Source organism: Scyliorhinus torazame, chromosome 3 (genome assembly GCF_047496885.1).
Source record: "Scyliorhinus torazame isolate Kashiwa2021f chromosome 3, sScyTor2.1, whole genome shotgun sequence".
NCBI lineage: Eukaryota > Metazoa > Chordata > Chondrichthyes > Carcharhiniformes > Scyliorhinidae > Scyliorhinus > Scyliorhinus torazame.
In genome coordinates, this window is record NC_092709.1 from 202,493,419 (window position 1) to 203,346,820 (window position 853,402).

Consider the following 853,402-nt stretch of genomic DNA (forward strand, 5'->3'; position numbering starts at 1 on the left):
GAATCTGTGGAATTCACTGTCGCAGAAAGTAGTTAAGGCCAAAACATTGAGTCATTGCAAGAAGGAATTAGATATAGCTCTTGGGGGCTAAAGGGATGAGGGTATTGAATTTGATGATCAGCTATAATCAGAAAGAATGGCGGAGTAGGCTCGAAGGGCCGAATGGCCTCCTCCTGCTTCTATTTTCTGTGTATGTTTCTAAGTGGACTGAATCCATGGCACCAGGCAAACAAACTTAACAAACAAGATGTCATCTCTCAATTAGCACGGTGCACAGGACTAACAGAGGACTTGCAGTTGGTTGATAACACATACGGGATCACAGTGATTGAAAGGCTGAATAGTGACCCATCATCCCTTCAGGAGCCTAGGCTCACAGAGTGATTACTGAAAGAGAAACATTAAACATTCATGTGGCAGAGGAAAAGAGGAAACACATGAAAAAGGTATAGGCTTCGATGTAAGGAACTTGCTACACTCCGATAGAGCCCCCTCACAATTAGTTCAAAATGTGTTCTCTATATTCATCTCTCAACTCAAATAGGGCCAGTTCACCTCATGAGTATCCATGCTCCAATGCTGTGCTCCATTATAAAGGCAAAAGAGCAGCTCTGAGGAGCTTGGCAGTCCTATCAGGAGATTCCCCAGTCAGAACACCTTTGTCTATTGACGGATCTCAATGAAAGAGCAGACACGGACCATGAGACATGGCCCTCCTGCCTCGGGTATCATGGCCTACAAAAGATAAATGAGTACAAAAGATAAATGAGAACGGACAGAAACTGCTCGAGCTTTGCTGCTGCCACAAGCTTTGCTTAACAAATACTTTCTTCCAGAACAAACAATGGCATAAGGTGTCCTGGAGACATCCAAGATCCGACATCCAAGATCAGGGCAATGACATCATCTGTATTTCTGTATTTAACCATCAGCAGTCATGACTTTCTGAACAGCATTCTCAACAAACGCAGATATCACAGCGCTAACTGTGATTCAAATCACTCCCAGGATTAGAAAGCAACCCTTCAAAATTTTAATTCAAAGCAGAAATGGTATCATAGAATCACAGATCCCTACAGTGCAGAAGGAGGCCATTCGAGCCAACGTGTCTGCACCGACCCTCTGAAAGAGAACCGTATCTATACACACGCCTCACCCTATCCCCATAACCCCACCTAACTATTTTTGGACACTAAGGAGCAATTTAGCATGACCGATTCACCTAACCTGGACATCTTTGGACTGTGGGAGGAAACCCGAGGACCCGGAGGAAACGCATGCAGACACTGGGAGAACATACAGACTCCACACAAACACTCACCCAAGGCTGGAATTGAACGCGGGTCCCTGGCGCTGTGAGGCAGCAGTGCTAACCACTGTGCCATATCAACAACAGCTATGCTGCCAACCCAGATGCAAACCAATAGCTCCTGAACTTAATTGAACAAGTGCTCTCCAGCATTCCCAGTGCAGAATCAAAACAAAATATACTGCGGGACATCATTAATAATATTGCACTCTCAACAGATGGGAAGAAAGAGCAAAAAAACACTGGTTGGCTCAAGGTTAAGATCGCTGTGATAGAACCTGCCAATAAAGCCAAGTGGTCCACTCTCATTAATTACAGGAGAAACGTGAGCAATAATACTCTGAATACACTAAAGGCTGCTCGAAGTAAAGTTTAATAGATTGCTAAGTAGTGTGCCAATGACTACTGGTTATAACCTTGCCAAAATATCCAGGTGTCCTTTAACACAATGCAAGGGACATGTATGGAGGGATCAAAAAGGCAATAGGTTCATCGGCAAAAAAAAACAGCTCCAATAAATACAGGGTGGTCATCACTGACTGCAATAAACAGGTGGAGATAGGTGGAACACTGTCTTTAGTTTTACTTTAGGGAGAACACGGTCACCATGAAAATTCATGACACTGTAAAATGCTTGTCTGTCTTGGCAGTGCTGGGTATCAAACCCACAGTGGAGGAACTTAGTAAAGCTACTGTCTAGATGCCAGTCTGAACTCAGTATGCATGGGGAACCGACATTCCTGCAGCAGATGCACAAACTTCTCGGTCTCTGCTGGAGGGAAGAAGTAGTCCCCAGAATATACACAATGCAAAGATTGAGACCACAAGAACAAGCACAACTGCAACAACTATCGGGGCCATCTTCATGCATCCACCCCGAATCGGTGCGTTTCAGAAAAGGAAAATCTACAATTGACATATTCTTCTCAGTCCAACAGCTGCAAGAGAAATGCAGTGAACAAAAGAAAACTGTGTAAATTGCCTTCATCAATCTCCCCAAGGCAGACAGAGCAGAGGTGGTCTATTTCAGCTGGAGAAAATTGGGTGCCCACCGAAGCTGCTGAATGTGATCTTCCTCTTTCCATGACAGCTTGATAAGGTCAGCTATGATGGGAAATTGGCATCCCATGAGATTGTAATGGGAGGGAGGGGGGGTCAAACAGGTTGTGTTCTGGTGCCAACACTGGCATATTCCTCAATTTGCTGCCGTCATATGGCTTCAGTTCACCTACAGAGGGTGTCTATGTACATACCAGATGGAAAGCTGTTCTGCCTTGCCTGCCTGCGATCTAAGAAAAATGTGCGCCAAGTGCTCATTAGTGTTGATGGTGATAGTGACTGATGATGGTGCACTAGTATTCCATACCGAGGAACACCTGCAGCAGCAAACGGACAGACTGCCTTATGCTGGTAAAGTTTGGTTCTGACCATCAGCTTCAGGAAGACCAGGATACCATTATCCATTAACGTCGATAATGTAACACTGGAGGCTGTTGACAGATATGCTAGGCCCAATAATCAGCAACAAAGAAAGCTGCAGCTGAGTAAGGCAAGGTAGATAGTCACATCATTTTGCAATGGTTGCACCCAAAACAGAAAGTAAATCCCTAGATTTTTCTCAGATTTCAGAGGGAAAATAAACAGCTTTGTTTGCATTTTCCAATCATAGTGCTGCACAGAAATGGTAACACAAGAACAAACTATATCCATAGGTTTATGGATTAAACAATCTATACGTAATATTCCTCCAAATAAGCAGTTCTTTTTTAATGTTGACATGATCTCTCCTTCAGTCACTAACTCTGCATTCCATGAGCTTTTGTTTCATAAATTTAGAGTACCCAATTATTTATTTTCCAATTACGGGGCAATTTAGCATGGCCAATCCACCTAACCTGCACATCTTTGGGTTGTGGGGGTGAAACCCACACAGACATAGGGAGAATGTGCAAACTCCACACGGACAGTGACCCAGGGCCGGGATTCGAACCCGGGTCCTCAGCGACATAGGGCTAACCACTGTGCCACGTGCCGCCCTGCATTCCATGAGCTTTGAGAGGTTCTTCCAGCTCATGGTTCTAAAGCTCTTATATTTCATAACGTATCTACGTTCCCTTGTATAGGTACCTCAAATCACTGGAAACAGTTGTTTCTATCTAATTCTTTCACTCTTTTAAACACCTGTATTAAATTACCCCATAGTCTCCTGTTTTCTAATGGAAATATCCCCAATAGAGGATCCTTCCTCCGTGAAGGACAATGGTAAGATACGACCAAGATTGTTCAAGCTTGAAACAGGTACTTCTTTTACACAACTCTATATTAGTTACTTTCAGAAAGTGGAATAAACTTACATTGACCAAACCAAAGTAGTGTTCATTGATTGGGAACTGCTCTGGACCGATGTCTTTCTCCAGAGCAGAGGCATTGGTGCCCTGAAACAAAAGCACAAATGTTGGTGAGAATACAGCTGCTGCAAGAAAAGGCTTGAATTTATCCTCTTGCCACACACAGCCACAGGAAGTCTCAAACACTTTTACAGACAATTAAGTATTTCTAAACTGCAGTCACTGTTGCAATGTAGAAAACCCATTTACTAATTTGTGCATCGGCAAGATGATGGTTTTTTGTGATGTTGATCGAGGGAAAAATATTGGCCAGGGCACTATGAAGAACTCCCCAAACTCGTCTTCAAATAGTACACAGGATTATTATGTCCAGCTATAGGTCCACCATTCCGGGCCTCATTTCAAATCTCATCAAAAAGCAGCATCTTTGACGGCGTAGCACTTCTTCAGCACTGCACTGGAGTGTCAGCCCAGAATTTTGTGCTCAACTTTCTGAACGCGTAACCGTCTAACTCGGAGATATTGTGCTGCCACTGAGCCACAGCTGTTGGATAAATGATGCAACAGTATTGGAATAAAAAGTAAAGCTGAGCAACGTCAGCGTGCATATGCTTGGTGACCTTCTGCTTAAATCATAAAGTTGCCGAGGACAAAAATGTATGAGGAAATCAAGGACAAAACTGTGCAATAGGTTTCTGAAGCTAGTAACAAATAAGGCTTGCAACTGAGAGTTAATACAGGATTGTGTTCCAACCTTTGCTCAGAAAGTTGGGCATAAAGCTTTATTTGTAAAAGGTGATATAACTACAATAAAGAGGATAACAATCATCAGGAGGAAGTTGAATCAACGTGCAAACATTTTTTTTTAAAGTTGTTCATGGGATGTGGCATCATTGGCAATGCCAATTATTGCCCATCCCTAACTATCCTCAAGAAGATGATGCTGTTAGGTAGAGAGAGTTCCACGATTTTGACCCATTGACAATGACATAGATCCAAGTCAGGATGGCATACAACTGGGAGGGGCACCTGCAGATGATGGCATTTCCATGCACTTTCTGCCTTATTCTTTTAGATGGTAGAGGTGACAGGTTTGGAAGACACTTCAACTAAATTTTGGTAGGTTGCAGCAATATATTTTGTAGATAGTACACACTGCAGTCACGTTGCGCTTAAGGAATTAAATGTTTGAGGTGGTGGATGGGGCCAATCAAGTGGACTGCTATGTATGTCAAGCCTCTTCATTGACCCAAGGTTCTTACTTGGCATATGTTATGAGCATTCAAGGCAACAAACAGAGCAAGATAAGGAACTCTGCAAACTAAATAAGTAGAATAATGTTGACATTAACAATCTGTACATTGTGGTAAAGTCAACTGGGGAGTGATGTAAAACTAAATTTATCTACAGTAATATTGATGTTTTCTTAATCAAAGTCAGGGGAGTACTAGGAAGCACATCTTATTACTACTTAGCAAAGAACAAAACCTTAGGCAACAGGAATCATTACTTTGTTGGATTTTAATTGCTCAGATAACTTAATGATGCTGATAAGCTAATGTTAGTATCCAATTTCAGGAGGCCTACATTTTCACTTGTGGGACAAGATGTGGTGGTACATTGACGTATGCTATTAGCCAAGAATAATTGAGATACAATAGAACATAATTTTTAATACGGGATTAGAATTATATAGCAGTAGGTCGATTGTTTCGATTAAGCAGGTCATAGACTATCACGGTCTCTTACAGCTTGCTTGATTTCCTTTACAGTTCAGAGGCACTTTCCACTGTTTTGCAGAATTAGCTGTCAAGATTTTACTTTTCAGTAGATAGCATGGTTAGGTATGGGCGAACAACGTATGAAGTTATACCATTGACTGCTATGGTGGGTTTGATATTTGTCCCTTTGTTTTACGATGTTCATATATGGAATTTTGGGGAACACCAGAGGTGCTCATGAGAACAAAAGGAGAACCACTGGAGGTATACAGGCTAGATTGGGATAGGCAAGATTAGAACAGGGGAAGTGGGGGAGGGCGGTGTTTTTACAGAAGTGGGCCAGAGAAAAGTATGATATGGTTATGGAGATCCTCCATAAAATGTGCAGAATCCAAAGGTGGAACACCAAATATACAGAAGGGATGAAACCCTGGCTTTTCACCTGTAGTACCCAAATTTAAATTCAGCTCAAGTGATAAAATGGAGGACTGACTCCTCTTTAAGCCTGCTTTAATTGTGTGTAAAGTGAGTTTGGGTAGGCTTATTCAATTTCCTCGTGGGCATACAGTCACAGCAGAAACTATTCCTAATTGGCAATGTCACTCAGATCAATAATTGCTGATGTAGAAACTAGGGGGGAAATGGATTACAAGGAGGTTGCGACAACGTAGTCAGAGTTTTATCCTACGTCTAGTGCTGTACCAATGCTGGGAATGCTCAATATTGACCCTGCATGCCTGAAATGAAAAATATTCCACTCCTCATTAATAATTATCCTTTACTACGAAATGGGTGAAAACTGGAAGTAAACATGCAATAAAACTCTTCTGCTCCTTATGCACAGAACTATATACAAAAACACATAGCCCGATTAAGCTGCAATACAGGATAGTTTCATGGAGTCCATAGTCAATAACAAGTATACTTAATCTAGATTTAATTATCAACAGTGTCGGGGGGGGGTGGGGGGGGGGGTACTCTTACACAATTAAGGATAAACCATATTTATTTCCACTGGGAAAAATATACAAGTACAATACATAAAGCATTTAAAAGTGTAGAATCGTAAATGTAAAACCAAAGCAAAAGGCTCTTATTTGACATTCCAGGTAAAAAGTACTAATTTCTTAAAAGTTAGCAAACTTTGATCTGTTTATGCAGCCCCACTCCACATTCCACTGCCCATTTTGAATCCTTGATGTCACAAGATCAACCTTTCCACTTGAAACCTGTTCAACAAAGCATAATTGTGTAATGTCTCCATATATTTTGGTATTAAATAGTCCTCTACCCTCCTCCACCTTAATTCAGTGACAGGTACAGCAGCTTTCAGTTAGGTCACTCCTTGCCGGACAATGAAATCAAGAACAGCATCTTTTAAGGGTTTTTTTCCACCGATTACAAGAAAGTTTAGTTTTTCACCCATTCATCCTAAATTAGCTTGCTATTCACAAACATGTTTCCTCCCACAGTCCAAAGATGTGCAGGTTAGGTGGATTGGCCATGCTAAATTGCCCTTAGTGTCCAAAATTGCCCTTAGTATTGGGATGGTTGCTGGGTTATGGGGTTAGGGTGGAGGTGTTTACCTTGGGTAGGGTTCTCTTTCCAAGGGCTGGCGCAGACACGATGGGCCGAATGGCCTCCTTCTGCACTGTAAATTCTATGATAATCTATGATGTTTGCCAAGTCGCAGTTCATATCGCACTAAAGTTATAGTACTCCACATGTCATAGTAAAATTGTATCAAATCAGTCCTACAACTGCAACATAGCAACAGAAACGATCGTTCTAGTTGGAATTGCCAGAAAAACAACTTTGGTGTTCTTGATAGCAGTGTGTAATCTTACAATTTCATACAGGTACCGGATCAAATGCTTTCTTTAATGTTAGCCCCATCTCTGTAAAGTATTACTGTCAGATTGTTTTCCACAGCCTCTTTTATCATCGATACTTGGACTCTTCCCAGTATTTTATCCATTACAGTCATGTCATTTCTGACTCTGCACAACATTTTTTTTTTTAAAAAGTCATCTACAACAAACTGAATTTAAACCAAAATTAACAGTATCAGCATTTATCAATCTACCATAATGCATCATATGGATCTTTCACACACCATTCTCTTACAGCTTGTGTCCACTGATAAAATACAACAATGCAATTAAAGTACAATATTAACTTCAAGTGCTATGGAAATTACTTGAATTTTAATGTCCTATAAGACAGATATATTTTCACAAGATGGGATCTGCATTACTGTCTCTTTGAGGGTAACGGTACACTTAAGCTACAATTTCAACTCCCTTTAGCTTCACCTCAAAATACACTTGACACTAAATATTTTGAATGAACATTTCATGACTTTGTATTTTGATCATTTGGAAATCTGATGAGGCCACTGCGAAGAACATGCAACAGTAAGAATTGAAAAACGTATGAAAATATTACCTCCGCTGATGTTCAGCAACAGTACTTCAAAGAATTTATTCGTTACTAGTTGGTTCCTGTGGCATTGGTGATGGACAAAATAAAATGGTTTCTTCCTCTAGGCGGGTGGTGTGGTTTGGTGCACCCATAGTTCAGGATGCTCAAGGCCAGGCTGGGTGCATTATGATGTTTGTGAGGGAGGGAAAAAGAGAGATAGATTTGTTGAGCAAATTTTATGGTAATTTTGATCATTTTTTCTGTGTTTTATTAGGTGACGTTTTCTTCCCTGGCATATGAATTGGAGTAGGTAAGGGCGATAGCTCAGAAAATGTGTTTTGCTTGGACATAGCTGGGGAGAAAGATTTTTAGCTTGGTGAATAATTAAAGTAGAAAAGCAAAACATTTCATCAATAAGGAAGAAAACTAACAGATACTTCAACTGTCACAATATAGACAACAGGCAAATTTTATAAGCGACACAGCGGAAAATCATACTCTATGTCACCAGCAAAACTGATCATGATGTCGAAGTGTAATGATTAGGAAATATATTATGGAAAAGAATGCAAATTAAAAGCCACGATATTCATAACTATTCAAGACTTCTATTTTCCTCCTCATTGAGCTGAGTGACTCTCATATAACCATGAACTTCCCAGTCATAAAGGGCAGAATTTATCCCTCAAGGCCGCGAAATCTGTAGGAATGCCCTCATTATTCACAAGAACAAAATGCAAGGCAGAAAAACACGGCGAACACAAGAGTTTACAATTCATACTTGCGCATGCTAGTCGCAATCTTTGTAAAACATTTAGTCCAAAAACAAGAATCATCTCATCATGAATGGTACAAAACAAAATTCACTGAGCTCCACAGGATCAGTCTGTATTTCATCACAAATGTATTTTCAACAATAAATAGGCTTTACTGATGGAAGAACAGAAGGTCCTTTGGATTCATTTGCACACACAAAACCCAAGCAGATTATTGCTTAAAGGAACTGATTCCCTTATGCATAGAACCATGCTGTATGATTTTGCAGAAAAACAAGTTAAGCTTATCCAACGAAGAATCATAGGTGCTGACAGGAAATAATCAACAAAGGATTATGCAAGAGCTTTATTTGCACTGTGCACTAAATCTTTTAAGCTACCACAGGTTATTTTTTACATTTTCCTGAAGCAATTAATTCAATGGAAACATTTTCTGCGACTGTCCTTGGAATCCACAAAACAAATCTGGCTGAAAATCCTCTGTAGATCTTTTTAAAATCGTTACAACTGTTATCCTAAACACTAAGATTTGTGTGCATTCAAAATAGTTTTAAAAAAACAGAAGCAAAAAATAGTACTATCCAGAACACCTTTGGTGCTCATTTTCATTTTCCCCCATCCCCATTTACTCTCTTGCACACCTGAATACACCAACTCTTATGAAAATGGTCCCCCTGATTATCAGCAGCTATTGACGATCATTTATGTGCGGCCCTCGACCACTCCCATCAGGCTTTTCAATCAGAAGCATCAAGTCTAGGACAATCCTGCCCTCATTCGCCCATCTCCAAGGATCACTGGATAGCGATCAGGAGCTGAATTTCACTGGCCACCTACAGGTAGAAAGAGGCACAGCTGGACCCGCAAATTAGGCGCCGTGACTTCGGCAGCCCATCTGCCCCACCACAATTTTAAATGTGGCGGGGGAGGCATCAGGTGTATTGCCAAGCCCAATTGAGGCCCTTAAGTGGGCAATTAATGCCCAACTAAGGGCGTTACCATGTCGCTGCTCCGCCATAATGGGCACTGGGAAAGGCTGGCGATCCATGTGCAGGTTTACCCTGAGGGCTGCTGGTCAGTTAAGCACGGGGAAGCAGGTATCTCTCGTCAGGCCCCTGGAACCAAAGGTTCCTCCCCACAGTTTTGCCAGTTGTGTCCAGCATTGCTGGACCTATCAACCTAGTCCCAGTGAGATTCTAGATGTATTTGAAGGACTGGGTTGATTTGCTGAACGCCATTTACCTGCAGCACCAGCAGTGGCTACCACTCCTTCTGTCATTGCCGTAGTGCAGAGCTATTGGCATCAGACTGGCCAGCAACTCTAAGATGGGACTTAATTCCTGGAGACAAGCACAAGTCCCACCTTATATTAATTAAAAGGGGCGCAGAAGTCCCACCTCATACTAATTAAAAGGGGCAAAACTTGAAAAATTAAAGCCAGCCAAACCAGCTATGCAGAGACAGGTTTGCCCCAGTCATTTACGCTGGGGTGTGGGGAGCCCACCCTCAGCATATACTCCAGCCCAAGGGTGGCAACTCTGGCCACGTTCCTTCCTTCAGCCCAGAACACTGAAGCATAACACCCCAGTTGCTGTTCTTATTGAGACTAATGTACTCAACACTGAACATTCGGAATCAAACTCAGCACATTCTGGTCTGTCGAGCTTATTATTATTGTAAGCTATTTCCTTAATACTTCAACTGACGAATGTGATATAAAATAGTTACTTTAGAGATACTAGTTAATGTAATGTAGAAATAAGCCACTTTGATTCTGGCAGATAGAGACAAAGGGATTGAGACCGCATGGAAAAAGCAGGAACTTTCTACTCTCACTATGAGAGTGATGCTGCATTGATAGGAGCCAGAGAAAGGGATTGGAAGTGAGCCAATCAGAATAGATCAAACAGGTCAGGAGGGATATAGGCTGACCTATGGGCGTCGAGTATGTGAAACTTGATACCATTTGAATTGATTTGCAGAGATCCCTTTGTCTCTTTGTTCATTCGCTTTCTGAAGTGTAGGAAACTGGATGTCTCTTATGTTTCTGTAAGATGAATCAAGCTTGCAAGCTAAATAAATAACTTCTTTTTACGTGCAAATCCATCTCAACTTTTATTGAGGCCAGACTGACGGAGAAAGAAATTTGGGAATCAACATTTGGTGCCGAAAACCGGGATTTCTCAGGGCGATCCTGATCCAACTGCGAAATCAGAATTAGACTGATTATGAACAGGAGGATGGGGAACAAAGGGCCCTCAATGTAGAACTGGAAAACGACCGCGCATTGATTGTTCCCCTCTTCTTATCGTCTGATTAGTCTGGTCACTCGCGGTTGGCACAGAAAGACCGCCTCGACGAAATCACAGGTCAGTCTGGGGATTAGCATTTTAATTGATGGGACTTTATTTGTGAGTTAATTCGGCTGGGGTAGGCTGTATTGTTGATGTAACATTTAAAATATAAATGGTTCAACTTTATTTGTGAGTTAATTCGGCTGGGGTAGGCTGTATTGTTGATGTAACATTTAAAATATAAATGGTTCAACTTTATTTGTGAGTTAATTCGGTTGGGTTACGTTATGAGAGGTAGATGTAACATTTGAAATTGAAAATGGTTCACCTCTATATGTCTGTGTGTTAAAAATTTAGTTGATTAAGCTAAAATTGTCTCCTTGGACTGTATTGGCGAAAAACGCAGTTCCGAGGGCTAGTTGAGATTGTGGGGAATGCTGCAGATTGGTTGAAGCAGAAGTCTCTCAAAGGGTTAACAGCAGCAGGCGAAGTCATGCCAGACAGTGCTTCTCACTCAGGCCTGGAGATAACAGCGCCAGTCACTAGTGTAATCGGATACCTTTCCTTTGAGTCAGTGAACTCCAGCAAAGTTACGTTTTGAATTAATTAAAGGAAACCAGTGGGTTTCTCCACCTCTTTGATAAAAGTTATTATTTTCGAAAGCAATTGATTGAAATTGCCAGAATCTTAAGTTTTACTTACTTGAAATAAGGTTTATCTCATTTTATCTGGAGATTAATAGAAACTTAAAGAAGATCATGGACACCATTTTAAAAAGTGTCAATCTGGAGATGATAGTTGATTTTGCTAATACTTGTGTATGTAAAAGAAAAAAAACTTGTTAAAAGAAAAATTGTTAAGATAAAGAAATAATTAAGTTGTAAATGTTATACAAGTTTGTGTTAAGCAAATTGTAAATTTAGTTCTGAGTTGAGATCAGAGCTAAGCTTGCAAGTTGCAGTAATTCAATTTGAATTTTCAAACATTTTTAAGTTTAAAAAAAAAGGAGCAAATAGAGAAAAGAAGGACACAGATCTTGAATGCGTTGAATAGCACATTTCAAAGGCCCATAAATCTTTCTGTTATCTTAGACCTAAAACCTAGGAAGACTGAAGAGCCAGAGGAATTTCTGGAGCGTTTTAATGAAATCTACCAGGGGCAGTCAGGCGATTTGCTGTATCAAAATGGTCAGAATTCCCCTCAATACTGTGCTATGTTAATGCATTGCCTACCACCTTCTGTGGTTACTGCTGTGAAATGTAATAACATGAATTGGACAGAGAACGACCCTTCCCAGATGGCAAGGGCAGTCAGATTTTACTGGAAGGAGGGTGTAGGCCAAGAAGGAGGCTCAGTTACAAAGGTTAAGACTGAGTATGTAATGAAAAAGGATGATCTGCGACCCCAACAAGCGGCAGAAATGGTAGTTTACCAGCAGGAGCCCCAATATAGTGACTTTGGGTGGGTGGATCAGCGAAGAGGAGGATGAGACAACAGTGCTATATTTCTATCACCCCCCAGTGGTGGACGTTAGACGTTGAACAGTCACTGCATCACGTTACCCTGGCCTATGACAGAACTGGACGAAACAGGGAGTTGGAGGACAAATACCGGCCATTACTTGAGACCGAATGGCCAGTCAAGGTTACAGCCACAGTCACGGGAAAAGAAGGTACAGCCGATTTTGTTACAATATCACCACATTTATGGCCACAGTCAGCTTCGGTAAGCCCTCATATTACACGTCAGGTCCATGACCAGTACCATGCCAGGGATATGGGGCGAATGGTCAGGAGGGCAGTGGATCATTCAGATCCAACAGACTACGCACTTCAAGTCATGCCGGACGGCACTACCATAAAATATTTTGAGGTCCCTGAAACGATTAACACTCGACTGCAGCATCACAGGGGACATGATGTGTTGGAATATGTCAATCCACAGGTCTGGGCGGAATACCCATCACAAGTGGGAAAGACAAATGTTACACCTATTAAGGTGATGATTAAGGATCATGTAAAGCTACCTTCCATTCGACAATACCCCCTGAAATCTCAAGCTGCTCCATCAATAGATAAATTAATTCAAGAGCTGTTGAAACAGGGTATTTTGGTCCCTTGCCAATCAGAATGTAACACCCCCATACTTGATGTGCCTAAACCAGCCAAACCAGACCAGTACCGATTAGTACAGGATTTACGTTCAATCAATGCCATCGCATAGCCATTACATGCTCTCTCACCCTCCAACAGGATATTACGGTGTATAGCTCCCACTCGGTCATCGCACTACTGAGGCAACTGCAGACTCAGCATCTTACCGCAGCTCGTCAGAATAGGTATGAGATATACCTTTTGAACAATCCACGTCTGACATTTAAATACTGTACCACTATCAATCCAGCATGTTTTCTTAGCGGTCCCCCTGTCCATGAAGACGCGCCTGGTCACGACTGTTTAGCCTTGATTCAGGAAACTACAACAATAAGGGACGATCAGAGTGATATTCCGTTAGAACAACCTGACGTGATTATGTATGTTGATGGCAGTGCATTAGTAAGCCCCACTGGCCGGAGACTGTCCGGTTATGCAATCATAGATCAGGATGGTCTGATTTTAGAAGCGGCAGCTTTCCAGACCCCTTACTCAGCACAACAAGCCGAACTTTTTGCCCTCACCCGTGCATGTATACTTGGGGGAGATCGCCGGGTAAATATCTACACTGACTCCCGATATGCTTTCGGGGTAGTTCATGACTTCGGACAACTCTGGAAGAATAGGGGATTCCTTACCGCGGCAGGCACAGAAATATCCAACCGGGGTTTAGTTAATGACCTACTGCAGGCCCTCCTTCTGCCAGCGCAGATTTCCGTTATTAAATGCGCTGCCCACACGAATGGTACAACCCCAGTTGACGTTGGTAATGAACGAGCAGATCGTGCAGCGCGGACAGCCGCGCAAATTCAGCAAGTGATGGTGCCTAAGATGTTAAGTCAGACTAAACGATCTACTATAAATATGTCTGCTTTTGACAAGTCAATGCCAACCATCCAAGACGTCATAAGGTTATAGGAGGACGCTCCTGAGAGTGATAAACAAATGTGGAAACGGTTAGGTTGTACATATGATTCTGTTTCCTCTTTATGGACCACGCCTGCACATCAGACTTGTATGTCTGATGTGCTGGCTTTATGGGTCATTGAATGTGTACACTTTGCAACTCATTGTGGGGCTCGAGGGACTAGTGATTTGTTGCTGGACACTTGGTGGCACCCTAAAATGCAGGGGTTGGCCCAAAGTATCAGTAATCGGTGTTGGATTTGTCAGCAATATAACACCGGAAAAGGTATCCCTTGTGGGAAGGGGCAAACCCCGTTGCCCAGTGGTCCCTTTGAGACGCTCCAAATGGATTACATTGAGTTGGAAAGGTGTCAATGTTACAAATATGTTTTGGTCATTGTGGATGTGTTCAGCAGATGGGTTGAGGTGTATCCGACTATCGATAATAAAGCTGCTACTGTGGTTAAAGTCTTGATGAGGGAAATCATTCCCCGGTACGGTATACCAGCTCAGTTAAGTTCTGATAATGGGCCTCATTTTATTGGACAAATTAACAAGGAGTTTTGCTCCCAGTTGGGCATACGCCAGCAGTTACACTGTGCTTACAGACCGCAGGCGGCCGGGTTGGTTGATAGACACAATCAGACCCTCAAAACTAAATTGGCTAAATTAAGAGCAGACACGGGACTGACATGGCTTAAGTTGCTCCCCATTGCCCTCTTCCAGCTGCGGGTTACACCTGCGGGACCGGCCCGGCTCTCTCCCGCTGAGATTCTTTATGGCAGGCCTCTTAGAACTCCCTGGAGCCTGCAGGTTCCCAGACTGGTTCAGTTTCATCAGATGACTGAAGAAATGACCACCTATGTTCTAGCCCTCACGCAAGTGCTCAAGGAACTCCATGGCCAAGTCCGCGCGGCTCACCAGCCATTGCCCCCAGTACCTAGCTCACTTTCAGTCCAGCCCGGTAGTTATGTCATGGTCAAAAATTGGACTAGGAAGGGGTCGGAGCCGCAATGGGACGGGCCCTTCCAAGTTCTCCTTACCAGCCCCACAGCAGTTAAAGTGGAGGGGCGAAGTGCTTGGGTCCACCTACATCACTGTAAATTGAGTCCATCTCCACTACTGTAAAAGGTCGGATACTAACCTGCCTCCCTTCTCCAGTGCTATTTTACAGGTGTGGAGCATGATGGAGTGGCTACGCATCGTCGGTCTGATATTTGGCCTCACTTCGCTTGGCGTGTTATTGGCGATGGACATGGAAAAGGGGAATATTATGTATCTGTGTAGCCCCAACCAATCTACAAGGATACATCACCTAAGCAAAGGTGATGTTCTTCGCTGCCCCCATATACGAGGACATGGTATCGACTCATGGAAGGTCATCAAAGTTAAGGAGAATGCAGGAGTCATGAAGCAGTTGCACCGGTCCCGGCGATGGGAAGGGAACATTATATGGACATTGCCTTGTTTTTGGAATACATGTAAATTTGATTTTGGATGTGTTAAGAGTGGTACAATAAAGGTAAAATCAGACTGTCAGAAGAGTGTAGGAAGAGGCTATGAGAAAGAGAAAGGGACTAGAGAGAGGATGGGGCGTATGAGAAGGGAAGTACAGCTAGAACGTAGGTTACCGGGAGATACACTTAAGTTAATTAAAGGCCAAACTGAGGAAAACCCGGGTAGTAGTCAGTGATCGGAATTATTTTATTTGCGGCCTTACCATCTTGGGAAATGAAACCTTGGGAGCCCTCGGGGCAATAACCAAGGAATTGTCTCAGCTACGGTTGTTTGCAATGCAGAACCGGTATGCTCTTGACTATCTTCTGGCCCGTGCGGGTGGGGTATGCGCCATAGTGCAGGGCAAGTGTATCATGGGAGTTCAGGACTTGACCGCTAACATCACTAAATTTATGGATCGCATACGGGATCACTTGGACGGGATGCAGGATCCTGGCTCTTGGGGTAACTGGGGATTTGGAGGATGGAAGGACTGGTTGATAAATATGGCCATGTATCTAGTAGTAGCTATCGGCTGCATATTTGTGGGCCTGGCCATCCTTAAATGTGCGATGGGTAGAATGCGGGGTGCACTGGATCAGATCACCGCCCCAATCACCGGAAAAAAAATTTAACTGTTAAAATCCATGAGGGTGAGGCAGATGAAGGGGGGCTAAGACAGGAATTGGAAATGCAGCGACGGATCTTTTTAGATGAGGAACCGTAGCTATGGATTGGGTAGTTCGGTTATCATGGAATGATAAAAGGAGGGAATGACGAATGTGATATAAAATAGTTACTTTAGAGATACTAGTTAATGTAATGTAGAAATAAGCCACTTTGATTCTGGCAGATAGAGACAAAGGGATTGAGACCGCATGGAAAAAGCAGGAAGAGGTGTGTCTATGAGAGTGATGCTGCATTGATAGGGGCCAGAGAAAGGGATTGGAAGTGAGCCAATCAGAATAGATCAAACAGGTCAGGAGGGATATAGGCTGACCTACGGGCGTCGAGTATGTGAAACTTGATACCATTTGAATTGATTTGCAGAGATCCCTTTGTCTCTTTGTTCATTCGCTTTCTGAAGTGTAGGAAACTGGATGTCTCTTATGTTTCTGTAAGATGAATCAAGCTTGCAAGCTAAATAAATAACTTCTTTTTACGTGCAAATCCATCTCAACTTTTATTGAGGCCAGACTGACGGAGAAAGAAATTTGGGAATCAACACAACCAGCAATGAACTCTCAAAACTAGAAATGGATGCTGACAAATTCTTTGTGCATCATTCCTTTACCATTTTATTTTGAAAAAAATAACATCTTAGGACTGAGCTTTAAGCATTTGTAAGCTAGTATCAGCGCTGGAATTTCTATCCTTCATTTTCAGTAACCATGGATTCAAAGGGCTTCATTCATTTTGAATCTCAGTTTCATTTTTTTTTTTAAAAAGGCACTCTTTTGGAAATCTTTGCTGGAAGGGGCATCATATTTTTTTGGCTACCAACCTTTTCCATAAATTTTTATAATGGGCAGGCTCATTAAACTTCAAGTGCTTTGCATCCAAAAATAACATCAACTGCTAAAAGATCACAATGTCAGGGTGTGTAATTCTACTGTATAGTTTCACTCACTTCAGAATTAATAAAAGCAATGGAGCAGAATTTGCCATCAAAATAATGGTGAGGCTGATGGCACCATTTGTGTAAATGTTTCAGCAGATTTTGAGGAGCAAATGTAAATGCGAACATCCAAATGTTGCTGTCAAAGTTGTGCTGCTGTGCCATTAACTTCGCAAAAACAGCATTTCCTGTCGGTCTCACCTTGGACGCGCATTGGGATGTCATGAAGTGTCTGAATTTCCACGGTGGAGACGAGAGGTCAGCCACAGGTACTGAAGTCAATGTCACAGTGTTAATTACTGCCATTTTACTTGGAAAATTAACACTTACAAAATTGAGCCTCGTTCCTTCAGATTTCAAACTTGGAGTTTTAATAATAATCTTTATTGTCACAAGTAGGTTTACATTAACACTGCAATGAAGTTACTGTGAGAATACCCTTTTCGCCACACTCCAGCACCTGTTCGGATACACGGGGTGGGGAGAATTCAGAATATCCAAATTACCTAACAAGCACGTCTTTCGGGACTTGTGGGAGGAAACCGGAGCACCCGGAGGAAAACCATGCAGACACAGGAAGAAGGTGCAGACTCCGCACAGACAGTGGCCCGAGCCGGGAATCAAACTTGGGACCCTGGCGCTGTGAAGCAACAGTGCTAACCACTGTGCTACCGTGCCGCCCAATTTTAAAATGTAAAATTTTAAAATATATTTTCCTTTGTCTTGTACTGCCCCTATCATTCCAATATTTCTTCCCTCTCTTTTATTTATCTTGATGTACCTGATCCAACACGGAATTCACCACCTTCAATTCAGACTCCTCCTCAGTCCTTCTGCTTTTTATTTCTCAATCACTGGTCAAGGAGACACTATGTCAGTTGCCACGGTCAATCATGTTCCAGAAGTACTCTTTCCTTCTCTGCATCATTATCAGATAACACCACTTCCCGCAATTTGGTGGGGGAAAGAAAGTGGAGCTGAAAGGATGCTGGGCCAAGTCCAATTGCAAATGCTTTAGACTGCCTGCTACAACAAAACATGGCCCATTAAATGATCAAGTTTGTCTTCTAATGCTAGCCAAAAAACGCAAACATTAAAACTTTGTTTTTGAACTACCTATTCAGATTAGAGCTCCATCATAATTTGTAAACAAAAGTTTTTCAACTCAAACAATGTGCAGATACACTAAAAACAATTCATTGCATTTGCGAGAATTATCTAAAATAGTGATCAGCAAAGCACCAGTGGAAGAACCAATCTTCTCTGCCTGCCTGTTCACTGCTTGAAGTGACCCTCCTATCAGTATATTATCTGATATAGTTATCAATTAACCACTGTGGTGGAGAATGCTGTGGCCCAGAGTGCCCCACGCTTCCTCTTACAGGGGGGGACATTTTACAGTAGCCTGCAAAAGGTAAAAAAAGACTACAGTAACATGGTTTGGCTCACCCTGCTTCAATCTCACCTCCTGACAGCGGATGTGGAGAAGACCATGGCCCAGTTCGCCGTAGAGAAGGGCCTGCAAAGGGAGAAAAATGAGAATCTCAATTCTCTTCCCCCTCCCTCTCCCAACAACAAAAAAAAAGTACAACATATAAAAACACAGCTGCATAGAGATTAATAGGTACGGAGATAGTTTAAAGTGTTGAGGCTTGAATCACTAGTGTTTATTTGCTCAGAATTTTCCACAACCTTCACAATTAGGTTGCATTATTATTTTATCTCAATTGCGTATGATACACATAAAATGATAAATATTGCATAAAAGTTACTCATTTCAACTTTAATCATGAATGCTGGAAATCTCAAAAGGACTAAATGTAGTAAATACACAGCTGTTCCATCAGCATCTGAAAAGAATACAGATTAACGTCTCAGATGTGACTTTTCTATCAGTGTTTTGACTACCCAAAACATTAATCTTTCTCGTTCCGGTGCTAACTGACTGACCTCCTGTAAATTTCCATAAGTCATTTTTATTTTAAACCTGACAGAATTTTAGTTAATTGTGCTGCCCTAGCTCTCAGAGCTATGCTTCTGGCCATTATCCCTGGTCTTTGCCCCATACACAAAATGTTTTAACTTTAAAATATTTACCCGCTTTGCACTTAAACTATTATGGATTCTCCATCCATAACAGCTGATGGTGGAGGCGCACATTTATTTATTTTTTAATATAAATTTAGAGTACCCAATTATTTTTTTCCAATTAAGGGGCAATTTAGCATGACCAATCCACCAAACCTGCACATCTTTGGGTTGTGGGGGTGAAACCTACGCAGACATGGGGAGAATGTGCAAACTCCACACAAACAGTGACCCAGGGCTGGGATTCGAACCTCAGTCCTCAGCGCTGCAGTCCCAGTGCTAACCACTGCGCCACATGCCGCCCTAGGCGCACATTTCTTAACTTCAACATTAAAATAAAATCTTACCTTCCCTATTCATTCTTTCAATGATCTTAAATTAGAAACATTCTCCCCTACTTACCATCCCATCAGATCCCCATAATTTTCAACAGCTCAATCAGATTTCTTCTTAACTATCTCTGTTCTTGTAGAAAAACAATATTTTTCTTCATAATTAAATCCACTCGTGCCCGGCGTCATCACCTCCCAACTCTTGCGTACACTCTCCTTTGGCCTGGATATCCTTCCTAACCAGAGAGAACCCAATACCGGGCAATATAATCTAACTTCAATCTAAGCAATGATTTGTGCAAGTTTAATTTTACTGTTCTTGTACCCTGCAGCCCTCTTTATAAAATCCGTAATCCCCATGGGGTTTTGGAAAACACGTGCTGTACTTATGAACTTGACCATCCCATTTAAAAAATGTATCTATTTTATCTCCCCACGTTTCTTTACTCCCCTTGGAATTTATATATTTACACATAGTTCCTCTCGATTTTTATTTCATTTCATTCATATTCTTCTTCCCATGAAGAATCATCTTGCATTTCTCAATTGATTCAATCAGCTATCCTGGCTACATTCTCCTGAAGTCATTTCCAGCCTCCTTTACAATTGCCAACACTAAATTTTAGGATACCCGAATCTAGACAGCATAATTATACAGTTGATAAAAGTTTGTTGATTTAAAAGGTAAATAATATTTGTAATAATGAACAAATGCTTCAAAGAATTTGGATTACAGAGAGAAGGACAAAGATGGACAATTAGGGTGCAGACTTGGTTAGCCTATAGTTATCTGGCTTACCACCATCTTCCTTCTGGTCCAGAGTAATGAACAAGGGCTCTACCAAAATTGGTCTTCAGGTAAAACCTTAAATTGTACACTTAATTTTCTTCTCCCACCCTATGTACGTATCAAGAGTTCGCCATAGTTTCAAGCACCTTTTCACTGGGTCGTTTACAACAGTAGTAACACTTCAACAGATATGCAATTGCTACAACAAAATGCAAACAGCATTTCTCCCTTTCTCTTCACCAGATGCTCCATTTGTCTCCTCTTTACCCTCACCATGCAATTGAATTATGTTGGAACATTCGATAATCAAATCAAGGAGTCTTTCGGCAGAGTGGTTTGCCAAATGCGAAGCCCATATTTTATAACTCTCTATCACCACAGCAATAACTTTTCATTAACATTTACTACGAATTACGGAATTGTATAAACGTTTAACAGGTGGTCTCGTAGCCCATCACGCCGCTGTCTTTTTGAAAGAGTCGTCAGACAGAATTTTCCTAAAATTGCACAGCGTTGGATTAGGCGAGAAAAGCTGTATGAAACTTGCTGGCTTCCCAGGTGCCTTTTCTCACCTGATTGAACATCATTCTGAAAGTGCTGGTGAGGATCACACAGCCAGCTGGGGCAGGCAGGCCATAAATACACCACATAAGCCGGGATTCTGAGATCACCGCACCATTTTTAGAGGGTGCCCCAATAAGTCATAATAAAGTCCACCTCCTCCCTCTCCCCCATGGGGATCAGATCCCCCGGCAGACAGGGGGACCCCCAGCATGTACACCAGAAAGGCCATCAACCCCCTCCCCCATGCAAACGTCAGGCCACCTCATCCACTCCACCCCCCCAATGCAAAAAGGTCAAGCCACCCCCTCACCATCCCCCCCCCATGCAAAAGGTCAGGCCAACCCTCCTCCACAAACATTGTGGTGACCCGACTCCCCCTCCAGCCCACTGATCCACTCATGGGAATAGTTTTTTTCTATCTAAAACATAGAAAATAGGAGGAGGCCATTCAGCCCTTCGAGCCTCTCCACCATTCATTATCATCATGAGTGGCTGATCATCCAACTCAATAGCCTAATCCCACCTTCCCCCCCGCTCATATCCTTTGATTCCCTTCGCCCCAAGTGCTCTATTGAACTGCTTCTTGAAAACATACAATGTTTTGGCCCCAACTGATTTTTCTGAACTAACGTATTCCACAGGCTCACTCTTCATCCCTGTCCTAAATGGTTGACGCTGTGTCCTCAGACTGTGACCCCTGGTTCTGGACACCCCACACCATTGGGAACACCCTTTTGCATCTACTCTATTGTCTAGTCCTGTTGGAACTTTATAGGTTTTTATGCGATCCAGCCTCATTTTTGTGAACTCCAATAAATATAATCGTAACTGACTTAATCTCTCCTCATACGTCAGTCTTGCCATCCCAGGAATCAGTCTGGGATACACCCTTATCTATCCGACTAGAATGTTCTCAAAAACCCCATAAGGTTTGTCAAAATTGATTTCCCTTTCATAAATCCATGTTGACTTTGTCTAATCCTGTTAATATTTTCTAAGTGTCCTGTTATCGCATCCATTATAACACTCTAGAATTTTCTCTCCTATTGATGTTAGGCTAACTGGTCTATAATTTCATGTTTTCTCCATCCCTTCTTTTTTAAATAACGGAGTGACATTTCCCACACTCCAATCTGCCAAGGAGCTGCAGAAATTTTGGAAAATGACAACAAATGCATCCCTATTTCCACGGCCACCTCCTGTAGTGCTGGGGATTTATCAGCTTAGTCACTGACAGGAATGATTGCAGAGTGTTTCTCTAAGGTGCATTGAAATCCAGCTCCCCACCCCCCCAACCCCCGCTGGTTTTCAGACAAGATACTTCTCTAAAAGCATCCAAAGACTGATTACTATCTCCAATAAAGACAAAGGAACATAATGACTACAGCATCTAATAGAAGTGGGTGTGATTGCAGAGACAGACTGGTGTCGCCCGGTTTCATCTTGGAATACACAAAGAACGAGGTTAAAAGTGAACAGAGAGCTGCCCAGGGCCCGCCTGTGTCTGTCGGTCTGCTGTGTGTGCTGCGAGGAAAAGCAGCTGGAAGGTTTCCACACTGAAGGCGTGATACAGAATCAGAAGCATGGCTTCTGAACGAAGGAAATAACCACCTTTTGCAGGAAGATCGAAATACCCTGTGTGTGATTGTGGAAGTCAAGCAGTCAGCAAAAAGGGATCACAGCTGGGGGGGAAAAACTGAAATCGCTCCACCAAAGCACAGATCAGCCAAATCTCAGAATCAGCTAGTCGCCTGCAGTAGTCAACTATTCTGGAATCTAGATGAAAGCAAATTACTGAGGATGCTGGAATCTGAAACCAGAGAGGAAATGCTGGAAAATCTCAACAGGTTTAGCAGCATCTGGAGGGAGAGAAAAGAGCTAACGTTGAGTCCAGATGGCCATTTGTCAGAGCCGGAATCTATTTGTAACAGATGTAACACTTCATCTGCTCTGCACAGGATTGTTCCGTATAACTTTTTATTTATATTTATTTATTATTTGGCTCAAATTTTTACTTCTAATCCATACGAATGTAGACACAAGTGTTTTACCATTTCTCCTCATCTTTTTAGTAGTTAATAAATTTACTGTTTTAGGATTATATTCACTGGAGTTCAGAAAGAAGAGTGGGAGAGCGGGGGGGGGGGGGGGGGGTCTCATTCAAACCTGTAAAATTCTAAGGACTAGACAGGAAAGATGTTCCCAATGGCAGGAAGAGCCCAGAAACAAGTATCATGTGAGAGTACCTTCAAGAAATAGGTGTTTAAGAAATGTACCTTTAAGAAATGGAGCTGCTCATGTTACTGGAGTGATGTCAGAGTGTGGGTGGAGCTGAACTCTACTTCTGCTTTTTAGTTTCACTTTGAGAAAAAGTTTGGGTGGGTCTGTCTTTTTGGTCTGAGTTTTCCGATGTGTTGCAGCTGAAGTCAGCCAAAGCAGCTGTACTGTTGAGCTCTCTGCCATGAAGGACTATCTCTTAATCATTTGGTGAATTCAGAATTATAAATGATTTCAGTATTGAATGTAAACCCTGATGTGCTTCTGTTTAGAGGTTTGTTAAGTCTTTTGGACGTTAAAAGAACAGCATACAGATTACTTAGTGTTGTATTCTTTGGGGGGTGTATTTGAATTAATGGTTGCTAAGGTATTCACTGTTTGTTTTAAAAAGGTTAACTTGAGTTCATAGAATAAACATTGTTTTGTTTTTTAAAATACTTTTCCATTTCTGCTGTACCATACCTGTAGAGTGAGCAGTGTGCTCCCCATACCACAATCGAGTAAAAGTTGTGGGTCAGGTGAATTCCATGATACACTTTGGGATTCTCTAAACCCTGACCCATAACAATTGGGGGCTCGTCTGGGATAAAAGTCTATCTATGGGATTGACTTAGTGAACTTAAAGACAGTGAGGGGTGAGCATATTGTGGTTGCTTTTCAGGTGTGGTATTTTAGTTTAAGTGGGGAGTGTGTTGTGGACAATGGCTCTTTCAGAGGCTCTGAAGATTTTGGGGGTGGAGACGGTCACACGCAGTACCTTACGGACAGAGACTAAAACCAGACTGTTAGATTTGGCAAAAACATTGCAGTTAACATTACCTGACAAAATGCGAAAAGATTAGGTAATTATTGCGATGGCTAAGCATTTAAAGTTGCCTGAGATACAGATTGACTCATTGGAAATGGCAAAAATTCAGTTGCAAATTAAACAAATGGACCATGAGAAAGAATTAAAGCAGCTTGAATATGAAAGAGAGAGAGAGGAAAAAGAAGAGAGAGAAGAAAGGAGAAAAGAATAGCCCTAGCAGAACAAAAATAAAGAGAAAGGGAGATACAGATCAGGGAAAAAAAGAGAAAGAGAAAGAGTTTGAACATCAGAAAATGGCTATGAAACATGATAGTCAGTTAAAATTGTCAGACGTAAAGGGAAACATACAGTTGGATGATAGTGATGAGGATAGTGAGAAAGAGCGTCAAAGTCGAAGGGTTGGTGGGGATCTATTTAAATATGTCCAAGCATTGCCAAGGTTTGACGAGAAGGAAGTGGAAGCCTTTTTCAATTAATTTGAGAAGGTAGCTAAACAAATGAAATGTCCACAGGACATGTGGGTATTATTGATTCAAACAAAGCTGGTAGGTAGAGCTATTGAAGTGTTTGCAGGTATCTGGAGGTATGAGGAGGTATCTGGGACGTATGAGGAGGTGAAAAAATCCAACTTAGGTGCATATGAACTAGAGCCTGAAGCCTACAGACAAAGGTTTAGAAATTTAAGGAAAGAATTTGGTCAAACATACATGGAGTCTGAAAGGATCAAACACAGTAATTTTGATAGGTGGATAAGAGCTTTGTAAATAGATCAAACGTATGAAGCTCTCAAGAGAAATTATACTTTTGGAGAAGTTTAAAAATTCAATTCCTGATGTAGTGAGAACTCATGTGGAAGAACGGAGGGTTAAAACTGCGAGATTAGCAGCAGAAATGGCAGATGATTATGAATTAGTTCAAAAATCAAAGCTTGGTTTCCGACATCAGTTTCAGCCTGTGAGGGATAGAAACTGGGGATATGAGAAATACTCAAGTGGTAAAGGTAAAGGTGATCTGATGGGAGATAATAAGGAGATTGTACCTCAGATTAAAAAATAAACCCAGGAGGGTGGAAAATAAATGAAAAGTTTCAAATGTCTTCACTGTAATAAGGCCATGTAAAGTCACAGTGCTGGTGGTTGAAGAAAAGCACTGGGAAGGCTGATGTGGTAAAACAGGATCAGTCAGTGGGGTTTGTTAGAGTGGTAAAGGAAAGCCCAAGTGAAGCGAAGGAGGTGCAAAAGATTGTACAGCCTGTTCAAGAGGTGATTGATAAGAAGGTGCCAGATGTCTTTAAAGAATTTACTTGTGGGTAAAGTTTACTCATGTGTATCAGGAGGAGCAGGTAAAGAAGTCACAATTTTTTTTAAAAATTTTAAAAACAAACAATTTTATTGAGGTATTTTAGGCATATAGAAAAAGTGACATTGTACAGTATAAAAATGGTCAGACACAAATTAAACATAGTGCAAACCATAAACCACGGCTCTGTTCACGCAAGGACCTGCCTCAATATCCTCTCCTCTCCTCTAGCGCCACCCCACCCACCCCACCCCACCCCCCCTCCTGCTGACGCTTACTCCTCTGCGAAGAAGTCAATAAATGGCTGCCACCTTCGGGCGAACCCCAATAGCGAACCTCGCAAGGCGAACTTGACTTTCTTTCGGCCAAGAAAGCTCGCCATGTCCGATAGCCATACCTCAGCTCTCGGGGGCTTTGAGTCCCTCCATGCTAACAGTATTCGTCCTCGGGCTACCAGAGAAACAAAGGCCAGAACGTCAACCTCTCTCTCTTCCTGGACTCCCAGGTCCTCCGAAACCCCAAAGATTGCCACCTCAGGGCTCACTACCACCCCAGTATTCAATACCCGGGACATGACATCTGCGAATCCCTGCCAATACCCCCCCACCCCACACCCCACCCCGGGTTTAGGGCACGACCAGAACATGTGTATATGGTTAGCCGGCCCTCCGGCGCATCTAGCACATTTGTCCTCCAGTCCGAAGAATTTGCTCATCCGGGCCACTGTCATGTGGACCCCGCACGACCTTAAACTGGATCAGGCTGAGCCTGGCGAATGCTGCGGTCACGTTTATTCTGCTCAGGGCTTCTGCCCAGATACCGTCCTCCATCTCCCACCCCCCGAGCTCCTCTTCCCACTTAAGCTTCAGGTCCACAGTCTGCGTATCCTCAGCTCCCATTAGTTCCTTGTAGACGTCTGCGACTCTCCCCTCTCCCACCTCTCCCCTAGAAACTACCCTGTCCTGCCTCCCCTTCAGCGGGAGAGGTGGGAAGGACGGCACCAGCCTGCGTACAAAATCCCGCACCTGCAAGTATCTAAATTTGTTTCCCCTCGACAGCCCAAACTTCTCCTACAGCACCCTCATGCTCGGAAAGCTCCCTTCCAGGAACAGATCCCCCATCCTCACAATCCCCGCCCTCCTCCACAGTAGATATCCCCCCCCGTCCATGTTCCCCGGGGCAAATGGGTGGTTGCCTTAGATTGCGGTCTACACCGATGCTCTTACCTCCCCGACATGCCTCCTCCACTGGCCCCAGATCCAAAGAGCCGCCATCACTATCGGGCTGGTGGAGACCCGCGCCGGCGGGAACGGTAGAGGCGCAGTGACCAGGGCTGCTAAGCTAGTGCCCCTGCACAAAGCAGCCTCCATCCGCTCCCAAACCGACCCCACACCCACCATCCATTTCCTTATCATCGCTGTGTTGGCCACCCAGTAATAGTTGCTGAGGTTCGGCAACGCCAGTCCCCCTTCTCCTCTGTTCCTTTCAAGCATCACCACCCGCGGGGACTTCCCCGCTCATACAAATCCCAGAATAATTTTATCCAGCCTCTTCAAGAAGGACCGCGGGATAAAGATGGGGAGACACAGAAAAACAAACAAGAACCAGGGGAGAATCGTTATCTTAACAGTCTGCACCCTCCCCGCCAATGACAGCGGGAGCGCATCCCACCTCCGTACCTCCTCCCTCACTCGTTCCACCAGTCAGGACAGGTTGAGTTTATGCAACTTGCCCCCGTCCCGTGCCACCTGAATCCCCAAATATCGGAAACTCTCCCCCACTAGCCTGAACGGCAACTCCTTCAGCCTACTCTCCTGCCCCCTCGCCTGAATTGCAAGCAACTCGCTCTTAGCCATGTTCAGTTTGTATCCGGAGAACCGGCCAAATTCCCTCAGGGTTGCCATAATACCGTCCATCCCCACCATTGGGTCCGATACATATAACAGCAGATCATCTGCGTATAACGAGACTCTATGTTCCACTCCCCCCCCGGACCAGCCCTTTCCAGCCCCTAGAAGCTCTCAGTGCAATTGCCAGCGGCTCTATGGCCAGCGCAAACAGCAGTGGGGAGAGAGGGCAGCTCTGTCTTGCCCCACGGTGCAGTCTAAAGTAGTCCGATGTCGTCCTGTTCGTCCGAACACTCGCCTCCGGGGCCTGATACAATAGCCTAACCCAGACGATGAACCCCGCCCCAAACCCGAACCGTCCGAGTACCTCCCACAGATAATCCCACTCGACCCGGTCAAAAGCCTTTTCAGCTTCCATTGCTACCACTATCTCTACCTCCCTACTCTCCGGGGGCATTATAATCACATTGAGCAGCCTTCTTAGGTTGGCCATCAGCTGCCTCCCCTTTACAAACCCGGTTTGGTCCTCCATAATTACATCTGGTACACAGTCCTCAATTCTTGTCGCCAAGATCTTGGCCAGTAACTTGGCGTCTGCGTTGATCAAAGAGATCGGCCTGTATGATCCACAAGCCTCCGGGTCCTTCCCCGTTTCAGAATGAGCGAGATGGTGGCCTGCGACATTGTCTGGGGTAAACTCCCTCTCTCTCTTGCCTCGTTAAAGGCCCTGACCAGCACCGGTCCCACTATCCCGGCAAATTTCTTATAAAACTCCACCAGATACCCGTCCGGCCCCGGGCCTTTATCCGACTGCATGACCTTCAGATCCCCAACACCTCTTCGATCCTGACCAGGGCCCCCAGTCCGTCCACCAACCCCCTCCCCACTCTCGGGAAGGTCAGTCCGTCCACAAATTGCCTCATTCTCTCTGGTCCCCCAGGGGGTTCCGAAGTGTACAGCTTCCTATAAAAGTCCCTAAAGACCTTGTTCAGCCCTGCCGGGTCACCCACTAGATTACCCTCCCCTTTCGCTATCCTCCCTATCTCCCTAGCCGCTTCCCTCTTCCTTAGCTGTTGCGCAAGCATTCTACTGGCCTTCTCCCCATGCTCTTAAATCGCACCTTTTACCTTTCTAAGCTGCTCTACAGCCTTGCCTGTAGTCAGCACCCCAAATTCGGCCTGCAGCCTCTGTCGTTTCCTGAGTAACTCTGGCCTCGGGGATTCCGCGTAACTCCTGTCCTTCCGTAGAATTTCCTTAATCAGTCGGTCTGTCTCTGCCCTGTCTGTCCTGACCCTGTCCGTCCGGATTGAAATCAGCTCCCCTCTCACCACTGCCTTCAGTGCCTCCCAGAGCACCGCTGCCGAGACTTCTCCAGTATCCTTCACCTGCAGGTAATTCTGCATGCATTTCCTCAGCCTCTCAAACACTGCCTCATCCGCGAGAAATCCAGCTTCCAGCCTCCATGGCGGGCACTGGAAGCTGTCCTTACAAAACTGCAGATCTACCCAGTGCGGAGCATGGTCAATATGGCAACTGCCGAATATTCTGCCCCCACCATTTCGGCCAGCAGGTCCCTACTCACAACAAAGTCGTCAATTCGGGAATACATCTTGCGGACGTGGGAGTAGTACGAGAACTCCCTCGCCGTTGGCCGGCTAAATCTCCACGGATTTGCTCCCCCTGTTTGCTCCATGAACCCTCTCAGTTCCTTTGCCATCGCTGGCAACCTGCCCGTTCTTGAACATGACCGGTCCAGGCTCGGGTCCAGGACTGTATTAAAGTCCCCGCCCATGATCAGCTTACACGAGCCCCAAGTCGGGGATCTTCCCCAGCATCCTCCTAATAAAATCCACATTGTCCCAATTAGGGGCATACACACTAACCAGGACCACTCTCACCCCTTCGAGCTTACCCCTAACCATAAAGAACCTGCCACCCCCATCCACGACTGTGCCCTCCACCTCAAATTGCACCCTTTCATTAATAAGGATTGAAGCCCCTCTCGTCTTAAAATCAAGCCCAGAATGAAAGACCTGACTGACCCAGCCCTTCCTTAACCTAACCTGGTCGGACACTTTCAGGTGCGTCTCCTGCAGCATGACTATGTCCGCCTTCAGAACCCACAGATGCGCAAACACACGCGCCCTCTTCACTGGGCGTTTAACCCTCTAACATTCCAGGTGATCAGCCTGGTTGGGGGGCACTTCACCCCCACCCTTTGCCAATCAGCCATCCCCTTTCTTTGACCAGCCCCCCAGCCACGTGTTGCGCTTCATCTGGCCCGCCTCCTGACCGGCTCCATCCACGACCACCTCACTGTTGCCATGCCCAGTTTCCATCCCAGTCAGCAGAACGACTCCCCCTCCCTCCCCCCTCTAGCAACACCATCCTATAACCAAACCGCTGCTCTAATCTAAGTATATGCACACACCCCACCTCGGCTTCCGTTGACTAGCCCCATTCAGCTAAGAAGTCACAATTTTGAGAGATACGGGAGCTCGTCAATCTTTAATGGTCAGAGATCAGGAGTTATGTAGGTTGGGAAGAATGTTGACAGAAAAGGTGGTAATATGTGGAATTCAGGGTGAGAGAAGTAGCGTTCCATTATATAAGGTAATGTTGGAAAGTCCAGTGAAGAGTGAAGTGGTACATGAGTAATGGAGAAACTATCTTGTCCAGGAATACAGTTTATCTTGGGTAATGATATAGCTGGATCGCAGGTAGCAGTGATGCCTACTGTGGTTGATAAGCCAGTGGAAAATCAGACAACTGAAGTGTTGAAGGACGAATATCCAGGGATTTTTCCGGATTGTGTTGTAACAAGGTCGTAAAGTCACAGGTTAAGACAAGAGGAGAAATCAAAGAGTGAAGATGAAGTTGAAGTGCAATTATCAGAAACGATTTTTGATCATATGTTTGAAAAAGAACAGGTGGAGGATGAGGCGGATATTTTTAGTTCAGGAAAATTGACGAAGGTACGACAGAAAGATATAAAAATAAAATGGATGTATCAGAAACCATATACGGTAGAGAAATTAGAGTGTATACCACAGTGTTATTACCATAAAAGTGATGACTTGATGAGAAAATGAAGACCTTTACATATGCAGGTGGATGAAAAGTGGGCAGAAGTTCATCAAGTAGTATTGCCGGTACGGTATAGAAAGGAGATGTTGCGAGTTGCACATGAGATACCAGTGAGAGGTCATTTGGAGATAAGGAAAACTCGAGCTAAAATCCAGAAACATTTTTATTGGTCTGGACTACATAAAGATGTAGTTAAATTTTGACAATCATTTCACACATGTGAAGTGATAGGGAAACCTCAAGCAGTGATACAACCAGCGCCCTTAATACCCATTCCAGTATTTGAGGAACCTTTTACAAGGGTCCTAATTGATTGCGTAGGACCGCTTCCTAAAACAAAAAGTGGGAATCAATATCTTTTGACTATAATGGATGTGTCTACTCAGTTTCCAGAGGCCACTCCAGTACGTAATATTACAGCTAAAAAGATTGTGGAGGAGTTACTTAAATTCTTTACTAGAAATGTTTAGCACAGGGCTAAATCGCTGGCTTTGAAAGCAGACCAAGGCAGACCAGCAGCACGGTTCAATTCCCATAACAGCCTCCCTGAACAGGCGCCAGAATGTGGCGACTAGGGGCTTTTCACAGTAACTTCATTTGAAGCCTACTTGTGACAATAAGCGATTTTCATTTTCATTTCATTTTCAAATGGACTACCCACGGAAATACAATCGGATCAAGGATCAAATTTTACCTCAAAGTTATTCAAAGAAGTTATGGATAGCTTGGGAAAAAAACAAGTTAAATCAACTGCGTACCATCCAGAATCGCAGGGAGCGTTAGAAAGGTGGCATCAGACATTAAAGACAATTTTGAGGGCTTATAGTCAAGATTATCCAGAGAAATGGGATAAAGGAATTCCATTCGTACTGTTTGCAATTAGGGATGCACCTAATGAGTCAACCAAATTTAGTCCTTTTGAACTAATTTTTGGTCATGAGGTAAGAGGACCACTTAAATTGATTAAGGAAAAATTGGTGATTGAGAAATCGGAAATTACATTATTGGATTACGTGTCAAATTTTAGGGAACGATTAAATAGAGCAGGTGAATTGGCTAGACAACATTTAAAAGTTGCACAAAATGTGATGAAACGGGTAGCAGACCAGAAATCCAAAGTTCGTAGTTTTTGCCAGTGGGGATAAAGTTTTAGTGTTGTTACCAGTGGTAGGTGAACCTTTAAAAGCAAGGTCTTGTGGACCTTATCAGATTGAAAGGAAATTAAGTGAGGTGAATTGTGTGATAAAAACACCAGATAGAAGGAAGAATCACAGAGTGTGTCATGTGAATATGCTTAAACGGTACTTTGAAAGGGAAGGAGAGAAAAAGGAGGTTTTAATGATTCTAACTCAGTGACGAACCAAATCCAGATGACTGTGAATTTGACATACCTCAAATTAAATTGGAAAACGAGGATGTTCTTAAAGATTGGGATAAATTGTTGAGTTACCTTCTAGAGGAAAAACGGGCTGACCTGAAAGAGTTATTGGTATCACGTGGGCAAGTTTGTAGAGATAAATTGGGAAGTACTAAAATGGCTATACATGATGTAGATGTGGGAAATGCTGTTCCAATCAAACAACATCCATATAGACTTAACCCTTTAAAATTGGCACAGGTTAACAAAGAGATTGAGAGTATGCCTAATAATGGCATAATTGAAGTGGGTTGCAGCCAATGGAGCTCACCCATAGTGATGGTTCCTAAGCCAGACGGTACCCAACGGTTGTGTGTGGACTATAGAAAGGTTAATGCAGTTACAAGAACGGACTCTTATCCTATCCTACGTTTGGAGGATTGCATTGAGAAAGTGGGACAATCAGTTTATATTTACAAACTGGATTTACTTAAAGGTACCTTTATCCGAAAGGGCGAAGGAGATTTCAGCTTTTGTGAGTCCAGATGGTATATACCAATTCAAAGTTATGCCATTTGGCATGAAAAACACCCCAGCCACACTTCAACAGTTAACTAACAAAGTTGTTTCAGGATTACCCAATTGTGTGGTATACATAGACGATCTGGTAGTTTTCAGCCAGATATGGAAAGACCATTTAAAACATCTGATGGAGTTATTCGATCGACTTCAGGAGGCGGGTTTGGTGATAAACCTAGCCAAAAGTGAATTTGGAAAAGCCCAAGTCACTATCCTTGAGGAGTTTTCGATACCCTCAAGATGAAGGGAAATAATGCGATTTCTTGGCACAAATGGATTTAATTGAACATTTGTACAAAAGTTTTGTAGCATGATTGCTCCACTGATGGACGTGCTGAAGAAACATCGAAAATTTCAATGGACAGCGGAGTTTCAACAGGTATTTGACTGCCTGAAAGCTGTGATAACCAATGCACGTGTTGGAGAGTTGCAAGGGACTCTGGGATCAGATTGAACTAAAGTATCTGACTTTAAAGAGAAATGCCGAGGCGTAGAGAAATGGATGGATTGTGCAGAGACTTCTTATTCAAAGAGACTGTCAATCGCGATAGATTTCAATTGGAGGAGGAAGAACGAGAAAAAAAAATGGACGATATTATTATACCTGTTTGCGTGTGTTGTTTTTTTGAAACGAACAAGTTTATTTACTGTGTGCATTTCTTAAAGGATAGTGAAAAGGTGAAAAATGAAACCATCTTGAAGTTGATGGGGTTTTTTTTCTTGGGGGAAGGTGCCATGTGAGAGTACCTTTAAGAAATGGGTGTTTAAGAAATGTACCTTTAAGAAATGGAGCTGCTCATGTTACTGGAGTGATGTCAGAGTATGGGTGGAGCTGAGCTCTACTTCTGCTTTTTAGTTTCACTTTGAGAAAAGCTTGGGTGTGTCTGTCTTTTTGGTCTGGGTTTTCTGGTGTGTTGCAGCTGAAGTCAGCCAAAGCAGCTGTATTGTTGAGCTCTTGCTGTATTGTTGAGCTCTCTGCCATGAAGGACTATCTCTTAATCATTTGGTGAATTCAGAATTATAAATGATTTCAGTATTGAATATAAACCCTGATGTGCTTCTGTTTAGAGGTTTGTTCAGTCTTTTGGATGCTAAAAAAACAGCATACAGATTACTTAGTGTTGTATTCTTTGGGGGGTGTATTTGAAGGTATTCACGGTTTGTTTTAAAAAGGTTAACTTGAGTTCATAGAATAAACATTGTTTTGTTTTTAAAAATACTTTTCCATTTCTGCTGTACCATACTTGGAGAGTGGGCCGTGTGCTCCCCATACCACAATCGAGTATAAGTTGTGGGTCAGGTGAACTCCATGATACACTTTGGGATTCTCTAAACCCTGACCCATAACACAAGGATCACTGTCTATATCCGGGGGAACCATTTAGGACTGAAATCAGGTATTCATTTCTTCACCCAGAGAGTGGTGAGCTTTCTCTACCGCAGAAAGCAGTTGAGGCTAAAAAATTATATGTTTTCAAGAAGGTGTTAAGAGATAGCTCTTGGGGCTAAAAGGATCAAAGGATACGGAGGAAAAGCGGGAACAGGTTACGGAGTTGGATGATCAGCCATAATCATAATGAATGGTGGAGCAGGTTTGAAGGGTCAAATGGCCTACTCCTATTTTCTATATTATCTCAAGCGTCGTTAAATTGGCTCCTTTTAAACAAAACTATTGTGTCTGGAAAAGACATACAAATTATATTAAACCTTGTTGCTACCACCAGAGGGTGGGTCGAATAAGCAGAGCCAGTGTTCTCTCCTCACCCGGGTCTTTAAAATTTAGTGGTACCCCAGCTGGATGGCGGCAAGTTGAGGGGTCTCGCCTGGATCAATAACGTTTGGGGAACCGCACCTGGGGCTGGGCGTAACACCCTCCAGAGATTCACGTTAGGATAATGTTCCACAATCGTTACCAGTCACGCCACACAGTCTTCACGCGGCACAGCTTAGTGGCTACTCATTTGAGCCTAAACAACAACTATCCTTAATAGCCGAGTCAAATCAACCGAGATCTTCGGGTTGATCCTTGGTCGATAGAGAGCCAGTTATATTAGGAATGAAGTCATTAGGACTGTCTTCAGAGGGCCAGTGACAATAATGAGTCACTATAAAGTCTTGACAGTGTTAGCACATACCAAACGGACCTGTTGGTCACCCATCATTCCCTCATGGTCACTGTGGCTGCATCCTTGAATTTCTTGCCTGAGGGGAACCATCACCATAAGGACAACAATGTTTCAAGGATGCCAATTTGTCATGTCTTAAAAATATAATCAGAACCTGTTTCCAGCCGTCTTCCCAAATTTCACGATAACAAAAAGTGGTCAATATAAAAATGCTTTCAAATTGGACTTTTCTCAGTAGATTCATATTTTTGCAAATCCAACAAGATTCCCTTAATACTTCGGTTTGGCTACAGCACAAAATTGTAATATATATTACATTTATGAATGAAATGAATGAAAATCGCTTATTGCCACAAGTAGGCTTCAATGAAGTTACTGTGAAAAGCCCCTAGTCGCCACATTACAGATTTGCATTGCTGAGGGACAAACAATGGAATAAGAGGCCTGCCCTTTGTTGCTGAAAATCATCATCTAGGTATAGTGTAGAAGATAACAAAAAGAATGGCCTCCTGGTCAAATCGGGAATGGTGGTAAACCATTAAACAATTAGCCAGAGGATGAGGCTCCAAGAAAACTCGGACTCAAAGAGGAGGGAGCTCAGCATATTAAGTGCAAAAGACAAGACATTTGGACTTCAGGCTAAAGATAGTTCCAATTGGATGATTCAATCAGCCTTCTCCTGAGTTTCCCAGCATTCACCGATGGCAGTCTTCAGCCAATTCAAATCAATCCCATACAATATCAAGAACCAGTTGAGGGAACTGGACATTGCAAGACAACCCAACAAATTTAAGTACGGTACCGAAGACTTGTGCTCCAGACTGGCATGTCCCTAACAAAGCTGTTCTAGTACAGCTACAACTCCAGCAGGCACCCAGATATGTGGAAAATTGCCCAGGTATATCCTGTCCACACAAAGCAGGACAAATCCAATTCAGACAATCATCACCCCATCAGTCTCCTCTCAATTATCAAAGAAATGAAATAAGTGTCAGTACTATCAAACAGCACATACTCAGCAAGAACCTGCTCATTGATGCTCAATTTGGGTTTCCCTAGGGTCACTCAGCTCCAGATCTCATTACAGTCTTGGTCCAAACATGGGCAAACGGGGCTGAATGAATTCCAGACATGATCCAGGTGAGGGTGACTACTTTTGACATCAAGGCAGCATTTGATTGAGTGTGGCATCAAGGAGCCCTTGACTGAAGTCAAGAGGAATCAGACGAAAAACGTTCTATTGGTTGGAGCCATAATGCCCAGCAGAAAGGAAAATGACGGTGTTTGTTAGAGACTAATCACCCCAGCCTATGACATCACTGCAGAAGATCCTCAAGGTAGTGTCCTAGACCCAACCATCTTTAGTTTCTTCATCAATTACCTTCCCTCCAGCAGAAGGTCAGATGTGGGGACATTCATTGATGATTGCACAGTATTCAGTAACATTTGTGACTCCTCAGATACTAAAGCACCCAATGTCCACGTGCAGCAACACCTGGACAAGATTCAGATTTTGGCAAGTAATATTCATGTCGCACAAGTCCCAGGCAATAACTATCTTCCAACAAGAGATAATCTAACAAGACGTTTTCCAGGGATGAGAAATTTACAGTTATGAAGATAGATCAGAGAGGTTGAGATGGTTCGCCTTGGAGAGAAGACGGCTAAGAGATTGGATAAAGATGTTCAAAATCATGAGTGGACTGGACAGAGTAGATATGAAGAAATTGTTCCCGCTTGTAAAAGGAACAAGAATAAGAGAGCACAGGGTGGCACGGTGGCACAGTGGTTAGCACTGCAACCTCATGGCACAAAGGGCCCGGGTTCGATCCCAGCCCCGGGTCACTATCCTGGTGGAGTTTGCACATTCTCCCAGTGTCTAGCCCCCACAACACCAAAAGATGTGCTGGGTAGGTGGATTGGCCATTCTAAAATGCCCCATAGGAAAAAAAGAATGAGTGGGCACAGATTTAAAGCGATTTGCAAAAGAAGCAAATGTGATGTGAGAAAAAATAATTTTTCTCCACACAGTGACTGGTTCGGGTCTTGTATGCACTTCCGGGAGGAAGTGTGGTGGAGGCAGGTTAAATTAAGGCATTCAAGAGGGCTTTAGATAATTACTTTAGTAGAAACAATGTGCAGGGGTAATGGGCAAAGGCACTAAGTCATGATGCTCATCAAGAGCCAGTGCAATCACGATGGGCCGAATGGCCTCCTTCAGCACCGTAACAATTTTGTGATATTATAACCATCTTCTCTTTACCCCACTATCAATATCCTGGGTGTTACCACTGACCAGAAACTGAACTGCACCAGCCATATAAATACTGTGGCTACAAGAGCAGAGTAGAGGCTGGCAATCTTGTGGCAAGTAACGAACTTCCTGACCAGTCCATCATGTACAAGACACATGACAGGTGCATGGTGGAATACTCCCCAATTATCTGGATGAGTGCAGCCCCAACTTCAAGAAGCTCAACAACATCCAGGAGAAAGGAACCAACATGCTCTGCACCCTGTCCACCGCCATTTCAGTCCCCCCACCACTGATACAAAGTGGCAGCAGTGTATACTATCTATAAGATGTACTGCAGCAACTCACCATGGTCCGTTCACCTGTATCTTTCAACCAGTGACCTCTTTTACCAAGAAAAGCAAAAACAGCAGATGCATTAGAACATCAAGTTCCTCTCCAAGCCACACACATCCTGACTTGTAATAATATCGCTATCCCTTCACTGTTGCCTGGTCAAAATCCTTGAACTTCCTACCAGCACTGTGGATGTACATACAATTCAACAAAGCATCTCATCATCACCTTCACAAAGGCCATTAGAGATCATCCCCATGAACAAATATTTTTTTTTAAAACAAGGCATCCCAGTGCTGGCTGACCCATATTTTTGTCCAACATACTAATGTTCAAAACCTTCCATGGCCTTGCCCATATTTGCAATCCCTCTAGTCCTACAACCCTATCTCTTTTAATCCTTCCAACAAGTATGCCAAAAGGAAGAATTTAAAATGTATGATGCAAATTAAGGTTGAAATATGCACCTGTGGAGCATCTTACACACCAGCTTTGTATGTAAATCTCATCCAAGGTTTAGTTAAAATTATCAGCTCCTCAAAATTACATTTGTTCAGCATACATTTGCTTTGTAAAGCAGCCCCAAGAACAAATTGATGTTTTGCTTTTAGGCCACAGACAACATCTTTGCAAGGAAGCCATAATCAGTCCCTTCTCCCCCCATTCTTCCAAACCAGGGAATTTCTGTATCTCTGGTCAGCACCGAGCCATAGCAATGCAGCGGAGATCAGTGGCATGGTGAAAAATCAAACCTTCAGCTAATTACTCCACTGTACTGTGCATTGGTGCAGCAAGAAGCAATGCCACACAAACTTACTGCATGCTTGAATACAATAATTACACACACACCACAAGATCACTAATAAGTCTAATTTTACGCACAAGTGGTAGAATATAGAATTCAGTATCACAAAGATGGCTCAGATAGATGCATTTAAGGGGAAACTAGATAAACACAAGGAAGAAAGGAATAGAAGGATATATTGATCAGAAACTGCAGATGCTGAAAATCTGAAACAAAAATCAGAATATTCTGGAAATACACAGGTCAGGCAGCATCTGTGGAGAGACAAACAGAGTTAATGTTTCAGGTTGATGACCTTTCATCAAAAAGGGTATTTTGCCACAGGACTTCTTCAAAATATAAAAACATAGATGATTTTGACTCCAATTGGCAGTATTTGATTGCAGTAGATATGTACAGTGGCAGAAAAGGTAGAATTTGAATAAGCGAGGACTCATTCAGAGTTTCATCAACATGCTTACAAGATTGAATACATTGTAAACCAGGAAGGAAAATCATTTTAATGCACCTGGATTAAGTTTTTCTTCAATGAAACAACAGTAATATAATCCTCCCCCAACATTCCAGCTGCTTAAGACAGCAAGTAGTCAAGCTAGAAAGACCAGGAAGGTCTGGGGTTCAGTTGTTGTTTGCACAGATTTAGCTAATACCAGCCAAGGGAATAGGGACACTGCAAATGACATCAGAAGTTGGGGGAGGGTTGAAGTAACAGAATCCAAAAACTCAGTCTCTGAACCCATACACCAAGAGAAAACATTTGGAAAAGGTACTAGGAAGTGTCCAAGATTCAAGAAATTGTATTGTACTTAATGCACCAAAAGACTTTCTGGGGTCCATGGAAAATAAACTAGCAGAGATGCATAGGGGCAAAACCTACAGCAGCAATTTAAAAGACGTAAAATGCAACTTTACAAAATAATGTTTAAAAGGTGCAAAATCTGAATAACATCAGTAAGGAGACTGATCAGCAGTTGGATACTGATCAGATGACTCAATCAAAGGCATACCGGCCACATCATCATTTTACGGGTGGCAGGTAGGTGTCGAGTAGGCCTGTGGCCCACTTGAGGCCCTTAAGCAGGCAATTATTGGTTTCATCCCACTGTCATTCCAATTTAATGCGCAGCAGGAGAGGTCTGCACACCTTGCATCAAACGGCAGGCTGAAACCTATGAAGGGGGAGCAAGTAAGGTGGGTGTCTCCTTCCTGGGCTCCCTGTGCACATCGAAGGCCACTCCACATGCCAGCCCCTCCCCCTGCCCGGTCTGACATGCTCCCGGCCTCCCAGAGATCCTGAACTTACCTGGGTTCGGGGGATCTATGGTTCCTCTTGCTCCTGAGCCTAATACATTACTGGCAGTGACCACCGATTCAGATGGGGCAAAGAGCTGCTGATCAATCAGAGGTCTGGAGATGAACTGAAGTCCCACCTCATCCTAACTAAAGGGCCGTTGCCCAAATATTAAAGTGGGGCAAACCAGACAAGGAAAAAGTGGTTCACTCCCTGACATTTACACAGGGTGCATGGTGCACTGCTCGTGTACACGTGAGGTGGTATTCTAGAATCCTCACTTTTGAGGAAAAATAAACTCTCCCTGCTTAAGACACCCCTCCAATTTCAAAATTATTGGTACCCAATTAGTGCATACAGCTCGGAAAGATTATTAGGATTAATTCTTTGGAAAAATTAGAGGCCGAGGATAAACCTTGAAAGAGGATAGTGCAACCATTCCCTCATCCCAAAATAGTTTCCGTTGGTAAATATTTTTTGAAGAGGAGATATTCATTGTACATCAATTGCACAGCACAGCCTGGCCCATCACAGTATTTATGCTCAACAACAGCCCCTCCAAACCCTAATCCCCATCAGCATAACTTTCTGTTAATTTCTTCCTGATGTACATGACCCCTCTGCATAGATCTCTGTATAATATTTAAACAATCTGCTGCATTTATACAAATTAACCTGCAACATGCCCTTCCATTGAATTGGTCTATTTTACTCATACAACCTTGTAAAAAGGTAAATTAGAAAATCATATCATAGAATTTACAGTGCTGAAGGAGGCCATTCAGCCCATCGAGTCTGCACCAGCCCTTCGAAAGAGCACCCCATCCAAGCCCACTCCTCCACCCAATCCCCACAACCCCACTTAACATTTTTGGACACCAAGGGCAATTTAGTATGGCCAATCCACCTAACCTGCACATCTTTGGACTGTGGGAGGAAACCAGAGCACCCGGTGGAAACCCATGCAGACACGGGGAGAATGTGCAGACGCCGCATAGACAGTGACCCAAGCCGGGAATTGAGCCTGAGACCCTGGAGCGGTGAAGCAACTGTGCTAACCACTATGCTACCATGCTGCCCACAGTATTAACGTGGGTTAATAGCCACACGGTTTGCCCTAATCTAATTATCTTTGTATCAACAAACCCATAATTTAGTTAATAACAAGCAACAATCCATTGGCATAAGCGACAAGATGTCTTTCTTTGTAAATACTAAAAGATGAAACACATTTTTTTAAAAATGAAAAGCACATTTATTCCTCAATTGTGATTTCAATACAACACGTCAGGTCTTTTTTTTGCCATCGTGTTCAAAATTACTCAAATCTTTGCATAATTAGTATCGGAGAGAGTTCAAACATTCTGAAATCTCAATTACACAAAGCAGGTACTGTAAAAAAAGGAACAATAACTAAATGAAATGGAGATGCGGAGTCCGCTGATTGAATAACTGGAAAGTCCTGCCAGACCTCAACAAAAATGAAAAAACTCAAGTTACCTTTCTCACTGACAGGTTTCAGCAGAAATTACTAAGCAAAGTGCACCTTAGTGCTCTCAGATGGGTAGAGCCACATATTTACCCCAGTTAAGTGTTTAAGCCTCTTCTGTGGGCCATTTCTGCCAATTTTGCAGCTCTATTGTGCCTCATTCAAAGGCTTGCATTCACAAACTGTAGTAATTGTGAATACAGTAAGGAGCTGCTTTGTGCAAGCTTTCCGGAAAACACTGACAGACTGGTCCCAGCAATTAAAGGCCTTGTGATGCCAGCTTGTAAGGCATTCTTAATTCCAATTCTCACGATCATGAATTATAACAGGAGTCTTGACCTATAGAATGACGCAGGTTACAAATTGGGGAGATCTGCAAGTAAATAAAACAACAAGCAGCCTCCACAACAGTAACTGAGGTGACATATTCCACATGGTAGGGTAACATCAATGAGGAAGAAGAAGCAACTAGAAAAGATTTCTAAATGACAGCTGATTGCAAGTTTGAAGTACAGTGAAAAAGAGAGATTTTTGAACTCAAAGCGATTTCAGTTATATTATTAAAGCCCACTTTTTAATGCTGCATGCTTGCAAGGAAAACATTCAACTCAGGTATATCAACAGGGGAAAAGTTATATTGCTTTCAATATTTGTATCATAAATCTCAATGATTATTAGTTACTTATTTTTTACCATCTTGGAGAAGGAAGCCGAAACCTAATCAAAAACATTCTGCTCATGAGAGAAATGAAATAAAGCGGAGAGTTCCACAGAATTGTAAATGAAACTCAAGAGTTCCTCAGTTAACAGCCACAACCCAACTGAAGTGTTGATTTTCATACTTTTTAAAACTATATTTTAATTGAAGCTTATAATGTGGCAGTCACGAGATCTATTTTGTATTTATGGGCCCAAATTATCTAACCGTCCAATCAGGAGAGGTGACATTTATTATACGTGTAATCATTGCATTGCGAGGGCCACGAATTTCATGCGGACCAAGGTTTTACAATGCAACAACATTTAATAGTGCCAACCGAAACGATTAACTGACGGCTCAGTAAAATCAAATTCAAAAATGTTATATTCCCACTTTTAACAATTATGGAACATATTGGATGCAGCAAAGCCTAGCATTTTTAGCGAGATGTTGTTGCCAATAAGCGCATGTTCTTGCTCTCGACCTGATGCACTGTGCATAACAGTAACTTTTCTCCTGGCCAATAATTTACAACATTCCTCCACACCTATCCATTCTATGCATGAACGAATACATGTCTGAAACCTTACATAATCAAAGTAACAAATAATCCAAAACCTCAGGCAAAGCACAGGCTTGTTTATGTCAATGTAAATGTTACAAAATCATTTAAAAAAAAACACAAAGCAGCCATTTTCAATAAAGCTCAGAAATCTATTAAAACTCATAAGCGGAAGATTATTTTACAAAAACAGACATCACATGGGACTCATATACCACTGACCTCCTTAAGCTGACCTTTTAAATCATGGTTCCTCAACTCCTTACTTCTTTAGATGGAGTTATCTTGTACCAGACAGCTGTGCAATAAATGCTAATGCATTACAGCAGAGGAGCAGTTCAGGTCCATCTAAATTAATTCACCTATCTCCACAGTGCAAAATGTCCATTGTTTTTTTGGGTTTTTTCTCCACTATTCTATCTAGGAGCTCATTCGGAATGTTGATCACTCTTTTGTTAATAATTTGCTGCAACATTTTACCAGATTGAATCACAGTTATATACCAGATGGTTACCAACAAGCTTACAACCTGTAACCAAACATTAACCAAGCTAGTGACCTCCAATTTACCATTCATATTTTCAGATTAAATATTTATACCAGCCATGAAGTCTAACAATGAACATGGTGGTTTCCCAAGTGTTTATACTGGCAGGTAATAAGGAATTTTAACATTTTCAGAAAAATAAATATTCCATTGAATTTTAACTGAAAATGAATATCAATTGCACTTCGATTTAAACAAAAAATTAGCTCACTCATTTTTCATTGTAGTAGATTATCTCAAAGTTTTCCTTGTTTAGACACACTGAGCATCCCGAAAATTTCATGAGCTTTCATCTTGTGATTGAAAAATGTGACGTGCAGGAAACAATACTATTTTTTCCCATTTGTTTTGAAGCAGAAATCAACATCAGAAACATAGCTTGTGTAAATACAGTACTGCTCTCCCTCACCCATTCCTGCCAAAGAGCCATAAATCAGGCACAAAAAGAGATGCCAGCTCTGCAAGTATACATGTATTGCCAATTTAACTCTATGCTGTAAAGTCAAATGTCTAAATAATGTAGATCCTAACCAATCCCCAGAGGTTTATTTAGCTTGTCCTTACACTGCAGCTTTGAGGCAAAAGGGATCTCATCCTTCCCACTCATAAAATAATAATTGGTGAGAATGGCCATTTCTCCCATCTTCCTATCCTAAACTGGCATATGCCCACTGATATAAGTGCCCTTGCCTCATTCTAGAGGGGGCACTATTAATAAAAGACAAATTGCATGCATTATCAGTTTGAGTGGGCAAACCTACTTTAATTCATCTCTCTCGAAAGAGCATTTGCAATATCTAATTGTTTCTTAAACGATTCCTTTCTTGCCTCTAGAACACTTACTGGAAGTCTACTCCAGTTGCTTAGACATAATTTAGTATTCAGGTATGGCTCACTGTGCCCAGCAAGGTCCCTTTGAAATCATTTCAATAATTGTTCTCCTTAATTAGAATGTGATTTAAATTTTAATACAAACTGCTTTAAGGGTGGCAATGTAGTTTTTTCTGCAGGGCACCCACCACTTGCAATCTCACTATATAGTTCCTTAAGTGGCTAACATGTCTTTCTGCAAGGACTCTATTTGCGATATGCACAAAATAACGAGTAAATAATGGCATACAACAAATTTCCAAAAGTTAATTCTTCAAGCCCAATGGACCATTATGCGATGTTACAACTCAATGATTTCAAAGCAGCGCATGTTCTATGCGTGTAAAGATAATTTCTACTTGTGCAAGTGCATTAAGGGAAGTTTCATTCGGAATTCACTTTCAGATTTAGGATATGCCTCTGCATCGAGACATCGAATAAATGCAACACTGGAACTGAACTATTCATGAAGATGTCGGTTTTAAGATCCCAAATGAATTTTACAAGATAAAAACACAAGTGACACCGAACTTCAATTCAGCCCTGGGACCGTTAAAGGGGATTTCTACCTGAATTAGATGGCCATGTCTCTTCACCGTCAACCCAAACTCCGAACTGCTTGCAGGCGTCCTGCTCACAGACCCTGAAAACGTCCCCCCGGTGCTTTACTCACCATATTACAAATTGAAGCGATGTTTCTGACAGTCATTAGTTTGCAGCCTGTGGTTCCTGCGCCATCTTTATGAAAATATTAAAAACCGGGGTGGTAGGGAGAGAGAGGGTGGGCAGTGAGGAGGAGGCTTCGCCGGGAGTCGGCAGTGAAAACTGAGCCGCCCGGGGAGTCTGCCAGGCGGCCACACTGAGGTAAACAAAGCGCCGGAGCCGGGCTGCGCTCTCCAGGCCCATCAACTGCCCAGTCAGCCTTCACGCCGAATATTAACAGTTTCTGGCCTTGTAGCAGTTGCCCCCGCTCATCCGCCGTGCTTTTTGCTTTAAATGCATGGTGACGATTCCCTCCCTCTCTCCCCGCTGTCCGAGCAGCCCCGAGCCTAGTGTCCACGCTCCAGATCCCCGGGATCGCTCGTGACAGCTGGGCAGGAAGCAGCGGCTTTCTGATTGACAGCCCGAATACCCAATCACAGCACGAAGCCGGCTGCCACTCAGCCGCTCGTCAGGGCTGCCTGGCCAATCGGTGTGCGTGGGACGCGCCCCTGGCTTTGGTCATGTTCATGGTCCCCAGTCATTAACAGTTTGGAAAGGGGGATGCTTGTAAATCTCAAGGTCAGCTCAGCAAATTGTGTATCCGCATTTTAGTTAGATCGATTCCATTATTTTAATGAATAGTATATATATTTGCATTTGATGGGTGGTGACTTTTAGTACGTAAATAATTACAGCATTATGTGGGACCTGGCGTTTTATATTGAAAGCTCTGGTTCAAACTGCTAAAACTAAAATTTTTGTTTAGTCTTTTTTTAAAAACATTTTATTAAAACATTTATGATTTTATAACAATACAAATACAAATGTACACATAGTTCAGTGCGCAACACATCCCTCCATCTCCCATTGTTCCCACCTACTCTAAACACAAAATAATCTAACTGCCCCCTACCTCCTAACCTTACCCCCCCCCCCCTTATTGAATCTGCTGACAGTTTAGTTTTCTCCGAGGAAGTCGATAAACGGTTGTCACCTCCAGACGAACCCTAACGTTGATCCTCTCAGGGCAAACTTAATTTTCTCAAGTCTGAGACACCCGGCCATGTCACTAAGCCAAACACCTCATTTTGGGGATTCGAGTCCCTCCACGCTAATAAGATCCATCTCCAGACTACCAAGGAGGCAAAGGCCAAAACGTCGGCCTCACTCACCCCCTGGACTCCCGAATCTTCCGACACGTGACACCTCTGGACTCGGCACCACCCTTGATTTAATACCGTGGACATGACATCCGCAAATCCCTGCCAGTATCCCCTGAGCTTCGGGCATGCCCAAAACATATGGGCATGGTTTGCTGGCCCTCCCGCAAACCTCACACACTTGTCCTCTATCCCCCAAAACATGCTCATCTAGGCCACCGTCATGTGTGCCCGGTGAACCGCCTTGAATTGTATCAAGCTGAGCCTGGCACATGATGAGGATGTGTTGACCCTGCTCAGAGCATCCTCCCACAGACCCGCCCCTACCTCCCCTCCCAACTCATCTTCCCATTTACACTTTAGCTCATCTGAGTTTCCTCCCTTCTTTATAGATATCCAAAACCTTCCCCTCCCCCACCCCCGTTTTAGAAACTACCTTGTCCTGTATCCCCTAAAACAAAAATTATGATTGACGTTTAAAAACTATGCTATGCAATTTTCAACAATGCTCTACTATTAATATTCTTCCCTGAATTATTTTACCATTCTGGATAAAGTCTACTAAGCAATTTTTTATATTAAATAAGCAACTGAATAAATTATTATTACCATTGCTGGGGAAATTACTGCAGCACACAGTATGGAAAGGGTGATTGGAAAACTATGATTCTATGACCTATTCTCCTAACCAGTGTCCCCCCCCCCCACCCCCCCCCCCCCAAAATGAATTTCTAATCACTTCCAGTAATTTCTGTCTGGAAGTTCATTTGTAGATGACGGATTAGGATCAAGCATAGCTGTGACATAGAAACATAGGAAAAATAGGAGCAGGGGAAGGCCATTCGGCCCTTCAAGCCCGCTCCGCCATTCATTATGATCATGGCTGATCATCCAACTCAATAGACTAATCCCACATTTCCCCATATCCTTTGATCCCCTTTGCCCTAATAGAATCATAGACAACACAGTTGATGTACTCAATGATTATTTTCTCTAAGTATCCAACTAGATACACGATAAGCAACATGCTCTTCTCCATCATCGATGAGAATCAACGTTCCAATATAAATAATGGACAGGCTGAAAACAGATGCCCTGAAGGGTCGGTGACATTCACAAGATTTGTGAGAAGCTGACAGCCACCACAGGGATGTGGGAACACCGGGAAAATACTGATTGTTTAGAAACAAGCTAACATGACACTCAATTTAAAAAAAGAGGGGGTGCAAAGAAAGAATCTTGGGTCTCACATCCACTGTGTAAAATAATTGAACTGATTATGCAAAGTATTATTTGTATGCTAATAACCTAGAAAATATCAGCGTTGAGTTAGACAGTGACGACTTCACTGAACTAACCAATGATATTTTTCAGGTGATGATGTCCAAGGGGACTGAAAAGCCCGACCATATATACTTAGACGTCAAAAGATATAATAATAATAAACTTTATTATTGTCACAAGTAGGCTCACATTAACACTGGAATGGACGTCCGGGTGCGGCGATGACCAGCTAAGTCGCACGTTTCGGCAGCTCCTGGTGGAACGGACTTTTGGGCTCTTGATAGGAGCCCCAACAGCAATTTTAACGGCAAAAAACACTGTGCTGTAATCCAGAAGGAAATCCCCCCTGGACACGGATGGAAAAAAGAGAGGAAGGTGGCCGGATTGCGGTGGATCCTCTAGAGCAGCGGCCAGGAAGGCAGGCACAAAGCAAGATGGCGTCGGAAGGAGGCAGTTTAATATGGGGCCCTGACCAACAAGAGTTCCTGCGGCATTGCGTGGAAGAACTCAAAAAGGAGATGAAGAAGGAGCTGTTGGCCCCGATATTACACGCGATTGAGGGGCTAAAGGAGGAGCAAAAGACCCAGGAACAGGAGCTTCGGGTCATGAAGGCAAAGGCTGCTGAGAATGAGGACGACATACAGGGCCTGGTGGTGAAAACGGAGATGCACGAGGCACAACACAAAAGGTGTGTGGAAAGGCTGGAGGTGCTGGAGAATAATGCGAGGAGGAAGAATTTAAGGATTCTTGGTCTTCCCGAAGGTGTAGAAGGGGCGGACGTCGGGGCACATGTGAGCACGATGCTGCACTCGTTAATGGGATTGGAGGCCCCGACGGGTCCGCTGGAGGTGGAGGGAGCCTATCGAGTTGTGGCGCGAAGCCCGAGGGCTGGAGAAATTCCTCGAGCCATAGTGGTGAGATTTCTCCGATATAAGGACAGAGAGATGGTCCTCAGATGGGCAAAGAAAACTCGGAGCAGTAGGTGGGAGAACACGGTGATCCGCGTATATCAAGATTGGAGTGCGGAGGTGGCGAGAAGGAGGGCAAGCTTTAATCGGGCCAAGGCGGTGCTGCACAAACGGAAGATTAAATTTGGAATGCTGCAACCGGCAAGACTGTGGGTCACACATCAAGGGAAACACCACTACTTCGAAACGGCAGATGAGGCGTGGACATTTATTGTCGAGGAGAAACTGGAGTGAGCGGGCCATAAAAAGAACGTTTGGGACAAAGTGGGGGGGTGAATATGTGGGATGAAGGGGGGGAAAAGAGGGAAGAGATGACTTCCCAAGTTGTTAATCCTGCGACCCTGTGACTTTTCTCTCTTCCCCATGTCGTGGGGGAGGGAGGATGAGGAGCTGAGGGCGCCGGCCATTGGGGGCGGGGCCAAAAGGGAAGCACGGGCTTTGTTCCCGCGCTATGGTAATCACGGCGGGAACAGGGAAGCAGGAAGGAGGGGGCCTTGCACAGTGTGAGCCGAGGTCACGGGGGGAAGCCGAGGTCGGCCAGAGTTTGCTGACTTCTGGGAGCAACATGGGGGGTGCAATTACGCTAGTTTGGGATCTAGCGGGGTGGGGGGGGTTAACTGGGTTGCTGCTGCTGGGGAGAAGGGGGAGCTGGTATGGGGGGGGTGGTCGGGGCGGGGGGGGCGCCGCTTGGGGGAGATACAGCGACGTGGGAACCGGGTGAGGAGCTGGATTGGAAAAGGAGATGGCTAGTCGTCAAGGGTGGGGGGGGGGGGGGGGGGGGTGGTAAAGAGCCCCCCAACCTGGTTGATCACGTGGAATGTGAGAGGGCTGAATGGGCCAATTAAGAGGGCACGGGTACTCGCACACCTAAAGAAACTTAAGGCAGATGTGGTTATGCTTCAGGAGACGCATCTGAAGCTGATAGACCAGGTCAGACTACGCAAAGGATGAGTGGGGCAGGTGTTTCATTCGGGGCTAGACGCAAAAAACAGGGGGGTGGCCATACTAGTGGGGAAGCGGGTAAAGTTTGAGGCAAAGACCATAGTGGCGGATAGTGGGGGCAGATACGTGATGGTGAGTGGTAAATTGCAAGGGGAGGCGGTGGTATTAGTGACCGTGTATGCCCCGAACTGGGATGATGCCAACTTTATGAGGCGTATGTTAGGACGAATCCCGGACCTAGAAGTGGGGAAGTTGATAATGGGTGGAGATTTTAATACGGTGCTGGACAGATCGAGGTCCAGGACCGGAAGGAGGCCGGCTGCAGCTAGGGTGCTTAAGGACTTTATGGAGCAGATGGGAGGAGTAGACCCCTGGAGATTTAGTAGACCTAGGAGTAAGGAGTTTTCGTTTTTCTCCTATGTCCACAAAGTTTATTCACGGATAGACTTTTTTGTTCTGGGAAGGGCACTGATCCCAAAGGTGACGGGGACGGAGTACACGGCTATAGCCATTTCGGATCATGCTCCACATTGGGTGGACCTGGAGATAGGGGAAGAAAAACAACAGTGTCCACCCTGGAGAATGGACATGGGATTATTGGCAGATGAGGGGGTGTGCTTAAGGGTGAGGGGGTGTATTGAAAGGTACTTGGAACTCAATGATAATGGGGAGGTACAGGTGGGAGTGGTCTGGGAGGCGCTGAAGGCAGTGGTTAGAGGGGAGCTGATATCTATTAGGGCACATAAAGGAAAGCAGGAGGGTAGGGAAAGGGAGCGGTTGTTGAAAGAACTTCAGAGGGTGGACAGACAATATACGGAGGCACCGGAGGAGGGACTGTACAGGGAAAGGCAAAGGCTACATGTAGAATTTGACTTGTTGACTACGGGTAATGCAGAGGCACAATGGAGGAACGCACAGGGTGTACAGTACGAATATGGGGAGAAGGCGAGCAGGTTGCTGGCCCACCAACTGAGGAAGAGGGGAGCAGCGAGGGAGATAGGGGGGGTGAGAGATGAGGAGGGAGAGATGGAGCGGGGAGCGGAGAGAGTGAATGGAGTGTTCAAGGCATTTTACGAAAGATTATATGAAGCTCAGCCCCCGGATGGGAAGGAGAGAATGATGTGCTTTCTGGATCAGCTGGAATTTCCCAAGGTGGAGGAGCAGGAGAGGGTGGGACTGGGAGCACAGATTGAGACGGAGGAGGTGGTGAAAGGGATTGGGAGTATGCAGGCGAAGAAGGCCCCGGGACCAGACGGATTCCCAGTTGAATTCTATAAGAAATATGTGGACTTGCTGGCCCCGCTACTGATGAGAACCTTTAATGAGGCGAGGGAAAGGGGGCAGTTGCCCCCGACTATGTCAGAGGCAACGATATCGCTCCTCCTAAAGAAGGAAAAAGACCCGCTGCAATGCGTGTCCTACAGGCCCATTTCCCTCCTGAATGTGGACGCTAAGATTCTGGCCAAGGTAATGGCAATGAGGATAGAGGATTGTGTCCCGGGGGTGGTTCATGAGGGCCAAACTGGGTTTGTGAAGGGGAGACAGCTGAATACAAATATACGGAGGCTGCTAGGGGTAATGATGATGCCCCCACCAGAGGGGGAAGCGGAGATAGTGGTGGCGATGGATGCCGACAAAGCATTCGATAGAGTGGAGTGGGATTATTTGTGGGAGGTGCTGAGGAGATTTGGTTTTGGGGATGGGTATATCAGGTGGGTACAGTTGCTGTATAGGGCCCCGATGGCGAGCGTGGTCACGAATGGACGGGGGTCTGACTATTTTCGGCTCCATAGAGGGACGAGGCAGGGATGTCCTCTGTCCCCGTTATTGTTTGCACTGGCGATTGAACCCCTGGCCATAGCATTGAGGGGTTCCAGGAAGTGGAGGGGAGTACTCAGGGGGGGAGAAGAACATATCTCTGTATGCGGATGATTTGTTGCTATATGTGGCGGACCCGGCGGAGGGGATGTCAGAGATAATGCGGATACTTGGGGAGTTTGGGGATTTTTCAGGGTACAAACTGAACATGGGGAAAAGTGAGTTGTTTGTGGTGCATCCAGGGGAGCAGAGTAGAGAGATAGAGGATTTACCATTGAGGAAGGTAACAAGGGACTTCCGGTACTTGGGGATCCAGATAGCCAAGAATTGGGGTACATTACACAGGCTTAACTTAACGCGGTTGGTGGAACAGATGGAGGAGGATTTTAAGAGATGGGACACGGTGTCCCTGTCATTGGCAGGTAGGGTGCAGGCGGTTAAAATGGTGGTCCTCCCGAGATTCCTTTTTGTGTTTCAGTGCCTCCCGGTGGTGATCACGAAGGCTTTTTTCAAAAGAATCGAGAAGAGTATTATGAGTTTTGTGTGGGCTGGGAAGACCCCAAGAGTGAGGAGGGGATTCTTGCAGCGTAGTAGGGACAGGGGGGGGCTGGCATTACCGAGCCTAAGTGAGTACTACTGGGCCACCAATGTTTCAATGGTGTGTAAGTGGATGGGAGAGGGGGAGGGAGCGGCGTGGAAGAGATTGGAGAGGGCGTCCTGCAGGGGGACTAGCCTACAAGCAATGGTGACGGTGCCATTGCCGTTCTCACCAAAGAAATGCACCACAAGCCCGGTGGTAGTGGCTACATTGAAAATTTGGGGGCAGTGGAGACGGCATAGGGGAAGGACGGGAGCTTCGGTGCGGTCCCCGATAAGAAACAATCATAGGTTCGTTCCGGGGAGAATGGATGAGGAATTTGGAGCATGGCAAAGAGCTGGGGTAGTACAACTGAGAGATCTGTTCGTAGATGGGACGTTTGCGAGTCTGGGAGCGCTGACGGAAAAATATGGGTTGCCCCAAGGGAATGCATTTCGGTACATGCAATTGAGGGCTTTCGCGAGGCAACAGGTGAGGGAATTCCCGCAGATCCCGACGCAGGAGGTGCAGGATAGAGTGATCTCAGAGACATGGGTGGGGGATGGTAAGGTGTCGGACATATACAGGGAAATGGGGGACGAGGGGGAGATCATGGTGGATGAGCTGAAAGGGAAGTGGGAAGGGGAGCTGGGGGAGGAGATTGAGGAGGGGCTGTGGGCTGATGCCCTATGTAGGGTAAACTCATCGTCCTCGTGTGCCAGGCTAAGCCTGATACAATTTAAGGTGTTACACAGGGCGCATATGACTGGAGCACGGCTCAGTAAACTTTTGGGGGTAGAGGATAGGTGTGCGAGATGCTCGAGAGGCCCAGCGAATCACACCCACATGTTCTGGTCATGCCCGGCACTACAGGGGTTCTGGGTGGGGGTGGCAAAGGTGCTTTTGAAGGTGGTGGGGGTCCGGGTCGAACCAAGCTGGGGGTTGGCTATATTTGGGGTTGCAGAAGAGCCGGGAGTGCAGGAGGCGAGAGAGGCTGACGTGTTGGCCTTTGCGTCCCTAGTAGCCCGGCGCAGGATATTGTTAATGTGGAAGGAAGCCAAACCCCCGGGTGTGGAGACCTGGATAAACGACATGGCAGGGTTTATAAAGTTAGAACGGATTAAGTTTGTGATAAGGGGTTCGGCTCAGGGGTTCACCAGGCGGTGGCAACCGTTCGTCGATTACCTCACAGAAAGATAGAGGGAATGGAAAAGAAGTAGACAACAGCAGCAACCCAGGGGGGAGGGGGGGGGGAGGCGCGGGGGGGGGGGGGGGGGGGGGGGGAGGAATCGAACGGACTCTCAGAGATGTTATTGTATATGTATAATATGTATAGGTAGTTGTTATAGGTAATTGTATATTGGATTGTTGGATTGTATTTTTGGAGAGTATTTATTTTGGACAAGGCAGTTGCCATTCAGTTCTGTTTTTGTTTTTGTTTATATATTATTTATTTATTTGTTTAAAACTGGCCACTGTTATTTATATTGCTTTATTGTTGTGTAAAAGAAACACTACGTACTGTTATGTTTGGCCAAAAATCTTGAATAAAATATATATTTTTTAAAAAAACACTGGAATGAGGTTACTGTGAAAATCCCCTAATCGCCACAGTCCGGCGCCTGTTCTGGTATACTGAGGGAGAATTCAGAATGTTCAATAAGAAAAATTACTACATAAGTTTTATGCAATCACATTCAGGTGAAGTTTGGAATGGATAAGAAATTCATACAGGTTACATTATCGGAAGCAACACTCTATGAACAAGTGGAATTGGAGTAGAGGAGACCATTCAATGTCCCATCATTGATGTTGGGAAAGCTAACATTTCTATATTTGTTAATTTATTCCTTCATAGAATGTGGACATCGTTGGTGTTGCCAATACCAAGGAGGGGACAGGGAGGGGGGCAGGGAAGGGGAAGGGGGGATGGGAGAAGATGTACCAAGAAAGATGTATGGAAATCAGAAACTGTATAAATTGTAAATATCGGACACAAAAGTTTCACTATGTAAAATTTTAAAATGCCAATAAAAACATTTTTTTTTTAAATCGCTGGCAATGCCAGCAGCCTTCATTCTCTGACCATAATCATCCTTCAACTGAGTGGCTTGCTCGGCCATTTCAGAGGACAGTTGAGAGTCAACCACATTGCTGTGGATCTGGAGTTACATGGAGGCCAGACCAGGTAAGGATGGCAGACTTCCTTCCCTGAAGGACATTTGTGAACCTGATGGGTTTTTACAATAATTGATGATGGCTTCTGAGAAAAGCTTTCAATTTCTGACTTTATTAATTGAATTTATATTCCACCACCAGCCATGGTCGGATTTAAACCCATCCCCAGAGTGGACATCTAGATTACGAGTCCAGTGATGTTACCATTATGCCACCGTCTCCCCTGACATTCATGGCCTGCAACCACAAGCACAGTATACTTGGCAAAGTTGAAAAACAATACTCATTGGTTAAAAGGGAGCAAATCTGAAAAAGCAACCAGGGATCTTCAAAATTAATATCTAAGTGGGTAGAAAAATAAGATTGTAAAGTTTTGCAACAAAAAGAAAACAATATACATTTTCCATGAAGGGTGTTGAAATAGCTAAAGGTGAATTTAAAAGAACAATAGAAGTATTAATCTGCCCAATTACTCTGAAGGAAGAACCTATAAAGCAAACAGAATATCACAGGATCACAGTATGGTTACAATACGGAAGAAGGCCATTCAGCCCATCATGTCTATGCTGGCTCCCTGAAGGCTCCATCTAGTGCCAATCTCTCACCTTCTCCCCGTAGCCCTGCACATTCTTCCCTTTCAGATAATAACAATTCCCTCTTAAGTGCCTCGCTTTAACCTGCCTCCATCCACATTCAGGCCGTGCATTCTAGATCCTAACCATTTGCTATGTGAAAAACCTTTTGCTCATGGAACCCCATTGCTTCTTTTGCCAATTACCATAAATCTGTACCCGCTTGTTATCAATCTTTCCACCAAGTGGAGGAGATTTTCCTCATCTATTTGTCCAAATGCCTCATGATTTTGAACACCTCAATCAAATCTCCTCTCAACCTTTTCTTCTCCGAGGAGAACTGTCGTAACATCTCCAATCTATCTGTTTAACTGAAGTTCCTCATCCCTGGAACCATTCCTATGAATATTTTCTGCACTCTCTCTAATTCCTTCACATACATCCTAAACAGTGGCACGCAAAACTGGATACAATACTCCACTTGAGGCTGGACCAGTGTTCTGCACTTGTTTAACATAATTTACTTGCCCTTTTACTCTATGATCCCATTGATCAAGCCCAGAATACGTTTTATCAAACGCTCTCTCAACCTGTCCTGCCACCTTTAATGACTTATGTACATCTACACCTAGATCCATCAGCTCCTGCTCGCCCTTTAGAATTTTTATTTTATATTGTTTCCCTGCATTCTTCCTGCCAAAATGAATAACAACAATTCTTTTCATTAAATTTCATCTGCCACTGATCTGCCCATTCCATCGACATTTTTCTGTCCTTTTGAAGTTCCAAACTATCCTCCTCACAGTTCACCTCATATCATCGTCAAATTGTGAAACTGTGCCCTATACTCCAAAGTCTAAAGCATTGAAATAGATCAGGAAAGAGCAGGGATCTCAACACCAACGGGAGGATTTAAACTAGTATGGCAGGGGGATGGGCATGGGAGCAATCGGTCAGAAGGTGAGAGCATTGAGGGAGAACTAGGGAATAGGGACAGTGTGGCTCTGAGGCAGAGCAGACAGGGAGAAGTTGCTGAACACAGCGGGTCTGGTGGCCTGAAGTGCATATGTTTTAATGCAAGAAGTATTACGGGTAAGGCAGATGAACTTAGAGCTTGTATTAGTACTTGGAACTATGATGTTGTTGCCATTACAGAGACCTGGTTGAGGGAAGGGCAGGATTGGCAGCTAAACGATCCAGGATTTAGATGTTTCAGGCGGGATAGAGGGGGATGCAAAAGGGGTGGCGGAGTTGCGCTACTGGTTAGGGAGGATATCACAGCTGTACTACGGGAGGACACCTCAGAGGGCAGTGAGGCTATATGGGTAGAGATCAGGAATAAGAAGGGTGCAGTCACAATGTTGGGGGTTTACTACAGGTCTCCCAACAGCCAGCAGGAGATAGAGGAGCAGATAGGTAGACAGATTTTGGAAAAGAGTAAAAACAACAGGGTTGTGGTGATGGGAGACTTCAACTTCCCCAATATTGACTGGGACTCACTTAGTGCCAGGGGCTTAGACGGGGCAGAGTTTGTAAGGAGCATCCACGAGGGCTTCTTCAAACAATATGTAGACAGTCCAACTAGGGAAGAGGCGGTACTGGACCTGGTATTGGGGAATGAGCCCGGCCAGGTGGTACAAGTTTCAGTAGGGGAGCATTTCGGGAACAGTGACCACAATTCAGTAAGTTTTAAAGTGCTGGTAGACAAGGATAAGAGTGGTCCTAGGGTGAATGTGCTAAATTGGGGGAAGGCTAATTATAACAATATCAGGCGGGAACTGAAGAACCTAGATTGGGGCAGATGTTTGAGGGCAAATCAACATCTGACATGTGGGAGGCTTTCAAGTGTCAGTTGAAAGGAATTCAGGACCGGCATGTTCCTGTGAGGAAGAAGGTTAAATACGGCAATTTTCAGGAACATTGGATAACGTGAGATATTGTAGGCCTCGTCAAAAAGAAAAAGGAGGCATTTGTCAGGGCTAAAAGGCTGGGAACAGACAAAGCCTGTGTGGAATATAAGGAAAGTAGGAAGGAACTTAAGCAAGGAGTCAGGAGGGCTAGAAGGGGTCACAAAAAGTCATTGGCAATAGGGTTAAGGAAAATTCCAAGGCTTTTTACACGTACATAAAAAGCAAGAGGGTAGCCAGGGAAAGGGTTGGCCCACTGAAGGATAGGCAAGGGAATCTATGTGTGGAGCCAGAGGAAATGGGCGAGGTACTAAATAAATACATTGCATCAGTATTCACCAAACAGAAGGAATTGATAGATGTTGAGTCTGGAGAAGGGTGTGTAGATAGCCTGGGTCACATTGAGATCCAAAAAGGCGAGGTGTTGGGCGTCTTGAAAAATATTAAGGTAGATAAGTCCCCAGGGCCTGATGGGATCTACCCCAGAATACTGAAGGAGGCTAGAGAGGAAATTGCTGAGGCCTTGACAGAAATCTTTGGATCCTCACTGTCTTCAGGTGATGTCCCGGAGGACTGGAGAATAGCCAATGTTGTTCCTTTGTTTAAGAAGGGTAGCAAGGATAATCCAGGGAACTACAGGCCGGTGAGCCTTACGACAGTGGTAGGGAAATTACTGGAGAGAATTCTTCGAGACAGGATCTACTCCCATTTGGAAGCAAATGGACATATTAGTGAGAGGCAGCATGGTTTTGTGAAGGGGAGGTCGTGTCTCACTAACTTTATAGAGTTTTTCGAGGAGGTCACAAAGATGTTTGATGCAGGTAGGGCAGTGGATGTTGTCTATATGGACTTCAGTAAGGCCTTTGACAAGGTCCCTCATGGTAGACAAAAGGTGAAGTCACACGGGATCAGGGGTGAGCAGGCAAGGTGGATACAGAACTGGCTAGGTCATAGAAAGCAGAGAGTAGCAATGGAAGGATGCTTTTCTAATTGGAGGGCTGTGACTAGTGGTGTTCCGCAGGGATCAGTGCTGGGACCTTTGCTGTTTGTAGTATATATAAATGATTTGGAGGAAAATGTAACTGGTCTGATTAGTAAGTTTGCAGATGACACAAAGGTTAGTGGAATTGCGGATAACGATGAGGACTGTTCGAGGATACAGCAGGATTTAGATTGTTTGGAGACTTGGGCGGAGAGATGGCAGATGGAGTTTAATTCGGACAAATGTGAGGTAATGCATTTTGGAAGGTCTAATGCAGGTAGGGAATATACAGTGAATGGTAGAACCCTCAAGAGTATTGAAAGTCAGAGAGATCTAAGGGTACAGGTCCACAGGTCACTGAAAGGGGCAACACAGGTGGAGAAGGTAGTCAAAAAGGCATACGGCATGCTTGCCTTCATTGGCCGGGGCATTGAGTATAAGAATTGGCAAGTCATGTTGCAGCTGTATAGAACCTTAGTTAGGCCACACTTGGAGTATAGTGTTCAATTCTGGTCACCACACTACCAGAAGGATGTGGAGGCTTTAGAGAGGGTGCAGAAGAGATTTACCAAAATGTAGCCTGGTATGGAGGGCATAAGCTATGAGGAGCGGTTGAATAAACTCGGTTTGTTCTCACTGGAACGACGGAGGTTGAGGGGCGACCTGATAGAGGTCTACAAAATTATGAGGGGCATAGACAGAGTGGATAGTCAGAGACTATTCCCCAGGGTAGAGGGGTCAATTACTAGGGGGCATAGGTTTAAGGTGAGAGGGGCAAGGTTTAGAGTAGATGTACGAGGCAAGTTTTTTACACAGAGGTTAGTGGGTGCCTGGAACTCGCTACCGGAGGAGGTGGTGGAAGCAGGGACGATAGTGACATTTAAGGGGCATCTTGACGAATACATGAATAGGATGGGAATAGAGGGATATGGACCCAGGATGTGTAGAAGATTGTAGTTTAGTCGGGCAGCATGGTCGGCATGGGCTTGGAGGGCCGAAGGGCCTGTTCCTGTGCTGTACATTTCTTTGTTCTTTGTTGTTCTTGGAAACTCCACTATAAAACATCCTCAGGTTGAAAAACATCAATTAACCACTACTCTGGTTCCTTATCCGTGCTGCTATGTCCATTTTATTGCCTAAGCTCTAACTTTGCTTACAGGTCTGTTGTGTGGCATTGTATCAATGCTTTGTGGAAGTCCATGTACATCACATCAACAACATTGCCCTTATTAACCCTCTCTGTTACCTCTTCAGAATAACTCCAGCAAATTAGTTAAACACATTTGCTTTTTCCAAATCTATGCTGGCTTTCTTTAATTAACCCATTTTGCCAAAATGACTATTAAATTTGCCCTGAATTATCATTTCTAAAAACATCCCCACCACTGAGGTTAAACTGACCGGTGTGCAGTAGCTACTGGGCTTATCATTATATTGTTATTTTAAGCAAGGATGTGACATTTACGATTCGCCAGTCCTCTGACACAAATCTTGAGCCTAAGGAAGATTGGAAAATTATAGCCAGTGCCTTCGCAATTTTCATTCTCACTTCCCTCAGTATTCTTGGATGCATCTCATCTGGGCCTTATCAACTCTCATTAGAGACAGCCTCCTCATCAATTTTAAATCCTTCAAGTGTCTGAACTACCTCCTCTTTCACCATGTCCTGTGCAGCATCTTCTTGCTTGGTAAAAACAAATAGGCAGAGACTTTCCGCTCTCTTTCACGTTGGGAAGGATTGGTAATGGGAGCAGGAAATATTGCAAGAAATTTGTATTTTATGTCAGCGTAAACGTGTGCTGCAATTGTCCCCTCTCCCTGTCAGTAACGCCGTGTGCTCGCTGACATTCAACAGGAACATTATAATAAATTAACATATGATTATAAGGCCCCTGTACTGGAACCAATTATCCGTCCCAGATCCGTTCTTATCCGATTGAAGTTTATTTTTCTCAGTTAATTATTCTTACTCTGGATTGTTCCTTGTTCTTTTCCAAAACCAACCTAAACATTATGATACAATGATCACTGGCCCCTAAGTATTCTCCTGCTGACACTCACCTCATTCTCAAGTACCAGGTCTAGCAGTGCCTTCCTTCTCATTGGAATGGAAACATACTGCTGTAGAAAAATCTCCTGAGCACACTCGAGAAACTCTTGCCCCACTCTTACTACTTTTCCAGCAGACATTTGGATAATTGAAGTCCTTCATTTTAACTACTGTATAATTCTTGCACTTCGCCATCATTTCTTTATAAATTAGTTCTAAAATGTTCCCACTAGTTGGTGGCCTATAGACCAGTGATGGGCTAGTGAGTGGGGCGAATGAGTGGCTGCCCTTCATCTCAGTGGGCCACGAGATTGAAATCAGGCTGGTTCGCTAATCATGACCTCCCGAATAAGATTAAATTAATTTAAGACACACCAAATATTTCATAATAAGTTATAGAAAATGCTTAATCATTTATATATTAATAGAACTATCATCAACTCCAAATAAGAAAAACAAAATAAATATTTACCCTTTGGACGCAGAGGGTGCACACAACTCTCTCAGTCAATGTTGTGTGCAATCAGCATGTACCTCACTTCACTTTCCCGAGCTTAACGTGCGTATCACTTCAGTCATACCAGTAGGAAATAAACTACATGGACGGAAATCAATGAAATGTGGCAACCCTGTGCAAGAGCAACAGTCAACAAAATATCTTGTGGGCCGCACTCAGAACCCAGATGTGCCACATGTGTTTCCCAGGCCGCAGGTTACTCATCACTGCTATAGACTGTGGCGAACAATACAATTGCACCTTTTTTGTTCCTTAGGGCTTGCCAAATTGATTCTATTATTGGTCCCACTGGGACATCATCTTCCTCTAGCACTAAAATGTTTCCCTTAATCAATACTGCCACTCTCTCTTTTCTTCCTTTCCTGAACAATTTGTACCTAAGAATATTTAACATCCAGTCCTGCCCTCCTTTGTTTCAGGTCTCTGTTTTAGCCACAACTTGGTAATTCTCCATGGTAATCTGCATCTGTAACTCACCAGCCTAATTTACCACACTCCGTGCATTCACATACATCCTAATCCACATCCCTTGAAGGATGCACTTAGGAAACTCCTGCACTAGCTGGCTATTTCTTCTTGACTGCCTGGTGGTCATCCATTCCATCTCTCCCTGCAAATTCTTAAACTGTGGAGTGCCATACCTATAAACATGTTACCCATGAAGTGGGAAGGAGAGGACCCCATTGTCGTGGTCCATGTAGGTACCAATGATATAGGCAGAATGAGAAAAGAGAGTAATGTAGTACCTAACTTGAGGAGTTAGGTACTACATTAAACAACAGAACCTCCAAGGTTATAGTCTCTGGATTATTACATGAGCTGTGTGCAAATTGGCATTGGGTACTTAAAATAGAGAGATGAATACATGGCTGAAAGTCTGGTGTGGGAGAAATGGATTTCAATTCATGGGGCACTGACCATCAGTACTGGGGAAAGTGGGGACTGTGCCATTGGGACAACCTACGCCTAAACTGTGTTATGACCAATGTTCTTGCAAACTGCATAACTAGGGAAGTAGAAAGGGTTTTAAACTAAAAGGGGGGGGGGTCCTGTAGAGGGGCTATGTAGGCTTACAAAACAAAAGGATATATTCTCAGAGTGTGAAAGAAAGGGACAGAGTGTACAAACATTTTTTTTAAATTTAGCAAATAAGGTCAAAGCGGGAAAAATGTTTAAAAAGCAAAAATATTAGCTCTTTAGTAAAATGCACAAAGTATTGTGGTTGACTCGTAAGTGCCCTCTCAAATGGCCCAGCAAACCACTCAGTTACATCAAAAACCACTACAAAGTTGAAAAGGAAAGAAAGCAGGCGGACCACCCAGGCATCGCCATAGGCACTGGAAACAACAACGGCAAACTAAGCCCTGTCAACTCCACAAAGTCCTCCTTACTAACGTCTGAGGGCTTGTGCCAAAATTGGGAGAGCTGTCTCATAGATTGGTCAAGCAACAGCCTGTTATAATCATACTCACGGAATAATGCCTGATAGATATCGTCCCAGACACCACTATCACCACCCCTGGGTATGTCCTGTCCCACCGGCAGTACAGGCCCAGCAGAGGTGGTGGCCCAGTGGTATACAGTCGGGAAGGAGTTACCCTGGGATTCCCCAACATTGACTCTGGACCCCATGAAGTATCATGGCTTCAGGTCAAACATGGGCAAGGAAACCTGCTGCTGATTGCCACGTACCATCCACTGTCGGTTGATGAATCAGTACTCCGCCATGTTGAACACCATTGTCATGATATGCAAACATGCAGCTAATGAACACATAGAATAGGACATGGCTAATGAATAGTCAGGACACTCAGGGGTGGTATCTCCTATAAAAGGGATGAGGCAGTCACACCATGCCTCTTTCCACAGACCAACATCTACAGAGTGAGACAGGGTGTATCCTCAGCATCACACCCCAGCACGTGGCTAAGAGCAAGGCTGGTTCAGTTAGACTGAGTTACTACATTTAGATTAACAGAGAGTCAAACTCATTGAGAACTGTGCTAATAGTTCAATAAAACACACTGAAGTCCCTTCAAAGTCTGGAGCATCTTTTACTCAAAACTGCATCAAGTGGCAGCTTGTGTTATTCCAAATTACATGACACAACATGATATCAGGAGCCTGTTCAATCTAGTTAGTTCAACTCAGCAAGATCTGTGACGACCAGCGAATGTATACCTGCGCAATGGAAAAGAATCTGGCTCCTCACCAGCTCAGGGCCTCCAGCAATCTCAGTGCCAACTGGCGGACATTCAAGCAGAAATTTCAGCTTTATGTCGAAGCATCAGACCTCAATGGTGCGTCTGATGCACGGAAGATCGCTCTTTTCCTCACCCCAGCGGGTGATCACACCTTGGAAATATTCAACTCCTTTCACTTCGCCGAAGACCAGGACAAGACAAAGTTTCAGACCATCCTGGACAAGTTTGACAGCCACTGTGAGGTGGACACCAACAAAATCTTCGAGCGCTACATATTCCAGCAGCGATTGCAAGATAAAGACGAATCCTTCAACTCATATTTAACTAACCTTAGACTGCTAGCGCAATCCTGCAACTTCGGTGATATCACTGACTCCATGATCAGAGACCAAATCGTTTTAGGAGTTCACTCTGATCCTCTGAGAGAGCAGTTACTGAAGATCAAGCATATGACCCTGCCAGTCGCGATTGAAACATGCACAGTGCATGAGCACGCTGAAAATCACTATTCCCAGTACAAAATGGCAGAAAATGATAAACTAGCCTCCCACAAGCTGGAGAGTGTGCAGGCCATCTGCCGGATGCAGCGCCTCAACATTGACGAAAGCGGCCATTTTGCGTGCTCTTCCCAGGGCCCGACGCCCTGGGAACGGGATAACGGAGCGGCCAAAACCCGCATTGCGCAGGTGCAGACATCTGAGAACCGCACTACGCATGTGCAATGGCGCACGGAGCACCAGGACGCCAAAGTCATGACGTGTTCGAACTGTGGCACCACCCATTTAATGAAACACTGCCCTGCAAGAGGCAGGCGATGTTTAAACTGCGGGAAGCCTGGCCACTATGCAGCCCTGTGCTGATCTGCACCACCAGTCAGGAGCCGGCGCTCCCAATTCCGACGACGGCGGATCCGGAGTGTGCAACAATGCCTACAGGATTCTGATCCCGGCAGTGCAACGGATCCAGATGATGAATGCCTGGACAACGCCTACCGTGTGGGCATTATTACAACATGTCAATATGCCACACCAGACTCATCGCAAGTCAAATCAATCCTAGCTGTGGATTCCGAGGACAAATAGCGAACAGTGATGAAGGTCAACCACTGCCCCATCCAGTTCAAGCTGGACACAAGTGCCTCCGCCAACCTCCTCTCACAGGCAGACTTCAGGTGCATTAAGAATCCCCCCACGGTCCTTCCAACTGCCTGCAAGCTCCTGGATTACAACAGGGATGCCATCACGGCACTGGGATCCTGCCATCTGCACATATCCAACCGACACACACATGCACGGTTACGCTTTGAAATTGTTAAACCGGACAGGGCATCCTTACTAGGTGCGCACGCCTGCAAGCAGCTGAACCTCATTCAAAGGGTTTACACCACAACATCCTCCCATGTGGATCTTCAGGCCGGCATCGACGACATCCTCGCCCAGTATCCAGATGTGTTCAACGGGATGGGCACGCTGCCGTATCGATACAAGATTCTGCTACGACCTGATGCTAAGCCAGTGGTCCATGCACCACGACGAGTCCCTGCTCCACTGAGAGAGCGCCTGAAGGCACAGCTCAAGGATCTTCAGCAAAAAGGCATCATATCCAAGATCACCAAACTGACTGACTGCTCGATGGTGTGCGTAAAGACACCTTCGGGAGACCTTTGCGTCTGCATTGATCCCAAGGATCTCAGTAAGAATATCATGTGGGAACACTGATAGACAGCCGCCTTGCAATACCCATCTGCCTCAGCTGCCAAAGAGATGATGGACAGAGTCACTGAACTGTCCCACTGTACACATCAGTTTAAGATAGTGCTAGGACAGTTGGCAGCAATGTAAGGATGCCGATAAAGTTACACCTTAGAGACTGAAGCGGGAGGAACTCATGAGTGGGATGGCACACGCGCGTTTCTTCACCAAATTGGATGCAACACTGGGATTTTGGCAAATCCAGCTGGAAGAGTCCAGCAGAAGGCTCTGCACCTTCAACATGCCTTTTGGCAGATACTGCTACAATCGCATGCCATTTGGCATCATCTCGGCATCGGAGATATTCCATCAAATCATGGAGCAGATGATGGAAGGCATTGAAGGGGTTTGTGTGTACGTGGACGACATCATCATATGGTCCACGACCCCTGAAGAACATGTGTCCCGTCTCCAGAAGGTATTCCGCCGTGTACATGCCAACGGCCTAAAGTTAAACAGGTCCAAATGTTGTTCTGGCGCATCGACGCTCAAGTTCCTAGGCAACCAGATCTCACAGCATGGTGTGCGCCCGGACACAGACAAAATCAAGGTCATCGAGGCGCTGAAGGTCCCTGAGGACAAAAAGGTGGTGCTGCGCTTCTTGGGTATGGTCGATTTTCAGGGCAAGTTCATTCCAAACATGGCCACACACACCATGGCCCTACGCAACCTGGTGAAAAGGTCAACTGCTTTTGAGTGGAAGGCGGCACACCAGAGAGAGTGGCTGGAGCTGAAAGCCAAGCTCACCACTGCACCAGTCCTGACATCCTTCGACCCAGACCGGGAAACAAAGATATCCACAGATGCAAGTCAGGATGGCATCGGTGTGGTGTTGCTTCAACGAGATGACACATCATCCTGGGCACCAGTAACCTACGCATCAAGGGCAATGGCGCCCACTGAAACCAGATATGCTCAGATTGAGAAGGAATGCTTGGGTCTTCGGCATCCTCAAATTTCATGATTATGTCTACGGCCTGCCAATATTCACTGTCGAGACGGATCATAGGCCTCTGGTCCACATCATCCACAAGGACCTGAACAACATGACGCCTCGGTTGCAGAGAATCCTGCTTAAACTAGGAGGTATGACTTCAACTTGGTGTACACAACTGGCAAGGAGCTGATCATCGCTGACGCATTGTCCCGCTCCGTCACCTCGCTCACTGAGCCACTGGAGATCATCCAGCACATCGAATCGCAGGTGCAGCTGTGTGCTAGAATTCTCCCGGCGACAGATGAGAAGGTAGTTCTCATCCGTGATGAAACAGCCAAAGACCCCCTCTTGCAACGCGTCATCCACAACCACACCAATGGCTGGCAGAAAGGGCAGTGCCCACAATTGTACAATGTGAAGGATGGCCTGATGGTGATTGATGGTATCCTCCTCAAGCTGGACAGGATTGTCATTCCGCTCAGTCTCCAGAGCTTGGTGCTGCGCCAGATTCATAAGGGACACCTGGGCGTCGAGAAGTGCTGACGCAGAGCCCGACAAACTGTCTACTGGCCCGGCATCAGCCAGGACATCCCGAACACGGTCCTGAACTGTGCTACCTGTCAGCGGTTCCAGCCAGCGCAGAGCAAGGAGACGCTCCAACAGCATAATATAGTGACCTCTCCGTGGTCCAAGGTTGGCATCGACCTCTTTAATGCGAATGGTCGCGACTACGTATTGATCATCGACTATTTCTCGAATTACCCTGAGGTGCTGAAGCTCCTGGACCTCACCTCTCGGACCGTCATCAAAGCTTGTAAAGAGACGATCTCAAGGCATGGCATCCTAATCACCGTCTTGAGCGACAATGGCCCATGCTTTACCAGTCGAGAATGGTCCAGGTCATACAATTTCCAGCATGTCACCTCCAGTCCGCACTATCTGCAGTCCAATGGCAAAGTCGACAAAGGGGTGCACATTGTGAACAGCTCATCTGCAAGGCCCCGGACTCTGCTTCCGACGTACACCTGGCACTGCTCGTGTACAGGGCGACTCCATTGTCCACTGGCATGTCACCGGCTCAACACCTGATGAACAGGGACCTGCGGACGACGCTTCCAGCCAAACACCTGCCCAACCTGGATCACCTCTCGGTGCTGCAGAAGATGCAGCAGCTCAGAGACCATCAAAAGCAAGGCTATGAAGCCCATGCCACCGATCTGGCCGTGCTATCCCCGGCAGGCACTGTCAGGATCAAGATACCGGATGGTGGGTGGTCTGCCCCGGCTGTCGTTGTTCGGCAGGTCGCGCCCCACTCTTATGTCTGTGTGGAGTCTGCACATCCTCCCCGTGTGTGCGTGGGTTTCCTCCAGGTGCTCCGGTTTCCTCCCACAGTCCAAAGATGTGCAGGTTAGGTGGATTGGCCATGATAAATTGCCCTTAGTGTCCAAAATTGCCCTGAGTGTTGGGTGGGGTTACTGGGTTATGGGGATAGGGTGGAGGTGTTGACCTTGGGGAGGGTGCTCTTTCCAAGAGCCGGTGCAGACTCGATGGGCTGAATGGCCTCCTTCTGCACTGTAAATTCTATGATAATGTTGTACGTATGGCTGATGGCTCCATCATGCGAAGGAATCGACGGGCACTGCGCAAAGTTGCCTGCCCCCAACCACTTTCTCCCCCATTTCCATATGTTGAATTGCCACCTCCTGATACCTCGCACCACGAGGCCACCAGTCAGGCTTCCATCCCGCCTGTCAAGGCACCATCGTCCCCTCCGCCACCTCTCCGGCCGTCGACCAGGATCAGACGCAAGCCTCAGAGACTGGACTTGTGAACATTTGTTTTGTTTGCTCTGTTCTGTTGTCCTCCGTCAGTCACGTTAGGCAGACTCATTCACCTGTAAATACATTCACATGCTCCAACAAAACATAAAAAAAGGGGAGATGTCATAATATGCAAACATGCAGCTAATGAACACATAGAATAGGACATGATAAATGAGCAGTCAGGACACTCAGGGGTGGTATCTCACTATAAAAGGGATGAGGCACTCACCTCTTTCCACCCCGCCTCTTTCCACAGACCAACATCTATAGAGTGAGACAGGGTGTATCCTCTGCATCACACCGCAGCACATGGCTTAGAGCAAGGCTGGTTCTTGTTAGACTGAGTTATTACATTTAGATTAGCAGAGAGGCGAACTCATTGAGAACTATGCTAATAGTTCAATAAAACACATTGAACTCACTTCAAAGTCTGGAGCACCTTTTACTCAAAACTGCATCAAGTGGCAGCTTGTGTTATTCCAAATTACATAACACAACAACCATTTAGAGGAAGCACTGAGGAATAACAAGGACACAGAATGTACTCTGGGTGGGGATCTTCAATGTCCTTCACCAAGAGTGGCTCAGTTGCACCACGACTGACAAACTGGCCAAGTCCTAAAGGACATGACTACCAGACTGGGTCTGCAACAGGTGGTGACGGAACAAACAAGAAAGAAAAACATACTAGACCTCATCCTCACCGACCTGCCTGCTGGAGATGTAGCTGTCCATGGCAATATCAGTAGGAGTGACCACTGCACAGTCCTTGTGGAGTGAATGTCCAGTCTTCACATTGAGGATACCCTCCATGGGCGACATGGTAGCACAGTAGTTAGCACTGTTACTTCACAGGGCCAGGGTCCCTGGTTTGCTTCCCGGCTTGGGTCACTGTCTGTGCGGAGTCTGCATGTTCTCCCCATGTCTGTGTGGGTTTCCTCCGGGTGTTCCAGTTTCCTCCCACAAGTCCCAAAAGACGTGCTGTTAGGTAATTTGGACATTCTGAATTCTCCCTCCGTGTATTCAAACAGGTGCAGGGATGTGGCGGTTAGGGGCTTTTCACAGTAACTTCAATGCAGTGTTAATGTAAGCCTACTTGTGACAATAAAGAGTATTATTATGTTGTGTGGCACTACCACCATGCTAAATGGGATAGATTCAGAACAGGTCCAGCAACTCAAAACTGGGGATCCATGAGGCGCTGTGTGCCATCAGCAACAGCAGAATTGTACTCAGCCAAAATATGTAACCTCATGATCCAACATATCCCCCACTCTACCATTACTACTAACCCATGGGATCAACCCTGGTTGAATGAAGAGTGCAGGAGAGCATGCCAGGAGCAACGCCAAGCATACCGAAAAATGAGGTGTCTACCTGTGAAACTATAACACGGGATTACCTTTGTGCCAAACAACATAAGCAGCACGTGATAAACAGAACTAAGCGATCCCATAACCAACGGATCAGATCTATCTTTGCAGTCCTGCCATATCCAGTCGTGAATGGTGGTGAGCAATTAAATAACTTACTGGAGGAGGAGGCTCCACAAATATCCCCATCCTCACTGATGGAGGAGCCCTATACATCTGTGCAAAAGACAAGGCTGAAGCAGAATTCAGAGTAATCTTCAGCCAGAAGTGCCGAGTGGATGTCCATCTTGGTCTCCTTCAAAGATCCCCAGCGCCACAGATGCCAGTCTTCAGCCAATTCGATTCACCCCATGAGATATCAATAAACGGCGGAAGACACTGGATGCTGCAAAGGCTATGGACCCTGACAATATTCCGGCAACAGTACTGAAGACTTGTGCTCCAGAATGTGCCGTGTCCCTAACCAAGCTATTCCAGTACAGCTACAACACTGGCACCTACCCGGCAATGTGGAAAATTGCCAGGTATGCCATGTACACAGAAATTAGGAAAAATCCAACCCAGCCAATTATCGCCCGATCAATCTACTCTTCATCATCAGCAAAGTGATGGAAGGAGTCATCAACAGTGCTGTCAAGTGACTCTTACTCAGCAATAACCTGCTCACTGACATTCAGTTCTGCTAAATTCACTCAGCTCCTGACCTCATTACAGCCTTGGTTAAAAATGGACAAAAGAGCTGGACTCCAGAGGTGAGGTATGAGTGACTACCCTTGACATCAAAGCAGCATTTCATCAAGTATGGCATCAAGGAGCCCTAACAAAACCGGAGTCAATGGAAATCAGGAGGAAAACTCTCAGCTAGTTAAGATGACAGTCCTCCCAAGATTGCTTTCCTTGTTTCAATGCCTTCCGATTTTTGTCCCAAAGGCTTTTTTTAGAAAAATAAATGCGGCGATTACAGGTTTTGTATGGGCGGGGAAAACCCCAAGAGTAAAGAGGGCACTTCTGGAGCGGGGTTGCGTGGAGGGGGGCCGGCCCTCCCGAGCTTTATTGATTATTACTGGACGGCCAACATATCGATGGTCAGGAAGTGGGTAGTGGGGGAGGGGTCGGCGTGGGAGCGAGTGGAAGCGGCATCCTGTAAGGGCACGAGTTTGGAGACTTTACCAACGGCTCCCCTGCCATTTTCGCCGGCTCGGTACTCTACAAGCCCTGTGGTGGTGGCAGCCCTAAGGGTGTGGGGGTAATGGAGGCAGCACATGGGATTAGAGGGGGCGTCAGTCTGGTCTCCGATCTGTGACAATCACCGGTTTATCCCGGGAAGGCTGGATGGGGGCTTCAGGAGATGGCAGCAGGCAGGGATCGAGAGATTTGGCGATTTATTTATCCAGGAGGGCTTTCCGATCTTGGAGGCACTAGAGGAGGAGTTTGAACTACCGGGTGGGAATGGGTTTCGATATCTTCAGGTCCGGGACTTTGTCCGGAGGTAGGTTCCAAGCTTCCCTCGCCTCCCCCTGAGGGGACTACAGGATAAGGTGATGTCAAAAACTGGAGTTGGGGAAGGGAGGACTTCGGATATATACAAGGAGTTGATGGAGTGGGAAGGGGCCCCGATCAGGGAGGTGAAGCGGAAGTGGGAAGAGGAGCTGGGAAGAGAGCTGGAAATGGAAAAGTGGGAAAAAGCCTTGAAGAGAGTTAATTCATCTTCGTCCTGTGCCAGACTTAGCCTGATCCAGTTCAAAGTGTTCCACAGGGATCACATGACAGTAGCCCGGATGAGCAGATTCTTTGAGGAGGTGGAGGATAGATGTGGGCGGTGTGGCGATAGTCCGGCTAACCATGTGCATATGTTCTGGGCATGTCCGAAGTTGTGGGGATTCTGGCAGGGATTTGCAGACGTTATGTCAGAAGTCCTGGAAGGGAGGGGAACCTCGAGTCCAGAACTGGTAATATTTGGGGTATCGGATGATCCGGGGGCCAAGGGGGGCAGGGAGGCCGATGTCCTGGCCTTCTCCTCCCTGGTGGCCCAGAGACGGATTTTGCTGGGATGGAGGGACTCTGAGCCCCCGAAGGCAGGAGTGTGAGTCAGCAATACGGCAGGGTTTCTCAGCCTGGAAAAAAGTCAAGTTCGCCTTGAGAGGATCAACTCAGGGGTTCGCCCAAAGATGGCAGCCATTCACCGACTTCTTCAAAGAAAATTGAACATCAGCAGTAAGGAGGATGGGGGATGGGGGGGAAAGAAAATAGGAGGCATGGCAGTGTTAAATAAGGACAGGGAACTCAGTATACGGGTAGCTGGGAAATAGGGCGCGGGCAGTTGGGGACATTGTGTATTTTCTGGGTTTTTTAAAAATATATATACATGTGTCGGCCCACGCGACTGTTTAAGAAATGTTAATGTGTTAAACTGTGAAAATTTTAAATGCTTCAATAAAATATTTTCTAAAAAAAACCTCTCTGCTAGTTGGAGTCATACCTATCACAAAGGAATTTGATTGTGGTTGTTGGCGGTCAGTCATCTTAGTCCCCGGAAATCAAACACTGAAGTAGTCCATGTACAAATGCAGCAAGAAATGGACAATATCCAGCTGGGTGCTGACAAGTGGCAGGTAACATTCACGCCACACAGTGCCAGGCAATTACCATCTCCAAGAAGAGAGAATCTAACCATCACTCCCTTGACTTTCAATAACATTGACATCATTGAATCTATTATCCCACTGTTACCATCCTCGGAGTTACCATTAACTAGAAGCCCAACTGGACCAGCCATAAAAATACCGTGGGTCCAAAGTAGGTCAGAGGCTAGGAATGGTGCAGCAACTAACTTACTTCCTGACTCCCCAAAGCCTGTCCTTCTTCTACAAGGATGCGTATGACCATCCAGGACAAAGAAATCCACTTGATTGACATCCATTCCACAAACATTCACTCCCTCCAACACTTGGGCACAGAGGCAGCAGAGTGTACCATCCACAAGATGCATGACAGCAACTCACCAAGGCTCCTTAGGCAGCATCTTCAAGGCCCATGATCACTACCATCTAGAAGGGTAGTAGATACGTGGGAACACCACCACCAGGAAGTTTCCCTCCAATTCATTCACCATCCTGACTTGGCAATATATTGCAGTTCCTTCACTGTTGCTGGGCCAAAATCCTGGAACTCCCTCCTTTTTTTTTTAAACGCATTTTATGACAAACTTGTATCAAAGTAGGTTATAGCAAATAAACACTCTGGGAAACATACTTGCCATCAAGCAACTATACAGTTTGTACAGATTTTTCTCCTTTTTCACCCCCTTGCTCTCCCCATCACCCACCCCGCTGCGACGAACAGCTCCTCAAACACGGTCACAAACATTTTCTCAAACTCCCCTGCTGAGCCCCTTAACTCATACTTTATCTTCTTTAACTGCAGGAAGTCATACAGGTCACCCAACCATGCTGCTACCCCCGGTGGCGATGCCGACCGCCACTCCAGCAAAATTAGTAGCCATGCAATCAAAGAGACGAAGGCCAAGACATCGGCCTTCCTCCTCTCCCATGAGCTCCGGCTTCTCTGAAACCCCAAATATCGCCACCAAAGGGTCCGGGTCCACTCCCTCCTCCACTATCCTGGCTAAGACCGCAGACACACCCGCCCAGAATCTTGCCAATTTTTCGCAACCCCAAAACATGTGCGCATGATTCGCTGGCCCCTGCCCACACCTCTCACACTCATCTGCTAACTCCTGAAAGAACCCATTCATTCTCGCCCGAGTCATATGCAGCCTGTGCACCACCTTAAACTGTATCAGGCTCATCCTTGCACAAGAGGAGATCCCGTTTGCCCTTCGCAGTGCCTCACTCCATACTCCCCAATTGATCTCCATTCCCAACTCCGCTTCCCATTTCTCCTTGATCTTCACCACCCGCTCGCCTCCCTGCTCCCCCAGCCACTTATATATATCCCCAATTTTTCCCTCCCCTTCCACATCCGGAAGCAGCAGTCGCTCCAGCAGGGTGTATCCCGGCAATCTAGGGAACCCCTTCCAGACCTTTTGTGCAAAGTCCCTAACCTGTGGATACCTGAACTCACTACCCCTCGGCAGCTCTACCCTCTCCCTTAGCTCCTCCAGACTGGCGAACCCTCCCTCCAAATACAAGTCCCTCATCTTGACCAGCCCCACTTTCCTCCACCTCCTGTATACACAATCCATCCCCCCCCCCGGCCCAAACCCATGATTCGCGCACAGTGACGTTAGCACCGACATCCCTTCCACCCTAAAATGCCTCCTCAGCTGATTCCATATCTTCACCGTGGACTGGAACTCCCTCCTTGACAGCACTGTGGGTTTACCTACATCGACACGGGGCGGCACGGTGGCACCGTAGTTAGCATTGCTGTCTCACAGCACCAGGGTCCCAGGTTCGATTCCCGGCTTGGGTCACTGTCTGTGCGGAGTCTGCACGTTCTCCCCATGTCTGCGTGGGTTTCCACCGGGTGCTCCGGTTTCCTCCCACAGTCCAAAGATGTGCAGGTTAGATGGATTGGCCATGCTAAATTCTCCCTTTGTGCACAAAAGGTTAGGTTAGGTTACTGGGTTACAAAGATAGGGTGGAGTCCACATTGGCGTCGGAATCGGGGGCGGTGCCGCTTTTGCAATGCTCCACCCCTCCAAAACATACTCCAGGAGTACGCTGCACGCCGTATGGATGGCCTCAGGACGTTACCTGAGGTCCTCCCCCCGATGCTGCGCCCTGATGGGAATCGGTTGCGTGTGTTTTTTTCCGGAACTCGGCGTGGCGGCTGTGGATTAAGTCCAGCGCCGCCACTGTCGGGGGGGTGGGGGGGGGGCAATCCACGGGCAGGGGGGGGCTTTGATGTAGGCTGGGGGTACTGGTGGGGGATGTTCCGGGGGTGGCGAGTCTGGACAAAAGGGGTCACTATTTGGCAGGCCAGGTCCGCACGCTGTCTGCGCTATGTTGCACAGCCCAGGGCTCTACGCTGCGTGCCTGTTACCCCCCCGCCCCCCACCAGATGGAGGATTGGTGGCCATTTTGCGCCATTTTGTTCGGTCGAAAAACACCACCGTTCCCACGCCAGTGTCAGCACTTAGTCTCAAAATCGGAGAATCCAACCCGTAATATTTATACAAGTGAAGATGTTAATAAACTTTCAGAATGCTCATCTATATGGCAAATCAATTTTAATATAGATGAGTCTGAGGTGACATATTTTAGTAGGAGGAATAAAGACACTTGTGGAAAAATAACATTCTAAATGAGGTAGAGGTGCAAAGGAATCAAGCTTACAGATCCACATATTGTTCAAGATAGCAAGACAAGTTAACAAGGCCAAACAAAATATAAACAAAGCACTGAACTTTCATTTCCATAGGAATAGAATTGGAAAGTAGAGAATGTTAACCTTACATAGAATGACAAATAAAAACCGAAAATGTTGGAAATACTCAGCAGGTCAGCCAGCATCTGTGGAGAGTGAAACAGAATTAACTGGCCAGATTTTCATTATGGAGGCAGGAATTGTGAGCCAGGACTTTCCCCAAAGCTGTGATCCTGCAGTGCCTACCAGTGGGACATTTATTTGGTGGAGGTGGGGACAGCCTTGACTCGGGAGTGGAAATGGAGGCAGGTTGATGCCGAGGTGGCCAGGTTAAGAGGCCTGTCTCTATTCACTAAGACACCAGCCCAGTTCTGTAGATCATTGCAAAAACTCTTACACCCTCACCACCATACTCCCTCATCCTTTTCAATCCCTCACCCCCTCAAGCCCTCTTAACCCTCTTACCCCTTTTTACCTCACCCATCACCCTTTATTCAGACCCCCTCCCACGAGCAACATTAGCCTCTTTAGCCCCTCGCGCTCTTCATCCCCAAACCCACTCACCCAGAATTATCTTGATATACAGAACTCAAGAGTCATATAATAACATTTGGAAGTCTTTGAAAAGCTCATAAATCTGTCAAAATAAACAATCACCACTTAAGTAGACACTAAAAAGCATTATCCACTTAGAAACTCATAAACACGTCAAGATGAACAAAGGCACACTCCCCTGGACATCTGGACCAACAAAACATGCAGTGCAAGATTAATTTGTGGTTTGGAAGGCAGGCAAACCAACAAACTGACATTTCCCAGTACAGGTGTATAAACAAACCCTGCAGTGCCAAATCATTAGTGCCTTTGAATACAGCCAAACAGATGGTTGAGCTGTTCTTTAAAGAATCGATGAAAACTCAGACATTTGCCAAAGAGTTGAACAGCCAAACAATTGGTTGAGATATTTGTTAAAGAATGAAAATGGCACAGGAAAAGGTAAGACAATTCGGTATTTATCTCACACTGGGCAATGTTTTCAATATTGCACAATGTAGAATAGCACTTCATACAATGAACGATCTATTCTGAAGCATCTGAAGACTTTTTGACTTTTACAATGCTATTCTTTCACTTGACAGCTTGGTAATTATTAGAAGTAATAACCTGTCCACGTGGAGTTTACACATTCTCCCCGTGTCTGCGTGGGTTTCACCCCCACAACCAAAAGATGTGCAGGGTAGGTGGATTGGCCACACTAAATTGCCCCTTATTTGGAAAAAAATGGATTGGGTACTCTAAATTTTTAAAAAGACTTGGGAGTGCAGTGAACCAATAGCTCTGACTTCTTTAAGTCTTCTTTTACCTCTTTATACACAATTTCACATTCTTCCAATGCCGTACCTGTTTAACACATAGCAAAGTGTGTGAAGGCTTCAATCACATTGCTAAATTTGGGACTCATTTACTGTAATAATTTTTTAATTACAGAAACAACCTTAGTTGTGTCACATTTTGAGGACATGATGCTGCTAAGATTTCTATCATCTCTAAATACTCTAAAAAAAAAGTTTAAAGAAGTAACAACCTGGAAACCATAACATGTAATACTCACTATCTGTTTCAATCACATCACTTTCATCACTCATTTTAGTAATGTTCCGGCAAAAATAAAAGGGAAAATCAAAGAATAAACAGGAACAAATTGAAAGGACCCTTACATGCTTCCCCCCCCTAAAAGACTGTAACTTCAGGGTACAGATATTTAATTATGAGGTAGCAAGACATAAATCACAAACACATATCCATCCCCAGTCTACAAGTTTCCTTCCCAGTCTCTACATTGGTAACTAGTCAGCCCTTAAACCCATGAGAAAGTATCTGCAATCAAGTTATCCTTTCCAGGAATGTGTACAATTTTAACATTGAACTGTTGCAATAATAAACTCCTATGGAATAACCTTGCGATATGGGTATTAAACTTCTCTACAAACGCAAGTGGATTATGGTCTAGAAAGATCGGGGGCGGCCAGCACCTGTTTGTCCTCCAACATGGCCATCAATCTCCCAAACTCTACTTGGGGTTCTGTGGACCACAGCGGTTTCACTTGTTCCTGAAACATGTCCAACATGCATTGTATTTCAGTCTTTAGCTGAGCCAGTCTCTGTGGTTTTAGTTCAGACGGATGTGGCTTTATTGGTTCAGAATTCCTTATGTCGACATCATGATTGATTAACGAATGCCCCCTGATGTTTTCCTACAACTCTGTCTATATTCTTTCAATATCTCGTGCAATGCAGTCAGTCTTTTCTGATTGTCCAATGAATGTTTAACCAAATATCGAGGATCTTCTACAGTCAAACTATTGTGAATGCTGAGGGAAATACTTGGTTCATTTTTAACTAATGAACATTCTTCAACCCCTCCAGGTTTTTATTCTCTCTTTCCTGGCACATGGCTACCTTCAGTGACAAGTGCAGCCGAGGGTTCAATCCTCTCAGTATTGATTGGCTGTATATGCACTATTCTTTGTGGGACACCTTTTGCCTCCTCGTTGGAGAGTTTGTAATCACAGCCCTTATCCCCATTTGATAATACAGACTGAAACAATTTGTACTTTCTAGATTTCACTTGTTCCTCTTTACCTTCAGAATCAGAGGATGGCATTCTAACGGTGCCATGAACTTTCTGGTTGTTGTTAACAGATGCAGTGATCAGCTTGAGGAGATGCGGGTGGTACCCGTGAATATATATGCACCAAACTGGGATGATGTGGAATTTATGAGGCGGGTATTAGGTAAGATCCCAGACCTAGAGTCACATAATCTGATCATGGGGGGAGATTTCAATACGTCATTGATCCAGGACTGGACCGGTCAAAATCTAGGACAGGGAGGGTGCCAGCGAAGGACTTAAAGGGGTTTATGGAGCCGATGGGGGAGGTAGACCCATGGAGGTTCGCACGGCCAAGTGTGAAGGAGTTTTCTTTTTTTTCACATGTCCACAAAGTATATTCTCAGATCGACTTTTTTATCCTGAGCAGGGCTCTGCTGCCGGGGGTGGTGGATACCGAGTAATCGTGGTGTCAGATCATGCCCCACATTGGGTGGATCTACGGGTTAGTATGGAGAGAGGGCAGCGCCCGTTATGGAGGTTGGATGTAGGACTATTAGCAGATGAGGGGGGGTGTGGGCGGGTGAGCAAGTCCATCCAGAAATATTTGTAAATAAATGATACGGGGAAAGTCTTGGCAGCAATGGTGTGGGAAGCTCTGAAGGCAGTGGTTAGAGGGGAGTTAATTTCGATACAGGCCAACAGAGAAAAGGTGGAACGAGCAGAGTGGGATAGGTTGGTTGGGGAGATACTCCAGGTGGATAGACGATATTCGGAAGCCCAGACGCGGGGCTACTAAAGGAACGGCGTGTAGTTTGGGCTGTTATCTACAGGGAAGGCGGTGGAACAACTGAGGAAGGCAAGGGGAGCGGTGTATGTGTATGGGGAAAAGGCCAGTAGAATGCTAGCACACCAGCTGAGGAAATGGGAGGCTGCCAGGGAGATAAGGAGTATAAAGGACAGGGGTGGGAATGCGGTCCTGGACCGAGTGGGGGTGAATGAGGTGTATAGGACTTTTGTAGCAAGTTATATGAGACGGAACCCCTGGCTGGGATGGAGGGGATGAGGCAGTTCCTGGGCCAGCTGAGGTTCCCGAGGGTGGAGGAAGAACTGGTGGAAGGGCTGGGAGCCCCAATTGAAAGAGAGGAAATAAAGGAGGGGCTGGAGGTCATGCAGTCGGGCAAGGCCCCAGTGCCGGACAGCTACCCGCGGAATTCTACAAGAAGTTCTCGGAGATATTGGGCCCACTGCTGGTGAGGACATTTAATGAGGCAAGGGAGAGGGAAGTCCTTCCCCCAACAATGTTGCAGGCGTCGATATCATTGATTCTGAAGTGGGAGAAGGACACTGAGCTATGCGGGTCATACAGAACAATCTCCCTATTGAATGTGGACGCCAAACTGCTGGCTAAGGTACTGGCCACAAGGATAGAGGATTGTCCCGAGGGTGATAGGGGAAGACCAGATGGGGTTTGTGAAGGGCAGGCAACTCACGGTCAATGTTAGAAGACTTTTAAACGTTATTATGATGCCCTCAGAGGGGGGGGCGGAGAGACGTAGGTGGTGGTTGCGATGGATGTGGAGAAGGCCTTTGATCGGGTGGAGTGGAATTATTTGTGGGAGGTGTTAGGAAGGTTCAGGTTTGATCTGGGCTTCATTGATTGGGTGCGGTTGCTGTATCAGGCACCAGTAGCAAGTGTGCGTACAAATCGGCGGTTGTCGTGCTCTTTTAAACTGCACCGAGAGACAAGGCAAGGGTGTCCCCTCTCCCCGCTGTTGTTTGCTCTGGCCATAGAGCCATTGGCTGTGGCGTTAAGAGCTTCCAGGAACTGGAAAGGGCTGGTCCGGGGGGCGGGGGGGGGGGGGGGGGGGGGGGGCGGAGCATCTGGTCTCGCTATATGCAGATGACCTGCTCCTGTACATTCTGGACCCGTTAGAGGGGATGGGGGAGATTGTGCGGATCTTCGGGGAATTTGGCAGGTTCTCGGGGTATAAATTGAATATGGGAAAAAGTGAGATGTTCGCGATCCAGGCGAGGGGGCAGGAGAGAAGACTGGGAGAGCTGCCGTTTAGAATGGTAGAATGGTAGAATGGATTCGCTATCTGGGAATCCAGGTGGCACGGGAATGGGAGACATTGCACAAGTTAAACTTGTCCCGGCTTGTAGAACAAATGAAGGAGTACTTTAGGAGATGGGACATGCTCTCGCTGTCACTGGCGGGGAGGGTACAGACAGTGAAAATGACGGTCCTCCCCATATTTCTATATGTCTTTCAGTGTCTCCCCATCTTTATCCCGAGGGCCTTTTTTAAATGGGTCAATTAAGTGATTTTGGGCTTTGTGTGTGTGGTAGTCACCACTGATGTATATATTAGGTGCTTTGTGGTAAGGCCCTATACTACAGGTACGGGGGTAGTTCCCTGCCTGCTGGCTCTGCCCAGTAGGCGGAGTATAAATATATGTGCTCATCGTACAGCAGCTATTTTGCCAGCTGCTGTAGGCCACACATCTTAGTGTAATAAAGCCTCGATTGCATCCAACTCTCGTCTTTGTGTAATTGATCGTGCATCAATTTATTACACTAAAGTTTTCAGAAGATGGACCTCCGCATCAAGCCGGGTCGCCTGCAGCTGGATCCGCAATCGGGCAACGCCAAAAAGGACTTTGAACATTGGCTAGCCTGTTTCGAAGTTTACATCAGGTCTACTCCAGACCCAATTCCGGAAGCTCAGAAGATTCAGATCCTCTACACGCGGCTGAGCTCCAACATCTTTCCACTTATCTAGGACGCGCCGACCTACGAAGACGCCATGGCTACTGAAAGAAAACTACGCTCAGCAGACTAACACGCTTTACGCCAGACACATCCTCTCCACTCATAGTCAACTTCCTGGTGAGTCAGTGGATGATTTCTGGCGTGCTCTAATTCCCCTAGTCAGAGACTGTGACTGTCAGGCCGTCACAGCCACGCAATACTCGTACTTGCTCATGAGAGATGCTTTTGTTACGGGGATAGGGTCGGATTACATCCGCCAGCGCCTCTTAGAAGGGGCCACACTCGACCTCACGCAAACCAAAAAGTTAGTGCTCTCGCTGATGGTCGTGTTGCGCAACATCCAGGCCTACACCCCCGGCCGCGCGGCCCACCCCTCCTACGCATCGTGGACTCTGCAGACGGCCACCCCATCGCGGACCCCACTCAGCCAACCCCACGTCTGTGCCGCGTGGCAGCCAACCAACCCCAGGGGCCCCATATGTTACTTCTGTGGGCATCCAAAACACCCCCGACAACGCTGCCCGGCTCGGAGTGCCCTATGCAAGGCCTGCGGCAAGAAGGGTCACTTCACTGCGGTGTGCCAGGCCCGCGCAGTCGCTGCTATTGTTCCAACACCCCCCCCCCCCATGTACGGCCAGTGGGTGCCACCATCTTTCCCTCCCCGGACCACGTGCGGTCCGTGGGTGCCGCCATCTTGTTCGACCCCCACCACTTGCGGCCCGTGGGCACCGCCATCTTGTTCTCCCCAGGATCATCAGGCGCCGATATCTTGTTTCCCCCACGACATGTGCGGCCCATGGCCGCCGCCATTGTACCAGGACCCATGCCCCCCGGGCACCCCATCGTCTGCCACCATCGACGACCAGCCGCGTCTCGCCTCGGTCACAATTGACCAGTCCCACCCACGCAACCTAGCAACGGCCTCTACAAACGTGAAAATCGATGGGCATGAGATCTCCTGCCTGCTGGACTCCAGGAGCACCGAGAGCTTCATCCATCCCGATACGGTAAGGCGCTCCTCCGTCACGGTACACCGCGCCAACCAGAGAATCTCCCTGGCCTCCGGGTCCCACTCCGTAGTGATCCGGGGGTACTGCATAGCCACTCTCACTGTCCAGGGCATGGAGTTCAGCGGCTTCTGCCTCTACGTCCTCTCCAACCTCTGCGCTGCCTTGCTACTCGGCCTGGACTTCCAGTGCAACCTCCAGAGCCTAACATTGAAATCCAGCGAGCCCCTACCACCCCTTACTGTGTGCGGCCTCATGACCCTAAAGGTCGACCCACCTTTCCTATTTGCAAACTTAACACCAGATTGCAAACCCGTCGCCACCAGGAGCAGACGGTACAGTGCCCAGGACAGGACCTTCATCAGGTCCGAAGTCCAGTGACTGCTTCGGGAAGGCACCATCGAGGCCAGCAACAGCCCCTGGAGAGCCCAAGTGGTAGTTGTGAAAACTGGGGAGAAACACAGAATGGTCATTGACTACAGTCAGACCATCAATAGGTACACGCAGCTCGACGCGTACCCCCTCCCACGCATATCTGATATGGTCAGTCAGATTGCACAGTACCGGGTCTTCTCAACTGTGGACCTTAAATCCTCCTACCACCAGCTCCCCATCCGTAAGGCGGATCGGCCATACACTGCCTTCGAGGCAGATGGCCGCCTTTACCACTCTCTTAGGGTTCCCTTTGGTGTCACCAACGGGGTCTCGGTTTTCCAACGGGAAATGGACCGAATGGTAGACCGGTACGGGCTGCGGGCCACTTTCCAGTACCCAAACAATGTCACCATCTACGGCCACGATCAGCAGGACCATGACGCTAACCTTTCCAAATTTCTCCACACCGCCACTGTCCTCAACCTCACTTACAACAAGGAGAAGTGCGTGTCCAGCACAAACTGCTTAGCCATCCTCGGCTATGTGGTCCAGAACGGAGTTCTGGGGCCCGATCCCAACCGCATGCGCCCCTTCATGGAACACCCCCTCCCCCAATGCCCCCAGGCCCTCAAACGTTTCCTGGGGTTCTTTTCTTACTACGCCCAGTGGGTCCCAAATTATGCGGACAAGGCCCGCCCACTCATTCAATCCACTCTTTTTCCCCTGTTATAACCTGCCTACTTACCATTGGCTGGGGACTAATGACAATCCCACAATCCTGTGGGAGTATGAGCTTCCCCAATGAGGGTGGCGGAGAAACCATTAGTAAACTCCGAGTATAAATAAAGCTGGCCAGTTTAGGAACCAGTAGGAAAGAGTGTGCAGCAAGGGAAGTTGCTGCTGCTGTTATATATATATATATATATATGTTATTGTAAATAAATGTTATTACTTTGTACCCTTAAAACTCGTGCCGGATTCTTCGTGGCCCTCACAAAACTGGCGCCGAAGGTTAACGTGAATAGCTGTCTACTGCTGAAGCCACCTCCCTGGATTTTTGTTGGATACAGGTTGGAAGTTGTTTTCTATTATACCATGCCTCTATACGGACGTTTGGATGTTTTTGATGCTGCGCTGGAAAGCTGGAACCAGTACACACAACGGATGCGTTACTATTTCTGGGCAAACAATATCACCGAAAACGAGCGACAGGTGGTCATATTGCTCACTGCCTGCGGCCCGCATACGTTTGGGGTGATTAGGAGCCTTACGTACCCAGCTGCGCCGGACACCAAAACGTTTGATGAACTTGTGAATATAGTGGGGCAACATTTTAACCCAACCCCGTCCACGATAGTCCAGCGTAACCGGTTTAATACCGCTGAGAGGACCCCTGGAGAATCCCTTGCCGATTTTCTATCCAGGTTACGCAGGATTGCGGAGTACTGTGACTATGGTGAGACCTTGTCAGAAATGTTACGCGACCGTTTGGTTTGCGGTATTAACAATGCGGCCACCCAGAGAAAGTTGTTAGCTGAGCCAACATTGACTTTTCAACAGGCCATTCAAATAGTATTGTCCCGAGAGAGCACAGAACGAGGAGTGCAGGAGCTACAGGGAATGGAAGTGCATGCCTTGGGACCCCTTCCATCCGAAAACGTCCCCCCGCACTCCTGCGGTACCTTGTGCGAGGCAACGTCCGGACCGACTCCAGTGGCCGTCGGACATTCCTCCCCGAAGGGAGCCTTCTCCAGAACCAATGGATGAGGAGCCATGTCCGTGTCAGGCTTGTAGGCGCCGACCCCGTCGCGGACGGCGGTCCTGGGGGCACCAGAGGCGCCGTCGTCCCGACCGAAACTGGGACCAGCCCAGGGGCCGTAACTGGGACCAGCCCAGGGGCCGTACCTTCCATGTGGATGAACCTGCGGCGACTACTCCTGAGGACGTGGAGACGGAGGACGACTGACTGCAGTTGCATTGTGTGGCAGCTCCCCGTGTGGCCCCCATTAAGGTGACAGTACGGATCAATGGCCACCCGCTTGAGATGGAGTTGGACACTGGTGCAGCGGTCTCCGTGATCGCCCAGAGGACATTCGACCGCATCAAGCAGGGTATACAGACCCTTACATTAACCGACTCACAGGCCAGGTTGGCCACCTACACGGGGCAACCACTGGACATTACAGGAACTACAATGACCCCTGTTGTTTATGGACGCCAGGAGGGGCGTTTCCCACTTATCGTGGTGCGCGACCATGGGCCCAGCCTGTTGGGTCGGGACTGGTTGCGCCATTTGCGGTTGCAATGGCAGCACATCCTCCAAACAGTTTCTGAAGGGTTGACTGAGGTGCTAGGACGATACCCAGATGTATTCCAGCCTGGTTTGGGGAGAATAAAAGGGGCCGTAACCCGTATCCAAGTCGAACCAGGCGCCCGGTGCCTTACGCCTTGCTCGAGAAGGTAGAAGGGGAGCTCACTCGTTTGGAGAGTTTGGGTATTATCAGGCCCGTCTGTTTTGCTGACTGGGCAGCACCAATTGTACCTGTAACGAAGCCAGATGCCACAGTTCGCTTGTGTGGCGACTATAAACTTACAGTGAATACGGCTTCCCGACTCGACCGATATCCAATGCCTCGCATAGAGGATCTCTACGCGAAGCTTGCAGGTGGACTCTCGTTCACAAAATTAGATATGTAACGATTAATACACACCAGGGCCTGTGTGAATATACACGGTTGCCCTTTGGAGTATCCTCTGCCTGCGCAATTTTTCAACGTGTTATGGAGGGCATTTTGAGAGGTTTACCACATGTTGCTGTCCACTTAGATGACGTTTTGATTACAGGGACGTCGGAGCAGGAACATTTGGAAAATCAGGAGGCTGTCCTTAGACGCCTTTCGGAGGCTGGAGTCCGTTTACGTCGCACAAAGTGCGTATTTCAGGCAAAGGAAGTAGTCGACCTAGGTTATTGGGTGGACCGCAAAGGTTTGCACCCCGTCGCAGAGAAGGTGCGTGCAATTCAACAGGCCCCCGCCCCGACTGACACTTTGCATCTTCGTTCTTTTCTCGGTCTCGTAAACTATTACGGGAAGTTCCTCCCCAATCTGGCAACTACGCTGGCCCCTTTGCACCTTCTGCTAAAGAAAAATCACACCTGGGTTTGGGGTCAGCCGCAAGAAACCGCTTTCCGGCGGGTAAAGCAACAATTGTCGTCGTCTGGGTTACTAACCCACTATGATCCTGGAAAGCCTTTGCTCGTCACATGTGATGCATCCCCGTATGGTATTGGGGCCGTCCTGTCCCACAAGATGGAGAACGGGGCCGAGCGACCGATAGCTTTCGCCTCCCGCACATTGACTGCAGCGGAGAAAAAGTACGCGCAGATCGAGAAGGAGGGCCTGGCAGTGGTTTTTGCGGTGAAACGCTTCCACCAGTATGTGTATGGCCGCCATTTCACTATCGTGACTGATCATAAGCCTCTGCTGGGACTTTTCAGAGAGGATAAGCCAATACCGCCCATTGCTTCCGCACGGATCCAGCGCTGGGCTTTGTTGCTTGCTGCATACGAGTATTCGCTGAAGCACAAACCAGGTACGCAGATAGCAAATGCCGACGCACTGAGCCGATTGCCTTTATCGACCGGCCCATGTCGACCCCCACGACCGGTGAGGTGGTTGCAACCCTAAATGTTATGGACACCTTGCCTGTCACGGCATCACAGATCCGTGAGTGGACCCAGACGGAGCCAGTCCTGTCAAAGGTTCGGCACATAGTCCTGTATGGTGGGCAGCATAGACAGCTCCCAGGCGAGTTGCGGGCATTTTCCTCCAAGCTGTCAGAATTCAGCGTGGAAGACGGCATCCTCTTGTGGGGGACGCGTGTGATTGTCCCGGAAAAAGGCCAGGAGCTGATACTAACAGACTTGCACAATGGGCATCCAGGTGTGACCAAAATGAAAATGTTGGCCCGGAGTTATGTCTGGTGGCCAGGCCTCGACACCGACATTGAGAAGGTGGCCCAAAACTGCTCCATTTGCCAGGAGCATCAAACGCTTCCGCCGGCCGCGCCCCTACATCACTGGGAATGGCCAGAGCGGCCTTGGGCACGCTTGCATGCAGATTTCGCAGGCCCTTTTCAAGGATCCATGTTCCTTCTATTAATTGACGCCCAGTCTAAATGGCTAGAGGTGCATAAGATGCAGGGGACAACGTCCTGCACAACAATTGAAAAGATGCGTTTGTCGTTTAGTACGCATGGCCTCCCCGAGGTGCTAGTCACGGATAACGGATCTCCATTCACGAGTGAGGAGTTTGCGAGGTTCATAAAGATGAACGGCATACGCCATATCCGCACTGCCCCTTACCACCCGGCTTCAAATGGGTTGGCAGAGCGCGCAGTGCAGACATTCAAAAGAGGTCTAAAGAAGCAGTCTTCCGGATCAATGGGCACAAGACTGGCTCGCTTTTTGTTTACGTATAGGACCACCCCCATGCGGTGACTGGGGTAGCTCCAGCAGAACTCCTAATGGGCTGGAGACTTCGCACCCGCCTTAGTATGGTTTTCCCGGACATTAGCGCAAAAGTACGCCTCACACAAGAACGGCAGGGACAGGGATTTTCTCGGCATCGGCCGATTCGGCAGTTTGCGCCCGGTGACCTAAGTTCGTTCGGAATTTTGCTGGTGGTGCCCAGTGGGTTCCGGATGCAATCTTTCGCCAAACGGGCCCTATATCTTACCAGGTGCAAGCCCAGGGTCGTCTCCAGCGCAAACATGTAGACCACGTTCGGTCCAGAAGACTATCCCCTCAAAAGATTCCCCGTACCCGGAGCTCATTTCAACAGCCGCAGAGACCAGAGACAAGGGAAGGTAGTCCTCACAATCTTCCACTGGTGCCTCACTCGAAGCCTGCGCAGGTCGTTACAGAACCGAATGGAGATAGAGACGCTGACATGACGGAGGCAGCAGACTCTGACTCCGAGATGGAGACACAGGATGCATCAGAGGGGGAATCCTCGCGTCCACGGGCCGTGGATGTACAACCGTTGCGCCGTTCATCACGGAAGCGCCGGTCTCCGTCTCGTTACACGCCGCCTGATCCAGCGCCGCGTGCAAATGGTGTCCGGCCTGCGGCAAAATGAGTCCGACGCCCTCCTTCGCGAGGGTCTTCGGTGGCTTCCTTGGACTTTGTGGGGGAGGGATGTTATAACCTGCCTACTTACCATTGGCTGGGGACTAATGACAATCCCACAATCCTGTGGGAGTATGAGCTTCCCCAATGAGGGGGGGCGGAGAAACCATTAGTAAACTCCTAGTATAAATAAAGCTGGCCAGTTTAGGAACCAGCAGGAAGGAGTGTGTAGCAAGGGAAGTTGCTGCTGCTGTTATATATATATATATATATATATATGTTATTGTAAATAAATGTTATTACAGTGGTCACCACTGTGACCAGTGGTGTTTCTCAGGGATCAGTGTTGGGACCTTTGCTGTTTGTAGTATATATAAATGATTTGGAGGAAAATGTAACTGGTCTGATTAGTAAGTTTGCAGACGACACAAAGGTTGGTGGAATTGCGGATAGCGATGAGGACTGTCTGAGGATACAGCAGGATTTAGATTGTCTGGAGACTTGGGCGGAGAGATGGCAGATGGAGTTTAATCCGGACAAATGTGAGGTAATGCATTTTGGAAGGGCTAATGCAGGTAGGGAATATACAGTGAATGGTAGAACCCTCAAGAGTATTGAAAGTCAAAGAGATCTAGGAGTACAGGTCCACAGGTCATTGAAAGGGGCAACACAGGTGGAGAAGGTAGTCAAGAAGGCATACGGCATGCTTGCCTTCATTGGCCGGGGCATTGAGTATAAGAATTGGCAAGTCATGTTGCAGCTGTATAGAACCTTAGTTAGGCCACACTTGGAGTATAGTGTTCAATTCTGGTCGCCACACTACCAGAAGGATGTGGAGGCTTTAGAGAGGGTGCAGAAGAGATTTACCAGAATGTTGCCTGGTATGGAGGGCATAAGCTATGAGGAGCGATTGAATAAACTCGGTTTGTTCTCACTGGAACGAAGGAGGTTGCGGGGCGACCTGATAGAGGAATACAAAATTATGAGGGGCATAGACAGAGTGGATAGTCAGAGGCTTTTCCCCAGGGTAGAGGGGTCAATTACTAGGGGGCATAGGTTTAAGGTGAGAGGGGCAAGGTTTAGAGTAGATGTACGAGGCAAGTTTTTTACGCAGAGGGTAGTGGGTGCCTGGAACTCACTACCGGAGGAGGTAGTGGAAGCAGGGACGATAGGGACATTTAAGGGGCATCTTGACAAATATATGAATAGGATGGGAATAGAAGGATACGGACCCAGGAAGTGTAGAAGATTGTAGTTTAGTCGGGCAGTATGGTCGGCACGGGCTTGGAGGGCCGAAGGGCCTGTTCCTGTGCTGTACATTTCTTTGTTCTTTGTTCTCTTTGTACTTTGTATCCTTAAAACTCGTGCTGGATTCTTCGTGGCCCTCACAAAATCCCCTAATGGCCGAGGCTCACCAGTCCTTCAACCGTATTAAGGCTGACATCGCCAAGGCCGCGATGCACGCAGTCGACGCGACGTTACCATTTCAAGTTGAGAGCGACGCACCAGACGTCGCTCTAGCCACCACCCTCAATCAGGCAGGCAGGCCCATGGCATTCTTTTCACGAACCCTCCATGCCTCTGAAATTCGGCATTTCTCCATCAAAAAAGAGGCCCAAGCCATCGTTGAAGCTGTGTGGCATTGGAGGCATTACCTGGCCGGCAGGAGATTCACTCTCCTCACTGACCAACAGTTGGTAGCATTCATGTTTAACAGCACACAGCGGGGCAAGATCAAGAACGATAAAACCCTGAGGTGGAGGATCGAGATCTCCACATACAACTACGACATTTTTTATCGCCCCGGTAAGCTCAACTATGCCCTATCCCGAGGTACATATGCCAGTGCACAGGTGGATCGACTCCAGACTCTGCACGACAACCTTTGTCACCCGGGAGTCACACGTTTGTACCACTTCATCAAGGCCCGCAATCTGCCCTACTCCGTCGAGGAAGTCAGGGCAATCACCAGGTCTGCGCGGAGTGCAAAGCGCACTTCTACCAGCCAGACCGTGCGTGCCTGGTGAAGGCCTCCCGCCCATTTGGATGCCTCAGCGTGGACTTCAAAGGGCCCCTCCCCTCCACCGACCGTAACACGTACTTCCCCAGTGTGGTCGATGAAAATTCCAGATTCCCCTTCGCCATCCCATACCCCGAAATGACGTCTGCCACCGTCATCAAAGCCCTCAACACCATCTTCGCTCTGTTCGGTTTCCCCGCCTAGGTCCACAACAACAGGGGATCCTCATTCATGAGCGATGAGCTGCGTCAGTTCCTGCTCAACAAGAGTATCACTCGAGCAGGACGACCAGCTATAACCCTCAGGGAAAAGGGCAGGTGGAGCGGGAGAATGGGGCGGTCTGGAAGGCCGTCCAGCTGGCCCTACGGTCCGCTGGCAGGAGGCACTGCACTCCATTCGGTCGCTCCTATGCACTGCGACTAATGACACACCCCATGAACGTCTCTTTGCCTTCCCAGGAAGTCCACCTCCGGGGTGTCACTCCCGACTTGGCTCGCAGCTCCAGGACCCATACTCCTCCGTAAGCACGTACGACTCCACAAGGCGGACCCGTTGGTTGAGAGGGTACAGCTACTCCACGCCAACCCACAGTACGCCTACATAGCGTACCCCGACGGCCGCCAAGATACTGACTCCCTTAGGGACCTGGCACCAGCTGGTTGCACACACACACACCTCCGGCCCGGCGCCACCCTCCCCTCCCCCAGCGCACCCAGCCGCAACCCCCGCCCCAGGACAATCCATCCTCCCCCTGCCCACGCCAGAGGACGAAGAGGATTTCAGCACTCTCCCGGAGTCACCGAAGACCAGACCGACACCGGAATTGCCGCCATCACTGTGGCGCTCCCAACGGCAGATCAAGGCTCCGAACCGACTGAACCTGTAACTTGATCGGGACTCTTAAAAAAAAATCATCCTTCTGTATAACTCTCCTCCACCCCCGCTGGACTCAATTTTTTTTTCTGTACTTTAAAACATCTACTTGTCTATAGTTCTCCACCACCCCCGCCGGACTCAATTTTAACAGGGGTTGAATGTGGTAGTCACCACTGATGTATATATTAGGTGCTTTGTGGTAAGGCCCCTGGACTACAGGTATGGGGGTAGTTCCCTGCCTGCTGGCTCTGCCCAGTAGGCAGAGTATAAATATGTGTGCTCCTCGTACAGCAGCCATTTCGCCAGCTGCTGTAGGAGGCCACACATCTTAGTGTAATAAAGCCTCGATTGCATCCAACTCTCGTCTTTGTGTCATTGATCGTGCATCAGTGTGGGCGGGTAAAACCCCACGAGTGAAGAAAGTGTTGTTGGAGCGTCGTCAGGGGGAGGGTGGGTTAGCGCTGCCGAACTTTTGTAACTACTACCAGGAGACTAATATAGCCATGATTAGGAAGTGGGTGGGGGGCGGGGTGGTGTGGGAGCGAGTAGAGGTGGCATTGTGTAAGAACACAAGTTTGGGGGCACTGAAACGGCATCTCTGCCATTCTCGCTGGCCCTGTACTCCACAAGCCCGCTGGTAGTGGCAGCTCTGAGAGTCTGGGGACAGTGGAGGAAACATAGCAGAGCGGAGGGAACATCGGTCTGGGCCCCGATTTACAACAACCATCGGTTTGTGCCGCGAAGGCTGGATGGAGGGTTTCGGAGATGGCAAAGAGTAGGAATTGAGAGGGTGGGAGATCTATTTATAGATGGGAGCTTCCCCAGCTTGAAGGATTTGGAGGAGAAATTTGAACTGCGAACAGGGAATGGGTTTAGATATCTGCAGGTATGGGATTTTCTGAGAAGGCAGGTTCCGACATTCCCACTCATGCCACCACAGGGGATACAGGACAGGGTAGTGTCCAGAACATGGGTGGGAGAGGGGAAGGTATCATATCTACAAAGAACTTATGGAGTCGGAGGAAACCCAGATAGCGAACTAAAGGGCAAGTGGGAAGAGGAGCTAGGGGGAGAGATAGAGGTGGGTTTGTGGGTGGATGCCTTAAGCAGGGTTAACACATCTTCATCATGTGCCAGGCTTAGCCTGATACAATTTAAGGTAGTCCACCGGGCACACATGACGGTGGCCCGAATGAGCAAGTTCTTTGGGGTAGAGGACAGGTGTGCGAGGTGTGTGGGAGGTTCAGCAAACTATGTCCATATGTTTTGGGCATGCCCGAAGCTTGGAGGGTTTTGGCAGGGTTTCGCCAAGGCTATGTCCACGATACTTAAAACACGGGTGGTGCCGAGTCCAGAGGTGGCGATCTTTGGAGTGTCGGAAGAGACGGGAGTCCAGGGGGCGAAAGAGGCTGACGTTTTGGCCTTTGCCTCCCTAGTAGCCCAGAGACAGATCTTGTTAATGTGGCGGGACCTGAAGCCCCCAAAATTAGAGACCTGGGTTAGTGACATGGCTGGGGTTCTCAGTCTCGAGAAAATAAAGTTTGCCCTAAGAGGGTCAATGTTAGGATTCGTCCGGAGGTGGCAGCCGTTCGTCAACATTCTCTGAGAAAATTAAAATGTCAGCACAGGCAGAAATCCCGGGGAGGGCGGGGGGGGGGGGGGGGGGGGGGGGGGGGGGGGGGGGGGGGACAGATGCAGTGGTCGAACCATCACATAGTTCTCCATCTACTTTCCTCTTAATTTTCAAAAGGAATTGCTTACTGATTATTTCACCTCGTTTGCTATTTGCTTCCTTTACCTCGAAGAGACACTGAGCACCTTTAAAAGGATGTGGGTTAACTAGCTGTGTGCTTGGCGTCACTTCACAGTCCTTTCTGTCCTCATCCTGGCTAACTGATGCCATGCTATCACATATATTTTCCTTCAAAGCAGGCATGCCCTGGGTAATATTTGCACCTGAAGGGAATGGCAATGGGTTTACTGCAAGAGGCTGGACCAAATTACTTTTAGAAACGTCCACGTCACTTTCTTCTTCTGACTTGCTGTCTTTTTTACTAGCTTTGGAAGAATTACTTGCCATTTGTGCAAGATCATTTCCATCTCCATTTCTTTTGCTCCGTCATTCTGCCTCAGTTCCCGTTCCTTTTGCTGTATTTCCCACTATTCAATTTGTAACTGGATTTTAGCCAATTCTACTGATCGTTGCCCTGACCCAAGCTGTACTTCTTACATTTATTTCAAATTTATATGTTGAGCAATCACTTCAAGTATCTCCACCTTCTTAGTTCCAGCTGGTACTTCTATCTCTAATGCACCTACCAATTAGAACATAGACTATACAGTGCAGAAGGAGGCCATTTGGGCCATCGAGTCTGCACCGACGCACTTAAGCCCACACTTCCACCCTATCCCCCGAACCCAATAACCCCTCCTCACCTTTTTGGACACTAAGGGCAATTTAGCATGGCCAATCCATCTAACCTGCATGTCTTTGGACTGTGGGAGGAAACCGGAGCACCCGGAGGAAACCCACGCAGACACGAGGAGAACGTGCAGACTCCACACAGACAGTGACCCAGCAGGGAATCGAACCTGGGACCTTGCCGCTGTGAAGCCACAGTGCTAACCACTATGCTACCGTGCTGCCCGTAGACTAGCTTACCTTTGAAAAGCTCTTTTAAATAAACCAGAGACAAGTCTTCCACCCTTAAAAACTTCTGAGGAGCTTCCAGAACCATCCTGTTATATCACTACCAACCTAGTGTCTCTTTCAATTTGCACTGTAACCCAAATCAGCCAGTAGAGCTGAAGGAGAAGGTGGAGGATCTGGAGAATCACTCCAGAAGACAAAATCTGAAGATCGTGGCGATGCCCGAAGGCATTAAAAGTGCGGAGGCAGACACGTATATGGCAAAAATGTTGGAGCAGTTGATGGGGGGTGGGGCCTTTGACCGGCCCCTAGAAGTCGACCGAATGCACAGGGCACGGATTAGGAGGCCGCAAGCAGGTGAGCCGCCAAGGCCGATGATGGTACGGTTGCACCGCTTTCTGGATAAGGGGAAGATCCTTCGGGGGAGCGAGGCAGACGAGGAAGTCGCACCTGGGACGGGAATAAGCTTCTGGTGTATCAGAACATGAACAGAACTGGCGAAGAGGAGGGCCAGGTTTAACCAGGTCAAGGCTGCCCTCTTTAAAAAGGGGGTGAAGTTCGGAGTATTGTACCCAGCCCGCCTCTGACTTTCCAGAAGCATGAGTACTATTTTGACATGCCAGAGGAGGCGATGGATTTCATGAGGGACAATGGACTGGGAGCAGAGTGAGGACATTGAACTTTGGAGGAGATTGTGCGAGTGTTTCTTTGTTTGTTTTCTGAAGTACGTCTTATGCAAGACCTTAAACTGAATCAGACTCAGCCAAGCGCATGAAGATGCAAAGTTGACTCTGTAAAATACCTCACTCCACACCCCACCACCAAGAATGGGACCCAAACCACCCTCCCCACACGACTAAATGGAGCAGAATCTGCCGAAAGGTGACCACACATATCCTGAACAGACTCCCCGTCAGGCCCAGCAAGGGACAAAATCTTCTTCACCAGGGAAGCGAGTGGCTCTAAAAGAAAGGAGGGAAAAGCTTTAGGCAAAAAATCACAAATTTGGAAATACCCAAAGAGAGCAGATTTGGCAGCTAGAATTTCTCAGCCAACTTCCCAAAACTAACAAACCTCTCCTCCACAATAAGTTCCCAAACCGTTCCAGACCACCCCCTTTTAAAATTTAAATATCGAGTCCAAACCCGCTGGAAGGAGAAGGTGATTATTATAAATGGGGGCTAGCAAAGACAGGAAAAGGAGCTTGAAATGCTGCCCAAACTGCTTCCAAATTCTCAGGGAGGGGACCACCACTGGATTTGAGGAAAATCTAACAGGGGAAAAAGCCCGTGCTCCACCTCTCCCCAATTAATCTCTCTCCATTTATCAGAGGACCTCAGCGCTATAGCGAGCGACTCTATTGACAGCCCTGCCTCATGCCCCTATTCAAAGGGAAATAATCAGAATTCAGGGCATTCGTACCAACACTGGCAGTGGATACTTTACACAATAGACGAATCCAAGAAATAAATTTGTGGCCAAAACCAAACCTACCAAGGATCTAAAACAAATGCTCCAACTCCACTCTATCAAATGCCTTTTCGGCATCAAGAGATACAATCACCTCAGGTTTGGGCACTGAGGACGGGAAAAGGGCAACATTTAACAGGCGACGTATATTGGCTGGCAACTGTCGACCCTTCATGAAGCCCGTCTGGTCCTCCAAGATTATATTTGGCAGGTAAGGCTCCAGTCAAAGCGGTAGCACCTTGGCAAGTAGCTTGACGTCTATGTTCAAAAGTGAACCACACTCATTCGAGTCCTTGTCCCTCTTAAGAAACAAATAAATAGGCCTGAGTGAGGATAGGGGACAGCGAACCCCGGGATAGAGAATAATTGAACATGTCCAGAATTAAGGGCACAAGCTGCTTCGAGAACTTCTTATTTAATTCAATCGGAAGACCATCCGGACCAGGAGCCAGGAGCTTTGCCAGATTGCATCAATCCAATACATTTTGAAATTTCATCAGGATGTAACGGGGATCCTAATTCACCGCTCATCTCCACCTCAATAGTTGGGATGTATAGGCCGTCTAAAAAGTCAGATATGACCGATCCATCCGCAGGAGACTCCAATCTATAGAGATCACAGTGAAAAGATTAAAAGCTGCATTAACCTGAGGAGGGACAGAAATGAGGTGACCATCAAATTGCATATCTGTGATCTCCAGGAGGCTGGCTACCATTTCAGCTGCTGAGCCAAAGGACGACTGCCCTTCTCCCCATATTTATAAAACACACCCCTTGGCTGACACAATTGGCTTACTGCCCTGTTAGTCTACGACAGTTCAAACTGTGTTTGCAATTTTTTCCTACTTGCCAGCAACTCCAGGGTAGGGTCAAGTGAATACCGGTGGTCCACCTCAAGAATGGAATCCAGCAGTCTCTGCTGCTCCACCCTCACCAAATATGCTCTACAGGAAATTGGCAGTGGGCATACGCTCACAAAACTTTCCATCCGCTAATAGTGTTGTGTCTAACCTCCATGGTGTTGTGGCCATTTCGGAGACATGGATAGAGCAGGGACAGGAATGGTTGTTGCAGGTGCCGGGGTTTAGATATTTCAGTAAGCTCAGGGGAGGTGGTAAAAGAGGGGGAGGGGTGGCATTGTTAGTCAAGGACAGTATTACGGTGGCAGAAACTACGTTTGATGAGGACCCGTCCACTGAGGTAGTATGGGCTGAGGTTAGAAACAGGAAAGGAAAGGTCACCCTGTTAGGGGTTTCCATAGGCCTCCGAAAAGTTCCAGAGATGTAGAGGAAAGGATTGGAAAGATGATTCTGGATAGGAGCGAAAGCAACAGGGTAGTTGTTATGGGGGACCTTAACTTTCCAAATATTGACTGGAAACGCTATAGTTCGAGTACTTTAGATGGGTCTGTTTTTGTCCAATGTGTGCAGGAGGGTTTCCTGACACAGTATGTAGATAGGCCTACGAGAGGCGAGGCCGTATTGGATTTGGTACTGGGTAATGAACCAGGACAGGTGTTAGATTTGAAGGTAGGTGAGCACTTTGGTGATAGTGACCACAATTCAATTACGTTTACTTTAGTGATGGAAAGGGATAGGTATATACCGCAGGGCAAGAGTTATATCTGGGGGAAAGGCAATTATGATGCGATGAGGCAAGACTTAGGATGCATCGGATGGGGGGGAAAACTGCAGGTGATGGGCACAATGGAAATGTGGAGCTTGTTCAAGGAACAGCTACTGCGTGTCCTTGATAAGTATGTACCTGTCAGGCAGGGAGGAAGTGGTAGAGCAAGGGAACCATGGTTTACTAAGGCACTCGAGAGTTACAAGTTAGCTAGGAAGGACCTAAAGAGAGAGCTAAGAAGAGCCAGGAGGAGCCATGAGAAGTCTGTGGCAGGTAGGATCAAGGATAACCCTAAAGCTTTCTATAGATATGTCAGGAATAAAAGAATGACTAGGGTAAGAGTAGGGCCAGTCAAGGACAGTAGTGGGAAGTTGTGCTTGGAGTCCGAGGAGATAGGAGAGGTGCTAAATGAATATTTTTCGTCAGCATTCACACAGGAAAAAGACAATGTGGTCGAGGAGAATACTGAGATTCAGGCTACTAGACTCGAAGGGCTTGAGGTTCATAAGGAGGAGGTGTTAACAATTCTGGAAAGTGTGAAAATAGATAAGTCCCCTGGGCCGGATGGGATTTATCCTAGGATTCTCTGGGAAGCTAGGGAGGAGATTGCTGAGCCTTTGGCTTTGATCTTTAAGTCATCTTTGTCTACAGGAAAAGTGCCAGAAGACTGGAGGATAGCAAATGTTGTCCCCTTGTTCAAGAAGGGGAGTAGAGACAACCCCGGTAACTATAGACCAATGAGCCTTACTTCTGTTGTGGACAAAATCTTGGAAAGGTTTATAAGAGATAGGCTGTATAATCATCTGGAAAGGAATAATTTGTTTAGACATAGTCAACACGGTTTCGTGAAGGGTAGGTCGTGCCTCACAAACCTTATTGAGTTCTTTGAGAAGGTGACCAAACAGGTGGATGAGGGTAAAGCAGTTGATGTGGTGTATATGGATTTCAGTAAAGCGTTTGATAAGGTTCCCCACGGTAGGCTATTGCAGAAAATACGGAAGCATGGGATTCAGGGTGATTTAGCAGTTTGGATAAGAAATTGGCTAGCTGGAAGAAGACAAAGGGTGGTGGTTGATGGGAAATGTTCAGACTGGAGTCCAGTTACCAGTGGTGTACCACAAGGATCTGTTTTGGGGCCACTGCTGTTTGTCATTTTTATAAATGACCTGGAGGAGGGCGTAGAAGGATGGGTGAGTAAATTTGCAGATGACACTAAAGTCGGTGGAGTTATGGACAGTGCGGAAGGATGTTACAAGTTACAGAGGGACATAGATAAGCTGCAGCGCTGGGCTGAGAGGTGGCAAATGGAGTTTAATTCAGAAAAGTGTGAGGTGATTCATTTTGGAAGGAATAACAGGAAGACAGAGTACTGGGCTAATTGTAAGATTCTTGGCAGTGTGGATGAGCAGAGAGATCTTGGTGTCCATGCACATAGATACCTGAAAGTTGCCACTCAGGTTGAGAGGGTTATTAAGAAGGCGTATGGTGTGTTAGCTTTTATTGGTAGAAGGATTGAGTTTCGGAGCCATGAGGTCATGTTGCAGCTGTACAAAACTGGTGCGGCCGCATTTGGAGTATTGCGTGCAATTCTGGTCGCCGCATTATAGGAAGGATGTGGAAGCATTGGAAAGGGTGCAGAGAAGATTTACCAGAATGTTGCCTGGTATGGAGGGAAGATCTTATGAGGAAAGGCTGAGGGACTTGAGGCTGTTTTCGTTAGAGAGAAGAAGGTTAAGAGGTGACTTAATTGAGGCATGCAAGATGATCAGAGGATTGGATAGGGTGGACAGTGTGAGCCTTTTTCCTCGGATGGTGATGTCTAGCACGAGGGGACATAGCTTTAAATTGAGGGGAGATAGATATAAGACAGATGTCAGAGGTATGTTCTTTACTTAGAGAGTAGTAAGGGCATGGAATTCCCTGCCTGCAACAGTAGTGGACTCGCCAACACTAAGGGCATTCAAATGGTCATTGGATAGACATATGGACGATAAGGGAATAGTGTAGATGGGCTTTAGAGTGGTTTCACAGGTCGGCGCAACATCGAGGGCCGAAGGGCCTGTACTGCACTGTAATGTTCTATGTTCTATGGTGGACACTGGGCTGTTCAAACTCCTCACGTTCCAGGTGACCAAACTAATTGGAGATGTCCCACCCCACCTCAATCCAGAGTCAGCCATTTCCACCAAGAGAGTTTACCCAAGGGATGGTAAGGCAAATCCACTCAAGATGGACAAAGAAAAATCTACAGACACCGTCAGCAAACTACCCCCACCCCCTCCCCCCAACACCATTGCCCTTGAATATAACCACACCAAAGTACGAATAGAAGCAAGGCAAACAAAAACTACTAAAGCCTACGTCTAACAAACCCAAACTAAACAAAAACTTTAAGTTCATTGTGGAAAAACTACTAGAATCAGCTGCAACAAACCCGACAAAACCGCTCCTTTTAACTAACTCTTTAGTCAGCAGGGAAGCCCCAGACTGGACAAAAAGAAAAAATACAAGAAAACAACAAAATACCAAAACCGCACATACCTTGTGATACAAAAGAAAGCTATATATTACCATTACAAACAAAACTTCACATAGTGTAAGATGCCAAATCTAAACAAAAACTCTTAGAACTCAACCCCAAAAAGAACAAGAAAAACCAGAACAATATGAAACCCCAACAATGTAACAATTCAACACGTCCATCGACAGAATTGAAAACCTAATTACAACATGCCCAACTTGAGTCTTTTAACAAAAGAGTCCGCCTCTCCTGGCACGTCGAAGAAATAGTGCCGGATGCTCCGTTCCTGAAACTAAGTGTTGATGCGGGGGCAGGATTAGTGGAATTCGGTGGCACAGTGGTTAGCACTGCTTCCTATGGCGCTTAGGACCCAGGTTCGATCCCGGCCCTGGTTACTGTCAGTGTGGAGTTTGCACATTCTCCTCGTGTCTGTGTGGGTTTCACCCCTACGACCCAAAGATGTGCAAGGTAGGTGAATTGGCCACGCTAAATTGCCCCTTAATTGGAAAAAAATAATTGGAAATTCTAAATTTATTTAAAAAAGGATTAGTGGAGGTCTACGACTGCAAAACTGACGTAGCACCTGGACTAATTCACCAACCATTACGGGGCTACCACCGGCACTACATGGAACACGGTCGATTCCAATGAGAAATGGTTTTGGATTCGCCAGATTCGGGATAAGCACTCAGGAAGCTGATGAGCTGCAGCCGCATATACGCACTTCATTCCCGACGCACACCATCCCAGCCAACAAGATGGCAGCACAATGAGTAGCACCAAGGTTTATGGATGCTGACCTAGAAGGAGCGATAGTGGAGCAGGAAATAAAAGATGCGATTGGGAGGATGCAGTCGGGGAAGGTGGCAGGGCCGGATGGGTTTTCGGTGCAATATTATAAAAAATTCAAGGATAAACTGGCACCCCTGAGGAGGCGATAGGGAAGGGAGTGTTACCACAAACTTAGGGGCAGGCATCAATTTCCCTGTTGCTTAAAAAAGATAAGGACCCGACGGAGTGTGGGTCGTATAGGCCCATATCACTTTTAAACGTGGACGCAAAAGTATTGGCGAAGGTACTGGCGGGTAGGCTGGAGGAGTGCCTCCCGAAGGTGACAGGTGAAGATCAGACAGGGCTTGTGAGAGGGAGGCAGCTCTTTTCAAACGTTAGAAGGGTATTGAACCTGATTATGGCACCGGTGGAGAGGGAGGAAACAGGGGTGGTTGTGGCATTGGACGCCGAGAAGGCGTTTGACCAGGTAGAATGGGGGTACTTGATGGCAGTTCTGGAGCTATTTGGGATTTGGCCAAGATTTGTGGACTGGATAAAGCTACGAGAGAAGGAGCCGAGGGCGGGTGTCCGTACAAATAACATTCGAGATACTTTTCTCTCCAATGTGGGACTAGGCAGGGATGTCCTCTGTCCCCCCTGCTGTTTGTACTCGCGATTGAGCTGCTGGCCATCGCATTAAGAAGGTTGGGGGTATAGAAAGGAATAGTGCGGGGGGGGGGGGGGGGTGGACAGAGCATAGGGTGTCCTTATATGCCGATGACTTGCTGTTATACGTGTCGGAACTGAGTGTGTCAATAGGGGGAACATTGGAGCTGCTTCGAGTGTTTGGGTCTTTCTCGTGGTACAAACTAAATCTAGACAAGAGTGAGTATTTTGTGGTGGCTCAGCCGGGGATGGGGGCAGGGGTGGGGGGGCTGCCATTCCGTAGGGTAGGGACTTTAGATACCTGGGGGTGCAGGTTGCCCGGGAGTGGGGGGGGGGCTCCGCAGGTACAACATTTCTAGTTTGGTGGGGAGAGTGAAAGCTGATCTGGCAAGGTGGGATGGTCTCCCTCTGTCACTGGCGGTTAAAATGAACGTGTTGCCGTGATTTCTGTTTATTTTCCAATGCCTGCCGATTTTCCTGCCAAAGGCATTTTAGAGAGATTGAAGGAATGATTACCTCGTGATTACAGAGGAGAAGGCAGAGGGGGTTTGGGTCTCTTATGGGTCTGTATCATGGAGTTCACCTGACCCACAACTTTCAACAGATTGTGGTATGGGGCGCACACGCCCCACTCTACAGGTGTGGTACAGCAGAAATGGAAAAGTATTTTTTAAAGCAAAACAATGTTTATTCTATGAACTCAAGTTAACCTTTTTAAAACATACAGTGAACATCTTAGCAACCATTACTTCAAATACAACCCCCAAAGAATACAACACTAAGTAATCCTTAAGCTGTCATTTTAACATCCATAAGACTTTTAAAAAACCTTTAAACAGAAGCACATCAGGTTAAAGTCACTATTGAGAGCAGTTATTAGTTTCAAATCACCAAAGTATCGATTTACAGTTTTTAGATTACAGAGAGAGAGACTAATACCCCTTCTGGCTGAGACTGCAGCGATCCAGCTCTGAAACTGAAAATAAAACACACCCTGCAGCAAACAGCCTAAAGCAAAAGTAAAAAGCTGACAGACAGCCCAGCTCCACCCACACTCTGACATCACTGATAAACACCCATTTCTTAAAGATACATTTCTTAAACACCCATTTCTTAAAGGTACTCTCACATGACACCTTCCCCCAAGAAAAAAAGAAACCCATCAACATTAAGATGGTTTCATTTTTCACCTTTTCGCTATCCTTTAAGAAATGCACACAGTAAATATACTTTTTTGTTTCGAAAAAAACAACACACTCAAACAGGTATAATAATAGTCCATTTTTGTTCTTCCTCCAACTGAAATCCTTCTTGATTGACAGTCTCTTTGAACAAGGTCTCTGCACAATCCGTCCATTTATCTACGCCGCGGCATTTCTCTTTAAAGTCAGATACTTTAGTTAAATCTGATCACGGAGTCTCTTGTAATTCTCCAACACGAGAGCATTGGTTATCACAGCTTTCAGGCAGTCAAATGCCTGTTGAAAGTCTGCTGTCCACTGAAATTTTTTATGCTTCTTCAGCAAGTCCATCAGTGGAGCAACCACGTGACAAAACTTTTGCACAAATTTTCGATCAAATCCACTCATACCAAGAAATCGCATTTTTTCCCTTCATCTTGAGGGTATCGGAAACTCCTCAATAACTGTTAGTTTCACATCACGTGTGACCATTCGACCCAGTCCGATTGTATGACCAAGGAAAGTGACTTGGGCTTTTCCAAATTCACCGTTGGCTAGGTTTATCACCAAACCCGCCTCCTGAAGTCGATCGAATAACTCCGTCCGATGTTTTAATGTTCTTTCCATGTCTGGCTGAAAATTACCAGATAGTCGATGTATACCGCACAATTGGGTAATCCTGAAACAACTTTGTTAGTCAACCATTGAAATGTGGCTGGGGCAGTTTTCATGGCAAATGGCATAACTTTGAATTGGTATATACCATCTGGAGTCACAAAAACTGAAATCTCCTTCGCCCTTTCGGATAAAGGTACCTGCCAGTAACCTTTAAGTAAATCCAGTTTGGAAATAAAAACTGATTGTCCCACTCTCTCAATGCAATCCTCCAAACGCGGGATAGAATAAGAGTCCATTCTTGTAACTGCATTAACCTTTCAATAGTCCACACACAACCATTGGGTACCATCTGGTTTAGGTACCATCACTATGGGTGAGCTCCATTGGCTGCAACCCACTTCAATTATGCCATTTTTAAGCATACTCTCAATCTCTTTGTTAACCTGTGCCAACTTTAAAGGGTTAAGTCTATATGGATGTTGTTTGATTGGAACAGCATTTCCCACATCTACATCATGTATAGCCATTTTAGTACTTCCCAATTTAGCTCTACAAACTTGCCCACATGATACCAATAACTCTTTCAGGTCAGCCCGTTGTTCCTCTGGAAGGTAACTCAACAATTTATCCCAATTTTTAAGAACATCCTCGTTTTCCAATTTAATTTGAGGTATGTCAAATTCACAGTCATCTGGATTTGGTTCGTCACTTTGAGTTAGAATCATTAAAACCTCCTCCTTTTTCTCTCCTTCCCTTTCAAAGTACCTTTTAAGCATATTCACATGACACACTCGGTGAGTTTTCCTTCTTTCTGGCATTTTTACCACATAATTCACCTCACTTAATTTCCTTTCAATCTGATAAGGTCCACAAAACCTTGCTTTTAAAGGTTCACCTACCACTGGTAACAATACTAAAACTTTATCATAACAGGCAAAACAACGAACTTTGGAGTTCTTGTCCGCTACCTGTTTCATCACATGTTGTGCAACTTTTAAATGTTGTCTAGCCAATTCACCTGCTTTATTTAATTGTTCCCTAAAATTTGACACATAATCCAATAATGTAATTTTCGGGCCGCCAATATCTCAATGGTATGTAAGTAGATGGGAGAAGAGGAGGGAGCGGCGTGGAAGAGATTTGAGAGGGCGTCCTGCAGGGGGACTAGCCTACAAGCTATGGTGACGGCGCCGTTGCCGTTCTCACCGAAGAAATACACCACAAGCCCGGTGGTGGTGGCTACTCTGAAAATTTGGGGGCAGTGGAGACGGCATAGGGGAAAGACGGGAGCCTCGGTGTAGTCCCCGATAAGAAATAACCATAGGTTTGCTCCAGGGAGAATCGATGGGGGATTTGGAACATGGCAAAGAGCAGGAGTAACACAATTGAGAGATCTGTTTGTAGATGGGACGTTTGCAAGTCTGGGAGCGCTGACTGAAAAATATGGGTTGCCCCAAGGGAATGCATTCCGGTATATGCAACTGAGGGCTTTTGCGAGGCAACAGGTGAGGGAATTCCCGCAGCTCCCGACGCAGGAGGTGCAGGTCAGAGTGATCTCAAAGACATGGGTGGGGGACGGTAAGGTATCAGACATATATAGGGAAATGAGGGACGAGGGGGAGATTATGGTAGATGAGCTGAAAGGGAAATGGGAAGAAGAGCTGGGGGAGGGGATTGAGGAGGGGCTGTGGGCTGATGCCCTAAGTAGGGTAAACTCATCGTCCTCGTGTGCCAGGCTAAGCCTGATACAATTTAAGGTGTTACACAGGGCGCATATGACTGGAGCACGACTCAGTAAATTTTTTGGAGTAGAGGATAGGTGTGCGAGATGCTCGAGAAACCCAGCGAATCACACCCACATGTTCTGGTCATGTCCGGCACTACAGGGGTTTTGGGTGGGGGTGACAAAGGTGCTTTTGAAGGTGGTGGGGGTCCAGGTCGAACCAAGCTGGGGGTTGGCTATATTCGGGGTTGCAGAAGAGCCGGGAGTGCAGGAGGCGAAAGAGGCTGATGTTTTGGCCTTTGCGTCCCTAGTAGCCCGGCGCAGGATACTGTTGATGTGGAAGGAAGCCAAGCCCCCGGGTGTGGAGACCTGGATAAATGACATGGCAGGGTTTATAAAGCTGGAACGGATTAAGTTCGTCCTAAGGGGATCGGCTCAAGGGTTCACCAGGCGGTGGCAACCGTTCGTCGAATACCTCACAGAAAGATAGAGGGAATGGAAAAGAAGAAGACAGCAGCAGCAATCCGGGGGGGGGGGGGGGGGGGAGGGGGGGGGAGGAACCAGAAGGACTCTCAGGGATGTTAGTGTATAAGTATAATATGTATAGGTTGTTGTTATAGGTAATTGTATACTGGACTGCTGAATTGTATTTTTGGAGAGTATTTATTTGGGACAAGGTAGTTGCCATTTAGTTTTGTTTTTTAATTTTGATGTTGTTTATATATTATTTATTTCTTGTTTAAAAAACTGGCCATTGTTATTTATATTGTTATATTACTGTGTAAAAGATACACAATGTACTGTTATGGTTGGCCAAAAATTTTGAATAAAATATATTTTTTAAATAATGTAATTTTCGATTTCTCACTCACCAATTTTTCCTTAATCAATTTAAGTGGTCCTCTTACCTCATGACCAAAAATTAGTTCAAAAGGACTAAATTTGGTTGACTCATTAGGTGCATCCCTAATTGCAAACAATACAAATGGAATTCCTTAACCCCAATCCTCTGGATAATCTTGACAATAAGCCCTCAACATTGTCTTTAATGTCTGATGCCACCTTTCTAACCATCCCTTCGATTCTGGATGGTACACAGTTTATTTAAATTGTTTTATTCCTAGGCTATCCATAACTTCTTTGAATAACCTTGAGGTAAAATTTGATCCTTGATACGATTGTATTTCTGTGGGTAGTCCATATCTAGTAAAGAATTTAAGTAACTTTTCCACAATCTGTAATATTAGCTGTAATATTACATACTGGAATGGCCTCTGGAAAACTAGTAGACACATCCATTATAGTCAAGAGATATTGATTCCCACTTTTTGTTTTAGGAAGTGGTCCTACGCAATCAATTAGGACCCTTGTAAAAGGTTCCTCAAATGCTGGAATGGGAATTAAGGGCGCTGGTTTTATCACTGCATGAGGTTTCCCTAACACTTGACGTGTGTGACATGATTGACAAAATTTAACTACATCTTTAAGTAGTCCAGGCCAATAAAAATGTTTTTGGATTTTAGCTTGAGTTTACCTTATTCCCAAATAACCTCCCACTGGTACCTCATGTGCAACTTGCAAAACCTCCTTGCTATACCATACCGGCAATACTACTTGATGAACTTCTGCCCACTTTTCATCCGCCTGCATATGTAAAGGTCTCCATTTTCTCATCAAGATATCACTTTTACAGTACTAACACTCTGGTATACACGCAGATTCCTCTTCTGTGGAGACTTCTGGTTGCGGCTATGCCGAGGTAGGTCGCACATTCAGCAGCTCCCGCAAGGAACGGACTTTTGGGCTCTTTAGAGGGGCCCCAACGGCAATTGTTTGACGGCTCCCAGTGTGGGAAGGTGACAGCAAGGTTCCCCCGGCACTGTATGGATTGGACCAGGAGTGGAGCGGTTAAGAAAGTGATTTTGGTGCAGCGGAAAGTGCGAGGGAGGAGAAGCAGGATGGCGGCGGGTGGAGACCAAGCAGCGTGGGCGCAGTGGTCGCAGGAGCAGCAGGAGTTCCTCAAATGCTGCTTTGCAGAGCTGACAGCAGAAATGCTGGCGCCACTGAAGGCGGCGATTGAGAAGCTTGTGGAGACCCAGAAAGCCCAAGGGGCGGCGATCCGGGAGGTGCGGCAAAAAACCTCGGAGAATGAGGACGAGATACTGGGCCTGGCGGTGAAGGTGGAAGCACACAAGGCGCTGCACAAGAGGTGGCAGGAAAAATTTGAGGACCTGGAGAATAGGTCGAGGAGGGAGAATCTTCGGATTCTGGGTCTCCCTGAAGGAGTGGAGGGGCCCGATGTCGGGGCATAGATGGGCACGATGCTCAATTCGCTGATGGGCGTGGGAGCTTTCCCGAGGCCCCTGAGGTTGGATGGGCTCATCAGGTCCTGGCAAGGAGACCCAAAGCCAACGAGCCGCCAAGGGCTGTAGTGGTGAGGCTCCACCGCTTTATGGACAGAGAGTGCGTCCTGAGATGGGCCAAGAAAGAACGGAGCAGCAGGTGGGAGAACACGGAGATCCGAATCTACCAGGACTGGAGTGCGGAGGTGGCTAAGAAGAGGGCTGGTTTCAACCGGGATAAGGCGGTTCTCCATCGGAAGGGGGTGAAGTTCGGGATGCTGCAGCTAGCACGATTGTGGGTCACGTTCCAAGAACGGCACCACTATTTTGAGATGCCTGATGAGGCGTGGAACTTTATCCAGTCTGAAAAGTTGGACGCGAACTGAGAGTTTGTTGCGGAGGGGTGGTTATGGTGTTTACTGTGTTTGGGGAATGCTCTTTTTGTTTTGGTGCTGGATGGGGATGGGTGAATGGATTTGATGTGGAGGCTGTGGGAGAGTGTCATGGGGGGAGCAAAAGGGCTAGATGAGGATCTAGCGGGGGGGGGGGGGGGGAGGGGGGGGGAACTGGGTTGCTGCTGCATTGGCCAAAGGGGAGCTGGAAGTAGGAGAGGTGGTCGGGCCAGAGGTCCGCCGCCTGGGGGACTGGAGGGTGCGGGAGGCGCGGGCACGTGGCTGGCCTAGAAAAGGAGATGGCTAGTCGGCGAGGGCGGGGGGGGGGGGGGGGGTAGCCCCCTGATCCGGCTGATAACTTGGAATGTGAGGGGCCTGAATGGGCCGGTCAAGAGGGCCCGGGTGTTCGCGCACCTCAAGGGACTGAAGGCAGACATGCTCCAGGAGACGCATCTGAAGGTGGCAGATCAGGTTAGGCTGAGAAAGGGATGGGTAGGGCAGGTCTTCCATTCAGGGCTGGATGCGAAGAACAAAGGGGTTGCAATACTGGTGGGGAAGCGGGTGTCGTTCGAGGCACTGAATATTGTGGCGGATAATGGAGGTCGATATGTGATGGTGAGTGATAGGTTGCAGGGGGTGCGGGTAGTACTGGTGAACGTATATGCCCGGAATTGGGATGATGCCGGATTTATGAAGCTCATGCTGGGTCGGATTCCGGATCTGGAGGTAGGAAGCTTGATAATGGGGGGGCGACTTCAACACGGTGCAGGACCCAGCACTGGACCGCTCTAGGTCCAGGACGGGTAAGAGGCTGGCTGCGGCCAAGGTGCTCAGGGGGTTTATGGACCAGATGGGGGGAGTGGATCCATGGAGGTTTGCCAGGCCGCCGGCCAGGGAATTTTCCTTTTTTTACCACGTCCATAGAGCCTACACCCGGATAGATTTTTTCATCTTGAGAAGGCGCTAATCCCGAAAGTGGAGGCAACGGAGTATTCGGCCATTGCCATCTCGGACCACGCCCCGCATTGGGTGGTACTGGAGTTGGGGGAGGAGAGGGACCAGCGCCCGCTGTGGCGCCTCAATATGGCACTGCTGGTGGATGAGGGGGTGTGCGGGCGGGTTCGGGGGTGTATTGAAAGATACTTGGAAGCCAACGACAACGGGGAGGTGCAGGTGAGGGTAGTCTGGGAGGCGTTGAAGGCGGTGGTCAGGGGAGAGCTAATCTCCATTAGGGCCCACAGGGAGAAGAGAGAGGGGAGGGAGGGGAAGAGGTTGGTGGGGGAGATTTTAAGGGTGGACAGGAGTAACCCAGAGGCCCCCGAGGATGGGCTACTGAGGGAGCGACGGAACCTCCAGACGGAATTCGACCTGATGACCACAGGGAAAGCAGAGGCACACTGGAAGAAAGCGCAGGGGGCAGCGTATGAGTATGGGGAGAAGGCGAGCTGGATGCAGGCACATCAGCTTCGTAAGAGGGAGGGAGCGAGGGAGATTGGTGGAGTTAGAGATAGAGGAGGGAATATGTTGCGGAGTGCGGTGAGAATAAACAAGGTATTTAGGGACGTCTATGGGGTTCTGTACAGGTCTGAGCCCCCGGCGGGGGAGGAGGGGATGCGACGATTCCTAGACCAGCTGAGGTTCCCAAGGGTGGAGGAGGAACAGGTGGTTGGGCTGGGGGCGCCGACTGGTAAAATCCCGGTTGAAATTTACAGGAAATACGTGGACCTGCTGGACCCGTTGCCAGTGAGGACTTTTAATGAGGTGAGGGAGGAGGGGACCTTGCCCCCGACAATGTCCAGGGCGCTGATTTCTTTGATTTTGAAGCGGGACAAGGACACACTGCAATGTGGGTCATATAGACCGATCTCGCTCCGTAATGTTGACGCTAAGTTGCTGGCGAAGGTGCTGGCTACGAGAATTGAGGACTGTATCCCGGGGGTGATTCATGAGGACCAGACGGGATTTGTGAAGAGTAGGCAGCTGAATAGTAATGTGCGGAGGCTCCTCAATGTGATTATGATACCCTCGGTGGAGGGGGAAGCGGAGGTAGTGGCAGCTATGGACGCGGAGAAGACCTTTGATCGGGTGGAGTGGGAGTATCTTTGGGAAGTGTTGTGGAGGTTTGGGTTCAGGGAGGGGTTCATCAGTTGGGTCAGGCTGCGATATAGAGCCCCTGTGACGAGTGTGGCTTCGAACCGGCGGAGGTCGGAGTACTTTCGACTGGACCGGAGGACGAGGCAGGGGTGTCCCTTATCCCCCTTGTTGTTTGCACTGGCAATTGAGCCGCTCACCATGGCACTGAGGGAGTCCAGGAAATGGAGGGGATTGGTTTGGGTGTCGTTGTATGCCGATGACCTTGTCATGATATACATAAGCATATCATGGTGCAATCACACACACACTGACACACTGATGGACATATAGTAGGACCAACCAGCATACACAACATAGCAGCCAATCACCAGTGAGAGCACACGCACTATAAAGACAGGGGACACCAGAGTTCCCGCTGATTCTAGCAGCAGCCAGCTCAGAGCACAGAGCTAACAGCCTGCCTCTCAGACATTCACCATGTGCTGAGTGTCTCACCTAGATAGTGACAGGACAGGGTCCACAGATAAGCTGGTAATGCGCGTACCCAAGCTTACAGTATGTTATTACAGCTGAGTTGTTAATAAAATAGAGTTACACTGTTAAATCCTCAGTTTCTCTACCCGTCAGTCTGGCCTCAATAAAAGTCGAGATGGATTTGCAGGTACAGCATTAGTTATTTTATTCAGCTTGCAAGCTTTCTCAGTTCACAGCAGTACAGAATGCCTCTTGCTCTCTGTACCTCCGGAATCAAGTGAGGCTATCAAACAAAGAGCTCTGTACTGATACATTCAAATGGCATCAAGTTTCACATACTCGACGCCCATAGGTCATCCTATGTCCCTCCTGACCTGTTTGATCTATTCCGATTGGCTCACTTCCAATCCCTTCCTCTGGCCCCTATTACTCAGCATCACTCTCGTAGACACACCTCTTCCTGCTTTTCCATGCGGTCTGAAATCCTTTGTCTGTGAACTAACCAGAATTAAAGTGGCCTATCTTCTACATTACATTAACTAATATCTCTAAAGTAACTATTTTATATCACATTCGTCAACACCATCTCCAGCCGTGTTGACCTGTTTGTAGACCAGAACACCCAACACGACAGACCTGTTGTTGTATGTTGCGGACCCAGTGGAGGGGATGGCGGAGGTCATGCGGATCCTTAGGGAGTTTGGGGACTTTTCGAGGTATAAACTCAACGTAGGGAAAAGTGAGCTCTTTGTGGTGCATTCAGGGGACCAGGGAAGGGGTATAGACGAGCTACCGCTGAAGAGGGTGGAAAGGAGCTTTTGGTACCTGGGGATCCAGGTAGCTAGGAATTGGGGGGCCCTGCACAAGCTCAATTTGACGCGGTTGGTGGAGCAGATGGAGGAGGATTTTAAAAGATGGGATATGCTGCCACTCTCACTAGCGGGTAGGGTGCAGTCGGTCCTTCCGAGGTTTCTCTTTGTGTTCCAGTGCCTTCCCATCTTGTTCCCCAAGGCCTTTTTCAAATGGGTAAGCAGGAGCATCATGGGATTTGTGTGGGCGAATAAGACCACGAGGGTGAAGAGGGTGTTTCTGGAGCGTAGCAGGGACAGGGAGGGGCTGGCGCTGCCAAATCTATGTGGCTATTATTGGGCAGCCAATGTGGCGATGATCCGTAAGTGGGTAATGGAGGGAGAGGGGACGGCGTGGAAGAGATGGCGTCCTGTGCGGGCATGAGCCTGAGGGCGCTGGTGACGGCACCGCTGCCGCTCTCGCCGACATGGTACACCACAAGTCCAGAGGTGGCGGCGACGCTGAACATCTGGGGGCAGTGGAGGCGACACAGGGGTGAGGTGGGAGCCTTGGTTTGGTCCCCGATTCGTGAGAATCATCGGTTCGTCCCAGGAAGGATGGATGGGGGTTTCGGAGCTGGCATCGGCAGGAATTAGAAGAATGGGGGGCCTGTTCATCGATGGGACGTTTGCGAGCCTAGGGACGCTGGAGGAGAAGTTTGGGCTATCCCCGGAAAACGTTTTCAGGTACATGCAAGTTCGTGAGGCGGCAGGTGAGGGAATTCCCACTGCTTCCAGCACGTAGGATTCAGGACAGGGTGGTTTCGGGTGTATGGGTTGGAGAAGGCAAAGTTTCGGCAACTTCCCAGGAGCTGCAGGAAGAGGAGGGGGCCTCGGTGGAGGAATTAAAGGGCAAGTGGGAGGAGGAGCTTGGGGAGGAGATAGATGAGGGTCTGTGGGCTGATGCCCTGAGTAGGGTTAATTCTTCCTCCTCTTGCACCAGGCTCAGCCTAATACAGTTTAAAGTTACTCACAGAGCGCATATGACAGGGGCGAGGTTGAGTAGGTTCTTTGGGGTGGAGGACAGATGTGGGAGGTGCTCGGGGAGCCCAGCAAATCACGCCCATATGTTCTGGTCGTGCCCGGCGCTGAATGGGTTTTGGAGGGGTTTTGCGAGGACAATGTCCAAGGTGGTGAACGCCCGGGTCAAGCCGAGCTGGGGGTTAGCATTATTTGGGGTATCGGACGAGCTGTGAGTGCAGGAAGCGAAAGAGGCCGGTATTCTGGCCTTTGCATCCCTGGTAGCCCGGCGGAGGATTTTGTTACTGTGGAAAGATGCAAAGCCCCCCAGTGTGGAAGCTTGGATCAATGACATGGCAGGGTTCATTAAGCTGGAGAGGATAAAGTTTGCCTTGCGAGGGTCTGTGCAAGGGTTTTTCAGGCGGTGGCAACCGTTCCTAGACTATCTCGCGGAGTGTTAGGAGGAGGGCAGCAGCAGCAGCAACCCAGGGGTGGGGGTGGGGAGGGGGGGGAGGGAGGGGGGTTTCTTCTGGGGTGGCGTTTGGGTTAAGGTGGGGGGGTTTCCCTATTTGGTTTTCTACTGTTATACGGGGGGGAAGTACTGGACGAGCGGAGAAACTACGTCATCTTCTTCACAGCCTTCAACACGTCATTGATGACGATGAACATCTTGCCAAGGTCATCCCCACACCCCCACTACTTGCCTTCAAACAACCGCGCAACCTCAAACGAACCATTGTTTGCAGCAAACTACCCAGTCTTCAGAACAGTGACCATGACACCACACAACCCTGCCATGGCAATCTCTGCAAGACGTGCCAGATCATCGACATGGATACCACTATTACACGTGAGAACACCACCCACCAGGTACGCGGTACATACTCGTGCGACTCGGCCAACGTTGTCTACCTCATACGCTGCAGGAAAGGATGTCCCGAAGCGTGGTACATTGGCGAGACCATGCAGACGCTGCGACGACGAATGAACGGACATCGCGCAACAATCACCAGGCAGGAATGTTCCCTTCCAGTCGGGGAACACTTCAGCAGTCAAGGGCATTCAGCCTCTGATCTCCGGGTAAGCATTCTCCAAGGCGGCCTTCAGGACCCGCGACAACGCAGAATCGCCGAGCAGAAACTTATAGCCAAGTTCCGCACACATGAGTGCGGCCTCAACCGGGACCTGGGATTCATGTCACATTACATTCATCCCCCACCATCTGGCCTGCGAAATCCTACCAACTGTCCTGGCTTGAGACAATTCACACCTCTTTAACCTGGGGTTACCCCATCTCTGGATCTGTAAAGATTTAATCACCTGCTAATGCTCGCATTCCTAGCATTGTTTGGCATCTTTGAATTTGTCTATATATGTGTTTCTGGAACAGACCTCTTCATTCACCTGAGGAAGGAGCAGCGCTCCGAAAGCTAGTGACAGCGAAACAAACCTGTTGGACTTTAACCTGGTGTTGTAAGACTTCGTACTGTGCTCACCCCAGTCCAACGCCGGCATCTCCACATCTGGACAAGATAGTTTCTCTATTACTCCTACTACCACTTCACCACTCTTCACTGGACTTTCCAACCTTACCTTATATAATGGAACACTACTCTTCTCACCCTGAATTCCACATATTACCACCTTTTCTGGTAACATTCTTCCCAAACTACATAACTCCTCATCTCTTACCATTAAAGATTGACTAGCTCAGTATCTCTTAAAATTGTGACTTCTTTACCTGCTCCTCCTGATACACATGAGTAAACTTTACCCACACAAGTAAATTCTTTAAAGAGATCTGGCACCTTCTTATCAATCACCTCTTGATCAGGCTGTACAATCTTGTGCATCACCTTCGCTTCACTTGGGCTTTCCTTTACCACTTTAACAAACACCACTGTCTTATCCTGTTTTACCACATCAGCCTTCCCAGTGCTTTTCTTCAACCACCAACACTGTGACTTTACATGGCCTAGTTTATTACAGTGAAAACATTTGAAACTTTTCATTTCTTTTCCACCCTCCTGGATTTCTTTTTTAATCTGAGGTACACTCTCCTTTTTATCTCCCATCAGACCACCTTTACTTTTACCACTTGAGTATTTCTCATGTCCCCAGTTTCTATCCCTCACAGGCTGAAACTGGGGCGAGATTGTCCGACCCCCCCGCCGGGTCAGAGAATCGCCGGGGGCTGGCGTGAATCCCGCCCCCTCCGGTTGCCGAATTCTCCGGCACCGGAGATTCGGCGGGGGCGGGAATCGCGCCGCACCGGTTGGCGGGCCCTCCCCAGCGATTCTCCGGCCCGGATGGGCCGAAGTCCCGCTGCTGGACTGCCTGTCCCGCCGGCGTGGATTAAACCACCTCTCTTACCGGCGGGATAAGGCGGCGCGGGCGGGCTCCGGGGTCCTGGGCGGGGGCGCGGGGCAATCTGGCCCCGGGGGGTACCCCCATGGTGGCCTGGCCCACGATCGAGGCCCACCGATCCGCGGGCAGGCCTGTGCCGTGGGGGCACTCTTTTCCTTCCGCCTTCGCCACGGTCTCCACCATGGCGGAGGCGGAAGAGACTCTCTCCACTGCGCGTGTGCGGGGATGCCGTGAGCGGCCGCTGACGCTCCCGCGCATGCGCCGCCCGGCAATGTCATTTCCGCGCCAGCTGGCGGGGCACCAAAGGCCTTTCCCGCCAGCTGGCGGGGCGGAAATCAGTCCGGCTTGGGCCTAGCCCCTCAAGGTTAGCGCTCGGCCGGTCAAGATGCGGAGGATTCCGCACCTTTGGGGCGGCGCGATGCCGGACTGATTTGCACCGTTTTTGGCGCCGGCCGGCGGACATCGCGTCGATTACGGAGAATTCTGCCCCTGATGTCGGAAACCAATCTTTGATTTCTGAACTAACTCATAATCATCTGCCATTTCTGCTGCTAACCGTGCAGTTTTAACCCTCTGTTCTTCCACATGAGTTCTTACTACATCGGGAATTGAATTTTTAAGAGTATAATTTCTCTGAGAGGTTCATACTTTTGATCTATTTTCAAAGCCCTTATCCACCTATCAAAATTACTCTGTTTGAGCCTTTCAAACTCCATGTATATTTGACCAAATTCTTTCCTTAATTTTCTAAACCTTTGTCTGTAGGCTTCATATGCACCCAAGATGAATTTTGGCACCTCCCCATACGTCCCAGATACCTCCTCCGGTAGTGATGCAAACACTTCACTAGCCCTCATATCGGCTTTGCTTGAATCAGTAGTACCCACATGTCCTGTGGCCATTTCATTTGTTTAGCTACCTTCTCAAATGAAATGAAAACGGCTTCCACCTCCTTCTCATCAAACCTTGGCAATGCTTGGACATATTAAAATAGATCCCCACCACGCCTTCGACTTTGATGCTCTTTCTCACTATCCTCATCATTATCATCCAACTGTACATTTCCCTTTACGTCTGCCAATTTTAACTGACTGTCATGTTTCATGGCCATTTTCTGAAGTTCAAACTCTCTCTCTTTATCTTTTTCACTGATCTGTATCTCCCTTCTCTTTATTTTTGTTCTGCTAGGGCTATTCTTTCTTTTCTCCTTTCTTCTCTCTCCTTTTCTTTTTCCTCTCTCTCTCTTTCTCATTCTTTTTCCTCTCTTTCATATTCAAGCTGCTTTAATTATTTCTCACGTTCCATTTGTTTAATTTGTAACTGAATTTCTGCCATTTCCAATTAATTGAACTGTATCTCAGGAAACCTTAAATGCTTAACCACCGCCATAATTACCTCATCTTTTCGCATTGTATCAGGTAATGTTAACTGCAATGTTTTTGCCAAATCTAACAGTCTGTTTTTAATCACTGTCTATAAGGTACTGCCTGTGACTGTCTCCACCCCCAAAAACTTCAGAGCCTCTGAAAGAGCCATTGTCCACAACACACTCCCCACTTAAACTGGAATACCACACTTGAAAAGCAACCACAATATGCTCACCCCTCACTGTCTTTAAGTTCACTAAGGAAATCCAATAGATAGACTTTTATCCCCCTCGAGCCCCCAATTTTTTATGGGCCAGGGTTTAGAGAACCCCAAAGTGTATCATGGAGTTCACCTGACCCACAACATTTACTAGATTGTGGTATGGGGAGCACACGCCCCACTCTACAGGTGTGGTACAGCAGAAATGGAAAAGTATTTTTTAAAGCAAAACAATATTTATTCTATGAACTCAAGTTAATCTTTTTAAAACATAAGCGAACATCTTAGCAACCATTAATTCAAATACAACCCCCAAAGAATACAACATTAAGTAATCCTTAAGCTGTCCTTTTAACATCCATAAGATTTTTTTTTTTAAACTTTAAACAGAAGCACATCAGGTTAAAGTCACTACTGAGAGTAGTTATTAGTTTTAAATCACCAAAGGATCGATTTACAGTTTTTTGATTACAGAGAGAGAGACTAATACACCTTCTGGCTGTGACTGCAGCTATCCAGCTCTGAAAACGAAACTAAAACACACCCTGCAGCAAACAGCCTAAAACAAAAGTAAAAAGCTGACAGACAACCCAGCTCCATCCACACTCTGACATCACTGATAAGCACCCATTTCTTAAAGGTACATTTCGTAACACCCATTTCTTAAAGGTACTCTCACACGACAGGTCTTCCGAACCTGAACCTGTATTATTACTGGGCGGCAAATGTGGAGAAAGTGCGGAGCTGGGCCAGAGGGCTTGATTCCCAATGGAGGAGAGTTTGTGCAGGGGGTCGGAATTGAAGGCACTAGCAACAGCTCCACTCCCGATGGCCCTGGGGAAATACTCAGGGGGTCCGGTAATAATAGCTTCATTGAGAATTTGGAGGCAGTGTCGCCAACACTTTGGGTTGGGGGCAGGATCAAGGGAAATGCCGATTCGGGGGAACCACATATTTGAGCCAGGGAAGTGGGATGGAAATGGGAGGAGAAGGGGATTAAGACACTAAAAGATTTGTTTCTTAGGGGTCGGTTTGCAGGATTGAAGGAGCTGGAAGCGAAGTATGGGCTGGAGCAGGGGGAAATGTTTAGATACATGTAGGTTCGAGATTTTGCCAGAAAGGAGATACAGTTTCCCGGTGGAGCCGGCCTCCACATTGCTGGAGACGGTGCTGACGACAGGGGGTCTGGAGAAGGGGGTAGTGTCAGCGGTTTACGGAGCTATTTTGGAAGAGGAGAAGACACCACTGGAAGGGATCAAAGCAAAGTTGGAGGAAGAGTTTGGAGAGGATATGGAGATGGGGTTCTGGTGTGAGGTGCTCCGGAGAGAGAAAGCCTCCACCTCGTGCGCGAGGTTGGGGCTGATACAGCTAAAGGTGGTATATAGAGCAAACCTCACGAGGGCGAGGATGAGCCGATTCTTTGAAGGGGTAGATGATGTGTGTGAACTTTGCGGGGGTGGGCCCCGCAAATCATGTTCATATGTTTTGGTCCTGTCCAGAGCTGGAGGATTACTGGAAGGAGGTTTTTAGGGTAATCTCTAAAGTGGTGCGTGTGAAACTGGACCCAGGCCCTCGGGCAGCCAATCACCAGTGAGAGCACACGCACTATAAAGACAGGGGGCACAGCCAGCTCAGAGCACAGAGCTCACAGCCTGCATCACAGACATTCACCATGTGCTGAGTGCCTCACCTAGATAGTGATAGGACAGGGTCCACAAATAAGCTGGTAATGCACGTACCCAAGCTTACAGTATGTTATTACAGCTGAGTTGTTAATAAAATAGAGTTACACCATCTCCAGCCGTGTTGACCTGTTTGTAGACCAGAACACCCAACACGACAGTGATGACCTATTTTCACTGGACAATGCAGAAACTTAAGCAGCTGTTTACCTGCCTTTTAGAATCAAAATATCCCAACGCACAGCTAAATATCTGGTTCTGGCTAGGTATGCCATTCTAAACTCTCCAGTCGGTGATCACATTTCACATATGTTGATTCACTACACGACATTCTAGGGCAAATCAAAATTATTATGTCATGGTTCATTTTCTGAACTATTAACTGAAAATTAATTGAATTAAACTAGTGAATTACCATTTAAAATTTCACTGCAACAAATTATCCTGTCATGTGGTGGTAAATTATCAGCAATCCTCACAGAATAAAATCTAATAACTTGTATTTCAATAGACTGTTAACTTGAATAGATAAGCTGCAGGAAACAATTACCTTTATCACAGTTACTGAGCCCCTTGTGAATAATAAATTAGGTTAGAGTAACAAAATAACAATTTATTTGATTAGTCATTTGATTTCACAACTCCAGCATCGTAGAAGCTGTTTTTATAATCCTTACTAAGTCTGAGGAGACTGAGTTTAAGTATACTACTTCCCTGAATTAATGTTTGAATAGGCAAATCATGTTTGAGTAATTTTTTTTTTTTAAATATTTTATTCAAATTTTTTGGCCAAACAAAACAATACAAAGGTTTTCCTTTTTACAACAATAAAACAGTATAAATAACAGTGGCCGTTTTTAACAAATAAATAAATAATATATAAACTAAATGGCAACTGCCATAACAAAAATAATAACTCTCCAAAAATAAAATCAAACAATCCAATATACATAGCCTAATACAAATATCTATACAAAAATACCCCTGAGGACCCGCCCGGGCCCTCTCCCCCCACCCAGGTTGCTGCTGTTACCTTCCCATTTCCTTTATCGTTCTGCGAGGTAGTCAATGAACGGTTGCCACCGCCTGGTGAATCCTTGAGCCGAACCCCTGAGTGCGAACTTTATCCGTTCTAGTTTTATAAACCCTGCCATGTCATTTATCCAGGTCTCCACACCCTGGGGTTTGGCTTCCTTCCACATAAGCCATATCCTTCGCCGGGCTACTAGGGACGCAAAGGCCAAGACATCAGCCTCTTTCGCCTCCTGCACTCCCGGCTCTTCTGCAACCCCGAATATAGACAACCCCCAGCCTGGCTCGACCCGGACCCCCACCACCTTCGAAAGCACCTTTGCCACCCCCACCCAGAACCCCTGCAGTGCCGGGCATGACCAAAACATGTGGGTGTGGTTCGCTGGGCTTCTCGAGCATCTCCCACACCTATCCTCTACCCCGAAGAATTTACTGAGCCTTGCTCCGGTCATATGCGCCCTGTGTAAAACCTTGAATTGTATCAGGCTTAGCCTGGCGCACGAGGACGACGAGTTTACCCTACGTAGGGCATCAGCCCACAGCCCCTAATCAATCTCTTCCCCCAGCTCTTCTTCCCATTTCCCCTTCAGCTCATCCACCATGATCTCCCCCTCGTCCCTCATTTCCCTGTATATATCCGACACCCTACCATCCCCCACCCATGTCCCTGAGATCACTCTATCTTGAATCTCCTGCGTCGGGAGCTGCGGGAATTCCCTCACCTGTTGCCTCGCAAAAGCCCTCAGTTGCATGTACCGAAATGCATTCCCTTGGGGCAACCCATATTTTTCCGTCAGCGCTCCCAGGCTCGCAAACGTCCCGTCTACGAACAGATCTCTCAGTTGCACAACCCCAGCTCTCTGCCATGCTCCAAATCCCCCATCCATTCTCCCCGGGACAAACCTATGGTTATTTCTTATCGGGGACCGCACCGAGGCTCCCGTCCTTCCCCTATGTCATCTCCACTGTCCCCAAATTTTTAGTGTTGCCACCACGACTGGACTTGTGGTGTATTTCTTCGTGGAGAACGGCAACGGCGCCGTCACCATTGCTTGTAGGCTGGTTCCTTTGCAGGACGCCATCTCCAATCTCTTCCACGCCGCTCCCTCCCCTTCTCCCATCCACTTACACACCATTGAGATATCGGCGGCCCAGTAGTATTCACTTAGGCTCGGTAGGGCCAGCCCCCCCCGCTATCCCTGCTACGCTGCAAGAACCCCCTCCTCACTCTCGGGGTCTTCCCGGCCCACACAAAACTCATGACACTTTTCTCAATTTTCTTGAAAAAAGCCTTCGTGACCATCACCGGAAGGCACTGAAACACAAAAAGGAATCTTGGGAGGACTACCATTTTGACCGCCTGCACCCTACCCACCAGTGACAGGGGCACCATGTCCCATCTCTTAAAATCCTCCTCCATCTGTTCCACTAATCTTGTTAAATTAAGCCGATGTAAGGTTCCCCAACTCCTGGCTATCTGAATCCCTAAGTACCGGAAATCTCTTGTTACCTTCCTCAGCGGTAAGTCATCTATTCCCCTGCTCTGCTCCCCCGGATGCACCACAAACAACTCACTCTTCCCCATATTCAATTTGTACCCCGAAAATTCCCCAAACTCCCTGAGTGTCTGCATTATCTCAGGCATCCCCTCCACTGGGTCCGCAACATACAGCAATAAATCATCTGCATACAAAGATATCCGGTGTTCTTCTCCTCCCCTGAGTACTCCCCTCCACTTCCTGGAACCCATCAGTGCTATGGCCAGGGGCTCAATCGCCAATGCAAACAGTAACGGAGACAGGGGACACCCCTGCCTCGTCCCTCTATGAAGACGGAAGTAGTCAGACCTCTGTCTGTTCGTGATCACGCTCGCCACCGGGGCCCAATACAGCAGCTGTACCCATCCGATAAACCCTTCTCCAAAACCAAATCTCCTCAGCACCTCCCACAGATAATCCCACTCCACTCTGTCGAATGCTTTCTCGGCGTCCATCGCCACCACTATCTCCGCCTCCCCCTCTGGTGGGGGCATCATCATTACCCCTAACAACCTCCGTATGTTCGTGTTCAGCTGTCTCCCCTTAACGAACCCAGATTGATCCTCGTGGACCACCCCCGGGACACAGTCCTCTATCCTCGTCGCCATCACCTTGGCCAGGAGCTTAGCATCTACATTTAAAAGGGAAATGGGCCTGTAGGACCCACACTGCAGCAGGTCTTTTTCCTTCTTCAAAAGGAGCGATATCGTTGCCTCCGACATAGTCGGGGGCAGCTGCCCCCTTTCCCTAGCCTCATTAAAGGTTCTCGTCAAAAGCGGGGCCAGTAAGTCCACATACTTCCTATAAAATTCCACCGGGAATCCGTCCGGTCCCGGGGCCTTCCCCGCCTGCATGCTCCCAATCCCTTTTACCACCTCCTCCATCTTAATCTGTGCTCCCAGTCCCGCCCTCTCCTGCTCCTCCACCTTAGGGAATTCCAGCTGATCCAAGAAACACATCATTCCCTCCTTCCCTTCCGGGGGCTGAGCCTTATATAACCTCTCATAAAATGCCTTGAACACCCCGTTCACTCTCTCCGCTCCCCGGTCCATCTCTCCCTCCTCATCTCTCACCCCACCTATCTCCCTCGCTGCTCCCCTCTTCCTCAATTGGTGGGCCAGTAGCCGACTCGCCTTCTCTCCATACTCATACTGTACACCCTGTGCCCTCCTCCACAGTGCCTCTGCCTTACCCGTGGTCAGCAGGTCAAATTCCACATGTAGCCTTTGTCTTTCCCTGTACAGTCCCTCCTCCGGTGCCTCCGCATATTGCCTGTCTACCCTCAAAAGTTCTTTCAGCAATCGCTCCCTTTCTTTACCCTCTTGCTTCCCTTTATGTGCCCTTATGGATATCAGTTCCCCTCTAACCACCGCCTTCAACGCCTCCCAGACCACTCCCACCTGAACCTCACCATTGTCATTAAGCTCCAAGTACCTTTCGATGCACCCCCTCACCCTTAAACATACCCCCTCGTCCGCCAACAAGCCCAGATCCATTCTCCAGAGTGGGTGCTGTTCTTTTTCCTCTCCTACCTCCAGGTCTACCCAATGTGGAGCGTGGTCCGAAATAGCTATGGCCGTATATTCCGTCCCTGTCACCTTCGGAATCAGTGCCCTTCCCAAGACAAAAAAGTCTATCCGTGAGTATACTTTGTGGACATGGGAGAAAAATGAGAACTCCTTACTCCTAGGCCTACTAAATCTCCAGGGGTCTACCCCTCCCATCTGCTCCATAAAGTCCTTGAGCACTCTGGCCACTGCCGGCCTCCTCCCGGTCCTGGACCTCGATTGGTCCAGCCCTGGATCAAGCACCGTATTGAAGTCTCCCCCATTACCAACTTTCCCGCCTCCAGGTCCGGGATACGTGTAGCGCACAAAGACTCCAAAGACAAATAGAGGTGAAGTCGATGAGGCTTTATTAAGCGTGACTTGTTCCCCGCAGTTCAGCAACAGACTGGATCTGCGGGGAGAATTCCTGGTTCTTATACTCCGCCTTCAGGGCGGAGCTAGAGATCAACAGCCAACCAGGACCCGGGATCTGTCAGCCAATGACATCACGGCTTCACAGTCCCACATGACCCCTAATGCATACTACCACATTCACCCCTTGTTAAAAATGAACCCGGCGGGGTGGTGCTTCGCATGGTGGTAGGGGTTTACAAGGCTGGTCCTGGGAGGAAAAAAACCTTTGCATGTCATTACAGTGCCCTACACTGGGCTATGTACAGGGTTTTTTGTTTTGAACTATTTACAGTATTCGTAAGAGGGAAAAGGGAAAAAAAAAACATTCTCGTTAAAGTCCACAACATTTTAGTGTTACACCGATGCCACAAGTCGGGCGGGCGGTCTGGTCGTCCTTGTCGATCGCTTCAGCCCCGGTGGCGGTGGTGCTTGTTCCAGTGTTGTCGCCTTCGGGAGCTTTACGGTTTCTGCTTCAGCTTCACTTCTGGTCGGACCTGGGAGGAGGACCGATCCTCCCTGGAAGGGGGCTGTCGCGGGGTGCGCCGGTGGCAGGGAGGGGGTGATTGGTGTCGAGGGGGTGTGTGTGTTGCCGGCGGGCGCCAGATCTCGCAGGGAGACCGTGTCCTGTCGGCCGTCGGGGTACTCCACGCAGGCGTACTGCGGGTTCGCGTGGAGGAGGTGAACCCTCTCGACCAACGGGTCCGACTTGTGCGCCCGCACATGTTTCCGGAGCAAGATGGGTCCTGGGGCCGCCAGCCAGGTCGGCAGCGACGTTACAGAGGAGGACTTCCTGGGGAAGACAAGGAGGCGCTCATGAGGCGTTTGGTTAGTGGTGGTACACAGTAGCGACCGGATGGAGTGGAGGGCGTCCGGGAGGACCTCCTGCCACCGTGAAAGTGGGAGATCCCTGGACCGTAGGGCCAGTAGGACGGTCTTCCAGACCGTGCCGTTCTCCCTCTCTACTTGCCCGTTCCCCCAGGGGTTGTAGCTGGTCGTCCTGCTCGAGGCTATACCCTTGCTGAGCAGGGACTGGCGCAGCTCGTCACTCATGAAGGAGGACCCCCCTGTCGCTATGGACGTATGCGGGGCAACCGAACAGTGTGAATATGGTGTTAAGGGCTTTAATGACTGTGGCCGCTGTCATGTCAGGGCAGGGGATGGCGAAGGGGAAACGGGAGTACTCGTCCACCACGTTCAGGAAGTATGTGTTGCGGTCGGTGGAGGGGTGGGGCCCTTTGAAATCCAGACTAAGGCGTTCAAAGGGACGGGAAGCCTTGATCAGGTGCGCACTATCCGGCCTGAAAAAATGCGGTTTGCACTCTGCGCAGATGTGGCAGTTCCTTGTGACTGTACGGACCTCCTCCACGGAGTAGGGGAGGTTGCGGGACTTTATAAAATGGTAGAACCGAGCGACCCCCGGGTGGCAGAGGCCCTCGTGGAGGGTTTGGAGACGGTTAATTTGTGCGTTGGCACATGTGCCGTGGGATAGGGCATCGGACAGCTCGTTCAGCTTTCCGGGACGGTACAAGATCTCATAGTTGAAGGTGCAGAGCTCGATCCTCCACCTTAAGATCTTGTCATTTTTAATTTTGCCCCGCTGTGCATTATCGAACATGAAAGCTACCGACCGTTGGTCAGTGAGGAGAGTGAATCTCCTGCCGGCCAGGTAATGCCTCCAATGTCGCACAGCTTCCACTATGGCTTGGGCTTCCTTTTCCACTGAGGAGTGGCGGATTTCTGAGGCGTGGAGGGTTCGGGAGAAAAAGGCCACGGGTCTGCCCGCTTGGTTAAGGGTGGCCGCTAGAGCTACATCGGAGGCGTCGCTCTCGACCTGGAAGGGGAGGGAATCGTCGATGGCGCGCATCGTGGCCTTTGCGATATCTGCTTTGATACGGCTGAAGGCCTGGCAAGCCTATGAGGACAGAGGGAAGGTCGTGGTCTGTATTAGGGGGCGGGCCTTGTCTGCGTACTGGGGGACCCACTGGGCGTAATATGAAAAGAACACCAGGCAGCGTTTTAGGGCTTTTGAGCAGTGATGGAGGGGAAATTCCATGAGGGGGCGCATGCGTTCGGGTCGGGGCCTATTATCCCATTGCGCACTACATATCCCAAGATGGCTAGCCGGTTTGTGCTAAAAACGCACTTGTCCTCGTTGTATGTGAGGTTCAAGGCTTTAGCGGTCTGGAGGAATTTTTGGAGATTGGCGTCGTGGTCCTGCTGATCGTGGCCGCAGATGGTTACGTTGTCGAGATACGGGAACGTGGCCTGCAACCCGTGTTGATCAACCATTCGGTCCATCTCCCGTTGGAAGACCGAGACCCCGTTTGTGACGCCAAATGGGACCCTTAGGAAGTGGTATAATCGCCCGTCTGCCTCGAAGGCTGTGTACTTGCAGTCACTTGGGCGGATGGGGAGCTGATGGTAGGCGGACTTGAGGTCCACGGTGGAGAAGACCTTATATTGGGCAATCCGATTGACCATGTCGGATATGCGGGGGAGAGGGTACGCATCTAGCTGTGTGTACCTGTTGATGGTCTGGCTATAGTCTATGACCACCCTTTGCTTCTCCCCTGTCTTTACTACTACCACCTGTGCTCTCCAGGGACTATTGCTGGCCTGGATTATGACTTCCTTCAGTAGCCGCTGGACTTCGGACCGAATGAATGTCCGGTCCTGGGCGCTGTACCGTCTGCTCCTAGTGGCGACGGGTTTGCAATCCGGGGTGAGGTTTGCAAACAAGGATGGGGGCTCAACCTTGAGGGTTGCGAGGCCGCAGATAGTGAGTGGGGGTATTGGGTCGCCGAATTGGAAAGTTAGGCTCTGCAGATTGCACTGGAAGTCTAATCCCAGTAATGTGGGCGCGCAGAGTTGGGGAAGGACGTAGAGCCTGTAGTTTTTAAACTCCCTCCCTTGCACCGTTAGGGTCACTATGCAGAAGCCTTTGATCTGTACGGAGTGGGATCCTGCAGCTAGGGAAATCTTTTGCGCACTGGGACGGATGGTCAAAAAACAGTGTCTTACCGTGTCGGGGTGGATGAAGCTTTCTGTGCTCCCGGAGTCGACCAGGCATGGTGTCTCGTGACCGTTGATCAGCACCGTTGTTGTCGTCGTCCCGTCCGGGGCCGTGCTTGGTCCAGCGTCATTGAGGCCAGACGTGGTCGTAGTGCTTCAGCGTCTTCCTCGAACCCCGTGGAGCCGTCGATGCTGGGGTCCATTGTTGCCGTCCAAGATGGCGGCGGGGGCGAACAAAATGGCCGCCCCCATGCATCGCACATGGCTGGGGGATCACAAGATGGCGGCGGGGGTGGACAAAATGGCCGCCCACATGCGTCGCGCAGGGCTGTGGGGTCCCAGGATGGCGGCGCCCCTCCTCCCCTCGTGGTGGCCGGGACCCAAAATGGCGGCGCCTGCGGGTCGCACATGGGGCGCTGGGGGGGTTGGGGAGCGTTTGGAACGCGCAGGACTCCTTCTTCTCCGGGGACAGCGGCGACCCCCCGGGACCGGCACACAGCCGCGAAATGGCCCTTCTTCCCACAGCTCTTGCAAATCGCTGCGCGGGCCGGGCAGCGCTGCCGGGGGTGTTTTGCCTGGCCGCAGAAATAGCAGCGGGCTCCCCGGGACGACTTGGCGTCTGAACCGCGCAAGCCTGTGGGGGGGGGGGTTTGTCCCGACAGGGGTCCACGGAGCCCAAGGGGCTGCCGCGCGGTCGGGGCCGTAGGCGCGGGCGTTTCGCGCGGCCACATCTAGTGAGGCTGCAAGGGCCCGTGCCTCTGAGAGTCCTAGCGACTCTTTTTCTAAAAGTCTTTGGCGGATTTGGGGAGAGTTCATACCAGCCACAAACGCATCGCGAATTAACATGTCCGTGTGTTCAATCGCGTTTACCGGCGGGCAGCTGCAGGCCCGTCCCAAAATTAGCAGCGCGGTGTAGAATTCGTCTAGCGATTCTCCGGGACTTTGCTGTCTCGTTGCGAGTTGGTAGCGTGCGTAGATCTGGTTCACTGGGCGAACATAGATGCTCTTTAGTGCTGCGAACGCCGTCTGGAAATCCTCTGCGTCTTCTATGAGAGGGTAAATTTCCGGGCTTACCCTCGAGTGCATGACCTGTAGTTTCTGGTCTTCTGTGACCCGGCCGGGGGCCGTTCGGAGGTAGGCTTCGAAACAAGTCTGCCAGTGTTTAAAAACTGCTGCTGAGTTCACTGCGTGGGGGCTGATCCTCAGGCATTCCGGGACGATCCTGCGCTCCATAGTCCTTTAAGCACGCTTAATAAATTGTAGCGCACAAAGACTCCCGACAGACGAATAGAGGTGAAGTCGATGAGGCTTTATTAAGCGTGATTCGTTCCCCGCAGTTTAGCAACAGACTGGATCTGCGGGGAGAATTCCTGGTTCTTATACTCCGCCTTCAGGGCGGAGCTAGAGATCAACAGCCAACCAGGACCCGGGATCTGTCAGCCAATGACATCACGGCTTCACAGTCCCACATGACCCCTAATGCATACTACCACAATACGTCCCAACATACGCCTCATAAAATTTGCATCATCCCAGTTCGGGGCATATACGTTCACCAGAACCACCGCCTCCCCTTGCAATCTGCCACTCACCATCACATATCTACCCCCACTATCCGCCACTATGGTCTTTGCCTCAAACAGTACCCGTTTCCCCACTAAGATAGCCACCCCCCTGTTCTTCGCATCCAAACCCGAGTGAAACACCTGCCCCACCCATCCTTTACGTAATCTGACCTGGTCTATCAGTTTCAGATGCGTCTCCTGCAACATAACCACATCTGCCTTGAATTTCTTTAGGTGTGCGAGTACCCGTGCCCTTTTAATCGGCCGGTACAGCCCTCTCACGTTCCACGTGATCAGCCGGGTTGGGGGGCTCTTTACCCCCCCCCCACTTGTCGACTAGCCATCCCCTTTTTTAACCCAGCTCCACACCCGGTTCCCACGTACCCGTGTATCCCCCCGACGGCGCCCTCCCGCCTCGACCACCCCATCCCATAACAGCTCCCCCTTCTCCTTAGCAGCAGCAACCCAGTTAACCCCCCCCTCCCCCCCTCCGCTAGATCCCTTTCTAGCGTAGTTGCACCCCCCATGTTGCTCCCAGAAGTCAGCGAACTCTGGCTGACCTCGGCTTCCCCCCTTGTCCTCGGCCCCCACTGTGCGAGGCCCCCTCCTTCCTGCGTCCCTGTTCCTGCCATAATTACCATAGCGCGGGAACAAAGCCCGCGTTTCCCACTCGGCCCCGCCCCTAATGACCGGCGCCCACAGTTCCTCATACTCCCCCCCCCCCCCCTAACATGGGGAAGAGAGAAAAGTTACAGGATCGCAAGATTAACAAATTGAAAAATCATCTCCCCCCCCCCCCTTTTTCCTCACCCCACATAATCACCCCACCACTTTGTCCCAAAAGTTCTTTCTCTCGCCAGACTATTCCAGCTTCTCGTCCACAATGAATGTCCACGCCTCTTCTGCCGTCTCAAAGTAGTGGTGCTTCGCTTGGTGTGTGACCCACAATCTCGCCGGTTGTAACATTCCAAACTGGATCTTCTTTTTGTGAAGCACCGCCTTAGCCCGATTAAAACTTGCCCTCCTTCTCGCCACCTCCGCACTCCAATCCTGGTATACGCGGATCACTGCGTTCTCCCACCTACAGCTCCGAGTTTTCTTCGCCCATCTGGGGACCGTCTCTCTGTCATTATAGCGGAGAAACCTCACCACTATAGCTCGAGGTATTTCTCCAGCCCTCGGTCTTCGCGCCAAAACTCGATAAGCTCCCTCCACCTCCAAAGGGCCCATCGGGGCCTCCGATCCCATTAGCGAGTGAAGCATCGTGCTCACATATGTCCCGACGTCCGCCCCTTCTGCGCCTTCGGGAAGACCCAGAACCCTTAAATTCTTCCTCCTCAAATTATTCTCCAGTACTTCCAGCCTTTCCACACACCTTTTGTGCTGTGCCTCGTGCGTCTCTGTCTTCACCACCAGGCCCTGTATTTCGTCTTCATTTTCAGCAGCCTTTGCCTTCACGACCCGGAGCTCCTGCTCTTGGGTCTTCTGCTCCTCCTTTAGCCCTTCAATCGCCTGTAATATCGGGCCAACAGCTCCTTCTTCAACTCCTTTTTCAGCTCTTCCACACAACGCCGCAGGAACTCTTGTTGGTCTGGGCCCCATAACAAACGGCCACCTTCCGACGCCATCTTTCTTTGAGCTTCCCTTCCTTGCCGCTGCTCCAGAGGATCCTCCGCAATCCGGCCGCTATCCTCTCCCTTATCCATGCGTGTCCGGGGGGATTCCCTTCTAGTTTACCGCATAGTGTTTTTGGCCGTTTAAATTGCCGTTGGGGCTCCTATTAAGAGCCCAAAAGTCCGTTCCACCGGGAGCTGCCGAAACGTGCGACTTAGCTGGTCATCGCCGCACCTGGAAACCCCATGTTTGAGTAATTTGATCGAGTTCCTTGATAGAACTGCTACAGTGCAGAAGGAGGCCATTTTGCCCATCACATTTACACCGACCCTCTGAAAGGCCCACTCCCCTGCCCTATCCCCACAACCCCACATAACCTGAACATCTTTGAACACCAAGGGGCAATTTATCAAGGCCAATCTACCTAACCTGCACATCTTTGATCTGTGGGAGGAAACCGGAGCACCCAGAGGAAACACACACAGACATGGGGAGAATTAGTCAACATCTTTTCCCAAAGGTAGAGGAGTGGTAGAGGCGGGTACGATTTGTCTTTTAAAAAGCAGTTAGAAAGTTACATGGGCAGGGTGGGTATAGAGGGATATGGGCCAAATGCGGGCAAGTGGGACTAGCTTAGTGATAGAAACTGGGCGGCATGGACAAGTCGGGCCGAAGGGCCTGTTTCCACGCTGTAAACATCTATGACTCTATGACTCTAATGTGCAAACTCCACACAGACAGTCACCCAAGACTGGAATTGAACCTGGGTCCCTGGAGCTGTGGGGCAGCAGTGCTAACCACTGTGCCACCATACCATGAAGTAACGGAGAAGGTTGATGAGGTTAGTGTAGTTGATGTCATGTATATGGACTTTCAAAAAGAGTACCAAATAATAGACTTGTTAGCAAAATTGAATCCCATCCAATTAAAAGGATACTGTCAGCATGGATACAAAGTTGGAATCAGAAAGTAATAATCTTTATTATTGTCACAAGTAGGCATACATCAACACTGCAATGAAGTTACTGTGAAAATCCCCCAGTCGCCACACTCCGGCGCCTGTTCGGATACACAGAGGGAGAACTCAGAATGTCCAATTCACCTAACAGCACATCTTTCGGGACTCGTGGGAGGAAGCTGTAGCATCCGGAGGAAACCCCGCAGACACGAGGAGAACATGCAGACTCCGCACAGACAGTGACCCAAGCAGGAATCGAACCCATGACCCTGGTGCTGTGAAGCAACAGTGCTAACTACTGTGTTAGCGTGCCACCCATAAAATCAGAATTTGGATCGCTGCTCTTTTTGTTAATAACCTGGACTTGGGTATACAGTACATAATTTCAAAGTTAGCAGTCACAAAATTAGGAAATGTCATAAACAGAGGTAGATGGTAACAGACTTCAGGAGAACACATGCTGCTAAAATGGACAGACCTGCGGTAAATTAAATTTTACATGTGGAAATTTGAAGATACATTTTGGAAACTAGGAAAGGCAATATGAAATAAATAGAACAATTTTAAACTGAGTAAATAAGAAATAGGAGCAGGAGTAAGTCAATTGGCCCATCAAGACTGCTCCGCCATCCAATAAAATCTTTTTTTTTAAATTTAGAGTACCCAATTAACTTTTTCCAATTCAGGGGCACTTTAGCATGGCCAATCCACCTACCCTGCACATCTTTGGGTTGTGAGAGCGAAACCACGCGAGCATGGGGAGAATGTGCAAACTCCACATGGACAGTGACCCAGAGCCGGGATCGAACCAGGGACCTCGCGCCATGAGGCAGAGTGCTAACCACTGCGCACCCGTGCTGCCCATCCAATAAAATCTTGGCTGACCTTCAACCTCAACTCTACTTTTCCATCTGATCCCCATATTCAAAAACTTCAAATCTATCAATCTCAGCCTGAAATATATTCAGCAATTTAGCATTCACAGCCCTGGAATAGAAAATTCCAAAGATTTACAACCCTCTGAGTGAAGAAATTTCTCCTCACCTAAATGACTGCCCATTTGCCTGAGATGATGGCCGCGTGTTTGAGACTCTCCAGCTATACTTTCAAGCCCTCTCACGTCACCTCTTTTTATGTAAACCCCAGAGAATATCGGCCCATTCTACTCAATTCTTCCTCATTATGACGAATGTGATATACAATAGTTACTTTAGAGATATTAGTTACTGTAATGTAGAGGTAGGCCAGTCTAATTCTGGTGAGTTCACAGACAAAGGATTTCAGACCGCATGGCAAAGCAAGGAAGAGGTGTGTCCACCAAAGGAGGAGAAAAGGATGCTGGGTAATAGGGGCCAGAGGAAGGGATTGGAAGTGAGCCAATCAGAATATATCAACAGGTCAGGAGGCATATAGGGTGACCTATGGGCATCGTGTATGTGAAACTTGATGCCATTTGAATGTATCAGTACAGACTCCTTTGTTCTACAACCTCACTTGATTCCAGAAGTGTACGAAGCAGGATGTGCTTTGTGCTCCTGAGAATTGAGGAAAGCTTGCAAGCTAAATAAAATAACTAATGCTGTACCTGCAAATTCATCTCGACTTTTATTGAGGCCAGACTGACGGGTAAAGAAACTTGGGATTTGACAATTGGTGCCGAAACCCGGGATATCTCAAGACGGTTCGGACCAACTGCGAAATCAGAATTAGACCGATTATGAACAGGAGGATGGGGAAAAAGGCCCCACAATGTACAGCTGGAAAATGACCACGCATTGATTTTTCCCCTCTTCTTATCGTCTGATTAGTCTGGTCACTCGCGGTTGGTATGGAAAGATCGTCTCAACGAAATCAAAGGTCAGTCTGGGGATTAGAAATTTAATTGATGGGATTTCATATTGTTGATTCGGCTATTGTTAGGTTTTGGGTTGATAGGACATCTAAAATGATGATTCAATTCCAAATATAAGTGTTTTTATGGCTGATGGGACTTCAGTAGTGAAGGTTCAGTCCAGTATAAGTGTTTTTATGGCTGATGGGACTTCAGTAGTGAAGGTTCAGTCCAGTATAAGTGTTTTTAAATCTGAAGATGATTCAATTCCATGTGTGAGTGTTTTAAATCTATAGTTGATTAAGCTAAAATTGTACCCTTGGACTGTAGTGGCGAAAAACGCAGTTCTGAGGACTAGTTGAGATTATGGGGAATTCCTTGGATAGCACAAATGATCCAGGCATGCCACTGCAAATATTATGCGATATGTATCCGGATAAAGCAAAGGATTTCAGGAAAATGTTAGCAATTTTAAGAAGTAAAATGGGGGATGAATGGCCACTAGGAGGCACCAAAGACCTAGAGATTATTAAGAAAATCCAGGGACACATCTGGAAAAAGAGTCAAAGTATGAAAGCAAAAGAATTAATTGGATTATGGAGGCAATATTGTCACGAGGAAAGAGATAAGATCATGTTATCAAGTTGGCAGGACAATGCCCTTAAAATGGGAATTCCAATTAGTGAACAGGGTAACCAAAAAACATTACAGGTCTTGAAAAAGGAATGTGCATTCAAAATACGCGCAAGTAAAGACAGGAAAGGCACGGGTCAAACAAAAGATGAGCTACGTAGTTCAATGGCTGGCCTTGAATTGACAGAAAATTATAAATTCAATAATTTAGAAATGTCACTAAAAGTTCCGACTGCACCTGTAGCATTGTCTGCACTAATTCCAGAACCACCAGAGTATAATAATTTATATCCAGTCACTGCTCCCCAGATTCCAATCATGCCAGTAACTCAAGCCCTTTTGGGTGATAGTGTGGGTCCTGAATTACCATCTTCACGATCAGTAGAGAAAGAGGAGCTCTGTTCCGCAAGCCCAGTTAGCTCTAGGACCAGATCTCGGACAGCGAGAGAAGGGCTTGATCCTAACCAGAAACAATTAAGCATACCACCTAAATCCCTCCAAACCAAGGAGAAACCGCAAATTTCGAGAACAAAGGGAGCTGCAACAGATGATTTTGAAGAGAAAGAACTCCCTCTAGTGACAGGGAGAGACGCCAAAGTCTTGGAAGAACCAGAGGAAATAGCTAGAGTGCCCCCTGGTGAGATTCGGAGACAGTTGCCGATTAGGAAGATACCAAACCCGGATGCGGTGACTGCAGGGGCCCAACCCACGATAGACGTTTACTTCCCATGGATACCCAGTGAGATGATGGCTATTATAGCTACAATCCCAGATAGAAAAAAATCTCCTACTGCTTTCGTGGATTCCTTGAGAACTACCATCTCAATTTATCAAGCTGATTCTAGGGACCTCTGGGCCCTAGTCCAGCAGGTTTTAACCCCAGCAGAGTACCGCAATTATCTTAATCACTTGAATTATGCGAGCCACGCCGCACTTCAGCAAGCCCATGCGTTAGACGACGATAGAAGTACACAGATCCTGAATGCGTTGAATAGCACATTTCAAAAGCCCATGCATCTTTCTGTTATCTTAGACCTAAAACCTAAGAAGATTGAAGAGCCAGAGGAATTTCTGGAGCGTTTTAATGAAATCTACCGTGGGCAGTCAGGCGACTTGCTATATCAAAATGGTCAGAATTCCCCTCAATATTGTGCTATGTTAATGCATTGCGTACCACCTTCTGTGGCTACTGCTGTGAACTGTAATAACATGATTTGGACAGAGAACGACCCTTCCCAGATGGCAAGGGCAGTCAGATTTTATTGGAAGGAGGGTGTAGGCCAGGAAGGAGGCTCAGTTACAAAGGTTAAGACTGAGTATGTAATGAAAAAGGATGATCTGCGACCCCAACAAGCGGCAGAAATGGTAGTTTACCAGCAGGGGCCCCAATATTGTGACTTTGGGTGGGTGGATCAGCGAGGGGGAGGATACCAAACCCACCCAAAGGGACCCTCAGCTCCTTTTTATGGCCCACCGTATGCATCAACAGCTTTACAACCGCCGCCCCCTCTGAGGGGCCATTGGTCTACTGGGAGAAGAGGACGGGGCAGATATAGAGGGAGCAATGCATGTTTTAATTGCAGCCGTGCAGATCACTGGCAACAGGAATGCCCCTTTAAAAGACAGGCAGCAGAAGGAGATTATCCGACCCAAAGGAGGGGGTACCCACCAAGGGGAGGATAGACGAGATACACTGACTTCTCCCAGGCAAACCCTTTCCCAACACAGGATTGACTAGCTAATTTAGTCATAAGGACTCTCCAATCGGACAGGGAACCTATTATCTCTCTGCAGATAGGAGATCAACATCACTCATTTGTAATCGACACTGGAGCAGCCATGTCTTCTGTGCAATCAGAACTTCGACTACCACTATCCGACCACACGCAGCAATTGTCGGGGTTCCAAGGACAGGTGTGTGAGTATCCTATTTCTGAACCTGTGACAGTCACTTACGAGAATAAGTCTGCAGATCATCAGTTTGTAGTGACTACTGGATTGGACTGTAACTTGTTGGCTCGAGATTTACTGTGTATCTTCCAGCTACAGCTAGAGTGCGGAGACGAGGGGGTAACGGTTAAATCATGGAGGATGAGACAACAGTGCTATATTTCTATCACCCCCCAGTGGTGGACGTTAGACATTGAACATTCACTGCATCACGTTACCCTGGCCTATGACAGAACCGGACAAAACAGGGAGTTGGAGGACAAATACCGGCCATTAATTGGGACCGAATGGCCAGTCAAGGTTACAGCCACAGTCACGGGAAAAGAAGGTACAGCCGATTTTGTTACAATATCACCACATTTATGGCCACAGTCAGCTTCGGTAAGCCCTCATATTACACGTCAGGTCCACGACCAGTACCATGCCAGGGATCTGGGGCAAATGGTAAGGAGGGCAGTGGATCATTCGGATCCAACAGAGTACGCACTTCAAGTCATGCCGGACGGCACTGCCATAAAATATTTTGAGGTCCCTGAAACAATTAACACTCGACTGCAGCATCACTGGGGACATGATGTTTTGGAATATGTCAATCCACAGGTCTGGGCGGAATACCCATCACAAGTGGGAAAGACAAATATTACACCGATTAAGGTAATGATTAAGGATCATGTAAAGCTACCTTCCATTCGGCAATACCCCCTGAAATCCCAAGCTGCTCCGTCTATAGACAAATTAATTCAAGAGCTGTTGCAACAGGGTATTTTGGTCCCTTGCCAATCAGAATGTAACACCCCCATACTTGCTGTGCCTAAACCAGCCAAACCAGACCAGTACCGATTAGTACAGGATTTACATTCAATCAATGCCATTGTACAGCCGTTACATGCTCTCGTCCCTAACCCTGCCCACATACTGGCTCAAATTCCAGCTCAAGCCCGGGTCTTCGCCATAATTGACCTTCAGCACGCCTTCTTTGCCCTCCCACTTGCAACTGAAAGCCAATATTTGTTTGCCTTCACTTACAATGGACAGCAGTATACCTGGACCCGACTGCCACAGGGGTTCGTCAACTCACCTACACTCTTCTCCAGATGTCTGCAGACCCAACTCCAGGCCTTGACATTGGAGCATGGTTCCACTCTAGTGCAGTATGTAGATGACATATTGGTGGCAAGTCCTGACGAGCCCAGTAATAGGGATGATGTGATCCAATTATTGAACCACCTATCCTCGTTGGGTTATGTTGTCTCACAAGCAAGGGTCTTGGTGGCTCAGAGAAAGGTTAAGTTCTTAGGAGTTTTACTTACAGCCACAGAAAGAAGTCTCGAACCCAGTAGGATTGAACCAATATGCCAATTCCCCGCCCCTACAATAGCCAAGGAGGTTCGTCATTGGCTGGGTATGGTGAATTATTGTCGGCAGTGGATACCAAACATCGCTGTCTATACAAAGCTGCTGACGCCTTACACTAGTGAAGAGGGGAACTTTACTCTCACCACCGAGGCACTCGAGGCCTTCCGTTGCCTGAAGCAGGCCTTGTTACAAGCACCGGCCCTCGGGAGGCCCTTGTACGACCGACCATTCCAGATATACTGTACTGTTCTGGAAGGATGTTCAACAGCGGTACTCACCCAGCAACATGGGGACAAGCACCGGCCCGTAGCATATTACTCTTCCAAACTCGACCCAGTGGCGTTGGGCCACCCTGTTTGCACCCAGATCTTGGCAGCGATATACAATAGTTTGCAGGCTGCTGCCAATATCACTCTCCAACAGGATATTACGGTGTATAGCTCCCACTCGGTAATCGCACTATTGGGGCAACTGCAGACTCAGCATCTTACCGCAGCTCGTCAGAATAGGTATGAGATATACCTTTTGAACAATCCACGTCTGACATTTAAATATTGTACCACTATCAATCCAGCCTGTTTTCTTAGCGGTCCCCCTGTCCATGAGGACGCACCTGGTCACGACTGTTTAGCCTTGATTCAGGAAACTACCACAATAAGGGACGATCTGAGTGATATTCCGTTAGAACAACCTGACATGATTATGTATGATGTGGAGATGCCGGCGTTGGACTGGGGTGAGCACAGTACGAAGTCTTACAACACCAGGTTAAAGTCCAACAGGTTTGTTTCGATGTCACTAGCTTTCGGAGCGCTGCTCCTTCCTCAGGTGAATGAAGAGGTCTGTTCCAGAAACACATATATAGACAAATTCAAAAATGCCAAACAATGCTAGGAATGCGACCATTAGCAGGTGATTAAATCCTTACAGATCCAGAGATGGGGTAACCCCAGGTTAAAGAGGTGTGAATTGTATCAAGCCAGGACAGTTGGTAGGATTTCGCAGGCCAGATGGTAGGGGATGAATGTAATGCGACATGAATCCCAGGTCCCGGTTGAGGCCCACACCTCACCCGTGCATGTATACTTGGGGTAGATCGTCGGGTAAATATTTACACTGACTCCCGATATGCTTTCGGGGTAGTTCATGACTTCGGACAACTCTGGAAGAATAGGGGATTCCTTACCTCGGCAGGCACGGAAATATCCCACCGGGGTTTAGTTCATGACCTACTGCAGGCCCTCCTTATGCCCGTGCAGATTTCCGTTATTAAATGCGCTGCCCACACAAATGGTAAGACCCCAGTTGACGTTGGTAATGAACGAGCAGATTGTGCAGCGCGGACAGCCGCTCAAATTCAGCAAGTGATGGTGCCTAAAATGTTAAGTCAGACTAAACGATCTACTATAAATATGTCTGCTTCTGACAAGTCAATGCCAACCATCCAAGACGTCATAAGGTTACAGGAGGACGCTCCTGAGAGTGATAAACAAATGTGGAAACGGTTAGGTTGTACATATGATTCTGGTTCCTCTTTATGGACCACGCCAGCACATCAGACTTGTATGTCTGATGTACTGGCTTTATGGGTCATTGAATGTGTACACTTTGCAACTCATTGTGGGGCTCGAGGGACTAGTGATTTGTTGCTGGACACTTGGTGGCACCCTAAAATGCAGGGGTTGGCCCAGAGTATCAGTAATCGGTGTTTGATTTGTCAGCAATATAACACCGGAAAAGGTATCCCTTGTGGGATGGGGCAAACCCCGTTGCCCAGTGGTCCCTTTGAGACGCTCCAAATGGATTACATTGAGTTGGAAAGGTGTCAATGTTATAAATATGTTTTGGTCATTGTGGATGTGTTCAGCAGATGGGTCGAGGCGTATCTGACTATCGATAATAAAGCTGCTACTGTGGTTAAAGTCTTGATGCGGGAAATCATTCCCCGGTACGGTATACCAGCTCAGTTAAGTTCTGATAATGGGCCTCATTTTATTGGACAAATTAACAAGGGGTTTTGCTCCCAGTTGGGCATACGCCAGCAGTTACACTGTGCTTACAGACCGCAGGCGGCCGGGTTGGTTGAGAGACACAATCAGACCCTCAAAACTAAATTGGCTAAATTAAGAGCAGACACGGGACTGACATGGCCCTCTTCCAGCTGCGGGTTACACCTGCGGGACCAGCCCGGCTCTCTCCTGCTGAGATTCTTTATGGCAGGCCTCTTAGAACTCCCTGGAGCCTGCAGGTTCCCAGACTGGTTCAGTTTCACCATATGACTGAAGAGATGACCACCTATGTTCTAGCCCTCACGCAGGTGCTCAAGGAGCTCCATGGCCACGTCCGCGCGGCTCACCAGCCATCGCCCCCAGTACCTAGCTCACTTTCAGTCCAGCCCGGCAGTTATGTCATGGTCAAAAATTGGACTAGGAAGGGGTCGGAGCCGCGATGGGACGGGCCCTTCCAAGTTCTCCTTACCACCCCCACAGCAGTTAAAGTGGAGGGGCGAAGTGCTTGGGTCCACCTTCATCACTGTAAATTGAGTCCATCTCCACTACTGTAAAAGGCCGGATACTAACCTGCCTCCCTTCTCCCTCTCCGCTATTTTACAGGTGTGGAGCATGATGGGGTGGCTACGCACCGTCTGTGTGATATTTGGCCTCACTTCGCTTGGAGTGTTATTGGCGACAGACATGGAAAAGGGGAATATTAACTACATTTGTAACCCCAACCAATCTACAAGGATACATCACCTATGCAAAGGTGATGTTCTTCGCTGCCCCCATATACGAGGACATGGTATCGACTCATGGAAGGTCGTCAAAGTTAAGGAGAATGCAGGACTCATGAAGCAATTGCACCGGTCCCGGCGATGGGAAGGGAACATTATATGGACATTGCCTTGTTTTTGGAATACATGTAAATTTGATTTTGGATGTGTTAAGATTGGTGCAATAAAGGTAACATCAGGCCGTCAGGAGAGCGTAGGAAGAGGCTATGAGAAAGAGAGAGGGACTAGAGAGAGGACGGGGCGTGTGAGAAGGGAAGTACAGCTAGAACGTAGGTTACCGGGAGATACACTTAAGTTAGTTAAAGGCCAAACTGAGGAAAACCTGGGTAGTATGAATCTCTTCTACCAGATTTACCACCGCTTGTATGGCCACGGACGGGTTGTCTGCTACCCGAACCCCACAGCGGTGTCTAGGTTATTTTCTGTTTCACCGCTTTGGGGCACTCCCCAAACGGTGGTTCATTGTCAGCATTCCGAGCCACTGCCCGAGCAAGTCACTCTTCCTTACGATCCGGGTTCAGCACCACAGGCTATTTGCCTTCCCCTTCCTCGGGATAATTCCCATTCACAGTATGATAGGCTGCAACGGTGGAGGGCGTATATACCTAGCCACTTCACCCCCAATAGGGATTCCCGGTCGTACGAGAATTGTTTCAGCATTGAAGGATACGGCTGTTTGCTGGTAGAGGTGGAAATGAATATAACATGTCTGTTCCCCACCTGTACGGACAGGAGGTGCCATATCACCCAGGCGTCTGGCCAATGCGTTTATTACAACACCACTTGCGTTCCATTGAACGCCGGCCTCCAGCTCCTTTGTGGCTGGGCGAATGTCTCCCATATCACTGTTGGGACTAGGGCTTTCCGCATTGCTAGGCGGCCCGAATGGGCGTTTCGAAGCTGGATAAACTGGGCTACTGGGGGATCCTTACGCAACCGATACACTGATTGTGATGCTAGCCTGCACACGGAGCAAGGATACTACTTTTTTATTTAATGGCACAGCGACCAATGTTTTGTCACCCCCATTTCCCCGCCAAATTGCTATTGGGACTCTAGTCCCTACCACAGTCCCCTGCCCTTCGACGTGGAAGCTGCATAATCAGTTAGCACGCCAGGCAGTCTCTGCTGAATTTTGCGAGAACTGGAAAAAACCTCAGGTTCTTGCACCCAACCGGGGCCACTCAGCCGGGTGGGGGATTCTGAGCGTATTGACACTGGGAGGTGTGGGGGGTTCCTTGGCTGTCAGCAATAGGAATTATTTTATTTGTGGCCTCACCATCTTGGGAAATGAAACCTTGGGAGCCCTCGGGGCAATAACCAAGGAATTGTCTCAGCTACGGTTGTTTGCCATGCAGAACCGGTATGCTCTTGACTATCTTCTGGCCCGTGAGGGTGGGGTATGCGCCATAGTGCAGGGCAAGTGTATCATGGGAGTTCAGGACTTGACCGCTAACATCACTAAATTTATGGATCACATACGGGATCACCTGGACGGAATGCAGGATCCTGGCTCTTGGGGTAACTGGGGATTTGGAGGTTGGAAGGACTGGTTGATAAATATGGCCATGTATTTAGCAGTGGCTATCGGCTGCATCTTTGTGGGCCTAGCCATCCTTAAATGTGTGATGGGTAGAATGCAGGGTACACTGGAACAGATCAACGCCCCTAAAATCTTAACTGTTAAAATCCATGAGGGTGCAGCAGATGAGGGGGGGCTAAGCCAGGAATTGGAAATGCAGCGACGGATCTTTTTAGATGAGGAACCGTAGCTATGGAGTGGATAGTTCGGTTATCATGGAATGATAATAGGAGGGAATGACGAATGTGATATAAAATAGTTACTTTAGAGATATTAGTTAATGTAATGTAGAGGTAGGCCAGTCTAATTCTGGTGAGTTCACAGACAAAGGATTTCAGACCGCATGGCAAAGCAAGGAAGAGGTGTGTCCACCAAAGGAGGAGAAAAGGATGCTGGGTAATAGGGGCCAGAGGAAGGGATTGGAAGTGAGCCAATCAGAATATATCAACAGGTCAGGAGGGATATAGGATGACCTATGGGAATTGTGTATGTGAAACTTGATGCCATTTGAATGTATCAGTACAGACTCCTTTGTTCTACAGCCTCACTTGATTCCAGAAGTCTACGAAGCAGGATGTGCTTTGTGCTCCTGAGAATTGAGGAAAGCTTGCAAGCTAAATAAAATAACAATGCTGTACCTGCAAATCCATCTCGACTTTTATTGAGGCCAGACTGATGGGTAAAGAAACTTGGGATTCGACAATTGGATAACCCTAAGATCCCAGGAATCAATGTAGTGAATCTTTGTTGTACACCCCTTCCGCCCCTCCCCACACAAAGGTAGGCACATCCTTCCTTAGATGCCGAGGTCGAACGTGTTCACAGTACTTCAGGTATGGTCTCCCCAACACATTCTGCAACTGCAACAACACTTATTCTAGTACTCCAATGCCTTTATAATAAAGGCCAACATACACATCTCCTCCTAATTGCTTGCTCTACATGCACCTGACTTTCTTTGTTTTCTGTATACGGCCAATTAAATCCCTCTGAATGTTAACATTTAATAATTTTTCACAACTTCTAAGATGTTTTATTTTTCTATTCTTCCTACCAAAGTGAATAACTCACATTACATTCCATCTGCCATCTTCTTGCTGCCCGCTAACAATTTCAGATAAAATTGAGTTACAATTTGAATTGAAGATGGGGGGTGTGGGGTAGGAGGCTAGGTGCCAGGAGCGGGGGCTGCCAGGCTAGCTGGGAGGGCTAGTTCACAGAAGCATGTGGGGGGTGAGCCGAAGGCCAATGTGGGAGGGGGGGGGGGGGGGGATGGGGGGGGGGGGTTGACTGCTGAAGGGGAGGGGACTTTTAGGGTGGTGGCGGAGAAGAGCTGATGCTGGTAGCTGCCGGAGGGCGGGCCAGGTAAGGTGCGGGGCATAGGCCAAGGGCTGGCCGAGGAGAGGCTATGGCTGATCAACAGGGGAGGAGGGTAGGGTGTCCCCTGACCAGGTTGGTCACATGGAATGTTCATGGACTGAATAGGCCGGTCAGAAAAGCCTGTGTGTCCGCACACTTGAGGCAACTGAAGGCAGACGTGGCCATGCTGCAGGAGACACACCTATAGCTGGGAGACCAGGTTAGATTGAGGAAGGGGTGGGTCGGGCAGGTGTTTCACTCGGGACTGGACGGTAAAACAAGGGGGGTGGCAATTCTGGTCAACAAAAAGGTGACATTTGAGGTGGGGAAGATGGACGCTGTAGCCACGTAAAATGGCTGCTTCCCGATTAGAATGGTCAAACCCCGATTTAAAATAGCGAACGAAAGAGGCTGATGGAAAAATCAGCCAACAGGACTCAAACGGACAGCTGCAGGTAAAACAGTGTATTCGCCTCTGGGGAAGTCAGTCCAGACCGATACCTGCAGCCATCAACATCACAACAAGCCAGCCATCAGCATTTTAATCAACCGTCCATGGGAACAATTGCTACAAATTAGCAATTGAACGCCGACCCAGACCTTTCGGCGCCAGCAGGGGCTGACACAAAGAAAGCTAAACGACCACTCCCCGATCAAGGAATCGCCCCATTATTGGAGCATATCGAACCAAGTGATTGGGACCAAGTCCAATCACTTGGAACCAGGTACGAGAGGCTGGAAGCCCTGGGGACTATAAGAATAGAGGCCAAGTTCAAATCGACCCTTCTCTTCCTGCTCGCAACCTGCAAGACCCTTCTACAAGAAAACTGTAAGTCTTACTCCAGCGATCGCTACCAGATAGGCGCTCCTGACTATCGACTTGTACCAGCTTTTGAATCCCGCAGGCTCAGAACCAATTCGAAAGACCATTCATTTCCCTGACCTGGTGGGCCATTTCCAAAGTTAAGTATTGGCCTTTAGTGGTAGGTAGTAGTCTAGAAGTAGGATTATTGTATAAGTATTAATTGCTGTATATAATAAATGAGCATTGATTTAACTCTTACTAAGCGGTGTGTTGCATTATTAATCATTACTTGGACTTGAACCACGTGGCGGTATCAGAAAGATATCTGGCGACTCGTGAGCAAAGGTGACAGAATAAGAATAAAGTAAACTAAGGCTAAAACTAGCAACAACACAGACTCAGGGGTAGATTTATTATGGTTTGCGGGAAGCTGGAGGGAATGGCCATGGTGCTGGTGAATATATACACCCAAACTGGGATGATGTTGAATTTGTTAGGAGGGTGCTAGGGAAGATTCCAGGCCTGGACTCGCACCGACTGATTATGGGGGGGGGGGGGGGATTTCAACATGGTTCTGGATCCAAAACTGGACCGGTTGAGTCCCAGGTCTGGAAAGGAGTAATCAATGGCGAAAGAGCTGCGGGAGTTTATGGAGCGCATGGGAGGGGTGGATCCGTGGAGATTCGAGAGGCCAAGGAGTAAGAACTTTCATTCTACTCCTATGTGCACAAGGCTCCAGGACAGACATTTTTGTGCTGGACAAAACGCTGCTGGCAGAGGTGGTGGATACTGAATATTCAGCAATTGTGGTGTCAGACCACACCCCACACTGGATAGACCTGCGAGTGAGCAAAGCAAAGGCCCAGCAGCCACAATGGTGGTTAGATGTAGGACTACTAGCAGAGGATGAGGTGTGTGAGCGGGTGAGGGAGGCCATTCGGAGGTACATAAAGAGTAATGATACGGGTGAGATCTCGGCAGGGGTGGGAGGCACTGAAGGCGGTTATGAGGGGGGAATTCATCTCGATTCAGGCTCACAGGGAGAAGACTGAACGGGTAGAGTTGGACAGGCTGCCAGGTGAACTTTTACAGGTGGACAGGCGATATGCAGTCTCCGGATGAGGGACTCCTGAAGGAGCATCAGACACTGCAAATGGAATTTGGGCTCCTGTCCACAGGTAAAGCAGAGGGACAGCTGAGGAAGGTAAAGGGGGTGGTGTATGAATATGTGGAAAAAGCCAGCAGGATGTTGGCGCATCAGCTGAGGAAACAGGAGGCGGCGAGAGAAATTGGGAAAGTAAAGGATACAAGGGGGAAGGTGGTTGTGGACCCGGAGGGGGTGAACGATGTGTTTCGGGAATTTTATAGCCGACTTTATAAATTGGAACCCCCAGCCGGGGAGGAGGGTATGAAGCGATTCTTGGGGGGGGGAGGGGGGGGGCTGGAGTTCCTGAGGGTAGGCGAGGAGTTGGTGGAAGGCCAGAGAGGCCCAATCGGGCTTGGGGAGGTGATAGACGGACCGGGGGCGATGCAATCGGGTAAGGCTCCGGGACCTGACGGATACCTGGTGGAGTTTTACAAAACGTTTTCTGGGTTACTGGGACCGCTCTTGGTAAAGGCCTTTAATGAGTCCAAGGAGCTGGGAGTGCTCACCCCAACGTTATCGCAGCATCGATTTCCCTTATTTTGAAGCGGGATAAGGATCCAGGGAGCTGCGGATCGTATAGGCCGATCTCTCTTTTGAATGTAGATGTGAAGTTGCTGGCAAAGATCCTGGACACACGCATAGAGGATTGTGTCCCAGATGTAATAGGGGAGGACCAGACGGGATTTGTGGAGGGACGGCACTTGACGTCCAACAGTAGGCGGCTCCTAAATGTTATAATGATGCCAGACTCAGGGGTAGATTTATTATGGTTTGCGGGAAGCTGGAGGGAATAGCCTTGGTGCTGGTGAATATATACACCCTCCTAACAAGGGGCGCGAGGTTGAGGTGGTAGTAGCCATGGATGCAGGAAAGGTCTTTGACCAGGTGGAGTGGAAGTACTTGTGGGATATCTTGGGAAGGTTTGGATTCGGGCAGGAATTTGTGGATTGTTGCTATGCCAGGCACCAGTGGCGAATGTAAGGACCAACCGGGTCCAGTCAGAATACTTTAGTTTGTGTAGGGGACAAGACAGGGCTGCCCGCTCTCCCCACTACTGTTTGCCCTGGCCATAGAGCCCTTGGCAATGGCCCTTAGGTCATCAAATGTTTGGCAGGGGATAGTGAGAGGGGTGGTGGAACATATGGTCTCTCTCTACACAGATGATTTGCTCCTGTACATAACAGACACGCTGGGTGTTAAGTAATGGGTTGAGACATTCCAATTAGTGGTCTCATTTATGTTAAGAATCCAATAATTGACACTGATTATGTAAAGAGGCTTCAGGTGGCCTTTGTGTCTGGTGATGTGAAGGTAGGGTTTTGTGCAAAGTCTGTTAAAGTGAAATAAAGGTGTTTGTGGAAAAGGAGCAGAACCTTTGACTCTTTATACAACAGCAGCTAAACGTCTAACAAATGGTAGCAGAGGATGGTTGCTGTGTAAATGTGAAGGGTTGAAAGATACAACTTTTCCAGACCAAACCAAGGAGTGAGTGAGAAGAAAAAAAAAAGATGAATTCAAGTGATGCACGATCAATTAAACTCAAAGACGAGGCTGTAACATAACTGAAGGCTTTAATAGGCTAGATCTGTTCCCCAGCAGCTTCGGTACAGAATGAGGGCTGCTGGGACGGCACCGGTTCTTATACCCCGCCTGTCAGGGCGGGGCTACATACCAAACAGCCAATGGTAAACTCCTAGGTTTACCCAATGATCTTCAGCCTCTCGGGTACCGCAATACCTGATAATACCACATTCACCCCAGTGGTTACAATTGCATTTAACATGGTATGATCAGATATGGAGGTACCGTGATACCTCCTTACAGGGTTGTTGAGAATATTTACAAGCGTGGAAGATAGATACAGTCAGTGTTCATTTACAGTTAGAGTTACAGTGAAGCAATCAGTCGGTCGAGTGGCCTGGTCATCCTCCTGGATCGTCTGAGCCTCGGTGGTGATTCTGGTGGGGGTCCGGGCGTCTGCGACTCCGGGAGCGTGGCTTCGGCCTCCATGGCAGCTTCGTCACCCCTAGATGGCGCTGGTGGGTCAAACGGTTGACACGAGAGGGGGGCGCCTGTAGGGAGCGTCGGTGGGTGGGATGGCCTAGGTAGGAGCGGCGGGAGGACCGACCCTCCAGTGAGGTGCTGTGGGGGGGAGGGGGTGGAGGTAATGGTTCGGGTGCGTGTAGGGTTCCGGCGGGCGCCAGGTCCCGGAGGGAGACTGTATCTTGCCGGCCGTCAGGGAACGCCATGTACGCGTACTGGGGGTTAGCGTGCAGCAGGTGGACCCTCTCGACCAACGGGTCCGACTTGTGCGCCCGCACATGCTTCCGAAGCAGGATGGGTCCGGGTGTCGCTAGCCAGGTTGGGAGAGAGGTCCCGGAGGAGGACTTCCTGGGGAAGACAAGGAGACGTTCATGAGGTGTTGTACAGAGCAGCGACCGGATGGCGTGGAGGGCCTCCGGGAGGACTTCCTGCCAGCGGGAGACGGGGAGAGTCCTGGACCGTAGAGCCAGTAGAACGGTCTTCCAGACCGTTCCGTTCTCCCTCTCTACCTGCCCGTTTCCCCGAGGGTTGTATCTGGTCGTCCTGCTTGAGGCGATGCCCTTGCTGAGCAGGAATTGACGCAGTTCGTCGCTCATAAAGGAGGACCCCCCTATCACTGTGTATGTACATGGGGAACCCGAACAGTGTAAAGATACCCTAGAGGGCCTTGATGACGGTGGTTGCGGTCATGCCGGGGCAGGGGATAGCGAATGGGAACCGGAAGTACTCATCAATCACGTTCAGGAAATACATGTTGCGGTCGGTGGAGCGGCGGGGTCCTTTGAAGTCCATGCTGAGGCGTTCAAAGGGACGGGAAGCCTTTATCAGGTGCGCCCTCTCTGGCCGGTAGAAGTGCGGTTTGCACTCCGCGCAGATTTGGCAGTGACTGTCCTGACCTCCTCGATGGAGTAGGGCAGGTTGCGGGTCTTAATGAAGTGGAAAAAACGAGTGACCCCCGGGTGGCAGAGGTCCTCGTGGAGGGCTCGGAGGCGGTCCACTTGTGCGGTGGCATACGTGGCGTGGGACAGGGCATCGGAAGGCTCATTTAGCTTCCCAGGACGGTACAAGATCTTTTGTTTTAGGTGGAGAGTTCTATCCTCCACCGTAAGATCTTGTCGTTCTTTATCTTGCCCCGCTGTGCATTATCGAACATGAACGCCACCGACCCTTGGTCAGTGAGGAGAGTGAATCTCCTGCCGGCCAGGTAATGCCGCCAATGTTGCACAGCTTCTACTATGGCTTGCGCCTCTTTTTCGACCGAGGAATGGCGAATTTCTGAAGCATGGAGGGTACAGGAGAAGAAGGCCACGGGTCTGCCCGCTTGGTTGAGGGTGGCGGCCAGAGCTACGTCGGACGCATTGCTCTCGACCTGGAAGGGGAGGGACTCGTTGATGGCGCACATTGTGGCCTTTGCAATGTCTGCTTTAATGCGGCAGAAGGCCTGGCGGGCCTCCATCGACAGGGGGAAGGTTGTGGACTGGATATGGGGTCGGGCTTTGTTCGCGTAGTTGAGGACCCACTGTGCGTAATAACTGAAAAACCCGAGGCAGCGCTTCAGGGCCTTGGGGCAGTGAGGGAGGGGGAACTTCATAAAGGGGGCGCATGCGTTCAGGATCGGGGCCTATAACTCCATTTCGCACGACGTAGCCGAGAATGGCTGGGCGGTCGGTGCTAAATACGCATTTATCCTTATTGTACGTTAAGTTAAGGATTTCCGCGGTCTGGAAAAATTTCCGGAGGTTGGTGTCGTGGTCCTGCTGATCATGGCCGCAGATGGTGACGTTATTCAGATACGGGAACGTTGCGCGTAAGCCGTATCAGTCAACCATTCGGTCCATCTCACGTTGGAAGACCGAGACCCCATTAGTGACACCAAAGGGAACCCTTAAAAATTGGTAGAGCCGCCCATCTGCTTCGAAGGCAGTGTACTTGCGGTCACTAGTGCGGAGGGGTAGCCGATGGTAAGCGGACTTGAGATCCACCATGGAGAAGACCTTGTATTGCGTGATCCTATTCACCAGGTCGGATATGCGGGGGAGAGGGTACGCATCCAGCTGCATAAACCTGTTGATGGTCTGACTGTAGTCAATGACCATTCTATGTTTCTCCCTGGTCTTCACCATCACTACTTGAGCTCTCCAGGGACTGTTGCTCGCTTCAATGACCCCCTTCCCTCAGTAGCCTTTGGACCTTGGACCTGATGAAGGTCCGGTCCTGGGCACTGTACCATCTGCCCCTGGTGGCGACGGGTTTGCAATCTGGGGTGAGGTTCGCAAACAGGGAAGGGGGGTCGACCTTAAGGATCGCGAGGCCGCAGACAGTAAGGGGGGGTATAGGGCCGCCGAATTTAAAGGTCAGGCTTTGCAAGTTACATTGGAAGTCCAAACCCAGGAGTGTAGCCGCGCAGAGGTGCGGCAGGACATAAAGGCGGAAATTGTTGAATTTCCTGCCTTGGACAGTGAGGTCTGCTGAGCAGAACCCCTTTATCTCCACTGAGTGTGACCCGGAGGCCAGAGAGATTCTTTGGTTTACAGGGTGGGTAACAAGTGAACAGCGCCTTACTGTGTCGGGGTGTATAAAGCGCTCCGTGCTCCCAGAGTCGATCAGGCAAAACGTCTCGTGGCCGTTGATGAACACCGTCATCGTTGCAGTTGTGAGTGTCCGAGGTCGATTTTGGTCCAGCATCACCGAGGCCAGATGGAGCAGTTGCGGGTTGTGATCGTGTAGTCGGTCGTGCTGGGGGCCTGGGGCCCCATCCAAGATGGCGTCTCCCATGGATCGCACATGGTGGTCGGGGATGGACAAAATGGCGGCGCCCATCCATCCAGCGCGGTGACCGAGGGGCAATTTGGCCACGCCCGTGGGTCGGACGTGGCCCTAGGATAGGGGGGTGGCGGTGAGTACTGGCCGCCTGGGGCCCGAGGGGAAGATTGCCGCGGTGGTCCGGAGTCGCTGGAGACCGCGGCCACGGCTCATGCTTGGCAGACCCCCACAAAATGGCCCTTCTTGCCGCACCCTTTGCAGGTGGAGGTGCAGGCCGGGCAGCGCATGCGGGGATGCTTCGCCTGCCCGCAGAAGAAACAGCGGGGCCCGGCGGAGTTAGCGGGCCGTCTTACAGCGCAGGCCTGCGGGGACACAGGGAAGGTCAGTGGGGCTGCCGCTGCGGGATGCCACGCAGCCCAGGGGGCCGCCGCGCGGTCGGGCGCATAGGACTGCGCGTTTCTGGTGGCAACATCCATGGACCCTGCCAGGGCCCGTGCCTCTCTCAGTCCCAGGGTGTCCTTTTCTAAGAGTCTTTGGTGGATCTCTGAGGAGCTCATACCTGCTACGAAGGCATCCCGGATCAGAGGTTCTGTGTTCTCGCTGCCCGAAACTGGCGGGCAGCCACAGTTTCTGCCCAGCACCAGTAGCGCACGGTAGAAGTCCTCCAGCGATTCCCTGGGGCTTTGCCGTCTAGTTGCAAGCAGGTGACGTGCGTAGACCTGGTTTACAGGGCGTATATAATGTCCCTTTAACAGTTCGATCGCAGCATCATAGTCCTCCGTCTCCTCGATGAGGGTGAAGATTCCAGGGCTTACTCTCGAGTGCAGGAGATGCAGTTTCTGTTCTCCTGTGGAGGTGCTTCCGGCCTTTAAAACACGCCAGCCAGTGCTTAAATATCGCCACCGTGTTCTCCGCATGGGGGCTGAGTTGTAGACACTCCGGCTTGATTCAGAGATTAATTCTTTCAGCTTAAGAGTAGTCCATTAAATTGATGCACGATCAATTAAACTCAAAGACAAGGTTATAACATAACTGAAGGCTTTAATAGACTAGATCTGTTCCCCAGCAGCTTCGGCACAGAATGAGGGCTGCTGGGACGGCACCGGTTCTTATACCCCGTCTGTCAGGGTGGAGCTACATACCAAACAGCCAATGGTAAACTCCTAGGTTTACCCAATGGTCTACAGCCTCTTGGGTACTGCAATACCTGATAACACCACATCAAGTTACCCTTTTTAAAACATACAGTGAACATCTTAGCAACCATTAATTCAAATACAACCCCCAAAGAATACAACACTAAGTAATTCTTAATAACTTCCCAAACAACATCCAGAAGACAAAAGAAACACCTTTTAACAGAAGCACATTAGGTTTACATTCACTACTGAGAACATTTATAATTCTGAATTCACCAAATGATCAAGAGATAGTCTTTTGATGGCAGAGAGAACAGCTGTACACCTGCTTGGCCTGGCTTCAGCTCCAACACTGAAAACAAAACTAAAACACACCCTGCAGCAAACAGCCTAAAACAAAAGTAAAAAGCTGACAGACAGCCCATCTCCACGCACTCTCTGACATCACTGCAGTAGTAAACACCCATTTATTAAAGATACTCTCACTACAGATATTTATATACACACCCATTTATAAACCCCATTTCTTAAAGGTACTCTCACATGACAGCTGCCCAATGCCGACCTCCGCCTCGGCGACTGCCCTCTCTCCAGGCCCACCAACCAGGTTCAATGCCCGCTGCTCTGCGGTCCGGCGGTCCCCATCTGGGTCCAGTTTCTCTCTCTCTCTCTGCGATTATGCGCAGCCTTCTCCTGGGGGGAAGGAGGGAGAGAAAGGCAGAAAGCGGACAGTGTTAGCCAGTCAGATGCACGCTGCACAGGGGGTGGGCAGCTGGTAGCCTTTGTGGCCAGGAGACCCAGCCATGATGAGCAGTATGGGCGCTGGCATGTGGGGTGCATGCACACTGCCATCAGGTGAAGTTCGGTCGCCCTCTGGGTGGGGGTTGGGGTTACGGGTGTATCAGACGGGGGTTGGTGCCAGGGACACAGCGATTCCTACTCACCCTGGCTGCCCTGAGGAGGTCATGCAATTTCTTCTGGCACTGCTGGCTAGTCCTGGCGCTCACAAACCCTGTCAACTGCGCCCCGGGGTACAGGGTGGCCCGCCTCTCCTCCACGGCATCCAGCAGGGTCTCGAGCTCTATGTCTATGAGCCGGGACACCGCTCTTTGTGCTGCTGTCTTGTGACTGGGATGAGTGTGTGTGGGGAGTGGAGTGCTGCAGCTTATCAGCCTCTCGAGTGGCAATCCGGACCCTGTTAATTCGGACACCGTTTTTCTTTGGAATCACACGAGTTCCATGTGACGTTGGTGCTAGCCCATTAACAGATCATGGGCAGGATTCTCCGTTGGCTGATGCCATAATCGGGAAACGCGATTGGGCGGAGACTCGGTTCCGAAACTGAAATCGCGGCCGGTGCCAAGTTCACGGCAAATCGCAATTCCCCGCCGCTTCAACAGTGGTGGCAATGCGTTCCAGAACGCACTTACAGTATATCATTAGAGGGCCCGACCCGGTATTCTCCGGGGCCTTCGCGATTCTCCTCCTCCGATGGGCCGTATTCCCGATGACGAGTTTGACTTGTGCTTTTGCAAATCGGGAAACCATTGTCGTGGCTGCTGAGTGAGAGAGAGGGAGTACGGAAAGTGTCCAATATCACCATAGTTTGTTGAGATTTGTGCCGCTTGTCGGGGGGGGGGGTTTCTCCCAGGCCTGGGGGAGTAGTGGGGGGTGGCCAGGAGGTGGGCTGTGGGGTCAGGGTGGACAGACACGGAGCGCCATTGCCGCGGCCTGCCAGGCAGCCATGCAGCTGCGCATGCTGATGACTGCCCACTGTAAACTTAGGGCCACAGGTCGTATGGGTGTACCCCAGGGCACTCCCCTCAGTACCCTCTGGCCCCAGCTGACCCATCAGCGAGATGGATGCACTCCAACGCAACCAGTGCCATCTTGTTGGCTGGGATGAGTGGAGGTTAGGTGGATGAGGTTAGGTGGATTGGCCATGATAAATTGCTCTTAGTGACCAAAAAAGGTTAGGAGGGGATATTGGGTTACGGGGATCGGGAGGAAGTGAGGGTTTAAGTGGGTCGGTGCAGGCCCGATGGGCCGAATGGCCTCCTTCTGCACTGTATGTTCAATGTTCTAACATAGTAACCCCAACTTAACCTTTTTGGACACAAAGGGCAATTTAGCATGGCCAATCCACAATCCACCTAACCCGCACATCTTTGGACTGTGGGAGGAAGCCGGAGCATCCGGAGGAAACCCACACACACGGGGAGAATGTGCAGACTTCGCACAGACGGTGACCCAAGCCGGGAATCGAACCTGGAACCCTGGAGCTGCGAAGCAACTGTGCTAACCACTGTGCTACCGTGCTGCCCCACTTAGTCTCAGATATGGAGAATCCAGCCCCATGAATGAATTGCTCGAGGACCGGCACCAATTTAGTTATCGTACAAGTCCACCGAATGAGTCCCGGTGTCACCACTTAGTCTCTGAAACAGAGAACTTTCAGAGTCTTCGGAATTCTCTTCCCCAGTGAGTGGTGGAACATTAAATACATTCAAGGCCGAGTTGGACAGATTTTTGATCTACAGGAGAGTCAAAGGTTATGGGGCCTGGTAGAAAATTGGAGTTCGGATTACAATCAGATCAGCCGTGATCTTATTGAGCGATGGAGCAGGTTGGATCGGCCAAAAAGCCTGCGCCTCAGTTCCTCTTTCGTAAGATCGTAAGCACTCCACATTGGTCAGCTCCATATTAAAGGTCTATCGCCAATAGTGTGAGATCTGGTCAAAGTGAACCCAAGACAAATCTCCATGGAAACCACATCTGCTGTCACGGGCTGTGAGAGGAGGCGGGGCTCCGCGACCCCGCCCACGGGTCGTGAGAGGAGGCGGGGCTCCGCGACCCCGCCCACGGGCTGTGGGAGGAGGCGGGGCTCCGCGACCCCGCCCACGGCTGTCAGAGGAGACGGGGCTCGTGGCCCCGCCCACACGCTGTAAAAGGAGGCGAGGCTCCGAAACTCCGCCCTTTTCTTGCCTGTGCTGATGGCGGTTCGGAGCTCCGTGTTACTCAGATCAGGGTCCATGCTCACTGACCGCGTGGTGAGGAGGCCGGGAGATCCGGGGCTGGGCGGCGGCCTCGGAGTAACACACAGGCCAATGAAGAGAATGAGCAGTAAATGCATCCCATTCGGCAAGGCGGGAAGCAGGCCCGGCGTCGTGGGAGCCGAGGCCTGCGGCCCGGCGGCGGGGGGTCGGGGGGAAGAGGCCGCGGCCCGGCGTGGGGGTTGGGGGGGGGGGGGGGGGCCGAGGCCCGAGGCCCGAGGCCCGGCGTGGGGGCCGAGGCGAAGCCGGCAGACCGAACTGGTGATTAATTTGTGAATAGAGATTATCAACATTTTTGTGATGTTTCTGTTAAAGGAGCTGGAGATTAGAGGAATGGAAATTGGGAGCAGATCTGTTGAGCTCAAATCCCCCAAGTGTGAATGGGATTGAATAATATGCAGGTGAGTGTTGATATTGAAAAATAATTACATTATTGCTCAGAAGTGTGGAACTTTTTAATCGAGTTTATTGTTTAAATGTGTAACCAATATCCCTGCGGCCTAGAACTGACTGGTATGGTCAATTGAAAGATGCTATGCTTGTACAGCATGGAAGCTCTTCTGAGATTGCCACTGAAGCAAGTTGTTTGGAGGCTAGAATGAACTTCACACTGCACATAGCAATTTGGTCTGGGAGTACGTGATGCTCATATTGGTGTCAGAATTTTAAAATGAATTTAGAGTACCCATTTCACTCGTTCAAATTAAGGGACAATTTCGTGTAGCCAAGCCACCTACCCTGTGCACATCTTTCGGTTGTGGCGGGTGATATACTGCAGGCACTGGGAGAATGTGCAAACTCCACATGGACAGTGACCCGGGTTCTTGGCTCTGTGAGGCAGCAGTGCTAAACACTGCTGCCAGAATTGAGGATTATCCCAGACTCAAATCGCTCACCTTGGTGCCCAATGAGTGAGGTCCAGATTACCCAATTTCAGATCTGTGCAGTCCTTCACACTATTCCAAGTTCTTGTATCTATTTACTTGTCAACTGTTCCCTCTGAAAAATGCTTCTGACAATCCAGTACTTGAAGATACATGAGCAGGACATTTCAGTAAATGAGATTCCCAACTTCCAATGAACTTAACACTGGAGAACTGATGGAATATTTAGAGTGAATGCATTTTGGTTTAAAAATCAATGAACCGGATTTTAACCAAGTTGGAATCCAAACCACGACCCTGGATTAAAATCCCAACATATGATGCCCTTCGATGTTGTGCCGAGCTTTGTCCGAAACCAAGATCAAGCTTTCCCACTCCATCATTCTGGTGTGCTCCACGTGCCTATCCAATGACCGCTTGAAAGTTCCTAAAGTGTCCGACTCCACTATCAAAGCTGGCAGTCCATTCCACACTCTAGCCACTCTCTGACTAAAGAACCTACCTCGGACATCCCTCCTATATCTCCCAGCCTGAGCTTATAGTTATGCCCCCTTGTAACAGCTACATCCACCCGAGGAAATAGTCTCCGAATGTCCACTCCATCTATCACTGTATCATCTTATAAACCTCAATTAAGTCGCCTCTCATCCTCCTTCGCTCCAATGAGAAAAGCCCTACCTCCCTCAACCTTCCCTCATAAGACCTACCCTCCAATCCAGGCAGCATCCTGGTAAATCTCCTTTGCACACTTTCCAATGCTTCCACATCGTTCCTTTCATGGGGTGACCAGAACTGCACACCATACTCCAAATGTAGTCTCACCAGGGTCCTGTACAGTTGCAGCATAACCCCACGGTTCTTTAAACTCAAGCTCCCTGTTAATAAACGCTAACACACTATAGGCCTTCTTCATGGCTCTATCCACTTGAGTGGCAACCTTCAAATATCTGGACATGAACCCCAAGATCTCTCTCTTCCTCCACATTCCTTAGAACCCTGCTGTTGACCCTGTAATCCGCATTCAAATTTGTCCTACCAAAATGAATCACCTCGCACTTATCAGGGTTAAACTCCATCTGCCATTTTTCGGCCCAACTCTGCATCCTATCAATGTCTTTTTGCAGCCTACAACAGCCCTCCAACTCATCTACTACACCAATATTGGTGTAATCAGCAAATTTACTGACCCACCCTTCAGTCCCCTCCTCCAAGTCATTTATAAAAATCACAAATAGCAGAGGACCCAGCACTGATCCCTTTGATACACCGCTGGTAACTGGTCTCCAGTCTGAAAATTTTCCATCCACCACCACCCTCTGTCTTCTATGTGATAGTCAGTTACTTATCCAATTGGCCAAATTTCCCTCTATCCCACACCTTGCTTTCTTCATGAGCCGACCATGGGGAACCGTACCAAACGCCTCACTGAAATCCATGTATACGACATCAACTGCTCTACCTTAACAAAGGTACCTTTGTTACCACCTCATAGAATTCAATCAAATTTGAGGCAAGACTTATCCTTCACGAATCCGTGTTGACTATCCCAGATTAAGTTGCATCTTTTCAAATGGTCATTAATCTTATCCCTCAGGACCCTTTCCATTGACTAACCGGCCTATAATTACCAGGGTCGTTCCTATTCCCTTTCTTGAACAGAGGAACAACATTCGCCACTCTCCAGTCCTCTGGCACTATCCCCGTGGACAGTGAGGACCCAAAGATCAAAGGCTCTGCAATCCATCCCTTGCATCCCGAAGAATTCTAGGATATATCCCATCTGGCCCAGGGGACTTGTCGACCCTCAGGTTTTTCAAAATTGCTAATACGTCTTCCCTCAGAACATCTGCCTCCTCCAGCCTACCTGCCTGTATCATACACTCATCCTCAAAAACATAGCCCCTCTCCTTGGTGAACAGTGAATTCATTCAACGCCTCGTCTGACTCCATGCACAAGTTCCCACTACTGTCCTTGACCGGCCCTAACCTCACCCTGGTCATTCTTTTACTTCTCACATCAGAGTAAAAAGCCTTGGGGTTTTTCCTTGATCCGACCTGCCAAGGACTTTTCATGCCCCCTCCAAGCTCTCCTAAGCCCTTTTTGTAGCTCATTCCATGCTACCTTGTAACTCTCAAGCGACCCAACTGAACCTTGATTTCTCAAACTTGCAAACGCTTCCTTTTTCCTCGTGACAAGCCATTCAACCTCTTTTGTGAGCCATGGTTCCCTCACACGGCCATTTCCTCACTGCCTGACAGGGGCATGTATATCAAGGACATGCAGTATTTGTTCCTTGAACAAGCTCCACTTTTCATTTGTGCCTTTCCCTGACAGTTTCTGTTCCCATCTTATGCTCCCTAATTCTTGCCTAATTGCATCATAATTACCCCATCCCCAATTATAGACCTTGCCCTGCCGTATGTCCCTATCCCTCTCCATTGCAATAGTGAAAGACACCGAATTGTGGTCACTATCTCCAAGTGCTCTCCCACAAACAAATCTAACACTTGGCCCGGTTCATTACCCAGTACCAAATCCAATGTGGCCCCACCTCTTGTCGGCCTATCCACATATTGTGTCAGGAAACCCTCCTGCACACACTGTACAAAAACTGCCCCATCCGAACTGTTCAACCTATTAAGAGGTTCCAATCAATATTTGGAAAGTTAAAGTCACCCATGACAACTACTCAGACCTCCACACCTATCCATCATCTGCTTTGCAATTTCTTCATCCACATCTCTGTTACTATTTGGGGGCCTATAGAAAACTCCTAACGACGTGACCGCTCCGTTCCTATTTCTAACTTCAGCCCATATTACCTCAGTAGGCAGATCCCCTCGAACTGCCGTTCTGCAGCCATTAAACTATCCTTGATTAACAATGCTACTCCTCCACCTCTTTTACCACCTTCCCTACTCTTACTGAAACATCTCTACCCCGGAACTTCCAACAACCATTCCTGTCTCTGTTCTAACCATGTCTCCGTAATGGCCACAACATCGTAGTCCCAGGTACCAATCCATGCTCCAGGTTCACCTACCTTATTCCGGATGCTCCTTGCATTAAAGTAGACACACTTCAGCCTACCTGCCGGTACGCTCCTGCGACCTTGATACCCTCCTCAGTACCTCACTACTCTCAACATTAGTTTCTGGACTACAGCTCGTTTTCCCATCCCCTGACAAATTAGTTTAAAACCCCCCCCCCCCCCCCCCCCCCCCCCCCGAAGAGCTGTAGCAACTTTTCCTCCCAGGATATTGGTGCTCCTCTGGTTCAGGTGCAAACCGTCCTGTTTGTACAGGTCCTACCTACCCCAGAATGTGCTCCAATTATCCACATAACTGAAACCCCCCCTCCTACACCATCTCTGCAGCCACGTGTTTATCTGCACTCTCTTCCTGTTCCTTAACTCGCTAGCACATGACACTGACAACAAACCAGAGACGACAACATGGTTTGTCCTGACTCTCAGCTTCCACCCTAGCTCCCTAAGTTCCTGTTTTCAATCCCCGTCCCTACTCTTACCTATGTCGTTGGTAACGATGTATACCACGACTTGTGACTGCCCCCTCCCCCTTAAGGAGTCTGAAAACACAGTCCAAGGCATCACGGACCCTGGCATCCGGGAGGCAACATACCATCCGTGAGTCTCTTGTTGCCACAGAACCGTCTTTCTGTCCCTCGAACTATCAAGTACCCAATAACTATTGCTCTCCCCCCTTCCCTTCTGAGCCACAGGGATGGACTCCGTGCTGGAGATCCGGTTACTGTGGCTTACCCCTGGTAAGTCGTCTCCCCCACCAGTATCCAAAGCGGTATACTTGTTACTACGGGTAACGACCATGGGATCCCTGTACTGACTGCTTCCTCCCAGCCCCTCACTGTCACCCATATATGTTCATTCTTCGGAGTAACTACATCCCTGAAGCTACTATCTATGACTGCCTCCCGAATGATCCGAAGTTCATCCAGCTCGAGTTCCAGTTCCCTAATGCGGTTTCTGAGGAGCTGGAGATGGGTGCACTTCCCACAGGTGAAATCAGCAGGGACACTGACAGCGTTCCTCACATCCAACATTCTGCTGGAGGAACATTGCATTGCCTTCCCTGCCATCCCCCTAGATAACTTGCAGTAAAACCAAGAAAAAGAAAGAAAGAGCTTACCTGATATTCACTCACCCCCTTAGGTTAGAGGAGGTGGAAGGGTGGGGGACACTACAAGTGTAGTGTCTCTGGTTTCGCAACCGCCCAACTTAAATACAGGTAAAAATAAAACACTTACCCAGCAACCACTGTCCTCTGCATTATATCAGCAATCAGCTGTTATGGGCCCGCGCAAAAAAATTTAATCTGTACTACGTACCCAGCAGTCACTGTCCGCATTCCGACAGGATTCAGTTGGAAATCCCCAACGGTAAGTCTTTTAGTACCCCCATGTTGGCTACCTAAGATGTTCATCTACTGAGTTTCCTAAGCTGTCTGGGTCTAGTTCCAAGTGACCCTTGTGTCAGCATTCACATAAAATCTCCATTAAGATGAGCTCTCATCACAGATTGGGAACTGGAATCAATAATCAGGCTTCAATGGGTGAGATTTTATGGATGTTGCTGGAAAATTATTTTTACCACAGTGAAATTGATGCCAATCATATTCCAGACTCCTGCTTAGTATTAGGAACTGGCATGTGTCAGTGACTGCAGTGCAGGCCAAGCGCCCATGTGTGCAAGATTCTGAGGCCTCTTCGATCAACGGCAGGAGTTGATGTGAAATTAATAACGTTCCATTTTGAATGTAGTTCTGAAAATCTGGGTTACAATGTTACTCTTTCAGTGATTCATTGTGTTGCCCGATGTAAAAGGCCAGATTTGATGCATGGCAAATCTCAACGAGTGCAGTGGGGTATTGGCCCCAGCATGGTTCAAAGTAAAAGTGAAAGGTTTCTTGTTTTACTAGCCAAATAACCAATTTATGCCCTTGGTTCATGTCATAGATTATCATAGAATTTACAGTGCAGAAGGAGGCCATTCGGCCCATCGAGTCTATACCGGCTCTTGGAAAGAGCACCCTACCTAAGGTCAACACCTCCACCCTATCCCCATAACCCAGTAACCCCACCCAACACTAAGGGCAATTTTGGACACGAAGGGCAATTTATCATGGCCAATCCACCTAACCTGCACATCTTTGGACTGTGGGAGGAAACCGGAGGAAACGCACGCACACACTGGGAGGATGTGCAGACTCCGCACAGACAGTGACCCAAGCCGGAACCTGGGACCCTGGAGCTGTGAAGCAATTGTGCTATCCACAATGCTACTGTGCTGCCCTGTGATTTTAAAATGATACAGAAAATGTATGGGATCTATTTTGATGAATGTTTGTTACTATGTTAATAAATCTGAAGGGTGTATGACCAGCTAATGTGCCCCATTTCAGCTTTGCCCATCTTACACAGACGTCTTGGGTGGCCAACATGGGGGTAGATCGTTTCTCAAACCCAAAGCAAATGCATTGTCAGTGTTTTGTTCTATGTCAAGTGGAACATATTTCTTTCTAAGTCATCCTTAATTCATTATTGTAAGTTGTCCTTTGGATCAAATTCAATCGGAAGATTTCCTATTTAATTAATTGTGTTGGCTTGATTTGTGAAAATCCAAGTTTGGTAGTTTGCTGGTTTATCTCATTTTATTTTCTCTGCTTGCAAAGGGAGGGAATGAGCAGAACTAGGACTGAAGATGGACGCCCGAAATATGCCATGAGGTATGATTTGGGAGAGAACCGTTTGCCCCCCCCCCCCCCCCCCCCCCCCCACCCACCCAATCATTGCCCATCTAAGACCGGCAGTGTCTTAGGTGACCAACACAAATGGGTAGATCATTTTCTCACTCAAACCCAAAGCAACTGGACTGTCTGTGCTTTGGATCCTGTCGTGAGGTACAGCTATGTTCTATACCAACTGTAATTTTCTTGAAAAAGAGAATTGCAGTTCAAACTCTGCAAAGTTCATTGTAACAAAATGAAATTGTGTGTTTCGGATGGCTGCCATCTGGCTTTGCAAATACTTGGTTTCCTCTTTTGCATGCAGTCTTGGCCGTTTCATGTTATGGTGCCCATGGTACTGATTCTGAAGAGGGTACTTTCTTAACTGTATAACTGGGGTGGCACTGGTTAGCACTGGTCCTGGGTTCAATTCTAGCCTCTGATGACTGTTTGGAATTTGCACTTTCTCCCGTGTCGGCGTGTGCTTCCTCCGGGTGCTCCAGTTTTCTCCCAACAGTCTAATGAGGTGCAGATTAGGTGGATTGACCATGCTGAATTGCCCCTTAGTGTCCAAAAGCTTGGGTTATGGGGCTAGTGTGGGTGAGTGAGCTTAAGTAGGGTGCTCTTTCCAAGATTCGGTGCAGATTTGATGGGCCGAATGTCCCCTGCACTGTATATTCTTTGAATTGCGCTATATTCTAAAATTTTAGTCCATGTTTGTTTCCTGCACCTAGTGGTGCACAAGGCAGAGTTTCATGTTTCCATAGCTAGGTTTTGGTGGAACAGATTGCTAGGCTGTCACCAGAAACTTCTAGCTTGAGGGCCGCCACTCCACATCCATGCATGGCTGAGCAGGTGTGTCTCTTGCGCTTACCACCTGCAGTTGATACGTTGGAAGGATTTTGTGGGTTGATACTCGGCAAGTTTCCATGTAATGAATGTGCCCTCCTTGGCCATAAAGACCTGGGGTGGAACTCTTCACGGGTTTATGGCTCGGGCTAGGTAACTATCCACTGACCCGCAAGACCTCTTTGCCAGTACATACGCCAGCTGCTAAATAATCACACTTGTGATTTTTAAACAAGACCTCTTAATCAAATTCAATTGCACGATTTTCAGATTAATTAGTTTTGTCGACTTGATTTGTGAAAAGAAATTTTTTGTGGAACAAATCTAATTTTATTTTCTCCATTTGCAAAGGGATGGAATGAACAGACTGGAAAAGATGATAGGCATAAAGATGCCATGAGGTATGATTTGGGAGGGAACCAATTTGCCTCAAAGTTTGGATTTTATTTTGCCTCCCCTTCCATTATTGCCCATCTCAGACTGGCAGTGTCTTAGGTGACCAACACAGAAGGGTAGATTATTTTCTCACTCAAACCCAAAGCAACTGGACTGTCAGTGCTTTGGATCCTGTCGTGAGGTACAGCTATATTCTGTAATAACGGTAATTATCTTGACAAGAAGAATCACTGTTCAAACTCTGCAAAGTTCACTGTAACAAAATTAAATTTTGTGTTTCGGGCTGCCATCAAACTTTTGCAAAGTACTTGGTCTCCTCTTTGGTTTAACCTCATTTGCATGTAGTCTTGGCAATTTCATGTTATGGTGCCCATAGTAAGTCTAGGCCAGTACTGCTTCAGAAGAGGGCACTTTCGGAACTGCAGTTTGAAGTGAACTATATTCTAAAATGCTCTTGTGCAGAGCTCAGCCAAATGTAAATCCAATGTTGTTTCTTTTCCCACACCTAGTGGTGCACAAAGCAGATTTTTATGTTTCAATGGCTAGTTTTCCTAGCAACAGGCTCGCGACCTGTTCCAGCTGCTTATTGCTTGAGCAGTACCACACTGACTGTAACTATATCGAATCGCACTGTACATTCTAAATAACTTGACTGTCTATTTTAATTTTCTCAAATAGATAACTGAACCAGAAAAAAAAAGATGCTTAAAAGTTAGACCTGGAAGAACATTGAGGTATGTGTAGGGATCAAAACACGTGAAAACATTGAAACCTCATCCCCTACCCCTTGATAGCTTTGCCCATCTAAGACTGGCAGTGTCTTAAATGGCCAAGATAAAGGGGGAGATCAAAATCCTCACTCAAACCCAAAGCAACTGGACTATCAGTGCTTTGGATCCTGTCGTGAGATACAGCTATATTCCATAATAACTGTCGCTATCTTGACGAGCAGAATCATTGTTCAAACTCTGCAAAGTTCACTGTTAAATTTTGTGTTTCGGGCTGCCATCAAACTTTTGCAAAACACTTGGTCCCCTCTTTGGTTTAACCTTGTTTGCATGTGGTCTTGGCAGTTTCATGTTATGGTGCCCATAGTACGTCTAGGCCAGTACTGCTTCAGAAGAGGGCACTTTCAGAACTGCAAATGTGTGACGTGAGTAGTTTTCCTGGCAACAGGCTAGCGATCTGTTCCAGGTGCTTGTAGCTTGAGGGCACCACTGCATTGAGCATTAGCTCTTCTTGCCTGCTGTTGGTGTGTTGGAAGGATTTTGCAGGTTGAGTATCCGTGTTATGAATGCACCCTCCTTAGGATGGCGTGGTGGTTAGCACTGCGCCGAGGACCTGGCTTTGATCCCAGGTCACTGTCCATGTGGAATTTGCACATTCTCCCAGTGTTTGCGTAGGTTTCGCCCCCACAACCCAAATATGTGCAAGGTTGGTGGATTGGCCATGCTAAATTGTCCCTTAATTGGGAAAAAAAAGAATTGGATACTCTTTGTATTTGGATTTTAAAAAAATTAATAAATGCACCCTCCTTGGCCGTCAAGTCCTGTGGTGGGATTCTGATCCTGAGCTTCTAGCTCAGGCTGGGGTGCTACCCAACTCTTAAGTGTAAAATCTCTGCACTGATTGTAACTATATTGCATTGCACTGTACATTCTAAATAACTTTATTATATATTAATTTTCTCAAATAGATAACTGAACCAGAAAAAAAGGTGCTTAAAAATTAGACCTGGAAGAACATTCAGGTATGTGTAGGAATCAAACACTTAAAACATTGAACCCTCATTCCCTACCCCTTGATAGCTTTGCCCATCTAAGACTGGCAGTGTCTTAAATGGCCAAGATAAAGGGGGAGATAAAAATCCTCTCTCAAACTCAAAGCAAAAGGATTGTCAATGCTTTGGATCCTGTCGGGAGGAACAATTATTTTGGATGGCGCTCGTGCTTGCTTCATTTTGCTGAGAAGTTGTTAACACTAACCGTACCCGTTAAAGCCAGACTTGCATTTGTATAACAGCTTATCGGTTCTCCCAAACTCATTGTAAATGATGAGTTAATTTGTTTTTTTGTTCTGGATTCCTTTTGAATGTGAAATCGTCTCCAGGGCAGTGAATAGCTGAACCACTGCAAAAGTAAATGGCCCAAGAATTAACCTTTGTTTTATGATCAATTAGAAATCTTAACTGGTGTACTGGTTTAAACGCTTGTCACTCCGGTTGGGGGGGCTGCTTGACAGACGAACATTGGGTAAGAAATGAATTCAGGGTGAAGACTGGTAACGGGAGCACAAGAAAGGACTTTTTAACGTAACTTATTACCTCAGTCTGATTTTCTCGGGGGAAAGAATAAACTGAATTAAATGAAGCCATGCTTAAGGAGTAGCATATCTAGAGAAATATTGACAGGTATACAAGACAGTGGGTGTCAACCAATTGAAGGCATTGCAGATCTCTTTGACCATCTAGACAGACATTGAGTTAAATTATCAAAATGGGACGGTAACTACCCTGAATTTGTGGGCAGCAATGGAGGAATGGTGCTTTCCTCACTGAGGTGCTGTGTCTACACTAGGAAGCAGAAAGATGAGACTTGGAAAGAGCATAATGGGGTGGGGGGAAATGACAAGCTGAAGGAATGAATCTCAACACTTCTAAAAAGTATCTACTCTTATCCAACTTTTGTGGAACTGCATTTGCATGGTTTCAGGGCTAAAGAATGCAACCTGCAATGCATTTTCTTCCTGCTCTGTATAATTACCATTTGTGTTTCCAAGGAAAAAAGCCTGGACCCTCCCTCCTGTTATCAACATGCTGCTCCTTGGTGATGCCACCTGAACATCTAGCATACTTTTCCACGTGCACTGACCAACACCCAGCTTCACCTTGCCTCCACATCTCAATCCTGCTTGTGTCTCTAATTGTCACACTGCTTGTTTGACATCCTACACTGGACGTGCAGCAACATCTCGCAACAATTTTTGGGAAGGTCAAAGCCACTGTCTTTATTCAATTGCGAGCTCCTATCCCTTGTCACTGGTTTCATCTCTGAACTGTCTGGGACTAAGCCAGACTTTTTGCAGCCTTGGTGTGTAATGTTTGACCATGAGGGTGAGCTTCCAACTTTTTCACCTCCAAATGATAGGCTACATCTGCCTTGCCTCATCTGAAACCCTCATTCATGCCTTTGCAACCTCTAGACTCTACAATTGCAGCACTCCTCTGGCTGACCTACATTGCCTCCTGCTTAAGCAATAACTTAATTTTTAAAATACTCCTGCATCTCTTCAAGTCCCTCCATGATCTCATTCTTCCCTGAGCTCCAATCTGACTTCTTGAGCTTCCCCTGTTGTAAGTGCGCCGCTATTGGCAGCCATGCCTCAGCTGCCAAGATTATAACTCTGGAATTCCCTCCTGAAAAATATCTGCTTCTCTTTTTCTCCTTTTCAGACGCTCATTAAAATCTACGTCTGAAGCTTCTGTTCATTTGCCCTAATCTCCCCTGAATCAAATTTTTGTTTCATGACATGCCAAGATATGGTTAGCTATGTTAAATGTGCTGTGTAAATACAAATTGCTGTCTCAGATCCAATAGGGAGGTACATTTTTTCCCACTATTCCCTTGTACTTTATGGGATTTTTTGAAGTTATGAAAACTGAGGGTGAGGATGTGGAAGGTGTAGAATGTTATCAAGGATCACAAAAAAAATCAGTATTTTACACTGAATTGGTTTTTCTAGATTTCTTTAGGAGATGTAACCCTTTTGCCTTGTTGCATTTGTGGAAAATACTGAAATTTGAATGAAACACCACCTCCTGTGCACTTTAAAATACTTTTCAAACGTTCTAGTCTTAAAAATAATTTTATCTTTGCCAGAATAGTACTGAATTTTGAAATAGTTGCCAATGTTAATGTTTTAGTTCAGGGATAGATTTCTTTTTGGAAAGTGGCAAATCGGTCGAATTAGTTGAATAAATAAAAATTATTTCCTATGTGTGCCAGGTACCGCTATCATAATGGTTGTGGGCCACGATAGTTAGAAACAGTTACAGAATTGAGTTAGAATGCAACTAATCCCTTTTGATTTGTCATGCCAAGATAACATTGTGTTTGGGGGGGGGGAAATGATGTTTTTGATTTGTAATTTTCATTTTGTAGGAATACACAAAATACAATCTTGCCGAACAGTATTGCTTGCTTGCGAACAGCTACAAAATTCAGACACCTCCTCTCGTGGACGTACAGGGCATGTGACATCGGTGTATGTGCTGGGTGCGTGACCTGGTGGAAAGACGCCCATCGTTCATATTTAAACTTTAAATTTACTTTGGAAATTTATTTCCAATAACTGATTTTCTTCCTCCCAAGTTTATAAACTTTACGCCTGCAAATTAAAACAATTTTAAACACATACAATGTCACAATATTTCTTGGTTCCACTGCATTGCACTATCCAAACATCCAAGCCATCTCCTCCTTTCTCACCAAAAGCACACGAATTCCTGGTTTTCAGCGAGTGGGGACACCAAAGTGATGACTAGGTTTCTTTCAATGTTGACTTGTCAGCTGTATTGACTGGCCTCATTTGATCAGTATTCCTCGCCGGCAAACCTGGCCTGGCGGTGGCCTGCACACAGCCCAGCCTCGCACTGCCCGTCCACCTGTGGGTTGCGACCCTGAGTTTGAAAAACCCTGTTTCAAATGAAACGTTTGTTAACATAAATATGGGGTTTGTGTCTTGTTTGAAAGCATAATGTTGTGGGTCTTCAAGAAAGTTGTATAAAATTAAGATTAGACATGTGAAATAAAATGAAAACTCTTCAAAATAATAATACCTGTGTTATTTATTAGCAAGTATTGCTGTCTCTGGACTGTATGAAGCTATTTTTGTTCCAGCTTTCTGATGGACTATTTATTGTAGCTGTTCATTGTAAACATGCTCATTGCAATCTGGAATGTTAGCACTGAAGTGAATGAAGGACATCTTCAGTTACTGGAAGAAAATGGTTGGAGCCAAAACAATCAAGTACCATTTGACATGGAAATTACAGGAAATGTTGGTCGTGTAGACCCTGCTCAGAGTATTTTGGTCTATGAACTGCCAGATGAATCATTTGAAAAGAATGAACACATATTAAAGAGAAAAATAAAAATCTTTGGATTGTAAAGCAATGCAAGAGAAAATTAAAATTACTAATAGGAAGGATTAACACTTGAGTTCTGTCTGTTATGTATTTCTTGGCCTCTATTTTCTGTAAGGAAAAAAAAGCTGGGCAAACTAGGTTTAGCTGTCTGATACAAAGGACTTAATTCACAAGCTGGCAAGGCAGCAAACTAAAAAGCTAAAAGCAAGTATTCTCTAATTTCACTATCTGACAATGTTAATATAGTTGCATTAAGATGGAAGTTTAACATTTTTTTAAATGCAGAATTCATTATGGAGAAATTGGACAATCCACAAATATTAGTTTTCAGGACCAGTAGGAATGTAGAGTTTTTCTTCAGTCATTCTGAAGTTAGTATGCCATTTGAAAATCCAGTTACATCTCATTTAACAAGGAGTGACATTTTAAAGGTTTTTTAATGGCAAGATTAATGGCTTAAAGTTGAAGTTACTTCAAAGTTGAAGGAACCTCTGAAGTAGCTTAGGTCGTTGAATGTAATTTCAGAATTTTTGCATTCTGTACCCATGCGGACTCCTACAGTCAGCTTTATTGTGATGACAGTGAAAATCAAATTTTCCTTTCATAGTTCACTGCAAGAATAACATGAGCTACAGGCCCATACTTATAATGTAGTCTCGGTGTGGGATCTACATTTGGTCAAGATGCAGAGACATTGGATCAGGAGTTGGCCCTCTCGGCCTGCCCCACTGTTAAATAAGATCATAGCTGATCCTCTGTCCACCCTATACTCCTTTGCTCTCCCTTGATGCCGTTAGAATCTTAGGGCAGTACAGTGGTTAGCACTGCTGCCTCACAGCACCAGGGACCCAGGTTTGATTCTGCCCTTGGGTGACTGGTGTTTGCACATTCTTCCCATGTTTCCTCCTACTGTCCTAGGTGGGTTGGCCATGATCAATGTATGGGGATAAGGGTGGTGGAGTGCTCTTTCAGAGGATTGGTGCAGATCCGATGGGCTGAATGGCCTATCCCTCTTGTGCCACACTTTTCTACTGCCTGTAGTGGCTTCTACCATGGAGACAGGCACACAGCATAAGCCTGATTTGTATAAATTAACATTGCATTAGCAGGTTTGATGCCTTTACTGCTGCCCTCATAATTTTCACCCAGTTGGTGTGAAGTTACACCAATGCAGATCACTTCTGGTTTCCAATAACAACCAGTTGAAATGACCACGCTAGGGACACACAGGTAGGTATAGCCCTTGGGTGGTGAGTGACATGCATTGCCTGGGGAGCTCCATTGCAGGGGTCCCCTTACACATGGGGGGGGCGGGGGGTGCCCTGCGTGTGGAGTTGTGATGTCCCTGGGGGTTCCCCCTTCTCTGGGGTCCAGATGTCTGGGGGGATTTCATTTAAAATGATGGGAGATTGGGCGTTCTTTTGGGATTGCAGGCTTTCTCATCCTGCCCCTCCAGCTGACTGAATCTTGTTTCCCCTTTGAAATTGCACAGAGTACTGGTCAATACAGCCAAAAAAAGCCAGCTGTGCAGCTTGCAAGCTTCACATGGGTTTTCTCAACAGCCATTTTTGGAAGATTTCAGCCTAACATGCTGACAAAGCCCAACTTCCTTTTAAAATCATTGATTATCTTTGCTTCCATCATGCTCATAGACAGCAAGTTCCAGGTGATTACAATTTGCTGCATAAAGTGTTCTTTCACACAAAACTTTACATGTGACCTCCAGGTACCATGCCCTAAAACGACATTGACAACCATCAGCTTCCATAGTTTGCCATTGCCTTCTACATTTTGGCTGACCAAGAAACTCTTCTACTCTTACCACCTGCCATCAGGTATGTTGGAAAGATTAACAGGCTGTTAATTAACCTTTTGGGCTTGATTAAGAATGCACCTTCTGTGGTATTGAGTCCCAGATTGGGACTTGATCCCAGAGCTTCTGGTCCAGAGGTAGGGACATGCAAGACTTCTAGTTCTTGTGCTATCAGTTAATGGAAATTGTTTTCCTTTGTCTACTTAGGTAAACCTGTCATAATCTTGTACAACTTTACCAAATCTCTGCTTAATCTTCCTTGTTCCAAGGAGAACAATTCAAGCTTCTCCGATCTAACCTTGCAGATAAAATTCCTCATATCTGGAACCATTCTGATAAATCTCAAGGACCCTGACATTCTTACTAAAGTGTGACCAGAACTAGGTGCAATACTCTAGCCTGACCAGAGCTTTGGATTCTGCATAACTCCCTTGCTTTGGCAGTCAATACTTTGATGAAGTCATATGCTTTGCTAGCTCCTCTCAAAAGGCCTGCAACCTTCAAAGATCTATGCATATGAACCCCAGGTCACTCTGTTTCTGTCCGCTCTTTCAGATCGTGTTAGTTTGTCCATATTACCTCCTCCCAGACCGTCTGCCAAAATCCATCACCAAACACCTTTCTGAATTAAATTCCATCTTTCATTCTGCCAATTCTGTTAGCCTAGTATGCTCACTGTGCCACAACTCCAGGTTTGGTGGTATCAGCAAATTTCATATGTAGGATTCAGTCAGAAAATGAGCTGAAAGCCTGGTACCTCAATAAAATTGACAATGCAAACATGAAAACAGATTTTCAAACCATTGAAAGTAAAAGCAATTATTTGGCCTTTATGGCATGTGGAGCAGAATGAAATGGCAAGTTTACTACTTTTTCTGAAAAGCTAGATAGGTTTTGCAGCATTAGAAAATAATGACATTTTGCGGTGTTTTTTTAATTTTAAAAAGCAATGTAAAAACACTGGGTTTAAAAAGTCCTTGAAACATGCATTTAATATGTAATTACAGATATATATAGCATAGGCAATTACATAGATACATAGACAATAGGAGCAGGAGGAGGCCTTTTGGCCCTTCGAGCCTGCTCCGCCATTAATCTCGATCATGGCTGATCATCCAAATCAATAGCCTAATCCTGCTTTCTCCCCGAAACCTTTGATCCCATTCGCCCCAAGTGCTATATCAAGCCGCCTCTTAATTTATTCAATGTTTTAGCATCATTACTTCCTGTGGTAATGAATTCCACAGGCTCACTACTCTTTGGATGAAGAAATGTCTCCTCATCTCTGTCCAAAATGATTTACCCTGAATCCTCACACTGTGGCCCCTGGTTCTGGAAACACGCACCATCGGGAAAATCCTTCTTGCATCTACCCTGTAGTCCTGTTAGAATTTTGTAAGTCGCTATGACATCCCCCTCATTTGAACTCCAGCAAGAACAATTCTTTTTTTTTTGATGCATTTTATTCAAATTTGTATCAAAGTAGGTAAACATCCCGGGAAACATTCTTCCCAACAATCGACTATACAGTTTGTACAGATTTTTCTCCTTTTTCACCCCCCATCACCAACCCCCACCCCCCTGCGATGAACAGCTCCTCAAACACGATCACAAACATTCCCCACCTTTTCTCAAACTCCCCTGCTGAGCCGCTTAACTCATACTTTATCTTCTCTAACCGCAGGAAGTCATACAGGTCACCCAACCATGCTGCTACCCAAGGTGGCCACTCCAGCAAAATTTGTCGCCGTGCAATCAGAGAGGCGAAGGCCAAACATCGGCCTTCCTCCTCTCCGTGAGCTCCGGCTTCTCTGAAACCCCAAATATCGCCACCAAAGGGTCCGGGTCCACTCCCTCCACTATCCTGGCTAAGACCGTGAACACCAGCGAGAACAATCCTAACCTAGTCAATTTCTCCCTGATATACATCAGCTGCTGAAACTTTTCATCCATGCCATTGATACTTATGGACCAACAATTCCAATGCACACCAGTCCAATCATCCACATTCTACTCTCTGTAAATATGCTGCCATCCAAAAATCTACTGACCAAGTCCACATTCACACCAAATCCTGTTCACCATCACCACTGAACTACATTGGCTCTTGGTCAAGCAATGACTATTTTAAAATTCTCATTCTTGTTTTCAAATCCCTCCATGGCCTCAATGCTCACCCTGTAATCTAATCTCCCCCACTAATTTCTGCACTATTTAATTCTGGCCTCCTGAGTAATCCCAATCTTAATTTTGCTACCCTCAATTCAGATCAATGCAAAGACCAATGAAATGAACAGAGTTGAATGCTATTTATTTAGAGAATTTTTATTTTCTAATTCGATTCACCTGCGGCATTTTGAAATTTTCATGATAAATTGTATTCATTATAACCTAGTACATCTTAAATGATTGTAGTTAGGTGAGAAACTGATATTCTAGACTTTACAGCAACAATTTTATAACAACCAATAAACAACTTGCTTAGAAACTGAGAAATGGCATCAAATTCCATCATATTGAACACATTAAAAGAAAAGTAATTTATCTGGAGCTATTGGTCTGCTTTGCACGAAAGAGTTTAAATTTTCAACAGGCAGAAACATAATTGAAGGATATAATTATAAATGGCAGTCATGTTAGGATGTGGTTTAGTACAGGTCAGTGCACCTGCCGCCCAACTGGTGTGTTCTTCAGTGGAGGTAATAGCTTTGAACTAAAGATCTGAGGAAAAGTTCTCCCTCTCTACTTTAATCTTTTGATGTCTTCCTTTGATCAAAGATACTTCCTGTAAATTGTGCTGCAGTTTTAATATTCGGGATTGGACTGCATTTTTGGCAGTTTTATGAAGATGAATTATGCATGAGATTACTCTTAAATGATGCACTGCCTTGATCAATTCTTCCACTAAAGATTATGAGCTCATGCTGTTAAAACTTTGGTACTGACAAACATACATATTCCACCAAAATGTGGAAACATAGCTACATTTCAGTTTGAGTTTTCTTTTAGTCACTGGCTCTCTCCCGCACGTGCCAGTTTCCCCCACTCTTCATGTTATCTCTTGCTCATCCACCCCCCCCAAGCAATCCCCCATTCCCCCCTCCCCCTTCCCAAGACGTTCCCCCCCCATCCCCGCCGGGTTGCTGCTGCTGCTGACCGACCTTCTAACGCTCCGCGAGATAGTCTAGAAACGGTTGCCACCGCCTGTAGAAACCCTGCGCAGACCCTCTCAAGGCAAACTTAATCCTCTCCAGCTTTATGAACCCAGCCATGTCGTTTATCCATTTATCCAGGCCTCCACGCTACGGGGCTTCGCCTCCTTCCACATTAGCAGGATCCTTCGCCGGGCTACTAGGGACGCAAAGGCCAGAATGCCGGCCTCTTTCGCCTCCTGCACTCCCGGCTCGTCCACTACTCCAAATATTGCTAGCCCCCAGCTTGGCTTGACCCGGACTTTCACCACCTGAGATATTGCTCCCGCCACTCCTCTCCAGAACCCCTCCAGTGCCGGGCATGACCAAAACATATGGACATGGTTCGCCGGGCTCCCTGAGCACCTTCCACATCTGTCCTCTACCCCAAAGAACCTGCTCAACCACGCCCCCGTCAAGTGAGCTCTGTGAACCACCTTAAATTGTATCAGGCTGAGCCTGGCACACGAGGAGGAGGAATTAACCCTACCTAGGGCATCAGCCCACAGACCTTCCTTGATCTCCTCCCCCAGCTCCTCCTCCCATTTACCCTTCAACTCTTCTACCAGCACTTCCCCCTCTTCTTTCATCTCCTGGTGTATTGCCGACACCTTGCCCTCCCCGACCCACACACCCGAGATCACCCTAGCTTGAATTTCTTGTACCGGGAGCAACGGGAATTCCCTCACCTGTCGCCTCACAAACGCCCTCACCTGCATATATCTAAAAGCATTTCCCGGGGGCATCTCAAACTTCTCCTCCAGTGCCACTAGGCTCGCAAACGTCCCGTCAATGAACAGGTCCCCCATTCTTCTAATCCCCGCCCGATGCCAGCTTTGGAACCCCTGTCCATCCTCCCCGGGACAAACCGGTGGTTGCCCCTGATCGGGGACCACACCTAGGCTCCCATTGCACCCCTGTGCCGTCTCCACTGACCCCAGATCCTTAGCGTTGCCGCCACCACCGGGCTCGTGGTGTACCTTATCGGCGAGAGCAGCAGCGGTGCCGTCACCAACGCCCCCAGGCTCGTTCCCTTACAGGACGCCATCTCCATCCTCTTCCATGCTGCCCCCTCTCCCTCCATCACCCACTTGCGGATCATCGCCACATTTTCTGCCCAGTAATAGCTCCCTAGGTTTGGCAGCGCCAACCCTCCTCGGTCCCTTCTGCGTTCCAGGAAACCTCTCCTTACCCTCGGAGTCCTATTCGCCCACACAAACCCCCTTATACTCACAACCCCCTTGGTGATCACAATGGGAAGGCACTGAAACACAAACAGAAACCTCGGGAGGACCACCATTTTGACCGACTGCACTCTACCCGCTAGCGAGAGAAGTAACCTGTCCCATCTTTTAAAATCCTCCTCCATTTGCCCCACCAACCTCGTCAGATTCAGTTTATGTAAGGCCCCCCCAACTATGGCTATCTGGATCCCCAGATACCGAAAACTCCCCGCCGCCCTCCTCAGCGGTAGGTCCCCTATCCCTCTTTCTTGGTCCCCTGCCTGTAATACAAAGAGCTCACTGTTCCCTACATTGAGCTTATAGCCCGAAAACTCCCTTAGAGTCTGCATGACCTCCACCATCCCCTCCATTGGATCCGCCACGTACAACAACAGGTCATCCGCATATAGCGACACCCGGTGCTCTTCTCCCCCTCGGGCCACCCCCCTCCATTTATTAGACTCCCTCAATGACATGGCCAAGGGTTCGATCGCCAATGCAAACAGCAAGGGGGACAGGGGGCACCCCTGCCTCGTCCCTCGGTACAGCCGAAAGTACTCCGACCTCCGCCGGTTCGTCACTACACTCGCCACCGGGGCTCTGTAAAGGAGCTTAACCCAACTGATAAACCCTCCCCCGAACCCAATCCTACGCAGCACCTCCCAGAGGTACTCCCACTCTACTCGGTCAAAGGCCTTTTCCACGTCCATAGCTGCCACTATCTCCGCCTCTCCCTCCTCCGATGGCATCATTATCACGTTTAAGAGCCGCCGCACATTAGTGTTTAATTGCCTGCCCTTTACGAATCCCGTCTGGTCCTCGTGGATCACCCCCGGGACACAGTCCTCAATCCTCGTGGCCAGCACTTTTGCCAACAACTTAGCATCCACATTGAGGAGCGAGATCGGCCTGTACGATCCACATTGCAGTGGGTCCTTGTCCCGCTTTAGGATCAAAGAAATTGTCGCTTCCGACATTGTGGGGGGCAGGGTCCCCTCCTCGCTTGCCTCATTAAATGTCCTCACTAGTAGCGGGGCCAACAGGTCTACGTACTTTCTGTAGAACTCCACCGGGAACCCGTCCGGCCCCGGGGTCTTCCCCGCCTGCATACTCCCCAAACCCTTGCTCAGCTCCTGCAACCCAATTGGTGCACCCAAACCAGCCACCTCTTGCTCCTCCACCCTCGGGAATCTCAGTTGGTCTAGGAATCGTCTCATCCCCTCTTCCCCCGCTGGGGGCTGGGATCTGTACAGCTCTTCATAGAAGGCCTTGAATACCTCGTTTATTTTCGTCGCACTCCGAACCGCGGTTCCCCTTCCATCTTTGATTCCCCCTATTTCCCTCGCTGCCGTCCTCTTACGGAGCTGGTATGCCAGCATCCGACTAGCCTTTTCCCCATACTCGTAGGTTGCCCCCTGCGCCTTCCTCCACTGTGCCTCCGCCTTCCCTGTGGTCAACAGGTCAAACTCCATCTGGAGCCGTCGTCTTTCCCCAAGTAATCTTTCCTCTTGGGCCTCTGCGTATCTCCTGTCCACTCTCAAAATCTCCCCCACTAACCTCTTCCTTTCCATGCCCTCTGTCTTCTCCCTATGAGTCCTGATGGAGATTAGCTCTCCCCTGATCACCGCCTTCAACGCCTCCCATACCACCCCCACCCGCACCTCCCCGTTGTTGTTGGCCTCCAAGTACCTTTCGATACACCCCCTCACCTTCCCACATACCACCTCATCTGCCAGCAGTCCCACATCCAGCCACCACAGCGGGCGTTGGTCCCTCTCCTCTCCCAGCCCCAGTACCACCCAGTGCGGGGCGTGATCCAAAATGGCTATAGCCGAATACTCTGTCCCCTCCACCCTCGGGATGAGCGCCCTGCCCAGAACAAAAAAATCTATCCGGGAGTAGGCTTTGTGCACGTGGGAGAAGAAAGAAAATTCCCTGTCCTGCGGTTTTGAAAACCTCCATGGGTCCACTCCCCCCATCTGATCAAAAAAAACCCTAAGCACCTTGGCTGCCGCCGGCCTCTTTCCAGTCCTTGATCTGGAGCGGTCCAGTGCTGGATCCAGCACTGTATTGAAGTCCCCTCCCATTATCAGGCCTCCTACCTCCAGGTCCGGAATGCGCCCCAACATGCGCTTCATGAATCCAGCATCATCCCAGTTCGGGGCGTATACATTTACCAACACCACCCACGTCCCTTGCAACCTACCACTCACCATCACATATCTCCCTCCATTATCCACTACGATAGTCTTGGCCTCAAATGACACATGCTTTCCCACCAATATTGCCACCCCTCTATTCTTCGCGTCCAGTCCCGAGTGGAATACCTGTCCTACCCATCCCTTTCTTAACCTGACCTGGTCCGCCACCTTCAGGTGTGTCTCTTGGAGCATAGCCACGTCTGCCTTCAGTCCCTTTCAGTGCGCGAACACTCGAGCCCTCTTCACCGGCCCATTCAGGCCCCTCACGTTCCACGTTATCAGCCGGAGTGGAGGGGCTCTCACACACACACACACACCGACCCCCCACCCCCCCGCCGGCTAACCATCTCCTTTTCTGGGCCAGTCCGTGTCCGTGTCTCCCTCACCCTCCAGTCCCCCAGCCGGGGGACCCCCGTCCCGACCACCTCTTCTGTGTCCCATTCCCTTTCGGCCAGTGCAGCAGCAACCCTTTCCCCCCCACCCCCTCCCCCCGCTGGACCCCTGTCTAACTTTTTTGCTCCCCCCATATCACTCCCGTAAGTCAGCTGACCCCGGCTTCCCCCGCCGTCCCTTTGACTTCCCCGTGTGGGAGTCTCCCAATCAATATGCGTTCCTTCGTTCCCCTTCCCGCCTTTCTTCCCGCGCGCGGGAAAAACCCCGCCCTTTCCAAAGCTTGCCCCACCCCCTCTAGCGCAGCTCCTGTCGTGGCCTTGTCTCTCTCCCCCAGCCCATGTAACATTTCCTGCGCGTGATTGACCCCCTATATACAACAACCATCACACATCAACCCTCAAACATCCTCCCCACCCTCCCAAACCCTCAGAGTCGAACTTTTCGGTTTGTATGAAGGTCCACGCCTCTTCAGGCGTTTCAAAGTAATTCATCAGGAATTCAGTATGTGACCCACAGTCGCGCTGGCTGCAGCATTCCAAATTTCACTCCTTTCCGGTGCAGCACCGCTTTGGCCCGGTTGAAACCCGCTCTCCGCTTTGCAACCTCCGTGCTCCAGTCCGGGTATATTCGGATCTCTGCGTTGTCCCACTTGCTGCTCCGCTCCTTCTTGGCCCATTTCAGGACCCTCTCTCTGTCCGTGAACCGGTGAAATCCCACCACCATCGCCATTGGCGGCTCATTTGCCTTGGGCTTCCTCGCCAGCACCCGGTGTGCCCCGTCCAGCTCCAGCGACCTCGAAGGGGCCTCTGCGCCCATCATCGCCCCGATCATCGTGCCCGCGTATGCCACGGCATCGGCCCCCTCCACTCCTTCTGGGAGACCCAGGATCCGCAGATTCTTTCTCCTCGACATGTTCTCCAGGTCTTCGAATCTTCCCGCCCACCTCTTGTGCAGCGCCTCGTGCCGCTCCACTCTCACCGCCAGGCCCAAGAGCTCGTCCTCATTCTCACTGACTCTTTTCTGGACCTCCTGGATCTTCACCTCGTGGGCCTTCTGGGTCATCCCTAGTCCTTCAATTACCGCCAGCACAGGCACCAGCATCTCCTTCCGCAGCTCCTCGAAGCAGCGCTTGATGAATTCCTGCAGCTCCGGCCCGCACTCCGCTTTGTCCCCGGCCGCCGCCATTTTGATTTTTTCCCTCACTTCTCCCACTGCTCCAATGCCGCTTTTTTGGCCGTTGCACTTCTGGTCCGGTCCATAAAAGTTGGAGGGGGACCTCTCTCTTCCCTTCCCCACGGGTTGTCTTCAAAAAAATTCCATTGGGGCTCCTCCAATGAGCCCGAAAGTCCGTAGTAGCGGGAGCTGCCGAATCGTGCGGCTTAGCTCCGCGTAGCCGCAACCGGAAGTCCATTGTATATTTTATGATCTAGCTTCAGGTGTTATTTTGATTGTCTTTATTAAAAATAAATAGAAAGGAGAATGAGCCTCTTTTGGTAGCTCAGCAAGTTCTCACAATGGTGAGTAGTAAGGTACCAGATTTACGGTGTGAGCTTCCAAATTCTGCTTTAGGGTTAAACATGTTTGAAAGTCATTGATACAAAAGAAAAATGTGCAGATGAAAACATGTTCTAATGTTGTCTTATAATATTTAAAGTGGAAGTTTTAGTGTTGATTATTCCTCAATTATTTCAGTATTTTTGTGCACTGTTTTGACCTGAGGCATTCAACAAAAAGTGCGAAAATCATTTAAACTATTCAGTGCCGACACAAACAGAAAATGAATGTAACTTCTAGCAGGCAGAGCCAATGGGATGAAAGTGCTCTGTGCTGTTCCGTGCATTTCCAGAATTTAAAGGGTTTATTTTGGAGATTTTTTGATTGGGGCTTTGTGGAGTGGTTCATGGTAAATTGTCCCTGGTCTCGGCTGAGTTTTCTGATCTCACCCAAGTTGATGCTTTGGGGAGCAAAAAAAGCTGTGCAGCATCTTTCCTCTCAATGTGTTCCCACTGGAAATGTTTGGCATGTGTGTTCAATGTCATGACAGGACAGAATGGAGTTCAGCATGAGGAAAATAGGGTTCTCTGTCTCAGCACTTGCTCTATATTCAAACCATATTACTTCAAGTATAACAAAAGATTATATTGAAACCCTTGCCGTTTTAATTACCATAATCTGTTACAAAAATGTTACCTTCCCGTTTCAAGAAACTTTGAAAATAGGCGCAGACAACTAGAGTTTTTTTTCCCTCAGAGGCCTACATTTAAACAGAGCCCCATAAATACAATGATTCCCTTCTGTTAGACCTAGTATCACTTCTGGATAAGTGGGATTGGAAGGCTTTGTTTTCTCAATATAATGACTACCTTGGGGCCATGACCAAAGTAGCTGCAGGTAGGGACCATGACTGGACCTGAAGATAGGGTAGGAATACACCTTGTGAATGGCGAATCAGAATGGACTCTCCTCTTGTGGCCATCTCTTTGATTATCATATGGTGGTCCTCTCAAGGTCCTCTGATGTTCCTTGGAGGCTCCAGCTTTTATTAAAAAGCTGAACATATTAGGTGTTTTGCGTGTGTCGGCCCGTGTGGTTGTTTAAGAAATGTTAATGTGTTAAACTAAAAATTGCAAATGCTTCAATAAAATATTTTCTAAAAAAGAAGCTGAACATATGAAAAATGATATGAGGGACGAGATCTACCAGCTGTGTTGTGCCCGAAAAGCAGTGGTGCCAAGCTGGCGTGTTTTGTGAGATGGTATCAGTCCCGGGGATGCCTTGCCAGGGTGCGGGGGCGAGTACCCCCTCATAGATGAGCAGGGGGTTCGGGGGTTACGTCGGGATGGAGGTCGAGAAATCAGGAGGCCATTTAAAAATGTCGTCCGATCTCCCAGCACTGAGGACTTCCGGCGTGCGGATCTCCTCAGTACAGAAAATGGGACTAAGCGCGGCCTTGGCCCCAAGTTCCCCGCTGAGGATTGCAATCTACCTGAATCGCCGTGCAATAGCATGGTGTTTATCGACATTCCGAGCACCGAGAAATGCCTGGCGAACTATGGGACTCTGTTCCCGCTATGGCACTACGGGACTCTGTTCCCATTCGGGTAGGTTGTTCCCAAGATAACTAACTATAGATATTCTGTTGTCCCCCTTGTCTTTAAATGATGTTGAGCTTCCATATGCAAAGCTTCCTCCTGACATAATTTGCCTCATTTTACGATGTATATTCCACAGTACATTTCAAAACCCTCACTTTTGTGAGGGCCACGAAGAATCCAGCACGAGTTTTAAGGATACAAAGTAATAACATTTATTTGCAATAACATATATACAAAACAGTAGCAGTAACTTCCCTTGCTACATACTCCTTCCTGCTGGTTCCTGAACTGGCCAGCTTTATTTATACTAGGAGTTTACTAATGGTTTCTCCGGCTCCCTCATTGGGGAAGCTCATACTCCCACAGGATTGTGGGATAGTCATTAGTCCCCAGCCAATGGTAAGTAGGCAGGTTATAACATCCCTCCCCCCCCCCAAAGTCCAAGGAATCCACCGAAGACCCTGGCGAAGGAGGGCGTCGGACTCGTTTGGCCGCAGGCCGGACACCATTTGCACACGGCGCTGGATCAGGCGGCGTGTAACGAGACGGAGACCGGCGCTTCCGTGATGAACGGCGCAACGGTTGTACATCCACGGCCCGTGGACCCGAGGATTCCCCCTCTGATGCATCCTGTGTCTCCATCTCGGAGTCAGAGTCTGCTGCCTCCGTCATGTCAGCGTCTCTATCTCCATTCGGTTCCGTAACGACCTACGCAGGCTTCGAGTGAGGCACAAGTGGAATATTGTGATGACTACCTTCCCTTGTCTCTGGTCTCTGCGGCTGTAGAAATGAGCTCCGGGGGCGGGGAATCTTTTGAGGTGATAGTCTTCTGGACCGAACGTGGTCTACATGTTTTCGCTGGAGACGACCCTGGGCTTGCACCTGGTAAGATATAGGGCCCGTTTGGCGAAAGATTACACCAGGAACCCATTGGGCACCACCAGCAAAATTCCGAACGAACACTGGGTCACCGGGCGCAAACTGCCGAATCGGCTGATGCCGAGAAAATCCCTGTCCCTGCCGTTCTTGTGTGTGGCGTACTTTTGTGCCAATATCCGGGAAAACCATACTAAGGCGGGTGTGAAGTCACCGGCCCATTAGGAGTTCTGCGGGAGCTACCCCGGTCACTGCATGGGGGGTCGTCCTGTACGTAAACAAAAAGCGAGCCAGCCTCGTGTCCATTGATCCGGAAGACTGCTTCTTTAGGCCTCTTTTGAATGTCTGCACTGCGCGCTCTGCCAACCCATTAGAAGCCGGGTGGTATGGGCCAGTGCGGATATGGCGGATGCCGTTCATCTTCGTGAACCTCGCAAACTCCTCACTCGTGAATGGAGTGCCGTTATCCGTGACCAGCACCTCGGGGAGGCCATGCGTACTAAACGATAACCGCATCTTTTCAATTGTTGTGCAGGACGTTGTCCCCTGCATCTTATGCACCTCTAGCCATTTAGACTGGGCGTCAATTAGTAGAAGGAACATGGATCCTTGAAAAGGGCCTGCAAAATCTGCATGCAAGCGTGCCCAAGGCCGCCCTGGCCATTCCCAATGATGTAGCGGCGCAGCCGGCGGAAGCTTCTGATGCTCCTGGCAAATGGAGCAGTTTTGGGCCACCTTCTCAATGTCGGTGTCGAGGCCTGGCCACCAGACATAACTCCGGGCCAACATTTCATTTTGGTCACGCCTGGATGCCCATTGTGCAAGTCTGTTAGTATCAGCTCCTGGCCTTTTTCCGGGACAATCACACACGTCCCCCACAAGAGGATGCCGTCTTCCACGCTGAATTCTGACAGCTTGGAGGAAAATGCCCGCAACTCGCCTGGGAGCTGTCTATGCTGCCCACCATACAGGACTATGTGCCGAACCTTTGACAGGACTGGCTCCGTCTGGGTCCACTCACGGATCTGTGATGCCGTGACAGGCAAGGTGTCCATAAAATTTAGGGTTGCAACCACCTCACCGGTCGTGGGGGTCGACATGGGGCCGGTCGATAAAGGCAATCGGCTCAGTGCGTCGGCATTTGTTATCTGCGTACCTGGTTTGTGCTCCAGAGAATACTCGTATGCAGCAAGCAACAAAGCCCAGCGCTGGATCCGTGCAGAAGCAATGGGCGGTATTGGCTTATCCTCTCTGAAAAGTCCCAGCAGAGGCTTATGATCAGTCACGATAGTGAAATGGCGGTCATACACGTACTGGTGGAAGCGTTTCACCGCAAAAACCACTGCCAGGCCCTCCTTCTCGATCTGCGCGTACTTTTTTCTCCGCTGCAGTCAATGTGCGGGAGGCGAAAGCTATCGGTCGCTCGGCCCCGTTCTCCATCTTGTGGGACAGGACGGCCCCAATACCATACGGGGATGCATCACATGTGACGAGCAAAGGCTTTCCAGGATCATAGTGGGTTAGTAACCCAGACGACGACAATTGTTGCTTTACCCGCCGGAAAGCGGTTTCTTGCGGCTGACCCCAAACCCAGGTGTGATTTTTCTTTCGCAGAAGGTGCAAAGGGGCCAGCGTAGTTGCCAGATTGGGGAGGAACTTCCCGTAATAGTTTACGAGACCGAGAAAAGAACGAAGATGCGAAGTGTCAGTCGGGGCGGGGGCATGTTGAATTGCACGCACCTTCTCTGCGACGGGGTGCAAACCTTCGCGGTCCACCCGATAACCTAGGTAGACTACTTCTTTTGCCCGAAATACGCACTTTGTGCGACGTAACCGGACTCCAGCCTCCGAAAGGCGTCTAAGGACAGCCTCCAGATTTTCCAAATGTTCATGCTCCGACGTCCCTGTAATCAAAGTGTCATCTAGATAGACAGCCACACATGGTAAACCTCTCAAAATGCCCTCCATAACACGTTGAAAGATTGCGCAGGCAGAGGATACTCCAAAGGGCAACCGTGTATATTCATACAGGCCCCCGGTGTGTATTAATCATTACATATGATCGGGAGGCAGGGTCCAGCTCCAACTGCAGATAGGCGTGACTCATATCTAATTTTGTGAACGAGAGTCCACCTGCAAGTTTCGCGTAGAGATCCTCTATGCGAGGCATTGAATATCGGTCGAGTCGGGAAACCGTATTCACTGTAAGTTTATAGTCGCCACACAAGCGAACTGTGGCATCTGGCTTCATTACAGGTACAATTGGTGCTGCCCAGTCAGCAAAACGGACGGGCCTGATAATACCCAAACTCTCCAAACGAGTGAGCTCCCCTTCTACCTTCTCGAGCAAGGCGTAAGGCACTGGGCGCGCCCGGAAATAGCGCGGCGTGGCTCCTGGTTCGACTTGGATACGGGCTATGGCCCCTTTTATTTTCCCCAAACCAGGCTGGAATACATCTGGGTATCGTCCTAGCACCTCAGTCAACCCTTCAGAAACTGTTTGGAGGATGTGCTGCCATTGCAACCGCAAATGGCGCAACCAGTTCCGACCCAACAGGCTGGGCCCATGGCCGCGCACCACGATAAGTGGGAAACGCCCCTCCTGGCGTCCATAAACAACGGGTCATTGTAGTTCCTGCAATGTCCAGTGGTTCCCCCGTGTAGGTGGCCAACCTGGCCTGTGAGTCGGTTAATGTAAGGGTCTGTATACCCTGCTTGATGAGGTCGAATGTCCTCTGGGCGATCACAGAGACCACTGCGCAAGTATCCAACTCCATCTCAAGCGGGTGGCCATTGACCCATACTGTCACCTTAATGGGGGCCACACGGGGAGCTGCCACACAATGCAGCTGCAGGCAGTCGTCCTCCGTCTCCACGTCCTCAGGAGTAGTCGCCGCAGGTTCATCCACATGGAAGGTACGGCCCCTGGGCTGGTCCCAGTTTCGGTCGGAACGACGGCGCCTCTGGCGCCCCCAGGACCGCCGTCCGCGACGGGGTCGGCGCCTACAAGTCTGACAGGGACATGACTCCTCATCCATTGGCTCTGGAGAAGGCTCCCTTCGGGGAGGAATGTCCGACGGCCACTGGCGTCGGTCCGGACATTGCCTCGCCCAAGGTACCGCAGGAGTGCGGGGGGACGTTTTCGGACGGAAGGGGTTGCGCCCCAAGGCATGCACTTCCATTCCCTGTAGCTCCTGTACTCCTCGTTCTGCGCTCTCTCGGGACAATACTATTTGAATGGCCTGTTGAAAAGTCAATGTTGGCTCCGCTAACAACTTTCTCTGGGTGGCCGCATTGTTAATACCGCAAACCAAACGGTCGCTTAACATTTCTGACAAGGTCTCATCATAGTCACAGTACTCCGCAATCCTGCGTAGCCTGGATAGAAAATCGGCAAGGGATTCTCCAGGGGTCCTCTCAGCGGTATTAAACCGGTAACGCTGGACTATCGTGGACGGGGTTGGGTTAAAATGTTGCCCCACTATATTCACAAGTTCATCAAACGTTTTGGTGTCCGGCGCAGCTGGGTACGTAAGGCTCCTAATCACCCCAAACGTATGCGGGCCGCAGGCGGTGAGCAATATGACCACCTGGCGCTCGTTTTTGGTGATATTGTTTTCCCGGAAATAGTAACGCATCCGTTGTGTGTACTGGTTCCAGCGCAGCATCAAAAACATCAAAACGTCCGTACAGAGGCATGGTGTAATAGAAATCAACTTCCAACCTGTATCCAACAAAAATCCAGGGAGGTGGCTTCAGCAGTGTAGACAGCTATTCACTTTAACCTTCGGCGCCAGTTTTGTGAGGGCCATGAAGAATCCAGCACGTGTTTTAAGGATACAAAGTAATAACATTTATTTACAATAACATATATATACAAAACAGTAGCAGTAACTTCCCTTGCTACATACTCCTTCCTGCTGGTTCCTGAACTGGCCAGCTTTATTTATACTAGGAGTTTACTAATGGTTTCTCCGCCCCCCTCATTGGGGAAGCTCATACTCCCACAGGATTGTGGGATAGTCATTAGTCCCCAGCCAATGGTAAGTAGGCAGGTTATAACACTCACCTACATGTTTAAGTTGCTTTTTCCAATCAAAATGTTAATTCCACAGTCACAAAGATGTTTTGTATTTGGTGGAACAGGGAAGATTAATTCATGTGCATGGCATTTTTCTTTTCTCTTCCACCATGTATTCTGACAATATTGATTCCTTTGGGGTAGAGATACATATATAGGCACTGGTTACCCTCTGATTATCACCGAAGGCCTTCATTTCTATGTGAGCCTTCAGTCTATTTAACTGACCCTAATCATACCCATACCCGATGTCCAGACAGAGCGCTGTGTCCAAGCTGCTGTGCTATGGCGAAGTTGGTCAGTCATTGTAAAACATGCAGAGAGCTGCAGCAAAGCTGAAACCTTAATTACTTTAGTTAAAAGAAGAGGATTAAAGAGTCTTAAAATACTCAGAAGAAGAGAAAGCACTGGTGCATAATAAAGTATTAATGGAAAAAAAGAACTCAAATACTGCTTTTGAGAATACCACAAACTCTAGAATGATGACTGATGCAAATGCCAGAGGGATCTGAAGAAACAAGCACTCCAGCAAGCGTTTAAAGGTAAATTGATAGATGACGCATTTACTTAATTGTTTGAAGCATCCAACACACAACAACCATTTCTCAACAGGATATCCAATACCCTGACCAACTAAATCATTGTCACCATTGCCTCCAGTCTTATGTCAGAACCCTTCAACAATATTTCTCCTCAATTGTCTTGTTCTGCCCATTTAAAATGAAATCTCATTACACAGTTTGGTTCCAATATGCCAACATATATTTACAGATATCTCCAGCATAGATTCCCACGGTGGTTTCCCTTTGTGAGAGTGGTGTGTGTCTCGGACTTCCTCGCCACAAGAATGTGATTTGGTAACACTCAGAATTGAGTTTACAATATACCTTTGGTGTGCTAGCAGAGAGGAGAATGCACTGTACTTTGGCAACTATTGGAGTACGTTACATATGCATTGACTCAACCTGCTGGCTAGAGGACCAGCTCAAAGCCTTTTCCAGCTGCTGAACCCAGGAATTTCAGAACCTGGAGCTTGCTTGTTAACTTAATTTAGTATTTCAACATAGCAGTGGAATTATCTGTGCGCCGGGGAGCCTGTATGGTTTTGGGATGTCCATCAGTTAGTCCACAAACTGCACATGATCGAACTGCAGATGACAGGAACATTAGCACTCCTAGAGTCTCTGCAACAATATAATCCTCTCCTGCCTCTCAGCTGCAATCCTAAACTCAAAGTTAAGCGGGCGAGCAAAAATCTGGTAGGTTCAGTAAGTGGGCAAGAATTTGGTAGATGGAGTGTAACGTGTGAAAATGTGAGGTTGTCAACTTTGGCAGGAAGAATAGAAAAGCAGAATATTATTTCAATGGAGAGACCACAGAATGTTGCAGTACAGAGGGATCTGGCTGTCCTTGTACATGAAAGTACTGGAGCCTGGGTCATTGAATATATTCAAGGTTCGGTTAGACAAGAGTTTTGATTTGTAAGAAATTCATAGTTATGGGATACATGGCTGAAAAATAGAGTTAAGACCCTGATCTTATTGAATGATGAGCAGGCTTGAGGGGCTGAATGGCCTACTCCTATTTATTATGATCTTATAATCAAATATAGATTCCATTAAAAAAGGCAACACGATCTATTAGGAAAAAGGTAAAATAGACAATTAAGGATGCAATGCAGAACTACAAAATTAATATATCAAAATCGAAAAAGGAATGGTTAATTATTCCAGAGGACTGTCAGTAACAAAAGAATTGGATTGGATTTGTTTATTGTCACGTGTACTGAGGTACAGTGAAAACTATTTTTCTGCGAGCAGCTCAAACAGATCATTTAGTACATGAAAATACATAAAAGGGCTACACAAGGTCCACAATGTAAAATACATAGACACCGGTATCGGGTGAAGCAGACAGGAGTGCAGCATTAATCAGGTCAGTCCATAAGAGGGTCGTTTAGGAGTCTGGTAACAGCGGGGAAGAAGCTGTTTTTGAATCTGTTTGTACGTGTTCTCAGACTTTTGTATCCTGCCCGATGGAAGAAGTTGGAAGAGTGAGTAAGCCGGGTGGGAGGGGTCTTTGATTATGTTGCTTGCTTTCCCCAGGCAGCGGGAAATGTAGATAGAATCAATGGATGGGAGGTAGGTTCGTGTGATGGAGAATTTAAAAAGGAATGTGATTATTGAAGATATTAGATCCACCAAGGGCTTTGCCTTCGCTAAAATCCCATGCCTAATGGGCAGTATATTACCTACAGTCATTCATTTACTTACTTGAATCGAGAATATTTATTTTCCGGGAACTAATTAGAAATTAGTTTCTGCACTGTCACCAAGGTCTCACCTTCATTGGAGATGTACATCTGTCCCCCACTTGCGCATTCTCACCAGCTAGGATCATACCTCCTTGCAACAGCTTAACTGCTGACAGACTGAGCAATGCCATGGGAGATTTGCTATTTTAAATAAAAAGTTTCAGTGGGGATATTGAATAGAAAAGTAGGAAAAATGACTGGAGACATCCAACAGTCCAAACTTGATAGAGGTCATGCATAATAAATACTTAGGTTTAATATATGAAAATATTATTAAGAACAATTGCTTTGATTTTTATCTGCTTTTAGAGTTATCTAAATACTTGAATGAAAAATAAATTTATGCCCTACGGATAACTATCAGTAAAGCATTACATTTTCATCTTTAATCATCAAAGAAGTAGGTGGAATCTATGGAACCAGATTAATGAATTCCTACAACTGACTGAAATGCCAGAACAGCAAATTAAAAACATAATTCTATTATTTTAATTGGGACATCCTGACAATTGAAATTATCTTCAATATTGGATTATCCATTTTAAACAAATTATTTGGCTGTTGACAAATGTCAAAGGAAAATGTTCTTTTAAATGTTATTCTCTGTGAACTTCACCACGCAGTCAAAATGCTTGAGACAATATTCATTAAGTTGGTCATTATTCCTGAGCTAGCCTTGACAGTGACAACTGGATTTTCACTACCTAGGTGAGTACATTGAGTTGTGAGATTTCCCAACTCGGCAGGCTTACCACAGTACAAAGGGCATGATTAGGGCCAGTTTTCACTCTGTAAAGGGGTGATTCCTCCCAGTTTATTAATAGTAAACAGTTCTTCTAGCCCTTACAGCATCCTCCTCCCACTCCCATCATCATCCCATGCACCCCCATTCTACCTCCACGTAATCCACGTCCTTTCCATGGAACTTCCATACCCATTCACCTAGTCTGCACTATGTACAGAACCACTGAGAATGGCAAGTGTTGAGGGGATTGCCAGCTGAGGGTGCAGAAGGAAAGGTAGAAAGTTGGTTTTCTTCAGGTTCCCTCTTCCCAATGCTGGATCCCCCTATCAGGCACAGAGTGCCTATGAATAAAGGATATCCCCCACCTCTGCCTCAGTACGCCAGATAGAAAACTTGGTGGAGGGGGAAGACTAGCCTTAGTGATTAAGGCTGGAAGTGAGAGGGGTCTCTCCTGCCCACTGGAAAACCAGTGAGAGATCCAAGTCACTTCTTTTAAGGAAGGTCCATGATATTAGGTGTTACTCAGGCACTTAAATGGACAGTGACAGAACTTCTCTTGGATCCTAACTGTCTTTTGAACAGCAGTTCCACCAGGGAGGCGGTGGCTGCTCCTGGCACTGCCCACCTGAGAATGACTATTATCGCAGAATTCTAGGAGAGTGATGGTGGGAGGGGGGTAATGAGAATTGGAGGGTTGGTAGCAAAGTCAGGGGCAATGGCTCTCAGCAGGACACCTCCTTCCCCCTGATGCTGGGTCCCACGATCAGGCACTGAGTACCTATGAATGATGGACCCCCCCCCCCCCCCCCCCCCGGGAGCCCACAAACAAATATGCCAGGGTTTGCTTGTCATGCTCCTTGCATAGTGAGCCCGCCACTGGGTTAATATTAGCAGCGGTGAGATAAGCCCTCCAGTGGGCATTAACTGTCTCAATTTGCAGTGGGGTTGGAAGGCCGTCCACAGGCCTTCCTGCGACATACGTAATCGGGGTGGAGGTGGGATGAGAGAGAAGTCTCCACTCGTCACCCTCTTGGCTGATTAATTGCTCCACCCCCACTAAACCCACCACAGGAGTATGTGTATAGACTCCTTGGCATAGCTATGAAGTGACAGAATGTATCAGCACAGAGATTAGATAAGCATGTAGTGAAGTCTGAGAGGTCAGCTGTGGGATTCTCCATCGGAGGGATCCTCCGCTTTGCCGGCAGCGCACCCACACCCACGAGTTTCTCGATGGCGTGCCGTGGCCACAATGGGACACCCCATTGGTTGGCTGTGGGAATGGCGAATCCCGCTGCCGGCGGGGGCGGGCCATGCTGGAAAACGGGTCTGGCGGGATGGAGAATCCCGCCCAGGGAATTTTAACTAACATATAAGGAAAAGCTGTCAAGCTCATATCAGAAAGGCAGCACACTTGTGTGTTCAGGAGAGCTTTCTGCAGCAATTATGTCTTCCAGCCAAAAAGGGAACAAGCTTTATTAAATTTAATCATGAATAATGACCCAAATTTAGTTAACAGCCTAACAGCGTATGAATGTTTATCTAGTAACGAATATTGATTGAGGTCAATGTTGTGTTTGCAAGGGACAATCATAAAGCAGCTCACATTTAGGTGAGATTGATTTAAAAGAGATGAGGCGAAGATTGTCAAATGTGTAAAAGAAAGAAAACATTGGGAGGTGTCCAAACAGGAATTTGATGTGATACAGGATTGGTTAATATCCTTTAGGGACAAAAAACACAGAACACTGACGAGGTAAGGGACACATAATACTAAAAGTGAAAGCATACCATAATGTAGAATGCTTGTTATTGGGAGAAACACAAAGAGTAGTAGAGAGTGGCAAAACAAATAGTAGGATCTACAAAAATGGAGGAGAAAAGTTAGTTACATGGGGTGCAAAAATCCTAAAAACCGAAGAAATATGAGCAGGAGTACGCCATTTATTTCCTCAAACCTGCTTGCTCAGGATCATGGCTGATTGATCTTGATCTCAACCCCACTTTCCTGCCTATTCCCCAGCACCTTTGACTCCCCAATACTCCAAAAATATGTCCCAACAGCAATGAATGTATTCACAGAGTTAACACCCTGGTCTGGAGGGTGTTAGCTATGTGGAGAGGCTGAATAGACTCGGACTGTTTTCATTAGAAAGACGGGGGTTGAGGGGTGACCTGATAGAGGTCTACAAGATTATGAGGGGTGTGGATAGAGTGGATGGGCAGGCACTCTTCCTCAGGTGGAAGGGTCCGTGGGCAAAGTTTAGAGGACATGTGATCGGCAGGTTTTTTACGCAGAGGGTGGTAAGTGCCTGGAACGCATTGCCAGGGGAGGTTGTGGAAGCAGATACATTAATAGCATTAAAAAGGCATATTGACAAACACATGGGGCGGGATTCTCCGACCCCCCGCCGGGTCGGAGAATCGCCGGGGGCTGGCGTGAATCCCGCCGTTGCCGGTTGCCGAATTCTCCGGCACCGGATATTCGGCGGGAATCGCGCCACGCCGGTTGGCGACCCCCCCCCCCCCACGGCGATTCTCCGGCCCGGATGGGCCGAAGCCCCGCTGCTGGAATGCCTGTCCCGCCGGCGTGGATTAAACCACTTCTCTTACCGGCGGGACAAGGCGGCGCGGGCGGATTCCAGGGTCCTGGGGGGGGGCGCGGGGCGATCTGGTTCCGGGGGGTGCCCCCACGGTGGCCTGGCCCGCCATGGCGGAGGCGGAATAGACCCCCTCCACTGCGCATGCGCGGGGATGCCGTGAGCGGCCGCTGACGCTCCTGCGCATGCGCCGCCCGGCAAAGTCATTTCCACGCCAGCTGGCGGGGCACCAAAGGCCTTCCCGCCAGCTGGCGGGGCGGAAATCAGTCCGGCGTGGGCCTAGCCCCTCAAGGTCACTCAAGGTGCGGAGGATTCCGCACCTTTGGGGCGGCGGGATGCCGGACTGATTCGCGCTTTTTTTGGCGCCGGTCGGCGGACATCGCGCCGATTGCGGAGAATTCCGCCCATGAATAGGATGGGTATAGAGGAATACGGCACAATGACGTGCTGAGGGTTTTGGCAACGGTTGGTATCATGACTGGTACAGGCTTGGAGGGCCAAAGGGCCTGTTCCAGTGCTGTATTGTTCTTTGTTTTACCCAAGATCCTCAGCTCTCTGGGGGAAGAGAATTCCAAAGATTAATGACCCTCTAAGTCAGACAGGAAATTCCTCCTCATGTCCATCTTAAATGGGAGAACCCCTATTCTGAAACTACCCCTGGTTCTACATTCCTGTATAAGGGAGAACATCCTCTTACCCTGTCAAGCCCCCTTTGATATATGTTTCAACACAATGTCCTCTCATTCTTCTAAACTCCAATGGGACCAAACCGGCTCAGCTTTTCTTCATAAGACAGCCTTCTGTCAGGAATCAGCCGAGTGAATCTTCTCTGAACTGTCACCAATGCAAGTATATTGCTTCTTAATAAGGAGGCCCAAACTGTACAAAGTATTCCGGGTGTGGCCTCACCAATGTTTTGTAGATTTATAGCAAGACTTCCCTACTTTTATACTCCATCCCCTTTACAACAAAGGCCAATAGTCCATTTGTCCTCCTAATTATTTGCTGTACCTGTATGCTAACATTTTGGCCGGAATCTCCGATCCGCCAGCCGCATTTTCCTGGGTGGCACGCCCTCACCGGCAGCGGGATTCACTTTCCCACCATCTGCCAATGGGATTTCCCATTGCGGCCACCCCACACCGCCGGGAAACCCGTGGGTGTGGGTGCGCTGCCAACGCAACGGAGAATCCCACTGGCAGAGAATCCTGTCCTTTGTCTTTCAGGTACAAGGATACCCAAATCCTTCTGTACTGCAGAATTCTGTAGCCTCTCTCCATTTAAATAATATTTTGCCTTCCTATTCTTCCTACCATAGTGGAAAAACTTGCATTTTCTACATTATATTCTGTCACAAAAATATGCTTTATGTCAAACAATGATTTTTAATCCACCGCCTGGAAACCAAAATTGAATTTTTTAAAAACAGACACTAAGGGGTAAACCTTTTGATCTCGCCTGCTACGGGAATCGTCTTGGAGTGGCGTGACTGGAAAGTCCTGCTGTCAAAGTGACTTGAGGTTGCAGACAAAGTTGGCTCACTAATTTTTACCTTCCACCTTTCAATCCATTAAAATGGAGACACCATGGCCTGGATATTTGCAACAATGGAGATCCTCTATCGTTGCGAAAATGGTGGGTGAGACTGAAAATTGGAGGATTGCCGTGAACATAGCGCCTACCATTCAGGCATGGACGGGAATGGGGTTAAGTCATGCACATGCAGTAGTAGCAGCCCATAGAAATCAGCAGTTGCCTCCTCTCGTGTCATTTTTGACGTGACAGATGTCTGAAAATTGACATGTGCAGATTAAACCTGATAGGAGCAGGTCTGAACTTTGTGGATTTGCTTGGCTAGGCAGGGTAGCCTTTCAGAGAGGTAAAGTATCCCTTTAGATATGGTCCCAGAGAAACTCTGGGGAGGCAGGAAGTATCCTTTGGTATTGCTACAATTAAGCATGAATGTGCATAAAAAGTGCATAAACCTTTTAGAAGTGTCAAAGGGGGCTGTCAAGCTAGCATTTAAAACTTTCCTTTAACGTTTTGCAAAAGCTGCCTGGTGCTTGCTATTTCAAATTGCCTGTTGATTTAAGTCTGGGTCTACCATTACTGGATTAGTGGCTTATGACTGATTTCGTAACTGTCCATTATCATAAAATTTACAGTGCAGAAGGAGGCCATTCGGCCCATCGGGTCTGCACCGGCTCTTGGAAAGAGCACCCTACCCAAGGTCAACACCTCCACCCTATCCCCATAACCCAGTAACCCCACCCAACGCTAAGGGCAATTTTGTACACTAAAGGCAATTTATCATGGTCAATCCACCTAACCTGCACATCTTTGGACTGTGGGAGGAAACCGGAGCACCCGGAGGAAACCCACGCACACACGGGGAGGATGTACAGACTCCGCACAGACAGTGACCCAAGCCGGAATCGAACCTGGGACCCTGGAGCTGTGAAGCAATTGTGCTACCACAATGCTACCGTGCTGCCCTTATCACAGTGGGGTTCCTGTCATTTCACAGATTGACAGCTCCAAGTGGGTTGTGGACTCTTTGAGGTGGACCTATGAATTCCAATGCTTGTTTTTATCAGGGATTATGCAATTGAATGAAATATTTGTTGTAATAAGGGATAATGCAGTTGAAAGAATGTAAATGAAATGTAAACTTGAAGAAAATCAACCCCGCACTACTGTCTTCAGAAGGACAACCAGATCAGTCGGCTACACCTTTAAAGCACATCCATGGGGAAACAGCAGGATCACCCCCCCCAATTCATCCTGAAGTGAGCCAAGCCACTGCATGCCCCTTCTATTTCTCTGGACAAAGCTTCATTTATCTACCTTTCCCCACTTTGAAATCTATTTGTGTGTGCAAACTTCTAGTGTTTGTGTTTGTGAAAGTCAGAGTATATTTTATAATCTTAAAAAGATCGGGTTAAATAGAATAAAGCTAATCTCTTCATTTGTTAACCTCAAACAAGCTGTTCAATTGGTTATTGTATGATCACAGCACATGAACAGTTAAACGCTCACTGAATTAGCAAGTATATCCTTTTCACAAAAATCCTGATGCAGTCAAATGAAGAGTGGGAAAGAGAGGAACCATTCTGCCCCTCCTTATCTGATTGCAACATGCTCCACCTGCTACATTTATGCCAACCCACCTAACCGACCTATAACCTTTTGCAGACTCCATGCCATGTGTGTGTGGGTTTCCTCCCACAGTCCAAAGATGTGCAGGTTAAGCAAATTGGGCATGATCAATTGCCTCTTAGTGTCCAAAGGTTAGGTGATGTTACGGGGACATGTTGCTGGTGGGGAGGGGAGGTAGTGGGTGTGAGCTGGGCCTTGGTAGAGTGCTCTTTCAGAGGACTTGTGCCGACGCAATGGGCCGAAGGACCTCCTTCTGCATTGTGGGGATTCTATGATTCTAACTTATTGAATGCCTTTTCATTATCCAGATACATTGGGCGGGATTCTCCCCTAACCGGCGGGGCGGGCCGTACCGGCTCCGAGGAGTGGCGTGAACCACTCCGGCGTTGGGCCGCCCGGAAGGTGAGGAATCCTCCGCACCTTCAGGGGCTAGGGCGGGGTTGGCGCCATGCCAGCCGGCACCAAAGGGCTTGGCACCACGCCAACCGGCGCTGAAGGGCCTCCGTCAGCCAGCGCGAGTTGGCGCATGCGCGGGAGCGCCAGTGTGTGCTGGCATCATCCCTGCGTATGCGCAGGGGGGTTCTTCTCCACGCTGGCCATGGCGGACCGGTACAGCGGTCGACGCGGAAGGAAAGAGTGTCCCCACGGCATGGGCCCGCCTGCGGATCGGTGGGGCCACCCCCGCCGGGGCCAGATCCCCCCGCGCCCTTCCCCGAGGACTCCAGGCCGCCTGCAGAGCCAGGTCCTGCCGGTGTGGACCTGGTGTATTTCACGCCGGCCGAACCCGCCGAAAACGAGCTGCCACTCGGCCCATCACGGGCCAGAGAATCGCTGGGGGGGGGGGGTGCTGCCAACGGCCCCCGAGCAGTGCGGCACGATTCCCGCCCCCGCCAAAAAACCGGCGCCAAAAACCGCCAGAGAATCTGGCAGCCGGCGGCGGGGTAGGATTCACGCCGCCCCCCCAGTGATTGTCCGGCCCGGCATGGGGGTTCTGAGAATCCCGCCCATTATATCTAATTGTTTCCTTTTATCCACTCTCCTCAGTACATTCTCAGAGAACTGTAATAAATTTGTCAAACACTATGGGCGGGATTGGAAGGGAGTCATCAACAGTGCTATCAAGCGGCACTTACCCAGCTTACGGATGCTCAGTTTGGGTTCCATCGGGGTTACCCAGCTCCTGAACTTATTACAGCCTTGGTTCAAACATGGACAAAAGAGATGAATGCCAGAGGTGAGAGTGACTGTCCTTGACATCAAGGCAACATTTGACCGAGGATGGCACCAAGGAGCCCTAGCAAAACTGGAGCCAATGGGAATCAGGGGAAACCTCTCTGCTGGTTGAAGTCATATCTGGCACAAAGGAAGATGGTTGTGGTGGTTGGAGCTCAATCATCTCAGCTCCAGGACATACTGCAGGATTTCCTCAGGGTAGTGTCCTTGGCCCAAACATCTTCAACTGTTTCATCAATGACCTTCCATCCATCATAAGGTCAGAAGTGGGGATGTTCGCAGATGACTGCACGATGTTCAGCACCATTCGCGACTTCTCAGATAATGAAGCAGTCCATGTCCAAATGCAGCTAGACCTGGACAATATCCAGGCTTGGGATGACAAGTGGCAAGTTACATTCATGCCACACAAGTGCCAGGCAATGGCCATCTCCTACAAGAGAAGATCTAACCATCGCCCCATGACATTCAATGGCATTACCATTGCTAAATCCCCCACAATCAACAGCCTGGGGGTTACCATTGACCAGAAACTGAACTGGACTAGCTACATTAATATTGTGGCTACCATGGTGGTTCAAAGGCTAGGAATACTATAGCGAGTAACTCACATCCTGACCCCTCAAAAGCCTGTCCACCATCTACAAGGTACAAGTCAGGAGTGTGATGGAATACTCTCCAGTTGCCTGGATGAGTGCAGCTCCAACAACACTCAAGAAGCTCAACGCCATCCAGGAAAAAGAAGCCCGCTTGATTGCTCCTCCTTCCACAAACATCCAATCCCTCCACCACCGACGAATAGTGGCAGCAGTAACTCACCAAGGTTCATCAGACAGCACCTTCCAAATCCATGACCACTACCATCTAGAAGGACAAGAGCAGCATGTACATGGGAACTCCACCACCTGGAGTTCCCCTCCAAGTCTCTCACCATCCTGACTTGGAAATATATCGCTGTTCCTTCACTGTCGCTGGGGCAACATCCTGGAACTCCCTCCCTAACAGCACAGTGGGTGAACCCACACTTCAGGGACTGCAACGGTTCAAGAAGGCAACTCACCACCACCTTCTGAAGGGCAACTAGGGATGGACAATAAATGCTGGCCTAACCAACGACACTAACATCCATAAATTAATTTTTGCAGTGTCCTCTACCATGAAGACAGATACAAAATATTGTTCAAAGTCCGTCATTTCCTTGTCTCTCATCATTACTTCCTCAGTGTCATCGTTTAAGAGACCAACATATACCTTAGCTACTCTCTTCCTTTTCATGCATTAGTCGAAGCTGTTAATGTCTGTTTCTTTATGTCTTGTTAATTTGCTCTCAATCTAATTTCTCTCTTCATTAATTTTAATCAACACCAAAATACTTAAAATTATATTAGGAAGGAGTGGATGTTAAAAGCAATGAGGACCCCTTAAAATCTGATATTGTAAGTTAAAATAAGGAAATTACATACATGTTAAATAATTACTCTACTCTTGCATTTATAGTACAGTAGGAGGATGGAATTCTGGGAATCCCAAAGAAACTAATCCTGAATCACACACAGGATTCACCATAATTAATAAAAGCGGATGAATAGTAATGAAGCAAATGATAGCTCTAAAAGTGACAAGTCCCCAAGCCCAGATGATTTTCATCGCAGGGTTTTAAAGGAAGCAGATGAGAATATTGCAGGTGTTCTAACTATAGTCTTCTAAAGTTTATTTGATTCAAGAATCACTTTTTTCTGATGGGAAAGTTGAATGTCTAGTTAATAAATCGCCTGTTCGTTGAAAGTCCCCTGTTACAGTACAGGGGGCGCTCTGCATCAACAGCAGCAGCCTGTGTGCACAGTAAATGAACAATCTGACACACTGTATAAAGATTTTTAGCAGGAAACGGCACCATTTTGGCAGGACACAGTATTTTCAGTTCGGGGGGACCCTGCAGCAGCCAGCTCCCTCCAAACATGGCCCAATGTTTCAACTTTGGAAAAATGTGTAATCACTGCGGCAACTGGAATCACTTTGCCAAATGCTGCATATCCAAATGACAGCAGTCTCTCTCCTATGCCACCAGTGCCCCTGCCAATCCCTTTCCCGCGGTCAAGTGTGTCATCTGAACTAAACACCAAAACACCATCAACGCAATCATCCATGCTGTATTGCAAAAGTGTGGAATCGGCCATTCAAAAAGGAGAAATAGCCACTACACTACAGGGAATCTCAACCATTGCCAAGTTAAAAGTCAAATTCGACATGGGTCGAAATGCAATGCTCTATCCAGGAACAAACTGAGTAATAGACCCGAAGGCAACACTGGATCCCAACCAGCAGCCCGACCTCATAGCTCACAGTGGGCAGATAATCACCATTGAGGGTGTGTCAACACTTCACTGCATGCAGGGAAACCTCGACGTTCACATTGTGGCCCAAGATCTCAAGCCATTACTGGGACTGCATCTCGTTAGGAGTTAGGCAACTTGACCCAGAAGTCCACGCTGTGCAACTTCAACTCCTGGAGGCGACAAGATGCAGTGACAATTTAAAAAAAAAAAAATTTCTTAAAGGTTTTCATAAAATATCAATAACAAAATGAAAAAAGGAACCCAACAGGGTTAAGTACAAAACACAGTCCAGAAAAACAACCCTCCCCTCCCCCCCCCTGTACATAAATAATAAATTAACATTAACACCCCGACTTAATACAACAAGTATATACACCCCCTCAGACCCTCCAGTGTAAATAACAAAAACAAAAAATAAAGTGACCCCCCCCCCCGCCCCACGTTACTGCTGCCATTGACTACCACTCTGCCAGGAAGTCTAAGAACGGTTGCCACCGCCTACAGATGCCTTGTACCGACCCTCTCAAGGCGAATTTCACCCTCCAACTTAATAAACCCCGCCATATCGTTGATCCAGGATTCCACGGTTGGGGGCCTCGCATCCTTCCACTGAAGAAGAATCCTCCGCGAGGCTACCAGGGACGCAAAGGCCAGAATTCCGGCCTCTTTCGCCTCCTGCCCTCCCGGCTCCTCTGCCACCCCAAATATTGCGAGCCCCCAGCCCGGCTTGACCCTGGATCCTACCACCCTCGACACCGTCCTCGCTACGCCCTTCCAAAATTCCTCCAGCGCTGGGCATGCCCAGAACATATGGGTGTGATTTGCTGGGCTCCCTGAGCACCTAATACACCTGTCCTCACCCCCAAAAAACCAAATCATCCTTGTCCCGGGCATGTGTGCCCTGTGCAGCACCTTAAACTGCATGAGGCTGAGCCTCGCGCACGATGAGGAAGAGTTCACCCTCGCCAGGGCACCTGCCCACGACCCTTACTCAATTTCCTCTCCCAACTCCTCCTCCCACTTACCTTTTACCTCCACCACCGAGGCCTCCTCCTCCACCATCACCTGATAAGTTTCCGAGATCTTCCCCGCTCCCCTCCCCCCCCCCAATCCCCCGAGAGCACCCTGTCCTGTACTGTGTGTGGCAGTAGCCACGGGAGTTCCACCACCTGCCGTCTGGCAAACGCCCTTACCTGTAAGTACCTGAAGGTGTTCCCTGGGGGGGAGCCCGTACTTCTCCTCCAGCTCACCCAGGCTCGCAAACTTCCCATCCACAAACAGGTCCCCCAACTTTCGTATCCCTGCCCTGTGCCACCCCGAAAACCCTCCACCTGTTCTTCCTGGGGCGAACCGGTGGTTCATCCGTAATGGGATCCCCGCCGAGGCCACCACTTCCCCCCTGTGCCGCCTCCACTGCCCTCATATTTTGAGGGCAGCCACCACCACCGGGCTCGTGGTATACCTCCTTGGTGGCAGTGGCGCCGTTGCCAGCGCCCCCAGACTCGTACCCACACAAGACGCCATCTCCAGCCTCTTCCATGCAGCCCCCTCCCCCTCCATCACCCACTTGCGCACCATCGTCGCATTGGCGGCCCAGTAGTACCCACAGAGGTTGGGCAGCGCAGCCCCCCCTATCTCTACTCCGCTTCAGGAACACCCTTCTCACCCTCGGAGTCCCTCGCGCCCACACAAACCCCATTATACTCCTGTTAACCCGCCTGAAAAAAGCCTTCAGGATGAACACGGGCAGACAATGGAACAGGAACAAAAACCTTGGGAGCACCGTCATTTTGATTGACTGCACCCTACCCGCCAAGGACAGCGGCAACGCGTCCCACCTCTTGAAAATTAAGCCTATGCAGGGCCCCCCAGCTCCTGGCCACCTGGACTCCCAGATACCTGAAGCTCCTCCCTGCCTTTTTTAGTGGGAGCTCGCCAATCCCCCTCTCCTGGTCCCCTGGATGAACTACGAACAGCTCGCTCTTCCCCATGTTGAGCTTGTACCCCGAAAAGTCCCCGAATTCCCTGAGAATCCTCATAACCTCCGGCATTCCTCCCACCGGGTCCGCCACATACAGCAGCAGGTCGTCCGCATAAAGTGACACCCTATGCTCCTCCCCACCACGCACCAACCCCCTCCAGTTCCTTGACTCCCTCATAGGTGCCATAGGTATCTCTACCGGCAGTGAGGTTTTTAAGCGCTGTATGGAACAGCACTTTGCAGATCAAACATGTGAATTCATAGTTGTTGACGCCCTGATCTGGGGTTGTACGGGAGCTGAACATGATGAGTGTCTTCATCATATGCTAAACAAAGTCAGGGATCTCAATTTGAAGCTCAACTCTGCAAAGTGCCAATTCAAGATCATTCCGATGCAGTATGTGGGCCACCAGGACAGCACAGTAGCACAGTGGTTAGCACTGTGGCTTCACAGCACCAGGGTCCCAGGTTCGATTCCCGGCTTGGGTCACTGTCTGTGCGGAGTTTGCACATTCTCCCTGTGTCTGCGTGAGTTTCCTCCGGGTGCTCCGGTTTCCTCCCACAAGTCCCAAAAGACGCGCTGTTAGGTAATTTGGACATTCTGAATTCTCCCTCCGTGTACCCGAACAGGCGCCGGAATGAGGCGACTGCTGGGGGCTTTTCACAGTAACTTCATTGTAGTAATTCATTAATGTAAGCCTACTTGTGACAATAAAGATTATTATTATAATTATCAGATGGTGGTGTAAAACCTGATCCAGAGAAGACTGTGGCCATGTGCCAAATGGACATTCCGGTTGATGAGCACACTTTACAGCCTTTGTTGGGTATGACAAACGATCGCAAAACATTCATTCCTTGCTATAGTGAAATCACTGGACCATTTTGTCAGGATGTCAAATAGTGTTGGCAAAAACACCACACAGTGTCATTCAACAGACTCCAATGATCATTGGCATCCACACCAGTTTTACAATATTTCAATGTCCAAGCTCCTTTGCTAATCTCAGCAGATGCATCGCAGCATGGACTTGGTGCAGCATGCATACAAAATACCCTTTGCTTCGAGGACATTCACTGAGAAAGAAACTCGGCATGCACAAATCGAAAAAGAACTCTTTGCCCTGGTTTTTCCATGTCAAAAGTTCCACAACTTCATCTATAGTCATGCGGCAACTAGGAAACTGACCATGAACCACTCATAACCATTCAGAAGAAGCCTCTTCAAACAGTATCTGCATGGCTACAACGCATGATGCTAAAAGTACAACACTACAACATCAGTGTGGTGTACAAGCACGGCAAGGATCTCTACCTAGCCGATACCCACTCCAGAGCCTTCCTACCCACCACATACCAGGCTAATGGTGAGGCAGACATCAACATCATGGAGATAGAGGTACTTTCCTCCCGCCACATCCAGGAGTTGAAGCAGGTGCTGCAGCAAGATGTCACATACACTTGACTATGATTTCATCGTGCAAGGCTGGCCAGAATCTTCTAGAGAGCTTCCTCATGACCTCCATGTGTTCTTTGCTTTCAGAGGAACTAACCATTCAAGATGGTCTAATCCTGCGAGGTTAGTAATTCGTCATTCTGCCCGCTCTCCAGCAGTGCTACTTTGAACAAGTCCATCAAGGTCACCGCGGATTGGAAATAACTAAGGCCAGGGCCAAAGAGTCACTGTATTGGCCCTCTATGCAAGCTGATATTGAGAGGAGCCTCCAGTTATTTGCCCTGAAATCTGTTTAAGCCACACTAAAGAAAAGAGCCGCTACATTTACATGAGGATCTCCTGTGGGCTTTCATGGAATGGAACGGCAAGCAACACCTGGTATCGGCGGATTCGTACTCTGGATGGTTTGAACTGGCCCAGCAGTTCGGTAATTGTGAAACTCAAGAAACATTTTTCCATGCGTAGCATACACCAAAAGCTCATGACAGACAGTGACTGCTAGCTTGTCTCTACTGAATTCCGTACCTTTGCTTCCGCATGTGATTTTCATCACATAACAAGCAGGCCTTTATATTCACAATCCAATGGGCTCACTGAGAGAGGTATACGCTCTGCCAAACATCTTCTGGAAAAGTGTGCGCGGGACAACACTGATTTCTTTGCTGCACTTCCAAGTTTGCGTAATCTTCCCTGACAGGGATCGACCACGATCATTACCGCCAAGACCATGTTGCAACCAGAACTTGTGTCCAACGCTACAATGCAGATTAAATAACCAGGCATACTGTGACAAACATACCCATGCCATATATCCTCTCGTGCTGGACCAAACTGTCCGTATGCAAACCGCATGAGGTTACGACCAGTTAGCAGTGATCAATGTCAAGGCCCTGCAGCCCAACAGCTACCTGGTGTCCTCCAATGGCACCAGTACATACATAATCACAGTGACCTGTTGCCAGTAGCTGAACCACCACCTGCAGTTGAGTACTCATATCAGCCACTTTTCTAGGACCATGGGCCTCCCTTAACCTGGAAGCCATTGGAGTCCTGTGTGGCAAGCCCAAGGCCTTTACACCGCACAAATGATGTGCCTTACATGCCTACCACAATGTTCACTGCTGATAAGACAGTCCCACCTGCACCTATGTCCATACACATACCGGACACTTAAGCAGGCCCAACACTCGGCATCGGGACTTTGTCAGGTCTTAAGCTGTCTGGACTGACTAAAGTCCATTTTATTTTTGCCATTCCCCAACTTATCCTGAGAGAAAGGGGAGGAGTACACACAATGGATACACAACGGGCTATGCACTCGTTGCAAGGGCCAAGGTGGAGTTCTATAGTTCAAGTAAATACAACTGGCACAAAACAGACTGTGCACAAACTGAAAGAGCCAAATTGGGGTTTCATTGTTTGTACAGACTGTTGTACGCTTCTGTAAATTCATTGTTCCGATTGCACATACTTAGTTGTATATAGTTACATGAGTACACTGTTACACCGCCAGGGCCCAAACCAAGTGGGGACAACGTATCCTCCTGTGACTACATGATGACGCAGTAACATGGAGCATCACGGGGGTGGAGCTTGGCAGAATTACCCGGAACCACGGGCAGAGTAGGTTTGTTCATGAGAGTTTGTATGTTTAGTTAATAAATCTTCCGTATGTTGAAATTCCCTTGTGCAGCCGTTGATTTAACGGCCACGCAGAACTATAGAACCCAATTATATATCTAAGTTGAGCATTATTAGCATATTGTGGGGGAGCTCTAGGCATGAGAACAGCATCTTGACTGGAATTTGTTTTTTAAATTTAGAGTACCCAATTATTTATTTTTCCAATTAAGGGACAATTTAGCGTGGCCAATCAACCTATCCTGCACATCTTTGGGTTGTGGGGGTGAAACCCACGCAGACACAGGCAGAACATTGACTAGAATCTTGCCCATTAGATGGAAAATAATTTGCTGCTGTGTGCCATGGAGGTTTAAAGGGGCATTGGCGCTCTCTGGTTGCAGTGGGGAATAAAAGGTATAAATTAAACTATGTGAACTAGCAGTGTATAAGAAGTGGGTTGTCCTCAATTTCTGACAGGACAATGCAAACATTAGCAGAGGAATGCTGGTCTGGGTGAAAGGTCATCGACCGGAATTCTGTTTCTCACAGATACTGCCTGACTTGCTGAATGTTTCCAGCATGTTCTGTTTCTATTGCAAATTGCACTTTTTTTTAATGGCTTGACAGGAAGAATTGTCTTTCTCTTTACATTTGAATGTTGCACACTCCTCAGTGAAATCATAGAGTATGTATTGAAATATCTTTGATTGTCTCTCCCAGCCATTCCAGAGGCTCTTCACAGACTAAAAATAGAGATATCCACTAAATCCTCACCTCAGCAATTCATCACTGCCTTTTTGACCTCTTTTGACATCAGAATTTCAAATGTAGAAAGAATCCCTAGGGGTGAAGGGACTAACTTGTGACACATTTGCTTAACTGACAACCCTCTTTTGTGAAATCAACCCCTGTATTTTGTTGCTGTCTAAGAATTTTTGTTCAGTTGTTGAAAAAACATGTTATGTGGTAATGCATGTCACTCAGCAACATTTGTAGCTGATGGTTGATAGATTTATAAAAAATGCTTTTATTATCACTTGACAGGTGACCATTTTCTGACTGTGGAACACAGCTCCTGTTCTTGATTTCAACTGATAAAAATAAAGAAAAGTGAGGTGACCCACAAAACTCTATTCTATATCTCAAAATATAAAACGTTATCCACTTGTGAGACTTTAATTCATAAACATACGGCAGATAGTCTGTTAGTAATAATTTTACAAATGGAATTTTGGCTAAGCAGGTTTTGTTTGCAACAAGACTATCATGTTAAGAAAAAAAGTGTACTTTTCTGTACATGTGTAGTATCTCATTCTTACTGCAATGTCGATAATAGCTTAAAATCTTTGTGAAATTATTGCAAACTAACACAGGAATTTAAATGCAAGATAATGGCTAGCTCATTTCCTCCTGAAAGGTATGAATGGTGGATTGTGGGAGTATTCTCACTTTGTTTGAAACCAGTCAGTCCAGGGCATAAGATCAAGGCAAGTGGGACAGGAAGTCTTTCTACTTGCACGTTGCCTCAGAAAATCCACAAGATGCACTGTCAAGGCTTCCTCAAAAGCGCCTCCCAAACCCACAATCTGTTCCACCTAGAAGGACAAGGGTTGCAGTAACATGGGATCCTGCAAGTTCTTTTCCGAGTCACACACCATCCTAACTTTAAGCTATATCACTATTCCTTCATTGTCACTGGCTAAAAATCCTGGAACTCCATTCCTAACAGTAATTGTATCTTCATAGGAACAGAAGTGGACTTCCGGTTGCGGCTATGCAGAGCTAGGTCGCATATTCGGTAGCTCCCGCTTGGAACGGACTTTTGGGCTCTTTTACAGGGCCCCCACGGTATTTGTTTGACATTTCCCGGTGTGGGAAGAAGACTGCAACATTCCCCTGACAGTGTTCCCCAGGAATGGTATGTCTTTTGGTTACCAGACCCGGCAGAAACAGTAAAAGATTTGGCTGTAACTGCAGGGGAGAGAGGGGCCTCTTCCAGCATGCAGGCGGGGGAAGGGCAAGCTTAAAGCTGCAAACTGATTTGAGGGCCTCTATTAAAGGTGAATTCTAGCAGCCGAGGGAACAACTGTGAAAGGATCTACCAGGGCCATTGAAGAAGCGGGGACGAGGCTTCCGGTGGCGGCCATGGAGGAGTAGGTCGCGCATTCGGCAGCTCCCGTCTGGAACGGTCTCTCAGACCTTTTTCAGGAGTTTCCATAGACTTTTTGGGGCAGATTGGTGAAGCGAAAACTGCCTAAAGGTTTCCCTCTCGAGACTTCCGGTTGCGGCTATGCGGAGCTAAGTCGCACATTTGGCAGCTCCCGCAAAAATTGACTTTTGGGCTCTTTTCAGGGCCCCAAAGGGCACTGTTTCGACGTTTTGCGGTGTGGGAAGGAGTTAAAACTAGCTCCCCGTCAGTATATGGCTTTAACTAGGAGCGGGGCAACAAAAAAGGTGGTGGTGGACCAGAAGAAGGGAGGGAAGAAGGACAAAATGGCGGCGGGTGGAGACCAGGCAGCGTGGAGGCAGTGGGCGGAGGAGCAACAGGAGGGTATCCAGCGCTGCCTCAGAGGGATTAAAACGGACCTGCTAGAGCCGATGAAGGCTTCTATTGATAAGCTGCTGGAGACACAGACGGCCCAGGGGGTGGCGATCCGAGAGGCTCGACAAAAGATCTTCGACAACGAGGACGAGATCTTAGGCCTGGCGGTAAAGGTGGAGGCGCACGAGGCGCTCCACAAGAAATGGCAGGAGCGGTTTGAGGAGATCGGTGAATCGGTCGAGGCGGAAGAATCTGCAGATTCTGGGCCTCCCGGAGGGGCTGGAGGGGCCGGACGTGGGGGCCTATATGGTCACCATGTTGAACTCGCTGATGGGAGCAGGGTCCTTCCAGGGGCCCCTGGAGCTGGAAGGAGCCCATAGAGTGTTGGCGAGGAGGCCCAAGGCTAACGGCCCTCCGCGGGCGGTGCTGGTGCGGTTCCATCGGTTCGCCGATCGGGAGTGTGGCCAAGAAGGAGAGGAGCATAGGAACAGGAGTAAGCCATTCAGCCCATCAGGTCTGCTCCACCATTCAAAACTATCATGGCTGACCAGACACTTCAATACCTTTTATACATAGTATCCTCATAACCTTTTACTTAATTGTTAATCAGAAATCTATCAATTGCTACCATAAACATACTCAACCACTCAGCTTCCACAGCCCTCTGGGGTACAGAATTCCAAAGATTCACAACCCTCTGAATAAAGAATTTTTAAAAAATAATCTTTTAATAATCTTTATTGTCACAAGTAGGCTTACATTAACACTGCAATGAAGTTACTGTGAAAAGCCCCTAGTCGCCACATTCTGGCGCCTGTACGGATACATGGAGTGAGAATGGCCTTTCGTTCGGGTTCTGAGTCTGCGGGATTCGAAGTTGGTACGGATTGGTAGCTAGGAGCGCCTATCGCGTAGCGAGCGTTGAGTTAAGACTTACTGGCTTTTGGCGGCAGCTGAACCGGTCACTGTCAAGGGTTGGTTCGCGTTGCTGAGTGACCCGGTCAAGAAGGACGATTTGAACTTAGGGACTTAACTTTATAGTCCCCAGGGGCTTCCCGCCTTTCGGGGCGGACCCTGTACCTGGTTCCAAGTGATTGGACTTCGTTCCAATCGCTTGGTTTGATTTCTCCAATACTGGAGCGGTTCCCTGATCGATGGGCGGTCTTGAGGTGTCCGTTAACCTCTTTTGTGTTGGCTCTTTCTGGCGCCGAGGAGTCTGGCTTGGTTTTGTTTATCCCAAATGTTTCGATTGTACCCAGGGATCGCTCATTAATATGTCGATGGCTGCTACATTATTATGCAGATGGCTGCTTGTATCGATGCTGTCTGGGCTTTTGCAGAGTTTAATACACAGTAACTTGCACCTGTTAGTTTCTGCCTGTGTTGGCTGAAAATCCCTGCAGCCTTTGCTGCTCTCCATTTTACGTCGGGGAGTTGGCCAGCCCGGGTGGCTACACCTAACAGCACATCTTTCGGGACTTATGGGAGGACATCGGAGCACCCCGAGGAAACCCACGCAGACACGGGGAGAACGTGCAGATTCTACACAGACAGTGACCCAAGCCGGAAATCAAACCTGGGACCCTGGCATTGTGAGGCAACTGTGCTAACCACTATGCTATTGTGCTGCCCCTTCTCTTCATCTCAAAGGATATGGAGAGAAGGCAGGACCAGGATAATGAGCTTGATGATCAGCCATGATGATAATGAATGGCGGAGCAGGCTCAAAGGGCCGAATGGCCTATTCCTGCTCCATTTTCTATCTTGGTCCTAAGTAGCAACCCCTTGTTTTGAAAATGTGCAAATGTGCCCCTCAAGGGCAGCACGGTGGCACAGTGGTTAGCTGGCTCACGGCGCCGAGATCTCAGTTTCAATCCCGGCTCTGGGTCACTGTCCGTGTGGAGTTTGCACATTCTCCCCGTGTTCGCATGGGTTTCGCCCCCACAACCCAAAGATGTGCAGGCTAGGTGGATTGGCCACTTTAAGTTGCCCCTTAATTGGAAAAAATGAATTGGGCACTCTAAATGTATTAAAAAAAAGAAAATGTGCCCCCTGGTTCTCGGCTCCCCAAACACGGGAAACATTTTCCCTGCATCTACCCTGTCTACACCTTTAAGTATTTTGTAGGTTTCAATGAGATCACCTCTCACTCTTCGAAACTCTAGAGTACAGGCCCCTTTTCCGAATCTCTCTTCACTAGATAGTCCTGCGATCCCCTGAACAAATCAGGTGAACTTTTGCTGCACTACCGCAATGGCAATAATATCCTTTCTGAGGTAAGGGGACTAATCTGCACTCAGTACTCCAGCTATGATCTAACCAAGGTCCTACAGAATTAAAGCAAGACCTCACTACACGGACTGCCAATGCCTTCTGAAGGGAAGTAGTAATGGGCCAGGTATTCCCATATCCCAAATACAATTTATACCAAAATAATGAGCAAAAAATATATTTGATCCATTCCATGGTTGGAGGTGGGAAGCGCATAAACTTGGCACTCCACCTCATTTACCTGATTGTAGGTTCGGACTGATTCAGCTCTCTGTTGCTGGTGTCCTTTTCACATTGTTGGCTTCCTCTGTGTTCTTCACGAGGACAAACAGCATTGTTCTGAGATCATGTGGTGCAGCTTTCCTGTGGCACTCGTGAGGGCCAGACAGGGGTTGATTTCCCTGCTCTCCCCACCACCCTTTCTACCGCTGTCCTCTGAGCATGATCCTTGAGAGCATCCTTGGTCCCTGCAGAACCATGACATCTCTCCTCCTGCGCACACCGCTAAATATTGCATCTGTCGCTCTGGAATCCTCTCTCTATCCTCATGTTCGATTTTTCATCTTTTAAATTCTGGCACCCTTATTCAGTTCAACTTCCCTTTAAGAGAGACAGACTACTTATGTGAAGAGCAGGCAGTGTCATAATATACACCAGTATATCATGGTGCAGACACACACTGATGGACACACAGTGGGACCAATCAACACACACAACACCACAGCCAATCACCAATGAGAGCACACGCACTCTAAAGACAGGGGGCATCAGAGTTCCCGCTCATTCGAGGTGCAGCTAGCTAGGAAGACAGAGCTCACAGCCTGCAACACAGACATTCACCATGTGCTGAGTGCATTGACTGGTTAGGACAAGGCAAAGGTCTTTAGTTAAAGCTAGTATCGTATTAACCCACAGTCTGAGTATATTTAAACAGTTAATGATTCAATAAAATAGTGTTGCACTATTTCAAGTGTTGGTGACCTGTCTGTGATCCAGAACACCCAATACATCAGGCAGGATGCACCATGTGATCTCAGCACATTGCTGTTTTCCCCCTTTTTGAGGGCAGGGACCAGCAACAGAATATAAAGGAAACCAGGAGTGCAGAACCTTCTCCAGTTCACGTTAAAATCGAGCAGAAGAGGTGGGAGCACCAAATTTCATGCTCCCCACCTCCAACAGAACTGGCAGGTTGCAACCCAGTGACCAACAAAAAGAGGCAAACAGATCTTTAACTCTTTAAGTATTGTTTCTACATAACTCAGTCCCTTTATATAAATAGGTCACATGTAGTTATTTAAAGGGGTGAATTTCCTCAAGTGTTCTTCCAATTGGTTGCTGTAACTGCTACAATAACCCTTTTATGAAGAAATTATGATGGCCAATCTGGAGAACCCATGAGGATATTCCCAGTGATGTCAGAAAACAGAATACAAATGATACTTGATTCTGAAGACCAGCTGATCCATGACACACTTGCTAAACATTTATCTTTAAATGAGAAGAGAGAGTAAAAAATTGTCTCAACACTAACTTGTGAAGTTCTGTGCAGTTGGGTAAGTTATATTAGTTATCTTTGTTTTCAGCCAAGGAGCTGGTTTAGCACAGTGGGCTAAATAGCTGGCTTTAAAGCAGACCAAGGCCAGTAGTGCGGGTTCAATTCTCGTACCAGCCTCCCCGAACAGGCACCGGAATGTGGTGACTGGGGGCTTTTCGTAGTTTTCCCACTGATAGTTAAGTATTCCGTTCGGTGGAGCAAAATAAATGAGCTGGTATTATCTGGAATTCTGATACCTGTGCAACCTGCGGCAGGGCAGCACAGTGGTTAGCAGTGTGGCCTCACAGCGCCAGGGACCCAGGTTCAATTCCAGCTTTGGGTGACTGTCTGTGTGAAGTCTGCACTTTCTTCCCATGTCTGTGTGGGTTTCTTCCCGGTGCTCTGGTTCACTGCCACAGTACAAAAATGTGCATGTTAGAATGGGTTATGGGGTTAATGTCCAGGGATGTGTAGGTTAGGTGGGGTTATGGGTTAGGGTAGGGGAGTGGGATTGGATAGGGTGCCCTTTCAGAGGGTCGGTGCAAACCCTCTGGGCCGAATGGTCTCTTTCTGCACTGTAGGGTTTCTATGGTTTAGAATATCTTCTTAGAAGCGAAGATGGGGTTGTTCTCCTTGGAGCAAAGGGGATTTGTAATAATAATAATCTTTATTGTCACAAGTAGGCTTACATTAACACTGCAATGAAGTTACTGTGAAAAGCCCCTAGTCGCCACACTCCAGCGCCTGTTCAGGTACACAGAGGGAGAATTCAGAATATCCAATTCACCGAACAGCACGTCTTTTGGGACTTGTGGGAGGAAACCAAAGGAGGAAACCCACACAGACACGGGAAGAACTTGCAGACTCCGCACAGGCAGTGACCCAATCTGGGAATCGAATCTGGGACCCTGGAGCTATGAAGCCATAGTGCTAACCACTATGATACCGTGCTGCCCATATTGAAAGGATATTTGGTAGAAGTGTATAAGATTATGATAGGTTTACATAAAGTAGACAAATAAAAGCTGTTCCAATTAGCAGTTGGTACAAGGGCTAGGTTGCAGAGTTTGATTTGATCCCGATTTTTCAACTGATTGTTAATCAGCAATGGCAGTCATCATGGAGGCGCATGCTCCCCATATATATGCAAGAGGACTCTGAGTGAATAATCTTTCTGATGAGTCTTTTCCTTCCTTTCATTTCCAAACTGCTACCACTCAATTGTTCCTTTAGTTTTTCTATTTTTAAATAAATTATTTTTTTCCAATTAAAGGGAAATTTAGGGTGGCCAGTCCACCTACCCTGCACTTCTTTGGGTTGTGGGGGTGAAACCCACGCAGACACGGGAAGAATGTGCAAACTCCACACGGACAGTGACCCGGGGCCGGGATCGAACCTGGATCCTCAGCGCCGTGAGACAGTCGGGCTGCGCCACCGTTCCGCTCCTCCTTTAGTTTTTCTTGTGGGACTGGTGAAATTCATCAATATGGCTTAAATGTTCACGGCATTACTTCTGTTCAGCAACTAACATGAGGACATTTAGTGATTAACTGAAAGAACTACGCCACAAGATTTGATGTTTTGAAACAAAAGCATACTTTACTCTATAAAAATAAATTAAACAAAGAAAGCACCATAACTTAACACTACAGTTTCTAAATACATATTCTACCAACGGAGTTCTACTTTTTATCCCTCCCCCCCAACCCCTACCCTGGCGCACAAGAGTTCCTTTATCTTATGAAACCTTGAAAGTTCACTCAACTTAACTGGGACCAACCCAAAGGTATGCCACAGCCCTCCAGAAATCATTTTTAATTCTCCTGTTTCTCACTCTGACACTTAGATTTCCAAAGCTGTTTTTCTCCGCAAAGTCTACACTGTTGATCTCTTCTACTAATTTTATGAGGCACATCTGATTATTTTGATTCCTCATGAATTTGAACTTCTGATTCCGAGTATGCTTCCCCCCAACCGATTTGCAATTCCTGCTGCTTAGTGACCCTAGATCAGGAATACCCTTGGTTCCTAATGGCGTCTAAGCTCCTTGTATGGCTGCCAGCAGAAATACAATTGCCTTAATTCTCACCTGGGATGTTCCAAACAGAAATGTAAATGAACTATATTTTGTCTTCAAAACCAAACCCTTTGATTCTGTGACCCATATGAATGATTTATATCTATCGTGGAGTTTACAGCCCTCCTTCCCTTCTGGGAACTACCAAAATAACCTCAATCTATTATTGAAGTAAGGATAGATCTCCTGGCTCCATTAAAAAGATGAAACATAGGTCATCTATTGTTTAACTTTTACACTTCTGCCTTTGACCTTGTTTGTTTGATTGAAATTCACTTTAGGTTTGTTTACTAGTATCTTAATCAGATTTTCATTTAACATCTCTAACCCTTTTTTTTATATTCCTAATAGTTATACCTCTAAAGCACATGAATTATGCAATCAGATATTCTACACTGTTAATGGTGACCATATATTTCTTTGGTTTAATCTGTAAACATTGCATGGTGAATGGTTAACTTATTCTTCATTATTACATAATAATAATCTTTATTAGTGTCACAAGTAGGCTTACACTGCAATGAAGTTACTGTGAAAATCCCCTAGTCGCCACACTCTGGCACCTGTTCAGGTACACTGAGGGGGAATTCAGAATATCTAATTCACCTAACCCGCACGTCTTTCGGGACTTGTGGGAGGATATCGGAGCACCCGGAGGAAACCCACACAGACATGGAGAGAACGTGCAAACTCTACACAGACAGTGATCAAGCCAGGAATCGAACCTGGGTCCCTGACACTGTGAAGCAATAGTGCTAACCAGTGTGCTACTGTGCCGCCCACAAAATGGCCTGTACATAAAGTAATTTGGATTTTAAAAAATGTATTCATGGGATGTGAGCATCTCTCTTAAGGTTGGCATTTATTGTTCATTGATACACCATCAATAACGCATGACAAGTGATGAACGTAACTGAGGCTTTAATACACTAAACAGCAATCCTCCTGCCTCTGGACCCGAACTGGGTTGGTGGCGGAGACTTGCCACCTTTATACATAAGCCCAAGGGGAGGAGCCACAGGCGGATCCTGCCTGGACAAGCCCAGGCATACACAATACAATACAATGCAATACTGTGGTTTACCACATTCACCCCCTGTTTAAAGAAGTCCGGCGAGGGTGAAGTGGTCTTAAAGGTCAAGTCTGTCGGGGGCCTTGACCTTCCACCATGATCGCCTCAGTCCCGGCTGTGGTGTGGGCACCGGTGTCGAGACCTGCGCGTCCGGGAGCATGTTGTCTTCTTCTTCACCCAGATGTTGAGTCGGCGAAGGGGTGGGGGGTGTATGGGTGGAGGTCGTGGTGCTTGTCGCCGGTGGGCCTGCAGGTGTTAGTTCATGAGGGAGGTGGGCAGTTGTGGGGGAAGATGGTGTAGGGTCGGGGGTGGTGGTGATGGTCGCTGGGGAACCTGCAGGTGCCAAATCCCGAAAGGAGACCGTGTCCTGCCGCCCGTCCTGGTGTGCCATGGAGGCATATTGTGGGTTTGTATGGAGAAGCAGGACCTTCTCGAGGGGGTTTCTGTTAAGGCTGGCATTTATTGCTCATCTCTTGGTAAGATGTTGGAGAGCCACCTTCTTGAACTGCTAGATTCCATGATGTGGAGATGCCGTAAGATTGCTAGATTCCAAGCACACTGGCAATGCTTTCAGCTCGGGAGTTCCAGGATTTTGACCCCATGACAATGAAGAACAATGATATAGTTCCAAGACAGGATGGTTGGTAACTTGGAAGGGAGGTTGCCATTGGTGATGTTGTCATGAGCCTGATATCCTTGTCATCTTGACAGTAGAGGTCATGGGTTGAGAAATGCTACTGATGTAGCCTGTTTGAGTTTCTGCAGTGCACCTTGTAGATGGTTCACTTGGCAGCCTCTTTGCGCCGGCAAGGGGGCTACTGAATGTTTAAGGTGGTGGATAGGGTGCTGATTTAGCGAGCTGCTTTGGCCTGGAAGGTGCTGAACAACTTGAGTATTGTTGGAGCTACACTCATCTAGGAATGAGGAGAGTATCCTATTACACTCCTGACCTGTGCCTTTTAGATGACGGACAGGCTTTGTGATGTCAGGAGGTGTGCTACTCACTACAGAATACCATGCTCTTGTAATCAGAGTATTTATGTGGCTGGTCCCATTAATCTTCTGGTCAACGGTATACCCCAGGATGTTGGCAGTGGGGAACTCAGTATGATGATGCAGTGGAAGGTCAAGGTGAGGTGATTAGAATCACTCTAGTTGGACTTCCGGGTGCGGCTATGCAGAGCTGCATATTCAGCAGCTCCCGCTTGGAACGGACTTTTGGGCTCTTTTACAGGGCCCCCACGGCATTTGTTTGACATTTCCCGGTGTGGGAAGAAGGCTGCCGCATTCCCCTGACAGTGTCCCCCAGGAGTGTTGTGTCTTTTGGCTACCAGACCCGGCAGAAACAGTGAAAGATTTGGCTTGAGCTGCAGCAGTAGACGAGGGCCTCTTCCAGCATGCAGGCGGGGGAAGGGCAAGCTTAAAGCTGCAATCTGTCTTGACTCTATCAAAGGTGAATTCTAGCAGCAGAGGGAACAACTGTGAAAAGATCTACCAGGGCCATTGAAGAAGCAGGGATGAGGCTTCTGGTGGCGGTCATGGAGGAGTAGGTCGCGCATTCGGCAGCTCCCGCCTGGAGCCGACTCTCAGACCTTTTTCAGGAGTTTCCATAGACGTTTTGGGGCAGACTGGTGAAGCAAACACTGCCAACTTCTATGAAACGGACCAGATGTGTAACGGCCAAAGGAGCGGCACTGGAGCAACGGGAGAAGCGAGGGAAAGAAAACAAAATGGCGGCGGCCAGGGACAAAGGGGAGCTGCAGGAGTTCATCAAGCGCTGTTTCGAGGAGCAACGTGAGGAGATGCGCAAAGAGATGTTGGCGCCTATGTTTTCGGCAATTGAAGGACTCGGGATCACGCAGAAGGCCCACGAAGCTAAGATCCAGGAGGTACAGAAAAGAGTCAGTCAGAACGAGGACGAGCTCGTGGGCCTGGCGGTGAGAGTGGAGCAGAACGAGGCGCTACACAAGAGGTGGGCGGGAAGACTCGAAGACCTAGAGAACAGGTCGAGGAGAAAGAATCTGCGAATCCTGGGTCTCCCTGAGGGAGTGGAGGGGGCTGATGCCGGGGCACGATGCTCGAGGCGATGATGGGCACGAAGGCCCCTTCGAGGCCACTGGAGTTGGACGGGGCACATCGGGTGCTGGCGAAGAAGCCCCAGGCAAATGAGCCGCCAAGGGCGATGGTGGTGAGGTTCCACCGGTTCACGGACAGAGAGTGGGTCCTGAGATGGGCCAAGAAGGAGCGGAGCAGTAAGTGGGACAATGCAGAGATCCGAATGTACCCGGTCTGGAGCACGGAGGTTGCAAAGCGGAGAGCGGGTTTCAACCGGGCCAAAGCGGCGTTGTACCTGAAAGAAGTGAAATTCGGAATGCTGCAGCCAGCGCGACTGTGGGTCACATACAAGGGCCAACACTATTATTTTGAAACGCCTGAAGAGGCGTGGACCTTGTACAAGCCGAAAAGTTGGACTCTAACTGAGGGTTTGTGAGGGTGGGGGGGATGTTTTGGGGTTTGATGTGCGATGGTTGTTGTATATAGGGGGTCAATCACGCGCAGGAAATGTTACATGGGCTGGGGGAGAGAGACAAGGCCGCGACAGGAGCTGCACCAGAGGGGGCGGAGCGGGCTTTGGAAAGCGCGGGGTTTTTACCCGCGCGCGGGAAGAAAGGCGGGAAGGGGAACGAAGGAATGCATATGGATTGGGAGACTCCCACGCGGGGAGGTCAATGGGACGGCGGGGGAAGCCGGGGTCAGCAGGCGTCAGCTGACTTACGGGAGTGACATGGGGGGAGCAAAAAAGCTAGACAGGGGTCTAGCGGGGGGGAGGGGAGGGGGAGGGTTGCTGCTGCACTGGCCGAAAGGGAATGGGACACAGAAGAGGTGGTCGGGACGGGGGTCCCCCCTCTGGGGGACTGGAGGGTGAGGGAGGCGTGGACACGGGACTGGCCCAGAAAAGGAGATGGCTAGTCGGCGGGGCGTGGGGGGGGGGTGAGAGCCCCTCCAATCCGGCTGATAACGTGGAATGTGAGGGGCCTGAATGGGCCGGTGAAGAGGGCTCGAGTGTTCGCACACTTAAAGGGACTGAAGGCGGACGTGGCCATGCTCCAAGAGACACATCTGAAGGTGGCGGACCAGGTCAGGTTAAGAAAGGGATGGGTAGGACAGGTATTCCACTCGGGACTGGACGCGAAGAATAGAGGGGTGGCAATATTGGTGGGAAAGCGGGTGTCATTTGAGGCCAAGACTATTGTAGCGGACAATGGAGGGCGATATGTAATGGTGAGCGGTAGGCTGCAAGGGACGTGGGTGGTGTTGGTAAACGTATACGCCCCGAACTGGGATGATGCAGGATTCATGAAGCACATGTTGGGGCGCATTCCGGACCTGGAGATAGGAGGCCTGATAATGGGAGGGGACTTCAATACAGTGTTGGATCCAGCACTGGACCACTCCAAATCAAGGACTGGAAAGAGGCTGGCGGCGGCCAAGGTACTTAGGGGGTTTATGGATCAGATGGGGGAGTGGACCCATGGCGGTTTGCAAGGCCGCAGGCCAGGGAATTTTCTTTCTTCTCCCATGTACACAAAGCCTACTCCCGGATAGATTTCTTTGTTCTGGGTAGGGCGCTCATCCCGAGAGTGGAGGGGACGGAGTATTCGGCTATAGCCGTTTCGGACCATGCCCCGCACTGGGTGGAACTGGAGCTGGGAGAGGAGAGGGACCAACGCCCGTTGTGGCGGCTGGATGTGGGACTGCTGGCGGACGAGGTGGTGTGTGGGAAGGTGAGGGGGTGTATCGAAAGGTACTTGGAGGCCAACGACAACGGAGAGGTGCGGGTGGGGGTGGTATGGGAGGCGTTGAAGGCGGTGATCAGGGGAGAGCTAATTTCCATTAGGGCTCATAGGGAGAAGACAGAGGGTATGGAAAGGGAGAGGTTAGTGGGGGAGATTTTGAGAGTGGACAGGAGATACGCAGAGGCCCTGGAGGAAAGATTACTTGGGGAAAGACGACGGCTCCAGACGGAGTTTGACCTGTTGACCACAGGGAAGACGGAGGCACAGTGGAGGAAAGCGCAGGGGGCAACCTACGAGTATGGGGAAAAGGCTAGTCGGATGCTGGCACACCAGCTCCGTAAGAGGATGGCAGCAAGGGAAATAGGGGGAGTCAAAGATGGAAGGGGAGCCACGGTTCGGAGTGCAACGAAAATAAACAAGGTATTCAAGGCCTTTTATGAAGACCTGCACAGATCCCAGCCCCCAGCGAGGGAAGAGGGGATGAGACAATTCCTAGATCAGCTGAGATTCCCGAGGGTGGAGGAGCGAGAGGTGGCTGGTTTGGGGCACCAATTGGGTTGGAGGAGCTGAGCAAGGGTTTGGGGAGCATGCAGGCGGGGAAGACCCCGGGACCGGACGGATTCCCGGTGGAGTTCTACAGGAAGTACGCAGACCTGTTGGCCCCGCTACTGGTGAGGACCTTTAATGAGGCAAGAGAGGAGGGGACCCTGCCCCCGACAATGTCGGAAGCGACAATTTCTTTGATCCTAAAGCGGGACAAGGACCCACTGCAATGTGGATCGTACAGGCCGATCTGGCTCCTCAATGTGGATGCAAAGTTGCTGGCAAAAGTGCTGGCCATGAGGATCGAGGACTGTGTCCCGGGGGTAATCCACGAGGACCAGACAGGATTTGTAAAGGGCAGGCAACTAAATACCAATGTGCGGCGGCTCTTAAACGTGATAATGATACCATCGGAGGAGGGAGAGGCGGAGATAGTGGCAGCTATGGACACGGAGAAGGCCTTTGACCGAGTAGAGTGGGAGTACTCTGGGAGGTGCTGCGTAGGTTTGGGTTCGGGTAGGGTTTATCAATTGGGTTAAGCTCCTTTACAGAGCCCCGATGGCGAGTGTAGTGAACCGGTGGAGGTCGGAGTACTTTCGACTGTACCGAGGGACGAGGCAGGGGTGCCCCCTGTCCCCCCTGTTGTTCGCATTGGCGATCGAACCATTGGCCATGTCATTGAGGGAGTGTAATAAATGGAGGGGGGTGGTCCGAGGGGGAGAAGAGCATCGGGTGTCGCTATATGCGGATGACCTGTTGCTGTACGTGGCGGATCCAATGGAGGGGATGGTGGAGGTCATGCAGACTCGAAGGGAGTTTGGGGAGGTTTCGGGCTATAAGCTCAATGTAGGGAAGAGTGAGCTCTTTGTATTACAGGCGGGGGACCAAGAAAGAGGGATAGGGGACCTACCGCACAGGAGGGCGGAGGGGAGCTTTCGGTATCTGGGGATCCAGATAGCCAGGAGTTGGGGGACCCTACATAAACTGAATCTGACGAGGTTGGTGGAGCAAATGGAGGAGAATTTCAAAAGATGGGACATGTTACCGCTCTCGCTGGCGGGTAGAGTGCAGTCGGTCAAAATGGTGGTCCTTCCGAGGTTTCTGTTTGTGTTTCAGTGCCTTCCCATCGTGATCACTAAGGCCTTTTTTAAGAGAGTAGGCAGGAGTATTATGGGGTTTGTGTGGGCGAATAAGACCCCGAGAGTAAGGAGAGGGTTCCTGGAACGCAGTATGGATCGAGGAGGGTTGGCGCTGCCAAACCTGGGGAGCTACTACTGGGCAGCAAATGTGGCGATGATCCGCAAGTGGGTTATGGAGGGAGAGGGGGCGGCATGGAAGAGGATGGAGATGGCATCCTGTAAAGGAACGAGCCTTGGGGCGTTGGTGACGGCACCGCTGCCGCTCTCGCCGACAAAGTATACCACGAGCCCGGTGGTGGCGGCAACGCTAAGGATCTGGGGCCAGTGGAAACGGCACCGGGGTGCAATGGGAGCATCGGTGTGGTCCCCGATCAGGGGTAACCACCGGTTTGTCCCGGGGAAGATGGACGGGGGGTTCCGGAGCTGGCATCGGGCGGGGATTGGAAGAATGGGGGGCCTGTTCATCGACGGGACACTGGAGGAGAAGTTTGAGTTACCCCCGGGAAATGCCTTTAGATATATGCAGGTGAGGGCTTTTGTGAGGCGACAGGTGGGGGAATTCCCATTGCTCCCGGCACAAGAAGTTCAAGATAGGGTGATCTCGGGTGTATGGGTCGGGGAGGGCAAGGTGTCGGAAATACACCAGGAGTTGAAAGAAGAGGGGGAAGCGCTGGTAGAAGAGCTGAAGGGTAAATGGGAGGAGGAGCTGGGGGAGGAGATCGAGGAAGGTCTGTGGGCTGATGCCCTAGGTAGGGTTAATTCCTCCTCCTCGTGTGCCAGGCTCAGCCTGATACAATTTAAGGTGGTCCACAGAGCGCACTTGACGGAGGCGAGGTTGAGTAGGTTCTTTGGGGTAGAGGACAGATGTGGAAGGTGCTCAGGGAGCCCGGCAAACCATGTCCATATGTTTTGGTCATGCCCGGCACTGGAGGGGTTCTGGAGAGGAGTGGCGGGAGCAATATCTCAGGTGGTGAAAGTCCGGGTCAAGCCAAGCTGGGGGCTAGCAATATTTGGAGTAGTGGACGAACAGGGAGTGCAGGAGGCGAAAGAGGCCGGCATTCTGGCCTTTGCGTCCCTCGTAGCCCGGCGAAGGATCTTGCTAATGTGGAAGGAGGCGAAGCCCCCCAGCCTGGAGGCCTGCATAAATGGATAAATGATATGGCTGGGTTCATGAAGTTGGAGAGGATTAAGTTCGCCTTGAGAGGGTCTGCGCAGGGGTTTTACAGACGGTGGCAACCGTTCCGACACTATCTCGCGGAGCGTTAGAGGAAGGTCGGTCAGCAGCAGCAGCAACCTTGGGGGGGGGGGGGGGGGTGGAGGGGACGTCCTGGGAGCGGGGGGAGGTGGGGTGGGGAAAAGGGGGACTGCCTGGGAGGGGGGCGGGAGAGGGGGGACTGCCTGGGAGGGTGGATGAGCAAGAGATAACATGACGGGTTGGGGAAACTGGCACGTACGGGTGAGGGCCAGTGTACAAAGCTGTGTAAATATATCATTTTGCCATGTATATATCTTGCTCTGCGCAATTTCTCGTTTTTTTTTGTTACGGGGGGGGGGTTATTGTTTGTCAGGGAGAAAAATTGTGTTAAAAAACTTTAATAAATATATATTTTTTTAAAAGAATCACTCTGGTTGGAGATTGATCTTTGCTGGCACTGATCAGCCCAAGCCTAAATGTTGTCCAGGTCTTACTGCCTCTAGACACAGACTACCATCTGAAGAATTGATAATGCAACTGAACACTGCAAGTTTCAGAGACCATCCTCACTTCTGACTTTATGGTGGAGGGAAGGTCATTGATAAAGCATTTGAAGGTGATTGGTCCTGAGGAACTCCTACAGTGTCCTAGAGCTAAGAATTTCTTGGATATGCAGTCTGACCCTGAGGAATACTACATTACTATGTGGTCTGCATGTATGATTACACCTGGTTTACAAACACAAATCATAGACCAGAATTTCCTGGCCGTTCACGCCAGCGGGATCTTCTGGTCCTGCTGACGGCGCATCCATGCCATGGGTGCCCTGGTGGCAAGGAGTGCATTCAACGTGAAACCCCACGGGCAGCGGCAGGACCAGCAGATCCCACCACTGGGCAATGGCGGGCCACCTCCACGGCGGGTTACGCAGAAAATCCCACCCTAGATATTTACAGCACAGAAAGAGCCCCTTCGGCCCATCATATCTGTGTCAGCCATCATGCACTTATCTATTCTAATCCCATTTCCGGCACTTGATCTGTAGCCTTGTATGCTATGTTTCAAGTGTTCATCTCAATGCTTCTTAAATGTTGAGAGTGTTCATTTATTTTTTGTGTCTTTAGCATTGAACATGAGAGAAAAATAATCTGAAATCATATCAACATTCATTAGTTTAAAGATGTGAATTCATGCTAATTTTAAAGCTTCATAAACAAAATACTGTTTGCATTACTGCTGCATATTAAATTCACAAGTAAGTGTAAACATTTGGAGGAACTGAAATAATATTAACTGGCTGGAATGGATCTAATGAAAAACAGCTAGGATCAAAGATGGCACATAAAGACATTTCAAATAACCCAGAGTTTTAGGTAACTGTATACTCAAATTATTACCAACAAAGAGTTTTTGTATGGTCCAAGATTTATCAATTCTTTCCAGCTGTTTTGTCTAACAATTCTATGCAATGTAGTCATATTATTGGTCGTAAAAGTTGGCAACTTCTTTAAATGATGAGGAATGCATGTTCTCAAAGATAAACACACAACATAAATTATTTGACCCAACTAGCTCATCCTTCCAGACAGCCCTATGGTGTCAGTGACACAGAATTCAACTGTCTCCTTAATGAGCTTTTTTCCCCTCCATTAACCATTTCTGGACATCCGATCAAAATGTTTGGTGAGTACAGAAAGAAAGGAATAGTATAGAGAGCTTGCTCAGTGATAGCTGAGCCATTCCACACTTGAAATGTCCCAGGTTCAACCCCTGCTCTTTGACTGCATTCATTGAAGTGAAATGAGGCAGCAATAGGGGAGTGACTTGGCCTCATTACTGCTGGGTTAGGCAGAGGAGAATGATTTTGGTCCCAGCTTACTAGCGACCTCCCAGTGAAATTGCATGTTGGACTCGGCTGTTGTTCCCTCATGGTAGAAGAGCCCGTTGACTCTCACAGTCAAATCATACACATTCACAATGGCACTGGTTATAGTACCAGAGCGGAGCTGTCAAACTATATCCAAGTCTTGGGACACGAAAAAGTTAATGAAGAATAAAGAAGAAATAGAGCAGAACACATTTGAGCATTATTGTTTTGGCTGACAGTCATGCATTTCTGGAATGCGGACACAACCCTTATAATATATATTTGATGCTGAAAAGCTTTGACAGCCACCATCTGCAAACAATAATACAGAAGAATGCTGCCTTATCAATTGGCAAGGACAAATATTTCAAAAGTAAACAAGCATACTTACATTTGGAAACTTTTAATTCATTAATGAACAACGGTCTCCTTATAAGAATTTTTAAAACATCAACTGACGAAGAACGAACAAAAAGAAATGGAAATAGCAGTCAATTAGATCACAAAGGTTCCAAAAGAACCTCCTTATAAAACAAATTTTCTGAAAAAATGCTGCCCTTTAGTTTTCTGCCCTTCGTTTTAAGGAAGGGCAGGATACATTTGTTAAAGATAAATTGTGTTTATCCAACTTGATTGAGATCATGAGGGTAAGGCAGGTCATGTGGTGCACTTGGACTTTCAAAAGACCTTTGATGAAGTGACACATAACTGGCTTGTCAGCAAAGCTAAACCCCATGGGAAAAAGGGAACAGTGGTAGCATGGATGTGACGAAGGCTGAATGACAGGAAACAGAAAATGGTGGTCAATGGTTGTTTTTCGGACTGGTGGAAGATAGGCAGTGTGGTTCCCCAAGGATCTGTACTCGGACCATTGCTTTTCTTGACCTTTATCATGACCTAATCTTTGATACAGAACACAATTACATAATTTTCAGATGACACAAAACTTGGAAGCATTGTGAACTGTGACGAGGATTGGGAGAAACTTCTAGGGGAGACACAGACTGGTGGAATAGTCGGATCTTTGGTGAATGACATTTAATACAAAGAAGTGTGAAATGGTAGGAAGAATGAGGAGGTACACAGCAAAATGAACGGTATAATTTGAAAGGTGCTGCAGGAACAGAAAGTCCTGAATGTATATGTGCACAATTCATTGAAGTATATGGGAAATAGGAGTGGGGGTAGGCCATATGGCCAAGGGGATTTTCACAGTAACTTCATTGCGGTGTTAATGTAAGTCTACTTGTGACACTAATAAAGATTATTATTATTATCAAGCCTGCTTTCCCATTCAATATGATCACAGCTGACTGCGAAAGATGGAAGGTTATCATGAGAAAATGATACAAAAGGCACCATAAATAGAGTAATTGAGGTTAAAAGCAAGGAAGTTATAATGCACTTTTATAAAACACTGATTCATCTTCAACTGCAACATTGGACCTGGAGGCGGCAATCTGGTTATAAAAACTTAGGAAGCCCGAGAAGGTAAATGCAAAAGAGGTTTAATTCGACAACAAAAGTAAAGTCCTCAATGGGGCTTACAGCTCCAAGGTCCCAAATGGAACTGGTGTTTTAGTCGATCTCAGTCCGGCCCGCCTTTTATAGGCGGTTTCCACAAGTCCCAGCTGATGGGCCTCCGCTCGCTAGCGGGGGGGGGAAATTCCGCGAGCCCCACGGGGAAATCAATTCAGGTCTCCCCTTGGGCCAAGGGAATTTGTGGTGTACTTGGACTTCCAAAAGACCTTTGATGAAGTGACACATAACTGACTTGTCAGCAAAGCCAAACTCCATGGTACCCATTGGTCTTGCGAGGGTAATTACACGGTCTTGAGTGATTTCCTGACCTCTACCCTGACAGTGCCAGCCAGCACGATTTTCCTCAGGTAAGGGCAGGTTTAGACTGAAACCTGAGTGCGATTTCACAGAGTGAGCAGCTGGGAGTTTGTTGAGTGAGCGATTTAGGGGAAGGAGGTGCTCCTTTGCCTTTTACTACATTTTTTAGGTTCTTGATTTGGTACAGGGGAAGAAGCTGTATTGTGAGTAATTGGTATTTTATTCTATTTGTTTGACTTATACCTAGGGGGGAGTTTTGAGCCCGCGTTAGCCGTCAGTGAATCCTGACAAGAAGGCCGGGAACGTCATTTAAATACATTATAATATCATGAGTGAGCCCTTCTGCTGGGACTTCCCCCTCACTGAATATTCCTCGGCTGCCGACATAATGTCATGCTGGCTCGATTAACAACAGTGGTATAAAAAAAAGAACAACTGGGGATGGTGGGATGGTGGGGGGAGACATGGTGTTCTGTATTGGCATCTGGTGGGGTGGGGTCACTCGCAAGCCTTAGCGGCCCTTCATGGCGGTGAGCCTCAAGGTTTAAAGGGGTCTGGCGGCTGGTTTGAAGGCAACTCCTCCAGTGTCCTCCTTGCTGGACTTTGGCGTTATCATTGCTGAGGGATTATCCTTCCAGAGTGGCAGCTGGAAAATGGGCGGGAGAAGGTGAGTCCTTATGGTCAGCACTGGGGGTGACTGTGAAGTTCATGGGTGGGGTCCCATGAGATGCAAGGCTGCATGGACAGAGTGGGGGACTCTGATGAGGGATGTTTTCCAGCCTCATGAGGCCTGAAGACCCTAACATGTGGGGGGGGGGAAGGAAGACTGCTGTGAGAATAAAACGCCACATTCAGGCAGTGGTAAAGGTAAAGCCGTCATTGTCCCAGATGACCATAAGTTGCTTTTCCCTTTGTGGGGGAGAGTTGACTGGTGGTGATTTAACCTGAGGGTCACCCCACCTCAGGTGAGGGGCAAGGTTGAGAAGGCGGGCCTTCATGAATCGCCTCAGTCGGGAGGGGAATTGAAACTGTGCTGTTTGTTTTGCTCTGCATTATGAACCAGCTGTCCAGCCAACTGAACTAAACTGGCCCCCCGGCACTCACAGCTCCCCAAGGTCTGGAAGTGGGGTTGTCCCTGCAATAGGGGCAGATCCAGCATAGGTAGCACAATGAGTCAGAAGAGGTTGCTGATGCTGTCTTGCCTCAGCTGGAAACCCAGAGAAGTGATAACTGTTAAAAGTTGGTATTGGGGCTTGTCCCAGACCTCTGCCAACCAGAGGAGCCAGTGGAACAAGTCTGGAGAATGGCAAAAAAACAAAGGCAAGTCTTCAACTTTATGCTCAGGAACAATCAGAAGATCCTGGTTATGAAGTGGGAACAGAGCAAGCGCTTATTTATTCCCTGATGTATGGTCACATGGGCTTCCAGCTTGCGGGGGGGGGGGGGGTTCTTGCACCTGGTGTCTGTCTGAGTTCCCCCCTAAGTGACTAAGGGAAGACAAAATGGACATAGTTCTTTCCTCTCAGATTCAATTGCGTGGCAATGAAAGAAAATCCACTCGAGCTCCAGTTAAGGATGTAGCATTAGCTCAGTTACAATGGGCTAAATGGTCTCCCCTGGCCACCAATTTACACCAATGATTTTATGTTTCTCATATATAAAGCATAGATGCTAAACAGAACTGTGGTCAAAATTGAAGTGTACATTAAATCCAAAATCACAAGAAGAGCGTACAATCCTCAACCCAGTTAGTGTTTCCCTCACGAATATATAGTCTGCTTCAATAGAGGCCTTGAGATTTAATCATTTAAGTGTTTCCAGTTTCTGCTTGCTGCAATGTTGTGAGCTGGAGGTAAGCCAGACTGCAAGGATTCAAACTCGGGGAAATTGGTATATAACTGTGAGGGGAATATCATGCTTAAGAAACCAAAAGATTAAAGAAATGTTCATGATGAGTGGTAATTGGAAAACATAGCTTAGTCAAGGGTAAGCATTTAAAAGATGACAATGATGTTTTTCGTAGGAAGAAGAACAGTGCCAGACCAAAAGGAATAAGACCATAAGACATAGGAGCAGCATTGGGCCACTTGGCCCAGAGAGTCTGCTCCGTCATTCAATCATGGCTGATATTTTCTCATCCCCATTCTCCTGCCTTCTGCCCATAACCCCTGATTCCCTTATTGATGGTAATGCATTTTGGAAGGTCTAATACAGGTAAGGAATATACAGTGAATGGTAGAATGCTCAAGAGTATTGACAGTCAGAGAGATCTAGGTGTACAGGTCCACAGGTCACTGAAAGGGGCAACACAGGTGGAGAAGGTAGTCAAGAAGGCATACGGCATGCTTGCCTTCATTGGCCGGGGCATTGAGTATAAAAATTGGCAAGTCATGTTGCAGCTGTATAGAACCTTAGTTAGGCCACACTTGGAGTATAGTGTTCAATTCTGGTCGCCACACAACCAGAAGGATGTGGAGGCTTTAGAGAGGGTGCAGAAGAGATTTATCAGGATGTTGCCTGGTATGGAGGGCATTAGCTATGAAGAGAGGTTGAATAAACTTGTTTTTTTCTCACTGGAGCAACGGAGGTTGAGGGGTGACCTGATAGAGGTCTACAAAATTATGAGGGGCATAGACAGGGTGGATAGTCAAAGACTTTTTCCCATGGTAGAGGGGTCAATTACTAGGGGGCATAGGTTTAAGGTGAGAGGGGAAAGGTTTAGAGGAGATGTACAAAGGCAAGTTTTTTACACAGAGGGTAGTGGGTGCCTGGAACTCGCTGCTGGAGGAGGTGGTGGAAGCAGGGACGATAGTGACGTTTAAGGGGCATCTTGACAAATACATGAATAGGATGGAAATAGAAGGATATGGACCCTGGAAGTGTAGAAGATTTTAGTTTAGACGAGCAGCATGGTCGGCGCAGGCTTGGAGGGCCGAAGGGCCTGTTCCTGTGCTGTACTTTTCTTTGTTCTTTGTTCTAATCAAGAACCTATCTATCTCTGTCTTAAAGACACTCAGTGATTTCGCTCCACAGCCTTCTGCGGCAAAGAGGTCCACAGATTCACCACCCTCTGGCTGAAGAAATTCCTCCTCATCACTGTTTTAAAGGATTGTCCCTTTAGTCTGAGATTGTGCCCTCTTGTTCTAGTTTTTCCTCCAAGTGGAAACATCCTCTCCACCTCCACTCTATCCAGGCCTCGCAGAATCTTGTAAGTTTCAATAAGATCCTCCCTCATACTTCTAAACTCCAACGAGTACAGACCCAGTCCTCAACCATTCCTCATACGACAATCTCTTCATTCCAGGGATCATACTTGTGAATCTCCTCTGGATCCTTTCCAAGGCCAGCACATCCTTCCTTAGATACGGGACCCAAAACTGCTCATAATACTCCAAATGGGGTCTTACACAGCCTCAGAAGTACATCCCTGGTCTTGTATTCTAGCCCTCTCAACATGAATGCTAACATTGCATTTGCCTTCCTAACTGACAACTGAATCTGCACGTTAACCTTAAGAGAATCTTGAACAAGGACTCCCAAGTCACTTTGTGCTTCTGATTTCCTAAGCATTTCCCCATTTAGAAAATAGTCTATGCCTCTATTCTTTCTTCCAAAGTGCATAACCTCAAATACATTGTATTCCATCTGCCATTTCTTTGCCCACTCTCCTAGCCTGTCCAAGCCCTTCTGCAGTCCCCCTTGGTCCTCAATACTACCTATCCCTGTACATATAATTTACAATACCAGAAATCATGGCATACAAAACAACAGAGTGAGTGAATGTGAGTTGAGTAAGAAGGGGGTCAAGAAAATAGCATACGTCCCATGCAAGAAATGAAATTAGGGTAATGCAGGGAGGAGACAGGAGGAAAAATGCAGAGGGTACAAAAGAGAGAGACAGTGCAGGAGATAGAGAGTAATAGGGATAGGTAAAATGGGTGGAAGACTGGAGGGATATCAGGAGAAGTGCGAAGGCAAAGGGAAGTTATTGGCTGAGACAACTTCACAAATAATTTCCATCTTAGAGACAAAGAAATTCATGTACTTAACTTGTAGGTGTTAGTGTTGGAGGTGAAATTGAGTGTGAAGGTGGGGAGGATTTGTCATGGGGAAGCCTTGATGGCCCTGTATATACCAGTCCTTTCTGTAGTAGAAGGGAGTGGTATATACAGGGTTAATGTGTGACTGAGTAGAGTACCACCCACACAGTGATGTAAGAAGGCACAGCGACACATTGGTTAGTACTACTGCCTCACAGCACCAAGGACCTGGGTCAAATTCTGACTTCGGGTGACTGTGTGAAGTTTACACTTTCTCCCAGTGAATGCGTGGGTTTCCTCCGGGTGCTCTGGTTTCCTCCCACAGTCCAAAGATATGCAGGTTAGGCGGATTGGCCATGATAAATTGCCCCTTAGTGTCCAAAGGTTAGGTGATGTTACGATGATATGGCAGGGGATTGGGCCTAAATGGGATACTCTTTCAGAGGATCAGTGCAGACTTGATGGGCTGAATAGCCTCCTTCTGCACTGCAGGGATTCTATGACCCAAAGTGGACTATGTGATGATAAGTAGATTGTCATCTGTGTTATCATCTGTATGTAAATAATAATATACGTACAACCTTGTAGTTCTAGCATCCGACCACCAGGTGGTGTGTGTATGCAGACACAGGACCCGGACACACCATGTGTTCCAGGAGAAGGTGTTAGTCAGGAGTTTGTAGCAATCGCATATTAGAGCTTTGTAGTATCTTAGTGTAAGACCATTATTTCCAACTGTATTAACCTTAGACATTTTAGTAATTCGTTAGTATAGAGTTAGTAGTAAATAACTTTGTTTTTAAAACAAAGTCTTATGTTGTTTCTTCACACTACAATATCATGATTCAACATCAGTCCAATCAAAGGTCATTACAGACTATGGGGGGAATTCACCTTTTCTGAGACTAAGTGTTAACTCCAACAGAGAATCCGTGGAATTTTACGACAGAAAGATCGGCACCGTACATAGACTGAGTCCGCTACCGTTGAGGGGCTAGCACTGGCGCCGCGTGGAACACAGTCGATTTCCCATGAAAAATGATGCGTGATTGGCCGGGTCCGTGATTGACACTCAAGAGGCTGACACACTCCCCACATACACACTTACTTATGGAAGCCAAAAAGATGGGACAGGTTTTGCTGGGGCACCAATACAGCTGATGGGGCACCCAGTGTATGCCCGGGGGTGGGGGGGGGGGGGGGGGGGGGGGTCACCTATACGACCCAGAGCACCAAGTTGAAAGAGGGCAGTCAGGGGCATGCGCAGCTGCACGGCTGCCATGCTGGCTGCGGTAATGGTGTTGCATGGCCGTCCACCCCGACCCCACAGCCCACCTTCTGGCCACCCCCCACTACTCCCCCCGGCCCTGGCAGAAGTCCCCCGGTCAGGATGGAGGTGCTGGACACTGTCCTTACGCCCCGTCTCAGCAATCACCACACCAGGTTCACAATTTTTGAGAGCACACGTGGACCGCACGACCCATCGGAGGCAGAGAATCGTGGGTGAGCCCGCTAATGATATGCAAACGGTGATTAAAGTACGCGCGGCGTGCATCGCATTGACGCTGTTTTTAGGTGACGGAGCATCGCGATTTAGTGTCAAACCGGCTCCGGCTGCATATTTGGCGTGTGAAGCTATTCTCCATCTGATCACGCCGCAATTTCGGCGTCAGCTAACGGAGAATCCCTGCCAACAACTTTGGGCGGGATTCTGCGGGAACCGGCGGGGCGGGCAACTCCGGCGGGAAGGAGCGGCGTGAACCACTCCGGCGTCGGGCCTCCCCGAAGGTACGGATTCCTCCGCACCTTCAGGGGCTAGGCTGGCGCTGGAGTGGTTTGCGCCGTGCTGGCTGGCGCGGAAGGGGCTTGGCGCGACGCCAACCAGCACCGAAGGGCCTCCGCCGGCAGCCGCGAGTTAGCACATGCACGGGAGCGCCAGCGTGTGCTGGCTTCATCCCAGCGCATGCGCAGGGGGGGGGTTCATCTCCGCGTCGGCCATCGCTGACTGTTACAGCGGCCGACACGGAGGAATAGAGTGTCCCCATGGCACAGGCCCGCCCGTGTATCGGTGGGCTCCGATCACGGGCCAGGCCACCATGGGGGCACCCCCTGGGGCCAGATCCCCCTGCGCCATCCCGAGGACCCCAAGGCCACCCGCAGAGTCAGGTCCCGCCGGTAAGTACCTGTCGTAACATACGCCGGCGGGACCGGACGAAACGGGCTGCCACTCGGCCCATCGCGGGCTGGAGAATTGCCGGCGGGGGGGGGGCCGCTGCCAACGGCCCTGACCGGCGCGGCGCAGTTCCCGCCCCGCCAAATCCCTGGCAGCAGAGAATTCGGCAGCCGGCGGGGGCGGGATTCACGCCGCCCCCCGGCAATTCTCCGACCCGGCGGGGGGTCGGAGAATCCTGCCCTTTAAGTTTGTGAGGAGTAATTTTTTGCAATGTTCATTTCTGAATGTTTCTATCCAAGAGTTTTGGCTGCAAGCACTTTTCCCACTACAATTAAATTCTGCAATGAAGTATTCCTCTTGTTTTATTTGAAGGATCCAGAAGATGAAACAAGGGGCTGGATTCTCTGATTTTCAGGCTATGTCCTGACGCGGCGTGGGAATGGTGATGTTTTACAATCGAAAAATCGACGCAAAACGGCCACCGATCCTCCGTTTGGTGGAGGGCTAACAGGCAGGCAGCGTAGAGCACCCGGCTCTAGCTGCAGATACGGGTGGAGAATTGCGAAAGGGGCGCATCCCCCCCCCCCCCCCCGATTTTGTTGCAAACGGGGATTCTCCGGCCGATTGCCGAACATGATTTCAGCATCGGAGATAGGAGAATCCTCATGTAGGAAGCAGAATGACTTACTGAAATCAGCTTCCCTGAACGGAATAGGGATCAAACTGAGAATACCTCCTGCTTAGCTCCCTGTTGAATAAAGCCACTGAACCTTTGGGCAGTACTCTATTTCCCGCAGTAAATGCTTCAGTTTGACTCACCCACTTGACCATAAGTAACCTTCATTTTGCTGCTCAATATGAATATGGCAATACCATCATGTTCAAGCCCTCCTGCATCAGAGATTTATCACCAAAACCAGGGACATCTTGTACTTTTTCAGCTGTGATAAAGCCAGGCATAGAGTTGCACTTTGGTTATCTGATAGCTCACAATTGGAGTTTTGTTCTACCCACAAGTGTTGTGCGTTCCCAAAATATAATTTACAAGCTGCATTACTTACATAACCATACGTCATACAATCAGAACTCAGGACAATCTGGAAGTCACAGTTCTTATAAACAGAGCTATTAAAACAAACTATGAGAGATCGGCCATTTGATTAGACTGGCTGGTGAAACACTCCTTCAGCCCCAAAAACCCATGCACCCACTCTGCTGGCTTAACAGCAGTGGAGAAGGACCTCTTCCGTGCCATCCGTGCCACCCAACTATGAACCTGCAGAATTCCCAGCACCAGGCAATTTACCTACACTGTGTGTGCCCATGTCTGGCATAGATTGGCTGGGAGGGCTGGAAGTTGTAGCATTGACAAGCCATTCAAGGACAATGCCAACAGGTTTGGCAGCAGGAAAGGCAAGGGGGAAAAGATTGGTCCTACGGCCCTGCAAAGGGTATGTTTATTATAGCCTCTGAACATTTTGCATCTGGCTGCTGTAAGGAAACGTCTTTAAGGACATAGTGGGCTCCACGTATGGATATGGAGTTTTGCTCCTACATTGTGCAAACATGCAATTGGTGGTATAGGAGGCAGAACTGGTACGACTTGCAGCAAGCAGATGATGCCATCCTCCCAGTCATACTTTACTATGCTTCTCTGTAAAGCTGGTGAACACAAGAAGTGCCTACTCTCTTAGGCTGATATTGTTGGTATCCAAGTTATATTGGGTCAAATAGGATGTAGACCTGGTGTATTTGACTTGCCCCAATATCCATCTCTGCTTGCCCCAAGCATGCCTTGATAACCCAAATGCATTGCAGGTTTAAGTATTGTTGCAGAATCTTGATGTTTTTACTTCCAAAGATGCAATTGTCCACCCACAAGTAAACTTTTAAAATACTGCAAGAGGGGGCAGGGGAGGAAGAGAGGCCAATGAATAATGGAGACATGCAATGGGAGAGAGACTCAGTTGGATAACTTGCTCGGCTGAGAGGTCTGGGCAGGTAAACTCTTTCAGTGTCGGGGGGTGGGGGGAGGGTGGAATGTGTGAACCAGCAACATTTCCAAGTTGCAGCTATTTATGGCATTTCCCTAGGGTTCCTGCTGATCCTCTACTGAAAATCAGGAGAGTTCCATGGAAATTCTACCCCAGGATTTTCAATATATTACAGGTAAATGTAGTGTGAATTAACGGAAGTTGGAATTTTAGTTAATCAATACTTAAATTTGGGAGCTAATTCTTGTAATTCTTCATTTTTGCACAGCTTCGAGGTCATGGCTCTCGCCGCAATGAGACAGTTCTTAAAAAAAAATGTTTTATTCAAGTTTTCATTTTATACAATGCAAAATAAACAAGTCTGTGTAGACCAGGTACAATTTACAAAAGCCAAGGGCGGGGTTCTCCCAGCCCTGCGCCGGGCCGGAGAATCCCCGCGAACGGGCCACACCGCCCCGACGGCGGACAATCGGCGCCATTGGCGCCCGGGTGGTTGGCGCGCCGCCGGTCACGGGCCGCTCTATGCAGCCAGCCCTCCGATTCTCCGGCCCCGGAAGGGCCGAGCGGCTGTAGGAAAAGAGCCGAGTCCCGCCGGCACCGTTCTAACCTGCTCTGGGTCGGCGGGACCTCGACATGTAAGGGTCGGGTGGCGGCCTGTGGGGGGTGGGGGGGGGGGGGGGCGCGACTCCGGGGGGGGGCTCCGATGTGGCATGGCCCGCGACCGGGACCCACCGATCGGCGGGCCGGTCTCTGTGGCTGGGGCCCTCCTTCTTTCCTACGCACCGGCCCCTGTAGCCCTGCGCCATGTTGCATCGGGGCTGGTACGTTGAAGGAGGCCACTGCGCATGCGCGTGTTGGCGCCAGCGCAACTGCGCATGTCCTCGTTGGCGCGCAACTGCGCATGTGCGGATCCCGCGGCGCACAGTTTGCGCCGGGATCTGCAGCTGGAACAGCACGAACCTTTCCAGCGCCATGCTGGCCCCCTATAGAGGCCAGAATTAGACGTGGGAGCGGCCCGTTCACTCTGTCGTAAAACGCAACGGCGTTTACGACGGCGTGGACACTCTGCCGCGGGATTGGAGAATCCCGCCCCAAATGTTGGAGAAAACTCCCAAGACCCTAACCCTTTAACCTCCCGACCATCCTGTCCTTTTTAAAACTTTATTTTAAAATACTTTTATTAATTTTGACATCTGTGCAATGAAACAAAGTTGAAAGTTCCACAAGATCTATAAATATTTCAACTGAAGGTGAGACATAAATAGGGCTATAATGTGAGATACGTTTTTCACATTAACTATTGAATAGTTTAAAACCTGTCACTGAATTGCAGAATTTGTATCTTGTTAGCCTGAGAACATCAAATCAGCTTCATCTATCCTTTCCATTAGCTCACAAAGCTAAACTTCCTCCAGGCCCCAAAATGCACCTTTCTCTTGATTCTCTCCTATCTCCCTTAGTGTCCAAAAGTTTAGGTCAGTTTTGGGTTCCGGGGATAGGGTGTGGCATGGGCCAAGGTAGGGTCCTCTTTCAGAGGGTCGGTGCAGACTCGGTGGGCCAAATGGCCTCCTTCTGCACTGTAGTGATTCTATGATTCTATCACCACTCATGACCTCTCCGTGTTCATCTTGTTCTTGAGATTCACCTCTTGCTCCCCCTAAACTGCAGACCGTCCAACCTCACCAACTAGCCCCCATGTTAACTGATACTGTGAATCAAGCATGTCCAATAATATGGGGACAAAGCCGCTGTATCCTGCCCCAGGAGCCAGTATTGAAACTATGGGTTAATTCAGTTAGGTATTCTGCTAGGAGCTCCTCTTCCAATCACAGGCCAGTTCTCTCCCACGTATGCTGTTGATAGGCCCACTGGTGATAGATTCACTGGTGAGCCTATCACAGCAAATGCAGGAGAGAAATAGTTTCTAATTCTGGGGTGGCACAGTGGTTAGCACTGCTACCTCACAACTCCAGGGACCCGGGTTCGATTCTCGCCTGGAGTGACTGTCTGTGTGGAGTCTGCACTTTCGCCCCTTGCTGCGTGGGTTTCCTCCGGGTGCTCCAGTTTCCTCCCACAGTCCAAAGATGTGCAGGTTAGGTGGATTGGCCATGCTAAATTGCCCCTTAGTGACAAGGGATATACAGGTTAGGTGGGGTTATGGGCTGGAGTGGGGGAGTGGGCTGAGGTAGGGAACACTTTTGGAGGGTCGGTGCAGACTCGATGGACCAAATGGCCTTCTTCTGCACTGTAGGGATTCTGTGGATTGTATGATTGGAGGAGAAGTGGTTGGGAGGATAAGTAGTTTTTGTTTTGTTTCCACAGTGTGAGTCTCTGCTTCTTTGGCTGTGCTCTCTCTGTCTCTTGTCCTCCTGCACGGCCCCCTAATGGAGCACAGCAGTTAAGATGGTGGAGCAGATTGGAGAGGCCATGGGTACAGCAGAGTCACAGCAACAGCACCTGCCTGGCCCCCTACTCTCCATGGTCAGATGAAGCCTCAAAAAGGGGGGACTGAGGAAGTTTGTCTCTCCACAGTATCCTGCCTACATCTTTGATAAGATGGCCAAAGGTCCCTAGTCTGGGTTCAGAGTGAATGAATCTGGTGAGTGAGTCTGGGTGAGTGGGTGATTGTCTCTTTAAGGGCAACACAGCAGAGTAAGGGTCACATGACCTGTGTGACCAATCGGCACTCAGAATGTGGAATCTCCCCATGTTGAGAGAGACTCCTAGGCAAAGATGCATGGCATTAAGGGTAAAGTAATAGCATGGATAGAGGATTGGTTAATTAATAGAAAGAAAAGAGTAGGGATTAATGGGTGTTTCTCTGGTTGGCAATCAGTAGCTAGTGGTGTTCCTCACGGATCAGTGTTGGGCCCACAATTGTTCACAATTTACATAGATGATTTGGAGTTGGGGACCAAGTGCAATGTGTCCATGTTTGCAGCCGACACTAAGATAAGTGTTAAAGCAAAAAATGCAGAGGATACTGGAAGTCTGCAGAGGGATTTGGATAGTTTAAGTGAATGGGCTAGGGTCTGGCAGATAGAATACAATGTTTTTTTAAAATAAATTTAGAGTACCCAATCATTTTTTCCAATTAAGGGGCAATTTAGCGTGGCCAATCCACCTAGCTTGCACATTTTTGGGTTGTGGGGGCGAAGGCCACGCAAACACAGGGAGAATGTGCAAACTCCACACTGACAGTGACCCAGAGCCGGGATCGAACCTGGGACCTCGGTGCTGTGAGGCCGCAGTGCTAACCTACTGCGCCACCATGCTGCCCTAGAATACAATGTTGACAAATGTGAGGTTATCCATTTTGGTTGGAATAACAGCAAAAGGGATTATTATTTAAATGATAAAATATTAAAACATGCTGCTGTGCAGAGAGACCTGGGTGTGCTAGTGCATGAGTCGCAAAAGGTTGGTTTGCAAGTGCAACAGGTGATTAAGAAGGTGAATGGAGTTTTGTCCTTCATTGCTAGAGGGATGAAATTTAAGACTAAGGAGGTTATGCTGCAACTGTATAAGGTGTTAGCGAGGCCACACCTGGAGTAGTACAACAAAGAACAAAGAAAAATTACAGCACAGGAACAGGTCCTTCGGCCCTCCAAGCCTGCGCCGATCCAGATCCTCTATCAAAAACTGTCGCCTATTTTCTAAGGATCTGTATCCTTCTGCTCCCTGCCCATTCATGTATCTGTCTAGATACATCTTAAGTTACGCTATCGTGTCCGCCTCTACCACCTCTGCCGGCAATGCGTTCCACGCACCCACCACCCTCTGCGTAAAGAACTTTCCACGCATATCTCCCTTAAACATTTCCCCTCTCACCTTGAACTCGTGACCCCTAGTAATTGAGTCCCCCACTCTGGGAAAAAAGCTTCTTGCTATCCACCCTGTCTATACCTCTCATGATTTTGTAGACCTCAATGAGGTCCCCACTCAACCTCCATCTTTCTAATGAAAATAATCCTAATCTACTCAACCTCTATTCATAGCTAGCGCCCTCCATACCAGGCAATATCCTGGTGAACCTCCTCTGCACCTTCTCCAAAACATCCACATCCTTTTGGTAATGTGGCGACCAGAACTGTACGCAGTATTGCAAATGTGGCCGAACCAAAGTCTTATACAACTGCAAAATGACCTGCCAACTCTTGTACTCAATATCCCTTCCGATGAAGGCAAGCATGCTGTATGCCTTCTTGACCACTCTGTCGACCTGCGCAGCCACCTTCAGGGTACAATGGACCTGAACACCCAGATCTCTCTGTACATCAATTTTCCCCAGGGCTTTTTCATTTACCATATAGTTCGCTCTTGAATTGGATCTTCCAAAATGCATCACCTCACATTTGCCCGGATTGAACTCCATCTGCCATTTCTCCGCCCAACTCTCCAATCGATCTATATTATGCTGTATTCTCTGACAGTCCCCTTCACTATTTGCTACTCCACCAATCTTAGTGTCATCTCAAACTTGCTAATCAGACCACCTATACCTTCCTCCAGATCATTTATGTATATCACAAACAACAGTGGTCCCAGCACGGATCCCTGTGGAACACCACTGGTCACAATTCTCCATTTTGAGAAACTCCCTTCCACTACTACTCTCTGTCTCCTGTTGCCCAGCCAGTTCTTTATCCATCTAGCTAGTACACCCTGGACCCCATGAGAACACTTTCTCCATCAGCCTACCATGGGGAACCTTATCAAATGCCTTACTGAAGTCCATGTATATGACATCGACAGCTTCCCTCATCAATCAACTTTGTTACTGCCTCAAAGAATTCTATTAAGTTGGTAAGACATGACCTTCCCTGCACAAAACCATGTTGCATATCACTGATAAGCCCATTTTCTTCCAAATGGGAATAGATCCTATCCCTCAGTATCTTCTCCAGCAGCTTCCCTACCACTGACGTCAGGCTCACCGGTCTATAATTACCTGGATTATCCCTGCTACCCTTATTAAACAAAGGGACAACATTAGCAATTCTCCAGTCCTCCGGTACCTCACCCGTGTTCAAGGATGCTGCAAAGATATCTGTTAAGGCCCCAGCTATTTCCTCTCTCACTTCCCTCAGTAACCTGGGATAGATCCCATCCGGACCTCGGGACTTGTCCACCTTAATGCCTTTTAGAATACCCAACACATCCTCCCTCCTTATGCCGACTTGACCTAGAATAATTAAGCATCTATCCCTAACCTCAACATCCGTCATGTCCCTTTCCTCGGTGAATACCGATGCAAAGTACTCGTTAAGAATCTCACCCATTTTCTCTGGCTCCATGCATAACTTTCCTCCTTTGTCCTTGAGTGGGCCAACCCTTTCTCTAGTTACCCTCTTGCTCCTTATTATTGAATAAAAGGCTTTGGGATTTTCCTTAACTCTGTTTGCTAAAGATATTTCATGACGCCTTTTAGCCCTCTTGATTTCTCGGGCGTCATTCTCCGCCGGCGGGAGTCTCCGTTTTGCCGGCGCCCGGGGGTTTCCCGACGGCGTGGGGCTGCCCCACAATGGGAAACCCCATTGACCGGCCGGTGTTACGGAGACTCCCGCCGGCCGGTCGGGGCAGAAATGTGGCGGGGCGGGTAGGAGAATTTTGCCCCTCGTTTCAGATTGGTCCTACATTCCCGATATTCTTCCAAAGCTTTGTCTGTCTTCAGTCGCCTAGACCTTATATATGCTTCCTTTTTCCTCTTAGCTAGTCTCATAATTTCACCTGTCATCCATAGTTCCCTAATTTTGCCATTTCTATCCCTCATTTTCACAGGGACATGTCTGTCCTGCACTCTAATCAACCTCTCTTTAAAAGCCTCCCACATATCAAATATTTACCTTCAAACAGCTGCTCCCAATCCACATTCCCCAGTTCCTGCCGAATTTTGGTATAGTTGGCCTTCCCCCAATTTAGCACTCTTCCTTTAGGACCAGTCTTGTCTTTATCCATGAGTATTCTAAAACTTATGGAATTGTGATCACTACTCCCAAAGTAATCCCCGACTGAAACTTCAACCACTTGGCCGGGCTCATTCCCCATCCAGTACGGCCTCATCCCGAGTTGGACTATTTACATACTGCTCTAGAAAACCCTCCTGAATGCTCCTTACAAATTCTGCTCCATCGGGACCTCTGACACTAAGTGTATCCCTGTCAATGTTGGGAAAATTAAAATCTCCCATCACCACCACCCTGTTGCTCCTACATATTTCCATAATCTGTTTATATATTTGTACCTCTATCTCACGCTCGCTGTTGGGAGGTCTGTAGTACAGCCCCAATTATGTTCAGTTTTGGTCTCCTTACCTGAGAAAGGACGTACTTATGCTGGAGGGTGTGCAAAGGGGATTCACGAGGTTAAGCTCAGAGTTGAAGGGGTTGGATTACGAGGAAAGGTTCAGGGCTGTGAATCTATGGAATTCCATGCCCAGTAAAGCAGTAGAGGCTCCTTCATTAAATGTTTTCAAGATAAAGATAGATAGTTTTTTTGAAGAATAAAGGGATTAAGGGTTATGGTGTTCTGGCCGGAAAGTGGAGCTGAGGCCACAAAAGATCAGCCATGATCTCATTGAATGGCGGAGCAGGCTCGAGGGGCCAGATGGCCTATTCCTGCTTCTAGTTCTTATGCAAGGAGACATTTTGACAGCCAGGTGGCTGCTGTATAATACTTATTAATAAATACCTTTTGTGTTCATTACTGAAGTCTGTGAAAGTGCATCTTTACAATGAGCAAGTTTGGAAGAGTGAGCCTGGAAGAGTGAGCCTGGAAGAGTGAGTCTGGGTGAGGGAGTCTGGGTGAGCGAGTCTGTGTGAGCGAGTCTGTGTGAGCGAGTCTGTGTGAGCGAGTCTGGGTGAGGGAGTCTGGGTGAGCGAGTCTGGGTGAGGGAGTCTGGGTGAGGGAGTCTGGGTGAGCGATTCTGTGTGAGCGAGTCTGTGTGAGCGAGTCTGGGTGAGGGAGTCTGGGTGAGGGAGTCTGGGTGAGGGAGTCTGGGTGAGGGAGTCTGGGTGAGCGAGTCTGTGTGAGCGAGTCTGTGTGAGCGAGTCTGTGTGAGCGAGTCTGGGTGAGGGAGTCTGGGTGAGGGAGTCTGGGTGAGCGAGTCTGTGTGAGCGAGTCTGTGTGAGCGAGTCTGTGTGAGCGAGTCTGTGTGAGCGAGTCTGGGTGAGGGAGTCTGGGTGAGGGTGTCTGGGTGAGGGAGTCTGGGTGAGCGAGTCTGTGTGAGCGTGTCTGTGTGAGCGAGTCTGGGTGAGCGAGTCTGGGTGAGGGAGTCTGGGTGAGCGAGTCTGGGTGAGCGAGTCTGGGTGAGCGAGTCTGGGTGAGCGAGTCTGGGTGAGCGAGTCTGGGTGAGCGAGTCTGGGTGAGGGAGTCTGGGTGAGCGAGTCTGGGTGAGCGTGTCTGGGTGAGGGAGTCTGGGTGAGCGTGTCTGGGTGAGCGAGTCTGTGTGAGCGAGTCTGTGTGAGGGAGTCTGGGTGAGGGAGTCTGGGTGAGCGTGTCTGGGTGAGGGAGTCTGGGTGAGGGAGTCTGGGTGAGGGAGTCTGGGTGAGCGTGTCTGGGTGAGGGAGTCTGGGTGAGCGAGTCTGTGTGAGGGAGTCTGTGTGAGCGAGTCTGTGTGAGCGAGTCTGGGTGAGCGAGTCTGTGTGAGCGAGTCTGTGTGAGCGAGTCTGTGTGAGCGAGTCTGTGTGAGCGAGTCTGGGTGAGGGAGTCTGGGTGAGGGTGTCTGGGTGAGGGAGTCTGGGTGAGCGAGTCTGGGTGAGGGAGTCTGGGTGAGCGAGTCTGTGTGAGGGAGTCTGGGTGAGCGAGTCTGTGTGAGCGAGTCTGTGTGAGCGAGTCTGTGTGAGCGAGTCTGTGTGAGCGCGTCTGGGTGAGGGTGTCTGGGTGAGGGAGTCTGGGTGAGCGAGTCTGGGTGAGCTTGTCTGGGTGAGCGAGTCTGGGTGAGCGAGTCTGGGTGAGCGAGTCTGGGTGAGCGAGTCTGGGTGAGCGAGTCTTGGTGAGCGAGTCTGGGTGAGCGGGTTTGGATGTGCGAGCCTGTCTGGGATTCCTGTTTGGAGCACAAAAAGCAACGGAGAGCCGCAAACGGGTGTTGCACCAGGAGGCAGACGTTTGCCATGCTCCGCGGCCCGGCTGGCAGCCTCATCGACGTTCGCGCCCCAAGCCACCAGTGAAATGTTCTGCCATGATTAGCATGCATAAGCATGAGATTAACGGACCCAACACCGAATCTCCACCCCTGCATTAATCTCCATCCCCACACTGGGCTTTGATGTAAGGTTGCATAGGCATGGCCCTGGTACGCTGCACCGCGCGGTGGGAGAAGGGTGTCAGTGATTAACAGAGGTGCCCCCCAAATTGAATCGGATGGCACCCATCCCACAATGCTAATTTTGCCCCCCATCAGCCCCCGCAATGAGACTGCCATATCAGAGATCCCATATCAGAGACCACTCCGATCAGAGACCCCCCTATCAGAGACCCTCCATTATAGACTCCCATCATGGACCCCCATATGAGGGACCCCCATATCAGAGATCCCCCATCAGTCATATGCCCATCAGAGATCCCACCATTAATCAGCCCTACCTGGAAGCTAAAGAGAAGTCTCGGCTGAAATCACTGCTTTTTCACTTACCAGCCCCTTATACCTACTGCCTCAGACAGCCTTTTAAACATCTAGCTACGATTGACAGCGCTTAACCACATCAAAAGAAGTTCAGCAGCGTGTAGTACAGCCTCAACCGGGACCTTGGATTCATGTTGCATTACATTTACCCCGCACAATCTGGCTTGGGCTTTCAAAATCCTACCAACTGTCCTGGCTTGAGAAAATTCACACCTCTTTAACCTGTGATTATCCCCCTCTCCAGCTGCACCGTCTGGACCTGTAAAGACTTAATTACCTGCAAAGACTCGCATACAAAGTACCATCTTGCCTCATTGAATTTGTCATTATATGTGTTTGTGGAACCCACCTCTTCATTCACCTGAGGAAGGATCTGCGCTCTGAAAGTTAGCCACATATAGAATTTACAGAAGGAGACCATTTGGCCCATCGACCCTTGGAAAGACCACCCCACACCTCCATCCTATCCCTGTAACCCAGTAACCCCACTAACCTTTTTGGACACTAAGGGCAATTTAGCATGGTCATTCCACCTAACCTGTACATCGTTGGACTGTGGGAGGAAACCAGAGCACCCGGAGGAAGCCTACACACACACGGGAAGAACGTGCAAACTTCACACAGACAGTGACCCAAGCCGGGAATTGAACCTGGGACCCTGGAGCTGTGAAGCCACTGTGCTACCCTGCTGCCCACGGTGATTTTAAACAAACCTGTTGGACTTTAACCTGGTGTTGTAAGACTTCTTACTGTGCACATCAAAAGAGGTTAAGCGCTTTCTGCTGAGAAAAAGAGGAAGTGAAAGCAATTATCATTTGATGTTCATAAAAATTGTGGTCAGCTTCAAAGCAGGGTATTTGAGATGCTTTCAAGTGTGAAGGGAAATTAAAATAAACAATTCAGACACCTGGCTGTCTGGAAGTTATTACCCTGTCAGTTACAGCCTACTAAAAGTTATTTCTCTTTGAAAGTGAATAGAAGCCTCAAGATCAAAGGACCTTAGAGGGTTTAAAGCCTCTTTGAGGCTTTAAATTATGACTTTTACCTTTCTATGAAATAACGGCTGCTGCTTTCAACACTTCTGTCTGAGGCACCAGGTGTAAGGGGTTGGTAAATAAAAATGATTCACCACTGTTACCCTGGACTGTTCTTTAGCTTTCAGGCAGAGATGACTGTGGAGGGGGGGGGGGGTGTCTCTGATATGGGGGTCTCTGATGGGAGGTCTTTGCTATGGGTTCTCTGAGATGGAAATTGCTGGTGGGGCGTCTCTGAAATGGAAGTCTCTGATAGAGGATCTCTGATATGGAGGTCTCTGATGGGTGGTCTCTGATATGGAGGTCTGATTGGGAGGGGTCTCTGATGAGGTTCTGATTGAGGTGGTCTCTGTCGGGGGTTTGATGGGGTGTCGTGGGGATGATCCATAATTCCTGTGGTGGTGGAAGTGGGAGGATGCTGCAATTCATCAGCTGCAGGGGAGGGGGTATCAAGATTGACGTTGTGGGTGGGGGGGGGGGGTGCGCTGGAACTCAGTATCAGGCTGCCTGCTCAAAATGGCGCCCCCTTACTGGAATTTCATTGCAAGGGAGAGGGAATCGCTCCTGGGTGCTGCTCCTCGCGCCAGCACAGACCAACAGCAATTCAACTCCAGTGGGAGAAATTAGTCTCTCAAAAGGATAATCCTGTCCAACGTCTGTGCTCGTTAAACACTACTCCTTATCTCGGCTCGGTACCCACCCACTTCCCTGGTGATCAATAATTGGGGCCTAGTCAGTCTCTCTCTCCATCTCTGCTTCTTAAGCAAGAAAGCAAAACATGGTTTTATTGGTTAACTCCACTGCTTCACGCTTTGTATCGGCCATTTTTACTAATTACTTTTAAAAGAAAATTATTGATTTATTGCTTTGACAACGATTTTTTTCAAAATTCATATTTAACATTGTGCCAAACCATATCTTGTCAAAATTTGTTCATTGGCCCCTTGAGTGAAAAATATATTAAAGTTTGGGTGCCCCCCCCCCTCACCACATGATAAGGGTGGAGAAGTCTGCTGTAAATGGTCCTCTCTCTTCAGGTGTCATCCCTCCTATTTCTCATCTGCACGGTTCCCTTGGCGACATCAGCCACTAATACACCGCATTAGTTTTCACACTTATGCTGATGGCGCCCAGCTACGCCTCACCCCCGCCTCTCAACTCCTTCACTGATTCTAAATTGTCACACCGTTTATCCCATATCTTGTGAGGGGAGGAAAGCTGAAATGAGCTTCAAACGCTGCAAATGCTCAGCAAGTCAGGCAGCATCTGTGGAGTGAGGATCATTTCAGGTAATTTAAGTTCAGCAGGTTTTCCACCCATCACCTTCCCCCAACCTCTGCCTTTGTGATTGCTTAAGATCAATACACCTTTCACTTTGTGGTTCTGATGAAAGGTCATGGACCTGAAATATTGGGCTGAATTTTGCAGAGCACCATAGTTCCTGCCTTCCATTCCTCCACCCCTACCCACCTCCCCAAACAATGGCAAAGCCCCCCCCCCCCCCGCCGGCTAAAAAGTCAATTTGACACTGATTGGCTGGGGGTGGGATTTCAATCCCTCAGGGAGCCCCCAGTGGACCCATGAGACCAGTTACGAAGAGAACCCTTCACCCCATTCCCCCAACCCCACTGCCCACCATCATCAGGGAAATCTGTTGGGCAGGTCACTTGGCATGGTTTTCACACGCCACTGCTCCCAACATAGTGGCAGCAGAATGACCTCACATCTCAACTGGCCCACTGGTGGGCTGACCGTTCAACGCCACTGGAATGGTAATCCAGAGGCCCAGGCTAATTTTCTAGCGACACGGGTTCAAATCCCACCATGGCAGCTGGTGGAATTTAAATACAACTAATAAATCTGGGAAATAAAGCTAGCCTCTGTAATGGCGACCATGAAACTATCATTGATTGATGTAGAAACCCATTTGTAATATCTTTTAGGGAAGGAAATCTGCCATCCTTACCCAGTCTGGCCTACATGTGACTCCAGACCCACAGCACTTGGTTGACTCTGATCTGCCCTCTGAAATGACCTCGCAAGCCAATCAGCCCAAGGGCAATCAGGGACAACCATTGGCCTTGCCAATGACATCTACACCACTGGAAAGAAAACAAAATAAAATCCCTCCATATATTGCTATTAACAATAAATGAAACAAAAAAGACAGATCATGCTTTAGTTAATAATTTTATCTTGAGCCTGCGTATGAACTCAGTTCAGTGGTGTTTGTTAGAGTCAGCTTGGCCCAGATGAGGGTATTTGCTTCTCTGTCAGAAAATGTGGGTTAAAGTGCTTGAATACATAATCTAGGCTGATATTCTCATGCACTTCTCAGGGAACATCACAATGCCAGAACTATAGTCCTTCAAGTGACAGAAAAGGACCCATGACACTGTTCAAAGCACTGCCACCTCTCTTGGTATCTTCATCAACAATTTTCCATCAACTATCACTTAAAAGGCACTTACTATTTGGGAGTACTTGCTGTGTGCAAATTGGCACACGTGATTGCCACTGTACCAACTGCGACTGCATTTCAGAAAGTAAAACATTTGATGTGTTTTGGATGAAATACTATTAACCATTTGCCATTGTTTAAGTAGGTCACCACTGGCAGTAACCCAATGCTTGCTGTAATTACCGCTGCTCCACATGACAACTAAAGAAGTTGTAACGGAATACTCCAAATTGTTTGGAACATGAGATAAGCCAAACCTCCCATGTTCCATTGAAAATAAGCCAAACAACTTTCCTCCTCAGGTGTCAGATTTTTATGTCCAAAGATTTACTCCCTGTGGTTATCCAAGGTGGTTGATTGGTTGGTGATTGACTGCATTGTTCTACAAGGCTGTCCTTCTCACATTATTAAATAACTTCCAGATGTTGAACAAGAAGCTTGCATTCTACCACTCAGCAATTGTCTCCTATGCCTTCCAATTGCTCTGAGGTTGCGATGGAGAACTGAAAATCGAGACAATAATGACCACCGTCTCTTTAGTACTTAATCTCCAATCAGATCCAGTCCCTTTTGTGTAAAATATAGATTCATCTGTCTTTTTTGTTAATTAACTAATACATTTGCAATTAAAGTACATTAATATCACCACATGAATACATGGAGTATCCCATTACAGCTTTTTAAATGGCCATGTGGAGCAGCATTAATTACAGCAAGCTTTAGATGACTGCCAGGGGTAATATACTGTAATCAATGGGAAATGTAAGATAATATCACTGCACACAACACAGTCCCAGCAATAAACTTGAATGTGTCTGCTAGGCTCAAAGGGACGCAGAATCTGGGTAAAAAGTCAAAAAAGGGAAAGGGAACCTTTTAACATGTAATCTCTCCTGTCCTCCCCCATATCACACACTTTCCACTTTGTTCTTCCACACCCTCCCCACTTCCACTTGCTCAAAACCTGTTACATTACTAACGTTCCTCAGTTCTGATGAAGGGTCATCACGACCTAAAACGTTATTATCTTATCTGTTGGGTATTTCTTGCATCCACCCTGAAAATAGTTGATGATTCCCTTTAAATTAATGCTGGTAAGAGGGAAGGTGGGTGGAGGGGGCTGAATTCATGTTTAACTGTGCTAGGTTAAGAGATATTAGCTGAAGCGTTGAGCTCCAAAATATCAACCGACTCTGCATATTTCCAGCATTTGCTCCATGTGTAATGCTGACGTCCTCACTGTAGTGATATCATGGTTGTGTTGTAATTCACCGACTGACCACTAGGAATCTCATTAGTATGAAAATCATTTATTGTCACAAGTAGGCTTCAAAGGAAGTTACTGTGAAAAGCCCCCAATTGCCACATTCCGGCGCCTGTTCGGGGAGGCTGGTACAGGAATTGAACCGTGTTGGTGGCCTGCCTTGGTCTGCTTTAAAAGCCAGCGATTTAGCCCAGTGTGCTAAGTGAACGTTAGAGTCAGGTGACTTCAGACTAACTAGGGAGCTGGGAAAGATGTTGGGCGGGATTCCCCGACCCTGCGCCGGGTCGGAGAATTGCCGGGGGGAGGGGGGGGCGTAATTCACGTGATGCCGCTCAGACGCTGGTCTGCCGATTCTCCGGTGACCGGGGAATTGGCGTCATTGGCGCTGGCGGGGTTGGCGCGGCGGCGGTCGGGGGCCGCTCTACGTGGCCCTCCCCGCGTCTCTCCGCGCATGGTGGGCCGAGTGCCCGCCGAGATAGGCCGAGTACCGCCGGTGCCGTTCACGTGTGGTCCTACCCGGCGTGACCTCGGCGTTCATGTTGCGAGGGGGTGGCCTGGTGGGGGGGGAGGGGGGATCTGACCCTGGGGGGGGGAGGGGGGGGGCTCCATGGTGGCCTGGCCCGCGATCGGGGCCTACCGATTGGCGGCGGGCTTATCCTGGTGGTGGCCTATGTTCCTCCGCGCCGGGGCCCTGTAAGTCTCTGCCATATTGCTTCGGGGCCGGCGCGGAGAAGGCAACCCATGCGCATGTGCGAATTTGCGCCGGCCTCAGCGCGCATGTGCGGACCCGCGCCGCCTGTTCTGATGGCAGTATCGGCGGCTGGAGCTGCGTGAAGCGCTCCAGTGTCGTGCTGGCCCCCAGTGTGGCGCAGGATCGCTGCTCCTAGGGGCCTGTTGACACCGTCGTAAACCGCGATGGCGTTTACGACAGCGTCAACACTTAGCCTCAGGATCAGAGAATCCCGCCCGTTGTTTGTGCATGCTCATCCTTTTACTCATCTGTTGTTTGTGTATATTTGACCCACAATTAATGTTAATAAATCATTTATAGCTTTAGCTACAAGTATTCCTGTAATATAAATCAGGCCATCCGACAAGACCATTACACTCACTAAAATAGTGTCTGTCATTTTAGCATAGGAAGTGCACCCCCACGCTGCAAGCACCATTTTGGAGGCAAAGGGTATTTGTGGAATGAAGAAACAGGCGCTAAGGAGCAATATTAATTGTCAACACATCTGAAAGCATTATTAAAGCGCATTAAAAATAATCACAATTCATATGTTGAGAATGTTACTTATTTACTGTTGTCTTAAGTATTGAGTAGACTTATCTACTCCAGGACCAGTGTTATTATAGATTTAAAAAGGAAAATGTGGTTCATGGGCATTTGAATTAAAAATAAAATATACTGGAATGAACAGTTTTTGTTAAAACCTTTAGTGTAACCCTTTGAGAGGGTTTTTGGCATTTCCAAAAGCACCCAGCGAGCTAAATCCTTTATTTAGAAATATTTTTATTGAAGGCATTGTTCATGTATGCAAAAATATAAAAGCCAAACCTCAGCAACAAGTAACGAAAGGAACAGCCCACCCTCCCCATCTCTCCCAGCCACCCCAAGCCCGCCTCCTTTTTTCCCCTTCCTCCATACCCCTCCCAAACAAAACAAAACACCCATACGCACCCCCCCCCCCCCCCCCCCCCCACCCCACTGATGCCTCACTTTACTTATGTTTCTGTTTTTTAAATAGAACATAGAACATTACAGCACAGTACAGGCCCTTCGGCCCTCGATGTTGCGCCGACCTGTGAAACCACTCTAAAGCCCATCTACACTATTCCCTTATCGTCCATATGTCTATCCAATGACCATTTGAATGCCCTTAGTGTTGGCGAGTCCACTACTGTTGCAGGCAGGGCATTCCACGCCCTTACTACTCTCTGAGTAAAGAACCTACCTCTGACATCTGTCTTATATCTATCGCCCCTCAACTTAAAGCTATGTCCCCTCGTGCTAGACATCACCATCCGAGGAAAAAGACTTTCACTGTCCACCCTATCGAATCCTCTGATCATCTTGTATGCCTCAATTAAGTCACCTCTTAACCTTCTTCTCGCTAATGAAAACAGCCTCAAGTCCCTCAGCCTTTCCTCATAAGATCTTCCCTCCATACCAGGCAACATTCTGGTAAATCTCCTCTGCACCCTTTCCAATGCTTCCACATCCTTCCTATAATGCGGCGACCAGAATTGCACGCAATACTCCAAATGCGGCCGCACCAGAGTTTTGTACTGCTGTAACATGACCTCACGGCTCCGAAACTCAATCCCTCTACCAATAAAAGCTAACACACTGTACGCCTTCTTAACAACCCTCTCAACCTGGGTGGCAACTTTCAGGGATCTATGTACATGGACACGGAGATCTCTCTGCTCATCCACACTGCCAAGAATCTTACCATTAGCCCAGTACTCTGTCTTCCTGTTATTCCTTCCAAAATGAATCACCTCACACTTTTCTGCATTAAACTCCATTTGCCACCTCTCAGCCCAGCGCTGCAGCTTATCTATGTCCCTCTGTAACTTGTAACATCCTTCCACACTGTCCACAACTCCACTGACTTTAGTGCCATCTGCAAATTTACTCACCATCCTTCTACACCCCCCTCCAGGTCATTTATAAAAATGACAAACGGCAGTGGCCCCAAAACAGATCCTTGTGGTACACCACTAGTAACTGGACTCCAGTCTGAACATTTCCCATTAACCACCACCCTTTGTCTTCTTCCAGCTAGCCAATTTCTGATCCAAACTGCTAAATCACCCTGAATCCCATGCCTCCGTATTTTCTGCAGTAGCCTACCGTGGGGAACCTTATCAAACGCTTTACTGAAATCCATATACACCACATCAACTGCTTTACCCTCATCCACCTGTTTGGTCACCTTCTCAAAGAACTCAATAAGGTTTGGGAGGCACGACCTACCCTTCACAAAACCGTGTTGACTGTCTCTAATCAAATTATTCCTTCCCAGATGATTATACATCTTATCTCTTATAAACCTTTCCAAGATTTTGCCCACAACAGAAGTAAGGCTCACTGGTCTATAGTTACCGGGGTTGTCTCTACTCCCCTTCTTGAACAAGGGGGCAACATTTGCTATCCTCCAGTCTTCTGGCACTATTCCTGTAGACAAAGATGACTTAAAGATTAAAGCCAAAGGCTCAGCAATCTCCTCCCTAGCTTCCTAGAGAATCCTAGGATAAATCCCATCCGGCCCCGGGGACTTATCTATTTTCACACTTTCCAGAATTGCTAACACCTCCTCCTTATGAACCTCAAGCCCTTCTAGTCTCGTAGCCTAAATCTCAGTATTCTCCTCGACAACATTGTCTTTTTCCTGTGTGAATACTGACGAAAAATATTCATTTAGCACCTCTCCTATCTCCTCGGACTCCAAGCACAAATTCCCACGACTGTCCTTGACTGGCCCTACTCTTACCCTAGTCATTCATTTATTCCTGACATATCTATAGAAAGCTTCAGGGTTATCCTTGATCCTACCTGCCAAAGACTTCTCATGTCCCCTCCTGGCTCTTCTTAGCTCTCTCTTTAGGTCCTTCCTAGCTAACTTGTAACTCTCGAGCGCCCTAACTGAACCTTCATGTCTCATCTTTACATAAGCCTCCTTCTTCCTCTTGACAAGTGTTTTGACTGCATTAGTAAACCACGGTTCCCTTGCTCGACCACTTCCTCCCTGCCTGACAGGGACATACTTATCAAGGACACGCAGTAGCTGTTCCTTGAACAAGCTCCACATTTCCATTGTGCCCATCCCCTGCAGTTTTCCCCTCCATCCAATGCATCCTAAGTCTTGCCTCATCGCATCATAATTGCCTTTCCCCCAGATATAACCCTTGCCCTGCCTTGCCCTACCTATCCCTTTCCATCACTAAAGTAAACGTAATAGAATTGTGGTCACTATCGCCAAAGTGCTCACCTCCCTCCAAATCTAACACCTGTCCTGGTTCATTACCCAGTACCAAATCCAATATGGCCTCGCCTCTCGTTGGCCTATCTACATACTGTGTCAGGAAACCCTCCTGCACACATTGGACAAAAACGGACCCATCTAAAGTACTCCAACTATAGCATTTCCAGTCAATATTTGGAACGTTAAAGTCCCCCATAACAACTAGCCTGTTGCTTTCGCTCCTAAATTATTTTTATTAAGGGGAAATTTAGTGTGGCCAATCCACCTACTCTGCACATCTTTGGGTTGTGGAGGTGAGACCCATGCAGACGCGGGGAGAATGTGCAAACTCCACACGGAGAGTGACCCGGGGCCGGGATCGAACCCGGGTCCTCACCGGCATGGGACAGCAGTGCTAACCATTGTGCCACCATGCCATCCCTCAATTCACTTTAAAGAAGTTGATAAATTGCTTCCACATCATAGAATTTACAGTGCAGAAGGAGGCCATTTTGCCCATCGAGTCTGCACTGGCCCTTGGAAAGAGCACCCTACCCAAGCCAATGCCTCCACCCTATCCCCGTAACCCAGTAACCCCACATAACCTTTTTGGACACGAAGGGCAATTTAGCATGGCCAATCCACCTAACCTGCACATCTTTGGACTGTGGGAGGAAACCGGAGCACCCGGAGGAAACCCACACACACGGGGAGAATGTGCAGACTCCGCACACACAATGACCCAAGCCGGGAATTGAACCTGGGACCCTGGAGCTGTGAAGTAACTGTGCTAACCACTGTGCTACCGTGCACATCAGGGGGAACCCCTCTTCCACTCCACGTATGGTGAACTTAACTTTTTCTAGGTGCAAAAAGTCTGTATGGTCACTCACCCTTACCCTCACCTTTGGCGACTCCCATGTCCCGCCAACTCAACAAATCCGTCTCTGGGCTATCAGCAAGGCAAAGCCTAAGCCATTGGCCTCTCTCCCCACCTGAACTCCCAGATTTTCTGACACTCTGAATACCGCCACCTCCAGTCTCAGAGCCACCACTATGCCCAGAATTTCAGACATTACATCCAAAAAACCCTTCCAAAGATCCTCTACCTCGGACACGACCAAAACACATGCACATGGTTCACTGGCCCCCGTGCACACCGCCCACATCTATCCTCCAGCCCCGAAAAGAACTGGCTGATCCTCGAGGCCGTCATGTGGGCTCTGTGCACCACCTTAAATTGGATGATGCTTAACCTCGCACGCAATGAGGAAGCAGTCACCCTCCACAGGACTTCCCCCAACATCCCGGCCCCTAACCCCACCCCCAGCTCTTCCTCTGACTTGTTTCTGACCTCCTCCACAGGAGCGCCCTGCTTATCCACCAGCTCCCCATTTCTATCCACCACTCTCCCCTCCCCAATGTCATTGTTGAACAACAACTTGTCTTGCAGCAACGGAAAAGACGGCAAAAAGGAGCAGGGAGAGCAGACACCCTGCCTCGTCTCTGGGTGTAGCAAAAAGTACTCCAAACTAATCCTATTCTCCGGACACAAGCCTTCTACAACAGCCAAACCCAATTCACAAACTCCTGCCCGAACCGACCCAACACTTCCAACAAATATGCCCACTCAATCTGGTCAAAAGCCATCTCCATGTCCGTTGCCACCACTACGTCCACTTCCTACCTCTCCGAGAACACCATTTTTTTTTAGACGCATTTTATTCAAACTTGTATCAAACGATGTTACAGCAAATAAACACCCCGGGAAACATTCTTCCCAACAATCAACTATACAGTTTGTACAGATTTTTCTCCTTTTTCACCCCCACCTCCCTATCACCCACCCCCCACACCCCTGCGATGAACAGCTCCTCAAACATGGTCACACAAACATCCCCCACCTTTTCTCAAACTCCCCTGCTGAGCCCCTTAACTCATACTTTATCTTCTCTAACCGCAGGAAGTCATACAGGTCGCCCAACCATGCTGCTACCCCCGGTGGCGATGCCGACCGCCACTCCAGCAAATTTCATCGTCATGCAATCAGAGAGGCGAAGGCCAAGACATCGGCCTTCCTCCTCTCCATGAGCACCGTCTTCTCTGAAACCCCAAATATCGCCACCAAAGGGTCCGGGTCCACTCCCTCCTCCACTATCCTGGCGAAGACCGCGAAGACTCCCACCCAGAATCTTCCCAATTTTTCACAACATCAAAACATGTGCGCATGATTCGCTGGCCCCCGCCCACACCTCTCACACTCATCTGCTACCCCCTGAAAGAACCCACTCATTCTCGCCCGAGTCATATGTAGCCTGTGCACCACCTTAAACTGTATCAGGCTCATCCTTGCACAAGAGGAGGTCCCGTTTACCCTTCGCAGTGCCTCACTCCATACTCCTCAATTGATCTCAATTCTCAAGTCCGCTTGATCTTCCATTCCTCCTTGATCTTCACCACCCGCCTGCCTCCCTGCTCCCCCAGCCACTTATATATATCCCCAATTCTTTCCTCCCCTTCCACATCCGGAAGCACCAGTCGCTCCAGCAGAGTGTATCCCGGCAATCTAGGGAACCCCTTCCAGACCTTTTGTGCAAAGTCCCTAACCTGTAGATACCTGAACTCACTACCCCTCGGCAGCTCTACTCTCTCCCTTAGCTCCTCCAGACTGGCGAACCCTTCCTCCAAATACAAATCCCTCACCTTGACCAGCCCCACTTCCCTCCACCTCCTGTATACACAATCCATCCCCCCTGGCTCAAACCCAGGATTCTCGCACAGCGGCGTTAGCACCGACATCCCTTCCACCCTAAAATGCTTCCTCAGCTGATTCCACCGCGGACTGCACCACTGGGCTCCCTGAATACCTACTCGGAGCCATTGGCAATGCTGCCGTCACCATAGCCCTCAAACTAGACCCCTTACAAGATTCCTCCTCCATCCTAACCCACTCTACTTTTCCTTCCCACCACCGGCACCTTATCCACATTCGCCGCCCAATAATAATGAAGCAAGTTTGGCAACGCCAACCCCCCCCTGCTGCCTCTGCCTCTGTAGTAGGGTCCTCCCCACCCTTGGCACCTTCCCCGCCCATACAAAGTCAGAGATGATTGTGTCCACTTTCCGAAAAAAGGCCTTTGGTATAGAAATCTGGGGAATCTGAAAGATAAACAAGAACCTCGGCAGAATATTCATTTTCACCACTTGGACCCTCCCCGCCAACGTTAAGTGCAGTGTATCCCACCTCTCAAGATCCTCCCTGGCCTCCTCCACCAGCTTCGTTAAGTTCCACTTATGGAGCCACATCCATTCCCTCGCTACATGAATCCCCAAATACCTAAACCTATCCCTCGCCACCGTAAATGGCATCCCCCCTAAATTAGCCCACCGTGCCAGCTCATTCACCAGGAATACTTCGCTTTTCCCTACATTCAGCTTGTATCCCGAGAACCCTCCAAACCTCCCCAACAGGCCCATAATCCGTCCCATATTCTCCAACGGATACGAAACATACAGCAAGAGGTCATCGGCACAGACTCCGATGCTCCCTCTGTCCCCTCATTATCTCCTGCCACTCTGCCGACCCCCTGAGAGCCATCGCCAATGGCTCTATGGCCAGTGCAAACAGCAGCGGCGACAGCGGGCACCCCTGCCTCGTACCCCTGTGGAAGTCAAAGCTTTGTGAGCTCATATCATTCACCCTCACCCTCGCTCTTGGCGCCACAGACAGCAACCGCACCAATGCCACAAATCTCGGCCTAAACCCAAACCTTCCCAAAACATCGAACAAGTACCGCCACTCCACCCAATCAAATGCTTTCTCCACGTCCATGGACACCACCACCTCCGGTATCAGAGCTCTCGACGGATTCATCACCACATTTAACAGCCGTCTTATATTACTCGCGAGCTGCCTGCCCTTCACAAAGCCTGTTTGATCTTCTGCAACCACCCCCGGGACACAATCCTCCATCCTCCCCGCCAACAACTTAGCCAATACTTTCACATCCGTGTTCAATAGTGATATGGGTCTATACAATCCACATTTTACCGGATGCTTCCCTTTTTTGGGGATTAGTGAGATTACTGCCTGCTTCATCGTCTCCAGCAACCCCCCCTTCTCCAGTGCTTCATTAAACGCCCCCAACAGATGTGGTGCCAGGTCCGCCACAAATTTCTTATAAACTTCTGCCGGGTACCCATCCGGCCCAGGGGCCTTCCCCAACTTCATACCTCTGATACTATCCAACACCTCCCTCGGCCCCAGGGGCTCCTCCAACGCCTTCCTCTTTGCTTTCTCCACCTGGAGAAATTCCAGCTCGTCCAGAAACCACCCCATGTCCCCCTCCTCTCCTCCTGGGTCTGCCTCATAAAGTCCCTGGTAATACTCTCTAAATGCCTCATTTATCTTCCCTGGCTCTGACATCACATCCCCAGCCCCAGTCCGGATCTTCAATATTACCCTGGACGCAGCCTGCCTCCGCAGCTGGTGCGCCAGCATGCGGCTCGCCTTCTCCCCATACTCGTATTGCACCCCTCTTGCCCTACGCAGTTGCCCTACCACCCTCCCCGTTGTCAGCCTGTCAGATTGCCCCTTCAACCTTTTCCTCCTCACCAATCCCTCCACGGTGGGCACCCTCGAATGTTCCCTGTCCACCTCCACCATCTCGCTCACTAGACGGTCATGTTCCGCCCTCCTTTCCTTATTCGCACAAACCGTAAATGAGATCATTTCTGCCCGGACCACTGCCTTCAGTGCTTCCTAAAAAATGCCGGCCGACACCTCCCCATTCTGATTGAACTCCACATAATCCCTAATCGCCAACCGCACCTTGTCACAAAAACCTCCATCCGCCAACAACCCCGAGTCAAACCTCCACCCCGGCCTCTACTCTCGTCCCGTACTGAACCGAATATCCAGCCAGTGGGGTGCATGGTCTGAGATAAGTATCCCCGCATACTCCCTCCGAGGACATCATAATAACATTAAGCACCCTGCATACATCCGCCGACAGCTGTCGCCCCTTCACGACACCCGTCTGGTCCTCTCCCATCTGCGATACTGTAGCACAATCAATTACTCAGGAGGCGAGAAGACATGAAGTCAATCGAGGGCTTTATTACGCAGACTTGTTCCCCAGCAGCTCGGTTACAGAATGCGGCTGCTGGAGAACCCGGGTTCTTATAGTCCGCCTTACTGGGTGGAGCCAGCAGGCGGCAGATCCAATCAGGACCCAGTGTCTGTCTACCAATAGCCTCTCGGCATCACAGGGTACCGTACTACCCCTAATACATACCCCCACATTCACCCCTTGTTAAAAAAGAACCCGGCGGGGTGGTGGGTCGCATGGGGGTTTACAAAGTTGGTACTGGGATTCCATTAACACAGTGGCTATGCATTGATATCAACGGTTAACTATTTACAATGCCGCTTTAACTGGGCCACTGAATTATTTACAAATCTTGCTTTGTCACGCGGATTCAATGAGTCGAGTGGGTGCCCTGGTCGTCCTTGCCGATCATCTCAGCCCCGGTGGTGGTGCAGGTGCTGGCTCGGGCACTGTCATCTCTGGGAGTGTTGCGATGTTTATTCCTGTTTCACTATTCCTGGGCGGGCACGGGAGGAGGACCGATCCACCCGGGAAGGGAGCGGTCGTGGGTGCGCCGGCGTGAGGGAGGGGGTGATTGGTGTTGGGGGGGTGTGGGGAGCTCCGGTGGGCGCCAGGTCCCGCAGGGAGACCGTGTCCTGTCGGCCATCGGGGTATGCCACGTAGGCGTATTGGGGGTTTGCATGGAGAAGATGAACCCTCTCGACCAACGGGTCCGATTTGTGCGCCCGCACATGCTTTCGGAGCAAGATGGGTCCTGGGGCTGCCAGCCAGGTCGGGAGTGACGTTCTGGAGGAGGACTTCCTAGGGAAGACAAGGAGGCGCTCGTGAGGCATTTGATTAGTTGTGGTATACAGCAGCGACCGGATGGAGTGGAGGGCATCCGGGAGGAGTTCCTGCCAGCGGGAAACTGGGAGACTTCTGGACCGTAGGGCCAGCAGGATGGTCTTCCAGACCGTACCGTTCTCCCTCTCTACCTGACCATTCCCCCGGGGGTTGTAACTGGTCGTCCTGCTCGAGGCGATGCCCTTGCTGAGCAGGAATTGACGCAGTTCGTCGCTCATGAAAGAGGACCCCCTGTCACTATGGATGTATGCGGGGAAACCGAACAGTGTAAAGATGGTGCAGAGGGCTTTAATGACTGTGTTTAGCACAGGGCTAAATTGCTGGTTTTGAAAGTAGACCAAGGCTGGCCAGCAGCACGGTTCGTTCCCGTAACAGCCTCCCCGAACAGGCGCTGGAATGTGGCGACTAGGGGCTTTTCACAGTAACTTCATTTGAAGCCTACTTGTGACAATAAGCGATTTTCTTCTTCTTCTTCTTCTTCATGTCGGGGCAGGGGATGACGAAAGGGAAACGGGAGTATTCGTCCACCACGTTTAGGAATGTGTTGCGGTCGGTGGAGGGGAGGGGGCCTTTGAAATCCAGACTGAGGCGCTCAAACGGACGGGAAGCCTTTATCAGGTGCGCTCTATCTGGCCTGAAAAAGTACGGCTTACACTCTGCGCAGATTTGGCAGTTCCCGGTGGCTGTTCGGACCTCCTCAACAGAGTAGGGGAGGTTGCGGGTCTTCACAAAGTGATAGAACCGAGTGACCCCCGGGTGGCAGAGGTCCTCGTGGAGGGCTTGGAGACGGTCTATGTGCGTTGGCACATGTGCCGTGGGATAGGGCATCGGACGGCTTGTTCAGCTTTTCGGGACGATACAAGATCTCATAGTTATAGGTGGAGAGTTCGATCCTCCACCACAAGATCTTGTCGTTCTTGATCTTGCCCCGCTGCGCATTATCGAACATAAAGGCTACCGACCGTTGGTCAGTGAGGAGAGTGAATCTCCTGCCGGCCAGGTAATGCCTCCAATGCCGCACAGCTTCTACTATGGCTTGGGCTTCCTTTTCCACTGAGGAGTGGTGGATTTCTGAGGCGTGCAGGGTCCGGGAGAAAAAGGCCACAGGTCTGCCCGCTTGGTTGAGAGTGGCCGCCAGAGCTACGTCGGGTGCGGCGCTCTCGACTTGGAAGGGGAGGGACTCGTCGATGGCGCGCATCATGGCCTTTGCGATATCCGCTTTGATGCGGCTGAAGGCCTGGCGGGCCTCTGTCGACAGGGGGAAGGTAGTGGACTGAATTAGCGGGCGGGCCTTGTCCGCGAAGTGGGGGACCCACTGGGCGTAATAAGAGAAGAAGTCCAGGCAGCGATTCAGGGCTTTGGAGCAGTGGGGGAGGAGGAACTCCATGAGGGGGCGCATGCGTTCAGGGCCTATCACTCCATTACGCACCACGTAGTCAAGGATGGCTAGACGGTCGGTGCTAAACACACATTTTTCCCTGTTGTAGGTGAGGTTCAGGGCGTTAGCGGTCTGGAGGCATTTGCGGAGGTTGGTGTCGTGGTCCTGCTGGTCATGGCCGCAGATGGTTACATTGTCGAGGTACGGGAACGTGGCCCGCAAACCGTGCTGGTCAACCATTCGGTCCATCTCCCGTTGGAAGACCGAGACTCCGTTAGTGACGCCAAATGGGACCCTTAAAAAGTGGTAGAGCCGCCCGTCTGCCTCGAAGGCCATGTACCTGCGGTCACTCGGGCGGATGGGAAGCTGGTGGTATGCGGACTTAAGGTCCACGTGGAAAAGACCTTGTACTGTGCAATCCGATTGACCATGTCGGATATGCGGGGGAGGGGGTACGCATCTAGCTGCGTGTATCTATTGATGGTCTGACTGTAGTCTACGACCATCCTCTGCTTCTCCCCGGTTTTCACAACTACCACCTGGGCTCTCCAGGGACTACTGCTGGCCTGGATTATGCCTTCCTTCAGCAGCCGCTGGACTTCAGACCGGATAAACGTCCGATCCTGGGCGCTGTATCGTCTGCTCCTAGTGGCGACGGGTTTGCAATCCGGGGTGAGGTTCGCAAACAAGGAAGGCGGTACAACCTTGAGGGTCGCGAGGCCGCAGATAGTGAGTGGGGGTATAGGGCCGCCAAATTTGAACGTTAGGTTCTGGAGGTTACATTGGAAATCTAACCCTAGGAGAATGGGAGCACAGAGGTGGGGAAGGACATAAAGCCGATAATTCTTAAACTCCCTCCCTTGCACTGTTAGGTTCGCGATGCAGAACCCTTTGATCTCTACGGAATGGGATCCCGCTGCCAGGAAAATCTTTTGGGTGCTCGGACGAATTGAAAGAAAACAGCGTCTTACCGTATCCGGATGGATAAAACTTTCCGTGCTCCCAGAGTCGATCAGGCATGGCGTTTCGTACCCGTTGACCAGCACCGTTGTTGTTGCCGTTTGGAGTGTCCGGGGCCGCGTCTGGTCCAGGGTCACCGAAGCCAGTCGTGGTTGTTGCATCGCGGCGTTTTCTTCAGACCCCGTGGAGCCGTCCATGCTGGGGTTCTTGGCAGTCAGCCAAGATGGCGGCGTCCACGGATCGCATGCGGTCAGGGGCGGACAAAATGGCCACACCCATGGATCGCACGTGGCCGGAGGGTCACAAGATGGCGGCGCCCATCCCCCCCGCGTGGTGTCTGGGACCCAAAATGGTGGCGCCCGTTGTCCGCACATGGATCTTTGGGGGGGGGGGTTGAGTCTGTGGTCCCAGTTCTCCCCGGAGATTGCGGCGACCCCCCGGGACTGGCGCACCGCTGAATAGTGCCCCTTCTTGCCGCAACTTTTACAGATGGCCGAGCGGGCCGGGCAGCGCTGCCGGGGGTGTTTCGACTGCCCGCAAAAATAGCAGCGGGGCCCCACCGGGTGGTCTGGTGCTCTGGCCAGGCAGGCTTGCGGGGGGATGGGGGGTGCCGGGGAGTCGGTCGCGGCGGGGGTCCACGGAGCCCAAGGGGCTGCTGCGCGATCGGGGGCGTAAGCGCGGGCATTTTGTGAGGTCACATCGAGGGAGGCCGCAAGGGCCCGTGCCTCCGTGAGCCCTAGTGAGTCTCTCTCCAGCAGTTCCCTCCTTGCCATCGACTCATCATACATCCCAACAATCAGAGGCCCCAGCTCCGACTCAAATTTCTTGTAAACCTCAGCTGGAACCCCATGTGGACCGTGTGCCTTCCCCGTCTGCATTAAACCAACACAGTCCATCACCTCCCACAGCCCAGCCGGAGCCCCAAATCCCTGCACTTTCTCCTCCTCCATTCTTGGGAACACCAGCCTGTCCAAGAACCACCTCATACCCTCCTGCCCATTCAGAGGCTCCGATTCATGCAGGCTTTAATAGAAAGCCTCAAAGACCCAATTGACCCCCTCTGGCTCCGAAACTACTGTACCTCTCTCATTCCTCACCCTTCCAATCTCTCTCTCGGCCGCCTGCTTCCTCAACCGATTCGCTAACATTGCTCTTTCCCCGTACTCATAAACTGCCTCTCTGGCCCTCCGCAGCTGCCCTACCACCTTTCCCGTAAACACCAGCCCAAACTCCACCTCGAGCCTCTGACTCTCCTTTAGCAATATGTTGTCCGGCATTTAGTGAGCTAAATCTATGGGTGGGATTTTCTGGTCACGCCTGCCTGCCCCAGGACCAGAAATTCCGGCTCCAATGAACCTTCTGCTTGTTCATCAAATTCTCTGTCCCGCCCATGACAATTCCCGCAGTAGGTGGGACTGGAAGATTTAGGCCAGCTCAAACAGATGACATAGCTCCATTGTTCTTGAGTCAGTCAACGTTAGCTTGCAAAAAATGTTTTACGCTGATGGCCCCAGATTGCTTCACCTCGACCTTTAAACATGGTTCCCTGGATAACCTGATAGAGAGTGATGGGATGATGGGCTTACTTCATAGAATTAAATAGCATACGGAGCATAGAAGCAGGCCCAACCAGTCCATGCATGTGTTTGCTGCATATAAGTCTCCTCCCATCTTTATTCATCTACCTTTTCAGCATTACCTCCTATTCCTTTCTCCCTCATAAGCTTATGTAGTCTCTTTACTGCTCTATCCTTCAACTAAACCACCCACCCCCTGATGCCACGCCCACCCCAGACCACTACCACACCACATTCCCCCCGACCATCGTCTCCAACCACCTCGACCAAAGCCCCCACACCAACCATCCTAGCTCCTTGCCCACTTATCTCACACACTTACCTTACACAGTTACCTTCTCTCCTAGCCTATCCAAGTCACTGGGACATTTACATCTAACAAAATACGACAGTTAGTACTGTAAAATGGTGGTGTGGCTTCATTTGCCCCGGTGACCCTGCACTCCATTGAATGTCTCCAGGAGCAGCCACGCTCCACATTTCGCCAAAGGCCAGGTTCAGAAGTCTGGGCAAGAGATGTGTAGATCCAGTCCGAGGTAGAAAAACAGCAGCAGAGTGGCAATCTAAGGGAAGTTGTCACTGCACAGAGGATTCGGCTCTCTATATTATATATACATATAAATATACAAATTATCCGCTGTCTCATTCAAAGAGAAACTTCATAATTATTGTTGCTATCAATGTGGGGCGAACAAGACTAAAATTCTATTCATTCAGCATCCTTTCCTAACAGCCTTTATATCATGTCTGTCTCCACCTAACTCTGTCAATGTCTGACATTGCTCCCTTAAGGAGAAGGAACGGAAGTACAAAGTCTGGAAATTTTGGCACAGGAACAAGTACATTTGGGAAAGATCCAAGATCATCTACATGTTGTTAGCCAAAAGCTATCGTTTCACCAGATTTGAATTGAGGTTAATTAAGGATAGAAATATGAAATGGATATCTCTGTAAGTGAATTCCACTATGTATCTTTAAAGTGAAAATCATGTGCCCCTTCTGGATTCTTGTATTCTTGTGTTCCATACAGTGTTCACAAATGAACTGTATTTTCTCGTCTGGATTTAGACTTCCTATTTATTTAATTTACCCAACATAATAGTATGTGGTGTTTCAACTTCCTTAAATAACAGCAAATGTGGAGCACTCGATTCAAGATGTAGCATCATTTCAATTGTTTTTGTGTCTTTAGACAAATGTAATATTTTTATCATGCCATCATTGCAATCTGTACTTTTGCAACATTGAGTCTGGTGAAGAATGCTCGGAAAATGATACACTTGGTGATGTTATGAAAGTGTGCTCTTGATTTATGGTTCGCAGAACAGGGGGAGCTCACAGACGACAGAGGAAAGGAAAAGGAAGAGAGTTCAAAGAAGTTTTATGGATTCAGACTCAGACTTTATTTTAAGGAAGACCCAAAAAGTACAAAGCAAATATTTGAGATTACGAACTACACTTCTATCCCCACAAGGGAATTATTTTTAATAAGTGCATCCTGTGCTGTCTAAGACCACAAAAGACTGCCAAGATCACTTCTGCCTAGAGGCTGCCAAGGGAAAACAAGCCAGCATTAAAATGTACAGCTAGGAGGAGAGAACTATAAAACAATACTAGCTAAAAGGAATGAAACATCAACACTTTGGAGTTACGAAGCGCCTTTTATGTAGAAAAATGTTCTAACATCTTCACAGATCTAAGAGGAAAATTATCAGTCATTCAAGGAAGGAGTGATTAGGACGGGCAAACAAAAGCTGAGGAACAGGGGTGCATTTTCCGGATAGCCTTAAAGCAGGAGGATGGATGGATGGATGGTGGAAAGGTAGTGGGATGTAGGAAATAAATTTTAGTCAATGGAAGCATTGCCACTAAGTCAAGTGACAGTGCGGCTGCTGGAATCAGGAGAACAGAGGTTTTGGTGTGGAGCTTGGTGGTGTTGAGGTGGGTGCCTTACACACACACACTGCTGCTGGAGGGCCAAAGTCTTCCATGATGCAGATACACACTACCCATGGACACTGTCCAACCAGGAGTGTACAAGGCCTACCTCCTGCCAAAGTTACAGCAGGCAATTGGGACAACCCCACAGAAGTTCAGGACCCACATGCGTCAGTAGCAAGGATAAATTGTTCAGTTCAGTTTATGTCCAGATTCTTGGAAAGAAAAATAGCAGTAAAGTTGTGAAGACTTAAGGTGTGTTAACCTTTTATTGACAGTAAAAATTTAGTTTGATAAGAGCCATGTAGTATTGAACACTATGCACTGCTACTACTGTACAGCTAGAGTAATGTCCTTCATGTAATCTAGCCAGGTTCATTTCACTTCATGCAGTGGTCCTAGACATAAAACATCCCCAAACCAACAAGAGTGTAAAATGCTGTTCTTTAAATTATATCTTCAGTAACTGTGGCAAAGGGAATCTACCTTCCTCAACCTTCTCGACATGTCTGCAGCTTTGATACAATTGACCACACAATCATCCGCCAATGCCTCTTCGCTGTCATCAAGCTGGGTGGGATTGCTCTCACTTGGGTCCATTCTTATCTATTTAGTTGTAACTGGAGAATCACTTCTCTTCCTGTTCCCGCACAGTTATCTCTGATGTCTCTCCCAAGGATCTATCCCTGGCACTCTCCTATTTCTCATCTACATGCTGCCCCTTGGCAACATCATTGGAAAATATGACATCAATTTTCATATATAGTCTAACCACACCTAGCTCTACCTCACTACCACCAGGCCTGACTTCTTCACTGTCTGTAAATTATCAGGCTCCTTATCTGAACTCCTGTACTGGATGAGCAGAAATTCCATTTAATTAAATATTGGGAGGCCACACGCCTTGGATGGGATTCTCTGTTCCTGAGACGAAGAGCGCGGTTCTCTGGCCACGTTGCGCTCAAGTGAGAGTACAACATGGCGTAGAATCCCAGGAAAGGCCACCAGCAAGCTACCCAACAGCCTCTGCACCTCGTGAGATTTACCAAAGTTCCACGATGCGTCGGAGTCAGAACTCCGCCCCAAACGGGTGTGACCAAATGCCGCGCCTGGAAGTAAGTTATAAACCTACTTACGACCTACCTGCCCAGGATCCACCAGCCTCTCTTGATTTTACGGCCTCCCCAGGGAGGCTGCAGCCGGGAGTCAATCAGTGCTGGTCCACACAAACGTGGACCAGGCGGAACGGCACCTGGAGGGTTTTCCTGCGCCATCGGAGACCCCTGGCTGGTCGGTTTATGTGCAAGGTGGCTCCCTGGCCCTCCCTCTGGAATGTGGGAACCTTGGCACAGCCCAGCTGGCGCCTTGGCACTGCCATGGTGTCTATGTCGCACTGCCAAGCTGGCAAGAGCACTGCCTGGGCGCCAGGGTTGTAATGCAAGGGTTCCCGAATGCCAGGGTGGCATTGCCATAGGTCAGGGAGCGAGAGGAGCCATGCCCATGAAATGAGAGTGGAGAGGTGTTTGAAGGATCTGGGAATGCAGGGCAGGTAAGTAGGGGCCTCTGGGAGGTTGAAGGAGTGATGGATGGGGGTCCTAGAAGAGAGCAGGTGTAATAAGGGGGCTTGGTGGGGCCTGAGGAGGGGGGCCCCCAGGGACTCCACAGTGGGGTATCCTCACTTAGGGAGTGTGAGGGGGGGGGGGGGGGTTAGTGTCCATGTGTGTGGGGGTGACATTGCCCATGGGTGGGGGTTATGCGGAACCACAAGTTCACTTAGAGATCGGAGCACACTTTCAAAATGGTGGCCTGATCTGTGTTCAACTCCACAGTGTTAAAAAAAATTCTGGGCTGAATTCTTCTGCCCCGCCCACTGCAACAACGCCACGAGTGAGACGTGGACAATGGAGGAGTCCATTGACCTCGGGCAGGATTCTCTGGTCGCCATGCTGACACGGTCGGAGAATCCTGCTCTCGATGTGTGGGCTAAACTGGTGAGAAACTCTCCAGGCCCCAAAACGCGACTAAGTGTCATTGAATAGTGGTGGGGAACTCGAAACTCCCTGAAAAACCTGCCACAGGTTAACTTCAAAATTTTGGGGAGAATCACGCACGCCCTACACGTTGACGCCGGGGCAGAATTCATGGACTTCTACGAAGGTAAAACTGGCACCGCACCTGGACCGATTCAGCAACCGTTGAGGGCCTAGCACTGCGCTACATAGAACACAAATGATTCCAATGAAAAACAGAGTCTGATTTGCTGGATTTGCGATTGACACTCAGGAGGCTGACAAGCTGCAGCCACATATACACACTTCACTCCCCGCACATACCATCGCAGCCAACAAGACTGGTTGCACTGGAGCATGGCTATCCTGTTGATGGGTCAACTGCAGTTAGAGGGCAACTTGGGGGGTGGCCTGGGGGGGGGGGGGGGGGGGGGGGGTTGGAGCCCATACGACCCATGGCCCTGCATTCACAGTGGGCAGTCAGCGGCTTGCACAGGTGCATGGCTGCCTTGCAGGCTGCGGCAACCCGACCCCACTGCCCACCTTCTGGCCACGCCCTGCTACTGCCCCGGCCCTGGCAGAAGCCCCCCCGGTCATCGGCACAACCGTCAGCACACTATGTCCACGTTGGACATGTTCCGTACCCAATCTTTCCCCCTTAGCAGCCATGGCACCTATCGAGGCACCGCAGAATTGAACCTGGCGCCAGCCACGATTTCGACGTCACAAACGATTCTCCGCCCAATTGCCATTCTCGATTTCGGCACTGGCCAACAGAGAATCCCGCCCCTTGTCTTTGATCCCAGCCACAGCCTCTGCTCGCTCATCACCTGCACCAACCCAGAAAGAAAATACAGTTGGATCCAGTATTCTTATTTCCCTGTTTTACTGTATTTTCCTTCTGGGAACCTTTCTCCGGCAACTGTCTGACGCTGAATCAGACTGTTCTAAAACTTGCTGTTGTATTTGACCAGAGATTAGCGTCTGACCACATATCCTTGATGTCACTAAGAGCGGCTATTTCTGTTAGATCATCCAACTCTGCCCCTGCCTCACCTCACCTGTTGGTGAAACCCTCATCCATGCCTTTGTTATCTCTAGACTTGACTCTTCTAATGCATTCCTGGCTGGTCTCTCATATTCTACACTCCCTAACCTTGAATTCATCCAAAACTCTACTGCCTGCACCCTACCTCACACCCAATGCTGTTTACCTATCACCTCTGAGCTTGCTGACCTATATATGGCTTCTTGTTAAGTTTGGCTCGATTTTAAAATCTGCTCCAATATCTCCTTATGTGGCTTGGTGGCACATTTTGATTTATAATGCTCCTAAGAAACAACTTAGGAAAATTTTTATTCTGTTAAAGGCACTATATAAAGGGCAGCACAGTGGCGCAGTTGTTAGCACTGTTGCCTCACGACGCCGAGGACCCGGGTTCGATCCCGGCCCCGGGTCACTGTCCATGTGGAGTATGCACATTCTCCCCGTGTCTGCGTGAGTCTCACCCCCACAACCCAAAAATGTGCAAGGTCGGTGGATTGGCCACGCTAAATTGTCCCTTGATTAGAAACAAAAAGGCTCAAGATAAATACAAATTGGTGCTGTTTTTGAAAAGGCAAGCTTGGAGAAGGGAAAGAGGCAAGAGGACTGCAAAAAGCTAGGATTCCAGGAAAAGGGCAATCAATATGAGACAAAACATTTAGCTGCCCCGGCTAACTCAACATCACACAGACTAAAATGACTATATGAGGGGAGTGCGATCAGGATTTCTTAGCAAGATATCATGCACAATAACACAAGGAAGGAAGTTAAATCTCTCGGAATTTAGCCTCAAATCACCATTGAGAAATATAATCCTCCCTTATTGGGCTATCATGTCAGATCTTGGCACGGAGGGAATATTAAAGAAGAGATTTTACAGTACTGGCACCTGTTCATTATCTGCAGCCTCAGACTCAATTTGTCAAAAACGAAGAAAGATATCCTGCCATATGCAAAGGAAACCATGTTAAAGCCTTAAATCTGAATATTATTGTGGGGGTGGGGGGGGGGGGGCAGGGATTTGGAAGAAGAGGTGATGAATGGTTTCAAGATTTTCTTGCAGTGGGAGATTGTTGGAATCCCTGGAGAATCAGTGTGGATAACTAAAAGCAGGCATATACCATTTCTGTGATGGTTCCACGACAGTGACAATAGGATATCGAGGGGTGGGAGAAGGTCGAAGAAATCTGTTGATGCTGTGCTCATTTTTCAGGTGTGAAAGCGTTCAATGTGGCAGGGCCTGTGCACGTGCACATTCAGTGCTGAAAGTGTGCTTTGCCACACCGGCAAAGACAAAATTGTGGGCATCCACGGCCCATGTCGGAAACAGGCATGAGACTATAGGTGTAAATGGACATTGAACCGATGTTCCCTCTAATTTCTGTTTGTTCTGCACAGCTTATTTGCTACATTGCACAGTATGTGCTGAATTACTGTAGTCATGTAACTGGGCAGCTAAGAGGGAACATTGAACTCTTCCTGACACTGGGGGTTTCCCAAAAGCAGCTGGTGCTTGGCTTGAATCCACTGGATATACCAAGCCATAGACTTGGTGGAATTCTTAGATAGCCTCGGAATACCACAAACATGTTTCTGACCCCAAAATCTTGCCTAAGTATGAAGAATAAATCAAAAAAATGCTGCAAGTGCTCAGCAGGTCAGGCAGGATCTATACAGTTAGGGACAGAGTTAACCCCACTGGCTTTGGGCAGTGTGTTTGGTGTCTGCTCAGAAGAACATGTCATAATTGGAGAGAGTAAGGGCAGCACGGTGGCGCAGTGGGTTAGCCCTGCTGCCTCACGGCACCGAGGTCCCAGGTTCGATCCCGGCTCTGGGTCACTGTCCGTGTGGAGTTTGCACATTCTCCCCGTGTTTGCGTGGGTTTCGTCCCCACAACCCAAAGATGTGCAGGCTAGGTGAATTGGCCACGCTAAATCGCCCCTTAATTGGAAAAAAAAATGAATTGGGTAATCTAAATTTATTTTTTAAAATAAATAAATAATTGGAGGGAGTAGATCCATGTGGGACGTTGGTGGGTAAGTCACTCGACCAATTTTAACTGACCACACCCTCAGCTTCTGGCAGGCATGTTGGGCTAATACCACCCCACAACTTATATTTCTACTGTGCCCCAAATGTGACAAACACATGTTAAGGTGCCTGAGGCCTGAAGTAATGTCACAATTACTAGAAAAAACCAAGGGGTAAATTCCATGCGGGTAAACAAATGGTGAAAATTTACCTTAACAGATCTCTGGAGAGGCCAGTGAGGGGCCAGGAAACTGTTTGTTCTGTTTTGGTGTCTTCACAGTGGCTCTCTAACTCAGTCACAGCTATCCTTCTGGCAGGATAATGTGCCAATTGTGTTAGAGGAAGGAATTTTAGTTAAAGTCACCGTAACAAGGGTCAGAATGCTGAACAGATTCCTAGACACTCATTCCTGAAGCTCCAGCAATTGCAAGAATGGTGAGAAGGCCCGAAGGCTGCCCTGGGACTCAGGCTGTTGCCTGCAGGTCTGTAGTGAGGTGAGTCCTCCCAAGGATTGGTGAAAGAGGTCAGTCCCTCAAACCGAGCAGGTTTAGGATGGCAGTGGCTCAGGACGTCAGCAACAGGAACCTAGAGTTAGCTCACTGAAGATCCAGGACCTCAGGTGGTTGGGAAAGGTGAGTGATGTAACACTTTCAGGTGCCAAGCCCCACACTCTGATTTTCCCAGCATTCTCCTGCACTGTATGTCTCATGTCATCACACCTTTCTGCTCCACTCATTCCTCTCTCTCCGGGCACCTCCTCACATCCCCTTCTGAAAAGGCAACACTCACATTTTGGGCTACCTCACATTTATCCCTCAGATTCACTCACCACAAATGTTATCCTTCCATCTTCCCCACTGTGAAGAAACTCAAATACTTGCCTTTGTTAGCTCATGGGTCGGGAACTCAGGTTCGCAATGAAGCTGGGGCCTTCCTTGCAGGCACCAGATGGGAAATGGCTGCACATGCGCAGTTCATTTTAAAAAATGTTCTTGAGGACAGGAACCACACCTCTGCAGAAAAAAAGAAGCAGAATGTCCTGAAAAGGCAGATCGACGACCTGAAAGGGAATGCCATCATCTTCCAGGTGAACCAGGAAGCAGGACTCATAAGGGCAACTGGGAGAAGGTCACAACCAGGGAAGGGAACAAGGTGAGGTCCGAAAATGAAGTTCCAGGTAAGGGATCAAAGCCAGAGAACGGAAATAGATCCTGTTGAAGAAAGGTGCAGTGTAAGAGGCTCTAAAGTAAATAAGGAGTCAGGGAGTAGACTTCAAGCAAAGTGGGCATGAGAGGAGCTCTGACGATCCGAGAGGGCATTCAAAAGTTGGCGACTCCATGCTATAGGCCGTTGGGGCAAAGGTACCCCTTTGGAGCTGTGGTGTTTTGCTTGGCACAGCCGAAAATCTAAAATTTGCGTGGAAGGTAAAGCTTGAGTGTACTCCGAGATCTAGGGGACAGGAATCTTAGAAAATTAGATTAAAATCACGTGAGATGGCTCATTGTTAAAGTAGTCCGAGCAGCGGCGGCTATTGGAGATTAAAGGTGGGATGTTCAAATGTGGAGATTGGAAAATCTTGTGAAAAAGACAGAGGACAGGATTCTCCGTGGGCCGACACCAAAATCGGGAAAGGCGATTGAGAATCGGTCGTGAGATTGCTTTTCGGTCTTTTGGCTCAGATCAAGTATAGTATCTGCTCTGCCTTTTGGCTCAGATCTGGTATGTCTTTCTTGTGGGGACCATGAATTGGATTCAATTTGAATTGTTTTTTGGAGCAGGCGAGGAGCTGAATTAGGGGTTCGCCCCTGTCCACACTCTGAGCTCTGGCTTGGTAACTCAGAATAAGTAATAATTTTTTATAAAGAGAATCGGTCGTGAGGCCAGAATCGTGGCCGGCGCCAGGCACCGCCAGAATGCCATCCCCCGGTGCCTCAACAACAGCGTCAATGCGTTCTACTCTGCATATACAATAAATGGCGACTGCATATCATCAGCGGGCCTGACCCGGTATTCTCTAGGGTCTCCGCGATGCTCCGCCTCCACCGGGAGGAATTACCGGCGGCGAGTTTCACTTGTGGTTTCAAAAATCAGGAAACAGGCACCGTGGCTGATGGGGTAGAGAGAGGAGGTAGGACATGCCGAGGCACACCTTGGGCTGCCGGACCTGCCACTGGCAAGGCTGGCTGGAGTGGTGTGCGAGACCCGGGGGCGGGGCAGCTGGGGATGACGGGGGGATGAGCTGTGGAGTTGGGGTGACATCCCCCTCCCCCACTCAACTCCACGGCACAGGGGCTCCCAGGCACGGACTGCTATTGCTGCATCCTGCAAGGCAGCCACCTTGCTGCACACCCCACTGACCGCACACCATGGCCATTGGTTCTGAAGAGTGACCCTGGCTGTATGGGTGTCCCCATCCCACCAACCCTGCACCTCATCCCTCAGCCTCCAGCCCACCAACCCTGCACACCATCCCCCACCCTCCACCCCACCACCTCCGCAATCCACACCCCAACCTCCACCCTCCACCCCTCCAACTCTCCCCCACCCAACTGGCCTTCATCTGCCGGTGGGGCAGCACGCGGACCATCCAAGGGCAACGCCCACAGTCGCAGCCCATACAAGAGGGCACCAGATGGGGGCCATGGAGGGGCACATGGAGGCCCTACATGCCCGGTCGGCACAATACATCAAATTCAATGTGGACCTAGCCCACCAGGCTGCCCGGACAGCAGGGTTCGCCATCTTCATCAAGGTGCACTGGGTCCAGGGGTGATCGATGGGATGCATGTCACCCTACGGGCAACGGCCCATGACGGGCCAATCTTCACCATCTGAAAGGGTTTCACCCAATGAACGTGCAGCTGGTGTGTGACCAACAGCTGCACATCATGCACATCTCGGCCCGATACCCGGACAGTGTGCATGAAACCTTCATCCTTGCACTTTGACGGTTCCTGACAACTTTGCACCCCCTGAGGGGTTGGTTCCTGGGTGACAGGGGTTATCCGCTGCGGTCGTGGCTGATGATGCCTATCCGGAGGCCAACAGACCGTTGCGGGGACCTGATACAACGACGCTCATGAAGCGACCAGGGGCATGATCGAGCAGTGGTTCGGCATCCTGAAGATGCGGCTCAGTGCCTGGACCGCTCTGGAGGGGCCCTCCTGTGTGTCGTTAGGAGATTCTCCTGCCTACTGCGTCCTCCACAACATTGCAAAGCAGAGGGGTGATGTGTTGGAGGAGTAGGATGAATGCCAGGCCTCGTCTGATGAGGAGGATGCCGAGGAGGGTGAGGATGGGCAGGACATGGGGCTGAGGCAGGCACTGGCCGCACAACGTGTGTGTCAGGGTGGAAACGCACGGGACGCCTCCTGGTTCACCGTCTAGGGGACCCCCTTGATTCCTACCTTCCTCACTATGGGGTGCAGGCCCCGTGTTAGCAATCACAGCGGGTCTGGTCCATGGGATGGAGGATGTTTTTTTTAATAAAACATTTTATTGAGGTATTTGTGATTTTGTAACAATAGCAGAAGAAACCGTGTACATGCAAATATAAACATAGTGCAAAGGCCGTCTTCCTCCCTCACAGGTCCCACCTTTCTTACACACTAATCAAAGCTAAACCCTCCCCCTCTGCTGACGGTTAATTTTCTCAAAAGAAGTTGACGAACGGCTGCCACCTCCGGATGAACCCTGACATTGACCCTCTCAGGGCGAACTTGATTATCTCCAGACAGACAAAGCTAGCCAGGTCTCCGTCTTCGGGGACTTTGAGTCCCTCCAAGCTAATAGTAGCCGTCTCCGGGCTACCTGGGAGGCAAAGGCCAGAACGTCTGCCTCTTTCTCCTCCTGGATTCCCGGATCCTCCGACACTCCGAAAATCGCCATCTCTGGACTCGGTGCCACCCTAGTTTTTAACACCTTGGACATGACACCCGCAATCCCCTAAGCTTCGGGCATGCCCAGAACATAAGGACATGGTTCGCTGGTCCTCCCGCGCACCTCGCACAAGGGATGGAGGATGTTGACGACCCGCTCTGCTATGAGTTCTGGTGCTCCGCATTGCTCAACAATGTCTGACTCCTGCCCAGGGTAGCACTTTCCACTCAACCATCCACCTGGGTGAATCCTGCATGCGAGCTGGCCATTCCATTACACAGTCCCACCGAAACCTTGGGGTGGCGGAGGTGCGAGTGGCATGGAGGGACTGGGGGTGGTATGGGATGGAGAAGGATGGGGGTGAGGCACCAGAGCAGTGAGTGCTGGCTGAACTGGGGTTCCAGGTCCAAGACCATCCCACCATCCACCCAACCATCACACCCATTTAACAGAGTACCGAGGCACATTGAAATGTTGTGAACAAGTGTTTATTGTGAAACTGTTAACATATACATACAGGTTTGTGCTCTAGCCCCTATCGTTACACTCTGTGCTGCACCTGTGCCAACTTAACTGGTGTCTACTTTTCTGGCATGACGAGCCCTAACTATGGTGGATCCATAGGTGGTATATCAGGAGTGGAGACGGCTGGAGGACTGATGTGGACGGTGTGGGGTTAGCCCGGCCAACCATGTTCAATGTTTTGGGCATGTCCGAAACTGAGGGAATTCTGGCAGGGATTTGCGGATGATATGTCAGAAGTCCTGGAAGGTATCACTGGCTTTGTATGGGCGGGCAAGACCCCGCGAGTAAAAAAGGGGATGCTTGAGCGGAGCAGGGCAGAGGGCGGGCTGGTGCTGCCAAACTTCAGTAACTACTATTGGGCGACGAATATAGCCATGATTAGGAAGTGGGTGGTGGGGGAGGGTCGGCATGGGAGCGTATGGAGGCGGCTTCATGTAAGGGCACCAGTTTGGGGGCGTTGATAACGGCGCCTCTGCCGTTCCCGCTGGCACGGTACTCCACCAGCCCCGTGGTAGTGGCGGTCCTGAGAGTCTGGGGGCATTGGAGGAAGCATGTGGGAGTGGAGGGAGCATCGGTCTGGTCTCCAATTTGTAATAATCACCGGTTTGCCACGGGAAGGATGGTTTTGGAGATGGCAGAGAGCAGGGTTTGAGAGGATGGGGGATATGTTTATAGAGGGGAGCTTTCCTAGTTTAAGAGAGCTGGAGGAGAAATTTGGATTGGCGAGGGGAAACAAATTCGGGTACCTGCAGGTGTGGGACTTCCTACGTAGGCCGGTCTCAACCTTCCCGCTTCAACCACCAAAGGGGATACAGGACAGGGTAGTTTCCAGAGTGTGGGTGGGAGAAGCGAAGGTCTCTGACATCTATAAGGAACTCATGGGGTCAGAGGATACTCAGACTGAGGAGCTGAAGCGCAAGTGGGAGGAGAAGTTAGAAGGAGTGATAGAGGATGGTCTCTGGGCAGATGCGTTGAGTAGAGTCAATGTGTCCACAACATGTGCCAGGCTCAGCCTGATACAGTTTAAGGTCGTTCACCGGGCTCTTATGACAGTGGCCCATATGAGCAGGTTCTTCGGGGAAGAAGGTAGGTGCGTACGGTGTGCGGTGGGGCCAGTGAACCATGTCCACATGTTTTGGACATGCCCAAAGCTCAGGGGATTCTGGCAGGGGTTTGCAGATGTCATGTCCACGGTGTTAAAAACAAGGGTGGCACTGAGTCCGGAGGTGGCGATTTTCGGGGTGTCGGAAGACCCGGGTATCCAGGAGGAGAAAGAGGCAGACTTTCTGGCCTTTGCTTCCCTGGTAGCCCGGAGATGGATATTATTAACTTGGAGGGACTCAAAGCCCCCAAAGTCGGAGACCTGGCTATCTGACATGGCTAGCTTTCTTTGTTTGGAGAAAATTAAGTTCACATTGAGAGGGTCACTGTTAGGGTTCGCCCGGAGGTGGCAAGCGTTGTCGACTTCTTGCGGAAAATTAATCATCAGCAGAAGGCGGAGCGGTGGGGGGGGGGTTAGTTTAGCTTACAGTAGGGAGTTAATAAAGGTGGGACCTGTAAGGGAGGAAGCAGGCTCTTTGCACTATGTTTATAGACTCATGCACATTGTTCATTTTGTCGTTGCAAAACCAAAAATACCTCAATAAAATGTTTATTAAAAAAAAAATGAAGTTCTGGAATGTAGGGTAACTCCGAGTCCAGAATTGACAATATTTGGGGTGTCGGAGGATCCGGGTGCGAAGGGGGACAGGGAGGCCGATATTCTGGGCTTCTCCTCCCTGGTGGCCCAGAGACGGATCTTGCTGGGATGGAGGGACTCAGAGCCCCCGAAGTCAGGAGTGTGGGTCAGCGATATGGTAGGGTTTCTCAGTCTGGAAAAAAATCAAGTTCGCTCTGAGAGGATCAATACAGGGATTCACCCGGAGTTGGCAGCCATTCATCGATTTCTTCAAGGAAAATTGAACGTCAGCAGTAAGGGGGGAAAGGGGGGGGGGAGGAAAACAGGAGGCATGGTAATGTTAAATAAGGACAGGGATAGGGCGGAAGAAGTGAGGGACGTGGTTTATTGTTTGTTGTTCTTTTAGGGGGTATTTTGTGCGTGGACCAACACGGTTGTTTTAGAAATGTCAACATGTTAAATTGTGAAAATTACAAATGCTTCAAGAAAATATTTTCTAAAAAAAAAAGGAGTGGAAATGGCCTGCTGTTGGATTGGATTTGTTTATTGTCACGGGAACCGAGGTACAGTGAAAAGAATTTTTCTGCGAGCAGCTCAACAGATCATTAAGTACATGGGAAGAAAAGGGAATAAAAGAAAATACGTAATAGGGCAACACAAGGTATACAATGCAACTAAATAAGCACCGGCATGGGATGAAGCACACAGGGTGTAGTGTTAATGAGGTCAGTCCATAAGAGGGTCATTTAGGAGTCTGGTGACAGTGGGGAAGAAGCTGTTTTTGAGTCTGTTCGTGCGTTTTCTCAGACTTCTGTATCTCCTGCCCGATGGAAGAGTGAGTAAGCCGGGTGGGAGGGGTCTTTGATTATGCTGCCCGCTTTCCCCAGGCAGCGGGAGGTGTAGATGGAGTCAATGGATGGGAGGCAGGTTCGTGTGATGGACTGGGCGGTGTTCACGACTCTCTGACGTTTCTTGTGATCCTGGGCCGAGCAGATGCCATACCAGGCTGTGATGCCGCCTGATAGGATGCTTTCTATGGTGCATCTGTAAAAGTTGGTAAGAGTTAACGTGGACATGTCGAATTTCCTTAGCTTCCTCAGGAAGTATAGGCGCTGTTGTGCTTTCTTGGTGGTAGCGTCAACGTGGGTGGACCAGGACAGATTTTTGGAGATGTGCACCCCTAGGAATTTGAAACTGCTAACCATCTCCACCTCGGCCCTGTTGATGCTGATAGGGGTGTGTACAGTACTTTGCTTCCTGAAGTCAGTGACCAGCTCTTTAATTTTGCTGGCATTGAGGGAGAGATTGTTGTCGCTGCACCACTCCACTAGGTTCTCTATCTCCCTCCTGTATTCTGACTCGTCGTTATTCGAGATCCGGCCCACTATGGTCGTATCGTCAGCAAACTTGTAGATGGAGTTGGAACCAAATTTTGCCACGCAGTCGTGTGTGCACAGGGAGTAGAGTAGGGGGCTAAGTACGCAGCCTTGTGGGGCCCCGGTATTGAGGACTATTGTGGAGGAGTTGTTGTTGTTGATTCTTACTGATTGTGGTCTGTGGGTCAGAAAATCGAGGATCCAGTTGCAGAGTGGGGATCCAAACCTAGGTTTTGAAGCTTTGATATGAACTTGGCTGGGATTATGGTGTTGAAGGCAGAGCTGTAGTCAATAAATAGGCTCTGATGTAGGAGTCCTTGTTGTCGAGATGCTCTAGGGATGAGTGTTGGGCCAGGGAAATGGCGTCTGATGTGGACCGGTTGCGGCGGTATGCGAATTGCAGTGGATCAAGGCGTTCTGGGAGTACGGAGGTGATACGCTTCATGATCAACCTCTCGAAGCACTTCATTACAACTGAAGTCAGGGCCACCGGACGGTAGTCATTGAGGCACGTTGCCTGGTTCTTCTTTGGCACCGGTATCATGGTGGTCTTCTTGAAGCAGGTGGGGACCTTGGAGTGGAGTCGGGACAGGTTAAAGGTGTCCGCGAACACCTCTGCCAGCCAGTCCGAGCAGGCTCTGAGTGCATGACCAGGAATCCCGTCCGGACCCGTCGCCTTCCGAGGGTTCACTTTCAGGAAGGCCGATCTGACTTCGGAAACGGTGATGGTCGGTATGGGTGTGTTATGGGCTGCTGGGGCACTCGACAGCGGATTGTTGGTTTCCTGCTCGAACTGAGCATAGAATGCATTGAGTTCATCGAGGAGGGGTGCACTGCTGCTGGGGATACTGCTCAGCTTCACTTTGTCGCCCGTTATGTTGTTTAGGCCTTGCCACAACCGCTGAGAGTCTGTAACGCTAGTCTGTGACTCTAGCTTGGTCTGATATTCTCTCTTGGCATCTCGGATGGCTTTGCGAAGGTCGAACCTGGATTTCTTGTATAGGTCAGGGTCACCTGACTTGAACGCCTCAGACCTGTCCTTCAGTAGGGAGTCAATCTCGTGATTGAGCCATGGTTTCCGGTTGTGGAACGTACATACTGCTTTCTTTGGCATGCAGTCAGCCACACATTTGCCAATGAAGTCATGGGAGCGGCCTCCAGGACTATGCTATGATTCCCATCCTGTGACCTGGGTCCCCATTGGCGGCCGTCTTCTGGGGCAACCGGGCTTGGATTGGCCCTGCTGCTGCTCGGGTGTCCCAGGTGGTGTGGTGCCGCCCTGTTCTGCTTGCTGCCCATCAGATGCACCAGGGACAGGAAGGGAGGAGTCCGAGGTGCTGTGATTATTCGGCCCTTCCCCTTCGGGAGTCTCCGGCACAGGTCCCATCACCTCCTCCTCCCTCCTCCTCCCTCGGGGTGCGCGATGGCCCCGGGCTACTCTCTGGGATGGGTGCGGGGTGGTGTGGGGTTGGTGGTGGTGGATGGGGGGTGTGGTGTTGTTATGGGGTGGGTGGTGGTGAATGGGGGGTGTGATGGTGGTGTGGGGGTGATGTGGTGGATGGGGAGGGTGGTGGTGGTGTGGGGGTGATGTGGTGGATGGGGAGGGTGGTGGTGGTGTGGGGGTGATGTGGTGGATGGGGGGGGTGGTGGTGGCATGGGGGTGATGTGGTGGATGGGGAGGGTGGTGGCGGCGTGGGGGTGATGTGGTGGATGGGGAGGGTGGTGGTGGTGTGGGGGTGATGTGGTGGATGGGGGGGGTGGTGGTGGTGTGGGGGTGATGTGGTGGATGGGGAGGGTGGTGGTGGTGTGGGGGTGATGTGGTGGATGGGGAGGGTGGTGGTGGTGTGGGGGTGATATGGTGGATGGGGAGGGTGGTGGTGGTGTGGGGGTGATATGGTGGATGGGGAGGGTGGTGGTGGTGTGGGGGTGATATGGTGGATGGGGAGGGTGGTGGTGGTGTGGGGGTGATGTGGTGGATGGGGAGGGTGGTGGTGGTGTGGGGGTGATGTGGTGGATGGGGAGGGTGGTGGCGGCGTGGGGGTGATGTGGTGGAGGAGCACGGTAGCACAAGTGGAGGAGGGGTGTGGGGGTTTGGGGATGGATTGGGTGTGGGGGGGTATGGGAGGTGGTGGTGGAGAGGGGGATGTGGGGATGGTGTGGGGTTGGGGGTGGTGGGAGGGTGGTGACACACGTGCTCTGGGAAACCGCCACTCAGCGGGGTCTCACTTGCTCGCCCGAAGCCCACCTCTGCCTCGACGACTGTTCTCTCCGGCACACCAACCACGTCCCGTGCCCGCTGCTCTGCTGTGGTGAGGGGTCACAGGTCTGGCGGGAAATTTCATGTCCTTCAAAATGTATATGGATGAGCATTCAAGGTTATCGGCCAGGTGCTTAAAAGTAGATTAATGTAGATTTTGTGTAGCTTTGTTGGTGCAGACCCGTGGGCCGATGGGTCTCTTCTGTACTGTATGACTCGATGTCTCTATGTTGTGGGGATGGCTTTCAGTGATTCCCAATGTTCCCAATGCCAGGTTCCTCAATCAGACACAGAATGCCCGTCAATGAGGGTGCAACCCCCATGAGGCAAACCTGAAAGGATTTGCTGAGGGGATCTTCGGGAGGCACATGAGTGCTAACCACTGTGCCACCATGCTGCCCCTATGAAGAACATTGTGTCATGTTGAAGTTCAACAGCGGTGACATAGGGTCATAAAACACAGGGATTCAATTATTGTGGAAACCTAAATTTTCATTAGGCTATTGGAATGAAGGGCATAAAAATTCACCCGACATGATACAAAATCTTATCATTCTTTTTGAAGTGTCAGGCACTGACTGAAAACCAGCGCACAGTTCTCCAGCTGTACAGATGCTTTCCTTGATCCTTTTGGAGTAAAAAAAGTAATGGGTGTGGTTTGTGCTGTCACTCTGGCAGGGCAGGGCCTGTTAGAGCGGGCAAGGCCAGCTCCACAGAGATTGGGGTGCCATTTGTCAAGGGCACCCTTTTCAGCGCACAAACTGAATGGTCCCCCAACTCCTCCGACTCCTACATAAACTTTAGGACCCCCACAAGCATTGGGGGTTCCCCACTCCCCCTGCACCACAGCATGAGTAACAGGGCCCCATTCACAGGCATCGGACGACCTCCCCCTCTCACCCTCACCCACCTTGCAGGCATCAAGGTGGCTCCTCCTCGGCCCGCACCCCCACAACCACAGTCTCAGGGGCACTCTCCTTCCTCACAGGCATCAACCCTCCCCAACATACACATAAGCCCCTCCCATGGGGCTCCCATAGGGACCACCCCTGGCACTGCCCTACAGGTTGGCAAGGCCAAGTTATCTCCCAGGGCTATACTTACCTTTGCACCCCCAGGGATCATCTGGACTGCTGCCTCACGGTGGCGAGGACCTGGATTCGATCCCGGCCCTGGATCACTGTCTGTGTGGAATTTGCACATTCTCCCTGTGTCTGCGTGAATCTCACCCCCACAGCCCAAAGATGTGCAGGGTCAGTGGATTGGCCACGCTAAAATTTCCCTTAATCGGAACTTTTTTTAAATGAAGGAAATCTCCTGCATCAGCTGAGCTCTGTGAAATCTGCCATTTAAGCCGGAACAGGAGAACTTCCAGCATTTGTAGCAGTGACACGGGCAGGGCAATAACAAACCCAGTAATTGGAAGCCACAGAAACAAACGTAGGTGGAATTTTGTTTTACGAAAACTTAAATCATCCTAAAACGCCCCAGGCATATATTGCTTTCTCTGCAACTCTTTTTAATCAATTGATATGGCAACATTCAATGTTGCTCACCTGTGCACACACAGGCGGCACATTAGCTAACTTTGTTTTGGATGCAACATCAACAATCAAGAGAACATTCCCTTTTGTTACTATGGAGTTTGTAGGGCCTTTTGGCCATTTTTCATCTGACTCCTGTCTCAACACACTGAGACATTTTTAGGTGGCCCCAACAGCCAATTCTCTCCAGGTGCAGAATGTTTTGAAATAAGCTGGCACAACTACAGAAGAATTGGGCCTCTCTCAAACAGCATGATTGCTGAAGCAGGCTGATTAATGACTATGAGTCTTTGCTACTCCTCTCAACTAGAACTCTGGCTGATGTCAATGCTTCCATTAGTTAAACACAAATATCCAATGAAGTCAACTCTCCATCAAGCGATGGCTGTGGCTCAGTGGTAGCACTCTCACCTCAGGGTCTGAACATAGTGTGTTTATTCCTGCGCACATAATTAGGCTGACACCCCAGTGCTGCACTGAGGAAATCTGTGTTTTGGATGAGCAAGGTCACGTCTGCTCGCTCCCAGATGGGCTCAAGGCGTGGGCTCAATGGGACAAATGGTCATTTTTCATTCCCTGTGTGTTATAGAATTTAGAATTTACAGTGCAGAAGGAGGCCATTCGGCCCATCGAGTCTGCACCGGCTCTTGGAAAGAGCACCCTGCCCAAGGTCCACACCTCCACCCTATCCCCATAACCCAGTAACCCCACCCAACACCAAGGGCAATTTTGGACACTATGGGCAATTTAGCATAGCCAATCCACCTAACCTGCACATCTTTGGACTGTGGGAGGAAACCGGAGCACCCGGAGGAAACCTATTTTTTTTTTTTAATTAAATATTTTATTGAAAATTTTTGGTCAACCAACACAGTACATTGTGCATTCTTTACACAATATTATAACAACACAAATAACAATGACCTATTTTATAAACAAAAACAAAAAAAAATGAATAAATAATAAATAACAAAAATGAAAACTAGCCCTAATTGGCAACTGCCTTGTCACAAGTAACACTCTCCAAAAATATAATTTAACAGTCCAATATATAATTAACTGTAGCAACGACCTATACATACTATACAGTATATATTAACAACCCTGAGAGTCCTTCTGGTTCCTCCTCCCCACTGTCCCCAAATCTTCAGTGTAGCCACCACCACCGGGCTTGTGGTGTAGTTCCTCGGTGAGAACGGCAATGGGGCAGTCACCATAGCCTGTAGTCTAGTCCCCCTACAGGACGCCCTCTCTAATCTCTTCCACGCCGCTCCCTCCTCCTCTCCCATCCACTTACTCACCATTGAAATATTAGCGGTCCAATAATACTCACTTAGGCTCGGTAGTGCCAGCCCCCCCCTATCCCTGCTACGCTGTAAGAATCCCTTCCTCACTCTCGGGGTCTTCCCGGCCCACACAAAACCCATGATGCTCTTTTCAATCCTTTTAAAAAAAGCCTTCGTGATCACCACCGGGAGGCACTGAAACACAAAGAGGAATCTCGGGAGGACCACCATCTTAACCGCCTGCACCCTCCCTGCCATTGACAGGGATACCATATCCCATCTCTTGAAATCCTCCTCCATCTGTTCCACCAACCGCGTTAAATTTAACCTATGCAATGTGCCCCAATTCTTAGCTATCTGGATCCCCAGGTAACGAAAGTCCTTTGTTACCTTCCTCAACGGTAGGTCCTCTATTTCTCTACTCTGCTCCCCTGGATGCACCATAAACAACTCACTTTTCCCCATGTTCAATTTATACCCTGAAAAATCCCCAAACTCCCCAAGTATCCGCATTATTTCTGGCATCCCCTCCGCCGGGTCCGCCACGTATAGTAGCAAATCGTCCGCATACAAAGATACCCGGTGCTCTTCTCCTCCCCTAAGTACTCCCCTCCACTTCTTGGAACCCCTCAACGCTATCGCCAGGGGCTCAATCGCCAGTGCAAACAATAATGGGGACAGAGGGCATCCCTGCCTTGTCCCTCTATGGAGCCGAAAATATGCAGATCCCCGTCCATTCGTGACCACGCTCGCCACTGGGGCCCTATACAACAGCTGCACCCATCTAACATACCCCTCTCCAAAACCAAATCTCCTCAACACCTCCCACAAATAATCCCACTCCACTCTATCAAATGCTTTCTCGGCATCCATCGCCACTACTATCTCCGTTTCTCCCTCTGGTGGGGCCATCATCATTACCCCTAACAACCTCCGTATATTCGTGTTCACCCCTGTGTGTTATTACAGAAGCAGAATGTAATTAGCTCGAAGAATTTATTACTTTTTGTATCATTTATATAATTTTTTTAATGTCTACAATTTTTACATTATGTCACACCAGTCACTAGTCGATAATTATGGAAGGATGGTTCTGATCATGGCCTCAGGCTGTTAATCAGCCTACGGATCCATCTACTACTTTGCACTGTTCTCCAAGGAAAGATGCCAAAATGCAAGTGACCAATTGTTTCAGTGTAGTATCATGTGTCACTTGAGAGTGTGCTGCATTTTACAAGAGATGGCGTTTTTCAGGTTACGTATTAAACCAAAGCCCAGGTCCCTCTCAAGCAGACATTTGAAGAAGAGCAGAGGAGTTTTGTCTGGTTTAATGGTCGATATTTATCCCTCAAACAATATCACCAAAATAAATTCTCTGACCACTATCACAATGCTGTTTGTGGGAGCTGCTGTCATGTTTCCTACATCTCAAAAGTACACCTTTGTCTGTATCGGTCAGATTGGATTGGATTGGATTTGTTTATTGTCGTGTGTACCGAGGTACAGTGAAAAGTATTTTTCTGCGTGCGGCTCAAACAGATCATTTAGTACATAAAAAGAAAAATATGTAATCAGGCAACACAAGGTACACTATGTAAACAGATAGACACCAGTATCGGGTGAACCATACAGAGGTGTAGTATTAATCAGGTCAGTCCATAAGAGGATTGTTTAGGAGTCTGGTAACAGCGGAGAAGAAGCTGTTTTTGAGTCTGTGCGTGTTCTCAGGCTTTTGCATCTCCTGCTCGATAGAAGATGTTGGAAGAGTGAGTAAGGGAGGGGTCTTTGATTATGCTGCCCGCTTTCCCCAGGCAGTGGGAGGTGTAGACAAAGTCAATGGGTGGGAGGTGGGTTTGTGTGGTGGACTGGGCTGTGTTCATTACTTGCTGAAGTTTCTTGCAGTCTTGGGCCGAGCAGTTTCCATACCAGGCTGTGATGCAGCCAAATAGGATGCTTTCTATGGTGCACCTGTAAAAGTTGGTAAGAGTCAATGTGGACATGCCGAATTTCCTTAGTTTCCTGAGTATAGGCGCTGTTGTGCTTTCATGGTCGTAGCATCGACGTGGGTGGACCAGGACAGATTGTTGGTGATGTGCATATCATAATATCCACTCATGTATATAATGAGGTGCAGACAGGCAGTGATTGACACGCAGGATAACCAATGAACACACACAACACATAACAACCAATCACCAGACAGGACACCACCACTATAAAGCACACAGGGCATTAAGACTCTCCCTCTTTCTACAGGACACAGCTACTGAGATTGTAAGAATGCACAAGCCAGTGAGCACTATCACCATGAGGTAGAGAGTTAGTCTGGCCAAGCCAGTAGGAGGTTATCAGTTAGATTGATAGAATGTCAACTCACCGCAGACTATGTACAGCAATCAGGAAGTTCAATAAAACAGTGTTGGACTATCTCCCGTGTTGGAAGCATGTTTCTAGTTTCACTGCATCCAGTTGCAGTCAACGTTGAACCAACTTACTTAACACATCAGTGCACACCTAAGAATTTGAAGTTGTCAACCATCTCCACCTCAGCCCCCTTGATGCAGACAGGGGTGTGTACAACACGTTGCTTCCTGAAGTCAATGCCCAGCTCTTTAGTTTTGCTGGCATTGAGGGAGAGATTGTTGTCGTTACACCACTCCATAGGTTCTCTATCTCCCTCTTGTATTCTGACTAGCCGTTGTTCGAGATCCGACCCACTATTGTCGTGTCGTCAGCAAACATATAGATGGAGTTGGAGATTTTGCCACACAGTCGTGTGTGTGTAGGGAGTATGGTAGGGGCCTAAGTACGCAGCCTGGCATATAGAGTGTTTTGGGATGATGGGGTTGTGAAAGGCCTTGTATAAATGCAAGAATTGGACTCAAAGTTAACTCTATCTCTCTCCACAGATGCTGCCGGACCTGCTGAGCTTTTCTGCCACTTCCTGTTTTTATTTCCAATTTCCAGCATCTGCAGTATTTTGCTTTTACGTAAATGCGAGGCTTCCTGATTTTACTTCCAGTCACTGTCTCCAATGACTGCACTCCTGCCAGTGATTTAAAACAACCAGCCAGAAGGAAATACAAGCACCTGAAATTTCTGCTGGAGCAGCGACATGCTCCCCTGCCCAAGCAGCCATTCAAGTTGCATTCATAGTATTGTGAGTCAGACTAATGGGACGCCCTCTCTGCATCTACAACTTGTGAATTTTTGCATAATAGTAGAGAACACCCAAATATGGAAATAGGAAAATACCATGAGGCCCAAGAGGCTGGCAACTTTTTGATGTCTGTCAGTCCCATCTCCTGACCTCTGGGTTGATACCGTGGCTCCACTCAACACTCTGCATGATGTCCTGACTGACCATATGAGAAACCCCGACGGTGAAGATAGACACAAAAACTGCAGGTCACTGCTTCAGGGTTAACTTTATTTTACTATTAATACATTTAGTTTATAGATACTGTAACTATGATTTAAAGGAAGAAAAACACAATACCAAGCATTTGTATTCTATTAGTAAAGAGCAATTAATACCACTGCCAGAAACTAGTAACAGGGAAGAGTTACTCATTTCCTTCTAAAAATAAATCCAAAATCCGTTTTATGTGACAGTTTTATCTCTTGCTCTACAATCTGTGTCTTTGCTCACTCGTCCTTGTCTTTTAAGGGGATCTTGCAGTTGTTGTTTGGATTGATCTTAAATATTCTTTGGAAACTTGCCAAAAACAAAGTGGATTTAAGCAAAATGGATTTAAGTGGATTTCTGTGTTTGGAAATGTCTTCAGATTCACTTCACTCAGAAGGTAATGTCAAAATGTGATTCAAACGTTTTTTATTCCTGTGCCAGATCTCAATTTAACTTATTTTTCCACCAATCTGTTCACATTTATATTACATTATGGCATTTTTCTTTGCAAAATATACTTTAGTTTGATATTTTAAAAATAAATTTAGAGTACTCAATTCATTTTTTCCAATTTAAGGGGCAATTTAGTGTGGCCATTCCACCTAGCCTGCACATCTTTGGGTAGTGGGGGCGAAACCCACGCAAACACGGGGAGAATGTGCAAACTCCACACGGACAGACCCAGAGCCAGGATCGAACCTGCCGTGAGACTGCAGTGCTACCATTGCGCCATCGTGCTGCCCTTAGTTTGATATTTTTATGGGTAAAAATATTCTTGGTTCCAGTTATGAAAGATCATAACAATATGTGGCAAAATATTATTTATTTCATGCTTCCTGTGGATATCCAACATTAGGAGGTAAGTTTCCTAGTTTGCATCCTTTTTATGCTGCGGCACTTTTGTTTACATGTTTATAAGTGGAATGTAAATCTTTTCTTCTTTTTCTTCGCTTTTGCGTGCTGAGCCACATGTCATTTTACATTTTTTTTTTCAATTTAGAGTACCCAATTATTTTTTTCCCAATTAAGGGGCAATTTAGCGTGGCCATTCTATTTAACCTGCACATCTTTGGGTTGTGGGGGTCAAACCCACACAGACACTGGGAGAATGTGCAAACTCCACACGGACAGTGACCCAGAGCCGGGATTGAACCTGGGACCTCGGCGCCATGAGGCAGCAGTGCTAATCACTGGCCACCGTGCCGCCCTGTCATTTCACAATTTTAAACCACATGCACAAATAATAAAAAAGAATGGGAGTGCCAGCCATTTGTACAACAATAAACATCAGCAGCTGCAGCCCATAGCACTATCACCTCTACCCATCCGCCTGCCCGCATAACATGCTCACTTCAACAGAGTTATAGCTTCATCCCTCTCACCTGCAACATGTAGTGATCCAGTTTAGTTACCATGTTGAAATATGTTGTGCACTGAATTCCTGGGACAGTGCTTGGCTGATGATGAGGATTGGCCATAAGATTAGAAGTAATTTTGAATGTTTGTGCTGTTTGTGTGTATGGGCCTAATTATTTACTTATTATTATTATTTAACACTGGTTCCAGGTCAAATTTCATAACTTTGGGCAATGCTCTGAATAGTAGTTGCTTCTCCCATATAAACTGGACATGAGTGTGAGGCCAGTGATGTCTATTTTGGAGCAAAACTACTGTTGTTCCTGTGAGGTGTATTTTTCTATTTTTGCACTGAGCACCTCAAAAAACCTAGTTCTGCCTTTTGCTACCCCTTTGTTTGTGCTCCTGAAATAGCGAAAGCAGATAGAGGAAAGGTAAGCGTGTTTTGTGGGTTCGGTGTGGCCTTGAATTCCTGAATGAAAAATTATGAGGTGGCCCAGCTGAAATCACATACATTTAAATAGGGTTACAGATGTTTACAGCATGGAAACAGGTCCTTCGACCCAGCTTGTCCATGCCGCCCAGTTTCTATCACTAAGCTAGTCCCACTTGCCCGCTTTACGCCCATATCCCTCTGTACCCACCCTGCCCATGTAACTGTCTAACTGCTTTTTAAAAGACAAAATCGTACCCGCCTCTACCACTGCCTCTGGCAGCTTGTTCCAGATGCTCACCACCCTCTGTGTGAAGGAATTTCCCCTCTGGTCTCTTTTGTATCTCTCCCCTCTCACCTTAAACTTATGCCCTCTAGTTCTAGACTCCCCTATCTTTGAGAACAGATGTTGACTTATCTATGCTCCTCATTACTTTATAGACCTTTATAAGATCACCCCTAAGCCTCCGATGCTCCAGGGAAAAAAGGCCCAGCCTATCCAGCCTCTCCTTACAACTCAGACCATCAAGTCCTGGTCGCATCCTTGTAAATCTCTTCTGCACTCTTTCTAGTTTAACAATATCCTTCCTATAATAGGGTGACCAGAACTGAACACAGTATTCCATGTGTGGTCTTACCAATGTCTTGTACAACTTCAACAAGACGTCCCAACTCCTGTATTCAATATTCTGACCAATAAAACCTAGCATGCTGAATGCCTTCTTCGCCACCCTGTCCACCTGCGACTCCACCTTCAAGGAGCTATGAACCATTCTCCTAGATCTCTTTGTTCTGTAACTGTCCCCAACTCCCTACCATTAACTGAGTAGGTCCTGCCCTGATTTGATCTACCAAAATGCATCACCTCACATTTATCCAAATTAAACTCCATCTGCCATTCATCGGCCCACTGGCCCAATTGGTCAAGATCCTGTTGCAATCTTATATAACCTTCTTCATTATCCATATGCCACCAATCTTGGTGTTGTCTGCAAACTTACTAACCATGCCTCCTACATTCTCATCCAAATCATTTATATATATATATAACAAATAACAGTGGATTTTGCTAATATACATCTTCCTTAAGTGTTTAAGCCTCTAGTCGCCACATTCCGGCGTCTGTTCGAGTACACGGAGGGATAATTCAGAATGCCTAAATTACCTAACAGCATGTCTTTCGGGATTTGTGGGAGGAAACTGGAGCACCCAGAGGAATTCCACGCAGAAACAGGGAGAATGTGCAGACTCGGCGCAGACAGTGACTCAAGCCGGGAATCGAACCTGGGACCCTGGAGCTTTGAAGCAACAATGCTAACCACTGTGCTACCATGCCGCCCATAAGCTCCTGCTGCAGGGAAAATTGCACTTAACTTTGGTTGGGAGAATGCGATTTACTGTTCTTGTTCCCATGGTGTTGCATAAATTGAACAAAGAGGGCCAATTCATGGGTGGGCAACATCTTCAAATCCAAACACACCTCAAATGGTAAGTTTTCTCCTGACATGAGCAAGCAGCTTGCCCAACTCATCACCAATTTAGAACCAAACTCAGAATTTCCTGTGGTGTACTGCTATCCTTAGACAAAGAGCTAACATATGCGCAAAGGAGGGTGCACTTACCTTCACACTTCACCAGATCCCGAAAAGCATTTTCCTGATTTTCTCCCACTTACAATGGACCTGGAAGATTGCATTTGCTTCTTGTCCTATCTTCCACAATCCAGCCAGCACTGATATCCAAAGTGTTGCTACCACAGTGTGTCTTAACCCGTATACGGGGGACAAATGACCGTCAGTCTACTTGTTTAAATCAAACAGTATTTATTTGCATTCATACAATGTTATAGTTACACAATCACACCATCAACATAAGTTACACTACAGAGTGCTACAAGTTCATACGAAACCTTGACTTATCTTCAGAGTGACGAGCAAGTACCAGACATATTGGCCTTTATCTGTGTGCTGAATCCTGTCGTCCTCAGTGTCCGGTCCTGGCTCTGGTCTTCTTTTGGTTTGTAGGGTGATGGTTTCCCTTGTGTTGGCTGGTGCGGGTCACCCTTGTTCCGTTGTTGCTGCAGAGAGAGATTCTTTAAGGTGGTGCAGCACCTTTTAACCCGCTTGGATTACGTGCCCCTTTTGGGCGGTCTCTGGGTCATTGTCAATCAATTGATCAATGATCGATCAAGTCCAATCAGGGGTTGCCACATCGATTTTGGGGTGGGCACTCAGTGGCCATGCCTGCAAGTGTTGGGGACAGGTAGGCCCTTCCAAATAAGGAGTTTAGGTGCCGCTGTGTCTGGTAAACAAGTGTGATTGACAGGATGGCGGGAGATGGTCTTTTTCTTGTGTATTCCTGGGCTGCAGTTTATTCATCAGTGTTTATTTGAGCTGCAGCCTGCTTGTCCTCAAACATGGCCAATTCTCCCAGCATCCTATGCAGGACACCATCTTAGGTGGCCATTTGGTCACAAAAGAGAAGGGTGGTCTTCTGCCCCCAAAACAGGTTTCTGTACTTCTTGCACTTCCTGTATCAATACCCCCAAGGTAGTCAAATGCAGCAGTTAATCCTACATTTACTCATTCCACCATATCTGGAGTTAATTTATTTTCTCCCTCCAAAATCCACCTTCTTTTGAAAGGGTCAGCAGACCACAGGCCAGTTATCCGTGAAGGCTGAGAGGCCCACCCTGATGCCTTGTTTCAGTAGTAGTGCAGCCCACCCTCTAGGGGAGTTTATCATCATACCCCACCTGATTCATCTAGTTTTAACTTAAAGTTCAAAAAGTGAGAAGGGGGGCACCACAGGATGGAAATATCCTCTCTCTCAATTAGCTGCCATGTTATGCTACTGCTGCTTCCAAGCTGCAGGGCCTCTGATTGGCACCCCAGCTTCAAGAGCCTGCCTTCTGGTCACAAAAATCACAAGTAAGTGACTGCCTCCCAGACATTTGGGGCTTTTGACCTCTATTTGACCAGGTGTCGGGATCCTGCAGCCCGCAGAAAAATTCTGTTCTGAAACACATTTAAACAAAAGCTATTTGTTTAACTTGCCAGTTTTCTCCCTTTTCCGCTTTCTAGAAGGTTTGACTTGTTTACAGGGTAGAGTTTCATCTCTGGCGATTTCCCAAACCCATGTATTCATTACACATGTGAGAGTCTGGACAATGCTGGTGGACTATTCAACTACATACGGCATCATGGGTATGTGTGATCCTATCCTTACCCAATGTCGTACACTTCCAGAACAAGGGATAATTGGATGGTGATGAGGTCTCGAGTGATTGTCCTTTCCCTGATGCAGATGTGTGCAGCCAAATTGTAGAATGTCTACCACTGAACTAACTCCAATCAGCTTACTTTGAACAGATCAGTGGTCAAACTGTATGGCTCAGTTGCTCACTGGATAAACATTGTGAGCTATCAGAGTAACAAAGCAAATATATCCGATGAAGAAAGACTGAGGCAATGATCTGAGCAGTAGGTCTCTGGGGTTGTAACACAGCACACGAGTACCAGATGATTCAAATTAATAAATAGGTTATCAATTTGCAGTTATTTGATACAGGAAAATTAGATGCCTTGCACATGTTGTAATCAAATTCCTGATATAATTTAATCAATTTTTATTTTTTTTAAAGTCAAGTTTCAATTGATTCCCGATGTAGGACAACCGTTCTAATGGTATGTGAGTCCAGATACAAACACGCTTGTTCATTGTGAGCGACAGCCACATTGTTCATTTAAAAAAAAACATTTTATTCAAACTTGGATCAAAGTAGGTGACAGCAAATAAACACCCCGGGAAACATTCTTCCCAACAATCAACTATACAGTTTCTGTATAGTTTCTCCTTTCTCACCCCCCACCCCCTCCTGCGACGAACAGCTCCTCAAACACGGTCGCAAACGTCCCCCACCTTTTCTCAAACTCCCCTGCTGAGCCCCTTAACTCATACTTTATCTTCTCTAACCGCAGGAAGTCATACAGGTCACCCGACCATGCCGCTGCCCCCGGTGGCGATGTCGACCGCCACTCCAGCAAAATTCGTCACCGTGCAATCAGAGAGGCTAAGGCTAAGACCAAGGCATCGGCCTTCCTCCTCTCCATGAGCTCCGGCTTCTCTGAAACCCCAAATATCGTCACCAAAGGGTCCGGGTCCATTCCCTCCTCCACTATCCTGGCGAAGACCGCGAACACTCCCGCCCAGAATACATTGTTCATTTTGATGAAGTATTCAAATACCAAGCGACACGAGTAAAAAATGGAAAACTTTCATTTTTATCATAGATTATCATAGAATTTACAGTGCAGAAGGAGGCCATTCGGCCCATCGAGTCTGCACCGGCTCTTGGAAAGAGCACCCTACCCAAGGTCCACACCTCCACCCTATCCCCATAACCCAGTAACCCCACCCTACACTAAGGGCAATTTTGGACACTATGGGCAATTTATCATGGCCAATCCACCTAACCCGCACATCTTTGGACTGTGGGAGGAAACCGGAGCACCCGGAGGAAACCCACGCACACACGGGGAGGATGTGCAGACTCCGCACAGACAGTGACCCAAGCCGGAATTGAACCTGGGACCCTAGAGCTGTGAAGCATTTGTGCTATCCACAAGGCTACCGTGCTGGTTTTCTAGTCTAAACCTGCCATACACGGGACTATTGCTTCCTGGTTTCGGGGAGAATTTAAAGAGGATATAAAACCGGCAGATTATCTGTCCTTCCCAAATTCTGATCCCCTTAAAGAAATTGGCTGGGTTCACATGCAACCAAACCTTTGGAATTTTGAGGCCAACTAATCTTGGAGAGGCAAGAGTGGCGAAAAAAACATGGGAATTAAAGGAGGGAGAGAGAAATAAATAGCATCAGTGAGAGGAATTGGGCATGCAATTCAGTCATAAATTTGTACTGGAACAAAGCTGGTTCAATCTTGCACTGAAGCAATCTTTGCTGTGCATCTGGGTAAAAGACTGCCTGAATCAAATTTAGGCTATGGAATGATACTACCTGAAGAAGATTGTCGAACGGCACTTTGACTTTGCTATTATAACAATGCCATGCAGGCTTAGAGGCCCACCCATCCTGCCTTGCCTGTGAACAACATCAGTGCTGTCAGTTTTTTTTTAAGCGTACTTAAAATTTAGTCTTTCTTTTATTTAGTTAATTAACTTAAAAGTTGCTGTTTGGTTTAGAAGAAGGTGAATTTTCAATCCGCTTTAAACAGACTTCTACTTGTAGGCACTTGCAGCTGGAGCTTGTTAATTAGTTAATTGGATTAGGCCAGTTTTTCAGAGGCTAGATTCACAGTATAAAAGTGATCCCCTACAGTGCAGACTTTGTTTGCACTGAGTGCTGAATTTGGTGCATTTGAGTGCGATAGTGAGAGTTGATGACTGAGGGAGTGCTGAATTTGGTGCATTTGAGTGCGATAGTGAGAGTTTGGTGACCGAGGGAGTGCTGAATTTGGTGCATTTGAGTGCGATAGTGAGAGTTTGGTGACCGAGGGAGTGCTGAATTTGGTGCATTTGAGTGCGATAGTGAGAGTTTGGTGACCGAGGGAGTTAGGTGAGGAGGGAGTAAGGTGCTCCTTTCATTTTGTTTCCGACATTTCCGCAAAGAGTGCGAAGAGAGCCAGGAGTTTACAGAAAGTGTAGCCGACTGGGAGCAGGGTAGGAGGGCGGAGATCTAGTTAGTCCACACGGCAGTTATATTCTGTAAGGTAAGAGGGGATGGAGGCTAGGCCAGTTACATGCTCCTCCTGTAGGATGTGGGTGGTGAGGGATACCACCGGTGTCCCCACTGACTATACTGCGGGAAGTGCACCCAACTTCAGCTCCTCAAAGACCGTGTTAGGGAACTGGAGCTGAAGCTGGATGAACTTCGGATCATCCGGGAGGCAGAGGGGGTGATTGAGAAGAGTTACAAGGAGGTAACCACACCCAAGGTACAGGACAAGAATAGCTGGGTTACAGTCAGGGGGAAAAAAACAAACAGGCAGACAGTGCAGGGATCCCTCGTGGCCGTTCCCCTTCAAAACAAGTATACCGTTTTGGATGATGTTGGGTGGGATGACCTACCGGGGGAAGGCCCTAGCGGCCAGGTCTCTGGCACTGAGTCTGGCTCTGGGGCTCAGAAGGGAAGGGGGGAGAATAGAAAAGCAATAGTTGTAGGAGATTCAATGGTTAGGGGAATAGATAGGAGATTCTGTGGTCGCGAGCGAGACTCCCGGAAGGTATGTTGCCTCCCGGGTGCCAGGGCCAGGGATGTCTCGGATCGTGTCTTCAGGATCCTTAAGGGGGAGGGGGAGCAGCCAGAAGTCGTGGTGCACATTGGTACCAATGACATAGGTAGGAAAAGGGGTGTGGAGGTAATAAACAAGTTTAGGGAGTTAGGCTGGAAGTTAAAAGCCAGGACAGACAGAGTTGTCATCTCTGGTTTGTTGCCGGTGCCACGTGATAGCGAGGCTAGGAATAGGGAGAGAGTGCAGTTGAACACGTGGCTGCAGGAATGGTGTAGGAGGGAGGGCTTCAGGTATTTGGATAATTGGAGTGCATTCTGGGGAAGGTGGGACCTGTACAAGCAGGACGGGTTGCATCTGAACCAGAGGGGCACCAATATCCTGGGAGGGAGGTTTTCTAGTACTCTTCGGGAGGGTTTAAACTAATTTGGCAGGGGAATGGGAACCGGATTTGTAGTCCAGCAACTAAGGTAGCCGATATTCAGGACGCCAAAGCGTGTAATGAGGCAGTGGGGAAGGGAACACTGACAAAGGAGAGTACTTGCAGGCACGGAGATGGGTTGAAGTGTGTATACTTCAACGCAAAAGCATCAGGAATAAGGTGGGTAAACTTAAGGCATGGGTCGGTACTTGGGACTACGATGTGGTGGCCATCACGGAAACTTGGATAGAAGAGGGGCAGAAATGGTTGTTGGAGGTCCCTGGTTATAGATGTTTCAATAAGATTAGGGAGGGTGGTAAAAGAGGTGGGGGGGGGCATTATTAATTAGAGATAGTATAACAGCTGCAGAAAGGCAGTTCGAGGAGTATCACCCTATTGAGGTAGTATGGGTTGAAGTCAGAAATAGGAAAGGAGCAGTCACCTTGTTAGGAGTTTTCTATAGGCCCCCCAATAGTAGCAGAGATGTGGAGGAACAGATTGGGAAACAGATTTTGGAAAGGTGCAGAAGTCATAGGGTAGTAGTCATGGGCGACTTTAACTTCCCAAATATTGAGTGGAAACTCTTTAGATCAAATAGTTTGGATGGGGTGGTGTTTGTGCAGTGTGTCCAGGAAGCTTTTCTAACACAGTATGTAGATTGTCCGACCAGAGGAGGGGCAAAGCAATATTGGATTTAGTACTGGGTAATGAACCAGGGCAAGTGATAGATTTGTTAGTGGGGGAGCATTTTGGAGATAGTGACCACAATTCTGTGACTTTCACTTTAGTAATGGAGAGGGATAGGTACGTGCAACAGGGCAAGGTTTACAATTGGGGGAAGGGTAAATATGATGTTGTCAGACAAGAATTGAAGTGCATAAGTTGGGAACATAGGCTGGCAGGGAAGGACACAAGTGAAATGTGGAACTTGTTCAAGGAACAGGTGCTACGTGTCCTTGATATGTATGTCCCTGTCAGGCAGGGAAGAGATGGTCGAGTGAGGGAACCATGGTTGACAAGAGAGGTTGAATGTCTTGTTAAGAGGAAAAAGGTGACTTGTGTAAGGCTGAGGAAACAAGGTTCAGACAGGGCATTGGAGAGATACAAGATAGCCAGGAGGGAACTGAAGAAAGGGATTAGGAGAGCTAAGAGAGGGCATGAACAGTCTTTGGCGGGTAGGATCAAGGAAACCCCCAAGGCCTTTTACACATATGTGAGAAATATGAGAATGACTGCAGCGAGGGTAGGTCCGATCAAGGACAGTAGCGGGAGATTGTGTATTGAGTCTGAAGAGATAGGAGAGGTCTTGAACGAGTACTTTTCTTCTGTATTTACAAATGAGAGGGGCGATATTGTTGGAGAGGACAGTGTGAAACAGATTGGTAAGCTCGAGGAAATACTTGTTAGGAAGGAAGATGTGTTGGGCATTTTGAAAAACTTGAGGATAGACAAGTTCCCCGGGCCTGACGGGATATATCCAAGGATTCTATGGGAAGCAAGAGATGAAATTGCAGAGCCGTTGGCAATTATCTTTTCGTCCTCACTGTCAACAGGGGTGGTACCAGGGGATTGGAGAGTGGCGAATGTCGTGCCCCTGTTCAAAAAAGGGACTAGGGATAACCCTGGGAATTACAGGCCAGTTAGTCTTACTTCGGTGGTAGGCAAAGTAATGGAAAGGCTATCTGAAGGATAGGATTTCTGAGCATCTGGAAAGACACTGCTTGATTAGGGATAGGCAGCACGGATTTGTGAGGGGTAGGTCTTGCCTTACAAGTCTTATTGAATTCTTTGAGGAGGTGACCAAGCATGTGGATGAAGGTAAAGCAGTGGATGTAGTGTACATGGATTTTAGTAAGGCATTTGATAAAGTTCCCCATGGTAGGCTTATGCAGAAAGTAAGGAGGCATGGGATAGTGGGAAATTTGGCCAGTTGGATAACGAACTGGCTAACCGATAGAAGTCAGAGAGTGGTGGTGGATGGCAAATATTCAGCCTGGATCCCAGTTACCAGTGGCGTACCGCAGGGATCAGTTCTGGGTCCTCTGCTGTTTGTGATTTTCATTAATGACTTGGATGAGGGAGTTGAAGGGTGGGTCAGTAAATTTGCAGACGATACGAAGATTGGTGGAGTTGTGGATAGTAAGGAGGGCTGTTGTCGGCTGAGACATAGATAGGATGCAGAGCTGGGCTGAGAAGTGGCAGATGGAGTTTAACCCTGAAAAGTGTGAGGTTGTCCATTTTGGAAGGACAAATATGAATGCGGAATACAGGGTTAACGGTAGAGTTCTTGGCAATGTGGAGGAGCAGAGAGATCTTGGGGTCTATGTTCATACATCTTTGAAAGTTGCCACTTAAGTGGATAGAGCTGTGAAGAAGGCCTATGGTGTGCTCGCGTTCATTAACAGAGGGATTGAATTTAAGAGCCGTGAGGTGATGATGCAGCTGTACAAAACTTTGGTAAGGCCACATTTGGAGTACTGTGTACAGTTTTGGTCGTCTCATTTTAGGAAGGATGTGGAAGCTTTGGAAAAGTTGCAAAGAAGATTTACCAGGATGTTGCCTGGAATGGAGAGTCGGTCTTATGAGGAAAGGTTGAGGGTGCTAGGCCTTTTCTCATTAGAACGGAGAAGGATGAGGGGCGACTTGATAGAGGTTTATAAGATGATCAGGGGAATAGCTAGAGTAGACAGTCAGAGACTTTTTCCCCGGGTGGAACAAACCATTACAAGGGGGACATAAATTTAAGGTGAAAGGTGGAAGATATAGGAGGGATATCAGAGGTAGGTTCTTTACCCAGAGAGTAGTGGGGGCATGGAATGCACTGCCTGTGGAAGTAGTTGAGTCGGAAACATTAGGGACCTTCAAGCAGCTATTGGATAGGTACATGGATTACGGTAAAATGATATAGTGTAGATTTATTTGTTCTTAAGGGCAGCACGGTAGCATTGTGGATAGCACAATTGCTTCACAGTTCCAGGGTCCCACGTTCGATTCCGGCTTGGGTCACTGTCTGTGCGGAGTCTGCACGTCCTCCCCGTGTCTGTGTGGGTTTCCTCCGGGTGCTCCGGTTTCCTCCCACAGTCCAAAGATGTGCGGGTTAGGTGAATTGGCCATGATAAATTGCCCTTAATATCCAAATTGCCCTTGGTGTTGGGTGGAGGTGTTGGGTTTGGGTGGGGTGCTCTTTCCGGGGGCCGGTGTGGGCTCGGGGGGGCCGGGTGGCCTCCTTCTGCACTGTAAATTCAATGATAATCTATGATTAATCTAGGACAAAGGTTCGGCACAACATCGTGGGCCGAAGGGCCTGTTCTGTGCTGTATTTCCTATGTTCTATGTACTAAAATTTGACTAGCATTCAGATACTATCGCACAGGTCTCTTTTTGGTATCGGCTGGACATCTGTGGGTCTGAGGCAAAACAGCAGAGATAGATGGAAACACATCAGAAGACAATAAGCCAAGGATCTGCCTTCTGGCAGAGCGCATATGAAGGAAGAAGAAGGAAACAAAATGGTTTCCTATATTTTCCTATTGTTTGGGGGCTATTTTGCAGCTAATGATGGTGTCCTTGGATTATTCTCTTGTGGTATGTGTAGGAGTGTGGTGGGTGGGAACCCACTGGTTACATCTATTAAATCAGTGGTGTGGAAAAGCCCTGTGGGAAAGTAATATCACAGTACTGTACTTTACATGGCTTGGCTCTGTCCAGTTCACTACCAGCTTTGATCTTGTAATATGTGCTCTGATTTCCTTCTTAGTGAGCAGATTTATCAATAGCAGAGCTGGCAGTAAACCCATTTACTTTCATAAACACACTGTCTGGCAAAGAGCTCAGCTGTGCAGACCAGAGAAGAGTTGATTCACTTTGTGAACTCAAACATGACGAATGACATCTAGGGCAATATACTGGAGGTTGGTTGCAGCACGAGCTCCAACATGAGTCAACACCTTGAGGAGAAGAGAAAAAGGGAGGAAAGGTGGGCGAATCAGGAACACAAACTTTAAAAATGAAAATCTGGCACCTGTTCCCTTAATAAAGAGAACCCTCCCTGGGGTAAGGTGGCTCAGTGGTTATGCTATTGGACTAGTAATCCAGACACCTAGACTGATGATTTGGGAACATGAGTTCAGCTTCCACTATGATGGATGTGGAATTTGAATTCAATTAAATAGGACCGAATAAAAACCTGGGGGCGATTCTCCAATATTGAGCCCAAGTGTTCGCGCCGTCGTGAATGCTGTCGCGTTTCACGACGGCGCGAACCAGGCCCGGGCACGACGGATTCTGGCCCCCACAGGGGGCCAGCACGGTGCTGGAGCGGTTCATGCTGCTTCAGCCTCCTTACGCGGCGCCAAATGGGCGCCGCGCCAACCCCCGCATGCACAGTTGCATGCGCGGGGGACTTCTTGCGCGCATCGATCCCGACTCAACATGGGGTCGGTGTTCAGGGGCCAGCCGCGCCAGAAAGTAGGCCTGTGGGTGGACCCCGATTGCGGGCCAGACCCCATGGGAGGCCCCCCTGGTGAAGGAGCCCCCCTCCCCTACCCCCCCCCCCCCATAGGCCACCCTCTGACCGTTCCCGCCGGCAGCAACCAGGGGCGACCGGCGCCGGCAGGACTCTGTCGTATCGGCGCGGCCATTTGGCCCATCCGGGCCGGAGAATCGGCGGCCCCCACCGATTCCAGCGGCCCGTGGCCGGCGCTGCGTCAAACGCACCGGCGCAAATGGCACCGATTCTCCGCACCTCGGAGAATCGCGCGCCGGCGTCGGGGCATCGTGATGCGGTTGTGACGATTCTCCGGTCCGGCACGGGGCTCGGAGAATCGCCCCCCACTAGCATCAGTAATAGTGACCGTGCAACTATCAGATTGTTGTCAATAACAACAAAGTGCTGGGAAAAAAATCGGCAGGTCTGACAGGATCTGTGGAGAGAAACAGAGTGGGGTGGCACAGTGGCAGAGTGGTTAGCACTGACATTGTGAAGAATTGCCCAGGTATGCCCAGGAGAAATCAAATCCGTCCAATTATGTCGATCGTCAGCATAGTGATGGCATGTGCTATTTACAGTGCAATGAAGCAGCACTTACTTTGTGAAACATGCTCACTGATGCTCAGTTTGGATTCCACGGGAGCCATTTGGTTCCAGATCTCATTACGGCCTTGGTCCAACCATGGACGATGGAGCTGACTTCCAGGGTGATGCTGAAGTGACTGTCCTTGACATCAAGGCAATGTTTGACTGAGCATAGTATTGAAGAGTCCTCACAAAATGGATGTCTGCATGAATGGCGATAACACTTATTTTTATTTGTTTACAAACATTTTATTAAGGCATTTATGATTTTCTAAGAACAAAAAATACAAATACAAATGTAAACATAATTCAGTGCATAACAGCCGCCCCCCCCCCCACCCCACCCCCAACCAACAACCAACCATACCCAGCCATCATGGCTTATACACACAATTCCCCAATCCCTCCATCTCCTCTCGCTGATCCTGCCTAAACTGAACTAAACTAACTCCCCCTACCCCCCCCCCCCCCCCACGTTCCCTAACCCCCCTCCCCTCCTATTGTATCTGCTGACAGTTTAGTTTTCCCCAAAGAAGTTGATAAACGGCTGCCACCTCCGGACGGACCCTAACAATGATCCTCTCAGGGCGAACTTAATTTACTTAAGTCTGAGAAATTCAGCCATGTCACTAACCCAAAACCCCAATTTCGGGGGCACCAAGTCCCTCCTGGATAATAGGATCTGTCTCCGGGCTACCAAGGAGGCAAAGGCCAAAACGTCAGCTTCTCTCGCCCTGAGGACTTCTGGGTCTTCCGGCACTCCAACATTCGCCACCTCTGGCCACCCTTGTTTTTAGCACCGTGGACATGACGTTGGCAAGTCCCTGCCAGAATCCCCTATGCTTCGGACATGCCCAAAACATGTGGACATGATTTGAGGGCCCTCCTGCACACCTCACACACCTGTCCCCTACCCCAAAAAACCTGCTCATCCTGGCCACCGTCATGTGTGCCTGGTGAACCACCTTGAATTGTATCAGGCTGAGCCTGACACGTGATGAGGACATGTTGACTCTACTCAGGACATCCTCCACAGATCTGCCTCTAGCTCCTTACTCAGCTCATCTTCCCACTTGTGCTTTACCTCCCCTATCTGGGTTCCCTCTCACTCCATGAACTCTTTATAAATTTCCGAGACCTTCCCTTCCCCCACTCCCATTTTTGAAACTATCTTATCCTGTATCCCCTGGGGCAGTAGACCATAAGACCATAAGACATAGGAGCGGAAGTAAGGCCATTCGGCCCATCGAGTCCACTCCACCATTCAATCATGGCTGATTTCAACTCCATTTACCCGCTCTCTCTCCATAGCCCTTAATTCCTCGAGAAATCAAGAATTTATCAACGTCTGTCTTAAAGACACTCAACGTCCCGGCCTCCACCGCCCTCTGTGGCAATGAATTCCACAGACCCACCACTCTCTGGCTGAAGAAATTTCTCCTCATCTCTGTTCTAAAGTGACTCCCTTTTATTCTAAGGCTGTGCCCCCGGGTCCTAGTCTTCCCTGCTAATGGAAACAACTTCCCCACGTCCACCCTATCTAAGCCATTCATTATCTTGTAAGTTTCTATTAGATCTCCCCTCAACCTTCTAAACTCCAATGAATATAATCCCAGGATCCTCAGACGTTCATCGTATGTTAGACCTACCATTCCTGGGATCATCCGTGTGAATCTCCGCTGGACCCGCTCCAGTGCCAGTATGTCCTTCCTGAGGTGTGGGGCCCAAAATTGCTCACAGTATTCTAAATGGGGCCTAACTAATGCTTTATAAAGCTTCAGAAGTACATCCCTGCTTTTATATTCCAAGCCTCTTGAGATAAATGACAACATTGCATTTGCTTTCTTAATTACGGACTCAACCTGCTAGTTTACCTTTAGAGAATCCTGGACTAGGACTCCCAAGTCCCTTTGCACTTCAGCATTATGAATTTTGTCACCGTTTAGAAAATAGTCCATGCCTCTATTTTTTCCAAAGTGCAAGACCTCGCACTTGCCCACGTTGAATTTCATCAGCCATTTCTTGGTCCACTCTCCTAAACTGTCTAAATCTTTCTGCAGCCTCCCCACCTCCTCCATACTACCTGCCCCTCCACCTATCTTTGTATCATCGGCAAACTTAGCCAGAATGCCCCCAGTCCCCCCCAGATCGTTAATATATAAAGAGAACAGCTGTGGCCCCAACACTGAACCCTGCGGGACACCACTTGTCACCGGTTGCCATTCCGAAAAAGAACCTCTTATCCCAACTCTCTGCCTTCTGCCTGACAGCCAATCGTCAATCCATGTTAGTACCTTGCCTCGAATACCATGGGCCCTTATTTTACTCAGCAGTCTCCCGTCAGGTACCTTATCAAAGGCCTTTTGGAAGTCAAGATAGATAACATCCATTGGCTCTCCTTGGCGGAAAGGTTGAAACCTGCCTTCGTATAAAGTCTCTCATCTGCAGATAAAGAAACCCATTCCCTCCTGGCAATTCAAACTCCTCTTCCAGATCCTCCAAACAGGGAAAGCTCCCATCAATAAACCAATCCCCCAGCCTCTCAATCCCTGATCTTTGCCACCTCTGAAACCCCCCCATCTAACTTTCCCGGCACAAACCGGTGATTACCACAAATTGGAGCCCACCCCGATGCTCCCTCCACTCCCATATGCTTCTGCCATTGTCCCCAAATTCTCAGAGCCGCCACCACCGCCGGGCTTGTCGAGTACCAGGCCGGCGAGAACGGCAGAGGTGCCGTTACCAATTCTCCTGAACTTGTGCCCCTACAAGACGCCGCCTCCCACCTGCTCCCACACCGACCCCTCCCCCACTTTCTGATCATGGCTACATTTGCCGCCCAGTAATAGTTCCTAAAGTTCGGCAGTGCCAACCCTCCCCCCACTCGGCTCCGATCCAGCAGCACTTTCCTTGCTCGCGGGGTTTTACCGGCCCACATAAACCCAGAGATCACCGCATTCACCGGCTTAAAAAAGCCTGTGGGATAAAAATAGGGAGACACTGGAAAACAAACAAAAATCTCGGGAAAACCGTCATCTTTACGGTCTGTACCCTCCCCGCCAGTGACAACGGGAGCATGGAGCATGTCCCACCTCCGGAAGTTCTCCTTCATTTGCTCAACTAACCGGGTCACATTTAATTTATGTAGCTGCTCCCATCCCCGTGCCACCTGGATACCCAAGTATCGAAAACTCCCTCCCAACACTTTAAACGGCAACACCCCCAGCCTCCTCTCCTGCCCCCTTGCCTGGATCACAAACACCGCACTCTTACCCATGTTCAATTTATACCACGAGAACCGGCCAAATTCCCCTAAGATCTGTATAATCTCCCCCATCCCCGCTAACTGGTCAGAAATATACAGGAGTATACCCTGTGTTCCACACCTCCACGGACTAGCCTCTTCCAGTCCTTTGACACTCTCAGCGCCATCGCCAATGGCTCTATAGCCAAGGCAAACAACAGTGGGGAGAGTGGACATCCCTGCCTCGTCCCCCGGCTCAGTCTGAGCTCACTCGGTTTGTCCGCACACTCGCCGCCGGTGCCTGGTACAAAATCTACAAAGCCCTGCCCAAACCCAAACCGCTCCAGGACCTCCAACAAATACTTCCACTCCACCCGGTCAAAGGCCTTGTCCTCGTCCATCATGATGACATTCAAGAGCTTCTAACATTGGTCGTTAACTGCCTTCCTTTGACAAATCCCGTCTGGTCCTCCCCTATCATCCCCGGAACACAATCCTCTATCCTGGAGGACAAAATCTTGGCCAGTAATTTGGCGCCTACATTTAGTAGGGAGATTGGTCTGTATGACCTGCATTTTTCTGGGTCCTTCTCCCGCTTCAGGATCAATGATATCGAGGCCTGCGACATTGTTGGGGGGAAGGACACCCCGTTCCCTAGCCTCGTTAGAGGCCCTTACCAGCAGTGGACCCTGCATCCCAGAAAACTTCTTACAGAATTCCACTGGGTACATCCGGTCCCGGGGCCTTGCCTGACTGCATGGCCTCCAATCCCTCTACTACTTCAATAATCCCAATCGGGGATCCCAGCCCCTCCACCAATCCTTCCTCCACCTTTGGAAACTCCAAACCCTCCAAGAATTGCCTCATCCCCTCCACCCCAGCTGGGGGCTCCGACTGTAAATTTACTTGAACACCCCGTTTACCCCCGCTGGGCCCAAGACCATGCTGCCCCCTCTATTCTTCACTCTTCCTATCTCCCTGGCCGCCTCCCATCTCCTGAGCTGGTGTGCTAGCATCCTACTGGCCTACTCCCCATATTCATACACCGTCCCTCTCACCTATCTCAACTGTCCCACCGCCTTCCCTGTGGATAACAGACCAAACTCCATCTGCAGCTTCAGCTGCTCCTTCAACAACCCCGTCTCCCACTATGAAAACATCCTCTTCACGCCCATCCTGTCAAGATCCCTCAAGATTTTAAAGGTTGCAGGTCACCGCCTACTCTTCTGAACTCCAGTTTCTTCATATGACAACCCTCCCATTCCTAGTATTAGTCTACTACACCTTCTCTAAACTGCTTCTAATGCATTTACATCTTTCCTGAAATAAGGAGACCAATACTGTACACAGTACTCCATAGGTGGTCTCACCAATGTCCTGTAGAACTGAAGTACAACTCCCTACTTTTGTATCAATTTCCCTCACAATAAATGGCAATATTCTATTAGCCCTCCTAATTACGTGCTGTACCTGCATACTAACCTTTCGTGATTCATTCATTAGGACACAAGAATCCCTCTGAATCTCAGAACTCTGCAATTTTTCACCATTTGGATAAGAAATGCATTTTTTAATTCTTCCTGCCTCAATGGACCATTTAACATTTTCCCACATTATACTCTATTTGCCAGATCTTTGCCCACTCACTTAACCTACCTATGTCCCTTCACAATTTACTTTCCTACCTATCTTTGTGACATCAGCAAATTTTGCAACAATACCGTTGTCACGTCATCCAAGTCATTTATATGAATTTTTAAAAGTAGAAACTCTGATCTGATTCCTGTGGCACGCCACTCATTACATCCTGCCAACAGAAAAATTTATGCCTATTCTCTAGCCAATCTTCTATCCATGTCAATATTTTACCTCCTATACCATGACCTTTTACTTTCCCCTGATGTGATGTGGCACATTCGCAAATGCCTTCTGGAAATCTAAGTACAGTACATCCACCGGCTCCCCTTTATCTACAATACATGTGATACCTTCAAAGAACTTCAATAAATTGGTTAAATATAATTTCCCTTCCCAAGACCATGTTAAATCTGCCTGATTGCCTTGCATTTTTCTAAGTGCCCTGTAATAGCTTCTAATATTTTCCCTATGATAGATGTTAGGCTTTTTGTCTCCCTTCCTTTTTGAATAAAAGAGTTACATTAGCTATTTTCCAATCTAATGGAATCTTCCCCAAATCTAGGGATTTTGGAAAATTAAAACCAACGTAGCAACTATCTTTCTAGCCACTTCTTTGAAGACTCTCGGATGAAGTCTATCTGGGCCTAGGGATTTGTTAGCCTATTGCCCAACAATTTTCCCAATCACACTTTCCTGGTGATTGTAATTTTCCTGCGTTCCTCCCTCTCTTCCATTTCCTGATTTACAGCTATTTCTGGGATGTTACTTGTGTCCTCGGCAGTGAAAGCTGATGTACAATATCTGTTCAGTTCATCCACCATCTCTTTACTTTCCACTATTAGTTTCCCAGATGCTTTTTCTATAGGACCAACACTCACTTTTTTAAATCCTTTTTTAAATTTAGATATCTACAAAAATCTTTACTATCTGTCTTTATATTTCTCACTATATTTCCTTCCTTGTTAATTTCTTTGTCATTCTTTTCTGTTCTTTATATTCTGTCTAATCTTCCAACCCACCACCCATCTTTGCGCAATTATATGCTTTTTCTTTAAGTTTGGTAATGTCTTTAACTTTTTATGTTAACCGTGAATGGTGGGTCCTTCTCTTGGAACTTTCTGTGTATTATGAAATATCATTTTAAATGTCTGTCACTGAATCTCTATTGACCTATCCCTTAACCTCATTTGCCAGTTCACTTCAGCTTTCCTGCCATCATAATTGCCCATATTTAAGTTTAGAGTACTAGTCTTGGACAAACCCTTCTCTCCCTCAAACTGAATGTAAAATTCAATCATATTGCGATTGTTGCTACCTAGGTGGACTTCACTATTAGGTAATTAATTAATTCTATCATGTTCTACCTATGGAGAGAGAGCGGGTAAATGGAGTTGAAATCAGCCATGATTGAATGGTGGAGTGGACTCGATGGACCGAATGGCCTTACTTCCACTCCTATGTCTTATGGTCTTATGTTGCATAATACCAGGTCTACTATAGACTGCTCTCTGGCTAGCTCCAGGACATGCGGTTCTAAGAAAATATCCCAAAAATATTCTATGAACTCTTCATTTATGCTATCTTTGCCTTCTCATTTTTCCAGTCTATCTGTAGATTGGAATCCCCATGATTATCGCTGTACATTTCTTTGTTTTTAAAACCTTTTTATTCTCTTCATTTTCAACATTTCCATCAATAAACAACCAAAGAAAAAAACAAACCAAAACAAATACAATAACAATCCCCCACACATAAACCGCCCCCGCCTCAATATACAGACTAAAACATCCACCCGTACATTCCAGGTAAAAAAAGCCACAAATTAACAATCAATCTGTAAACAGTGTAACCAAAGACAACAATACCCCCCTCTTTCCCCACCCCTAATGTTCAATGGCAACCAATTCTCAGAAGTGCATATTAAACAGCCCGCATGAATTGTGAAACACTTCCTTCATCCCTTTCAGCTGAGACTTCACCTTCCCAAGAGTCAAAGAAATTCCAGTAGGTCCCCTCACCAAGCCGTGTCACAGAATGGAGAAGCTAACCTCCACCCCAACAAGACCCGCCTCTGGGCAATCAGCGAGGCAAAGACTAATATCTGCCCCTGCACCCGCCCGCCAACCGAGCCGGTCCGGCCCCCGAAAAAGGCTTCTAGGGGCCCTGGTTCTAAGTTCACGAGCACTACCCCCGAGATGACCCTGAAAAATCTCTCTTCAACAAACCCCTCACATTCCACAGAACTATCCTAACCGGGGATCTCTCACCCCTCCCCCCCCCCCCCCCCCCCCCCTCCTCCTATCCACCATCCTCATAACTCCAGGCCCTGCCCACTGGGCTTGGCCCGCCCCGTCCCATTGTTACCACAGAGCCCCTCCCCTCCCAGAATCCTCACATCCACTTCCCCTTGAAAACACCTCACCCAGTATCGATCCCCTCCCCAACCTTTTCACACCTCCTAGGCTCATCGAAAACTGTTCTACCAGGCTTTGATGGTCACAGCCCCTCCCCCCACCACACTCCCATTCACTAGCCAGCTTGAGCTAGCCAGTATGGAGGCCCTTGCCCAGGCCTCACTCCCCTCCAATCCCACCCTCCCTGCCCGGTCCCAGTAAAACAAAGAAATCCCCTTCAACACACACCTCCAGGATAAACACTCAAACCCCAAAGAACCAACATTGCAAAAGAAAACCCCAACTCTTACCTTGTCCAAACGGGCAGCTTTAACTCGTTTTAGCACATATAACATGCAGTGAAAGGTAGAGCTACATACACTCCTCCACCCCCGTAGCCTCAGTCCAAGTCCAATCCTCAGTCCCATTTCTCATTTCATAGAATAGAATTTGCAGTGCAGAAGGAGGCCATTCGGCCCATCGAGTCTGCACCGGCCCATGGAATTACCACCCTACTGATGCCCACAGTTCCTCTGCCTTCACAAACGCCTCCGCCGCTTCCACCGTCTCAAAGTAAAATGCTTCAGAGTTGTAGGTAACTCTCAATTTAGCTGGGTACACTATGACGAACCACACACTGCTGTTATACAGTGGCGTCTTCACTCGGCCCAAGTCCACCCGCCTCCTCGCCAAGTCCACGGTTAAGTCCTGGTAAATACGTATACCAGCTCCAGCCCACTGCACCTCCAGCTTCTGCTTTGCCCAACACAGGACCTTCTCCTTCATGCGGTACCTACGGAAACAAATAATCACTGCTCTTGCCGGCTCATTCGCCTTTGGATTAGGCCTCCAAGGCCTATGAGCCCGATCCAGTTCGTACCAAGAGGGATCTTCCCCCTCCCCCAACAGTTCCGCCAACATCTTGGCAAAATACTCTGCGGCCTTGGGTCCTCACCACCTTCGGGCAGGCCCACGGTCCTCAGATTCTGCCGCTTAAATCTGTTTTCTAGTTCCTCCACTTTGGCTCGCAGACTCTTGTTGGCCTCCACCACCATCTGCAGCTCCACACCCATCGAGGTGAGCTGATCGCTGTGTTGTGACAAGGCCTCCTCCACTCCCTTCAGTTTCTCACCCTGCTCCCACACCTCGGCTGATGTCTTCGACACCGCCGGCTTCACCGGGGCAATCGCCTCCTCCACCAGCACCTTCAATGCTGCCACCATCTCCTTCCTCATCACATCCACTTGCTTTGCGAACTGTTTTTCAAGTTCCACAACCATCACCTCGGTCATCTTTTCTGCCATAAACATGCGGCCCCACCCAGTGACCCAGCCCCCGCTCGCTTTCCAGCTGCCGAGCTGACCCTTCCACTCGACGGCGAACCTTCACTCGCCTTCTTCACGGCAGCTTTCTTTTGGGCTTTGGACATCTTTCATCCTTATGTCTTACTGCACTTATTTAACAAATAATTGCCCTTGGGACCGGGCATTAAATTCAAAAAAATTAAGCCTCGAGCAGGAGCCCTCCAATGTGCGACCTCCTCCTACATGCCGCCACCAGAAGTCCTCGCTGTACATTTCTGGAAAGCTCTCAATACCTCTTCCTTTATTCTCTGTCTTACCATATAGCTATAATTAGGGATCTGTACATCACTCCCACAACTGCATTTTTGCCTTTATTATTTCTCATCTCAATCCAAACTGTTTCCATATCCTGTTTTCCTGAACTTACGGCTTTCCTCTCGAATGTACTAATACCATCATTAATTAGCTGAGCCGCTCCTCCACCTTTTCCTACCTTCCTGGCCTTGCTAAATGTTAGATACACTTCAATATTCAGGTCCCAATTTCTGTCATCCTGTAGCCATGTCTCTGTGATGGCTATCAGAAAGTATCTATTTACTTTTATTTCCGCTATCAATTCATATCTTTTGTTTTGAATGCTACGTGGATTTAGGTACAGAGCCTTTAGCTTTGTTCTTTTATTATTTTTCTCCACCATCTGCAAGGCACAAGTCAGGAGTGTGATGGAATACTTTCCATTTGCTTGAATGAGTGCAGCTCCACCAACACTGAAGAAGCTCAGCACCACCCAGACCAAAGCTTGATTGGCACTTCATTTACAAACACTTACAGCCACAACTCTGTTTGTAGCACGTATCTGTACTGCAGAAACTTGTCAAGGATTCTTTGACAGCACCTTCCAATCCCATAATCTCTACCATCTAGAATGACCAGAGCATCACGGTGTCGAGGACCCGGGTTCGATCCCGGCCCCAGGTCACTGTCCGTGTCGGGTTTGCACATTCCCCCTGTGTCTGTGTGTGTCTCACCCTCACAACCCAAAAATGTGCAGTGAGGTGGATTGGCCACGCTAAATTGCCCCTTAATTGGAAAAAAATAGAATGGCCAGGGCAGCGACCCCATGGCACTATATCCAATTTCCCCTCTAGTCACATTCTACCCTGATGTGGGAATATATTGCCATTTCTCAGTGCTACTTGGTTAAAATCCTGGAATTCCCTCAATAACACACTAAACCGCATGGATTGCAGGGGTTCAAGAAGGTGGCTCGCCATCTCAAGGACAAATAGGGAAGGCAATATGTTCTGTACTTGTCTACAGTGCCAACAATCCACCAACGAAAAATTCAACATTTTCCTGTCACAGCTGTCCTGATATGCTCTCATGCACATAATGAGATACAGACAGGCAGTGACAGATACCCAGTACAGCCAATCAACACACAGGACAGAACATAACCAATCACCAGACAGAACACTAGAAGGTGGTCTCCCACGATAAAACACACGCGGCATCAGCACTCTGCCTCTTTTCCACTGGTGACAACTGTAGTGACAGTCAGGGTGTATATATCAGTTAGCACCTTCTACACGTGGCTCAGAGCTAGCCTGGTCTGGTTAGTTATAGTTAGTACACTTAGAGTAGTAGAGTGTCAATCCACAGCAAGCTGTGCGCACAGTTACAGAAGTTCAACAAATCGTATTGAACCAACGTCTAAGTTTGGAGTCTGCTTTCCAGTACAACTGCATCCAGTTGCAGTCCGTGTTACCCCAGGGTGAATAACACGACAACAGCCAAGTCTGCCCAGGAACCTATTGATGTGAATGACTAACCTTTCAGCCTTTGAGAAGGCAGTCTTTTCTTCACAATGAGGCTACCTCCATCAGTAGTGTGGCACTACTATTGTGCTATATGGGATAGACAAAGGACAAGTCAAGCAGCCCATGATTGAGCATCTATCAGTCATTGTGATCCATTAGCATCATTAGCAGGATTGTTTATCAGCACAAACACAGCATATCCCTCACTCTTTCATCACTGTCAAGCCATGAAAGCAAGCTTGGGTGTGGGGAATGTTCCTGAAGCAGAATCATGTATACCTTAGAATGAGGCATGTATGTATTCCTGGGGATATCATTGCATGACCTTCCAACTCCAACTGTCCGCCAGTGTGGAACTGGCTGTTTTTCCCAGCTCCAATACTTTTGTAACGAATAAATAAAACTGTTCAAAGACACAAAGTTGAGCTCGCAATGTGGCTCACTCCTGCTTACTAAAAGCTATACAGATACGCAGGGATCTGTAGACAAAGGGACATATTTAGACATTGTGCCTTTTTTGAATTAAACAAAATCTTGAGAGACAATGGCTCCCGGTGCAGTCTCCATGGCAACACCTCGACTAATCAGAGTCAACTTACCAATCAATCAGCACCCTCTTCTCGTGCAGGATAAATTGTTGCTCCCTTTCAAATTTGGCATTTGTCCTGATGAATGCAAAAAGAAAAACTTCGACAGCATGTCTCTTTTGCAGCAATGCTCAAGACACAATTTTAAGGACTTCCGGGTGCGGCGATGACCAGCTGAGTCGCACGTTTCGGCAGCTCCCTGTGAAACGGACTTTTGGGCTCTTGATAGGAGCCCCAACGGCAATTTTAACGGCTGAAAACACCGTGCGGTAAACCAGAAGGGTGTTCCCCCTGGACACGGATGGAAAAAGGAGAGGAAAGTGGCCGGATTGCAGCGGATCCTTTGGAACAACGGCAAGGAAGGCAAGCAGAAACCAAGATGGCGTCGGAAGGTGGCAGTTTCATATGGGACCCTGAACAACAAGAGTTTTTGAAACGCTGCGTGGAGGAGATAAAAAAGGAAATGAAGAAAGAGTTGTTGGCCCCGATATTACAGGCGATTGAAGGGCTGAAAGAGGAACAAAAGACCCAGGAGCAGGAGCTTTGGGTCGTGAAGGCGAAAGCAGCAGAGAATGAAAACGATATACAGGGCCTGGTGGTGAAGTCGGAGATACAGGAGGCACACCAGAAACGATCTGTGGAGAGGTTGGAGGCACTGGAAAATAACGCAAGGAGGAACAACTTGAGGATTCTTGGCCTTCCTGAAGGTGTGGAGGGGGCGGACGTCGGGGCATATGTGAGCACGATGCTGCACTCGTTAATGGGAGTGGAGGCCCCGACGGGTCCGTTGGAGGTGGAGGGAGCATACCGAGTTATGGTGCGAGGATCGAGAGCAGGAGAAGCTCCCAGAGCCATAGTGGTGAGATTTCTCCGTTTTAAGGATAGAGAAATGGTCCTTAGATGGGCGAAGAAAACTCGGTGTAGTAAATGGGAGAACGCGGTGATCCGCGTCTATCAAGATTGGAGTGCGGAGGTGGCGAGAAGGAGGGCGAGCTTTAATCGGGCCAAAGCGGTACTTCACAAAAAAAAGATAAAGTTTGGAATGCTGCAACCGGCAAGACTGTGGGTCACATATCAAGGGAGGCACCACTACTTTGAGACGGCGGATGAAGCGTGGACTTTTATTGTAGAAGAAAAATTGGAATGATTGGACTACGAAAATGAACGTTTGGACAAAGTGGTGGGACGAGTGGGGGGGGGGGCGAAGAGGGATTGTATGATTAATCCTGCGGTATGGTAACTTTTCTTTCTCCCACAGGTGGTGATGGGGGGAGGTGGGGAGGGAGAGGAGATGGGGCGTTGGCCATGGGAGGCGGGGCCGAGGGAGAGGCGCGGGCTTGGTTCCCGCGCTATGATAATCATGGCGGGAATAGAGAAGCAGGAAGGAGGGGGCGCCGCACGGGGCGAGCCGTGATCACGGGGGGAAGCCGAGGTCAGCCAGAGTTTGCTGACTTCTGGGAGCAACATGGGGGGAGTAATTACGCTAGCGGGGGGTCTAGCGGGGGGGGGGGGGAGGGGGGAATTACTGGGTTGCTGCTGCTGGGGAAAGGGGGGAGTGGGTACGGGAAAGGATGGGCGGGGGGGCACCGTCTGGGAGAAATACAGCTGCGTGGGAACTGGGCGAGAAGCTGGAAAAAGATGATGGCTAACTGGCAAGGGGGGGGGGGGAAGCCCCCCAACTCGGCTGATCACGTGGAACGTGAGGGGGCTTAACGGGCCGATAAAGAGGGCACGAGTACTCGCACACCTTAAGAAACTTAAAGCAGATGTGGCCATGTTACAGGAAACGCACCTGAAACTGATAGATCAGGTTAGGTTGCGCAAAGGATGGGTAGGGCAGGTGTTCCATTCGGGGCTGGATGCGAAAAACAGGGGGGTGGCTATATTAGTGGGGAAGCGGGTAATGTTCGAGGCAAAGACTATAGTGGCGGATAACGGGGGCAGATACGTGATGGTGAGTGGCAAATTACAGGGAGAGATGGTGGTGTTGGTAAACGTGTATGCCCCGAATTGGGACGATGCCAATTTTATGAGGCGAATGCTAGGACGCATCCCAGACCTAGAGACCGGAAAGCTGATAATGGGGGGAGACTTTAACACGGTGTTGGAACCAAGGCTGGATAGGTCGAAGTCCAGGACTGGTAGGAGGCCGGCAGCAGCCAAGGTGCTTAAGGATTTTATGGAGCAGATGGGAGGGGTGGACCCGTGGAGATTCAGTAGACCTAGGAGTAAGGAGTTCTCGTTTTTCTCCTATGTCCATAAAGTCTATTCACGCATAGACTTTTTTGTGTTGGGTAGGGCATTGATCCCGAGGGTGAGGGGAACGGAATATACGGCTATAGCCATTTCGGATCATGCCCCACACTGGGTAGACTTGGAGATAGGGGAGGAAACAAGAGGGCGTCCACCCTGGAGAATGGACATGGGACTAATGGCGGATGAGGGGGTGTGCTTAAGGGTGAGGGGATGCATTGAAAAGTACTTGGAACTCAATGACAATGGGGAGGTTCAGGTGGGAGTGGTCTGGGAGGCGTTGAAGGCGGTGGTTAGGGGGGAGCTGATATCAATAAGGACACATAAAGGGAAGCAGGAGAGTAAGGAACGGGAGCGGTTGTTGCAAGAACTTTTGAGGGTGGACAGACAGTATGCGGAAGCACCGGAGGAGGGACTGTATAGGGAAAGGCAAAGGCTGCATGTGGAATTTGACTTGCTGACCACAGGCACTGCAGAGGCACAATGGAGGAAGGCGCAGGGTGTACAGTATGAATATGGAGAGAAGGCGAGCAGATTGCTGGCACACCAATTGAGGAAAAGGGGAGCAGCGAGGGAAATAGGGGGGGGTGAGAGACGAAGATGGAGAGACGGAGCGGGGAACGGAGAGAGTGAATGAAGTGTTTAAGACATTTTATAAAAAATTGTATGAAGCTCAACCCCCGGATGGGAGGGAGAGAATGATGGAGTTTTTGGATCGGCTGGAAATTCCCAAGGTGGAAGAGCAGGAAAGGATGGGATTGGGAGCACAGATCACGATAGAAGAAGTGGTGAAAGGAATTAGGAACATGCAGACGGGAAAGGCCCCGGGACCGGACGGATTCCCAGTTGAATTTTACAGAAAATATTTGGACTTGCTCGCCCCGCTACTGACGAGGACCTTTAGCGAGGCAAAGGAAAGGGGACAACTGCCCCCGACTATGTCAGAAGCAACGATATCGCTTCTTTTAAAGAAGGAAAAGGATCCGCTACAATGCGGGTCCTACAGACCAATCTCCCTCCTCAATGTAGATGCCAAGGTCTTGGCCAAGGTAATGGCAATGAGAATAGAGGAATGTGTCCCGGGGGTGGTTCATGAGGACCAAACTGGGTTTGTGAAGGGGAGACAGCTGAACACGAACATACGGAGGTTGTTAGGGGTAATGATGATGGCCCCACCAGAGGGTGAAACGGAGATAGTAGTGGCGATGGATGCCGAGAAAGCATTTGATAGAGTGGAATGGGATTATCTGTGGGAGGTGTTGAGGAGATTTGGGTTCGGAGAGGGGTATGTTAGATGGGTGCAGCTGTTGTATAGGGCCCCAGTGGCGAGTGTGGTCACGAATGGACGGGGATCGGCATATTTTCGGCTCCATAGAGGGACAAGGCAGGGATGTCCTCTGTCCCCATTACTGTTTGCACTGGCGATTGAGCCCCTGGCGATAGCGCTGAGAGGTTCCAAGGGATGGAGGGGAATACTTAGGGGAGGAGAAGAACACCGGGTATCTTTATATGCGGATGATCTGCTACTATATGTGGCGGATCCAGCGGAGGGGATGCCAGAAATAATGCGGATACTTGGGGAGTTTGGGGATTTTTCAGGGTATAAATTGAACATGGGGAAGAGTGAGCTGTTTGTGGTGCATCCAGGGGAGCAGAGTAGAGAAATAGAAGACCTACCGTTGAGGAAGGTAATAAGAGACTTTCGTTACCTGGGGATACAGATAGCTAAGAATTGGGGCACATTGCACAGGCTAAATTTGACGCGGTTGGTGGAACAGATGGAGGAAGATTTCAAGAGATGGGATATGGTAGCATTGTCAATGGCAGGGAGGGTGCAGGCGGTTAAGATGGTGGTCCTCCCGAGATTCCTCTTTGTGTTTCAGTGTCTCCCGGTGGTGATCACGAATGCTTTTTTCAAAAGGATAGAAAAGAGTATCATGGGTTTTGTTTGGGCCGCCGCGGAAGACTCCGAGAGTGAGGAAGGGATTCTTACAGCGTAGTAGGGATAGGGGGGGGCTGGCACTACCGAGCCTAAGTGAGTATTATTGGGCCGCTAATATTTCAATGGTGAGTAAGTGGATGGGAGAGGAGGAAGGAGCGGCGTGGAAGAGATTAGAGAGGGCGTCCTGTAGGGGGACCAGCCTGCAGGCTATGGTGACAGCCCCATTGCCGTTCTCACCAAGGAACTATACCACGAGTCCGGTGGTGGTAGCTACACTGAAGATTTGGGGACAGTGGAGACGACATAGGGGAAAGACCGGAGCACTGGGGGGGTCCCCGATAAGAAACAACCATAGGTTTGCCCCGGGGGGAATGGATGGGGGATATGGAATGTGGCAAAGAGCAGGTATAACGCAATTGAAAGATCTATTTGTGGATGGGAAGTTTGCGAGTCTGGGAGCGCTGACCGAGAAATATGGGTTGCCCCAAGGGAATGCATTCAGGTACATGCAATTGAGGGCTTTTGCGAGGCAACAGGTGAGGGAATTCCCGCAGCTCCCGACACAAGAGGTGCAGGACAGAGTCATCTCAAAGAAATGGGTGGGGGACGGTAAGGTGTCGGATATATATAGGGAAATGAGAGACGAAGGGGAGACTATGATGGACGAACTAAAAGGGAAATGGGAAGAAGAGCTAGGGGAGGAGATTGAGGAGGGGATGTGGGCAGATGCCCTAAACAGGGTAAACTCGTCGTCCTCGTGCGCCAGGCTAAGCCTGATTCAGTTTAAGGTATTACACAGGGCACATATGACTGGAACACGGCTCAGTAAATTTTTTGGGGTGGAGGATAGGTGTGCGAGGTGCTCGAGAAGCCCAGCGAATCATACCCATATGTTTTGGTCATGCCCGGCACTACAGGGGTTTTGGATGGGGGTGACAAAGGTGCTTTCGAAAGTAGTAGGAGTCCGGGTCGAACCAAGCTGGGGGTTGGCTATATTTGGGGTTGCACAAGAGCCGGGAGTGCAGGAGGCGAAAGAGGCCGATGTTTTGGCCTTTGCGTCCCTAGTAGCCCGGCGCAGAATATTGCTAATGTGGAAAGAAGCCAAGCCCCCGGGGGTGGAGACCTGGATAAATGATATGGCGGGGTTCATAAAGTTAGAGCGGATTAAGTTCGTCCTAAGGGGGTCGGCTCAAGGGTTTACTAGGCGGTGGCAACCGTTCGTCGAATATCTTGCGGAAAGATAGATAGGGGAGAACAAAGAAGGCAGCAGCAGTGGCCCAGGACTTTGGGGGGGGGGGAGGGATGGGGGGGGATGGGGGGGGGGGTGTGGCCTGAGACAAGGCAGTTGCTAATTAGGGCTAGTTTTTATTTTTTGTTATTTAATATTTATTTATTTGTTGTTGTTTTTGTTTAAATTTAAAAAGGTCATTATTATCTGTATTGTTACAATGTTGTGTAAAGGATGCACAATGTACTGTGTTGGTTGACCAAAAATTTTCAATAAAATATTATTTTAAAAAAAAAGACACAATTTTAAAAATGTGCCGATTATTTTCTCCTGGGACGTCACAGCAGTGTCCATGGGATTCATTTTCTTTGAAAATATGGCAAATAAAAATATTTAATCATTTTTGCCATGCAAAAAACAACAACAACAAAGCAACCCAAACAATATAAAACATAGACTCGTAAATCAAAAACGAAAAACAAATCCCCCTCTCTCCCCCCTTAAAATTCAACGGCAACCAACTCCCGAAAGTGCATAATAAACAAACCCCAAGAATTGTCGAACCTCTCCTTCACCACCCCCCCCCCCCCCCCCCCTCCCCCCCCCCTCAGCTCGAACTTCACCTTATCCAGGGTCAAATCCTCCAGCAGGACCACCCCTATGCTGAGGCACAGGATGGAGAAGCTGACCTCCACCCCAACAGGACCCGCCTATGAGCGAACAGCGAGGCAAATTCTTTTTTTTTGTTACAAACATGCATCAAAACAGGTTACAGCAGATAAACACCCCGGGGGCAAGACAAATTCTCAGATATCTGCTCCCGCCTGCAACTCGGGCTGGTCCGACACCCCAAATATGGCTTCTAGGGGAAAGGCTCCACATCCACATGCAAAATCCCCAAGATTGTGCTAAATACCCCCCTTCTTTGGACCTTTCCAGTTTCGGGCAGGACCAAATCTATGAACATGATTCATGGGACACCTCCCACATCACTCACAGACATCCTCCACCCCCTCAAACAGCCGACTCATCCTTGCCCTTGTGAGGTGCGCCCTATACATGACCTTCAGCCTCACACACGAGGTTAAGTTGTTCACCTTTCGCAGCACCTCACACCACTGTCCCTCTTCTATCGCCCCCCCCTTCCCCAGCTCTTCCTCCTATTTCACCTTGACCCCTTCCATGGACACCCTATCTTCTCCAGGATCCTCCCATAAATCACCGATACCACACCCTTCTCCAGCCCCCAGCCCCGACAACACCCCTCCAGCAACAAGGAGGCCGGCATTATTGGGAAGGTCAGAAAAACCTTCCTTGCAAAATCCCGAACTTGCATGTACCTAAACCCTTTCCCCAGCGACAAACCGTACTTCTCCCCCATCTCCACCAAGCTTACAAATCAGCCCCCAAGAAACAGATCCTTCATTTCCTTAATCCCTCTCTCATCCCATCTCTGAATCATTGCATCCATCCTCCCCGGCTCGAACCCATGATTCCCCCTAATTGGCAACCCCCCTGACCCGGCTCCCAGCTTAAAATGCTGCCTAAACTGCCTCCTGATCTTTAACGTGGCCACCACCACCGGACTCCCCGAGTACTTACCCGGTGCTATCGGGAGCGGCGCCGTTGCCAGCACCCACAACCCCGACCCTCTACATGAGCCCTCTTCCATCTTTTTTTTAAAATTACTTTATCAGAGTTACAAAGCCAGGGTTCAGAGTGTGGACTGGGGCAAACCCCTAATCCAGCTCCTCGCCTGCTCCAAAAACCAATTCAAATTGAATCCAATTCATGGTCCCCACAAGGGAGAACTACCAGATCCAGGCATTACACCTGACCTTACGCTCATCTTAGCCAAAAGGCCGAGAAGCGATGCCCTCCTCCATCTTAACCCATTGGGACTTCCCCTCCTTCGCCCAGTCCCGCATCTTCTCCACACTCGCCGCCCAATTGTAGTACAGTAAATTTGGGAGGCCTAGCCCCCCCCCCCCCCCCCAACCCCCGCCTGTCGCCCTTTCTGCAATACCACCTTCCTAACCCAGCCAACTTCCACCACCCCCAAATAAACAAGGTGACCAATTTGTCCACCTCCTTGAAGAAAGATTTTGGTAGAAAGACTGGCGGGCACTAAAATAGCAACAAACATTGCGGTAACACATTCCGTTTAACTGTCTGCACCCGACCCACTAACAACAGAGGGAGGCTGTCCCATCTTGCCAAGTCAGCCTTCACCCTCCCCACCAAACTAGTAAAATTATATCTTTGGAGCTCACCCCCATCCCACATCACCTGCACCCCCAAGTACCTAAAGTGGGTTATTGCCGGACAAAATGGCAGTCACCCCACCCCCACCCCCCACCCCCACTCCCAGCTGGGAAAGCATAAAATACTCCCTCTTGCCTAGGTTCAATTTATACCCTGAGAACAACCCAAATCTTTGGAGCAGCCCCATTATAACCCCCACCGACGTGCTCAGCTCTGAGATGTACAGTAGCAGATCATCAGCATATAAGGATAGACTATGCTCCACCCTCCCCCCCTCACTATCCCCTTCTACAACCCCGAGCGCGATGGCCAAAGGCTCTATAGCCAGTGCAATCAACAGGGGGGACATAGGACACCCCTGCCTCGTACCCTGGTGCAAAGCAAAGTACCCCGAATTCATACCATTAGCGCAAACACTCGCCATCAGCTCCTTGTACAGCAGCCATACCCACGCCACGAACCTCGGCCCAATTCCAAATCTTTCCAATACCGCCATCAAATAACCCCACTCTACCCGATCAAACGCCTTCTCTGCGTCCAGCTCCACCACCACCTCCATCTCCTTTCCCTCTGCCGGAGACATGGTCACATTTCACGAACCCCGTCTGATCCGCTCCTATCACCTTCGGGAACACGCCTCCAACTTGCCTCCAACACCTTTGCTAATATCTTGGCACCTACATTCAGTATGGATATGGGCCTATGTGACCCACACTCCATCATGTCTTTATCCTTCTTCAACAGCAGGGAAATCGAAGCCTGCCCCAACGTCTGTGGCAAGACCCCCCTATCTATCACCTCAAACATTCCCACCATAGGCGGCGCCAACTTGTCCTTAAACTTCTTATAATATTCCACTGGGAACCCATTCAGTCACGCCGCCTTCCCTGACTGCATCCTCCCAATTGCCTCCTTTACCTCCTGCTCCCCCACCAGCCCCTCCAGCCCTGCCCTATCCTCTTCTCCCAACCTCGAATTCTCCAACCCGACCAGGAACTCCCTCATCTCTCGCTCCTCTCCCGGTGGCTCCGACCTGTACAATGTCTCATAGAATTCTTCAAAAACATTATATTCTCCCCAAGTTCATAGACTGCCCCCCTCGCCCGGCACTCTGTATTTCCCATGTACAACCGGTCAAACGTTGCCTGAAGCTCTTTCCCCCTGGCCAAGGGGGTCGGGTTCTCGTCCCCCACGTACCTCCCATCCAACTCCAGCATCTCCTCTGTCAGTTTTTGCCGCTCCTCTCTCTCCTCCTTGTCCACCTAATCTTAAACGAGATCACCTCCCCCATTACTACTGCCTTCAGAAATAATAATAATAATCGCTTATTGTCACAAGTAGGCTTCAATGAAGTTACTGTGAAAAGCCCCTAGTGGCCACATTCCGGCGCCTGTTCGGGGAGGCCTGTACGGGAATTGAACCCGCGCTGCTGGCCTTGGTCTGCTTTACAAGCCAGCTGTTTAGCCCACTGTGTTGAACATCCCAAGCCACCGACTGTGAAACTTTCCCTGTGCAATTAAACCCCAAATAATCCTCGATCATTTTCCCAATCTTACCTCAAAAACTCTGGTCCCCTAGCAACCCCACATCCATTCTCCACCCCTGCCTCTGAGCCATCCCCTTCTCCAAAACACATCCACCGAATGCGGCGCATGGTCCGAAGTCAATATCGCTGAATTTTGACCCCGGCCGACAACACCTTACCAACCATAAAAAAGTCTATTCTCGAGTACACTTTATGTACCGGGGAGAAAAACGAATGCTCCCGCTCCTGCGGGTGCAGGAACATCCACGGGCCCACTCCTCCCACCTCTCTCATGAACCCAGCCAGCGTCTTCGCCCCCACTGACTGGGCCAGCGAGCGCGGCTGAGATCTGTCCACCTCCAGCTCTTGCAGCATATTCCTGTCCCTCCCATTATTAACTCATGGGTGTCCAAATCCTGGATGGCACCCAGCACCCACTTTGCAAACCCGCATCATCCCATTTGGAACCATATACGCTTGCCAGCCTCCCCTCTAGCGCCCCCGTCACAATCACGTACCTTTACTCCTGGTCTGCCACCACCTTCTCCATCTGAAACCTCACCCGCTTGCCCACCAATACCACTACGCCCGGACCCTGTTGTCAAACCCCGAATGGAAAACCTGACTCACCCAACCCTTCCTGAGCCTTCACCCTCAGGTGGGTCTCCTGCAGCATCACCACAGCGGCCTTTAGACTCTTCAAATGTGCAAACACCCTTGGTCCCTTCACTGGACCCCTTAACCCCCTCACGTCTCACGTTACTATTCTGACCGGGGGTCTCTCATCCCCACCCCCCTGCCCCTCCTATCCGCCATCATCATAACCCTTCCTGGTATCAGGCCTGACCCGCCCCATCCATTTGTTGCCGTTGAACCCCTCATAGAAAGTCATAGTATAGATAGAATTTACAGTGCAGAAGGAGGCCATTCGGCCCATCGAGTCTGCACCGGCTCTTGGAAAGAGCACCCTACCCCAGGTCCACACCTCCCACCCGATCCCCATAACCCAGTAACCCCACCCAACACTAAGTGCAATTTTGGACACTATGGGCAATTTACCATGGCAAATCCACCTAACCCGCACATCTTTGGACTGTGGGAGGAAACCGGAGCACCCGGAGGAAACCCACGCAAACACGCGGAGAATGTGCAGACTCCGCACAGACAGTGACCCAAGACAGGAATCGAACCTGGGACTCTGGAGCTGTGAAGCAATTGTGCTATCCACAATGCTACCGTGCTGCCCACAAATGGTAATGGTAGTAAAATAGAACAGGATGAGAACGTCAGAACTCACATCAATCGCAAAAAAAGTGTTCATAGACTCCCTGCAGTGCAGAAATAGGCCATTTGGTCCATCGAGTGTACACACTGACCCTCCGAAAGACCACTCTACCTCGGCCCACTCCCCCGCCCTATCCCCATCACCCCTCATATTGATCAAGGCCAATCCACCTGTACGTCTTAGGGTGAAACAGAGCAGTTAATTAGAACTACACACACATGGTAAAATAACTGAAATCAGACTGGACACAGGATGGCTGGTAAGTGGATTAGAAACATTCACATTGATGCATTGGGGATCCCTTTTGGCATTGGACATTAGGAATATTATTGGTGGTGATTATGTGAGAGCTGACCCGCTTGATGTTGATATTAATAACAGAAGAGTTTCAGTCCTGAGATTAGTAGTTACCCACTTGAATAAAAATCTGCTTTCAAAAGTATGGAAAGCTTGTGATCTTATTCACTGATCTTTAAATGAATTGGAGAATAGTAAGGAGATACAGCTGCAAATGAACAGAACTAACATGCAAAGAGGGAATAGAAGCCCTGAAAGAATTGTGCAGGCAAATACTTTTGCCATTTGTATTTTACTTATTTGTTGACAATGTTGATGTTTTTTCCCAATTAAATACACAATTAAATGCCCATGGGCAGCACGATAGCACAGTGGTTAGCACAGTTGCTTCACAGCTCCAGGGTCCCGGGTTTGATTCTGGGTTGGGTCACTGTCTGTGTAGAGTCTGCACGTTCTCCCCGTGTCTACGTGGGTTTCCTCCGGGTGCTCCGGTTTCCTCCCACAGTCCAAAGATGTGCAGGTTCGGTGGATTGGCCAGGATAAATTGCCCTTAGTGTCCAAAAAGGTTAGGTGGGGTTACTGGGTTACGGGGATGGGGTGGAGATGTGGGCTTAAGTAGGGTGATCTTTCCAAAGGCCGATGCAGTCTCGATGGGCCGAATGGCCTCCTTCTGCACTGTAAATTCCATGAAATACTATATACACTGTCCTGATCAGAGCTAACATTATGTAACTGTACCAATCATTACCTTCTTCACCGAATACTGTTCTGGTACATTCTCTTGGATTGTTTCTTTGAAAATTAAACCCCATTTCTGAGAGGCTCACTGATTTATAGAGACATAGAAAATAGGTGCAGGAATAAGCCATTCGGCCCTTCGAGCCTGCACCACCATTCAATATGATCATGGCTGATCATGCAAATTCAGTATCCCACTCCCGCGTTCTCTCCATACCCCTTAATCCCTTTAGCTGCAAGAACCACGTCCAGCTCCCTCTTGAATATATCCAAATAACTGGACCCAACAGCTTTCTGTGGTAGAGACTTCCACAAGTTCATAACTCTCTGAGAGAAGAGGTTCTTCCTCATCTCAGTCCTGAATGGCTTATCACTTAGTCTTAGGCTGTGACCCCTGGTTCTGGATGTCCCCAACATCGGGAACTTTCTTCCTGCATCTCTTCTGTCCAGTTCAATCAGGATTTTATGTGTTTCCATGAGATCCCCTATCATTCTTCTAAACTCCAGTGAGTACAAGCCCAGTCGATCCAGTCTTTCTTCATATGTCACTCCTGCCATCCCAGGAATTAGCCTGGTGAACCTTCACTGGACACCCTCAATAGCAAGAATGTCCTTCCTCAAACTAGGAGACCAAAACTGCACAGAATACTTGGGGTGTGGCCTCACCAAGGGCCTGTACAATTGCAGCAAGACATCCCCACTCCTGTACTTAATTTGTCTTGCGATGAAGGCCAGCATGTCATTAGACTTCCTCACCGCCTGCTGTACCTGCATGCCAGCCTTCAGTGACTGTTCCACCATGACACTCAGGTCTTGTTGAACTTTCCCTTTTCTTAAACTGCCACCATTCAGATAATAATCTGCCTTCCTGTTTTTGCCACCAAAGTGGCTAACCTCCCACTTACCCACATTATATTGCATTTGCCAAGTATTTGCCCACTCAGCCAGCCTGACCAAGTTATCCTGCAGCCTCTTTGCATCCTCCTCACAGCACACACTGCCACCCAGCTCAGTGTCATCTGCAAATTTGGAGATATTGCAGGCAATTCCTTCATCCAAATCATTAATGTATATTGTGAACCGCTGGGGTCCCAGCACTGAACCCTGCAGTACCCCACTAGTCACTGCCATAGGTCATTCTGAAAATGACCTGTTTATTGCTACTCTCTGCTTCCTGTCTGCCAACCAGTTCTCTATCTACATTAATACATTACCCCTAATACCATGGGTTTTAATTTTTCTCACTAATCTTCTGCGTGGGACCTTGTTGAAAGCCTTTTGAAAGCCCAGATACACAACATCCACTGGTTCGTTCTTGTCCACTCTACTGGTCACATCCTCAAATAATTCCAGAAAATCTGTCAAGCATAATTTCCCTTTAGTAAATCCATGCTGACTTGGACTGATCCTGTCCCCACTTTCCAAATGCTCAGTTATTTCATCCTTCATAATTTACTCCAGCATTTTCCCCACCACCAATGTCAGGCTAACCGGTCTATAATACCCCATTTTCTCTCTTCCTCCTTTTTTAAAAAGTATGGTTACATTAGCTACCCTCCAATCCATTGGAACTCTTCCAGAGTCTATAGAATGCGTCCACTATTTCTAGGGCCACTTCCTTAAGTACTCTGGGATGCAGAGCGTCAGGCCCTGGGGTCTTATCAGGTTTTAATCTCATCAATTCCCCAATACAATTTCCTGAATAATAAGGATTTCCTTCAGTTCCTCCTTTGTGCTAGACCCTCCGTCACCTAGTATTTCCGGAAGGTTATTTGTGTCCTCCTTAGTGAAGACAGATCCAAAGTAATTGTTCAACTGGTCTGCCATCTCTTTGTTGGCCATCATGAATTCATCTGATTCTAACTCTAAGGGACGTACATTTGTCTTCACCAGTCTTTTTCTCTTCACATATCTATAGAAGCTTCTGCAGTCAGTTTTTATGTTTTCTGCAACCTTACTCTCATATTTTATTTTCTCCTTCTGAATTAAACCCTTTGTCCTCCTCTGCTGAATTTTGAATTTCGCCCAGTCCCCAGGCTTGCTGCTTTTTCTGGCTAATCTATTTGCCTCCTCTTTGGCTTGAACATTATTCCTGATTTCCCTTGTTAGCCATGGTTGAGCCACCTTCCCCGTCTTATTCTCGCGCCAGACATGGATGTACAATTGTTGAAGTTAAACGATAACGTTCCTGTGGGTCGTTTACGGTTTTTAATTATTTGTAAGCGGTTAAATCTAAACAAACAAAAGCTTAGAATTTGTAAAATTACTACTTTTATTTGCACAGGTCGCAATTTCATACCAGTTACTGAGGGGAAGGGGAAGGATAGAAAACTGTCTGCAATGGTGCTTGATACATAATGAAAAAAGACAGGCTTCGAGTGCACCGTTCATTCGTATTTTTAGGTTTCAATGTCAGTGTTGAAACTTTCAATCTGAGTGAACGCAAGATTATAGTAAATAGTTCGTTGCATCAGAGTTTATGCACATAATTAAAGCAATTGCAGTAGTGAGTGCTGATTATGCCGTGCAGTTGTTGTAACATTGGGGACAGGCAGGTGAATGCAATCTGTTCAACTGCAGACTGTGTCCAGATGTAGGCTGTGTGCAGCTGCAAACCCTCCCAGTAGCTGACTCTGTCCAGATTCTACCTAGTATGCAGAAGCTGTTCCTTTGCAGTCTCTGTGATGTTGCACACTCTGCAGTCCCTGTGCTGTTGCACATTCTGCAGTCCCTGTGCTGTTGCACACTCTGCAGTCGCTGTGCTGTTGCACACTCTACAGTCCCTGTGCTGTTGCACACTCTGCAGTCGCTGTGCTGTTGCACACTCTGCAGGGTTGCACACACTGCAGTCTCTGTGCTGTTGCACAATCTGCAGTCCCTGTGCTGTTGCACACTTTGCAGTCCCTGTGCTGTTGCACACTCTGCAGTCTCTGCTGTTGCACACTCTGCAGTCCCTGTGCTGTTGCACACTCTGCAGTCGCTGTGCTGTTGCACACTCTGCAGGGTTGCACACACTGCAGTCTCTGTGCTGTTGCACACTCTGCAGTCCCTGTGCTGTTGCACATTCTGCAGTCTCTGTGCTGTTGCACAATCTGCAGTCCCTGTGCTGTTGCACACTTTGCAGTCCCTGTGCTGTTGCACACTCTGCAGTCTCTGCTGTTGCACACTCTGCAGCCCCTGTGCTGTTGCACACTCTGCACTCTTGCACACTGCCATCTCTGTGCTGTTGCACACTGCAGTTCTGTGAGGTTGCATACTTTGCAGTCTCTGCTGTTGCACACTCTGCAGTCTCTGTACTCTTGCACACTCTGCCGTCTCTGTACTCTGCAGGGTTACACACTCTGCAGTCCCTGTGCAGTTGCACACTCACTCTGCCCGGAGATGCCGAGCTACTGGAAACAACTCAGGTAAAAATGAAGATCTTTGCTCCAAGTATCCAATCAGCAAAGTCCGCAGTGACCAATGAGAGAGCGCGAGCAGGTTTGTTATAAAAGGTCGCAGAACGGACAGCGCGGTTGCCGAGAGAGGGGGGGAATCTGATTTGAGTCAGCGGAGGGCAGAGTAAACCCCGGCTGCACACCGAGGGAAGGCTGAGTCACTCCCGGCTGCACAGTGAGGGAGGGCAGAGTCACTGAGTCAGTCCCGGCTGCACAGTGAGAGAGGGCAGAGTCACTCGCTGCTGCACAGTGAGGGAGGGCAGAGTCACTCGCTGCTGCACACCGAGGGAGGGCAGAGTCACTGAGCCAGTCCCGGCTGCACAGTGAGAGAGGGCAGAGTCACTCGCTGCTGCACAGTGAGGGAGGGCAGAGTCACTGAGTCAGTCCCGGCTGCACAGTGAGGGAGGGCAGAGTCACTCGCTGCTGCACAGTGAGAGAGGGCAGAGTCACTGAGTCAGTCCCGGCTGCACAGTGAGGGAGGGCAGAGTCACTGAGCCAGTCCCGGCTGCACAGTGAGGGAGGGCAGAGTCACTCGCTGCTGCACAGTGAGAGAGGGCAGAGTCACTGAGTCAGTCCCGGCTGCACAGTGAGGGAGGGCAGAGTCACTGAGCCAGTCCCGGCTGCACAGTGAGGGAGGGCAGAGTCACTCGCTGCTGCACAGTGAGAGAGGGCAGAGTCACTGAGCCAGTCCCGGCTGCACAGTGAGGGAGGGCAGAGTCACTCGCTGCTGCACAGTGAGAGAGGGCAGAGTCACTGAGTCAGTCCCGGCTGCACAGTGAGGGAGGGCAGAGTCACTGAGCCAGTCCCGGCTGCACAGTGAGGGAGGGCAGAGTCACTCGCTGCTGCACAGTGAGAGAGGGCAGAGTCACTGAGCCAGTCCCGGCTGCACAGTGAGAGAGGGCAGAGTCACTGAGCCAGTCCCGGCTGCACAGTGAGAGAGGGCAGAGTCACTCGCTGCTGCACAGTGAGAGAGGGCAGAGTCACTGAGCCAGTCCCGGCTGCACAGTGAGAGAGGGCAGAGTCACTGAGCCAGTCCCGGCTGCACAGTGAGAGAGGGCAGAGTCACTCGCTGCTGCACAGTGAGAGAGGGCAGAGTCACTGAGCCAGTCCCGGCTGCACAGTGAGAGAGGGCAGAGTCACTGAGCCAGTCCCGGCTGCACAGTGAGAGAGGGCAGAGTCACTGAGCCAGTCCCGGCTGCAGCACTCCTTCCAGCCCTCCCGCAGAGCTTTGCTCCCTCCTGTCCTGTCGCACCACCATCGCTGCTGTTTGACATGCGCCTGATTCAGAACATGTCGACGATCCAGGAGTACGGACCTGCGGAATATACCTCCAACAACCGGGTCATCAAGATCGCGGTGATCGGTGGCAGCGCCGTGGGTAAAACCGGTAAGAAAACGGGGCTGCAGACTGCGAGTGGCGCCGGGGGCGCTTCAATGTGCTTGGTGGATTGGGACTCACCCCAGGGATGTGCCAGACACATTTGCTGCTCCCACTGTTTGTCTGGGCAGTCGGCTAGACCAATCTTTGAAGTATGTTTGGAGAGGTGCTCTCATTTTGTCTTCAAGAAAGTTTCTGCCCCCCAACGCGGCGAAAAGGGTTACTGACAAATGGGAATAAAGTCCGAGTTTTGTTTTGCTTTGAGGGATAGCGGTCTGGAGAAACACTTGTTGACAGCTGCAGCTCTGAGTCGTCTCCCCCTACCCCCGCTGTGAAATGACGGGCTGGGGTCTTTATCCTTTGACGAACAGCTTCATATTGACGTTTGTTTCTTTTCTCTCTCTCAGCTTTGGTGGTACGATTTCTAACCAGAAGATTCATCGGAGACTATGAAAGAAATGCAGGTAAGCGTTGTGTTGTTCCCCAGCCTTTTGAAAACATTTAATGCCTTATTCACAGCTTCCTCCTTTTGTCTGCATAGAAATTAAAATTGGACAGATCAAGCAAGTAATTTTGGAGTTTTGTTTCTAAACTGCTAATCTTGTATCTTCAGGTACTTTATACTCCAGACAAGTTCAAGTAGATAGAGAACAACTTGCACTACAAGTTCAAGACACACCAGGAGTCCAGGTGAGATTTTCTTTCCCTGCCTCTTTTCACCCTCTCAATTATACTTCAAGTAGAAACCTCATGGGGAGGAGAAGCCGTACACAAACAAATGTTCTCCTCATCAGATTATTCACTTTAATGTACTTGGGCTCTTGCTTTTTAAAAAAAAAACTTAGATTTTTAGTGGTTATTGGATTAGGTGCTGCCCAATTCTTGCCTGCTCACTGCACACAGCCAACTTTGCTGGTAGCCCATGAATTTGCCTATTTGGAGGCTGAGGCAAGCCAAGCAGAACAAGACTGTTCTGAATATCCCCCTGAGTTTGCTGATTTCAGCCAAGCCAGCAGTTGGTACCCCAGGTTAGGGGAATAATAGTCAGGATTCCAGTGACACCCTGTTTAAAATTGTTTGCTTTGCCAGTTGTGATCCCAGGCTAAACAACATTCTGGCACTTGATGCTGAGGATTATTTGTGAACTATCACTTTGGGGAGGTATCATAGGCTGCCTGTGGCACTTGGAGCGGAGTCAGGACAAAAAATGCTAAATTTATCAGAGAGATGGAGCAGGAGCGAACTGTATGTAGTAGAGTTTGTTTTCATTCTGCTATCCCAGCAGGTTAGCTAGACAATCGTGTCAATAACTAGCTTTGAAAGGAGTTTCCCCAAGTACAAACTAGTCAGTAAAAAAAAAAAAATGCAGCATTTCACTAGCCTATGGGGTTTGAGGCACTGCTTTGTTATCCAAACATTAAACTGCCTTTGTTCAGAAGGTCTTTGACCTGAAATGTTAATGGTTGTCTTCACAGATGCTGTCAGACCTGTTGAGTAGTTCCAACATTTTTTGTTATTTCAGAATCCCAACAGCCGTAGTATTTTGATTTTGGTTAAACTAATAGCTCCTATTAAGCTGGCATAATAACATGGGCTGTTATGTGGACCACAAGACTTAGCCCTTAACATTGCTGAAGATTCATTGTACAGCAAGAGTCCATCCGTTTTAATGGCCATTTCCATTCTTAAATTGGTGGTGGGGGAGCACTTAACAGTTGTGATACAGGAGACATTCTGTACTATTCCTATTGACTTTTTACTTAGTAAATAGTGCTGCTTGAACAGACATTTCAGAAGGCAGAAAATCCCTTGTTGCTGAACCAGTTGGTGTGCTTTAGCAGATGTAGCCACATTCCTGAAGCACTGTAACACTACCATTGTCCAAACTGTGAGAAGTTCTATAGTTTCACGGTCCATTAATCTGCATTCTGTGGTAAGCTGTTGGACACATGTCAAGTTGATGTGTTTCATCTTACTACAGTTAAATCCAGAACAGGAATACCAGCTTCTTGTTAGTACTTCAAATAAGATGATTACTTGAATACATGTGCTGTACGTAGAATTAAGAATTATATGCTGCTCCGAAAAGCCTAGAATTTCTTTGTCTAAATGTGACACATTTGTACCAATGATTTATGAACAATTGAGTATTGCATAGAGGAATGAGGCTGCTTCCCCAGTTGCCTGAGTTTTGCTTTTCTGATGTAGTGTTTCACAAACTGGCTCTTTCCAAACACTCACCTACCAACTCCATTCCAAAACTGAAAACCTTTGTTAGCAGCAAAAATTATTTTAGTGCTCCAACTTGTGTTTCTGTAACTATAGTTCTGGTGTGAAGGCTCAGCAGAACTAATGTACTCAATTTGGAATCTATTCACTCCCAACTGATTCTTCTGAGTGCAGGGTGTAAGGTTGAGTCACAAATGCCCCTATATGGATAGGGGCAGAATTCAAACAATCCTCCTCCACTAAATATAAAATCTATTCTGAAGTTCCACATAAAGCCTAGTATTTACATTCCCATTTGGATGGGGTACATCCAACAAATGTTTATTTGTTCAAATAAACAAATTAATATTCAGCAAATTTAACTCTTCTATATATTGTGGAATGATTCTTTATTTCCATAGACCTCTAATTTGTTAATAATCCATTCTGACATTCACCCAGTTTAAGTTGTCATGATAGTTCCTATATTTCTTCTCCACACTCCTCTGTAACTCTATCATGGGCTGTTTATGTACTCTTTAAGCTTGCCAGGTGGGGATTTCCTCCCACTTCACCCCATCGAAGGAGAACAATGCTGCAGTCTCACACACCTTTGCTTTCCAGGACCATTGAATCTGAAGAACTTTTCCAGCTTTGCACTTTACCATACTCAACCCAAGTGCTCTTCCTTTGTTCTCCCACTGAGACCTGTCCCAGGTTCTCCAGCCTCCCCACTCCTCAAGCTAGGATAACTCTCTTGCTTGCCGGGTGATATTGGTCTCTGGGAGGTCCTTCATATTTGGAATGCCCTTTCGATGACTAACACAGAACTTTAATGAGGGAGAGCATCGATTAAAAATCCTGTGTTTCTGGAAAAGGGTGGGTCTGCTGTAACATTACAGATTTTTAGCTGTTTGCCACTCAAGTTTATTTTAAAACCTTATCAGTCCATTTAGCCTACTTGAGACGAGAACATTATTTATACAGATAGCCTGGACTTGAGGTTGCTGAACCGATCAAATGAAATATTGAATTCAAACTAAGTGGGCTGAATTCGTACCTTCCTCCGCTAATCTATATTTGGTTCATCAAGTATTTCAGTCATTTTCACTCCTGAAGTGGGAAACAGGTTGGTTCAATAATTGTACTGCCTGGTGCTACTTTGCTGAAGTACAACACTTTGTGCTTTTCGCAGCCATACAGCTGAATAAACATAGCCATGCCATAGTAAAGCCATTATGTAGCTCGGACAAAACCAACTGATCTAGAAATACAGAACAAATTATTATAACTGTTTTGTATCTGAGCTTTGCCCTCGTCTGCAAACTAAACTTTTGATAATATTTAAACTAGATAGAAACCAATGGCATTTTCATTCGTTAGATTTTGCTTACAATATTATTGATGCTATTTTACTGCTTTTCACTTTGTGGATTTTGGATTCAAAAGTTTATCTAATCAAGGTAAATGTCTTTAATAGATATTTCTGTTTCTAGATAAGCGGACCAGGTCTGAGTTGCAATGACCTACTTAACAGATCCATACAATGGGCTGATGCAATTGTATTGGTTTATTCGATCACCGACTACAAAAGTTATGAACTCATCAGTCACCTTCACCAACATGTCTGCCGTGTGCATCCTGAGAGTAGGGTTCCTGTCATCATTGTAGGAAACAAGGCCGACCTCCTTCATGCCAAACAAGTGGAACCTCACCATGGCCTCCAGTTAGCAAACATACTAGGATGCACCTTCTATGAGGTATCTGCCAGTGAAAACTATAATGATGTGTACAATGCTTTTCATGTGCTTTGCAAAGAGATCAGTAAACAACAAATGAGCAGCAATGTTGAAAAGAGAAAAACATCTATTATGCCTAGGCCAAAATCACCAAACATGCTGGATTTGAGGAGGCGGTTCAAGCAAGCTCTTTCTGCCAAAGTACGGACTGCAACATCTGTCTGAGGTGGCAGCTGAAGCTGTTGGTATTCTAAAAGAATGAGGCTTTTCATCATTGTCGACATTTAAAGATTGGGACAAGTCAAACCGAGCATAAGAAGATCTGGAAAGTCAACACTACAATCCGAAGCTGTACGTGTCTAGTGTAGTGGACCCATGTATTCCATCATCTGCGCACTTGATCATTGCCCAGCTAGTGATTTTAAGAATTAATACTTAATCAACATTTGCTATTTAAGTCTATGTTGGAAGCAGACCTCTGAACTGCCAGAAATGTCTGAGCTCCCTTTTGGGGGCCTCAGAAGGTTGTTAGTACAGTTTTTGTACAATGATTCTGAAATTGTGCATCAATGATGGATAACTCATTGGAACAAAACTGAATTTGTTAAAACAGTACCCGTTTTATTTTTGCTTGTGGAAACTCTCCTATTATTGTATTTGTCAGTTTAACTGTTCAGTGTGTGCACCGATTGCTTTACCCATTTTACAGTAAAATGACATTCATTTTTTTTACCTGCTGGAATGTACAGCTGATCCCATTCTTCAAGCGGGGAGTGCATGGCAGGAAGCACGGGTGCACACCTGATATTGTATTTCTTAGGAGCTGCTCTGCACTGAAAGCAGTGTGGAGCATTGAATCACTCACCTGGTCACTTCTGCTGAATTACAAATCTAACTGCTTTGCAAGTAGTTCAATATGCTGGATATAGCCGTGGTATTTGCAGATTTTCAATGAGCTAGCTTTCTGTTTTAAATAAATACAACTGTTACATTGGCCATACTGCTCCATTTGCATTCCATTCTAGTAAGTGGGAGTCAAACCGGACCTCCGTGCCCTCCTCTAAAACTATTTAAGATCTTCTGACCTTCACATTCCCCCTTCCCACCCAGCAATCTTGATTGTGTAAAGAAAATATAGCATGATGGCCTGCAGTTGAATTCCCTGCCATCACTCCATGACATAAGACCACAAGAATTCAATTGAAGCTTGTTAAATAAAACCAGGCATATACTGTCCGGATAGCTATTCCAAACTGAGCATTGACATCTGACCCCTGCGTTAAGTGGGAAAACTTTGCTCGTGCTAAGTGCACAGGATGGAAGCCAGCTTCGAAATGCACTTTATGAAAGCCACTTGTGCTTTAGCTTTAATCTGTTTACAGCGATGATTCCTCTCAAGAGGACAATGCATTTTCCAATATTTTGGCAAATAAATATTTGAACTAAGTATGCTGTTTTTTGGAAGACTTGATTATTTACTTTCTCGGATGTATATCTTGTCTTTATCAAACCCGGGCATGTGTTTATTGTCACTCTGGAAGTCCACATACTGAAGTGGTTTGTTTTACCACTTCTCATTATTTTAGTCCTTGTAATACCTACTGGGTTCCAAACATGCTTTGATGGCAAAGCACTTTATCCATATCCAATCTAACAATTGCAATTTTCCACTAACTCCATGTTTGCCATGCCCTTTTTGCACAAAGAGCCACAAAATTGTTCTGTTGGGGCTTGCGTTAGTCTAGGGTTCTCAATCATTGGTCTATGCCGAAACATACTGCCACTTACTTCAACTATGCAATGTCATATATACACTTTTTTTTAATTTAAGGAAGATACATTCCATTAAATTAAAGTGTTTTGTCAAAGTAGGAGTGATGAGCGGGCTCCAAATGAATAAGCCTTTCAAATGTAACTGTTTATGTATTCCACTATTAGGCTAAATCTATCGTCACCAAATGAAAGTTGATCGCATCCAGTTGTATTTATAATTGTGGACTAGCTCAATCTGTGACTATAATAGTAATCTGAAAGACTCACTCAACAGTGTATAAATTATCACTGCTATTGGTCATTTAAAATCAGGCATACATAGGATTCTAAACTATGTTTAAAAAGATAGAGAACCTCAAGTTCCTGGACTTCGTTTAATCTAATTTGGGGAAAATCAAGAATATGGTTACTTTACCATGTGAAATGTAATTATGGCTTAGGATCCTTTTAAAACACACTTGTGTAGAACCTGGGGTCCCAATTGAACACTTTCTTTTGGGTTTTGCCACTCATATTAATGAGTTTGGGCACAGTACAGTATTGTACAATATTCAAAGATGTTTATGGTGTGCAAAAAAAAAAGAACTAAATCATAATTAGCTCTTTTGGTTTCCTTCCTTTCCTCCATTTCAGTATGCTCTTTCCCATTCTTTGACAAAAATAACATTTGTTGTGATGTATTTAATAGAAGATTGTGTAATTCTGAATGCTTACCTTTTCAGAAGAAGCAGTAGACTTTGTTGTGCACTAGCTTTTATGTCTGTCTGATAATGCAGCCATTTCAAACTTCAGTTTGTAAATTTTACTTTTTCTACCTTCAGTGTTTCCATTTCCTGTCCGTGTTAACTCTGATGGAATATGTATGGGGGTTTTCTAGGTGCTAATTGCTATTTACTTTGTCAGATGGTCATTGTGTAAAGGTTCAATAGTAAAGGCTAGCCAAGCTCCATTACAGGTGAACTTCCACCAGTGGTTGTTAATTGAGTGGAGACCCTTGTTTTCATCCCTAAACCTCTCTGTTCGGCTGAGAGTATTACAGCAACTTGTACCAGTTTCTCCAGCTATAGTGGGACTTTTGTGGTCTGAGTGGCTTAGTTATTTGATGGATTAATTTAATTGTTGGGGAAGGAGTCATCTAACATGCCAGCTTCTAGGTTATTAATTGAAAATTGTTTAATTCAAATGACCTGATCTTTTAGCATCAATTTCCTCATGTTGCTTAATTCAAGATCTTAATTCCAATGTTTTAATGTAAAAATTAGTCAAACGGAACAGAAGATTTTGTCAATATAAAGGAGTTTAAAATGATACGAAAAGGGACCATAAGTAAGAAAGACCTTGCAGACCAACCTCATGGGAATTTGTGGAGTTTGGGGGCGGGATTCTCCACTCCCGCGCCGTCGAGGTTCACGACGGCGCGAAACGGCCCCGGTCCCGACCAATTCAGGCCCTGACAATGGGCCAGGATCGGTGTCGCGTCATCTACACGCGCCAGGCCTTGTCACCCGCGTAAAAGCGGCGCCGCATAGATGACACAGCCAGCGCCGCATAACGGGCGTCATGCGCGGGTTGGCCGGCGCCAACCCACGCATGCGTGGTTGCCGTCCTCTCAAGTCCGCCCCGCAAGAAGATGGCGGATGGATCTTGCGGGGCCACAGAAGGAAGGAGGTCCTCCTTCAGAGAGGACGGCCCGACGATCTGGGCACCGATCGCGGGCCACCCCACATCTGAGGTACCCCCCGGTGTATGATCCCCCCCCCGCAGGTCGCCCCCTCAGCGTTCACGCACCGCTCACGACTGCAGCGACCAGGTGTGGACGGCGCCGGGGGGAACCCGCCGTTTTGGCCTGGCCGCTCGGCCCATCCGGGCCTCAGAATAGCGGGGATGCCGTAAAATCGCCATTTTTGGTGTCTCCGGCGATTCTCCGGCCTGCGAAACTCGACCGGGCCGTTCCCGCCGCTTGGGAGAATCGCGGGAGGGCGTCGGACCGGCGTCCCCGGAAATTTTGGAGGCCCAGGCGATTCTCCCAACCGGCGTGGGAATGGAAAAAGACAATTAAAAGGAAGATAGCTGTGATTGTCAATAAGCTTCATTTCTTTGTGTGATCATACAAGATTGCTGACGCTTTTCAACGTTGTTACTGAAGTTTATTAAGAAATAGTTTTCAGTACAGGAAAATTCTGCACCTGTAGAATTGCTGACAATATAAACCTGTGTTACTTTTAAGAGAACACATTTTCAATGTTGTACACAACACCGCACAATTAAGTTTAATTCCTAAATAAATCCATTTGAGGGTCATGTTTCTGTGGAGAGATTAGAAAAGCTGCAGTCACTGATATAGAAAAGAAAAACCAGGATTTGGGAGTTGCAACAGCTTGGAGAATCACATACTCTCTAAAAGATGAATTGTAGATTGAGTGGGCTTCAGTTTACACATACACCGATGCACAACAGACAGCCATTTAACCACCTCTTGTATTTATACTGTTTGGGCATTAGTTATCTGCTGTTCCCTTGAATGCTGTCGTTTGCACCAGGATAGTTCAAGTTTCTGGTCAGCAACAATGTCATCGTTACACTCCAATATCAGGATGCAGTCTGTCGGTTGCACAGATGAGTTGTGTTACATCAAGTGGATTTAATAGTCTGGTAGCCAATACAATTACCTACAAAGAATAAAAAGTTTTTAAAAAGTTATCTCCGAATTTGACCACAGGAGTATGACAATAAAGAAGAACAATTGCTTACCGTACAAATTTGAGTAAACAATACCCCTGAATAATACTGGCATTATTATTTAACTCTGTTCCTAATTCGATCCTGATTATGTTGAGTAAATTGATCTCAGCCTGGCTAGTGGTAGGAGTGCTACAAACTAAAATACCCTTGGGGTTAAGGATGGGAAAGTGAATGAGGGTTTCTGCATCTGATTGCTATACTGGAAGTGAATACATGTAAGGACGGAATGGGGGTGGGACGCAGCCGGTAGATCCCAGGAGAGGCCTCCCCATGATGCCCGTCAGCCGTTGCGCCTGGCGAGATCTAACCAGATCTCATGATCCGCAGCCCTGCCTACAATAGGCGGGACCCAGTCTCCCAGCAGTAAGTGAGTTTAAGAACCCATTTAGCTGTGCTGATGCCAGATCGATTGGCCACCCGGCACCTAGCAGCCCCACAAACAGGGACCAGACAAAATGGGGGGAGGGGGGTTCCCAGGCAATTGGAGACCCCCGGGGTGGTCGGTGTATGGGCAGGGTGGCACCCTGGCACTGCTGGTGCACCTGGGCTTGGTGGCATTGCCAGCCTGGCACCCCAGCAGTGCCATCCAGATGCCAGCCTGCCACTGCCAGGGTGCCCAGGCTGGCATTTTGTCGGTGCCGGAGATCGGGCCTGGGGGTGCCCTGCCCATGTGAGATGGGTCCCAATCTCTTACTGCACTGAGGAGCTCAGTGCAGGAAATGACTAGGGAGCGTTCCTCGTCGAGGCACTAAAAACAAAAGTGTGCTGTTAGATAGTGGGGTTGTTCCCAGCACTACAGATCGTGTCCAGAGTTTTGTGAAAGGGATATTCTTGCCAATTCAGTAAATGTTTAACTTTACATGCTGTGGGGCAGTAGGGTGGCGCAGTGGGTTAGCTCTGCTGCGAGGCGCGAGGTCCCAGGTTCGATCCCGGCTCTGGGTCACTGTCCGTGTGGAGTTTGCACATTCTCCCCGTGTTTGCGTGGGTTTCGCCCCCACAACCCAAAGATGTGCCGGGTAGGTGGATTGGCCAGGCTAAATTGCCCCTTAATTGGAAAAAATGAATTGGGTACTCTAAATTTGTAAAAAGAAAAATAACTTTACGTGCTGTGATCATCAAAACGAATCAAATATTTCCTTAAGTTTAATAAATAATTATTCTTAAACTAATCTAAGTTATAAAATACTTTCACACGCATTCGGAAGTTCACACACACAGATATTGATTGCAGAGTGTGAAGAATAGATTAATCAAATTTGGGTCCAGAGAAATAAAAGGGGTATACAGTGTGTGGCTGGGTGATTCGACTACCTTCAGGCTGAAGAAGATGGTATTGTGATTTTTCCTTGTTGGTCCCAATTATCATAGAATTTACAGTGCAGAAGGAGGCCATTCGGCCCATCGAGTCTGCACCGGCTCTTGGAAAGAGCACCCTACCCAAGGTCAACACCTCCACCCTATTCCCATAACCCAGTAACCCCACCCAACACTAAAGGCAATTTTGGACACTAAGGGCAATTTATCATATCTTTGGACTGTGGGAGGAAACCGGAGCACCCGGAGGAAACCCACGCACACACGGGGAGGATGTGCAGACTCCGCACAGACAGTGACCCAAGCCGGAATCGAACCTGGGACCCTGGAGCTGTGAAGCAATTGTGCTATCCACAATGCTACCGTGCTGCCCTTAAATGCTTCCGATTTAAAGATGTAGACAGCTGTTTTAGCTATTCTCCAGGTGATGATAGTGCTGGGTTGCTTTCTTTCGGTAGCACAGTTGCTTCACAGCGCCAGGGACCAGGCCTGAGTCACTGTCTGTGCGGAGTCTGCACGTTCTCACCTTGTCAGCGTGGCTTTGCTCCGGTTTCCCCTCTCAAGTCCCAAAAGATATGCTATAAGGTGAATTGGACATTCTGAATTCTCCCTCTGTACCCGAACAGCTGCCGGAGTGTATCGACTAGGGGCTTTTCACAGTAACTTCACTGCAGTGTTAATGTAAGCTTTATTTGTAATAAAGATTATTATTTTTAAAAATCTGTCGTCATCAGGATCATGGTCAGCAAACAGAGATTTAAGCTTGCACAGTGGATTCGACAGAGCAGCAGAAAGGTGGAACCCCACTTGGATCTTCTCGTCAGCTTCTCAGCTGCTTGTTCTCTTGTTGCAGAGAAAGCAGAGGTTTAAAAACACAGGGAGGGCCTGTCACATGACCACCATCCAGAGATTCAAACATGGTTCGAACTAGTGCATTTCCCCATGTAACTTAATCCGTTCATGTCTGGAAATCCTCTCTCAGCCGATGTATTACTGTTCAAGTGATGGGATTTACAATCTTCCCACTGCAGTTTAATGAGTTCTTGTATGGGAACCCCCTGTTGAATTTCCCTGGTGAATGTCTTGATGCCTTTCTGATGGGGACAGGATATGTGCAACACTCACATTGTCCAGAGACCATTGTCCTTGATGGGTCTTTGAAGACATGTCTCCACCTCAATGGATTGGAATGTGGAAAGCTCAGTGATGCAAATTGGGTAGCCATCTTTGTTGCAAGATCAAGACACACTTTTAGTCTGTGTTACCAAAAATCTATTTTAAAAGTTCAGTTAGATTTTAAAAATCAATGTTTGACATAAAGCATGTTTTTGTTCGTGTCAGTTCTTATTACAGTGAAAGGACATACATTCAAGAGGCCAAAAAAGGGAAAGAACATTCCAGTTCCTGAAAATTAATTCCCAAGTTTTTAGAATTTCTAATTATTTTCAATAAGTGAAATGTAGGCAACTGATGCATTAACTATCACATGAGGAAGTAAACCAGCCCTTATGGCACAGATTTTGTGTGATCAGAATGATGCTCAACCAATTGTAAAAACTGATTTCAGGAGAACAATTTACAGATTGATGTTATTCAAATTATTTCTTGGTATCTTGCCTGAAGACATCCCTGAGTAAAACAGAGAAATGTTGGTACGCAACATCTGAACTTGTCAATTTCAAATGGGTAACACTTTGCAACACTGACTGCTCTTCAAAGCCAAAAAATATTATCTGCCTTTTCAGTTCACATTCCATGACAAGTCTTTTGGTGAGTCTCCAAGACAGTTAACATTACCTGTTATGTGCATGGTAGCACAGTTGCTTCACAGCTCCACGGTCCCTGGTTCAATTCCCGGCTTGGATCACTGTCTGTGCTGAGTCTGCACATTCTCCCAGTGTCTGCGTGGGTTTCCTCCGGGTGCTCCGGTTTCCTCCCACAGTCCAAAGATGTGCAGGTTAGGTGGATTGGACATGATAAATTGTCCTTCGTGTCCAAAAACGGTGAGGTGGGGTTACCGAGTTATGGGGATGGGATAGGCTTTCCGAGGGCCGGTGCAGACTCAATGGGCCAAAGGGCCTCCTTTTTCACTGTAAATTCTATGATTAGTGGCTCTCTTTGTAAACATGCATCTTTCTAGTGATCTCTTATAGAGCTGCTTGCTTCAGTGGTAAATCGGGAGACTCAATTGTTGTAGAGAAATGTACGAGGAACGTTTGGATGCAGAGGAAACTCCGATGGTGGAGCTTAAGGGCAAGTGGGAGGACGAGCTGGGAGTACAAGCTAGGAGGAGAGATAGAGGCGGGTCTGTGGGTGGATGGCCTAAGCAGGGTTAATAGATCCTCATCATGTGCCAGGCTTAGCCTGATGCAATTCAAAGTAGTCCACCGGGCACACAGGACGGTGGCCCGGATGAGTAAGTTGTTTGGGGTAGAGGACAGGTGTGCGAGGTGCGCGGGAAGCCCAGCAAATCATGTCCACATGTTTTGGGCATGCCCGAAGCTTAGAGGGTTTCGGCAGAGTTTCGCTAAGGCAATGTCCACGGTGCTAAAAACACGGGTGGTGCCGAGGCCGGAGGTGGCGATCTTTGGAGTGTCGGAAGAGCTGGGAGTGCAGGGGGCGAAAGAGGCGGGCGTCTTGGCCTTTGCCTCCCTGGTAGCCCGGAGATGGATCTTATTAATGTGAGGGACTTGAAGCCCCCGTGTGTAAAGACCTGGCTTAGTGACATGGCTGGGTTTCGCAGTCTCGAGAAAATAAAGCTCGCGCCTTAAGAGGGGCAATGGTCGGGTTCACCCGGAGGTGGCAGCCGTTCGTCGACTTAGGGAAAATTAAAATGTCAGCAGATGCAGTATTCCAAGGGTGGGGGGGGTTGTTTTGTGGCTGGGGTGTGTGAAGATTGTGATGGGGTGGAAATGTTTATTGGACCATGTTTATGTCGCTGTTATTGTTATTATAAAAACTTGCAAATACCCTAATAAAAATATATTTTTAAAAATTGTTGTAGAGAAAATTTGAAGGATGATTCCCTGTATTTATTGGCGCAGAAGGCAAGTTCAGATGTTGCGTACCAACGTTTCTCTGTTGTACTCAGGGATGTCTTCAGGCAAGTTACCAAGAAATAATTTGAATAACATCAATCTGTAAATTGTTCTCCTGAAATCAGTTTTTACAATTGGTTGACCATCATTCTGATCACATAAAATCTGTGCCATAAAGGCTAGCTTACTTCCTCATGTGATAGTTAATGCATCTGATGACAGACTCGTACTTGAGACTAAAGTAAATTCCTGATATAGAGCAATAACTATCGCCTTAAAATCTCTCTTCTTTGGAGTTTGTATGGTATATTGATATTGTTTGAATAAATTATATAAATTTAATTTGTATTCCAAGAATTACAGCTTGTACACGAGTGTAAATCAGCGAGATTGCCAGCTTACTATTTCCTTGCTCAGTTTGATTGGATTCGGTGGGGTTCATAGAAGTTCACGGGGCCCAGCACGGTGGTACAGCGGTTAGCACTGCTGCCTCAGCACCAGGGACCCGAGTTCAATTCCGACTTCGGGTGACTGTGTGGAGTTTACATGTTCACTCCGTGTCTGTGTGGGTTTCCTCCAGGTGCTCCTGTATCCTCCCATAGTCCAAAGATGTGCAGGTTAAATGGATTGACCATGCTAAATTGCCCCAAAGTTTAGGTGGGGTTATGGGAATAGGGTCTAGGTAGATTGGTGCAGACCCGGTGGGCTGAATGGCCTCCTGAACTGTCGTGAATTTACTCTATAAATCCATAGAATTCCTACAGTGTAGAAGGAGGCCATTTGGCCCATTGAGGCTGCACCAACCCTCTGAAAGAGTACCCTACCTAGGCCCATGCCACCACCCTATTCCCATCCCCAACCTAAACTGCACATCTTTGGACTGTGGAAGGAAGCCGGAGCACCCGGAGGAAACCCACACAGACATGGGGAGAAAGTGCAAACTCCACACAGCCAGACGCCCAAGACCGAAATTGAACCCGGACGCTGGCGCTGAGGCAGCAGTGCTAACCACTGTACCACCCGCTGGGACATAATTTTATAGATATTGGGAATTCACATACTGTCATTCTTACTGTATGAACTCTGGACAGTACATTGGTTGGCTATTTGACTGTCAGTGCATCAAAGATGGGCTGTCCTCAGCTTGCAGAGATCACTGGAAAATAATCAGAAATGTGAACGTGGAGGACAGCACCATGGGACTGAGAAGGAGACAGAAGTTAACTGGAGGCCCTCCAGCTGAATTCAGCACCAACAGCTGATCGAATCAGGGGCCTTTCACTCTGCATATCTGCCTTTATAGAGTGATCACATTTTCATTTAGTCCATATCAATATTCTGCGGTTTTACAAAAACGCAAAGGAAAGGCACAGCTTAGTGGACCAGTGCACGTATCAGGATTAAAAATGGTTTAGAAATATCCAAGTCACCTCAGTTCCACAATAAATTGCATTGTATATTAAAGAAGCTTTCCTATCTGTTAAAATTACTTTCAAACCTCTTCAGCAAGTTTGTGAACAAAGCGGTGCTCAGTCTGATCAAGGACACAACAAACGTATTGTGCAAATAATCACATTGCCCTTCACCAGTTTTAAAACACTTAGCAGAATCTGGTATAAACCCTTAAAAAGACCCATAATGTGGAGCTGCAGACACAGTTTTTGCTGGAATGACAATTGGCCCAGCTGCCAACATACTTTCAGCTATTGGGAGAATGTTGTTCCTGCTTTTTCCCACCCCCTGGAAACAGATAAAGAAAAAACTGAGTGCTGGAATGCTGGAAATTTGAAAAATCTGAAATAATGCAGCTCACAGCAGGTAGATCAACATTGAAAAGAGAAAGGCATGTTAACATTGTTAATGTTTTACAGAGTGTCGTGGACAGATTTTATGGGCCTTCTTACTGCCCACGATCAGTGTGTTTTGTATGTGAGGAGTGTGTGCTTTCTTACCCCCAGAGTGATTCTAGCAGCAAGACGTTTGTGAATTTAAATCCAGGAAGGTTATTTATCATCACACATTTGGCGCAGAAGTTTAAAACGCAATGTCAATCTCACTCTCTCAAAGATTAGTTACAGATGAGGGAAAAACTATATTATTACAATATATAATAAAAACATAAAATGCTCGATAAACTCAGCAGGTCTGGCAACATCTGTGGAGAGAGAAACATAGTTTCCCTACTGTAGAAGGGCCATGTGGACTCACAATGTTAACTGTGATTCTCTCTGGCAGATGTTGCCAGACTTGCTGAGTTTATCCAGCATTTTCTGTTTTTATTTCAGATTTCCAGCATCCGCAGTATTTTGCTTTTATTACAATGTATGATTCTCTCAATCTGTCTTTTGTGGCAGACCTGTAGTTTCTTAGATGAGTTGATGCTTTAGTTTAAGTGAAGGACTTGTGCAGCAGAGGATTTTCTGTAGCCTGCAAAGCCTCTTGTGGTCAACTTTCCGGGAGGTTGGTTCTCAAGGTGAACCTGAAGTTGGAACAGGTTGGGGAGCGTCCTTCCCCACCTTCAAGATATGGTTGTATATTACCTTGACTGATAGGTTGACATGCAGCTGGTTCAATGACTGTCCAGTGGAATCTGTTGGATTTCAGTCCAGAACAGCTTCTGGCTGTTTTAAAAGTAGGCAACAAACATGGCTGTCTTACTATGTGACCTGTTACAAATCACAAGTCCTTTTCCAAATAAAGTGTGATTGGGTCGATGATACAACCTTTGCGATGACTTTCACCCCATGAGAATTTGAGACAGCTAGTGCCATTGCATTTGAATGACCCATTCTGTTTGATCACAGGTAAGCAGCCACGCATAAGCCATAGGTTAGAGCACAAAGAGGTTTATTATTACTTACAATTAAATCACCACCACTCCCTGGAGGATCACCTTCCCCCGACCTGCACCCTGCAAGGGGAAGCCCTGCCCCTGTACCAGGAAGTTCATATTCCCCGGAGGGCATGTGAAACCTGATGGTTCCTATCCCGTGACCTCTGCTGGGGTTATAACACCCCCCCCCCCCCCCCGCCTCGTCCAGAGACGTGTCCATGTCTGTCGGAACCTATCCTGGACCTCTGGTCAGTTTAGATTGGAGTTGACGCTCTGTTGGCCCGGTGGGGAGGGTAGCATATCCATTTTGGTCTCTGAGTCAGAGCTGAGTGGATCCTCGCCCAGCATCTTGGCACCCTCAGTTGGGAGGCTGTTGTCTGCAGCCATAATCGGGGCCGGTGTGGACAGCAGTTGGGCCAGCGGTGAGCCTGGTGGCGCTGTGACCGCAGGGGGCAGGATGTTTGGCGGGGACTTCCGGCACGCGGTTCAGAAGATGATCCACTTGGCGATTGGATTCCCTCTCTTGTGCCCTTCCTGCCTAGATCGGGGATGACCAAGCTCAGGTGTGTGCGGCGGCGACGGCCCATCAAGAGCACCGCTGGTGCGACGCCCATTTTTGCATACGGTGTCGTGTAATAGAAAAGAAGAAACCACACCAGGCGAATGTCCCAGGACCCAGCCGGCAGCTTCATTCCCAGCTGAAATGTTTGGAATGCTCTTTCGGCCAGTCTGTTTGAAGCTGGGTGGAAAGGAGCAGTCCTCACATGTCAAATCCCATTGGTGGCAGCGAATGCCACAAACTCCGCGCTTGTGAATACCGTGCCATTATTGGACACCAGTACCTCGTGGATTTTGTGCGTGCTGAAAATCTGGAGTCATTTTTCCATGGTGGTCAGGGCAGTTGTCGCCTGCATCTGCACCACTTCCAGCCACTAGAGTGAGCATCTACCAGGAGGAGGAACATTGCCCCTGGAAACGGACCGTAAAGTCGATATGAACCCGGTCTTAAGGCTTTCCGGGCCATTCCCAAATGTGGAGAGGGGCTGTCGGGGGTAATCGTTGATGCGCCTGGCATTGGGGGCATTGCTGGGCTACTCGTTCAATGTCCGTATCGAGCCAGCCAACCAGATATAACCCGGGCGTCACTATAGACACTCCCGGGTGTCCATTATGGAGGTCTAGTAAGAGCGCCGCATGTCCATGCTCGGGGAGAACCAAGCAGATGCCCCATAGAGCACACCATCTTCAATGCACAGTTCTTACATCTTCCCTGTGTAAGCCTCGAGCAGATCCCGGTGCTGGGCCCTGTAGTGCACCATGTGCCTGACGCTGGAGTGCTGTGGGTCGGTCTGGGTCCAGCTGTGGATGCGAGATGCTGTGACCAGTAGTGAGTCCATGAAATGAATGGCAGCTATTACATTGTCAGCAGTAAGTGGCTCAAAGTGTTCACGTGGGCCCCAGAGCGGTGTTCCAATGCCTAGTCATATGTTGTTAGTAATAGTGCACAGCGCTGGACACAGGCAGACATTATGGGAGGAATCGCACGGTCCTCCTTGAAGAGCCCCAGAAGGGGCTTGTGGTCCGTCAGGACGGTGAAGTGACCCCTGTTGATGTACTGCTCGAATTTCTTTACGCCGAATACCACAGTCAGTCCTTTCCCCACTTGCACGGACAGTTTCTCCACGTCGACCAATGTCTAGATGCAAATCCGATAGGTTGCTCAGAACCATTACATGGCCTAGAAAGGTCAAAATGAGTAAACAGTCTTGAAGAGGATAGCTGCTGTTTTATTCTGACAAATGCAACTAGCTTCAGCTAGTAGTTTTCTTTGCGCGGCCGCATCGTGGATCCCACATACTAAACGGACGCGTAATGCTTCACCCAGGGTTGGGCCGAGCTCATAGTGCTCAGGTAGTTTCCTGAGGTGAGCCAGAAATTCGCTGATACCTTCGCCTTGGGCCTGGATGGCCGTGTAGAACCGGAAACGCGCACTATCAGTGGTGGCTTTAAAAAACAATTTAAAGTACCCAATTCATTTTTTCCAATTAAGGGACAATTTATCGTGGCCACTCCATCTACCCTGCACATCTTTTGGGTTGTGGGGGCGAAACCCACGCTAACACAGGGAGAATATGCAAATTCCCCAGAGCCGGAATCGAACCTGGGACCTCGGCGCCGTGAGGCAGCAGCACTAACCAGTGCGCCACCGTGCTGCCCGTCATCAGTGGTGGCTTTGTGTCAAAATGTTCCCTTTTCAAGGCTACCAGGGAGGTGAACGAGTGGGGTCCAGGTGGGTTAAGCTTTTTATAATGTATGTGGGACCCCCACAAGCTGTCAGCAAGGCTACAGTTTGGTGCTTGTCGCCAATAATCGCGTTTGATTTGCATCTTCTCTTTGTACAGGGGCTGGTTTAGCACAGTGGGCTAAGACAGCTGGCTTGTAATGCAGACCAAGACCAGCAGCGCGGGTTCAATTCCCGTTCCAGCCTCCCCCAACAGGCGCCAGAATGTGGTGACTAGGGGCTTTTCACAGTAACTTCATTGAAACCTACTTGTGACAATAAGTGATTATTATTATTACTGTCCCCAATCATCTTGATTGAATGGCTCTAACTTCCTGATATGCAGCATGGTGATGGCTTCCAGTGGGGTTTGACAAGGCCTAGACAAAGTCGACTAGGCGCATAGCAACCAGTGTCGACGGCAGCTCCACTGAATCCTCGCTCCAGTGTTAGATCCGAGGTAAGCAGATATGCATAAACCGTAGGTTAGAGCACAAAGGTTTATTATTACTTACAATCAGATCGCCACCACTCCCTAGAGGGTCTCTTTCCCCCACCTGCACCGAGGTCAGGGGTTTTATACTAGAGGGGCTACACCAGTTATGGGGAAGCCCCTTTACTGGGGAAGTTCACATTCCCCAGAGGGCACGGGAAACCTGATGGTTCAGGACTGGCTGTGATATTCAGCGTAAAAACATTCGAGCAGTGCGTCAACAGGGACCACTGATGGTTTGGGAAAGCGTGGGCAGCACGGTAGCATAGTGGTTAGCACAGTTGCTTCACAGCTCCAGGGTCCCAGGTTCGATTCCTGGCTTGGGTCACTGTCTGTGTGGAGTCTGCACGTTCTCCCCATGTCTGCGTGGGTTTCCTCCGGGAGCTCCGGTTCCCTCCCACAGTCCAAAGATGTGCAGGTTAGGTGGATTGGCCATGATAAATTGCCCTTAGTGTTCAAAAAGGTTGAGTGGGGTTACTGGGTTACGTGGAGGTGTGGGCTTAGGTAGGGTGCTCTTCTGCACTGTAGTGATTCTATAATTCTAAGAGAATTTGACAATTCACCATTACTTGAGGTCATACCCGAAATATTAGCATGACTTTTCCTTCAGGTGGTGACCAATTTACTTTCTTTTCCAGCAATAGGCTCAAAGTTCCCAAAACAGAAGTGGAAAACCACTTGGGTGCATTCTAGAAGGATTATTTTCTGGTGAAGAGCAAACGGGAATGCCTTTTGTTTGCTGATGAACAGTTTCACATCTTTGCAAGGAGAAGTGCATATTGCACTCAAATATTAGCAGTGAAATATGCTCCATAAATTAGGCTATATTAGAGTGATGTTTTGGTTGTTTATTGCCTTCTTAAACTAGTCACTGTGCTTAGAGTTAAAAACCCAGCTATAGCCTTGCACCAAGTCTAATCTGTTACAATGTTGATATTCCTTGGAGCTAGTTGTGCTCTATGTCACTACGCTGCTGCAAGTGTGTCAGAAATGTCATTTATATGCACAAACTTGAAACAACACATGCTTTCAAAGGGTAGAGGAGTACAGAGAAGATCCTTGAGGCTAATCATTATTAGCATCAGTTGGCTTTTTAGCCTTGAAAGAAGGGAACTAAAATTTGATGTACTGAGGAATTTCATGTCAGCTAATGACCTGGAAAAAACAGTTCTGGAAAATTACTTTCAATTTTGCGTGTAAGACGAAGCAGCTCACAGAAACATCTAGATAGAAAACTCTGCAGATTGAATTCCTACAATTTAAAACTGAGCTCACCACCACCTTCTCGAGCACAATTAGAGATGGACTATAAATGCTGGCCGAGCCAATGAAACCCACATCCTGTGAAATCAGTTTTAAAAAGGTGTTCTGATAGGGGGGTTTTGGGGGTCTTTCCAGATGGATGAATGAGGATAGGCCAAATGGTTCCCTGATCAGTGTGTTCATTTTGTGCTCTTGTAGTTTCAAAACACATTTTCCTTGATTTATTTCCATGTCATGAAGGTGACGGTTGTTATTTGGGTATAGTATCAGAGTTCTCTCACAGTTCATTTTGGTGAACTAGAACACCAGAAAATTGAGCTTGACTTTGTTGGAGTCCATGCGACTGCTATGTTACAATTTAGCCAAATTTTGTACAAAGCAGCTTTGACTATTTAATGAGGAACTATTCGGTATTGGTCATGCAAATAGCCCAATATTGTGTTTTCCAAACTTTTTTCCCGTGGACCTATCTTTACCAACTGGCCGACTTTTGCGACCCACTCTGGCCAACCTTTGCGGCCGACACCGTCCAATATTCGCGACCCACGCCACCTGAACATTGCGGCCCACGCCATCCGAACTTCGCGACCCACCTTTTTAAAAAATAAATTTAGAGGACCCAATTTTTTTTCCAATTAAGGGACAATTTAGTGTGGCCAATCCACTTACTCTGCCCATCTTTGGGTTGTGGGGGTGAAACCCATGCAGACATGGGGAGAATGTGCAAACTCCACACGGACAAATGACTGGAGCCGGGATCGAACCTGGGTCTTCAGTGCCTTGAGGCAGCAGTGCTAACCATTGCGCCACCCTGCTGCCCTATGACCGACTTACCTTTAATGCGACAGGTGAGAGCTTGCTTGGTCCTCACGCTCTCACTTGCTTTGTCATTCAATGTTACATTTCTGTATGGGTTGTTCATTAGAGGGCCTGGAGCTCGCACCAGCACTGCTTTGTCTTGCTGTGCACTCTCCTGCGAAGCTCCCTCTAGCAGATTTAGTTGCAAGACCCTTGCCCGTTTGTGTCTCTGGCCCTCTCTTCCTTAGTCCAAAAAGATCCATCTTCAGTTCTTCACGCAGTCCTGTTTCTTACTCGCTGGCAGCTACAAAACGGAGGATGCTCTCTTCAGTAATTCATGCCCAGTGTACTGGTGCGTGACTTGCTCTCTATTGCCGCTTCTGGCAGGAAGAGTCCAATAATTAAAACCAAAATCTGTTCCTGGGACAGTGCGCTGACGTACGGGGGAGGCAGTCTGCTCCAATGGGTTCTGGGTCTGCACACTCCTGCAGGTGCAGGATGGCCGGCATTCTTGAAAGCCGGTCATGACTGGTACTTTAAAAGCTAGTCTCAGCCATTGGGCACTTCTTCGCGTAATTGGAAATGCTGTGACCGATCGCACTGCGATGACTGGCCTAATACACACTGGGGGGCAATTCTCCGATATTGAGGCCAAGTGTTTGTGCCGTCGTGAACGCCGTCGCATTTCACGATGGCACAAACCGGGCCCGGACACAGCCTATTCTGGCCCCCACAGGGGGCCAGCACGGCGCTGGAGGGGTTCACATCGTTCCAGCGTCCTTACGCGGCGCCAAATGGGCGCCGCACCATCCTGCGCATGCGTGGGGAACGTCTTACACACGCCGACCCCTCATCAACATGGAGCCGGTGTTCTGGGGCCGCGTGCGGAATGAGGTAGGCCGGCCCACCAATCGGTGGACCCCGATCGCGGGCCAGACCCCATCGGAGGCCACCCCGGTGAAGGAGCTGTAGCATTCGGATGACCTTAACGTGAAAGACATTCCAGCAAAGTACTTGGAAAAATTCAGGGTAATCAGACAGAGTCAATATTGTTTTGTGAAAAGGAAATCAGGTTTAATCATTTTATTGGAGTTCTTTAAAGAAGTAACATCTGGTGTGGATAAAGGGGAACCGGTGGATGTACGCCATTTAGATTTCCAGAAGGCTATTTTTGCATTATTGCAAAAACATAAAAGCTCATGGTGTAAGGGGTAACATATTGGCCTGGATAGAAGATTGGTGAGGTAACAGGAAACAGAGGGTGGGCATAAATGGGTCTTTTGCTGGTTGGAAAGATGTAGCAAGATCACAGGGATCTGTGCTGGGCCTTAGCTTTTTACAATTTATGTAAATAACTTGGACGAAGGGACCAAGAAATGGTTACTAAATTTGCTGATGACACAAAGATAGGTAGCATTGGTGAGGCCACATCTGGAGTCTGTGTACTTATTTAAGGACGGATGTAAATGTGTTGGGAGCAGTTCAGAGAAGGTTTGCTAAACTAATACGTGGATTGGGCAAGTTTCCTTACAAGGAAAGGTTGGGCAGGCTTGTATTTGCTGGAGTTTAGAAGACTAAGAGGTGATTTTGTTGCAACGTATATGATCATGAGGGGTCTTGACAGGGTTGGTGTGGAGAAAATGTTTCCTCTTGTGGGAGAACTTGGAACTAGGGGCCACTGTATAGAAATAAGGGGTTGCCCATTTAGGCCAGAGCTGAGGAGAAATCGTTTCTCTCTCAGAAGGTTATGAGTCTTTGGAAAAGACAAGCTGAGTGGGAGAGGAAGGTACGGAGAGCTTAACGGCAATAGCGTAAAGAGTAAGGTCAATGCAGAGACTAGACATTTTTTAAAAATGTAAGTCACTTTATCTGAATATACAGAGTATCCACAATAAGACAGGTAAACCAGTGGCACAATTAGAGATAAATAGTTTGGATCCAATTGCAATTATAATGTCTTGGTCACCAGCTGATCAAGATTGGGAAATAAATACACCAGGGGTACACAACATTTTGAAACAGCAGACAAAATGGAAAAGGAGGAAAGGTAGCCTTGGTAATAAAGAATGATGCGAGAAAGGATCTATGCTCAAAATCAGGATTTAGAATCAGTATCGATGGAGATTAAAAACAGCAAAAGTCAGCCTTCCGGTGGCGGCCATGGAGTGAGCGGTCGCACACTTGGTGGTTCCCGCTCAAGGTGGGTTTATTCGGTCCTTCCCCACCCAAATTGTGTGGTGTTTGAGGGCAAGAGGTGTATGAGTGCCCAGAGAAGGTAATATTCCTCTGGTGAGGTGGGTGTATGGATTAGCGGATGAGAAGAAAGAGAGAGCAGCTGAAGCAGGAAAGATTTTATGATGAAGAGGGCAAAGGGGCAGCGCTGCCCGACCAGTGGTCGACAGAGCAGTTGGTGGAGTTTTTTATTTATTTATTTTTATAAATTCAGATTACCCAACTATTTTTTTCCCAATTAGGGCCAATTTGCATGGACAATCCACCTACCCTGCACATCTTTGGGTTGTGGGGGTGAGCCCCACGCAGACATAAATAATAATAATAATCGCTTATTGTCACAAGTAGGCTTCAATGAAGTTACTGTGAAAAGCCCGTAGTCACCACATTCCGGTGCCTCTTCGGGGAGGCTGGTACGGGAATTGAACCCGCGCTGCTGGCCTTGTTCTGCATTACAAGCCAGCTGTTTAGCCCACTGTGCTAAAGCAGCCCCTCATTGGGAGAATGTGCAAACTCCACACGGACAGTGACCAGGGGCCGGGATCACACCTGGGTCCTCAGCGCCGTGAGGCAGTAGTGCTAACCGCTGCGCCACTGTGCTGCCCTAGCTGATGGATTTTTAAAATAATTCCAGCAGCAGGTTAAAGAGGCATTGGAGGATTTGGCCAAGGTGGTGGAGTCGCTTAGTGGGGTGATTGAGTGGCACAGAGGCTGGAGGCTCAGGGCCTGGCTTTCCAGAAGTTGGAGGAGTCGGGAGTGGCAGCACAAGAATCGGCTAGCTGGGATGGCGTTGAGCAGCCAGAAGAGGCTGAGGGAGAAATTGGAGGACCTTGAGAACTGCTCCAGGAGGCAGATTTGGGGACTGTCGGGATGCCTTCGGGCATTGAAGGAGCGGAGGCCGCCAAGTATGTGGCGAGCATGCTGGAGAAGCTGATGGGGATGGGGGCCTTTGACCAGACCCTCGAGGTGGATTGGGCGCAGAGGCGCTGAGGAGGAGGCTGCAGGTGGGGGAACCTCCGAGGGCAATGGTGGTGAGTCTGCATCGGCTCCTGGATAAAGAAAAGATCCTGAGGTGGGTGAGGCAGACCAAGAAATGCACCTGGGAGAGGAGTGAGCTGCGGATTTACCAAGACCTGGGTGCGGAACTGGCCAAATGGAGGGCTGGGAATAATCGGATAAAGACGGTTCTCTTTATGAAGGGGTGAAGTTTGGGGTTTTGTACCCTGCTCCCTTATGGGTGACACATTAAAAGCAGGAATTTTATTTTGACTCATCGGAGGAGACGATGAACTTTATGAGAGACCATGGACTGGGAGCAGTGTGAGGACATTGAACTTTGGAGAGGAGTTTTGTGTAAATTGTGGGGCACACTGGGTAGGTAAATTGGGCTCGGTTTCGATGGGGGAGCGGTGATATTGAAAGTGGCATTTGTTTCATTTTTATAAATATTTTTATTCTCCTCTTTTTTCACATTTTCATCCAAATTTACACCCACCAACAAATAATTAACAGTAACAAATACAGGGCGGGATTCTGTGATCCTGAGGCGAAGTGTTGACGCTGTTGGAAACGCCGTCGCGTTTCCAGACGGCGTCAACATGGCCTCAGGATCAGCAATTCTGGCCCCTACAGGGGGCCAGCATGGGACTGGAGCGGCCCACGCGCTCCAGCTGCTGATCCTAGCGTCAACTGGGCACCGCGGGGTCCACGCATGCGCAGTGGCACCGGCGCCAACGCACGCATGTGCAGTGGCTCCCTTTTCTGCGCCGGCCCCGATGCGACGTGGTGTAGGGCTAAAGGGGCAGGCGCGGAACAAAGAGGGCCCCCAGCCCGAGAGGCCGGCCTGCCGATCGGTGGGCCCCGATCGCGGGCCAGGCCACAACGGAGGTCCCTCCTGGGATCGATCCCCCCTGCCCCCCTACAGGCCGCCCACGGCCCCTTCCACGCCGGGGTCCCGCCGGCTGAGAGCAGGTGTGAGCGGCGCCGGCGGGACCCAGGTTTTTTGCGACGGCCGCTCGGCCCATCCCGGGCTGACAATCGGCGGGGGGCCGCATAGAGCGGCCCCCGACCGGCGCCACGCTGACCATGTCAGCGCCAATGGCGTTGGGGCAGCATGGCGCGATTCGCGCCGGTCACGGGGATTCTCCGGCCCGGCCCCGGGCTGAGAGAATCCCACCCACAATGTCAATCCCCTGGCCAACAATTCCTTCCTGCCACCAACCCCCAAGCAACCCTCAACATTTTAAATACAAACATCAAAGAAAAGGATTCAGGAATCCACCATCCACCCATACATCATCACCAACAACACAAGAGTCAACCCCCCCCCCCCATTGTTCGATGTCATCCAATTCTTAAAAGTGCATAACGAACCAAGCTGATAGAAATCAGCTTTTCTGATTAGATGAGATAGATAAAAGGTTTAATTCTTAAAAATCACTTGTTGGGATGGAAAAATCCATTCCGGAATCAATCTATCACTTTCTGAAACCTATGTCTTTGCTGCTTGCCTTTGCTAATCACCACTTTTCTTTTGTTTAAATCAATCAGTAATTTTGTACTGTGTATCATGATTTGAAGAATTATTTTAAACTCAACCAGTATTCGCTAAAGACAATCAATCTGATCTAAGTTTGTATTGTAACCAAGAGTTTGCCAGTAGACACTAAAGCTGACAATAAAGTTCAATGAAACTTTGCCCCAAAACACAGCCTGAATCTCTGTTATTTGGGAACTAAGAAGGGATAACGCATATCCAGGGTTCTGAATAGACACAGAGATCCATCACAAGCCCATGAATTGTAGAACTTGTTTTGTAGATGTTTTGTAGACTCAAACTTCACCTTCTCGAGTGTTAAAAACTCCAACAGATCCCCCCACCACGCCAGGGCACAGGGTGGAGAAACTGACCTCCACCCCAACAGGATCTGCCATCGGGCGATCAGCGAGGCAAAGGACCCATTGACAACTTAATGTACTCCCTAACCCTTTGGAAGTTAAGTGACTGAGGATCGACATAGCCCAAGAGCAAACTTGGCTTATTGATGCCCTATGTTGACGGGTAAAAATCAGTCTGTAACAAATAGCAAGCCTTTGGGAGGAAGATGCTGGTCCATGATTTTATAATTCTTTCTACAGCATCTCTACTCAAGTGAAATTCAATATTTCAATAAATCGTCAGCCTGCTTTGGGACGGAGAGACATGTTGCAGATACACAATCCTTGTTCTGAAGTGTAATTCTCAGTCTTTTGATGTGCTTTTTAATTTGGGAGTCAAGTTGTTAGTGGGGTGCAGTCGATGGTCTTGGTTTAATAATAGTTTGGAGCGGACCTTCAGTCATCGTAAAATATGACAGGAACAAGGAACTTACTTCACCTGACCCTTGCTGCCTGATATGGATTTTTTCTTGCAGGGCTTGCATTTTGATTGCACCAAAAGGTGCAACAATTTAAAGTGATATATGTAACATTTTAAACTATAGTCTTTGGGTAGTGAATGGTCAGAATGGCGCTCATGTATGTATAAAATATTAGACATGGGAATAAAGTTGGATTCAACTCAGTTTGAGGGATCTGTGTTCTGTCATACTCCATACTGGAGAGGATGAACACTAGTTTTACACAGATTAAGCAGTACCTTTCTGGTAATAGCTATCTAAAGTTCTGTAATTAATGAATGCACTGTTTTAAGTTTTTTAACGGTGATTTGACTTTATTCACATCTAGCAATTTTACTTTTGTTTCTGGTTATTGGGCTTACTACTAAGTCTTGGTGCATTTAGGAAAGTTGGATGACCAACCATTGTACTTGAGTACTAGCAAAAGGAATGGGTAGAGAAGGGGACAGTGAAGAAATTGCAATCCTTTCAATGTCTAATTCTGTCAAAGACTCGAAGGGATAATGATGGGTCATAATCAACAGAATTGGTTATTTATAAGTCCAGGAACTGCGGCCACTTTTGTTCACGCAGGGGACAGGAATCCAGAAGATTGTTTCTTCAGAAGATCACTCTTTTGACAGCTTGAATCCATTGATGGGACTCCCGTCTGTCACTCTGTAGTGGTTTTCACCCCGACTCCAGGAATAAAGTTTTGTAATGAAAAACATATATATATGTAAAAAGCCTTGAATAACAATATTTTTTTAAAAATGAAACAGCAAAAGTTAGAAATAACTAGCGGGAGCTAGCTATTTTTGGGCTCCTACTCGAGAGCATTAAACAATAAATTATTGGAGCTTATAAGAAAGGCAATGTAATAGTTGTGGGGGACTTTAATCTTGATATGACTGGACGAACCAAATTGGCAAAGTTGGTCTGGAAGCTGAGTTTATAGAATACCTTTGTGAGTTTTCTGGAGCAATACATTGTAGAGCCAACTAGGGATAATGATATTTTAGATCTAGTACTGTGCAATGAGGCAGAGATAACTAATAGTTTAAATACCCAGTTGTGTATCAGATTACTTCTGGGGGGCTAAAACTTCGGCTGGAATTTCCCCCCAAAATGGCTAAATGACAGATTTACTGTCCAGATCTTCCCACACTTTGCCATTTTGCGCCGTCATTGTGAGGGCTGGGAACTAAAGAGGCCGTCAAGCCCGGCAAGGATGCCCCAATGTCAAAACGAAGGTAAAGATCGCTCCACCCCCACTAACATTGGGTCCCCTCCACCATCAATTACTAAACTGGGTATTACTAAATTGGCTCCCTTATCCTGTTGTTCTTGTATTCTTTTACTTCATGTTATGTGTCCATTCATTTCCTTTTCTATAAACTATGCAAACATATCTTTGTGCACGCAAGGTTTGAGTGGCACGGTGGCATAGTGGTTAGCACTATCTCACAGTGTCAGGGACCCAGGTTCAATTCCTTGGGTTACTGTTTGCATGGAGTTTGCACATTTTCCATGTTTGCGTGGGTTTCCTCCAGGTGCTCCGGCTTTCACCCACAGTCCAAAGATGTATAGGTTAGGTGGGGTTATTGGGTTACAGGGATAGGGCGGGGGAGTGGGCCTAGGTAAGGTATTTCAGAGAATCGGTGCAGGCTTGATGGGCTGAATGGCCTCCTTCAGCACTGTAGGGATTCTATGATTCTAAGGGATGCGATTTTCTGAGGTTACAATTAATACTTAGACTTATACAGCACCTTTAATACTAAAATGTCCCAAGGTGCTTCAGAGGAGCGTTATAAAGCAAAGATAGGCACTGAGCCAGATGAAGTGATACTACGGATGATGACCAAAAGCTTGGCCAAAGAAGTAGATCTTAAAGAGTGTCTTACTGGAATAAAGAGAGGTAAAGAGTTGGAGAGGTTTAGGGATGGAATTCCAGAGCTTAGTGTCTGGCTACCAGTGGTGGAGTAATGACATTGGGAATGCTTAAAAGGCCACAATTAGTGAAACAGAGATATCTCAGAGGATTATGGGGCTAGAGCCTCCTTCATCTCCTGCTCCCCCACCGGCTTCTCCTATCCTCCTCTCCCAGCCTTGGATACTCCAGCCCATCCAGAAATTCCCTCCTCCCCTGCTCCTCCTCCGGCTCTGACCTATACAGGTCGATATAAAATTCCTCAAATACTTTATTAATCTGCTCTGGAGCCACCGCCAACTTGCCCGCCTTTTCCCGTACCTGAACTATCTCCCTCACCGCTGGCTTCCCTACGGATCTGGCCGGCCAGCATACGTTCTGCCTTCTCCCCATACTCCTAAACAGCCCCCCTCACCCTTCCCAACTGACACGCTGCTTTCCCCGTGGTCAATTGGTCGAACCTCACCTTCAACTCCTTCCTTCCAGCCAGGAGAGCCGGGTCCAGGTTCCCCCATCTACATCCAAAATCTCCTCTCAGTCTTTGGCGTTCTTCCCTCTCTTCCCCATCCACCTTAGCCTTGAACGAGATGACCTCCCCGCCTTCAGAGCCTCCCAAACCACTGACTGCGAAACTGCTGGAACCTCCACTCGTCTACTCCTCCCATCTGCCTCATGAGCCCTATTGTCAAACCCCGAGTGAAACACCTGACTCACCCAACCCTTCCTAAGCCTCACCTGACCCTTCATCCTCAGATGGGTCTCCTACAGCATCACCACGTCGGCCTTTAAGGTCTTCAAATGTGTAAAAACCCTTGATCTCTTCACCACGCACCCCCCCCCTCCCCCACCCCGGCCCCTCCTATCCGCCATCATCATAACACTGGAGTTTGCCCCTCAGGCCCGCTCCGCCCCATCCTTTTGTTACCTTCGAACCCCTCATCCACTTCCTCTTGCAAGCACCTCTCCCAGTATCGATCCCATTCCCCCACCTTTCACACATCCCAGGCTCATCGAAACCAGTTCGAACTCACTAACTAACTATAAACAAAGGTAAACCTTTGGAGTTGACTCTTAACTGACCCCCACTGAAATGGCCTAGCAAACCACTTAGTTCAAGGGTAATTAGGGATGGGCAACAAATGCTGACCCAGCCAACGACACACACATCCCAAGAACGAATATTTTAAAAAAAGGGCACTCCCTACTGGACAGACTCCTGATCACAGGTGAACTAGGGGACAGCAACTGTGCTGACATGTACGGACGACTACTGGAAGAGGTACGGTCACCACTGGACGAGACATGGGAGAAATGAGTGGAAGAGCTACGCATAGAGATAAAGGGAGGACTCTGGAGAGAAGTGGCACAGGGCAAACTCCACCGCCTCATGCGCAGGGCTGAGCCTAACGCAGCTGAAAGTAGTGCACAGGCCACACCTAACAACACGCATGAGTGGATTCTTTCCGGAGGTGGAGGATAAATGTGAACGGTGTCAAGAAGTGGGAGTGAGGGTGGAGCCGTGCCCACTAGTGGCGGTCCTCGGGATCTCGGAACAGCCAGAATTGTTCACGGGGGAGAGGGGCAGATGCCCGAGCCTTTGCCTCCCTCATCTTCCACCTGAGACTCCTGCTCGGCTGGAGATCGGCAGGGCCACCCATGGCCTCAGACTGGCTGTCCGATTAGCGGAATTCTCTTTTCGAGGATCGGAGGAAGGCTTCCACAACACGAAGCAATACACCAGCCTGTTCCAAGACCAGTTTGTAACCAGAAACCAATAGGGGTGAGGGGAGGAAACTAGAACTGGTACCGCCAGTGGAACAAAAAGAAGGGGGGTAGGAGAAGAGGAGTGGGATGGAGGGAATAACAACCAATATGCAAAGCAAACAAGGCAGGTTGGCGGAGTGAACAAACGGCAGCGAAGTACAAACATACTGGGGCTGGTTTAGCAACTGGGGCTGGTTTAGCACTGGGGCTGGTTTAGCACACAGGGCTAAATAGCTGGCCTTTAAAGCAGACCAAGGCAGGTCAGTAGCACGGTTCAATTCCCGTACCAGCCTCCCTGAACAGACTAGGAGCCTTTCACAGTAACTCTATTTGAAGCCTACTTGTGACAATAAGCGATTTTCATTTAATTTTTCATTTTCATTTCATACAACCTCGCCACAAGTACACCCAGGTCGCACCAAAAGAGCCCCTGATATGTTCCAATTTCAGGGGGTGATGCGCACATCACAAGAATGGCACGTAGCATTTTTAAGGTGCAATCATTTAAAGCAAAAGCAATTACATATAAAATGTGGTGAGTCACCATCAGTTAAATGCAAATACTGCTCACCTGGTAGCTAGGTTTGTGCATGGAGATGGTTTCCTTTATTATTCGAATCTCTGAGGCTGTGACTCCACCCACAAGGAATAAGATTAGTAGCGGGTGATCACTGGGGTGGGGACGACTCACCTGTCAAATTAATAACATGGAACATCAATGACATTCCATGAAAGAATAATAAAAACACACTACAACCCTTTCCAAGACAGATTCACGGCACTTCGATAAAAATACCTATGCTATTTTCACACGTTTAGGAAGACATTTCTTAAACAAAAGTAGCTGACTACCTAATTAAACACTTGGCTGTATTTTTTTAATACAAGTTTAGAATACCCAATTAATTTTTTTCCAATTAAGGGGCAATTTAGAGTGGCCATTCCACCTAGCCTGCACATCTTTTTGGGTTGTGGGGGCGAAGCCCACGCAAACATGGGGAGAATGTGCAAACTCCACACGGACAGGGACCCAGGGCCAGGATCGAACCTGGGACCTCGGCGCCGTGAGGCTGCAGTGTTAACCACTGCGCCACCGTGCTGCCCGGCTGTATTTTTTTTAAATGAGTTATTCACAACGCACCCTGAAAACACAGAAAACAAAATGCTAAATGGTTGAGGATGCAACAGTAATTAATATACCATCAGGATAATGCTGGATAAGACCATAAAATATAATTGTTGACATGTGTGCTGAGGATGGAGAGAATAACTCACACAGAGGAAACTGTACAGAGAATCATTTTTCAGTCCATTAGAACAGTGAGAAGCCAACAACAGATCCCAACAAGCAAGGCAGCCAACATGTTGCTGCCCAGGTACACACCAGCAGTCTTACAAACTATGGATCTCGATAGTACTCATAATCACGACCATTGCAACAGAAATAATTGAACTAATGAAGCTCCTGCAAATGGCATGAAAATATCACTATGTAAACAAGAAGAAATTCTGATTTTAAAAGTGATAGTGTTTTTCTTTGGAAGGCTGAGTGTTACAATATGCTAAATGCCACCTTTGCTTTGAATATACCAGGAGGCTGCTGGAGCAGCTGAAGGTGCAGTAGAATTGGAGAAGTTGTTTTTCACAGTGTGTTAAAAATATTCCCCAGCGAGGAAATCTTCTTCCTCGGTCTTCCCAGAAATATCTTTCGATTAGCCAAATCGAAAAAAAGGTTTATGAACACATCATGAGGAATGTTAAACAAATTCCAGAAATACTTAGTCACCAATCACCTATTCAGTTCAACTGCTCAAAATGCAATTATGCCAGCAATTCAATTTATAATGAAGCCAGCAATTTAGTAACCCAATACACAGACCTGTGAAGCCACAATGTTACTCCGTACAGCATGGAACACACCAATCCTACTCTCAACTTAATTGTGTCTAACTTAGTTTTGCAAAGCAGTCCAGGTAGGATATACTACTTGCCTCTTCAGAATCAGTAGCATCCTGAAGTAGAATGTTTTTTGAAAAGAAATTTTATTCAAAAGTACAAAAGCATATATAAATCAAAGAACATTTTCCACATCTCACAGTTTGTGCAAGCTTTCCATCCTTTTCACCCTCTCCTCCTCTCCACCCTCCCCCACCCCCCATGACATTCCTCAAACTGGTCATGAACAGTCCCCATGCTGTATCCAAGCCCTCTGCTGATCCCCTCAATTCAAACTTAATCTTTTTCAGCCGGAGAAAGTCGTACAGGTCCCCCAGCAGGCCACCACCTCCAGCGGCATTATCGACCGCCATTCCAACAGAATCCTTCGCAACTAGAGAGGCGAAGGACACAACATCCAATAGGGTGTACTCCAGCAGCTTGGGAAACCCTCTCCATTCTTTCCGCGCAAAGTCCCTCACTTGCTATACCTGAACTCGCTTCCCTTTGGTAGCTCCATCCTCTCCTGCAGCTCTTCCAGACTTGCAAACCTCTCCTCCAGATATAGATTCCTCGCCCCCACCAGCCCCACCTGCTATACATGCCACCCCTCTCCCCGGCTTAAACCCGTGGTTCCCACACAACGGTGTTAACACCGACACCCTCTCCATCGTAAAGTGTCTCCTTAGCTGGTTCCACATCCTAATCGGGGACTGTACAACCGTGCTCTCTGTGTATCTCCTTCGTGCCAGCAGTAGCACCGCCGTCACCATAGCCCTCAGGCTGGACCCCCTATAGGACCCTCCCTCCATCCTAACCCAGTCTAACCCCTCTCCTTCCCACCACCGCCTCACCTTCTCCACATTTGCCGCCTAATAGTAGTGCTGCAGATTTGGTAATGCCAAGCCCCCTTTCTGCCTCTGCAGCAGGGCCCTCTTCACCTAGGTACCTTCCCCACCCATATAAACTCTGAAATCGCTGCGTCCAGTTTCCGTAAAACGGCCTTCCAAATGAATGTTGGGTAGGTCTGGAATACAAACAGGAACCTTGGCAGAATGTTCTTTTTTACCACCTGGACCCTCCATGCCAGCGTCAGTTGTAACGTATCCCATGACCTAAAGTCCTTACCTCCTCCACCAACTTTGTCAGGTTCCCTTTGTGCATCGTCGCCCATCCCCCATCACCTGGAGCCCCAAATACCTAAACCTATCCCTGGCTATCCCCAAATTGGCTCCCCGACCCGCCTCATTCACTGGAAACACCTCACTCTTTCCAACATTCAGCTTAGAGCCCGAGAAGGCCCCCAAATCTCTCAAGTATGCCCATAATTCTCCCCATGCTCTTTTTAAAAAATATTTAGAGTAACCAATTCATTTTTTCCAATTAAGGGGCAATTTAGCATGGCCAATCCACCTACTCTGCACATCTTTGGGTTGTGGGGGCAAAACCCACGCAAACACGGGGAGAATGTGCAAACTCCACACGGACAGTGACCCAGAGCCGGGATCGAACCTGGGACCTCGGCACCGTGAGGCAGCAGGGCTAACCCATTGCGCCACCATGCTACCCTCCCCATACTCTCCAATGGGCCCGATACGAACAGCAACTGGTTGTTTGCGTACAGCAACACCTGATGTTCCCTTCCCCCCCATACAATCTTCTGCCACTCTGCTGACCCCCCAAGGGCCATCGTCAAGGGCTCTATCGCCAATGCAAACAGCAGCGGACACTCCTGCTTCCTTCCCCTGTACAGTTTGAAGCTCTGTGAACTGAACTCATTTGCCCGTACAGTCACCACCGGGGCCACGTACAGCAGTCACACCCACCCCACAAACTTTGGTCCGGACCCAAACCTTCCCAGAATCTCGAATAGGTATCGCCACTCCACCCGGTCGAAAACCTTCTCTGCGTCCATCGAAACCACTACCTCCAGTACCCGTCCCTTCAACAGGGTCATGATCACTTTTAATAACTGCCTAATGTTACTGGAAAGCTGCCTGCCCTTCACAAAACCTGTTTGGGTCCTCTGCAATGACCCCCGGAATGCATCTTTCTGTCATCCCCGGCACAAACCTAGCCAACACTTTCACATCCGTATTTGACAATGATCTGGGCCTATATGACCCACACTCTAGTGGGTCCTTCTTCTTCTTCGGGATTATCATGATCAATGCCTGGGTCAGTGTCTCCGGTAGCTCCCCCATCTCCAGCTCCTCGTTAAACATCCCCAATAGATGTGGTCCCAGCTCCCTCGCAAAATTCTTGTCGGGTAACCGTCCGGCCCCAGGGCCTTCCCTGACTTCATCCCTTTTATATTATCCATCACCTCTCTCAACCCTAAAGGCTCCTCCAGTGCCTGCCTCCTCTCCTCATCCAGTCATGGGAATTACAGCTCGTCCAAAAACCACCCCATGTCCCCGTCCTCACCACCCAGATCAGCCCGCTACAACTCCCATTATACTCCCCGAGTGCCTCATTTATATTCTCCTCCACACCTTCAGCTACACGCTCCTATCAAAACTCCTCCACTTTTGGGTAAAAAGAGCTTGAATTAACGCCTTTGAGACGGTGCTGCCCTGTGTGCGACCACTCACTCCATGGCTGCCACCGGAAGTCGCCTGAAGCAGAATGAGCTTTTCTGAGCTTTTCATTTAGCTGACAACAATTCCACAGAAAAGATACACAATATCGTGATAGAAAAGTTGGAGAAATAATTCAAAGGATCATGAATATATTTATAATATGGCTGTTCGTGGTGAGGGAACGTTGGCTAATATATATTTGGACAAATAAATCAACACTTCTGACCACCACCAGACACCACAGAGATGAAGTCCTATCAGCAGACAGATCTACTGGGTCAAATACCATCAGTATTTTGTTTTGGTAATGATGCGAGTAGCTTATGTCGATATCAGTTGAATACTAGTTTCTACTTGCTCAATGCCAAATTTTCAGTCTCAGATGTATATTAAGTTCACTGGCTAGGGTAGATAAATGTATTTGCATTTTTCCACATGGTGAGAATATTGGTAAAAGTTTATTTTCTACAAGGAAGACCACATTTAAAACGGTACACATCCATCGTTAGAGGGGGCATCACATCATTAGAGGGTGTATGAGTGAGCTCGTACTGGTGTCCCCTTTATTAGCAATAAGCTACATGTGTACCTTTCTAGAACTAAAATGTTTCAAGGGACGGTTTCAAGAGATGAAACATCATCATTGATATCCAAACACATTGTTATTTAATTCATCTCCACAGAGGGAACAAAATACAAATTTATACTGGATGTACAAATTTGCTAACGTATCGATTTTGCTGATCAGGGGCTGAATTCTCCGGTCGGCGACGCCAAAATCGCGTTTGGCGACTGGCCGGAGAATCAGAGTCCCCATCCTACCTATGTCCCCAGTTGTCCTCCCATTTTTGTCTGGTCCCGTCCAGTGGTGTTCGGGCTCTGTCCAGTAGCTGTCCGTAAGGAGAGCAGTATTTAAGCCATTCCTGCACAGCCAACCTCCCACAGCTCGCAGCCACGATGCCGAGAAGACCAGCCCCACGATTCGGGGATGCCAACCTGGGCAGATTATTGGACGCAATCGAGGCTAGAGGGGATGCCCTGTTCCTCTGAGGGTCTCGGAGGGTCAGCCACTGCTTCCTGGGAGGAAGTGACAGCGGCCGTCAGCTTGGGAACGGTGACCAGGAGATACGACATCCAGTGCTATAAGGTGATCAACGGCCTCATGGGTGGTCTGGCACCAAACCCTCAAACCCCCCCCCCCACGAGAATGTGCCTGGCATTGCCCCCGCCCAGCACCTTTACGTGTGCCAGCCCATCCATGTCCAGCAGAGTCACTCATGATGCCCTTCCATACCCCCCCCAACTCCCTATCGCTCCCCCATACTCCCCATCCGTTATTCATTTCTGTTTATTTGGGGGTGCAGGTTTTAGTGCATTTTTAAAAATTTGTTCATGGGACGTGGGAATTGCAGGCTGTGCGAATATTTCTTGCCCACCTCTAATTGCCCTTGAGGGGGCCGTTCAGAGTCTGGTCACCATTAGACTTTTAATTCCAGATATGTATTGAATTCAAATTTCACCATCTGCAGTGGCAGGATTCGAACCCGGGTCCCCAGAGCATTACTCTGGGTTTCTGGTTTACTCGTCCAGTGACAATACCACTATGCCACCCCCTCCCTAATGTTTTGTCAGTGGTTGGTGATGAATGGTAACCTGTACTTATTGAAGAGACAATACCTTTGGGGAACCTTTTCCTTTTATAATCTATGATTAATCTAGGACAAAGGTTCGGCACAACATCGTGGGCTGAAGGGCCTGTTCTGTGCTGTATTTTCTATGTTCTATGTTCTCTGATTAATATTTCTCTCCTCTGCACAAAGTGTTGATGCCTCGCAGCTTGTATCGTGTCACAGGAGCAGAGTGCCTTTCAATCCTTTGTCAACGGGTCATTAATCATAGTTTAGCCTCAACAGTAAGACATTTTAGGGAGCCCAATCCACATCTCACTTGATAGCCACACACATGTACCCCATAGCAAGGGTGACCAATAGTGATCAGGAGTGGAAAACCTAACACAAGAGGTCAAACTGGAAATCTTCCTACTCACTGGATAAGCTCACTAAAGGGGACCTGACGTTGTCGTTGCAGGAAACCTTTAAGAGTTCATTCCTGCAGCACTTTGATCTCAAATTTTGTATTCAAAGTCTTGAATATTGGCCGCAAGTGTAATTTTGTGCTGCCAGGTTTTTGTAATGCATTTTTTACCAGTCCATACAATTTTTAAAAATGGTCAGTAACATTTCTTCTACACAAGTGATAGGCATGACTATCTCTAATAGGAGAGAACCGTGCCATCTTCACATGACATTTAACACCATTATCATCGTCATGTATCCCACCATCAAAATCCTGGGGGACCACCTTTAACCTGAAACCCTATTCATAGAATCATAGAATTGGACCAATAAATTCCATAACAACAAGAGAAGATCAGAGGCTGGGCATTCGGTGGGTGAGTAGCTCACCTTCTGACTTCCCAAATCCTGTCCACTAACTGCAGTGCATATGCCAGGGGTGTGATGGGCTATTCTCCAGTTACCTGGGTCTGTGAAGCTATAATAAGGTGCAGGAAGCTCAACATTATCCAGGAAAAAGCAGTTTAAAAATCTTGCTGCAATTGTAGAGGACTCTGCTGAGACCACACATAGAATAACTATGTTATGGTCTCTGTACTTAAGGAAGGATATTCTTGCCTTAAGAGGCCAAGACTGGGACTACAGACAATCTCCAGATTTCAAGTCCCAGAGACTTGGGAGGGGTGGGTACTCATCTCATGACAGGGAGAGGAGGTGAGGCCTTTGATGGGGAGGAAGAGTCTAAACTCCTCATGTTAGGCTTGGGAGGGAAATGGCCTTTACTGTCTCTTAAAGGCCTTAATTGGAGCATAAGTTGCCCTCCCCACATAAAATTGCAGCCAGGTCCAGGGGGGTGGGATGGTGACATGAATGCCCGAGGAAGGTTTTAAGGCACCTCCACCTACAAACCCACCAGCAGAGACCATAACATTCTGCTCCTAATCTCAGGATAAAGGTTTAATCACTTTGGACTGAGATAAAGAGGGTTGTGAATCTTTGGAATACTGTATCTCAGGGAACTGAAGATACTCAGTCCTTGAGTATACAGAAGACCGAACGGTAGATCTTTGCACATTAAAGGATTCAAGAAATTTGGAGATAAGGCTGGAAAGTGGAGTTGAGATCAAGGATCAGCCATGATCTTATTAAATAGTCAAGTAGACTCGAGGGACCATATGGCGTACTCAGTCCCTATTTTTTATGTTCCCCTGTAAGTCTCACACCAACATGATTTGAACAATATTGTCATCTTTTTTTGGGTCAAAATCTTAAAATTCCCTACCTAACAGCAGTTTTGGCATATGAATTGCACTGATTCATGAATATATCCTATCATCAATTTCTTAAGGGCAATTAGGCATGCCAGTCCACATCAGCAACAATTCGAGATTGGGGAAAAAAATAATTTTAGCCTTTTCTTCTTGAAGATGTACCTGTAACAAGTGTTTTATAGCACACATTATGGTACCTGTACTGTGTATGCATTAACATAAGTCAAAACCTTTGCCATTATGCACGGTAAGAATGGACCTCTGTAAGAGTGATTGTCACATTTTTCAATGAACTATAACTAACCTTCATGAACATGCTGAATCCAGTTTTGAGAAGTTCTGTTAAGCCACCGGACATGTACTCAATATCCAGAGTGTCAGCTCGATCTGGACGGAATATTTCTTCTAAAATTTGCTTCACCAAAGGCTTGTAAGTTGCCTACAAGAATGAAAGTGTTTAGATAAATTCTGTTTGCATATTGAAATTGGTGCATGAAAATAATTTGAATTAAATTTATAAATTAAGTTGAGGCCAAAATTCCTTAAAGCACTTTACACAACCACTAGAGGTCTCAAAACACTTTTAGATAATGAAGTACCGTTTGAAATGTAGTTATTGTTGTGATATAGGAAATGTGGCAGCCAATTAATGCACAGCACAAACAGCAAAGTGATAATGACCAGGTAATCTGTTTATTGTGACTTCGATTGAGAAATAAATATTCACCAAGACATCAGAGATAAGTCATCTAATCTTGTTTTAAAATAGTGCCATGGGATATTTTACATCCACCCAAGCAGGCAGATGGGCCCTAGTTTAATGTCTCATTTGAAAGTTGGTACCTCCGACTGTGCAGCACTCCCTTAATACTTCACTGGAGTGTCAACCCTGATTTTTATGCTCAATCACTGGAACGGAGCTTGAACCCTGGATCTTGTGACTCAGAAACAAGAGTGCTGCCAACTCAGCCATACATAGATACATAGAAGGTAGGAGCAGGAGGAGGCCTTTTGGCCCTTCGAGCCTGCTCCGCCATTCATCACGATCATGGGTGATCATCCAACTCAATAGCCAAATCCTGCTTTCTCCCCATAACCTTTGATCCCATTCTCCCCAAGTGCTATATCTAGCCGCCTCTTGAATATATTCAGAGTTTTAGCATCAACTACTTCCTGTGGTAATGAATTCCACAGGCTCACCACTCTTTGTGTGAAGAAATGACTCTGAATATTTATCTGTCCAAATGGTTTACCCTGAATCCTCAGACTGTGACCCCTGGTTCTGGACACACCCATCATTGGTAACATTTTCCCTGCATCTACCCTGTCTAGTCCCGTTATAATTTTATACGTCTCTATCAGATCCCCCCTCATTCTTCTGAACTCCAGCGAGAACAATCCCAACCTAGTCAATCTCTTCTGTTATGACAGTCCCGCCATCCCTGGAATCAGTCTGGTAAACCTTCGCTGCACCCCCTCGAGAGCAAGAACATCCTTCCTCAGAGAAACTGCACACAATACTCCAGGTGTGGCCTCACCAAGGCCCTGTACAATTGCAGCAACACATCCCTGCTTCCATACTCAAAACCTCTCACAATGAAGGCCAACATACCATTAGCCTTCTTTACCGCCTGCTGCACCTGCATGCTTACCTTCAACGACTGGTGCACAAGGACACCCAGGTCCCACTGAACACTCCCCTCTCCTAATTTACAAACATTCAGGTAGTAATCTGCCGTCCTGATTTTGCTTCCAAAGTGAATAACCTCACACGTATCCAAATTACACTGCATCTGCCATTGATTTGCGCACTCGCCCAACCTGTCATGCTGTGGGATCGCTGCATCCTTGTCACAATTCACCCTCCCACCTAACTTCGTATCATCTGCAAATTTTGAGATGTTACATTTTGTTCCCTCAACCAAATCATTAATATATATTGTAAATAGCTGGGGTCCTAGCACCGATCCTTGTGGACCCCACTGGTTACAATTTTAAAAGGACCCATTAATCCCTACTCTTCAAAAAAAAAATGCATTTTATTCAAACTTGAATCAAAGTAGGTGACAGCAAATAAACACCCCGGGAAACATTCTTCCCAACAATCAACTATACAGTTTGTACAGATTTTTCTCCATTTTGACCCCCCCACTCCCCATCACCCACCCCCCTCCCCCCTGCAACGAACAGCTCCTCAAACACAGTCACAAACATCCCCCACCTTTTCTCAAACTCCACTGCTGAGCCCCTGAACTCATACTTTATCTTCTCTAACCACAGGAAGTCATACAGGTCGCCCAACCATGCTGCTACCCCCGGTGGCGATGTCGACCGCCACGCCAGCAAAATTCGTCACCGTGCAATCAGAGAGGCGAAGGTCAAGACATCGGCCTTCCTCCTCTCCATGAGCTCCAGCTTCTCTGAAACCCCAAATATCGCCACCAAAGGGTCCGGGTCCACTCCCTCCTCCACTATCCTGGCTAAGACCGCGAACACTCCCTCCCAGAATCTTCCCAATTTTTCACAACCCCAAAACATGTGCGCATGATTCGCTGGCCCCGCCCACACCGCTCACACTCATCTGCTACCCCCTGAAAGAATCCGCTCATTCTCGCCCGAGTCAGATGCACCCTGTGCACCACCTTAAGCTGTATCAGGCTCATCCTTGCACAAGAGGAGGTCTTGTTTACCCTTCGCAGTGCCTCACTCCATATTCCCCAATTGATCTCCATTCCCAACTCCGCTTCCCATTCCTCCTTGATCTTCACCACCCACTCGCCTCCCTACTCCCCCAGCCACTTATATATATCCCCAATTCCTCCCTCCCCCTCCACATCCGGAAGCAGCAGTCGCTCCAGCAGGGTGACAATCTAGAGAACCCCTTCCAGACCTTTTGTGCAAAGTCTCTAACCCGTAGATACCTGAACTCACTACCCCTCGGCAGCTCTACTCTCTCCCCACAGCGGAGTTAGCACCGACATCCCTTCCACCCTAAAATGCCTCCTCAGCTGATTCCATATCTTCACCGTGGACTGCACCACTGGGCTCCCTGAGTACCTACTCGGAGCCATTGGCAATGCTGCCGTCACTATAGCCCTCAAACTAGACCCTTTACAAGATTCCTCCTCCATCCTAACCCACTCTACCCCTTCTCCTTCCCACCACCGCCGCACCTTGTCCACATTCGCCGCCCAATAATAATGAAGCAAGTTTGGCAACACCAACCCCCCCCTTCTGCCTCTGCCTCTGTAGCAGGGTCCTCCCCACCTTCGGCACTTTCCCCGCACATACAAAGTCAGAGATGATTGTGTCCATTTTCCGAAAAAAGGCCTTTGGTATAAAGATCGGGAGAGCCTGAAAGATAAACAAGAACCTCGGCAGAATATTCATTTTCACCACTTGGATCCTCCCCGCCAGCGTTAAGTGCAGTGTATCCCACCTCTTAAGATCCTCCCTGGCCTCCTCCACCAGCTTCGTAAGTTCCACTTATTCCCTCGCTACCTGAATCCCCAAGTACCTAAACCTATCCCCCGCTACCGTAAATGGCATCCCCCCTAAATTAGCCCGCTGTGCCAGCTCATTCACCGGGAATACCTTGCTTTTCCCTACATTCAGCTTGTATCCCGAGAACCCTCCAAACCTCCCCAACAGGCCCATAATCCTTCCCATATTCTCCAACGGATCCGAAACATACAGCACGAGGTCATCGGCATAGAGTGACACCCGATGCTCCCTCTGTCCCCTCATTATCCCCTGCCACTCTGCCGACCCCCTGAGAGTCATCGCCAATGGCTCTATGGCCAGCGCAAACAGCAGCTATGTACCCCTGTGTAAGTCAAAGCTTCGTGAGCTCATATCATTCGTCCTCACCCTCGCTCTTGGCGCCACATACAGCAACCGCACCCATGCCACAAATCTCGGCCCAAACCCAAACCTTCCCAAAACTTCGAACAAGTACCGCCACTCCACCCAATCAAATGCTTTCTCCGCGTCCATGGACACCTCCACCTCCGGTATCAGAGCTCTCGACGGATTCATCACCACATTCAACAGCCGTCTTATATTACTCGCGAGCTGCCTGCTCTTCACGAAGCCTGTTTGATCTTCTGCCAATGCCCCCAACAGATGTGGTGCCAGGTCCGCCGCAAATTCCTTATAAAATTCTGCCGGGTACCCATCCGGCCCAGGGGCCTTCCCCGTCTTCATACCCCTGATACTATCCAGCACCTCCCTCAGCCCCAGGGGCACCTCCAACTCCTGCCTCTTTGCTTCCTCCACCTGGGGAAATTCCAGCTCGTCCAGAAACCACTCCATGTCCACCTCCTCTCCTCCTGGGTCTGCCTCATAAAATCCCTGGTAATACTCTCTAAATGCCTCATTTATCTTCTCTGACTCTGACATCACATCCCCAGCCCGGATCTTCAATATTTCCCTGGACGCAGCCTGCCTCCACAGCCGGTGCGCCAGCATGCGGCTCGCCTTCTCCCCATACTCGTATTGCACCCCTCTTGCCCTACGCAGTTGCCCTACCACCCTCCCCGTTGTCAGCCTGCGAAATTGCCCCTGCAACTTTTTCCTCCTCGCCAACCTCTCCATGGTGGGCACCCTCGAATATTCCCTCCCCACCTCCACTATCTCGCTCACTAGACGGTCATGTTCCGCCCTCCACCTCGGCCTCTGCTCTCGTCCCGTACTGAACCGAATATCCAGCCAGTGGGGTGCATGGTCCGAGATAACTATCCCCGCATGCTCTGCCCCCTCCACCCCAACCAAAATCTCCCGACTCACTACAAAGTAATCAATCCTCGAATACGCCTTATAGACGTGTGAAATGAAAATGAAAAAAAAAAATGAAAATCGCTTATTGTCACAAGTAGGCTTCAAATGAAGTTACTGTGTGTAGCGCAACAATTACTCACTCAAGTCGAGAAGTGATGAAGTCAATCGGGGCTTTATTAAGCAAGACTTGTTCCCCAGCAGCTCAGTTACAGAATGCGGCTGCTGGGAGAACTCGGGCTCTTATACTCCGCCTTTCTGGGCGGAGCCAGCAGGCGGCAGATCCAACCAGGACCCGGGACCTGTCAGCTAATAGCCTCTCGGCTTCACAGGTACCGTATTACCCCTAATACATACCACCACATTCACCCCTTGTTAAAAAGGAACCCGGCGGGGTGGTGGTTCGCATGGTGGTAGGGGTTTACAAGGCTGGTCCTGGAACTAATTTCGTACAGTGGCTATTGCATTTAGCCCAACAGTTAACTATGTACAGCTTTTGTCAGAATTATTTACAGATTTTTGTCACGTAGATTCCACAAGTCGAGCGGGTGCCCTGGTCGTCCTTGTCGATCGCCTCAGCCCCGGTAGTGGTGCAGGTGCTGGCTCGGGCACTATCGTCTCTGGGAGCGTTGCGCTGTTCGTCCCTGTTTCTTTACTCCTGGGCAGGCATGGGGGGAGGACCGATCCACCCGGGAAGGGAGCTGTCGTGGGGTGCGTCGGTGGCAGGGAGGGGGTGATTGGTGTTGGGAGTGTGTGTGTGTGTCCGGCAGGCGCCAGGTCCCACAGGGAGACCGTGTCCTGTCGGCCGTCGGGGTACGCCACGTAGGCGTACTGATGGTTTGCGTGGAGAAGGTGAACCCTCTCGACCAACGGGTCCGATTTGTGCGCCCGCACATGCTTTCGGAGCAAGATGGATCCTGGGGCTGCCAGCCAGGTCGGTAGCGACGTTCCGGAGGAGGACTTCCTAGGGAAGACAAGGAGGTGCTCGTGAGGCATTTGGTTAGTGGTGGTACACAGCAGCGACCGGATGGAGTGGAGGGCATCCGGGAGGATTTCCTGCCACTGGGAAACTGGGAGATTTCTGGACCGTAGGGCCAGGAGGACGGTCTTCCAGACCGTACCATTCTCCCTCTCTACCTGACCGTTCTCCCAAGGGTTATAACTGGTCGTCCTGCTCGAGGCAATGCCCTTGCTGAGCAGGAACTGACGCCGTTCGTCGCTCATGAAGGAGGACCCCCTGTCGCTATGGATGTACTCGGGGAAACCGAACAGTGTAAAGATGGTGCAGAGGGCTTTAATGACTGTGGCCGCTGTCATGTCGGGGCAGGGGATGGCGAAGGGGAAACGGGAGTACTCGTCCACCACGTTTAGGAAGTATGCGTTGCGGTCGGTGGAGGGGAGGGGGCCTTTGAAATCCAAACTGAGGCGTTCAAAGGGACGGGAAGCCTTTATCAGGTGTGCTCTATCTGGCCTGAAAAAGTGCGGTTTGCACTCTGCGCAGATTTGGCAGTTCCTGGTGGCTGTACAGACCTCCGCAACAGAGTAGGGGAGGTTGCGGGACTTCACAAAATGGTAGAATCGAGTGACACCCGGGTGGCAGAGGTCCTCGTGGAGGGCTTGGAGGCGGTCTACTTGTGCGTTGGCACATGTGCCGCGGGATAGGGCATCGGACTACTCGTTCAGCTTTCCGGGACGATACAAGATCTCATAGTTATAGGTGGAGAGCTCAATCCTCCACCTCAAGATCTTGTCATTCTTGATTTTGCCCCGCTGTGCATTATCGAACATAAAGGCTACCGACCGTTGGTCAGTGAAGCGAGTGAATCTCCTGCTGGCCAGGTAATGCCTCCAATGTCGCACAACTTCCACTATGGCTTGGGCTGCCTTTTCCACTGAGGAGTGGCGGATTTCTGAGGCGTGGAGGGTCTGGGAGAAAAAGGCCACGGGACTGCCCGCTTGGTTGAGTGGCCGCCAGAGCTACATCGGATGCGTCGCTCTCAACTTGGAAGGGGAGGGACTTGTCGATTGCGTGCATCGTGGCCTTTGCGATATCCGCTTTGATGCAGCTGAAGGCCTGGCGGGCCTCTGTCGACAGGGGGAAGGTAGTGGACTGAATTAACGGGCGGGCCTTGTCTGCGTACTGGGGAACCCACTGGACGTAATACGAAAAGAAGCCCAAGCAGCGTTTCAGGGCTTTGGAGCAGTGGGGGAGGGGAAATTCCATAAGGGGGCGCATGCGTTCGGGTTCGGGGCCTATCACTCCATTGCGCACTACGTACCCCAGGATGGCTAGACGGTTGGTGCTAAAAACGCATTTTTCCTCATTATATGTGAGGTTCAGGGCGTTAGCGGTCTGGAGGAATTTGCGGAGGTTGGCGTCGTGGTCCTGCTGATCGTGGCCGCAGATGGTTACATTGTCGAGGTATGGGAACGTGGCCCGCAAACCGTGCTGGTCAACCATTCGGTCCATCTCCCGTTGGAAGACCGAGACTCCGTTCGTGATGCCAAATGGGACCCTTAAAAAATGGTAGAGCCGCCCGTCTGCCTCGAAGGCCGTGTACTTGCGGTCACTCGGGCGGATGGGGAGCTGGTGGTATGCGGACTTGAGGTCCACGGTGGAAAAGACCTTGTACTATGCAATCCGATTGACCATGTCGGATATGCGGGGGAGAGGGTACGCATCGAGCTGCGTGTATCTATTGATGGTCTGACTATAGTCTACGACCATCCTCTGCTTCTCCCCGGTTTTCACAACTACCACCTGGGCTCTCCAGGGACTATTTCTGGCCTGGATTATGCCTTCCTTCAGCAGCCGCTGGACCTCAGACCGGATAAACGTCCGATCCTGGGCGCTGTATCGTCTGCTCCTAGTGGCGACGGGTTTGCAATCCGGGGTGAGGTTCGCAAACAAGGAAGGTGGTTCAACCTTGAGGGTCGGGAGGCTGCAGATAGTGAGTGGGGGTATTGGGCTGTCGAATTGGAACGTTAGGCTCTGGAGGTTACACTGGAAATCTAACCCTAAGAGAGTGGGAGTGCAGAGTTGGGGAAGGACATGAAGCCTATAATTCTTAAACTCCCTCCCTTGCACCGTTAGGTTCGCGATGCAGAACCCTTTGATCTCTAAGGAATGGGATCCCGCTGCCAGGAAAATCTTGTGGGTGCTCGGAAGAATGGAAAGAAAACAGCGTCTTACCGTATCCGGGTGGATGAAACCTTCCGTGCTCCCAGAGTCGATCAGGCATGGTGTCTCGTACCCGTTGACCAGCACCGTTGTTGTTGCCGTTTGGAGCGTCTGGGGCCGCGTCTGGTCCAGGGTCACCGAAGCCAGTCGTGGTTGTTGCATCGCGGCGTTTTCTTCAGACCCTGTGGAGCCGTCTATGCTGGGGTCCTTGGCTATCAGCCAAGATGGCGGCGTCCATGGATCGCACGCGGTCGGACAAAATGGCCGCCCCCATGGATCGCACATGGCTGGGGGGGGGGGGGTCACAAGATGACGGCGCCCATCCTCCCCGTGTGGTGTCCGGGACCCAAAATGGCGGCGCCCGCGGGCCGCAAATGGATCGTTGGGGGGGGGGGGGTTGAGTCTGCTGCCCCCGTTCTCCCCCGGAGGAGATTGTGGCGACCCTCCGGGACTGGCACACCGCTGAGTAATGCCCCTTTTTGCCGCAGCTCTTACAAATAGCTGAGCGGGCCGGGCAGCGCTGCCAGGGGTGTTTCGCCTGCCCGCAAAAATAGCAGCGGGGCCCACCGGGATGGTCTGGTGCTCTAGCCGTGCAGGCTTGGGGGGGGGTGGGGGGGGTGCCGGGGAGTTGGTCGCAATGGGGGTCCACGGAGCCCAAGGGGCTGCCGCGCGGTCGGGGCCATAGGCGCGGGCATTTTGTGAGGCCACGTCGAGGGAGGCCGCAACGGCCCGTGCCTCTGAGAGTCCTAACGAGTCTCTCTCTAACAGTCTTTGGCGAATTTGAGAAGAAGTCATACCTGCCACAAAAGCATCCCTGATTAGTAGCTCCGTGTGCTCGATCGCGCTCACCGACGGGCAGTTGCAGTTCCTTCCCAATATCAACAGTGCGCTGTAGAACTCGTCTAGCAATTCTCCGGGGATTTGTCGTCTCCTCGCGAGTTGGTGGCGTGCGTAGACCTGGTTTATGGGCCGAATGTAGACTCCTTTCAGCATGGTGAGCGCCGTCGGGAAATCCTCTGCGTCTTCGATGAGCGTGTAGATCTCCGGGCTCACCCTGGAATGCAGGACCTGCATTTTCTGATCTTCTGTGGTCCGGCCGGGGCCCATTCGAAGGTAACCTTTGAAGCATGCCAGCCAGTGTTTAAACACGGCCGCTGAGTTTGCTGCATGGGGGCCGATTCGCAGACACTCCGGGGCGATCCGGAGCTCCATAGTCTTTTTAAGTCTGCTTAATAAATTGTAGCGCAACAGGGAAATGGAAGGGGGTGGTTTGAGGGGGAGAGGAACATCGAGTGTCGCTGTACGCAGACGACCTGTTGCTGTATGTGACGGATCCAGTGGAGGGGATGGTTGAGGTAATGCAGATCCTACGGGAGTTTGGAGACTTTTCGGGCTATAAGCTCAATGTGGGAAAGAGTGAGCTCTTTGTGATCCATCCGGGGGACCAGGGTAGAGGGATAGAGGACCTACCGTTGAGGAGGGCGGAAAGGAGCTTTCGATATTTGGGGATTCAGGTAGCAAGGAGCTGGGGGGCACTGCACAAACTTAACTTGACGTGGTTGGTGGAACAGATGGAGGAGGATTTTAAAAGGTGGGACATGTTGCCACTCTCGCTGGCGGGTAGGGTACAGTCGGTTAAAATGGTGGTCCTCCCGAGGTTTCTTTTTGTATTCCAATGCCTCCCAATTGTGATTACTAAGGCCTTCTTTAAGAGGGTAAGCAGGGGCATTATGGGATTTGTGTGGGCGAGCAAGACTCCGCGGGTAAGGAGGGGGTTATTGGAGCGTAGCAGAGATAGAGGAGGATGGGCGTTGCCGAATTTGGGTGGTTACTATTGGGCAGCCAACGTGGCAATGATCCGTAAGTGGGTGATGGAAGGAGAGGGGGCGGCGTGGAAGAGGTTGGAGATGGCGTCCTGCAAAGGAACGAGCCTGGGGGCGCTGGTGACGGCACCGCTGCCGCTCTCGCCGACAAGGTACATCACGAGCCCGGTGGTGGCGGCAACGCTAAAGATCTGGGGGCAGTGGAGACGACACAGGGGTGCGACGGGAGCCTCGGTGTGGTCCCCGATCAGAGACAATCATCGGTTTGTCCCAGGAAGGATGGACGGGGGGTTTCAGAGCTGGCATCGGGCTGGGATTAGAAGAATGGGTGACCTGTTCATTGACGGGACGTTTGCGAGCTTAGGGGCGCTGGAGGAGAAGTGTGGGCTACCCCCGGGAAACGCTTTCAGGTACATGCAAGTGAGAGTGTTTGCAAGGTGGCAGGTGAGGGAATTTCCGCTACTCCCGGCACAGGGGATTCAAGATAGGGTGATTTTGGGCGTATGGGTCGGAGAGGGCAAGGTGTCGGCGATATACCAGATGAAAGAAGAGGGGGAGGCTTTGGTAGAGGAGCTGAAGGGTAAATGGGAAGAGGAGTTGGGGGAGGAGATTGAGGAGGGGCTATGGGCTGATGCCCTAAGTAAGGTTAATTCCTCTTCCTCCTGTGCCAGGCTTAGCCTGGTACAATTTAAGGTGGTTCATAGAGCGCATATGACGGGGGCGAGGCTGAGTAGGTTCTTTGGGGTGGAGGACAGATGTGGGAGGTGCTCAGGAAGTCCGGCGAACCATGTCCATATGTTTTGGTCATGCCCGGCACTGGAGGGGTTCTGGAGGGGAGTTGCGGGAACAGTATCTAAGGTGGTGAAAGTCCGGGTCAAGCCAAGCTGGGGGCTAGCACTATTTTTTTTTTGTTAGAAAGCAAGCATTTATTGTGTGGAGAGGGAAAGAAATGACAAAGATTTCTAAAAGGTGGAGACCAGTTTTGTAAGAGTTAAAAACAACTTAATTCGTAGGAAGATCTCATCTACAACCGCACTCACCCACCACCATATCATCATAATGTCTCAAAACCACACTGTCATTGTTATCATAATAAAGCATTGAAATAGGAGAGAGTTTAATGGGGGCACAGCAGGGTTGGGGAGTGTGGTCAGGGTCAGTGGCATGCACCAGTGTTTGCAGAATGGCATGGTTGGTGCCGTTCAGGCTCTCACTCAGGGGGTAGGGGCACTCGCCGTGGCAGTAGTTAGCCATGTAACCCTGGGGGGCGATGATCCAGTGTTGCCAGCCTACATCCTTGAACTGGATGTGGAGCCTCCTTCGTTTGCAGACGCGGCTGAACGCAAGGGGCAACTGGAAGGAGCTCCTCTTCTTCCTGTATGCCTTGCATTTTTCCTGATTCAAGGTGACCACCAACAGGGGGACGCGCAGCTCCCGGGCAATCCAAGCGCAGGCTGGGCTCGGTGCCCGCTCATTCCCCGTCAAGGAGCTTGCCACCTCCAGGAATGCCCACTGGTTACTGCTCGGGCGTCTCCAGGCCCTGGTGATCCGGGTCAGGTCGAAGTAGACGGAGCCGTACAAGGTCTGGAAGGACTGCGAGGCGATGAGTTCCTGCCTGGAGCTGGGGGTCTCCCCCGCCTTCCGGATGGACAGGGTGCAGGTTGCTGCTGCTCCGGGGATTGGGTAAGGGTCTCCGAGGAGAGTCAGCTCCAACTGTGCAAATGTGAGCTCTTCCACTTCTTCCAACACCGACAGATTTAAACAAAGTCGTGTCCGCACACACAGCCATGGCAGGGATCCCAGCCCAGAGATCGGACCACCCAGATTGGGGAGGTGACGGAGGGTGTCTCCATCCACCCCTAGCTCCTCGACTCTGCACACTTCAGCTTCAGAATTACCCTGGGTGAGGGGTGTGGATCTCTTCTGGAACATCTTCCATAACTGAGCTGGGACAGGCCTGGGATCAGAGGGCTGGGGTCTGCTCCACAAACCCAATGCTTTTAGAAAGGCCTTTTCCTGAACCTGAGCATCCAGCAGCTCACACAGTCCGACAGAGCAAAAGGAAATCACTGTGAAACATATCGTGAGCTGACCCAGAGGAGCCATTGCTGGCTTCCACACTCAAGGAGTGATAAAGAACAGAGAGAGACCTGGACCCAGCTCCTGTTACCAGGGGCTAGCACTATTTAGAGTCGTGGACGAGCTGGGAGTGCAGGAGGCGAAAGGGGCCGGCATTCTGGCCTTTGCGTCCCTAGTAGCCCGGCGAAGGATCTTGCTAATGTGGAAGGAGGCGAAGCCCCCCAGCCTGGAGGCCTGGATAAATGATATGGCAGGGTTTATCAAGTTGGAGAGGATAAAGTTTGCCTTGAGAGGGTCTGCGCAGGGGTTCTACAGGCGGTGGCAACCGTTCCTAGACCATCTCGCGGACCGTTAGATGAAGGTCGGACAGCAGCAACAGCAACCCAGGGGGGGGGAGGGGGGGACGGGGGGGAGACGGGAGGGGGATGGGGGGACATCATTCGTGGGGGGGGGGGGCGGGAAGAGGAGGTAGGGGGGTTTCTCTGGGGGCATTTGAGCAAGAAAACACATGAATGATCCGGAAACTGGCATGTACGGGAAGAATCCAATGTACAAAGTTCTGTATCTTATTGACTTGCCATATTCATGTCTTGCCACGCGAGTTCTTCTTCTTTTCTTTGTTACGGGGGGGGGGGGGGGGGGGGGGGTTGTTTGTAAGGTGGAAAATATTGTTGAAAAATTCTTAATAAAAACATATTTTAAAAAAAAATTGTAGCGCAACAATTACTCACTCAAGTCGAGAAGTGATGAAGTCAATCGAGGCTTTATTAAGCAAGACTTGTTCCCCAGCAGCTCAGTTACAGAGTGCGGCTGCTGGGAGAACTCGGGCTCTTATACTCTGCCTTTCTGGGCGGAGCCAGCAGGCGGCAGATCCAACCAGGACCCGGGACCTGTCAGCCAATAGCCTCTCGGCTTCACAGGTACCGTACTACCCCTAATACATATCACCACACTGTGAAAAGCCCCGAGTCGCCACATTCCGTCGCCTGTTCGGGGAGGCTGGTACGGGAAAGAAAAGAAGGAATATTCCCTTCCCACTGGGTTCTGAAAGTGCCATGGATCCACCATACCCATCCTCTCCATAAACCCCACCACCATCTCCCTTGCCATTCGTCCCCCACCCATCGACCTGGGGCTCGATCTATCCACCCTCAACTCCAGGACACAGTTAAAATCTCCTCCCATAATCAACTGGTACGTGGCCAAATCCGGGACTGCTGCCAGCAACCTCCTCATAAAACCCACATCATCCCAATTTGGGGCATACACATTTACCAACATGACCGGTACCCCTTCCAATACCCCACTCACAATCACATATCTCCCACCTGGATCCCTCACCTCCTTCGCACTCACGAATCCCATTTTTTTGCTCATTAAAATCGCCACACCCTCGATTTCAAATCAAACCCCGCGTGAAAAACCTGCCCGACCCACACCTTCCTTAACCTAACCTGGTCCTTCACACGGAGGTGTGCCTCCTGCAAAAAGACAACCCCCGCTTTCAAGCTCCTGAGGTGCACAAACACGCGTGACCTTTTAACCGGCCCATTCAGTCCCCGGACGTTCCACGTTAACCTTACCGGAGGCTTGCGCCTCCAATCCCCTCTACCGTCCGTCATCTTCCCCACTTAACTCCTGCCCCTTTAATTCCACTCTGTACCTAGCCCATTGCAGGTGGCCTCTTTCTTCGCCCTTGACCATGTCATCTCTCACACCCTGCCACATCGCAGAACCCCCCCCCCCCCCAGCTTTTCCCCTTCCCCGTTCCCCCCCTTCCCCTGACCATCCCTCTTGGCCTTCTCCCCCACCACCTCACTTCCATTCACCAGCATAACCTGCTAGCGCGGCTGCCCTTGCCCAAAGGCACATCCTAATGACCACCCCCTCCCTCTCCCCCCCCACTCTTCAGCTCAAAGAAGAAGGCCTTCTGCTGGCCTTACCCTCCCCCACCCAAACAAGGACTTCTCCTGAACTCCAGGTAGCCTTCTCCAAAAGCAAACAAACAGATGTTAATCACAAACAGTCCCATAAAACAGGAGGGGGGATGGGAACGTCCATCCCCACATAAACCTTTCACCCCTACAACTCCTTACAATCTTAACATTCAACAGAACGCCCCCCCCCACAAAAAATGGTAAAAATCCCACAATCCCTCCACCCACTTCAAACATGCTCCCGACCATTACATAGTGCCAGCACCCCGGTTCCCAAGCATTGTCCACTCAGTTCTCCCCCAGTTTATGCTCTTTAATGAGGTTTTCAGCCGCTTCTGGGGTCTCAAAATAATACTCCCGGCCTCCGAACGTCACCCATAATTTCGCCGGGTGGAGCACCCCAAACCTGATCTGCCGCCGGTACAGCACCGCCTTGGCCTTGTTGAAACCTGCCCGCCGTTTTGTCAACTTGGCTCCGATGTCCTGATAAATCCAGATGTCCTGATATTTCCCTCCCAGTCGCAGCTACGCTTCTCCCTGGCCCACTGTAGAATTTTCGCTTTCTCCACAAATTTATGGAGTCTCACAATCACCGCCCGCGGTGGCTCCCCAGCTCTGGGCTTTTGCCTCAGAGACCGATGCGCTCGGTCCACTTCAGGTGCCTTATCCAGCACCCCAGTCCCGCCAGCATCCTCGAAACGTACCTCGTGGCACTCACACCTTCCACTCCTTCAGGCAGGCCCACTATTTGCAGGTTCTGTCTTCTCGAGGTACTCTCCTGCTCCTCAACCTTTGTCCTCAGCGTTTTATAAAGTTCTCCTAGGAGCCCCACCTCCGCCTCCAGAGCCACCACATGATCGCTGTGGTCCGAGATCACTCCTTCAATCTCCCAAATCTGTGACCCTTGCTCCTCCAAACACCTCTCCATCCGCTCCAAATTACTCTTCAGGGGTGCCACAGTTTCTGCAATGGCCTTTGCATGATCCTCATGCATTTTTTTCCTCTGTTTATGGAATTCCTCCTTGATAAAAGTAATCAGTTCCTGTATCTGGGGCCTTACAGCTTGCCCCTCCCCCGCCCGCATGCTGGAAGAGACTGTCTGTGAAGCACAAGACTGTTTCAACTTTCCAGCCAAACCTCTCACTGTTTTCCACCGGGTCCGGTGATCAGAAGACATACCATTCCAGGGGTAAACTACTCCTCTAACATTCACTTATGCCTTTTCATCAAAATTCCACCCGGATCTGTGTAAAAAGAGCCCTTTTCTGTGACTTTGGACAGGAACAGCCCTTTATGTGACCAATCACTCCATGGTCACAAGCGGAAGTCCACTCCACTTCTTCCTAATCCTATCTGTGTATCCTTTTATTCCTTTCTCCCTCATATCTACTTATAGTGTTTCCCTTTAAACACATCCGTGCTATGCAGCTGAACTACTGCATTTGGTAGTGAATACTACATTCCAACCATACTCTCAGTCAATACAATTCTTCTGAGCGTTTAGAAGGGGCCCACTACCTTCAGAGGCAAGAGTCCTCCCATTGAGCTATAGCTGACATTACAAGGAGTTAATGCTGAACTAGACTTCAGTTAAGACACAGCTGGAGAACAGTATGCAGTTTTAGGTACACCATTATAGGAAGGGTATAAAAATAAAGGAAAATATGCAGCGTAGATTCACAAAAGTATTTCCAGGGAAAAGGGATTACAGCTCGAAAGGAATATTTTCAAAGTCAGAGCTTATTTCATTTGAATGGAGAAGGTCAAGTTCTGACCTGATGAAGGTTTTTCAAGCTCACGGAACGTTATGATAAAATGCTGCAAGTTTATTGCCACTGGTTGGTGAGATAGACAATTGCAAAATAATCAGAAAAAGAATTAACAGAGAATCATGTCTGTGATTTATGAACCACAAAAATAATTAAGTTTGAAAGTTGAAAAGAATGTCTTTGGAAGGTGGTTGGAATGTGAAATTCACTGCCAGGAACTGTGAAACAGTTCATAAATTATTTTACGACCAAAGGAAAGTTACTTCAAAAGTTAAATACTCAAGTGTATGAGAAATGTGAATGCGATAGCCTAGGTAGCTCAATTAAAGAAAAAAAAAGTAATCCAGAACCCGAAGTAATGTCCTGGGGACCTGGATCAAATCCTACCACAGCCACTTCAATTCAAAGGACTTAATAAATAAATTAATGAGCAAACAAAATCAAGGTTTGAAAAGCTAGTCTCAATTATGGTGACCGCGGGTGTGTTTCAACAGAAACATTTTGAAGTGTTATTCTGCGTGCGTTTGGAGGGGTGTTCGTCGACAGCGGCGTTGGCGAGATCGTGACCCGCATTCAATGGCTCTTGGTGCCGAAAATGAGCCTCCATGAGCTTCTCACCATTACTGGCTGTCTCACCGTCTGATTGGCCAGACTCATGCCTCTGCTGCTCACCGCTAACAAGGGGGAGTTGCTTTTGAACCCTCCCTCACCACTCACTCGCATTCGTCACTCAAGCATGGCAGGGCACAGACCTGCTCCTCGCTTTGGCGATGTCGACCTGGACAGACGTCTTGACAAACAGTTGAAGCGAGATGCAACATCCTGGACCCCCGAGGGGGTTGGAGGCTGATGCACGATCAATGACTACTAAAGCGCGGTTGTAGTCCAACTGAAGGCTTTAATAAGCTAGATGTTTCCCCCAGCAGCTCAGGTACAGAAAGAAAGCTGCTGGGGTGGCACGGGCTCTTATACCCCGCCTTGCAGGGCGGAGATACCATACAGGCTCGACCAATGGAAAGCATACATTATCTACCAATGGTGTTCCAGCATTGCTAGGTACCGTAATATCTCTACACAGACTACCACAGAGGCCCAGCAGCAGGGCCATCAATGCCGCCTGGGAGTCAGTGGCAGCGGTTGTCAGTCCAGGCAGCATGACCAGGGCTTTCCAATTTAGGAATTGCAACAACCCAATACGCTTCATTGTTGGTGTAGACCAGTTGAAAGTTGTACCTTCTTAGTTTCATTATGATTCGTTGCAGTCTTGGAGTCATATCATTCAAATCTTTCGTGATTATATGAACAAGTGGTCGGTGATCTGTTTCAACCGTGAACATTGGAAGTCCATACACATAGTCATGGAATTTCTGTATTCCCGTAAGCAAGCCTAAGCACTCTTTCTCGATTTGAGCGTAACGTTGCTCTCTGGTTGTCATAGATCTGGATGCATATAAGACCATAAGACACAGGAGCAGAATTAGGCCACTCGGCCCATCGAGTCTGCTCTGCTCTGCCATTCAATCATGGCTGATATTTTCCCATCCCCATTCTCCTGCCTTCTCCCCATAACGCCTGATCCCCTTATTAATCAAGAACCTATCTATCTCTGTCTTAAAGACATTCAGTGATTTGGCTTCCACAGCCTTCTGCGGCGATGAGTTCCACAGATTCACCACCATCTGGCTGAAGAAATTCCTCTTCATCTCTGTTTTAAAGGATCATCCTTTCAGTCTGAGATGGTGTCCTCTGGTTCTAGTTTTTCCTACAAGTGGAAACATCCTCTCCACGCCCACTCTATTCAGGCCTTGCAATATCCTGTAAGTTTCAATAAGATCCCCCCTCATCCTTCTAAACTCTCAATGAGTGCAGACCCAGTGTCCTCAAACGTTCCTCATACGACAAGTTCTTCATTCCAGGGATCATTCTTGTGAACCTCCTCTGGACCCTTTCCAAGGCCAGCAAATCCTTCCTTAGATACGGGGCCAAAACTGCTCACAATACTCCAAATGGGGTCTGACCAGAGCTTTATACAGCCTCAGAACTACATCCCTGCTCTTGTATTCTAGCCCTCTTGACATGAATGTTAACATTGCATTTGCCTTCTTAACTGCCGACTAAACCTGCACGTTAACCTTCAGAGAATCGTGAACAAGGACTCCCAAGTCCCTTTGTGCTTCTGATTTCCGAAGAATTTCCCCATTTCAAAAATAGTCTATGCCTAAATTCCTCCTTCTAAAGTTCATAACCTCACACTTTTCCACATTGTATTTCATTTGTCATTTCATTGCCCACTCTCCTAGCTTGTCCAAGTCCTTCTGCAGCCCCCTTGCTTCCTCAATACTACCTGTCCCTCCACAGATCTTTGTATCATCTGCAAACTTAGCAACAGTGCCTTCAGTACCTTTTTCCAGATCATTGATGTAATATGCAATGGGTCTCCAAAAATAATCATCATTCTTTTGAAGGGGAACTGCCCCAAACCCATTTTGACTCGCATCTGTGGAAATTTTTGTTTCTCGCCCAGGGTCAAAGAAGGAAAGGACAGGTGTGGTGGTCAGTGCTGACTTTAGATCAGACCATTCTTTTGTGTGGCCTAATCCATGAGAAGCAAGTGTTCTTCCTTATCGTAGACAATCATAGAATTTACAGTGCAGAAGGAGGCCATTCGGCCCATCAACTCTGCACCGGCTCTTACAAAGAGCACCCTACTCAAGCCCACGTATCTACCCTATCCCCGTAACCCAGTAACCCCCACTTAACCTTTTTGGACTCTAAGGGTAATTTAGCATGGCCAATCCACCTCACCCGCACATCTTTGGACTGTGGGAGGAAACCGGAGCACCCGGAGGAAACCCACGCAGACACGGGGAGAACGTGCAGGCTCCGCACAGACAGTGACCCAGCCGGGAATCGTACCTGGGACCCTGGAGCTGTGAAGCAACTGTGCTAACCACTATGCTACCGTGCTGCCCCAAATGAGGTGATGCAAGGCAGTTGTTCGGAAAGCAAGGCTGGGGATGAAATTTCACTACACCAAGGAATCTCAGTACTGCTTTTTTGTCTTCTGGGATGGACATCTTCTGGATAGCAGCAATCTTGTCACATCTGGTTGCACACCATGTTCCAATATATGGTCACCCAGAAATTTTAACGTTGAGTTACCAAAGTTGCACTTGGCCCGATTAAGCTTTAATCCGTATTTGTGTATTCTCTGTAACACTTGAAGGAGTCTTGCATTGTTTTCTTGATGGGTAGATGACCATAATATGATGTCATTAGCATGTACACGAACTCCATCTATGCCTTCTGTCATCTGTTCCATGGCACGATGGAATACCTCAGATGCTGAGATTATGCCAAACGACAGTCTGTTAAAGCAGTAATGACCATACAGCATGTTGAATGTACATAATCTTTTGCTTGCGTCATCCAGTTGCATTTGACAAAAACCTCTCGAAGCATCAAGTTTGGAGAATATCTTGGCATTAACCATTTCATTAGTTATTTCCTCGTGTTTTGGTATTGGATAGTGTTCACGTCTTATGTTCATATTCAGATCCTTCGGATCAATACAAATCCTGAGGTCACCATTGGATTTTTTTCACGCACACCATCGAGCTTACCCAATCTGTAGGTTCTATGATCTTGGAAATAATCCCAAGGTGCTGCATTCGTTCCAGTTCTTGCTTGAGACGGTCACGTAACAGAGCAGGAATTCTTCTTGAAGGTTATACCACTGGTTCAGCATTTGCTTTGAGTTGAATTTTGTATTGGAAAGGAAAAGTCCCCATACCTTCAAATACATGAGGAAACTTTGCTAGTATTCTCTTAATGTGTCCCTGCACAGGTGGAAGAATTTTGACAGTGCTGTAGATTTGTTTCACAAGATTTAAGTCTTGACAGGCATGTGCACCTAATAGTGATGAACGTCTAGATTCAACAATTTCGAAATACAAAGACATCTCAGTGTCTTTGTTTGTCACTAAGAGATAGCATGACCCTAAAGAAGTAATCGTGTTACCATTGTAGTCACGTAACTGGCAGTCAGTTTTTTGAATCTTAGGACGATGACATAGTTGGGATAAATCATCAGTATTGATTAAATTAGCAGCTGCTCCCGTGTCCAGTTTGAACACAATCTCTGAACCAGTGACTTGTAATGGAGTGTTCCATTCATCTTCCGAGCTAATCAATTGTATTGGATGCAGTATTCTGTGGATAGGAAGTGTTCTTTACAATTGCCTGGTACTTCTCAACAATACCCACAAAGAAAGAATCTTCAAGACACTAAGCATCTGCATTAACATTATGGTTATCCATCTTTGAGGTATCTGCACTTGTGTGAACACTCTGAACATTCATATTTTTCTTTATTGAATTTGATGTTTTAAAGTGTGTCCCTTTTAATGTAGATCTGCACTACACAGCGAAGTGATTCATTTTGGAGCAAACTTTTCCATGTGCAGGGCATTTTTTCTGTGGGTGGGCATGTCCACAACGTCCACACATCATGATGTTGCTTTCGTCATGCACAAATTGGCTGTGTGCATGTGCAGACTGGATTTCTTCCGGGCAGCATGGTGGCACAGTGGTTAGCACTGCTGCCTGACGGCGCAGAGGTCCCAGGTTCGATCCCAGCTCTGGGTCATTGTCCGTGTGGGGTTTGCACATTCTCCCCGTGTCTGCGTGGGTTCCACCCCCGCAACCCAAAGATGTGCAGGCTAGGTGAATTGGCTACACTAAATTGCCCCTTAATTGGAAAAAATGAATTGGGCATTCTAAATTTATTTTGAAGTGCGCATGCGCAGAATGGCTATGCGCATACGCAATACGGCTGCCGTCCGAAACCTGCCTATTTCTTAACTGTGCCACAGATCTAACTTCGGCCCCGAAGTGCATTTCCGCGCCCGTTTCTTTAATCAGTATATCGGAATACCGATTTCTTGATATTTCATTTGCTCTACACATTTCAATTGTATCTTCCAATTTTAAATCTTTTTGCCTCAATAAATGTTCTCTTAACTTTCCATCTTTGATGTCAAAAATGATTTGATCTCTAATTATTGAATCTGAAAGGATTGAAAAGTTGCAGGTTTGTGACTTTAATCTCAGATCAGTAATGAAGCAATCTATGGATTCTCCATCTAGGGACTGGTTTGGCACAGTGGGCTAAACAGCTGGCTTGTAATGCAGAAGTCCGGAACTATTTCAGAGTCTTCAGTTTCTCCATGAAGTCTCGATTTGTCTGGGTGAGTTGATGTAACAGGTCTGGAAGCAGTCTTGCCATCGAAGTCTGAGCACATGTTGATTTTGTTTTCTTAGATTCTACCTAATTTTAGCTAAATTATTTCAGCAATCCCCTGGTACCACGTGATGTTCCTTGTATAGATCTCCAAGATAGCTAAAAGTCGTAGTGTTTACAAAGAACATCAAGTTCTGCATTTAAAACAAATATAGTTTCTTTTACACTACTTTAAATGGTTTGCACACTCTACTAAGTAATAGCTAATAAAACAACGGTATTGAATCTATGCTACAGTAATCTATAATGACTTTCTAATACAACTAACACTCTATCTCAACCTCTCACTATCCTTCTCCTTAACCTTCTCCCAGAATACTTAGAGGTGCAGCCTTTTATAAGACTACTCAGTGATGCCATCTAGTGTTGGGATACATGAACATCATCTTGTTAATCCTTTACACTCCTTAGATTATACATATCATTACATGGTCAATTCGTGATTTTGTGAAGAAGCTGCCACCAGGGCCACCATTCAATTATGTACACAAGCTTCCGGCTCAATCAATCAGAAGGCCAGCAGCTCTGCAGCCTTGGCAACACCATCGAGTGAGGTTGCCACTGCTGAGGCTAGAAGGAGGAGAGAGTGCTTACTTATTGAGCCGCTCTTGAAGGGACGGTAAGAGACCTGTCAGGATTAGCCAGGCAGGCCCCAACTATTGGAAGAGTGAACCCTCTAGCAGGGTGGTGATGGCTACTCTGGTCCCTTCTGTGGGCCATGGGGTGTTGGGGAAGGAAAGCTCCATCCCCAGTAAGCTGCTGCAACATTGTCTCGATGCACTAGGCAGACTCCCCACATGGCAGGGTGCAGTTTTGACACCAGTAAAATGCTGATGCATATTGGCCATAATTAGGCCAATTAATTATCTTAATTGGTTGCCTGCCTCCTGTCGGCAGGATGGTCAAGCCACTGCCAATCCCGCTCTTGGAATTTCCCACGGCAGTGGGAAGACATCGTGCTTTCCTCTTCATATCTTCCACTAGCCCATTTCCAAAGAGCTGATAACATTTCAACCTTTTTTTCAGTTTGAATATAAATAACTATCAGAAGAGGTTTCTATATTGGGACTCCTTTAGCAGACACAATGTTAACATTTCAACAGTCTTCTTGGATTTTGGCTGGACTGAAATTGCAAGTGATTTTGATAGGGAATCATGCTTCACACGATAACTGTTCACTGTTATGACCATCGCGTTCACTGCCACTGTGCAGTGCAGATCTCAATGGAGCTGCATGTGCTCTGTGGCATTAATAATGAACATGGATTTCATTCTCGAAAGTAAGTCTGCTTCAAAGGCAGTTTGTTAATTGCCAAACAAGCCCAATTCCATCCTAGATCAAGATGGAAGCAAGTGCAAAAGCAAGGAGCATTATTACACGTAACAGAACACTGGCACCGTGGATGGGCTAGTCAGGATGAAACACAAAGACACAGCAAATGATAGAATTTTTTAAACTGTTGCATCAGAACTGCTCTACAAGCAACTCATTAGTTCATTTAGGATGAATACAAAGTCCAGACTGAATCATCAAAATTTGTTCCAACCCTAAGTTATAAACAACCTGGACGAGGATTGAAGGGAATCTTTAGTAATTATACATTAAAGGATATCCGGCATTTTAATTGTTGCACAAAGTCAAACTTTTATTCCCTATTTTGCTTATAGCCTGCAGGATTTGAAAGAAATGTATCACGTACTGTGCCAACAGTAATTAGTAATAAAAATGTACAATAGCACAAACATTCTTCTGAAAACCAATTATAAGGAGAAATGTAAATACAATCTCTGTTGTGATACAAAAGCATTGTTCAAAAGTCTGCTGTGGCTGTCTACCTGCCTGGGGCATCAACATCCGGATGTAAAAAAAATGCTGAGATTATATGTGTATGCAATTTACTGCCGTAAAGTTTTATTTTACTCAATAGTTTAGCCTTAAGCAGAGGGGAATAATATAAAATTATTTTTCTGAATTTTCTTTACATTGGCTTTGAACTCCCATTTGCCCAACATAATCATTGTTTACTTCAGTTCACTTACTGTAAAGCTCAAACTATTTTTTTGCGAATTTAGAAACAATTCAGTTTAATCTCCTAACTCTCTCTCCAGAACCATGCAATCCCACCTCTGAGTGAGGCAACATGAGCTGTAGTTGTAATGTTCAAGGGCGGGGACAGGAGAGGGATTTGCACCAGACTCCAATGCCCCTGTCAGATCTAGTCACGCAAAACCCAAATGTCTTTAACAGCAGTCAATAGCCCTGAGTCAAACACAGGCCATCTGTTTAATAATATTCAGATACAGTCAAGTACTTCAAAACTGAAATACATTTAGATTTAAAAGGTTTGGGTTGAGACCAAAGCTTTTGTTGAAGAAAAATCACAAAACACCACTGATAATTACATAGTCACTCTCCCCTTCGCTGTATTCCAATTTGATTATAATTATCTGATGTTTTTTATAATAATCTTTATTATTGTCACAAGTAGGCTTACATTAGCACTGCAATGAGGTTACTGTGAAAATTCCACTACTTAAACTAAATTTTACAGGGTATTTCTTTTCTGAAAATGGTTCAAGGCAATACTTTTTTTTTGATAATGATCAGTTTATTTGTTTCAGTGATGTTTTAAAAAAAATATTTTTCTTCTCCTCGTTTTTCACATTTTCTCCCAAATTTACACCCACCAACAATAAACAATAATCAGTAACAAATATGTCAAACCCCATATCAATAACAACGATCCCATCCTCCCACCAAACCCAAAACATTCACCCGCATGTTCACACGAACAAATGACAAAAAGGAATTAGGGATCACCCATAGTTGCCATTAACACACACAGCCCCCCTCCCCCCAACCCTCCCACCTACACGCCCCAACTAATGTTCGATGTTATCCAGTTCTTGAAAGTGCATAATGAATAATGCCCATGAATTGTAGAATCCCTCCATCCTTCCCCTCAGTTCAAACTTAACATTCTCATGAGTCAATAATTCCAACAGGTCCCCCCCGCCCGCCAGGGCACAGGGTGGAGAGGTTGCTCTCCAACCTATCAGGATCCGCCTTCGGGCGATCAACGAGGCGAAGGCTACAACATCTGCCTCTGCACCCGTTTCCAACCCTGGCTGGTCCGACACCCCGAATATGGCCTCCCGGGGGCCTGGGTCCAGTTTCACGTGCACCACTTTAGAAGTTCCCTAAAAACTTCCTTCCAGTAATCCTCTAGCTTTGGACAGGACCAAAACATATGAATGTGGTTAGCCCCCCCCCCCCCGCAACGTTCACACACATCTTCTACTCCTTCAAAGAATTGGCTCATCCTCGCCCTCGTGTGGTGTGCTCTGTATACCACCTTCAGCTGTATCAGCCCCAACCTCGCGTACGAGGTGGAGGCATTCACTCTCCAGAGCACCTCACACCAGAACCCCTCCTCAATATCCTCTCCCAACTTTTCCTCCCACTTTGCTTTGATCCCTTCCAGTGGTGCTTTCTCATCTTCCAAAATAGCTCCGTAAACCGCTGACATTACCCCCTTCTCCAGTCCCCCCGTCGTCAGCACCTCCTCCAGCAATGTGGAGGCCGGCTCCACCGGGAAGCTCTGTATCTCCTTTCTGGCAAAATCTCGAACCTGCATGTATCTAAACATTTCCCCCTGCTCCAGCCCATACTTTGCTTCCAGCTCCTTCAATCCTGCAAACCGACCCCTAAGAAACAAATCTTTTATTGTCTTAATCCCCTTCTCCTCCCATTTCCAAAAATGTCCATCCCACCTCCCTGGCTCAAATCTGTGGTTCCCACGAATCGACATTTCCCTTGACACTGCCCCCAACCCAAAGTGTTGGCGAAACTGTTTCCAAGTTCTCAATGAAGCTATTATTACCGGACTCCCTGAGTATTTCCCCGGAGCTATCGGGTGCGGCGCTGTTGCTAGTGCTTTCAATCCCGACCGCTGCACAAACTCTCCTCCATTCTGACCCACTGGGAATCAATCCCTCTGACCCAACTCCGCATCTTCTCCACATTCGCCACCCAGTAGTAATACATCAGGTTCGGAAGACCCAAACCCCCTGCCTGCCTTCACTTCTGTAGCAGCACCTAACACTGGCCACCTTCCCTCCCCTTATGAACAAAGTAATCCTTCCCTCAATCTCCCTGAAAAAAGCCTTTGGCAGTAAAATTGGCAGGCATTGAAAAATAAACAGAAATCGCAGCAACACGTTCATTTTAACCGCCTGTACCCGACCCGCCAGTGGCAGAGGGAGACCATCCCACCTTGCCAGATCAGCTTTCACTCTCCCCACCAAACTAGAAATGTTGGACCTGCGGAGCGCCCCCCCACTCCCGGGCAACCTGCACCCCCAGGTACCTAAAGTGAATCCCTGCCCTATGGAATGGCAGCCCCCCACCCCTGCCCCCACCCTCAGCCGAGACACCACAAAATACTCACTCTTGTCTCGATTTAGTTTGTACCCCGAGAAAGACCCAAACACTCGAAGCAGCTCCAATATTCCCCCTATCGACACACTCGGTTCCGATATGTATAACAGCAAGTCATCAGCATATAGAACATACAGCGCAGAAGGAGGCCATTTGGTCCATTGAGTCTGCACAAACCCACTTAAGGCCTCACTTCCACCCTATCCCCGTAACCCAAAATCCCCATCTAACCTTTTTGGTCACGAAGGGCAATTTATAATGGCCAATCCACCTAACCTGCACGTCTTTGGACTGTGGGAGCAAACCGGAGCACCCGGAGGATACCCACGCTGGCACAGGGAGAACGTGCAGGCTCCGCACAGACAGTGACCCAGCGGGGAATCGAACCTGGGACCCTGGCGCTATGAAGCCACAGTGCTATCCACTTGTGCTACCGTGTTGCCCTATGTAAGGACACCCTATGCTCTATCCCCCCCGCACTATTCCTTTCCATACCCCCAAACTTCTTAATGCGATGGCCAACGGCTCAATCGCGAGTGCAAACAACAGGGGGGACATAGGACATCCCTGCCTAGTCCCACGGTGGAGAGAAAAGTATCTCGAGCTGATGTTGTTTGTGCGGACACTCGCCCTCGGCTCCTTATATAGTAGCTTTACCCAGTTCACAAATCTTGGTCCAATCCCAAACCGCTCCAGAACTATCAAGTACCCCCATTCTACCCGATCATATGCCTTCTCAGCGTCCAATGCCACAACCACCTTTGTTTCCTTCCCCTCTGCCAGTGCCTTAACGACGTTCAATACCTTTCTAATGTTTGAAAAGAGCTGCCTCCCTCTCATGAACCCCGTCTGATCTTTACCTATCACCTTCAGGAGGCACTCCTCCAGCCTACCCACCAGTATCTTTGCCAATACTTTTGCGTCCACATTCAGAAGTGACATGGGCCTATACGACCCACACTCCAAGATCCTTATCTTTTTTTAGCAACAGGGAAATCGATGCCTGCCCCAGTTTGTGGCAACACCCCCTTCCCTACCGCCTCCTCAAACATCCCCACTATCAGGGGTGCCAGCTTATCCTTGAATTTTTTATAATATTCCACCGGAAACCCATTCGGCCTTTCCACCTTCTCCGACTGCATCCTCCCAATCGCATCCTTTCTGTCCTGCTCCACTATCGCTCCTTCTAATGTAGCCCTGTCACCCTCCCCTAACCTCGGGTACTCCAACCCATCTAGAAATTCCTGCATCTCACGGTCTTCCCCAGGTGGCTCTGACCTGTACAACCTCTCATAAAATTCCTCAAAAATCTTGTTAATCAGATCCGGAGCCACCACCAACTTCCCTGCCCTATCCCTCACATGAACAATTTCCCTTACCGCTGCCTCCCTCCGGAGCTGACCTGCTAACACACCCGCCTTATCTCCATGTTCGTAAACTACACCCCTTGCTCGCCTCAGTTGGCGCACCGCCTTTCTGGTAGATAGTCGGTCAAAGCTCGCCTGTAGTTCCTTCCTCTTTTCCAGCTTTGCTGGGTCCTCATCTTCTGCATAACACCTATCTATCTACCTCCAACATCTCATGTATTACCCTCTGCTGCTCCAACCTGTCCTCTTTGTCCACCCTGGCCTTAAACAAAATCACCCCACCCCTCACCACCGCCTTTAGAGCCTCCCAAACAACTGCCTTCGACACCTCACCAGTACAGTTGAAACCTACATATTCCTCAATTACCTTTTCAATTTTGTCACAGAACCCTAGGTCTCCCAAAAGTCCCACATCTAATTTCCACCCCGGCCTCTGTGCTACCCCTTCTCCAGCACCATATCCACCCAATGCGGAGCATGATCTGACATTGCAATTGCCGAGTATTCTGACCCCTTAACCCCAGCCAGCAAAGCCTTCCCCACCACGAAAAAGTCGATCCGCGAGTCTACCTTATGGACTGCTGAGAAAAACAAGTACTCCAGTTCCCTCGGGTGCAGAAACCTCCAAGGGTCCACCCCTCCCATTTCCACCATTAGCCCAGCCAATGCCTTCGTCCCCCCTGATGGGACCAGCGAGCGCGGCCGTGACCTGTCCAACCTTGGCTCCTGCACCAAGTTCCAGTCCCCCCCTCACTATCCGTTCGTGTGTGTCCAAGTCGAGGATGGCCCCAAACACCTTCTTTGCAAATCCCACATCGTCCCAATTGGGACCTTTTACACTTAACAGCGCCACTAACATCCCCTCCAGCGCCCCTGTAAGGCAATACTTATTTAATGCAGATTTAAACATAAATTTTTCAATGAAGTGCTTAATTAATTTAGCTACATGCATCAATTTAAATTTTAAAAGATGATAGTTTTACAATATAACATTTTAATTACAGCACGCTTCTGCTAACTGTACCTATTGAGGAATGCCAGTTATGTTGCTACTAAACAGATCTACATACATCAGATTGAATGGGGGGGGGAGGTATACATGTTGGGTGGGAGGCCAGTATTTATTGGCCATCCCTAATTGCCATTGAGAGCACAAAAATGAGAGGACAGATTGAAATGATTGTTTAGTAAAGGCAAGGAGATTGGCATGAATATTTTCCACACAAGTTGCACAACGTATACTTAGTCATAATGACAGTAGTTTTTTGTATCCAGAGTATGAAAGAGTATAAAACAGTTTGTAATTTAATTTGAATTAAAATTAAAAATCCACCAAAAATTTAGCCAGGGAACTCCCTTGTCCTGCATTCGGTGATCACGTAATTCTAAATGTTGATAATAAATGCAAATTTCTTGACAAACTGCTTAATTATTACTGAACAAGAGATATGCTATCTCAACTTTTTGTCTTGCACTCATCAAGACAGCTCACAAGAAATAGTGACAGTAAAGGGAACAATAATTTATATTGCATGAGAATAGAGTGCTCATTGGTTGGCAAGTGAACTTTGATTGGTCGAGGCATTGCCACAGAAAATGCAGCCGGAAACAGTAAACTCCAAGCTTTTGTTCAAATTCAAAACAGGCAGGTCAACTCCGATAGGTCAAGGCAGCATAGTGGGGATGGACCAAGGAATAGCTGTCCTCTGTTTTTCTTTAATTTTTAATGCATCTTCACACCCACAGTTTTATTCCCTTTGGGGAATAGTGGGGGAAGTGGCGGAAAGATTCCCGAGCTGACTATCAGCCCGTTTAAACTGCGCTCGGAACGCTCCTTCCGTGGCCAACAAGTACTGCGTCGGACTCAAACCCAGGGCTTCTGGTTCAAGGTAGGGGCACTACCACTGTGCCACAAGGCCTACTTTTTGTTCAGCTGAAAATAGGTACAATGCATGGATATGCTCCTTTTGTATGCAAAGGACAGGCCCTGTGTGAATCCCACTGTGGCAGATGGTGAAAATTGAATTCAATAAAAAATCTGGAATTAAAAGTCTAATGATGACCGTGAAACCATTGCCAATAGTTGTAAAAACCCATCTGGTTCACTCATGTCCTTTAGGGTAGGAAATCTGTCATCCTTACGTGGTCTGGCCTACATATGACTCCAGACCCACAGCAATGTGGTTGACTCTTAACTGCCCCCGCAAGAGCAATTAGGGATGGGCAATAAATGCTGGCACAGCCTGCGATGCCCACACCCCATGAATGAAATAAAAGTGTATATATGGCCTTCGGTATGTGTAAATGAGCCATATTGCGAGCCGGCTAATAAAACTTAAATTGGTTTTCAGTGTAATTCTGAGCAGACTCAGGTTTGTTTTGCAAGTGTTGTCAATTGTGGAATCACATCTAATGTTGGACACTATAGGAGTAATTCTCCCCCAAAATTACTAAGGCCGCGATCCCCTGGCCATGCTGCTCCGGAAAAGCATCTCGCCCTGACTGGTGAAAGCCGGAAGACCCTTTCCCAGGGATCTACCCAGCTCGCAACGCATCGCAAGATTCACTTTTTAGCAAATCTGCATATTAGAATGAGGCAATAAGCCTTACTCTAACGTGCAGATTCCCAAGGTACCTGAGGCTTTGGGATTCAATCCTTTTGCCTCGGGGACCTTGGGCGAGAGCCGTTTGGTACTGGTCCCCCACAAACAGGAACCAGATGGAACAGCACTCATGGGGGTCTTCAAGGGAGTCGGAGGCCCCCAGCTGCATGCCCTTTTGGCAGGGTGGTACACTGGCACTGTTAGTGCCACCTGGGCATCATGGTGCTGTTGTCTTGGCACTCTGGCAGTGCCAGCCTGCCACCCTGGCAGTGCCACCTGGGTGCCAGTCTGGCAATGCCCAGGTGGCACTGCCAGGATGCAAGGTTGGCACTGCCAAGGTGGCAAGCTGGCATTTTACGTGCATGTGTGATTGGGCTGGGATTGCCCAGTGTGGGTGTTGGGGGACTGTCCATGTTGCGTTCGGGCTGGGGAGACGGTGGGGTGGAGGGGGGTGGGGGGGCATCCCGATCTCTTGCTACAGTTTGGAATTCTGGCGAGTGGAGTTCACAATTGTAAAAACGGGGCTATGTGAGGCCTCGCCCGCACGTTCCCCATTCAGGCCCCTTATTCAAAGTGAGTCGCATTGAATAACCACGTGTTTCTCACCACTGTGAGAGTTGGGAAATACAAGGCTAAATGTGCTTGCTCGAGGACTTGGTTCATTTTTGGGAAGATTGCGCCCCATGTCATTTGGGGCAGGAAAACCAGTGAGAATCCCGCCAGCTGTTCCAGTGGGATTCACAGCACAATGTTCCCATACCCTCCCTTCTATCATTAAATGTCTGGATAACTGCCCCCCTCCCCAAACACAACGCAGGCATGAGAGAAGCCCCCCACCCCCATCCATCCATCGCCGTCGGCAGCTGGCCGCAGCGAGCAATACCCCGCTGTGGGGTCAAAGAGCCCCCCCCGCCACCACCACCATCAATCCTCTCCTTTCATGACTATAACCTCTCTCAGGCCCTGTCCATTGGTAGTGCCCCTTAGCACTCTGGTTCTGCCCCCAGTGCCAAATTGACATTGCCAGGAGCAATACCAGGACACTGCCGTATCCTGTCTTTTCCCTGACCACCCAGGGCTGCAATGGCCTCTGAGACACTCGGCGTGGCTATCATGACTGGTTATCATTTTTGGAAACCTGTAGTGATACCTGTCACCCTCACGCTGCACCTATAGAGGTGGAGAATTCTGGGAGCCGGGAGAATTCTGGGAGCCGGGAGACTCCGGCTTCAACAAGGCTGAGCATATTTCAAGGCTAATTCAAATATGCACAGCTTGTTCACACCCATTGAGGGTGTGACCTAGATTGCGTCATGAGCCACGGGCAGGCAGTATCGTGCTCCGTTTGACAACCGGCGCAAATGCTGTTTAGGGGCTCTTGCACTATTCTCCGGGAATAGCGGGAGTTGCACCAGGTTGGAATCGCGCCTTATATTCTGAGTTTGCAAGGATAAGCGGAGTGCATAGTCAGTTCTGTGCCTGTTGTGAACAGCTGTCAGGATGCTGCCATCACACAAAAATACATTCTGCCTATCTCACAAATGAGTAATGCGGTTAATGACCTTCACTCCCCAAGTGATGTTCGGTATATGGGCCTTATGTCCCAACGTCTGGTGGACCTTATCAAACAGCATATTCCCTCAGCTGTTCGCAACAGGCCATATCAACCAGTTCATGCTTGCGAAATGTAAGAAGGAATTGCATTCTTTGCACAGAGTGCTGGCTGAGACGAAAAAAATCGGCGGACTGCTCGCTGGCTGTACCACTGGGTTTTCGTTACAGATAATCCACACTATGTACAGAAGGAAAATCGCACTGGTAGGGCGGGTTGGGGAAAACAGGCTGCCAGGAATCCCAAGATCGAAAGGACGCCCCGCTCCGATATAAAGCACAACAATACCCCCAAACGCACATTGAAACCCCCCCTCTCAACATGCAGAAGAGGAATCTCTTCCGTACGCACAAGGGGAACCCGACCCCCCATGGAGTTCCCCAGGCGGCCCCCTGGTAGAGTATAAACTGTTCTCTTTACCGTTGGTATTTCTTGCGAGCAATACCCACGTTATGCATGAGCAAACGACAAACTACTTGTTTAATTGAAGGGAATAAAGAACGGCATGCAATTATAACTGAAATATATCATAAAAAAGCATCCTGTTTTGGAGGTCTATAATTACTGGACAGTTTAAAATGTTGCCATTTATTACTGTGACTACTAGGCATAGATTAACTGGAAAAGTATTAGAATTCTCTCTTTGCTTTAATAAGGTGTGAACTAGTGAGAAAGCACAACTGCTCGTGTCTAAAATAAATGGAGCACTTGAGACATTGGGCGGGATTGTCCAATCGGACGTCTAAGTGTCGACGCCGGCGTAAAAATGGGAGTGTTTTACTCCGGCGCCAGCACCTGTTCTGGGACCCTATTCTCCAGCCCACAGGGGGCTAGCACACGCTGGAGCGGCCCACGCCGCTCTAGCTGCCGATTCCGGCGTGAACACGGCGCCGCGGGGTCCGCGCATGCGCAGTTGGGCCAGCGCACACTAGCGCATGCGCAGTGGCCTTCTTCCCTGTGCCGGCCCCGACGCCAAATGGCGCAGGGCTACAGGAGCCGGCGTGGAGGAAAAGAGGCCCCCAGCCAGGGAGGCTGGCCTGCCGATCGGTGGGCCCCGATCGCAAGCCAGGCCACTACGGAGCCCGCCCCCCCCCCCCCGGGTCGGACCCTCCCTCCTCCCCCGCAGGCCGCCCCCGGACCCTTCAACGCTGAGGTCCCGCCGGCTCAGAGGATGTTAGAACTGCGCCAGCAGGACTCAGATTTTTTGTGACTGCTGCTCGGCCCATACGGGCCAGAGAATTGGTGCGCCGGCCCGGATCGGAGAGTCGGCGCATAACCCGACCGGCGCCGTTCCAACCACGCCGGCACCAATGGCGCCGATTCTCCGCTCTGCGGAGAATTGCGTCCCGGCATCGGGGTGGCGTGGCACGATTCGCGCGGCGGTGGGGGTCGGAGAATTCCGCCCATTATAACAGAGACCTTTCAAATTGACATATTACAATGGATAATGATTCTTGCTTTTTGCACAATACAAGTCTGCTTTAAGCCAAGATATTTTGAATGGTGGGGACTGTATTGCTAAATACAGAGTTATTCTGTGGCCGGCAAGGTCCCAAATGGATAATGACCACATGATTCAGTTTTGGTTGTGATAGTTGAGGGGAAAATGTTGGCTAGGACATTGGGTGAGCTTGCTGTTGTTATTCAAATAGTTCAATGGGATCCTTTCACCTGAGCCGGCAGACGGGGACTCAGTTTAATGTTTCAACCAAAAGACATAGCAACCTCCAACAGTGCAACTCTCCCTTTCTTAGATATTTTGGGTCTGCAGTAGATAGTCTTGTAGGCTCAGTGCCACTGGCCACTCCAACAAGAAGTTTAATGTCCAATATCTAGTATGCACAATAGATAGTATGACCCAAATGAGCTCACTTGAGTCATGCTGGCAGTAGGAGTATCAGGGGAATATCGGTGTCATAAAAATATCAGGAAAACTCAATAAACTGGAATATTGTTTGCTGACCATGTTCTGGTTATATATTTTAAAACTGAGGGAATATGCAAGGTAATTAAACAGGGACCGAGTGGCTGTGTAAATTAATCTAGTGCATTTGAAATGTTGATGAGTTTAGCAACATTGTAAGCAAGTTAGTAACAATGGGAGACCGAATATGAATACATTTGAAGAGGTTGTTAGGGGTTCAAAGGAAGAGGTACAAGGTATGAAAGGGAGGTGTGAAGAAGCAGGTGTGAAGTGCACAAAGTGAGTTGACTATGCTTTTAAACTCTAAAAGCTAAAATGAAGAGATGAAAGTAATTAAATCTGGCGAATGCAGCTCTGAAGAAGTTAGATTAGATTAGCGAAAGATCAAATGAAAAAACTGTATTAAGGAAATATTGAAAACTGCAGAACTCCCTGCACAGTGTTCAATATTCCCTTCAATACATTTAAAACAACTCAGCTTTTGTTCAGGCCTCAGCCAACAGCAGGACTAGCGGTTTAACTCCCAGCAAGCAGAGTGTCTGCGAAGAAAGCCTTTTTCGCAAAGCAAGCTGCTGGTTTAGCTCAGAAGTAACCCCAAAGAGACATAACCACATTGTGTGGTAACAGTTACTGGATTTTTTAATAGATCTTAAAATCAATAAGGCGCGGTGGTGCTGTTTGGGGAGTATTAGCTCTGCAGGTAGTTAAATTAAGGTTGTTTGGAAATGTTTAAAGTAGGGATACTGTGTAAAGCCATTATCTTAGTTAAATGTACTTCTAGTTTACTCTATTTTTGTTTTATTCTATTCCCTAATGAACATTTACTTTTTTATTAAAATCATCACAAAATGTTTGGGGCATCATTCCCTGGATTTCAAACCTTTCCTCATACTACATTAAATTTCAAAAATACAGTTGAGGGCAGTTGTTTCAAGTTTCCCTTCTGGGATTTGAACAACTCAACATGTCCTGAACAGGAGACAGAACAGAATGAAACCAATGCACTGGCCTCCAGAAGCTTGTTATTTCTGAAGGAATTGGGTAGCTGCCATTAGCCGAGCCACCTCACTGATCAGTAGAGAAAGAATTTTAATGGATGGAGGTGACCTGACATCTTTCAGGGCAACAGCATATAGCAAGCAACCTTACCCCCAGTGGCACATAAGAGAAAACACCGGGCCGCACATGGTACAACATCCGGAGACACAGACTACAGTGACTCTGGCTAAAGAGAAATACGCCATGAGAAGAGAACCCCTTAGTCCTGTAGCCCCTTTTGTAGCATAGAATCCAATCACCTCCTGTGATATTGCCCTCCACATTGTATCTTGGAGAAGCCCAGAAACAGGAAAAAGAAAGGCGGGTTTGGCCATCTGCAGCAAGTAAGTCTGGTATTATAGGTATTACGGTACCTGATAGGCTAAAGCACCATTGGAGGAAAATGTATGCTTTTTATTGGTTAGAGTGTATGATAGCTCCGCCCTGATAGGCGGGGTATAAGAACCCGTGCTGCCCCAACAGCCCTCATTCTGCACCTGAGCTGCTGGAGGAAACATCTAGCTTATTAAAGCCTTCAGTAAGACTACAACCTCGCTTTAGTGGTCATTGATCGTGCATCAATTTAATAAGCTAGTTTCTTTTAAGAAGAAAGGATGGAGCTCCGAATCAAGCCAGAGTGTCTGCAACTTAGCCCCCACGCGGCGAACTTAGCGGCAATCTTTAAGCACTGGTATCTCGAGTCAGCCGAAAACGCACCCACGGAAGAGCAGAAACTGCACGTCCTGCAATCAAGGGTGAGCCCGGAGATTTACACCCTCATCGAGGAAGCGGAAGACTTTGATGCAGCAATAGAGCTGCTAAAAGGACACTATATTCGCCCGGTAAACCAGGTCTAAGCCCGGCACCTGCTTGCAACAAGGCAACAAACCCCTGGGGAATCGCTGGAGAAATTCTACCGGGCACTCCTGGTGTTGGGCAGAAGCTGTGGCTGCCCGCAAGTTTCGGTGAGCGAACAGACGGAACTCTTAGTCCGGGACGCTTTCGTGGCAGGTATGCTATCGTCACAAATCCGCCAGCGTCTGTTAGAAAAGGACAGCCTGTGTCTCAGGGAGTCACGGGCCCTTGCAGGCCCCCTGGACGTAGATCATAGATCATAGATCATAGATCATAGACTTTACAGTGCAGAAGGAGGCCATTCGGCCCATCGAGTCTGCACCGGCTCTTGGAAAGAGCACCCCACCCAAGGTCAACACCTCCACCCTATCCCCCAGCCCAGTAACCCCACCCCAGTAACCCCACCCAACACTGAGGGCAATTTTGGACACTAAGGGCAATTTATCATGGCCAATCCACCTAACCCGCACATCTTTGGATGGTGGGAGGAAACCGGAGCACCCGGAGGAAACCCACGCACACACGGGGAGGATGTGCAGACTCCGCACAGACAGTGACCCAAGCCGGAATCGAACCTGGGACCCTGGAGCTGTGAAGCATTTGTGCTATCCACAATGCTACCGTGCTGCCCCGTGCTAGCCTCCAGGAACGCCTGCGCTTACGTTCCCGACCGCGCGGCAGCCCCCTGGGCAGCGTGGAACCCTTCTGTGGTCGACCCCGAGACTTCCCCTATAGGCCTGCGCTGCAAGGTGTCTGGCAACCCCGAGATGCCCCGCTGCTACTTTTGCGGGCAGGCCAAGCACCCCCGCCAGCGCTGCCCGGCCCGCGCATCCACCTGCAAGGGATGCGGCAAAAAGGGCCATTTTGTGGGGGTATGCCAGGCCCGGGCGGTGGCCGCGGTCTCCAGCGGCAAATGCGGACCGCAACCACAGACGTCTCCACGGGCCCCGTGCGGCCAGCGGTCACCGGCACCTCCATATCCCAGGGCCATGTGCAGACTCCGGGCGCCGCCATCTTGTTCTGCAGATGCCACGTTGAAGGGATGGGCGCCGCCATTTTGTGCACCCCCAGCCATGTGCGACCAATGGGAGACGCTATCTTGGATGAACACCCAGGACCCCAGCTCGGCTGATCACACACTACCTGAACTGAACTCTCAACTGCTGAGATTGGCCTCGGTGACTCTGGATCAGTCTCAGCCTCGAATACTCTCAACTGCTACGACAACCGTTTTCATCAACGGGCACGAGGCGCCCTGCCTAAACGACTCTGGGAGCACGGAGAGCTTCATACACCCCGACACGGTAAGGCGCTGTTCTCTCCTCACCCACCCCGTTAATCAAAAAATCTCACTGGCCTCCGGTTCATACTCAGTGAAGATAAAGGGGTTTTGTGTAGCGAACCTCACAGTCCAGGGAAGGGAGTTCAAAAACTTCCGTCTCTACGTCCTTCCCCACCTCTGCGCGGCTACACTCCTGGGGTTAGACTTCCAGTGTAACCTTCAAAGTCTGACCTTCCAATTCGGCGGCCCTATACCCCCCCTTACTGTCTGCGGCCTCGCGACCCTTAAGGTCGACCCGCCTTCCTGTTAGCGAACCTCACCCGATTGCAAACCCGTCGCCACCAGGAGCAGACGCTACAGTGCCCAGGACCGGATCTTTATTAGGTCAGAGGTCCAAAGGCTACTGAGGGAAGGGGTCATTGAAGCCAGTAACAGCCCCTGGAGAGCTCAAGTAGTGGTGGTAAAGACCGGGGATAAGCATAGGATGGTCATCGACTACAGTCAGACCATCAACAGGTTTACGCAGCTGGATGCGTACCCTCTCCCCCGCATATCCGACCTGGTAAACAGGATTGCGCATTATAAGGTCTTGTCCACGGTGGATCGCAAGTCCGCCTACCACCAGCTCCCCATCCGTACTAGTGACCTCAAATACACTGCCTTCGAGGCAGATGGGTGGCTCTATCACTTCTTAAGGGTTCCCTTCGGTGTCACCAACGGGGTCTCGGTCTTCTAGCGCGAGATGGACCGAATGGTTGACAGGTACGGGTTACGGGCAACATTCCCGTATCTCGATAATGTCACCATCTGCGGCCACGACCAGCAGGACCACGACACAAACCTCCGAAAATTCCTCCAGACCGCAAAAATCCTTAACCTTACGTGCAACAAGGATAAATCAGTGTTTAGCACCGACCGTCTAGCCATCCTCGGCTACGTAGTGCAAAATGGAGTTATAGGCCCCGACCCTGAACTCATGCGCCCCCTTATGGAGTTCGCCCTCCCTCACTGCTCCAAGGACCTGAAACGCTGCCTAGGGTTTTTTAGCTACTACACTCAGTGGGTCCCCAACTACGCGGACAAAGCCCGTCCCCTGATCCAATCCACAGTTTTTCCCCTGTCGATAGAGGCCCGCCAAGCCTTCAGCCGCATCAAAGCAGACATTGTAAAGGCCACGATGCACGCCATCGACGAGTCCCTCCCCTTCCAGGTCGAGAGCGATGCGTCCGACGTAGCTCTGACGGCCACCCTCAACCAAGTGGGCAGACCCGTGGCCTTCTTCTCCTGTGCCCTCCATGCTTCCGAAATCCGCCACTCCTCAGTCGAAAAGGAGGCCCAGGCCATAATAGAAGCTTTGCGACATTGGAGGCATTACCTGGCCGACAGGAGATTCACTCTCCTCACTGACCAACGGTCGGTGGCTTTCATGTTCGATAATGCACAGCGGGGCAAGATAAAAAACGACAAGATCTTGCGGTGGAGGATCGAACTCTCCATCTACAAATACGAGATCTTGTATCGTCCCGGGAAGCTAAACGAGCCTCCTGACGCTCTATCCCACGGCACATGTGCCACCGCACAAGTGGACCGCCTCTGAGCCCTCCACGAGGACCTCTGCCACTCGGGGGTCACTCGCTTTTTCCATTTTGTCAAGACCCGCAACCTGCCCTACTCCATCGAGGAGGTCAGGACAGCCACCAGGGACTGCCAAATCTGTGCAAAGTGCAAACCACACTTCTACCGGCCAGAGAAAGCGCACCTGATAAAGGCTTCCCATCCCTTTGAACGCCTCAGCATGGACTTCAAAGGCCCCCTCCCCTCCACCGACCGCAACACGTACTTCCTGAACGTGACTGATGAGTACCCCCGGTTCCCATTCGCCATCCCCTGTCCCGACATGACCGCAACCACCGTCATCAAGGCCCTCCATAGCATCTTTGCACTGTTCGGTTTCCCCGCTTACATACACAGTGATAGGGGGTCCTTCTTTATGAGCGGCGAACTGCGTCAATTCCTGCTCAGCAAGGGCATTGCCTCGAGCAGGACGACAAGTTACAACCCCCGGGGTAACGGACAGGTAGAGAGGGATAACGGAACGGTCTGGAAGACCGTACTACTGGCCCTACGGTGCAGGAACCTCCCAGTCTCCCGCTGGCAAGAAGTCCTCCTGGATGCCCTCCACTCCATCCGGTCACTGCTTTGTACGACCACCAATCAGACACCTCACGAACGTCTCCTTGTCTTCCCTAGGAAGTCCTCCTCTGTGACCTCACTCACGACCTGGCTGGCAGCATCCTGCTCCGAAAACACGTGCGGGCGCACAAGTAGGACCTGTTGGTTGAAAGGGTCAATCTGCTCAATGCTAACCCTCAGTACGCCTACCTGGCGTTCCCCGACGGCCGACAAGATACGGTCTCCCTACGGGCCCTGGCGCCCGCCGGAACCCCACGCACATTCCAGCCACCAGTCCCACCCTCCCCTCCACCGCAGCACCTTACAAGAGGATCGGTCCTTCCGCTGCCCTCGTCTAGGCCCCCCCACCCACCGATGCCCCCCAGCAGACGCTCACTTCCCAGGTCAGCCGTTTTCCCCACCAGCGCCGTCTAGGGGTGCCGAAGCTGCCATGTAGATCGAAGCCACGCTCCCGGAGTCACAGACGCCCGAGCCTCCACCGAAGCTCCGACGATCACAGAGGATGACCAGGGCCCCCGATCGACTGATTGCTTCATTTTAACTGTAATCTGTAAATATAAACCATCAAATGTACATAGCTTTCAGAATTGTAAATAGTTACTAAACACTGTATGGAGGTATTACAGTACCTCCATAACTAATTATACCATGTTGTTATGTTTTGTAGTTTCTGGCCACCACCCCCGCCGGACTCTTTTTTTAACAGGGGGTGAATGTGGTTTTATAGGTATTACGGTACCTGATAGGCTAAAGCACCATTGGTGGAAACTGTCTGCTTTCTATTGGTTAGAGTGTATGATAGCTCCGCTCTGATTGGTGGGGTATAAGAGCCCGTGCCGCCCCAGCAGCCCTCATTCTGTACCTGAGCTGCTGGAGGAAACATCTAGCTTATTAAAGCCTTCAGTTGGACTACAACCTCGCTTTAGTGGTCATTGATCGTGCATCAGTAAGGTGTTAGGAAAGAGTATGTTGGATAATGTTCACTATGAATTTCATTTCACTAAAAGCAGATGAGTATTTATATCATGCACAGTTATTCACGTGGTTCAGATTTATTGGAATGCATGTACTGTTTTGTGATGATTTATTTAACAAGATAATTGCGGTTATAAGGGAAAAGAGGTTGGAGGTGTTATTGTGTTATAGGAGGGTAATAAATTGAAGGATTAGTAATTTATTTGAAGATGGAAAAGAAACATTTCAGATGGACTATGTTAAACTGACAATTTCAGGGATTAGTAGTGTTCTGGTGCCTCTTTTGGGAGTCAAATGCATACATCTTACTGCATCTTAATTGATATTACAGAGATTCCTCATGGCTGTCTGAAATGGCCTGATGCCAGAGAAATTGAGTGTATTTGTCATCTTCAGACAGAATGGGAGAGCAGAATGGGAGAACTATGAAAGCGGCAGAGCTCTTCTATTAACTATTTGGTGAAGCACAATCCTCTAATGGACATCTTCTCATTAAGGTACTCATAGGAGTCAGAAAGCGAACAGACTAAAAATAAATTGGGAGCATATGAGTGTGATGGTTTTTTCATCCACTCTGTCCCCACGACATTCAACATTGCTGAATCTTCACTATAACTTTCGAGTGAACAAAGATTTAACTGGATCAGTCACATAAATACTGTGACTACACGAGAAGCACAGAGGCCAAGTATTCTGCAGCAAGTAACTCACCTATTAACTCCCTGATGTCATTCCACCCTATATAAGGCGCAAGTCGGGGGTAGTGTGAAGGAATACTTCACGGTAGCCTTGTGGATAGCACAATTGCTTCACAGCTCCAGGGTCCCAGGTTCGATTCCGGCTTGGGTCACTGTCTGTGCGGAGTCTGCACATCCTCCACGTGTGTGCGTGGGTTTCCTCCGGGTGCTCCGGTTTCCTCCCACAGTCCAAAGATGTGCAGGTTAGGTGGATTGGCCATGATAAATTGCCCTTAGTGTCCAAAATTGCCCTTAGTGTTGGGTGGGGTTACTGGGTTCTGGGGATAGGGTGGAGGTGTTGACCTTGGGTAGGGTGCTCTTTCCAAGAGCCGGTGCAGACTCGATGGGCCGAATGGCCTCCTTCTGCACTGTAAATTCTATGATAATCTATGACTTGCCTGGATGACTGCAGCACCAACAACACTCAAGTAACTCAACATCATCCAAACCAAAGTAACTCATTTGATTGCCACCCCAACTACATTCACTTTTTCCAGAACCATTGCAGCAATGACTACCATTTCCAAGAAACACTGTAGCAACTCTTCTTCTCAACTCTCCACCTCTATCACTAAATGAACAAGGGCAGCAAAAGTGCATGGTCACATCAGCACCTGCAAAATATGCACCATGCTGCCTTGGAAATATATCTCTGTTCCTTCATCATAGCTGGGTCATCTTGGAACGCCCTCCCAAAAGCACAGTAGGTGTACCTTCACTATGGAAACTGCAGTGGTTAAGAAGGTGGTTCCTCCGCATGTTCTCAAGGACAGTTTGAGATGAGTAGTAAATGCTACTAACACTACATGAAGGAATAAAAAATAATGCCACCAGGCCTGGACTGTTCCTGCATTGTGTCCGATAATCAGGCAAGCTATTCTTAATAATATGATACTAGCTACTCTTAATAATATATTAGAATCGGTGGGAAGCTCATTAAAGTCCTAAAACAGGGCAGCACGGTGGCGCAGTGGGTTAGCCCTGCTGCCTCACGGCGCCGAGGTCCCAGGTTCGATCCCGGTTCTGGGTCACTGTCCGTGTGGAGTTTGCACATTCTCCCCGTGTTTGCGTGGGTTTCGCCCCCACAATCCAAATGATGTGCAGCCTAGGTGAATTGGCCAAGCTAAATTGCCCCTTAATTGGAAAAAATGAATTGGGTATTCTAAATTTAAAAAAAAGATTAAAGTCCTAAAACTGTGTGGGTTTAGTTAGGTTACATCCAGCAGGAATGCTCAACATACAAGGATCACCTTGGAGTTTGGAGGGGTGGGGCGGGGAAGTTCCAGGATTTTGACCCAGTGACAATGAAGGAATGGCAATATATTTCCAAGTCAGGATGGAGGGTGACTTGGAGGAGAACTTGCAGCTGATGGTGTTCCCATGTCTTTCTAGCTGGCAGAGATCACAGGTTTGGAAGGTGCCGTCTAAGAAGGTTTGTGAGTTGCTGCACATGGTGCCAGGTGGTTTCATTTAGTTTGACCATGAATGTTATTTATAGCTGTTAAAATGACAGTTATCGTAATCTACTTTAATAATGGAACTGGACATGCACCTGGTGGCAGTTATTGGCATCACAATGTAAACTTACCTGATTTGCTAAGTCTGGCAGCCAGGAACACAAAGAGCTGGTCTCCAAGTTGGGGGTTTTAGTAAATCTGATCAGCTAACTTTGGTGTTGGCCATAAATGCATAAGAAACCCACATTGCAAGCTAATGGCACAATCACAGTAAAACTGGGCACATGTTTGTCTTCATGTGATGTCAGTGGCAAGGAATGTAGAATTACCCTAAGCAGTACACCCACACTAACTGCTTCCACAACAGATAGCTGCTTTGCTCTGCATGCTATTCAGAGAAATTGCATGCCTTTCTGGATGGTTATTTTCAGGAAAAAAGTCGACAGGAAGGAAATCTTAGGGTTATTGAACAGAGTTATTTAAACTTGATAACATTCTTTATTTTGAAAGTGTATATGTTTTCCACAGGAGCGACTGTACTTTTAGTTTGAACAATTTCCTTAATTTGTCTGGTGTTCCATTTGTGTAACTAACCTTGATTGAGAGAATATGGATATTGTCATTGAAAACAAGTGTTCAACTTTTAAGCTCAGTTATGATTGGCAAGTGTGCTGGTGCTGAGAAATTTATTTTTTAACTTTAGCTATGCAGCATGAAGCAGCAAACATTCCCAAAAGAGACAGTGTATTGGTTTGGTACGGCCAAAGAACCCCTAGAAGTATCCTCTACAACAGTGTTTTTCAAACTTTTTTTTCCTGGGACCCACTTTTATCAATCTACCGATCTTTGGAACCCACGCTGGCCAAACTTTGCGACTCACGCCAGCCGACCCAAGAATCACACTTTTTCGCTTACCTTCAATGTGAGACGTGAGCCTGCTTGGTCGCCACAATCTCACTCCAATCAGGTTCACAGAGGAGAGGGTGATACACATATCAGGTGCAGTGTTCAGCCGGTTCCTTTGTGCTGTCTTCATCTTTGTGAGGACAGAATATCCAACTACACACATGTAGGTTGTTGTGAAGGGCAATAGCTACAAAATGCTAGTCTTACTCAGCACTGGATACGCCTCGCAGATGCTACTACAGAATGCTGACAGCCTCATGAACTTGTGGCATGTTTTTAATGTGCTGTCACAGCTGAGGCACAGAAGTTCAGTCTCTTCATTTGGAGTCAGTTGCAAGTTAATAATTGACTCTGGGATTGAAGCTCAAAAAGATTTTTCACCCACCTTTTCTCTTTCAAAATTGGAGACTTCTCCTCTGGAAAGTAGCGACAAAACTGTTGATCAGCGCAACCATGTGCGACTGAATAAGGTTCGCCAGTCTATTGACAGTTCCCTTACTAACATTATTTTTTACAATATGTCGTAGCAGTGTGGGGAACATGTAGTAGGTTTGGCTTTGTACTTGCACTTGCCAAACGTTCAATGACTTTTGGAAAGCATCTATTTCTTCACAGTGCCAAAAGCAATCATCATCCTCCCCTTGCAATTTGAGGTTCAGTTTGTTTAGAATTGAAAATATGTCTGTGAGGTAAGGTAAGAAATAGTTAGCATCCAACTCTCATTTGCCAGTACTTCCCTGCATAAAAGACACATGGGCTTTGCATCCTGATTTGCATTGGCACAATTAACAAAGCCAAGAAATCATCTTTGTAATGCTTTGTTCCTGATTTCAGCTTCTTCTTAGTCGACTGTATACCAGAGGCCCTGGGACTCTGTGTACAGTTCACACTAGCACTGCTTTGTCCTGTCGTAGACTCTCCTGAGCAACTCTCATCAGCAGATTCTGTTGTGAGATTCTGGCCTGTTTGTGTCTCTGCCCTCTCTTCCTTGTGACAAATAATCCATCTTCAGTTCTTTGCAGTCCTGTTGCCTTGCTTGCTCGCAGCTGTAAAATGGAGGAATCTCTTCTCCGTGATTTTGCGGCAAACGCACGGATGAGCAGGTCACGGCCGCATGACCTAATCTCTGCCGCTTCTGGCAGGGAGACTGTACTGTAATCATATCATAGAATTGACAGTGCAGAAGGAGGCCATTCGGCCCATCGTGTCTGCACCGGCTCTTGGAAAGAGCACCCTACCCAAGGTCAACGCCTCCACCTTATCCCCATAACCCAGAAACCCCATCCAACACTAAGGGCAATTTTGGACACTAAGGGCAATTTATCATGGCCAATCCACCTAACCTGCACATCTTTGGACTGTGGGAGGAAACCGGAGCACCCGGAGGAAACCCACGCAGACACGGGGAGGATGTGCAGACTCCGCACAGACAGTGACCCAAGCCGGAATCAAACCTGGGACCCTGGAGCTGTGAAGCAATTGTGCTATCCACAATGCTACCGTGCTGCCCTGTTCCATGTATAAGTCATTTTCAGCCGGCATTATTAACTTAAAAGTCGATCACGGCCATTGGGGGCATCCCCCACGATCGGGAACACCGTAACTGATCGCTCCATGACCCTTCCAACACCCGCCCGACCGGCAGTTTGAAAAACGCTGCTCTACTACTTTGGTGTGACATTCTTTGGTTCTTTGTTTAATTGGCACAGACTAATGCCAATAAGGTAATTTCTGCTGGTGTGAGGATTCCAGGTGAAATAAAGTTAGGCAAATTTCAGCTCAGTTCTTAATGGGGATGAACTCACAATGTAAACATGGCAGACAGATTACTTAGAGGTCAGAAGGCTAGGTAATCCAGGCATAGAAAATTCACAATGTTGCCATAATTTTAACAATCAATGCTGTCCCCAACCTCTCATGGGTAAGAAAGGGTCTGGTGAGAGGTGAGATTCTCGAAAATACTGATGCATTTCTGCAACTGGCCACTGTCTCTGTGGTTGAGGAGGTCTCCACCTGTCATAGAGTAGATATCACTTGGGAGTGCTTCATACAGATAATGGTGAATGCTTCATTCTGAAGTAGTGACATCTTTCCGTACCAGCCTCCCCAAACAGGCGCCGGAATGTGGCGACTAGGGGCTTTTCACATTAACTTCATTTGAAGCCTACTTGTGACAATAAGCGATTTTCATTTCATTTCATTTCAAACTGATTAGTGAAAAAGCTGCATCAAATATTTAACAATTAACACATTAAAGGAACCATTCAATTAAATTCAATATCCTTACCTGGTGGGTGTTGTCACCAGGGCTGTATAATGCCTTGAACTGTCTCATGTGTGCCCGTGCTCTTGTTATGCCCTGAAGAGTCTCAAATACTTGTTCCACAACACCAGTGGCTCTGTCAAATGTTAATTCAGCTGCTGAAGAACAACCTGAAATAAAATGAATATTTTATCATTCAATGATTCCAGACCTGTGCATCCCTAAAACATGCACTCTCTTTCAGATTTCACAGTATTTGTGCGATGTGATGAATGTAGAAATTTCAGATATATTGCATTATATGTATTTATATTATATGCAGTAAGGGTTAAAAGCCTGGGATAGCAGTCATGTTTTTAAAACACCCTAGTTTGAAAGGCAGCAGACACCTTTTGGAGACGGAGATGCAATTAAAGCATCATAAAAGTAAGATCATCATTTATTCCAGCCATGGATATTGTTTGCTGAAGTTGGGTAATGGAATTTTATTTCTATATATTTTTAAAAATATATTTTTATTAAGGTATTTGAAAATTTTAATAAAAATAACATAGACAATGACATCAACATGGTACAATAAACATTTCCCCCCCGATCTCAATCTTCACACACCCCAACCATACAACAACAATCCCCCCCCCCCCCGACCTTGGAATACTGCATCTGCTGACATTTTAATTTTCCCCGAGAAAGTCGACAAACGGCTGCCACCTCCGGGTGAACCCGACCATTGACCCTCCTTAAGGCAAACTTTATTTTCTCGAGACTGAGAAACCCAGCCATGTCACTAACCCAGGTCTCTACACTCAGGGGCTTCGAATCCCTCCACATTAACAAGATCTGTCTCCGGGCTACCAGGGAGGCAAAGGCCAAACGTCAGCGGTATTAACCCTGCTTAGGGCATCCGCCCATAGACCCGCCTCTATCTCGCCCCCTAGCTTGTCCTCCCACTTACCCTCAAGCTCCTCCACTGGAGCTCCTCCGCCTCCGGAAACTCCTGGTAAATATCTGAAACCTTCCCCTCTCCCACCCAGGTACTGGAGACGACTCTATCCTGTATCCCCTGTGGCAGCAGCAGCGGAAAGGCCAGCACCTGTTTTCTCAGGAAGTCTCGCACCTGCAAATACCTAAACCTGTTCCCTGCTGCCAATTCAAATTTATCCTTTTATCCTCCAAAGCTCTCAAGCTGGGAAAGCTGCCATCTATAAATAGATCCCCCATTCTTCTAATTCTTGCCCTTTACCAACTCCGGAACTCACCATCTAGCCGACCCGGTACAAACCTATGATTATTATAAAACGGGGTCCAAACCGATGATCCCTCCACTCTCTTATATCTCCTCCATTGTCCCCAGATTCTCAGAGCCGCCACCACCACCGGACTTGTGGAGTCTCGGGCTGACGAGAACGTTATCAGTGCTCCCAAACTGGTGTCTTTGCATGACGGCGCCTCCATCCGCTCCCATGCCGACCCCTCCCCCACTACCCACTTCCTAATCATGGCTATATTAGCCGCCCAGGAGTAATTGCAGAAGTTCGGCAGAGCCAACCCACCCTCCCCCAACTGCGCTCCAGCAACACCTTCTTCACTTGCGGGGTTTTACCCGCCCACACAAGGCCCAAAATAATCTTATTCACCCGCTTGAAAAAGGCCGTTGGGATGAATATGGCGAGGCAATGAAAGACAAACAGAAATCTGGGGAGGACCGTCATTTTCACGGTCCATACCCTCCTCGCCAGTGACAGCAGGAACATGTCCCATCTCTTAAAGTCCCCTTCCAGTTGCTCTACCAAACCGGGATAGGTTTAACTTCTGTAGTGCCTCCCATTCCCGGGCCACATGGATTCCCAGATACCAAAAGCTCTTCCCTACCATTCTAAGCTGCAGCTCTCCCAGTATCTTCTCCTGTCCTCTTGCCTGGATCGCGAACATCTCGCTTTTCCCCATGTTCAATTTATACCCCGAAAAATTGCCAAATTCCCCCAAGATTCGCATTACTTCCCCCATCCCCTCCAACAGGTCTGAAATATACAAGAGCAGGTCATCTGCGTAAAGCGAGACCCGGTGCTCCACCCCCACCCCCCTCCACCAGCTCTTTCCAGTTCCTAGAGGCTCTTAACACCATGGTCAATGGCTCTATGGCCAGAGCAAACAGTAACAGGGAGAGGGGCACCCTTGCCTCGTCCCTCAGTGTAGTTCAAAATACCCCGAACTCAGCCGGCTCGTACGCACACTCGCTAGTGGTGCCTGATAGAGCAACCGCACCCAGTCAATAAAGCCCTTACCAAACCCAAACCTTCCCAGCGCCTCTCACAGGTAATTCCACTCCACCCGATCAAAAGCTTTCTTCGCATCCATCGCTACCACCACCTCCACCTCCTCTCCTGAGGGCCATGATGTGGAGATGCCGGCGTTGGACTGGGGTGAGCACAGTACGAAGTCTTACAACACCAGGTTAAAGTCCAACAGGTTTGTTTCGATGTCACTAGCTTTCGGAGCGCTGCTCCTTCCTCAGGTGAATGAAGAGGTCTGTTCCAGAAACACATATATAGACAAATTCAAAGATGCCAAACAATGCTAGGAATGCGAGCATTAGCAGGTGATTAAATCTTTACAGATCCAGAGATGGGGTAACCCCAGGTTAAAGAGGTGTGAATTGTACCAAGCCAGGACAGTTGGTAGGATTTCGCAGGCCAGATGGTGGGGGATGAATGTAATGCGACATGAATCCCAGGTCCCGGTTGAGGCCGCACTCATGTGTGCGGAACTTGGCTATAAGTTTCTGCTCGGCGATTCTGCGTTGTCGCGGGTCCTGAAGGCCGCCTTGGAGAACGCTTACCCGGAGATCAGAGGCTGAATGCCCTTGACTGCTGAAGTGTTCCCCGACTGGAAGGGAACATTCCTGCCTGGTGATTGTTGCACGATGTCTGTTCATTCATTGTCGCAGCGTCTGCATGGTCTCGCCAATGTACCACGCTTCGGGACATCCTTTCCTGCAGCGTATGAGGTAGACAACGTTGGCCGAGTCGCACGAGTATGTACCGCGTACCTGGTGGGTGGTGTTCTCACGTGTAATAGTGGTATCCATGCTCCTGAGGGCATCATAATAACATTTAAAAGCCTTCGAACATTGGCCTCAAGTTGCCTGCCCTTTACAAATCCCGTCTGGTCTTCCCCTATCACCCCCAGGATCCAGTCCTCTATCCTTGTGGCCAGTATCTTAGCCAGCAGTTTGGCATCCACATTCAGTAGAGAAATTGGCCTGTATGACCCGCATTGCTCTGGATCCTTCTCCCGTTTCAGGATCAATGAAATCGAGGCCTGCGACATTGTTGGGGGTAGGACTTTCTTCTCTCTTGCTTTGTTAAATGTCCTCACCAGCAGTGGGCTCAATATCTCTGAAAACCTCTCACAGAATTCCATCGGGTAGCTGTCAGGCCCCGGGGCCTTGCCCGACTGCATGCCCTCCAGCCCTTGATTATTTCCTCAATCGCAATTGACGCTCCCAGCCCTTCCACCAGATCCTCATCTACCTTCGGAAACCTCAACTGATTAACAAACTGCCTCATCCCCTCCACCCCAGCCAGGGGTTCCGACTCATATAATTTACTGTAGAAGTCCTTAAACACCTCATTCACCCCCATAGGGTCCAGGACAGTATTCCCGCCTCTACTCTACTTTCCCTATCTACCTGGCAGCCTCCCTTTTCCTGAGCTGGTGCGCCAACATTCTGCTTGCCTATTCCCCGTACTCATAAATCGCCCCCCTTGCCTTCCTCAACTGTTCCACCGCTTTCCGGGTAGTCAACAGCCCAAACTCCGCCTGTAACCTCCGCTGCTCCCTCAGGGGCCTCCGAGTATCTTCTGCCCACCTGGAATGTCTCCTCCACTAATCTGACCTGGATTTTGACCGGTCCAATTCCGGATCAATGACCGTGTTAAAGTCTCCTCCCATAACCGAAACAGAAACATGATCAGGTTATGTGACTCTAAGTCTGGGATCTTACCTAAATTCCACATCGTCCCAATTCGTAGCATATATGTTCACAAGTACCACTTGTACCCCCTCCAGCTTCCCACTCACCATTATGTACCTATCCCCCTTGTCTGACATAATTCTCCCTGCCTCGAATGCCACTCGTTTGCTGATCAAGATCGCTGCCCCCCCCCTGATCTATGAGTCCAGCCCTGAGTGGAATACTTAGTTAACCCACCCCTTTCTCAATCTCTTCTGGTCTGTAACCTTTAGGTGTGTCCCTTGTAGCATTCCCATGTCCGCCTTCAGCCCCCTCAAATGCGTGAACACGCGAGCCCTCTTGACCGGCCCATTCAGTCCTCTCACGTTCCATGTAATCAGCCTGGTCGGGGGGCTTCCTTCCAGCCGGTCCCTCCCGCCGACTAGCCATCACCCTTTTTAGGCCAGCCTCTAGCTCGCGCCCTCCACCTCCTCGAGCCCCCCCCCCCGGGCAGTTACCATTCCTGACCTCCCATTTGTCCCCTAGTAACAGTTCCTCCACTGTCAGCAAACCAGCTCCCCCCCCCCCCACTCTCCCTCCGCCCCGAGCAACAACACTAGAAACCCAACCCCCAAGTTAAGCTCCAGCTTAACACCTGCTCACCCCCCCGAGCTTCCGAGAGTCAGCTGAACCATGCTGACTTGATAGCGCCCGCCCCTGACACCAAGCAGTCTGTCTCCCCATTGTTCTCTCGCCTCTCCCCCCACATGGATAAACATTTTTAAAGCATCACATTCCCCAGTAAACAAACATCAGAAAAAAGAGTGAAGTAACAGCCACTTTAGAAAAATAATCGCCCAAAACGCAGAACCAAACCCAAAGCCCATTCCCCCTCTAACCAGCTCCCTGCAAGACAAAGTTACCTTTAGCCATCCAAACAGCCCCTTATTACACATATCACTACTTATATTTATACAACCAGCACAACAAATCGCTGCCACAGTACTTCTCCAAGGCTTCAGTGTCTTTGAATTCGCCTCCAGCCTCTTTTCTTCAATAAAAGTCCATACTTCGTCTGGTGTTTCAAAGTAAAAGACCCGTTCCTCCTGTGTAACCCACAGACGGGCTGGGTACAGTATCCCAAACTTCACCCCCTTCTTAAAGAGGGCTGTTTTTGCCCGACTAAACACAGATCGCCTCTTGGCCAGATCTGCGCCCAGGTCCTGATAAATGCGCAGCTCACAGTTCTCCCATTTGCTGCTCCGTTCCTTCTTGGCCCACCGCAGAACGTGTTCCTTGTCCAGGAAATGGTGAAAGCGTACCACAATTGCCCTCGGCGGCTCGTTCGCTCGGGGCTTCTTCGCGAGGGCTCTGTGCGCTCTATCCATTTCCAGGGGCCGAAGGAACGCCTCAGCCCCCATCAACTTCTCCAGCATGTCCGTCACTTAAGTCCTCGCATCCGATCCCTCACTGCCTTGGGAGGCCGACAATTCTAAGATTCTGCCTCCTGGACCTGTTCTCCATGTCCTCCAGCTTCTCCTACATTCTTTTCTGGCGGTCGTTCATCATCTCCACCTTGGTCTCCAGCACGGTTATGTACTCCTCGTGCTCGGACACCTTTTTCTCCACCTCCTGGATCACTCTCCCGTGGGTCTCTTGATTCTGCACAACTTGCTCAATCGAAGCCTTAATCAGGTCTAGCGTGTCCTTCTTCAGCTTGGTGAAACAATCTTCAAAAAACTTCACTAGCTGCTCCGTCGGCCACTGTGCCATCTCCCCACGGCCCTGCTTCTTCGCCATGCTTTCCTGCGTGACCAGCTCTGCTCGCGTCTCCCTTATAGGACTTTGTCCTCTCACGGTCACTTCTGGTCCAATTCTCCATACACCGGAGGGGGATTTCTCCTTACTGTCTCACCCTTCACCGATTTATTCCATAAAAATCAAGCAAAAACCGGGGGAAAAAGGTCCAAACGTCCGACACACGCCGGAGCTGTCAAATGTGCGACCTACTCCTCCATGGCCGCCACCCGAAGTCTAATTTTGTTTATATTTATATTAAGAGGTGAGTAGATAATTGGAGAAATTGGGCTGGATTATCCATTTGGGAGACTATGTTCTCCCTCCAAAGCTGAATCTCATCGGATTTGTGCTCACGCCGTGTAGGAATTGCCGCATTTCACCCCCCACCCTTCGAGGGCTGTGATTCATGGAACCTCTTATAAAACGCCTCAAAAAACCCATTCAGCCCTACCGGGTCCAGTACCATTCTTCCCCTCCCGTCCTTCACCCTTCTGATCGCCCTCGCCGCCTCCTGCGTCCCAAGATAGTGAACCAACAACCTATTCGCCTTCTCCCCATGCTCGTGCACTGTCCCCCGAGCCTTCCATAACTGCCCCACTGCCTTCCCCAAAGACACCAAACCAAACTCCATTTGGAGCTTCTGCCGCTCCTTCAATAACCTTGCCTCTGGGGGCCTCCTAATACCTCTTATCCACCCGCAAAATCTCATCCACCAGCCTAGCCATCTCCAACCGTTCCATCCTATCCCTATGCACCCGAACCAATATTTTTATTTAAAAAAAATCAATTTAGAGTCCCAATTATTTTTTTTCCAATTAAGGGGCAATTTAGCATGGCCAATCCACCTAACCTGCGCATCTTTGGGTTGTGGGGGTGAAACCCATGCAGACACGGGGAGAATGTGCAAACTCCACACGGACATGGACCCAGGGCCGGGATTCAAACCCGGGTCCTCAGCGGCATAGGCAGCAGTGCTAACCACTGTGCAACGTGCCGCCCGGCGCACAAATCAATATAAACTCCCCCCTGACCACTGCCTTGAGCGCCTCCCACAGCGTGGTGGCCGAGGCCTCACCCGTCTCATTCAGCCCCACATACCCCATGTGGCGGCCCTCAATTGCTCGCACACATTCCCATCCAATAGCAGCCCCACATCCAGCCTCCACTGCAGTTGCTGGGCCCTGCCACCCGGGCCACTTACAAGTCTACCCAGTGCGGCGTGTGGTCTGAGACCACTCACACCAGCAGTGTCTTATCCAACATGTTTTTTATTCTCTTTTATACATCTTTTATTCTCTCTTGGGACTGCCATTAGCACTCTTTTCCCTTGGTTTCTGTGGCTATGACTCATCTTTAATTTTCTCACCCCACAGTATAAATATCTCCCATTTCTATGCCTTTTAGCTTTGATAGAGGGTCATCTGGACTCAAAACTTTAGCTCTTTCCTCTCCCTACAGATGATGCCAGACCTGCTGAGATTTTCCAGCATTTTCTCTTTTGGTTTCAGATTCCAGCATCCGCAGTAATTTGCTTTTATCTAGGGGGAACGGCTTTAGGTACCTGCAGATCTGAGACTTCATAAGGAGAGAATTGCCATTCTTTCCTAGGCTGCAGCCCTTAAGGTTGCAGGACAAGGTGCGGCGAGTGATGAGATAGGGGTAGGGGTAGGAAAGGTGTTTGATAAGAGGTTGATGGATTGGAGCAGGAGTGGGCACTGGTGAGGGCATAAAGCGCAAGTGGGAGGAGCTGGGAGGGGAGATGAGGTCCAAGACATGGGCAAAGGCCTTGCGGAGGGTGAAGGTGTCCTCATCGTGTGCGGGGTTAAGCCTCATCCAGTTTAAGGTCATACATAGGGTGCACATGACAGTAGCAAGGATGAGCAGGTTCTTTGAAGGGGTAAAGGATAGGTGTGGGTGGTGTGCGGGGAGGACTGGTAATTATATCTGATGTGTTAGGCAGGTCGGTTCGGTGTGGACTGCACTTGATGCAGCGATGCGAGAAAGAGACCTCTAACACTGTGGAAGATCCAACACAGTTTTATTGAACGACAGGACTAACCTCCATATTTAACTGTGGGTCGACACTATACTGAATTGACTCAAGACCTTGTACTAACCTGACCAGGCTTACTAGCTACCGCATGGTGTTTGCACTGTGCTAGCTCGTGGACTCTGACCGTCTCAGTGGCTGGGTCCCGAGAGAGCGGGAAACCTAGTGCCCTCTGGCTTTATAGTGGTGGTGTCCTGTCTGGTGATTGGCTGCACTGTGCTGTGTGCTTACTGGTCATCCTGTGTGTCAATCACTGCCTGTCTGCACTTCATTATATACATGCGTGGATATTATGACATTCCCCCCACCACTTTGTAAAAAAATAAATACTAAGGTGCGGATCCTTATAAATATATGTGCCTGACTATATACAGAAAGATGTCTAAACAAACGTATATACATAGGAAGGTTGCATTGGTGCAGATACATGGCAAACAAAACCATATTTACAGAGGTCCAATTGGAGAAGTCACAAAAATGTAGAAAAGCTCAGTGTACACATTTAGTCATTGTGGTGGGCGACGAATTTTTGTTGATCGCCGCAGAGGCGGATTAGGAGCCGCCTGCGGTTGGAGAGGCGGGATCGCTGGCATTGCGGTGGGCGCGTGGACCGGCAGGATTGCTGGTAGATCGGTGGCCTCGTGGTCGGGTACGTGCGGAGGAGGCATCGTAGGCGGCGGGGCACGCCGGTCAGGTAGCGGGCGTGGAACTCTTCGCAGTGCCCGTCTGTTGAGCCGTAGCAGGGAGCCATCAGACATGCGGACAAGGAATGATCTTGGGGCCACCTGTTTGGTAACAACAGCTGTGGCTGACCAGCCGCCCTCAGGCAACTGTACGTGAACATGATCAGTTGGGGCCAGCTCGGGCAGATCCATGGCATGGGCATCGTATGTGGCCTTCTGTTGGGCCCATGACTGCTGCATTTTCTGTCGGACCGTGAGGTGGTCAAGGTCAGGAACGTGGATGGCTGGAACTGTGATCCTCAGAGTGCGATTCATGAGCATCTGGGCTGGAGACAACCCAGTGGACAGTGGGGTCGCCCTGTATGCCAGCATCGCCAGGTTAAAATCGAGCCTGAATCTGCAGCTTTGCACAGCAGCCGTTTTACAATGTGGACCCCTTTTTCGGCCTTCCCGTTTGCCTGCGGGTAGTGGGGACTGGAGGTAACGTGACTGACGTTGTAGGACTGTGCGAAGTCAGACCATTGCTGGTTGTAAAAGCAAGGACCATTGTCGCTCATTACCGTGAGCGGTATCCCATGCCTGGCGAACGTTTCTTTGCAGGCTTTGATTACCGCCTTCGACGTGAGGCCGGACAGTTTCACTACTTCTGGGTAACTGGAGAAGTAGTCGGCCAGGAGTATGTAGTCACGCCCCTTGGCGTGGAAAAGGTCTACACCGACTTTAGACCACGGAGAGGTCAGAATCTCGTGCTGCTGCAACGTTTCTTTGGGTTGAGCTGGCTGAAACTTCTGACAGGTAGGGCAATTGAGGACTGTGTCGGCAATGTCCTGGTGATGCCCGGCCAATAGACCGCCTCCCGAGCTCTGTGTCGGCATTTCACGACCCCAAGGTGACCCTCATGGAGTTGGCCCAGCACCATGGCACGCATACTCTGAGGAATTACGATCCTATTGAGTTTCAGACGGATTCCCTCCACCACCGTCAGGTCGTCTTTTACGTTATAGAACTGGGGACATTGTCCCTTCTGCCAGCCATTCCTGAGGTGTTGCATCACGCGTTGCAGCAGGGGATCCTTGGCTGTCTCCTCACAAATTTGGACCACCCGTTCGTCGGAAGCCAGAAGGTTCGAGGCACACAACTGCACTTGGGGCTTCTATGTGGCAGATGAAGTCATTTTGTTCATGCGGTGTGGTAATGGACCTGGACAGGGCATCTGCAACGATCAGCTCTTTACCTGGTGTGTAGACCAGTTCGAAGTCGAAGCGGCGTAGCTTTAGAAGAATACGCTGTAACCGAGGTGTCATGTTGTTTAAATCCTTCTGCATCATGTGGACTAGAGGCTTGTGGTCCTTCTCTACCGTGAATTTCGGCAGGCCATAAACATAGTCGTGGAACTTGACTATCCCTGTTAGGAGGCCCAGACACTCCTTCTCAATCTGAGCGTATCGTTGCTCAGTGGGCGTCATGGCCCTGGAGGCATACGTCACTGGAGCCCAGGAAGTGGAGTCATCCCGCTGAAGGAGCACCGCCTCAATGCCGTCCTGGCTTGCATCATTTGATATCTTGGTTTCCTTGGTTGGGTCAAAGAACGCTAGGACCGGGGCTGTCCTGAGTTTTGCTTTCAGCTCGCGCCATTCCTCTTCATGCGTGGGCAGCCACTGGAATTCCGTCGACATTTTGACGAGATGGCGGAGGGCAGTGATGTGGGATGCCATATTGGGAATGAATTTCCCGAGGAAGTTGACCATTCCGAGAAAGCGGAGGACCGCCTTTTTGTCCTCCGGGGTCTTCATGGCGTTGATCGCCGAGACCTTGTCGGCGTCTGGCCATATGCCCTGCTGCGAGATGTGGTCACCTAGGAATTTGATCTCCGATTGACCAAATGAGTACTTGGCCCTGTTGAGCTGAAGACCATGTTCATGGATTCTTTGGAATACCTTCTTGAGGCAAGCGATGTGTTCCTGGGGCGTTGTGGACCAGCTAATGACATCATCAACGTACACTCGCACCCCCTCGATGCCCTCCATCATCTGTTCCATGACGCGATGAAACACTTCGGAGGCAGATGTGATGCCAAAACGCATCCGGCTGCAGCAGTAACGACCAAACGGGGTGTTGAACGTGCACAAGTTGCGACTGGACGCGTTCAGTTGTATTTGCCAAAAACCCTTGGAGGCGCGAGCTTAGTAAAGAATTTGGCATGAGCTATCTCACTGGTCAACTCTTCTCGTTTTGGTATCGGGTAATGCTCCCTCATGATGTTGTGGTTTAGATCCTTAGGGTCAATGCAAATGCGAAGCTCCACTGATGGCTTCTTGATGCAGACCATGGAGCTGACCCAGTCTGTGGGCTCTGTAACCTTTGATATGATGTCCTGGTCTTGGAGATCCTGTAATTGCTTCTTCAGACGATCCTGGAGGGGCGCCGGCACCCGGCGAGGTGCATGAATTACAGGGGTGGCGTTCGGCTTGAGCAGGATTTTATATCGGTATGGGAGTGTGCCCATTCCGTCGAACACGCTGTGGTACTGCGTGATGATGTCATCTATGTCGGCTTGCAAGTTTCCATCGGGCAAGGCTGTCGCCGGTGAGGATGACATGGTGTGGACTCGTTGAACAAGGTTCAGGAGCGTGCAGGCACGAGCATCGAGCAGAGATGCTCTGTCAGGCCCGACGATTTCAAACCGCAGCGTCGCCTTGATCGCCTTATTGGATACCCCCAGTTGACACAAGCCACTGGCAGCTATGGCATTGCCATTATAGTCAAGGAGCTGGCATGCCGGTGGAAGAATGCTTAGTTTGGCGCGGATGGTGTCGAGGTCGGATTTCGAGATGAAGTTCGCCGATGCACCAGTGTCCAGTTTGACCCGGATGCGGGCCTTGTTCACTGTGAGGACAGCAGACCACTCGTCGTCTGGATCCACTCTGAGGATTGAGAGGCGTTGCGTAGGTGTGGTGGAAGGCAGCGCATGTGTAGTTATGATGCCCATCCGGTATGGGGACTTGAGGCACTCAGCATCAGGGTCCGTTGGGCTGTCGGGATCGTAATCTGGCATGCCTTGTTGTATTGAGCGGACACTTCTGCGCCGCAGCTGGGATCGCTGGCTGCTGAGCGGTGGAGCAGATCTGCAAAGGGCTGCGCAGTGGCCAAGCTTGCCACACTGTAGACACCGGCGACCTTTTGCTGGACATTGCCACTTTAAGTGGGCGGAGCCACAATTCAGACACATCATGACGCCGACGCCAGCGCGTTCCGTGCACCATCACGCATGCGCAGTCAGGTTGACGTATGCACCTGCGCAGTCGGATTGTCGGGCTCGTCGTCCACTCGGTCATGGCGAGCATGTGCAGGGACCCGGGAAAAGTGCGCAAAACGGCCACTCTCCTCGATGCTCAGGCCCTGCATCCGTTCCGCCTCGTGGGAGGCCAGCTTCGCAGTTTCTGCTGCCCTGATGTGGGAGTAATGATTCTTAGCATGCTCATGGACAACGCACGTCTCGATAGCGACAGAAAGGGTCAACTGTTTGACTTTCAGGAGGTGCTGCCGAAGGGAGTCGGAGTGGACCCCAAAAATTATCTGATCCCGGATCATGGAATCAGCCGTCGAGTCACAGTTACATGACTGCGCTAGGATGCGGAGATGGGTGATGAAGGACCGAAAAGGTTCATCCTTACCCTGAAGCCTCTGCTGGAAAACGTACCGTTCAAAGCTCTCATTCACCTCAATGTCGCAGTGGCTGTCAAACTTCAGCAGGACTGTTTTGAATTTTGTTTCGTCTTCGCCATCAGCGAACGTGAGGGAATTGTAGATGTGGATGGCGTGTTCCCCCGCGGTGGAGAGAAATAGCACGATCTTCCTGGCATCCGATGCTGCTTCGAGGTCGGAGGCCTCGATGTACCAGAGGAACCTTTGCTTGAAGAGCTTCCAATTTGCGCCGAGGTTGCCGGAGATGCGGAGCTGCGGAGGAGACTGGATGTTTTCCATGTCACCAGATGGCTGCTTGCTGGTCAATGCTGATTCACTCGAGGTAGGTCCATCAATTTTCAGTATCACTCCGTAGTACCATGAGGTGTTCGGCAGGTCGGTTCGGTGTGGACTGCACTTGATGCAGCGATGCGAGAAACAGACCTCTAACACTGTAGAAGATCCAACACGGTTTTATTGAACGATAGAACTAACATACATATTTAACTGTGGGTCGACACTATACTGAACTGACTGGAGGCCTTGTACTAGCCTGACCCGACTTACTAGCTACCGCATGGTGTTTGCACTGTGCTAGCTCGTGGACTCTGACTGTCTCAGTGGCTGGGTCCAGAGAGAGCGGGAAACCTAGTGCCCTCTGGCTTTATAGTGCTGGTATCCTGTCTGGTGATTGGCTGCACTGTGCTGTGTGCTTACTGGTCATCCTGTGTGTCAAGCACTGCCTGTCTGCACTTCATTATATACATGCATGGATATTATGACAATATCTACATGTTCTGGGCATGCCCAAGGCTGAAGGAGTTCTGGCATGGATTCGTGGACATAATATCCGAGGTGCTGGGGGCTGGAGGTGGTCCCGTGCCGAGAGGTTGTGATATTCGGGGTGTCGGAAGACCCAGGAGTCCAGGGGGTGAGAGAGACTCATGTCTTGGCCTTTGCTTCCCTGATAACCCGGAGACGGATTTTGCTCGGGAGCCTGGACTCGGGAGCCACCAAAAGACGGAGTATGGGTGAGCGACCTGATGTAATTCCTGAGGCTGGAGATGGTCAAGTTCATCTTGAGGGGGTGGGTGGATGGGTTCACCTGGCGGGGTGGAGGTGGAAGCTATTTATTGATTTCTTTAAGGAGGCTTGAAGGGTCAGCTGGGTGGGGGGGAAAATATTGGAATTAAAATGGGGAAGGCGGGATGTGAGAAGGGGGCGGTATTAAGGGAGCAGCGGGGAAGTGGGTGTGGGTTGTTTATAATGTTGTTTGGTTGTTCTTCGGCTTTTGTTTGTTTATATAAAAATGCCTTGAATAAAATATTTTTTTGAAAGTGGGACTATGTTAATGAGCCCATTGTAGCTTAAGATGTACTTTGGTGGGACTTCCGGTGACGGCGGGCGGGAAGCGGCCGCACTATGGAGGGCTCCCGTTCGGGAACGGCATTTTCGGGGCTTTAAGCCCGGTCCCAGGGACCACGGAGGCGCCAGAAGCAGGGAGAAGGCACGGAGGAGGCACAGTGAAGGCACAGAAAAAAAAAAGAAAAATGTCGAGGGTGAGCAAAAAAGCGGCAGTAAAAAAAACAGCTGAAGGTCCGTCGGGGAGTGGAAAGGTCACCGCGGGGTCACCAAGGAAAATGGAGGCTGGAGCACCAGGGAAGGCCGCATTGCTTACGGCTGAAGAAATAACTAAGGTGATGGCTGCGGAATTCGAAAAGCAGTTGGCGCAGATTGCGAAATGCATGGAGACGGTGAGGAAGGAGATGAGGGAGGTTTTGAGTGTGCTCGTGGAGGAGGCGGTTTCCCCGGTGAGGACGGAGGTGGCGAGTGCAGTGGCGGAGGTGCGAGAGCAAGGGGAGGCGCTGAAGGAAGTGGAGGAGACGTTATTGCAGCACGGTGATCAACTTGCCTCGATGGGGAAGGAGATGCGGAAGGTTATGGACACTAACAAGGATCTGCGAGGAAAAATGGAAGACCTGGAAAACAGATCCAGGCGACAGAATTTGAGGATTGTGGGGCTGCCCGAAGGAGTTGAAGGACCGAAGCCGACTGAGTATTTTGCCGCGATGCTGGCAAAACTACTGGGGGAGGGGGAGGATCCCTCCCGATATGAACTGGATCGGGCTCATCGGTCGTGGAGACCTGTACCAAAGGTGAGTGAGCCGCCAAGGGCAGTGACTCTGTGCTTCCGTAGGTACAGTGTGAAGGAGAAGGTCCTGAGCTGGGCCAAGCAGAAGCGGGTGGTGCAGTGGGCTGGAGCTGGTATACGTATATACCAGGACTTTACGGTGGAGCTGGCGAGGAGGCGGACTGCCTTCAACCTGGTGAAGAGGGCACTGTACATTAGCAAGGTGCGGTGCGGCATTGTATATCCAGCGAAGCTGAGGGTGACTTACAAGCTCAGGGACTTTTATTTTGGAACGGCGGAAGCAGCGGAGGAGTTTGCAAAGGCAGAAGGACTGTGGCAGAACTGACAAATTGAGGAATGGCCATGTGCCGATGTAACCTCATGACTGTATTTTCTTTTTTTTTGTATCACTGCGCGCGGGTGTAGAGATTAAAGGAGCCAATGTGGTATATATTTGGACAAGGGAAGGGACGGGACTTTCACTCGAAATGAGGGCTCTTTGGGGTGTAGGTGGATATGCAGGGTGTGTGTGCTAAAAGGGGATCTCTGGGCTTTCCTAGGGCCGGGCAAGGGGGAAAGGGACCCGGGCGGGGGTCTCCACGCTGGCCAGTTTAAGCCGGCCAGTGAACGGGAGTGAGGTGGGGGGAGGGGCTGCGGCCATCGGAGCCTGGCAGAACAGGGTCCGAGTGGTCTAGCCGGGGTGGAAAGTTGGGGGGAAGGAACCGAGGTTGGGAGGAGGAGTTTTACAAGAGGCAGTGGAAGGGAGGAGCTGGAGACTTGGGGGGGGGGGGGGGCTGTGTAAAATTAAGGGTGACTACGGGTAATCCCCGATTCCTTTTTGTCATTTGTTTATCTAAACATGCGGGCTGATGTTTGGGGGTCGGTGGGTAGATGGGATCGTTGTTATTATGGGGACTGACATATCTTGCTGATTATTGTTTATTGTTGATGGGTGTAAATGTGGGAGAAAATGTGAAAAAGGAGGAGAATAAATAAATTATTAAAAAAAAAAGATGTACTTTGGTAATCCATGTTAATCTTAAAATCTATGTGTAATCATTAAGATAAACGGGAGTAAAGGAGTACTGTATAAGAATCCAACTTTTCATGTTTAATAAATGTTTTTTTTCTTATTATTAACACAAATTAGCAGCCTTGTGACTCTGTTCCTCCACGTTCTATTAAAAAAAGTAAAAGTTATGTTTTTTTGAGTCAGGGTAAAACCAACTGGGATCGTAACAGTAATTTAACAATTGTTACTGTGTGGAGTTCTGTCTAAAGGTCCACATATTAATCTGACTTTGTTTTTTCAGGAGCTGCTGGACTTTTGCTTATTTTGAGCAATTTGTTTTGTTTTGGATTTATACCTTTACAGTCTCCTTTTATTTCGACCAACGAATCTTATTACCATACTATTGCATTTGCTTACCCCAGTGAGTGTCACGCATGAATATCACCCCTGTGCTCACTGACCTACATTGGTTCGGGGTCTGTCAATGCCTGGATTTTAAAATTCTAATTCTTGTTTTCATATCCTTCATGTCCTTGAACCCTCTTTTCTCTGTAATCTACTCTGGCCCGTCAAGGTATCCACCCTCCCCCAATTTTGGCCTGTTGAGCATTCCCAATTTTAGTCACTCCACCTCTGGGGAGCTGTCTCTTCAGCTTCTTAGGCTCTAAGCTCTGGAACCCCCTCCTGAACCACTCACCTCCTTTAAGGCGTTCCTTAAAATCTATCTCGTCTGGTCACCTATCTCCTGTATATCTCAGTGCCAAATTTTGCTTCATAATGCTCCCGTGAAGTATCTTGGAACTTTTTAACTACATGCAAGGCATATAAATGAAAGTTGTTGCTGCTGCCATTGTCTTGATTTGAGTTGGACTGTTTTTACATTGTGGCTGGCATCGAGTTGTAGTTTGTGGGACAGGTTTCCCTGTAAATCAGCAATGCCACAGGGCTTGCTAGTCTGTGTTTACACAGAGTTGGCGTGACATTTTGATGTTGCGCCATGACGCAGGAAAAGACTGCCCATAATTTGTTGGAACATGAGCAATCTCAAAATCACAGGCGCCATAGTGTTTTATGAGGAATGTGGGAATATTCACATTGTGCAATACTTAGTGCTCTATTTGAGCCCAATGCTTAGGCAAAGTGCAACTTGACTCTGAATTCTGTGTTGTAAACTTTTTTGAGTTCTACAGTAGTGACAGGGAGACTCCTTGTTCACACCGATGAATGTCACAGAAGTTGCATGCACAGCAAAAGCAAAAACAATAAGAATTTGCTCTACACCTGAAGAGAAATAAACACAAACAGGTAACCATTCTCAAATTGTACATCACTAAATGTAACTTACAGAATGTGAGAACATTAAATAGAATTTAAGATTACTGTGGAAAATTTCAAACAATAAAATTAAGGCATGATTCTGTGGAATTGCATAAAATAATGGAGCAGGCAAAATATCTTCCATGCACTAACTACAGCTCTTCAGATGCTTTTATAATGGCTCAGTTAGTTCAGATTGTGGAATGCCAATGGGAATGCTATTTTTCAGTAAGGATCTTTAGGAGTCATTCTCCTGCAATCCAAACTAAACAACTGGCAATGTAAAAGTACCTTCAGACAGCTGCTGTCGCTTTATTTCACATTTCACCAAATGCTTCACATCTGCCATTCATGTTATCGTTGCCTAGATTTGCAAATGGGGGCTGGTTTGTGAAGTCTGTCGGCAGTTGCTATCATCATTATGCCATCGAGGCATTGAAGAGTTAGTTGTTCTGAAAAGTACTAAATATCTAAACAGTCAGCAGGTAGACATACCTGGTAAGCTATCTTGTGGCTGAATGGGTTAATGAGCATCCATGCTGAGCAGCTGACATTCAGTTGAATGATAGATGATACTTAAAAGCACTTTCAAATTAATTTCCCCAGCCCAGAGTCCGAATAATGGAATCACAATGCATTCTTAAAATACCATTCAGCCCTGTATCACTCAAGTGTTGGGAACCTCCCTTTGTGACTCCATAATACGCCTGTCAAGTCTTTCATTTTTGAAATTACACTTCTAGCTAATACCTTAGTGAAAGTGGGTAATATTACTTATGAAAAGAAGCAGCAATTGACTGAGATGACAAATAATTGGATTCCAATTTCAATGAAAGCCCTTGTATAATAGAAACAGTTCTGATATTTTTGGTATTTCAAGCTAGGATCAGAATGGTTTGATTACATTCTACTGTCTGTAAGGCAGCTATATTTTATATACATATATATATAGACATACATATACACACACTATACATTTACCATATACATGAGCAGCTGAACATGCAAGTTCTTTTCTCTGGTAATGTCTATTTCCACCTCTGCAAAGTTGCCCTTTCTCCCCCAGCTTCATACTGTTACTGAAACCTCATTGTGCCTCAAGACTGAATTATTCCAATGCTCTCCTAAACATTTCTCATCCTCCACCCTCTACAAGCTTGAGCTCCAAACACTCCTGTTCATATCTTAACTAGGATTAAGTCCAGCCCTATTGCGGAGGGAAACTTGGTGGCCAGGCTTATTTAATCATGGGAAAAGTCAGACGTCAGTGTCCTAGCAGTGGGAAACCCTCTCACAATTATGTTGAGATGGGAACATGTCCATTGGAGAAACTTGTCCGCTCACAGCAAGTTTGTCATTTTGGTTTATTGTTGAGTGGCAGGGATAATTGCAAATGCGAGTTGCAAGGCTTTCCCGTGCGTACAGCCGGCTGCCCGACAAATCCGGGGGGGTCTTTCTTTCAAAGGTACTTAGTGCCCAATCAAGGAACCCAGCATTGGGTAGATGCATGGCTATGGAAAACCATCGCCTACTGTTGTCTCTGGCACCCCCTCACTGCAATGTAGTGGCACTGCCTGTAATGGAGCACTGACAGTCTCTAATTGGCAGTAGCTCTTGATGTGTGGGATTTCCATTCCTGTGATCCTCAATCCCAGGGAAGGATTTAACTTTCTATTTTAAATTCCCCCTCCCACCCCCAAGTGCCATTGTGACTTGATCTCATGCTTTTGTTTTCAGACAGCGCTGATCTTTATTCTATTAACATATTTGGCTATTTTGTTTTCAGATGGTGCTTATCTTTATTCTTCTATTAACACCTACTCTGGAAAAATCTTTGATCTCCAAAACTATTGCATTAGGTTCCATTACATTTTTATAATTTCATCTTCCAGTCTTCTATCCCTGACTTTTTTTTCTCCAGCTGCCCCTTTTCAACAGCATAAAATCCACCATCTTCCAGTTCTCTCCAACTCTGAAGAAGCATGTTGGACTCAAAATGTTAACTCTGTTTTTGGGTTTTTCAGCATTTTCTGTTTTTATTTCAGATTTCCAGTGACTGCAGTAGTTTGCTAATATATCAGGTTGGATAATTCGCTATTTGCACGTTGGTCAGTTCAGTGCAGAGATTGAGATTAAGGGATATTGTTGGAGTGTAGAGGAATCTACACTATATTCAAATATTCTTCACCTCAGCAAAGTGCCTGAAATGTTTAGCTCATTTTATGAGCTTAAAACGCCACAGTCAATGGTAAAGTTCTTAATTTTGATGCTCAAATTGCATCCAAACTAAAACCAACCAAATTATATTTAAAACCCCTTTAATGTTGGTGAAGATGATACTCATTACTGAAGAAACAAAAGCAAGTTTTAGTTAGTTTTTTTCCAGATGACCTTGATGCATGTCCACTGTCTATTAACCCTCAGAATTAAATAGGAGCTAAGTTGAACACCGGGAAATTAAATTGTATACAGAAAGTTTAAAACTGTGTAGTAATGGATTTGATTTTTCTGAGTGTCTTTTCAATCCATTGCTCTGTGAGAAATGCCACAAAGAAATAATCAGTCATTCTTCCACAATTCAATTTTCCTGCCCCAGAGGTTAAATGCTCCTCAAACATTTACCATCATCTAGTTCAAATACTCATTTAGATTAAACAAAATAACTGTCAGGCTTTGAAAAAGTGTGCCATTTTTCCCTCAAGACAAATACTGTCTAAAAAGAAGTTTGGATTTTGAACCTGTGCTGTAGGCACTTTCAACGCAAACTTAAAAGGAGAACTAGAATCTAGGTGGGCCATTTATCTATGCATGATAAAAGTTACCCAAATACATTACTTATATTAAAAGAAAATGCAGCAAGCAAAATACACCTTTTTGTTACAGGTGCAAAACAGCTTTACAATATTGGGATTTCTAACCTCCAACTTGAAAGTGACTGATTCCAAATAGTGGAAATCCCTGACCAAATAACAATTAAATACTGAATGACCTCAGCCTCTGCTCACTTCATAATTAGGTTTAGTGACTTTAAGGAGGGAATAATTCACATTAGCAAAATAATACTTTGTACATAGCAATGCAAAACACGGGGCAGCATGGTGGCGCAGTGGTTAGCACTGCTGTCTCATGGCACGAGGTCCCAGGTTCGATCCCGGCTCTGGGTCACTGTCCATATGGAGTTTGCACATTATCCCCGTGTTTGCGTGGGGTAGACGTGCAGGGTAGGTGAACTGGCCACACTAAATTGCCCCTTAATTGGAAAAAATGAATTGGGTACTCTAAATTTATTTTTAAAAAAGAAGCAAGGCAGAACACTCCTGTAATGATATGTAGACTGACATGAAACTAAGGGTTAATCAGAACATCCAGCTGTGGCACGACCATTAGAGGGCACTACACAACTCATTATAAAACCAGATACACACTAGACCCTCCCTCTCACTCCTGGCAGGGACTGTAGGATGAGCACCAGAATAGTTTAGATCTCAGTCTGGGTCACCACATGTGGCCTAGATCCCAGTTGCACAGTTAGTCATTATCACTAAGTTACTAGAGTTAGATCAGCAGAGTGTCAAACTCATTTATCTAGTCGTTGTTACTGAATAAATCCTTTCAACTTACTTCAAGGACTGGAGTGTCTTTCAATGTCGTCTATGGTCAGTAGCAACTTATGTCAATCAAACAGCATAACATGGTACTGGTAGTGGCTGCTGCATCTACCTAGGTAAATTCAGTAAGTTTAGGGAAACAATCAAGACAGCTATTCGACAACAGAAGCATCCGGAATGACCCTGTTGAATCCAGGCACGATGGACAAACCACAAGCTCCTCATCATCTCATGACCAACGGTAACCTTAGTGCTAACTGGCGCTTGTTTAAACAAAAATTCCAACTGTATGTAGAGGCGTTAACAAACGCAACCGATGCTCGGAAAATAGCTCTCTTATTGACTACTGCTGGTGATCACGCGTTAGAGATCTACAATCCGTTTAACTATACAGATGGGCAGGACAAAACTAAGTATGAAACCATCCTTAAAAAATTTGATAGCCATTGCGAGGTCCAGGAAAATGAAATCTTTGAATGCTACATTTTTAAGAAAAGGATGCAAGGAACAGATGAATCCTTCAACAGTTTTTTCACTAACCTCAGACTGCTAGCCCAACCTTGTAACTTTGGTGCACTGGCTGACTCGATGATCAGAGACCATGATAGTTTTTGGAATCCACTCTGATCCTCTCAGAGAGCAACTACTAAAGCTCAAACACATGACTTTAAAATTATCATAGAAACATGCATGGACACTCAAAAAATCGCTACCTAAGTAGAAGAGCGTTGAATATGGTGAAAAAGCCACCCTTCGAGGTTGAGTGTGTCCAGGCCATCTCCATGTTTCTGCAGCGCCCCCATGTTTCTGATGGCAGCCATCTTGCGCGTGCGAATTAGGGCCCTGCACATGCGCAGTACAAGAAAAAGTATGAAATGCCCACGAACCGCTCCACGCAGGCGCACCACGAGCGAAGGTACGAAACGAGCGAAGGTACGAAATGGCCGAAATCCGCATCTCCCATGCGCGAAGACGCACGGAACGTCAGGACAGTGACGCGATACATGTACAAATTGTGGAACCGCCCACTTTAGAAAAAAATGCCCTGCAACCGGCAAACACTGTCTCAACGACAGGAAACTTTTTTTCCCTATAAATTTAGAGTACACAATTATTTTTTTTCCAATTAAGGGGCAATTTAGCGTGGCCAATCCACCTACCCTGCACATCTTTAGGTTGTTGGGATGTAACCCACACAGACACGGGGAGAATGTGCAAACTCCACATGGACAGTGACCCAGAGCCGGGATTCGAACCCGGGTCCTCAGCGTCGTAGGCAGCAGTGCTAACCACTGTGCCACGTGCTGCCCTAACTGCAGGAAACGTAATCATTAAGCTGCCCAGTGCAGATCTGCACCATAATTCAGAAATCAAAGACTGCTTTTAAAGCAGAGTCGCATTAGAAGTGTGCAATCTCAAACGGATGAGTCTGATCAAGGTAGTGCAAAGGATCCAGACGAGGAATACCTGGATAAACCATTCCAAGTGGGAATCATCACCAAGTTTGAAACTTCCACACAGAACACTTTGAAAGTGAAGTCAATCCATGCCATTGACGCTGAAGCTGAATGGAACACAGTGTTAACTGTAAACAACTGCCCCATTAAGTTCAAACTGGACACATGTGCCTCCGCTAACCTGATCCTGAAGCTTGACTTTATGAAGGTCAAGAACGCACACTTTTTTTCTCCATGGACCTTTTTTTTGCTCCAACGGCACACTGACCAGTTGCAGTAGCCTCGCGGACCACAGGGAACTACTGGCTCAAAGCATATGAGGAACCATGTGGGGTGGGTGGAGCATAGGGAATGTGAGGAGTGAAGGCTGAAGGGCTGTTTTATATTTTTCTTTTTTTTTCAAAAAAGCTTTGACCATGCATCGAGACAGGGCTTCTGCCCAGCCCACCTCCACACCCGGCATCTTCCGCTCTAGTTCTGTGGCCACTCAGCACTCCTTGGGAATGAAAATCCTACCTTCCAGGCAACTTTCTCCCAGGTCAGGCCTGGAGCCAGGAAACATCCCGATTCTGCAATATTCCAGACTTTTGTGATCCTTATAAATTTGTACAAAGTCTCTCTTCAGGCATCTGCATTGACTTCACTTTTACTAAAACTAGCATTGGTGGTTCTCCCAATTTTACAGATTTAATTTCAAATAAACATGCTGTATTTCAGAAAATATCAGATCACTTTCAATGTTTTTATTGACAACACAGTTGACTTAAAAATCCAGGAATTGCAAATAATCTCAGTTTGATGATGAATATAGATCATGAGGCTCCAGCACATACCACTTAGGACAGGTTCAGGCAGTTGACTCTCATCCATAAGGGACTAGGTTTAATCACACAGATCAAACTTAATTGATATGAGGCTTACCAGAGAGCAGAGAGGAACTTTATGGGCGGGATTCTCTGTCCTCGGACGCCCGAAATGCGTTCCCGATCGGAGGGAGAATCGGGATTGGCACTGGACACCGATCTGAATGCAATGCTCTGAACCCCCGCTGACGCGTGAATGAGGTCCACGCCACTTGCCAATGGTTCTTAATGACCTATTTGCATCTATTTAGTGGGCCCAAAGCCCTATATTCTGACCCCCCATGATTCTCCAGTCCCCGTGGCTGTGAATCACGTGGGCACGGATCACTTGTGTCTCTAGCAGCGTGGCCCTTGTGTGGTGGACCTCGCGGTGGGCCAAGGGGGCAACTGTTGCCTAGTTGCCGCGGTGGGCCAAGTTATTTGGCAAGTTCATTATAAAAAGGTAATCAACTCAGGCTGCAGATTTGATAATTTAGTGACATGGACTCCTTTTATAACAACTGAATCTATAACAATAGTTTTTGTCTGCCCAGGTTATTTTGATTGGTCAGGTAGTCTGTTGATGGGTTTGTTTGTATATTTGTAGGACGGCGCCTGGGCACAGCCAAAGGTATATGGGGCTGCATGGACTGGAGGTGAGACACATGTGCCGCTGCCAACGGTTGGTGGTGGTGGCAGCACTGGAGAACACAAACAGCAGAAGGCAAGGAGGGCCCAACAGCAAATTTACCCTGACTAGAGAGATTATTTTCATGAATGATCAGATGGAATTGATGGGGAGAGGATGAGATGGCAAGAGTGGGATGCGGATGGCATGGAAATGGCACGAGAGAGATGGAATGGAAAGGATGGAATGGCATGAGAGGGGTGAATGAAATTATGGAATTGGTTAAGTGTGGAAAATGGCAGGGACAGCTTACTACTCAAAAGCATATTCTTTGTTTTAAAAAATGAAGATGCACCAGGCATGAATGAAAAAAATTATAAAAGATGTCAGGTGAATTTTAAAAAAATCAGCATTCATTTCACAGCCAAAGAGGAGTTTCTATACAGTCGAACACCAATGGACATATCACTGCACAAACCAGGTTATAATGTTGCATTGAAACTCGAATTTCAAGCCAGATATTTTTGAGATTATAAGATTGATAGTTAAGAGGATGTTTTCTCCGACGATAGGTACTTAAATTATAACAAGCAGATTTCACGCAACAGGGTGTTTATTCCATGAATGATATTGAACCCATAGATGTAAACCTGCCTGTTCAAGTAAGGAACAAACAGTTCCCAATTAGACTTTCATATTCTGTGAATATAAACAAGTCACAAGACCAGACACTCAACAAAATTTGTGTTTATATTACTTGGCCTGCTTTTACACATGGGACAGTTTCACGGTGTTTTTCTCAGAGTAGTTTAGATTCTGGTAAAAAAGAATGAATAACTAGAAATTATATATATCAAGAAGTAGTTGCAACAAAGCACTAATTTGACCGGAAATGTTTATTTTGGCCTTTGCTGGTATTTATTAATATATTTTCTTATTTTTTGTTTTATTTTCCTGCAACTGTTTTGGTTTTATGAAATGGCAACCTTCATGATTCGGGCTCCACAGATTCTCTGCACTACATGAATAGTAAGCGTCAGCAGATTGTTTCATACTTAGCGGACAACACAGTTGAGCTCAATATTTTTCATTCTTGATGTCTGCTTAGTCACTTTAAAGCAGCTGGTCTCGATAACATTCAGAGGTGGAAACCCTGCCCAATTTTCCCTTCCCTAGTCCAAGGGTTCTGAAGGCAACAACTGTAATGTCAACAAAGCCAACGCAACAAAGACTGTGTATGAACCTGAAATCTTCCAAGTCAACATGACTCAGCTACATGTTGGATAAAGCGATTGAAAAGTTTTTACTTCCAGAGGGGAGGTGGGGAGGGAGGCAATGCAGTGGATGGGAGATACAGAATAGGTGTTAAGGAACTGAAGAGTGGGGGGGTGAGGGTGGTAGAGCGAAAGAGTCATGCATAGTATTACACAAACACTTGAACAGGACCTCTTACAGATGTTAATAAGAAATTCTGAAAGATAGTATCAGCCACCCAAAGGAAAATTCTTCTACCATTGTTCCTTCAAGGCCAACAAGGAAACGATTGGTCTCAGTTGGCCAGAATGACCGAGCAACACCATTTCCAACCCCTTACCCAGTGCAGGGAACTATTCCCTAGGGTTCTTGGTGGCAGCCACCCACTGGAGTGAAACAGAAATCTTTTGAACTTCACTCAGGGGAAGGCTGGGTGGTTTGTTATCCATCGCCAAATCCATCTGCCCCACTTCTTCAGGACAAAGAACAAAGAAATGTACAGCACAGGAACAGGCCCTTCGGCCCTCCAAGCCCGTGCCGACCATGCTGCCCGACTAAACTACAATCTTCTACACTTCCTGGGTCCGTATCCTTCTATTCCCATCCTATTCATATATTTGTCAAGATGCCCCTTAAATGTCCCTATCGTCCCTGCTTCCACTACCTCCTCAGGTAGCGAGTTCCAGGCACCCACTACCCTCTGCGTAAAAAACTTGCCTCGTACATCTACTCTAAACCTTGCCCCTCTCACCTTAAACCTATGCCCCCTAGTAATTGACCCCTCTACCCTGGGGAAAAGCCTCTGACTATCCACTCTGTCTATGCCCCTCATAATTTTGTATACCTCTATCAGGTCTCCCCTCAACCTCCTTCGTTCCAGTGAGAACAAACCGAGTTTATTCAACCGCTCCTCATAGCTAATGCCCTCCATACCAGGCAACATTCTGGTGAATCTCTTCTGCACCCTCTCTAAAGCCTCCACATCCTTCTGGTAGTGTGGCGACCAGAATTGAACACTATACTCCAAGTGTGGCCTAACTAAGGTTCTATACAGCTGCAACATGACTTGCCAATTCTTATACTCAATGCCCCGGCCAATGAAGGCAAGCATGCCGTATGCCTTCTTGACTACCTTCTCCACCTGTGTTGCCCCTTTCAATGACCTGTGGACCTGTACTCCTAGATCTCTTTGACTTTCAATACTCTTGAGGGTTCTACCATTCACTGTATATTCCCTACCTGCATTAGACCTTCCAAAATGCATTACCTCACATTTGTCCGGATTAAACTCCATCTGCCATCTCTCCGCCCAAGTCTCCAGACAATCTAAATCCTGCTGTATCCTCCGACAGTCCTCATCGCTATCCGCAATTCCACCAACCTTTGTGTCGTCTGCAAACTTACTAATCAGACCAGTTACATTTTCCTCCAAATCATTTATATATACTACAAAGAGCAAAGGTCCCAGCACTGATCCCTGTTGAACACCACTGGTCACAGCCCTCCAATTAGAAAAGCATCCCTCCATTGCTACTCTCTGCCTTCTATGGCCTAGCCAGTTCTGTATCCACCTTGCCAGCTCACCCCTGATCCCGTGTGACTTCACCTTTTGTACTAGTCTACCATGAGGGACCTTGTCAAAGGCCTTACTGAAGTCCATATAGACAACATCTACTGCCCTACCTGCATCAATCATCTTAGTGACCTCCTCGAAAAACTCTATCAAGTTAGTGAGACACGACCTCCCCTTCACAAAACCGTGCTGCCTCTCACTAATATGTCCATTTGCTTCCAAATGGGAGTAGATCCTGTCTCGAAGAATTCTCTCCAGTAATTTCCCTACCACTGAAGTAAGGCTCACCGGCCTGTAGTTCCCGGGATTATCCTTGCTACCCTTCTTAAACAGAGGAACAACATTGGCTATTCTCCAGTCCTCCGGGACATCCCCTGAAGACAGCGAGGATCCAAAGATTTCTGTCAAGGCCTCAGCAATTTCCTCTCCAGCCTCCTTCAGTATTCTGGGGTAGATCCCATCAGGCCCTGGGGACTTATCTACCTTAATATTTTTTAAGACACCCAACACCTCGTCTTTTTGGATCATAATGTGACCCAGGCTATCTACACCCCCTTCTCCAGACTCAACATCTACCAATTCCTTCTCTTTGGTGAATACTGATGCAAAGTATTCATTTAGTACCTCGCCCATTTCCTCTGGCTCCACACATAGATTCCCTTGCCTATCCTTCAGTGGGCCAACCCTTTCCCTGGCTACCCTCTTGCTTTTTATGTTCGTGTAAAAAGCCTTGGGATTTTCCTTAACCCTATTTGCCAATGACTTTTCGTGACCCCTTCTAGCCCTCCTGACTCCTTGCTTAAGTTCCTTCCTACTTTCCTTATATTCCACGCAGGCTTCGTCTGTTCCCAGCCTTTTAGCCCTGACAAATGCCTCCTTTTTCTTTTTGACGAGGCCTACAATATCACTCGTCATCCAAGGTTCCCGAAAATTGCCGTATTTATCTTTCTTCCTCACAGGAACATGCCGGTCCTGTATTCCTTTCAACTGCCACTTGAAAGCCTCCCACATGTCAGGTGTTGATTTGCCCTCAAACATCCGCCCCCAATCTATGTTCTTCAGTTCCCGCCTAATATTGTTATAATTAGCCTTCCCCCAATTTAGCACATTCATCCTCGGACCACTCTTATCCTTGTCCACCAGTACTTTAAAACTTACTGAATTGTGGTCACTGTTACCGAAATGCTCCCCTACTGAAACATCTACCACCTGGCCGGGCTCATTCCCCAATACCAGGTCCAGTACCGCCCCTTCCCTAGTTGGACTGTCTACATATTGTTTTAAGAAGCCCTCCTGGATGCTCCTTACAAACTCCGCCCCGTCTAAGCCCCTGGCACTAAGTGAGTCCCAGTCAATATTGGGGAAGTTGAAGTCTCCCATCACCACAACCCTGTTGTTTTTACTCTTTTCCAAAATCTGTCTACCTATCTGCTCTTCTATCTCCCGTTGGCTGTTGGGAGGCCTGTAGTATACCCCCAACATTGTGACTGCACCCTTCTTATTCCTGATCTCTACCCATATAGCCTCACTGCCCTCTGAGGTGTCCTCTCGCAGTACAGCTGTGATATTCTCCCGAACAAGTAGCGCAACTCCGCCTCCCCTTTTACATCCCCCTCTATCCCGCCTGAAACATCTAAATCCTGGAACGTTTAGCTGCCAATCCTGCCCTTCCCTCAACCAGGTCTCTGTAATGGCAACAACATCATAGTTCCAAGTACTAATCCAAGCTCTAAGTTCATCTGCCTTACCCGTAATGCTCCTTGCATTAAAACATATGCACTTCAGGCCACCAGACCCGCTGTGTTCAGCAACTTCTCCCTGTCTGCTCTGCCTCAGAGCCACACTGTCCCTATTCCCTCGTTCTCCCTCAATGCTCTCACCTTCTGACCTATTGCTCCCGTGCCCACCCCCCTGCCATACTAGTTTAAATTGAGTTAGAATTGGTCGGGTTTACCAAATGCATTTCAATCAAATTTTCACTTTTTTCCTAGAATTGCTAAATTAAATGTACGAAGAAGGCACAGACAGAAATCTTTCATAAACAAAATCTACACAATACATCAAAATGCAAATATAAGTACTGTGAACAATTAAATAAAATTAAGACTACCATTGAATGTTCAAGAAGTGGCTCACCACCACCCTCTCAAGGGCCATAAGGGCTGGGTAACAAATGCTGGTCGAGCCAGCAATGCCCACATCCTGTGACAGAAGTTTCAAAATGAGGAAAAAGATTCATGGGAAAGAGGATAATGGATAACTGTGATGGTAATAGGAGAAGCTTTATCAGTCATTTATCAGCTTAGGCAGACACCCAAGAATAAATGTGCAAACAAATTCAAACATATGCCACAACTGGAAAACAAAGTTGCAAAATATGACAATATTTTGACAACAGAATGGACTCTATTTCATGCAGATCTATCTGAATATTTGGATGGAAACAAGCAAGAAAATTAGGCATTGTTGATTTCTTTTTAAAAAAATGCATTTTATTCAAACTTGGATCAAAGTAGGTAACAGCAAATAAACACCCCGGGGAACATTCTTTCCAACAATCAACTATACCGTTTGTTCAGATTTTTCTCATTTTTCACCCCCCCCCCCCCCGTCCCCATCACCACCCCCCCCCCCCACCTCCCTGCGACGAACAGCTCCTCAAACACAGTCACAAACATCCCCCACCTTTTCTCAAACTGCCCTGCTGAGCCCCTTAACTCATACTTTATCTTCTCTAACCGCAGGAAGTCATTCAGGTCACCCAACCATGCTGCTACCCCCGGTGGCGATGCAGACTGCCACGCCAGCAAAATTCGTCACCGTGCAATCAGAGAGGCGAAGGCCAAGGCATCGGCCTTCCTCTTCTCCATGAGCTCCGGCTTCTCTAAAACCCGAAATATCACCACCAAAGGGTCCGGGTCCACTCCCTCCTCCACTACCCTGGCTAAGACCGTGAACACTCCCGCCCACAATCTTCCCAATTTTTCACAACCCCAAAACATGTGCGCATGATTCGCTGGCCCCGCCCTTACCGCTCACACTCATCTGCTACCCCCTGAAAGAACCCACTCATTCTCGCCCGAGTCATATGCACCCTGTGCACCACCTTAAACTGCATCAGGCTCATCCTTGCACAAGAGGAGGTCCCGTTTACCCTTCGCAGTGCCTCACTCCATACTCCCCAATTGATCTCGATTCCCAACTCCGCTTCCCATTTCTTCCTTGATCTTCACCACCCGCCCGCCTCCCTGCTCCCCCAGCCACTTATATATATCCCCAATTCCTCCCAACCCCTCCACATCCAGAAGCAGCAGTCGCTCCAGCAGGGTGTATCCCGGCAATCTAGGGAACCCCTTCCAGACCTTTCGTGCAAAGTCCCTAACCTGTAGATACCTGAACTCACTACCCCTCGGCAGCTCTACCCTCTCCCTTAGCTCCTCCAGACTGGCGAACACTTCCTCCAAATACAAATCCCTCAGCTTGACCAGCCCCACTTCCCTCCACCTCCTGTATACACTATCCATCCCCCCCGGCTCAAACCCAGGATTCTCGCACAGCGGCGTTAGCACCGACATCCCTTCCACCCTAAAATGCCTCCTCAGCTGATTCCATATCTTCACCGTGGGCTGCACCACTGGGCTCCCTGAATACCTCATTGGAGCCATTGGCAATGCTGCCGTCACCATAGCCCTCAAACTAGACCCCTTACAAGATTCCTCCTCCATCCTAACCCACACTACCCCTTCTCCTTCCCACCACCGTCGCACCTTGTCCGCATTCGCTGCCCGATAATAACGAAGCACGTTTGGCAATGCCAACCCCCCCCCCCCCCCGCTGCCTCTGCCTCTGTAGCAGGGTCCTCCCCACCCTCGGCACCTTCCCCGCCCATACAAAGTCAGAGATGATTGTGTCCACTTTCCGAAAAAAGGCGTTTGGTATAAAGATCGGGAGAGCGTGAAAGATAAACAAGAACCTCGGCAAAGTATTCATTTTCACCACTTGGACCCTCCCCTCCAACGTTAAGTGCAGTGTATCCCACCTCTTAAGATCCCCCCTGGCCTCCTCCACCAGCTTCGTTAAGTTCCACTTATGGAGCCCTGTCCATTCCCTCTCTACCTGAATCCCCAAGTATCTAAACCTATCCCTCGCTATCGTAAATGGCATCCCCCCCTAAATTAGCCCACTGTGCCAGCTCATTCACCGGGAATACCTCGCTTTTCCCTACATTCAGCTTGTATCCCGAGAACCCTCCAAACCTCCCAACAGGCCCATAATCCTTCCCATAATCTCCAACGGATCCGAAACATACAGCAAGAGGTCATCGGCATAGAGCGACACCCGATGCTCCCTCTGTCCCCTCATTATCCCGTGCCACTCTGCCAACCCCCTGAGAGCCATCGCCAATGGCTCTATGGCCAGCGCAAACAGCAGCGGCGACAACGGGCACCCCTGCCTCGTACCCCTGTGTAAGTCAAAGCTTCGTGAGCTCATATCATCGTCTTCACCCTCGCTCTTGGCGCCACATACAGCAACCGCGCCCATGCCACAAATCTCGGCCCAAACCCAAACCTTCCCAAAGCTTTGAACAAGTACCGCCACTCCACCCAATCAAATGCTTTCTCCGCGTCCATGGACACCACCACCTCCCGTACCAGAGCTCTCGACGGATTCATCACCACATTCAACAGCCGTCTTATACTATTTGCGAGTAATATAATATAATTATACTCGTTATAAAACTATGCCGGGTACCCATCCGGCCCAGGGGCCTTCCCCGACTTCATACCTCTGATACTATCCAGCACCTCCCTCAGCCCCAGGGGCTCCTCCAACGCCTGCCTCTTTGCTTCCTCCATCTGGGGAAATTCCAGCTCATCTAGAAACCACCCCATGTCCCCCTCCTCTCCTCCTGGGTCTGCCTCATAAAATCCCTGGTAATACTCTCTAAATGCCTCATTTATCTTCCCTGGCTCTGACACACCCCAGTCTGGATCTTCAATATTTCCCTGGACGCAGCCTGCCTCCACAGCTGGTGCGCCAGCATGCGGCTCGCCTTCTCCCCATACTCGTATTGCACCCCTCTTGCCCCTCGCAGTTGCCCTACCGCCCTCCCCGCTGTCAGCCTGTCAAATTGCCCCTGCAACTTTTTCCTACTCGCCAATCCTTCCACGGTGGGCACCCTCGAATATTCCCTGTCCATCTTCACTATCTCGCTCACTAGACGGCCATGTTCCGCCCTCCTTTCCTTATTCGCATGAACCGTAAATGAGATAATTTCTCCCCAGACCACTGCCTTCAGTGCTTCCCAAAAAATGCCCGCCGACACCTCCCCATTCTGATTGAACTCCACGTAATCCCTAATCGCCAACCGCACCTTATCACAAAAACCTCCATCCGCCAACAACCCTGAGTCAAACCTCCACCCCGGCCTCTGCTCTCGTCCCGTACGAACCGAATATCCAACCAGTGGGGTGCATGGTCCGAGGTAACTATCCCCGCATACTCTGCACCCTCCACCCCAACCAAAATCTCCCGACTCACTACAAAGTAATCAATCCTCGAATACGCCTTATAGACGTGTGAAAAGGAATACTCCCTTCCCCCTGGGTTCTGAAAGTGCCATGGATCCACCATACCCATCCTCTCCAGAAACCCCCCCAGCTCCCTTGCCATTCGTACCCTGCCCATCGACCTGGGGCTCGATCTATCCACCCTCGGCTCCAGGACACAGTTAAAATCTCCTCCCATGATCAACTGGTACGTGGCGAAATCTGGGATTGCTGCCAGCAACCCCCTCATAAAACCCACATCATCCCAATTTGGGACATACACATTTACCAACACTACCTGTGCCCCTTCCAATACCTCACTCACAATCACATATCTCTCACCTGGATCCCTCACCTCCTTCGCACTCACGAATCCCATTTTTTTGCTCATTAAAATCGCCACACACCTCGATTTCAAATCAAACCCCGAATGAAAAACCTGCCCGACCCACCCCTTCCTTAACCTAACCTGGTCCTTCACATGGAGGTGTGTCTCCTGCAAAAAGACAATCCCCGCTTTCAAGCTCCTGAGGTGCGTGAACACCCGCGACCTTTTAACAGGCCCATTCAGTCCCCGGGCGTTCCACGTCACCAACCTTACTGGAGGCTTGCGCCTCCAAACCCCTCTACCGTCCGTCATTTTCCCCACTTAAGTCCTGCCCCTTTAATTCCACTCTGTACCTAGCCCATCCCATATGGCCCCTTTCTTTGCCCTTGACCATGTTATCTCGCACCCCCTGCCATGTCGTAGAACCCGTCCTCCCCCGCTTTTCCCCTTCTTCCCCCCCCCACTTCCCCTTTCCCCCCTCCCCCCGGCCACACCTCTTGGCCTTCTCCCCCACCACCTCACTTCCATTCACCAGCATAACCTGCTAGCGCGGCTGCCCCTGCCCAAAGGCACATCCTCAAGACCTCCCCGCCCCCTCCCTCCCCAACTCCTCAGCTCAAAGAAGGCCTCCTATTGGCCTTACCCTTCTCCTGAACTCCAGGTAGCCTTCTCCAAAAGCAAACAAACAGATGTTAAACACAAACAGTCCCATAAAACAGGAGGGGGGGATGGGAACGTCCATCCCCACATAAACCTTTCACCCCTACAACTCCTTACAATCTCAACATTCAACAGAAACCCCCTCCCCCAAACAAAAAAAGGCAAAAATCCCCCAATCCCTACACCCACTTCAAACATGCTCTCGACCATTACATAGTGCCAGCACCCCGGTTCCCAAGCATTGTCCACTCAGTTCTCCCTCAGTTTATGCTCCTTAATGAAGTCTTTGGCCGCTGATGGGGTCTCGAAATAATACTCCCGGCCTCCGAACGTCACCCATAATTTCGCCGGGTGGAGCACCCCAAACCTGATCTGCCGCCGGTACAGCACCGCCTTGGCCTTGTTGAAACCTGCCCCCCATTTTGCCAACTCGGCTCCGATGTCCTGATAAATCCAGACGTCAATTCCCTCCCAGTCGCAGCTACGCTTCTCCCTGGCCCACCGTAGAATTTTCTCTTTCTCCACAAATCTATGGAGTCTCACGATCACCGCCCGCGGCGGCTCCCCAGCTCTGGGCTTTTGCCTCAGAGACCTATGCGCTCAGTCCACTTCAGGTGCCTTATCTAGCACCCCTTCTGCCACCAGTCCCGCCAGCATCCTCGAGACGTACCTCGTGGCACTCACACCTTCCACTCCTTCAGGCAGGCCCACTATTCGCATGTTCTGGCTTCTCGGGGTACTCTCCTGCTCCCCCACCTTTGTCCTCAGCGTTTTATAAAGTTCTCCTAGGAGCTCCACCTCCGCCTCCAGAGCCACCACACGATCGCTGTGGTCCGAGATCACGCCTTCAATCTCCCGAATCTGTGACCCCTGCACCTCCAAACACCTCTCCATCTGCTCCAAAGTACTCTTCAGGGGTGCCACAGTTTCTGCAATGGCCTTTGCATGATCCTCATGCATTTCTTTCCTCTGTTTATGGTATTCCTCTTTGATAAAAGTCATCAGTTCCTCTATGTGGGGCCTTACAGCTTGCCCCTCCCCCTCCCGCATGCTGGAAGAGACTGTCTGTGAAGCACAAGACTGTTTCAACTTTCCAGCCAAACCTCTCACTGTTTTCCACCGGGTCCGGTGATCTGAAGACACCATTCCAGGGGTAAACTACTCCTCTAACATTCACCTACCCCTTTTCATCAAAATTCCACCCGGATCTGGGTAAAAATAGCCCTTTTCTGTGACTTTGAACAGGAACAGCCCTTTCTGTGACCAATCACTCCATGGTGACAAGCGGAAGTCCTCCATTTTCCTACTTGTTGCTGTTTCCTACTACCCTCACCTCAAAGCGTATAATAAGCACTAAGCTTTATATGTTTTAATGAACTGACAGGTTATTGTAGCAAACCCTGTGAAGAGTACCAATAGAACAAGGGCTGACGGGTGAAAGCCCAAACCCGAGATGGAATCGAGTCAAGGCTCAGGAATCGGGAGTTGAGAATAACGATTGCGGTGGGGAAAAAAGTAAGGACACCCAATTTAAAAAAACTATAGATCACAAAACCTGGCAGTGAGGAAGGCAATGGGTGGACATTGCAGATGAAATTTACTGCAGAAATGTGAGTGATGCATTTTGGTAAAAAGTGAGGAGAAACAATACATGCTAAATAGTACAGTTTTAAAGGGGGTGCACAAAATGACTGGGGGTGTTTGTGCACAAATGTATGAAGGAGTGAGTAATAAAGCATAATGGGACTCCAGGAAGCGTGGAAAACGTGCAGGCCTACAGGTGAGAGTGAAACAAGGCGGCCCCAAAGCCCCTCTGCCTAGCCTACTCCTCGGTAATGTCCAATCTCTAGAAAACAAGCTAGACGAACTTAAAGCCAGACTCACGTATCAGAGAGAACTAAGGGACTGCTGTGTGCTCCGTTTCATGGAGACATGTCTCGCTCCTGCTTCGCCGGACTGTGCCCTACAACCAGAGGGCTTCTCAATCCACCGAATGGACCATACGTCGGCCTCAGGCAAGGCTAGGGGAGGTGGGGTCTGCCTCCTAATCAACACCTCCTGGTGCCTAGATGTAGCAACACTGGCGAGTTTCTGCTCCCCGGACCTACCTGACGCTAAAATGCCGCCCCTACTACCTTCCGCGGGAGTTCAGCTCCGTTATCCTGACGGCAGTTTACATCCCACCCCATGCGAACGTGAAAATCGCACTGGACGAAATATTCACCACCACAAATAGCCTTGAAATGAAACATCCCGAGGCCTTGTTCATTGTAGCTGGGGACTTCAATTAGGCCAAGCTCAAGAGCGTACTACCAAGTTACCACCAGCACATCACCTGTTCCACCAGAAGCCCAAACATCCTGGACCACTGCTACACAAATATCAAACATGCCTGCAGCTCTATCCCCCACCCACACTTTGTCAAATCTGACCATAAGGCTGTGCTCCTGCTCCCGGCTTATAAGCAAAAACTGAAGCGGGAGAATCCGTCAAAGAAGGTTGTGCATTGTTGGTCTGAGGAATCGGATGATCTCCTACGGGACTGCTTAGAGTCAGTGGACAGGTCAGTATGTAAAAACTCTGCGACCAGCCTGAACGAGTCCGCCACTACAGTAACTGACTTCATTAGTAAGTGTGTAGAAGACTGTGTGCCAAAGAAGCAAATCCACGTGTTTCCCAACCGGAAACCCTGGATGAACAGGGATATCCACTGCTTGCTGAAGTCTAGGTCTGAGGTGTTCAAGTCAGGCGACCCTGACCTCTACAAGAAAGCCAGATACGATCTAAAGAAATCCATCAAAGATGCCAAAAGACAGTCCCGGACCAAGCTCGAGTCCCAGGCTAGCCACACGGACCCCTGACGTCTATGGCAAGGTCTGCAAGACATAACGGGCTACAAGATGAAGGCATGTAAAATCGCCGGCTCCAACGCACCCCTCCCTGATGAGCTCAACACATTCTATGCCCGCTTTGAGCAAGAGGTCAGCGAGAGCGAGCCCTCCACCCCAGAAGCCGCGGTTGAACTTGTATCTGAGATCACCATTGCAGACGTCAGAGCAGCCTTCTCGAAGGTCAACTCTCGGAAAGCCACTGGCCCGGATGGGGTACCCGGACAAGCACTCAGGTCCTGCGCGGATCAGCTGGCGGGGGTATTCGCAGACATCTTCAACCTCTCTTTACAACAATCCGAGGTCCCTATCTGCTTCAAGAAGACGACCATCATCCCTGTACCAAACAAAAGTCAAGCAGCGTGCCTTAATGACTATCGGCCAGTGGCTCTGACATCGATCGTCATGAAGGGTTCGAAAGGTTAGTCATGGCACGAATCAACTCCAGTTTCCGGACTGCCTTGATCCACTACAATTCACCTACCGCTGCAATAGGTCCACAGCAGATGGTCCTGCACTCCACCCTGGAACACCTAGATAACAAAGACACCTATGTCAGACTCCTATTTATCGACTACAGCTCAGCCTTTAACACCATCATTCCTATGAAACTCATCTCCAAACTCCGTGGCCTTGGCCTCGGCTCCTCCCTCTGCGACTGGATCCTGAACTTTCTAACCCACAGGCCACAATCAGTAAAGATAGGCAACAACATCTCCTCCACGATCATCCTCAACACCGGTGCCCCACAAGGCTGTGTCCTCAGCCCCCTACTATACTCCTTGTACACCTATGACTGTGTGGCCAAATTCCCCACCAACTTGATTTTCAAATTTGCTGATGACACCACCATAGTGGGTCGGATTTCAAACACTGACGAGACAGAGTACAGGAATGAGATAGAGAATCTGTTCAACTGGTGCGACAACAATAATCTCTCCCTCAATGTCAACAAAACAAAGGAGATTGTCATCGACTTCAGGAAGCGTAGTGGAGAACATGGCCGTCTACATCAATGGGAACGAAGTAGAAAGGGTCGAGAGCTTCAGGTTTTTAGGTGTACAGATCACCAACAGCCTGTCCTGGTCCCCCCATGCCGACACTATAGCTAAGAAAGCTCACCAACGACTCTACTTTCTCAGAAGACGAAGGAAATTTGACATGTCAGCTACAACCCTCACCAACTTTTACAGATGCACCATAGAAAGCATTCTTTCTGGTTGTATCACAGCTTGATATGGATCCTGCTCTGCCCAAGACCGCAGGAAACTACAAAACGTTGTGAATGTAGCCCAGTCCATCACGCAAACCAGCCTCCCATCCATTGACTCTATCTATAATTCCCGCTGCCTCAGAAAGGCAGCCAGCATAATTAAGGACCCCACACACCTCGGACATACTCTCTTCCACCTTCTTCCGTCAGGAAAATATACCAAAGTTTGAGGTCACGTACCAACCGACTCAAGAACAGCTTCTACCCTGCTGCCATCAGACCTTTGAATGGACCTACCTCGTATTAAGTTGATCTTTTCTCTACACCTTGCTATAACTGTAACATTATATTCTGCAGGCTCTCCTTCCTTCCCTATGTACGGTATGCATAGTTTGTACAGCATGCAAGAAACAATACTTTTCACTGTATACTGATACATGTGACAATAATAAATCAAATCAAATCAAATCAAAAGACATAGAGTACAAAAGCCAGGAAGCAATGCAAAATCCATAGAAGACATTAGTCCAGCCTCCGGTAGAGCATTGTGCTCAATTCTGTGCATCGATCTTTAGGAAATATGTCAAAGCTTTGGTGAGGAAACAAAAGGAATTTACTAAAATAGTTCCAGGGACGAGAAATTGCAATCATGGGATAGACTGGAGAAGCTAAGGTTGTTCTCCTTCAGCAGAGAAGACTGAATAATGATCTTAAAAGGTGTTGAAAAGCATGAAAGTTTTAGATGAGGTAAATAAAGAGGAAGTGTTGCAAATAGCTTGAATGGTGGATAATGAGCGATCACAGATTTAAGGGGAATGGCAAAAGATCCAGAGGTGGCATGAGGTAAAACATTTTTTACACAGCATATAGTTAGGACTTGTAATGTGTGCTGCCTGATGAGATGATTCAGCTTCAATGGTAGCCTTCAAAAGGGAATTGGATGAATATATCAAAGAGAATAAAATTGTACGTTATGGGGGAGTGGACCAACTGGATTGTTCTTCAAAAGAGCCAGTGGGGATGTGATCATAGAAGCATAGAATTTACAGGCCATTCGGCCCATCGAGTCTGCACCGGCCCTTGGAAAGAGCACCCTACCAAGCCCACACCTCCACCCTCTCCCCCAACCCAGTAACCCCATTTAACCTTTTTGGACATTAAGGGCAATTTAGCATAGCCACTCCACCTAACCCATACAAATTTGAACTGTGGGAGGAAACTGGAGCACCCGGAGAAAACCCACGCAGACACGGGGGGAATGTGCAGACTCCACACAGATAGTGACCCAAGCCGGGAGTTGAACCTGTCAACCAGTAACTGTGAAGCAATATGCTACCGTGCTGAAGGGCTGAATTATCTTCTTCTGTACTATTTTATGATTCTATTATCTATATTCTTACTTAAATTATTGAAAATCTTATGTTATAAACCTTACTTGATAACTGTAGAAGCCGTTCCATTGGTGCCAGAGCCAGGAGTTTTACAGCAAGTATTGCATTTACAGGAAGTGCATGTATATTCAATGGCTTGGGCAGCGCCTGTCCCGCCCACCTAAATGGCGGGATCCCGCACCAGATTCAGTGCTTGGAACTTCATCAATTATGTACAGATGAGATTCCCTCCAACTCTCCTGGCGGGCTGGCAGCTGATTCGTCTGCCCGTCTTCAGCTGTCGGGTTTGATGATTCCGGCATCATATATAAACACCAGTCCAGCACACTCATGTCACCCTCTCCAGCCCATCTGTCTTCATTAGACTGTGCAGAATGTGAACAGCCCAGAGGGAAAAGGCTAGCAGCCTCAAGAGGAAGTCTGTTCCTTGATTCAACCACCTTCTCCCTGAGCCACCATCTGCGAGGTGCCCATGTCCCACTTGGACCTCAACCCTCCGCATCTGGAGTCTTTGTGGATCTCCTTCCAGTAAACGGTGTGGTATCTCTTTGACCTCCTTTTTTGTGAGCTTTTCATGCAGGTTTGTCAAGTCCAGTCCCCCCCCCCATCTTCCATTTACATTCCATTGTTCATCTCCTTCATCTACCTCCTTGCTCCTCTGCTGGCCATTGTGATCCCTCACCCTTTTCCCACCCCCCACTTCTTGCACAGCCCTCCTTCCACATGTCTTTGTCAGAACCATAGAAAATCGATGCAGTAGTCCATCGGCCCTTCGCGTCTGCTCCACCATTCATTGTGATTATAGCTGATCATCCAACTCCGTAACCTGTTTCCACTTTCCCCCCTTATCTTTTGATCCCTTTAGCCCCAAGAGCTATATCGAACCCCTTCTTGAAAACATACAATGTTTTGACCTCAAGTACTTTCTGTGGTAGACAGTTCCACAGGTCAACCAGTCTCTGGGTGAAGAAATTTCTCCTCACCTCACTCCTAAATTGTTGTATCCTTAGACTGTGGCCCCTGGTTCTGGGCTCCCCTGCCATTGGGAACATCCTTCCTGAATCTACCCTGTCTAGTCCTGTTAGAATTTTATAGGTGTCTATGAGATCTCCTCTCATTCTTCTAAACTTCAATGAATACAATCCTTACTGACTCGATCGCTCCTCATACATCAGTCGCACCATCCCAGGAATCAGTCTGGTAAACCTTCGCTGCATTCACTCCATTGCACAAACATCCTTCCTCAGATAAGTGTCCTTGTGCACCAGATAAGGAGACCAAAACTGCACACAATATTCCAGATGTAGTCCCACCAAAGCCCCATACAAATGCTGCAAGACATCCCTGCTCCTGCACTCTAATCCTCTCGTTATGAAGGCCAACTTACCATTTGCATCTTTGCCACCTGCATGCTTATTTTCAGCAACTGGTGCACAGGAAACCCAGTTCTCGTTGTACATCCCCCCCCCCCCCTCTCAATCTATAGCCATTCAGATAATAATCTGCGTTCCTAGGCTTTCAGGCCACCAGAACGCACCCCCCCCCCCCCCCAATCCCTTCCACCCTGGTCAAACGTTGGACCTTTCTTGTGGTGGTTGCATGAGACCCACAGCAGAGTGCTGTCCAGATACACACTGGTGTGTGGCACCAGGAGAAAGCGGATCCCTGTACTCCCCAGCCTCAGCACAGTAGTGATGTGAGACAGTGGACACAAGAATATCCTAGGTTCAACAGCACAATGCTATCCGTGAAGACCAGCTCACCAAGGGATTCGCACTGGACTTGAAATTAACTTCCACCTATAATTATGGAAAATCAAGTAAATCCACTTTTAAACCAGAGTAACATCTGTAAGTTATTAGGTTTGCTATCTAAAAACTCATGTTTTATTCATTGAGCCAAACTGAATTAATAGTTACTGTAGCTGAGGTTGTCACTATACGTGAGGAACCAATTTAACGTTTTATTTATTATCTATTAAAGTTTCTCCAAAGCTGACGCTGTTGCTTCTGTATTAGAATGAGTATTTAATGTTGTTTAGCTAGTATAGTTGGAATATTCTAACTTTTCCTATTTGTAAATTGGAGACAGCTGTTTCCTTGAACCTGTTGATAGTATTCATTTAGCAGAACTGCATTACTGAGACTTGTCATTAGAGGGCGCAATGTATCCTGCATGAGTGTTTCGACAAACTGTTGGACAAGAAAAAAAGCTGCTGTAAATTTTGGATTCTACAGAGCTGAAGGAACACAACGTAAATACAGGTGGCTTCTGATCTTGACCTGTTATTGGGTACATTAAAAAAAAAACTATAGGTTCTGCCAAACTCTGCTCCATTCCTAAACTTGGAGCGTGTGAGGAGCAATTCATGCTGTGGTGCAGCCTAAAGGCACACAAAAAAGCATTCGAAGTGTGCTGCCGTGGTCCTGAAGCCATCTGCTCAACAGGTTCATCTTGGGCAGAAACCCACCATCATGAGTCTTCAACCCAAGCTACTCTGAAATCTACATAGAATCTCTCCAGCATGTCTCACTGTCCCGGGCGGTTCTGCCGTGACTGGTCTTTAGCTTCCAGGCAGCGGTGATTGATTGGGCTGATTCTCTATAGGGGTGGGAGCGGGGGACTCTCTGTTGGGGATCTGATTGGGGCGTTGGGGGGGGGGGGTGTTGGGTAACCCTCATGCGTGTGTGCTGTGGGGGAGGTGACCCCTACTTGTCAGCTGGGGAGGCAAGATTTGCGTTGTCGGGGGGCTGTTAATCATATGTGAACCTTGAATATGATTGTTGATGGCTGTTTGACCACAAGGAATACCACATTGCACATTGTTAGCAAGAGGTGCTCAACTGTGATCAGGAATAATTAAGGCCCTATCCTCCACCCTCTCGGAGGTTAGTTAACACAGCAGACTGAGGATTTTGGAACTGTTTTGGATTGGGCCAGGGAAAATTTTACCAAAACAATACAGGATCTGGTCAAAGTTGACTGGGATAAGCTTCTTGTCGGAAAATCTACAGCAGAACAGTGGAGGGCATTCAAAAAGGAAATGGGGAGAGTACAGGTTCAACATGTTCCCTATAGGGGGAAATATAGGAGCAATAAGTTCAGGGAATCCTAGATGTCTTGGACAATCCAGGACTGGACAAGGGGGCAGAGAGAGGCTGTCAGCAAGTCCAAAGGGAGAAATTCATCTGCAGCCCTAGAGGAATATAGGAAGTGCAAGAGGGAACTTGAGAAAACAATTGCAAGAGCAAAAAGGGGGCATGAAAAAGGATGCAAATAAGATTAGGGGGAATCCTAAGATATTCTATAAATACATTATTGGGAAGAGGTTACCCAGGGTAAGAGTAGGGTCCATTAGAGACCAATGGGACAATCTGTGTGATGCCGCAGGACATTGCTCGGGTGTCAAAAGAATACTTCTCATCAGTCTTCACTCAGAAGGAGGATGTAGGTACAGAATTCAGGAATGGGACTGTGAGGACCTTGAGCGGTTTGACATAGGAAATGAGGACATATTGAAGGCTTAAAAATAGACAAATATCCAGGCCCAGAAGAAATTGCATCCCAGGTTGCTGTAGGAGGCAAGGCGAGAAATTGCAGGGGCTCTGACGCAAGTTTTTAATTCCTCTCTGGCCACAGGGAAGGTGGCAGAGGACTGGAGAACAGCTAATGTTGTTCCACTTTTCAAGAAGGATGGTAGAGATAAACCAGGGAGTTACAGACCGTGTAACTCATGTCAGTGGTAGGCAAACTATTGGAGAAATTCTGAAGGAGAGAGTTAATCTCCACTTAGAGAGGCATGAGTTGATTAGATATAGTCAGCATGGCTTTGTCAGAGGGAGGTCAGGCCTAACAAATTTGATAGAATGTTTTGATAAATGAGTGTGTGAATGAATGAAGTGCAGTTGATGTAATTTATGTGGATTTTAGGAAAGCCTTTGACAAGGTCCCACTTGGGAGACTGATTGAGATGGTTGAAGCACATGGAATTCAAATAAACTTGGTGAGATGGATTCGAAACTGGCCTCGTAATATGACACAAAGTGTGATAGTAGGAGGCTGTTTGAGTAACTGGCTGCCGGTGTCCAGTGGTGTACCACAGGGACCTGTGCTGAGCTTCTTATTGTTTGTATTATATATAAATGATATAGACAAAAGCGTAGGCAGAATGATAAGTAAGTTTGCAGACAACACCAAGATTGGTAGGGTGGATAACAGTGAAGAGGGTGATAGGTTACAGGAAGGTATAGATGGGGTGATCAGATGTGCAGAGCAGTGGCAGATGGTGTTTAACACTGATTAGTGCGAGGTACATAGAACATAGAACAGTACAGCACAGAACAGGCCCTTCGGCCCTCGATGTTGTGCCGAGCCTTGTCCGAAACCAAGATGCACTTTGGAAGAAGAAACAGGACAAAGGACTATGTAACAAATGGCTGGGAGCTCCAGAGGAACAGATGGATCTTGGGATACATGTTCACAATCCCTGAAGCAGCAGTGCAGGTGAATAGGGTAGTTAAGAAGGCATATGGGACACTTGCCTTTATCAGTCGTGATATAGAATATAAGAACAAGGAGGTTATGTTGAAGCTGCATAGAACGTTGGTTAGGCCACAGCTGGAGTACTGTTTGCAATTCAGTACAGGAAGAGATGATAGCACTGTTGTTGGGGAGGGGGGGGGGGGCAGTACAGAGGAGAATCTCCAAGATGTTGCCTGGGTTGGAACGTCTAAGCTATAAGGAAAGACTGCTAGGCTTGGACTGTTTTTTTTAGAGCAGAGAAGGATGAGGGGGGAATATGATTGAGGGGTTTGGACTGGGTAAATCGGAAGCAGCTGTTCCCATTAGTTGAGGGGTCAATCAGAAGGTGGCATAGTTTTAGGGTGAGGGGCGAGAGATTCCAAGGGGATTTGAGAAACGTTTTTTTCACTCCGGAGAATCTGGAATGCACTGCCTGGGAGGGTAGTGGAGGCTATAAACATCACAACCTTTAAAAAGCACTTGGGTGAGCACTTGAAACACCATCACATTCAAGGATATGGGACAACTGCTGGTAAGTGGGATTAGCGCGAGATATGGGGTTGTTATTGTGGGTGCAGGCTCAGTGGGCTGAAGGAGCTTTTCTGCACTGTACAACTCTTATGATTACTCGATCAATAAATATGCTAAATCATTAGGCAGCCAGAGCTGGTAATCTTGATCCAGCATTGTCACTTTGTCACACAGCTGTTAATAAAGAGGCTTTCAACCTCGAACAATTCATCCAACCTGAATAAAATAACTTTCATACCATTCCAGAAGTTGACCACTCAGCATGTGGTCTGTCTTAACATCTGTCCTAAATGTTGTTTCACCAGTGTAATACATCTATCAGGTTCTCTCCCTCAGTCACCTCTATTTACTGATCAAAACCTCTATTTACAGATCAAATTTCTTTGTTTCTCCTGCCTTTCCTAGTAATTCAATCCAGACTTCTGCCTTTGGTTCTCTACTTCAGCAGTTCCATGGCTTGAATGTAACCAATTGTTTTTCATAAGATCCAAATTTAAGAAAAAAGTTTATTCAACTCATCCCACATCTCGAGTGCAATATGATCACAGGTGGCAGCCTCAGAATGTGCTTCATCACCCTAATTTGGAAAGGATGTACTGTATTGTGGAGTAAGGAACATTACAATTGGCCTCAGTTACTCCTGATCGGCGTTGAGCACCTCTTGCTAACAATATGCAATACTACAGAGTTTTTTCAGAAGAGGGCAGCAGTAGTGTGTAAAATGCTCAGCATGTGCTGAATTATCTCCAGGCATTTTGGGGAGCAGCAATTGTGCATCAACTCCTGGTCGTTGCACTGCTTCTTGTATAATAGCAGCAGGAATCATAGCACGAAAAGTTGGATATGATTATGCCATAATGTAAACTCAAAACCAGGCCAAAGACCCAAATCTTCTTGATTCTCTACAGTCCTTAGCAGTTCAATACTAGAGGGCAGTTGAGAATCAAGTTAGTGTACAGCTGGAGTCACAATAAACCAGACTCTTAAGTACAGGAATTTAGAACATAGTTGCTTTTCAGTTCGAGCTTTTTTTTTTAAAAAGCTGGAATTTAAACTGACATAAAATTCCCAAACTGCAGCAATGGGACTTGAGGTCACATGGAATTATCAGCCCAGATCTCTGCACCATTAATCCAGTAATATAACCACTACATAACTGTACCTAGCTGCTTTTTGTATATTTTAAATTGCATTTTAGTTTGTGACACAGACATATGAGTAGATTTTGGTACAGGTCTGATCAACAGTTCGAAGCTCTGGCGCAGTTCTGTGATTACACTGTGATAAGGTCATTTTAATGCTTGATGCCAGCTGTCCCTGCCACACTGCTGTTAACCATATAACAGACAAGTGAACTATCAAGGTTAAATCCGAGATCAGTTTGATTCATTCACAGTATCAGTCCTACACGTTATCAATGAAAACTTCAGAACCAAATCCATTCCCACAGCACAGGTGGAAATTAGACAGAGTTCAGGTTTTTTTTGCAGTAATTTCACTCAGTAATTTCACAGGGAAACAACTGAACTTGGGTTACAGTTTAGCCAACCTAAAATACCAAGATTATACAATATAGAATACTTGAGAAATTAAGCAGTTTTCATAGAATTTACAGTGGAGAAAGAGGCCATTCAGTCCATCATGTCTGCACCAGCCCTTGGAAAGAGTACCCCGTTTAAGCCCACGCCTCCACCCTATCCCCGTAACCTAGTAACCCATCCTAACCTTTTGGACACTAATGGGCAATTTAGCATGGCCAATCCACCTAACCTGCACATCTTTGGACTGTGGGAGGAAACCGGAGCAAACCCACGCAGACATGGAAAGAGCAAACTCCACACAGACAGTACCTAAGGTCAGAGTTTAACCCGGGACCCTGGAGCTGTGAGGCAGCAGTGCTAACCACTGTGCTACCGTGCCGCCCCTGTTTTGTTTTACAGTAGGTTTCAAAAGGGTTCCAAAACACACTGGAATCTCAGCAATAAATGTTTCTCTTCGTCTGACAGTATTTCTTGCATTGGGCTGTACATTTTTAAATTCTGGCAAATTAAGTCCCCAAATCACTTGATGTTCTGTGCTGATATCATGCTTAGTTTTGTAATGTGCTCATTGTCTACGGAACATAGAAGCTGCCTTCATACTGTTAATAGCTCTCATAATTTTCATACCCTGCATTCAGAACAGGACTCCTGAACTTGAATTATATGAACAATCCCTGACTTCTCCTGCCAAGTATTTCCAATAGTTTACAACTCAAACTTTTGAAATACTTTTGGTTCATGGACCGACTTTAGTAGGTTTGCTGCAAGGTGGGAACGGCAAAGTGAACTTGCTGCTGATGGCAATAACCATTCATTTGGATCATGAGATAAACTGTTAAAAGATAAGGGCCGTGATTCTCCAAGCCTCCGCTCCAAAATCGCGATCGGCACGGCAGCGGAGAATGGGCATTTACGCCGAAATCCCGTCCGATGCTGCTCCCGCGATTCTCTGGTCCCCGGAGAATCACCGCGAATCGCGCGCGCATGGTCTACGCGCCGCCGGTAGGGGGCATTTGACATAGGCCCCCGCGGCGATTCTCCCAGGAAAACTGGCCGAGTTCCCGACGGTGTGGTCCCAACCACGTTCTGCTGTCGGGATCGGCCAGTGGTGGCTGCGAACTCAGTCCCCGATCCTTCACCCGGGGTGGGGGGGGGGGGGGGGGCCTCACAGACGGCCAGGCAAGTGATCGGGTGGCACCGATCTGCAGGCACGCGTGATCTCGGGGGGAGGGGACCTATTTCGTTCATCGTGGTCTGCGGTGTGAGTCCGCCATGTCGCACGAGGCAGCTGCCGCAGACTGCCGCCGTGCGCATGCAGGACTCCCGACCGGAAGTGCAGGGCCCCGTTTCCGCAGAGGAGCACTCCAGGGCCCGGCTAGCCCCCTGCAGGTTGGAGAATCACTCTGGACTTTCTTAAGGAAAGTCCAGAATGAAACGCCCGCGTTTTGACGCTGGCGTGGGGACATAGCCCCATTATTAGAGAATCCCGCCCAAGTTTGCAGTGTTGCATCAAATTGGTAGATTAATGCCCTCAACACCCCTCCTGCTGAAATGTAATTCCTAAAATGTATATAACCAGAGTCCTTTTCAAACCTATTCAGCCTGGCTTTGTTCCAGATAGAGAGAAAGCCGAAGATTTGTCTTCTGATGTCTCCAAGCTCACCATTGAGGATTGGCCAATCAAAACTGCTACCTCAAATTGGGCATCATGGTAGCACAGTGGTTAGCACTGTTGCTTCACTGTGCCAAGGTCCCAGGATCAATCCCCGGTTTGGGTGACTGTGCAGAGTCTGCACGTTCTCCTCGTGTCTGCGTGCGTTTCCTCCGGGTGCTCCGGTTTCCTTCCACAAGTCCCGAAAGACATGCTGTTAGGTGAATTGGACATTCTGAATTCTCCCTCAGTGTACCCGAACAGGCGACTAGGGGATTTTCACAGTAACTGCATTGCAGTGGTAATGTAAACTTACTTGTGACAATAATAAAGATCATGATTATAAAAAACCTATTCTTTTAAATCCCATTTTCCACAGTGAGGCAATGTCATTCTAATGTTACATTCACTTTCTTCTTTGGAACGCACTAAAAATAAGCATTGTCTCAAACTGGCATGGCACGCAAGGAAGAAGATTCTAGTTGCTGTTTCCACTCGTCCCAACTAGTGAACCAAATTTGCTTTCCCAGATAATTTATGTTTCTTGTGAATTTAACTCCTTGTGTACTGCTGCATTGTAATATAAAGTAAAGCAAAATCTCTCCTAAGCCAAACAGACAATAATATTGAAACTTAGCAATCACCAAAAATTAGAAATCATAAAACAAATCTTCTCATAAAAATATATGCTTAAGCAGAATGTAAGGCAATAAGATTCATTCAATGACCCAAGATTATTGACTTTTGTTAAATCCTCCCATGCTCCATTTCCCAGCTAAGCAACCTACGACTGCATTAATCTTATCCAGCAACTGTTGTCAGGATATTTATGAAGGCAGCTGTTGAAAACATGAATCTTTATCGTCTAGTTTGACATATATATTTGGGATTTATTTAATTTATTTGTCCAGACATTTAAAAGTTTTAAATAAAATATTGGAGCTGTTCTCCTTCAAACAGAGGAGGTTACGGGGAGGTTTAATAGAGGTGCTCAAAGCGATGAGAGATTTTGGTAGAGTAGATAAAGAGAAATTGTCTCCATTGGCAGAGGGCAGAGATGCAAGATAATTGGCAAAAGAACAAGAGGGAAGATGAGAATTTATCTTCATGCAGTATTTTCCAATGAGCTAGAACCACTTCTCGATCAGCACCTCACGTCGTGGGAGTGGAAGCGGATGTTGTGCCGGCCATTGAACAGCATGACCATGGATCCGCAGGTCGCATACTGCCAATCGGTGGCGGGGATGAGCTGAGCAGCGCGCAGAGAACGAGTACCAGAGCGGAGCTCCAAGCTGGGGCCACCACCGTTAGCATCACACACCCAGGCAGACACCAGTCAGTCCCTGTCCCCCCCCCCCCCCCCCCGTCCCCCCCGTCCCCCCGTCAACCCGGCTTGCACGCGATGACCAGCACACAGCCCAGCCTCGCGCCGGCCCCTCAAACGCCACAACCAATTGGGGACTGACCCCGGCCGGCATTCTTAAAAGGCCATGGGGTCTTCTTCCCAAGATCGGGAACGCCAGAACCGATCGCTCCACTGAGGGGAGGCAATGGCGTAGTAGTACTATCGCTGGACTAGTAACCCAGAGACTCAGAGTCATGCTCTGGGGACCTGGGTTTGAATCCCGCGTTGGGAGATGGTGAAATTTGAATTCAATAAAAATCTGTAATTAAAAGTCTAAAAGATGACCACAAAATATTGTTGATTGTTGTAAAAGCCCATCTGGTTCACTAATGTCCTGCAAGAAGTATTACGGGTAAGGCAGATGAACTTAGAGCTTGGATTAGTACTTGGAGCTATGATGTTGTTGCCATTACAGAGACCTGGTTGAGGGAAGGGCAGGATTGGCAGCTAAACGTTCCAGGATTTAGATGTTTCAGGCGGGTTAGAGGGGGATGTAAAAGGGGTGCCGGAGTTGCGCTACTGGTTAGGGAGGATATCACAGCTGTACTACGGGAGGACACCTCAGAGGGCAGTGAGGCCATATGGGTAGAGATCAGGAATAAGAAGGGTGCAGTCACAGTGTTGGGGGTTTACTACAGGCCTCCCAACAGCCAGCGGGAGATAGAGGAGCAGATAGGTAGACAGATTTTGGAAAAGAGTAAAAACAACAGGGTTGTGGTGATGGGAGACTTCAACTTCCCCAATATTGACTGGGACTCACTTAGTGCCAGGGGCTTAGACGGGGCGGAGTTTGTAAGGAGCATCCAGGAGGGCTTCTTAAAACAATATGTAGACAGTCCAACTAGGGAAGGGGCGGTACTGGACCTGGTATTGGGGAATGAGCCCGGCCAGGTGGTAGAAGTTTCAGTAGGGGAGCATTTCGGGAACAGTGACCACAATTCAGTAAGTTTTAAAGTGCTGGTGGACAAGGATAAGAGTGGTCCGAGGGTGAATGTGCTAAATTGGGGGAAGGCTAATTATAACAATATTAGACGGGAACTGAAGAATCTAGATTGGGGGCGGATGTTTGAGGGTAAATCAACATCTGACATGTGGGAGGCTTTCAAGTGTCAGTTGAAAGGAATTCAGGACCGGCATGTTCCTGTGAGGAAGAAGGATAAATACGGCAAATTTTGGGAAACTTGGATAACGAGAGATATTGTAGGCCTCGTCAAAAAAAAAAGGAGGCATTTGTCAGGGCTAGAAGGCTGGGAACAGATGAAGCCTGTGTGGAATATAAGGAAAGTAGGAAGGAACTTAAGCAAGGAGTCAGCGGGCTAGAAGGGGTCACGAAAAGTCATTGGCAAATAGGGTTAAGGAAAATCCCAAGACATTTTACATGTGCATAAAAAGCAAGAAGGTAGCCAGGGAAAGGGTTGGCCAGGGGAGGGAATTTATGTGTGGAGCCAGAGGAAATGGGCGAGGTACTAAATAAATACTTTGCATCAGTATTCACCAAAGATAAGGAATTGGTGGACGTTGAGTCTGGAGAAGGGTGTGTAGATAGCCTGGGTCATATTGAGATCCAAAAATGTGGGCATCTTGAAAAATATTAAGGTAGATAAGTCCCCAGGGCCTGATGGGATCTATCCCAGAATACTGAAGGAGGCTAGAGAGGAAATTGCTGAGGCCTTGACAGAAATCTTTGGATCCTCACTGTCTTCAGGTGATGTCCCGGAGGACTGGAGAATAGCCAACGTTGTTCCTTTGTTTAAGAAGGGTAGCAAAGATAATCCAGGGAACTACAGGCCGGTGAGCCTTACGTCAGTGGTAGGGAAATTACTGGAGAGAATTCTTCGAGACAGGATCTACTCCCATTTGGAAGCAAATGGACGTATTAGTGAGAGGCAGCATGGTTTTGTGAAGGGGAGGTCGTGTCTCACTAACTTGATAGAGTTTTACGAAGAGGTCACAAAGATGATTGATGCAGGTAGGGCAGTGGATGTTGTCTATATGGACTTCAGTAAGGCCTTTGACAAGGTCCCTCATGGTAGACTGGTACAAAAGGTGAAGTCACACGGGATCAGGGGTGAGCTGGCAAGGTGGTACAGAACTGGCTAGGTCATAGAAGGCAGAGAATAGCAATGGAAGGGTGCTTTTCTAATTGGAGAGCTGTGACTAGTGGTGTTCCACAGGGATCAGTGCTGGGACCTTTGCTGTTCGTAGTATATATAAATGATTTGGAGGAAAATGTATCTGGTCTGGTTCGTAAGTTTGCAGACGGCACAAAGGTTGGTGGAATTGTGGATAGCGATGAGGACTGTCAGAGGATACAGCAGGATTTAGATTGTTTGGAGACTTGAGCGGAGAGATGGCAGATGGAGTTTAATCCGGACAAATGTGAGGTAATGCATTTTGGAAGGTCTAATGCAGGTAGAGAATATACAGTGAATGGTAGAACCCTCAAGAGTATTGAAAGTCAGAGAGATCTAGGTGTACAGGTCCACAGGTCACTGAAAGGGGCAACACAGGTGGAGAAGGGGGCATAGGTGTAAGGGGCAAGGTTTAGAGGGAGATGTACGAAGCAAGTTTTTTTACACAGGGGGTAGTGGTTGCCTGGAACTCATTGCCGGAGGAGGTGGTGGAAGCAGGGACAATAGTGGCATTTAAGGAGCATCTTGACAAATACATGAATAGGATGGGAATAGAGGGATACGGACCCAGGAAGTGTAGAAGATTGTAGTTTAGTCGAGCAGCATGGTCGGCATGGGCTTGGAGGGTCGAAGGGCCTGTTCCTGTGCTGTACGTTTCTTTGTTCTTTGTTCTTTGTCCCGACACCTGCCCACGACTCACCTGGGGTTGCGACCTTGAGTTTGAAAAACCCTGAGCTAGATTGCACTACCTGAAAGGATGGTGGAAGCAAATTCAAACAAGATTTTCAAAGGGAATTGGACATAGACCTGAAATGGTTAAAAAGAAATGCAGGGCTGTGGGGAAGAGGCAGTGGATTTGGAATAATTGAACAGCTATTTCAAAGAGCTGACACAGGCAAAATGGGTGGAATAGTTCCCTGTGCTGCAAAGTTTTAGATTATTTTAAGTTTCTTTCTTCTAAAATGCTGTAAAATCTAAAATGTTACTTCTAATGGTATAAAAGTCCCTATAAAAAATGCTTTCACTGGTATTTTTAGGTAATATGTAAACCACAAAACAGATTTATTAACCAGACATAAATAAGTAGACAGTTGGAAAGACAAAACGGTATACCTAGTCATTTCCTCTGAGCTGCTCCTGCTCCACCATAATAACTTTGGTGGAAATGTGGCAGAAACCTTGTTTACAGATGTAATCAGGATTTCTAGCAAAGTAATGATGACGACTCTCCACCTCCTTCACAATACAGATATTCACTAGCCACTGGGGTCATGTCATCCTCTATAGGAGGTGAGCAACCAGATTAAAAACCCTGACCAATTCGTAGAACCAGAATGGTTACAGCAGGGAGGCATGGTGGCACAGTGATTAGCACCGAGGTCCCAGGTCACTGTCCATGTGGAGTTTGCACATTCTCCCCGTGTCTGTGTGGGCCTCACTCCCATAACCCAAAGATGTGCAGGGTAGGTGGATTGGCCTCTGCTGCAGCCTGAAACAGCCACATCTCTCTTGAAGGAATATAATATATTGTATCAATGTTCACCAACGAGCCAGCAACCTGTTCCAAAGATCCACTATTATCTTGTAAGGAAGAGCTGCCAAACATCCAGCCTGATTATGCCTCTACACGGCTTGAAATGTGACCTCTGTTCTCCCTAACCTTCCCAGGTGAACTAATTAGTCTGCATGAATACAATCTAGACCTTTCATTATTATATAAATCTTGATAAAATCACCCAAGTCTACACTTTCAGCCTATCTGGATAACTTGAGTGTCTTGGACTGAGAATTAATATTTTGGCTCTTGTCTGTACCCTTTACAAAGCCTCATTATCCCTGATTTTGCAAAGGGACCAAAACTGGTCAGAGTATTTTAATGAGCCTAACCAAGGCCTTGCACTAGAAGAAAAGTGTGTACATTGTTTTGTCGTGAATTGTCCTGTGAATACAACCCAGAACACAGATTCTTTTGGTTGTGGCCTCAAAGCATTGATGCAGATATCGCTCTATCACCATTGGATTTAATTTGCACTGTCTTCTGTGGTGTGTAATCCACCATCCTATCTGGGCACCATATTGTAAAAGTGCCACCATCACTGACCTACTATTGAAGATAGAAGATGGAACTCCTGAGAAAGAAGATGAATCTCCAGGACATTCGGGGCGGCACGGTAGCGCAGTGGGGAGCACTGTTGGTTCACAGCGCCAAGATCCCAGATTCGATTCCCGGCTTGGGTCACTGCCTGTGGGAAGTTTGCAGGTTCCCCCCGTACCTGTGTGGGTTTCCTCCGGGTGCTCCGGTTTCCTCCCACAAGTCCCGCAAGACGGCTGTTAGGTAACTGGACATTCTGAATTCTCCCTCTACCCGAACATGTGCTGGAATGATGCGACAAGGGGATTTTCACAATAACTTCATTGCAGTGTTAATGTAAGCCTACTTGTGACAATAAAGATTATTATTATGTTGGATGATGGACCCTTTCCAGGACACCGAATCCGGAAAATTCACCTGCAGATGTTCCCCTGACCCACCACTGTGGTGTTCCAGGATCCAGAGTTACAGCTGGCCTCCATCCTGAACTCTGGAGTCAGCTGGAGACGTTGTTCAGGCGAGACTTGACATCTGCACGTACGTTCCATAAGTGTTTCACACCGGTGTGCTTTCCCGTTGGCGCCATGGAGAATCGGGTGTGGGTGGATAGACCTTCACCTGCATCCCATTCACAGAATGCAAGTGAGATTCATGCTGGCCTCCACAGGTTTCCAAATCCCCATGGCGGGCACAGCAGAAGATCCCGCTGTAAATTCATGATGACATCACACTGAGTTTTGGGCCGCCTGCCAAATTCTACCCACCGCCCACCATTGAACCCCCAAGTGGGGGCTTGGGAGAATTCCGGCCAATATCGTCATCTACCATATATATGCATGTAAAAGTCGTGTTTCGCACATGAATTAAAAAATATATATATTTTATTAAGGCATATATGATATTAACAATTCTCAAGAGGAAATACAACAAAGTAAATAACACCCACCCAACCAACAACCAAACCCAGCCAACATGGCTTACATACACAATTTCTCAATTCCCCTTTCCTACTGTTTCCCACCTCAACCAACCTCCCATGCCTCACTCTTACCTTTTACCCCCTAAGCCTCGGACATGCCCAAACCGTATAGACATGATTTACGGGCCCACCCGCACACCGCCTACACCTGTCCTCCACCCCTTCAAAGAACCTGCTCATTCGCGCCACAGTCAAATGCGCCCTGTGAACCATCTTGTCAGGCTATGCCTGACACACAACGCAGACGCGTTGACTCTAATCAGGGCAACCTCCAACAACCCGGCCTCTAATTCCCTGCCCAGTTCTTCCTACCACTTTCGTTTCACCTCCCCATTGGGGCTCCCTCCCATTGTAGCCAGCTGGTATGGCCACTTACAACAAGAAACATGGATGTTCGCAAAGCCTAAAGGGAAATGTGGACAATCTAAGATTCAGGCAGGCACAGAGCCTGCATGTATATTGGTGAGCTGAGAATCCAGACAGCAACAAAACTTCCAACCGATTAGCATTTAAAAAAAAATTTATAGTGCCCAATTAATTTTTTCCAATTAAGGGGCAATTTAGCATGGCCAATCCACCTACCCTGCACATCTTTGGGTTGTGGGGCGAAACCCACGCAAACACGGGGAGAATGTGTAAACTCCACGGGGACAGTGACCCAGAGCCGGGATCAAACCTGGGACCTCGGCGCCGTGAAGCCGCAGTGCTAACCACTACACCACCGTGCTGCCCTTCGATTAGCATTTAATGGCCCATCTCTGTAAGACAAAGGACCGATACTCAGGTAACCGATACAAGCTCAGACATTTCGGCGCCACTCCCTTTACTCAGGAAGCATAAACAGCCAAGGTCAATGACCGCTTAGGACACGCCCAGCCATCAAGGCACCCGCCCCTTTATTGGCTCAGATCGAAGGCAGTGATCGAGAACTGCCCAATTAATTGGGTCCAAACCTAAGGACCGCCCAAAAGAGCGCGAAACCCCCCCAGGATAAAGAGAGATGCTGCCATGTGTTCCATCTCTTTTGGACCTGCCGCTCCGGCAACGTCCATCTCCAACTGCAGCACCACGACCAGAAGCAAGTCCAAGTTCAACGCCTGCTACCAGATGGATGAGCCCAGCTGAACAGCAGTTACTTCTCCAGACCCAGCAGATCCAGATTCAAACAAAGGCCACTGTTCCTCTGACCTAAGCCGGGTGCCTGAAGTTAAGTACAGGTTGTCATAGTGTTAGGTGTAGTTTAACTCGTAGTGTTTATGTTGCATGTATAAGTAATCTTGTGTGTAAATAAAGTATTACTGAACTTGAACTAACTAACTGGTTGTTGGATCTTTGATCGATATCCAGTTGAACCTTGTGGTGGTATCATTTGATACCTGGCGACTCTGAAAGCGATATAATATCAATATCTAGACAAGCGGCAACCTTATTGACTGCCATATTTATAGCGAGTAAAAAAGGCGACAGTTATTGGCGACCTCTGACGAGACTCGACCCAAAAGTGATTTTGTCACTCCGAGAGAACCCACAAAATGTTTGAATTAGAAATCCAAATTGGAAAAGTAAAAGAAACTTTTGGGTTCTGAAGAGACTCTCTGGAGCTTGGGAACAATCCCTACGTAACAAGGCAGAGCATGAGAAAGTAGACGCAAACATGAATCCAGTAAGGACACATCAAGACCCCGCATGGGTAAATGAAGGTAGAAATAAGGCACAGCACCATAAAGCACAGGGATGCTATAATTGTGGACAGAAGGGACATTACGCCCGAGAATGCAATACCGCCCCGAAACAGCAATGGAATCAGAAAGCAAACACCCCACATAGCAACAATGCCAGGCCTATCCACAGCGTTAGAGCCCGTTCAGATAATTTGCCCATAATGGCACCGATTGACGGTGTTCAGACTCCCCAACTTGGGTCTGCGACACACTTTGGGACAAGTCTGGTAGTCACAGGCACAGTCCGGGGACACCCCGTAGAGTTCTTTTGAGACACAGGAGGGTCCCGAACCACGTTAAACTCCTCCACGATGTACCAGCGTGATCATGGCCCACTACAGACACTATCACTCTTAGTGGCTTTACAGGACACCTACAGCAGGGACACATTACGGTCCCTGTGGATATTCAGATCAGTAACATTAGAACTAAGCACTCAGTCGTTTTGGTAGATTTACCCCAGACAGCAGAGCACATCTTGGGGATATATTTTATCAGCTCACACAACCTTTCTTTCGACCCTGTAAATAAGTGTGCGTGGAAAATGGCTAGAGCTGCACAATCCCCCGTCACGCTCACAGTAAGAGACTACACACACAGGATTAGCTCAGTGGGAGATTACTAGTTTGATCCACAAACCATTACCACGGACAAAACAATTAGGGAAGTCTTAAAGAAACACAAAGCATCTTTTGCCCAGCACAAGCACGATTGCGGTAAAATTCCAGGAATGGTCACCATTACAGGTCCCGATCCTAAGCCCCAGAAACAATACGTTTTTCCACAGCAAGCCGAAGGAGAAATAGCTAAGGTAATTCAAAGTTTATTGGATCAAGGTGTAATTTGGCCCGTAGCCTCAACGAACAATGCCTTGATTTGGCCCGTAAGAAAACCAGATGGTTCATGGCAACTGACCATTGATTATAGAGAACTAAACAAAGTAACTCCGTTAGCAGCCCCCACCGTTGCCACGAGTCCCAAGACCATGTTAAAGCAGGGACTTCAGTCAAAGTTTTTCCACAGTTCTGGACATTAGCAATGGCTTTTGATCCATTCCATTGGACAAAACATGCCTGTATAAATTTGCGTTCACCTTCCAGGGACAGCAATACACGTAGACATGCCTTCCACAACTCACCCTCCATTTCTCACAGACAATTGGCGAATGGGTTATCAAAATGTTCCCGACTCGAATGCCTCATTCAGTATGTGGACGACTTGCTCCTACAGACTGACACCAAGGAAGAGCACATTTCGCTTCTTGCTGAACTATTAGGTCTCCTAAAAGAAATTGGATGTAAAATCAACCCCCAAAAAGCCCAAATTCTCCAAGAAAAGGTCACTTATTTAGGAATAGTTATAACGCATGGGAAGCGTGAGATAGAACAAAAATGTATTGATTCAATTGTTAAATTGCCTTTGCCCCATAATGTTACAGCACTCCGGTCATTTTTAGGATTGGTTGGTCTTTAAGCAGTCTTAAAGACTGCAGGAACCATATAGACGGTTTCGCCACAAAGGCAGCCCCACTTTCCGAACTCCTTAAGAAACAGGCCCCATGGAAATGGTTTCCATAGCACACGGATGCCGTAGATGCATTGAAATATGCCCTAGTACAGCCCCCGCTTTGCAGGCACCAGACCCACACTCCCCATATGCAATAGAGGTAGCGACCACCGACCAAACCCTTTCGGCCATACTTCTCCAGGAAAGGCACGATCGTTTAGGACCTGTAGCCGATGCTTCATGAGTTTTAGATCCGGTAGAGCAAGGATTTACAGCCTGCGAAAGGCACTTGCTCGCAGTTTTTTGGGCTGTTCAGTACTTCTCGTACATAACAGGACTCAACCCCGTAACCATTTTGACCGAGCACACCCCAACACAGCTACTGTTAGACGGTAGGCTAAAAGACGGTACAGTTAGCCAAATTCGAGCAGCGTGCTGGACCCTACTCCTACAAGGACCCGACATTACGGTAAAGAGGACAAAGACACACATGTTTCTGGCCGATAATTTACAATATGCAGGAACCCCACACGAGTGTGAAATCATTGCAGCCAAGCACAACACAGGACCCTTTATTCCTAAATCATTACCGAAAAAGACAGGCATCAGACCACAGAGAACCCAGCCCACAGATAGAGCTCTAAAATTTTATGTAGACAGCTGCTCCACCGTTGATGGGGGGGGGGGGCCGCACGGAGGTGGAGGTGGTGGCTGCAATGGATGCGGAGAAGGCCTTGACAGGGTGGAGTGGGAATATTTGTGGGAGGCATTAGGCAGGTTTGGATTCGGGGAGGGATTCATAGGGTGGGTCAAGCTGCTGTATCAGGCCCCTGTAGCGAGTGTGTCCACAAACCGGCTAAGGTCGGAGTATTTCAGGCTGCACCGGGGGACGAGGCAGGGGTGTCCCCTGTCCCCGTTGCTGTTTGCCCTGGCAATTGAGCCGCTGGCCATTGCGCTCAGGACCTCAAGGGATTGGAGGGGGCTGGTGCGCGGGGGGGGTGGAACACCGAGTCTCCCTCTACGCGGATGACCTGTTGTTGTACATTTCGGACCCGCTAGAGGGGAGTGGGGAGGTCATGCGGATCCTGAGGGACTTTGGGAGCTTCTCGGGGTATAAATTGAACATGGGGAAGAGTGAGCTGTTCGTGGTCCAGCTGGGGGCCAGGAGGAGAGACTGGAGGAACTCCCGCTCAAGATAGTGGAGAGGAGCTTTCGGTACTTGGGGATACAAGTGGCCAGGAACTGGGATGCCCTGTACAGACTCAACTTAACCTGGCTCGTGGAGCAGATGGTGGGAGAGTTTAAAAGGTGGGATATGCTCCCGCTTTCCCGGGTGGGTGCAGACTGTGAAGATGACGGTTCTCCCCAGGTTCCTCTTCATCTTTCAGTGCCTCCCCATTTTCATCCCCAAGTCCTTTTTTTAAGCGGGTGAATAGAATTGTTACGGGGTTTGTGTGGGCGAATAAAACCCCGCGAGTTAGACACAGGCAGGAGGAGACACAGGCAGGACGAGACACAGGCAGGAGGAGGGGGCCTCTGTGTGGACCCCAATACGGAATTACCATAGATTTGCTCCAGGTAGGATGGATGGGGGGGTTCCAAGGCTGGTATAGGGCAGGTTTTAGGGAAATGGGGGACCTGTTTATAGACGGGACTTTCCCTAGCATGCAGGCGCTGGAGGAGAAGTTCGGCCTGTCCCCAGGGAATGCGTTCAGGTACCTCCAGGTTCGGGACTTTCTTAGAAATCAGGTGGGGACATTTCTGCTGCTGCCCCCACATAGGATCCAGGACAGGGTGGTGTCAGGCATCTGGGTAGGGGAGGGGAAGGTGTTGGACATTTATCAGGAGCTGCAGGAGGTGGAGGAAGCCTCAGTGGAGGAGTTGAGGGGCAAGTGGGAGGAGGAGCATGGTGAGGAGCTGGATGAGGGCCTGTGGGCCGACGCCCTGGGCAGGGTGAATTCCTCCTCATCATGTGCCAGGCTCAGCTTAATTCAGTTTAAGGTGGTGCATCGGGCGCACATAACGGCAGCAAGGATGAGTAGGTTTTTTGGGGTGGAGGACAGGTGCCCGAGATGTGCAGGGAGTCTGGCGAACCATGCCCATATATTTTGGGCATGCCCGGCGCTTAAAGAATTCTGGCAGGGGTTTGCAAGGGTGATGTCTAGGATTTTGGACACTTGGGTGAAGGTGAGTCCAGCGGTAGCGATATTTGGGGTGTCGGAGGATCCGGGAGTGCAGGAAGCGAAAGAGGCCGAGGTACTGGCCTTTGCCTCCCTGGTAGCCCGGAGACGGATCTTGTTAATGTGGAGGGACTCGAAACCCCCGAGTGTGGAGACCTGGGTTAGCGATATTGCGGAGTTCCTCAGCCTGGAGCAAATAAAGTTTGCCTTGAGAGGGTCCTTGATGGGGTTCTCCCGGCGGTGGCAACCTTCCTTGACATTCTAGGGGAGCAGTAGTTGTCAGCAGCAGCATCCTGGGGAGGGGGGGGGGGGCACTGTTGATATAATGTAAGTTTTATAGGAAGTCAACACCCAGCTTGTTTTGTTTAATAATTCTTGTTTATTTTTATTTTTATTATTATTTGTACTTCTATTTTTGTTATGTAAAAACGTTGGTTGGAAAAGCTTTAATAAAACATTTATTTTTTTAATGGAAAGAGGATTACAGGATGCGGCATATATGTAGAGGACGCACAGGGACACGCATTAGAGGAGATATCATTAAAGTTGCCAGGACATTTAGGTTCGCATGCAGCCGAGTTAGCAGCCATTACATACATTGTGCAGCAACCAGATTCGTTCCCGACCTCAGCAGACATATATTCGGACAGTCTGTATGTTTGCAACAGCTTGACGGAATTCCTGCCCCTGTGGGATTCTAGAGGATTTATATCCGCCAACAGTAAACCACTATCCTCAGCGCCATTGCTAAAGCACATTCTCAAAGAAGCTAAAGATCGCAAATATGGAATCATAAAAGTTAGAAGCCATCTTCGTTCCTCCCTACCCGGTAACGTAAAAGCAGACGCACTAGCAAAAGCAGGCTCACGACATGGCCACTTTTGGCAACCCCCCCCCCCGAGAGTGCCCCAGTAAATGCGGGCCAGGTCTCACAGACCGATATTCAAGATTTGGCACAGGCACAAAAGGAACAAAGAAACAAAGAACAAAGAAATGTACAGCACAGGAACAGGCCCTTCGGCCCTCCAAGCCCGTGCCGACCATACTGCCCGACTAAACTACAATCTTCTACACTTCCTGGGTCCGTATCCTTCTATTCCCATCCTATTCATATATTTGTCAAGATGCCCCTTAAATGTCCCTATCGTCCCTGCCTCCACTACCTCCTCCGGTAGTGAGTTCCAGGCACCCACTACCCTCTGCGTAAAAAACTTGCCTCGTACATCTACTCTAAACTTTGCCCCTCTCACCTTAAACCTATGCCTCCTAGTAATTGACCCCTCTACCCTGGGGAAAAGCCTCTGACTATCCACTCTGTCTATGCCCCTCATAATTTTGTATACCTCTATCAGGTCGCCCCTCAACCTCCTTCGTTCCAGTGAGAACAAACCGAGTTTATTCAATCGCTCCTCATAGCTTATGCCCTCCATACCAGGCAACATTCTGGTAAATCTCTTCTGCACCCTCTCTAAAGCCTCCACTTCCTTCTGGTAGTGTGGCGACCAGAATTGAACACTATACTCCAAGTGTGGCCTAACTAAGGTTCTATACAGCTGCAACATGACTTGCCAATTCTTATACTCAATGCCCCGGCCAATGAAGGCAAGCATGCCGTATGCCTTCTTGACTACCTTCTCCACCTGTGTAGCCCCTTTCAATGACCTGTGGACCTGTACTCCTAGATCTCTTTGACTTTCAATACTCTTGAGGGTTCTACCATTCACTGTATATTCCCTACCTGCATTAGCCCTTCCAAAATGCATTACCTCACATTTGTCCAGGTTAAACTCCATCTGCCATCTCTCCGCCCAAGTCTCCAGACAATCTAAATCCTGCTGTATCCTCAGACAGTCCTCATCGCTATCCGCAATTCCACCAACCTGTGTGTCGTCTGCAAACTTACTAATCAGACCAGTTACATTTTCCTCCAAATCATTTATATATACTACAAAGAGCAAAGGTCCCAGCACTGATCCCTGTGGAACACCACTGGTCACAGCCCTCCAATTAGAAAAGCATCCCTCCATTGCTACCCTCTGCCTTCTATGGCCTAGCCAGTTCTGTATCCACCTTGCCAGTTCACCCCTGATCCCGTGTGACTTCACCTTTTGTACTAGTCTACCATGAGGGACCTTGTCAAAGGCCTTACTGAAGTCCATATAGACAACATCTACTGCCCTACCTGCATCAATCATCCTAGTGACCTCCTCGAAAAACTCTATCAAGTTAGTGAGACACGACCTCCCCTTCACAAAACCGTGCTGCCTCTCACTAATACGTCCATTTGCTTCCAAATGGGAGTAGATCCTGTCTCGAAGAATTCTCTCCAGTAATTTCCCTACCACTGAAGTAAGGCTCACCGGCCTGTAGTTCCCGGGATTATCCCTGCCACCCTTCTTAAACAGAGGAACAACATTGGCTATTCTCCAGTCCTCCGGGACATCCCCTGAAGACAGCGAGGATCCAAAGATTTCTGTCAAGGCCTCAGCAATTTCCTCTCCAGCCTCCTTCAGTATTCTGGGGTAGATCCCATCCGGCCCTGGGGACTTATCTACCTTAATATTTTTTAAGACACCCAACACCTCGTCTTTTTGGATCACAATGTGACCCAGGCTATCTACACCCCCTTCTCCAGACTCAACATCTACCAATTCCTTCTCTTTGGTGAATACTGATGCAAAGTATTCATTTAGTACCTCGCCCATTTCCTCTGGCTCCACACATAGATTCCCTTGCCTATCCTTCAGTGGGCCAACCCTTTCCCTGGCTACCCTCTTGCTTTTTATGTAAGTGTAAAAAGCCTTGGGATTTTCCTTAACCCTATTTGCCAATGACTTTTCATGACCCCTTCTAGCCCTCCTGACTCCCTGCTTAAGTTCCTTCCTACTTTCCTTATATGCCACACAGGCTTCGTCTGTTCCCAGCCTTTTAGCCCTGACAAATGCCTCCTTTTTCTTTTTGACGAGGCCTACAATATCATTCGTCATCCAAGGTTCCTGAAAATTGCCGTATTTATCTTTCTTCCTCACAGGAACATGCCTGTCCTGTATTCCTATCAACTGACACTTGAAAGCCTCCCACATGTCAGATGTTGATTTGCCCTCAAACATCCGCCCCCAATCTATGTTCTTCAGTTCCCGCCTAATATTGTTATAATTAGCCTTCCCCCAATTTAGCACATTCATCCTCGGACCACTCTTATCCTTGTCCACCAGTACTTTAAAACTTACTGAATTGTGGTCACTGTTACCGAAATGCTCCCCTACTGAAACATCTACCACCTGGCCGGGCTCATTCCCCAATACCAGGTCCAGTACCGCCTCATGCTGAAGGAAATTTCAAAAGGAGACTTCCCAGCTCCCTATGATAGGTTCAAAGACACTTTAACGGTACATGACGGAATCATATTAAAGAATGGTAGTTATGTGGTCCCCACCCAGGACAGGAATCAGATTATTTGTCAATTCCATGACGGACAGGGACACCAAGGGATAGAATCCACCCTTTGGATCGGCGCATGCTGGGAGGGCCAAAGGGCCTGTTCCTGTGCTGTAATTTTCTTTGTTCTTTGTTGTTCTTGCCCACCTCAGACCTCTCTGCTGGTGGCCCGATTTAAAAACTGATGTAACCCACTACATTGAAAATTGTTTAATTTGCGCCCAGAACAACCCAGACAGAAACGCAAAGAAAGGTCAGCTACAGCTAAGATACACCCACCCTGTTAATGGCCCATGGACGAACTTACAATTAGATTACATTGGTCCCCCCCCCCCCCCACCCCCCGCCCTGAAGAAATGGATTTAAATAAGTGTTGGTCGTGATCGACACCTTCACAAAATGGGTGGAAGAATTTCCTTCCAGGACAAACATGGCTAAAGCGACAGCAAAAATTCTAACCCAGCAAATCTTTACTAGATGGGGACTCCCCCGTAGTATTGAGTCGGACCAAGGTTCGCAGTTCACAGGAAGAGTAATGAAGAACGTTCCAACAATTTTCGGAATTAAACAGAAGTTTCACATTGCCTATCACCCACAATCCAGCGGCATTGTGGAAAGCATGAACCGAACCTTAAAGGTAACACTTAGGAAGATGGCGCACTAGCACAACATGATATGGGACACAGTTCTCCCATTTGCACTGATGTTTATTAGTAACACGGTTCAACAGGATACACCCCCCACACCCTCATGACCGGACGGCCCATGAAGGGTGCCGAGTATTTATTTGGACTTGACTTGGCCAGCCCCACAATCACTGCCCTGACCCACGAAAAAGCGTCCAACAAGTTATGGAGAATATTAAATCAGCACAGCTCGCTGCAGCTGTTCGACTAGGCGCTAGGAAAAAGCAGAGTAAGGCCTGCTTGGATAAAACAGTACACCCCGTAGAATATGCAGTCGGACAGCAAGTCATGGTCTCCCTGTACAATCCTGGTTAATTTCTGTCCCCCAAATTTGCAGGACCCTACTCAATTTCTGATAAAGTAAGCCCCTCAGTTTATAAGATTACGTATCTAAATGGTTTCACAGAAACCAATTTAAGGTTTATGGAACTCAGTGCAACCACTCACATACATTTCTCTGGCAATAGCAGACAATGACCACCCGCCCACTGGCAACCTAATCCAACCCTCCCCCAGCCAGGACAGCACGTCCACAGACACGACTTTGACTCTGCTCCCAGAGACGAGTTTCCGCCTCACACTTGATTTGGCCGCTAGCGATAGCGACAGCGAAAACACAACGGATGTACTTGAAATTCCCGACCAATGGCAAAACAGACCAGGCCCCAGTCACTACAGCCCCAGTGACACCGACCAAGATATGTTCGGCCCCTCAGAGACCATTTATTTGCCACTACAGAACCTGACCTACCGCCCGATGATAGCATTCCCCCCTTGCCGTTACTGCCCTACAGGATAAGAAACAATGGCACCGCGATAATTCGTATCGACTGATAAGAAAATACAAAATGGATCCCACATCGGCCCACGACGCCATGGCACAGAAACTCCAGTCATGAGTTTGGCAACCGGGAGATGGTGATGACTCAGAGTCTGACTCCCACTATGCTAACCCCTTTACGACCCTTTTCGGAATGGAACCCTGAGGTGTCCAGATGATGAGAGAAAGGAACCGATTGAGATTTACGGTGTCCTATTCTCTGACGGAGCCTGCCCGCTTTCTTTCTTCAGGTTGTTTTTTTAAATGTTGAATGTTTGTCTCTTGTACGACTTTGTGTGTTGATCTCAGGCCAAATTTCTTGATACAGTCACAACTACTCTTTTGACGCCACAATGGTAGTTAAAGGAACAAGTTTGTCAGAAGTCCATAGATATTCAAATTCTTTCCGTTCTTGTCAGGTCACCCAGGCAGTGGAGTAACGGCACTGATCCCCGCCCTGCCTGAGGACCCCCTATGTATTTGGTCAGCCAAGCTTGGGTAGTGGAGCAACGGCACTGATCACCGCCCTACCCGGGGATTCCACCCATTCTTGCCCTGCCGCGGCTCATATGCACTCCATTCGGAAAGTCCTTTTCGAAACTCTTTTACTGTTCTTTTAAAGTGTGGTTCAAAGACTGCACTTTGCCACAATTTTTGTTTGCTTTCCGGCGACCCTTCGGTCGCTAACCCCCAACTGCTATTTACATGTTCAAATACTTGGTTGAAATAAATTTGCTGCTAGGAAAAACTACCTCGACACTGGACGGAGAAATTGTCCGCCCACTCAGCGCATCGAACACAGGCTGCGAGATTGCGCGCGCTGTGACACAATTTTTTTTTCGGATGTCTTGTCTCCCAAATGGTTGGTTTAAAAAAAAAAGAGGGAGTCACATATGGTGACAATTCTAAATGGGAAATCGATGTTAAGGAGAAACAGACAGACAAACGAGATATTAAACAACAAGATAATAACAGATATTATGCTTGCACCCCCAGGAAGATACGAATATACCATGAGACAGAGGAAGACAAAGACAAAATGAAGATGGACCTGATGACTTGCATCATGATGGTCGTTGGACCACTACAGTTGCGCGCGTTATCAGCCCCTATATCCTTCACCACTCAGGCCCTAAACATGATCACCCAACACGATACCCCAGCTCAGACACTGCACCACACATAGAAACAGCCACTGATACCCCAACATGGTGCGAAAACATCATAAAGTGGTATTCCCTTTCTTACACGGTAGAAACCCTATTGATTATAGCAATACTTTGCAGTGTTGTCCAGACACTCAGACTTCGGAAATGGCAAAGGAGAGCCTCCCGCCCTCCGGTATACACATTCAGAACCCTTTTTCTCGGACTTCAACAGACACCACACTCTTTTTGAACCCCTTTTTCTTCCTAATAAATTCCGCAGTTTTCAAGCCAAATTACTTTCTCTGTAAATGGCATAAGTATTAAGTAGAAATGTGATGCTGCTATTGTTTATTTTGTACTGTAATAGAAGATCCTTTGGTTATTAGCTATCAGCATAAGTGTAGTTTAGGTAAGGACAGTTAGAGGTTCCCCTTTGTGTAAAGAAATTGAAATGTATGATTGAATGTTATAGTGCCTCCTTAGAATTTTATAGATGTGTGTTGTATTAAAAAAAACTTAGGTAAACGTTCCAATCCATAGGACTGAGTAGGATAGAACCTGTCCTTGATTAAGGGTACCCAGCACACCAGAGAACAGAAGAAGATTCAGTAGTGTGATCCATCACGCTTCACGTTTAGGATCAAGAGGACGGACTGTAACCATCTGGGATGGCCACTTACAACAAGAAACATGGACGTTCGCAAAGCCTAAAGGGAAATGTGGCCAATGTAAGATTCAGGCAGGCACAGAGCCTGCATGTATATTCGTGAGCAGAGAATCCAGACAGCATCGAAACCCCCAACCGATTAGCATTTTAATGGCCCATCTCCGTAAGACAAAAGACCGATACTCAGGTAACTGATACAATTCCAGACACATCGGCGCCACTCCCTTTACTCAGGAAGCATAAACAGCAAGGTCAATGACCGCTTAGGACACGCCCAGCCATCAAGACACCCGCCCCTTTATTGGCTCAGATCGAAGGCAGTGATCGAGAACTGCCCACTTAATTGGGTCCAAACCTAAGCACCGCCCAAAAGAGCGCGAAACCCCCCCCAGGATAAAGAGAGACACTGCCATGTGTTCCATCTCTTTTGGACCTGGCGCTCCGGCAACGTCCATCTCCAACTGCAGCACCACGACCAGAAGCAAGTCCAAGTTCAACGCCTGCTACCAGATGGATGAGCCCAGCTGAACAGCAGTTACTTCTCCAGACCCAGCAGATCCAGATTCGAACAAAGGCCACCGTTCCTCTGATCTAAGCCGGGTGCCTGAAGTTAAGTACAGGTTGTCATAGTTGTTAGGTGTAGTTTAACTCATAGTGTTTATGTTGCATGTATAAGTAATCTTGTGTGTAAATAAAGTATTACTGAACTTGAACTAACTAACTGGTTGTTGAGTCTTTGATTGATATCCGGTTGAACCTTGTGGTGGTATCATTTGATACCTGCCGACTCTGGAAGCAATACAATATCAATATCTAGACAAGCGGCAACCTTATTGACTGCCATATCTATAGCGAGTAAAAAAGGCAACACCATTCCATCAGGTCCTTATAAATCTCCGATACCTTCCCCTCCACAACTCCCGTTTTCAACACTACCTTGTCCAGTATCCCCGGTGCGGAGAAGACGAAACCTGCCTCCTCACAAAGTCCCTCGCCGGCAGGTATCGGAACCGGCAGCTCAAACTCCTCCTCCAAACACGGAAAGCCCCCATCGATAAACAAGTCCCCAAACTGCTCGATCCCAGCTCGCTGCCACCTCCAAAACTCTCCATCCAGCCACCCCCGGTGCAAACCGGTGGTTGCCACAAATTGGTGCCTCACTTAATTGGGTCCAAACCTAACGGACCGCCCAAAAGAGCGCGAAACCCTCCCAGGATAAAGAGAGACACTGCCATGTGTTCCATCTCTTTTGGACCTGGCGCTCCGGCAACGTCCATCTCCAACTGCAGCTCCACTCCCATATGCTTGTGCCACTGTCCCCACACCATCAAGGCAGCCACTACTACCGGGATCGGGACTACCGAGCCGGCGAGAATGGCAGAGGTGCCCAGGAATCAAACCTGGGACCCTGGAGCTGTGAAGCAATTGTGCTAACCACAATGCTACCATGCTGCCCACACATGATGCCGCCTCCACCCGCTCCCATACCAACCCCTTTCCCACTACCCACTTCCTTAGCATTGCTATGTTCACCACCCAGTTGTAGTTTCTGAAATTCGGTAGGGCCAGACCCCCCCTCATCTCGACCCCGCGGGATTTTACCCGTTCGGACATGAATTTTTAGCCGAAAGTAGGTTGTCAATTTTTTACATGAGTAAGATTTTCAAAGGGTTTGAAATCCAACCTCTCCCATCGTCTCGCTATCACAGAGTTGCCAGGTCTGTGACTCATCCTGCCAACCCCACCGCCAAAAGCACAAAAGGAGTCAAGAAGTATTTTAATTATTTAATTTTTAAAAATAAAATAATGACTTCCCTCGAAAAAGACATAACTTGGAAACACTGAATTCAACAAATTCATCAAAAATAAAAGCCATACATACAAATCTATACAATTCAATTCAGTTTTTTTCACAGTACAGAATATTACTTAGCAGCAGAGCCTGCACTGAACTTGTATTAAAATCCTTAAAAATCACCCTCCTCTTTGTCTTCAAAATCAAGTAATCAGTCCTAATTTGCTTCTTGAATGGCATCATATGGATTGTCAACATAATGATAGAGAACGGATGAATGAAGCAGCACTGTGGGTTAGCACTGCTGCGTCTGAGCGCAGGGGCCCACCTGGGTTCAATTCTGGCCGTTGGTGACTGTCTGTGTGGAGTTTGCACATTCTTCTCGTGTCTGCGTGGGTTTCTTCTGATGCTCCAGTTCCCTCTTACAATCCAAAGATGTGCAGATGAGGTGGATTGGCCAAGCTAAATTGCCCCTTAAGTGTTCAAAGATGTGGAGTTACGGGGATAGGGTGGGGGTTTGGGGCTAGGTAGGGTGCTCTTCCAGAGGGTCGGTACAGACCCGATGGTCCAAATGACCTCCTCCTGCACTGTAAGGATTCAACGGATCATCAGAAATTATATCATCAGGCCTATAATTCCACAAATAATCATCTTCCGTGCCATCAAGTAGATTGAATATCCTACGTTCTCAAATGATTTGGTGGCAATCACCATTCTGATTTTATTCAAGGGCTCTACAAACCATTCAGTGCCCATATGTTGCCTTCCTTGTTGAATGTTTCCTCTCCTCCAGTCATGATCATCCCGTCGTTTCATTTTTTTTCTAATGTTATCCTCAAAGGACTGTTTAGAGAGACATCCAATGGTTGAACAAAGCTGTTCAGACCAATGCGAATCACTGTAATATCACTGTTTAGGGATCTAATTTCAGCACCAATATCATCAACAAGGTATGATCTGAACATGGTTCAGTTGAGAAGACTTATTTTCTTTCTCCTGGTTGGAAACCAAATTTTCAAACCATCTTCATCCATCAATTCTTTATTGGATTGGATTTGTTTATTGTCACGTGTACCGAGGTACAGTGAAAAGTATTTTTCTGCGAGCAGCTCAACAGATCATTAAGTACATGTGAAGAAAATGTAATAATAGAAAATACATAATAGGGCAACACAACATATACAATGTAACTACATAAGCACTGGCATCGGATGAAGCATACAGGGCGTAGTGTTAATGAAATCAGTCCATAAGAGGGTCATTTAGGAGTCTGGTGACAGTGGGGAAGAAGCTGTTTTTGAGTCTGTTTGTGCATGTTCTCAGACTTCTGTATCTCCTGCCCGATGGAAGAAGTTGGAAGAGTGAGTAAGCCAGGTGGGAGGGATCTTTGATTATACTGCCCACTTTCCCCAGGCAGCGGGAGGTGTAGATGGAGTCAATGGATGGGAGGCAGGTTTGTGTGATGGACTGGGCGGTGTTCATGACTCTCTGAAGTTTCTTGCGGTCCTGGGCCGAGCAGTTGCCATACCAGGCTGTGATGCAGCCTGATAGGATGACATGGACATGAACACCTGTTTCTTTTGGGAATTTCTGTTTTGGGATGGTCTTTCTCTTGAATAAGCTTTGTCCCGTCAGGCATGCAATACGGTGAATCTACACTGTTCAAGGCCAGTTGTCTTTGCTAACACTTTTTTTTTTCCAACTGTGCTCACCATTTGACTAGCTGGCATGTCGAAATTAATAAGAGTCTCATCCACATTCACAATACAGGCCAATCTATTGCCATTCTTTTGGCGATGTTTGATTACAAACAGCTGAGATGTGAGAAGCCTGTCATCAAGTTCTGCTGGGAGACACAGTGAAAGTTTGGTCTCCTGTTGAAGGACAAAATTGTTTCTGTTTTACAACCTGGTATACATCCAGGACTGGCTTTGAAATCAACAATGCCGACTTCCGCTTGTGACCATGGAGTGATTGGTCACATAAAGGGCTGTTCCTGTCCAAAGTCACAGAAAAGGGCTCTTTATACCCAGATCCGGGTGGAGTTTGGATGAAAAGGCTTGGCGAATGTTAGAGGAGTAGTTTACCCCTGGAATGGTATGTCTTCTGATTACCGGACCCAGCAGAAAACAGTGAGAGGTTTGGCTGGAAAGTTGAAACAGTCTTTGTGTTATAACCTGCCTACTTACCATTGGCTGGGGACTAATGAGAATCCCACAATCCTGTGGGAGTATGAGCTTCCCCAATGAGGGGGGCGGAGAAACCATTAGTAAACTCCTAGTATAAATAAAGCTGGCCAGTTTAGGAACCAGCAGGAAGGAGTGTGCAGCAAGGGAAGTTGCTGCTGCTGTTATATATATATATATGTTATTGTAAATAAATGTTATTACTTTGTATCCTTATAACTCGTGCTGGATTCTTCGTGGCCCTCACAAAACTGGCGACGAAGATTAAAGTGAATAGCTGTCTACACTGCTGAAGCCACCTCCCTGGATTTTTGTTGGATACAGGTTGGAAGTTGTTTTCTATTATACCATGCCTCTGTACGGACGTTTGGATGTTTTTGATGCTGCGCTGGAAAGCTGGAACCAGTACACACAACGGATGCGTTACTATTTCCGGGCAAACAATATCACCGAAAACGAGCGCCAGGTGGTCATATTGCTCACCGCCTGCGGCCCGCATACGTTTGGGGTGATTAGGAGCCTTACGTACCCAGCTGCGCCGGACACCAAAACGTTTGATGAACTTGTGAATATAGTGGGGCAACATTTTAACCCAACCCCGTCCACGATAGTCCAGCGTTACCGGTTTAATACCGCTGAGAGGACCCCGGAGAATCCCTTGCCGATTTTCTATCCAGGCTACGCAGGATTGCGGAGTACTGTGACTATGGTGAGGCCTTGTCAGAAATGTTACACGACCGTTTGGTTTGCGGTATTAACAATGCGGCCACCCAGAGAAAGATGTTAGCTGAGCCAACATTGACTTTTCAACAGGCCATTCAAATAGTATTGTCCCGAGAGAGCGCAGAACGAGGAGTGCAGGAGCTACAGGGAATGGAAGTGCATGCCTTGGGGCGCAATCCCTTCCGTCCGAAAACGTCCCCCCGCACTCCTGCGGTACCTTGGGTGAGGCAACGTCCGTACCGACGCCAGTGGCCGTCGGACATTCCTCCCTGAAGGGAGCCTTCTCCAGAACCAATGGATGAGGAGCCATGTCCGTGTCAGACTTGTAGGCGCCGACCCCGTCACGGACGGCGGTCCTGGGGGCGCCAGAGGCGCCGTCATTCCGACCGAAACTGGGACCAGCCCAGGGGCCGTAACTGGGACCATCCCAGGGGCCGTACCTTCCAAGTGGATGAACCTGCGGCGACTACTCCTGAGGACGTGGAGACGGAGGACGACTGCCTGCAGCTGCATTGTGTGGCAGCTCCCCGTGTGGCCCCCATTAAGGTGACAGTACGGGTCAATGGCCACCCGCTTGAGATGGAGTTCGACACTGGCGCAGCGGTCTCAGTGATCACCCAGGGGACATTCGACCGCATCAAGCAGGGTATATAGACCCTTACATTAACCGACTCACAGGCCAGGTTGGCCACCTACACGGGGGAACCACCGGACATTGCAGGAACTACAATGACCCCTGTTGTTTATGGACGCCAGGAGGGGCGTTTCCCACTTATCGTGGTGCGCGGCCATGGGCCCAGCCTGTTGGGTCGGGACTGGTTGCGCCATTTGCGGTTGCAATGGCAGCACATCCTCCAAACAGTTTCTGAAGGGTTGACTGAGGTGCGAGGACGATACCCAGATGTATGCCAGCCTGGTTTGGGGAAAATAAAAGGGGCCGTAGCCCATATCTAAGTCAAACCAGGAGCCACGCCGCGCTATTTCAGGGCGCGCCCGGTGCCTTACGCCTTGCTCGAGAAGGTAGAAGGGGAGCTCACTCGTTTGGAGAGTTTGGGTATTATCAGGCCCGTCCGTTTTGCTGACTGGGCAGCACCAATTGTACCTGTAATGAAGCCAGATGCCACAGTTCGCTTGTGTGGCGACTATAAACTTACAGTGAATACGGCTTCCCGACTCGACTGATATTCAATGCCTCGCATAGAGGATCTCTACGCGAAGCTTGCAGGTGGACTCTCATTCACAAAATTAGATACGAGTCACGCCTACCTGCAGTTGGAGCTGGACCCTGCCTCCCGACCATATGTAACGATTAATACACACCGGGGCTTGTATGAATATACACGGTTGCCCTTTGGAGTATCCTCTGCCTGCCCAATTTTACAACGTGTTATGGAGGGCATTTTGAGAGGTTTACCACGTGTTGCTGTGTACTTAGATGACGTTTTGATTACAGGAACATCGGAGCAGGAACATTTGGAAAAAGTTGAGGGGGGGTTTCTGTGACGTGGCAGGGGGTGAGAGATGAAATGGTCAAGGGTGAAGAAAGTGGCCATCAGGGATGGGCTAGGTACAGAGTGGAATTAAAGGGGCAGGAGTTAAGTGGGGAAGATGACGGACGGTAGATGGGATTGGAGGCGCAAGCCTCCGGTAAGGTTGGTAACGTGGAACGCCCGGGGACTGAATTGGCCGGTTAAAAGGTCGCTGGTGTTCGCGCACCTCAGGAGCTTGAAAGTGGGGATTGTCTTTTTGCAGGAGACACACCTCCGTGTGAAGGACCAGGCTAGGTAAAGGAAGGGGTGGGTCGGGCAGGTTTTTCACTCGGGGTTTGCTTAGAAATCGAGGGGTGTGGCGATTTTAATGAGCAAAAAAATGGGATTCGTGAGTGCGAAGGAGGTGAGGGATCCAGGTGGGAGATATGTGATTGTGAGTGGGGTATTCGAAGGGGCACCGGTAGTGTTGGTAAATGTGTATGCCCCAAATTGGGATGATGTGGGTTTTATGAGGGGGTTGCTGGCAGCAATCCCGGATTTGGCCACGTACTATTTGATCATGGGAGGAGATTTTCACTGTGTCCTTGAGCTGAGGGTGGATAGATCGATCCCCAGGTCAATGGGAAGGGTACGAATGGCAAGGGAGCTGGGGGGGTTTATGGAGAGGATGGGTATGGTGGATCCATGGCGCTTTCAGAACCCGGGGGGAGTATTCCTTCTTTTCACACGTCTCTAAGGTGTATTCGAGGATTGATTACTTTGTAGTGAGTCGGGAGATGTTGGTTGGGGTGGAGGGGGCAGAGTATGCGGGGATAGTTACCTCGGACCATGCACCCCACTGGCTGGATATTCGGTTCAGTACGGGACTAGAGCAGAGGCCGGGGCGGAGGTTGGACTCGGGGTTGTTGGTGGATGGAGGTTTTTGTGATAAGGTGCGGTTGGCGATTAGGGAGTACGTGGAGTTCAATCAGAATGTGGAGGTGTCGGTGGACATTTTTTGGGAAGCACTGAAAGCAGTGGTCCGGGGAAAAATTATCTCATTTACGGTTCGTGCGAATAAGGAAAGGAGGGCCGAACATGACCGTCTAGTGAGCGAGATAGTGGAGGTGGACAGGGAATATTCGAGGGTGCCCACCGTGGAGGGATTGGCGAGGAGGAAAAAGCTGCAGGGGAAATTTGACAGGCTGACAACGGGGAGGCGGTAGGGCAACTGCGTGGGGAAAGAGGGGTGCAATATGAGTATGAGGAGAAGCGAGCTGCATATTGGCGCACCAGCTGTGGAGGCAGGCTGCGTCCAGGGAAATATAGACGATCCGGACTGGGGCTGGAGATGTGGTGTCAGAGCCAGGGAAGATAAATGAGGCATTTAGAGTATGACCAGGGACTTTATGAGGCAGACCCAGGAGGAGAGGAGGGGGACATGGAGTGGTTTCTGGACGAGCTGGAATTTCCCCAGGTGGAGGAAGCAAAGAGGCAGGAGTTGGAGGAGCCCCTGGGGCTGAGGGAGGTGCTGGATAGTGTCAGGGGTATGAAGTCGGGAAAGGCCCCTGGGCCGGATGGGTACCCGGCAGAATTCTATGAGGAATTTGTGGCGGACCTGGCACCACATCTGTTGGGGGCGTTTAATGAAGCACTGGAGGAGGGGGAGTTGCCGGAGACGATGAAACAGGCAGTAATCACACTAATCCCCAAAAAAGGGAAGGATCTGGTGGAATGTGGGGCGTGTAGACCCATATCACTATTTTTTAAAAAAATGTGTTTATTCAAAATTTTCAATAATTTTTACAAACCACTACAAAAGAAAATATAATGCAAAGAGAACAAAACAATATGCCAACAAAAACAACTTAACGGCCTGTTCTGTGCTGTACTGTTCTATGTTCTATAATCTAACAAATTAACAATTTAACAAACAAAACAAGGTGGGCCATTTGCCCCTTACAAATAAAATGAAATCAACCCCCCCTCTTGATTGCTGCTGCTGCCGACCTCCATCTAACGTTCCGTGAGAAAGGCAAGGAACGGTTGCGACTGCCTGGGGAACCCCTGCAAGGACCCTCGCACGGCAAACTTCATCTTCTCCAACCTGAGAAACCCCGCCATGTCACTGACCCAAGCCTCTACGCTTGGGGGCTTCGCGTCCACATTAACAAGAGCCTTCTCCGGGCTACCAAGGAACTCCGGCCTCTTTCGACTCCTGCACTCCCGGATCATCCGATACCCCAAATATCGCTATCCCCCAGCTCGGTTTTACCCGAGTGTCCAAGACCTTGGACATAGCCTTTGCAAAGCCTTTCCAAAATTCCGTAAGTGCCGGGCATGTCCAAAACATATGGGCATGGTTCGCTGGGCTCCCTGAACATCTCACACATCTGTCCTCTACCTCAAAGAACTTACTCATTCTCACCCCTGTCATATGCGCCCTGTGCACCACTTTAAACTGAATCAGGCTCAGCCTGGTGCAAGATGAGGAGGAATTGACCCTGCCCAGGGCGTCAGCCCACAGGCCCTCGTCCAGCTCCTCACCAAGCTCCTCCTCCCACTTGCCCTTCAGCTCCTCCACCGAGGCCTCCTCCGCCTCCTGCAGCTCCTGGTATATGTCCGATGCTTTGCCATCCCCCACCCACATGCCCGAGAACACCCTGTCCTCTATCCTCCGGGCGGGCAGCAGCGGGAATTCCCCCACCTGCTTTTTCACAAACGCCCGAACCTGCATGTACTTAAAAAAGTGTTTAAGTGCCCGGGGGGGGGCAACCCAAATTTCTCCTCTAGCACCCTCAGACTGGCAAAAGTCCCATCGATAAACAAGTCCCCCATCCTTTTGATTCCCACCCTGTGCCAGCTTAGGAACCCGCCGTCTATCCTACCTGGAACAAACCTGTGGTTGTTCCGTATCGGGGTCCAGACTGAGGCTCCTACCTCCTCCCTATGCTGTCTCCACTGCCCTGAAATCCCCAGTGTCGCCGCCACTACCGGGCTCGTGGTATACTGTTTCGGCGGAAACGGCAACGGTGCCGTCACCAGTGCCCCCAGGCTAGTATCTGGACAGGACGCCACTTCCAACCGTTTCCACGCCGCCCCCTCTCCCTCCATTACCTATTTCTGAATCATAGACACATTCGCTGCCCAGTAATAGCTGCACAAGTTCGTCAGCGCCGCCCCCCCCCCCCCCCCCCCCCCCCCCCCCCGACTGCGCTCCAAAACTAGTCTCTTAGCCCGGGGAGTCTTATTTGCCCACAGAAATCCCGTAATACTCTTAATTACCCGCTTGAAAAAGGACTTGGGGATGAGAATGGGCAGGCACTGGAAGACGAACAAGGACCTCGGGAGGACCGTCATCTTTTTAGACTGCACCCTGCCCGCCAGGGAGAGTGGCAGCACGTCCCATCTCCTAAAGTCCTCCTCCACCTGATCCACCAGCCGTGCTAAGTTGAGCTTGTGCAAGACCCCCCAGCTCTTGGCCACCTGGATGCCCAAATACCGAAAGCTCCTCTCCACCATCTTGAGCGGTAGCTCTCCCAACCTCTTTTCCTGGCCCCACGCATGCACCACAAAAAGCTTGCTTTTTCCCACATTTAGCTTGTATCCCGAGAAATCTCCAAAATCCCTAAGTATCCGCATGACCTCCCCCATCCCCTCCACCGGATCTGTAATGTACAGAAGCAGGTCATCCGCATACAGTGAAACACGGTGCTCCTCCCCCCCCCCCCCGCTGAGCCAACCCCCTCCAGTTTCTGGACTCCCTCAACGCCATGGCCAGCGGCTCAATCGCCAGGGCAAACAGCAGGGGGGGACAAGGCCTCGTTCCACGACATAGTCTAAAGTACCCCAACCACCACCGGTTCGTTAAAACACTCGCTACCGATGCCTGATACAACAATTTGACCCACCTATGAATTCCTCCCCAAACCCAAATCTGCCTAACAACCCTCACAGGTACTCCCACTCCACCCGGTCAAAGGCTTTCTCCGCGTCCATTGCTGCTACCACTTATGCATCCTCATCCTCCGAGGGCATCATGATCACATTCAGAAGCCTCCGCACATTCGTATTCAGCTGCCTGCCCTTCACAAACCCCGTCTGATCCTCATGAATCACTCCCGGGACACAGTCATCCTAGTGGTCAAGATCTTGGCCAACAGCTTGGCATCCACATTAAGGAGCGAAATCAGCCTATAGGAGCCGCATTGCAGCGGGTCCTTATCACGCTTGAGGATAAGCGAGATCAGAGCCTGCGGCATCGTCGGGGGAAGGATTCCCTTTTCCTTGGCCTTGTTAAAAGTTCTCGACAGCAACGGGCCCAACAGCTCCGAGAATTTCCAATAGAACTCTATGGGAAACCCATCCGGCTCCAGGGCCTTGCCCGCCTGCATACTCCCCAACCCTTTATTTAGTTCCTCCATCTCAATCGGAGCCCCCCCCACCCCCCATACACCCTGTATGAACCAATGCGGACATCAAACACAGTACCGCCCCAGCTTCAGGTACTGCCCCACCATTTCGCGGGAAAAACCGCGCTCCCTGCCTGGGCTGACCCCACCCCGTGACGCAGCTCCTCTCAACTGCGACCTCACCCAAATCCCCGAGGGCCCCGGGCCCACAAAGACACGCGGGGAAAACCCCACCCAAACACCGCCCCATCCCCCTCACCAACAACCCCCATAACATTCTGCAATCCATTAACTCGAGTCCAACTTCTCATTCTTGATGAAAGTCCACGCCTCATCCGGCATATCAAAATAATGGTGTCGGTCCCACATATAACGGTATGTGATCCACAGCCTCGCCGGCTGTAGCAGCCCGAACCTCACCCCCTTCACGTGGAGGACCGCCTTGGCCCGATTGAATCCTGCAAGCTTCTTGGCCAGCTCTGCACTCCAGTCCTGATGAATACGGATCTCGGTGTTCTCCCACCTGCTGCTCCGCTCCTTCTTCGCCCATCGCAGGACACACTCCGTCGGTGAAGCGGTGGAACCTTACCACCATAGCCCTCGGCGGCTCGTTCGCCCTCTGCCTCCTTGCCAGGACTCTGTGCGCCCCATCCAGCTCCAGGGGCCTCGGGAAGGCCCCCGCGCCCATCAGCGTACTCAGCATCGTGGTCACATACGCCCCAGCATCCGACCCCTCCACGCCTTCAGGGAGACCCAGAATCCGCAGGTTCTTTCTCCTCGACCTGTTCTCCAGATCCTCGAACTTCTCCTGCAATTTTTTGTGCAGCGCCTCGTGCGCTTCCACTCTGACTGCCAGGCCCAGAATCTCATCGTCATTATCAGAGGCCTTCTGCTGCACCTCCTTGATCACCGTCTCCTGCATCTTCTGGGTCTCCACCAGCCTTTCAATCAACGCCTTCATAGGGACCAACATCTCCGCCTTCAAGTCAGCAAAGCAGCTTCTTAAAAACTCCTGCTGCTCCCGGGACCACTGAGCCCACGCTGCCTGATCCCCGCCTGCCGCCATCTTGTTTTTTCACGCCCGTTCTCCTCTCTTCTCTAAAGCCACTTTTTTAACCGCTCCACTCCTGGTCCACTCCATACAGTGCTGGGGGACCCTCACTATTTCCTTCCCACACCGGGAATCGTCGTCCAAATGCCGCTGGAGCTCCTTAAAAGGGCCCAAAAGTCTGTTATTGGCGGGAGTGCCGACCATGCGACCTACCTAAGCATAGCCGCAACCGGAAGTGACCCGTATCACTATTGAACACGGATGTGAAAGTATTGGCTAAGTTGTTGGCGGGGAGGATGGAGGATTGTGTCCCGGGTGGTTGCAGAAGATCAAACAGGCTTTGTGAAGGACAGGCGGCTCACGAGTAATATAAGACGGCTGTTGAATGTGGTGATGAATCCGTCGCGAGCTGTGGTACCAGAGGTGGTGGTGTCCATGGACGTGGAGAAAGCATTTGATCGGGTGGAGTGGCGGTACTTGTTCGAAGTTTTGGGAAGGTTTGGGTTTGGGCCGAGATTTGTGGCATGGGTGCGGTTGCTGTATGTGGCGCCAAGAGCGATGGTGAGGACGAATGATATGAGCTCACGAAGCTTCGACTTACACAGGGATACGAGGCAGGGGTGCCCGCTGTCGCCGCTGCTGTTTGCGCTGGCCATAGTGCCATTGGCGATGGCTCTCAAGGAGTCGGCAGAGTGGCAGGAGAAAATGAGGGGACAAAGGGAGCATCGGGTGTCGCTCTATGCCGATGACCTCTTGCTGTATGTTTCGGATCCGTTGGAGAGTATGGGAAGGATTATGGGCCTGTTGGGGAGGTTTGGAGGGTTCTCGGGATACAAGCTGAATGTAGGGAAAAGCGAGGTGTTCCCGGTGAATGAGCTGGCACAGCGGGCTAATTTAGGGGGGATGCCATTTACGGTAGCGAGGGATAGGTTTAGGTACTTGGGGATTCAGGTAGCGAGGGAATGGCCAGGGTTCCGTAAGTGGAACTTAACAAAGCTGGTGGAGGAGGCCAGGGAGGATCTTAAGATCCTCCCTGGCTTGCGGGTGTCACAGGTGCAAGCTAAGACACAGACCAGAGTCTGGACAGCAATAAGCACAGACAAGAATCATCAAGCAACACCAGTGAGGCAGAAACGAAAGCAGAAGCTCATGTAAAGGGGGGAAGAAACGCACCAACTGACATCTTGAGATGTTCTTGGTGTGGTGCGAGGAACCTGCACAGGGGAAGGATTTCTAGAAGGGGGGGAGCGGAGTGCCACAACTGTGGAAAATACAACATTTTAAAACTGTCTGCCAATCTAAAGTGCTGATAACCTGTAAAAATGCAGAAAATATTTAAGCCAAACCATATACAAGAAGTGGAAGAACCACAGAGAAAGGAAATGGCTTTCCTTGGAGAAGGAAACAAAATGGAAAATAAATACTGGAGTATTGAACTTGAAATGTATGGGCACCCCACAGAGTTTAAAAATTAGACACAGGGACAGGAGTTTCTGACTCATCTTCAGTTTCCTCCCCACCACCTCCACCAGCCCAACGCCTTCTCCCTGTACCACTCTTTATTCAGAAGCCAGGACGGCAACCAAGGCTCTTGTTCAGCCAATGTCATTCTTTAAATTAAGCTGTTCTGTTCAGAGAAGGGGCCCTGTGCTTTGTGCCCCTCCCACATTGTGGTGAGATTCCACAACTGCATTCAGCACCTACTCCAAGACAGCTGCTAAAATCATAGTGGAAATAAACCTTTATTCGAAAAATATGAAGTAACTTCAATATCGGGAGTTTACAGTGAGTACAGGCATGAAATTTAATTCTGCAGTTTCCTGCGCAATTCGGTCCAAATTCTAGTTGTACTATTAGCAGCAGCAAAAGAACAGTGCAGGACTTCCCCTACAAAGAGGGAGATAAACTGGAAGCAAAAATCATCAGGACATGCAGCTTTTTAATTCACTTCTTAATGAACAAATCAAGAGTGGCATTTTCAGAGTCCTGACAGCAGGCCATCTCACCTAACACGTGGCTATAGAATGGAGCACTCTGACTAACTGAAAAAGAGGGAGATGAAAATTAAATCTTCAATATCTCCAGAATAATACATTCTATGTGTGAGACAGAATTATAATTTGTTATGATGAATAGGAATTTATAGTGTGAAGCGTATACAAAGGTATGTAACTTGCAGTCAAGCATCCCTACACAAAGTGAATCATACAGCCTTCAGGATGCACTTCATTGAGTAATTTTATCACAAGCAGATGGTTGTGAAAATAATCAGAAATACCAGAGACATATGTGTATGTTGCTGCATAAACAGGAAATAGTTTGATTCTTATGAGTCAAGAACAATTAAGGAAATCGAACCAAGTAACCCTAAAAATAAAAATTTAATTCAGTAGCACCTTATCCCATAGTCATCATATCTCTATTTACTCACGCACAATATTTTTATGACAGATGATTTTGTTACTTCAGGTTTAATAATATTCTCACAACTAGGGCAGCACGGCGACGCAGTGATTAGCATACTCGCAACTGCACTTCTCGGCAGGAATTGTCCGGCAGTTCATGCCGGCGGGTTTCTCTGGTCCTGCCGGCAGTGCATCTCCACCGCGGGGTTCCCGGCAGCGTGGGGTGGCTTCAATGGGAATTCTCGGGCAGGATTCTCCAGCTTCCCAGCCGCGTGTTTCTTGGTGGTGGGAGGTGACGCGCCGTTCGTTGGTGGTTGGATTCTCTGCTCCTGTCAGTAGGAATTCCCATCGGAGCCACCCTACACCAGCAGGAGGTGGGGGTGCACTGCTGGAGGAACCATTGTGCAGCCATCGAACAGCACGCCGTCTCCCGCCACCGGGAAACACAGGGCGGGGCGGCTGGAGAATCCCACCCAGAGTATTCAATTTTGAGACTCCCATTTTCTGGAGGTACCCAATGCTTTTATCTCAGAGAGACACTTCAATGAAAATGTACACAATCTTTTGTTGTGAAACATGGTATGAAACAGACAGCTTGCACTATAGTAAGTGCTAAAATCTAACAGAAGCAAATTGTGAAAAGTAATTATTATTTTACAACAGCAAAACACCACAGGAAATACAGGAATAAAGAATTTAAAGTTGTACTGGTTGCACTTAATGGTCCAAAATTGAGACTAACACTGCAATTTGTCCTCCAAGGCAAAAGATGGCGCAACAACCTAAGTCAGTGATACCAGACACTGACCTTCACTTCAGAAAAATGAATGATAGTTCAGCGCCAATGATGCAAGATAACCTCTCTGTCCAGCAGCTGCAAGCATCGCAAGTAGAAATTAGTTCTGAAAGTGTAATGCAGTCTCCAGTGAGCTGGAACAGCATTGTTCAGATAGTGGGGTTCTTACCATGATCTTTGGTTCACTTGTTAGTCTGACCATGAAAGCAGCACTGCTGTCGGACATCTCCACAGAATGAATGATTCAGTTTTCACTCATTTTTCACCCTCCTTGAATGAATACTCTTAATACTGTTCAGCTTAAACAGACCCTTGGTCTGAAGCAAATCCCTTACTATTGTCAGCAGTGTCAGATGACAGAAATATCAGTGGCTGTAGATACAGTAGAACTCAAACAATCTAAAATCTAAACAAAATAGAGCCCACTGCACTTAAATGTTGCTTTTATTGGTTACTGTGCAATGTTGAATATCTGAGCACTTTTTAATAATAGGTTCTGAAAACAGAGGTCAGCTGCTGAAACCATCGGTCTCCTGGGATTTCAATAGTACATCTTATACTTTACAACTTAAAAGAACACTAGGTCTTAAAAGCTTTGCCAGAAGAAACAAACAGATTGGAGCTTTCACAACACAAGTCTGGCTTTTAAAAAAAGGGACATTACATTTTTAAAAATCTCCTTGGAAAAATATGTTTTGACTATTTCTAAACTATACGATGTTGCAAAGAGGTTGACATTTCTCAGGTGTGCCAAACCTGCAGCTTTGGAACGAAAAAAGATATCTATGCCGAATACATTATATACAGTACATTTCAATTAATGTCACCATCATCTGCATTTGTTGTGCAGCTCCTGTGAAAATTCCTGAGTGGAAAATTAGGAAGGGAAATCTTACCAAGGACTAGAACGAAGTGCACTTGAACACCCCAGCCCACACATCTGCATTCCATGTCTGACCACCCTCAGCTGCTATGTCAATGACCCATTCTCCTTCCATCCATCATTAGCTTACATGTTGGGCTGTTGGTTGACAATTATAAAATCCTTAGCTCCTTTCACAAATGCTCAGGTAATGATTCAGCCCATGTCAGCCTACAAAAGAACCAGCACAACATCCAGATTGGGGCTGACAAGTAGCAGAAGATATTTAGGCCAGTGTTTTTTCAAGTCATTACAATCTCAAAGCCCAACCATTTATCCTCTGACCTACAATGACATCACCACTGCTGAACCCCCATCAACAATATCTTTGGGAGGGTGGGGTGAGAGGGGCAGTCACCACTGAGTAAAAACCTAACTGGATTAGCCACACCAGCACTTCTGACTATAAGAGCAGGGCACTGTGCAATAAGTAGATCACATCCTGATCCCTCAAAACCTCCTCACCTACTAAAAGTGGCAAAAGACTCACCAGAATGGGTGTAGCGAGAACCCCCGAGAAGCACAAAGCCATCCATGAAAGATCAGTTTTATAATTGGTCCGAGTGCCACTGATCTCAGTATTCACTTCCTCCACAAACAACACACTTTTGCTGCTGTTTGTACAATTCACTGCAGCAACTCAACATCACCTCTTCCCCAGTAACCTTTAGCACTGAGAATGAGAAGAGCAGGAATGTCATGGGAACGCCACTGATGTACCTCCAAGTGGTCCATTATCCAAATCTAGACATATGGAGCTGTTCTTTTGATGCTGGTTCAATACCCTGAAATTCCCCATCCACCTTCAGCTGGAGTGCAGCAGTCATAGAATCATGGAATTTACAGTGCAGAAGGAGGCCATTCGGCCCATCAAGTCTGCACCAGCCCTTGGAAAGAGCATCCAACTTAGGCCCACGCCTTCACCCTATCCCCGTAGCCTAGTAACCCCACCTTACCTTTTGGACACTAAGGGGCAATTTAGCATGGCCAATCCACCTAACCTCCACATCTTTGGACTGTGGGAGGAAACTGCAGCACCCGGAGGACCACGCAGACATGTGGAGAAAGTGCAAACACCACACGGTCACCTGAGGCTGGAATTGAACCCGGGACCCTGGAACTATGAGGCAGCAGTGCTAACCACTGTGCCACCCAAGAAAACATCTTCTCAAGGCTGCAGATAGACAAACATAGACTTGACAGCATTAGCCATATTCCAAGAACAAAAAAAAATTTATTTTAAAATGTATATAAAACAATCTACACCTAGCTCTTTTTAGAATGAGCAATCTTCAAGTTGCAATACATTTTGTGACTGGAACATTTTGCCCCATACTGGTAAATCTTCAGTTCTGCTTTAGGCTGCTATTGACTCATTCTATAAGTCGCATGTTAAAGAAAACAAGAGCAGGAAGAAACTTTGATAAATAACCATTTAAAGTAATGATGTCAATGTCAATTCTGAAAGAAGCCACCAAACCAAACGTGTAGGAAAACTAGCTTGGGTATACGAAGCCCTGATTTATTTTGAATGATTTTGCTTGTTTCCAATAAAAGAAAAGACCATTAAATAAACATCTGATGTTCCCATATTAAATCCATTAGGTATTTAGGTAAATCGCAAATTTGTTGCAGTATTTAATGACCCGAAGGACCTATAACAAACACAAAGGACAGCCCCTTCTATATATTTTTGTAATCTGTTGTTTCTTGGAATTCCATTGCAAATCATTGCTGGATAATTCTGTAGCAATTACTTTTCAAATGTTTAAATCTAGCACCATGCTATCATGCATGTATCATTGAGGGAAATGCGAGCATTTGCACAAAAACCCAAAAGGAGCTCAGAAATTGATCTAAACCTGAATAAGCCTGTGAAATGGGGCAGGGTTGGGTTGAGTGGAAAAATGGTAGAAAACCATCGGAATCTGATTCCCAAACCATCCACTTCTGGCTTTAACGATGTCAGAATGGAGATGTGGGAAATCAATGCACTCCCACGATTTGGGTTGGAAATTCAAACAATAGCGTAAGAAACAGGAGCGGCTGTTGGCCATTCAGTCCTTCGAGGATCATCTGCATTGAACAAAATCACAACCAGTCTTCTTCCACAATTAACTCCACCGTCACACAATATCCCCATGTCCCTTAATAATTGTAAGGAGGTTGCATGTTTCATATGTAACCACATTTTTAAATTTAACCGTGGCCGGCTGTATTTCCTGGGCCTCATCTAATGGTCTGCTGGATCCAGGAGGTAAGCAACTTTCTGCTTCATGGCTGGATCCAGTTTACCTGGTTCACCAACCTTGCACAATTAGACACCACCCCATCAACCCTACCAATCTCATCCCTAATTCTTCCCATCTCCTCCAGGGGGCCTCCAACCTACCCATTTCTCCCCACCGTCTCTGGACACCGACCCCTGCTTGTTCTTCTGACCTCCTGTAATCCTTGGACCCTGATCTTTCTTGTGGCGTCCCATCTCACCACCCTTGCCGCTCACCCTGAAATTCCCTCTGGACCTCTTTCATTACCTAACCTCACACACCTAACCTCCCGCAAGCCTTTCTGATACCTTTCCCGCTCTTCTCTGTTCCCTACCTAACCGACAACCAGCTAGCCACCAAATCTGCCTGGCTACAACTGGGAAACAGAGTATAAAAAAGGTAATCAGTTCCTGTCATTAACTTCAGCGGGAACCTTCCTCACCTTAAAGCAGCACTCCCAACCCTCCACCCCATCTCCGTTTCTTCCCCGCTTAAGTTAGTATTCAGGCCACAGTATTTGAAGAGGAAATGCTGCAGCAATACAAGTGAAACAGACACTGTTATTTGTTATTAATATTTTCTAACATAATGGAAAATCACATGCAGATCTTCCTTCCCTCTCCCCATGTAGTATTGTCAAAAGCTGACAGTGAAGATGGAACTGAATTACTTTTCTGTGTGCCTCATTTCAAAGATTTGAGTATATGACTTAGGCTGACACGTCAATGAAGAACTGCAGAAGTGCTTCATTGTCTTTGTCGAGAAGTTAATCCAAGGGCCCCACTCAGGTGAACATAAAAAATCCCATGACACTATTCATAGACAACATTTATCCCTCAATCAACATAAAGACAAGAGACACCAACTGGTCATTTATCATGTTGCTGTGAGTGAGTCATTGCTCTGAGCAAATTGGCTGTTGCGTTTCTGACATTAAACAGTGACTTCATTGGCTGAAGATGTGTGAGGCGCTATATAAACGTAATTTGTTTCTTTTAGTATTCCCTTAATTGTCAGAAAAACATTTCCTGTGAGTAGTAATCTCTTTTTTGAGACATTATAAATCAGGTCTAAAGTTCTCCAACGGCAACAGGAAATGTAACCATAGCAGGGGACGCAGTATTTTATCAGTTTTTATTTACATTTAATGCTTTGAAAGCTTTTGCTGAAAAGTGCAGGCACATGTTTATATCAAGAATTTTACTGGAAGTTGGTGATAAGATAGAAAACCTCTGTAGTGCCCCCCAGCTTTCCAGACACTGCTACATAGCATCAGTATAAGGAACTGCATTTTGCAGAAGCTATTTTCTTCTTCCCTGTTTGTCAGTCTACTTTAGTGAAGTAACCATTGAAAAGTTTCTGACACAAATGCGGTTCTACAATTGGGTCAACAGCAGTTCTACTCTGCATGGAAAGGAGACTGATGGAATGCCAGTTTCTCCCATTAGGATGCTCTAGCCAGTTTCCAACAGTAAATATATTGTCAGAATCAGACAGCAGGTCTACTCTGCATGAAAGGGAGGACCTGAAAAAGTGCCAATTGCTCCCACTACGATACACTGTCTAGCAGCCGGAATAAAAAAATTGACAAAACTCATTAAGCACACATTCAATCACAGCTCGTTTAGCTCAGCAATTGAGTAACGTATCCCAAGTGCTTAACCGCGGAAAATTTAGCTCAACCAAAGATAAGGCCTTAATAATACTGTGACATCACACCAACATATGGCATTGGCAGCAGGCTATTTACAGCATTAAAATAATACATTGGGATCAACAGAAAATTACTTGCCATCATCATCTCATGGAAATGCTTGATAGTTCTAGAAACATCGGCTGACCTTCAGCATCTTGTTCAAACCTCCACCTTCATGGGTAAGCTAGGCAATGCATAATTAGTAGTATTTATCAATCTGAACATCACTTGTTTCCCCTGTGTATCTTTCCAGCAGATGTCACTACACAGTGGTCAGGAGTGAGAATCCTATCTTATTTTTCTCCTCCTAATCCAGGAGCATTGAAGGTGACTGCAGTACCATACCAATGCGACAATCACAGCTAAGACTAGGTATTTTGAATTTGGGAACTTGCACGCAGTTCTACACTGGGCTGTCACAAAGGTCAAAAACATTTTAAATAAATGATTGTGCATACTGTCAACTAACCGAATTGAGGAACACGCTGGAAGTCTGAGACACAAAATTATCAAGTTTCCCGCTTTTATCTAGACCACCCTCAACTGTGTGGTCACCTCCATTGTACTTAAAATGGTTGGTGACAGGGTATATGTAGCACACTGAAAGTTTCAAATGAACATTTTCCTTACAAATGCTTCTTGACTTCCAGTGGCGGCTATGAAGGAGTAAGAACATAAGAAACATAAGAACATAAGAACTAGGAGCAGGAGTAGGCCATCTGGCCCCTCGAGACTGCTCCGCCATTCAATGAGATCATGGCTGATCTTTTGCGGACTCAGCTCCACTTTCCGGCCCGAACACCATAACCCTTAATCCATTTATTCTTCAAAAAACTATCTATCTTTATCTTAAAAACATTTAATGAAGGAGCCTCTACTGCTTCACTGGGCAAGGAATTCCATAGATTCACAACCCTTTGGGTGAAGAAGTTCCTCCTAAACTCAGTCCTAAATCTACTTCCCCTTATTTTGAGGCTATGCCCCCTAGTTCTGCTTTCACCCGCCAGTAGAAACAACCTGCCCGCATCTATCTTATCTATTCCCTTCATAATTTTATATGTTTCTATAAGATCCCCCCTCATCCTTCTAATTTCCAATAAGTACAGTCCCAGTCTACTCAACCACTCCTCGTAATCCAACCCCTTCAGCTCAGGAATTAACCTAGTGAATCTCCTCTGCACACCCTCCAGTGCCAGTACGTCCTTTCTCAAGTAAGGAGACCAAAACTGAACACAATACTCCAGGTGTGGCCTCACTAACACCTTATACAATTGCAGCATAATCTCCCTAGTCTTAAACTCCATCCCTCTAGCAATGAAGGACAAAATTCCATTCGCCTTCTTAATCACCTGTTACACCTGTAAACAATTTTTTTGCGACTCGTGCACGAGCACACCCAGGTCTCTCTGCACAGCAGCATGTTTTAATATTTTATCATTTAAATAATAATCCCTTTTGCTGTTATTCCTACCAAAATGGATAACCTCACATTTGTCAACATTGGATTCCATCTGCCAGACCCTAGCCTATTCATTTAGCCTATCCAAATCCCTCTGCAGACTTCCAGTATCCTCTGCACTTTATGCTTTACCACTCATCTTAGTGTCGTCTACAAACTTGGACACACTGCCCTTGGTCCCCAACTCCAAATCATCTATGTAAATTGTGAACAATTGTGGGCCCAACACTGATCCCTGAGGGACACTACTAGCTACTGATTGCCAACCAGAGAAACACCCATTAATCCCCACTCTTTGCTTTCTATTAATTAACCAATCCTCTATCCATGCTACTACTTTACCCTTAATGCCATGCATCTTTATCTTATGCAGCAACCTTTTATGTGGCACCTTGTCAAAGGCTTTCTGGAAATCCAGATATACCACATCTATTGGCTCCCTGTTATCTACCGCACTGGTAATGTCCTCAACAAATTCCACTAAATTAGTTAGGCATGACCTGCCCTTTATGAACCAATGCTGCATCTGCCCAATGGGACAATTTACATCCAGATGCCTCGCTATTTCTTCCTTGATGACAGACTTCAGCATCTTCCCTACTACCGAAGTTAAGCTCACTGGCCTGTAATTACCCGCTTTCTGCCTACCTCCTTTTTTAAACAGTGGTGTCACGTTTGCTAATTTCCAATCCGCCGGGACCACCCCAGAGTGAATTCTCGTAAATTATCACTAGTGCACTTGCAATTTCCCTAGCCATCTCTTTTAGCACTCTGGGATGCATTCCATCAGGGCCAGGAGACCTGTCTACCTTTAGCCCCATTAGCTTGCCCATCACTACCTCCTTCGTGATAACAATCATCTCAAGGTCCTCATCTGTCATAGCCTCATTTCTATCAGTCACTGGCATGTTATTTGTGGCTTCCACTGTGAAGAGCGACCCAAAAAACCTGTTCAGTTCCTCAGCCATTTCCTCATCTCCCATTATTAAATCTCCCTTCTCATCCTCTAAAGGACCAATATTTACCTTAGCCACTCTTTTATGTTTTATATATTTGTAGAAACTTTTACTATCTGTTTTTTATATTCCGAGCAAGTTTACTCTCATAATCTATCTTACTCTCCTTTATAGCTTTTTTAGTAGCTTTCTGTTGCCCCCTAAAGATTTCCCAGTCCTCTAATCTCCCACTAATCTTTGCCATTTTGTATGCTTTTTCCTTCAATTTGATACTCTCCCTTATTTCCTTAGATATCCACGGTCGATTTTCCCTCTTTCTACCGTCCTTCCTTTTTGTTGGTATAAACCTTTGCTGAGCAGTGTGAAAAATCGCTTGCAAGGTTCTCCACTGTTCCTCAACTGTTTCACCATAAAGTCTTTGCTCCCAGTCTACCTTAGCTAGTTCTTCTCTCATCCCATTGTAATCTCCTTTGTTTAAGCACAAAACACTAGTGTTTGATTTTACCTTCTCACCCTCCATCTGTATTTTAAATTCCACCATATTGTGATCGCTCCTTCCGAGAGGATCCCTAACTATGAGATCATGAATCAATCCTGTCTCATTACACAGGACCAGATCTAGGACCGCTTGTTCCCTCGTAGGTTCCATTACATACAGTTCTGGGAAACTATCGCGGATACATTCTATAAACCCCTCCTCAAGGCTGCCTTGACCGACCTGGTTAAACCAATCGACATGTAGATTAAAATCCCCCATGATAACTGCTGTACCATTTCCACATGCATCCGTTATTTCTTTGTTTATTTCCTGCCTCACCATAATGTTACTATTTGGTGGCCTATAGACTACTCCTATCAGTGACTTTTTCGCCGTACTATTCCTGATTTCCACCCAAATGGATTCAACCTTATCCTTTATAGCACCGATGTCATCCCTTACTATTGCCCGGATGTCATCCTTAAATAACAGAGCTACACCACCTCCCTTACCATCCACTCTGTCCTTCCGAATAGTTTGACCCCTTGGATATTTAACTCCCAGTCGTGACCATCCTTTAACCATGTTTTAGTAATGGCCACTAAATCATAGTCATTCACGATGATTTGCGCCATCAACTCATTTACCTTATTCCGAATACTACGAGCATTCAGGTAAAGTACACTTGGCTTTTTTTAACCTCTGTTTTGAATCTTAACACCTCGATCAGTAACCTCTCCTAAGTTATATTTCCTCTTAACTTGTCTCCTAATTTTCCTTGTCGTTGAACCCATATCCTCATGTAACAACCTGTCGTGTCATTTACCATTAATGTTTTTACTTCCCGTTTTATTCTTTTTAGTATTACTGGTCCTATTCACTGAGCTCCTCTCAGTCACTGTACCTTGTACTGTCACCCTTTTTGATTTTTGACTATGGCTTCTCTGCCTTACACTTTCCCCCTTAGGCCTTTTGTTTCCGTCCCTGTCTTACTACCTTCCAACTTCCTGCATCAGTTCCCATCCCCCTGCGACATTAGTTTAAACCCACCCCAACAGCTCTAGCAAACACCCCCCCCTAGGACATCGGTTCCAGTCCTGCCCAGGTGCAGACCGTCCGGTTTGTACTAGTCCTACCTCCCCCAGAACCGGTTCCAATGCCCCAGGAATTTGAATCCCTCCCTCTTGCACCATCTCCCGAGCCACCCATTCATCCTATCTATCCTGACATTCCTACTCTGACTATCTCGTGGCACTGGTAGCAATCCTGAGATTACTACCTTTGAGGTCCTACTTTTTAGTTTAACTCCTAACTCCCTGAATTCCGCTTGTAGGATCTCGTCCCATTTTTTACCTATATCGTTGGTGCCTATGTGCACCATGACAGCTGGCTGTTCACCCCCCCTCCCCCCCCCCAGAATGTCCTGCAGCCGCTTCGAGACATCTTTGTCCCTTGCACCAGGGAGGCATCATACCATCCTGGAGTCTCGATTGCGTCCGCAGAACTGCCTGTCCCCCTTACGATTGAGTCCCCTATCACTATAGCCCTGCCATTTTTCTTCCTGCCCAGCTGCGCAGCAGAGCCAGCCACGGTGCCATGAACCTGGCTGCTGCCTTCCCCTGGTGAGCCATCTCCCTCAACGGTATCCAAAGCGATATATCTGTTTTGCACGGAGATGACCGCAGGGGACCTTCCTACTCTTGCTCTGTCTTTTGGTCACCATTTTCTATCTCCCCAAGTAACTTTCACCTGCGGTGTGACCAACTCGCTAAACGTGCTATCCACGACGTCCTCAGCATGGCCGAACTCCAAAGTGAGTCCATCCGCAGCTCCAGAGCCGTCAAGCGGTCTAACAGGAGCTGCAACTGGACACACGTCTTGCACATGAAGGAGCCAGGGACAGTGGACGTGTCCCTGAGCTCCCAGATCGCACACAAGGAGCATGCCACGGGTCTGGGATCTCCTGCCATGTCTTAAACCTTAGGTAAACTTATACAACTACAATTCCAAAAAACGAAAGAAAAAATAAATATATTAGACAATGAAAAGAAAAACTACTTACCAGTCACATACCAGGGTTAAAAAGCACCTCCTCCGCACCCAGCTTTGAATTCCCACCTAGATTCAAATTCCCAAACTCACTTTTTGCTGTCTCACTCTGGCTGTGTCTTCTCTGGCTCACTGGGAGAACTCACTGGGAGTGAGTTTACAATTTGCTCTTTTTAAATTGGCCTGAGTTGACTCCCCTCCCCCACCTGCTTTTAGATCAAAGTAGATTAAAGTGACTGACACTTAACTGCCAACCAGTTAAGTGAGTGGGTGGGGCAGCCCTTGTTAACCTACACTGCATAATTCTACACTGCAGTAGGTCGCACATTTAGTGGCTCCCGCTCGGGTCGGACCTTTGGACCTTTTCCCCCGATTTTTTGTCAGATTTGATTCGGAAATTTGATGGTGGAGGCAATCGTGAAGTGGATTCCTACATCAGTGCATGGGGAGGCGGACCAGAAGTGCTCGCAAAGGAAGAAATAGGTGAACAGAGAAGGTTTGGGCTGAAGCTGCAGCGGGAGAAAGCATGGCGGACGACCGGTGTCCTGGCTTGACGACCCAGCGGTCGACGGAGCAGCTGATGCAGTTCATACAGGAGGGCTTCGCCAAGCAGAAACAGGAATGCTTGGACCTGATTAAGGAATCGATTGCGCGGCTGGAACTTAGACTGGATGCTCAAGATCGGGCGATCCAGAAAGTGGAGAAGGCACTGACTGAGCAGGAAGAGCACCAAACAGCGGTGGAGTTGGAGGTGGGGATGCAGAGAGACCCGCAGAAAAGGCTCCTGGAGAAGGTGGAGGACCTGGAGAATAGTTTCCGGCAGCAGAACTTGAGAATCGTTGGTCTCCCGGAGGGGTCCGAAGGAGCGGGCGCTGGGGCATACATAACGGGCATGTTCGCAAAGTTACTGGGGGATGGGACGTTCTCCCGACCCTTGGACAGGGCTCACAGAGCGCTCGCGAGGAAGCCGCGTGCGTCCCCCCGAGGGCAAAAGTGGTGGGATTCCACAGGTACCTGGACAAGGAGTGTATTTTGCGGTGGGCCAGCCAGGCAGACACGGAGCTGTAAATGGGAGAATAGCATCCTGCGTATATACCAGGATCTGAGTGCGGATGTGGCCAGGAGAAGAGCAGGGTTCAACCAGATAAAGTCGACTCTTTTAAAGAAAAAGGTTAAGTTTGGACTGCTGTATCCGGCCCGTCTTTGGGCCACGTATGAGGAGCAACATTTTTACTTTGAGTCCCCAAGGAAGCGATGGACTTCGCTAGAAGGAAAGGGCTATTGGCGGACTGAAGTCTTTGAACTTTGCTGCAGCGCTCATGTTAAAAAAGTTTCTTGATTTTTGGACGTTATTTGTAATGCCTGCTGTTTTGATTTGGGGCCTGTTGCAGAGCTGCGTGACTTAAAGTTTGCATTTGCACTGATGGGGGATGGAAGTGTGAATGTTAGATGTTGCATCTTCTGTTTGAGATGTTTTTTGTGTTTCTTTTGGGCAATTGTGTTGGGATTGTTTTTCTTTTGCATATGTGTGTCTCCACCATCAAAGGGCTAAATGGGCCGGTTAAGCGGGCACGCGTGTTCACGCATTTGAGGGGACTGAAGGCAGAAGTGGCAATGTTACAGGAGACGCACCTTACAATAACTGATCAGATTAGATTAAGGAAGGGATGGGTTGGACAGGTTTTTCACTCGTGCTGGATTCTCAGACTAGAGGGGTCGCGATCCAGATTAACAAGCGAGTGTCATTCGAGGCGGGAAGAATAGTTGCAGATGTGGGAGGCCGTTACATTATGGTCAGTGGGAAGCTGGAGGGGCTGCCGGTGGTACTCGTGAATGTGTACACGTCAAATTGGGATGATGTGGAGTTCATAAAGAGGATGTTGGGGAAGATCCCGCACCTGGATTTGCACAAGTTGGTCATGGGGGGAACTTTAACGCAGTCATTGGCCCAGGGCTAGACCGGTCGAGCTCAAGGACGGGCAGGGTGCCAGCAATGGCAAAAGAGCTAAAGGGGTTGATGGAGCAGATGGGGGGGGGGGGGGGGGGGGGGGGGGGGGGGGTGGACCCATGGAAATTTGGGGGGCCGAGAGTGAAGGAGTTTTCCTTCTACTCACATGTGCGTAAAGTGTACTCCCGGATTGACTTTTTAAAATCCTGAACAGGGCTTTATTGACAGGGGTAGTGGACACTGGGTATTCAGCGATTACGATCTCGGACCATGCCCCGCACTGGGTTGACCTACAGGTGAGCAAGGAGGGTGGCCAACGCCCGCACTGGAGACTGGATGTTGGACTTTTAGCGGATGAGGTGGTGTGTGGGCGGCTGAGGAAATGTATCCAGAACTATCTGGAAATAAATGACACGGGGGAAGTCTCGGCTGCAATGGTCTGGGAGGCGCTGAAGGCGGTGGTTAGAGGGGAGCTGATCTTGATACGGGCCCACAGGGAGAAGGTAGACAGAGCAGAAATGGACCGATTGATAAGGGAAATACTACAGGTCGACAGGAGTTATGCAGAGACCCCAGAGGCAGGGCTTTTAAGGGAATGACGGAGGCTACAGGAGGAGTTTGGCTTCTTAACTCCATGGAAGGCAGTGGAGCAGCTAGGAAGGTGAGGGGGTTGATGTATGAGTATGGAGAGAAGGCCAGCAGAATGCTTATGCAGCAGCTCAGAAAGAGGGAGGCAGCCAGGGAGATTGGGAAAGTAAGGGATGGGGTTGGGAACCTGGTCGGAGATTCAGGAGGGGTTAAGAAGGCGTTTAATGAGTTTTACAGCAGGTTGTATGAGTCGGAACCCCCAGCTGGGCCGGAGGGGATGAGGCAATTCTTAGGGGGGGCTGAGGTTCCCGAAGGTGGACGAGAGGTTGGTAGAAGGGCTGGGGGCCCCGATCGGGTTGGAGGAAATAGCAGGTGGGCTGAATGCCATGCAGTCAGGTAAAGCCCCGGGACCGAACGGGTACCCAGTGGAGTTTTATAAAAAGTTCTCTGGGATACTGGGGTCGCTGTTGATGAAGACATTTAATGAGGCAAGGGAGAGAGTGGTGCTTCCCCCGACGATGTCACAGGCCACTATCTCATTGATCCTGAAGTGGGACAAGGACCCGGAGCTATGCGGGTCCTGCAGACAGATCTCTCTACTAAATGCAGACGTCAAACTGTTGGCCAAAATCCTGTCCTCTAGGATTGAAGACTGCGTTCCAGACGTGATTGGGGAGGGCCAGACGGGATTTGTTAAGGGTAGGCAGTTGGCGGCTAACGTAAGAAGGTTGCTGAATGTGATCATGATGCCCCCAGAGGGTAGGGACATGGAGGTAGTGATCGCAATGGACGCAGAGAAGGCATTTGATCGGGTGGAATGGGAATATCTGTGGGAGGTACTGGGGCGGTTTGGATTTAGACGGGGCTTTATCGACTGGGTCAGACTGCTATATCAGGCTCCCGTGGCGAGCGTACGGACGAACAGGTTAACATCGGACTATTTTAGGCTGCACCGGGGGACGAGGCAGGGATGCCCCCTCTTCCCGCAGCTGTTTGCGCTGGCTATAAAGCCGCTGGCAATTGTGTTGAGAGCCTCAAGGGGCTGGGAGGGGCCGGTCCGGGGGTGGGGGGGAGGAACACAGAGTCTCGCTGTACGCAGACGACCTGCTTCTATATGTTTCGGACCCACTAGAAGGAATGGAAAAAATTATGAGGATTCTGGGGGATTTTGGCCGGTTTTCGGGTTATAAATTGAACATGGGGAAAAGTGAGGTGTTGCGATCCAGGCAAGGGGGCAGGAGAGGCAACTGGGGAAGTTGCCGTTTAGATGGTAGGGGGAAGCTTTCGGTACCTAAGCATCCAGGTGGCGCAGGAATGGGAATGGCTACGCAAGTTAAATCTGGCCCGACTAGTAGACCAAATGAAGGATGATTTTCGAAGGTGGGACCCGCTCCCGTTGTCACTGGCTGGGAGGGTACAGACAGTGAAAATGACGGTCCTCCCGAGATTCCTGTTTGTGTTTCAGTGTCTCCCCATCTATATTCCACGGTCCTTTTATTTTCACGGGTCAATAAGGTGATCAGTGGCTTTGTGAGGGTGGGTAAAAAAGGGGATGCTGGAGCGGAGCTGGGGGGAGGGCGGGTTGGCGCTGCCGAACTTTAGTAATTATTATTGGGCGGCGAATATAGCCATGATTAGGAAGTGGGTGGTGGTGGGTGGTGGTTGGTGGCGGGGGGGGGGGGGGTCAGTCGGTGTGGGAGCGAGTAGAGGCGGCATCATACCTCAATAAAATGTTTAGAAAAAAAACAAATGCTTCTCAATTGTTGGCAGGCCGGGTGCAGGCAGTTTAAATGAACATTCTGCCGCCGTTTTCATTTTTATTTCAGTGCCTACTGGTCTTTTTGCCGAAAACATTTTTTATGAGGGTGGAACGATTGATTTTGTTGTTTGTGTGGGCAGATAAGGTGGTAAGGATTAGGAGTACAGTGCGACAGAGAAGGTGCCAGTCGGGGGCCTGGCCCTTCCGAACCTGATGTATTATTGTTGGGCGGTGAATATAGAGAAGGTGAGGGACTGGAGCAAGGAGCCGGAGGCTTTGTGGGTGAGGATGGAGGCAGGCTCTTGTAAGGGGTTGGGGTTGCGGGTGCTTGCAACGGCACTGCTCCCGTTTGCCCAGGGAAATAGTCGGGGAAGTCGGTGGCGGTGGCCACGTTGAAGATATGGCGGCAATTTTGGCAGCACTTTAGGTCAGGTTTTCAGATGCAGGTGCGGGATTTCACGAAAAAGGTTTTTCCGACTCGGTGTTGGAGGGGCTGCTGTCGGTGACGGGGCTGGAGGGGAGGGTCATCTTGGCGATCTATAGCAGGATTTTGGAGAGGATATGGTGTCTCTGGATGGGGTTAAAGCCAATTGGGAGGAGCTGGAGATGGCGCTGGAGGAGGGGTTGTGGTGCGAGGTGCTGCAGACGGTGAAGGCCTCATGTGTGAGGCTGAGCCAGATGTTTGAGGGCGTGGACAATACTTGTGAGCGGTGTGGGTGGAGCCTAGCCAATCACACGCTTATATCCTGCCCTAAATTGGAGAAATTTTGGAGTTCGTTCTTTAGCACCATGTCGGCGATCTTGCACGTGGATTTGGTGTTTAGTCCCCTGGGGGCCATATTTGGGGTGTCGGCCTTGCCAGAGTCAGGAGCAGGGGCAGATGTTTTAGTCTTTGCCTTGCTGATCGCTCGCAGGTGGGTCCTGTTGGGGAGAGATCAGTCGCTCCACCCTGTGCCCTTGGTGTGGCTGGAGGGGTCTAATGGAGATTTTGTGTCTGGAAAAGGTGAAATTTGTTTGAGGGGGGTGAATGAGGAGTTCCACAAGAGATGGGGTTTGTTTCTGATACATTTCAAGGAGCTGGTTACCGTCAGCTGTTAAAGGTTGGGGAGGGTGAGCATAGTGGGGTGTTAGGTTGAGGTTACTGGGGGGGTGGGTTGGGGGTTTGTGTTTGCTATAGTGTGTGTTTTATAATGTTAAGATATCAAAAACTTTAATAAAAATATTTTCAAGTTCCATGTATTGGAGTATACTTCATGCACTATCTGCCACCCACAGCAGAAAAACTGATAGTCCAGATAAAAGTGGGCAACCCTTTAAATCACCGGTCTGGAAGTCTGTCTGGATTCAGTCCTGCTCTGGTCAGGATTACTTCTAATCAAGGTTGTTTCAAGGGACTGCTGGAGACTACCCCCAAAAGGTTAAGTTGTTTTAACGACACTAACCTGAAAGCAGAAAGAGTGCACCTTCCGTCTCATTCACTCTGCTCCAGATTGATATAGATCTATGCTCGACACTTCTCCCATTTCCCTCCTCAAGAATTAGCTTAGGGTGGCTGCCAGCAAGACCGCCAACCTAAATTGGAGGGGGCACCAAAGTAGCCAGCTGCTTCTAGAGACATAGCAGTTACTAAACGTTTACCTGAATTATAAAGATGAGGATCAGTTTTGGGTGGTTCTTGTGTGGATAATTTTTCATGCATGGAACATGTGTCTCAGCTGGTTTGTGCTCAACAGAGATTTGTCCTTTATTATGTCTATGCCAGCCTGGAATCTTGATAGTGGTTGTCACAGTAGAGTTAATTATTACATGCTCGTTTTTTTCAAAATTGCTGTACAAAGGCAATCCTTTTGTTATTAAATCTGATCCCAAAAAGCATAATGTCAGACAGGTGTTACACATGGAGCTCACTTGGTATTTTTCATCTGTAACCTGCATTCGTTCAAAGTTTTTAGGTCACCGTGGCTTCTCCATAGCCATAAATTTCAGCAACTTTTGTTGGCTTGTAACTTAAATAGCAGTAAAGGATTCTCTAGTCAACAGTCTCAAAGCTACAATTTCAAATTCAAATGCTGACCCAGTGAACTCAACGCCACTACTTGCTGAGTATTTTAACCAAAGGGACTAAGTAACTCACCTTACAATTTCCTGGCTAGGGCTATTAAGTTACAACTATTAAGTACCATCAATAAGCTGAATAAAATATATTAACTGTTAACCTTCCAATCTTCAATAAAAAGTGTATTACTGTTACAAGGTGTCAATGACAAAGTACAGGTGCCATTATTGACAGATGTAGAAGTTCAAGCCAAGAACAAGTTAGGTTGGTTTTGAAACTCAAATATTTATTAGTGCAGGACACAATGTCTGCCTGGAGACTGTTGAACATATGTTAAGCAAGCCAAGGGGTAAAAATCCAAAACTACTAAACGTTTTTTTCTTTGGTGTTCACATTTTTCTTGCAAGACTGAATTCCTGAAAATCAGGTTCTCAACCTTGTCCAATGACTGCAAAGCGAAGGGCTTAGAGGCCCTGGTGATGCCGTCTCTGCCGTTTCCTCCAGCAAAATATTTTTCGAACCCAGAGGTACACGCCATGTTACAATTTTGGCGGCAGCTTCATCAGCATTTTAAGTTGAGGGCGGGGTCAAGGTGGGCCACCATCTCCGGGAACCATCTTTTTGAGCCGGTGAAATTTGGACGCGACATTTAGGGGGTAGAAAGGCAAAGGGCTGGAGAGGGAGAGGGACTTATTTCTGGAGTGGAGGTTTGCCAGCTGAAGAGTTGAATGAGAAAGCAGGACTTGGGGGATCGGAAACATTCAGGTATTTTTAGGTGCAGGACTTTGATTGGCGGGCCTTTCCGACATTCCCAGAGGCACCACCGTCTACCTTGCTGGAAATGATGCACTTTTTATTTACTCGGAGTTGATATATGGGCAGATCATGGGGAAAGAGGTTTGAATGGAAGTGAAGACTAGGTGGGAGGAGGAGCTGGGACCCATTTTGGAGGAGAAGGTGTGGAGTGAGTCCCTTCATACAGTGAATGCAACGTCATCCTGTGCGAGGTTGAATTTGATTCAGCTAAAGGTGTTGTTTAGGGCACAGCTCACAAGGGCCCGGATGAGTCGGTTTATTGAAGGGATCGTGGGTAAGTGTGAGCAGTGCTCGAGAGGGACTGCTCACCGCACGCACATGTTCTGGTCCTGCCCTAAGCTGGTGGGAGTTTGGGGTTTTTTCTTTAGCACCTGAATGTGGATCTGGAACCAAGCCCGTTAGTCGCTGTATTTGGGATGCTAGCCGGAGGGGAGGACAGGGGTGAGGGCGGAGACCGTGACATTCGCCTCATTGCCGGCCTGGCAGTGGATTTTGCAGAGTTGGAGGCAGGCGACACCACCTAGCGCCACGGCATGTCTGGGTGATTTGATGGAGTTCTTGTACCTTGAGAAAGTCAACTTCACTGCAAAGGGATCGATCGATGAGTTTGATCATAGATAGCAGCCGTTCATATTGCAGTTTAGGGATGTAGTCACTGTTAACTGTTAGTTGGGGGAGTGGGTAGTTCAGCTGTGGGGGGGGGGGGGGGGCAGTGGTATTGTTTTTGCTTTGCTATTGTTATTATATATGTTAGCATGATTTGTATGAAATGATAAAAGTTCAAATATAGTATTTTTTTCAAAAACTAATGATGCACAACACTATGACCCTGAGAGTGGAGCTTCAAACAATGCATACAATCCATCACTAAGATTGCCTATTTTGACTTACACAATATCGCCCGTACCTGCTCCCTGATTTCACCGAGTGAAAAAGTCATCAGCGTTTTTGTCATTTCCAGGCCCGACAGATGGTCTCTTTAAGGAACACTCAATAATGTTAGTTGAGTCTGAAGCCAGTTGAAGTAGGAAACCAGATACCAATCTTTTACTTCATACTAGATTCATTAAAAGAATGCAACGTTACAAATGTCTACCTCTTTCAACCAAGACCCCAATGTCACAGATGCCTCTTTCTGTGTGCTCAAAGTACTTAATGCCCTCCACCAGTATATCCTTAACCTTCATAATACAATTAACATTCCATTCCCAGGTCCCCCTCTTTTCTCTAAATAAAAACATTATATTCCACAAACAATATTCAAAACAAATGAATGCGAGAAAGAATGGCTTCCATATTTTGCACACCACATTACAGCACAAGATCTCTAATCGCCTCTTTGTGTAAGCGTTCTTTTTGAAAAGCAATCTGACAATTGATGACTTGAAACAACTCATTTGACGTTGGAGATTTATTTTCTTTCTAGCATTTCTTTCACACTAGCAAGGTGAGTCCTAGATTTTTTTTCTGTCACACCTTTTGTTGAATATACGCTATCCCACAAGGAACAATTATCTATTTACCATTCTCAGAATATATCTTGTATACAATTTCACCTAAAATATTTGACAAGTAAACCCCATACCTTTTGCTTTTACAAGAGCCAATAAAGTAACAGCCCCTTTTTAGTTTCTTAGCTTTTCAGGCCAAGAGACAATGGGCCCGATTCTTCCAAACAATTTCTAAGTTCATTTGTGGCGGGTTTTTCAGAGAGTTTTCCTGCCGGCTCTGCCAGCGAGTTCCCTACTGCTATTCAATGACACTTGTTTGGGCCCTGGGGAGTTTCTTAGCCCAAACTTAGAATTATTTTTAGCAATGGGGAGCTGAGCTTAGAGATCGGTCCGCCATTTTGAAAGGGTGCCCCGATCTCTAAGTGAGCTTTACACCCCCCAAGTGACGACACCCCATTATGGGGTATGTGGGGGTCCCCTCTCTTCAGGCTCCCCCAAGCCCCCAAAACAGCACCCCCTCCCTTCCAGGACCCCCATCCATCACCCCTCCAACCTCCCGGAGGTCCCTACTTACCTGCCCTGCACTCCCCCACCCTTCAAACCCTCCCTCCACCCTCATTTTATGGGCATAGTCCCCCTTGTCCCCTGACCCCTGGCAGTGCCACCCTGGCACCTGCACACCCTTGCACTGCCACCCTGGCACCCAGACAGTACTCCTGTTGGCTAGTCAGTGCCATCAGGGCACCTTGGCAGTACCAAGGTGGCAGTGCCAAGGTGCCAGCTGGGCAGTTCCAAAGTGGCCACCTTCCAGGGAGAGGGCCAGGGAGCCACCCTGCACTTACCCAGACCACCCTGGGGTCTCCAGTGGCCCAGGAGATGCCCCGGGTGCCATTCCGCCTGGTCCACGTTTGTGTGGGCCAGCACCAATCGGCGCACATCTGCACCCTCGCTGGGGAGGCCGCAAAATCACGGGGAGGCCGGTGGATCCCGCGCAGGTAGATCGTGGGCGGGGTCCGACTCCATAGTCTCGGGGGACTCTGGAGAATCTCAATGGAGGCCTCTCCCAGCATTCTCCGGCCACGTTGCGCTCAAGCGAGAGCCCAACGCAGCCGGAGATTCATGCCTAATAATTTTCATTTTCACCCACCAATATTATAAAATCAGCTGTATTCAAATACTCATTTGGAAGATTAGTATGGGATTCATTCTAATTTCATGTCCTCCAGGTCTCCCAAGGCTGGAAACTTGAGTTTACATTTCTCCATATTTAATATTTTCAATGTTTTACTTGTGCTTAAATCATCCTCGACTGTAGTGTGTTTCATCATAATACCTAGTTCCAATATATCAAAACTAGCATCTGGTGTTGGTCCTTATGCAGACCTTTCCATTCTTTATGGCCCTCTCTTTTATAGTACCCTTAATCCCCGGGATTAAAGTTTATCTCAGACAGTTTTATATGGTGCCTTAGAGTTCTCCGAATTTTCTAAGAGACATCAGCCTTGATAAATGCAGTTATTCCGCCAGGTAAAGCATTCAAGTGCGTAGAAAGAACTGAACAAACTGGAGCCCCTTTGAGGGAATGGGGACTATCACACAACACAGAGGGTGGAATCTGTCCTTTTTTTGCAGTGTGGTGCATTGGGCGGGAAAGGCAGTGTTAAAAACGCCGGCCCCAAAACGGTTTTCTATGCTGCATCTTTGAGGAACTTTGAAAAAAGAAATTCCGAGGGGCTGGTCCCACAACGTCATGCTGGCGGGGCAGGCTCTGATTGAGCCCGTCCCACCAACAACATCGTTTTTCCAAAGATTGGGGCACCATTTGTAAGGGTTGCCCTGATGAAAAAACTTCCCCATGCAACACCACCCTCTCCCACACCGGCACTGCCCAGACATGACCCTCTGCCCCGTAGAAAATTACTCAGCTGAGCTCCTCCAGAAGAACTGCCCGCCCAGCTGCACACCATGGGAGACCAGCCGTAATTCACGCCAATGTGAATGGATAATATAACGGGGGCGATTATCAGGCTTAGAAACATAATTAGATTTAAATTGATTCCAATCAAAATCAGGAACCCTGTTACTGGCAGGGGCAATCATTTTTTAAAAAGCAAGTTTATTGAAGTTTTATGGAGTAACAATAACATAACAACCAACCAACGAAGGTGTAAGGGTACAAAGTCATAAAGTTATAAACAAATCCCCAATAAAAAACACAAACTAAACACTATAACTAAATCCCCAAATAGCTGATGGTGTCTCAATCCTTAAATAAGGAAATACAAAGTTGCCTTCTAAGGTAGAATTTCTTCACCGCCCCCGATGGTATATTTAATTTTTTCTAAGTGCAGGAATGTCATTAAATCGCCCAACCAGGCAGAAGCACTGGGCAGGATGGGAAACCTCCAGCTAAGTAATATTCATCTTGGGGGGGCTACCAGTGAGGCAATGGTGACAACATCCGCCCTCCCCAGAGTGAAATGCCGGTGAGTCTGAGACCCCAGTATAGCTACCAATGGACATGACTCTCCAGCCATCTGAAGAATCTCCGATATAGTGTTGAAAAAGGAAATCCAGAAGCTGGCAAGTTTGGAGCAGGACCAAAACGTATGTGTGTGGTTGGCTGGGGCAAGCGAACAACGATCACACTTGTCCTCCAGGTTTGGGAGAAAGCCACTCATCCTTGCTTTGGTCAAGCGCGTCCTGTGTAACACTTTGAACTGGATTAAACTCAATCAGGCACAAGAGGACATGGGATTGACCCAATAGAGGGACGCCCTCCAAGCCTCATCATTAAACTCAGGACCCAGCTCCCTCTCCCGTCTTGCCCTCACCCCATCCAATGGGGCGGGATCCGACGAATATAGCCACATATATCCGAAATAGAACTCAGGCCCTGGGGTCGTGTCTGCCTTAATGTTTTTCAAGACCTCCAATACCTCCTCTTCTTGATCTTAACATGACCCAAACTATCTACACACCCGTCCCCAGACTTATCATCCACCAAGTCCTTCTCTTTGGCGAATGCTGATGCAAAGTACTCATTTAATACCTCTCCCATTTCCTCTGGCTTCACGCATAGATTCCCTCCCCTGTCCTTGAGTGGGCCAACCCTCTCCCTGGCTACCCTCTTGCTCTTTATATATGTATAAAAAGCCTTCGGATTTTCCTTAATTCTGCTCGCCAATTACTTTATTTGACCCCTTTTAGCCCTCCTGACTCCTTTCTTTCTACTTCCCTTGTATTCCACACTTGCTTCATGTGTTCCCAGCCACCTAGCCTTGACAAATGCTTCCTTTTTCTTTTTTACTAGGCTCACAATATCGCTCGTTATCCAAAGTTCCCGAAACTTTGCCATACTTTCATAGTCTTCACAGGTCTGCCTCCTCCATGAACAACACCCAGTGTCCCAGCAGTCTTTCTTTAACATACACAGGTAAGCCTGGTTTTCCTGAGTATAGCCAACACTAGCTGCCTCAGAACAAAACAATCTTACAGTGGGACCACAAACAGGAGCTTTGTTATATTTGTATATGTGGATAAATGTGCCTAATGCCCTTTTCAGGATTGGATTGTAGATGCCAACTTCTTTTCCTTTCTCAATATGAGGGTGTTATACCTCTGATTGAAACATAAGCATGCTTCCTGCCCATCACATTGAGAGCTCAGTAGGCTGGTTAGGGCCTGAGAAATAGACAAATAGATCAGCCCAAGAGTATTAAAGGAATTATGAAATTAAAAAAGAACTTGATAAAAATTCTAAGTAACCAACACCCTTTCCTGTGGCCTGACAATCAGCGCAGGTTATCCTTAATCTGAAAAGTCCAATTCTCTTGATAATGTCTACAGATGTGCGAGTACACGTGCCCATTTGTACAGGGATTGTGTTCAACTGGCACCATCTGATAATATCAAAGAAAGTCCTTCCAAGGGGGTCAACTAAAGAGGGCATCAAATGCAAATTATGAGCAGAACTCGACATAGAGGCGCTAGGGTTTTACAGCGCACAAATGCTTCCTTTCATAAAAGATAATAAAGTCAATTACTCAGCATCGTATCAGCACTAATCCCCGCCATGCAAAGCATCAGTTCGTTAGTATCCCACTATTTTTTGGGGAAGAAAGATTAATTCTTGCTCAGGATCCTGGCTGACTCAGCTCCACATGGACAAAAACATCTGCACTACATGCAACACAATTATCTTTCGGGACTCATCAAATTGTCCAACTGCGTGACCACATGTCTGCACTCCATGGACCTATAAGGCAATATTTCTCTACCTGGAGGCTGATCTGGATCCAAGTGCTCTTTAGTATTACAGCCAGATTATTCACAAAGTAAAACTGCATAACCACCAAAACTGGGTGGTGCTGATCAATTCCCAAACCAGGAGTTTTGGCAAAGCATTGCTGCGGTTTCTACAGCTGAAGCTTTAATACATAGTTTGATGCTGTTTCTCTTCTTTAAAACCAGCACATCGTTCCTGGAGACTAGAGGAGATATACAAGATGAGAATTAGGTAACCTTTAGCCACTTGTGGATAATTATCCTTGCACACAAACCTCTGGAAAGAATTCTCAAGCATCAATGGTTTTCTGCTGTCGAGTGGAAACAGTGAAAATATTCAGGTAATGCATTGCCAAAAACAACAGTTTCTTTTCCCCTCCCATATTATTGCTGTGGATGTTCATTTGATCCCCTGTTCGAAGCTGCATTGTGTCACTCAGGTACCTAAATAATACACAGAATAAGCCTATATTTTAATTTTACAAATTTCAATTCAGAATCCTCTTTTCTACGATGCAACAACAATAGAGTACTGACATGCGCATAGTGACAATACCTCTACATCCATCTGTCCACACATTAGCATTCGACTCTTGTTTCATAACACCCACACTTGAAATATATTGTACCTTGAACAGGCATGATATACAGGAGAAGCAATTTCATTTTGACTGTTAGCAGAGTCAATGTTTGCAACTTCTGCAGTGGTGGTCACTAAAGGGATGCACCGTGACTGACGGCCAAACTTATATTTAGTATTACACACTCAGTCTGTGCTGGATTGTCTGGATACACTCGATAATCCAAAGATCTTCGTACATAACTGAAGATTGCTTAGGAAAGAACATAATACATTTCAGATGCCAAGGTTATTACATTACTTTAACTTGTCACAGTTATGGAACAAAGTTTTGCAAAGTCTGACAGTAATAGGCTGTTGATCATTAACAAACACAAAACAATATATTTTTCTGTTATTTTTAAAATCATACGTTTCTAAAGTGAAATTTGTTAAAAGGGTTTCTTTTCTCATCAAAAATGCATTACTTACCTATCCTTCATTATTTTCTCTTATCTCAATGCACAGCATTCTTTGACACAAAAGACTATTGTGAAGCTTTGTCAAGGCTATTTAACCAGCTAACATGAAGGGCGCAATTTAACCAAATGGGAACAAACTCTCACAGTGAGTGCATTGAGCTGTGTGTTTCCTGGCGCTCACAGCACAGAGAAACACAATGCTATAAAAACGGCACTCGTGTTAGGTAAGGGGCCTCGGCTGGGAATACATAGCCCCGTTTGGTGCACTGAGGAGGTCTGCGCGCCAGAACTCCACAGTGTAGCGAGAGGTCGGAATGCCATTTTTAAATGGCGTCCCAATCTCTGGAGCCCTCAAAGCAATCCACGACACCCCCCCCCCCCCACCTCCGAGGCCCTGGAAGTGCCCCTGGGTGGCACTACCAGCCTGCCGTCATCCGGGGGTGCTCTGTCCTTATGTGGTGAGGTGTAGGGGGGCTTCAAGCCACCCTCATTGGTAAGTTGGGGTATTGGGGTGTCCGGAGGCCGTGATGGGGTGTTAAGGGATCAGGGCGGCATTTAAAAATGGCACCCCGATCTCTGGCTGCACTGGCCAGCAGACTAGGTGTGGCCACTGCAGCGCGTTCCTTGCCAAGGCACAGAAATTAAGCAGAATCCCATTTAATGGCAGGGTCACTCCCGGCGCTACCAAACGCACCAGACACAGGACTCTGTTTCATTTCCATTAAATCGCGGCCTGTATTAATTGTCCTTCAGTTTTCCCTTCCCTTTGTTGCGGAACCACGTTCCTGTCATAAGGTAAGTTCGACATTTACCATATACGAAACTCCCAGGTACAAAGCCTACACTAATTCGTAATGGAAAAACATGTTGTCCCAATATAATACAGTCATATTGTGTTATTTAATTATTCAAACTGAAATTTAAAAAGAACACTGACTGCAATTGTAATTTATTATGGTTCTTGGATGACCGACCAGGGTGCAAGCTTGCTGGCAGCCTATTCCAGTGGCGAAGAGACCCACCCAATTTTAAGGCACTGACCTCATTTAAAATTTACAAGTAATCTGCAGGATGGCAAACAAATATCCCATTGCAGCTGGCCAGATTTTAGCGTCAAGATCAGGGTCAGGGCAAAGACTGCATATTAAGTCTTTGGGGCAGAAGAACGATTGAGGTGGGAACACCTGAGCAGCAATATATTGCTGAGTCTGGAGGAGCTAAGGGAGAGGGTAGAGCTGCTGAGGAAAAGTGAGTTCAGGTATCTACAGATTAGGGACTTTGCGCGAAAGGTCTGGAGGGGGTTCCCTAGGTTGCTAGGATACACGCTGCTGGAGCGACTGCTGCTTCCGGATGTGGAAGGGGCAGGAAGAATTGGGGATATATACAAGTGGCTGGGAGTAGGAAGGCGAGGCGAGAGGGTGGTGAAGATCAAGGAGAAATGGGAAGGGTATTTGGGGGGGGGGGGGGGGGAGATCAATTGGGCAGTATGGAGTGAGGCACTGCGAAGGGTAAATGGGACCTCCTCTCATTCAAGGATGAGCCTGATACAGTTTAAGGTGGTGCACAGGGTGCATATGACGTGAGCGAGAAGGAGTGGGTTCTTTCAGTGGGTAGCAGATGAGTGTGAGGTGTGGGCGGGGCCAGCAAATCATGAACATATGTTTTGGGGTTGCGAAAAATTGGGAAGATTCTGGGCGGGAGTGTTTGTGGTCGTAGTCAGGATTGTGGAGGAGGAGGTCGAACCGGACCCTTCGGTGGCGATATTTGGGGTTTCAGAGAAGCCAAGCTCATGGAGGGGAGGAAGACCGATGTCGTGGCCTTCGCATCTCTGATTGCATGGCGGCGAATTTTACTGGAGTGGCGGTCAGCATCGCCACTGGAGGTTGTGGCTTGGTTGGGCGATTTGTACGGCTTCCTGTGGTTGGAGAAGATAAAAGTATGAGTTAAGGGGGGTAGGGGGGTTTGAGAAAAGGTGGGGGATGTGAGAGGTGGGGACAAAGCCATACAAACTCAGTTTCCCTTTCACCCTTGCTCTCTAACCCACCCTGTTAAAAATGTCCCATCGAGCCAAGGGTCTGCGTTAAATGAGGAACAATGTACCCAAGGTGCCAAGAAACTTCAAAAGAGAACTGGATAATTGTCTGAAATGAAAATAATTGTACAGCAAAGAGGTGGGGGGGGGGGGGGGGGGAATTAGGCTGCATGGGTTACTCTTGCAGAGAGCTGGCATGGACACAATGGCCTCCTCCTGTCATGTTGTAGCCATCTGGGATGGGCACTTCCAACTAGTTACAGAGAAACTCGCAAAGCCTGACAGGTAAAATGGACAAGCCAAGACTCAGGCAGGCTCAGAGCCTGAAATGCATATTTGTCAGCAGAAGTCCAGACGGTATCGAAACTCCGTCCAATTAGCATTGTAATAGGGCCGATTAGCATCTGATGGCCCATCTTCACCAAAACAAAGGACTGGTACTCAAGCAACCGGGACAGTCCCAGACATTTCGGCGCCACTCCTTGTTCAAGGGAAACGCAAACAACGGGGTTAGTGACCGCTTGGGACATGCCCAGCCATCCAGATCCCCGCCCACTTATTGGATAAGGAATCGGACAGAGTGATCAGGGATCACCCAATTAGTAAGGCCCAAATTGAAGGACCACCCAAAAGAGCGCAAAAACCTCCTGAGTATAAGAAGAAGAGTTCGCCATATGTTTGCTCTCTTTTGGCCTTGGTACCCCGGTCACGGCCATCGCCAATGTCAGCAACACCAGAAGCGAATCCAATTCAACGCCCACTACCAGACGGATGAGCCCAGCTGAGCAGCAGTTACTCCTTTGAACCCAAGAGATCCAGAATTGAACAGCGGCCACTGTTTTCTGACCTAAGCTGGGCGCCCGAAGTTAAGTACAGGTTGTCTTAGCTAATAGGTGTAGTTAACTAGTAGTGTTTATGTTGCATGACTAATTGTGTGTAAATAAAGTACCCTTGACCTTGAACTAACTAACTGGTGTTTGGCTCTTTGATCGATAGCCGGTTGAAACTTGTGGTGGTATCATTCTATATCTGGCGACTCTAAGCATTTGGATATAGATAACATAGAAAGAAAGGCAAATTCACTGACTGCCATAATTGGAACAGAGCCACAGAAAAGACCGAGTAGAAAAGAAAGCACAACAATGTAACCATCCTATGGTTCTATGAAGGTAGTAAAAATCTACCCCATTGAACGTAACAACATAAGGGAACTTAAGACATAAGAAATAGAAGTAGGAGAAGACCATATGGCTCATTGAGCCTGCTCTGCCATTCAGTACAATCATGGGTGATCTTCAGCTTCAACACCACTTTTCCACCTGCTCCCTTATCTCTTGATTCACTAAGAGACCAAAAAGACACCGATCTCAGCCTTAAATATATTTAATAACGGCATATCCACAACCCTCTCAACCCTCTGGCAAAGAGAGTTCCAAAGACTCACAATCCTTTGGTGAGATTTGTGGGCTCCAACCATCACTGAGATTGTCTTGTCCTGCCAAAGTTAATGGACTTTTGGCTGGGCCGCCTAATCCCTCGCACTGGATCCGGCCACATTGAGGTTGGAAAATCCTGGATTTTTGAGTGAAGACATTTCTTCTCATCTCAGTCCTAAATGATTGGCCCCTTATCGTGTATCTGTTCCCCTTTGTACTAGATTCCCCAGTCAGGGGAAACACCATCTTAGTATCCACTCAGATACCTTTATAACCTTTAATGTTTCAATTAAATCACTTCTCATTCTTCTAAATTTCAGAGAATATGGGTCCAATTTACTCAGCCATTCAGTATAGAACAACCCTCTCATCCCAGGGACCAATCTACTGAACCTTATCTACTATAAGTCTATCCTTCTTTAAAAATAGAAACCAAAATCGTACATAATATTCTAGTGGTGGTCTCACCAAAGCACCAATCAATTGTAGCAAGACTTCTGAAGGCCAATACGCCACTTGCTTTCCTAACTGCTTGCTGTACCGGCATGCTAATTTTTGTTCTGTGTAAGAGTACACCCAAGTATCCCTAAATATTAATATTTACAGATTTTATGCATTTAAAAAATATTCTGCTTTTCCATTCTTACAAGCAAAATGAAACATCCTACTTCCTCACATTATGTTCCATCTGCCACCATGTTGACTGCTCACTGAACCAATCTATATTTCTTTCCAGCCTTGGTGTCTTCTTCCCAGAATACACTTCCACCTAGCTTTGTGTTGAAGTCGGGTAATTGAAATAATTTCACATTAAGATTGATACTAAGGTGAACATGAAAAGCTTTGAAGGAGGCAAATGCAGTTTTGACATGAACAGCATTAAAAGTTGACAAGAGTAACGACTAAGAGTTCTTTCTCAGCATGATGGGAAATATAGCCAACACATAGGCATGATGATGTGAGGAACTAACAATCACAAACTTAATGACTTTAACAGGATAGGTTCGCAAAAGTATGATAAGAAGCAGAGACTGGAAGGATTTGATCAGAGCCACCCCCCCAGTGAGATAACAGGGAACATCTGCAACGTGCATAATTCGGCTCATTTAGTAAAATATGATAACCAAAAGATATAAATATGTTACACAGCCTTTGTATCAGAGAGACATCCTGAAGAACCAGGCTGTGCTTCCCTAGCATGCTTAAATAAAGAATCTTTATTACTGAACTTACAGACTCGAGTGGTTTCAATTGTTTACCACAATTGTTAGCAGAACTTAGATTAATTACTTCCTGTGTCTTCATCTAAGTCAGTACTACAAGGGGCAGCATGGTGGCGCAGTGATTAGCAAGGCTGCCTCACGGCGCTGAGGACCAGGTTCAATCTTGGCCCCAGGTCACTGTCCATGTGGAGTTTCGACATTCTCCCCGTGTCTGCGTGAGTCCCATCCCCACAACCCACAAGGATGTGCAGGGTATGCGAATTGGCCACGCTAAATTGAACCTTAATTGGGGAAAAAAGGATCGGGTGCTCTAAATGTATTTTTAAAAATAAGTCAGTAATATAGATTGTAAATACCGGAGGCCCCCAAACTGATCTCTGGGGTCCCTACCGAATTTGGAACAGGGGGTGATAAAATGGTGATGTAAACACGGGTACGGCTTATGCTAATTTCCGGCCTACAAAACTCCCGACAATTTTACGCAACACAATCTCTCAGGTTGACCTTATATCCCTATTAGTACGCATGCATTAACACACTTCCGAATCTTGGTGGTTTGATCAGTAATGGTCTTACTCTTGTGGTTTTTCTGTTTCGAATTGGATTCTAATTCAAATTTTGGGTTCTCTCGGAGTGACTCAGCCACTTCTAGGTCGAGTCCCGGCGGAGTCGCCAGTAAATGTTGCTCTGTTTCTCTGGTTATGAATATGGCGGTCAATATGGTCACCTTCCTTAATCCTAATTATGTTTGCTTTAGAGTCGTCAGGTATCGCTCGATACCGCCACAAGGTTCAAACTCGAATACAGATCAAAGAGCCAATACACCAGTTAGTTCAAAGTCAATACCATTTACTTACACACACAGTAATATCTACTCATGCACAAAGTACTACAAACTAAACTGTGTCTAATGCTAACGCCTAAAGTTAGCTTCGGGTGCCCACTCAGTCAGAGGAACAATGGCCATTGTTCGGATCTGAGGTTGTTGGGTTCGAAGTGGTACAGGAGAACAGCTAAGGTTGTCCGTCTGGTAGCGATCGTTGACCTTGGACTTACTTGCTTCTGGTGCTGCTGGTGGAATGGTCTATCCACTGTGAGAGCCGATTCCAAGAGAGCGATTCTTTCGTGGGGGGTTCCTTCTTATACCCGGAGAGGCTTTGTGCGCTTTTAGGCGGGCCTTAAACTTGGCCCCAATTAATTGGGCCGTTTCTCGATCACTGGTATGGATCTTGACCAATAAAGGGGTGGGTGCCCTGATGGCTGGGCGTGTCTTTGGTGGCCGATGGCCTTGCTTTGTTTATGCTTTTGTTTGGGGAACTGGCGCCGGGATGTCTGGAGCAGTATCGGTTGCTTGAGTGTCTTTCCTTTTGTTCTCGGAGATGGGCAATCAATATGTTAATTGACCTATTGTTTCAGTTCCGTCTGGGAGCTGTCTCTCCAATATGCATACAGGCTCTGTGCCTGCTTGTTTTCCTAACGTTGACCACAGTTCCCTACAGTCTTTGCGAGCGTCCATTTTGTATTCTGGAAGTGGCCATCCCAGATGGCGACAATGGAGACTTGCCTAGGCTTTTCCAACAGCACCTTCAAAACCCGTGATTTATGCCACCCAGAAGCACAGAGGGAGAAGACTTATGAGAACATTACCACCCACCTCAAAATTCCTCTCCAACGCACACACCATTATTGGGTCAAAGTTCCAGAACTTTTTTCCTTTTTAAAAATAAATTTAGAGCACCCAAAATTATTATTTTTTCAATTAAGGCGCAATTTAGCATGGAGTAAAATGAGACTGCCCACAGATATGTACATGGCACATGTAGACAGGACAAACCACAAAAGAGAAAAGTCCCCCCACCCCCGACTGCACAGGCAGAACACAATCTTATGAACCTTGTCACCACACAGCGCAGGGCCACAGCGGAAGGAGACCCAGATTTTCTATACACCACCCCATTAACCGTCACTGAATTAAAGGATGCGTGCGACAAGATTACACCGTTCCTACCCACATCGGACCCCCACCATTACTTTGCAAGAGTAAAACAACAGGCGACCATGTACGGCCTGGACGAAAAGGAGCAAGTGAAGCTCACAGTTCTGAGTCTCGACCCCTCAGTTGTGGCAGCCCTTCCCGACCCACAGAATGTAGGAGGAGGCACCCTCCAAGAAATGCACACAGCGAGACCCACAATTTGAAATGGGTATAAAAAAGATTATCCCGCGCTTGGGAACAGTCCGTCCAGGGAAAATCAGCTTACGGTAAAGCAGAGGAAGAGTAGGCAGATGCGAACATGCATCCAGTTAGGACGCACCAGAACCCCGCATGGGTAAATGAGGGAAGAAACAGCCCACAGCAGCCTAAATCCCAAGAATGTTACAATTGCGGACAATTAGGACATTACGCACAAGAATGTCAAGCGCCCCCGAAACAGCAATGGAATCAGCACACCAATGCCCCCCTGAACCAGCAACGACAGCAACAGCCCAACCCCCCCACTCAGGGAACCATACCCAAGGGAGCAATGCACCAGAGAGCCTGCTTCACCTTACGTGCCCCAGGGGTCATGTTACAACTGTGGGCAGTCAGGACACTTCGCCCGAGATTGCAAGAGACCCCCACCACCAGCTAGACTAGCCCCCAGATATGAAGGAGAACACCACCCACAGCAGCTACAAGGTCCCAGCTGCCCCATGCAAACTGTGAGCGCTTACCCACCTCTTCTCATGGCAGGGACACCTCAGCAATGCCTACTTCATTTTTGTTTTTCTCCTCCTTCCTCTCTTCTTCGGTCACACTACACTGACTCCCTATGCTAGTTACACCCCAAGCCAAATGTGATTTACGGTATCCTACTCTCTGATGGAACCTGCACGATTTTTGCTATGTTTGTGTGCTACGTTAAATGTTTGTTACTGTAAATGTTGAATGTTGTTTGTCCACTTAAAGTTTTTCATGGCCCCACGCCACCACTCTTTTAACGCCCACTGGCAGTTAAAGGAACAAGTTTGTCCGCAGGCAACCGACCATAGCTACTCTTCTGCTTTGAAGGTAGAAGATAGCCACAAAAGGCAACCCCCACGATGACCACAAATTCTTACCATTCTTGCCCGGTCACTCAGGCAGTGGAGAAAGAGCACTGGTCCCCGCCCTGCCTGAGGACCCCCATCTGGTCAGCTACGCTCGGGTAGAGCACATATGGCACTGGTCACCGTCCTACCCGCCGCGGCCCATTCTTACCCGCCGCGGCCCATACGCACCCCATTTGGAACTTTTAGTTCAAAACTCTTTTGTTTGTTTCACGACGACCCTTCGGTTGCTTTCCATAAGCTATTTACATCCTCAAACACTGGGATGGTACACTCACCGCATCGCCCACACAGGCTGCGAGACTGCTCGCACTGTGTCAGCATTTTCTTCTCGGATGTCTTGTCCAAAAATATTTGGTTTAAAAAATATTTTTAAATGAGGGAGTCACAGGTGGTGACCAATTTTAATGGGTGATTGGCAATAAAAGGACAGACAGACATACGCGATCTTAAACAAGATAATAACAGGTATTATGCTTGTGTCCACAGAAATCCGGAACCACAGTAGCCTCAAGAGGACTACGAAAGAAAAAAGAAAAACATGAGGACAACCATCATGGTCTGCATTTGGATCTTCGCGGGATCCCTCCAGTTACGCGCGGACGTGACCCCCCATGACCCCTACCACACAGGCCGTAAATGTTTCCCATCCCTGCCATACACTGTACCCAGAGATAGCAACTGATATACCAACCTGGTGTGATAAGTTCATTACTTGGTATTCCCGGTCCTACGTTGTAGAAGCACTATTAGTACTTGCAATACTCTGCAGTGTCGTTCAGACACTAAGACTTAGGAAATGGCGGAGGAAAGCCTCCTGCACTCCGGTATACACATTCAGATCCCCTATTTTCAAACCCCCCACTCCCTTTAAGTGAATTAAAGTGCATCGACCGTTTTTCTTGTTTGTTTACTTGTTCTAATAAAAATGTAAAACTCTGTGCTTGCCTGCCAAGGCACAGAAACATGTGTTGCTGCTACTGTACAGTTTTAAAATGTTGTACATGCTTTTCATTGATTAAGGATAGTTTAGTTAAGGATACAAAGAACAAAGAAAAGTACAGCACAGGAACAGGCCTTTCGGCCCTCCAAGCCCGTGCCAACCATGCTGCCCGACTAAACTACAATCTTCCACACTTCCTGGGTCCGTATCCCTCTATTCCCATCCTATTCATGTATTTGTCAAGATGCCCCTGAAATGTCACTATCGTCCCTGCTTCCACCACCTCCTCCGGCAGCGAGTTCCAGGCACCCACTACCCTCTGTGTAAAAAAACTTGCCTCGTACATCTATTCTAAACCTTGCCCCTCGCACCTTAAACCTATGCCTCCTAGTAATTGACCCCTCTACCCTGGGGAAAAGCCTCTGACTATCCACTCTGTCTATGCCCCTCATAATTTTGTAGACTTATCAGGTCGTCCCTCAACCTCTGTCGTTCCAGTGAGAACAAACCGAGTTTATTCAACCGCTCCTCATAGCTAATGCCCTCCATACCAGGCAACATTCTGGTAAATCTCTTCTGCACCCCTCTCTAAAGCCTCCACATCCTCCTGGTAGTGTGGCAACCAGAATTGAACACTATACCCCAAGTGTGGACTAACTAAGGTTCTATACAGCTGCAACATAAGACCATAAGACATAGGAGCGGAAGTATGGCCATTCGGCCCATCAAGTCCACTCCACCATTCAATCATGGCTGATTTCAACTCCATTTACCCGCTCTCTCTCCATAGCCCTTAATTCCTCGAGAAATCAAGAATTTATCAACTTCTGTCTTAAAGACACTCAATGTCCTGTCCTCCACCGCCCTCTGTGGCAATGAATTCCACAGACCCACCACTCTCTGGCTGAAGAAATTTCTCCTCATCTCTGTTCTAAAGTGACTCCCTTTTATTCTAAGGCTGTGCCCGGGGCCCGGGTCCTAGTCTCCCTACATGACTTGCCAATTCTTATACTCAATGCCCCGGCCAATGAAGGCAAGCATGCCGTATGCCTTCTTGACTACCTTCTCCACCTGTGTTGCCCCTTTCAGTGACCTGTGGACCTGTACACCTAGATCTCTCTGACTTTCAATACGCTTGAGGGTTCTACCATTCACTGTATATTCCCTACCTGCATTAGACCTTCCAAAATGCATTACCTCACATTTGTCCAGATTAAACTCCATCTGCCATCTCTCCGCCCAAGTCTCCAAACAATCTAAATCCTGCTGTATCCTCTGACAGTCCTCATCGCTATCCGCAATTCCACCAATTTTTTGTGTCGTCTGCAAACTTACCAATCAGACCAGTTACATTTTCCTCCAAATCATTTTTATATACTACGAACAGCAAAGGTCCCAGCACTGATTCCTGCGGAACACCACTAGTCACAGCCCTCCAATTAGAAAAGCATCCTTCCATTGCTACTCTCTGCCTTCTATGACCTAGCCAGTTCTGTATCCACCTTACCAGCTCACCCCTGATCCTGTGTGACTTTACCTTTTGTACTAGTCTACCATGAGGGACCTTGTCAAAGGCCTTACTGAAGTCCATATAGACAACATCCACTGCCCTACCTGCATCAATCATCTTTGTGAATCATCGAAAAACTCTATCAAGTTAGTGAGACACGACCTCCCCTTCAAAAAACCATGCTGCCTCTCATAATACATCCATTTGCTTCCAAATGGGAGTAGATCCTGTCTCGAAGAATTCTCTCCAGTAATTTCGCTACCACTGACGTAAGGCTCACCGGCCTGTAGTTCCCTGGATTATCCTTGCTACCCTTCTTAAACAGAGGAACAACATTGGCTATTCTCCAGTCCTCCGGGACATCACCTGAAGACAGTGAGGATCCAAAGATTTCTGTCAAGGCCTCAGCAATTTCCTCTCTAGCCTCCTTCAGTATTCTGGGGTAGATCCCATCAGGCCCTGGGGACCTATCTACCTAAATATTTTTCAAGACACCCAACACCTCATCTTTTTCGGATCTCAATGTGACCTAGGCTATCTACACACCCTTATCCAGATTCAACATCCACCAATTCCTTCTCTTTGATGAATACTGATGCAAAACATTAATTTAGTACCTCGCCCATTTCCTCTGCCTCCACACATAGATTCCCTCCCCTGTCCTTCAGTGAGCCAACCCTTTCCCTGGCTACCCTCTTGCTTTTTATGTACGTGTAAAAAGCCTTGGGATTTTCCTTAACCCTATTTGCAAATGACTTTTCGTGACCCCTTTTAGCCCTTCTGACTCCTTGCTTAAGTTCCTTTCTACTTTCCTTATATTCCACACAGGCTTTGGCTGTTCCCAGCCTTCTAGCCCTGACAAATGTCTCCTTTTTCTTTTTGACGAGGCCTATAATATCTCTTGTTATCCAAGGTTCCCAAAATTTGCCATATTTATCCTTCTTCCTCACAGGAGCATGCTGGTCCTGAATTCCTTTCAACTGATATTTCAAAGCCTCCCACATGTCAGATATTGATTTACCCTCAAACATCCTCCCCCAATCTAGGTTCTTCAGTTCCTGCCCAATCTTGTTATAATTAGTCTTCCCCCAATTTAGCACATTCACCCTAGGACCACTCTTATCCTTGTCCACCAGCACTTTAAAACTTACTGAATTGTGGTCACTCTTCCCGAAATGCTCCCCGACTGAAACTTCTACCACCTGGCCGGGCTCATTCCCCAATACCAGGTCCAGTACAGCCCCTTGCCTAGTTGGACTATCTACATATTGTTTTAATAAGCCCTCCTGGATGCTCCTTACAAACTCTGCCCCGTCCAAGCCCCAAGCACTAAGTGAGTCCCAGTCAATATTGGGGTAGTTAAAGTCTCCATCACTACAACCCTGTTGCTTTTACTCCTTTCCAAAATCTGTCTACCTATCTCCCGCTGGCTGTTGGGAGGCCTGTAGTAGACCCCCAACATTGTGACTGCACCCTTCTTATTCCTGATCTCTACCCATAAAGCCTCGCTGCCCTCTGAGGTGTCCTCCTGCGTACAGCTGTGATATTCTCCCTAACCAGTAGCACAACTCCTCCACCCCTTTGACATCCCCCTCTATCCCGAACATCTAAATTCTGGAACGTTTAGCTGCCAATCCTGTCCTTCCCTCAACCAGGTCTCTGTAATGACAACAACATCATAGTTCCAAGTACTAATCCAAGCTCTTAAGTTCATCTGCCTTACCTGTTACACTTCTTGCATTTACTCCCTAAAATAAGCTCCATCGAGACCCCAAGAATAATAAGTAGCATTCAATTAACAATGGTAATTTTAAATCAATTTAAAATTCAATTTAGAATTCCATATCTGAGAAAGAAATTACCTTGCCATTCCAAAATCAGATACTTTCACCACATTCTTGTCACCCACTAAGCAGTTTCTGGCAGCCTAGTTATAACAAGAAAAAAACAAAGCCATTGATTAATTCCATGTTGATTAACGTTAGAGGTTTTCAAGATAGTTAGAGGTTCCCGTGTTTTTATTTTGTAATGCATGCCTGAATGTCTTAGCGCCCCGTAGAATTTTATAATGATGTGTGTACATAAAGTAATTTAGGTAAAAGTTCCAATCCATAGGACAGAGTAGTGTAGAGCCTGTCCTTGCTTTTGGGTGCCCGACTCAGGAGGAGAACAAAGAAGATGCAGTAATATGGTCCTTCACATTTCGCGTTGAGGATCACAAGGAGGGTGTGTAGCCACCTGGGATGGCCACTTCCAGAATACAAAATGGACACTCACAAAGACTGTAGGGAACTGTGGACAATGTTAGGAAAACAAGCAGGCACAGAGCCTGAATACATATTGGAGAGACATCTCCCAGACGGAACTGAAACAATAGGTCAATTAACATATTGATGGCCCATCTCCGGGAACAAAGGAAAGACACTCAAGCAACCGATATTGCTCCAGACATCCCGGCACCAGTTCCCCAAACCAAAAGCGCAAACAAAGCAAGGCCATCGGCCACCAAAGACATGCCCAGCCATCAGGGCACCCACCCCTTTATTGGTCAAGATCCATACCAGTGATGGAGAAGCGGCCCAATTAATTGGGGTCAAGTTTAAGGCCCGCCTAAAAGCATGTGAAGCCCCTCCGGGTATAAGAAGGAACCCCCACGAGAGAATCGCTCTCTTGGATTTGGCTCTCAAAGTGGAGAGACCCATCCACCAGCTGCACCAGAAGCAAGTAAGTCCAAGGTCAACGCTCGCTACCAGACGGACAACCTTAGCTGTTCTCCTGTACCACTTTGAACTGTCATGTGAGAGTACCTTTAAGAAATGGATGTTTAAGCAATGTACCTTTAAGGAATGGAGATCATCATATTACTGAAGGGATGTCAGAGGTTGTGGGGAGCTGAACTCACTTCTGTTTTTGGTTTCAGTTTGAAAAACCAGCTTGTGTGTGTGTGTGTGTGTGTGTGTGTGTGTGTGTGTTTCCAGAGAGCTGCAGGAAGAAAAGCAAGGTGCTGGAGCTGAAGTCAACCAAGCTGATATATCTCTGCCATCAAACAGAAAATATATATTCTGTGGGCAGCACGGTAGCATAGTGGTTAGCGCAATTGCTTCACAGCTCCAGGATTCCAAGTTCGATTCCCGGCTGGGTCACTGTCTGTGTGGAGTCTACACGTTCTCCCCGTGTGTGCGTGGGTTTCCTCCGGGTGCTCCGGTTTCCTCCCACAGTCCAAAGATGTGCGGGTTAGGTGGATTGGCCATGCTAAATTGCCCTTAGTGTCCAAAAATTGCCCTTAGTGTTGGGTGGGGTTACTGGGTTATTGGGATAGGGTGGTGTGGGCTTGGGTAGGGTGCTCTTTCCAAGAGCCGGTGCAGACTCGATGGGCCGAATGGCCTCCTTCTGCACTGTAAATTCTATGAACTGTGACCTGGTGTGTTACTGTTTTATAGGTTTGAAGCCTTTTGGATGTTTGAAGGAACATTTTGAGGGATTATTTAGTGTTGTATTATTTTCGGGGTTATCTTTGAAGTAAGGGGGGTTAAGAGATCCAATGTTTATTTAATAGGTTTATTTGAGTTCATGGAATAAACATTGTTTTGTTTTAAAAACCACGTGTCCATAATTGTAATATCACGCCTGGGATACAAGCCGTGTGCTTCAAAAGCAACAATCCATTAAAGGGAGAGGTTGGTTGAACTCCATGATACATTTTGGGGTTCTGAAACCACCTTGCCCATAACCGAACGCAACAACCTCAGATCCAAACAATGGCCATTGTTCCTCTGACTGAGTGGGCACCCGAAGCTAAGTATAGGCGTTAGCATTAGAGATAGTTTAGTTTGTAGTACTTTGTGCATGAGTAGATATTACTGTGTGTGTAAATAAATAGTATTGACTTTGAACTAACTAACTGGTGTATTGGCTCTTTGATCAGTATTCGGGTTTGAACCTTGTGGCGGTATCGAGAGATACCTGGCGACTCTAAAGCAAACATAATTAGGATTAAGGAAGGTGACCATATTGACCGCCATATTCATAACCAGAGAAACAGAGCAAAACCATGCATGTTATACGTGGTAACCAATGTGTGTCAGTGCTGGAGGTAGTGGATGGGGTGCCAATCAAGGTTTGCCCTGAATGGTGTCAGGCTGCGAATGCTACACTCATCCAGGCAAGTGGAGAGCATTCTATCACATTCCAAACTTGGGCCTTATGGATGGTGGACAGGCTTTGGGGAGTCAATAGATGAGAATTTGCAGTCTCTGACCTGCTCTTGTAACCACATTATTTATGTGGCTAATCCAGTTAAGATTCTGGTCAGTGGTGACCCCCAGGAAGTTGATGATGGAAAATTCGACAAAGGTAATTCATTGTATGTCAGATCTAAGTCTACAATGTTGCTGTTATGTTTCCATATTCTTTTAAATTTCCTGTTGTAATTATGCTGTGTTCACTCAGGTCTTGCACTTAAAGCCACGTGTAATGGTTTTTGGCCAAATAATTTTCATTTTAATATCAGTACGTACTATTTTTCTCAAAAAAATGTAATATGCTTGAAGATTTATCATAGAACTAAGAAGCATCTCTTCCCTGGTGAAAGGCACAGCACAATGCTTATTTTAAAGAAAGTTGGCACTTTACTGTTTCACAGTGAGTTCCCAATCTTAGAGGTCCTGAATTTAAGGGAGGTAGTTCCCAATGTATTGGGGTGGGATGGGTGAAGGGTAGTGGTGATAAAAGGGGTGAAATGGAGAGGACAGCCGGAGGTCAAATATCTGATCATGCATCACCTTGGGACCAGTGAAAGAGCAGCGTTGGCAGAAGCTGGGAACAGAAGGTATAATAATCTTTATTATTGTCACAAGTAGGCTTACATTAACACTGCAATGAAGTTACTGTGAAAAGCCCCTAGTCACCACAATCCAGGGCCTGTTCGGGTCCACTGAGTGAGAATTCAGGAGGTCCAATTCACTAAACAGCATGGGCGGGATTCTCCAAACCCATGGCAGAGTGTCCACGCGTGACTGGCTGCTGCCACGACTATTTCTGACCCCTACAGGGGGCCAGCACGGCGCTGGAGCGGTTCGCGCCGCTCCAGCTGCAAATCCCTGCGCCGCAGGATTCGCGCATGCGCAGTGGCCTCCTTCAACGCGCCGGCCCCGACGCAACATGGCGCAGGACAATAGGGGCCGGCGCATAGGAAAGAAGGCCCCCAGCCACAGAGGCTGGTCCACAGATTGGTGGGCCCCGATTGCGGGCCAGGCCACATCAGAGGCCACCCCTGGGGTCAGCCCCACCCCCCTCCCCCCCAAAGGGCCGCCACCTGGCCCTTACACAACGAGGTCCCGCCGGCCCAGAGCAGGTTAGAACGGCGCCGGCGGGTCTCGGCTCTTTTCTTACGGCCGCTCGGCCCATTCGGGCCGGAGAATCGGCGGGCCGGCCGCGCAGAACGGCATGCGACTGGCGCCACGCCAACGCCGTCAATTCTCTGCTCTGTGGAGAATCGCGTGCCGGGGTCGGGGCGGCGAGCCCGTTCACAGGGATTCTCCGGCCCGGCCCAGGGCTGGCAGAATTCCGCCCCATATCTTTTGGAACTCGTGGGAGGAAACCGGAGCACCCGGAGGAAACCCACCCAGACACAGGGAGAACGTGCAAACTCCGCACAGACAGTGACCCAAGCAGGAATCGAACCAGGGACCCTGGCGCTGTGAAGCAACAGTGCTACCCACTGTGCTGTTAGCCTAATACATTATCAACAAATAATGCATAGCACAGACACACCTAAAGAGAAAATGTATAACTAAACAGGGAAATTCAGTCTTCAAATGGTTATCCCCGAGCACACAATGCCATTACACAAAGGAAATTGGAGGAGTTGACAAAACGAAAATCAATGAAAATATCAACCAAGGGTGTTTTGAAATCCTGTGCATTCTGAAAATAATTATTGCATGAAGTTCCTGCACTAAAATGTACACAAATTCAAAGCCTGTTTAGTAAACAAATCAACTTGTTTGAAGTGCTGCAATTACAAATGTAAAAGGGCCAATAAAATAAAGGACAAAAAGCAGTTACTTTACAACTAATAACATAGCAGAATGCAGCATAACCTTATGTAATCCATTCATTCGCAAGAAGCTTTAGTGTGGCACCTTATCAGTATGATTATATAGAGGTGCACTAAAACCTAAAAAAACGAGGGAACTGAGTCAAATTCTGATTGGTGTAGTGTACCCAGTGTTCATATGTCTGAAATTTTAACCATTTCAGGACTTCTGATTCCCTCCGGAGAACAAAATTCAGATCAATATATGTCCCGAATTGTAAGTAGATTTGAATGCAAGCTTTTCATCTCCACTTATCTATTAATGGCAATTAAGGTGGTATATCTCAGTACCACTATCTTAATTCCGTTCTCCTCGATTCTTTGGTGTAATTAAGTTACACTGCTTTAAATTGGCAGCAAAACCACTTTCATGCCCTTTTCAGACATAAACCATTTCAAATGGGGCTTGATTGAAAATTGAACTTAGTTCAAGTGGTTGAATGCAAATTTCAAGCATAGATCATATTTGTAACATAAGTTAGAGATTCCCTTTGCTAATGTTAAGAGTAATTAGAGTTTTATTTTCTCCTCAATGCAACTGTTATCAAGAGGATGGTGCATGAAACTTTCACCAACTGCGAGGGCATGGGAAAAAGCAGGCTGGAGACAACTCACTGATCTAAATTTTCTTCCCCCTTACAGGATAGTATATGGTCTATGATCTAGCTTCCCGACAACAGCGTGGATAAGATTAATATCTCAGTAAAATTAGGGGAATTCTATTTGCTGCTGCACTACACCAGGAACAATTACCCCAAGTTGGCTTTCATGTTCTATTCCAAAATATACTTTGTAAATTTCTGGAACAACTTCTTGTTAGGTTTTAGCAGGGTTATAACAGAATAAAGTAGTAAATAACAAACCCACTGACCACAACATCCGCTGAATCTACATATTGTTACGGACGCCTGGTCAGCCCTTAACAATGGCTAAGATACTGAACCAGGCACGTAACGTTTTTAAGTTTTAATGTGGTGTGGAAAGATCAATTCGTTCTGGGGGTGATACTATAAGAAATAGGACTTGGTTATTTTATAAACAAACTTTATTAAAAGAAAACAATATTTAAACTTTTAAACTTCAAACCTAACAATAGCAGATCACATGCAGTTTCTTAAACTTAACACATGAGTTCCCATCACACAACACTGTACAGGGACATGCAGCTCTTGTACCACTTACATAAACAGACAAAGGCAATACCTGCATTTACAAAGCACTTTCTCTCTGTTTCTAAGCTCTGCCTTGCCCCTCAAACAAAGGTCCTCCCCTGAGGTGGCCAGACTTGAATTCATTATCGTTTTCTGGACTGTCTGGTTTCCCACTCCCATTTCTACAAAAGAACAGAGCTATGGCATTCATATACAACTGACCTTCCATTGACGGACAAATAGGTCACCAGTCTCTGTGATGGGTTATTGGCTTATCAAACTAGGGTGTCCCAAGGACAATGGGATCTTGAGTGGATCATCCTGGTTGAACCAGGGCCTTCTGTGTATTTCCACTAATGAGGTTAAGTCGGAATAGGGCAAGGTAACTCAGGCTGTGGACGTATCCCCTTGACTCTGCTGCAAGCCATCTTTTCCTTCAGTCTGTTTAACCCCTAAATTGCCTATAAGATATAGGAGCAGAATTAGGCCATTCAGCCCATTGAGTCTGCTCCACCACTCAATCACGTCTAATATGTTCCTCGTCTCCATTTTCCTGCCTTTTCCCCGTAACCCCTGACACACTTGTTACACTTATTAAGATTAAAAAATATATATTTAGAGTACCCAATTATATTTTTTCCAATTAAGGGGCAATTTAGCCTGGCCAATCCACCTAGCCTGCACATCTTTGGATCGTGGGGGAAATTAACACTTATTAATCAAGAAATCCCCATCCCAGTCCATTTCTGGACCTAAGTTCCGAATATCTCCCGATCATGTCAATATGCAGATGTGAAAGAGCATTGCCACGGACGTTGTTTTGGTAATGATGGCAAAATTAACAGCCTTCACCATCATTATTCCACTAAAACCTCTGGAGTCCACATATGTGCAATTAAATATAGGAATCCAGAAATAATTCAGGTCAGCTAATACACTTCTCCAAAAGATGTGTTGCAGTGTTTAAACTTCGGAAGATTGAATTCAGAGAGAAATCACTGACAATTTTACGTCTTGATGTGGAGATGCCGGCGTTGGACTGGGGTGAGCACAGTACGAAGTCTTACAACACCAGGTTAAAGTCCAACAGGTTTGTTTCGATGTCACTAGCTTTCGGAGCGCTGCTCCTTCCTCAGGTGAATTTTATGTCTGACACTGGCGCAGTGGTTAGCACTGCTGCCTCACGGCGCTGAGGACCCGGGTTCGATCCCGGCCCCAGGTCCCTGTCTGTGTGGAGTTTGCACATTCTCCCGGTGTCTGTGTGGGTCTCACTCCTACAACCCAAAGATGTGCAAGGTAGGTGGATTGGCCATGCTAAATTGCCCCTTAATGGGAAAAAAATAATCGGGTACTCTAAATTTTAAAAAACTCTGACACTGTTAATCTCTGCTGTAAAAACCCTTGACAAGATTAAACTTTGTTGAAAGAGGTAATTAGATTTTTGATGCCGTACTAACTTAATAATTACTGCTAAACACCCTCATTGGCCTTATTGTGTGAAATATCAAATTTCTCCATAATGATAAAAATATCCATATTTTTTCTTTTAAAAAAAATAGTTTACCTTCATTTCAGCTTTTATCTTTTAAAAAAAATGTTTACTTTCCTCCTTTTTCACATTTTCTCCCAAATTTACACCCACCAACAATAAACAATAATTAGTAACGAATGCAAATCCCCATATCAATAACAACAATCCCACCCTCCCACCAAACCGCAGCCCGCATGTTAACATAAACAAATACCAAAAAGGAATCAGGAATCGCCCATACTCACCATTAACACATACAGTCAGTGCCCCTTCCCCCAACCCTCCCACTATGATTTCAGTTTTTATCTTAATCCATCCATAAACATTTACTTTTCTATCTGAAATTTTTTAATTAAAAATGAAGGACATTAAATGCCTTTAACCTTCTCATTTATTCGTATACACACACACACGTCTTGTATATTTTCTGTGATTGGTGGCTTTTTGCTTGCTGCAAACACTGTTGCTGCATGCCAAGATATTTGACCTGGTTCCAGATTTAAACTGCTGTTGAGAAAGGAGAAACCCATGCCACAGAGATCGCTATAGGCAGTTTTCTTTAAGATTGGTGGTGAGCGTCCTTACTTCACCACGGACTATAAAAATGTGGGTCATGACTTCATTTTAAAAAATATTTGATGCAGCCCCTCTCTCATAGGTTTAAAAATAATAATAATAATAATCTCATTTACAAGTGACAAATGGGCTGTTCACAGTTATTTTGCAAACTGGAAAGAAATGAATATCTTTGACCCAGAATTAACTGCTAACGGATGTGAAACGGAATATCAAGCTATTTACATGATAAATGGTTTCTGGCAGCGAAATCTTCCTACCTTTGCTTTGCATTTCAATTTCATCACTGATGGCAGAAACCAAACCCAGGAAAATGCAGAAGCTACACAGGCTTTGGATTAAATGCCCAGATTTTAACAACAATATACTGGCAAACAAGCAGCCTTCAGAGCGGCCTATAAAAACTTGAATTTTGCATTTGAACTTGTGGTATAGGTTCATTGTACAGAGCTGAGGCTCCGAGAAAAAAAAAATTCTGTACTTCACAGCATGAAATGTTGTAGCTGTTTTCAAGAGCAGACACATATCTCCAAAGTGCTGTCTCCTTCAAATAACAAATTCAAATACACTTAAAGGAAAGGTGATTTCAATCATATTAGAAACATTAAACATAATGAACCAAAGTAATATGTCAAAATTATTTATATTACTTAATTAACCAATTCATCAAATTAAGCCAGAGTGGTGAATGTTTTAAAAGCTTTTCCATAAAATTGAATTCATAATTAGAAAATAATATCTTAAAACCATTATTTAATTAACAAATCCATCTTATAAACGTCTGTCTAACTGATAGGTTAAGTTTATTCTTTCAATTTTAATCCAAGCAAAAAAAAGCTACGATGAATTAGATTTGTTTAAAGAATGAAATTCTCATCAATTACTTTTTCAATTTTGTAAAAATTAAACTATTCCCAAAAAAATTAAGGCTATTTTTGTTTAAAAGGTGAAAGCATTAGAGAACTCATCTGGTAAAGAGTTCCTGAGGCCAAAAGTGCAAGAATCCTAAATTAATATCAGTAGAGATACAATCACATTTAGAGTACTTCAGTGATCATGACTTTTGAGTTATACATGTGTTATTAATCTCCTTTGCATGTTCATATTTAATACTAGTCCCTTCACCCACAAGCAGGCCTCTCCAAGACCACCATTAGCACTGACCTTTAAAACAATTTTAGAAGCAGCAGCAACCCGGGGGGGGGGGTCCATTTTATTTTTGTTTGCCTATACTGGGGGATCTGAGGGGGTGTATATATTTGCTGTTTGCTATGTGTTTCGGCGGGTGTTAATATATTATTTATGTATGGGGGAGGGGGGCACTGGGTTGTTTTGTTTTGTATTTAATTCTATTGGGTGCCTTTTACATTTTGTTGTTGATATTTTGTGAAAACTTTATTAAAATTATTTTTTAAAAAACAAACAATTTTAGAGCAAATCCAAATGTCTCATTTTTTTTCAATGCCATTTGCTAAAAAGATAGTGAATCTTGTGCTTTGAAATGAAAAGTGAATAGAATCAAAGAATTTACAGTGCAGAAGGAAGCCATTCGGCCCATTGAGTCTTCACCCACCCTTGGAAAGAGCACCTCACTTAAGCCCACGCTTCCACCCTATCCCCGTAACCCCATAACCCAGTAACCCCACCCAACCTTTTTGGACACGAAGGGCAATTTATCATGGCCAATCCACCTAACCTGCAGATCTTTGGACTGTGGGAGGAAACCGGAGCATCCGGAGGAAATCCACGCCGACACAGGGAGAACATGCAGACTCCGCACAGACAGTGACCCAAGCCGGGTATTGAACCTGGGACCCTGGAGCTGTGAAGCAACTGTGATAGCCACTGTGCTACCGTGCTGTGCAACACACAAACCCTGATTTGTGAGAACTGGAAAACAAACACTTTGCCCCAACAGCACTGAACAGCTTGCAGTTGTGACTTACGTATTACAAAGACTTTGCAGGGTGGTGAAAAAACACATAAGTTGAACAAGAGGGAAAGGGGCAAATGGAAAGATAGAGGGAAGGAGGCTGGAAGATATGGTCAGGTTTGTAATAGGTCCCCAAGGCCTTTTTCAAAGCACTAGACAAACTAATCATGGCGTTCGTATGGGGGGGGGGGGGAAGAGAGAGAGAGAGAATGCTAGGATCCCAAAGAAGGTCTTACAAAAACCAAAATCCAGAGGGGGGGGCTTGCCCTCCCAAACCTACAACTTTACCACTGGGCGGCGATGGCCGAGCGAATAAGGGTATGGATCAAGGAGCCAGAAGCCGAGTGGGTGCACCGCGGAAGAGGCCTCCTGCATGGGGACCTCCCTCCGGGCCCTCGCCACGGTGGCGCTCCCATCCCCATCCCCACCCAAAAAACACTCCAGCAGCCCGGTGGTAATAGCCACACTCCAGTCCTGGAACCAACTACGGCAACAATTTGGCCTGACCAGAATGTCGGGTAAAGTTCCCATCTGCAACAACCATAGGTTCACACCAGCGCTGACTGACGCCACCTTCAAAAGATGGGGACAGGACAGAAGGACACCGACAGTCAGGGACCTATACACGGACGGCAGGATCGCAACACTGGGCGAACTGACAGAGAAATTCCAGCTAGCCAGGGGGAACGAGCTAAGGTATCCGCAACTAAAAAACTTCCTACGAAAGGAGACAGGGACATACCCACAACCACCACGACAGACACTACTGGAAGAGTTACTGGATGCAAGCATACTAGATAAAGGAAACTGTAGTGACATGTATGACCGACTGGTAGAAGGGGCCGACACCGTATTGGACGCAACAAGAATGAAGTGGGAGGAGGATCTGGGGATCGAAATAGGGTGGGGACTCTGGAACGAAGTACTGCATAGGGTCAACTCCACCTCCACATGCGCAAGGCTCAGCCTGACGCAACTAAAACTGGTGCATAGAGCCCACTTAACAAGAACCCGTATGAGTAGGTTCTTTCCGGAGATGGAGGACAGATGTGAGCGGTGCCAAGGAGGCCCAGCCAACCACGCCCACATGTTCTGGTCCTGCCCCAGACTTGTGGAGTACTGGACAGCTTTCTTCGAGGCAATGTCCAAGGTGGTGGGGGTGAGGGTGGAGCCATGCCCGAAAGTGGCGGTCTTCGGGGTTTCAGACCAGCCAGATCTATTCCTGGGGAGGAGGGCAGACGCCCTTGCCTTTGCCTCCCTGATCGCCCGCCGTAGAATCCTATTCGGCTGGCAGTCAGCAGCACCACCCAAAGCTGCAGACTGGCTGTCCAACATCTCAGAATCCCTCCAAATGGAGAACTTCAAATTCGGCATCCGAGGGTCAGACGACGGCTTCCACAGAACGTGGAGCCATTCACCCAATTGTTCTCGGACCTGTTTGTGGCCAACAAACAAGCAGAAGAATAGCCAGGTAGCCAAGAAACAGGGGTGAGTAGCCAAAGCATGAGAGGGAGAGATGAGAGGGAGAGAAGTGTACGGAGCTGCTGCCGTTGAGTGGGGGCATAATATCGTCTGATGGCTTCTCAGGGAAAATTAAAACATCAGCAGCAGCAGCGACCCGTAGGGGAGTGGGGGTGAGTGCTCCGTTGGGAGGGTGTGGGAAGACTGAGGCGCGTGGGGTCACGTCTAGTCAATTGCTATTGTATATTCTCTTTTTGCACTATGTTAATGTTCACTCTATTTTGCTGTGTTAGGATTATTACTATTTATTGTGAAAAACTTTGCAAAACTTTAATAAATTCAAACATTTAAAAAAAAAAGGTTTGTAATAGGACGCTTTTGAAAGCTAGGAGTGAGGTGACAACGTAGCGGGTTCCAGAAATGCAGTGCCAGAGAACAGGAGCAAAGTAACTGAAACTGATAGTAGTGTAAGAGAGCAGTGAACAAGGGATAAAATGGAGCAAACTGTGCATAAGATAGGAAGGGGCAGGAGAGGGTAAATTAGGGAGAATGGCCTCTGAAAACAAGGATGATAGTTTTTAAATTTTCTGTATTAAATTACATTACTCGTTATACATTTGGCACAAGGTAATTAGCTGTACATAGAATGGTATATTAAGCTATTCAGTGTGTGGCAACATGTTGAGAACAATGTTTAGGGTTGGACAATATATGTAAGTCGCCCATGAGGTTTGGCTGGGTCTTGGAAATATGACGTAGGATTTGGCCACAATGGAGAACAAGAAGGTCTGTTGCTCTTTAGTGGTCCATTGCCCTTTTATTTTCTTAATGGATAGTCTTGGGTTTTGTGGGAGGTGACTACATTGTGAGGATTTCTCAGAATAAGCTCCAGGCTGCCTAATATTTCCAAAGCTCCAGGCAGTGTTCACACACAACCTACATGACTGGAAAATATTCCACAGATGCTTCATCCAATTATCGCTGTGGTGAATATGGAGAGAGTAATGTTCCATCGTTGTTGGGGGCAGAATGCATCACCTTGCAGCAAGCAGCGACAGCTAAACTAGTCTATGAACTGCAGTGAGAGGGCCTTTTATTTTGTGCATAAACCCAACAAGCACAGGCTCAGATCTGCAAGGATTGAGAGTCCTGTCATGCTGTTTACAACCTTCTGGATTAGAATCATAGAATAGTAGGACTCAGGATGGGGCCATTCAACCCATCGAGTTTGTGCTGTCATTTTTGAAGAAGTCCCACTCTTCACTCCTTCCTCTATATTTTTGCATCTTTTTTTCCTTCAAGTATGTTTCCAATTCTCTTTTGAAGGCTCCTACTTAATCTGTACTCAGAACCATTTCAAATTGTTGACTCGTTGCATAAAAATATTTCACCTCATGTCATCTTGGTATCTTTTGTCAATCGCTTTAAATTTGCATCCTCTGGTTATTGACCCTTGTGTCATTTGAAATGGTTTCCTTTTGTCGGCTCTATCGTAACCTTTCATGATTTTAAACACCTCTATCAAATTTCCTCTTAGCCATCCTTGCTCCAAAGAGAACAACTCCTGCTACTCTAGTCTACTCATGTAACTGTAATCCTCATCACCAGAACTATTCTGATATATTTCTGCAGTACCCTCTCCAAAGCTCCAGACTTCCTAAAGCATGGTACGCAAAATACACAATGTTCTAGCTGGAGCCAACCTAGCTTTTGAAAACCCGGCGTTTGTACTCAATGGATGTGATGCTATGGTCACGCTGTGCCGGAAAAGCAGCGGCACAGCGTGGTCGTTGAAAGCCGGAAGACTCCACTCCCGGGATCTGCCCTGCTCACAACGCCTTGCGGGATTCAAAGCAATCTTAGGCAGGATCACTTTTTAGCAAAACTGCATATAAAAGCGAGGCAGTCACTTCCGGTTGCGGCGATGTCCAGCTAAGCCGCACGTTTCGGCGGCTCCAGCTCGAACGGACCTTCGGGCTCTTTTAAGAGCCCCAGCGGGGAATTTTTTCAGGACGAAACCCGGTGTGGGGTGAGACAACAGGGAGCCCCCCCCCCCAACGAAAGAGAAAAATATCGGCGGCGGCGGCCAGATCGCGAAGAATCCTCGAAGGTAGGGACAGGAGAAAAAAGGAGCAAGATGGCGGCGGAGAAAGTCCAGGCGACATGGGGGCCCGACCAAGACGAATTTTTAAGACGGTGTGTGGAGCTGCTTAAGAAGGAGGTGCTGACCCCGATGCTACAGGCAATTGAGGGGCTTAAGGAGGCACAAAAGACCCAGGAGATGGAGCTCCGCGTGGTGGAGCAGAAGGTGACGGACAACGAAGACGAGATCCTAGGCCTGGCGGTCAAAACGCAGACGCATGAGGCGCTCCACAAAAAGTGCATTGAAAGGATTGAAGCCCTAGAAAACAGCACAGAGAAAGAACCTTCGGATCCTGGGTCTCCCCGAGGGAGTGGAAGGAGCGGACTGCGGAGCTTACGTGAGCACGATGCTAAGCTCGCTAATGGGAGCTGAGGCCCCCTCAGGCCCCTTGGAAGTGGAAGGGGCTCATCGGGTCCCTGCGAGGAGACCAAAGGCGGGAGAACCACCTAGGGCGACGATCGTGCGATTTCATCGCTTCAATGACAGAGAAGTGGTTCTGAGATGGGCCAAAAAGGTACGAAGTAGTAGATGGGAGAATGCGGTGGTACGGATGTACCAGGATTGGAGTGCGGAGGTGGCGAGAAGGAGGGCGAGTTTTAATCGAGCCAAGGAGGTGCTACACAAGAAGAAGGTGAAGTTCGGGATGCTGCAGCCGGCGCGACTGTGGGTCACGTACCAGGAGAGACATCACTACTTTGAAACGGCGGAAGAAGCATGGACCTTTATTAAAAACGAGAAACTGGATCGGAACTGAGGGACTGATGTTAGAGGGGAAATGACAATGCCGATGTATATAGGGATGTAAGTTGGGAAGGGGGACACACTAAGAAATGTGGGCGCCGGTGGGGGGAAAGAAGACATAGGCGGGGGATAGGGAATGGGAGTGGGGCGGTAGAGGGAGCTGCGCCACAAGGGGCGGGACAATTATAGAGAATACGGGGCTTACTGTCCTTGTTCCCGCGCCAGAAAGGTGATGGCGGGAAGATAGGCACAAGGTAGATGGGAGTTCCCCACAAGGGGGAGTCAAGGAGTGAGCGGGAGAAGCCGGGGTCAGTTGAAGTCAGCTGACTTTCGGAAGTAATATGGGGGGAGCAATCACGCTAGATGGGGATCTAGCGGGGGGGATAACTGGGTTGCTGCTGCAGAAATCAAAGAGGAACTGGTTAAAGAAAGGGTGGTCGGGGCTGGAATGCGCCACCTGGGGAACGGGTGGGAGCGCGGAACCGGGACGTGGGACTGGCCTAGAGAGGGTGATGGCTAGTCGACACGGGAAGGGGGCAGGTAGCCCCCCAGTGCGGCTGATCACGTGGAACGCGAGAGGCCTAAATGGGCCGATTAAAAGGGCCCGAGTGTTCGCGCACTTGAAAGGACTGAGGGCAGACGTGGCTATGCTTCAGGAGACGCACCTGAAGGTGGCGGACCAAGTTAGGTTAAGGAAAGGATGGGTGGGACGGGTGTTCCACTCAGGGCTGGATGCAAAGAACAGAGGGGTGGCCATACTGGTGGGGAAACGGGTATCATTCGAAGCTAGGAGCATTGTAGCAGATAGCGGAGGCAGATATGTGATGGTGAGTGGCAGACTGGAGGGAACGGAGGTCGTGTTGGTTAACGTATATGCCCCGAATTGGGATGATGCGGGATTCATGAAGCGGATGCTGGGACGTATCCTGGACCTGGAGGTAGGAAACCTGATAATGGGGGGAGACTTCAACACCGTGTTGGACCCAGGGTTAGATAGATCTAGATCTAGATCTAGGACCGGAAGAAGGCCGGCAGCGGCCAAGGTGCTTAAGGGGTTTATGGACCAAATGGGGGGAGTGGATCCATGGCAATTTGTTAGGCCGAAGGCCAGAGGGTTCTCCTTCTTCTCCCATGTTCACAAGGTGTATTCCCGGATAGTTTTCTTTGTTTTGGGAAGGTCGCTGATCTCGAGGGTGGAAGAAACTGAGTATTCAGCCATAGCTTTCTCAGATCATGCCCCATATTGGGTGGACCTGGAACTAGGAGAGGAGAGGGAGCAGCGTGCACTCTGGCGATTAGATGTGGGATTGCTGGCGGATGAGGGAGTCTGTGGAAGGGTGCGGGGATGTATCGAGAGATACCTGGAGGCCAATGACGACGGGGAGGTCCGAGTGGGAGTAGTATGGGAAGCACTAAAGGCGGTGGTCAGAGGAGAGCTGATCTCCATCAGGGCCCACAAAGGGAAAATAGAGGCCAAGGAAAGGGAAAGATTACTGGGGGAGATTTTAAGGGTAGATAAAGAATACGCGGAGGCCCCGGAGGAAGGACAATACAGGGAGAGACGACGACTCCAGACGGAGTCAACCTTTTGACCACTAGGAGGGCGGAGGCGCAGTGGAGGAAGGCACAGGGGATGAGATATGAATATGGGGAAAAGGCTAGTCGCCTGTTGGCCCATCAGCTGCGAAAGAGGACAGCGGCAAGGGAGATAGGGGGAATTAGAGATGAAAAGGGAGCTACGGTGCGGAGAGCAGGGAAGATAAATGAGGTGTTTAAGACCTTTTACGAAATACTTTATAGTTCCCAACCCCCAGAGGGCAAAGAGGAGATGCGGCAGTTTTTGGACCAATTAAGGTTCCCGAGGGTGGAGGAGCAGGAGGTGGAAGGCCTGGGGGCGCCGATTGGGGTGGACGAGGTTACCAAGGGGCTGGGGAACATGCAGGCAGGGAAGGCCCCGGGACCAGATGGGTTCCCGGTGGAATTTTATAGAAAATATGTGGACTTGCTGGCCCCGCTGTTGGTAAGGACTTTTAACGAGGCCAGAGAAGGGGGGGACCCTACCCCCGACAATGTCGGAGGCGACGATATCGCTAATTTTGAAGCGGGATAAAGATCCGCTGCAGTGCGGGTCCTATAGGCCTATCTCACTGCTAAATGTGGACGCCAAGTTGCTAGCAAAGGTGTTGGCAACGAGGATAGAGGATTGTGTCCCGGGGGTGGTGCACGAAGACCAGACAGGATTCGTAAAGGGGAGACAACTAAATGTCAACGTGCGACGGCTATTAGGGGTGATACTGATGCTCCCAGTAGAGGGGGAGGCAGAGATAGTGGCGGCAATGGATGCAGAGAAGGCATTTGATAGGGTGGAGTGGGAGTATCTATGGGAGGTGCTGAGGAGGTTCGGGTTCGGGGACGGGTTTGTTAGCTGGGTCAAACTCCTCTATGGGGCCCCAACGGCAAGTGTGGTCATGGGTCGGCAAAGGTCAGAGTATTTTCGACTATACAGGGGAACAAGACAGGGATGCCCGCTATCCCCATTACTGTTCGCGTTGGCAATTGAACCACTGGCCATAGCGCTGAGAGACTCCAGAAAATGGAGAGGGGTGATTAGAGGGGGAAAGGAACACCGAGTGTCACTCTACGCGGATGACCTATTGCTGTATGTAGCGGACCCAGTGGGGGGGATGACAGAGGTCATGCAGATATTGAGGGAGTTCGGAGATTTCTCGGGATATAGGCTTAACATGGGAAAGAGTGAACTTTTTGTGATACACCCTGGGGACCATTGTAGAGGGATAGATGGCCTACCGCTAAGGAGAGTGGAAAGAAACTTTCGATACCTGGGGATTCAGATAACCAGGAGCTGGGGAACCTTACACAGACTTAATCTGACACGATTGGTAGAACAAATGGAGGAGGACTTCAAGAGGTGGGACATGCAGCCGCTGTCACTGGCGGGCAGAGTGCAGGCAATTAAGATGATGGTCCTCCCGAGGTTCCTATTTGTGTTCCAATGTCTCCCTATACTGATCACTAAGGCCTTCTTTAAAAAAATAGACAGGACCATCACGAGCTTCGTGTGGGCAGGGAAAGTTCCGAGGGTAAGGAGGGGGTTCTTACAACGTAGTAGAGACAGAGGGAGACTGGTGCTGCCGAATTTGGGCGACTACTACTGGGCCGCCAATGTGGCGATGATTCGTAAATGGATGATAGAGGGAGAGGGAGCGGCGTGGAAAAGACTAGAGATGAAGTCTTTTCGACAACAGATGGGCCGAATGGCCTCCTTCTGCATTGTAAATTCTATGATGATAAGTGACCTTGGGTGGGGTGCTCTTTCCAAGAGCCGGTGCAGACTCGATGGGCCGAATGGCCTCCTTCTGCATTGTAAATTCTATGATGAAGTCCTGTAAAGGGACGAGTCTAGAAGCGCTGGTGACTGCGCCACTACCGCTCTCACCAAACAAATTTACCACAAACCCAGTGGTGGCGGCAACATTAAGTATCTGGGGGCAATGGAGGCGACAGAGAGGTGCGTTGGGAGCCTTGGTGGGGTCCCCAATTAGGAACAACCATAGGTTTGCCCCAGGGAGGCTCGATGGAGGATTCCAGAGCTGGCACCAGTTGGGAATCAGGAGAGTGGGAGATTTATTTATAGACGGGACGTTTGCGAGCTTGGGAGCGCTGGAGGAAAAGTATAAGCTGCCCCGGGGAAATTTCTTTAGGTATATGCAGGTGAGGGCGTTCACAAGACAACAGGTGAGGGAATTTCCGCTGCTCCCGACACAGGGGATCCAGGATAGAGTGCTTTTGGGGGTGTGGGTCGGGGAGGGCAAGGTGTCAGAGATATACCGGGAGATGAGAGAAGAGGGGGAGGAGCTGGTGGGCGAACTGAAAGGAAAATGGGAAGAAGAGCTCGGGGAGGAGATTGAGGAGGGTTTGTGGGCTGATGCCCTAAGCAGGGTAAATTCCTCTTCCTCGTGTGCCAGGCTTAGCCTGATCCACTTTAAGGTGCTGCATAGAGCACACATAACGGGAGCAAGGTTGAGCAGGTTCTTCGGACTGGAGGACAAGTGTGGGAGGTGCGGCGGAAGCCCGGCAAACCACACACATATGTTTTGGTTGTGCCCGGCACTGGAAGGGTATTGGAGGGGAGTGACGGGAGTGATCTCGAAGGTGGTGAAGGTCCGGGTCAAACCAGGCTGGGGGTTAGCTTTATTTGGAGTTGCGGATGAGCCGGGAGTGCAGGAGGCGAAAGAGGCCGATGTCGTGGCCTTTGCGTCCCTAGTAGCCCGGCGTAGGATTTTACTCATGTGGAAGGAAGCGAAACCCCCCGGACTGGAGGCCTGGATAAACGATATGGCGGGGTTCATAAAACTGGAGCAGATTAAGTTTGCGCTGAGAGGATCGGCTCAAGGGTTCACCAGGCGGTGGCAACCGTTCCTCGACTACCTAGCGGAACGTTAGAGGGAAGATAGATGACCAGCAGCAGCAACCCAGGGGGGAGGGAGGGGGGGGGGGGGGGGGGAGGGAGGGAGGGGGGGGGGGGGTAAGATGTTTGGGTTCTGGGAGGGGGAGGGGGATGGGGGGGGGGAGTTTCACTTTATGTTATTTGGTTAGTTTACCATGTTAGATTGTAGTTATCATGTTACTTGTACTTTTAATTTCTCTTTTGTTTGATTTGTAAAGGGAAAAAATTGTGATTGAAAAACTTTAATAAAATATATTTTTAAAAAAGCGAGGCAGTAACCATTATTCTAATGTGCGATTTCCAAGGTACCTGAGACTTTGGGATTGAACCTCAGAGACCTTGGGCGTGCGCCGTTTGGTACTGGTCCCAACAAACAGGGACCAGACAGAACGGCACATGTGGGGGTCTCCAAGGGGATCAGAGGCCCTCAGCTGCATATCCTTTGGGCAGAGTGGTGCCCTGGCACTGCTGGTGTCACCTGGATACCCTGGCAGTGCCACTTGGGTACCAACCTGGCACTGTCAAGGTTCCCAAGTAGCATTGCTAGTTGACAGGTGCACTGCCAGGCTGGCACTGCCAAGGTGCCAAGCTGGCATTTTTTGCGTGTGCGCGATCGGGCCAGGGTTGCCCGGCGTGGGTGTTGGAGGGGTGCAGATGGGTCTGGGGACCCTCCCATATTGCATTCAGGCGAGAGGGGAGGTCGGGGATTCTTTCAGGGACCCCGGAGATTGGGACACCATTTAAAAATGGCATCCCAACCTCTCGCTACAATACTGAGTTCCTGCGAGCCTCGGCCTCAGCCGTGCGATCCCCGTTCAGGTCCCTTATTCACGTTGAATAGCCTCGTTTTCCTCGGCACTGAGTGCCGAGAACCAGGGGCAGGATTCTCCGCAATCGGCGCGATGTCTGCCGACTGGCGCCAAAAAAGGCGCGAATCAGTCCAGCATCGTGCTGCCTCAAAGGTGCGGAATTCTCCGCATCTTGAGGGGCCGAGCCCTCGCCTTGAGGGGCTAGGCCGAGCCGGACTGATTTCCGCCCCGCCAGCTGGCGCGGAAATGACTTAGCCGAGCGACGCATGCACGGGAGAGTCAGCGGCCGCTCACGGCATCCCCGCGCATGTGCAGTGGAGGGGGTCTCTTCCGCCTCCGCCATAGTGAAGACCATGGCGAAGGCGGAAGGAAAAGAGTGACCCCACGGCACAGGCCCGCCCGCGGATCGATGGGCCCCGATTGCGGGCCAGGCCACCGTGGGGGCACCCCCCCGGGGCCAGATCGCCCCACGCCCCACCCAGGACCCCGGAGCCCGCCCGCGCAGCCTTGTCCTGCCGTTCGAATGGTGGTTCAATCCACGCCGGCTGACGTGAGTTGACAGCGGCGGGACTTCGGCCCATCGCGGATCGGAGAATCGCCGGGGGTGGGCCCGCCGGCGGCGCGATTTCCGCCAACCAGCGCGGCGCGATTCCCGCTCCCGCCGAATCTCCGGTGGCGGAGAATTCGGGACACGGCGGGGGCGGGATTCACGCCGGCCCCCGGCGATTCTCCGACCCGCTGGGGGGGTCGGAGAATCGTGCCCCAGGTAGCTAAACACGCTCGCTGGGGAATTTCTTTCCTTTTGGGCGAATTGCGCTCTATGTCTTTATTCATAAAGCTGACGATCCCATCTGCCTTATCAACTATTTATTAACCAGTCCTTCCACATTCAACGATTTGTGCACAAGCTGCACACCAGGTCTCTTTTGCCACTTGCACCCCCTTTAAAACAGTACTATAGTGTATCAATTGTTCTTCCTCATTCCTTTTACCAAAAATATTACCTCATACTTTTAATCATTGAATGTTATCTGCCATTTGTCCTCGTGAAGTTGATTAATGTCTTCCTCACTGTTTACTACATTTCCAAGTTTTATGTCATCTGCAAATTTAAAAATTGTGCCCTGTAACCCTAAGCCGTAGCCATTGCATATCAAAAGCAACAGTGATCCTCGTACTGAATCTTGGGGAACTCCTCTGCATACCTTCCTCCAGTTAATAAAACAGCTATTTACCACAACCTTGTTTTCCCTTTCCCAATATTGTGTCCATTTTGGCACTGTCCTTTTTTATCCGTGAGATTTAATTTTGTGAACAAGCCTGATGTATGTGGAACTTCATTAAATACCTTTTGATAATCCTATGGGAGGATTCTTTGTTTGGGAAATATTGTTCTCCCGCTGGAGATGAATTACACGAGCTCTATGATCCCCTTGAGATCGTAAAGCAGGATGCAATTCAGTGTCCACGCCATGTAAATTTATGCATGGCATCGGCTACACGGGGATTCCCAGGGAATCCTGATATCGGGCAGCCAGCTTGAGCGGGTGGCAAGATAGTGGAAACTCGTGGCCGGCACCCCCTCCCTGCACATCACAAATTGGCCCCGTCCTGGGCGGCATGGTAGCACAGTGTTTTTCTTTTTTTTCCTTTTTTGTAAATTTAGAGTACACAATTCATTTTTTCCAATGAAGGGGCAATTTAGCGTGGCCAATCCACCTAATCTGCACATCTTTGGGTTGTGGGGGCGAAACCCACGCAAACACTGGGAGAATGTGCAAACTCCACACGGACAGCACAGTGGTTAATATTGTTGCTTCACAGCGCAAGGGTCCAGGTTCGATTCCCGGCTTGGGTCACTGTCTGTCCGGAGTCTGCACATTCTCCCAGTGTCTGCATGGGTTTCCTACCACTGTCCAAGGATGTACAGGTTAGGTGCATTGGCCATTTTAAAATTGTCCTTAATGTCCAAAAAGTTTAGGTGAGGTTACTGGGTTATGGGATAGGGTGGAGATGTGGGCTTAAATAGGGTTCTCTTTCCAAGGGCCTGTGCAGACTCGATGGGCCTCCTTCTGTACTGTAAATTCTATGATTCTACGACCCACCCCACACCGCAAATCAGCCCAACCACCCCTCCCCGCACTGCAAATAGGCCCCAACCCCAACCCCCCTGCCCCCCCCCCCCCCCCCCCCCCCCCCCCCCCCAGCCAAGCCCCTGGACTCCTGTAGAAAACAATCTCATATTTATCCAAATTACACTGCATTTGCCATTCATTTGCCCACTCACTCAACTTGTCCAAATCACACTGAAGGATCTCTGCATCCTCCTCAAAACTCACCCTCTCACCCAGCTTTACGTCATCTGCAAATTTGGAGATATTACATTTGGTTCCCTCATTTATATATATTGCGAATAGCATGGATCCCAGCACCAATCTCTGCAGTACCTCACTAGTTAATGCCTGACATTTGGAAATAGACACATTTATTCCTACTCTTTGTTTTCTATCATTCACAATGCACATCCACCAATCCCATGCCTATAAATTTTACACGCTAATCTCTTATGTGGGACTTTGTCAAAAGCCTTCTGAAAGTCCAAAAAAACCATCCACTGGCTCCCCCTCATCAACTCTACTAGTTACATCCTTGAAGAATTCCAGTAGATTTGTCAAGTATGATTACCCTTTCATAAATCCATGCCACTATTTTCCAAGTGTTCTGCTATAAAATCCTTGATAATGGATTCTGAAATTTTCTCCACTACTGATGTCAGGCTTATTGATTTGTAATTTCCTGTTTTCTCTCTACCTCCCCTTTTTAATTAGTGGGGTTACATGAGCTACCCTCCAATCTGTAGGAACTGCTCCAGAGTCTATAGAATCTTGGAAGATGACCACCATTATTTAGTAAGCTTGAAAGATCCTATGCTACTTGGTGAGGTAGACTGTTGAGCTTACGGTAGAAACCGTCACCCTACTCCCTGGGTTGGTGTCAGCCACAAGTGATCCGTGAGTTGTATTAGGTATCTCAGCTTATGCGTCAGTGATTGACACTTAATTAAAGATCAGGTTTTCTGTACAGGAAGTGGAAGATGAATGAGAGTCTCATTAGGCTAGTCCTGTACATCTCCTCAAGTAGATTTACAGAGTAACAATGCCAGACACATAGATGCTCATCATTTACTTTTCCTTCTTGGTCAGGGGAAAAAGAAACAAAATCAAAGCTCACTGAGGCCTGGTACTTCAAACTGTGACCCTGTGATAACACTGCAGACTCTTACACTGCAAAATAATCATATAAACTCCTGTTCATGTAGTCTAATAAATCATGATATCTAAGCATTGCCACGAACTGGTGTAGGACAGGATAGAATTGGTATTCTTGAATGAATGAAGGTTGATGAAAAACATACCTCTAAAAAGGAAGTTCATAAGCCAGAGCCCAGCAGACAAGAGCTGTTCCATCTGCTCTGAAAACATGTTACTGTACTTCAGTGTCTGGAGCAGCTGACAAGAATTGGCTATTATTTATGAAGCTACATTGCTCTCTGGACATTTTTCAAGCTGACTAAAGCAGATCCTGTAGCCAGACTTGGTGAGGCAGCATATATCTTTGGGGAAATGTGTTCCATGAAATCAGCCACATGCTAAGGCACAGTGTTGAAAATTGCAGAATTTTCTTGTAAAAAAACCCAAATGTTTTTCTTCCCAATCACTGAACTTTTACTCTTCCTAACATTGAAATGCGTCACTGGCACTGAAGTGACCTAAAAGGAAAAAATATTGGTACAAAATTGAAATGCCAAAACAACTATTTTGTACTTAGATGTCATAACAACAAATTGCTGAAAATGATTTGACTACAGATGAAATGGCAATTCTTTTCCGTTAGGTAATGAACCAGCTTATATGGGTTTTCTTTAAACAGTTTATTTTAAACATGATTCTATTGTCCAAAAAAATCAAAGGCCTTGCCTTTAACTCCTATCCATCCCACATAACCATGTGAAACAGAAAGGGATGGGGAGAGTTTAAAAGGATTGAGTGCTCTCCCATTCCAACATGACTGACTGCAATTTTAAATTGTAGGTGGAAAAAAACCTGCTCAAAGCCACAGGGTCCACTTGAAATTTGCTGATTGGACTCCAACGTAGTAGGTAATCATGGCCTGACACATTGTAAAGACTAATAGCGAGCATGTTTAGCCGGCCCTCACAACGGCAAGAAGCACAACGCTCTTGAACGGCACTCGGGTTAGATGGGGGCTCAGCGGTGAATCCGCAGTCGAGGCCGCACATAGCCCCGTTTTCTGCATTGAGGACCTCCGCTCTCCGGAACTCCTCAGTGCAGTGAGAGATCGGGACACCATTTTAAAATGGTGTCCCAATCTCTGGAGTCCCCGACATGATCCCCCAACTCCCGCAAGCCCCAACTCACGATAAGGGGGTCCCCTGGCTGCATCTGCACTCCTCCACACAGGGCACCTCCAGCCCGATCACCACTGTGTAAAAACTGCCAGCTTGGCACCTTCGCTATACCAACTTGGTACCCTGACAGTGATCTTGCCAGCTGGCAGTGCCACCTGGGACCTTGGCCAGGGTACCATCCTGCCCAAAGGGGCAGCTGAGAGCCTCCAATCTTCTGCAAAACCTCCATGAGTGCCGTTCTGTCAGGTCCCCTTTGTGGAGACCAGCAGTGAATAGCGCTTGCCTGTGGTCTCCGAAGTGAAGGGGCTAGATCCCAACGCTTTGGGTGCCTCGGGAAACTACATATTAGAATGAGGCTAGCTGTCTCGCTCTAACTTGCAGATTTGCCAAAAACTGATCCCGCCCACAAAGGTCTGGATAGGCATGTTGAAACATTTTTTGGGCTTCCTTACGACCAACACGAAGGAAAATTGACGTCAGTGGAAATAAAATTAATTGTAGTGCAAATTGGGTTGCAGATTTGCTTTGAGCATGTTCTACAACAGAACGTTTGGAACTTCTTCTAAAGGAATATGGCATTTTAGATCAATTTATTCCAGGCTTGCATTGCATCATGAGGTCCTGCTAAGGCAAGTCAAGTTGTTACAAACTTGTATTAACCAACAAATCTCACCAGATTTTTTAAAAACAAATTATTTTGCCTGGAGAACTAAATTTTGGCATAGATTCCACGAGAACTGCAGAAAGATAGCCACTGAAAGTAATACTGTGCAACTTGCCAAAAATCATCGACTAGAAGAGCATACACAGTCACTACAAACTAGTGCTGGATTCCTGAAATTGGGACATCATTTTGCAAGAGATGCACAATTAACTGCATTCCATTGTCTGCACTTTTAATTATCCTTAAGAATTCTCGAGGGCTGGGGCTCAGCTTTACACTAACCAGCTAAAATGCAAGTGAGCTTTTTAAACTTATTTTTTCAGACTTGAGGCCTTTGATCCAACACGATAAGTAGCTGTTATCTGGATATTCAGTACCTGGTAGAATTTACGACCCATGCAATGCTGATCTTTGACTTCAGGTCAGGAGATTAGCAAAAGTCAGGGCCCAGAAGATCAGCAATTTATTTAAAGTAAAAGAATGTGAATTTCATCTATAAATAGTAGTAGCCTGATTAAGTAACCAAAATCAGAACTTTAAAATGAACTGTGTAAGACGAAATAAAGGGGATATACAATTATCTGTTCAGATGTTTCTTTCCATTATGGTGGATGATCAATATTCCACTATAATGTCAGTATAACAAAATCAAAAACTCGCATTATTTTGATGTTTAAATCAGTACTGAGAGCCAAAACTACAACATAACTGACGATAGCATTTTCAAATAATTTCACAAATAAACCCACTTGATTTAAAATTGCAGCACTACTCAGAAGCACATATACTATACAACTTGATGTTAAAGTAATAGAGTGTGGCTCCTCAAAATATTTTAATCATTTATCTACCCAGGTTGGGTGATCCATGAGTTTATCCAGAGGTAAAGATTAAGGATACAGCTAAGATCTTCTGAAGTCTCGGTCATTAATAGGTTCTCCATTTATCTAAATCAGTCTAAGTGAACGAGCACTCCATTTGGGAGTATTATTCAGTACTTAGGAGCTTTTGAGTACTGCATTTTATGGAGTTGTTCACTAATTATTGCAAAATCCATAATCCAACTGTTGCCTGAAATCCATCATGTAACTCAGTCCAATGTATAATATCTCACTCTCCAAAGAGTCTTGGTTTGCCTCTAAAACCTCCCGTGTGTAACTTACTGGAATGCAATTGACAGAAGATTCCATGGGCTGATATTTGCCTTTATTCTCTGCAGTATCTGGATTAACATAGCCCAAGTCTAACACCTAATTCTGACCAATGTCATTTTAAAACAATCACGCTAGTAATTTGTCTTTTTGTTCCATTTGCCTTACTTTATCTGTAAATGAATCTGGATTATGGTTCTGCTCTGCATGTTATGTTTCAGCACTGTGATGGTTTCTGAAGGCATACAGATAGCAGGATTCCCTAAATCAGTTGCATCATGAATGCGCCTAGCAACAACAGTAAAACAAATTCAACAAACATCATGTGTTTCAATAGTTGCAGGATGCCCGTATATGAAGTCATGATATTTTTTATACAGGCGAAGACGAAATCCCTGCTCCACAGCATCTAAAAGTCTGGAGGCGTAAGCCACGGGCCTTAACTGTTCGTGCCGTTCCTGAAGGAGCACGGCCGAGAGGGTGTGGTCTGTGCTTGCTACCTCTATCGCATAGGGGGAAAGCGGGTCTGGAACTTGTAGTGCGGGGGCTGCTAGGAGTGCTCTTTTCAACGAGTCCACAGCATCCATATGCTGTGGAAGCCATTCCCAGGGGGCTCCTTTCTTTAGGAGGTCTGAGAGGGGTGATGCCTTGCTGGCGAGACCGTCAATGTGGTTTCGGCAGTAGTCAACCAGTCATAAAAACGACCGGAGGGCTGGAATGTTCTAGGGAAGGGGCAATTTAGCAATCGAGTCAATCCTTTTGTGCTCGATCTCGCGTTTACCATGTGTGATAATTGTACCCAAATATACCACTTTGTGTTCCAAAATCTGGGCCTTTTTGGGGTTAACTTTGCATCCAATTGCTTGTAGGAGTTCTAGGAGTTCGGACAGAAGCTCGATGTCCTCTTCCTTGGTGTCTGTCTGCAGTAGTAGGTCGTCTAAGTACTGGACCAGACATTCGGGGCAAGAAAATTTTGATAAACCATTTGCCAGCTGTCGGTGGAAAATGGAGGGGGAGTTGTGGAATCCTTATGGAAGGCATGTCCACGTGTACTGTTGATTTATAAAGGTGAAGGCAAATTTGTACTGGCACGCCTTTGCCAATGGAATGGACCAGAATCCATTACTGATATCCAAAACCGTAAAGTATTGGGAATTGAGTCCCTGCTTGAGCATGGTCTCGGGACTTGTGGCTACTGTGGGGGCTGCTGCGGGGGTGATTTTGTTGAGTTCCCGGTAATCGATGGTCAGTCGCCATGATCCATCGGGCTTTCTCACTGGCCAAATCGGGGCATTATTAGTGGAGGCTACTGAGACTAAATGAGAAACGTAACCTCTTCCAAATGCATCTCAATTGATTCAATGTGGATAGTCATTAAAAAAAAAAAATTTAGAGTACACAATTCATTTTTTCCAATTAAGGGGCAATTTAGTGTGGCCAATCCACCTACCCTGCACATCTTTGGATTGTGGGGGCAAAACCCACGCATACACGGGGAGAATGTACAAACTCCACATGGACAGTGACCCAGAGCCGGCATCGAACCTGGGACTTCGGCGCCGTGAGGCTGCAGGGTTAACCCACTGCGCCACCTTGCTGCCCCGCAGAGTGGATAGGCATTTTAAACGTTCTTGTGCTGTAGTGTCTTGTTGCCCAGAGTGCACTCTCTGTTTATTTCAGCAAAGGTCCATGAGGAGGGCTATGACACGTCTAAACGGTCTAAAAGTTTCATTTCCATTGGGGCCAAATGCTAAAACCAGGTTACTTGCAACGGTGTGAATACTGCTGAGAGGAAACATGATTGGTATGCCCACAACTTACTTTGGTGTTAGCAAACATGATTTGGAGAGACTAAGCTAATTAGAATATAATAAGAAACCACACCATCAATCGCAAAGATCAATGGTCATTCTCTAGCTTTTCTTTCCTTGCGCCAGAAGCACATTGGTGCTTTATATTGTGTATTCCATCCCCACATTAGACCTATTCCTGCAGTGTATTTGGTTTTCCCCTATGCCAGTCTGGGAGAGTTCACAGTCAAAAGTTGCAATTTTGGAAAAGTCAAACTTCCATTTGCCATCATAAGGTTATGCTAGTTGTAAACTAGGCAGTAAACGTGTTATCTTTGTAAAAGTTGATTCCCTATACTTAAAGGATGTTTCGAATAACATTTTTAAGTAAACAGAAGTCAAGATAAATGAGAGCTTCAGTAATTTCAATAAACAATTTAGTTAATGGTATCAGGCTAGAGTGCTTTGACTGGATCCTCAGTTTATCAGAATCAGTGGATTGTATACAGAATATAACAGTACTAACTTTATTCATAAATCTCAGAATCACCAACCATTTGATCTGGTTTATTCAAGGCTTTCAAATCAATAATTCTGCATAGACATAGAAGGTACTAATCATTTTACAGAGAGAGTGGGAAGAAAGCATAATTGTGATAGCAGCTTCAAAGAGAAGTAGCAGTTTCCACAATAACTTTTCAGATCCTGGAACAGTAGAACCACAGATACTACAAGTCCTTTACTTTTTAAAAATAAATTTAAAGTATCCAATTCTTTTTTTCCAATTAAGGGGCAATTTAGCGTGGCCAATTAATCTACCCTGCACATCTTTGGGGTGTGGGGATGAGACCCACGCAAACACGGGGAGAATGTGCAAACTCCGTACAGACAATGACCCGGGGCCAGGATCAAACCCGGATCCTGGATGCCGTGAGGAGCAGTGCTAACCACTGCACCACCGTGCTGTCCCAAGTCTTTAACTTCTAATAAGTGGCTATGCTTTTTGCAAAATTTCAAAAGAATGTCTTCACAGTATAACTTTCATATTTTAATTGGATTCTTGATTCAGTGCTATATTGAGAAAACAGTTAAAATTCAGGAAATAAGTTGATGACAGGGAGTTAGGACGCTGTTGGTGCTTGAACTGGGCTGTGGTAGGAGAAGAAGCAAGGCTAGTGCAGGGAGCAAATGAAGAGCAGAGGGAACAGAGGCAGTGCTGTATTTAATCAAAAATACTAAAGATTTAAATATTCAAACAGTTGTAAACTATAACTTACTAAACCTTGGTGGAGTACATAAATCAGGTGAAAGAACAAAATGTTGGATAGACCATTATAAGATGCTGACTTACAGGAATTAATTATGAATATTAGCATAAAAAGAAACACACAAACATTGTGCACAAAGGAAGGATAATGTGGATAGGGATAATGTGGGTAGGCACATATAGAAACACACACCCACACACAGGATGGAATTCGCCCATCTGGGGACTAAGTCCCATGGCATGGTTGGGAACGTGGAGTGTTTCCCATAGCAGAGGCCAGCAGGAAAACCATATTCTCAGACACCGATCTTATTCATTACACAACTGAATGTCTTGTGCTGTATTTCATGGCAGGGCAGGCCTAATGGCGCACAGACTGTCATCGTATCCGGGCGCTGAGATGGAGGGCAGATGGAGTCTGCCCCGGATGTCATGAGCAGTTCAGCATGGTGGCAAGTAGTCTTGCACTCACCTCCCTCTGTTTTAATGAGCCTTCATGAGGTGCAAATGACGTTCACGCCACCAGCCAGCGGGAAGACCGACCTGCCATTGGGAGATCTGCAACGTGATTTTACGCCGCTGGGTTTTCCAACATTTCGGTTTCCATTACATTTTCTGCTCCTGTCCGCCACCATCCCACCATGAGCAGGATGGGAGAGTTCCGCCCACAGTCTCGCATCCATAACTTTAGATGCATCATCAGTTATAAAATTACAAACATAATTTTAAGTCAACATATACAGACTCTATCAATCAAACAATTAATCTATTTGCAAATTCATTTAATGAACAGGTTTTTGACATTTATGAATTTGATTCATTTCAAACTACTCGAAATAAAATAAAAATCAAGCATGCACAGTTAATGATATTTTCCTGTAAATAGAGTAATAAGCATCATTATCTCTATGTAATCACCACATAATTGCCGGGATCAAATTATTTTGATCAACTAGGAACCTGGATATATGGTGGTCAATTTAAACATTTTAAGGATTATTGTGACACAATGCAGAATGCAATATGCTGTAAGATGCAGAGAAACTGGCAACGGTTAGCCAGTGATGAATGTGAGTTCACAATCTAGTCATTAAGCCTTTGGAGGTGGGTGGTTGGTCCAACTCACATCAGTTAGATTCCTCAGTGATAAGTAGCCATCTGGTTGATGTTGCACTGATAGACACGTGTTGTCTTTGGTTTTCCTGCTTTTTCTTTCCCTTTGATCCCAATCATAACATATTTTTTGCGCTCGATAACATAGACATCCAGATTAAACTTTTTGTTCTGTTTTGATGCATCCTTTATTTCTCCTAAAAAGGGAATCTTCATCCAATCCAAGGGAGAGCAAGATTATGTCAACCATTTAAACCATTGCAATGCAGCCCTATTCAATATGCTCACTGAGTGTGCTGCATGTGGACATTTTTTATACAGAAATGACAGCTTGAAAGCTCTGCAGAATAATTTTATAAAGAGTTCTGTGTGCAGTTCTGGTCATCACACTATAGGAAAGAAGTGATTGCACTGGAGGGGATGCAGAGGAGATTCACCAGGATGTTACATGGGGTGGAGTGTTTCAGCTAACAAGAGAGGCTGGAAAGGCTGGAGTTAATTTCCCTGGAGCAGAGAAGGCCGAGGAAAAACCTGTTTGAGGTGTATAAAATTATGAGGGATGTAGATAGGGTGGATAGGAATGTATTTTTATCCTTCGTGGATGGGTCAATAACCAAGGGGCATAGATTTATGGTAATGGCCAGGAGGTTCAGGGGAGATGTGAGGATTTTCACCCAGGAGGTGGTTGGAATCTGGACTAACTGCCTGAAAGGGTGGTGGAGGCGTGGACACTCACAACTTTTCATAAGTATTTGGATGAGCACTTGAAATGCCGTAGCATACAAGGCTAAATTCTGGAAAATGGGATTAGAATAGGTGCTTGGTGGCTGGTAGCAATGTGATGGGCTGAAGGCCTCTTTCCGTGCTGTAACACTATGTGGATGTGACAGATTTATATCCTGCTGATCCTTGGTTGGGGCTCTCAGAATAACCTAATTGATGCAAAAATAGGTGTTGCCTGTTCATGCTCTTTAATGCTACCTACTGTAATTTTATATAATAAAATCTATTAACATGGCTCTGCACCAGTACAAACAAGTAACTAACTCCATGGCTCCACTGTAATACATTAACCATCATTTATATGAGGAAACCATCTGATAAATCTTTGGATGTATATTTGAACCACAGTATAAAATAACTAGAAATGGTGTTCATTTCTAGATTCATACCAATTTAACCAAAACCTAACCCATCAGATACAGGCAATATAGTTAACCATAAACACAGCACCATAATGCATCTGCCGTGGCTCATTTGGTATCACTCTCACCCCCGAGTCACAAGGTTCCTGATTCCAAAAATTCAACACAAAAGAAAATCAAGTTGACACTCCAGTGCAGCATGGAGAGAGTTCTGCACTGTCAGAAGTGCCTTCTTTCTGATGAGAAATTAAACCATCTGCCCTCTCTATGTTCTATCTGGATGGCGTACCCGATCGTAGAGCAGTATTTCCCAGGTGTCCTCATCAATATTTATCTCTCAATCAACACTATGAAAACAAATCAGCTGATCATTATCACACTGTTGTTTGTGAGAACTTGTGCACAAATTTGCTGTTGCATTTTCTGTATTATAACAATGCCGATACTTAGAGTACTTCACTTAGATGTCCGATGACCATGTAAAGTGTTATATTAACTTAACTCTTTAAAAACATTTATATAGATTGTAATCAATTAGATGGATGAAATCTTCAGACAAGAATTCATCCTTCATGTATTTTGGACAAGTAATAAAAGTGTGTCCAAATTCTTCATGGTATTTTAGCAAAAATTAAACAAACTTGAGGTTTGTGCTGATTGTTGATATTTTGGTGTAACAATGACAACATAATATACCAACATTTAAAAGTGATGGACAGCAACTGTCCATTAAGCCTGCCTCACAGCACTTCGATACTTGAAGAATTATTTTTATTCAAGGCATTTAACAAATATATACAGAATATCAGAAGAACAACACATCAACCCAATAAACAACCACAACTCTCCAACCCCTCATGACACCCACGCACTGCCCACACCTATCCTCAACCCCCGCAAAGAACCTGCTCATCCTCGCACCACCTTAAACTGGATGAGGCTTCACCTTGCACACAACGAGGACGTGTTCACCCTCCGCAAGGCCTCGGCCCACATCCCGGCCCTCACCTCCACTCCCAGCTCCTCCTCCCATTTGCGCTTAATCTCCTCCACCGAGTGCCCTACCTTCCTTATAAATATCCGACACCTTCTCCTCCCCTATTTCGTCCTCCGATAACAACTTGTCCTGCAACACAAGAGGCGGCAGCCCAGGGAAGAACAGCACCTCTCTCCTCATGAAATCCCAAACCTGCAGGTACCTAAAACTACTTCCCTTGGGCAGCTGATACAATTCCTCCAATCCCACAAATTTGCCCCTCTCAACAAGTTCCTGAAGTACTCAATCCCCACCTGCCACTACCCCCAAAACCTCACGTACAGCCCCGTTAGCACAGGCCTACGGTTGTCGCAGATCGGCGCCCACAATGACATATCCTCCAACCCAATATGCTGCCTGCAGTGTCCCACACCCTTAAATCTGACACCACCATTGGGCTCGCGGAGTACCTGGCCGGCGAGAATGGCAAAGGCGCCAACAGCAAAGCCCTCAAGCGTGTTCCCCTACATGCTGCCGCCTCCACCTGCCCCCAGACCGACCTCTCCTCCACAGATACTTGAAGAATCGTAAGACCTACTGACACATCAACAACCATGGCTCACAGAGGTTAACAAAAAAGGAATGGGCTACAAAAAACCATGTTGTGCAATGGGTGATTTTAATTTTCACACAATTTGGGAGACGCAGAACAGTTCTAGTCATAAAGAGAACAACTTTCTATATGGTGCAGATTATGGTGCAGAGTTCTGGAAAATTGTGTTTTAGAATGGACAATGGAACATCTCGTGCTGGACTGAATGATGAATAATGAAGCAGAATATTTCACAATCTGATGGTAGGGAAACACCTTCTCAACAATGATCTCAATAGGATTAAATTTAAGATCAATTTCAAGGAAAAGAGAAAGTTACAAACTAAGACTTTAAACTTAAAGTGAGGCAAATTCCTAAGAATATGAAAAAAATTGCCCTTGAGAATTGACATTTGGAAAGACAAAGCTCAATCCACCATTATCACATGGTTTTATGAAAGGTAAGTCATGCTTGACAAACTTGCTCGAGTTCTTTGAGGACGTAACCAGCAAGGTGGATAATGGGGAACCTGTGGATGTGGTATATATAGACTTCCAGAAGGCATTTGATAAGGTGCTGCATAAAAGACTGATCCAGAAGGTGAAATCGCAGGGGATCGGGGGTAGAGTACTAGATTAGATTGAGGATTGGCTACTGACAAAAAGCAGAGGAGCAGGATAAATGGATCCTTCTCTGGCTGGCGAACTGTAATTAGCCGGGTGCCGCAGGGGTCAGTCCTTGGACCTCAACTGTATAATTTATATAAATGATCTGCAAGCAGGGACAGAGTGTAACATAGCAAAATTTTCAGATGATACTAAAATCTATGGGAAAGCAAGCAGTGAAGAGGAGATAAATATTTTACAGACAGATATAGATAGGCTAAGAGATTGGGCTAAAATTTGGCAGGTGGAGTTTAATGTAGATAAATGAGAGTTTATCCATTTTGGCCGAAAAAATAGAAAGGCAAATTATCTAAATGAAAAGCAGATTCAAAATGCGTCTTGGCAGAGGGATCTGGGTGACTTTGTTCATGAATCGTAGAAGTTCGGTATGTTGGTACAGCATGTAATTAAAAAGGCAAATGGAAAGTTAGCGTTTATTGCAAAAGGACTGGAGTATAAAAGTAGGCAAGTGTTGTTGCAATTGTATAGGGGTTGATGAGACCACATCTGGAGTATTGTGTCCAGTTTTGAGGAAGGTGGCATTGGAGGCAGTTCAGAGATGGTTCACCAGATTGATTCCGGGGACGAAAGAATTGACGTATGAGGTGAGATTAAATAGTTTGGGCTTATACTCGCTGGAGTTTAGAAGGATGAGAAAGGATCTAATCGAGGTGTATAAAATACTAAAATGGATTGATAAAGTAAATGTTGATCAATTGTTCCCCCTTGTGGGGCTATCTAGAACGAGAGGTCACAGATGTATGTCGAGAGGCGGTATATTTAGAACTACTTCTCGTAGAGGGTGGTAAAATTGTGGAACTTGCTACCCCATATCGTGGTGGAATCTGAGTCGCTAAATGGTTTCAAGAAGGAGCTAGATATATTTCTGATTTTAAAAACGGGTTAAAGGAATATGGGCAACAGTAGGGAGGTGGATTTGAGACAAGAAGAGATCAGCCATGATCTGATTGAATGGTGGAGCAGGCTCGAAGGGCTAAATTGTCTACTTCTGCTCCTAATTGCTATTTTCCTAATTAGGGGGCAAGTTGCCTTCTTGAATCAATGCAGTTATTGTGGTGTAGGTACACCCACAGTGCCATTAGGGAGGGAGTTCCAGGAGATTGATTCAGCGACAGTGACGGAACGACAATATATTTTCAAGTCAGGATGGTGAGTGGCTTTGAATGGAAATTCCAGGTGTTGGTGTTCCCAGGTATCTGCTGCCCTTGTCCTTCTAGATCGTAGGGGTTGTGGGTTTGGAAGGTGCTATCTAAGAGTCTTGGTGAGTTTCTGCAGTGCATCTTGGAAATGGTGGACACGGCTGCCACTGTGTGTCATAGGGGGAGGAAATGAATGTTTGTGGATGAGGTGCCAATCAAGCAGGCTGCTTTGTCCTGGATAGTGTCAAGCTTCTTGAGTGTTATTGGAGCTGCACTCATCAGGGCAACACACTGCTGATTGTGGTTTGTAGATGGTGGACAGGCTTTGGGGAATCAGTAGGTGAATTACTCGCCGCAGTATTCCTAGCGACTGACCTGCTCGTATAGCCATAGTATTTAAATAGTTAGTCCAGTTCAGATTCAAAAAGCTAAATATTGGAAAAGAAACAAATATTTAATTCCTCAACAGAAACTGTTCCCTCGTATTGATTATTCCTTTCCCCATCAATTGAGGCTGAACCAGAGTGTTTGCAAATTTGGCCTCATATTTGACACAAACATGAGCTTCCATCAACATTGTGGTGATATGCCTATGGGCCATATCATAGTTGGATTGTGTGAGACCTCCAACCAGCAAATGGCGGTACAGACACACCATGTGGTCTCAAGACCAAGGTCATGTGACCGGGCACCTGTATATAAAGAGAGGCTCATCCAGCCATCCCCAGACGAACACGAGATAAAGGGTGATAAGACGTACAAGTAACAGGTCAGCAGAAGGTGTAAGTTCCAGAGGAGTAGCAAGACTCCATGACAATGCGCTCTGTATCAGATTGCCATCCTACTGCGCGAGACACAATAAAGGAATCTGGACAGGTCGAAGTGTTTGGTGAGTTCATCTTAGTACAAGGGATCAAACATAACAAACATGTCTGTCCCATCACCAAGACAGACTACTTCCACCTCTGAAGCATTCCTCCTGCTGAAACCTTGATCCGTGCCTTTGTTAACTCCAGACTTTACCATTTCAATGTTCTCCTGGCTGGTCTCCCACCATCCACCCTGTATAAACTTGAGTTTAATCAAAACTCTAATATCCATACCCTAACTTGCACCATGTCGCCTTCACCCATTACTTTGTGCTCACCAATCTACCTTATCTCCCACTTAAGCAACGTCCAATTTTAAAATTATTACCTTCATTTTCAATTCCCTCAACTTCCCCAGCCTATTTCAAGGGCCTATTCCAGCCTTACAAGCCGTGGAAATGTCTCTTCAAATTCTAGTCTTTTGTGCATCCCTAATTTTAATTACTCTGCTTTGGTGTCCATGTGTTTAGCCGTCCACGCCCTAATTCACTTCCTATAACTCCTCTCAATTCTTTCTCCTTTAAACACTCCTAAAACCCACTGAATTTATTACGTTTTTGATCACCTGTCTTAATATCACATGTAGTTCAGCATCAATTTTTATCACAAGATGTGCCTTGGAAAGTTTAATTTTAAAGGCACTATATAAATGTAAGCTGTTGTTGTATTATAAGACATAGCAAGATTGTACAGTCATGGATAATAAGGACATGGCAGTCTTGTTAAATTAATACTCTGCATTTACCTTACTCCTCTACTTTGTAAACAAAATACCAGTGTCAGAAGGTAACTAAAAATAAGTTTCAGGGAGGAACCGATTGAATTAATGTAATTTTGTAAAAATACTAAGAGAGAAAATGATATGACTGAAATCACCCAGTGGAAAGTTCCCACTGAAAGTGTGCTGCAAGAACATTTCATCTTTATGTGCCATTAGCAGTCTAATTGCTGTTGTTTTTTAATATTTAAAAAAACACAAGTTATTGCAAGTTGTTGATCCTGCTAATTGAATCCCATCAGGTCGTCTCTTAATAAATATTGGAAAAAAATATGCACTGAATTGTACTGCCTGAAAGGGTAGTGGAAGCAGATTCATTAGCAATTTCCAAAAGGGAATTGGATATATATTTGGATATATGGGGAAAGCACAGGGGAGTGGGACTATCTTGATAACTCTTTCAAACAGAGCACAGGCACTCATGGGTGAATGGCCTCTCTCAGTGCTGTAGAAATCTATGACACCACCTTTCATAACCTCAGGATACCCCAAACCACTGTTGTGAAGTACTTACGTGGTGTAGGAAACAGCATTGCCAATTTCTACACAAAGTCCTACAAACATTAATGATTTAATGACCAAATATTCTGCTTTAGTTGCTGATGAGATGTTTAATGTCCATTTGAGGGTTCAGCTTCTCGTCTGAAAGGTGGCACCTCTAACAGTCTGTGCTGCATTGGAATGTCAGCCTGGATTTGGTGCTCAAGTCTCTGGACTGAGAATTGAACGCAAAATCTCCTGACTTGGAAACAAGAGTGCCACTGGACCACAGCTGGCACAATAAGAGTATGTGAATCATCAGACCACTTTGAAATTTGTTATTGCTGACAGAAAAAATTGTTATGCTTTACATTTATAATAAAATGTGAAGGAATTCAATACCACAAAGATCTTTATATTTGATGATTCCAAATAAAAGATTGCTGTGGGTTCAAAATATATGCGCATATAATTTTGTATGCATGCTTTTCAAACAAACTGATCTTGTTTTGTTCTTAGGTTTTTGATCTTTGTATTTTTATTTATTAGGTGTCAAATCCGAGGGAAAAGAATTTGAGTACACAAGGTCATCATGACGCCATATGCTGCTATCTCTTGAGCAGATATTGTGGCTGTAGCTAAACAGCTACAAATACGCCAGCAACTTATTTACATTGGAATTTTCTTACCATCAGAAAGACATTTGATACAAGGTGGAGAGGTATTATAATTAACAGGAAAGAAAAGCTATAAAAGGCGACATAAATATTCAATAACACAATTCTTACTGTGTATATCTTTTGTTTTGGTAAAGTACTACAGGCTGTTTTATTATCCAATACACTCTTGCATTTAGAGTGCAAGAAAATAACTTTGGAAGCTGCAACTTGTGCATCAGATTTGCTCATCTTAATCAATGGGCCGAACGGCCTACTTCTGCTCCTATGTCTTATGATCTTAACATGTCAGAGTTCAATTGATCACCCTTCATGGAATACTGAGTGTTAAATATTATTTGATGACAGAAGAATTAACAGCTGAGCTTCACTTTGTCCTCACCTGATATCCCATCCCTGACTGAACACTTTCAGGAGGGGTCATATGATCACAATCAGCCTGGTTTATTTAGGCTTCCTACTATCAGGTGCGGAGCCCAAATGCAAAAGACCTACAAAGAATTGCTTGAGATTTCCTAACTGAGCACAAATTAAGGATTAAATATAAGACCTCAGATAGTTTATTAGTCAAGATCGAGTCATTTGCACTCTTTAGTAAAATTCACAAGTAATGAGATCCAGGAGACTTCCAATAAGTATATAATCCCAGGCATTTTAATTTAATGCTAAAATTGTCCTGCATTTAATTTTGCTCTCCACTATGTACCTTTAATTTCTGTCTTGCACAGTCAGCTGAGTAACAAACAGTATATTACCTAAAAACAAATATGGCAATGATTTCTTTGCCAACAATTCACACATGTATTGTCATAATATACACCAGTATATCATGGTGCAGACACACAGTGGGACCAATCAACACACACAACACTGCAGCCAATCACCAGTTAGAGCACACGCACTATAAAGACAGGGGGTATCAGAGTTCCCGCTCATTCGAATAGCAGATAGCTTGGAGGACAGAGCTCACAGCCTGCAACACAGACATTCACCATGTGCTGAGTGCATCGACTGGTTAGGACAAGGAAAAAGTCTTTAGTTAAAGCTAGTATCGTATTAACCCAGAGTCAGAGTGTGTTAAACAGTTAATGAGTCAATAAAATAGTGTGCACTATTTCAAGTGTTGGGGACCTGTATGTGTTCCACGGATCCAGAACACCCAACACATTATGATACCAGGAGTTGAGGGATATTATCACTTCTTAGACCTACCTGCAAGTGATCTGCCTTCCGCCAGCATTCCGTCATCCTGCAACATGGACAACATCAGCCCGCTGCCGCTCCGCATCACCAGCAACCTAGGGGCCAACTGGAACATATTCAAACAGCGCTTCCAGCTCTTCCTTGAGGCCACAGACAGGGAGGACGCCTCGGATACCAGGAAGATTGCTCTCCTCCTCTCCACGGCCGGAGACCATGCCATCCACATTTCCAATTCTCTCACCTTTGTGGATGATGAAGATAAAACAAAGTTCAAGACGGTCCTCCTCAAGTTTGACACTCACTGCAGCGTAGAGGTGAATGAAAGTTTCAAGCGCTACGTTTTCCAACAGCATTTGCAGGGTAAGGATGAACCTTTCAAATCCTTTCTCACGCACCTCCGCATCCTTGCGCAGTCTTGCAGCTACAGGCCCACCTCCGATTCCATGATACGCGACCAGATCGTTTTCGGTGTTCAGTCGGACCCCCTACGACAGCAGCGCCTCAAAGTAAAGCAGCTCACCCGAGCGACCGCCATTGAGACCTGTGTCTTACATGAAAACGCCACGAGTCGGTATTCCCACATCCAAGCGGCTGAAACGACGCGGCAAGGTCCCCACGAGGCGGAACGGGTCCAAGTGATTGAGCAACTCCAGGGCCTCAGCCTGGATGAGGGCGGCCATTTCGCGCGCTTTTCGCAGACTCCCGCGCTTGTGCGCACCAAACGAGGGGACGGCGACGTCAAAGAACGTAATGCGCAGGCGCTCACCACGCATGCACGGTGGCGCAGCGAATGTGTTGACGCTACGACATGCGGCAGCTGTGGCTCCGCCCATTTAAAATGGCAATGCCCTGCCAAATCTCGACTGCCAACGATGTGGCAGACTTGGCCACTATGCTGCCTTCTGCCGAGCAGCTCAGCGTGCCAATTCATATCGCTTCAGCCAGCCTCGCAGGAATGTCCGACCAATTCAACCCACGGTCACAGAGTCCGATGCGGACCTCCCACGCAGCAGTAACACCAAGGACCCGAAGGCGCCTTTTCGAGTCGGTGTTGTGACAAAAAACAGGCTGTCCCCGAAGCAAAGACACCAGCCACTGTCAGTATACAGCATCGATCCAGACGATGAGTGATGTGCCACCCTGACGGTCAACCGGTCCCAAATAAGATTCCGCCTGGACACTGGTGTCTCCGCCAATCTCATGGCCAATCTCTGGGACCTCGCAGGGTCCCAACACCCCTTAAGGACCGCCTCAAGCAGCAGCTGCAGGACCTCCAGGACCAAGGAGTGATCTCCAGAGTCTGACTTCCAAAGCCTTTGTGTCAAACCAGCCATTCTTCCATCAGCCTGCCAGCTATTGGATTATAATGGCAATATCATTCCTGCTAGCGGCTCGTGCCAACTTGAAGTGACGCACAGGTCACGCAAAGCCATCCTTCCTTTTGAAATAGTGGGCTCCTCAAAAGACTCCCTGCTTGGCGCGCAGGCATGCAAGCTGTTGAACCTAGTTCAGAGAGTTCACGCTCTCTTTCTTGATGACACGTCTGCCTTTCAGGATGCTGACTTCAGGGCGCAACCAGACGCCATCATCGACCAGCACCACGACGTCTTCAAAGGCATGGGCACGCCCCCATATACCTACAAGATCTTATTGAAACAGAACGCCACGCCTGTGGTGCACGCATCTCGCAGGGTCCCAGCACCCCTTAAGGACCGCCTCAAGCAGCAGCTGCAGGACCTCCAGGAGCAAGGAGTGATCTCCAGAGTCACGGAACCAACCGACTGGGTCAGTTCCATGGTATGTGTAAAAAAGCCTTCCGGCGAGTTGAGAATTTGCATTGATCCCAAGGATCTGAATCGCAATATCATGAGGGAGCATTATCCAATTCCCAAGCGTGAAGAGATCACATGCGAGATGGCTCACGCCAAGCTCTTCACCAAACTCGATGCCTCAAAAGGATTCTGGCAAATCCAGCTCGACAAATCCAGCAGGAAACTGTGTACCTTTAACACCCCCTTTGGCAGATATTGTTACAACAGGATGCCGTTTGGGATTATATCTGCTTCAGAAGTGTTCCATAGGATCATGGAACAAATGATGGAAGGCATTGAAGGTGTTCGCGTCTATGTCGACGACATAATCATTTGGTCCACCACCCCGCAGGAGCATGTCAGTCGCCTCCAGCGCATGTTCAAACGCATACGGGAGCAGGGCCTACGCCTCAACAGAGCCAAATGCTCCTTTGGTCAGACGGAACTCAAGTTCCTCGGGGACCACATCTCCCAGTTGGGTGTGCAGCCAGATGCGGACAAGGTGGCTGCTATCACAGCCATGAAAACGCCAGAGGACAAGAAGGCGGTCCTCCGATTTCTGGGCATGGTCAACTTCCTAGGGAAGTTCATCCCTAACCTCGCCTCTCATACCAAGGCTCTCAGGAACCTGGTCAGGAAGACGACAGACTTCCAATGGCTTCCTGCCCACGAGCGCGAATGGAGAGAACTCAAAACCAAACTCACCACGGCCCCGGTCTTAGCTTTTTTTGATCCAGCCAATCCGGCATTGGGGCAGTGCTCCTGCAACGCGATGAGGCCTCATCATGGGCCCCTGTTGCATATGCATCACCATGACCCCCACGGAACAGCGCTACGTGCAGATAGAAGAGGAGTGCCTGGGCCTTCTGACCAGTGTGGTTAAGTTTCACGATTATGTGTACGGACTTCCTCAATTCACCGTCGAGACCGACCATTGCCCGGTCAATATAATACAGAAACACTTGAACGACATGACGCCTCGCCTCCAGCGTATTCTTCTCAAGCTCCGGCGATACGACTTCAAGCTGGTATACACCACAGGCAAAGACCTTATCATTGCCGACCCTCTCTCCAGGGCAGTCAACACTCCATGTGACCCAACGGGATTCGTCTGCCAGGTTGACGCCCATGTGGCCTTCGTGGCCTCCAATCTACCTGCCACGGATGAACGCCTCGTCCAAATTCGCCGCGAGACGGCGGCTGACCCTTTGTTACAGCGTGTCATGCGCCACCTAACAGACGGGTGGCTCAAGGGCCAATGCCCTCAGTTTTGTAACGTCAGAGATGATCTGGCGGTAGTAGACGGGGTTCTCCTGAAACTGGACCGCATTGTCATCCCGCATAGCATGCGCCAGCTCGTCCTGGAACAGCTACACGAGGGCCACCTTGGCATGGAAAATTGCCGCTGACGGGCCCAAGACGCAGTGTAATGGCCTGGCATAAATGACGACATAGCCAACACGGTGCTCAACTGCCACACTTGTCAGCGCTTCCAGCCGGCCCAACCACGTGAGACCCTGCAGCCCCATGAGTTGGTCACGTCACCTTGGATCAAGGTGGGCATTGACCTGTTCCACGGGCTGGGCAGAGACTATGTCCTGATTGTGGACTACTTTTCAAATTACCCGGAGGTGATACGGTTGCACGACATCACATCGCCTGCAGTCATCCGTGCCTGTAAGGACACCTTTGCTCGACACGGCATCCCACCCACGGTGATGTCGGACAATGGCCCCTGCTTCACTAGCCAACTTTGCCAGGCGGTACAATTTTGCACATGTGACATCCAGTCCCCTGTACCCCCAATCCAACGGCAAAGCGGAGAAGGGCGTCCACATAGTCAAACGGCTCCTCTGCAAGGCTGCCGATGCTGGGTCCGATTTCTACCTCGCCTTGCTGGCCTATCGCTCCGCCCCACTGTCCACTGGCCTGTTGCTAGCCCAGCTGCTCATGGGTCGCACCCTGAGGACGACAGTGCCGTCCATTCATGTCCCAGACCTTGACCACGTTCCGGTCCTTCGACGGATACAGCTGACACGTGCACAGCACAAGGCGGCTCATGACTCCCGTGCAGCTGATCTCCCTGCTCTGGCTCAGATGACAATGTCCGCATCCATCTTCCGGATGGTGGCTGGTCTGCAACCGCTGTGGTCCTTCGGCAGGTGGCCCCCCGCTCGTTCCTGGTTCGTCTACCGGATGGCTCCATTCTGCGCTGCAATCGACATGCCCTTCGTCTCATTCCGCGCTACGCGATCCTCCACTGTCGCCTCGCCCTCCTGCTGACCCTGCCATGGACTATGCAGAGATCCCGGTCGCTCTGCATCCTCCTCACTCTGACGCAGTCCAGCCAGCTCCTCAGCCGGCGGCTGCCGACCCACCCTTGAGATGGTCAACCAGAATCTGTCGCCCACCTCAGAGACTTAATTTGTGAACTTTGTGGACTTATGGACTTTCTGATTTGTTCTGTTCTTCCATTTAATTGTTTACGTGGTTTGGAAATGGTGTTCATCTCGTTATTCTTGTGACATACTGTTTTTCTGCACCAGGCACCTTCCCGTGTAAATAGTTCAGTTCTCATGTACATAGTCCTATAAATATTTTGCACACACATAGTCAGGGACATTCTCACCATACACTATTTATTGCCACACAGGTACGTTTTTAAAAAAAGAGGGGATGTCATAATATACACCAGTATATCATGGTGCAGACACACCCTGATGGACACACAGTGCGACCAATCAACACACACAACACCGCAGCCAATCACCAGTTAGAGTACACGCACTATAAAGACAGGGGGCATCAGAGTTCCCGCTCATTCGAGTTGCAGCTAGCTAGGAGGACAGAGCTCACAGCCTGCAACACAAATATTTACCATGTGCTGAGTGCATCGACAGTCAGAGTGTGTTAAACAGTTAATGATTCAATAAAATAGTGTTGCACTATTTCAAGTGTTGGTGACCTATATGTGTTCCACGGATCCAGAACACCCAACACATCATGTATGGCCAGGATTTTCATTCCCCCCTCCCCCCTGGCAGGTTTTCTGGCGGCAGGTCGCCATTGTCTAGGGTTTCCCGGTGATGTGGGCTGCATACAACACAAACGGCCACTGTCTTTGGTGGACCCGGAAGACCCCACTGGCAGCCAACGATGAACTGTCTCCACCAAAGAAGAACACTCTGTGGGGGGGGCCCAGAAAATCCCCGCGCAAGAGTACAAACAGCAAGCAGTACACTGTGAGCTGCGCTAAGGTTGCCACCTGAAACATTTCATACTGTTGACCTAAATCTTTAAAATCCTTTGTGGTACAAAACACACACTGCACAATGTTTAGCCAAATGTAAACTATTAACTGTTAGCAACTGTTCTCAAGCTTCGGTTGTACGGGAGAGGGTTTTACACCGCCATTTTCCACGGACGGGAAAACCAGTGGGGTGGAGAATCCAGAGTCCCCAACAATGGGATTTACCACAGATATTTTCCGAGTCTCCCCCCCCCCTCCCACTAACGTAATGGGTTTCCCGCCATGAAAGGTTGAGAACCAAATTACCATACATTTAAATATCATTAGGGGGGTTTCCTTACTGTATTATCCCCCCGTGTAAGGAATGAGATCATGTCAGCGGGGTTTACAACATGTCTGGGCCAACAGACACCTGACGAACGGTCCCCGCCAGAGGTATATACAGCCCCCAGGGGGGAGCGGTTTAAGCCTAGGCCGTGCCCTGCCCCTGGTCATGATGGTAGCGGGGGTTCTGTTTCCATGGAAGGGGGCAATCTGGAACCTAAAAAAAAAAATTCCCTTTAAAAACAGCACTCCAACCTGTCAGGGGTCGAGGTTGCTGGCGGGGCGTAGGGCTTGTGAGGTTGGGGGTCGGTGGGAAGAGGAGCTGATTGTCAAGCCACAGTGAATGCATTCCTCACAAATCTATTCGAATGGTTTCCTCGGAAACGGCTGCTGGAAGACAGGGCCCCGTGCAGAGGCCCCGCCCCCGCTCATCTCCACCCTGCATACTATGCAGCGCATGCGTATCATTTGCGCAGTCTCACATCGAGGTGCTGGACATATATGTAAAAGCCTTCAATTTGCATTTTCCATTTGTGTTTTAGATTTGTGCAATAAAGGTGCAAAGCTGTACTTCAGATTGGTGGGCATTTTTCTTTGAAATGGAAATCCGGATTTTACTGCCAAAATACTGATTTTGGGTATCTGGAATACTAATGGGAAAGGTTGGCAGCTCTGCAAAAAAGGTGCATTGGTAGAAATAATTGCAAAAAGCCTTAATATAAATCTATTAATTTTGGCTTTTTGAAAAATAAAAATCTAGAAAATAGGATAGTGTGAAACAGCCATTAAGATTTTCTTTGTGGTCCAATATCAGGCAGGACATTAAGACTCATGCTATTCATTATGGATATAACCATATATTTGGAGATGAAGGCAATTAAATGTTTACTAAGATCACAGATGAAGAAGTGTGTTATAATAAGCTAACACGTTCTTTAATGCTTGTAACAAGATTTTAAATAGTTCAGAAAAATCCATTAATGGAACTGAGGCAATACCCAATATGGAAAAACCTAGAATTCAATGTGTGGTAGGAGATTCAGAACCTTAAAAAACATAATATTTGCTATATTTACAGATAATAATTTTCCTCCTACCCAGGGTAATGCAAGGGATAAACTGCAGGATGAAAACAGAACTGCATACTACAAATCCAAAAGTAGTTTACAAAAACTCACTGGAGTTTGCACTGTAGACACATCATATAATCAAGTCTTGCAGGCAGTTGAAAAACTAAAATATGCCCCGACAATTAAAAAAAATTATTTAGCTTGTTTACCTCAAATATGTAAACAGTAAAGCAGTATACTTCACTGATCATTGAAGACTTGTTGTTTAGATCCAAATAAAATCACTATTGGAGTCAACAGCGTACAGCTGTACTTCCTCTTCACAAAAATGCTAAATGTACATTAATGGTTGATCCACCACACTATTCCTCCTAACACACACACACAGCTAATGAAGGTCGATAATGTTATCAAAAATATAACAGAAACGCATGGCAAGAGATCAGAACAGTGTTGTTGGATCTACATTCCAGGTAAGTGGAGAATATTTCATTACGCTCCTGACTTGTGCCTTGGAGATGGTAGGTAGGCTCTGGGGAGATAGAAGGTGAGTTACTCGGTGTTGGATTAGTCTTCCTTCGGTGAGCTGTTTAATTCTCCACCACCAGTCACAGCCAGATGTGGCAGGACTGCAGAGTTTAGATCTGATGCGTTGATTGTGGAATGGATTAGCTCTGTCTATCTCTCGCTACTTTTGCTTTTTTTTAAAAAACGCATTTTATTCAAACTTGTATCAAAGTAAATAAACACCCCGGGAAACATTCTTCCCAACAATCAACGATACAGTTTGTACAGAGTTTTCTCCTGTTTCACCCCCCCCCCCCCCACTCCAGCAGCCACTCCAGCAGGGTGTATACCGGCAATCTAGGGAACCCCTTCCAGACCTTTTGTGCAAAGACCCTAACCTGTGGATACATGAACTCACTACCCCTCGGCAGCTCTACCCTCTCCCTTAGCTCCTCCAGACTGGCGAACCCTTCCTCCAAATACAAATCCCTCAGCTTGACCAGCCCCACTTCCCTCCACCTCCTGTATACACTATCCATCCCCCCCGGCCCAAACCCATGATTCACACACAGCGGCGTTAGCACCGACATCCCTTCCACCCTAAAATACCTCCTCAGCTGATTCCATATCTTCACCGTGGACTGCACCACTGGGCTCCCTGAATACCTACTCAGAGCCATTGGCAATGGTGCCATCACCATAGCCCTCAAACTAGACCGCACCTTGTCCACATTCTCCGCCTAATAATAATGAAGCAAGTTTGGTAACGCCATCCCCCCCTGCTGCCTCTGCCTCTGTAGTAGGGTCCTCCCCACCCTCGGCACCATACAAAGTCAGAGATGATTGTGTCCACTTTCCGAAAAAAGGCCTTTGGTATAAAGATCGGGAGAGCCTGAAAGATAAACAAGAACCTCAACAGAATATTCATTTTCACCACTTGGACCCTCCCCGCCAACGTTAAGTGCAGTATATCCCACCTCTTAAGATCCTCACTGGCCTCCTCCAACAGCTTTGTTAAGTTCCACTTATGGAGCCCTGTCCATTCTTTCGCTACCTGAATCCCCAAGTACCTAAACCTATCCCTCGCTACCGTAAATGGCATCCCCCCCAAAAATTATACCGCTGTGCCAGCTCATTCACCGGGAATACCTCGCTTTTCCCCACATTCAGCTTGTATCCCGAGAACCCTCCAAACCTCCCCAATAGGCCCATAATCCTTCCCATACTCTCCAATGGATCCGAAACATACAGCAAGAGGTCATCGGCATAGAGCGACACCCGATGCTCCCTCTGTCCCCTCATTATCCCCTGCCGACGTGAGAGCCATCGCCAATGGGTCTGTGGCCAGCGCAAACAGCAGCGGCGATAGCGGGTACCCCTGCCTATTACCCCTGTGTAAATTAAAGTTTCGTGAGCTCATATCATTCGTCCTCATCCTCACTCTTGGCGCCAGATACAGCAACCTCACCCATGCCACAAATCTCGGCCTAAACCCAAACCTTCCCAAAACTTCGAACAAGTACTGCCACTTCATCCGATCAAATGCTTCCTCCGCGTCCATGGACACCACCACCTCCCGTACCAGAGCTCTCGACGGATTCATCACCACATTCAACAGCCGTCTTATATTACTCGTGAGCTGCCTGCCCTTCACGAAGCCGGTTTGATCTTCTGCAACCACCCCCGGGACACAATCCTCCATCCTCGCCGCAAACAACTTTGCCAATACTTTCACATCCGTGTTCAATAGTGATGTGGATCTATACGATCCTTCCCTCTCCCCCCATACTCCTCAGCTCAAAGAAGAAGGCCTCCTCCTGGCCTTACCCTCCCCCACCCAAACAAGGACTTCTCCTGATCTCCAGGTAGTCTTCTCTAAAAGCAAACAAACAGTTGTGAAACACAAACAGTCCCATAAAACAGGAGGGGGGATGGGAACATCCATCCCCACATAAACATTTCACCCCTACAACTCCTTACAATCTCAATATTGAACAGAACCCTCCCCCCCCCCCCCCCCCCCCCCCCCCCCAAAAGAAGGCGAAAATCCCCCAATCCCTACACCCACTTCAAACATGCTCCCGACCATTACATAGTGCCAGCACCCCGGTTCCCAAACATTGTCCACTCAGTTCTCTCCCAGTTTATGCTCCTGAATGAAGTTTTCGGCCGCTTCTGGGGTCTCGAAATAATACTCCCGGCCTCCGAACGTCACCCATAATTTCACCGGGTAGAGCACCCCAAACCTGATCTGCCGCCGGTACAGCACCGCCTTGGCCTTGTTGAAACCTGCCCCCCATTTTGCCAACTCGGGTCCGATGTCCTGATAAATCCGGACGTTATTTCCCTCCCAGTCCCAGCTACGCTTCTCCCTGGCCCCCCGTAGAATTTTCTCCACAAATTTATGGAGTCTCACGATCATCGCCCACGGCGGCTCCCCAGCTCTGGGCTTTTGCCTCAGAGACCTATGCGCTCAGTCCACTTCAGGTGCCTTATCCAGCACCCCAGTCCCGCCAGCATCCTCGAGACGTACCTCGTGGCACTCACACCTTCCACTCCTTCAAGCAGGCCCACTAATCGCAGGTTCGGTCTTCTCAAGGTATTCTCCTGCTCCTCCACCTTTGCCCTCAGTGTTTTACAAAGGTCTCCTAGGAGCCCCACCTCGGCCTCCAGAGCCACCACACGATCGCTGTGGTCCGAGATCACTCCTTCAATCTCCTGAATCTGTGACCCCTGCACCTCCAAACACCTCTCCATCCGCTCCAAACTACTTTTCAGGGGTGCCACAGCTTCTGCAATGGCCTTTGCATGATCCTCATGCATTTCCTTCCTCTGTTTATGGAATTCCTCCTTGATAAAAGTAATCAGTTCCTGTATCTGGGGCCTTACAGCTTGCCCCTCCCCCGCCCGCATGCTGGAAGAGACTGTCTGTGAAGCACAAGACTTTCAACTTTCCAGCCAAACCTCTCACTGTTTTCTGCCGGGTCCAGTGATCAGAAGACTTACCATTCCAGGGGTAAACTACTCCTCTAACATTCACCTACGCCTTTTCATCAAAATTAAAAGAGCCCTTTTCTGTGACTTTGAACAGGAACAGCCCCTTTATGTGACCAATCACTCCATGGTCACAAGCAGAAGTCCTTTGCTACTTTTATTGTTTGACATGCAAGTAGACCTTTGTTGTAGCTTCACTAAATTGACATCTAATTTTTAGGTATGCCTGGTGCTGCTCCTGCCATGCTCTCCTGCACTATAAATTTAACCAGGGTTGATCCCCTGGCTTGTGGTAATGGTAGAGTAGGGAATATGCCGGGCTATGAGGTGACAGATTGTGGATGAATACCATCTGCTGCTGCTGATTACCCACAGCCCCTCATGGTTGCCGAGTCCCAAATTGGTAGATCTGTTCAAAATCTATCGTATTTTGCACGTTGGTAGTGCCACACAGCACAATGGAGGGTGTCCTCAATGTGAAGACGGGACTTTGTCTCCACAAGGACTGTGTGGTGGTCACTCTTACTGATAGTGTCATGGACAGGTGCATCTGTGGCAGGTAGTGAGGGAACCAACAAGAAGGAAAACCTACTTGACCTCATCCTCACCAACCTGCCACAGACACAGTCTTGCAGCTCTGTCCTTTAGGAACTAGGCAGCTGGTCTGTGGTCGTACTACGGAGTCACTTTTGGTGATCGACATTGAAGTCCCTTACCCAGAGTATGTTTTGTGCCCTTGCCACCCTCAGTGCTTCCTCCAAATGGTTTTCAATATGTAGTGATTCATCAACTGTGGGGAGACATGGGCAGCACGGTGGCACAGTGGGTTAGCCCTGCTGCCTCACTGCGTCGAGGTCCCAGGTTCGGTCCCGACTCTGGGTCACTCTCAGTGTGGAGTTTGCACATTCTCCCCGTGAATGCGCGGGATTTGCTCTCACAACCCAAGGACGTGCAGGGTAGGTGGATTGGTCACGATAAATTGCCCCTTAATTGGAAAAAGTGAATTGGGTATGCTAAAGTTTCAAAAAAAACTGAGGGACGACATTACATGGTAATCAGCAGGAGGTTCCCTTGTCCATGTTTAACCTGCTGCCATGAGACGTGGGGTCCTGGCTTCCTTCCCTAAAGGACATTAGTGACAGTCACAAAATGACAAAAGGATATTTTTATGACAATAGCTTCATGTCATCATTAGACCTTTTAATACCAGAAGTTTTATAGAGTTTGAATTCCACCATCTGTCACGCGATTCAGACCTGGGTACCCAGTGCATTACTTTGGGTCCCTGGATTACCCGTTTAGTGACAATACCACTGTGCCACCGCATCCCTGTTTGGTTAGTTGGAATTTCTGCAGTGGTTTTGTCTGATCATCCACTGTAATGATGTCTCAGAACTGATTAAGTAAGGTAAGAAGTCTTACAACTCCAGGTTAAAGTCCAACAGGATTGTTTTGAATCACTAGCTTTCGGAGCATAGCTCCTTCGTCAGGTGAATGAAAAGGTGGGTTCCAGAAACATATATATATATAGACAAAGTCAAAGAAGCAAGAAGATATTTGAATGCGAGGCTTTGCAGGTAATTAAGTCTTTACAGGTCCAGACGGAGCAACTGACGAGAGAGATAATCACAAGTTAAAAAGGTGTGAATTGTCTCAAGCCAGGACAGTTGGTAGGATTTCGCAAGCCCAGACGAGATGGTGGGGGGGTAAATGTCATGCAACATGAATCCCAGGTCCCGGTTGAGGCCCTACTCATGTGTGCGGAACTTGGCTATAAGTTTCTGCTCGGCGATTCTGCGTTATCACGTGTCCTGAAGGCCGCCCTGGAGTACGCTTATCCGAAGATCAGAGGCTGAATGCCCTTGACTGCTGAAGTGATCCCCGACTGGAATGAACCCTTCCAGTCACGAGACTTGGGTAGATCCCGCGAGGCATGAAGGCTGCCGGGAAACCCACGGGAGGCCTGTCCTGGCATCCACCGGCTGCACTGTGCTCAAGCGCAAAGCGGCCGGTGGGTTGCGCCCCTTATATATTTCAATAGGATCACCTCTCTTTGTTCTAAACTCCAATCTGTCCAATGTTTTATACATTGCAGACGTTTGGGCCAGGAGGGGAGTATATTAAGTGGATACTGATGCTTTATAAAGTCCTATGGCAGCAATGCTTACGGGTAGTTATCGATTTGAGAATTTTTGTCTCCAACGAAGGACTAGACAGGGATGCTCTTTATCCCCGTTATTGTTTGCAATAGTCATGGAGCCCCTGGTTGAGGCAATTAGACAGGACCCCTCGGTTTTTGGGTTATCTAGTAGAAGGGAGTAGCATACGATCATGCTTTATGCGCTGAAGTGTTGCTGTTTGTGTCTAAGCTGAATCTTTCTGTTCCTGCTCTTATTCATACGGTGGATAACTTTATCCTGTTCCTCAGGCTAGAATTTTACGAAGTCTGAAGCTATGCCATTGGGTGGGATAAGAGGGAGACCTCCTCCCTTTCCTAACCTTCCATTCAAGTGGTCCCCATTGGAGTTTACTTTTTGGGTATAGTGGTTACCCCCTCCTTTCAGCTATTAGGTAGGACCTGCTCCATTGGTCTTCCTTACCGAATTCATGGTTGGGCAGGATACGTTGATTAAGATGAATGTGCTGCCTGGATTACGGTATCCTTTACCAATGCTGTCAATATTGCTTTCTGCTCAGGTCCGAAAGGAAATTAACAGGCTGCTTAGATCCTTTATGTGGAACATGAAAAAAAAACTCATTTAAGACGAGCCAACCTGCAGCTTCCCAGTTCAGAGGGGAGGGGGGCTGGGGTGATGAATATTAAAATGCATCAATTAGCCTCGCATCGCAGGTTTATAAGGGACTGGGTCAGAGAAGACCCCTCCTCCAATTGGCTTGACATTGAAGCAGACCAGTGAACATACTCCTTACAATGTTATTTTACAGGGATTTCAAGGCTGGGTCTACCAAGTGTGTGAATCCTACAATGATCAATACTGAGAGTGTGGAGGATGGTCCATCAGCTGGAAAGGAGATCAAAATTAGCTTCCACTCTTTTTCCCACTCAGGGCAACCCGGATTTCCCAACAGACCTTATGGACCATGAATTCGATATCTGGCGAGATAGAGGCATTTGTAGGCTGAGAGATATGTTCAGTAGTGTTTACTTGCCATCTTTTCAGCGGCTATGTCAACAATTTGACATCCTGAGATGCTCCTTTTAAAATATCTACAACTTGGAGACTTTATCCCTAATAAGACCAAACTGAATCTTAACATTTCAGTCTCCCAAGTGGAAATCCTGATTTCTGCAGAACCTAAGCAGTTAATTCGCCCTTTTTCTGACATTTGCATTCTAGAGTTTGTATGAGTATAACTGATACACTGTGGTCTTGGGGAAGAGACCTTGCAGTCATTATTGATGAGACTTGGGGTAATATATGGGAGAATGCCAATAAAATTTCAGTCTGTAACAGAATGAAGGAGACGCATTTCAAAATATTACACCATCTGCCTATCACACCAAGCTGGAGACACAGGTTTGATCCCACTATATCTTTGATGTGCCTGAAGTGCCAGGTAGTCAATGATGGCTACATACATTGTGCATTTTATGTCAAAATTCAATCCTATTGGTCTTGTATGCTTGTAGAGCTTGAGAAGATATTCGACACAGCCATAGAATTTGATCTGTTATTTTTAATTCTGGGAAGAATTAGAAGAACATCAGAACTAGGAACAGGAGTAGGCCATCTGGCCCCTCGAGCCTGCTCCACCATTCAATGAGATCATGGCTGATCTTTGTGGACTCAGCTCCACTCTCCGGCACGTACACCATATCCCCGAATCCCTTTATTCTTTAGAAAGGTATCTATCTTTTTCTTTAAATCGTTTAAAGAAGGAGCCTCAACTGCTTCACCGGGCAAGGAATTCCAGAGATTCACAACCCTTTGGGTGAAGAAGTTCCTCCTAAACTCGGTCCTAAATCTACTTCCCCTTATTTTGAAGCTATGCCCCCCTAGTTCTGCTTTCCCGACCAGTGGAAACAACCTGCCCGCATCTATCCTATATATTCCCTTCATCATTTTATATGTTTCAATAAGATCCCCCCCGCATCCTTCTAAACTCCAATGAGTACAGTCCCAGTCTACTCAACCTCTCGTCATAATCTAATCCCCTCAACTCTGGGATCAACCTAGTGAATCTCCTCTGCACTCTCTCCAGTGCCAATATGTCCTTTCTCAGGTAAGGAGACCAAAACTGAACACAATACTCCAGATGCGGCCTCACCAACACCCTATACAATTGCAGCATAACCTCCCTAGTCTTGAACTCCATCCCTCTAGCAATGAAAGACAAACCTCGATTAGCCTTCTTAATCACCTGTTGCACCTGCACACCAACTTTTTACGACTCGTGCACCAGCACACCCAGGTCCCTTTGCACAGCAGCATGTTTTAACATCCATGCGGTAAAGCGAAACTGCAAACCCACGGATAACCTCATGATGCTCCACTTCTCCAGCTTCCACCCTAAACACATTAAAGAAGCCATCCCCTATGGACAAGCGCTCCGTATACACAGGATCTGCTCAGACGAGGAGGAGCGTAATAGACATCTACGGACGTTGAAAGATACCCTTGTACGAACGGGATATGGCACTCGACTCATCGATCGACAGTTCCAACGCGCCACAGCGAAAAACCGGACCGACCTCCTCAGAAGACAAACATGGGACACAACCGACAGAATACCCTTCGTCGTCCAGTACTTCCCCGGAGCGGAGAAACTACGTCATCTTCTTCACAGCCTTCAACACGTCATTGATGACGATGAACATCTTGCCAAGGTCATCCCCACACCCCCACTACTTGCCTTCAAACAACCGCGCAACCTCAAACGAACCATTGTTTGCAGCAAACTACCCAGTCTTCAGAACAGTGACCACGACACCACACAACCCTGTCATGGCAATCTCTGCAAGACGTGCCAGATCATCAACATGGATACCACTATTACACGTGAGAACACCACCCACCAGGTACGCGGTACATACTCGTGCGACTCGGCCAACGTTGTCTACCTCATACGCTGCAGGAAAGGATGTCCCGAAGCGTGGTACATTGGCGAGACCATGCAGACGCTGCGACAACAAATGAACGGACATCGCGCAACAATCACCAGGCAGGAATGTTCCCTTCCAGTCGGGGAACACTTCAGCAGTCAAGGGCATTCAGCCTCTGATCTCCGGGTAAGCGTTCTCCAAGGCGGCCTTCAGGACCCGCGACAACGCAGAATCGCTGAGCAGAAACTTATAGCCAAGTTCCGCACACATGAGTGCGGCCTCAACCGGGACCTGGGATTCATGTCACATTACATTCATCTCCCACCATCTGGCCTGCAAAATCCTACCAACTGTCCTGGCTTGAGACAATTCATACCTCTTTAACCTGGGGTTATCCCATCTCTGGATCTGTAAGGATTTAATCACCTGCTAATGCTCGCATTCCAAGCATTGTTTGGCATCTTTGAATTTGTCTATATATGTGTTTCTGGAACAGACCTCTTCATTCACCTGAGGAAGGAGCAGCGCTCCAAAAGCTAGTTACTTTCTATAGGTAGACTAACTCCCAAGTGGAGAGAGGAATTTTAATGTAAAAGTTAATGAACTGTCAGGTAAGCATATGTTTACTATTATGATATTTGAACCTCACATAAGATGGTATAAAATCTGACAAGCTCTTTGGATCACTAAAAATATTAAAAAGGTGTATTTTAAGATGATAACTATCACATACATTGTTCTTAAAAAAAATTCAACTCATTTTTTTGGCTTCATAAAGAAGGATGATATCAAAGCATGATGGAGTTTTAAACAATGTACCAATTCTGCAGTGCATCAAATACACTCCTGTAAACATTGTCCTGTAAACACTGTTGGAATAAAGATAAGAAAATGTCTTACATTAATCAACAGCTTGACTACGTGGGAGAGCTGCAACAAACTATAAAAGGAAATAATATTAGAAGATGATGAAGAGTGGAAAGTGAAGATTTCCCAGAGCAATTTACACTCCCAGCAGAGCCTTGCCTGCCACAGAAAATATATGTCCTGTTCTAGCTATGTGTACAGATAAAATTATCCCTTCAGCACCACTGTTTCAGTCGGTTACCTTCTGGATTAAATTGCAAAAGCCAATAAATATTATGTACATGCGCCAATATTTTTGACGCAATTGCTGCATTTTGAAATGCCTCTGAAGCAACCAAGATCTTAAAACTTTTTGTCAGCCTCGAATCTCAGATCCAATATTTGTTTAGAAAAGGGGTTGATTGATTCCTTTTGCCGATTAAGAAAACTGATTTCGCTGGGGAAAGACCTCAAAACAATAAACATCTCAAAAATGTATTATGAGCTGTACATCCAGGAAATACATAGTCACTTTTCCCTATAAATTACTAATTTACTTTACTATTATAGTTTAAAAACTACTATGCGTCATTTTAATTGTTATTCATTAGGCTCAGGGGAAACGTTTGGCTTCTAAGTCTGGACAAAAAAGGGTGAAGCAGAGCAGAAACCTCATTATTTTTGAAGACTGTCCCATAACTCTCACACTTAAGCTACACGGGGGAATATTGCTCAGTCAGTGGGCAGTAATTGGTTGCTCACAAATGGTTTGAAAAAACAACACCGGACTCTCAACACACACTTAGTAATTACTGCCCACTATTTAACAATAAACAGCAGAACTAATTGCTTCTGCAGACCAACAAACCTAATTTAAATCACACTTTTGACATTTTTATTCTTGGACAGTGTTCATTAGGAATCACACAGCAATTCCCATTTGTATTCCAGCACTAATAAAGTGGGATCATCCAACACCCACAGATACAATTAGCTTTGTTATTTGTTTCCTGCATAGGCTGCAGCTGGACTATCATGCGCATGATGGTGTGAAGTGCTTTCAGGTGCACACTAATATAAAAATGGCAGTCCAGCTTGGGTATCAGGTCCAAATCTGTCCTCTAGCTCACTAAACGTGTGGAGAGTATATAAATCACAGACTCATCAGGATGGGAAACTACACTTACAGTCATTTAAAAAAAAACTAACTTTTATTTTCTTTTAAAAAAAAATTTAGAGTAGCCAATTCATTTTTTTCCAATTAAGGGGCAATTTAGCGTGGCCAATTCACCTACCCTGCACATCTTTTGAGTTGTGGGGGCGAAACCCACGCAAACATGGAGAGAATGTGCAAACTCCACACGGACAGTGACCCAGAGCCGGAATCGAACCTGGGACCTCGGCGCCGTGAGGCAGCAGGGCTAACCCACTGCGCCACCGTGCCACCCTTACACTTACAGTCATAAGGCTTATACTATTTCCATTGGAACTAAGGATGTCAACTGGAGCCTTAGGGCATAATTTAACTAAATGGGAACAAAGTCCCATAGCAAGCACCTTTAGCCGTGTGTTTCCCGACAGATGGCTATAAAACGCCACTCGCATTAAATAAGGGGCCTTAGCAGGGAACGTGCAGCCAAGGCCACACATAGCCCCGTTTTCTACATCGAGGAGCTTCAATCGTCAGAGCTCCTCAGTGTAGCGAGCAATTGGGATGACATTTTTAAATGGTCCCGATCTCAGAGGCCCCCGACGCAACTCCCGACTCCCCCAAGCCCCAACACACTATGGGAGGGACCCCAATACCCCTTTCACACCCTTCCAACACCCGCATAGGGCAGCCCGGCCTGAACGCCAGCACACAAAAATTCCCAGCCTGGCACCTTGGCAGGGCCAACCTGACACCCTGGCATTGCAACCTAGGCACCTTGGCAGGGCCAGGCTGGCACCCAGGTGGCACCGCCAGGGTATGAGCCTGGCAGTTCCAGGGTGCCTGGCTGGCATCAGCAGTGCCAGGGTACCACCCTGCCCAAAAGCATGTATGTGGGGGCCTCTGATCCTCTGGAAGACCCCTACGAGTGCTGTTCCGTCTGGTCCCCATTTGTGGGGACCAGTACTGAACAGCACTCGCCCAAGTTCTCTGAGGTGAGGGGGATAGATACCAACACCTTGGTTACCTTGAGAAACTGCATATTAAGAGTGACAGGAGCTGTCTCGCTCTAACGTGCAGATTTAAAAAAAAGAGATCCTGTCCACAATAGGCAGGATTTACATCGCAACATCTCGCGAGATCGCGTTGGATCTCGCGAGGCCTTGCAAGCTGGGTAAATCCCGGGAGCTGGATCTCCCGGCTTCTATCGGCCATGCTGCGGTACGGCGTGCTGCTTTTCCGGCGTAGCGTTGGATCGCGCCCTTAGTTTTCTTTTAAATTCTAATGGATTTTGTTGGCTGAAGAGGAGAAGATTTCTTCTGATCAGAGAGACTGCAATTTAAAATTACCACCAAGAGAGAGCAGAGAGGCGAGAAGAAAATGATTTAGACACAAGAATTGGCTGAGTCACAGAGACTACTGCATCTTTTAATGGAACAATTAATAAATCTGCAAAAACGATGGAAGATATAGGGCTAAAAGAAGAAACAATGGTTCGGGATGGTGTTCTTGCAGGGCGATTGCATAGACATGATGGAAATTTCTAAGGCTTCAAAATGCTATTACTTTTTTCCCCCCAAAAAATGCTATATCTAAATGGACACCTGGACATTTTTGTTCTAAATTCACAAACTTTAGGGATGCTACTAAGGTATAACTGAGAGTTTGATTTGAAATTGATGGCTGGGAAATTTGGCAGTGAAACAGCGGGAGCTATGAGCTCCCCAGGATAAATGACTGTATTGTGGATCAAGAAAAAAATTACTGCCCCATGCCCTTAAGGAGAGGAGAGAAGAGATAAGCTTTAATGCAAGGTTCTCTCTATATCAGCTACCAAAAATGAAGACAAAACTGAAATAAATCTGCTTTCTTTGGAGATATTTCTAATGATGCCTTAGTAGCACGATTAAAACTTTTTCTGGTCAGATGGCATCGCCATTGGGCATTTCTGGTCGACTTCCATCAAAACAAACAAGCACAGATGTTCTACCAGACTCAGAATGAAGTCTGGTGCTGAAATGGAAATTAGACATTCAGAGGGAGTGAAATTGGTCTTCGGAAATAATGCAATAAGGATGAAAATAAATCACCAGATGTTTAGTTAGACAAATCAGAGAACAAATTATGGGTTAATTTGAGGATAACTTCTGGGAAACTCCTCTTAAAATGGTTAAGTATCTCCAGATGATGTTGCATGGTATCACTATCTCCGTCAATACACCTCCCTTCAACACTCAAGACATCTTTCAATCATAGGAACCTAATCAGCTCCCTTGCAGCAAAACTATACTCGTGGTAACTCTTTCCAGAGGCTGATAAAAAAGAAAACTTCATGGCATCTAATCTAACTTTGTTTCTGTAACGTGTGTCCAGCTCACCAAGCCTCCTGAAAACTAACAACCAGTAAGTTAGGGTACCATTCAATTGGTCTTCCTTTCAATGTTTTGCAGGGCCTTAATATCCCCCACCAAGTGAAGGGAACAAAGTCATGTGCTATCAGACCAAAGCCTTGGACAAGTTAAAGCTTGCAATTCTTGTCCTCGCACTCAGTTTTATGCAGCAGCCTCATGACATTGGTCATGGACTTTCAATGACTCAGGAACAATAACACCCAGGTCCTTTTTCCAATCAGCTGTCTTAGTCATTGGAACTTGCAAGGTGTATACATGCTTGGAATTCCTATCCAAAAATGCATCAGACTGCATTTGTCAATAAAGCAAGTAAAGTCGCCACAGGCCCAGATGACCATAGGCTGCTTTCTCTTTTGAGGGGGAGAGCTGACCGATGGTGATTTAACCTGGGGATCACCATGTAGGAGCGGTTTCAAGACCTGTGTATTGAGTCAGCTTGCACATGGGTTTCTTCCCTGTGGCTCAACTCAATACAGCGAGCAACAGACACATCAACAATCTGGATAAGACGGCTATTTAATATCTCAAGCTTGGTTTCGTGTACAGAGATAGACCTGGATAATACCAAGATCGATCTACTAAACACTGATAAAAACACATTAATTATACAATTTACAAAAATCAATAGCCCACCCCAGTTGGACTCGATCCAATCCCTGAAGCGGTCATGTTTAAACTTTATCCAATAAAAGTGTGATCAACCCATGATTAAGCTTCATCCTGTTAGCTGTGTTTACAAAAGGCTTTACGTCAATCCTAAATGGCTTTCCCCATCTTAGCATCCTGCACACCCATTGTTCATGAGGGACAGGATGGCAGAACTGGCAACCTCTTTACTCCATGGATTGTTTCAGAAGGACAGGATATCAGAAGTGACTTCCTTTTCACTTCATAGATTGTTCCAGAGGATATTGGAGCCACTGATAAAAACTTGCTTACTATGTAATTTGCTGATACAAATCTCGTGTGTCTCACAAACATGGGCAAGTTAGCTAGCGTAAATCCCATCATGCATCGTGGCCTCTGCTATGTCCTAAAATACAGGTTTAATGGTTAATAATGATTATCCAGTACATTTTCTATAATTAATCTCAATCCTTAATAAACTAATTTATGTAAAACTACTCTAGTGGCATCCTAGCTATTCAGTTTTAAGAGGTCTCATCACTGGACACCCCCTTCACACCACACCTCAGGCAAGGGGCAAGGTTGAGAAGGCAGACCTTCATGTCAACATTAAATAATCCAATTGCAGGACTGAGCCTTTTGTCAAAACTAGGGCTGGAATCCGACATCAAATAGTCGGTGTACAAACAGTGAGAATGACGGTGCTCCTGAGGCTTTTATTTGTTTTTCAAAACCTCCTGATCTTCAACCCAAAATCATTCTTTAGGAAAGTTAATTTGTTGATCTCGGGGTTTGTGAGGGTGGGGAAAACACCACGGGTTAAGAAGGTCCTGTTGGAGCGAGGGGAGGGCGGGCTGGCCTTGCCAAACATAATGAATATTATTGGGCAGCAAATATTGCTAAGGTAAGGAAGTGAGTAGTGGGGGAGGCGTCGGCATAGGGGCGGATGGAGACAGACTCTTGCAGGGGTGGGCGGATGGAGACAGACTCTTGCAGGGGTATGAGTCTGGGGGCACTGTTGACAGCGCCTCTGCCGTTCTCGCCGGCCAAGTATTCCACGAGCCTGGTGGTGGCGGCCCTGCAGGTGTGGGGACAGTGGCAGCTGCATTTGAGGTTGGAAGGTGCCTCGGTGTGGGCACCAATTTGCAGTAATCATTGTCATGTGTTAGGCAGGTTGGTTCGGTGTGGACTGCACTTGATGCAGCGATGCAAGTAACTGACCTTTAACACTGTAGAAGATCCAACACGGTTTTATTGAACGATAGAATTAACATACATATTTAACTGTGGGTCGACACTATACTGAACTGACTGGAGACCTTGTACTAGCCTGACCAGACATACTAGCTACCGCATGGTGTTTGCTCTGTGCTAGCTCGTGGACTCGGACTGTCTCAGTGGCTGGGTCCAGAGAGAGCGGGAAACCTAGTGCCCTCTGGCTTTATAGTGCTGGTATCCTGTCTTGTGATTGGCTGCACTGTGCTGTGTGCTTACTGGTCATCCTGTGTGTCAACAACTGCCTGCCTGTCTGCACTTCATTATATACATGCATGGATATTATGACATCTCCCCCCTTTTTCTTTAAATAAATACTAAGGTGTGGATGCTTATAAATATATATATATATATATATATATATATATATATGTGCGTGTGCCTGACTATATACGGAAAGATGTCTAAACAAACGTATATACATAGGAAGGTTGCAATAGTGCAGATACATGGCAAATGAAACGATATATACAGAGGTCCAACTGGTGAAGTCACAAAAATGTACAAAAGCTCAGTCTATAGATTCAGTCTTTGTGGTGGGTGACGAATTCTAGTTGATCGCCGCAGAGGCGGATCAGAAGCTGCCTGCGCTTGGAGAAGCAGGATCGCTGGCATCGCTGTGGGTGCGTGGACCGGCAGGATTGCTGGTAGATCGGTGGCCTCGTGGCAGGGTACGTCCGGAGGAGGCATCGTAGGCGGCGGGGCACGCTGGTCAGGTAGCGGGCGTGGAACTCTTCGCAGTGCCTGTCTGTTGCGCCGTAGCAGGGAGCCATCAGCCATGCGGACAAGGAATGATTTTGGAGCCACTTGTTTGAGCACAACAGCTTTGGCTGACCAGCCGCCCTCAGGCAACTGTACGCAAACATGATTAGTTGGGGCCAGCTCCGGCAGATCCGTGGCATGGGCATGGTACGTGGCTTTCTGTTGGGCCCGGGACTGCTGCATTTTCTGTTGGACCGTGAGGTGGTCAAGGTCGGGAACGTGGATGGCTGGAACTGTGATCCTCAGAGTGCAATTCATGAGCATCTGGGCTGGAGACAACCCAGTGGACAGTGGGGTCGCTCTGTATGCCAGCATCGCCAGGTTAAAATCGGAGCCTGAATCTGCAGCTTTGCACAGCAGCCGCTTTACAATGTGGACCCCTTTTTCGGCCTTCCCGTTTGACTGCGGGTAGTGGGGACTGGAGGTAATGTGACGGACGTTGTAGGACTGTGCAAAGTCAGACCATTCCTGGTTGTAAAAGCATGGACCATTGTCGCTCATTACCGTGAGCGGTATCCCATGCCTGGCGAACGGTTCTTTGCAGGCTTTGATTACCGCCTTCGACGTGAGGTCGGACAGTTTCACTACTTCTGGGTAACTGGAGAAGTAGTCGACCAGGAGTACGTAGTCACGCCCCTTGGTGTGGAAAAGGCCTACCCCGACTTTGGACCACGGAGATGTCACAATCTCGTGCTGCTGCAACGTTTCTTTGGGTTGAGCTGGCTGAAACTTCTGACAGGTAGGGCAATTGAGGACTGTGTTGGCAATGTCCTGGCTGAGCCCCGGCCAATAGACCGCCTCCCGAGCTCTGCGTCGGCATTTCCCGACCCCAAGGTGATCCTCATGGAGTTGGCCCAACACCATAGCACGCATACTCTGAGGAATTACGATTCTGCCGAGTTTCAGAAGGACTCCCTCCACCACCGTCAGGTCGTCTTTTACGTTATAGAACTGGGGACATTGTCCCTTCTGCCAGCCATTGCTGAGGTGCTGAATCACGCGCTGCAGCAGAGGATCCTTGGCTGTCTCCTCACGAATTTGGACCACCCGTTCGTCGGAGGCCGGAAGGTTCGAGGCACACAACTGCACTTGGGCTTCTATGTGGCAGATGAAGTCACTTTGTTCATGCGGTGTGGTAATGGACCTGGACAGGGCATCTGCAACGATCAGCTCTTTACCTGGTGTGTAGACCAGTTTGAAGTCGAAGCGGCGTAGCTTTAGAAGAATACGCAGTAACCGAGGTGTCATGTTGTTTAAATCCTTCTGCATCATGTGGACTAGAGGCCTGTGGTCCGTCTCAACCGTGAATTTCGGCAGGCCATAAACATAGTCGTGGAACTTGACTATCCCTGTTAGGAGGGCCAGACACTCCTTCTCAATCTGAGCGTACCGCTGCTCAGTGGGCGTCATGGCCCTGGAGGCATACGTCACTGGAGCCCAGGACACGGAGTCATCCCGCTGAAGGAGCACCGCCCCAATGCCCCTCTTATCTTGGTTTTCTTGGTTGGGTCGAAGAACGCTAGGACCGGGGTGTCGTGAGTTTTGCTTTCAGCTCGCGCCATTCCTCTTCATGCGTGGGCAGCCACTGGAATTCCGTTGACTTTTTGACGAGATGGCGGAGGGCCATGATGTGGGATGCCATATTGGGAATGAATTTCCCGAGGAAGTTGGTCATTCCGAGAGAGAGGAGGTCCGCCTTTTTGTCCTCCGGGGTCTTCATGGCGTTGATCGCCGAGACCTTGTCGGCGTCTGGCCGTACGCCCTGCTGCGAGATGTGGTCACCTAGGAATTTGATCTCCAATTGACCAAATGAGCACTTGGCCCTGTTGAACTGAAGACCATGTTCTTGGATTCTTTGGAATAGCTGCTTGAGGCGAGCGATGTGTTCCTGGGGCGTTGTGGACCAGCTAATGACATCGTCAACGTACACTCGCACCCCCTCGATGCCCTCCATCATCTGTTCCATGATGCGATGAAATACTTCGGAGGCAGATGTGATGCCAAAAGGCATCCGGTTGTAGCAGTAACGACCAAACGGGGTGTTGAACGTGCACAACTTGCGACTGGACGCGTCCAGTTGTACTTGGCAAAAATCCTTGGAGGCGTCGAGCTTAGTAAAGAATTTGGCATGAGCTATCTCACTGGTCAACTCTTCTCGTTTGGTATCGGGTAATGCTCCCTCATGATGTTGCGGTTTAGATCCTTAGGGTCAATGCAAATGCGAAGCTCCCCTGACGGCTTCTTGATGCAGACCATGGAGCTGACCCAGTCTGTGGGCTCTGTAACCTTTGATATGATGCCATAGTCTTGGAGGTCCTGTAATTGCTTCTTCAGACGATCCTCGAGGGGTGCCGGCACCCGGCGAGGTGCATGAATTACAGGGGTGGCGTTCGGCTTGAGCAGGATTTTATATCGGTATGGGAGTATGCCCATTCCGTCGAACACGCTGTGGTACTGCGTGATGATGTCATCTACGTCGGCTTGCAATTTTCCATCGGGCAAGGCTGTCGCCGGTGATGATGACATGGTGTGGACGCGTTGAACAAGGTTCAGGAGCGTGCAGGCACGAGCACCGAGCAGAGATGCTCGGTCAGGCCCGACGATTTCAAACCACAGCGTCGCCTTGATCGCCTTATTGGATACCCCCAGTTGACACAAGCCACTGGCAGCTATGGCATTGCCATTGTAGTCAAGGAGCTGGCAGGCCGGCGGAAGAATGCTTGGTTTGGCGCGGATGGTGTCGAGGTGGATTTCGAGATGAGGTTCGCCGATGCGCCGGTGTCCAGTTTAAATCGGATGCGGGCCTTGTTCACTGTGAGGACAGCAGACCACTCGTCGTCGGGATCCACACGGAGGATCGAGATGCATTGCGTAGGTGTGGTAGAAGGCAGCGCATGTGTAGTTTTGATGCCCATCCTGTATGGGGACTTGAGGCACTCAGCATCAGGGTCCGTTGGGCTGTCGGGATCGTAATCTGGCATGCCTTGTTGTATTGAGCGGACACTTCTGCGCCGCAGCTGGGATCACTGGCTGCTGAGCGGTGGAGCAGATCTGCAAAGGGCTGCGTAGTGGCCAAGCTTGCCACACTGTAGACACCGGCGTCCTTTTGCCGGACATTGCCGCTTTAAGTGGACTGAGCCACAATTCAGACACGTCATGACACCGACGGAAGCACGTTCCATGCACCATCGCGCATGCGCAGTGCGGTCGGTCGATGTACGCACCTGCGGAGTCGGGCTGTCGGGCTCATCGTCCACTCGGTCGTGGCACGCATGCGCAGGGACCCGGGAAAAGCCCGCGAAACGGCCACTCTCCTCGATGCTCAGGCCCTGCATTTGTTCCGCCTCGTGGGAGGCTAGCCTCGCAGTTTCTGCCGCCCTGATGTGGGAGTAACGATTCTTAGCATGCTCATGGACAACGCACGTCTCGATAGCGACAGAGAAGGTCAACTGTTTGACTTTCAGGAGCTGCTGCCGAAGGGAGTCGGAGTGGACCCCGAAAACGATCTGATCCCGGATCATGGAATCAGCCATCGAGTCACAGTTACATGACTGCGCTAGGATGCGGAGATGGGTGACGAAGGACTGAAAAGGTTCATCCTTACCCTGAAGCCTCTGCTGGAAAACGTACCGTTCAAAGCTCTCATTCACCTGAATGTCGCAGTGGCTGTCAAACTTCAGCAGGACTGTTTTGAATGTTGTTTTGTCTTCGCCGTCAGCGAACGTGAGGGAGTTGTAGATGTGGATGGCGTGGTCCCCCGCGGTGGAGAGAAATAGCACGATCTTCCTGGCATCCGATGCTGCTTCGAGGTCGGAGGCCTCGAAAGAGGAACTTTTGCTTGAAGAGCTTCCAATTTGCGCCGAGGTTGCCGGAGCTGCGAAGGAGGCTGTTTTCCATTACACCGGATGAAATGAAATGAAATGAAATGAAATGAGATGAATGAAATGAAATTCGCTTATTGTCACGAGTAGGCTTCAAATGAAGTTACTGTGAAAAGCCCCTAGTCGCCACATTCCGGCGCCTGCTCGGGGAGGCTGTTACGGGAATCGAGGCAGCTGGCCTGCCTCGGTCTGCTTTCAAAGCCAGCGATTTAGCCCTGTGCTAAACAGCCCAAAGGATGGCTGCTTGCTGGTGAATGCTGATTCACTCGAGGTAGGTCCATCAATTTTCAGTGTCACTCCGTAGTACCATGATGTGTTAGGCAGGTCAGTTCGGTGTGGACTGCACTTGATGCAGCGATGCGAGAAACAGGCCTCTAACACTGTAGAAGATCCAACACGGTTTTATAGAACGATAGAACTAACCTACATATTTAACTGTGGGTCGACACTATACTGAACTGACTGGAAACCTTGGGCGGGATTCTCCGCTCCCGGGACTAAGTGCCCGCGCTGTCGTGAACGCCGTCGCATTTCACGACAGCACGAACAGGGCCCGGGCACGACCTATTCTGGTCCCCACAGGGGGCCAGCGCGGCGCTGGAGCGGTTCACGCCACTCCAGCCTCCTTACAGGCCAACCCGCGCATGCGCAGTTGGGGCAGCTCATTCCTGCGCATGTGCAGTTGGGCAGCGCCATCCTGCGCATGCGCGGGGAACTTCTTACGCCCCTCACCAACATGACGCCGGGGTTCTGGGACCGGCCGCGGAAGGAGGTAGGCCCAGGGTGGGGAGAGGCTGGCCCGCCGATCGGTGGGCCCAGATCGCGGGCCAGACCCCATCGGAGGCCCCCCCCCACCCCACAGGCCGCCGCCCCCCCCCAGCATTCCCGCACAGTTCCTGCCGGCAGCAACCAGGGGTGAACGGCACCGGCGGGACTGTCATTCTTTTCGCTGGCCGCTCAGCCCATCCGGGCAGGACAATTGCCGCTCGCCCGCCATGTCCGAGGTGCTGAAGGTGAAGGTGGCCCCGAGTCCAGAAGTGCCGATATTTGGTGTGTCGGAAGACCCGGGTGTCCAGTGGGCAAGAGAGGCCGACGTTTTGGCCTTTGCCTCCTTGGTAGCCCGGAGACGGATTTTGCAGGAGTGGAGGGATTTGGCGCCACCGAAGCCTGGGGTGTGGGTGCTCCCAGACTCATGCCTCTGCAAGAGGCTGCCGGAGTTTCTATAGTTGGAGAAAATCAAGTTTGCCTTAAGAGGGTCAGTTAATTGGTTTGCTTGAAGGTGGAAACCATTCATCGACATTTTCAAGAAAAACTGAGGCGCCTGCAGGGAGTTAAAATGGGGAAGGTAGGTCGCGAGGAGTGGGATGGCAGGGAGGTCAGGGAATTTGGGTAGTTATTTATTTTGTATGAGTTTACTGTTCTTACTCTTATGATCGTTCGTGTTTAATGTTTATATAAATGCCTTAATAAAAATATTTTTTAAAAAGTTGTGAACTGGTCACTTTTCTCAATGCCCTTTTCAAGATATTCTATTTATCAAGTTAGAAGGAAATTAATGACTACCCATATTCGTAATACTCACCAGGACCAAGCATGCTCACCATAGTGCAAAAATTGCTGTTAAGATAACACTGTTGCTTCTGGCAGAGAGGAAAAAGCTACAAATGGACTCTCACCTGCTATCCGCCAGGAAGACAGTGCACAACTTCACCAGACACGGGGGATCTTTTATGAGCACGGGGAGAAGGCCAGCAGCCTGCTGGCTCACCAGCTGAGAACGCAGGCAGCCATGAGGGAAATAGCCCAGGTAAAGGACAGCAGAGACGAACTGGTAGCCAAACCAAAAAAGGTCAACAAAGCATTTGAGGCCTACTACCGGGGACTAATCACTGCCGAGACCCCCGACGGGTACTGGGGATGAAACTGTTCCTAGATGGACTGGACATGCCAGTAAATGGGGAAGATAGATGGAGGGAGCTGGAAGCGCGAATGGGACTGGGAGAGGTCATGGCAAGTATCAACTCCACGGGGAAGACGCCGGGACCCGTGGGTTTCCGGCGGACTTCTACAAGACAATTTGCACCGGCACTTGCCCTGCACCTACAGGAGATATGCGCAGACTCACTAGTGAGGGGCACCTTGCACCCAATGGTAATTCAGGTCACTATATCACTTATACCCAAAAAAGACAAAGATTCAACGGAATACGGATCATGCAGACCCATTTCGCTGCTCAACGTAGATGTGAAAATACTTACAAAAGTCTTGGCCAAGAGACTAGAGAGCTGCGTATCAGACGTGGCCGCAGAGGACCAGACGGGCTTTGTCAAGAACATCAGATGGCTGCTGAGTGCAATACTGACTCCATCTGGAGAGAGAATACCAGAGGCGTTTTCCTGGATGCAGAAACGTCCTTCGGCAACCGGCCGGGGCGAGATTCACGCCAGCCCCCGGCGATTCTCCGACCCGGCGGGGGGTCGGAGAATCTCGCCCAATGTCTATTGATGTTACTAATATGGGCTCCCAGGAGGTATGTGATGAAGCCCCTCATAGGTGATTGCTTGCAAAAATAAAGCCCATGAAATTTAAGGCAATTATTGACCTGGATAGAAGATTGACTGAGCTGCAGGAGGCAGAGTCAGGATAGTTGGCAGGATCTGACTTAATGCTGTTCTACAAGGATCTTAGTTGGGGCGTCAACTATTCACCACATTTATTAACGACTTAGGTGTTGGAGTAGAACGCTGATGATGCAAAGATAGGTGACAATGTAAGAAGTGTAGCTAGAAGCACAAAATTACAAAGAAAAATTGATAGATCAAACAAATGGGCAAAACTGTGGCCAACAGATTTCAATGAATAATAACAATGGTAATAATCGCTTATTGTCACAATTAGGCTTCAATGAAGTTACTGTGAAAAGCCCCTAGTCGCCACATTCCTGCACTGTTCGGGAAGGCTGGTGCAGGAAGACAAATGTGAACTCATCCATTTTGGACCTAAAAAGAGTAGAACACAAATGGCGAAAATCTAAAAACAATGGATGTGCAAAGAAACTTGGGGATCCATGTACACGGACGATTAAAATTTCATGAACAGGCATAGAAAATATACAAAAAGTCTAATAGAATGCTGGTCTTTATATCGAGTGGACAAGAATACAACAGGGTAAAAGTAATGCTTCAGCAAAAAAAAAAAAAGCCTTGATTCGGAGCCCTGAGCGCAATTCTGGGCACAACTCCTCAGGAAGGATGACTTGATCTTGGAGGGAATGCAGTGTATATTTCCGAGAATGATACCTGGACCTCAAGGATTAAATTAAGAGGAAGTATTACAAAAATTAGCGATGTATTTCATGGAATTTAAAAGGTTTAGAGGTGAGTTGATTGAAGGTTTAAAGATATTTAGGTGAACAGATGGATACATAAAAATGAACTATTTACAGTGGTTGGGGAGTCTAGGACTAGTCTAAGAAACAATTTTACAGATAAAGGGTGGGGCAAGTTTGAAACTTTCTTCTGTAAATGATAATTGATGTTCGACAAATTGCAAATGTTAAATCTGAGATTGCTCAATTTTTGTTATTCAAAGGTAGTAAGGGATATGGGATTGGTCTGGTTAGTTTAAATGGAAACTCCTTCAGCTCCACTCCTCCTCCTCGGGGGTTCATCAGGAAGATTTCACTCCTCCCAGGTTGAGTTTCACCGGAAAGATTTTGCTCTTCCCCAGGTTGAGTTTGTAACCTGTGAAGTCGCAGATCAGCCATTGAATGATGGAACAGGCTTAAGGGCTAAATGCTCCAACTCTCTTCCTGTGTTTCTGAGGAAATACAAGTCTAGTCCAAGCAACTTATTCTCATCAGCTAATTCTTCATCCAAGGTTTCATTCCGGTGAATCTGCAAAGTACCTCCACCAAAACCAATATATCCTTCTTGAAGTGATGTGCCTGGAAGATAATGCAATACTTCAGATGTGGTTCATCCAGAGCTCTCAAATGCTGTAACCCAACTTCCATCCCTTTGTATTTCAGTTCTTGAGATAAAGGCCAAAATTCCATTAGCCTTTATTGACCACCTCAATCTTTCTGCTCATCACAGTTCCTATGCTCTCACCATTTAGAAAACACCCTGATCTAATTTTCTTTAGGTTCAAATTTGCTGACCTCACACTTTCCCACATTGAACCCCACCTGCCATGATTTTGCTTACTTTTAAAAATAAATTTAGAGTACCCAATCCTTTTTTTCCAATTCAGGGGCAATTTTAGTGTGGCAAATTCACCTACTCTACACATCTTTTGGTTGTGGGGGTGAGACCCACGCAGACACAGGCTGGATGTGCAAACTCCACAAGGAGAGTGACTCAGAGCCGGGATCGAACCCGGGTCCTCAGCACCAAGGGGCAGCAGTGCTAACCACTGTGCCATGATGCCGCCATGATTTTGTTCACGTAATCTATCAATGCCCCTTTGCATTTTTTAATTCCTCTCAACAACATTTACTGAGCCACCTAACTGAGTGTCATCAGCAAACTTGGACAAATGGCCCTCTATTTCTTCCTCCAAGTCATTCATAAATATTGTGAAGAGGTTGAGGCTCCAGTACACTTTCTTGGAGATACCAGGAGTAATATTCTGCCAATTTTAGTCCATACTCATTATACGTACTCTCTCTAAACTAATTCCTCATCTGAGCTAATAGGTTATCTCTAATTCCATACATTTTCATTAAGTATCTTATGTGAAAACCTGCCAAATTAGCTCACTCCTCTGAAGATTCGAGACAGTCTTGATAGCAAATTTAAGCTGGCAAGAAAAGGAGTTTAAATTAACTTAAGGTAGATATGATTCTTACGGTTGACAGCTTATGTGCAATGTGGGCTGGTCATAATAGAAGTGGTTGCCAGGAACAGACGGTTGAGGTTGCACCATAACGGAGGAGATCTGAGACTGGTGCTTCAAGTTCCTTCTTTCACCTGTTCCTAAAACCAGACCGTGCACTGTAGAGGGCATATTCAGATCATCTCTTAGAAGTGAATTTAAGGGCTTCCGGGTGCGGCGATGACCAGCTAAGTCGCACGTTTTGGCACCTCCCGTTGAAACGGACTTTTGGGCTCTTATTAGGAGCCCCAACGGCAATTTTTAACGGCCAAAATCATTGTGCGGTGAAATAGGAGGGAATCCCCCCAGATAAATATGGATAAAGGAGAGGATAGCGGCCGGATTGCAGTGGATCCACTGGAGCAGCGGCAAGGAAGGGAAGCTCGAAGCAAGATGGCGTTGGAAGGTGGCTGTTTGGTATGGGGCCCGGAGCAACAAACGTTCCTGCGGTGCTGTGTGGAAGAGCTGAAGAAGGAGGTGTTGGCCCCGATGCTACAGGCGATTGAAGGGCTAAAGGAGGCGCAGAGGACTCAGGAGTTGGAGCTTCGGGTCGTGAAGGCAAAGGCTGCGGAGAATGAGGATGAAATACAGGGCCTGGTGGTAAGGACAGAGACGCACAAGGCACAGCACAAAAGGTGTGTGGAGAGGTTGGAAGCCCTGGAGAATAACTCGAGGAGGAAGAATTTAAGAGTCTTGGGTCTTCCCGAAGGCACAGAGGGGGCGGAAGTCCGGGCATATGTGAGCACGATGCTTCACTCGCTAATGGGATCGGAGGCCCCGACGGGCCCTTTGGAGGTGGAGGGAGCTTATCAAGTTCTGGCGCGAAGACCTAAGGCAGGAGAAATACCTCGAGCCATAGTGGTGAGGTTTCACCGCTACAATGACAGAGAGATGGTTCTAAGATGGGCGAAGAAAACTCGCAGCTGCAGATGGGAGAACGCGGTGATCCGCGTGTACCAGGATTGGAGTGCGGAGGTGGCGAGAAGGAGGGCAAGTTTCAACCGGGCCAAGGCGGTGCTCCACAAAAAGAAGGTTAAATTTGGAATGTTGCAGCCGGCGAGTGTGGTCACACACCAAGGGAAGCACCACTACTTTGAGACGGCAGAAGAGGCGTGGACATTCATTGTGGACGAGAAGCTGGAATAGTCTGGCGAGAGAAAAAGCTTCTGTAATAAAGTGGTGGGGTGATAATGTGGGACGAGGAAGGGGAAGGGGGGGGGGGGGAATTTTTTCAATTTTGTAACTTTTCTCTTACCCCTCGTTGGGGGGGGGGGGAGGGGGAGGGGGAGTATGGGGAACTGTGGACGCCGGTGGGAAGGAAAGGGGAAGGAGAAGGGAACTGCGCCATCAGGGGCGGGGCCGAGTGGGAAACGCGGGCTTTGCTCCCGCGCTATGGTAATTGTGGCGGGAACGGGGACTCAGGAAGGAGGGGGCCTCGCACAATGAGGGGCCGAAAACAAACGGGGGAAGCTGAGGTCAGCCAGAGTTTGCTGACTTCTGGGAGCAACATGGGGGGTGCAACTATGCTAGAAAGGGATCTAGCGGGGGGGGGGGGGGGGGGGGGGGGGAGTTAACCGGGTTGCTGCTGCTAAGGGGAAGGGGGAGCTGTTATGGGGCGGGGTGGTCGGGACGGGAGAGCACCGTCGGTGGGATATACGGGTACGTGGGAACCGGGTGAGGTGCTGGGTTAGAAAAGGGGATGGCTAGTCGACATGGGGGGGGGGGGGGTAAAGAGCCCCCCAACCCGGTTGATCACGTGGAACGTGAGAGGGCTGAATGGGCCGATTAAAAGGGCACGGGTACTCGCACACCTAAAGAACTTAAAGGCAGATGTGGTCATGTTGCAGGAGACGCACCTGAAACTGGCAGATCAGGTTAGACTACGCAAAGGATGGGTGGGGCAGGTGTTCCATTCGGGCTTAGATACGAAGAATAAGGGGGGGCTATTTTAGTGGGGAAACGGGTACTGTTTGAGGCAAAGACCATAGTGGCGGACAGTGGGGGTAGATACGTGATGGTGAGTGGCAGATTGCAAGGGGAGGCGGTGGTTCTGGTGAACGTATACGCCCCGAACTGGGATGATGTAAACTTCATGAAGCGTACGCTGGGGCGTATCCCGGACCTGGAGGCGGGAAAGCTGGTAATGGGGGGAGACTTCAATACGGTGCTTGATCCAGGGCTGGACCGGTCTCAGTCTAAGACCGGGAGGAGGCCGGCAGCGGCCAAGGTGTTTAAGGACTTCATGGAGCAGATGGGAGGAGTAGACCCCTGGAGATTTATTAGGCCTAGGAGTAAGGAGTTTTCATTTTCCTCCGTTTTTGTCCAATGTGTGCAGGAGGGTTTCCTGACGCAGTATGTAGATTGGCCAACGAGAGGCGAGGCCGTATTGGATTTGGTACTGGGCTTTAGAGTGGTTTCGCATGTCGGCGTAACATCGAAGGCCGAAGGGTCTGACTGCGCTGTAATGTTCCATGTTGTATGTTCTATACTGACTCAGCAACATGTTTCATAATGTTGAGTAGTTCCAGAAGGGCTCAAAATCAAATCTAAAGTTGCAATTCAAATTGCTTCCAACAATGTAATTGCTGAACAGCAAGGAGACCTGAACTGGCTCAGTTGAAAATTTCCAAAATAATCTTTTGTTTATAAAAAGAGAGTAGAACTCTGAACAAAATGTTCCCTTTGAGGATGAACCTTTTCAGATTCAGAATAAGAGGTAAGCCAATAGGACTGTGATGAAAAGGAATTTCTTCCCTCAGAAGATGGCAAAACTTTGTAATTCTCTCCCCCACAGAAATGTGCAGGCTCAGTCATCGAGTCTATTTAAGACTGAGAATGGCATATTTCTAGATATTAAAGATACAAAGGGACGTGGGGATAGTTTGGAAAAATGGCATGAAGTATAAGATCAACGATGATCTAGTTGAATGGCAGAGCAGGCTTGAGGGGCCAAATGGCCTACTCCTGTTCCTACTTCATATGTTTACAATCCAGCTGTTTCAAAAGCTCACTGTGACATAGTATCTGCTTTCAATGTTTGAAAGTCAAGTACAATAAATTTCAATTATTCTTCTCGGACATAGATGGGTAGACTGAGCCAGTTTGGCCTGTAAGTAGAATTTTAATAGGTTTCAGGTGCTAATCTATTGAATATATCAAGTTAACAATATGCCAAGTTAATAAATCTTTGCGCAAGGTTTAGAAGTTTCATTCAGTTGGCTTGCCAAGTTGAAAAATCACCGTCTGTCAATTTTTGACAGAGCTGCATTGAAAACTATATCATGGAATAAACTCAGCTGCAAAGGACTTTGGAACATTAAATGTCATGAAAGGCACTATATAAATGTAATTTTATTTCTTGATGAAAAGTAAAACACTACTGCCTACAAGTCTTCTTTGCTAACTCGAGATAAGAAATTCCTGGAGATTTCATGACATGATTTCCGACCTCAACCCACCTTCCCCATGCTCCCTGACATGCCATGGTCATCTTCTACTACAAATATTCCTTTACCCATCGGAAAGTGAACATACTTCATTATCCGATTAGATGATTCTTGACTGCTGTTCAAAAAGCCTTGTGTCCCATTTCTAATATTTTTGTAACTAATAGCATCAATGGAGTATAACTTGTGAAAGTGCAAAATTATTCACTTTGGCAGGAAGAATAGAAAAGCAGCATACTATTTAAATGGAGAGAGATGGGGACAGAGGGATCTCTGTGTCCTGGTACATGATTCAGAAAAAGTTGGTATGCAGGTGCAGCAAGTGATTAGGAAGACAAATGGAATGTTGTCATTTATTGAAAAGGAAATACAAAATAAAAATAGGGATGTTTTGCTATAGTTGGTGAGACCACACCTGGAGTACTGTGTAAAATCTTGACCTCCCTATATAAGAAAGGATATAAATGTGCTGGAAGCATTTAAGAGAAGGTTCACTCGATTGAAACCAGGGATGGGGGGAGGGGCGAGGGGGGTGGATTTATCTTACAAGGAAAGGTTGGACAGGTTGAGCCTGTATCCATTGGGAGTTTAAAACATGAGACGTGACTTTAAAGAAACATACAAGACCCTGAGGAGACTTGACAGGGTAGATGCTGAAAGGATATTTTGCTTAATGGGAGAGACTAGAACGAGGGGACACAGTTTAAAAATAAGGGGCATCCCATTAAGACAGAGATGAAGAGAATTCCTTTTCTGTCAGAAGATCATGAGTCTTTGAAACTCTTCTCCAGAGAATGGTGGAGGCAGGGTCACTGAATATTTTTCAACAAAGATAGATTGACTTCCTTGTTAGTCAAGAATCTAAGGTCATCGAGAGGAGTTGAGAGTGTGAAGTTGAGGCCACAATCAGATCAGCCACTATCTTATTGAATGGCAGAGCAGGCTCAAGAAGCTGAATCCCTGGAACCAGTCCTTGTCCTAATTCGTATGTTCGCAGAGAATGGTTAAAACATGGAGGAAGATGTGCATGCTAGCCTTCTGGGAGATCATTCCCCAGTCCCATTCCCCTGCCTTTTTCCCATAGCCCTACAAATGTTTTTATTTGTTCGTGGCACGTGGGCATCGCATGCTGTGTCAGCATTTATTTCCCATCCCAAATTGCCCTTGAGGGGCAGTTAAACGTCAACCACTTTGCTGTGGGTCTGGAGTCACATGCAGGCTAGACCAGGTAAGGATGGCAGGTTTCCTTCCCTAAAGGTCATTAGTGAACCAGATGGGGTTTTATGACAATTGACAACGGTTTCATGGTCATCATTAGACTTTTAATTTCAGATTTTATTGAATTCAAATTTCACCATCTGCATTGGCAGGATTTAAACTTGAGACCCCAAAGCATTACTCTGGGTCTCTGGATTGCTAGTCCAGTGACAATACCACTATGCCACCATCTCCCCAAAATGCATAGAAAATAAAAGCAGAATGATGCTTTTCTCTTCTGATTGCTATTCAATTCCCTTCTGAAAACCACAATTGTATCCGACTTCACTCTCAGGTAATGCATTCCAGATCCTAAATTCCCTCTGATCCGAACCCTTCTGCTAATGGGAACAGTTTCTCCTAATTATTCTGTTCAGACCCTTCATTGTTTTTAAACACTTCCTGAGTCTTCTCCAAGGAGAACAGCCTCAACTTAGAATCCATAGAATCCCTACAATGCAGAAGGAGGCCATTCGGCCCATCGAGTCTGCACAGACCCTCCGAAGGAGCATTCCTACTAGGCCCACTCCCCCACCCTATCCCTGTAGCTCCATAACCGCACCTAGCCTGCACATCCCTGGACATTAAGGGGCAATTCAGCATGGCCAATCCACCTAAGCTGCATATCTTTGACTGTGGGAGGAAACCAGAGCACCCAGAGGAAACCCATGCAGGCACAGAGCGAATGTGCAAACTCCAACAGACAGTCACCTGAAGCCGGACTTGAACCTGGGTCCCTGGTGCTGTGAGGCAGCAGTGCTAACCACTGTGCCATCCAACTTCTCCAGTCTATCCACGTAACTGAAGTCCTTCATCCATGGAACCATTCTCATAAATCTTTTCACATCCTTCCCAAATTGTGGTGCCCAGAAATGAACACAATGTTCCAGTTGAGGCCAGTATTTTATACAGGTTCAACATAACTGCCCTACTTTTGTACTCTATGCCTCGATTCGTCAATTCCAAGATACCCTATGTTGTTCTAAAAAAATATTTAATCAAACTGTTCTGATACCTTCAACAATTTACACACATATACCCCATCTGCTCCCGTACCCCCTTTAGAATTGTAATACATGTTGTCATTCTTCATTCTTCCAAACAAAATGTAAATTTGAATAATGAAAGTAAAAACATTTTTTTTTTATATGCTAAAATTTTCTCCCATGCTACTTGCAATAGTATCTTGGAGATTAATCTTTAATTCTGCAGATTGCAGGACAATCCTGGAGACTCATTTTTTTCCATTTAAGGGGCAATTTAGCGTGGCCAATCCACCTACCCTGCACATCTTTGGGTTGTGGGGGTGAAACCCACGCAGACACGGGGAGAATGTGCGAACTCCATACAGTGACCTGGGGCCGGGATCGAACCCTGGTCCTCAGCGCTGTAGGCAGCAGTGCTAACCAATCCTGGGAGACTAATAACCGAAGCAAAAGCAAATCTGGTTCTGAAGGGAATAAAATTACAATGAATATTTGCTGACAGATTATTGATCTAATTCAGAAAATGTGTGCTTCACTCATCCATACAAGAAGTACAGAATCAGACTTGCGATTTCTGCATTGCAGCAGAGCACTTAATGTTCATTGTTGAAGATAGCTTGTTGAGTTGTTCATCTTTTAAACTCATTTGACTAAGCAGTAATACAAGCACATGAACAACAGTGAACAAAGAATGGCCCCTGAGGGCTGGTACAGTAACACCAGGATGTGAAGCAACATGTAGCTAACATTGAAAGGTTCCCATTTGGTGATGAGTAGATAAAAGGTTGTTATCTGATGGGAAAAATCCTTGCCCAAATACAGTTGTTTGCTAATGAAAAGGTCACTTTAGGAAGAAAAGAAACCTGCTGTTAGAGGAAAGCCGACAGGAGCATCAGCTTATTCCACAATGAAAAGATGTGAGCACAGTAAAATGCAAGTCATCAGCTGATGCGCTGTTTAATTTCTAACATAACAGCAACTGAAATTATCTGTGCAGTACTTAGAATTATAATATTGCTAATATTAATCTATATCCCAGAGACTGCAATATTTTCAAAATCCTAAAGTGGACCAGTGTTATTTTAATATTTATTTTCTGGTAAATGCAATACTAGGAGGAATCTCCGATTACCGACAGGTGTCAGCAATTATATTTTACATTTACATTAAAAAAAATGTTATTCTAAATTTTCACCATTTTTACAATTTACAACAAACACAAAACCCACCAAACACATTAAATCCCCCCCATACCTCCCCCGCCGTCAACGGGACCAACTTCCCAAAATGCAAAATAAACAAACCCCAACTATTGTAGAACCCATCACTCACCTCCCTTAGAGCAAATTCCATTTTCTCCAGGGCCAAAAACTCCAACAGGTGGCCCTGCCACGCCGAGGCATAGGGTGGGAAAGCTGACCTCAACTCCAACAAGACCCGCCTGTGAGCCATTAGCGAGCCAAGGCTAAGACATCTGCCCCCGCACCCTCCTGCAACTCCAGCTGGTCAAACGCCCCGAATATGACTCCTAAGGGACCGGGCTCCACATCCACATGCAGAACCCCCGAAATGGTGCTGAAAATCAACCTCGAAAACCGTTCCAACTTTGGGCAGGACCAAAAGATAGGAATATGATTTGCTGGGCACCTCCCACATCGCTCACAGACATCCTCCACCCCCCCGAACAGCCGGCTCATCCTTGACTTTGTCAGGTGCGCCATGTACACCATCTTCAGCTGTATCAGTCCCTGTCTCGCAGACAAATTCGAGGCATTCACCTTCTGGAACACCTCACACCACAATCCCTCCTCCAGCACCGAACCCAGCTCTTCCTCCCACTTCGACTTAAACCCTTCCATGGACACCTTAATCTCCTTCAAAATCCTCCCATAAATCGCCGAGACGATCTCCCTCTCCAACACCCCATCCAACAGCACTGCTTCCAACAGCAAGGAAGCAGGTGCTACTGGGAAGGTTGGGAAGGTGTTCCTCGCAAAGTCCCGCACCTGCATATACCAACAACTCTCACCACGTGCCAACCCAGAATTGTCATTCTGCTCCTCCTCGCAAACCACCCTCCAAAAACAAATCCTTCATCTCCCTGATCCCTTCCTATTCTCTCCATTTCCTCGGAACCTTGCGTCCATTCTCCCTGGCTCAAACCTGTGATTTCACCTGATCAGCACCCCCCTCCCACTCCCAACCTAAAACGCTGCCGTAACTGCCTCCAAATCTTCAGAGTGGCCACCACCACCGGACTAGCCGAATATTTCCCCGGGGCCATCGGGAGAATTACAATTGAACAGAGAACTTCAATTGTAATACAAGGGTTATGGGGCAATTTCAGCAGAATATAATTCTCCTTTATATCTGTTGGTAGTAGTGCTTAAAATTCTTTTCCAGAACAAAAAGAGGTTTTTGATGTTTTTCAGCTCAAAATATTTTTTGAAGATTTTGAAACTTTCAGCAATTATGCTGCTTCAGTCTGGAATTCTCTTCCCAAAACTCTTCCCTTACCCTTTTGGTCATTTCTCCAAACTTTTCTCCCGCTTCTACTCAGCATCTATTCTCCCCGTCCCCTTCTTTATGAAATATCTAAGTATGGTAATAAAATAATGTGATAGAAGCATTAAGACCAGGTTGACTAATCAGGTAATAATTCTACATAAGACTGAAAAACCTTATTATAATTGGATAGTTAAAGATATACTGTAATCTTACAAGATTGTTACTTCCAGACAGAAATATAATGGGCGGGACAGCCTTCTTTGAGGCAATGACCAAGGTTGTGGGGGTGAGGGTAGAGCCAAGCCCGGAAGTGGCAGTCTTCAGGGTGCAGACCAGCCAGAATTCTTCATGGGGAGGGGGGTAGACACCCTTGCCTTTGCCCCTCCCCCTAATCGTCCGTCGGAGAATCCGGCTAGGCTGGCGATCAGCAGCACCACACAAAGCTGCAGACTGGCTGTCCGACCTGTCGGAATTTCTCCAACTGGAGAAAGTCAAATACGCAACCCAGGGGTCGGAAGGGAGGGGTGGGGTGGTGGTAAAAACCCACAAGAAGACCTCAAGATGCAAGGGACACAGAGGCAGATGTATAAACTCAAGGGCAAAAAGAAGACTAGAAGGCATAATAACAAACGCTAAAGCACATGCCTGGGCCAACAACAGGCAATGCAGCAGAAGCTGGCTGGCCAAAATAAAGTCCACAGCCACCAAAGAGAGACAAAGCAGGCAACTGTAAATATGTACAGCAGGCCTCGTCTGATTTTCATCTTTTTTCTCTTTATCAGTGTTAAATTTCTTTATTTTCTTGTAACATGCATGCATCTCTTTTGGTGTTTTGTTTTCTTGTATGAACTAAAACCACACCCTGATTACAGTCTGTAAAATACTACTCGCGGGTATGACACCTGTAAATTAATTATGAGAGGGAAATATGTAATATAAAACAAATTGTCAAATATAAGATGTTAAAACATTTTTAAAATATATATATATAATGGGCGATTTGGTGCAGCATTAGCCGTCAGCAGAAATGGTGATGCGGACGCAAAATCTCAAGAGAATCGAGATAAACGCGATTCTTGCCAGTGAAATTAAGTTTCCTGATTTTCCACGCCCTTCACTGATGACAAAGGGCATAACCTCATTGTAATCTATTTCAAAAACCCTCACTTAATAGTCATACCTGTGATGTCACGTCGGCAAGGTTTACAACAGGTGTAGAAAAGGTGTGAATTTGTTGAGAGGACCACCCACAGCACAAAGGTAAATACAACCTCCGGGAGGGACCATCCCTCACTTAATAGTCATACCTGTGATGTCACGTCGGCAAGGTTTACAACAGGTGTAGAAAAGGTGTGAATTTGTTGAGAGGACCACCCACAGCACAAAGGTAAATACAACCTCCGGGAGGGACATGTATGACAGTGGCACAGGTTGGCACTGCCAGCCTGTGCTGGGGGAAGTGGAGTGGCAGGTCCTCGGAGGGGTGGGTTCTCGTTATGTGTGTGTGTGTTGGGGGAGGGGGGTGCTGAGGCATTTGAAGGGGAGCACTTGGCAGTGATGGGGAGCAGCCATTGAAGTGGGGAACTTGCAGACACAGTGGGGGAGGGGTGGTGAAGAGCTGGCAGTGAGGAGACCACCTGGCATTGAGGAGGGGGGACACCTGGCATTGAGGGGTTGGGGGAGCTGACAGTGAGGGGGCACTTGACGGTGATGGGCGGATGCCTGGCAGGGAGAATGGGGTATCAGGCAGTGAGGGTGGGGGAGCTAGCAGTGAGAGGTGGGCACATGCATGGCAGGGGGAAGAGAGTGTGGGGGAGCTAGCAATGAGGTGGGCACATGGCATGGGCGGGGGGAGAAAGACAGCGCGGGGGGAGGGTTGCTGATATTGTCGCGGTGGTTGTTAGCCGTGGGGGGCTGGGGGCCCACATTGCTTTGAGGGGGGGGTGGTTTACTTTCGGTGCTGATTGGATTTGGGAAAGTTCCGGCGCAGAAACATTGTTTCAAATAAAGTGCTGCAGCTCATAATATAACATCTTATATTAAGTTGCCCTTTTCAGGGTTCACAAATGTACATAGATTATATTACACAAAGTAAAAGAGCGGCATATACTTAAAACATTTTAACTACAAAGAACAAAGAACACTACAGCACAGGAACAGGCCCTTCGGATTCCAAGCCTGCACCGACAATGGTACCTGCTTAAACTAAAACCGCATGCACTTACGGAGTCCGTATCCTTCCATTCCCACCTTATTCATATATTTGTCTAGATGCCCCTTAAATGCCGCTATCGTAAATTTAACTCTGCAAGCCTTGTGCCATCACACTTCAGTATGTGGCCATCTTTTTTTTAAATACACAAATTTTGATTCATTTTCTGCTTCCCAGTTGATCCTGCTCCCTATTCCTCATCTATTCAGGATTTCCTTCTTGAGAGAATGACATTAAATCTTGGAGGATAACTTCAAGCTATGATGAGAGAATGCTTCACCTCCCTTCCACTGCCATCCAAGTTCCACCTGATTTTCACATCATCATAAAGATATTATTAATAAGAATCACATAACTCCCCTCGGGAAGCCACAGTGCAAAATCAGTCAAACTGGGTGGGATTTCAGTAATGCTTTAAGGAATGGTTCAGTCCACATTCAATCAAGTTCAAACCCACCTGTTATTTCCTGAAGTAGTTCAGAAAAGTTGGGTTCATCACACAATGCCCGCAGCAAAGCTTTTTTGACCTCACTTTCAGCTTTATCCACTACGCTATCCAACTTGAGCTCTCCAACCACAGAGTAGATGTAAACCAATAGTACAAGAATTTCTTCAGGGTTATAATCAAGATAATCTCTCTCCCCGTGGGACTTGATCATGGGCAGAAGTTGGGTTAAAACACGAGGCAAACCACAATCTCCAAGAGTCTGAAAATAAAATAGAAATATTTTCAAGTTTAGTGCAAAAAATACAGTAACTAAATTCAAGTAGTTTTCATGTTGGAATTAAGTTTCTTCTGCAAATAATTTTCATAGATAATACCAAAATCTGCTCTCACACGTATCAAAGTTTATACCAATGCCACGCAATATTAACAGTAATAAATATTTGGAAAACAGCTGTGCAGCAAAATGAAGTATATATTTCAGATAAAATGAAATGGAATGACACCAAAGATATTTAGTAAAACCGACAAGGTTTCCTATAAGTTACAGGCAGGTTTGTTTCAATAGCCATGACATTTTCCAAGTGACTGTATTATAACTGTTGATGACCACAGTCACAAACTAAATACTAAACATATATTCTAAGATATGTTAAGTACAGAGTTACAATACTGTACAATTCATGAGCATTGTTTCAGCTGTCCAGGATCACATCAGAACGTCAAAGCACATCTATTTTGCTATAAGAGACAAGTGAGGCAATAATTTGGCTCAAGTGAACATCACCTTTCTTGTGCCAGAAAAATCATAATTTATTTCTTCACTTTTTCCAAAATACTTAGAAAAGGAGATTTAATCATCAAAGCTGTTTTTCAGACAAACCCACTTTCTCTAAATTCTGGATGGAAATTCAGCAAAATTCTCTCTTTCAAAAAGACAGGATTAAGATTTTGGTATCAAACAAGGATTGTCCAACTGGCGGCCCACAGGGCCACACTGTGGCCTGAGAAGCCTCTTTAAGTGGCTCTTGGTGCCACTTGGTCAAAATGTCAGTAAGACTGGTCAGTGAAAGTGAAAATTTCTGCAAGGGACTGCACCAATGAGCCTATCAGCAGCAAACATGGGAGAGGAAAAAGACTCTGATGAAAAGAGCAGTGAACATGGTAGCTGCTGCGAGTATGTGGAAATTGAGGGAGAGTCAGTTAGGCAACTTCAACTCCTGGCTTAGATCATAGAATTTATAGTGCAGAAGGAGGCCATTCGGCCCATCGAGACTGCACCGGCTCTTGGAAAGAGCACCCTACCCAAGGTCAACACCGCCACCCTATCCCCATAACCCAGTAACCCCACCCAACACTAAGGGCAATTTTGGACACTAAGGGCAATTTATCATGGACAATCAACCTAACCTGCACATCTTTGGACTGTGGGAGGAAACCGGAGCACCAGGAGGAAACCCACGCGCACACGGGGAGGATGTGCAGACTCCGCACAGACAGTGACCCAAGCCGGAATCGAACCTGGGACCCTGGAGCTGTGAAGCAATTGTGCTATCCACAAGGCTACCGTGCTTTGCAATACAGTATATACAAAATATCTCCCCATGTCACCAACCACCCCCCCCCCCCCCGCCACAGCTCTTACCCTGCATTTCTCTGGCTCTTGCCCCACTTTTCTTAGCTTACGCCACATTCCCCCAGCTCCCTCTGCTTTCCCACAGCACCTGGAGTGCCACTGGACGTCAAGCTTCACACCAGGTGTCCTTTCCCCTCTCATTGCACCCTCTTGCCCATTGGTTGAGTGAGTGAGGGTGAATGTGTGAGGGTGGGCAAGTAGATGAGGGAGGGTGAGTGGGTAGCGTACACACAATGGCCCTAAACCATGCAATAGGTGGAATTTCAACTAAGATTTTATTACAGCACAATCTAATTTGTCTTAGCAAAACTGGAGCATTGATCACCTAATTTATGGATTACTGACATCATAGCCGGGATTCTCTGAGCCTCTGCACCGAAATCACGCTCCATGCGGGGGCAGTGAATGGGGTCTCAGACCTGCGATTGGCTTGGACGCCGGGATGCGATTCTCCGGCGACCAAAGAATCGGTGGCAGCCGCACATGCGCGGTCGACCCTGCACCGGTCGGGGGCCGTTGAAAGAGACGCCTGCGGCGATTCTCCACGGTCAACCGGCCGTGTTCCCGCTGAGTTCCGCCGGCGTGGTTCCCGTATGGTTTCACCCAGCGGTAGCTCGGATTTGTGGCCGTCCTGGTGGGGTGGATCAGACTCGGGGGGGGGGGGGGGGGCCTCCACAATGGCAGGCCCGCGATTGGGGGCTACCGATCGGCAGGCACGCACGATCGGGGGGGGGGGACGCCGGCCCGCTGTGTGGCTCCGCCATGTTGCGTGGTGGCCGGCGCGAAAACGGCCAGCACGCGCATGTGCGGACCCACATCCAGAAGTGCAGGGCCTCGCATCGGCAGCAGGAGCTGCGCAGCGCATGCCGGGGCCCTGCTATCCCTGTTGAAGTTGGACATACACTCCAGACATTTTGAAAAAAGTCTGGAGTGATTCACGCCCGTTTTCCGTTGAGCATGGGGCATACCCCATTTTCGGAGAATCCCGGCCCAGAAATATCCAATATTTACCTAATATTTTTTTTAATTACTTATTCTGAGTTACAAAGCCAGGGTATAGAGTGTGGACTGGGGCAAACCCCTAATCCAGCTCCTTGCCTGCTTCGAAAAACAATTCAAATTGAATCCAATTCATGGTCCCCACAAGAAAGACATACCAGATCTGAGCCAAAAGGCCGAGCAGATACTACATTTGATCTTAGCCAAAAGGCCGAGAAGCAATATTTACCTAATATTTACTGTTATTACCCATCCAAATATAGGACTGACCATTGGTGGGGAAGGTTGAGTGTGTGCGAGGGAAGACTGAGAGCATGCAAGGGTGAAACTGAGGGGAAAGTGTCTGTCTGACTCACTCCCAGTCTCAAGATTCTCATTCACCCCCATCCCCACACACCAACAGGCACTCTCACCGACACTCGGATTTAAATTCCTAATTTATAATTTTGACTTTTTGTTCCTCAGCAAGTTCTGTCTTTTCAGAGGTCAGCATTTAAAAAAAAAAATCATGTTTAACGTACCAAACGTTTACTTCCAAAATTTGTTCAACTTGAGTGAGATAAATTGAAATGTGGCCCCTCATGTGAAAAGGTTGGACGAGACTGTATTAAACATTTGGAAAACTGCAAAACCAAGAGCATTTAATTTAGTAATTTTTATTTTTTTGTGTCTGCAAGGGATCACAGGCAACTCTGTTTAGCGAGAGGGACAGACAAGTGGGGGGTCATAGCTTGAGGAACACCACACTGTATTAAGCATAGCTAACCAGGGATCCCTCACAATTTCTTTCAGGGAATTTAGATTTTTAAAGATATTAAAATGAGTGACTCAGTTGTTCTAGGGATGTAGAGGAAAGGATGGCGAGGATGATCCTGGATAAGAGCGAAAGTAACAGGGTAGTTATTATGGGAGACTTTAACTTTCCAAATATTGACTGGAAAATATATAGTTCGAGTACATTAGATGGGTCGTTTTTTGTACAGTGTGTGCAGGAGGGTTTCCTGACACAATATGTTGACAGGCCAACAAGAGGCGAGGCCAAGGTGGATTTGGTTTTGGTTAATGAACCAGGCCAGGTGTTGGATTTGGAGGTAGGAGAGCACTTTGGGGACAGTGACCACAATTCGGTGACGTTTACGTTAATGATGGAAAGGGATAAGTATACACCGCAGGGCAAGAGTTACAGCTGGGGGAAGGGCAATTATGATGCCATTAGACGTGACTTGGGGGGGATAAGGTGGAGAAGTAGGCTGCAAGTGTTGGGCACACTGGATAAGTGGAGCTTGTTCAAGGATCAGCTACTGCGTGTTCTTGATAAGTATGTACCGGTCAGGCAGGGAGGAAGGCGTCGAGCGAGGGAACCGTGGTTTACCAAAGAAGTGGAATCTCTTGTTAAGAGGAAGAAGGAGGCCTATGTGAAGATGAGGTGTGAAGTTTCAGTTGGGGCGATGGATAGTTACAAGGTAGCGAGGAAGGATCTAAAGAGAGAGCTAAGACGAGCAAGGAGGGGACATGAGAAGTATTTGGCAGGTAGGATCAAGGAAAACCCAAAAGCTTTCTATAGGTATGTCAGGAATAAGCGAATGACTAGGGAAAGAGTAGGACCAGTCAAGGACAGGGATGGGAAGTTGTGTGTGGAGTCTGAAGAGATAGGCGAGATACTAAATGAATATTTTTCATCAGTATTCACTCAGGAAAAAGATAATGCTGTGGAGGAGAATGCTGAGACCCAGGCTAATAGAATAGATGGCATTGAGGTACGTAGGGAAGAGGTGTTGGCAATTCTGGACAGGCTGAAAATAGATAAGTCCCCGGGTCCTGATGGGATTTATCCTAGGATTCTCTGGGAGGCCAGGGAAGAGATTGCTGGACCTTTGGCTTTGATTTTTATGTCATCATTGGCTACAGGAATAGTGCCAGAGGACTGGAGGATAGCAAATGTGGTCCCTTTGTTCAAAAAGGGGAGCAGAGACAACCCCGGCAACTATAGACCGGTGAGCCTCACGTCTGTAGTGGGTAAAGTCTTGGAGGGGATTATAAGAGACAAGATTTATAATCATCTAGATAGGAATAATATGATCAGGGATAGTCAGCATGGCTTTGTGAAGGGTAGGTCATGCCTCACAAACCTTATCGAGTTCTTTGAGAAGGTGACTGAACAGGTAGACAAGGGTAGAGCAGTTGATGTGGTGTATATGGATTTCAGCAAAGCGTTTGATAAGGTTCCCCACGGTAGGCTATTGCAGAAAATACGGAGGCTGGGGATTGAGGGTGATTTAGAGATGTGGATCAGAAATTGGCTAGCTGAAAGAAGACAGAGGGTGGAGGTTGATGGGAAATGTTCAGAATGGAGTTCTGTTACAAGTGGAGTACCACAAGGATCTGTTCTGGGGCCGTTGCTGTTTGTCATTTTTATCAATGACCTAGAGGAAGGCGCAGAAGGGTGGGTGAGTAAATTTGCAGACGATACTAAAGTCGGTGGTGTTGTCGATAGTGTGGAAGGATGTAGCAGGTTACAGAGGGATATAGATAAGCTGCAGAGCTGGGCTGAGAGGTGGCAAATGGAGTTTAATGTAGAGAAGTGTGAGGTGATTCACTTTGGAAGGAATAACAGGAATGCGGAATATTTGGCTAATGGTAAAGTTCTTGGAAGTGTGGATGAGCAGAGGGATCTAGGTGTCCATGTACATAGATCCCTGAAAGTTGCCACCCAGGTTGATAGGGTTGTGAAGAAGGCCTATGGAGTGTTGGCCTTTATTGGTAGAGGGATTGAGTTCCGGAGTCAGGAGGTCATGTTGCAGCTGTACAGAACTCTGGTACGGCCGCATTTGGAGTATTGCGTACAGTTCTGGTCACCGCATTATAGGAAGGATGTGGAGGCTTTGGAGCGGGTGCAGAGGAGATTTACCAGGATGTTGCCTGGTATGGAGGGAAAATCTTATGAGGAAAGGCTGATGGGCTTGAGGTTGTTTTCATTGGAGAGAAGAAGGTTAAGAGGAGACTTAATAGAGGCATACAAAATGATCAGGGGGTTGGATAGGGTGGACAGTGAGAGCCTTCTCCCGCGGATGGAAATGGCTGGCACGAGGGGACATAGCTTTAAACTGAGGGGTAATAGATATAGGACAGAGGTCAGAGGTAGGTTCTTTACGCAAAGAGTAGTGAGGCCTGTTCTGCGCTGTATCGTTCTATGTTCTATGTTCTATAGTGCCCTGAGTGCTTCAAGGTAGAATTTAAAGGCAGGAAAGGTATGGAGCATGCTAGTGATCAGAACTGCACACAATGCTCCAAATGTGGTCTCACCAGGGTCATGTATAGTTGCAGCATAACCCTGCGGCTCTTAAACTCAAGCCCCCTGTTAATAAACGCTAACACACTATAAGCCTTCTTCATGGCTCTATCCACTTGAGTGATCTGTGGACATGAATCCCAAGATCTCGCTGTTCCTCCACATTCCTCAGAACCCTGCCGTTGACCCTGTAATCTGCTTTCAAAATTTTTCTACCAAATTGAATCACCTCGCACTTATCAGGGTTAAACTCCATCTGCCATTTTGCGGCCCAGCTCTGCATCCTATCAATGTCTCTTTGCAGCCTACAACAGCCCTCCACCTCATCGGATTTGGGAGAAGTTGAGAAGGAGGTCTTGCAGATGCTGGTCCTGTCCAACAGTGGAAGGTACTCATTCCTGTGAAGACAGGAAGAAAGATGTAGGGAGGACTGCCATCATGCAGAACCAGGCACTGCAGGGGCACCACGGTAGTTCTTGATCCTTTTAAGAGTGGGAACAGTTCTCCCTGTTTACTCTGCTCAGCCCCTCATGATTTTGAACACCTCCATCAAATCTCTTCTCCTCTCCAAGGAGAACAGGCTCAATTTCTCCAATCTGTCCTCATAACTGAAGTTTCTTATCCCTGGAACCATTGTTGTAAACCTCTTCTGCACTCTCTCCAAGACATTCCTATATTTTGGCGTTCCGAACTGTACACAATACTTCAGCCGAGTTCTAACTAGTATCTTGTATACATTCAGCATAATCTCCTTGCTCCTGGACTCTATGCCCCTATAAATTAAGCCCAGGATACTTTATTAATGCTCTCCACCTGTCCTGTTACTTTGAATGATCCATGCACATATACAGCCCCTTCAGAATGTTAGCCTTTATTTTTTATTGTCTGGCCATGTTCTTCCTACCAAAATTTATCCATACTACTCCGCATTGAACTTCATCTGTCACCTAGCTCAGAAATTACTGAGTTGGATAGAATTTGTAAGTGGACAAAACAGTTAAAAATGTATATAAACGCACAACAGAACAAAAATAAATGATCTACATACTCCAATAATGGTGCCGAAATTGCCAGGGGTTAAATCAAAAGAGACGTAGCAGATTTACTAGATTCGGCACTCAACAATGTTGCACTATAAACAACAATCAACAAATCATCTAGGATATAGCCTGAATAATCGAATACATGCCTGGGGAAGTCCTGATAAAACTAAGAAGTGCTCTGGTCAGTCGAGTTCTAAACATTAAGATAAAAAGCAAAGTTCGAGGGCAACAGCCTTTAGACTGATCCTTAATATTGAATGGCTGGATGGAGAACCTTAAACCATTCTTCCTAGAACAGAGCAATGTAAAGGTGATTGTAAAGCAGTATATAGATCATTAATATTACAATTTTCATGTCATAAAGATGTTTCAATACAGGGGCGGCATGATGGCGCAGTGGTTAGCACTGTTGCCTCACGGCGCCGAGGACCCGGGTTCGATCCTGCCCCGGGTCACTGTCTGTGCGAAGTTTACACATTCTCCCCGTGTCTGTGTGGATTGCACCCCCACAATCCAAAGATGTGCAGGGTAGGTGGATTGGCCATGCTAAATTGCCCCTTAATTGCATAAAAACAATTGGGTGCTCTAAATCTAATAAGAAATAAAGAAGTTTCGATACCTTCAAGATCGCACTTCCAAAATATTACTTTAAATTTATTAATTTAATTTTTATCCTGCCAGTTTTAAGCTGTGATACAAGCCAAGATGTCTTGCAAGATGTATCGAATTAAGTTTGCTATCTGGTATTTAGAAGTGGATACGGTTGTGTGCTTTTATGGCATTGGGGAATGGTTAATGCAGAATCTAGATCGGGTCTTGAAGTTTGGCAGCAATACAAAGGACCCTTTGATCCAGAATCACTGGGCAGGTGACCTGAGATGCAGCAGAATTAAAGGTTGGAATTTGGGTTTTGATTCAGGGCCAAAGGAAGCCTGGTGGAGGGGAATGGGAGGTAGGACATAGGAATCCCAAATCAAGTGAGATAATCCATCAATTTTCTTTTCTTTTCTTTTCTTTTAACGTACTTAATGATCTGTTGAGCTGCTCGCCGAAAAAATACTTTTCACTCTACCTTGGTACACGTGACAATAAACAAAATCCAAATCCAAATCCAATTGGGTAATATCGATAATATCTTGAGAAATTGAGCATATTGCACATGCACAAAGAACAGCTTGCAAAGTCTCAGTTCTGTGCAAAATTAAAATATTGCCTAAACCTAGAGAGCTTTTAGGAGGGGCTGAGGCCTTGAAGTAAAAACTTTAAGGTTGAAATTCATAGGTAAAAAAAAATGATATGTGAATGCTGTCTTTGTATTGTTGAGTATGTATTTCACTATTGTTTTGCTTAAATTCTTATTTTGGTAAGAATATGCGGATTCCCTCAGTCCCAACATGGTGCTTATCAAGTGCATTTTGCTTTTATTGGATTAATTTTTAAAAAAACAATCCAATGTTCTCATTCTCGTCTCCAGAAGGAGCTGACTTATACAGGAAGACTGTTCCAATGGCAACATGCTCACTCCTGGATGTCATCCAGCTGACCATTCTTCATGTGTGAACCTAAACACTGAATGTTGGCATGCTAATTAGTAGGGAGACCAAAGTTAAGCCAAACCATGTACTTACACGTGAACCCACACTTGCACACACTGCAGCAGAAGTTGCTAGGAAGCCTGCCTAACAATGCTTCCCTCAGTATATCCGACACATGATGATGACATTTGTAGTACTAAGACTGTTGCTCAGAACTTAAACCCCTTTCCAAATTTGCTATCAAATTAATGACATCCAAAAACAGCACTCTTTAAAATGGTTAGTTACAAATTTACTGGAGGTCCAAGATTGTCCAAGGATCCAAACAATGAGATCATTTTAATTATTACTGTTGAAAAGAAACAGTTTTTGTCCAAAGGCAAAGGAAATCTGAAAGTAGTGCATGTTTCAGGGTTCAAGCATTGATTTTCAGCAAAATTTGGTTCTGGTTTTTGGTGGTCAATATGTACGTCCATTATAATATTCCCAATATTCACAACTGTATTCAGGGCCGAAGGAAGCTCGGTGACACAGTGGTTAGCACGAGGGGAAGGGGGGGGGGGGGGGGGAGGAAAGAGAGAGAGAGTCAGTCGTGGGTCAGTACTTATAGTTACCCAGGAGTTAGAAGTGGTTTTAATTCTTCTAAATTCAGTCAGAAACATCCCAATTTTGTGATTTAAAATTATACTTTTGGACGGTTCAGATAGTAGGGCAATTGCCCAATGAATGGAAGTTTCAACTTCCTGGGGCAATTCTTACCTGGGGACTTCTCATATGTGTCTCTGTGTGTGGCGGGGGGGGGTTCCCAGCTTTGGGGTGCCAGTTACAACTCTTGGAAGTTCAGGCTAATGGGCCATTAGCTTCTACCCTCACAATTCAATTAAAAGAAAATGTCCATCAATAACCAGAATTGTAATTCAGCTATTTCAAATACAGGAAGTTAAGCGAATTTATAACAAGAATCACATGTAGGATTCTTAATACAAGTTTATAATACAAATGATAATATAAGAAGTAGGACTTGGTTATTTTAAAATTCATACTGAATATGAAGTATTTTTACCTTGTTAGGTACCTTAGATTACCTTAAAATCCTTTGACTCTTAACCTAGAGACCCTTATTATACCATTTCTACTAAAACTAGATTCAAATTTTATAATCCCACCCCATCATATTATTTTCTTTCAAGTACCCTGAGTGTACTCAAATTCACAGAATAATGTACAGCAGCATCAACTTATTCACTTTTAAATAAAGAATAAAAGCAACAGCAAACATAAATGATCTGCATTGAAAACAGATTCTGGAGACTAAGATTGGCACCTTTGGAAGAATTCTGCTTGCGACCACAAAATAAAATGAATCAAATTTCTCATTTTATTCATCTGTGGGGAAACATAATACAAGAAAATAACAACTTTTAGGAACACTTAAAAAATGTCAAATCCCAACAAGATCAACTATTACTCTGTACATTCCCCCGAGGCTCTTCAATCCTCCTCTTTCCAGGAAAGCAACAAGATATATTTTCATTACATTTATTTGCTTCAAAGTTTTTCCCTGACAACCTAACCCTTGGTTTACTACTTTGTCACCTTTTCTTGTACTTCAAATTTTCTGTAATACAATAAAATGGCCAACCACACAAGACTCTACAAATATGTTATCAGCTTGGCTCAGTGCCTTAGAACCAGAATATCATAGGTTCTGCTCCCATTTCAGGGCTTAAGCACACAACCTCGGCTGACGTTTTAATACTGGCAAAGAGTGCTGCATTGTCTGACATGTTGTCTTTCACTCTAGACATCAAACTGAGAAAAGGTTTGCTTGTTCAAATCAAAAAAACATGGAAGGATTTAAAAGAATGAACTTCTACCAGTGCCCTAACTCTTCATCCCTCAGCCAGCATTATCATGCTCCATGCAAATTGACTGCAGTATTACTCCATAAAAACATTGTTTATGTTTCAAAAATAACTAGATGGGAATACATTTTGTAATGTTCTGAGAATGTGAAAAGGACTACATAAATGCAAAGTCAAAATAGCGCGAATTCTGGAAACCTAAATTAAAAATATAAAATGCTGCAAATACTCAGCAGGTCAGGCAGCATCCGTGGATACGTTTCAGGTCAGTGTTAACTCGGTTTCTTTTTCCACAGATGCTGGTTGACCAGCTGAGCTTTTTCAACAAATGAATGCAATTTCTTTATTTCTACTGTGGCGGAATGGTGGCACAGTGGTTAGCACTACTGCCTCACAGCACCAGGGACCCGGTTCAATTCCGGCCTCGGGTGACTGTCTGTGTGGAGTTTGCTCCGGATGCTCAGGTTTCCTCCCACAGTCCAAAGGTGTGCAGGTTAGGTGGATTGGCCACGCTAAATTGCCCGTAGTGTTCAAAGGTGTGCAGTTTAGGTGGGGTTATGGGTTTACAGGGATAGGGTGGGACAGTGAGCTTGGGCGGGTGCTCTTTCAGAGGGTCGATGCAGACACCTTGGGCTGAAAGGCCTCCTTCTGTAAGAAATCTATGGTACCGTGTACATGATGCTTAAATGCAACAAAACCGTCTACATTAATCTTATTCAGAATGGTTATCTCTGTTAAGATGTTGCTATTCAGATTAAACTTGTATTAAGAATCCTACATGTAATTAATCACCAATGTGTTCACTGATATCACCCTACCAGATGGTTAGCAAATATTAATCAATCGCCTACAGTAATTTCAGAGAGGACGCGTGTAACATTAAAACAAATTATCTTGACGTTCCAAAAGAAAACATGGATAATATACTCCAAAGCAGAGGCGATAGGATGCTACTACTGCACCAACATGGAGGCCAAAAATTAACCAAATAAACTGGAAAGCCCAAAATTCGGATAGAAACTTGGCTTTAAAAAAAATGTATCATACAATAGCAACAGCACAGCAATGTGTTACAGACGTCTGGTCAACTCTTAAAGCTGAGAGACTGGACCAGAACCATAACTTTTTAAAGTTCTTAAGGCAGTGCGGAAAGATCAATCCGTTCCAGGAGTGATAATATAAGAAATAGGACTTGGTTATTTAAAAATTCATACTTTATTAAAACAAAATAAAAAATATTTAAACTTTTAAACTTCAGCCCTAACAATAACAGATGACATGTAGTTTCCTAACCTGAATACACTAGTTCCCATTAAACAACCAGCACTTTAAATGAACATGCAGCTCCCATTCCACCTACATAGGTGGGCAAAGGAGATACTTGCATTTATGTCGCAATTTTTCTTCTGTTAGGGAAATTCTTTCAGAAACCCTTTTCCAAAGCCTGTCTCAGTGGCAACTTTCATGACCTCTCCAGGTTTCTTTTCAAAGCTTTCTCTCTGTACCTATTCAAAACCAGACTCTTTCTCTCCAAGCTCCAACCACCCCTTCAAACAAAGGTTCTCTCCTGGGGTTTCCAGACTTGAACCCATCATCATTATAGAACAAATAACAACACAGCACAGGAACAGGCCCATCGGCCTCCAAACCTGCGCCAATCATGAGTCCTATCTAGGCCAAACGCCTGTATCCTTCTATACCCCATCTGTTCATGTGTCTATCTAGATAAGTCTTTAAGGTCTCTAACATATCTGCTTCAATGAGCTCACTTGGCAGTGTATTCCAGGTCACCACCACTCTCTCTGTAAAAACCTTCACCCGCACATCTCCACTGAACCTATCCCCCCTTGCCTTGAACTTGTGCTCCCTTGTAATTTTCAATTCCACCCTGGGAAAAAGCCTCCAACTGTTCACCATATCTATACCCCTAATAATTTTATAAACTTCTAACAGGTCGTCCCTCAGTCTCCGACTCTCTAGGAAGAACAATTCCAGTTTATCCAATTTCTCCTCATAGCTAATACCCTCCATACCAGGCAACATCCTGGTAAACCTTTTCTGTACTCTCTCCAAAGCCTCCACGCCCTTCTGGTAGTGCAGTGACCAGAATTGGACGCAGTATTCCAAATGTGGCCTAATCAACGTTATACATAACTGCAACATAATTTTCGAGCTTTTATACTTGATACCCCATCCTATGAAGGCAAGCATGCCATATGCTTTCTTTACCACTATTTCCCCCTGTGCTGCCACTTTTAAGAATCTGTGGACCTGCATGCCCAGATCTCTGTGTCTCTAAGCTCTTGATGGTTCTGCCATTTATTTTATAGCTCCCACCTGAATTGAATCTATCAAAATGCATCATCTCGCATTTGTCTGGGTTAAATTCCATCTGCCATTTCTCTGCCCAATTTTGCAACCTATCTATATTCTGTCATATTCTCTGACAATCTTCATCACTATCCGCAACACCTGCAATCTTAGTATCATCCGCAAACTTGCTAATTACACCCGCTACGTTTTCTTCCAAGTCATTTATAAGGCAAGCTCTTCATTCTAGGGAGCATTCTTGTGAACCTCCTCTGGATCCTTTCCAAGTCCAGCATATCCTTCCTTAGTATACAGGGTCCAAAACTGCTCACAATACTCCAAATGGGATCTGACCAGAGCCTTACACAGCCTCATGATGTACATCCCTTCTTTTGACATGAATGCTAACATTGCATTTGCCTTCCTAACTGCTGACTGAACCTGCACATTAACCTTAAGCAAATTTTGAAGAAGGACTCCTAAGTCCCTTTGTGCTTCTGGTTTCCTAAGCAATTCCCCATTTAGAAAATAATCTATGCCTCCATTCATCCTTCCAAATTGCATAACCTCACACTTTTCGATATTATATTCCACCTGCCACTTCTTTGCCCACTCGCCTAGCTTGTCAAGTCCTTCTGCAGCCCCCTTGCTTCCTCAATACTACCTGTCCCTCTTCAGATCTTTGTATCATCTGCAAACTTAGCAACAGTGCCTTCAGTTTCTTCTTCCAGATCATTAATGTATATTGTGAAAAGTTGTGGTCCCAGCACCGACCCCTGAGGCACACCACTAGTCACCGGTTGCCATCCTGAAAAATACAACATTATCCCCACTCTCTGCCTTCTGCCAGTCAGCCAATCCTCTATCCATGCCAAGATCTTACCCTTAACACATGGGCTCTTACCTAATTTAAAGCTTCTGATACGGCACCTTGTCAAATGCCTTCTGGATGCCTTAAATAGATCACGTCCACTGGTTCTCCTTTGTCTAACTTCCTTGTTACCTCCTCAATGAACTCGAACAGATTTGTCAGACATGACCTCACCTTGACGAAGCCGCTCTGACTCAGTCCTATTTTATCATGCACTTCCAAATACTCCATAATCACATCTTTAATAATGGACTCTAAAATCTTACCAATGACCGAAGTCAGGCTAACCGGCCTATAATTTCCCATCTTCTGCCTTCCTCCCTTCTTAAACAGCGGTGTTACATTAGCAATTTTCCAGTTCTCTGGGACCCTCCCTTCCTCCAGTGGCAGATGATAAGTGGCAAGTAACATTCGTGTCACAGTGCCAGGAAATGACCAGCTCCAACAAGAGATAATCTAACCATCATCCCCTGACATTCAATGGAATTACCATCACTGAATCCCCCGCCATCATCATCCTGGGGGTTTCCATTGACCAGAAACTGAACTGGACTGGCCATGGAAATACCATGGCTACAAGGGCAGGTCAAAGGTTAGGAATCCTACAGCGAGTAACTCACCTCCAGACACCCCCAAAGCCTGTCCACCATTGACGAGGCACAAGTCAGGAAGGCGGAAAGTGGAGTTGAGGATTATCAGATCAGATCAGACATGATCTCATTGAATGGCGCAGCAGACTCAATATGGTTTTACGTGATAGAATACTCTGCACTTGCTTAGACGAGTGCAGCTCCAACAGAACACAAGATGCTTAACACCATCCAGGACAAACCAGCCCACTTGATTGGCAGGCAATCGACAAACATTCACTCCCTCCACCACCGATGCACAGTGGCAGCAGTATGTACCGTCTACAAGGTGCAATATAGAATCATAGAATTTACAGTGCAGAAAGAGGCCATTTGGCCCATCGAGTCTGCAACGGCCCTTACAAAGAGCACCCTATTGAAGCCCATGTATCTACTCTATCCCCGTAACCCAGTAACCCCCACTTAACATTTTTGGACACTAAGGGCAATTTAGCATGGCCACTCCACCTAACCCGCACATCTTTGGACTGTGGGAGGAAACAGGAGCACCCGGGGGAAACCCATGCAGACACAGGGAGAACGTGCAGACTCCGCACAGACAGTGACCCAGCCGGGAATCGAACCTGACACCCTGGAACTGTGAAGCAATTGTGCTAACCACTATGCTACCGTTTCAGGACTCTTACTAAGCCTCTTCAGACAGCACCTTCTATATCTATGATGACTACCATCTAGGACACCCACCGTCCTGACTTGAAAATATATCACTTTTTCTTCACTGTTGCTGGGTCAAAATCCTGGAACTCTCTGCCTAACAGCACTGTGGGTGTACCTACACCACACAGACAGCAGCAAATCAGGAAGTCAGCCCAGCACCACCTTCCAAGGGAAATTAAGGATGGGCAATAAATGCTGGTCTAGGCAGCGACACCCACATCCGATGAATATTTTTATTTTAAGGGGGAAAACAACCCAATTAGTTCCCCACTTTTCATTTGTAGACCCTTTTTTTTACACTGACTTTACAAATCAGGGGAAAGCATACTCAGTATTAGTAAACAGATGAAAGGGTTCATATTATCCAATGCTATCATTTGAAACTAATGAAAGATGAAAAAGAGGGTGAGAAACATATTCTTTCAAATTAACAGGATATGCAGTTAGGTTCCTGTGTAAAATATAAAAATAAAATTGCTCATTACTTCGAGATTACCAAAGTGGGAGTATTGGGTGCAAAAGTTCAGTTGAGCAATTTTGCATATTTGAAACTCACGCAGGATTGGGAGAGAGATGTATATCATACAAAGGAGAATGGTCAAAAAATGATCAGTGATTTACTGCCATGCATGACGGAAACTGAATTGTGTCCACAATACAGTGGGGGTTTGCTTTTTTGGCCTCACTACGGTTTATCTTCAGTTCCTAAAAATGTCATGAGATTAGGCTGTTCAACAAATTTAGTTGCAACTTAAAAAGCAAAATGCATCAATATCATGCCATTTTTCCTAGACATCCTTTTATCTCAAGTAGTTTGAAAAGGTCTGAAATCTAGCACAAAAGAGGTTTTGATGGAAATACTTGGGAGTCAACAAAATGTTCCATTTATGTGAATAATTATGAAGGGAATATAAAACACTGCCTAAATTACAGGGAATTTGCAAGTGTCTGAACAAATGCTCCCTCGGCGTCATCAACATGTTGACTATTAATATGCTGAGCCTGAGAAAGGATTATAAATCTAGTATTTCCCAACATCAGTTTCTAAAATCAAATCCTGTGCTATAAAAAGGCTGCATGGGTTTGAGTTCCAACATGTTGCCAACCCCACAGTAATTTCTATTATGAAGCCTGCCCTTCTGGAATCCAAGCTTGTGTCCTTGAGATAGTCATGTAGAATTTGTTACTTCGAAAGGTATCCTGGGATGGTGGGAATCCGAGCTGGACAATAGTAAATGCGCCGTTAACAAGTAAACAACAATTGATTTAAATGTTCCTGTTTTAACATGCCATTACTAATTCACAATTCATCAGCTGTGCTGTTCAGAACTGTGAGAAAGGGGTTTTTCTCCTACACTACAGGTGAAGAGAAAATGTAGCTTTCTCAGAGTCCTACTTCCTGTTGGCTACAGAAGTCCCAGAATGGTCTCATTTGTCGAACATCAGGGGATTCAATAAAAAAATAATAAAAGCACATCAGTTCCAGGTTGTTCAAATGCACTATAAAACTTCATTTTGCTAAGTTGGCGCCAAGTGAGGAAACAAGCTGTTTAGTACGACACAGTGCTTTTTTAAAAAGCATTAGTTCTGCTCATAAAAAACTAGCTGTTTTGCGCAGCAAAGGAGAGCGTGTTATCTTTTCACTAGCTATATAACTAGCTGGTGAAGCTAAGTCTGCCAGTAACTTGCAGGAGACTTGAAATATACTAGCCATATGCTGGCCAAAATATATGATGAACTACAGCTTTTCAAGCTAAATCCCCAGTGGAGTATTACTAATAATAGTTTCGTTTTTTTTGTTTAAACCTATGTAAGAGAAATATTACCAATAAAATTGATTAAAAACGCAAGTTGCTCATCAGCTGCAGTTAAAAAGAGGTGGTTTCACATCCAAAACAGTTATTAAACAACCATCATCATTGAATTGTGGGGAACTTGCTGTTGCGATGCAGTTATTATTGCAGATCAACATGACAATGTAAATGTTTAAGAAGGAATTGTAACGTAAAGAGCGATCTGTGTGTAATGTTATCAAAATTGAATGGAAGAAAGTCAAGGGAATGTGTAACTCTGATGGAAATGTACAGTCAAGACAATTCGAAATGTTCTGTAATGTTTATGATAGATTTTATGAATAAAGTATATTTTTTGAAGAAAAAAAAATTATTGCAGATCTTTTCCTTATTTTGTGTTCTCATGATGCAAGCAATACTGGAGAATCTGCATTTATTTCTGCCTATAAGTGACCGTGTTTCTATTCAAACAACTTGTTTGGCTATTTCAGGGGTGTTGAGGATCAACTACATAATGTGAAACAAGAGTCACATAGAGTTCAGACCTAGTAGGGGAGAAAGATTCCCTTCCTCAAAAGGACAGTAAATCAATTGGGCTGATATGACTGGCATCTTTCATGGTCATATTTTTGGTGCCAGATCACAAATCATCACATTTATAGAATTGCAAAGTTCTGAATTTCTGGTACCATAACCACTATGCTGTCATAGCCAAAATGCATGGGGTTTTGGCCTCTGTTTGCCCTATTATTTCTGATTGGGATCTGCCTGATTAGAATTTCAATCCAATCCCATCCAATGACAACTTTTCAGACCACCAAAAGATATCAATTTGCTGGAAGCTGTTTATGCAAAATAACACTATTCTTTCTTTGAAGTGACAGTAAGATTGTGGAGGAAATTCAGAAAGCTTCAATTGACAAATGTCACAACAAGGGTCAAAGGATGACATCCACAGTAGGAAAATAGGAGTAATCACTACCATACTCATTTTTCTTGATCTGTCGTGTGATGTTTTTAATAAATAGACTTTTTCAAATATTGAAGAGTCAAATATGAGTTGGGTTTGGCTGGGTGTTTGTCCCCGGCTCTGTCGGTGAGTTCCCCACCGCTAACGAACCACACTTAATCACTTAGTCACTTTTTGGGGCTTTGGGGAGTTTCTCTCTGGGCTAGCCCACACTTGAGAATTATTTGCATCACTAGAGAGCTGAACTTGCTGGCCAGACTAGCTCCTCAGAGATCGGGGCACCCTCTTAAAGGGTAACTCAATCTTTAAGTGAGCCCGAGGGGCCCCTACACCCTCCAACTACAGGCAATGTCACATCCCACCCCCAGGTGAGGACCCCCCACTATGGGGTCGCTGAGGTCCCCCCAGCCAGGAGCTGGTTAGATCCAGCATCAGCGTGTTTAATTGTGGGTTAGATCTTGCGAGGCATACCAGCTGTCATGAAGCCCGGGGGATCCATCTATGGGCCACGTCGCACACCCGTTCGGCTGGGACACGGCCATTAGATCAAGCCCATTATCAGCAAAGTTTTGAGAAACTTTCACAAATGTTTCTGCTTTCTCCATAAACATTGCAAACCAAAAACATGAATCTGCATTTTTGAAATTTCCTAAGAAAATGAAATGAAATGAAATTCGCTTATTGTCACAAGTAGGCTTCAAATGAAGTTACTGTGAAAAGCCCCTAGTCGCCACATTCCGGCGCCTGTTCGGGGAGGCTGGTATGGGATATACTTCTCCCAAAAGTCCTATACTTGTGTAGCCCCTTTCAAGGCCTTAACCATAGTGCTTCGCAGCAAAGTCTTGCAAATAGTAATGTGATAATGATCAGAATTTGTTTTACTGATGATGGTTGAGAGACAAACATTGGCCAGGACCCTGGAGAGAACTCCCTGCTGTTTAGCTAGTGCCAGGAGACCTTTTGCATCCATCTGAAGAGACCTACAGGGCCTCAGTTTAACATCTTATCCAAAGGACGGCACCTCCATTAATGTAGCACTTCCTCAGTCGTGCACTGGAGTTGGGATTTCCAGTTGCGGCATGTAGGTGGAGGTCGTATGTTTGGTGGTTCCTGCCAGAGTAGTCTGTTTTAGGCCCTTTACACCCAGTTTAGGGGGGGGGGAAATTCCTTTATGAGAAGTTGTGGGAAGGTCTGGGGCATTTATAGAGTGTCACAAACCAGAAAAAAGAATCCAGGGAAAAGGTGAGCGAGTGAAAGTCTGCCGCCGAGCGCGGTGAGGGGTGCAGTGGGAGGAAAGATGACAGGAGAGAGCCCGTCAAGTGGAGCCACGCCCATCATGGTGGAGTATATGGCTGAAGTGATGGCTGGAGAATCTGAGCAGTAATTTTCAAAGCACTGTGAAAGGCATTGATGGAGATGATGACCTCACTTAAGGAGTGGGTGGGTGAGATGCTTGCCTGATAAGAGAGGAGTTGGTGAGGACTTTGGTGGTGCGGGAGCAGAGGGAGAAAATGAAGAGGGTGGAGGAGGCATCGACACGGCACAGCGACCAGTTCACCTCGATGGGTGAGGATCTGTGGAGGGTGGCAGAAATCAACAGAGGGCTGAGGCCAAGGTAGGACCTAGAGAACAGGTCACAAAGACAAAATCTGAGGTTCGTGGGTGTGCCTGAGGGGATGGAGAGCCAGAGACCTACAGAAGACTTCGCCGAGATGCTAATGAAGTTGATGGGGAAGGATCCCTCCCAGTATGAATTGGACCACCAGTCGCTCCGGCCGAAACTGAGAACGAATGAACCCCGAGAGCTGCGATCGTCTATTTTCACAATTTTCAAGTGAAAGAGAAGGTGCTAAGGGGCGAAGCAGAAGAAGGAGATAGAGTGGGATAGCAACGGTATACTTATATACCAGGTCTTGACGACGGAGCTGGCAAGGAGATGGGCTTCCTTCGGTCAAGCCGAGGAGGCATTGTACAAATGCAACATGCGGTTTGGTGTGGTCTACCCTGCGAAGCTAAAGGCCATGGACAATGGCAGGGACTATTACTTCGAGGCGGAGGAATTTGGAAGGCAGAAGGCCTGGGAGTGGACTGAACTCGGACTTTTGACAGTATTTGACTAAGTTTTTCTTTGTTTCTCTTTTGTTGTTCTTTCCTTTTATGGGTGTTATGGTTAATTTTTTGTGTAATCGGGATTTGGGCCGGAATGGTGTGGGATCTTTGGTTGTTGAGGTTTGTTAGGCCATGAGGGTGGGGCGTTTGGAAGGGGTGGGTATGGGGGGGCATTGGAGATGGTGTGTTTTTTCAATGTGGGGGAGGGTGCTCTGGCAGGGGTTGCCGCACTAGCAAACTGGCTAGTTGGCTCGTGAACCAAGGTGGGGCGGGGGCGGGGCTGTGGTAATTGGAACCTGTATGGGCAGGTTTCAATAAAAATAAAATAAAGCTTTATTGTCACAAGTAGGCTTACATTAACACTGCAATGAAGTTACTGTTGCCACATTCCGGCGCTTGTTCGGGATTCTCAGCTGGTCTGGGAATTGAACCCGCGCTGCTGGCCTTGTTCTGCATCACAAACCAGCTGCCTAGCCCACTGACCTAAACCAGCCTGGGAATCGTGGGGGGATGGGGATGATACTGGGTGAGGTGTTTGCAAAAGGAAGTGACAGAAGGGTTGCTGGGGTGTGGGTGTGTGTGTGTGTGATGGTGACTAGGGCCAGGGCTGGGTCTCGCCCGCTAGGTAGCATGTAAGGATGGTCAACATGGAAAGGAAGGGCGGGGTGGGGGGAATGAGAGGCCCCCGGTCAGAGTGGTGATGTGGAACGTACGAGTGTTGGGGGGACCAATGAAGAGAGTGCGGGTCTTCTCACATTTAAATGACCTGAAAGCGGACGCGGTGATGTTGCAGGAGACCCATCTGGGGGGGGGGGGGGGGGGGGGGGGGGGGGGGGGGGGGGGGGGGGGGGGGGGGGGGGCGCTAAGGTGTTAGCCGGGTTCATGAAGGAGATGGGAGGGGTGCACCCATGGAGGTTTTTGCACCACGGGATAGGGAATGTTCATTCTTTTCACCAGTACATAAGGTGTACTCAAGGATTGACTTGTTGACTTGTTTGTGGTGGGGAAGGCGTCGCTAGCTGGGGTGAAGGCGGCAGAGTATTTGCCAATCATGATAACCAAGCTCCATACTGGGTGGATGTGGTCTTGGAGAAGGGTCCAGCCCAGAGGCCGGCGTGGAGGCTAAAGGTGGGTTGTTAGCAGACCTGAATTTTTGCATTAAGATGGGGAAGATGAGTGAGGAGTACGTTGAGTTTGACCGGAATAGGGAGTAGTGAGGGGTGAGGTCATCTCAGTCAAGGCGAAGGTGGATAGGGAGACATGGGAGAAGAGTCAGTGGTTGATAGAGGAGGTTGGAGATTGATGGAAGGTATGTGGAAGATCCGGAGCCGGGGCCTTTGGTGAGGAAGGAGGAGTTGATCTCCTGTCCACATGGAGGGTGGTTCGGGAGTTGAGGCGAAGACGGAGGGTTGTGTATGAGTATAGTGAGGCGGCCAGTCGATTACTGGCAGGTCAGCTCCATCAGCAGGCAGCAGCGAAGGAGATCGTGTGGATTAGGGATGGAACAGGCGGGTTGGTGGTGGTGCCCGAGCAGGTGAACGAGGTATTTGAGGAATTTTATAGGGGCTTGCATAAGTCGGAGCCACTGGAGGATGAGTCGAAGATGAGGACATTTCTGGAGCGACTGGAGTGTTCGGAGGTGGGAGAGGAGAGGAGCCATTGCTGGTGGAGGAAGTGCAAGCAGCAACAGGGAAGATGCAGTTGGGCAAGACACCAGACTAGATGGGTTCCCGGCAGAGTTTTATAAGAAGTTCAAGGGTACGTTGGCGCCGTGGATGGTAGAAATGTTTGAGGAAACAATGGTAAAGGGAGGTTTGCCGGAGACCAAGGGGGAAGGCAGGCATTTCATTGTTACTTAAAAAGGAGAAGGATCCGGTGGAGTGTGGGTCATACACAGGCCTCTACTGAACGGAGATGCTAAGATACTGGCGAATGCGTTGCCGGTGAGGCTGGAGGAGTGCGTTCCTAAGGTGGTGGAGGAGGATCAGACTGGGTTCATCAAGGGCAAGCAGCTCCCATCGAATTTGCGGAGGCTGCTGACTGTGGTGCTTTCTCCGGCAGAGGGAAGGGAAGTGATGGTGGCGTTAGATGCGGAGATAGCGTTTGACATAGTGCAGAGGAGTTATTGTTTGCGGTGCTGGATAAGTTTGGGATTCAGCCTACATTTGTGGCATGGATGAAATTGTTATACAAGGACCGATAGCATGTATTCGGACAAATTCAGTGTACTTCCCACTATTTCAGGAAACGAGGCAGGGATGCCCCATGTCTCCCCTTCTGTTTGTGTTGCCGATTGTGCCCTTGGCTATTGCGCTGAAGGATTCGGACTTATGGAAGGGGATCGTGAGGGGGGAGTGGTGCATAGGGTGTCTTTATACACGGATGATCTGCTGCTGCACATTTTGGACCTGGGCTCATTGATAAGGGACATAATGGGGCTGCTGAGGAAATTTGGGACGTTTTAGTGTATAAATTAAATTTAGGGAAAAGTGAATATTTTGTGGTGCCTTCTCCAGGTGCAGGGGCGGGAGTGAAAGGGTTGCCATTTTAGGCAGCGACAAATCACTTTAGGTATTTGGGAGTGCAGGTTGCACGGGACTGGGCACAACTTCGTAAGCTAAATTTCAGGAGCCTGGTGGGGAGGGTGAAGTAGGACTTGGTGAGATGCGACACTCTCCCTTTGTCGTTAGTAGGCCAGGTGCAGGCAGTAAAAATGAATACTTTGCCACAGTTTCTTTTTCTTTTCCACTCTCTGACAGTTTTTTTCCCAAAGTCATTCTTTCGGGGGGTGGACAGGCTGGTCTCATTGTTTGTGTGGGCAGGGAATGTAGCTAGGAAAGTGAAGGCGGTGCTCCAAAGGGAGCAGCAGTGGGGGAGCTTGGCCCTTCTGAACTTGTTGCACTATTACCGGGCGGCAAATGCAGAGAAGGTGTGGGGCTGGAGTAAGGAGACGGAGGCTTTATGGGTGGGGATGGAGGCGGGTTTTTGTAAAGGTTCGGGGTTGCGGGTGCTGGCAATGGCACCGCTACCGTTCGCCCCAGGGAAGTATTCGGGTAATCCTGTAGTGGTGGCCACGCTGAAGATTTGGGGGCAATTTCAACAGCACTTCAAGTTGAGGGCAGGTTCGATGGTGATGCCAATAAGAGGGAATCATGGGTTCAAGCCAGGGAGGATTGAGGCAATATTCCGGGGATGGGAGGAGAAGGGGTAAAAGAAATGAAGGATCGGTTTCTGGAGGGGAGATTCGCAAGTTTGGAGGAGTTGGGAATGAAGTGTGAGCTCCAGCGGGAGGAGGCTTCAGGTATATGCAGCAAGGAAGATCTTCCCAAACTTTCCGATGGCACCATCCTCGTGGTGAAGGCGATGCTGTTGTTGGGGGAGGCTGAAGAATGGGGTAATCTCAGCGATCGACAGCTGCATTATGGAGGAGGTCAAGGAGACCATGGAAGGGATTAAGGCCAAGTGGGAGGAAGAACTGGGGATGGGGCTGGAAGAAGGATGATGGTGTGAAGTGCTGCAAAGGGTCAATGCCTCGACCTCGTGTGCGAGGCTAGGATTGATTCAGTAAGAAGAGGCGCACTTAATGAAGACAAGGATGAGTCGGCTGTTTTGAGGGGACGGAGGATAGTTGCGAGCAGTGTGGGAGGGACCCAGCCAATCATGTCCATACATTCTGGTCTTGCCCGAAGTTGGAAAAATATTGGGGGTCGTTTTTCAGCACCATGCCCAAGGTTCTGCATGTGGATCTGGAGCCAGGTCACCTGAAGGCCATATTCAGGGTATCAGACCTGCCAGAGCTGCAGACGGGAGCGAGGGCAGATGTTTTAGCCTTCGCCTCATCTATTGCTCGCAGGCACGTCCTGTTGAGGTGGAGGTTAACTTCTACCCCCTGTGCCTCGGCGTGGCTGGGGGATCTAATGGAGTCCTGTATTTGGAGAAGGTGAAATTTGCTCTGAGAGGGGAAGGTGAGGTGTTCCACCAGAGATGGGGTTTGTTTGTCTTACATTTTGGGGATCTGGTTGTCGTCAAGGGGTGGGAGGGAGTTTCTGTCTTGTTGTAAAAATGTTAAGATATTGAAAATTTGAATGAAAATATTTCTCAAAAAAAAATGTGGTGCACTGGAGTGCCAGCCTAGGTTTCATGCAAGCTTCTTGGATAGAGCTTGAACCAGAAACTTTCTGACTTGGCTGCAAACTGAACCATGGATGGCACCTATTCCCAGGACACCTGAACCTATGCTGAATTTCCATTTCTGCCAATATTTTGATTTTTTTTAATGAAATTTTTTCCCTCCTCATAATATGAAAGGAGTCTGCTAATGGACTTTGAACACAATGAATAAAATACTTATTAAGTAAAACAAAATGAACTACAACAGACTACAAATGAACTACATCTAGGAGTGCACATCTCCAATTCCGGATAACCCATCAAGCAATCATCACTCCTCCTAGGGCGGGCTCAGGTGCTCTGTCAACAGGTCATCAACCAGACCATTGGGCACGGAGACCCTGCCTCCTGAGACTCCATTGGCTGAAGGCAAGGGCATGTGGAAAAGGAGGTGGGCAGCGACAGGAGGATTAAAAATAGGCATTCCGGACACCTAGGAAGCGAAGACTCGAAGCGGAGACTCGAGATGGGGGACGACCGAGAGCAGACCTGATCAGGAAGGAAGCAAGCAACAGCCAGCGAGAATCACCTTCACAAAGAAGAACCAGAGGGACTCAGGGATTGGATCTACAGCATGCCAAACCACCTTTGCGGGTAGTATAGTTAAATCTTGGGTGCTTCTTGTATATATAGTGGGTAATTTACGGGTTAACTATATTTCTGGGCAGCACGGTAGCACAATGGCTAGCACTGTGGCTTCACAGCACCAGGGTCCCAGGTTCGATTCCCCGCTGGGTCACTGTCTGTGCGAAGACTGCACGTTCTCCCAGTGTCTGCGTGGATTTCCTCCGGGTGCTCCGGTTTCGTCCCACAGTCCAAAGACATGCAGGTTAGGTGGATTGGCCATGATAAATTGCTCTTTTGTTGGGTTACGGGGATAGGGTGGAAGTGAGGGCTTAAAGTGGGTCGGTGCAGACTCGATGCGCTGAATGGCCTCCTCCTGCACTGTACGTTCTATGTTCTCAATAAAGTGTGTTGCATTATATTTGTGTCCATACTTCGTTCTCCTCATAAATAAAGACACCTGGGTAAACTTTGATTAAGGAGCTGGTTGAAGTATCTGAATTGGACAGATACAAGTACATCTGAATCAATTGGGGAACTGTGGCCAGGCACACCACAAGTAAACAACAAATGTGACCAGACCAGATTCTGTGTTGCTCTTTTTTGTAAATATTTTTTATTAGGTTTAATAATTTTTTTTACAAATACATTTCATTGCAAAACAGGTACAGTATAGAACAGTAATTATTACAAATAGAAGAACAAAAAGAACATTTTCCTAATACTACAAACAAAACAAAGAAAAAACAAATAATTTAAACTCTATCCCGAACAGTCCAAACAGCTGACCGTGTTTCGATCTTTGAAGAAGGAGATGAACTTTTGCCATCTCAGGTAGCATCTCTCAACAGAACCCTGTATGCTTCACCCGATGCCGGTGTTTATGTAGTTACATTGTGTATCTTGTGTTGCCCTATTATGCATTTTCTTTTCTTTTCTCTTCATGCACTTAATGATCTGTTGAGCTGCTCGCAGAAAAATACTTTACACTGTACCTCGGTACACGTGACAATAAACAAGACCCAAATCCAAATCCAGAACCCCTGAAGGTAACTTTAATTTTCTCCAATTGCAAAAAGGACATCCAGTCCCCTAACCAGTCAAAGGCACTAGACGGAGCGGGAGACCTCCAACCCCACATTATCCGCCTTCGTGCAATCAATGAGGCAAAGGTGATAACCTCTGCCTCTACCCCAAGGAGTCTCAGAAACCCCACAAATGGCCACCAGCGTCAAGGCTGCAAATATAATTGGAGAATATTAGACACAGTGCTAAAAAAGGAAGCCGAGAAGCTGGCAAGTCTGGGGCATGACCAAAAGATAAGAATGTGATCTGCGGGGCAAGTGAACAAGCGGTCACATCTGTTCTCAACAATCGGGAAAAACATGCTCAATCTTGCCTTGATCAAGTGTGTCCTACGTAGCACTTGGACTGAATTAGGCTGAACCGGGCGCATGAGGACATGCAGTTGACCCTGTATAGGGCCTCTCTCCAAACCTCGCTTGTGAGTGCAGGACCCAGTTCACTCTCCCATTTCACCCTCACCCTGTTCAGTGGGGAGGGTTTGGATGAGAGAATGTGGCCATATAGGTCTGAAATAGATCCCTTGCCCGGCCACGCAGAGGAATTAATCCTCTTCGGTTAGGTGGAAGGTGGAGGAAAGGAAGGGATAGCCGAACAAGTGAATTCACAAACTTGGAAAGTAGCAAAAAAGACTCGACTTGGGTAGCTGAAATTTGTCTGATAATTCTCGAAAGCTGGCAAACCTCCCCTCTATGAACAGGTTACCAAAGTGCTTGAGTCTCTTCAATGTCCACAAATTAACGGTGGAGTCCAGCCCTGAAGGTAAGAAAAGGTGGTTGTTACAGATAAGGGCCAGTGAAGACAAGGGCAGGAGTTTAAAATGTTGTTGAAACGGTTTCCAGATCCGAAGAGAGGAGACCACCACCGGGTTCCAGGAAAGCCTAGCGGGAGAAAAGGATAATAATGCAGTAAGTATGGCTAGGAGAGTAGATGTAGAGGGAGCCTCCATTTGGCCCCAGATTGAACTGGGATTGCTGATCCACAGTAAGATTCTATGGATATTGGCGGCCCGGTAATAAAACAATACGTTTGGGAGTGCCAAGTCTCCCCTCTGTCTTTCATTCTTGCCCGCCCAGATAAAGGCGGATATCAAGTTATTAACTGATAAAGAAGGACTTGGGCAGGAAAATGGATAGGCATTGAAAGAAAAGGAAAAATCTAAGGACTATGTTCACTTTTATTGTTTGAATCCTGCCAGCCAAAGATAAAGGAAAGTTGTTCCAACTCTGCAGGTAAATTCCAGCATTGATGATCAGGCTGAAATAATTCAATTTGTGGAGTGAGGCCCAATTGTGGGCCACCCTGACCCCTAAGTAACAAAAACATAGAACATAGAACATAACAGCGCAGTACAGGCCCTTCAGCCCTCGATGTTGCGCCGACCTGTGAAACCACTCTAAAGCCCATTTACACTATTCCCTTATCGTCCATATGTCTATCCAATGACCATTTGAATACCCTTAGTGTTGGCGAGTCCACTACTGTTGCAGGCAGGGCATTCCACACCCTTACTACTCTCGGAGTAAAGAACCAACCTCTGACATCTGTCATATCTATCTCCCCTCAATGTAAAGCTATGTCCCCTCGTGCTAGACATCACCCTCCGAGGAAAAAGGCTCTCACTGTCCACCCTATCCAATCCTCTGATCATCTTGTATGCCTCAATTAAGTCACCTCTTAACCTTCTTCTTTCTAACGAAAACAGCCTCAAGTCCCTCAGCCTTTCCTCACAAGATCTTCCCTCCATACTAGGCAACATTCTGGTAAATCTCCTCTGCACCCTTTCCAATGCTTCCACATCCTTCCTATAATGCGGTGACCAGAATTGCACGCAAAACTCCAAATGCGGCCGCACCAGAGTTTTGTACAGCTGCAACGTGACCTCATGGCTCCGAAACTCAATCCTTCTACCAATAAAAGCTAACACACCGTACGCCTTTTTAACAACCCTCTCAACCTGAGTGGCAACTTTCAGGGATCTATGTACATGGACACCGAGATCTCTCTGCTCATCCACACTGCCAAGAATCTTACCATTAGCCCAGTAATCTGTCTTCCTGTTATTCCTTCCAAAATGAATCACCTCACACTTTTCTGCATTAAAATTCATTTGCCACCTCTCAGCCCAGCGCTGCAGCTTATCTATGTCCCTCTGTAACTTGTAACATCCTTCCGCACTGTCCACAACTCCACCGACTTTAGTGTAATCTGCAAATTTACTCACCCATCCTTCTACGCCCTCCTCCAGGTCATTTATAAAAATGACAAACAGCAGTGGCCCCAAAACAGATCCTTGTGGTACATCACTAGTAACTGGACTCCAGTCTGAACACTTCCCATCAACCACCACCCTTTGTCTTCTTCCAGCTAGCCAATTTCTGATCCAAACTGCTAAATCTCCCTGAATCCCATGCTTCCGTATTTCCTGCAGTAGCCTACCGTGGGGAACCTTATCAAACGCTTTACTGAAATCCACATACACCACATCAACTGCTTTACCCTCATCCACCAGTTTGGTCACCTTCTCAAAGAACTCAATAAGGTTTGTGAGGCACGACCTACCCTTCACAAAACCGTGTTGACTATGTCTAATCAAATTATTCCTTTCCAGATGATTATACACCCTATCTCTTATAAACCTTTCCAAGATTTTTGCCCACAACAGAAGTAAGGCTCACTGGTCTATAGTTACCGGGTTGTCTCTACTCCCCTTCTTGAACAAGGGGGACAACATTTGCTATCCTCCAGTCTTTTGGCACTATTCCTGTTGACAAAGATGACTTAAAGATCAAAGCCAAAGGCTCAGCAATCTCCTCCCTAGCTTCCCAAAGAATCCTAGGATAAATCCTATCCGGCACAGGGGACTTATCTATTTTCACCATTTCCAGAATTGTTAACACCTCCTCCTTATGAACCTCAAGCCCTTCTAGTCTAGTAGCCTGAATCTCAGTATTCTCCTCGACAACATTGTCTTTTTCCTGTGTGAATACTGACGAAAAATATTCATTTAGCACCTCTCCTATCTCCTCGGACTCCAAGCACAACTTCCCACTACTGTCCTTGACTGGCCCTACTCTTACCCTAGTCATTCTTTTATTCCTGACATATCTATAGAAAGCTTTAGGGTTATCCTTGATCCTACCTGCCAAAGACTTCTCATGTCCCCTCCTGGCTCTTCTTAGCTCTCTCTTTAGGTCCTTCCTAGCTAACTTGTAACTTTCGAGCCCCCTTACTGAACCTTCATGTCTCATCTTTACATAAGCCTCCTTCTTCCTCTTGACAAATGTTTTGACTGCCTTAGTAAACCACGGTTCCCTTGCTCAACCACTTCCTCCCTGCCTGACAGGCACATACTTATCAAGGACACGCAGTAGCTGTTCCTTGAACAATCTCCACATTTCCATTGTGCCCATCCCCTGCAGTTTTCCTCTCCATCCAATGCATCCTAAGTCTTGCCTTATCGCATCATAATTGCCTTTCCCCCAGATATAACTCTTGCCCTGTGGTATATACCTATCCCTTTCCATCACGAAAGTAAACGTAATCGAATTGTGGTCACTATCACCAAAGTGCTCACCTACCTCCAAATCTAACACCTGTCCTGGTTCATTCCCCAGTACCAAATCCAATACAGCCTCGCCTCTCGTTGGCCTATCTACATACTGTGTCAGGAAACCCTCCTGCACACATTGGACAAAAACGGACCCATCTAAAGTACTCGAACTATAGCGTTTCCAGTCAATATTTGGAAAGTTAAAGTCCCCCATAACAACTACCCTGTTGCTTTCGGTCCTATCCAGAATCATCTTTGCAATCCTTTCCTCTACATCTCTGGAAATTTTCGGAGGCCTATAGAAAACCCCTAACAGGGTGACCTCTCCTTTCCTGTTTCTAACTTCAGCCCATACTATCTCAATTGACGAGTCCTCATCAAACGTCCTTTCTGCCACCGTAATACTGTCCTTGACTAACAATGCCACACCTCCCCCTCTTTTACCACCTTCCCTGAGCTTCCTGAAATATCTAAACCCCGGCACCTGCAACAACCATTCCTGTCCCTGCTCTATCCATGTCTCCGAAATGGCCACAACATCGAAGTCCCAGGTACCAACCCATGCCAACATGTACTGGAGAGGCGAAAGGGTAACGTGCCTAAATGGGCTCGTCTTCCGAGGGGTTGACTGGAAAACATTCACTCTTAACTAGATTTAATTAATAGTCAGAGAAGGAGCCAAAAGTATTAAATGTCTTCATTATGCCACTGATGGAGGGAATTGGGTCTGTAATATATACAAAAGTAGGTAATCTGCATAATGAGATACCCAATGTTTCCCCATCACGATTCATACCCCTCCATTAATTGGAAGCTCTCAAGTCTATAGAGGCTCCATTGCAAGGGTGAATAAAAGTGGAGTGGGCGGCCCTGCCTATTTATTTATTACATAATCTTTACTGTCACAAGTAGGCTTACATTAACACTGCAATGAAGTTACTGTGAAAATCCCCTAGTCGCCACATTCCGGCACCTGTTCGGGTACACCGAGGGAGAATTCAGAATATCCAAATTACCTAACAGCACGTCTTTCGGGACGGGCCTATTCAAGGGGAAACAGTCTGAACATAAGGTATTCGTGTGAATGCTGGCAGTAGGGGCATTGTATAGCAAATGGATCTATAAGACAAATTTTTGGTCAAATTGGAATCTTCCAAGAGTCTCAAACAAATAGTCCCATTCTACCCTGTCAAATGCGTTTTCTGCGTCAAAGAAACTATGACCTCTGGCTCGGGTCACAAGAGGGAGGAGGTATGACATTCAAAAGGAGACATATATTAGCTGATAACGGATGGCCCTTTCCAAAGCCTGTTTTGGTCCTCTGAAATTACGCTTGGAAGGCAAGATTCCAACCGAATGCCAGAACCTTAGTGAGAAGCTTATCACCTACATCTAAGATTGAGCTGGGTCGGTATGAACCTCACTCGGTCGGGTCCTTCTCCTTCTTAAGGAGCAAGGAAATAGAAGCTTGGTTAAGAGTTGGAGGCAACGAATCGGGGGGGATAAGGAGTTGCTGAACATATTTAACAGCAAAGGTGTAAGTTGTTCTGAGAATTTCCCATAAACCTTAATCGGAAAACCATTACTTACCAATACATTTTAAAATCTCGTAACGGGAAGTCCAACACACAATTCTTGACTATTTCGACAGATGGGATGAGCAGGTTGTCCAGAAAATCAGCCATGGTCGATTTGTCTGCAGGAGACTCAGATTTATACAGGTCACTGTAGTAGGTTGTAAATGCCGCATTAACCTGGAGAGGGACGGAAAATAGGTTGCCAGCCAGGTTGGATATCTGGAGGATCTCACGGGAGGCCGATTGCCATTTTAGTTGGTGTGCTAAAAGATGACTGGTCTCCTCTTCACATTCGTAGAAATTATCCCTGGAGCACACATTCAGCCTTATTGGTGGTTAGTAGCTCAATTTGGGTCTGCAACTTTTGTTTGCTTGCATTTGATTCTGATGTGGGATTGAGTAAGTACCAGTGATTTACCTCTAAAATGGAGTCCACCAGCCTCTGCTGTTCTAATTTCTTCCATTTTTAGCACACGTGTGCTATAAGAAATAATTTCCCCCCCAAGGACGAATGTCTTTAAGAGCCTCCCACAACGTGGAAGGGGAGATGAAGTTGGATCTATTAAATTGATTTTTAGAGGTGGACAAGCGATCGAAAAAAATGTTTTATCGACCAGCAAAGTTGTAACCAACCTCCAGGGTGGACGTTGGGTGGGGCTAGATTCTATCAACAGATCAACAAAGTGTGGGGCGCGGTCAGAGATTACAATTGCTGAGTACTCAGCTGTCACCACTAGTTGGAGGAGAGTCCTAACCAGAATGAAAAAAATCTATACGCGAGTACACATGGTGACCATGAGAGAAAAAGGAGTAATCCCAGTCTTTTGGATGCAAAACACCACCAGGAGTCTACCCCTCCCAAGAGTCATGAAGGAAGACAAAGCCCTGGCCACCTCCAATGGGGCAAAAGACTTGGGTTTTGATCTATCCAATTTTGAATCCATAAAATAGTTCGGGTCACCTCCTAAAATAAGGGACCCGATTTAATTAAATGAAGTGTGGTAGCAAGTGGGAACTGCCGCGAGCTTCCCGATGCTCGGCTCAGCGAAGCCATTACCAATATCAATCGTTAATTGGTCCACTTAAGGAGGCACCATGTGCCTCACGCTGCAAATGATGCCCCCACCGGCTCATTCACCGGGAGCCCGCCTGCCATCTCCCCGCTAACAAGGGGGAGCAGTACTTAAATCAACCCTGCAGAGCAAACCCCACACAGCTCACAGCCCTGCCACCAAGGGCAGCCAGTGCTGCCTGGGAGGAAGTGGCAGCGACCATCAGCTTGGGGAGCATCTGGACAACCGGCACCCGGTGGCATAAGATGATCTACGACCTCCACCGGGCCACATGAGTAGGTTGGAACCAGTCCACTGGCACCATCCCCGCCCGCCACCTGCCCCACAGTCATGCACCTGACACCGCCCACGCCCAGCAATGCACCTTGTGTCATGTGAGAGTACCTTTAAGAAATGGGTGTTTAAGAAATGTACCGGTAAGAAATGGGTGTTTATCAGTGATGTCAGAGTGTGGGTGGAGCTGGGCTGTCTGTCAGCATTTTATTTTCGTTTTAGGCGGTTTGCTGCAGGGTGTGTTTTAGTTTCGTTTTCAGTGTTGGAGCTGACTCCAGACAGAGCAGGTGTACTGATGATCCCTCTGCCATGAAAAGAATATCTCTTGATCATTTGGTGAATTCGGAATTATAAATGATCTCAGTAGTGAATGTAAACCTGATGTGCTTCTGTTAAAAGGTGTTTCTTTTGTCTTCTGGATGTTGGTTGGGAAGTTATTAAGGATTACTTAGTGTTGTATTCTTTGGGGGTTGGATTTGAATTAACGGTTGATGAGATGTTCAGTGTATGCTTTAAAAAGGTTAACTTGAGTTCATAGAATAAACATTGTTTTGCTTTAAAAAATACTTTTCCATTTCTGCTGTACCACACCTGTAGAGTGGGCCGTGTGCTCCCCATATCACAATTTGTTAAAAGTTGTGGGTCAGGTGAACTCCATGCTACACTTTGGGGTTCACTAACCCTGGCACATAACAAATTGGGGGCTCGTCTGGGATAAAAGTCTATCTATTGGATTAGCTTAGTGAACTTAAAGACAGTGAGGGGTGAGCATATTGTGGTTGCTTTTCAGGTGTGGTATTCTAGTTTAAGTGGGGAGGGTGTTGTGCACAATGGCTCTTTCAGAGGCTCTGAAGATTTTGGGGGTGGAGACGGTCACACGCAGTACCTTACGGACAGAGACTAAAAGCAGACTTAGATTTGGCAAAAACATTGCAGTTAACATTACCTCACAAAATGTGAAAAGATGAGGTAATTATGGTGGTGGCTAAGCAGTTAAAGTTGCCTGAGATACAGTTTGACTCACTGGAAATGGCAAAAATTCAGTTACAACTTAAACAAATGGAACATGAGAAAGAATTAAAGCAGCTTGAATACGAAAGAGATAGAGAGGAAAAAGAGAGAGAGAAGAAAGAAGAAAAGAAACAATAGCCCTAGCAGAACAAACAGAAAGAGAAAGGGAGATAGAGATCAGGGGAAAAGATAAAGAGAGTTTGAACTTCAGAACATGGCCATGAAACATGGCAGTCAGTTAAAATTGGCAGACGTAAAGGGAAACGTACAGTTGGATGATAGTGATGAGGAGAGTGAGAAACAGCGTCAAAGCCGAAGGCTTGGTGGTAATCTATTTAAATATGTCCAAGCATTGCCAAGGTTTGACGAGAAGGAGGTAGAAGCCTTTTTAATTTTATTTGAGAAGGTGACTAAACAAATTAAATGGCCACAGGACATGTGGGTATCACTGATTCAAACAAAGCTGTTAGGTAGGGCTAGTGAAGTGTTTGCATCACTACCGGAGGAAGTATCTGGGATGTATGAGGAGGTGAAAAAATCCATCTTGGGTGCATATGAACTAGTGCCTGAAGCTTACAGACAAAGGTTTAGAAATTTAAGGAAAGAATTTGGTCAAACATACATGGAGTTTGAAAGGCTCAAACAGAGTAATTCTGATAGGTGGATAAGGGCTTTGAAAATAGACCAAACGTATGAAGCTCTCATAGAAATTATACTTTTGGAGGAGTTTAGAAAATCAATTCCTGATGTAGTGAGAACTCATGTGGAAGAACAGAGGGTTAAAACTGCGAGGTTAGCAGCAGAAATGGCAGATGATTATGAATTAGTCCATAAATCAAAGTTTGGTTTCCGACATCAGTTTCTGCCTGCGAGGGATGGAAACTGGGGACATGAGAAATACTCACGTGGTAAAGGTAAAGGTGATCTGATGGAAGATAATAAGGGGAGTGTATCCCAGACTAAAAAAGAAATCCAGGAGGGTGGACAGAGAAGAGGAGCTGGAAAATAGAGCCCGTAGACAAAATCTGAGGATCATCGGCCTCCTGGAGGGGGCGGAGGGAGCTGATGCCACAGCGTTCGTGGCGGATCTGTTGATGCAGCTGATGGGGGCTGACGCCTATCTGCGACCGCCGGAGCTGGAGGTGGCACATAGAGTACAGGCGAGACAGGTGCGTCCGGTGTGTGTCCCCCGTCCGATGGTGGTTAGGTTCCACAGGTTTGTGGAGAAGGAGCGGGTGCTGCAGTGGGCAAAGAGCGCTAAGAGCAGCACGTGGAATAACAGTGTCCTTCGCATTTACCAGGACCTAAGCCAGGAGGTGGTCAGGCGGTGAGCAGCCTTTAAACAAGTTAAGGAGGTGTTGTTCAAAAAGCACGTGAAGTTTGGTCCGCTCTTCCCGGCTCGTCTTTGGGTTATGCATCAGGGCCAACACCACTATTTCTCCGAGCTCGACGAAGCGATGGACTTTGTGAAGGATCAGGGGCTGGTCTTGAAAAAAGGACCCACGGACGCAAGCTAGGGTCTGAGAATTACTGTTTGAAGGGATGCCTACTGTGCATGGACTGCTGGTCGACTGTTTACTGCTTTAAAGGTGCCATGTGGTGTATTTTTTGATTGCAGTTTTTGCCTGTGGGGGATGTGGGGGGAGGGGAGGGGAGGGGGAGGGGGAGGGGAGGGTATCTCTCCCCCCCCCCCCCCCCCCCCCAATATGGTCTTTTTCCTTTTTTCTGTTGCTTTTTTTCTCACTTTTTTTCCCCCTGTTGTGGTGGGTACCTTTGGTTGGGCTCTCAGTGCGCTGGAGCCTGTATTGTAACAAAAGGTTGGCCGGTCAGCAATGGGGATTAAAGATGTTGGTTGGGGCTTTTGTTTCATTTAGGTCTCTGGTTTTTATGTTTGTTTCGGATGGGGGATGTACGGGTACTGGGTTATTGCAGTGTTATATATTTTTTCTTTGTTTTTGGTGCTCAGAAAGGGACGTGGGTTAACACTTTTCTGTGTACACAGCTGGAGCTGTATTGTATCTGGAGCAGCCTCGCGGTGCTGTTTGATGTTTACATCTTGTTTGATCTTTCCCATCTTAGTGAGACTGATCCAGTGGGTCGGAGTGCGGGACGGTGTGCTGGGGAGTGGGGAGATGAGGCCGGGGAAACATTGGGAGTGAGACAAGTGGGCGTCGGAGCGATGAGTCACCGGGCTAGCAGATTGGCTAGTCAAGGGAGTCAGGTGGGATGGGGGGGGGGGGGGGGAGGGGAATTATTTTGCTGACGTGGGTGGGGGATCTGAAGTAGGTAATGGAAAGGAGGTCGGGGGTGGAAGCCGCCAAGAGGCGAGCCAAGAATGGCGCTGCGCATGGGCCGGGAGCGGGCCCAAGAAAGGTTATGGCAGACCAGCAAGTGTGGGGGGCCGGGGGGGGGGGGGGGGTTGTGCCCCCAAACCAGGCTGATCACCTGGAATGTCAGGGGACTAAATGAGTCAGTTAAAAGGGCACGTGTGTTCGCGCATTTGCTCCATCTCGGTCTCCTCCAGAGGTCCTCAGCATCACAGATGTCAGCCTTCAGTCAATTTGATTCACTCCACGTGACATTAAGAAACAGTGGTGGCACTGGATACTGCAATGCCCCTGACAATATTGCGACAATAGTCCAGAAGACTTGCTCCAGAACCTGCTGCGCCCATAGCCAAACTGTTGCAATGCAACCACATCTACTGGGCAATGTGGAAAATTGCCCCGGTATGTCCTGTACACAAAAAGCAGGACAAATCCAACCCAGCCAATTACTGCCCCATCAATCTACTTTTGATTTTCAGTAAAGTGATAGAAGAGGTCATCAACAGCGCTATCAAGCAGCACTTGCTTAGCAATAAGCTGCTCACTGACATTCAGTCAGGGTCAGTCAGCGCCTAATCTTATTACAGCCTTGGTTCAAACATGGACAAAAGAGCTGAATGCCAGAGGTGAGGTGAGAGTGACTACCCTTAACGTCAAGGCAGCATTTGATCAAGTATGGCATCAAGGACTCCTGGCAAACAGGAGCCAATGGGCGTTGGGGGGAAATCATTCCGCTGGTTGAAGTCAGACTTGGTACAAAGGAAGATGGTTGTGGTGGTTGAAGGTCTATCACCTCAGTTCCAGGTCATCATTGCAGGAGTTCCTCAGGATTGTGTCCTAGGCCCAACCAATCTTCAGCTGCTTCATCAATAACCTTCTATCATAAGTTCATAATTCGGGATGTTCGCTAATGACTGCACGATGTTCAGCACCATTTGTGACTCCACAGATATTGAAGCAATCCATGCTCAACTGCTGCAAGACCTGGACAATATCAAGGCTTGGGCTGACAAGTGGCAAATAATATTCACACCACACAAGTATCAGGCAATGACCATCTCCTACAATCGAAAATCTAACCATTGCCCCATGACATTCAATGGTATTACTATCACTGAATCCCCACTGTCAACATCCTGGGGGTTACCACTTACCAGAAACTGAACTGACTAGCTATATAACTACTGTGGTTATTAGAGCAGGTCAAATGCTAGGGAACCTGCGCCAAGTAATTCATCTCCTAACTCCCCAAAGTCTCTTCACCATTTACAAGGCACAAGGCAGGAGTGTAATTGAATACTCTCCACTTGCCTGGATGAGTGCAGCTCCAACAACACTCAAGAAGCTCAACCCATCCAGGGCAAAGTAGTCCACTTGATTGTTACCCCTTCCACAAACAGTCAATCCCTCCACCACGGACAGACAGTGGCAGCAGTGTGTATCATCTACCAAGATACACTACAGGAACTCACCTTGGTTATGTAAGCAGCACCTTCCAAACCCAAAACCACTGCCATCTAAAAGGACAAGGACAGCAGGTACCTGGGAACAGTCCTCTCCAAGCCACTCACCATCTGACTAGGAAATATATCGCCATTCCTTCACCATCACTGCGTCAAAATCCTGTACTTCCCTCCCTAACAGTGAGTGTACTTGCACCTCAGGGGCTGCAACGGTTCAAGAAGGCAGCTCACCACCACCTTCTGAAGGGCAATTGGAAAGGGCAATAAATGCTGGTCGAGCCACAGACGCCAAATCACGTAAATTAATTTTTATTTTTTTTTAATAGGCCCGCTATTCCTCACTCATGCTTCATTCATTCTAACCCTTGCCCCCCACATATCTCGAATGGTCTCTCATATTCGCCATGCCAACAATATCCTTTTACTCATTCTAATGGCCTCTTATAGTTTTTATGCCAAGTTAGTACTAAGCATTGGTAAGTGAAGGGCGTGAGAAGGATTGTGCTATAGGTATAAATTGTAGCACCTGTCACTGGACTTTGCCCCATATCAAGACATTTTTTTAAAATTGCAATAATGAATTATGCACTGCATTGTACACTACCACTGTCAATATAGAACAGCACATCTTCAACCTAACTGGAAGCAACTTCACGGGCAATTTACTGCTCAGAAAAATACAAAGAAAAACATACACAGTCACTTCCAAAATTTACAGCAGGGAATATGTTCACAATTTAATTTCAATTCTCAAATGATTTTGCAAACCATAAAAACTACCTGCAGTTAAGGATATAATTGTTAATCCTCTAATTGTGTACAGCCTGGTTGGCACCCTTTCACCCATTATTCTATATGTACTGCGCTGCAGTTTTGATCAGTAATTCTCATTTATGAACACAAAACTCAGTGCAACATTTGTGGTCTGTGTATTTGTACCCAATTACTCCAGGGAATAATCTCCCAGGGAGCAAGAAAAAAAACTTGGTACTTGGCAGATTACCTATTGATAAACCCAAGGCTTTGTCATTTTCAACTAAAAGCACTAATTTGCATGTGTAACCATACTCGTATCAGAACGAAAAAATCCACCTTTCTGCCAGAATTTCTCTTGCACCAGAAACTGTTCAAATGAGCGAGAGAATTGTACTTGAATACAAGAGATTTAAAATGTTGGGAACTTTACAGGAGATAAACCGGGGAACTGATCAAAATGCCATGCTAACATTTTCCCAAAGTCACAAACACGTTGGACATTACAAAGTGACATAATAAAAAGCTGAAAAAGATCTTCAGTATCCAAATTGTAAACTAAAGGCACATTAGCATTAGAATGCAGATTGTATTTGGTACAATTTCAATCCAAATGAAGTAAAATTTAAAATATATAATTTATCAAATACTAATTTTGTTCACGGCTGAACATATGACTATTGTTTTGAATGCGGTTATCATTTATAATTCCTTTTGATAATCAAATTCTTTGCCCTAAAGACAACAAATAGGCCGGAGTTCTCCCACCGATGGATTTGATGGCAGAGAGCGGATTTGTTGGGATGCTCAAAATTCATTTTCACGCCGGGGTGAATTTACGCCAGGATCTTCCACTGGTGCCCGCCATGGCGGATCAGGAAACCCACTGGAGGCCAGCGTGAAATGCATTTGCATCCCACTAATGAGATGCAGCTGAAGGCCCAAACACACAAGCCTGATTCACAGCGCCAGTGGGAAAACACAACAATGTGAAACCTGTATGGAACGACGTGGTGTACAGATATCGGGACTCACCTGAACAAGCCTGGAGCTGCCTCCAGAGTTCAGGGTGGAGGCTGCCAGCAATCCTGGACACCGGAACACAGCGTGGGTGGGGGAAGGATCTGCTGGAGGACCTTGCAGGTTCGGTGTCCGAGAGGGGGTTCAGCCCCCAGCCTCAGAGTGCTTCCAGAGATCTATCTTCATTTTCAGGAGGTCTATCTTCTTTCTTCAATAGTAGGTCAGTGATGTTGGGCACCTTTCCAATACGGCGTTGGGATAGGACGGCGGTATAGGTGCCATCAGGCCAGCCCCGTCATGGAATATGATGTAAAACACCCGGTTGCATAATTAAGGAGATCGGGACCAGAGGGTTTGGCATGCTTTTCTGCCGACCTCTGCGGGAAACACTCCATGTCCCTGCACTGCCACAGGGCTTCGCTCCCAGATGGGAGAATTCCACCCATAATTCTTGACAACAAATTATGCTATTTGGTAATTCAACTATCATTATAAGAAATACTTCTTAAATTAGAAAAATCTTTTTTTTTCTTATAAATTTAGAGTATCCAATTATCTTTTCCAATTAAGGGGCAATTTAGTGTGGCCAATCAACCTACCCTTCACATCTTTTTGGCTTGTGGGTGTGCGACCCACGCAGACACAGGAAGAATGTGCAAACTCCACACGGACAAAGACCGGGATCGAACCTGGGACCTCGGTGCCGTGAGGCACCAGTGCTAACCACTGTGCCACCCATTAGAAAAATATTCGACGTGATTACATTCATGCCATCATTTAGAGCTGAAGTCTGAATAGGAACACTAGACAGATTAGAGAATGGAATATTCTGGAGTCCTTTGGAGGAACAATTTCACATTCTTGAATGCAAGTACCAAGTTATGCCCTTGCTTCATTCGAACTGGTCATGATGTTCAAATCTTCTACAATTGCCTTCTCCTGCCAGCTCACTTCTTTGGGCAGGAGTCCTTCTCCCTGACCATCAGACCCTTTCATCAACCTCCAGTATTCTCTCTTTGCCTTGACAGTTGACCTGTTAACTTCTCTGTTCCCCTCACACACTGTAGCGGGTCTTTCTGTGAATTTGCTGCACGCTGTTCTCTCAGGTCTAACCCTCATATTGTTATCAAACTTGCTGACAAAGGTGATGCTGTTGTTGTCTGTTGGCCTAACCTCTACCTCGTTAACAAATCCTTTGTCGACTTCCGGGTGCGGCGATGACCAGCTAAGTCGCACGTTTCGGCAGCTCCCGGTGGAACGGACTTTTGGGCTCTTGATAGGAGCCCCAACGGCAATTTTAACGGCTAAAAACACCGTGCGGTAAACCAGAAGGGTGTTCCCCCTGGACACGGATGGAAAAAGGAGAGGAAAGTGGCCGGATTGCAGCGGATCCTTTGGAACAACGGCAAGGAAGGCAAGCAGAAACCAAGATGGCGTCGGAAGGTGGCAGTTTCATATGGGGCCCTGAACAACAAGAGTTCTTGAAACGCTGCGTGGAGGAGATAAAAAAGGAAATGAAGAAAGAGTTGTTGGCCCCGATATTACAGGCGATTGAAGGGCTGAAAGAGGAACAAAAGACCCAGGAGCAGGAGCTTCGGGTCGTGAAGGCGAAAGCAGCAGAGAATGAGAACGATATACAGGGCCTGGTGGTGAAGTCGGAGATACAGGAGGCACACCAGAAACGATCTGTGGAGAGGTTGGAGGCAAAGGAAAACAACGCAAGGAGGAACAACTTGAGGATTCTTGGCCTTCCTGAAGGTGTGGAGGGGGCGGACGTCGGGGCATATGTGAGCACGATGCTGCACTCGTTAATGGGAGTGGAGGCCCCGACGGGTCCGTTGGAGGTGGAGGGAGCATACCGAGTTATGGTGCGAGGATCGAGAGCAGGAGAAACTCCCAGAGCCATAGTGGTGAGATTCCTCCGTTTTAAGGATAGAGAAATGGTCCTTAGATGGGCGAAGAAAACTCGGTGTAGTAAATGGGAGAACGCGGTGATCCGCGTCTATCAAGATTGGAGTGCGGAGGTGGCGAGAAGGAGGGCGAGCTTTAATCGAGCCAAAGCGGTACTTCACAAAAAGAAGATAAAATTTGGAATGCTGCAACCGGCAAGACTGTGGGTCACATATCAAGGGAGGCACCACTACTTTGAGACGGCGGATGAAGCGTGGACTTTTATTGTAGAAGAAAAATTGGAATGATTGGATTATGAAAATGAACGTTTGGACAAAGTGGTGGGGCGAATGGGGGGGGGGGGGCGAAGAGGGGTTTTATGTTTTAATCCTGCGGTATGGTAACTTTTCTTTCTCCCACAGGTGGTGATGGGGGGAGGTGGGGAGGGAGAGGAGATGGGGCGTTGGCCATTGGGGGCGGGGCCGAGGGAGAGGCGCGGGCTTGGTTCCCGCGCTATGATAATTATGGCGGGAATAGAGAAGCAGGAAGGAGGGGGCGTCGCACGGTGCGAGCCATGATCACGGGGGGGAAGCCGAGGTCAGCCAGAGTTTGCTGACTTCTGGGAGCAACATGGGGGGAGCAATTACGCTAGCGGGGGGTCTAGCGGGGGGGGGGGGGGAGGGGGGAATTACTGGGTTGCTGCTGCTGGGGAAAGGGGGGAGTGGGTACGGGAAAGGATGGGCGGGGGGGCACCGTCTGGGAGAGATACAGCTGCGTGGGAACTGGGTGAGAAGCTGGAAAAAGATGATGGCTAACCGGCAAGGGGGGGGGGTGGGAAGCCCCCCAACTCGGCTGATCACGTGGAACGTGAGGGGGCTTAACGGGCCGATAAAGAGGGCACGAGTACTCGCACACCTTAAGAAACTTAAAGCAGATGTGGTTATGTTACAGGAAACGCACCTGAAACTGATAGACCAGGTTAGGTTGCGCAAAGGATGGGTGGGGCAGGTGTTCCATTCGGGGCTGGATGCGAAAAACAGGGGGGTGGCTATATTAGTGGGGAAGCGGGTAATGTTCGAGGCAAAGACTATAGTGGCGGATAACGGGGGCAGATACGTGATGGTGAGTGGCAAATTACAGGGAGAGATGGTGGTTTTGGTAAACGTGTATGCCCCGAACTGGGACGATGCCAACTTTATGAGGCGAATGCTAGGACGCATCCCAGACCTAGAGACCGGAAAGCTGATAATGGGGGGAGACTTTAACACGGTGTTGGAACCAAGGTTGGATAAGTCGAAGTCCAGGACTGGTAGGAGGCCGGCAGCAGCCAAGGTGCTTAAGGATTTTATGGAGCAGATGGGAGGGGTGGACCCGTGGAGATTCAGTAGACCTAGGAGTAAGGAGTTCTCGTTTTTCTCCTATGTCCATAAAGTCTATTCACGCATAGACTTTTTTGTGTTGGGTAGGGCATTGATCCCGAGGGTGAGGGGAACGGAATATACGGCTATAGCCATTTCGGATCATGCCCCACACTGGGTAGACTTGGAGATAGGGGAGGAAACAAGAGGGTGCCCACCCTGGAGAATGGACATGGGACTAATGGCGGATGAGAGGGTGTGCCTAAGGGTGAGGGGATGCATTGAAAAGTACTTGGAACTCAATGACAATGGGGAGGTTCAGGTGGGAGTGGTCTGGGAGGCGTTGAAGGCGGTGGTTAGGGGGGAGCTGATATCAATAAGGACACATAAAGGGAAGCAGGAGAGTAAGGAACGGGAGCGGTTGCTGCAAGAACTTTTGAGGGTGGACAGACAATATGCGGAAGCACCGGAGGAGGGACTGTACAGGGAAAGGCAAAGGCTGCATGTGGAATTTGACTTGCTGACTACAGGCACTGCAGAGGCACAATGGAGGAAGGCGCAGGGTGTACAGTATGAATATGGAGAGAAGGCGAGCAGATTGCTGGCACACCAATTGAGGAAAAGGGGAGCAGCGAGGGAAATAGAGGGGGTGAGGGACGAGGAAGGAGAGACGGAGCCGGGAGCGGAGAGAGTGAATGAAGTGTTCACGACATTTTATAAAAGATTGTATGAAGCTCAACCCCCAGATGGGAGGGAGAGAATGATGGATTTTTTGGATCGGCTGGAAATTCCCAAGGTGGAAGAGCAGGAAAGGGTGGGACTGGGAGCACAGATCACGGTAGAAGAAGTGGTGAAAGGAATTAGGAACATGCAGACGGGAAAGGCCCCGGGACCGGACGGATTCCCAGTTGAATTTTACAGAAAATATTTGGACTTGCTCGCCCCGCTACTGACGAGGACCTTTAACGAGGCAAAGGAAAGGGGACAACTGCCCCCGACTATGTCAGAAGCAACGATATCGCTTCTCTTAAAGAAGGAAAAGGATCCGCTACAATGCGGGTCCTACAGACCGATTTCCCTCCTCAATGTGGATGCCAAGGTCCTGGCCAAGGTAATGGCAATGAGAATAGAGGAATGTGTCCCGGGGGTGGTTCATGAGGACCAAACTGGGTTTGTGAAGGGGAGACAGCTGAACACGAATATACGGAGGCTGTTAGGGGTAATGATGATGGCCCCACCAGAGGGTGAAACGGAGATAGTAGTGGCGATGGATGCCGAGAAAGCATTTGATAGAGTGGAATGGGATTATCTGTGGGAGGTGTTGAGGAGATTTGGGTTTGGAGAGGGGTATGTTAGATGGGTGCAGCTGTTGTATAGGGCCCCAGTGGCGAGTGTGGTCACGAATGGACGGGGATCGGCATATTTTCGGCTCCATAGAGGGACAAGGCAGGGATGTCCTCTGTCCCCATTACTGTTTGCACTGGCGATTGAGCCCCTGGCGATAGCGCTGAGAGGTTCCAAGAGATGGAGGGGAATACTTAGGGGAGGAGAAGAACACCGGGTATCTTTATATGCGGATGATCTGCTACTATATGTGGCGGATCCAGCGGAGGGAATGCCAGAAATAATGCGGATACTTGGGGAGTTTGGGAATTTTTCAGGGTATAAATTGAACATGGGGAAGAGTGAGCTGTTTGTGGTGCATCCAGGGGAGCAGAGTAGAGAAATAGAAGACCTACCGTTGAGGAAGGTAACAAGAGACTTTCGTTACCTGGGGATCCAGATAGCTAAGAATTGGGGCACATTGCACAGGCTAAATTTGACGCGGTTGGTGGAACAGATGGAGGAAGATTTCAAGAGATGGGATATGGTAGCATTGTCAATGGCAGGGAGGGTGCAGGCGGTTAAGATGGTGGTCCTCCCGAGATTCCTCTTTGTGTTTCAGTGCCTCCCGGTGGTGATCACGAAGGCTTTTTTTAAAAGGATAGAAAAGAGTATCATGGGTTTTGTTTGGGCCGGGAAGACTCCGAGAGTGAGGAAGGGATTCTTACAGCGTAGTAGGGATAGGGGGGGGCTGGCACTACCGAGCCTAAGTGAGTATTATTGGGCCGCTAATATTTCAATGGTGAGTAAGTGGATGGGAGAGGAGGAAGGAGCGGCGTGGAAGAGATTAGAGAGGGCGTCCTGTAGGGGGACCAGCCTGCAGGCTATGGTGACAGCCCCATTGCCGTTCTCACCAAGGAACTATACCACGAGTCCGGTGGTGGTAGCTACACTGAAGATTTGGGGACAGTGGAGACGACATAGGGGAAAGACCGGAGCATTGGGGGGGTCCCCGATAAGAAACAACCATAGGTTTGCCCCGGGGGGAATGGATGGGGGATATGGAATGTGGCAAAGAGCAGGTATAACGCAATTGAAAGATCTATTTGTGGATGGGAAGTTCGCGAGTCTGGGAGCGCTGACCGAGAAATATGGGTTGCCCCAAGGGAATGCATTCAGGTACATGCAATTGAGGGCTTTTGCGAGGCAACAGGTGAGGGAATTCCCGCAGCTCCCGACACAAGAGGTGCAGGACAGAGTCATCTCAAAGAAATGGGTGGGGGACGGTAAGGTGTCGGATATATATAGGGAAATGAGGGATGAAGGGGAGACTATGGTGGACGAACTAAAAGGGAAATGGGAAGAAGAGCTAGGGGAGGAGATCGAGGAGGGGCTGTGGGCAGATGCCCTAAACAGGGTAAACTCGTCGTCCTCGTGCGCCAGGCTAAGCCTGATTCAGTTTAAGGTATTACACAGGGCACATATGACTGGAACACGGCTCAGTAAATTTTTTGGGGTGGAGGATAGGTGTGCGAGGTGCTCGAGAAGCCCAGCGAATCATACCCATATGTTTTGGTCATGCCCGGCACTACAGGGGTTTTGGATGGGTGTGACAAAGGTGCTTTCGAAAGTAGTAGGAGTCCGGGTCGAACCAAGCTGGGGGTTGGCTATATTTGGGGCTGCACAAGAGCCGGGAGTGCAGGAGGCGAGAGAGGCCGATGTTTTGGCCTTTGCGTCCCTAGTAGCCCGGCGCAGGATATTGCTAATGTGGAACGAAGCCAAGCCCCCGGGGGTGGAGACCTGGATAAATGATATGGCGGGGTTCATAAAGTTAGAGCGGATTAAGTTCGTCCTAAGGGGGTCGGCTCAAGGGTTTACCAGGCGGTGGCAACCGTTCGTCGAATATCTTGCGGAAAGATAGATGGGGGAAAAAAGAAGGCAGCAGCAGCAGCCCAGGACTTGGGGGGGGGGTGGGGGGGGTGGCCTGAGACAAGGCAGTTGCCAATTAGGGCTAGTTTTTATTTTTGTTATTTAATATTTATTTATTTGTTGTTGTTTTTTTTTTGTTCTTGTTTAAATAAAAAAGGTCATTATTATCTGTATTGTTATAATGTTGTGTAAAGGATACACAATGTACTGTGTTGGTTGACCAAAAATTTTCAATAAAATATTATTTTAAAAAAAAACAAATCCTTTGTCCATGCTAAAATGGTACCCACTACACCATGGACTCTTATTTTGTGCAATAATCTTTGATGTGGCACCTTATGAAATGTTTTTTCAAATTCAAGTACACCTGTCACGAACACTGATGTTATCTGGGCGTCCCAGGTAACCCAACTGGGAACACCGGTTCATGGGGGTGTAGAGTTTTGTTTCAAGAATGGAGTGATGAGTCAAACGAAACCTCAATGAGAATAATCTGTCCAGTCGTCATATAACAAGACTACACTACTCTAAGACAATTAAGTATAAACACTCAGCGTTTATACTCCTTGTTCCAAAATATATGATCCCTGAACTCCTTAAGACTTCCCCTGTCCCTCAAACAACATCCAAATGAAATAGATCTGTCAGTTAGATCCACCCATTAATTACCACACAATACAGGACTGATGATAGAGTCTGGGAACCGTCTTTTCCTAGTCCAGAGAAGATATTTAAACTCCCTTTAAGATGGTTTCCGCACTGCCTTGGCTCTAAGTCTTAAAGGCTGTCAGATGCAAAACTGGCCTGCAGGCTGCTAGATGGAAATTGGTCTTTCTGCTTCTGAGGCTGCTAGACATAAACTGGCCTGCCTTGCTTCTGTTGGTCCTGGTAATTATATTTCGTTCCACATTGATTCTGCCTTCCATGTATTTGGCTGCATGCCCCCCTCAAATTTCTTGATTCTAGGAATTAGTATGCATATGTTTCATGATCTGCCATTCGTCTAGAAATGAAATGAAAATCGCTTATTGTCACAAGTAGGCTTCAAATGAAGTTACTGTGAAAAGCCCCTAGTCGCCACATTCCGGCGCCTGTTCGGGGAGGCTGTTACCGGAATTGAACCGTGCTGCTGGCCTGCTTTGGTCTGTTTTCAAAGACAGCGATTTAGCCCTGTGCTAAACAGCCCCTGGCAGTTTCTAAATAAGCTGTTTCTACTAATAGGGTCTCACACCTGATCCTATCTGCTAATCTCGTTATGGGGAAAGATGTGTCTCATCCTATCTTTTGTCGGTTGGCTACAACTGTTGCTCGGCAGATTTCTAGCTGTTGCCGGGCATATCGCATCATACTGCGTCTTGTTAAATTCATGTTACTGTTGTTACTAGGCAAATCCATGACACATCCCTTCTACAGGTCCCACATTATCCAATTTGCTTGTTACTTCCTCAAAGAACTCTCTAATAAATTAGTTAAATACAATTTATCTTCCACAGTACCATGCTGACTCTACCTGATCATATTATGATTTTCTAAGTATCCTCCTATAACCTCTTTAATAGCAGATTCTAGCAAAATCCCTCAAACATATGCTAGGCTAACGGTCTTATAGTTTCCTGCTTTCTGTTACATTTGCGATTTCAGTCTGCTGGGACCTTTCCAGAATCTAAGGAATTTTGGAAGATTATAAGCAATGCAGTCTTCCTTTTGTTCTACCTCTCCCCATGCCCCTTTCAACAGCTTAAAACCCAGCACGTTTCTACCTCCTTCAGTTCCAAAGAACAGTCATATTCGACTTGAAACATTAACTGTTGTTCTCTCCATAGAAGTTGCCAGATTTTTTGAGTTTTTCCAGCATTTTGTTTAATTCAGATTTTCAGCATTTGTAGAGTTTTGCTTTTATTTTTAAAGTACAGATACCCAAACTCTGGAAGGAGCCAAAAAACAGCTACATTCAAAGCTGGCGCCCTGGAAAGCAATTTGAATAACCTTTTATTGTTTAGCTTTAGTATTTTACTTTATAAGAGTATGTTAGGCCTAGGACCCAAAACCGTAAAATCCCCGAACACAGCCCATCTGAGCTTTGCAGATATGTGGTCCTATACCTGTATTCTCATTGAAGAAAGCAAACAGAATTACTAGCATTCTTCTTTCAGAAAGAATATATTTTTAACATATGAAGATGAACAAAGCTGCAATTCATACTCACAAAGACATCACCTTACCAAGCAATAAGTAGTAAATACATTTCATATTCCAGCAAATAATGGAGCTCAAATGTAACATTTGACAGATTATGTAAGCAATCACAAGAAGGTTAGCATGAACTGTTCAGATCATGGCTTTAAAACAAAACAGTGCCCTAGGTCCTTTCCAAAGAATCTCTCATTACTGCTGAAGTTGTCTTAACTTTTTTCTTGCGCAACCATTTCCTGTCAAATGTCAGTGATGTGATCTGTGCAGCCAATCAGGATGGTCTTTGCATTAACCACACATCAGGCTCTTTTGGAGAGCTCGATAATTAATTTTGCAATAGAGAACAGATTGGAGGTGGGGGTTGAGGGGAGGGAAGTTAACAAAATAACATATCTGGAAAAAGAAACTTCTCAGACATAGAAGGCCTATATTTCCATAAGATCCACGCTGAAATATTTTCTCAAAATCCATCTGAGGAGCATGTTATCATCCTGCAATAATGAGTGTTACATAGCAACTGGTTGCAAAACAAGCTGTTTAAAGAACGATAGTGTAAATGTGTGAAAATGTTTGCATCCTCAGAAACCGCTGCTGGCATCAAATAGCTTCATCTCCTTTTTTGCACACTAACACCGCATACCCAAATAGCATAAGATTCTAAAATAACCCAATTGGCTATCTGATATATTAGGAAAGTTCTCAACATTTGAGTAACTTAAATATTGACCTGAAAAAAACAACCATCTCGGACAGTGATGTGGGGAGCAGGGAAAAATCCACTGACAAATTTCAGCAACCCTGTCGCTTGCTATTTCAATTCTTGCTCGCTTTACTGTCCTCGACCCGTTCCAACTGAAGCCCAACGTAAACTGGAGGAACAGCGCCTCATCTTCCTTTAAACACTTTACAGCCTTGTGGACTTAAAATCGAGTCCAACAACTTCAAACCATGAACTCTGTTTTCTACTCTGATTTTTCTTCTACCCCCATGCTATTCTGTAACTTTTCATATTTTGCTTTCAGAAAGTGCTGACCCTCATTCTGCTTTTACCACTCCCTTTGTCTTGTGTCCATAACATATTTGCCACTTATTCTCTCCTGTGCTCTAACCTATCCATGTCCTCTATTTTGCTCTAAACCCTCTCCACAACACCATAAAATGCAACACATTTCTACCTCTCTTCAGCTCTGGTAGACATATTGGACTCGAAATGTTAACTCTGTTTCTCTCTTCACAGAAGCTGCCAGACCTGCATCAAAATTCTAATTTAAAAAACTTAAGCAGTTTGAGTTCAGTGCCTGTAGAATCTGTTGCCGCAACAGAAAATGGAGACATACCAGTGACGAGAATGAATCCGTCTGAGGTGAAAAGAGTGAGGTTAGTGGCAATAATGTGTTTTATTAATGCTTAGGTATAACTGAGGGAGCTGACATTGGGCATAAAAGTAAAAAAATATTTATCTAACCAGGATTAGTTTTCTTTGAACTTAGCGAATAGATAAACATTGACATCAGTAAAAAAACTCCTAACATGCATTTTCCCACCGTTTCAAATTTCTTTCATCGCGCTTCAGCTTTAGTCATGTATACATCAATACTGGTTTGAACACTGCATTAATAGAACAGCAACAAATCAGGATTTAGTAGATATGAATCATAAAGTCCAAACAAACGGGTAGATAAGCTACTGATAATGAATCAATAGGAAAACAACACAGGTAGCATGAATAGTTGCAGCAGTGTCAATAAAATCTAACATTAATGGAAATGAGATTCAAATCTTTTTTTTCTGCTACCAGTTTGCTTCTTTCAGCAAGCTGAACACTTAAGACCAGACAAACGTTTAAAACATAGTAAGAAACTTCTAAAAATATCACAAAATTTACATGTCATTAAACATATCTGTGCAGTAGCATTTTGTAAATTACAAAAAGATGGCAATAATTCATAGCGAGGGGCTAGATGGAGTAGGAATAACCTAAACATGGCTAAACAACAGGACTGGCAGTTCAATATTGCAGGATATAACATATTTAGAAAGCATAGGGAAGGAAGATGTTGGGAGGTGGGTAGGTTCCTGTGCTAATTTGAGACAACATAATAGAAACAGAAGAGGACATAATTAAAGGTACAAACAGAATCCATAACAATTGAGACCAAGGATAAGGGATTGAGCACATTAATAGGGTACTCTACAAGCAACGTCGTAGAAGGAAAATAATAAAGAAATATGTGCACAAATCCATGAGGAAAGGGAAAAAGGGAATGTAGATTTTACACTGTGTTCAGGACTCATGTCTTACCCAATACATAAGAGAACCATTTTCAGGCCTAATGCTAAAATGAATCAAAGTAGATACAAGAAGTAGACACAGGAGAAGAGCAAGGCAAGTGATCACATAACATGTAAAATGATAATTGAGGAAAAACTTGAGCATGTCAAAAGTCAAAGTAATAAACTAAAAAAGTTAACTTTGAGGGGATGATAACAGAACCAGGGAAGATAATTAACAAAGCTAGAACAGCAATGGAAAAAACTATGATCAATGGACTTCATGAAAAATACATTCCCCGAAACGAAACAAACTAGCCAATACTGAAACCAGCAAGAAAAATAAAAACAGACTGTCAAAGCTACTTTAGACTATGTATACAGGAAGAGATCAGCAAATAAAATGTGGATTCCACAGAGGCAGAGCCAAAAGACATTTTAATGGAGAATAAAGAATTGGGAGGGGTAATAATTGAATATTTTTCTTCTGCCTTTACAGTAGAAGGATTGCACAATTTCTGGAAGTAGTGGGAAACCAAGGGTCTACTGAGAATGAGGAAGTTAAGAGAAATCAGTTTTAGTAAAGAAATAGTAATGGAGAAATTAACAGCACTAAAAGCTGACACATCTCCCGGACTTGATCTTCCAAAATTCTCAAGCGCCTAGAACGATCCTTGCTGGTTAAACCTGCTATTCAAGAGAAGAGGAAGAGGGGGGAAAAACAGGAAATCATGGGCGAGATTCTCCACTCCCACGCCGGTTGGGAGAATCGCATGGGCCGCCAAAATTTCCCGGGAAGCCGGTCCGACGCCCTCCCGCAATTCTCCCAAGCGGCGGGAGCGGCCCCGTCAAGTTCCGCGGGCCGCAGGCCGGAGAATCGCCGGAGACACCCAAAATGGCGATTCTCCGGCACCCCCGCGATTCTCAGGCCCGGATGGGCCAAGCGGCCAGGCCAAAACGGCGGGTTCCCCCCGGCGCTGTCCACCCCTGGTCGCTGCCGTCGGGAACAGCGCGGGAACGCTGGGGGGGCGGCCTGCGGGGGGGGGGGGGGGGGGGGATCCTGCACCGGGGGGTACCTCAAATGTGGCATGGCCCGCGATCGGTGCCCACCGATCGTCAGGCCGTCCTCTCTGAAGGAGGACCTCCTTCCTTCCGCGGCCCCGCAAGATCCGTCCGCCATCTTCTTGCGGGGCGGACTCAGAGAGGACGGCAACCACGCATGCGCGGGTGACACCAGTTATGCGGGGCCGGCCGCGTCATCTATGCAGCGTCGCCTTTACGCGGCGACAAGGCCTGGAGCGTGTAGATGATGCAGCCCCGATCCTAGCCCATTGTCGGGGCCTGAATCGGTCGGGATCGGGGCCGTTTCGCGCCGTCGTGAACCGCAACGGCGTTCACGACGGCGTGGGCACTTCGGCGCGGGAGTGGAGAATCCCGCCCCATAGGTCAGTTGATCTGGTAAAGTAGATGGGAAAATGAGAGAATTGATCATCAGGGAGATGGCAATTGGGCAATCAGAAAATCATAATACAGTTGGGCAGAGTACAAAAGGGTTTAAGAAGAAAGGGAAATTTCCCAACCTATTAGAATTTATTGGGGTTACAACCAGAGGTGGGATAAGAAAAACTAGTGGATACAGGGTATTTGGATTTTCAGAAAGCATTCATTAAAGTCCCACATAAGAGATTACACAAATTTAGGGTTTAGTTATATATTAGCATGGATTGAAGATTGGTAAATGGACAGAAAACAGAGTCGGAATAATTTGGGCATTTGCAGGTTGTCTGGCTGTAACTAGTGGGGTACCACAAAGTCAATGCTTTAGTTTTAGCTTTACAATCAATATCAATGACTTAAAAGAAGGTAATTTTTCCAAACTTGCTAACAATGCAAAGTTAGGTAAGGAAATAAATTGTGAGGCGACACAGAGATACAGACAGGCTAAATGGGTGGGCAATAATGTGGCAGATGGAAATAATGTAGAGAAGTGTGAAGTTACGCATTTTGGTAGGATAGATAGAAAATCATACTGTTTTTAAATGGTGAGAGACTGGGAAATGTTTACATTCAAAGGAACCTGGGTCTCCTTGTACACAAATTACAGAAAGTTAACATACACAAAGTTAACATGCAGTACAGCCAGCAATTAGGAAAGTAAATGATGAGGGGATGGACGAGTGGGAGATGGCATGGAGGGTGGGGAGAAATGGCACGTGCGGCCAAGAGCCAGTGTAGAAAGCTATGTAAATATACCATCTTGCCATGTATATATCTTGCTCAGGATGACTTTGCGTTATTTTGTTACGGGGGGGGGGGGGGGGGGGAGAGAGTTATTGTTTGTAAGAGGAAAAAATTGTGTTGTTAAAAACCTTTAATAAAAATATTTTTTTAAAAAGCAAAGTAAATGGTGTGTTAGCATTTATTAACAAAGGGATTGGAATGCAAGGGCAAAATCGTCTTACTGCAATTATACAGGGCCTTGGTGAGACCACATCTGTAATACGGTGTACAGCTTTGGTCTCCTTAACCAAGGAAGGATGACGTACTTACCTGAGATAAAGTGCAAAGATTCAGTAGACTGATTCTGGGATTTGGGGATTGTCATGGGGACAGTTTTGATCCGATTAATTGGATGGTAGTCAATGAATTGGTCAAAATGCTGTATTCTGCCCAGTAACAGGTAGTGATTGTTCATGCCTTAGTGGGATGATTTCCAGAGACCCAAGGAGCTCAGTTTGAATCTTGGGCATTCAGGGGAAAGGACCTTCTCTCTCCAGAAAGGCTGGGAGTTGATGTATTTCTGAAACTGCAGAGACCATTACAGGCTGTAAAGGGAGACCTGGATGTAAAAGCTTACTTTGAAGGAAGGTCTGCTTAAAGACAACCATCTGAATCAAATACTCTTTTTCCTTTTACTTACGATTTTCACTCCGCTCCTACCCTCTGTTTGCTTGGTGTGTGCGTGTGTATATATATGGGGGGAAATTAAAGTTGGGGCATTGGAATTAGACGATAGTTAACCAGCTGTATTTGCTGCATATTTCATTATAGTTCTTGTTAAGAATAAAAAGGAATTGTGTTTAAATTTACAAACCTGGTGACTGTAATTATTGTGCCGCCAAAGGCCAAAGACTTTGGGTATTTTTCTAAGAATTGTTAATTGAATTGTGTTGCGATTCTGGGACAAATGGGGCTGGAATTGACGCTCACTATCCCAAGGTGTTTTAACAGCTGTATGTACCGGTGCACCGCCGGTGTGTTGTCATCACCTGGTTCACATTGCTCCAAACCTGTTGTAAACCTCACCGACGGGAAATCTCAATGAGGGGGGGAATGGGACATTACATCGGGGAAGCCCTATAATCATATGTTAATGCATTTAAATGAGGTTCTCAACCTTCCTGGGCAGGACCCTCATCACATCAATGATGGGGACAATTGCGCTGCAAGATTCCGTCGCCGAGATTCTTGTTTTATCACTCATGCGGGATTTTACGAACGTGGGTGCAAAATCCCGGCCATAATGGAAAACATTTAGAAACTGAAACTATAATAAAAAGCTCAAGGGAAGATCATTCTCAATTAACCATATTGAATTATTTGCAAAGGTAACAGAAGAAGGCGAGGGTAATTCAGTGGATGTAATATATTTGGATTATCAAAAGGCCTTCAATAGTAGACTCATGATTATAGTCAAAGCATTTGCTGTCAGGGGAGGGAGAGCAAATTGCATAGCAAACTGGCTGTAAAACAGGGAACAAAAAGTAAGGCCACCTAGTCAGACTGTAAAAAGGTGGAACGTGGTATGTCATAGGAATCCGTGTTGGGACCACCACTGTTCACATGTTTCTTTAATGATTTGAATTCGTGAATCAAAAGTACAACTTCTAAATCTGCGGAAAAGGTCAAATTCCGGGGTGTAGTTGATAGAAAAAAAAATTGTGATAAAAAATAAGACAAGGCAATAATAAACCTACAGAATGTATGTTTGTAAAATACATTTCTGCAAGTACATAAGCAGTGATCAAAATACATACTGTGAGGTGACTACGCAAGTGGAAGCAGGCCAATTATGGATGGGCAGTAAATGTTGGCCTTGCCTGCGATGCCCACATTGCAAGAACAAATCAATTTTTAAAAATCCGATCATGGAAGTCTTGATCTTTTTCTATCTGTTGGTTTGTGAATCCATTTCATAACATATTACATATATACTTGGATTTCAGTTCACAAGTGAAGTGAAAGGAAAAGCTGTGAATGCAGCGACATTGTATTTAATAGGATCTCAACATTAGATGCTTTTGGGACTTGGTGGAATGACAGGGCTGCACTTATTGCCCATCCCTAACTGCTCTGACAACTGACTAGTTTTTGGGGCACAAAGTCCTATTATGGGAAGGCATGTCACATATATGCCAGATTTGAGTGGTGCAAGCTCCTCTCTGAATGACATTAAAAAGTCAGTGGTGTTTTTAACAGCAGGTTTCACTAGATTTAGAATTCAATTTCAGAATTCATAGCGGCAGAAAATTAAATCATTACCTCAAGGATATTGTACCAACAATTATTCATGTGCAGACTCTTGTCAGCCCAGCTAAAACATAGTTATGCTGCTGGAATAAAATAGTTGATGGGTATAATGTACTAAAATCACAGGTTTGGTAGATGGCAGCATTTAATCAGACTTTCTCAAATGTTTCAGCATTATAAACTGGAATTAGATTGAGGAGGAAAACTATCAAGTTGACCCAATGTAACAAACAGGATAACTGTGCTGAGTCTCTTGTCAAATCCTTTTCCCAAAGGCACAAAGATAAATTACTATTACAATAGCTCATGTCACTATAGCTACTACTTTGTGCGTGATGAAAAATTTCAAAGCTGAAGATGTATTTTTTCTACAATCAGATTCTCTAAAAAGAAAACATGCTCTTGAGGTACACAGACATTTAGAAGCATCTAGCAAAAATGCCAGTCCTGCATATGCGTCTCATGAAATCCCCGTTCACAAATCCCAAAGTAGTAACAGATATTGTGTCTATTCTGAGCCAGAGTTCTCAACTCACATACTGGCTACTGTTCATGTACTGTCGATCATTGGCTTCTTTCCAATTCTACCGCCTAGTTTAGTCAGCAAGTAAAATGCACTAAAGCACAACTGGACCCAAGAATTACTAGTTCTACCACAACTAGCATTTTATTACCAACAAGGCTCACGTAGGTGGAAATGATTGCATTTTTGATGTTTGTAAAATAAAATTAAAAAGTCAATGCAAACATATAAACTGATAACTGTTGGAAGTCCCTTCACATCTGATTTACAGAAGCACCAAATCACTGGAATCACTTAAAAAAGAACAAACTCCTTGATGATCAATGCATTCTTTACTGGGTCCCAATTCAACTACATTTCGATAGGTCCTAATTCAAACTATATACCAACAGAAAGTGAACCATGAGGATAAAGGGCTCATACTGAATTCTTGAGACTAATTTCTCTCTCTGTCTCTCTCTCTCTCCTCAATTTAAATGGGACAACCAGCTCACAGCATTGATTACTTTGAATTACAATCCCTCAGGGTTTGTGGAAATGTAGAGAACTATATGATTAATGACTCAGCTATGGAGACCGTGGGTGTCGCTGTAGAACGTTACCACAGAGTAAGGCCAAAGATTGAAACATCTGCAGTGTTGAGGTTTTGCTAACATTGTGCAAGATGTAAACACTTGAACTGAAAATCAGTTAACTTACTATGCTGAAAAAATTTCTGTTTACTTATGGAAGCATCAACTCTAATAAATTTTATTCCCGAAAGTGATTAAGAATGGGAAGAGCCAAACAGATAAGACCAAATATTATAAAGCAGATTCTTTGTGAATATTTTAAGTAAATGCAGACGTGATACAAACTGTTTATAAAATACTTAACATTTGGATAAATGCACAAAGTTGTCATCAAATCATGCCTACTCCAAGGTTCCTTGTAAAACACAGTACTTTTTAGCACTAAATTCCCATACACGTTGTAACACCATGACTGGGCTTTTAACAGATATCAAAGAATGTAGAATTTATCAAGCTGAGAAGGAAGGATAAATTGAAAAGGAAAAACGAAGAACATTACAGAACTTTAAAAATTGACAGCAGCTTCACAGCCATATTAATTATGGAAGTGTGATGGAACAGAGTTTGTAGGGTGTACAGTGTTAAAAATGTTAGAACAGCGTATAACTCTGATTGTATTTTACTGACGAGCAAATTGCTCATGGAGGGAAATTCAGCTTTTCTATTCCTGTGGTTTGCTTATTTCATTTCATTAATTAGATGAATGCTTTGAGGTTTGGGATTCATATCGTTTTAGGCCATTTTGACTCTTGGGAATCTGCCAGGGATCTTATTCACAGATAAAATGCCAGCCAAAAACCTGAAACACATTTATACAGACTGGAAGAAAAAAAATAGGTAAAAAAAAACTTATGACTCCATAATGAACTTCACATTTCTCTTGGGACCTGACTTCTGACACAAGGAGTGGGCCAAATAAGAACCAGAGCGTGGGCCTCGACATCAGCCTGCTTTTAATTAGGCCATGTAAAGGAACTCTTCGACAGAAACTCATCAAGTTGAAGAGTTCATACACAAAACCTCCTGTGGGTCTAGGCAAAGCCAATACTGAAAGGCAGTGTCTTTCAAATAAACGTTTCTGTTATACCAGGAGTAGAGTCATTTATTTTGGACATTAACCCTTTGACATTGAGGATAACAAATGTTATCCATGGATGTTACACTGACCCAAATTGGCACCGAATCACATGCCTTATTGATGCTATGCCAGATTCTCTCCCCTTAACTTCAACATTCCAGAATCCCGTTTACATAGGGAATCAGAGAATGATTCAAATCATGGCAATCTAAATGAGTTATCTTCATTTCACCTCAACAGGTTTTTTTTCAGGGGGACCCCATGTTGTATGGTATTTATCTTCTATTTGGATCCCCATGTGTTCCACACCTCCTGGAGGTGGATACGTAACTTGCTCTCAGGTTGCCTTAAAATTGTTGGATAAAAGATAGTGAAAGCAACAACTTATTTTTTCTTCTTTCTCTGTACTTTTGAAATGAGGGATTTAGAGTGAAAACACCCAAAGCTGCTTCTTTTCATTCAAAAGGAAAAGAGTAGAAAGACATGCATTTCTATTTTGTTTTTAAATGTCCACTCATTGGGATTTTCAATATTTTACAAAGAATTCACTGAAAAAAAGACAGCGATAGGTATCAATGTACAGTGTGTACAGCAGAAAACAATAATTGGGAACAAAGAAGACCGGATGAATCAGGGATAAAATCCCCAGCATGTTCCTTCCACGGATAAATGACCTGTCTGCACCCAAACAGGATACAGGCAACATTATAGACCTACATCTCACTCATAGCTACAAAACAAAATGACAGGTGAAAAAAAATATATATTCTGAGGATAATGCTCTCTCGACAACAGGAACCTTCTCATGGGCCGCCACCACCTCAATAAAGGGGCAGCACGGTAGCATTGTGGATAGCACAATTGCTTCACAGCTCCAGGGTCCCAGGTTCGATTCTGGCTTGGGTCACTGTCTGTGCGGAGTCTGCACATCCTCCCCGTGTGTGCGTGGGTTTCCTCCGGGTGCTCCGGTTTCCTCCCACAGTCCAAAGATGTGCAGGTTAGGTGGATTGGCCATGATAAATTGCCCTTAGTGTCCAAAATTGCCCTTAGTGTTGGGTGGGGTTGCTGGGTTATGGGGATAGGGTGGCGGTGTTGATCTTGGGTGGGGTGCTCTTTCCAAGAGCCGGTGCGGACTCGATTGGCCGAATGGCCTCCTTCTGCACTGTAAATTCTATGATAAAGATACCATGCAACTCTCAAAATTGGATTTACATGTCTTGCATCGCAAGTGTCAGTGTAGACCATTTTGTCAGGGTGGGAAACTTTACAAAAGCAGCTGCGCCAAAGACAAGGCCCCACCCCAAATTACTCCAGCCGCCATGAATCAACGAGGATTAAAGTACATTGTCTGGACTCAAAAGTGCTGAAACATTGGGCAACAAATCTCAGTACATAGTAAAAGCCATGTAAACCAAGAAAAGACAGAGGGATATGCACAAGGATGAAAACAAAGATTGAAAGATGGGCAGAGCTGGAGCTCACAAAAATGCGGCCTCTCCTGCGCTCATATCACGTGATCCCCAGACTTGCTTTTCTGTAGTGTCTTTCATTTTCTCAGAAAGCTAAAAGAAAGTACTTTTGAGGCACAGTGACTGTTGCTTTGCATGCAAATTCAGCAACCAATTTGTGCACAGCAATGTACCACCAGTAACGTTGGCAATAATAATCAGTTAATTTGGTGTTGGTTGAGGAATGGTATATCATTAGGTTAGTTATATACAAACACCTTTATCTGGCATGAATCTAACTATAGGTTTTACCCTTCCAGGCACAAATTAAACACACTTAAAACTATAGCTTATTTCTAATCTTTACCAATACAAATATAAATCCTTTAGCTTTTGTTTTCCTAACAAAAGGAAAAGATAATTTTCACTTGAGGAAGGAATGTCTATTAATGAACAACCAGCATAATTTGTTAAAGGCATATCTCATCTGACTAATCTGTTTAAGTTCTTTGAAAGGGAGATGAAAATAGTGCCACAGAAGTGTATAAATGGAATTTTAAAAGACTTTTGAGAAAGTAACATTTGACCCCAAACTTATTTGGGAAATAAAAGCACTTGGTAAGATAATTTTAATTTGAATATGTTAATTTACTAAGGAATGAGAGGTTGAGAGCACAGTAGTGACGAGCGGATGTTTTTCAATTTGGAGAGACATATGAAATACAGTCCACCAAGTGTCACCATTGGGACCATTTCTTTTCTTGTTAGGTGACTTGGACCTCAGTAAAAGGTGTACAATTTCAAAGGTGGAAATGATACAAAACTGGGCAACATAGTGAATGGTGAGCAAGATAGTAGTAGACCAGAAAGACATATGAAATGTAAAGATACAATTTATGGCATGCAAATACGAAGTTGTATTCTTTGGGAGAAATAACATTAAGAGGCAATATAACCTAAATGGTCATATTTGGAGGTAGGTACAAAAGCAGGGGACATAGGGTTGCAAATTTTTGAAGTTGTCAGGGCAAGTTGATAAGACAGTTGAGAAAGTTTGGTTTTGTAAACAGAGATATTAAATATAAAACCCATGCAGTCATGCTAACAATTTACAAATCTCTGTTTGGTCTTAGCTAGAGAGCTGTGAACAACTCGGGACATTACACTTTAGGGTGGGTGTCAAGGCCTTGAAGAGGGTGCAGAAGAGGTTCAGCAAGATGATAACCAGCCTTCAGTAATGTGGAAAGATTGGAGAAGCTACAATTGTTCCCCTTAGAGCAAAGTTTAGAGGGAGTTTTAAGAGATATTCAAAATTACAAGCATATCTATTTTGACAGGTCAGTCAGTAACCAGATGTCATAGATTTAAAATAATTGTCAAAAGATGTAGAGGGAACATAAGGTCTGGAAAGATCTGGAATGCACTACCTGAAAGGGTGGTAGAATCAGATTTCATAGAGCATTCAATAGAATATTGCATATGTACTTTAGAGCAGGCATTGTCAAACTCGGGGGCGCGACCCGCGGGTGGGTCACGGGCGGGTGTCAGGAGCGTCGCAGAGCCGTCCGTCGCGGCGCTCCCGATCACGCAAATCTGCGTGCAACAGGCGCAGCAACCAGCTGTTAATAACACCGGCTGCAAGCAGCCTTCAAAATGGCCATAAACATGGAAAAAGAATGCGCCTGCACTGCGCATGCATGCCAGGTCATCAGCACGCAGGCGTACAGCTATGCGCATGTGCGTCGATGATCGGGCACGCATGCGCAGTGCGGCCGCTTTTTTTTTAACGGTCGCAGCTTATTGTTTTACAAGTTCGGTGGGGGGGGGTATTCAATTTATTCAATTATTTTATTGATTTAATTTTTATTTTTTTCATTTATTTTATTCATTTATTTTTACAAGTTCGGGGGGGTTTTATTCGATAAAATTTTACAGGAAAAAAAAAAATGCAGAACTTTTACAGATGGCGACTCCATACTTTCCGACACTGGAAGGCTACACCTTCATCCAACAGGTTCCATTGGAGGAGTGTGTACGAGGGCCAAAGGGACCCAAAACCATTTCCTCCATTTTTGTCAGCAGCAAACAAGGTAAGAGAAAATGGTGGGTCGCGCAGGTCGGCCGGCGTGGGTCGCGCAGGTCGGCCGGGTTGGGTCCCGAAGGTTGGCCAGTTGGTAAAAATGGGTCCCCAGAAAAAAAGTTTGAAGAACACTGCTTTAGGGGACTGATTTGCAAGGTTTCGGGGGTAAAATTGGGCCGTGGGTAGAGTTGTCAACCCTCCGGGAATGGCCGAGAGTCTACCCAAACCGACATAAATCGCCTGGTAGCCAAAGAAAGCATCCCAAGAGATTTTAAAACAATACTTTAAACAAATCAGTCCCAAAATTTGACATTAGCAACCACAAAAAAGGGGAAACTACAACAGCCATTGTAAGACATTTCCACATAGTGATATCACATCCAGCACAGCACCATCCAATTAGAAGCAAGATCCCAGCGGAGACAGGTTCCTGTAGAGACTTTCCGTGGGGGCGAACAATGTGTTCCTCCTTCCCTGAAATAGCTAGCTGGGACACATGGGGGGTCCCCAAGAGCCCATGATCAGCGACTGAATTCAGGAACCTGGAGCAGTTGATACCCCCTGCTCCTCTGTAGCCCACAAGTCCATCTCCATCTCGCATGGTCAGGAAAGCAATACCATTCGGTGACTTGTCTCGCTTTTCCAGGGAAAAGACCATGTGAGTGTAGGTGATGGAGGCCTTCCCTCCAGGTAACCTTGAAGGTTCCAAGTAGTCTGGCAAAGGACAAGTCTTCCATGGGACCTTCGATCTGTGCGAAGAAGCTCAGAGTGAGCCACGTTGCTGCTGCAGATCAAAGGGCACAGAGATCTGTCCCTGGGTTAAATCCGTCAGGCCATCTCAGGAAGACACCACAGCTCTTGTATTTGGGAAAAATTCAACAGCCAGAGCAAACATCCCATCAGGATGCATCCTAACTTTTCATTTCTTTTTTATTCATATGCAATGATAAAATAATGAATTAAAAATATCAACAAGGGGGAAAATGGTGTTTATATTAGGCCTTAAGTTCGCTATGAAACAATTTCTCCTGCATACTCCCCAGAAAGGTCAGCCGCAAAACCTGCTTACGCCACACCAAAGGCTTTTCGTGACATCACTTCCGCATGTGTCCTGTAATATGTCCAAACCAGAGTTGACTAGTCCCCTAACTATGGGGCTAAATTGGGCAATTTTTAAAAGCCAACACATGCGCAATGGGCTGAATAGTCTCCTCTATGAAATTTTATGATTTCAGAGAATACTTTAGGCAGTCAATATGTTAAAAAATTGATACCAGACATATATTGTTGGCACTTTCATTATTCAAAGCTGATGTACTTTAAACAAAGCAAACTAGGCCAGCACCAGTTGAGAGACAATTCTTTATTTAAAATGCACTAAAATTTCACACACACAAACACTGACAAATGGATGGTATGGCTTGGCTGCAAGTTTTTTCAACCTTACTTTAACATACAAAAATAACTATTTTCATGCTTTAGATTTTTCAACAATTTGGAAACCTTAAATGCCATGGAACAAAACGATCCAGGCTCTTTCCAATAATTACACACGCTCCTAAGGGCAGCTGGACATTCATAGGATTGAAAAACAGTAGACAGAAGGCTAAAGGGTGGTCCAAGAACCAACACAACAAGAGGTGGGGACAGTACAGAAGAAAAAGGAAGGAAGGAAGTTACATCTATTCAATCTCTGGCATCAATGGTCACCGCAAGGAGCAACAGTGCGAGCCTGGAAGCAAGTTGTGTATGTGTACCCTAACAGTAGCCGTGACATCATTACAGCATAAGAAAGATAATATAATTGCCCTAGGAGGGGGCAGGTAGGGGGAGGAACATATTCAGAATAGTATATAAAGAAAATAAAAAAGCATAAATAAACCAGACATGTTGTATAATTCGAAGGCATTCTACCCAAAATTACTGTTTTTAAAAAAACACTCTACAGAGATGCACATACCTGCTGTGCATTTCTAACAAAAAGAAAGCAGTCTTATAAGTATTCTACCACTTCCCTTTATCTCAAGGGTATGTTACGCACCTCTAATGGCTGGTTAATGGTAGTATTGATGGAAACATGATCCGGGTACAAGTTGGAATTGCCGTATTAAATAGGAGAAAATACGCATTTTAAAAATCAAAATTAGAATATGCGTGTGACATACAACTCAGAGAAGAAAAAAATACAAAAAGCTAGTCAACTCCAGCATGATGCCACCACCAAACACATCTTTCTGTTACATCCCAGTCAGCATTCCACAGGGACTGCTCCCTTCATGCCACTCTTTATAACCAGCTCCTCATCCCCTTCCCACAGCACTTCCCATGCAATTGCAGAAGGTGCAAGCAACACCTGCCCTTTTACCTCCTCTCTCTTCACTGTCCAAGACCCCAAACATTCCTTTCAGGTAAAGCAGTATTTCACTTGCACCTCCTTCAATTTGGTCTACTATACTCGCTGCTCCAAATCCAGTCACCTTTACATTGTGGAGACTAAATGCAAACTGGGTGACTGCTTTGAGAACACCTTCGCTCAGTCCATAAGCGTGACTCTGGCTCTCCTGTTGCTTGCCATTTCAACTTATCATCTAGCTCCCAATCCCATTTATTCACCTTTGGACTGCTGCAACGTTCCAATGAAGCACAACGCAAACTGGAAAAATAGCACCTTATTTGGCACTTTTCAGACGCGATTCAGCATTTGGGTTCAACAATTTCAGACTATGAACTCTTCACTCCATCTTGACCCCCTCTATTTGATACACATTTTTTGTCTTAAAGCAACCACTCCTCCCCCCCACCCCACCACAGGGCTATTGGTCACCGCCTCTTAAGTAGCTGTGGTCCTCTCAAAGCACAATAGAAACAGGTGGAACTCAACCAGCCCCCACACATAAAACACCTTTGTCCAGCATGAATCTAACTAAAGGTTTTATCCTTCCAGGCACAGAAACATTAAATTAAACACACTTAAACTATACTTTATTTGTAATGTTTACCAATACAAATATAAAACCCTCAAAACTACCTTGATTTTCCCAACAGATTCAAAACGTTAACTCGGTTTCTCTCTCCACTACTGCTGCCAGACCTGCTCGAGTTTTTTCAGGATTTTCTGTTTTTATTTCCGATTTCCAGTATTGACAGTATTTTGCTTTTATACTTTAAATATACTATATATAGTTTACGACCACCAGAACCTTGAAGTCAAGTGATCAATAGAAATAGATGAATTTTTAATCCCCATCATTTAGCTTTTAGAATTTAGGATGCTTTACACAAGTTGAAGATTAAAATATACAAGCGCATACCTTCCAAGCTCCAGGACATCGTACCTTAAGTGTGCCTCAAAGCAGTGCTGGGTTCTATCTCTCCGCCCCCCTCATGTAAGGATTGCATGGCAATTGCCTGAGAAGTTCAAACTTCTGTTCGGCATTTTTCCTGAACTGGGAACCAGTCTGGAACTAAAATATAAATCACATTGGGTGGTTCCGACTATGTCACAGTAATAGTCACCCAGAAAAAGTTAGAATAATTAAAACCACATAAGAACATAAGAACTAGGAGCAGGAGTAGGCCATCTGGCCCCTCGAGCCTGCTCCACCATTCATTGAGATCATGGCTGATCTTTTGTGGACTCAGCTCCACTTTCCAGCCCCAACACTATAACCCTTAATCCCTTTATTTTTCACAAAACTATCTATCTTTATCTTAAAAACATTTAACGAAGGAGCCTCTACTGCTTCACTGGGCAAGGAATTCCATAGATTCACAACCCTTTGGGTGAAGGAGTTCTCCTAAACTCAGTCCTCAATCTACTTCCTCTTATTTTGAGGCTATGCCCCCTAGTTCTGCTTTCACCCACCAGTGGAAACAACCTGCCCGCATCTATCCCATCTATTCCCTTCATAATCTTATATGTTTCCATAAGATCCCCTCTCATCCTTCTAAATTCCAATGAGTACAGTCCCAGTCTACTCAGCCTCTCCTCGTAATCCAACCCCTTCAGCTCTGGGATTAACCTAGTGAATCTCCTCTGCACACCCTCCATTGCCAGTACGTCCTTTCTCAAATAAGGAGACCAAAACTGAACACAATACTCCAGGTGTGGCCTCACTAACACCTTATACAATGCCAGCATAACCGCCCTAGTCTTAAACTCCATCCCTCTAGCAATGAAGGACAAAATTCCATTTGCCTTCTTAATCACCTGTTGCACCTGTAAACCAACTTTTTGCGACTCATGCACTAGCACACCCAGGTCTCTCTGCACAGCAGCATGTTTTAATATTTTATCATTTAAATAATAATCCCTTTTGCTGTTATTCGTACCAAAATGGATAACCTCACATTTGTCAACATTGTATTCCATCTGCCAGACCTTAGCCCATTCACTTAGCCTATCCAAATCCCTCTGCAGACTTCCAGTATCCTCTGCACTTTATGCTTTACCACTTATCTTAGTGTTGTCTGCAAACTTGGACACATTGTCCTTGGTCCCCAACTCCAAATCATTTATGTAAATTGTGAACAGTTGTGGGCCAAACACTGATCCCCGAGGGACACCACTAGCTACTGATTGCCAACCAGAGAAACACCCATTAATCCCCACTCTTTGCTTTCTATTAATTAACCAAACCTCTATTCATGCTACTACTTTCCCCTTAATGCCATGCATCTTTATCTTATGCAGCAACCTTTTGTGTGGCACCTTGTCAAAGGCTTTCTGGAAATCCAGATGTACCACATCCATTGGCTCCCCGTTATCTACCGCACTGTTAATGTCCTCAACAAATTCCACTAAATTAGTTAGGCACGACCTGCCCTTTATGAACCCATGCTGCATCTGCCCAATGGGACAATTTCCATCCAGATGCCTCGCTATTTCTTCCTTGATGACAGACTTCAGCATCTTCCCTACTCCCAAAGTTAAGCTCACTGGCCTATAATTACCCGTTTTCTGCCTACCTCCTTTTAAAACAGTGGTGTCACGTTTGCTAATTTGCAATCCGTCGGGACCACCCCAGAGTCCAGTGAATTTGGGTAAATTATCACTAGTGCATTTGCAATTTCCCTAGCCATCTCTGTTAGCACTCTGGGATGCATTCCATCAGGTCCAGGAGACTTGGCTACCTTTAGCCCCATTAGCTTGCCCATCATTACCTCCTTGGTGATAACAATCCTCTCAAGGTCCACACCTGTCATAGCTTCATTTCCATCAGTCACTGGCATGTTATTTGTGTCTTCCACTGTGAAGAGTGACCCAAAAAATCTGTTCAGTTCCTCAGCCATTTCCTCATCTCCCATTATTAAATCTCTCTTCTCATCCTCTAAAGGACCAATATTTACCTTAGCCACTCTTTTTTGTTTTATATATTTGGAGAAACTTTTACTATCTGTTATTATATTCTGAGCAAGTTGACTCTCATAATCTATCTTACTCTTCTTTATAGCTTTTTTAGTAGCTTTCTGTTGCCCCCTAAAGATTTCCCAGTCCTCTAGTCTCCCACTGATCTTTGCTACTTTGTATGCTTTTTCCTTCAATTTGATACTCTCCCTTATTTCCTTAGATATCCACGGTCGATTTTCCCTCTTTTTACCGTCCTTCCTTTTTGTTGGTATAAACCTTTGCTGAGCACTGTGAAAAATCACTTGGAAGGTTCTCCACTGGTCCTCAACTGTTTCACCATAAAGTCTTTGCTCCCAGTCTACCTTAGCTAGTTCTTCTCTCATCCCATTGTAATCTCCTTTGTTTAAGCACAAAACACTAGTGGCTTGATTTTACCTTCTCACCCTCCATCTGTATTTTAAATTCCACCATATTGTGATCGCTCCTTCCGTGAGGATCCGTAACTATGAGATCCTGAATCAATCCGGTCTCATTACACAGGACCAGATCTAGGACCGTTGTTCCCTTGTAGGTTCCATTACATACTGTTCTAGGAAACTATCGTGGATACATTCTCTAAACTCCTCCTCAAGGCTGCCTTGACCGACCCGGTTAAACCAATCGACATGTCGATTAAAATCCCCCATGATAACTGCTGTACCATTTTTACATGCATCAGTTATTTCTTTGTTTATTACCTGCCCCACCTTATTTGGTGGCCTATAGACTACTCCTATCAGTGACTTTTTCGCCTTACTATTCCTGATTTCCACCCAAATGGATTCAACCTTATCCTCCATAGCACCGATGTCATCCCTTACTGTTGCCCGGCTGTCATCCTTAAATAACAGAGCTACACTACCTCCCTTACCATCCACTCTGTCCTTCCGAATAGTTTGATACCCTCGGATATTTAACTCCCAGTCGTGTTCATCCTTTAACCATGTTTAAGTAATGGCCACTAAATCAGTCATTCACGATGATTTGCGCCATCAACTCATTTATCTTATTCCGAATACTACGAGCATTCAGGTAAAGTGCACTTATGTTGTCTTTTTTACCTCTGTTCTGAATCTTAACACCTGGATCAGTAACCTCTCCTAAGTTATATTTCCTCTTAACCTTTCTCCTAATTTTCCTTGTCGCTGAACCCATATCTTCATGTAACAACCTGCCGCGTCGCTTACCATTAATGTTTTCACTTCCCGTTTTATTCCTTTTAGTATTCCTGGTCCTATTCACTGAGCTCCCCTCAGTCACTATACCTTGTACTGTCGCCCTTTTTGATTTTTGACTATGGCTTCTCTGCCTTACACTTTCCCCCTTACTTTCTTTTGTTTCTGTCCCTGTTTTACTACCTTCCAACTTCCTGCATTGGTTCCCATCCCCCTGACACATTAGTTTAAACTCTCCCCAACAGCTCTAGCAACCCCCCCCCCCCCCCCCCCCCGTCCCCCCCAGGACATCGGTTCCAGTCCTGCCCAGGTGCAGACCGTCCGGTTTGTACTGGTCCCACCTCCCCCAAACCGGTTACAATGTCCCAGGAATTTGAATCCCTCCCTCTTGCACCATCTCTCGAGCCACGCATTCATCCTATCTATCCTGACATACCTACTCTGACTAGCTCATGGCACTGGTAGCAATCCTGAGATTACTACCTTTGAGGTCCTACTTTTTAGTTTAACTCCTAACTCCCTAAATTTAGCTTGTAGGACCTCGTCCCGATTTTTACCTACATCATTGGTGCCCATGTGCACCACGACAGCTGGCTGTTCACCCTCCCCCCCCCCCCAGAATGTCCTGCAGCCGCTCTGAGACATCCTTGACCCTTGCACCAGGGAGGCAACATAGCATCCTGGAGTCTCGATTGCGTCCGCAGAACCGCCTGTCTATTCCCCTTACAATTGAGTCCCCTATCACTATAGCCCTGCCATTCTTCTTCCTGCCCAGCTGCGCAGCAGAGCCAGCCACGGTGCCATGAACCTGGCTGCTGCTGCCTTCCCCTGGTGAGCCATCTCCCTCAACAGTAACCAAAGCGGTATATCTGGGTAACTATAGTACTGAGACCTGGCTGACACCCCCTCTCTCTTGCTACCATGGAGGCCTTGGCCTAGGTCATTGGTCCTGCACTGCTACAGGAGCAGCACTCCATTGCTGTAGCCTTTGGTTGCATCCATCAGTGGCCACATGAAAGGTGGGGGGGGGGGGGGGGGGTTCTGGTGTTCGAACCTACAACAATGAAAATTTCTCAATCTGTAATTGTCTGGATTGCAGGCACAATTTTGGTATACAGCACTGACCATCTCATCACCTCAACATTCACTACGACGAGTGATGCTAATTTCAAATGGCAATATTTGAGTCAATCGAGCCCACGAGCATGCTCTGGAAGCACACATCGTAGCTTAAGATAATGTTATGGGAAACAATGAAATAGGAATGAGGATGCACTGAAGCCGAAGTCTGTTCTTTATGAGCAACAATATGTGACCTTGAGGGCTTCTCGATATCTGAGAACTTTGGAGTTTGCAAGAGACAGGGCTGGCCATGAGGGCACAATGTGTGTTAAAGAGGAGGCATTTTAACGTTTGTCACGCCAGTGGTTGAATGTCGTCATCCTCCAGTGGTCCACATGCATAGAAAGGCGAGGATAAAAGCAAGCCAGCATCACCAGCTGAATGTGACAGAGAAAAAGCTGACAGAGCATTGAGTCATCACAGAATAGATGCACACCTGTGAAACATCCTCAGCTCTTTTGGCCCAAGCATCCCTTATCAGTTTCACCATTGAGGATTACACAGAATGCATTCTCCCATTGCATGTGATGGATCTCCTTGAGGAGCTTTGTTACATTGAAGGCATACAACTATGAGCCCACGGAGGATAGTGGAACAGCTCCTGGTGAAGTTAGGGTGAAACTGCGACTGGGATGCTGGCGATACGCTTGAAGAGGCAGCACCTTTTAACGTGTCAGGCTTCCCTCTTCCAGCTCGCAACACACCTCAGTAAGGAGACAAGCTCCCGAGACTTCATCATTTTTCAAAGCATCAGGACAGTGTGAGCTTGATGAGTAACTGTTCACTCTCATGTTGAAGTACATGGACGCAATGAGAGGAATAGAAATGCTGGTGTTCATGTTGGCCTATGATGGGCGGCACTTGTCCAAGAGGGTACTCACCACCACTTGCCCTCCTCCTAGTGGAATATTGTGGCAATGAGGGCCTCACATGCATGTTTGCCTCATATGGCCCCGTGCTATGGCCTCTTCCCCTGCAGCAAAGACCCGGCTTGCTTAATCTCGGTCAAGGTTGACGTAAATGTGGGCATTGACAAAAAGGGTGTCTATGATCCCATGGATGCATTTGTGCATGGATGCTTGAAAGATCCTGCAGAGGTCCCCAGTGGAGCCCTAGAAGGAGCTATTGGCAAACAAGAGTCACCAGATTGCTGGGCATGTGGAGGCATCGGCAACACTGGTTCTCACTGATCTGCAGATTAGAGATAGGAACTCTGTACACCCTGGGTCTTGCGAGCCACCTGTGCAAAAATGTCTGTGTCCGGAGAGGGCTCTCTCACCCTTGGCTTTGAGGATTTTGCTCCTCTCTTTTGGGAGCCAGGTAACTCTGTCACAATCTTCTTCTTCTCTCCTGCCTGTATACAATTATGCAGGCAACAATGAATCCAGCCTCCATCATCTTGATGGTCTCCTCTCCAGTATCAATGAAAAACAGGCAAGAGTCATCACTAGTCTCCAAAAGGTTCTCTTTCTGTCAATTACTTGTCTGTGAATGTGTATTCAAGGGTTTTGTTCTAGTATCGTAAACTACTCGTGTCTGAAATGATGGCCAGTGTGGGTGGGGTGCATATCAAGATGCTTCCCATCCCCAACATGACTGATTGCTATGACATTACTTTGGTCAGGTGCTTGGATGTGTTGTTTCCAGGTGCTGCAATCCACATTCCCTGCACTCCAATATGACATTTGTTGGAGTAAACAGGGGTAAGTGTTGAGTCAGGAAATTTGATTATTTGAGGGGCCCTGAGGTTTCTCTTTTCTGAACCGTCCAGCGCCACACCTGCCCTCCATCAACCTGCAGAGCCCTCACCAACAGAGCATCTCTTTTTAATTTTGTACTGAGTCATTACTGCAGGTTAGAAGATGGTGGTGCAGAGCTCTCACTGTCAGGCCAGCTTGGACCCTCCCTGTGTGACCAATCATCTGGAGGAGCTTAATGTTCATGTTTCTCTCCCTCACAGACCTTTCAATCCTCCCCATGACCCCTTCCATGCTGGCCGAGGGGTCCGGGATGTAGAGGAGGTAATCCGCACAGAGTGAGACTCTATGCTCTCTCTCGCCTCTCTGGATATCTCTCCAGCCTTTCACCACTCTGAGGGCGATCGTCAGTGGCTCGATTGTCAGGGGGAACAGCAGTGGAGATAGCGGGCACCCCTGCCTCATGCCTCTGTGCAGCTGGAAGTATTTAGAGCTTGTAGTGTTTGCCTGTATGCTTGCCATGGGAGTGCTCTACAGTAGTTTCACCCAAGCAGCGAACCCTGGTCCAAGCCCAAAACCGCTCTACTACCTCTACGAGGTACTTCCACTCGACTCTGTCAAAAGCCTTTTTGCGTCCAGGGAGATGATCTCTTCTGGTGTTCTCTCCCCGGATGGGGTCATTGTCAGCAGGCGCCTGATTATCGATGCTTCCCACCTCTGGGAAGCAGCTCACCAGCCGCATAGCTCCGGTTTTTGCCAGGATCTTCCCATCCACCTTGAGCAGCGAGATGGGCCTGTAGGACCCGCACTAAGAGGGTCTGTCTCATTTTTGGGTATGATCAATATTTTTTTTTATAAAATAAACATTTTATTGAGGTATTTGTTGGTATTATAACAACACAATAAACAATGTACATGAAACTATAAACATAGTGCAAAAGCCGTCTCCCTCCCTTACAGGACCCACCTTTATTAACCCCCTACTCTAAAATAAACGAACCCCCCCCCCCCCCCCTTCTGCTGACGATTAATTTTCCGCAAAGAAGTCGACAAACGGTTGCCACCTCCAGGCGAACCCTAACAGTGACCCTCTCAAGGCGAACTTGATTTTCTCCAAACAGAGAAAGTTAGCCATGTCCGATAGCCAGACTTCAGGGGCTTTGAGTCCCTCCAAGCTAATAGTATCCATCTCTGGGCTACTAGGGAAGCAAAGGCCAGAACGTCTGCCTCTTTCTCCTCCTGGAGTCCTGGGTCGTCCGACACCCCAAAATGTGCCAACCTTGTTTTTAACACCGAGGACATGACATCTGCAAACCCCTGCCAAAATCCCCTAAGCTTCGGACATGCCCAGAACATCGGGACAGTGGCGGACCTACATTTTTGGGGGCCCTGAAGCTTGAACTGTTATGGGGGCCCCTTCGCAACCAGCAACGAGGTCTGGGTAACCACTGTTATCTTCTTCAATGGGATTGTTCCTCAACAGATCACCACAAATTTTTTAAAAATTAAACCACTACATCTCAGATTTTGATTAAAATTGCTGTACTGGATTATCTCACATGTCAAAGTCACCGGTGTGAATAAAAAAATCCTATGCCTTATAGTTTCCGAGTTATTGGGGGGGATGAAAATTAGGGAAATGTTATATACATATGCATCATAGAATGATGAAATAAAACATAGAAAAGGCCACAGTCAATATAATCTTTTATTTTAGACCCCTATGAGAATACATACTACATGAAGCACATTTTACAAAATACTCTTTTTATGTTTTTTCTAGCAACATATTCACATACAGTTTTGTCATACGAGAGCTTCCTTACAATGTCATTTTCTAGAGACAATATGCATAAAGAATTTAAGCGCTCTTCAGTCATGGTAGACCGAAATTTGTTCTTTATAAAGGATAGCTTTGAAAAATTCCTTTCTGCTTCACAGCTCGTGATAGGCATTGTCAAGTACAGCTTAAGTGCAGTAGTAATATTGGGGAACACTTCAATTAGGTGTTGCTCACAAATAAGCTGAAGAACCTCTGTGCATTGCATTTTAGATGCCGTGTTTCCTTCTGTGTTCTGGGATTTCCTAAGGTGCAAATAGTCTTTGAACTGATAACACTGGTTTACTAATTTGTGGTCAATATCATCTTTGTAATACGATATTATAAGTTTAACACTGTCCTCATCAATTTCAGAATTGTTCAACAATTCTGAGAGGAGCACCTTTTTGCAATCTGCTCATATGGGTCAATCCTCTTGCGTAACTGGATTATCAAGCAGTCATAGAGTTGATATAGAACTTCTATCCTAAATTTGTCAGCTCCTCTCAAAGAAGCAATACCACTTGTTACATCTGAAAATTTCCTTGTAACAATGCGTTTGGAAGCATCAGAATAACATGAGGTGATATCTTCACACAAACCTTTGCTTCTGATTCATAGTGTGCAATCCTATCGGCTGAATTTTCTGAGTTCTTTAACAAACGAAAGTAAAGATGATAGCAGAAGATAACCTTCAAATACATCAAAACCAGGGGTTTGGAGTTTCTTACTTGTTTTCTTGAAACGCTCCAGCACCTCTTCCCAAACGACTGTTAAAATAGCATATTCCAGCTTTACCAACTTATGGTATAAATTCTTTGCATCTCGTTTACATTCAGGTTTCTCTTCTGAGTCTTCAAAAATATGTTTGAGAGTTTGTAAAATACCCATATATCCATTTTTAATTGCCCGGACTACTTCATAGTGTGCAGACCATCTAGTTACACTTAAGCTCTTTAGAGAAAAATGCAGAGTGACCTGTGTGTTTAAAATCCCCCATCTTCGTAGAGACCCAGAAAAGAAAACATACAGCTCCTGCAAAATGCCAAAATAGTCAACAACTTCAGGTACAGTCGACACTGCCTTTTCTCCAACAAGGTTAAGTGAATGGGCTGCACATGGTACAAAAACCCCTTCTCAGAAAGTAAAGCGCCATTTTTTAAGATTTATAATAAATAAGCTAAATAGGCTAAACTAGGCTATGTTCAAGTTAGCCTACGCTAGGCTATGCTAAGTTAGGCAATACTAGGCCACCAAAACTCATAGGTTAAGGTAATGTAACACAATTTACCAATATTTGAACACTTTTCATAATAAACACCTGTAATTTAACACAAATTCACCCTTTTATTACTTTTTCATAAATACTTGTATTAGCCTAGACTATGCGGTCGTAGCCTACCTTCTGTTCACCTCTTCATAAAAACAATAGGCATAGGCTAATCTAACACTATTTCACCTTTAATACTTACCTTAATTTTCTAAATATAACATTTATTTTTGAGTAGGGGTAAATAAAAAACTGTATCCTTATGAACACTTTATTGAAAAAAACTGTCCAGATCTCTATCACGAGTGCTATCACGTTGAAAATTCACGTTAGCATTGTGATTGCCTTTTCAACGGCTCCCCTTTTTTGTTACGAAACGTCATCTACTGTTTGTATTTCTGTCATAAATGTTAATAGTATTTTAAATTATTTATAATTATTTTATATTAAATATATTTAGAATGAAACATCCTCAATTTGAACGTTTTTTCGTTTACGGCTAGCCTACATGATACTTTAATAACCTTTTAATTTTAACTATTATTTTGTATTGAATTATACTATATTATTATTATTAGTTTTTTAAACCCCTTCTCATACAGTAGACACAAAATTTTTAAGCAATGTGGATGAAAATCGCTTCAGGGGCCCCTCCGGGATTAGGGGCCCTGAAGCTTAAGCTTCATTAGTTTCATAGTAGATCCGCCCCTGTATGGGGGCATGGTCCACTGGTCCTCCCGTACATTTGTCACACCTGTCTTCCACCCCAAAGAATCTGCTCATCCGGGCCACTGTCATGTGAGCCCGGTGAACGCCTTTAAATTGTATCAGGCTGAGTCTGGCACATGTTGCGTATGCGTTGACTCTACTCAATGCATCCCCCCATAGACCATCCTCTATCTCTCCTCCCAGCTCCGCCTCCCACTTGTGCTTCAGCTCCTCGGTCTGCGTCTCCTCTGACCCCATAAGTTCCTTGTAAATGTCCAAGACGCTCCCTTCTCCTACCCACCCTCTGGAAACTACCCTATCCTGAATCCCCCTTAACGGTAGGAGCGGGAAGGTTGACACCTGTTTACGTAAGAAGTCACGCACCTGCAGATACCCGAACTCGTTTTCCCTCGCCATCCCAAACTTCTCCTCCAGCGCCCTCATACTCGGAAAGCTCCCCTCTATAAACATATCCCCCATCCTGTCAATCCCTGCTCTCCACCATATCCAGAACCCCCCATCCAAACTTCCCGGGGCAAACCGGTGATTATTACAGAATGGGAACCAGACCGGTGCTCCCACACGTCACCTCCATTGCCCCCAGACTCTCAGGGCCGCCACCACGACGGGGCTGGTGGAGTGCCATGCCGACGGGAACGGCAGAGGCGCAGTTACCAAAGCCCCCAAACTGGTGCCCTTGCATGAAGCCGCCTCCATACGCTCCCATGCCGACGCACCCCCCCCCCCCCCCGCACTTCCTGATCATGGCTACATTCGCCGCCCAGTAATTACCTTCCATCCCCATGGGGTCTTGCCCGCCCAAACAAAGCCAGAGATCACTTTGGTGACCCTTTAAAAAAAGATGTGGAGATGCCGGCGTTGGACTGGGGTGAGCACAGTAAGAAGTCTTACAACACCAGGTTAAAGTCCAACAGGTTTGTTTCTAACACTAGTTTTTGGAGCATTGCTCCTTCCTCAGGTGAATCAACCTCTTCCTGAGGAAGAACCTGAGGAATGAACAACATACCTCTTCATTCACCTGAGGAAGGAGCAGTGCTCCGAAAGCTAGTGTTTGAAACAAACCTGTTGGCCTTTAAAAAAGACCGCGGAATAAAGATGGGGAGACATTGAAACACGAACAGGAATCTTGGGAGGACCGTCACCTTCACCGTCTGCACCCTCCCAGCTAATGACAACGGGAGCGCGTCCCATCTCCGAAAATTGTCCTTCATTTGGTCTACTAGCCGGGCCAGATTTTATTTTTGCAGCCGGTCCCATTCCCGCGCCACTTGAATGCCTAGGTACCTAAAGCTTCCCCCTACTAATCTAAACGGCAGCTCCCCCAATCGTCTCTTCTGTCTCCTCGCCTGGACCGCAAACTACTCACTTTTCCCCATATTTAGCTTATAACCCGAAAACCGGCCAAATTCCCCTAGGATCCTCATGATTTCTTCCATCCCCTCTAATGGATCCAATACATACAGAAGCAGGTCGTCTGCATAGAGCGAGACTCTTTGCTCCATTCCCCCCCCGAACCAGCCCCTTGAGGCTCTAAGAGCAATTGCCAATGGCTCTATAGCTAGCGCGAACAACAGTGGGGAGAGGGGGCATCCCTGTCTCGTCCCCCGGTGCAGTCTAAAATAACCAATGTTATCCTATTCGTCCGTACACTTGCCACAGGAGCCTGATACAGCAACCTGACCCAGTCAATAAAGCCCCTGCCAAATCCAAACCATCCCAGTACCTCCCACAGATAATCCCATTCTATCTGATCAAAAGCCTTTTCTGGCTGCCTCCCTCTTTCTAAGCTGCTGTGCAAGCATTCTGCTGGCCTTCTCTCCATACTGATAGATCACCCCCCTCGCCTTTCTCCCTGTGGTTAACAAGCCAACCTCTGCCTATAGCCTCCGCCTTTCCCTTAAAAGCCCTGCCGCTGGTGTCTCCGCATACCTCTTATCGATCTGTAGTATCTCCTTAACCAGTTGGTCCGTCTCTGCCCTGTCCACCTTCTCCCTATGGGCCCGTATCGTGATGAATGAATGAAATGAAATGAAAATCACTTGTCACAAGTAGGCTTCAATGAAGTTACTGTGAAAAGCCTCTAGTCGCCACATTCCGGCGCCTGTTCGGGGAGGTTGGTGCGGGAACTGAACCATGATGCTGGCCTGCTTGGTCTGCTTTAAAGCCAGCGATTTAGCCCAGTGTGTCAATCAGCTCCCCTCTGACCACGGCCTTCAGTGCTTCCCAGACCATTGCTGCTGAAATTTCCCCCGTGTCGTTGACCTGCAGGTAGTTCTGAATACATTTCCTCAGCCACTCGCACACCCCTTCGTCAGCCAAAAGTCCCACATCTAACCACCAGTGCAGGCGCTGGTTACTGTCTTTACTAACCTGCCGGTCAACCCAGTGCGGAGCATGGTCTGAGATTGTGATCGCTGCGTACCCAGTGTCCACCAACCCTGCCAGTAAGGCGCTGCTCAAAATGAAGAAATTGATCCGGAAGTAAACTTTATGCACGTGTGAATAGAAGGAGAACTCCTTCACCCTCAGCTGCCCAAATCCCCATGGATACAACGCCCCCCCCCCCCCCCATCTGCTCCATGAAACTTTTAATTTCTTTCCCATTGCTGGCACCCTGCCAATTTTCGAAGCCAGGGTCAATAACTGTGTTCAAGTCCTCTCCCATGACCAACCTGTGCGAGTCCAGGTCAGGTATCTTCCCCAGCATCCTCTTTATAAACTCCACATCATCTCAATTTGGCGCAAACATATTTACTAATACCACATGCACCCCCTCTAGCTTCCCACTGACCATAATATACGGACCTCCCACATCCGAGACTATTCTACCCGCCTCAAGCACCACCCGCTTATTGATCAGGATCGCGACCCCTCTAGTCTTTGAATCCAGTCCCGAGTGAAAGACCTGACTGACCCAGTCTTTCCTCAATCTAATCTGGTCAGTTACTCTAAGTTGCGTCTCCTGCAACATTACCATGTCCGCCTTCAGTCCCCCAAGATGCGCGAACACATGTGCCCTCTTGACCGGCCCATTTAACGCTCGAACATTCCAGGTGATCAGCCTAGTTTGGGGGGTTCACTGCCCCCCCCCCCCCCTCTTCGCCGATCAGCCATCCTCTTTTTTGGGCCCACCTCCAGCCCATCCTCCGCGCCTCCACCGGCCTGCCCCCAACCTCCTCTCTGTCCCTTGGCCCAGGTCCCTCCCGCGTCAGTGACCTAGCCCGCCCAGCTAGCTTCGTGGCCCCCATCCCTGGGGCCGAATAGTCTCCCACCTATTGTTCCCTCCCCCCGCTCATACAAACATACTCTCAACATCAAACAATCCCCACACAATTGCCCGACAGAAAAAACACAAAAAAATCTAAACAAGCACACCACCATCCTCCAACAGTGCAAATGGAAACCTTAACTCACTCAGCTCTGCCACTGGTCCCAAACCAATACAGGCGGCATGACAAACAGCTTCCACAAAATGAAAAATGTGAAACGTTTTTTTTTTGAAGAACAGAGAAACAAAAAGAAAAAAAACCAATAACGTTGCAGCAAAGTTCAACAGTTCTCAGTCCACTACCAGTCTTTTCCTTTTCATGAAGTCCAGCGCACCCTCAGGCGACTCAAAATAAAAGTGCTGTTCCTAGAACAAAAACAAAGAACAAAGAAATGTACAGCACAGGAACAGGCCCTTCGGCCCTCCAAGCCCGTGCCGACCATGCTGCCCGACTTAACTACAATCTTCTACACTTCCTGGGTCCGTATCCCTCTATTCCCATCCTATTCATGTATTTGTCAAGATGCCCCTTAAATGTCACTATCGTCCCTGCTTCCACCACCTCCTCCGGTAGCGAGTTCCAGGCACCCACTACCCTCTGCGTAAAAAACTTGCCTCGGACATCTATTCTAAACCTTGCCCCTCTCACCTTAAACCTATGCCCCCTAGTAATTGACCCCTCTACCCTGGGGAACAGCCTCTGACTATCCACTCTGTCTATGCCCCTCATAATTTTGTAGACCTCTATCAGGTCTCCCCTCAACCTCCTTCGTTCCAGTGAGAACAAATCGAGTTTATTCAACCGCTCCTCATAGCTAATGCCCTCCATACCAGGCAACATTCTGGTAAATCTCTTCTGCATCCTCTCTAAAGCCTCCACATCCTTCTGGTAGTGTGGCGACCAGAATTGAACACTATACTCCAAGTGTGGCCTAACTAAGGTTCTATACAGCTGCAACATGACTTGCCAATTCTTATACTCAATGCCCCGGCCAATGAAGGCAAGCATGCCGTATGCCTTCTTGACTACCTTCTCCACCTGTGTTGCCCCTTTCAATGACCTGTGGACCTGTACTCCTAGATCTCTTTGACTTTCAATACTCTTGAGGGTTCTACCATTCACTGTATATTCCCTACCTGCATTAGACCTTCCAAAATGCATTACCTCACATTTGTCCGGATTAAACTCCATCTGCCATCTCTCCGCCCAAGTCTCCAAACAATTTAAATCCTGCTGTATCCTCTGACAGTCCTCATCGCTATCCGCAATTCCACCAACCTTTGTGTCGTCTGCAAACTTACTAATCAGACCAGTTACATTTTCCTCCAAATCATTTATATATACTACAAAGAGCAAAGGTCCCAGCACTGATCCCTGTGGAACACCACTGGTCACAGCCCTCCAATTAGAAAAGCATCCTTCCATTGCTACTCTCTGCCTTCTATGACCTAGCCAGTTCTGTATCCACCTTGCCAGCTCACCCCTGATCCCGTGTGACTTCACCTTTTGTACTAGTCTACCATGAGGGACCTTGTCAAAGGCCTTACTGAAGTCCATATAGACAACATCCACTGCCCTACCTGCGTCCATCATCTTAGTGACCTCCTCGAAAAACTCTATCAAGTTAGTGAGACACGACCTCCCCTTCACAAAACCATGCTGCCTCTCACTAATACGTCCATTTACTTCCAAATGGGAGTAGATCCTGTCTCGAAGAATTCTTTCCAGTAATTTCCCTACCACTGAAGTAAGGCTCACCGGCCTGTAGTTCCCTGGATTATCCTTGCTACCCTTCTTAAACAGAGGAACAACATTGGCTACTCTCCAGTCCTCCGGGATATCCCCTGAAGACAGTGAGGATCCAAAGATTTCTGTCAAGGCCTCAGCAATTTCCTCTCCAGCCTCCTTCAGTATTCTGGGGTAGATCCCATCAGGCCCTGGGGACTTATCTACCTTAATATTTTTTAAGACACCCAACACCTCGTCTTTTTGGATCTCAATGTGGCCCAGGCTATCTACACACCCTTCTCCAGACTCAACATCTACCAATTTCTTCTCTTTGGTGAATACTGATGAAAAGTATTCATTTAGTACCTCGCCCATTTCCTCTGGCTCCACACACAGATTCCCTTGCCTATCCTTCAGTGGGCCAACCCTTTCCCTGGCTACCCTCTTGCTTTTTATGTACGTGTAAAAAGCCTTGGGACTTTCCTTAACCCTATTTGCCAATGACTTTTCGTGATCCCTTCTAACCCTCCTGACTTCTTGCTTAAGTTCCTTCCTACTTTCCTTATATGCCACACAGGCTTCGTCTGTTCCCAGCCTTTTAGCCCTGACAAATGCCTCCTTCTTCTTTTTGACGAGGCCTACAATATCTCTCGTTATCCAAGGTTCCCGAAAATTGCCGTATTTATCCTTCTTCCTCACAGAAACATGCCGGTCCTGAATTCCTTTCAACTGACACTTGAAAGCCTCCCACATGTCAGATGTTGATTTGCCCTCAAACATCCGCCCCCAATCTATGTTCTTCAGTTCCCGCCTAATATTGTTATAATTAACCTTCCCCCAATTTAGCACATTCATCCTAGGACCACTCTTATCCTTGTCCACCAGTACTTTAAAACTTACTGAATTGTGGTCACTGTTACCAAAATGCTCCCTTACTGAAACATCTACCACCTGGCCGGGCTCATTCCCCAATACCAGGTCCAGTACCGCCCCTTCATCTAGTTGGACTGTCCACATATTGTTTTAAGAAGCCCTCCTGGATGCTCCTTACAAACTCCGCCCCGTCTAAGCCCCTGGCACTAAGTGAGTCCCAGTCAATATTGGGGAAGTTGAAGTCTCCCATCACCACAACCCTGTTGTTTTTACTCTTTTCCAAAATCTGTCTACCTATCAGCTCCTCTATCTCCCGCTGGCTGTTGGGAGGCCTGTAGTAAACCCCCAACATTGTGACTGCACCCTTCTTATTCCTGATCTCTACCCATATAGCCTCACTGCCCTCTGAGGTGTCCTCCCGCAGTACAGCTGTGACATTCTCCCTAACCAGTAGCGCAACTCCGCCACCCCTTTTACATCCCCCTCTATCCCGCCTGAAACATCTAAATCCTGGAACGTTTAGCTGCCAATCCTGCCCTTCCCTCAACCAGGTCTCTGTAATGGCAACAACATCATAGTTCCAAGTACTAATCCAAGCTCTAAGTTCATCTGCCTTACCCGTAATACTTCTTGCATTAAAACATATGCACTTCAGGCCACCAGACCCGCTGTGTTCAGCAACTTCTCCATGTCTGCTCTGCTTCAGAGCCCCACTGTCCCTATTCCCTAGTTCTCCCTCAATGCTCTCACCTTCTGACCTATTGCTCCCGTGCCCACCCCCCTGCCATACTAGTTTAAACCCTCCCGTGTGACACCAGCAAACCTCGCTGCCAGGATATTTATGCCTCTCCGGTTTAGATGCAACCCGTCCTTCTTATATAGGTCACACCTGCCCCGGAAGAGCTCCCAGTGGTCCAGATAACGGAAACCCTCCCTCCTACACCAGCTGTTTAGCCATGTGTTTAGCTGCTCTATCTTCCTATTTCTAGCCTCACTGGCACGTGGCACAGGGAGTAATCCCGAGATTACAACCTTAGAGGTCCTGTCTTTTAACTATCTGCCTAGCTCCCTGAACTCCTGCTGCAGGGCCTCATGCCCCTTCCTGCCTATGTCGTTAGTACCAATATGTACAACGACCTCTGCCTGTTTGCCCTCCCCCTTCAGGATGCCCTCTACCCGTTCGGAGACATCCTGGACCCTGGCACCAGGGAGGCAACATACCATCCTGGAGTCTCTTTCACGTCCACAGAAGCGCCTATCTGTGCCCCAGACACATTAGACACATAGAGACTATAGAGTCCCCTATTACTATTGCTCTTCTGCGCTTTGACCCTCCCTTCTGAACATCAGAGCCAGCCGTGGTGCCACTGCTCTGGCTGCTGCTGTTTTCCCCGTTTCTGCTCAGCAAAGCCTTCCTGAATAACTGGCATCAGCTGCTCCGTTGACCGCTGGATCGACAAACCAGAGGTCCAGTCCTCCCCCATGCGGTCTCCCGCTGCAGCTTCAGCCTTCTGTCTTTCTGTTTCTGCCTTTACAAGCACTTCTAATCCTTCTCTCCATGCACCGATGCGCGAATTCAAACTTCAGTGGAAATTGCATCTGTCTTCAGTCTTACAATTCAAGTCCGGTAGAAAATCGGGGAAAAGGTCCAAAAGTCCGACCCGAGCGGGAGCCACCAAATGTGCGACTTACTCCTTCATAGCTGCCACCGAAGTCGGGTATCAGCAATATTGAGGCATGTGCTAATATTGGTGGAAGGGAGCTCCTTACCAGCGAGACTGCGAACATCTCCCTTCAAGTGTGTGGCCAGTGCTGGCGCAAATCTTTTGTAGAAGTCCTCTGGGAATCTATCTGGCCCCGACACTTTCCCCACCTGAATGGGTTGATACTATCCAGGACTTCATCCAGTCCTAATGGTGCTTCCTGGCCCCATCTTCCACCATGACGGGCATGTCCAGTCCGTCAGAAACTGCTTCATCTTCGAGTCCCCCTTGGGGGGCTCAGAGGTGTACAGCCCACAAAGGCCTTGTTGTCCTTTTCTGTGATGTGGAGATGCCGGCGTTGGACTGGGGTGAGCACAGTACGAAGTCTTACAACACCAGGTTAAAGTCCAACAGGTTTGTTTCGATGTCACTAGCTTTCGGAGCGCAGCTCCTTCCTCAGGTGAATGAAGAGGTACACATGTCCTTTTCTGGTTCGGTTATCAGCCTGTAGTTGTTGTTGCTAACTGCACTATTTCCCTAGTGGCTTCCTGCTTTCTCAGCTGGTGGGCCAGTAGATGGCTGGCTTTGTGACGTGCTCACAAAAGGTCCCCTGTGTCTGGTCGAGGTGGTTCATTACTTTCCCCGTGGAGAGCAGATCAAAGTCCATTTGTAGCATTTTCCTGTCCGCCAGCAGCTCTACAGTCGGGGCCGTGGAGTACCACCGGTCTACCTCCAGTATGGAGTAGAGTTGTTGCCTAGATGCCCACTCCTTCCGATCGCTGCGCGCCTTGTATGCAATAATTTCTCTCCTAATCGCTGCCTGCAGCGCCTCCCAGAATGTGGAGGGTGAGACATTCCCATTCTGTTTGTTGGTAACGTACCCATCTATGACCTGTGATATTGTTCTGCAAAATGTTTTATCGGAAGGAGGGCCGTGTCCAACCTCCATGGGGAGCACTGGGCCGGGCCCGTCTCCAACCTCATATCCATGTAGTGTGGAGCATGGTCAGAGATTACGATTGCGAAGTGTTCCGTTCTAATTACCCCTGGAAGTTCCGATTTCCCCACTATGAAGAAGTCAATCCTGCTATAGACCCTGTGTACCTGGGAGAAGAAGGAGAATTCCTTATCCCCTGGGGGTATCATTCACGTCTTCCACGAACATACCTAGTTCCTTCGCCATGCTTCACTTTTTCTCCGATTTGGGGTCTGATCTGTCTGTCCGTGGGTCCTGTTCACAGTTCAAGTCCCCGCCCCCATGATGAGCCAGTGTCGGTCTATGTCGCGGATTTCGCCATGGTCTTCTCCACAAATTCCACATCGTCCTAGTTGGGAGCGTACAAATTTACAACAATCACTGGTGCCCCTTCCAGAACACCACTAACCATGGTGTCCCGACTTTCCTTTGTCCGTAACCTTGCTCATTGCTATGAATGCTGTCCTCTTATTGAGCAGTATGACCACCCCCCTAGCTCTTGTCCCATAGCATTGATGGTACTTCTGACCCACCCAGCTCTTTCTTACCTGCAGACGGTCCTTCTCCCTCAGGTGTGTCTTTTGAGGTAGGCTATGTCAGCTTTCATACTTTTCAGGTGAGCGAGCACTCTGGATCTTTTCACAGGACTGTCAAGTCTCCTGACGTTCCAGATTACTTCTGATGGGGGGGGTTTCTGCCCCCTCCCCCTCCTGCGAGGTTAACCATACTTACCTTGTGGATGCGACCCTGCACTCCGGGATTTCTCTTTGTTAGGGGCCCATCCAAAATGGCCACGGTCACAGCTCTCACCATGAGGCTGGGCCCCTGCGCTCTGAGGTTTCCCTCTGATTGGGGACCCTCCAAAGTAGCTGCTTGCGGTGTTTCTCTGTTCCTTCCTGCCATGTGTGATCTGTCGTTACCAGCCTAGCTCCCTGCTCCCCTTGTCCCTCTGCTATCCCCTTGAGCCTGTCTCCCTCCCCCCTCCTGTCCCTGCGAATGCCAATGCTCCCCCACCCCCAGGCTTTCCCCCTGAGTGTACACCCACTATTACACCCCAATTTGTAATGTTCTGCCCCCCTGTCACCAGGCACACTCCCCCCGATGGGTGATGTACCACTCCCGCACCCCCCCCCATACTTCCTGCGCTAGCTTACCCGCTAGTGTGGTGGTCCCCCTCCTGTGGCAGATCTATATCACTCCACCAACCCCCCCCCCCCCCCACATCCCGAAAGCTGCGTTTCTGCCCCCTTCCACCTCCTAGCCCTCTCCATTCTGAAACTTAGCTCCAGCATTCAAAATGAGGCAGTGCAGTCCCACGTGAACAGTTTCTCAATGTCCCAATATGTTGGGATATCTGGTTCAGGATTGGTTCTGTTGTTGTCTTCCCAGCCCATACTTGTGGACAAACTTGTCCGAGTCCGCTGGTCCGGTAAAGTAATATGGTAACATTCCCTACCCTGGAAAATCATCCAGATCTTGCCTGGGTACAACTTTCCGAAGCAGACATTGTTCTTGTAAAGGGCTGCTTGGCTCTGTTGAATTCTGCCCAGCACTTGGCCAGGTCTGCCCAAAGGTCCTGATATACCCAGATCGAGTGACCCTCCTAGTTAGACCATAGAATAGTACAGCACAGTGCAGGCCCTTCAGCCCACAATGGTGTGCCAACCATTTATCCTAATCTAAGATCAATCTAACCTACACCCCCTTAATTTACTGCTGTCCATGTGCCTATCCAAGAGTCACGTAAATGTCTCTCATGACTCTGACTCCACCACCACAATGGCAGTGCATTCCACACACCCACCACTCTCTGTGTAAAGAACCTACTCCTGACATCTCCCCTATACCTTCCTCCCATCACCTTAAAATGATGTCCCCTCGTGACAGCCATTTCCGTCCTGGGGAAAGGTCTCTGGCTATCCACTTTATCCATGCCTCTAATCACCTTGTACACCTTTATCAAGTCACCCCTCTTCATTCTTCGCTCCAGTGAGAAAAGTCCTAGCTCCCTCAAGCTTTCTTTGCAAGACATGCCCTCCAGTACAGGCAGCATCCTGGTAAATCTCATCTGCACCCTCTCCAAAGCATCACATCCTTCCTATAATGAGGCAACCAGAACTGGACACAATATTCCAAGTGTGGTCTAACCAGGTCAAAAACTCCATGTGGTCCCAATTTGGGCATACACATTCAACAGCACCACAGGCACCCCATCTAATCCCCCACTCACCATCACAAATTTACTCCTAGGGTCTGTCACTATACTGCCCACCTCAAAAGTCACCCTTTGTATTGATCAACACTGCCACCCCCCTCGTCTTCATATCCAACCTCGAATGAAATATCTGCACCACCTCATCTGGTCCTCCAACTTTAAATGAGTCTCCTGAAGAAACACCATGTCTGCCTTCAAACGTCTTAAATGAGCGAAAACACGAGATCTCATAATCGGCTCATTCAACCCCCGAACGTCCCACATAAACCAACCCCATTCTCCAGCCTTCTCCCTATAACCCGTGATCCCCTCATTAATCAAGACCTATCTATCTCTGTCTTAAGATACTCAGTAATTTGGCCTCAGCCTTCTGAGGCAAAGAGTTCCACAGATTCACCACCCTCTGGCTGAAGAAATTCCTCCTCATCTCGGTTTTAAAGGATCGTCTCTTTAGTCTGAGATTGTGCCCTCGCGTTCTAGGTTTTCCTACCAGTGGAAACATCCTCTCCATGTCGACTCTATCCAGGCCTCACAGTATCCTGTAGTTTCAATAAGATCCCCCCTCATCCTTCTAAACTCCAACGAGAACAAACCCGGGGTCCGCAACCGTTTCCCATATGCCAAGTTCTTCATTCCAGGGATCATTCTTGTGAACCTCCTCTAGACCCTTTCCAAGACCAGCATATCTTTCCTTAGATACAGGGCCCAAAACTGCTCACAATACTCCAAATGGGGTCTGACCAGAGCCTTATACAGCCTCAAAAGTACATCCCTTGTCTTATATTCTAGCCCTCTCGACATGAATGCTAACATTGCATTTGCCTTCCAAACTGCCGACTGAACCTGCACGTTAACCTTAAAAGAATCGGGAACAAGGACTCCCAAGTCCTTTGTGCTTCTCATTTCCTAAGTATTTACCCATTTAGAAAATAGTTTATGTCTCCATTCCTCCTTCCAAAGTGCACCCACACATTGTAAATACACCAATCCGCCCGGCATACACACCCGCATCCCCCATACTGGCATCTCCAAAGTTCAGTGTTCTCACAAGCCTCCCAGTCCACGGTCACTCATTAAAACATTTTTTTTTTTACATTTGGAGTACCCAATTCATTTTTTCCAATTAAGAGGAAATTTAGCGCGGCCAATCCATCTACCCTGCACATCTTTTGGGTTGGGGGGGGGGGGGGGGGGGGAGAATCCCACGCAAACACGGGGAGAATGTGCAAACTCCACACAAGACAGTGACCCAGAGCCGGGATCGAACCTGGGACCTCGGCGCCGTGAGGCAGCTGGGCTAAGCCACCGTGCTGCCCTCACAGTCACTCACAAAAGCACTCGCCTCCTCCGACCTATCGAAATAGAATTCCTGATTCTGGTGAGTGACCTAGAGATGAAGAGGATACAGCACCCCGAAGGTCACTCCTTTCTTAAAAGAGGGCCCAGTTGAACCCAGCCCGCCACTTGGCCGACTCTACACCCAAGTCCTGGTAGATACGCATCAGGTTTCCCTCCCAGGTACGTTCTCTCGTCTCTTTCGCCCACAGCAGAATCTTCTCTTTGTCCAGAAAATGATGCAACCGCACTACCACCGCCCTCGGCCTCCTCCTCAATGCCCTGTGTGCTCGATCCACCTCAGAGGGCGGTTAAAGACCCCCTCCCCTACCAGCTTCTCAAACATCTTTGTCACATACTTTTGGCCTGCGTTCCTTCAATTCCTTCAGGCTGCCTCACAATCTGGAAATTCTGCCTCCTGAAGTTATTCTCCAGGTCCTCTACCTTCTCCCTCAAATGCTTTTGACCCTCCACCAGGAGCACCATCTATGTCTCCAATGAAGCCACCCATTCCTCACATTTTTTTTTTAAATTTAGAGTACCCAATTAATTTTTCCAATTAAGGGCAATTTAGCATGGCCAATCCACCTACCCTGCACATCTTTTGGTTGTGGGGGCGAAACGCATGCAAACACGGGGAGAATGTGTAAACTGACAGTGGCCCAGAGCCTGGATCGAACCTGGGACCTTGGCAGAGTGCTAACCACTGCACCTCTGTGCTGCCCCAGCCGGCCCTCATTATCTACCACTAATTCCTCCACCTTCTGGAACGCCGAACTCTGCACCCTTTGCTCTATCTCGGTATCGCCTGATTGGCTCCGCCACCTTAGCCAGGTCCTCCAAGGCCTCTTGCTTCTTCTGCTGACTGGGCAGTCAACAAGACCCCAGAACCCGCTGCCCTATTTCCCTCTGTCGTACTTCGAACTTCCTCCTGGCCAGACTGCTGCCCCTTACTAGTTACATTCCTCGTTTGGTGAGCCATAAACCAACCCCAACGCAGGAGAATTCCTGTCTCTCACTGTTCATGCACTTTGCAACAGCAAACACCCCCAATATCAAGTGAATAGGACCAAACAATTCCACCTCGAGCATAGCCACCAAATGCGTGAACACTCATTCCATGGCCACCACCGGAAGTGGCTAAAACAAAAATGTCAGTTTTATTTTAATTTTACAAGGGCCTCCATTTTTTAAACAACAGCACCGTACCTCTGCTGGCCTATTTATTCTTCTTACCATAGCCCTCTCTCAGCACAATAGAAACATAGTTGAAACTTAACCAACACCCACACATACAAACATCTCTGTCCAGCATGAAACTAACTATAGGTTTTACATTCCCAGGCATAGAAAAATTAAATTAAACACACTTAAAACTATACATTATTGCTAATGTTTAATGATACAAATATAAATCCCTCAAAAAGACCTTTGTTTTCCTCATAATTGTGATCTGTACACAGAACTGAAAGAAGTACAAGTAAATTGCTGTTTTGCCCTTGTTTGGGGCTTTGGACAGTGGGAAGGGAAAAGTGCTGCATCTGCTGCACTTGCATTGAAAGGTGCTCTGGAAAAAAACATTTCTAGATTTTCATCATCTGCAGATTTTGCTTTTTGACCTAAATGTGGAGACCTGACCCATCCCTCAAATGGCGAAATAGTGTTTGATGCAAAGAGATAACCCATGAAAAATTACAGAAAATTCAAAGAAAATAAAGGCCCAAATCTTCAGAGAAGATGCAATCAATGGATTGCAATTCCGCTCCTATTTGTCTAGGCTGTGACCGAGCTCTGCACATCTAGTCTGGACCGCCAATCTCGGCTTCTTCAGAAATGTAGAGCGTACCTTCTGTTCAACTGATTTCTCATGGTGCAGGATCACTGGGGAAAAACGTGCCAGGCGCCCTCTTTTTAGGACACTAACTACCATATTCTGTTCAAAGTTTAAATGTCCCAAATCTGGTGTTAATTGTGTTATTTCTAGCTCTGCTTTTCAGTTGAAAAATGTTCAGAAACAGTATTTACAATTATTTATTATCCTGTTGCCGGAATGTCTACATCAAATTAGGGAGATGGTGGTGCAGTGGTAGTGCCACTGGACAAGTACTCCAGAGACTAACAGCCACCGGTTTGCCCCAGGGAGCCTGGATGGAGGGTTTCGAGTATGGCGAAGGGCGGGAATTGAGAGAATGGGAGACCTGTTCCTGGAAGAGAGCTTCCCTAGCTTGAGGGCGCTGAAGGAGAAGTTTGGGATGGCAACAGGGAATGACATCAGGTATTTACAGGTGTGGGACTTTTTGCGCAGGCAGGTTTCATCCTTCCCACTCCTGCCATTAAGGGGGATCCAGGATAGGGTAGTGTCGAGGGGATGGGTGGGAGAGGGGAGCGTCTCGGACAGCACGGTAGCATTGTGGATAGCACAATTGCTTCACAGCTCCAGGGTCCCAGGTTTGATTCCGGCTTGGGTCACTGTCTGTGCGGAGTCTGCACATCCTCCCCGTGTGTGCGTGGGTTTCCTCCGGGTGCTCCGGTTTCCTCCCACAGTCCAAAGATGTGCAGGTTAGGTGGATCGGCCATGATAAATTGCCCTTAGTGTCCAAAATTGCCCTTAGTGTTGGGTGGGGTTACTGGGTTATGGGGATAGGGTGGAGGTGTTGACCTTGGGTAGGTGCTCTTTCCAAGAGCCAGTGCAGACTCGATGGGCCGAATGGCCTCCTTCTGCACTGTAAATTCTATGATAATCTATGACATCTACAAAGAACTAATGGGGGTGGAGGAGACGTAGACCGAGGAGCTGAAGCGTAAGTGGGAGGAGGAGCTTGGGGGAGAGATGGAGGACGGCTTTTGGGCGGACACGTTGAGCAGAGTCAACGCGACCGCTACATGCACATGGCTCAGCTTGATTCAATTCAAGGTGGTACATGACATTGGCCCAGATGAGTAGATTCTTTGGGATGGAGGACAGGTGTGTAAAATGTGCGGGTGGACCAGCAAACCATGTCCACATGTTCTGGGCGTGTCCAAAGCCTAGGGGATATTGGCATGGGTTTGCGGACGTCATGTCCAGAGTATTGAAAACAAGGGTGGCAATGAGTCCAGAGAACAAAGAACAAAGAAATGTACAGCACAGGAACAGGCCCTTTGGCCCTCCAAGCCCGTGCCGACCATGCTTGCCGACCATGCTTCCCGACTAAACTACAATCTTCTACACTTCCTGGGTCCGTATCCCCATCCTATTCATGTATTTGTCAAGATGCCCCTTAAATGTCACTATCGTCCCTGCTTCCACCACCTCCCCCGGCAGCGAGTTCCAGGCACCCACTATCCTCGGTGTAAAAAACTTGCCTCGTACATCTACTCTAAACCTTGCCCCTTGCGCCTTAAACCTATGCCCCCTAGCAATTGACGCCGCTATCCTGAGGAAAAGCGGTAACGATTTTTGGGGTGTCGGAAGATCCGGGAGTCCAGGAGCAGAAAGAGGCCGATGTTCTGGCCTTTGCCTCCCTGGTAGCCGGAGACGGATACTGCTAGCTTGGAGGGACTCACAGCCCTCGATGTCGGAGGCCTGGTTAACCGACATGGCGAGCTTTCTCGGCCTGGAGAAGATTAAGTTCGCCTTGAGAGGGTCAGTGCTAGGGTAGCTGCTTGAAGGTCTCTAATGTTTCCGACTCAACTACTTCCACAGGCAGTGCATTCCATGCCCCCATTGCTCTCTGAGTAAAGAACCTACCTCTGGCATCTCCTCTATATCTTCTACCATTCACCTTAAATTTTATGTCCTCTTGTAATGGTTTGTTCCACCCAGGGAATAAGTCTTGTGGGGGGAAACCGGAGCACCCGGGGGAAAGCCATGCAAACACGGGGAGAATGTGCAAATTCCACACTGACAGTTACCATAACCTGGAATTGAATCCGGGTCCCTGGCAGTATGAGGTAGCAGTGCTACCCACTATGCCACCATATCCAGCAATGGCTTAGCAAGCCACTTAGTTCAAGGGAAATTGGGGATGGGCAACAATACTGGCTTTACCAGTGTCATCCACATCCCAAGAAAGAATAAAGAGAAAAACGCTGCTTACTATTCTTGGTTCAGTAATCTTTGAATTAACCTGCCAAGTTGAGGAAAACTTTGCGGATTAAGATTGCCTCCAAAACTGCACTGGCTCACTCCACTGACAGTGCTAACAACTCCCTTACCCTCTGACATTGTTCACCCCGGTTCGCACACCCACCGGTAGTTTTCTGTCTACCTCAACCCGACAGTGTTCTCCTTCCTCCCTTATCCCCAATGGTGCAGTGTTCAGCACCCACCATCCACTTGTCCCCCATCCCCACTCTCTGCCAATACTTAGTCCCAGCATCGGCCAGAGAGGAGCCAGGGATGAACAAAGTTCAGTGGGGGTGACCAACATAGAAAGGTGATTCAACATTGCTGTGCTTTCACACTATAGCTCATTTATAAGCTGGTATAAAACCAGCTTAACACTATGCAATCTCTTAAGAAATCGTGTAAAATCCAGGGTAAGCACAGGGTAGTCAGGATTTCTGTATGGTCCTAAGATGCAAGTGGAGTTGGTGATCTCCCCGCTTATCGGATAATTTGGGCTAAAGTGGAATGACCGAGTAGAGGAAAAAAACCACGATAAACTCTGTTTGTTTTGCTGTAAATTCTCATTTCTTTCAACCAGGTGGGTTATTTTGAACAGACAACATTTTGAACTTTGTTGGAGAAGCTTAACTTTAGGTCAAGAGGACACATCTGTACTGTTTACTTGCATCAATATCTTATACAAATATATAAAACAAAAAAGAGTGGCTAAGGTAAATATTGGTCCTTTAGAGGATGAGAAGGGAGATTTAATAATGGGAGATGAGGAAATGGCTGAGGAACTGAACAGGTTTTTTGGGTGGGTCTTCACAGTGGAAGACACAAATAACATGCCAGTGGCTGATAGAAATGAGGCTATGACAGATGAGGATCTTGAGATGATTGTTATCACTCAGGAGGTAGTGATGGGCAAGCTAATGGGGCTAAAGGTAGACAAGTCTCCTGGACCTGATGGAATGCATTCCAGAGTGCTAAAAGAGATGGCTAGGGAAATTGCAAATGCACTAGTGATAATTTACCAAAATTCACTAGACTCTGGGGTGGTCCCGGCGGATTGGAAATTGGCAAACGTGACACCAATGTTTAAAAAAGGAGGTAGGCAGAAAGCGGGTAATTATAGGCCAGTGAGCTTAACTTTGGGAGTTGGGAAGGTGCTGGAATCTATCATCAAGGAAGAAATAGCGAGACATCTGGATGGAAATTGTCCCATAGGGCAGACGCAGCATGGGTTCATAAAGGGCAGGTCATGCCTAACTAATTTAGTGGAATTTTCTGAGGCCATTACCAGTGCGGTAGATAACGGGGAGCCAATGGATGTGGTATATCTGGATTTCCAGAAAGCCTCAGACAAGTTGCCACACAAAAGGTTGCTGCATAAGATAAAGATGCATGGCATTAAGGGGAAAGTAGTAGCATGGATAGAGGATTGGTTAATTAATAGAAAACAAAGAGTGGGGATTAATGGGTGTTTCTCTGGTTGGCAATCAGTAGCTAGTGGTGTTCCTCACGGATCAGTGTTGGGCCCACAATTGTTCACAATTTACATAGATGATTTGGAGTTGGGGACCAAGGGCAATGTGTCCAAGTTTGCAGACGACACTAAGATAAGTGGTGAAGCAAAAAGTACAGAGGATACTGGAAGTCTGCAGAGGGATTTGGATAGGTTAAGTGAATAGGCTAGGGTCTGGCAGATGGAATACAATGTTGGCAATTGTGAGGTTATCCATTTTGGTAGGAATATCAGCAAAAGGGATTATTATTTAAGTGATAAAATATTAAAACATGCTGCTGTACAGAGAGACCTGGGTGTGCTAGTGCATGAGTCGCAAAATGTTGGTTTACAGGTGCAACAGGTGATTAAGAAGGCAAATGGAATTTTGTCCTTCATTGCTAGAGGGATGGAGTTTAAGACTAGGGAGGTTATGCTGCAATTGTATAAGGTGTTAGTGAGGCCACACCTGGAGTATTGTGTTCAGTTTTGGTCTCCTTACCTGAGAAAGGACGTACTGGCGCTGGAGGGTGTGCAGAGGAGATTCACTAGGTTAATCCCAGAGCTGAAGAGGTTGGATTACGAGGAGAGGTTGAGTAGACTGGGACTGTACTCGTTGGAATTTAGAAGGATGAGGGGGGGATCTTATAGAAACATATAAAATTATGAAGGGAATAGATAGGATAGATGCGGGAAAGGTTGTTTCCACTGGCGGGTGAAAGCAGAACTAGGGGGCACAGCCTCAAAATAAAGGGAAGTAGATTTAGGACTGAGTTTAAGAGGAACTTCTTCACCCAAAGGGTTATGAATCTATGGAATTCCTTGCCCAGTGAAGCAATTGAGGCTCCTTCATTAAATGTTTTTAAGATAAAGATAGATAGTTTTTTGAAGAATAAAGGGATTAAGGGTTATGGTGTTCGGGCTAGAAAGTGGAGCTGAGTCCACAAAAGATCAGCCATGATCTCATTGAATGGCAGAGCAGGCTCGAGGGGCCAGATGGCCTACTCCTGCTCCTAGTTCTTATGTTCTTATGTTCCTATGAGTATAAACACAAACCGTATTAATTGTGTACAGATGCACCCAAACTCAATTCATGCTGATAAATAAATTACATCACAAGTAAATAAAAAGGCATTCAAACCACAAGCCACTTGCATTATAGATTGAAAAGTCGTCACTATGTCTGTCACCAATAATACACTAATGGAAAACATATAGTCAAAATTACAGTTTGTAAAGAGGAATTAATTTCCCATTCAGTAAATATATTGTTTAGAAATGCAATACAAGTGACCCCAGATACAATTCTAATTGGATCAGAAAGATATATTTTACATAGCTAGATATATGGGCCATTTCTGCAGCCAGGATTCAAAACTATTCAGAATTGGTAGAGAGAATGCAAACAACACCTCTCTTCTGCTCTGGTTTGCTACAAAATAATTCTCAGATTTTCTCTTCAAATTGGATTGGGAATGAGGAAATGAACAGTAGAGGAGTTCAATCTTCTTGGAATTTTGTCATGTGATTCTATTTCATTATTTATCAATTGAGCAAAATAATTGTTAAACCCACTATCAAGAATAATCATTAATTCGCAATCTTGCAAGTATTGTTGTGCATATGTGTAAAATTTTCATTTGCATAGGTCTTCTCTTATAGGAAGTTCTTCAGTTGGTTATTTTCAAGATAAGTGCTTCACCACCGTTTGTTTCAATTGAAACAATTAAAACATCTGAAAGGTGCATTATATATTAATCTTCATCTGACTCAGTCTGTTGCCCAAAGATTAACAGTTAATTAAATACCAGTGAATGGGTCACATAATAGCACCGCCATTTCTTTCAACATAAATGAATCAGGGCAACAATGCCATGAACCAAGCATAACATTTTGGAATTTACTTCTCGGAGAACAATTTTAGGAACACCACTATCCAGTACCACCCAAACATCCTCATCAGTGGTGAAAGCAGAAGCAAAGTATCCTTCTAGTATTTCATCCATATCTTGCTCTTCAAGCTTACCCAGCTAAACGTCTCATTGGATCTGTGCAATACTTATTTTTGGGTTTCGGTTTTACCTCACAAGCTTTGCCACCACCTTTACAGCAGTAATCTTTTCTTCTAGTTTTTGTAGTGTTTTGAATGGCAGCTTTAGTTATCCCCAACTGTTTTTAAATTTCTTACTTGCTATTTGAAACTTTGAAAACATTTTCCTATCATGCTCCATTAAGCTATTTAAGTGAGGAGGTCTCCTCCGTCTCAAGACTGTGGCAGGCACAGCTGAATCGGGAGGTCCGAAGCGGATCGACGATCTTCGCTTCCGCAGGGAGCAGCTAAGGGTCACCAACATTGGTTCTTCTTCAGTGTTGGCCATCCGAGGAACCCCCAATTCCTTGGCCTCCATTTCTGAACCAGAGTCCTCACAATTGGGAGAGAGGGGCATAGGGTCCTCCATGAGAGTTAGTCCTGCGCCAGCGATAGTCACCACTGGGGTTGGAGGGGCGGTCTCAATGGGGGCAAGCTGCCCACTTCTCAGGTGGTCCAGGTGCTTCCTCAGAACTTTGTCTTGGACCTTCATCTTGTAGGATGTAGGCCCCATTGTTTTCTATTATGACTCCTGGGACCCAACTGGAGTGATCTCTTAATTTCCGTCCATAGGCTGCATCACGAATCTTAAACATTCTCTCGAATCTTATGGCATTGTGATTTCATTTTTGATTTTCCCATTGGAACTTCACCTTCTTTGCCTATTAAGACCCAGAAAGCTGAGCAGTAAGGTGAACCTTGGTTTAATCAAGGTCACAAAAAAGTCTGCCTATGACAGTAAACTATTTACACCGTGCAATCCCGGTGGGACTGTCAACATGCCGGTCCGGCCTTTATACTGTGTTATGAGCCTCAGCTGGGTGGGCCTCCGCCCACTAGAGGGGAAGCTCATATTCCACGTGTTCCATGGGGAGATCAATCAGGGAATCTCCCCAAGCCTCGTGTGAGTTATTACCCTCCTTCCCCCACCCCCTTCAAGCCTGAAAGTGCCCCTCTGCCACAAACTGAGGAGGCCTTCTGCGCTGCTTTGCATGCGGCTGCGCTTTCGCCGTGGGTCTGGGTCGGGTGGCGTATAATGGTTTGTAAACCGCCTTTTCCAAGATGATCTCCAGAGGGCTTCTGGTGGGGGGGGGGGGGGGGGGGGGGGGGTTCAGCCCAGAACACGACATCGCCAGTAGGTGTGGACACTTCGGTGTCCATTTGAGAGCTGAAGTTGTCATCGTCTTGATCGTCCAGGATTTAGCCATGGCAGGTTGCACGCCTTGGCTAGGGAGTGGTTCCCATGGAGTTGGAGGTACTGACGTCCCTGGCTCGGTGTCCTCTGACCACCTTAAGAGATGAGAGCGTGACTCAATATGTTTGCGCAAGATCGTCCCTTGGGTCTTGGCCTTGCAAGATATGGGCCCTGTTTTCTCCAACACAATCCCTGGGAGCCAAAGAATACTATCTCCTAAGTTCTGGATGTAAACAGTGGCCCCCTAGTTGAAAATTCCTCCCTGGCGTCCCACGGTCGTGATACTTTTGCTGCATGTCTCACTGCAGCTCGGCTTTTCTGCCCAAACTTCAGAAAATCAGGTTAAAATCAGGTTCTGATGTGTCGGCTCATCAGCAGCTCCATGGTGCTAACCCGGTCATGACATGCGGCATGATCCTACAGTGAAAAAGGATTCTTGTCAGTCACCTGTCCAGGGAACACGCAGTTTGCTTCAGCTTGAACATATGTACTGCCCGTTCAGCCAAGCCATTCGAGGACAAATGGTATGGGTCAGTCCAGGTGTGCCTTATTCCGTTCATACATGCGAATGTGGAGAACTCGTCATTTGTCAACGGGGCCCTGTTATCAGTGACCAGCACCTCCGGAATCCTGAAGGTGCTAAACGAACACCTTAATTTTTCAACAATGGCTTTCAATGTGGTGGAGGTTATCCTCTGTACGTCTAGCCACTTAGAATGGGCACCCATGAGGATTCGAAACATGGTCCCCACGAAAGGTCCGGCTAAGTCCATATGTAGCATTACCCAGTGACACCCTGGCCATTCTCAGGGGTGAAAAGAGGCTGAAGGAGGGATTTTCTTTTTAAATTTAGAGTACCCAATTCATTTTTTCCAATTAAGGGGCAATTTATCGAGGCCAATCCACCTACCCTGCACATCTTTGGGAAGTGGGGGGCGAAACCCACGCAAACACGGGGAGAATGTGCAAACCCCACACGGACAGTGACCTAGAGCCGGGATCGAACCTGGGACCTCGGCGCTGTGAGGCAGGAGGGATTTCTACTGCTCTTCCCACGCCAAGCATCTTCTCATCACCCGCTCGCTGTCATCATCGATCTCTGGCCACCAGACATAACTTTGTGCCAGCATCTTCATTTTTGAAGCTCCTGTGTGACCATTGAAGCCCCTGGGTGACCATTATGCCAGTCCTGTAGATTAATTCCTGACCTGGCTGCAGAATGACCACACACGCTCAGTTCCTGCTGATTCAGGACATAGACTTTAGGGCTGCTAATGGGGTCCTCTGTGATCTGCCATGGAGTAAAATGTGGTGAAGCTTAACCAATGTGGGATCTCTCTGCGCCCATGTGCATATCTGTGCAGCTGTTACTGGCAGAGTGATCGGCATGGGCTATCTGTACCCCTGGGCAATGCTGAAAAGTGTATTCATACACCGCCAGCAATAGAGCCCAGTGCTGAATCCAGGCCGAGGCTATGTGGAACCCCCATGTCCTCCTTAAAGAGACCCAGTAGTGACTTCTGGTCGGTGATGATAAAAAAGCGCTGCCCAGAGACAGATTGGTGGGATTTTATTTTTACGGCGAATATCACAGCCAAGCCTTCTTTTTCCATCTGGGAACAGCGACAACCTGCCAGGGTTCTGGTAGCGAATGGGATAGGGCATTCTGTGCCATCACCCCAATGCAGTATGGAAAGGCATCGTAGGTGAGAAGGAGTGGCCAGGATTGATTATAGTGGGCCAGCAGCTGGGAGGATGACAGCCATATCTTCACTCCTGCGAATGCCTTCGCCTGAGGAGTTTCCCAAGCTCACTTCTAGTTCTTTTTCAACAAGACATGAAGAGCTGCCAACAATTTCACCAAGTTAGAAATAGGTTTCCCCTAATAATTTACATGTCCTAAAAATTATAGCAATTCGGTGGCATTTTGTGGAGTCGGGGACCCTTTTATGGCCTGAACCGTCATCTCCACAGGGTGCAAACCGTCCTTATCCACTCTATAACCCAAGAATGTCACTGCCTTTGCTTGGAAGATGAACTTTCCTCTCTTCAAGCAGACGCCTACTTGGGAAAAGCATTTGATGACCTCCTCTAGATTGTCCATGTGTTCTTTTTCAGTGGCCCCCGTGGTGAGTGCATCGCTTAAATACACCGCCAACTTAGGTAGCCCCTAGAGGATGCCTTCTATTACCCCTTGAAAAATTGTGCAGGCGGAAGAGATCCCAAAAGGAAGGAGAGTGTATTCGAACAGCCCCTTGTGAATATTTATAGTCACATACTACTGCGATGCGGTCTCCAATTCTAACTGAAGATATGTGTGGCTCATATCCAGTCAGGTGAATGAACATCCCCAAGCTAGTTTTGCATACAAATTCTCCATGTGTGGCATGGGGTAATGATCCAGGCAGGATGACCTATTTACAGTCAGTTTATAATCCCCGCAGAGATGAGCAGACTTGTTCGGCTTCATCACTGGGACCACAAGTACTGCCTATTCCACAAATTGCATGATGCCAAACTCTCCAGGCACTGCAACTGGACATCCACCTTTGTGAGTCAGGCATATGGGACTGGTCGTGCCTTGAAGTACCTGGGCTGGGCCTCTGGGTCCACATAAATTTGTGCCTTGGCTCCTTTTATCTTGCCCAGACCCTCCTGGAATACCCCCGGATACTTTGCAAGGACCTCATACAGATTCCCGGTACCCATCCGGAAAATCTGCTGCCAATCGACGTGGAGTGCTCGCAGCCAATCACAACCCAACAGGTTAGGTCCAGGTCCTTTCACCATGACCAAAGGTAACCTGACTGTTTGTTGCCAGTGGATCATCTGGTGGTTCCTATGATGCTTAGTGGTTCCCCAGTATACATTGCCAATCTGGCCTTGGTGTCGCACTGGTTCAATGGCAGGATTCCCATGCAAAGCAGGCGCACGGTCTGCTGACCGCTGATGGAGACTGCCGCACAAGGTCTATCTCGATCACGAAGGGGGTGCCCAGTCACCTGTAGTTTGACCAGAATCAGCGCCACCTTCGAGGTCGTGATGCAGTTCAGTTGATTCATGTTTTCCTCTTCTGGTGTGGCCACGTGCAAGGCCCTGGCTCAAGGTGACCTCATTGTCTGTCCAGGGCAGCGCGCTCTCTGTCGATCCTAGCAGCCTTGGTTGCCATGAGTTATATGCCCACAGACCTGACAATGTTGCCAGAACTCCCCCATGTCCTCAGGGTAGGTGCCCCACTAGTCTGTGGCAGCCCTTAAACATTGAGCCCGGGATGCACCCTTAATTGTCATTTTGGAGATGTACTGGCCATTCAAGCACTGCCCTGGGATACCACTGGAGTCCAGTATGGAGGTCAAGCAACACTATAGACACTGTAGTCCATGGAACCTTGGGAGTTCGTAAATGCTTCTTTTCCACATTTTCATGATACGATGCTAGCTAAATGGTTCTTTTTAAATCCAACGTCGGCTCTGCCAACAGCTTCCAATGTGTGGCCATGTTATTGATTCCGCACACCAGCCGGTCCCTCAGCGTCTTGAAAAGGGATGGCCCAAACTCTCAATGCTCAGCAAGTTGTTGGACTCGAGTCGAGAAATCTGTAACTGACTCCATCTGTGTCCGAACAGCTGTGATGAACCAGAACGTTACATGATTACTGGTGGTTTAAGATCATAATTGGTGGACACCAGCTCTATCAATTCATCAAATGATTTTGAATCCGGAGCAGCTGGGTACATGAGCTGTTTTATAATGCCAAAGGTTGGGGCCCCGCAGGTAATCAGGAGGATTACCTTCAGTTGGTCCTCTCCAGTGGTACTGTTGGGCTGGAAAAATTACCTTATCCCCTCTGCGTACTGCTGGCCTGGAAAAAGTACCTCATCCTCTCTGGTACTGAGCCAATTATCCAGGCTTGCCTCGAAGGCCTCCAGTTTCCCAAAAAGCAGCATATTTAAAAGTCAGTTCCACACAGCAATCTTCCAGAGTGGGGGGACGTCCAGAATCAGAGTTAAAAATTATTTCACCTCGTCGCCGTTATTAAGATTCAGGAAGATGAACAGTAAGGTGAATGTGACGAATGTGATATAAAATAGTTACTTTAGAGTTACTAGTTAATGTAATGTAGAAATAAGCCACTTTGATTCTTGCAGTTAGGGACAAAGGAATTTGAGACCGCATGGAAAAAGCAGGAAGAGGTGGGTCTATGAGAGTGATGCTGCATTGATAGGGGCCAGAGAAAGGGATTGGAAGTGAGCCAATCAGAATAGATCGAACAGGTCAGGAGGGACATAGGCTGACCTATGTCCGTCGAGTATGTGAAACTTGATACCATTTGAATTGATTTTGCAGAGATCCCTTTGTCTTTTAGTTCAGTCGTTTTCTGGGATGTAAGAAGCTGGATGTCTCTTACATTTCTGTAAGATGATTCAAGCTTGCAAGCTAAATAAATAACTTCTGTTTACGTGCGAATCCGTCTCAACTTTTATTGAGGCCAGACTGACAGAGAAAGAAATTTGGAGATCTACAAATGTTAGTTTAACCAAGGTTACAAAAAGTCTGCCTATGGTAGCAAACTATTTACTCAGTGTATTTACACCAGACCCACCCAAGATGGCCACCAAATTCCCCAATATGACCAAACAAAGAAAAGTCCCCAGGCACCGTCAGAAAGCTAACTCACCACTATCCCCTTCCCTCCTCACCCTTCCCCACCCAACCAGCATCAATTAGGCAGCTAAAGACTACCAGCCCCACCCCCCCGCCACCCATGAACCCACCCAACATAAAAACAATACTCCCAAGCTCATACCTAAAAGCCGCCCTACCATATGAGCTGCAGTTAACCCCATCCCTTCACTCTTGCTAGCTAACTAACTTGTTAACTAAAAGTCCCCTTCTCCTCTGTGTACCATTCATCAAAATTCTCACATACCAACCAGCCCCCGCACAAAACCAGCTTTATTGCCAAAGGAGAGAGAAAAAAAACCCACAAAGAAACATGAACAATAATCAATACCCATCCCTCCAACCCCACCAATAAAACTCCTCATGGCCTACACAGCCTTGTGGTAGAGAATTCCACAGGTTCACCCCCCACCCCCTGCCGAGTGAAGACATTTCTCCTCACCTCAATCCTAAACGGCCTACCCCGTATCCTAGGACCATGACCCCTTGTTCTAGACCCCCATCCAGGGGAAACAACACTCCTGCATCCAGTATGTCCAGCCCTGTCAGAACTATATACGTCTCAATGAGATCCCCTCTCATTCTTCTGAATTCTAGTGAATACAGGCCCAGTTGACCCAATCTCTCCTCATATGACAATCCTGTCATCCCAGGAATCTGGCAGGTGAACTCCTTCTATAGTAAGTATACCCTTTCTTCGGTAAAAAGACACAATACTTCAGGAGGTGATCACCAAGACCCTGCACATCTGCAGTAGACATCCTTACTCATGTACTCAAATTCCCTTTCAACGAAGGTCAAAATACAATTTGCCTTCCTAACTGCTTGATGCATCTGCATGCTTGCTTTCAATGACTGATGTAAAATGACACCCACATCCCTTTGTACATCAACATTTCCCAATGTACCATCATTTGAATAATACTCCGCCATTCTGTTTTTCTATCGAAGTGGATAACTTCACATTTATCCACGTTATACTGCATCTGCCATGTATTTTCCCATTCATTCAACTTGTCTAAATCACCTTGAAGCCTCTTTACTCCGTCCTCACCACTCATAATTCCACTGAGTTTTGTGTCGTCAGCAAACTTGGAAATATTATTTATGATCCCCTCATCCAAATCCCTGAATAGCTGAAGTCCAAGCACTGCTCTCTATAGTACCCCACTAGTCACCATGCCTTCCACTCTGAAAAAGACCCATATTTCCTGTCTGCTGCCCGATTCTCAATCCATGCAAATATACTCGTCCCAATTCCATTCACTTTAATCTCGCATACAAACCTCTTATGCGGGTCTTGATACAGCTTTCTGAAAATACAAATACACCGCATCCACTGGTTCTCCCTGATCTATTCTGCTAGTTATGTACTCAAAAAAACTCCAGTAGGTTTACCAAACATGATTTCTATTTCATAAATCCATGTTGACTTTGATATATTTTTTGTTTTTTCAGTGTCCTGTTGTCACAACATTAATAATAGACTCCATCATTTTCCCTACTACTGATGTTAGGAAAACCGGTCGAGAATTCTCTGCTTTCTTCCTCTCTCCATTTATATATAGCGGTATTACATTTGCCACTCTCCAATCTGTCAGTTCTGTTCCAGTATCTTGGAAGGTGACAACTAATGCACCCACTATTTCCATGGTTACCTTCTTTAGTACCCTGTGGTATAGATTACCAAAACCTGGGGATTTATCAGCTTTCAGTCCCATTCATTTCTTCATCGTTTTTTTTTACTAATACTAATTTCCTCCAATTCCTCCTTCGCAAGAGACCTTTTCTTCCCCAGCATTTCTGGGAAGTTATTTGTGATTTCTTCTTCAGAGGAAAGTAGTTGCTTAATTTCTCTACCATTTCATTGTTCTCCAAGTATTGAAACAGTTAATCAAATGGAGCAAAGCAAATGAGAAAGAAAAGTGTTCTTCAAATAAGTATTATATGTGCATTTAGTAAAATGTTAATGTTGAAATTAACTTCTGTGTACTTATCACGGGTAATATCTTCTGTTCCTAATCTCCATACACTTGTCAGTCACCATGAAATATCAGCTTAGATATGCTTTCAGACTGTTTTCAAAAGCACTTTAGTCCTTGCCATATCACTTCGTTGCCCTTGTAATTTTACTGGATGACATCCAATTCTCTGGTTACTCAATAAAAAAACAAGGAAAAGCAATACTGATTTAACAATAGAAAATATAGCAGTCAGGGAATCTGTTGTCCAAGCTGCTTTTCCCCATCGATTCCTGCTTGAACTTGGTTGCAGTCATGCAGGTAGATCAAGCACAACAAAAAATGCATTTGTGCATACTTGTCTTTCAATATTACTATTTTAAATCTAAACCAATGAATTCCTCCCACGCGACAGAAGAACTCGTGGGAAAATATGAAAGAGGAAGACAAGCCAAAGGACCAGGAGATTATTTAAAGGGGCAGCAATTAAAAATAAAACTACATCAAGATTTTCTAAGTTGTCAAAATGTTATTAGGTTTCTGGAAGTTATTACTTTTAATTTCTCCACATTTTAAGTCCCTGGTGCCAAATTTGCTCACAGGTTTTACTTACAATCCTGCTTTGCAATTTAAGATTGTGCAGATAACAGACCAGTCAAAACTGTGCCATTGTTTTTAACCACAACAACCTAATCCCAGCATAGCCACACTTTCCTGCATCCTCTCAATACATTTATATTTATATCAATTCCCTATTTAAAATTTTTTGAACTCTCCTTCAAATATACAATCCACAACCAAAATACCAGACCAAAGTTCTGCAGTCCTGCCATGTTCAGTTGTGAATTATGGTGGATAATTAAACTGTTAATCAGAGGAGAAAACTCCACAAATATCCCCATCCATAATGATAGGGGAGTCCAGCACGTCAGTACAAAAGGTAAGGCTGAAGAATTTGCAAACATCTTAAGTGCCCAGTGGACGATCCATCTCAGCCTCTTCTAGAGTTCCACAGCATCACAGATGCCAGTCTAGCCAATTTGATTAATTCCACCTGGCATCAACAAACAGCTGAAGGTAAGGGATACAAGCAAAGACTCGATCCCTGACAAGATCGCAGGAGCAGGATGACGTGCATCATCCACTTGGCACTGATGGCTAAAGATGGTTCAGATGGAAATCTGAAATGGAAACAGATATTGCTGGAAAAACTCAGTAAGTCTGGCAACATCTATGGGAAGAGAAACAGAGTTAATGTTTTGAGTAAAATGTGATGTTTGGATGTTTGTTTTTATAATAGATTCAACTTTTCAGTTTAATACTGTAGTGCAGGAAATATTGAGATAGCCATTGAAAGAAAAAAAGTGAATAATGACAAACCTGTAGTAGCAATCTTTCAAAAGCAAGGAAGTTGTCCCATTTTGAGTAGCAACCATGTCCCAAAGTCTGCACTGTTGCCATGGTGAGTTGCAAAAGCCCACAGTGATTTTCCAAAGCTTTCAAATTGTTCTTAAATAACTGGACATAAGAGTGAAGCTGTTCAGGTGTGACTCTACCTGTAGAAGGAAACGGACACATGGAAACCATCAAAGATACATTTAAAATTCAGCTTCAAGGTGATGACTAAATTAGAAAAATAAATCAGCCTTATGAAAAGAAAATTAATATATTTGTCTCAGTTGTGAATGCCAGAATGTGCGATTTTATTTCCAAAAGCTCGCTTATCTTTTGTGCAGCTGTGGTCAGGTTTTATCGGTCATGCATTTTATTACAACAGAAACTGAAAAGGACATGAGAATAAATTCTCTGAAACTGAACGAAGGCTAATTTCTACCAACTATCTTTTATGGTTAAAAAATAATACATAGCTGTGAAGTGCTGAGATGCAAAAGGGCAAGTTATTTCCACAATGAGCCAGAGCACATTACACAAATGACTTTGAAAGTGTAGTCATTATTCTTTGATAGGCAAATGTAATAGTCAACCTATGCACAGCAAGATGCCACATAGAATATTAAAATGAATGGTTAATCTGCATTTTTGGTTGAAATACAATTGTTGGCCAAGACATTTGGAAAATCTTCTGCTCTTCTTCAAACAGTGTCGTGGAAACTTGTTTTAAAATAAATTTAGAGTACCCAATGTAAGCTGCTTGCTAGATAAGGGGGCAGCAGGGAAGTGGGTCCTAAAATAGTTTGAAACATACTTCAAGAGCTGACAGTCAGCAGGAAGATTTAAAAAGAGTGGGAGCAAGAGCGGGAGCGGAGAGTCAGCACATAGATTTAAAAAGAGCAGGAGTGGAGAGTCACCATAGAGATTTAAAAAGAGTGGGAGCTGAGAGGGCGGAGTTTTAAATAGAGTGGGAGCTGACAGTCAGAGCGGAGATTTAAATAGAGCTGGAGCTGAGAGTCAGAGCGGAGGCTTAAATAGAGCTGGAGCTGAGAGCCAGAGCAGACATTTAAATAGAGCTGGAGGCGAGAGTCAGAACATGGATTTAAATAGTGCTGGAGCTGAGAGTCAGAGCGGAGATTTAAATAGAGCTGGAGCTGAGAGTCAGAGCGGAGGTTTAAATAGAGCTGGACTGAGAGTCAGAGCGGAGATTTAAATAAAGCGGGAGCAGAGAGTCAGAACAGAGATTTAAATAGAGCGGGAACTGACAGTCAGAGCGGAGATTTAAATAGAGCTGGAGCTGAGAGTCAGACCGGAGGCTTAAATAGAGCTGAAGCTGAGTGTCAGAGCAGAGATTTAAATAGAGCTGGAGCGGAGAGTCAGAGCGGAGGTTTAAATAGAGCAGGAGGTGAGAGCCAAAGCGTTGATTAAATAGAGCAGGAGCTGAGAGTCAGAGCGGAGATTTAAATAGAGCGGAAGCTGACAGTCAGAGGGGAGGTTTAAATAGAGCAGGAGCTGAGAATCAGAGCGGAGATTTTAATAGAGCGGGAGCGGAAAGTCAGAGCGGAGATTTAAATAGTGCTGGAGCTAAGAGTCAGAGCGGAGATTTTATTAAAGTGGGAGCTGAGAGTCAGAGCGGAGATTTAAATAGAGCGGGAGCTGAGAGTCAGAGCAGAGATCTAAATAGAGCTGGAGGTGAGAAACAGAGCGGAGATTTAAAAAGAGCTGGAGTTGAGAGTCAGAGTGGGGATTTAAAGAGAGCTGGAGTCAGAGCGGAGATTTAAATAGAGCTGGAGCTGAGAGTCAGAGTGGAGGTTTAAATAGAGCTGGAGCTGTGAGTCAGAGTGGAGGTTTAAATAGAGCTGGAGCTGAGAGTCAGAGCGGAGATTTAAATAGAGCTGGAGCTGTGAGTCAGAGTGGAGGTTTAAATAGAGCTGGAGCTGAGAGTCCGAGCGGAGATTTAAATAGAGCTGGAGCTGAGAGTCCGAGCGGAGATTTAAATAGAACCGGAGCTGAGAGTCAGAGCGGAGATTTAAATAGAGCTGGAGCTGAGAGGGACCCTCTGGGCAGCCGGTTGAGTTTGAAAAACAATCCAGGAGTGACGTCATGGGAAAATGCCAAGTTCATTGGCTGGCAAGAAACTGCTCATTTTCATGACCTATTCGACATTGCTTTCAGATTAAAGGTAAAAAGATAACTATTTTACAGATTAGAATGACTAAAACTAGCCGGAAATTTGAAAAAAAAATTAAATCTAATTGAATAAAATCGAGATGGAGGGCCAGGTGATGTGTTGTTGTTGTATGTGGGGGGAGATGGTGGACCCCACTGTGGTTCCATTGACCACATCTGCAGTAAGTGTTGTTTGCGTAAGGAACTCCGGCTCAGAGTTGATGAGCTGGATTCTGACCTTTGACGCTGCGACACAGGAGGGGGAGAGATACCTGGACACTGTGTTTCAGGAGGTCACAACCCTTAGACTAATTAACTTGAATTCGGCCAGTGGTCAGAGACAGGAGTGTGTGGCTGCGAGTGAGACAGGTAGAGGGGTCCAGGGGTAGGGTGACAGTCTTTGACCAACAGGTTTGAGATTCTTGCTCCCTACAATAAAGCGTTTGATAAGGTCCCCCATGGTAGGCTACTGCAGAAAATACGGAGCCATGGGATTCAGGGTGATTTAGCAGTTTGGATCAGAAATTGGCTAGCTGGAAGAAGACAAAGGGTGGTGGTTGATGGGAAATGTTCAGACTGGAGTCCAGTTACTAGTGGTGTACCACAAGGATCTGTTTTGGGGCCACTGCTGTTTGTCATTTTTATAAATGACCTGGACGAGCGCGTAGAAGGATGGGTGAGTAAATTTGCACATAACACTAAAGTCGGTGGAGTTGTGGACAGTGCAGAAGGATGTTGCAAGTTACAGAGGGACATAGATAAGCTGCAGCGCTGGGCTGAGAGGTGGCAAATGGAGTTGAATGCAGAAAAGTGTGAGGTTATTCATTTTGGAAGGAATAACAGGAAGACAGATTACTGGGCTAATGGTAAGATTCTTGGCAGTGTGGATGAGCAGAAAGATCTCGGTGTCCATGTACATAGATCCCTGAAAGTTGCCACCCAGGTTGAGAGGGTTGTTAAGAAGGCGTACGGTGTGTTAGCTTTTATTGGTAGAGGGATTGAGTTTCGGAGCCATGAGGTCATGTTGCAGCTGTACAAAACTCTGGTGCGGCCGCATTTGGAGTATTGCGTGAAATTATGGTCGCCGCATTATAGGAAGGATGTGGAAGCATTGGAAAGGGTGCAGAGGAGATTTACCAGAATGTTGCCTGGTATGGAGGGAAGATCTTATGAGGGAAGGCTGAGAGACTTGAGGCTGTTTTCGTTAGAGAGAAGATGGTTAAGAGGTGACTTAATTGAGGCATACAAGATGATCAGAGGATTAGATAGGGTGGACAGTGAGAGCCTTTTTCCTCGGATGGTGATGTCTAGCACGAGGGGACATAGCTTCAAATTGAGGGGAGATAGATATAGGACAGATGTCAGAGGTAGGTTCTTTACTCAGAGAGTCGTAAGGGCCTGGAATGCCCTGCCTGCAACAGTAGTGGACTCGCCAACACAAAGGGCATTCAAATGGTCATTGGATAGACATATGGACGATAAGGGAACAGTGTAAATGGGCTTTAGAGTGGTTTCACACGTCGGCGCAATATCGAGGGCCGAAGGGCCTGTATTGCGCTGTTATGTTCTATGTTCTGTGTGGACAGGATTGTGGACTGCAGGGAGGATGAGCAAACTGACCACAGCACCATGGTACAGGGAGCCATTCAGGTTGGAAGGAGAGAAAAGAAATGTAGTTGTAATTGGGGATAGTATAGTTAGGGGCACAGGCACTGTTCACTGTGATCAGGATCAAGTCCCAAAGGTTTTGTTGACTGCCAAGTGTGCAGGTTTGAGATATCTCAACTGGGCTGCAGAGGAACTTGGAGTGGGAGAATAAAGATCCAGTTGCCGTGGTCCACGTAGCTATCAACAACATAGGTAGAACAAGAATAGAGGTTCTGCTGAAGAAATATGAACAGCTAGGTGCTAAATTAAAAAGCAGAACCAAAAAGATAATAATCTCTGGATGGCTACTTGAGCCACGATCTAATAAGATTAAAGAGGTAAATGCGTGGCTCAAAGATTGGTGTGGGAGAGATGGGCTTGAATTCATGGGACATTGGCACTAGTACTGGGGAAGGAGGAAGCTGTTCCGATGGGACGGTCTTCACCTGAATCAAGCTGGGACCAGAGTCCTGGCGAATCACACAACTAGGGCTGTAGATGGGGCTTTAATTTAAATAGTTGGGGGGGGGGGGGGGGGGGGGGTTGATGATGAGGACTTTAAACGAGTTAAAAGAGCCGAAGGCTCAGGAGGGGTTAGTAAAGTTTCCAGAACACATGATACAGCAGAGAATATAGAAGGCGGCAGGAATCCAACTTCAGGCACAGCAAAAAAGGGAACAACTATGAGAAGGAGGGCGATCAACGCAGGACTGGGGGTGTTGTACCTAAATGCGCGTAGTATGCAAAACAAGGTGAATGAGCACATTCAAATTAGCGGGTTCAATGTTTTGGGATCACAGAGACGTGGCTGCAAGGGGATCAGGGCTGAGTTCTAAATATCCAAGGATATGTATCCAATTGAAAGGACTGTCAGATGGTGCAAGTTGCATTGTGAGTAACAAATGAACTTAAATCGATAGCAAGGAGCGATATAGGGTCGGAATAGGTAGAATCTGTGTGGGTAGAGTTACAAAGGAAAAAAGACCCTGATGGGCCTTTGTACAGGCTCCCTAGCAGTAGTCAGGATGTGGGACAGAAAATAAATCAGGAGATAGAAAAGACGTACAAGAAAGGCAATATTACAATAACCATGGGGACTTCAATTTGCAGGTGGGGGACAATCAGGTTGGTAGCGGATCCCAAGAAAAGGAATTTGTGGAATGTCGATGAGATGTTTTTTTGGAGAAGCTTGTGACAGAGCCTACTAGGGAAGAAGCAATTCTGGATTTGGTGATGTGTAATGGAACAGGCCTGATTAGGGAAGTTAAGGTGAAGGAATCCTCAGGGGGCAATGACCGCAATATGATAGAATTCACGCTGCAGTTTGAGAAGGAGAAGCTGGAATCAGATGTAACGGTATGATAACTGAATAAAGGTAACTACAAAATCATGAGGGAGGAGCTGGCCAGGGTTGATTGGAAAAGGAGCCTAGCAGGGAAGACAGTTGAACAGCAACGGCAGGAGCTTTTGGGGATTATTCGGGAGTCACAACAGAAATTCATCCCAAGGAGGAGGAAACATGCTACAGGGAGGACGAGGCAATCATGGCTGCCAAAGGAAGTCAAAGGTAGTGTAAAAGCAAAGTAAAAAACATACAAAGTGGCGAGTATTAGTGGGATTGGGAAGCCTTTAAAATCAAGCAGAGGACAACTAAATGAAGCAAGTAGGGGGGGGGGGAGAAGATGAAATATGAGCGTAAGTTAGCTTGTAATATAAAAGAAGAGAACGAGGCAAGAATTGATATTTGACCACTTGAAAATTAGGCTGGAGAAGTAGTAATAGGGAACAAAGAAATGGCAGGGGAACTGAATAGGTACTTTGCATCAGTCTTCACAGTGGAAGACACCAGCGGCATACCAGAACTTCAAGAGAGTCAGGGGAAGAGATGAGTGAAGTGGCCATCACTAAGGAGACGGTGCTGGGGAAACTGAAAGGTCATAAGGTGGATAAATCCCCTGGAACGGATGGACGACACCCCAGGGTTCTGAAGGAGATAGCGGGGCTAGTGTGAAGACATTGGTGGTGATCTTTCAGGAATAACTGGAAGAAGGGAAAGACCCAGAGGATTGTAAAATGGCTAATGTAACATTCCTGTTTAAGAAGGGAGGAAGGTAGAAGACAGGAAATTATAGGTCGGTTCGCCTGACTTTGGTTGTTGGTCAGATTTTAGAGTCTATTATTAAGGATGAGATTGCGGAGCACTTGGAAGTGCATGGGAATATCGCACTGAGTCAGTAAGGATTCGTCAAAGGGAGGTCATGCCTGGACAAATTTGTCAGAATTCTTTGAGGAGGTAACGAGGAAGTTAAGACAACCAGTGGACACGATCTATTTGGATTTCCAGAAGGCATTTGACAAGGTGCTGTACAGGAAATGAAATGAAAATCGCTTATTGTCACAAGTAGGCTTCAAATTAAGTTAGTGTGAAAAGGAGGCCGGTGTGGGAATTGAACCCGCGCTGCTGGCCTTGGTCTGCTTTACAAGCCAGCTGTTTAGTCCACTGTGCTAAACCAGCCCCTGCTAAATAAGATAGGTTTTGGGGGCAAGGTACTGGTATGGATAGAGGATTGGCTTACTGGCAAAAGCCAGAGAGTGGGGATAAAGGGGTATCACAGTGGTTAGCACTGTATCTTCACAGCACCAGGGACCTGGGTTCAATTGAGTCACTGTCCGTGCGGAGTCTGCACATTCTCCCAGTGTCTGTGTGGGTTTCCTCTGGGCATTCTGGTTTCCTCCCACAAGTCCCGAAAGACGTGCTTGTTAGGCGAATTGGACATTCTGAATTCTCCCTCATTGTACCCGAATAGGTGCCGGAGTGTGGTGACGAGGGAATTTTCGCAATAACTTCATTGCAGTGTTAATGTAAGCTTACTTGTGACCCTTATAAAGATTGTTATTATTTTCAGGATGGAAGCTGGTGACTAGTGGTGTTCCACAGGGGTCGGTGCTGAGACCACGCCCAGTAACGATATACATGAATGATCTGGAAGAAGGAACTGAGGGCATTGTTGCTAAGTTTGCAGGTGATACAAAGATATGCAGAGGGACACGCTGCGTGAGGAAGCAGGTGGGCTGCAGTAGGTGGGCTAGGAGAGTGGGAAAAGAATTGACAGATGGAATATAATGTGGAAAAGTGTGAGGTTATGCACTTTGGAAGGAGAAATGGAGGTATAGACTATTTTCGAAATACAAAGAACAAAGAAAAGTACAGCACAGGAACAGGCCCTTCGGCCCTCCAAGCCTGTGCCGACCCATGCTGCCCATCCAAACTAAAATCTTCTACACTTCCGGGATCCATATCACTCTATTCCCATCCTATTCATGTGTTTGTCAAGATACCCCTTAAATGTCACTATCGCCCCTGCTTCCACCACCTCCTCCGGCAGCGAGTTTCAGGCACCCACTACCCTCTGTGTAAAAGACTTGCCTCGTACATCTCCTCTAAACCTTGCCCCTCGCACCTTAAACTTATGCCCCCCAGTAATTGACCCCTCTACCCTGGGTAGTCTCTTGACTATCCACTCTGTCTATGCCCCTCATAATTTTGTAGACCTCTGCTCCTCAACCTCCGTCGTTCCAGTGAGAACAAACTGAGTTTATTCAACTACTCCTCATAGCTAATGCCCTCCATATCAGGCAACATCCTGTTAAATCCCTTCTGCACCCTCTCTAAAGCCTCCATATCCTTCTGGTAGTGTGGCGGCCAGAATTGAACACTATACTCCAAGTGTGGCCTAACTAAGGTTCTGTACCGCTGCAACATGACTTGCCAATTTTTATACCCAATGCCGCGGCCAATGAAGGCAAGCATGCGTATGCCTTCTTGACTACCTTCTCCACCCCTTTCAGTGACCTGTGGATCTATACACCTAGATCTCTCTGACTGTCAATACTCTTGAAGGTTCTACCATTCACTGTATGAGTGGGAAAAGGCTTCAGAAATCAGAGTTTAGGAGGAACTTCTTCACCCAAAGGGTTGTGAATCTCTGGAATTCCTTGCCCAGTGAAGCAGTTGAGGCTCCTTCTTTAAACGTTTTTAAGAAAAAGATAGATACCTTTCTAAAGAATAAAGGGATTCGGGGATATGGTGTACGGGCCGGAGAGTGGGGCCGAGTCCACAAAGATCAGCCATGATCTCATTAAATGGCGGAGCAGGCTCGAGGAGCCAGGTGGCCTACTCCTGTTCCTAGTTGTTATGTTCTTATGTATGTTAACATGCAGGTTCAATTGGCAGTTAGGAAGGCAAATGCAATGTTAGCACGAAGGCTAGAATACAAGAGCAGGGATGTACTTCTGAGGTTGTACAAGGCTCTGGTCACACCTCATTTGGAATATTGTGAGCAGTTTTGAGCTGGAAGGATGTGCTGGCCAGAGGAAGTTCACAAGAATGATCTCCAAAATAAAGGACTTGTCATCTGAGGAGCAGTTGAGGACTCTGGGTCTGTACTCGACGGAGTTTGAAAGGATGAGGGGGGATCTCATTGAAACTTACAGGATACTCAGAGGCCTAAACAGAGTGGACATGGAGAGAATGTTTCCACTAGTAGGAAAAACTAGATCCCGAGGCCACAGCCTCAGAATGAAGGGACGATCCTTTAAAATTGAGATGATGAGGAATTTCTTCAGCCAGAGAATGGTGAATCTGTGGAACTCATTGCCGCAGAAGGCTGTGGAGGCCAAAATCACTAAATATCTTTAAGACAGAGATAGATAGGTTCTTTTTTTAAAAATAAATTTAGAGCATCCAATTGTTTTTTTTCCAATTAAGAGGCAATGTTAGGGTGGCCAATCCACCTATCTTGCACATCTTTGGGTTGTGGGGGCGAGACCCATGCAGACAGAGGAGAATGTGCAAAATCCACACGGACGGTGTCCCAGGGCTGGGATCGAACCTGGGACCTCGGCGCCGTGAGACAGCAGTGCTAACCACTGTGCTACTGTGCTGCCCTAGATAGATAGGATCTTGATTGAAAATGAGATCAAAATTTGGGGGCAATGGAGACGTCACAGGGGGGAGGTGGGGGCCTCGGTGTGGTCCCCGATTCAGATATATGCAGGTAAGGGCGCTTGTTCGGCGGCAGGTGGTGGAGTTCCCACTGCTGCCGCCACGCAGGGTCCAGGACAGGGTGCTGTCGGGTGTGTGGGTTGGAGAAGGGAGGATCTCGGCAACGTATCAGGTGATGCAGGAGGAGGAGGAGGCCTCAGTGGAGGAGCTAGAGGGTAACTGGGAGAAGGAGTTGGGTGAGGAGATTGAGGGGCGGACGTGGGCGGATGCCCTGGGGAGGGTGAACTCTTCCCCCTCTTGCGCGAGGCTCAGCCTCATACAATTTAAGGTGCTGCCATAAGGCTCACATGACGGAGGCAAGGATAAGCCGGTTCTTTGGGTGCGGGGACAGGTGTGTTAGGTGCTCAGGGAGCCCAGCAAACCACACCCACATGTTTTGGGCGTGCCCAGCGCTGGAGGACTTTTGGAAGGGTGTAGCGAGGACGGTGTCGAGGGTGGTAGGTTCCAGGGTCAAGCCGGGCTGGGGGCTCGCAATATTTGGGGTGGCAGAGGAGCCGGGGGTGCAGGAGGCGAAATAGGGCGGTATTCAGGCCTTTGCATCCCTGGTAGCCCGGCGAAGGATGCTTCTTCAGTGTAAGGATGCGAGGCCCCCAAGCGTGGAATCCTGGATCAACGATATGGCGGGGTTTATTAAATTGGAGAGGGTGAAATTTGCCTTAAAGGGATAGGTGCAAGGGTTCTTCAGGCGGTGGCAACCGTTCCTTGGGGGGGGGGGGGGGGGGGGGTGTATTGGGGGGCGGGTTTGTTCTATTCTTTCTGTATTTTGTTGTTGATATTTTGTCAAAATTTGAATTAAAATTATTTTTTTTTAAAAAAGATAAGGAGATCAGGGGTTATAGAACATAGAACGATACAGCGCAATACAGGCCCTTCGGCCCATGATGTTGCACCGAAACAAAAGCCATCTAACCTACACTATGCCATTATCATCCATATGTTTATCCAATAAACTTTTAAATGCCCTCAATGTTGGCGAGTTCACTACTGTTGCAGGTAGGGCATTCCATGGCCTCACCACTCTTTGCGTAAAGAACCTACCTCTGACCTCTGTCCTATATCTATTACCCCTCAGTTTAAAGCTATGTCCCCTCGTGCCAGCCATTTCCATCCGCGGGAGAAGGCTCTCACTGTCCACCCTATCTAACCCCCTGATCATTTTGTATGCCTCTATTAAGTCTCCTCTTAACCTTCTTCTCTCCAACGAAAACAACCTCAAGTCCATCAGCCTTTCCTCATAAGATTTTCCCTCCATACCAGGCAACATCCTGGTAAATCTCCTCTGCACCCGCTCCAAAGCCTCCACGTCCTTCCTATAATGCGGTGACCAGAACTGTACGCAATACTCCAAATGCGGCCGTACCAGAGTTTTGTACAGCTGCAACATGACCTCCTGACTCCGGAACTCAATCCCTCTACCAATAAAGGCCAACACTCCATAGGCTTTCTTCACAACCCTATCAACCTGGGTGGCAACTTTCATAGATCTATGTACATGGACACCTAGATCCCTCTGCTCATCCACACTTCCAAGAACTTTACCATTAGCCAAATATTCCACATTCCTGTTATTCCTTCCAAAGTGAATCACCTCACACTTCTCTACATTAAACTCCATTTGCCACCTCTCAGCCCAGCTCTGCAGATTATCTATGTCCCTCTGTAACCTGCTACATCCTTCCTAACTGTCGACAACACCACCGACTTTAGTGTTGTCTGCAAATTTACTCACCCACCCTTCTGCGCCTTCCTCTAGGTCATTGATAAAAATGACAAACAGCAACGGCCCCAGAACAGATCCTTGTGGTACGCCACTTGTAACTGAACTCCATTCTGAACATTTCCCATCAACCACCACCCTCTGTCTTCTTTCAGCTAGCCAATTTCTGATCCACATCTCTAAATCACCCTCAATCCCCAGCCTCCGTATTTTCTGCAATAGTCTACCGTGGGGAACCTTATCAAACGCTTTACTGAAATCCATATACACCACATCAACTGCTCTACCCTCGTCTACCTGTTCAGTCACCTTCTCAAAGAACTCGATAAGGTTTGTGAGGCATGACCTACACTTTACAAAGCCATGCTGACTATCCCTGATCATATTATTCCTATCTAGATGATTATAAATCTTGTCTCTTATAATCCCCTCCAAGACTTTACCCACTACAGACGTGAGGCTCACCGGTCTATAGTTGCCGGGGTTGTCTCTGCTCCCCTTTTTGAACAAAGGGACCACATTTGCTATCCTCCAGTCCTCTGGCACTATTCCTGTAGCCAATGATGACATAAAAATCAAAGCCAAAGGTCCAGCAATCTCTTCCCTGGCCTCCCAGAGAATCCTAGGATAAATCCCATCAGGCCCCGGGGACTTATCTATTTTCAGCCTGTCCAGAATTGCCAACACCTCTTCCCTACGTACCTCAATGCCATCTATTCTAATAGCCTGGGTCTCAGCATTCTCCTCCACAACATTATCTTTTTCCTGAGTGAATACTGACGAAAAATATTCATTTAGTATCTCGCCTATCTCTTCAGACTCCACACACAACTTCCCATCCCTGTCCTTGACTGGTCCTACTCTTACCCTAGTCATTCGCTTATTCCTGACATACCTATAGAAAGCTTTTGGGTTTTCCTTGATCCTACCTGCCAAATACTTCTCATGTCCCCTCCTTGCTCGTCTTAGCTCTCTCTTTAGATCCTTCCTCGCTACCTTGTAACTATCCATCGCCCCAACTGAAACTTCACACCTCATCTTCACATAGGCCTCTTTCTTCCTCTTAACAAGAGATTCCACTTCTTTGGTAAACCACGGTTCCCTCGCTCGGCACCTTCCTCCCTGCCTGACCGGTACGTACTTATCAAGAACACGCAGTAGCTGATCCTTGAACAAGCTCCACTTATCCAGTGTGCCCAACACTTGCAGTCTACTTCTCCAACCTATCCCCCAACAAGTCACGTCTAATGACATCATAGTTGCCCTTCCCCCAGCTATAACTCTTGCCCTGCAGTGTATACTTATCCCTTTCCATCACTAGCGTAAACGTCACCGAATTGTGGTCACTGTCCCCAAAGTGCTCTCCTACCTCCAAATCCAACACCTGGCCAGGTTCATTACCCAAAACCAAATCCAACGTGGCCTCGCCTCTTGTTGGCCTGTCAACATATTGTGTCAGGAAACCCTCCTGCACACACTGTACAAAAAACGACCCATCTAATGTACTCGAACTACATCTTTTCCAGTCAATATTTGGAAAGTTAAAAGTCTCCCATAATAACTACCCTGTTACTTTCGCTCTTATCCAGGATCATTCTCGCCATCCTTTCCTCTACATCCCTAGAACTATTTGGAGGCCTATAGAAAACTCCCAACAGGGTGACCTCTCCTTTCCTGTTTCTAACCTCAGCCCATACTACCTCGGAAGATGAGTCCCCATCTAGCATCCTCTCCGCCACCGTAATACTGCTCTTGACTAGCAGCGCCACACCTCCCCCTCTTTTGCCTCCTTCTCTGAGCTTACTAAAACACCTAAACCCCAGAACCTGCAACATCCATTCCTGTCCCTGCTCTATCCATGTCTCCGAAATGGCCACAACATCGAAGTCCCAGGTACCAACCCATGCTGCCAGTTCCCCTACCTTATTTCGTATACTCCTGGCATTGAAGTAGACACACTTCAAACCACCTACCTGCACACTGGCCCCCTCCTGCGACGTCAAATCTGTGCTCCTGACCTCTATACTCTCATTCTCCCGTACCCTAAAACTACAATCCAGGTTCCCATGCCCCTGCTACATTAGTTTAAACCCCCCCAGAGAGCACTAACAAATCTCCCCCCCAGGATATTTGTGCCCCTTAGGTTCAGATGTAGACCATCCTGTATGTAGAGGTCCCACCTTCCCCAGAAAGAGCCCCAGTTATCCAGAAATCTGAATCCCGCCCGCCTGCACCATCCCTGTAGCCACATGTTTAATTGCTCTCTCTCCCTATTCCTCATCTCATTATCACGTGGCACGGGCAACAACCCAGAGATAACAACTCTGTTTGTTCTAGTTCGGAGCTTCCATCCTAGCTCCCTGAAAGCCTGCCTGACATCCTTGTCCCCTTTCCTACCTATGTCGTTAGTGCCAATGTGGACCACGACTTGGGGCTGCTCCCCCTCCCCCTTAAGGACCCGGAAAACACGATCCGAGACATCACGTACCCTTGCACCTGGGAGGCAACATACCAAACGTATGTTATGAGGAGAAGGCAGGAGAATGGGGATGAGAAACACATCACCCATGATTGAATGGCAGAGCAGACTCGATGGGCCGAACAGCTTAATTCTGCTCCTATGTCTTATGGACTCTCCCAATTATTCTTAACTATCAACCATCCTAAAGGAGCTACAATTGCTGTATTTTGTAGCATAATCAAGACCAATTATTGTCCCAGTTTACTCCCAATCATACAGAAATATTTTACCAATGAACATGCATAAGACAATGAATGAATTTCACTGCAGGATTTCCTACAGTGGAAAAAAGGAGAACAATGGGCAGCACGGTAGCATAGTGGTTAGCACAGTTGCTTCACAGCTCCAGGGTCCTGAGTTCAATTCCCAGCTTGGTCACTGTCTGTGCGGAGTCTGCACATTCTCCCCGTGTCTGCATGGGTTTCCTCCGGGTGCTCCGGTTTCCTCCCACAGTCCAAAGATGTGCAGGTTAGGTGGATTGGCCATGCTAAATTGCCCTTAGTGTCCAAAAAGGTTGGGTGGGGGTACTGGGGTGCGGGGATACAGTGATGGTGTGTGCTTGGTTAGGGTGCTCTTTCCAAGGGCCGGTGCAGACTCGATGGACCGAATGGCCTCCTTCTGCACTGTAAATTTATGAATGGCACCTGCAGTTCTCCTTCAAAATAATTTTTGAAAGACAATGGGCAGGATCTAGCGTGAAAGAAGCAGCCCGTCACTGATCCCGCTGTTGTCAACGGAGTTTCCCATTGAATACAACTGACCACCAGGAAATCCAGGGCAGGGATGCGCCGTCGGCGGGACTATAAGATCCCACCAGCGTGAATGGCCACACAGCTCCATGCAACATGACTGCAGTTAGTAAATATAAAATTCTAGTCTTTGTGAGAAAAAAAATGGTGTTTATCTTCATTATTCTTTCTTGGGATTTGAACAGCACTGGGAAGGTCAGCATTTCTTGCCCATCCTGAATTGTCCTTGGATGGTAGTGGTGAGCCCAGTCTTGAACTGCTGCAGTTGCTACAGTCAGCAGGCAAGTGATAGATAATTATTCTGCCCATCGTTTATAATATTGAAATATATAATTAGTGTGTAGTTATTAGACAGAGAAGAAACCCGCAAAAAAAGGCTGACAACACAAAGCTGTCTTTACATTTGTCTGTACAAATTATTTGTGACGGGAATTTCTCTCATTCAAAGATATGTGCACTCAAGTGTGCAACAATTTATATCAATCCATATTATTGTTTAAATTTAAATGCAGAAACAAAAATAAGAGGGTAAAATGAAGAAAGCACTCATTGAGGGCAGCACATCGGCTCAGTGGTTAGCGCTGCTACCAACGGCGCGGAGGACCCGGGTTCGATCCCGGCTCTGGGTCATTGTCCGTGTGGAGTTTGCACATTCTCCAGTGTCTGCGTGGGCCCCACCCCCACAACCCAAAGATGTGCAGGGTATTGGCCACGCTAAATTGACCCTTAATTGGGAAAAAAGAATTGGGTACTCTAAATTTATTTTAAAAAGCACTCACTAGACTGTTTTAAAATTTCAGGATAATTGTTAGCCCCACTTGGTAGATATGTTTTTCTCCCTTTCTCTCAGACGCTGCAATACAGTTACTTCATTGTCCAAGTCAGAATTCATCAGGATTGGCATGGTATTTGGCAATCCCAGTCAAACTAGAAACTTGCACTGACATCCACCCTTAAACAGTCCAAGGACGTTGAAACCAACTGCAGCATCAACATTACAACTATTCAAGCAGAGATTTGCTGAATTAGCAGAAATTGGAGGATTTTGAATCTGGTACCTTCCTGCTCTTGGTGAATTAGCTCCACTCTACGCAATGTAGTTATTAACGGAGCCATTCGGGAGCAGTTAATAGCATACAATAAACGTCTCTGCCCAAATTCAACTTCATTCTTTGGGCAGTGCAGGTTGACTCAAATGCTTTGATGAAAGTATGCTTTTCACAGTTGAGTAATATTACAAGCCAGTAAGGACTCTGCTATGCTTATGACTGTCTTTAAGTTATTTACAAATTCCCCGAGGAACAATTCCATGTTAGAGCTGCTGCTGACCAACAAAGTGATCAACAAGATTAAACATTTGAAGCGCTAACAATACGATTATGCTTATAATTTGAATAGATTTTTTAAAATGTCACAAAGAAAAGTTGGTGGAATAGAGAAAAGCAAATCTTAGGAAATGGAGTTCCAGCATTAATGAGATGAGCAAAGAAGTTGGGAGACAAATGCCAGACCACTGATGGGAAGTAATTAAAACGCATGACCACAAAGTTTTGATCGAAAACATTCCAAACTTGAGGCTAATGGTCTTGCATGAATAAGCAGATTACGTCATAATTGAAGTCTAAAGAAATTGGCATGCAATAAAAGTTAATGCAAGTAATACAGAAGAAACCTACGAATAATACCAACAACACTGAAGGGAATCAAAAAAGATGAGGAGGACTGGATATGAAATGAGACTGGTAGTTAAAGATAAAATATATTTATAAAACATCAGAGGCATCAGGATCATTAAGTTACGTGTGGACACAAAGGCGGCAATATTATATATTTTTAAAAATAATATAACAGATGCTTAAAAGAAATGCTGTCTAGATTTACAGTGGGTGGGGAAGAATGGATTATAGAAGCAATCTCCACATTCAAAACCCCTTCTGTCCTCCAAGCTGGAAATGAATTGGCCAGCTACAGAAGATTGCCTTCACATGATTCCATTTTGTAGAGTACGAATGCAACCATTGCTTCTCAACCGCGTGGGTCTCACCCCCACAACCCAAAGATGAGCCCCTTAATTGGAAAAAAAAATATTGTGAAAACCTGAGCCATGCTCCAACGGTTTCTCGACTCATTTCCTCCAATGCTAACCTTGCCCTCTTCTCGTTCTCAAACTCCAACTTGTCCAATCACGGGAATTTGGATCATGCTTTGCACCACAACCCTTTGCATCCTATCCACTAACGGACAAATGCAAGAGGTGCCTTCTGAGCTTCAATTCCCTTTCAGACTCACCCGGCTCAATTTTTACAAATTCGCCGGGTGATCCATTTTGCTTTGGATTTTTGTCACCCCTCTGTTTTCCTGTCAATTGTTCTTAGAGCTTGCAGCTGCCTTGATTCTAATATCCAGAACTTGTTTCACTTTTCATCCCTCTCTTTCCATCTTGAAAAATCTTCCCAAAACTGCTCTATTTCACCCAAGCTTTTCATAATTCTCCCAACTCTCACATCATGGGTGGGTTTCTCAGTTTCGTCGGCTGGTCAATGCAGCTTCCCATTGTGGGGCAGCCCCACGCCATCGGGAAATCCCCGAGCTGCCGGCAAAATGGAGAATCCTGACTGCTGAGAATTCAGCCCCAAATCTGTGTTTGCTCTGTTATACCTTTCATCTATTACATTTTTTTCTTCTAACCCCTCTGTGAAGCAATTGGGAGTGTTTTGTAACTTACAAATGCGGTCGGTATAAATGCAAGTCATGTTGTATCAAAGAAAAGCGGAGGGCCAATTAATCGGCAACAATATTAAAACGATATGACATTAAAAGGATTTGGGGGATTCAGAATTTTTGTGAGCAAATATTGTGTTAAAAAGAGGGAAACCAAAAAGCCAGTTGGACTCATATCAATAGAAGGCAAATAAATGCAAGCCATAATTTTGTGTGAAACGTAACACTCAGGAAAGACAGGCAAAAAGAATTTAGGAACAAATCATAGTCGAGCCTTGGTTAGACACCATCTGCAGAATTTCAGAACCTCCAAAATGATATAAAAGTCCTGAATGCGATACAGCGGAGAATCACCAGAATGAGATTAACGCTTAATGAATAAATTAAGAGATCAGATTGCATAAACTTGATTTGTATCCCCTTCAGTTTAGCAGGTTGAAGGTTGATCCAATCCAGGGGTAAAATTCTCCCGAAACGGCGCGATGTCCGCCGACTGGCGCCCAAAACGGCGCCAATCAGATGGGCATCACGCCGCCCCAAAGGTGCGGAATGCTCCACATCTTTGGGGGCTGAGCCCCAACATTGAGGGGCTAGGACGACGCCGGAGGAATTTCCGCCCCGCCAGCTGGCGGAAACGGCCTTTGTTGCCCTGCCAGCTGGCGCGGAGATGACATGTTGGGGCGGCGCATGCGCGGGAGCGTCAGCGGCCGCTGAAAGTTTCCCGCGCATGCGCAGTGGAGGGAGTCTCTTCCGCCTCCGCCATGGTGGAGACCGTGGCGGAGGCGGAAGGGAAAGAGTGCCCCCACGGCACAGGCCCGCCCACGGATCGGTGGGCCCCGATCGCGGACCAGGCCACCGTGGGGGCACCCCCCGGGGTCAGATCGCCCCGCGCCCCCCCCTGGAGCCCGCCCACGCCGCCTTGTCCCGCCGTTCAAAAGGTGGTTTAATCCACGCCGGCGGGACAGGCAATTTATCGGCGGGACTTCGGCCCATCCGGGCCGGAGAATCCAGCGGGGGGGCCCGCCAACCGGCGCGGCCCGATTCCCGCCCCCGCCGAATATCCGGTACCGGAGACTTCGGCAACCGGCGGGGGCGGGATTCACGGCAGCCCCCGGCGATTCTCCAACCCGGCGGGGGGGTCGGAGAATGACGCCCCAGGTGTCTAAAATGAATCAGGGATTCAACAGAATAGATACTGTTAAAGTATTCTCTGGTGAGGGAATCCAGAGCAAAGAGAATAACATTCAAACTAGAACGAAGCCATTTAGGAGTGAAATCAGGAAGCACTTTTCCACACAAATGGTAGTGGAAATCTGGAACTTTCCCCCCACCAAAAAAGGGTGTGGTTTCTAAGTCAATTGAAATTTTCAAAAGGGGTTTTATAGATTTTTGCTGGGTAAGGGTTTGAAACGCTATGAAACAGAAGTGCGTAAATGGGGTTGAGGTACAGATCAGCCATGATCTTACACAATGGCAGAACAGACTCAAGTGGCTGAATAGAATGCTCCTGCCCCTCTCATTAATTAGAATTGCAAACAACTTAACAAATTTAGAGAAGCAAAAGTATAGTACCTGATATATTTATATTGCTCAAAACAGTTCATGTAGTGCAAGGATATCTGTTGCAAGATTAAAGTCCAAGGCTTGAAGTATAAAATCACAGCACAGATTGAGGCACATTGAAGGATAGGAAACAAACGTGAGAGCATAAGACCATGAGGCTTGGGAGCAGAAACTTCAGCCCGCGAGTCTGCTCGGCCATTCAATAAGATCCTCACCTCCACTTTCCTACCTTAGCCCCATAACCCTGGATTCCTTATTGTTTAAAAATGTCTATCTCAGCCTTAAACATACTTAACAACCCAACCTCTACAGATCTCAGCAGTAAAGAATGCCACAGATTCACTACCCTCAGAGAAGTAATTCTTCTTCATCAGGCAACTCCTTCCTCCGAGATTATGCCCTCTGGCCCCACATAAAGAAAAACTGGACATTGTTAGATAGGAAATATTTGCTAATCATACTAAATCTAGGGAATGGTATGCTATGAGTGGGAGTACAGGAAAATGCCAATATGTCATAAGCACAGTTAAACATTTATAAATATGAAGCAGCATTTTTAGAAAGAAAACAGAACAGAAATATGCTCTAAATGGCAAAATATACAACGGATTGGAGGAACAGTCAGAGGCACAGGTTGGAGATTATACCTGAATGAGACATAGGAGTGTGGCGTTGGTAATTTGGTTCACATGGTAACTTTGTCTCAATTTAAAGGGGCTGGTTTAGCACACTGGGCTAAATAGCTGACTTTTAAAGCAGACCAAGGCAGGGCAGCAGCACGGTTCAATTCCCCTACCAGCCTCCCCGAACAGGCGCCGAAATGTGGCGACTAGGGGCTTTTCACAGTAACTACATTGAAGCCTACTTGTGACAATAAGCGATTTTCATTTTCAATATAGATTAAAGCGGGGATTTTCTGGGCCTGCTCACCACGGGCACAGATCCTGTTATAGCCGCTAACTCTCGCGAGAGGGTCATAACTGGATTTGCAGCAGCGAGATCTCAGTTTGAGATCTCTCTCCTCCCCCCAGCAACAACGTAATCAGGTTCACGCCCACAGATTGCCATGAAATTGACTACACTTAAATATTCTGAAACGGCTTCAATGCCATTGCTTAGTCATTAGCTGTTCCCCCGCCAGGAATGACATCACGATGGTGGGAATCACTACTGGTTTCCAAAAACAGGAACCAAATGTGATGACAACACAAGGGGCTCAGAGGTGAGTATACCCGCCAGATGGTGAGGGACATGGCTGCACAGTGCCCGTCACAGCCCTCTGGCCATGCCAACATTGCAGTGGCAACTTGACACTGCCAGGTTAGCACTGTCGGAGGCAGGTTCTCTTGGAAACCCGTTAACCCCATTGGAAGGTTATCATTATGTTGGGGGTGAGGGGGAGGAGGAAATAATGCCATAATGGGAGAGGGGGAAGTTGACCTATGCCTTCTAGGGTTGGGTTTGCGCCTCTTGTCTGCTGAGTGTCCTGATGCGTGTGTGTGGGGGGGGGGAGGGGTAAAGAAAGAGTGCCTTTACTTGGCCTGACATCATTGCGCCCTCCCAATCTCTGTCGAGCCGGGCTTGGACACTTTCAGGCCCGCCCCACCAGAATGACATGCAAAACACACACCTCTGCTGTTTTTTTTTTTTACAAAGTGTCAGAAGATCTGGAGTAAAAACATGGTTGTGTTTCTCGGGAGAAACAAGCCAATTTTCAGTCAGAACCTGACACTTCGGGATGGGTTCTCCATTGCCCAATGCCACGATCGGGGTTCCATAGAAACATAGAATTCCGACAGTGCAAAAGGAGGCCATTCGGTCCATCGAGTTGGCACCAACCCTCTGAAAGAGCAAGCTACCCAACTCCCCCACCCTATCCCCGTAACTCCACCTAACCTGCACATCCCTGGAGACTGAGGGGCAATTCTTATCATGGTCAATCCACCTAACCTGCATTTCTTTGGACTGTGGAAGGAAACCAGAGCACCCGGAGGAAACCCATGCAAATACGGGGAGAAAGTGCAAACTCCACAGACGGTCACAAGGCTGGAATTGAGCCCGGATCTGAGGCAGCAGTGCTAACCACTGTGCCACCCAATTGGGTAGAAAGTGAAGAGTCCCCCAGAAACAGCGCCAAAACTGCTTAGTGTTTCAGATGTGGTCTCACCAGTACCTTGCACAGTTGCCGCAAGACTTCCCTACGCTTAAACTCCAACCCCCTTGAAATAAAGGCCAACATACCATTAGCCTTCCTGGTTAACTGCTACACCTAATTACCTGCTGCACCTGTGTACTAGTTTTCTGTGTTTCGTGCACAAGTCTCTTTGTGTTGTAGCTTTCTGCTGTTTTTCTCCGTTTAAATCTTCTCCCTTCAAAATGAACGACTTCACATTTCCCACATTATACTCCATTTGACAACGTTTTGCCCACTTAACGATCAATATTTCTTTGCAAACTGTTTGTATCCCTCTCACAATTTGCCTTTCCACTGATTTTTGTGTATTCTGCAAATTTGGCTACAGTACATTTGTTTCCTTTCTCCAAGTCAATAATATATATTGTAAACAGTTGCAGTCCCAGCACTGATCCCTGTGGAACCCCACTGGTTACAGATCGCCAACCTGAAAAAAAAAACCCTTATCCCAACTCACTGTTTCCTACCCATTAGCCAATTCTCTATCCATGCTAATATACTACCTCCAACACCATGGGCTCTTATCTTATGACTTAACCTTTTGTGAAGCCAAATAAAACACATCCACTGGCTCCCCTCTATCCTCTCTGGTTTAGACTTCCTCGAAAAACTCTTAATAAATTAGAATATGTCTGAAGGAGGCCTTCTGGATTGAGCTAAGGAACAGAAAAAAGGGGCCGTCATACTGTTGGGAGTATACTATAGACCCTAAATAGTCAGAAGGAGCTAGAAGAGCAAATCTGAGAAGCAAAAACAATAGGGCCACAGGGGTAAGGGATTTTAACTACCAATATTAACTGGGATACTTTTAGTGAGAAAAGAATGGAGGAAACAGAATTCTTGAGGTAATTTGGTCAGTATGTAGCAAGTCCAAGAGGAGACACAGTTCTAAACTTAATTTTAGTAAATGAAGCTGGGCAAGAGGCATTGCAGGGGGAAAGCATATTGGTGGTGCTGATCATAATTCAGTGAGTGTTAATGTAATTATGGAAGAGGACAAAGGTAGAACAGGAGTTTGGGTTCTAAATCGGGATAAGGCCAATTTTACTAAGCTGAGGATTTAGCAAAAGTGGACTGGAAACTGCTACTCGATGGCAAATCAGTGTCAGAGCAGTGGGAGGCATTCAAAGGGGAGGTTCATGGGTTCAGAGTAAACATATTCCCAAAGAAAAAGGGTGGGATGGCAACTACAGCAAAAGAGGCAACTGTATGTGCAACTCAAAGGACTCAAATAGTAGTTTGATAGTACAGATCTTGAATACTGCTGAAAAAATACTTTGTCAAAGCATTTTGTCTTGAAAATCACAAGAAACCAATGTCAGGAGAACAATTAATTTATTCTGTATGAGAAGAGAGTGCTGATTGGTTGGCAAGTGGACTCTGATCAGTAGAGATATTATGGAAGAATGATGGTGACTGACAATTAAATGCCAAGCACTGTTTGAAATTTAAACCAGGAAGGAGAACTATTTTGCTCCTCCACCACCCCCTCATTTGAAATTTATGCTCCCCCCCCCTCAATGGCTATCACTGATTTTGTTTAGCTGAAACAGGCACAACATGTGGACATTTTTTCTGTCTACAAAGAATAGGGCCTGGTGTATTAATATATTCCAGGACACAAGTGCACCACACTGTGAGCCAGCGTAATTCTTAGCACACTCATGATTATTTAGAAAAATGTTATTCAATCGCGGAACCACGTCTAGTACTGGACACTGTTTTGGGTTTTGCCAGCACAGGCTGGTTGGGTACGGCCTGTACATTGCCAGTTGAGAACAGCGGGAGGGACATGCTGTCTGATACAATTTGCCAGCCTTTGGAACATACGACCTACATACCCAACAACACACTGGCACTGAAATTCATACACCACCGTACTAATTTGTGGGTGATGGCAGCATCCGTTTAGCGGTGAATAACATTTGTGGCAAATTTAAAATTGACAGTTAACAGCCAGTCAACATCAACTGGTGCATCTTCCATTGCAATGCCTCTACTAATTGAGTCTACTTGCCAAAAAATCAACACAACCTTCACTCAGTATCAATTTGTTGTTTCCTCTGACACAGGTATTCTTGAGAACTGTTCTGATGAGTTAAAGACAAAAATCTTTGACAAAATACTCCATCTTTTCAGCAATAACCGAGAGCTCAATACTACAGAAAAGTAGAGAGTACAAAAGGTGGAGGGGTAAAATCAAAAAGGAAACCAGCAAAGCAAACCAAGGTGAATCCAAAGGTGTTTTATCAATATATTAAGAGAAAGAGGATGAGTAAGGAAAGAGTAGGGCACATGGAAGATCAAAAAGGTAACCTATGTGTAGAGGCAGAAGAGGTTAGTATGTTTCTTAACGAATACTTTGTGTTGGTCTTCACAAAAGAGGGGGATAATGCAGATATTGTAGTTGAGGAGAAGTGTGAAGTATTGGATGTGATAATCATAGGGAGAGTGGAAGTATTCAGGGGATTGACATCTTTGAAAGTGGATAAATCACCAAGGCAGATGAAGTGTAAAAGAAGCCAGGGAGGAATTAGTGGTAGGTCTGGTCACAATTTTACGATCCTCACTGGATACAAGTGTGGTGCTAGAGGATTGGAAAACTGCTAATGTTGTGCCTTTGTTTAAAAAGGAAGCAAGCGATAGACCAATAATTGCATGTCAGTGTCTAACCTCAATAGGGGGAAAATTATTGAAATCAATCCTGAGGGACAGGATAAATGGTCAGAAAGGCGTAGAGCAATTCATGAAAGTCAGCATGGATTTGTTACGGGACAATTGCATCTGATTAACTTGACTGTGGAAGTAACAAGGATGATTGAGGGTGACTTCCGGTTGCGGCGATGAGGAGCTAAGCCGCACATTTCGGCAGCTCCCGCTAGAACGGACTTTTGGGCTCTCCGGAAGAGCCCCAACGGAACATTTTTGACCAAATCCCGTTTGGGAAGGTGAAGCAAGGACCCCCTTCCGTCGTGTATGGAGGGGACTAGAAGTGGAGCGGCAGAAACGAGGGGGAAAAAACAAGATGGCGGAGGGCAGAGATCCAGCAACATGGGGACCGGACCAGCCGGAGTTTCTCAGCCGCTGCGTGGAGGAGCTTAAAAAGGAGGTGCTGGCGCCAATGCTGTTGGCGATCGAGGGGCTGATGGAGACCCAGAAGGCCCAGGCGGTAGAGCTCCGAGAGGTGAAGGACAAAACTAACGAGAACGAGGACGAGATCTTGGGCCTGGCGGTGAAGATGGGGGCGCACGAGGCGCTGCACAAGAGGTGGGCCGAGAGATTCAAGGTCCTGGAGAACAGGTCGAGGAGGAAGAATCTCCGGATTCTGGGTCTCCCCGAAGGAGTGGAGGGGGCTGATGCCGGGGCATATGTGAGCACGATGCTCCATTCGCTGATGGGTGTGGAGGCCTCTCCGAGCCCCCTTCAGCTAGAAGGGGCTCACCGGGTCCTGGCGAGGAGACCCAAGGCTGGCGAGCCACCAAGGGCGATAGTGGCGAGGTTCCATCGTTTCGCAGACAGAGAGAGTGTCCTTAGATGGGCCAAGAAGGAGCAGAGCAGTACATGGGAGAATGCGGTGATCCGAGTCTACCAGGACTGGAGCGCGGAGGTGGCAAAGAGGAGAGCTGGCTTCAACCGGGCCAAGGTGGTGCTGCAGAAAAAAGGGTGAGATTCGGAATGCTGCAGCCTGCGCGACTGTGGGTCACGTATCAGGACTGACACCACTATTTCGAAACGCTAGACGAGGCTTGGACCTTTATCCAAACGGAAAAATTGGACTCGAACTGAGGGACTGTGGTTGTGGGGGAGATGTTGACTGTATATAGGGTTGTAAATATGGGGAAAGAATGTTTCACAGGTGGGACGATGGATGGGGGAAAGAGTTTTTGATGGGGGGACAGTGAGGAATGTGGGCGTCAGTGCTGGAGGGAGGTGAGACTCGGGGATGGGGGAATTGGGATAAGGCCGCAACAGGAGCTGCGCCACAGGGGGCGGGGCTGGCTCAGGAAAGCACGGGCTTTTTCCCGCGTTAGGGAGGGGGGGGATGGAGGAGCGCAAGGAGGAGGAGGGATTTCCACACGGGGGGGTGGTCAACGGGAAGGCGGGGGAAGCCGGGGTCAGCAGACTTACGGAAGTATTATAGGGGGAGCAAAAGAGCTAGATTTGGATCTAGCAGGGGGGGGGGGGGGGGGGGAAATAGGGTTGCTGCTGCATTGGCCAAGGGGGAACTGAAAATGAAAGAAGTGGTCGGGGCGGGGGTTCCCCGTCTGGGGGACTGGAGGGTGCGGGAGACGCGGGCACAGGACTGGCCTAAAATAGGAGATCTCTAGTCGGCGCGGGGGGGGGGGGGGGGGGGGGGGGGGGGGGTAGCCCCCCAATCCGGCTGAACACGTGGAATGTGAGAGGCCTAAATGGGCCGGTTAAGAGGGCCCGAGTGTTCGCGCACTTAAAGGGACTGAAGGCAGATGTGGTCATGCTTCAGGGGACACATCTGAAGGTGGCAGATCAGGTCAGGTTAAGGAAGGGATGGGTAGGACAGGTGTTCCATTCGGGGCTGGATGCGAAGAATAGAGGGGTAGCAATACTGGTGGGGAAGCGGGTGTCGTTTGAGGGCAAGAACATAGTAGCGGACAATGGAGGCCGATACGTGATGGTGAGCGGTAGGTTGCAGGGGACGGGGGTGGTATTGGTAAATGTATACACCCCGAATTGGGACGATGCTGGATTCATGAAACGTATGTTGGGGCGTATTCCGGACTTGGAGGTAGGAAGCTTGATAATGGGTGGGGATTTCAACACGGTGTTGGACCCAGCACTGGATCGCTCCAGATCTAGGACCGGAAAGAGGCCGGCTGCGGCCAAGGTGCTCAGGGTGTTTATGGATCAGATGGGGGGAGTAGATCCGTGGAGATTTGCCAGGCCTTTGGCCAGAGAATTTTCTTTTTTCTCCCATGTACACAAGGCCTACTCCCGGATAGATTTTTTTGTTCTGGGCAGGGCATTGATCCCGAAAGTGGAGGGAACGGAGTATTCGGCCATAGCCATTTCAGACCACGCCCCGCACTGGGTGAAACTAGAGCTGGGGGAGGAGAGGGACCAACGCCCGCTGTGGCGGTTGGATGTGGGACTGCTGGCAGACGAGGAAGTGTGCGGGAGGGTGCGGGGGTGCATCGAAAGGTATCTGGAGGCCAACGACAACGGGGAGGTGCAGGTGGGAGTAGTATGGGAGGCGCTGAAGGCGGTGGTCAGGGGAGAGTTAATCTCCATCAGGGCTCATAGGGAGAAGAGAGAGGGCAGGGAAAGGGAGAGGTTAGTGGGGAAGATTTTAAGGGTGGACAGGAGATATGCAGAGGCCCCTGATGAGGGACTACTCAGGGAGAGGCAAAGTCTCCAGACGGAGTTCGACCTGTTGACCACAGGGAAGGCAGAGGCACAGTGGAGGAAGGCACAGGGGGCGACGTATGAGTATGGGGAGAAGGCGAGCCGGATGCTGGCACATCAGCTCCGTAAGAGGATGGCAGCGAGGGAAATAGGTGGAGTCATGGATGGAAGGGGAACTACGGTGCGGAGTGCGGCGAACGTGAATGAGGTATTGAAGGCCTTTTATGAGGAGCTGTATAGGTCCCAGCCCCCAGGGGTAAAAGAGGGGATGCGACGATTCTTGGACCAACTAAGGTTCCCGAGGGTGGAGGAGCTGGTTAAAGGACTGGGGAGCATGCAGGCAGGGAAGGCCCCGGGACTGGATGGGTTCCCGGTGGAGTTCTATAGGAAGTATGTAGACCTGTTAGCCCCATTGCTGGTAAGGACTTTCAATGAGGCAAGGGAGGGGGGGGACTCTACCCCCGACAATGTCGGAGGCGACGATCTCTTTGATCCTGAAGCGGGATAAGGACCCACTGCAATGCGGGTCGGATAGGCCGATCTCGCTCCTCAACGTAGATGCTAAGTTGCTGGCAAAAGTGTTGGCTACGAGGATTGAGCACTGTGTCCCGGGGGTGATTCACGAGGACCAGATGGGATTTGTAAAGGGCAGGCAGCTAAATACCAATGTGCGGAGGCTCCTAAATGTGATTACGATGCCATTGGAGGAGGGAGAGGCGGAGATAGTGGCAGCTATGGACGCGGAGAAGGCCTTTGACTGAGTAGAGTGGGAGTATCTCTGGGAAGTGTTGCGGACGTTTGGGTTCGGGGGAGGGTTTATTAGCTGGGTTAAGCTCCTATATAGAGCCCCGGTGGCGAGTATGGTTACAAATCGGCGGAGATCGGAGTACATCCGGCTGTATCGAGGGACGAGGCATTGGGTGCCCCCTGTCCCCTCTGTTGTTTGCATTAGCAATTAAACCTTTGGCCATGGCATTAAGGGAGTCCAGGAAATGGAGGAGGGTGGTTCGAGGGGGAGACGAGCATCGAGTGTCGCTGTATGCAGACAACCTGTTGCTGTATGTGGCGGACCCAGTGGAGGGGACAGTGGAGGTCATGCAGATCCTAAGGGAGTTTGGGGACTTCTCGGGCTACAAGCTCAATGTAGGGAAGAGTGAGCTCTTTGTGGTGCATCCGGGGCATCAGGGAAGAGGGATAGACGACCTACCGTTGAGGAGGGCGGAAAGGAGCTTTCGATACTTGGGGATCCAGGTAGCTAGGAGCTGGGGGGCCCTGCACAAACTTAATTTGACGCGGCTGGTGGGCAGATGGAGGAGGACTTTAAACGGTGGGACATGTTGCCACTCTCGCTAACGGGCGAGTACAGTCGATTAAAATGGTGGTCCTCCCGAGGTTTCTTTTTGTATTCCAATGCCTTCCAATTGTGATCACCAAGGCGAGAAAGGAGGGGGGGACATCTCTTTTTTTTTTGGGGGGGGGGGGGGAAAGAGGGACGGGGAAGGGGTGTTTTTCTGGGGGGCATCTGAGCAAGAAAATAATGATCCGGAAAACTGATATGTACGGGAGGAATCCAATGTACAAAGTTCAGTATCATATTGATTTGCCATGTTTATGTCTTGCTATGCGAGTTTTCTTTTCTTTTTGTTATGGGGGGGGGGGGGGGTTTGTTTGTATAGTTGAAAATTTTGTTAAAAAAATTCTTAATAAACATATTTTTTTTTAAAAAAGGATGATTGAGGGTGACGCAGTTGATGTGGTCTACATGAAATTTAGCAAGGTCTTTGACAAGGTTCTACATGTCAGACGAGCTAAAGAAAAAGCCCATGTGACAAATTATAAATTTCTTTACCCGTCAGTCTGGCCTCAATAAAACTCGAGATGGATTTGCAGGCATAGCATTAGTTATTTTATTTGACTTGCAAGTCTGACTCGTTTCACACAGACACAGGACACAGAACCAGCCTCCTGGACCCCTGGGAAACGAATGAAGAAGGAGACAAAGGGATTTCTGCAAATACATTCAAATGGCATCAAGTTTCACATACACAATTCCCACAGGTCATCCGATACCCCTCCTGACCTGGCCATACATCCTGATTGGCTCACTTCTCATCCCTTCCTCTGGCCTCCTATTACCCAGCATCCTTTTCTCCTCCTTAGCTGGACACCCCTCCCCCTTGCTTTGCCATGCGTTCTGAAATCCTTTGTCTGTGAACTAACAGAATCAGACCGGCCTATATCTACATTACAGTAACTCATATCTCTAAAGTAACTATTTTATATCACATTCGTCATTGGGATCCAGGGGAATGTAGGAAGCTGCATCCAAACTTGGCTCAGTGGCACGAAGCAAGGGATTTGTGCAACTGGAAGGCTCTTTCCAATGGGGTTCCTCAGGGCTCATTACAAGGTACCCTGCCTTTTGTGGTATATATTAACGATTTGGATGTAAATGAAGGGGGCATGAGGAGTTTGCAGACAACACAAAAATTGGTTACATGGTCGAAATTGAGGTTAGGCATAGACTGCTGGAAGATATCAGGTAAGCAGTAAATTGGCAAATGGAATTCAACCTGGAGAGGGTAAGATTGATGCATTTGAGGAGGTCAAACAAGGCAACAAAATACACAATTCAGGGAGAATACTGAGAAGTGCAGAGGAATTGAGGGACATTGGAATGTATGTTCACAGATTCCTGAAGTTGGCAGGACAGATCAACAAGATGGTTAAGAAGGCATATGGAATTCTCTTCTTTATTAATCGAAGTATAGAATATAAGAGCAGGGAGATACTGCCGGGACTGTATATCATTAGTTAGGACACAACTGGAGCACTGTCTGCAAATCTGGCTACCTCATTACAGAAAAGATATAACTGCACGAGAGAGGTCATAGAGGAGGTGAACAAGGTTATTGCCAGGACTGGAAAAATGCAGCAATGAGGAAAGATTGGTTAGGTTGGGGTTGTTTTCCTTTGACAAAAGAGGCTAAGAGGTTTGATTTGAGATGTGCAAAATTGAGGTGCGTGTGTACAATGATGGGAAGGGACGATTTATCCTAGCAGAGAGGTCAATGATGTGGGGGCATAGATTTAAAGTGACTGGTAGAAAGATTAGATGGGAGATGAGGAAAACTTTCACTTAGAGGGTAGTACGTACAAAGATACAAAATAGGTGCAGAATGAAATGAAATGAAATGAAAATCGCTTATTGTCACGAGTAGGCTTCAATGAAGTTACTGTGAAAAGCCCCTAGTCGCCACATTCCGGCGCCTGTTCGGGGAGGCTGGTACGGGAATTGAACCGTGCTGCTGACCTGCCTTGGTCTGCTTTCAAAGCCAGCGATTTGGCCCAGTGTGCTAAACCATTATTCAGCCCCTCAAGTCTGCTCTGCTATTCAATAAGATCATGGCTGATCTGTTTGTGTTCCTGGTTTCACATTCCCATCTACCCCGATAAACTTTGATTCTTTTGTCTAACAACAATCTATCCACCTCAGCCTTAAAAATACTCCCGTTCCACCATATTCTGAGGCACAATGTTCCAAAGTCACACAACCCTCAGAAAACAATTCTCATCTCTGTCCTAAAAAGGTGACCCCGGTTCTGGATTCACCCGCAATATGAAACATCCTTTCCACATCCGCCTCGTCAATCATTCAGGATCTTGCATTGTTCAATCAAGTCAACCCTCACTCTTGACTCCAATGGAAACAAGCTCAGGTTGTCCAACCTTGCCTCATAAGGCAGCCCGCTCATTCCAGCCATGAATCTAGTGAACCTCCTCTGAACTGCCTCCAAAACATTTACATTCCTTCCTTAAAAAAGACCAAAACTGCACACATTATTCAAAATGTGTCTCGCCAATGCCCTGTATAACTGAAGCATAACATCCTTACATTTATGTTCAATTCCTCCTGTAATAAAGATAGCAGTCCATTAGCCTTCAATACATGCTGTACCTATATGCTAACATGTTTTGACTCATGCAATAGAATTCCTGGGTCCTTCAGCACCTGGGAATTCTGCAGTCATTCTCCGGTTAAATAATACTGTATTTTTTTTTAATATAAATTTAGAGTACCCAATTCATTTTTTCCAATTAAGGGGCAATTTAGTGTGGCCAATCGACCTTGCCTGCACATCTTTGGTTTGTAGGGGTGAAACCCACATAACACGGGGAGAATGTGCAAACTCCACACAGACAGTGACTCAGAGCTGGGATCGAACCTGGGACCTCAGCATCATGAGGCATGCAGTGCTAACCACTGCGCCACCGTGGTGCCCTTAATAATATTCTTTGTGCCAAAGTGAACAACTCTCACGTTTTCGCACATAACACTTCATTTGCCAGACTTTTGTCGGTTGACTCAAACCTATCTATATCCATCTGCAAACTCCTCAAGTCTTCTTCACAACATACTTTCCTACCTCAGTGCCATTTGCAGATGTAGTTACGATGCCTTCACTCTCCACATCTAAGCCATTTGATGTAAATTGTAAAACATGTAGGTCCCAGTTCAGGCCCACTTGTCACATCCTGCCAATCAGACAAAAAAAACATTTGTGCCAACTGTTTTCTGCCAGCAAACCAACCAATCTCCTCTTCATGCGAATATGTTACACCCTAGACCATGAGCTTTTACTTTCCACAATAAACTTTAATGTGGCACCTTATCAAATTACTTCTGGAAATCAAAGTAAAGGTTCCCCCTTATCCACAACACATGTTACTCCTTCAAAGGACTCTAATAAATTGATTCAACATGATTTCCCTTTCATAAAGCACGGTAGCATAGTGGTTAGCACTATTGCTTCACAGCGCCAGGGTCCCAGGTTCGATTCCCGGCTTGGGTCACCGTCTATGCGGAGTCTGCACATCCTCCCCGTGTCTGTGTGGGTTTCCTCCGGGGGCTCCAGTTTCCTCCCACAAGTCCCAAAAGATGTGCTTGTTAGATTAATTGGACATTCTGAATTCTCCCTCTGTGTACCTGAACAGGCGCCGAAGTGCGCCGATTTGTGACAATAATAAAGATTATTATTAAAACCACGCTGACTCTTCCCGGTTTTCTAACTGCCTGGCTATAACGCCATTAATGACCAATTCTAACGCCTTCAGACGTCAAGCTAACCGGTCTGTTTCTGCCCCCCTTCTTGAGTAGACATTTGCTAATTTCCAGTCTGATGGAACCGAACTAGAATCTACTACCTCATTAGCCACCTCTTTAAAACCTATGCCTAGGTCAATGCTAGGGTTCGTCCGGAGGTGGCAGCCATTTGTCGACTTCTTTAGAGAAAATTAACTGTCAGAAAGGGGGAGAGGTTTAGTCTAGATTACTGTTCAAGGAAGGTGGGACCTGTGAGGGAGGTAGAGGGTCCTTGCACTATGTGTATAGTTGTTTGTATATGCTTTACTGTTATAAAATCACAAATGCCTTAATAAAATATTTTACAAAAAAAAACCATGCCTAGAAGTCCACCTAGTCCCAGAGTACGCAGCTCCATCAGTTTTCTCAGTACCACTTCCCTCCCTAATTGCCCTTGAATTGAGTGGCTTGTTGGATCAGTTCAGAGGACATTAGACATTTTAATGGAGCATGGAGCACGGCTCAGCCGCTGGAGGCCGCCGCCATGCGCACGCGCGGCCTCAGTGGGTCTGGAGTCACATGTAGTACAGAGCCGGGAAGGACTGCAAATGCAAGATATTAATGAACCAGAACCAGGTGAGGGGGTTTCTCACAACAATCGACATTAGTTTCATAGTCTTTATTAGACTTTCAATTTCAGGGGCTGAATTCTCCGCACCCCGACGCGGCAACAGGGCAGAGAATCTAGATTTCCACATGAAATCGGGTCCGGCGCCGGTTTGGCGAATCTCCGCCACCCCGAAAAGCAGCATACTCGGGGAGTACACCGCGCAGCATATCCACCACATCAGGCCATTGCCAGAGGCCCGCCCCGTTATTCTCCGCCCCCGACCGGCCAAATTCCCGACAGCGTATTTCTAATGCGGTCCCAACCATTTGGGAATTTCGCTTGGAGACTGCGGACTCAGTCCGCGGCCGCCAGTCGGGAGCGGGCCGATCGGAGGGCAGGGAGGAGCTCATTCGGAACTGGGGTGTTTTTGAGTGGGTGGTCCGGATCGGGCACGCGGCTGATCAGGGGCACTATTTCAAGTCCGCCATGGAGCACGGCGCAGCCGCTGGAGGCCGCTGCCGTGTGCATGCACGGTCTCTGACCCGGAAGTGCGGGGGGTCATACCAGCAGCTGGAGCTGCGAGCTCCATGACAGCTGTCTGCCAGCACCCTGCAAGGCAATGAATCTGTGGCCTTTTGACGGCAGATTTTCTGGCACAAAAGACCACGGTTTTCACGATGGCGTGGGGACATAGTCCCTGAAACAGAGAATCCAGCCACAGTTATTTATTAAATTCAAATTCCACCATCTGGGATTTGAACCCGGCCCTAAGAGCATTACCCTGGGTCTCTGGATTCCTCGTTCACTGACAATACCGCTACGCCACCCCCTCCCCGGAATGGTTTTTGTATCCTCTTATAGTAAAGTCAAAAGCAAAATATTTGATAATAACATCTGCAATTTCCTTATTATCTACTTTTAACTCACCACTTGTCTCTCCAGAGAACCAACACTCAGTTTACTTACTCTTATCCTTTTTAAATACCTGTCGAGGTTCCTGGAACTCACTACCTGAAAGTAGTAGAGGCAGAAATTCTCCAATTCATTTAAAAGGGGCCTAGAAATGCACCTCAAGTGCTGTAACCTCCAGGGCTACAATCCAAATGCTGGAAAGTGGATTAGACTGGGTGACGGGTGGTACGGTGGCGCAGTGGGTTAGCACCGCTGCCTCACGGCGACGAGGTCCCAGGTTTGATCCCGGCTCTGGGTCACTGTCCGTGTGGAGTTTGCACATTCTCCCCGTGTTTGCGTGGGTTTCGCCCCCACAACCCTAAGATGTGCAGGCTAGGTGGATTGGCCACACTAAATTGCCCCTTAATTGGAAAAAATGAATTGGGTACTCTAAATTTATATAAAAAGACTGGGTGACTTGTTTTTCGGTTGGCTTCGACATTATGGGCCAAGGAACCTCTTTCTGTGCTGTAAACTTTCTATGATTCTAAAATTAAGGTATAAATGGCTTGATAAACTCCAGAAAGTGATGAGGCAAAAGAGACTGCATTTTACACCCAACCCAATTTTCTTTTCTTTTAAGCTAATGTTATTGGCAAATATAGCAGTGCAAAACAGGCACACATGCCTAGATTTTGATCCTCCGGGAGGAGGAGTTGGGAAAATTCCAGGCTCGGCCTGGAAGTCCCGGAACAAAATGGGATCTTCACTGCTGGGGGCCAGGTATATGCTGGAGCTAGGCCAGCCGACCTGTGAAAGTGGGGATGCAGCTACAGGCCTGCCAGGTGCCAAGCAAGGCTGTTTAAAAGGCCTGTTTTGGTGCTGTGGGGCTTTGTCCCATGGGGGGGAGGGGGGAGGGGTGGGCAGACACAAAGAGCCCCCGGCCTTCACCCCTCACACCCCTGATTGGGGATCTAGAAATCAGACTGATACAATGAGCTGCAAGCTGATTGGGCTCTTCTGTACCAAATTTATGTTTAATAGTTATATATTCTTATTGTTACCAACTTGCTGTATTTCTGGGCAGAAAAAAGGAAAACTCAAAAATGTAATGGTTTTGCTGCAACAGAAATTGATTCCAACAGGAGGTACTCATAACCACACTGTGCAACAGATTAATTCATTCCATAACGCAAAGGACGATCAGCCTCCAATATCAGCTGTGCTGAGTTGGGGCTTGAATTTTTTTTTATATAAGTAGTTACAAATTCAAATGAATTGTAAAAGAAAAAGCATCCAGATGCAGGGTTGATTCCAGGACTTAAAAGCTGCTTCCCCGACCCCTCTCTAACCCTAAAAAAAAGCTCCAAAATATGTAAAGATCACATATCAGCACATACCCCAGTAACACTAGTGCTAGTCAAAATGGAACAAATGCAAGCGCCAAACATTCACTAAAAATGTCAAAAGACATCGTGTAATAAATCAATGTAGTAGAATGCCAGCAATGTCAGAAAGAAAGAGAAAACACACACTTTTTATTGAATTTGGCAGGCAAACTGACCATGTGTGGTTTTTAAAAAATTACATCATTTATCAATAAGCAGCGGGCTTTAAACCTAAACAGAGAGTTACTGAGGCTCACCAGCAGTGCTGTGCAAAAGTGTAATCGTTCATTAAATGTAAGAAATCATATAGAAAAATGTTGTTCTACAGTGATTCATAATTCTCTCATCAAGCTGCTAGCTTATGGCCAACTTTACTGCAAAAAATCAGATATTCTGAAACTTAGTCAATTTTTTCTGCCATGTATTATTTTAAAATGTATTCTTTGTTTTCTAAGCACAGTCATAATGAAGCCACCGTGGGAGCTAGACATCAAGACTCCTTGTTGGGCCAATCCCAGGGGCTTCCTCTGAACGACCTCAACAACCTCTGGAAAAATCAGCATATTATTACTGCTTTCATATTTATTCATATCAGCTGTGATGTAATGTAAAAGGTTAATGGGTCAGAAAAAAATTAAAAGAAACAGAACGTCCTATGAACACCAAAAGCTGTGCAGTACATTGAAACACAAACAGTCAGACATCTCACACATGCTTCTGATTACCTCCTTGCCACATAGACAAACAACTTGTCATTTTTTTCCCCTCTCAAGATTTTGTCTCCAGCTTCCTGAAGAGGGCACTGTGTATTCATGAAGCTAAAAAGCTAGCTGGGAATCAGACCAATAAGCAGGCTGTCGGATACAGGGCCTTTTTAAAAAAAAATGTTTACTGGGATATTCACCAAGACTAAAGGGAACACAGTGAAATTATTTCCAATTAAGATAGTGTCCATAAAGGTGCATTCCAAACTAAAGGATTTCAAGTAAAACTGAAACTGTCCCAATTAAAATCTGCTCAAGGTTTCAAAACCACTGTTCTTTTAATGCAATATTATTCTAATATTAACAAAGTGTATTACAGATGTGTGAATTCATTGAAGGGGTGAAGAGAATATTTGCAGAATCCACGGGTATGACATGCCAATGGGATCAAGGTTTTCCCATTAGCTGCGAGTGGGAACATTCCCATCTCCATGTAGTATTGTCACTACAGAAAATTATTTATGCACTTAATCAAAAAAGCACCAACATGAACTTTATTTTCAGAAAAATGTTTGAATTTTGGTATTATAAAGATTACAGGAAAATGATCAATTTAAATTAGTAAAAATGAAAGCCTATATTACAGTAACAAAAGCAGCCTGATTCAAAACATGCATTATCCATTTGAATACAAGTTGCCAGTTAGTGATGGATAAAAACAACTAGATAGGTGAAGTGCCCATTTTGAGAAACAAAATGGACTAACTGGGGCTGGTTTTCCACACTGGGCTAAATCGCTGGCTTTGAAAGCAGACCAAGGCAGGCCGGCAGCACGGTTCAATTCCCGTACCAGCCTTACCGAACAGGCGCTGGAATGTGCCGACTAGGGGCTTTTCACAGTAACTTCATTTGAAGCCTATTTGTGACAATAAGCAATTTTCATTTCATTTCATATTCAGCTGAAGAGAGAGAGAGTAAATTGGTTATGCACATTACCCAAGCTCAGCTTAATAGGGAGGTTCTCCTTGCTGGCTGCCTCCACTAGGTGTCTCCGCACTTCCATCACAGCCTCTTTTTGTTTCATGTTTAGCATGGACTCCCACAGAGCTTTGGCTGAAGGGTCACTGCAATGATATAACAGAGTTAAAATTAAATATCTGCACTTTTTCACAAAATATGGAGAACATTTTGTATGTTTTGCAACTGTTATTTATGCTCTACCCATTTCTACTTTGTGGAAAAAAAACTGTTTTTACAAAGTGATTTCCCATCCCTCATGGCTTCCTTGAAGAGAGTTGGCAGATGAAACGTTCACAGGGCTCTGGCAGCCTTACTTCAACTCGCAGCCAAGAGCTGCTCAATGGCAGCAGAGGACATTTTTCACCTTGTGGGAAAGCACCTTGACTCTACACTCTATCTTGGCAAATATTAGGAATATGCCAGGTGGGAAAATGCTAAGTTTGAATTCAAATCCGAGGACACCAAGAATTTTTCCAAGTTTCTCCCTAGATATGAATGTTAAAATTTGCCTCAACGTTATGAACTGCATTCTGGAATGTTATCATTTTCAGCTGATAATTGGGGAATACAGAACTATTGCAGCCAAGTTCACTCATCTGGTGGGTCTCATATCCTGTTTATCTTATAGAATTGCTGCTATTTAAAGAAGTTCTGTAATATAGCATAGTGCGCTTGCAGCAGGCCTACTTAAGATTAATTTAGCAATCATATAGGATGCACACTGATCCACGGCCTACACAAGATGAGGTTCCTGGGATTGGGGATAATATATTAGTATAGATTGAAGATTTGGTTAATGGACAGAAGACAGTAAGAATAAAGAGGTCTCAGTACATTAAATATAATAACGCTTGCCCTAGACGGGTTCACTCACGTGATTGCTCGGATTAGAGTGGTGTCAATGACGAGAGATCAAGCAGAATGGGCCAATATTTTCTGCAGTTTAGAAGAATGAAAAGTGACCACAGTGACATGTACAAAATTCTGAAACGACTTGACAGGGAAGATGTGGTTCCCCTAGCTGTAGAGTCTAGAACAGGGGGCCACAGGCTCGGGATATAGGACTGAAATCCCAGAATTGTTACAGCATAGAAATACTCCTCTCTGCTTGTCATGTCTGTACCAGCTCTCAAAACAAAGAATTCACCTCATGCCATTCCACACTCCCTCCTTCCCATAACCCTGAGAAATATCTTCACTCAGTTGTGAATCTTGGGAATTCTGTGTTCCAAAGGGTCAAGATACTCAGTTGGTGAGCATGGTCAAGACTGAGATTGATGGCTATTTGGCTACAGAGGGAATTATGAGATTTGGGCACAGGGCACGAATGTTGGGTTGATGTAGAATTTCAGCCATGATTTTGTTGAATGGGGAACAGGCTTAATGGGCCTGCTCCTTGTTTCGTTACGTTCGTTATGTTCTTAGAGGCACATTCAACCAAGCCATACTGGCAAGGGAGTCCCAGGGTTAATTCTTGGTCTGTGCTGAATTACCGGAGGTCGGCTGGTATGAGGTAAGTTTTAAACTGGACACAAGAAATCCACCAACATGAGCATCTGGTGAAGACAGGACTGAGCTGTAATGTTTCCTGTGATCAAACAGCCTGCTAACACTCTTAAAGCTCACAAATGAAGAATGAGCACTCTGGTAAATCATAAAATACTTACAGTGTAGAAGGAAGCCATTCGGCCCATAGTGTCTGCACCGACCATCCTAAAGAGTACCATACCTAGGCACCATACATGGGCCCTCTTAGGGCAAACTTTATTTTCTCAAGACTGAGAAACCCAGCCATGTCGCTGACCCAGGTCTCTGATTTCGGGGGCTTCGAGTCCCACCACATTAACAATATCTGTCTCCGGGTTACCAGGGAGGCACAGGTCAAAACATCAGCCTCTCTCGCCCCTGGGCTCCCGGCTCTACCGACACCCCAGGATCGCCACCTCTGGACTAGGCACCACCCTTGTTTTAAGTACCGTGGACATGACATCAGCAAAACTTTGCCAAAATCCTCTAAGCATCAGGCATACCCAAAACATGTGGACATGATTTGCTGGCCCTCCCGCGCACCTTGCACACCTGTTCTCTATCCCCACAAATGTGCTCATCCGGGCCACCGTCATGCGTGCCCGGTGGACTAGCTTAAATTGTATGAGGCTGAGCCTGGCACATGATGAGGATGTGTTAACTCTGCCGAAGGCATCCGCCCACAGACCCGCCTCTATCTCTCCCCTAGCTCATCTTCCCACTTGCCCTTTCGCTCCTCTATCGGAGTTCCCTTCGACTCCATGGGCGCGATTCTCCGCTCCCGCGACTAAGTGCCCACGCTGTCGTTAACGCTGTCGAGGTTCACGATGGCGCAAAACGGCCCCGATCTCGACTGATTCAGGGCCCGAAAATGGGCTATATCGGGGCCACGAGAAACTCAGGGGGGCATGTCGCGAAAGCAGCGTCGTCAGCGCGCGCCGGGCATTGGCGCCGCGTAAAAGCAGCGCCGCTTAAATGACGCGGACGGCGCCGCATAACTGGCGTCACCTGCGCATGCGCGGGTTGGCCGGCGCCAACCCGCGCATGCGTGGTTGCGGTCCTTCCCGAGGCCGCCCCGCAAGATGATGTCGGATGGATCTTGCGGGGCACAGAGGAAAGGAGGTCCTCCTTCAGAGAGGTCAGATTGCGGGCCAGACCCCTTTTGAGTCCTACCCCAGTGAAAGAACCCCCCTCGCCCCCCCCACAGGGCCCCCCCCCCCCCAGCGTTCCCGCACTGTTCCCGCCGGCAGCGACCAGGTGTGGATGGCGCCGGCGGGAAGCCGTTGTTTTGGGCAGGCGCTTGGCCCATCCGGGCCGGAGAATAGCGGGTGTGGCGGAGAATCGCCATTTTGGGTGTCCCGGTCGATTCTCCGGCCTGCGCACGCAGAACTCGACGGGGCCATTCCCGCCGCTTGGGTGAATCGCGGGAGGGCGTCGGACCAGCGTCGCGGAGAAAAATGGCACGCCAGGGGATTCTCCTAACCTTCCCCACTCCCACTTCCACCCCCATTCTGGAAACTACTCTGCCCTGTATCCCCGGTGGCGGCAGGAGCGGCAAGGACTGGACCTGCCTTCTCATAAATTCCCGTACCTGCAGATTCCTAAACTGCTGGCAGTTCAAATTTCTCCTCCAAATCCTTCAAACAGAGGAAGCTCCCGTCTGTAAATAAATCTCCCATCCTCTTGATCCCTGCTCTCTACCATCTCCGAAACCCTCCATCCAGCCTTCCCGGTACGAACCGATGGTTATTGTAAATCGGGGCCCAGACCGTTGCTCCCTCCGCTCTCCTATATTTCCTCCACTGCCCCCAGACTCTCAGGGCCGCCACCACCACCGGGCTTGTGGAGTACCGGGCCGGCGAGAACGGCAGAGGTGCCGTTATCAACGCCCCCATGATGCCGCCTCTACAACGCTCGCTACTGGTGCCTGATGTAGCAACTGCACCCAGTCAATGAAGTCCTGTCCAAACTCGAACGAACCTTCCGAACACCTCCCACAAATAATTCCACTCCACCCGGTCAAAGGGGTCAAAGGCCATCTCCACATCCATCACACACACCACCTCCATTCCGAGGGCATCAGGATAACTTTTAGGAGCCTTCTAACGTTGGCCGTAAGTTGCCTGTCCTTCACAAACCCTATCACTTCTGGAACACAGTCCTCTATCCTTGTGGCCAATGTTTTAGCCAGCAGTTTGGCATCCACATTCAGTAGGGAGATTGGCCTGTATGACCCGCATAGCTCAGGGTCTTTCTCCCGCTTCAGAATCAATTATATCGAGGCCTGCAACATTGTTGGGGGAAGGACACCCCACTCCCTTGCCTCATTAAATGCGTTCGCCAGCAGCGGGCCAACATCTCCGAGAACTTCTTGTAAAATTCCACTGGGTAGCCATCCGGTCCCAGGGCCTTACCCGGCTACATGGCCTCCAGCCCCTCCATTATTTCTAATCTGTCTCTTAACACTGCAAATGAAGTTACTGTGAAACTCTCCTAGTTGCCACACTCTGGCACTTGTTCGGGTACACAGAGGGAGAATTCAGAATGTCCAAATTCCAAACAGCACGTCTTTCGGGACTTGTGGGAGGAAACCGCAGCACTCGGAGGAAACCCACGCAGACACGGGGAGAACGTGCACCCCCATACTGAAGGAGAATTGAAGATTGCCACTGCCTCCACAATTTCCATTTTTACTTCCCTCAAGTTCCTCGAATACATTCAATCCAGTTCACTAAGGTCCATCTAGCCTTTCCAATATCTATCAATTTTTAGCTCAAGTGTCTAAACTACTTCCTCCTTTGCTATGACCTTTGCAGCATCTTCCTTGGTAAACACAGTTGCAATTTACTTATATAGTATCTCAGCCATGCCCTCTGGTTTCAGGTGCAGAATCACTTTTCAGCCCCTAATCGGCTTCACCCATCCTTTCAGTACCCCCTTCCCCCTTTACTATTTATTTTCCCATAGAAGACTTTTGGATTCCCGCTTATGTTGGCTGCCAGTCTCTTCTCATACTCATTTTCATTAATGTTTTCAATGTACACTTCAGTTCTGAAGATGGTTATGCTCGTGAAATATCAACCCATCTACTCTCTTTACAGATGCTGAGTGACATTTTGTGCATTTGTGCATGAATGTCTTTAATTGGAGCCCAGCAAAGAGTTAATATCATCAGAGAAAGTTGCAGTAAGGATTTTGTTCCAAGTTGTATTTGTGACTTTGTGCATCTGGGCTTGCAACAGATGGTGCTCTTGTTATTGGAGGCATCACTAAAGTAAATGGAGTTCTGTTCTTGGATATTTATGCCACTGCAGCATAAATCTGGCACTAATGTAGCAATGTAACAAGGACATCAAAGTTTCCACCTTTTCTACTTGAGGTTTAAAGTCCAATCTGAAGCTGGCTGCTCACTTTGCAATCCATTAAGTCACAATTTCCTGAAGGTGAACATTTTGTTTTAAAAAGAAAAGTTAAGGAAAGGAATTCCAGTATTGAAGAAAGCATTTCAAAGCTGCAGTTTTTAGTTGCTTTGGGAGATTTATTCCTTATGAGCTGAATGGTGGAAAAGGGGTACAATGTTACAAATATTCCAAGAGCTACTCTATTCAGTTAGGCAAATGCAATGGATTATGACCACTCGCCCCCCCCCCCCCCCCCCCCCCCAGTCCATATCAAACAGTTCAAGTATTAACTGGTTCCATTATTTTCAATTCAAAACCAAGCCGAGAAAATAAAACAAAATCATTTTTACTTAAACTAACTCAGCTTTATCATATTCCAAATATATATGACATTAGAAATAATTATTTCAGGGCAGCATGGTGGCAAAGTGGTTAGCACTGCAGCGTCACGGCACCGAGGTCCCAGGTTCGATCCCGGCTCTGGGCCACTGTCCGCGTCGAGTTTGCACATTCTACCCTAGTTTGTGTGGGTTTCGCTCCCACAATCCAAAAGATTGGATTGGATTTGTTTATTGTAACGTGTACCGAGGTGCAGTTGTAGCACCGTCAATATGACGCGAGGCAGGTTGAGGTAATGTCAATTGAAGGCTTTATTAAGCAGAACTTTATCCCCAGCAGCGTGGTTACAGAATGCAACTGCTGAGGGAAAAACTGGGTTCTTATACCGGCATTTCTGGGTGGAGTCCAGTAGGTGGCAGATCCTATCAGGACCTGGCATCCCTCCACCAATAGCCTGTCGACACGTGGTGTACCGTATTACCCCTAATACATACCACCACAACAGTGAAAAGTATTTTTCTGCGAGCAGCTCAACAGATCATTAAGTACACGAGAAGAAAAGGGAATAAAAGAAAATACATAATCGGGCAACACAACATATACAATGTAACTACATAAGCACTGGCATCGGATGAAGCATACAGGGTGTATTGTTAATGAAGTCAGTCCATAAGAGGGTCATTTAAGAGTCTGGTGACAGCGGGGAAGAAGCTGTTTTTGAGTATGTTCGTGCGTGTTCTCAGACTTCTGTATCGCCTGCCCGATGGAAGAAGTTGGAAGAGTGAGTAAGCCGGGTGGGAGGGATCTTTGATTATACTGCCCGCTCCAACAAAGATTAATCTAAGATGTGCAGGGCAGGTGGATTGGCCACGTTAAATTTCTCCTCAATTGGAAAAAATGAATTTAAAGAAAAAGGAAATCATTATTTCTCCACACACGTCATGTAACTTCCAGCAATCCAGACAGCACGATGGCGCAGTGGTTAGCACTACTGCCTCACGCCGCTGAGGACTCGGGTTCAATCCCGGGTCACTCTCGGTGTGGCGCTTGCACATTCTCCGTGTCTGCGTGGGTCTCAGCCCCACAACCCAAAGATGTGGAGGGTAGTTGGATTGTCCCTTAATTGGAAAAATTTATATATATACATTTTAAAAACTTACAGCAATCCAAAGAACTGAATAACTACGTCTTTCAATACTTTGTGATCAGTTGAATTGGTACTAAGTGGTCACACCACTTGTTTGCAAGTTCACAACTTTTAATTATTTATCACACTTTGCTTCAACTTAATATTAGAAAGTAAAAAGAGCAGACTAAAATTAGAAGTACCCATTTTCAGAAACAACAAATACCATTGTATATTGCACAGTACCTGGAAAACCATTTTTTTAAGTCAATATATGATTGTTCATATTCACAAAATGGAGAGATTAACATGCGTTCAAAACAAACTATTTTTTAGTTTTACATTCGAATAAATTTGTATTTATGACTTCAAATGAAGAACAATATGGAGGTGTTAATAGTGTCTTGTGACACAACCACTTTCCAAAATACAATAAATCCACCAGAATTCAGGAGAAACATATTTACACAGATGAGGAACATACTAGCAAACAGAATGGAGATGATTAGCATTAATGCATTTAAGAAGGAGCCAGATGAACACGAGAGGAAAAAGGATTTTTTTTTTTTTTTAAATCCATCCCAGATTGGGGATCAGTATTGGCCTTACCTGGTGTATGTGGTTCAGCTACTCATACTTGAACTATTGAGACACCAAGCCCGACGCTGAATATACATTTTTAAAAATAATTAATTTACGGGTTGTGGCCGTCGCTTGCTAGGCCAACATTTATTGCACATCCCGATTTCCCCCCAGAAGGTGCTGGTGAGCTGTCTTCTTGAAGTGCTGCAGTCCCCGAGGTGTAGGTACATCCACTGTGCTGTTAGGGATGGAATTCCAGGATTTTGATCCGGCAACAGTGAAGGAACGGTGATATATTTCCAAGTCAAGATGGTGAGTGGAACTTGGAGGGGAACTTCCAGGTGGTGTTGTTCCCAGGTATCTGTTGCACTTATCTTTCTAGATGGCAGTAGTAGTGGATTTGGAAGCTGCTGCTCAAGTAACCTTTGTGAGTTCTTGCAATGCATCTCGTAGACGGTGCACACGGCTGCCACTGTTAGTCCTGGTGGAGGGATTGAATGTTTGTGGAAGGAATAGTAATCAAGCGAACAACTTTATCCCAGATGGTGTTGAACTTCGAGTGTTGTTGTAGCTGCACCTCATCCAGACAGAGTACTCCATTACACTCTTGACTTGTGCCTTGCAGATGGTGGACAGGCTTTGTTGGAGGGGGCTTCTAATCCTATGATGAAAGGAAGTTTATCAATGAAACAGCTGAGGATGGTTGGGCCGAGGATACTACGCTGAGGAACTCCTGCAGTGAGTTCCTGGAGCAGAGATAATTAACTTCCAACGACCACAGCAATCTTGCTTTATGCCAGGTGTGATTCCAACCTACCGAGAGTTTACCCCTCCTGATTCCCATTGACTCCAGTTTTGCGAGGGCTCCTTGATGCCATAACTGATCAAATGCTGCCTTGATGACAAGGCCAGTCACTCTAACCTCTGAAGTTCAGCTTTTGTCCATACTGGAACCAAGGCTGTCTTGGGCAGCACGGTAGCATTGTGGATAGCACAATTGCTTCACAGCTCCAGGGTCCCAGGTTCGATTCCGGCTAGGGTCACTGTCTGTGCGGAGTCTGCACATCCTCCCCGTGTCTGCGTGGGTTTCCTCCGGGTGCTCCGGTTTCCTCCCACAGTCCAAAGATGTGCAGGTTAGGTGGACTGGGCATGATAAATTGTCCTTAGTGTCCAAAATTGCCCTTAGTGTTGGGTGGGGTTACTGGGTTATGGGGATAGGGTGGAGGTGTCGACCTTGGGTGGGGTGCTCTTTCCAAGAGCCGGTGCAGACTCGATGTGCCGAATGGCCTCCTTCTGCACTGTAAATTCTATGAGGTCAGGAGCTAAGTGACCCCAGCGAAATCCAAACTGAGCATCCATGAGTACGTTACTGCGAAGTAAGTGCCACTTGATGGCACTGTTGATAAGTCCTTGCATCACTTTTCTGATGATTAAGAATAGGCTGATGGTGTGGTAATTGACCATGTTGGATTTATCCTGTTTGTGTAAAGGACATACCTTCAACACCACAATCTCAGCCAAGATCATATCAAAACTCCAAAACTTAGGACTTGGCTCCTCCCTCTGCAACTGGATCCTCGACTTCCTGACCCATAGACCACAATCAGTAAGGATAAAAAACAACAGCTCCTCCACGATAGTCCTCAATAAGGGCCCCGCAAAGCTGCGTACTTAGCCCCCTACTATACTTCCTATGCACACATGATAGTGGTGGAAAATTTGGCTTCAATTCCATTTGCAAATTTGTTGATGACACAACCATAGAGGGTCGGATCTTAACAACGATGAATTAGAATACAGAGGAAGATAGAGAACCTAGTGGAGTGGTTTTACCAACAACAATCACATCCTCAAAGTCAGCAAAACTAAGGAGCTGGTCATTGACTTCAGGAAGCAAAGTATCGTACACACTCCTGTCAGCATCAACGGGGCCGAGGTGGAGATGGTTAGCAGTTTCAAATTCCTAGTGGTGCACATCACCAACAATCTGTCCTGGTCCACCCACGTCGACGTTTCAACTCAGAAAGCACAACAGCACCTATACTTCCTCAGGAAACTAAGGAAATTCAGCATGTCCACATTGACTCTTACCAATTTTTACAGATGCACCATAGAAAACATCCTATCTGGCTGCATCACAGCCTGGTATGGCAACTGCTTGGCACAAGACCATAAGAAACTACAGAGAGTCGTGAGCACCGCCCAGTCCATCACATGAACCTGCCTCCCATCCATTGACTGCATCTATACCTCCCGCTGCCTTGCAAAAGCAGGCAGCATAATCAAAGACCCCTCCCACCAGAGTTACTCTCTCTTCCAACCTCTTCCATCAGGCAAGAGATACAAAAGTCTGGGAACACGCACTAACATTCAAGAACTGCTTCTTCCCCGCTGTTACCAGACTCCTGAATGACCCTCTTATGGACTGAACTGATCTCGCCATGCATCTTCTCTGCTGAGTAGCACTACACTCTGTATGCTTCACTCGATGTCTGCGACTATGTGTATTTATTGTTTATCCTATGTTTTTCATGCATGGAACTATCTGTCTGGATTATATGCAGGACAAGACTTTTCACTAAACCTCTGTACACTTGACAGTAAATCCGAATCCAATCGTGGCCAATTTTCCACGTTGCCGGGTAGATGCCAGTGTTATAGCTCTACTGGAATAGCTTGGCTTGTGGCGTGGCAAGTTCTGGAGCACAATTCTTCAGGACTATTGCAGTAACACTGTCAGGACCCATAACCGTTGCAGTATCCAATGCCTTCAGCCGCTTCTTGATATAATGTGGAGTGAAACAAATTGACTGAAGACTGACACCTGTGATGCTGGGGACCTCTGGAGGAGACATAGATGGATCTTCCCCTTGGCACTTCTGGCTGAAGATTGTTGCAAATGTTTCAGCCTCCTCTTTTGCACTGCTGTGCTGGACGCCTCAATCATTTGTGCAGACTCCTCCTCCAGCAAGTTGTTGAATTGTCCACCACCATTCACGGCTGGATGTGGCAGGACTGCAGGTCTTGGATCTGATCCATTGGTTGTGGAATCACTTAGCTCCATCTACCACTTGCTGCTTATGCTGTTTGGCACAAAAGTAATCCTGTGTTGTAGTTTCACCAGGTTGACACCTAATTATTAGGTATGCCTCATGTTGCTCCTGGCATTCCCTCCTGCACTCTTCATTGCACCATGGTTGATCCCCTGTCTTGGTGGTAATGGTCAAGTGGGGGATTTGCCAGGCCATGAGGTTATAGATTGTGATGTGGAGATGCCGGCATTGGACTGGGGTGAGCACAGTAAGAAGTCTTACAACACCAGGTTAAAGTCCAACAGATTTGTTTCAAACACTAGCTTTCGGAGCACTGCTCCTTCCTCAGTAGCAGAACCTGAGGAAGGAGCTGTGCTCCGAAAGCTAGTGTTTGAAACAAACCTGTTGGACTTTAACCTGGTGTTGTAAGACTTCTTACTTTTATAGATTGTGGTTGAGTACAATTATGCTGCTGCTGATGGCCCACAGCACCTCATGGATACCCAATGTCGAGTTGCTAGATCAATCCAAAGTCTATCCCATTTAACACGATGGTAGTACCACACAACACGATGGACGTATCATCAATGTGAAGACGGGACTTTACCTCCACAAGGACTATGCAGCAGACACTGCAATAGACAGGCAGGCAGGTTGGTCAGGAAGGTCAAGTATATTTTTCCCCACTTGTGGCTCCCTCATCATCTGCTGCAGTCCCAGTCCAGCAGCCATGTCCTCTAGGACCCAGCCAGCTCGATCTGACATGGTACCATCGAGCCACTTTGGTGATGGACATTTAAGTCCCCTACCCAGAGTACATTCTGCCACCTTGCCACCCTCAGTGCTTCCTCCAAGTGGTGTTCAACATGGAGGAGTGCTGATTCATCAGCTGAGGGGGGACAGTATGTGGTAATCGTCAGGAGGTTTCTTTTCCCGTGTTTGACCTGGTGCCATGAAACCTCATGAAGTCCAGAGTGGATGTTGAGGACTTCCAGGCCAAATCTTCCCAACTGTATACCACTGTGCTACTACCTCTGCTGGGTCTATCCTGCTGGTGAGACAGGGGCATACGCAGGAATACTGATGGTGGTATCTGTAAGATATGATTCCATGAGTATTACTATGTCAGACTGTTGTTTGACTTGTCGGTGAGGCAGCTTTCCCAATTTCTTTTGTTAATTTATAGTACCCAATTATTGTTTTTTCCAATTAAGGGGCAATGTAGCATGGTCAATCCACCTTACCTGCACATCTTTGGTTTTTGGGGGTGAAACCCACACAGACATGGGGAGAATATGCAAACTGCACACGGACAGTGACCCAGGGCCGGAATTCGAACCCGGGTCCTTAGCGCTGCAGTCCCAGTGCTAACCACTGCGCCACATGCCACCCAGCTCTCCCAATTTTAGCACAAGCCCCCAGATGTTAGTATTGAGGACTTGCAGGGTTTGTAGTTTTTGGTGTCTAGGTCGATGCCGGGTGGTCCGTCCGGTTTCACGCCTTTGTGTTTTCCTTGAAGCCGTTTAATATAATGGAATGCCTTTCTAGGCCATTTCAGTGGATATTTTAAAGAGTCAGCCACATTGCTGTAGCTCTTAAGTCACATGTAGATCAGACCAGGTCAGGATCGCAGGTTTCCTTCCCTGAAGGACATTAGTGAACCAGATGGGTTTTTACGACAATCAACAATGGTTTCATAGTTAGCATCAGACGTTTTGATTCCAGGTGTTTTATTGAGCTTCAATTTCACCAATAGCCATAAGAACTAGGAGGAGTGGGCCACCTGGCCCCTTGGGCCTGCTCCGCCATTCAATAAGATCATGGCTGATCTTTTTGTGGACTCAGCTCCACTTACACGCCTGCTCACCGTAACCTTTTATCTCTTTACTGTTCAAAAATATATCTACCTTTGCCTTAAAAACATTCAACAATGTAGCCTCAACTGCTTCACTGGGCAGGGAATTCCGCAGAATCACAACCCTTTGGGTGAAGAGGTTTCTCCTCAGCTCAGTCCTAAATCTGATCACCCTTATTTTGAGGCAATGCCCCCTAGTTCTAGTTTCACCCGCCACTGGAAACAACCTCCCGGCTTCTGTCCTATCTATTCCCTTCATAATTTTAAAAGTTTCTATAAGATCCCCCTTCATTCTTCTAAATTCAAATGAGTCCAGTCCCAGTCTACTCAGTCTCCCCTCGTAAGCTAATCCTCTCAACTCCGGAATCAACCTAGTGAATCTGTTCTGCACCCCCTCCTGTGCCAGTACATTCTTTCTCAAGTAACGAGACCAAGACTGTACACAATACTCCACGTGTGGCCTCACCAGCACCCTTTTCAGCTGCCACGTAACCTCCCAGTTTTTAAACTCCATCCCTCTGGCAATGAAGGACAGAATTCCATCTGCTTTCTTAATTACTTGCTGCACCTGCAAACTAACTTTTTGTGATTCATGCACAAGGACACCCAGGTCCCTCTGCACAGCAGCATGCTGCAATTTTTTACCATTTAAATAATAGTCCATTTTTCTGTTATTCCTACCAAAATGGATAACCTCACATTTATCAACATTGAACTTCATCTGCTAAATCCTTGCCCACTCACTTAAACTATCTATATCCAGGGCAGCACGTTGGCACAGTGGTTAGCATTGCAGCCTCACGGCGCCAAGGTCCCAGGTTCGATCCCAGCTCTTGGTCACCGTCCGTGTGGAGTTTGCACATTCTCCCCGTGTTTGCGTGAGTTTCGCCCCCACAGCCCAAAGATGTGCAAGGTAGGTGGATTGGCCAAGCTAAATTGCCCCTTAATTGGGAAACGTTAATTGGGTACTCTAAAAAAATTTTTTAACTATCTATATCCCTCTGCAGATTTTCAGTGTTCTCTGCACACTTTTCTCTCCCACTCATTTTAGTGTCATCTGCAAATTTTGACCCATTACACTTGGTCTCCAACTCCAGATCATCGATGTAAATTGTGAACAATTGTGGACTCAACACCCTGAGGCACACCACTAGCCACTGATCGCCAACTAGAAAAACACCCATTTATCCCACTCTTTTCTTCCTATCAGTTAACCAATCCACTATCCATGCTAATACATTACCCGTAACCCCATGCACCTTTATCTTATGCAGCAGCCTTTTGTGCAGCACCTTGTCAAGTGCCTTCTGGAAATGCAGATACACCACATCCACCAGTTCCACGTAGTCCACCGCACTCGCAATGTCCTCAAAGAGTTCCACTAAATTAGTCAAACGTGACCTGCCTTTCATGAACCGATGCTGCATCTGCCGAATGGGATAATTTCTATCCAGATATCTCGCTATTTATCCCTTAATAATAGATTCAAGCATTTTTCACACTACACAAGTTAGGCTAACCAGCCTATAGTTACCTGCCTTTTGTCTACCTCCTTTTTTTAAACAGTGCCATCACATTTGCTATTTTCCAATCTGCCGGAACCGCCCCAGAGTCCAGCAAATTTTAGGAAATTAACACAAACGTCTTTGCTATTTACCTAGCACCTCTTTTAGTACCCTGGCATGCATTCCATCAGGGCCAGGAGACTGGCCCTCAATATTAAATCCCCCTTCTCATCCTCTAAAGGACCAATGTCCAAAACCAAAGCTACTCTTTTTCGTTTTATATTTTTGTAGAAACATTTGCTATTTGTTTTTATATTCTGAGCTAGTTTACTCTCATAATCTATCTTGCTTTTCTTTATAGCTTTTTCCGTGGCTTCCTGTTGACCTTTAAAGATTTCCCACTCCTCTAGTTTCCCACTAATCTTTGCCACCTTGTATACCTTTTCTTTCAATTTGAAACCCTCCTTTAATTCCTTAGATATCAATAGTTGATTATCCTTTTCCCTACAGTCCTTCCTTTTCACTGGTATTTAGCTTTTCTGAGCACTGTGAAAAATCTCTTTGAAAGTTCTCCAATGTTCCTCAATTGTCCCACCACACAGTCTTTGCTCCCAATCTACCCCAGCCAACTCCTCCCTCATCCCATTGTAGTCTCCTTTGTTTAAGCACAAGACACTGGTATTGGATTTTACCTTCTCACGCTCCATCTATATTTAAAATTCTACCGTACTATGATCGCTCCTACCAAGAGGATCACTAACTATGAGATCATTAATTATTCCTCTCTCATTACACAGGACCAGATCTAGGATAGCTTGCTCCCTCGTAGGTTCCATTACATACTGGTCGAGAAAACTATCGCGGATACATTCTATGACCTCCTCCTCAAGGCTGCCCTGACCGACCTGGTTTGACCAATCGACATGTAGGCTAAAATCCCCTCTGATAATTGCAGCACCAATTTTACATGCACCAGTTATTTCTTTGTTTATTGCCCGTCCCAGTGATGTTGTTATTTGGTGGCCTGCAGACTACGCCTATCAGTGACCTTTTCTCCTTACTATTTCTAATTTCCACCCAAATGGATTCAACCTTTTTCTCTATAGAACCTATATCATCTCTCATTACCACCCTGCTGTCAATCCTTAAATATCAGAGCTACACCTTACCTTCCTGCCTGTCCTTCCGAATAGTCTGATACCCCTGGATATGTAACTCCCAGTCATGATCATCCTGCAACCATGTCTCTGTAATGGCCACTAAATCATACTCATTTACGATGATTTGTGCCTTCAACTCATTTATCTTGTTCCAAAAGGAAGCATTTGTCAAGGCTAGAAGGCTGGGAACACATAAAGCAAGTGTGGAATACAAGGAAAGTAGAAAGAAACTTAAGCAAGGAGTCAGGAGAGCTAAAAGGGGTCACGAAAAGTCATTGGCCAGCAAGATTAAGGAAAATCCCATGGCTTCCTATGCATATATAAAGAGCAAGAGGGTAGCCAGGGTGAGGGTTGACCCATTCAAGGGTACAGGAGGGAATCTATGCGTGGAGCCAGAGGAAATGGGCAAGGTATTAAATGAGTACTTTGCGTCAGTATTCACCAAAGAGAAGGACTTGGTAGATGATGATTCTGGGGAAGGGTGTGTAGATAGTTTGGGTCATGTTGAGATCAAAAAGGAGGAGGTATTAGAGGTCTTTAAAAACATTAAGGTAGACAAGTCCCCAAGGCCTAATGGGATATATCCCAGAATACTGAGAGGCAAGGGAAGGAATTGAGGCCTTGTGAGAAATCTTTGTATCCTCACTGGCTACAGGGGAGGTCCCAGAGGATTGGAGAATAGTCAATGTTGTTCCTTTGTTTAAGAAGGGTAGCAAGGATAATCCAAGTAATTACAGGCCGATGAGCCTTGCATCAGTGGTAGGGAAATTATTGGAGAGGATTCTTCGAGACAGGATTTACTCCCACTTGGAAATAAGAGGTCGTATTAGCGAGAGGCAACATGGCTTTGTGAAGGGGATGTCGTGCCTCACTAACTTGATCGAGTTTTTCGAGTAAGGCCTTTGACAAGGTCCCTCATTGCAGACTGGTACAGAAGGTGAAGTCGCACAGGATCAGAGGTGAGCGAGCAAGGTGGATACAGAACTGGCTTGGTCATAGAAGACTGAGGGTCGCAGTGGAAGGATATGTTTCTAGAGGGCTGTGACGAGTGGCGTTCCTCAGGGATCAGTTCTGGAACCTTTGCTGTTTGTAATATATATATAGATATATATATATATATATATATATAAATGATTGAGGAAAATGTAACTGGTCTGATTAGTAATTTTGCGGACGACACAAGGTTGGTGAAATTGTGGGGAGTGGTGAAGACTGTCAGAGGATACAGCAGGATATATATTGGTTGGAGACGTGGGTGGAGAGATGGCAGATGGAGTTTAATCCAGACAAATGTGAGGTAATGCATTTTGGAAGGTCTAATACAGATGGGAAATATACAGTAAATGTGGGTTGTAGAGGGTTGTTTTTCAAACTGGAGGCCTGTGACCAGTGGTGTGCCTCAAGGATCAGTGCTGGGTCCACTGTTATTTTGTTATTTATATTAATGAATTGGATGAGAATTTAGGAGGCATGGTTAGTAAGTTTGAGGATGACACCAAGATTGGTGGCATAGTGGACAGTGAAGGTTATCTAGGATTGCAACGGGATCTTTATCAATTGGGCCAGTGGGCCGATGAATAGCAGTTGGAGATTAATTTAGATAAACGTGAGGTGATGCATTTTGGTCGACCGAATCGGGGCAGGACCTATTCAGTTTGGTCAAGTTATAGAACAAAAAATCTAGGAGTACAGGTTCATAGCTCCTTTAAAATGGAGTCATGGGTGGACAGGGTGGTGAAGAAGGCATTCAGCATGCTTAGTTTCATTGGTCAGAACATTCAATAGAGGAGTTGTGAAGTCTTGTTGAAGTTGTACAAGACATTTGTAAGGCCAGACTTGGAATACTGCATCACCCTATTATAGAAAGGATATTATTAAATGAGAAAGAGTGCAGAAAAGATTTATTAGGATGTTACCGGGACATCCCGATCTGTCCTGGTCCACCCACGTCGACGCTACCACCAAGAAAGCACAACAGCGCCTATACTTCCTCAAGAAACTAAGGAAATTCGGCATGTCCACATTAACCCTTACCAACTTTTACAGATGCACCATAGAAAGCATCCTATCAGGCTGCATCACAGTCTGGTATGGCAACTGCTCAGCCCAGGACCGCAAGAAACTTCAGAGAGTCGTGAACACCGCCCAGTCCATCACACGAACCTGCCTCCCATCCATTGACTCCATCTACACCTCCCGCTGCCTGGGGAAAGTGGGCAGCATAATCAAAGATCCCTCCCACCCGGCTTACTCACTCTTCCAACTTCTTCCATCGGGCAGGAGATACAGAAGTCTGCGAACACGCACGAACAGACACAAAAACAGCTTCTTCCCCGCTGTCACCAGACTCCTAAATGACCCTCTTATGGACTGACCTCATTAACACTACACCCTGTATGCTTCATCCGATGCCAGTGCTTATGTAGTTACATTGTATATGTTCTGTTGCCCTATTAATGTATTTTCTTTTATTCCCTTTTCTTTCTATGTATTTAATGCTCGCAGAAAAATACTTTTCACTGTACCTCGGCACAGGTGACAATAAACAAATCCAATGGTTTGAATCATAAAATCTACAGTGCAGAAGGAGACTTATCAACCTATCGAGTCTGCACTGGCCCATGGACAGAGCACCCTACTTAATCCCACGCCTCTACCCTATCCCCGTAACCCAGTAACCCCACCTCACCTTTTGAACACTAAGGGCAATTTAGAATGGCCAATCCATCTAAGCTGCACATCTTTGGACTGTGGGAAGAAAACAGGGGCACCCGGTGGAATCCTATGGAGACACGGGGTGAAAGTGCAAACTCCACACACACAGTCACCCAAGGTCAGAATTGAACCCGGGACCATGGAGCAGTGAGGCAGCAGAGCTAACCACTGTCCACTGTGCCATGAGTTATAAGGCGAAGCTGGGAATTTTTAACCCTGGAGCATAGGAGGCTTAGGGGTGATCTTATAGAGGTCTATAAAATAATGAGGGGCATAGATAAGGTAGATAGTCAACATCATTTCCCAAAGGTAGGGGAGTCTAAACCTAGAGGGCATAGGTTTAAGGTAAGATGGGAGAATTACAAAAGGATCCAGAGGGGCAATTTTTTCCACAGAGGGTGGTGAGTGCGTGGAGCGAGCTGCCAAAGGCAGCAGTAGGGCGGGTACAATTTTGTCTTTTAAAAAGCATTTAGACAGTTATGTGGGAAAGCTGGTTAGAGAGAGATATGGGCCAAATGCGGGCAATTGGGACTAGCTTAGTGGTAAGTTGGGCCGAAGGGCCTGTTTCCATGCTGTAAACCTCTATGACTCTATGAAACATACGAGATCCTGGGGAAACTGAACGGGTGGATACTAAAAGGATGTTACCCCTTGTGGGAGAGATTGGAAATAAGGGACGCTGTTTAAAAATAAAGGGTCTCCATTTAAGTAGAGATGAGGAAAATATTTTTCTGAAGGTCATGAGTCTGTGGAACTCTTCCTCAGAGAGTGGAGGAAGCAGAGCAATTGAATGATTTTAAGGCTGAATTAGTTTCGTGATTAGCAAGGAAGCCAAAGGATAATAGGGGATAGGAAGGAAAGTGGAGTTCAGGCTACAATTACATCAGCCATGATCTTACTGAATGGTGCCGCAAGTTTGAGGGGATGACTGACCTTCTGCACCCAATTAGTATGTTTGCATGTTCGTAGCAACACTGATCAGCTGGGCCGAATGGCTTGTTTCTGAGTTAAATTCTATTGGTAGAAAATCTATTCCACAGAGGTACTCCATGTGTATACAGAAGCAAAATACTGCAGATGCTGGAAATCTTAAAAATAGAAAATGCTGGAACTACTCAACAAGTCAGACAGCATCTAAGACGACAGAAACAGAATTAACATTTCAGGTCAATGACCTTTCATAGTATGTGGATATCATTGGCAAGGCCAGCATTTATTGCACATTCCTAATCGTCCTCCAGGAGGTGCCGTCCTTGTGGCATTGGTACACCTACAGTGCTGTTAACTGGGAGAGTACCACAATTTTTGACCCAGCAACGATCAAGTAATTCCAATATATATCCAAGACTCGATGGGCTGAATGGCTTCCTTCTGCACTGTAAGGGTTCTATTCTATGAAAGTCAGGGTGGTGTGTGATTCAGAGGGAATTTGCAGGAGACAATGTGCCTGCTGCCCTAGGTCATCTGCCTTAACATCTTGTGACATATTATAATAATTTTTATTGTCACAAGTAGGCCTGCATTAACACAGCAATGAAATTACTGTGAAAAGCCCCTTTTGGTGTCAAATACTGCTTTACAATACACCTGTTAAATGTTGTTGGACGTTTTATCACGTTAAACACTCTATACAAAGACAATCTGTTACGTTCCACTCCATTGTAGCAGAAAACAATAAGTGGTAACCAAGAAGGTAAAACACAACAAAGAACATTCACACAATCTGCTTTATATCATCATTTTTACCTACAGATGCACAATGAGCTTAATGTACACTTACACACATCATGAGAATTGAAATATTGAGATCATATGTTCAGTGACCATCCCATTACTCTTTTTATATTAATCAAAGTGTAATTGGTCACATCTGAATTTCTAATTAGCTATGTGCGGCTAGTGGCAAATGCTTTCAACACTGCTGATAAACAAAAAGTTCAGAATTCAAGGGGCTAGACAGAAGGTAAATTTCCAGATGGTCATTTTGTTTTGTGCATAAAGCTGTCAAGATACCCCCACCAGCTCCCCGTGGAAACATGAAGTCCAACAGAGGGCACTGCTGGGCTACAGAGGCCTCCAATTGTAAAGGCAGAGGTGGTAGAGAGAATAAATGAGTGTCACAACTTTGAAACATTTCTGTAATTAATTCTAATGAGGTTCTCGAGGTGTTAATAAAAATAACACAGGCTGAAACTTGTATATGCGGACTGATGCCTGGACAAATCAATTGTTGAGACTCGTGTGTTATCAGCAATAAATGTTCCCTTTAACCAGCACTCGGCCAGCTTGCAGGTCTGGGAAAGCAATAAACAGAAAGTATTGGCCTGCATGCAACAGTTATCTAGTTTGCGTACAGCTCAAAAAGGAAACTTTACACGGGACAAGGACTCTGGTCTTGGCCATGTTCAAAGCAGCTTATGATAGATGAAGACTTTCAGGCCTGCATTATGACAGCAATAGCCATACATAAAGAGAAAGCCAAAAGTTTATTGAAATGACTAAGATCACATATAATCAAAATCAACAGGAAACCAGCTGTGAAAATAACTGTTGCCTTACTCAGTGGATAAGTCACCAGCATCAAAGGGCTATATCTGTCATCTACTAAATCAGGAGATAATTTGTATTTGAAGGAGATTAATTAAAAATAAGAAAAAATATTTTGCACTTAGCTCAGGTTTTTCAGTAAGAATAACAATGAGGCTACCAGCACGCATCGGTATTAAGCAGTAAAAATCAGACAACAATCTCAAGCATCCACACATCTTCTGCCATCTACAAGATGCAATGGAGCAACTTGCCAACCCACAAAACTACTCCCTAGAAGGACAAGGGGAGCAGACACATGGGACATTGACATCTTACAGGTTCCCTTCCAAGCCACACGCCATCTTGAGTTGGAACTGTATTACAGTTCCTTCACTGGTATTGGGTCAAGATCCTGCAACTCCCTCCCCAACAGCATTGTGGTGCACTAACACCACATAATAATAATCTTCTTTATTAGTGTCACAAGTATGCTTACATTAACACTGCAATGAAGTTACTGTGAAAAGCCCCTAGTTATTCTGGCACCTGTTCAGGTACACTAAGGGAGAATTCAGAATGTGCAATTCACCTGTCCAATTCACCTGACAAGCATATCTTTCGGGACTTGTGGGAGGAAACCGGAGCTCCCAGAGGTGTCCGCAGTCATGGGGAGAATGTCCAGACTCTGCATAGACAATGACCCAAGCAACAATTGAACCTGGTGCCCTGGCGCTGTGGAGCCACGGTGCTAACCACTGTGCCAAAACAATAGCTGTTCAAGTACGTAGCTCACCGCCATCTTCTCAAGGGCAATTGGGAATTAGCAACAAATGCTGGCCTTGCCACTAGTGCTCAAATCCCCCGAACGAATAAATAAATTACGGAAGTCAGGAAGTTGGTATTCAAGTTTAGCACAGGGCTAAATCGCTGGCTTTGAAAGCAGACCAAGGCAGGCCAGCAGCACGGTTCAATTCCCGGAACAGCCTCCCCGAACAGGCGCCGGAATGTGGCGACTAGGGGCTTTTCACAGTAACTTCATTTGAAGCCTACTTGTGACAATAAGCAATTTTCATTTCTTTTTTTTAAAATATATTTTATTGAAAATTTTTCGATCACAATTTTTTCCCCTTACACATCAAACATAACAAAAAAGAAAATTTAACAGTGAACAAATGGCTAATCAACATGGTAAACTAATCATTTAACATAAACTAAAACTTTCCACCGCCCCCCCCCCCCCCGGTTGCTGCTGCTGGTCTTCTGTCTTCCCTCTAACGTTCCCCCAGGTAGTCGAGGAATGGCTGCCACCGCCTGGTGAACCCTTGAGCCGATCCTCTCAGCGCAAACTTCATCTGCTCCAGTTTTATGAACCCCGCCATATCGTTTATCCAGGCCTCCAGTCCGGGGGGTTTCGCTTCCTTCCACATGAGTAAAATCCTACGCCGGGCTACTAGGGACGCAAAGGCCACAACGTCGGCCTCTTTCGCCTCCTGCACTCCCGGCTCATCCGCAACTCCTGGTTTGACCCGGGCCTTCACCACCTTCGAAATCACTCCCGTCACTCCCTTCCAGTACCCCTCCAGTGCCGGGCACGACCAAAACATATGTGCGTGGTTTGCCAGGCTTCCGCCGCACATCCCACACTTGTCCACCACTCCAAAGAACCTGCTCAATCTTTCTCCCGTTATGTGTGCTCTATGTATCACCTTGAATTGAATCAGGCTAAGCCTGGCGCACGAGGAAGAGGAATTTACCCTGCTTAGGGCATCAGCCCACATACCCTCCTCTATCTCCTCCCCTAGCTCTTCTTCCCATTTTCCTTTTAATTCGCCCACCAGCTCCTCCCCCTCTTCCCTCATCTCTCGGTATATCTCTGACACCTTGCCCTCCCCGACCCACACCCCCGAAAGCACTCTGTCCTGGATCCCCTGTGCCGGGAGCAGCGGAAACTCCCTCACCTGTTGTCTTGTGAACGCCCTCACCTGCATATATCTAAGGACGTTTCTCTGGGGCAACTTGTACTTTTCCTCCAATGCTCCCAAGCTCGCAAACGTCCCCTCTATAAATAAATCTCCCACCCTCCTAATTCCCAACTGGTGCCAGCTCTGAAATCCTCCATCCATCCTTCCTGGGGCAAACCTGTGGTTGTTCCTGATTGGGGACCCCACCAGGGCTCCCCGCGCACCTCTCTGTCGCCTCCATTGTCACCAAATATTCAATGTTGCCGCCACCACTGGGTTCGTGGTAAACTTTTTTGGTGAGAGCGGTAGCGGCGCCGTCACCAGCGCCTCTAGGCTCGTCCCTTTACAGGACTTTCTCTCCAGTCTTTTCCACGCCGCTCCCTCTCCCTCCATCATCCATTTACGAATCATCGCCACATTGGCGGCCCAATAGTAGTCGCCCAAATTCGGTAGCGCCAATCCTCCTCTGTCTCTGCTACGTTGTAGGAACGCCCTCCTTACCCTCGGGACTTTCCCTGCCCACACGAAGCTCGTGATGCTCCTCTCTATTTTTTTAAAAAAGGTCTTAGTGATTAGTATAGGGAGACATTGAAATACAAATAAGAACCTCGGGAGGACCATCATCTTAATTGCCTGCACTCTGCCCGCCAACGACAGAGGCTGCATGTCCCACCTCTTGAAGTCCTCCTCCATTTGTTCTACCAATCGTGTCAGATTAAGTCTGTGTAAGGTTCCCCAGCTCCTAGCGATCTGAATCCCCAGGTATCGGAAGTTTCTTTCCACTTTCCTTAGAGGCAGGCCTTCTATCTCTCTACTCTGGTCCCCAGGGTGTATCACGAATAGTTCACTCTTCCCCATGTTAAACCTATATCCCGAGAAATCTCCGAACTCCCTCAATATCTGCATGACCTCTGTCATCCCCCCCACTGGGTCCATCACATACAACAGTAGGTCATCCGCGAATAGCGACACTCGGTGGTCTTCTCCCCCTCTAATCACCCCTCTCCATTTCCTGGAGTCTCTCAACGCCATGGCCAGAGGTTCAATTGCCAACGCGAACAACAATGGAGATAGCGGGCATCCCTGTCTTGTTCCCCTATATAGTCGGAAATACTCCGATCTTTGCCGACCCGTGACTACACTTGCCGTTGGGGCCCCATAAAAGGAGTTTGACCCAGCTAATAAACCCGTTCCCGAACCCAAACCTCCTTAGCACCTCCCATAAGTACTCCCACTCCACCCTATCAAATGCCTTCTCTGCATCCATTGCCGCCACTATCTCTGCCTCCCCCTCCACTGGGGGCATCATTATCACCCCTAATAGTCGTCGCACGTTGACATTCAGTTGTCTCCCCTTTACGAACCTGTCTGGTTTTCGTGCACCACCCCCGGGACACAGTCCTCTATCCTCAATGCCAGTACCTTTGCCAGCAATTTGGCGTCCACATTCAATAATGAAATAGGTCTATAGGACCCGCACTGCAACGGATCTTTATCCCGCTTCAGAATTAGCGATATCGTCGCCTCCGACATTGTCGGGGGTAAAGTCCCTCCTTCCCTGGCCTCATTAAACGTCCTCACCAACAGCGGGGCCAACAAGTCCACGTATTTTCTATAAAATTCCACCGGGAACCCGTCTGGTCCCGGAGCCTTCCCTGCTTGCATATTCCCCAGCCCCTTAATAACCTTGTCCACCCCAATCGGTGCCCCCAGGCCTTCCACCTCCTGCTCCTCCACCCTCGGGAACCTCAATTGATCCAGGAACTGCCGCATCCCCTCCTCTCCCTCCGGAGGTTGGGACCTATACAGTCCTTCATATAAGGTCTTGAACACCTCGTTTATCTTCCCTGCTCTCCGCACCGTAGCTCCCTTTTCGTCTCTAATTCCCCCTATCTCCCTCGCCGCTGTCCTCTTTCGAGCTGATGGGCCAGCAGGCGACTAGCCTTTTCCCCATATTCATACCTCCTCCCCTGTGCCTTCCTCCACAGCACCTCCGCCCTTCTGGTGGTCAAAAGGTCGAACTCCGTCTGGAGTCGTCTTCTCTCCCTGTACAGTCCCTCCTCCGAGGTCTCCGCAAATTCCCTGCCCACCCTTAAAATCTCCCCCAGTAATCTTTCCCTTTCCTTGGCCTCTGTTTTCCCTTTGTGGGCCCTAATGGAGATCAGCTCTCCTCTGACCACCGCTTTTAGTGCTTCCCATACCACTCCCACTTGGACCTCCCCGTCGTCATTGGCCTCCAGGTACCTCTCAATACATCCCCGCACTCTTCCGCACACTCCCTCATCCGCCATCAATCCCACATCTAATCGCCAGAGTGCTCGCTGCTCCCTTTCCTCTCCTAGTTCCAGATACACCCAGTGTGGGGCATGGTCCGAAACCGCTATGGCTGAATACTCAGCTTCTTCCACCCTTGAGATCAACGACCTTCCCAGAACAAAAGAATCCATCCGGGAGTACACTTTATGGACATGGGAGAAGAAGGAGAACTCCCTGGTCCTCGGTCTAAGAAATCGCCATGGATCCACTCGCCCCATTTGGTCCATAAACCCCTTGAGCACCTTGGCCGCTGCCGGCCTTCTTCCGGTCTTCAATCTGGATCTATCTAACCCTGGGTCCAACACGGTGTTGAAGTCCCCTCCCAATATCAAGTTTCCTACCTCCAGGTCCGGTATACGACCCAACATCCGTCTCATAAATCCCGCATCGTCCCAATTCGGGGCATATACATTAACCAGCACGACCTCCATTCCCTCCAGCCTGCCACTCACCATTACATATCTACCTCCGCTATCTGCTACAATGCTCCTTGCTTCAAATGCTACCCGTTTCCCCACCAATATGGCCACCCCTCTATTCTTTGCATCTAGTCCTGAGTGGAACACCTGTCCCACCCATCCTTTCCTTAACCTAACTTGGTCCGCCACCTTCAGGTGCGTCTCCTGGAGCATAGCCACGTCTGCCCTTAGTCCTTTCAAGTGCGCGAGCACTCGGGCCCTTTTAATCGGTCCATTCAGGCCTTCACGTTCCACGTGATCAGCCTCACTAGGGGGCTACCTGCCCCCTTCCCGTGTCGACTAGCCATCACCTTCTCTAGGCCAGTCCCGTATCCCGCCTCCGCGCTCCCACTCGCTCCCCAGGCATCGCATTCCATCCCCGTCCACCCACTCTTTAGCCATTTCCTCTTTGATTTCCGCAGCAGCAACCCAGTTGTCCCCCCCCCCCCCCGCTAGATCCCCTTCTAGCGTGATTGCTCCCCCCATATTACTTCCGCAAGTCAGCTGACTTCAACTGACCCTGGCTACTCCTGCTCCCTCCTTGACCCCCCCGTGTGGGGAACTCCCATCTGCCTTGCGCCTGTCTTCCCGCCATTATCTTTCTGGCGCGGGAACATCCCTTTATCTGACCCGCCTCTTGTGGCGCAGCTCCCTTTCCCCTCCCACTCCCATTCCTCATTCTCCGCCTATGTCCCTTCTTTCCCCCCTCACCGGCGCCCACATTTCTTAGTGTCTCCCCCCATCCCAATTTACTTCTCTATTTACATCAACAATAACATTCCCTACAGTATCAGTCCCTCAGTTCCGATCCAATTTCTCCTCTTTAATAAAGGTCCATGCTTCTTCCGCCGTATCGAAATAGTGATGTCTCTCCTGGTACGTGACCCATAGTCGTGCCGGCTGCAGCATCCCGAACTTCACCTTCTTTTTGTGTAACACCTCCTTGGCTCGGTTAAAACTCACCCTCCTTCTCGCCACCTCCGCACTCCAATCCTGGTACACCCGTACCACTGCATTCTCCCATCTGCTACTCCGTACTTTTTTAGCCCATCTCAGGACCTCTTCTCTATCTTTAAGGCAGTGAAATCGCACGATTGTCGCCCTAGGTGGTTCTCCCGCTTTTGGTCTTCTCGCCGGGATCCGATGTGCCCCCTCCACCTCTAAGGGGCCCGCAGGGGCCTCAGCTCCCACCAACGAGCTTAGCATCGTGCTTACATAAGCCCCGCAATCCGCTCCTTCCACTCCCTCAGGGAGACCCAGTATCCGAAGGTTCTTCCTTCGCACTCTGTTTTCTAGGGCCTCAATCCTTTCAGTGCACTTTTTTTGGAGCGCCTCGTGCGTCTGTGTTTTGACCGCCAGGCCCAGGATCTCGTCCTCATTATCCGTCACCTTCTGCTCCACCACGCGGAGCTTTGTCTCCTGGGTCCTTTGTGCCTCCTTGAGCCCCTCAATTGCCTGTAGCATCGGGGTCAGCACCTCCCTCTTTAGTAGCTCCACACACCGTCTCAAGAATTCGTCTTGCTCGGGCCCCCATGTCGCCTGGGCTTTCTCCGCCGCCATCTTGTGTCTTCTCCCTTTCTGTCCCTATCGTCGAGGATTCCTCGCGCTGCAGCCGCCGCCGCCGATATTTTCCTCTTTCGTTGGGGGGGGGGGGGAACGACGACTCCCTATTCACTCACCCCACACCGGGTTTCGTCGCACGAAAATTTCCCGTTGGGGCTCTTAAAAGAGCCCGAAGGTCCGTTGGAGCTGGAGGCGCCGAAACGTGCGGCTTAGCTAGTCATCGCCGCAACCGGAAGTCTGTGCAATTTTCATTTCATTCGAGATGTCCTGCTCTTCTGCAAGCTTAGATCTAACAGTATCTCACTAAGAGACTTAGCATTCAATTACACAGAAGAACATGATTTTGTGGTACTTTTCCACTAGTTACCCAGTTCACATTCCAGAAAAAGTTAGACTTGCCCACTCAAGTGAAAGTTAATTTGAAAAAGTATATGTTTTTAACGTGAAACAACCTCTCGGGCATCGAAGATCACCTTTCACAAGCGTGGTGTCTCACCTTATTCAGATTTTAACTGCTGGAGATTTTTAAAGATGATTTTATTATTTTATTTACTTTTTCTATCTCTTTCACCTCCATCTTAACATCATTTTATTTCATTCTCTTCATTTTACTTTATGTACAAGATTTTACATTGACCATCCTTTTTTTTTTACTTCCTGATTACAACTCTGCCTCAGTAAGGATTATAAGGATTATTCAATCTTATGAGTGAAGAGACACGTTGTTGCTTGCCATGTTCACGCAGGTCCCAGGTCCAGACCTGTTGTTTTGACTGCCTGATAATCACAAATCACTAAAAAGCACTGCTGCTTCACTGCACCAGGGACCCGGGTTCAATTCCCAGCTTGGGTCACTGTCTACGCGGAGTCTGCATGGGTTTCCTCCGGGTGCTCGGGTTTCCTCGCACAAGTCCCGAAAGACGTGCCGTTAGGTGAATTGGACATTCTGAATTCTCCCTCTGTGTACCCGAACAGGCGCCAGAATGTGGCGACTAGGGGCTTTTCACAGTAACTTCATTGCAGTGTTAATGTAGTTATATATTCTATTTTGTATACTATAATAACAAGGAGCAGAGAAGAAGGGCCCTACTTAATATTATTTGATATCAAAGGATTAATTTAACTTAAAGGGGTAAGACATGGCAGCAGAGCTCCAAGCCGTGGTCTGCCCGTCTTACTCCATGTGGGAGACCAGGAATGTTTCCAGTTCCCAGGACCAGCATGTGTGCGGGAGGTGTCTCCAGCTGTAGCTCCTGGAAGCCTGAATTTTGGGGCTGGAGCAGCTCTGGCGACACTGGATCACCCGCGAGTATCATGGATAGCACTTATAGAGAAGTGGTTACACCGCAGGCGGACAGGCAGGCAGGGAATGGGTGACCACCAGGCAAGGCAAGAGGGCTAGGCAACAGTGCAGGAATCTCCTGTAACTATTCCCCTGCAAAACAGTTATACCGCTTTGGATACGAACAACTTCACTAATAAGATTGAAATATCCTTACTGAGACAGAGTTCTAATGCTGGGGGTGGCCTCTCAGAGAAAAACAGCAGCCAAGTCTGCGGCACCACAGTTGGCTCTGCTGGACAGCAGAGGAGGAAAAGGACAAAGCAAGCTATTGTAGTTCGGAGAATTAACAGGTGTTTCTGTGGCCGCGAGTACGACTCCAGAATGGTATGTTGCCTTTCTGATGCCAGGGTCACGGATGTCGGCAACAGGGCATTCAGAAAGGGAGTTTGGCAGAAGTTAAAAAGTAGGACCTCTAATATTGGGATTACTTCCTGTGCCACAGACGATTGACTATAGAAATAAGAGGATAGGTCTGATAAACGTGTGGCTGGAGGGATGATATAGGAGGCATTTTAGATACTTGAAACATTGGGATTCTGGGACAGATGGGACCGGTAGAAGCACCTGAATTGGAGGGGACAATTATCCGAGAAGGGACGTTTGTTCATGCGACTGGGCAGAATTTAAACTAATTTGGAAGGGTGATGGAATTCAAAGTAACAGTACAGTGGGTAAGAAGATGGAGTCAAATATAGAGTATATACCAGGCAAATCTAGTGGGTAGAGCAGACAGGGTATGATATGGCACATGGGAGGACTGGTAAGCTAAACTGCATTTATTTCAGGCATGACTGATGTGTTGATTAGCACATGGAATTATGGCATTATTACAATCACATCAACTTGGTTGAAAGGAGTGCTGGAATGTGGGCAAATCTCTGAAAAATTGTTAAAAAATAAAGGCAGATAATAATAATAATTGGGGATTTTCAACTTTCCCAATATTATCTGGGATAATCAAAGTGTGAAAGACTTAAGAGGGAGTGGAATTCTTAAAATGTATCCAGGAGAGCTTTTTATGCTCCTCCTTTAAAAGGTGGCGACAAGACGGAGTACTGATGGTGAGGACCTACAGAGACGGCACAGTAGCGACACTTTGGGAGCTGACGGACAAGCTCCAGCTCCCAAAAAGGGGGGGGGGGGGGGGGGGGGGGGGGCAGGAGAAGGGGACAAGGGGAGACACCAACCAGGATACAGGGCAAGCAAGGCAGAGGAGACAATGGGCAAGGAAGCACTTGGGAGCGACCACAACCACAGCATCAAGGTTCGCCCAGGGAGCAACAAACACGCCCCTGGTATATTTTAATACCAGGAAGCAACATGAATAAAGTTAATACGGCATTATTGTGGAAACCGATCACTGGGGGCCCACTGCATCTGCACGCACATTACCTTTGTATACAACAGTTTATGTTTCTAATGATTTTTTTTCCGTCTTTTTTAGGCTGACATTACATTAGGCTCACAAGTAGGCCTACATTAACACTGCAATGAAGTTACTGTGAAAAGCCCCTCATCGCCACACTTCGGCACCTGTTCGGGTACATTGAGGGACAATTCAGAATGTCAAAATGACCTAGCAAGCACATCTTTCAGGACTTGTGGGAGGAAGCCGGAGCGCCCGAAGGAAACTCATGCAGACACGGGGAGAACATGCAGACTCCACACAGAGAGTGACCCAAGCCGGGTCCCTGCGCTGTGAAGCAACAATACTATCCACTGTGCTACCGTGCCGCCAACCCCGGAACCTCACGTTCAGCCACACTGGCACGAACCCATAGTTATCGCAGATTGATGCCCACAACCCCAAGTGCTGCCTACACTGCCCCAAACCTTTAAAGCCGACACCACCACGGGACTCATGGAGTACCTCGCCAGCGAGAACTGCCAAGGCGGCAACTCGTTCCCTTACACGATGCCGCCTCCACCCGCCCCCAAACCAACGTCTCCTGAACGGCTCCACCACCTTAGTCAGGTGTTCCGAAGCCTCCTTCCTCTGCTGCTGGAATTTCCCGTTCAAAACCTCTGCTCCATCGACCACTGGGCGGGCAGCGCTGCCCCCTTGACCTCCACCATCTTAACATGTGGTGCGCCACAAAAACTCAAAACCTGTCCTTCTCCAGTTGCACTCTCTTTCTCGTGGTACTTCTTGTCCTCTGATCCATCTCACCAAAGGAGTATTACCTTACCTGAGCACTCACACACCTTTTTCTCTCAAAAAGAAGCCCATACAGGCGGGGAAGGACCAACAAAATCTAGCTCGAGTGGGAGCCACCAAATGTGCGCCCACTCATTCCATGGCCTCCACCGGAAGTCCTTCCTTGCTGTAAAACTGTATGACTCAATTAGCAGCCAAGTACATTTGAAAAAGTAGCTCAAGCTTTCTGGAAAGAGTCAAAATTTGAAATATTAACCGGCCACTCTCATTTAAGATCACGATGTGGAGATGCCAGCGTTGGACTGGGGTGAGCACAGTAAGAAGTCTTACAACACCAGGTTAAAGTCCAACAGGTTTGTTTCGATATCACTAGCTTTCGGAGCGCTGCTCCTTCCTCAGGTGAATCAAGAGGTATGTTCCAGAAACATATATATACACAAATTCAAAGATGCCAGACAATGCTTGGAATGCGAGCATTAGCAGATGATTAAATCTTTACAGATCCAGAGATGGGGTAACCCCAGGTTAAAGAGGTGTGAATTGTGTCAACAGTTGGTCGGATTTCGCAGGCCAGATGGTGGGGGATGAATGTAATGCGACATGAATCCCAGGTCCCGGTTGAGGCCGCACTCATGTGTGCGGAACTTGGCTATCAGTTTCTGCTCGGCGATTCTGCGTTGTCGCGTGTCCTGAAGGCCGTCTTGGAGAACGCTTACCCGGAGATCAGAGGCTGAATGCCCTTGACTGCTGAAGTGTTCCCCGACTGGAAGGGAACATTCCTGCCTGGTGATTGTCGCGCGATGTCCGTTCATTCGTTGTCACAGCGTCTGCATGGTCTCGCCAATGTACCACGCTTCGGGACATCCTTTCCTGCAGCGTATGAGGTAGACAACGTTGGCCGATTCGCACGAGTATGTACCACATACCTGGTGGGTGGTTTTCTCACGTGTAATGGTGGTATCCATGTCGATGATCTGGCACGTCTTGCAGAGATTGCCATGGCAGGGTTGTGTGGTGTCGTGGTCACTGTTCTGAAGGCTGGGTAGTTTGCTGCAAACAATGGTTTGTTTGAGGTTGCGCGGTTGTTTGAAGGCAAGTAGTGGGGGTGTGGGGATGACCTTGGCAAGATGTTCATCTTCATCGATGACGTGTTGAAGGCTGTGAAGAAGATGTCGTAGCTTCTCTGCTCCAGGAAAGTACTGGACGACGAAGGGTATTCTGTCGGTTGTGTCCCATGTTTGTCTTCTGAGGAGGTCGGTGCGGATTTTTGCTGTGGCGCGTTGGAACTGTCGATCGATGAGTCGAGCGTCATATCCCGTTCGTACGAGGGCATCTTTCAACGTCTGTAGATGTCTGTCATGCTCCTCCTCGTCTGTGCAGATCCTGTGTTTACGGAGTGCTTGTACATAGGGGGCTGTCCATAAGATCACGACAGATCTGGTGTGTATATCTATTTTATGTTTTTATTTCAGATTGCCATCATTTAAAATTTGTCAAGCAACCTAAAATACATAAGAGATTATTTGTTGCCAAATCAGAATTGAGTTTCTGAATCCTCCAGTGTCCAGCACAGAATTATTCTCTACAGCAGGTAAAAGGCTGAAATGCATTATGCATGACACCACCTATGTTGAATGGTCTATTGGCTAAGAGCCCCAAAGTGCTCGGATCAAGTGTAATCTTGAGGGTTTTACTAAATATGTATGTTCTTGGTGTTTCAATATAAAGAAGAAACACTCAACAGGATAGAAAAATGGTGCTCAAAATTGAACTTAATGGATGTTTAAAATTCAGAAACTAATATTCTCAAGTAAATTAAATGCATATATAGATATATACAGATACAATGTCTACTTGCAATCATCTGTCAGTGTTTCATCATAGTGTATGGACACAAGGGATGCTTTTTCTATTTGCTAATGTGACATCCAAACTAAAACAACTATTTATTGTTTTTCTTTCAACGTCTAGGGATACTACGGCAGAGTGATTTTGCTGTAGACTCAACTCAGTCTGCATATTTTGGCAGTAACTCAAGGTTTCAAAAAGCTTCTAGTTGATTTACATGCCTGAAAGGGGCCCAGACATACAGAGCCATACAGATAGCTTCTTAGCCCTCAACTACCTCACTGAAAGGCTTCTGTAAGTAGAAAGAGAATCTCCATTCAGATGCTGTATTTCTCTGCAGAATGACGTTAACATGGTGACCAGATGAGCTCGCTGAATAAAAGCTTCATTAATATATTATATGAAAATGTTGGTTTGCCAGTAGAAATCTAAAGATCTTTTTACATTTAGCCACTAAATATATTAGACTAATAAAAACATTGAAAGACACAAGATCTATTTGAAGCAATTCAGCAATGACCAAACAGATTAAAAATTAAGCTTACTCGCTACAGTAACATTGAGAATGACCAAATTATTGTGAAATGAATTTTGATTATGCTAACATTTATTGTAACTGAAAAGGAACCTTTCCCCCTGCTTCTTGCTTGGCTCTTTGCGCCTTGCACTCAACAAGAGGGTAAGTAAACCTCCTTCTAGGCCTCCACAAATACCTCTTCTGCTGAAGTGGCTGAGTGGTATCTCTTCCTCTCAGATAGGAAGTACAGAAAAAATAATTTTCATGAGGATTAAAACTTCAGCAGACTAAAATTAGAATGTGCTGTTCTACTTTACTCAAATATTACTACAACACCTGTGTAAGTCAGATGATGAGCTGTGCTATGCCAATGGAAAGCATTATTAATCAAATAATGCTTCATCTCTTGCACTGTGAAAAAACACATGACCCAGATTTTAAGATCAGCAGTGAACGGACAGCATAGCCATTCAATGCACTTGTCTACTGATCTTTTTTTTTAATGTAGCATCTCCTAAATAATGCATTGCAGTGCCAGTTTATGGATATAGTGGAAACAATTTTTCCCCCTTTAGTTATGTCATGGAAGATCAACTATATTACACAATAATTGCATGGTACAATGTTCATTACAAAATAGCGAATCCCATGCTCACTCCGAGCAATGCAATGAAAGATAGGCATGTAGAGGTAGTATGTTATTGAAAAACAAATTACTGGAGTCATGGCGAAGTGGCACTGGAACAGAAGGAGGCCTTTCAACTCAGAATCTGATCCAGCTTTCTGTTACATAATGGCTGATAGGAACATAGGAATTAGGAGCAAAAGTAGGCAATTCAGCCCTTCGAGCCTGCTCCACCATTCAATCAGATCATGGCTGATCTCTTCCTGCTCTCAAATCCACCTCCCTGCCTGTTGTCCATATCCCTTCAACCCATTTTTTACCAAAAATATATCTGTTTCTTTCTTGAAACCATTTAATGACTCAGATTCAGTTTCCACCGCACTATGGGGCAGCGAGTTCCACAAATTGACCACCCTCTGCGCGTTGTTCCTCCTTTTCTCAGTTCTAAATCTACCCCCACTCAACCTACATCCGTGACCTCTCATTCTATATTTCCCCATTAGGGGAACATTTGGTCTACATTTACTTTATCAATCCTATTTAGTATCTTATACACATCAATTAGATCCCCTCTCATCCATCTAAATTCCAGCGAGTACAAGCCCAAACTGTTTAATCTTTCCTCATATGTCAGCCCTTTCATCCCTGGAATCAATCTGGTGAATCTCCTCCGAACTACCTCCAATGACACCACATCCTTCCTCAATTAAGGAGACCACAACTGAACACAATACTCCAGATATGGTCTCACCAACACCCTATACAATTGCAACAACACTTCTCTACTTTTATGCTCCAGTTCCTTTGTAATAAACGCTAACATTCCATTTGCCTTTTTAATTACATGCTGCTCCAGCATACCGACCTTCTGCGATTCATGAACAAAGACACCCAGGTCCCTCTGCCCAGAATCATCTTGAATCTGCTTTTCATTCAGATAATAATTTGCCTTTCTATTTTTTCAGCCAAAATGGATAACCTCACACTTATCTCCATTAAACTCCACCTGCCAAATTTTGGCATTATCTCCTAGCCTATCAATATCCATCTATAAAGTCTTTATCTCCTCTGCACTGCCTGTTTTCCCACTTATTTAATATCATCTGCAAATTTTGCTACGTTACACTCTGTCCCTGCTTGCAAATGATTTATATAAATTGGAAACAGTTGAGGGCCCAGAACTGAACCCTGCGGCACCCCGCTAGTTACAGTTCGCCAGCCAAAGGAGGACTCATTTATCCCGACCCTCTGCTTTCTGTCAGTCAGCTAATCCTCAATCAAATCTAGTGCTCTACCTCTGCAATCTCACCTTCTGGATCAATCTTTTATGCAGCACCTTATCAAACGCCTTCTGGAAATTCAGATATACCACATCCACGCATTTCCCATTATCCACCTTGCTTATTACGTCCTCTAATCTGCACATCAACTCCATTTAGCCATCTTTAGAAGGGGGAGATGGTGGCCTAGTGGTAATGTCATTTGATTAATAGTCCAGAGGCCCAGGCTATGATCTGGGGGTCATGGATTCAAATCCTACCATGGCAGCTGATGGAATTTAATTTCAATTAATAAATCTAGCCCGTTAGAAAGGAAATCTGCCATCCTTGCCTAGTCTGGCTTCGACGTGATTAGAGAGTAATGTAGTTGTCAGCAGCACCGACATCCTTCCCACAAAGAAGAAGTGGGTATACATGTCAGTATCTCTTCGCTCTTGAAAAACGACTATAAAAGATTTTAATAGAGCTGATACAGAGAGTCTATTTCATCTCTTGGGAAAGAGCGTACGAGATAGTCAGCAAGAAATTGAATAGGGAATTCAGAACAAACCTCTACACCCAAACTCCCTACCATAAGTGTGCATTTAAAAGGAGAGACTCGGCAAGTAGATGAGGGAGAAGGAAATAGTAGATTACAATGGCAGATTTCGAGGAGGGAAAAAATGGGAGGAGGATCAGGTAAAATACAAACATCAGCATTGACTGGCTTGGCTCAAGAGCCTGTCTCTGTGCCATATATCTGAAGTAAAATGTATATTCGGACAAATAATGTCAACAACCATTTATCTTGATATGAGGAAAAAATAAACTTGCATAAATAACCTAGTCAAGTCAAACTGAGCCAAAGGAGGAAGAAAAAATATAAAGTATGATTTAAATTAGCAGTCAACTATTTTAAGCTGATGTACTTGTTCCGTTTCAGCAGAGTACACCAATACCAAACATCTGAAAGCTGATTGAAATCAGACCCTTGGACAAAATTACACTAAAAAGTTAACTGATTTTTAACTTTTGTTAAGTAAACAAACGTGGAGAGAAGAGAAAAGTAGTCTAATCAAAAATAATTTCAAAATTCCAAAAATATTCTATTTATTTATATCATTCAGCCAGAACAAAAGTTATTTTGGTTTGGTCTGGTTAGAATGGCAGGAAAGACCCTATGCAGTTTACAAGAAAGTGCAGAATTGAGAATTCAACCCGAAAGTAAAAGCAGGGTCCTGAACGCCAACATATCCCGGCTTTTGCCATTTATTTCACCAATCAAAAAACATTTTTAATGCAACTAAGTTCCTCGACCACAGAGTTTCCATAAAATCTCCTCTCTGCACTGTAAAATTTGGCATCCCAGACTAAAAAAAGAGTTGCAAAACAACGCCAACATCCACATATCCCACCAATGTAGCTGGTTTTGTTAAATGCCAGATGTTATTGGCTCTTACTTCAAGTTGTCAGCACAAATCTAAACTGAACGGAAAACAAGTCAGACTCTTCAGTGTTTGCCCGAAAATAAAATTGGATAAAACACTAAAATAAAAACGTAACAGGTTTATTAGTAGAGACCACTGGTAACATCCTATTGCATGGGATATCATCTTTGTTTAATTTTATAAAAGTATGATGGCCATAAACTGCTGATTATTACTTTTTATATTAGTCTAAATCAGTTAAGGCTAAATAGGGGGTGACACCTTTATACCCTTGGCTCAAAGCAAAAACAAGCAAAAGTAACAAAGTAGAAATCGATTAATTTTATACATTATAGCTGCTTCAAGATGGGTTGTTCTCGGTTTCAATCATTTAACCTGGTCTCCAGAAACTGGGGCCTTGTTCAGTTGTTCCAGTTCAGAACAGAAATCTATAATAGTCCTTCTCCATATAGTATAAATTGCTCTGGTTTCCACTAGTTCCACAACAACCGAGGCAAGATCAGGAAGAAATATTAAGCCGGGCAGTCTGGCAGGAAGTCGGGCAAGAAACTCTGGTCATCAATCATGAATAAGAATGGAGTTTGAATTTCTTCGAACACTATGAAACTAGCTGAATTGGAAGATTTATAATGTTTTATTTTGCATGGATAATTGCTAATTTTACCATACACAGGGTTGATGCTTCGAGAGTGCACATTCAAGTTAGGATAAACAGACATAATGGTCATATTTAAACCAGTTAGCACTGAAAGAGCTTTTTAAACTTTCAGAACTCTTAATCCTCCCCAACCAAGATCATGGAATTCATCACACAGTGAGCAGGCAGAGAATCTTTCTGGTCCATATGGTCTTCTCTGTGTAACAAATCTTGAAAATATTTTCTCAGAATAATCAACAGTTCTGTCGATAAATTAAGTATATGGGGCTGGATTCTCCGTTCCTGAGACTAAGTATCGACGCTGGGGCAGGATTAGTGGACTTCTACGACACCAAAACTGGCACCGCACCTGGACCAATTCACTGATCGTTAAAGGGTTGACACCGACGCCATGTGGAACACAAACAATTCCAATGGAATTGTGCCGGATTCTCCAGGTCCGAGATTGACACTCAGGAGGTTGACAAGCTGCAGCTGCATATGCACTCCGCACTCCCCACAGACACCATCCAAGCCAACAAGACGGCAGCAAGACATGCTGCCCCGAGGTTCACGATCACGGAACTGGAGACCTTGCTGGACACCGAAGAAAGGGCAGTCACCAGGGCAGAGGCCGGCATCGGGCGAGGAAGTGAGACTCCGCTGGCTTGTGGTTCCCCATGGCATGTGTGTCACCACCACCCTCCTCCATCACCACCACCCCCCACTCCCAGATCCCCGCTCCACCACCATCACCCCCCCACCACCACCACCCCCCACTCCCAGATCCCCGTATCACCACCCCCATCACCCCCCCGCTCCACCACCACCACCACCCACTCCCAGATCCCCGCTCCACCACCACCACCCCCCCCTCCACCACCCCCCCCCCCCCTCCACCACCACCACCCCCCCCCCCTCCACCACCCCCCCCCCCTCCACCACCACCACCACCCCCCCCTCCCAGATCCGGCATTATCCAGATGCAGACCAACGTGGCACAGACGCGGAAGGAGATAGCCCAGTCCCAGAGGGAGATGGCGAAGTCACTGGCTTATGTGGCACAGTCCCAGAAGGAGGTGGTCCACTCCGTGCGCCATGACCGTGAGTGTGCAGACCCTAGTCGAGATCAGAGTGGGCCTCCAGGACTGGCAGCGCCAGGCAGCCGCAGGGGTTCACTCCGCTCACAGACCTGCTCCACTGAGTAGCCCAGGGGCCATCGGGCACCCTGAGGAAGGGTGGTGATGATGGGGCCCGTGCCGGTAACTCCCGTCGGGGAGGTGCCGGAACACCGCAGCACCTCAGACTCCCCACATGGGCAGCAGACAGAACATGGCGGCACCACGCCACCTGGGACACCCAAGCAACAGCCTGGCCAGTCCAGCCTCGGTCGCCCCAGAAGACGGCTGCCAAAGGGCACCCAGGTCACAGGCCGGGAATCGCAGCAGGCTGCCTCCACTCCTCTATACTGTCTGGGGATCCACCTAGGCTTAGCACTAGGGCCCTTAAGGCAGAAATGTAGAAACTAGTTAAGTCGGCACTGGTGCAGGGAAAAGTATAGTGTTAGCGGCTAGGACGCAAACCTAGAGATATTTATTAACATTAAACAGCTGTGCACAGCGTTACAACCTGCCTCGGTGCTCTGTCAGATGGGTGTGAGGGATGGGCTGGTCTGGGCTGGCTGCAGAGGGGACGCACGTGGTGGTGGAAGGGGGGGGGGGGGGGGGTAAATGGGTTGATGTTGTGGGTCCACTTGGCCCAGGTACTGCCATTCAGCCAGCGCTCACCGCTCCAGTGTCTCGCCCACCATCACAATAGGGGTTTGGTGGGACCGTGTGATGGAATGGCTAGCTAACATTCAGGGATCACACTTCCTATGCGCTTTTTTCAAAACAAAGTTTATTATAACAATGTAGTTAACATATATAAAACAGGGGGAGCGGATTCAGAGCGCCTCGAGTGGCCATTGCCTGCCCACAAAATCAGAGCGAGAGACACGGACATTATTTGAAATTACCAATTTAATGCTGCAAGTGCTTTAAGGTGGCCAAATGTAAACTTAAAATGCCTGAATTTCCATAGAGTGGTGCAATTTTTTTGTATGCCCTTGCATCAGTTCAATAAGTTTGGATTGTCTTGCAAGGGCTTGCATTGTGATTATCTGCCACTTGAATGTTTTGTTATATTTTAACTGCAAATAAAGTACTCGTTAACTTTTGTAAATGTAAAATGTAAAAAAACATATAAAACAGTTAACAGTAGTACTTCTCAATTACAAACATGAAAAAACACACAACAACAATAATCTATGTATATAACTCTTAATGAATCCCCCTTAGCTGTTCTAATTCAATAACAAAATCCAATAAATCAAAACCCCTTTCAAGGACGTGGCCCGGCACACTGTAATCTCACTTGAATGGGACTGGTCCTTTCCCCGAGATCCAGCCTCCAACCAGCAAATTCAAAACTCCTTCTGGAAAGCAACTCTACCTTTAAAGTTACCAAGGCAGTTTGCGACACAAAGAACAAAAAACAAAGAACAAAGAAATGTACAGCACAGGAACAGGCCCTTCGGCCCTCCAAGCCCGCGCCGACCATACTGCCCGACTAAACTACAATCTTCTACACTTCCTGGGTCCGTATCCTTCTATTCCCATCCTATTCATATATTTGTCAAGATGCCCCTTAAATGTCCCTATCGTCCCTGCTTCCTCTACCTCCTCCGGTAGCGAGTTCCAGGCACCCACTACCCTCTGCGTAAAAAACTTGCCTCGTACATCTACTCTAAACCTTGCCCCTCTCACCTTAAACCTATGCCCCCTAGTAATTGACCCCTCTACCCTGGGGAAAAGCCTCTGACTATCCACTCTGTCTATGCCCCTCATAATTTTGTAGACCTCTATCAGGTCGCCCCTCAACCTCCTTCGTTCCAGAGAGAACAAACCGAGTTTATTCAATCGCTCCTCATAGCTTATGCCCTCCATACCAGGCAACATTCTGGTAAATCTCTTCTGCACCCTCTCTAAAGCCTCCACATCCTTCTGGTAGTGTGGCGACCAGAATTGAACACTATACTCCAAGTGTGGCCTAACTAAGGTTCTATACAGCTGCAACATGACTTGCCAATTCTTATACTCAATGCCCCGTCCAATGAAGGCAAGCATGCCGTATGCCTTCTTGACTACCTTCTCCACCTGTGTTGCCCCTTTCAATGACCTGTGGACCTGTACTCCTAGATCTCTTTGACTTTCAATACTCTTGAGGGTTCTACCATTCACTGTATATTCCCTACCTGCATTAGCCCTTCCAAAATGCATTACCTCACATTTGTCCGGATTAAACTCCATCTGCCATCTCTCCGCCCAAGTCTCCAGACAATCTAAATCCTGCTGTATCCTCAGACAGTCCTCATCGCTATCCGCAATTCCACCAACCTTTGTGTCGTCTGCAAACTTACTAATCAGACCAGTTACATTTTCCTCCAAATCATTTATATATACTACAAACAGCAAAGGTCCCAGCACTGATCCCTGTGGAACACCACTGGTCACAGCCCTCCAATTAGAAAAGCATCCCTCCATTGCTACCCTCTGCCTTCTATGGCCTAGCCAGTTCTGAATCCACCTTGCCAGCTCACCCCTGATCCCGTGTGACTTCACCTTTTGTACTAGTCTACCATGAGGGACCTTGTCAAAGGCCTTACTGAAGTCCATGTAGACAACATCCACTGCCCTACCTGCATCAATCATCTTAGTGACCTCCTCGAAAAACTCTATCAAGTTAGTGAGACACGACCTCCCCTTCACAAAACCGTGCTGCCTCTCACTAATACGTCCATTTGCTTCCAAATGGGAGTAAATCCTGTCTCGAAGAATTCTCTCCAGTAATTTCCCTACCACTGAAGTAAGGCTCACCGGCCTGTAATTCCCGGGATTATCCTTGCTACCCTTCTTAAACAGAGGAACAACATTGGCTATTCTCCAGTCCTCCGGGACATCCCCTGAAGACAGCGAGGATCCAAAGATTTCTGTCAAGGCCTCAGCAATTTCCTCTCCAGCCTCCTTCAGTATTCTGGGGTAGATCCCATCAGGCCCTGGGGACTTATCTACCTTAATATTTTTTAAGACACCCAACACCTCGTCTTTTTGGATCACAATGTGACCCAGGCTATCTACACCCCCTTCTCCAGACTCAACATCTACCAATTCCTTCTCTTTGGTGAATACTGATGCAAAGTATTCATTTAGTACCTCGCCCATTTCCTCTGGCTCCACACATAGATTCCCTTGCCTATCCTTCAGTGGGCCAACCCTTTCCCTGGCTACCCTCTTGCTTTTTATGTACGTGTAAAAAGCCTTGGGATTTTCCTTAACCCTATTTGCCAATGACTTTTCATGACCCCTTCTAGCCCTCCTGACTCCTTGCTTAAGTTCCTTCCTACTTTCCTTATATGCCACACAGGCTTCGTCTGTTCCCAGCCTTTTAGCCCTGACAAATGCCTCCTTTTTCTTTTTGACGAGGCCTACAATATCACTCATCATCCAAGGTTCCCGAAAATTGCCGTATTTATCTTTCTTCCTCACAGGAACATGCCTGTCCTGTATTCCCTTCAACTGACACTTGAAAGCCTCCCACATGTCAGATGTTGATTTGCCCTCAAACATCCGCCCCCAATCTATGTTCTTCAGTTCCCGCCTAATATTGTCATAATTAGCCTTCCCCCAATTTAGCACATTCATCCTCGGACCACTCTTATCCTTGTCCACCAGTACTTTAAAACTTACTGAATTGTGGTCACTGTTACCGAAATGCTCCCCTACTGAAACATCTACCACCTGGCCGGGCTCATTCCCCAATACCAGGTCCAGTACCGCCCCTTCCCTAGTTGGACTGTTTACATATTGTTTTAAGAAGCCCTCCTGGATGCTCCTTACAAACTCCGCCCCGTCTAAGCCCCTGGCACTAAGTGAGTCCCAGTCAATATTGGGGAAGTTGAAGTCTCCCATCACCACAACCCTGTTGTTTTTACTCTTTTCCAAAATCTGTCTACCTATCTGCTCCTCTATCTCCCGCTGGCAGTTGGGAGGCCTGTAGTATACCCCCAACATTGTGACTGCACCCTTCTTATTCCTGATCTCTACCCATATAGCCTCACTGCCCTCTGAGGTGTCCTCTCGCAGTATAGCTGTGATATTCTCCCGAACAAGTAGCGCAACTCCGCCTCCCCTTTTACATCCCCCTCTATCCCGCCTGAAACATCTAAATCCTGGAACGTTTAGCTGCCAATCCTGCCCTTCCCTCAACCAGGTCTCTGTAATGGCAATAACATCATAGTTCCAAGTAGTAATCCAAGCTCTAAGTTCATCTGCCTTACCCGTAATGCTCCTTGCATTAAAACATATGCACTTCAGGCCACCAGACCCGCTGTGTTCAGCAACTTTTCCCCGTCTGCTCTGCCTCAGAGCCACACTGTCCCTATTCCCTAGTTCTCCCTCAATGCTCTCACCTTCTGACCTATTGCTCCCGTACCCACCCCCCTGCCATACTAGTTTAAACCCTCCCGTGTGACACTAGCAAACCTCGCGGCCAGGATATTTATGCCTCTCCGGTTTAGATGCAACCCGTCCATCTTATACAGGTCACACCTGCCCCGGAAGAGCTCCCAGTGGTCCAGAACACGGAAACCCTCCCTCCTACACCAGCTGTTTAGCCACGTGTTTGTCTGCTCTATCTTCCTATTTCTAGCCTCACTGGCACGTGGCACAGGGAGTAATCCCGAGATTACAACCCTCGAGGTCCTGTCCTTTAACTTTCTGCCTAGCTCCCTGAACTCCTGCTGCAGGACCTCATGCCCCTTCCTGCCTATGTCGTTAGTACCAATATGTACAACGACCTCTGCCTGTTTGCCCTCCCCCTTCAGGATTCCCTCTACCCGTTCGGAGACATCCTGGACCCTGGCACCAGGGAGGCAACATACCATCCTGGAGTCTCTTTCACGTCCACAGAAGCGCCTATCTGTGCCCCTGACTATAGAGTCCCCTATTACTATTACTCTTCTGCGCTTTGACCCTCCCTTCTGAACATCAGAGCCAGCCGTGGTGCCACTGCTCTGGCTGCTGCTGTTTTCCCCTGATAGGCTATCCCCCCCGACAGTATCCAAAGGGGTATATCTGTTCGAGAGGGGGACAACCACAGGGGATTCCTGCACTGACTGCCTGCCCTTTCTGGTGGTCACCCATTTCTCTGCCTGCACCTTGGGTGTGACCACATTTACATAACTGCGATCTATGACGCTTTCCGCCACCTGCATGCTCCTAAGTGCATCCAATTGCTGCTCCAACCGAACCATGCGGTCTGTGAGGAGCTCCAGTTGGGTGCACTTTCTGCAGATGAAGCCACCCGGGACGCTGGAAGCCTCCCGGACCTGCCACATCTCACAGTCAGAGCACAGCACCCCTCTAACTGACATTGCGTCAATTAATTAAAATTAAAATTTGTCTCTTTTTTTTTTTTAATACTTTTTTTTTTTAAATTGCAAAGTTACTGTCAACTATCTGTTTCCTAGCACTAGATTTCTAATAGAAATGCGATAGCCAACTATAATACTCTCCGATCTCTGGCTTAGATATCCTCTAAATTATAATTAAGTTATTATGTTTAATTAGTTCCCAAATACTCAAATATTTTTTAAATTTAGGTTAGAATCCCAACCAGCCACTCAGGTCACAGCTTTTCTGTGATGTCGCTTCAATTTCCCCCCGACACACACAATTTGAAAAAAGGTATAAAAGTAAAAATCACTTACTTGTCTTCTGAGTGTCTGAGATGTTCTCAGGTTCTCTCGCTGACAGAGACTGCTCCTCCACCACCGATCCTTGACCTGCACAATGCTAATAATATAATAATATAATATGGCACTTACCTTACACCAATGGGTCTTATTATTAGGTTAGAGGAGGAGGGCGGGTGGGAGACACTACACGTGTAGTGTCTCGGGTTTCCTCTCCACCAGAATTTATTGGTTGGGGAGGGGGGGCACTTGCCAGAGGTAGAACTTCCGGTTCCCGCCTTATATAAAAACAAATAAAACTGAAAAGAAGAACAGACACGGGACCAGGCAAGGCTTTTTAAACTAACTACTCACCTCCCAGAAGGCCCCTGCGCACCGCTGCCGCCGAAATCCAAAGGGCTGCTCCTGTAAAGGTAAGTGGTTTTAAATTCACTACTCACCTCCAAGAAGGCCCCTGCGCACCGCTGCCGCCGAAATCCAATGGGCTGCTCCTGTAAAGGTAAGGTTTTTAAACTAACTACTCACCTCCCAGAAGGCCCCTGCGCACCGCTGCCGCCGAAATCCAAAGGGCTGCTCCTGTAAAGGTAAGTGGTTTTAAATTCACTACTCACCTCCAAGAAGGCCCCTGCGCACCGCTGCCGCCGAAATCCAATGGGCTGCTCCTGTAAAGGTAAGGTTTTTAAACTAACTACTCACCTCCCAGAAGGCCCCTGCGCACCGCTGCCGCCGAAATCCAATGGGCTGCTCCTGTAAAGGTAAGTGGTTTTAAATTCACTACTCACCCAATGTGCTTTCCATTCGCTGGAACAGCTTTCAAATAAAAAAAAAAGAGAGAAAACAGGAAACATGGCTTCTCTTCTGCAGTCCAAACCAACAAACTGAAAAGGAAATCAAAACGCTAAACACCCTCTCACCTGACAGCCACAGCCCAGCTCCACCCACAAATGATATCACTGAAGCCATGTCGTCAAATAAAGCTTTGGGACACTCACATGACTTTATTACCAATATGCCACTTCTTTAAAAGGGGGAAATCAAATTCAAAACACCTTTGTGTTTACAGACAGGCAGTGAGAGGAGAAATCAGGGCTGTTTAAATTAACCCCCCCCCCCCCCCTCCTCTCTGTAACAACTGATATCCCTCCTTTAAAAAAAGTCCATCCTCTAATCCCCTAATCTCTAATTACCTAGTTGCTAATGTTCAATAGCCGTCACCATCTACCTCTCTCACCATTCTCTTTTAGAATCCTTTCCGTCTTTTAAAAAAAATGTTTTTATTGGATCTTAACATCTTATGTATGACAATTCGTTTTATATTACATATTTCTGCTTCAAATGTTAAGTTACAGGTGCCGTACCCGCGAGTAGTATTTTACGGACAGTAATCAGGGTGTGGTTCTAGTTCATACAAGAAAAAAAAGATACATGTTGCAAGAAAACAAAGAAATTTAACAATAAAGAGACAAAAGAAGAAAATCAAACATGTTCACCCGAGTGCGAACAGACACAGTACATATTTACAGTTGCCCGCTTTGGCTCTCTTTGGTGGCTGTGGACTTTATTTTGGCCAGCCAGCTTCTGCTGCATTGCCTGTTGTTGGCCCTGGCATGTGCTTTTTCATTTGTTGGTCTTCTTTTTGCCCTTGGATTTATCCCCCTTCGCATCTCGCAATCTTCTTGTGAGTTTTTACACCCCCCCCCTTCCTTTGCCTAACCATGACTCATCTGTTTCTCCCCCACCCTATTGGCTCCAAACAGGTCCTGGAACAAGTTGCTGAGTGGCTTCCACGTCTTGTGGAATCCCTCTTCCGAGCCCTGGATGGCGTCATCCCCCTTCCCATGAAGAGTTCTGGCTGGTCGGATATCCCAAAGATTACCACTTTCTGGCTTGGCTCCACCCTCATCCCCACAACCTTGGACTTTGCCTCGACTCGAAGAAGGCTGCCCAGAACCTGGCAAGTCTGGGGCATGCCCAGAACATGTGGGTATGGTTGGCCAGGCCTCCCTGGCCCCGTTCACGTTGGACCTCCACGAAAATCCTGTTTATTCGGGTTCTAGTTAGGTGCGCTCCATGCAGCACTTTCAGCTGCATTAGGCTTTGCCTTGCGCATGTGAAGGTGGAATTTGTCCTGTTGAGTGTTCCTCTGCAGGAACTCCTTACCCATTCTGCTTCCGGATCCCTGATCCATCTCTTCACTCTTTCCACTGTGGCCGCCAGTGGTAGTATTGCAGGCTCAGCCCCCCCCTCAAGTGCGGGTGTGAATTCTTTGTCGAGGTTGGCATGGAGTTGATACTCTCCATTATTTCTCCCAGTTCTAGTGGTGCTTCCAGTACCCGCATCCTATCCTCCCCCACGACTGGCATGTCTAGTCCATTGAGGAACTGCCCCTCTCCCAATTTACAGCCATTCAGGTGATAATCTGCCTTCTTGGTTTTGCTTCCAAAATTAATAACCTTGCACTTATCCAAATTATACTGCATCTGCCATTGATTTGCCCACTCGCCCAACCTGTCCAGATCATGCAGTCGGATCTCTGCATCCTCTTCACAATTTACCCTACCAACTTGGTATCATCTGCAAACTTTAGATGTTACGTTTTGATCCCTCGTCCAAATCATGAATATATATCATGAATAGCTGAGGTACCAGCACCGATCGCTGTGGCATCCCACTAGTTACTGCCTGCCAATTTGAAAAGGACCCGTTAATTCCTACTCTATGTTTCCTTGCTGCCAACCAGTTTTCTATCCATCTCAATAGACGTCCCCCAATCCCATGCGCTGTAACCTTGCACGATAATCTATTATGGAGGACTTTGTCAAACGCTTTCTTAAAGTCAAAATATACCACATCGACTGGCTCCCCCTTGTCAACTCTACTTCTTAAATCTTCAAAGAATTCCAATAGATGAGAGATTCCAGGGATGGGAAGAGGATTAGGGAGTTGTTTCTGGGAGGGCATTTTGCGAGCTTGGAGGCGCGAGTGAGATGTTTGGGTTGGCGTAGGGTGAAGGTTTCAGTATAGGCAGGTGCGGGACCTTGCGAGGAAGGCCTTCCCAAACTTCAATAGCACCCGCCTCTTCGTTGTTGGAGACGGTGCTGTCAGTGGGGGGTCTTCTTGGTGGTTTACGGGAGGATTTTGGAGGAGGATAAGGTGTCTGTGGAGGGGGGTTAACTCTAAGTGAGAGGAAGTGCTGGAGGCAAGAGTGTGGTGTGAGGTGCTCTGGAGGGTGTATGCCTCGACTTTGTGTGCGAGGCTGGGGCTAATACAGCTGAAAGTGGTGTACAGGGCACACTTGACAAGATCAAGGCTGAGCCGGCTGTTTGAGGGGGTGGAGAATATCTGCAGGCGATGTGGGAGGGGCCCTGCAAACCATGTACGTATGTTTAGGTCCTGCCCGAAGTTGGAAAGGTTTAGGGGTCGATTTTCAGCATTATTTTGGAGGTCCTGCATCTTGATGTGGAACCCGGTCCCCTGGAAGCAATATTCGTGGTGTCAGACCAGCTGGGGCTGCAGGCGGGTGCGAGGGCAGATGTTTTAGTCTTCATCTCACTGATTACACGCAGGCGGGTCTTGTTGGGGTGGGAGTCAACTTCTCCACCTTGTGCCTCAACGTGGCAAGTGTCCAGCTGGAGTTTTTAGCCCTGGAGAAGGTGAAGTTTGCTCTAAGGGGAGTGCGTGATGGGTTCTACAAGAGTTTGGGGTTTGTTTATTTCAGAGAGTTGGTTGCCGTTGACTTCTGAGGGAGGGGCATGGAGGGGGAGGGGCCAATGTGTTGGGTAGGTTTTGTTACTGTTGTAAATTGTAAAAATGTTAAAAATTGGGAATACAAAGACTGTGGTTTGATGATAGCTGTGGGCAAATTCCAAATTCAAGATGAAATTAGTAAACACTGAGAAATACACAAAATCAATCATAAACTGGCAAAATAGATTTGTTTCATTTGTCAATGAGGCTTGTTTATTGTGTTTTATTTCAAGAATGTCTGATGGAATAAATTAAAGAGATGCAATGATGTTCGATGTAGATTTTGAGCATGGATATTATAAGTTGCTTCACAGCAAACTTGGTGCATGTACCATGTAAGAAGGTGCAACAGTCTGAGAGAGTTGATTGACAAGCAATAAGGATCAAGGATAAATGGATGCTGCTCAGATTGAAGAATGGCATGAAACAGTGCACCCAGAGATCAGTGTTGGGCTTACTTTTGTTCTCAGAATAGAGAGATCATTTGGACCAGAGCACACACTCAACATTTTCCAACAAGGACGAGGAGGGCAGTGGGAATAAATTAAGCAATTCAGGAAAACAGGTTAGCAGATAAGTCAAGGTGCAATTTACTGTAGGGAAATGTGTAGGAATACATTTCAGAATAAATGAATGAGATCATACTTCTATTGAAAAGATATTGAGGGTTGTGGAAGAGAATTCGAGGTTTCGAACTGGAAGCATAGAATAAAAATAGCACCAAAAAACATTTATGCAAAATAGGGGAAGTAAAAAAAAAAGCAGCAAAAGCAAATAGGAGTCCTATTCCTGATGGTGAGTCCCTGATCCTGCTAAATAGGTCGGCACATCAAACTCAGCCGTGGTATCCATCACAATATAACAGCTTCCTGGTACCTCAATGTCTCAGTTCACCAAAACAATGATATTCGGTATTCAATCTGGCTTCTGCAAATCTTTTTTAGTTATGGTGCATACTTATCAAGATCTTTGAAGCTCAAATATTCCACACGTAACATCTCAGTTAACAGTCAATGGTTTGCCAATAGATTTAAATCTCAACTAATCAGAATTAAACTGCTCCATTCCACAAAGGTGAAACAGCATTTTAATGAACCTCTGGTGGTGTGTTTCAGTTCTTAAACACTTATTTGCTGTTGAGTATTTCTGTCTTTATCTTTTTCTCTTTTGCAGCAAAATTCAATTTCAAGGCATCAGTTTTCCCCATTTGCGGTGAAAACATCCAGCATTGAAACCCTCCACTACCTCCTAAATTGTTAGACTACTTGTCTGACAGCCAGTACAAAATAAGGAGAAGTTTCCTCCAATTAAATACTGGGCAAGTCTAATACTTGGACAAGTATTCAATCCTTGCCACAAACGCTGTTCCTTAGCCACCAATTTCATTCCTCTCTCTGGAACTGTCGGAAGCTGAACCACCACTCACAATCGTGGCTTCCTCGTTGATCCTGTTACGTCACCCTGGGCAAGTGCGTGGTCAATTTCAGCCCCACATGCCCTGGAGTCACAACACAAGTGAATTAACCAATAACTCTTATAAAAATTCTCAAAGCCTTTGGCCCTTGGCTGCCCTATAATTACAGTCAACAGGGTTGTGAGTTGAAACACCATTATTGTTTATTTATAACAAGAATAATGATAAAACATGCAGTAAACACAACTGGATAACGACAAGCTAATCTACTACCCTATTTAACTGTCCCACCCTCTGCCCACACACACAACAGGCAAACACAGAGGAGGGGGAGGGGTAAAAATAATAAGGATGCAAGGTTAAAGATACAGTCTTTCTTCAAATTGTGGTTCTTTAGTATGCTTTCCTCATACCAGGTTTACAACTGGTAACGGTCTTCCTTGCTGAGTCATTCATTCAATACAGCACTTACAACAGGTGGCAGGCTTTCTGGAGCATCACTTTAGATCTTGTCAAAGTGAGCCTTCAGATCCAGGTTCACATTCAGGACCCTATCTTTCTGTATATATGTGTTATTCCACATCAAACCCGACTTCCAGTTCGTGGTTTGACTTCAAGCCCTTGCAGTTTCAAGAGAATGGCACTCAGACTTACTGGAGGGAGGGAGAGCGCACCCTCACAGTGGCCTTCTGGAGAGAGTATAGCTGAATCAGTAACAGCTTTCTGGAGAGGATTTGGCTGGTGCTCTTAGCTCCTTATTGCCAAAATAAAATTTAAAACTCCTTAGGTCGTTGAACCATTTCAGTGGGATAAGTTGGAATCACCACCCGTTTTCAGGCAGAGCACAGCCTTTTGATCCCATGAATTGACCACCAGCCAAATCAATCAAACAGAGAAATCACTAGTCAGCCAGTCTAAAACAGCACAGCCATCTGGATCCTTCTGTTTGAATTAAATATATAGGTTGCTTTGTCCTAAAGTCACAGGTCCATTAAACATCCATGGATCGATAACAAAAATAAAAGAATGGGGAAATAAGGATGGACCATTACAATCTATATGCAAGCTTCCAGAACTTACCTCCACATCTATAACATTGCCCAATTGATCCCCGCACATTTGCTGCTGAAATCTCCATTCACTGCCTTAGTTTCCTTCGGATTATTCCAACACGCCCCAGCTGACTTTCCAGGTTCTTCCTCAAAACATTAACACATTTAAATCACATTTAAATCTCCGCTGCTCATGTCCTGAATTGCACAAAATCCCATTTGCCCAACAGTTCTTTGCTCATCGTCCTACACTTGTTCCCCATCTGGCAATGCCTCATTTTCAAAAATTCTCATTCTGATTTCAAATCCCTCCATGGTGAAATTTCAGTTTGGCTCATTCTGGAGCCCTGCTAAGATATTGAAGAATTACATATTAAAATACCAGAACTCAGCAGACCATAAAATTAGATGCATTGGTGCTCAGAACAGTTTACTGTGTAGCAATATGACATCAGTTCACATCATCAGTGACATTCCCAGACGTTCCATGGGAATCGGTGTGTGAAAGAAGCCATTTTAAGAAGTTCGACAATATACTGTATTAAAAGGCATCAGAAAGCAGAATTTAACTGGTGTCTTTACAGAATTAGGCAATGCTAATAGATTGTTTCAATATTTTTACAGCCCTTTGAAAATACATTGGCCCATTTTTAGTTAAGCAGCGAGAGCTGCTGCTTGCCATTGGCCTCGAAGAAAGCTGCCCATAAAGATCTAGCGATTTCTGTGGTGTGAATTTCTCTTTTGAATCTGACACCAAGTCAAGGGGATCTCTTGGCATCCAGCATGGTAAGCAGTCAATCAATGTTAGAAACAAAGAAAATTGATGAACTGTATTGGAAGCAAGAGTGGGTAGGTATTTAGAATAGGTTTAGGAAAGCAACTTGCTAAGCAAAAAAGGAAGGCTGTAGTGTTCCTGCCTTCCAAGAAGATCCTGGATTTCGCAGAGGAGAACAAGGCATGGTAATACTAGTCAAGGTCAACAAATCTACTTATGAATGAGAAGTCGAGTTATGCACTTTGTGCTCAGGTATTCTGCCCTCTAGGTTAAGGAAACAAACATAAGAGATTGCACAAGGATTACATTCAAGGAGTCACAAGTGTTTTGTGTTCCTGCTTCCGAGCCAGAAACTCCAGATTTGAATCCCACCCCAGACCTTGGTGACCAAGGAAGGTGTGTTAATAATGTAGCCAAGCAGGTGAGGTATCAACCTTCAAATCTTCCAATAAACACCAAAAGCAAGTGGTAAGAGGAGAGATTTCTGGTTTCTGGTCAGCCATGTGATGAAAATAACTCTGCTCCAGGGCACAATACATGTGTCAAAGCACATAACTGCAACACAAACCACAAGGATTGCAAGATAGAATGCTGGGTTGGTCATGGGCTTCAAAGGGAGATGGTAAAGAGAATCAACTAGAGCAGGTGTTTTCAAACTCAGGGTCGCGACCCGCGGATGGGTCGCGGGCAGGTTTCTGGAGGGTCGCAGCACTGGGTTGCGGCATTCCCAATCGCGAGAAGAACTGCCGTTTGAAAATGCCGGCAGTGACGGACTTTTGAAATTGCCAGCCATTCCACGCAGTGCGCAGGCCCGGAGCCCAGCGGGGTGGACAGCCTCCTCCTGACGTCAGCACGCTGTCCAGGGCGGTTTTTTTCTCAGAAAACCACCGCGTCCTCCCACCAAGAACGGCGGCAGAGAGCAGGTCACACAGCCCATGAGCTAACATCACGTATTCTGGGCGCAGGAGAGATTCCTCCATTTTGTAGCAGCCAGCAGTGCTGGCGAGAACTCCTGAGCCTCTGGTGAACAACCCATGAAGAAGCTGAAAACAGGTGCAAAGCAGCATAAAGATGATTACTTGAAGTATGGGTTTATTAATTGTTCCAATGCAAATCAGGATTCAAAGTTCATGTGTGTTATATGCAGAGAAGCACTGGCAAATGAAAGTTTAAAACCTTCAAAACATCAAAGATATTTCAAGACTAAACATAGCAAGGTCGAGGACAAACCTTATTACTTTTTTCAACGGATGCAGTGAGACGTTAAAAAAAATCAACGAAAGTCATTATCAGAAATGTAGCATTGACTAACAAAGCAAGCAAGATCATGAGCACCAAAAAGGCTCATCTGTCACATTAATGGTAAGTGAAAATGGTGGGTCACAAAGATCAGCTGGCATGGGTGCCGAAGGATGGCCGGTTGGCAACAATGGACCTTGGGTAAAAAAGTTTGAAAACACTGAACTCGAGCAAAACTGAATGAGCCAGAGGACAAGAGTTGGAAAGCAATGGGAGTGTGGGAGGCAAGAGTCTTCTACAATTGTCCTGAATACTTACTGTTAATTATCCTAATCTGAGATTCCAATGCACCACAAAGCTGGAGAATCCTGAAATATCTAGAAACATTACTCGTCCTAATGACACCAACTTTCTCTCCATCTCCTTCCCATTACTTGCAAATGAACTCAAGTACACTTTGTTGTATTTGGTGAATTTAACAAAGATATATGCTACAGTTTTAACCATCTTTAAAAGTATGAATGAGAAAGTGTTATTTCAGAGCAGTACACCATAGATTTCTGTGTTCAAGTTTCACAAAGGAGTAGAAGCAAAATTATCTCTTCTTAGCACTCATGACATGACTCATTTGCTTGCGAGATTATAATTTTAAATTATCCAAATAAAAGCTGAATGTATTTCAGTGAGAGAATTTATATGCTCAATCAACTTCAATTGAATTAGATCTTAGTCACTATGTACTTGTGCATTATTCATCTTTGAGATTAGTACTGGCACAGTGGTCATGTTGAGTCCCATTCCACCAATATAGAAGGTTGTCTCACTTTCAGAGGAGAATTTAAATATCCTGTTAAAACCAGATGGAAAATCCAAACTGGCAGTGCTAAAGTGGAGTGATTATAGTCTTTTTACTCAAGCAACCAATTTAGCTTTGGATCTCCCCCATCCTAATGGAAAATAGATGTCCGATTGTAAAACTCTCAGCCTAATGGAGAGACAACTCAAATGCTGCCAAGATACCTTACACAACAATGTCCTCTGCACCAGAGGACTTCACAGTTTCACATCAGCACTACCACGAAATTGCTTTTACAGATGGTTCTTATGGTTATTTGAGCAAGATCAACATTCTTAGGACTTAAGGCCTCTCTAATTTGACTGCGAGAGGAGCTTTTAGTGTCATTATGACCTTCTCTTATGCACTTACATAAGGCTTCTTGGTAACAGCATTCACAGACACTGCATCAGTTTCTATCTGCACGCTAATGTCACCCAGAAACAAATGCAAAAACAAAGAATTAATAGCACAACACGCTATTTTTTAAAAATCCAGAACTGAGCTGGAACCAAAGTCTGACTTGAATGCAAGGGGGAAAGGTTGTGAACATGCAGGGCTCCAAAGAAGCATGTGCCAGAAACCTCCTTTCCTCTCCCCCCCCCCTCACTTAAATCATTTTGGGAGATATGCCAAGCAATGGGTGTCAAACAATTGCATTGAAATTAGGGTTGTGTATTCTTGAAAATAACGTTTTTATTATTTCGTGCATGTGACTCTGGGTTAGTTCACAAGCTAGGTCACAAGTGCTCAATGGGTCAGATTTTGATATTTATGAAAATAACAGGAAGAACATTCCTTTGTCAAGAACAGTGCTTCAGGAATACATTGCACTGATAATGCAACTATTTAGGTATTGTAACAGCAGACTCTTTTCTGATCATTGTATACATTACACGTGGCAGAAAGGAAATCAAAGTTGATTGATCAATATTCATATCTCCTAAAGAATTTCATATTCTTTATGAAATCTTTAAAAATCTTGCAGTCACTCTTTATTGGAATTTTGAGTACTCTGCAGACAAACATATTAATCACTGAACAAAACAGTGCCAGACTGAATTAGTCTATAAAGTGGACACTGATGGGCAGCACGGTGGCGCAGTGGGTTAGCCCTGTGCCTCAAGGCGCCGAGGTCCCAGGTTCGATCCCGGCTCTGGGTCACTGTCCGTGTGGATTGTGCACATTCTCCCCGTGTTTACGTGGGTTTCGCCCCCACAACCCAAAGATGTGCACGGTAGGTGGATTGGCCATGCTAAATTGCCCCTTAATTGGAAAAAATTAATTGGGTACTCTAAATTTAAAAAAAAATAAAGTGGACACTGCAAAGGAGACACAACATATCCAGGACAGTGGTAAGTTGACTTTATGTTATTGAAACATCTGGCGTGCAGTATTTTCAGAGTCTACCAACTGAATGATTCTGGTCAGTCAAGCCAAATCAAACCCTACAGTCTAGTCACAACAATATTTAAAAATAAATTCATCATAAAAGATCAAAAGAAACATCCGAATCATTTTCAAAATCTTGGAACACATCTTATTTCAAATAATTTGGCACTAATATTTCCAGTTTTTCAAAAACTGCTGCCACACGATTTAAGCAACATATCTCACTGATTAGATAAATATGAAACATGTATTATATAAGAGAAAAGTACACAATGGTGGTGTTCCAGTCAGAAGAGCTTCTTCTGCAGAATTAACACTGCATTATACATGGTCAAATATCAAACCATGGCAATTTGCCCTGATTTACGGACTGTACATAGTCTCCAAAGTTTGCCAGAATTTGAGGGGGCCGGGGGGGGGGGGGGGGGGGGGGGGGGGTGGTGGGAGGAGAGAGAGAGAGAGAGAGAGGATAAACACTGCTTATAACTTTGTGCAGCTTCTGGGATCATTGGTTCCTAAATATTGTGTAATAATTGGGGTTGGGGGAAGTGGAAAAGAAAAAGTTCTTCATACACACCAAGGTTACTACAAAAAGGTTGGGCCATTTTGACATATAAAGAAAATTTACCTGGACAATGCAACACTTATTACATGCGCACAATACCCAAAGCTGTACATTGTATGTAACTTGTTAGCAAACATTTTGTCAACACCCTTAACACACCATCCAGGAGATGAGAGATATAAATTCTCAAGTCCAAACAACCAATGAATTTATTGCCATTACATCATTCAAAGCCTTTTAAAGTGTCAGCATGCTGCTCAGCTCATGTCATTAGCAAAGTCTGAAACAGCCCAAGGCGAACGAAGGGAGCGGTTTATAAAACCAAACTTCCAACCTCAAGAACTAAACATCTTGTCTGGAAAGACAAACCAGTCTGTCCCAGGGTGTGAGTCCCGTCCTAATTCTCTAATTTTTAGTATCACTTTAGCACCCAAATATTAACCGTAAATTAAGAAAAACTTGTGAAATAACACCACCATTATTATTAGTTCTTTTCATGACAGGGTGTCTACACAATAGGTCCCAGGAAGTTTGTTGTTTCAAACAACTAGAAGCTATAGATAAATGTAGTCCTTCAATACCCAAAAGGGACTGCTAGTGTCAGGACGGTAGCACAGTGGTTAGCACTGTTGCTTCACAGCCCCAGGGTCCCAGGTTCGATTCCCGGCTTGGGTCACTATCTGTGCGGAGTCTGCACGTTCTCCGTGTCTGCGTGGGTTTCCTCCGGGTGCTCCGGTTTCCTCCCACAGTGCAAAGATCATAGAATCATAGAATTTACAGTGCAGAAGGAGGCCATTCGGCCCATCGAGTCTGCACCGGCTCTTGGAAAGAGCACCCTACCCAAGGTCAACACCTCCACCCTATCCCCATAACCCAGTAACCCCACCCAACACTAAGGGCAATTTTGGACACGAAGGGCAATTTATCATGGCCAATCCACCTAACCTGCACATCTTTGGACTGTGGGAGGAAATCGGAGCACCCGGAGGAAACGCACGCATACACGGGGAGGACGTGCAGACTCCGCACAGACAGTGACCCAAGCCGGAATCGAACCTGGGACCCTGGAGCTGTGAAGCAATTGTGCTATCCACAATGCTACCGTGCTGCCCGTTCAGGTTCAGGTTAGGTGGATTGGCCATGATAAATTGCCCTTCGTGGCCAAAAAGGTTGGTGGGGTTACGGGGATAGAGAGGAGGTGTAGGCTTAAGTAGGATGCTCTTTCCAAGGCCAGTGCAGACTCCATAGGCTAAATGGCCTCATTCTGCGTTGTAAATTCTATGATTCTAAAACATAATTTAGCCAGAAAAAGATGAGACTCAGGCGTCTAAGAGCAATTCTTCACACAATATGTTGCTGATCTGGACTCTGGAAGAAGCTGGCACACAGAATAAAGCTAGGTTATTACTCAACAAAGTTTGAAAGAAAGCGAGAGAAGGATAAATACAAACGCCGGTTCACAAAGTGACGTGGGACCAACCAAATCAGCTGATTGGTGAGTATGTTCAATCTTTTAAAGAAACTCATTGCTGATACCAAGGTAGGGACTAAAAAAAATAAAAAGGAGTATAGAATAGTACTGTACAATTATAATAGAAGTGTTTGGTAAGAAACAAGGTTCCTAGCTAACATAAATAAGGCCCCTAGCTAATAACAGGCTTAAATCGAGAGTGATGGCATGGCAGGAGACCGCAAACCCATGATATGCTCATCCTGCACAATGTGCAAAATTAGGGACACTGATGCAGTGCAGAAGGTGTGTCCAAATGCAGCTTCTAGCTAACTGGATTTCGGAGCTGGAGCTGCGGCTGGACTCACTGTGGAGCATCCGTGATGCTGAGGAAGTCATGGATAGCATGTATAGCGAGGTGGTCACACCATAGGTGAGGATTGCACAGCAGAAAGGGAAAGGGTCACCATCAGGAACAGTACAAGACTCAGGAATGTAGTACCAGAGTCCCCTGTGGTCATCCCCCTCCAAAACAGATATGCCGCTTTGGATTCTGTTGAGGGGATGGCCTCAGGGGAAAACAGGAGTAGCCAAGTTCACGTCACTATTGGCTCTGCTGCCCAAGAGGGGTGGGAGGAAAACAAGTGGCAGGGCTAAAGTGACAGGGGATTCAATAGTTAAGGGCATAGACAGATGCTGCTGTAGCCGCAAAGGTGCATCAAGGATGGTATGTTGCCTTCCTCGTACCAGGGTCCACAATGTCATGGATGCTGCAGGGGAGGGAAGGTTAACAGCCAGTGGTAGTGGTACACATTGGAAACAATGACATAAATGCATGAGGACCGGCAAGCTGAGTAAAGGAAGTTAGGAGATAAACTAAAATGCACAACCTCAAAAACATAGTAATCTCATGATTACTCCCAGTCCCCTTTGGATTTCGGCGGCAGCGGTGCGCAGGGGCCTTCTTGGAGGTGAGTAGTGTATTTAAAAGCCTTACCTTTACAGGAGCAGCCCTTTGGATTTCGGCGGCAGCGGTGCGCAGGGGCCTTCTGGGAGGTGAGTACTTACTTTAAAAAGCCTTGCCTTTACAGGAGCAGCCCTTTGGATTTCGGCGGCAGCGGTGCGCAGGGGACTTCTTGGAGGTGAGTAGTGTATTTAAAAGCCTTGCCTGGTCCCGTGTCTGTTCTTCTTTTCTGTTTTATTTGTTTTTATATAAGGCGGGAACCGGAAGTTCGACCCGCGGACCTCTGGCAAGTCCCCCCCCCCCCCCCCCCCCCCAACCAATAAATTCTGGTGGAGAGGAAACCCGAGACACTACACGTGTAGTGTCTCCCACCCGCCCTCCTCCTCTAACCTAATAATAAGACCCATTGGTGTAAGGTAAGTGCCATATTATATTATTATTATATTATTAGCATTGTGCAGGTCAAGGTTCGGAGGTGGAGGAGCAGTCTCTGTCAGCGAGAGAACCTGAGAACATCTAAGACACTCAGAAGGTAAGTAAGTTATTTTTACTTTTATACCTTTTTTCAAATTGTGTGTGTCGGGGGGAAACTAAAGTGACATCACAGAAAAGCTGTGGCCAGAGTGGCTGGTTGGGATTCTAACCTAAATTTAAAAAACATTTGAGTATCTGGGAACTAATTAAACATAATAACTTAATTATAATTTAGAGGATATCTAAGCCAGAGATCGGAGAGTATTATAGTTAGCTATCGCATTTCTATTAGAAATCTAGTGCTAGGAAACAGATAGTTGACAGTAACTTTGAAATTTTAAAAAAGTATTTTTTTAAAAAAAAGACAAATTTTAATTAATTGACGCAATGTCAGTTAGAGGGGTGCTGTGCTCTGACTGTGAGATGTGGCAGGTCCGGGAGGCTTCCAGCGTCCCGGATGGCTTCATCTGCAGAAAGTGCACCCAACTGGAGCTCCTCACAGACCGCATGGTTCGGTTGGAGCAGCAATTGGATGCACTTAGGAGCATGCAGGTGGCGGAAAGCGTCATAGATCGCAGTTATGTAAATGTGGTCACACCCAAGGTGCAGGCAGAGAAATGGGTGACCACCAGAAAGGGCAGGCAGTCAGTGCAGGAATCCCCTGTGGTTGTCCCCCTCTCGAACAGATATACCCCTTTGGATACTGTCGGGGGGGGATAGCCTATCAGGGGAAAACAGCAGCAGCCAGAGCAGTGGCACCACGGCTGGCTCTGATGTTCAGAAGGGAGGGTCAAAGCGCAGAAGAGTAATAGTAATCGGGGACTCTATAGTCAGGGGCACAGATAGGGGCTTCTGTGGACGTGAAAGAGACTCCAGGATGGTATGTTGCCTCCCTGGTGCCAGGGTCCAGGATGTCTCCGAACGGGTAGAGGGAATCCTGAAGGGGGAGGGCAAACAGGCAGAGGTCGTTGTACATATTGGTACTAACGACATAGGCAGGAAGGGGCATGAGGTCCTGCAGCAGGAGTTCAGGGAGCTAGGCAGAAAGTTAAAAGACAGGACCTCGAGGGTTGTAATCTCGGGATTACTCCCTGTGCCACGTGCCAGTGAGGCTAGAAATAGGAAGATAGAGCAGATAAACACATGGCTAAACAGCTGGTGTAGGAGGGAGGGTTTCCATTATCTGGACCACTGGGAGCTCTTCCGGGGCAGGTGTGACCTGTATAAGAAGGACGGGTTGCATCTAAACCGGAGAGGCATAAATATCCTGGCCGCGAGGTTTGCTAGTGTCACACGGGAGGGTTTAAACTAGTATGGCAGGGGGGTGGGCACGGGAGCAATAGGTCAGAAGGTGAGAGCATTGAGGGAGAACTAGGGAATAGGGACAGTGTGGCTCTGAGGCAGAGCAGACGGGGAGAAGTTGCTGAACACAGCGGGTCTGGTGGCCTGAAGTGCATATGTTTTAATGCAAGGAGCATTACGGGTAAGGCAGATGAACTTAGAGCTTGGATTACTACTTGGAACTATGATGTTGTTGCCATTACAGAGACCTGGTTGAGGGAAGGGCAGGATTGGCAGCTAAACGTTCCAGGATTTAGATGTTTCAGGCGGGATAAAGGGGGATGCAAAAGGGGAGGCGGAGTTGCGCTACTTGTTCGGGAGAATATCACAGCTATACTGCGAGAGGACACCTCAGAGGGCAGTGAGGCTATATGGGTAGAGATCAGGAATAAGAAGGGTGCAGTCACAATGTTGGGGGTATACTACAGGCCTCCCAACAGCCAGCGGGAGATAGAGGAGCAGATAGGTAGACAGATTTTGGAAAAGAGTAAAAACAACAGGGTTGTGGTGATGGGAGACTTCAACTTCCCCAATATTGACTGGGACTCACTTAGTGCCAGGGGCTTAGGCGGGGCGGAGTTTGTAAGGAGCATCCAGGAGGGCTTCTTAAAACAATATGTAAACAGTCCAACTAGGGAAGGGGCGGTACTGGACCTGGTATTGGGGAATGAGCCCGGCCAGGTGGTAGATGTTTCAGTAGGGGAGCATTTCGGTAACAGTGACCACAATTCAGTAAGTTTTAAAGTACTGGTGGACAAGGATAAGAGTGGTCCGAGGATGAATGTGCTAAATTGGGGGAAGGCTAATTATAACAATATTAGGCGGGAACTGAATAACCTAGATTGGGGGCGGATGTTTGAGGGCAAATCAACATCTGACATGTGGGAGGCTTTCAAGTGTCAGTTGAAAGGAATACAGGACCGTCATGTTCCTGTGAGGAAGAAAGATAAATACGGCAATTTTCGGGAACCTTGGATGACGAGTGATATTGTAGGCCTCGTCAAAAAGAAAAAGGAGGCATTTGTCAGGGCTAAGAGGCTGGGAACAGACGAAGCCTGTGTGGCATATAAGGAAAGTAGGAAGGAACTTAAGCAAGGAGTCAGGAGGGCTGGAAGGGGTCACGAAAAGTCATTAGCAAATAGGGTTAAGGAAAATCCCAAGGCTTTTTACACGTACATAAAAAGCAAGAGGGTAGCCAGGGAAAGGGTTGGCCCACTGAAGGATAGGCAAGGGAATCTATGTGTGGAGCCAGAGGAAATGGGCGAGGTACTAAATGAATACTTTGCATCAGTATTCACCAAAGAGAAGGAATTGGTAGATGTTGAGTCTGGAGAAGGGGGTGTAGATAGCCTGGGTCACATTGTGATCCAAAAAGACGAGGTGTTGGGTGTCTTAAAAAATATTAAGGTAGATAAGTCCCCAGGGCCTGATGGGATCTACCCCAGAATACTGAAGGAGGCTGGAGAGGAAATTGCTGAGGCCTTGACAGAAATCTTTGGATCCTCGCTGTCTTCAGGGGATGTCCCGGAGGACTGGAGAATAGCCAATGTTGTTCCTCTGTTTAAGAAGGGTAGCAAGGATAATCCCGGGAATTACAGGCCGGTGAGCCTTACTTCAGTGGTAGGGAAATTACTGGAGAGAATTCTTAGAGACTGGATCTACTCCCATTTGGAAGCAAATGGACGTATTAGTGAGAGGCAGCACGGTTTTGTGAAGGGGAGGTCGTGTCTCACTAACTTGATAGAGTTTTTCGAGGAGGTCACTAAGATGATTGATGCAGGTAGGGCAGTAGATGTTGTCTATATGGACTTCAGTAAGGCCTTTGACAAGGTCCCTCATGGTAGACTAGTACAAAAGGTGAAGTCACACGGGATCAGGGGTGAGCTGGCAAGGTGGATACAGAACTGGCTAGGTCATAGAAGGCAGAGGGTAGCAATGGAGGGATGCTTTTCTAATTGGAGGGCTGCGACCAGTGGTGTTCCACAGGGATCAGTGCTGGGACCTTTGCTCTTTGTAGTATATATAAATGATTTGGAGGAAAATGTAACTGGTCTGATTAGTAAGTTTGCAGATGACACAAAGGTTGGTGGAATTGCGGATAGCGATGAGGACTGTCTGAGGATACAGCAGGATTTAGATTGTCTGGAGACTTGGGCGGAGAGATGGCAGATGGAGTTTAATCCGGACAAACGTGAGGTAATGCATTTTGGAAGGTCTAATGCAGGTAGGGAATATACAGTGAATGGTAGAACCCTCAAGAGTATTGAAAGTCAAAGAGATCTAGTAGTACAGGTCCACAGGTCATTGAAAGGGGCAACACAGGTGGAGAAGGTAGTCAAGAAGGCATACGGCATGCTTGCCTTCATTGGCTGGGGCATTGAGTATAAGAATTGGCAAGTCATGTTGCAGCTGTATAGAACCTTAGTTAGGCCACACTTGGAGTATAGTGTTCAATTCTGGTCGCCACACTACCAGAAGGATGTGGAGGCTTTAGAGAGGGTGCAGAAGAGATTTACCAGAATGTTGCCTGGCATGGAGGGCATAAGCTATGAGGAGCGATTGAATAAACTCGGTTTGTTTTCACTGGAACGAAGGAGGTTGAGGGGCGACCTGATAGAGGTATACAAAATTATGAGGGGCATAGACAGAGTGGATAGTCAGAGGCTTTTCCCCAGGGTAGAGGGGTCAATTACTAGGGGGCATAGGTTTAAGGTGAGAGGGGCAAGGTTTAGAGTAGATGTACGAGGCAAGTTTTTTACGCAGAGGGTAGTGGGTACCTGGAACTCGCTACCGGAGGAGGTAGTGGAAGCAGGGACATTTAAGGGGCATCTTGACAAATATATGAATAGGATGGGAATAGAAGGATACGGACCCAGGAAGTGTAGAAGATTGTAGTTTAGTCGGGCAGTATGGTCAGCACGGGCTTGGAGGGCCGAAGGGCCTGTTCCTGTGCTGTACATTTCTTTGTTCTTTGTTGTTCTTTGTACCATGTGCTAACGAGAGCAGGAAGAAGAGTATAGACGGCCCGCCTTCTCAACCTTGCCCTTCGCCTGAGTGTGGTTATCCTCAGGTCAAATCACCTGCAAGGTAGTCCCAATGTTGTAGCTGCTTTTCCCGGCACAAAATCCAAATTGATACAGAGTCCAACCTGCATTGTATGCAGTGCATGAGAAAGTTAGGATTTTCTCTACTTGAACCACAGGCCTAATTGTAATCACCTGTTGGTTCTCAATCCAGTGAGATGCAATCTTCATCGAAGTAAAGTTACAATTGCCTGCCTCTGTTTCCAAACTGAACTGCTTGCTTTTGTCAGTAAACACACAAATAAATTAAACAAAAGTACCTTCAACCTAAAGCCCCATCTTGAATCATGATCTCCATGCTTTGGAATGATTCACTCAGAAATGCAACAAATTGAAGGACTTCCGGTGACGGAGGGCGGGAGGTGGCCGCACAATGGAGGGCTCCCCTTCAGGAACGACATTTTCGGGGCTTTAAGCCCGGTCCCAGGGTCCACGGAGGCGGTAAAAGCAGGGAGAAGGCACAGAGGCGGCAGAGTGAAGGCACAGTGAAGAAAAATGTCGAGGGTGAGCAAAAGAACGTCCGTAAGGTAAACAGCTGAAGGTCCGTCGGGGAGTGGAAAGGTCACCGCGGGGTCACCAAGGAAAATGGAAGCTGGAGCACCAGGGGAGGCCGCATTGCTTACGGCTGAAGAAATAACTAAGGTGATGGCTGCGGAATTCGAAAGACAGTTTACAAAATACATTGCAACAATGAGGAAGGAGATGAGAGAGATTTTGAGTGTGCTGGTGGAGGAGGCGGTTTCCCCGGTGAGGACGGAGGTGGCGAGCGCAGTGGCGGAGGTGCGTGAGCAAGGGGAGGCGCTGAAGGAAGTGGAGGAGACGTTATTGCAGCACGGTGATCAACTTGCCTCGATGGGGAAAGAGATGCGGAAGGTGATGGATACTAACAAGGATCTGCGAGGAAAAATGGAAGACCTGGAAAACAGATCCAGGCGACAGAATTTGAGGATTGTGGTGCTGCCCGAAGGAGTTGAAGGACCGAGGCCGACTGAGTATTTTGCCGCGATGCTGGCGAAACTATTGGGGGATAGGGAGGAGCCCTCCCGATATGAACTGGATCGGGCTCATCGGTTGTGGAGGCCTGTACCAAAGGCGAGTGAGCCGCCAAGGGCAGTGACTCTGTGCTTCCGTAGGTACAGTGTGAAGGAGAAGGTCCTGAGCTGGGCCAAGCAGAAGCGGGTGGTGCAGTGGGCTGGAGCTGGTATACGTGTATACCAGGACTTTACGGTGGAGCTGGCGAGGAGGCGGGCTGCCTTCAACCGGGTGAAGAGGGCACTGTACATTAGCAAGGTGCAGTGTGACATTGTATATCCAGCGAAGCTGAGGGTGACTTACAAGGTCAGGGACTTTTATTTTGGAACGGCGGAAGCAGCGGAGGACTTTGTGAAGGCAGAAGGACTGTGACAGAACTGACAAATTGAGAAATTGCCATGTGCCGATGTAACCTCATGACTGTATTTTCTTCTTTTTTGTTTCACTGCGTGCGGTGGTATGGGCTAAAGGAGCCAATGTTGCATATATTTGGACAAGGGAAGTGATGGGACTTTCACTCAAAATGAGGGCTCTTTGGGGTGTAGGTGGATATGCGGGGTGTGTGTGCTAAAAGGGGATCTCTGGGCTTTCCTAGGGCCGGGCAAGGGGGAAAGGGACCCGGGCGGGGGCCTCCACGCTGGCCGGTTTAAGCCGGCCAGTGAACGGGAGGGAGGTGGGGGGAGGGGCTGCGGCCATCGGAGCCTGGCAGAACAGGGTCCGAGTGGTCTAGCCGGGGTGGAAAGTTGGGGGGAAGGAACCGAGGTTGGGGGGAGGAGTTTTACAAGAGGCAGTGGACGGGAGGAGTTGGAGACCGGGGGGGGGGAGGGGGTGGTTACAGCTCTTGGGTATCAAGTACGGTACTCTTTCAGAGGTTGGAGGGCGTTGAGTGTGGGGGGGGGGGGGGGTTACAACTCTTGGGTATCATGTACGGTACGGGGGGGGGGGGGTTACAACTCTTGGGTATCATGTACGGTACTCTTTCAGAGGTTGGAGGGCGTTGAGTGTGGGGGGGGATGGACTCTACAGGTCAATGGTGACCATGGGCGGTCCCGGACTCATTTTTCTTCTTTGTTTTTTTGTTGCCACCGTGGGAGGGTTTGGTTTATTGGATGCATATATTGACAGGTGGGCCGTTGTTTGGGGTGGTGGGAGGATGGGATCGTTGGTATTGTTAAGGGGATTGATTTTGTATTTGTTACCGTTTACTGTCTGTGGGTGGGGTGTAAATTTAAGGAAAATGTGAAAATGGAGAAAACATTTTTTTTTTTTTAAAACGCAAACAAATTATTTCACAATTCAGGCGACATTTTGATTCTGCAACATATACAAATTCTTTCTATCGATTTCTAATGAAGTTTTGCAACTCTTTCCCAGAAATGCTAGCTTTGAGCTCTTTTTATTGAGATAATAGACAACCTGACTCTACCCAGAGGTCCAGAAATGGACCATTTCATTGTTCAAATGTTTACATCTCACCCTCTGAACTTGTAAGATAAACACAGGATAGCTTTTAACTGTAATTAATTCCCATCTTGTTTGAATTGCATTCACTTATGGATTATTAGCAGATCTCAATCAGGATTTGTCATTTATCTTGCTTCGTAAACTAAAAGTCATTTGTTCGAACATATGACTTTCCAACTTCTAGAATGTGCTTCCATGGTTTGATATGCATGTAGTCCTCTGATGTAGCTTCACTAGGTTGGCATGTTTACTGTGCTCATTATCCTCAGTGTTCATTCAAATATTGTTCAACATGGCAGAGTGCTGATTCTTCAGGTGAGAGAGGATGGTAGCAGGAAGTTTCCTTATCCATATTGACCCAATGCCATGAGATTTCATCAGGTCCCGAGTTAATATTGAGGTCTCCAAAGGTAATTCCCTCTTGGTTATATACAAAATTGTTCTGCCACTTCCGATGGGACTTGGAATGTCTGAGATATTGGCTGAAAGGCATGATTCAGCAAATATGACGATGACAGGCTGTTGTTTCATTAGTTTGTGGACTACTCCCCAATTTTCTTAGTCAGGTGGAATTTGGAGGGTCAACTAGGCACTGCTGCCTCCGGCTCAGAGGACCCAGGTTCGATTCCGGCTCTGCGTCACTGTGGAGTTTGCACATTCTCCCCAAGTCTCACCCCCGCAACCCAAAGATATGCTGGGTAGGTGGATTGGACAAGCTAAAGCACCCCTTAATTGAAAAAAAAAAGAATTGGGTACTAATTTTTTTTTAAACTAGGCAGTAGATGCCTTTGTTGTTTCCAGTGCCTTTGTTATTTGTTTTATTTTTTCTGCAGCAGCTTGAGAAAGTGAATAACTTGCTAAGCCTTTCAGAGGGCAAATAATAGTAAATGGCATTGCTGTGGATCTGGTGTCACAAAGGCCAGACCAGGTAAGGATGGTAGATTTCCTTCTCTAAAGTACATTCGTAAACCAGATGGGTTCCACCAGGGCCACCAGGTGGGGGAGGGGAAACAGCCTCTCTGCTGGTTGAAGTCATACCTAGCACAAAGGATGATGATTGTGGTTGTTGGAGGTCAATTGTCTCAGTTCCAGTATATCACTGCAGTTTCCTCAGAATAGTATCCCAGGCTTCACCACCTTCAGCTGCTTCAGTGACCTTCCTGGGCGGCACGGGTGGTGCAGTGGTTAGGACTGCTGCCTCACGGCACTGAGGGCCCAGGTTCGACCCCAGCCCTGGGTCACTGTCCGTGTGGAGTTTGCACATTCTCCTCGTGTCTGCATGGGTTTCACCCCCAAACCCAAAGATGTGCAGGGTAGGTGGATTGGCCATGCTAAATTGCCCCTTAATTGGAAAAAAATAATTGGGTACTCTTAAATTTAATTTCAAAAATCAGTGACCTTCCTTCCATCATAAGGTCAGAGGTCAGGACATTTGCTGATGATTAGTGTTCAGAACCATTCACAACTCCTCAGATACTGAAGCAGCCCGTGTCCAAATGCAGAAAGATCTTAAAATATCCAGGCTTGGGTTGATAAGTGGCAAATAACATTCATGCCACACAAATCCCAGGCAATGACCATCTGCTACAAGAGAGGATGTAGCCATTGCCCCATGACATTCAGTGGCATTAAGATCACGGAATCCCGTGTTTTCTGCCTTGCTCTGACCAGGTGGCTTTGATGTGTGTAGTGTTGATCAGAGAACGAGTCTTGTAAACTAAACTAAACTATTTATTTAACACTCCAATTGGATTTGACACTTATCCTTAAGAACTAACAGTTGACTAAACACACATAAGCTGTACTCATCTAACATCTAGACTTGTTGTAAGAGTTGTAAGACGTCGTACTGTGCTCACCCCAGTCCAACGCCGGCATCTCCACATCATCACTAACTCATTACTACTCTCTCACTATCTTCAGTACTCCTACCTCAGCTCCTGCTCCAACCTTCTGTCCCACAAGGCTCTGCCCGCTCTCTTATATACTGGGGTGGTATGTATTAGGGGTAATATGGTACCTGTGAAGCCGAGAGGCTATTGGCTGACAGGTCCCGGGTCCTGGTTGGATCTGCCGACTTCTGACTCCGCCCTGAAGGCGGAGTATAAGAGCTCGAGTTCTCCCCACAGCCTCATTCTGTTACTGAGCTGCTGGGGAACAAGTCTCGCTTAATAAAGCCGAGATAGACTTCATCGCTTCTCGTCTCGCGTAAGTCATTGTGCGCTACATATACCACTTGAGACTAGCTCCCTCTAGTGGCTCTCTGTGTACATATATTAACCCTTAGTTTACTGGCATATATGATAATACCACATCTCCAACTATCAACCATCCTGGAGAAATGACCAGAAACTGAACTGGACGAGTCATATCAATACCATGGCTACAAGCACAACTCAAAGGCTAGGAATCTTCGTGTAACTCACCTCCTGACTCCCACAAGCTGTCTACCATCTAAGGCACAAGTGAGGAGAATGATGGAATACTCTCCACCTGAGTGCACCTCTAATACACTCAAGAAACTTGACATGATCCAGAACAAAGCAGCCCACTTAATTGACACACCTTCCACAAACTTTCACTCCCACCACCACCAATGAACAGTGGCAACAGTGTGAACCATCTACAAAATATACTGCAGGAATTCACTAAGCCTCCTGAGACAATACCTTCCGAACCCACAAACGCTACCATCTAGAAGGACAAGGGCAGCAGACACATGGGAACACCATCACCTGGAAGTTCCCATCCAAGCACTCTCCATCCTGACTTGAAACCAAATCACTTGTTCTTTCAATGTCGCTGGGTCCTAATCATGAACTCCCTCCCTTAGCACAGTGGCTGTATCTACATCACATGGACTGCAACAGTTCAAGAAAGCAGCTCATTAACACCTTCTCAAGGGAAATCAGGGATGGGCAGTAAATGCTGGTCTTGCCAGCAAGCCCATGAATGAAAAAACAGGTTTTCATGATAAGCAACAATGGTTTCCAAAACACCATTACTGAGACTAGCTTTTGTTACAGATTTCATAGAATCATAGAATCCTTACAGTGCAAAAGGAGGGCATCGGGCAATCAATTCTGCACCTACCCTCTAAAAGAGCACCCTACCTAGGCCAATCTCACACCTATCCCCGTAACCCCACCAGGGACAATTTAGCATAGCCAATCCACCTAACTTTCACATCTTTGGACTGTGGGAGGAAACCAGAGCACCTCGAGGAAACCCAGACTGATATGGGGAAAATGTGCAAACTCCACAGAGTCGCCCGATGTCGGAATCAAACCCTCTCTGGCGCTGTGAGGCAGCAGTGCTAACCACTGTGAAACCATGCCACCCCTTAATTTATTCAAATTCTACCAGATGCTACGGTGGGATTTGAATTCATGTCTCCAGAGCACCAGTCCAGGCTTCTGGATTAAAAGTCCAGTAACATCATGGTGCTATCGTTGCTATAAATTAAACATTTCAACCAAAGCAGCACTCAACCTTCTAAAATCCAGGGAATACAAAAGTGGTTTGGGTAATTTGCTTCATAAATTAACGTTTGGAATCCAGAGCTCTAAAACTAGCAGCGAATGATCCAAGTTAGTTATTAGTACGAGGGTAATGGGGTTGATGTGATGTACCTGGACTTCCAAAAGGCTTTTAATCAAGGTCCACATAACAGGTTAGTCAGCAAAGTCAAACCCCATGGAATAAAAGGAATAGTGGCATGCATCATGGATACATCATGAATGGGCGGCACAGTGGTTAGCACTGCTGCCTCACAGCAGCAAGGATCCAGGTTAAAGTTCAGCCTTGGGTGTCTGTGCGGAGTTTGTACATTCTCCCTGTGGCTGCGTGGGTTTCCTCCAGGTGCTCCAGTTTCCTCACACATTCCAAAGACGTGTAGGATTGGCCATGATAAAATTGCCCCTTAGTGTCCAAAGATGGTACAGTGAGCTGGGGTTAAGGAAGGGAGTGGGCCTCGGTAGGGGGCTCTTTCGGAAGGGTAGCACGGACTTGAAGGGCCAAACGACCTCCTTCTGCAATGTGGGAATTCTCGGGTTCTAAAGTTGGCCGAGTAACAGGAAACTGCAGTGGTGAACAGCTATTTTTCAAACTGGAGGAAGGTACATCGTGGGGTTGCCCAAGGGTCAGTATTAGGATCATTGCTTTTCTTGATTTATACTAATGGCCTAAACTTGGGTCTGTAGGGCAAAATTTCAAAATTTGTAGTTGCCACCAAACATGAAAGTTTTATGAACGGTGAGGAAGGTCATGAGAGACTTCAAAAGGACATTGGCATTTGCCAGAGATGCAGATGAAATTTATTCAACTTTATTCATGATTCATTCATTAAGAATGAGGAGAAGCAATATAAAGGTTACAAATCTAAAAGGGGTGCATGAAGACCTAGGAGGCATGTGTACACAAATCATTGAAGGTGGAAGGACAGTTTAAGAAAGTGGCTAATGAGGCTTCTGGACTTTATGTAATAGAGTACAAAAACAAGGAAGTTATGGTGAACCTGTTTCACACACCGGTTCAATCTCCTTTTTTGAATATTTTTATTGAACTTTTAACTTTAAATATCAAAAATATACAACCAAGACAATACCAACACCAATATCAAAATTTACTAACAACAGCAGGAACAGTAATTCCCCAAAACAGAAATACAACCAAAATGAACAACACGTCAACCGTGATTGACTGGCGGAGGAGACTTAATTCTGCTAATAATTTTTTTTTATAAACGCATTTTATTCAAACTTGCATCAAAGTAGGTTACAGCAAATAAACACCCTGGGAAACATTCTTCCCAACAATCAACTATACAGTTTCTACAAATTTTTCTCCTTTTTCACTCCCCCCTACCCATCTCACCCCCACCCCCCGCGACGAACAGCTCCGCAAACACGGTCACAAACATCCCCCACCTTTTCGCAAATTCCCCTGCTGAGTCCCTTAACTCATACTTGATCATCTTCTCGAACCGCAGGAAGTCATACAGGTCACCCAACCATGCTGCGACCCCCGGTGGCGATGCCAACCGCCACTCCAGCAAAATTTGGCGCCGTGCAATCAGAGAGGCGAAGGCCAAGACATCGGCCTTCCTCCTCTCCATGAGCTCCGGCTTCCCTGAAACCCCAAATATCGCCACCAAAGGGTCCGGGTCCACTCCTTCCTCCACTATCCTGGCTAAGACCGCGAACACTCCCACCCAGAATCTTCTCAATTTTTCACAGCCCCAAAACATGTGCACATGATTCGCTGGCTCCGCCCTCACCGCTCACACTCATCTGCTACCCCCTGAAAGAACCACTCATTCTCGCCCGAGTCATATGCACCCTGTGCACCACCTTAAACTGTATCAGGCTCAGCCTTGAACAAGAGGAGGTCCCATTTATCCTTCGCAGTGCATCACTCCATACTCCCCAATTGATCTCCATTCCCAACTCCGCTTCCCATTTCTCCTTGATCTTCACCACCCGCTCGCCTCCCTGCTCCCCCAGCCACTTATATATATCCCCAATTCTTCCCTCCCCTTCCACATCCGGAAGCAGCAGTCGCTCCAGCAGGGTGTATCCTGGCAATCGAGGGAACCCCTTCCAGACCTTTCGTGCAAAGTCCCTAACCTGTGGATACATGAACTCACTACCCGTCGGCAGCTCTATCCTCTTCCTTAGCTCCTCCAGACTAACGAACCCTTCCTCCAAACACAAATCCCTCACCTTGACCAACCCCATTTCCCTCCACCTCTTGTATACACAATCCACCCCCCCCCGGCCCAAACCCATGATTCGCGCACAGCGGCGTTAGCACCGACATCCCTTCCACCCTAAAATGCCTCCTCAGCTGATTCCATATCTTCACCGTGGACTGCACCACTGGGCTCCCTGAATACCCACTCGGAGCCATTGGCAATGTTGCCGTCACCATAGCCCTCAAACTAGACCCCTTACAAGATTCTTCCTCCATCCTAACCCTCTCTACCCCTTCTCCTTCCCACCACCACCGCACCTCGTCCACATTCGCCGCCCAATAATAATGAAGCACGTTTGGCAACGCCAACCCCCCCCTGCTGCCTCTGCCTCTGTAGCAGGGTCCTCCCCACCCTCGGCACCTTCCCCGCCCATACAAAGTCAGAGATGATTGTGTCCGCTTTCCGAAAAAAGGCCTTTGGTATAAAGATCGGGAGAGCCTGAAAGATAAACAAGAACCTCGTCAGAATATTCATTTTCACCACTTGGACCCTCCCCGCCAACGTTAAGTGCAGTGTATCCCACCTCTTAAGATCATCCCTGGCCTCCTCCACCAGCTTCGTTCAGTTCCACTTATGGAGCCCCGTCCATTCCCTCGTTACCTGAAGCCCCAAGTACCTAAACCTATCCCTCGCTACCGTAAATGGCATCCCCCCTAAATTAGCCCGCTGTGCCAGCTCATTCACTGGGAATAGCTCGCTTTTCCCTACATTCAGCTTCTATCTCGAGAACCCTCCAAACCTCCCTAACAGGCCCATAATCCTTCCCATACTCTCCAACGGATCCGAAACATACAGCAAGGGGCATAGATCGACACCCATTGCTCCCTATGTCCCCTCATTAACCCCTCCCACTCTGCCGACCCCCCGAGAGCCATCGCGAATTGCTCTATGGCCAGCGGAAACAGCAGCGGCGACAGCGGGAACCCTTGCCTTGTACCCCTGTGGAAGTCAAAGCTTCGTGAGCTCATAACATTCGTCCTCACCCTCGCTCTTGGCGCCACATACAGCAACCGCACCCATGCCACAAATCTCAGCCAAAACCCAAACCTTCCCAAAACTTTGAACGAAGTACCGCCACTTCATCCGATCAAATGCTTTCTCCGTGTCCATGGATACCACCACCTCCGGTACAAGAGCTCTCGACAAATTCATCACCACATTCAACAGCTGTCTTATATTACTCACGAGCTGCCTGCCCCTCACGAAGCGTGTTTGATCTTCTGTAATCGCCCCCGGGACAGAATCCTCCATCCTCCCCGCCAACAACTTAGCCAATACTTTCACATCCATGTTCAATAGTGATATGGGTCTATACGACCCACATTCCACCGGATCCTTCCCTTTTTTGGGGATTAGTGTGATTACCGCCTGAGTCATCGTCTCTGGCAACTCCCCCTTCTCCAGTGCTTCATTAAACGCCCCCAACAGATGTGGTGCCAGGTCCGCCACAAATTCCTTATAAAATTCTGCCGGGTGCCCATCCAGCCCAGGGGCCTTCCCCGACTTCATACCCCTGATAGTATCCAGCACCTCCCTCAGCCCCAGGGGCTCCTCCAACGCCTGCCTCTTTGCTTCCTCCACCTGGGGAAATTCCAGCTCGTCCAGAAACCACTCCATGTCCCCCTCCTCTCCTCCTGGGTCTGCCTCATAAAGTCCCTGGTAATACTCTCTAAATGCCTCATTTATCTTCCCTGGCTCTGACACCACATCCCCAGCCCCACTCCGGATCTTCAATATTTCCCTGGATGCAGCCTGCCTCCGCAGCTAGTGCGCCAGCATGCAGCTCGCCTTCTCCCCATACTCGTATTGCACGCCTCTTGCCCTACGCAGTTGCCCCACTGCCCACTCCGTTGTCAGCCTGTCAAATTGCGCCTGCAACTTTTTCCTCCTTGTCAATCCCTCCACGGTAGGCACCCTCGAATATTCCCTGTCCACCTCCACTATCTCGCTCACTAGACGGTCATGTTCCGCCCTCCTTTCCTCATTCGCACAAACCGTAAATTAGGTCATTTTTCCCCGGACCACTGCCTTCAGTGCCTCCCAAAAAATGCCCGTCGACACCTCCCCATTCTGATTGAACGCCACATAATCCCTAATCGCCAACCACATCTTGTCACAAAAACCTCCATCCGCCAACAACCCCGAGTCAAACCTCCACCCCGGCCTCTGCTCTCGTCCCGTACTGAACCGAATATCCAGCCAGTGGGGTGCATGGTCCGAGATAACTATCCCCGCATACTCTGCCCCCTCCATCCCAACCAAAATCTCCGGACTCACTACAAAGAAATCAATCCTCGAATACGCCTTATAGACATGTGAAAAGGAATACTCCCTTCCCCCTGGGTTCTGAAAGCGCCATGGATCCACCATACCCATCCTCTCCATAAACCCCCCAAGCTCCCTTGCCATTCGTACCCTGCCCATCGACCTGGGGCTCGATCTATCCACCCTCGGCTCCAGGACACAGTTAAAATCGCCTCCCATGATCAACTGGTACGTGGCCAAATCCGGGATTGCTGCCAGCAACCCCCTCATAAAACCCACATCATCCCAGTTTGGGGCATACACATTTACCAACACTACCGGTACCCATCCAATATCCCACTCACAACACATATCTCCCACCTGGATCCCTCACCTCCTTCGCACTCACGAATCCCATTTTTTCACTCATTAAAATAGCCACATCCCTCGATTTCAAATCAAACCATGAGTGAAAAACCTGTCCGACCCACCCCTTCCTTAACCTAACCTGGTCCTTCACACGGAGGTGTGTCTCCTGCAAAAAGACAACCCCCGCTTCAAAGCTCCTGAGGTGCGCGAACACCCGCGACCTTTTAACCGGCCCATTCAGTCCCCGGGCGTTCCACGTTACCAACCTTACCGGAGGCTTGCGCCTCCAATCCCATCTACCGTCCGTCATCTTCCCCACTTAACTCCCGCCCCTTTAATTCCACTCTGTACCTAGGCCATCCCAGATGGCCCCTTTCTTCACCCTTGACCATGTCAACTCTCACCCCCTGCCGCGTTGCAGAAACCACCCCCCTCACTTTTCCCCTTTCCCTTCTTCCCCCACCCCCACCCCCACTTCCCTTTTGCCCCCTCCTCCCTTAATTCTGCTCCTATGTCTTGTGGTCTTTTGGAGGCACTAGTTGGCATAGCCTTTCCCCAGCTCAGCAGAATTTTCCTCCGAGCAATCAACGAGACAAATGCCAGAGCATCTACCCGTGCCTGTCCTCAACTACGGCCAACCTGAGACCCCAAATATTTTTTTTTTAATAAATTTTTTATTGAAAATTTTTTCCCAAACAACAATTTTTCCCCTCTTACAAAGCAAACGCAACAATAACAATACAGAAATTTTAAACAATACACAAGTAACAAAACCCCTTTATCTTTGACCTAAACTAAACCCCCCACCCTCCCCCTGGGTTGCTGCTGCTGGTCATCTGTCTTCCCTCTAACGTTCCCCTAGGTAGTCGAGAAATGGCTGCCACCGCCTGGTGAACCCTTGAGCCGATCCTCTCAGGGCAAACTTTATCTGCTCCAGTTTAATGAACCCCGCCATATCATTTACCCAGGCCTCCAGTCCGGGGGGTTTCGCCTCCTTCCACATGAGTAGGATCCTGCGCCGGGCTACTAGGGACGCAAAGGCCACAACGTCGGCCTCTTTCGCCTCCTGCACTCCCGGCTCTTCCGCAACTCCAAATAGAGCTAACCCCCAGCCTGGTTTGACCCGGGCCTTCACCACCCGCGAAATCACTCCCGTCACTCCCTTCCAATACCCTTCCAGTGCCGGGCATGCCCAAAACATATGTGCGTGGTTTGCCGGGCTCCCGCCACACCTCCCACATTTGTCCTCCACTCCAAAGAACCTGCTCAATCTTGCTCCCGTTATGTGTGCTCTATGTAGCACCTTAAATTGAATCAGGCTAAGCCTGGCGCATGAGGAAGAGGAATTTACCCTGCTTAGGGCATCAGCCCACATACCCTCCTCTATCTCCTCCCCTAGTTCTTCTTCCCACTTTCCTTTTAGTTCGCCCACCGACTCCTCCCCCTCTTCCCTCATCTCTCGGTAAATCTCTGACACCTTGCCCTCTCCGACCCACACCCCTGAAAGCACCCTGTCCTGTATCCCCTGTGTCGGGAGCAATGGAAATTCCCTCACCTGTTGTCTAGTAAATGCCCTCACCTGCATATATCTCAAGAAATTTCCCCGGGGCAACTTATACTTTTCCTCCAATGCTCCCAAGCTCGCAAAAGTCCCATCTATAAATAAATCTCCCACCCTCCTAATTCCCAACTGGAACCAGCTCTGAAATCCTCCATCCATTCTTCCTGGGGCGAACCTATGGTTGTTCCTGATTGGGGACCCCACCAGGGCTCCCCGCACCCCTCTCTGTCGCCTCCACTGTCCCCAGATATTCAATGTTGCCGCCACCACCGGGTTCGTGGTAAACTTTTTAGGTGAGATCGGTAGCGGCGCCGTCACCAGCGCCTCTAAACTCGTCCCTTTACAGGACTTTCTCTCCAGTCTTTCCCACGCCGCTCCCTCACCCTCCATCATCCATTTACGTATCATTGCCACATTGGCGGCCCAATAGTAATCGCCCAAGTTCGGTAGTGCCAATCCTCCTCTGTCCCTACTACGCTGAAGGAACCCCCTCCTTACTCTCGGAACTTTCCCTGCCCACACGAAGCTCGTGATGCTCCTGTCTATTTTATTAAAAAAGGTCTTAGTGATTAGTATAGGGAGACATTGAAATACAAATAAGAACCTCGGGAGGACCATCATCTTAATTGCTTGCACCCTGCCCGCCAGCGATAGAGGCTGCATGTCCCACCTCTTGAAGTCCTCCTCCATTTGTTCTACCAACCGTGTCAGATTAAGTCTGTGCAAGGTTCCCCAGCTCCTAGCGATCTGAATCCCCAGGTATCGGAAGTTTCTTTCCACTTTCCTTAGAGGCAAGCCTTCTATCTCTCTACTCTGGTCCCCTGGATGTATCACAAATAATTCACTCTTTCCCATGTTTAGCCTATACCCCGAGAAATCCCCGAACCCCCTCAAAATTCGCATAACCTCTATCATTCCCCCCGCTGGGTCCGACACGTATAACAATAGGTCATCCGCATATAACGAGACTCGGTGTTCTTCTCCCCCTCTAATCACCCCTCTCCATTTCCTGGAGTCTCTCAACGCCATGGCCAGAGGTTCAATTGCCAACGCGAACAACAATGGAGACAGCGGGCATCCCTGTCTTGTTCCCCTATATAGTCGGAAATACTCCGATCTATGTCGACCTGTAACTACGCTTGCCGTTGGAGCCCCATAAAGAAGTCTAACCCAGCTAATAAACCCGTTCCCAAACCCAAACCTCCTTAACACTTCCCATAAATACTCCCACTCCACCCTATCAAATGCCTTCTCTGCGTCCATTGCCGCCACTATCTCTGCCTCCCCCTCCACTGGGGGCATCATTATCACCCCTAATAGTCGTCGCACGTTAACATTCAGTTGTCTCCCTTTTACGAACCCTGTCTGATCTTCGTGCACCACCCCCGGGACACAGTCCTCTATCCTCGATGCCAGTACCTTTGCCAACAATTTGGCGTCCACATTCAACAATGAAATGGGTCTATAGGACCCGCACTGCAACGGATCTTTATCCCTCTTCAAAATTAACGATATCGTCGCCTCCGACATCGTCGGGGGTAGAGTCCCCCCTTTCCTGGCCTCATTGAACGTCCTCACCATCAACGGGGCCAACAAGTCCACATATTTTCTGTAATACTCCACCGGGAACCCGTCTGGTCCTGGGGCCTTCCCTGCTTGCATGCTTCCCAGTCCCTTAATAACCTCGTCCACCCCAATCGGTGCCCCCAGGCCTACCACCCCCCGCTCCTCCACTTTCGGGAACCTCAATTGGTCCAGGAACTGCCGCATCCCCTCCTCTCCCTCTGGGGGTTGAGACCTATACAGTTCCTCATAGAAGGTCTTGAACACCTCATTTATCTTTCCTGCCCTTCGCACCGTGTCTCCCCTTTCGTCTCTAATTCCTCCTATTTCCCTCGCTGCTGCCCTCTTTCGCAATTGATGAGCCAACAGGCGACTCGCCTTTTCCCCATATTCATACCTCCTCCCCTGTGCCTTCCTCCACAGTACCTCCGCCTTTCTGGTGGTCAGAAGGTCAAATTCCGTCTGGAGTCGTCTCCTCTCCCTGTACAATTCCTCCTCCGGGGTCTCTGCAAATTCCCTATCCACCCTTAAAATCTCCCCCAGTAATCTTTCCCTTTCCTTGGCCTCTGTTTTCCTTTTGTGGGCCCCAATGGAGATCAGCTCTCCTCTGACCACCGCTTTTAGTGCTTCCCATACCACTCCCACAGGGACCTCGCCGTCGTCATTGACCTCCAGGTATCTCTCAATACACCCCCGCACTCTTGCACACACTCCCTCATCCGCCATCAGTCCCACATCTAATCGCCAGAGTGTTCTCTGCTCCCTTTCCTCTCCTAATTCCAGGTCCACCCAATGTGGGGCATGATCCGAAACCGCTATGGCTGAGTACTCAGCTTCTTCCACCCTAGAGATCAACGACCTTCCCAAAACAAAAAAATCTATCCGGGAGTACACTTTATGGACATGGGAGAAGAAGGAATACTCCCTAGCCCTAGGTCTAAGAAATCGCCATGGATCCACTCCCCCCATTTGGTCCATAAACCCCTTAAGTACCTTGGCCGCTGCCGGCCTTCTTCCGGTCCTTGAGCTGGATCTATCTAGCCCCGGGTCCAGCACCGTATTAAAGTCCCCTCCTAAAATCAAGTTTCCTACCTCCAGGTCCGGTATACGCCCCAGCATCCGTCTCATAAATCCCGCATCGTCCCAGTTTGGGGCATACACGTTAACCAACACGACCTCCATTCCCTCCAGCCTGCCACTCACCATTACATATCTACCTCCGCTATCTGCTACAATGTTCTTTGCTTCAAATGCGACCTGTTTCCCCACCAAAATGGCCACCCCTCTATTCTTTGCGTCCAGTCCTGAGTGGAACACCTGTCCCACCCATCCTTTCCTTAGCCTAACTTGGTCCGCCACCTTTAGGTGCGTCTCTTGGAGCATAACCACGTCTGCCCTTAGTCCTTTCAAATGCGCGAGCACTCGGGCCCTTTTTATCGGTCCGTTCAGGCCTCTCACGTTCCACGTGATCAGCCTCACTAGGGGGCTACCTGCCCCCCTCCCGTGTCGACTAGCCATTACCTTCTCTAGGCCAGTCCCATATCCCGCCTCCGCGCTCCCGCTCGCTCCCCCAGCGTCGCACACCATCCCCGCCCACCCACTCTTTAGCCATTTCCTTTTGGATTTCCGCAGCAGCAACCCAGTTGTCCCCCCCCCCCCTTCTCCCTCCCTCCTCCCCTCCCCGCTAGATCTCTTTCTAGCTTGATTGCTCCCCCCATATTACTTCCGTAAGTCAGCTGACTTCAACTGACCCCGGCTACTCCTGCTCACTCCTCGACCTCCCCATGTGGGGAACTCCCATCCGCCTTGCGCCTGTCTTCCCGCCTTATTCTTTCTGGTGCGGGAACATCCCTTTACCTGACCCGCCTCTTATGGCGCAGCTCCCTTTCCCCTCCCCCTCCCCTTCCCCATTCTCCAACTATGTCCCGTCTTTCCCCCCTCACCGGCGCCCACATTTCCCCAATGTCTCCCCCCTTCCCTGTTTACTTCTCAATTAACTTCCACCGTAACATTATCAATAACATTTCCTGCAGCATCAGTCCCTCAGTTCCGATCCAATTTCTCTTCTTTGATGAAGGTCCATGCTTCCTCCGCCGTCTCGAAATAATGGTGTCTCTCCTGATACGTGACCCATAGTCTTGCCGGCTGCAGCATCCCGAACTTCACCTTCCTTTTATGCAACACCTCTTTGGCTCGGTTGAAGCTCGCCCTCCTTCTCTCCACCTCCGCACTCCAATCCTGGTATACCCGTACCACTGCATTCTCCCATCTGCTACTCCGCACCTTTTTAGTCCATCTCAGGACCTCTTCTCTATCCTTAAGGCGGTAAAATCGCACGATTATCGCCCTGGGTGGTTCTCCCGCTTTTGGTCTTCTCGCCGGAATCCGATTTGCCCACTCCACCTCCAAGGGGCCCGTAGGGGCCTCAGCACCCATCAGTGAGCTCAGCATCGTACTTGCGTACACTCCACAGTCCACTCCTTCCACACCCTCAGGGAGACCCAGTATCCGAAGGTTCTTCCTTCGCGCTCCATTTTCTAGGGCTTCGATCCTTTCAGTACACTTTTTATGAAGTGCCTCGTGCGTCTGTGTCTTAACCGCCAGGCCCAGGATCTCGTCCTCAATATCTGTCACCTTCTGCTCCACCACACGGAGCTCTGTCTCCTGGGTCTTTAATGTCTCCTTGAGCCCCTCAATTGCCTGTAGCAACGGGGTCAGCACCTCCCTCTTCAGCAGCTCCACGCACCGTCTCACAATTTCATGCTCAGGCCCCCATGTCGCCTGCGCTTTCTCCGCCGCCATCTTGTACTTCTCTCTTTCTGACCCTTTGGTCGACAATTCCTCGCGCTGCAGCCGCCGCCGCCGGTTTTTTCCTCCTTCGTTTGGGGGGGACTCCCTTCTCACACACCCCACACCGGGTTGCGTCGTCGAAAAATTCCCCGTTGAGGCTCTTAAAAGAGCCCGAAGGTCCGTCGGAGCTGGAGCCGCCGAAGCGTGCGGCTAGCTAGGCATCACCGCAACCGGAAGTCCCTTCAGTGGCCTTGATGAGGTCTTTTCACAGTTGTTCCCTCTGCTGCTAGAATTCACCTTTGATACAGGCCCTCAGGTCAGCTTGCAGCTTTAAGCTTGCCCTTCCCCCGCCTGCATGCTGGAAGAGGCCCTGTTTATCCTGTAGTTGCAGCCAAATCTTTCACTGTTTCTGCGTGTGTCTGGCAACCAAGAGACATACCCTTCCTGGGGGACACTGTCGGGGGAATATTGCCGCCTTCTTCCCACACCGGGAAATGTCAAACAAATGCCGTGGGGGCCCTGTAAAAGAGCCCAAAAGTCCGTTCCAAGCAGGAGCTGCCGAATATGCGACCTAGCTCTGCATAGCCGCACCCGGAAGTCCCCTGAGACCCCAAATATAGCCACGAGTAGACAGGGCTCCAAAACATATTGAGGATTGCCGATGTGGTGCTAAATAAAGACACCCAAAAATCCACCAATTTGGGACAGGACCACAAAGTGTGTGTGATTCACAGGCCCTCTCAAACACCGCTCACACCGATCCTTAACCCCCTCAGAAAAAATTGACTCATTCTGGTCTTGATGAGGTGTGCCCTGAACACCACCTTGAGCTGAATCAAACTCAACCTCACACAGGATGATGTAGCATTCACCCTGCAGAGGGACTCACTTCACACCTCCCCTTCCAATATTGGTCCCCGCTCCTCCCCCCACATGGCTTTCACCTTTATAGGGGCCGGCCACTCCCAATATATCCCAGACGTGCTGCCCCCTTCCGGCCCTGCACAGGAAAGAATCCTCTCCAATAAAGTGGACGGTGGCGCCACGGGGAATGTCCTATGAACATACCTGGAAATACCTAAACGCACCTGCCCCCATCTGCTTTCTCCTTCAACTCCTCGAAGCTGGCAAACCGCCAATCCAGAAACTGATGCCTTATCCTCTCCAGTCCCTTTCCTTTTCAACCCCCAAATGTGGCATCCAATCTTTCCGGTTCAAACCAATGATTCCTGCAGACAGGGGCCCATCTTGACACCGCCTCAGCTTAAAATGCTGACTGAGTTGCCGCCATATCTTCAAAGTGGAGAAAACCACCGGGTTCGAAGAATATTTCGTTGGCGCGAACGGCAGATACGCCACCGCCAGCGCCAAGCTACACCGTCTGCACCCAGGTAGCATCCTGCTCACCACACCACCCCAACAGCTTCTCCGCATTGGCCATCCAATAATAATACAATAAATTTGGCAACGCCAAACCTCGCCCACCCTACCTTTTACTTCCGGGAGAACTCTAACATTGACCCTCTTGAGGCAAACTTTATTTTCTCGAGACTGAGAAACCCAGCCATGTCACTAACCCAGGTCTCTACACTCAGGGTCTTCGAGTCCCTCCACATTAACAAGATCCGTCTCAGGGCTACCAGGGAGGCAAAGGCCAAGACGTCGGCCTCTTTCACCCCCTGAGCTCCCGGATCTTCCGACACTCCAAGGATCGCTACCTCCGGATTCGGCACCACCCGTGTTTTTAGTACCATGGACATTGCCTTTGCAAAATCCTGCCAAAACCCTCTAAGCTTCGGGCATGCCCAAAACATGTGGACATGATTTGCTGGGCTTCCCATGCACTTCGCACACCTATCCTCTACCCCGATAAACTTACTCATCCTAGCCACTGTCATGTGTGCCCGGTGGACTACCTTAAATTGTATCAGGCTAAGCCTGGCACATGATAAGACCATAAGACATAGGAGCGGAAGTAAGGCCATTCGGCCCATCGAGTCCACTCCACCATTCAATCATGGCTGATTTCAACTCCATTTACCCACTTGCCCACATTGAATTTCATCAGCCATTTCTTGGACCACTCTCCTAAACTGTCTAAATCTTTCTGCAGCCTCCCCACCTCCTCCATACTACCTGACCCTCCACCTATCTTTGTATCATCGGCAAACTTAGCCAGAATGCCCCCAGTCCCGTCATCTAGATCATTAATATATAAAGAGAACAGCTGTGGCCCCAACACTGAACCCTGCGGGACACCACTCGTCACCGGTTGCTATTCCGAAAAAGAACCTTTTATCCCAACTCTCTGCCTTCTGCCTGACAGCCAATCGTCAATCCATGTTAGTACCTTGCCTCGAATACCATGGGCCCTTATTTTACGCAGCAGTCTCCCGTGAGGCACCTTATCAAAGGCTTTTTGGAAGTCAAGATAGATAACACCCATTGGCTCTCCTTGGTCTAACCTATTTGTTATCTCTTCAAAGAACTCTAACAGGTTTGTCAGGCACGACCTCCCCTTACTAAATCCATGCTGACTTGTCCTAATCCGACCCTGCACTTCCAAGAATTTAGAAATCTCATCCTTAACGATGGATTCTAGAATCTTGCCAACAACCGAGGTTAGGCTAATTGGCCTATAATTTTCCATCTTTTTCCTTGTTCCTTTCTTGAACAGGGGGGTTACAACAGTGATTTTCCAATCCTCTGGGACTTTCCCTGACTCCAGTGACTTTTGAAAAATCATAACTAACGCCTCCACTATTTCTTCAGCTATCTCCTTTAGAACTCTAGGATGTAGCCCATCTGGGCCTGGGGATTTATCAATTTTTAGACCGCTTAGTTTCTCTAGCACTTTCTCCTTTGTGGTGGCTACCATATTCAAATCTGCCCCCCGACTCTCCTGAATTGTTGGGATATTACTCATGTCTTCTACTGTGAAGACTGACGCAAAGTACTTAATTAGTTCCTCAGCTATTTCCTTGTCTCCCATCACTAGATTACCAGCGTCAGTTTGGAGCGGCCCAATGTCAACTTTTGCCTCCCGTTTGTTTTTAATGTATCTAAAGAAACTTTTACTATCATTCCTAATGTTACTGGCTAGCCTACCTTCATATTTGATCCTCTCTTTCCTTATTTCTCTCTTTGTTATCCTCTGTTTGTTTTTGTAGCCTTCCCAATCTTCTGACTTCCCACTACTCTTTGCCACATTATAGGCTTTCCCTTTTGCTTTGATGCATTCCCTAACTTCCTTTGTCAGCCATGACTGCCTAATCTCCCCTCTGATAACCTTTCTTTTCTTTGGGATGAACCTCTGTACTGTGTCCTCAATTACTCCCAGAAACTCCTGCCAAGGGTTAATACCTCCTGATGAGGCGGTATTAACCCTGCTTAGCGAATCCGCCCATAGACCCGCCTCCCTCTCTCCTCCTAGCTCGTCCTCCTACTTGCCCTTCAGCTCCTCCACCGGAGTTTCCTCCCTCTCCGAAAGCTCCTGGTAAATATCCGATACCTTCCCCTCTCCCACCCAGGTACTGGAAACTACTCTATCCTGTATACCCCGTGGCGGCAGCAGCGGAAAGGCCGGCACCTGTTTTCTCAGGGAGTCTCGCACCTGCAAATACCTAAAACCATTCCCTGCTGGCAATTTAAATTCATTCTCCAACGCTTTCAAGCTGGGAAAGCTCCAGTCTATAAATAGATCCCCCATCCTTCTAATTCCTGTCCTCTGCCAACTCCGGAACCTGCCATCTAGGCTACCAGGTACAAACCTGTGGTTATTATAAATCGGGGTCTAAATCGATGTTCCCTCCACTCTCTTATATCTCCGCCATTGCCCCCAGATCCTCAGAGCCGCCACTATCACCGGACTTGTGGAGTATCGGGCTGACGAGAACGTTATCAGTGCTCCCAGACTGGTGTTTTTACATGACGCCGCCTCTATCCGCCCCCTTGCCGACTCCTCCCCCACTACCCACTTCCTAATCATGGCTATATTAGCCGCCCAGTAGTAATTGCAGAAGTTCGGCAGAGCCAACCCACCCTCCCCCCGGCTGCGCTCCAGCAACACTTTCTTCACTCGCAGAGTTTCACTCGCCCACACAAAGCCCAAAATAATCTTATTCACCCGCTTGAAAAAAGTCTTAGGGATGAAGATGGGGAGGCACTGAAAGACAAACAGAAATCTGGGGAGGACCGTCATTTTCACGGTCTGTACCCTCCCCACCAGTGGTAGCGGCAGCAGGTCCCATCTCTTAAAGGATCTATGACCAGAGCAAACAGTAACAGCGAGAGGAGGCACCCTTGCCTCGTCCCTCGGTGTAGTTCAAAATATCCCGACCTCAACCAGTTCGGACGCACACTCGCTCGTGGTGCCTGATAGAGCAACCGCACCCAGTCAATAAAGCCCTTACCAACCCCAAACCTTCTCAGCGCCTCCCACAGGTAATTCCACTCCACCCGATCAAAAGGCTTCTCTGCATCCATCGCTACCACCACCTCTGCCGCCTCTCCTTCTGAGGGCATCATAATAACATTTAGAAGCCTTCGAACATTGGCCTAGAGTTGCCGGCCTTTAACAAATCCCATCTGATCTTCCCCTATCACCACTGGGACACAGTCCTCTATTCTTGTGGCCAGGATCTTAGCCAGAGGTTTGGCACCTACAGTCAGTAGAGCAATCGGCCTGTATGACCCGCATTGCTCCGGATCCTTCTCCCGTTTCAGGATCAATAAAATCGAGGCTTGCGACATGGTTGGGGGGAGGACTCCCTTCTCTCTTGCTTCGTTAAATGTCCTCACCAGCAGTGGGCTCAATATCTCTGAAAACTTCTTCTAGAATTCCACCGGGAAGCAGTCAGGCCCCAGGGCCTTGCCCGACTGCTTGCCCACCAGCCCCTTGATTATTTCCTCAATCGGGGCTCCTAGCCCCTCTACCAGGTCCTCCTCCACCCTCGGGAACCTCAACTGATCCAGAAATTGCCACATCCCCTCCATCGCAGCCGGGGGCTCCGACTCATATAATTTACTGTAAAAGTCCTTAAACAACTCGTTCACCCCCGCTGGGTTCAGGACAGTATTCCCGTCTCTACTCTTTACTTTACCCATCTCCCTGGCCACCTCTCTTTTCCTGAGCTGGTGCGCCAACATTCTGCTTGCCTTTTCCCCGTGCTCATAGACCGTCCCCCTTGCCTTCCTCAACTGTTCCACTGCTTTCCCTGTGGTCAACAGCCCAAACTCCACATGTAACCTCCGTCGCTCTCTCAGTAGCCCCGCGTCCGGGGCCTCCGAGTATCTCCTGTCCACCTGGAGTATGTCCTCCACTAATCGATCCCTCTCAGCCCGTTCCACCTTTTCTCTGTGGGCCTGTATCGAGATTAATTCCCCTCTGACTACTGCCTTCAAAGCTTCCCAGACCGTCGCTGCAGAGACCTCCCCCGTATCATTTGTTTCTGGGTAGTTCTGGATGGACTCGTTAACCCGCCCACATTTCGCTTTGTTCACTAGCAACCCCACATCCAGTCTCCACCGCGGGCATTGCCCTCTCTCCACACTAACCCGTAGATCCACCCAGTGCGGGGCATGATCCGACACTGCAATTGCCGAATACTCAGTATCCACCACCTTCGGTATTAGCGCCCTAGCTCAGAACAAAAAAGTCGATTAGAGATTATACCTTGTGGACATGTGAAAAAAAGGAAAGCTCCTTCATCCTCGACCGTGGGGGGACTTTGTCTTCTCACACAGCCATTTCTGGTCCAAGTCTCCATACACCGGAGGGGGTTTTCTCCTTACTGACTCACTCTTCACTGATTTATCCCATAAAATCGGGGGGGAAATGGGGGAAAAAGGCCCAAAAGATCGTTACAGGTGGGAGCTATCAGATGTGCGACCTACTCCTCCATGGCCGCCACCGGAAGTCCTCTATGAACTCAGTTAACCTTTTTAAAACATATAGTGAACATCTTAGCAACCATCAATTCAAATACACCTCCCAAAGAATACAATACTCTAAGTAATCCTTAAACTTTCCTTTTAACATCCATAAGACAAAAAACCTTTTTACAGAAGAACATCAGGTTTAAATTCTCTGCTGAGAGCAGTTATCACTCTGAATTCACCAAATGATCTAGAGATAGTCAATAGATGGCAGAGAGATCAAAATTACACCTTCTTTGGCTGGCTGCAGCTCCAACACTAAAACGAAACTAAAAAACACAGACACACCCAAGCTTTTCCTCAAAGCGAAACTAAAAAGCAGAGCCAGAGCTCAGCTCCACCCACACTCTGACATCACTGCAGCCACTTGAGCAGACAAACATTTCTTAAAAGTGACATTCCCATGACCCTTTCCCTCTCTCAGAACCCACTCCTAATTTGAGGAATTCGTCCCCCCCCCAGATAAAGCCCGCTAAGAGCTGTTCCAACCACGATAAACAACTTTGGCAGAAAAACTGGGAAGCATTGAAATAAAAACAAGAATCGTGGCAAGATGTTCATCTTAGCATATTGAACATGGTGCGCCAATGACAATGGGGGCTGTCCCACCTCTGCAAGTTTGCCAGGCTGGTGTAGTTTAATTTACAAAGCCAAATCCAATCTCGCACCACCTGGACCCCCAGATACCGGAAACTAGTCCCTGCCAGTCGCAACAGAAGCCCCACCAACCAAACCCCTCCTCCTAAAGGGCTAACCACAAAATAGTCACTCTACCCGAAATTTAACTTCTACCCAGAGAAGGAACCAAACCTCTTCAATATACCCATGATGTTAGGGGTGGGTTTAGCACAGTGGGCTAAACAGCTGGCTTGTAATGCACAACCAGGCAGCAGCGCGGGTTCAATTCCCGTACCGGCCTCCCCGAACAGCCGCCGGAATGTAGTGACTAGGGTCTTTTCACAGCAACTTCATTGAAGCCTACTTGTGACAATAAGCGATTATTATAATGTCCCCCATGACTGCACCCGGATCCCTTATTTACAGAAGAAAGTCGTCTGCATACAGGACACCCTGTGCTCTATCTCACACCTCACTATTCCTCGCCACTTGTCTGAGGCCCTCAATGCAATAGCCAATGGCTCGATTGCCAACACAAACAAGAGAGGAGACATAAGACACCCTTGCCTCGTCCTCCTATGCAGCCTAAACGGTCCCAAACTTGTGGTGTTAAGTTTGTACACTGGCGGATGGGGCTTTGTACAACAATCGCACCCACAAAACAAACCCAGGACCCAGACCAAACTTCGCTAGCACTACAAAAAAGATACTGAACTCTCTACTCTACCAAACGCTTTTTCTGCATCCAGTGAGACAATTATCTCCCGTGTTAGCCCCACCATTGGGGTGATAAATACATTAAGTAGCCGCCTCGGACTTCCGGTGACGGCGGGCGGGAGGCAGCTGCGCGTTGGAGGGATCCCGTTCGGGAACGGCATTGTCGGGGGTTAACGCCCGATCCTAGGGCCAGCGAAGGCAGTAAAAGTCGGGAGACAGCACAGAGGAGGGGAATGTCGAAGACCAGCAAAAAAACGGCCGTGAAAAAAGCAGCTGAAAGTCCGTCGGGGAGTGGAAAGGTCACCGCGGGGTCAGTAAAGAAAATGGAGGCTGGAGTACCAGGGGAGGCCACATTGCTTACAGATGAAGAAATAACTAAGGTGATGGCTGCGGAATTCGAAAGGCAGTTTACAAAATACATGGAGACAATGAGGAAGGAGATGAGGGAGGTTTTGAGTGCGCTGGTGGAGGAGGCGATTTCCCCAGTGATGACGGCGGTGGCGAGCGCAGTGGCGGAGGTGCGAGAGCAAGGGGAGGCGCTGAAGGAAGTGGAGGAGACGTTATTGCAACACAGTGATCAACTTGCCTCGATGGGGAAGGAGATGCAGAAGGTGATGGACATTAACAAGGATCTGCGAGGAAAAATGGAAGACCTTGAAAACAGAACCAGGCGACAGAATTTCTGGATTGTGGGGCTGCCCGTAGGAGTTGAAGGACTGAAGCCGACTGAGTATTTTGCCGCGATGCTGGCAAAACTATTGGGGGAGGGGGAGGATCCCTCCCGATATGAACTGGATCGGGCTCATCGGTCGTGGAGGCCTGTACCAAAGGCGAGTGAGCCGCCAAGGGCAGTGACTCTGTGCTTCCGTAGGTACAGTGTGAAGGAGAAGGTCCTGAGCTGGGCCAAGCAGAAGCGGGTGGTGCAGTGGGCTGGAGCTGGTATACGTGTATACCAGGACTTTACGGTGGAGCTGGCGAGGCGGCGGGCTGCCTTTAACCGGGTGAAGAGGGCACTGTACATTAGCAAGGTGCAGTGCAGCATTGTATATCCAGCGAAGCTGAGGGTGACTTATAAGCTCAGGGACTTTTATTTTGGAACGGCGGAAGCAGCAGAGGACTTTGTGAAGGCAGAAGGACTGTGGCAGAACTGACAAATTGAGAAATGGCCATGTGCCGGTGTAACCTCATGACTGTATTTTCTTCTTTTTTGTTTCACTGCGTGCGGGGGTATGGGCTAAAGGAGCCAATGTTGCATATATTTGGACAAGGGAAGTGATGGGACTTTCACTCAAAATGAGGGCTCTTTGGGGTGTAGGTGGATATGCGGGGTGTGTGTGCTAAAAGGGGATCTCTAGGCTTTCCTAGGGCCGGGCAAGGGGGAAAGGGACCCGGGCGGGGGCCTCCACGCTGACTGGTTTAAGCCGGCCAGTGAACGGGAGTGAGGTGGGGGGAGGGGCTGCGGCCATCGGAGCCTGGCAGAACAGGGTCCGAGCGGTCTAGCCGGGGTGGAAAGTTGGGGGGAAGGAACAGAGGTTGGGAGGAGTAGTTTTACAAGAGGCAGTGGACGGGAGGAGCTAGAGACATGGGGGGGTACAACTCCTGGGTATCATGTGCGGTACTCTTTCAGAGGCTTGATGGCGTTGAGTGTAGGGGGGGTGGACTCTATAGGTCAATGGTGACCATGGGCGGTCCCGAACTCCTTTTTCTTTTTCTCCTTTATTTTGTGTTTCCACCGTGGGAGGGTTTGGTTTATTGGATGCATATATTGACAGGTGGGCCGTTGTTTGGGGTGGTGGGAGGATGGGATCGTTGGCATTGTTAAGGGGATTGATTTTGTATTTGTCACCATTTACTGTTTGTGGGTGGGGTGTACATTTTTGAAGGAAAATGTGAAAATGTAGAATTTTTAAAAAAAATTTTAATTTTTTTTTTAAAGTAGTCGCCTCACAATCGCCGACAGTTTCCTGCCCTTCACAAAGCCTGTCTGATCCTTGCCCACTAGTTCCGGGAGACAGGGCTCCTACCTCGACGCTAAGACCATAGCCAAAAGCTTTGCATCTATGACAAGCAGTGAAATCAGGCTCTGTGGGGTCCTTGTGCTTCTTCAGGAGGAGGGAGATTGACACCTGCCCCAGTGTCTCAGGGAGAGAACCCCGCGCCAGTGAATAATTAAACACCGCAAAATCCAACGGGGCCAACTGATAAACTTCTTATAGAATTCCACCGGGAACCAATCTGGCCCCAGCATCTTCCTCGTCTGCATCTTCCCTAAAGCGGTTCAAACTTCCTCCAGTCCCAACGGCGCTTCCAATTCCTCCTGAAAATCCTCCCCCACTTGTGGGAACTCCAAACCCTGCAGTAAGTCTATCATCCCCTGTCTGTCCTCTGGTGGCTCCAACATAAAAGTTGAGACCTCTATTTACCTTGTCTGAGGTGGAAACCAACCCCCACCCCCCAGGTCCCTCACCTGCACATTCTCCCGAGCAGCTTCTGGTCACCTGTTTTAAAAAATTTAGAATACCAAATTCAGGGGCAATTTAGCATGGTCAATCCACCTAGCCTGCACATCTTTGGGTTGTGGGGGCGAAACCCACGCAAACACGGGGAGAATGTGCAAACTACACAAGGACAGTGACCCAGAGCCAGGATCGAACCCGAGACCTCTGTGCCGTGAGGCAGAAATGCTAACTACTGTGCCACCGTGCTGCCCTCGCTTCTTGTCACCTTAAGTGGTGAGCCAAGAAGGTAGCTAGACTACTCCCCATATTCATACACCGCGCCGTTTAAGCACCTCAGTTGGCGCATGCCCAGCCTAGGGACACCAGGTCAAACTGCATTTGCAGTTTCTTCCTGCGTGCCGATAACTCCGGTGTTGGATCACTTGCATATTCCCAGTCTACTCAAAGAATCTCATCCACGTGCTCCTGACTCTCTTTCCTGACCTCCCTAACCATTGGCTCCTGACTCTCCTACCTATGTGTGCCTTCTACGAGATCATCTCCCCCTTAACCACCGTCGTGCCTTCCACAAAGTAGGAGACGAGACCATCCCGTTCTCTTCAATTACACATACTCCTTTATGGCCCTTTATGACCATCCTCATTCAAAATCCAATATCAGCCAATATCCTACATCCAGCCTCCATCTGGTGCACTGCACCAGATCGGCCTCTAACATCAAGTCCACCAAGTGCCGCACGTGGTCAGAGATAACCACTGCCGAATACACAGCATTCTTCACCCCAGGAGGTGCAGGACCCTACCCATAACAAAACAGTTGATCCTCGAGTACACCTTGTGTACCAGGGGAAACAAAACAAAAACTCCTTACCCCCCTGGTGCATAAACCCTGGTCAGCACCTCTCGTCTCCTCTATGAATGCCACCACCCTCTCCATGCTCAAAGGGGTCAGTGGCCTCAGCCTGGAATGACCCAGCTTCGGATCGAACACAGTTTTAAAATCCTCCCCGCCCCCCCCCCCGCGCTTGTGAAGCTGCCCCCACACAGGGTCCCCTCGAAAACCCCCCTTTAAAAAAAGATAAATCCCTCCTACCCCTCTCCATCAAAATTAGCCCCCCTTCCAAAGGCCCTCACCTTCAAGGACACCACAACATAACAAAAATAGACTTAAAGGCACTGTAGAAACACCCCACAAAGTCCCCAACAGTCCTCCTCAGACCGGTCCCAGCTCTCGCTGACGAAGGCCTTCGCCGGCGAGTCAAAGTAGTAATTTATTGAATGAATTGTGGCCCACAGGCGCACCGAGTAAATCATCCCGAATCACACAGCTTTACTATAAAACACCGCCTTGGTCTTGAAGGCCACACACCTCTTCGCCATCTCAGTACCAATTGCCTGCCTAGATCTGTTTTCAAGATCCTGCACCTTCAGCCTCAGGCTCTTGTTGCTGCCCTGTTTCCAACGAGGCGAAACACTCCTCGTGCTGCGACAAGGCCTCCTCCCCACCCTTCACCTTGTGCATTCATAGCAGTCAAGGTCTTTTCTAGCTGTTTACAAAAATATGAATTAAAAACTAGTCTCAACAACAGTAACGATGAAACTATCATTAACTGTTCCAGAAACCCATCTGGTTCACTAATGTCCTTTGGAGAAGGAATCTGCCATTCTTACCTGGTTTGGCCTACATGTGACTCCAGACCCACAACAATATGGTTGACTCTTAACCACTTTCCAAAATGGCCAAACAATCCATTCCGTTCAATGACAATTAGGGATAGGCAAAAATGCTGGCTTTGTTAGCCCATATCGCATCAAGAATTCTTTTAAATAACCATTCTATGATTTTATTCGATGACTGCAAGTCCACTTTAGGAGAAACGTTACCCAGATAGTGGAACTTACTACTGCAAGGAGCAGTTGAGATGATTTGTATTGCATAGATGCCTGGGGTAGCTAGATAAGTACACAAGAGAAAAAAAAGTATGCAGACAGTGTTAGATGAAGTAAGGCGGAAGGAAAACAAGTAAAATAATGGAGTATCAACATCAGCACTCACCAGTTAGGCCGACAATCTGCTTCTGTGCTGTAACTTTTTCCTTGCAAGATTCCCTCATTACTACTTTTAAAAGAGTATGTTCTTGTTTCTAACATCAAATTGAATTTCTCCAACTTCCTCGACTGATCTAAACCCGAAATGACTGGTCATCCTTTCCTGAATATTTTCTCTAGCGTGTAGACCTCATAATTCACAGAAACTTTGGCAATATAATTCCATTAGTCTGAGATGGATTTGAATTGTGGTTTTGGAAAGGAATCAGGCTGTGTGCTTCTCCAACACCTGACTGCAGACCCACAACCTTTTAACATTAATATCAGCTGATGCAAATTTTAAAATGATTTTAAAAATTACAACAGGAGGCAAAAGCAGTTGCATTTAGAAATATCATAGTTGGCTCCTTCAACAGTTTAGTGGATAAAAGTACAGCCAGTGTTTCCCAACCAATAGGAACCAGGGAATTCCACATTGAATTTGCTGGTTACTACCAAATGGCAAGTGCAGAAATGTTAATAGCTCATCTTCAACCAAACTGAACACAGAAGGTATTAAAACCATTAATGTTTTCACAAGGTGCAAATTCAGTTTAAAATATTTCAAAAGCCTTTAATTGTTCATGAACCCTGTTCATTCGGTCATACGCAGATTAGACTACACAAAGATAAAAAGCCAATACCAGAAGCCATGGTAAATGCTGATTTGATAGCATGGATCGGTAAGCTACACACAGGTTTTGTTAGACAAGGAAGCAGTTATCAAATATCATTGCAAACCTGAAAAGATTCAATTTTAAAAAGGTACTAACTTTTTGATTGGCGTGAACTACGTAATACATATTTCTGCAGCATTACATTCCAATACCAATTTGCTTTGAAAGGACTTACTTTGGTTGGGATAAGCATCCTGGAGCTATCATATCCTGGGTTTCTTCATTATTTTGGACAGCTGTTAGGTCCACCATATTAACCTTCACATCATTGGTGAGCCCTGGAAATCTGGGTAGAATGGTAAACATTTTCTCAACTAGACTGTCACCATGATGACCAACAGAACCTGTGGAAAAATAACAATGTTTAGTTATGTTTACATTCATAGAACATTACAGCGCAGTACAGGCCCTTCGGCCCTGCATGTTGCGCCGACCTGTGAAACCACTCTAAAGCCCATCTACACTATTCCCTTATCGTCCATATGTCTATCCAATGACCATTTGAATGCCCTTAGTGTTGGCGAGTCCACTACTGTTGCAGGCAGGGCATTCCACACGCTTGCTACTCTCTGAGTAAAGAACCTACCTCTGACATCTGTCCTATATCTATCTCCCCTCAATTTAAAGTTATGCCCCCTCGTGCTAGACATCACCATCCGAGGAAAAAGGCTCTCACTGTCCACCCTATCTAATCCTCTGATTATCTTGTATGCCTCAATTAAGTCACCTCTTAACCTTCTTCTCTCTAACGAAAACAGCCTCAAGTCCCTCAGCCTTTCCTCATAAGATCTTCCCTCCATACCAGGCAACATTCTGGTAAATCTCCTCTGCACCCTTTCCAATGCTTCCACATCCTTCCTATGACCAGAATTGCACGCAATACTCCAAATGCAGCCGCACCAGAGTTTTGTACAGCTGCAACATGACCTCATGGCTCCGAAACTCAATCCCTCTACCAATAAAAGCTAACACACCGTACGCCTTCTTAACAACCCTCTCAACCTGAGTGGCAACTTTCAGGGATCTATGTACATGGACACCGAGATCTCTCTGCTCATCCACACTGCCAAGAATCTTACCATTAGCCCAGTACGCTGTCTTCCTGTTATTCCTTCCAAAATGATGCACCTCACACTTTTCTGCATTAAACTCCATTTGCCACCTCTCAGCCCAGCGCTGCAGTTTATCTATGTCCCTCTGTGACTTGTAACATCCTTCCGCACTGTCCACAACTCCACCGACTTTAGTGTAATCTGCAAATTTACTCACCCATCCTTCTACGCCCTCCTCCAGGTCATTTATAAAAATGACAAACAGCAGTGGCCCCAAAACAGATCCTTGTGGTACACCACTAGTAACTGGACTCCAGTCTGAACATTTCCCATCAACCACCACCCTTTGTCTTCTTCCAGCTAGCCAATTTCTGATCCAAACTGCTAATCACCCTGAATCCCATGCCTCCGTATTTCTGCAGTAGCCTACCGTGGGGAAGCTTATCAAACGCTTTACTGAAATCCATATACACCACATCAACTGCTTTACCCTCATTCACCTGTTTGGTCACCTTCTCAAAGAACTCAATAAGGCTTGTGAGGCACGACCTGCCCTGCACAAAACCATGTTGACTATCTCTAATCAAATTATTCCTTTCCAGATTATACATCCTATCTCTTATAAACCTTTACAAGACTTTGCCCACAACAGAAGTAAGGCTCACTGGTCTATAGTTACCGGCGTTGTCTCTACTCCCCTTCTTGAACAAGGGGACAACATTTGCTATCCTCCAGTCTTCTGGCTTGACTTAAAGATCAAAGCCAAAGGCTCAGCAATCTCCTCCCTAGCTTCCCAGATAATCCTAGGATAAATCCCATCCGGCCCAGGGGATTCATCTATTTTCACCATTTCCAGAATTGTTAACACCTCCTCCTTATGAACCTCAAGCCCTTCTAGTCTAGTAGCCTGAATCTCAGTATTCTCCTCGACAACATTGTCTTTTTCCTGTGTGAATACTGACAAAAAATATTCATTTAGCACCTCTCCTATCTCCTCGGACTCCACGCACAACTTCCCACTACTGTCCTTGACTGTCCCTACTCTTACCCTAGTCTTTCTTTTATTCCTGACATATCTATAGAAAGCTTTAGGGTTATCCTTGATGCTACCTGCCAAAGACTTCTCATGTCCCCTCCTGGCTCTTCTTAGCTCTCTCTTTAGGTCCTTCCTAGCTAACTTATAACTCTCGAGCGCCCCAACTGAACCTTCACGTCTCATCTTTACATAAGCCTCCTTCTTCCTCTTGACAAGTGTTTTGACTGCTTTAGTAAACCACGGCTCCCTCGCTCGACCACTTCCTCCCTGCCTGACAGGTACATACTTATCAAGGACACGCAGTAGCTGTTCCTTGAACAAGCTCCACATTTCCATTGTGCCCATCTCCTGCAGTTTTCCTCTCCATCCGATGCATCCTATGTCTTGTTTCATCGTATCATAATTGCCTTTCCCCCAGATATAACTCTTGCCCTGCGGTATATACCTATCCCTTTCCATCACTAAAGTAAACGTAATCGAATTGTGGTCACTATCACCAAAGTGCTCACCTACCTCCAAATCTAACACCTATCCTGGTTCATTACCCAGTACCAAATCCAATATGGCCTCACCTCTCGTTGGCCTATCTACATACTGTGTCAGGAAACCCTCCTGCACGCAAGGACAAAAACAGACTCATCTAAAGTACTCGAACTATATAGCGTTCAATTCTGTTTTCTTGAGGGACAACATTGGCAGGTAAGTATTAGAACTCTTCAATCTTCCTTATATACAGATTATCTACCAAATATTGCAGAAATTACTCAGAGTAAAGGAATTCATTGGACAAAAGAAGTGGACAAGAACCTCAAAAGTGCACTCAGAAGGCTTGGTGATATTCTAAGACCCACTAAGATACTCCAATGCTGCACCAGGCTAATTACAAGGGAGGGATACAACATTGAAATTCAAAGGCCTTACTTTTGCTGAAACCCCAGCAATCAACACCAATCCGTTTACCAGAAACTGAACTGGACTTGCCATATAATTACTGTGGCTACCAGAGCAGGTCAAAGGCTAGCAGTCCTACGACTAATAACTCACCTCCTTACATCCTATACGCCTTCGACAAGGCACAAGTCAGGAGCGTAATGGAATGCTCTTTATTTGTCTGGATGAGTGCAGCTCCAACAACACCCAAGAAGCTCGACACCGTCCAGGACAAAGGAGGCTGCTTGATTGTTACGCCTTCCACAAACATTCTATGCCTCCACCACCAATGAACAATAGCAGCCATGTGGACCATCTACAAGATGCACTACTCAGAACTCGCCAAGGTTCCTTCGGCAGCACCTTCCAAACCCATGACCACAATTATCCAAGACAAGTGCAGCAGATACATGGGAACACCACCACCTGAAGGTTCCACTCACCATTCTGACTTGGAAATATATCGCCATTCCTTCACTGTTGCTGGGTTAAAATCTTGGAATTCCCTCCTCAGCACACTGTGTGTATTAACACCTCAGAGACTGCAGAACTTCAAAAAGGCAGCTCACCATCACCTTCTGGAGGGCAGCTAGGGATGGGCAATAAATGCTAGCTTAGCTAACGATGCCTACATCCTGAAAATTAATAAAATAATAATTTATATTTTGTCAAGCATAAAGCTTGCTGGCTCAATGGTTCGACAATGAGTAGCTGAGCCATACAGACCAGGAAAGGTCAACACTGATCCCTGATCTGGGTTGCATGACAATTTCAGCCAGGATGGCCATCGGGATGCAACAACTGGCTTAGGAGAGACAGAACAAAAAATTGGAGAGTGTTCTTGCCACCATTTCTATTCAAGAATGCCGAGGGGACAAGTGGGTCTCACTTGGCAGTTGAGTAATATTTTCCTTTAAAGTATAGAATAAAAATGTAATCAGTAAACTACTCATGAATAGTAAAATCTAGAAATCCACAAAAGGTGTCAATGAATTGCCATTTCAAAGAAACGGTATTGCCATCAACCTTTTAACTCAGATGTGCTGGACAGAAATCAAAGTATTAAAATTCTATTGTTATCTCAGGGTTTTTAAATAGGCACATAGAGAAAAATTAGAACACGTCAATAAAACTGAAACAGATTTCAACTAATGCAAGATCAGAAATGCCACTTATTTTCACAAGGATAAAAATTACTTTGCTCAAGTAAGCAAATACCCGCTTCTTTATCTAATACACTGTTGGTATGTACCTGACTGGTTCTAGATGTTGTCCATAAACATCATGCTCACAATTTACATACACCAATGTCAAAGAACAAGATTTCCATTGGAGAAAACAGAGTTGGAAGAAAAGCAAAAGTAAACTGCAAATACTGGAAATGTGAAATCACATTAGAAAATACTAGAAATACTCAGCAATTCAGACTGTATCACAACTGCAAAAAGATCAACCTGTTTCGCAGTCCATAGATGCTGCCTGATCTGCTGAGTCTCAAATCCACCTCCCTGCCTATTCCCCTTATCCCTTTAACCCATTTTTTAATCAAAAATATATCTATCTCCTTCTTGAAACCATTTAATGACACAGACTCCCACCACAATGGGGCGTGTTCCAAATTCACCACCCTCAGAAAAGTAGTTCCTCCTTATCTCAGTTTTAAATCTATCGCCACTCAACCTATATCTCGTTCTAGATTGCCCCACAAGGAGGGACATTTGGTCTATGTTTACTTTATTAATCCTTTTTAATATTTTATATACCTCAATCAGATCCCCGCTCATCCCAAACTCTGGCAAGTATAAGCCCAAACTGTTTTAATCTCTCCTCAAAAGTCAACCCTTTCATCCCTGGAATCAACCTGGTGAACCTCCTCTGAACTGCCTCCAATGCCACCACATACTTCCTCAAAGGAGACCAAAACTCGACACAACACTCCAGATGTGGTCTCACCAACACCCTATACAATTGCAACAACAGAACTAATCTAGGCTGGACACGAAATAGCAAAATGTAGACAAGTTAAAGCACATGCAAATATCAAATGGAGTTGAGAATTATGACGCGCAAAGAAGAGTGATCGTAGAATTATAGAATCCCTACAGTGCAGAATGAGGCTATTCAGCCCGTAGAGTCTGCACCGACTCCGAAGGAGCACCTTACCTAGGCCCACCCCCACTTAAACATTTGGGCACTAAGGGGCAATTTAGCATGGCCAATCCACCGAACCTGCACATGTTTGGACAATGGGAGGAAACCGGAGCTACGCAGACAGGGGCAAAATGGGCAAACTCCACACAGACAGTCACGCAAGGCTGGAATTGAACCTGGGTCCCTGATGCTGTGAGGCAGCAGTGCGAACCACTGTGCCGCCCGGGATATGAAGCAGTTTTTTAAATTTAGGATTTCTGTTACTACAAAATATCATTGATCAAGCATCCGCAGTAATTTGTTTTTATTCATTGATCAAGTAAAAGCTTGAAGTTTAGAATATGGATCGACTATGTCACCAAAAAGAATAAACAATGATAGTTAGAAATCATACATTCGAAGAAACCAGAGTGAAGATTGAAGTGGATGGTACCACACTGGAACAAATAGGCACGTTTAGTCAAATGATAACAGAAGATGGTAGGTGTGATGCCAAAGTCAAAAGAATAGAAATAGCTAAAAGTAATTTTGTGAGATGAAGAATGTGTTAATAACAAGAAAACTCAAGCTTGTAACGAGAAAAAACTCATAAGATGTGACATTCTATCCACTTTCCTGCAAGTCTCAGAAACTTGGCCAGTAAATAAATATCTGTGGAAGTAATATAGATGCCATTGAAATATGAATGTTAAGACGCATGCTTGATACTTTTATTTGGGTTGCTTTTCTGGATTATTTGGAACAAGGGATCCTGAAAAGTATGTCAATATTTGCATAGGTCTCAGAATGCAATTCTAAGCACAGTTTAAAACACTTTGTTGCTGTATAATAATAATAAGCTTTATTGTCACAAGTAGGCTTACACTAACACTGCAATGAAGTTACTGTGAAAATCTCCTCGTCACCACATTCCGGCGCCTGTTTGCGTTCACTGAGGGAGAATTCAGAATGTCCAATTCACCTAACAGCACATCTTTCAGGACTTGTGGGAGAAAACCGGAGCACCCGGAGGGAACCCACCCAAACACAGGGAGAACGTGCAGACTCCGCACAGACAGTGACCCAAGCCAGGAATCGAACCTGGGACCCTGGCGCTCTGAAGCAACAGTACACTGTGCTATCTTTCTGTAATTTGAAGAAAGCACCAATTCAGCCCAAAGGTCTTGTACCAGCTCTTTTTGAGTGTGGGATCCAATTACTCCGACACCCTCATCCCTTTCCTGTCGTCACAGAATCATAGAATCCCTGCAGTGCAGGAGGTCATACGGCCCATTGAGTCTGCAATGACCCTCCGAAAGAGCACCCTACCTAAACCCACTCCCCCACCCTATTCCCATAATCCCACCTAATCTTTGGACACAAAGGGGCAATTTAGCATGGCTAATCCACCTAACCTGTACATCTTAGAATGTGGGAGGAAAGTGGAGCACCCGGAGGAAACTCTCATAGACACGGTGAGAAGGTGCAAACTCCACACAGTTGTTATACGTTTTAGTGACCGTTGCATGAAGAGTCAAAAGTCCTGTTCCTTTTCACCAAACACCATTTATTTCACTTCCACAGCCTCTGCACAAAACTCTAACAACACACCACCTGACCCAAGGGCCACCTGAAGACCCTTTACATAATAGTGTCAATCATTGGATACTTAACATAAATGAGACAACTAATTGCAATGTCTCTTGATGCATTACTTAACTCTTAACCCATTACTTAACAACAGTCACCCAAGGTCGGAATCAAACCCAGGTCTCTGGTGCTGTGAGGCAGCACTGCTAACCACTGTGCAAGCAAAACTGTTTCCTTGTTGAATGTTGATCCAGTTTCCTTTCAAAAGAAATGAATAAAACTGCTTCCACTACCCTCAGACTGTGCAATACTGATCATGCATTATCTACCACGATTAAAAGCAAGATATTCAATCTCTGCAAGTACTGTCCTCAAAAAAGCATCCTATAAGAGCATAAGTAACAAAGTTTAGACATGTAATCCCTCATCCTTTGTGATGTTTCCCTAATTGGAAGCATTTTATTTTAGCTGGCTTCAAAAAACTGGAGGTGTGGTCCTTTTGAGCATCTCGTATTGTTCCACCTCTCATCTAAAATCCTTTGTCTCTACTCCCTATCCAAGTACCATACCAATTTCTCGATGAGCTGTCTGCACTCATGGTTTCCTCCCTCAGCCTCTGCACCGAGCAACTTCTCATCCCAGGTGATTCCAACCTCCATCACAATTCATTGCCTTTTTATCCTCCTTTAATTGTACCCATGTAAACTCCCCAACCCATATTCAAGGTCACCTATCTAATCTTGCAATGTCATCTGGTCTCACCACTCCCTTAGAGTCAATATCAGAAATGGCTACCTCTGATCACTTTGATGTTAAATGAGAGGGTTTCCCAAAATCTAGAAGGTAACTTGGAACACTGGTTCTTAGTGGTGTACATTTTCAACTTGGTATACGGTGAGAAAAGATTTGTGACTCAGGGAAGAATAGTCCAGTTATCACTTGATCAATAAATAAAGCATATTTATTAACTTAACAGAAGAAAAATGACAAGGAGGAGTATAATACACTACAACACTTAATTACACTGATGGCTATACACACGCAGCATTACATGAAGTTACCCCTGGGTTTCCAACAACCTGAACTCGGAGATGCCCCGTTGTTCCCAAACAACATCCAATATTATATAACTCTATAAGCTAAATCCAGCAGATAATTACCAAGCACAGGTTATTTTCCACATTTGGGAAAATTGTCTTCAGTTGAAGCGAAAGCGAATGTTTCTCAGTTTGAGTTTTGGATCTTAACCGGCTGCCCTTTTGGCAATAACTTCTTTTCGGGAGACTGTTTCTGCAGCTGGGTGTGGCTGTGATGGTAGCTGTCACTGCGTCCCTTTCTCCAGTTCTTGTGCTATGGATATATCATTATTGTGCTCTGGATATATCATGATTTCCCTTTGATGTTACCCACTCTGTGGATCTGACTTTTAGCATATACATGTCAATTTCCTTATCTCTCCACTTTATAGTTACCTCTTCTATACCCATTGTTTTCCCCTCGTCACATTGGTAAACACTTGCTTTTCTCACCGATATGCTAATTCACATATCAAAATCTCTACAGACAGCTGCCCTCATCAACCCCCTTTTTCATTTTATCCCAATTTCATCTTTTAATCTTAAATTTTCCCCAGTTCTTAACACAACTGCACTCTCCAAATCCCAAATATCTAATCTTTGGCCCTCCATTCACCACAATATTTCTGCAGCTATCAACCTGTTCAACCACACCCTCTCCTCCACCTTTGATGTCCTCCATACACTCCGTTAAAATTATTACTTCCTCACACCCTGGCTGTACCCCACCCACATGCTGCAACCCTTAAGTCCAAGGAACACACACTTATGGGGATATGGCACACACCTGGTTTAGTTATTCACCATCAGATCTGGCTGGGCCCCAAAGCACCATCAGATCCTGCTCTCAGCTGCTGAAAAATTATCACAATTCCAGGATCATCCGGGAATAGAAAAGTAAACCCTGGCTTCATTTCACTATTGCAAACCATCTTCTTAAATACCTCTCCCTTGTCCCCTCATCTCCAACATTGTGTGAAGAACTCATGGATTTCTTGAACATCTTTTCAGCTGCCTCTTCCAATTCCCTCCCTTCCCCTAGCTCAGCAGACTGAACTTAACACTCCTCCTTGCCTTAGCCCTGAACTTGCATCTTTATCTATTTCCTCACCTTTGTCAATCTCTTCCCAGCTCCCATGTTAGCTGACATTGTTAATGATTCTCTCTCTCTTCGGGTTATGTCCTTTTTTCCTTTGAACATACTGTCATCATTATACCTCTCCTCAAAATAAAACACAAACAAATCCTCGCGTCCACCATCCTTCCAAACTACCATCCCATCTCTAATCTTCCTTGCCTCGCCAATGTCTTTGAAAGTGTTGACATCTGCAAAATTTTTTGTTTTGTTTTTTAAAAATTTTTTAAGAGTACCCAATTCATTTTTTCCAATTAAGGGGCAATTTAGCGTGGCCAATCCACCTACCCTGCACATCTTTGGGTTGTGGGGGCGAAACCCACGCAAACATGGGGAAAATGTGCAAAGTTCATGCCCATCTTTCCAGGTTACCACAACTGAATCCCTCCAATCAGACTTCCACCTCTGCCACGGTATCAAAATGGCACAAAGTGGCATCCGAGGTGAGAGTGACAAAGGCAAAGTGTCCCCCTTACCCTTCTCAACCTCTCTTTGGCATCAGCACAGTTGATCACATCCTCCTCCTCCAATACCTCTCAATCATTGTCTAGCTGGGTGGGACTACAAACACATCGATCCATTATTATCTCTTGTCATCACAATGTGAAGAATCAACATCCATGGCTTCTCTTCCCAAACCCAGAATTACCACTTGTGTCCCCCAAGGATCAATCCTTCATCCTTGCTTATTTCTGAACTACATGCTGCCCCTCAGCGACATCATTGGAAAACACAAGATCAATTTCCATATGTACGCTGACAACTCCCAGCTTTACCTCACCACCACCTCTCTCAAACCCTTAGTCAATAAGAAGTCTTACAACACCAGGTTAAAGTCCAACAGGTTTGTTTCAAATCACTAGCTTTCGGAGCACTGCTCCTTCCTCGGGTGAAGGCAAGACTTCTTACTGTGCTCACCCCAGTCCAATGCCGACATCTTCACATCATAACCCCTTAGTCAGGCCGCGTATCAGACAGTACTGTGGAGCAGAAGTTTCCTCCAATTGAATACCGAGGAAGACCAAAGGCATTGTCTTTGGTATACACCACAAATTCCACTCCATCACCTTCGACTTTATCCCTCGCTATGGCAAGTGTAGGAGGTGTTTAGGCAGAGTAGAGAAGGAAAAACAGTTCTTGTTGGCAGAAGTGATGAGAATAAGAGAACACCAAATTAAGGTGACTGGCAAAAGGAACAATGGGGTCATGAGGCTAGGATCTGGATATACTCTGCGTTAGACTGTGGTCAACGCCAATTAAATCCAGGCATTCAAAAGAGAATTGGATAATTATCTGAAGAAAACAAATTGCAGGGCAGTGGGAAAAAGAGTGGAGGACGTGGGGCTAGGAGAGTTGTTCTTGCAGAAAGACAGCACTGAATGGCCTCCTCTATGCAGTAACTATTCTATGATTCTAAATCGTTTGCAACCTCGGAGTCCTATTTGACCCAGATATAGACTTTCAACTACATATTCGCACCATCATTGAGACCACTTATTTTCTCCTAGGTAACTTTGCCCAACTACAATCCGTCACAACTGCTGAAAGCCGACTGGGGGTATGCAGGTGGGTAGAGGGGCCATTTGCACAGGCTAAGGAGGGACTGGTGGGGTGCGGGGCAGAGGGGTGTGCAGGGGGGACCTTCGAGCGGAGTTGCCACGCTGGGTAATGCTGGTGAATGGAGGCGAGGTGGGGGAGTGGAGGTGAGGTGGGGGAGGAGGCTACGAGAGATGGCCAGGTTTTTGAAGCTGTACTGGGCAGGGTGGCAGGGGATATGGGATAGTTTTAGGATGGTTGGAGTTTCCAAGTTGGAGGAAGAGAGGAGGCAGGCATTGGAGGAGCTGCTGGAGTAAAGGGAGGTGACAGCATTAGGGAGATGAAGTGGTGGATGGCTCCAGAACTAGGTGACTTTCCGGCATAGTTTTACAAGGCATTTGTGGCAGAGTTAGCACCGCATTTGTTGGGGATGTTCAGTGAGGCGTTAGAGAAAGAGAGTTGCCAGACCCATTGACGCAGGCATCGATCACATTAATCCCGAAGAAGGGGAAAGATATGTTGGAGTGTGGGTCATATAGGCCCATTTGCTTGTTGAATACAGACGGGAAAGTGCTGGCTAAATCGTTGGCGGGGACAATGAAGGGGTGGTCACTGAGGATCAAACGGATTTTGTAAAGGGCCAGCAGTTCTCTCGGAACATTAGGAGGCTGTTAAATGTGGTTATGACTCCATCAGGGGGGCAAGTGCCGGAGGTTATTGGTTCTATGGATGCAGAGAAGGCTTTTGATCAGGTGGAGTGGAGGTATTTATTTGAAATTTTGGGCAGGTTTGGGTTTGGCCAGAAGTTTGTGGTGTGGGTGCGTCTGTTGCATGTAGTCCCAGTGGCAAGTGTACATGAAAATAGATAAGTTCATAGAGTTTTGGGCTGCATAGGGGAACGAGACAGGGTGTCTGCTGTCGCCTTTGGCGATATAGCCCTTAACGATGCCCTTAGGGGATCTGTGGAGTGGGAGCAGGGAGCCCCGGGTGTCGTTGTATGCGGATGACGGTGTTTGTGACGGATCTGCTGGAGAGTACAGGCAAGACCATAGGAATATTGGAGAGGTTTGGGGTCTTTTCTGGGTATAAGTTAAATGTTGGGAAGAGTGAGGTGTTTCTGGTGAATGTGGCGGGGCAGGGGGGCCACCTTCGAGGTGTTGCCATTTAAGGTAGCTGGGGAAAAGTTTAGGTATTTGGGGATTCAGGTGACAAGGGAATGGGCTACAATGCACAGGTGGAATTTGACAACGTTGCTGGAAGAGTTTACGTGGATTTTAAGAGATGGAATACATTACACCTGACACTGGCAGGAAGGATGCAAGTGGTAAAGACGAATGTGCTGCCATGGTTCCTGTTTGTTGTCCAGACCCTTACATCATTCTTCCCAAGACCTTCTTCTGGAAGTTGGAGACAGTGATTTCAGTGTTCCTATAGGCAGGGAAGGTGCCAAGGATGAAGAGGGTTCTGTTAAAGAGGCATAGATAGAAAATGGGGGTTGACACTCCCGAACCTGCTGCACTACTATTGGCCAGTGAATGTGCAGGAGGGATGCGTTGGTGGGGGTGTGAGGCCGCGCGAGTGAGTCAGGATGGAGGAGGAGTCCTGTAGGGGTTCCAAACGGAGGGCTATGGTGACGGCTCCGCTGCCACGAGCTCCAGGGAAGTATACAGGGAGTCGGGTGGTATGGTCGCTGGTCAGGGTGTGGAATCAGCTGAGGAGACACAAAGTTGGAGGGGATGTCGGTGTTGACACCACCGTGTGGGGTGGTGGCACAGTGGCTACCACTGCTGCATCACAGTGTTGAGGACCTGGGTTCGATCCCGGCCCCAGGTCACTGTGGAGTTCGCACATTCTCCCAGTGTTTGCGTGGGTCTCACCCCCACATCCCAAAGATGTGCAGGCTAGGTGGATTAGCCATGCTAAATTGCCCCTTATTTGAACAAAATGAATTGGGTGCTCTAAATTTCTTTTAAAATGTCACCACTGTGTGGGAATCATCGGTTTAAGCCGGGGAGATGGATGGGATGTATGGGAAGTGGAGGTAGGCGATGCTGGAGAGGGTGAGGGACTTGTACTTCAAAGGGAAGTTTACAGGTCTGGATGAGTTGCGGGTGAGATTTGAATTTCCGAATGGGGAGCGAATTTAGATTATATACAGGGGAGGGACTTTGCGCAAAAGAGTGGAGAGCATTTCCCAGGTTGCCGGAAAACACATTACTGGAGCAACTGCTGCTCCCGGATGAGTTTGGGGGGGGGGGGGGGGCAGCGAATCATGCACACATGTTCTGGGGTCGCGAGAAGCTGGAGACTTACTGGGAAGCGGTGTTTGGGATGCTATCTAAGATTGTGAGGTTGGAAGTCAGGCCAGAGGCCATCTTTGGGGTATCGGAGGTGCTGGAGCAGCTGGAGGGGAAGGGGTCTGATGCTGTGGTCTTCACCTCTCTAATTGCCCGGTGAAGGATCTTGCTGAATTGGAGGTTGGATACGTCTCTGGGGATGGCAGCATTGCTGGGGGACTTGAATGACTGACTCCATTTGGAAAAGATTACGTTTAAGTTGAGGGAGTCAGTGGAAGGCTTTGAGACACGGTGGGGGTTGTTCATAACGATGTTTGAGGAACTGTTAGTCATGGGGAGGGGGTATAAAGGGGAAAACTTGTACAAACTGTGGACTGAGAGTTTGTGAAGTGTGTTTGTATATCTTGCCGTTTTATTACTCAGGTTTGGAATAAAGAATTTTTTTGAAAATAAGCAAAGCAATCCAGAAAAGATTGCTAACAGAAAGCAAATTAGACCTAAAGGCATTGGAAGTTACAATCTTAATGGAACTAGCAGCTGAGGAAGTGCAACAATTAAGCTGGAGCACTGAAATCCAGGAAAGGTTTGCCGGGATCCGAAAACACACAGGTTCGAAATTGCCATCGATATGCAAACACTGGGCACACAGCAACTGATTGCTGCAGTAAAGATGCAAAATACAAGGATTGTGGTAAAAGGGGACACATTGTCTCCTTGTCTCAAAAGAAGCACGGTGCCTCAGTGGCACATTGATTATGCCAGCACAGTGGTTAGCACTGTTGCCTCACAGCACCAGAAACTCGGGTTTGATTCCGACCTCGAGTGACTGTACGGAGTTTGCACATTCTCCCCGTATCTGCATGGGTTTCCTTCAGGAGCTCTAGTTTCCTCTCACAGTCCAAAGATGTGCAGGTTCGATGGATTGGCCATGCTAAATTGCCCCGAGGTGGGGTTATGGGATAGGGTGGGGGATTGGGCCTTAGTAGGTGCTCTTTCAGAGGGTCCGTGCAGACTCGATGGGTCGAATGGCCTCCTTCTGCACTGTAGGGGTTCTATGGATTCTATTCTATTCTATGGAAGCACTGCCTCTAAACAAAGATGATGGTGGACTGAACTATTTGGGCATCTGGATATCTTCTAACAATATTGAGTAGGTGTACAGGAGCAAGCAATGCTACAACATTTACCATGACTACTTATGGCTTAGCAAGAAAAATAATCAACTTCCAAAGTTGTTACGGTAAAAATAAATCATAACAGGAGCTAATTATATTGGGATATCGTAATATTGAATATGCGAAATAATGCAGAATAATGGAAAAAAAAGGCAACTCAGATTTCCCCTAACAAAAGTTTTAACTATTTCTTCCCTAATTAAGATACTTATTGATACTCCTAGCTACAGTGTTGTGTGGATATGCAATTTTTAAAAGTTGATGACAACCAGTAACAGTAAGCATAAACTCAGGGTTGCAAAAAGTGTATTGCAACACAACCTGAAACGTGACGGAACGACAGAAGTGTACTTTGTAGAGGAATGAATGGCTATTGTACCTGAGAGATCAAGTGTGCGATCTATAAAGATGATAGATGCTTTATGTTGCGCAGTTTTTCTTCTGTGTTTTGCCTGTGGATAATTAGCAAGCTCTCCTGCAATTATTCTGCCAGTAGGTCCAACTGCAAAACATTCTTCTTTGAGCTGCAGAACTTCAAACATAGAATTCAAGGATGAAACTAGTGACCTGATCTGTATTTGAAGTTCAAAGGGCAAAGACTGGAAATCAACATCGTTCAGGCTGCCGAACTTCTTCTTGTCAGGTCTCGGGCTGTTGAGTCGTTTCAGATCCTGAGGCACAAACGAAAACAATGACGAATAGGCTGTGGTGACAAAAAGGTGGGGAGCAAGGGGCGCGATTAGTATGGGCAGATGGATAACCTCGCCGGTATAATTCATGTTGCCCATCCACTGGCACAGCAGCTCCCCGAACTCCTCGAAGAGCAGTTCCTGGTCCAGTTCGGTCATCATATTATTGGCAAATAGATGGACAGCGTGGCTGACAGCGGTGATCACCACACAGTACTGGAAAGAGCTGAGGCTCACAATGTCGCGAATCACGTCGGATGTATTTCCCTTCAGCAAAGTGCTCACCACAAATACCGCTTTGACCTGCCCCGGGGCCCCCGCTTCGAAGCTGCTGAACTCTTTGACGTTCAGGGCCCCAGCCTGGAGCAGCCTGTCAATCCCGCCCGCCCAGTGCAAGTTCCCAGCGCACGCCGCGTCCATGAACACAACGGCCCTCTTCACCTTGGTGCACACCTTCTCCCAGGTGTGGTGGGCGAGGCCAGTCAGGCCCAGGCCTGCTCCATCACTCATACTGTCTCAGTAAAGCTGCCCTCCCGTCGCTATAGTCACAACAAGAAATTTTCTACACGCCGGTCCCTTAAAGATGACGTGTCACAGAATTGGACGCAAGGTGATGACGAATTGACGTTCCTAGGAATCATGATTTGTAGTGCGCATGTGTACTTTTAGTGCAATGCAGACCTCAGGCAGTTGCATTCTGTAAATATTGATAATAATAATAATCTTTATTGTCACAAGTAGGCTTACATTAACACTGCAATGATATTACTGTGAAAAGCCCCCAGTCGCCACATTCCGACGCCTGTTCGGGTACACTGAGGGAAAATTCAGAATGTCCAATTCACTTAACAGCATGTCTTTCGGGACTTGTGGGAGCAAAACGGAGCACCCGGAGGAAACCCACGCAGACACGGGAAGAACGTGCAGAATCTGCACAAACAGTGACCCAAGCCGGGAATTGAACCGGGGTCCCTGGCACTCTGAAGCAACAGTGCTAACCACTGTGCTACTGTGCCACCCTTGTGCTACTGATTTTTTTGATTGATTTGATTTATTGTCACATGTACCGAAGTACAGTGAAAAGTATTTTTATGCGGCCGAGGGAACGTACACAGTACATACATAGTAGACAAAAGAATAATCAACAGAGAACATTGACAAATGGTACATCGACAAACAGTGATTGGTTACAGTGTGGAACAAGAGGCCATACAAAGCAAATACATGAGCAAGAGCAGCATAGGGCGTCGTGAATAGTGTTCTTACAGGGAACAGGTCAGTCCGAGGGAGAGTCGTTGAGGAGTCTTGTAACTGTGGGGAAGAAACTGTTCCTATGTCTGGATGTGCGGGTCTTCAGACTTCTGTACCTTCTGCCTGATGGCAGGGTCTGGAAGAATGCCTGGGTGGGAGGGGTCTCTGATAATGCTGTCTGCCTTCCTGAGGCAGCGGGAGTTGTATACAGAATCAATGTGGGGGTGGCAAGCTTGTGCGATGCGTTGGGCTGAGTTCATCACACTGCAGTTTCTTGCAATCTTGGACCGAGCAGTTGCCACACCAAGCTGTGATGCAACCAGATAGGATGCTCTCTATGGCACATCTGTAGAAGTTTGAGAGAGTCGATGCAGACATGCCAAATTTCTTTAGCTTCCGTAGGAAGTAGAGACTTTGTTGGGCTTTCTTGATTGTTGCATCAACGCAAGTGGACCAGGACAGACTGTTGGTGATGGTGACTCCCAGGAACTTAAAGCTATCGACCATCTCCACTTCGGAGCCATTGATGCAGACGGGAGTGTGTGTCGAGCTACACTTCCTGAAGTCGATGATCAGTTCCTTGGTCTTTCCAACATTTAGAGAGAAGTTGTTTTCAGTGCCCCATGAACCAAGTGATTTATCTCCCTCTTGCAGTCTGATTCGTCATTGTTTGAGATATGGCCCACCACAGTCGTGTCATCCGCAAACTTATAGATTGAATTGGAGTTAAATCTTGCCACACAGTCATGTGTGTATAGTGAGGACTGAGCACATATCCTTGCGGTGCCCCAGTGTTGAGGACTATTGTGGAGGAGGTGCTGTTGCCTATCCTGACAGATTGCAGTCTGTTGGTGAGGAAGTCGAGGATCTAGTTGCACAGGGAGGGTTCAAGTCTAAGATTGCGGAGTTTGGTTATTAGTCTTGTCGGGACAATGGTGTTGAAGGCGGTGCTGTAGTCGATGAACAGCAGTCTTACATAGGTGAGCTTGTTGTCGAGGTGTTTGAGTGTTGATTGTAGAGCCAGGGAGATAGCATCTGCGGTGGACCGGTTGCGGAGATAGGCAAACTGCAGTGGATCGAGACCGTCTGGGTGGCTGGCAGTGATCCGTCTCATGACGAGCTGCTCAAAGCATTTCATGATAACATGCCAGGGCCACCGGTCGGTAGTCGTTGAGGCAGGCTACCTTGTTCTTCTTTGGTACTGGTATTATGGTGCACCTTTTTCACTTGTTCCATAGTGTCATAGGTTACTATTTAACACTGGGTGATTTCACATTTCATTACATTGGATATACTGCACAGAACAGACCATTTAGTCCAACTATACTATGATGACAGTTATGTTCCACTTCTCCTAGCAGCCTCACAGAAACATAACCATCACCTCCCTTCTCCTTCATATGCCCAACTTCCTCTTAAATACCTTAATACGATCACTTCAATCACTCTCTCTGACATGATTTCCATATTCTCACTATGGTCTGGATGAAGAAGTTCCTTCTGAATTTTCTATTTATAGGACATAAAAAACAGGAGCAAGAATAGGTTATGTAGCCCCTTCAGCCAGCTCTGTCAATCAAAAGATCATGGCTAATCTGATTGTGGCCTTAACTCCATTTTCCCACAACAATTGACTCCCTTGTCAGCCTTAAATATATGTCAGCCTTAAATACATTCAATGACCCAGCCTCCACTGTTCATTGGGGAAGAGATTTTCAAATGGTAACAGCTCTCTGAGAGGAAATTCTCATTTCCATCTTAAATGGGAGACCCCTTATTTAGAAAGTGTGATCTCAAGTTGTTAATTCCTCAACAACAAGGTGCCATGGTGACGCAATGGTTAGCACTGCTGCCTCATGCCGTCGAGGACCCAGGTTTGATCCAGTCCCCAGGTCACTGTCCGTGAGGAGTTTGCACATTTCTCCATGTCTGCGTAGGTCTCACCCTTCCACAACCCAAAAATATGTGCAAAGTAGGTGGATTGGTATGCTAAATTGCCCCAGAATTGGGGAAAAGAAATTGAGTACTCTAAATGTATTTATTTTTAATTCCAACACGAGAATAAAAAAACATTTTCTCAGCAGTTACCCTGTCAAGCCCCCTCAGAATCTTATATGTATCAATAAGATCATCTCTCATTCTTCTAAACACCAATTAGTATAAGCCCCACCTGTTCAACCTTTCCTCATATCACAAACACCCGATCCCAGGAATTAGCCTAGTGAACACAGGCCCCTCATCCCAGCTATCACCATAATGAACACAAACCTCTTGTCCCAGGAATCAGCCTAATTATTTTGAATTCTTGGTGTTCATTTTATATTTTGATGGCTTCTAGTTTTGGTCTTCCCACAAGTGGAAACATTCTCTTTCTGTCTGCTTTATTGAGGTCTTGCACAATTAGGGCAGCACGGTAGCACACTGGTTAGCACTGTTGTTTCACAGCACCAGGATGCCAGGTTCGATTCCCGGCTTGGGTCACTGCCTGTGCACAGTCTGCACGTTCTCCCTGTGTCTGTGTGGGTTTCCTCCGGGTGCTCCAGGTTCCTCCCACAGTCCCGAAAGACGTGTTTGTTAGGTGAATTGGATATTCTGAATTCTCCCTCTGTGTACCCAAACAGGTGCCAGAATGTGGTGACTAGGAGCTTTTCACAGTAACTTCATTGCAGTGTCAATGTAAGCCTACTTGTGACAATAAAGATTATTATCAAAAGAAATTAATTTAAAGTATCCAATTCTTTTTTTCATTCTTCCCTGATAGGTTTAACTTTGCATTTCTGGTATCCATCTTGTAAATTCTTTTTTTTACAGCATCTCCATTGCTTCCCTTTCCTTTTTACAATATGCTGACCAGAACTATACACAGCACTTAATTATCGGGCTTGATTTACTCTTATTATGGGCTTACTGACCTACTTTAATTTACATGCATTATTTTGATTTATTTGTTCACAGGATTGGAGGGTCACAGGCTAGGCCAGCATTTGTCACCCATACCTAGCTGCCCTTGAGAAGGTAGTGGCGAGCTGCCTTCTTGAACCACCGCAGTCCATCTGATGAAGTACATCCACAGTGCTCATAGGGAGTTCCAGGATTTTGGTTTGAGTAACAGTGAAGGAATGACGATATAATTCCAAGTCAGGACAGTGTGTGGCTTGAAGGGGAATTTACAAGTGGTGGTATTCACATGCACCTACGTCCTTGCCTTTCTAGGTTCTAGTGGTCGTGGATTTGGAAGGTGATGTTACAAGGAGCCTTGCTGCAGTGTATCTTGTAGGGGTTGTACACTACTGCTATGTGCATTGGTGGTCGAGGGAGTGAATGTTCAAGCTGGGGATGGGGTGATATTCAAATGGACTGTTTTGTCCTGGATGATGTTGAACTTCTTGCATGTTGTGGGAGTTACATGCATCCGAGCAAGTGGAGTATTACATTACACTCCATACTTATGCCTTGTAGATGGTGGAGAGCCTTAGCGGAGTCAGAAGGTGAGTTAATCACCACTGAATTTTCAATCTCTGACCTGCTCTTGTAGCCACAGTATTTATATAGCTGGTCCACTTCAAGTTCTGGTCAATAGTAACCCCAGCATATTGATGGTGGGCGATTCAGTAATGGTATTGCTCTTAAAAGCCAAGGGAGATGGTTGGATTCTCTCTTGTTGGAGATGGTCATTGCCTGGCATTCATATGGCACAAGTGTTACTCACCACTTATCAGCCCAAGCCTGAATGTTGTCCAGGCCTTGCTGTATATGGGCATTGACTGCTTCAATATCTGAGAAGTTTCAAATGGTGCTGACATTGTGTAATCATCAGTGAATATCCCTACTTCTGATTATATGATGGAGGAAAGATCATTGATGAAGCAGCTAAGTTGCTTTGGCCCAAGACATTACCTTGAGTTATTCCTGCAATTATGTCCGAGGACTGAGATGAGTGAGATCTAACTACCACAACTACCTTCCTTTGTGTTAGGTATGACTCTAACCAGTGGAGAGATGATCCCCCCCCCCTCCCCCGAGTCCAAATGTCCAAGTTATTGTTCCTCCTTTCTCATGAAACTCATTTTGCTGAGCTGCAGTTTTTCTCACACAAGTCTGTTAGCTTACCATAATGCGACACGGGACAATGTTAGCCATATCACTGCTTCAGCAGACTTCAGTTTTGCTGGGGCTCTATGATGTCATGCCCAGTCAAATATTGCGATGTCAAGGGCAATTGCTCTCACCTTGCCTCCGGAACTCAGCTCTTTCTGGTCGCCACACTACCAGAAGGATGTGGAGGCTTTAGAGAGGGTGCAGAAGAGATTTACCAGAATGTTGCCTGGTATGGAGGGCATTAGCTATGAGGAGCGGTTGAATAAACTCGGTTTGTTCTCACTGGAATGAAGGAGGTTGAGGGGAGACCTGATAGAGGTATACAAAATTATGAGGGGCATAGACAGAGTGGATAGTCAGAGGCTTTTCCCCAGGGTAGAGGGGTCAGTTACTAGGGGGCATAGGTTTAAGGTGAGAGGGGCAAGGTTTAGAGTAGATGTACGAGGCAAGTTTTTTACGCAGAGGGTAGTGGGTGCCTGGAACTCGCTACCGGAGGAGGTGGTGGAAGCAGGGACGATAGTGACATTTAAGGGGCATCTTGACAAATACATGAATAGGATGGGAATAGAGGGATACGGACCCAGGAAGTGTAGAAGATTGTAGTTTAGTCGGGCAGCATGGTCGGCACGGGCTTGGAGGGCCGAAAGGCCTGTTCCTGTGCTGTACATTTCTTTGTTCTTTGTTCTTTGTGTATGTTTGAACCAAGGCTGCAATGAGGTCAGGAGTGGGGTGGCCCTGGCAGAACCAAAGCTGAACATCAGTGAGTCAGTGCCATTTGACTGACCTCTTCCATCACTTTGCTGATAATTATGAGCTCGTAACATGGCTCATTTGCTCTTGCTAGAAGTGAAATACATTCATCCATAGAGGCCTGTTCACTGCAAACACAAAGAATATGAGCAAGCCTTGCACCTTTTTTGAAATACCCCAGAGCTTAGGGAGTCTTTAGTTCCCCTGTGCTTTCTCCATGACAATACCTCAGCAAATCAGAGTTGATTTGCCAACCAGTCTGAACCTTTTCCTGCAGTATAAATTGGTGTTTGTTTGAAATTTGGTATTCTTGCAGTTGTCCTCATGAGTGTAAGACAACTTGTCTACTGCCGATCAAGTTGTATAATGTTTAGTTGAGTAGTTGAGGCCAAAGTAGTTGAGGTAATTGAGGACCAAACATTGCATGTTTTCAAGAAGCAGTTAGATGTAGCACTTAGGGTGAAGGAGATCAAAGGGTACGGGGGGAAAGCGGGATTAGGCTATTGAGTTGGACGATTAGTCATGATCATGAATGGCAGAGCAGACTCAAAGGGCCAAATGGCCTCCTCCTGCTCCTATTTACTATGTTTCTATGTTAACATACTCAAATCATTGGAAAACATACATTCGAATCATTGGAAACTGTTGGTGGCAATGTTGCCTGAGTCATTGGTTGTCATTTCAAATATCATTTCAGAGATTTGAGTACATAACCTAGGCTGACAGAGAAAATACTACACCATTGGGAGTGCCATTTTTGCATGAGATATCAAACTGGGGCCTTGTTCACTATCAGGTGAATGGAAAAGGGCAGGAGAGCAGGGCAGTTCTCTAGGTGCAGTAAAGACAGCAAATGCTGGAAAAACCCAGCAAGTCTAGCACCACCTGTGGAGACACAGAGTTTATGTTTTGAGCCTGTATGACTTCTTCAGGTGCCTGATCATCCACCCCTTAACCAACATTACTGAACCAGATTATTAAGTTATTTATCTGGTTGCTGTTAGCAGGACAGTGTTGTGCACTAACTGTCTGAGCATTTCCTACATTACAACAGTGTCCACATGTCAAAAGTGCTTGCTTTACTGTAAAACTTTTGAGATATCGAAGGATGTTAAAAGGGCAACATCAATGCACGTTTTTATATGCCTGTTATATTAGAATGTATTTTAATATAAATCCTAAAAAAGCTGTAGACAGCTGGTCTGGCAGCGACTGTGGAGAGAAACATTTTACTTCTTTTTTTTTAATAAATATTTTATTGAAAATTTTTGGTCAACCAACACAGTACATTGTGCATCCTTTACACAACATTATAACAATACAGATAATAATGACCTTTTTTATTTAAACAAAAAAAAAAACCAACAACAAATAAATAAATATTAAATAACAAAAATAAAAACTAGCCCTAATTGGCAACTGCCTTGTCTCAGGCCACCCCCCCCCCCCCCATCCCCCCCCCCGCCCCCCCCCCCCCCCCCCCCCCAAGTCCTGGGCTGCTACTGCTGCCTTCTTTTTTCCCCCATCTATCTTTCCGCAAGATATTCGACGAACGGTTGCCACCGCCTGGTGAACCCTTGAGCCGACCCCCTTAGGACGAACTTAATCCGCTCTAACTTTATGAACCCCGCCATGTCATTTATCCAGGTCTCCACCCCCGGGGGCTTGGCTTCTTTCCACATTAGCAATATCCTGCGCCGGGCTACTAGGGACGCAAAGGCCAAAACATCGGCCTCTCTCGCCTCCTGCACTCCCGGCTCTTGTGCAACCCCAAATATAGCCAACCCCCAGCTTGGTTCGACCCGGACTCCTACTACTTTCGAAAGCACCTTTGTCACCCCCATCCAAAACCCCTGTAGTGCCGGGCATGACCAAAACATATGGGTATGATTCGCTGGGCTTCTCGAGCACCTCGCACACCTATCCTCCACCCCAAAAAATTTACTGAGCCGTGTTCCAGTCATATGTGCCCTGTGTAATACCTTAAACTGAATCAGGCTTAGCCTGGCGCACGAGGACGACGAGTTTACCCTGTTTAGGGCATCTGCCCACAGCCCCTCCTCGATCTCCTCCCCTAGCTCTTCTTCCCATTTCCATTTTAGTTCGTCCACCATAGTCTCCCCTTCGTCCCTCATTTCCCTATATATATCCGACACCTTACCATCCCCCACCCATTTCTTTGAGATGACTCTATCCTGCACCTCTTGTGTCGGGAGCTGCGGGAATTCCCTCACCTGTTGCCTCGCAAAAGCCCTCAATTGCATGTACCTGAATGCATTCCCTTGGGGCAACCCATATTTCTCGGTCAGCGCTCCCAGACTCGCGAACTTCCCGTCCACAAATAGATCTTTCAGTTGCGTTATTCCTGCTCTTTGCCACATTCCATATCCCCCATCCATTCCCCCCGGGGCAAACCTATGGTTGTTTCTTATCGGGGACCCCCCCAATGCTCCGGTCTTTCCCCTATGTCGTCTCCACTGTCCCCAAATCTTCAGTGTAGCTACCACCACCGGACTCGTGGTATAGTTCCTCGGTGAGAACGGCAATGGGGCTGTCACCATAGCCTGCAGGCTGGTCCCCCTACAGGACGCCCTCTCTAATCTCTTCCACGCCGCTCCTTCCTCCTCTCCCATCCACTTACTCACCATTGAAATATTAGCGGCCCAATAATACTCGCTTAGGCTCGGTAGTGCCAGCCCCCCCCTATCCCTACTACGCTGTAAGAATCCCTTCCTCACTCTCGGAGTCTTCCCGGCCCAAACAAAACCCATGATGCTCTTTTCTATCCTTTTAAAAAAAGCCTTCGTGATCACCACCGGGAGGCACTGAAACACAAAGAGGAATCTCGGGAGGACCACCATCTTAACCGCCTGCACCCTCCCTGCCATTGACAGTGCTACCATATCCCATCTCTTGAAATCTTCCTCCATCTGTTCCACCAACCGCGTTAAATTTAGCCTGTGCAATGTGCCCCAATTCTTAGCTATCTGGATCCCTAGGTAACGAAAGTCTCTTGTTACCTTCCTCAACGGTAGGTCTTCTATTTCTCTACTCTGCTCCCCTGGATGCACCACAAACAGCTCACTCTTCCCCATGTTCAATTTATACCCTGAAAAATCCCCAAACTCCCCAAGTATCCGCATTATTTCTGGCATCCCCTCCGCCGGATCCGCCACATATAGTAGCAGATCATCCGCATATAAAGATACCCGGTGTTCTTCTCCTCCCCTAAGTATTCCCCTCCATCTCTTGGAACCTCTCAGCGCTATCGCCAGGGGCTCAATCGCCAGTGCAAACAGTAATGGGGACAGAGGACATCCCTGCCTTGTCCCTCTATGGAGCCGAAAATATGCCGATCCCCGTCCATTCGTGACCACACTCGCCACTGGGGCCCTATACAACAGCTGCACCCATCTAACATACCCCTCTCCAAAACCAAATCTCCTCAACACCTCCCACAGATAATCCCATTCCACTCTATCAAATGCTTTCTCGGCATCCATCGCCACTACTATCTCCGTTTCACCCTCTGGTGGGGCCATCATCATTACCCCTAACAGCCTCCGTATATTCGTGTTCAGCTGTCTCCCCTTCACAAACCCAGTTTGGTCCTCATGAACCACCCCCGGGACACATTCCTCTATTCTCATTGCCATTACCTTGGCCAGGACCTTGGCATCCACATTTAGGAGGGAAATTGGTCTGTAGGACCCGCATTGTAGCGGATCCTTTTCCTTCTTTAAGAGAAGCGATATCGTTGCTTCAGACATAGTCGGGGGCAGTTGTCCCCTTTCCTTTGCCTCGTTAAAGGTCCTCGTCAGTAGCGGGGCGAGCAAGTCCAAATATTTTCTGTAAAATTCAACTGGGAATCCGTCCGGTCCCGGGGCCTTTCCCGTCTGCATGTTCCTAATTCCTTTCACCACTTCTTCTACCGTGATCTGTGCTCCCAGTCCCACCCTTTCCTGCTCTTCCACCTTGGGAATTTCCAGCCGATCCAAAAAATCCATCATTCTCTCCCTCCCATCCGGGGGTTGAGCTTCATACAATTTTTTATAAAATGTCTTGAACACTTCATTCACTCTCTCCGCTCCCCGCTCCGTCTCTCCTTCCTCGTCCCTCACTCCCCCTATTTCCCTCGCTGCTCCCCTTTTCCTCAATTGGTGTGCCAGCAATCTACTCGCCTTCTCTCCATATTCATACTGTACACCCTGCGCCTTCCTCCATTGTGCCTCTGCAATGCCTGTAGTCAGCAAGTCAAATTCCACATGCAGCCTTTGCCTTTCCCTGTACAGTCCCTCCTCCGGTGCTTCCGCATATTGTCTGTCCACCCTCAAAAGTTCTTGCAGCAACCGCTCCCGTTCCTTACTCTCCTGCTTCCCTTTATGTGTCCTTATTGATATCAGCTCCCCCCTAACCACCGCCTTCAACGCCTCCCAGACCACTCCCACCTGAACCTCCCCATTGTCATTGAGTTCCAAGTACTTTTCAATACATCCCCTCACCCTTAGGCACACCCCCTCATCCGCCATTAGTCCCATGTCCATTCTCCAGGGTGGGCGCCCTCCTGTTTCCTCCCCTATCTCCAAGTCTACCCAGTGTGGGGCATGATCCGAAATGGCTATAGCCGTATATTCCGTTCCCCTCACCCTCGGGATCAATGCCCTACCCAACACAAAAAAGTCTATGTGCGAATAGACTTTATGGACATAGGAGAAAAACGAGAACTCCTTACTCCTAGGTCTACTGAATCTCCACGGGTCCACCCCTCCCATCTGCTCCATAAAATCCTTAAGCACCTTGGCTGCTGCCGGCCTCCTACCAGTCCTGGACTTCGACCTATCCAGCCTTGGTTCCAACACCGTGTTAAAGTCTCCCCCCATTATCAGCTTTCCCGTCTCTAGGTCCGGGATGCGTCCTAGCATTCGCCTCATTAAGTTGGCATCGTCCCAGTTCGGGGCATACACGTTTACCAAAACCACCATCTCTCCCTGTAATTTGCCACTCACCATCACGTATCTGCCCCCGTTATCCGCCACTATAGTCTTTGCCTCGAACATTACCCGCTTCCCCACTAATATAGCCACCCCCCTGTTTTTCGCATCCAGCCCCGAATGGAACACCTGCCCCACCCATCCTTTGCGCAGCCTAACCTGGTCTATCAGTTTCAGGTGCGTTTCCTGTAACATAACCACATCTGCTTTAAGTTTCTTAAGGTGTGCGAGTACTCGTGCCCTCTTTATCGGCCCGTTAAGCCCTCTCACGTTCCACGTGATCAGCCGAGTTGGGGGGCTTCCCACCCCCCCCCCTTGCCGGTTAGCCATCATCTTTTTCCAGCTTCTCACCCAGTTCCCACGCAGCTGTATCTCCCCCAGGCGGTGCCCCCCCGCCCATCCTCTCCCGTACCCACTTCCCCCTTTCCCCAGCAGCAGCAACCCAGTAATTCCCCCCTCCCACCCCCCCCGCTAGACCCCCCGCTAGCGTAATTACTCCCCCCATGTTGCTCCCAGAAGTCAGCAAACTCTGGCTGACCTCGGCTTCCCCACGTGACCACGGCTCGCACCGAGAAACATTTTACTTCTGATGAAAGGTTATTAAAACATTAACTCTGGGATTTTTTGCATGTGTTGCATCTCTTGGTTGTTTAAAATATAAATGCATCAATGAAACATTTTCTAAAAAAGATATTAACTCTGCCTCTCCACCTCCCTCTTTCACTGGCGGGTCGGGTACAGGAGGTTAAAATGAATGTGTTGCCACGATTTCTGTTTATTTTTCAATGCCTACCGATTTTCCTGCCAAAGGCTTTTTTCAGTGAGATTGAGGGAAGGATTACCTCGTTCATGTGGAGAGGGAAGGTGGCCAGAGTGAGAAAGGTGCTGCTACAGAGGGGAAGGCAGGCAGGGGGTTAGGGTCTTCCGAACCTGATGTACTACTACTGAAAAATTAAAATCGCTTATTGTCACAAGTAGGCTTCAATGAAGTTACTGTGAAAAGCCCCTAGTCGCCACATTCCGGCGCCTGTTCGGGGAGGCTGTTACGGGAATCGAACCGTGCTGCTGGCCTGCCTTGGTCTGCTTTCAAAGCCAATGATTTAGCCCCGTGCTAAACTGGGCGGCGAATGTGGAGAAGGTGCGGAGCTGGGTCAGAGGGGTTGATACCGAGTGAGTCAGAATGGAGGAGAGTTTGTGCAGGAGGTCGGGACTGAAAGCACTAGCAACAGCGCCGCTCCCGATAGCTCCGGGGAAATACTCAGGGAGTCCGGTAATAATAGCTTCATTGAGAATTTGGAGGCAGTTTCGCCAACACTTCGGGTTGGGGGCAGGGTGAAGGGAAATGCCGATTTGGGGGAACCACAGATTTGAGCCAGGGAGGTGGGATGGAAATTTTGGGAAGTGGGAAGAGAAGGGGATTAAGACGCTAAAAGATTTGTTTCTTAGGGGTCGGTTTGCAGGATTGAAGGAGCTGGAAGCGAAGTATGGGCTGGAGCAGGGAGAAATGTTTAGATACATGCAGGTTCGAGATTTTGCCAGAAAGGAGATACAGAGCTTCCCGGAGGAACCGGCCTCCACATTGCTGGAGGAGGTGCTGACGACAGGGGGACTGGAGAAGGGGGTAGTGTCAGCGGTGTACGGAACTATTCTGGAAGAGGATAAGGCACCACTGGAAGGATTCAAAGCAAAGTGGGAAGAAGAGTTGGGAGAGGTTAAAGAGGAGGGGTTCTGGTGTGAGGTGCTCCGGAGAGTAAATGCCTCCACCTCATGTGCGAGGTTGGGGCTGATACAGCTGAAGGTGGTATACAGAGCACACCTCACGAGGGAGAGGATGAGCCGATTCTTTGAAGGAGTAGAAGATGTGTGTGACGTTGCATGGGGGGCCCCCGCTAATCACGTTCATATGTTTTGGTCCTGTCCAGAGCTGTAGGATTACTGGAAGGAGGTTTTTCAGGTAATTTCCAAGGTGGTGCGTGTGAAACTGGACCCGGGAGGCCATATTCGGGGTGTCGGACCAGCCAGGGTTGGAAACGGGAGCGGAGGCAGATATCGTAGCCTTCGCCTCGTTGATCGCCCGAAGGCGGATCCTGTTGGGATGGAGAGCAGCCTCTCCACCCTGTGCCCTGGCGTGGCAGGGGGACCTGTTGGAATTCTTGACTCTTGAGAAGGTTAAGTTTGAACTGAGGGGAAGGACGGAGTGGTTCTACAATTCATGGGCATTATTCATTATGCACTTTCAAGAACTGGATAACATCGAACATTAGTTGGGGGGAATGGGTGGGAGTGTTGGGGGGGGAGGGGGGCTGTGTGTATTAAGGGTGACTATGGGTGATCCCTGATTCCTTTTTGTCATTTGTTTATGCAAACATGCGGGCTAATGTTTGGGGTTTGGTGGGAGGATGGGATCGTTGTTATTGTTGTGGGGATTGACATATTTGTTGCTGATTATTGTTTATTGTTGGTGGGTGTAAATTTGGGAGTAAATGTGAAAAAGGAGAATAAAAATATATTTTTAAAAACTCTGCTTCTCCACAGATGTATATTTCGGCACATCATGTCTGCACTGGCTCTCCAAATGACCACTTCACCGAGGGCCATTCCCGTCTTCTCCCCATAACCCTGCACAATAATCCAAATCCTCCCTGAATGCCTCTCCCAGCATTTTATTTCAGATTTCCAGGATCAGCAGTATTTTCTTTTTGGAACGTATTTTAAAATCCAAGTTTATAATGAGTCATATTCCAAAACGTGTGATATTTCGTGTGGGTACTGAATGTTTCCCGTCCTCTCTCTCTCTCTCTCTCAATCTCTCTCTTTGGCTCCAAGCAGCAGAAACAAGGAGCAGTGCCAGCGGCTCCTTCCGGGTCAAAGGTATCGGCTCCGGGCTTGTTTCCTGGGTTAAAGTTCAGGTTAGGAGTGAATCTGCGCATTTGAGTTAGGCCCGGAGCGACGACGACGTTAGTCAGCCCGGGCAGGCAGCATGTCAGCGGATGCGGAGAACATGTTGAAGGAAGCTGGCTCGGGCAATGAGGGGCTTGGTGAGGATGAGGAGCAGTGGCTGTACGGAGGTGAGAGATGAACCGGGGCCGATCACCGGCCGGTAACCATGGGAGGGGGAGGAAGGAGAGGAGCCCCTGGCCCGTCAAAGCCGCCGGGCTGCCCGGCCTCCCGCTCACTCTCTTTATCGTTTGATTTTTTTTTTAACCGTTGGATATTTTGATTTCAGATGAAAACGACCCAAGCAAACAGGAGGAGGCAGCGCCTGCTGACAGGTGAGAGATTTTAATTTCAGTGAATGTGATGGTCTGGGCCTGTATCTGGTTGTCCCTCCCACCCCGTGTGGACTATTTACCTTTCTTTAAAAAGACACTTAGATCATTTATTGACAATTCCTGTTTTTCCTCTGTGCGTGGACTCTGATTCGCTTCATCAATTTGTCCAGAATTCAAGCCACTTTCTGGCTGGCAATGCTGTTTGGTGGTGATTAAATAATTCATGTTTTAAAATGAGTTCCTGGACTTATTAGCAATGTTTTAGGGATCGCATTTGTAATCAGTTTCTTTCGAACTAAGCCCAGTCGTTTAGGGAAAACTTTCAGTGCTTTGGAATCACGTTACAAATTTGTATACATTTTTCTGTCTTAACCAAAGGCTTGACCACAAGCTAAAGTAGTTTCTGACTACAGGTGATGAGGAGCAGAATCAGCAGATTTTATTTACACCAATAAATATATAATACTGTTAAACATAAAAGTCCATAGTTGCTTCATAGGCATATTGGAGAACTTATGACACCAAGCCACATTAGGAGATATTGGGTCAGATGACCAAAGTCTTGGCCATGGAGGTGTGTTTTTAATGAGTGCCTTTAAGGCAGAAAGCTAGGTTGCGATGAAGAGATTTCATAATTTACAGTGCAGAAGAAGGCCATTTGGTCCATCGAGTCTGCAGCGGCTCTTGGCATGAGCACCCTACTTAAACCCACATCTCCACCCTATCCCCGTAACCCAGCAGCCCCACCTAACCTAAGGGCAATTTACCAGGGCCAATCCACCGAACCCGTATATTGTTGGATTGTGGGAGGAAACCGGAGCACCCGGAGAAATCCCGTGCAGACACCGGAAGAATGTGCAAAATCTGCACTGACAATGACCCAAGCTGGGAAGTGAACCTGGGACCTAGAAGCTGTGAAGCAACTGTGCTAACTACTGCGCTACCCAAGAGGTGTAGAGAGAGTATTCCAAAGCTTGGTACCTAGGCAATGGGATGGCATATCAACCAATATTGGAGCAATTAAGATCGGGGATGGTCAGGACGTCACAATTAGGAGTGCCAGTATCTCAGAAGCTTGTAGGGCTGGAGCAGATTAGAGATATGGAGGTATTTTGAAACGAGGATGAGAACTTTTAAATCAAGATGTTGCTTCATTAGGAACCAAAGTAGAACTGCCAGCACAAGAATGGGACTTGGTGTCAATTAAGCAAGGAATCAGAGTTTTAGATAACCTAAAGTTTAAGGAGGGTAGAATGTGGTTATCCAGCCACAGCCACAAGTGTATTGGTATACTAGAGTCTGGAGGTAACAAAGGCATGAATGAAGTTTTTGCTAGCAGATGAGCTGAGGGGGGGCAAAGTTGTACAGTGATCGAGGTGAAAATGGACGATCTTAGTGATGGTACAGATGTGAGGTCGGAAACTGATTCTGGTTCATGTGATACACACAGCCTCAATCTCAGACTGTCTCCATGGAGAGAGATGGAACCAGTAGTTCAGAACAAAGATTGGAGTGGATACTAAAAACAATGGCTTCAGTCTTCCTAATACTTAGCTGGAGTAAATGTTTGCTCATCAGTGCTGTAAGTTGAATGATCAGTCTCAATTTAGCAACTATGGGGAGGAGAATAGAGGCAGTGGTGTGTTAGAGCCGAGTGTTAGCTTCCATTTGAAAACCACCGTGATGCTCCTGGATCATGCAGAGAGCCAGCATGTAAATTGAGAAATACGAGGGGAACAAGATTGGATCCTTGGGGCAGCAGAGGTAATAATGCAGAAGCAGGAAGAGAAATCATTGCAAGTGATTCTCTGGATGGAGATAAATAGCTAAAAGTGGAACTGGGTGAAAGCGGCCCCACTCAGCTGGGGGATAGTGGAAACACGTTGGAGGTGACAGTAAGGTCTACCGTGGCAAAGGCAGCAGACTGTCAAGGAGGTAGACCTTTACTGATGTCATTTGACAAGTTACCCTTCAAGCAACTTATTTGTTTTGAATTGAGTTTATTGTTCCTTTTTAATTTTGTTCCAACTATTAAAGACTTTGCGCAGGATTCTCCATCCCACCACAGCAGTTTTCTGGTGCAGCCCCCCGCCACCGCTCATAGGATTCTCCTTCAGTCGGCCAATGGGGTTTCCCATTGTGGGCAGCCCTGCACTGTTGAGAAATCCCCGGGTGTGGGTGGGCTGCCAGCGCAACAGAGAATCCCGACAGCGGAGAATCCAGCCCACTATCCTTTTTGGCAGCGGGATCGGTGGGGTAGCGATTGGGGGTAATTCGGTCAGCGGGGTAGCAATTAGGGGGAATCATGGGTTTGATTCGGGAGATTGGATGCGAGGTTCCGGGGATGGGAAGAGAGAGCGATTTAAGGAGATGAAGGATCTGTTCCTGGGAGGGCGGTTTCCGAGCTTTGAGGAGCTGAGTGAGAAGTTTGGGTTGGCGTGGGGTGAAAGTTTCAAGAATAGGCAGGTGTGGGATTTTGCGAGGAAGGTCTTCCCGACGTTCCTGATAACACCCGCCTCCTCTCTTTTGGAGGCAGTGCTGTCAGCAATGGAGTTGGAGAGGGGAGTCGTTTTGGCGATTTACGGGAGGATTTTGGAGGAGGATAGGTTGTCAATGGAGGGGGTTTTGGTGAAGTGGGAAGAAGAGCTGGGTGTGGTGCTGGAGGCGGGTTTGTGGTGTGAGGTGTTACGGAGGGTAAACGCTTTGACTTTGTGTGCGAGGCTGGGTCTGATGCAACTGAAGGTAGTGTACAGGGCGCACCGTACAAAGTCTAGGATGAACTGGCTGTTGGAGGATGTCTGCGAGCGATGGGGCCCTGTGGACCATGTACATACCTTTTGGGCCTGCCCAAAGCTGGAAGGGTTTGCAGGGGGAGGGGGGGGGGGGGGGGGGGGGGGGTTTGCTGCGGGTGCAGGCGGAGTGTGAGTGAGTGGTGGATTCTACAATAATTGGGGTTTGTTGCATTCTGGAGAGTTGGTTACCGTTGCTGGCGGGGTAGGGAGATGTGGGACTGGGGCTTATTTTTTTTGTGTGTTGTAAATTGTAAAATGTTGTAAATTTGGAATAAAAATACTTAAAAAGAAAATACAGACACCATCTTGTTAGGATTTTGAGGTTAGCAGTTGCCTTCTGGTATCTTGTCCATGTGCCTAAACTTTTATTTCCAGGCTGTTTACAATGTAACCTCTTATTCCAGCTTTGCTTTTGTCTGATGTGTACATGCATATTTAACATTCGCTAGGTAGTAATGAACAGTCAAGTGGTTATACTTTCCTTTTTCCTCAAAGGTACCGATTGTACTGAGTCTGCAGCTAAACTAGCCAGTGATAGCTTGCGTGTTACAGACTGATTTCAACCAGGAGCCTTCTTTGTCTCTAAGACTTGATGCTCCATAATCAATAGGCAATATGCCAGTTGAACAATTTGAGACGCATGAGCTTCTGAAATGTTTCTGAAATAAAACCTGGCGAGCGTAACCTACTATATATAATTTCAATATATCAAATTGCTCCCCAGTTTACACAGTCCAGTGGTTCAGGGATTAAACAACTCTGATCCTCATTTTAAGCATTTTTCCCCCCAATTAACTTCTCTTTCAAAATCATGCTGCTATACAGTTTTATAACACTGACCAACTTGGTCAAATGCAGATTCTGTAATTGGCATCAGACCATCCAATCTGACACATCACCTCCAAGCGTCAACCTCACTTATGCACTTGCCAGCTTTGTGATTAGTAGTGGGAACCCGAGTTGTGTTTTTCTTTCGCTAGCCAATGTTGTTGAAAACAATTCTATGATCCTTGTGATCTGAATTAAGGTTAACTGATGACAAGAGTGGGAATTGAATGGTGACTCCGTTCCATTTTATGTAGCTCATTTAGCAACACAGTAGTCAACAATTTTGTCCAGGTCATTTTAATTGCTTAAATGCATTGAATAGCAACAACTGGGCACACAGTGGAACTGCATAAACAAAGTACTTCAGGGTCAGTTCAACAGCAATAATTGCTTGCATTGAATTATGCATTTAACATAGTGGGGAAAAAATAGGTCTTCACAGGAGTGTTACAAAGCAAAACATGGCACTGAGCCATCTAAGGAGATATCGGGACAGGCCACCAAAAGTTTGGTTAAAAAGGTAAGTTTAAGCAGCATCTTAAAGGAGGAAGGACCAATTTATTTTTTGCGAGAGAAGTCCAAGTTTAGGGCCTAAATTACCTTCAGGTGAATAGAAGCTGATTATCAAATTCCTACCACTGTTTTGATTTATGACATTCCTTATCTTTAGTTTGGTTGGGTTTTAAATCGGCCAGGCCACTGGAGTGCTCCAAACTTGTGCGGTTTTAAATAATTAACAGATTGAGTGGGAAATAACTATAATGGATGCGGTAGCTGAATAAGGTATAAAAGAATTGAATGCTGTCCAGAGGTTCATGGTGTTTGCTAGCCTCCTATTAATGAGTGAATGTTGGGTATATCGATTTTCAAAAGTTTTGTTAAGGTGCTATATGGGAAACTTGTTGATAAATGTAAGGCACAAGATAATGAGCCACTATAAATGGGAAGCCTATGGTTTTATTACCTCCCTGGCTCAATTGCTCCAATGCTTCCATGGCTGACCTTCCATCTGCCATTTTCAATAGCATTCTGGATGTAGAAAATAAAATAATTTTGCTAAGGTAAATGGACACACTTTCCAGTAGTCAATTCATAGGGCATCAATTGAAGATCATCACTGAAAGGATTCGCAGAAAAAAATACTCAACTTGTTTTCAGGGTATGGAATGCCCTGCCAGAAACTATTAACATTTGTTGCAGAATTCATAATAGCTTTTATGTAAAAAGAGGATAAATATTTCAAAAAGTAAATTAAGAGATATGGACGAAGATTTAAGTGTTCAAACTTTAATGAGCTAGTGGTTATGGAGGTTCAATGTCTTTCTCTTGTTTTGTAAAGTCCAATTCATTAAGAAAAATCTGGCCACTTGCCTCAACTGTGGGGAGTGAGTTGGTTACGTGGAGTATTAGAGTTCCTATTTGGTTTTTTTTTTTACTCTGTCACACATTAATGTTTTGTATTTTTGTTTTGCATTTCTCAAACACTTATTTTCTATCATAAGTATTCCTTTCCTGAAGGCTTTGGTTTCTCCTTTTGTATAGAAGTATGAACCCAGACAGTGAGTGGCAGGTGTGTTTCTGATATAGTTTCCAGCAAATATGATGAAATAGCAGTCTTGAACTTTTTGCTGATTTCTCCCCTCTCCCTCATCCTTATTTTTGTACCCCTGGACAGCTTTTGTCTCTTTTATACCTTATTCAGCTGCCACGCCTATTATAGTTATTTCCCAGACTGATTAATTTAGCACAGAATAGGAATTGTACCTGGGACTTACAAGCTTGTTTGGTTTATTTCTGTATCCCACGAGGCATCAGGCTATCAAGGGAGCGCATTGCGGCAGCCTTCTTTGAAATATCATCTGCTTACCAAAAC

The 853,402-nt window shown here is 47.3% G+C and overlaps 4 protein-coding genes, 1 long non-coding RNA gene, 6 other non-coding genes and 1 pseudogene across 20 annotated transcripts in view; 8 read left to right on the plus strand and 4 right to left on the minus strand.

Moving 5' to 3' along the window:
* usp46 (ubiquitin specific peptidase 46) overlaps positions 1-44,131 on the minus strand; it is a 112,171-nt gene extending 68,040 nt beyond the window's left edge. The window contains exons 1-3 of one of the 2 annotated variants that reach the window (XM_072496757.1): positions 43,728-44,131; positions 18,512-18,565; positions 3,664-3,744 (exon numbers count right to left, since the gene is read on the minus strand). In XM_072496757.1, coding sequence (XP_072352858.1) covers positions 3,664-3,744; positions 18,512-18,565; positions 43,728-43,763 — 171 coding nt within the window. In that variant the 5' untranslated portion in view covers positions 43,764-44,131. The remainder of the gene's footprint in view (positions 1-3,663; positions 3,745-18,511; positions 18,566-43,727) is intronic. The other variant, XM_072496758.1, reaches the window with a different exon arrangement.
* Positions 44,132-146,914: 102,783 nt separating this feature from the next.
* Positions 146,915-160,130, plus strand: LOC140408901 (uncharacterized). Of its 5 annotated transcripts, none has more exons than XR_011940236.1 (7): positions 146,938-147,114; positions 147,342-147,427; positions 153,620-153,673; positions 154,874-154,923; positions 155,597-155,652; positions 156,615-156,668; positions 157,697-160,130. It is a non-coding gene; the product is annotated as an uncharacterized lncRNA (long non-coding RNA). The 5 variants fall into 5 exon arrangements; XR_011940238.1 differs by having other exon boundaries at positions 159,079-160,130; XR_011940237.1 differs by having other exon boundaries at positions 146,915-147,023; positions 156,615-160,130.
* On the plus strand, positions 153,737-153,855 carry LOC140409660 (small nucleolar RNA SNORA26). Its single transcript, XR_011940463.1, has one exon. It is a non-coding gene; the product is annotated as a small nucleolar RNA SNORA26 (small nucleolar RNA).
* Positions 154,989-155,107, plus strand: LOC140409659 (small nucleolar RNA SNORA26). The gene has a single exon (XR_011940462.1). It is a non-coding gene; the product is annotated as a small nucleolar RNA SNORA26 (small nucleolar RNA).
* LOC140409662 (small nucleolar RNA SNORA26) lies at positions 155,715-155,834 on the plus strand. The gene has a single exon (XR_011940464.1). It is a non-coding gene; the product is annotated as a small nucleolar RNA SNORA26 (small nucleolar RNA).
* On the plus strand, positions 156,729-156,848 carry LOC140409663 (small nucleolar RNA SNORA26). Its single transcript, XR_011940465.1, has one exon. It is a non-coding gene; the product is annotated as a small nucleolar RNA SNORA26 (small nucleolar RNA).
* A 98,242-nt stretch (positions 160,131-258,372) lies between the features above and the next one.
* Positions 258,373-258,566, plus strand: LOC140409688 (U2 spliceosomal RNA). Its single transcript, XR_011940480.1, has one exon. It is a non-coding gene; the product is annotated as a U2 spliceosomal RNA (small nuclear RNA).
* Positions 258,567-312,236: 53,670 nt separating this feature from the next.
* rasl11b (RAS-like, family 11, member B) lies at positions 312,237-318,934 on the plus strand. The gene is made up of 4 exons (XM_072496761.1): positions 312,237-313,549; positions 313,948-314,004; positions 314,154-314,230; positions 317,245-318,934. Exons 1-4 carry the CDS (start codon positions 313,435-313,437, stop codon positions 317,710-317,712), a joined length of 717 nt encoding a protein of 238 aa, XP_072352862.1. The 5' UTR covers positions 312,237-313,434; the 3' UTR covers positions 317,713-318,934.
* A 2,451-nt stretch (positions 318,935-321,385) lies between these two features.
* scfd2 (sec1 family domain containing 2) lies at positions 321,386-834,124 on the minus strand. The gene is made up of 9 exons (XM_072496760.1): positions 833,238-834,124; positions 819,077-819,245; positions 728,575-728,702; positions 693,166-693,341; positions 591,184-591,433; positions 395,733-395,878; positions 351,493-351,627; positions 343,897-344,016; positions 321,386-321,929 (listed from the first exon to the last, which is right to left on the minus strand). Exons 1-9 carry the CDS (start codon positions 834,055-834,057, stop codon positions 321,837-321,839), a joined length of 2,037 nt encoding a protein of 678 aa, XP_072352861.1. The 5' UTR covers positions 834,058-834,124; the 3' UTR covers positions 321,386-321,836.
* On the minus strand, positions 361,989-363,130 carry LOC140409564 (protein DVR-1 pseudogene; annotated as a pseudogene).
* LOC140409677 (U2 spliceosomal RNA) lies at positions 593,834-594,029 on the minus strand. The gene has a single exon (XR_011940473.1). It is a non-coding gene; the product is annotated as a U2 spliceosomal RNA (small nuclear RNA).
* Positions 834,125-847,528: 13,404 nt separating the features above from the next.
* Positions 847,529-853,402, plus strand: part of fip1l1a (FIP1 like 1a (S. cerevisiae)) — a 139,521-nt gene continuing 133,647 nt past the window's right edge. For 4 of the 5 annotated variants that reach the window (XM_072496767.1, XM_072496769.1, XM_072496771.1 and 1 more), the window contains exons 1-2: positions 847,530-847,705; positions 847,864-847,909. In XM_072496767.1, coding sequence (XP_072352868.1) covers positions 847,618-847,705; positions 847,864-847,909 — 134 coding nt within the window. In that variant the 5' untranslated portion in view covers positions 847,530-847,617. Of the gene's footprint in view, positions 847,706-847,863; positions 847,910-853,402 lie in introns of all 5 variants that reach the window. The other variant, XM_072496770.1, reaches the window with a different exon arrangement.

Bases quoted from the DNA above. Each gene is read 5' to 3' on its own strand.
- rasl11b (XM_072496761.1), top strand. From the start codon at position 313,435: ATGCGCCTGATTCAGAACATGTCGACGATCCAGGAGTACGGACCTGCG. The intron at 314,005-314,153 runs GTAAGCGTTGTG...TTGTATCTTCAG, and splicing joins AGACTATGAAAGAAATGCAG to GTACTTTATACTCCAGACAA. The intron at 314,231-317,244 runs GTGAGATTTTCT...TTCTGTTTCTAG, and splicing joins AAGACACACCAGGAGTCCAG to ATAAGCGGACCAGGTCTGAG.
- scfd2 (XM_072496760.1), bottom strand. From the start codon at position 834,057: ATGAGTGATGGAGCAGGCCTGGGCCTGACTGGCCTCGCCCACCACACC. The intron at 591,434-693,165 runs GTTTGTCATTAT...TTTTATTTTCAG, and splicing joins TTGAAAGATTGCTACTACAG to ACTCTTGGAGATTGTGGTTT. The intron at 351,628-395,732 runs GTAAGGATATTG...TCATTCTTGTAG, and splicing joins CTGGTGACAACACCCACCAG to GCAACTTACAAGCCTTTGGT.